Source organism: Lissotriton helveticus, chromosome 3_1 (assembly GCF_964261635.1).
Source record: "Lissotriton helveticus chromosome 3_1, aLisHel1.1, whole genome shotgun sequence".
NCBI classification, from domain to species: domain Eukaryota; kingdom Metazoa; phylum Chordata; class Amphibia; order Caudata; family Salamandridae; genus Lissotriton; species Lissotriton helveticus.
The window spans coordinates 81938481-83072280 of record NC_136061.1 but is presented as its reverse complement, the minus strand read 5'-3'; the positions used below and the strand labels follow the sequence as shown (position 1 = coordinate 83072280).

General features: G+C 46.5%; 1 protein-coding gene, 2 long non-coding RNA genes and 1 pseudogene across 7 annotated transcripts; 2 read left to right on the top strand and 2 right to left on the bottom strand.

Annotated features, from left to right (window-relative positions):
* Positions 1-165806: 165806 nt before the first annotated feature.
* Positions 165807-166160, bottom strand: LOC144824418 (large ribosomal subunit protein eL34 pseudogene; annotated as a pseudogene).
* Positions 166161-186721: 20561 nt separating this feature from the next.
* Positions 186722-739227, bottom strand: LOC144824416 (uncharacterized). 5 transcript variants are annotated; one of them, XR_013608937.1, is made up of 6 exons: positions 739147-739221; positions 726935-727001; positions 608896-609000; positions 452224-452394; positions 233120-233181; positions 186722-187438 (listed from the first exon to the last, which is right to left on the bottom strand). XR_013608937.1 is itself a non-coding variant. In XM_078683524.1 (5 exons), the coding sequence occupies exons 1-4, from the start codon at positions 739190-739192 to the stop codon at positions 452238-452240; spliced, it is 375 nt and encodes a 124-aa protein (XP_078539650.1). In that variant the 5' UTR covers positions 739193-739221; the 3' UTR covers positions 186722-187438; positions 452224-452237. The 5 variants fall into 5 exon arrangements, 2 of the variants coding, with proteins under 2 accessions (XP_078539650.1, XP_078539651.1); XM_078683524.1 differs by lacking the exon at positions 233120-233181; XM_078683525.1 differs by lacking the exons at positions 186722-187438; positions 233120-233181 and adding an exon at positions 435226-436718.
* Positions 739228-739355: 128 nt separating this feature from the next.
* On the top strand, positions 739356-1131027 carry LOC144824414 (uncharacterized). The gene is made up of 4 exons (XR_013608935.1): positions 739356-739464; positions 1130042-1130126; positions 1130243-1130339; positions 1130907-1131027. It is a non-coding gene; the product is annotated as an uncharacterized LOC144824414 (long non-coding RNA).
* On the top strand, positions 809432-1025336 carry LOC144824415 (uncharacterized). Its single transcript, XR_013608936.1, has 3 exons — positions 809432-809511; positions 809622-809762; positions 1025090-1025336. It is a non-coding gene; the product is annotated as an uncharacterized LOC144824415 (long non-coding RNA).
* Positions 1131028-1133800: the final 2773 nt, after the last annotated feature.

Here is a 1133800-nt window from a genome sequence, read left to right as displayed (position 1 = left end):
GAGTAGGATAAGGCATATTTGTGTGCAATAAAAGTTTACGATGTCCTGTGCTCTGATCCTTTAATCTTGATCAGCTAAAGGGCAGGAACTGGTTTAACAAGGTCAGCTTCAGGCAACAGGGTCAGTTCACTCAGGTCAAACAGGAGTCAGCACGAACTGGAGCTAAGGTGTACATGTACTTAAAAGACTTGTTCAGCCACAGTCATCGGCCTATGTGAGGGCAATCACAAAATGGCTGCCATACACAAAATGGAACCCAAGGGTTCAGAACGAAATCCCTAAATACGTAGTGAATCCATTGGTCTAATGTGATGAAAACACTCATACTTGCCGCACTAACTAGTTACGGTTCGCTAATATCAAATTCGTAACGAAACCATGACCTTTATGAAACGGGTTCAGAATTCACGGAACCTCAGACCCTTCTTTTGCCCTTACATAGGCAATAACCTAAACTCACGTCAATCTGAATCCAGGTCTATATTCATCAGATCATCAAGATGTTGCTGTAGCATAATCCTATTACTTAGTACCTCTCTTGGGACAGGTCTCCTTGCACACGTAGTAGCACAGAGGCCACATATAGCAGGAGCGCACTGCACACAAAGACAGAACAGGAAAAGAATCGCTAAAGCCATCCCAATGATCATCAGAATCTTCCATCCCCAGGTCGATAACAGTTCCCAAAACCATCCAATCAACGACCAATCTCCTTTATCGACATTTATAGACTTGGAGATCTTATGTAACTTAGAAATGCCCTGGTATACTGTAGGAGAATTGTCTGGTATGAAAACCCAGCTACTCAATTGGATCACTTTACATACCCCACCTTGATCTGCAAGTATGACGTCTAAAACCATTCGATTCTGTAACGTCATAAGGCGATCCGCTTGAAGCTCAGCGGTCAGATTACTAAGGGCACCAGCAGTTTCATTTATGGTGGATTCAACCACTCTCGTTAATTGCCATAAGTTTCTACTGTTTGCCATAGGTCCCCAAAACGGTAGGACTGAGGTACTGGGTTTTTCAGAACCGGTACTTAACCAGTAACCCAGCGGTGTCAGGGAATACACACCCAAAGACCTCGAGTCCTTTTCCTGATTCAGACCACAGAAACTTAGAGTCTTCTAGGTGAAGTCAAAGATTAGTTTATTGGCTGCAACCAAGGTAACAAGTGTCCTAGAAGTACAACACGGGGAAGTATATTCTCAGGAGACTGCTCGAATTTACAAAGTCGGGTTTCTCTCTTTATACAGAATATTCAGCTTCAGGCAAACATTCTTCGAATTTGTAGTATGTCATTTACAGTTATTGGTTTACAAAAGAAAAGCAGAGTCATGATGACATGTACATATTTCACGTCGTGCTGCCCATAACAAATCACCCGGCAAGGCCCAACATTTCATCAGATATCAGTGGACCCCCAATAAAACAGGCACCTCCCCACCATAAAGTAAGTGAAGCAAAAGAGTAAAGACAGATGTGAGAGCAAGATACGGCAGGTGTGTGCGCAATGAGGAGGTTTATGGCCGACTGAGCCCTGATGCTATCTTGCTTGGCCACTGGAGAGGACCTGACCTAACGGGTCCGGCCTGGGGCAATGGTTCCAACTGGCATAGGTCAAGGAAAAGTCGATCAAGGTGTACGTGTCCTTCTGGGGTCAAATCCAGCTGGTTTATAAGCCTATGTAAAGGGCAACTCACAAAATGGCTGCCATACACAAAATGGAAGCCGAGGGTTCTGAACGAGAGTGACGATTTCAAAGTGAAATCGTCACTTGAATATGCTGAAAATACTTGTACAGGACGTACTCGTCATTCTCGGTCTTTTGGCACTAAATTCGTCCATTTACGATGAAGTTTTATTCTCGAGTGCAGACACATTACATGAGTCCAGAATTTTCAGTACTACAATCCCTCCTTTTGCCCTTACATAGGCAATTAATCTATCCTCATGTTAGTCTGAGTCCAGATCTATATCCCTAAAGTCATTGAGATGTTGCTGTAACATCATTCTAGTACTTAGTTCATCTCTTGACACAGGTTTCCTTACACATGATGTAACACAGAGGCCACATATTGCAGGAGCACACTGTATGCATAGACAGAACAGGAAAAGAATGGCTAAGACCATCCCAATGACCATCAGAATTTTCCATCTCCAGGTGGATATCACTTCCCAGAACCAACCCGTTAACGACCAATCCCCTTTTCCCACATGAATAGATTCGGAAATCTTATGTAGTTTGGAGATGGCCTGGTACACTGTTGGAGCGTTATCAGGGATGAAGATACAGCAACTAGATTGGATCAATCTGCATACTCCACCTCGGTCTGCAAGGATGATATCTAAAGCGACCCTGTTCTGAAGGGTCATAAGCCGATCCGACTGGAGCTCAGCAGTCAGGTTACTAAGGGCACCAGTAGTTTCTATCACGGTGGACTCAACTACCCTTGTCAATTGCCTTATGTTTCTGCTGTTAGCCATGGATCCCCAGAACGGCAGAAAACCCTTTGCAAAGTCTCCAAATTCTTGACCTGCAGTGTCTTCTTCACTCAAAACACCTCTAACTATCCTTGTCCTGTGGTAGTCTGCCGCTGCTGTGTAGGTGGGAGGCAACAGGAAGGAAACAAAACATGAGCCCGAAAAGTCATGGGGCAACCATGTATAGGCTCTATCATGGCAGATGAAATAGGTACCCTTAGCTGCTAAAAACGCAGGGGAAGTCTGAGATCCAAACATATACGTTTCAGTACAGACACTCTTCCCTAACTGAGCTCTGGGATTCCTGCCAATACCTTGCAGACACAGGTGACCCTGATGGGGTACGATCCATATTGGGGATGATCCTTTAGCTTGCTGTCTCTCACTGAGAGTGGCTTCATATCCGGTCACGTTCCAATTTACATATGCAAGTATCTCATCATCAGGAGTATCTTCATAAGAAATTACTTCCTTAATCATGTCAACTATGCCTTTTACCAGGGCGCTAGTCTTGAGGTTATCTTTTACAGAACGTAGGGGTTGGATTTCACGTGCATATATGAACATCGTTCTGTACGCCCATACAGAGCCATTACGACTGAAAGGCAAAACTAGATAAGGGATACCTTTATCCGTAGTGTGAGGCATAAGGCCACAAACCCAACAGTCAGTTGTGTTCATCACGTGCTGGTGCTGGTGCAATAGCTGAATGAAGGAGTTATTAATGAACTCTAATCTTCTATTGTATTCATGGCCAGGAAGGGGGTGGAAAGAATGAGAGGAAACAGTAGTAGGAGGTATGGGTGATGCAGTGGGTGCAAATGTTACACGAAAGGAGAATAAAGCGTAACCTATCAAAAATATCATCATACTGAATAACATACAAATGCACATTATGAAAAAACTTTTTTGTCATCGCATTGCATAACATGTTTTTACAGTTCGCTCGTTTGGCAGGTTTCTCCGCATCAGGAAACTCCATCCTCTCTAGAGTGCTGCCCGCGGTGGTAGGTTGATTCTGCTAAAGGATGCTTCTGTCAGTCCAGGGCAACTCCCTTAGACCAACGAGAACTACCGACCTAACGTCGTTAGCTGCACCCAAAAGACTTTTTAGGCAACCGCGGCCCTAGCAGCGGAACCCGGATGGCGGTTCGAAAAACAAAAATAAGCAAGTTACCTAGATGGGAGATCTGCACTTTCAAAAATAGTACTTGGGGGGGGGGGGGGGGGGGGGGGGAAGTATCTTTTTTTATTTGTCCATGGATCTTAGTCTCAAATTGCAAAAGGAATGACTTTATTAGTTCGTTTTTCTCGGTCTCAAATTATACCGTTGCTTCCCAGGTATTGTCTGATCTGGGATCAAAAGGTCAGGCTCTGTAATGTTCACTCGCTTGGATGGTGGCACAGCCTTGTGCAAAATGTCTTCGTTTTCTTGTTCAGAGTCAGTTCCTTTTACATGTGAATCATTAAAAGGGACGGTATTTGGCACGGCATCAGGTTCTTTACTCTGGTCATAGGGCAGAGGTAAGGGTACCCTTTTACAGTGGACCCCGTGGATCCAGGCCTTCTTCCCTTCCACTCGAACTGCCGATCTGGTAGAGAGAAGGATGAGGTGAGGCCCTGTCCACCTGGGCTGGTCGTTCTTAGTCCTCTGGAAGTTCCGCACCAGCACCCAGGTTCCAGGGTCAATGCTGTGTCCCGGAGTCTCAGAGACCGGAGGCAGGGTGTCGTTGACCTGTTGATGCAAAACACGCAATTTAGCCGTCAATTCATACAGATAGTCAAGCAAAACAGGGTGTTCTAGCTCGCTGAACTTCGTGGGCCTAGGCACTCCCCATATGTTGGCTGGCCGGCCGGCCAAAGACAATCTCATAGGGGCTGAGTTTCACTCGCGAATGCAGTCATTCTGGTGGATAGGAGTGCTAAGGGTAGAGCGTCAGGCCATTTAAGACCTGTGCTCGCTTGGATTTTGGCCAATTTAAGTTTTAAAGTGCCATTGTAACATTCTACTAATCCAGCTGATTGGGGGTGATTTGCAGCGTGGAACTTTTGCCTAATGCCTAGCCCTTCACACACTTTCTTCATCACGCGACCCACAAATTCACTCCCATTATCAGACCAGACCATTCTAGGCATTCCGAATCTAGGGAAGTACTCTTTCACAAGGGCTTTCGCTGTGGACAAGGCAGTATTGTCCTTTAGGGGATAGGCTTCTATCCATCTTGAGAAAGCACAAACAACAACAAGCACGTATTTTAAGTTGTTGCACCTTTCCATGTGGATAAAATCTAGCTGCAAAAGCTCGAACGGATACGTAGGAGGTGCAAAATGACCAGCTGGAGTTGGGGTTCCCCTACCAGGATTGTGTTGCAGACACACCATGCAATTCTTGACAACATTCTCTGCACACTTGGGAATTCCTGAATTTTTCCACACTGGGGCCAACAACTCGCAAATCCCTTTCACGCTGATATGAGCCATTCCATGAGCCATTGTGACTACTGCAAGCACACATGCATCGGGTAACAACCATCTCTGATGTTCTGTCGATTCAATCCAACAACCGTTTGCATCCATTCTACCTGTACTCTCTCTCCACGTGCTCAACTCTTTCTCTGTGGCCTCAGCTTGGACGGACTTCACACTTTCTATCGTGTCCTCACATATTCCAACATCACCAGTCCATCTTTCAGGGCCTGCAACATACATTCGGCTCATCACATTCTTTGCGGTTTCTTTCGCGGTTTCGTCAGCAAATGCGTTTCCATGACCAACGTCATCAGTCACCTTCTTGTGAGCACTACATTTTACAATCGCCACTTGTAAAGGCAAAGTCAGTGATTCTAGAAGCTCATTTACCAACTGACCATGCTTAATTTTAGCTCCATGCGAAGTCAGGAACCCACGTTCTCTCCACAATCATCCAAAACTGTGAGCCACACCAAACGCGTACTGGCTGTCGGTGTAGACAGTCACTTTCATTCCTTTTGACAACACACATGCTCTCGTGAGTGCAATTAGCTCCGCTGCCTGAGCTGAATTATGTGGGATGCGTGTAGCTTCAACAATCGTGTGCAAAGTCGTGACAGCATATGCTGCAGTCGTATCGCCATTCGGAAGCTTGAAACATGAACCATCCACCCACAATGTACCATCACATTCAGCAAGAGAAGTGTCGAAGAGGTCTACTCTTCCTTTCGTCTCTTCTTCTGTTCTATAAAGACAATCATGCTGTTCTGAAGCATCTGATTCTTCTATGAATGGTAATAATGTGGCTGGGTTAAGGGTGTTGCACTTTTGAATGTGCACATGACTTGCTAGCAAAGTCAGTTCGTACCCTGACAATCGAGCACTGGTTAAGTGCTGTGTCTTGGTTCTATTTAACAATGTGTCTACTGCATGTGGGACCATCACGACTAGTGTATTATTCATGACCAGGCCAGCAGACTGTCGAATAGAAACAGCTGCTGCCGCTGTGGCTCTTAGACAACTTGGCAATGCTCTAGCTACCGGGTCCAAAGTCGATGAAAAATACGCGCATGGACGTTGTTTGTCTCCAAATGACTGAGTCAGTACTGATAATGCGCAACCTTCCTTCTCGTGGAAGTACAATGTAAAAGGCTTACTGTAGTTGGGGTTACCTAACACCGGAGCCGAACATAATGCTGTGCGTAATTCGGAAAAACTCGTTTGACACTCTTCAGACCAAGGGACGGGATTGGGTGTATCTTTACACGTTCACGCCACCAAAGGTTTGGCCAATAATGAAAAATTAGGGATCCATTGTCTACAATATGATGTAATGCCCAAGAAAGCACGTATTTCTCTCTGTGTTCTTGGCACACTCAATTTCGCTATTGCCTGAATTCTCTCTGGGGTCAGTTTCCTTCCCTCCTTCGATAAGAGATGACCTAAGTAGGTCACCTCTTGTCGGCAGTATTGAAGCTTGGAAAGTGACACCTTGTGATGGAAATCGCACAGATGGCGTAACAATGACATTGTTGCTTTCTTGCAAATTTCCTCAGTATCCGCAGCTATAAGCAAATCGTCAACATACTGTACAAGAGTAGCACCTTTTGGCAAAACAATCGTATCGAGCTGTTTTTTTAGAGCTTGACTGTATATTGACGGACTTTCACAGTAGCCCTGAGGAGCGCGTTTAAAGCGGAAGCTTCGACCTCCTAAACTGAAGGAAAAAATATCCCTGCTCTCCTCGGCGATCGGGATGCTGAAGAAAGCATTCTTCAGGTCAATCACCGAAAACCAAGTGGCAGAAGCTGGAATCATAGTCAATAATGTAGTAATGTCTGGGACAACTGGAAATTGTGGCACCACGATCTTATTCACCTCTCTGAGATCGATCACAAATCTGTACACCGGTGGCTGAGATGGGTCAGTTCGTTTTAAAACAGGTAGAACAGGACTATTGCAAACGTTGCCTCTTGTCACATCTTTTTCAATTAACTCGTGAACGATCGCTAGCAAAGCTTTCTCGCCTTCACTAGAAATTCTATATTGGGGAATTCGTGGCATTTGAACATTGGTTTTCAATGTTCCAACATATGGTGGAATTTCTAAAAGACCGACATCGTTAGGACCAGTAGCCCAAAGAATGTCCGGAAGAAACGACAACTCTGTTGGAAGTTTGTCTCTCGACAAATACATGGCAGAAACCACTTTCTTACCTAAAGTGAGTTGTACTCCCGAGGGAGAACAGTACAAAGTCGCATACAATCTTTTTAACAGATCCAATCCCAACAAATTTTCACCACAACCTGTTGTCAGAATAAGGGGTGCTTCTAATTCACGGGGACCAACAGAAAGAGTCAAATGGTCAGAAATCGGATTCCTAACTGGGGCGCCAGAAAAACCTACAGAAACGTTCATTTCGCCAGACAAAGGTGCGCAGGGAGTTTGGAGTGCATAATAGAACTCTTTGTAGCACCAGTATCCAACAGAAAAGGTTCTGACACACCTGATGTAATCACCTCAACGTATGGTCCGCTCTGATCTACTGGAACTGAAACAACTCCCTCTCTTTGTCTATGGCTGTCCTAGCAATCATTACTCTCCCAATTCTCACTTTCTGTATAGTAATCATTTGTATAGTACTGAGCTGTCCTACCAGATGTGTTATTCTGCTGATCAAACTTGTTCATGGAATTTTGAGGTGGAAGGGGACGTTCGTTCCGGGGGGCATTCCCGTGTCCTCTTCCTCTAGGCGCTTGCTGAGCACCTCGACCTCTTACACCAGAAGCGCCATTCGCGCGCTGTAGTAGGATAGGGCAACTATATTTAAAATGACCTTCCTCCTTGCAATACGAACATTGGTTGGGACCTACAGAAACACGTGGTTGACAATACTCGATCCTTTGCGAGTTCCTAGGATATTGTTGAGGCGGCTGCAAATTACTCTGGTAATTATTCTGACCGTTATTATTTTGACCGCCACCACCACATGGTGGATATGCTTGCTGTAACAAAACCTTCGTTTTCAACTCTTTCGTTTTCTTTTCTACTTTATCTTTCTCGTCTTTGTCTCGATTTTCGTAATACTGTGCTGTAGCTAATATCTGTGCCGAAGACGAGACTTCCCAAGAACTTTCCGAGTCCTTTAACTTTTTGCACAACTCAGGAAGCAAATTGTGCACGAATTTATCGACGAACAGTCTCTGACCACCTTCTGTGCTCATATCTTGACCACTGTGGTCGACAAGTTTCTTCAAATCTGGTGAAGAAATCAGACCCCGTTTCATCTTTCTTCTGTTTACATGCAGATAGTTTATCCCAATTCACGCGTATTTCAGGCATTATCTTTTTCATATAATCAATTATTTTACCAGGCAGTTCTGCTATCAAAGGTTCAGGCTTAGCGCCACCTACTTGTAGGGCATCTGTCGCAGTAATGTTAGCCCATGAGTCACCTAATTCCTGATCATGATCCGTGTGACGAATCTTTCCCCATAAAGGCTGTGGAACAACGTTCCCAAATAACATATCGATATCGGCTAAATTCATTACACATGACCCAGCAGTCTGCGACAACTCTTTGTAATATCCTGCAGGGTTTTTACGCGGATCAGGTAATGTCTGTTTAAGTGCTAAAACTTCAGCTCGCTTCCATGGGACATGTACACACACACGCTGAAAGTGTGGCAGAATAGGTGGATTAGCCGTTGCGTCACCCTCTCTCCATTGAGGGGGAACTTCTCTCATGGGATACTGTCGCGCCTTTTTCCTAGGTGTATCGCGCTCAGATTGCGAACCAGAAGTGTTCCCTTTACTCCGATAAGACAACAATATCTCAACCGCTTTTTGGACATCGGGACCTACGATCATTCCTTCCCCAAACTTGAACCGTACACGACACAACTCCTGCGGGTTGCATTCTAAATCATTGTCTTCCAAATCCTCACAGAGGAAAACACACATTTGTTCGAAAACCTATCTGTGTCGGTGCTTCCCACTGAAGGAAAACTTTCATGACAGATTCAACGTCATATTTTACAGTATCCATAATCCATGTATGAGCTAAACGATTCAATACATCTCTCTTGGTAGTCAGGCAGTTGACTTCGCAACTGTCTTCGTTCCGTGTTAGGGGTCGTAGTAGGCGACCCGAAAAGAGGAGAGAAAATATTAGTTACAGTGCTGGCCATTCTCTGTCGAACGGAAGGAGAAACTGAAGGGAGAACGGATGGAAAAACAGGGTGAGATAAGGCTGAAGTAGAGGCAATAGCAGAGGGAGCATTATGAGAAATCGAAGGTGCACTAGGCAAAGTCGTAGAAGGCATAAGCGAAGTAGATGTAGTCGGTGTGCCTTGAGGAGGCTGCACCGGAGGAGCGGAAGCCAGCTGAAGAGCAGCTGGTGGGTGCTGTAGAGGAGCAGGCATAACAACCATGGGCGGCGCAACTAAAGGTTGCGGAGGCGCCGTGGCTGTTTGTGCATAGGGGGGTGGTGAACTTAACAAATGGCCCATTAACGGGTCTTCCTTAAGGTCTTTTGCTGCATCCTTCTTGGGACGCGGCAAAACTGGATAGCATTTATCTATCGCCATTTTACGTTGCCTGTGCAACTGCTCACTCATCTGTTCTTCTTCATTGTCTTTAAACTGCATAGCAGCTTTCATTACTGAAATATTCCCTTCTCTCATTTTTCTTCTCTAATTTAATTTCTTTTTGTCTGGCCTCTTTACGCCATAAGCGGAAAGAGTCAAACATCGCCGGCCGGGCTTTCTTTTTAAAGAGTTTAACTTCAAGGTTATCTAGGATTTCGGTATCAAAGCTACCATATTGGGGCCATTTTAAAACACCATCTTTTCTGGTGTATTTAATCCATACTTCGTTGTAGGTGATGGGGCCTACCCCATGTTTCACATATAACTCGTAGGTTGGAGTTCCAACCGGAGGAACCGGACATGAGTCCTCCAATCGGGAGTCCCTATTATTACTGCCAAGACAAAACAAATTTCCAAGTCTAAGACCAGGCATCTTCGCTCTCTAGTCTAGTTCCAAACTTCAAAGGTTTATCGATTTACGATATTTCTCGTGAATACACGAGTCCTTCGGTTTTGGTGCTTGCAAGTACCAACACAAAACTTTTTATCCCAAGGATACCAAAACTAAGATCAACTAAGGACTGGGAGACGCTCCACTTATACTTAACTGAAATATCGATGACGTCACCAGAAGACTCGTCTTAGTGTTTCGCTCTACCAAACTTCAAGGGTCCAAATCAGGGCGATAGCCAGGGCAGCAGACCTTCGTAGCCGTCGGGAAGCGGGGAACCTCGCAGCAAAGACTTTCGGACCACGTCGACATGCAGGGGTCGATGAAGTGGCAGGCCTTCCTCCAGAATTTTCACACGAAGCCCCTCACGAACCTCTGGCTGGACCGGTACCGCTGGAATCGCCCCACGTTGGGCGCCAACTGAGGTACTGGGTTTTTCAGAACCGGTACTTAATCGGTAACCCAGCGGTGTCAGGGAATACACACCCAAAGACCTCGAGTCCTTTTCCTGATTCAGACCACATAAACTCAGAATCTTCTAGGTGAAGTCAAAGATTAGTTTATTGGCTGCAACCAAGGTAACAAGTGTCCTAGAAGTACAACACGGGGAAGTATATTCTCAGGAGACTGCTCGAATTTACAAAGTCGGGTTTCTCTCTTTATACAGAATATTCAGCTTCAGGCAAACATTCTTCGAATTTGTAGTATGTCATTTACAGTTATTGGTTTACAAAAGAAAAGCAGAGTCATGATGACATGTACATATTTCACGTCGTGCTGCCCATAACAAATCACCCGGCAAGGCCCAACATTTCATCAGAATCAGTGGACCCCAATAAAACAGGCACCTCCCCACCATAAAGTAAGTGAAGCAAAAGAGTAAAGACAGATGTGAGCAAGATACGGCAGGTGTGTGCGCAATGAGGAGGTTTATGGCCGGCTGAGCCCTGATGCTATCTTGCTTGGCCACTGGAGAGGAACTGACCTAACAGGTCCGGCCTGGGGCAATGGTTCCAACTGGCATAGGTCAAGGAAAAGTCGATCAAGGTGTACGTGTCCTTCTGGGGTCGAATCCAGCTGGTTTATAAGCCTATGTAAAGGGCAACTCACAAAATGGCTGCCATACACAAAATGGAAGCCGAGGGTTCTGAACGAGAGTGACGATTTCAAAGTGAAATCGTCACTTGAATATGCTGAAAATACCTGTACAGGACGTACTCGTCATTCTCGGTCTTTTGGCACTAAATTCGTCCATTTACGATGAAGTTTTATTCTCGAGTGCAGACACATTACACGAGTCCAGAATTTTCAGTACTACAGGAAACCCTTGAAAAAGTCTCCCACTTCTTGTCCAGTGGTATCTTCCTTACTGAAGACACCCCTAACAACTCTCGTTCTGTGGTAATCTACAGCAGCAGTATACGTAGGAGGCAACAAATATGCAACATAACATGTTCCCGAAAAATCAGGGGGCAACCATGTATATGCTCTATTATAGCAGACAAAATACGTGCCCTTAGCTGCTAAAAACGCAAAGACATACGTCGGAGTACAAATACTCTTCCCTAACTGAGCTCTCAGATTCTTGCCTTTTCCTTGCAGACAAAAATGACCACGATGGGGTACAATCCAAATCGGAGGTGACCTTTTTCGTCTCTGCTTCTCACCCAGACTAATACTATATCCGGTTGCATTCCAACCAACATATGCTAGTAACTCATCCTTGGGAATAGTCTCATACGTTTCGATATCTCTACTCATATCTGTAATTCCCTTCACCAAGGCTTTATTACTTGAGTTATCTCTCATGGAACGCAGGGGATAGATTTCAATGGCATAAATAAACATCGTCTGATATGCCCATACGGACCCATTGTAACTGAATGGCAGAACCAGATAAGGAATACCTCTATCCATAGTATGTGGCATAAGACCACACACCCAACAATTAGTGGTGTTTACTACTAACTGGTGTTGATGGAGAAGTTGCACAAAGGAATTATTCACAAATTCCGACCTTCTAAGCTGTTCGTGTTCAGGTAAAGTATGAAAAGAATGCAAAGAAGTAGTAGCAGGTAAAGTCGTAGGTTGGAAAATGGGTGCAGAAATCAGTTGAAGAGAAAATACAAACCAACCCACCAAAGCTAACGTCATGCTAAAAAACATCAAAAGACATGTGATCAGAAAACATTTGCTATGCATAATTTTACACAGTTTCTTCTTAAAGTTAATTTTCTCAACGGCTCTCTCAATCTCAAAAAACTCCATCCTCTAACCGATGCTGTTCACGGCGGTTGTTTTTCTTCTGCTAAGGAATGCTTCTGTCAGCCCAGGGAACTCCCTTAGACCAACCAGAACCGTCGACCTTGCGTCTTCGGCTTGCACTCTCTAGTCTTTACACCGTGACCCTACAGCTGAACCCGGATGGTGGTTCATAAAAATATACCAAAAAGGTTTCTTGGCTGAGAGAGTTCAGTTCCAAAAATCAAAAAGGAATTATTCACTTTATTAGTTCATTGTCCCTAGGTCGTAGATTATTACGGTCTTTTCCAGGCTTCGTTTGACTTTGGAATAATAGTTCAGGTTCAGTAGTGTCCAATCCTAGAGACAAAGGCACAGCTTCTTGCAGAACATCGTCATCTTCTTTCTCGGAACCTCTCCATACCAACTCAGCATCGCTAAACGGTGCAAAATTCGGCACCCTTTCAGTCTCGGAATCTGCAATACCTTCACGGACCCACTGGTCGTACGGCAGAGGCAATGGTGCTCTCTTACAATGTACGCTGTGGATCCAGTTCTTTTTCCCGAAAACTTTCACTGAGGTCCTCGTAGACTACAAGACTTGGTGTGAGCTGGTCCAGCGGGGCTGATCATTCTTGGTTCGCTGAAAGTTCTTCACCAAAATCCAGTCACCAGGATTGAGGGTGTGACCTGGATCCACAGAAACTGGCGACAATTTATCATGAACCTGTTGATGCAAGACACGTAATTTAGTCGTTCATTTATACAAGTAGTCCACTAGCATAGGATAATCGATATCACTGAACTTCGTTGGCCTCGCACTCCCCACACATTTGCCGGACGGCCAAAAACTATCTCATAGGGACTAAGGCCTATTCGGGAATGTACTGTAGTTCTAGTTGACAAAAGTGCCAACGGTAAAGCATCGGGCCATTGGAGACCAGTGCTCGCTTGAATCTTGGCCAGTTTCAGCTTTAGGGTGCCATTATAGCATTCCACTAAACCAGCCGATTGGGGATGATTCGCAGCGTGAAACTTATGACGAATTCCCAACCCTTCACACACTCTTTTCATCACCTTCCCCACAAATTCACTCCCATTATCACTCCATACCATCCATGGCAATGCAAATCTAGGGAAATATTCTTTGACCAGGACTTTGGCAGTGGACGAGGCAGTATTATCTTTTAGGGGGTATGCTTCTACCCATCTAGAAAAGGCACAAACAACTACAAGGACGTACTTTAAACTATTGCACCTTTCCATCTGGATGAAATCCAATTGCAAAACCTCGAACTGATACGTCGGAGGAGCAAAATGACCAGCTGGAGTTGGAGTTCCCTTGCCAGGATTATACATCAAACACACCATGCAATTCTTGACCACATTCTCCGCACACTTGGGAATTCCAGCATTCTGCCATACTGGAGCCAACTACTTACAAATCCCTTTCACACTGATGTGAGACAAACCATGTGCCATAGTAACCACTGCAAGCACGTACGCATCTGGCAACATCCATCTTTGGTGTTCTGACAATTCAACCCAACAACCAGTCGAATCCAATCTACCCGTAGTTTCTCTCCAAACATTCTTCTCACTTTCAGTAGCTTCAGCCTGTATCGATTTCACACTCTCAATCGTATCTTCGCACATTCCAACATCACCAATCCATCTCGCAGGGCCTGCCACATACATTCGGCTCATCAGATTTCTTGCTGTGTCTTTCGCAACTTCATCCGCAAACGCATTACCACGGCCAACATCATCCGTAACCTTCCGATGAGCACTACACTTCACAATCGCAACTTGCTTCGGCAAAGTAAGTGACTCGAAGCTCATTCACCAACTGTCCATGCTGAATCTTAGTCCCATGGGATGTCAAGAATCCCCTTTCTTTCCACAAACGTCCGAAACTATGGGCAACACCAAACGCATACTGACTATCGGTATACACATTCACTCTCTTTCCTTCAGACAAAACACACGCTCTCGTTAATGCAATCAATTCCGCTGCTTGTGCTGAATTATAGCTCACTCGTGCAGTTTCAACAACTGTACTTAATGTCGTCACGGCATATCCTGCAGTCGTGTCACCATTCGGAAGCTTGTAGCATGAACCATCAACCCATAACGTACCATCAGGATCCGGAAGCGGAGAATCTTTCAAGTCCATCCTACCCTTCGTCTCCTCTTCCGTCCTCAAAAAACAATCATGCTGTTCCTGACCATCTGTATCCACAGACGTCGGCAACAATGTTGCTGGATTTAATACATTGCATCGCTTAATATGCACATGACTAGCCAAAAGTGTCAACTCATAACCCGACAACCTTGCACTAGTAAGGTGCTGAGTCTTGGTACGATTTAACAAGGTATCCACTGCATGTGGAACCATCACAATCAACGTATTATCCATCACCAGTCCAGCAGACTGTCGGATAGAAACAGCCGCTGCCGCTGTAGCTCTAAAGCAACTCGGCAACGCTCTAGCTACCGGATCTAAAGTTGACGAGAAATACGCACATGGACGCTGCTTATCACCGAATTGTTGAGTCAAAACTGACAATGCACAACCCTCTCTCTCGTGAACATACAGTGTAAAAGGCTTACTGTAGTCGGGAGTACCCAACACAGGAGCAGAACACAATGCATCACGCAACTCAGAAAAACTTTTCTGACAATCGTCAGACCACGGAAGAGGATTCGGTGTATTTTTACAAGTCAAAGCCAACAGAGGTTTCGCTAATAGAGAGAAATTTGGAATCCACTGTCTACAAAACGACGTGATACCCAAGAAAGCATGCACTTCTCTCTGTGTGCTTGGTACAGTCATTTGCGCAATCGCTTGAATTTGTTCTGGGGTCAACCTTCTTCCCTCCTTTGACAAGAGAGTAGGTCACAAGAGAGTAGGTCACTTCTTGGCGACAATACTGCAACTTAGAAGGTGACACTTTATGATGCAAGTCCGACAAATGTCGCAACAAAGAAATAGTAGCTTCTTTACAAGTTTTCTCATCATCAGCAGCCACTAATAAATCGTCAACATACTGAATAAGAGCAGTACTAGCAGGCAACGCAAGAGTATCAAGCTGAGTTTTCAAAGCCTGGCTATAAATAGGACTTTCGCAATAGCCTTGGGGAGCTCTCTTAAACCGGAAGCTTCGGCCTCCTAAAGAGAAGCCAAAAATATCTCTACTTTCCACGGCAATTGGAATGCTGAAGAAAGCATTCTTCAGATCTATAACCGAAAACCAAGCAGCTGAAGCAGGAATCAAAGTCAACAAAGCAGTAATATCCGGAACAACTGGAAACTGTGGCACAACAATCTTGTTAACCTCTCTAAGATCGATTACAAACCTGTAAACAGGTGGCTGAGAAGAGTCAGTGCGTTTCAGGACAGGCAAAACAGGACTGTTACACACATTACCTCTCGTTTCTTCAATCACATCTTTCTCAATCAAATCATAGATGATCGCTAAAAGCGCTCTTTCACCATGGCTAGAAATCCTATATTGGGGAATACGCGCATTTTAACATTCGCTTTAAGCGGTACAACATAAGGTGGAATCTCCAAAAGACCCACATCATTAGGACCAGTAGCCCAAAGAGTATCAGGGAGAGAACGCAATTCCGGTGGCAGCCGATCTTTAGACAAATACATCAGAGAGATCACTTTCTTACCCAATGTAAGCTGTACTCCCGCAGGAGAACAACGTAATGTTGCATGCAACCTTTTCAACAAATCCAAACCCAACAAATTCTCGCCACAACCTGTTGTTAAAATGAGAGGTGCTTCCAACTCACAAGGCCCTATAGAAAGAGACAAGGGACTAGAAACTGGGTTACGTACTGGGGCGCCAGAGAATCCTACAGAAACATTAGTTAAGCCAGACAAAGGTGCGCCAGGGAGTTTAGAGTGCATGATAGAACTCTTCGCTGCACCAGTATCCAAAAGAAAAGGCACTACCACACCCGATGTGGCTACTGCAACATAAGGACCACTCTGATCTACTGGAACCAACACTACTCCCTCTCTTTGTCCATGGCTGTCCTAGCAATCATTATAATCAGCATTCTCACTCTCAACATAATAGTCATCAGCATAGTACTGAGTCGACTGACCAGATGCAATTTTCTGTTGATCAAAACAATTTATAGAATTCTGTAGGAACGTTCGTTCTGAGGAAACGCACCACGTCCTCTACCCCTAGACACTTGCTGAAAACCACCATGGCCTCTCGGGCCGTCATACCACTCGCGCTGTCGCAACACAGGGCACTCATTTTTATAATGACCTTCCTCCCTACAATACGCACACTGATTTAAACCCAAGGGTGGTCTTGGAGGAAACTACCCAGCGTTCTGTTGCGGTCTCTGAAACTGTGGAGGTTGCTGAAACTGTGGGCGTTGCTGTGACTCTTGCTGATTCAAGCGAGGCGGATACGCCTGCTGCAAAAGAACCTTTGTCTTTAAGTCTTTGGTCTTTTTCTCTATTCTTTCTTTCTCGTCCTTGTCCCTATTCTCATAGTACTGTGCAGTCGCCAATATCTGGGCCGACGAGGAAACAGCCCAAGAACTCTCAGAATCTTTCAACTTATTACACAGTTCAGGAAGTAAGTTAAAGACAAACTTATCTACGAACAATCTTTGTCCACCTTCCGTACTCATATCTTGGCCACTATGACCTATAAATGTCTCTTCAAACCTAGTGAAGAAATCAGAAATCAGATACACTTTCGTCCTTCTTCTGCTTACATGCTGCTAACTTGGCCCAATTTACTCGTAACGCTGGCATCATCGTCTTCATTAAATTAATAATTCTACCAGGTAGATCTGCCACTAAAGCCTCAGGCTTAGCACCACCAACTTGTCTAGCGTCCACAGCAGCAATATTGACCCATGAGTCACCTAATTGAATTGCATGATTCTCATGATGAATCTTTGCCCATAGAGGTTGAGGTACTACATTACCCAACAGCATATCTATATCTGCCAAATTCATGATGCATGCGTCAACTGTCTGGGACAATTCTTTGTAATAGCCAGCTGGATTCTTACGGGGATCAGGTAAAGACTGCTTAAGAGCCAAGACCTCTGCTCTCTTCCAAGGGACATGTACCCATATTTGCTCAAAAATGTGGCAAAACAGGCGGATTAGCATTTGCGTCACCTTCTTTCCAAAGTGGAGGAACCTCTCTCATTGGATACTGTCTCACTTTCATCCTAACAGAGGAATCAGGTTCAAACAGTCGCTGAGAAGGGAAATCGCTCCTAAACGCAAGTACCATCGCAACTGCTTTCTCAATCCCGGGACCCAATATGGTCTCTTTCGCAAACTCAGACTGTACATTTAGCAACTCCACTGGGACTGAACCCAAATCATTATCTTCCCATTCCTCACGAAGGAAAGTACACATAACTTCAAAAACATACCTTTGCTTGGGTGCTTCCCACTGCTGGAAAACATCCATAACTGACCCTAAGTTATACTTCGAAACCCATCTGCGAGCCAAGAGATCTAACACTGCCCGTTCTTCGGGACCAGGTAGCTGACTACGCATTTGTTTACGTTCAGAAACCGGGGTCATACTCAATGACCAAAGAAAGGAGACAAAAGACCAGTAACAGTATCAGTCATTCGTTGTCGAGCAGAAGGAGAAGCTGTCATAAGGACAGGAGACAAAGTATTTTGAGGTGATAGAAGCGTAGGGTTAGTAGCAAGAGAAGTTGAAGGTACAGGAGAATAAGGCAAAGTAGTTACAGACAAAACTGATAGCAAAGTCGGCGGCCCCAGAGGAGGCTGCGCCGTAGGAGGAAGAACCAGCTGAGGAGGAGCCGGTGGCTGAACAGCAACAAGAGGTTGTGCAACTGGAGGTTGCGGAGGTGCCGTAGCACTCTGTGCATAAGGGGGTGGTAGTCTCAACAAATGTGACATCAAAGGATCCTTCTCAGGGTCCTTCGTTGCATTCTCAAGAAGAGATGGCAAAGCTGGATAACATTTATCAATAGCCATATTATGTTGCCTATCTGACACCTCAATTGCTTTATCTTCTTCGTTTTCTTTAAACTGCCTAGCAGCTTGAATTATTTATACATCCTTTTTTCTCTTATCTTTTTTTAGCTTGTTTAATTTCTCGTTGTCTGGCTTCTTTACGCCAAAGGCGAATGGAGTCAAACAATGCCGGCCGGGCTTTCTTCCTAAATAATTTAGTTTCTAAATTGTCTAAAATCTCTGTGTTAAAGCTACCATGTTGGGGCCATTGTTAGACACCATCTTTTCTAGTGTAGTGAACCCATATTTCATTGAACGTAATGGGGCCCACGCTGTGTTTAGAATAGAGTTCATAAGTCAGAGTTCCAACCGGAGGTATCGGACACGAATCCTCCTATCGGGAATCCCTGTTGCAACCACAACCAAACCAAGTACCAAATTTGCTACGATTAGGCATCTTCGCTCACTAATTGAGCTTCAAACTTCAAGGGATTATCTCTACCGATACACTCGTAAATATACAAGACCCTCGGCTTTGGAAATTGCAATTTACAAATAAAAACTAAGGACCAGGGGGAGGAGCCAAGCTCGCGAGCGTAATGGTCGCCTTGTAGCTCGGCTCCGTCAGCCCTCTGGCCTGACTCGCCTATCCTGTTGTACATCCTGCCCAGAGACGACATAATTCCGAAGAAATAGCAACGCAACGTTTCGCTCTAACTCACCGTTTGGCCTGGAGACTCCGGCGTGCTGCGGTTCCGAAGTTGTGCCCCCCCGGAGGGACCTGGGCCCTCGTGGTGTTGAGACCGGGGCCTTGCCTATCGGATCCGGCCTGGCGTTGTGGTGACCGTCGGCCCCGGCCGAGAGACTGCGCCACTGGTGAGAGCCGTTGTGAGAACATCCCGGTGACCCTGATCCGGGCCCGCCTTGGCGGCCGTGAGGCTGGTGCGGGGCGCGGTGCTCCGTGGACTGATCGTGGAAAGGGGTCCCCCCGCCGCTGCTCCGTCCGTCGACCCTGGACCCTCGTCTTTGGACTCTGTTTGAGGAGCGCCAGCGATATTGTAGACGGCCCCCCGTCTTGGGCGACTCTCCTTTTTTCACCGAGGCCGCCATTGCTGGGTCCCCCCGGAAATCTGTAAAGGCCCGCATTTGTGAACTGTTCCGAGAATCGCGGAGGGTGGTGAGGAGGCTGAATTCACAAAATGGCTACCGACGACCTGTGCTGTGGGTCTCCTCGTGATGACGGCCTTGGGTGGCTGGACTGCACGGGGGCCTGGACGTGTGTGCGTGAGCCCACGATTGGAGACGTTCTTGATGCCTTACGATCCTTACGCGCGGCCCTGGCCCCCGGTGCTCCGGGAGACTCGATTCGTTCCACCGCCATCTTGGGTGAACGCTCCTTCATGGTCCCCTCTTGTCTCAGTGATGCCACCGCCTCGCCTCCCCGGGTTGCTACGGGGGTTACTGTTGCTATCCATCGACGGGTCTGCTGGCCGGTGGATTTGGAACCTTCTGCTCTTCGATGTTTGGAGTTTGGGGACTTGGATGTCGTGCGGGGATCTGATCCTCCCCGGGTGCCTGAGACTAATGGTGGACCGCTGCCTGTTGTTGCCTTGATGAGGTCGTGTTTCCATTTTGCAGGGAAATCCCCGCTTTTCCTACCGGCGAGACTGAACTCCTGTCTATTATTGCCCTTGTTGCTATTGCTGAGACATTTGAACTGCCTATTTGGACTTTTGCCCGCTTGCTTATTGATTGCCCTCCCTGGCCTACGCTTTGCTCGTACTCTCTTTCAATGGTGTGCTTGCATCGTATCGTGTTGTTTACCTCACACTGTCCTGTGGTGGGTGGTAACTGTGGTTAGGAAGGGACTGGGGTGAGATGCACGACTCCCGGTGGTTTATTGATGTACGGATCTGTGGCGAGGTTGCTCATAATTCTAGTGCTGTGGGAGACCCCCCCCCCCCCCCCTGTACGTTTTTTGGCGCTCGAGACTGTCGTTCTGGTTCATATGTAATATGATCGTATGGTTGGGTGGAGGGCTGTGGCCGACCGTATTTGTTTCTGCACTTTTGCTCCTCCCTCCCGTTTATTTCCTTAGTTTTGATGTCCTTTTTTTGTCTCTCTATTCTTCCTTTCTCTTGTCTCTACTACATTTCGGGTTCTGGTTTAGGGCGACAGGCGCGCTGTTTGGAGGGTAGGCCGTAGCCTTCTGCAGGGGTGCTGGGTGGGATGGGTGGGTTGGGTCCTATTTGATGTTTTATTTTCCTCAGTTCTATGGCCCTTTTGTATCTCTTTATTGGAGTGCCGCGTCTGTCCTTGCCTTCCGTGGTATGATTGGGGTGGGGTCAGTAATGTCGCTGTTCTCCTTTTGTAGTTTTGCTGCTTTCCATTGAGACTCCCATGCCCTCTTCGTTGTTGATATTATTGCTCTTTTATGTGTTCCTTGCTATGGGGTGCTTGTTTAGGCGCGGCAGTCTTCTCTTCTAGTTTGTGTTTTCCTTTCCCTCTCTTCTTTTCTCTTCCCCCCCCCCTCCTCCCCCTTTTTTTTTTCCTTTTCTCCTAAGGTTAGTATGACGGGTTAGTCTCGGTGTTGTCGCTATTCCGGCCCCTTTGTTCTGTGTCCGATGTGCTACTGGGTGGTGGGGATGCACAGTTGTTCTTAATTATATACTGACTTGTGTTCCCGGCTCTGTTTTTATACTGATATATACAGTGCTGACGTTCCTGCACGGCTACCCTTTAGCCGTTCTGTTACCGATGGTTTGATTTGGGACTCCGGATTCTTCTATATTGTCGTTGAGCCTGTCATGCTCCTTATTGCCCTATTATAAAAAATAACCTTCTTTGCTCCTGTTTGCTGGCCGTGTGGAACCTCTCTCCTCCCCCCTCCCCCCTTTTTTTACGATTGTATTGCTTACATTCTTCTATGATTGATTCTGTAACTTCATTCTAGACTTCTTGACTGCTTTCAAGTATTATGGCCGGCCAGTTTGGTTGTAGGCCCGGATTGTATATCCTGTCTATACCAATAAAGGTTTACAAAAAAAAAAACTAAGGACCAAACAAACTAAGGACCAAAAACTAAGGACTGGGAGCGACCCTCTTATACTTAACTGAGGTATCAGTCACGCCACCAGAAGACCCGTCTATCGTCTCGCCGTATAAAGCATCACAAATGGGTCCAAGACAGGGCGACAGTCAGGGCAGCAGTCCTTCGTAGCCGTCAGGAAAGCGGGAAGCCTCGCAGAAAAGACCTTCAGTCCACATTCGACATGCCGGGGTCAATGAAGTGGTGGCCGTCCTCCAGAATTTCCTCACGAACGTCAGGCTTGGACCGGTACCGCTGAAGTTGCCCCATGTTGGGCGCCAACTGAAGAACCGGGTTATTTAATACCCAGCGGCGCCAGAGGCACGCCCAAAGCCTTCGGGTTCCACCTGTCTTAGAATACAGAGACACGGAAACTTCTTGGTGGCGTCAAAGATCAAATTTATTGGCTGCAGCCAGTAACAGAAGTCCTAGAAGTCATCACGGTATGAGTTCTCAGGAGACTGCTCAATTTTACACAGCAAGTCATCCCTTTTTATGCCAAACATTTTGCTTCAGGCAAACATTCCTTGTTTACAGTTTAACCAATCACATGTTTCCACACCAGAGGTATCGCATGACAGTAAAACCCACTTTTCAGTTGCCCAGCCTATGATCAATCATCGGTCAAACCCAACATTCTTCTTTAGACAGGTCGAACGAACCCATAATAAAAAAGGCCACAACCCAATCATAAATAGACCATAAAGAAAGGAGCAGAAACAGGTGCGAGTAGGATAAGGCATATTTGTGTGCAATAAAAGTTTACGATGTCCTGTGCTCTGATCCTTTAATCTTGATCAGCTAAAGGGCAGGAACTGGTTTAACAAGGTCAGCTTCAGGCAACAAGGTCAGTTCACTCAGGTCAAACAGGAGTCAGCATGAACTGGAGCTAAGGTGTACATGTACTTAAAAGACTTGTTCAGCCACAGTCATCGGCCTATGTGAGGGCAACCACCAAATGGCTGCCATACACAAAATGGAACCCAAGGGTTCCGAACGAAATCCCTAAATACGTAGTGAATCCATTGGTCTAACGTGATGAAAACACTGATACTTGCAGCACTAACTAGTTACGGTTCGCTAATATCAAATTCGTAACGAAACCATGACCTTTATGAAACGGGTTCAGAATTCACGGAACCTCAAGAGGAACCGCACTATAGGATACGTATATTATGTTAAAAGATACACAACTCCCCCGTTCTGTACAGGATCCTCTCTCTCACAGTTTGGGTTCGGAGGGGGCGGGAGCTGTGGCGTTTAGGGCCTGGCTTAAACTGAGATTTTGAACAGCGGTGTCTGAGCCTCGTGTGACAGGTTGGCTGGTGGTAGCATGACAATCACTCATTAAAAAATGGGCATGTGTAGCTTCTTAAAAATGGGGTTTCCTGGCCATGAGCTAAGGTCTTAACGTTCATTTGTCCTTCACTCTCCACGGGGCTGCAGGTCTGACCCCAGTACCCACCAATGGTGCCCAGGGCGTTAGCAGTCACCCTCTGCTGTCCATTTGGACCCGAGGGGTTGCAGTCGGGTACACCCATCCACCGGTACTCAGCCCCACCACCGTCTAGCATCCACGCCTTAAAGCAAAGTCTAGGCCCATCAGTCATTAGCACCCAGCCCCACTGCCTACTAGTGCCCTTGGTCAGCAGAACAGTATGGAACAATAGCACCCAGGACCCCTACTGCAGTCTGGCACCAGCACCCACTAACCCAGGCGCTTGAGTGCACCCAGGCCTATCGCCCACCAGGAGCACAGTCTGGGCTCATCATCTACTGTAACCAGGGCCACTGGAATTATAAAGCAGGAGACGGTCACATTATTCGGCAGGGTTGAGTAAATGATGGGGTAAAAAAGGCAAATAGTGTGGCACAATTTGTAACAGTATTCATTATTTTGTAATTTTAAAACTTTGCAACACTGGGCATTGGTTGCACCTCGTAAGTACCAGTTTAATATCCAAATATAGCCAAAAGCAACAGAAAGATGACCAGTCTAGCTTCGCAAATGGCCTGCCACTGCTTATCAACAAGTGTCGCTGCATTTTTAGTATCTTTTGAACCGTTAGAGCTAGAAACCTTTTTTTGCTAATATCTGCAGATTATGTGGCATATGATTGATTGTGTGGCAAATGCAACAAATATATACTCATACGAAAACAAATATATACTCATACGAAAATCGCTGCAGCTGCACAATCACGCAATTCCAAGGGCCCTGACTATAGCCACCTCAGCTTTAGCGCAGTTCGGATCCATCATGCACAAGCACCCTAGGAATTGTGTGCAGTCTGAGGCAACTTTCCACTAGCCCCGAGGACCTTGAGTGCAGTCTGTACCCCTTCTACATTAGCATTAAGGGACTTGAGTGCATTCAGCAGTTTTTTCACATAATTATGCATTTGCCGTATAATCTGCTACGTCATTTGCAGATTTTAACAAACACATTTTGTATTGAGCTCAAACGGACTAAAAGTTACTAAAAACGTAACTACGTATTTGCATGCAGTGGAAGTCCCTTTGCAAAGGTTAGCTGGTCATCTTTCATTCTCTTATTTCTGAATTTGATTGTTGGAAATCCTTGCGAAGACAGTATTACCTTGGGTAAAAGAAAAAAAAGAAATAATGAAGTAATATTATAAAAAAGGCGTCGCATAATGCTACATATTTTGGCTTTTCTTGCCTCATAATTTGGTGCTTCCCTCCTGCATAATACACTGGCCCTGATGTGAGGTAAATGAGAACTCTGCCGCCATTGGTTCTCTTTTCTGCTTGTGTCCGTAAAGTGACTCTCCATAGTGTACTGCTGCGTCTATTAGGTGTGGTTAGGTCCTCACAACTCCAGTAACCGAGAGCAGAGTTCTGTGGATGGCCGTATCACCAAGCACCAGTTCCCTCTCAGTGCTGAGAACATGAACAGTTTCCCCACCTTATGCTATCCATATTAATTAAATATGCAGTATTTGAGCAGAGGCCAGCTGCTACAGCCTACTGGTGAAGTGAGGCTGCTCTGCTACATCCCTTCCAGGGTCAGACTGGACTACAGGGCAGTCTGGCAATGCCCAGAGGGCTAGTCTGAGGGGTTAATCTGTGGGCCTTGTTTTGGCTGTTTGTGGGCCTGTGTGTGGTCTGGTGGCCATCTTTTACTGTTGATTTCCCTGATAGTACCACAAACATTGCCTGTCGCAAGCACAAATGCATGCAGTCTCCTATACCTCGCAAAGCAGTTTTACAGTGTGTCTTAACAAGATCAAAACTGTCCTGATTTGCAACCATGTGTCACTCTTTCTTTAGCTAAATCGAGCACAAATGATGATGGGAGGAAATCTCGCAATTTATCTAACTTTTGAAAATTGCTCGGGTAGCATTTCAACCCATCGTTCCTTTGCTCACCATGTTCCTCAAGTTAGACCCAGCCGTATACAAATCAGCCTTGACCCTGCTCCAATCGAAACAGTTCAGCCTGAAATGCTAAGCCAGGTCCTCTCTGAATCAGAACACAAAGAACCCAAGAGTGGTCACCCTCTTTGGGGTTCGTCATTCAGGTGGAGCTTGGTTCCAAAAGTGGTCTTGAGTACGTTGTGTTCCATTTCATAGGGGACTTGGTCTGGCAGGTCGGGCTGGACTTTTCCTATTGGAGCAGAGTCAAGACCGATTTGCATATGGCTGGGTCAAACTGAGGTAGCGTGGTTGTCAAAAGAATGATGGATTGGAATGCTAACCCGAGTTACTCTTTACAAAAAATTGCAAGCATTCTTCCCATCACCCGTTGTGTGTTTGATGTACCAAATTTTAGAGCTATCTGAATTGCTAAAGGGAGACACTTGTATGTTTGTGCTCTGGCCTGTTCTATCCCAGTCTTACCCTGGTCCCTTCCCACTCCCCATCATGCGGTAGGGCCCCTAGGGCATTGCCCAGTGAAAAGAGATTGGACATCCATATGGGTAGGTTCTCCGGAAAATTCAGACTCTTCCTCAGAGATTTTCACCATTGGTTCCCAGTCCCTACAACCCATTCTGCACCCTCTTACCATTCATAGAGGGTCACAGTCAGATATCTAGTACAACATTTACTCTTGCACTCAGACTGTTAATCTCCATTTTCAGTCTTGCCCCTGCGTTAAGGTTACCTTTTTCTTCCAATCCACCTCCTGGCTTCTGGGGCCTCGTGAGTTGCAGGAGCCTGCAACTTCAACCATTTCTCATTCCTTCATGTAGGCATCCCAGGGCTGCATTGTCCTAACATATATATCCTCCTGGTTCCTCCATAGCAGCCTTTTCTCTGCTGGGGACCAGCCTGGTTCTCTGACTCATGGCAGCCTTCATGGACCCACTGCTTGTGGTCTCAAACAGTATGCTCTACTGGCACCTCATCCCACAAAGGCTATGTTTTAAAATTATTCAAACTGTGATACGCAATGTTCCCAACCTCGGGGAGAGGGAGTGCACACCCCTGGAGACATCAAATACTCAGTGGGCTTGCACACAGTTTGCTGCACTGTTGTATTTGGATTGCTTACATGTCTTTTTATGTGCTTTGTTCATCGGTGTGTCCTGAACCAAGGTGTTGTCTTCCCTTTCAGGTGTCTGTGTGTTCATTTATCCCCAACTCCTCCATTTCTGTAGGAGCATTGAGTTCAATTTTAGTTGGCCGATGTGGTGATCATCAAACATACAAAAATGTTTCTGTTCCAAAAACAGTATCCTAAAGCTGGAGTTTACTGTTGGAATAAAGAGCCAATGGCCGAGACACCATGAAAGTTTTGTCCCATGAAGTATTAACAACCGTATTAAACTTCTACCCCGATTATAAATACATTATCATGGGCGACTTCAACATAGATTTTTAAAAAGTGTCGCACAACACTACTATTGCAATATATGCTCAGCCAATTTAACTGTAACCAAAAAATACCCGTCTACACAACAGACTACAATTCTATACTAGATCATATATATACTAATGAAGATTTACAACTCTATGGTACATTAGTCATATTACAGTGATCATAAAGCCTTATGGTTAGCAGTTTAATGTGCAATATGTATAATTTAATATGCTTTTCTCATTTCAGATAACTCGTATGGTTGGCAATTTAATGTGCAAAATGTACAACCAAATATGCTTTTCTCATTACAGATGATTTCTATAGAAGAGCTAAAAAAACAAAACGCGAAGAAAGTAAACCTCATCAGAAGGCAATACGTGCAAACATAATTACATGTTCAAGCAAAACATACTACAAGAATGCAAAACGGGAAAACTAAATCTTATATCATCTTGCTCTGGCAGACAAAAGTGGATCAATAAAAGCAACCTGCTACAATGATGATTATTACAGCCAGACAAAAGAACAACATTGAATTATCATCAGAAACTTTATTATCAAGAACAATATTGCTTCAAAGCAGACCCAAATCTCTAGAATGCCAGCATTAACAATACCACAGCAATAATACAAGAAGCTGAATATATTCTGCAACCAGCTTCTAACCAGTTTTGCCAATAAAAACCAAACCTAAAATTGCTAATGAGCATTTCAGGGACAATATCAGAGGTATTTTGCATTCAAAGTAAATATCCTGGAGACGGACAGTGATGCAAGGAGACTCTTGGGGGTGTGTTAAGAACGGCGGGACGCGCTCCTTGGCAGTAGACCTAGCCTTGAGGGGAATGGCTCACCTGCTCAGTTGTCCTGCCGTGAGGGGAACGGCTACCGGGTACCATATTTCCCAGCAGGCGTGAGTAGTCGTCTGCTGAAGACGCCACCACTAGCGCCCGGAGGCACGATGAGGAGCTCCCCTGGCTCCTGCAGCGCGGGCCCGTCAGCGACTGGAAGAGGCTGGGCTGGGACACCCCCCCTTGGTTGTTTCATCTGGCTACAACACTCATGGTTCTCAGCAATGGAACAGGTCCTGTGAACATCTGGAGGACCAGACGGTGAGACTCCATCCTTATCCCCCATTTTCTGTTCCCATAAGCCATTTGCCCTTGTGATTATTCACCTCACCAATATTGCCAAAAAACACACAGACTGCCCAATTAGAGGGGGCAACCTTCTGCAGGGCGGACTAAAAGAAACTGCTAAACAAGGTTTTGTTTTTAACCATTTGAGAGTTAACGGCCAAGCAGTAGACGGCACATTTTATTCTAGTTCTTCGGGTATTTTAGCCATGTAGGACTTTGAAAGGATTCTATGGTCTTCTGTTATCCGGTACTGGCAAGGTCCCTAATTTTAAAAGACTTTAGGTTTCAAACTGGATTTCAATGTATCTGATCATAGTACTGAATGCCCCCAGTGATTGGTATGTAGGCAGATCTCCCTACCTCAGTCACTCTCGCCTGGTACTTTACCCTTCGTACACAAGGTAAACTGCAAGATCGAAGGATAATGGGCAAACGTGTGCGTGCTGAAAAGAAACGGGCACCTCCCAAGTCGAAAATTAAAGCCCAACCAACCTCTATAGATAGGATGCTAGAGAAGGCAATAGGAGCGGTGGCAACTGAAATTGATCTGACCGACAGACGATTATCACTTACCCCATACCTGGAATTCCCTCTGGTAGATTCAGATACCGCGCAAACTTCAGGAGCCCTGCCATTGGATACCTCCAGGGGTCAAACATCCATAGCCGAAGCAACTAATTCTGAGCAATCCAGGGTGGAATTATCCATACAGCCCGCTACAAAAGGGAGAGCCAAAACTCAAGCGAAAACAGTGGCAAGAAGGAGAGAAGGTAGATGATAGGAATACTGGGCTGAGAGGAATAGTAAACTGTATTGAAACAGTCATCGAACAGCCAGTTGGGTTACAAAGTTAGTGGTGGATCTGCAAATCCAAGTAAGGGCTATAGTAAAGGACGAGCTTAACCTCTTCCATGCTCATGGCACGGTTGAGCTGCACTCATGAAGAGCTGAACTCGTCATGACCGTTGGAACGTTCACACGCGGGGATAATTTCCCAGCTGTGCCGAACGTTCCAAAATGGGTGTGGCTGTGACTAGCTACGCTTGTCATGAGTGCAGCTGTACTGTGCCTCATGACGAGCCAAGCTCGTCACAAGCACAGTGGCTCCGCGCGCGGCCCCCTCCCTCCCGCACAGCGGGGGGAGGGGAAACACCCCGCAGCGAAGGGGTTAAATTACTAGTAGAAAGGGTTGACAATCTGACCTCGCTGCTCAATGACTAGACAAGTGACAGGGGTAGTCGATGGGAATGCTGGGCTCGACATTGGACCTAAAGACCAGGCTGCTTCCAACATCATTGGGCCATCCCGTCACTTCTACATAATGACCACCCGGATACTCACTCACCAAATTTAGAGACACAACAATCTGCAGCCCCCAATAGAGCCAATATAGATAGACAACCAGAGTTAACCAGATGTCCAATTGCTAAGACCGGAAGTGGCCGGTCGTACTGGTACCGTCGTCCGCTGATGCCCTGAACCCTGTGGCTGACTATCCATCGCTGCCGGCGCTGTGGGAAGCGACCCCCCCCCTGAAGACCTTCATTTGGCGGCAGCTTTCGCCCTCCGGGCCGGAGGTAAACTTTGCCCCTGTGACGCGGCGCCGCTGGAGTGGCGGTGCGACTAGGGTTCGCCGTGTCCAGGGGCGGAGTGGGGTGAGTGCTCGCATCGGGCCCCCCCCTCCTCTGAGAAACTGTGACGCTGCACGGCAGGGGCCGAAAGTGTAGGCCTTCACTTGCCTGCGACATTATTTCGGGGCACAAGACGGTCATCCTGCCCGGTTTCTGCGGCAGTGGAGTGGAGCTGGTGAGGGACTGAGGCTGCGTGAAACCGGGGGAGACAGTCACCGCGGGTGCTGGAGTGAACAGCATCAAGCGAGAGGCACAGCAGCGGTCAGTGGTCTCCCTAAAGATATGATAAGTGCCTGACCAGTTAGAAGATCTGGGGCTCCCCCTCTCATTGACAATTTTTTGCCCTTGACAAACAGTCCTTCTGAGCTGGGAGTGGGCCGGCAGAGGCAGGGGTTGTGTGGCCCGAAGTGATTGGGGACTACTCCGTTCAATCCAGTGGCCAGACTCTAGCTGTGGCACAAGTGGGCTTTGAACTGGCCGTCGCCCTGGACTGGTCCCCGTGTGGAGCCCTCTCTGAAAACTCACCGGCTGTGGCATTGGGGAATGCTTTCTTTGTGGTGCCTGACCCTGCGGTACCCTTGACACGGACTTCCAGCGGAGCCACAAACTTCTAGGCAGGCGAAAGGTGCTTGAGACTCGCCATTGTTGCCCGCCCGCCCAAGAAACCACATCCCCCAGCATTCTGTGCGGCGCCGGGCCACCTTATTTTCACTTTTGCTTTAAGCCTCACACCTAATCCTGTAAAGTATTTGCAGAAAGTTTTGTTTTTACATGTTTCTGCAGGTGGATAGTAACCATCGTTTGGTGTACTTGATAAATAGTGGGACCAGCTCATTCTCTGAGGGTTTGGTAAATATTATACTATATTACTATATTACAGTATATTACAGTATAGAGTAATTATCATGGGGAGGAGAAAGACCCAGTTGAACCAAGAGAGGCCCTTAGTCGCACCTAGAGCAACAGTAACCACCATGGACGCCTTTTTGTCAAGGGCTGCTTCAGTCATTGGAAAAGAGATCGAATTGGTCAACAGGCGTCTATCTAGATCACCCTCTAGTTGCATTCACCCCCTCTTAGGTGGCCCAAATAACTGTTCTAATGATTTTATTGATGGGCTAGAGAGTTCCCTTGTGTCCCTGGGATCGGGTGGTGACATACAAATTATGGATGCGCTTCCTCCCATCTCACCCTTGTCTCCAGAAGTGACAATTGTAAACAGGAAGGGTGCTGCTCCTGCTGTCGCAGCAGGGAAGGGTGGGATCGCTGGGAAGATTCACGACTCCGCTCTAGAGGCACCTCGTGGACCTATTTTAGTCCATCAAATGGGGGAGGTTAATCGATCTGCCGGAGGCTTGAAAAGAAAATGTACAGCAAAGGGTAGCCAAGCCAAAAAGATCAAATCTAATGCACTGCCAATTCTTCCATCAGAAACAGGGACAGCATTGGTAAAAATGCCCTCCGTGGTTGATCACTCCATGCTGGAAGCTTTTAGATCTGTACTGAGTTCCATGTTGGAGGAAAAGTCCCCCATTATGATCAAGCTAAATAACATAAGTCAAATCATGGTAGAGCAAGCAAAACATATACAATCTTTGCGCTTGCCAGACACTATTACCTCCGGGCTTATTCAAACTAAAATCTTACCATGCGTTTCTCTTCCCTCAGGGGTAACTAGGGACCCATGTCCCCCTAGTACCAGTGCGATTCGAGGTTTATTCTCTGACCGTAACAGCTCAGGGGGCGGCCCGATGATATAATCGATGGTGTGGCAGTGAACGGGGTTTGTTCGGTGAGACATCAAGGTCAAGCCATCGAGAACCCAGGGAGAAACATGGGAAAGTCGCAGGGTCATCCTTCCAATGCTCTTTCGAATCCCACAGTTATTAATTTACCATCCCAATCTACCCCGCTGGTGGTTATCCTTGGGAATGTCCCACAACTTTCAAGGGGTACCACCGAGGATTTTTCGCAACTTAAGAACAGGTTATCCCCTGGCTGTCTACTAATACTTCTGTGGGTCCAGCAGTGGAACGGAACATCAATATGGAGCGCCGTGTGGGCTGGTTGGGTAACTTGAAGAAAACAGGGGAGTGTGATTGTATAATTGTTAATTTTAATAATTCATTGCTAGTGGAGAGAATTTTTAGGGAGGTCTTTTCTGGTCTGGCTAATAGGGTCACTGGCATTCAGATATTGCCTTTGGGCTTTTTCTACAAGCCGGAGCCCCCAATGGGAAACAATTCAAATTTACTACGAAGCTCACAGCTCCAGGGATCTGACAAAGCTATGGGGTCAAGACATCGCATTCCTTCTGTACCGTGGCATAATACCTTGGGTAGCCGATACTCTCCATTCATCATGCAGGGGCCGAATAGATTCGCAGTACTCTCGAGGCTGGATGACTGTGATTGACTGAACATAAGCCCTGATCTCGCTACGTCACCAGTTCAACACCAGGAGACCTCCCATCCCCCATTGCATAGTTCTGTGTCCCCCCAAGCCCCCGCCATTGGGGAATCCCATTCCGGAGCGAAGAGAGGCCTTAACGATTGCTCTATTGGGGGACTCCTTTGCACAAACTGTTTATAACGTTATCTCTTGGAATATCGCAGGGCTAGTGGGAAAGTTCCAGGACCCAACATTGGTGCAGTTCATCAGACAATTCCCTGTGATCTGTTTGCAGGAGACTTGGCTGGTGAACTGCAACCTATTCCTGGAGGGATTTAAAGCCTTTTTTGTGCCGGCCTCCCTGGCAGTTAGTGGCAGAGCAAGGGGTGGCTTGGGTATTTTTTATAGCATTGGCCCTGAACTCTAAGATTCAGGAGCTTTCCCCTGCATTCAAGGATTTTCAAGCTGTCATTTTAAAGCGTGGCAAAGTGAGTCTTTGTATTATTAATTTTTATAACTCAGTAACCAATAAAGGGATTTGCAAGATTGTACAACCGAGGGACTTTATTAGAGAGTACTGTGGTCACGTTGCACACAGTCTCATGATAGCTGGGGACTTTAATGTTCACCCGTGTGGTGACCCTGTCACTACTAGCATGGGTGGAATGGGCTGTGCCAGGATGCGAGGACTCCACTTTGAACACTCTGTTCAGGGGGCTGTACTCAACGAATTACTTGATGAATTTGACCTAATCCCGACTGTCTCTTGCTGCTGAACATAGTAAACAGCCTGTTCCATCTGTTAAAGGGCATAACGGGGGGACCTTTATAGACCATATTTTTGATCTCGATGGGTTGTCAGTCTATAATTCGGGGCTTCTTGATCATAGAAAGCATCTTTAGTGACCATAACCAGGTGTGTAGGCCTGGAGGGTGATTTCCTGGAAAAGCAGACAAGAGTGTTGGCGCTGGGTACACTGAGAACCACTGATGGGAGGCGATGTCTCAAGTGGTCCCAGGTGAACCCGAAATCGTTTTATGATAAAGTATATGAATCCTGCGCTCCAGAATTAGAATTGTGTGTCCCCTGATTTACCCCCGCCAGGGGCGCCCTAAAGGCCTTTGAGGGGATTGTTCTCAAGGTGGGGGTCTTACTGACTGTCCCCGAACAAAGTACACTGCCTAGGGATCCTAAATGGTTTGACCAACTTTGCTCCTAAGCTGCCAGAGACTTAAAGGCAGCCCTGAAAGAAAGTCAGAGAAACCATCCTCTGATCAGGGATCTCCGTTTAAGCTATGAAAAATCACTGGCAAAACGTAAAACCGAACTAAAGGATGCAACATGGAGAGAACTCCTAGACCCAAGTACGTTAGGCAGAAGCACAAGATTTTGGGGATTAATTAATAGACCCTTGTTTGAAATAGAGGGGGCAGAGGATATAGGTAGTAGCATAACTGAAGTCAAATGGGTGTCCCATTTCGGGGCCATATTCAAGAGTGCCACAACCCAAAAATCTACCCCAGCTGAAGCCCAAAACAAAACATTGACCCCTTTTTCGTAGCCTGAGGTGGAGAAAGGTATTTCTGGGCTAACGTGCAACAAGGCCCCAGGTCAGGACAGTATTCCGCCGTACCTTTTGAAATCAAACCCGCCTGTTCTCACGGCCGTGCTTAATGCTGCGGTAAGGGAAGGTTGCCCGGAGTCATGGGGCACCGCAACAATTGTTCCGGTATTCAAGAAGGGTGATCGTAACTACTTCTTGTTACAGACCGATCTCCCTCAATGATTCCGTGGTTAAGGTTGTGGCTGGAGTTGTTTTGAATAGACTGACAGCATTGGCAGAAGATAACAGGGTTATCTCCGATATTCAATATGGGTTCCGCCCTGGGCACTCCACTTTGGCACAATGCCTTAATCTGTATATGATCCTTGGGAAGTACACGATGGCTCGACAGGGCACGATCTGCATGGCGTTCATGGACCTTTCCTCCGCTTTTGATTGTGTTAATCGGGAGAAATTGTGGTGGTCCATGAGGGCCATGTGGTGGAGGCTAGCCTGGTTGACTTCCTGAGGGGACCTGCACAGGGATACTAAGGCAAACATAAGATTTGCCCAGGATCATAGGGTATCTAGGAATTTTTATTGCGAAAGGGGAGTACGCCAGGGGTGTATTATGGCCCCGTTTCTTTTTAATTTGTACATTAATGATCTTGATAAAATTTTGGTAGAAACTGGGGCCGACTTCCCATATGTGGGGCATAGGGGTCTGCCCGTCCTGCTTTTTGTGGACGATGCGGTCCTCCTTGCCAGAACGCCCAAAGGCTTGCAGTCTTTACTCAATACCTTTCGTTCCTTCATGGCTAAACGCGACCTAGCCATAAATAATTCCAAATCTTATATAATGCAGGTCGGGTTACGTCCAAAGAAGCAGTACTCTTTCATTGTGAATGATGAGGAAGTGCCCATAACGTCAACTTTTTCATACCTGGGCGTCCTTTTTGATGATCGTCTAAATTGGGGTGCTTCGGCTCAGAGAAAAAGGGGGGAGTTTATGAGATCGAACACAGCTATTTTCAACTTTGCCGCAAAGATGGGCAAGCGCCCAGTTGCGGCAATGTTGAAAGTATACCAGGCAAAAAGTGTGGCAATTGCCATCTACGGCAGTGAGCTATGGAGATATGCGGCACCCAAGGGTATTCAGGTGGAAGAGAACAACTTTTTAAAACAGCTTCTGGGGGTACCTAAAGGAACCTCAAACTTAGTAGTTCATGAAGAAATGGGGCTGCCATTTATCTGTGACACGCTGGCACTGCGCCTGTTGCTCTTTTGGCTTAATTGCTGGTTGAGTAAAGAATTCGTTTTAAACCACCAGTTACTGAAAGAAGCCTTGTGTTTGGACCATTTGCTAAATATTCCATGGCTAAAATATATAAAAGGTTACTTTGCGGAGTTGGGGCGTCCAGAACTTTTTTTAGGACCTGATTTTATTACCGCTGCAGATGTGGAGTTCGTAAAGAAGTCTTTTATTCTACTCGAAATGTAATAGAGATGGGGTAGATTTGTGCAAACCCAGCGTCCGCAAATTCGTGATGCTTAAAACCACGCCATTTATTGAGCCATATCTCCTGTGGCCCTTGTCGGTTCACGAGCGGTTTATTTTAACTAGGTTTCAAATAGATTATTTCCATCTTTTACTTGCAGTACCGAAGGGAAGCCATAGAGGCCAGGAGTTACCATCCTGTGGCTGCGACAGTGTGTCTCCTCAGGACTTGGTGCACTTCATATGTTTTTGCCGCATCTATGATGCTCCCTGGAGGTTCTTTTTAAAGCCACTTTTACAAAAGTTTAATTGTATTCAGGTGCGTCCTGCCCTTTGCTTCTTACAAATGTTGAGCCCAGAATGCACCTTATTTGTAGTTGGTTTTTTGAAATCCTCCTTGAAAATCAGAAATCGTCTGGAGTATTGACATGCCCTTATACTGTAGCTGTCATCCCAGTAGCTATCTCCCGAGATCCTTGAGGCAACCTATGGATGATTGTTTTTTATTATATATATATATCCCCCCACTTCCATATAAATGTTTACTTATGTACTGTGCTTAGGAAATATGTATAAGTGCTCACATGAATTTTAATAATTGTATTGGATGCAATGTAACTTTTATGGTTTTATGATTTCTAAAACCGAATAAAGTATTTTGAGATTGAGATGGTCAACCCTCATTAACCGCTAGCAGAGCAAACCCAACGCCTCCACACCGACATCCCATTAGGCAATGGCAGCCGAATAAACAACGGGTAGAGGTACAATCTAACAGCATAGAAACCATCAAAGTAAATCCTCCCCTTCCAGTTATAAATCTTCCACCCGCTTCAACCCCATATGTTTTAGTTCTCGCAGGCATCCCTGAGCTTGGAGCGGGCCAAAATTAACTACACCAAGAATTAGAAAACAAATGCATGCACTGGTTAGCCAACCACAGGCAGTTCCGGTATGACGATGCAGGAGAGATCTTAACAACATGTAGAGTTGGTTGGCTAGGATGGAGACCCAAGAACAAGCAAGGAGACTGTATAGTAATACATTTTAGAAACCCTTGCGTTGTCCTAGAAATTTTAAATAGAGATGATGGGAGACAACCGGGTACTATCAGAGCCCTACCATTAGGTTATTATTACCCCCCAGAGAGAATCCATCAAGACAGAAGGCAATTTGGGCGGGATTGGAGACCCGAAAACCAAAGCTACAAATCAGCTGCTTTGGACCACCATTGGTCTAGACATCCAATCTATAATATATCCGCAGCAAATAGATTTAGCAGTCAAGAAGGGGTGGATTGACTCGAGACTCAGGCCACAGGTCCCAAGGCGCAGCTAGGTGAGTCCCAGGTGGAATCCGTTAAACCCAAAGGGGATGTAGGGCTCTGCTCGATACGACGGGATGGAGAAACCTGTGGGAGCATGAGCGACCCCCCAGGAAACAAACATGAGGGCCATAATACGACCCTGAACAGCAACCATTCACCACTATCGAATAGTGGGACTGCCATGACAGCTGATTATGGGTTTTGCGGGACTCTGTCCCTAACCACCCCTCCAGTTTTCGCCAAAACCCACACCCCGGATTGCCCAAGGCTACGAGTCCTATCCTGGAATTTAGCTGGTTTTAACACCAAGATATATACCCCCGAATGGGGCTACTTTATTGACCAGCATGAGATCTGTATGTTTTAGAAGACGTGGGCAAGAGGGGACGTACAAAATTTGGGCTTTGCCAGCTACAACATTCCTGTAGATTCAGGCGGAAAAGGGAGACTCTCTGGTGGACTAAGCACATGGGTGGGAGTTCACCTAGGTTGTTCAGCTAACCAGATAGAAACATCTTCAAACGACATTCTGTGTGTCCTCCTTCACTTCCTGCCTCAGACCACTATGGCCCTAATAAATGTGTACTCAAGACCAGTCAGCCAGGGCCAGAAGTCAAAAACACTCGAACTAATGTTCTTCCTAGCTACCATCTCAGACAATTATATGGTGATCATAGGAGGGGACTTTAATTAACAGTTTGTGCCATTAGAAGGTATGCCCAAGGATAGTCCCTATGAAGAAGATAAGTATTGGGCCATCCCGGAGACTACTTGTCCATCAGTGAAAATCTTGTCCCCTCTGGTGATCCAGATGAATTGCCTTGCTCTAAAATACTCTTTAAACGCATGCAATGGAAGAACAAAGTCGGACACATCCAGCAACTTTAATTTCATTAGGAACCGGAGAGGCTCTTTACTGGACTACATTTTAATTGACTCAAAATCCTGGCATAGGGTGTCTGACTTCAAGGTCATGACGCGGCACGATAGAGACCATATGCCTTTGTACTAGAACTATGCGTTAAACCCCGGGATTGCCACAGGGGCATACTCCCCAACTGACGACAGGCGGGCTCTCACAAATTGCAGGACAAGAGTACATTGGGTGGACATAATCCAATCACAAGATAGGCTAGGCTCCCTGTATGAAGCCATTATTGCGGTCCTCTTGACGGCAACCAAATCTGTCCCCACTAATGGCACCAGAATTGATCTCCAGATGGTTTCCTCTAAATCATACTAGGTTAACGTCAATCACGGTTGACTTCTTCTTTCCCACAAAAAACTTCAGGCTAAATAGGAAACCTCCTCACCCCTGGTACAATGACCAATGCCGAAAGGCTAAAACAGCCTTGATTATATCCATCAAGGCCAACAATCGTCCTTTAATCAAAATAACCAGAGCAGCCTACAAGGCTAGTGTCATTAAGGCAAAAAAAGGGTGGGAAAGCAATTAGTGGGACACTTTGAGAAGCTCCCTTGGCGCCCGTGATATGAGGACTTTTTGGAAGGTGGTCAATACAGGTAGCTCTAAGGCTAAATCGCAGATAGAGCCAAACTTGTAGGCAGACATGTGGAGGGACCATTTCGAGTCCCTCTACTCAAGGGCAGAGACACTGAACGACCCAGCAGCTAAAGGCCACTCCCAACGGGTTGATTGCTCGATTTCATCTATGATTACCTCCGGGACCATGGATGACACCCCAACAATAACTCGCAAAGAGATAACGGGTGTCCTCTCCAAAATAGCTCCAGGCAAAGCGCCAGGATCGTGTATTTGGAGGGTGGCAGCCTCTACCTAATATGTGTAGACCTGAAATCTTCGACCTGGTCTCAAGAGACTATCTGTGGGCAGTTCTCCATGAGATGGGGGTTCTGTGACAAATCATAAAGCGGTTACATGAGGGAAACTAAGCGCACATTAGATTTGGCAAGGAAGGAAAACTCACGGCTCCCATTCCTGTAAGCAGAGGTGTCCGCCAGGGACGAAAAGTGGCCTCTCACAAACTGCAGGACAAGAGTACATTGGGTGGACATAATCCAATCACAAGATAGTCTAGGCTCCCTGTATGAAGCCATTATTCCGGTCCTCTTGACTGCAGCCAAATCTCTCCCCACTAATGGCACCAGAATTGATCTCCAGATCTCCAGACTCTGGGATGTGTCCTTGCCCTGAGTCTTTTCAGCCTATTTATAAATTTTTACTTAGTGAGAAAGATCTGGATGTCCCTAAGTTGGCATCGCGGAAAATTCCAGCCATGATGTTTGCCGATGACACCCTAATATTATCAAAATCTCCCATGGGGCTACAGAGGGTACTAAATAGATTCAAGGCGTTTTGCAGAGAAAGAGGGCTTGCTATTAACCTCCAAAAAACGAAATTTATGGCATTTAACTCAGCCAGAAGTACCTGACCAAACCCAAGCTTAAATGGCAAGAGAGTATCTGCTTTTGATTATTTCGGCATAACTGTCACAAACAATGGACGGGGGGGGCACAAATTAGAAAAATCAACCTTGAAACTGGCACAAACATCGGGATGGCTTGACGGGAGTTTTCCGAAAATCCAGCCTCAAACCTGTGAACCCAGCAATAGAAATATACAAGGTCCAAGCCTAGGCAGCGGCGCTGTATGGAGCAGAATTATGGGTCCACTGCAGTTCTGAGAGTCTTACACAGACATAAAACACCTTTCTCAGGCAACTGTTTGGTCTCCCACGGAGCACCCCACTAGCGCCGCTCCGATTGGACCTGGGAGTAAGGGCTATCACTGAAGAAGTTAATCTTAGACCCCTTTTATTTTTGTAGGTTACCCCAGAACTCTTTAAATACAGGGACGAACTAAGAGAGGTGATGAGTTTACCGGGGCGGGTAAATTACCCTTGCTCTTATATTCGACACATCTCAGAGTATTTGGGACGGGGCAATATCTGGCTTGACCCAGAAGAGGCATGTGCCACAGTGTCCAGGAAAGAGTTTAAGGACTGCTATAGGGAGTTTAAATTGGCCCAAATCCAGAGCAATCCTTTAGTAGGTAAGCTAACTGCAGTACTCTTAGAAACTAAGGACTGGTATAGCCTAGCGCTGGTACTGAACGACATTAAACCACCAACTGCCAAAAAGCTCTATCTGCAGTTTAGACACAGGGTTTTGCCACTCCGCTCCTTTACAAATAGATGGGCATGCTCGCAAACCCTGGGGTGTCCTGTGGTAAATATTTTAGTAATTTACCTGATCAGAATTTCTAGGCAATATCAATAAGTTCAAGTATGAAGAGGTGGTTCGAATTCAGGGTCTTTATTCAGTAACTCGAGTTAAGGGAGAGCTCCATCACCTGAGGAGGATCGGAAGAATCTCTAACATTATTATCTGAACACACAGTATTTATATCAGGAAAAGAGGAAGGAGCTTCCCTTCAATGCATGCCCGGATCATACGTTAACAAAAAACAGAAGTCACGTAGGCCCGGATCATATGTTGCAATAAAACAGAAGTCCTGACCATAAAAGGAGGCAGCGTCATGAAAGAGTGAAGACATGGTAGAGGAGATAAGGCTGAGTCATGATTTAGAATGAGGAAGCACAAGAGCGGCGAAGGTGTGGAGAAATAACACTAGGCTGGTTCCTTAAATAAGGGGGAGGTGGTCGTGACAGGATGTCTGTTTGTCGTGTTTCAGCATTCGGGGGCTCTTCTTCTCGGAATTGGTTATCGTGGTTTAACAGATTGGGGCCTATTTCTCGGAATTGGCCCGATTGTAGGGAAATGGTTACAGATGGGGGGGGGGGGTCTTGTTCTCGGCATCGGCTTAACCACAGTAATGCAGGGTTTGAGTGAGGCAGTTGGTTCTCGGAGTCGCTTTGACCATAAGGATGAGCGTTTGACTTTTTTTTGGGGGGGGAAGGAGAGCGCGTGTGTAACTACATGAGGCGCATGATCAGCGCGTGATCGGTTCGTGCTCGTTTTTCTCGGGTGCTCGTGTTCTCGTGTGCTCGTGTTTTGGCATGATGGGCTCGGGGACGTGACGGAAGAGGGTGTATGATGGGACATAACTGTATGATAAATAATCATTTTCCACATTCCCTCCTTGTCCCATAATATACCCTTCTAAAATTCTTTGCTTTTTCTAGTCCACCAATATACTCATTAGGTCGTTTACTTGTTCCTGTAATATGATTCTTTCTCTTTCTTTCTTTCTGGTCTGGGTTTTGGGAATGCAGGTAGTGATACAGAAACTACAGAGTGCTGGACCGCACTGAATACAGAGGCAGCAGGTGAAGAGAATAGCTAGAGCAAAACCTAGGACTGCAAGCACCTTCCATCCCCATGAGGACAGGAGGCTCCAGAGCCAACCCGTCAGGGACCAGGCACCAGTGTCTGCATCTAGTTTTCTGGAAAGTATATGAAGGCGGGAAATAGTGGCATACACCGAGGGTGCATTATCTGGGATAAATATACAACAGCTGGACCCAATCAGTTCACATACACCACCACGGTCAGCCAATATGATGTCTAGGACCATGCGGTTTTGTAACGTCATGAGTCTGTCGGCAGCCATCTCAGCGGTGATGTTACTTAATGCACCGCCTGTTTCGTTTATGGCTCCCTGGACTACACGAGTCAGTTGTCTTATGTGGCGGCTGTTGATCATAGGCCCCCAGAATGGGATGACTCCTTTAAAGAAATCGCCAGCCTCTTGGCCCGCTGTATCTTCAGCATCTATGGCCCCTCTTCGCCGTCTATTAATTACGGTCAGGGGGTCACTGAGATGATAATCTGCTGGGGCGGTGTAGGTTGGGGGAAGGAGAAATGCAATGTAGCATTTTCCAGACCAGCCTTGAGGTAACCAAGTGCGCGCGTGAGGTCCACAGATAAAGTAGGTGTTGGGGGCAGTGGCCATCGTTGGGAAATTTGGATCAGGTAGGGTGTAGGTCTTGTTACATTCACTATCTCCCATTTTCTGACCCTTGCCCTTTCCTCTTACGCAGAATAGGCCCTGGTGGGGCACGGCCCATCCTCCCTGGTCTGTCTGTCTTTTCTGGACTGAAAATGTCTCCCTAAAGGAGGTGGTGTCATTAAAGAGGGAGTAACTGGTGTTTTCACTAATGTCTGCTCGTCCCCATGTTGCTGTGAGAGTTACCATCCTTGCGACGGTTCGTACTGTTTTTATCTCTATCTCATTCCAGGTACTAGCGTTTTTGATCGGGGTCTCAGGAATGTTCCTAACCGAGGCGGAAAATATCATAGAGAGTGCATAGGTAGATCCAGCATAGCCAAAAGGGAGAGGAATAAAAGGCATTCCTCCGTGCACAGAATGTGGCATTAAACCACAGACCCAACAATTTGTTTTGTTAATCACCAATTGATGTTGCTGAAGTGTGGAGATGAATGTGTTATTGAAGAACTCTTTTCTTCTGTTCATGAGATGTGGAGGAAGATCTACGTGTGAATGCATAGCAGTATTATTCAAGGGCACGGGGGAAGACGGCGGGAAAACTAGATGAAGGAACCAACCTAGACAAGCCATGATGCAGAAAATAAGAATCATGATAGAAAGGAAAAGGGTAACTTTGTCATGTAACAGTTTCGCACAATGAGTCTTTATCTTCATAATTTCGGCTGCTTAATCTTTGAGAGGAAAAAATGCACCAGTAACCGGACTCTTCCCAGCAACCGCTTCACCAAGCGTGCGTCTTGGGCTTAAATAGCCACTGGCAGGCCGGATTCAGATGCAAATGTCTCAAGTCTGTTTGGGGTAGGATCGCAGCCGCGATTTGTACTCTTCTTGGGGTAAAAGTTCTGGGAGGGGTGAAATAAAGTCTGTCGTTTCAGTGTCTTTAAAGTCTGTTTTTTCAGTGTCTCTGGTCTCAGGATCAGCAACAGTGTCCGGAGTTGGTCCGTAGAAGGGTTTGCAATGCGACACGTGCAACCACCCTTTCCGTCCCTCGACCTTGATGGCGGTCCTCGTCGTCAGCAGCACCAGTTTGGGGGACGTCCACCTTTTCTCCAGAGGGCTGGTTCGATCAAAATTTCTGACGAGCACCCATTGACCAGGCTGAAGGGGGTGCTCATCGGGCGCGGTCTTGTCTGGAAAGGCTGCAGCCACCTGTGAACGGCAAGAACGTAGTGCAGACATCAAAGAAGCCAAGTAATCTGTCAGTACATTTGCATCAATGTCAATTAGATTTTTAGGAGATGGGACACCCTAGATATTCGGAGGCCTCCCAAATGTAATTTCATAGGGGGACAGACCCGTCCGGGAATGTGCCACCATTCTCATATAGAAGAGGGCAACCGGGAGAGCTGTAACCCAATCTATTTGTTTGTCAGCGCATATTTTTGCTAATTTTGTTTTTAATGTCTGGTTATGTCGTTCGACTAGGCCTGCTGCTTGTGGATGCCTAACACAGTGAAACTTCCAGGTGTATCCTAGCAGTAAGGAGACAGCTTCCATCAATTTAGAGGAGAATGGTTGTCCGTTGTCAGAGTAAATGACTCTTGGCAACCCGTAGCGAGGGAAGAATTCCCTCACCAATTGCTTGGCAGTCATCTGGGCACCATAGTCTGGGACGGGGTATGCTTCAGTCCATCGAGTTAAGGTACAGACTACTACGAGGACATACTTATATCCCCGACATCTCTCCATCTGAATGTAGTCCATTTGTAGGACTTCAAAGGGGTGATCTGGAGGATGGAACCCTCCTTGTTCAACGGATACACTTTTCCCTGGATTGAACTGACAGCAAATCATACAGGTTCGTACTTTTTGTTTGGCTGCTGCACGCAGATGCTTGTTGTGCCATATCAGATTCAGACTTTCTAACATTCCTTTCTCTCCTAGATGTGCGGGACCATGAGCAGTTTCTATCATTATGGGAACCATTAGGTCAGGGAGAAACCATTTGGACTTGTCCTGTTACCCAACCTTGATCTGTGTGTGAACCTCCCTCCTCTTCCCATTTTCTCTTTTCGGTTTCTGTGGCTTGATTTTGGATGTCTACTACATCCTTGGTCGGATCGATAACTGGACAGATAGTACTAATGGTGGTTTCGGTGTTTAGTGATTCTGTCTGAGCAGCATGTTTGGCTGTGGCGTCAGCCAGAGCATTACCTCTGGTGATAGTCTACAACTTTGGTGTGTGCTTTACATTTTAGTATGGCTATTTCTGTGGGTTTGTGTATTGACTCTAGTAGCTGGAGGATAAGGTCTCCATGTTGGATCTTGGTTCCATGAGAGGTCAGGAAACCTCTCTCTTTCCAAAGGATGCCGAAATTATGAACTACCCCGAATGCATATTGTGAGTCGGTGTAGATGTTGACTCGTTTTCCTTTGGACCATTCACATGCTTGGGTGAGAGCTATTAGTTCTGCTGCTTGTGCAGAATGTACGGGTATTCTGGCTGCTAGTTTTCTGTAGTGACAGCAGAGGCTGCTGAGAGTTCGCCTGATTGGAGGCGCATACAGGAACCGTCTACAAACAGTGTGTGTACTTAGAGGGACATCTGTAAGATCAGACCGGGGTTTTGTAACTAGTTCGACCACCTCTAAGCAGTCATGAACCTGGTTGTCAACTGGAACCGTAGGCAGTAGCGTAGCAGGGTTGAGGATATTGCACCTTTTGATGATAATATGGGGTTGGAACAGAGTGACTTCATAACCTGTGAGGCGAGCTATGGTTAAGTGTTGTGTCTGTGTCCTATTCAAAAGCAATTCTACTGCATGTGGAACTTGTACTTCAAGGGGGTGTCCTAGTACTATGGAATCACTTTGTCGTATTGCTAGAGCTGTAGCTGCAACAGATTTCAGGCAGGCCGGCAAACCTTGTGCAACAGGGTCAAGAGTGCTAGAAAAATAAGCACAGGGACGGTGTTTGTTAGCTTGTGTTTGTGTGAGTACTGACAAGGCTGTACCTTCCCGTTCTGTGACAAAGAGGACAAAAGGTTTGGCATAATCAGGTGTGGCTAGGACAGGTGCAGAGCATAATGCCTGTTTGAGGGTGTCAAAAGCAAAAGTGTGCTCAGGTGTCCATGGCAATGGGGAAGAGGTTGAGCTTGTTAGCTGTATCAGGGGTTTGGCCAGGTATGCAAACTGGGGAATCCACTGTCTACAGTAAGACGTGAGACCAATAAAAGCACGGACTTCTTTCTGTGTCTTGGGGACAGGAATGTTAAAAATGAGTTGAATTCTTTCAGGTGTGAGTGCCCTACCCTCCTTTGACAGCAGGTGTCCTAGGTAGGCCACCTGCTGTAAACACAATTGTAATTTCGAGGGTGACACCTTGTGGCCATGTTGTGCAAGGAACATTAGGACAATTCGTGAAGCTTGTTCACATTCTGGTTTGGAGCGTGCGGTGATCAGCAAGTCATCTACATATTGTAACAATGTCGTGTTGGCGGGCAGAACAATGTCATATAGCTGTCTTTTAAGTGCCTGACTGTAGATACTGGGACTTTCTGTATATCCTTGGGGAGCTCTTGTGAAACAGAAGCTACGACCTTGTAGGGAGAATCCGAATAGGTACTGACTAACTTGGTGGATGGGTACACTGAAGAAAGCATTCTTCAGGTTGATTACAGTAAAATGTGTAGCCTCAGGATCTATGGCTGTTAACAGAGTACTGATATCTGAGACCACAGGGTATTGTGGTACTACACATTTATTGAGTTCACGTAAGTCAACCACGAGTCTGTAGACTGGTGGCGCACCATCATCAGTTTTCTTTCTGACAGGTAGGACTGGCGAGTTACATGTGTTGGAAGGTACTTCTCTGACTACTCCTTTTGTTATCAAATCATCGATAATCTGAATAAGGGCTTGTTCTGCATCTGGAGGTAATTTGTATTGACGGATACGAGGTAGGACAACGCCTTCTTTCAGTGTCACTAAGTGTGGTGTAATATCCATGAATCCTACATCTGTTGGATCAGTAGCCCATAGTGTAACAGGAATGTCTCTTAGTCTGACATCTAGTTCTCGTGTGGTGAAATGACCTTTAAAATCTCGGAGGAATAGTCGGACTCCTTCTGGGGAACAACATATTATAGCACCTAGTTCTTTTAGTGTCTGGATGCCAAGGAGATTTTCGGGACAGGACTTTGTAAGCACTAAATCGGTGGAAGTTGTAAGAGGACCAACTTTAAGTGAAATTGGTTCAGAAACTTTGTTGATGACAGGTGTACCAGAAAAACCCAAGGAAATACTATTTGAGCCAGAGAGGGGTACCTTGGGAACTTCGTTGTGCTGCACTGTCGTCCTACTAGCCTCGGTGTCGATCAGAAATTTTGCTTCTTTACCTAGGAGTTTAGCATGTACATAGGGACCCTCTTGGTCAACCGGGACCGGTATTAGTGGACGATTATCGTGTTCCTCCCAGCTGTTTCATGAGATCGTGGGGAATTCAGGATAGGATGACACTGGGTACTGATAGAGTTGGGTGGTAGGTTTAGCATCAGTTGGAGGAGCAGAAGGACGAGGGGGATAGTTACGAGGTTGTGTCTTCCCAGTGGCAATATTATGTTGTAATACTGGACAGTCACGCACGAAATGTCCTGGCTTTTTACAGTAATTACAAGTAACTTTTTCTTGTGGTACTTGGGGTTGTTTAGGGGTATGTTGGATCGTATTAGTTTGTGCTACTAATACCTTCATTTTAGTATCTTTTGTTCTCTTCTTTTCTTGTTCTTGTTCGTCCCTAATTCTATTTTGGTGATATTGGAGCATCTGAAGTGCTTGTGAGGGGGAGCTTGCTTGCCAAGTACTGTCTACCTTCAGTACTCTATTTTTGATCGTGGGCAAGGCATTTTCTACAAGTTTGGAAACAAATAATCGACTATAGGCATCTCCACCGGAGGAGAGGCCGCTGTTGATGAGGAAGCATTTCTCTAACCTGGAATAATAGTCCCCTATCTCCTCATCTGGTTTCTGTTTACATGCAGAGATAGCATCCCAATCTTCTTTCTTAGTGGTCAGCAACTGGGACAGTATTTTAGGGAGACAGCGAGGGAGTTCCTGAACTAGAGGTCCCAAACCTTGTCCGGGATTACGAGTGGCATCTTCTTTTTCTAAGTCTGCCCATGTTACCTTTTTCCCTTCAATCTCCCAATCTTTTCCTTTTAGCTTGTCGTACGTTCCTTGAGGTAACAGGACTTTAAGGAGAATATTGAGGTCTTTATAAGTAAAGGAACCCATTTGAAGAATGTCCTTGAGTTCCCTATGGAAACCCGAAGGGTCTTTTTCGTGGGAAGGGACCATTTTCTTCATCTCGAGTATTTCCAGTTTTGTCAAAGGAGTGTACACAAATGTTTGTTGCAACCTTCCATCGTAATCTGCAACGGGGTGTACTTCTCGGAGGGGGAACTGTCCTTGGTCATAGGGATGGGGATTTGTACTGCCTGTAAAACATTGGATATATCGCTGTCGTAGTTCAAGGAAGATATTAAGGAATTCTTGTCCCCTAGCCACCCACCTCCCTTCTAAACAGTCTCGTAAGAGAGGATGTAATCTTTTTGGTGGGCAACCAGTATCTTCGTACATTGTAATGAGGTGTTGAACCATATAGATGCTAGCTAGTCTTTGAGAGGCTAGAGGGATCGATAAAAACATTTGAGCAACTATATCAGAGCCATATATGGAGTATTGAGATACCCAATGGGTGCTTGATCTAGCGATTTCTTTTTCTTGTGTGGTGAGTGGAGGCTCGTCGTCTATCCAATCATCTACAGTTTCTTGCGTTCGTTGGAACAACCTATCTGTGGGGGCTGACAATTTCTTAGTTCTAAGTTTGAATTGTCCGTTATTCTGAGAACGAGGGATACGGGAACGTACTGCACCCTGAAAAGCAGTTCCTTCGTCTTTATCCTCGCTTGTACTCTCATTCTCAGTTCCCTGGGTAAGGGCATCTTTTCGATGGGAATTGGAAACCTTGCTTATGAAGAGCGGAATAAAAAGATCTATTTCTTTTATTTTATTGTAATTTCCTGCGACTACTGCTTGGTCTAGTTGTAGTAGATCATCAGGAACTCTTTTTCCTGCACTAGCTATCATTCTAATAAAACAAGTGATCATGAATCGTGAGAGGCATTTTCTATGTGCTATGGGTCTATTTTTTATAGCCTCTTGTAGAGTTTCTAAATTTTCTCCTGTTCGAAGCGCTTCATAAATTTTGTTTAGGCAATTTGTGACATTCGGTACCTCTCGTATACCTTCTAGAGCTTCTCGTAAGCGAAGGGAAATATCTGCTTGTGAACCCTCCCCTGGGGTTGGATCATAATCACATTCTAACAGAGGTAGAACACCACCCGAAGTGTCAGGGATGGGTTCCGTCTGAGTAACTACTCGTCTGGCTGTTACCTGATTCGTATAAGCAGGAGGAGGCTCCATCAAGTAAGTAGTAATAAAATCGTCGGGTACAGAAGGAACCTTAGGGCGTGGAGGTGCCGTAGGGGTACTAGAATCTGAGTTCATCTCGGACCCTGTTTTTGGTGAGAGGACAGGCTATATACCCGTTACTGAGGCTGAGACCTCCCTTTTCTTTTGTTCAGAACAAATATCATCATCCTGATCCTGTAACTTTTTCATCTTACTTTCTTCCGACATTCTCTTTGCTTTCTCAACTTTCCCTTGCTCTTTCTGTTCCCTTCGATGTGCTTCCTTTCGCCATATATCAACACTCTCTAACATTGAGGGTCTCGCTTTCCTTTCCCAACATCTTTTCTCAACCGCCATGATACAATTCAAATCCCATGTGCCACTCTTTGGCCATCTGATCGTGATGTCTAAATCTTTAGTATAACCTTCCCAAAGATCCAAATACAAGATGGCACCAATCCCATACTTTGTGTACATAAAATAACCAGGAGTATCCTTCGGGGGGACTGGTACAGACTGTTCCAGTAACCCCTTCCGGGTACCCAGTTTACACAGCTTAGAGAACAAAGGCATTGTATCAGATACAAATGAAAACTTTACACTTGAAAAAACTCGATATATTCTGAGTATCAGAATACAAACATACCGTTTTCTAGAAACCTAGTACCCGTCTTTACCGTGCTCTGAATAACTCAGAACCCGTCTTTACCGTGCTCTGAAAATTCAGAACCCGTCTTTACCGTGCTCTGAAAATTCAGAACCCGTCTTTATACACCCCCAGCAGTACTCACCGAGGTGCAGAGAACTTGAAGACCTTGAAGATCTGGACACTTGATTACGCAGTGCTCGTGGACAGGGACTGGTCGGGTTTCAGACGACCTCGGACTCGGCAATCTTCACAGGTTTCGGGCTCTGGGTCGAGACTTCCGCTGTCATCCTCACCGCCTCGTATGGATGGCTAGGCCGTGGCTCGGCCCCTCTTCGACACGAAGGAGTTCATGCAGGAACACCCTGCAGTGTGCACGTAGAAGTCCATCGATGTCTTGAAGAGACCGGTCTAGGTCCGCATCACCGGTGTGTGGGGAGAAAGGGAAGTACCTGTTCGGGCGCCAATTTGCTGTGGTAAATATTTTAGTAATTTACCTGATCAGAATTTCTAGGCAATATCAATAAGTTCAAGTATGAAGAGCAGAGTCCGTGGTGGTTCAAATTCAGGGTCTTTATTCAGTAACTCGAGTTAAGGGAGAGCTCCGTCACCTGAGGAGGATCGGAAGAATCTCTAACATTATTATCTGAACACACAGTATTTATATCAGGAAAAGAGGAAGGAGCTTCCCTTCAATGCATGCCCGGATCATACGTTAACAAAAAACAGAAGTCACGTAGGCCCGGATCATATGTTGCAATAAAACAGAAGTCATGACCATAAAAGGAGGCAGCGTCATGAAAGAGTGAAGACATGGTAGAGGAGATAAGGCTGAGTCATGATTTAGAATGAGGAAGCACAAGAGAGGCGAAGGTGTGGAGAAATAACACTAGGATGGTTCCTTAGATAAGGGAGAGGTGGTCGTGACAGGATGTCTGTTTGTCGTGTTTCAGCATTCGGGGGCTCTTCTTCTCGGAATTGGTTATCGTGGTTTAACAGATTGGGGCCTATTTCTCGGAATTGGCCCGATTGTAGGGAAATGGTTACAGATGGGGGGGGGGGTCTTGTTCTCGGCATCGGCTTAACCACAGTAATGCACGGTTTGAGTGAGGCAGTTGGTTCTCGGAGTCGCTTTGACCATAAGGATGAGCGTTTGACTTGTTTTTTTGGGGGGAAGGAGAGAGCGTGTGTAACTACATGAGGCGCATGGTCAGCGTGTGATCGGTTCATGCTCGTTTTTCTCGGGTGCTCGTGTTCTCGTGTTTTGGCATGATGGGCTCGGGGACGGGACGGAAGAGGGTGTATGATGGGACATAACTGTATGATAAATAATCATTTTCCACAGTCCGGCATGTGACTGTGCAAAATAATCAGAAATTCATGTGTTCTTCTGTTGCCCCGGATACCACAAAGTGAGAAAACGATGGTTGGTCCAGATATGCAGAAACCTAGGTACCAGGCGCTGTTCCGAGGCTTTTAGGATACTGAATCCGGATACTAGCCTCCTTATAGCATATTCGGTAGCAGGCTTATTCTCCTTGTGGTGCACTCGCAGAGTATTTTTAAAATCAACTCAATAAATAAGATCTATATTCTTCTACAACAGTCGCCAAATGAAGGAATTTTAAAGCGATTACCTGTTTTATCCCCCAATTGAGAACGATCTTAAAGATGTAGCATATTTATATCTCGAATTTATTATTATACTGGTTTGTTGTTTCTGAGAATTGACCGCCTTTAGCAGCAAAGATAAAGCTCTAACTTCCCAAATTTGGACTGATGACTTGCTCACATATATTGCACATACACTTTGAATTGTTAATATTGCTTCCATCTTTGATTGATACAGCGACCTACATCAATAGAGTTCCCTCTCATTGAGCCGCTACTATAGATTGCACTTTATTTTATAATGCTCCAGGTTACACCTGGGTATGTTTTAATCAATTGCTTTTATTGTATGTGCCCAATCTTGTTTTTTTCGTTCTTTTTTGTATCTTGATCTTAAAGTAAATGAATTGTATGTTATTTCACATGTGCTTTTCATGTCAAATTGGGCGAAATAAAGTTCTTTTTGAATACAATTACATTTAAAAATAATCACTATTGGGTTTAATTAACGTAAATACAATGCAAATATCTTTAACAAATTTGCTTTAGTTGCATATTTAAATAACTATATGTACCTATACATGTAAATGCAGGCATACACACACATATATAAATTCAAATACCCTTTCAGGCATAGAGTGACGAATAAATTATGCAAAAAAGAATCAGAGAACTCTGGGTAGTTGTCAAGATTAGGTGGAAAGCAGCTCCTGTATTCCTGTATGGAGCACTCTCAACACCAGCGACCCTCTAGATCTGCTCACCTCTTTTTTGCGCATATATATATATATATATATATATATATATATATATATATATATATCGCAAAACCTTCCTCCAAGAATGAACAAAGCAGGACCCAGAGGGGAACAGGTGAGACAGGCTTTATTGTTCAGAAAACAGCTAGGGTGGCGGCAAATGCATTTCGGCATGGAGAGCCTTCTTCAGTGCCCAGCACCCGATGCAACCCTGTTGTTTCGTGAGTTCCTGCTGCCTAGAAGTAACTGGCGTAGGTCCGTCCCTCCCTGGAGCAATACAGCGCACCTGTGGAAGTTCGTTGGTCAATCCTGAACTACCACCCCCAGGATGCCACATGTTAAGACCGACCCAGGCCGGTGGAATGGGGAGAGTGTGGGGTTGAATCCCCACTATGGCACCTGTAGCAGGACCCGATGATGGCAATGGCAGTCCCCCAAACAACAAGTCTGCCCTCGAGTCTCCTCGTATTGCCACAGCCCCCGTATCAGCGCGTCCATGTGAGCAGGGGCTAAAATGCGAAGTGCAAAATGACCAGACAGAGGTGGAATACCTCTACTGTTCAGGGCCCCCTGAAACAGAGGCGGGTTCCAGACAATCCATTCCTTGAAAATGTACAGGGCCGTGAAGCAACACCAGATTATGTCCAGACCCAAAACGTGGCGAGGGTTCCTGTAATGTGCAACTGGCAAGCACATGAAATTTATCGCAAAACCTTTCTCCAAGAATGAACGAAGCAGGACCCAGAGGGGAACAGGTGAGACAGGCTTTATTGTTCAGAAAACAGCTAGGGTGGCAGCAAATGCATTTCGGCATGGAGAGCCTTCTTCAGTGCCCAGCACCCGATGCAATCCTGTTGTTTCGTGAGTTCCTGCTGCCTAGAAGTAACTGGCGTAGGTCTGCCCCTCCCTGGAGCAATACAGCGCACATGTGGAAGTTCGTTGGTGTTAGACCTGTCGGCCCTAGGGTGGTCTTTCCCTGTGTTTTTTTTGCCCTTGCCTCATTTTTCCCACCTTCTTTTTGTTGGCCCCTAGGTCTTCGGGCACCTTTTCATGGCTAATCAGTGTTAGGGTGCAGGTGCTCTCTACTCCAAACATGGTTGCCACTGGCCCCTGCTACTGCAGCGTGGTCTTTTTAGTGTAGCACCCTAGCTGCCAGGAGCAGACTGGATCCCCATGCAATGTTGCAATACTAGCCACCCATCCCCTGTCCATAGGTAGATCGGGGAAGCTACTGGAACCTTCCAGAAGAAAGGCGGAGCTGATTTTTGCCGCCTTAGAGAGTGGTCACCTGACCTGGGCATACTTAAGCAAGGGAGGGAACTTTTTTTTAGACAGTTGGGGCATCACTGACCTGGGGAACCCACGCAGGAGTTTTAGGCGGGAGGGCCTGGTTAGGAACCTATGCTACTGGGAGTGACAGGATTTAGGTGCTGCCTCTTAAGCTGGGTGAGGTGTCCTAGACTTGCCCCCTGATCTGGCCCAGCGTTAGGGAACCCCAGGGTCCATCTGCAGTGACTGAGGAAAAGTCATCCAGCCTCCAACTCACCCCCCCCCACAACTTCAAGAAACCATCACCTAAGGGCGCAGAACCATCCAAGCGCCAAGAAGACTACTTTTCTGTGACCAGAGACTGCTGGGGGATCGACCAGGTACTGGAAGGTGCTGCCCTGCGCACCCCTTGCCTGCAGTGGGCCTTCCTTGCCCCTCTTGTCTCCCCTTGACTGAACTACTCTGCTCCCTATTCTGCCAGCAGTCCCTGCTGAACTGTGTCCATAGCGCTACAAACTGCTCCTCCTGTGCCCAAGCGCTGTTCTGACTGAGCAAGTGGCATTCCTGACTGGAATTCGGTACCAGCGCTGTAGCCTGACCCCCTCACTGTCGAGCGCTGGTTCATAATCGACCTCAATTACCACGCGCTCTCCTGAGCTAGCTGATCTGGCCCCATGAGTAGCGCTGCGGCACCTGGACACCACCTCCACGAGGCGCTATTGATTCCCCCACTCACCGCCGCAGCCCGGAGCGGTTTGTGCCGTCTGAGGCACCTGAGGAGGCCTTGTCCCCATCGCGGCGGCGGCGGTGCCGCCACGCGACACCCCTGAGGCGCTGCCGTCCTGCCGTGCGGCTGCCAGCCGTCACGTGGTGACCTGCGCCAGCTTCGATCTCCCCCTCGGCGGCCCCCGTATGCGAGGAGAGAGACGCCGTATCCTGTAAATCAGGCCGCGGTAGGCCTGAAGCCAGAGCGGTCCCCACGTGAGCAGGGAGCTCCTCCGCCCCGGGGCGCCGCGCTGCCATTGGCTAAGGCAGGCGCACCCTCGAGGCGGGCGACGCGGTTGGCTGGAGCAGCCCCGGCCCCGGTCCTGATTGGCCCCAGTCCGGAGCTTTGCCTGTGGGCCCCGAAAAGGCCCGGATTCATCGCGGAGGGGGTTGTGGAGCCCAGAAGCCGCACCTGCACCGCGCCGGGCCGAGTGACGCCCCGGGAGGGTCGAAAACCCCTCCCCTCCACCAGTGTCTCCGCAAGGGCCCCAAAGGGCCGAAAACACCAGGTAACCCCCGGGGAGGAGGGCGGTAGGCCGGGTAAGGCCCCGAGGTCGCCCCTCCCCTGGGGAGAACTGAGACTGGGCCCCGTTGCCCCCCCCCCCTAATGTGCCTCGAGAGTTGGGACTCTTTCCCTACTGCATTGTTCTGCCTAATTACCAGTTTTAGGCCTGAAGCCTGTCAGTTGAACTGTGGGTTTATATTTGGCAATCAGATAACCCTCTTCAGTGACTGTTGGTGTTTAGTGGCCGCCTCAGGTGGCCTGCATTGTTCATGCCTGCATTGTTCATGCCTGCTAATGGAATGGTGATCTTTTTCACTGTACTGAATTTCTTGCAGGGGCGGGCTTCTACAGTTCCTGATGGGGCCGATCTGTGACACTTATTGATTCATACCAGTATTATTTTGATGGTCTGATTTTGGTTGCAAGACTGTTGATATTTACAAGAGGAAATGCTTATGATTGCTTCCTACAGGTTAATCCATGGTTTATGAAACTACCTTTTAGCCTGCTGAATAGTATAACGCGACAGGCTGTGTTATTTGGAGTTTCTGCTGTACTGAAAGTACTTAAGGAAATGTTTTACCCTTTTACAGGAAATGCATTTTGAAAGGCGTTCATGAAATGGTTTAATGAGGTACTTTAATGAAATGCTAATGATTTGCTAATGCACTATTTGCTTTGATCTAAAGCCTACATAAAAGATCTTGATTTTCAAACACAACTACCGGTGTGGTCTCCATTATTGCGCCCACTTTGTGTCTCATTGGATGTGTGTGTTGAGTAGCTGCTTTACACGTAAGCCACTGGCCGCCTTCCTGCTCGAGGCCAAGCTACCCCGCGGAGAACTGGTGGTCCCAGTTCTTACAGTTGGTCAATCCTGAACTACCACTCCCAGGATGCCACATGTTAAGAGCGACCCATGCCGGTGGAATGGGAAGAGTGTGGGGTTGAATCCCCACCACGGCACCTGTAGCAGGACCCGATGATGGCAATGGCAGTCCCCCAAACAACAAGTCTGCCCTCGAGTCCCCTCGTATCGCCACAGCCCCCGTATCAGCGCGTCCATGTGAGCAGGGGCTAAAATGCGAAGTGCAAAATGACCAGACAGAGGTGGAATACCTCTACTGTTCAGGGCCCCCTGAAACAGAGGTTGGTTCCAGACAATCCATTCCTTGAAAATGTACAGTGCCGTAAAGCAACGCCAGATTATGTCCAGACCCAAAACGTGGCGAGGGTTCCTGTAATGTGCAACTGGCAAGCACATGAAATTTATCGCAAAACCTTTCTCCAAGAATGAACAAAGCAGGACCCAGAGGGGAACAGGTGAGACAGGCTTTATTGTTCAGAAAACAGCTAGGGTGGCGGCAAATGCATTTCGGCATGGAGAGTCTTCTTCAGTGCCCAGCACCCGATGCAATCCTGTTGTTTCCTGAGTTCCTGCTGCCTAGAAGTAACTGGCGTAGGTCTGCCCCTCCCTGGAGCAATACAGCGCACCTGTGGAAGTTCGTTGGTCAATCCTGAACTACCACTCCCAGGATGCCACATCTTAAGAGCGACCCAGGCCGGTGGAATGGGGAGAGTGTGGGGTTGAATCTGTGTATATATATATATATATATATATATATATATATATATATATATATATATATATATATATATATACGCTCCAACTCCACTTTTCAACGAAGCACTTTTGGGCGGGTGCAGATTTGCGGCTGTGGACTCCCCAATGTCTTCTCACTCCGTTCCTTTGCTTGCAAAAGAAATTCCGCACTCTCGTGGGCGTTTCGAAAAGGCCATGTTTTAAAGACATTGCATGCGTGCATTGTAACAAAGAAGGGACCAGCGCGCTCGTTCTCACGTCAGCGCCATTTTGAAGTTTGATATAAACCAGCATTGTGAATGCAATGTCTTTAAAACATGGCCTTTTCCGGTGTCATCAACACCGAAGAAGGCAGTTTGCCGAAACGCGTTTGTTGCTGCTGGTCATCGAGGCATAACGTTTTTTCCAAGTTCTGTCTAAGGAAGAACATCTTTTTGTTTGAGGATCAATATGAGACAGATGTCTGTTACGGCGATGGGTACCTGCTTCGCTCCCAGCTATGCAAACTTGTTCGTTGGCTGGTGGGAGGAGCAGGTCCCCAGAATCTACGAGAGTGTGAACAACAGTGGTAAGGTGGTTGAGTGGTATCGACATATCGATGTTCTGTTCATTGTGTGGCAAGGGACAGTGGACTCTGCTCTTGGGTATATCGATATTCTCAACAGAAATGTGGCATTTCCCCTCTTTATAGAGGAGGGAACAGAGAAAAACTGTTGAGACAGCTGGAATCGCAATACATCTTAGAATTTGACAGCAAGGCCTCGAATGGTCTCAATAACACGGAAGACCTACACAATTTTTTGTAAGATGCATTTACTTGTACAAACCAATTATATGTGGGTCCATTGTGGAATAGGAGACCTCTTGCAACATGAATGTTTTTAACTTCAAGCCATACTGTGAGCAAATATGGGTAGATATTTCAACACATGTGCCTCCTACTGTGATTTTTGCAATTTTAGACTACATTTCGTGTTAATATATCTATACATCTTTTTATCCTATGAGACATAAGCAAAACTTTATCTTTTTTTTATATGAGATGTCCACTCCTGGGATACGTTTTCTCTGAGGTTTATCGATTGCATCTCTGAACAGGATGTTTTGCTGTGGCCAAATGTATCATTTCTAACAGCCTACCAGACCTCCCATTCTATATATCATGCATTATATACACAGTAATTTTTTGCACTTTATATTAGTTATTAACATGGTTTTATGGGATTGTATAGTACATTTGGATTGCATTTCTGCCTAGGCTCATGAATATGAATTGTTTGGCAGCTCCTTTTCGGGAATCAAATTGAGGACTGCATATTTTGCACATTCGCACATTTTTGCACTAAACGTAATTGGCAATGGAGGGAAAAATGTATTTTGTACTGTAAAGCCAGCATACATCTGCAACTATAATGTCATGTAACATTACGTCATGCACTTTATTAGCGTATTTTGCACATTCGCTATTTTTTGCACAAACTGCAATTTGCACAAGTCATAATGTACTGTGTAAAGGTTACCAGCAATCGGCTCAAACAGCAATGCTTGGTACATAACGTTATGCACTTTATTTGCGGACTTTGCACAAATTTGCTAATATTTGCACATGGAAAATGAGCTTTTCAAACATAAGATCAAACTGAGTCTAATTGGTACTGACTCTGGCAGAAATACAGTATTTTGCATTAGTTATATTTCATAAATACCAACATTTATCTGTTGATTCTGTTTCGTATACAATTTTGAAAGTATGCCGGGTATGGAAATTAATACCTCAAGTATAGGGTTGGGGAGACTTTCGATTTTGTTATATATATATATATATATATATATATATATATATATATATATATCCATCCACCCACCCACCCTTTCAGGCATAGAGTCCCCAGAACCTACGAGGGTGGGAACAACAGTGGTAAGGTGGTTGAGTGGCGTCGATATGTCGATGATCTGTTCATTGTGTGGCAAGGGACAGTGGACTCGGCTCTTGGGTATATCGATATTCTCAACAGAAATGAGGCAAACTTGCCCTTCTTGGGAACAGTGAGTCTGGTGGCAGTGGACTATCTGGACCTGAGTGTGATTGTAGAATATGGCAGCATTCAGACAGCCCTATACCGCAAGTCCACCGCAGGGAACTCTACACTATTCGCAACTAGCAGTCACCCACCGAAACTTATCCAGAGTATACCATACGGCGAGCTTCTAAGATTGAAGAGGAACAGTACTAGGGAGAAGGACTTTGAGGCAGCTGCCTCTGAGAGTATAGCCAGGTTTACTGTGAGGGGGTATGAGCCCGCAGTATTGAATACTACAGTACAGAAAGTGAGAGGAATCCGTAGAGAAAAACTGTTGATCGAATAAGAAAAACAAAGGGAGAGGGGCTATAAGGGTAAATTCCGGATGGTCACCCATTACTCTGCAGAGGCCAACTATTTAAAACAGATGCTTAAAAAGAATTGGCATATTCTGAAAACAGTCAGCACTATACGTGACGACATTCCAGCCTATCCCGTAGTGACCTTCAAGAAAGCTAGGTTGCTTTGCAATATGCTGATCAGAAGCCATTTGGAAAAAATACCACAGAGAGTGAGTACTTTGAAGGAAATGATGAGATTCTTTCCATGCAGTAGGTGCAGCGAGAGGATGAGAACAGCCTAACAGCCTGGGGCTCATGTAGAGCATAATGATGCAAGCAATTACCAAGCGCATTGTGAATAGCGGACTTCAACCCCCAGAATGCTACGTTAATTGATTCACAGTGCACAATATGGCGAACGATTATGCACATAAAAGGAGGTTGAAACGGAGCATGTGCTTTTGGCTGCACTGTCCCTGATGAAGAGTGATTCTTGAAACGCGTAGGCAGCAGCCACTTGCTAATTTTACCGGACTGTGTGACTGTTCATACCTAAACTAAAGCTTTTTTGGGGTAAGCACCGCTGTCTCTGAGTGCGACCTGTTTGATGGACAAGACCCCCACGAGCTGGTGTGTGTGTGTGTGTGTATATATATGCATGCATACATATGCACACATTCATATATTCCTACATAGATATGCATACATATATATGCACCTATAGATAGATAGATATATGTGTATGTTAAAATATATATGCATATATATGCAAAAGTGTATAATATATATTATACACTTTTGCATATATATACATATATATTTTAACATATATATATATATTTAATGTTAAAATATACATGCAAAAGTGTATAATATATATATATATATTGTGTGGTGTTCCTGTTTCGTACCTTGCAGCTGCGGAGCCTCACCCCTGACGAAGGTCACAGAGATGAAGAAATGCATTGGTAAAGAACTTGACGTTTTGAATAATAAAGCCTTACAAACCGGGAGGAGTAGCGGCTCATTTCTTTCTTTTGAAGAGAGGTTTGTTGGATATATCAGGTGGCTTGGTCCAGCCCCAGAGACACGCACCGCCCATAAAGAGCGCCATTAATCACCCAAAAACGGACCAACTTTGTGGAAGTGGAGACACATAGGGTGATTGGTGCCGCCAAAGACTGTACTTTGGTTAGGGTCCTGGGTGATTGTGAAAAGGACATTACCTGTGGTTTCCGGATTGTTTCACGAGGCATCAAAATAAAGCGCAGCATCCACTGGAGGATTTTAAAAGGTTACAGCGCACTACATGACCCAGCATGCCCCAAGAGTACGGAGTACTTAAGGCAACTATCGTGTGGTGTTCCTGTTTCGTACCTTGCAGCTGCGGAGCCTCACCCCTGACGAAGGTCACAGAGATGACCGAAATGCATTGGAAAAGAACTTGCCGTTTTGAATAATAAAGCCTTACAAACCGGGAGGAGTAGCGGCTCATTTCTTTCTTTTGAAGAGAGGTTTGTTGGATATATATATATATATTCCACGCTCTCTTCCCTGCCAAAACGACGGGTCACTCGCGAGTGGGTGCAGTCTGCGGCGGCGGGGCCCCGCAATCACATCACGCTCAATTTCCTCCAGTTAGTCAGAAAATCAGCACTCGTAGACACGCTGGTAATGCTCTCCTGAATTTTATTTCACAGTGTCAACAGACGCGTTTCAGCTACAAGCCTTCGTCAGTGTTTTTTACGCGCGCCTAGCAGCCAGCCATTTAAAGGGGTGTCACATGCCAGTATCTAACATAAAAGAGGGACTCAAACAGGTATGCTAGGGGTCGCGCCATATTGTAAAGTGCAATACAACTTTAATAGCGTTTTGTGTGCGTCTCCCTGCTCTTAAAAGCATAAAGCCGTGTATCGGCTTTTCATCCTGGTATTAAAGCATGTATTATTCACGATCACCCATGTTGTTATACATCCATAACACTTAATGTCATTGTTTTGACATTCAGATTATTCATGAGTTAACATATCGCCGTGTATCGGCATGTCACCCCGTTAAGGGGTTATTATTATGGATGATAGGCAAAAGTCGCTAAAACCAGGATGGAATAAAGGGCCCAACTTGCCCCAACCTTAGTCCCTGATTGCTGCATTCTCTACCATCATTCAGCAATTTGTTAAGCATTCCGCGCAGCATATATTTCCACCATCCTTTGAAGTCCACAATATTTTCAAAAACAAAAACAAAAACCAAGATCCTCTATATAACTCATTACTGCTCTTTTCATGATGCAGAAGAATAGACCAACCCAGTGATAAGATGAAAAGTAATAAAGGGTAAAAGGGTTCAGGTACATATTACAATTATTAAGGATGATTAAGGAAACTATCTACTGTTATGCCATATTATCAGTAGTTCCGTATTACAATTCCTTATATTCTTGGTTCCTCCATAGCCCGATCCCATCCATTTCTTTTTCTTACAACAGATATTATAAACAAGTCTCAATGTCCTAAAGCAAGATTATAGTTCTTAGAATATCACATTTGGGGATATATATCATTATCTTCCATTCCAATAGTGTCCTAATCACTAGTATATTCCTTTTTCCTGCTCCTTCAGTTCAGTTTATCAGATTAGTAAATTGGGGTTATTTGCCCAGGTGTACTGCAAGCTCCTCTCCACTGTTGAGCCCCAATGGTGCCTTTGTCATCATATCGATTATGTGCCTTGATTCCAGGCGTCTGAGCTGTTTCAACCTGTCTCCCCCTCGAATGTTCGCTGGAATGTAGTCTAGCCCAAAGTACTGAAGTTTATTCCTATCCTTGTTATGTTTTTCATCAAAGTGTCTTAGGACTGGATAGGAAGGGTCTACTCTCTCAATTGCACGCTGATGTTCCAATACCCTGATTTTTAATGGATGAATCGTGCTGCCCACATATTGAAGGCCGCATGGGCAAACGAGACAGTATACTGCAAATGGTGTGCTGCATGTCAGGAATTTCTTAATGGGTCTGCTCATCTCGGCCCCACCCACCCAATACGACAAAGTCCTTCTGCTCCCTGCACAGGCCTTACATTTGCCGCATGGAAAGAAGCCTTTCATTTCTGCCAGTCCGCCGACCTTAGGTTTCTTCTTTTCATAGTGGCTTCTTACCAAATTGTCTTTTAGGGACCTCGCTTTGCGGAAAGTTATTAAAGGTTTCAGAGGAATATCCTCTTTAATTACCGGATCCGTTAGAAGAACATGCCAGTTCTTTGCAAAAATTCTTCTGAGGTTCTGCGATTCAGTGCAGTAAGATGTAATCATCCTGAATTTTCCACCTGTTGCTGTCTCTTTATTCAATTTTGGTTGCAGAAGGCTTGCCCTTGGTATCTTTCTTACTCGTATTAGTGTTTTGGTGAGTGTATGAGTTTCATACCCTCTTGCAGTGAATCTTTCAATGCAGTTTTTTGCTGCCACTTCAAAGTCTTCATCCCTACTACTATTTCTTTTCAGTCTTAATAGTTCCCCGTAGGGGATGCTCTGAATAAGTCTAGTGGGATGGTTGCTATTAGCCCTTAAAGTGGAGTTGCCGGCCGTGGGCTTTCGGTATAGCGAGGTGTGTAGTTTGCCTTCACTCACAAACACTCTAAGGTCGAGATAGTCCGCTGCCACCGGACTTACTGTCCCAGAGAAGTGTAGGTTACAGGTGTTATTGTTCAGGACCTCGGTATACTGGTGAGCCGTCTCCATCGTCCCCAGCCACACGATGAAGAGGTCATCAATATACCGGTACCACCTCACTACCCTACCTGCCACCTGTTCGTTCATCTCCAGTGCCATGGGCACCCGCTCCTCCCACCAGCCTACGAATAAATTTGCGTAGCTGGGAGCGAAGCAAGTGCCCATCGCGGTCCCAGACACTTGAGTGTACAGTTGGTCATCGAACAGGAAGATGTTCTTGGCTAGGCAAAATTCTACAAACTCCAGTAGCATACAATTGTGCAATGCATATCGTGCCGGTCTCTTGTTTAGGAAGAACTCAATCGCAGTTAATCCCAGTTCGTGTTTTATGTTCATGTATAAACTGGTGATATCTAATACCATTATTAGATATGTAGGGTCCCAGACCAGATCATCTATTTTTAACAGAAAGTCCTTTGTGTCTTTCACATGAGACTTCAATTGTGTCACCAAAGGAAATAGGAAACTATCGATGAATTTCGACATGTTCTCTGTCAATCCGTTAATCGATGATACGATTGGCCTCCCTGGTGGTTCTGTGGCGTTCTTGTGCAGTTTCGGCAAGTGGTAAAAGGTGGGTATTGTCGGGTTATTGCTCCGTAAGAAAATATTCTCTTCACTCCCCAACATTGCTCTCTTATACCATTTACTCACTAGTTCATCATATTGCAATATGCTTTCTTTGTACTTTTCAATGCCAGTTTTTTGGTAGTAGTTTGCATCTGATAATTGTCTTACTGCTTCCTTATGATAGTAGTCCCGTGTTAGCAGCACAACATTCCCGCCCTTGTCTGAGGGCTTTATGATAATATCCTCTTCTTCCTGCAAGGATTTAAGTGCTTTCCTTTCCTCTTGTGATAAGTTGTCCTTCCATTTTGATTTCAAAATTCTCTGGTTTCCTCTCATGTCCACCAGATCTTTCAGCACTGTTTCAGAGAATGCATCAATTGCATCCCACGGCATTACTGGGCAGAAGGTGGAGGCCGGTTTAAAGGTGCTTTCCTCCCTTTCTTGTTCGATATTGTTCTGTCTAGCTTTATCGACCATGGTCTCATCCTGAGTATTTTGTTCAAGTCTCAGATTCTCCAGGGTATCAATGCCTCTTAGGTCCTCGCATGTTAATTTATCTGTGGCAGTCATCCTTTTTAATGTTAATTTTGGACCTTTGGTTGCTGATCTGAGTTTATGATACTTGTGTAGCTTCAGCTTTCTGATGAAGCTATGAAGGTCGATTCTTGTTTGGGTGTACTCGCTCTTATTATTTGGGCAAAAGCTTAGACCCAGACTTAAAAGTTTTTCTTCTGGTTCAGTTAAGTGTCTTTGGGTTAGTTTTACTACCGTTAGGCAGTCCTTCGAACCTAGCGTTTGTGGGTCTTCTTCTTGCTTCTCCATGATTGTCCTCGTCCTCTTCCGGCCGCCTCCTGCCCGGCGGGTCCTGCGTTTAGATTTTCTGGTGGTTTCACCTTGCCTCCGCGTAGCCAAGCCTGGCGTATCACATTGCATTCGTGATGAAAAAGGGGAGGAGAAGCAGGTTGGCAGCTTTTTCCCTTTCCTACTGCCGGTCTTCTTTGTCGGTTCTCCGCAGTTTCGTTGTCCGTAACGTCAGATTCCGATGTAACCTCTGGTGAGATTGTTCCCAGAGCTTGTTTTCGTATCACTTCCTTTCTGGGGGCATCGTACTTTCTAGCAAAGGTTAGCACTCTCCCCTGCAGGTAATCACTTTCATCTCTTGCATATTTTTCTTGCTTTCTGGTTTTGATCTTGTCCTCGTATCTGGTCAATCTGCTTTTCATCTGTTCCTTTAGCGTTGCTATTGTGCTTGCATCACCTTCTTTCTGGATTTCCTCCTCTGCTACTGTAATTTCCGCTAGTGCCTTTTGCCGATCGCTCCAGGCATACTTGACTAGTATGTGTAGCGTTCCTTCACAGTAATTTGCCGTGTGCTCCGCCCAGTCGGTTAGAAGTTGGGGGTCAGGGTTTTCATATGATGGAATCGTGTAGACCCTTAACCCTCTAGGAACCCGCTTGTCGTCAATATAACTTTGGAGGCTCGTTGCCTCCCACCATTTGCGCACCTCGCGCTCATATAATCTTTCTAGCTTTGTAAGGAGTTCATCCAGTTTGGTTCTTGTCTTTTGTTGTGGGGGTGTGTACTGGTATTTGCAGTTACCGTATCCTGTTTCTTGAACATCCCCTTCGCTGCATCTCTGCGTAAACCCTTCACAGTACATATCCTGTGATAGATATAATTTGTAACACTGTGTTCCAGGAAAGCTTTAACCAACTAAGGGGCCGATTAGGATGGCGGACGGACTTGCGTCCGTCCGCCACCCCTGAGTAGGAGGGACCGTCCGCATGGGCAGCGGCGGTCCCTCCATGGCAATTAGGATGTGACCGCCAGGGTGGCGGTCACATCCTCTATTATTAACATTGCGGCGGGTGCAGCTTCAAGCTGCACCCGCCGCAATGTTAAAAATGCATGTGTTGCATTTACATGCACAAAGCGGCAGGCACCGCACGGTGCCTGCTGCTTTGTGTACGCAAATGCTGGGGGGTACCATAGGTACCCCCCATGTGCACCCCCCACCCCCCATTCACCCAGGGGGCCCGCAACGGGCCCCCAAAGTGAATGTCCGTATGCTTTTCCATGGCGGAAAAGCCGCCGTGGAAAAGCATATTTACACAAACATCATAATATGGCGGACGGTGTCTCATAGACACCGCCTGCCATGTTATAGCTTTTCCGCCGCGGTCGGAAGCCGACCGCGGCGGAAAAGCGGCGGACGGAATTCCAGACCCACCAGCCATCCTAATTTGGCGGTGGGTCTTTGGAGTCTCCGCCGCGGTTTTTCTGCATCCTCCAGGCCGGCGGACACTTCCGCCGGCCCGGAGGATGCGGAAAAACCGCCATCCTAATCGGCCCCTAAGTGTCTACTGTCACTCTGCCGCTTATGTCCCGCTATTGAAAAGTTCTAAATGCGCTCACCTTCATACTTGGGCTTGGGACTGAGTGTATCTGATCTCACTACTTCTTTGATTTTATTAACAGCTTTTTCCAATACCCTTACATAATCTCTGCATGCTCTTTGTTATCCCAACAATTTATGTCAAAAATCATGGCACTAGTTCCTGATATATGATTTTGCTGAGTCAATAATTATGTGGGGATACAAGACTTCAAGAGGCACTCGCTTTTTGTTGGATGTACGATGTATTGGCTTTACAATGACAGAGAAATGTATATCTGTATGCTAATTTACACCACTTCAAAATGGCCGAATCAGTTACACTGTATGACTTCAGGCCTGTATGTGGGGACGTCTTTGTTGTCAGTTACACCCTTGACTGTTTGTGTTTACTTATACAAGCTGAACACTGTGTTAGGCAACGTGTGATCAAGACACACTTTGTGTCGAAACGCGTAACGTTTTGTTTTGAGAAAATAAATTAATTGGAATCTGCATCACCGAGTGCGCGCAGTGCTTATTAGCAACCTCGAACTGATATATATATATATATATATATATATCTTATACACTTTTGCATATATATATATATATTATACACTTTTGCATATATATATACATATATATTTTAACATACACATATATCTATCTATAGGTGCATATATATGTATGCATATCTATGTAGGAATATATGAATGTGTGCATATGTATGCATACATATATATATATGTGTATGTTGAAATATATATGCAAAAGTGTATAATATATATATTATAACATACACATATATATTATACACTTTTGCATATATATGCATATATATAATATACACTTTTGCATATATATATATGCATATATATTCTAACATACACATATCTATATCTATACTACTATTATAAAGGAAGAACTTTGAACCTTTGAGGCGGGTAAACTCGGGAACCACAGCGCCAATCCACACACCCGATACATCGTTGTAATCGTCAGGGTGTGCAGATGGACATAGGCTATATAAAGTTAATAAATATACGTAATTTCAAAAGTTTACCAAAAAAAAAAGTAGTCCCTTGGATGAAGCGCCGGCCGCGACGTGCGTGCTGATGTTAGGAGCGCGGGGAGGAGCGGCGTACAGGAGCGCGAAGAGGAATGGTGGACATGAGCGGCGGACAGGCGGTGAGGAGCGGCGGACAGGCGGTGAGGAGCGGCGGACAGGCGGTGAGGAGCGGCGGACAGGCGGTGAGGAGCGGTGGACAGGCGGTGAGGAGCGGCGGACAGGCGGTGAGGAGCGGCGGACAGGCGGTGAGGAGCGGCAGACAGGCGGTGAGGAGCGGCAGACAGGCGGTGAGGAGCGGCGGACAGGCGGTGAGGAGCGGCGGACAGGCAGGGAGATGCGGTGAGCGGCGGATGAGGTAGGTTATTTATTTATTTATTTAGGAGCGGTGAGCGGCGGCAAAATACAAACGTTACATTAAATGAAGCAAAATGACAATCGTGAGCCAACAAAATACTAGAGGAAGCAAACTGTGCATTACAAAAGTGAGCCAAACGGTGCATTACAGGAGGAAAAAGTGACGTGTGCAGGTTACAAAAGCGTACAAAGTAAACAGAGGTATAATACTGCAATATATGGAGGAAGGCTCCGGGGGACCCACGGACAACGTCGGGCCGGGTGGGGGCCCTGAAGCCTAATTGCTCCCGGGCAACGTCGGGACGGGCTGCTAGTATATATGTGTGTGTGTATGTGTATATATATATATGGTGGTGTCCTTTTCTATATCTTTTTTAATATGATGATATATTAACACTGGTATTAATATGCTTTTTTATATGGTTTTTATTAGGACTAAGAAAATGGAGATATATGTAAAATCCCCATTGTCCTGATATACATATAGGCACCATATACACAGGCTTTTTATCATCATACACTCTCAGTATTTTGCATCCCTCCTTTGTTTTGTTTTTGGTTTAATTCTCCTTCATTTTTTGCATTTATGCACTTTAACAATCTATATGATTTGCAGACTGGGATTCAATGTTATAGTATATTAGATTGTGCACTTTTACCACTTGTCCCGTTTATCTTTCATTTAAAGGTCGCGATATTCTTTACAAACCGTGATAATGGTTACGAATAGGAGAAACTGGCATTGTTTTATATACTTTACATAAATTGCGTAATTTTGCACAATTGCTATATTTTGCACAGGCCTTTGGTTAAGATTTGCATGGGGATTTATCCCATATGTCCAGCCTTATGTGGTAATTATTACTGCTTGTTCAGGCATTAGTTAAAATCTGTACAGGGATTTATCCCAAATCATTATCGAATGGGCATTATACATGGTTATTATGACTTGATATTCATGCGTGATCTTACATAACAGCCAGGGTTTGATGGATTCATCCAGGAAAAATTATAATTAATTGATGTAAAATACATATGTATATATAAAAATATAAGGATGTAATTAATCAATGTTAAAAATAATTTATTGTTTTTAAATTGTGATTATGCCAGTACATCGTAAATCAAATCTATACAAACTATTTTTGTTTATGTCTATGATCATGTGACCTGAAAGAGAAATGGCGGGCTAGCACTGCATTATAAAAAAGAAAAAAAGACGTTGAATCTATGCATGTGAACAAGGGCTTTGGCAGCCCGAAACGCGTCTTGCCCTCGCTATTTTCAACCCCCTGCACATTAAACAGCTGTGTATCCAGTTTGTGGTCCGTCTCCTTATTGCCCGGAGGGTTCCGATGTTTAAGGGAACCAGTAGTGGCTGTTTTTGGAGTTTGCGCAGATATATATATATATATATATATATATATATATATATATATAGGTGCATATATATGTATGCATATCTATGTAGGAATATATGAATGTGTGCATATGTATGCATACATATATACATAACTATAGATAGATATATGTATGTATATACATATAGAAAAATTTATGTATACACATATATACATATATAGGCATATAGATGTACATACAAATATATGTACACATATAGTATACATATCCATAAATAAGTGTGTATATATATATACACACACACATGTATATAGGTATATATATATATAGATCTATGCATGCATATACATACATGCACATATATGTGTACATATATGTCAATACACATACATGCATATATATGTGTATACCTAGATGCCAATAAAATGTATATGCATACATATATATAACCAAATATATATGTATGTATATAAATATCTGTATGCATCTTATGCTAAATTAAAAAAAATATATTTCTTTGTATATAAATATATATGTGTACATATATACATATATATGTACATATAAATGTCATTTTTGCACATTCTACTTTTAAAAATAATCGGACTGGTTTACAACACTAATCTAAGACGCAATCCTAAACTTACTACTTTTGGTATACACAAAAGGCCTTTTAGTAACAGTAAAGTTTAGGTTTTGTCTTAAGTTAGGATTTTGTCTTAAGTTAAAATGTTCTCTTACCTTTTTATATTTTATCTTCAATTAATATATTATATTAAATTAGGATTTTTTTATTCACTATTTTGCTTTAAATTAAGGATTATGTCTTAAATTAAGATTTTTTCTTAGTTTAGAATTTTTTCTGAAATATTGACCTTAAGACAAAATCATGAATTAACATGTAGGCACGCTTCCAGGTTGTTTGCAATGGCATGGTTTGGCATAAGTGTAGCGGCCAGCACCCTTCCCTACGGTGTCCATGAGGCACGACTAAATATAGTTCATAATTGTTCCTTTCACACAAGGCTGGAAGGTTGCCACACTAAAGGTATACAATGTGATTCATAACTAACTCCGAGTTCAGTGCACCTTATAGTGTGCATACCGCTCGGGTCAAAAACACTAGGTCCTCATGAAAATGTAGTATCACGCACAATTTCAAACATGTAAACCACCACATTCACTTTTTCAGACAAAGACACATTAGGTCAATTTAGTCCTGAGTTAATGTCCCCCACTAGTTTGTAAACATTGTCTTATTGCTCCATATTAAACTTTCAGAGAGTTTAAATAATGACAATTTTTAACCTCACATTAAAACTCCCTTCCACCACTGTTCTGAAGAATCCTGATCCACTGTAATAAGGTGTTGAAGCCCACCGAAGTGGCATTCGGCTACTCAGGTGGGACCCCAATGATGAAGCATGTCGCCAACTAGGTTGGTGAGTGAGGGATCTTTTAAAAAAAGATGCTTTTCCTTTTTGGGATATTTACATTCTTATCCCATAGATATTTTATAACAGCAGGATGACTCCTTCCTTTGTTTTAGGACTTATACCCCAGGGGGATTCACAGGAGCCCCCCAAAAAACTCTCTTTATATGTTTAAAATATATACATGTATTCCCACATAAATCTCTAATAAAATGTACTTTAAAAAAAAACAGGTTGCATATGCATATATCTTTTACACATATATATATATATATATATATACGCATACATATACATGCATGCAAAGATATGCATATATATGTATATGCATATGCACAAATATATATATGCATATATATCCACATTTACAATAATTATATGTATATCTTTTTCAGGATTTTTTAAAACTACATTCAACAATATATTTATATGCAAATATATTACACACACATATATATATATATATATATATATATGTGTGTGTATATATATATATATATATTGAAGCTCAGGTCACCCAACGATTTTGGGGGCACTCCAGGACCAACTATGCCTCGTAGGCTCGGCAGCTCACAAGTCGCGGCCTGACGCGTTTCGCATTGCTGCTTTTTCAAAGGCCGTTTCTGTCTGTCACTCGGCAATGCGTGCCTCGCTAGGATTGAAGATGCTGCCTTCTGATAGGCCACAGGTTCCCACAGCTTTATGGTATCCGTAGTGAAGTACAAATTAACCCTGGATGGGTGCCAAGTTCTTACAGTCACTAATGCCTGCCCTGTATGGGCCCTATGTGCTGGCGAGTCATTATTCTGGCGTCGCTCCTTTGCCTGCTCAGTTTGCAGCAGTGGTGCCTCCCACGTGGCAGGGCTTGCCGCGGTATAAATTGAAGCTCAGGTCACCCAACGATTTTGGGGGCACTCCAGGACCAACTATGCCTCGTAGGCTCGGCAGCTCACAAGTCGCGGCCTGACGCGTTTCGCATTGCTGCTTTTTCAAAGGCCGTTTCTGTCTGTCACTCGGCAATGCGTGCCTCGCTAGGATTGAAGATGCTGCCTTCTGATAGGCCACAGGTTCCCACAGCTTTATGGTATCCGTAGTGAAGTACAAATTAACCCTGGATGGGTGCCAAGTTCTTACAGTCACTAATGCCTGCCCTGTATGGGCCCTATGTGCTGGCGAGTCATTATTCTGGCGTCGCTCCTTTGCCTGCTCAGTTTGTAGCAGTGGTGCCTCCCACGCGGCAGGGCTTGCCGCGGTATAAATTGAAGCTCAGGTCACCCAACGATTTTGGGGGCACTCCAGGACCAACTATGCCTCGTAGGCTCGGCAGCTCACAAGTCGCGGCCTGACGCGTTTCGCATTGCTGCTTTTTCAAAGGCCGTTTCTGTCTGTCACTCGGCAATGCGTGCCTCGCTAGGATTGAAGATGCTGCCTTCTGATAGGCCACAGGTTCCCACAGCTTTATGGTATCCGTAGTGAAGTACAAATTAACCCTGGATGGGTGCCAAGTTCTTACAGTCACTAATGCCTGCCCTGTATGGGCCCTATGTGCTGGCGAGTCATTATTCTGGCGTCGCTCCTTTGCCTGCTCAGTTTGCAGCAGTGGTGCCTCCCACGCGGCAGGGCTTGCCGCGGTATAAATTGAAGCTCAGGTCACCCAACGATTTTGGGGGCACTCCAGGACCAACTATGCCTCGTAGGCTCGGCAGCTCACAAGTCGCGGCCTGACGCGTTTCGCATTGCTGCTTTTTCAAAGGCCGTTTCTGTCTGTCACTCGGCAATGCGTGCCTCGCTAGGATTGAAGATGCTGCCTTCTGATAGGCCACAGGTTCCCACAGCTTTATGGTATCCGTAGTGAAGTACAAATTAACCCTGGATGGGTGCCAAGTTCTTACAGTCACTAATGCCTGCCCTGTATGGGCCCTATGTGCTGGCGAGTCATTATTCTGGCGTCGCTCCTTTGCCTGCTCAGTTTGCAGCAGTGGTGCCTCCCACGCGGCAGGGCTTGCCGCGGTATAAATTGAAGCTCAGGTCACCCAACGATTTTGGGGGCACTCCAGGACCAACTATGCCTCGTAGGCTCGGCAGCTCACAAGTCGCGGCCTGACGCGTTTCGCATTGCTGCTTTTTCAAAGGCCGTTTCTGTCTGTCACTCGGCAATGCGTGCCTCGCTAGGATTGAAGATGCTGCCTTCTGATAGGCCACAGGTTCCCACAGCTTTATGGTATCCGTAGTGAAGTACAAATTAACCCTGGATGGGTGCCAAGTTCTTACAGTCACTAATGCCTGCCCTGTATGGGCCCTATGTGCTGGCGAGTCATTATTCTGGCGTCGCTCCTTTGCCTGCTCAGTTTGCAGCAGTGGTGCCTCCCACGCGGCAGGGCTTGCCGCGGTATAAATTGAAGCTCAGGTCACCCAACGATTTTGGGGGCACTCCAGGACCAACTATGCCTCGTAGGCTCGGCAGCTCACAAGTCGCGGCCTGACGCGTTTCGCATTGCTGCTTTTTCAAAGGCCGTTTCTGTCTGTCACTCGGCAATGCGTGCCTCGCTAGGATTGAAGATGCTGCCTTCTGATAGGCCACAGGTTCCCACAGCTTTATGGTATCCGTAGTGAAGTACAAATTAACCCTGGATGGGTGCCAAGTTCTTACAGTCACTAATGCCTGCACCTCGTTGGGTGACCTGAGCTTCAATTTATACCGCGGCAAGCCCTGCCGCGTGGGAGGCACCACTGCTGCAAACTGAGCAGGCAAAGGAGCGACACCAGAATAATGACTCGCCAGCACATAGGGCCCATACAGGGAAGGCATTAGTGACTGTAAGAACTTGGCACCCATCCAGGGTTAATTTGTACTTCACTACGGATACCATAAAGCTGTGGGAACCTGTGGCCTATCAGAAGGCAGCATCTTCAATCCTAGCGAGGCACGCATTGCCGAGTGACAGACAGAAACGGCCTTTGAAAAAGCAGCAATGCGAAACGCGTCAGGCCGCGACTTGTGAGCTGCCGAGCCTACGAGGCATAGTTGGTCCTGGAGTGCCCCCAAAATCGTTGGGTGACCTGAGCTTCAATTTATACCGCGGCAAGCCCTGCCGCGTGGGAGGCACCACTGCTGCAAACTGAGCAGGCAAAGGAGCGACGCCAGAATAATGACTCGCCAGCACATAGGGCCCATACAGGGCAGGCATTAGTGACTGTAAGAACTTGGCACCCATCCAGGGTTAATCTGTACTTCACTACGGATACCATAAAGCTGTGGGAACCTGTGGCCTATCAGAAGGCAGCATCTTCAATCCTAGCGAGGCACGCATTGCCGAGTGACAGACAGAAACGGCCTTTGAAAAAGCAGCAATGCGAAACGCGTCAGGCCGCGACTTGTGAGCTGCCGAGCCTACGAGGCATAGTTGGTCCTGGAGTGCCCCCAAAATCGTTGGGTGACCTGAGCTTCAATTTATACCGCGGCAAGCCCTGCCGCGTGGGAGGCACCACTGCTGCAAACTGAGCAGGCAAAGGAGCGACGCCAGAATAATGACTCGCCAGCACATAGGGCCCATACAGGGCAGGCATTAGTGACTGTAAGAACTTGGCACCCATCCAGGGTTAATTTGTACTTCACTACGGATACCATAAAGCTGTGGGAACCTGTGGCCTATCAGAAGGCAGCATCTTCAATCCTAGCGAGGCACGCATTGCCGAGTGACAGACAGAAACGGCCTTTGAAAAAGCAGCAATGCGAAACGCGTCAGGCCGCGACTTGTGAGCTGCCGAGCCTACGAGGCATAGTTGGTCCTGGAGTGCCCCCAAAATCGTTGGGTGACCTGAGCTTCAATATATATATATATATATCTTCATCAATGTGTATATCTATACAAATATATATATATGCATATATAAACATTTCTTTTGGCAGTTGGTGATAACTAAAGCAAGCCATTTAAGATGTAAAGCCCTAGGGATACAACAGAGGACGTTAATAACCAAAGGCTTTATCTAGAGGTACTGATAATTACAATTCTGTGCCTGAGCCAGTTTATTCCTCTTAATAAAATGTATTATCAGAAAATGGTAAATGAACTAGCCTTTTTCCAATTGCAGTATCTTTCTCCTATAATCATGGATGGATTGCAAAATTACCCGGAGCCGATTGATTGAGGCTTGAAAATAATAATACCTATTAAGGTATGCAATTATAACCTATTTAATGTATATTAAATAAGCATGAACCATTAGCTTGGTTTATAGACGGGGACTAAAAAATGGGAGAGTCCACAGGTTACCAAATAATAGGATTATTAATTGTCAATCCATGCTCAATGATCTAGATGAGGTTTGGCACCAGAATAAATGTTTCATTTCTTAGACGAGGTTTTACAGAGGAACAGAGACATGTTTAGAATGTATTAAAAAATGTCGAAGGAGCAAATTGTTGTGTAACAAAAATGTGATGAACTACAGTGAATTAATGTGTAAATTCTGATGGGGTATATATATGTAGATTGCTTTGTTGTACTAGCTAAGAGCAAGCAAAGGAATGTCAAAACAAAATACTAGATTTTATAATAATACGAAATTTTATATATTTGTTTAGATTGTTTTTAAATTGAAATTGTCGTCCTGAAGGTGACGATCTTTTACACCGAAACGCCGCGTCGACAGTCTTTCTTTTAAGATAAATTTGCTTTATTATGTATGTTTTGTTAATATCAGTAAATAAGATGTTTATTGTTAAGAATGAATAATGAAGATACAAGAATTAATTGGTAAAAAAAACAAGAATATAGTTCATTCCTTTGCATTTTGCCCTTATTGTATTGGCTAAATCCTTCATAGAGGGAGGTACATCATTATTTGTGTAAATTTGATAACTAGTTTGTGTAAATTTGATAACTTGTTTTGACTCTATCCTATATCTAATGTACTGCTTTGTAATAGAGTAGACCCTGAGTAAGTGATTTCTTCTCAATTTTTATTAAAAAACATAAGGAAAAGGAATCTTGTTCTTGTCTTTAATATATATTATTTATATATATATATATATATATATATATATATATATATATATACACATAAACATACATGCAAATAAATGCATATATATGTGTATGCAAAAATATATATACACATTTATATAAATATAGATTTGCATGTGTGTGTGTGTATGTATGTATATATATATATATATATATATATATATATATATATATATATATATATATATATGAAAGCTCCAATTTCCTAATAATGCCCAGCCGGGTTAAGGAAAAGACAGCACTCACGGGTATAGCAGCATATCAGCAAAGGGTTTATTCAGAACAAACGCGTTTCAGGAACAGAATCCCTTCGTCAGTGTTCACATCAGGAAACGCTATGCGGCACCATTATCTATGTTTGCAAGACTCATAGAAACAAACAATGGACTATGACACAAGCGCAATGTTATGCGCCATCTTTGAGTGTGTGATAGTTAAGCATGCATCATAGGAAATACCAGTCGGGTTATATAAACCGTAATTACAGCTGTGTATCGGCAAACACAAATATACATTCATTTCTTGTTACAACCTGTGGGACAAAATATATCCAAACTGGGAACAAGAACAAACAACATGCATCATTGCGCAACACCCGCATGAAGACCACATTAATGGATAGTCATGGGGGCGTAAATCTTGCCGTGGATCGGCAATGGCAGCCATGTATTGGCTGCTAGGTATTGGAATATATAAAACCCATATGTTTTCCATATGATGCAAATAAATCAAATCTCGGTGCAGCTTTTAAACAAAAACCCAATCTAATAATCATTTTTACATACCATTCAAAATCTCATGTCAAAAATTGCACATTTATACTTTTATATATCCCAATACCTAGCAGCCAATACATGCCTGCCATTGCCGATCCACGGCAAGATTTACGCCCCCATGACTATCCATTAATGTGGTCTTCATGTGGGTGTTGCGCAATGATGCATGATGTCTGTTCTTGTTCCCAGTTTGGATATATTTTGTCCCACAGGTTGTAACAAGAAATGAATGTATATTTGTGTTTGCCGATACACGGCTGTAATTACGGTTTATATAACCCGACTGGTATTTCCTATGATGCATGCTTAACTATCACACACTGGAGAAGCGTGGCTCAGTGGTTAGAGGCGGCAGACCCGGAAGCTGAGATCAGCCGTGGACCAGGGTTCGATTCCCCGCCTCGGCGGGTCTCGGGCTCAAAAATTCCACGGACTCGACAATTCTCGCTCCGGTGCCTACTCGACTCACGGGGTCACACTCTGCGACTCTGGGCAATAGCTTGCTTAATCTCCACTACGGCCCCTCGCGGCGGGATGCCTGGCTTTCACCTTGTGGATACCCTGCCGGGGTATCTCACAGGGAAATACCAGGACGGGTTCCCTAAGCAAGCGCCTTGAGACCCCTGGGTGATTCGTGCGCTATATAAATCGAAATACATTTACATACATTTACATACACTCAAAGATGGCGCATAACATTGCGCTTGTGTCATAGTCCATTGTTTGTTTCTATGAGTCTTGCAAACATAGATAATGGTGCCGCATAGCGTTTCCTGATGTGAACACTGACGAAGGGATTCTGTTCCTGAAACGCGTTTGTTCTGAATAAACCCTTTGCTGATATGCTGCTATACCCGTGAGTGCTGTCTTTTCCTTAACCCGGCTGGGCATTATTAGGAAATTGGAGCTTTCATTTTACACGCGGACACCATCGCGTGACAGCACCCGCTTCCAAGAGTGACTCGTTTTCTGGTGTAACTGGAGCTTGGATATATATATATATATATATATATATATATATATATATATCATAAGTTCATCCCAATGGAGGACCTCCAGGTAGGTTCATTATTGCACTTTGTTGGACCTGGCCCTTTTGGCAGGTTCACCCCGAAACTTTTAGCTTTTTCCTAGCCTGTTTCTGTGACCTGGTGTGGATGATTTTAGGCCTCTGCGCACTTTTTCACTGTGGTACAGTTTTAAAGTGCGTGTGCTCTCTGCGTATGTGTGGTGAGTGACCTGCCCTCCCATAGGAATGAATGGGGAATGTGTATGCCCATGGTAGTTCCTGATGTGTGGGGAGTGCAGGGTCGAGTTTGATATGTGTGAACTCGTGAGATTGAATGCTGCGAAATGGTGTATGCGGCATGATTGTGTCTAGTCTAGAAGTGCCACTTTGAGAAGTTGGCATATTTGTGTAATTTGTGTCTGGCGTGTGATTGGCTGGTGAGCCTGGCCCAGAGTGCCTGGGCCTGCTTGTGGATTGACTGTCTGGTTTGAGTGTGACAGGGGCTGGAGAGCCCCCAGGAGGTTGTCTGAGTCAGCCCGTGGATGAAAGGCAGCATCTGCTGCCAGGGAAGTGGGTGGAGATCGCACCTGATAGTGAGTGAGGCTGTGCCTGCCTGCCACAATGCTGGCTCCACCCCCCCGCTGGGCGACTGTCACCTCTGTCCCTGATACTGACAGGACGTCCCTATAACCAGTTCTAGCTGGTTCTCACACTGCCTGCACAAAGACTTCAAAGACTTTTCTGTGTATAAGAAGGGGCTGTGTCCCCTTCCAAAATGTTCTTGTTTTTGGACTTGAATCTGCCAGGGGCGTGCTGCTGCTGAGGCTCAGGGGAATCCCTGAGCCCTACCCAGCCCCTGGACTCCTGATGGACTTGTCCTGAATCCCTTGAAAGACTTTGCTGGACTTTGGATGTCCTTATAGCGCTGGGAGCGCTGTAGTTTGATTCTTAGCGCTGTTAGCACTTTATTTTTACTCCTGGGCGTGAGGGCGCGCGTTCTTGACCCTTTAGCGCTAAGGAGCGCTTTACTTTTCTTGTGAGGCGCTGGGGAGCGCTGCAATCAGCCCTCAGGGCTTGGAAGCGCTGATGTGCCTGGCGGCTGACCATGCCGCCTATTTGGCCTTGTTTATTTAATGTCCAAAGGGAGCCTACGCCTAGATGTGACCCGTAAAAATCACCGCCGCTGCCCGGGAGGAAGCACCGAAGGGGCTGCGCTGGAATTTGGGCCGCTGTGGGGGCTCGTCCCGGTGGGCCGCGCTGCCACTGGCTGGCCGAAGAAGAGTTGCTGCGCCGTGATTGGCTGCCGGCCCGGGTAGAGAGAGGAAGATGGCGGCGGCTGCTGCGGGGCTCCCATGACCGAGAGGGAGCCCCGAGAGAGGGAAGCATGGCGTTCGTGGCCGGGCCCCCGGCAGAAGAGGGAGACCGGAGATGAGACCGAGGGTCGTGGAGGCCGGCGTGAGCTTTCGCGGGGCTCCCATGTGGACGGGAGAGCCCCGCGGTGATGTGGTGGCTGCAGAGGCAGGCAGGGCTCCAGTGTCGTCGAGAGCCCCGCGCTTCCCTAAGGAGTCGTCCCTCAAGCCCTGAGGAGCTTCGTGACTGCCCGCCTGCAATGAGGAGAGCCGGTGAGTGATATCGGCTGGGGCGGGCTCCATTGGGGCTACTGCTGGCGCGGGGGACGGGCGCAGAGTGTTGTTGCCATTAGGGCGGCCCCGGATGGCAGTGGGTCGCCCCAACGTTGCATAGAGCCCGCGAGGCTCCCCTGAGGGCCAGCCATTTTGTGTTTAGAGCCACAGAGGCTCTGGGGGCCATTTCTTTTAATTAGAGGGGGGCGTCGGGGCACATTGTCGGTGTCCGCCCCCCCTCCTGCCTACGAGGTGTTGGTTCAGAGCTCGAGAGGCTCAGGGTGCCAGTTTGTATTTACGAGCCTTGAGAAGCTCAAGGGCCAGTTCTTTGTTTTCAGAGCCTGTGTGGCTCCAACAGTTGGCGCAGTTTGCGCCTAAGGGTCAGTGAGGACCCTGTTGACGTTTTGAAGTTCCCAGCTGCCCAGCAATTAGTGGGCAGCTGCACCGTTTAGGTGTTGGGATTGCCCAGGTGCCCAGCAAGTAGTGGGCACCTGCACCGTTTAGGCCCCTGACATTGAGACTCAGGGCGTCTTAGCCCCAACAAGGCCAGTTGGCCTAGGGACTGCCACAAGTAGTGGCTTATGTGAGGTTTTGTGCAATTGTGTGGTTTTTCCTTGCACCTCTGAATGTTTAGGCATCATGTGTCTTTGCGCTATTGAATTGTGTCTTTCTTTCCCTGCGCTGCACCTCTGAATGTTTTAGGCGTCATGTGTCTTCTAGCGCTGCACCTCTGAATGTGTTTGTGATGCATCATGTGCTCTGTTCTTAACACCACTGAATGTGTAGGTTTATGCATCATGTGTTTCCCTTTACTACTCCTCTGAATGTGTATTTATGCATCATGGGTAATGTGTTCTTTCCTAGACCCCTAAATGCTGTGTGATACTTAGGTGGTTGTTCTTTTTGATACAGGTGGTCCTAGTGAGGTCCTGGTCCCCTGCGTGACATTCTCCTAAGGTGGTTAGGGTTGCGTAGGTGGTACTTACCTGTTCCCAGTAGTTACTGGATGTGATTTATAACTGTTATTTTGTTTTATATCTTACTTTCTATGATCTACAAAGTACCATTTCTAAAAGTGTTGATTCTGACAGTGGCCCATGTGGCCCTGTCCTGTACATAATCCCTTATGAATATTGCCCGTGCCAGTTGGCACAATGTACATGTGTGATTTCTATCTAATGTGTTTTGACAATACAGAAGTTATTTTTACATAACCTTGTGTGGAGTTCCTTTTGTGGTGTGCCTAGGATGTTGTTGCTATTGTGTGCTGGCGCAAATGCTTTACACATTGCCTCCGAGTTTAGCCTTACTGCTCGTGCCAAGCTACCAAGGGGGTGAGCAGGGGTTATCTTGGCATGTGACTTCCTTGCCCTGACTAAAATGATGGTTTCTGCCTGGCTTTGGCGTCAGCCTTAGCCTACCAGAAATAGCCAGTTCTAACACACTTGTTTTAATAAAGGCTGCAGACAAATTCGGCAAGCAAGTGACCACCTGTATCACTTAGCCAGAGGCGTTTCAGGTGTCCCCTTTATCAATGGAAACACGAAGTAGAATGCGCACCAGCTTTGTATCACTCAAACCAGCTTCAGTGGGCGTGACCACTCATGTGGCCTCTTGGTTGTTGTAGTTGTACATCGTATTCCTCAATGTTCACAATTCATCTTTAAAAATGAAACCCCAGCGGGTGGAAGCACAGTCTTGCTAGGAATCAGCTGCCTCTTGAAGGTTTTTTTAGGCACTACCTCCCGTTCCAACTGGCGACCCTGTTTGAGGTCTCCACGGGTCTGCCTCAGCAGTATCGCTCTCCCACGGCCAGACAAGCTGCTTAACATCCATAGATATATATGTATACCTTGTCCAGGAATATTTTTTCAATGCATACAACCATATATGTATATGCATGTATATATTATCAATGTGCTAACATTCATTATTACAAATGCTGATTTTTTTTAAATAAAATTATTATGCAAATAAAACGTACAAATTACTAAACAGAGGCTATAACAACAAATTATAAACAATTGAAACAATTCAACCATGTTATTATATTTTGCAGGAAGAAACTAAAACAATATTTATTGGGGGCCAAGAAACAAAACTAAAATCCATCACAGTAAATGATACAACGGGCTCCGTTAAGATAACTTAGTTGAGAGAAGCAACGGACTTTCCTAAACAACTTGGAACATACATCAAAATGACTCATTTAACTGTGCACAAGTTCAATGGACAAAAAATATTAAATTCAACTCGCAGCACACAATTTCAAGTAAGTGCAAGATGCAAAAACTAACTGTATTAACAAAAACAAAAGTTAGTGCTACATACCTTACTAAACACATTTCCTTTCCTTCACACGTAATAGAACCACCATAGGAAAAAATAACAACCTCAATATATGGACTTGAAAACACAAATCAAGAAAAGAGTACTATAATAGTACAAGTCCAAGACACATAACTTTTCAAATCAATGGACATCAGTGATACCATTTTAATGGACTTTCTGGCAATAGGTGCATAATAGAAATAATTGAAGAACGTTAACATCTATCTTAAGCAAGCAGCCTAAAAGTGCAAATAAACAAGTGTAAACTAAAATAAATAAAATGCTACGCATGTAATTTTAATAAACACATTTTAAAAACACATATTTGACTACTGGTTATTAAGGTAAACATGAATATTCATCTTCATATCAATAAAAATGCAGATATTTACAGACATGCATATCTATGCATACATATATCCTTACACATATACATATATAAGTATATATGTGTGCACAAGGCTCGGACGAGCCAAAACGTTATGGCGACATACAGCAAATAAACCTTTCTGCACTTATCTGCTGGTCCGTGTCCATACTTGCTGTGGTTGTGGCGAGGAGAAATTGCCTACTACCTTGTTGCGGAATCCTGGATATATATGCATATATATATATATTCATGAAAATATGCATACATATATATGTAGATATATATAAATACAAAATCCGCAGTTCAGTGCAAAACACTGTGGTCGTCCTTTCCCCTTCCTCGCACAACGGCGGTCCGCGGCGAGGAGGTGAGCCTCTCAACACCGACACGCTGTCACCTCGTAACACCATTTAAATAAACATGTGACTTTGTTCATCATAGACAGTGAAAACAGACTTCAGTGAAAAAGAGTTAACTCACTCCTCCATCAACATAACGTGTCTGCGTGTTACATTGTACATAATTATTACAATTATCGTAATCTATAATGCTGTACAAAGCAGTTGGTAAAAATCCTATTGTAGGTGACTTTCAGCACAATTGCGCTTAAATGAAAGTGATCATGAAACGCAAGAACAGACTTCCACAGAGAGTGAATTCGCTCTACAATTATAAAGCATTTCCCTCGTGCTCTTTAATCCTAGTCACACTTAATTTCGTCTGACGTGAACATAATGTATATACATTCTAGCCACATGCGGTGTTTTGAATTCTTTGCATCTCACAAATCAATGTTGTATTGGAAGATGTCTCCACTACTTCACTTCGCTCCAGTGGACTGTCAAACAGCTCATAATTTAATATTGATCAGCTATGTGGCAGAATGGATCTATTTGTCACACTAAAGCTCTGCGTTCGGAGGCATTCGTGCAGTTGCATGCGATTTAACTGTATGGCATCTCCGCCCAAGTGGGCATAATCATGTCAACATATATGCTATTCGTACACGGGCCTATTTTTTTTAACACTGTCATTGCGCTGAACTTCACATAAACACTGCTAGTCTCTTCATAAGTCTATGTCACGATATCATGCCCTTGTGGGCCAACCGACTAAGTAGATATTTTCGCTCTTTGGCAATCTTCAAAGTAACAGCAGAAACCCATTCTTTAATAAAAACAAAAGTAATGTCTAACCAACATAATCCCTCACCTAACTTCCACAGTGCATTCAATATTAAAAACAACCTGTTCTTCAGCAGTGGCAGAATTCTATTCACACCGTGTTTACTTTCATTTCTGACTGTTCTAATATGCATCACCTGAATAAAACATAGTTCATAAGGAATCTGACTCTATTGCATCTAACCCTATCAGTTTTAGCGAACCTAGATCTAACCTAAATGTACTGCAAGCTGTTTATCACAATTATGGCCTATCGGTGCTAGGGTTCTGTACTGAATGATTAATTTGGACTCAAGACGTCGTAGATTTTGTACTCTGTTACCTCCTCTTTCATTCATTTTCACTGTATCTAGTACACAAAAACTCAAAAGGTTACCGTTCTGACCATGATGACTTTGAAAATGTTGCGCTACTGTATACTGTTTGTCTCCTTTTTCTTTAGAGCGTGTAGATGTTCCCACTCCCTTTTCTTCGCCTTATGTATGGTGCTCCCTATATATGCTTTCTGACAGGGGCAAAACAGGGCGTGTACTGCAACTCGGTGTTCCACGACGTATGCTTTGAAATCTGTAATGGCTTACAGTCAGGGGATAGTTTGCACTCTTTTCTATTTTTGCAGTTTTTACAAGCTTTACAGCTCCCTGTATTCCTGAATTTCTTTGTAAATATGGCTCTATCGCTCTGCTTAGGGTGTATCCTTAAGGGATTTAGCTTTCCTAAAAGTGATCTGGGTTAAGGTTTCAACAATGTCTGCTACATCTTTGTTGGTTTGCAAAACTGGCCATAATTTGTTTAAACTTTTTGGTACCTCTCGGGCCTGTCTATTAAAAGTAGTGATGAACCTGATCTTCTCCTCTGACTTTCCCTTTGCGTTTTCTATTTCTAACATAAGACGCTTAATCATTTAGAATAGTTGTTCATGAGATTAAACGAGTAATGAACATGAAATTATTATATATGTCCAAAATGTCTGAATGACAGAACAGAAATGTAAGATAGACTGAAAGGAGGGTAATTTAGATATGGTGAAGAGAGAGCCACAATGCGTGTATGTATCGATGGTCCTTTAAAATGTAAGGCTCGATACGGAACTCGGACATACTCATTGCCTCCCTATATCTTTATATATGTGTATATATAGAGACAATTCATTACGCCCCTCCATGTCTCAATTACATTCATGTTTTTCTACACTTGAGGGGGATAGTAGAATACCCAGGATGCTGGTACTAGGACACCTGGATGTTAATAGAATGGTTTTCACCAAATACATCAAAATTATTAAGCTTGAATATAAACAAAATGACTAAGTGCTTTAAATGAAAAAATATCTGAAAAGTCTGAAGCTGTGACATAAATAGCGGTACATTGGTTATAGGATTGAAACATAATAGCTCTATATATGAATTACAAAAAGACAACGAATGGATGGGTCTTTTATACAGCTGTGTGTCAAGATAATAATCTTTGTAAGATTGGAAATCATAAATATAAGACATATGAAATAATCGGTACCGGTTGGACTGTAAAATAGTATAGGAATGATGTTGAGTTTAACCTTGATTTTGAATAAATAGGAATAAAGTTATTAAACTTGATGTATAAGTACTTAATTTGTAAATCACTATCACGGGTGTTAGAATTTATTTATGTACATTTGAACTTTTATTGTTAGATGGTAATTGTTGTTCATTCCATGTTTTAATAGGGGTCATCTAGATTGTACACAATAGTCCTGAAGATGGTCTCACGGACGACTGCAGAGAGACCGAAACAGCGACCTTTTACACTTTTAAAAACAAATTTTATTTAAAAAAAAAAGAAAAGTGTATACAATTGTGACATTGTAGGACCATCTAAATGTTTGATATCCTCTTGTTGCACTGTGTGTCTGTAATTGAAGTACCCTTCATGAGCTTTTGAAAGATAAAATTCTCTTTTTTTATATGCACACCCGTGTCTGTATATTTTCTGGTTATATGTATTATGATTTAGTCATGGTTCTGATTGTCTATAGAACTTAAAATATTAGAATTATATGCTATGTGAAATCTTTACAAGAAAGGAATTAATTAACAAGCTGATTGAAAACTCTTGTGTTGAATGATAACGTGAAATAGTGCAACTAAGTATTGTAAGTAAATCCCTTGTAGGCACCTTTACCCGTTTATTTGACTGTACCCAAGCCTTCAAGGGTAGATTGGGTTTCCCATTATTCTTAAACTCTAAATTAGGCACATTATCTTTCGTAATTCAGGATATCTTTGCTTTCCTAACAACAGGGTGGGGATCATTCCAGAAACACTTTGACAGGCGTACTGTTCTTTCTGTTCCTTTTGCAACATCTCATGATGTTCATCACTTGCTATGCCCAAGCCATTTCCAGGAGGTCTGCATGGGAGAGACGCCTGGTGCCTAGAAACCTGGTAACGTGTTACAAAGTGTTTCCCTGTTATGTATATGTCCCACTGATATCGATACATTATTCTACTGTGCAATTTTACTACTTTTAGTCCTCCGTTTAATATCAAACCTAAGGAGATTGATGTAGTGTTGCTATACTACCCAGTGATTTAATTACAACTGTTACCAATTAGCACCCTAGGGGTAGGGCAGAGTTAAGTGGCACCCAAGAAATCAATCTTGTCATGCATCAAGAACACTTGAGGATCTCGCGGTCTATTGTACTAAGCAAGTGGCCTTTTGACTTCTGCAGGCCCCCACATATCAGCACCGGAACCTGGGGATCCCCACTGATCATTATTGGAATCCCGGGACCCCCCTACTGAGTCAATTTTGGAAGGCGGGTGCCTCGGCTAAGCATTTTTGATGATTTGATTGCAAAATAAAACACACAAAATACAGAAACAACCATTCATCAGACAAATACACAAATAATGAAATATTTTATTTAATTCACAAACACCAAAAACAAATCAACATTTTAATGGGAAGGTTGGATCTTTTCTAAATTAACTGAGGCCACTCATCATCCCTTCTATATGCTGTTTGATGCATTGTGGGAACATTTGCACTGCTCCAATAAATCAACTCGATGATGCTAACTAATTTTTACCTTTCAAATCCCTACACATTTAGAGAACGTTTTTAAAATTCAAATTAAAATCATTTCTGCTTCATTTATATAAGTTTAATCCTGTTACTATTATTTAATTTTCTAAGCATTTGTGAACCCCCTGAGAAGGTTTTGCAGAACAGCAGGCGTCCCTGGACCACAGGTTAAGAAACACTGTTACGTTTTTTAATGACTGCAAAGCATGCAATTCACTAAATCACAAGGTTTACGACCACTAAATGGCTTGTTGGTATTTACTAAACCCATGTTGCGATTCAGTTAGTGCTTACCAAATCGCAAAATGGTTTTAGAAATGCATTACTGACCGCACTTTGGAACAGGTATGTCTAGTCTAGGGCGTCCATTTAGATCGCAATTAGGAATGTTATGTATCAAATGGTTTATGGCTGCAATTTTGGTCGCAAACCATGATTTTGAAATGGGCAGTAGTCTTAGGGACAACAACTTAAGCAATCTTAAAAAAAAGCCTAAAATGCTGGCCTGGGTCTTTTAAGGAAGACTGGTGACATTTAAAAAAGTACTTTATTTAAATCGGACCAGCAAACCACCTTCACAGTGGTGGCATCTGGTCAGAGCACACCATAATTTGTGAGCTACCATATGAATATTGATGAGGTAGGATGAATTGTGGACCGTAATGTGGATTTGTAAGGCATACTGTCACTCAAGGGTATCTTGGTGCTGAATAACAGATGAATAACCTAACTGAATGGTCCTCATTTGATCACCCTCAAAAGGATTACAGGCTGAGTGAACCTGCTGGGATTTGAACCTGTGTCCATGAGGTCCAACACAGCCCCCTACAGTGGGCGCATTAGTCCATCAGACCTACCTAACTAACTCCGAACGGTGATTTTATGAACTGGCCTATTAGCACATCAGTTGGTTTGCAAAATCAAATTGATTTTGAAAAAGTCTGTGCACTATTCAAGACCACTTTTTGAGACTCATTTTTTTGTATTTCTGGACCTATCCCTATTTGTTCCAGTGTATCTCCCTATAGACACACACAGTTTCTTATTAGCATCCAAGGAATTTGTTTTCTAATATAGTGTTTTAAAAATGGCATGTGAGGCAATAACATGCGTAGACTCTCATCTGCATGGTATAGCTATGATGTGTTTGTTTCAGAAACCTCTATTACAGAAGGCAGACGGAAGGAATGCTTCTGCTAGCCCACAGATGGCACTCTTTAATGGTGCCTCACTCATTTCTAAAGAAGTTCTGTGTTGACACCATTTTGAAAAGCTGCCTTAGTGAGATCTTTGACAGGAAGAGCCCAAGAATGGCACCAGACCGCAGAGCCTTCTCCCAGCGGTTATCCGCACTGGTAAGACGCCTGCCCGTTGGCCCACATTTTGTGACCTGTAATGGGGCCAGATCTTGTCTGTGTAAGCCATAGTTGTGGCTGTCGGACAAGTCATTACAACACCCATTGAAGAAAACAACTGAAAAGTATTTTTGATGTTGTCTTAGGAACACTTTAAGAACATCATTCTTGACCAGCTTCCATTTTCCTGTTTACTGAATGATTTACACTGTTCTACTTGTATCTGTTGAGTCAAACTGGTAAAAACTACCTGAACTGATTACTCTGGTGATATACTTGCAGAATTGACTCTAGAAAACTCAACTTTGAATCAATGCTGGTGAAATTCATGTTGAATTAACTGCTGATGTTCACCTTGAATCAACTGATGAAATTCATGTTGAATTAATTCTGGTGGAATGCGTGTTAAAACGACTCTAGAGAAATTCATGTAGAATCACCACTGGAGAAATGTATGTTGAATGGACTGTGATGAAATATATGTTGAATCGACTCTGGAAAAATGGCTGTGGATTCGATTTTGGTTAAATTCATATAGATTCAACTCCAGTCAAATTTACTGTGTCAATTCAGGGAGTATGTATTTTGAATAAACTAATAAACTCTGGTGAATTTCACGTGGACTCAACTCTAATAAAAATAACTTTGAGTCGATTCAGGGAGTTTATACATAGACTCAACTCTAATAAAAGTCACTTTGAAATTACTTGAAATTACCATTCAATTGACTGTCAGTGCTGAATACACCAGTAAAACCCATGTTTAAAGAATGTTTGATGGATTCCATAAAGCCCGTATTGATTTGGCTCTGTTAATAGATGAAAGGATCTTGTCTCACGTGTACCTCTTGTACTATGGCTCAGGTTTGTAGCTATTGGAATCCTACTTCCTCCCTTGTCCTGGGCTTCATGGAGTCCCAGGGTCTCTAATCACTTCTGAACCTCAAAAGAGAATTTGAACTTAAAAGCTTTACCTTATTCTAGAGAAGAACAAAAATTTATAACACCAACCGTATTACCTCAAACTAGCACAACTTCATTTCGGTGAATTTCCAAGATGTGGAAAACCATTTTCCCTAAATAAATTTGAGGAAATTGAAAGAGCTGAGAAAAACCCCCCAGAAAGGACGGGCATGAGGGACTAAAAAAACCTGTAAGAAGAAAACTGAGTGAGCATATTGATCGGAGGAAAGTGCGAAGTGTTACTGGGGTACTGGTAAAGATAGAGTGTAGGAACAGAGGTATTCGTGTATAAGTAGAGACAAAGTTACTGGATATAGGTAGCAGATCAGGATGCCGGAGGTTTCTCTTTAAGCAGCATTATCCCTCAATGGTTGTGCCATCTCTTACCTGCATTGTTGCAAATAACGATTATCACTGTCAAGAACTCTCAGCCATTACTTTCCAAATAGATAATTGTTGTACAAGTTCCTCTAGCTTCAGGCATGTATTCAAATTAGTGCATAGGCTGGTGTAGATTGCATATATGGCTAGGGTTAAGCAAGAAGGAATAAAGGGAAAACATTATTAGGGCTTTTTGGAAGGTGGCGCCACCTTACAATTAAGTTGAAAAGAAAGTACATGGGGACGGCCAAGAGAGGATGGAAGGGGGTGCATCTCCATGTTCAAGTAGATAATGGATCTAGGTGAATCTGGGAAATAGACTACAAGTGATTATTTCAACATGAATTTCATTCACTAGGATTGACTCAACATCCTGAAAATGTCATTCAGTTGAGAACATATTGAGAATATAGCTTTGCGGAGGAAGTATATTTAAAACTAGATTCCAAAGTACCCTTTTCTCCAGAAGCACACACAACCAATATTTCAAAATTATTTTCTTCTGGAGATCGGACCATGGTCCCTTGTTAGGTGGGCTAGGGTTACTTTTTCATGTGGACCATTTTCTGGTATAACCGGTCCTTGGTTTAGTTTAGGATTCAATCTTCTGTGCTGGGTTTCTACGGTGCAGGGCTTTAGCATGGTCTGTAGGTGCTTGGGCTCCTCACTAAAGGTTCATGAAGCCGGTTGCGTCACATGTATAATCAGTGCCACAGAAATTATAAGATTTTGCGGCTGTGTTTTTTTTAGCATAATAATACTTTATCCTAATTTCTAACATAATCATCTGCTGCATAATTAGCAGATTTCATCAAAATAAATTGTTTCTAGATTAATTGGATCAAAAGTTACTGAAATTACAGTGACACATGTTACGACATAGTGGAAAGTGCAAAGATTGCCTGGTCACCTTTATTTGTTTATTGCTGTATTCGGTCATTTACCCTGTACTGCTGAAGTGAAAACTTAGCCCAGACACAGGTAAAAATGTAAAAGTAAGTAATTCTATTGTGACCCATGAGCGCACGTTCAGAACAAGTTATCTGTCTTCATCGTGCCATCCGAATTAGAAGTAACCTACCTGTGCGATTTCTGTGCTGTATATACCTGTACTTACTCTTTATAGTACTTGATGAGCATTTTGAAGTCCAGTCCGCAATTTGCAGTTTGCCACTCACCGAGGAGAGCGTGGGAGAAGACACTGACCGCCGCGGCACCGCTGAAGCACCCAGTCGTCCCCTGCTGATCCTTACAACACGGGGGTCCTGGCTCCCAACGTTATCTCGATCCCGCTCAACATGTCGGGAGCGGAGCAGGAGTGATGTGACCTGCGGTGAGCAGGGAGCCAAGAGCCATTCCGCCAAGCCCCATCGAGCCATCTCATCGAGCCGCGGAACCACCCTGAGCCGCTTGACAGCGTGTGGCGGTGACTCTTGCGGGTGTGCTGTGAGAGCAGTGATAGCGGTAGTGGGAGTGAGCTCTGTACCAGGCCATACCAGGACCAGGTCCAGGACCGAGACCAAGTTCAAAGGAGTGCTACAGCAGGGTGTGGCACAGTGACACCGGGACACTGGGAGCCGAGCAGAGGCTGTATTAAGGAGTGTCAAAAAGTAGTTAGATGCAGTCAGGAGCGACAGGAGCCAAGTAGCCTTGAGAGCCACAGTAAGCAGGACCAACGAAGTGCAAGCACAAGCCACCCATCATATTGTGTATCCCGACACATCTTGCCACGTGTACCCAACTGTTGACCTGCTTCTGCCATGGGCATTGACAAAGACTGGTACAAAGCTGGGACAAAGCCAAGACTAAGCCAGGGCCGGCTGGTACCAACTTGGACCACAACAGACAGTTGCTGACCGATCGTCGATAGTAAAAAACAAAAACAGCTAAATTAGAACTTTGAAAAACTAAAAGTCAAAAAGCTAAACCCAGTCACTCAACCATGGAGGATGGAGATCCGGTAGGAACAGGCGGACGGCGAAGCAGCCTTAAAAAAACCAAAAGGTGAAGAAAATCCCTAGCGCCGATCAAGGGAACACAAAACAAAACAAAATCACAAACCACAACTCAATGCAGACAAATAAAGAAACACCAACAGCCGCACAGAGCCCACTAATCTCTCCAATTGCAACCATGTATAAGAACCAGGAAGGGAGAGGGACAACAGGAATAAACAAGGCCTTCTTCTTCCTGAAAAACCCAGGAGCCACACTCTTCTCGACTCCACAAGCCCTGCCAGGTCAGCCTGCCTCTCTAACCCCTCAGAAGGCAGACCACAACAAAGGACCAGATAACGCTCTAACTGCTTTAACTGCTCAGTCATCCTTGAGTCTAACAGCCCCCTCCGTGGACCAAACGACCCCAAGCGGCCAAAACCCATATCAGGACGAAAGAAAAGTAAAAAAACAGCCATACAAGGAAACCAAAGAGAACAACCAGTTGAGAGAAACTACTCCGGCACGCGCTGGCAGAGAGGAAATACCAGCATCAGCAATCGAACTGGAGACATCAGCAGAGGGACGAAGCAAACTGAAGGCAACAGCCATGACTCCTCTTGTCATAGACAGCAACTGGAGGAAGAAAGGAGAGAAGCAAAGAGAAAGGTCAACAATATCATAATCGCAGACCACCCTTAAAACTGTACTAACTACCACCACAAAATTCACATCCCTTGCACACTAATAAAGCCACCAGCAACTAAACCGGCCGCCAAACAGGCATGAAGAACCGAAGCTCAGATACACAAGGCGCACAGAACACGTATACCTGAAGTGAACAACTTGAATGATTCTGAAAACTCATGGTTGAAGTTCCTAAGCTCCACATCAAGCCCAACAGTTAATAAGGAGACTCCACAAGACTCCAGCAAAACCAAATCCAAAACAGTAGCGGTCAATAAACCCCCCAAGCTTAACGAAGGGGAGACGACCATCCGGGACAACCAGGACAAAATACTGGATAAAATTGGAACAGTAACGACATCAACCCTTACTCCAGCACCAGCCTATTATATTAAGAGCAGAATCAGGGCGCTGGTCATTCATCATACCAAGAGATTGCACATAGTGCCGCTATAACCCACCGGAGCTTCTCATGTCTGTAATAGAAACACTTCAGTCATCTGCAAAGGTACTTAATTGGCAATCGGACAAACTGGACGTTCAAATAGACATAATGAACACCATAGCCCACCATATAGCAGGGATAGACACTAAACTGAACAAACTGATAACAACAGCACAATCAAAATACACACTAGAACAAAGTCTGTACCTGCGGCCCATTAATAGATAAACTGAGCCGCCTTCCTAATCTTTTAGAACAAATTCTAGCGCTCCGACAAACATGCCTGCCACGTTTTAAGCACAAAGAAGCTGATAACAACACACAACCAACTTCTCTCAAACAGATGGACGAAGAGAAACAAAAAGCGACAAACATGGAAAAGGCAGGCTCCACGTCAAACTTGCCTGTCTCACTAAACAAATTATACTAACAACACGACAAAAAAAAGTGAAAGGAAAGCAAGGAATAAATGGCAGTGAACATGGAGCATGGGCTGAAAATGTTCCCTATATTCACCACATCCAGGAAAAAGATTACACATTAAAAACTACAAGATCGTCTGAGGACCCAATGGACACATCAACTGAGGCACAAAAAAAGCAGCCCCTACCTATTTCAGGAAGGGACGATCAACTCTCCAAGGAACAGAGAGACCACATCGCGAACAGTATAGTAAAGTCCATATAAGACAGAAAGGAAAAAGCAGCAAGGTACAAGAAGAGCGTTGGCCCTGCAACACAGAAAAAACCCACAGACCAGTACTCACACAGAGGTTGATGTGAAATTAAGCGCATGCAAAGGCAATACAGGAAACCATCGAAAAAGTGAATACACAGACTGCCCACACACTACTGAGAAAAGGCAACAAGAAAAAAAGAAAGGCAAAACAAAAAACTCACGCCGCATGGGCTTAAACCCTGTGCCAAACAGGAGAAGCAGACGGAAGGGACAATATGCACCTCATCGGAAAAGAGATATTAAACAGAGCAAGACACAAAGTAAGGCTCGAGGGAACAAGGAGCGGTGTCAGTCTGAACGCACAGGCAACGACCTAGAGGAAATTTCTAATACTATAAAAGCCCCGCAAGGCAATGACATCAAGTAATCCCCAGGCAGGACTGTCAAGAGCCTACCCTCCACCTCAGCTATAAAGACTGTCCTGCATCACGTAGGCCGAAGTGTAAACAACAAGGGAGAAGTTGCCCCCTGGGAGATGCACAGGCGACCCATATGAGGCAACCAACACTCGAAAGTAACATCAACGGTGCAATTGGGAAAGAGAACAACCAGGCTAGTAGGCCACCGCTAACAATTACACTACAAAATGCCAAAACAAGCACCAAGCCTAATGGCGGAAAGCGCTTAATACAAACACCCACCGTGACGGGACCAGGCTATGAAGCCAGCTCCTGCTGCAGGACAGACCAGGAAGCCAGTGCCTGCAGCAGGACAAGGAAGGATGGACAACACCACCAACAACTGCTACTAACACCAGAATACGAAACCCAGGGGTTGCATGACACACTAAACCGGGGCAACATCCTCAAACTGTTTGCAAACATCCAAGGGCTACAACATCTAAATTCAGCCCACCTACTCTCAGTGGAATTTTGTAAGCTAGAACACAACAAGACCTTGGAACAAACTCTCACGACATGGCAAACAGAGGAGATCACTCAGCTAATAATGACATTTAAGCAACAATTCAACACTTGGGGCATAAGACGCTCGAGAATGGCAAAACCACACTACCCAGGCCCCCTTACGGAATCATCGGGGTGAAGGGAAAAGCAGGGCGCACGCCAGAGAAAAAGTAACAGGTACACTCAGTCCTCCGGAATGCAAGGGGGTACAGCCCACTACCAGCAAGACGCAGCGTGGACAACTCCTGAAGACGAGAAAATACTCAAGATGCCCTAGACTACTGGAGCTGGCTAGCAGGCGAAGGATCCGTCAAAGATAAGCACAATGACTTTGAAGAAAAATAAGCTTTGAAGTTCTTGGCTCCGTGCACCCTGCTGCTTCATACTGACCAATGGGGAGCTTGAATAGTCTACCAAGCGCTTGAATTAAAATGGGCTTCTGGTATTTATTCCGTCTTGCTGCGCAGGTTTTACACTTTTAACCGTCTTTCAGCTGTACGCCCTTGTTTCCTGGGGAAAGGACCTCGTTGTTCCTAATATCGGGTTTGCGGCAAACCCGATATTAGGAACAACGAGGTCGTAAAAGCCGCGTGGCAAGACGGAATAAATATCAGAAGCCCATTTTAATTCAAGCGCACGGGATACTATTCAAGCTCCCCATTGGTAAGTATGTAGCAGCAGGGTGCATGGAGCAAAGAACTTCAAAGCTTATTTTTCTTCAAAGTCATTGTGCTTATCTTTGACGGATCACTAATAGCCCCTGTCCTGATGAGGCCCGTATTCATTGGGCTGAAACGCATCGACATTTCTAAGAAGACACCATCCAAAATGTTTGTATTGTAAAAATAGATTAACAAGGAGTATCCAAATTAGATAGGTTTAAATAATATAGACCATTTAGGCTCCTTTGCATTTCTTTGATAGATCTTGTTTTATAAGAATGCCTGTCCTTACTTTAAATAAGCATCCTTTTTGTTAAAAATTTGGGTTATAACATATAAAAAGATTCAAATATCCATGTCAGTGTGTCAATGTATATATTGTGAATAGTTTTGTGATGATTATAAATGTGTTGTACATATGTGTTTTTTGTATATATACGTGTGTTTTTTTGAAAAACAAAAAAGATTTTTTTTCATTTCTATGAGAAAATAGAACAGTAACCAACCAAAAAATAAATAATAAATATATACTCAGAAAGTTTTTCTGTGTCATTTAGTTTGGATTTGGATGATTATAAAAGTACAATTTATTTTTTTCTTCGGATGTGATATAATTCACGTAGGAAGGGATCATTTATTTTCTCTCATTCCTTTGAAATAGATAGATGGCTATTAATTCCTAGGCATCAAACATTCTTGTGCAATATGTTCTTTACCCAGATGCTATAGGGTTATTCGGGTTGCCCCTTTGTATAAATATAGGAAATAGCTAGAAGGCGGCTGCTCCCTTCAAAACTGGACATCATGTGACATAATCGCCTTACAGGAGACTTGGGCATTAGAGGAGCTGCCGTTTGTCGGGTACACACACTTTAGCATCCCAGCAGAAAAAAGCAGCAAGCATGGCCGCCCAAAAGGTAGGTTATCAGTCTACGTTCCGACAGACATCAACATCAGATCTGAGCAAATAGCCCCTCACGGGCCAAACGTGCAACTAATAAAACTGTATTTTCCCGGCAGAGAGGCCCCCGTACTACTAGCAATCATCTATATACACCCACATGAGAAAGAGAAGCAAGCCCAGATAAACCAGTTAATAACCACGAATAATGCCATATGAAATACCAACCCTTTCTGGGAAATCATCTTAACAGGTGATTTTAATTCAAACTTAATCTACGTTCCAGAAGAGGATGATAAGCTAGCAGCAGACAATGAGTTCTGGAACGTGCAACCCCAATACCAGCTCAAACCAGAGCGTCCCAACCCAGTAGGACAGCAACTGGTAAGAAACTTGGAATATCTGGGCGTGAGGTTTCTAAACCGTAGAACTCCAGAAGACTACCCTCCAAAGGAAGGACCACACTATCTAGGCTTGACTATACAGCAGTATCACTTCCACTACTGCCTTTTTTCCAACAGTTCTCAATTGAATTTACGACAAAAAGTGACCATTCATACCAGCACACTTATTTCAACTTAAAGCCAACTAAACACCAAAATTGTAGACAATTCGCTCTCAACCAACCCGAAACTACTGAAATGGTCAACAGACAACATTGGATACCTTCAAGTAAAAGTTCAGAGATTTAAAATAGAAAGTGAAACTAGTGTACAAAACCAGATACAAAACTGGGAGAGTTTCACAGAAGAGCTAACAACAATTATGTCCATCACACACAAAAGATTTAGAGCGCACCAAAACGCACCAAGCCACTTTCAACGGAACTGGTTAAACTTAAGTTATAAATAAGGAAAAATGCAAGGATACTGAAAAAACTGCTACGTTACATATAGACTGGGGCCAAAGACAAAATCTCAAGAAAAAATACAAAAAGGCATTGTGGGAACAGAAAAGAAGAAGGGAGGATAACTTTTGGGCAAAACTACTATGCACGGCAAAAAAAACCAACTCCGGTGCGTTTTGGAGAATAATAAATGGGCTAAATCACCCCGCAAACCCAATTACCTCAAGCATACAAGAAGCCGACTAGGCCACACTAATAACAAAGAGATTCACAGACACGGAACCTCTGAAACAGCTAGAATGGAGGCAGAGGACACAAGTGTCGCCCAAGGAATGTGAAGAACAACTAAGCTATGACAGGCGGGCCCAGCAAACTACAAACAGTTCCCCAACCTGCGGACAACCTACATTGCACAACAGAGAAGAGGCATACTTGAGAGAAGAACAGAGGGCAGTACAAGCACCAGGAACTGGCCAACCGCCTATACTGCACTATGCAGATGAGGCACAATCGAGTGAGGACTGCAAGACAGTAGCCGCATCCGGACACCCAGGCTTCAGTGATAAAGAGGTAAGAAGAACACTTAGGAAGAGCCATGGTAACGGGCCCCAGGTCCAAACGCATCCCCCCAATAATTTTGAAATCCGACCCAGACTTCTGGAGCGGAAGACTAAAAAAACTGTTCGATTAAGTGGAGAGAGAATGTCAAATTCCATCAAGCTGGCAAGGCTAAGTAATTACTCCGATTTTGAAAGGTGGAGATAGAATGTCCCCAGCGAGTTACACGCTGATAGCACTTTTGGACGTGGACGCAAAGCACTACGCCTCATTACTTCTGTAAGAACTGACTACTTGGTCTGACAGCTCAAAACTAATCCCACTTAATCAAACAGGCTTCAGGAAAGGGTGCGGGACAACAACAAATATTTTGTCACTCTCACTGATAGCCGACAAATACATCCGAAGGAAACAACTGCACCTCTGTTTCATCGACCTAAAGGCGGCTCTTGACAGCGTGGACCGTAACATTCTATGGGGAAAACTGCACAGCTGGAGCGTCCCTGACAAAATACTTAGAGGAATTTTGCTCTTATACTCCAACACATGGAAGAGAGTAAAACTGGGAGATGGAGCAAGGCTATCAAGAAAAGTTAAAACCACCAAAGGGCTCAAACAAGGTTGTGTTCTGGCCCCCCATCTTTTTAATCTTTTCATGGCAGACCTCACACCAAAGCTCAACAAGATCACATCCCACCCACCTAAATTAGGGACCCTACCCCCAACCCACTTATCCTTCGCGGACAATGTCGTTTGGATGAGCCTAACCAAGATCAGCTTACAAAGATCACTTGCAGGAATGTTGGAATTCATAGCCAACAACAACCTAGAGATAAACATCGCAAAAAGCAAAACAATGCTTATTACCAGACGACGGACTGCCAAACAACAATTACAATTGGAGGGCAAAAAGTTAGAATTAGTATGGTAGAGCAGGGTATATGTCGAACTTGGCGGAGGGCACGCATCTGCCCAGTGTTTTTATGCATTTTTTTGGACGCTTTCTGTATCTCTTCTTTTGATCTCCAGATGATCTCTCTGTTTGCTTCCCCATTTTGTTTCTCTGTGGCTCATGGTCAATAACACTCTCTAGCTGGCATCCATTTTGTTCGCTTTGTTATCCTCTATCCACTTGCCCTAATTGAGTCACTGTCACTAAAAAAGGACTGACTGCACCTCGGCTAATTCGGCGGCCATCTTAGAAAGGTAGCCCTGATCAATATTTTACATCTGTTATCTCCTTCCCGCTGTCTCTCCACTGTACACTTACTCCCATACCTCTCATTGTATTTTATTTTATTTCTCTCTAGCTACCTATCTCCTCATTTCTCCTCATTTATCTTTTTTCTATCGCTTCCTTTTAATTTATCACGCATCCTAATGTTACTCTATACTACGATACCCTCCAATTATATCCACCGTCTTTCCCAACTACCTCATTTCATCTTTATACCCTCCTTAACTGACCTCCGACCAATCCCCTGCAATTCATAATACTTTTATATGCACTTTATTATTTTTGTTTGGTTATGTTATTTTATTGCTGTATTTGTTTTCTATGTTGTATTGTGTTTGTTGTGCTCCTGAGGCGGAAGCCGGGAGCGAAGCTCTGCGCATATTTCTAAAAATAATTTGTGTCACTTGAATACTGTCTGATTCTAAAATACCACACCTTTGCTGAATACCTGGGGTTGAAGCAGCCGATTACTTACTGCTGGTAGACCGCCTGGGATCGTTGTTTGGCGACAGCGCTAGCGCGCGGAAACGGGAGGCCACGCCCCTTTTCAGGCCACACCCCCCCCCCACCTCTCCGGAAGCAGCATAAAATATGTGCATGACCAGGACGCGCAGCGGACGAGCTCAGCGGGCGCGACGATTGCGCGCCGAAGGCGCGCCTAAGGCAAGCCCGTCTGCGCCCGTCTGCGCACGACCGGGCCTAGGGCCAGAACCTCTGCCAGACGGGCTTACCAAGAGGGTGAGTTACTCTAGGGGTGACTTACTTAGTCTCAGACCCACCAAAAGCACACACTGTAATTATGTTCATGATTCAGGTGGAACTTTTACAAACTGTGCCATCTGCCCTCCGGTCAAACTACAACTGACTCAAGGGCCACTTACACACTCTGGCCTGAAACTAGCGGCACTAAACTGTAGGTCGCTCCCTATGCATGCCTTGCTCATTAACCATCTGCTTGATGACCATGAACTAGACATTCTTAACAGAAACATGGCTTACACCGCACTCTGACTCGGATGTGGTCATGGCTCTGCCCCCGGGCTTCCTCATCCAATCCCAGCCACGCCCCTGTGGCAGAGGAGGCGGACTGGCAATTCTGCATCGGGAGTATCTCCCGTGCAGAATTAGCGATGCTCTCATCAAGGATTCAGAGAGCTGCTATTTTAACATCCGCCTGTCCCCTGTTACCTCACTGACAGGCATTCTGGTGTACCGCCCCCCCGGCCATTTTGGCCCCTTTGCTAGCGCCCTACTGGATTCCATATCAGCTCTTGCCCATTCCAACTTCACTGTGCTAGGTGACCTCAATATCCATTTTGACGATCCCTTAGACACAGGGGCTGCCGACCTGGCACGTGATCTAGCTGCTTATGGTCTCCAACTAGCAAACACCGGAGCTACCCACATTAAGGGCCAATTACTAGACCCAGTCTTCACCAATGCTCATACCCTCCTGGCCAAACCTGCATGCCCTCTCCCCTGGACTGAACATTTTCTGGTCCCCCTCGTATTACCAGGAGAATTCAGGAAGCCTCCTAAGTCCATTACGTACACCCGAGACAGGGCTTGGTCCAGACTCCCTATCAAAGACTGGTCCAATGCTTTAGAAGCATCAACTCCCAATTCTACCGGGAACCCGGTTACAGCTGACAATAACTTCAGGAAGTGGATCTCCGACTCACTTGATCCTATCATCCCCATGAAAACCCGCGAAGACAAAAGCGGAAAGCTAGGTTCAGCCCCATGGTTTAACTTAGAACTTAGAGCTCTCCGCAAAAACTGCAAAAAAGCTGAACGATTATGGAGGAAGGACTGGCTTCACTCCAATAAAGACGCATACCGGAGGACTGTCAGAACATATAAAGCTGCTCTGAAAACCTCTAAAGCCTCCTACTATGATGACAGAATAAAAAATGCCACCAATTCCGCAACAGAATCTTATCTCATAGTAAAAGAACTCCTAAAGATCCCTGAACCTCCATCACTGTCCAGCATCTCCCCAGACAGGAGTAAAGAACTAGCAAAATTCTTTGACTCCAAAATCACCACCATCCTGGACTCACTTCCACAGCATAGTCAGCTAACCTGCCGGGACACGATTGCACCTATCACCAGCTTAGGAAGCACCCCAGGCCCGTCTCTTGATGCCTTCAGAGCAGTCACACTGGATGAAGTCGAAAAGACCCTGGGCAAAATAAAAAGTGGCTCCCCCCTAGATCCCGCACCCATGAGATTTCTTAAAGCAGTCGCCCCAGTGATCGTTCCTCCAGGCACGGAGCTGATCAATGCCTCTTTGTCTCAAGGCATAGTCCCTCCTAGCTGGAAGGGAGCGGTCGTCAAAGCCCTGCTAAAAAAAAACCAACTAGACCCTTCCGACCTAGCCAACTATAGACCAATTTCGCTCCTTCCTGGCATCAGCAAAATTGCCGAAAAACTGGTCAACGCGCAGCTGTCCCAATTTCTGGAATCAAACAATCTGCTGCACCAGTCCCAAACGGGGTTTCGCCCTGGCCAGGGCACGGACACCGCCCTCCTCGCTGTCATCGAGGAGGCAAGGTGCATTTTGGATTCGGGGGGATCAGTGGCAGTGATCCTCCTGGACCTTAGTGCAGCCTTTGATACGGTGGACCACCATGTCCTGCTCCACCGGCTGGCTGGGGCGGGACTCGGGGGCACAGCGCTGGCCTGGTTGGAGTCTTTTCTTTCGGGCCGCTCTTTCCAGGTCTGGGATGGCTGCTCCCGGTCTGACTCTCTTCCTTTGATAAATGGGGTTCCCCAGGGCTCTTCATTGAGCCCTACCCTTTTTAATGCCTATATGGCCCCTCTGGAAGATGTAGTTGCCCCCTTTGAATTTAAGATCGTGAGCTACGCGGACGACACGCAATTGGTCGTCTCACTGTCCCACTTAGACCAGCGCCCATACAGTCTTCTGCACTGCCTCAAGAAGATCCATCACTGGATGTGCGAATCTTCGCTCAAGCTCAATGGGTCCAAAACAGATGTCATGCTGATGGGCAAGAAATGGACAACTATCCCACCATCTGTTTGGCCCGACTCCCTGGGTAAGGTGCCCTCCCCCAGAAAAGAACTTAAGAGCCTGGGGGTATGGCTTGAACCAGACCTTACCATGAAAACCCAGGCTACTAAAACAGCCGGTACCTGCTTTGGACTCATGCGGTCAGTCCGCAAGATTCTTCCCCTACTCCCCCCACCATCCAGGAAACTACTGATTCAAGGACTAGTTCTTGCCCGACTGGATTACAGTAATGCTGTCTATTTGGGAGCCCCTGAATCCACCCTGGGTAAGCTGCAACGAACCCAAAATGCAGCTGCCCGGATGCTGCTTGGTCTCCCCTCCAGATCTTCCGCAAGACCTGCCCTCAAAGCACTCCACTGGTTGCCAGTACGAGAGAGGATCGAGTTCAAGGCTATGTGCATTGCCCATAGGCTCCTAAATGGACAAGGCCCCTCCATTTTGGAAGAAATGGTTACCCCGTACAAGGCCTTGAGGTCCCTTCGATCGGACAATGATCGACTGGCGAATGTTCCCAAGTTTAGGAAGGCACGTACCGGAGGCCGTCGTTTCTCCGTACAGGCAGCCTCTCGTTGGAACTTGCTTCTCCGCAGCCTGCGATTGGAACCCTGCTACCTTCGCTTTCGCAAACAACTTAAAACGCTGCTTTTCCCCAAATAAAGAGTTCCGCTCCTCCTCTCTCCCTTCTTAGCCAACTTACAGTTTATAGCGCGGGGATGCCCTCGGGTCACCAGGCGCTCTATAAGTCCTTAAATAAATAAATAAATATCTAACTACAAGTACTTGGGGTTCTACTTTGATAATCGGCACAACCATCAGGAGCATAAAGCTTACATTTCTCAGAGAGCAAATGCCTTATCGTCGCCTTCTGTTCCTCAAAACCTCAAGGGGCCATCATTATTATTATTATTATTATTATGCTGATTTATAACATGCTCAATTACTGCCGGAGTATCCTGGCGCGAAGAAGAGGAAACAGAATAATAGCCAAAAACTCCAAAACAAAAGACAGCTAAAAGGCCAACCGGAACAAGTGTGTTTTCAACGCTTTTTTAAAAGAAGCAAAGTTCAGGGTAGCACGCAAGAATAACGGAAGCTCATTCCAGGCCAAGGCAGCCTTCACCGCCACAGATTGCCCTCCCAGCCGGGCACGCCGGAAACGAGGGACCTGCAGTAGATGTTGGGCTGCAGAGCGCAGGGGTCTGTTAGGAGAGTAACGACTAAATCGTTTCATCAAATATGCAGGCCCCTGCCCATTTATGGCTTTATGAGCCAGTGTCAGAATTTTAAAAGTAATCCTTTGTGGAACTGGCAACCAGTGCAAGCTCTGCAAATGATTCCTTACGCTCACCCGGCTGGGGATGTTACCCAACAATCTGGCGGTCGCATTTTGAATCACCTGGAGACGCCCCACCAAGTAGGCCGGGGAGCCGCTCAGCAAAGGCGTTGGCATAGTCCAGACGCGAGAGAATTAAAGCTCTCGCTACTGACTCTCTCGCTGGAGCGGGAAGATAAGGAAAAAACTTCCGAAGCGCTTTAAGGGTTCCAAAGCAACCCCCAGTCAGCTTCTTAATATGCCCCTCGAACCGCAGGTCTTCTCCGACCATTCAACCAGCAACAATATAAGCCAAAATGCTACCAACGCTATCATATGCCAGCACAGCTCTCCACGGGAAAGACGCTGACCTACTAAACAAAGCACAAGTTGCAATTTACAAAAGAGTCCTTCAAATCCATCAGGGAGCTTCATCAGCACAGACCAGACTAGAATTTGGGTAACCAACGAAATGCTGGGAAGAATGTATGCCACCATCAAGCAATGGTACAGCGTGAAATAAAACATAGCAGTCTCTGAACTGAATAAGGCTCTGTGGGACGAATTTGATGAAGACGCAAAGTCCCTACACAACTAATACTTAAAAATGGCCCTACTAGATACTTGCACAAGAGAACTCTGGGAAACCAACCTGAACTACCCGGCCTTCAAGCAAGCTATAACCAAATCAGCAAAGCTCCATTTGTTGCTAGCAGACAAAATTACTTTAAGCACGAGAAAACATGCCTGGATGGTAATGTCCAACTACGAATCACTCACCCCAGTACCATACCTAACCATTACGATCTCAGCCCACAGAAAACTACAATTAATGACCCTGCGCCTGGGTAAATTCCCATCCATCATCGACCAGCTAACTTAGGTCCATGACGGGCCTAAAGATTGTAGACTATGTGGGAGCAGTAAAGAGGACCTTGTCCACCTTGTCTGGATTTGTCCTAAATTATCTCAAGCATGAGTTACTTTCCTAAAACAAGCCATGAACATTAGAGGCTTAATAACATGCAGATCGGCAATTATGGCGACCTTGGACCCAATAGACACTCCACTGAATTGCCAACTTATGAAGTCCTCTCAGCTCATGCACAAACTTAAAAAAGGAACCCTGTGCCCTGCTCGCAAAAAGCAAATAAGATGATCTGCTCAGAAGCACATCGTATTCCCGAACACAACGCAGAATAATATCAAAACACTGCGAGGAACACTCTTCAAACCTACAAAGTGGTGCAGGGATCAATCAATGCTCCAGACTTACCAAAATGTAAACTACGCACGTTAAAAATGTCTCCATTTTTTAATAATGACATTCTTCATATGTAATTATAGTAGAAACTAAAGGATTTTATGATTTTTAGGAAACAAAAAAAAGGTAAAAAATAATACTTTTTTTAATCGCAGCATTCTGTTTTAGTAAATGTATTGTTATGGTTTTAATTAACTGAAACAATAAACTCTTTGACTTGACTTATCGTGAAATGTGCTGCATTGCGCTTCATACTTTGCCTTTTCTGTCAGCATAATTAGATCAGCTCTACCTCATGATTTGGCCCCTCCCCTTCCACACAATTCCATTGGCCATGTTTATAATTCAGGATTTTATGCACATTGAGGTTTGAAGGGCTTTCTGGGTAAGAAAACATTGTAGGATTCATGCGCGGACCACCCTGCACTTTCCAGGGTCACTACTTTTCAGTAATGTCTGGGCTTGTTATGTTTCGCTTGGTAGCAGATGAGCCAAGTATAGTAGCTGTCCAAACCCCCAAAATGGGTACATTTTCAAGACACAAATTTGATGTCTCCATGTTGTGTTTTGGGGTCCTTCCTGTTTAGGGCACTGTACCCACCAACACAATTGAGGAACAGTTTTAACAAAAGTGGGGAAATGCAGGCTGGTAGCTATATTGTGCTTCTCCAAAGAATCTGAAAGTTTCCCTCCCATAAATATGAGGACAGTGCATGATTTTTGCCAAAACTTGAAGAAAACGTAGTGCAATCCAATGCAAGTCAGACTCCTTTAGGAATCTAGTTTTCAGAAATCTCTCGGTTTAGTAGGTTTCCCTGGGTGGCAGCCAAGCCTGGACCCAAATGCCACAGCTGACCAAATCGCCAAGACAGGTCAATTTTCAAGAAACAAATTTGATGTCTCCACGTTTTGGGGCATTTCCTGTTGCAAGCACTAGGCGAGCCACACAAGTTGAGTACTATTTTTATCAAGAGAAGTATGAGAACACTGAGTGGTAGGAATGTTGTGGATAACCAAAGATCCTGGAACTTTACCTCAGAAATGTGAGGAAAACAAGTTTACGGATTGCATGGCATTCTAGAAAAGAAAACCACCCTGGACTACTCTTGGTGTCTAGTTTTCAGAAATGTCTGGGATTTAGAGGGTTCCCTGGGTAGCGGGCAAGCACAGGCCAAAATACCATCGCTGGCCACATCACCAAAATGGGGCTATTTTTGATGCAAAAATTTGATTTCTCCACGTTGCATTTTGTGACCTTTCATGTTGTTGGAGCTAGCCCCGTCACACAAACTGGGTACTGTTTTGATCAAGAGCAGTTTGGAAATGCATAATAGCAGAGCTTTTGTTATTATGATTAATTTCCTCTAAATGTTTTGCTTTTAAATGGATTTGTGCATGATAGAACACATTTTGCAAAATATGCTCTGAATCACATGACAGAATGGATACCTCCACCATCCTCAACTCAGTATTTTGGAAATATTTTAAAAATACATAGATTTACTTCATACCCATTATTAATTAATTAGAGCAGTGGTTCTTAATCTGTGGTCCAGGGCCCCTCTGCGGGTCTGCAACTTCCTAGAAAATTAAATAGGATTAACAGATTAATAACGTATATATAAATAAAGAAGCAAAAAGTACAATTGAACATTTTTAAAACTTCTGTAAATCTGTTAGGAATTTGAAATGGGATCCTAAAAGTTGAGTTAGTATTCTCAGATTGATTTGTGGGAGCAGTGCAAGTGCTTCGGACAGAATGTACTATGAACAATGAGTGGCCCCAATTGAATTTATAAAAGTGCCAATGTAGGAAAGTGCCCTTTTTGGATGGTCACCCATCCACTTTTTGCTCTAGATGCTGGTGTAATTGATTTGGAAGGGCACTGTAGCCTGCTAATGAGGTCCCAGTGCAGTGCTCTTTCCCTTAAAAGGCAATGTGAATTGGTACACCCAATTGTTAAGATACTTTAACTCCTCCTTTACAAGTCCCTTCTATATGGTACCAGTGGTACCCAGGATAAGGGTGTTAAACCGATCACCAGGGTTGCAGTACTAGTTGTGCTTCCTGAGTGACTCAAGTAAAAGTAAAGTCTGCACGGCTGCTACCGCAGCCTGAATGAGCAGCTTCCCAGCTCAAAATCGACTCTGCACATACCATGTGTGATAGGGTCACCACTGCCTTAATGTATGCAAGCCACCACTAAGTTAAGCCTCTTAAAGTCATGGAGGAAGGGTGCATTATATTAATGGAGCAGTCATGTATGTACAGAGACATATGCGTCTACAGTAACCTTACCATTCAAGTTTATTGTAAGTAGTCGGGGGTACATAGGTTAAAGTGGACTGGCTGCCAGACAAAACTGAAATAGCCAGCTCGACTATGGTGCCACCAAATTTAATCATGTTTGGTATTGGACAATGTTTTGTCACCCCGGACACGATTGTCAAGGGTGAGCTGGCATATACCCGGGTGGCATCCTTAGAGGTTGCCCCCAATGTTGCCGTAGTCTCCCTGTGCTTTGACGGGCTTTCCAAACCGGTTGCCACCGAAACGGAGTCTGCCCTCCTGCTGGGTAGGGCTCTCACTCCCAAAGGATGGAGACAAAGGCCTGGGCAGGAAGGAGGTCACACATTTGCCCTCCAAGGATAGCTAGTGAATGACCCATCTGAAGCGGTGAGCCTCAAAAGCCATGCAGCCTCTGATATGTAAGTGACTTGTCTCCCAGAGGAGACTAAGGCACTTGGGTGCTCATGTATGTGAGCAGCAGGAAATTAGATATTCACGAGGCGTACAACCTCCAAAGGAGCTAGCCTTTAGGATGGGCTAGCTGGTCTGTACAGCTGAGGATGGCTCGTGCCATCTTGAAAAGTTTAAAAAATAGTGGGTTCTGGGTAGTTTTGTGACAAACTCCTCCCAGATGTGGTCACCTCAGGGGCTAACTAGCCACAGGATCAGTATCCCATAGGTTACTGACCCTCACACCCCCTAAATCCAGGATTTAAGGGGCACCCCTGACACCAGAACTCCAAATCTGCTCTGAAGAAGAAAATGACAAAGAAGAATCCGTGTCAGCACAAGGAAGGATTCCTAAAAAAAGAGGTGCTAAGTAATGCACCTGTGGCAGGCTTCCTGCACCCAACGGACTTCGACTCGTCCAGGACCAGAGCCCAGTTCCAAAAGGAAGGTGATCCCCTCTGCAACCCAAAGACTTCACCAGGACTCTCTAGGACTAGAGGTAGTAGTCCTGTGCAGTCGGCAGACACAGACTGCAAATCAAAAGATCAAGAAGGACTGTCTTCCGAGCCCATTTGAGGATCAGCCAGAGAGTAAACAGCCAGGTGCCTTCTGGGAAGTGTAGTCCTGAACCCCAGTGAGCCTCAGCTCTCTACAATGTTCCTACAACTTGCAGAAGAAAATTTGCTCCAAGTACTGCATTTGCAGTGGCAACGTTTTGTTGGTGGTCTTGCTGACTACTGACTCCTTTTCTCGATGCTCCAGGAAGAGGGAATCATCTTCTCCATCAACCTCTTGCTTCTGTAGCAGAGTTGTCGAGTACTTGCATCCTAAACCTGTTTGTGTTGGCATGCCTGGCAAAGCAGCTCCTGGAGCTCCCGTTGAGCACCAGGATAGCCAGGTACACCTTTGCAACCAAGACACCTGAGCTGGGTAGCACTGGTCTGCCTCATAATTCTTGGTTCTGGGGCCCCTCCAAGCTTAACCTCCAAGGGGCTCCACTGAACTCCACCTGCAAGTGATTGAGTGTCTCAAGTACGGTTTTTGACTCCTCCCACAGCTGCCTGTTTAGCACCATGGACAGCCTAGACACCTCTCACCCGGCCTCCCTAGGCAAAGTAAAATTGTTTTGACTGTCGAGGCAAACCTTAACTCACCCCGCAAGTGACCGAGTGTCACCTGAGATTTTCCCCATTGACCGCATTAGTAAAGTGTGACAGCTCTGCAAAGTAATGATTTATTGAACACTTTAAAATTGATCACTCCGATTATACACCTTGTATTGATTTCATTTTAGTGTGTAGATTTCTAGAAAAATAGACTCTATTTTTATAAATTGGTGTATGATTTCTTTCGAGTCTTGTCAATTACTTATTGTCCATATTGGTTCTGTAAAATGCTTAACACATGTTCCTCTTAGTAAGCCTGTATGCTCTTTGCCACTCTACCAGGACTGAGAGAAGGATTACTAGTGCAAATCTGAGGTCCACTTTGGGTACTGTCTTAATATTATATGGTAGGCCCTCCCAGCCCTACCACATAATATTACCACTGTGCTACAGCCAACCTTTCCATTTAAATTACGACTTTGATTTCTTATCTTTCTGTATTTTATATGTAGCATTTTGCTTTTTAAATAATCGAAAAAGCTTAAATTGGGTTCTCGCTTCCATTAATGACTCAGTGAGGTCCACAGATTCCAGTAATGGTTTAGTGGGGGAGTCCACAGAAGGTGAAGGACCACTGCATTAGAGTTACCATATTAAATGAAGCACGGTCAGTGCACAATCAAACATTATTACAAGCTGTAGCTCTGGTAATGCCTCTGGATAGTGCCTCTAAGTTATGACCACTTATCAATGCCTATGACCAGAATTTCTTATTTCAACAAACTGGTTCTTTGGGAAAACCATGAGTGATCTATATAAACCAACACTTGCTAAATTTGCATTGCTGGTTATTGTTCCGAAATTTACAGCTTTCTGATTCACTCATACATTTCACACCTGTTTCCAGAAAAACTTGCAAGTAAAAACCACAAAAAGTAGTCACCACCTGGAAAAATGCTAAAACTGTGGTAAACCTTTTTTTTTTTACAACTTTGCCTGTTCCCGAGAGCTGGGGGGATGCAATCTCAACACAGCAAACTTCTTAATACCATTTTCAAACGAAAGCATACACTGTCTTGCTCTTATTTTGTTGCATATTATATCAGTTTTCTCCAAGGTCATTTCACAAACCATGTGAACCTTTGGAAAAAAGGACGCATATCTGTAATGTAGTCAATGGACAGTGCCCAGTGACCACACTGGTCAGGCACTAGGACCAGCCCGAGGGAAGGCCGAGGGCGGGAGGAAAGGGAGGAGCTGGGGGAAGAAAGGGCAGTTCACGGCTGACCACCATGCCTGTAGGTCATGAATAAAGAAGCTCCTTCCTGAAGCAGTTGTCCGCGTGGTCACTGAGTCACCAACGACTCTACAACTGGCGACGAAGGTAAACGCAGCCTGCGCGTGTGCATAGCCACTGCAGCGACAGTGCACTGCAGTGAAAGGCCCACCGAGTGCCCACCTCGGCGGCGACGGCGGACCAGAAGCGCCCACCGAGTGCCCACCTCGGCGGCGACGGCGGACTAGAAGCGCCCACCGAGTGCCCACCTCGGCGGCGGCGGACTAGAAGCGCCCACCGAGTGCCCACCTCGGCGGCGATGGCGGACTAGAAGCGCCCAACGAGTGCCCACCTCGGCGGCGACGGCGGACTAGAAGCGCCCACCGAGTGCCCACCTCGGCGGCGAAAGCAGACCAGAGGAGCGCCCACCGAGTGCCCACCTCTAATAAATTATTTTGTCCACCCTAAGCGTGGAAGGGTATACTCAGATGTGAGTCCCTTGCTCATTGCACCATCAGGATTCAAGCAAGCCGGGCCGAAGACGGCTGAAATGCCAGAAACCGGTCCCCGGAAGCTTGTTTCCTTCCCAGTGTAAGAATTGGCTTTTGTAGTCTGGTCTGCCCTGTTCCCATGATGCACTGGGCCAGGGACAGACTAATTTGCATACAGCCAGGTTCTGAAACTGGGATGGTGCAATGAGCTAAAAAACGGTGTTGGATCTAGCCCTGATCTCTTGACTGGGTGAGAGTACTCTGCTTAATTCAGAGACTCTGTCCATCACCACCCCTTGTTGTAAATTATTTTGTCCACCCTAAGCGTGGAAGGGTATACTCAGATGTGAGTCCCTTGCTCATTGCACCATCAGGATTCAAGCAAGCCGGGCCGAAGACGGCTGAAATGCCAGAAACCGGTCCCCGGAAGCTTGTTTCCTTCCCAGTGTAAGAATTGGCTTTTGTAGTCTGGTCTGCCCTGTTCCCATGATGCACTGGGCCAGGGACAGACTAATTTGCATACAGCCAGGTTCTGAAACTGGGATGGTGCAATGAGCTAAAAAACGGTGTTGGATCCAGCCCTGATCTCTTGACTGGGTGAGAGTACTCTGCTTAATTCAGAGACTCTGTCCATCACCACCCCTTGTTGTAAATTATTTTGTCCACCCTAAGCGTGGAAGGGTATACTCAGATGTGAGTCCCTTGCTCATTGCACCATCAGGATTCAAGCAAGCCGGGCCGAAGACGGCTGAAATGCCAGAAACCGGTCCCCGGAAGCTTGTTTCCTTCCCAGTGTAAGAATTGGCTTTTGTAGTCTGGTCTGCCCTGTTCCCATGATGCACTGGGCCAGGGACAGACTAATTTGCATACAGCCAGGTTCTGAAACTGGGATGGTGCAATGAGCTAAAAAACGGTGTTGGATCCAGCCCTGATCTCTTGACTGGGTGAGAGTACTCTGCTTAATTCAGAGACTCTGTCCATCACCACCCCTTGTTGTAAATTATTTTGTCCACCCTAAGCGTGGAAGGGTATACTCAGATGTGAGTCCCTTGCTCATTGCACCATCAGGATTCAAGCAAGCCGGGCCGAAGACGGCTGAAATGCCAGAAACCGGTCCCCGGAAGCTTGTTTCCTTCTCAGTGTAAGAATTGGCTTTTGTAGTCTGGTCTGCCCTGTTCCCATGATGCACTGGGCCAGGGACAGACTAATTTGCATACAGCCAGGTTCTGAAACTGGGATGGTGCAATGAGCTAAAAAACGGTGTTGGATCTAGCCCTGATCTCTTGACTGGGTGAGAGTACTCTGCTTAATTCAGAGACTCTGTCCATCACCACCCCTTGTTGTAAATTATTTTGTCCACCCTAAGCGTGGAAGGGTATACTCAGATGTGAGTCCCTTGCTCATTGCACCATCAGGATTCAAGCAAGCCGGGCCGAAGACGGCTGAAATGCCAGAAACCGGTCCCCGGAAGCTTGTTTCCTTCCCAGTGTAAGAATTGGCTTTTGTAGTCTGGTCTGCCCTGTTCCCATGATGCACTGGGCCAGGGACAGACTAATTTGCATACAGCCAGGTTCTGAAACTGGGATGGTGCAATGAGCTAAAAAACGGTGTTGGATCTAGCCCTGATCTCTTGACTGGGTGAGAGTACTCTGCTTAATTCAGAGACTCTGTCCATCACCACCCCTTGTTGTAAATTATTTTGTCCACCCTAAGCGTGGAAGGGTATACTCAGATGTGAGTCCCTTGCTCATTGCACCATCAGGATTCAAGCAAGCCGGGCCGAAGACGGCTGAAATGCCAGAAACCGGTCCCCGGAAGCTTGTTTCCTTCCCAGTGTAAGAATTGGCTTTTGTAGTCTGGTCTGCCCTGTTCCCATGATGCACTGGGCCAGGGACAGACTAATTTGCATACAGCCAGGTTCTGAAACTGGGATGGTGCAATGAGCTAAAAAACGGTGTTGGATCTAGCCCTGATCTCTTGACTGGGTGAGAGTACTCTGCTTAATTCAGAGACTCTGTCCATCACCACCCCTTGTTGTAAATTATTTTGTCCACCCTAAGCGTGGAAGAGTATACTCAGATGTGAGTCCCTTGCTCATTGCACCATCAGGATTCAAGCAAGCCGGGCCGAAGACGGCTGAAATGCCAGAAACCGGTCCCCGGAAGCTTGTTTCCTTCCCAGTGTAAGAATTGGCTTTTGTAGTCTGGTCTGCCCTGTTCCCATGATGCACTGGGCCAGGGACAGACTAATTTGCATACAGCCAGGTTCTGAAACTGGGATGGTGCAATGAGCTAAAAAACGGTGTTGGGTCTAGCCCTGATCTCTTGACTGGGTGAGAGTACTCTGCTTAATTCAGAGACTCTGTCCATCACCACCCCTTGTTGTAAATTATTTTGTCCACCCTAAGCGTGGAAGGGTATACTCAGATGTGAGTCCCTTGCTCATTGCACCATCAGGATTCAAGCAAGCCGGGCCGAAGACGGCTGAAATGCCAGAAACCGGTCCCCGGAAGCTTGTTTCCTTCCCAGTGTAAGAATTGGCTTTTGTAGTCTGGTCTGCCCTGTTCCCATGATGCACTGGGCCAGGGACAGACTAATTTGCATACAGCCAGGTTCTGAAACTGGGATGGTGCAATGAGCTAAAAAACGGTGTTGGATCTAGCCCTGATCTCTTGACTGGGTGAGAGTACTCTGCTTAATTCAGAGACTCTGTCCATCACCACCCCTTGTTGTAAATTATTTTGTCCACCCTAAGCGTGGAAGGGTATACTCAGATGTGAGTCCCTTGCTCATTGCACCATCAGGATTCAAGCAAGCCGGGCCGAAGACGGCTGAAATGCCAGAAACCGGTCCCCGGAAGCTTGTTTCCTTCCCAGTGTAAGAATTGGCTTTTGTAGTCTGGTCTGCCCTGTTCCCATGATGCACTGGGCCAGGGACAGACTAATTTGCATACAGCCAGGTTCTGAAACTGGGATGGTGCAATGAGCTAAAAAACGGTGTTGGATCTAGCCCTGATCTCTAGACTGGGTGAGAGTACTCTGCTTAATTCAGAGACTCTGTCCATCACCACCCCTTGTTGTAAATTATTTTGTCCACCCTAAGCGTGGAAGGGTATACTCAGATGTGAGTCCCTTGCTCATTGCACCATCAGGATTCAAGCAAGCCGGGCCGAAGACGGCTGAAATGCCAGAAACCGGTCCCCGGAAGCTTGTTTCCTTCCCAGTGTAAGAATTGGCTTTTGTAGTCTGGTCTGCCCTGTTCCCATGATGCACTGGGCCAGGGACAGACTAATTTGCATACAGCCAGGTTCTGAAACTGGGATGGTGCAATGAGCTAAAAAACGGTGTTGGATCTAGCCCTGATCTCTTGACTGGGTGAGAGTACTCTGCTTAATTCAGAGACTCTGTCCATCACCACTCCTTGTTGTAAATTATTTTGTCCACCCTAAGCGTGGAAGGGTATACTCAGATGTGAGTCCCTTGCTCATTGCACCATCAGGATTCAAGCAAGCCGGGCCGAAGACGGCTGAAATGCCAGAAACCGGTCCCCGGAAGCTTGTTTCCTTCCCAGTGTAAGAATTGGCTTTTGTAGTCTGGTCTGCCCTGTTCCCATGATGCACTGGGCCAGGGACAGACTAATTGGCATACAGCCAGGTTCTGAAACTGGGATGGTGCAATGAGCTAAAAAACGGTGTTGGATCTAGCCCTGATCTCTTGACTGGGTGAGAGTACTCTGCTTAATTCAGAGACTCTGTCCATCACCACCCCTTGTTGTAAATTATTTTGTCCACCCTAAGCGTGGAAGGGTATACTCAGATGTGAGTCCCTTGCTCATTGCACCATCAGGATTCAAGCAAGCCGGGCCGAAGACGGCTGAAATGCCAGAAACCGGTCCCCGGAAGCTTGTTTCCTTCCCAGTGTAAGAATTGGCTTTTGTAGTCTGGTCTGCCCTGTTCCCATGATGCACTGGGCCAGGGACAGACTAATTTACATACAGCCAGGTTCTGAAACTGGGATGGTGCAATGAGCTAAAAAACGGTGTTGGATCTAGCCCTGATCTCTTGACTGGGTGAGAGTGCTCTGCTTAATTCAGAGACTCTGTCCATCACCACCCCTTGTTGTAAATTATTTTGTCCACCCTAAGCGTGGAAGGGTATACTCAGATGTGAGTCCCTTGCTCATTGCACCATCAGGATTCAAGCAAGCCGGGCCGAAGACGGCTGAAATGCCAGAAACCGGTCCCCGGAAGCTTGTTTCCTTCCCAGTGTAAGAATTGGCTTTTGTAGTCTGGTCTGCCCTGTTCCCATGATGCACTGGGCCAGGGACAGACTAATTTGCATACAGCCAGGTTCTGAAACTGGGATGGTGCAATGAGCTAAAAAACGGTGTTCGATCTAGCCCTGATCTCTTGACTGGGTGAGAGTATTCTGCTTAATTCAGAGACTCTGTCCATCACCACCCCTTGTTGTAAATTATTTTGTCCACCCTAAGCGTGGAAGGGTATACTCAGATGTGAGTCCCTTGCTCATTACACCATCAGGATTCAAGCAAGCCGGGCCGAAGACGGCTGAAATGCCAGAAACCGGTCCCCGGAAGCTTGTTTCCTTCCCAGTGTAAGAATTGGCTTTTGTAGTCTGGTCTGCCCTGTTCCCATGATGCACTGGGCCAGGGACAGACTAATTTGCATACAGCCAGGTTCTGAAACTGGGATGGTGCAATGAGCTAAAAAACGGTGTTGGATCTAGCCCTGATCTCTTGACTGGGTGAGAGTACTCTGCTTAATTCAGAGACTCTGTCCATCACCACCCCTTGTTGTAAATTATTTTGTCCACCCTAAGCGTGGAAGGGTATACTCAGATGTGAGTCCCTTGCTCATTGCACCATCAGGATTCAAGCAAGCCGGGCCGAAGACGGCTGAAATGCCAGAAACCGGTCCCCGGAAGCTTGTTTCCTTCCCAGTGTAAGAATTGGCTTTTGTAGTCTGGTCTGCCCTGTTCCCATGATGCACTGGGCCAGGGACAGACTAATTTGCATACAGCCAGGTTCTGAAACTGGGATGGTGCAATGAGCTAAAAAACGGTGTTGGATCTAGCCCTGATCTCTTGACTGGGTGAGAGTACTCTGCTTAATTCAGAGACTCTGTCCATCACCACCCCTTGTTGTAAATTATTTTGTCCACCCTAAGCGTGGAAGGGTATACTCAGATGTGAGTCCCTTGCTCATTGCACCATCAGGATTCAAGCATGCCGGGCCGAAGACGGCTGAAATGCCAGAAACCGGTCCCCGGAAGCTAGTTTCCTTCCCAGTGTAAGAATTGGCTTTTGTAGTCTGGTCTGCCCTGTTCCCATGATGCACTGGGCCAGGGACAGACTAATTTGCATACAGCCAGGTTCTGAAACTGGGATGGTGCAATGAGCTAAAAAACGGTGTTGGATCTAGCCCTGATCTCTAGACTGGGTGAGAGTACTCTGCTTAATTCAGAGACTCTGTCCATCACCACCCCTTGTTGTAAATTATTTTGTCCACCCTAAGCGTGGAAGGGTATACTCAGATGTGAGTCCCTTGCTCATTGCACCATCAGGATTCAAGCAAGCCGGGCCGAAGACGGCTGAAATGCCAGAAACCGGTCCCCGGAAGCTTGTTTCCTTCCCAGTGTAAGAATTGGCTTTTGTAGTCTGGTCTGCCCTGTTCCCATGATGCACTGGGCCAGGGACAGACTAATTTGCATACAGCCAGGTTCTGAAACTGGGATGGTGCAATGAGCTAAAAAACGGTGTTGGATCTAGCCCTGATCTCTTGACTGGGTGAGAGTACTCTGCTTAATTCAGAGACTCTGTCCATCACCACCCCTTGTTGTAAATTATTTTGTCCACCCTAAGCGTGGAAGGGTATACTCAGATGTGAGTCCCTTGCTCATTGCACCATCAGGATTCAAGCAAGCCGGGCCGAAGACGGCTGAAATGCCAGAAACCGGTCCCCGGAAGCTTGTTTCCTTCCCAGTGTAAGAATTGGCTTTTGTAGTCTGGTCTGCCCTGTTCCCATGATGCACTGGGCCAGGGACAGACTAATTTGCATACAGCCAGGTTCTGAAACTGGGATGGTGCAATGAGCTAAAAAACGGTGTTGGATCTAGCCCTGATCTCTTGACTGGGTGAGAGTACTCTGCTTAATTCAGAGACTCTGTCCATCACCACCCCTTGTTGTAAATTATTTTGTCCACCCTAAGCGTGGAAGGGTATACTCAGATGTGAGTCCCTTGCTCATTGCACCATCAGGATTCAAGCAAGCCGGGCCGAAGACGGCTGAAATGCCAGAAACCGGTCCCCGGAAGCTTGTTTCCTTCCCAGTGTAAGAATTGGCTTTTGTAGTCTGGTCTGCCCTGTTCCCATGATGCCCTGGGCCAGGGACAGACTAATTTGCATACAGCCAGGTTCTGAAACTGGGATGGTGCAATGAGCTAAAAAACGGTGTTGGATCTAGCCCTGATCTCTTGACTGGGTGAGAGTACTCTGCTTAATTCAGAGACTCTGTCCATCACCACCCCTTGTTTTAAATTATTTTGTCCACCCTAAGCGTGGAAGGGTATACTCAGATGTGAGTCCCTTGCTCATTGCACCATCAGGATTCAAGCAAGCCGGGCCGAAGACGGCTGAAATGCCAGAAACCGGTCCCCGGAAGCTTGTTTCCTTCCCAGTGTAAGAATTGGCTTTTGTAGTCTGGTCTGCCCTGTTCCCATGATGCACTGGGCCAGGGACAGACTAATTTGCATACAGCCAGGTTCTGAAACTGGGATGGTGCAATGAGCTAAAAAATGGTGTTGGATCTAGCCCTGATCTCTTGACTGGGTGAGAGTACTCTGCTTAATTCAGAGACTCTGTCCATCACCACCCCTTGTTGTAAATTATTTTGTCCACCCTAAGCGTGGAAGGGTATACTCAGATGTGAGTCCCTTGCTCATTGCACCATCAGGATTCAAGCAAGCCGGGCCGAAGACGGCTGAAATGCCAGAAACCGGTCCCCGGAAGCTTGTTTCCTTCCCAGTGTAAGAATTGGCTTTTGTAGTCTGGTCTGCCCTGTTCCCATGATGCACTGGGCCAGGGACAGACTAATTTGCATACAGCCAGGTTCTGAAACTGGGATGGTGCAATGAGCTAAAAAACGGTGTTGGATCTAGCCCTGATCTCTTGACTGGGTGAGAGTACTCTGCTTAATTCAGAGACTCTGTCCATCACCACCCCTTGTTGTAAATCACCATGCCTGTAGGTCATGAATAAAGAAGCTCCTTCCTGAAGCAGTTGTCCGCGTGGTCACTGAGTCACCAACGACTCTACAACTGGCGACGAAGGTAAACGCAGCCTGCGCGTGTGCATAGCCACTGCAGCGACAGTGCACTGCAGTGAAAGGCCCACCGAGTGCCCACCTCGGCGGCGACGGCGGACCAGAAGCGCCCACCGAGTGCCCACCTCGGCGGCGACGGCGGACTACAAGCGCCCACCGAGTGCCCACCTCGGCGGCGGCGGACTAGAAGCGCCCACCGAGTGCCCACCTCGGCGGCGACGGCGGACTAGAAGCGCCCACCGAGTGCCCACCTCGGCGGCGACGGCGGACTAGAAGCGCCCACCGAGTGCCCACCTCGGCGGCGAAAGCAGACCAGAGGAGCGCCCACCGAGTGCCCACCTCGGCGGCAAAAGAGACCCTGAAGAGCGCCTACCGAGTGCCCACCTCGGCGGTGGAAGCGTGGCAAGATCACCACCCACCGAGTGCCCACCTCGGCGGTGAAAAGGAAAGAAGACTGCCTGTTACCTGTGGCGTCTCCAGCGGCGGATCCCCGGTCCCGGTGAGTGAAGACGCCGACCCAGCCAGACAGCAAACTGAATGAGATCGGCCGAAATCCCGCCAAAAACGAGATTCCCGGCGGCCATCTTGAAGTCAGGCAGTCTCGACCAATCCCCTGCGAGGGATTTCCGGCGGCCATTTTAAGGTCAGGCAAAGGCCCTAAAGTAACGAACAAGCACTGGCAAGTGCAGCGAAGAAAATAAACAAGCACTGGTGAGTGCAGCGAAGAAAATAAACAAGCACTGGCGAGTGCGACGCAGACAATAAACAAGCACTGGCGAGTGCAGCGAAGAAAATAAACAAGCACTGGCGAGTGCAGCGAAGAAAATAAACAAGCACTGGCGAGTGCACCGAAGACTATAAACAAGCACTGGCGAGTGCAACAAAGAAAATCAACAAGCACTGGCGAGTGCATAGAAGAAAATAAACAAGCACTGGCGGGTGCACAGAGGACTATAAACAAGCACTGGCGAGTGCGACGCAGATACCAAACAAGCACGGGTGAGTGCAACGAGACCGGACAAGAGAGTGTACACGGACTGAAATAGACGTTAGGCACTACGAGCAAACAATGGCCGACACTGCCCCTGAGAGCACGTCGAGAGCATCTCTCCTGCGGCGCCCCGAACCCCTCATTATCGAATCTGGCAGGAGCATGAGCCTGCGGTGGCAAGAATGGATTAAAGACTTTGACGACTTCATAAAAGCATCCAAGATAACTGACGAGGAAGGACAACTACTTTTCCTCAGGAACCTGATTGGCAGGGACGGGGGCCGGGTCCTGAAAGAACTGCCAGAAGAATCGCTAGAGTCTTACACAAAAGCACGGGAAGCCCTGAACGGTAAATTCCTACACAAAAAGAACGTCGACTATGAGCGGTACACCCTCAACAGAGCTGTGCAAGAGAGAGGTGAACGAATGGAGGCGTTCGTGACTCGTCTGAACCGCCTAGCGAAACACTGCGAGTTTGACAAGTTTTCAAAGGAAGACGCTCTGCGACTAAGAGTCATAGAAGGCTGCCTCTCCGAACCATTGAGACGTAAGCTACTGAAGAAAAGCTACACACTAGCACAAATCGTGGACATGACGAGAGCAGAGGAGCAAGCTGACGATTACGCAAAAAGCATGGAAAGCGGGAAAAGCGAGAGACCGGAACAAGCCTTCAGGATGCAATCTCGGCACGAACATAGGCGGTCTCCGCCACGTGATCGCTCGTCCAGGTTTAAGAAACACCACCACCAGTCCCACAAAGGGCACAAAGACACGAGATACACGAAAGGACGCTCGGACAAGCACACCAAATGTTCCCGATGCGGCTACGACTATCCACATGCAGATGCATGCCCAGCGCTGGGTGAGCAATGTCGGAAATGTGGGAGAGACAACCATTTTGAAAGTATGTGCGGGGCAGTGCCGAGGAGGGATCACAAGGGAAGCCACCGACGATACCCAGACAGTCGCCATCATGTCAGGGCTGTCGAAGCCAAACGTGACTCATCTTCTGGGTCGTCACAATCAAGCGACCGCTCCTGCAGGACATGTCAGTCTCGGCGATCATCCTCAAGAGGATCTCAATCTCCACCACCCATTCCCCGAAAAGAATACCTCCGTCGGGTGGCAGACCTTGACCAACTAAAGGAATACCCGCGCCTGGATATCAACGTTGGCTCTCACCCCACGCAGTTTGTGCTTGATAGTGGGGCAACGCTAAACTATCTACCAGCCGCTGAATATCACAGGATGAATCCTCCGCCCGAACTAATGGAGGCCCATGTGCAGGTGTACACGTGGATGGCTGAAGAGCCACTGACATGCCTGGGAAAGTTCGAAACTGACCTTTCATATGAAGGTCAGACAATACCAGCGTACATCCATGTCATTGAAGGACCCGAAGCCGACTGCCTCCTGAGCCTGGCAACTGCCGAACGGCTGAAACTGGTAGATATCCTATTCAGAGTCACTGACAAACCAGCACTCACCTGAAAATTCCCAAAGCTGTTCCAAGGCCTAGGAAAACTGAAGAACTGTCAAATAAAACTACATATAGATGAACAAGTCACGCCGGTGGCGCAACACCACCGAAAAATCCCATTTCATCTACAAGAAGCCGTGGAGAAGGAACTCGGAGACCTGCTAGAAGCAGACATCATCGAGAGAACGGAAGGGCCGACCCCGTGGGTCTCCCCGGTCGTGGTAGTCCCAAAGAAAGGAGAGATGGGCCGAGTTCGTCTGTGTGTAGACATGAGAGCGCCCAATACGGCCATCGAAAGAGAGAGACATCCTGGACCACACATCAGTGACATGATCACGTCCCTCAACGGAGCAAAGATATTTTCAAAACTGGACCTCAACAAAGGATACCATCAACTAGAGTTGCATGAAAGGTCTAGATACATCACAACATTCTCAACACATCTTGGCCTATTCAGATACAAGAGACTAAGTTTCGGAGTGTCATCAGCGGCAGAGATATTCCAAGAGGCCATCAGGAGAACAATACACCACATCCCACAGGTTCTGAACTACAGTGATGACATCCTCGTATACGGAGCAACGACAGCTGAACACAACAAAGCGCTGAATCAGGTCTGTCAAGCACTGATGGACGCGAACCTCACACTTAACGAAGCTAAATGTGAACTGCACAAACCAACACTAAAGTTCTTTGGACACCTATTCTCTGGAAATGGAATGAAACCTGACCCAGAAAAGGTAGCAGCGTTAAACGACACACCAAGCCCGAAGGACGTGGGCGATATACGCTCGTTCCTAGGTATGGCCAGCTACTGCTCCAGATATATTCCCGACTACGCTACATTAAGCTACCCGCTGAGGAAGCTCACTAAACAAGGAAAATCCTTCCAGTGGTCCACCCAGTGTGAAGGAGCATTTCGGGAAATTAAGAGAACTGTTGAATCAGCAAAGAACCTAGCATACTTCAACCCCACAATGAAGACGGAGATAACGGTAGACGCCAGTCCGGTAGGACTAGGAGCCATCCTAGCACAGTATGACAGGGAAGAAGACCAAAGGCACATAGTAGCGTATGCGAGCAGAAGCCTGACGGACACAGAGAGAGCCTACTCGCAACCAGAAAAAGAAAGCCTGGCGGTTGTCTGGGCGTGTGAACACTTCCACATCTTCATCTTTGGGAAACACTTCACACTCATAACTGATCATCAGGCCCTAATCACAATCTTTGGAAACCCGAAAGCAAAAATGCCACCAAGAATAGAGCGGTGGGGCCTAAGACTGCAAGAGTACACATACACCATTATCCACAAGCCAGGCAAAGATGCAAACCCGGCCGACTACATGTCAGGACACCCCATCAAAGACAACAAACCAGAACAATCAATAGCGGACGAATACATTCACTTCGTAGTGAATCAAGCGAGGCCTCCGGTTGTACCTCTGGATGCCATCTGCGACGCAACACAAACGGATGCCACCCTGCAAGAAGTGAAAAACATGATCCAAATGAACGGCTGGAGACGACAGTCAAGCAATGGACAAAACGACACGGACATGGCTGCATTCAAACATGTCCATGAAGACCTGTCGATCGCCGCCAATGGACTCATTCTACGAGACAAGAGAATAGTAATACCACGACAACTCAGACAAGGAGTCATCAACTTAGCGCATGAAGGACATCGGGGTGTGGTAGCTACAAAAAGAGCACTCAGCGAAAGGGTCTGGTTCCCAACCCTAGATCAGATGGTGGAGGCGACATTGAAGGACTGCCCGCAATGTCAACTCGTAAGTCGTCCGGACCCCCCTGCACCGCTACAAATGTCCCCACTACCGGAGGGCGTCTGGCAACACATTGCCATAGATTTCTTCGGGCCAATCAAATCGGGCCAATATGTCCTAGTCATCATGGACGAATTGTAGTGTAGCTCCTATTTTCCCAATAGGCTCTGCGCATTGGAATAGTGCCTACAGCAGTAAAGGCCTAGGCCAGACGTTAACTAGGTCTACTACTGTCGATACTAGACTTAATTTTTGGGTTTGCCAGCTAAGCTCAGAGTTCGCTAGAAACTTTCTCGAATGTTCAAGGAAGGATTAACTCCCCTGATTAGACAAGAAGGGATTTAGTTTCTGACAACCATAGAACATGACAACTTTGCTCTCCCCTAATCAAGAGTCAATCTCGAGAGTCGTGTGAGCACAAGGCAATTATTTTACTCAGTCAGTACGTGCATTCTTAGTCTCATCAGAATGTAGAGAAAAGGAAGAGACGGGCGTGTTCAATAAAAGATGTTATTTATTGATCAGTCTCTTTTCTCGTACAAGAGAAATGGATCGATATTATTGCAATACTTATAGTTAAGTAAAGTGCATACATTAGAAGCAATAGTATAAAATAATACTGTAAAAACATTGATATGGTTTCTGAGCCATATGATGTTTAAGATGATTAAAATATATTTACATACATATATACATTTGACTAAACGTACTCAACTGGTGTTTCTAAATACGCCTACCCCGTGTACCTGACCTAAGTCTAATGCGTGGGCGGGAATAGAAAGTTACAGTTTAGTTTAAGTTTGTTTTTGCCAAGTGAATAACTAAAGAATTCTCTAGGAGGGGTTATTCAGTTCTGTACCTGGAATTTAGGATGAATGAGGAATGGTATCTCTTTCTCTGCTCTCGATATTCCAGGCTGCCTGCGAGGGCTGCCCAGAAGCGCCGGTGCTGGGTCTCTCGACTTGAGATAGCAGCGCGTCTCTCAGCGCGTCAGGAAGGCGGGGCTGCTGCCTGCGGGGTCTGCTTCTGCTCTCGGCTTCGGCAAGTATGGCTGCTCCGTCTTGTCACCACGCGTGTGTTTGCATAGGGCAAGGTCGGCAATATTTATACCTTAAAGGTGCCGGGATTGACGTAAGGATGGACATAGGTACGTCAATAAAGATGTCATACGACTTGCTCGTTAGCACATTCTTTACTAAAGTTCTCTGTGAAATCAAAACAATGGCCGCACGGATTATCCAGGTTGTCATAGGTTTGATTTGTTATGAGAACGTCGTATGCCTTATCAGGGGCTGGAGGAATATCGCTTGTCTAATTAGATCTCAAGCGTTATGACCTAATCAGATAACACGTTCCTGTGCCGTAGTGTGACTGCGTCAGATAACGGTATCTGCATCATGGGGAATTTCTTGCCTCATGGGCTGACTGTTAGTTAACTAGCTAGGTAGCTTAACCAGAATAGGGTCAGGAATAGGGGGATCGATTCAGAACCTATAGAAATACACGACACCCACTCCACGCTAACTATGGTCATATCTACTAATCTATGCATAGTATAACATAGTACAACATACTATAGAGTATAGTGTATACCTTACCACCCCAAAATACATAAATGCATTTCGAAATTTTCAAATATACTGAAAAAATTGCAGTCATATATATTGTATGCACTTAAGCTATGAATTAAATGCAAAAGTAAACACGCATTGTTATGCATTATTGCTTGTTGGTATATGAGAAATACACATGAAATGGCTCTTAATATGGCTATACAGAAAAAAGTCGAAACCATTTCATCACATAAAATCTATTGCGAACATACCAGCGGGCAGCTAAAGTCTATAAAGTCTATAAAGTATCTAAAATAGAAATCTTAGTTCTCTAGGAATAGTCTCTTACTTTAAGCAGAAAATCAGTGTCCCGGGAAAAAATATATAGAAAAATATTTTAGGGGCTTGCTGAAAAAAGTGGCTGTCCGTGAACTGGATTGTAATTGTACATGTGACTTTATGTTTAAAGTTGAAGGCCGAATTCAGGGAACGCCGTGTGCGAGTTTACTCAAAAGTCTCTATTTCTGTTCCGGAGAGAACATCATATCATTCAGGCTTTCGAAAAAACTGTCAACAGCTTCATGGGAAAGTTCCTCTAAGTCGGAAATAGGGGTAACCATGCATTCATGCGCATGATTGTCTCCATTGACATTCTGATTTGCATTGCTGACAGAAGGTCGTACCTGTTCGATGCTGCTTTCATCTTGAACTTCACTACTCTTCAATCGCAGTGGTGAAGATTCCAGGAATGCCGTCATCAGAATTGGCAGCCTTTGAGGGCAGCACAGTGCGTGAACCTTGGTAGGAACCAACAGTGTATCTGCATCCACCGGCGCATCCGATTGTAGCGTCAGACAGGTGTCTAACACGCATTCTTCTCCGCATAGCAGACACCTTAGTACAGGTAAAACACACCTTTGCCACATTGGTCGAAATGATAGAAACCAAGTCATGTTTAGGTCTCTAAGCCGGGATAGTCCCAGGATTTTTGATATCCGGTCCCGGTATCCAATGGCTAGGATCGTATCTTCCATTGTCGCGAGAGTTTGATCTGTGACATGGGTTGCCATAACGAAAAATAAGGACTAGGAATAGGATTCCTGCAATTAGTCCTAGGATCAGGGGAAGTCCGCCAAAAATCGAATGGACGAAGTCTGGAAAAATACCCAGTATGGCTTTAAATGGTGTTAATGCCATCGAAAATACTGTCTTAAATACCTTTGAGACCCCTGTGGTATCAGAAATATTTAAGATTTCGCTCAGGATTTCCGCGAAATGTACGGGGGAATTAGTTGATAATAATGTATGTATCTCTGCAGTCGTCCTTGCGACTTGTAGATCATACGTTTCTTTAGAGGACGTGAGCCTTGTAGGCGTCTGAAGAAGCACTGTTTTCATTCTGCTTAAAGTGTCTATTCGAATAGAAGTAATTTTCAGACCGGGCCATGCCCTTGCCTCCCTGTCTGGAAAGGAGCTGGGAAACAAAGAACGTCCACAGCACTTGACCTTCGCCGTCGTAGTGACGAGATAAGGAGTCCCGGGCATAAGACTACAGCATCTGCGGTCTACAATAAGAATGTAACTCCCATTATAGAGTCTTTGAAAGAATGGTTCTATTTCAGTTGCAGGTGCGCCTTGCTGGTGACATGAAAGGTTGTATGAATTCCCTTCACAGGCTCCGTGCAAACTAATACCGTTACACAGAAGCGTGCCGCTTAGTGACATAGCACAATTGTTGCCACTAAGAAACACTTTCTGTCCTTTGTTACTGACACATGCATGTGAATAGGGCAGGTTCCATGTTGTTTTAAGGTACCCCTTTCCCAATTTCTCGTACATGCCAGCCTGTATATATTTTTGGCAGTATTGAAACCTGAAGGTTGAGATTGGAATATTTATGATTCCGTGGATTATCCATTCACTGACAGGTCGTTCTGACATTGTCAACGGTAATCTTTCTAGTTTTTCAATGCTCAAGATTGTATAATCAGCACCCTTCTGCGCCATACCGATCTGTCTATCAGTAAGGTTAAAGATTTGGAATAGTGACGTTGTGTTGATTAAACGCCAAGGCACATAGCCTGAACGCAGATTTTGTAACGTCCAGCCAAGCTGTACAATAGAACGCAATTGTGACTGACCATGTTGTAATAACAGTAAGTCTTGCGATAATATATCGATTGCTGAAGACACAATGCTGTCCAATGAAAAAATTCTGGAGGACAGAGTCATTAACCCATTGTCCACTACAGAAAGTGATTTTTCCAAATTAATACGGTCAATTTCCCGTATTCTTTCTGCTGTCTCAATTTGAGTAACCTTCCAGGCCTCATTGTATGCTGCATATACAGAGGCTGCTATGAAACGCTTATGACGCTGTTTGCGTGGTCCCAGTATGAAATCACGCAAGTCAGCACCATCAGTAAGTAAAGTTAGGTGTTGCTTAATTTCAGGCAGTGTGGAAGTTTGTAGCCATTGAAGGCATAATTTGCCCACACTGTAGGTTGTTATTATCCCTGGGTGATGTCTTTGGGGATATCTAGGGTCTGGCCTGTTCATTTTGAAACCCTGTGTTTTATTCAGGAATCTATCTTGACAGTTATTTGTATCTGTGGGCCAGATCAACCATTGTTTCCAATCAGGATGTGTTCTGTTTTGGTTAAGTATATGGTTCATGTCTATTTCTTCATCTGTATCAGAGTTATTGCTAAACATTGTTGGCTTTGGAATAGACAGGTTATTTAAATCTTTGATTTTGGCTAAGCCAAGACAGGTGGTTTGTTGAACGGTGTCATTTAAAAATATCATTTGTTCTGGGATCATGCAGGCTCTAAACAAGGCTTCTAAACCCTGTACTTGCCATTCTTTTGTGCCCCAAACACTTTTCAAATCAACATGCTTGTCCCAATAATCAAATCCAAAAGTATTCATTTTTTCAAAGAAAGAATCTGAATATATCAATTTTGTGTTGGTTATCATGGTTTTCATCCCTGTCTTGTTTGACAATTTGTAATAAAATGTTTCAGCATTAGTTATGTTAAAACCTGAAAAATATGAATATTTGCCATACACGGTTCTAGAGCTCCCTTTTGGAGGTGTAGCACAATGTTCCCATTGATTATAATTTAAAACATTTCTAGGTTGTGCAGATTTATGCAAGAAATGGTTACCATAATGGTTATAGCAATACATGCTGTCATAATTTGTAGAACCCTGCAAATAATCATGTTTTGTAAATTTAGCAGACATTACTAAGTCAGACATCATATTGTTTATACTTTCAAAGTCCCAATCATCAGCAAATGAGTTTGGTTTAGCAAAGTCACTCAAGGAGATCTTGATTTGGTGTGGATATTTCAGGATCTCGACCGGACCATAAATTTCATAGTCAGTGTTGTCCCAGGCTACCCCACCAGATATTGGAATTGCTGTGAAGTTGGCTGAAGAAAGTTCTGAAGAAAGTTCTCTTTTCTCGACGTGTGAAGATGTGTGTGGTTTGAGGACCAAGTTGATGTTCTGACTTGCTGTGTCCATTTTAGCATATTTTCCCTCAATGAAGCGTCCCAAGGTAAATACCATGATGAGCCAAAGTATGAGGATAAATGCACCAAAACCCACCCAAAATTCAATCCATGGAGAAACTAGATATGTTTCTTTCAGTTGTTTCAAAAATTCCTTAGCTTTGTTTTTAAAGGATTTTGATGATGGCTGTGTCTTTTGTTCGCTGAAGCCGTCAGAGGAATCATCGAAGTTGATGAAGTAACCGGATGCAGTTCTGTCAATTGTTCCAATTGGTTCAGGATTTTTGTTTCTCGCATTTTCACTTGGTACTTCTGTATAGGTTGGTGTGTCTCTGCTAAATGTCTTTATTTGGGTTTTCAGAGGTCTAAGTTCTATTGCATTGTTGCATAGTCCTTGTTGTTCTTCCGTAGGCGTTTCGAATGTGATGAGCCTCTTTGATAGGACCTCTGTACTGGTAGCAAACCTTGGTGTTCTGCTACTTATTGGGAGTCCACTTGGCCTACTGTTGGTTATCGGCCACATGTTGTGGTTTTACCAGGTCGATGGATACAACTCGGTTCTCCTTTTTTCCAGCAAGTGGCGGTAGTACAACTGATCTTGTCCCGTTGACAGACAAGACAGGAACTGCTTTTCTGTAAGAAGGCCCAAATTCCTTCTTTACCGCGATCTTCTCCCTGACTAGATCCCCGACTTTTGGAATCCAGACAGGTCTTGCTGGGACAGGTGGTGATTCTTCAGTGGTCGTTGGCTGTTCTTTCAACTGTATGTTGCTCAGGTCTTTTCTTGTTTTGTTTAAGTCCTGCAAAATAGCCAAACGGTCTTTGACATCAAAGCTTTTTTCTGTTACCACTGAAGTCTGACTATCAAGGTCAGAGATCAACATCCTAGTTCCGAATAATAATTCGTACGGACTGAATCCCTTCAGAGAATTTCTTGGCAAGTTATTAAGACTACGTTGGACACTTATTAGATGTTTGACCCACCCAGCTCCCGAACCTAATACCTTTGCCGTTATAGATTGCTTTATGTCACGGTTTTTTCTTTCAACAATTCCGTTCCCCTCAGGGTGAAATGGACAAGAGTACCGCAATTGCACGCCCATGCTGACCATGGCCTCCTTATAAGCCCGAGAGCTAAAAGCAGGACCATTGTCCGAATGCAGAATGCCAATTGCGTATGTGCCGATAAAGACTCGCAAATCTTTTATAACAGTTCTGGCGTCAGCCGTTCGCTGGGGCCACATCCATATGAATCTCGTGCATGAGTCCACTGCGACCAAGATATATTTATAGTTACCATCCCTTTGTAAGGGACCGCAGTGGTCTAGATAAACACAGGCTAATGGTTTATCCGAGATTAGAAGGGGCGTCTGTGCTGGACGTCTCACAGTTGATACTTTCATTTTTTGACATATTTCACATGCTAGAACATAGTTCCTTGTTTGTCTTCTCATTTGTGGCCACCAGTATCTCTGTTTTAATAATGATACAGTGGCTGAGACGCCAGCATGGGTAGAAGCAAGCCCTTCGTGTGCCGCTATTATCAGTCCTAACCTATGTTCCATGTTTGGAATTGCCCTATCCCCCACTCCAGGGATTCGAGCAAAAGGAACATTGTTTGTATCAGTTATGTATGAGTATTTTACTGGAAAGCCTTTAGGGAGTGGTTCTATCGAATCCTTTTCTGAAGCGCTGACAGCTTGTAATATTTCGCTGTCTATTTTTGTTTTTGACCGGGTGACGGCAGCTACGGAAGCCGTTTGCACAGCTGCCTTCGCGGCCTCATCAGCCAATGAATTCCCTGCAACGTGAACGCCATCACGTTGATGACTCAGTGTATGTATCACGTGAGTCTTTGGTAGTTCTTTTTGTAAAAGAGCTACTTGTTCCCAGAGCATTTTATGCTTGATTGTGCCACCTTTCGCATCCTTGAAACCATTCTGAAGCCAGATCTGCAAGTATTCATTATAAGATTGAACGCAATAATACGAATCGCACACTATGAGCGTGGGGAATTCTCGATCGGTATTTTCAAGCGCCATCTTGAATGCTAGTAATTCAGCTCGCTGAGCTGTACAATCTCCTAGAGATTGTGTTTTAGTGAGGGTTGGTTTAAATTTCCCTTCGTGCCAACGACCTTTAACAATCGCGCACGCAGCACTGTAAGCTTGTTTACCCCCTACTGCGGGTTGTGCTGATCCGTCTGTATATATTATACAGCCGTAGTCATCTAGAGGCAGAATTTCGGTTGGCGGAGGACATTCAAATTCATATTGGAGAAATTCTTGTGTTTTTAAATAAGGATCAAATTCGTACATCACGTCTGTTGCAGCAAGAGAGTTAGCCCATTGTATCCATCTTGGATGGAGTGCTTTAGCATTTGGAATGCTTGCCTTTGTTACCGCCTCTAAGGCTGGTATTGGTGTCACGATTATTATTCGTTTACCTTGTGCCAGGGCTCGTTCTTTTGCTATAGCTGTCTGTGTTGCTGTAAGAATTTTTTCCGTTGGGCTAAATTTCATTTCAGCCTTAGTGTACAAGTGTGATTTGAATGCAATTGGTACCTTATCTCCCTCATTAGAGGTCAGGTATGTGAATCCGCATCTCCCTGGGATGACTCGGATCACAAGGTTGCGTGTATTATCACGGGTTTCTAATTTTGTTTTAATTAGCATGTCTGTTTGTAAGGATCTCAAAATTTCTGTGTGTGCTTGAGTCCAACTGGATCTTTTAAAATCTGGTTTAATTAGATCGTAAAGGGGTTTGACCCTTTCTGCGTAATTTGCAATATATGTTCTTCCGAAATTTAGGAAGCCTAGAATTGACTGTAGGTTTTTTAGTGTTTTAGGAGCTTGGATTACGGCACATTTCTCTAGGAAATTGTCTGCCAGGCTTTTGCCTTCACTTGATAACTCATATCCTAAGAATAGGACCGTCAGATGGGCAATTCTGGACTTTTTGAAGTTGAATTTGTAACCCTCTGCAGCGAAACCAAGTATTATGGTGTTCACTCTTTTCAAGTGAGTTTCCAAGTCATCATCTGTTAAGTAAATGTCATCGACATAAGATAATGCTTCATCATCATATAGTTGTAGTAATTCTGTTACTCTTGCTGAGAATACCCCCGGGCTGTTCTTGTACCCCTGGGCTAACCGACAGAATTGTTTTTGAGTGCCATTTACTGAAAATGCAGTTAAATATCTGCTCTCTGGTGCTATGTTTTGACAAAAGAATCCGTTGGAGATGTCCAAGGTTGTTTTGTATTTTTTGCGCACTATGTTATTCATTAGTGCAGCACTGTGTGAGTTTTGCACTGCAAAAGTTTTGCAACATGTGTTAAGGTGTCGGTAATCCAAAACTAGACTGTACGAATTGTCTGGTTTGGAGACCGGAAACAAAGGATTGTTCATTTGTGAGGTGCAAGTTTCAATCACCCCTTGGTATTCTAGCTGATCTAGTATTTCATTTACTTGTTTTTTAGCTTCTTGCTTAATTGGGTACTGCCTTTGTGCAGTAGGTTGTGATTTTAACTGGACTTTGTGAGGAGGAGAATCCTCATCCCATCCTACATGATTTTTATATAAAGCAGGTGCTAAGGCCACTGCCCACTTTCTAGCAAGTGTATATTTTTTATGAATCGGTATCTGATTCGAGAAGGCAGGCATAATTACTTCTTCGCCATGAGGGCACTCCCTGACAAACTCTGGTGGCCAGTCTTTTTCAGCTAGAAGGATGTCATAGCCCTTGGATAGGTTATCCCAAAACAGTCCCCTTATTTTCCTAGTCTTATCTCCCTCTATACGTAATGTTATCTCGTATATTTTGTGGGGCTTGCTAACTCTGGTATCTGCAGTTTCCACTTGAAGGTATTCATTCGTGTCCACTGTCTCCAGATGATTCATAAGGACTTTGCGAGCTATGCTCACCTCTGCTGCGCTGTCTAGCATTGTCTGAGCCCATTCTCCGTTTTTCAGTTGTGTCCTCAGTATTCTCGGCATTGTTAACTACCTTGATACTGGCTACCTTCTTTTTTGGAAATTGTGATTTCTTTTTCAGTTGAGCAGGTTCCTTGTCTTTGGACTTGGCGTGCTCTTCTGATCGTCCTCTTCTTTCCGATTTCTGCGAGGAATTCTGAAAAGATTGAGACGGACGTGTATCAATGTCTTGATATCTATCAGGTTTTTTAATATTATCCCTATTTCTAAGGTTATATCTATTCCCAGAGGGGTCACTCTGGGGTGACCTTTGTCTCGGGTTTGGAGATTTCTCTCTTCGCCTAGGAGACCTTCCTCTGGACTGGAATTTCTTTTCTTTAGGATTGGATTGTTTGTTTCCATCCCAGTTCTTTTTTGGTGAATTATTATTAAAAAATATTTTTTCTGGACTTGTAGTCAGTTGCGGTTTTACTGGTATTCCACCTAGACTATCTCTGCCTAGTTCTTCATAGGATTTTTCTATGATTCTGGCAATTTCAGCTGGTTGGTCTGCTATATCTGTCTCTTTTAACCTCTGGCGGATCGCCACGTTTGCTGCTTCACCCTTTATGTTGGCTAGTAATATAGCCGAGACCTGCTTGAAGTCTTTCAGTAATTTCATACCAAGAGTTAAAGCAGGTTCTGGACCGTATTCATCTTGAATTTGTTTTAGCACATCTGGTATTACCGAAATGCATGGAACACCGTGCGTTTTTGTATAGATGGAAGCAAAGACTGTACCCCAAGTGTCACAGTCCTCAATGTGTGGTGCGATTCCCATTGGGAGACATATAGTCAGAATCCTGTGTTTTTCTAATGGGGTGGTGTCAGGAAACACCGCCTCTATTTGGGTAATTTTCTGTGCCAACCAGAATGGTATTTGTTCCCGTTTAGCTGGAACTTTACCTAGGCAGGATTGGATGTTCTGTGGTGTAATTTTATTTGTGTTCCCCTGGTGAGGGGTCAGCTGTGGAAGTTTAATCGCTGGCTGAATTGTTGAAGTCCGCATTACATACTGAACTAATTGTCTATGAATTTTTAGTAGTTGTTTTAGCTGTATTAATAGCTCTGCTGCAGGCATTCTTTCGATGTCTGGATGTGGTGTGTATCCGGCTAGGACCGGCCACGTTGCTCCTGGTCTTCCTAAAGGACCGAGCCTTGTAATGTGATTGTTATGTATTAGGGCGCCATCAAATAAGAGCAAATGCTCTTGGAATTTGAGTGGTACTTCCACCTCCTCGAAAGGAGTGTACTCATTAGGAGGTTCCTCTACTTTGTAATAGTGGAAGTACTTTGTTACAGCATTTGCTGCTGGAAAATTTATCCATGTATAGTATACCTCTGTCTGCCGATATTCGTGTGCCTCGATTACGAATATGACTGTGCCACCTCTAGGTGTCAGTCCATTTTCTATAAGTTTGAGAGTTATAGCTCTCCTTTTGGCGACCTGGATGAGTATTATATCCGGGTCTGCATCGAGTGCTGTAGTATCAGCTGCTGCTATTTCAGTAGCTAATCTAATTGCCTCTCTTTCTTCATCACTCTCTGTCATTTTACCGACAGGAAGCTTATGTCTTTTGTTTGCAGATCAGGTTTCTTTATGGAAACAGAGATTAGATGCACAATATTTTGGAACTGTTTTATCCTTCAACGTTGACTAGACCAAGAACCATACATAGGAGTTCCCTCCTGCGAGGTTTTGGAGGATATAATAACCTTTCACCCACTCCAGACGTCTTTGGAGTATTTGGGAAAAGGGGTCTGAGTGAGAAAGCACGACTGAGTTACTCTAAATGTCTTACGTTAGTTTTATCGCCCTTTCCAAACGCGTTGGGCGCCATGTAGTGTAGCTCCTATTTTCCCAATAGGCTCTGCGCATTGGAATAGTGCCTACAGCAGTAAAGGCCTAGGCCAGACGTTAACTAGGTCTACTACTGTCGATACTAGACTTAATTTTTGGGTTTGCCAGCTAAGCTCAGAGTTCGCTAGAAACTTTCTCGAATGTTCAAGGAAGGATTAACTCCCCTGATTAGACAAGAAGGGATTTAGTTTCTGACAACCATAGAACATGACAACTTTGCTCTCCCCTAATCAAGAGTCAATCTCGAGAGTCGTGTGAGCACAAGGCAATTATTTTACTCAGTCAGTACGTGCATTCTTAGTCTCATCAGAATGTAGAGAAAAGGAAGAGACGGGCGTGTTCAATAAAAGATGTTATTTATTGATCAGTCTCTTTTCTCGTACAAGAGAAATGGATCGATATTATTGCAATACTTATAGTTAAGTAAAGTGCATACATTAGAAGCAATAGTATAAAATAATACTGTAAAAACATTGATATGGTTTCTGAGCCATATGATGTTTAAGATGATTAAAATATATTTACATACATATATACATTTGACTAAACGTACTCAACTGGTGTTTCTAAATACGCCTACCCCGTGTACCTGACCTAAGTCTAATGCGTGGGCGGGAATAGAAAGTTACAGTTTAGTTTAAGTTTGTTTTTGCCAAGTGAATAACTAAAGAATTCTCTAGGAGGGGTTATTCAGTTCTGTACCTGGAATTTAGGATGAATGAGGAATGGTATCTCTTTCTCTGCTCTCGATATTCCAGGCTGCCTGCGAGGGCTGCCCAGAAGCGCCGGTGCTGGGTCTCTCGGCTTGAGATAGCAGCGCGTCTCTCAGCGCGTCAGGAAGGCGGGGCTGCTGCCTGCGGGGTCTGCTTCTGCTCTCGGCTTCGGCAAGTATGGCTGCTCCGTCTTGTCACCACGCGTGTGTTTGCATAGGGCAAGGTCGGCAATATTTATACCTTAAAGGTGCCGGGATTGACGTAAGGATGGACATAGGTACGTCAATAAAGATGTCATACGACTTGCTCGTTAGCACATTCTTTACTAAAGTTCTCTGTGAAATCAAAACAATGGCCGCACGGATTATCCAGGTTGTCATAGGTTTGATTTGTTATGAGAACGTCGTATGCCTTATCAGGGGCTGGAGGAATATCGCTTGTCTAATTAGATCTCAAGCGTTATGACCTAATCAGATAACACGTTCCTGTGCCGTAGTGTGACTGCGTCAGATAACGGTATCTGCATCATGGGGAATTTCTTGCCTCATGGGCTGACTGTTAGTTAACTAGCTAGGTAGCTTAACCAGAATAGGGTCAGGAATAGGGGGATCGATTCAGAACCTATAGAAATACACGACAGAATACTCCAGATTCCCCATCGCCCAACTGTGCGCCTCCACGAGAGCATCAAGTACCATACCCATCCTAGATGAGGTCTTCGCCGCATGGGGAATCCCCCTAGTGGTGAAGTCGGACAATGGACCACCGTTTAATAGCCACGACTTTGCTGAGTTCGCACAACACTTCAACTTCACACACCGCAAGATCACGCCACTATGGCCACAGGCCAATGGAATGATTGAACGCTTCATGGCCACGATCAAGAGGACCTTCCAGCAAGCAGAAATCACTGGAAAGCGCCTACAGACAGCACTTGACGAGGTGCTGCGGGCCTATAGAAACACGCCCCACTCGACCACGGGCAAATGTCCCGCTACCATCATGCTAGGACGCCCAGTGCGCACCAGAATAGCAATGATGAACCTGACTGCGCCAGAACTGGATACTGACTCTGATCATGAAGAGATCGCGGCAAGAGACAAAGAAAAGAAGGAAAAGATGAAAGACTATGCGGATGAGCGACGTCACGCGGCCCCCCCGCAAATAAAAGAAGGAGACTGGGTGCTGGCGAGACAAGAGCAGCACCGGAAGACAGACTGTCGATACAACGAGGTTCCCCTCAAAGTGATCCAACAAAAAGGAACCATGATCACAGCGGAGGCCGAAGGGAAGAGACTCACCAGAAATGTGACATACTTCAAAAAGTGCGGACCCACTGTCACCGAGTTACTGGCCGATCCCAAACTGGAGCCAGAAGACCTCGAGACACTGACAACCAACAGCTCATTGCCCAGGGGGATCACTGACGAGAATGAGAGTGACAACTCTGACCCCCAAGCACGCCCCAGACGTGTGATTAAGAAACCATCGCGTCTGATTGAAGAACCTTAAAGAAACGAACTCGTGACTTGACCAGGGACAATGTCATTGTGTCATCATCCACCGGGGGGGGGGGGGAGATGTAATGTAGTCAATGGACAGTGCCCAGTGACCACACTGGTCAGGCACTAGGACCAGCCCGAGGGAAGGCCGAGGGCGGGAGGAAAGGGAGGAGCTGGGGGAAGAAAGGGCAGTTCACGGCTGACCACCATGCCTGTAAGTCATGAATAAAGAAGCTCCTTACTGAAGCAGTTGTCCGCGTGGTCACTGAGTCACCAACTACTCTACAATATCAAGCCTGGATATCATATGTAGAGAAAAAGTTATGAAGGCCTAAGAGTGAAGTGCCCAAAACACCAAAAGGCTCAGCACTGAAGATGTGTGAGGGGAACTTTACCCAAGTGTAAATTAAATATATTTATGTTTACATATATTTGCTAATTTAGTTTAAGCAAAAATGATGCAGTGGAATGTGGACCAAAGTAGTTACCAGTTGCATGAATTAAGACAAGCATTCCAGCTACCACTTTTTTGCTTCACTCACTTTGACATCATAGCTGAAATGGGTATGTCCAGGCGTGGCTGGTGCAGCAGCCGTCAAATGGGAATCAAGCTGCATTTCTCCGATGAGTCCCAGCAGCACTGACATTGGTCTGGGGCTGTTTGTTTTCCCTTTCTGCAGGATCTTGCAGCTCAGAGAGGACTGTTCCGATTTGAGCAGGCCCATGGGTGAATTGCATATGGTTGCTCCCAGACTGGAGAAGCACGGTGGGTAAAAAAGTGATATGCCGGAAGTAATTATCAACCACTGAGAGTAATTCAAACATTCCACCTTTCACGTTTTTGTTTCAGTTAGTGTGGCCCATTGAATGGCTCACTGTGCCATCGGGCTCAAGATACATCTCACTGAAGAAGTCCACCAAAGCTGAATCCGGTCTAAAGTTGCTTTTGTTCTTGTTCATGGAACATAACATGTATTGGTATAGCGCACATTCACCCTGAAGGCTATCTTGGCACTCATTAACCCTTGCGTGCGCATGACGGAACCATGCCGTCATGAGCCACGGGCCGCTCCGCCCACGCAGCATTAATTCCCGCCTGTGCGGGCGAATTAACGAGCAGGCAGGGCCGTGACGGAACCATGCCGCCATGAGCACACGCCGCCCGTGACTCACGACGGCGTGGTTCCGTCGCGGCAAAATTCGTGCCGCGGCGAAGGGGTTAACAGATGTTTACTGTTACCCAACTCAATGGTACTTATTTTATTGACCTCAGAAGGATGAAAGTGTGAGTGGACCTGCTGGGACTTGGGCATTAGTCCACTAAACCACCAAACCCGGCCATAGATAAGACATGGCCCCAACAGGGGGGGCCTGGCCTGGCAATTCAGGCTGCATTTTTCCTAATTGTGCAGCACCAAAACTGATTTGCCTATAGTTGTTTGCTGTCTGGCATGTCAAAGTTAGCAAAGAAACAGTGGGCTACACTTGGGTGCAGAGTACTTCTCAGTGGCTGAGATTGATTCAAACTTTACACCCATCAGCATTTTGTTCCTCTTAGTGTGATGCCCTTCGTCGCCATCATATAAAGTGCAAGCCCAACAGTGGGGTTTGGTAATTGTATTCTTAATAACAATGCGGTGCAGTGAGATTGTCAACGTAATACAGTCACCCTGACACGAGACAATGCTGCTTTGACCCCCCCTTTCCCAACGCACCTGCACATATTCATAATTGGGCACCGTACATAGCCATGTGCTATCAAGTGTCTTTACACACATATGTACCACAGTAAACTGAACAAATAACGTGGACACCTATATCCGTTACACAGCACTAATATCTTCCCATATTCAACAATTTCATTCATTCATAGCACAACTGAAATATTTTCCTTACATAATCCATATTTTGCTGATGAAATGCTACTACTGCAAACTCATTCAATTGTATTTTAAATCCCAAAGTTGTGCCCCACTCACTACATCAAGGGGCCGTATGTCATGTTCCAAACGCAGGTAAAAATATGCGGTGGCAAAAAATGGCGTACAGAAGAACACCATTACAATATGGTGCTCAGTGGAAATTATTGCCTTGCAAAGATCACGTTTTCATCCAAAATTGCCAACTTGAACTAAAGTATCACGAGTATACTGTCTTGTTTTCTTTTAACAACGACGACTTGTATTATAAGTATGGGCCTACAAGTCCCATCATGCACTTGGCGCTTGACTTAAATCTCCCGCCTTCAAAGGACTTGTTTTTTCTTCCCTACTTACTGTTCGTCCATGCTTGGTTTACAAATGATTCGCAAACCACCTGAACCGAAACAGAACAGAGCACATTAGGTTTCTTACAACCCTGTCACCCCCGCCCCCCGCCAAAACCCCATGGCCTCCCCTGGAAGCTGCGTCAGTGCCGGGGGCGACGTCACCGCAGAGTGAGACGCCATCCCAGGCATTGTGTGAGGCTCGAGTTCAGAGCAGCACAGGGAGGCACACAGGGATTCCAGTGATTTGAAAAGAATGGCGTTGGTGAAAGGTTAGTGTAAGTGAATTTGTGCATTCAGCCAGAAAAACTAATTGGTACATGTCACAATGTGTCTTGTAACGTGCGTCATGTCGTGAGGCGTGTACGCAAAGCTGACGCAGGAGTTTACATTTCTCAAAAGGTGATGGTTACACAATTTAGGCACTAGGACCTCATGCAACCAAGCCCACCCTTCCCCCAAAACCGTACCTGGTTTAGTGGTTAAACACACAGCTGTAGTTGTGGGGCATTTGGCCCTTCTTAACCAGTGGGCACCAGTGCCACTATACCTGCTGTGCCGTTGATGGCTCTGCATCTGTATATATTTAAAGAATTGCCTCTTCGTGGAAGAAACCATGACACTAGGGTGACCAACTGACATGGATGCAAATTCAGGATGGTGAGTGGGAAAATTCAGGACAAAGGGTCAAAATTCAGTACAAAAATTCAGAACAAAGGGTCAAGATTCAGTACAAAAATTCAGGACAAAGGGTCAAGATTCAGTACAAAAATTCAGGACACAGGGTCAAAATTCAGTACAAAAATTCAGGACAAAGGGTCAAAATTCAGTACAAAAATTCAGGACAAAAATTCAGAACAAAAGATCAAAATTCAGGACAAAAACTCAGAAAAAAGAAAATTACGTTTTACAGACGCATCAGAGCAGGTCACGCAATAGTGTATGAGTACGTAAATCGACAACCAACATGTGTACAAGTCAAAATAAGTTTATATTAGGTTGCGACAGTCGTCGACTTCGAGTTATTTTGGTATGCATGCAGCATTGCACAACTGTGCAGGTATTTTTGTGGTATTTCATATCATCATAATTTGTTTATATGGTTACTGCACTGGTTTGTCCCATCTCACAGATGAGAGCCAAGCAAGGCAAATACTGTCTGTGATTATTGAACATTGTTTTGAGAGGTCACTCCCTGGCTCACAGTCAGAGATTGACTCCTCTAAAAGATTCTGATTGTTGTGGGGAGAAAATTAAGCACCAAATCCTGGCTGCATGCTGGAGTCTGCACGGCGCATCTTGTGGAGTGAACTTACTAGTGAAAAGAGGTCAGCATGTGACTGCACAGAGAGGCCCGTTATTATTCTGTATGTGATAATTAGGACGAGATCGCAATGTGTGCCAGGTTGGGGACACGCCTAATGCAGGCCATTGATCACAGCAGGAGCGCGAGCTGGCCCCTGCAGTGAGAGTCACAGATCTCTCAGGCTGCTTGCAAGGGGCAACGTGCTCCAATGTCTGAAATTACGGACAAAAGTTGTCCGTGAAAGCAATCCTTACGGACATGAGGCCCAAATAACGGGCGGTCTGTGAAGTTTACGTACGGTTGGTCACCCTATGTGACACGGCTGAAGCCACATTTGTATTTCACCTTGAGAGACACTGGCAAGTGGAGGCAAATGTCTGCACTTCCAAAAATCGAGGAAAGACAACAGCCGTAAAGCACCACCATTAGAGGGCGCCGAATGACAACAGGGCCTGAAACTTACTTCTTCATTAGTATACGGGGAGCACCCTCATGGGAAATAAAATCTTGTCTAGAGAAAATAAAATATTTGTGAGACAGGGAGACTTGAAACAGAAAAAAATGGAGTAGGGAGAGTGATACAAAACCTGCTCTACAAGAAATCCCATAGCCCTGCATAAGAGGCATGACGATATCAGGAGTGCACTTGTCTCCAAGGGCCTCCAGGGTGGCTTGGCACAGTCATCTAGTCCTCGGCCTCTAGGCGCTAGACGTCAGAGTTCTCAAGTTGTGACATGTTAGACATCTGTAGCTTATGCAACTTTGTCATTTCTTTGCCTTTCTGGTACATCCACATATAACAAAAGTATTTTATTTGGAACAGTGCATCACACTGTCCATTTGCCTGCAAATGTCAGGGGGTGCATTTACTAAAAGTACGCGCAACGCTACGATACAGCGCTCTTCAGGTCTCTGCCTGCAGCGGGTGTACTGGAGGCTGCCTAGTGCCAATGCCTGGTGCCTGCATTAGGGACAGTATTGCTTTTGTATAGGAAGGGATACCTTCCTGTACATAACAATCCTAAGAGGAAATGTTCTCTTTCTATAATGCAACACGCATAGAAAGAGGAAGTAACGAGGAAAAAGAAACATATTTCTCGTTATGCTATGGGGTACATTTCGTCACAATCCTAAGCTTCCTGATTACAGTAAATCTGGGATTGCGTCAAAGTCCAGGGGAGGGTGCACTGGAATGTCCTATTACTTACCGGTAATCTTCATTACTCCTGGTCCCGTTGTCCTCGTCCCATTCCTTAAAAATTGGAGATGACCATCTCCACGACAGAAAAAAAGAAAAGGAGCATGCTGGGATACCCTACCCACTCCCTCCCACTGGGAGTACATAAGCGGTACCAGCCCAGCATGCAGCCTGAAAACACCAAGCCAACAACAGGAAGGCCGGCCGCCAGGGAGGGAGGGAGGGGTGTAAGGAATGGGACGAGGACAACGGGACCAGGAGTAATGAAAATTACCGGTAAGTAATAGGACATTACCCCCAGGTCCCTCCTGTCCTCGTCCCATTCCTTAAAAATTGGAGAAATACCAAAGCAGAGAACCCGGCCTTCCGGAACCCCACCAACACAAAAGGGCACCAGACCGAAAACAGCACCCCACAGGAGCAAAAAGGAGCCCCCAAGAAGGACGAAAAAGAAAAAGCAGGAAGGGCCGAACAACCAACCAGACCCCCGACCCAGCGGGCAGGACCGAGACCCAAAAAGCCAGAAGGGGACGGCCAGCAAAAAACAAGAAGCGCCACCTGTAGGAGAGTAGGGTCTGCAATCCTATGATCACCCAGATTTTTTTGCTTTTTGCTGCACTGGTTTACGACTTTCCCTGGCTGTGGGCCTGCTAATCAGACCCACAGCCTAGCTGTTCTCTCTATCCAAATTGTACTCAGGTACTGAATTGGCACTGGGCCCTCTCCAAGTCCCTGTACCCAGGGCTGAGGTGTACCCAGAAGTCTCCCAGGGGCTGAAGCATGTATTGTGCCACCCCTGGGCTGACTAACTAAACTGACACAACTGGCTGCACGACAGCTGGGGCAAGGTGGTGTACTCACCCTTTGCTTTAGATATAGTATACCTATATCTAACCCTAAAATGGACACACAGATCTCCTATCAGTCACTCCTATGGCAGGCCTTAACAATCCTGGAGGCAGAGTGCTTGGAATCGTGTGAGATGGTGCTCTGGCATGAGCTGAGCCTGTCTGCGGCTTTCGGGATCCATCCCTTAGCCGTTTCCATGATATCGCATACCATATACTCTTAAGTGCATTATAATCCTCGCGGTTATATGCCAACTCTGGTATCGCTTTATCAAAACATGTCGAGTAAGGTGTCATACGAATTGGAATACTAACCCCTCACCAATTCTGGCGACGGGGTTAGCATTCCACCCTTCTAGAGGGACACGACATGTATGTAACCTGTAACCCCGGTTAAAGTCAAACAGAGCCTCAGCTCCACAAAATGGATGCTGCCACCGAGACACAAGTCTGCCCTCCTGCTGCTGGGAGTCCTCCCAGAGCAGGAGATAAGGACAAAGGGTTTCCTGCCAGGGGCGGTGCCAGCACCGTCCCAGACAGGGTTTTGTGTATTCCAGGTAGGCAGGGCTACAGAGGAAGGTGACTGCAAGTGGCACCCCGGTGCTCACTGTGCATAGGCCGGCTGAAACCAGTTCCAGGGGCACTCCAGCCCCTGGCCTGGGGAAAGCCCGCCAAAGGAGAGGGGTGTAACCACCCCCCTCCTGGTCCCACCCATAGGGCAGGACTTAGTCGCGTGCTGAGAACCGTGAGTGCGACGAGACCTCAAGGGACCGACTATTGCCAAGACTGCACGACTTCTTCACAGCAAGCCCGCCGAGTAATCTCCTGGTGAGTGCTTTGGGGTCCGAGAAGCCCCAACCCTGAGCAGCTCCAGCACCGAAGAGCAGCCCCCCAGCATCTCCACGATCGGCGTGGGGCCCTTCTGCTTTTTGCTGCTCACCGCGTTGTTTGGCTACTAGCCCGCTGGCTTGTGGCCTTCTGAACGACGCCCGACGACATCACTGCTGCTGGTCTGGTTGCTCCAGACTGGCTCTTGCTCCCTTCCAGAAGAGGAGCACCCCGGACCCTCCTGGTCCACTCAAGACGCCATTTTGAGTCCACCGCGTGGGCTAAATTAGCCAAGGCTTTGTTGCCCAATCCTGGGTACTTCGACGCCGACAGCTTCATCCATCGTGGGACAGCTCGCCTCTCCATCCTGGTCGCCGACAACGCCTCCTGGTCCGTGAGATCTGCAGAGCACAGCGTCGCCCACTCACCTAGTCGAGGTGACTACCATCCGGTGCCCTCCTGGTGCCCACTGACTACTGGCTAGTAGTCACAAACTTGGTCCCCTCTGCTTTCAGGTGTCATCCCTCTTCCAGATCCAGGCTTGGATCACTTCGAACTCTCTTCACTGGTCGCCTGCCAGCATCTTTCTTCCAGGCTCCTGGTTCATCAACGAGGATTCCCGACGTCTTTTGAGACATATGCAGCTGCAGCCCCTAGGCTAGGTAACTTCGGCATTTCGGTGCCCCAGCATAGCCTCACTATCCAAGGGTCAGGATCCACTTTCGTTTTCTCCCTACCAGGTCGGGTTCGCCCGTGAACACTAACTTTACCTTTACTAGCTATCATAGACTTTGTCCCGCATCCCGCGTGAGAGTGCACACTCTGCACCCGAGTCCCCTGGGCCTCCTAGAAGTAATCTAACGATTCTATAGTCAAGTCCTAGCGATTCCAAAGCCTATTAGTACTGTACTTACCTGCTAGTAATTTCGCATTCCACTTTTAGAGTATATGGTTTTTCGTGCCCCTCGGGCATTTGTATATACTGTGCTAACTTAAGTATTTTCGTAAGAGTTTTGTTGTGTGCCTAGCACCCTGTCCTCATAAAGAGTACAGGGTTGTTGTGATTCTAATAAATACACTGTTTATTTTCATAACACTTGTGTGGTGTCCTTTCACTGGGTGTTCAACGGGTAATGTGATGGTAAAACAGCTGGCTTAACACGCCCTCTAGAGTCTTAGCCTTAGACTGCTCGTATCCATGCTACTAGGATAGCTGGTCTATAAGGTTGACTTACAACCAATCATCAATAAGGGTTGTTTGGACTGATATATAGTGATCACTAGAACAGTGAGCACTGCACATCAGGCCAACTTCTCACATTGGTGAGCAGCGGTTGGGATTTCAGCTTGCTGTTGTTTTACCACACATATCCTAAGAATATCTTGTGAAAGATCACATAAGTACTAAGGTACATATAACTTAGCTTAGAATACTCTGAGTTCTACTGAACCAGCTGTTGTAGCTCCTAGGGCCTAGCACACCCTAAACTACAACTCTAGCAAGGGATCAGTAGGCAAACATATAGTGTAGGTAAGTGCACCACTTACACCTCACTAGAAAAAGCATGTCTACCCAAGGAGAATCTACTGAGACTCCCCTTGTGGATGTTGACCCTCCACAGGTCAAATCAAGATATGCAGCTCTCAGTTTTCAGGAGATGAGACAAGTGTGTACCTCCAGGAAACTGAAACAGGGGTCTAACCCCACCATTCCCTTTTTAATAGGTCTCTTAGAGACTTATGATGCGAGAAAGCTTTCTCAGCTGGATGGGAATATGCCAGCCTTAGAGGGTACCTCTGGGGATCCAGACCTCCCCAACATTGCCAATGCAGTTGAGGAGGGGGATCAAGAGGAACTCTCTGGGGATGAGGCAGACAAAGGTCTTGAGGTAGTCAGAAGGCTAACTAGGGCCAACTTAGACTTGCTTGGGCTAGGATCTGGGGGACCCCCAGTACTGACCCTAAGTAGGCCTAACCTTGGAGTTAGGGGAGATAGATCTCTTTCTAGGGACTCCAATAGATCTCTGCACTCTAATGCCTCTTCTCAGAGGAGAAGGAACTCTCCCCAGAGGAGATTGACTTCCCCTCAGAGAATGGAGCATGAAGCTAGGATGAGACAAGCTACTCTGAGGATTGAAAGGGAAGAACTTGCCCTGGCCAAAGAGAAGCTTGCCTTTGCTAGAGAGCAGCAGATGAGTGGGTTAGCACCCACTGGTGGCAGCAATCTCCCAAGAGATAGAGAGAAGGGTTTAGACACTAAACACCTGACTAAGATAGTGCCCCCCTTTAAGCAAGGGGATGACATCCAGAAATGGATGGCTGCTCTGGAGAGGGCCTGCACTGTGCAGGGCATTCCCCGGAGTCAGTGGGCAGCTATACTGTGGCTCTCCTTTGATGGTAAAGGTAGAGATAAGCTCCTCACTACAAGAGTGGAGGATGCTAATGATTACCAGGTTCTGAAAAATGCACTGATTGATGGGTTTGGTTTAACCACTGAGCAGTACAGGTTGCTGTTCAGAGACACCCAGAAAACTCAGTCTCAGGACTGGTCTGACTTTGTGGATTGTGCCACTAAGGCTTTGGAGGGCTGGTTGCTGGGTAGCAAGGTTACCGATTACACAGGATTGTATAATCTGATGATGAGAGAACAAATTTTAAATAATTGTCAGAACCAGTTGTTGCACCAGCACCTTGTTGATTCAGATCTGACCTCTCCCCAAGAATTGGGAAAGAAGGCAGACAAATGGGTCAGAACAAGGATCAAGCAGAACCAGAACCAGAACCAGGGTGGTCAGAAGAAAGCAGACCAGAAGGGTAATGCCAAAAGTGAACAAAATGACCAGAAGTCTTCACCAGGTCCCCAACAAACCAAAGAGGGTGGGGGTCAGGCTTCCCAGAAGAAGAAGAATCAAGAAGGCCAGTCAAAAAGGTGGTGCCAGTACTGTAAAAGTAAGTCTCACTGGTTTAGTGAGTGCACCAAAAGAGGAGGACAAACTCCTGCCACTACAGCCCCTAAGGCAACTGCACCCCCTAGTACAGTCAGTAGTGGTAGTGTACCTCCCAAGGCATTAGTTGGGTTAACCTTGGGAACTGAGGGGTCTGACAACTTAGTTGGCACACTCACTCAGGCTGTCCTTGTCTGTACAGGGGATATGGATATATCCCCTGATATAAGTCCCAATACTTTGGGCAAATACAGGCAGACACCTTTGATTAATGGCAAGATGGCTCAGGCCTATAGGGACACTTGTGCCAGTGTCACCATGGTGACACCTAACTTTGTGGACCCTGGACAGATCATGCCAGGTACAGATTTCCTGGTGACCAATGCTAGCAACGTCACTACCAGTCATAGTATGGCGATTGTGGCTTTCTCCTGGGGTGGAGTGAAGGGTCAAAAGAAAGTTGTAGTCAGTTCAGACCTCCCAGTTGATTGTTTGTTGGGCAATGATTTGGAGTCATCACTATGGTCAGAAGTGGAGCAGAGGACTCACATGGAGATGTTAGGCTTGCCAGCACATGTGCTTGCTGTGACTAGGTCACAGGCCAGAAGATGCCCCACTGAACAGGTGCTGGATCCTGAAAGAATGGACCAGACACCTTCCAAGAAGAAGAGCAGTAAGGGTAAGGCTTTGCCTTCCCCTTGCCCCAGGTTGAGGATCAAGTCTCTGAGGAGGCTGATCTGAGAGAGCTGAGGGAAACTGAGCCTAAAGAGCTTGAACTTGATCAAGTTGAGTTTCTGGGCTCAGGGGGACCCTCCAGAGAAGACCTGGGGAAGGCACAGTTAGACTGCCCTTCCCTTGAACCCCTCAGACAGCAGGCTGCTGCTGAGGCTGCAGGGAATGCCACAGGTGCCCACAGGGTATACTGGGAAGATGGACTCCTGTACTCTGAGTCAAGAGACCCCAAGCCTGGTGCAACCAGGAGGCTGGTCATCCCCTTGTCTCTGAGAGGTTTCCTTCTCACCTTGGCCCATGAGATTCCCCTTGCAGGTCATTTAGGTCAGACAAAGACTTGGGACAGGCTTGTCTCACACTTTCACTGGCCCCATATGAATGAGAATACCAAGGAGTTTTGTCGCTCCTGTGTCACTTGCCAAGCCAGTGGTAAGTCAGGTGGCACAACAAAGGCCCCCCTCATACCACTACCTGTGGTGGGGGTTCCCTTTGAAAGAGTGGGGATTGACATTGTTGGTCCAATGGAACCCCAGACAGCATCAGGGCACAAGTTTATACTGGTGGTGGTGGACCATGCCACCAGGTATCCTGAAGCTATTCCACTTAGGACCACTACAGCACCTGTAGTGGCAAGGGCCCTAGTTGGAGTATTCTCCAGAGTGGGTTTCCCTAAGGAGGTCATTTCTGACAGAGGTACAAACTTCATGTCAGGATATCTGACTGCAATGTGGAAGGAGTGTGGTGTGAACTACAAGTTCACCACACCCTACCACCCACAATGCAATGGGCTTGTTGAGAGATTCAACAGGACCCTCAAAGGGATGATTCATGGACTACCTGAAACTCTTAGGAGAAAATGGGATGTCCTGATCCCCTGCCTCTTGTTTGCTTACAGAGAGGTCCCACAGAAGGGGGTTGGCTACAGCCCTTTTGAGCTTCTGTATGGGCATCCTGTAAGAGGACCCCTTTGTTTGGTGAAGGAAGGATGGGAGAGACCTCTCAGAAAGCCTGCAACCAACATAGTGGACTATGTACTTTGTCTCCGCTCCAGGATGGCTGAATATATGGAAAAGGCATCTAAAAACCTTGAGGCCAGCCAAGAACTCCAAAAAGCTTGGCATGACCAAAAGGCTGTTCTGACTGTGTACCAGCCAGGACAGAAGGTGTGGGTGCTGGAGCCAGTGGCCCCAGCAGCTCTGAAAGACAAATGGTCTGGGCCCCACACCATCATTGAGCAAAAGGGAGAGGTTACCTACTTGGTGGACCTTGGAACTCCCAGGAGCCCTCTCAGAGTGCTCCATGTCAACAGGCTCAAAGCATATGTCGACAGGAAGGACATGAGCTTGCTCATGGCCACAGATGAGGGACAGGAGGAAGAGAGTGACCCTCTCCCAGACCTGCTCACTCAGAATCCTGATGATGGATCAGTAGATGGTGTTGTCTTTTGTGGCAGCCTCACTGAGCATCAGCAACAGGATTGCAGGCAAGTTCTGCAATCCTTCAGACATATGTTCTCTCTGACACCCAGCCAAACTGATTGGTGTACCCATGATGTTGACACTGGAGACAGTCTGCCTGTCAAGAGTAAAATCTACAGACAGCCTGATCATGTTAGAGACTGCATCAAAACTGAAGTGCAGAAAATGTTGGAGCTGGGAGTCATTGAGCCCTCAGATAGCCCTTGGGCTAGCCCAGTAGTTCTAGTGCCAAAGCCTCACACCCAGGGTGGTAAGAAAGAGATGAGGTTTTGCGTAGACTACAGAGGCCTCAATGCAGTCACTAAGACTGATGCCCACCCAATACCAAGAGCAGATGAACTTATAGATAAATTGGCTTCTGCCAACTTCTTAAGTACATTTGATTTGACAGCTGGGTATTGGCAAATCAGGTTAGCTGAGGAGGCCAAACCTAAGACAGCATTTTCTACCCCTGGTGGACATTATCAATCTGTGGTAATGCCCATTGGGTTGAAAAATGCACCTGCCACCTTCCAAAGGTTGGTGAATCAAGTCCTCACTGGGCTGGATGACTTCTGTGCAGCTTATCTTGACGATATTGCTGTCTTTAGCTCCACCTGGGAGGATCACCTGGTCCACCTGAGGAAAGTGTTAGAGGCCCTGCAAAAGGCAGGCCTCACTATCAAGGCCACAAAGTGCCAGATAGGGCAGACACAGGTTGTATACCTGGGCCACCTTGTCGGTGGAGGCCAGGTTCAGCCATTGGAGAGTAAAATACAGGCCATCAAGGACTGGGCTCCTCCAATCACCCAGACTCAGGTTCGAGCTTTCTTAGGCCTGACTGGTTATTACAGAAAGTTTGTCAGAAATTATGGGTCCATAGTGACCCCTCTTAATGACCTGACAAATAAGAAAATGCCAAAGAAAGTTCAGTGGACAGCAAGCTGTCAGAAAGCATTCAATGACCTAAACCACCATGGGAGGTAGATCCTTTTCCTACCTGGCAGCTAAAACATGGAACTCACTTCCCACTCACCTTCGCCTCACTCAGAACCACCTAGCATTCAGAAAGGAACTTAAAACATGGATATTTGACCAGTAATTCCCCTCCCCTCTTCAAGCGCCTTGAGACCCTCTGGGTATGTAGCGCGCTATATAAATTTTCTGACTTGACTTGACTTGACATGTGCACAGCACCTATCCTTAAGAGTCCAGATTACTCCAAGCCATTCATTGTCCAAACAGATGCTTCTGAGTTGGGTGTGGGAGCTGTTCTGTCTCAGCTGAATTTTGATGGTAATGATCAGCCTATTGCTTTCATTAGTAGGAGGCTGACCCCCAGAGAGAAAAATTGGTCAGCTATTGAGAGGGAGGCCTTTGCTGTGGTTTGGGCCCTGAAGAAGCTGAGGGCCTACTTGTTTGGCACTCACTTCACCATTCAGACCGACCATAAGCCTCTCTTGTGGCTAAATCAGATGAAGGGTGAAAACCCCAAACTGCTTAGGTGGTCCATTTCCCTACAGGGGATGGATTTTACAGTGGAGCATAGACCTGGTACTGATCACAGCAATGCTGATGGGCTCTCCAGATATTTCCACTTACAGCAAGAAGACTCACCTGGTCAAGGTTAGTTTATTGTCCCAAAGTTTGGGGGGGGGGTCATGTAGGAGAGTAGGGTCTGCAATCCTATGATCACCCAGATTTTTTTGCTTTTTGCTGCACTGGTTTACGACTTTCCCTGGCTGGGGGCCTGCTAATCAGACCCACAGCCTAGCTGTTCTCTCTATCCAAATTGTACTCAGGTACTGAATTGGCACTGGGCCCTCTCCAAGTCCCTGTACCCAGGGCTGAGGTGTACCCAGAAGTCTCCCAGGGGCTGAAGCATGTATTGTGCCACCCCTGGGCTGACTAACTAAACTGACACAACTGGCTGCACGACAGCTGGGGCAAGGTGGTGTACTCACCCTTTGCTTTAGATATAGTATACCTATATCTAACCCTAAAATGGACACACAGATCTCCTATCAGTCACTCCTATGGCAGGCCTTAACAATCCTGGAGGCAGAGTGCTTGGAATCGTGTGAGATGGTGCTCTGGCATGAGCTGAGCCTGTCTGCGGCTTTCGGGATCCATCCCTTAGCCGTTTCCATGATATCGCATACCATATACTCTTAAGTGCATTATAATCCTCGCGGTTATATGCCAACTCTGGTATCGCTTTATCAAAACATGTCGAGTAAGGTGTCATACGAATTGGAATACTAACCCCTCGCCAATTCTGGCGACGGGGTTAGCATTCCACCCTTCTAGAGGGACACGACATGTATGTAACCTGTAACCCCGGCTAAAGTCAAACAGAGCCTCAGCTCCACAAAATGGATGCTGCCACCGAGACACAAGCCTGCCCTCCTGCTGCTGGGAGTCCTCCCAGAGCAGGAGATAAGGACAAAGGGTTTCCTGCCAGGGGCGGTGCCAGCACCGTCCCAGACAGGGTTTTGTGTATTCCAGGTAGGCAGGGCTACAGAGGAAGGTGACTGCAAGTGGCACCCCGGTGCTCACTGTGCATAGGCCGGCTGAAACCATTTCCAGGGGCACTCCAGCCCCTGGCCTGGGGAAAGCCCGCCAAAGGAGAGGGGTGTAACCACCCCCCTCCTGGTCCCACCCATAGGGCAGGACTTAGTCGCGTGCCAGCCCCCTTTTCCCAGATAAAGGTAGGAGCAGGCCCCCTTCCAAATTAGATCATCTTTGGAATCAAGACACGACTTTCTACGAAAGGACATCAAGATTTCTTCTTCAAGATTCTCCCTTGTGACTAAGGAGTAGTCACCCTGCATCAGCAGGCACCATCAAGAACACTGCGGTCTGCTGCAAGTCCTTCCTCCGGAATCCGACTGCCCAGCTCGACAAGACCCGGCTTCCCTGGCCCCTCCGACCTCTACAGCCAAGCTGAGAACCGTGAGTGCGACGAGACCTCAAGGGACCGACTATTGCCAAGACTGCACGACTTCTTCACAGCAAGCCCGCCGAGTAATCTCCTGGTGAGTGCTTTGGGGTCCGAGAAGCCCCAACCCTGAGCAGCTCCAGCACCGAAGAGCAGCCCCCCAGCATCTCCACGATCGGCGTGGGGCCCTTCTGCTTTTTGCTGCTCACCGCGTTGTTTGGCTACTAGCCCGCTGGCTTGTGGCCTTCTGAACGACGCCCGACGACATCACTGCTGCTGGTCTGGTTGCTCCAGACTGGCTCTTGCTCCCTTCCAGAAGAGGAGCACCCCGGACCCTCCTGGTCCACTCAAGACGCCATTTTGAGTCCACCGCGTGGGCTAAATTAGCCAAGGCTTTGTTGCCCAATCCTGGGTACTTCGACGCCGACAGCTTCATCCATCGTGGGACAGCTCGCCTCTCCATCCTGGTCGCCGACAACGCCTCCTGGTCCGTGAGATCTGCAGAGCACAGCGTCGCCCACTCACCTAGTCGAGGTGACTACCATCCGGTGCCCTCCTGGTGCCCACTGACTACTGGCTAGTAGTCACGAACTTGGTCCCCTCTGCTTTCAGGTGTCATCCCTCTTCCAGATCCAGGCTTGGATCACTTCGAACTCTCTTCACTGGTCGCCTGCCAGCATCTTTCTTCCAGGCTCCTGGTTCGTCAACGAGGATTCCCGACGTCTTTTGAGACATATGCAGCTGCAGCCCCTGGGCTAGGTAACTTCGGCATTTCGGTGCCCCAGCATAGCCTCACTATCCAAGGGTCAGGATCCACTTTCGTTTTCTCCCTACCAGGTCGGGTTCGCCCGTGAACACTAACTTTACCTTTACTAGCTATCATAGACTTTGTCCCGCATCCCGCGTGAGAGTGCACACTCTGCACCCGAGTCCCCTGGGCCTCCTAGAAGTAATCTAACGATTCTATAGTCAAGTCCTAGCGATTCCAAGGCCTATTAGTACTGTACTTACCTGCTAGTAATTTCGCATTCCACTTTTAGAGTATATGGTTTTTCGTGCCCCTCGGGCATTTGTATATACTGTGCTAACTTAAGTATTTTCGTAAGAGTTTTGTTGTGTGCCTAGCACCCTGTCCTCATAAAGAGTACAGGGTTGTTGTGATTCTAATAAATACACTGTTTATTTTCATAACACTTGTGTGGTGTCCTTTCACTGGGTGTTCAAGGGGTAATATGATGGTAAAACAGCTGGCTTAACACGCCCTCTAGAGTCTTAGCCTTAGACTGCTCGTATCCATGCTACTAGGATAGCTGGTCTATAAGGTTGACTTACAACCAATCCTCAATAAGGGTTGTTTGGACTGATATATAGTGATCACTAGAACAGTGAGCACTGCACATCAGGCCAACTTCTCACACCACCCCTCACCGGCAAGCCAGAAAGGGGCCACACGGGCAGAGGCAAGCACCCAAGGGAGCAACCAGAGGGGCCAAAACCAAGGCCCCCACCACCGGAAAAAGGAGCCAGAAAGGCTACCGACCAGGGGGAAACCCCCAAAATCGAAGCACCCGGACCCAGGCACCACCAGGCAGCCACCCAACCAGGAACCAAACAGGCCAACCCAGCCCAACGGGCAAATGCAGAGGAGAACAGCCCGCACAGGGCGGCAGAGCCGAAGGGCCAGGAAGGAACAAAGAGACATGACCAACCACAGGACCACCCCCAACCCACCAGGGAAGTCCACCAGCAGAGCCGCAAAGAGGACCGACCTGCAGAGGCAAACAAGCAGAACCCCAGAGGAACCGCCTGGAAGAGGAGAGGCAGGGCACCAAACAAGGCCCCCCTTTCCACCCCAAGCCGACAACAGCGTCGCCGCACCCGACACCGGGCGCGGGAGCCGCGTGCCCACCTTCCAGACCGGACACCCGCGCGAGCCCCACCGTTACACGGGAGCCCGTCAGGGGAAGAAACCCACCCGCCCGCCCGCCCGGGCGGGAGGTCTCGCCGGAGGGGAGCAGAGCGGGGCGGTCGCATGGGAGCAACAAGGAACCCGGAGGACAGAAACCCACGGAACCACCATGCCACAGGGCAGGACCGACCAAAAGGCCAACCCCGGCCGAAATACCGAAGAGCGGCAGCACCCCACAAAGGCCAACCCAGCGGGAGAAGAACCCGGAGCACAAGAACCGGCCAGGAGCGAGGCACACCCCGAAAGCAGGAGACACCGGGACAAAAAAAAACAGCAACCCGCCAAACAGAGGCCACAGAGAGCAAAAAGCCCAACCCAAGACAGACCCGGCAAAACCAGGTCACAGTCAAAAAAGACCAAAGGAGCCCCACACGGAGCCAGGGAATAAAAACCCCAGAACCGGAAGGAGGAAAGCCCAGCAACCAAAAAACCAGACCGACCGCCAGGAGGAGAAAGAAGGACACCACGGAACCACCGAAGGCGAACACCCAGAGGCAGAAGAGCAAAACAGGAAAGACCAACAAGGAGGACCACCGCCCAACCCCAGGAAGCCAGCCGCCGAACATGGAGGCCAGCCAGCCAGGAGGCACACAACACCGCACCACCAGGACCCGGAAGGAGAGGCAAGACAACACCCAACCAGGAAGGGGCACAGGGAAAGGCACAGCAGCCAACCACAGCCAGACCGTCAGAAAAGGAGAAGCAGAGGAAGGAAGCCCAGAGCCCACACGATGGACCCAGCGCCACAGCCAACCGAATGGAGCGGCACCGGAAAGTACAGAAGACAAGCCCAGGACCAAGACAAAGCCCAAGAGAATGAGCGGCCAGGGAAGGACCGCAGCATGGGCAAAAAGAGGACCCCTAAGCAAAGAAGGGCCCCACAGCACAAAGCCCAACACAACCAAGCCAAGAGGCGAACCAGCGACCCAAACGAACAAGCAAACGGGAGGCCAAAAACAGGAAACTCAAAGGCAAAATCAACAGAGGCAGAGCCCAGGCCCCAGAGCACAACTGAACCACCCAGGCACCAAAAGCAAAGGAGGGGAGCCCGAAGAAGCCAAAGGCGCCCCAACACAGAACAAGGGAGCGGGAAGGAACCCACAGCACCAAAAAGAGAGCAAAGGGCCCAGGCCGAACAGAGCCCGCACACGAGCACAGGGCCAATGACAGGCCCCAAAAGCCCCCGACCCGAATCGAGGCCAACCACAACCAAAAGCCGAAGGAGAGGGGCGAAAAGGGAAAAATGTGCCATACAGCAGAGGAAGCCGACACCCAACCCCAGAAGCAGGGAAAGGCACAGCCAACAGGACAGGGCACAAGAGCCGAGCCCCGGAAGAACAAGTGGCCACCCAAGCCCCGGAAGAACAAGTGGCCACCCAAGGCTGAAGCCAAGGAAGACCAACTAATCCCAGCCACCACCAGAGGGAAACAGACAACGGAGCCAACACCCCAACAAGGCCAAGGCCCACCAGGACAGATGAGGGGCACAATAACCCCCCCCTCCCGGAAAAAGAAGGGGGAGACCACACCAGAAGCCAGACACCCCGAGCACGGGGCAAGCAAAAGCACCCAAAAGGGAGCAAGAAGCACCCAACAGAAAACCTCAGGCAGGCAAGGCAGGCCGGGACCCAGAGAAGCACACACCCGGCCCGAACCCACAAAAGGGCAGGAACCAAGGGGCGGAAGGGCTCAGGCAACCAAAGGAAGACCAAGAAGCCCACGGCACCAGCGACAAGCAGCCAGAGGAGACCAAAACAGGCAACTGCAACGGGAAAACCCAGGCGCACAGCAACCCAGGCACCCCCCAGGGACGACCAGGGACAACAGAAGCCCGAAGGACAGGACGGTCAAATGACCCGAGGACAGACCAAAGAGGCCCCAGAGGAAACCAACAAAAACCCCAGGAGGGACCGCCCAAAGCGAGCCACGGCCCAGAAGGCAGATACCAACCCAGGGAGGAAGAAAGCCAACACAGCCAAACCACAAGGCGGGCAGCAGGCGTCAAAGCCACGGGTCAGCACAGGCAGAAACCGCCAGGCGGCGAGCACCAAGGGGACAGGCCACAGCAGACCCACAGGAACCCAGCCCAGACGCAAACCAGCAAGAAGCGCCGAGCAAGCGAGTAGCCACACAGGGGAGCCAACGACACAGCCAGAGCAGGGGGCAGCGGAGGCAGAGCAACAGGCAGGAGACACCAAAGACCCCGGACCGAGGCAACAAACGGACCAAAAGCAACCAGCCAAGCACACAGGGAACAGCAACGGACGAGACCAGCCAAACCCAGCGCCAGAGCAGAGCGCAAGCAGCGCAAGGAGGTGGCCCCGGGACAAAACCCCGACCACCCCCATGGGCGAGGCGCACGGGGAGGAAGAAAACCTGCAAAAGGGGGAGAGCAGCCAGGGCACAAGCGAACTGAGGTTCCGTGGTTTTCGGGACCGGACTCCATTTTGTTTTGCGTTGCTCGAGACGCCATTTTATGTTGCCCTCACGTAGGCCGTGGAAGTAAACAAACGAACAAAGTTGCATGGGCTTCGTTGTTCATGTACATATTAACATGGCTTTTTTCCGACTTGCGAGTGAACTGCAAGATGCTGACCCCGTCACCTGAAACTGACCCTTTCCCGAAGCCAATTTCTCTAGCTGATCGTTGTCTGAGTTTTCCAATCACTGTTCAGGATATTGTTAATCTTTAGTTTCTTGCACATATCTTATCCTATTCAACATCTGAATTGCTCCTTTCCTTATGTATTTTCATTACATGGGTAGTGCTTTCAATTATGGGTTTGTCCGGCTCATGGTAATCGAATTTGGGACAGTCCTAATAATTAACTTGTGGGTTGGTACGATGTAAAGTGAGATTGTTGGAATGTAATAATATATGTGAAATGTACTTGATTGGTCAGAATTTGCCGCAATGGGTGTGCATTTGTAATGGGATGAAAATGTCAATATAAGGTGATGTCTTGCTCTACGAAAATGGAGCAGTTTCCTGAGTTGTACACCGTGTTGTATCGCTTGGTTTACTGTTACTAGCTGCAGCTAATAAATTTGATCTTTGACGCCACCTAGAAGTATTCCGTGTCTCTGTAGTGCAAGACAGGTGAATCCGAAGACTTCGGGTGTGTCCCTGGCACCGCTGGGTTCTAAGAAAACCCGGTTCTTCAGTACACCAACCAAAAGGTGGCGAGAACAACGCCGCAGCCCCCCCCCGCACCAAGCCCATCCAAAGTGCAACAGCAGACCACAAGTAGCACAGACGGACACATAGCAGGCGGCAAGAGGGGAAACAAGGCAAACCACCCTCCGCAGACAGCCAACAAAGGCAGTGAAACACCACAGAGTGAAACACAGATAACAGAAAAAAGAGTATATGACCACAACCACCAGGCCACAGGGACCCAGCAAGGCAAGAAGAAAGCCACCCGGGAAAGAACACCAGGCAAGAACAGGCCAAGAGACCAAACCCAACCGGGAAAGGCACACACAGAGACCCACATGCACCAAACAAATGGAGCAGCAAAGAGCAAGGGCAACCTCCAAACAACAATGCCCAGAAAGCGAACCCCCGAAGGAGGACAAGGGGCAAGCAAGCCAGACACCCCGGCCACAGCACGGAACAGCGTTAAACAGGCGCAACAGCAAGCACATGTCACACGTACACAGCCCCAGCCCACACAAAGCAGGCAATAAAAAGCGCGGCCACGACCACCCTACCCCATGACCGCACCCAACACAAGGGAAACCATGCGAACACCCCAAGGACAAACCCAGTCCCATGAGCAAGTAGAAAAAGGGGGCCGCTACGCGGTACTCACCAAGGGGGCAGGAAGGGCGCACCACCGGCCCAACACCCCCACAAATCCAGCCCAGGCGTTCAACAGGAAACCAGCGCCGGGAGGAGCCAAAGGAAGGAGCAGGAAACCAATCCACCATACTCCGCACCTGAGGGAGAAAGCAAAGACCAGACACCCCGCACAAAATGCAACATGTAAAAATGAATGAAACATGACCGAGCAGGAAAACCAATGCGCAGGGGTCAGTAACTTCCTTGCCAAACTCCACAGCAGTGTACCAATGGGAGAACAGGAGCAGCCGAAGCGAGCACCAAACAAGGGGAAAAGAAACCGCTATGCGGTACTCACCACAGGGGCAGTCAATCACCAACACTCAAAGACCAACCCCCAAACACCAGCCCAGGCGCCATCACAAACGAGCGCCGAGCCAGCAGGAAACCGGGAGCAACAGCCACTCCCAAGCACTCAAGCCGAGACCAGGGAGGAAACCAAAGAAACGTCCAGGCACCCCTGAACAGCTTCAACCGGCATCCAGGATTACCAGGAGCCTCCCCAAGACCGGCCCGTGGTGCTCCAAGCAGCAGCAGCACGTCTCCCCGACCAGCCCAGCTACAGGAAGACGCGGCCTTCAACCCGGAACAAGCCGGGCGGAGCGGCGCCCAGCCACAAAGGACCGGCCGTCCACAACGCGGCTCCCGGCAAGCCCGGCAGGCCAGGAGACCACGGAAACAGGATGTCGAGAAGCCCAGCAGCACGACGTGACAAGAAGGAGGACATCAGGGACGGAGAGGACAGCCCAGCAGCCCGACGAGACATCCCGGAAGCCAACAGCAGGTAAGGAAGCAAATTCCACATCCATTCTGTCAGAAGACAGAAAAAAAACAGCCTGCATGCTGGGCTGGTACCGCTATGTACTCCCAGTGGGAGGGAGTGGGTAGGGTATCCCAGCATGCTCCTTTTCTTTTTTTCTGTCGTGGAGATGGTCATCTCCAATTTTTAAGGAATGGGACGATGACAGGAGGGACCAGAGGGTAATGCCCATGCGCCATCCATGGGACGCCTACAACTGCGAAATATAATGCAGTGCAGCGCAAACCGATGTGTTGCATTACATCTCTTTACAAAGTTACACAAGGTGCCGCAATCATTGCATGGCTTTGCAAATCTCCCTTAAGCCTTTGCGCTGCCTTGCGTAATGCAAAGACAACATAATAGCTTAATTGATCTAGGCCCAGGTGTCATATTCAGGGCCAATGCAATTATGCGGCAAGGGTGGACCAAATTACGCATGCAGGGTTGACTAAATTATATGGCAAAAATAGGCATACGGCATAACTCGGCACAGCTTGTGGCAGTATTACTTCATTATTTTGTCAATTTTATACGGCTTAAAAATATATGGGAAATGTTTGTATATTGTTAGTATCAGGTAAACACCTAAATACACCAGCTGAAGGGTGACCGGCCTCTGCGCAGAAAAATGCTTGTCACAGCTCAGCAACATGTGAAAGTGTTTTTAGTAACATTTTGATCTGTTGGACTAGGAAACATTTCTTTTTGATAAAATCTACAGTTTGTGTAGATGGTGGATTATACGGCATGTACAGCAAATCTATAATTATGTGAAAATAAGGCCCTGCTTAGAACCCAATTTATGGTGAGGGTGAGGGTAAAGGTACTCAAGTTTGCAGACCTCTAACTAAGAAATTGTCTAGTAGTGGTGGAAGCTATGTTATGAAGTTTTGTATAGCGCTCCTGTACCCGAAGGTGTCTTGGCGCTGTAGAAGGTAGATCAGGGAGAGAGGCTAGGGACAAATGTAGCCCGTTGATGTTAAAATAGCCATGTTTTCAGTGCTTTCCTAAAGTGTGAAAGGGACTGGGAATTTTTTAGTTCTAAAGGAACGGAGGTCCACAGTCTAGTCGTACAGGTCGCAAAGCGTTTGCCAACTCATCAAGCTAGTTTGAACGAAGGCACTTCTACATTCTCTGCTCCTGAAGGTGTGAACCAATGGAAATACTGTCTAAGAGCCATTGGACCAGTATTGTGAAGTACCTTAAGGGCAGCGCACTAGGCCTTGAATACAATCCTTTTTTCATAGGCAGCCAGTATAAGTTATCTGGTGCTGTGGATACAGATTGAAATTTAGGGAGGCTGAAAACGATGTGGGCTGCATCATTTTGAAGGGTCCGGAATTTTGCTAGCATTATTTGTTGTAGACCACTTTTATAGTGTGTTACAATAGTCTAGTGTGATCAGAAGTAATGCAGACATGACAGATTTTTGTAAATTAGTAGTAATGTAAGGTAGGATTTTTCTCTGAGTTTTTAGAAGAACGAAAACAGAAGATCGAGTTTGGTTGATCCGGTTTTACAAGTGAATTTATTTGTCAATGAGGACACCCAGATTCATAACCTTTTCCACTGGGGATGGAATAGGGCCCATATCTAGTGGCCACCATGCAGAGGGCCAGGAATCCGTGTTTTTTCCAAAGAGTAATTTCTCGTTCTTGCCAGAGTTTAATCTCAAGCAGCTTTCTGCCATCCAGGTTCCGATTTGTTCCATAGAGAGGCGGAATTGGGTGGCTGTGTATGCTAGATTTACTGTGACCGACACAACGATTTGCATGTCGTCTACGTAGGAAACAACATAGAAACCAAAGATCTTGATGAGCTTTACTAAACAGCCAATATAAAGATTAAATAAAGTAGGGCTTAGTGATGGCCCTTGAGGGACTCCACAGGGAAAATTCCAAGTGGTGGATGAGAAGTGTTCTAGGGTGATGTATTGTTTTCTATCCACTAAGAATGATGTTATTAGGGAGAGGCCTTTATCTCTAATGCTGAGCTCAAAAGGCTCTTTAGCAAAATGTCGTGATTGACATGTGTCAAACGCCGCCGAGATATCCAACAGTATCAATGCTGCGTTTTTTCCTCTGTCTACTATAGATCTAATGCTTTCTGCGGCAGTTATGAGAGTGGTTTCAGTGCTGTGTTGGCTCCGGAATCCAACGTGCAAATCATCTAATATATTGTTTTCCTTTATGAAGGCAGATAATTGCGGATTAAGAAATGTGTCTAATAATTTGGCTGGCAAAGGTAGTCATGATATGGGATGATAGTTTAAGGGATCTGATGCTGGGGGATTTGGCACTGTGAGCCTTTTTTCACCTTTTCATGTGGACTCTCACAATCTAGTTACATAAGACAAACTTTCCCCCGGCATGCCATCAGACCTGAATCTCTGCACTCCACCTGACGTCCTGGGTGCTTTGCCATGCAGAAAGAAGCTCTACACCACTGCATTTATTCCATTATAAATCAGGACTACAAGTCCCAGAATTAAAAGGAAAAAGCCTGGCCTGGAGCAGCATATTCCGCATCGACCTGCAAAACCTGCAGCAACGAGGCTGCATGCGATTGCTCTATCTGTTTGCCACAGTGTCCTGATAAAGTGTGTTCGTGATCTAAAGATTTTTGTACATGAAAGGGACCCCCTGCAACAAGTTAGAAGTTCCTGAGGCAGGGAAAACACTAGTAATATAGTAAATCCTCTGGCAGCTATATTCTGTTCTATAAAAACGTAATAATTCAAATTATAGAGGACTCCAGACCACAAAGTTACAGAAAAATATCAAAATATTTTTTTTTTCGCCATAGTAGAATCTACACTACGTGACTCTAATGTTTAGATTTGACTTCTTGGAGCATGTCCAAGATAGCCTCATCAATTCAGTTACAGGGTGTGTGGTGGCATTCCAGAAATATAGCACGCAGAGTCCATTTGTGACGTTTAGTAGTCTTCAACTGGAGGCAGAAGCCATATAAGGAGGATGCGCCCAACCTGATTTCTTTAGACCGTATGCTATTGGAGGTCGCCGTCAAGATATTTAAAAATTCTTGGCGGCTGTCACGGAAATATAATTTAAGCACCAAGTGTTATTGGCATAATCCTTCTCATGAGGAAGGATTGTGCCAATAATTAGGACCATAGAAGTAAGGAGAAATTGCTATGAGTGTGAAGGTTCTAGGAGTATAGATAAGGAGGTTGTGGGTGGAGGAGTGCTTGATATTTCCAAGGTGGGGACTCCCATTTATTTAAGGCATAGGAGGTGTTAGCATAGGGTTTAGAGAGAGAGAGGTAAGCGAAATACAGATGATAAAAAAGAACATGTAATACAAAATAATGAATCCCAAAGAAATCTGAATACAAGCATGCTTAATATTTGGAGCGATGTCAGAGTGAGATTAGAATGCACTGCTAAGATATGTGTATTACTTCCAAGACGAAGTTTAAATACTCGGTATGTCGACTCAGTCCTTTGTCCTTAACCGCATGCGTGCGGGCGGAATTCCGCTCGTACGCTGAGATTTTGAAAAGCGCACTTTACGTGACGAGCTGGGCTCGTCATCAGCGTGCGAGGAGGCTACGCCATGACGAGCCCAGCTCGTCATCAGCGTTGAAGGGGTTAAGAGGTCAGACCTCCTTTGGGGGGCCACAGGCCACATAGGCTACTGGGATGCACCTATGAAGGTTGGGGTCATTTGACGTGGTGTCCTGCGGTGTATCCCATCATGGCTCTGTAAACTGGGCCATGTACACCTCTTCCATACTTGACTCTCAGGGTGGTGAGGGCGAGCATTCAAAGGCTTCTTAGGGAGGGGTCAGAGGCTCAGAACTCAACAGTCAACCAACAAACACAAGAATTCATCGTTCAATACAGTGCTTGTTTTAGTAAAAAGAGAAGTGTTTATATGTCAGAGCAAAACGAAAGTCTACACACAATTAGCTGGGATTCAGCTACAGGATTCTACGACCACCTATACGGGCTCCAGCCAAGCGTCACACGTTCTACGATGTCCTCTCTTAGTTCCTATGATGCCTCCAATATCCACAGTGCCGAGCGTCGATAAAAGGACACAGTCAACAATCAGGCAGCGGTTCAAGTTCACTAAGTGACCAGCATGCTAGCCGTAGATCACTTAATTCTGATCTTGAGCCAACATTGGTGCTGGCAAACATTAATTTCCTTTTGGCAGGATTATATTTTAGAATCGTCTGCGTCTTCGTCAACGGCGCTGGGCCAAGGGGGGCACTGCTCATCTTCTTCAGTTGCAGCTCTGGAGTTGAGGCATGGTCTCCACTTTGCTGGTGATGATGGTTCTCACAGGGTGTGACACATGTTGGTCAACAGCAGTGCAAGTCTCTGCCATCACTCTGCAGGGGTGTCAGATGCACAATATTGTTATGGCTTCTAATTTTTTTATGTATTTTGCCACCTCAACCCTTCAGTGACAGCGAGTGACCCTTAACGAATAGACTCAGTTAGGGGTTATCTCCCAATGTAAGCCGACCCGCTTGGGTGCTTCAGACGCTGGGACCACGGCTCAGCTTCTTCTTCTGAACCGCCTCTTCTCCTGCACGGCTAAGTATTCTTCCCTCGCTGAGAAGGAAGGCAGGCTTCTAGGAGCCAGGCAGACTGACACCTTCAGCAAGATACGCAGCCATCCAGATGATGTACCCTCACCTCTGGGTGAGTGGCTTTCAAGCAGACACCAGGCTTGTTCTCACAACAGCTCTTTGAGTGCTTTGCGGGGCACTCTCTTTCTTGCTCAAGAAGAACGTGAGACTGGAACAAAGTAAGATGGTTTGGATCCTCCCTTTATTTTGATTTTTGGGAGAGCAGATGTAGAGTCACTGCCATTTTCTACTATAGTGCAGACATAGAGGTGATGGCTCTCACAGCATGTTGTGATCCGTTTAGTTGCAATCAGGAGTATCCAAATCACGGGCACAATAACTTGTTGAGACCCCCTCATCTGGCTGTCATCAGCCTTCCTGGAGTAGCAATCAAGGAAAGACCAAGGGGCAGGCCCTGCCTAGAAACGTCCTCACCTATAGCAGAATCTGCTGACTCACCCCGTCCTCAACTATCAATCAAATGGCGGTGCTCAGGTCAACCTCCTACTATCAGGTCCTCGTCCATGTTTCTAAGGGTAGCCCTGTCTCCATTCTCCCTCACTTCCCTTCCTCCATGTTTTGCCATGCTAAGCCAGGCATAATACAAAATAAAGGTACATAGAATGCCAGCACCACATTGGCGCTGGCATTACACAAAGACATAACTTTACTTGAGTGGGGTAAGTAGGATGCACTCCTTTGTTACAAAAAATAGATGTGTTTAGTACTGTTGATCCACAAAAAACGGTACGCTGCCACCACTGCTTCATGTCAACAACCCAGGACATGGACAGTGAAGAGGTCATGTTAGCTGCATGCCTCCAGGGCACAGAATAAGTTTTGGAGCTGGGCTTTAACATGGTCAGGCCTAGACCTCAGCACGTATGCTTGATTAACATGTTCGCGGGCTCGCAAAACCAGATTTACATGTAGTCGAGACACTCTGGGCAGGTCTTTACACCTGTTTATCATGTAGAGGACATTCCTGTCCAAAGGACCGTTATGTGTGGTGTGTGTATGTCTGTCAATTAGGCAATTGACAAATGAATAATGATTATTATTACAATTATTACTATTAGGCAGTAAGTAACAACATGTGTACGTTCACCCATGGGGATCTTGGTGCCGAATAACAGATGTTTATTGCTGCCCAACTCAATGGTACTCAATTTATCGACCTCAGAAGGATGAAAGGCTGCGTGGACCCGCTGAGATTTGAACCTGTGACCATGAGGTCAAAGACAGACGCCTACAGTGGACACATTAGTCCACTAAGCCACCAGACCAAGCCTTACTTGTCCGCCAAATTAGAGGCAAAACTGGGAAATATGTACCGTGCCACTTTCATGCTATTACCCTCAGCCTCACACATAAATGTACCTCTACCAAGACAGAAACAAGCATTGGCAATATCAACATGTCTGGCTTGCCTGTAATAAATAGGCAGGATTTATGGCAGCACCGTAGTTCCATACATGCAAAATGAACCAACATGCTTCCTCTTCACCAGCCACGTAATGGTGTCTATTACACAAGGTACAAATCTCTCAGATATGCAATGGGTCAATAGAGTGACTCTCATTAGCGTGCCAACAGTAGCCAGACATTAATAAAGGTATGGGGAGGGGAGTGAGGTGTGCATGTTCTGCCATCTTATTATCATTAAGGGAACTGCAAGGGTTTCTGCTGCTGTTATAATGTAGACCTGGAGGCCCATAGGGGGTTAGGAAGAGGGGAGAGCGTAATTCACACAATTAACTGAAGCGTAATTATGTGAAATTACAGCAAAATGACGAGAGACTATGCAGAATTACGCGAGGAATGTAACCCATAATTTAGCGCTATTTTCTTAGTGCAAAATGCATCCTCATATCCAAAATAAACCAGAGGATCCATTTTGGTTTAAGAAAATAGTGCTAAACGCAACAGAGCAGCGGCAGTCACCAGGTGCTCGCTGTTGGCATAGTTCCTGTGCTCCTTTGGTTGGAATTAGTACTTCCAACAGTAACCATCCCCAAACGCATCAGAAAAACATAACATTGTGTGTGAGTAGGCTGTTTGACTTTATTGTTGCTTCTCATTCATTGTGTTAAAACGTTTGCTATTAAAAACTCTTATGCACCTTTGGGACAGAGCTGGTGTACCAAAGGATGACATCTTTTTTTTGAGCTTGGAGAACCAAATGACCAGACTGGGTGTAAAAACTGTTCATACATTTTGGTGTGCAACAGTTTGAAGTGGAACCTACTATTAAGATGGCGTAGGCCTCAACAACAACATAACGGAAGCATGTGCACATTTTCAAGTGGCAGAGATTCCATGAAATGCCTCCAATGGTAGCGAGACTTGTGACCCTGGCACTAGCAGATGTCTAGAAGGCAGAATGTTAATGGTACCCTGTCATTCAAGCCCTATTGATGAGGAGTCTTTACAACATCCTGGGCCTGTGATGGAATGATATAGACATTGCAGGGTCAGGGGTACTGGCTCAGGATACAGGCTGCAAAAAGCACAAGCATTTGTAATGCAACATGTCTCGTATTTACGAGAGTTTGAGCTATTGGCATTGTAAATGAGAATGCCTTTTATTTATGTGTTGTTTTTAAAACGGGTAAATAAAAGGCATTGTTATTTACAATGTCAATATCTGAAACTCTCGCTAAGGCAAAGCCTATGTCATTGCAAATGGATTCGGTGCCAGTGCTATAGAATTTTAAGGGCTCGGGCCTACGTCACACGAAGTGGGGCGGGGCTTCCGAGCTCTAATGTTATAAAAAAAAAAAGTTCAGAAAGGGCTGCGGGCTGCCGCATTCCAGAAAGCGCGCGGTTTTTGCGTGTGGTATTCTGCCATGTGAATGGTAATTGGTCCAGGCAAGGCTGTGTTTAAGTAAGGCAGCACGCCATAGGGCTTTGGAATTTTTTCAATGTCCACTTCCTGCATAAAGTGTTCGGACACGCGCAGAAGAATACATAAATCCTCAATTACCAGCTGTCCGAGGTGCCGGTAATTGAAGGCAGATGGTGCTGGGAGCGTGTGCACTGCTGTGTTTTTTTCCCTTGAGCTCTGTGTGCGCGCCGGCAAACCCGCGCCTGCTCTTTGACTGAGGTAGGCTAAACAAGCATTGGCAAAGCAAATAGGACTCTCCTATACAAAATCTGTTGGTTTTGTCAGGGATATGTTTTGCCATGTTGTACAGCAGCCTGGCTGCTATGCAGCACAGCTGAAAGTAAAAAAAACAAACAAAGTGCTTTGATAAGCACTCGTGCCCACTCACCCGAACTCAAACTTTTAATGTCAAAATAGAAGATCACTTTAATTTACTGCCCTCATAACAGACCCCTTGCAGTAGCTCTCGTTGTCCTCTTACCAGATCCCTTGCATCTTCCCAGCTATTGCCAGATTCCTCACTCGCTCCCTGTCTCGTCACCATGACTCACTCTCTCCACCCTTTCATTAAAATAACACTCCACCCCGCTTTCCTCTCACTGGGAGCCTCACATTTACTCTCACAGTCCGGTTACCAGATTCCTACTGCCGTTGTACCAGATCACTCATTGTACTATCATTCAGTGTCCTATCATTAGAGACTTGCTTCAGGCAGAGTAGGGAGGGCAGAGTAGGGAGGGCAGAGTAGGGAGGGCAGAGTAGGGAGTGCAGAGTAGGGAGTGCAGAGTAGGGAGTGCAGAGTAGGGAGAGGAGAAGTGAGTAGTGAGTAGTGAGTAGAGTAGTGAGTAGTGAGTAGTGAGTAGAGTAGTGAGTAGAGTAGTGAGTAGAGTAGTGAGTAGAGTAGTGAGTAGTGAGTAGAGTAGTGAGTAGTGAGTTGAGTAGTGAGTAGTGAGTTGAGTAGTGAGTAGAGTAGTGAGTAGTGAGTAGAGTAGTGAGTAGTGAGTAGAGTAGTGAGTAGTGAGTAGAGTAGTGAGTAGAGTAGTGAGTAGAGTAGTGAGTAGAGTAGTGAGTAGAGTAGTGAGTAGTGAGTGCAGAGTAGTGAGTAGTGAGTAGAGTAGTGAGTAGTGAGTAGTGAGTAGTGAGTAGAGTAGTGAGTAGAGTGCAGAGTAGTGAGTAGTGAGTGCAGAGTAGTGAGTAGTGAGTGCAGAGTAGTGAGTAGTGAGTAGAGCAGTGAGTAGTGAGTAGAGCAGTGAGTAGAGTAGTGAGTGCAGAGTAGTGAGTAGAGTAGTGAGTAGTGAGTAGAGTAGTGAGTAGTGAGTAGAGTAGTGAGTAGAGTAGTGAGTAGAGTAGTGAGTAGAGTAGTGAGTGCAGAGTAGTGAGTAGTGAGTGCAGAGTAGTGAGTATAGTAGTGAGTAGAGTAGTGAGTAGAGTAGTGAGTAGAGTAGTGAGTAGTGAGTAGAGTAGTGAGTAGTGAGTGCAGAGTAGTGAGTAGTGAGTGCAGAGTAGTGAGTAGAGTAGTGAGTAGTGAGTGCAGAGTAGTGAGTAGTGAGTGCAGTAGTGAGTAGTGAGTAGAGTAGTGAGTAGTGAGTAGAGTAGTGAGTAGAGTAGTGAGTAGAGTAGTGAGTGCAGAGTAGTGAGTAGTGAGTGCAGAGTAGTGAGTAGAGTAGTGAGTAGAGTAGTGAGTAGAGAGTAGAGTAGTGAGTAGTGAGTGCAGAGTAGTGAGTAGTGAGTGCAGAGTAGTGAGTAGAGTAGTGAGTAGAGTAGTGAGTAGTGAGTGCAGAGTAGTGAGTGCAGAGTAGTGAGTAGAGTAGTGAGTAGAGTAGTGAGTAGAGTAGTGAGTAGAGTAGTGAGTAGTGAGTAGTGAGTAGAGTAGTGAGTAGTGAGTGCAGAGTAGTGAGTAGTGAGTAGAGTAGTGAGTAGAGTAGTGAGTAGAGTAGTGAGTAGTTAGTGCAGAGTAGTGAGTAGAGTAGTGAGTAGTGAGTAGTGAGTAGAGTAGTGAGTAGAGTAGTGAGTAGAGTAGTGAGTAGTGAGTGCAGAGTAGTGAGTAGTGAGTAGAGTAGTGAGTAGAGTAGTGAGTGGAGAGTAGTGAGTAGAGTAGTGAGTAGAGTAGTGAGTAGAGTAGTGAGTAGAGTAGTGAGTAGAGTAGTGAGTGCAGAGTAGTGAGTAGTGAGTAGAGTAGTGAGTAGAGTAGAGTAGTGAGTAGTGAGTAGTGAGTAGAGTAGTGAGTAGAGTAGAGTAGTGAGTAGAGTAGTGAGTAGAGTAGTGAGTAGTGAGTGCAGAGTAGTGAGTAGTGAGTAGAGTAGTGATTAGTGATTGCAGAGTAGTGAGTAGTGAGTGCAGAGTAGTGAGTAGTGAGTAGAGTAGTGAGTAGAGTAGTGAGCAGAGTAGTGTGCAGAGTAGTGTGCAGAGTAGTGTGCAGAGTAGTGTGCAGAGTAGTGAGTAGTGAGTGCAGAGTAGTGAGTAGTGAGTAGTGAGTAGAGTAGTGAGTAGAGTAGTGAGTAGAGTAGTGAGTAGAGTAGTGAGTAGAGAGTGCAGAGTAGTGAGCAGTGAGTGCAGAGTAGTGAGTAGAGTAGTGAGTAGAGAGTGCAGAGTAGTGAGCAGTGAGTGCAGAGTAGTGAGCAGTGAGTGCAGAGTAGTGAGTAGTGAGTAGTGAGTTGAGTAGTGAGTAGTGAGTAGAGTAGTGAGTAGAGTAGTGAGTGCAGAGTAGTGAGTAGTGAGTGCAGAGTAGTGAGTAGAGTAGTGAGTAGAGTAGTGAGTAGAGTAGTGAGTAGTGAGTGCAGAGTAGTGAGTAGAGTAGTGAGTAGTGAGTGCAGAGTAGTGAGTGCAGAGTAGTGAGTAGAATAGTGAGTAGAGTAGTGAGTAGTGAGTAGAGTAGTGAGTGCAGAGTAGTGAGTAGTGAGTAGAGTAGTGAGTTGTGAGTGCAGAGTAGTGAGTAGAGTAGTGAGTAGTGAGTAGAGTAGTGAGTACAGTAGTGAGTAGAGTAGTGAGTAGTGAGTGCAGAGTAGTGAGTAGAGTAGTGAGTAGAGTAGTGAGTAGAGTAGTGAGTAGAGTAGTGAGTAGAGTAGTGAGTATGGAGTGCAGAGTAGTGAGTAGAGTAGTTAGTAGTGAGTAGAGTAGTGAGTAGAGTAGAGTAGTGAGTAGTGAGTAGAGTAGTGAGTAGTGAGTAGAAAGTAGTGAGTAGAGTAGTGAGTAGTGAGTAGAGTAGTGAGTAGAGTAGTGGGTAGAGTAGTGGGTAGAGTAGTGGGTAGAGTAGTGGGTAGAGTAGTGAGTAGAGTAGTGAGTAGAGTAGTGAGTGCAGAGTAGTGAGTAGTGAGTAGAGTAGTGAGTAGAGTAGTGAGTAGTGAGTGCAGAGTAGTGAGTAGAGTAGTGAGTAGTGAGTAGAGTAGTGAGTAGAGTAGTGAGTAGAGTAGTGAGGTGAGTAGAGTAGAGTAGTGAGTAAAGTAGTGAGTGCAGAGAAGTGAGTAGTGAGTAGAGAAGTGAGTAGAGTAGTGAGTAGTGAGTAGAGTAGTGAGGTGAGTAGTGAGTAGTGAGTGCAGAGTAGTGAGTATAGTAGTCAGTAGTGAGTAGAGTAGTGAGTAGAGTAGTGAGGTGAGTAGAGTAGTGAGTAAAGTAGTGAGTGCAGAGTAGTGAGTAGAGAAGTGAGTAGTGAGTAGAGTAGTGAGTAGTGAGTAGAGTAGTGAGTAGTGAGTAGAGAGTAAAGTAGTGAGTGCAGAGTAGTGAGTAGAGAAGTGAGTAGTGAGTGCAGAGTAGTGAGTGGAGAGTAGTGAGTAGTGAGCAGAGTAGTGAGTAGTGAGTGCAGAGTAGTGAGTAGAGTAGTGAGTAGAGTAGTGAGTAGAGTAGTGAGTAGTGAGTGCAGAGTAGTGAGTAGTGAGTAGAGTAGAGTAATGAGTAGGACATCACAGGCAGCAGCTGTGCAAGCTTCTTACACTCACAAGGAGACCACAGGCAGCTGAGTTGCAAGCTTCTCCCACTCACAAGAAGGACATCACAAACAGCAGCGGTGCAAGCTTCACACACTCACAAGGAGACCACAGGCAGCTGAGGTGCAAGCTTCTCCCACTCACAAGAAGGACATCACAAGCAGCAGCGGTGCAAGCTTCTCACACTCACAAGAACGACATCACAGGCAGCAGCAGTGCAAGCTACTTACACTCACAAGGAGACGACAGGCAGCAGAGGTGCAAGCTTCTCACACTCGCAAGAACGACATCACAAGCAGCAGTGGTGCAAGCTTCCCTTACACACTCACAGCAGGTACTGTGCCAAGGCAGCAGCAGCAACAGAGCAAGAGTCCTTTACAAAGAACAGGCACAGCACAGAGATGCACAATGCAATCTTCTCATACTCACAGGCAGCAGCGGTGCAAGCTTCTCACACTCACACGAAGGACATCACAGGCAGCAGCTGTGCAAGCTTGTTACACTCACAAGGATACCACAGGCAGCTGAGGTGCAAGCTTCTCCCACTCACAAGAAGGACATCACAAGCAGCAGCGGTGCAAGCTTCCCTCACACACTCACAGCAGGTACTGTGCCAAGGCAGCAGCAGCAACAGAGCAAGAGTCCCTTATAAAGAACAGGCACAGCACAGAGATGCACAATGCAATCTTCTCATACTCACAGGCAGCAGCTGTGCAAGGTTCTCGCACTCACAAGAACGACATCACAGGCAGCAGCTGTGCAAGCTTCTCACACTCACAAGAACGACATCACAGGCAGCAGCAGTGCAAGCTTCTTACACTCACAAGAAGGACATCACAGGCAGCAGCAGTGCAAGCTTCTTACACTCACAAGGAGACCACAGGCAGCAGAGGTGCAAGCTTCTCACACTCACAAGAACGACATCACAGGCAGCAGCAGTGCAAGCTTCTTACACTCACAAGAAGGACAACACAGGCAGTAACGGTGCAATATTCTCACACTCACAAGGAGATCACTGGCAGTACACACCACATGAACACACTCCATAACACATAGCAACAATACATTGGCATTTACAATGCCATTAGCTCAAACTCAAATAAATCCGAGCCCGATTGCATTTCTAATGCTTGCTTTTAAAAGTGTTAGGCGATAGCGTGTCCTGCCTGCAACAGCAGGCAAGGCAAGGCTACAATGAGAAAAAAAGTCCTCGGTGGCTGTAATTAAAGCCTACCGAGTAACAACACACGTAACGGGGTGTCGCCTTGGGAGGTTATAAAATGAGACCAGGCGGACCTAAAGAGGGACTACTAAGCCTATTGCCCATTAAACCGTCACAGTTTATAGTGTACAATGACACAAGCCAATGAAAAATACGGACGGAGAGTGGGCGGAGCTTCAAGTCCCTACCTGAATACAGCATGTCTTGCAGAGAAGCGCATGCACTGCCCAGGCTCGAACTAAAAATGAATTAGGGGAGGGGACATGGAGTAGGACGTTTCTGGTTTGGGAGCTTTCAATTGCCAAGTGTAGGCAACAGAAATGGTTGCGGTCTACTGCACTAAGCTATAGCGAGTGGATGGGGATGCAAGTACTGGAAGGACTCAGGATATGTGTCAGGGAAGCATGCAAGAGCATACAGTAACCATTCATTTAGGAATGGGTCAGGAGTGGGTCTCCAGCTGAGTCTCACAGGATGACTATGGGCAGCAACCAGACTATGACTATGTTGCAACCAGGCAGATGGAGGATTGCAGGGTCCAGCTTACAGGAGAGGAAATGAACTGGTGTGCAATGTTGGGCAGTAACCTAGTTACCGTTTCATTATTTAGCACTACACAAAATGGTTGAACAAAAATGGAATCTGATGTCATCTTATTGGCATCCTTTGAAGATGAATATGTAAGGCAGATTAGTTTACCACAAGAGGATATTTAAAGGCCAGCAGAGGTGGGCGTGAGAGGTACTCAATTGCTGCCCAAATTTATAGAATTAGACGGTAAAAGACCACAGCCTGTGTTTATCTTGGATAATTTGGGAGAGAACAACTCTTTGCTGCTGGCTGTGTTAGATCGCATCAAATAAATTCAAAGGGCTTATTGGAATGCAGGAGAGGATACATGAGGCAAAAAGCTGATTAGACAAACAAATATGGCATGGACAGTTTGGAGGCATAGGCGCGTTTGACGTTTAACCAGAGATACAAGATGGTGAACGAGAAGTGTGTTGAACAGCATTGATTGAGTAAAACTTGAGAATATCGCACACAAACACCATTCATTGTTAAGACGGGGAGGTGTGGCATTTCAGGGGCATGGGGATATACCTGAAGATGGTGATGATAGTGGAGGAATAATAAGTTAAACAACAATGCAAATAATGTATTCATAGACCATAGCAAGGACACACATTGACGACCAACCACTAATGCGACAACTCTTGCCTTGGAGAAGTTTCGAAAATGGGACCAAATATGTTGACCTAATATATGAAGAACAGATGAATATATGGATGAGTTCGACATAAAGTGGCCCCAGTACAAGCACTGGCCGGCTCTCCGAGGGACCATGGTGGAGGAAGGACCAGATGAGGAAGTGCGGATCAGCTTTCCCAGCGGAAGTTTTTACATACCTCTCGCAATCTGAAGGTTGTCTTCTTCCTTTCTCATGATCTCGGTCGTGGATACCTTTGTGCTACTTTGTTTGAATCTATCATGTGTTGCCCATTGCAGACCTGTGACTATAACCCAAAATGTATGCCTTTCATTTGCTTATCAAGCTCCTCCCAGCACTGTTTGCTGGGAGACCCTCTGGCCGACTGATTCTTTTTTTTTCTTCATCTGGATCGTATAAATGTTTATTTGGTTTTCTGAGACCGTGCTTGTGCCTTCAACACCTTGACAACGATCTTCTGCTCTTCGATTAAGAAAGCACGTTTGATCCTGTTGCATACACATTTTGCACACATGGAACCACCATAGGCTCTGCTGACATGCTTCTTACTCTTAGACAGTCGCATTAGCACTTTAGGTTGAACAGCACGGATACCACGGAGTCTACCTGGGCATATACCACATGCTGATTTTGGGGCTTTGCCAACTTTCTTGGTGTACAGATAGACAATCCTGTTACCCTGAGTTCGGGATAATCTGGTTTTGTTTGAGGTGGTGTTGTAGGACAGTCTACGGCGGTATGTCAAGGGTTGAACCATTTTTCAACCTGCAGTAGACTTAGCCGGAAGAGAGCCGACTGATTCTGTGATACACAGACTATCAATTTTAATTTTTTTGATAAACCCTCTCACACTTCCATCGGCATGTTAGCATAGTTTCTTTAATGGGATGAGGAGGAGTCCACCTTTGTCTTACTAAAGCCTTTATAGATTTTACATTCAATTCTAGGCCACCACATGCACGAGAAGTATGGTTGGACCACAAAAAACAGACTTTGTAGGAACTTGCAACCCACTGAGCAGAGTGTGCACAATTAAGATGTTTATAACAGTCATAGTGAAGCATGTAAATGATGGAAACATTCGTGGTCTAGTCTGCATGCAGTGGGTTGGTGGTGGGAGTAAGAATGACCGTGGACAGGCTGAAAGTGTATTGTTAACAATGCATTTTTGGTTTCACCTGAGCCCAGAAGGGTGCTTTGTGCTCTCTGTTATTCTGTATCTCTCTGCCTGTGAACAGTTGAGCCCTGGCATCATTGCAACAAAGTCGCTGGTGTAGAGGAAGTGACATCGCATATTTTTGACCTGATGAGGTCACAGGAAGCGCATGACAAAAACTTACATCGAATGCAAAAATAATGAATAACTTTGAAATCTTGTCTGCTATCTCCAGATAGGACATGCTCTACATAAAGCCATTCGGAAGGGGACAGACCTCCCAGGTTCCTCCCAGCTGGAAGATAGGTTCATAGATGATTATATGCTTAGGAAAGCCATATCCCTAACGTATCGGAAAATATTATATAACTCCCTTGACACCTTGGCGAAGGCACGTGATAAGTGGGCGAGAGACCTGGGGAAATTTGGAGATGATGAGTGGAAAGAGGCGCTGGCTTCCCCTAAGGAAGTGAGCATAAGATCCCGTTTCAGGCTAGTAAGCTGAAAATATTACATAGGACATACTATACATGTCCAACTTTGGTTAAAATGGGCAGACTAGACTCAACACAATATCCTATGGGTTGCGGCCACAAGGTCACATTTTTACACATATAGTGGGACTGCCCAGTGATTCAGGAATACTGGAGTGACACTGTGTGGGAGAAATATAGAGGCCTCGTCTCAATGGTGTCTACTGAATATTTGGGAGGCAACAGACTTAGCGGGAGGGGAACAATTGTGGGTCACACTAGGCCTCATGGTGGCAAACGTAACATAGCAAGGGGATGGAGTGCAGCTTCAGGGCCCACACTGAGTGATTGGAAAGCCGAAATAGATAGGTGCATGCAGACGGAGAAGGTGGTTTACAACGGTGGAGGATGTGCACATAGATGGACGTAGAGATAGGGGCGTTGGAACGAGAATAGCGGAATGCTCTGTGCGCCTCTTGGTAGGATTCCCCGGTTGGAGGAGGACTGAGGGCAAAGGTGGGAACGTTTTGCCTCAAGGGTCTGAGTGGTGGGAGAGGGACAATTTGAATGTCAAAGCAGATGTGAACGTCCTGACACCTGTGATGCCATGTTATCCGAAACCTGATGGCAAATGTGATGTCATGTGTTTTCCTATTGCAATAAAAAACATTTTTTAACTTTGTAATCTTGCAGAAGGCAATACGATAACTGTAACTCTGGTAACTCCTACCACAGGTTTCTGTGCAACAAAATGCAACAAAATACCTGTTTCCTGGTGCCTTCCTGTTTTCTGGATCACAGCGGTGAGCAGAAGGACTTGCGCTCCAATGGACATCATTACAGCTGGATTGCAACCAGCTTCAGCCCTGGTAAAATATTCAAACCAGCCCCCCACACTGCAGGAGGCGTTGACTAGAATGAGGTTTTGGAGGCATTGCTAGGGCATGGCAGCCCACTCTGCTCTGAAAGCAGCCACCCAGCCTGAGTCTGCTGCGGACATGCCAGATTTACAGAATTACCTCTCCAGCCCTTGGTATCAAAGTCTCAATTCATGGCTTATTTGAAAGCCTCCAAACCAGCAGCTGGTAGTATATATAATATGAAATTAAGGTTAGGACTCCTGTCATTCATGGCATAGCTGCTGAACCATACGGGTGCCACCAGGATCCCCGCCATTATTAAGGAAGTCTAGTTCTGACATCGCCTCGATGTCCAGGCTCTCATTTTTAGTATCAATGCATCTGTCGCATTCTGTCAGAATATGAAGCCGTATGTTTTTAGGACATATCCGCCCTGCAGTCATTGTCTGCCACGGTGTGCCCTCTGAATATTGAAGCTAGCATAGCGAGGTATAAAAAAATCATGGCCAAAACATCAAATCCAAAATATGGAAAGGTATGTAAGTATATTTTTTTCTATACCGAACTCTCCATATTTGTACCCTGACGACATGTATATCTTCAAGGTACGTAGATGTGGAGTTAGGAATCGTAAATCAATACTTCCTCTATATTCAATATTTCGGTCTTTGATATTCTTGTATTTCACACTTCTTAGCTTCAATATTCAGAAGTACAATCCGCTAGCTACGTGGAGAGTGCCCAATGAAGGTGCCAGCATAACCCCCTCGTACCACAGAGGTTATGTTATGTTATAGGTACTTTTTAAGCGCACGTTCACCAAAAAGGTCTCTTGGGATCATGTGGCACTCATGTCCGCTTCATTTTACCTGGAAGGGAACTTTTAGAGCTTGCAGATGCAACCCCAGCAGGATATTGATTACTGGTGGTCATGTAGTGCTTAATGACAGAAACATTTTGAGCAGTGCGCTGCAGCGTGCACCTGCATTGTGATGAACCTGACATGGCGGGGCACAGGAGGGGTTGAAAGTCTTTTATCACTGCATGCTAACATTTAACCCCACCCACTTCTCACACATTCTGTAGACTTTTGTGGGCTTTGATAGGCAAGGACACGCCCACAGTGGAGGTGTGTCCCCTAATATGGGTGTTTTGGGTGGGGAGATAAGGGCCCTTCCTCATCGCCTCCTTGCCCTCTGTGTCACCCCACCAAAGCCATTTTTACCATGCAGCCCTGTATGGCATGTGGAATGGACCAGTGTATTTACAAATGCTTATTTGTGTTATGTTTGCGATCCTTTTTCATGAACTCTCTGCCTTGGCTGGTGTTCTGGTTCTGTAACTGGAGCAAACAAGAAAAGGGACGGAAAATTAAAACACCCCCACTTAACCCATACCTGTGATTACACAAGCACATGAAGCATGCAATCCTGCTCCTGTATATTAATCTTCCTTTCACTTTTTTATTCTCCTTCAATACATCAAGCCATCTATTCTTTTACTTGTCAATCCATCCATTCACCCTCCCTTCCTTTCAGTCTCCCTTCCTACCTTTCACCTTTTCTTTCATATTTCCGCCCACCCTTCCTTCCCCCGACCTTTCTCCTTCAATTTTTACTTTCCTCTTTATAACTATCTTTTTTCGTTCATCTTTACTTTTTCTTTATCTCTCATTCTCCCGTTTTCTATCTGCTTTCCCCTATTTCAATTGTTTCTTCTCTCTGTGTATGCCAGTCTTTGTCATGGTTTTATTTATAAGAATGTTGTCTGAAGACCTCCAGACAGAAGATCCCATAATCACCTACTTAACCTTATCGAGGGGCCCATTCCACCAGCCCACTGGCCCCAGTGGCAGCACCCACAACAACTGCAAGAGTTGCCAGGCACCACTCCACTGGCAGCAAAGTCGAGTGGGCAGTAGGTAATAGGCAGCATCAGTCAATGGGGCACATGTATCATTGGTTTTTGCATTCGCCAACGGTGCGAATCGGAAAAATCGGCCGTTTGCCAATGCAAAAAACATTTTTGGGATGCATCAAACTTTTGTGCACAATTCGCATTTTTTAGCATTTCAAAAAAATGCGAATGCATTTAAGGAATCGCATTTGTGCGATTCCTTAAATGCAATGCATCATTTTTTTAAAAATAGCGAATTTGGAAATTGGAAGTGCAAATAAACACGAGGTTGACCCTCGTGTTAAATTGCGAAAATGTTTAAAAAAGCAAAAAAATGCATTTTTTAAACTTGCATGTTACAGACACACATGTCCTTAGGACATGTGTGTGTGAAACATCCACTTAAAAATACATTTCAGGGGTGCAGGGGGGGTCCTTTGGACCGCCCCCTGCACCCATGGAATGCATGAACAAATTGCGAATTTTGAAATGCCTTCCCATTGACTCCTATGGGCCTTTTGGCCCATGGGAATCAATGGGAATTGCGAAAATGCAGTTAGGAATTCGCTATTTATTTGGAATTCGGTAAAAATTTAGATTTTTACCGAATCCCAAAAAAATAGCCAAAAAAATGTTGCATACCATTTTGCAATTCTTAATTTGCGATTCAGTAATTTTCGCAAATTAAGATTCGCAAAATCGTACATTGATGCATGTGCCCCAATGTCTCAGACCATCATCGCATTCCTGCCAATTCCTATCAGGTGCAATGGAAAGGTGCTGTGCAAGCTATAGTGGCATACTTCTTTGTAAATCACTGCTGTCATTTTTTGTTCATCTTAAATTTGTAGGCTCGCTGCGTGTTTTGGGTCTTCATTTTTCCAAGTCCCTCGCCACCAAGGTTTTTCCCGGTGGTGACAGATAGGAAAAAAGACATTACTCGGTCCATCCCTAAATAGGTTAATAACGCAATGTCCGACCTCCAAATGTCCCTACTCTACTGGGCTGTTGGAGGAAGAATTCCTTCGACGGAGGCAAGGGGGTCTCTATTGACAGAAAACGTAAGGTCTGACTGCCTCTAACTGAGGTGGGCGACTGAGAGTGTGGAGGTCAGTTTCTCCATCGCCATAGAGACGAAGTACCCTCTCAGACAAACTCTAAATCTGGCCCTGTATCTTTCAAATCTCTGACCCTGTTTACATGTGCAGGACTAAATTCTGACTCTGCATGCGCATGGAATCAGATCCATTGATTTGGGATCAAAATTAGGAGTTGTTTAATAATTATCTCACCCTCACAGGTTTCCCCTGATAAATACCCGCAGGTCAAACCTGCTGAATTTTATCTGGCTGAAAGTCCCATAAACAAAGCACAACATTCAAAATGTGATTTGCCAAATACCAATTTGGCATGTTATACCTCATTTCCAAGTTAAAAGTCGAAATAAGTGGTATTTACCACACTTGGTAAATACCTCAATATGGGTTAATGGTATTTACCACTTGTGGTAAGTAACTGGAAGGGCGAGATTTTGATCGATACCTTATCACTATTGATCTAAACCCCGATCTGGTCGACTGAACCTTTGTTGCCTGTCATTGAGGGAAGAAAGTGCATCTCTTACCAAGTTAGTTCACCCAATAAAGGACTCCGCTCCAAAAGATCACAAACTACTTCTAGCTTTCAAAAGTTTATTGTAAGGTTAGGATAAGCTGCAAATACAGGCATCTCAGAATGAGATTCACGAGATACACAGGTCCAACTACATACATGTGCTCTCTGAAAGCCCTCAGACGAGCAACGGAAATTACCAGCACAAGTTCTAAGAATAATAAAGCTATCAGCATTGACGCATATTGAGATCTCTCCTTCATTTAAGTTGGAGGAAAAACACACAGGTTAGGCTGTCCCTACCCTGCTCTAGATGGTATCCCTACTTAACCAAGTCTCAACCTAACAAAAGGTGTCAGCAGTGAATGACCCCCAAGGGAAGTCACTCACTCTTAGTCTCTTGGTGAAAACCTATAGTTCTCCAGTCATGACCCCTCTCTGCCTACCCATCCACTCTCTAAAGGGTCCTCAGGCATCTGCTCTAACTCCACCCAGGGGTGCTGTCCCTAATACAAAACAGTCAACAACATTTGAGACGCCCCTCGTGAGACGCCCCTCACGTGGTGTAGCTTCTGGCTTTTTCCATGCTGCTTTGTATTGGGCCTCATACGTTGGAGTTGACCTTGCTTCTCAGACTCTTCTCCGGCCCGCTGATACCCCTTAAAACATTCCGGAACCCTCCTCCATGTCTGGGCCGTCTTCTGAACAGACCTCTATTCATATTATTTATAATTGGATCCCCCCTTTTCTCTTGCAGACAGACATCTGCAGCCAAGATCCCAACTCTCATAGACTTCCAAAAAGTTTCGCAACATTTCTCGGCCCAGACCAGTACGTGTAAATCAATGTTAAAACATTTCAGGCCTACAGCATTTCTCATAATAATTATAGCATTCAACTTCTTCATTAATTAAAGCATGTTAATACTCTTATTCTATTATTCAGTAAACACATCTATACATCATGGCCCATTAATGCAATGACCAAAACATTAGTGCAATCTATGTCGTGAAAAGAAACACCTTCCCCTTCCCTTCTAGCTCTGGCCCTGAGGCCTACCACATTCTGCGTTTAACCACATGCCATCTTACATTTTAGCAGCTACACGACATGGATTCAGGAATAATCACATCTAATAAAATCATATAGTGTCACACATTTCTGTATTAGTTCCACTTCTACTTAAATCTCTACATTAGCTATACATTCAGAATATAATTGCAGATACTACTAGCACTCATGGCATTTCTCCTCATGATTTGTGCTTACTACGGGTAAGTGTGATGCACTCATACATTTAGGTCAGTTTGCGCTCTCTCAGTTCCCCCCTTTGATGACCTCTCGGGGTCATCACTAACATTTAAACTGCAGTTATTGCTAGCATAACTTGTCTCTGCGTTTCCAGAGCCCTCAGACTCCTGTACTGATTATCTTGTATGGCAGCCAATCTCTGCAGCTGCTCTCTTTGGGCCCTTTCTGACCTTTTTGCTCTGTACCATTTGAATACCCTCACCAATCCCCACAATAGGATCCCACAGATCAATATTATGATGATAGGTTTTAGTATATACCACACAAAGCTTTTGCCTAGGGTGGAGATCCACCCTCCAACTTCACTCATTCCGTGGCCCACCTTTTCCCAGACATTTTCTCTACTCAAGTCTTCGATCTCCTTATGAATATCAGTTATGTTCCTAATAACTTTCTCAAGGGGCTTTGAATTGTCTGGAATGTAAGTACAGCATTCCTGGACCTTCAAAGCCTTACAGACTCCGCCCTCTTTTGCTAGTAGGACGTCTAACGCAAGACGGTTCTGAAGAACCATAGCCCTTATCGATTGCATCTCTCCTTCTACCAGCATTAAGGACTGAGCAGTGCTGGCAGACAACCTGTCGACGACTGTTGCCAGTCGTCTAATTTTAACATCATTAAGGATTAGTCCCAAAAGAGGGAACACAGCTCCAAAGACATCTCCAACCATTTCTGCATCTCCTATATCTCTCCTTCCCCTCGATGATGTCTTGCCCTCGATGATCTCTAAGTCTTGTGCATGATATATTTTGGGGAAGACAATTGCTAGGTAACATGATCCATACCAGTTGTCAGGTAGTCTCACGTAGGCATTTCTTCCACATACAAAATACACATTTGGAATCACTTGCATTCCCTTCAGGAAATCTTTAGTATAGTACTCTATATTGAAAGCATGTTCACAGCTGACTTCTCCCACGTATACATTTTCGTAATACGTTTTGGCTCGGTGAAGACATAGCTTTCCTCTCTGCGTCTTATCTAAAGCTATTGGACCACTACTACCCTTTCTCTTGTGTGCCTTCTCTTCCTCGGTCCAATCTGTTTTCCATTGTCCTGATTTTTTCAAAATCTTTTGTCTCCTGTAACGATCATCCACCTGCCCTATGAACTTCTTCTCGACTTCTGACACTTTGCATGTCAGGTTATTTCTACGGGCATGTGAAGTATCTAAGGTAATCCAAGGAATGAAGAACTTGGCCAATCTGTCTTCACTTTTCCAGTAGTCCCATTTGTTCATCTGCTTATAATTTGGGACTTCTGGCAACACTGAATCATAATTGGAGAAATAGTATTCAAAACTATCTCTCCCATAAAATATACTAAGCAATAAGCTACATGTAATGCCATATGTCAGCGGGAGGTGATGATATCTAATGCCTTCATCTACAGACGCCGGCAACTGCATGCAGACGTAACAGTCCTTAACCTCCATGGCATCCACGTATTCATATAAGAGTTTAGCATAAGCATTTGACCTAAAGTCTCCTTGGGACTCATCTACGTGTAACCTGCGGGCTTCTGCAGCTAATAACGCTTTCTCTTGAGTGTTTTCCCTTTTCTCACCAGCAACAGTGGGTGTAAGCGTTTCTACAGATTTCACATCAGTTACCTTCGCCTCTTCCTCATGTCCCTTTACATAAGAAATTGTTACCACTAAAGCTATTAATATTATCACTCCTACTATTAGTGTACCTATTATACATTTAGCTCTGCGGTTCTGGGTGCCGGCTTCCATTTCGTCAGACAATATGGCTCTCTCTTATCTTGGCACAAAGTTCTTTTCTTCTCGTTCCTTTACAGTCTCTTTTTACTCTTTTTGTCTTTAGAATCCACACAACTGGAAGCTGACAACCTTCTTCGCAAAGGTTCTTTAACAGTTCAATAAAGACAACCCTAGCCCTTCTCCATCAACTCAAGGGAAGGTCCCTAATATTCTCTGCTTCCTGGGCGCTAGGTAATCTTCTTTTTTCTGCTCGCTTTATTTACAAAGTCCTTTAAGCATCTACTATCAGGTTTGTGCCTGCAGCTTCGATAGCAAAGTTCAGTATTTCCAAACGAAGATTGTGCTCTTCATGGGCTGTTATCGTTGTACCAAAGTCGGGGAATTGCAATTCTGAGAGAAACATGTGTTTTAACTTGCTGAGGCGGGGAGGTCTGGGGAGCATGAATGTTAGTGACCCTTCTTGTTCGACTCCGGGTACCAACAGTCGTATTTCCACGGTGACGATGGGCTCAGAACTGGACACCACCACCGCTCGGATCCTCCCTGTCTCCTGTTTCAAAGACATTTGTCGCCAGATATGTCCACTCAGGGGTGGAGTATCTTCTGCTAGGCACACGCACTCTTCTTGACCTTCTTCGGTCCGGTGCTTCAGCGCCCTGAGCACCTTCTTCCGGGTCTGAGTCTTCTGATATCGGAGGAAGGGTTATCTCTGGAGTTGACCTCAGGCTAGAGCTCCTTCTTTGCGGCCAATTAGCTTCTCCACGTGCCCTTCTACTCCTTCTCCTTCTTGTCTGTTCTCGCTCTCTGTCAGACTTGTCAGTGTCTGACTCGTACTCCCAGCTACTTTCTCCTTCTGTAGCGTCGTCTGTTTCGCTGTTGTACTGACCGTCCTCAGCTTGGTCAGACTCGTTCCCTGCTTCCGCTGGCACCTCTACAGCTTGGCTAGCCCCCTCTATGGCTTCTCGGTCCTCTGCTGGACGTCTATCCGAGAGAGGAGCTGTTTCTTCCAGAGGTGCTGGAACCCTTCGCGTATGTGACGCGTGGATCCAATTGGGCAGGCCTCCCACCTTCACAGCCGTGTTCGCGATCAGGATGATCTGGAAGGGCCCACGCCAACGAACATCCAGGCAGCTTCTTCTCACATGTTTTTTCACCAGGACCCAGTCCCCAGGATACAGGTCATGGCACGGGCCCTGGCACGATGGAACCTCGGCAGCCTGCACCTGAAGGGACACAGAATGAATGGCGTCAGACAGCCCCTTACAATAGTCCAGGATCATATCATCTGTGATATTTAACAGTGCAGTAGTTGGGACAGATGGCAGCCTCATTGCTCTCCCCATTAACACCTCATGTGGTGACAACCCCGTTCTTCTGTCTGGGGTACTACGAAGGCTCATGAGGACCAATGGCAGGGCGTCAGGCCAACTCAGGGTCGTTGAGGAACACACTTTTGCAATTCTGGCTTTGATCGTGCCATTGATCTGCTCCACAATTCCTGAGGCTTCTGGTCGGTAACTGCAATGCAATTTCTGATCTATGTTCAGAGCCGCACAAATCATCTTCACAAGCTCGCTGTTGAAATGCGTTCCCCTATCTGATTCCAAAGAGGCCGGCACCCCGAAGCGCGGAATGAGTTCCCTAAGCAGTAACTTGGCCACTGTGAGGGTGTCGCACCTACGTGTAGGGTATGCCTCAACCCATCTGGAGAATACACAAACAACCACCAGGACATAGCGGAGGCGGTTGCACCTCGGCATTTCAATGAAATCTATCTGCATTCGATTGAATGGACCTCCAGACCTTCCTATGTGGCTTAGTGCAACTGGTGTTCTTTTCCCTACGTTCAGCTGCTGACAGGTCACACAACGCTGGCACACTGCTTCTGCTGCTATTCTAAACTTAGGATTGTACCAGGTCTGTCTAAACACTCTCAGCATAGCGTCTCTCCCTAGGTGTACGGGACCATGTATGTGTCTGGCCATTGGGCTCACCATCTCATTGGGCAACACTGCTCTGCCATCTGCTGAGACCCAAAAATGGGACTCACCCACTACACATCCTGCCTTTTCCCATGTTTCTTTTTCAAAATCAGGAGCATTTTCTTGCATGGTTGTCAGTTCGTCCCAAGTATCAACAGTTTCCAATATCATGGCTAATTCAGTCCTTACATTTATTCCACCCACTTCCACCTCTGTGAAAGAGTACCCTTGTTCCGCGCAATACCGCGCGACTTCGTCGGCATATCTATTGCCTTGCGAGACGAAGTCCACATTTCTGGTATGTGCGGTGCACTTTACAACTGCGATACCTGCTGGACATTGCAACGCCTCTAACAACAGGCGCACAAACTCTCCATTGCGAATGGGAGAGCCTGAAGAGGTCATGAACCCTCTTTGAGACCATAACTGCCCGTAATCATGAACCACCCCATAACCATATTGGCTGTCGGTGTATATGGTGACTCGAATTTGATTGCTTGCCAAGCAAGCACGTGTCAAGGCAATAATCTCGGCTACCTGAGCGGAGTGTACTCCTTCCAGGCACCCAGCTTCTACAACTCCAGTAATTGTACAAACAGCGTAAGCTGCTCTCAACTGCCCAACTTCGTCTCTTACACATGAGCCATCGACAAAGAAAATTTCGTCTGGGTCGGTCAGTGGCTCATCTACGATGTCGGGTCTGGGTTTGGTGCATAGTTCAGTCACATCGAGGCAGTCATGGTCTGTACATTCATCATCATCCTCGATATCATTTGGGAGTGGCATCAAGGTGGCAGGGTTCAAAACAGAGCATCTCCTGAGGGTCACATTCTCTGCAGCAAGAATAACTTGCTCATAGCGCGTGAGCCTGCTGTTGGTCAGATGCTGTGTTTTGGTCCTGGTCATCAACAGTTCAACAGAATGGGGCACGCACACCTCTAACGGGTGCCCCATGACGATATTTTCACATCTCTCAATGCTGACACCCGTTGCAGCAACGGATTTGAGACATCCGGGCAACGCTGCGGCTACTGGGTCTAAAGTAGCCGAGAAATAAGCAACTGGTCTACGGGCATTCCCATGGATTTGGACTAACACAGACAACGCGCAACCTTCTCTCTCACAACAGTAAAGCAAAAATGGTTTATTGTAATCAGGCATTCCCAATGCCGGAGCACGACACAGGTCCTCTCGCAGCTGTAGGAATGCCATCAAACAGTCTTTGTCCCATGGTACCGGATCGCTCACCTCCTTATGCGTCAGTTTTTGCAAGGGCTTTGCTTTCAGTGAAAAGTTCGCGATCCACTGTCGGCAATAACCCACCATCCCTAGGAACATCCTGACCTCTCTCTGTGTCCTAGGCGCATTCATTTTCATGATCGCCTCTATCCTGTCTGGTGACACCTTTCGTTTGCCTTTCTCTATTCGGTGTCCCAAGTACTGCACTTCTGTCAGGCAGTACTGCAACTTTCCCGGGGACACCTTGTGCCCATTGGCAGCTAGGTGATTTAACAAAGCAATGGAGTCCTCCCTGCAAGCTTCTTCTGTTTCTGACGCCACGAGGAGGTCGTCTATGTACTGGACCAGAACTGACTTCTGGGGCAGCACTAGACTTTCAAGATTTTTCTTCAAAAGCTGGTTGAAGATCGATGGGCTTTCTGTATACCCCTGAGGAATACGACACCATGTTAGGACGCGACCCTCCAGCTTAAATGCGAAAAGAAAATGGCTTTCTTCGTCCAGAGGGATCGAAAAGAAAGCCTGACAAAGATCAATCACAGTGAACCACTCAGCTTGGAATGGAATCTGAAACAGTATCACTGATGGATTCGGTACCACTGGACAACACGAAACGACTATGTTATTAATCTTTCGGAGGTCCTGCACTATCCGGAATTTCCCATTTGGTTTCTGCAGACCCATAATCGGGGAGTTGCATGGACTACCCACGATTTCTTTCAGTATTCCCTGTTTAATCATGGACTCGATCACGGGTTTTATGCCTGCAATCGTTTCTGGAGTCAATTTATATTGGGGTGTTCTTGGGAACTCAGCATGCGGTTTCACTACAATTTTCACTGGGTCCACCCCTTTGACCAATCCAATCTCTTCCCCAGTGAAGTCCCATACTTCTGGTGCCACTGTCTCTCTCAAGTCCCAGGGGAGCTCATCTACTGTCAACGTAGGGTACAGCTCCACGCATATTCTTGAGTTTGCAACTTTGAAGTCTGCGTCATCATCATTGGTCAATACCTCCACTCCCTGAGGTGTACAGTATATTGTACAATTCAATTTACACAACAGGTCTCTGCCTAGCAGACACACAGGACTTGAATCGCAAACCACAAACTGGTGCTCATCGCTGTACTTCCCTATTTTCACCTGTACCGGTTCTGTCAATTGGCTGGTTATTCTCCTGTTTGCGACCCCCACCACTTGTATGGTCTCTCCAGACATGGGCAGGTCTGGAACTGCAGCTGATCTGATCGTGGATCTAGTGGCTCCTGTGTCCACCAGAAATGTCGTGGGGCACCCTGCTACTTCTGCTTCGACATAGGGTCCCCTCTGGTCCACCTCCAAGGCTGCCCCGAGGGTGCAGTCTTCCCTTTCCACTCTCTGTCCGGTTAATGGGTCCACATAATAGCACTCTTCTCCTCCTACAAACAGGGGCATCTGTCTATAAGTCTTACCCATAGTCCCTACTCGGGGAGGTTGCGGGAACTGGGCTCGGGGAGGAGCCCCCCCCCCCTTTGAGCACCTTTCCCTGGTATGGCGTCACCCCTCTTGTAGGCGCGCTCTGGACCTCTTCCTCCTCTATCTCTTGTTCTCCTATCTCTACATTGTAGGGACACTCGCGTTTCCAATGTCCCACCTCGTTACACTGGTGGCACCTAGTCGTTTTCTTCAAGGCAGCTACGTCTATTCTGGGTCTAAAGGTGGAACTCTCCTCATTGCCCTTGTTCTGACTGTACTGCTTCTTTCCTCCTGTACCTGTTCCTTGCTGCTGTTGCTGCTGTCCCCCCTTCCCTGCTGCCTGCATCTGTACCACCATCAATTTTTCTTTTAGTTTCTTAGCCTTGGAGTCTATCTCATCACAGCAGTACCTGGCATATCTCAGTATTTCGTCTAGGGGTTTATTTTGCCAACAAATCAAGTGTTGCTGAATCATTAAACTAATATCCGGTCTCAGTCCCAGGACGAACTTGGACACAAATTGCCCTATGTCTTTTGGATCCATTACATCCAGACCGCTATACTGTTTAAACGCCTTCAGCAATCTCTCGTAATATTCGTGGACTGTCTCTTTGGGTTCCTGTCTAGTTCGGTCTATTCTGACCCAATCTATGTCTTGCATTGGCACTTTCTCTTTCAGCCAAGTCATCACTCTCTCGAATTTTGCCATCACAATCTCGGACGGCCCATTAGTCTTAGCATCTCTCTCCGGCTCCGTTGTGGGCCACTCAGCGCTAACCTTGCATGCTGTCCACAGATCTCCTGGTACTACAATGTCAAACAGCGTGTTCAGATCTATCCATAGGACCTTTGAGATTTTTACAAATCTCTCAACTTGCTTGTACCACTCCACTGGGTTTTCCCGCAATTTGGGGAAGGAGGTGGTAAAAGCAGCTAAATCTCCCCTACTCCAAGGGACATGCACATAGTTCCCATTTGCGACTTCACGCAAAGGGTATGCTCCTATTCCCTGCAGCCTTCCTGGTGTCGTACCAAGCGTGCTTCTCCTGACGGTCCCTTTCTTGGACCACCTCTCTTCCCACTTATCTAGTGCCCTCCATGTCCTTATTCCGGTGATCAGTTCCCTTATGTGCGTTTTCAGCCCGATCGTTCTCCTCTCATCTAGGTCTCGATCTGTGTAATGTAGCCTGTGGTTACCCTGTAATGCTTTGGTTCTTGACAGGTCCACCATATATTTGCCTGCTAATTCGACTAACTTCTCATGGATTGCTCTCGCCTTTCGAGTGATGTCCTTTGCCATATACAGTATTTCATCCTGCTCATACATTTCCATTCTCTCTAAAGGCAGGGTACCATCTACCATGTCATCCAGGTCTGACCTTAAGCTGGCGACATCGAGTCTCTTGGCTTTTATCTCAGCTCGCAATATGTCTTTCGAAGGGGGCTCACTGGTCTCCCTACCATCCCAACTCCGAGCTCTACGTTTGGGCTCGGGAGAGTTAATGAGTGCTCTCCCTTGCTCCCATCTCTCCAGGTCCCATGCTCGGCCATCCGATCTTGGAAGGTGATGGAACACGGGCCTGTTACCCCCACTCTTGCTCTGCCCACTCTCTCCTTCTTCTCTCCTTTCACCGTACGCCTCTCTGTTATTTTCCCTCTGGTCGCTACTCTCCCTTTGCCTAGTATCGCTCAGTATCCGATACGATCCTTCCTGGTTCCCCATATTCCCTGGGCTGCGCTCGTGTCCGTCATCACAGGGACTATGGTGCGACCTCTCACAACTCCCATTCAGTTCTCTGGTGCCGGGCACACAGTGGGTACACTTAAAGCTGTTTCTGTACTCTTGCGTTCTCCTCTCCCCTTCACTGAGTGTTGGGCGCGCCACCCCTCCACTCCCGGGGCCCCCGTTTTCCAGGTCCGTTCTATCTCCACTCCGGGCCCAATGGGTGACTCCCCTACTATCTCTCTCTCTCCAGTCCCACTCCGGGCTGCTCTCCCCAGCCCCGCAGTGAGTCCGAGCTCTGCTGTCCTGACTTTCCCTTTCAGCTTCCGCAGCTATGATGCTCTTGTGAGCCTCCACTGCCTCATCCCACTTCTTCATGTACTCATTTAGCTCTTGAAAGGATTTTCGTCCAGATCCCCTCATATCCACTGGCCATCTAGGGCCCCCAGGATCCCCTCCTGGATCCCCTGCTGTGTGCACCGGGGTGCTCCACTCTCTTGGTATCGGCATCTGACTTGGGAAATTGATCGTATCGTTCCTCCTTGCCGTCTCTGCTCTTTCTCCGTCCTTCCGTACCCGTTCTTCCCCTCTTGCTCTCTCTGGGTCATATATCGATATTATAGGACCTATGGTAACAGGTACCTGTAGTGCATCTGGTAATGCGTAGGATGTGGCGCACTCCGTTTCCGGCGCTCTTTGTACCACAAACCTCCCGACTACCTGTTGCACCTGACTAGGCTGGGACAGCTCTTTCTTTGCCTCAGGATCCCACTCTGAACTGGGAAGCGGTCCATGCTCTCCTGCATTGCCCCCCTTTTCTCTTTCACTATGCTCGACCTCTCCCCCTGCTCTATTATACGGGGGTGGCCTGTCTGTCAATAATCTGTTTATCAGGCTGTCCTCTGTTTCGCTCTCATCATCTTCTTCTAGGGGGCTTTTATTTCCGGGCACCTCTAACACTGGGTACAGTTTATTGACTTCCATGTTATGCACTCTCCATCTTTTAGCATCCGCATCCCATCTGGCATCCTGCACTGCCCTTACCGATCGTTTCACCCTTTCTTGTCGTCTGTTCATATTCTTTACATGCGCTGCCCTAATCCATGCATCAAGGGCTTCAAACTGGGTCGGTCTAGGCAAGGGTCTCATTGAGGTCATGACTGATTTTAATCGATGTAACACCTCTAATCTGAACGTCCCGTACTTCGGGAACGTCAGTTCCTCATTTCCTTCCGTAATCTTACTCCACTCTGTTATCCAAAGGATCGTATGCAGCCCAACATTCACTGCCATGTAACGAGCCGGCGTACCCTCCGGCGGGGCTTCTTCCCCTTCATCCGATCCCCGCTTCTCTTTTTTAAACGCCGCTCTCAGCCATTTAAAACACTTCATAATTATACGCACAATATCCAGCCTCGCTACTCTGTTTACTTCCTGATGACAATCCACCAATCCTAGCGCGGCTTTGCTAACTTGGCCTATCGCAGCGCGGTCTTTCTCCGGTCGGCCAATCCCAGCTCGACACTTTCTGACGTCTTTGCTAGCTGGCCTATCACAGCGCGGTCTTTCTCCGGTCGGCCAATCACAGCGCGACACTTCCTGACGTCACTTTTCTCCGCTTCGCAGCAGCACCCCTCCTTTCTCAACTCGTCTCCCGGTCATGCATGCGTCCCATTCATACACCGAAAAATGACTACTTCCGACCAAGCGGTCACTTCCCTCGACTGTACGTCCACAGTCTATATGTAATTGTCAACACAACTGACGAAATGTCTATCGTCTCTCTGATAGGTTGCTTACACACACAGTAACCTCCGACCAGCGTCCGTTACTCACGCACTCACTCTTACGTTCCCCCTATCTCGGTCTTTCGGGTGATCAATGGTACCTCATGACCCCCTTCACACTAGTTGACAATTACTCTGGGTGTCCGATACACCCGAACCACTTAAGCTCTCCTTGAACTTAAGATTTCCACCGGTTGCGCGCGCTCACAACCTGTTCCACAGTCACTCTACAGACATTCAACTCCGCCAGACATTACAACATAGATACAATACAAAAACACCGCAATCTAACACGCATGACCCTTTATACTCACTCTCGACCGATACTGCTGCTTTTTCTGTCTCACGTCATCCGGATCTTCTTCGGCGGGCGGTTCTTCCGATCATCGATCTCTAAGGGCCTTGGGGTAAGCTAACCTGGCCTAGGTCACCGTCCTCAAGAAGGCAACCATCCTCTATAGCTACCAACTGGAAGGGCGAGATTTTGATCGATACCTTATCACTATTGATCTAAACCCCGATCTGGTCGACTGAACCTTTGTTGCCTGTCATTGAGGGAAGAAAGTGCATCTCTTACCAAGTTAGTTCACCCAATAAAGGACTCCGCTCCAAAAGATCACAAACTACTTCTAGCTTTCAAAAGTTTATTGTAAGGTTAGGATAAGCTGCAAATACAGGCATCTCAGAATGAGATTCACGAGATACACAGGTCCAACTACATACATGTGCTCTCTGAAAGCCCTCAGACGAGCAACGGAAATTACCAGCACAAGTTCTAAGAATAATAAAGCTATCAGCATTGACGCATATTGAGATCTCTCCTTCATTTAAGTTGGAGGAAAAACACACAGGTTAGGCTGTCCCTACCCTGCTCTAGATGGTATCCCTACTTAACCAAGTCTCAACCTAACAAAAGGTGTCAGCAGTGAATGACCCCCAAGGGAAGTCACTCACTCTTAGTCTCTTGGTGAAAACCTATAGTTCTCCAGTCATGACCCCTCTCTGCCTACCCATCCGCTCTCTAAAGGGTCCTCAGGCATCTGCTCTAACTCCACCCAGGGGTGCTGTCCCTAATACAAAACAGTCAACAACATTTGAGACGCCCCTCGTGAGACGCCCCTCACGTGGTGTAGCTTCTGGCTTTTTCCATGCTGCTTTGTATTGGGCCTCATACGTTGGAGTTGACCTTGCTTCTCAGACTCTTCTCCGGCCCGCTGATACCCCTTAAAACATTCCGGAACCCTCCTCCATGTCTGGGCCGTCTTCTGAACAGACCTCTATTCATATTATTTATAATTGGATCCCCCCTTTTCTCTTGCAGACAGACATCTGCAGCCAAGATCCCAACTCTCATAGACTTCCAAAAAGTTTCGCAACATTTCTCGGCCCAGACCAGTACGTGTAAATCAATGTTAAAACATTTCAGGCCTACAGCATTTCTCATAATAATTATAGCATTCAACTTCTTCATTAATTAAAGCATGTTAATACTCTTATTCTATTATTCAGTAAACACATCTATACATCATGGCCCATTAATGCAATGACCAAAACATTAGTGCAATCTATGTCGTGAAAAGAAACACCTTCCCCTTCCCTTCTAGCTCTGGCCCTGAGGCCTACCACATTCTGCGTTTAACCACATGCCATCTTACATTTTAGCAGCTACACGACATGGATTCAGGAATAATCACATCTAATAAAATCATATAGTGTCACACATTTCTGTATTAGTTCCACTTCTACTTAAATCTCTACATTAGCTATACATTCAGAATATAATTGCAGATACTACTAGCACTCATGGCATTTCTCCTCATGATTTGTGCTTACTACGGGTAAGTGTGATGCACTCATACATTTAGGTCAGTTTGCGCTCTCTCATACCTCACCTATTGTACCTATCCTGTAATTGTAATGAATACCTATATGTGTCCTTCAGCTGACTGCACCCTAAGCTTTACCCACTGCAATGAACTTGGTTTTATTGGTGCCAACAGTGACTGCATTTCAAGATGCTATTATGTGTTTTTGTGTTCAGAGCAATGAAGCCTCCCTGGTATTAGATTAGACTTCTTGAAACATGATTAAAAACCTCGAAAGATGATCTTTTCCTCTTAGTAGTTGCACAATACTTTTTAAGGACCTATGCTTTATGTTGTTTCTTGATGTATAGAAGTGAATGTTCTATAATGACTTTTTTCACCTGGATGTTTCCCTATAGCAGAATTTTAGCGCATCACTGGCTTGCCTCCTTTCTGGAAGACAGAAGACTGGAGGTCTGGATGCCCCTTCTCTTTAGGGTCTCGTGAGCTGGCAGTGGGCGTTCCTTGGGGCTCGGCCTGAGACCGACTCTATTTGACGTGTATCTAACACCACCTGCCCAGCTAGCAGAAGCCCTGGGGGCAAAAGTGATATCATATGCTGATGACACTCAGCTGCTGTTATCTTGCGGCAAGGGAGAACAAAATCTTGGGCAAATACATTAAAGCCTGCCTTGCAGCGGTATTCTACTGATTGGCCATCCACCAATTGAAATATCACACAGACAAAAACGAAATTCTACACTTCGGTTATAATCCCCAGAAACATGGCAGACTTTTTGGCCTGAAAATGCCTTCCACACCCGGCCCACAGGAGGGAACTGCTAAGAATTTTGGTGTCAAAATCGATAACTGTAACTTCCAACCACAAATCGAATCTGTGGTAGGCACATGTTTTGGATTACTGCACTCACTGAAAAAGTTCTTGATAGTTTCTTTTATTCTCGGCAAGTAAAATGGTCATCCAGGCACTGATCACCTTCGGACTGGACTATGGAAACGCCCTCTATCTAGGACTTGCCGAATACCTGATCAACAAACTTCGGGTAGTCCTGGATACGGCAGCTTGCAATCTTCTGAACTTACCTTCAAGAACACATATGTCCCCGCATCTACGCACCCTCCACTGGCTCCTAGTTTGGAAAATAATCTTGTTCAAAGCACTAGTTTTGGTCCACAAGTCACTATACCAAACGAGTGTGAGCTACCTCAAGACAAGACTCAGCTTCTGTGTCGCGTCAAAAAGTCTGCAGTCTGCCAAGAGTCTTTAGGCTAGGATTCCTACCATTTGGCACTCTAATAGTGGGGAACGTTCCATTTCCTATCTAGGGCCAATGGCATGGAATAAGCTTCCCCCGGGATACGCTCAGTGGACACTATTTTAATGTTAAAAAAGCTGAAAACCTGGCTTTTCATGCATAAATAGATAGAACTTTCACACCCTACAATGTGACCTTTGAACAAGGTGTTCGGCATTCCGTCCATCAATTGTGTGTCTTTTGCTTTCTCGCCCTATGTGCGCCAGGTATGCCCAGACATGGGTCCAGGGCTCACTGTGCCACAGGAATCAAGCTATCCTGGCTGAAGAGGGGTGAAACCCGGAAACCGGTCCTAGGATGCTTGTTTCTGGTCCAGGGAGGACCTGGCTTAGCAATTTGGGCTGGACTGTTCCCATGAGGCACAGGGTCAAGACTAATTTGCATATGGCCAGGTCTAAACTGTAAACATAGCTTTTGAGTACTAGTCACTATAAGGACATGTTAATATTAAATGTGTACATATCCTACTTTTAAGGACCATGCTTCTTGCATTGTGGCCTACATGTGCTAGTTAGGAGTGAGTTAATAATATTTAAAGGGAAAATTTTGCCTGTCAGTGGGGGTTATTTTGACAGGTTACTGTGCCTGTTGTGCACTGTTACACTCAGGCTACAGTGGTAGGGCTGTAGCCATGTTCACACTGCCAGTACAGTGGATGGCACAATAGGTGCTGCTTCTCTCTAGTAGCATTTAAATTACATACCATGGGTAAATTATGTACCATATACTATTCTTATGAGCAAGTTAAATATACCAATTAGAAGTATGCCAGTACAACTATGTTTACAGGGAGAGCACAGACACGTTACTACTGTTTAGCAGCGAGAAAGAGCACAGAATTCTGAAGGCAGCAAAAATATAGGGTCCAACAAATGACAAAAAGTCTGTGCTGACCACAATGAAAAGGCAGATTTCCTACAGCGACTTTTCAATTTTTTTTATTTTCCTTCTGTAATGGTTTTCATTACTTACAACACATCCACTACATCAAGTATGATTTCTGTTGAAGGTGGGAAAAGATTACAGCACAATAGATCTCACAATTGGGTGGAAGAGGGTTAGGTTATTAATATATGGATAGATATGAGGAATTGGGGAACATTTGAGAAAAACACAGATTCGGCATTCAGCCACACCGTGGTGCACATGTGTTTCATAAGGAAGATGACAATTAAGCCAGTACAATTTAAATAATCTTTGGCAACCTGCTTAATGCTCCCAAATTAGTAAACTAGGCTGCAGTTTTAACTAGGGGGGACAGACAATCACATATCAAAACTATTTATAAAAATTGAAATTGATGCTGCCTAAAAAACGTTGCAGGTGCATTCTGGCATTGACTGTTTTGGAAGAAGGGCTGAATTACAGAGCAAAAGCCAACATGCAACCTTCGATCTGCCTCACTCTCTCTGGCAGCATTACACGCATTCGCAGAAGCAGGGCAGGATGCAACTCATTCACCTACTAACAGCAAAGACCTGGAACACCCTCCCCCAGGACATCAAAATAGCCATCTCACAACATTCGGCAAGAAACGGAAGGCCTGATGTTCCGGACCTTCCACATCTACTCAGCACCTAGAGACCCTCACAGGAGATTAGTCCGCACTCTACAAATTTTTTTACAATTCTTTTTTTTTTTACAAACATTATTGAGCTTCCTTGCAGAACAGACCTGTTGAATGAGAAGAAAGAAAAGGACGGTATTTGAAAGTTGAAGTAATAAGGATGCACAACGTGTTAGATTGAGGCAAATATATTGACACAAGTACCATTAAGTAAAGATCGTTTCAATAACACTCTCGGATAATTCGTTCAATGTATCCTAAATGATCGCTCACTCAAACATTCAAGAAACCAACCTTAACTTTGCATGCTATGTCCGTCCCAGTAATCATTTAGAATTTGCCAATCTTGCCACTATTCATCAATATTCTAAATAAATCACCTCTTGCCTGTATATAGGGGGTATGCCTCTTGGAATATTGTCCCATGGAAGAAGATAGAGATGGGTCCAGGAAGGAGATCTCCAGCTTTAGAATAATATGTGGTGATGCAACAGTAGCACACCAGCTGATTGATACCCCGGCGACTTTGGGCCATGGGACGCTTTTGAATCTCAACTGGCGAGCCAAGCTTGGCTCCAGTTTTAGGTCAGTAGATAGAGCACAACTTAAATTGACCTGGACAACACACATAAGCACTCCATCTAACACATCATTTTCATCACAGGTTGCATTATACAGTCCTGATGAAAACTCGCATCTAAGGCTTGAATTCCTGATTGCATAGTCGAAACGTCGACGCTCCCTAATTGATCAAGACCTGTACCTACATCGTTCTATTGTCCCTTCCTTGTATATTGCATTGAATGCACATTGAAATTTACAGAATTACATGTAAATCATTGATGGACAAGCTTGAAGGAACTGTTCTCCATTACCAGCATTTGTAAATAACTAATTGAATACTTTTTACTCTGTGATTCACCCTTTCACTACCCAACTCCACCACTTTCCTATTCCTTCTCCCTCTTCTCTTGCGCGCAACTTATGTTTATTGTCAAAAATATGCCACATTTGCTCTAAAAACAAATCGTATTAAGTACAAAAAATAGGTTTATGGCTTGTTTTGATGTGTGGTCTAGTAAATTCATATGGATGCATAAATAGTGTTATTGTGCATGCAGAAATTCTGTTGTAGGTTATTGATTAACCATGTTGTAATGGGATATACAACGCAAGTTCGCAAACAATTTCCAAATTGTTGGTCACAGACCATTGTTTTCATTCCCGCATTGCGCCCAGGTCCGTCTTGACTTTAAGGGCTACCCCATTCTCTATAATGTCCTTCGTACTAATTCTTTTCATTTAAAAGAGACCTACCTGTTAAACAAGCAGACGCAAATACATTGATTCTTAAAAATCAAAGTTAAACTGAGATGTCTCAGAAGAACCAGGAGATGCTGATGTGTAATCAAGGAACGGCCAATCAAGTAACACTCCGTGAGACAGGTAGACGCGTGCTCGCAGAATGATCACCTAAACACTAAAACACCAATTTTGCCTAAGCCCCTTCCATCCCATTTGCTACATTCATAAATGTTGCCATTATTTTCCAAAACAGTGTGATATCTCTCCATGCATCTCTTTTTTTTCCAAGGCATGGGAGACATAATTTGTTTCTGCAAACGGAAGCGTTCATAGCAGACTTAGAAACCGTTGTGTATTGCAAAGTCTGTGGTTGACCCTAGGATTTAACTACTTGACTGCACTGGTCCATGTAGTTTTATTTTCTTTCTTTGGCACACCAAATATGAACATATAAACATGTTTCTCATTTTTTTTACCACGGCCATTTCTTTTCTGTTACTAGGGTATTTGTTTGTATTTTTTTCCCAAAATGTAGAGTTCATATTTATTGACAATGTTACTTGCCAAGCTGGAGATGCCCAAGAAATCACCTTCATCCACCATTGTGTCTTCTGAGCCTGATCATTTTCGGGGATGAAATAATTGGTCGTCAATCTCTCCACGTTTCAAGGTGAGAGACTGGCTCTTATGACCTTGGTAATTACAGCTGCTGCTATATGTGTACAGTGCCTACAGGAAATGCCGGATATTTTATTGCCAGTCTGCTGATTTCTGGCCTTTTCAGTAGAGCAATGACAATGAATCCATGTAGAATTCTGTTTGGTCATCCAAGTAGTCTTGTAACATCTTCTCTCCTGCCACAGTTGTTGACATTTGCGGTTTATATGTTTCTAGCACGTGTACTTTATTTACATCCCTGAATGCTGAAAACAAAAAGTAACTAGCCTTTGTTTGTACCATGGATCTAGTATTGTGGCACAGATGTAGTCTTCATGTGACTTGATCTCTTTTTGTAGCCTGAGATTTCTACCCAAATGAAGGATTACGCGATTGACTAAAGCAGCTGCTTCTTTACTGACATTGGTGTATGATTCTTCAACCAAATGCAAATCAGCCTGTAGGAAGTGGAACATTAGGATGGCTTGGCTCATGGTGAAATCCCCTGTGCTGACTTACCATGTGAAAATGTCAAAAGGCCCCAGCATTTGGATCAGGCCCTCTATTAGCCCCCTTTTGTCAACCTTTGTTTTCATGACTTTCGCAAGTGCATTCACTCCCTTTTGTAGCACATAATCATTTTAACAGGTGTTGCAAGATGTAGAAAGTGGACGTAGGGACCTCATACATGAGGGCCTTAATGGGGACTGTACTGGCATTCTGAATGACCCTTAATTGTTTCTTGGATTAGAAGAAATGGATGAAATATGTGCAAATACTGTGACCAGTGACCAGTATGTTGTGGATGGCTACTTTTATGAGAATGTACTGCGCATTGGTTGATGCAGTGAGCATAACTCTCTGACATATCCTCCATCTGCTATTGCTTTGACAATATTACTGCTGTGGTCAATGGCAACACGTCCAATGTCTAGACCTCTGGGTTGAAGCCATTTTTAAGACCTTCATATTGAGTTGTTTTAGGGTGCGGGCAGTTTTGTTTGCATTCCCCATCATTGACCATGGAGAACAGTGCAACTGCTGCTTGTCAATGAATGCATCGAACAGCATCTGCAAAGGTGACTCTGTGGCTAGCATTTGTCAACCCTCCCCCCTTGAATGGAACCCTGTCAGTACTGTTACACATCTAATAATAAGTAGCTTGACAACCAGTCTACATTTCTGAAGTGAGATGAACTACGCAGGACTCTCTTTCATTACATCCGCAACCAATTCCAGCACTTGATGCTGAAGCCATGGTACAGCTGCAGTTGACGTCTGACTTGGAACCTTCCATTTTGGACAAAGAATTTTCACAAATTCCAGCAACCCCTGTCCTTACATTGAAGAAAAAGGAAGGAGGTCAACCACTGACATTTTGCCTAGCATTATATATATGAACCGACTGATGAATTTGGTAGCACTATGCACCCACCTCAAATGACCTCTATGGTGTTGCGCTGCTTAGATGCTTTGGGGGACCTCCTATTTTTTGTGCCAAACTTGTGTTGCTGTCTGAATGAGTACACTCTACGAGCGAACAAGGCTGATTTCATGACAACAACGACATCATCAACACCTCCTTCTTTCTGTTCAGTTTCATCTCCCTGAGTAACAGCCATCTTTTTTAGGTGCTAATCTCACAAAATTGGATGTTGGTTTTTCATAGGACACAATCGGCCCCTAGTACCGTAATGTCCACCTTGCTTCCAATGTCACACTGACCTGTCACAAACTGTGCAGTCTTCAACATGGTGTTCATGCGTCCTAAATGTAAAGAACCATGGTTCTCCGAGAAATTAAGAACTCAGAAACAAGTCTATAGAAGGATAGAGAGGCAGTGGAGAGCAAATTACGACCCTACGAATACGCACAGTCACTGACGGTTTACAAGGAACTGATAATAGAAGAAAAAAGTAAATACTTTTCAACAAAAATCCTACATGCAAAAAAGCTCTAGCAAAGAGCTCTTTGCTACGGGTAAAAGCCTAACTAAACTTCCTGAGCCACCAAGGATGGAAAGCAAATTCTGTAACGGACTGGCTCAGTTTTTTAAAACCAAAGTATAGACTGTGTATAAATCCTTTACTGACTGTGATGAAACAACACCTGGGAATCGCCTAGCAGTCATAGCTCCTTTCCCACCCCATCTGCTTACGTCCTTTCCTCCCCCTCCTTCCATAGAAAAGATAATCCAGATGGTCAAAACATCCAAATCAGGGGCTCCTTCTGACCCATGTCCTCCTAAAATACTGCACCTGGTACCTGAGGTTCTCAGTGAATAACTAATCATGTTATATAAGGAGATAATTTATTCAGGTATTTTCCCTGATGCTTCCGCTCCTAAACAAAACCAATCTTGATCCAGCAGCTGCAGGCCTATCGCCAGAATACCCTTCCTGGCGAAGGAACTAGAAAAACATTAAATACACAGCTTACGGCAATTATCTCTGCCATGGACCTTCTAGATTCAGCACAATACGGGTTCCGAGAGGGGCACAGCACTGAGACAGCCCTGGTCATGGATGCAGAAGAATTAAGAGTTATACTACACGCTGGGGGTAAGGACACCCTGATCTTCTTAGATCTATTGGCGGCCTTGGACACAGTGAGCCATGAAATAATAGCCAACAGGCTATCTGATCTGGGAATTAGAGGCTCAGCCCTTAAGTTGCTGACTTCACTTCTCTCCAACGGGGTTCAATCAGTAGAGTCTGGAGTATTCGCGTCCAAGCAATTTAAACTCCCCTGCGGGGTGCACAGGGTTCGTCCCTGAGTCCTATGCTCTTTAATCTCTACGTGTCTCTATGAGCCTCAATCATCAGATGACACAGCTTCTCAATGGTATCATATGCGATTTCAGTTTCAAGCAATGTCAAAGAAACAGCAGATCGTTCTAACATGCCACAGCTAAACCAGTGGATGAGGTCTAACTGCCTAAAACTTAACGGCAGTAAAACCGGAAAAACTAAAACATGTTCAAAGTTTGACGGACAGCACCGTAATTTTGACTTCGGCACGGCAGTTCCTGGTAATGTTAAGGGCTGACCACTGGGGTGGTGGATACTGTAAATTTGGCAGGCGGAGAACCCTCGATAAGGCGGGTGTAAAGTTCTCCGCCATACCGATGGACTTACCTTTGCCCTCCAAAATCTAATTCAGTCCCATATTCTTTATCATAAGTTGGTACTAGGCTTCTAAAGTTTTTCTGCCTAATTTGGCTTTGGTAGATCTCGGTCTGACAATTATCTAAAAACTACCTATCACCTCCTCCTGCTTCCACCCGCATTGCATGCTCCGCAGAATCTTCAGATGGATTCCAACAAACACCTGAAAGAACATCACCCAAGCCCCCATCACCAACCGCCTCGACTACGGCCGCGCCCTCTATGCCGCCATCTCCACCCAGCTCCTCCGAAGACTCCAGACCATACAGAACTCTGCAGCCAGACTCATCCTGGACCTCCCCAAACGAACACACATCGCCCCCCACCTGAGAGACCTCCATTGGCTCCCCTTCCAGAAAAGATGCCAGTTCTAGATCCTCATTCACGCTTACAAAGCCCTGCATGACCTATGTCCTGCCTACCTCAACCATCGACTGAACTTCCACCAACTCGCTAGACGCTCGCCTTCATCTGTTGCAGCTGGAGCGGCGGCCGCTCTTTCTCCCACATCGCTGCCAAGACCTGGAATAACCTTCCCCTTCACATTTGACACCCCCTCGCTGGCAGACTTCAGAAAGAGACTCAAGACCTGGCTCTTCGACAGAGACCCCAGTCGGTCACAGTGTTGTACTTTACAAATGCTGATTGATTTTTTTTTTTTTTTTTTTAGTAAGACGTTTATTAGTATTCAAAAGTGCAGTACATATAGCCACTGATTGATTGATTGATTGACCTACAATCATCATGTACATCATGTGCTGGGTTATTGGTTTACTATTAATATTAACACCAATAGAGGTGCCACAAACAGATGAGCGATGACTACTGTCAGCCAGAACTAGGCGTCTTTCGAAGTCCTATTTTCTGAGAAAGTATGTGCATATCTATTCAGTATTCCTGAAAGGTCATATCAGAAAGTTAATCACTGAGGATTGCAGCTCTGCTGCATGTCCTTACCTGTCTGTGAGCCCTTAAAACTCTAAAACTTCCAATGCTCCCATACTCTGATGCAAACAAGAGTAGTATATAGAAGTACAAACATTCACACTCACTAGCACCTCCCATTCAATCAGTCCCTCCTGCTGGCTCCTTCTGCCAGCATTGAGAGGTACCTCTTTAGTTTAGACTTCTTAAAGAGGGATCCTGTTGGTTCACCTGGGATCATTAGATCACAGGGTGCACCTCTCACCTTACACCACTATATTAACGTAAGAGAGGGCTTGAACTGATTCCTAATCATAACTCGGCAGCTTGAGACCTCGCCAATCATGACATGAGAGAAGACCCAGGTAGTTGTGTAAAAAGGAAACCCTACCCTCTAACCACTGTAAATAAACTTTCTCCAGGAGAAAAGAGCGTGCAACTCCATCCAGACACCTGCTCAATCCCAAAACCTCTGCCCAGCGGCCTCACACACGGTTTACAGGCAGCTCCAGGCGAAACATTTCGTGATGACACCCCAAATGTTCAGGGATGTAGCTTCGGGGGGTGTTTGCGTTTTGACATCTCCTAAATAAATGCATACTGGGCTTGAGAGTTGGATCTTGGGCCCCGAGTCGGGTCTTCTATGCCTTTATTGGTTTTTCTCCACATCCTAATTTGACTAAAATATTATTATGTTACAAAAGGAACTTAGACAGAGGCCCAACTAATGCAAATAGGTATTGAACCTGTTACTCATGGGAACAGTGTACCCCAAACCTTGGTTATTCCTCCACCCTTCAGCATACTGTTTTTTTAGGTGGGAAATGTGCAATTAACATCCCCTGAATCTCACTGACTAACCTACGCCCCTGCAGATGCTGTCCAGGTCCTGGCTTCACACAATAGTCACACACTCACAATATGAACACTCAAAATATACAAATTAAGCACATGGTCCAAATGTATAATTCTACTTGCACGAAGCCGCTCCAAGACACAGATAATACTGACTGTACACCTACTAGGCACTATAGGAGGCATCAAGGTAAATGACCACATAAGTACTATTTAGTTATTGTCAGCTAGATTCATGAAAGGAAATCCGGCTCGCAAAGGGCCAGATTCTGAGAATGTGTCCCTTTGCGAGCGCAATTTTTTGCATTTGGGATTCATCATCCCAAATGCAAAAATCGCTAATTGCGAAATCGCATATTTGCGAGGAATTGCATTTAAGGAATCTCTATTTGAGATTCCTTAAATGCAATTCATTAACCAGTTTTTATTTGCGAATTCGCTATTTCTGTGCGCTATTTACCACGAAGTCTGACTTCGTGGTAAATAGCGAAAACTTAGAAAAATGCACGTTAGTGCATTTTTCTAAGTGGTATGTTACACACACACATGTCCTTTGGACATGTTTGTGCGCAACATCAGGCTACATTTACATTTCAGGGGTGCTACAGGGTGTCCTTTGGACACCCCTGGCACCCTTGAAATTGCATCCTTATTTAATTTGCTAATCTCAAATAAGGAAGCTGTAGAAATCGCAATTAAAATTCCATTAGGCTAACTTTAGTCCAGCATTACTTGAGTCAAGAGCAGGTCTCCAATATGAGTGGAGGAGCACTTGAGAGCATCATTGCAGGGCAGATCTGTGGGCATTCTGCCCTGAGAAGCCCAGCGTGGCCATCATTCCTAAAGAGAGGAACCCTTCTTACGTAAGCCCCCCCAGCCTGACGGGAAGGATCATACCTGAAAAATCCCATGTTATGGATTTGTGGGGCCCGGGCAAGACATAAGTTGGGGCCCTTATGTTTTCAACAAATTTCGAATTTTAAAATCCATTTTCTACACATGCAAGCCCACGTGATGCCAGACAATACTGAATTGTACATAAAGGTTTCTGACATGGAATCGCACAAAAACAGACAAAATATGTCTTGCCAGAAGCCCCGAAATCAGTGAGCTGACAATTAGAAGAGAGACAGAGGTGGAGGAAGAGAAAGAGCGGGAGAGGGAGGATGAGACACAGAAATCGACAGGCTGAGATAGAGAAACGAAAGATCCTGTAGCCAGGGGGTCCTTGGATGGTGGCTACTGCCCATTTTGCTCAGGCCTCAAAGCATCTCTGTACCGGATGAGACCAAAGTGCCGAAGGGCCAGGCACCGGCTCCCGTTGAATCACTGGAAGGCAGATCACCTGAAGCTGTCGTTGCCTTCGAGAGGTGCAAAGGCACAGGATACGGAGTCGAGTTGCCAGACTCAGCTTTGAAATTCCATGGTTGGTTATTCACAAGTCTACAAAACCTTTGGGGGAGTTACCGGGCATCAGGGAGAGCACACACTACTAAGAGAGTCCCTACAAACAGACTAGGCCCACAGCCAAGGCCACGCTGCTTTTTACTTCACATATCTGCCCTAGTGGCTTGCTCACTTTTCTGTATAAGCGCTTAGAGACCTGAAGGTGATTTGCACTATATAAAAGGCATATAACATAATATATAGGGTTCACTGGCAGAACCTGACATTTAGGTACGCCTGAGAGGGAACCATCCACACACTTGTTTGCAAGGCAATCTCTCTCGCCGTTTGCTATTCCACTTCTAAGTTTAGGGGCAAGTCTGTCCTGGAGAAGTTCACCAGAACTCAGTAAGGGTAAGGAAGTGTGATGGAACACACTCCTGCGCTGTTGTGTGCCTGTGCAACACCCTTGTGTGCATTGGAGAGAACGTCGTGGATTGCTGAGTCAGCGAAAATATCTGATTGGCTCATCGCCCCCTGCAGCGCAGCTTAATCGTTACATTTTAATGAACTTTCTTTTTCCCTTGTTCAGCTTATAAAAGTTTCAGTGATTTATCTGAGTCTAGTTAACATTTTTTTTAGATTATAGCATTTGGCAGCTGCAGCTATTAGATGCTAAAAGATATCATAAAATAAAAATATGGCAGAGATTCTGTATACAGTTTATTAAAAGCATTTGATATTATCCAGGCACGTACAAAATATTTTATTATTTCGTGCAAGACTAAGCAACAGTGTAAGAAGTAGGTTAAAGGGCAACTCCCTTAAAATACAAAATAAACAGCTCATGCTTCCAACACCCTTCCTATTTCATGGAGCCTTTTTCAAATGTTCTGTGGTCTCCGAGAGACGCTAATCTATAAAGTTACGAGCGGACATATGGTTCTAATGTGGTTTTTTTCCAGTCCTGAGACCGTCGTCCGGCTGATTGACGTAAAGTCAGACTCAGAACGAGGCTACGTGATGACGTGGGGATAAATTGGTCTGATTGCAGGAGAGCACTCTTCTGCAGTGCCCTCAGACTCACATGCCCCTGACAGGAGCAACAGAAGGTTTTTTCTCCAGTCTGGAATTAGACAGGATTGGGAACGCCATTCTTAAAACATAGTCCCATTAAGGACACATGGTGTGGGCAACGTGCTGCTTTTTTAGGTTTCGCCTCGCCGAAAGCTGCGCAAGCAGACTTTCGCGCAAGGCGAAAACTTTTGTTTACTAGTATGGACAAAAGTCCAGCCTCTCACTTCCATTGGCTAGCTCCATAAATGGAGGCTAGCCATTGGAAGTGAGATCTGTCAGTCATGGTCCGAGGCGATTCGTGGGCGTTTCGGGGATGTTTTTCTCATCCTGTCCCTTTTAGCACGTCATGCGGCTGTGGGCGGATGTTATTTTTTTTTTGGGGGGGACGGCATGTTGTGTTCAGTTCATCGTGGCGTTTGCAGGAGTGGGCTGCGCGATTTCTGTTGCTGGGATGTGTTCCTCGATTTGCGAGCAAGTAAGCAGCATTTTCTTTTAATTTTATTGTAACTGCTTCCACTTATTTATGAGGTAACCTCAGAAGCAGCCCCAAGCCCGTCTCTCCCTGCATGCGTTCAGCCCTCTAACACAAATCCCCGCTGCTACGATACCCTCCAGCACCCCCGCAGTGAAGATGGGGCTCTCAGCTGCTGAGAGTGATAGTGCCGGGCAAATACCACAGTCTGCTGAGAGACGTCTTTGCATTTGCATAGGCTAGCAAGCGCTTGTGTTATGTAGCGCTGCGGTTCCTTCCAGCGCTATATTACATCCCTTTCAGGAGGAGTACGGATTGAAAAAACCACTTTGCTGAGCGTTGAAGCGGTCACACTGATGTCGGGGCGGAAGGGAGTGTTTGTAGCAGTTCTCAGGAGAATGCTTCAGTGTTTTCATTTTAGAGATTTAACTCTCACAGAAATTTTGTGCAATAATTACGTTATACTAATACGTGTTACTGTAGTGCTTCACTTGCCAATATTGGATGTGCACTCTGCTGTGCCCGGGTAGCTCTGGTGTACCACTTGCCCATTTACACTGCGTCCCAGGCTGCGCCCGAGCTCCTCTTGCCCATGCCCGGCTGTTCCCGGCCTCTGTGAATTTGAAAGTGTCTGCTGGCTAGGCCGCGGCACCCTGCCCCAGTGGAGTTTCCTGTGTGACAATGCTGTTTTAATTTTTTTAACGCGCCTCATCCTAGCCCTGAATGCGCCTTTGTCCTGTGCAGACATCAAAGGGCCGGAGGCATTGAGGGCGAGTAGATTGGGACTAGGGGGGGGTCGCTCCTCCCCCTCATTAGCCTGTGATAAAACAGGTCTCACCTTCCCTCAGCACTCACAAACCTGCCTTCAGCCCTGGATTAGTAAAGGGACGCAGCCCTCCCTGGGACAGGACCATCAGCAGCATGGACTTTCACCCACCACTGGACTTGGTACTCCTCGGGACGCGCCCCTCTGACACACACTGGACAAGATTTACTCATCACTGCTTTTTACTCTAGTGTGAACTGCGCCAGGTTATCGGCCTTCCAGGCGCTGCATGATTTTATTTTTTTCGAGCATGAACTGCGCCTGGAGACCGGTTGTCTGGGCGCTGTATGGTTTTTAATCTGGCATGAACTGCAAATGGAGACCGGACATCTTTTTTTTTTTTTTCACAACAGATTTTATTAAGGAATATAAGCAAGGCAATCAATGTGGCACCCCACAATCAGGAGAAACCACCAAGCATTTGGATACATTACATTTAGCAGGATCAAAGGTCGATATGAGATCATCACAAATCTTATTTATTGATAAAACCCCCCACCCCATCCCATCCCAACTCCCACCACCCTCCACTAATTCCACCCCGCAATCCCACCCTAACCCTGTGCACGTAAAAAGAATCAGGGGAAAAACAGCTGTGTGTGAGTATAGTGTATCCGGCAAGGCGCAAGACATAGGCCCATGCAATGGGGGAGCTTAGGGCTCCTCTTCGGGGTCGATCGGGGGGTCCAGTGGCAAGTCTCTATAATCGGCCCATCTCTTCCAGATCTTAAAGTGCTTGCGAGGGCACCCTCGCGCTTCAAAAATCGGGCGCTCCAGACCCATACAGAAATCCAGTCCCGCTTTCCATACACACAAAGGAGGTGCTCGTTCGTCTTTCCATGCCCGTGCCAGGTCTCTTTTGGCCAATACTAGTCCCAACAGCAATAGATGGCGCTTATAGCAGTTCCCCCCCACTCCTGCGAGAATGTGGAGCATTCCCAACCGGTGAGTGCGAGGTAGATCCCAGTGTAGCACCTCAGACAGGCAATTCCACACACCTCTCCAAAAACCAGCTATCCCAGGACACAGCCACACCGTATGAAGCAGCGAGCCCATCTCCGCCCCACAACGCAGGCATTCCGGTGATTCAATCAGTCCCGCTTTCCAGAGGCGTTCACGGGTAAAATAAGCCCTGTGGAGAATTTTAAATTGAATAAACCTGAGCCTCATTGCGATGGCAGTACCTCGTGGGGGTTCCAGGGCCTCCCGCCAATCATCCTCATCCATGGGACCAATATCTGCTTCCCAAGCCGTCCGCAGGGGAAGTAAATCAGAAGCGCAATGAGTGACCACCGTTTGGTATATTCGGGATACTTTTTTGTCACCGAGATCACCCATGAACAACTTCGCTTCAATAGGGCTGAATTCAGGGAGCGAGTCAAGGTCGGCAATGTATGGTGTTAGCGCATGCCGGAGCTGCAAATACCGGAAGAATTGGGACCGTGGCATGCAAAACTCCGCACTGAGGTCCTGGAACGACTTAAGAGCAGTGCCAGACATCACATGGCCCAGGGACGAGATCCCGATCGCGTCCCACCCACTGAATCCCGGCAAGGAATTCAATGCAGGCAGTCTACCATTACGCCACAGGGGTGTTTCCGCAGTCAGCTTACCCCACCAGCCCATGCGCTTCAGGGTCTGACGCCAAACAAGGAAGACCGTCTTCGTGACTCTGGGCAATTCCCGCTGCAGCCGAGCAGAGTAGAGGAGCATATGAAGGGTGTTGTCGCCCATCCGTGCGCGTTCCAGGGCATATGCCGGGTCCCCCCTATGACCGTACCACCAGTCATTTAGGATGAGCAGATGAGCTGCTTGGTAGTAGGACAAGAGGTCCGATGTGGCGAGGCCCCCACAATAAGTAGATAAAAAGCATGTACGCAGCGCCACCCTAGCAGAACCCCCGGCCCATAGGAACCGCCCCAACACCGAGTTCACCTGCCGAAACCACGAGGTCGGGACCGGATGGGGATAATTTTGCAGTTGATACAGAAGGCGTGGAAGCGCTACCATCTTAAAGATGGCGGATCGGCCAAAGATATTAAGTGGCATTCGGGACCAAGTTTTCACGTCGGCTTGCACCCGCTCCCATACCGGAAGGACAGAGCGTTCCCACGTGTGGGTCGCAGATTCCGACAGAAACACTCCCAGGTATTGCAGGCCAGTGGTTGCCACCTGTAGGTCTAATGTCCAAGGGTCCGACACTGTGCCACCTCCAAGGACCCACAGGGTGGATTTACTCATATTTAAATATAGGCCCGAGACCTCCCCAAAGACCCGCATAATTTCTAACACTCGCGGCCCGGAGCGTCGCAGGTCTGTAAGGAAGAAGAGAACATCATCAGCGTATAACGCGATTCTATCAGAGAGGCCCCAGGGCCACACAAAGCCACGCATCTGCGCGTCCATACGGACCCAGGCGGCCAACGGCTCCATAGCAAGGGCAAAGAGGTACGGGGATAAAGGGCATCCCTGCCGGGTCCCCCGGCCAATGTGGAAGGTCTCCGACACCGCCCCCGCAACACGCACAGTAGCTGTGATGTCCATATAGAGCAGCTTAAGATACGACAAAAATACGGGGCCCAGGTTAAGACGGGGCAGGAGTGCAAACAGAAATGTCCAGCTCACCGCGTCAAACGCCTTGTTAATGTCAGCAAGCAACAAAGCCGCCTGCTCACCTGTGGCCCCCATGGCATCAATTGCAGCCCACGCGCGCCGAATATTATGGCGTGTAGCCCTGCCGGGCATAAAGCCCGATTGATCGGGGTGTACCAGGTCCGTGATATACGGAAGCAACCGATTCGCCAGGGCCTTGGCCAGAATTTTGGCTTCAATGTTAAGGAGCGAGATAGGGCGATAAGAGTCGTGCCTATCAGGGGGCTTACCCGGTTTCTGGAAAACCACAATCTCGGCATGACGCCAATCAGGCGGTAGCCTACCTTGTGCACGCGCCGCTTCAAGCGCACGCCGAAAGTGGGGCCCTAGTTGCGTGTGAAACTTTTTATAGAATTCACAAGGGTAACCGCTCGGTCCGGGGGCCTTGCCCACGTTAAGCTGTCCCAGAGCATCTCCCAGTTCTTCCGCTGTAAGAGGAGCATCCAGAGAATCCCTGGTTTCGTCAGACACAGCTTTAGGGGGTAGGTCATCAATGAATTTAGCCACCTCCGCGCCCGATAGGCTATCACACGGAGCATACTGCGTCGCAAAATAGGCCGCGAAACTCGCCGCCAGGCTGGCGGGGTCTGTGATAACCACTCCATCTTCCGCAATGAGACCAGGCAGCGTGTCAGGTTTGATATTATATTGGCACAGTCTATAGAGCAGGGAACCCGATTTGTCCCCCCATTGGTATATCCGGCTCCGCGTGGCCAACCACGCCTGTTTGGCCTCGTCCAGTAGGACCGACGCGTAGGATTGCTGTGCCTGGAGAAGGAGCCTCATGGCCACCTCGTCCCCACCTCCCCGACTCTGTCACTCCAATGTTTCCACCAGAGCAGCAGCCGCCGCGATCGCCTCACGACGCCCACGACGAGCTGCAGGGGCCCATGCAATATCCACTCCCGGCACAGTGGGTTTCATAGCCTCCCATACCACTACTGCGTCCACATCCTCAACCAAGTTTTCCCGCCAGTAATGATCAATGACCTCTCGTAGATGCTTGACATAGCTAGGCTGCTGAAGGTGCCACGAGGACATCCTCCACCGAAAGAGCTGGCGTCTCCTACGGAGTTCCACTTCAAGCAATACTGGGGAGTGATCAGACAGCCCCCTCTGCAAAATCTCCACTGCACGCACCCTGCACATACACAACCGGGCAACAAACATATAATCCAAGCGGGAAAAGGAGCCATGCACTGCAGACACATACGTGTATTCGCGCGCAGTAGGGTGCATATGCCGCCAGGCATCCATCCAGCCCAGTCCATCACACATCGCTCGCAGCCTAGTAGAGGGAGGGGAGGTCAGCCCACTCAGTTCTCGGCACCCCCTGCGGTCCATACAGACGTCCATCACCTCGTTCCAGTCTCCCCCGACCACCGCCAGGGACTCTGGGATATCACTCCACACCTGGAAAAGTCTCTCAGCCAGGGCCCACTGCAGAGGGGGGGGCATAGACACTTCCCAGGACCACGGGCTCCGTACCCACCATGCCCTTGACAAACAAATAACGACCCTGCGGGTCGGCCCATGTCTTCTCGTGCACAAACGCCACCCTACGATGGATGAGGACAGCCACCCCTCTGGACCCCCTGGTAAAGCCTGCATGGTATACCTGTTGATAACCCAATCTCTGCAGGCAGAGCACCTTCGACCCCATCATATGAGTCTCTTGAAGCAGAAGCACATCTGTGGCGGCCCTCTTCCCCCAGCGCAGGACAGCCCCACGTTTTACTTTGTCAAGCATCCCCCTCACATTCCATGTAACTACTCGCAAAGACTCCAACGGGAGTCCGTGTATTGTATCAGCCATAATCAAATGGAGGCCACCATGAATGCCCCTTGCGCCCACACCACACACCACTCAACAACAATTGCATCTTCATAATAAGTACGTGCACCCCCCCCTATCACCCCGGAACTCAAAAACTGCAGGGACAGCAACTGCCATTCCCTCCTCTAACCCCCAAACTCCCCCTACTGCAACCAGGTTCAGAACCCCCCCTCTCGCCTCCCAACATCCCCCCCTATACCTCACAAAACCATGAAGCATCTGTCGCGGCATGGGCACTCCCAGGCCCAAAACGGAGGGCCTAGGACCTACCATACCAATGGATCCCAAAACTTGAAACTTGAAAACCCAGTTGTCACAACCCCCCCCCCCAACAATTCCTACCAATGTAGGAGAGGGACTGCCCCCAATCAGCGGTCCCCGAGTCATCTTCACCCCCTCAGTTCAGATCAACAGCATAGTCTCGATTGTCGCAGAGACATCAAATAGGCCACAAGGCCAACGGGCCACAGCCACCACCACTCCAGATCCCGGGAGCCACCCCATCAAGCATGGAACACAGAGTACCTGAGTTCATCAACGTCACTTTCCGGATTGGTCGGAGTCCTCAGTTCTGCCACCTCCATGCACACCAGAGACGGAGGCCGACCGCTTCCGTGATCGGGACCGTCGATTCCTCTTGCCCTTGGGCGGTCGATCCCCCGGCTCCTGAGACGATCCCCTCGAGGAACCCGGATTCAGGCCCGGCTGAGCATGCGGCCGCAGCGCCATCGTTTCGTCCGTCCACCTGAAGAGATCCTCCGGGGAGTCAAAAAACAGCGTCTTGGACTGAAAGATCACCCTCAGACGAGCCGGGTATAGCAAAGAGTACTGGAGCTGCAGGCCCCGCAGCTTTGCCTTCGCATCTATGAAGGATTGACGCTTCTGCTGCACAAGTTTAGTATAGTCTGGGAAGATCATTATCTTGCAGTTCTCAAAGAGGAGAGCATCCCTGGACCTTGCTTCCCGCAATATGGCATCGCGGTCATGGTAGTTCAGCAGTCGGGCTATTACCGCCCTGGGCCGCTCACCCTCCGGGGCTCTCTGGGTCAGGGCACGATGCGCACGTTCAATGATGAAACAGTTGGACAGGGCCTCAGAAGGCATCCAGCTCTGCAGCCACTGAGCCAGAAACCGCGCCATGTCTCCCTTCTCACAGCGCTCCGGAAAACCAATGAAGCGGAGGTTGTTGCGCCGAGCGCGTCCCTCCGCATCCTCCGCCCTAAGCGCCAGATTCTTTTGCACGGATTCCACCACCGCCAGACGCTTCTTCAGTGAGCCCATATCATCCTCCACAACCGAGATCCTGGATTCAGCTTCGGTTATCCGCTCCACCGCATTTCTCAGGTCTTGGCGAATCAGGGTTACATCCACGCCAACTGCGCCTATCTTGGCGTCCAGCATGTCTCTGGACTGAGTGATGGCTGCCATGAGGGCTGTATTGTCCGGCCCCCCCCCCTGGGAGGGATTGTGACTATTGTTGTCCTCCACCCGAAGGGCCCGGGCCCCCAGAGGGTCCCGTGAATTTGTCGATGGTCGGCTGCTTAGTGGAGCCACCGCCTCCCCCTCGGGTCATGGCTGCAAGTCCCAAACAGACCAACTAGAGTCTACTCCGGCGAGGGGCGTGGGGCTACTGTTCCTTCAGAGGGCCCCGGATAATCTCCTTCGTGGTATAGTGCTGTGTCTAGGCCAGGTCCAGGCAGGCCCCGAGTCCAGCCCCCCACTGGTCAACAATCAAGGCACCCAGTCTCCCAGCGGGCCAGGCGGCGTCACTCTCCCACGACCACGGGCTCCACAGCAATGGGTCTCTTACGTCGTTTATGCAGCCCTATCAGGGCTCACCCTCCGCCCGGTGTTGTCCCTCGAGGCTCCAAGCTCGTGGTACGGCTCAGGAAGGCCGGCAATAGGCCTCAGGATCCACTCCCATGCTGCCAGTGGCCCGCGGGCCGTGTTGCACCCCTCAGGAAGAGATAGTCCAGTGGCCACCACTACGGACGTCCAGGGGCCCCCACGCTGGTACACACGGTTCTATTCCGGCCACCTGACCCACCAACGGTCGCCCGACTGCACTCTAGGCCAGTTCCTGTGCATGAGCTGGAGGGGGGTCGTCGCAGAAATGCGGCGCCGAGGCCCGACCGGCCCCCGGAGGCAGCCGCCGCCCAGCGCGAGCCCCAGGCGGGCGTCGCGAAAATCGAAGCCCCCGGCTTCCCAGATGTCACCAGGCCACAGCCGTCATCAGGACGGAGTCACGCTCCTCAGAAAGTCATGTGCGCCGTTCCGCGCCAGGGGCAGAGAGCGCAGCGAGCGGGTGACTCGCAGGGCCGCCCCGGTGCCCAACAACTGGCAGGGCGGTCGCACCGCGCCGGCGGTATCGCTGCCTGTGCGCCCACGGAAGCCCCCGGCTTCCCGGCCGTCCACTAGGCCGCTCCCCCTTCGCCGTCTCCCGGGGGCGCCGAGGCTCACAGGGCTCCGCCAAGTACACCGGAGGGACACTGAGTAGGGTAGATTGACTCGGGGAACAGGATAACAGAAGGATAAGTGTGCGGGCAAGCGGGAGCTCTAGAAAGCTGCGACCGCCATTGCCGCTGGCTAAAACATGTGTCCCGGACATCTTTTTTGATTGTTTGTTTTTCACTATATCGTGACCTGCGCCTAGAGACCGGTTAACTCGGCACTGTACAATACACTTAAATGGCGCACGAAGAGAAAAGAGACACAAATTCATGTATCTGGATGGATGTGGGGAGGAGGGACAATCCAGTGAGAGATAACGGACACTCAGGGCTCGAGCCCCTGCCAGTCAGGCCCAGTTGAAACAAGCATTGAAAATGCAATAGGTATCGCAATAGAAGAGTTTAACATTTTTCGTTTTGCAAATGGATGAGTGGCGTTGCGTGGATGAGTGGCGTTGCGTGGATGAGTGGCGTTGTTTGTGTGAGTGGCGTTGCGTGTGTGAGTGGCGTTGCGTGTGTGAGTGGCGTTGCGTGTGTGAGTGGCGTTGCGTGTGTGAGTGGCGTTGCATGTGTGAGTGGCGCTGTTGTTTGAGTGGCGCTGTTGTTTGAGTGGCGCTGTTGTTTCAGTGGCGTTGCGTGTGTGAGTGGCGTTGCATGTGTGAGTGGCGTTGCGTGGTTGAGTGGCGTTGCGTTGTTGAGTGGCGTTGCATGTGTGAGTGGTGTTGCGTGGATGAGTGGCGTTGCCTGTGTGAGTGGCGTTGCGTGTGTGAGTGGCGTTGCGTGTGTGAGTGGCGTTGCGTGGCTGAGTGGCGTTGCGTGGGTGAGTGGCATTGCGTGGGTGAGTGGCGTTGCGTGGTTGAGTGGCGTTGCGTGTGTGAGTGTCGTTGTGTGTGTGAGTGGCGTTGCGTGTGTGAGTGGCGTTGCATGGTTGAGTGGCGTTGCGTGGTTGAGTGGCGTTGCGTGGTTGAGTGGCATTGCGTGTGTGTGGCGTTGCGTGTGTGAGTGGCGTTGCGTGGATCACCCACAAACCGGGATTGGTAGATATGGCCCATGGGAGGGGGTAGGACCTGGAAGTCGCGGGTGAAGAGCTGAAGCGGAATGATCGCGCTGGGGGTGCGAAATCAAGGAAGGTTGCGTAGGGGTAATATCTAGGGAGCAGCGCAATGATCAATGAGGTGTTGGGTATGTCGGGAGAGCAGCAGGGGGCTGCGCGAGGGAGGACTGACGTGGGAGGGGGAATGGAGCGCATGTCATGAGTTGGGCTGCGTGGGGAGCGTGCTAGGTGGCCAGCGAGGATCGGGCTGGTCAACAGGTGTGGGTACCCGGTCGAGTTAGGCTCACCTGGTCGTTCGAAGTCGGGAGGGAGAAAGGGAATAATCGAATGGAAAGAGTGGTCCAATCCAAGGGGGATCCGTTGGATGTGAGTCTGCGCAGTTATCCAGTGTGGATCGGCAGGGTGGAAATGAATCTGGGAGGAAGGAAAACGGCATGGGTTACAGATGTGCTCCGCGACCGGAGCAGGAGGCATGACGGGGCAAGGGGAAGTTAAGGCTCACCTGGTCGTTCTAAGTCGGGGGGGGGGGGAGAAAGGAAAGAATCTAGTGGACAGAGTGGTCCGATCCAGGGGAGATCCATTGGATGTGAGTCTGCGCAGTTATCCAGCGTGGATCGGCAGGCTAGAAATGAATCTGGGAGGGAGGAAAACGGCACGGGTTACAGATATGCTCTGCGACCGGAGCAGGAGGCATGACGGGGCAAGGGGAAGGAAAGGCTCACCTGGGAGGAGGCTGAGGCTCCGGTTCCGTTGGACAGGTTCGTAACTGCAAGGGAATCCTGTCTGGTGTGGTAAAGGCGTCGATCCGTGAGTGATCGGCCGGGGATCGAGAGTAATTCAGGAGGCGGAAAGGGGGCTAGTTAGCGAACACATAATCGTGTCATGGAGCGATCTCGTGATCGGGAGCAGAGACGGAACACGTACCTTAAGCGGGGTCTGTCGTGGAGTGAATCCAAGTTGCCATGGAAACGCCGGCAACAGTGGGAGGTTAAAAGTACTTGGAGGGGAGTGGCTGGGACTGGGGTGGGCGGGAAAAGGCCGTGACGTGTGGGGGGGCGGGAACAGGGGAACCTGAGCTAGCTGTGTGTGCTGGGCGTGTACCAGGAGAGGAGGCAGCAATCCAAGTGCATATAGAAACATTAGGCACAAGAACAGGCTAAAAAGAGTGCAGATGTGCAGGTTAGCCCGTGGCTCCTGCATAAAGTATTGACATGTAGCTAAACCATACAAATAAAAACCGGCATGATTATACAACAATTACATACAGTTACAGCAATATTCTTGTATTTAGCAGGGAATTGCATAACAATTACATATAATTACAGCAATAATCGTGTGTATAATTTGTGTATATGTGGGAGCACATGGGAAGGGGAGGGGGGAGGAGAAATGCGACACGGCGGGCAGGGGAGGGGGCGGAGCGGGGAGAGGGTGTTAAAGCAGCCGGCTGAGGGAACTGATGTGCACGAGCTTTTAAGCTCAATGCGCATGCGCATTGAGCTTGAATTTCATGGGCACTGCAAGGAATCGCCACGATTCCTTGCAAGTTGGTTAAAGACTGTTTAAGCCCCAATAGTCTCGCAAGCTCGATGCGCATGCGCATCGACAGGCGATACCTAATAAACATAGTAAGACCTGAAATTAGTATTAGTAGCGACCGCAGCGCGTAGAAACCGCGTGACTGACAGGAAGCTGTTTTTTTATACCGTAAGTAGGGTGTGGAGGTTAGACACGTGATTTCACATACTCTGGTTTCAAAACCTCTGTCGAAATGCACACACTATGATACAAACAACACCAGTTATCACAGTTTGTCAGTTTCTAAGCGCTGTAAACAATGGGCATAAATATTTACCCAGTTTAACGGTATTGATTATCTCGACCTATGAAGGATAAACGGCTCAGATGTTCTTGTGAGCTGTATGCGCCGATGTAACTTGGGGACACCCGCTGCCGGTCTGGGAAGCCTGCGAGAGATTGGAGGGGACATGTCCTGGCATCGGACAGGAGTCCGGTTTAGTGACCAGCGGTGCCTGGGCTGTGTGGATTTTGGCATGCAGTTACGGTTTCACCGTTTCCAATTAGCGCCTCCAAATACATGTTGAGGATCGGTCAGGAATGTCCCCCCCACCCCCCGCCCCCCGAACAGTCCTCGGTAGCACAAATAAAGCTATGCCTCACACAGAGCCCCAGCTGCACCTCCTCTCTCAATGGGAGGTGTTTTATCGAGCAAAGGACAGCAGCAACCGAAGCACGTGTTAATCCCGGCGCAAATCAGGCGCTTGCGCTGTAAATCATGGGCATTAATATTTACCAATTTTAACTGTATTGATTATTTCGACCTCTGAAGGATGAAAGGCTCGGAGTGCTAGGGAGTGAAGAGTGACTGCAGAGTGCTAGGGAGTGCAGAGTGACTGCACAGTGCTAGGGAGTGCTAGGGAGTGCAGAGTGCTAGGGAGTGCAGAGTGCTAGGGAGTGCAGAGTGCTAGGGAGTGCAGAGTGCTAGGGAGTGCAGAGTGCTGGGGGGGTGCAGAGTGCTAGGGAGTGCTAGGGAGTGCAGAGTGCTAGGGAGTGCAGAGTACTAGGGAGTGCGGAGTGCTAGGGAGTGCGGAGTGCTAGGGAGTGCGGAGTGCTAGGGAGTGCAGAGTGCTAGGGAGTACAGAGTGCTAGGGAGTACAGAGTGCTAGGGAGTGCAGAGTGACTAGGGAGTGCAGAGTGACTGCAGAGTGACTAGGGAGTGCAGAGTGACTGCAGAGTGACTAGGGAGTGCAGAGTGACTGCAGAGTGACTAGGGAGTGCAGAGTGACTGCAGAGTGACTAGGGAGGGCTAGGGAGTGCAGAGTGACTAGGGAGGGCTAGGGAGTGCAGAGTGACTGCAGAGTGACTAGGGAGGTCTAGGGAGGGCTAGGGAGTGCAGAGTGACTAGGGAGGGCTAGGGAGTGCAGAGTGACTAGGGAGTGCTAGGGAGTGCTTGGGAGTGCAGAGTGACTGCAGAGATTAAGCTAATGGCAATGTAAATGACAATGCCATTTATTTATCTGTTTTCAAAACCAACACATAAATACAAATTTTGTCATTTACCATGCCAATAGGTCTAACTTTTCCAAAGGCGAAACAATTGCATTGTAAATGCTTGTTCTATAATTCCCTCTCTCCATTGCCACTGTTGCACTGGACATCTGTCAGTTGGGGCGTTTTCAATGCTGTAGTGAGAAGGGTGACCAACTGGCATGGGTACAAATTCAGGACAAAGGGTCAAAATTCAGGACAGAAAGTCAAAATTCAGGACAAAACTTAGGGACAAAAGGTACGTTTTACAGAGACATCAGTGCCATTGTGGGATGTAAAGCGGCATACATAGGATGTAGCTAGTTGGGACCTGCAGTGCTGCACTAGAGTACAGTCCTCCGAGTAGCCAGCTTTATGTGTCAGATCGCTTCAAGCATTCCATGTCTGTTCAGCTGGGGATGAATGCATAGGGGCTGGTACAGTACTGAGTAATGGATAAGACCCATAGCAGATAGGTTTTGTGTGTGAGGGTAAGAGCTTTAAACAGGAAAAGAGAGTTATTGATCAGCCTGCATGAGCTATAATTTGCTGCAGACTGCTGAGCGTTATGGTGTTATTGTGGGTAACAGTGGTTAGATAAGAGCTGACATTACTATATAATGACCTCGCTAGTGGCTAAACATATATCAGCCCTCCTTATTTTACCTGAATATTGGAAATAGTATACTGCTTGGGCTGTTTCATTTATGTGAGCTGCAAACTGCAGATTCTCATTGATGCACAGAATTGTGCAACAGACTAGAAACTGTATCCACTGTTAAGCCATAATTGTAGGGCAGAAGGAGTCACTGTCTTTTACATACAGAACATTTTCTATTGAATGGAAGCAAAATGTCAACATGCAGTTTTCTTGATAAAACCATATAGCGCACACATACTAATGTGTGGAAATGTGGTGTAGGCAAATATGTGTCATTTGAAAATAACAAAATAAAGAGTCTTGCTTGTTTTGTTCCTATTAAAACTCTGTTTCCAACTCACTTCTGAATTGCAAACAAGTGGTCCATTTGTGGTTTCCTAACTGCTGCTATGTTTTGAAATATTTGCACAGTTCATTTGCAGAAATTTAAATGTTGTGTGCTACAAACAAACTCAAAGCTTACAGCCTTTGTTTTCCCACTTCCAAGAACATTTGGGAAAACATAGTGCATTCTACAACACATTTGTCATTATATATCAATTGTATTAGCTTCTAAATCATAGTAAATGATTAGTTTATTATGCACCAGGATACAATCTTTGAAGGGGCTCTTCAATGATTCCCTCACTATCGTCAACAGTGCCTCTCTCACACATGTATTTCATTTGTTTTATAGCGCCTCTCATACCAGTGTAGGGTGCCAGAGCACTTTACATTACATACACATCTAAGACAGTGAATCATACGTGTGTAAATCAATGTATAGAAAATGTTACATAAGGCAACGGGGACTACAAGTAGTAGGATGCACGTCAGCAATACTGGTAGGCATTTTGTAAGAGTGCTTGGTCTGAGGAAGCTCAAACTCAGGATTCAGAACATAACACAGTAGTTAGTGCTGACTTTAATTGACCCTATCACTCATCCATCCTTTTCCCTCATCCATCCACCCTTTTACTCATACATCATTCTTTTGCCCATCTAGCCTCCTTTTCACTCACTCAACTATCCTTACATCCGACCCTTTCACTCATCTGTCCATCCATTTACCCTTTCACTTATCAATTCATCAATCCATCCATCATTTCACTCATCCATCCACTCTTTCACTCGCTCATCATCCACCCTTTTACTTATCTATCCATCCTTTCACTCATCCATCCACCCCTTTACCAATCCATCTACTCTTTTACCCATACATCCACCATTCCACCCATACATCCAGCAGTTCACCCATATATCTATTTATTTACCCTTTCTCTCATCCATCCTTCCACTCACTCATACATCCATCCTCTCTCATTATACATCCATTCATCCTTTCACTAATTCATCCAGCCATTCACCAATCAATCAAGGGGTCCGCTGGTGTGCCGAGCGAATCTGCACTATCAAAATAGACTGGGTGTCAGGTAGTAGTCATTTTTTATTTATTATAAAAGTCTGAATCATCACACTTGTAGGAGTGTGATGGTTATGAGTTGTGTTGGTACTGTCATTGGCAGCATGGCAGAAGCAATGTGTAGTGCAAACTGCAGTGGCCTCCCGAGAAGGGCCCTGGCACTAATATTTTTTACAAATTAAGCACTGTAGGGAGATTGGACTGTGGGAATATCGAATGCCTCCCAGTTTGACACCTTTCCAAAGTGCAAGGGGACAACCTCTGCTCTGCCGCAAAGTGCTGTAAAACAGTCAGTCGACGGAAATTTCAGTGAGTCAGGTATAGAAACATTCGAATGTACCCTCACACTCGTGTCTATTGACCTGGCCAAATCTCCAATAATCACCTATTGAAAGGCCTAGCACTAGGGTGGGAAGCCAATGTAAGGCAGTGCGCCTGGCATGGAGACATGAGCGAGCGGTGAGGGGTATATTTGCAGACGGCTTCCTCCTCTTTTCCATGGGAGGGCCCACCTGACCTTCAGGAGGGGGGAAGCTTTCGAGCTACATTACAAATACTGGTAAGTCTCAAAATCCCAGGCTGGACAAAACAGGTCTGTCCTTTCTTTGTTCTCTGGTGTCAGGCACTGCCACTTTGTAGGATCCTGCAGCTATGGCAATAGCAGCAGCCTGCTGCTGCTATGGCTTTCACTGGCCCAACACATTCAGGAACCAATCACACAGCACCGGTTGCTGTCTAGAAATATTAAAGAAGCATAAGTAAGCGAGGCTAAAAACACTATTAATTTAATTATACTTGTTTCATAACTAGAACCAAAGCAGACTTCTTGTTTCCTCTCTGTTACCTGCCATGGTTTACAATAATCACCAACACTGCATAAAGTTTTGTTGCAAGTCTCTGGTAACGAGCAATTGAATATTATGTTTGCGTTGCGCGCACTGACTCTTCCCAAAGATACTCCGCGAACGAGTGCCGCCTGCTGGCTCCGTGTCGGCCACTAACTGCTTGAGGGCCCTGTCCATCTTTATATGCTAGTTCACAAGCTTTGGCCTTGCATTTTTGAGGCTGGTTGTACCAGAGAATCCACTGCACATATTCAATCAATCAATCAGAATTCTTATAAAGCGAGACTACTCACCCGTGAGGGTCTCAAGGCGCATGAGAGAGCGCAAACTGACTTAAATGTATGAGTACATCACACTTACCTGTAGTAAGCACAAATCATGAGGAGAAATGCCATGAGTGCTAATAGTATCTGCAATTATATTCTGAATGTATAGCTAATGTAGAGATTTAAGTAGAAGTGGAACTAATACAGAAATGTGTGACATTATATGATTTTAGTAGATGTGTTTATTTTTGAATCCATGTCGTGTAGCTGTTAAAACATAAGATGGTATGCGGTTAAACGCAGAATGTGGTAGGCCTCAGGGCCAGAGCTAAAAGGGAAGGTGTTTCTTTTCACGACACAGATTGTATTAATGTTTTGGCCATTGCATTAAATAGGCCATGATTTATAGAAATGTTTATTAAATAATAGAATAAGAGTATTAACATGCTTTAATTAAATGAAGAAGTTGAATGCTATAATCATAATGAGAAATATTGTAGGCCTGAAATGTTTTAGCATTGATTTACACGTACATGTCTGGGCTGAGAAATGTTGCAAGTTTTTTCTTTTTAGAAGTCTATGAGAGTTGGGTTCTTGGCTACAGATATCTGTCTGCAAAGGAAAAGGGGGGATCCAATTATAAATGAATGAATAGAGGCCTGTTCAGTAGACGGCCCAGACATGGAGGAGGGTTCTGGAATGTTTGAGGGGTATCAGCGGGCCGGAGAAGAGTCTGAGAAGCAAGGTCAACTCTAATGTATGAGGCCCAAGACAAAGCATCATGGAAAAAGCCAGAAGTTGCACCACGTGAGGGGCGTTCCGCAAGGGGCGTCTCAAATGTTGTTGACTGTTTTGTATTAGGGACAGCACCCCTGGGTGGAGTTAGAGCAGATACCTGAGGACCCTTTAGAGAGCGGATGGGTAGGCAGAGAGGGGTCATGACTGGAGAACTATAGGTTTTCACCAAGAGACTTAGAGTGAGTGACTTCCCTTGGGGGTCATTCACTGCTGACACCTTTGTTAGGTTGGGATTTGGTTAAGTAGGGATACCATCTAGAGCAGGGTAGGGATAGCCTAACCTTTGCGTTTTCCTCCAACCTAAATGAAGGAGAGATATGCGTCAATGCTGATAGCTTTATTATTCTTAGAACTTGTGTTAGTGATTTCTGTTGCTCGTCTGAGGGCTTTTCGAGAGCACATGTATGTAATTGGACCTGTGTATCTCGTCAATCTCATTCTGAGATGCCTGTATTTGCAGCTTATCATATCTTTACAATAAACTTTTGAAAGCTAGAAGTTGTTTGTGATCTTTGGGAGCAGAGTCTTTTATTGGGTGAACTAGCTTGGAAATAGGTGCACTTTCTTTCCTCACAGACAGGCAACAAAGGTTCAGTCGACCAGATCGAGGTTTGGATCAATAGATATAAGGTATCGATCAAAATCTCGCCCTTTCAGTTGGTAGCTATAGAGGATGGTTGCCTTCTTGAGGACGGTGACCTAGGCCAGGTTAGCTTACCCCAAGGCCCCTAGAGATCGATGATCGGAAGAACAGCCCGCTGAAGAAGATCCGGATGACGTGAGACAGAAAAAGCAGCAGTATCGGTCGAGAGTGAGTATAAAGGGTTATGCGTGTTAGATTGCGGTGTTTTGTATTGTATCTATGTTGTAATGTCTGGCGGAGTTGAATGTCTGTAGAGTGACTGTGGAACAGGTTGTGAGCGCGCGCAACCGGTGGAAATCTTAAGTTCAAGGAGAGCTTAAGTGGTTCGGGTGTATCGGACACCCAGAGTAATTGTCAACTAGTGTGAAGGGGGTCATGAGGTACCATTGATCACCCGAGAGACCGAGATAGGGGGAACGTAAGAGTGAGTGCGTGAGTAACGGACGCTGGTCGGAAGTTACTGTGTGTGTAAGCAACCTATCAGAGAGCAGTTGTGTTGACAATTACAGATAGACTGTGGACGTACAGTCGAGAGAAGTGACCGCTTGGTCGGAAGTAGTCATTTTTCGGTGTATGAATGGGACGCATGCATAACCGGGAGACGAGTTGAGAAAGGAGGGGTGCTGCTGCGAAGCGGAGAAAAGTGACGTCAGGTGGTGTCGCGCAGTGATTGGCCGACAGGAGAAAGACCGCGCTGTGATAGGCCAGCTAGCGAAGACGTCAGACAGGGTCGCGACGTGATTGGCCGACCGGAGAAAGACCGCGCTGCGATAGGCCAAGCTAGCAAAGCCGCGACAGGATTGGTGGATTGTCATCAGGAAGTAAACAGAGTAGCGAGGCTGGATATTGTGCGCATAATTATGAAGTGTTTTAAATGGCTGAAAGCGGTGTTTAAAAGAGAGAAGCGGGGATCGTATGAAGGGGAAGAAGCCCCGCCGGAGGGTACGCCAGCTCGTTACATGGCAGTGAATGTTGGGCTGCATACGATCCTTTGGATATCAGAGTGGAGTAAGATTACTGAAGGAAATGAGGAACTGACGTTCCCGAAGTACGGGACGTTCAGATTAGAGGTGTTACATAGATTAAAATCAGTCATGACCTCAATGAGACCCTTGCCTAGACCAACCCAGTTTGAAGCTCTTGATGCATGGATTAGGGCAGCGCATGAAAAGAATATGAACAGACGACAAGAAAGGGTGAAACGATCGGTAAGGGCAGTGCAGGATGCCAGGTGGGATGCGGATGCTAAAAGATGGAGAGTGCATAACATGGAAGTAAATAAACTGTACCCAGTGTTAGAGGCGCCAGTAAATAAAAGCCCCATAGAAGAAGATGATGAGAGCGAAACAGAGGACAGCCTGATAAACAGATTATTGACAGATAGGCCACCCCCGTATAATAGAGCAGGGGGTGAGGTCGAGAATACTGAAGGAGAAAAGGGGGGCAATGCAGGAGAGCATAGACCGCTTCCCAGTTCAGAGTGGGATCCTGAGCCAAAGAAAGAGCTGTCCCAGCCTAGTCAGGTGCAACAGGTAGTCGGGAGGTTTGTGGTACAAAGAGCGCCGGAAACGGAAAGCGCCACATCCTACCCATTACCAGATGCACTACAGGTACCTGTTACCATAGGTCCTATAATATCGATATATGACCAAGAGAGAGCAAGAGGGGAGGAACGGGTACGGAAGGACAGAGAAAGAGCAGAGAAGGCAAGGAGGAACGATACGATTAATTCCCCAAGTCAGATGCCGATACCCAGAGAGTGGAGCACCCCGATGCATACAGCAGGGGACCCAGGAGGAGATCCTGGGGGCCCTAGATGGCCAGTAGATTTGAGGGGATCTGGACGAAAATCCTTTCAAGAGCTAAATGAGTACATGAAGCAGTGGGATGAGGCAGTGAAGGCTCAAAAGAGCATCAATGCTGCGGAAGCAGAAAGGGAAAGTCAGGACAGCAGAGCACGGACTCACTGCGGGGCTGGGGAGAGTAGCCCGGAGTGGGACTGTAGAGGGAGTAGGGGAGTCACCCATTGGGCCCGGAGTGGAGGTAGAACAGACCTGGAAAACGGGGGCCCCGGGAGTGAAGGGGTGGCGCGCCCAATACTCAGTGAAGGGGAGAGGAGAGCGCAAGAGTACAGAAACAGCTTTAAATGTCCACACTGTGTGCCCGGCACCAGAGAACTGAATGGGAGTTGTGAGAGGTCGCACCATAGTCCCTGTGATGACGGAAATGAGCGCAGCCCAGGGAATATGGGGAACCAGGAAGGATCGTATCGGGTACTGAGCAATATGAGGCAAAGAGAGAGTAGCGAGCAGAGGGAAAATAACAGAGAGGTGTGCGGTGAGAGGAGAGAAGAAGAAGAGAGTGGGCAGAGCAAGAGTGGGGGTAACAGGCCCGTGTTCCATCACCTTCCTAGATCGGATGGCCGAGCATGGGACCTGGAGAGATGGGAGCGAGGGAGACCACCCATTAACTCTCCCGAGCCCAAACGCAGAGCTCGAAGTTGGGATGGTAGGGAGATCAGTGAGCCCCCTTCGAAAGAGATATTGCGAGCTGAGATAAAAGCCAAGAGACTCGATGTCACCAGTTTAAGGTCAGACCTGGATGACATGGTAGATGGTACCCTGCCTTTAGAAAGAATGGAAATGTATGAACAGGATGAAATTCTGTACATGGCGAAGGACATTACTCGAAAAGCGAGAGCAGTCCATGAGAAGTTAGTCGAATTAGCAGGCAAATATATGGTGGACTTGTCAAGAACCAAAGCATTACAGGGTAACCACAGGCTACATTACACAGATCGAGACCTAGATGAGAGGAGAACGATTGGGCTGAAAACACACATAAGGGAACTGATTACTGGAATAAGGACATGGAGGGCACTAGATAAGTGGGAAGAGAGGTGGTCCAAGAAAGGGACCGGTAGGAGAAGCATGATTGGTATGACACCAGGACAGCAGGGAATAGAAGCATACCCTTTGCGTGAAGTCGCAAATGGGAACTATGTACATGTCCCTTGGAGTAGGGGAGATTTAGCTGCTTTTACCACCTCTTTCCCCAAATTACGTGAAAGCCCAGTGGAGTGGTACAAGCAAGTGGAGAGATTTGTAAAAATCTCAAAGGTCCTTTGGATAGATCTGAACACGCTGTTTGACATTGTAGTACCAGGCGATCTGTGGACAGCATGCAAGGTTAGCGCTGAGTGGCCCACAACGGAGCCAGAGAGAGATGCCAAGACTAATGGGCCGTCCGAGATTGTGATGGCAAAATTCGAGAGAGTGATGACTTGGCTGAAAGAGAAAGTGCCAATGCAAGACATAGATTGGGTCAGAATAGACCGAACAAGACAGGAACCCAAAGAGACAGTTCACGAATATTACGAGAGATTGCTGAAGGCGTTTAAACAGTATAGCGGCTTGGATGTAATGGATCCAAAAGACATAGGGCAATTTGTGTCCAAGTTCGTCCTGGGACTGAGACCGGATATTAGTTTAATGATTCAGCAACACTCGATTTGTTGGCAAACTAAACCCCTAGACGAAATACTGAGATATGCCAGGTACTGCTGTGATGAGATAGACTCTAAGGCTAAGAAACTAAAAGAAAAGTTGATGGTGGTACAGATGCAGGCAGCAGGGAAGGGGGGACAACAGCAACAGCAGCAAGGAACAGGTACAGGAGGAAAGAAGCAGTACAGTCAGAACAAGGGCAATGAGGAGAGTTCCACCTTTAGACCCAGAATAGATATAGCTGCCTTGAAGAAAACGACTAGGTGCCACCAGTGCAACGAGGTGGGGCATTGGAAACGCGAGTGCCCCTACAATGTAGAGATAGGAGAGCAAGAGATAGAGGAGGAAGAGGTCCAGAGCGCGCCTACAAGAGGGGTAACGCCATACCAAGGAAAGGTGCTCAAAGGGGGGGGGGCTCCTCCCCGAGCCCAGTTCCCGCAACCTCCTCGAGTAGGGAGTATGGGTAAGACCTATAGACAAATGCCCCTGTTTGTGGAAGGGGAAGAGTGCTATTATGTGGACCCATTAACCGGACAGAGAGTGGAAAGAGAAGACTGCACCCTCGGGGCAGCCTTGGAGGTAGATCAGAGGGGACCCTATGTGGAAGCAGAAGTAGCAGGGTGCCCTACGACATTTCTGGTGGACACAGGAGCCACTAGATCCACGATCAGATCAGCTGCAGTTCCAGACCTGCCCATGTCTGGAGAGACCATACAGGTGGTAGGGGTCGCAAACAGGAGAATAACCAGCCAATTGACAGAACCGGTACAGGTGAAAATAGGGAAGTACAGCGATGAGCACCAGTTTGTGGTTTGCGATTCAAGTCCTGTGTGTCTGCTAGGAAGAGACCTGTTGTGTAAATTGAATTGTACTATATACTGTACACCTCAGGGAGTGGAGGTATTGACCAATGACGATGATGCAGATTTCAAAGTTGCAAACTCAAGAATATGCGTGGAACTGTACCCTACTTTAACAGTAGAGGAGCTCCCCTGGGACTTGAGAGAGACAGTGGCACCAGAAGTATGGGATTTCACTGGGGAAGAGATTGGATTGGTCAAAGGGGTGGACCCAGTGAAAATTGTAGTGAAACCGCATGCTGAGTTCCCAAGAACACCCCAATATAAATTGACTCCAGAAACGATTGCAGGCATAAAACCCGTGATCGAGTCCATGATTAAACAGGGAATACTGAAAGAAATCGTGGGTAGTCCATGCAACTCCCCGATTATGGGTCTGCAGAAACCAAATGGGAAATTTCGGATAGTACAGGACCTGCGAAAGATTAATAACATAGTCGTTTCATGTTGTCCAGTGGTACCGAATCCATCAGTGATACTGTTTCAGATTCCATTCCAAGCTGAGTGGTTCACTGTGATCGATCTTTGTCAGGCTTTCTTTTCGATCCCTCTGGACGAAGAAAGCCATTTTCTTTTCGCATTTAAGCTGGAAAATCGCGTCCTAACATGGTGTCGTATCCCTCAGGGGTATACAGAGAGCCCATCGATCTTTAACCAGCTTTTGAAGAAAAATCTTGAAAGTCTAGTGCTGCCCCAGAAGTCAGTTCTGGTCCAGTACATAGACGACCTCCTTGTGGCGTCAGAAACAGAAGAAGCTTGCAGGGAAGACTCCATTGCTTTGTTAAATCACCTAGCTGCCAATGGGCACAAGGTATCCCCGGGAAAATTGCAGTACTGCCTGACAGAAGTGCAGTATTTGGGACACAGAATAGAGAAAGGCAAACGAAAAGTGTCACCAGACAGGATAGAGGCGATCATGAAAATGAATGCGCCTAAGACACAGAGAGAGGTCAGGATGTTCCTAGGGATGGTGGGTTATTGCCGACAGTGGATCGTGAACTTTTCACTGAAAGCAAAGCCCTTGCAAAAACTGACGCACAAAGAGGTGAGTGATCCGGTACCATGGGACAAAGACTGTTTGATGGCGTTCCTACAGCTGCGAGAGGACCTGTGTCGTGCTCCGGCATTGGGAATGCCTGATTACAATAAACAATTTTTTCTTTACTGTTGTGAGAGAGAAGGTTGCGCGTTGTCTGTGTTAGTCCAAATCCATGGGAATGCCCGTAGACCAGTTGCTTATTTCTCGGCTACTTTAGACCCAGTAGCCGCAGCGTTGCCCGGATGTCTCAAATCCGTTGCTGCAACGGGTGTCAGCATTGAAAGATGTGAAAATATCGTCATGGGGCACCCGTTAGAGGTGTGCGTGCCACATTCTGTTGAACTGTTGATGACCAGGACCAAAACACAGCATCTGACCAACAGCAGGCTCACGCGCTATGAGCAAGTTATTCTTGCTGCAGAGAATGTGACCCTCAAGAGATGCTCTGTTTTGAACCCTGCTACCTTGATGCCACTTCCAAATGATATTGAGGATGATGATGAATATACAGACCATGACTGTCTCGATGTGACTGAACTATGCACCAAACCCAGACCCGACATCGTAGATGAGCCACTGACTGACCCAGATGAAATTTTCTTTGTCGATGGCTCATGTGTAAGAGACGAAGTTGGGCAGTTGAGAGCAGCTTATGCTGTATGTACAATTACTGGAGTTGTGGAAGCTGGGTGCCTGGAAGGAGTACACTCCGCTCAGGTAGCCGAGATTATTGCCCTGACACGTGCTTGCTTGGCAAGCAACCAAATTCGAGTCACCATCTACACCGACAGCCAATATGGGTATGGGGTAGTTCATGATTACGGGCAGTTATGGTCTCAAAGAGGGTTCATGACTTCTTCAGGCTCTCCCATTCGCAATGGAGAGTTTGTGCGCCTGTTGTTAGAGGCATTGCAGTGCCCAGCAAGTATCGCAGTTGTAAAGTGCACCGCACATACCAGAAATGAGGACTTTGTTTCGAAAGGCAATAGATATGCTGATGAAGTTGCGCGGTATTGCGCGGAACAAGGGTACTCTTTCACAGAGGTGGATGTGGGTGGAATAAATGTAAGAACTGAATTAGCCATGATACTGGAAACTGTTGATACTTGGGATGAACTGTCAACCATGCAAGAAAATGCTCCTGATTCTGAAAAAGAAACATGGGAAAAGGCAGGATGTGTAATGGGTGAGACCCATTTTTGGGTCTCAGCAGACGGCAGAGCAGTGTTGCCCAATGAGATGGTGAGTCCAATGGCTAGACTCATACATGGTCCCGTACACTTAGGGAGAGATGCTATGCTGAGAGTGTTTAGACAAACTTGGTACAATCCTAAGTTTAGAATAGCAGCAGAAGCAGTGTGCCAGCGTTGTGTGACCTGCCAGCAGCTGAACGTAGGGAAAAGAACACCAGTTGCACTAAGTCACATAGGAAGGTCTGGAGGTCCATTCAATCGAATGCAGATAGATTTCATTGAAATGCCAAGGTGCAACCGCCTCCGCTATGTCCTGGTGATTGTTTGTGTGTTCTCCAGATGGGTTGAGGCATACCCTACACGTAGGTGCGACACCCTCACAGTGGCCAAGTTACTGCTCAGGGAAATCATTCCTCGCTTCGGGGTGCCGGCCTTTTTGGAATCAGATAGGGGAACACATTTTAACAGCGAGCTTGTGAAGATGGTCTGTGTAGCGCTAAATATTGACCAGAAGTTGCATTGCAGTTACCGACCAGAAGCCTCAGGAATTGTGGAGCAGATCAATGGCACTATCAAGGCCAGACTAGCCAAAGTTTGTTCCTCAACGACCCTGAGTTGGCCTGACGCCCTGCCATTGGTTCTCATGAGCCTTCGTAGTACCCCAGACAGAAGGACAGGGTTGTCACCACATGAGGTGTTAATGGGGAGAGCAATGAGGCTGCCATCTGTCCCAGCTACTGCACTGTTAAATATCACAGATGATATGATCCTGGACTATTGTAAGGGGCTGTCTGACGCCATGCGTTCTGTGTCCCTTCAGGTGCAGGCTGCCGAGGTTCCAGCGTGCCAGGGCCCTTGCCATGACCTGTATCCTGGGGACTGGGTCCTGGTGAAAAAACATGTGAGAAGAAGCTGCTTGGATATTCGTTGGCGTGGACCCTTCCAGGTCATCCTGATCACGAACACAGCTGTGAAGGTGGGAGGCCTGCCCAATTGGATCCACGCGTCACATACGCGAAGGGTTCCAGCACCTCTGGAAGAAACAGCTCCTCTCTCGGATAGATGTCCAGCAGAGGACCGAGAAGCCATAGAGGGGGCTAGCCAAGCTGTAGAGGTGCCAGCGGAAGCAGGGAACGAGTCTGACCAGGCTGAGGACGGTCAGTACAACAGCGAAACAGACGACGCTACAGAAGGAGAAAGCAGCTGGGAGTACGAGTCTGACCCTGACAGGTCTGAAAGAGAGCGAGAACAGACCAGAAGGAGAAGGAGTAGAAGGGCACGTGGAGAAGCTAATTGGCCGCAAAGACGGAGCTCTAGCCTGAGGTCAACTCCAGAGGCAACCCTTCCTCCGATATCAGAAGACTCAGACCCAGAAGAAGGTGCTCAGGGCGCTGAAGCACCGGACCGAAGAAGGTCAAGAAGAGTGCGTGTGCCTAACAGAAGATACTCCACACCTGAGTGGACATATCTGGCGACAAATGTCTGTGAAACCGGAGACAGGGAGGATCCGAGCGGTGGTGGTGTCCAGTTCTGAGCCCATTATCACCGTGGAAATAAGACTGTTGGTACCCGGTGTCGAACAAGAAGGGTCACTAACATTCATGCTCCCTAGACCTCCCCGCCTCAGCAAGTTAAAACACATGTTCCTTTCAGAATTGCAATTCCCCGACTTTGGTACAACGATAACAGCACATGAAGAGCACAATCTTCGTTTGGAAATACTGAACTATGCTATTGAAGCTGCAACCACAAACCTGATAGTAGACTGTTAAAGGACTTTGTAAATAAAGCAAGCAGAAAAAGAAGATTACCTAGCGCCCAGGAAGCAGAGAATTTTAGGGAACTTCCCTTGAGTTGATGGAGAAGGGCTAGGGTTGTCTTTTTTTTTGAACTGTTAAAGGACTTTTGCGAAGAAGGCTGTCAGCCTCCAGTTGTGTGGATTCTAAAGACAAAAGGATTGAAAAGAGACTGTAAGGGAACGAGAGGAAAAGAACTTTTTGCTAAAGATAAGAGAGAGCCATATTGTCTGACGAAATGGAGGCCGGCACCCAGAACCGAAGAGCTAAATGTATAATAGGTACACTAATAGTAGGAGTGATAATATTAATAGCTTTAGTGGTAACAATTTCTTATGTAAAGGGACATGAAGAAGAGGTAAAGGTAACTGATGCGAATTCTGTAGTAACGCTTACACCTACTGTTGCTGGTGAGAAAAGGGAAAACACTCAAGAGAAAGCGTTATTAGCTGCAGAAGCCCGCAGGTTACACGTAGATGAGTCCCAAGGAGACTTTAGGTCAAATGCTTATGCTAAACTCTTGTATGAATACGTGGATGCCATGGAGGTTAAGGATTGTTATGTCTGCATGCAGTTGCCGGCATCTGTAGATGAGGGTATTAGATACCATCACCTCCCTCTGACATATGGCATTACATGTAGCTTATTGCTTAGTATATTTTATGAGAGAGATAGTTTTGAATACTATTTCTCTAATTATGATTCAGTGTTGCCAGAAGTCCCAAATTATAAGCAGATGAACAAATGGGACTACTGGAAGAGTGAAGACAGATTGGCCAAGTTCTTCATTCCTTGGATTACTTTAGATACTTCACATGCCCGTAGAAATAACCTGACATGCAAGGTGTCAGAAGTCGAGAAGAAATTCATAGGGCAGGTGGATGATCGTTACAGGAGACAAAAGATTTTGAAAAAATCAGGACAGTGGAAAACAGATTGGACCGAGGAAGAGAAGGCACACAAGAGAAAGGGTAGTAGTGGTCCAATAGCTTTAGATAAGACGCAGAGAGGAAAGCTATGTCTTCACCGAGCCAAAACGTATTATGAAAATGTATACGTGGGTGAAGTAGACTGTGAACATGCTTTTAATTTAGAGTACTACACTAAGGATTTCCTGAAGGGAATGCAAGTGATTCCAAATGTGTATTTTGTATGTGGAAGAAATGCTTACGTGAGACTACCTGACAACTGGTATGGATCATGTTACCTAGCAATTGTCTTTCCCAAAATATATCATGCACAAGACTTAGTGATCATTGAGGGCAAGACATCTTCGAGGGGAAGGAGAGATGTAGGCGATGCAGAAATGGTTGGAGATGTCTTTGGAGCTATGTTCCCTCTTTTGGGAGTAATCCTTAATGATGTTAAAATTAGACGACTGGCAACAGTTGTCGACAGGTTGTCTGCCAGCACTGCTCAGTCCTTAATGCTGGTAGAAGGAGAGATGCAATCGATAAGAGCTATGGTTCTTCAAAACCGACTTGCTTTAGATGTCCTATTAGCAAAAGAGGGCGGAGTCTGTAAGGCTTTGAAGGTCCAGGAATGTTGCACTTACATTCCAGACAATTCGAAGCCTCTTGAGAAAGTTATTAAGAACATAACTAATATTCGCAAGGAGATCGAAGACTTGAGTAGAGAAAATGTCTGGGAAAAGGTGGGCCACGGAATGAGTACAGTTGGAGGGTGGTTTTCCACCTTAGGCAAAAGCTTTGTTTGGTATATCCTAAAACCTATCATCATAATATTGATCTGTGGGATTATATTGTGGGGATTGGTGAGGGTATTCAAATGGTACAGAGCAAGAAGGTCAGAAAGGGCCCAAAGAGAACAGCTGCAGAGATTGGCTGCCATACAAGATAATCAGTACAGGAGTTTGAGGGCTCTGGAAGCGCAGAGAATGCCAGCAATAACTGCAGTTTAAATGTTAGTGATGACCCCGAGAGGTCATCAAAGGGGGGAACTGAGAGAGCGCAAACTGACTTAAATGTATGAGTACATCACACTTACCTGTAGTAAGCACAAATCATGAGGAGAAATGCCATGAGTGCTAATAGTATCTGCAATTATATTCTGAATGTATAGCTAATGTAGAGATTTAAGTAGAAGTGGAACTAATACAGAAATGTGTGACATTATATGATTTTAGTAGATGTGTTTATTTTTGAATCCATGTCGTGTAGCTGTTAAAACATAAGATGGTATGCGGTTAAACGCAGAATGTGGTAGGCCTCAGGGCCAGAGCTAAAAGGGAAGGTGTTTCTTTTCACGACACAGATTGTATTAATGTTTTGGCCATTGCATTAAATAGGCCATGATTTATAGAAATGTTTATTAAATAATAGAATAAGAGTATTAACATGCTTTAATTAAATGAAGAAGTTGAATGCTATAATCATAATGAGAAATATTGTAGGCCTGAAATGTTTTAGCATTGATTTACACGTACATGTCTGGGCTGAGAAATGTTGCAAGTTTTTTCTTTTTAGAAGTCTATGAGAGTTGGGTTCTTGGCTACAGATATCTGTCTGCAAAGGAAAAGGGGGGATCCAATTATAAATGAATGAATAGAGGCCTGTTCAGTAGACGGCCCAGACATGGAGGAGGGTTCTGGAATGTTTGAGGGGTATCAGCGGGCCGGAGAAGAGTCTGAGAAGCAAGGTCAACTCTAATGTATGAGGCCCAAGACAAAGCATCATGGAAAAAGCCAGAAGTTGCACCACGTGAGGGGCGTTCCGCAAGGGGCGTCTCAAATGTTGTTGACTGTTTTGTATTAGGGACAGCACCCCTGGGTGGAGTTAGAGCAGATACCTGAGGACCCTTTAGAGAGCGGATGGGTAGGCAGAGAGGGGTCATGACTGGAGAACTATAGGTTTTCACCAAGAGACTTAGAGTGAGTGACTTCCCTTGGGGGTCATTCACTGCTGACACCTTTGTTAGGTTGGGATTTGGTTAAGTAGGGATACCATCTAGAGCAGGGTAGGGATAGCCTAACCTTTGCGTTTTCCTCCAACCTAAATGAAGGAGAGATATGCGTCAATGCTGATAGCTTTATTATTCTTAGAACTTGTGTTAGTGATTTCTGTTGCTCGTCTGAGGGCTTTTCGAGAGCACATGTATGTAATTGGACCTGTGTATCTCGTCAATCTCATTCTGAGATGCCTGTATTTGCAGCTTATCATATCTTTACAATAAACTTTTGAAAGCTAGAAGTTGTTTGTGATCTTTGGGAGCAGAGTCTTTTATTGGGTGAACTAGCTTGGAAATAGGTGCACTTTCTTTCCTCACAGACAGGCAACAAAGGTTCAGTCGACCAGATCGAGGTTTGGATCAATAGATATAAGGTATCGATCAAAATCTCGCCCTTTCACGCATATTGCAAGGGTCAGTTCTAAACAATATCCATAGGACCTTCTGGAACAAAGGACTGGAATATCTTCAAAAAGTGTCCCCACTCCTGCATCCCTTTGAGGAGGCTCCCTCCACGGGCAGGAATACGGCGGCGGCTGGCCGTTGGGAGTGATTGGTCCCAAGTTGTGCAACACCTCGGATCCCCAGACATGGTTCCAGATGTCCACATGCCATGTGTGATACCTGCAACCAGCTCAACATCTTTACCCAACAGTATATTTCACTCTTTACTAGTAATTTTGCTTTAACATGTGTCAGGATGAGAAATCCCAGCATGCAAAGAGCTGTTGGATAAGAATCCGAAACTGGACGCAAGTGCCATGCTTGGCATGGGACCCCTTCATAGCTATGCATGAAGGCCTTGCATTTTGCATATACTGAATTTGATGTCCAAGAATAAAGCAATGTTTTACCCAGCTGACATGGAAGTGTTTCAGTCTGCTGCTTTTCCAAGAAGAGGGCATTCTCCTGGGAGCTCCAGTTATCAGCAGTTTTCTTGGTTAAGGGTCAGGCCTCGCCCTGGAAAAGTGTGCAGAGTAACCAGCAGAAACGGGTTTGTTCATAAACAATGTCTTTGTAAGAGCAACAACAAGCGCGTTTAGTAACATTTTTCACAGTACATGCCTTGCATGTATAGCTGAGATAAAAGGGGATCTGTTCTTCGTCTGTGCATTATTTTTTGAGCGGCGACGCTCATTCTGCTATATTGTGGTTGCTGCTTAATTACATCTCGGGCCCCGGGGCATGTCTCTGTTAGAAATGATCCAAAAGGCTTTATTTTATACACTAATTAAGACCCAACTAATTGTTATTCCTTCCAATTCGTGTCCTGTCCAAAAGAAAACAACTATTTTATGGATATTAATATTCGTATTACAATGAAAATGACTATTATTTAACCAAATAATGAAAGCCCGTACCATTCCTGAAACTTTGTAAGAAGCCTGTACTTTCCTTGCAAGTAAGTGGCTCTGGTATGCAGATGCACCATTCCAAGATGGCGGATTATTTCAGAGATGTTAACCAACCAGACCGAGGCATGACGTCACTCCGCATTTATTTATTTATGTATGCATTTTTATATAGCGCGGACTTTACCCGAAGGCGTCAGAGCGCTTCACAATAGGAACACAAATGATACATGATGAGAACATTACACAGGAACTGATTACAAAAGTAGACGTTACGTTACATAAGGTAAAAGTGACAATTGTGAGCAAATAAAACACATGAGGTAGTAAAAATTGTGAGCAACCAAAAATACATGAGGTAGTAAAGAGTGCACAAGAGGAAAAAGTGACAAGTGTGCAGGATATAAGAGAAAACAAAGTATAGTTTGAGGTATAATACTGCAATATGAGCTAGACACTCAGGCACAGGAAACAAGCGTTACGTAGGCAAAGGTGGCACTTGTGCAGGTATCAAAGGCAAAAACATGTGAGAGGTAGCAAACCGTGTGTTACAAGGGCCAAGTGGTGTGTGCATGTTACAAAAGGGTACCAAACACAAGTACAAGGGAAATACTGCATAAAGAAAGGCAGGCATTCCAACCACAAGAACACACTGGGAAAGCACTTCCAAGGTGAGTAGGTTTTTCAGTAGTGGGAGGTCTTCCTTCAAATAACAAAGAGGACGTGAATTACTTTTGGAGGTGTCTCTGGAGGAGGAGAACTTTGAGGTCCCTTTTGAAGGCCTGGGAGGAGGCGGTGGTCTGGAGCTGAGGCGGTAAGGAGTTCCAGATTCTCACTGCGTTGCCTGAAAAGGATTGGTCCCATCGTTCTTTCCTTCATGAAAGTGGGAGGTTCAAGCAGAAGGTTCTCCGCATTGCGTGAAGGTCTAGAGCCTCCAGAGAGTTTCAGTTTATTCGCCAGGCAGCGAGGAGAGGAGGAGTGCAAGGCTTTGTGGGTGATACAGGCAGTCTTGTAGATAGCTCTAGCCTCGAGGGGAAGCCAGCGGAGGGTGGATAACATCGGTGTGATGTGATCGCTTCTTTTGGCCCCATAAATGAACCGAGCTGCAGAATGGAAAACAGACTTAAGTGGGGATAGGTGAGATTTGGGGAGGCCAGTAAGAAGAGAATTGCAGTAGTCTAGTCTGGAAAGGACCAGCGATTGCACCAAGGTTATAAGGTCCTGCTCCGGGAAGAAGCGACGGATTCCCCAAAGAAGGAGCAGTTGGTATCGAGCAGATTTTGCAATGGAATTGATGTGGGGAGTTAGATTGAGTTTTTTGTCTAGTATGACACCAAGGGATTTTGCGCTGTCGACAATGATGGGTTTGTTGTTCAGCAGATTCATCTGATCCATCCATGATTGAACCGGGGGAGGAGAGAGTGAGGAGGAGAAGAGGATGAATTCAGTTTTGGAGGGATTCAGGATCAGTTGGTGAGTTGACATCCAGTTTTGAATGGAGTTGAGAGTAGAACTTAGGATGGAGAGATCGTGAGTGGAGGCAACCTTGAGGTAGAGTTGAGTGTCGTCTGCATAGAGGTGATAGTGAATCCCGGATTTGCTTAGGAGATTTCCCAGTGGTTCTAAATAGAGATTGAACAATGTGGGTGCAAGTATAGAGCCTTGGGGAACACCTTGACCTACCGCCACAGGAGAAGAAAGACTGTTCGCTATTTTGATCATTTGAGATCTGTCCGAGAGGAACGATGCAAACCATTTAAGCACAGTGCCCTCCATGCCCATTCTCTGTTGAAGAAAATTGAGGAGGGTATTGTGATTGACAGTGTCAAAGGCTGCAGACAGGTCAAGGAGAATTAGAAGACAGGACCCCCCTGAATCGAGTATTCTCAGCGCGTCATCAACCACTTGCAGTAGGGCTGTGACAGTGTTGCAGTTTTGGATGAATCCCGATTGACAGTTGTCAAGAAGATCATTGTCCTTGATATGACGATAGAGTTGTTTTGCTACACATCTTTCTGTGATCTTCGCAAGAAAGGGAAGGTTAGTGATGGGGCGGAAGTTGTTGAGGTCATTTGCATCAGCTGTGGGTTTTAAGCAGTGGGGTGACCTGCCCAGTTTTGAAGGAGACAGCAAGGGAGCCTTGCCAGAGGGAGAGGTTGATCAGAGTGGTCCAATAGGAAAGGGAATGGGTATAGAAGTCAATGGCAATGGCACTTGGGATAGGGTCAAGAGAATGGTTGGAGGGCTTTGTTTCGCGTATGCACTTGAGAAGGGCATCCTCAGATATGGGGTCAAAGCTCTGCCAAATGGCTAGGGATTTGGGCTCCTCTGGAGGGGTAGGATGAGCGACCTGATCCACAAGTGATTTCATTTTTTCATCGAAGAAAATAGCAAAATCCGTTGCTCTCTTTGTAGAATCCTCCACCTTGGAGGTTGGGGGAGGGCAGCTAGGACTCTTGATGAGATCGAAAAGTTTTTTGGGTCTATTTTTGGCAGAGTCAAGGAGGGTTTTGAAGTGCGCCGCTTTCTCAAGGAAGATGTGTTTGTGGTACTTGGATCTTGCTGAGCGAAGCATGTCCACATTGTCAGTGGAGGGCACTTGCCTCCATTGTTTCTCCAGGAATCTTAGCTGCTTCCTTTCCTCATAAAGGGATTTGTTGAACCAAGGTGCTGAGGGAGTGGGCCTTGTCCTTTTGCTTTTGAGTGGAGCGACGTTATTAATTTCAGCTGCAAGAACTGTGAGGCATTGGGAGGTGAGATCGTCAACAGCTAGGTTTGGGTCTAGCCTTGGAATTGATAACAAAGCTGATTCACAGAGGGGACCGACATCAATATTTTTGGTGTCATGTAACCAGGAGATGGCCCTCTTGGGTTGGCCAAGAGTTATAGAGTGTGAAAGGTGAAGAGAGAATGGGACGAGGAGGTGGTCAGACCAATCTACATGAATTGGAGTAGTGGTAGAAAGCATGCCTGCTTTAGAAATAACAAGGTCCAGGATTGCGCCCTTAGAGTGTGTTGATTCAGAACAGTGTTGAATAAGGTCGTTTGCAGAGAGGAAGGTGGCCAGTGAGTTCGCAGAGGAGTCTTGCGGTACTCCCCAGTGGAGATTGAAGTCACCCACGAAGGTCTGATTGACACTTTGCGAGCATTCAGCAACATTGGTGCGCTCTTGTTGCACCTATGTTATGTTATGTTATGTTAATGGGCATTTGTTGAGCGCACTGTCACCATGAGTTTCCTGGCGCTGATAGGACACTGAGACTGTACAAGAGGGATTTTATTGGGAGTGTGAGAAAAGCAGAGTTTTTAAAGATTTCCTAAATGATAAGAGGGAGTATGAGGTCTTGCATAAGAGTGGAAAAGAATTCCATAATTTGGGAGCCAGATGAGAGAAGCTACGGCCACCTAATTTGATACGTTTGAACCGGGGAATGACTAGAAGCTGAAGATGAGTGGACCTCAGAGTGCGGGAAGGGCAGTAGGGGATAACCAAGGACTTCAAGAAGACAGGAGAGGGACCAGTCAAGGCTTTAAAGACCAGGCAGCCAACCTTGAAGGCTATTCTTTCACGGACTGGTAGCCAATGTAGTTGATGTAATAAAGGTTTGGCGGACTGCCATCTGGGGATTTTAAATGCCAGTCTGGCAGCCTGGTTTTGGATGATCTGTAGCCTAGACAGCAGGGATTTGGAAAGGCCAAGATACAAGGAATTGGAAAAATCCAGACGAGACAGCACCAGTGCTATTAGGACTTGTAGCAGAGCTTCAGGGGTCAAGAGGTGGGCAGCTTTCCATATCCTGTGTAGCTGGAACATACAGGAAGATGTTACGGCGCTCACCTGGGCCTTGAGAGTGAGCTCAGAGTCAATAATGACACCGAGACTCTTTACACAGCCAGCAGGAGAAGGAGACGGACCAAGCTCAGATGGCCAGTACTGGGGGCCCCAGTGGGAAGCGCTTCTCCCAGGGAGGAGGAGCTCAGTTTTCCCAGGATTGAGCTTTAATTGATTTTGATTCATCCAATGCTGGATGTGTATCATGACCGCCTTAAAGTTGGTGACGGCGTCAGGGGAGGAAAGGGGAAAAATAATTTGTAAGTCGTCGGCGTAATTGAATACGGTGACGTCCCAGCTACCCAGGGAGTGAATAAGAGGCTGAAGATGCAGATTGAAGAGGAGGGGGGACAGAGAAGAGCCCTGGGGAACCCCGCAGGGTGGTGGTGCACTGGTGGCGCTGAAGGGACCCAAGCTAACTGCTTGGGATCTACCCTCTAAGAAAGACTTAACCCAGGACAGGGCGAGCCCGCGGACTCCGGCGGACTCGACACGGTGGAGTAAGATGTTATGATCCACCGTGTCGAATGCCGCGACAAATCCAATAGGACCAATGCCTGGGGGCGTCCTCTGTCAGCATTACATCTGAGGTTGTCCAATACGGCGAGGATCACAGCCTCGGTAGAATGTGCTGGTCTGAAACCGGCCTGGTTCGTTTCCAGGAAGTTGGACACCTCGATGAATTGCGAGAGGCAAGTAGTCACATGTGCCTCCAAGATTTTAGACAGGTAAGGCAAGAGAGAGATGGGCCGGTAGTTGGCGTGGACCGCTTGGTCCGCGCCAGTTTTTTTTAGCAAGGGTACCAGTACGGCCTCCTTGAAAGAACTATGGACTGTGCCAGAATTAAGGGAGGTGTTGAGTAGGGGTAGAATGCAGTGCGGTAGAGCATGACAGATGTCACGAAACACAGAAGGAGGGCAACAATCCTTGGGGGAGCCAGATTTCACCCAAGTAGCCAACTTGGCTAGAGAGTCGGGATCGAGTGTGGGAAAACAAGTCAGAGTGAAAGTGTTGATGGGAGGGACTACAGCAATAGCTGAGAGAGGGGAAGGGATGGACTTTTTAATTGCCAGGATTTTGTCAATGAAGAAGGTGTTCAAGGCATTACATGACTCTGCGGAGGGAAGCAAATTCGGGAGTGTCCTGGTGTCCGATGTTAATTCACCAAGGATCTTGAAGATCTCTTTAGATTTGTTGGGGGCTGTTGATATTCTCTCAGAAAAAAAAGCAGACTTAGTTGTGATGATGGCTTTTTTATATGCTTTACGTGCGAGCACGTACGCCTCCCTGTCTACACTAGAGTAATTGCGCCTCCACCTACGCTCCAATTGGCGCAGCTCGAGGTGTTGTGATTTCAGCGTTAAGTTGAACCATTTGTGGGATTTGCTATGGCGTGAGCGAGGGAAACGGGACAGGGGGGCGAATTGGTTGCTAGCAGTAGTGAGCCAGTGAGCGATATTAGCGTCCAATATATTGACGCTAAGAGCATTACTGGGTAGGGGCTGAGTCTCCGCAAGAAAGGAGAGAAAGGCAGAGGAGTCAAGCGCGTTCCATTTCCGGGCGGTCCCACCCGCCAGAGGGGGTGGCTTGACCAGGCCCTTTACAGAAATAGAGGACTCGATCAGCGAGTGGTCAGACCAGACGCAAGGGGAGACACTCGGACAGGAGAGCGATACCCCCTGCGTCCAGATATGATCCAGAATGTGGCCCCCGATGTGGGTAGGGGTGTGACATGCTGGGTCAGGTTTCAACTAAAGAGTGCCTCAAACAGTTCAGTGGCGTGGGGGCCGGCATCGGTATGGTTAAACCAGTAATTGAAATCACCAAACATGGCGATGCGGGCAGAAGAGGTCATCAGGGCGGTGAGCTGTTCTCTAAGGGCAGCGGGAAACAGGGGCATAGGGGTAGGGGGGCGATATAGGACGATAAGGGTCAAAGCACCAGCTTCCGTTGCTAGATTAATGACAAGATTCTCAGCCTCCGGGAGACATAGCGAAGAAGACGCAATAAGTGTCAGATCTTTACGTATGATTGCCGCCACCCCCCCCGCCACGACGAGCTGTAGGCCGATTGGCATTCAACATGTAGTAGTTAGGAGGTAGGGCAGCCAGGATGTCGGGAAGGGAGAGATCAGACAGCCAGGCCTCAGTAAGTAACAGGACTTCAGGGTTCTCAGCTGTCAACAGGAGAAAAATATCGGCGTGATGTTGGGGGAGGGAACGTGTGTTGAGATATAGTATACGAATCTGGGTCTCGGATGGGATGGAGGCCGACAAGGATTTTTGGGTGAGCCTAGGACAAGGTGTGTCAGCCGATATGCCAAGGGATACAAGGCGGTCCCAGATTGTAGACAGAAGGGCACAAGGAGGATGTTGTAGGCCTCTAAGTGTGGCAGAAGAGTAAGTAATGGAAGGGGCAGCGCCCAAGGCCCCGGGCCCGTCTGGCCGCGGACGGGCGCAGATGGGCTGGACTTTGGCGCGCAGACGGCGCGCCCGCTGCGCTCGTCCGCTGCGCGTCCTGAAGTTGCACATTTTTATATGTGCCGAGGAACGGCTAGGGGGGGCGTGGTCTCGCAAAGGGGCGTGGCCCGCGACCTCGCCAGTGATGGCGGCGGGGTGTTTGCTTTTCCTGAGAGTCCCGTGTCAGCGCTTAATCTGCTGCACGGTCAAAGAATGGGGCGTGGTGTGGCCCCTGAGTATGGTAGCGAGGAAAAATCAGGTCAGTTTAAAAAGTTACACAAATGTTAAAAACAACAGCTACAATTCAGCGCACTCCCGGCTTTCCGCCTCAGGAGCAATAGTATCCACTATTATTACGTTCTCTTTGAATGTGGAGGCAAAATGTGATGTGTGAAGTAACTCAATTAGTAAAATATGACTCTCCAGACCACTGGCAATACACTTAACCATGATACTTACCCCCTCTGGCGGTTCTCTGCACCCCTGGCCGCCGCCAGGCCACCGAAGTAGAGACTACAAAGCTTGAAAAAGAAAAAAAAACGACATTAGGTCTTTTCCATCAGTGCCCCGAGGATCTGGAACAACCTCGTGCTCGTTTGGCTTCTCCATCTAGGTTTATGCTGATCTGAACCAATACCTTTTCTCTTTAAAACCACAACTTCGTTCACATCAAAATCCCCACCCGTTGGATGGCCCGATGTGAAAGAGGACAGGGATTATTTGACTAGATGACTTTCCACTTCCTGATGCTAAACTCATAAACTATTGTTATCATCTACTTTTTTTCCCTCACGTCATGTATGATTGTTTGGGCATCGAAAGACTCTGGCACTCACTGCATTTCTTTGTGTTGTTTCCTCTCTCTTTCAGCTTGTATATTTATTGCTAAATCACATATATTCATCTATTGCACAGCTACCTTGGAGAAACCCACCGCTCCAAACCTGGTTCCACTTACCTCAACAAATTGAAAGGAAATTAAAATACACCCTGACACCAACTGATTTGATCGTGAGCAATCGGACACAATGTACATTTTTTCCAATACAATCGATTATGCTTTATGGTCAAAGTAACAGTTGCAAATAAATTTATTCAGTTGTAAGATGTTCCAAGTTGCGGATGGGGACGTGTTTCACTAATTGAGAAATTATATAGATCCTTTCTGATTGGATTATAGTTCTTCGATGGGTCAATGTATACAGAAGTTTACAGGGTCACACGGTACCTCTAGTAAGCAAGTTAATTTGCCAGTGATTGTAGTTTTTCTACCACAAAGTTTTTCCTGTCCAGCATCTTAACTTTCTTCCTCTGATCACCCCACTCTCTTACCTTCTGACTCAAATACCACCACCTTTTCTTCTTCGACTCTTGTGTTTAAATTCAACTCAACAATTGGACTGGAGATGGCATGTTGGCTCGCGCAGGGGCGAGTGCCTCTAACACGATACGTGGGCCCTACTAGATCTCGTAGTCACACAATCATCTCATCACATCTACACTCCCCAGCGCACATGGTTGCCCTCCCCTGTATATGCCGCGTTCCCATTGCCCACCTATCCTGGATAGGCTGCCCTCTCACTCTTCCCTCTACCGCTTCCCTTCCCCTCTTCCCTTCCCCTCTTCCCTTCCCCTCTTCCCTTCCCCTCTTCCCGCCCGGTAGGTGACATGACTACACACAAATGTTAGTTTTTTACACCTAGCGGGTGCCTTTCGGGGCTGTATCCCTACCTTCACCTTCTCCTCTCACTTCTTCCATGAAGTCTAATGAGCTTGTTTCCTTTGTTATGATGCTTTGTTTGAAATCAAAGTGTTTATTAATGATATTTTCAAAACGGGCACAACTATGCCGCTGATGTTGTTGATTGATATATGGCTTTTGCATGCACCGTTTTTTGCAGCAGCTCTCTGCCCGCTGATATGACTGTAGCAGCTGTTTCATCTTATGCATAAAATCCAACAAACACATAATTTTTTTTTTTAAACAACTGGACTGGAGTCTTTAATTTCCTTAACAGGATCTCAGCTAACATTGTCCAGAGCTACCATTCCTAATGGCAAAACCATTAATCAGCACACTAGATCTCAAGATTCCAATTATGAATCAGATAATCTTACCCCATAGTCATAAAAATCACCTCACAACATTATCTTAATATGTGCCTTCTCCCTCCCCCACAGGTCATATAGATGCCTTCTTTCAGCCTCAATATACTTCTCCTTTAACTCTCATCTCTATTTCTACTCAACCATTATTGCTAATTTAGTAACCGCTTTGTAGTTCTCTATAGCACTCCTACTTGGAGTTGGCAGGCTCGATTGTAGTCCGGATATCTAAAGAATAGCATCCTTCGAGATGGCCCAAATGTCTGTTAGGAATGCACATAGGGCGGCTGCAGGGAGTGCCGCTTGGCAGGGAGGAGACCCATGTGGACACATTCCTCCCACCTCCCCGCGGCTCCCGACACAACGTGATAGCTGCAGAGTGCAGGAAAGAGCAGGGACAGCCTAGGAAGAGACTGATGAAGGTGGCAGTGGATATGTGACAGCCACTGAGAAGAGGACACCAAATGGAAAACAGCAGTGGCTGCCAGAAAACATGCTGTTTGTGGCATTGTCATTGAAAAATGACAGAGAGAGAGTGAGGGGAGGGACAAGTAGAGAAGAGTTGAAAGAAGCAGGCTGTGATGGGAAACAGAAGTCAGGTGTGGCATTGTGACTACAGTGACTGCAGCAGGTTGGCTACTAGGCTGTCCAGGAGCACATGAAAAGGGACCACCAAGAAAGAGCTGGAGCACAGTAACTGAATGGTCCTGTGGCTATTTCACCTTGCTCTATGCAAGCACGGCTTCCCTATGCTTGATCTCCAATCTCTCAAACTCAATTCTAACATGATCAATATACTAATGAAATTGATGACTTAATTTGGAAAAAACACCTATCGCCATTTAATCAACTCTTAGCTCGCTGGGACACATGCTCCCTGTACACTCTAGTTATATCTCTACCTTGAGAACCAGACCCTGCACCTCAATATCTAACTCACCCTTCTCCAAAGAAGATATTCACCCCCTCCTCAAAGATTATGGCCTCCGCTCTATGGACATGGGCTCTAACTTGGCTGACTATCAGAGTGATGCAACCTACCATCTTGCAGAACCTGCTTCCAGCATGTCCATTTCAATTGTGAACAAATACAGACTGTCACTGGAAGGTCACTCCCTAACAAATGCTGAGCTCAGTCACCTTATCTAGATCCTTCTTGAACCACAGACAATTCTCTTCCTTTAAAGTAGTGAAATGTGTCCTACATTCTCTGCTACACAACTCTAGATCAGCAGTAAAACACAGGCTATCCAACATCAATGAACAATATGATATTGGTCTCCTTATCCTCACTGACACAAGTTGCAATGCTGATGAAGCAGAAGGCTTGTCCCACTTCCCAGACGCCTCTCCGGCTGTAAAAAAGCACTTGTCAAGTGTGCTGTCCATGCTGATCACTTCTATGACCCGAGAGAGGAGCAAGGCCACTTCCTGCTGCCCAGTGATTGTAGAAGTTGACAATACAGTCCTGGGGAAAGCTCCACCCAGTGCCGCGACAGCCATATCTCCTTTGAGCAAGTAATGTGACTTCAACTCAAAACTGAGCCTTGACCGTACAAAGATAATTCTGCTTTTTCTTAATTTAATCTTTCATTTCTGTTAACTCTGGCTCAACAACTATTTGACCTACAGGTTGTCAATGTGATGATTGCTTAGTGAACTCGCACTTGTACCAAATTTTTAGCCAAGTCCATAACTCTGACAATTAACTATAATATGATACCCTAGTGTTGGAGCTAGTGCTTTAGACTGAGAGCTCGCAGGTGAGATGCTATACCCTGCAGCTGTACCCCTCTTCCCCAGCTAACTGTGTCATTGTTGGCTTTGCCGTGATACTAATGAACTTCCTTGTCCTCAAGGCAAGTACTAGGTTGACCAGTGATCGATTGTGTCTATTTCAGTGCTGAGTCTCTAGCCCCCCCCTTACTAGTTCCCCAAGAAGCCTTCACTTGGCCCAGAGCTGTAGTGGAATGGACCCCTGAGGGAAACGACCCCGCCACTTCAGTGGAAGCCCAATAGTCCGTCTAATGGATCAAAGGCTTGGAAAGATGAGGGTTGGCAGCTGTTCAGCATCCAGGCACAAGGAGGTCCTCCTGGATTTCTGCCCGTGTGGACTTTGTACGGCAAGCAGGTCTGAAGCTTGACTCAGCCATGGAGGAGTCTCCATGAAATATTGCAATTATCCTGAATCTGACACTTAATATGGTAAGTTTGAGATGGGCTGGAAGTTGGCATGGTCTTTGATGCTTTTTCAGCTGTGGGACACCCTGGTGAAATGCTTGACCTAAGAGTCATTTAGGGCGGAAATCTTTTCTTCTCTTTGATCACATATTTCAGACTCTTTGATTTACCCGTTTCATGGGATGCAACTGATTTTATGAGATTGATTCTCTTTATTTCGTGAAAATGTGGGCACGCTTATAAATGCAGGCTCCTGACTCTAGCTCGGTCTTGTTTGTGCAGGAAAAGCCGCCAGAAATAAGCAATATTTTTTCTGTTGGAAACTGTAAAACTATGGGGCATATTACCAAGGGTGGCGATAGGCAAATATCGCCGGTTTAGCGGCCGTTTTCGGCCGCTAAGCGGTGATAATTCTATTGCTCTATTAGCAAGCTGTCGTCAACTGGTGTTAGCGACAGCTTTTAGGCGATAGCGAGCGGTTTGGGGCCCGCTTTGCATGTCAGCGATATTTATCGCTAATGACATGCAAAGTGGGCGTACCCAACCTGTTAGCGACTGAAAGCAGTCGCTAACGTCGCTATCGCCCATTAGCAAGGCAGGCGTAGCGATTTAGGGGTATATTACCAACAACTAGCGATAATTTTTGTCTCTAACTTGTTTAGAGACAAAAATTATCGCCGCACATCGGCGATTTTTATCGCAGATAAACCTTGCTATTAGCAAGGTTTATCGCAAATGCGATAAAAAACGGCCGCAATGCATGAATATCGCTGAAAAGTCAGCGATATTCATGCATTATCGAGCAAACGCTCTTAGCCATGTTATCCACCTCCCATTGGATAACATGGTGAAGAACTGCTCAGGGCAGGTGTTAGCTTTTGGAGATATTCGCGCTTAGCGCGAATATCTCCAAAAGTTGGTAATAGGAGATAGCGATGTTAGCGACTGTTTCCAGTCGCTAACATCTTGGCACGCCCACTTTGCATGTCATTAGTGATAAATATCACTGACATGCAAAGCGGGGCCCAAGATGGTCGCTATCTCCTATTAGCTGTCACTAACTGGTGTTAGCGACAGCTTGGTAATAGGGAGATAATTTTATCTCCGCTTTCTTGGCTTTTAAAGCCAAAAAAGCGGAGATAAACCCCTTGATAATATACCCCTTAAATATTCCCGCTATCGCCAAAAACTAACGCCTGCTCAGACCAGTTCTTAGCCATGTTATCCAATGGGAGGTGGATAACATGGCTAAGAGCATTTCGTCGCTAATGCGTGAATATCGCTGTATTCTCAGCGATATTCATGCATTTCGCCGCTATCGCTGGATATTTTAGCACAATGGAGAAAAACGTTGCTAATAGCATGTTTTCGTGCTAACATATCCAGCGATAGGCAGCGATAAAAAAAAATTGTCGCTAAGCCTATTTAGCGATAATTATCGCTACTTGTTGGTAATATGCCCCTATGTTATTAGGGTACGGAAGAAAATGTATTCTATTTAAGGTACACAAGAAAGTCAATTGCAAAACAGCATTTTCTAACGTGTCATAATTATTCTGATGTTTCTGCCTCTTTATTTATAGCTTGGGTCTCAGGATGTTCTTATTTTGTTTTAAAAGCTAATGTTGCATGGTTGAACGCTAAAGCGGTTTTTGGCGGCGCCCCATCACGTGCACTGGTATTTTCAACTGCATCGACCCTAATTAATTGCTGATCTCTGGCGCGATGCGGCTTGCTGCTGGCAAGGATCGACTACACATTTTCTGGTGTCCACCCTGCATTTCATATCCAACTGTTTACATTGTTTTCTTTTAATGGTCGTAATTTTCTGGTGTCCACCCTCCATTTTATATCCAACTGTTTACATTGTTATCTTTTAATGGTCGTTTCTTTAGCAAGATAAAATAAAATAAAAATGTTATCTCATGTTTCGTAATATGGAAAGCAGCGCAGACTCGTTATGTTTTAAGGCAGCTGCTGAAATGTTCCTTCGAAATGAAACAGCTTGAAATGAGGGTATAGCGGTGCTTTGGCCAGTGACGTGACTTCTTGGCGCTTGAATTCTAACAGGGTGGCTAGCGGTGCTAATTCTGAGCTGAAGCAGTCTCGGAGTTTTGAGAACCGGTCGAGGGAAAGTGAGGCGAGAGCGAGAACATACATGACAACAGGCCCGAATCGGGTGGGAATCACCCAATTTTTAAGCAAAACAATTGCTTTATTTTAGCTGTCTCCCTCCTGAAATTGCCTCTTCTTCAATAGAAGTCCATAAGAAAACACACACCTCGGATTACCCCCTCTCCACCCCCTTCCACCCACTAAATCTCCCACCTTCCTGGTCTAAAATGTTGTCATGGGTGTGAGTTGGTACTTCAAGGGGTATGCTGCAGCTTTCGCTACACACCGGAGATGGGGGTCTACAGACCTAGGACCACCAAGGTAAGGATGGTGTAGAGTTCTGGGACAGGGAGAGTAGTAGGGGCAAGAAGTATAGTTGCTGTGTTGAGAGTGGTATGTTGCCAAATGGTTGATGTTCGTCTTGGTGGAAGACGTGTACCATGCTACTTCTTGTGGTTGCGTACAACAGGTATCCTGAGAGGGAAAGACACATAGAACAGGAGGTGTATACATGCTGTGTTACTAGTTAAATGGCACTACGTTTAGTCTTGGAGGAGGTTAGGTACGATGCAACCTTTGGTGTCGCACATGTCAATGCTGGTGGGCGTGGGGATCACGCTATTGTATGGAAGGGTAGGCTTCTGAGAGGGAAAGACGCTCAGGGGCGGGTTGACTAACATTTTGCGTCATTGCTGCACCTCTTTTGTGTTGCTTCCAGGACGCAAAATGCTAGTAGATATTTACAAAGCCACGCTAGGGGTAATTTGCTCTGATTTGCATGGCTTTGTTAAAACAATATATAATGCAATGCACTGGCTTGCGCTGCATTGCGTTACATTTCATTCTGGGAGGTGTCCCATGGGTGGCACATGGGCGTTCACCCAAGGATACCACACAATCCCAGATTTACAAAGGTTTGTAAACCTGGGATTGCGTGAAATCATGATGTCTCCCAGAGTTTGGCAGTAATGAGAAGAAAATCTTGTTTTCTCCTCGTTATTTTTGGGAAAGACCGGAGTCACGGTCTGAAGTAGAACTTCTTTATTAGTATGTTTATATATATATATGGCCCCCGGGAACTCCAGCAGTTCCTTTGCAACTGGCCTCCACTCCTCTGCTCTAATGTTCCCAACCAGGAGCTCGAGTCACAGATTGCATTGGGACATGGAAACAGTCACTAGGATACCAACATTCTATTGTTACAAGACATAACATATGTGTCCTCTTTCTAAGCGTGCTGTACTCGAAATACCTCAAGAGATTGTTTTGTGCAGGAATGTATACCTTCATGCACAAAAGCGTTTCCCCTTTTAACGCAGACATCCCTGCACCGTGGTGAAAGGGTGCCTGCGTTGACACTAGGCTGCCTTAAGTGCACCAGCGCAAGGAGAGAGCCAAAATGTGCCATATCTTTGTAAATATGGAGCATTTTTGCCCTCTCCCTTTCACACAACAAAGTGCAGCAACTTTCCTGACCTGCGTTGCGTGAAAGTTTAGGAAATGTGTCCCATAGTGTGGTGAGGTGTAGAGAGGCAAGGTTGAGAGTGGAGTGGTGCCAGTAGGTTGGATGTTGTCTTTATGGAGGTTGTGCTGCATGTGGTGTTATGCATGTCTATGTTGGCAGTCATGCAGAATGGGATCTTACAAGGAGGACTGAAGTTCTGGGAGGAAGAGACACGTATTGTGAGTTAGGTTAGGTTAGGGTTCCCTTCAGCTTTGTTTAGGAGTGAAGTATGCTGCATGTGATGGTCATACAGAACATACTCTTTTTTTTAAGGGGTAGAGTTATGGCAAGTGGTATATACTTAAGGTAGGTGTATTGGTTGACCCAGACTAGACCCGTCGCTCTAGAACACTTCTTGTAACCTATCTCCACCCTTTCTTTTCTACTCTCTCTCTTTCTATCATCCTGTCCTTAATCTCCCAGCAAGTCAATGTAAAGGGGTGCAGCTAAACACGTTTACCAAGTACCTGTAACTACTGCAACAGCAACCATGATTGGCTGGTACCTCGTAATGGAAACACCAATGTACTTGTCTTAAAAATGTATAAAAATTGTTTGAAATCAAAAAAGAGAGTGTCATGGTGCCAATTAAGTATGGGCGGAAAATTCGTTCCGCTTGCGGAATGTGCGGATTTTCCGCGATTTCGTGGTCTGCGAATCGCGCTAAATCGCGGGAAAATTCGTGAATTCGCCATCAAGCCGGATTTTTTTTTTTTTTTTTTAAAACCTTTATTATACAGAAGGTGCTCACAAATACGGGCCTACAACCCATCGGGCCGGCCACCACACTGAAAGAAACATATCGGGCGGTACAGAAGCTCCAACAGGATATTGTAGCAAACCATACGGGAAGCAAAGGCGAAAAGCCACAGAGCAGCCACCACGAGCAGGATAAGAGAAGGTTGATTTTATAATAGAAGAAAGGGTATAGCAGAATAATGGCAATCAGTAAAGTCCAGAGGGCCGCGGCGGGCCGCGAGCAAGCAGAGATATAGAACACAGGATAATTCAAAAGGAACAGTTACATTTTGGCAAAGGCAGAACGTGAGTCCCACAGTAATAAGCAATTGCAACCGCTGCCCAGCGCCCACCCACCACTACGAGAACACACAATGATACACAAAACTGAAAATAGGCTTGCAAAACAAAAGCCCTCCGCTACAACAACCCAGGGGAGGAAAGAAAAAAAGGGGGGGGGGGAGAAAAAGGGAAAGGACATCGGGAAAAAAGGGGGAGAAGAAAGAACGCAGCCTCACTGCATGCGCCCCATGGCTAACGAAGCACTAAAAAATAGACCGGCACATGGAACTAGTGGTAACAGGAGTAATGAATGCGTAGTAAACCGTGACGGCAGGAAGACCAGAAGGCCCATGCTAGCAAAAACACCCCAGGGGGCCACATGCCGACACCGCGTCCCGAAAAAAGGGGAAACATAAGAGCCATAGAACCAAAAAAGGGGAAAAACCAAAATGACAGACCCCCCCCCCCACCCCGCACACCCCACCCTGCACCCCTGCAGAAGGCTATGGCCTACCCCCCAGCAGCGTGCCTGTCGCCCTAACAAGAACCCGAAATATAGAAGAGTTAAAAGTAAAGAAGGAATCACAAAGACAAAAAGAAGAAGGGAAATAGGGAAATAACGACGGGAGAGAAGCCACTAAATCAAAACCATCAGCTCCCACCCCCCCGTCCAAAAATACTCAGAGCCCACGGGAAGATAAGAAGCACAAGGAGAAGCTCCAGGAACATGAAGGAGAATCGAACATAGTCATACAGTCACAAAGGGATCATCCGACCATACCGCAAGATAATAGTCCACCGAGGCAAGTTCATCTCAACCCTGTCCTTGTTTATCGCAAGCTGTAGTCGTCCAACGCACAAGGAACCAGATCATGAGGAACAGGAGGCGAATAACAGGGAGTCCAGTCGTCAATCCACACAAGTCACATCGATTGCGACCCGGAGAAACCGGAAAGGACAGCAACCACCTCAGGCAATGCAGGCACAGTTCCGACGACAATAGGAGGAAAGTCGACCCGGCGGAGCAATCACAGGATCTTCGTTCGGCCATTCGAGGCAAAAAGGGAAAGGGAGATCCAACGAGACCGGTCCGGACGGGACCCGGCCGGCGGACCCCCGGCACAGGGGGGAGCACAGGATGATTGAGGGCAGCGGACATCCTTACACCCACATGAGCGGCAGCCGCCGGGTCCACGACCTCCAGGAAAGTTCCAGCAGCACACAGCAGCGATGAAGCCGCACACACCGGGGGGGCCCAGCAGGCCCGGCAAAATGATCCTCCTCCAGGTCAGCGGTAGGTGCGGCCATGGGAGCACTCCAGGAGCGCAAGGCGGCAAGGATGTCGCCAAGCGTAGGCTCACCTTTACGGTATTCAGCAAACGTGCCATGCGGCGGACCAGCGTCGCCAGTCTCGGCCAGGCTGAGAGACATGGGGCCGGCCGCCATCTTAGAAGCCCGGCGGGGCCGCGGCAATCTCCGACCCCCGTCCGGCCACCAGCGGGACAAACAGGATACAGCCGACCACCAGCAGAGGACCTCCAGAGCAGGAAGGCGGGCCACCAGAAGAAGGAGGGTCGCCGGCTCCCCCACGCCACCGGCTCCGTTCTCCGAGTCCGGGCGGAGGGACTCAAAATGGCCGGACAGGAGAACAAAGGGGAGACGAGCCACATACACGGTCAACCCCGTCCATGGAAGGCAGCGCCCCAACACCAGGCCGCAGGACCGCGGGACCAGGCCCGGAGAGCCGTAACCGGTCTAACTGCACATCGGCCTCTCCGACCGAGCCCACTCCGCCACCAAGGGCCGGCCACAGCGCTCCGCCCCGCCTGGGCGCCGCCGAGGAGTTTCAGGCCCGCTCGCTCCGGAGGCCCCGAAGCGAACAAAGGTGCAGCTCAGGATCCACGGCACCCAGGAACAGACGGATCAGACGGTAAGTGCCTGCGATATGTCTTAGTTCCATAGTCTATCAAAGAATACTTCCCGGGGCAGGATAAAACACAGGATAGACGTTCCAGACAGGAAAGCGAACGGAGCCGAGCTAAAACGCGGCCATCGCGGACGCGAGCTTGGCTCCTCCCCCATCGAGCCGGATTTTGCACCGGAAGCATTTACAGGGTTACAGCGGGTGCCCAAGTTGAAGCTAATTTCTTTGTAACCATTTACAAAACGGTTACAAAGAAATTAACTTCAACTTGGGCACCTGCTGTAACCCTGTAAGTGCTTCCTGAGCGCGCCTCGTTGCCTACTTGCAACTATTCTCTGACCCTGCTCTGACCCTCGAAGCAGGGTCAGAGAATAGTTACAAGTAGACAACGAGGCTCCATGAACAGGAAGCACTTAAAGATAAAGCAGGTGCCCGAGTTGAAGGTCAAATTCAGTACCTCCTTAATCAGCCCCAAAAAATCACTGGAGCTTCATTCTCCCCATCTGCTGCTCTGATCGGTCTCTGACCTTTTATACACACAAGAGGCATGTGAACTCGCATGGAAGCTTCGCCCGTTTGGCCCCGCCCACACACTAGCGGTGTGCACCGTCTTCCCGCCATTTACCCACTAATGTGGACAGCTCACTCAAGGGACCCCTGCGCCCTTCGGCGCGATGGCATAGTAACACACACATGGTCACTGGAGCTTCTTTCTCCCCATCTGCTGCTCTGATCGGTCTCTGACTTTTTATGCACACAAGAGGCATGTGAACTCGCATGGAAGCTTTGCCTGTTTGACCCAGCCCACACACTAGCGTGTGCACCGTCTCCCCGCCATTTACCCACTAATGTGGACAGCTCACTCAAGGGACCCCTGCGCCCTTCGGCGCGATGGCATAGTAACACACACATGGTCACTGGAGCTTCTTTCTCCCCATCTGCTGCTCTGATCGGTCTCTGACTTTTTATGCACACAAGAGGCATGTGAACTCGCATGGAAGCTTCGCCTGTTTGACCCCGCCCACACACTAGCGGTGTGCATCGTCTTCCCGCCATTTACCCACTAATGTGGACAGCTCACTGAAGGGACCCCTGCGCCCTTCGGCGCGATGGCATAGTAACACACACATGGTCACTGGAGCTTCTTTCTCCCCATCTGCTGCTCTGATCGGTCTCTGACTTTTTATGCACACAAGAGGCATGTGAACTTGCATGGAAGCTTCGCCCGTTTGACCCCGCCCACACACTAGCGTGTGCACCATCTTCCCGCCATTTACCCACTAATGTGGACAGCTCACTCAAGGGACCCCTGCGCCCTTCTACGCGATGGCATAGTAACACACACATGGTCACTGGAGCTTCTTTCTCCCCATCTGCTGCTCTGATCGGTCTCTGACTTTTTATGCACACAAGAAGCATGTGAACTCGCATGTAAGCTTCGCCCGTTTGACCCCGCCCACACACTAGCGTGTACACCGTCTCCCTTCCATTTACCCACTAATGTGGACAGCTCACACAAGGGACCCCTGCGCCCTTCGGCTCGAGGGCATAGTAACACACACATGGTCACTGGAGCTTCTTTCTCCCCATCTGCTGCTCTGATCGGTCTATGACTTTTTATGCACACAAGAGGCATGTGAACTCACATGGAAGCTTCACCCGTTTGACCCCGTCCACACACTAGCGTGTGCACCGTCTTCCCGCCATTTACCCACTAATGTGGACAGCTCACTCAAGGGACCCCTGCGCCCTTCGGCGCGATGGCATAGTGAACACACACATGATCACTGGAGCTTCATTCTCCCCATCTGCTGCTCTGATCGGTCTCTGACTTTTTATGCACACAAGAGGCATGTGAACTCGCATGTAAGCTTCGCCCGTTTGACCCCGCCCACACACTAGCGTGTACACCGTCTCCCTTCCATTTACCCACTAATGTGGACAGCTCACACAAGGGACCCCTGCGCCCTTCGGCTCGAGGGCATAGTAACACACACATGGTCACTGGAGCTTCTTTCTCCCCATCTGCTGCTCTGATCGGTCTCTGACTTTTTATGCACACAAGAGGCATGTGAACTCGCATGGAAGCTTCGCCTGTTTGACCCCGTCCACACACTAGCGTGTGCACCGTCTTCCCGCCATTTACCCACTAATGTGGACAGCTCACTCAAGGGACCCCTGCGCCCTTCGGCGCGATCACATAGTAACACACACATGGTCACTGGAGCTTCATTCTCCCCATCTGCTGTTCTGATCGGTCTCTGACTTTTTATGCACACAAGAGGCATGTGAACTCGCATGGAAGCTTCGCCCGTTTGACCCCGCCCACACACTAGCGTGTGCACCGTCTTCCCGCCATTTACCCACTATGATGGACAGCTCACTCAAGGGACCCCTGCACCCTTCGGCGCGATGGCATAGTAACACACACATGGTCACTGGAGACAACTCTTCTGGCACTTTAGGCAGCTGTAGTGCAGGAAAAGCACTATACATTTACCCAGGTAGCACTTACTGATTAGCCAGTAGAAAGTACTCCAGTTAAGTATGGTGCAAAATCGCAAAAGAATCTGCAATTTCGCAGGGAAATTCGGGGATTTTTTTGTGAATTCGCGAACCGCTGATTCGCACAATTCGCCCATGCTTAGTGCTTGTTTGAAGTTCCGCACCTTGACCTGGGTTGAATAGTCTGGCCGGAGAGGTGCATGTGATGTACTGAGATTTTAGATGACTTTATTGAAGAAATAAATGGTTCAGCCGTTTCTTCATGGTTGTAATGAGAAGTGTATTCTTCATGTAAGACCACACTGGTGAAGAGGGCAGGAAAGCACAACCACCAGCTCTCAGCTCCAACCACGTTAACCTATAAATAATACCTTGCATCCCAATCCACCTCACCACGAGAATGCAATGACATAACAGCATGACATCTATGACATGCTTAACGTTCTAGACTACACAACACCCTACCCCCTTTTTTTTAATCAAGGCACAGATGACTTACATTACCCTACCATTACTACATATTTACAAAACATAACCCTCGAATTTTCCTCGTAATCTGACATCTCTATTTGACCTCCTCAATCTGGCTTTCACAGGAAATGTCAGACAAAGATCTTCTGTAACATTCCTTTCAATGGAACAAAAGATTTGTAGCCCAACCCATTTTGCCTGGCATTTTTGTATGTGCAGGTAGAGGGTCACTAAAAGACAGCACTGATACCTTTGTAACTGAAACCATTAGATAGAGTTTTGTGCATGTTCATTGACTCGGCCTCGAGATCACAAACCATTTCCATTAGGTCATAGAATGATTGACATCTGCCACTCCCTATTGCCCCTTTTGGTCTTGAGAGCCATATGCACTTTTGGGCTCAGATCATGGCTTTGGATTCATCAAATGTCTGAGACAGCCAATGGGAGAAACGGGCATATTTACCATGAAAGTGGTGAACCGTGTCATTAAGCCAAGAAGGCTAACGCTGCGCTACTTTAGAAATGCAGGGCTGCACCATATTTACAAGAGTATTGTGCAGCCCTGCGTTTCCTCCTGCACTGGCGCTAAATTTAGCTACCTTGCGCCAACGCAAGCACCCTTGCACCATAGTGCAAGGATGACTGTGTTGCAGGGGAAGATTGTTTATGTGCAGGAAGGTGTCACTTCCAGCACATAAACAATCTTTAAATGGCGTTTTGCGGCTTCTATGTGTGCTGCTAAATGCAGCACACATGGTAGTTGCAAAACATCATTTAAAAAAAAAAAATGATTGTTTATGTGCAGGAAGGGATACCAGCCTGCACATAAACAATCATTGACGTGTTGCTGTTTCCATGTGTGCTGCACAACGCAGCACACATGGAAACAGCAAAACCGAGGGGAAACTAAACATTTCTCCTTGTTTCACCGGGGTAATACCAGGTTTTCCCTGGTCTTAATTTTGGCGCTGCCCATATTTACGCCACCCTTATAAATATGGGGCACCGTCAAAATTAATGGGTCTCACGGTGGAACGCCCACAGCAACACCCATTGCCCTCCCTTTCACGATAAGTATAGCGTGAAGGGGTGCATTACTTACAAGGCAGAGTAAAGCCACGTTAAGTGACTTAACTCTGACTTGTAAATAAGGCGAAGCCCCTATCGCCACCAAAACACCTTGAATAGTGACGTTGTGATGTCGGTAGGGGCTTGTAAATATGTCCCCTAGTTTGGTTGCTGAGCATGCGCGCAAAGGGCATGCCGCGGCTCAGTCACCTCTAACGTTGCTGCAGTCCTGCAATGCACTCCATTTGACCTCCCCAACAACATTGCAGGTTTGACCCCTTGCACCACCCTGCATCGTTCACAGCCTCCTATTTTCTCCTGAGGAGCCATGGGAAGAGCAGCCAATACCATTAACAATTAACAATAGCCATTAACAATGCCAATAAGTCTTCCTTTAATGTGCTGTATCTCACAGGAACACCAGCCAATCTAGACTCACTTATGCAGAATCTTGTATCTCTGCTGTGCTGGGAATAGGAGCGAGAACCAAATAAGAGTGTCCATTTGCTCTGGTGTCATAGAACATGGACACTGGTGTATGGGAGGTGGAACTATGGGCCTTCTTCCGTGCAGTCTCATGAGCTTGTTTCCTTTGTTATGATGCTTTGTTTGGTATAACAGTGTTTATTAATGACATTTTAAAATGGGCATGACTGTGCCGCTGATGATGTTGATTCATATATGGATTTTGCATGCACTGCAATTTGCAGCAACTCTTTGCCCGCTGAGATGACTGTAGCAGCTGTTTCATCTTATGCATAAATCCAATGAACACATTGGGGAAAAAATTCAAACAATTGGACTGGACTTTCATTTCATAACAGAATGTCAGCTAACATTGCCCACATCTACCATTCCTATGGGCAAGACCATTATTCATAAAGGAACAAAAAGGAGAGCAAGGGTTATGTTCACCGAGGTGAACGGGGAGTACTCCTGTACCCCTGGGTGTAACTGTAGAAAAACAAAAGAAGGAGTACCACCAGCAAGAAATCACAGATTCCTATTGGGGTGGATGGTTTAGACAAAAGGCAAAAGGTCTCCTTTTGTTAAAAACCCCTCACTCATCACCTAGTGATGACATGCTTCATCATCGGGGTCCACTCTAATGACCTAGCGTCATCAGGGTGTGCTACAACACCTGATTACAGTGGAGCAGGTTGTGAGTGAAGGTGCGTGAAAAAAGAAAAAAGTAGGTGTGTTAAAAATTGTCCTGGTTTGAACTTGAGGAAAATAAAAATTTTTATTAGCAAGCAACTGGACAATGTTAAAATCGTGGCGAGATAAAGTGAGGGCAGCAATGAGCCCGTGTATCTCTGTATGTGTTTGGTCTACATGTTTCAACCATGAAGGTTATAATTAACCAGGTTTTCTTCAGGACCACAAAACCAGGAGGGTGGATGGTCTACGTCCCCTAAAAGACGCACCCAATCCTACACTCTGGGACCACTGGATGGCAAAAGTGTGCCCGTGGTATCAGCTAGCACCTCGGTGGGTGAGCTCCAAAAATCAAAATACTCTCAATGGAGCGATTGTAGACTTCATGGGGCAGGGGAGGTTACCCTCGCATAGAAACGTATTAGTTAAGCTCTGGCCGGTAACCTACTTCCATCCTCAGCCCCGTTATTCAGCACACCAGACTCAAGATCCAATTGTGGAATCAGAACATCTTACCATATAGCCATAAAAATCACTTCACAACTTTACTTTAATATGCCTCTCCCCCCAGGTCATGTAGATGCCTTGTTTCAGACTCATTGTACCACTCCTTTAACTCTCATCCCTATTTCTACCCAACCATTATTGCTAATATTGCAACCGCTTTGTAGTTCTCTATAGCACTTCTGCTTGGATTTGGCAGACTCAATCGTAGTCCGGATATCTAAAGAAGAGCATCCTTCAAGATGGCCCAAATGTCTGAAGGAATACAAGGGCGGATTCAAGGAGGAGACCCATGTGGAACCATTCTTCCCACCTCCCCGCGGCTGTCGACACAACGTGACAGCTGCAGAGTGCAGGAAAGAGCAGGGAAAGCCTAAGAAGAGACTGCTGAATGTGGCAATGGACAGGTGACAAGCACTGAGAAGAGGACACCAAATGGAAAAACTGTGGCTGCCAGGAAGCATGTTGAATTTGTCATTGACATTGAAAAATGAGAGAGAGTGAGGGGAAGGGACGGGTAGAGGAGAAGACTAGGGGAAGGTTGAATGAGGCAGCCTGTGATGGGAAACAGAAGTCAGGTGTGGCATTGTGACTCCAGTGACTGCAGCAGGTTGGCTACTAGGCTGTCCAGGAGCACATGAAATGGGACCACCAAGAAAGAGCTGGAGCACAGTAACTGAAAGGTCCTGAGGCTATTTCACCTTGCTCTATGCAAGCACGGCTTCCAAATGATTGATCTCCAATCTCTCAAACTAATTTCCAACACGATAAATATGCTAACTAAATGGATAAGGATTTGGGGAAAAACATTAATCGCCATTCAATCAACTCTTAGCTTGCTGGGACACATGCTCCATGTAGACTCTAGTTATATCTCTATCTTGAGAACCAGACCCTGCACCCCAATATCTCACTCATCCTTCTCCAAAGAAGATATTCACCCCCTCCTCAAAGGTTATGGCTTCCGCACCCCGTACCCGGGCTCTAACTTGGCTGAATATCAGAACCTGTTGCAGAACCTGCTTCCTGCATGTTCATTCCTATTGTGAACAAATACAGACTGTCACTGGAAGGTCACTCCCTACCAAATGCTGAGCTCAGTCACCTTATGTAGATCCTTCTTGAACCACAGACAATTTTCTTTCTTTAAAGTAGTGAAACGTGCCCTGCATTCTCTACTACACAACTGCAGATCAGCAGTAAAACACAGGCTATCCAACATCAATGAACAATATGACATTGGGCTCCTTATCTTCACTGATACAAGCTGCAATGCACATTTGTTAACATCATGGCACTCCTCGTTCTAGATGACTGCTCTATCATATTCCTTGGTCACAGAGCTGGGAAGGACTGGCGGCAAAACATAAACATTCAGTTCAGTGCAGAAAGACTGATGCAGAGTTGACTCCATATAGCTGTCTCTATCACACCACCCAAACGTGAAGAAAGACCTTAATGTGTGTAACTCTAAGAACAAACGTACCACATGACCCCTTCTTACGGAATACAACTTATTGAAAATGATAGCTGAAATTAAACCCTCTAATCACTTCTTGATCGCTGTATCTGGGAACATGGCCAAAGCGAAAGAACATTTCTGATTTACTCCCAGTAAATTACATTTGAACGGGAACCTCCTCATAATGGTTCCAGGACCTTCGGCCAGGGATCCACATAGCTTGTCTGAAAAATTAGAATAAAAGGGGGATCAAACCACTTTGTTCCAGTTCCAAGTTCTTCTTGACTGAAGAATGAAGTGATGCACAGAGAACTTGAAGAGCTGCTGTGAGACCAGGGCTGGTCACCTGAAATCTGAGCAACTTCCTGAAGAAGATTGCTGGAGAAGCTATGCCTAGTGCCTAGTGCTTAGAAGCCTGGCTGTCTTCTCAGAGAAGGAAGGAGAGTGCCTGGCCAGGCAGGAGGAGAGACTGCCCAGGATGATGAGCCCAGGAATAATCCGGCATGTGGAGCACCCAGAGGAAGAAGCTGATTGGGAAATTACATCGGGAATTAATTCGGTACTAACCAGAGTCATGTGGAAAACTGTTTGAATAAACTAAAGCTAGTAAAACGGGGTGCCACTATCTGATGTGGTATGAGCCTGCAAGCAACCTTCCAGAATACCTACCCTGCAACTGCCAAAGATGAGGACTCACTGGTCAAGTGCCCTGTGCTGATAACCACCACGGCCTGGATGAGGGACGAGTCCACTGCCCGCGGTCTAAGAATCATCACTGATGATGCAGAAGACCTGTCCCACTTCCCAGACGCCTCTACTGCTGTAACAAAACACTCGCCAAGTATGCTGTCCATGCTGAGCACTTCAATGAGCCGAGAGAGGAGGAAGGCTACTGCCTGCTGCCTGCTGTGATGCCGAAGAAGAAGCTGACCATGCAATCCTGAGGAAAGCTCCACCCAGTCCCACGGCAGCCTTATTGTCCTTTCAACAGTTAACATGTGACCTCAACTCAAAACTGAGCCTTGACCGTACAAAGATAATTCAGTTTTTTTTTAAAGTTAATCTTTCGTTTGTGTTAACTCTGGCTCAACAACTATTTGACCTACGGATTGTCAATGTGATGATTGCTTAGTGAACTCGCGCCGTTACCTAATTTTTAGCCAAGTCCATGACTCTGAGAATTAACTACATTATGGTACCCTAGTGTTGGAGAGAGCTCCGTAGACTGAGAGCTCGCAGGTGAGATGCTACACCCTTCAGCTGTACCCCTTTCCCCCATCTAGCGGTGTCATTTTTGGCTTTGCCATGATACTAAAGTACTTCCTTTTGCTCAAGGCAAGTACTGGGTTGAGCAGTGATCTATTGTGTCTATTTCAGTGCTGAGCTTTTAGCCCCCCCCATATTAGCTCCCTGAGAAGCCTTCACTTGGCCCAGAGCTGTAGTGGAATGGACCCCTGAGGGGAAACGACCCCCGCCACTTCTGTGGTAGCCTAGTAGTCCGTCTAATGGATCGAAGGCTTGGAGAGATGAGGGTTGCTGGCTGATAAGCATCCAGGCACAAGGAGGTCCTCCTGGATTTCTGCCCGTGTGGACTTGGTACCGCAAGCAGGTCTGAAGCTTGACTCAGCCATGGAGGAGACTCCACGAAATATTGCAATTCTCCTGAATCTTACACTTAATATGGTAAGTTTGAGATGGGCTGGAAATTGGCATTGTCAATCAATCAATCAGGGAGTTTTAAGCGCGCTACTCACCCGCAAGGGTCTCAAGGCGCTGGGAGAGGGGGGAGCAGCTCCGGTCAGTCGAAGAGCCAGGTCTTGAGGGTCTTCCTAAAGATGTGCAGGGTGGAGGAGCGTCTGATATTGGTCGGCAGCTTGTTCCAAGCCTTGCCGCAATGTAGGGGAAGGTTTTTCCACCTGTTCTTGCTCTATGGATGTGCAGGAGTTCGGCCAGGGCAAGGTCGGCAGATCGGAGGTTTCTCTTGGGTACGTGGAAAGAGATTCTGTCGTTGAGATATTGCGGTCCAATGTTGTGGAGGCATTTGTAGGCGTGGGTGAGTATCTTGAAGGTTACTCACTTCTCAATGGGGAGCCAGTGGAGATCTCGCAGGTGTTGGTGATGTGTTTGTGTCGAGGGATGCCGAGGACGAGTCTGGCTGCGGTGTTCTGCATGGTCTTGGATGCCTTTTCTGCAGTGGGACCATAGCAGCATATTTTATTGTGTTGGGGACTGTACCCCGAAGAGGGAGGCGTGGAGGCCATGTCAGGAGTGGCCAACCTGGTGAAATGCTTGACCCAAGCCTCACTTAGGCCAGAAGCCCATTTCTTCTGTTTGATCACATATTTCAAACGAATGGATTTACCCGTTTCATGGGATGCAACTGATTTTTATAAGATTTATTTTCTTTATTTTGTGATAATGTGGTCACGCTTATAAATGCAGGCTCCTGACTCTAGCTCAGTCTTGTTTGTGCAGGAAAAGCCGCCAGAAATAAGCACTTTTTTCTGTAGGAGCCTTTAAAACGTAGGGTACAGAAGAAAATGCATGCTATTAAGGTACACAAGAAAGTCAATTCCAAAACAGCATTTTCTAAAGTGTCATAATTATTCTGAGGTTTCTGCCTCTTTATTTATAGCTTGGGTCTCAGGATGTTCTGTTTTATTTAAAAAAAGCTAATGTTGCATAGTTGAACGGTAAAGCGATTTTTTGCGGCGCCCCGTCACGTGCACTGGCATTTTGAACTGCATCGAACCTAATTAATGGCTGTTCTCTGGCGCGATGTGGCTTGCTGCTGGCAAGGATCGACTACAAATTTTCTGGTGTCCACCCTCCATTTCACATCCAACTGTTCTAACATTGTTTACTTTTTATGGTCGTTTCTGTAGCAAGATAAAATAAAAATAAAATGTTATCTCTTGTTTCGTAATATGAAAAGCAGCGCAGACTCGTTATGTTTTATGGCAGCTGCTGAATTATTCCTTCGAAATGAAACAGCTTGAAATGAGGGTATAGCGGTGCTTTGGCCAATGGCGTGACTTCTTGGCGCGTGTATTCTAGCAGGGTGGCTAGCGGTGCGAATTCTGGGCTGAGCCAGTCTCGGAGTTTTGAAAACCGGTCGAGGGAAGGTGGCGCAAGTGCGAGCACATACATGACAACAGGCCCTAAACGGGTGGGAAAGACCTGAATCGGGTGGGAAACACCCTATTTTTTAAACAAAAGAATGGCTTTATTTTATCTGTCTCCCACCTGAAATTGCCTCTGCTTCAAAAGAAGTCTATAAGAAAACACATTCCTCGGAATTCTTCCGCCCCCCCCAAATCTCCCACCTTCCTGGTCTAAAATGTTGTCATGTTTGTGAGTTGGTACTTCAAGGAGTAAGCTGCAGCTGTTTCGCCCCACAACTACGCTGGTGGTCTACAGACATAGGACCACCAAAATAAGGAGAGTGTAGAGTTCAGGGATCAGGAGATTAGTAGGGGCAAGACAGGGGCGGCTCTAGGCTCATGGCGGCCCTGGGCAGGGAGCGTAGGTAGGAGGCCCCGGAAGAGGGGGTCCGGGCGGGGTGGAGCGTGGAGGCCAGTGAAGAGAGGGGGGGGGTCAGGGTGTTTGGAAGTGGAACAGAGCCGGAGTCCGCCAAATCCCTGCCAGGGGCCGCCACGCACATATGTATCCATCCATCCTCAGAGGATTATTATATCAAGGATATATATTGGCGTGGTGGCCCCTGGGGTTTGGTGGCCCTGTGCAGGTGCACAGCTTGCACATGCCTAAGGCCGCCCCTGGGCAAGAAGTATATTTGCTGTGTTGAGAGTGGTATGTTGCCAAATGGTTGATGTTCGTCTTGGTGGAAGACGTGTACCATGCTACTTCTTGTGGTTATGTGCAACAGGTATCCTGAGAGGGAAAGACACATAGAACAGCGAGGTGTATATGTGCTGTGTTAACAGTGACATGGCGCCACGTTTAGCCTTGGAGGAGGTTAGGTACCTTTGTTGTCTCACATGCCAATGCTGGTGGGCGTGGGAAACATGCTATTGTATGGAAGGGTGGGCTTCTGAGAGGCAAAGAAGCTCATAATAATAATAATCCACATTTGTAAAGCGCGAACAATCACCCGTAAAGGTCTCTAGGCGTTGGGGGCCGTCGGGAAGATTAAGCAACCTATTGCCCAGAGTCACATGGTGCTGGGCTAATCTGTCGCCGGAGATCGAACCGTGATCCCTAGATTCCGGAGTCAGTCGCCCTGGCCGCGGCACCACACCCCTCCCTTCTCCCTGGCCGCGGTGCCACACCTCTCCCTCAGGTCCAGGTTTACTAACATTTTGCGTCATTGTTGCACCGCTTTTGTGGCGCATCCATGACGCAAAATGCTAGTAGATATTTTCAAAGCCACGCTAGGGGCAATGTGCTCTGATTTTCATGGCTTTGTTAAAAAAAATATCATAAATGCAGTGGCTTGCGCTGTATTGCGTTACATTTCATTCTGGGAGGTGTTCCATGGGTGGGACATGGGCGTTCTCATGCATTCACCCATGGATTTCACACCATCCCAGATTTACAAAAGTTTGTAAACTTAGGATTGCGTGAAATCACTAGGTCTCCCAGAGTTTGGTGTAATGAGAAGAAAATCTTGTTTTCTCCTCGTATTTTTGGGAAAGACAGGAGGCAGAGACTGAAGTGGAACTTCTTTATTAGTAAAGTGGGTTCGCTTCGTCTTTTGTCTACGATACCTGAAGCGACCTTGCGGGTGTTTCGGCGGGACGGAGGTTTGGTGGATGGGCGCCGGCTGTTTTGAATACAAACGGCCTACTGGAATACAGTGCCCACCTCCTTCTTCTGGGGACCTATAGGACATCCCTGTCCCCTGGTATTCTGTCAATATTACAGAACATGTAGAAGATGTTTAAACATATGAATCTGTGAGAGTTTCCTTTGCCTATATTCAGGAATCCCACCTACCTTGTCCAGAACCAATACATAAATATATAGTACAACCCTGTCTGTTCCATATTGATTGAGAAAAGGAAACATCAGAAACTCTATACACCAAAAAGTGCACAATGGATGATTGAATCTGGGAACACGTGGTCCAGACTCTCCAATTTCTGCATACTCTCACTCCATATGGGTCAGCTCACATTTATAAAAGCCCTGAAGAAGTCCCAGCTTGGGACGAAACGCGTCGGCTGTACATTGTTTTTGAATAAATTGAAAATAAAGATCACTTGAAGATTAACAACATCCCGTTAATGCAAAACGTCCTTTTTTCTTGCTTATTAACAGCATTGGCATTTGTTCATTGTTTTTTGTGGTGCACCTTTGCAGTTGTTTGACTTGTATATAATTCCATATGGAATCAGCACAGTAACGATGGGTGCCAGACAGTGTGCACACACTTCCCTTTAGTCATCTTAGGGTTAATCATCATTTGGAGTAAAAAATAGTCAGGTGCTGACATTAGGAAGGGTCCATCGTTATACCTTTGGTATTCATATATATATATATATATATATATATATATATATATATCCAACCGAACAGTTGCCTGCTGTGGAAGAAGACTTCACCACGGGTAAATATCAGCCCAAAATATTTATTCAAAGAAGCAGCAGCAACACCAAACAAAATGTCTACTGCATTTCAGTCCCTTCCCGACGCGTTTCATCTGTTGACTTCATCAGGGGAGTTGGGTGGGAGTAAACAGCTCGGCATGGTTTGGCGGCACCTTTTCAATTCAAACCGGCTTCAGTGGGCGTGGCTCACTGCATGGCCTCCTGGTAACTGTAGTCCCAGCCAGTATTATCAAGTGTTTCGCCTGCTGTTAACTCTCAAAATTATCGAATTTCAAATCCAAGTGGATCGTGGCATATGTTGTTCAGTGGAGCCACCGCTTGCATAACCTTTGATAAAGGCACCCGTTCCAAAGGTCAATCCGCCGCTTGACGGACTCAATGGGACACTGTTGCCAGCGTCGGGTCATCTTCCGCGGCCCAGGCAGGCCGCTATAAATCCAACCGAACAGTTGCCTGCTGTGGAAGAAGACTTCACCACGGGTAAATATCAGCCCAAAATATTTATTCAAAGAAGCAGCAGCAACACCAAACAAAATGTCCACTGCATTTCAGTCCCTTCCCGACGCGTTTCATCTGTTGACTTCATCAGGGGAGTTGGGTGGGAGTAAACAGCTCGGCATGGTTTGGCGGCACCTTTTCAATTCAAACCGGCTTCAGTGGGCGTGGCTCACTGCATGGCCTCCTGGTAACTGTAGTCCCAGCCAGTATTATCAAGTGTTTCGCCTGCTGTTAACTCTCAAAATTATCGAATTTCAAATCCAAGTGGATCGTGGCATATGTTGTTCAGTGGAGCCACCGCTTGCATAACCTTTGATAAAGGCACCCGTTCCAAAGGTCAATCCGCCGCTTGACGGACTCAATGGGACACTGTTGCCAGCGTCGGGTCATCTTCCGCGGCCCAGGCAGGCCGCTATAAATCCAACCGAACAGTTGCCTGCTGTGGAAGAAGACTTCACCACGGGTAAATATCAGCCCAAAATATTTATTCAAAGAAGCAGCAGCAACACCAAACAAAATGTCCACTGCATTTCAGTCCCTTCCCGACGCGTTTCATCTGTTGACTTCATCAGGGGAGTTGGGTGGGAGTAAACAGCTCGGCATGGTTTGGCGGCACCTTTTCAATTCAAACCGGCTTCAGTGGGCGTGGCTCACTGCATGGCCTCCTGGTAACTGTAGTCCCAGCCAGTATTATCAAGTGTTTCGCCTGCTGTTAACTCTCAAAATTATCGAATTTCAAATCCAAGTGGATCGTGGCATATGTTGTTCAGTGGAGCCACCGCTTGCATAACCTTTGATAAAGGCACCCGTTCCAAAGGTCAATCCGCCGCTTGACGGACTCAATGGGACACTGTTGCCAGCGTCGGGTCATCTTCCGCGGCCCAGGCAGGCCGCTATAAATCCAACCGAACAGTTGCCTGCTGTGGAAGAAGACTTCACCACGGGTAAATATCAGCCCAAAATATTTATTCAAAGAAGCAGCAGCAACACCAAACAAAATGTCCACTGCATTTCAGTCCCTTCCCGACGCGTTTCATCTGTTGACTTCATCAGGGGAGTTGGGTGGGAGTAAACAGCTCGGCATGGTTTGGCGGCACCTTTTCAATTCAAACCGGCTTCAGTGGGCGTGGCTCACTGCATGGCCTCCTGGTAACTGTAGTCCCAGCCAGTATTATCAAGTGTTTCGCCTGCTGTTAACTCTCAAAATTATCGAATTTCAAATCCAAGTGGATCGTGGCATATGTTGTTCAGTGGAGCCACCGCTTGCATAACCTTTGATAAAGGCACCCGTTCCAAAGGTCAATCCGCCGCTTGACGGACTCAATGGGACACTGTTGCCAGCGTCGGGTCATCTTCCGCGGCCCAGGCAGGCCGCTATAAATCCAACCGAACAGTTGCCTGCTGTGGAAGAAGACTTCACCACGGGTAAATATCAGCCCAAAATATTTATTCAAAGAAGCAGCAGCAACACCAAACAAAATGTCCACTGCATTTCAGTCCCTTCCCGACGCGTTTCATCTGTTGACTTCATCAGGGGAGTTGGGTGGGAGTAAACAGCTCGGCATGGTTTGGCGGCACCTTTTCAATTCAAACCGGCTTCAGTGGGCGTGGCTCACTGCATGGCCTCCTGGTAACTGTAGTCCCAGCCAGTATTATCAAGTGTTTCGCCTGCTGTTAACTCTCAAAATTATCGAATTTCAAATCCAAGTGGATCGTGGCATATGTTGTTCAGTGGAGCCACCGCTTGCATAACCTTTGATAAAGGCACCCGTTCCAAAGGTCAATCCGCCGCTTGACGGACTCAATGGGACACTGTTGCCAGCGTCGGGTCATCTTCCGCGGCCCAGGCAGGCCGCTATAAATCCAACCGAACAGTTGCCTGCTGTGGAAGAAGACTTCACCACGGGTAAATATCAGCCCAAAATATTTATTCAAAGAAGCAGCAGCAACACCAAACAAAATGTCCACTGCATTTCAGTCCCTTCCCGACGCGTTTCATCTGTTGACTTCATCAGGGGAGTTGGGTGGGAGTAAACAGCTCGGCATGGTTTGGCGGCACCTTTTCAATTCAAACCGGCTTCAGTGGGCGTGGCTCACTGCATGGCCTCCTGGTAACTGTAGTCCCAGCCAGTATTATCAAGTGTTTCGCCTGCTGTTAACTCTCAAAATTATCGAATTTCAAATCCAAGTGGATCGTGGCATATGTTGTTCAGTGGAGCCACCGCTTGCATAACCTTTGATAAAGGCACCCGTTCCAAAGGTCAATCCGCCGCTTGACGGACTCAATGGGACACTGTTGCCAGCGTCGGGTCATCTTCCGCGGCCCAGGCAGGCCGCTATAAATCCAACCGAACAGTTGCCTGCTGTGGAAGAAGACTTCACCACGGGTAAATATCAGCCCAAAATATTTATTCAAAGAAGCAGCAGCAACACCAAACAAAATGTCCACTGCATTTCAGTCCCTTCCCGACGCGTTTCATCTGTTGACTTCATCAGGGGAGTTGGGTGGGAGTAAACAGCTCGGCATGGTTTGGCGGCACCTTTTCAATTCAAACCGGCTTCAGTGGGCGTGGCTCACTGCATGGCCTCCTGGTAACTGTAGTCCCAGCCAGTATTATCAAGTGTTTCGCCTGCTGTTAACTCTCAAAATTATCGAATTTCAAATCCAAGTGGATCGTGGCATATGTTGTTCAGTGGAGCCACCGCTTGCATAACCTTTGATAAAGGCACCCGTTCCAAAGGTCAATCCGCCGCTTGACGGACTCAATGGGACACTGTTGCCAGCGTCGGGTCATCTTCCGCGGCCCAGGCAGGCCGCTATAAATCCAACCGAACAGTTGCCTGCTGTGGAAGAAGACTTCACCACGGGTAAATATCAGCCCAAAATATTTATTCAAAGAAGCAGCAGCAACACCAAACAAAATGTCCACTGCATTTCAGTCCCTTCCCGACGCGTTTCATCTGTTGACTTCATCAGGGGAATTGGGTGGGAGTAAACAGCTCGGCATGGTTTGGCGGCACCTTTTCAATTCAAACCGGCTTCAGTGGGCGTGGCTCACTGCATGGCCTCCTGGTAACTGTAGTCCCAGCCAGTATTATCAAGTGTTTCGCCTGCTGTTAACTCTCAAAATTATCGAATTTCAAATCCAAGTGGATCGTGGCATATGTTGTTCAGTGGAGCCACCGCTTGCATAACCTTTGATAAAGGCACCCGTTCCAAAGGTCAATCCGCCGCTTGACGGACTCAATGGGACACTGTTGCCAGCGTCGGGTCATCTTCCGCGGCCCAGGCAGGCCGCTATAAATCCAACCGAACAGTTGCCTGCTGTGGAAGAAGACTTCACCACGGGTAAATATCAGCCCAAAATATTTATTCAAAGAAGCAGCAGCAACACCAAACAAAATGTCCACTGCATTTCAGTCCCTTCCCGACGCGTTTCATCTGTTGACTTCATCAGGGGAGTTGGGTGGGAGTAAACAGCTCGGCATGGTTTGGCGGCACCTTTTCAATTCAAACCGGCTTCAGTGGGCGTGGCTCACTGCATGGCCTCCTGGTAACTGTAGTCCCAGCCAGTATTATCAAGTGTTTCGCCTGCTGTTAACTCTCAAAATTATCGAATTTCAAATCCAAGTGGATCGTGGCATATGTTGTTCAGTGGAGCCACCGCTTGCATAACCTTTGATAAAGGCACCCGTTCCAAAGGTCAATCCGCCGCTTGACGGACTCAATGGGACACTGTTGCCAGCGTCGGGTCATCTTCCGCGGCCCAGGCAGGCCGCTATAAATCCAACCGAACAGTTGCCTGCTGTGGAAGAAGACTTCACCACGGGTAAATATCAGCCCAAAATATTTATAAGTATAAGTATAAGTATAAGTATAAGAATTGAAAAGGTGCCGCCAAACCATGCCGAGCTGTTTACTCCCACCCAACTCCCCTGATGAAGTCAATAGATGAAACGCGTCGGGAAGGGACTGAAATGCAGTGGACATTTTGTTTGGTGTTGCTGCTGCTTCTTTGAATAAATATTTTGGGCTGATATTTACCCGTGGTGAAGTCTTCTTCCACAGCAGGCAACTGTTCGGTTGGATTTATAGCGGCCTGCCTGGGCCGCGGAAGATGACCCGACGCTGGCAACAGTGTCCCATTGAGTCCGTCAAGCGGCGGATTGACCTTTGGAACGGGTGCCTTTATCAAAGGTTATGCAAGCGGTGGCTCCACTGAACAACATATGCCACGATCCACTTGGATTTGAAATTCGATAATTTTGAGAGTTAACAGCAGGCGAAACACTTGATAATACTGGCTGGGACTACAGTTACCAGGAGGCCATGCAGTGAGCCACGCCCACTGAAGCCGGTTTGAATTGAAAAGGTGCCGCCAAACCATGCCGAGCTGTTTACTCCCACCCAACTCCCCTGATGAAGTCAATAGATGAAACGCGTCGGGAAGGGACTGAAATGCAGTGGACATTTTGTTTGGTGTTGCTGCTGCTTCTTTGAATAAATATTTTGGGCTGATATTTACCCGTGGTGAAGTCTTCTTCCACAGCAGGCAACTGTTCGGTTGGATTTATAGCGGCCTGCCTGGGCCGCGGAAGATGACCCGACGCTGGCAACAGTGTCCCATTGAGTCCGTCAAGCGGCGGATTGACCTTTGGAACGGGTGCCTTTATCAAAGGTTATGCAAGCGGTGGCTCCACTGAACAACATATGCCACGATCCACTTGGATTTGAAATTCGATAATTTTGAGAGTTAACAGCAGGCGAAACACTTGATAATACTGGCTGGGACTACAGTTACCAGGAGGCCATGCAGTGAGCCACGCCCACTGAAGCCGGTTTGAATTGAAAAGGTGCCGCCAAACCATGCCGAGCTGTTTACTCCCACCCAACTCCCCTGATGAAGTCAATAGATGAAACGCGTCGGGAAGGGACTGAAATGCAGTGGACATTTTGTTTGGTGTTGCTGCTGCTTCTTTGAATAAATATTTTGGGCTGATATTTACCCGTGGTGAAGTCTTCTTCCACAGCAGGCAACTGTTCGGTTGGATTTATAGCGGCCTGCCTGGGCCGCGGAAGATGACCCGACGCTGGCAACAGTGTCCCATTGAGTCCGTCAAGCGGCGGATTGACCTTTGGAACGGGTGCCTTTATCAAAGGTTATGCAAGCGGTGGCTCCACTGAACAACATATGCCACGATCCACTTGGATTTGAAATTCGATAATTTTGAGAGTTAACAGCAGGCGAAACACTTGATAATACTGGCTGGGACTACAGTTACCAGGAGGCCATGCAGTGAGCCACGCCCACTGAAGCCGGTTTGAATTGAAAAGGTGCCGCCAAACCATGCCGAGCTGTTTACTCCCACCCAACTCCCCTGATGAAGTCAATAGATGAAACGCGTCGGGAAGGGACTGAAATGCAGTGGACATTTTGTTTGGTGTTGCTGCTGCTTCTTTGAATAAATATTTTGGGCTGATATTTACCCGTGGTGAAGTCTTCTTCCACAGCAGGCAACTGTTCGGTTGGATTTATAGCGGCCTGCCTGGGCCGCGGAAGATGACCCGACGCTGGCAACAGTGTCCCATTGAGTCCGTCAAGCGGCGGATTGACCTTTGGAACGGGTGCCTTTATCAAAGGTTATGCAAGCGGTGGCTCCACTGAACAACATATGCCACGATCCACTTGGATTTGAAATTCGATAATTTTGAGAGTTAACAGCAGGCGAAACACTTGATAATACTGGCTGGGACTACAGTTACCAGGAGGCCATGCAGTGAGCCACGCCCACTGAAGCCGGTTTGAATTGAAAAGGTGCCGCCAAACCATGCCGAGCTGTTTACTCCCACCCAACTCCCCTGATGAAGTCAATAGATGAAACGCGTCGGGAAGGGACTGAAATGCAGTGGACATTTTGTTTGGTGTTGCTGCTGCTTCTTTGAATAAATATTTTGGGCTGATATTTACCCGTGGTGAAGTCTTCTTCCACAGCAGGCAACTGTTCGGTTGGATTTATAGCGGCCTGCCTGGGCCGCGGAAGATGACCCGACGCTGGCAACAGTGTCCCATTGAGTCCGTCAAGCGGCGGATTGACCTTTGGAACGGGTGCCTTTATCAAAGGTTATGCAAGCGGTGGCTCCACTGAACAACATATGCCACGATCCACTTGGATTTGAAATTCGATAATTTTGAGAGTTAACAGCAGGCGAAACACTTGATAATACTGGCTGGGACTACAGTTACCAGGAGGCCATGCAGTGAGCCACGCCCACTGAAGCCGGTTTGAATTGAAAAGGTGCCGCCAAACCATGCCGAGCTGTTTACTCCCACCCAACTCCCCTGATGAAGTCAATAGATGAAACGCGTCGGGAAGGGACTGAAATGCAGTGGACATTTTGTTTGGTGTTGCTGCTGCTTCTTTGAATAAATATTTTGGGCTGATATTTACCCGTGGTGAAGTCTTCTTCCACAGCAGGCAACTGTTCGGTTGGATTTATAGCGGCCTGCCTGGGCCGCGGAAGATGACCCGACGCTGGCAACAGTGTCCCATTGAGTCCGTCAAGCGGCGGATTGACCTTTGGAACGGGTGCCTTTATCAAAGGTTATGCAAGCGGTGGCTCCACTGAACAACATATGCCACGATCCACTTGGATTTGAAATTCGATAATTTTGAGAGTTAACAGCAGGCGAAACACTTGATAATACTGGCTGGGACTACAGTTACCAGGAGGCCATGCAGTGAGCCACGCCCACTGAAGCCGGTTTGAATTGAAAAGGTGCCGCCAAACCATGCCGAGCTGTTTACTCCCACCCAACTCCCCTGATGAAGTCAATAGATGAAACGCGTCGGGAAGGGACTGAAATGCAGTGGACATTTTGTTTGGTGTTGCTGCTGCTTCTTTGAATAAATATTTTGGGCTGATATTTACCCGTGGTGAAGTCTTCTTCCACAGCAGGCAACTGTTCGGTTGGATTTATAGCGGCCTGCCTGGGCCGCGGAAGATGACCCGACGCTGGCAACAGTGTCCCATTGAGTCCGTCAAGCGGCGGATTGACCTTTGGAACGGGTGCCTTTATCAAAGGTTATGCAAGCGGTGGCTCCACTGAACAACATATGCCACGATCCACTTGGATTTGAAATTCGATAATTTTGAGAGTTAACAGCAGGCGAAACACTTGATAATACTGGCTGGGACTACAGTTACCAGGAGGCCATGCAGTGAGCCACGCCCACTGAAGCCGGTTTGAATTGAAAAGGTGCCGCCAAACCATGCCGAGCTGTTTACTCCCACCCAACTCCCCTGATGAAGTCAATAGATGAAACGCGTCGGGAAGGGACTGAAATGCAGTGGACATTTTGTTTGGTGTTGCTGCTGCTTCTTTGAATAAATATTTTGGGCTGATATTTACCCGTGGTGAAGTCTTCTTCCACAGCAGGCAACTGTTCGGTTGGATTTATAGCGGCCTGCCTGGGCCGCGGAAGATGACCCGACGCTGGCAACAGTGTCCCATTGAGTCCGTCAAGCGGCGGATTGACCTTTGGAACGGGTGCCTTTATCAAAGGTTATGCAAGCGGTGGCTCCACTGAACAACATATGCCACGATCCACTTGGATTTGAAATTCGATAATTTTGAGAGTTAACAGCAGGCGAAACACTTGATAATACTGGCTGGGACTACAGTTACCAGGAGGCCATGCAGTGAGCCACGCCCACTGAAGCCGGTTTGAATTGAAAAGGTGCCGCCAAACCATGCCGAGCTGTTTACTCCCACCCAACTCCCCTGATGAAGTCAATAGATGAAACGCGTCGGGAAGGGACTGAAATGCAGTGGACATTTTGTTTGGTGTTGCTGCTGCTTCTTTGAATAAATATTTTGGGCTGATATTTACCCGTGGTGAAGTCTTCTTCCACAGCAGGCAACTGTTCGGTTGGATTTATAGCGGCCTGCCTAGGCCGCGGAAGATGACCCGACGCTGGCAACAGTGTCCCATTGAGTCCGTCAAGCGGCGGATTGACCTTTGGAACGGGTGCCTTTATCAAAGGTTATGCAAGCGGTGGCTCCACTGAACAACATATGCCACGATCCACTTGGATTTGAAATTCGATAATTTTGAGAGTTAACAGCAGGCGAAACACTTGATAATACTGGCTGGGACTACAGTTACCAGGAGGCCATGCAGTGAGCCACGCCCACTGAAGCCGGTTTGAATTGAAAAGGTGCCGCCAAACCATGCCGAGCTGTTTACTCCCACCCAACTCCCCTGATGAAGTCAATAGATGAAACGCGTCGGGAAGGGACTGAAATGCAGTGGACATTTTGTTTGGTGTTGCTGCTGCTTCTTTGAATAAATATTTTGGGCTGATATTTACCCGTGGTGAAGTCTTCTTCCACAGCAGGCAACTGTTCGGTTGGATATATATATATATATATATATATATATATATATATATATATACATGCATATATATATATATATATATATTCAGGCTCCCAGTTTGTCCAACAAACATAGACGCACCCAAATGGCACCTGCAGACAAAGCTGTATTTATTGAGTACAAGCGAAGACCAGTATGTCGTCCCTTTTGGCAGCTTTCCTGTCGTTCTCGCCTGACGCGTTTCAGAGTAAAAACTCCTTCCTCAGAGGCACCGACAGGTCAGAATGTGCATTTCCTGACACACACCCTCTTTATATAGACCATCCCACGCCCTTGGATAGGAAGCTTGGCATGCTGGGATTTGTAGTGTCAGGAAAATAAAGTCCTCAGATGGATGCACGATTTGGACTGCTGGTACATTCAAAGCTCTGGATGAGCCCCAACATCTGTGTTCACTCTTATCCTAAGGTGCTGTTCCACAAAGAGACCCCATGTATACAAAGTCTCGTAGCCCCCACTTTACCGGGTTGGTGCGTCTATCGCGGCAGGACGGCCGCGTAATATTCAGGCTCCCAGTTTGTCCAACAAACATAGACGCACCCAAATGGCACCTGCAGACAAAGCTGTATTTATTGAGTACAAGCGAAGACCAGTATGTCGTCCCTTTTGGCAGCTTTCCTGTCGTTCTCGCCTGACGCGTTTCAGAGTGAAAACTCCTTCCTCAGAGGCACCGACAGGTCAGAATGTTTGTTGGACAAACTGGGAGCCTGAACATATATATATATACATTGTCAGTGAGCAAGGGCACAGCCGGTGCCCGAAACAGGTATGACTAGGCTTTGCACCCTGCATGCACCAATAAAAGACTATCACCTTTAAATTCAGACTGGCTGTGGCGTCATTTGGAGTCCCCGTTACGTGTCTGCACGTAAAGTGCGTTCAGGGACAGGTTGGAGTACATATATATATATATATATATATATATATATATATATAAAAACAGGTTTCAGGCATGTTAAAGTTAGGAATTAGCATTTAAAAAACCTTAGATATTAACATTAAAAAAAACAAAGGTTTCAGGGACGTTATACTTAGTTGAACATTTGACTCCTATAAAACTAGAGAAATTCGCCTGTTGTAGGTAGTTGAGGTAACTATAACTCCCGCGCCCGCAATGCACTGCTGGTGACATCACATATTACACCACTCATGACATGGTCAGTGACATCACTGATGACATCACTGATGACATCTCAAATGACATCACTGATGACCTCACTCATGACATCATCCAGTGAATGTGTGTTTCTGTAAAGGTTAAATATGCTATATATATATATATATATCTTCCAACTCGAACAAACTATTCCAATTTCTCCAGGAAAAGAACGAGTGTGGACCCAATGTTTTGCGCAATAGATTATTTTATTTTGCCATCTCTGCCATTACGCGTTTCGGGCGCTTCTGCCCTTGATCACATGACACCATGATTCATTTTCTCTCGCTATTTAAAGTGCAAGTGCATAGAAAAATACATATCTAAGCATGGACATAGTAGAAATGTTTCTTATCTTAGTTCACAAGTTCCATGGGTAGCTATTTTCATATCACAATAAAATACATGTTGGGATATTTTGACTGCAAATTAGCTGCTTAAATGCATTTAAATAAATACTCAGTCCGTAGTTATTTTTGTATATACCCTAATAAGACTTTGCATGTATTTCACTTTGAATATCGGCTTTAAATGCCCCATTGTGTAGTGCTACTGTGGTAAATAAATAAATAATACCCTATTTTTGACTAGACATATATCATAACAGATAGCTCAATAAATAAGAGTCAAGATTCGAGGTAGTAGGAGTTTTTGCAGGTTTAATACAGCATAAGGACAGGAACAGGACAACCTGCATAGGAATAGGATGGCAGGGCCCAGCAGCTGCTGGGGCTCGGTCTGGGATGAGCGCGCTGCCTTTTAATAACAATACATGAGCATATATACATAACGCAAACACATAGCATTACATTGCAGTAGGTGTAGCAGTGGGTGGAGCAGAAGGCGTGACGCGTAGCAGTCGCGAAAGATAAGAGTAAAAAGAAGGTGTAACTCAGACATGTGATGCAAACGTAACAGAATATGTCATGAATGGGCGGAAACATAGGAGGGGGCTACCTAAGGAGCCGGGCCTCTAACCTGGTGGTGCGCGCAAACTGGCAATGACGTGTTACGAGGAGAAGCTGGGGGCTATGAACTCTGTGCTAGGGGCAGAGACTAAAGTCTGGAGGGTCGGAGCGACATGTACCTAAACCCTATCTAGTATCTGATGTTTAGGGAACATGTTGATATAAATAAACTAGAAGTCATGAGGGGAAAAGCTAACAGACTCTGAGACTGGGCTATGCATTATTCTTCATGTAGTGCGTGATGAAGAATATTAAATGACCATTAAATACAGTATTTCTCTTAACATGGAGCCGCATAGGCTAGACAATGACGGAAACTATTGATGTAGTTCAGTAGCTTAGGAATGCAGAGAAGGAGGACTAAACTGATAACTGGAATCATAACATAGTCTTGGCAGACTCAGAGGCAGAGCCAAGCTGCACCGGGCACTGCGAGGCAGGAAGTAAGTGAAAGGTCGAGGATACAGGTGGGGGCTGGATCGCTCCTCAGCGAGGGTTCAGGAGACAGGAGCTGAATCTGATGTCCGGGCCCTGTTGAGGCCTGGAAACGGGGACTTTATAATGAAATAACGTGCACACTGAGAAACGTGGCAACATTACTTTACATAGGCCTGATATTCGTAGTATTCACGAGGACTGGAAACTGGCATACTAGAGGAGGACACAACTGTAATTGCGTCTTGAATCGGACATGGGGAATAACATACGCATATTGGTCATGCACACATAACATATGATGGATGACACGTAGGGACACAGAACATGGCAAAATTTACTTTTCCACATTCCCTCCTTGTCACTACGTTTCCATCAGGAAACATCAATATTCATGATACCATCTATCATTTCATACAGTACCATTTGGTCATCTCGAATTGTCTTGGAACGGGATTTAGAACGGGGCTTGGGACTAGGAATACAAGTGGTAGCACACATGCCGCAAATCGCAGGGCCACATTGTATACAGAGGCAGCAGCTGAATATGATCGCTACTGCGATACCTAGAAAGGACAGGACTTTCCATCCCCAGGCGGAAATTATATTCCAGAACCAACCGGACCATGTCCAGGTGCCTGGATCCTGGTATAACAGATGGGCAATTTTATGAAGTCTGGTTATAGCTGAATAAACAGACGGCGCGTTATTTGGAATGAAAATGCAACAACTGGATCCGATGACTCTACAGGCCCCGCCCCTATCGGCCAGTATGACGTCAAGGACGAGACGATTCTGGAGCACAACAATTCTCATAAAGGATTGCTCTTCGGTTAAGTTACCTAGAGCGGAGGCAGTCTCATCTACTACAGCTTCAAGGGTTCTTGTTAACCTACGGATTAGCTTACTGTTTACAACTGTACCTAAATAAGGGAACACACCTTTATCAATATCAATGAATTGCTCTGCAGCAGTTTCAGTATAATCGACAATCGGGAGGTTTCTCTTGTGTCTAGTATGTACTAGGAAGGAATTCCTATGGTAGTCAGGTGGGGCTAGGAAAACAGGTGGCAGTAGGAAGGCAATGTAACAGGTTCCCTCCCAATCGAGGGGCAGACGAACATATGCGGTTTGACCACAAACAAAATAAGAATGACGTGAAGCTTTAAAAATAGATTTCCCACTGTCACTATACTGGATAATAGTAGTACAATCACTATGTCCTACGTGTACAGAACCATAATTACGGACACATAATTCGCCTTTGACTGGTAATACTGAAATAGCAGGTGAGTCTGGAGTAGTATCAGACTGAACATTCAGGACCATGAAATTCGAAGAATAGTTACCTAAATTATACACTTCATTTTCTAGATCTAAACCTGTTCTGTGGGGGAAACCTTGCTTGTCTGGGAAACATGTGCTGTTAAGAAAAGACATATCTGTTAAGGATGACGTTAACGTGGACCATGCTCCACACGAACCATTATGTGAAAAAGGATAAGGAAAAAGTGGCAGAACTCCCTTTGACGTCTGGAAAGGGGGGAGTCGACCACACACCCAACAATTAGTGGCATTGCTGGTTTGATGTGAATAATGCAACATGCGGATAAATGTATTGTTACGCATAGCGAGGCGGTATGAATATTCGTGAGGAGGCAGATCACTAAACGTGTGCTCTACTGTAACATTAGAAGGCTTATTTACATGAGGAACTGGAAAACACAGGAAAAATGCGTAACTAGTGCAGGAAATCAAAAGGCTGAGAAATAATATGAAACTTAGAAAAACGATACATCGGATTGAGTTTTGACTGACTCTCTCACTATGGGGGTCTATTTTATACATGTCAGAAACAGTCTAACCGTTTCACCTAGGGGAGGACTTATACAATCAAACTGACTGACTTATTTTACTAGACCTTAATTTCTGTTTATACTCCTGTTGCGGAGTTTTCTCTAACAGGGGAGGGGTTGTGTCAATGTCATTTGCGGGACAGTCCTTAGGAACAATGTTTTGACAAGTCTTGATATCCTGGGAAATGTTCTTGGAGACCGGTTTCAATCCGTAGAATTTCTTGACGTGCGAAAGGTGCACCCAGCCGCGGCGTCCTTCCAATTTCACAGCTGTACGGGTGGTGAGGAGGACCTGACGGGGCTCCTTCCAACGTGGCTCCAGCGGACTTGATCTGTCGAAGTTACGTACGAGCACCATCGAACCTGGAACGATTTCATGCGGTGCCACCTCGGTATTGTCTGGAAATGTGGCGGCAACCTGTGAATGACATGAGTTGAGGGCAGACATCAAGGAAGCTAGGTAATCTGTCAGCATATTACATGAAACATCAGTAATACTTCGGGGTCTAGGAGTACCCCACATGTTAGGGGGGCGGCCGAATACGACCTCATACGGGGACAGACCTGATCTGGAATGTGCGACCATGCGCATATAAAACAAAGCAACTGGCAGAGCTACTAGCCAGTCCACACCCTTATCTTTACATATTTTGGCAATTCGAATTTTCAGAGTCTGATTATGTCTCTCGACTAGACCGGCTGCTTCAGGATGGCGTACACAATGAAACTTCCACTGGTACCCTAACAACAGGGAAACGTGCTTCATCAACTCAGATGAGAATGGCTGACCGTTATCAGAATATACGACTCTAGGGAGTCCATATCGAGGGAAAAACTCACGAACCAACTGCTTGGCAGTGGTCGCGGCTGTGTAATCTGGGACTGGATATGCTTCTGTCCATCTGGACAAAGCGCATACAACTACAAGAACATACTTGAAACCTCGACATCGCTCCATCTGAATATAATCCATCTGGAGGACCTCAAAAGGGTGGTCAGGAGGCTGGAAACCACCTTGTTCCACCGGGACACTTTTACCTGGATTAAACTGACAACATATCATACAGGTACGGACTTTCTGCTTGGCTGCAGCTCGTAAATGCTTGTTGAACCAAATGTTCTGGATACTGTCTAACATTGCTTTTTCTCCTAAATGTGCTGGACTATGTGCGGTATTAATGATGACTTGAACCATAGAGTCGGGGAGAAACCATGCGGTCCTACCCTTTGTTAACCATCCTTGATCTGTCTGGACCCCTCCTTGTTCAGACCACTTCTTGGTTTCATCGGGAGTAGCATGTAACTGGATATCTATGACATCTTGAGTAGGGTCCTTAACTGTCATACATGTAGTCAGATCTGGAGTGTGTGTCATGTTAACTGGACTGTCTAGAGTCTGTGCTGTAAGCTTGGCTGTGCGATCTGCTAGATCATTACCTTGGGAAATAATGTCAGTGACTTTCGTATGTGCTTTGCATTTCATGATAGCAATAGATGTCGGTAAATGTACTGCATCTAACAGAGCTTGGATAAGGAAACCATGCTGAATCTTGGTTCCATGAGAAGTCATGAAACCTCTCTCCTGCCAGAGCACTCCAAAGTCGTGTACAACTCCAAATGCGTAACGTGAATCTGTGTAAACATTAACTTTCAGGTTCTTGGCGTGTATACAGGCTTGTGTCAGAGCAACTAGCTCTGCTGCTTGAGCGGACAGGGTATCAATACGGTGTGTTTCAATAACTTCGGTGTCAGTAGTCACTGCATATGCGGCGACTAGTTCTCCTGTACTAGTTCTCATACATGAACCATCCACATAAAGTGTCAGGTCGGGATCTAGTAACGGAATGTCTGTCAGGTCTTGTCTTGGCTTTGTCGTAATGTTGACTACTTCCACACAGTCGTGTGCGGCAGGATTTGAACTAACTGATGGTAACAGTGTAGCAGGATTCAGGATGTTGCAGCGTCTAATATCTATGTGTGGCTGGAACAGTGTCAATTCATAACCTGTTAAACGTGCAATTGTCAAGTGCTGTGTTTGTGTTCGGTTTAAAAGAACTTCCACGGAGTGTGGGACTTGTACTGTCAAGGTATGTCCTAAAACTATGGAATCACTTTGTCTGATAGCTAGTGCTGTGGCTGCAACTGACTTGAGGCACGCAGGCAGAGCCTGGGCGACTGGATCTAGTGTGCTCGAAAAATAAGCACAAGGCTTGTATTGTCCTGCTTGATCTTGTGTAAGAACAGATAATGCTGTACCTTCGCGTTCAGTAACGAAAAGTGTAAAAGGCTTACTGTAGTTCGGTGTAGCTAGAACTGGAGCTTGGCATAAAGCTTTCTTTAACTCGTTGAAACTAAGTGTATGTTCAGATGCCCAAGGGAGGACAGTCGATACGGCTGCCTCCTGTGTCGTTAACTGTATCAGTGGCTTGGCTAGAAATGCATACTGAGGAATCCATTGTCTGCAATAAGAAGTAAGGCCGATAAAAGCTCGTACCTCCTTCTGTGTCTTGGGCTGTGGAAGACGTGCTATTAACTGGATACGGTCAGGTGTCAACTGCCTACCCCTCTTGGACAGTAAGTGTCCTAAGTAGACCACTTGCTGGACACAGAATTGAAGCTTCGAAGGGGACACCTTGTGCCCCATCTCGGCTAGGAAATACAGAACCGTCAGGGATGCTCGCTCGCAAGCACGTTCAGAACGGGCTGTGATCAGTAGATCATCGACATACTGGAGCAGGGCAGTGTCAGTTGGCATGTGAATATTATCTAGTTGTCTCTTAAGTGCTTGACTGTAAATACTAGGACTTTCTGTGAAACCTTGAGGAGCTCGTGTAAACATATAGCTCCCTCCATTTAAACAAAATCCGAAAAGAAACTGGCTATCTGGATGAATTGGAACACTAAAAAATGCGTTCTTGAGGTCTATGACAGTGAAGAACGTGGCTTCGGAATCAATAGCAGTTAACAGGGAAGAGATATCTGGGACAACTGGGTACTGCGGAATAATACATTTGTTAAGTTCCCGTAAATCAATCACTAATCGATATACTGGGGGTGCATTTGGATCAGTACGTTTCATGACTGGAATGATCGGAGAGTTACATACATTGGAGTCAGTTTCTACAACTACTCCCTGAGCCATGAGCTCGTCTATAATTTTGGATAAGGCTGCTACAGCCTCAGGTGGCAATCTATACTGCCTGATTCGTGGTAACACTACACCTGGTTTGAGAGTCACACGATGGGGTGTGATTTGCATGTAACCTACATCAGTTGGACCTTGCGCCCATAAATGCTGCGGAACTTTAGACAGTCTTGAATCAAAATCTCGTAATACATAGTGACCCTTAAAGTCACGTAGGAACAGACGTATTCCCTCTGGGGAACAACATATAACTGCACCTAACTCTTTCAGTGTTTTAATGCCTAATAGATTTTCTGGACATGACTTAGTAAGTAATAGATCAGTAGTGCGGGACAATGGACCTACTTCTAGAGTGACTGGCTTTGAAATCTCATTAACGATAGGCTTTCCTGAAAATCCAAGGGAAACATTTCTTGAGCCTGAGAGCGGAGCCCCTGGAACTTCGGCATGACTAATTGTGGTCCTACTTGCCCCTGTATCAATCAAAAACTTTCTGTCTTTCCCTAATACTTGACTGTGAACATAGGGACCTTCTTGATCTACAGGTATCTCGATGAGAGGCAAGCCTACCTCCCTCTCTAGGCTGTTTCATGAATATGGCTGGTACTCTGGATACTCAGACTGTGCATACTGGTACATCTGCCATGTAACATGCTGTGTTGCAGCAATAGGCTGCGGTACTGTAACTGTCTGTTGTGCATTCTGTGGCTGAAGAGTCTGTGAAACTTGCTCTTGTCTAGGCGGACGTGGTCTTTCTTTAGTCTTACCAGTAACTATGTTATGTTTCAGAACTGCACACTCATTTATAAAATGACCTGGCTGTTTACAATAATTGCAGTTCCCTTTAACGGGAGCTGCAGGATGACTGGCTTGATTCGGACCCCTCTTCTGACTGTCTTGAGGAACAGATTGCGCAACTAGTACTTTCATTTTCGTGTCTTTCATACGTTTTCTCTCGTGTTCTTGCTCTTCCCTGATTCTATTCTGGTGGTACTGGAGCATCTGGAGCATCTGGGACGGAGTATTTGCTTGCCAGGTACTTTCAACTTTCAGAACTCGGTTTTTAATTGGTGGACTTGAATTCTCGACTAATTTGGTAACGAAAAGGTGAGGGTATGACTCACTACTTGTCTTGAGACCACTGTTGATACTAAAGCACTTTTCAAACCTAGAATAAAAATCACTAATATCTTCATCTTGTTTCTGTTTACAGGCTGAGATTGCATCCCAGTCTTCTTTTCTCGTTGTTAATAATCTGGGTAAAACTTGAATTAATAATTCTGGTAATTCTTTACATTTCTCTCCAAGACCAGTACCTGGTACACGTATCTTATCTTCTGCTTCTAGGACTGCCCAATCTATCTTTTTCTCTCCCACCTCCCATTCTTTTTCTTTTAGCTTTTCATACACCCCTGCGGGCAGCAGAACCTTTAACATTTTAATGATATCTGGGTAAGTGTATTCTCCCATACGGAGCATGTCTTTTAATTCTCTATGGAACCCTGCTGGATCTTTGTCATGACAGGGAATTAATTTCTTCATTTCGAGGAGTTCCATCTTTGTGATCGGAGTGTATACAAACACTCGCTGCATTTCGCCACCCGCTCCTCTGACTGGGTGGACTTCTCGTAACGGATTCTGTCTGTCTATGTAGAATGATTTACTTTCTGGGGGTGAGACATGAACAAAATGCGGGTTTAAGAATGTTCTATATTTGTGGCGCTGTTCTAGAATGACACTAATTAAATCGGTACCTAGGCCTCTCCATTTGTACTGGAGTAACTCGTTCAAGATATCATGTAACGGGCCTGGATCAGAATGTTGACCCTCATACAGAGTAATGAGGTGCTGAATCATATACATACCCACCAGTCGCTGCTCGGCTGGGGGCATTTTCAGAAACATTTGTGCCACTATTTCGTCTGGAAAAGTGGTAGAATCAGTAATCCATCTGACTGCTGATCGGACTAGTTCCTGTTCATGCATAGTACTTAACTCACTATAACCGATTCGTGATTTCAGAATGTGATCGGTAGCTTGAAATACTTGTTCTAGGGAACCTTGTTCTGGTGCTGAATGATGGAAAATAGACTTGTGTTCTAGACGTAAATGGCGATCTGGAAATCTAGGTTTTCCTACATACGCTATTCTGGCAGTATTCTCGTCGTCTTCCTCTTCAGGATCAGAGGTACTTTCTTTCTCGCTTACTTGTGCTGCTTTACGCTGTTCGTGTATCTTTATTATCTCTCTACGGATTTTCTTGTACATACTTTCCATGGCACCAATGGTATTGTGCTTTCCTTCGGCTATATTATCACTCCACTTTGTTAGAGTTTTCATTTCTTCCGGGTCTTTAGACGGGTAATCTTGTTCTCTTATTAGACAGTTAATTAAGAACTTTAATATCATGCGCTGAATCTCGGCTTTCCTTTGAGACATGGCATCACTAATACTTTGTGGGTCATCCCCTGTACGGATGAAACGATATATCCTGTCTAGATCTTCTTTCATATTCGGCAGGGTGACTAGATACTCGGTCACTCTCCTTACGCGTACGGAATATAAAACCATATTAAACTCGCCTGGAACTGGGTCATAGACACATTCGCCAAGGGTTTGCCTGATCTCTGCAACAGACTTATTACTTTTAGGAGTACGCTGTGATGCTTGAGCATGTAATTCGAGTGCTGATAAACGCTTGTATGGCGGCGGGGTTTGAGGAAGACCTCCTCCTGCGGCCCCTAAACTAGAATCATCAACTGATGCTTTTCGTCCTGGCAGGGTCGGTAATTGTAACGTGGGCTGGACTTGTATGGCGGGCTGACCCGGGGGGGCTGTTAAGGGCACCCCGGTGTCTGGAGGAGCAGGAATTACCTGATTTACAGGGACTGGCGGAGCGCGAACAGGATTTGCATATTCGGGGACTGTGTCGTCCAGATAGGACGAAATAAAAATATCAGCTGCGGTCGGTTTGTGACGTAGCTTGGTCGGAACTAATGGTGGCGGGAAATTACTGGATGCCTCTGGGGTCGCTTTTGGCAAGCCCTCAGCAAGAAGAGGATACATACCCTTAATGAGGGCATTCCTCTGTCTGTCTGATTGCTCAGTTCTAACTCGTTCACCTATCTCGATTAATTCTCTTTCTTGGGCTCGTTCTTGGGATTCTCTACTTAGTTCTGACTTTCTGATTTCTTTTTCGGTTCTTTTATGAGCTTCTTTACGCCATAACTCGATGGCATCTTTCTGTGACTGTCTGGCTTTCTTTTTCCATAATGCTTCTTCTACTCGCATGATGCATTCGGCATCCCATGTACCCGATACGGGCCATCTATACTTTTCTTCTAACTGTTTGGTATATTCTACCCATAAATCTAGATACAATATGGCACTTATGCCATGTTTCTGATACATAAAGTGACCTGGACTGTCCCTAGGCGGGACGGGAACTGCTGCTTCCAGCAGACCCTTTCTAGTTTTTAACTGACGTAATTTGGAAAATATGGGCATGACTGAACTGTAATCTAGACACAATACAATACACAATAAACACGATACTTATTTCCCATTCATACCACGACATTGGAATACATAAAAAACATTTAAAACAACAGTTCAAAACAGAATACTACCTGGAAATACTTGAAATTACTCGAGAACAGAACTGACTAGAACAGAAACTAGATGCACTGCTGAAACAGTACGAAACTTACCGGTCTCTTAAAGAGACACGTCAGGACCCGCATCCACCGAAGTGGACACTTCGTTTGTGGGACTGTGTACCACCAACCCACAGACCAGAGTCAATTAAATTGACCCTGTCTAGATACCACCCCAGTAACGGTACTCACCGGGCAGCAAGAACGGAAGGCCTCGGACTGGACTGGACTGCTACGACGACAAACTTCGGACTTCGGACTTCAGTTACGGGTGGACCTCCGGATACCTCGGACCTTGGACTCTTGGCTTGGGCTCTGGTCGGGACTCGCCGCGTTCCTCCACCGTCTCGTCTGGATGCTGGACCGCCTCCTCCGTCTCCTCCGTGGGCCTGAGGGATACTTGAACAGAAATATCTGCCACTGCGCAGAAGAGTTCCGTCACGACTGCAGAGGGTCAGGGGGTCGGCGTGGCTTCACCGACGCGTGGGGAAAGGGCAAGTCCCTGTTCGGGCGCCATTATGTGGTAAATAAATAAATAATACCCTATTTTTGACTAGACATATATCATAACAGATAGCTCAATAAATAAGAGTCAAGATTCGAGGTAGTAGGAGTTTTTGCAGGTTTAATACAGCATAAGGACAGGAACAGGACAACCTGCATAGGAATAGGATGGCAGGGCCCAGCAGCTGCTGGGGCTCGGTCTGGGATGAGCGCGCTGCCTTTTAATAACAATACATGAGCATATATACATAACGCAAACACATAGCATTACATTGCAGTAGGTGTAGCAGTGGGTGGAGCAGAAGGCGTGACGCGTAGCAGTCGCGAAAGATAAGAGTAAAAAGAAGGTGTAACTCAGACATGTGATGCAAACGTAACAGAATATGTCATGAATGGGCGGAAACATAGGAGGGGGCTACCTAAGGAGCCGGGCCTCTAACCTGGTGGTGCGCGCAAACTGGCAATGACGTGTTACGAGGAGAAGCTGGGGGCTATGAACTCTGTGCTAGGGGCAGAGACTAAAGTCTGGAGGGTCGGAGCGACATGTACCTAAACCCTATCTAGTATCTGATGTTTAGGGAACATGTTGATATAAATAAACTAGAAGTCATGAGGGGAAAAGCTAACAGACTCTGAGACTGGGCTATGCATTATTCTTCATGTAGTGCGTGATGAAGAATATTAAATGACCATTAAATACAGTATTTCTCTTAACATGGAGCCGCATAGGCTAGACAATGACGGAAACTATTGATGTAGTTCAGTAGCTTAGGAATGCAGAGAAGGAGGACTAAACTGATAACTGGAATCATAACATAGTCTTGGCAGACTCAGAGGCAGAGCCAAGCTGCACCGGGCACTGCGAGGCAGGAAGTAAGTGAAAGGTCGAGGATACAGGTGGGGGCTGGATCGCTCCTCAGCGAGGGTTCAGGAGACAGGAGCTGAATCTGATGTCCGGGCCCTGTTGAGGCCTGGAAACGGGGACTTTATAATGAAATAACGTGCACACTGAGAAACGTGGCAACATTACTTTACATAGGCCTGATATTCGTAGTATTCACGAGGACTGGAAACTGGCATACTAGAGGAGGACACAACTGTAATTGCGTCTTGAATCGGACATGGGGAATAACATACGCATATTGGTCATGCACACATAACATATGATGGATGACACGTAGGGACACAGAACATGGCAAAATTTACTTTTCCACACTACCTATAACTGATTCCCAATTCTTGTCCAACTGCTTAGTTAATAAATTGTGCTAACCCATAATACAATTGTGTGTACCCAAAATTAAAAAGTGATAAAAGAGTGTGCTAAACTAAAACCCTCATCCCTAATATACTGCAATAGAAATCAATATTAACATTGTTATTTCGTATTTTGCAGACATATTGCCATTTCAGTTTCCTCATTTAGGCATTTTCTAAATCAAATATGTCTGTAAAAGGTACCATGTGTTATTTTCTATTTTTTCTCTTATAGACCAAAATCAATTATTGGGAGATGTCATGTTCTTACATAGTGCAAATCAGCAAAGGACTATAAATATACCAAATACAATAGATAGTGAACACATTTGATCAATGTTACATATTGGGACCTCAGACCATAGAAAATATATATTAAATACCTGTACTTTCCAAAATTCATATCTAAAATCCCATTGTAAATACCATATCTAAATATAAATAGTCCTACAATTTGCCTCTCCATAAAACATGCATATAAATATAAATATTTTAAATATCTTCCCTTAAAAAAGCCTGTCTATACAAAAGGATGGTAGAAAAGACAAGTAAAATCCAGTAAAAACCGGTAAAAAACTAGTACAAAAGTAGAAAAATACAAAAGTACCAGACCGTGGCATATTAGCATACAATCATTATAAGATACAGATAGTCACTTCCTTGTCCACTTTCTTCTGTCATAGATATGTATACAAATCTTCACTGGTGTTGAGCCCCCTAGGGTGCTTAGAATCTAATTCTAGAATGTAGGATGTCTCCATTCTTCTAAGCTTAAGCTCTCTATCTCCTCCTCTCTTCTGTGGACTCACTGCATCTATGACAAAATATTTAAAATGTTTCAAATCATTGTTATGGACCTGTTTAAAATGTCTTGCTACTGGGTAACTTTCATCGTTATTTGTAATGGCTCGCATGTGTTGTAGGATCCTTTTATACGCTTGTAGCTTTGTACTGCCAATATATTGTAATTTGCAGCTACACACTGCATGTGTGTGTTGACCTAGGAAATAGTGAGTGGTATGTAGTATATGGCATTTTTGTGGGTACGGTTTCAAAAATAGTAGTCTACATTTTAGAATGGGTGTATCAAAGTTTATATTAGAGCATCAGTATGTGCATCAGATTATCACATGAATGATGTCATGAGTGATGTCATCAGTGATGTCATTTGAGATGTCATCAGTGATGTCACTGACCATGTCATGAGTGATGTAATATGTGCCGTCATCAGCAGTGCATTGCGGGTACGCGAGTTATAGTTACCTCAACTAACTATAACAGGCGAATTCCTCTGGTTATATGAGTCAAATGTTCAACTAATTATAACGTCCTTGAAACCTATGTTTTTTTAGTGAATTTTTAAGGTTTTTTAAATGCTAATTCCTAACTTTTGGGACAACTACACGCTGCCAGGCCCGGTGTTACGTCACAGACGTATAGTGTCGCACCAGGTACTGCATTCCCTCGTTTGTTTTTTTTGTCTCAAAAGTCATTCTAAATAACTTTAAACAATATATGAGAGCAAGGGATAATCTAAAATATTTTAAACATTTATATATTTCTAGCTGTAATAAACTTATATTATGATAAATATATTTTGTCAAAATCGCATCGGGTGCGTCTTCCTTGCACGCTCGGTGCGCGATTGCCATGTGCCCTTAAAAAAAAGCACTTGATTGCTTCATAACATTTCCCATTGTAACAGTTGGACGACCCCAACCATTTTACTCATTCTCTCTACAGCGTTTCATGAGAGACACCTCTTCTGCTTAGAAAGCTTTTTTGAAAAGCTTTTTGCTGTGTACACATCTTATACTACACACAACATGCAATGAACATCTTGATCAGTATTCATGATCTGTACATTAGCCTTCCACGTAGGATTGCCATGCATCTCAAATGTTCCATCAAAAAACAAATATGTGTTACACGATGCCCCTGGTGTGTGTGTAGGCACATTATTGTGTTCCTTTTCGGCCTGGGTATTCGTGACTCTAAGAAGTATCAGGAGCCACGGGCAGAGTGCACATCCTAGATCACATGTGACAAGCAGTAAACAGCAATGTGTAGATTTATTTTGCTGTACGCTCTGTTGACAGGCTTTACCAATATACTAGAGTGTTATATGTGAGACTTTCAGATTCACATTTGACATGCATTCCTTTGTTGAAAGTTGGGCTGAAACCGTCAACATTATCGGCGCCCTCTTGCTCTCCTTAAACCTTTTGTGCGCGTAAAACAGCTGCCATTTTGGGCACCATGGCTTCCCTGCTCTCGCCGAGAGCCAGCGCGCCTCTCTCTCCCTCCTAGCTTCGCTGACAACCCCCATGCCTGCACCTGCCGCGAATCATAAAACCCCTCTTCGACGCTGCTCTGCCCCAGGCCCTCGTCCTGTTCCCAGCGCAACACCTCCCTTCTTCCCATTTATGATCCCCGGCCCTTTGATGCAAACCCCTTTTCCCCGTGTGCCCGTTTGTCTTCCCCGTTCCCAGGCCGACACCCAGCTCTGCCGATACCAATCCTTGCCCCTCCCCGTACAATAGAAAGTTTCCCCCCAGCAAGGGATCCCCGGGTTGATCAAAGTCCCCCCGCCCTACGAAATCCGATCGAACCCCACACACTCCGTGAATCGGCGGAATATCCAGCTGCGCGATGATCATCACCTGTTGTGAACGGGGCAGGGACTTCCACTGTAACCTTGCGTGGGAACGGGCTGGGAAGGGGGATTCTGAGGATGTCTTTCCGTACATCAAAGTATCGACGAGAATGTGTTACATGCAATAAAGAGATAAACTTGTGTATAAGAGGCCAGGCCTCAGGGATGCAGTTAGAGCACCTCAGAACGATACCTTCTGTCCGTTTCGTTGTGTTCTCCTCCGGAGAGAATAAAAACCTTGTTTCCTGCCTTCCAGTCTCCAGCGCCTGCCTCTTCAATAGTTTAACTTCTTTGTGGGTTCAAGAGGCGACACCGCCGGGCACTACTTAAGGATCTTATATTCTGGTTGGTAGTGTCACCCTTAGTTTCAACAATTGGCGACCCAAGCGTGGGGCCCATCAGCGACCCATGGATCCAGTGGGAGAGGTCCTGACGACAAAGTGAACGACTGCAACGATCGGGAACGCGTCTGTCCGATAGACCCTCGTCTGACAGCCGATCATCCGAACTTCACTGGTTCCGAACAGACCTCTCTCGAGTGATCTACGGTCCTGACTGGGAACCATCAGGAGTGCCGCGAGGATAACGGAGAAGAGAGGACGATCGGGCGCTGGATTCGGAAGACGAGAAACTGTCCATGCGGTCCGGGTAAGGTCGTGTAATCACGACAAGTTGCGAAATGATTGCTTGATTGCTTGTTTGTTTAAAAATACTAGTATTGCTCTCTTTTATTTATTTGGAGATTCACTGTCTGCAAACGGAGAAACAACGGGCTCTCTCTTTTGCAAGCAGTGGAGGATAGGTAGGGCAGCAGCCGTGCTTATTTTTTCTCCCCCACTCAATAATCACTTGAAACTGAACTGTTGTTCGCAAAACTATTGTTTCCTGGAGATTCCCTGTCTGCAAACAGGGAAGAGACCACCCTTTTTGCAGACAGTGAAAAGGGTAGGTAACGCAGATCTTTGCGGACCTACTCATTCTCCCCATTGTTATTTATTGGTCTTTTGTTATTTTGATCCATGAGGTATTCACTGCCTGCAAACAACGTAGAATAGAAATATTCTGTCCAGTCTTTGCACCTAGTGATAAGATAGGCAGTGCTGACTTTTTAGTCCCTCGTTACGAGCCGTCATGTCTGTCTTCTCCCCACTGATTAGTAGCCTGTTTAGCCCGGACCGCCTATTAGAGATGGACCATCCAGCCCCACTGGAAGGCACCCCTAATAAGGACATGTTCATGAAGCATGGATTGACCGCTATAGCCTATAGTAAACTATGGCATAAATATACAAAAAAGGGTCAAGAAAGTCAATGGCCCCTGATAGGATCCTTCGATGATGATAAAATAAAAACGCTAGAAACTGCCCTGGGTAAAAACAAGACAACACCTACTATGCTTGACAGCTTCGGCATGTGGCGAAAAGAAACTGAACAACGTAAAAAGAAAACTGAGAGTAGGTTGGAAAAAGAGCTGCGAAAAGCAGCCCACCTAGCTGCTCAGAAACTAGAAAAAGAGATAAAGGAAAGAGAGAAAGCTAAACAGAAACTAGAAATGGAAACGCCAAGCCAGTGTCCGGTTAGAACCCCCTCCATGCTCTACCCTGATTTACCCTCGAAACAACGAGCCAATGAGGACCTGCTGTTAGGTCCTCCTATCATCTACATGCCCCCTCCATATGCCCCTTCTCAACCCTTGGCGCAGCACGCGCCACCCCCAGGTACAAACGAAGGTACCGCCACAGCGTCGACCCCAATGGCCTCTGTGCCAGCCGAACCCCTTGTATTAAAACCCGCATCAACAACAACGTTAGACGACCATGAGACTCGAGGGGCTGGCCCTGCAAGAACAAACAGACTAGACAAAGATGAGCGAGCGGGGATCGACAAAATAGCAAGGACACTGGTAGAAAGAAAGGATGATGAAGAGTACATCACAGATATGTTCAGCTCGTATACAGGGAGTCACAGACGACATTTTACCGTACGACTGTGTTATCATGTCTTGAATGCATACGAGGACCGATATCGAGACAAAGGTCCCGAGAGCCTAAGGACTCTGTACCGGAAGGTCGATATCGGGGATGAGGGCGAGTGTGATGTGTCGGACCTCCTTACGCGTACGCTTGAGGTTTTCCGCCACCTCACTGAACGAAAGCCGGGAGCTAAATCCGCAGCCTCCGTAGTGACCGAACCACCAACCGAGCAATCTAACACCATGATGCCGATACGTGAGGCTGCCCCTTACTGGGTTCCTCCTCGGGGTACAGGGACTCACGATGATGCAAACAACCAAGATGCGAAGGGAAGGGTAGTGTACAACTGGGTCTACCAGCCATGGGACCGGCAAGAGATACTGACATTCCGGAAATCTCTACCCGACCTACGTAAAAACCCCACTGCCTTCTATACTGAATTGGGTACAGCCCTGGGCTCAACGATTATGACCCTGGCTGACATCGACTTGTTCTTCGGGTTATGTCTACCAGCTGATGTGTGGAAGCAAATCCGGAAAGTCGACCACCTTGAGCTGTTTGGACATACCTGGTCACAACTCGATGACCTGGACAAACAACGGGGACCAGGACAAAAGCCGTTGAAATCCATTCTAGACCTCCCAGATAAAATCGTAGAGAAATTAAAAACCCTAATCCCAGAAAAGAAAGTGGACTGGTCGATAGTAACAGCCTGTCGCCAAAAACCCCAGGAGGATGTATCGGAATACTTCTCCCGGTTTGAAACGGTGTTCTCCGATTACAGCGGCCAGGACATGACCACTGCAACCGGACACCATCTGTTTGTCCAGAATTATGTTAAGGGCCTATCATCGGAAATCTCCCAGAAACTACAGGCCAGCGAGAGTAGTTGGGCAGCCTCCAAACCTACAGCGATTCTCCAAATGGCCCAATATTATGAGCATCAGAAAAATGAAAACGATAGGGCGACAGAGAAAAAGAAGAAGGACTTAAAAGAGAGGGTGATGATTGCCAAACTGCAAGGGGTGACTATAGGACGAGACCAATACCGGGGAAACTACCAGACAAACGTCCCTAAGACTACATTTCCCCAGGACCGCACTCTGACTTCCTACAGTGGACGCACAGACCTTAGAGAAGACCAGTGCGCTTTCTGCAAAGGGACTGGCCATTGGAAATCCCAGTGCCCAGTTCTTCTGGAAATGATCAGAAACAAAGACCCCAGGGATGTAGCAAACGGACCGAGACCTAAGGGACAACAACGAGGGCCCCCAAATGACGCGACTAATGACAGATCAAGCAGACCAAATACGTTCGATCGACCCAGGCAGAACCAATATCAACAATCTGACTATGACGACACTCACACCTTCGCATAGGACAGCCAAGGGCGAGGGAGGGATCCAGTCGAGCTCTATGTTGACCAGCAGGGCCCTTATGTCACTGCTAAGGTCCTGGGTACCAAGTCTCCATTTCTGGTAGACACTGGCGCAACACGTAGTGCGTTATCTAAACGACTGATTCCAAGGGCACCCTTGTCTGGCTCACTCATAACATCGACAGGTTTCGATGGAACGCCCTCCACCAACCCTTTGTCTGCCCCGATTCTCTTTGACGTAGAAAACAACACCACCGACACCACGTTCTTGCTTTCCTCCAATAGCCCTGACGCCATTATGGGACTTGACTTACTGAAACACTTCCGAGCGACGATCAGGTGTTCTCAAGATGGAGTTCGAGTGTTTCTTTACGACAACCCCGTTCTGCTTAGACATTGCTCCCCCCGACACATGTTTTCCATCACCGACGTTGACGCGTCCCTGCTTGACACTCTACCTCCGTATCTGTGGGCCAAAGCGGATTCGGACGTAGGGCGTATGTTAATTGACCCAGTGCACATTACTGTCCGACCAGACGCAACACTCCCAAAACTCCCACAATATCGGATATCGCCAGAGGGCGAGAAGGCATTGGTAATGATTATCCAGTCACTGATAGACGCAGGAGTGGTAGAGGAAGTGGTTAGCAACGTTTGCAACAGCCCTATCTTGCCCATTATCAAGAAGCAGGGAGAGGGAGATGAGAAAGCATACCGTTTCATCATCGACCTCCGAGAGATCAACAAAGTGGTGGTACCCCAGTACCCTGTGGTCTCAGACATCACCACCATCCTGACCTTGATTCCATCCACTGCCACCACCTTTTCCGTCATCGACCTCAAGAACGCATTCTTCTCCATCCCCATCCACCCAGACAGCCGATATCTCTTCGGCTTTACCCTAAAAGCCCGCTCATATAGGTTTTGCCGAGCGCCTCAAGGCTACACGGAAAGCCCTAGCATCTACAGCCAGGCCCTCAAAAGACAACTAGACCAAGTCCAGTTACCCGACGGAGTGGTGTTGGTACAATATGTCGATGACATCCTTTTGGCAGCCGACACCACCCCTCTAGCGGTTACCGCCACCATTCAACTCTTGCACTTCCTTGCGGAAAATGGCCACAAGGTCTCCAAGAAGAAGTTGCAATTCTGCCTACCCCAGGTCACTTACCTAGGCCACCTTTTGTCCAAAGATGGAAGAAAACTCACCCCTGATCGAATCCAAACCATTCTAGATACCCCTGTCCCTAAGACCCAGAAGCAGGTTCGCTCCCTATTAGGCCTCACCTCCTTCTGCCGACAATGGTTACCAAACTTCAGCCTCGTTGTAAAACCACTGCTTTCTCTGCTAAACAAAGACGTCCCTTTCCCACTCCCTTGGACTCCTGAGTGTCAAACTTCCTTCACAGAACTGCGAGATGCCCTTTGCTCAGCCCCTGTCCTGGGTACCCCTGATTACAAAAAGCCCTTCTCCCTTTACACTCACGAAAGGGAGGGGTGCGCTTTATCTGTCCTGACCCAGGCCATCGGCCCTAAGCAACGACCGTGCGCTTACTTCTCTGCCACTCTTGACCCTGTCGCCAGAGCCTTGCCTGCCTGCCTTCGAGCTGTAGCTGCTGCTGCAGTCTCTATCCGACAGAGTGAGGGGATTGTACTCTCGAATTCCCTCACGGTACTGGTACCCCATGCAGTCGACACCCTCCTGAACCAAACCAAGACGCAACATCTGACGAGTGCACGACTGACTGGATACGAACTGACCTTGCTTGCCCCCCATATCACCCTGAAAAGATGCACCACACTGAACCCAGCAACTCTGTTACCCTTGCCAGAGAACGACCCCAATGTGCACCCCGTACATGACTGCGTGACTCTTACGGACGAACAGACCAGGAGTAGGGTCGATCTCAGAGACACAGCTTTCCCTGACCCCGACGGGGAGTTGTGGGTGGACGGTTCTTGCATCAAACTCTCCGATGGTACCACTTCCGCTGCCTATGCAGTCACCACGGCTCGAACTGTAGTAGAAACAGCCCGCATCACCCAGCGATCTGCCCAGGCAGCGGAACTGATTGCTTTGACGCGAGCCTGCATCCTGGCAACAGGAACCACAGCGAACATTTACACCGACAGCCAGTATGCCTTCGGGGTGGTTCACCATTTTGGGCTCCTCTGGAGGGAGAGAGGATACTTGACCTCACACGGCACACCCATTTTGCACGGGGATTTAGTCTCCGCCTTAATCGAAGCTGTCCTCCTCCCCAACAAACTTGCCGTTATCAAATGCCAGGCACACAAGAAAGTGACAGACATTATTGGACAGGGAAATGCACTAGCCGACATCACCGCCCGAACGACAGCTGAAAATAGAACGACAACACATATGTACGTGACCAGGTCACAAGCAGAAAACTGGACTGACGCCAAGGACACAATTAGAGACATACAAACGGCTAGCACACAACACGAATTGACTGAATGGACACGGGTGGGATTGAAAGACGATGAAGGCTGCTGGCGGACAAAAGACACGAACAGATGGTTGCTACCTGATTCGTACTTGATTCCCATATTAACCATGGCACACTCCCCTGCCCACATAGGATCAGCCCCCATGATCGAACTTGTCTCCAGGGTTTGGCACAATGACAAGATCCCAGATTCCGCCAAACGCCTGGTCCAACAATGCTTAATATGCCTGCAACACAACCCCGGGAAAGGAACTGTAGTACCCCGGGGGGGATTTGGGGTCCCAAACCACCCATTTGAAGTCCTGCAGATGGACTACATCCAGCTAGACAGATGCCAAGGCCTGAAATATGTACTCGTCGTGGTGTGCGCATTTAGCAAGTGGGTGGAAGCATATCCAACCCGTGACAACACCGCTATGGCCACTGCAAAGGTTCTGTTAAAGGAGTTTTTCCCCCGTTATGGCCTCTGTCGTGTTTTATGGAGTGATAATGGCCCCCACTTTGTAGCCAAAGTTATCCAGCTCATCCTAAATGGGCTGGGTATTAAACAGAAATTCCACGCAGTCTTCCACCCTCAATCTGCTGGGCTTGTCGAACGACACAATGCCACACTAAAGCTTAAACTGGCCAAAATAGTGGCTACGACGGGCCTGAAATGGCCAGACGCCCTCCCATTGGCATTGCTATCGATGCGCTCTACCCCCACCCGACATCACTTAACCCCTTATGAAGTTGTCTTCGGTCGACCCATGAGCGTCTGGTCTGCCCCGAAACCAACTTCATTCATGACGTCCCGGACGTCCTAATGTCTGATTATCTGTACAAATTGACTGAAACTTTGTCTGTCCTTCATCAGCAGGTGCAGCAGGCCATCCCCGATGCTTCCAGGGGTCCGGGTCACGCCATCCAGCCGGGGGACTTCGTGCTGATCCGAAATTTTCAGCGATCAAAGAGTTTGGAACCCCGGTGGACGGGCCCCTGGCAAGTGCTGATCACCACTCGGACCGCACTTCGAGTGGAGGGGAAGAAACACTGGCTGCACGCTCATCACTGCAAAAAGGTCTCTCCAGCCCTGGCCACGACAGACACCGTCAACACCCAAGAAGAGCTCCTGAACCAGGACCGACCATCGTTGAACTGCTACCCTGATACTGAGACACTTGAACTTTCAAAACATCCTGACCCCACTGTGCCATCTCGAGAAGGGTATTTCCTGCGTCGAAAGGAGGGAGCTTCGGCTAAGTAGGCCACGGACTAGGTTAAAGGATCTCAGAACGGTGACCCAAACTACCAAGGGTTACCTGGAGAGAAGCTAAAACTAAGTCTGTGGTCCTGCCCACTACCGAGCACCTTGAAGACGAAGATGATGGAAGCGCCAGATAAGAAGATGATGGAAGCGCCAAATAAGAAGCCGACGGAGACAGCAGGAAATACCCACTACAGAAATCCGAGAACAGACAGACTCCATAGCTCAAAGACAATTGCACTCTTCATCGTAATCCTCCTCTGTTTTCTCCTCATGACTACGCTCTGGATTATGGAAGAACACGCACCTGCTCACGAAACATTCCTAACCACTGCTCAGCCTACCACCATGAAGGAACATTATCTAATTTCGCTCTCTCCTCAACTAAGAGAGAGGCGAAAGGAGTTTTGGAACAACTCTTTCGTGCAGCTACTTCACCAGCACAATCTTGCCACCAACACCACCAACTGCTGGATCTGTGGGTTGCTACCCCATGCCACTGGACATTCAATACCATTCATCCCTTCACCCTTCTCTGTCCACGGCTCCTGCCTTACCTGGCTGATCCTCCTGCAAGAGAGCTATACGGGCAATGCCACCTCCAGCAGAACTGCAGCACATTCTTCTCATGGGGCCGGGCGAAACAAGACAAAGACACACTTCTGCCCGCTGACCCCCAGCGACTCGATCCAAATGGACATCCCGGCTAAAGAACGAATCGAAATGCAGGTGTTCAACAATCCAACCAGACCCACCTTCTCCTATCTGCGGAAACGAACGGCTGCCACTCTGACTGTGGCCCTGTCGGTCATCAACGTCACAGGCCACATGTGTGTAGAAGGACTTGGGACACAGCTGGTGGGTCGCAGCGCTTGCCGCTTTACCAGCACTCTGGATTCCACGGATCCACCTTCCTTTGTGTCATCCCCAAACATGTATTTCATCTGCGGCACGAAGGCCTACACCTGGCTCCCCAAAGGCTGGGGGGGCACTTGCTACATCTCCTTCGTCCTTCCTCCAACTTATGTGGCCCCAGCGAATCACCACAGGCAAAAACGAGCCAAAGACGTTGAGCAAGCCGACTCAACAGGGGCGCAGTTCCTCGATGCTATGAAAGGACTCGTCCCCCTCTGGGGCCCGATGGCAAACAGCCGTGCCATCCGACATTTGACTCAGGCAGTCGAGACAACCATGAACATCACAGCGGGCATCTTTGCCAACAACACTGCCGAGCTCCAAGCGGTCCGTTTGGTGGCTCTTCAGAACCGCCTCGTTCTAGATGTGGTTCTGGCGGACCGTGGAGGAGCATGCCGCATTATTGGGTCCAGCTGTTGTACATACATACCGGACAACTCACCCTCAGTGTACAAAGCCATCGAACATCTTCACAGACTCTCTTCGGAAGTTCACCAAGAGCAAGAAGAATGGTCGCTTGGTGGTTGGTTCTGGGACACCGTCAAAAGCTGGGGCTGGAGACTGCTCACCATTATCCTGATTCCCGTAGTTGTGATATGTGGCCTATGCTTAGGAATTCAATGTCTGCCACCTATGTGTTCTTTATGTGCGAGTTGTATTTTTCCCAAAACTGTGGACATTGGAAGCGAACATATGAGAGCATTGTATGATACCGAAGTTAGGAATTTGATGAAAATTGACATTGAGTAAAGCAAGGTGGCTAGATATGTTGAAAAGGGGGGACTGTTGAAAGTTGGGCTGAAACCGTCAACATTATCGGCGCCCTCTTGCTCTCCTTAAACCTTTTGTGCGCGTAAAACAGCTGCCATTTTGGGCACCATGGCTTCCCTGCTCTCGCCGAGAGCCAGCGCGCCTCTCTCTCCCTCCTAGCTTCGCTGACAACCCCCCTGCCTGCACCTGCCGCGAATCATAAAACCCCTCTTCGGCGCTGCTCTGCCCCAGGCCCTCGTCCTGTTCCCAGCGCAACACCTCCCTTCTTCCCATTTATGATCCCCGGCCCTTTGATGCAAACCCCTTTTCCCCGTGTGCCCGTTTGTCTTCCCCGTTCCCAGGCCGACACCCAGCTCTGCCGATACCAATCCTTGCCCCTCCCCGTACAATAGAAAGTTTCCCCCCAGCAAGGGATCCCCGGGTTGATCAAAGCCCCCCCGCCCTACGAGATCCGATCGAACCCCACACACTCCGTGAATCGGCGGAATATCCAGCTGCGCGATGATCATCACCTGTTGTGAACGGGGCAGGGACTTCCACTGTAACCTTGCGTGGGAACGGGCTGGGAAGGGGGATTCTGAGGATGTCTTTCCGTACATCAAAGTATCGACGAGAATGTGTTACATGCAATAAAGAGATAAACTTGTGTATAAGAGGCCAGGCCTCAGGGATGCAGTTAGAGCACCTCAGAACGATACCTTCTGTCCGTTTCGTTGTGTTCTCCTCCGGAGAGAATAAAAACCTTGTTTCCTGCCTTCCAGTCTCCAGCGCCTGCCTCTTCAATAGTTTAACTTCTTTGTGGGTTCAAGAGGCGACACCGCCGGGCACTACTTAAGGATCTTATATTCTGGTTGGTAGTGTCACCCTTAGTTTCAACACCTTGACTGTATCACTGTGTATGATGTAGCCTCACTGCTGATCCTCCCTCCATCCAACCACATTCACATGTGTAAGCTTTGAGATAGCAACACTATTAATAATACCGCACACCATTGATATGCGTGTCTGCGCATATCCACAACCTTGACAACGACATGTGATGTTCACCATTCAATCTTTTCAATCACCATCTCATCAGCGATAGTTGCCGCCCTCCCGACACATGCTACACTAATGTAAATTGTGCATTCTGCGACGTCAAAACTACAAAAAAAACACACATAAGTACACTTCCTGGCCAGGCAGGAACTGAACAATGCCCAGGTCCACAGAATAATTATTCACACCCCTACGCTGGCCTGGCATACGTAAGCCCAGTCCACTTGCGTACGTATAAATAGGATAACCATGACACCACACGTCCCTCTTGTTCCACACTGCCTCAGGTGACATGGCCGCATCCACCTCGCATATCACAATGCGCAATAAAAAAAGGGATCCCTGAGGATTACACCATCCTGACAATCAACACAGGCTCTAAATTGGGAGTCCTACTGTCCGTCGTCTTCGAAAGGGATTCATGATGTGTACACCATCCTGAAATCATCACTCCACTGAATTGTGAGCACTGATGCCCGTAGTGTTTGCTCACACAACAATGACAGCAGGTAACTAGAGCAGCCTCGGTGCACAGGGACTCCAATTGAGCGCGGTGCTGCGGAAGGGGTGGGGTGTATCACCCTGAGTGCGCACGTGAGAATAAGCAATGTTGCCGTGCGTAGTGATGTGATCTCTGACCTCATTCAGTCACATGTCTGTCTCATTTTAAGGACCTACTGGATCGTACTGTAGGCCTGACCCAGCGGGCAGCGCTGCCCTGCAGACACCTGTTGAGCACGGTGCTGCGGGAGGGGTGGGTTGCATCACCCTGAGTGCGCATGTGCGAATAAGCGATGCTGCCGTGCGTAATGATGTGATTTCTCTCCTCATTCAGTCACATTTGTCTCATTTTAAAGACCTGCTGGCCCATGCTTTTCCACAAAACGAATGTGCACCCTACTTTTAGAAAACAATGCTTTTCATCTCCCAATCAGGTACCGTTTAGTATGTGAAAAGAAACTAGTTCCCCATCTTTAAACATATCTCTTATCCTACAAAGGAACTGCATGAGCTACATACATCTTTCCATACCTTCTAGCCATACCTTCAAAATGCTAGTGTGGATCGTAGGACATAGCTATGTTTTCTGGTGCAAGAGGTATGCAGAACAGAGACGTATTGACTTAGACCTCGGTTTACAAAATGTGGACATTAAATGGTTTGGACAGAGAGGATAGAAGTGGCACCAAATGTTGCCTTTGGTTAAAACCTGTTTGCATCTCCAACACCCTGACCTCGTGATTGTGCACTGTGGTAGAAACGACCTAGGCACATTGACTGGGGTAGGTTTGGAAATGCTTATGAAGGACACCTTTATACAATTGATGATACTTTTGCCACAAACTGTCTTTGTATATTCCAATATATGCCAAAGACAGAAGTGGAAATGGTCCAAACAATTTTGTCCTCAGATTGAAAAATCTCGGAAGAAAGTCAACAAAGCTGTGTCTGCATACCTCAGAGACCACAAAATGGGCTCCATCTACAACAACAACATATGTTTTGATATGGCGGATATCTACAGAAGTGATGGAGTACACTTCACAGAATAGGGAAACTGAATTTTCCTGAATAACTTGTAGCTGTGCATCCACACTTATATGTAGCTCAAACTAATGAACACAAGGGCTTTTTTTAGAGAGTAGAGCCGGGGATCAAAGCGAGAGGTCTGTGCTGCAAAGTGAGATGGTCTGGCCGCTGCGCCACAGCTGTGTGGAGAATACTTTTTGTCGGCGATCCGGGAGTTGCCGTTATCTAGCCCTAAAATAGCGGGCCTAAGTTGTAAGTTATATGGTGGCTCTAAAAAGACTGGAAAAAAGTGAGCGTATGTAAGTGAGAATGAAGAAGTATGAGTGTGAGTAACAATGATCGGCACGGCATTATGCCAACTTTCGCTCCTACTCGGATGACCAACTCTGCGCCTACCAAGGTCCTTGGAAACTAGATCCTGTAATTCAGGACCACGTCCGTCACATGGGCATTGCGAGCGATTCACCTTCATTCTCCCTTTCCCTGAACACTCCCCAGCCGCTATTACCATTCATTTCCTTACCCTCCGGGGCTATTTTAAATACTACAGTCCCTTCTATCCCAGTCCCCTCGGTAACCTCTACCCCCACCATTTCAGCTTATTTGTTAAACACCCGCTCGGCCGTTAAACACCAGTCAGACCTGTTCATTTTTCTGGACACCCATAAACCGGACCTAATGTTCCTTACGGAAACTTGGCTTCGCCCCAAGTCCTTGCCTAACCCTCTGGCCGCCCTGCCTACTACATACTATGCTTTGCGAGCAGACCGGCCCTCTGGAAGGGCAGGAGGAGGGGTGGCCATGCTCGTACGTACGGACATTCAGCTCCAACTCCTTCCCTCTCCTTCGATCTCAGAGGTGGACTTTTTGATTGCCCGCTCTGTGTCCTTTAAAAACCCCATTACCTGCGTTTTGATGTACCGTCCACCCCAACCTATGTCTCATTTTCTCACGGCCCTTCAGGAACTATTGGCTACACTCATTGTAAACCATTCAGCGGTCCTGGTGCTGGGAGACTTCAATTTTTGGCCCTCAGCCCCAGCGGAAACCGCACTATCTAAAGAATTTACTGAGCTGCTTGTCAGCTTAAATTTTATCTCGCATGTCCACACTCCCACACATGTTCTTGGCCACACTTTGTACCAAATCTGGTCTCTTAACATTTCTACTTCTGCCCCGACTGTTACCCCCTGCTTATGGTCTGACCACTTCCTGATCTCCTTTCTCCTAGATCTGAGCTTAGCCTACAGGCCACCCCGCCCTAAAAATATCTGGGCGCGTAATTGGGGAAAAGTCATTATTCCTTCTCTGTGCTCCTCTCTTTCTACCTCTAGCCCAGCTATTGATAAACTTTCTATTCCATCTCAGGCTGAGGCAATAAATAAATGGCTAACCATGTCATGTGATCAGGTGGCCCCCCTTAAGCGCATCCAGGTGAAGCGTACCCACCACGCGAACAAGTGGTTCAATCAGGAGCTCAAGGAGAAAAAGTTGGCAGCCCGCCAAGCAGAACGCACCTGGAGACGCACCTACAGTGAGACCTCGAAAACCCGGTACCACCTTATTCAGGCGGAATACAAGAGTGCAATTCTGAAGGCAAAAACTTCTTATTTTTCTGGCAAGATTCTGCAGGCAGAGAATAAACCGAGGGAAATTTTTGCCACAGTTTTTGATCTGGCCTCTTCGGACAGAACAACTGCCAAACCGGCTCCTTCCCAAAATTTATGTGATTCCCTGAATAAGTTTTTTATCAGTAAAATTGAAGGCATCAAGTTAAACATTTCCCCTCCATCTATTTCATTTTGTGACATTGTCCCACCTAATAACTCTCATCACCTTGATCAAATAGCTCTGCTATCCGAGGAGACTATTTTTTCGATTCTCCCCAGCATTAAATCTGGTTCTCCCGCAGATGTCTGCCCGGCCTACATCATGAGCGACATCTGCCGGACCTGCTCCGTTCCCCCCTTGACTTTTCTCAATGCGTCCCTAAAAACCGGCCTTGTCCCTCTCTCTCACAAAGCAGCCACGATTATTCCCATTCTAAAAAAGTCGGGTGCCGACCCCACCTTGCCAGCCAATTACCGCCCCATCTCCCTCCTTCCCTACTTGGCTAAGGTGCTGGAGCGGCATATTAAACTTGCCCTCAGTTCTTTCATCGAGTCTAGTGGGTACCTTGCTTCCTCTCAAGCGGGCTTCCGCCCCCTTCACTCCACCGAAAAGGTGGTAGTGTCCGTCATGGACACACTGAGAGAGGGGCTCGATTCCAATCTTTCACAAGCGCTGATTCTCCTCGATTTATCCGCCGCCTTCGACACGGTTGATCATGCCATCCTTCTTTCCCGTGTCGAGGCGGCGGGCATCGGGGGATCTGCCCTCACTTGGGTGACCTCATTTCTTAGTGATCGCACCCAAGCTGTCCATCTGGCAGACTTTTCTTCAGCGGCTCAAAAAGTACAATGTGGTGTCCCTCAGGGCTCATCTCTTTCTCCTCTTCTTTTTAATTTATACATTTTCCCACTGATTTTTGCTTTACAGCAGATGGAGGTCACAGTATTTAATTATGCTGATGACCTCCAACTTATTTTCACTCTGTCTAATTCCTCTCATTGCATTCACAGCTTCCAGTCAGTGATGGTCTTTATCAGGGATTGGATGAGCTCGAACCACCTGAAACTCAACCCTGATAAGACCGAACTTGTCCTGACTGGAGGCAAACTCAATCCTTGGTCTTCTGCTTTTTGGCCCCCCTCACTTGGTTCCCCTCCTTCTCCTTCTTCTTCTGTTAAAACCTTGGGGATCACGCTTAATTAACACCTTACCCTTCATTCACATGTCAGCACGGTGGTCTCCTCTTGTTTCTTTATGTTGCGGACTATTCGCAAGATATCGCGTTTTTTCTCTACCTCTGCCCTCAAGCTCATAGTCATGGCGATGGTTCTTTCTCGCCTTGACTATGGCAATGTACTGTACAATGGTATCCCCAGCTATGCCCTCCGTCGGCTTCAGCTGGTACAGAACCAAGCTGCTCGCTTGGTTCTTAGTCTACCCAGATTTGAGCACATTACCCCGTCCCTTGGCTCCCTGCATTGGCTTCCGATAAAGGAAAGAGCCCTGTTCAAACTCGGATGCCTGACTTTTCAGGCCCGCGCTGGGACGGCCCCTGCATTTATCAAAGCCAATATCCATTATTACATTCCGGGCCGACAGCTGCGTTCTTCTTCCCTTTCTCTTTTAGCTGTACCTCGTTACAAGAAATGTAGGACAGGAGGCTGTAAGTTTTCTGTCCTAGCCCCGTCCTTTTGGAACTCCTTGCCCCTCCCCATTCGAACCTCTGTATCTTACATGGAGTTCCGCAGGAGACTGAAAACCCATTTGTTTACACAGGCCTTCTCATCCTAACTAAATTGGTCCCCCCCTGTTAAAGCTGTTAAAGCTGTTTTGTCCCCGCAGCGCCATGAAACCGCTAGGTAAACGTGCGCTATATAAATATTTTAAAATTCAAATTCAAAATTCAAATGAGTGAGAGTGACAGTGAGCGAACCTAACTGTGAGTGAGAATGAATGAGGGAGTGCAAGTAAGTGACAGTGAATGAGTGCAAGTGTGAATGAGTAAATATAAGTGAGCAAGAGTGCAAATGCTGTTTTATGATTGCAAGTGTGCTCTGGGCCCTGGCATACTGAAGGTAATTCTTGCTGTAAAGAGGCACGCATGGCAAAAATCTGGCACTGGCACTCAGAGGGCAGTTCTTCGCATGACAGGCACCTGTGTCAAAATGCTAGCACTGATGGCACACCAGAGGTTATGCTTGGAAACTGATTCCACCCATGACAAAATACTGTCACTGGAAAACTAAATGGAATTCTTGGCATTGGACACCCATGGAAAACTGCTGGCAATGGCATACTGAAGAAAATTCTCGGCATAGGTGGCACCAATGACAAAATGCTCTTGCTGACATACTGAAGGCCATTTCTTTCTGGCATAAGGAAAGACTACCATGTCATATAGGAGGGGACATTCATGACATAACACTGGACCTGAGATCATTTCTAACATAAGGGTCACCCACGGTGTATGGACTGCACTAATGGCAAAATTATGGACGTGGCACACTGTATGACATTTTAAGCCTAAAGGGACATCCATGGCATATGGGGAGCACCCATGACAATATGCTGGGCCTGGTACAATGGAGTTAATTTGTGACATATAGGAGCATCCCTAGCTAATGATGGAAAAAGGCATCAACTTTTTAGGAGAGCCGGGTTAAATTTGCCTGGCACACCATGACAGACTTGAGTGTTTTTTTAGAGCCTGTGGCTCTTTATCAAATATAAATACACTATCTTGTTCTATTTTCTCAACTTTTTCTTGGAAGGAGACCCCTCAGAGCTCTCTCTAGAAAATGTCAGACTCATTTGCTACAATTCATGGCAAGTATTACATCCCACCACTTTAAAAAATAACCAGCACCCACTTACAGCAGGGCCTGCTTAAGGGTCACACCTGGCGCTGACCAGGGGGGGGGGGGGGGGTCGGGGTGAAAAGGGGTGGTGCTGTATTTAAAAATAACTTACTGGTTTAAAAACAGGTGCTGCAGCGTTCCTTGTGTGTTCAGCAGTTTTCAGACATCAATAAAAATGCCAAAATACATTGGTGATTAATGTTTCAGCTGGGGAGAGATGGAGTTTTGTCTAGTGATATTTTCTACTCATCCTAAAGTAGTGGAGAGGGTTTATGTGCCTGCTGCAATGAATGTGTACCATGGAGATCTGAGATTTGAGTGTAAGGGAACTATGTATAGCACTTTAAACAAATTAACTGTCTGTCAGAGACTTGTTATGGAGAGATAAGGGACACCGTTGGAGGGTCGTAGTGAGGGTAGCCACCAGCACTGGTTATTTCCTGTAGCTGCCACTAAGACTGGGACATTACACATTTGGTTTTGTAAAATTAATAAATTTAGCTGTACCCTGTGCATTATTCTGATTAAATAAACAAATGAGCTAAAAACAAATATTTTAAACAATTTGTTGCCATGTTTCATTAGAGTGAATACATGAAAAATGTAGTGTCTGAACAAAATCTTCACCTCTGTGCTTTACATGAGTGATTTAGCCTTTGAAATGATCTTAAAATGTGCAATAGTAAAGAATAATTTAGGCTAAATATATAGCTCATATTCAATATATGGTCTACATCTAGTACATGTGGACATAACTGCTATTTTTTTTAATGTATCTCTCTTTTTCTCACTCTATGATTTATCAACACATTTCTCATTGCAGTATAGAGTAAGGGAACTATTACATTGTGACCGTTTGTGGTGTAAAAATGTAGGCTCCCAGTGCTGTTGTGTGTTGTGTTGCTCTATTTCGTATGAACACCTAATTTGTTAAGTAATACTAAGCTAAATGAGTAATGTTCCCTTTTGTATCATGCCATCACACTAACACAAAAGGTATCTGAAACAGACAATTTGTCTATGTTGTGTTATTACAATAATTATGCATTTATTATGAAACCTCAATGATGTCAATTATTATGATGTTAGCAGAGTTAAGTTCTTGTGACAACACTTCCTAGGAAGTTTGAGGGTTAAAGGCCATATGATGTCACTTCCTAGGATGTCAATTAGGTCAAGGGTGTGTGCTATCACTTCTGCTACCCCAGGCATTTTGGTGAATTATCGTCCATGTGACAGATACATTGCTTAGGTAAGCTGAGTAAGATTGGATTCCTTGAATCCAAACAGGATGCAATAGCTGGATCACCAGTCTTCTCCCCTCGACTCAAGGAAACATTTTCTTTAACTCTTCAAAAGAGAGTAGCCAGCAATCTTGCTAATTTGTGGACAGAAGGTATCAGAGCTGAAAGAAGCAACTACAATGCTGGCCATGTCCTCGACCGTGCGAATGGAGCAGGATATTCCTGAAGTTTAATGTGAAAGTCAGAGTTACTACCAATGTCTTGTATCCGAAATCGAATATTTACACCATAATTTAAAAAGTAAGTCCATGAATTACAGCAACTAAATGGGTTAAATAAACATTTAAATAAACAAAGAAGTGAACAATAACTCTGAATAAATCAGCATCCAGAGTTTTTGAAAGAATTTTAATCATGAATAAGTAAATACTAAACATAAAATTACAAATATACACACTGAAAAGAAAACCTCTCTAGACCCACCTAAACTAGAAATCTGTGTCAAAACGTCTCTTAGTGTTAAAACATGTATAGCCTTTCTAAACAGTGTTCGTCAATAAGTTCACAATGGAACGTTCGTCCCATTATAGTTGTTACAGAGTTCTAATTTGCAAAACCTTTTCCTCTTGCATATGTCAGAGAATTCACAATCTGAACCCCCTTAGTAGTGCATTTTTCAAGGTGCAACAAATAAAAATAAAATACAATAAATCAATGTTCAACCAATGTTTCTTCTTTTAAAAGGAAAAGTATTTTAATGCACACACAACTAAACACTGTATACAAAATGGCACATATGTGTAAGATATCAGGTTGAATTGCAAATTGTAACACCTGATTTAGGGGCCTCACAGATTAACTATGGTATAAATCATGTACCTTAAAGACATATCAGTCAGTTTGCGCATCAGCAAGCTTTAATCATGAAAGTCAGCAATGCTGATATATGGGCCAATATGAGGCTTTTCACAATAAAACAAGTTTCACTGTACAGACTTTGTCAAGTCATTCACAATATAAAATGAGAAGGCTAATGCCTTTGTCACTGTGTTTAATAATCAATAAAGCAAGCCTGTTGGATTTAACTTGAACATATGATCTCTGCCTAGAGAGAGCCATCAAACACTTAAGGAAGACTCAAAGTACACATTAAAATTACCATTTAATTTCTCTCTTTCCACCATCAGACCAAGAAAAGGGACAGCTGCACTATCCCTTTTCTCAGTGCATTTGTCAGTGAATTCATAATGTAAACCCACTTCCTATAGTATTTTCTTAGAGAGGTCACAATGTGGTGTTTGTTAGAGAGTTTTAAATGAGTTTGCTATAATGTTTAAAAATGTAAACACCCTTCCTGTTGCCTTTGTCACAGAGTTCACAATATAAAAATCCTCCATATGGTGATTAGCAAGTAGTTCATGACGTAAAATCCCACCCTATTCTATTAATCAGAAAGATCACAAATCAAAACCCCTTTCAATTGTATTTAAGATGTCCGAAGGTAGCTGTTACTGGGCAAGATGTATAAATGTCGGAGGGGGGAATGGGGGCGTTTCTCCATTGTATTGGTGTCCTACTGAAGCCTCCGTACCTCGGTCTCTCAAACCTGGGACCAAGTACCCTTATTAGCACATAAATCTTAGGGTAGTGAAGCATAGCAGTCTGAGGCTAATGCAGGGATGAGATGTGGACTTGAAAATCAAAACTCAATAATGCAGAAGTAACAAAAAATCAATGTCAAGCTAAAGCTTCTTTAAAAAGAAAAAGTTATTCTATAAAGTCCACTACTATACACACAATTACAAATGTTTCCAAGATTTTAAGTGAGATTGCTAATTCAAACCGTTTCTAAAGGGTGCAAATTATGTAACTCAAAGAATTATCATAGGAGGCAACTAATCCCATACATCTTCTCAGTTCCACTTACATTGGTGGTACCGAGGGATAATTTGCCGTCCAACAGACTCTAACCCTAAAAAACATCAGTGTCCTCATATGGGTCTATTGTATTTGTAACACATAAAGCTTATCACATTCAGCAGTGTTAGGCATACACGCTTTGTCAAGCCATTCGCAACGTACAATGATAGGCCTACTGTCACTGTATCTACATTCAAAGCTCAATAAAGTAAACACGAACATAACATGTACATGTAGTCTCTGCCTAGAGCGGCCCATCAAACATCTTAGACAGACCCAAAACATTCAATGACACAGACATATAAACTCTCTCTGAGTCACCAAGTGTTAATATTGGCCAGACCTAAAATGAGGGTTGCGTACTAAACAACTTCCTATAGCATTCGTCAGAGAGCTCAAACTGTTGAGCTCCATCTAAGGGTGTTTGTCATAGTGTTCACAATGTAAAACCATATCCTATTCTATGTGATAGAAGGTGCACAATGTAAACCCTCTGCTATTACTTTTGCCAAAGAGAATTCACAATGTTAAACCTCTTCCTAATGCATTTGTCAGAAGGTTCAAAATGTAAAGCCCTTTCCTATAGTCTTTGGAAGAGGTGTTTGCAAATGAATAAAAAAAAACTATTAAATTTGTCAATGAGTTCACAATGTAAAACGTATTCCTTTTTATTTGAGAAATTCAAGTCAGGGGGCTTTAGTGCACTCAGACGTTACTATCCTGAGTTGTATCCATGGGGATACTTCAGCTCTGGTGTTCTGGTCCATTCGTACATCAGATTCAGAAACTGGAGACCAAGTGCCATTTTTAACACTTGTCGCTACAGGTGACTAGGCATATACATTCAAGGCTTACTTGGGAAGATACTGTGGGCAAGCAGCTTAGAAAAGATCAAAGTTTAATATTAACACTCAATAAATCAATGTCCAGTCCCTGATTTTTCTTTGCAACCGGAAAGTTCTTTAATGTACCCACCAATAACTATATTCACAATCACAAATATTTATACAATTTCCTGTGAAATTACAAATTGGTACCCCTCCTCTAGAGGCCTTGCAGATTAACCAGGGTGAAAATTACATACCCTAAAGAAAAATCTAATGGTGGCAACTAATTGTGTAAATACAATCTGCTCTCATTATCTGTGATTTTTCATGTGATAATATTTGCACAAACACTGTTAAATGTAAAACCCTTCAGTGGTCCTATATGAGCCTCATTTAAAATGTGAGGCTTTTCACACTTAAAACTGTTTACTCCACAGGCGTTGACAAGTCTTTCACAATATAAAATGAGGGGCGTACTGCCTTTGTCACCACATTTAAAATAAATAAAGGAAATCTATTAACTTTAACATGAATACAAACATGATCATGTGGCATTTGCCAAGAGAGGTTCATCAATCATTTTACACAGATTCAAAATATACATTGATATGAATATTAAGTATTCCTTATGAGACACGAGGCCCACACAATTGCAATACCTAAAAGGGACATCAAAACTAAAACCCCTCCATTTAATTTGTCAGAGAGTTGATCTTGTATACACAATCCTATTGTATTTGTCAAATATCTAAAACATGCAAAGCCTTTTATATGGTGTTTGTCATGGCATTCACAAGGTAAAACCACTTGATATTATGATTTTTGTAAGAGTGTTCACAATGTAGCCCCATTCCTATTCTATTTGAGAAATCTGGTTCAGGAGGTCCCAGGGCAGTCAGAACTTACTCACCTCTAGTGTCCTTGTGCCTCCTTACTTTAGACCCTCATACTGGGAACCAAGAATCCCTTTTAACACATGCCTTTAATGGAAACTAGGCAAAGGCGTCCAAAGCTGACTCAGGAAGGTACTCTTGGCTAGATACTCAGAACACAACAATACGTAACAACAACACTGAACAATTCAGGGCATCATTAAGATGCTGTTCATGGAAGCGGGACCGCCCGACAAGGAGTCGGCGGTCTTGCTGCCCTTATTACAATTCCACCACCTTCACGGCGGTCGCAAAGTGTATATTTTCCATTGCAGTTTTTGCTGCGGGATGTAGCACAAGCTGCAATAGAAAATGTACACTTTAAAAACACCCCTACACCGTGTGGGAGGCACATGGTGCAGGGATGTGCCCCCCAGGTCCATAGCGAAAGGCCAGGGTAGAAGGGGGCCCCACTAGGGGCCCCCAAAGTCACTTTCCGCCTGCCTTTTCATGCTGGGCGGACTGCCATAAAACGGCAGGCGGAAAGGGATATTGTAATCCCTACGGCGGTGCCTGAGCAGGCACTGCCCCTACTGTAGGGATTACTGACCCTCCGATGGTCTGAAGAGATTCTGGAGCCCGTCAAGATCAAAGAGTCGGACTGTCCCTCCGCCTGCTGTCTCCGACCGCATGCATTGTAATGCGTCGGTTGGACCGCAGCAGCAGATGTCGGTCGGAGGTTATGCACCCACAACTAAGTATTATAATCAAAATGAAAAGTATATTCAATACTGTAATAGGTACCTTTCAGAGTTACCAGAGTGCAAACCACATACTTTAAGTGAATAACGTGTGCCAATGTACCCTGTAAAAGTAGGTTATTCTCATTATCTGTGAGCTACCATTTGACAATTTGCACACCAGCAGTCTGAAATTGTAAAAACCAGCAGTGTTCCTAAATGGTCCTATTGGAAAATGTGACACAATCAAAAACATTAAGGGGCATATTTATGAGGGTTTTGTGTCATCTTACGCAACGTGGTACATGCATGATGCAAACCTGTAGGTCAGATTTATGAAGCCACACGAAGCCACTTTACATGGCTTTAAATGTCTTCATAGGAGTAATGCAACGCAGCTCAACTCGCTTTGTTGCATTACTCTGTGCAAGGGAGGTGTTCCATGGGTGTTGCGGTCAGTTGTCCCATGCAAATCTCATTTTTTTTACGCATTTCTGGATTTAGCAACCCTGGCAATCCTGGGAATGTGCCAAAAAGATACGCCTCCGTAGGTGAGGCATGCAGTGGATTTTGCTGACGTTCTTCTTCCTCATGACCTTGACCTCGTTTTCTGGACTGAAACATGGCTAAATGCTTCCTCTGCACCTATCCTTGACATACTAGTCCCTCCTAGCTATGACATCACCAGATCTGATAGACCATGTAGACCAGGTGGAGGCTGGCCTGCATTCACTGCAAGAGCCTTACAGTCATACAATTACAACCCTCTGTTCTATTCTCATACGAATACCTATGCATTGATATTGCATGCAGCAACAGACCGCTATGCAAATTACACACAATCTACCACCTGCCTGGAGATAACCTTGCTTTCATATAAGAAATTATGGAAATCATCGCAACAAACTCGGGCCAACACTGTACCTAAATCTTCCTTGGAGACTCCTAGGGAACAGGTTTGGCGCCGCGGCTAGGGCGACTGACGCTGGATGCTGGGGATCACGGTTCGATCCCCGGCTCTGCGGAAGGGGTCTGCCCAGCATCATGCAACTCTGGGCAATAGCTCGCTTAATCTTCCCAATGGCCACCAGCGCCGGGATACCCTAATGAGGTGAGCCGTGCGCTATACAAATACTGGATTTACATTTACATTTACTACAACCTCCAATAGAATGAATTGAATGACTTGTAGTTAACAGCCTTTAATCCCTTTTTGCTGATCTCAAACTGATACAATTCTGAGACAGCCCCACACATAACAAGGGAGCGACCTTAGATCTTATCATTGTGAAAGCTAACATTTCGACTTGAATCTGTCCTCCCCTGACCACTACCACTTCACATTCCTCACTTCAGAATCCATGAGAACAAATGCTGCTCCATTAACAAAACCCAAAATTTGGAATAGGAGCATGCAAAACATTAACCTTAATGTACTGACATCCCCCAGTAATAACATACTACAGCCTCCTTGAGACATTCCAGATGGTCAACATCTTACAAACCACTACAACAGCTCCATGAAGAACGTTCTAGACTCGATCCCTCTCTTACAGCTAAAAAGACTGTCAACCAAAGACTCTAAACCATGGTACAATGGTAGCCTTAATAGCAAAAGACATGACGTGCGACTAGCTGAACAAATGTGGAGATCTTCACCTTCCCTTGAACATCTCAAGCATTTGAGATCACTGAGAAATTCATATTACAAAAGTATGAGAGACAAGATAGAAAAAAATTTCAGAAACCAACTAGATTAAGCTATAACCCGGCCCAAAAAACCCTATTTGATCTTGTTAAACTTCAATCAAATGTACTACCAAACCCTTCCCCAGCCGGATCTTTTCCGCTACCAACCTGTGAAGAATTTGCCTCCTTCTTCCTTGAGAAGACGGAAAATGTGCAGAGGGCATTGGAGCATTGTCCTCTTTCACCTCACTCCAGCCTTTCTCCTTCCTGGATTGCTGTACACTCATGTGTACCGTAGCACATCCTAAAAACAACTATCCCTGATTGCCTAAAGGTGGGGCAGGTCTCCCCTATCCTAAAAAAAAACAATGGCAGATCACCCTGACCTAAACAACTTCCGCCCTATCTCCAACATTCCAACTCTAGCAAAGTTCCTTGAAAAATGTGTACACTTCCAACTTTGTAACCACATTGAACAATTCCTTCTTCTTGACCAATTCCAATCTGGCTTCCAGGCACCCAATTGGTCATTTCACATACAGCGGACGATGCGCTTAAAATGTTGAATAAAAACGAATCATGCCCCCTTATCTTCGTTGACCTTTCTGCAGCATTTGATATGATTAAGCATGACTAACTACTAGACCTATTGGAGCATAGGATGGTACTCTCAGGCACCGTCCTAAACTGTTTCACCTCATTTCTCCAAAACAGAACTAAACAAATCAAGGTTAATCAGTCTCAGTCTAAAAAGGCTCCGGCCACCTTCAGTGTCCCACGTGCTTCCTCCCTCTCTACACTCTCTTTAACTTGTTCATTGAGCCTCTAATGGTGATTTTGTTCTAATCTAACATCCACTATCACAGGTATGTTGACATACCCAATTATACCTGAAAGTCTCCTCCTCTAAAGACATCAGTTCCCCTCAACCCTACAAAAAACAAAAATTTGGCTGACATTCAACCACCTCAAACTAAACACCCTCAAAACTGACTTCCTCTTAATCGCCCCACCCAAACAGTCACCCGTCATCAATGGATGAAGCAACTAACAGCCTTCAACAGCCTGCCTCAAGTAATTGATTCAGCAAGATCACTCAGAATAACTCTTGACAAGAACCTTAACTTGAAGAAGCCCATTAGTGCTGCCACCAAAGCAGCAAACCTCCAAATGATTATCTTAAGAAAATTAAAACCCTTCCTACCTCGCCAAGGGCTTCAACTCTGCGATCCAAGCCCTTGTGATTCCCAGGTTAGACTATGGAAGCACTACCCTAGGCGGTTTGCCCAAATCTGAAACAGCCCCCTTAAGGGCCTCCCTTAACTCTGCTGTAAGGCTCATCACTGGATCTAAAATAAACAACCATACCACCCCTGAGTTGAAAACCCTCAACTGGTTCCCCTATGAAGCAAGAATACAGGTGAAAATTGCATGCATGACCAACAGAGCCCTACATTTCAATACCCCAAGTTATTTTGCACAGAAGCTTGACCTTTCTGGAGGCTCCAGGTCCTCAAGAAGACTCAGTACTTTACTGCTAAACCACAGAGATTCTTTAAAAAAAAAAATACAATAGCGCCTTCTCTGGCATCGCCCCGACAATTTGGAACCAAGCCAGGTATAGCTTGGTTCCAGTGATACAGTGTGCACGGGACCCACGTCTGGGCATACGCGTCCCGCAACACATTAAGCATACAAAAAGTGATGGATGGAATCAGGGCACGAGCTGGGGGTACACGTGAGTGGACGTGTCCACCCACTTTTTTCACAGGGTGAACGCCAGCCAGGTCCTCCCTGAACCAGGACACAAACATCCCAATACTAGTTTATCCTAGTTATAGGCTCATCAGCCAGATTCAGCTTGGATTCAGTACAGTGTCACAGTTTGCAAGGGACCCACGCCTGGGTATACCCGGCCCACTTAAGGTGACACAATAAGTATACAAAACAGTGATGGATAAAATGCTTGAATTAATCTAATCCACTGGTAATCACTCGGGCTGCATGCCATTCCATTGTTACTTTGCAAACCATGCCACCTCAGTTTGGACCCAGCCATATTCAAATCATTCTTGACCCTGCTCCAGTAGGAACAGTCCAGCCCGAACTGCCTTCCCAGGTCCTCGCTGAACCAGAATACAAGCAAACCAGGGCCGGCTTTGCTCTAGTTATGGGCTCATCAGCCAGGTACAGGTATAGGTGCCTCTGGAACGAAACTATACCCTGCCGAGTGGCAATTCGGACTGGACTGTTCCCATGAGGATCAATACTGATATGCATATGGCTGGGTCCAAACTGAGGTGGCATGGTGGTGTTGAAAGTTGGACTGAGACCGTCAACATTATCGGCGCCCTCTTGCTCTCCTTAACCTTTTTGTGCGCGTAAAACAGCCGCCATTTTGAACACCACGGCTTCCCTGCTCCCGCCGAGAGCCAGCGCGCCTCTCTCCCACTCCTAGCTTCGCCGGCATCCCCCCCCGCATACTGACAACCCCCCCTGCCTGCACCTGCCGCGAATCATAAAACCCCTCTTCAGCGCTGCTCTGCCCCAGGCCCTCGTCCTGTTCCCAGCGCGACACCTCCCTTCTTCCCATTTATGATCCCCGGCCCTTTGATGCAAACCCCTTTTCCCCGTGTGCCCGTTCGTCTTCCTCGTTCCCAGGCCGACACCCAGCTCTGCCGATACTGTTCCTTGCCCCTCCCCGTACAATAGAAAGTTCCCCCCCAGCAAGGGATCCCCGGGTTGATCAAAGCCCCCCGCCCTACGAGACCCGATCAAACCCCACACACTCCGTGAATCGGCGGAATATCCAGCTGCGCGATGATCATCACCTGTTGTGAACGGGGCGGGGACTTCCACTGTAACCTTGCGTGGGAACGGGCTGGGAAAGGGGGGGATTCTGAGGATGTCTTTCCGTACATCAAAGTATCGACGACAATGTGTTACATGCAATAAACAGATAAACATGTGTATAAGAGGCCAGGCCTCAGGGATGCAGTTAGAGCACCTCAGAACGATACCTTCTGTCCGTTTCGTTGTGTTCTCCTCCGGAGAAAATAAAAACCTTGTTTCCTGCCTTCCAGTCTCCAGCGCCTGCCTCTTCAATAGTTTAACTTCTTTGTGGGTTCAAGAGGCGACACCGCCGGGCAATACTTAAGGATCTTATATTCTGGTTGGTAGTGCCCCCCAATTATTTTCACAATTGGCGTCCCAAGCGTGGGGCCCATCAGCGACCCATGGATCCAGTGGGAGAGGTCCTGACGACAAAGTGAACGACTGCAACGATCGGGAACGCGTCTGTCCGATAGACCCTCGTCTGACAGCCGATCATCCGAACTTCACTGGTTCCGAACAGACCTCTCTCGAGTGATCTACGGTCCTGACTAGGAACCATCAGGAGTGCCGCGAGGATAACGAAGAAGAGAGGACGATCGGGCGCTGGATTCGGAAGACAGGAAACTGTCCATGCGGTCCGGGTAAGGTCGTGTAACCACGACAAGTCGCGAAATAATTGCTTGATTGCTTGTTTGTTTAAAAATACTAGTATTGCTCTTTTTATTTATTTGGAGATTCACTGTCTGCAAACGGAGAAACAACGGGCTCTCTCTTTGCAAGCAGTGGAGGATAGGTAGGGCAGCAGCCGTGCTTATTTTTTCTCCCCCACTCAATAATCACTTGAAACTGAACTGTTGTTCGCAAAACTATTGTTTCCTGGAGATTCCCTGTCTGCAAACAGGGAAGAGACCACCCTTTTTGCAGATAGTGAAAAGGGTAGGTAACGCAGATCTTTGCGGACCTGCTCATTCTCCCCATTGTTATTTATTGGTCTTTTGTTATTTTTGATCCATGAGGTATTCACTGCCTGCAAACAACGTAGAATAGAAATATTCTGTCCAGTCTTTGCACCTAGTGATAAGATAGGCAGTGCTGACTTTTTAGTCCCTCGTTACGAGCCGTCATGTCTGTCTTCTCCCCACTGATTAGTAGCCTGTTTAGCCCGGACCGCCTATTAGAGATGGACCATCCAGCCCCACTGGAAGGCACCCCTAATAAGGACATGTTCATGAAGCATGGATTGACCGCTATAGCCTATAGTAAACTATGGCATAAATATACAAAAAAGGGTCAAGAAAGTCAATGGCCCCTGATAGGATCCTTCGATGATGATAAAATAAAAACGCTAGAAACTGCCCTGGGTAAAAACAAGACAACACCTACTATGCTTGACAGCTTCGGCATGTGGCGAAAAGAAACTGAACAACGTAAAAAGAAAACTGAGAGTAGGTTGGAAAAAGAGCTGCGAAAAGCAGCCCACCTAGCTGCTCAGAAACTAGAAAAAGAGATAAAGGAAAGAGAGAAAGCTAAACAGAAACTAGAAATGGAAACGCCAAGCCAGTGTCCGGTTAGAACCCCCTCCATGCTCTACCCTGATTTACCCTCGAAACGACAAGCCAATGAGGACCTGCTGTTAGGTCCTCCTATCATCTACATGCCCCCTCCATATGCCCCTTCTCAACCCGTGGCGCAGCACGCGCCACCCCCAGGTACAAACGAAGGTACCGCCACAGCGTCGGCCCCAATGGCCTCTGTGCCAGCCGAACCCCTTGTATTAAAACCCGCATCAACAACAACGTTAGACGACCATGAGACTCGAGGGGCTGGCCCTGCAAGAACAAACAGACTAGACAAAGATGAGCGAGCGGGGATCGACAAAATAGCAAGGACACTGGTAGAAAGGAAGGATGATGAAGAGTACATCACAGATATGTTCAGCTCGTATACAGGGAGTCACAGACGACATTTTACCGTACGACTGTGTTATCATGTCTTGAATGCATACGAGGACCGATATCGAGACAAAGGTCCCGAGAGCCTAAGGACTCTGTACCGGAAGGTCGATATCGGGGATGAGGGCGAGTGTGATGTGTCGGACCTCCTTACGCGTACGCTTGAGGTTTTCCGCCACCTCACTGAACGAAAGCCGGGAGCTAAATCCGCAGCCCCCGTAGTGACCGAACCACCAACCGAGCAATCTAACACCATGATGCCGATACGTGAGGCTGCCCCTTACTGGGTTCCTCCTCGGGGTACAGGGACTCACGATGATGCAAACAACCAAGATGCGAAGGGAAGGGTAGTATACAACTGGGTCTACCAGCCATGGGACCGGCAAGAGATACTGACATTCCGGAAATCTCTACCCGACCTACGTAAAAACCCCACTGCCTTCTATACTGAATTGGGTACAGCCCTGGGTTCAACGATCATGACCCTGGCTGACATCGACTTGTTCTTCGGGTTATGTCTACCAGCTGATGTGTGGAAGCAAATCCGGAAAGTCGACCACCTTGAGCTGTTTGGACATACCTGGTCACAACTCGATGACCTGGACAAACAACGGGGACCAGGACAAAAGCCGTTGAAATCCATTCTAGACCTCCCAGATAAAATCGTAGAGAAATTAAAAACCCTAATCCCAGAAAAGAAAGTGGACTGGTCGATAGTAACAGCCTGTCGCCAAAAACCCCAGGAGGATGTATCGGAATACTTCTCCCGGTTTGAAACGGTGTTCTCCGATTACAGCGGCCAGGACATGACCACTGCAACCGGACACCATCTGTTTGTCCAGAATTATGTTAAGGGCCTATCATCGGAAATCTCCCAGAAACTACAGGCCAGCGAGAGTAGTTGGGCAGCCTCCAAACCTACAGCGATTCTCCAAATGGCCCAATATTATGAGCATCAGAAAAATGAAAACGATAGGGCGACAGAGAAAAAGAAGAAGGACTTAAAAGAGAGGGTGATGATTGCCAAACTTCAAGGGGTGACTATAGGACGAGACCAATACCGGGGAAACTACCAGACAAACGTCCCTAAGACTACATTTCCCCAGGACCGCACTCTGACTTCCTACAGTGGACGCACAGACCTTAGAGAAGACCAGTGCGCTTTCTGCAAAGGGACTGGCCATTGGAAATCCCAGTGCCCAGTTCTTCTGGAAATGATCAGAAACAAAGACCCCAGGGATGTAGCAAACGGACCGAGACCTAAGGGACAACAACGAGGGCCCCCAAATGACGCAACTAATGACAGATCAAACAGACCAAATACGTTCGACCGACCCAGGCAGAACCAATATCAACAATCTGACTATGACGACACTCACACCTTCGCATAGGACAGCCAAGGGCGAGGGAGGGATCCAGTCGAGCTCTATGTTGACCAGCAGGGCCCTTATGTCACTGCTAAGGTCCTGGGTACCAAGTCTCCATTTCTGGTAGACACTGGCGCAACACGTAGTGCGTTATCTAAACGACTGATTCCAAGGGCACCCTTGTCTGGCTCACTCATAACATCGACAGGTTTCGATGGAACGCCCTCCACCAACCCTTTGTCTGCCCCGATTCTCTTTGACGTAGAAAACAACACCACCGACACCACGTTCTTGCTTTCCTCCAATAGCCCTGACGCCATTATGGGACTTGACTTACTGAAACACTTCCGAGCGACGATTAGGTGTTCTCAAGATGGAGTTCGAGTGTTTCTTTACGACAACCCCGTTCTGCTTAGACATTGTTCCCCCCGACACATGTTTTCCATCACCGACGTTGACGCGTCCCTGCTTGACACTCTACCTCCGTATCTGTGGGCCAAAGCGGATTCGGACGTAGGGCGTATGTTAATTGACCCAGTGCACATTACTGTCCGACCAGACGCAACACTCCCAAAACTCCCACAATATCGGATATCGCCAGAGGGCGAGAAGGCATTGGTAATGATTATCCAGTCACTGATAGACGCAGGAGTGGTAGAGGAAGTGGTTAGCAACGTTTGCAACAGCCCTATCTTGCCCATTATCAAGAAGCAGGGAGAGGGAGATGAGAGAGCATACCGTTTCATCATCGACCTCCGAGAGATCAACAAAGTGGTGGTACCCCAGTACCCTGTGGTCTCAGACATCACCACCATCCTGACCTTGATTCCATCCACTGCCACCACCTTTTCCATCATCGACCTCAAGAACGCATTCTTCTCCATCCCCATCCACCCAGACAGCCGATATCTCTTCGGCTTTACCCTAAAAGCCCGCTCATATAGGTTTTGCCGAGCGCCTCAAGGCTACACGGAAAGCCCTAGCATCTACAGCCAGGCCCTCAAAAGACAACTAGACCAAGTCCAGTTACCCGACGGGGTGGTGTTGGTACAATATGTCGATGACATCCTTTTGGCAGCCGACACCACCCCTCTAGCGGTTACCGCCACCATTCAACTCTTGCACTTCCTTGCGGAAAATGGCCACAAGGTCTCCAAGAAGAAGTTGCAATTCTGCCTACCCCAGGTCACTTACCTAGGCCACCTTTTGTCCAAAGATGGAAGAAAACTCACCCCTGATCGAATCCAAACCATTCTAGATACCCCTGTCCCTAAAACCCAGAAGCAGGTTCGCTCCCTATTAGGCCTCACCTCCTTCTGCCGACAATGGTTACCAAACTTCAGCCTCGTTGTAAAACCACTGCTTTCTCTGCTAAACAAAGACGTCCCTTTCCCACTCCCTTGGACTCCTGAGTGTCAAACTTCCTTCACAGAACTGCGAGATGCCCTTTGCTCAGCCCCTGTCCTGGGTACCCCTGATTACAGAAAGCCCTTCTCCCTTTACACTCACGAAAGGGAGGGGTGCGCTTTATCTGTCCTGACCCAGGCCATCGGCCCTAAGCAACGACCGTGCGCTTACTTCTCTGCCACTCTTGACCCTGTCGCCAGAGCCTTGCCTGCCTGCCTTCGAGCTGTAGCTGCTGCTGCAGTCTCTATCCGACAGAGTGAGGGGATTGTACTCTCGAATTCCCTCACGGTACTGGTACCCCATGCAGTCGACACCCTCCTGAACCAAACCAAGACACAACATCTGACAAGTGCACGACTGACTGGATACGAACTGACCTTGCTTGCCCCCCATATCACCCTGAAAAGATGCACCACACTGAACCCAGCAACTCTGTTACCCTTGCCAGAGAACGATCCCAATGTGCACCCCGTACATGACTGCGTGACTCTTACGGACGAACAGACCAGGAGTAGGGTCGATCTCAGAGACACAGCTTTCCCTGACCCCGACGGGGAGTTGTGGGTGGACGGTTCTTGCATCAAACTCTCCGATGGTACCACTTCCGCTGCCTATGCAGTCACCACGGCTCGAACTGTAGTAGAAACAGCCCGCATCACCCAGCGATCTGCCCAGGCAGCGGAACTGATTGCTTTGACGCGAGCCTGCATCCTGGCAACAGGAACCACAGCGAACATTTACACTGACAGCCAGTATGCCTTCGGGGTGGTTCACCATTTTGGGCTCCTCTGGAGGGAGAGAGGATACTTGACCTCACACGGCACACCCATTTTGCACGGGGATTTAGTCTCCGCCTTAATCGAAGCTGTCCTCCTCCCCAACAAACTTGCCGTTATCAAATGCCAGGCACACAAGAAAGTGACAGACATTATTGGACAGGGAAATGCACTAGCCGACATCACCGCCCGAACGACAGCTGAAAATAGAACGACAACACATATGTACGTGACCAGGTCACAAGCAGAAAACTGGACTGACGCCAAGGACACAATTAGAGACATACAAACGGCTAGCACACAACACGAATTGACTGAATGGACACGGGTGGGATTGAAAGACGATGAAGGCTGCTGGCGGACAAAAGACACGAACAGATGGTTGCTACCTGATTCGTACTTGATTCCCTTATTAACCATGGCACACTCCCCTGCCCACATAGGATCAGCCCCCATGATCGAACTTGTCTCCAGGGTTTGGCACAATGACAAGATCCCAGATTCCGCCAAACGCCTGGTCCAACAATGCTTAATATGCCTGCAACACAACCCCGGGAAAGGAACTGTAGTACCCCGGGGGGGATTTGGGGTCCCAAACCACCCATTTGAAGTCCTGCAGATGGACTACATCCAGCTAGACAGATGCCAAGGCCTGAAATATGTACTCGTCGTGGTGTGCGCATTTAGCAAGTGGGTGGAAGCATATCCAACCCGTGACAACACCGCTATGGCCACTGCAAAGGTTCTGTTAAAGGAGTTTTTCCCCCGTTATGGCCTCTGTCGTGTTTTATGGAGTGATAATGGCCCCCACTTTGTAGCCAAAGTTATCCAGCTCATCCTAAATGGGCTGGGTATTAAACAGAAATTCCACGCAGTCTTCCACCCTCAATCTGCTGGGCTTGTCGAACGACACAATGCCACACTAAAGCTTAAACTGGCCAAAATAGTGGCTACGACGGGCCTGAAATGGCCAGACGCCCTCCCATTGGCATTGCTATCGATGCGCTCTACCCCCACCCGACATCACTTAACCCCTTATGAAGTTGTCTTCGGTCGACCCATGAGCGTCTGGTCTGCCCCGAAACCAACTTCCATTCATGACGTTCCGGATGTCCTAATGTCTGATTATCTGTACAAATTGACTGAAACTTTGTCTGTCCTTCATCAGCAGGTGCAGCAGGCCATCCCCGATGCTTCCAGGGGTCCGGGTCACGCCATCCAGCCGGGGGACTTCGTGCTGATCCGAAATTTTCAGCGATCAAAGAGTTTGGAACCCCGGTGGACGGGCCCCTTGGCAAGTGCTGATCACCACTCGGACCGCACTTCGAGTGGAGGGGAAGAAACACTGGCTGCACGCTCATCACTGCAAAAAGGTCTCTCCAGCCCTGGCCACGACAGACACCGTCAACACCCAAGAAGAGCTCCTGAACCAGGACCGACCATCGTTGAACTGCTACCCTGATACTGAGACACTTGAACTTTCAAACCATCCTGACCCCACTGTGCCATCTCGAGAAGGGTATTTCCTGCGTCGAAAGGAGGGAGCTTCGGCTAAGTAGGCCACGGACTAGGTTAAAGGATCTCAGAACGGTGACCCAAACTACCAAGGGTTACCCGGAGAGAAGCTAAAACTAAGTCTGTGGTCCTGCCCACTACCGAGCACCTTGAAGACGAAGATGATGGAAGCGCCAGATAAGAAGATGATGGAAGCGCCAAATAAGAAGCCGACGGAGACAGCAGGAAATACCCACTACAGAAATCCGAGAATAGACAGACTCCATAGCTCAAAGACAATTGCACTCTTCATCGTAATCCTCCTCTGTTTTCTCCTCATGACTACGCTCTGGATTATGGAAGAACACGCACCTGCTCACGAAACATTCCTAACCACTGCTCAGCCTACCACCATGAAGGAACATTATCTAATTTCGCTCTCTCCTCAACTAAGAGAGAGGCGAAAGGAGTTTTGGAACAACTCTTTCGTGCAGCTACTTCACCAGCACAATCTTGCCACCAATACCACCAACTGCTGGATCTGTGGGTTGCTACCCCATGCCACTGGACATTCAATACCATTCATCCCTTCACCCTTCTCTGTCCACGGCTCCTGCCTTGCCTGGCTGATCCTCCTGCAAGAGAGCTATACGGGCAATGCCACCTCCAGCAGAACTGCAGCACATTCTTCTCATGGGGCCGGGCGAAACAAGACAAAGACACACTTCTGCCCGCTGACCCCCAGCGACTCGAACCAAATGGACATCCCGGCTAAAGAACGAATCGAAATGCAGGTGTTCAACAATCCAACCAGACCCACCTTCTCCTATCTGCGGAAACGAACGGCTGCCACTCTGACTGTGGCCCTGACGGTCATCAACGTCACAGGCCACATGTGTGTAGAAGGACTTGGGACACAGCTGGTGGGTCGCAGCGCTTGCCGCTTTACCAGAACTCTGGATTCCACGGATCCACCTTCCTTTGTGTCATCCCCAAACATGTATTTCATCTGCGGCACGAAGGCCTACACCTGGCTCCCCAAAGGCTGGGGGGGCACTTGCTACATCTCCTTCGTCCTTCCTCCAACTTATGTGGCCCCAGCGAATCACCACAGGCAAAAACGAGCCAAAGACGTTGAGCAAGCCGACTCAACAGGGGCGCAGTTCCTCGATGCTATGAAAGGACTCGTCCCCCTCTGGGGCCCGATGGCAAACAGCCGTGCCATCCGACATTTGACTCAGGCAGTCGAGACAACCATGAACATCACAGCGGGCATCTTTGCCAACAACACTGCCGAGCTCCAAGCGGTCCGTTTGGTGGCTCTTCAGAACCGCCTCGTTCTAGATGTGGTTCTGGCGGACCGTGGAGGAGCATGCCGCATTATTGGGTCCAGCTGTTGTACATACATACCGGACAACTCACCCTCAGTGTACAAAGCCATCGAACATCTTCACAGACTCTCTTCGGAAGTTCACCAAGAGCGAGAAGAATGGTCGCTTGGTGGTTGGTTCTGGGACACCGTCAAAAGCTGGGGCTGGAGACTGCTCACCATTATCCTGATTCCCGTAGTTATAATATGTGGCCTATGCTTAGGAATTCAGTGTTTGCCACCTATGTGTTCTTTATGTGCGAGTTGTATTTTTCCCAAAACTGTGGACATTGGAAGCGAACATATGAGAGCATTGTATGATACCGAAGTTAGGAATTTGATGAAAATTGACATTGAGTAAAGCAAGGTGGCTAGATATGTTGAAAAGGGGGGACTGTTGAAAGTTGGACTGAGACCGTCAACATTATCGGCGCCCTCTTGCTCTCCTTAACCTTTTTGTGCGCGTAAAACAGCCGCCATTTTGAACACCACGGCTTCCCTGCTCCCGCCGAGAGCCAGCGCGCCTCTCTCCCACTCCTAGCTTCGCCGGCATCCCCCCCCGCATACTGACAACCCCCCCTGCCTGCACCTGCCGCGAATCATAAAACCCCTCTTCAGCGCTGCTCTGCCCCAGGCCCTCGTCCTGTTCCCAGCGCGACACCTCCCTTCTTCCCATTTATGATCCCCGGCCCTTTGATGCAAACCCCTTTTCCCCGTGTGCCCGTTCGTCTTCCTCGTTCCCAGGCCGACACCCAGCTCTGCCGATACTGTTCCTTGCCCCTCCCCGTACAATAGAAAGTTCCCCCCCAGCAAGGGATCCCCGGGTTGATCAAAGCCCCCCGCCCTACGAGACCCGATCAAACCCCACACACTCCGTGAATCGGCGGAATATCCAGCTGCGCGATGATCATCACCTGTTGTGAACGGGGCGGGGACTTCCACTGTAACCTTGCGTGGGAACGGGCTGGGAAAGGGGGGGATTCTGAGGATGTCTTTCCGTACATCAAAGTATCGACGAGAATGTGTTACATGCAATAAACAGATAAACATGTGTATAAGAGGCCAGGCCTCAGGGATGCAGTTAGAGCACCTCAGAACGATACCTTCTGTCCGTTTCGTTGTGTTCTCCTCCTGAGAAAATAAAAACCTTGTTTCCTGCCTTCCAGTCTCCAGCGCCTGCCTCTTCAATAGTTTAACTTCTTTGTGGGTTCAAGAGGCGACACCGCCGGGCAATACTTAAGGATCTTATATTCTGGTTGGTAGTGCCCCCCAATTATTTTCACAGTGGGTGAAATACGATGGATTAGGATGCGGCCCAAGCGTTTGCCAGCAGCAGAAACTGATTCAAGAATTCCATCATCTTGACGTTTATGTACTGAGGTGATTATTGCTGGTAATTATTCGTATGTTGGACATTTATGTAACCATGTCTGATGTGGTCACTAATACAACTCCGATAATATTAGTAGCTTGTGATGATTTTTATTAAACATAAGTAGCTCATATTACCGAAAAGGTTGGAGACCACTGGAATGAATACACGGGTTGTGAATAAAGGAAAGGAGTGGCTGGATGAATGAATAGATCTGTATAGCAAAGATCCGTAAACTCCATTATTTTCTGGCACACATTTCACTTGATATTCCGTAGACTCTTCAGGGGACCATGCATGTGTGGTTACCCACAGACATTTTACAACTTCAAAACTTAAACTATCCTGCCTGGTTGTCAAAAAAAGGCATTCATTTACTCCTGTCAGATAACTCCTAAAATAGATGTGCATTTCTGTCTTTATTGAAATGTCGAAAGGAGTACTCATTGGAAGGTGCGGTTGTAGTTGTTTCTTCAGAAGTACTCTTGGTAAGATGAGCTTTCACTATTTTTTGAGTACTCCTGGAATGCTGCAGCTGTCACTGTTTCTGTTGGAGTATGTCTGAGCTGCAGCTGTCAGTACTCCTGAGAAGCTGTGTGGGTGACTGTTGTTTATTCAAGAGTATTCCTGATATACTGCAGCTGTCACTGTTTCTTGCTCCTGGGAAGCTGTGGCTGCTCTGTTTCTTCTGGAATACTCCTTACAAGCTATGGCTGACATTTTTTTTATGAGTACTCCTGAGAAGCTGCGGTTGGGTAGTTTAGATTGTCACTGTTTTTTCAGGGGTACTCCTGGGAAGCTGCAGCTGTCACTGTTAATTCAGAAGTACTCCTGTGAAGCTGTGGCTGTCACTGCTTCTTCAGAAGCACTCCTTCGAAGTTTTGTCTGTCTCTGGTTCGTGAGGAGTGCTACAGAAAGCACTGCAGCATTCACTGTTTCTTCAAGAGTACTCATGGGAAACTTGTGACAGTCACTGTTTCTTAAGGATTAGTCCTGGGAACCTGGGGCTGTCATTGTTTCTTTAAGAGTACTCCTGAGAAGCTGCGGCTGGGTAGTTGGGACTGTCACTGATTTTTCAGGGCTACTCCTGGGAAGCTGCAGCTTTCACTGTTTATTAAGGAATACTCCTGAAAAGCTGTGGCTATCACTGTTTCATCAGGAATACTCCTGGGAAGCTGAGGCAGTTACTGTTTATTGAGGAGTACTCCAGGAACCACTGCAGATGTCAATGTTTCGTCAGAAGTATTTCTGTGAAGCTGTGGCTGTTACTGTTTCATCAGGAGTACTCCTGGAAAGCTGTGGCTGTCACTGTTTATTTAAGAGTTCTCCTGTGAAGCTGTGGCTGTCACTGTTTCTTCAAGAGTTCTCCTGTGAAGCTGTGATTGTTACTGTTTCTTTAAGAGTTCTCCTGTGAAGCTGTGGCTGTTACTGTTTATTCAAGAGTTCTCCTGTGAAGCTGTGGCTGTTACTGTTTCTTCAAGAGTTCTCCTGTGAAGCTGTGGCTGTTACTGTTTCTTCAAGAGTTCTCCTGTGAAGCTGTGGCTGTTACTGTTTATTCAAGAGTTCTCCTGTGAAGATGTGGCTGTTACTGTTTATTCAAGAGTTCTTCTGTGAAGCTGTGATTGTTACTGTTTCTTCAAGAGTTCTCCTGTGAAGCTGTGGCTATCACTGTTTCTTCAAGAGTTCTCCTGTGAAGCTGTGGCTATCACTGTTTCTTCAAGAGTTCTCCTGTGAAGCTGTGGCTGTTACTGTTTCTTCAAGAGTTCTCCTGTGAAGCTGTGATAGTTACAGTTTCTTCAAGAGTTCTCCTGGGAAGCTGTGGCTGTTACTGTTTCTTGTAAAGTACTGCAGAAAAATCTGCCACCATCACTGTTTCCTGAGGAGTACCCCTGGAAGCGGTGGCTATCAATGTTTCTTCGAGAGTACTCCAGGAAAGCTGCAGGAGGCAGTTACTGTTTATTGAGGAGTACTCCAGGAACCACTGCAGATGTCAATGTTTCTTCAGAAGTATTTCTGGGAAGCTGTGGCTGTTACTGTTTCATCAGGAGTACTCCTGGAAAGCTGTGGCTGTCACTGTTTCTTGAAGAGTACCCCTGGGAGGCTGCAACTTTCACTGTTTCTTCAGGTGTACTCTTGGGAAGCTGTGGCTGGCACTCTTTTTTCAGGAATTCTCCTGGAAATCTGTGTCTGTTACTGTTTAACGAGGAGTACTCCAGTAAACATTACAGCTTACACTGTTTCTTTAGGGGTACTCATGGGAAACTGATAGTCACTGTTTCTTAGGGATACTCGAGGGAAGCTGTGGCTGTCACTGCTTCTTCAGGAGTCCTCTTGTGAAGTTGTGGCTGTTACTGTTTCTTGATGAGTACTGCAGAACTGCTGCAGCTTTCACTATTTCTTAATGAGTACTCCTCGGAAGCTCTGACTGTTCCTCTTTCTTTTGGAGTACTTGTGGGAAACTCCAGCTTTGATCTTTTCTTCAGGAGTAGTCCTGGGAACCTGCGGTTGTCATTGTTTCTTCAAAAGTTCTACTGGGAAGTTTGGGGCGTTACTGTTTCTTCGTGAGTACTCCAGGAATAGCTGCAGCTTTCACTGTTTCTTGAAAAGTACTCATGGGAAGCTGTAGCTACCACTGTTTCTTCAGTAATAGCCCTGGAAAACTGTCTGTCGCTGTTTCTTCTGATGTACGCCTTAGAAGTTGAGGCTGGCATTGGCTTTTCAGGTATACCCCAGGAAATGCCTCAGCTTTCACTGTTTCTTGAGGACTACTCCTAGGCAACTGTGCCAGTCACTGTTTCTTCAGGAGTGCTCATGAGAAGCTTTGTCTGTCACTGTTTCTTCAAAAGTTCTCCTGGGAAGCTGGGGCTGTTACTCTTTATCTGGAGGAGAACTCCAGGAAACTATGCCACTGTCACTGTTTTCTGAGGAGTACCCGTGGAATGCTGTGGCTATTGCTGTTTCTTCGAGAGTACTCCAGGTAAACTGCAGCGTTCACTGTTTCTTCAGGAGAACTCTGGGAACCTAAAGCTTTCACAGTTGTTTCAGGATTACTGTACGGGCGCTATGGCTGGCATTGCTTCTTCAGTTCTCCTGCTACTGTTACTTGAGGAGTACTCCAGTAAATGCTGCAGCTTTCACTGTTTCTTAAAGAGATGTCCTGGGAAGCCGGGGCTATTATTTTTTCTTTAGGAGTACTCCTGGCAAGCTCCAGCAGTCACTGTTTCTTCAGGAGTACTCCCCAGGAGCTGTGGCTGTCACTGTTTCTTTACGAGTACTCCTTGTAAGTGTGGATGTTTGCTGTTTCCTGGCGAGTACTCTAGGAACAGCTGCAGATTTCACTGTTTCTTGAAGAGAACTCCAGGACAGCTGGGGCTGTTACTGTCTCATCAGGAGTACGTTTTAGAAGTAGTAGCTGTAACTGGCTTTTCAGGAGTACTACAGGAAACGCTGCAGCTTTCACTGTTTCTTGAAGTCTACTCATGGGAAACTCTGACAGTCATTATTTCTTCAGTAGTACTCATAGGAAGCTGTGGCTGCCACTGTTTCTTCAGTAGTACTCATAGGAAGCTGTGCCTGCCACTGTTTCTTCAGTAGTACTCATAGGAAGCTGTGGCTGCCACTGTTTCTTCAGTAGTACTCATGGGAAGCTGTGGCTATTACTGTTTCCTTGAGAGTAATCCATGGAAGCTGCAGCTTTTCCTGTTTCATCAGGAATACTCTTGTGAAGCTGCAGCTTTCACTGTTTCATCAGGAATACTCCTGTGAAGCTGCGGCTTTTCCTGTTTCATCAGGAATACTCCTGTGAAGCTGCAGCTTTCACTGTTTCATCAGAAATACTGCTGGGAAGCTGCAGTTTTCCCTGTTTCACAATAGCGGTCGGCAGTAGGTGTTTCTGTAGGGCGGTGACGTGGGCAGGGGGAGGGGCGGGTGGGGGTAGTAATGTATGAGTATTACAGGTAAGTAAACATTTAAATAAATTAAACGAATTTCGTTGCGCGCACTGCATCACCAAATGTGATGCAGTGCGCGCAACGAAATTCGTTTTATTTATTTAAATGTTTACTTACCTGTAAAACTCCGTAATCCATACATTACTACCCCCATCCTGCCCCTCCCCCTGCCCACGCCACCGCCCTACAGAAACACCTACTGCCGACCGCTACTGCTGTTTTATCAGGAATGCTCCTGTGAAGCTGCAGCTTTCACTGTTTAATCAGGAATACTCCTGGGAAGCTCGAGCTTTCACTGTTTCTTCAGGAATACTCTGGGAAGCTGCAGCTTTCACTGTTTCATCAGGAATACTCCTGGGAAGCTGCAGCTTTCACTGTTTCATCAGGAATACTCCTGGGAAACTGCGACTGTTACTGTTTCTTGAGGAGTACTCTTGTGAAGCTGTGGCCGTCTCTGTTTCTTTGAAACTTCTCCTGGGAAACTGTGGCTGCTATTGTTTCTTGAGGAGTACTCTAGGAACCGCTGCAGCTTTCTCTGTTTCTTGAAGAGTACTCCTGTGAAGCTGTGGTTGTTACTGTTTCTTCAGGAGTTCTCTTGGGAAGCTGTGGCTGTTACTGTTTCTTCAAGAGTTCTCCTGGGAAGCTGTAGCTCCCACTGGTTCTTCAGGAGTAGTCCTAGAAAGCTGTGGCTCGCCTTGTTTCTTAAGGACTACTCCTGGGAAGCTGTGGCTGTCACTGTTTCTTTGGGAGTTCTCTTGTAAACCTGGGGCTGTCACTGTTTCTTCAAGAGTTCTCCTGTGAAGCTGGGGCTATCCGTATTTCTTCAGGTGCAGTCTTTAGAAATTGTGGATGTCACTGTTTTGTGAGGAGTACTCCTGGGACCCAGTTGCTCTCACTATTTCTTCAGCAATATTGCTCAAAAGCTGTGGCTGTCACTGTTGCTTCAGGAGTACTTTGGTGATGTTGTTTCTGCCACTTGTTCTTCAGGAGTACTGCTCGGAAACTCTGTCTATAACAGTTTCTTCCGTTGTACTTCTGGGAAGCAACAGCTGTCAATCACAGAAGTTTCAGCATGAAGACGACCTTGAAATCACCCCCTTTATTACAGTATTACTGCCCAAACAGAGGCTGAAGGGCCAAAGAGATGGATTGCAGAGAACAAATTGAGAGAAGGTCAAACAGGGTGCTGTTATTTGTCCACATATCCTACCATATTTTGTATTACATTTTTATATAGAGTCACTATGTATTTTTATTTCCTACACGTGTATTACATGTTATTGCTGCTTTGATATCTCTGTAAAGTGACCTGATACCTTCGGGTCTAGTTTGCGCAATATAAAACTCAATTAATAAATGAAATAAATAAATCATTCTCCATTAGCACTGCTGGTAGGATGCAACTTTCTCTATTTTTTGAGGAGTCGTACTGGGAACTTGCGGCTGTCACTATTCGCGTCCGGAGTATTCCTGGGGAGTTGCAACTGTTACAGTTTTTCAAAAATATTGCTGAGAAGCTTTGCTCGTCACCCCCGCTTCAGGAGTACTCCTGAACTTCTACGGTGAATTCCATTGTCGCACACACATACAGGCACTTGGCTCTGACCAAGTGCAAACGCTTGTGTTGACTTCTTATTGTATTTTGCGCTGGAACATTTTTTCACCATCAATAAACCCTTCCACAAGATTCCCCCAAAATTTGTGGGCGTTCTCAACCTATTCCGACTCTGGACACAGGTTTAGTACTTCACTTAGCAGAGTAATTACTCTGTCACAACTGTGACGGATATCCTGTCTGATTTTTATATTGAAAACGTAGTTTATTGATTTTCGTACAAACAGACATAAACACAGGTGGCCCAGTGGCCTCAATATTATCTTCCTATAGTAGGATATTCCCCATCTAAATCTCGTTGCATGTCATATCCCTGTGTCGACTAGTTTATCAGTATCCCAGACATAGCTCAATAAACACCGTTATTAACACCCTCAACTCCCTTTGTAACAACAGTTGCTCCCTCCCTCCTCCCAGTTCCCGTCACTGATGCATAGAGCAATAATAATCCCTTATATCGTTTGTGTTCAGGAAAACACCATCACCTAATCCTGTTGATGGTCCTGTTATGCTACGGGGCTTCTCCTGTATGGTGTACCACTCCAGCTAGTCCTCTTGTGTCTCATAGTCTCGCAACCGTACAATAGAATCAACAGAATACCCTGCCAGAGCGTATATCACAGTCCCATAAGGGATCCTTCACTTTAAATACAAGGTGACAGATGAATATCAGAGCCCAATACACATCACACAATTTTCATTTTGTTCTCTTTAGTTTATTGATTATTTTGTTCAGATAGAATGGATCATGATCAGATCGCCATGATATATTTAATAAAAAGAGGGGAAATATCTCTCATGGTATAGATATCAAACTTTATACAGTACATACATGTCCCACACACTCCCAGGCAAACATACTAAAATCACACTTGCTTTCACACTTAATAAAACCAATCACTACCGCAAAAATCTATGCATAACACTCATACTGGTACAATCGAGCCTGCAGTGAAGATAAGATGTAACTGCGTAGACACAAATCAGGCTGTGGAGGCAAAATATGTTGGAAAAAGTTATTAACAGTGACTAAACTTCTGCCATCCACAGGTATCACGCCTAGTCTCGCAATGCCTGTACCAGCGCTTCCCACGCTGTCGCTGTTTCTAGTTCTCTATCATTGCCTCGCCTTCGCGCTTGTTGAAATCGCAGCGAGCTCTCACTATTCACCCATTTTACAAACTCATTTCTCCACCTCTTGCTGTTGGGCCCTACTGTCGCTTTCCAATGTCTCGTGATTTCCCGTTTTGCTAATATGAGCCCCATATCAATGAATTTACTCGTTATTTTGTTTTTGAATGTGTGGGGGAACCAGTGTAGGATGCTAGTGGCCATATCAAATGTCAATTGTTTCTCTGTTATCTCAGTTAGGGTGTCTCCCACTTCTACCCAGTAGGATCCCATCATTGAGCAGGACCATAGAATATGTTCTAATTCTACTCCCGCCCGTGTGCACCTGGGACATGCCGCCTCAGGAACCTTAAAATACTTACAGATCTTTCCAGGCGTCAAGTACGCTCTGTGGAGGATGTAGAAATGTACTAGTTGGAATCTCGCATTTCTTGAGCTCTTCCATGGCCTCCGTATTATTTGCGTCCAGGCGGTTTCAGGGATTTCCTTCCATATATCGACCTCCCACTTCCCCTTCAGCGTCTTTGGAGGAGCCAACCCCTCGTTAAGCATTCTAGAGTAGAGACACGTGACCGCCTTGAAGGTCCCCGCCGCCATCATGGTATATTGGCAGGCCACTGTCGTCTTAGGTTCCGTAAGCCCTGTCTGCCAGTGCACCCGTATTGCCCGCGTCAATGCTGCATGCAACAAAAACCCACCTCTCGGAAGATCAAATCTGTCTTGTAGTGTAACATGGCCCCATCTTTGTATAGGTCTCCCAAAACTTGGAGACCTGCTTCCTCCCAGGTTTGCAATTGTGACTGTGAGAAGTTGGCCTGATATATGATGCTCACTGGTTCTAGTGATCACCTTGTATCAGTCCAAACAACCTTTATGGTGATTGGTTGCAAGTCAACCTTATAGACCAGCTATCCGAATGGTAGCATGGACAAAGCAGTCTTAGGCTAAACTCTTTTGGCATGTGAAGCCAGCTGTTTTACCACAATATAACCCCTTGAATACCAGATGAAAGGACACCACACAGGTTGTTATGAAAATAAACAATATATTTATTAATAACAAACACCTCTGAACTCTTTATGAGATCAGAGGGCTAGGCACATGACAATCTTTTAGGAAAAATACGATAAGTTGCACAAAATTACAATGGTGCCCTAGGGGCACGGCAAACCATATACTAAGTAAATGGTATAAGGAAATCGATAGAAGAAATGGAGCTGTCCAGAGGCTGTAGGATCGTTGAGACTACACTATCCTAACCTTAGGTAAGTAATAGGAGGCCCACGGGACGCGTGTGCAGAGTGTGAACTTATACGCGAGATGCGTAACAACGTCTATGGACAGTACAGTTCAAGTAAAAGGTGAGTACGGACAATCCTGACTAGTTAGGACTAAAACGACTGTGAATCTGGACACTAGGAGAGTCAAGCTACCCTTGAGCACCGAAATGCTCTTGTTACCTCACCCACGGGCTGCGGGTGCATAGGTGCGAAGTCGTGTCGGGTTTCTGCATTGAAGTCTATGGAGCCTGAAAGAAAAGATGCTGCAGGCGACCAGGAGGAAGGTGTCCGGTGTGATCCAAGGGACGTGTGTGCAGAGTGTGAACTCACACGCGAGATGCGTAACAACGTCTATGGACAGTACAGTTCAAGTAAAAGGTGAGTACGGACAATCCTGATTAGTTAGGACTAAAACGACTGTGAATCTGGACACTAGGAGAGTCAAGCTACCCTTGAGCACTGAAATGCTCTTGTTACCTCACCCACGGGCTGCGGTGCATAGGTGCGAAGTCGTGTCGGGTTTCTGCATTGAAGTCTATGGAGCCTGAAAGAAAAGATGCTGCAGGCGACCAGGAGGAAGGTGTCCGGTGTGATCCAAGGGTGGATCGGAGATGCTGAAGACCTGAAAGCAGAGGTGACAATGTTCAAAGTCACTAGCCAGTAACTGGAGTGGAACCAGGAAGGAACCAGATGTCGTCATCGCGATCAGGTGAAGAGTGGACGCTTGTCTCTGCAGCCACATGGACCAGGAGGTGTCTTCGATGACCAGGATGGAGGCACGAGCTGTCCCACGCAGGCTCTCGCTGTCGGCGGTGTCGGATCCGGATTTGGAGTCAACAGGCAATGGCAAAGGCAACCCACGCGGTGAGTGGAAACGGCGTCTGGAGTGGACCAGGAGGGTCCAGGGTGCTCCTCTTTTGGAAGGGAGCAAGGGCCAGTCTGGAGCAACCAGACCAGCAGTGTAGTTTTCAAAGTTCGTCGTCTAGGAGGTCACTAGCCAGCTGGCAAGTGACCAGACAACGCGTCGAGCAGCAAACAAGCAGGGAATCCACTCATAGAGCAGGGCACCGACTTGACCTTATCTTTTCGGTCCCACAGCTAGCAATCCTGAATGAAATCTTGCCCATGGGTTGGACTGACCACTCCCTTCTTAAATTCCATATTAACAATAAGGGGGTCAGAACGCCGGCACTCGGCACCACCTCCGAATTCATGTATAGAGACTGGCGAGCCCTTGAAAGGCTGAGAACTACAAATGCTGTGTTCCAGGTGGATGACAGTTTCTCCCCGGACTGTCTAGTCGACGACAATTATGAGGCGTTATGTCTCAGGATAACCACGAGAGTGGACTCTCTTGCTCCACTGGAAAAACGTAAGCATAAGGGCAGAGTGTCGTCTCCTTGGTATAATGATTCCTTAAAGGCTCTAAAACTTGCGTGTAAACAGGCGGAAAGGAAATGGAGGCAAGGTTATTCCGATGCCAATAAGCTACTGTGGAAATCTAAACTCTCCGAATATAAATCCTTGATCCAGAAATCTAAATCTGACTATTTTTGCTCCACAATATGTACAGCCGCCAACAGCTCCAAAAGCATTTTTCAGATTCTGAACAGCCTTACCCACCCCGGTTGCTAAAAAAAATCGACTCTTCCCACACAGGCCCTCTGCGACAACCTTGCGCTGTTTTTTAACGAAAAAATAGCAGCCATTATTCGTAACCTGAGCACCTCCCCCACATCGATTGGTCCCCCTTGCTCTGGGGAAGGTACTATAGACTTCGGTGTTGAGATTCCAGGGTGGCAAGTTGTGGATTGTCTGCTGGAGCTCCCCCCTATTACTGAGGCAGACTTTGATAAACTGGCTCGCGGTATTTCATCTGGATCTCCTCTGGACCCCATCCCCCACAAAATCTGGAAGGCCTCCGGAGAGGAACTCTTTCCCACTCTCCGCAGGATTTGCAACCAATCTCTGGGTAGCGGCTCAGTCCCTGCTTCTTGGAAGCAGGCTCTTGTTTCACCATTGCTAAAAAAAAACTCCCTAAATCCTGAGTCTCTGCAGAATTATAGACCCATCTCCCTGCTTCCATTCCCTGCAAAAATTGCTGAGCGTTGGGTGAGCTCATGTCTCTCCAAACATTTGGAGCAGTACCATTTCTTGGACGAAATACAATTTGGCTTTCGCCCAGCCCATGGTACCGAAACAGCCCTACTCACCGCCATGGAGGACTTTCGAATGCGTGCAGACAGGGGCCAGGCAGTAGCTTTGATTCTGCTGGACCTGTCTGCCGCATTCGATACGGTTAATCATGGGATCCTGCTGGAGAGACTGAGAGAGGCCGGGGTGGGCGGCACTGCTCTGCACTGGTTTCGCTCCTTCCTCCGGGATAGTAAGCAGGCTGTGTCCCTTCCTCCGTTTCAATCGGCTTTCTCCCCAGTGTCTCACGGGGTGCCTCAAGGATCATCCATTAGCCCGATTTTATTTAACGTATATCTCAAACCACTGATCACGTTAATAAAGTCACATAGGCTAGAGGCGATTATTTACGCTGATGACACTCAACTCATCCTCTCTTGGGAGGGTGAGGAATCAATCCCTTTGGAATCCTTTCATGACTGTCTACGAGACACAGCTGACTGGCTACACAACAACTCACTTCAGTTTAACACCTCCAAAACCGAGGTTCTGTTCTGTGCTGGTAGTCGGATCCCTCGACCTTTCCCGTGGATTTTTGGCCCCCTGAATTTTTGGAAAAACCCCAACCGGTCACCACTGTCCGCAATTTGGGTGTTATGATGGACAATAAACTCAGCATGGAGGCCCAGGTTGCGAAAACAGTATCCACCTGCTCGGCCCTCATTCGCTCCCTACGTAAGATCCTGCCACTACTTCCCTTACAGGCCCGGGCTTTAATAGTCAGGTGTACTATTCTTAGTCGCCTTGACTACTGCAATGCGTTGCTACTCGAGTCTCCAGCCATGCTGTTAGACAGACTCCAAAGAGTACAATCTGCCGCTGCTAAATTAGCCCTTGGTTGGCCTAGGAGATCATCTGCCACAGCAGCGATGGCCGACCTACATTGGCTCCCGTTGAAACAGCGAGTCTGGTTTTCAAAGCCCTGCAGGGACTCGGGCCCTGCTCTCTACAAGCCATGTTCAACTGGTACACCCCGACTAGAGCCCTTCGCTCCACAACGGCATGCCTTGTAACAGTACCGAGATTCAAAAAAGTCAGGACCGGAGGTAGATCTTTCAGAGTCGCGGCTGCTAAACTTTGGAACAGTCTGCCCCTTGACATCCGTCAAACGAAAGAACTCCTCCCTTTCAGAAAACGGGTCAAAACCTGGCTATTCCCTAAATGTTAACTTCCTGGCCACTCTCTTCCGCACCCGTGTTTTTTCCCCCCTCTGGAGATATCTCAGCGCCAGGATGCCTGCAAGGCGACAGCCGCGCTATACAAATGTTTTAAATAAATAATAAATAAATAAGCAGAACGGCCCCACGCAGATCTCGTGGAGGCTGGAGGGCTGATCATCGGTGCAGGAGCTGCTCGGGGCTGGGGCTTCTCAATCCCCAAAGCACTTGGTCGAGTTTACCTCGGGAGTCGTGCTGGAAGCGAAGTGCAGTTTCTTTCAAGATGGCCGGTCCCACGTGTCTCGTCGCACCCACGGGTCTCAGCTGTGCTGCAGATGTGAGTTGAGGTCGGAGAGGTCTGGGAATCTGGGTCTCGTCGGGCTCTGAAGTCTGGATCCTCGAGGGAAGACGACAAAGTGAAGCCGCTGGATGCTTGATGGTGCCTGCAGTTGCAGGGTGGACACTCCTTGCCCACAAGGGAGATTTCTTCAGTCTTCTGTGGAGAAGAACGTCGAAGTCCAGAGTTTATTCTTGTAGAGTAGTTCAGGATTAATCTAATTTGGAATGGGACCAGCTCCTACCTTTATCCTGCTAAAGGGGGCTGTACTGGTGACTAGGTCCCTCCCCTGGGTGGGACCAGGAAGGGGGTGGTTACACCCCCTATCCTTTGTCCGGTTTCGCGCCAGAGCTGGGGCAGGGATGCCCCAGCAACTGGTTTGAACCGGTGTATGCACAGGACACCTTGTGTGCCCCAGGCATGTCTCATTCCTTTCAGGCCTATCCTACCCAATACACAAAATCCTGTCTGGGGTGATGCTAGCACCTCCCAAGGCAGGAAACCCTTTGTCCAAGCCTCCCTCGCTGGAAGGACTCCCAGCAGCAGGAGGTCAGACTTGTGTCTGTGGTGGCAGCATCCATTTTGTGATGCCAAGGCTCGAGTTAACTTTAACCGGGGCTCACAGTTACATACATGTCGTGTCCCTCTAGAACGGTGGAATGCTACCCCCGTCACCAGAATTGACGAGGGGGTAGTATTCCAATTCGTATGACACCTTACTCGGCATGTTTTGATAATGTTATACCAGAGTTAGCATTCAACCGCGAGGATTATAATGCACTTAAGAGTATATGGTATAGCGTTATCATGGAACAGCTATTAGGACTTGGTTCCGCAAGCTGCAGACAGGCTCAGCTCATGCCAGAGCACCATCTCACATAATTCCAAGCACTCTGCCTTCAGGATTGATAAGGCCTGCCATAGGAGTGACTGATAGGAATATATGTGTCCATTTTGGGGTTAGATATAGGTATACTATATCTAAAGCAAAGGGTTTTTACACCACCTTGCCCCAGCTGATTGATCAGCCAGTTGTGTCAGGTTTGGATGGCCAGCCAGGGGTGGCATAATACATGCTGCAGCCCCTGGTAGGCCCTGAGTGCACCTATGCCCTGGGTACCTAAGGTACACTGTACAGGGACTGATAAGGTGACCCAGTATCCAATTAGATATGTACATAAGGTACATGGAATCCATTTTAACAGAGAGAGATGGAAGTCTGGGGTGGAGAAGTGTGGCTCAATGGTTAGAGCGGCAGACCCTGATGCAGAGGTCTAGCCCGGGACCAGGGTTCAATTCCCCGCCTCGGCGGGTCTTGTGCTCAAAATTCCACGGACCTGATAATTCTCGCCTCGGTGCCTATTCCAATCATGGAGTCCCACTCTGCAACTCTGGGCAATAGCTTGCTTAATCTCCACAACGGCCCCCACAACGCTAAGGATGCCTGGCCTCCACCTTGGGGGTGCCCAGGAGTGGACACTCCTTGGAGTAGCCGCGCGCTATAGAAGAGCCAATATAACATAACATAACATAACATAACACCTCACAGGGAAACCCAGGATGGGTTCCACAGCGGTATTCGTAGAAGCGCCTTGAGACCCTTGCGGGTGAGTAGTGCGCTATACAAGTATCAATTTACATTTACATTTACATTTACATTACCTGAATAGCAGGATCCCAGGCCAACTAAGTCGAAAACCAGCAAAACACTAGGCAAAAAGTTGGGGGCAACCATAGTCAGATATCCACCTTCCTACAGTGACCAGTCCCCACCGTGCGGCAATGCCGTTATCATTCCCAGCGGTATTTCGGGCGCATATGGGTGCAGGACCCCCGCTCTACGTTGAGAGCGGTTCCAGCAGAGCCTTAGTGTTCTCTCTTCCAGTAAAAGATCTTTAAGGTTCAGCCTCTGTTGCAATGCTATAAACGATTAGATATGGCGCGGTGTGCCTAGGTATTTCAGACAAGTAATCTCCTCCAATAAGCGTACCAACCGCCTTACATTTGTGGTTGTGTTTCTTGTCGGTATAAAGCCAGCTTGATCAGCATGGATCAATGTGGTCATGTGTGTTAAGAGCCGAGTTGCTAATATGCTGCTGAGTATTTTGTAGTCGGTGGTTAACATTGACAGCGGGCGATAGGAGGCTGTCTCTCTCCCGTTCCGACCCGGTTTCAGCAGTGGAATCACCAGCGCCTCCCGCATAGACTGGGGCTACTGTCCCAGTTCTTTTGCCTCTTTATATACCTCTTGGAGTTTTGGCGCTAGTTCATCTATAAATTTCGCGTAGAACTCAATAGGTAAGCCATCTACACCTGGGGTTTTGTTGCGAGCCATGTGCTTAATAGCACCCCTGATTTCTCCCAGCTCTATGTCTTTACTCAAACTTTCTGCCTGTTCCCGTTCTAGTTCCGGCAGCTGTAGTGCCTCCAGGAAGGTATCAATAGCAGGGTCCCCGGCCACCACTGTTCTTTGATACAGTTTCTCATAGTAGCTCAAGAAGCATTGCACGATTTCGTTTTGAGTGTTGACTACATTCCTATCTCCTGCTTCTATTGCCAATATAGATAAACCTCATTTGGTGGGGTTTGCCAACCAGGCCAGCAGCGTCCCCGCTTTCTCACCCTCCGCATGTGCCCTCATCATGTAAGCTTTGTGGTCATAGCTACGCAATTGTTTTATTTCCGCCGCTACTGCTTCCCTCACTGTGCTAACCTCTTCCTGCAATTCGGGGTGACTGGGTGTTAGACCCGGCTTCCTGGGCACCAGGGCACTCAGGGGTAACTGCGCTCCAATCGCATCAACTGGAGTGTTCCCTCACTGGTGTCCTGGGGCCTCAGTACTAAGGGACCCAAAACTGGATAACCAAGTACTCCTCTCCAGCACTTGACTCTCTCAGGGTAGCGAGACAGAGCAGTCCAAGGCTTATTAAGGAGGTGAGGTGGGGTTAGACATTCAGAATACAGTGTAAACCGTACCACCAGCTGATAAACTCAATGTCCAGTCAGTGCTTTACTTTTTATAAAAGAAAAGTACTTTAATACACATAAGATAATTCTACTACACATAAAACTAGGATAAACAGTGAAAAACAGAAGTCTCTACAACCCTCTGGGGCAGAGTTCTGACCCCAAACAGTATTATAGCGCCTAGACGCCAAGCACTATAAAAATACAGTTAACATGAAAACACACAGTAAGCATTGCATATTACAGATCATGTTACACAGGGCTGTTCTCATTCACTAGAGCCTTGATACCAAACTTTGTATTGAAAGGATATAGTTTCAGCATATGATGTGAAGTCAAATGTTCATGATCAGCCCCATAACCCCCCACCCAAAGCAACAGAAGTGCCCTCCCATTGTGAGTGAGGACACCGCTCTAGTGGTGTCAGGGATCTGATCAAAGGTGCCGGATGTCTTGGCACAGTTTACTGGAGTCCCACTAGTCCAGTAGCCACTGGCTAGCTGTTGGAGAGTAGTGGCTGGGCAGAGTGCCAGTTCACTCTGATACCCTCAGAGTTCACAAAAAAGAAAGGTGGGGGTCTGCTTCACTGGCCTCTCTTCCCAGTTACTGCTTGTACAGGCTCCCACAGCGCAAGGGAGGAGCCTAGAGGGGATTTGATCTCACCTTCAAAGACTAGAATCAAGCATCCTCCTCTCTCTGGCTGTCGTCATGTGCTGCAAGCTTCTTTCCACCAGCCTCTGTGATGTGCTGTAAGCTTCCTTTCCACACTGGGTGATGTGCCGCAAGCTTCCTTTTCACTCTGGGCAGCTGTCTGTAATTTCCTTGGTCCAAAGCGAACGCTCCTCCAAGCCTCACAAAAAACAGCTGGTCCTTGAAGACCGCAGTGAACAGAGTTTATCTTCTGCCTTCACACCGCGGGGTCGCGGCTGGTTACTGTCAGAGGGCTCTGGTGTGGCCACTCGTCAGTCATAGACCAGTCTTGAACAACAGCTGACCACTCAGGCCAGACTTTTATCACCTCTGATTGATAGGCTCATCCAATCAGAGGGTCTGCTACTCTTTGCATTCTGAATACACCTCCAATCACAGACCATTCACCGCGTGTTCAATGCATGGGTAAAGCATGTAGCAGGTCCTGTTCTGGTATCAGGCTGTGCAACCCTCTAGAGAGGAATTTTAATTAACTCCAGCCCAGGAGGCCCTGACCAGTGGGGGAGGGTCCTCTCCACACAGTTAGTGCAGCTAAACCCAGATAAGAGCTGAGTGTCTCCCCCAGCCCACCAGGCCTTTCCAAGCAAATAGGGAGGGGGACGGGGGAGCTGGGATGTCCAGCAGGACAGCTCACATTCCTCACACTGGCTCAAATCCCCATTCTTCCCCTGTACACCCACGGGCTCTCAAACACACATCAGTCCGACAAAGGCAACAGGCCCACAGGCATGGCAAACTGCACAGACTTGGTCAGGAGGGTGCCTAGGGACTCACCCCTCCTGACTATAGATTTATTGCTGCCACCACTGTCAGTCTACCACAGCCTTAATAGAGAGGGCAGTAGCCACTCTCTGAAAAATAGGGGTGCACTAGGCATGCCCCCTCGACCTCAGAGCCAAGCTCTAGGGTCTCAATCCATGTAAACAGGGAGACCCTCAGTGGACATGTATGATTGTCATGCTCACTGAGGTAGGGATCTAGAAACTATACAGTAGCTTTTGAGTGACTTGCCTGGAGATTAGCATAAGGCAGGGGAAGCACTCTCTCCAGAGACATGCAGGAGACTTCCCGTCCCAACATATGCCCTCCCCAGATCAGAGTGGCCGGTACTTACTTCCCAGTGGGAGAAGACCGATCATCTGATTGGATAAACCGGCGGGAAAGTCCATCTGCATTACCGTGCTGTAAGCCTGCTTTATGTTCCACTGTAAAATCTAGTCCCTGCAGAGATTTGGACCACCTGAGCAACTTTGGATTCTCACCTTTCATTGCCATAAGCCACTTGAGGGGCTTGTGATCTGTTTGAACCACAAACTTTACACCAAACAAGTAAGGCCTGAATCTTCGAAGGGCCCACACTATGGCAAAGCATTCTTTTTCAACTGCAGACCAGTTCTGCTCCCTGGGGAGTAGTCGGCGGCTGATAAAGGCCACCGGATGCTCCCTTCCCTTTTCATTGAGCTGGGCAAGGACTGCCCCAACTCCCTTGTATGAAGCATCTGTCTGCACAATGAAGGTCTGACTGTAATCAGGGGCCTTCAACACAAGTGCATTGCATAGTGCAGCCTTCAATCTATCAAATGCCTTCTGACACTCTTTAGTCCAGATCACCTTCCTGGGCAGCTTCTTAGCAGGCAGGGTGTCCCCTGTGTCTGTGTCAAGCGCACAGACAGGCGTCAGCCCAGGGGTAAGTGAAAAGAGATGGGACAATCTCCCCAGCAGCTCTTTACACTCCACCTGCTGTTCAGGTGTCAGTTCAGAGGCAAGCTTAACTCCCTCAAGTAAAACATCCTTCTCATCACCTTGCAATAAGTCAGGGAGGGACTCACTCTCCTCTTCCAACTCTTCAGCCATTGCAAGTAAAGAAACTGTGTCATTCCTGGGAAGACACACCACCCTCTCTAAGTGTACCTCCACGACTGGTAGGGGAACCAAGGGTGCCTTCATCGGGCCACCAGACATGCTGCTGGCCTGACAGACCAGGCAGGTATGGCAAAACTTCTCCACCTCCTGACCAACTCCTGGCCAGTAGAACAGAGGTGCTAACCTGTCCTTTGTCTTTTTAATGCCCAGGTGACCAGCTAGGGGTACATCATGGGCTAGCTGCAGCAGGTAATTCCTGTGCACCTGAGGAACCACCAACCTTTTGCTTGTTCCTGGCTCTGGGTCAGGAGGCTCACTGTAAAGGAGTCCATCTTCCCAAGCCACCTTGTGCTTTCCGACTACTCCAGTGGAGACCTGCTCCTGAGCAGTCGTCCGCAGGCCAACAAGTGTAGGACACTCAGCCTGTGCCTTACAAAACTACACACGGGACGGTCTTCCTGCCACAAGCAGCTCCTGCAGCTCTGGCAGGGACCCAGACTCCAACACCTTATCCGCCTCTGGATGCACACCCTCCTCTCCAACAGGAGCAGGAGGTGCAGACACCAGGACAGGTGCCTTCTCAGAATCTGCCCTTAGTTCTTGTTCTGGCCTGTTCCCCTCTAGTGTCTCTTCCACTAGAGCGGTCCCCACTTCACTAGGAAGCAGTTTTTCAGACTGTGCCCTATTGAGCACAGCTGATGAAATCCAGGCCATATAGGCCTCAGGGTACTAACCCAGGTTCAACAAGATCATTCCCCAGAAAGCACCCAGTACCCTGCTTCTCTCGTACCCCGACATTGACCATGGCCTTCCTGCCATTCACCTCTACCTCCACTCTAGCAAGAGGGTACTCCATGTCATCACCACTAGCTACAAGTCCATACCCCTTGGAACCAGGAATGATCTCTTCGGGTTTGAGATATTTGCGTTCAACCATAGTCCTGTGGGCACCAGTATCCCTCATGGCAGGAACCTTCCTTCCATTGATACTTGCCACACTCATATACCCCGTTGAGTTAGGGTGAATATGCTTAAGGGCTTCTGGGTCAAGTTCCCAGATGTCCCTGGTGACTAAGTTAAACTCACTTGGGCCTCCCTTCATGTCTGCCCCCACTGAAAGCACACTTGCTATCACGGGTGCCACTGGCACCACGTCCTTCACTGGGCAGTCTGGCTTTAAGTGTCCCTCTCGGTGGCACTTATAGCATGTAATCACCGTTGGAGTGAAAGGACCATTACCTCCTTTCCCCTCCTGGTACTGACTAGAGATCCCATTCCCCTTAGACTCTTGTCCTGACTGGGAGCCTTGGGAACCGTTCTGGCCCTTCCCCTCTGGTTTAGGGCCAGCCTGCTGGGAGTTCTTCTCCCCCTTGGGCTTGGAAAGGGGTTGCCCCTGCCCCCTGTTCACTCTTTTGGCAAGCCACTTATCTGCCATCACTGCAAGTTTCTCAGGATCCCTCTCAGGAAGGTCAGACAAATACTGTCTGAGTGGGACAGAGCACTCCTCCCGGAGACGCTCTGCAATCATCACCTGATTTAGGGACTGGTAATCATTTGCTTCCATCCCTCTCACCCACTCATTCCAGTCTCTCACTATGTCATGGACCCAATTCTCAAAAGGAACCCCCTCTGCCTTCTTGTTCTCACGGAACCTCCGCAAGTACTGGGCTGGTTTCAACCCAAACCGCCTAATCAACGTATCCTTCATGCACTCATATGTCAGACTGTCTTTCTCAGGCATCCTTTCAATCACTTCAGTCCCTTCCCGAGGGAGGCGACTCAGTAAAGTCGCTGCTTTGGACTGACCATTAAGACCTTGAGCCTTACATGCTAAATAAAAGGCACGCATCCAACTGAGAATATCAGTGCCAGGGACATACATGTGTATCAATTCTTTTGGTACCTTGGTAGTATTTTCTTGAAGTGGATGCACCATCCACAGAGCTAAGCCCTCTATCAGCTGCTAACTTGAGCTTCTCTTTCTCTAGGGCTATCCGCTCTTTCTCCAATTCCCTCTCCTTCTCTTTCTCCTGTCTCTCCCTTTCTTTCTCTTTCTCCTTCCAAGCCCACTCTTCCTGTCTGACCCTTCGCTGCTCCTCTTCTGCCTGGCGGGCCATCCTTAGCTTCTCCCTTTCAAACTCCCTTGCTTTCTCCTCTGCTAAATCCTTAGCTTCGCGGAGTTTCAGCTGAAGTTTAAGGGTCTCTGCTAGCTCAGTCCCTCCTAGGGAGGCGAATCCTGGGACAGGGGAAAAGGTAGCCCTGGAGATAGGGGGAGGTGAAAGTCTAGGGGCAGGTCTAGGGGAATACCTAGGGGAAAGCCTTGGGGAATGCCTTGGGGCTGGTACAGGAGAAGCCTGCACTGACTGACTTGGCAGGCTTGTGGTAACAGTGCTCTCCAACTCTTGCACAACAGTGACCTCTTCTCAAAGCATTTTCTCATGTGGCTAATCAGGTGTTCCCTGTCCTCAGACCTTGGGACCTTCCCCCCCTTTCAGCACACATTTGCTTTAATTGCTCCACAGTCAAGTTCTGCAATTCCAATTCCTCTCCAATGTTATCTGCCATTTTACATATAGCTTATGGATATCTACTGGAATTATCAACTGGCCTCAGTGTCCACTGAGTCTGAAGTCTAGTGATCCCACCGCTGCCACCAATGTTAGACCCGGCTTCCTGGGCACCAGGGCACTCAGGGGTAACTGCGCTCTAATCGCATCAACTGGAGTGTTCCCTCACTGGTGTCCTGGGGCCTCAGTACTAAGGGACCCAAAACTGGATAACCAAGTACTCCTCTCCAGCACTTGACTCTCTCAGGGTAGCGAGACAGAGCTGTCCAAGGCTTACTCAAGGAGGTGAGGTGGGGTTAAACATTCAGAATACAGTGTAAACCGTACCACCAGCTGATAAACTCAATGTCCAGTCAGTGCTTTACTTTTTATAAAAGAAAAGTACTTTAATACATATAAGATAATTCTACTACACATAAAACTAGGATAAACAGTGAAAACCAGAAGTCTCTACAACCCTCTGGGGCAGAGTTCTGACCCCAAACAGTATTATAGCGCCTAGACGCCAAGCACTATAACAACACAGTTAACATGAAAACACACAGTAAGCATTGCATATTACAGATCATGTTACACAGGGCTGTTCTCATTCACTAGATCCTTGATACCAAACTTTGTATTGAAAGGATATAGTTTCAGCATATGATGTGAAGTCAAATGTTCATGATCAGCCCCATAACCCCCCACCCAAAGCAACAGAAGTGCCCTCCCATTGTGAGAGAGGACACCGCTCTAGTGGTGTCAGGGATCTGATCAAAGGTGCCGGATGTCTTGGCACAGTTTACTGGAGTCCCACTAGTCCAGTAGCCACTGGCTAGCTGTTGGAGAGTAGTGGCTGGGCAGAGTGCCAGTTCACCCTGATACCCTCAGAGTTCACAAAAAAGAAAGGTGGGGGTCTGCTTCACTGGCCTCTCTTCCCAGTTACTGCTTGTACAGGCTCCCACAGCGCAAGGGAGGAGCCTAGAGGGGATTTGATCTCACCTTCAAAGACTAGAATCAAGCATCCTCCTCTCTCTGGCTCTCGTCATGTGCTGCAAGCTTCTTTCCACCAGCCTCTGTGATGTGCTGTAAGCTTCCTTTCCACACTGGGTGATGTGCCGCAAGCTTCCTTTCCACCCTGGGCAGCTGTCTGTAATTTCCTTGGTCCAAAGCGAACGCTCCTCCAAGCCTCACAAAAAACAGCTGGTCCTTGAAGACCGCAGTGAACAGAGTCTTATCTTCTGCCTTCACACCGCGGGGTCGCGGCTGGTTACTGTCAGAGAGCTCTGGTGTGGCCACTCGTCAGTCATAGACCAGTCTTGAACAACAGCTGACCACTCAGGCCAGACTTTTATCACCTCTGATTGATAGGCTCATCCAATCAGAGGGTCTGCTACTCTTTGCATTCTGAATACACCTCCAATCACAGACCATTCACCGCGTGTTCAAAGCATGGGTAAAGCATGTAGCAGGTCCTGTTCTGGTATCAGGCTGTGCAACACTCTAGAGAGGAATTTTAATTAGCTCCAGCCCAGGAGGCCCTGACCAGTGGGGGAGGGTCCTCTCCACACAGTTAGTGCAGCTAAACCCAGATAAGAGCTGAGTGTCTCCCCCAACCCACCAGGCCTTTCTAAGGAAATAGGGAGGGGGACGGGGGAGCTGGGATGTCCAGCAGGACAGCTCGCATTCCTCACACTGGCTCAAATCCCCATTCTTCCCCTGTACACCCACGGGCTCTCAAACACACATCAGTCAGACAAAGGCAACAGGCCCACAGGCATGGCAAACTGCACAGACTTGGTCAGGAGGGTGCCTAGGGACTCACCCCTCCTGACTATAGATTTATTGCTGCCACCACTGTCAGTCTACCACAGCCTTAATAGAGAGGGCAGTAGCCACTCCCTGAAAAATAGGGGTGCACTAGGCATGCCCCCTCGACCTCAGAGCCAAGCTCTAGGGTCTCAATCCATGTAAACAGGGAGACACTCAGTGGACATGTATGATTGTCATGCTCACTGAGGTAGGGATCTAGAAACTATACAGTGGCTTTTGAGTGACTTGCCTGGAGATTAGCATAAGGCAGGGGAAGCACTCTCTCCAGAGACATGCAGGAGACTTCCCGTCCCAACACCGGGCCTTGCTAATTCTACCTCTCATAGTTTGGCCTCAGCCGTGGCCAAATCTGTTAGGAGTACCCTTCGTACCCCAGCGTGCTTTCCTATGCAAATTCCCCTGATAACCACCTTAAAAGCATCCCATTCCGTTGCTCTTGTGGCCGTTGAATGTGCATTCTCCACAAACCAGTGGGTAATCCCCTCTCTTAGCGCCTCCTGAAAAAGTGGGTCGTGCATCGTCTCGAGGCACAATCTCCAAGTGGGGATGCAAGATACTCCGGTCATCCAGTGCATCGTTATGAGAAAAGGATTATGATCTGATATCGTTCTAGCTAGATACTCCGATTGTGCAATGGCGGGCTGCACCGTCGTGGAGCATAGTACCGCGTCCAGTCTGTCGTGTAGTTCGTGCATCCCGGAGAAGTAAGAGTAGTCCCGCTGTCGCGGGTGTTGCGCACGCCAAATATCTACTAAACCCCATTTCGTTTGCCAGTCGAGCCTACCCTTAGTCAATCTGTGGACTGGGGACTCGGCCAGTAGGGGATGCGATCTGTCAAGAGAAACATCCATAATGGAGTTGAAGTCTCCACCCATTATGAGCGGACTAGCAAGATAGTGTGCCAAAGATCCTGAGAGCTTCGCCAGGAATTCTAGTTGATCGACACTACAAAATGCTATGTCCTTACCTCTAAGTTTCCCTTGTATTGCTACAAACCTACCATCTGGATCTATCGACTGGCTAGTTACCTGAAAAGGGACTCCCGCCCTGACCCAGATCAGTGCACCCCTAGCAAACGCTGAGTATGTGGTGTTATATACTTGGCCCCTCCACCTGCGCTGCAATGCTAAGCCCTCAGCTCTAGTCAAATGCGTTCCCTGGAGCAGTGCTGTATGTACTTCCCTGCGGACCAAATATGCATGGATTTTATGTCGTCTTGTCATGGTATGAAGTCCCCTCACATTCCAGATTATACATCTTAAATCCGTCGTATCACCCATTTTCAATTGGTGCCCTGTACATCATATATCTTGAGTTCTCATCTGCATCAGTGACTGTCCCTCCCAAACTTCCCTCTAAACTACCCCTGTCATCTCTCCCCCCCAGAACAGGACCTAGCAACAACCATGCAGTTCCCATCCAAACTAATACAACTTCTAACACATTTCGAAGCCCGCCAGGAGACACTGTGGGCATGCCTTAAGGGCAATGAGGAGGGACCGTGCGCCAACCGGTGGCCACCTACTCCAATAGTCCTCCTTGTCCCATTAAGCCCAGCTATCTAGTGCCCCCCGAAACCCCCCACCCCTACCGCATTACTCATTCGACCAACCTCCCTTGTTAGGTGACACCAGGAAGTCCATTGCAGCTCCGAGTTCCCCATCTCGATGGTCCTGCAGGACCAGCTACCCTTCGTCCAGTATCGGCCGACTTCGGAGTGACCTTCGGTAAGTTTACGCTGTCCGTTTCCGAGTGCTCTGCTTCAAATCGGGTATTGTCTTTCTCCGAGTCCGTGCCATCCCCCGATGTAGGCTGTTGCGTGGTCGATATCATGGACACCGTTGCCAGCACATCCCGCCGCTCCGCTCCCGTTTGGGACATGGAGGGCCTCCTCAGGCCCCGCTGCCTATTACGAATCCGTCGCGATTTCCGTGGAGGCAGGCTCTCTGTGGTGGTTCGTATTCTTTGTTCGCCGTTATCTTTTCCAGCTCTGTAGAGTTCCAGCCAAGCACAGGCGTCATCCGGGGTTTCAAAAAAGTATGTGTTGCCATCCACAATGACTCGAAGTCTGGCCGGAAACAGGAGAGAGTATTGGAGACCTTCATTGCGCAACTCCCTTTTGACAGCCAGGAATGAGGTACGACGGCGTTGGGTTTCATATGTGTAGTCAGGGAAGATATTGACCTTACTGTTTTCCACCTGGAAGGGGCCACCCGTTCGCGCCTTCTGGAGGATCAAGTCCCGGTCTCGGAAGTGCAGTAGTCAGCCTTGTTGAGGTGGTCTAGTCAGCACCCGGTGTGCTCTCTCCAGTGTGTAGAAGGTAGATAGACCCTCTGGTGCTACCACCGTTTTGAGCCAGGTTTCCAGATATTGTACCATGTCCGACCCTTCGATTTTCTCCGGCAGTCCTACTACGCGGATGTTGTTCCGGCAATTACGACCTACAGCATCCTCAGCTCTTCTTTCTAAGGCATCTACACGTTTCAATACATTGGTCAGAGTAGCTGTGAGGTCCTTTTCTAGTGGTTCAATGCTTTGGAGCGAGCCCTCCACTGTTGTGACTCTGTCGGCCAATTTCCCATGATCGGCTCGCAACAAGCCCAGACACGTGGCCACTTATGCTATGTCCTGCTGGAGCGCCGTACGGGTGTCCGTCATTGCTAACAGGATTCTGTCGAGCTGTTGCTGTAGGTGAGGGTCCCGCACTTGCTCAGGTTCCCCTAGCTCTTCTCGTATAGGTGCCCCTTCTGCCACAGGTGGTTGGGTGCCGCCCTTACTTCCCTTCAGTTTCCCCATCATCAGTTACTGTCGGAGCTGATTGGACTGGCCCGACCCTTTTAGTCAGTTCCTTGTAAGTAGGCCCAGGGTTTTATGCCAGTGTTCACTCCCACAGAGCGCTGTCCTCCTCCCCGTTTCACCAGCGAGGCAGTAGTGCCCAGTTCCAGTCACCCGGTGCTATGCGGAGGTGGTACGTCGTTTCTTTGCAGTGTCCACCCCGAATACCAGCAACAGGCCCCCAACTCCGACAGCCACCAGGGAGTTCGTTACTTGCTGCTGTTGATGCTCATTCCGGGTCCCCAGGGGCTCACCGGGCGTAGGTCGCAGCGTTCGCCGCCTCGTGTTGCAGTCCGCATCGAGGGGCCTGTCCCAGGCCCAGGGGATCGTTTTTACCTCTGGTTGTAATTGGTAGCGATTGCCTGTTATGGTGTCCGGCCTATCCCTGCGCTCTCTCTATGTGCCTAGCTGGTCTTGCGCCGGGGCTGTTCCTCAGGACTCTAGGCAGGCGTGTTTTCGCCCCGCTCTGCTTTTCGGTGCAGTTCGTAATACCGCTAAACAGTAGCTCCTTCCAAGCGTTTCCACGGCCGCACCCTGCTTCAGCCACAGCCCCCTCTTATGCTCTGCCGGCCGGTCTGCGCTCACGGTCCGATTCCTCCGCCTCCCCTTCAATCGTTCCGGTCACCTGCCTTCCTGTAGTCAAGTGCAGCGCTACTCTGTGAGATCCTCCGTCACCCCTGGTACATAAGTAAGCCAAGGTAGTCCTCGCCACATTTGTTCTCGCTCTGTGGAGCAACAGCAAGGATCCAGGCCTGGTCCCCCTCTGGCTCGAGGTGCTTCCCTGTGCACACTAGGCTCAGCCTCGCCTCCGTCTCCCTTCAATAGTCTGGTACGAGGGCCCCCCGGGTGTGATTGCCAGACGATGTTCTGCAGTACGCGCAGTATGAACTCTCCAAAACATGAGGGCCTGCACCTTAATAGCCGCTTTCTCCATAGTGGTCTTGAGGGTCCCAAAGACGATGCCGCAGGCGCCATGCTAAATCCCGTCTCGCCGTCCATCCGCCAGTCCGGGTGCGGGCCTTGGCAGGATCACAGGTCCCCTCCCCTCTGATTGGTGCTGTCCCGATTTTATACCTGCCGCCGCATCTGGGGTCACGGACCCCCCAGGCGCGTCCTGTGGTCACAGTCTTTCTTGTCGGAGTCCTTCCTTTCCGTGGTTATTCACTCCGCCGCAGTATTAGAAAGGTCCGACTCTCCGCCGCCATTTTAGGTCGCTCTTCGCGGCTCTCCGGCAAGTCAATAATCGTGCCCCAACAGGTTTTCTTGGCCGTCGTCGCTCCCTGTTTGTAGATGCACGGGGGGCACTTCCTCCCCCTTATCGTCGTGCAGGAGGTGGGGGTTCCCGGGTGCTGCTTGTTCAGGATTAATGGGGCTCAAGCACGGAGCTCCTCTTTCAAGCAGCCACCATTGTCGGCTGCAAGCCACGCCCCCGGATATCCTGTCTGATAAAATATACATCTTATTATATCCTATGGGATTTATATTTCGGCGTACGCGATATCCGTCACCGTTGTGTTGGAGTAACCCGTCCGCCAAGATCTAAATCAGGCCCTGAGTCTCCAACAGTTTCGCAGGTGGAAATTAACCAACAAAAAAAATGTGATTGCCAAGAAACTCACAAGTTTGTGGGTATACATAGACTTACCGGGGCAGCCCCAGCGGGGAACATTCACTTGCCATACATGGAAGCAGATTTAGCCCCATCTACTGTATACAGATTTTTAAGTGCTCGTTCAGATTTTGTAAATACAATTCACACTTACAAACTGAGGCACTGTGAATTCCCCGCTTTAGCAGCTACGGCAGGGGGTAGGGGGTTCTTGATGGCTTCTCCTTTCTGCAACTCGGTAGACAAAGGCTCATAATTAACATGAAACAAAGTGAGGGTCCGTGGGTGACATATTAAAGTATTGGATGAATGTGTGAGTGAAAGCGTGGATTAGGGTGAGTGAAAAGGTAGATGGGAGATGGATGGATGAATGAGTGAAAGGATAGATTTAAGAATAGATGAGTAAAAGAATGGATGGATGAGTGAAAGGGAGGATAGAAGGATAGATGGATGGATTGCGTGACAGAGTGTGTGTATGAACAAATGGATGGATGAATAAGTTAAAGAATGGATGGATGTATGGCTGGATGGATGAGTGAGTGAAAGAGAGGATCAATGATGAATAGAGTGAACTGGTGGATGGATGGATGGAGTGGAAGGGTGGATGAGTGGAAAGATGGATGGATGAGTGATGGAATTGTTGGATGAGTTAAAGGGTGGCTGGATGGACTGCATGAAAGGGTAGGTGGAAGAACGTAAGAATGGATGTGTTGAAGGATTGATGGATGAGTGAAGGGGCAGATGGACAGATAGATGGATTGATGGATAGAGTGAATGGGCGGATGGATGGACTGAGTGAAAGGGTGGATGATTGAAAGGATCGATGGATGATGGTTAAAAGGATTGGTGTAAAGATAGATGAGTGAAAGAATGGCTGTAAGAATGGATGAGTGAGAGAGTCGATGGATGAATGAAAGGGAGGATGTATGGATGAAAGGCTGGATTTATTGACAAGTGAAAGAATGGATGGGTGAATGAAAAGATGGGTGAATGAGTGAAAGGGTGTACGGAGGAATGGAAGAGTGAAAGGATGGAAGGCTGGGTGAAAGGTGGATGGATGAATGAGTGAAAGGGGTGATGTTTGGAGTCAAAGTTTGGATGGGTGGACAGATGGATGGATGAGTGAAAGGGTGGATAGAGGGATGAAAGTGAAAAAAGGATGGAGGGATGAAAGAAAGGATGACTGGGTTTATGGATAGGTTTGGAGATAGATGGATAGGTTTGGAGATGTATGGGCGTACAGACAGAATGGCGAAAGACTGACTGCTAGATGAAAGAATGAATGGATGGCAGAATGTAAAGGTGAAATGATGGATATCAGTGGGTGAATGATGAAAGGATGAAAGGATAGATGCTTGGGTGAAAGAGACGAGAGCTCCTATGGGGAGGGTCACGGTGACTCGCTTCGTGCCTTAAGAGCTTTGGTTCAAAGTGAGGGATGTTTTAATTCTCTGGCTTCTCCCTTGCTCGCAAATCAATACACTTGTTCATGCAAGTTCAATTTAATTGTGAAACTATCTTCGTGAACCGTGCGGGCCCCACTGCGTTATCCCTTGCAAATCACGTGTACGCAGAGTGTCAGCCAATTATCATGTGCACGTTTAATTATCGTGCAGAAATCGCCTATGTGTATGTGCACAGCATCGTTTTATCATTCAGAAAACTTTACTTGGCTTTACGCTTTTAAAAAGATTTTCTCACACACGTATTTTTGCGTGAAGAATAAATCTTCCATAAGGCGTTCTTTGAGTGTCCCATGGCTAGCATGTCCTGCTACGCTCCTGCTTTGGGGTTTTCATAAGTGTTTTCTCAGCTCATTCTCTTTTTGGAGATTGTTACAGATGTACCTCTGGCGACAGCAGGAGTACATCCATTTCCATAGTTTAAATGGTCAAGGAATACCTCCAAAATTGGTGAGGGTGTAGGTGAAGTTAAAATAATAATAATAATAATCTACGATTGACTCATTCAAGACATTTTTGCATGCGTAGCTGTACAATGTTTATTTGATTTTCTTCCAAAACTGCCTTTGTGATTAAGGAAGTTTAAATTCACATGGCTTTTTCAGGAGAAATCCTGGAATCATTTATGAGTATTTTTTCGAGAATCCATCCCATTGTTAGCTATTGCAACCGTTTAAGAACAGTATTAGGTAATATATATATGAAGCCCCGGGTGACAATGGACTGTTTCCATGACATTACGGCTTAATAATATCCAACCCATGGGGCGGCTTTGATTTTTTGGTACCCTGCTGGCTTCTGTCCCCAATTAATAGCACACAGAGTCCTGTCCTCTGAAACCAGAGAGGCATTCACAGCCCAAACCGGCAGGGTTGGCCCGAGAGCCCGACAGATCATATTCCCGCCCATAATTACACAACTTCGTCTGCAGGGCCTGGGATCGCACCAAAAATAGCCCCTAATTAGAAGTTAGCAATTTGCTCCCGAAGAGAGGGCGCTATTAACTCTTGCTAATGGGTGTTTTAATATATTCACTAGATGCGGTACTACTCGCATCATCTGTAATTTACAGCGCTTAGAAACTGTAGAAGTTTCAGCTGAAGCGCTATGCAGTAAAGTCACAGTCACACAGCAGCTCTGCAACCGGCACATGAATTCACTGAGCTATCTGGATGCTGTGTCCTACCTCCGTGAGCATCCGGATAAACATGATGGGAACACTGTAAATGATGCTGGAACACCGAGACAAAAACATTCAACAAAAACACTGGGGTTTTATGGGAACTTTCGTGGGAGTTCAGCCTATCGGGTTTCAAGGACCCGAAGGCGCAGATCAAAGGCCGCGGCTCCTCTGTTCTGTGTTTGACGAGTCCATAAAGTGAGTGTGTCACGGGAGCCGGTGGGACACGGGGAGGGGGTGTGGGGGGAGATCGGGGCGGGGTGCCACCCAGGCTCTAGGCTGGTACAGTCATGGTCTGAAGACATCAGAGGGTGATGTTCTGAAAAAGAGCCCCGCCACCTCAGGCGGGGTCATGAAAACAGGAGCCACCATCGCTTCTGGAGGTAGAGGCCAGCTTTAAGTTACAACCGAGGGGGACTGCCGCAGGGGGCAGCATTGATGCAGCAAGACGATGGGAAGATAGCTCAGGGGGTTAACGTGCTTACAGCATAGCTCTGTGCTGTCATCTGTAGGGCAGATTTCAAGCTCCGTAGGAACAACTTAGCTATTTGTTGTTGGAGAATCGACAATGTGAGTACCATTGACTCGATAAATAAATATATGGGGCCTCATTAAACCTTTAAAGTAAATGATGTAAAAGGAAACACAGGACAATATATTCATCTAGTGGCTGAGCTGCACAAAGTGAAACAAGAACAAGAAAAAAGGCGATCAATCCCAGCTGCACAGTTCACAAATTGTGTGGTCCTAGGCACATTTTATTTCACCAAGCTTAATAGACTATAACGTCGTACCATCTATAGGAAGAATGTAGTCCACACGTGCACATCGGATGGTTGCAGGGGAATGCAGTGACATATGGTTAACATGTAGGTGTTACTAACTCACATGGGGCAATATATATATCTGTGGAATTGCATTTCAAGTATTGTTACTCATAGCAACGCCCTGTCACTACTTAAAAAATATTTTTTTATTGTTTTCAAAGGCACAAAATAATGGACAGTGTACAGAAGGATAGCTAAACAGTTACCCCCAAGGGAGACTCCCACGCTAACCGAGTGGCTAACCCACGCTTCACTCCCCAGGGAGGTTTTCCCCCTTTTCCTCCCTCGGGGGGCTCTAAGTTGAAGCTTCGCTGTTGGGGAGTCACTTAGTTCTCGAGTCCATATCACGTTCTCCATTTCCCCAGACCTTGTCAAACGTCTTGTGTCAGCCTCTTCCCTCATACACCGCTCTCTCTGCCTCCATACATCCATTCATATCCTCCCAGGAATGTTCCCTCTTCCATATTGCATCCAACACCATTGGGATTGGCAGCTCTCCCCATATTAACTAACCACTCCTGTTATACTAAACTCTGAACAGTACCTATAGTCGTACTGGCCGCAGCCAAGTGTTGATTGCTGCATCCCTCGGGTGCTTCAAGGCGCCTCCCGGTCACTATCATCCAGACCAGGGCGCCTCCATCTGCCTCCCACTGGTGCCTCGGGTTCTGGGGATTGTCTGGGGTATTTTTGACTTTGGTGCGCTATATTTGTGGCACCGGCTTCTGGTTAAGCTCGCCCTTAATTCAGTACCCAGTTTTCTAGTGGGCTGTACACAGGGAAATCTGCCCAGTCCGCTCTTTCTTTACCAAGGGCGAGTGTGTGTTGGATATATTTAAATCTTTGGGTGGGCGCCAGGTGAAAGTCCTGCTGTAGGGCTTTAAATGATTTTAGCTCTCCCCCTTCAATCATGTCCCCCAGGGACTCCGTCCCCACTTCCTCTAACTATTTGAGTATTCACACATCTCGTATAGAGTCGTTTCTTTCCATAAATGCGTGGCCAGTGTACTGTGCCTTCCCAGGACAAGGTTCCACTCACACCTTCAGTGTAGCAGTTGCCCCTTGGTATATCGTTGTTTGCATGCATGTGTAGAATGTGTCCCTCTTTTTACAGTTCATCTACACCACACAACAATATCACGTCTTTGTAGCACATGATGCCTTGCTTGATGGGTTTCCCATCTCTTCACCCCCTTCTGATGTCCAACCACACAGCCTTAACAGCAGTTTACCTGGGCACGCACATGTACACAAAACAGTCGCTGTACACAGTTTTGGCACCCTCAGTCTGCACTTTAGATGTGTTGATCAAACAGTGGATCCTGTTGCAATATATCGTTGTACGATGGGCCTTACATGTGGATATAAACCCCGAATTATGAACGTATCCAAGTTTCCGGGGTGGGACACATAACAACAGCCCTGGACTGCAGTTCCCCCCCCCCCCCCCCCCCGCCCCCCTTTGTCACATGAGCTCCTTCGTTGGTTGCTGCATGACTGTGGTTGGACAATGCTTAGTCAATGCACCATCCACAAATATCACCCCGAGGCAATACTGTGGCCCTTCCACAATGTCGCAAACAAACGAGTGTCTTACTGAGAAGCCAAGCAAGGGTCCATCCTTGGGATTGAGATTTCCAGGCTAGGATCAGAGATTTCCGGATTGGCGGTGGAGATCTCCACATACTGTGAACAGGTATGAGCCAATCATACATCACAACAGAATCCTTTTACTCCCAGAATGGCTGAGCATCATAATGAGAGGGCCTCTAGCATTTCCAAAGCAGAAATGAATATTGTTTCTGTGGGGCCCTTGAGAAGTTTCTCCAGTTTTATGGAGGAGGGGGGGCTACAAACCAGCTGAGTAATGAGGCTTGAGCCTAATGCATTACCACAGTCTGCAGTGCTTGTAGCACATACCAGAAATGGGAAGAGATGACCTCTGGTACTGGGCAGGCCTGAATGTACAGGACATGCAGAGGGTATTCTCTCAGTCACATCTGCATCTAGACTGGAGTGTCCTTTGAAGAGTCTGGCTGCCCCTTCGTGCTCAGTTGGAGGCACTGACCATGAGAAAGGTGACAAGTCCTGATCTTCAGCAACAAGAGCCCTCCATGGGACTCCTCCTGGTGGCCGACAGACCTGGGACCCACGCACATCCCCACCGACCACACCAAAACCCTCGGTATCATCATGGACGATAGACTCACAATGGTCAAACATGTAAACTCTGACACTTTCTCCTGCTTTTTCATCCTACGCATTCTCTGCAAAATATTCCACTGGCTCCACACTGATACCAGACGAACAGTCATCCAGGCCTTATCACCAGAAAACTGGACTACGGCAACGCACTCTATGCTGACATCACAAATCAACTCATAGAAAGGCTCCAGAATGCCGCCACCAGAATCATCCTCAACATTCCCTGTGGGAAACAAATCACGCCTCACGTCAGAGAGCTACACTGGATAAAAATCCAGAGGCAATGCCAATACATACTGCTCCACTTGCATACAAAGCTCTCCACAACATCGGACGTGCCTACATCAACCACTGCCGTAACTACCACCAACCCAGCAGGCGACTGCGCTCAGCCTCACTCCTCCTTACGCAAGTACCCCACTTCTGCAGGAGCAAGTTAGGAGGGTCCTCCTTTTCTTACATCACCACCAAATCCTCGAACCAGCTTCCACACCACACCAGGACCTCCCCATGCCTTCTCGAATTCCGCAAGAAGCTGAAGATCTGGCTTTTCAACTAGAGCCAAATAAGCATGCTATACAAATCCACATAACATTACATGACATTAATTCATATCTAATTCATATCAAACTGCATGTATGTTTTGAAAGTATTGGTCAGATAGACCTTTTGTTTACTGAGTTTTTGTATCTCCATCTTGGCTCTACCATGTGTTGTTCTTTTAAATATGCTATTAAATTAATGTATGTTCGTGTTATTTACTATTTTTAAAGAAAAGGTCATGTTAATTATGTTATACTTATGTGTTGGTGCACTGGAATTGTAATATGAGCTAGGCCACTGGAATCATAATTTTGTGGATGCGGAATTTTCATGGACCTGCTGTTATCTGGCACACACTCCAACATCTGCTGCAGAATTTACACATTTTACAAAAAATAATTGTTCTCACTGATGAAAGTTACTAACTCGAAAGTACCACATGTAATTCCACGTAAACGTATATCATTTACAAAGGTAATGGTATCATCTTTCAGCAGCTGATTGCTGTACTCATGGATTTGAGACACAAAGGGGTCATAACACAATGTCATTCTATCAGTGACCACTCTTGATAGTCCATCATTATATGTCCAGTAACTAGTTGTGGGTGTGTCACACATCAATCACCAATGTTTGTCTGTTCATTCGTATCTAATTTAGACATCATAAGTGAATGTAGGCTGACATGTTAAAGTTACTCTAGATATGTGATGTGAAACGGTGCAGTCTAACACATGCTAGATGCATTTTGAGGCGAATTATGTAATAAGTCTTCTGATGAATGTGCTTTTATCAAAAACAAACAAGGTTCCCCAGTAGGCAGTAGGCTAGGAGTTGGGTTCTGAGTTGGAAGTGCTGCAATGACTTAGTCATGCCCAGGTGGCTCATTTCCAATTAAGATGTCCTGCATGTGGGTCACAGAGATCCTCAACTGTGAGGCGGGCACGCGCTTTAAGTTTCAGCTGTCAAGATGAGGCACGTTCCCCCAGCAGGGAGAGTGCGACTGTCTGAAGAGCCACTTGCTCGGGAAACATCCTTTACAACGCAACTAACACAACACACTACCATTACAACAAAACTTTTACAACGCAGGATGCATTACAACGCATGCCATTACAACGCATTCCATTACAACGCAGCTGCTATTACAACGCATGCCATTACAACGTAAGTATGGGTAAGTATTTAATTTAATTGTAACCCCTACACCATCCAACACTTACCCTACTATTACGCCCCCCTGGAGTTAGAATAGTAATTTTAACCCCTACACTATCCAACACTTACACTATAAATTACTTACCAATACTTACGTTGTAATGGCATGCGTTGTAATAGCAGCTAGGTTGTAATGGCATGCGTTGTAATGGCATGCGTTGTAATGGATCCTGCGTAGTAAAAGTTTCGTTGTAATGGCATGCGTTGTGAAAGCATGCGTTGTAATGACATACATCCCACTTGCTCTAAGGTCATTGAGTTGCCTAATCTAATTGATTTCCATTGTTCTGGTCATCAAACCATCTAACTCTCTCTATAGGTTTTAAAAAAATTATAGTGACCTATCTATTACAAATTTTACTTCAGGATACACAGACTTTCTACTGACAGCATATTGGACTTTTAAAGGATATTTTAAGTGAAGACAACACCAGGAATCCTATTAAATATAAACATTCAATCTAATAATAATCAAGTGAAAACAGGCTATATGCAACATATAGGCAAAGATACAAGAGAAGAGAGGGTTTGAAACCTATTATTGAGCAGCATCATCTAGCTGTAGTTATAGTGGCGCTGTACCATCATAAATAAGATCACCGAGCTAGCGACCAGGGTTCGAGCCTCCTCAGACCAGAAATAAGCAACATTATAACAAACTTAATTTTGTAGTAAGTTATAAAGATGTTGTTTTAGTCATTCTGGACACAGTACACAAGATAAAAGATTACCTTGGTAATCCTAACAATCACTTTTCTTTCTCATTCGCCAATAGGTCAGAATACAGGTTCTTCTTATTAACAAAACGTGAGATGTTGTTTTTTCTCCAACAGTACGCATGACACCACAGTCTGTTCTTGTTTAAAGACAAAAAGTTTTTCAGGATAGATGTACACTTGATTTTGAGGCCTATAAAATTATAACATGATTATATAACAAATGATGTTTAGATATTGAATCTGGGCAGCCACGTTTAGGAAAACTACAAACATATGTTTGTAACCTGCGAAAAGAATATTGAAATGTTATTAATAAAGAATTTCTATGAACGCGATGTTCTTTCTAATACATAAAATGTAACCGTTGTATTATTTTCTCTTACATCCTCAGGCCCAAATGATCTGCATACTCAGTATTGCGATTGAAACAATGTTTTAAATCATGCTGAAATTAAATGCATGGCCAATACCTATAAGCAATATTCATAAAGAACCATGTATCAAAACTATGTTCAATAGCAAGGGACATAAGATGATGTTGTAAGTATATACTAAGTATTGAGAAGACTGAAAAGGATCTTCTATATAAAAGTTACAGCCAGCATCAAGTCCAACTTTAATCTCTTCTTCCCTTTTTTTGATTTTCATTTCATCCTTCTTCTTTCTTTTTTCTTTCTTCATCTTTCTTTCTTCCTTTTCTTTTCCTTTTCTCTATCCACTGTTCTCTGTCTTTTCCCTGGATACACTGTCCTTGCCTTGATTTCTTTGCTTCTTCAACTATTAGAATCCCCTGCTGGAGACCTTGCCAGAAGAATCGGCCTGATGGGCTTCCCCTATATTGCCCGGCCCTCCCAAAATGGCCAGAATGGAAAACATTCTTGCGGGATATTTGTGCTTTGTTGTAGGCTGTAGAGGTTGTGGCAAACCTGCCAAGATCATTAACAAATGGGTCATCAACAAGCAAATCTTTTGCTGTGGGACCCACCTCAGCAGCTTTGGATTGATGAGCATGAGAATAGATAGGCGCCTCTCCACAGAGACCGCACAATTGGTGCTGCCCAGTTGGTAAATGGTGAGTTGGACCCATCCCACCAATGGAACTAGACCTATTGGCAAACTTGAGTCCTTCGCTTGAAAAGCTAGTTCCCAAAAAATTGTGAAGGGGCCAAATCCAACAATTTGTCCTGGCGGATTCAGCAATACCATTTTAGTCACTAAAAAAACTTTCATGAATTTAATCATTATAGGGTCAACATTAGCCACCTTCGCTGGCAGCACAGGTCTACGACATTTTGCCCAAAAGCAATTCCGTACCTCTTTTTCAAAACCCTTCCCTAGCTATGTTTACTGACTGTTTGACTGAGTTGTGCAGGGCTTTTGCGAGCCCTTTTTCCTAAAAGACGATCCACTTGATCCTCATAATGTTCCACATACTCATTGAAGTTAGCTCTAAATGTTCAGTCCCAAAGGGATACATGAGGAGAGTCACTCCAAATGAAGGCAGGAGGATTTAAATCCAGAAGTAAGTTCAAGTGTGGAGGGAGCAAGCCTTCACCCCTTGGCAGAGGCGCAAGTAGAGCCAAATTTCGGGGGGGGGGGGGCTAATAAAAATTTCGGGGGGGAGGGGGCTAATTCTTCCAGCAATGGAAATGGAAATGGAAAGGGTCTTATAATGCGCAACTAAACCCGGAAGCATCAAGGCGCCTAGGAAAACGATCAGCAAATGCCAGATAACAAGCATTACAGGTATGCCTTAGAGAATAACCATGTTTTCAGGGCTTTCCGAAAGGTCAGGACTGACGGCTGGGTTTTAATTCCAAGCGGCAGGCCATTCCAAAGTTTGGGGGCTACTGCTGAAAACGCCCTCCCACCCCATTTGGTTCTGCGGACACGTGGAACCACCAACAAACTCTTGGTTGACGATCGGAGTGCTCTCTCCGGGACGTATGGATGTAGCAATTTCCTCACGCCCTCAGCCCCCTTACCAGTAAGTGCCCCATAGGTCATGCAGAGTGTCTTAAAGACAATTCTAGACTCAATAGGGAGCCAATGTAAGGTTTTCCTGGCCGCCGTGGCGGAGGATAGTCTAGGAGCATCCAGCACAAATTTGGCCGCCGCGTTCTGTACTGTCTGGAGGCGCTGCAAAATGTAAATGTAAATGTAGTATACTTGTAAAGCGCACAGCTGCCCCAGCAACGGGGCGTCCCGGCGCTGTATAACTCTGGGGAACCCGTCCTGGCTTTCCCTGTGGGATGGTCCCTTGCTGGGAGTCCCCAAGGTGGAGCCAGGCATCCCCGGAATTGGTGGGGCCGTTGTGGAGATTAGGCAAGCTAATGCCCAGAGTTGCCGAGTGGAACCCCTGATTAGAGTAAGCACCAAAGCGAGAATTATCGAGTCCGCTGACCAAGGTCCACGACCCTGCCGCGTCGGGAATTGAACCCTGGTCCCGTGCTGACCTCTGCTCTCAGGCCTGCCGCCTCTAACCAGTGAGCCACACTACTCCACTACTCCAAAAGACCTTTGTTAGGAGATGCAGGGGCTCTAAGAAGGGGTGAAAACACAACAAAGCCTCATTAACAATTAAATGGTTTTTTGAAGACCTGTGAAGTACTCGGGTGCAGCAATGTGTGCCCGGGAAGCTGTCTCACACGCTGTGATACACACGACGGATGGGATGAAGCCCTTTGAGCCCAATGGGCATTGCACGCCTGCTCCTAGACATCTTGCCTTCTATAAATTATGTTAACCCCAGCCAATATGGCAGATAGGTCGGCCAGATGGAAACAAAATGCTGACATCAATGCTCCCCACTAGCGTGGTCTGCGCACATGTATTTTACCTATCACGAGGAGCGGCGTAGCTGAAAGCGTTCAATTGATGCAGATCCTCTGGTGCACATATCCACTCACCGGAGTAGGCATAGAAAGAGTACTACACTCCATGATCCAAGGCGATCTCCCAGCTCAATCTCCACAAAATAAGACCACACAGGCTGTCACGGCATCAAGCACGCAATCCGGGCATGCGCTATGGTTATTTTGCTAAAATCAAGCAAAATAAGGCAATTAACAAATCTCGCACATCAATCAAATTCAACACTCAATCAGAATACCGAGAACACGAGTATCTGAGGACTTCAATCGTGATACACAAGCGTTGTATGTAATATCAAACCATAACCATACCCCATGTGAAAAAATTCAAATATGATTGGAAATTACAAATATGGAGCCAACGTGAGAGACACTTATCTTGACTGCTGAGCAGCAAAGAAAGAAGCAGCAAGATGGTTATGGTTGATGGTAGCCCCATGCTGATTGGTGGATGGAGCCATGACTAAATGTGAACGAGGTAGGAGTCAGTGGCAATGAATGGTCTTCTTGCACTGCTTTCCACAGCCACCTCAGCACAGGTGGCCAAGACCAACAGTGGGGCATCTGGCTTCTGCTTCAATTTAAAGTCTGGGATGGTCAAATTGGAAATGAGAGAATGAATGTAGAATCTGTGATAGGAATGAGTGTGCCTTTGCATGGTAAGGCAATGCAGATGTGAAGGCCAAGCCTTTCTTCACCTTTCTTCTGTGGAGAGAGGACATGGCCTTGCAGTTCGGTGTGCATTGCCGCTTTGGAGTGGGGGTGGATTATATACAATTAACCACATGCATGCTGGTGACGGAACATCTCCATCACCAGCCACGGACGCGCTGTGCTGATGACGGAGTGATTCCGTCACGGCCCGCTCGGCGCGCCTGCGCGGCGCGGATTCCACGCCTGCGCTGGACGTTCCATTGAGCGGGCGGGGCCGTGACGGAACCGCTCCGTCATAAGCACAGCACCACCGAGGCTCGTGACGGAGCGGTTCTGTCATGAGCATGGGAGCGCCGCGCGGCCGCCCCACCCCCCTAGCGCTGTGGCGGCAAAGGGGTTAAGCTTCTCTCCTAAATTCAGAGTATGCTAAAGGTTTACTGCTGACATCTGCTGCTCTCTGCAGTACCACGAGTTCTATTCTATTCTATTCTGGGTTTGGTGAAGCGCAACAGCTACCCCAGCAATGGGGCGTCCCGGCGCTGAGAGACAGACACACTCCTTGAAGGACGGGGAAGGGGAGGGAAGTTAGAAATGCACTAGAGGGGGGGGGGAAAGGAGGGTCTTGATTGTCTTGCGAAAGACAGAGAGACAGTCAATGGAGCGTATGCTGAGGGGAAGATCGTTCCATATTTTTGGACCGAGAACCCTAAAGGATCGGCCACCAGTGGGACAGAGCTTAAATCTGGGAACTTCCAAGAGAAGTTGACTAGAGGAGCGTAATTTACGGCCAGGGACATAGGGGCAGGCCAAGTTTCGCAGCAACGGGGGATTTCCCATTTTGACGATTTTAAAGATCGTGATGAGCGTTGAGTTGAGCAATAGAAACACCTGGGCCATATTTATGAAAATGTGACGCGATGCAGAAGGTCACCTAACTGCGCTGTGTCACGGGGAATAGGCAGGAATGCTCTTTATTTAAGGCAATGCAGCGCACTCCGGTCTTTTCCCTTGCACTGTTGAACAATGGGCTGCCTAGCGCCAATGCAAGCACCCCTGCACCATGGTGCAAGGATGCCTGTGTTGCATGCAAGGTTGTTTTTGTGCAGGTAGTGGTGCACCATTCTATGAAAAAAGAATCTTGCAAAGTTTTTTCCTCTTTCCATGTGTGCTGCACCCACTGAAAGAGGAAAAAACTTCACTTCACTCTGCAGCACAGATTGAAAGAGGAAAAATTGAGGAGAAATAAACACATTTCTCCTTATTCCTCAGAAGGAATATCTCTGGGTGCATTCCCAGGTTTACAAGTACTTGTAAATCTGGGAATGCTGCAAAATCCATGGATGTTGCATGGGAACACCCACGTAACACCCATGGAAAAGCGTCCGTGGTGCAGAGTAATGCAATGCAGCAATTTGCGTTTTGTTACATCACTCGAGATTAAGGTGGCCTTGCCTGACTTCATAAATCTCATTTTCCATTTGCGTTACTCTTGCACTATGTTGCGTGATGCAAGAGCTTATAAATATGTCCCCTAGTATTTCAGTGCTTAAAGGAACTAAAACTAGGTATGAAGCACTGTAAAATATTATTGTATTGAGTATGTCACCCATGTATTGTGGCTTTTAGGGATATGTTTGAGTAGACTGGAGAAATTTGATCAAGTCGAAGAGGACAAATGAGGTTTTAAATGAAATATCTCACTGGATTCAAATGGAACAACTGAACATAAGGTATTCTGGTGGATTCATTTGAGGAAGTGAGGATTTTTCTTCCAGTGACCACTCCCTTCCCTTGCTGGGGTGACCAGGGTTTACAGAGATGACACGCGTTCTCTCTTTAGCTTCAAAGAGATGCTCACAGGGTCAGATGACTGCAGTGCCCAGGGAATGACTGTAGGGAGGGAATGGGTGAAGTATGTTGCGGCCGCAGCAGGCTTCGGATGAAAGAGGATCTTCTCTCTGACCCTGGCCTTTTTTAAAGCCTGACCATGAGAAATATTCATATTATGAAAGAGGTTTGGGACATCATGTTCCAGCCACTAAGGGCTTCAGTTACAAGAGGCTGCACCGCCGGAGTGTCACGTTTTTGACCCATATCTACGAAGTCACATAAAGCCACTGTGTTTGCCTCTTAGATATGGAGTAAGGCAATACAACGCAAGTCACTGCGTTGCCTCACCCGGCGTCAGGGAGGCATGCCATGAGGGATGCAGTGGATTTTGATACTTTGCCATATTCACAAAATCACGTAAACCTGTAAATGTGTCCAAACTGTATGCTTCCCCAGGGGAGGCGTAACAAGGAGAAATATGTTTATTTCTCCTTTTTTTTACTCTTTCTACGTGTGGTGCATTCTGAAACACAGCTGGAAAGAAGAAAACGCCTCCATTGATTGTTTTTGTGCAGGAAGATGTTGTTCCGGGTACCGGGAAAATCACATATAACACAAAGAACTGATAAAACTAATTTTCTAGTGCTGCGTATCGCCCTATGTGGCAAGCGTCGAAGAGCCGCCAGGCAATTGAACCACGTGGGGGTGTGAGGGCCTGGGCAGCTGGCTGCTAGAGGGGAGAGGGAGGAGAGGGCACGTCCCTAGTATTTAGGTGTTGTGGGCAGCAGGATTAGCGATGGGGCACGCACTGTTGATGGTGAGGGGTTCATGTTATCGGGCCTGTGAGTTCTATGGCCCACCGTCAGCAGAGAAAGGATTAATTCCCTGCAAGGATGCGTAAAAACTGGCGGGATTGCAGGGCCAGTTCCCCATGCTGAGGCGGTCCGCATACCTACGTGTCCAGGGAGAGGGGGTGACAAGGGTGGGGTAAGAGGAGTGGAGGCGGCGGGGAAAGTTTACCTTTGTGAATACCAAAAAGTTGTAAAGTTAGACTTTTGTTCTAATTTTACTAAAAAGTATTAAAGTTAGACTTTTGGTCTAAGTTTACCTATGTGAATACCGAATAGTGGTAAACATACACAAAAGTGTAAGCATATCTTTGTGAATCGTGCCCTTAGTGTGGAAGTATAGTGACAACATCCCACTGACACCATGGTGACTGCCTCCTCTCTGAAGACGAAGAGGCACGTTGCCTTGGTTACTCGGCATATGAGAGGTAGAAGTGATGGCAGTCGGCAATCCCAAGTGTAGTAGTAGACAGGCCAATGGGGGCACCTGAGGGACTGGCACTTTCATGAAACAAGTGCTGCGTTGAGGTGCCCTTGTAGAGTAGGTGAGAACAGCACACCACTCTGGGAGATCCTTGTTTTCACCTTCCTATTCTAGCCGCACGTCACATCTTGGCTTAATCCGTGGGTGCCCCATGTCCTCACGATATGTCTACCCAAGGGGTGTACTTACTAGCGGCCGTCCCTAAGGGAAAGAGGGAACGAGTCTACGACTGGATGGATGAAAAACGTGAGGAGGCCCTGGCATAAAACATTCGGGTACATGCACAGGATGCATCTCCCACGTAAACCTGGAACCATGGGCGTCCGCAGGGGGGGCAAGGAGGGGCGCTTGCCCCCCCTGGAGCACCTCTCCTTGCCCCCCCTTGCACACACCCATGTGCACAAATGCATCCCGGAGGGAGGCCTGACGCCGGGGACATCATCCAACCGTCCGTAAATTCATAGACAGTCCATAAATTGGACCTCACGACCGTTGTCCTTGAGGATCTCTGTTACAGATGCCTTAATTTTAGGCATTGCAGGGAACAGAGCTGTTCCCCCGGATGGGGCGCCTCGCACTCCCCTGAGCACAAGTGCAGCCGCACCCGCCCATTATCATTCTATGTGGGGCTGATTGCCACATACAGAATGACAATGGGTCAGTCTGGGCAGGCACAGCATGTGGTGGCCTCCTACAGCCTCAGTCCATGGCACAGCATTCTGTCAAATGGAAGTGCAAAAATGCCCATGCTGCTGCTAGATGAGAATCCAGTTAGCCAAAGGAAGGCGGTGAAAGAAGTTGAAAGGAAAGGATTATAGAAAATACCAGAAGGGCGGCACATTATATTAAGCACAGATTTTGAGTTTGTGTTTTAATCCACACATTTTATTACATCAAACACCCTTTTGGAGAGACCCCCCCTAGTTTTTTCATCCCACTTAAAGCTCTGGAAAACACCATGTCACATTCGCCCCACGTCAAGGCACTGTGCATCATGCATGACTCATGCCTGCCACTTTTTCAGATTGCCTATGTGCTGGGGCATAGTGAACCCTGCTCCACTCCAACCCTTGCTTTAGGAACTACAGCGAGGGCAGAGTTCTTGATAGGTCTCATAATTAATGTGAAAAAGTGAGTGAGTAAGTAAGTGAAGGGATGGGTGGATGGATGGCTGGATAGATGAGTGAATGATGGATGGATGGATGAGTGAAAGGGTGGATGATGGGCGAGTGAATGGGTGGATGGATGAGTGAAATGATGGATGGATTGATGAATTGATAAGTGAAAGGGTGGATTGTTGAATTGGTAAGTGAAAGGGTGAATGGATGGACGGATGAGTGAAAGGGTGAATGGATGGACAGATGAGTGAAAGGGTGAATGGATGGACGGATGAGTGAGTGAAAGAGCGGGTAGATAGAGAAAAGGATGGAAAGATGAGTGAAGGAGTGAAATGGTGGATGGATAAGTGAAAGGATGGATGAATGATATGTTCAATGGATGGATTCATGAGTGGATGAGTAGATGGATGGGTGGGTGGATGGAAGGATGGATGGCTAAGTGAAAGGGGAATTGAAAGAGGAAGGGCAATGGGTAAATGGATGACTGAATGGGTGAATGGCTGGATGGATGAGTTAATGGATGGATGGGTGGAAGAGTGGATGGATGAGTGTATGGATGGATAGGGTGAAAGGGTGGATGGATGGATGATGGATGGGTAAAAGTGCGGATTGAGGGATAGATAAGTGAAATGATGGATGGAAAGAAACGTGATGGATAGGTTTGTAAATGGATGAATATGGACATTGTTGGGCACACAGATGGAAGGACAGAATGAATGGTGAAAGACTGAATGATGGATGAAAGTATGATTACACACTGTAAGCCCCATTATCTTAAGCAACATTTCCTATACATTGACTTTCCCATTTATATGAGTGATTGTCTCTATATAATCTGTGTGTGTTGTAACGCCTCCAAAACTCTGCCCCACATACTTGGGATGACTAGCACTATAGAAGAAATGAAATACACATGAGAGAGGGTCTATGTGAAGATGAGGGGCGCCATTGGAGGGTGGTATCAAGGCCAGATTGGCCGGACCGGGCATCAGGTATTTTCTCTGGGAGCTGGAAAGGTGGGGGCTGTTTTGTTACCACAAAAAGACCTGCACATTTGCTTAAAGCTGTGCATATACTGACAAATCATGAAGTGCACAATTGCCTCAACCTAATAAAACCTTATTTTCACTTGTACTTTAGTGGTTGTCTATTTACTTACTTATATACTATTGCGCAACCTTCTCTGATGTGTCTGTAAACCTTACCTTTTGTCCTGTATTTTGACCTCCTGTTCTGATTTTGTCCTGAATTTTGACCCTTTGTCCTAAATTTTTACACTCACTGTCCTGAATTTGCACCTATGCCAGTTGGTCACCCTAGACATCCTTCAACCCCTCCAGGTGCCGGTGATTGGGGGGTGGGGGGGGGCGGTGATCCTCGGTGTTCAGAAGGAAGCAGGGGGCTACCAATGACAGAGGCGACAAGTGCAGGTGCCCTGCAACCCACTCATCACCACCACATGAAGGAAGAAAATAACTCGATCAGCTCGTCGACCCAACTTCCAGAAAAAACTTTCAGACGCCATGAAAAGGCAGCAGCATTTGCTGTCGTCTGTGAGTCTGTCAAATTAGATTTGTACAATAAACTCATTTGAAAATGAAACTGCATTAAATGTCTGCTCCATCACGGTCACCACTCTGCGTCTTCAATCCCTCGTTCACCCCTCTTTTAAACCTCACCTCAGCTCGTCTCCCACAAATTTCAGGAGGGGGGGCTAATGCATCCAGCCAAATCCATGTGCAGAATGGAGATGCAGGGGCTCTAAGTAGGGGTGAAAACACAACAAAGCCTCATTACCAAGTAAATGGTCTTTTAAAGACCTATGTGAAGTACTCCGGTGCGGCTGTGTGTGTGTGTGTGCTGTGCCGGGTAGCTGTCTCAGACAGGCACACACATTCTTATAACATTCAAACCCCTCAGAATGACAAATCACCACTTCTACCTGCCTCGTCATGGGGCGGGAGTGGGAAGATGTGCACAGCAAGGGGAAGGGATGGCCAGTGCAGGTGACGCTTTTCTTTTGTATAGGAATTTCTGCTGGCATCATAGCCCATGGTTTGCTGTCTGTGCACTTGTATAGATGTGTATTCCATACTAGTGCACAGACAGCACACCCTGGGCTATGACGCCAGCAGGAATTACTTTACAAAGGAAAAGTGTCACCTGCACTGCCATCCCTTTCACCCTGTTGTCTGTGCACCAGATAAATGGTGAACAGTGCCATGGATCTGTCTCTTTTTGCATCCAAGGGCACCGACGAAGAAGCAGAGGAGGCCCAGGCAAGGAGAATCCAGGAGACATTTGACCCACACCTATCTAGAAAGTGAGACCTTCGAGAGGGGCTGGATGCCAGGATGATAGTGCTGCTGATCAGCCAGACTCCACTGAATAGTATCAGAAGAGCAGGCAGCAGTTTTTAAGTAAGTTCCAGTAACTTTAATGCATTCTACAGCATCACCAGCAATACCTACTGGCTGCATATTTAGGTTAGTGTTTTAGACTTACATGCATGGAAACGTCAAGGAGGACAGTCCCCTCTGAATATGCAAATGTAGTGTAAGCTTGTAGGGGCAGATTTACAAGCCTCTTGGGCCACTTTTGCGTCACTTTTCCCATGTTAAAAGTGACGCAAAAGTGGCGCTAGGGGCTTGTAAATCTGCCCCGTAGTGTTCAGGTTTTGGGATGCCAGTGGGGTTAATTTAGGGTTCAGGGTGGGTATGGGTTTTGGGGTGGCCGTGATAATTTTAGGGTTCAAGGTGGGTATGAGTTTTGGGGTGCCAGGGGTAATATTAGGGTTCAGGGCGGGTATGGGTTTTGGGGTGCCAGGGGAAATGTTAGGGTTCAGGGTAGATATAGGTTTTGGGGTGCCAGGAGTAATGTTAGGATACAGTGCAGGTATGAGTTTTTTGGGGGCAGGGGTAATTTTAAGGGTCGGTATGGGTTTTGGGATATCAGGGGGGTAATTTTAGGATTCAGGGTAGGTATGGGTTTTGGGTTGCAAGGTGGGGACATTTTAGGGTTCAGGGCGGGTATGGGTTTTGGGGTGCCAGGGGGACAATTTTAGGGGTCAGAGCGGGTATGGGTTATGGGTTTTGGGGTGCCAGGGGGCTCATTTTAGGGATCAGGTGATGTATGAGTTTTAAGGGGCCTGGAGGGTAATATTAGGGTTTATAAGTGTGCTCTAATTGTTGTCCAGCTTCAAATGCAGAATTTACCACTTTTTTTCTCAGCATTACCCGATCCTGATTTTCTGCCATTTTAGCCCCGCCCTATTGATTAACATTAGCCACGCCCCTTCATTTGCCAGGTTAGCCCCCCCTGGAAACATTTCTGCGGATGCCCATACCTGGAACTGAGCCACCAGGACAGGTTGCACCAGGATGAGCCTGGTGCAGCCTGATAAATGTGCTGGGAGTCATTCCTTTTAATGACCTGTTCAAGATCCCGCCAGTGAGATGAATCACTACCTGCCCCCATGAGAGCAAACGTATCCCCTTGCTGGCTAGTAGAGGCTGCTACCGACCAGGGGTGGTGGGGCGGGAGGGTGGGGGAGGTTGGGGTGAGAAAAGGGGAATGAGGGAGGGGGGAATAATAAAATAAGCTGCACTCACCTGTTTACAGCCGGACGCCACCTATTCTTTCTACGTCCTCATCTCTCCAAGAAGCACACAGCCTTCCAGAATCCCTGACCAATCACAATACTGCATTAGCAGAGTTGTGATTGGTCTGAGTACCGTGTTTGGGCTCTCAGAGAGGGGTTGGCAGGCTGTGCATGTTCTCCATCCAGACTATAATACTGCCTGTGTGGAGTACATGCAGAGTGCGCATGGCTCTTTGGTCGGCCCGAGACGGCCAGCCAAAACTTCATGCACACTTTAGGTGCTGCCACCACTCGTTCCCCTGTGACGCGAGGAGCCCAGCACCTCCGGCCTGGCTTCAGCTGCAAGCTGAATATAAAAAACGAAATGATAATAACAGAAGTTATTATAATTATTTTTTTTCAACTTGCAGCTGAAGCAGTGGGGCAATGCTCCTCCGCCTCAGCAGAGGAGCCGTCACTGTATGCTGACTCCCTCTGAATTTTTCCTTCATAGATATTTCTGGACTATTGGTCATAGCTGCGTCTTTACTAAACACGTGTTCCTTCTGACCAGGAACAGATGTTACAAATTTGCTCCAAGTTAGGGTGTGTGCAGCCTGAGCTTATCTTTTATGTCATTTAGCTTAGTTTAGTATTTATAAAATGTAAAATAGATTCTATGTTGCCTTAGTGCTGGCACATTAAGGAAGACTTGAGACGAGGCTATTGTGAAAGAAGAAAAGTGTTAAGTGTCTTCCTGAAATGGCGATAAGAGATGGTGGTTTTAAATTCAGAAAGGTGGTCATTCAATAACTAGTGACCAACATGCAAAATGATTTCCCTCCAAAGAAGGATTTGTTAAAACTAGTTCTGAACAAATAGGTTTAGTAATGATAACCGAAGAGTGCACAAGAAACAGTGCTCAGTTTGTAAAAAATTAAGGGCCATGGGCCATATGTATTAAACTCTGATTTTGTGATTCTCAAATTGCGATTTTTTGTGAATCGCTATTTGAGAATCGCAAAACGCTATGTATGTATGATTTGTAAATAACTATGTGAATCCTACATATTCCTTAATTGCGAATTGCAAATTCTGATTCGCTATTATGGAATACCTCCCCATTCATTCCTAGAGGCCCATAGGAATGAATAGGAAGACATTCTCAATTTGCGATTCTCAATTAGAGAATCGCAAATTGAGAATGCAATTTTGAGGGTGCCAGGGTGTCAAAAGGACACCCTGTTGCACCCCTGAAATGTGCATGTGTGCACATGTGGCACACAAACATGCATTAAGGGCATGTATGTGTGCCTCATGGCACTTTGAAAAATGAAAAAAAAAGTGCATTTTACAGGGAAATCGCAAATTACCACCAACTTGAAGTTGGTGGTGATTTGCGCTTCCTTAAGGCCAAATTGCACTTCTTTCTGTGCTTCTTGCATTGCATTGAAGGAATAGCAATTTGCAATCCCCATAATGAAATTGCAAAATAGGGAATCGCAAATTTACAATTCCTTATTTTGCGAGGCAGTTTTTCTTTCATACATACCACTGAGCCCAATTGCGATCACAAACGCCGAAATTCTGCGAATTTCGACATTTTCCATCGCAATTTGGAATTATACACATGGCACCGTATGTCCAAATGCATTTTTGCAGTTGTAAATGGCACAGTTAACAGAATCGGACCGTTCCAACAGCGAAAATGCTTTTTCATCTGCACAAACATGGCCGGATTCGCCATAGCGGGCACCGGGCGTTACCCCAGTGGGCCGGAGGGGTGAGGGGGGTTTTGTGGGCGTCGGGACTGGTTTTTTCACGGGTGCCGGTTGTGCAGTAGTGCAAGGATATTCCCATTCAGTAACGGGCTACTGAATCACAGTTTGTGTTTGCGATTCGGTATTTGGAAGGGACGTACTTAGGGCTCTCTTCCAAATACAGAATCACAGTTGTATGTATGAATGTTTTACGACCGAATTTCTGTCGCAAAATAGTCATATTTTACTAACCGGTGGTAAACATTCGCAAATGAGAAGGGTCCCTGAGGGACCCCTTCCCCTTTGTGAATGTTGAAATGAATATATTTTAAGAGCAGGCAGTGGTCCCACACACCACTGCCCACTCTTAAAAAATGAAACCTAAATGCTTCATTTTATTTTTTTAAATACATCCCATTTCCCTTTAAGGAAAAGGGACTGACTCTTAAAAACAAAAAAAGATTGCTTTATTAAAAAGCAATCACAGACATCATGGTCTGCTGATCCCAGCAGGCCACCAACCCTGTGATGGCTGCAATTACTACTGGGTCACAAACTGTGACCTACTTCATTAATATTCATGAGGTAGGTTGATTAATGATCCACTAGGAATCGCTTTTTCAGACTTGTATGTTGTCAGACATTATGAATTACGATTTCCTAATTTGCGATTTGTAAGAATCGCAATTAGGGTATTGTAATCCTTATTTTTTTACATATGGTCATAAGTGACAGGCTCCAAAGTATTTCTCAGAGGTCCACTGCATCTAGTGGCACCCCAGCTCATGTCACTGCTTCCAAATGTCAGTGAAAACAGTACCTACCTGTTAGTTTTTAAAAAGCATATCAAATCGCCATTGAGGCATTCTCCTCAGAAAAAAATATGCACCTAGACCCAACATATTGTGTGCTAGTGTTTAAAAAAAGATGTTGTGCAGAGAACCAGCAAACACCAGCACAAATTACGCACTGACAAGAATACACCTGTTTTTCTTGATGCTGAAGAAATGAGGGGCCTTTCAAAACAAACACTAATGCAGGAGACTCAATGGGGCATATTTACTAGGAAGTTGGGGGATAAGCAAGGGGCTTGTAAATATGCCCCAAACTTTTTTTAAAAATCTTTTTATTTAGAACATAGGCTCTCGTGACATTGACATATTACATTGCAATCCATGGCGGGTGGACACACATATGACAAATAGGTACATACAAATCAGTGCGAACATCATTACTCTGCATAATCAAACCATAGTCCGTACATAATCTTATGATTGCATAGAGACATTTTGCGTGTCCCACACTTCCCCGCTATAACTCCTCCACGCCCCATATCTTTTCCCATTTCCTAGGGCACCCCCTACTCTTGTAAATCACTCTTTCAGTCCTTTGGCACCAGTCCAGGTCGTGTCCCCATTCTTCCACAGTATGCCCCAAACTTTTAAAATGTTCCTACCACGACTGGGCCACCAATGTAATTCCTCAAGGACAGGACTAGGTTTCGTGCAATGAGGTGCCGACACCTTGATGCTTTTGTGTCACACGGCTGGACAGTTGGATATTCAAAGAAAAAGTGACTGACAGGAGTCCAATCTGGAGCCTACTGTGGCAGCTGCTTCTGTTCTTCAACCCTCCATAGAGTGGCAAGGAGAACTGGTCTGAGCTTGCACATCTGCAAAGTACAAGAGGCGACTCCTGCAGAGACCTCAGTATCCATTTTGAGTTTGGAATATAATGAATTCCTTTTAGCGTTGGATCTTGGTTGGGACGGGGAACAAAGGGCAGTAAGCTAGAGTGCAGACCGCCAAGCAGAAGACTACCACTAATATCTCAATATTTTCTATGCTAATTTGAAACTACTTTCTTAAAATCATGACTTAGCCGTTGACATAATCCCACAACTGGAAAGGAATATAGCATGTTACAACGCATGCTATAACATTGCGTACTATTATAACGCGATCATTACAACAACCGCGTTGTTAGTACACGATGCATTTATATCGCAAGTCATTACAACGACTTGCACTAGGGGGCGTGCTGGACGTAGGAATAGTATTAATTATTATTCCTACTCCAGTTTGCGCAACAGTAGGGAAGGTTTTGGAATTTATTTTCAAATATCTGAGCGACCCTAGTGCAAGTTGTTGTAATGACTTACGATGTAAATGCATCACGTACTAACAACACAGTTGTTGTAATAACCACGTTGTAATGGTAGCGCGATGCAATGACAGCGTTGTAAATGCTGTTTCCCACTGCTGAGTCTAGAAATCAGAATATTTTTGCCAATGGTGTCAAACACTGCCGTCAAGTCCAACAAAATCCGCGCGCTTGTATCGCTGCAGTCTGCAAGCATCAGAGATCACCCAGGACCAGCAACAGAGCGGATTCTCTGCTTCTGTTGGTGTGAAATCCCAATTGTGTGTCATCAAAAACATGAGGCTCCTTAAGGGAGGTTGATAACCTCTTAGCCACCAAGATTTCAAGAATGTGTGCTGCAGGTGGAAGAAGGGTGATAGGTAAATAAATAGACTCCATTTCACAGTCTAGTGTTGACTTTTTTCAAACAGGGGTGACTACGTCCACTTTGAGTTCACTTGGAATTATACCGGAATTCAAAAATAAAGGGTAACAATGTGAAAGACACCCTTTCAGGTAAAGTTTAGGGACACAATCTTTCTGTGCAGGATTTTTATAGGAATTGACTCGAGAGGTGAACTCGGTTTACATTTCTTGATGAATGTCAAATGTCAAGTGATAAATTGTGGAACTAATTCAGAAAATAGATGAAGGTTTTCTCAGGGCCAGTATTATTAGTGAAAGCCGAGCAATTGCATGTTTTTGGGTAATTTTGTCTAAAATGTAATTGGCTGGTTCATTGCAGACCGTGTGGGTGCACACATATCGAGGAGCCAAATTCCAGCGATTAGAAACTTCATCAATATTTGCCAGAGTTTATTTTTCTCTATTTTAGAAAGCAAATATATGTTTACTTTAGAACTCCTTCAGCTTGAATATTTTTTATAGCACATAGTTTATTTTTATAAAGTAACTTAAGTTCTCGAGAATAACCCCATCACCAGGTACATCCAGCTAGTCTTGCCTCAAGTTTTAACTTCTGTACAGGTGCCTAAAGCAGGGTGAAGAGTTAGATACGTCTCTCTGTCATTGATCAACTTGATTTAGATTTGTCTCTCTGTCGTTGTTGATCGAATTGAGGGGTTTCCTCCTTTTTTACCCCCTCTCACCTCTGTTCGTACTTAACCTCTTCCTGCCTCAATCAATTCATCTGTGTTTTTGGTAATCTTTGCCAGGGACCCTGACCTCGATCTCTTGGGAACCTGAAAACCACTGACAAAATGTGATCCAAAGGGTTGACTGAGACCCCGAAAACCATTATTCGAGCGTCTATTCTGATGTTGCAAAACATCTCACTCCCAGTTTGCCCACAATAGCCCCGCAAGACCTCAAGCCCCTTAAAAAGTACTCCTGGCAGAGGTTTGCTTTCAGGTTGTGATAGCTTTCTCACATTGTGCTCTTTTGACTGTACTACACCCCCGTGTTGTATGTACTACATTGATTCTAATTGCACCCACTTGGCATTGTGCTACATTTTTATGGGTCCACTCTTTTGCAAGGTATTCAACCACAAATGCATGTATATATGTATGTATGTTTGTGGTATTTGTATTGTGCAGACCTAGCCCAAGGGCAGTGGTGGTTCATAAGTATCCCCATTCTTGAAAAAAAGTCTGTTGCTAAAAGTGTAGCAAAAACTCTCAACCTCCCAGGAAAGCTTCTTCTGGCAACGGGTGTGATAAGTACCTGTTCCTGCAATGGAACACCATGTTGTCACAACAAGTACCAGACAGCATTTCTTGGGTGTAATTTAAAGAGCTTTCATCCTGTTTCTAAGGCGCTTTCTCCAAAACGACAGAACCTGCAGTTCACAAGTGTGTCTGGGGGTCACCTTGACTCCTCAAGCACCTTGCTCCATAGCTGGTCTTTGCTTAAAAAGTGTCTGATGACAGGTCAACTAAGGTAATACCGAGGTGCCTCCAAAGTGTGCACAGAATTTATTTAAAAACCGCAAATAAAAGTCACCTAGTTCTACAAAGATTCCTACAAGCCATGTGTTTTGTGAAGAGGCGAGCCGCGTGGGAGCGCGTCAGCACTGAAAGCGTTAATGTATCCTATAAACTGCCCCACTGAGGTTAGGATCAGATTCCACTTCCAGTAAATGCCACCTCCTGAAGCCACAGATCAGTTTCCGTCACGAGAAAAAGAGATAGATTTAATGAGAAGCCGCTTTATGAGGCTTGCGGTTGACCAAGGCCAAGCCTTGTTCTAACCTTTTGCTACTGTTCCTCTGGAAAGTTGCCTCATCAAAGGCGGCTGAGTGTTTATCCCAGAGACAGGTGGATGAACAAACCCACCCCATCACGAAGTGGAAAATTCCATGAAAGGAGTGTGTTTTGGCAGCAGAAGACAGGCTTCATGTATGTATGGATTGTTTGCCCCAGAAGATGGGTCCACACCCATCTGAAGTCTTTCCCAGCTGAGCAGATATTTGTGTCTGGAGGCAGGAGGAATGTGTTCCGTGACCAGTTACACTCCCCCCCCTTCCTTGTACTTGTCCAGCTGGGGTCTCATCTTTTTGTTGTCCGTCGTTTCTCTAGCTGGGTGTCCGCTTCTAATTCATCAGTACGCTGTGGAAGCCAAGAACTGGCCGCGCCCCTCTTTCACTGTCCGCAGCCTGGGATACTGTTTCCATGATATGAAGGGCCAGATGGAATTGATATCTAACAACATCTGCATTCAGGCTTTTCCTATTATGGGTTTGGTTTTATGCCACTTCGGTCAGTATGGGAGTTTCCTGGTCGACGCTGTCTTTATCTGTGTTCTCTTTCGAGGAATTATACTAAAATACCCATCCTACAAACGGAGTCCAGACATGTGCTGGATGATCCTTTGCGCAAGTAGGAGATCTGCCAATGGGATGGCGCCTCTGCCAGACAAATCGAGCTTTAGACGAGACGTTGGTCATATTTAAGGAAAACCTGATGCGCCTGACATTGCCCCAGACCTACCATCCTTTTAGAAGTTGGGAGATAGCTGTGTTTCCCTGAGGACCTGTGGAGGAAACATGCCACTACCAGAACAGCCTGTGGGCGTGTCTTCTTTTCAGGTGGTGTTATTCAACTTTCCACCAATAAGGGGCCTCTGTAGAAACACATCTGTCTAGAGGCCCACAGAGCATTCTTTGCAACAATTGGTCTGTGAACTAAAGGAGGCTGAGCGCTATGCTGAATATCTTCAACTGAGTCAACCTACCTCTCAGGGCCACCAACCTGAGCCAGAAAGTCTTTAGGGCAGCGTCTGGTGACTACTGAAAACACCTAATCCTATATGTCAGCTATTGTGTCTGGATATCAAAAATGCTAATCACAGCCTTTTGTTTGACCTAACGGGCAACTCCTCCAGCAGGTCCCTCGCCAACGTTGAAACAGCTGTCTTTCACTCCACTCCATGCTCCCTCTAACACTACTATGTGTGACAATAGATTAACACCAAAAAGACAGAACTCTATTAAAAAATTCACACTTACTTTAGGACTGATGGACAGGAACACGTACGGCAACCACTGAGACCCATACGACCATGCACACGCACAAGCCACATTCTGATGCGCACATGCTCTGATTGGTTAAAGCTAGCAAGATCCAAGGCCACGCGGAGACTACAACTGGGATACCCACACAATGGCTGACAATGGAATTGAACAATGAGACAAGAGCAGGAAGACTGCAACACCCAATCAAAAATCCACACAAGGTCTTTCAGATGGACGTCAACAAATCAAGATCGAGAACCACAGTAGCATGGTGGACCGCAGTAGCGTAGGACGGTTGCCATGGACCCTGATGTAAACAGTGGAAATTGCCCCTTTAACTGCTGTTGGGATAGAAAATTAATCAATTTACAGCGTTCAATGGGCAGCACAGGACCCCGGTGTCACTGCACATGCCGCACCAGTGGTAGCTATGCCCCTGGTGGACAGGGATGTAAAAGCATAAGTTCTGTGGAAGCTTATAATGATACAGTCATAAAATTTATATAAAAGATGTGTAACACATTATTCTAACAGATCTTTGTTAATATCTTTGTGTCCCCATGGACATGGCCTGCAGATGTACTAGTAGGATGTAGATGCTGAGGGCTCCCCAAATCTAAACTCTTGGTAGAATGTCTCCTGCATTGAAGTAGCAATGAATCCTAAACTGGAATCTGGAGAGAGCCCTTTGAGCTGACGCTCTTTCCAGGGAAGAGACCTGGGACCTATTCTCAAGCCAATAAAATAAGCCTGGACGCTACTACAGCAGGCCTGCCTTTCCTATTGGAGGAGAGGTGTCCAAAAATCGACTAGAGACCTACAGCGTAGCGACTAGCAAGGAACACAGGGGCATATTATCAACAACTAGCGATATTTATCGCTAAATAAGCTTAGCGAAATTCTTTTTATTGCAGCGCATCGCTGGATTTTATCGCAGAGATAAAGTGCTATTAGCAACGTTTATCTCTAAAGTGATAACATTTACGGCGATATTGGCAAAATGCGTGAATATCGCTGAAAATCCAGCGATATTCAGGCATTATCGCTAATAGGGACTTAGCCTGAATATCCAACTCCCATTGGATATACAGGCTAAGGACTGGTCTGAGCAGGTGTTAGGTTTTGGAGATATTCACGCCTAGCGTGAATATTTCCATCACTATGCCTGCGTTGATAAATGGCGATAGCGATGTTAGCGACTGCTTTCAGTCGCTAACAGGTTGGGTACGCCCACTTTGCATGTCATTAGCTATAAATATCCCTGACATGCAAAGCGGGCCCGAAACCCCTCGCTATCGCCTACAAGCTGTCGCTAACTGCTGTTAGCGACAGCTTGCTATTAGGGCAATAACATATTAGCGGCCAAAAACAGCAGCTAAAGCGGCGATTATCTCATATCGCCCGCCTTGGTAATATGTCCCTTAGTTAAGATGTCACTAGCCGAACTAGAAACAGGTATGATTACTCTTAAGTGGCTTAAAGATTTTCTGAATTTGTATAAAAACACTTTGCGAGCCATTAGAAAATGAGAAGCTGTTAGAGTTCTCAAAAAGATTTGGGAGTGTCCCTATGAGACACTAGGAAATGTACCCTCTTAGCTGCTACTGAATTCCCACTTTAACAGAACCCCACTTCCGGAAACGGGGAATCACCAAAGCAAAACTGCAGTGCAGTGCTGCTTTACTGCCTAGCACCCATACCAAGTTAAACACCCTCACTGGCAGCTAATGTCACCAATCCATGCTGATGGACATGTGCCATTGTTAAAATCTGGATTGTGGCGTAAACATTATCGGCGCCATCTTGTCCTTTTCAGATCCATACGTGCGCGTAAGCAGCAACCATTTTGATTGCCATGGCCTCTCTGCCCACTCCCGATAGCCAGCGTCTCTCTCTCCCCCTCACTTCCCAGCCTCGCAAGCATCCCCGACAACCCCCGGTCTCTCCTGCTTTGGTCATAAACGCACCTCCAGCGCGACCTTACCTCCGAGCCACATCCCGTGCTGAACCCCCCTCACTGTTTCATCTCATTCATAGAACAGGACCTTTTGATAACCTCTTCCTCCCTGCCCGATTGTCCGGCCTGACCCCAGGCCATCACTTAGCTCAGCAGATGCAGTTTATTGCCCCCTACAGTAGGACCTCGCCCCACATCAAAGGAGCGGGGATTAATCAATGCCTTCACCCTCCCCCTAGATCCGACCGATCGCCCACATTCCTGTTCTCAGCGGAATGTCCAGCTGCGCGATAGCCATCATGCTGTGATTTGGGTGGGGACCTCTACTGTAGAAATGTGTGAGAACGGGCCTGAACCAGGGATTCCAAAGATGCCTTTGTGAACTTCAAAGCAATACCACGGATGTCATAAATGTAATAAAGCCATAAACATGTGTATAAGAGGCCAGGCCTCAGAGATGCGGTTAGAGCACCTCAGAAGATACCCTGTTGTCTGATTTGACGTGTTCTGTTTCCGTCGGAAATAAACTCCTGTTTCCCGCTTTCCAGTCTCCAGCACCTGCCTCTTTATTTGATAATCGTGAGTTGGGTGAGAAGCGGCTAACGCCGGGCAAACCTAGAAAAGGGGTAAAACGACCTGATCTGCCTGAACCCTTTTTCATCAATTGGCGTCCCAAACGTGGCGCCCATCAGCGACACGTGGATCCAGTGGGAGAGGTCCCGACGACGGAGTGAACGACTGCAACGATCGGGAAGTGCACCTGCCCGATAGACCCTCGTCTGGCAGCCGATCATCCGAACTTCACTGGTTCCGAGCAGACCTCTCTCGAGTGATCTACGGTCCTGACTGGGAACCATCAGGAGTGCCACAGCAATTACGGAGAATAGAGGACGATCGGGCGCTGGAAGCGGAAGACGAGAAACTGTCCATACGGTCCGGGTAAGGTCGTGTAACACGACAAACTGGGAAATATTTGATTGTTTGATTGGAAAATACTAGTATTACTCTCCGAATTGTTGGTTCTCTTGGAGATTCTCTGGCTGCAAACTGAGAGGGATAAAAGTATTCTCTCTTCCTTTGCAGGTAGTGAAGGGTAGGTAACGCAGGCCTTTGCCCCCGTTGTAATCCGTCGTGCCTATCTTTCTCCCCCACTGATTGATTGTTTGCCCGAACATTGTTTGTTCGAGGATTGTTTTCTTGGAAATTTTCTGTCTACAAACGGGGAAGGATAAAAGTATTCTGTCCTCCTTTGCAGATAGTGAAGAATAGGTAACGCAGGCCTTTGCCCCCATTGTAACCCGTCGTGCCTATTTCTTTCTCGCCACTGATTGTTTGATTGAACGGACATTAATTGTTCGATATTGGTTCTCTCTTTGGGTATTCCCTATTTGCGAATACTGCAGAATATAAATATTCTGTCCAGTCTTCACAAAGTAGTGAAGGATAGGTAGTGCAGACTTTTGTCCCCGTTGTAACCCGTCATGCCTATCTTCTCCCCATTGGTCAGTAGTTGGTTCAGCCCGGACCGCTTATTAGAGGTGGATCATCCGGCTCCTCTGGAGGGCACCCCTAATAAGGATATGTTTTTAAAATATGGACTAGTCGCCGTAGCTTATAGTAAGTTATGGAATAAATATACTAAAAAGGATCAGGAAAGTCAGTGGCCACTGATAGGATCCTTCGATGACACAAAAATAAGCGTGCTGGAAACAGCCCTTTGTAACAATAAAACCACGCCCACTATACTTGATAGTTTCGGCATGTGGCGCAAAGAAGCAGAGCAACGAAAGAAAAGAGAAGAAGCGAGAATAGGAAAAGAGTTACGAAAGGCAGCCCACCTGGCCACTAAGAAACTAGAAGAAGAGATAAAAGAAAGGGAGGAAGCCAGACAAAAACAGGAATCTGAGTCGACAGGCCAGTGTCCTGTTAGGACCCCCTCTACGCTCTACCCTGAGCTGACCTCCAAACAACGGGCGAACGATGAGCTGCTGCTAGGTCCTCCGATCATCTATATGCCCCCCCCCCATATGCCCCCTCCCAACCCCTAGTACAGCACTTGCCAGCTCCGAGTGCAAATGAGAATAACCTTGAAGCTAGTGCCCCAGCCCTCACGGCCTCCGCTCCGGCCGCATTAGTAACAACATCAGATGAACCCGAGACTAACAAGCAGCCACCGGCTAGACCGAATAGATTGAGCAAAGATGAACGGGAGGGAATTGACAAGATAGTAAAGGCACTGGTAGACCGGAAGGAGAGCGAAGAATACACAATGGATATGCACAATTCACATGCCGGTAGCCACAGACGGCATTTCATTTTACGGTTTAGTTACCACTCTCTGAACGCATATGAGGATAGGTATCAGAATCGGGGTCCTGCTAAACTGACAGCGTTATATAGAAAAGTCGATATTGGAGACGAGGCCGAGCGTGACGCAGCGGACCTCTTCATGCAAACGCTTGAGGTTTTCCGCCACCTCACGGAACAGAAACCAGAAGTTAAGAGTACAGTTCCCGAGACGACGGGGTCCCCATCAGAAGTAGGCAACACTATGATGCCTATCAGAGAAGCCGCCCCCTACTGGGTTCCCCCACGAGGTCAGGGAACGAACGACGATATCAACCATGCAGATGCAAAGGGGAGGGTTGTGTACAACTGGGTTTATCAACCATGGGATCGGCAAGATATTTTAACTTTTAGGCAAACCCTACCCGATTTAAGAAAGAACCCAACAGCATTTTATACAGAACTAGGTACAGCCTTGGGCTCAACCATAATGACTCTAGCGGACATTGACTTGTTTTTCGGGTTATGTCTGCCGGCTGACGTGTGGAAGCAAATCCGGAAAACCGACCACACAGATCTGTTCGGACATACCTGGAATCAACTCAGTGAACTAGATAGGCAACGGGAGCCCGGAAAGAAACCGGTAAAAGACATACTGGAACTCCCGGACAAAATAGTTCAGAAGCTAAAGACATTGATCCCAGAGAAGAAGGTAGACTGGTCGGTAGTCACGGCTTGCCGTCAGAAACCCCAGGAAGACGTATCAGAATACTTCTCCCGATTTGAGACGGTGTTCTCCGACTACAGTGGCCAAGACATGACCACTGCAACCGGACAACACCTATTCGTGCAAAACTATGTAAAGGGTCTATCGCAAGAGGTCTCCCAAAAGTTACAGACGAGCGAGAGTAGTTGGGGGGCCTCCAAACCTGCAGCTATCCTTCAGATGGCTCAGTATTACGAACACCAAAAGAACGAGAACAAGAGGGCGACTGAGAAAAAGAAAAAGGACTTGAAAGAACGAGTGATGATTGCTCAATTGCAGGGAGTGATGACAGGAAGGGAACGGTATAGAGGAAACTACCAACCAAATGCACCCCCTAGAGACCGCACACCCACACCCGGCGCTCCACGAACAGACCTCGATGAGAACCAGTGTGCGTTTTGCAAAGGATTTGGCCATTGGAAGTCTCAATGCCCGGTCCTCCTGGAAATGATTAAAAATAAAGAGACAAGGGACATGGCAAATGGCCCCAAGACTAGAGGGCAGGGACGAGGGCACACCCACGACACCAACAATGACAGACCTGGCAGACCGAACACATTTGACCGCCCCCGACAGAATCAGTGCCAACAGTCTGACTGCGACAACACTCACGACTTTGCATAGGACTGCCAAGGGCAAGGAAGGGATCCAGTCGAGCTCTATGTTGACCAGCAAGGTCCTTATGTCACCGCTAAGGTCCTAGGTACGAAGTCTCCATTTCTGGTAGACACTGGCGCGACACGTAGTGCATTATCTAAACGACTGATTCCAAGGGCACCCTTGTCTGGCTCACACATAACATCAATAGGCTTTGATAGAACGCCCTCCACTAACCCTTTATCCGCACCGGTTTCCTTCGACTTGGACAGTAACCCCACTGACACGACGTTTCTGCTTTCCTCCAACACCCCCGATGCCATTATGGGACTTGATTTACTAAAGCATTTCCGAGCTACTATCAGGTGTTCACAGGACGGGGTTCAAGTCATTCTGTACGATAACCCGACTCTGCTCAGACATCATCATGCACGACACATGCTCTCCATCTCTGACACTGACGCATCCTTACTTGACTCTCTACCTCTGTATCTATGGGCTAAAACTGACGCTGATGTAGGACGAATGATGATCGACCCCATGCGCATAACTGTCCGCCAAGACGCGATGCTCCCAAAACTCCCACAATATCGGATATCGCCCGAAGGTGAGAAGGCATTGGTGATGATAATCCAGTCCCTGGTAGAGGCAGGAGTGGTAGATGAAGTAGTCAGCAATATTTGCAACAGCCCTATCCTACCCATTGTGAAGAAGCAGGGCGAAGGAGATGAGAAAGCGTACCGCTTCATCATCGACCTTCGAGAGGTCAACAAGGTAGTTGTACCTCAGTACCCTGTAGTCTCAGATATCGCCACCATTCTGACCCTGATTCCTTCCACAGCCACCACCTTCACTGTAATAGACCTCAAAAACGCTTTCTTCTCCATCCCCATCCACCCGGACAGCCGCTACCTTTTCGGCTTCACGTTAAAATCCCGCTCATATAGATTTTGTAGAGCTCCCCAAGGTTACACAGAAAGCCCCAGCATCTATAGTCAGGCCCTCAAGAGGCAGCTGGACGCCGTTCAGCTACCGGAAGGAGTGGTGTTGGTACAGTACGTCGATGACATCCTTTTGGCGGCCGACACCACTCCACTTGCGGTCACAGCCACCATCCAACTCTTGCACTTCCTTGCGGAAAATGGCCACAAGGTCTCCAAGAAGAAGTTGCAATTCTGCCAACCCCAGGTCACCTACCTAGGCCACCTCTTGTCCAAAGACGGGAGAAAGCTTACACCCGATCGAATTCAGGCCATTCTAGAAACCCCTGTCCCAAAGACCCAGAAACAAGTCCGCTCCCTGGTAGGCCTCACCTCCTTCTGCCGGCAGTGGTTGCCAAATTTCAGCCTCATTGTAAAGCCACTACTTTCCCTACTAGCCAAAGATGTCCCCTTCCCACTCCCTTGGACCCCCGAATGCCAATCCTCCTTCAAAGAGTTTCGAGACGCCCTTTGTTCTGCGCCAGTCCTAGGAACCCTCGATTACACCAAACCCTTCTCTCTCTACACTCACGAAAGGGAGGGGTGCGCTTTGTCTGTCCTGACGCAAACTATTGGCCCCAAGCAACGACCATGTGCCTATTTCTCTGCCACCCTTGACCCCGTAGCGAGAGCCTTGCCTGCCTGCCTTCGAGCCGTAGCTGCCGCTGCTGTCTCTATCCGACAAAGTGAGGGGATCGTACTCTCGAATTCCCTCACGGTATTAGTGCCCCATGCTGTTGACACCCTCCTAAACCAGACTAAGACGCAACACCTGACCATCGCACGACTGACCGGGTACGAACTAACCCTGCTTGCACCCCACATTACGCTGAAAAGATGCACCACACTGAACCCAGCCACCTTGTTGCCCCTGCCCGAAAACGACCAGAACGTCCCCCCTATACATGACTGTGTGACCCTCACAGACGAACAGACTAGGAGTAGAGTTGACCTCCGGGACACCGCCTTCACAGACCCTGACGGAGAGCTATGGGTAGACGGTTCTTGCATAAAAGTCCCCGACGGCACCACCTCAGCTGCCTATGCAGTTACCACAACCCAAACCGTAGTTGAAACTGCCCGCATCGCGCAGCGATCCGCACAGGCGGCAGAACTGATTGCCCTCACACGAGCATGTATTATAGCGACAGGGACTACTGCAAACATTTACACGGACAGCCAGTACGCCTTCGGAGTGGTTCACCATTTTGGACTCTTATGGAGGGAAAGGGGATTCTTGACGTCCCACGGCACGCCCATCCTCCACGGAGATTTAGTCTCCGCCCTGATTGAAGCAGTTCTCCTCCCCAAACGATTAGCGGTAATCAAATGTCAGGCACACAAGAAGGTGACAGACTTAGTCGGACAGGGAAACGCGCTGGCCGACATCACTGCCCGAACCACAGCTGAGAATAGGACGACGACCCGCATGTATGTGACCAGGTCACAAGCAGAAAAATGGACTGTCGCTAGGGAAACGATTAGGGACATCCAGATGGCCAGCTCACCACACGAATTGACTGAATGGGCACGGGTGGGATTGAAAGACGAGGAAGGGTGCTGGCGGACAAAGGACACAAACAAATGGTTGCTACCCAATTCATACCTGATCCCCATACTGACTATGGCTCACTCCCCTGCACACATAGGATCAGCCCATCATGATCGAACTCATCTCCAAGGTCTGGCACAACGACAAAATCCCCGACTCAGCCAGACGCCTGGTCCAGCAATGCCTTATCTGTTTGCAACACAACCCTGGGAAAGAAACTGTGGTACCCCGGGGAGGGTTTGGGGTCGCCGACCATCCTTTTGAGGTCCTCCAGATGGACTACATCCAACTAGAAAGATGCCAAAGCCTGAAGTATGTATTAGTCATTGTGTGTGCTTTCAGCAAATGGGTAGAAGCCTATCCAACCCGTGATAACACTGCCATGACCACTGCCAAGGTACTGCTGAAAGAGTTTTTCCCTCGCTACGGTCTTTGTCGAATTCTATGGAGCGACAACGGCCCCCACTTCATAGCTGAAGTTATCCAACTAATCCTGAAAGGGTTGGGTGTAAAACAGAGGGTTCATGCAGTTTTTCACCCCCAATCTGCTGGCTTAGTTGAGCGACACAACGCCACACTGAAACTAAAACTGTCAAAGATAGTGGCCACCACAAGACTTAAATGGCCAGATGCCCTCCCACTGGCATTGCTATCGATGCGCTCCACTCCCACTAAGCACCATTTGACCCCCTACGAGGTTGTATTTGGGTGACCGATGAACCTCTGGACTGCCCCTAAACCGACCTCCATTCACGACGTCCCGGACGTCCTACTGTCTGATTACTTGTGCAAATTGACTAAAACGTTGTCTGTCATTCATCAGCAGGTGCAGCAGGCCATCCCCGATGCTTCCAGGGGTCCGGGTCACGATATCCAACCGGGAGATTATGTGCTGATCCGGAATTTCCAACGGACAAAGAGTCTGGAACCCCGGTGGACGGGCCCCTGGCAAGTACTGATTACCACCCGAACGGCTCTTCGAGTGGAGGGGAAGCGACACTGGCTGCACACACACCACTGTAAGAAGGTCTCCTCGACCCTGACCACGACAGAAAACGTCAGCACCCAAGAAGAACTGCTGAACAAAGACCGGCCATCATTGAACTGTTATCCTGATACCGAGGTACTCGAACTTGCAAAATTCTCTGATCCCACTGTGCCATCCAGGGAAGGGTATTTCCTGCGTCGAAAGGAGGGAGCTTCGGCTAAGTAGACCACAGACTAAGTTGAATCTCAGAACGGTAGCCTAAACACAACCAAGGGTTACCCGAAGAGAGGCTAAACGAAGTCAGCGGTTCTGCCCACTACCGAGCACCTTGAAGATGATGGAAGCGCCAGATAAGAAGATGATGGAAGCACCAGATAAGAAGACGACGGAAGCAACAGGAAATACCCGTTATCGAAACCCAAAGACTGACAGTATACACAAATCGAAGACAATTGCTCTTTTCATTGTCCTCCTCTTTTGCCTCCTCCTCATGACTTCCTTCTGGATCATGGAAGAGAGCGCACCCGCTCATCAGATATTGCTGACCACTGCACAGCCAACCACTATGAAAGAACATCACCTGATCTTCCTTTCGCCTCAGCTCCGAGAAAGGCGTAAGGAGTTCCGGAACAATTCCTTCGTACAACTGTTGCACCAGCACAACCTTGCCGCCAATGCCACAAACTGCTGGATCTGCGGGTTGCTCCCGCATGCCACTGGACACTCCATCCCTTTCATCCCTTCCCCTTTCTCGGTTCACGGTTCTTGCCTTGCCTGGTTGACCCTCTTGCAAGAGAGCTACAAGGACAACGCCACTTCTGGTCAAACAGTGTCGCACTTCTACCACGGGTTCTGGCTGAACAAAACCGGAAGGACTTCTGCTCCCTTTTGTCCTTTGACCTCTGGCTCCTCTTTCCAGATGGATATCCCTGCCAAGGAGCGAGTCGAAATGCAGGTGTTCCATAATCCAGCCAGACCCACCTTCTCCTACTTACGGAAACGAACTGCTGCCACTCTGACGGTGGCTCTGTCTGTTATCAATGTCACAGGCCTCGTGTGCCACGAAGGCTTGGGAACACAGCCGGTGGGTCACAGTTCCTGCCACATCACCAGAACATTGGACTCCATCGACCCCCCCTCCTTTGTTGCTTCTCCGAATATGTACTTTGTTTGTGGCACCAAAGCTTACACTTGGCTTCCAAAAAGTTGGGGGGGTACCTGCTACGTCGCCTTCGTTCTCCCTCCAACGTACGTGGCTCCAGCAAACCATCACCGGCAGAAGCGCGCAAGAGACATTGAACAAGCCGACTCCACCGGAGCACAGTTCCTGGATGCAGTGAAGGGACTTGTTCCTCTGTGGGGCCCAATGGCAAACAGCCGCGCCATCCGACACCTGACCCAGGCAGTAGAAACGACCATGAACATCACGGCTGGCATCCTCACTAACAATACAGCCGAGCTTCAGGCAGTCCGCCTGGTGGCTCTTCAGAACCGCCTTGTTCTAGATGTAGTTCTAGCTGACCGTGGAGGAGCATGCCGCATCATCGGATCCAGCTGTTGCACCTACGTGCCAGATAACTCGCCCTCAGTCTACAAAGCAATCAAGCACCTCCACAGACTTTCCTCAGAGGTTCACCAGGAGCAAGAAGGATGGTCGCTTGGGAGCTGGTTTTGGGGTACTTTGAAGGACTGGGGATGGAGGTTGTTTACATTTATATTGATACCGGTCGTGGTACTGTGTGGGTGTTGCCTAGGTATTCAATGCTTGCCACCTTTGTGCTCACTCATCGCTAACTGCATGTGCCCTAAGACTCCGAATCTCGACACTGAACGTATGAACGCTTTGTATGATATCGAAATACGTAATATAATGGGGATAGACATAAATTGACAAGCTGGCTAGATATGTTGAAAAGGGAGGACTGTTAAAATCTGGATTGTGGCGTAAATATTATCGGCGCCATCTTGTCCTTTTCAGATCCATACGTGCGCGTAAGCAGCAACCATTTTGATTGCCATGGCCTCTCTGCCCACTCCTGATAGCCAGCGCTCTCTCTCCCCCTCACTTCCCAGCCTCGCAAGCATCCCCGACAACCCCCGGTCTCTCCTGCTTGGGTCATAAACGCACCTCCAGCGCGACCCTGCCTCCGAGTCACATCCCGTGCTGAACCCCCCCTCACTGTTTCATCTCATTCATAGAACAGGCCCTTTTGATAACCTCTTCCTCCCTGCCCGATTGTCCGGCCTGACCCCAGGCCATCACTTAGCTCAGCAGATGCAGTTTATTGCCCCCTACAGTAGGACCTCGCCCCACATCAAAGGAGCGGGGATTAATCAATGCCTTCACCCTCCCCCTAGATCCGACCGATCGCCCACATTCCTGTTCTCAGCGGAATGTCCAGCTGCGTGATAGCCATCATGCTGTGATTTGGGTGGGGACCTCTACTGTAGATATGTGTGAGAACGGGCCTGAACCAGGGATTCCAAAGATGCCTTTGTGAACTTCAAAGCAATACCACGGATGTCATAAATGTAATAAAGCCATAAACATGTGTATAAGAGGCCAGGCCTCAGAGATGCGGTTAGAGCACCTCAGAAGATACCCTGTTGTCTGATTTGACGTGTTCTGTTTCCGTCGGAAATAAACTCCTGTTTCCCGCTTTCCAGTCTCCAGCGCCTGCCTCTTTATTTGATAATCGTGAGTTGGGTGAGAAGCGGCTAACGCCGGGCAAACCTAGAAAAGGGGTAAAACGACCTGATCTGCCTGAACCCTTTTTCATCACCATCTTTGGGTGGTCAAAGAGCGGCTGTAAAATCTTCACCTTGCGTAAGTTATAGAACTTCACTCACCTTCTCCAAGGGTCAGTTTCCTGACTTCCCTGGCGAATTTGTGAGAACTGTGAAGAAACAAGACCCCAGGTAAATGTTTTGGAATATTCCAAGGTAAGGGCACCATAAACACAGCTCAGCTTAACAAAGGAACAGCGATGGTGAAAGAAGAGAGTACAGGAGTATATATAAGGGCCTCCTCATAACGATGATGTCAGTTTCTTTCTTGACGCAGTTCCCAAAAACGCAGAGCCAAAAAAAACAATGATCTAATTTGGGACATTTTTAGATAGAAATGGAGAGGTGGGAGGGCATTGAGGAAAGTGCGGTTAGATAGCGTATTCACCAGAAAGAGCATTACCGAAGATAAGTAACTTGTTCATCTGATGCATACCTATGACTGCAGATTCTGAACATTTAGAATAGATACCAAAGAAGTACATCCCGTGGAGGTGTTTCTGTGGAATAGCTCAAGTCAAAAGGTTGCAGGACCAAGTGGGTGAAATGCCCTTCATTTTGGACCTGGCTCTCAAGGCAGTAGTGCTACATTAACATATTCACTGATGCCAACGTTGCAGACTGACAATAACCCAGGACAGGCACTCCGCATGCCAACGCATTGGTAGCTGCCTTGGCCCTAGTGACAGTGCCCTCATTCTGACTGGAGGCTTCTCCTTGCCCAGCATAAAACAGATCCTAATGCAGAGGACTAGTCACTGGACAAAGTCATTCAGTGTAAAATTTGATGCACTTTTGGGGTCCAAATGATGCAGCCTCTCCTCCTCTTTGGAGGGACGACGTGGAACAAAAAACATTAGAAGCGTGATGGACTGTCCGACATGAAAAGGTGTCATAATCTTTTTTTTAAAAAGCAGCTCTAGTCCTCAGCACCAGTTTGTCCTGAAAGAAAGTGGTGTAGAGTGGCTGCACTGAAAGAGCCTGAATTCCACTCATGTGCTAAGCTGAGGTTATCATGATGAGGAAGACCGTCTTCAGACTCTAGAGACATAGAGGGCAGCTGTGCACCGGCTCTAAAGAGGTTCACATAAGGAAACTAAGGATCAAATTAAGATCCCACTGTGGCTTTACAAAGGGTTCATATGCATCAAGCTTTCAAAAAATGGCACCACATCAGGTAATTTAAACAAGGATGACTGGTCTGGCAAGTGCAAAAAGGCCAAAAGTGCCAACAAATAACCTTTAACAGTGCTAACTGCATACCCTTCCTGAGCCAAAGGCAAAACAAACAACAATACATCCAACAGTTTCGATTGCAAGGAAGCATAATGGGAGCACGACACCTCAAACTTGTTTCAGCGTGGGGCGTAAACAGACTTTGTAGGACACCTGAACACAAGGATGACATCCACTTCTTAGGGAGGGAGGTTGAAAGCAGTCAAAAATCACCATTTAATTCCCATGCATGGATGTGTAGATTGTGCATGCCCGGATTTAAGGCCCTGCTGCTGCTGCAACAGAAAATCCTCCCAAAGTGGCAGCCTGATTGGAGAAGTTCGGGTGCCACAGTCTACTGCCAATCTGGAGCACTAGGATGACTTGGGCCCAGTCATTCCTCATCTTGTTCAGAAACGAGGGGCGGGAAGGGCGGTGGTGGAAAAGGGTAGATGTATTCCATGCGCCATTCTATCTGAAAAGCAATTCCAAGAGAAAGTTTTAATGGAAACATTAGTGCACAAAAGTAATAACATTGCACATTCTTGGCAGTGACCAAAAAGGGATCTCCACATCACTGAAAGATGACCTGCACCACCTGTAACCGCTATTCGTGGGTCACTAGGCATCACTCTTCCGCACTGGTGATAAAAATCCCGCCAGGTGTTGTACAGAAATGGAAAGGCCTTAACAATTCAGACAGTTTCAAAGATCCTCTGGGCACAAGACCCATGACCACAGCCTTGGTGCAATACCACATGGTAATGATGTTGTCCAGGAGGACATGAACCAGCTTTTATCTGATAGACGGCAAAAAAGCTTTCAACGGCAAGCGAATGGCCTGCAAATCCAACAGGTTGATGTGGAGAAAGGTCTCCACTGGAGACCATTGTCTGCTGATCTTGCCACCTCTCCCAGAGGACCTCTCAAACGCAATAGTGATGCGTCTGTCCCCATGGCCAGTTCTTGGTGGGGAAGGGAGAGGGATCTGCCACTGGCCATTTGCAGATGAGCAACCACCATTGTAGATCCACTGCAGTTTCCTCCAATACCTGGATGGAATCTGATGGAGTCCCTTGGTGCTTGACTCCTGATGCCCCCTATACCATCTGGCATGGTTGATGAAAAATGATGCAGGAAGCCAAAAGGCCTCAGGGGTATCCTGAGACCCAGGACCGATGTTGCAACATCAGGATCAAAGCCCGAATTCTCTAAACCTTTTGATCTAGAGAAAAGGCCGGATAAACACACAATATCCAGGATGGCTCGAATGAAAGGGAGTCTCTGTGAATGAGTGAGGTGTGACTTCGGCATGTTAATGGTGAACCCCAGGGATCTGAAATAAGAGTCTCTATGAGGAAGGTAATACAGTCTCCCTGTCTGTTTTGCTGACCACAAATGGTGCAGAATCTCAAGGCAAATGGAATGGTTTCTCCTTATACCTTTTACTTTTTATGTTACCCCTCCAACAGTTGTTGGGAAAACTTTCTAGGCCTGATAATATTTCAAGTAATAAATTTACCATCTGAGAGGTCAAGTTTTCTGCCTATGCGGTTGACCTTTTGTTATTTATTTCGAAGGCACATTTCTCTCTTCCAGGTTTATTTGATGTAATACAGTTTTTTTCAAATGTTTCTGGTTTCAAATCAAATATTGGCAAATCAGAAGTTATGCCTTTGAACTAATATTGCTTTAAAGAAATATTCAATGAATTTGGTTTTACTTAGAGACCTAATGAAATAAAAATGCCTTGTGATTTGGTACTCTGATTCAGTTCAACAAACCCTTAAGTAAATATTGACAAACATAAAACTAAGGGGCATATGTACAAGGATGTGGTGGAGTGAGGCGTTAAAAGTGAGGCGTTAGCCGTCATGGCTTAACGCCTCACTCCGCCACTTCAGAAACGCAAGGATGCACCATATTTACAGCGATATGGTGTAACCTTGCGTTTCCCCCTGTTCAGGTGCTACACTTAGCAGTGTAGCGCCAACTCAGGCACCCTTGCACCACAGTGCAAGGGTGTCTGCGTGCAGGGGAAAGATTGTTAATGTACAGGAAGGTCGCACCTTTCTGTACATTAACAATCTTTAAATGCCATTTTTTCCCTTCGATGTGTGCTGCTTAATGCAGCACGCATGGATGTCACAAAATGGCATTTTATTTTTAAGTTTGTTTATGTCAGGAAGGGAACCTTCCTTTACATAAACAATTCAAGGCATTTTGCTTTTTCCATGTGTGCTGCACAAGCTTGCACACATGGAAAAAACAAAAAACGAGGAGAAATAATACATTTCTCCTCAATTCGCCAACTTAAGACCAGGTTTTCCCTGGTCTTAATACTAGCGCTGCCTCCTGTTTACACCACCCTCGTAAATAGGGAGGCAGCATCAAAATTAAAGGGTGTTGCGGTGGAACGCCCACTGCAACACCCACTGCCCGCTACTTTCACGCTAAGCATAGTGTGAAAGGGGGCCTTATTTACAAGGCGTCTTTAAGCCACATTAAGCCTTGTAAATAAGGCTATGCCCCTATCGCCAAACTACGTCGTAAAAAGTGACGTTGTGGTGGTGATAGTGGCTTGTACCTATGCCCCTAAATGTAATCATCTCACCAAATAATGATCCCCTCTTTTTTATCATGGTGGAGAATATTAGACAATTAAAATGATGTACCTTCCTATTATCATTTTCCGTTTGTCCATGCTCCCAGTCAAACCTCCACATTTTTTGATCCATTAATAGTGTACTGTCAAAATGATTGTGGAATAAGAAAAGAGCTTGTATTTCCTTATATACAGTTAAACGAAAAATATAGACGTGGGTTATTTTACAGATGTACTTAAATTTCGTTCAGCTTTAACCCTTAAACAGATATGGAATATGCTATCCAATTACACTTTTATTTCCAAGCGGTCATTTAAAGCGCTCTGATACCTTTGGGTCGAGTTCGCAATACATAAAACTCTAAAAAAATGAATTAAAATAAAAGAACAAATGGCAAGGAATGAAAAGTTCTATGTTTAAACCCTTTCCTTATTTCACAAAATCCTAAATGATACACATCCCTATCAATTATTCACGTATGTTAGTTAACTGTCTGCTCTTTCATACAGTATCCGATTCTCCCATATTGAATAACAAAAAAATCCGTATTCATACAAAGTACTACTTTGTCATGAATGGATTAATAAAGCGATTAGAAATATTAATCACTTATTAAATGAGGATTGTATACTTTCGTCTCAAGAATTGCAGCATGAGTATATTATTACTAATGTTTTTAAATCGAAGTATGATATATTAGTATTCTTTGTTAAAAATAACACGTCTATTCCGTCTAGTGTAAACTCCCAATTGTAATGTTGATGTTAAAGACTCTTTTTTATATCATAGGTTTTCGTGCAAGATGTTAAAAGGGTTTAAACCCAAGACTGAGTTGTAATGGGAGCAAGATTTAGACTACACATTTTCAACTTCTCTGTGGGAGAAGATTTGGGTTAAAATTCATTCCTATATACCGTTCAGTCAGAACAACTCAAACCTTATCTTATTTTATAACAGACTATTCTTAAAACTATTATCTGGATTAATAGTGATATGAGGGGTTAATTTGTAGATCTCCTTATTGCCATTGCTTTACACACCAACCTGGAAAAGCACTGATAGGATATATGTTATGAAATGGGGGGAATTTACTTTAGCATAATCATTGGTTTGATACAACACCGCTACCAACAGTACAAAAAGCTATAAAACGCAATATTTTATGGATGACCGTAACTTCTTATTTGTTAAATTCAGGTAACAGAGTTCAAAATACTACTTAGGTCTTTGGTACTCCTTGAAGTTTTACAATTATAACTTGTCTTTAATAAATAAATCGTTTTTTTCTTATTGTAGAATTGTTTCATGAGTTATTAGTATGTTTCACCCCTGATAATAATTCTGCCACATTTATTCTATATATGAAATTGTATATTATATTGTCTTACCACTGTCCCCCTCTCCTGCTTGCCCTTGGTCAATCTTCTTACTGAAAGCCTGAAAATGCTTTTTGTTAACTTTATTATATCTACTTAACAGAGTATTTTCTTGTTCATTATCATTGTTTGTACTACATTATAGTATGTAACTATTCATATTCTTCTGGGAAGTTAACTGCATTAATTATTATTAATGGATAACTAAAATATGTAATGTTTTTCTGTTCTCGACAATATTTTAATCGCAAAGAAATAAGGTTGTGACTTTTATACGGGTCCACGCTCAACAAAATACTTTAGTTATATGCTAAGGTATAGCTTTAAACGATGAAGGCAGCTCATACATTCATGCATAGCTCCATATTCTCAGTACATACTCATTAAAACATGTGTAAAACTATGGGGCATATTAGCAAGAACCTCGTTAAAATTATTGCTGTTTTAGGGGCAGGAAACTGAAGCTAAATCGGCGATAATGGGCTTGCTAATATGCGTTATAGAATTCCAACAGAAGCCCAGGTTAGATGTCCTGCACATCTAACCTGGGCTACTTTGAACGAGGTTCTTGCTAATATGCCCCTATATACGCATAGCCTCACATGTTCAAAACCGTCTTGTGTTCCCAGTGAAGCCTCATTAAGGCAAATATAGCCACATATTTCTAGCATAGCCTCATATGCCCAGTGCAAGATACTATTTGCAGGCATTGCAACATATGCCTGGTGCAGCCTCATGAGTGCAAACATCATATCATATGCTCCCGGCAAATTTCCCTCTACTGTTCCTCAATCCTGGGCCCTACTGCTGTGATGCCTCGCCCTTTTCAGTGCAGGAACCAGGAAGTAACGTCAAGAGGCTGCAGTGCTTACCTGTGTAGGCAGCCTCATCCCTGTCAGGCATGGAGAGCACTGTCACTCTTCCCTTAGCATTTCTCTGCCCTTCTGTTGCCTATTTTAGTGTGTGAGGCACCACACTGTTGTCAATGGCACAACTTTTCAACTCACTATGGGATCCCTCTAGAATGGGTCTAGAGGTAGTGTGAAAAACACAGGGATGTTGTCATTGTCCTGAATCCCCATAGACATAGTTATAGGGTGGAAAAGACACGGGTGTTGTCATTGCCCTGTATCCCCTCAGGTCTAGAGGTAGGGTGGAAAACACAGGGGTGTTGTCATTGTCCAGCATCCCCTTGGGCCTAGAGGTAGGGTGAAAAACACAGGGGTGTCGTCATTGCCTTGTATCCAGTTGGGCCTAGAGGTAGGGTGGAAAACACAGGTTTGTCGTCATTGTCCTGGGCACCCTTGGGCCTAGAGGTAGGGTGGAAAACACAGGGATGTTGTCATTGTCCTGTAACCCCTTGGGTCTAGAGGTAGGGTGGAAAACACAGGGGTGTCGTCATTGCCTTGTATCCACCTGGGTCTAGAGGTAGGGTGGAAAACACAGGGGTGTTGTTATTGTCCTACTTCCCCTTAGGCCTGGTTCTAGGATGAAAACACAGGGGTGTTGTCATTGCCCTGTATCCCCTCAGGTCTAGAGGTAGGGTGGAAAACACAGGGGTGTTGTCATTGCCCTGTATCCCCTCAGGTCTGGACGTAGGGTGGAGAACACAGGGGTGTTGTCATTGCCCTGTATCCTCTCAGGTCTAGAGGTAAAGTGGAAAACACAGGGGTGTTGTCATTGCCCTGTATCCCCTCAGGTCTAGAGGTAGGGTGGAAAACACAAGGGTTTTTGTCATTGTCCTGTATCCCCTTGGGTCTAGAGGTAGGGTGTAAAACACAGGGGTGTTGTCACTGGCCTGTATCCTCTCAGGTCTAGAGGTAGGGTAAAAAACACAGGGGTGTTGTCATTGCCCTGTATCCCCTCAGGTCTAGAGGTAGGGTGGAAAACACAGGGGTGTTGTCATTGCCCTGCATCCCCTTGGGCCTAGAGGTAGAGTGGAAAACACAGGGGTGTTGTCATTGCCCTGTATCCTCTCAGGTCTAGAGGTAGGGTGTAAAACACAGGGGTGTTGTCACTGGCCTGTATCCTCTCAGGTCTACAGGTAGGGTAAAAAACACAGGGGTGTTGTCATTGCCCTGTATCCCCTCAGGTCTAGAGGTAGGGTGGAAAACACAGGGGTGTTGTCATTGCCCTGCATCCCCTTGGGCCTGGAGGTAGGGTGGAAAACACAGGGGTGTTGTCATTGCCCTGTATCCCCTCAGGTCTAGAGGTAGGGTGGAAAACACAGGGGTGTTGTCATTGCCCTGTATCCCCTCAGGTCTAGAGGTAGGGTGGAAAACACAGGGGTGTTGTCATTGCCCTGTATCCTCTCAGGTGTAGAGGTAGGGTGGTAAACAGAGGGGTGTTGTCATTGCCCTGTATCCCCTCAGGTCTAGAGGTAGGGTGGAAAACACAGGGGTGTTGTCATTGCCCTGTATCCCCTCAGGTCTGAAGGTAGGGTGGAGAACACAGGGGTGTTGTCATTGCCCTGTATCCTCTCAGGTCTAGAGGTAAAGTGGAAAACACAGGGGTGTTGTCATTGCCCTGTATCCCCTCAGGTCTAGAGGTAGGGTGGAAAACACAGGGGTGTTGTCATTGCCCTGTATCCCCTTGGCTCTAGAGGTAGAGTGGAAAACTCAGGGGTGTTGTCATTGCCCTGTATCCCCTCGGGTCTAGAGGTAGGGTGTAAAACACAGGGGTGTTGTCACTGGCCTGTGTCCTCTCAGGTCTAGAGGTAGGGTAAAAAACACAGGGGTGTTGTAATTGCCCTGTATCCCCTCAGGTCTAGAGGTAGGGTGGAAAACACAGGGGTGTTGTCATTGCCCTGCATCCCCTTGGGCCTAGATGTAGGGTGGAAAACACAGGGGTGTTGTCATTGCCCTGTATCCCCTCAGGTCTAGAGGTAGGGTGGAAAACACAGGGGTGTTGTCATTGCCCTGTATCCCCTCAGGTCTAGAGGTAGGGTGGAAAACACAGGGGTGTTGTCATTGCCCTGTATCCTCACAGGTGTAGAGGTAGGGTGGTAAACACAGGGGTGTTGTCATTGCCCTGTATCCCCTCAGGTCTAGCGGTAGGGTGGAAAACACAGGGGTGTTGTCATTGCCCTGTATCCCCTCAGGTCTGAAGGTAGGGTGGAGAACACAGGGGTGTTGTCATTGCCCTGTATCCTCTCAGGTCTGGAGGTAAAGTGGAAAACACAGGGGTGTTGTCATTGCCCTGTATCCCCTCAGGTCTAGAGGTAGGGTGGAAAACACAAGGGTTTTGTCATTGTCCTGTATCCCCTTGGCTCTAGAGGTAGAGTGGAAAACTCAGGGGTGTTGTCATTGCCCTGTATCCCCTCAGGTCTAGAGGTAGGGTGTAAAACACAGGGGTGTTGTCACTGGCCTGTATCCTCTCAGGTCTAGAGGTAGGGTAAAAAACACAGGGGTGTTGTCACTGGCCTGTATCCTCTCAGGTCTAGAGGTAGGGTAAAAAACACAGGGGTGTTGTCATTGCCCTGTATCCCCTCAGGTCTAGAGGTAGGGTGGAAAACACAGGGGTGTTGTCATTGCCCTGTATCCCCTCAGGTCTAGAGGTAGGGTGGAAAACACAGGGGTGTTGTCATTGCCCTGTATCCCCTCAGGTCTAGAGGTAGGGTGGAAAACACAGGGGTGTTGTCATTGCCCTGTATCCTCTCAGGTGTAGAGGTAGGGTGGTAAACACAGGGGTGTTGTCATTGCCCTGTATCCCCTCAGGTCTAGAGGTAGGGTGGAAAACACAGGGGTGTTGTCATTGCCCTGTATCCCCTCAGGTCTGAAGGTAGGGTGGAGAACACAGGGGTGTTGTCATTGCCCTGTATCCTCTCAGGTCTAGAGGTAAAGTGGAAAACACAGGGGTGTTGTCATTGCCCTGTATCCCCTCAGGTCTAGAGGTAGGGTGGAAAACACAAGGGTTTTGTCATTGTCCTGTATACCCTTGGCTCTAGAGGTAGAGTGGAAAACTCAGGGGTGTTGTCATTGCCCTGTATCCCCTCAGGTCTAGAGGTAGGGTGCAAAACATAGGGGTGTTGTCATTGCCCTGTATCCCCTCAGGTCTAGAGGTAGGGTGGAAAACACAGGAGTGTTGTCCTTGTCCTGTGCCCCCTTGGGTCTAGAGGTAGGGTGGAAAACATAGGGGTGTCGCCATTGCCCTGTATCCCCTTCGCACTAGAGGTAGGGTGGAAAACACAGGGGTGTCGTCATTGCCTTGTATCCACCTGGGTCTAGAGGTAGGGTGGAAAACACAGGGGTGTTGTTATTGTCCTACTTCCCCTTAGGCCTGGTTCTAGGATGAAAACACAGGGGTTTTGTCATTGTCCCGTACCCCCTTGGGTGTAGAGGTAGGGTGGAAAACACAGGGGTGTCGTCATTGTCCTGTGCCCCCTTGGGCCTAGAGGTAGGGTGTAAACCACAGGGGTGTTGTCATTGCCCTGTATCCTCTCAGGTCTAGAGGTAGGGTGGAAAACACAGGGGTGTTGTCATTGCCCTGTATCCTCTCAGGTCTGGAGGTAGGGTAAAAAACACAGGGGTGTTGTCATTGCCCTGTATCCCCTCAGGTCTAGAGGTAGGGTGGAAAACACAGGGGTGTTGTCATTGCCCTGTATCCTCTCAGGTCTAGAGGTAGGGTGGTAAACACAGGGGTGTTGTCATTGCCCTGTATCCCCTCAGGTCTAGAGGTAGGGTGGAAAACACAGGGGTGTTGTCATTGCCCTGTATCCCCTCAGGTCTGGAGGTAGGGTGGAGAACACAGGGGTGTTGTCATTGCCCTGTATCCTCTCAGGTCTAGAGGTAAAGTGGAAAACACAGGGGTGTTGTCATTGCCCTGTATCCCCTCAGGTCTAGAGGTAGGGTGGAAAACACAAGGGTTTTGTCATTGTCCTGTATCCCCTTGGGTCTAGAGGTAGAGTGGAAAACTCAGGGGTGTTGTAATTGCCCTGTATCCCCTCAGGTCTAGAGGTAGGGTGGAAAACATAGGGGTGTTGTCATTGCCCTGTATCCCCTCAGGTCTAGAGGTAGGGTGGAAAACACAGGAGTGTTGTCCTTGTCCTGTGCCCCCTTGGGTCTAGAGGTAGGGTGGAAAACATAGGGGTGTCGCCATTGCCCTGTATCCCCTTCGCACTAGAGGTAGGTTGGAAAACACAGGGGTGTTGTCATTGCCCAGTATCCCCTCAGGTCTAGAGGTAGGGTGGAAAATACAGGGGTTTTGCCATTGCCCTGTATCCTCTCAGGTCTAGAGGTAGGGTGGAAAACACAGGGGTGTTGTCATTGCTCTGTATCCCCTCAGGTCTAGAGGTAGGGTGGAAAACACAGGAGTGTTGTCCTTGTCCTGTGCCCCCTTGGGTCTAGAGGTAGGGTGGAAAACACAGGTGTGTTGTCATTGCCCTGTATCCCCTCAGGTCTAGAGGTAGGGTGGAAAACACAGGAGTGTTGTCCTTGTCCTGTGACCCCATGGGTCTAGAGGTAGGGTGGAAAACATAGAGGTGTCGCCATTGCCCTGTATCCCCTTCGGTCTAGAGGTATGGTGGAAAACACAGGGGTGTTGTCATTGCTCTGTATCCCCTCAGGTCTAGAGGTAGGGTGGAAAACACAGGGGTGTTGTCATTGCCCTGCATCCCCTTGGGCCTAGAGGTAGGGTGGAAAACACAGGGGTGTTGGCATTGCCCTGTATCCCCTCAGCTCTAGAGGTAGGGTGGAAAACACAGGAGTGTTGTCCTTGTCCTGTGCCCCCTTGGGTCTAGAGGTAGGGTGGAAAACACAGGGGTGTTGTCATTGCCCTGTATCACCTCAGGTCTGGAGGTAGGGTGGAAAACACAGGGGTGTTGTCATTACCCTGCATCCCATTGGGCCTAGAGGTAGGGTGGAAAACACAGGGGTGTTGTCTTTGCCCTGTATCCCCTCAGGTCTAGAGGTAGGGTGGAAAACACAGGGGTGTTGTCATTGGCCTGTATCCCCTCGGGTCTAGAGGTAGGGTGGAAAACACAGGGGTGTTGTCATTGCCCTGTATCGTCTCAGGTCTAGAGGTAGGGTGGAAAACACAGGGGTGTTTTCATTGCCCTGTATCCCCTCAGGTCTGGAGGCAGGGTGGAGAACACAGGGGTGTTGTCATTGCCCTATATCCTCTCAGGTCTAGAGGTAGAGTGGAAAACACAGTGGTGTTGTCATTGTCCTGTGCCCCCTTGGGTCTAGAGGTAGGGTGGAAAACACATGGGTGTTGTCATTGTCCTGTATCCCCTTAGATCTAATTATAGGGTGGAAGCACTGGGGTGTTGTCATTGCCGTATATCCCCTCAGGTCTAGAGGTAGGATGGAAAAACAGGGGTGTTGTCAATGTCCTCCTTCCCCTTAGGCCTAGTTATAGGGTGAAAAAACAGGGGTGTCGTCATTGTCCTCTACCCCCTTGGGGTAGGGTGGAAAACACAGGAATTTTACCATTGTCCTGCATTCCTTTGGGTCTGGTGATAGGATGGAAAAGACAGGGGTGTGGTCATTGTCCTGTACCCCCTTGGGACTTGAGGTAGGATGGAATACACAGGGGTATCGTCATTGTCCTATAGCTGCGTAGGCCTAATTATAGAGTGGAAGTTCAGGGGTGTTGTCATTGTCCTGTAGCTCCACTGATCTAGTGATAAGGTGGTTAACCCAGGGGTTATAGTTATTGTTCAGTATCTCTTTAAATAAAATGATAGGGTTGAAAAACGAATGAATGTTGTTATTGTCCTATACTCCATTTGCTCTAGTGATTTATCGGTTAACAAAGGTGTATTGTTAATTCCCTGTCTTCATTACACTAACACAGTTGCATAATTCCACAAAAATGCCATTTAGGCTGCCCAAGATGGCCTTGCTCAACTAGTGCCCCCTGCCCCCAAACGAGTGGGACCCCATCTGCATTCTAGCGGTGAGAATGGTTTCCGCTGTACCCCTGCTGTAACACAAGAGACACGGCCTAGTAGGGCTTTCCAAAAGATATAATAATAATAAAATAATACTGAGCTTATAAAGCGCCTGGTTACACTAGCCAGTGTGTCCCCGCGCTGTGCCGCTGAGGAACCCATCCTGGCCTGTTCCTGTGAGGTGCCAACTCCTGGGCACCCCAAGGTGAAGCCAGGCATCCTAGCGGTAGGGCCAGTGTGGAGATTAAGCAAGCTATTGTCCAGAGTTGCAGAGTGGGACCCATGATTAGAGTAGGCACAGAGGTAAGAGAATTATCGGGTCCGAGGACATTGAGCCCAAGACCCTGCCGCGACGGGGATTGAACCCTGGTCTAGGCCAGACCTCTGCATCAGAGTCTGCCGCTCTAACCAGTGAGCCACACTTCTCCATTCATATGAGAATCAAAAACCTGCAATTCAGACTCTTGCTGATCCTGAGAAACTGACCATAATTTCCCTTTCCTGAAATCACCCTACAGATACAAGTCAGAGGATTGGAGCCAAGGCCAAGGATATCTTCCCAAGATGCCCTCGCTATATCCCTCCTGTAATCTCAGCACCAACTGAGCCAGACCAACAGGATCTACACGTGCCCTGCTGCTGGCCCCTGCTGGAGTGAGTCCTGATCCCCAAGAGGTGCCCCCAGGTCCTAGACCCTTGGCTGGCATTAGATGGCTTCAGAACCAACGCAACACAACGCAGGACCTCTCACCTCCTGATTGGCGGCCTCATTAGAACTGACTCAGCACGGCACAGAACCTTGCATTGAAGCACCTTGCACTTCCTGATTGGTAGGCCCATCAGAACCGACGCATCTGAACACAGCACCTTGCATTGCAGAATCTCGCAGCGCCTGATTGGTGGCCTATACAGAACCAACGCAGCACAATGCAACTTGATGCATCACCTCGCAGCACCCGATTGGCACCTCCATTGGAACCGATGCAACTGGACACAGCACAGCGCAGGACCTTGCATTCATGCCCAATTTCAACTAGGTATATTGACCAGCGGGTCAATCTCAGTTCTGCACCCAGCCCATGGTCCATTGCAGGTAGCTTGAACTTGTGATTTTGTTCTGGTCCAGCATGACCACATAACCTTGTTGGCGCTACTTCTACCTAAGACTTTAGAATTGCATATCTCCAGTTCTACTGACTGGAGTTTTGTTGTTATGGTATAATTTTTTTAATAAAATGTACTCTGTTTGTTACTGCTAGAGTCCTGCACAAATGCTTTACACATTGCGTCTTAGTTTAGCCTGACTGGTTTTGTGCCAGGGTTAAACACAGGTTAATTTAGTGATTTTTGTGGTTCACCCTGACAGGGAGTGTGGTTGTTGCTGGAGAAGGGTTAACGCCCACCTCAACCAATAACCCAGTTTCTCACACCCACCCTCAAACCTTTCATTCTGCCAGGCCCTTTTTATATTACCCGGATTGAGCTAATTGTAAGGCTGCCGCTTGCTGGAGCCACGACCTGTTTAATCTGAACTGATCGTGTTGCCTTTGCAGTTTGCCATATTTTCTCTGGCAGGTATTACTCACTCTAAAGAGGTGGTGTGACGAGCCTGTTGCATTCCTTTGTAATTAATCGCTGCTGTAGCCACACCAATTGATGCATTAACAGAGGCAGACATCAGTACATATTATTCCCTTTCTACCGGCAACAATGGCTCATTGTGTGGCACCACACCCCGGAGTGACCGGATCCCATGAAATGTGTTTCATTATGTGACACAATCGCGTGAGGGTTGGTCCGTTCACAGTTGTTACTTGGACAATGATCGCTGATTCACATAAATGATAAGGTTTGGGAATATTACACTGAGCCGCCTTTGACACCCAATGACATCACCAGATTTATCCTTTGTCACATCCTCAACCATCAACAACCTCCTATTTAATTTACTATGGAAGCACTAGATGATAGGTAAGTAGTAGAAACTACAGAGTACATATAGTTCTTTGAACCCGTCTTACTTTCTTTGTCACTGCCATAATGCCCCTGATACCAGTAGTAGGTATGGCAGTATCAAGGGTAGCAGCTGCTATCCCAACTTACCCTCAATTGACGTCATGGTCCTATGCCATCGTGTGTACCTTTATCCAGTCTTGTATTTTTTTGGCTAACAGTAATTAGTCACATACACCAGCACTCCTTAACCCCTTGGCCATTGCGGTAATTCCGCCGCGGCGCTGCAGGGAGGGTGGCCCGCGCGGCGCCGACATGCTGGTGACGGACCACTCCATCACCAGCCACGGGTGGGCTGTGCTAATGACGAAGTGGTTCCGTCATGGCCCCGCCCACCTAATAGAACACGCCGCGCAGGCGCGGCGGCCGGGCCGTGACGGAACCACTCCGTCATTAGCACAGCCCACCCGTGGCTGGTGACGGAGTGGTTCCGTCACCAGCATAGAAGGGGTTAAACTTAGGCCTCGACTATGAGGTTCCTCCTATTTCCAATGGGGCTAACAGCAGTAACTGACCCCATCATCATCGTAGATCTCCAGGAACACCTTGGATCTGTTTGGTTTCATTCAAGAACAACTAAAGAGTATCTTTAACTACAATATTCATAAAGCACAAAAGGAGGAAAGGTGAGACAGTCAGTCCACCACCACCCACAAGTGCCCAACGCAAAGAATATTAGCTGTGTCAAAAATTAAAGGTTGTGAATTCTCAGTGAGGAAAAAGGGACCCTCAGGCACCCACACAAGGTAGGTAGCCGTTTGTCTTCATCGGGTTCCTGTTATTAGTACGTGTAGAAGTACAACAAACCAAAAAGGTGCAATTAAAATGAGTGTAGACCACTCCCTCAACCAACACTTTTAATAGAGGGGTGATTCGAACTCAATTAAAAAGTGTGAATGAACGGACAAAAAAGGGTTAAGTAAATTTGAACCCCCTGTCCTAAAAATCGGTCGACATGTTTCAGCTTTTGAGTCCTATTCGACTCAGCATTCCTCAGGACCAGTAATTTATTCTCTCCCAAAGTGGCAGAGCACACCCTAGAGTGCCTACTCACATTGAAAGGAAAGTTGTCAACTATAGATACACGTTTACCAACTTGGAATCGCTGCACTGGTAAAACTCTAGTGTAAACCCCTCTGTTGTACGAGGGATATGGAATCTGAAATGAGACCAACAAAGCAAAATAAATAATGAACAATTACGCATTTTCCTCACTTACAAGTTTTTTTTACATAATTATACCTTTAAACTACCCATCACACACCCAGTGACACAGTCAAATCAATGTGTACAGACACATTATATACCCCTATCCGTTATGTAAAGGGCACGTTCAAAATTCGAGCCACTAAACTACCAACTTGATAGTAGTGATCTTCGTCTTACTCAACGTATGCTTTCACGCATTATCCTGAAGCATTTGTTGTGCATAATGCATCTAGATCCTGGCTTGACCTTCTTGCCCACGATCTTCATATAATTATAAAGTTAAAAACAACAGTTTTCCTTTGAGAAGTTGAATAGGGTCCACCAGTACTGCGCACCCCCATCAAAAAGTACACATTAACATCACGCCTTAATAACTGGAGGACTCTGGTGCATGTATTACGACTTTCGTCAGTCTATGAACTTACTCAGTTTGTTTTCCAACTGCTTCCTAAATACAGGGAAGGAGAAACCTTCACCTCAGGATCTGTTTGGAAAAAACTTCGAATCATTTTCTTTCTCAATATCGTCAAGATGGAATTAGTCTAAATTCGACTTTAAATTCGCTTATAAAGTCTATAAATATATATATCTGTTTGGTTTCACACAGACGAAAGGGAGGAATAACTAGGGGAATTGGACGTGGATTTACAGGCTCCTCGAGCAATGTCTCATTTGTCTGGGCCAATGGGTAACCTCCCAGTAACTCAGATCCCCACAGTTACTGCCAGCATTGGTAACTGTGATGGGCAAGGCAACGCCAGGGCCTAAGTGATATTTACTAAGCCACCCAATGCAATGCAAATCGCTGCCTTGTGTTATCCTGTGTTGGAAAGGTGTTCCAAGAGTGGAGAGTGGGGGTACCTACGCATCTACCCATGGATTTTAGAACATTCCCAGATTTACTACGGGTAGTGAACCTGGAAATGTGTCAAAATGCTAGACCATCCCAACAGAGGTGTATCCAGGAGAAATAGGTTTATTTCTCCTTGTTATTTCCTCTTTCTGCATTCAACAGCACACATAGAAAGAGGAACATGCCTCTGAGGATTGTTTTTGTGCAGGAAGGTGGTCCTTCCTGTGCAAAAAGAATCCTGCCTGCAATGCAGGCACCATTGCACCATTGCACCATTGCGTAAGGGTGCCTGCGCTGATGCTAGCCTGCACCCAGTGCACCAGCGCAGACAGAGAGCAGGAATGCTCCAAATCTTAGTAAATATGGTCAATTCCTGCTCTCTCCATTTGATGCAGCCAGTTGTCTTGCTGTGCCACATTGAGTCAAACTGGCCCTAATTGTTTCAAGAAGAAAGTCAAGTCAGACTGAATGAATCAGTTTCCAAAGAGCAGTGACTGAACTGCGAGTACTAGAAGCCTTTATTCCAGTTATGAAAATCATCCGTTTATGATTTCATTTTCTTTTCCATAGTTCTCCCTTAATCTGAAAGATGAAGCAATGTCAACCACCACTTCATCATGGAATAACAACATCCTAACTATAGCAACTGCGAGTATAACAAGTGTTCAGCCCTAGTAAGGTACTGGCATGATGGTGAATATTGTTTTTCGGTCTGGCCTAAAAACAGCTTTAGCTCTCTGGCCAGCTTAAATTTCTCCAAAACAATAATAATAAAGGTACATGCATATTGGGGGCTTATAGTTAACCTCTTTATCCACTGGGCTGATCAAATATCACTCAGATTATGCTCCCTCCCACCAGACCACGCCTTACGTCAATAAGGGCCAGATGTATCAAAGGGTTTTACCCATTCTGTGTCTATGGGAAAATGTGTTCATACATATGGCCCTAAATCAGATTAATTCAGCTACAGCAAACAACATAGGACAATTGACTTCAATGTAAACAGCTGCAAATAAAGGCTCGCATGTACAGTGCCACCCAAAAACAGTTTGCTTAGAATAAGGTTGAAGGCACTTGTATTTACCAGCGGCTGCTTGTATATATGTGTATAAAATGTAATCACAAGTGTTCCACAGAAATCAGGACATTTATCGAACATTGCATGGGTTAGGTTTTCCCAAAAAAGCAATAATAACGGTAACAGCTGTAATAACATCAACAATAATAAAAATAACAACAAAAAGAATAGTAGTAATGTTATATACATGTATTGGGCTTGTCGTCAACTGTCTTTATTCACTGGCTACTGAATAATGGCTCAAGTTATGCTCCCTCCCGCCGCAGCATATAGGATAGGTCAATAAGGTAGTTCATTTAAACCACTGGATACCTTCAATTTGAGGGAATGCAGTTTGCTTGAACAATTCAGTACATGGGCCTAGAAAACAGTCCCTCGGTGTTAGATATTTGAAGGCACTTGTATTTACCAATGAGGGCTGCTACCTATATATAGGGGGTTTTACCACTTTGCTAAAAATCAAGGAATTTATTGAAATCTGAAATATTGACTCAATACCATAAACCAGTTTCACAAATGTGTTTATCCTATGGAAAACAAACGCAAATCATTAAAGTGGGAAATGTTTGTATGGGAATCTATATGTCGATTTGTAGAGGCCGTTTGAAGCACTTGTACCTCATCAGAGTGGGATATTTAGTAAAGACTTGAGATACTGCAGCTGGGAGAAGCCTTCAAGCAGTTGGATGTGCCTCGATCTTCATGTCTAATAACCACTTCAAGCACTGCAGCTTTGTGAAAGACTTATCAGGCCTTTGCATCTGCTCCAAGAGGGGCATATAGTAACACCTTGAGGTATCGCAGGTTTGTGAATGTCTAGCCCTCCTAAATAAAAAAATCATAATAAAACCATATATATAAATAAATGAACAGTTTGTCAAATGTCTTTAGTGGTTTTATCAACTGACGTGGACATTTTGCTTCTTCCAATCAAAACAGACGGCAAAGGCCAATGGAACAGCACAAATCACTTATCGGCCATCTTTATTATACACTAATGCAATTTAGTGATACACGTGTATAGTGGCAGTGAAAAACCAGAGGGTAAGGTGTAAGGCACAATATTGACTCATCATTATAAACAATAGGAAACAAACACAATTCATTAGAGCAGCAGAAGTGAATATATAGATTTTTATGTTGAGGCCACACCCGCTGTGCTTTGTGAAGGGCATTCGAAGAAGTTTAATTCAACTCAAGAGGTACATCTTGTAAGTACTTGAGGTACTGCAGCTTTGTGAGGACTTCAAGTGTGGATCAGACTCGACAGGGACACACTGTAAAGACCCGAGGCACTGCAGCTTTGTAAGTGGTTGCTTCTGACTCGAGAGGGACATCTAGTAAAGTCTTGAAGTGCAGAAGCTTTGTTAAGTGCTTCAGGCTGTTGCTTCTGACTCGAGAAGGACATTGAACAATAACATGAGGTATTGCAACTAGGCACATTTTCTGACCTATTGGCTTTCCCAGTGCTTGTTTGCAAAGAATGAGAGCAATCCACATCATCGGAGGCCGGTGGTCTTATCCCTAGCAACAGAAGCCAAGGGAATAATTTAAATCTCTCCTTAAATGGATCTATTGTGTTTTAAAGGCTTAACGTTGTTACAGAAAAGCAGAAAAAAACAAATCCCAGCAGGCTTAGTGCTTTTGCCTAAAAAGCTACCAATTCCTACATGTGCTCACAGTGAAACAGTTGGCAAGTCTAGACACTTGATTAAAAATGAAAGTAAACACAGTAAATGGTACTCAGGGATGCAACTAGAACCGACCAACGGTGGGGAGGGAGGCAGGGGCTACAAGGTCAACTGATAGAGGCGTGGCTATCTCTTCAAAAGTAGGTCGGAGCTAGCCTTAGTGCAAATACAAGAACATAGTGATAAATTGTGCATTTTAAACATATTGGTCAAGCCCGATATGCCTACAAGAAATATGTTTTAGTGGATTTGACAACGTTTAGAGGCTACACATGTTTTAGTGGATATAGCCATGTTAAATAGGCTACTGACAAAGATGTTTAAAAATGTGAATGAATGATTTGACATCTAAAAAGCAGCTTCTACTGATTTCAAAACAAGGCACTTCAGAACCAGTTCTCATAAAGTTGCTTCAAGGCGAAAGGCCATTTTTAGTAATGCTTAAAAAATTCCTTCTGTGAAATGACTGTGATCCGATTAAATGTTTTTAATTCCATCTTCAGAACCGCTCTGCTGCCTGACTGTTGACAATAAGGTAGATTTTCAGTTTGCTCATCATATGCTTGTCTGAGGCTGCAAATGTACTGGCCTCAGAAAGAGCTGAGTGGGTGAAGTTGACTGATTTTGGGATGTTTAACTGGCAAGTCACCTGTGTGATCCATAATGCCTCTTTCACTGTTCCTGTGATTGAATAAGTGAGTGGCACTCAGTGGGAAATATTACAGCCTGATTATTACTCTGCCAGCAATATGTGCTATCCTAAACCAAAATAGCATCCCATGTTGGGCCACTTCTGCATAGACACCATCCTGGAGAAAAACTCACAATGCATATGTTAAAGCAAATTATATGTTTGTCTTGAGGAATTGATCACAGAAGTGTATGCTTTGGGGGAAGAGGTATGACTGGTTACACATAAAAATTACACGTACAGGCTTCCTATGGCTGAGCAATATCTCGGTCCGCCGATAGGTCAGGTGCAAGACACCAGAGCTATCTCTCAGATGACAATGCCCCATCACCAAATGACAGAGCGACATTGATTTCTTCTAAAATTGCCACCAGCCATTCGTTTATTGCCTGAGGGTTTTTACTAAATATATTAAAAACCTCTATATACAAGAAACTAATGAATTTGTTACTTAAAAAGCGCAATGAACGCATTCAAGTATTTTGCAGATGAACTGACTAACAACAACAGAAAAGATTTGAAGATAATCTATTAAATAGATGTATTTAAGAGTTTTCTTAAATATAGAATGCTCCTCTATTTAGTACAGGCCAAATGGAGTGCATTACAAATAGAGGGTGCAACAAAATGAAGGAACTTCGTGACAATTAATGTTGCCGTATTCTGAACACTGTGAAACTTGTAAGTGGCTGACTCAGAAAAACCAATGTAGCAAGCATTGGCATAGTTCAATCTAGAAACGGTGGTGGTATTAACTTTCATGTGGACCAGAATAAAACAGAAGTTTTCCTTCGGGCTCCTCATTTGGGGGAAATAATAGGGCACAACTGCAACAGCAGAATGATGCAGGTGAAGATGTCATCACCGTTACCTTATCTGACGGCCATGCAGGGCCTGAACCGCATCTCATGCTCATCTGGCAGCAATAACTGCTGCTCAGCGAGATGTTCGAAAGCCAGTGAGTTAGAAAGTTTCACTAATTATAGTGACTTCTGGCAAAAGAAAGACGAGCCCACAGTTTCTGTCCTGTGATCCAAGTTTGTCTCCTCTACAGGGGTTTGGGAACCCTTTTCTTTCTTCCACTTGGGACAGAAGAAGACAATTGTAAAGGATGAAGGTAAAGGAAAATGTAATAATTGTGTCGCCCTGACTAGACATATGTCATCTGGGGAGCTGACTTTAAAGAGGTAAACAAGGAGTAAACCTTTAATAATAATAATAATAATAATAAACGTTATTCGGATTATTTGGAAATCCATAAAAGCGGTACACAATAAAATATGCAGTGCAAAATAGATTTACAGATAACATGAAAAATTACATATCTAATTTTTAAAAAATCAATTAATTTGTTCAATACTGTTAATTTAGAGATTTTTTCTGTGTCTGTATATACACTTCAAGAAGTTGAGGACATGGTAGCAGGTGGCTTCAGTGTCCAAGAGCTGCAGGCTCAACATGGCTGGTCGACATTGTCTAAGACCCCAAGATTTTAGGAGAATCAGTAGCCAAACTTTACGGAATTCCTGATAAAATTTGCAGAACAAGACGGTATGAAGGGTGGTTTGTAATGATTTTTCGTCACATGGACATAAAGATGGATTTGAATCCCAGACATTTGGGGTTGGAAAGGCTACCAGCTTATGAAATATGTTTAGTCTGAATCTTATCAGAAGGTAGCGATCAAAAGTACCAATGTTGAGGGTTAAGTAGGGCTGAATTAAAAAGGTGGATTGAACCGTTATTGCGTGTTGAACGGACTGTTTCCCTACTTCAGATTGTAATCTTAAATTTTCCAAGTGTCCCAGAGCTAATGTTTTTAGGTTATTCTTTGTGAGTTCTGCGATTTTCTCAGGATTTAGGTAGTATTGCTCTACTCCGAGGTCGGTGAAGAAGTTCCTAATGTAGGCCAGCCATTTAATTTTTAAAGCATGGTCCAAGGACATTGCATCAGCCAGGATCGCCTTGGTAAGTTTGTTCTTTTCTGAAACCCAAATGCGGCGCCATAAGAGTAATGGTTGTATTTTTGCAAGATCTTCGATGTGTGGGACGCCCAGTTCTGTATGGCAGGCATAGATCGAAGATCGCTTTGGGGCTGACAGGAGAAATCTAAAAAAGTTATTTTCTGCTACTTGCAGGGAGGTGACGTCCGTGTGACCCCATAAGCCTGCTCCATATAGAGCTGTTGATTGACATTTAGCTTTGTATATTGTCAACAGTTCCATGGGTGGTCGTTTTCCCAATTTTTGTGTAAACGTCACCAATGCTGCTAATGCTCTTTTAAAGCAGTGTTTCCTGGCTTCCACGGCCTTTTTCCAGGAGAGTTTGTTGTCTATTGTAACTCCTAGGTAGCAGTATTCGGTTGTGGGGTCTATTTTTTGGGTGTTTAAAATAATGGTTTTCTGATGTTTTCTCCCGACCCCGGCTGACATCACGAAAGTCTTTTTCACATTTATGTGAAGATCTAGGGTTCTCATAAATTGGGAGTATCTGTTTAGAGACTTTTGAAGTTCGCAAGGAGTTCGTGCCAGAAGGACAGCGTCATCCGCGTAGAGCAGAGCGGGGATCGGGCGATGTTTGGCCTGTGGGAGATCCCGGGCGCCCTTCAAAAGCTCTACCTCCAGGTTGTTAGTGTAGAGGGAGAAAAGGAAGGGCGCCAGGACGCATCCTTGTCTGACCCCACGCTCCACTCTGAAAGACGCTGTCAGTTCTCCCTTTGTGCCGTATCGAATTCTTGCCGAAGGATTGGAATACAGTTCCCTTAAAAAATTCAACAGCGGGGGATCTACCCCCATTTGGGCTAAAAGGGACCATAGCTTAGTGTGAGAGACACAGTCAAATGCCGCGGACAAGTCCACGTAAATCATGTAAAGTTTTTCTTTTTTGGCTTGCACATATTTTCCAAAAATAACCGAGAGGTTCAGGGCTTGTTCCACGGTTCCTAGTCCCTCTCTAAAACCGAATTGTAGGTCAGATAATATACTTCTCTCCTCCACCCAATCCTGAAGTCGTTCCAGGATCACTCTGCCTACCATCTTCCCCAATGAATCCAGCAAAGAAATTGGGCGTTAGCAACCGGGATCCTGGCGGTTACCTTTCTTAAATATCGGTACCATAATGGAAGTTGTCCATGAGTCCAGGATTCCTTTCTTTGCAGTTGCAGTGCACACCCTTGTGATGATCGGGGCCCAAAGATCTATTTTATATTTGAAAAAGTCAGCCGGGACTCCGTCTGGGCCTGGAGCTTTTCCATTTTTGGCTGAATTCAGTGCCAGAAGGATCTCAGAAATTTCAAAGTTTAAATCTATAGGGTATATTGGAGTTATTTCTTTTCCTCTTCTGTTTCTTCGTCGGAGAATGATTTTTGAAAGATTTTAGTAAAATGAGCTACCCATTCTGCTGCCTCTATTGCAACTTCAATTTTTGGGAGCGTGTCATCAGCCAGAAAGGGAGTTCTTAGTATTCTCCAGAAGGCTTGAGTGTTTTTCTCCTGTGCACTGACATGGAGTTCATTCCAAAGGGTTTGCTTAAGTTCCTCTTTTCTCTTTTTTCTGGTTTTATGGTATTCCCTTCTTAGGATAGATATAGTGCGAGGGTCTCTTTCGTCTTTGTTTAGGGCTAGTTTAAGTTTTGTGTGGGCCTTGGTACACTCTTGGTTAAACCAACCTTTTAATCGATGTGGTCCAGCTTTATGTTTTGCGGTGAGTAGAACCTTTATTTTGGCCATTATTTGAGCAAAGTTGTTTAGAAGTTCCTCATCTTCTATCGACATATCCAGGCAGTTCTTAATTTGGGGATACAGTGACTCTATCAGATCTTTAGTGAGTTCCTCTGGATTTATCTTGCCCCACTTTATTGAATACCCGTTTAGCTTATCCATGCTTATATTTTCCTGTGTCAGAGCACTAGCTATTATCATAGGAGGAGACTGTTGATGGTTTATTATCACTTCCATTTTTAATATGGCGTGGTCACTTTGGGAGTTCGGTATTACTTCAAAGTTTTTTACTCTGGATTGTAGGGTAGCTGATATTATTATGAAGTCGACCGTAGTGCTGAAACCTCTTCCTATATAGGTTGGTGCTAGTGAGTTGGTTCCATAATCCAAAGTATTTGCTACTTGGAGGTCCAGGTCTGATAGGAGATCATTCATTATTCTGCCCATGTTGTTATGTGAGAAATGGATAAGGGAAAGACCTTCCTCTGTCACCATATCCGGACATTTTTGCTTGGGTTGGGTGCATGGATGTAGGTTAAAATCGCCTACCCATATTATAGCTACCGCACCTCTTGCTCCTTGTTTCTGTCTAAGGGTAGTTAGTTTTTTGTGGAGGTGAACCAGGATTCTCTGAAAGTCTGGTTCGTCCAGGTTATTATAAAAATTAATAATGACTACGAACTCTTTTTTCAGTGAGGAGAGACCGAGGATCTGGAAGTTAGAACCCAGTTCAATGATATTTATTTTGGTATTTTGAATAGTGTTAGCTACATAGATGATTAGTCCACCCTTTGGTCTACCCCTCTGTCCAACTGACGCAGGGGAAAAGTATGTCTTATACCCCTGTAAATGCTGTTCTAGTTGCGACCACGTCTCCTGTAGGCAGATTATTTGATGTCTGTGCGCATGGTACATGATTGTCCCATCCTCCACCTTTGTCCTTAACCCTGCGACATTCCAGGAGATCAGGCTTAAAGTTGTTGGTTTATTTTTAGTGATTTTAACTTTTTGAAGTCCTTTACAAATCTCTGGGTCTACAGGGGTTAGAGAAGGGTCCAAAGATACCATTGGGTCAGTGCTATTTAAAAACTGTTCTTCTGGCTGTGGTGGTCAATCGACACACTCTAGAGCACTATACTTATTTGTTAGGAGAAGGCCGTTCCAACCATCCCAACGTGGGGGGTCGCTGCGATTTCTCCACTGTTCTTGTCCTCTCCATACGTCCCTTTCTCTGTCTTGATGATTAAGACCTAGTGGGTTGAAAGGAGGGGGCCGTCCTTGCCACGGTTGCTGCCACTGGTGAGTGGAATAATGTGTGGGTTGAGGAGGGTGCTGCCACTGTTGGGAAAAAGGATAGGAGGGTTGTAGAGGTTGAGATGGTTGTTGCCACTGGAAGGTTGTGTGTTGTGGTATTTGTGGTAATCGTAAGGTATGTGGGGGTTGCTGCCACTGATACGTGGTGTATTCTGAGGGATGTGACAACCCCCTATTTGCTGGGAAGATGGAACTGGAAAAATTTTGTCTTGGGGGTGTGGGTAGAAAATAACACAAGGGAAGTGGGTTTATTTGGGTGGCAGGTCCACTGCTGGGTGTGTTGTAGATATAATTTGCTGCCCCTATCTCCCTAAATTTGATGGTAATAACATCACCCGCTATGGTCTTCGTGTTCCTGCCCACCCAATCGCCTCTACGTACAGAAAAGATCTGACCACTAATATGAGTGGGTAAGGGTTTGTGCAGTTGAAGCCACTGCGCACATTTATTCCTTAGCTCTGCGAAAGTTTCTCTGACGTCCTCCTTCAGTGGAGGTACGGCCGTTAAAACGACCACGAAGGGAGAAGCTTCCGGCGGCAGGTTGATTATTTTAGAGCGAACCTGCTTTGTCTTAAGTTCTTGAGGATTATCTAAGGAGGAAAGTGCTGCTGGAGTGGTGGTGTAACCATTTATACCCTTAACTTGGTGGTTGACTGTTTTGGTTGGACCTGTTGAAGTTTTCAGGGCTGTTTGAGTTGCTGGAGCTGAGCCTGCGGGAACGGGGGTGGATGGGGAATGATCTAAATTATTCCCTTTTTGGGTTTGAAGGTGGACAGCTGGTACCTTGGTAACTAGTGAGATATTGGACTTGATCAATGTGTCTGTTACCTGATTGGTACGGGGTGTGTTTTTGGGAAGTACTTCTTTTGCCCCGTGCAGTTGTGAAGGCCCAATCCCGCTTGACTTGGTACCACATTTCAGATTAATAAGTGACGTAAGTCTGTCAAGCTTGGATATTAATGGCTTGATTTGTGCAGCTATAGTGGCTTCGAGATCAGATTTAAGGTCAATTACCATGTTTTCAACCCAGCAAGGTATGCCTGACACAGAGTTGGGGATAGGTGAGATCAAGTTGTGATTTCTTACTTTTGCTTTAGGTTTTTCCTTAGTCTTGGGCACAGCCTTGATGGAAGTGGTAGTGCCTCTCCCTGATTCTATCAGTTTTGGAATCATTCCTGTATCAGGTATATGGGGATAGCTAAGTGCACTCTGCTCTAACTTATCAGGTGCTTGGCATGCTTCTAAATCTGGTGTAGCCTCAAGGTCAACGTATGACAGATCGAAATCTGAATGAGTCACAGATAGGTCAACGGCGCTCAGGACAGTCAATGTGGGGACAGCCGTTAAGGGTAAGGGTAGAGAACAATTATTAGCGGTCTGGTGGGAGAGGGAGCTTGCAGTTGCAATAGAGCCCAGAGATGAGCGTTTAGCGTTCATGAGATCCAGGGAGACTCTTTTTTCCAACAAAATAATGCTCTTGTCAATGGTTTCATTTACCCGGGAGATGAAGTGATCTATGGGACCGGTCACTTGTGCCACGGACGTGGCTTTTTTAGTATTGCTTCTAGTTCTAGTACGCATGGTGGACATCTGCAATTGGAAGCAAAATGCTGCGACGTGGGCCTGACAGGAGGTAGGCAATAATTCCTGTGGGTAGCCACTCTATGTTATAATGTGAGATGAGAATCACTGGTCCGCCTACCTTACGTGTAATGGAGAGGAAAAGGATGCTAGGGTTCTGTGCCGAGGCCGTCGTCTGCCGTCCTCGAACGGCCTCAAACGGCCCTGTCTTTGCCCAGTCTTCGCCCGGGCTGCGTCCCGCGCTGCGGGAGTAGGATGTTGTTAAGTAGGGGGCGTAAAGGGCGGGGGGCGGGCCAGCAGGGAGAGCGGACCGGAAGCTATACGTCGGTCTTGCAGGGACTTCTGGGAAATGAAGTCCCCGCACGCTCGCAGCCCCGCTGGTGCCTCACGCCCCTCACCGCCTTTCCGCCTTGGTCCGATGTTAGTACTCCCAGGTGGTGTAGGGTCCAGCACCTGCTGACGAGGCGGCACCCGCGAAGCGGGTGCGGCGAGAAGTGGGCTGGAGGAGAGAGCTGGAAGTCTGATGCACTGCTGTGCCTCGTGAATCTGGCCAGGTACGTCTGTTTTAGTAAATAGGCGTCCCGCTCGCTACAGGGCAGGAACGCTCTTAAATGCCTTTGATGGGCGGGGGCGGGCCAGCAGGGAGAGCGGACCGGAAGCTATACGTCGGTCTTGCAGGGACTTCTGGGAAATGAAGTCCCCGCACGCTCGCAGCCCCGCTGGTGCCTCACGCCCCTCACCGCCTTTCCGCCTTGGTCCGATGTTAGTACTCCCAGGTGGTGTAGGGTCCAGCACCTGCTGACGAGGCGGCACCCGCGAAGCGGGTGCGGCGAGAAGTGGGCTGGAGGAGAGAGCTGGAAGTCTGATGCACTGCTGTGCCTCGTGAATCTGGCCAGGTACGTCTGTTTTAGTAAATAAGCGTCCCGCTCGCTACAGGGCAGGAACGCTCTTAAATGCCTTTGATGGGCGGGGGGCGGGCCAGCAGGGAGAGCGGACCGGAAGCTATACGTCGGTCTTGCAGGGACTTCTGGGAAATGAAGTCCCCGCACGCTCGCAGCCCCGCTGGTGCCTCACGCCCCTCACCGTCTTTCCGCCTTGGTCCGATGTTAGTACTCCCAGGTGGTGTAGGGTCCAGCACCTGCTGACGAGGCGGCACCCGCGAAGCGGGTGCGGCGAGAAGTGGGCTGGAGGAGAGAGCTGCAAGTCTGATGCACTGCTGTGCCTCGTGAATCTGGCCAGGTACGTCTGTTTTAGTAAATAAGCGTCCCGCTCGCTACAGGGCAGGAACGCTCTTAAATGCCTTTGATGGGCGGGGGGCGGGCCAGCAGGGAGAGCGGACCGGAAGCTATACGTCGGTCTTGCAGGGACTTCTGGGAAATGAAGTCCCCGCACGCTCGCAGCCCCGCTGGTGCCTCACGCCCCTCACCGCCTTTCCGCCTTGGTCCGATGTTAGTACTCCCAGGTGGTGTAGGGTCCAGCACCTGCTGACGAGGCGGCACCCGCGAAGCGGGTGCGGCGAGAAGTGGGCTGGAGGAGAGAGCTGGAAGTCTGATGCACTGCTGTGCCTCGTGAATCTGGCCAGGTACGTCTGTTTTAGTAAATAAGCGTCCCGCTCGCTACAGGGCAGGAACGCTCTTAAATGCCTTTGATGGGCGGGGGGCGGGCCAGCAGGGAGAGCGGACCGGAAGCTATACGTCGGTCTTGCAGGGACTTCTGGGAAATGAAGTCCCCGCACGCTCGCAGCCCCGCTGGTGCCTCACGCCCCTCACCGCCTTTCCGCCTTGGTCCGATGTTAGTACTCCCAGGTGGTGTAGGGTCCAGCACCTGCTGACGAGGCGGCACCCGCGAAGCGGGTGCGGCGAGAAGTGGGCTGGAGGAGAGAGCTGGAAGTCTGATGCACTGCTGTGCCTCGTGAAGCTGGCCAGGTACGTCTGTTTTAGTAAATAAGCGTCCCCTTTGTCAGTGGGAGAGCTGTTATAGGAGTGACAAAAAGGGGGCAAGCTTGTAATTATGCTGCATGAAGGCAATACAATCATCAATGGCCTTGATCTTTTTGAGGGAAAAAAGGCAAAGTTGTCACTAACAACTTGGGAAGGGGGAATAGTCATTTTGACATGGGGCAGATTGGTGAGACTGGAGACTGGCTGGAATAGAGCCCTGGAGAATATCAGAGACCTGAGAAACTGAGGGGCATATTACCAAGGGGGGCGATAGACAATTTTCGCCGATTTAGCGGCCGTTTTCGGCCGCTAAGCAGCGATAATTCTATCGCCCTATTAGCAAGCTGTCGCTAACTGATGTTAGCGACAGCTTTTAGGCGATAGCGATCGGTTTTGGTCCCTCTTTGCATGTCAGCGATGTTTATCGCTAATGACATGCAAAGTGGGCATACCCAACCCGTTAGCGACTGAAAGCAGTCGATAATGTCGCTATCGCCTATTAACAAGGCAGGCGTAGCGTTGGAAATATTTGCGTAAGCGCGAATATCTCCAAAAACTAACGCCTGCTCAGACCAGTTCTTAGCCATGTTATCCAATGGGAGGTGGATAACATGGCTAAGAGCATTTTGTCGCTAATGCGTGAATATCGCTGTATTCTCAGCGATATTCACGCTATCACCGGAAAATGTATCGCTCTGGAGATAATTGTTGCTAATAGCACGTTATCTCAGCGATATTTTCCGGTGATGCTTAGCGATAAAAAATTTGTTGCTAAGCCTAGTTAGCGATAAATATCGCTAATCGTTGGTAATATGCCCCAATATTTTGCTGTTTATCAGACCATGCTTGGTGTTGTCTTTAGCACTATACACTGCATGATGTCAGCTTCAGGGGGAGCAGAAGCAAAGACAGAGGTAAACTCTGGGCTTCATTCAGAGTTTGACCGCGCAGGAGCACCACCACAGCTCTGCAGTGCCGCCGCTCTACTTAGAGTTGGCGGAAGAGCCATGTTTACAATGATGGAGCCTCTGCCTATGTAAACCTCAGAATTGGCGGCCCGTTTGCCAAGGGGCTGCGCGGTCACAATAATGGCCCCCCCACTCGTTTGAGGGTGGGGAGACCATCACTCATTTTCCCTGCCAAGGCATGGCAGATACAAGCAGAGGATATGTAGACTGGCCCCAGATGTTTATTTTCTCAACACAAATAACTTTTCCAAGTTAGGGGCATATTAGCAAGGTCCTGCAATAATTATCACTCAGCGTTTTTTAGTGCGAGGATAATTATCGCAGGCTAACGCTGGATTCTATCGCAGAGATAGCGTGCGATCAGCAACGCTTATCTCCCAAGCAATAGGAATCCATGTGTTAGCTAGTAAACAGTGTGATTATGATTTTAGCCATGTAATCCACCTCCCATTGGATTACATGGCTAAGTCAGGTCACAAGCAGGCGTTAGAAAAGTAGCGTTAACTGTGGTTAGCGCTACTTTTCTTAACGCTCTGCTTGTTTGCGTGCAGCGTGATAATTGGAGAAATGTCAGTTAACGACATTTCTCCAGTTATTTTGGCACAGAATGCCCACTTTGCATCTCATTAGAGATGCAAAGCGGGGCGTTGTTGAAAGGGGCGCTAAATCAGCAAAACACGCGACTTTTCGGACGAAAACGGCCGCAAAAGCGGCAATAATTTCATATCGCCACCGTGGTAATATGCCCCTAAGTCCTTTAAAATTAATGCCCGCTCAGCAAGCCTGCAGTGTCCGACGGGGTGCCCCTGTCGCAGATGTCCACAGCACAGAAATCCCAGCCAGGCAGGTGGGGATCTCTCAATATAGCATGAAACAGCGATGCATCAGATACTTGAAAAAATATGGCTTTTGGAGTACCTCAGTTTTGAAGTGGGAAGATATATTGGGAACAACATTCCCAATCTTTTCTAATTTTACAAGAACAGTTCCCCGACATTTGAAAACAACCCTTCCAGACAGATAATGCCATGCAACCTTCAGGAGCCTCTCGCTCAGTGGCATAACGAAAGTTTAAAGGGCCCCGTGCAATGTACACGCAGGGGCCCCGCTCCGGATTTTATCCGGAGCGCTCAGACCTGAGTACTGTGCTGAGGGGGGCCCCTGCAGCTGGGGACCCCCCTCACAGCGGGGGATGCAGGGACCGGTGTTACCCCCTGCTCTCACTGACAGGGTAGGGGAGATGTTTTCCTGTTCCTTGAAACCAAGAGAGAGGCAGACAGAGAAAGAAGAAACAAGCCTTCTGGCAAAGTGCCTGAAAGTGAGTGGAATTGGTTAAATTAGAAATTCTAGAGGCTGCTTAGAAGCCAATAAAGGGTTTTAATTGATGGAGTCATTTGAAGCTTCATTGTGAAAACGATATATTCTATTGGGATTCATGCTAGTCATTCTAAAAATGTTTGCACTAGGTAAAGTCTGATTACGTATTATTAAAAGTATGTACACACTTGTTTTATGCTAAACACTAAGGGACATATTTGCTAACTTCATTCAATACATTGCAAACACCAGAGTTTCTGTGCTGCGTTGCGTGAATCAGAGAACAGAATAGCGTCATATCTTCTCAGATGCAGCACTGTCTTCCTCTCTCCCTGCACTACAGCACTTTAGGCGGCCTTGCACCAAACACACACCCTTGTGCAAGGGCACCTGTGTGAGCTCATGCATAGGTGTTGTACTGAATAGGGATCCTTACAGTACACAGTGTATGCTCTAATACTTTCCCACTTTGTATATGTGCTGTATGGTGTATGCAGAGGAAAAGTTTCAAAAAAGGTTGGTGATTCTTTAAAGTTGTTCCACTCTTATGCCAGTCTCGAGGCGTGTACGTTTTTGGCACAAATCCCTGCCAATCAATGTTAGCAGATAAAGTTTTGTGACAAAACCCATGGGTGATTCCACGGAAACGCTCATGTACCACCGGTAGTAAGCCCCCCTTCTGCAAATTAGTGCACAGTGCTTCTTTGAATTACTTTAGGCAACTTCTCAACTCCAATCATGATTTACGTTTGAAAGTAAATCCAACAACGCTTTGTGTTGGGTTTGCGTCACAAACCCAGCGCAAACTGTTAGAAAACCTTGGCCTAAATCTCTATGGACATTTTGCAGCAGTCTATCTTATACTGTGTGTAATACAATGTTTAAATAATGACTTGCATATTCACAGTGCTTTCAGTCGCAGGATGAGGCCTTGTAGCACTATAAATACACGTCACTACTCCCCAGTGCATCAACCGGAATTCAGTTTTGTGACTGATTACACACAGATATCGGCAGCAAACACATTAACCAGCTAAGCTTTCATAGCATAAAAGATTGCATTTCTCCTGCATTACTTTAACACAGTTCCCATACTTTTTATGCACCTCAACCCTGGATGGCTGCAAGATGAGGCTGTGACAAAGGTCCAACCAACCCCGGCACTGCACAGCACACATCAGCTGAAGAACAGTGTGTATCCTGGAAGCTGCAGCAGCCCAGGTTCAAACACAGGACGGGTGCTGGAGAGGATGGGTGGGCTGGGGGTTTGGTTGGAGTGGGGGAGTCTGATTGGCCAGCAGCCCTTTTAGCTCAATGGACGGTCCGCGCCTGTGTCCTGTTTTCCTACCTAGGAAGCCCAGTGTCGAGTCTACTTTCCAGATGTTGAATTTCTAACCTGCTTATCACCGCTTGTTTCATCAGCAAACGCCCAGCTCACTGAGCCATCGTGTCTGCGCTCGGCTGTTCCTTGGGGTGGGTCAACACTACAGGTAGCAGCGTAAATAAAAAAAAACTGAAATATGGTGTATCAGTGATGTATCGAACACATTAAATTAAACAGTTTTATAAGAATGGTTATGTGCCACCCCTCTGGCAGGTCAGCCCGATAGGGCCCCTCCAGACCTGACATGAGCCCCCTTAGACCCGGCAGCACGGTGGGGCGTCGAGCCACACAGCCCCACCACACCTCCCAGTGCAGAAATAGCACCTCTGCTCCGGTCCCCGCAGCTGTTATTTCTGCTCTGCAGCTGTCGTTTCTGAGCATCGCATTCCTGCCAGCCCTGGCAGGTACACCAGCAGCTTACCTGGGTCCTGCGGCAGAGAATTAATTGCATTTTTGTCTCACATTGTCGCTTCTCTACTGTGCCAGCCAGGGTTACACGAGTTCAGCCAGCTTACCGCGCCGTGTTTGACATGCACTCCTGCAGGGAGCCAGCCGGGTGCCACAGCTTGAATTGTCACTCACTGGGGCAGTACACAAGCTCTGCCCAGGGTTTCACAGCAGGGCAAGCAAAGCTTCATAATTGGTTAACCAGTCGAATCCAAGTCATTAACGATACCCTAGTCCAGTCCAGATTTTCCTGCTACAAAGCACAGCACGTTCAATCGGTTCCTTAGAGGTGACCTCGCACTACATCTCCCAGAATCCTCTGAGTCAATAAATAAATGCGCAGAATTCAAACCAGGTGCCCCCTTATCCAGCGTGACCGTGTAACATTCCAAGCAAGAGTTTATACCTTCCAGATCAAAGACAAACATTTTAGGAGCGGGCCGGGAAGGTGAAGCTGGACCTGATAGCGGTCCGCGAGCAATGCTTCCAGAGCGCAGGGCCACCAGGGAACGGGCAACGAAGCCCGCGAACAACACACGCAGGCGGTTCGCCAAATGCGTCGGACAGCCGGGGGCCGTCCGATTTGCGCACGCGTGGAATTCGCCCCACAGCGGGGAAATGTGCACCGCATTGAAGCGGTTAAATGGCCCAATCCATGGCCGCAGATTGGGATTGGCCTAAGGGGGGTGCGGAGACAGCACACACACATAGCCAAGGAAAGCACAATAGCCTAGAAAGAAAAGCTGCTCAAACACTGTCTTTGGGATGCCTTACAGCAGGGTCACTGAGAGCAGGTGATGGGCCAGCTGCAGGCAGACACAGCGCTTCCGGACCAGGATAGGCCAGACGGCTGCCCACATCAGGGCCGGACTGAGCATCAAAACCGGCCCTGGCAAAGTGCTCGGCTGGCCCCTTGGGGGTGCGACCGCGCTCGTTGACAGGGCCGCTTTTCGGCCGATTTTGTTACAGGGCCGATTTTGCAGCTATCCTGCAAAAACGGCCCTGTAACAAAAACGGCCCCGAGGGCCCAAAACCGGCCCCCACCCTCGCGGCCGACCGGGGGATTGCCTGGTGCCCGCAACGGCCAGTCCGGGCCTGGCCCACATGCACCTCAGTAGCAAGGGAAGTCTCGAAGCCGCTAACGCTCAACACCAGAAAAGAGGCAGTCATGCAGGGCAGTGCCGAAGGTGCTGTCAGTAATTAAATATGGACCAACAAAACCAGATCTGCTGTATTAAACTTGAAAGATATGACTGATGTGATGAAATATTTGAATCCATGGAATGCGAGTGACCAATAAGATGTGAGGTCTCATGTCCATGTGTTTATGTTTGAATAAACTGCAGCTGTTAACCCCGTCCATGAGGCCCCCGGCCGTCCAACGTCACGGTGGGCGTGTGCGGAGTATGGCCGGGGGCCGTCTGAACCCCGCCCACTCATTATTCCGCCAGCACCGCAGCAGAATAGGCGCCACAGTCAAGCGGTTAAGCACCAACTCCCCTTGTCTGTTCACTAAAAGGGGAGTGGGTGCATTTGGATGACCGAGAGGGAACTGGTGGCCTCTCGCACATATGGGAAGGGTTAAGCCTTTCATATACCACAACAGTGAGTTATATTTTATTATTCGGGATTTTGCAAAGCGCTGAATGCCGCAGTGCATCAGGGCACCTTCCAGTTCCTTTGAAAATGGAGAAAGCTATAGAACAACTTGTGCTAGACAAGGGTGTTTTGCTTGTATAGAGACCTCTACAAATATTGTTATTACAGGTTAGACACCATGGGGCATATTTACAATAAAGTGGCAAAGCGTGTCATTAAGCTAAGAAGGCTAACAACATGCCACGTCGCTTTAGAAACGCAGGGCTGCACCATATATACTAGAGTCTGTCACAGCCCTGAGTTTCCCCCTGCGTTGGCGCAAACTTTAGCTACTTTGCGCCAACGCAGGCATCCTTGCACTATAGTGAAAGGGTGCCTGCGTACAGGGGAAGATTGTTTATGTGCAGGAAGATCCCCCTTCCTGCACATAAACAACCCTTAAATGCCATTTTGTAACTTCTATGTGTGCTGCTTAATGCGCACACATAGAAGTTGCAAAACTGCATTTTTTTTTTAAATGATTGTTTTATGTGCCAGAAGGGGGATCTTCCTGCACATAAACAATCATAGGCAATTTGCTGTTTTCCATGTGTGCTGCGCAACGCAGCAGACATGGGAACAGCACAAACGAGTAGAAATAAAGCATTTTTCCTCGTTTCACCAGTTTAAGACCAGGTTTTCCCTGGTCTTAATTTTGGCACTGCCTCCTACATACGCTGCCCTTGTAAATAGGGAGCAGGGTCAAACTCAATGGGTGTTGTGGTGGAACACCCGACACAACACCCATTACCCTCCCTTTTCACACTAAACACAGCATTAAAGGGTGCCGTATTTACAAGGCAGCGTTAAGTCAAGTGGCTTAACGCTAGCTTGTAAATAAGGCGAAGCCCCTATCGCCATCACAAAGTGACGTTGTGGCGGCGATAGGTGCTACTAAATATGCCCCCATGTCCCTTGTCTTGCTAGAGTTCAACACTTCCCATTTCATATAAAGCGGTTGCAGTTGCCTTCTATTTTGAAGACTCCAGCTGACCAGATACACGTGATTTCCACTGGATGTAGATTCTGCACTGAGGGTTTTTGACAACGGGGTGTGCAATCGGTCTCGTTGAGCAAAGACACAACCAGGAGCTCAGCTCCAGCAATGCATTTCAATCTACAAAGCCCATTGACACCCAAAAGCATGCACTGTTGCACCAGCCAGCATGACAGCAAAGCTTAGCTGCTGAATTAGGATGGAGAATACACAATTTACGTGCATACACATAGAAACATTGCTGTGCAAGGGGTAAAACGAGACAGAACGTTCCTTACAAAGAGAGCAACACACTGATATAAACAGAAAAACCACAAAGACCTATGGGCGGCGAGGATTTTAAAATACGCCTATGTAGGTTTTTAAAATAAGCGCATTTCAGATACTTTTTGTAGTTAGTTTTTCATTTTAATGAACTGCACATGCCTTGCACAGCAGGCCCCCAATGTCATTTCCTGTTCTGAGTGGCGACTAGTGGAATTAGAAAGTGGTAGGGCGTAAGATCAATTATTGAATTGAAATGGGCAAGTGAGCCTAACGTTTCTCACAAGGAATTTGGGGGGAGGGCGTCTCCAAGAAAATGTAAGAAAATTGGTGTATATAAGTGCACTTTTCTGCACTATTTCTGTGTGGCGCAATAAAAATAACCCCTGAGAATTGGAGGACAAATAAAGATCCCTGAAAGCTGTTCTTGCTCGCCTGTCAGTCAGCCCGCTCGTGTCAGAACGCAAATGACATCCCTGAGCACGGCGCCCAGTAAAATGTGACCTAAAGCTGGCACTGCATGCACTGCCTCTTTTTCTCCACATTGCACTAATCTACAACTCTTATGCCTCTCCTGAAGGCACCTCCTCGCATCTCTGTCACTTTACCATCCCCAGACACGCAATGCACCCACTCACGTGTCAGCACTACATTTTTGTTTCCCTTCGCCTCATCAATATTTCGACAATTGTGTCCCTCCTCCACACACATTTGCACTACATCTGCAACTAGAACACATGAACATTGCTCTGCAGAGAGGCCAAGGATTGGATGAGTGTGTATTCTGAGTTCCATTTTGACACCCTGGCACACAATGTGAGAAACTTGCACTGCCTTCAGCCTCAACCTCAATAGTGGCCCTTATAAATAACAACAACAAATTACAGAAACACAACATTCTGGAAATAGCTACAACTTTTAGGGACTGGAGGATTAAGTAAAAATGTGAAATCAATCAATCAATCAGGCTTTTGTTAAGCATGACCACTCGCCCGTAAGGGTCTCAAAGGCGCTGGGTGGGGGTGTGGTTAGCAGGCCCCAGTCCATCAAGGGGGGGGGTCTGTGGAAGAGCCAGGTTTTGAGGTTTCTTGCAAAGATGGGGAGCGATGTTGTCTGTCTGAGGTGGAGCGGCAGGGCGTTCCAGGCTCGGGCCTCGAGGAAGGAGAAGGATCGGCCTCCCAATCGGGTCTTTCTGGTGCGGGGGACCACAGCGTAGTAGAGCTGGGCAGATCAAAGGGTCCTCTGGGGTGCGTGGAATTTGAGTCAGCTGTTCGGGTATGCTGGTCCGGTGTCATGGAGGGCCTTGTGGGCGTGGGGGAGCATCTTGAAGGTGACTTTAGCTTTGATGGGGAGCCAGTGGAGTGTGCGCAGGTGCTAGGAGATGTGGCAGTGTCTTGACAGGTTGAGTTCCAGTCTTGCGGCTGCGTTCTGGATGTTCTGTAGCTTGCGGGTGAGGTTTTTGTTTATTCCAGCATAGAGTGCGTTGCCATAGTCGAGTCTGCTGGTGACCAGGGTGTGAGTGACGGTCTTTCTGTGTTCGAGGGGGGATCCATTTGAAGGTCTTACGTAGGAGGCGGAGGGTGTGGAAGCAGGAAGATGAGACGGAGTTGATCTGGCAGTCCATTTTGAGCTCGGAGTCCAGGATGATTCCCGGGTTGTGTGCGTGGTTCGTGAGGGTAAATATAAATCGGAACTAAATTGCGAACATGCCTTAATATTTTTAGCATTCACTGTTCATCAGTTTTACTTGTAAGAAAGCTTTTGGTTGTTTACATCACATTTAATGTCCCTGTGGCTCACACCGGAGGTGCTGTGAGGATCAATGAAGGGGAAAGGATGGGTGAAAGGTGATCCAGCGGCTACCAACCTGCAGACATCTATCACTATATACTCATCTGGGCCCATAAACACACTCAGTCATATAGGCCGGTGAGCACCGCTAGGGGATCAAGTTTAGGGCTAAAATTGTATATTCGTTTGCTTGTCAACTCTTAAATTTATCACTGATCCGAAGCCCTCTTTATAACTAATGGATCTATTTTAGTTTATTAGGATTTGATCATTATAACATAGATCTCATTTATCTGATTTTCCTTTGCATAACCACAGACTCTGGTAAGTTTTAAATGTTTATCTAAATTAATCATAAGAGCAAACAAATTACAGTGTTGACTCCATCTTTCGGAGGAAGTAAAATCGGTTTCTCTACATTTTAATAAGATTTACAACGACAAGTACCTCAGGAAGGAGAGAATAGAGAGAGAAAGTACATTGACACAACACACAGAGTTATATTAACCTAGGACGCTGCGAAAAACAGACCCCTCTGGCCAAGAGTAATTGGGCCCCATAGAAAGTTCATATGACAGGTACTTCAGGACAGGACAGGACCAATGACCTTTTCTAGATTAGACGCCTGCATCTCACCCCTCTCTGATCCTAATTTCCTCCTCGTTTCTTTCGCGATCTTCTTCTAATTGTATTTTTGCTTTGGAAATTCTAAGTCTGCTTCTTCAGGTATTCGATCAGCATTTGGGCAGCATCTCTGTCTCTCAGCATCTGGGTGAAACTGCTCTCTCTAATCTAACTAACTACCCCAATTATACTATCTTAATGGCATGTACCACCCCCAAATGTTTCAACCGTATGAAACTCCTATTTCTGATTGGACGAGCTGAGGGGATGATCATCACACCATGCTAAATTGTAATACTTTTCTTAAGTTCAATTGTTTAAGTTCCCGCCCATTAATTTGTTCTCCGAAGCTTTATTTCCCACCCATATTTGTAAACTTTATCGATAACAATGTGTACAATTTCACAGTTGTCCATTGAATCTTCAGGATGTTTAGTTGGTTGCCAGGACATGTGTGGAGAACGTCCTTGGACGAGTCCCTTGACTTGAGCTCACTGTTTCGGAGTTGTCCCTCTTGCGCATACGGGCAAACCCACGTGGGCGTCAGACTTTAGCATCGTTCAGAGGCCCAAATACGAACTAATAGAGAGTTCAAAAGACGAAGTATTAAATTCACAATAAAGTGATTTCACTGTACACCACCTATCTCTACTCTAAACCCATTTACTTATAAAAAATATTTATGCATTAGCACTTAGTATATAACTCGGTTTAGTTTCAGCAAGGCAGATGCTTAGCACGTGAGTTTCCAAGCGGCCATATTAGATGCTATTGTGCAGAAGCAGAATTTTCCCTCGAAGAGTTAAGACGTCATGCAGCTGACGCATGCGCAGTACATTTTTCCGCGTTAGCAGCCATCTTTAAACACACTCGGGTTACTTGTTGGTAAAACACATAGGCAAGCTTCCTCTATTCTAGAAATAAATGTAATGTTGTGCATAATTAGTATTACAGACATTATTAATACTTTGTTATGGGATTATATGAGAGGATTACGTCCGAGTAAGTCTCTTTTATACGAGTCCTTGCTCCATCAAAGGGTAGGGGGCTCGTTGATCATGCTGGCATAATTTAACTGTAAATGCATTGGGAAACTGCCCATTTTTAAGACCCAAACTGTCCTAAGTCTCAGCCGTGTTCCCTGTTTTTTTTTTGTTTTTACACAGACCACATAAGCTGCAGTCCCGGGCTCACAGCATGGCTGTCACTCATTGAACGCTCACACCCTGTTAAACTGCAGCCACCGCAAATCTGTTTAGAAGCCGGCACTGACTTGAAAATGGATCCAGACGCGCTCGGCCCCCTCATCCAGCAGGCGCTGCTCTTTTTCCTCCTGGCATTAGGACCCCCGCTGCCCGGGCTCACCGTACTGCGATGCAAGGTTCAAGGTTCGGCATGGCGCAGCCACATCTTGGCCCTGTGTCCAGGGCCTGGGAATGTGCGGGGAGCTCAGTGCAGTCCGTGCAGGTAACAGCGGTGGGGCCACTTAGGGGGGGATGTCGAGGGACAATGCAGAGGGAAAATTAAAAAATAATTAATTTTCCCTCTGCATCGTCCCTCCATACCTCCCCCCGCCCCCCCTCCTCCCCCACAAGGCCCTACCACCACACCGCTGTTACCTGCGCGGACCAAGGCTGGGATAGCTGCGGTCTGCCGGGAGTACTGCTGTGTGCGCACCTGCGCAGGCCAACCGCACCCCACCCAGTGACGACTAGGGAACGGATGGGGTGTTGAGGCAGCCTTACGAATAATTGACAAGCAGCCCCTGGAAGTACAGGCTGATGCTGTACACGCCCGGGACTGCTTCAAAATTGGATGCTGCTTCCCATCTTTAATGGGCAATCTCTGAGGACCCCAAAGTATTTATTTACTTTTTTTAATCTATTTATTGATGACATTATGCACAAAATACAAACAAAGTGACACAGTATTGTACAGAGCATTACATTGGGAGGACCCCCAAGTATTAAAGACAAGGGCTGGCACTATGTCAGCCCACATACTACCAGTGGCGGCTGGCATCTATGTGGATTGCTGGCGCGGAAATATTAATATTAAAAAACAAACAACTTACCATAACTGACGTCCTCCACTCCAGGCCTCGTCTGAGGAACTGGAAGGTGCAGTGCAGGCACCAGTCCTGGCGCTTCTATCATGCTGTTAGAGCAGCACCCTGACTGGAGGGAGCGGCCTCACTTAGCGCTCCCCAGCGCTGCACTGGAGGCTTGCACTTACTGTAACCCAGCTGTCTTAAGACAGAGGTTTCAGACTACGCATGTCAGGTTGGCCGTCGCAAGATGGCCAGCTAAAGGGACATCCGCATTTTGAAAAGTGCATAGCAAGCACACCCTCCTCCCTGCTGCTATCACTCAGCAGCGACCCCTCCCCCATCCTGATGCTCTATTCGGGACGGGGGATAAAGAATAAAATAGTAATAAATCACCATTTTATTTTTCATCTTTGGGGTTAATTTTTGTGAGGTGACACTCTACCGCTCCAATGGAGGAGCCATTCCTTTGCAGGAAGTTCCATGATGGGACATCCTGTTTCAGGTAATGAAGTGGTAGTGCTGCGTCCTCCCTCTGAGCACCGGAAGGGGAGCTAGAGTAGTGCAGGAGTTGGTGGGGGCATGAATGGGGTTGGCCCCATGGTGCATTTCGATTATGTTATGGCTGGGCGGGGAGAAGGAATAGGTAGATGTGGTGCCCGATTTTGTGGTGATCCAGCACATTTCGTTGAATTTTACCCTCCATCCACCTGTCAGTCATAAACTACTGTCAACCTCCTGATTCAATAAGCATTGGGGCCACAAACACACCGGTCAATCGCTTGAGTCACTAAACATTGGGGCCACAAACACCTCTGTCAACCTCTTGATTCAATAAGCACTGGGGCCACAAACACACCTGCCAACCTCATGATTCAATAAGCATTGGGGCCACAAACACACCTGCCAACCGCTTGAGTCAATAAGCATTGGGGCCACAAACACCTCTGTCAACATCTTGATTCAATAAGCACTGGGGCCACAAACACACCTGCCAACCTCATGATTCAATAAGCATTGGGGCCACAAACACACCTGTCAATCTCTTGAGCCAATAAACATTGGGGCCACAAACACACCTGTCAATCTCTTGAGTCTATAAACATTGGGGCCACAAACACACCTGTCAATCTCTTGAGTCTATAAACATTGGGGCCACAAACACACCTGTCAATCTCTTGAGTCAATAAGCATTGGGGCCACAAACACACCTGTCAATCTCTTGAGGCTATAAACATTGGGGCCACAAACAACTCTATCAACATCTTGATTCAACAAGCACTGGGGCCACAAACACACTTGTTAACCTCTTGATTTAATAAGCACTCGGGCCACGAACACACCTGTCAACCTCTTGACTCAACAAGCATTGGCAAAACCAATATATTTTGCATTGGCTTCTATGAAGGATGTGATCCTTATGAAAGGGTGGACCGTCATTAGTAACAGTGAAGTTAGCCAATGGGTGAAGTGGGCTGCCCTATTACGCTAAGATGTAGTGGGTGGAATAAAAAAGTGATTGACACAGTAACAGCCTAATTGATGAAGAGGGCTCGCTGATAGCCCCTTTAGGTACAGTACACATATAATTTTAGTAAAATCAAAAGGACATGGCTACCACCAGATCTGAAAATGCAGATGAAACCAGGCAATTAAAAGGGTGATCCCATTAAGGAGTAGGGATATTGAACACTTTTTTTGATGTGATAGGCTCAAAAAATCAAAGGAAGCCTTTTGTTTGTCAGGAGGGTGAATACAAGTAGAAAGAGGGTCACACCCACCAAATGTGGGTGGGTAGACAGGTGTGTACCAATGAACTGCGAGGTTCTAGACCAGTGCATGAGGTTGATGATACCAGCCCTTGTATTGCCCAGAGTCATTCTATATATTTTAAAACAATTAATAACTACGCACTTCACCATCACTACCCACAGTATTTCTTTTTATGATGCAGTTCCAAACCTTAAGGCTGTGAAACTTTGTACATCATAACAGGACACGCACCCAATGGGAATGCACACATGCCAACAAATGTACCGGAGTGGAGAATCTCCCAGAGGGGCACGCAGTCCATATGAAACATTCTCCAATAAAAGATGACCACATGAAGGGCAGAGGAGGGCGTATTCCTTGATATGACTATGCTGTTACAGGGGCTTCTATGTACCCCTCGCTAGGGCATATCCTATATGACGTTTGATGGTGTCCTCAAGCCCTTACACATATGAGTGATGCACTACTTTCATATCCAGGACCATCTTCTGCAAGACTGAAGAGCAGAGGTGACACTGACTTTTCCAACAAGGACCAGCCCGCAGAGAAGGAGGTGAAAGCATGTTTTTTCCCCAGGTTACATGATGTGTTGTTCCACTGTGCATGACAAGAGTCATGGGTGGGTGGTACTGTGACCTCAATGAAGTGTGGTGCATTCCTCGTCTCCCCCGTGATGTGCATTGACTGCAGTAGGATTCTGTACCTGCTTGTACAACGCATGTGAAACAAACAATCTGTGGCAATGACAAATAAAAAGGGAGTGGCAGATATAGGGACAGAGAGGGAGACAGACCAAGGCAGTGGAATAGAAGTCTGCTCCAGCCTGCATCGGACCAGAAACTAAAGGCTGCGACCTGAATCGTCCCATGAAGGCATGGCTGAATCATAGCCGCCCACCCCTCCTATGAAAGTAGCGCCCCAGCCATAGCAGCAGAATGGCAGTCCGACCCTGCGGAGATGCAGTGCCTGCAGCATGCTGGGAGCCTGGTTACAGGCAGCGCCGGAAGCTGGGGCATGAGGACCCACCGGAAGCGGCGGTAGAGGTTGGACAGCTAAACTCACATCCGTTTATGCTATGGAAGCGAAGCTGCGGGTTCTAGTGCTTACTAAGCCACAGTGCGGAGCCATGTAAACATTCACTGTCACTAGGGGTGTGCGAGGTTTACACTACACCACTGTACACCACACTGTAGTTATGCACAACCAGAAATATTTTGCCTACTCTTAGTTAGCCAGAGTTTTCTGATTTTACAGATTACGCAGCTACAACAATTTCTGTCTGAACATGAGGTAATTTCAGAAAGGCTGCACGTGTGGCATACAGGGCTAACATACTGGCACCATTTTACTGGTTGTGTATGGAGAACAGAACAACATTGCACCAGGGCAATCCTGGCACAAACTCATTTCACACTCCGGCAGAACCCAGATCATCCGTCACCCACCCTTCCGCTCAAAAAACACCGAGATCATCTGCGGTGTTCCACAGGGATCCTCCCTCAGCCCGACGCTGTTCAATATCTACATGGCGCCGCTCGCCCACATCGCACGACTACATAACCTCAACATCATCTCCTACGCCGACGACACTCAGCTGATCATATCCCTCACCGAAGACCCCCACACCGCCAAAGCCAACCTCCACAGAGGAATGAAGGCCGTAGCCGACTGGATGAAGGACAGCAGACTGAAGCTGAATTCAGACAAGATGGAGGTCCTCATTCTCTGACCCACCCCATCAGCCTGGGATGACTCGTGGTGGCCCACATCGCTAGGCTCAGCCCCGGAACCCACAGACCACGCACGCAACCTGGGGGTCATCCTCTACTTCACCCTCTCCATGACCAGGCAAGCCAACGCCATCTTCGCATCATGCTTCAACACCCTCCGAATGCTCCGCAGGATCTTCAAATGGATCCCCCCCGACACGAGAAAAACCATCACCCAGGCCCTCGTCACCAGCAGACTCGACTACGGAAACGCCCTCTACTCAGGAACAACAACCAAGCTCCTGAAACGATTACAACGAATCCAGGACACCTCGGCACGACTGATCCTCGACGTACCCCGACGCAGCCACATCACACCCCACCTGAGAGGCCTGCACTGGCTCCCTGTCAACAAGAGGATCACCTTCAAACTCCTCATCCACGCACACAAAGCACTACACAACACCGGACCCACATACCTCAACAACCGACTCAGCTTCCACACCCCCACCCGAAGCCTCCGCTCAGCCAACCTCGCCCTCGCCTCAGTTCCTCGAATCCGGAAAGCCACCGCCGGCGGAAGATCCTTCTCCTACCTCGCTGCAAGACCTGGAACGCTCTCCCCACCAGCCTACGACAGACCCAGGACCTGCTGGCCTTCAGAAGACTCCTCAAGATCTGGCTCTTCGATCAGTAGCAGCCCCCTCTCCCCACGGCGCCTTGAGACCCTCACGGGTATGTAGCGTGCTTTAGAAATGCAGTGATTGATTGATTGACTTTTGCTGTCTTTACAAAATATAAAGTGAAGAGAATAAATGTTTACCACTTTTCTAACATAAAAGTTTGGATTTCGAGGAAAATTCAGTTTGTTCCATTTTTTTAAATCACATAAATAGCAAAAAAGGATGCTAAATGAGCTTGCTCTCTTTTTAAAAAGCTTTATTTCGGGACAAAAATTTCTTTAAAAAAAATATGTATATATGTAGATATTTATGTGACTCATATGAAAATGATTTATAAGGAAAACAGGTTATTATACATGTTCGGCGAAAGCTCCTCTAGTTAGTTGTTTTCCTAAATGGAGTGGGACCAAACTTGCTCCCATTCTTTGTTACACAAACAGAAAAATTGTGAAAAATGGGTTTGCTTTGATCTTTTTTTTTGTTTTTGCATCAGTGCAAAATTTCTGCAAGAAGGTTACGAATTATCAAAGGCCCATTTCAAGACTTATCTCGTAACTATTAGATGAGTGGGGTGAGGTTTGTCTTAGTTCCCGCATCTCCTTAACATAAGATTCAGTCTAATGCACAATCTAAGGTATATACCTATAATCCTTAGTACACCTATTACTCTTTTGCCCTGAGTATAGTAGATTTCGGAGAAAATGGATTGTTCCTCTTTGCAAGAACCAGGCTAATAGGAGCTACCAGGCTACTTTTCTAATTCTGAGTGCTATTACACAACAGCTCTTGTTTTTTGGCGTGGCATCATTTCGTATGGCAATCTGGATAAGTTGCTCTAAGTGTCAATAAAATGTGGGAGCTGTGGGGTGGCCTTCAGCTTCATCCCATGAGCAAATAATGTAGGGACGTGCTTAATGGAATCATTGTTTAGACTCTTTTTTATTGTATATGTGCCTTGCTCACACAATATGTTCTAACACTGCATCTTCTTTTATGATAACAACTGGTCTGTTTTTTTACCTCTTTTTGTGTTATGTATATTGTTTTTATTATTTTTACTTTGTTGATCTGTTTGATTGAAAGAAAGTATTTTGACTGACTGGTATATTCCGAGCAGCCAGGGCCAACAGTATTAGGTTTTGCATGTCAGATCTTTTATTACCACAAAATGGCCGTCTCACAGTGCTTTATTAACCCCTTGCATGCGGCGCGAATGTTCGTGCTGCGCTGGGGTTTTACAGAGTGGGCGGGATTCGGGCGGCCGGGGGCCGTCCTGCGCACACGCCCAACGTGACGCGTGCCGGCTCCCGGCCGTCGCAAGCATGCAAGGGGTTAAAGCTGATATTCACAAAAGTAGATCACCCCTGCTGCTTTGACCGAGTGATAACCTATCTAAAATCTGTTAGTCACCATTATTGGCAACTGGGACCGGCTGAGCCTCTAGACCAGGGAATGGTTGAAATTTTAAATATGCCTGCATAGTTGGCATATGTAGAGCAATTTTGTGAATCATGAAAGTACAAAGTTATCCAAATTATCATGAGGCTGGCATAGTGCCTACTTTAGTGTTTGCAGAAGGGTTATTCCATCACGAACATGACGGATATTCTATCCTCCTTATTACATATAGAAATATAGATGGTAACAGTGTATCAAGTGAATTTCTTTCACCAAGGGGTTCTGAGTGACTTCAAATAGACAATTAGAGCAAAGCTCGAGTTGTCCATGATAGCACTCAGAACCCCGACGTGAAAAACATAAGTGTAATTCACTCTCTGCCCAGCTATAATTTAATGTCATGTATGTCCCCCAAAAACATCTGCCTCTGCTTTCAGCAGCTGCACAGGGGCAGAGGAGTAATGGGAGAGAAATACATGACACAGAATCTCCTCTTATCCCAAATGTAGAAGTAAATACACCCGCCCTCTACTCTCTGTGCCTTCCCTCCACCCCTTCCCTTGTAGCTCTATGCTCTGCGCTCCACAGTTGACCTAACAAGCTCTCAAAGAGCTCATTCCTTAGGGTGACCAGATTCTCAAAGCAAAAAACAGGGACAAGTCATAGACATAGAAGTAGGACTACGGTTTGCAGTAACCATCGACATAAAAGTAGGATTATTTGACAGTTGTCATAGACATAGAAAAATGACTACAATGACAGCTCCCTCCACAGGCCGAGACAAAGCATTCCAGACATCAAATATGAGGTATTTTATTGGCGCCTCTCTCCTTTACACAGCAGCATTAGTACTTCTTATTACATTTACACTTTTAAGGACTATAGCACATATTTGCCAAAAATCAATAAAACATCACAGTCTAGCAAATGCCAGTGCAAAGAGAGCATGCACGTGCATGCTCAACCGGAACAATGAAAAACCGGGACATTTCTGTGTTTACCTGGGACACTGTTTGAAAACGGGGACATTTGAGTCACTTGGAGAAAAGTGTCGGGACACGGGGACACTTCTCCAAAAACGGGGACTGTCCTGGGAAAACGGGGACGTCTGGTCACCCTATCATTCCTTGATGATGTAGAATCAGTGGTTTGCTTCCATTTGTTTGCTCAGAGCAGTGAATTTCTCTGCTTAAAATCAACGTATTCACCCTAATGTCTCTATAAGAGCCATATATCACAAGGGCATTATATCCTATAGCACTTGTAATAAGACATGTGGGATATCTGCAATTCAGACTCATGGGGCCACCTTTAGAAGCCAATTGTGCCGCCGGTGCGTCACTATTTTTGACACATGAGTGATGCAATGGGTTAGCCCATATTTAACACCTTAGGTGCTGCGCACGACCAACGGCCGACGGCACCACTACCTCCGTAGTGCTGCCGTCGGCCGTTGAACGTTCGAACTGCACCTGCGCAATGGAACGTCCAACACTGGAGCTGGACGTTCCATAGCAGCTAAGGTATTAAAAAACCACGTAAAGTCACTCTGCATTGCTTTTCATGGCCTTGTAAATATAGGCCCCTTTCCCACATTACTCTGCTTTAAAGGGGCAACATTCATGGAACCTGATAGATTACCAGATTTACAATGTTTTGTAAAGCTGATAATGCATCAGAATACACCTGGGCCTGAGAGACAAGGTACCTGCCACACGCCAGCACCTGGGTCTGAGAGACAAGGTCCCTGCCACACGCCAGCACCTGGGTCTGAGAGACAAGGTCCCTGCCACACGCCAGCACCTGGGTCTGAGAGACAAGGTCCCTGCCACACAACAGCACCTGGGCCCGAGAGACAGAGAATTTTTGACCACATTATAAGCCGGTAGGGTTACATACGGCCTTTTGTAAGCATGCCTGCAACAATCGTATGTTTGGTGTGTGGGTTGTCATCGGCTCGTATCTGTGCCCCCCTGCGGCGAGGAGAGGAAAGTGGGAGATGAGAAGAGAAGTAGGAGAAAGGTGAGTCGGACACAATGTATATGTGATCACCAACAGCCAGGCTGATAAAATCACAGTAGTCGCAAGCAGCAACATAGGTGTGTTGTATTGTAATTTGATTTATATAGCGCTTACTACCTCGACGAGGCGTCGAAGCGCCCAGGCAGCAATTATCACCTCTTGCAGTGTCTGATGGATGGCCCCGTCTTGCAGGGCAAGAAGCCAGCACATTTGCATAGCAGGAAGTGCACAGCGGTGCTTGCCACACTCTGGGCGCTGACCTCATGTCTGCTGTGCAGCCGGAGGTATGTTTCAGGTATTGTTTCCCCAAAGTGACGCAATCCCTGAAGGTGTGATTCTTGTCGCGCGGGAATGTGGCGGGGGTGGGGGGGTTCCTGTTGAGTGCAGCAGGGCCCCGCCTGAGCAGCTCAGGTGTTTGAGGCTCCGAGAGTCTCTGCCGGGGCCGCGCACCTGAGGGATGCTTGGAGAGCTTCGCATTCCAGTGTCTACCTTAACTGAAAGCGGCCCAGACACTTGGCTACCGGAACCCTGAGCTCCAGCGAGCCAGGGGACGGCGGGCTGCCGGCGACCTTTGCAATAATCCGTGCATTGTGCCGAGCAGACATTCCGCTCATAGCAGCCCGGTGAGGAGACGTCTCAGGTGTGTTGAAAGCCAGGCCGCGGCGAGCGCGCGCCGCGCAATCAGGGCCGGCTTCGGCCGCGCGCTGCGCAATCAGAGCACAGCCTCCGCCGCGCGCCCCGCAATCAGGGCCCGGCCTCAGCCGCGCGCCGCGCAGTCAGGGACGGGTGTTAACTCCATGCATGTCAACAGCAGGTGTGACTCCATCAGCTGAGAAATATTAATGACAATGAAGGTGGTAATAAAAGTAACAAAATGAATATAGCAATAATAGGGACAGTAATAATAATCATACTAACTGTAGTAAATATGCACAACACAAACAACAATAACAATAAGATCATAATCATGAAGAATAGTAAATAGTTTTTCCTGTAGCACTTGTCACCACTGTTGTGTGGCTTTAGGCGCTTCAAAAACAACAGTGCCTGTATGCTAGACCCATAGGGGCATATTTACAAGATGGCATAGTGCTAAGCTGAGCCAAACTTTGCAGCGTCGGCGCTCTGACATTTTCAGAACGCACCCCTGTGTTTTTCCTAGCGCTAGCATTAAATGTAGCTGCCTAGCGCCAACGCAGGCACCCTTGCACCAGGCACTAGGTGAAGTTAGACTAAAAATCTAACTTCGACCAAGAGTCTAACTTTACTACTTTTCAGTATTAACAAAGGTAAGTTACTACCAGTAACTTTACTACGAGTAAGCTTACTAGTAGTAAAGTTACAAGTAGTAACTTACCTTTGTGAATACAGAAAAGTAGTCTTTTGGTCTAACTCTACCTTTGTGAATCAGGTCCAGTGTCATTGTCAGTGAGATATACATTTTGAGTTCGATGTATGAACACCCATTCACAAGGATGTTTGATTTGCAAACTGTCACACACCAACCACTCTGAGAACTATTGCGCAATTTGCAATGCAACCTATGTACTAATAGGTTTGCCCATTCGCCGGGGGGGGGGGGGGGGGGGGGGGGGGAAGGACGGAAGGTTGGGGGTGAGTGGGTCACAAAGCAAAATACCTCTGAATATTTATTTAGTCGGTCTCAGTTTGTGACCCAGGTGCTTAAATACAAATGCAAGTATAGATGCCTCTAAAGGACAGCAGACTTCTGACCCTGCCTTGTCATTCCCAAACAGAAAGTCGTTTTACAGATGTTTCCAAAATGTTTTACTGATTTGGTAAGATTTTGGCAGGACCAGCTTCCGGTGCACTGCCTGTTTCCGCAGAGGCTGCAGTCAGAAAACAGCTCCTAGGGGGAAAGGTGTCCAACGGGGATTGCTTCCCCTTGGCGTATCAGTTATCACCCCAACATGGTGGTGGATTACTGATCAAATAATTTTCAACAGCAACTTTGATCACAAACAATTGACACATAAATTCATGCCCTTTTCCAAGACCCTTCCTATTTGAGATTCTGAAAAAGTTGCAAAAGAGTCAGAAAGACGTTATTGGGGCAAAAGGACTCCGTCCATTGTTACAAGCCTTTTTGCTGTTGCAAACCCTGTGATTCTGTGAATTTTTAGACCGCAAAAAAGCTTTCTCTCTTTAGTCTGCATGATGTAGAAATTTGAAAATTTGGAAACTCCACTTCTTCTCTTAAAATGCAGGTAACTAAACAAGCACTGGCGTTGCCAATAGGTCTCGCATTAGGAAAGTTTGAGGTATTGGTATTGTAAATGACACAATTTTGATTTATGTTTTGGTTTTGAAAATTGCGAAATTAATAGCTTTGTCATTTACAACACCAATAGTTTTGACTTTTGCAAACGTGACACCTATAGCATTTGTACTGCAATATGTGTTGTATTTACATGACTTAGATGTATTAATATTACAAATAACAATGGCTTTTTTTTTTAATAATTAATACTTAAATAAAAGTTATTGTAATTTATAATGGCAATAGCTTCAACTTTTGTAAATAACTTTTGGGAAGATTATGTTCAGTGCATTTTATTGTGATGAAAATCCAAGAACAGAAATGAAATATTAACATCTTTTTGTGACATTTGTAACAAGATGGCAAGAGAGAGAAGGAAGGGGGGAGAGAGAGAGTGAGGAGAGGGAGGGAAGGGGGAGAGAGAGAAGGAAGGGCCGAGAGATGGAGAGAGGGAAGGGGAGAGGGAGCAAGAGAGAGAGAAGGAAGGGGCGAGAGAGGGTAGGTAAGAAGGAGGGGGAGAAAGAGAGAGAGAGAGAGAGGGGTTGGAGGGAGGGAAGAGGAGAGAGGGAGAGAAAGAAAGAGAGGGAAGGAAGAGAGCAAGAGAGTGAGGGAAGGAGGGGCGGGAAGAGGGAGTGGGAGAGGGAGAGAAAGAAGAGAGGGGGGGTCTAAAAAAATTACTCTCTCTCTCCATCAGAAAATACTTAGAAGGTCCCAAAAGCGAGACCTATTGTCTATGCCAATGCTTGTTTTATTTTCAGTGGGAAGAGGCTCAGAGGAAGCAGCGATGGAGGAGCTGGGTGTTGGGGATGTAAACAAATGGGGGGGGAAAGCATTTGGTTGGAAGAGTAACATAGAGAGCAGGGGCAGGGATGTGAATGGGCAAGCAGCAGATGGCGAGGAAAGAGCAAAGCCAGAATTGCAGAGGAGCATACGAACTGTCCCTGAGGTGAAGCCGGGCACAGAACTCTACCATGTTTTGTCACAATCATCATCTAAGCTGGGTAGCAGTGGTTATTTATGGCGCTTAAATAGGGAGAGTCTTGCACCAGCGTTATATGTAAATACATTATTCTTTCTATAATGCTTGGTTACCGCCGGCTTCCTTTGTTAACACAGAGCACACTGTCTGCTCGTGTGCAATGGAATATTTACTAACTCATCTCATATAAACATAGCGTTAAATTCCCTTTCATCAACACATAGAAGCTGCTTCATAGGAAGCGCCTAGAAAGCAATTTTATCCATGCAAACTCTGTTTCAAAACATACTGTATTTTAGATTGTCCTTGCTGCCTCTGGGCGATAGCAGGCGAAAGGAGATAGCTGATCTCTCTACCTTCTCCCAACCTTCCTTATATCCATATGTTGACGAGTCGTAAAAAGCGCCTAAGGTTGTCTTTAAGGCGGTTTGGAGAAGAGCGCTTGTGTACAGCAGAGTTCTTCACTGGGGGTGTCACTGTGCGGGGGAGCACACCCGCCTGGCAACATTTCCCATGCAAATATGATTCGATCTGTAAGGGGCTCTTTGACAACTCCGAGCAGCGCTTGGAAGGCCTGCCAGATTCCGGGGAATTATGGGGGAGGTTAAAGGCGGTTGTTGATAAATGCGTGAATGAATCAGATATCTTTTAAGGTGTGTATTATACTCTAAATAAAGGCGGCCTCTTAAATGTATTTATTCACCTATAAAGTAAAATACAGCAACAGATGTTCATACAGCCACAAACATAAAATAGGTACGTTTGTTGCATTTCCTCATGTATTCCACTGTTCAAAACATAAATGCCAAAGTATTTAGCAGTATTCGAACTGTGCCATTACTAACGAGCATAGCACGGAACAAGAATGCAGTACCAGCCGCAGACCCCTTTGAGTTTCTGACACCACAACACAAGTGACCTTCCTTCAACAAATGTCCCACAAAGAGCAGCGGAATCTGGCATTGCTGTGGAGGGCGGGCGGCCGTGAAGTGTGAAACAGTGGGTGGGGAAGCAGATCCCTTTGAAGCTCTCGGAGGCAGGAGGGGGGGGGGGCAGGGATGTGAATCGGCAAGCAGCAGATGGCGAGGAAAGAGCAAAGTCAGAATTGCAGAGGAGCATACGAACGGTCCCTGAGGTGAAGCCGGGCATAGACACACCAGTCAGTGTGGGGGGTGTGGCATACGTGTATTGAATTAAAGCGCTTCAAAGCCATGCCAGGGGTAGCGAGCGCTATATCAATGCAATTACAATACATGTACGTAGAATCAAATGCTGCTTTGTTTCTAGCATTTTAAACATGTACAATAACGTCGTACTGCAGGTGTGAATTATAAAAAAAGCCTGTAGGGTACAGGGTACTTACCTCCGGCTTGCAAGCCTCGCTTTGGCATTGCCCCTGTAAGGGCCTTTATGCTGTGGTGTAGCGCTCTACATGTGCTCGCCTTGGAAGTTAGCCGCCCATTTAAATGGAGGTATAAAGTGAGGCCATTTATTCTATACTGGCGTGCTATTACCCACCTCGCGCCCACCCCCGTAGGCGCACAGTACAGTTGTGCTGGTGAGCTAATGGCCGGGGTCGATGTAATCACAGTATACACTGACCTCTGGGGAGTGCAACGGGAGCCCCTTTAGGACTGTGCGTTGCTGACCCCGGTAATTACAGGAGGTCAGATCTCGGTAGCGGTGAGGAAAGAAGTTGAAGGCTGTGCTTAAAGTGAGCTAGCAGCTCGATCGGACGGACAAAAAAATATAAAATGTAAAGAAAAAAACTAGCGCTGCGCGCCTATGGATGCAGGGTCCCGAGGCACTCAGATTCCTTATGTTGCAGCACCACTGACCCATCCTAGACAATCCCTAGTGTGGGGTTGTCTTGCAACTTGGTGAGCAGAGACCTCCTGTCTCTGTGTGTACCATTGAGCACCGATGTTGGGCTTTACCTCTGCCATGTGCAGTGCACTGCACGGCTCCGCTGTTGCGCCCGGTGCACACCGGATAACTTTATCTCTGCTAATAATTGCCTTTTTATTGCGGCGCCTTCTATGACTTCCTGTTTCCTCCTCTCCCTGGGGCCCTGTCTGCAGGGCTTCTTTCAGTGACCCTGTCCAAGCAGCAGATGGCGAGGAAAGAGCAAAGCCAGAATTGCAGAGGAGCATACGAACTGTCCCTGAGGTGAAGCCGGGCATAGACACACCAGTCAGTGTGGGGGGTGTGGCGTACGTGTATTGAATTAAAGCGCTTCAAAGCCATGCCAGGGGTAGCGTGCGCTATATCAATGCAATTATAATACATGTACGTAGAAAGGCTGCGTTTGCGGGGAGAGAGAGGGGAGGTGCTGGAGTGGGAGGGGGGAGGTGCTGGTGTGGGAGGAGTGCTGCTAGGGCAAGGCTGTGTTTGCGGGGAGAGAGAGGGGAGGTGCTGGTGTGGGAGGGGGGAGGTGCTGGTGTGGGAGGAGTGCTGCTAGGGCAAGGCTGTGTTTGCGGGGAGAGAGAGGGGAGGTGCTGGTGTGGGAGGAGTGCTGCTACGGCCTTGGGGAAGCTGGCTGGGGAGGGGGAGGAGAAATGCAAGTTTATGGCCCAAAAGCGCGTGCCTGTGGCCACGTGAACTTCATGAAAACCGCAGCAAAAAGCTAGTGGTTTCATGAGGATTTTGAGCACTTGAATTCTCGATCCCTCAATGCGCTTGCGCGCATTGTAGGTCACGAGACCTAAAAAAGGCATGAAAAAGCATGTACTTAAAAAACTGAAGTACAGACAAAGAGCCCTTCAGACTAAGGACCTGATTTAGATCTTCGTTCATTCTTTCTTTCTTTCTTTCCTTCTCAGGTTCTTTCTTTCATTCTTTTTCTTGCCTTCTTTCATTCTTGCGTCTTTCATTCCTTCTGGCATCTTTTCCTTCTCTCTTTCTTTCTCTTTCATAAGTCTATGTTCTGCTTTCTTTTTCTTTTGCTGACATTCTCTTCCCTTCTCTCTTTATTTCTCTCTTTCCTTCCTTCTTTATCATTCCTCCTTTCTGTCCTCTTTCTTTCTTTCTTTCTCTTTCTTTCTTTCTTTCTTTCTTTCTTTCTTTCTTTCTTTCTTTCTTTCTTTCTTTCTTTCTTTCTTTCTTTCTCTCTTCTCTCATTCCTTCTGTCTTTCTCCCTCGTTCTCTCTTTCCATCTTTCTTTTGTTTTCTTGCTCTCTTTCATTCTTACCCTCTTTCATTCTTTCCTTCTCACTTTCTCACTTTTCATCTTACTCTTTCCTTTTTCTTGGTTTCTTTTGCCTTCTTTCAGCCCTTATTTTCTTCCTTTTCCCTCTTTTTCTCTTCTTTACTTTTCTTTCTTTCTTTCTTTCTTTCTTTCTTTCTTTCTTTCTTTCTTTCTTTCTCTCCTTCTTTCTTTCTCGTATCTTTGTTCTTGCATTTTGTCTTGTCATCTTTCTTTCTTGCTTGCCTTCTGTCTTCCTTTCCTTCTTTTTTTCTCAAAGGCAAGAGGCTAACAGCCAATGCTTGACTGATTAACTTTTTTCGGTCTGTGTTAGCCAAGGCCTTTGGGGTTTCACTACAATTATGGGTATAACATAGTTACTGTTAGAGGTTTCTTCCAGACTTCACCCATTAGTCTGTGGTTGGTATCAATCACGTTTTTCTTCCACCCACTCCAGCATGCATTAAGAGGCAATGTATCACCCCACTTCAGCCATTGGCTGACCTCAGTGTGAGTTACAGCACGCCATCCTTTCATCAGGAACACATCCATATACAAAGTAGTTGCCTTCAGTGCCATATAGAAATATGGTAATGTGTATTTTTTTTAGACTCCACAAAACTTTTTTGCCTTTAGCAATTTTTTTTTTTAATGATTAGGGTCTGACAAACACCCTAACAATAACGTTTTGCAAAACCATGACAAAACAAAACAAGAATTGCCAGAAGGCTGAAGGCCAACACCACACCTATTGGCTTTGCCAATGCTTATTATTACTGGAAAGAGTTTCCTGACAACTCACAAAAAGCACTCTTGATGTACAGATTGCAGGAGGCAAGTAACCACTGCACAGAAGACTATCGTCCCCCTCCCTCCCCCCGGGCAGCATGTACTAACCCAGGAGGTCACTGGTAGTTCACCATGTCAGTAATTAGTGTCCAGCATTGCTGATCAATCTTTGGCAGATCAGTGTGTCTCCAATCCTGGCTTAAATTGCACACATCAAAGAACTATGGGGGCTGCAGTCTTTGGTTCATTACATCAGTTGCATGAATGTACCTGATCGCCATGATTTAAAAACGAATGCTCAGGACCAGCTATATGGTGCCGTGCCAGTATGGAGCAGAGCTCCTTGTAAGAGGAGCTCACGGTGCTTGCAGAAAGCCTTGCAGAGGAAGATGCAAAGTGACTTGGAGTTCATAGGCTCAGTGTCCACACTGATTGTAGCTTGTTCAATGACCTCAGGGTGCATCCACTTCCGGCTGCAGCTAGCCACAGTAGATATTTTTTTACCACAATGCTATTATCTGGATGTCTATTGGGGTCATGTGATCACAGCAGTGTTACTCCACCATCTTGAGATTGGCAGTCCAATGTGAAAAATGATCCTCGTTGTAAGACTGGAAACGAGTGGTCGTATTTTGCTTGTTACAGGGGCGTAACGCAGGCCACTGCAGCCCCTGCGGTGGAGGGGTTCTCCCAACCCTTCAGGGGCCTCCAAGCTCTTCAGAGGGGCCTCATTCCACCCAAGGCCAATGAATATCTGTGAGGTATGTGAGATGCCGGGGCACCTATTCACATTTTGCCGGGGGGGGGGGGCATCATTTTAGGTTATGCCATTGGCTCGTTACCTTACCCCACAGAGTATGGAGGGTAAGGACAACCTGCCCCAGAGGCAACCCTGGACACCTCCTGCAAAGAAAGAAAGGCGAAGCCGGGTTACTTGAGAAATTGGTGTCCAAATTATGTAGCAATCTTCAAATGAACAAGTTGGTGTAATTGTTGCAAGCACCTAAAAGTGCAAAAAGCATAATCAAAACAATCCACTGAACAAGGCAATGCACACCACAAACAGTAAGTCATAGAAACTGATAGCCCATGAGAAAGAAACAATGGAATACAGGAGTAAGGTGTGAAGAGAGCAACGTGGCTGGATCCCTGAAGCTCGGTGAAGCTCTCACAAAGACTTGTCCTTCAGGTCCTAATTATGATGGCCCTGAACCCTGGGATTCTGCGTTTCTCACCTAAAAATGGGGAATGACCACTGGCATAACGAAAAGTGAGGGGGCCTCCCTGCACAGTACTTAGGGGGCCCCCCTCCAGGCTCAATCAGGAGCTCTCCGGCCAGACTCAAGGCCGATGGGGCCCCTTGGAGCTAGGGGCCCCCCCGCACCGCGTGGGCTGCGGGGGCCTGTGTTACGCCCCTGGGAATGACTTGAGGAATTTCATGATTTTTGCATCAAATTCTGCAAGTTTCAAAATTTAACAGGCTTATTAGCCAGTAAGTTTCAGAACGTTTGACCTGTCAGAATGTACCTGGGAAAAAATACAGTAGATTTAGTACTTGCTACAAATTGTATAATTCTGAACGCTGTGCCAACAGGTGTTTGGTGAAGGACCGGAATTTCCGGGTCACTTGTAATGAGGGCATTGTGGGAATTAATTGTGAACAATTTCCTAGTTCAACTGCAAGTGTAAGATAGACATATCAGACCGGAAATCATTCATACAGACATGGAAGGCTGCCATCTTGCCGTGGTCAACCTCCAGCTAGAAGGTGTCGCTGATCCAATATGGCGCTGCCTTCCTTGTACTTCCTTTATATGTCACAGCCTCCTTCTCCGAAACCTCCTCCAAGCCTGAACCATGGGACAAGCCACCACAGTCTGAAAGTATAAGGATCAAAGGACCCTGGCTGAGCAGCCGCCCAGCAGGAGTGGGAAAAAGCAGGACACGACTTTGATGAAACATCTCCTAACAAAGAATTTAAAAGAGGGTGAGACCTATTTGGTCAAGAGAAGAGTGGAAATTACTCCCACCTAAGCTTTGTGCACTTGCACTTTACAGCCAATTTGGATAACGGCTTTTAATGTTTTAACTACCCTATAATTTGTAGCAATTTGTGTGGGTTTTAACTCTTTTTCCTTTTCTAGATTATTGTTACGATAGTATATTGTAACGATTTTAAGTAATTGAACAATAAAGCTTAAAACAATCTACAGCTTATTGTCGGAAATCAGTAGGCCGATGGACGATAGTGAGGAAAAGTGGAGACAGGCGTGAATGAGGATATCCAGTCGTAGTAGCACTGCTAGCCTCCTCTGTGCCCACTTTGTAATTTAATTGCTGACACTCATTGCACTTACTGCTATGGTAGCTGGCTCCTCCAGGCAACACCCAGTCTTCCCAGAGCCTTTACAGCAGTGGATCTTAACCTGTGGTCTCTGGACCCGTGGGGGTCCGCACGGCCTACTCAGGGAGTTCACGGCTGCTTAGAAAATTAAAAAATATTAACAGATTAAAAAAGTGAATACAAATAAAGAAGAAATGCTCAATTGGAAATGTTCAAAACGTTCTGTAAACGTGAAGGAATTTGGAATTGAACGCTAAAAATTAAGTTAGTATCTGCAGACTGACTCATGAGAGCAGTGGACAATGAGTGGTCCCTGTGTTTTGTTTTGCAGCTCAAATAATTGAAAATGCTTAGGCTGGGGCCCTCTGCTTCCAGAAACAACTCAGTGGGGGGTCCATGGATTCCAATAATGATTCAGTGGGGGGTTCCCATGATCCAGTAATGATTAAGTGCAGGTCCACAGAAGTCAAAAGGTTAAGAATCACTGTTTTAGAGCCTTGCCTTTGCTTGTGTTCCTCTGTTAATGAACTTTTGTGCCATTTGAATTCTCGACGGTATTTTAAGATTTATGCAAGTAACACAGAGTGCTGCTCTTTTTGTGCACAAATTAGATTTCTTGCTGGCGCTCCCTTAGGTCCATTCATCTTCTTATCACACTTTTGGTATCCGGGGGACATTGTGAGTCCCATGGCTTGCCATCTCTTTCTAAGAAAACATCTTATCATGGGACAGGAGAAGTTGTGGTCTTTCTCCAAGAAGCATTTTTATCGTCACAGTTCCTAGAAGTCTAGCGAGCCGAGAAGGAGGAGCGCAGACCAGCTAATGAGAGCAGCTTTCCCATCAACACCAATTAGAGGCAGCCGGGCGCTGCTTTCCCTCTGTATCCATAGGCCTGTCCTTGCTTGAAGAGTGAAACAGATAGTCTACCGTAATACTGACTCCAGAATACTGTCCTACCAAAATATGGTGGGTACATTTGGAGAAGGTGAGTGCATGTAGGTAAATATAGGTGTTCTTACTTAACTCCACATATATGTACCTTAACACGCTATTCCACCTTAAAATCGACTTCAGAATACTGTGCTACGAAAATATGGTGGGCAAAATATAAAGGACCAAAATGTCAAGAAGGTAAGTGCATTTATGTAAGTATTGGTTTACTTTACTTAACTCCACAAATATGTTGTTTGACAATATGTATACGTAGTACATGGGATTCTGCAATCCTTGTATAAAAACGTGTCTCTAATTCATTTATAATAGACGACCTGAACACACCCAGCCACTGATTATAAAGAAAATACGTCAAAACGCAACTGTAATTACTTATTACAATTGAGTTCAGACATCACGATACCTGCTGCCAGATCCTGCTGCTGAAGGTAAAGGCAGAACAAAATTGAAGCAGCTGTTTAAGGAACTAAAGAGTAATTGGAGCATCTGCTTTAGGAACAACACAAAACATGGCTTTTTTCCTTTCTGCTCTGTTTTTGTAGCTGCACAGTGGCTACCAGAAAGGAGCAACACATTTGTGGCCACATGTTTATTTTTTGCACTTCCTAGGCCATTGTGGAAAAGTTAGAATCGTTCTGCGTGTTTGTCCACATGCTGAGCTACTGCACCGTTTTAAAAGAAAAAATATACATTGATTCTAGCATCTTGCAACCAATATCGCACAGCCTTTATGATGTATTTTATTTTGCATTAGAGAGTCTATTTTTATTCTTCATGTCTCTAAACACTCTCACTCTTTTATTTGAAACCGCTATGTATTAAGGATTTACGTGGTTTGTGGGAAAGGTTATGTTGTGACCATGTATTATTAGAAAGAAAGTATCCCCTGCCATACACGATAAGAATTTTGAATATCAACTAGTAATCCATAACCTCATAAAGGAATTCTGCATTTGACCTCAATCTTATATGTCTATGGAGCTCCTCAGTAATTTGCAATATCCTTTTAATGTATGAAAGGAGGTACTTTAACCCATATATTATCCAGCTAGAAATGTGAAGTTAAGTAAACCTATATTTACTGCTTTAATTTCTCAACATTTTGGTGCAGTTCTATATATCATCAAAGTATTTAAATGTATGGGGTTAAGTAAACCTATGCTTATATACATTTACCTTCTTGATATGTTGGACCTGATATATATAGAGTAAAAGTACGTAAAGGTAAGGTATTAAAGGTAAAGTATGTGGAGTAAAGTCCACCTGTACTTGCATAAAAGCTCTTTAATTTTTTTTTATTCTGGATGTTTTGGTCATCATACTTAGGTAGCAGGGGCCTCATTTATAAAAAGTGACTCATCGCTGCGAGAAAACAGCGATGCGTCACTTTTCACTGCGCCCTCCTTGCGACACCAATGATGCGTCATATTTACAGTATGACGCATTATGGCGCAAGGAGTTACAGATACGTCAGAATTTCTGACGTATCTGTATGGCGCAAAAGTGACGCATTGCTGGAGTGTGTCACAAAAGTGACGCAACTCCAGCAATGTGTCCTTTCACATGGGGCAAGCCCCATGTGAAAGGGCCTGCGTCATTCTTACGCCTGCTGTGAGGCAGGCATAAGAAATTGGCGCATTTGTGTCCTAGAAGTGGCGCAGTGAAATCTTATAGATTTCACTGCGTCACTTCTACGACCCTTTCTTGTTCCGGAACGCCCCCCCTGCATACATTATACCTGGTGTAGGTATAATGTAGTGCATGGGTTTACAAAGTGACGCATCTACCAAGATGCGTCACTTTGTAAATATGGTGCAACAAGGCACATTATTTACGCTGCTGGTGCGTCACAAAAAGTGACGCACCGGCGGCGTAAAAGTGACGCACGGCCTCATAAATGAGGCCCCATGTTGTTTATGTAGTCATTATCATGACATACAACAGTGGAACACGAATCAGAAGAAACTTCTCCCATACCTCTCTATCCATCATAAGGCCATTGTTGTGCATGCTTCTATTAATTCCTGCCTCGTTTTGCTAAAGCCTTCTGTAGAGGTTTGTCGACTACTAAGAGTCCAGATGGACCAAAATGCATCCATCGGGCTCCTCAATGGTCTCCACATCTGAACTGGCACAATGGCAGAAGGGCAGAAGGAAGCGAAAGCAAACAGCAGTAAAAGAGACTAGTCTGTTTTCTATAGAATCGGCATAACCCGTCTGCAGAGTAATGAAGGCCTTGGGGGAGATCTAGGGACGTCTTCGACAAAGAGTATGTGATTTCCTTTTTGCTGTCTCTAACTGTATCTACTGCCCTCATACATAGCCCCCACATGCTCTAGTCAAAAGAGGACTAGTAAGTATTCGGGAAAAGACACTATTGAGTCCCCTTTTCAGAGAAACCCAGCTCTCTCTTCCTGAAGCCGAGCACCGGAAGTAACAGAGAAAGAAGAAGGTCTGCACTTCCCTCACACTCTCCTTCATCTCTGCCTACACTTAGATGGAGCCATGACTCTCAGGACACACACCACCCCCAAATTCACATGACCCCCTCTTTGGCCAGCTGGAGGATTCTTCAGCTTGGTTTATTTAGGATTTGATTAATCTAAAGTGCCACCTCCCACACTGAGTAGCCTCAGTGCCCGGCAGACATAAAACTATATATGAGCATGCATGTGGGGAGAAAGAAATGTAGCTTACACATGTGAGTAAGTGACACTTGTGAGTTTACTATTACGCTTTTGAGTAACTTTACTAGCTATTCACTGTTTATTTGTCTAAACTTAATGCAGGGAAAACAGAGGTCATCATTTTTGGGAACACGGCTCATTTGTGGACACCTGACTGGTGGCCAGACACAATGGGCGTGCCTCCAACCCCGATGGAAACGGCGAAAAATCTTGGAGTGATTCTGGATTCAAAAGTGGCATATGGAGATCAGATCAGTAGGGTCGTTTCCTCCTGTTTTCTCATCCTCAGAATCCTGCGTAAAATTAAATTTCTCCTCCCGGAAGAGAGCTTGAAAATAGCAGTCACGGCGCTCATTCTTTCACGGCTGGATTATTGGAATGGCTCTTTATTAACATCCAGAAGAGACAATTGGCCAGACACCAGATCGTGCAGAATGCGGCTGCTAGGCTGCTTATAGGGACCCCGAAGTTTATCTCGGTGAGGGCAGGACTCAGAGCCCTTCACTGGCTCCCTGTCGAACCACGGATACAGTTTAAGGCTATGTGTTTAGTTTTTAAAGCCCTCAATGGCATTGGCCCTGACTTCCTGAAGCAATCAATACAGTGGTATGTTCCGGGAAGAGCCTTGCGCTCCTTGCAAGCAAAACAAGTTACTCTCCCGCTTCAACAAAATCAGCTGGGGTGGCAGGAGCTTCTGTTACTGTTCCGCCAAGGCATGGAACAGCCTCCCCTTCCTTCTAAGAAACTCACCAGAACTCCTTCCGTTCAGGAAGGGATTAAAAACCTGGCTTTTCATGTAATTTGCTTTTTCGCCAACTGGCACAGTTACAGTTTTCATCGGATGGTGGCGTATAGCGCCAGGACACCCCAGGGTAACAAGGTGCTTCAAATTTTTTAGTTACATAACATAACATAAAGTTGCTCAAAAGACATTTACAAGTGTAAGAGCAGTAGTTAGCCCAGCACCACACATGACCAACCACTGACTCCAGAGAAAATAATGGCTGCACAGTCCTAAAATAGAACCCATAGGAAATAATGTTTCATGAAATTAAAATATCTTTATCCTCCAAAACTGTGGTTAATACCGCCTGCACCAAATCGCTGGTGGTGCTTGCGCTGTTTAAACGCCACACGCCTTCCCCTGCTACGGTAGAAAGAGGGCACTTGAAGACAGCAGAAGTTCAACTGTTTATTAAATCAGCAGTTCGGGACCGAACACGTTTCGGCTGCTCAACAGTCTTGTTCACATGACTAGCCCCATTTTGCTGCAGGTATACGTACCTTCTTAAGACAAACGTAAAGAAAATACAATTCAGCTCCATTAGCAGTTGGAATTTTATGCATGCTACTTTCTGAAATGCCTAGAGAAATTAACTAACTACTAGATTCAATTTATCCTGAGTGTAAATTAAATCTTTAGTGTACTGGCAGAATTGGGCCCCTTAGAGACAAACTTCAAATTCATTAGACACTTTAGCTGATAGGAGCTAAAAATATTGCAAACATCAAAATAATAAATTAAATGCAAACAAAACAGCAATTTAGAGCAGCCTCAAACAACACAATCTCATTTCTATTTCCAAATGTCTTTGGAGATAGTCTGTCTTCTCTTTTTAACGTAACCAGGAGCCTTTGTGAGACCTTCTTCAATGCCTACAGAACGATCCCAATAAAATATCAGCTTTACAGCCTCCTTCACCATGTCCAAGTTTAGATAGCCAGCTCCTCCATGCCACCACCCAGGCCTGGAATCCATGAAATTGGTGAGGCTCTCTTAGGAGCAAGGTGCAATCCAGCACAGGCCCCATGTACCTGGAACTGTGCATTGTCACAAGACCTTTGTCCATCCTCTTGACCACAGTGCCAGCACTTTTCTCTAGTCACTCTGCATGGGGTGCCTCAACAGAGGCAAAATACCTTTATCCAGATCTCTTAAAGGCCACAGGCTGGCCTCCTCAAACTTAGTCAGGCCTCTTGCGCTCACATGGTTCGTGAGTCACCTTAACAAGAAATCATACTGCGTACTCATCAGAGCTTCTCCTTCCTCTCTGGCTCTGTGAACATATTACTACCCGAGGTTCCATGGGTCATTTCAGAACTTACAGCAAAGGACATTTCCTGCCTTGCTGCATTTTATGATAGATTATGAATAACAGGGTTAAACCCAAAATGTCATTAGGACCTGGGTAGCTATAGGTATGGAAGACAAATGGTCCAAGACAAAGAACATAAACATTCAACCAATCATTCACAAAAATTTTTTGAACAGCCGCGCTACTACATACAAAAAAGGTTTAATCAGTTCTGTATTTTTCTGTACATTAGATATTGTTCATAATATACGGTTCATTGCAACTGAGACAAAATGTCAATAAACATAGGTGCCCACATTCACAACGGGAAGGGGGGTGAAGGTGAAGTGAGGGAAGGATGGAATTACGTAACAGTGAAAGTCATTCAGTGACACAAAATATTACAAATTTCAAGGAAACACTAAACCTGGTCCCCTGGATAACACCAAGGACCAAGAAACAAAAAGCGCTCAAAAAGAGTCAGACTGACAAATGTGCCATCACAGATCCAAAATCCCTGATAACCGTCAATGTTCTGCTTGGGAAAGGGGATTTGGTCGTATTAAATAAAGTCGACGTTTCGACCCGTAAGAAAGGTAGGTATTTGGTCCTTACACGGTGGGTCTTCTTCAGGACAGTATACAGTTGTGGGCGGGCAACCTCCACTATGGTGCAGTGGTAGCTGTACAGCGTCAACGTGCATGGATTGATGTCACGTCTTAAAGTCAAAATCAAATTATCCTGTCACATATCCTCTGATCAAACAGCCGAAAGATATAGCAGACAAAAAGTTCTTGGGTTGCAGGGTCGTACCTTGAAGGAAGTTAATTTTTACCTCGTAAATAGAGCCATTAATTATAGAGACGGTCAGAACAGCGGTGAAACTCCTAAGTACAATCCTCAATCGGAAGGGGTTGGGTAAGTCGTATTGTTTGTGCCTAAATGCCAAACGCCATCAAATAAAGAAACGATTGTGGTTGCCGGTTGCCGATTGTGGTTGCCGGAGTCGGAGTGGTTTCATCTTACAGGGGCACCAAATTGATTTTTACTCAGCAATCAGTCCCCGTGTCTGCATTTCAATTCGACATGATGCATTGGGGAAACGATCGTTTCTTTATTTGATGGCGTTTGGCATTTAGGCACAAACAATACGACTTACCCAACCCCTTCCGATTGAGGATTGTACTTAGGAGTTTCACCGCTGTTCTGACCGTCTCTATAATTAATGGCTCTATTTACGAGGTAAAAATTAACTTCCTTCAAGGTACGACCCTGCAACCCAAGAACTTTTTGTCTGCTATATCTTTCGGCTGTTTGATCAGAGGATATGTGACAGGATAATTTGATTTTGACTTTAAGACGTGACATCAATCCATGCACGTTGACGCTGTACAGCTACCACTGCACCATAGTGGAGGTTGCCCGCCCACAACTGTATACTGTCCTGAAGAAGACCCACCGTGTAAGGACCAAATACCTACCTTTCTTACGGGTCGAAACGTCGACTTTATTTAATACGACCAAATCCCCTTTCCCAAGCAGAACATTGACGGTTATCAGGGATTTTGGATCTGTGATGGCACATTTGTCAGTCTGACTCTTTTTGAGCGCTTTTTGTTTCTTGGTCCTTGGTGTTATCCAGGGGACCAGGTTTAGTGTTTCCTTGAAATTTGTAATATTTTGTGTCACTGAATGACTTTCACTGTTACGTAATTCCATCCTTCCCTCACTTCACCTTCACCCCCCTTCCCGTTGTGAATGTGGGCACCTATGTTTATTGACATTTTGTCTCAGTTGCAATGAACCGTATATTATGAACAATATCTAATGTACAGAAAAATACAGAACTGATTAAACCTTTTTTGTATGTAGTAGCGCGGCTGTTCAAATTTTTTGTGAATGATTGGTTGAATGTTTATGTTCTTTGTCTTGGACCATTTGTCTTCCATACCTTGCTGCATTTTATAGCAGGTCCGTAAAAATGCATGGCTAAAATGTTGTAGTTGGATGCATGGTCTTCACACAAGAGTCCGGAGCCACTCAAGGAGGAGGTACGTTCCTTGATTCTATGTTAGGCCTTACAGCAAGTAGGTCCTATCAGGGCTGCATCCTCCCTCCAACTGAACCTTTCTCTGATGGACCACTCTACACCACACGCCAACAATCGATTACACCATTCACTATCAGCATCCCCCAACACCACCTCCGACAGACAGGGAATGGGGACACATGGGATACTGAAGAATGACTTTATTCTATGCACCTAGGAAAAGATACATGATTAACTATGTCAAAAGCTCATTTCTGCTGGACCCTTGAACAGGTTGGTGGTTTCCCGGGTGGCCGAGGGAGACGGTAGGCCTAAGGCACCTATTGTGGTGGGGAATATCAAAGGCTGTGCAGTGATTGTTAGCAATGGTGCAGCAGATGTCAGCCTGTGAGACTGCGGAGTCAAAGATGGAAGGATTGGCAGGGTGACATAAACCGGGTGAAGATGAAGGACATCAGTCGGGGTCCCTGCTGCAGGTGGGCTCCATAAACGAGGAGCAAATGCAGCACAGCTTCGGAAAAACAGTAATGGAGTTAGTAAAAACCCAACAGTTCAACAGTCTCTGCCTCTGAAGATCCCTCTCAGAGCAGACAGCCTAAAGATGTTTAAGTCCCAAGGGCTACCAGCTGAAGTAGTAGTAAATTCTAATGTTCTTACAGTCAGTAGATGGTTTGTCACTCTTCAAACACTAAATAAAGTAGCAAAAGCTACTGATGTTAATGCAGAAATTGATTAATTTCGATAAAAAAACTAAAAAATGTAAGTGTGGAAACAAAAGCAAATTTTGCTGTTTAGAGGTTGGTCATAACCAAGATCATGGTCAGACTTGGTTGAGTTGGAGTGGTGGTTTTAGAAGCTCTATCTCATTTGTGTTTGACGTGTCCTTCATGAAGCTCCAGTCTCATACTGCTACTGCTAGGCCCAGGAATATACAATTAATGCATTTAATTCAACAATAGGCCCTTGGAAGCTGTGTGCCCTCATGCATCTCAATTAATGGATTGAATCCGACAGCAGACCACTGCTACTATACCCTCATGGGCTCTGGGCCCTTAAACATCTCAATTCATTAATTTAATCCAACAACAGACTGCTGCTGCTTGATCCTGGTACATCTCATTTAATGGACTGAATCCAACAACAGATATTACTGCTTCTAGACCTTCAGTGGCTGTTGGCCCTGATGCATCTCAAATAATAGGTTTAATCCAACCACAGACTGTGGTTTATTGACCCTGATGTATCTTAATTTATGGATTTAATCCAACAACAGACTACTGCTGTCATGCCCTCAGGAACCCAGGCCTCTGTTGCATCTCTATTTATGGATTTGATCCAACAACAGGCTGCTGCTGCTGCTAGCTCCTCAGGAACCCTGGGCTCTGATGCATCTCTATTTATGAATTTCATCCAACCATAGGCTGCTGCCGCCGTTAGGCCGTCAGGAACCCTGGTGCTGGTTAACCTCTATTTATGGATTTGATCCAACAACAGCCTGCTACTGCTAGGCCCCTAGGAACTCTGGGCACTGGTGCATCTCTATTTAGGGATTTGGTCCAACAACAGGCTGCTGATGCTTACCCACCAGGAACCCTGGACTCTGGTGCATCTCTGTTTATGCATATGATCCAACAACAGGCTGCCGATGCTAGTCCCTCAGGAACCCTAGGCTCTGGTGCATCTCTATTTATGGATTTCATCCAACAGCAGGCCGCTGCTGCTGCTAGACCCTCAGAAACACTGGCCTCTGGTGCATCTCCATTTTTGGATTTAATCCAACAACAGGCTGCTGCTGCTAGCCCCTCAGGAACCCTGGCCTCTGGTGCATCTCTATTTATCGATTTAATCCAACAACAGGCTGCTGCTGCTAGACCCTCAGGAACCCTGGGCTCTGGTGCATCTACATTTATGGATTTCATCCAACAACAGGCTGCTGATGCTAGACCCTCATGAACCCTGGGCTCTGGTACATCTTTATTTATTAATTTAATCCAACAACAGGCTGCTGCTGCTTGCGCCTCAGGAACCCTGGCCTCTGGTGCATCTCTATTTATAGATTTAATCCATCAACAGGCTGCTGCTAGACCCTCAGGAACCCTGGCCTCCGGTGCATCTCCATTTATGGATTTAATCCAACAACAGGCTGCTCCTGCGAGCCCCTCAGGAACCCTGGCCTCTGGTGCATCTCCATTTATGGATTTCATCCAACAACAGGCCGCCGCCGCTAGGCCGTCAGGAACCCTGGTGCTGGTTAACCTCTATTTATGGATTTGATCCAACAACAGGCTGCTGCTGCTGCTTGCACCTCAGGATCCCTGGCTTCTGGTGCATCCCTATTTATCGATTTAATCCAACAACAGGCTGCTGCTGCTAGCTCCTCAGGAACCCTGGGCTCTGTTGCATCTCTATTTATGGATTTCATCCAACAACAGGCTGCTGATGCTAGACCCTCACGAACCCTGGCCTCTGGTGCATCTCTATTTATGAATTTCATCCAACCATAGGCTGCTGCCGCCGCTAGGCCGTCAGGAACCCTGGTGCTGGTTAACCTCTATTTATGGATTTGATCCAACAACAGGCTGCTGCTGCTTGCGCCTCAGGATCCCTGGCTTCTGGTGCATCCCTATTTATGGATTTAATCTATCAACAGGCTGCTCCTGCTAGCCCCTCAGGAACCCTGACCTATGGTGCATCTCCATTTATGGATTTAATCCAACAACAAGCTGCTGCTGCTAGACCCTCAGGAACCCTGGGCTCTGGTGCATCTCCATTTATGGATTTAATCCAACAACAGGCTGCTGCTGCTAGACCCACAGGAACCCAGGCCTCTGGTGCATCTTTATTTATTAATTTAATCCAACAACAGGCTGCTGCTGCTTGCGCCTCAGGAACCCTGGCCTCTGGTGCATCTCTATTTATAGATTTAATCCATCAACAGGCTGCTGCTAGACCCTCAGGAACCCTGGCCTCCGGTGCATCTCCATTTATGGATTTAATCCAACAACAGGCTGCTCCTGCGAGCCCCTCAGGAACCCTGGCCTCTGGTGCATCTCCATTTATGGATTTCATCCAACAACAGGCCGCCGCCGCTCGGTCCTCAGGAGCTCTGGGCTCTGGTGCATCTCTGTTTATGGATTTCATCCCACAACAGACTACTGCTGCTAGGTCCTGATGTATCTAAATTAATTGATATACTCAAACTAGAGACTACAAGAGCCTACTGCTGATGGACTCCAGTGGCCATGAGCCCTTGTGCATCTCCATTAATGTATTATAACACCATAGCTGCTCGATCCCCGTGGGCGCTGAGTCCTGATGAATCTCAATTAAAGGATTTAATCCATTGTATTGTATTATTGCACCGTTTTGGGGATTCAGCTGGGAATTTGTGGTCATTTTTAAAAGGCATTATAACCTAGGGCATTTGTGGTAGAAGGAAGTGATATGAGGTTGGGACCTATTTAGGCCTTACAGTAGGGAGGCCTTTCTGTTCTGCAAATTCTTGCTTTTCATAGATTGTCAACTCTCTAAGGGTTTCTCCCAAGGACATAATCAATCTATCGGTCAAGAAAGGCATTTGCTAGCCACTTTTTACCAAGGGTATCAATTGCCCTTAACATCAGCATTAGACTCTTCAGAGTTGCCAATTGTATGCCTTTTCCCTTGAGCAATCAGTTGACCTACCAGGATGGGTATAGTTCTCTTACATGTCAAAGAGGTGGCACCTTTTAAAGTAAAATGGGGTGAACACATCTATTCACACGTGTGCATGAGTGCTGAGGAATGGCACCCCCCCCACTACAAAAAATTAGCTCCACTGATGTAGCCGTTGGCGGCCGTAGCACATAACCTGTGGTGGGGTGGGGGGAGCACGGAGGTGGAATAATAAAAAAATAAAACATACCTGATGCTGCTTCTGCCGCCTCGCACCTCGGTGCTCCTCTGCTTCCTAGTTTCAGCAGCCCCTGGGACAGAATCAGAGACTCCCTGTACAATCCCCTTGCTGCTCTCATGTAGCATGAGAGCAGCATTACCTCCACCCCCTTGGTAAAAGGGAGGTCATAGATGCCCATCTGCATCCGGAAAGGCTGCTCAGGCCTCCACTGGGCCGCTGGAAGCATCTGAACAGCACAGACCCTCCCAATTCGGCCTCCATACTGCCCAGAAAAGTGTCCCACAGATGCAAATCAGACACCGACCCATCGCCTATTACCTGAGTGCCCGCTTACCAAGCCGACCCTGAGGTTGCATGCCCGAATGCATGGCGGATAGCACAAAAGTGTGTTTGTGTTGGTAAGGGCCCGTGGTCCACCTTGTGTCATCACTGGTCACTTGCGCCTTCGCTGGGAGCACAGAACCAAACAGTCACTCAAAGGGGCATTTTTGTGACCAGAATTGTTAAATGTAGCCGAAGGGGATGGGGGGATCAGTTAATGTCTTTCGGCAAATTAATAATAACTGCTATTTTCCCCCTTAATAGAACCCTGCATGTTGACCTAGTCAAACAAATAATGCACTATGGGTTACATGACCATTTCAATTGGAGAGCTCCTGATTGCTACTTTTTGCAACACGCAATTAGGAACTCGCATTTGGGGATGCAGTGCGCGCGAACAAAATTTGTTTTATTTATTTATATGTTTACTTACCTGTAATCCTCCATAATACATAGTTTATTACCCCCATCCTTCCCCTCTCCACGTCACTGCCCAGCAGCTACTCCCACCACCGACCGCTACTGCACTACCATATTGTGATTTTTCGCTGCGGTACCTTTACCTCAGCATTTCGAGTTTCGAATGTCGGGATGGGCAATAACATGAATGGTGGTTTTACCGCATGTTATGACCTCACGTGTCCCTCCTCACCGACATGTGAAAGTTAGAACGGGACGGAAAATTGCTGCAAAAATTCCTATAGACAGGGAGAGATTTGAAGAGATTTCCGCAGAGTAGGGCAATAGGTCGGAAAAAAAAACCAGGCAATATTCGTGATTCAGAATAAAACCGGAGTGTGTTAAACTTTGATGAAGCAGGGGCACACTGGATTATGAAAATCAAAATTTACCACACTATACAAAAAGTGGATGTTATTTTTCTAGCTTCAATACCTTCCTAGACTGTTATCTACGCCAAATCTCTACCCAAAATGTCGTAATAGAAAGTAGCCCTTTTACGCAATGTGGGATGGATGTTGGTTTTTTTTGTGCGCTGATAAGTACTAAATCTTGTCCCGCTTTTTAACTACCTTCTTGCCTCCCTCTATTTGTATGCTATTTTTAGGTCTCACCTAGCGATGCAGCGCATGCGCTGCACGCTTGGCGAGATCTATTGTCATCGATTTTTCAGCGGAAGGGGGACAGGAGATGTGCACGCTTATGAACAGGAGATGTGCACGCGCACGGTTCCTTTCAGCACAACGCACGCATGGTGCTTTTCCTGTCCCTACCTCCCTGTCACATGCACAGCGAAAGGGCATGTTTGTTTACTTTTTCAACGAGCTCCACTCCCCTGAGCTATCGAACTGCTGTGTTCCAAAAACAAAGCTGATCCAGACGGTAGAAGCACCAGAATACGAGATGACAAAAGTAGTTTTTGAACTTTGCACAGGTTTCTTTGTATGCCGGGCCTGAGGGGGTTTGTTTCATTCATAGCACTAGAGGGCTAGGCATGCTTCCTCTGAAGAACACTGCTTGTCGATACCGTGGTTTCAAGCAAGCGCTCGGACAATGCGTTACTCTAAATGAAGCTTACATTTGCTAAAAAACAGATATCTCTGAAAAATGGCCAGCCATCACAGCCCGTGGAGTCCACACATGTACGAGAAGCACGAGAGAGTACTGGTGTGGTACTGGCAAATATAACATTAAACACTGCGTTTAGAATGTAAATAGGGATAAAATAGGGCACACAAACTATTCACACCTGGTATCGTCCAAACTGTGCCCTCTCCATTTTGTATGTATTTTCTGTATTCCGTTGATGTGCACTTCTACAGTACACCAAAGTTATACGATGTGTCCTTAAAGTTCCATTCTGGTGCGGTAATAACATCTAAACACAGCAGTTGCTCCCCTTAACTTTCATGGCTATTTTTCACTCTTCACCCCAATAACTGTGACAATTTACACCAAAATATACCCCAAAATAGCTTTTTGAAAGTGGTATCTCGTTTTCTGAAGCACACAGACACGCTCCCGTGGTTGGTAAACAAGCCAGGCTAGCTCCCCCCTCTTCTTCGGCTACACGCTGCCTGGGGCGACAAGGCTGCCCTCGGGGTGCCATGGCCAATGTTTTACCTGTCTGTGCATTATCAAGCCTGTGTCGTCTGCGCCTTCACTTCCAGGGTCCGGTCTCTTGTCCCATGATTCTGCGAGTCAGAGAATATACTCACATATGGTGGGCGGGGACAGCTGCGGCCGCATGGAAGCCATGTTCCCAGAGTTGTCAGCATAACCCTGTGTGTGCTGCTGGAAAGACAAGATATGTCGTGTAACAAAGTTAGGTATATGAGTCAATAACACTTTGCATTCTGGGATTTGTAGTTTTGTTTGGAAATACCAGCTTTCAATGTTGCCATAAGAGACGAAACCTGGTCCGCCAGCTGTCACGTATAGCATGGTGCTACACGATAGCTGTTGACATACATACTACTCTACATGTTTTTTTTTCTTTCAGAGTTTTTTATAGCGCTTACTTGACCCCAAGGTATCAAAGCGCTTTACATGAGCACTAGTTATGTTACACAAGGACACATTCATTTTTTTGTTAGGCACGGGAGATTAAGGGATTTGCCCAGAATCACAGGATGTTGAGCGCCACTGCCCAGACTCAAACCCGGTTCTCCAGATTAGAGATCGACCGCCCTAGTCCATTAGGCCATATCCTCTAGCCTATGTGGAAAGAATACACATTAAACAAACATTTGCAATGCAATAGGTCTCACATTTACACGAGTTTAAGCTATTGCAGTTGTAAATGACATTGCCTTTTATGTATGTTTTAAAAACCAAAACTTAAAAAAGGCATTGTCATTTACAATGCCAATAGCTCAAACTCGCATAAATGCGAGACCTATTGGATTGCAAATGCTTGTTTGTTGTTGGTATGTACATTTAACTTAATCCTCATTTAGTGTCTTATAATACTAAATCAAATACATGAATTAAAATCTTTTAAAAAATATAAATGCAGATCGATTCTACAATTCTGTAATTTTTTTTCATATTTTGTAAAACAAAACTAAATTTGCCAGATAAAGTAAAAAATGTAGTACATTTTTTTATATGGAATTCTACACATAATAATATTGAGAATACGGAACGCCTTTGCTTCACAGACACATGGTGTGCTCAGGTGTTATTACCTAGTTTTAACTCGTGGTAGTATGTCAGAATCTCAAGCACAAAAATACTGTGCTACAAAAAAATTACAGGTAGAATATTGACTAATAAAATATCTTGAAGTTAATTACATATGGGGCTGTTGGCTTCAATGAACAATTACCTTTGAGCCATGGTTTCCATAGTGATCTGATTGTTGAGTTGCAGAGACACACCAGTGAATGCGCCTCTGTTATATCACTCTAAACACCTCCTATGCAGAATAGTACATGCGCGTTTGCTAGTATATCTTTTCTGCTAGGATAGGCTTGGTGTAACACTTGAAAACAAAAAGTTAGTAAAACCTTCACCCAGGGTAGATCATTTTACAGCTGGTGTGTTTTTACCAGTACGGCAAGCACCCTGACACCTTTCTGTTTTAGATTCTCAGAAATGCAGCTGTTGTGCAGGTGTGGGACGTTGTGTCTTGGTTTGTGTTGATGCTGCAAACAGAAAAGTTGATAGGGGAAGACCGGCAATGGGCGGGGAAGTGTCTCTTTAATTGGTTTGTCACTCATCCACACCCTTTCCACCTCATTGAATACTGAACAGTTCATTCTGACCTTTCACCTCCACTGGTCCCTCTTGACGAATGACGAGAGATATTTCTAGGCAGGCATCCGAAGCATCTTACAAACAACTCGGTGTGTTGGCGGTTGGAAGGAGGACCGCGCTCACCCGCGCAGTTGTTGTGAAAACATGCTCTTACTTTTAAGACCAAAGAATGACATTCTTAAACAACTAGTGAACTGGATCGACACTTTGTTGATGGACACCGGTGAATATTATAGGGGACTTGTACCTTCAATGGGATTTGTACCTTCAACTAGAGTGTCTCAACCCATAACCATTTCCGCTACAATCCCAACATAAGATATACACGGGCGAACTCAAGGTGGCTGGCTATAACTTAGGAACTAAATACTCTTCCTACAATCTTCTATAACGAAATCTATGTCTCCTACAATTTTTTTTGTGAAGGCCACGCATTTCATTGCTTATCTTGAAAACGCCTAAATTAAGATGAGAGTTTTGTTCGTTCACACTGTGTTACTAAGTGGCTTGTCTTCCCAAGGAAACCTCTCAAAAGGCCATATGTATCAACACATTTCCCCATGACACAGAATGGACAAAACCCTTTGATACATCTGGCCCAAAATTACTGATCGAAGGCAATTAGATGTTACAAAATGAGTTAAAACCATCAAAATTCTTGAATTTTCAATTGTTTATTTTCAAAACTTCACCGGGGGCAAGCAGAAGTGTTGTAAAGTTTTTCAATAGCCATCATGCAGCATTTAAAGTATGCCCGGACTTCAGGTTTTGTAGAGAAAAATAGTCTAATTTGAGCAAAGTGGGTCCATTTCACCCCTGGACTCCATGTTAGTACAAGTGACTGGCCAGCAAGAGTTAAACGGAGTGGGAGGGGTATGAGTGTGTAGGCCAAGGAGGAGGAGTAAGGAACATTGGAAAAAATTTGAAGCAAGAGGTGGGAAAGCAACAGATGTGAAAAGTAGGAGTCAGTAGCAGATAGGATGAGGGGAAGAATTAGGGAGCTGAAAAAGGGGAGCTAAATTAGGGGGATTTATGGTACAATACTGCCCTCCTGGTACACATTGTACATTTCTCCTGCAAAAAAACCTGGTAAAGACTTGGATTCCGCATTTTAACAATTTCATGAAATAATCGGATACATTATTTCTGGCTACGTCTCTCACAAACAGTTTGCAGTCCCTCTACCGCCCCTGAATTGATGGAACTAACTCTGATTTCGAGATTTTAGACTGTATGAAGTTGATTCACAAGGAAATTTATGAGTACATGTAGCGGTACCACAGGAGCACTAGCTCACACACTCATGAATGCCTTTGTGAATTTGTCCCTAACTGCCATTCCTATTAGTGAAGGATAAAGAGGGCACCGTTTTTTTCTATTTGTACAGATTGTATAGGACTATCCCCTGAATATTCGAATTGTAGCTGTTTTGGGAGGGCTAATTCATGAAAGGATTTAAGAGAACTTGGAGTAGTACTACAGGAATTCTACTTCATCTGCTCACGAATGTCTTTGTGAATTGTCCCCCTCATGTGTTTGGAATATGATCTGCTTCCATCTGACACAGCTGGGGTTCGTACCACCATCAATGCAATATTAGGCAACTCCAGTTTTCTGTCAACGGGTCAGTTCAGGCCTTTCTATATCACTCTAGTATTTGAATTGTTGCTTCTACTCCAACTCCTTCCATGGGATTTAGCACCCAAACTTAGGGCTACATTTAGGGCCTCAATTATGATAAGTGACGCAACAATGTATGAAAACAGTGATGCGTCACTTTTCACTGCACCCTTCCTGCGACACCAATGATGCGTGATATTTTCTTGTATGACGCATCATGTCGCAAGGAGTTACAGATACGTCAGTATTTCTTGCGTATCTGTAGGCGCAAAAATCAGAATCTGCCCCTTTGCCACTGGTATTTTTGCATTTGGGATGCATCATCCCAAATGCAAAAATCGCAATTTAAGGAATCTCTAAATTGAGATTCCTTAAATTGCGATTGCATTTAAGGAATCCCAAATTGAGATTCCTTAAATGCAATGCAACAAAGTAAAATAATTAGCGATTTCGCTAATAGGGGGAGCAAATTACCATGAAGTTGAACTTCATGGTAATTTGCAAAAACTTTGAAAAATGCACTTTTGTGCATTTCTTAAAGATGTCAGTAAGCCCCCCTTGCATACATTATACCTGGCGCAGGTATAATGTGGCTCAGGGGTTTACAAAGTGACACATCTTCCTAGATGCACCACTTTGTAAATATCGCGCAACAAGGTGCATTTTTTACGCCACTGGTGTGTCACAAAACATGACGCACTGGCTGCGCAAAAGTGACGCAAGGGCTCATAAATAAGCCCCTTAGAGTTTAGTGGACAAGGTCCTCCATCGCCAATGTGACAGAGTACCCTGTTATGTATTGTTATGTTATGTTATGCAGATATGTAGAGCGCACTATTTCCCTGGAGGGTATCCAGGCACTGAGCAGGTGTGAGTGTAGCTACACCTCGGGCCTAGTGAGACTGCATGAAAAGTGAAGTCTTCAGCTTCTTGCGCAATTCAAGAAGTACAAAGGAAGCCCTTGTGTACGAGCAAAATAAAAAAAGGCTCGACCAACGGTCGCACAGATTAATTTCAGGGGTGCAACAGGGTGTCCTTTGGACACCCCTGCACCCTTGAAATTGCAATCTCAATTTGTGATTCGCGAATTGCTAATCGCAAATTTAGAATGTCTTCCTATTCATTCCTATGGACCTCTAGGCCCATAGGAATGAATGGGGAGGTATTCCTTAATTGCGAGTCGCAATTTGCGAGTCGCAATTAAGGAATATTAAGAAATCGTAATTTTTTTAGAGATTTCTTCATGCATAGCATTTTGCTATTCCTTATTTGCGAATCCTTAATTTTTGCTAATAAGGAATCGCAAAATGGATGTTTGATGCATCTGGGGGTATATCTTCTAAGATATGACGCTCTTTAGATCACGCCCTGTGCTATTGCTCATGTGGCTGCGTAGTGCAATATCCGGCACTCCTGCACCATAGTGGTTTTAAAAGCCCTCGCTGGACATCACTGGGGCGCTCCCTGCGAAGAACAGTGAAAAAATAAATGAACGTCTCCTGCCACTCATTTATTATTCGTTTTTTTAAATTTATATTTTCGGTGTCCCAGGGCCGCTTATTTTTTGTAATTTAAGTGGTATTTATCCATATTTATTTTAGCTTAGTGAAAAATGAAGTTGTGTGTGGTATATTTCAGCCTATTGCTCATATGCTAAATTTACACAAACACTTTGATGTCAACAGGGATTTTACAGAGAGAACAAAGTGGGGTATATACTAGGAAAATACATTAATCTGAAAATATTAGCACTGCAGTTGTAGCAAATCTTTGAATCAACTACAATTTAAGTTGCTTCTGGAAATTGTATGTATTTTTTTATTCCCCATGTTGTCAATACACATGGTTATTGGATTGCCTGACATGGCTAATATAATTGAGTGAGCATTCAACATAAGATACAATTTCTGCCTTTTCCATTTTCAAAAATAAATATGGACAGGGATACAGGGTGTTCAACATTTGTATTTATGTGCAATAATCAGCAAAAACAGAAAACTCTGGACATTCCATTCCTTCAAAAGAGATCCTGTCTGCTTTGCTGGGTCTGGTGGCTTAATGGACTAATGCATCCACTGCAGGGGCCTGTGTTTGACCTCATGGTCACAGGTGCAAATCCTGGCGGGTCCACTCAGCCTGTCATCCATTTGAGGTCGATAAAATGAGTACCATTGTGTTGGGTAACAATAAACATCTGTTATACAGCGCCTTGAGAACAAGTGCGCTTTACAAGTACACATGTTATGTTGCCAAGACCTACAACTACATCTGTAGGTTTGTGAACAGATCCCTGCCGTGATCTATTTCAGTCATTTCAATTCCCCGGGGCACCTAGACTCTGCCTCATTTCCTACAGGAGAAAAGAAACTGAATTTCACCAGGTCTTTCCTGCTTGAACTATTTTCACTTCATAAAATGAAGCAATTAAAAATATGGAAAACGTAAAGTCAGAATATAAGAATGATATGGAAGAAACAAATATCCCAATGCAGATTGCACATGACCATGACTCATTCCCTGTCAGTCCTTCATGTATGACCCACAACCAGTCCTCTCCTTCTGTTTGTACATCACTCTGCTGATCTCTACCTAGGTTTGGCTCCCTCTTTCAAAATGCTTATGTATTCTTGACAGAAAATAAGGAGTTTAGGGCCATATGTATGAAGCAAATTCGCATTCCCAAACACCGAAATTCGCAGAATTTCGGCGTTTGCGAATGCGAATTTGCAAAATGGTATGTATAAAGGAAAATCTGGTGCAAAATAAGGAATCGCAAATTTTGCGATTCCTTATTTTGCAATTGCATTTAAGGAATCGCAAATTTTGCGATTCCTTAATTGCAATGTATGAAGCAAAAAAAATTTGCAAATTGTCACTAAGGAATTGCAAATTACCACCAACTTCAAGTTCGTGGTAATTTGCAAATCTCTTGAAAAATGCCCATTTTTGCATTTTTCAAAGTGCCATGTGACGCACATACATGCCCTTAGGGCATGTATGTTCACCACATGTGCACCCATGCTTATTTCAGGGGTGCAACAGGGTGTCCTTTGGACACCCCTGCACCCTTGAAATTATTCTCCATTTGCGATTTTCAAAATGCAAAACGCAAAATTGAGAATGCCTCCAGGCCCATAGAAATGAATGGGAAAGTATTCCTTTATTGCGATTCGCAATTTGCTAATCGCAATTAAGGAATACTAAGAATGCGCAAAAAAAATGCGAATTTGTACATACATACCAATTTGCGATTCTGAAATAGCGATTTCTTAAAAATCGCTATTTCAGAATCGCAAATGGGTACCTTGATACATATGGCCCTTAATGCTGTCACTGAAATTATGGTTGATCCACTAGAAAGCTAAACTGAGGGCACATTTTAAATACATTCTCGATTATCTTCCTCATTCCGCAGAGAAAAAAAGTCTGACATGTTAACTGAGGGTATTTCCACCATCAGCAGAAGTCAGTTAGTTCCTCAGTGTTTCACTGTAGGTTCACCCTAGATTTCTAGTGAGCAACAAGAGTGCTAGTGTTCTACATTTGTGAAATAAGTGAGATACTTGCAGAACAACTTTCTGCTAGACTAGTAACTGTTGAATGTAAATCCCCCCTTAAGGGACATGCAGAAGTAAATGAGCTTTGAGGCATTAATGGTGATATGTAACTTAAGGAGTATATTTGCAGGCCCCTCTCGCCACCGGAACATCACTTGTTTTCTGACACTTCAGTGGTTTAGCGCCATTTATCACATTTACAAGGTGGCGTCAAGCATTTTAGCGGGGTTTAACGCTACCTTGTAAATATGCCCCTTTCCATCGCCGTCTTCTGCGGCAAAGGAGGGGAACATCCTTTACAACGCATTACCATTACGACGCAACTTTTACAACGCAAGTTATTACAACGCATTGTGCTGGGGGGCGCTCTAGGATAGGGAATAGTTCAATTCCATCCAACACCTTCCCTACTATCCACGGGGACTGAAGTTGGAATAGTAAATTAAACTATTCACTATCCAGCGCCCCCCCAATGCAAGTCGGTGTAACGACTTGCGTTGTAAAACCTGCGTCGTAATGGCATGCGTTGTAAAAGCATGCGTTGAAACGTCATACATCCGGCAAAGGAGCGTGCGATGGGTGTTGGTGTGGTGTTCCACCGCAACATCAATTGCTTTTTGATGTTGCCCCAGATTTACAAAACTAACACCATGTAATACCAGGTGTTAGAATGCCGATATGAGGAGAAATTATGAATTTCTCCTCTTTTTTTTGCTCTTGCATGTGGGCTACATTCTGCAAAGAGAGAGCAAATCACCATTATTGATTGTTTATGTGCAGGAAGGTGTCCCTTCCTTCACAAAAACAATCATCCTTGCAGCGCAGGCACCCTTGCAACGTGGCAGCAGGGTGCCTGCGATGGTGCCAGGCAGCTGTTTTGCACCAGCGCTGTGGGAAACATAGGTGTGCACCGTATTCTTGTGACCACGGAGCATCCCAGCATTTTAAAAATGTCGGAGCGCAGTGCTGCCAAATTCGGTGCAGCTCAGCACTCCGACATTTTTGTAAATCTGCCCCTCAGAGTTTCACATAAATGTGAGAGGGAAGTATGGGATTTTAGTGACTTATGCCATAATGTATTTTTAAAGTTCTAAAAATAGTCAATGAGAATGATCCCTAAGTCCAGCATTCCATTTCCGCACTTGCTGATCGAATACCATCTTCAAGATTCTTGAAAAGTAACATTTTGAAAGACAAGCTTTAAAGAAAAATCTATCATTAAATAGTATTGGTGTAGACTCTTGAGAGGTGCAGTGATGTGTGAAGAGGTTTGTGAACCCATGAGTAGCTCCGCCCTCTGAGCAAGCTTTTTTTAGATAGGCAAAAGATAAAAGGTGCTTGAAAATATATTTATTGGCTACAAAAATGTCTCTCTATACTTTATAAATGACTACACTCAAGGATACTTTTCATGTTGGGCAGAGCAATGAGGCAACTATTTTAAAGCACAGTTAACCCCGTCATGCACTACACAGTTGTCACAGACTGAGACTTGACACAAATAATACAAATACGAGGGAAGAAGTATTTTAGGGCATTCATTTATTTCATGACTGCGTATTAACAGAGATATTAAAGATTCTCATGCCTATGTCTTCTGCGCATTAAAGTGAATGATTCTATGGCCCTCTATTACATCAGCACATCTGCTGGTGCAGGCATACTCTGTATTAGATCTCTCTGATCTTCACAGGCAGACTTTAAGGAAAGAACAAGTAGATGTGAGTTAATACTGTAATTTGAAACGTATTTTATTAAATTAACTTATACATCACTCTTAGAATCTTTTTAACGTACTTCTCAGCAACAGGAGAGGATGTAAATTCGAAGGTGGGTGGTTTTCACCCTACTGCCTGCCCTTATGGGACATAAACATTATACGATAACGCAATTCAGACAGAAATACACATAGGGTATACATCTGATGTTATATCCATCAGTGCACAAAAAGGCGTTTCCCTCTCAGTCAAGACAGTTCCCTAATTCTATCTCTTCATTTTCCAATGCACTCTTTTGTCATCTGTATCTGAGCAAAACATGCGTTCAATCCTTTGTATTTTATCAGGATGTTTTTAGAAACTTTTTATTAGTAAATATTTAGATCGTCAATTTACAATTGAGAAAAGTAACATAGATCCAGCCAGGAAACATATTCCAAAGGTTTAAAGATTATGTCTGCTGGGCAAAGGCTGCCACAATTGCTCTTCTTGGGGGGGGCGAGAGGCGGCCAGGTAGTGCTTTCTATAGTGCTTTGTGGAAACTTCTGCTTAGTCGGTCTAAGAATGTTCTTGCCAAGGAATTATACGCCTTGATTTCCACTTCCTAAATCATTGACATACTGGTACTAGAATAGAAGCTATGTATTTCAAAATCTAGTACTCTTTTAAAATCAGCTAATGTGAAATTCCCAAATTAAGAGTTATGAGAAATTCATGAAATTTCTCAAAATTATACAATTTCACATACTTTTTTAGGTCTCGCCCTGCGATTGCAGGCCAAAGGCCTGCTGTCGCAGAGCGAGACTATTGTTATCATTCCGGCTTTCAAGGACTGAAAGGGAGCCGGAGAGGACAACAGACTGTCACGCGCACGCAGCAGCAGCAGCAGCAGCCTGCCGGGATCAGGTCGCGCGCATCAACAGGCTCTTCACAACACATGCACAACACACATACAGCCCCCCCCCGCATACACACATACATACATACAGAACCCCCCCATACACACACACACACACACACGCACACACACACACACACACACATACACAGAGAACCCCAGGCGCTTACACGCACATCCCCTACCTCGTCTCGGCGTCTTCGCGCTCCCTTGCCCCCGCTCCTCTGGTGCGCGCGCACCACAGGTTTCGATTCCCGCGTCGGCTCCTCTACAGCCAATCAGGAGGCAGAACTCCTTTTAGAGATGCTCCCTCTCTGGTCCGCTACCATTTTTTTCTTTTTTAAACAGAAATCTCTCCGTCCTCACTCTTAATGACTTCAACTTCCGGCCGCGGATCAGTGTTGCCGCCGCAGGCCCAGTGGGCGGGCTGGTCTTCTTCTGGGGGGTTGGGGCTGTGAGCAGGCAGAGGCAGCGATGCGCGCGCAGATTTTTCATTTTAATGCGCGCGCATTCGCTTTAATCTTGACACGGCACGCCCCAGCATACCCACAAGGCCGCATGCACCTCACCACCGCACCGAGTATCCACTGGTGGTTGAACTTCATCGCGCCGCCGTTCAAAGAAGGGGGAATCGGAACCTGGACGACGTTGAGGTTGGCTGCGTTGAGGTGGAGTAGACTACTGAGGCAGTACATCGCTCTGCTCACCAGGTGAGGGTGAGGCATGGCCTTGGTCGGCCGCCGGCCTATAAATAAAGCTGCGCAATTAAAGCCAAATATTTTTTCTTTAGGGTTGCTTTCCTCAATGTGACATCTTGCATACGCACAGTTATGCACCACTATGAACGAACTCTCACCGTGTTCATTAGCGTCTTGTGTGGGTCCGGCTGTACACCCTTCTTAGCAAGATGTATCTCCAAGCCTTCTCCAATTGGTTACTGAGATGCAAATCATTCAACATGCCTAAAATAGTCTAGTTAAACATCGATTTTGATGGCAGGAATTTTTTTTGCAGAGTTTTATATAGCGCGAACCAGACCCGAACTGAATCCGGTATCAGAGCGCTTTACATAGTACCAGTTACGTTACATGAGGACACGCATTAATTTTAGGCACGGGGAGATTAAGTGATTTGCCCAGAATCACAGGGGGTTGATTACCCACAGATTTGCTTTCTGATGGGCGTTTTCCACACTCACCATCTTGCCACACTTTGCTATTGTAGATCTGTTTCCATGTTGGTGGTCCACCCCTCAGATCCATTTATCTCAACCATGGCTGCAATTTTGATGTCTGCTGTCTTGGGTTAGGTTTTCATGTTCTACAACAGGGATGACTGCTGACAAATTATCAAGCTTCTTAAGGATGCATTACTCTTTTTCCCTCCTCTGCCCAATATCACTCTGTCTCCCCAAAATCTTTACCCCGACTCAGAGGGGGCCTGAAAATATTCCACTGCCTTTAGGGCTTTTTTTTGGACATTGTACGTTGGAGATCCACTTCTCTTCCTGCTGCTGGTCTATTAGCTACCTATCAACAGTGTCTTCATCCAGCCCCCATCCACGGACTCCCAGTTTGGCACAGCCTTGTTCAAGAGGTTTGTTCTACTCTTGCAAATGTCCCAGTGCTGCATAAAGGACATGTAAAGATTAGTTCCCTCTACAGTGAATAGCGTAGGCGCAATCTCTGACCTTAGCAACCACACTTAGCAGCCAACTAAAACACTTCCTAGGACAAGGGAACCCAACAATGTCATCTGTGCTCAGCCATGTTGGTCAGTAAACCTTGGAATTGGAAATGAAAGCGTTTTCTCTTTTCTGAACACAATGGAGAGCCATTACCTCGCGCAGCAGGATTTCTTACCTTAAAATATTATAACTCTTGACAAGGTTATTCTCATAAATATTTATAAATGCAGTCAAGCCCCTCTCCGGTTGATTTTTAAAATACTGATTATACACGTTTGTTGCTTTATGGCCTATCTTTCAAGTTAAGAAGTTAGAATATTAATAGAATCTTCAAAACAATGCATATTTTAATTTATATGGTATTCTACAAGGGAGGAAGACATACGATTTAGGGCATGCATGGACAGGAACAATGTGAGGTAGTAATGTAAAACCTGCTATGTGGGACGATGGTTTGTGGTCTCTGGAGTTGGTATCTGCGAAAGTGGTGCAAAGCACAACACCATGGTTTGGGGGTCAAGGTTTTTATAAAGCAACTGATGCCTGTCATAACCCCCCCCCGACTTTCAGCTTCTTGTAATGTGCCTGCATTCACCATATACTATGCGGAAGGACTGCGCCATAATCAGGACTAACTATGAATATAAGATCTTATTTTTTGGGAGAGGGGCAAAGATCTGGAGCAGTCTGAATAAACACTCACACACACATAGAGATGTGGTGGTAGAGGTATTTCTAACACCAAGACATTCAATGCAACTTCATGGGGTGGCGCTCCTGCAGCACTGCTGGTGCCTCAAAGACACGATATAGTATGTTATGGAACCACTGATTTATGAATCCTGCTTTTTGTGCTGCCAATTGCTGAGGACAGATGAAACATACATCCTGTGCTAAAAGGGATAAATACATTAGTTTATATATTTAAATCAATATGTCACTTCACAAAACAATAGTCCCACTTTAGCTAATTCAAATTTAAAATTTCTGTAATGGACACATGAAAATGTTCTCAAAAAAAGCCCAAGAGATTAAATCAAGTAGGCACTTGAGAGGTGCGGTTATGGTGGTGAGATCCTGATTTCTGACAGAGCCTTTTGGTTTATTTTTCTCACGTAAGATATGTAAAAGTTGTATCTTTGAACTTGTGACACACAATTAGACTCTGCTAAAAAATAACACAAAGCACATTTGTACATACCCAAGTATTGTTCCCAAAATCATCACATAGAGCACTGGAATATTTCACATGTCCCTTTTTAAGGCATTAGTCATTTTAGCCAATTTATTCCAAAATTGTGCTGTAAATGCACTTTTGAGTTCATCTTTTTCAAAATGTTCGCAGAGTAGGTGGAACCTCCTATCAAAACCTTACTTGAGGAAGGCCCCCTTGCTGAAATTCAGAATGGGTATTACATCTGGCTTTCAGCAGTGTGAATTGAGAGTGTGGATGGCGCCAATAGATTAAGTGGGTGAAACCAGCGGGGGAAGTGGGAGGAGCCGGTGGAAAAGTGTGAGCGGCCTCCTAGAAACATTTGAGCACCTGCACTTAATATTTTACAAATTAAGCACTGTGGAAGTCCTCATAACACGTTCTGCCTGCTGCAAGCTTACACTTTTTTCACAAGGCAATTTCCAAACCACTTCTTTAATTCACAAAGTTCGGATTACACTTGACAAAGCATTTACTTATGTTTTCAGTGCAAGTAAAATTCTTTACGTTGTGCGACATGTCTTGAAGTGTGTAGTACCTACAACCTTACGCATAAAAATTAGAATACATAAGTTACCCTCTCACCCTCACCCCCTCACCCCCACACACCCTCAACCTCAAACCCCTCACCCTCACAACCCTCTCACCCTCCCTCACCCTCACTCACCCTCACCCTCACACACCCTCATCCTCAAACACCCTCTCACCCTCACACATCCTCACCCTAACACACCCTCACCCTCAAACCCCTCACCCTCACACTGCCTCACCCTCACACCCCCTCACTCACCTCACCCCCACAACCCTCTCACCCTCACACTCACATCCCCTCACCCTCACACCCCTCACCCTCACCCACCCTCACACCCTCACACACCACCACTCACACTCTCACACACCCTCACCAGCATAGCATAACAAAACATAGCATAACAAAACACAGCATAACATAACAAAACACAGCATAGCATAACAAAAAAAAGCATAGGTTAGCAAAACATAGCATAGCATAACAAAACAACGCATAGGATAGCAAAACAAAACATAGCATAACAAAACGTAGCATAGCAAAACACAACATAGCATAGCATACCAAAACACAACAAAACATAGCATAGCATAACAAAATATAGCATAACAAAACAAAGCATAACATAACAAAGCATAGCAAAACAAAACATAGCATAGTATAACAAAACATAGCATAGCATAACAAAGCATAGTATAGCAAAATACAACAAAACATAGCATAGCATAACAAAGCATAGTATAGCAAAATACAACAAAACATAGCATAGCATAACAATACACAACAAAGCATAGCATAACAAAACAAAGCATAGGATAGAAAAACTAAACATAGCATACCAAAGCATAGGATAGCAAAACAAAACATAGCATAACAAAACATAGCATAACAAAAAATAGCATCGCATAACATAGCATAACATACCAAAACATAGCATAACAAAACACAACACATAGCATAACAAAACATAGCAAAACACAACAAAATATAGCATAGCTTAACAAAACACAACAAAACATAGCAGAGAAAAACAAAACATATAGTAACATCGCAAAACATAGCACAGCATACCAAACACAACAAAATATAGCATAGCATAACAAAACAAAGCAGAGCAAAACAAAGCATAGCATAATACAACACAACAAAACATAGCATATCATAGCAAAACATAGTATATCATAACAAAGCATAGCATAGCATAACAAAGCATAGCATAGCAAAACATAGCATAGTAAAACATAGCACAGCATAACAAAAAACAGCATAGCATAACAAATAAAAGCATAGGATAGCTAAACAAAACATAGCATAGCATACAGCATCACTCAGCACCACCACAGCATCACTCAGGGGCACCACAACATCACAATGCGCCGCCACTGCATCACTGAACGCCACAGCATCACTCGTTCGCCATCACAACATCACTTAGCGCCACCACAGCATCAATCTGTGCAACTATTCAACAACAGCTGGTTCAAATATGTTGTCTTAATGTTTCAAGCTATATTACAAATGTAACAAAAAGATGTTAATATTTCACTTCTGTTCTTGGATTTTCTTAACAATAAAATACACTGAACATAATCTTCACAACAGTTATTTACAAAGTTTAAGCTATTGCCATTATAAAGTACAATAACTTTGATTTAAGTATTAATTATTAAAAACATTAAAAGCCATTGTTATTTGTAATATCAATACATGCAAGTCACGTAAATATGACACATATTGCATTACAAATGCTACAGGTGTCACATTTGCGAAAATTATAACTATTGGCATTGTAAATGACAAAGCTATTATTTTCGCTATTTTCAAAAACAAAACATGAATAAAAAATGTGTCATTTACAATACCAATAGCTCAAACTTTCCTAATGCGAGACCTATTGCATTGCAAATGCTTGTTTTACCTTAGTGTGCATCTTACAAGATACCAACGGGAGACTGGTTTTACTGCAAATGTGTAATTTCGTAAAACGTTTATGGAATTTCACGTAACAAATGACACCCAGCCTTAATAAAAAATTAAGCGTTAGAAAGGAAAGTATTGTTTTCCAATAATTATCTTTTAGTTTTTTAGTTGAGAACCATGAACATTTCACACCACCTAAACCATGAAAGGTTTCTTCCTTGGCTGCTGCAAGAGAATAATCCCTCCAACAAATTGGGCCGTGAATGGGATGCTTGTAGGGGTGCTGGATGAGGTGAGATTGAGGGCTGGCAGGCAACACCACACACTGAGACCTGGAAGTTGGTTTCCTTTGAAAGAACGCAGTGTTCCCTCATACTCTCTGCTACAAAGGGGTTATTCCAGAAAAAGGTGATTTATGAAAGAGCTTGTGTCCAAGAGAACTGATGTTATAATGGGAAGCCATGCTCCCATTCTGTGTCATCACATGGAGTCATGGTCAGCTGCAGCAATATAAAAACACAGGCTTGGTGGGATTGAAACAACATCTGTCCTTCTCAGTATTTTCAAACATCTGACGGCATCCTTTTGTTTCCAGCCAGATAAAACAGCAATCTCCTGAACAGTTTGAATATTGCATCTGTGGTGACCTAAAAAGGTTAAGCTGGAAACCGCCCTGGCTATTTATACCTCACCTGCTGTGAAAAAGGCGACATCTGGAGAAGGCGGTGATGAGGAAGAGGAGTTGTTGAGAAACAAGTGACAAAAAGTCTGCTGAATGCTTTCAAAGACACATCCAGAAGGACGTCAGTGCTCAGTCGCTTCCGCGCTTGCTTAAAGGCCAAAACTTTTTAAAATGTTGGAGAAAGGATTGATGATGAACGCTTTGTGGTTGCTAGGAGCTAGCCGTAGCGAAGTGACTTCACTCAGGGGAGGTCCAAGTATTAAATTGAACTGGTGACCTTGTGCCACTGTAGATGTACCATTGATACTAAATATATATTGAGGGTGTTTCTGAATCTGATCATGTTCAGATACTGTGATGTCAGGGGCGCTACAAACCACTGCCCATTGCATCATTTGCAGTATATGCTCAGCTACAATCTAGGATTTGTGACCCCTCAGCAGAGTTCTCTCTTGTGATGGAGATTAGTCCACCATAGAGATAGGAGAAAATGCTGTTAATTTAAATTCCAGGAGAGGGTCTATTCCATTAACAGGCCTCCCCATTTTCCCATAATCTGAGACATTTTCAGTAGAATCCTCGAAAATGTAAATCTTTTCTTGCCCAGTGCTTGCTACCTATTTTTAATGGACTTCATCTGTTTCAAATGGATCAGACAAAAGTTTTGTTCATCCTTTACCACTTTTCTCAAGATCTCAAAACACATCAGCCCGGGTGACACTATTCATTAATGGAGATAGCCCATTACTCAGACATTATTGTGAATTCCTTCAACAATTCTCCAGGATTTTTTCCAGAAAATGGCCGTAGCAGATTGCTGATGTTAATTTGCTAATGTTGGAGCAAGAAACTCGAGATATAATTTCTTGTCGGAATATGTTCTATCAATTGAAGGCAGAGACTGAGTAGAATGACAAAGCTGAAATGAAAGATGCTTTGTCACTAGTGATAAATTGAACCATAACGACTGAAGCTCTAATTTGAACTGATGTTTCACAATGAAGATCAGTAGCGACTCCAGGAAACGAAAGAATTGGGCGGGTTTGTCTACTGCCTCTCAAAGAAACAGAAGTTATGCATTATCAGAGGGTACATTAGAGGAACATATGCAGATTCAAAATCTTAAACCAATCCTTAATCTTAGAAGTACAGGATCACTGTTGTAAAGAAGGACGTTGCCTCTATTGTGGGAAACAGGGGCATTCTGTAAAAAAGCTGCCCCCGGTTACAGGAAAACTACTGGACCTGTCCTTGACTCGCAAACACTGGTCTTTCTGCGTCAAAAGAGTTTGCCTGCTCAAGAGCACATTAATATTAGTTAGTTGCAGTTATGACACCTAGGGACATATTTACAAGCCCCTTTCGCCTTCACAACGTCACTTTCAGTGATGTTGTGATGGCATTAGAGGCCTCCCCTTATTTACAAGGCAGCGTTAAGCCACGCTGCCTTGTATATATGGCACCCTTTCATACTCGGTTTAGCATGAAAGTGGAGGGCAATGGGTTTTGTGGTGGGCGTTCCACTACAACACCCATTGATTTTGACTCTGCCTCCTGTTTACAAGGGTGGTGTAAATAGGAGGCAGCGCCAAAATTAAGACCAGGGAAAACCTGGTCTTAAACAGGCGAAACAAGAAGAAATGCTTTATTTCTCCTTGTTTTTACTGTTTCCATGTGTGCTGCCCTGTGCAGCACACATAGAAACAGCAAATTGCCTAATATTGTTTATGTGCAGGAAGGTATATTGTTGGATTTCCTATGTCACTGAACCAAACTTCAAGATAATTGTATTTCTGGACACACTGTAGCATTTGGGACCCAGGCCACCACTTCTTGGCCCTTTTTTTGGGGTAGCTCCCGAAGACCACCACTTTAGTTTCACTCGCATTGGCAATGAGTCCATTCTTTACATTATATGTATATCCAATGCGTTCAGTGCCTTCTGGAGGTCAATTTTGGTGCAGTCTAAAAGGACAATGTCATCAGCGTATTGAATTAGTAAGATTTTATTTTGTCCTGTCCTCGGAGTGGCTAAATTGGTGCTTGATAGTGTCAAGCCCTAGTCTGCTGTGTACAAATTGAATAAAATAGGGGCGAGTACACAGCCTTGTCAGCAGAGGCTTTATTGGTGTAAAGCGACATAATGGCTCTCAGCAGTTTGTTGCCAATATTCCAGTTCTCAAGCTTCTGCCAGATTTGTTGCGTACCACTCCATCAAAGGTGGCGTAGTAGTTGAGGAAACAAGCAAAAATGACCAGGCTGTTGTGGGTGGCTGCTTGATGGGATATATAGGAGTGGGCCACAATGTTGTCTACCATTGGTCAGGGAACCCGGTTTGATAGAATGGAGGCAGGCCCTCTACTGAGACTCATTTGACTAGATTTTCTGATAGGGTGCTGGCGTAGGCTTTCCCCTTGATATCTCATAGAGCGATTAACCTGTAATTTGTGGGTCAGTGTTTTTCACCTTCTAGTGAATCGATTGGAGAAGAGATCCCCGCCATGAATCTGGGACATCTTTATTTATTCTAAATTATGCATACAACATGGCGAAGGCTGCCCCCAAAAAGTGGGGATTGTCTCTAAATAAGGACCTAGGCAGGTCGTTTGGGCCTGGGGCCACGTCCTTTCGGATATTCTTGTGGACCTAGATTCCAGCCTGCTCATCTGTCAGCGGATATTCCGCCTTGAGGTTTGTGTAATCTCGTTGATATCCGTTGCCATCTACAGGGACGATGTAGATAGTTTTTAATGCATTTGTTTGTCAGGATTCTCAGGGTAAAGAGTATTGACATGGGCTACCCAGTGGTCTGCTGGTACCAAGTTTCCCCTTTTGCTCTTACAATGGCATGAAGTGTTCACACATCCAGTGAGAGAGCAGTTACATTCTACTAACGTCTTCACAAGAACGGTGGCCGCTCTCTGCCACCGTATGTGATAGGGAGTTAATGGCCATTAAGGAGGCATTTACCAACTGTGTCACTATTTGGTAGGGGCTAACTATAAAGTTACTGTATGGACAGGTTATAAGAACCCAGGGTTTGTGGAATCCATTAGGTACAATAACACTAGGCCTGCCAGATGGATGCTCTTTTTCTCTAGGTTCCTTATGAGATTTCCTATCATCCAGATAAAAGGTGTGGTAAAGCAGGAGCCCAGACCTGTCCAGCAGGTGTGGCAGAAGAACATGATGGAGGTTTACCCTCCACTATCTTGGCAGTATAACTTAATGGCCTTAGTGAAGAAGAATTTCTTCAACAGATTTGAGGGGCAGTGACTAAGCTTAGGATAAAAACTGTTTACAAGAAGTCCCAGGACAGAGAATTATAAGGCACAATTATTTACTTCAGAACAATAGGCTTTTCATTCCAACTAAGGCATTGCAGAAACATATCGTTGTATGGAATCCTGACTTCCCAACAGCAGGGCATTTTGGAATAACCCAGACTTTAGTACTGCATAACTTTTAGTGGCCTTAAGTATGAAAGGATGTAATACAGTACGTCAAGAGCTGTACCATTATTGAACACATCAGAAATCAGTGGGAGTATTGAAACTATTATTCACTCCTTCTCATCCATGGGCAAACCCCTCTATGGATTTCATATTTGATCTGCCAGAATCTCAAGGCTACACTACAGCGTTGATCATAGTGGATTATTTTACTAACCATGGATATTTCACCCCTTTGATCAAGTTGCCCACTTTCCTAGAGTAGTCTCAACATTTCTTGACACTGATAGTTTGTTTACATAGGCTCCCAGAGATTATTATTATGGATAGGCGATGCCAGCTCAAAGCTAAATTGTGTTAATAAATTGTTGCAGGCTTTGAGAACAGTACATTGTAAATTCACCAGTTACCACCCCCAGATTTGTGGTCAGACAGAGAGTCTTAACTAGTCATTGTTTCAGTATCAGCTAATAATAGAACATCCAGATGATGGGCATCATGGGTTCCCTGTGCTTGGCTGACCTTTAACAACTCCTTGGTTTGAGCTGTGGATTATTTACTTTGTTTGCACTTATGGGTTTCATCCATGATTGTGGCCTTCTGCATATTACTATGGCACTCTCTATTCCAACATCATTATAGCTTCATCAAATGCACAGATCAGCTATGTCACACTTAATCAATGCTAACGCACAATATAACATATTTTCTGGTCATCATCCCACTCCCTTGATAGACGTATGCACCATGTCTAAGCTTAGGCCCTTAGCACCAGGATACCTGAAAGGTGATAGTGAGCTTTATAAGTGTCATAAATAAAATAAATACCCGAAATAGCGGATAAAGTATGGCTCTCTACTGAGCACCTCTCCTTCCCAGGTGTGGTTCTGAAAATCTGGACCCTGTTGTTATCCCGATATCGAGGTCCAATACCCGTGTCACAAAATATCAACGTACAATGACGAATTTGGTGTCCACGAACCGATAATGATTAGGACATCATTCCTATACATTTGCGTCATAGTCGAGGGTCGCCAACGACCCTAAATCGTAGTTTCCGTCCCGACCCCTTAGACTCCATTTTGTGAACGACATCCATCTTACGTCTTGCCCTCATGATAAGTCAATTAAAGGTCGAGCTTGATCTAAAAGGACACGTCCACCTTCCCTGACTTCCCCCTGACCTGTCCCAACTGACTCCATTGCCTTTAGCCAAACCTGTTTGGGCAGCCCCTCGCCCAGTGGCCAAATACGATAGCATCAATACATAACATTCCTCAAACCATTCACTACATACAGACCATGCTTTCTACAAACATGCACCTGTCCATACTCCTTGTTTATGGCCAGTTTTATGACTGGGTGGTACCTTCCTTTATTGATGTTTCATCGATATCTGATGGGAGTTCCGGGTCTGGCTGGGTAATCTATCACGAACTAGACATCTATAATGTGGGCTTGCTTACATGACTTCGCTCTTTGTATTATTATAGAAATATGTTTACAGCCGTATCATAAACTCAAGAATTCTTGCTTGCAGCTATTATTTCTGTATATAAGGAGAAGGCTGGTTCTGTAAAAATGAACAGTCTCCTGAGAACACATGACCCGTGCTTGTCGTGCTTCTAGGACACCTGTTACTTGGTAGCTATCAATAAAACTTGATCTCTGACTGCGACTAGAAGACTCCGTGTTTCTGTGGTCCGAAACAAGGGGAACTCAGAGGTCTTCGGGTGTTATTCCCTGGCACCACCGGGTTCCTAAAAACCCGGCACCTCAGTTGGCGCCCAACTCGGGGCAGTATCAAGCGCGACGGTCCAAGCCAGATGTTCGTGAGGAGCTTCGTGTGAAAATTCCGGAGGACGGCCAGCCACTTCAGCGACCCCTGTATGTCGACGTGGTTCCGAAGGTCTTTGCTGCGAGGTTCCCCGCGTCCCGACGGCTACGAAGGACTGCTGCCCTGACTATCGCCTTGTTTTGGACCCAGTGATCCTTGGTAGAGCGAAACGATAGACGAGTCTTCTAGCGACGTCACAGATCTTCAAATACTTCAGTTAAGTATAAGTGGAGCGTCTCCCAGTCCTTAGTTTGTCCTTAGTTTTTTGTATCCTTGAGATACGACTTGATTTGGTACTTGCAAGCCCCAAAGCCGAAGGACTCGTGTTTTCACGAGAAATATCGTAATAGATAATCTTTTGAAGTTTGAAGCTAGACTAGTGAGCGAAGATGCCTGGTTTTAGCAGACTTGGAAACTTGTTTTGTCTTGGTTGTAGTAAGGACTCCCGATTAGAGGATTCCTGTCCAGTTCCTCCGATTGGAACTCCAACGTATGAGCTCTATGTGAAGCATGGCGTAGGTCCTATCGCATATAATGAAGTGTGGATAAAATACATCCGTAAGGATGGTGTTTTAAAATGGCCTCAATATGGTAGTTTCGACTCAGAAATTTTAGATAATCTAGAGGTCAAATTGTTCAAGAAGAAAGCCCGGCCGGCGATGTTTGACTCTTTCCGTTTATGGCGTAAAGTGGCCAAACAAAAGGAAATTAAATTAGAAAAGAAAAATAAGAGAGAAAGAGGTATTTCAGTAATGCAAGCCGCGATAACATTTAAAGACAATGAAGAAGAACAAATAAGTGAGCAGTTGCACAGGCAACGTAAAATGGCAATAGATAAATGCTATCCTGTTTTACAACATCCTCAGAAAGAAATAATAAAAGAGCGTGAAAAAGATCCATTAATGGCACATCTGCTAAGTTCACCACCGCCCTATGCACAAAATGCCACAGCACCTCCGCAACCTTTAGTTGCACCTCTGGTAGCTGTTATGCCGGCTCCTTTACAGCACTCACCAGCTGCTCTTCAACTGGCTTCTATTTCTCTGGTGCAGCCTCCTCAAGGCTCACCGATTACATCTATTTCTCCTACTGTTCCTCCTACAACTCCGCCTAGCACACCTTCTATTTCTTCTGATACTCGCTCTACGAATGCTTCTGTTCCTACTTTGCGTGACTCTGTTCTGCCACCAGTTATTGCTCCGCTTTCACCTTTCGTCTGGCATAAAATGGCCAGCATTGCTACTAACATTCCTTCACCACTTTTTCGGTCGCCTAAAACGACCCCTAATACGGGACCAAGACAATTACGAAGCCAAATGCCTGATTATCAAGAGAGGGAATCACTGAATAAGTTAGCATGGAATTGGGCTATGGATACAGCGAGATATGATGTAGAGTCCGTCGTGAACGTCTTCCGTCAATGGGATAAACCGACGCAAAGATATGTTTTTGAACAGATGTGTGTTTTTCTGTGTGAGGATTTGGAAGATAATGGTCAAGAGAGCAACGCTCGAGAGTTGTGCAATGTACGATTTAAATTTGGGGAAGGCATGATCATAGGTCCCGATGTCGAAAAAGCAGTTGGGATATTATTATCATATCGAAGTACGGGTGGTAATTCTGGGTCATCATCTGAATGTGGTACGTCTAGTAGGAAGAGAGCGAGACAGTACCCCATGAGAGAGGTTCCTCCGGTTTGGAGGGAAGGTGATGCGAATGCGAATCCACCGATTCTGCCTCATTTCCAGCGTGTATGGGTACATGTCCCCTGGAAAAGATCGGAAGTGTTGGCACTCAAGCAGTCACTACCTGACCCTCGTAAAAACCCGACTGGGTATTATAAGGAGTTATCGCAAACTGCAAGCTCATGTATAATGAATTTAGCGGATGAAGACATGTTGTTTGGGAACGTTGTTCCACATCCTTTATGGAGCAAAATCCGTCATACGGATCACGATCAGGAACTAGGTGACTCGTGGGCGAACATTGCGACTACAGATGCTAGACAAGTCGGTGGTTTTAAACCTGAGCCGTTAATAGCTGAACTTCCCGGTAGGATTATAGCGTACATGAAAACAATAATGCCTGAAGTGCGCGTAAACTGGGACAAGCTATCCGCATGTAAGCAAAAGAAAGATGAGAATGTGTCTGACTTCTTCACGAGATTTGAGGAAACTTTCACCGATCATAGTGGTCAAGATATGGCTACCGAGGGTGGCCAAAGATTGTTTGTAGACAAGTTCGTACATAATTTGCTTCCTGAACTATGTAACAAACTGAAAGATTCGGAGAGTGCTTGGGCTGTCTCTACGTCGGCGCAGATTTTAGCTACAGCCCAGTACTATGAAAATAGGCATAAAGACGAGCTAGATAAAGCAGATAAGAAGACGAAAGATTTGAAAACTAAGGTTCTTCTCCAGCAGGCCTATCCGCCTCGCACGGCTAGTCAGTCCAATTATCAACAACAACAGCAGTATTCGAGAAACGCGCAAGGAAACGAGTTTTCCCATCAGCGTCCTACGTATGGCCCGAATCAATGTGCGTATTGCAAGGAAGAGGGTCATTTTAAAGGTAATTGTCCGGCCCTTGCGCGACATTTAAACGGTTCTTCAGGTGTAAGGGGAAGAGGTGTTCAGCATGCCCCTAGAGGTAGGGGCCGTGGAAATCTCACTCAGAATACGACTTCTTTTCCGCCTCAGAATTCCATGAACAGCTTTGACCAACAGAATAATGCATCGTCCAAGTCAGCCCAGTACTATGCTGACGATTATTACACCGAACACGAAAATGAGGGTAATGATTGCTAGGACAGCCATGGACAAAGAGAGGGAGTTGTTTCAGTTCCAGTAGATCAGAATGGACCTTATGTCGAGGTGATTACCTCAGGAGTGTCAGAGCCATTTCTGCTGGATACTGGTGCTACAAAAAGTTCTATTATGCACTCGAAACTTCCTGGCGCACCTTTGTCTGGCGAAATGAATGTCTCAGTAGGTTTCTCTGGCGCCCCTGTTAGAAACCCGATCTCTAGTCCTATATCCCTTTCTGTTGGCCCATGCGAATTAGAAGCACCCCTCATTTTGACGACAGGTTGCGGTGAAAACTTGTTAGGTTTGGATTTACTAAAAAGGTTGTATGCGACTTTGTACTGTTCCCCCTTGGGAGTACAACTCACTTTAGGCAAGAAGGTCGTTTCTCAAATGTATTTGTCAAAGGAAAATACTCCAACTGAATTGTTATCACTTCCTGATATACTTTGGGCCAATGGTTCTAATGATGTAGGTCGTTTGGAGATAGCACCGTATGTCATAACTTTGAAAGCCAACGTTAGGTTGCCACGTATTCCCCAATATAAGATATCTGGTGAATGTGAAAGAGCGTTATTGACGATTGTTTATGACCTGATTGATAAAGACGTCATCGAAGAAACAACAGGAAATGTTTGTAACAGTCCAGTTTTGCCCGTCTTAAAACGTACTGATCCTTCACAACCGCCTGTATACAGGTTTGTGATCGACCTCAGAGAAGTGAATAAGGTAGTTATCCCACAGTTTCCAGTTGTCCCCGACATTACTGCTTTATTGACAATGGTTCCAGCTTCAGCAAATTGGTTCTCGGTGATCGACTTGAAGAACGCTTTCTTCAGCATCCCGATTGCCGAGGAGAGTAGAGATCTTTTCGTTTTCAATTTAGGAGGACGAAGCTTCCGCTTCAAGTGCGCTCCTCAAAGCTACTGCGAAAGCCCATCCATATTCAGTCAGGCCCTGAAAACACAACTAGACACCATTGTTCTACCAGATGGGTCAACTCTGATTCAGTATGTCGACGATCTGCTGATCGCCGCAGACACTGAAGAAATTTGCAAACAAGCTACACTGTCATTGTTGCGTCACTTATGTGACATGAAGCACAAAGTCTCTCTTTCCAAACTACAATTTTGCAGACAAGAAGTAACCTACCTAGGTCACATCTTATCGAAGGAGGGAAGGAGACTGACGCCAGAAAGAATACAGGCAATAGCAGAACTGAGTGCCCCAAAGACACAGAGAGAGGTTCGAGCCTTCTTGGGCATTACATCGTACTGTAGACAATGGATACCGAATTTCTCACTACTAGCTAAACCCTTGCTGGCGCTACTCTGTAAAGACACGCCCAATCCTATGCCCTGGTCTGAAGATTGTCAGACGAGTTTTCACGAGTTGCGTGATGCATTGTGTTCGGCTCCTGTGTTGGGAAACCCCAACTACAGTAAGCCTTTTACATTATACGTCCATGAGAAGGAAGGTTGTGCATTATCAGTCTTAACACAACACTTTGGGGACAAACAGCGCCCATGCGCGTATTTTTCGGCAACTCTAGACCCTGTGGCTAAAGCCCTACCAAGTTGTCTGAGGGCTACTGCAGCAGCAGCTGTCTGCATTCGACAGTCTGCTGGATTAGTCATGAATAATACTCTGATCGTTATGGTTCCACATGCAGTAGACATTTTGCTAAACAGGACGAAGACACAACATCTTACTAGCGCTCGACTATCGAGTTACGAACTTACACTGTTAGCAAGTCACATCCACATAAAGAGGTGTGATACACTGAACCCCGCAACGTTATTACCCATTCTGACAGAAACAGACAAGATTGATAAACATGACTGCTGCTTTAGGACAGAAGAAGAGACAAAAGGGAGAGTAGACTTACAGGACACTCCCCTTCTTGAATGCAATGACACTTTATGGGTTGATGGTTCATGTTTCAAGCTGCCGAATGGTGACACGACTGCAGCATATGCCGTAACAACATTACACACCATTATAGAGACCGCGCGCATTTCCCATAATTCTGCACAAGCGGCAGAACTTATTGCACTTACCAGAGCATGTGTGTTAGCAAAAGGAAAGCGAGTGAATGTCTACACTGACAGCCAGTACGCCTTTGGTGTGGCTCACAGTTTTGGGAGATTGTGGCGAGAACGTGGTTTCCTTACATCACATGGTGCAAAGATACAACATGGTCAGCTAGTTAATGAACTCCTTGAGTCACTGACCTTGCCCCTACAAGTTGCCGTTATGAAATGCAGTGCACACAAAAATATTCAGGATGATGTTGGCCGCGGGAATGCATTTGCAGACGAGGTTGCGAAAGAGACTGCAAGGAACACAATGAGTCAGGGTAGACTAGATGCGAATGGTTGTTGGGTCGAATTGTCAGAACACCAGCGATGGCTATTACCTAACGCATATGTACTTGCAGTAGTAACAATGGCTCACGGCATTGCGCACATCAGTTCGAAAGGAATATGTAAACTATTGGCCCCAGTATGGCAGAATAGCAATATCCCGAAATATGCAGAGAATATGGTCAGAAACTGTATGGTATGTTTAAAGTACAATCCCGGTAGGGGAACCCCAACTCCAGCTGGTCATTTTGCGCCTCCAACGTATCCGTTCGAGGTTTTGCAGCTCGATTTCATCCACATGGAGAGGTGCAACAATCTAAAGTATGTGCTCGTTGTTGTTTGCGCCTTTTCCAGGTGGGTGGAGGCGTACCCCCTTAAGGACAATACCGCCTTGACAACTGCCAAAGCCCTTGTCAAAGAGTTCTTCCCTAGATTTGGTATGCCTAGAATTGTCTGGAGTGATAATGGAAGTGAATTTATAGGACGCGTGATGAAGAGAGTGTGTGAGTGTCTAGGCATACACCAGAAGTTCCACGCTGCAAATCACCCCCAATCAGCTGGATTAGTAGAGTGCTACAATGGCACGTTGAAACTCAAGCTAGCCAATATCCAAGCCAGTACAGGTCTTAAATGGCCTGACGCCTTGCCCCTAGCACTCTTGTCAACGAGAATGACTGTCCATTCCAGATTAGGACTTAGCCCTCACGAGATAGTGTTTGGCCACCCAGCCAACGTCTGGGGCGTGCCAAGACCAAAGAAACTCAGCGAAATAGAACACCCGTACTGCTTGACTATTTGTGCGAATTGACAGCTAAATTGCGTGTTTTACACCAACAGGTTCACAGTTCCTCTCCACCAGCCTCTGACGATCCAGGTCACTCCATCACACCCGGCACGTGGGTCCTGGTGCGGAACTTCCAGCGCACAAACAACGGACAGCCGAGGTGGACCGGACCATACCTGGTACTTCTTTCCACGAGGTCCGCTGTTCGGGTGGAAGGCAAAAAGAACTGGGTGCACGGAACCCATTGTAAACGGGTCCCTCTGCCCCTTCCATACGACCGGTGGGTCAATAAAGGACTTGCCGACTCTGAAACAGAATCCATACCTCGTTTCATCCCTTTCAGCGATGCATGTTTAAAAGAGACTGGCGCCGAAAAGGAGAGTGATCGTATTTTGCAAGGACTTGTGCCACCGTCTATGCAGTTGGACACTACCGAACCTGAGACATTGTTTGAAGACACTTCCGTACCTGGGAAACGACGGTACAACCTGAGATCTAACCCCAGAGACTAATAAAAGAGCAAACTAATGTGATTTCTTTTCCCCTAAGAACTATTTTTTGATTTTTCAGCTCTCTCGTCCCAGGGAACTAGCTCATTTTTGATTTTCGAACCGCCATCCGGTTCTGCTGCTAGGGTCGCGGTTGAAGTCTGGGGAGTGCAACTGGGGACGTTTAGGTCAACGGTTCTGGTTGGTCCAAGGGAGTTACCCCGGACTGAACAGAGCGCACTCCCTGGGAGAACCAACCTACCACTGCGGGCAGCAAGTAGAGGATGGAGTTTCCAAGGGTAGAGAGACCTGCCAGATTCACGAACTTTGAAAGACAATTGTGTACAATACTGTCCAGAAGAAGATTTTTAATAATATGTGTTTTAATGCTGTGTAGCATAGTAATGTTCTTGACTGGTTATGCTCTATTCATATTTCAAGTTTCCTTATTCCAAAATGACACCCGGCCAACGCCTCCTCCCACTCTCTCTCCACACTCCTTTCACCATCTACCTGAACACGAGTCTGCCAGAAGACTCGAATTTGTAAATAACTCATTTATTCAACTCCTACACCAACACCAGTCCATAATGAACACATCAAACTGTTGGATATGCGGTCTCATGCCGCACACGACCGATAAGGGTATCCCATACTTCATCCTGCCATTCAGTTATTATGGTTCTCTGTGGGCTTTCCAGACCATGTTCCTGTTCGCCCTAGAACCATACCCAACCGGTTCCATTGAAAGCGATTCTAACAACAAGGCACTAGTGGCAGGGATAAGAAACATGAGTAGGGAGTTCGACACATATCTAACGATCCCCAAAGATGAACTCACTCCATACACTCGTTGGAACGTAACTAAATATGGGGTTTACCTGAGTAAGAGCCAGACAGCAAAGAAATCCTGCCCAGTTTGGATAGTACCCCACCGAGGTCACCTATGTTTACAAGGTATTGGTAGGGATCCCAAAGCACAATTAGGAAAGAGCATATGCACGGAAACATATGTGTTCGCTTCTCGAACTTCCCCTATACTCTTAGCAGCCAAAGGCACGTATTTCGTCTGCCACGACCAAGCATATACATGGTTGCCCCCTGACTTCTCAGGCACGTGTTTCATCTAATTTCTGCTGCCTCCCACCTACACGGCCCGAGCAGATTACCATCGGACAAGGACAGCTAGAGGTGTCGTGAGTAGAGACGACACCGCGGGTCAGGAATTCGCTGACTTCGCAAAGGGTTTTCTGCCATTTTGGGGGCCTATGGTGAACAGCAGGAATATTCGCCAGTTATCTAGGATAGTCGAATCCGCCGTGATTACAACGGCCGGAGCACTTGGCAATTTGACAACCGAGCTTCAGTCGGATCGACTTATGACCCTTCAGAACCGAGTTGCCCTAGATATCATACTCGCCGATCGTGGTGGTGTGTGTAGAGTGATCCAATCTAGTTGTTGCATTTTCATCCCTGATAACGCACCGACAGTGTACCAAGCCATCTCTAAACTACACGAAATATCTGGTTCCCTTCACGTGGAAAAAGGAGATTGGTCCTTGCTAGGGTGGTTCTGGGGACTGATCACTGCCTGGGGATGGAAAACACTGATCTTCATTGGGATGATCTTAGCACTTCTGTTTATGTTCTGCCTGTGTGTACAGTGCGCTCCTGCACTCTGTGGCCTCTGTGCTACTTCATGTGTACGGAAGCCTGTGTCAAGGGACGAACTGAGCAACAGAATGATGTTACAGCAGCATCTCCACGAATTCCTTCATACAGATTTGGACTCAGATTAACATGAATTATTGCCTTACATAAGGGCAAAAGGAGGGTCTGTGGTTCTGAAAATCTGGACCCTGTTGTTATCCCGATATCGAGGTCCAATACCCGTGTCACAAAATATCAACGTACCATGACGAATTTGGTGTCCACGAACCGATAATGATTAGGACATCATTCCTATACATTTGCGTCATAATCGAGGGTCGCCAACGACCCTAAATCGTAGTTTCCGTCCCGACCCCTTAGACTCCATTTTGTGAACGACATCCATCTTACGTCTTGCCCTCATGATAAGTCAATTAAAGGTCGAGCTTGATCTAAAAGGACACGTCCACCTTCCCTGACTTCCCCCTGACCTGTCCCAACTGACTCCATTGCCTTTAGCCAAACCTGTTTGGGCAGCCCCTCGCCCAGTGGCCAAATACGAAACCATTCACTACATACAGACCATGCTTTCTACAAACATGCACCTGTCCATACTCCTTGTTTATGGCCAGTTTTATGACTGGGTGGTACCTTCCTTTATTGATGTATCATCGATATCTGATGGGAGTTCCGGGTCTGGCTGGGTAATCTATCACGAACTAGACATCTATAATGTGGGCTTGCTTACATGACTTCGCTCTTTGTATTATTATAGAAATATGTTTACAGCCGTATCATAAACTCAAGAATTCTTGCTTGCAGCTATTATTTCTGTATATAAGGAGAAGGCTGGTTCTGTAAAAACGAACAGTCTCCTGAGAACACATGACCCATGCTTGTCGTGCTTCTAGGGCACCTGTTACTTGGTAGCTATCAATAAAACTTGATCTCTGACTGCGACTAGAAGACTCCGTGTTTCTGTGGTCCGAAACAAGGGGAACTCAGAGGTCTTCGGGTGTTATTCCCTGGCACCACCGGGTTCCTAAAAACCCGGCACCTCACAGGTCCCATCCAAAGTTTACCCTAGATTTATACATTTTTTTCTGATCAGGAGGTAGGGGACCCTGCATTATGCTTGGTCTTACCAAACAGATGTAAAATGTATCCTATTGTACATATATCCCAAGCAAAGGCTGCTCCTCCACTGTCATCCAAGGCCCCACCACCGGTTCTTGTAGCTGGATCTCAAGAATATGAAGTTGAGGCAATTTTAGAATTTTAGACTCCAGAATATGTCAAATAGCCTACAATATCTTTTAGTCTGGACGGTGTCCTGGAAGAAGAATGATGCTTTAGAAAGGTCTTCGGACCCAAAAGCTTTTTTGCATGCCTCCAGACTAGCTAAGGTCTTTCACGCAAGACATCCACATAACCCAAACAAAGAACTGGAGTGGAGAGTAAGCCCATGGGCCATGGGGGTAATGTCAGCATTTCATCAAGGGCCATAAGGAGAAAGAGACACAAGTGCAAGACTGTTTGATTCTGCTTTAAAACATATGAAAAACTGGGAAGTATTGGAGACTATGTAGGACCATCAGCTGGTGGTTGGCTCAAACAGAGGGTCAAACAGCCCTGGGACAGGGACAGCAGAGCGAGCACAGTATTTTCTGGTTCCTACATAAGTGCTGCAAACTAGCAAGATAGTACCTGGCAACTCTGCATGTGTTGTATGGCTCTGGCTTTTACTTAGTTCATCGCTGCATTGCATTGTTTATGTTTTATGTTTTGTTTCTTCTCCGGGGTGTGTTTCCCGTCTTCCCTGTTGTCCTACCTCCTCCCCTCAGTATAGGTCCTTCTCTCCATGGCCCTCAAGCAATCTTCTTGCTCTACTGTCCTCCAGGTGCTTCCAGGCCTCCGGGTGTTTCCTGGTGCCTTTGGGGCTCATTATTGAAATCTCCTTCAAGGTTCCTGGGTCTTCCCCCGACTCTGAAATCACCATTCCAGCACCAGCCATTCCGGGCTTGCAGAGGAGTGTTTTTTCTCTGATGTGCCTCGCTGACATGCAATGTTCTCTCTTGTGCCTTCTCTTACCCCTATACCTATACCCCTCTTTCCCTATTCTGGCAATAACCCGAAAGTATTGTATCAAATCTTACAGACATTCACGAAACCAGCAGCTTGTGAGAGTCCAGAAGTGGCATCGCAGCAACTATGTGATGACATCTCTCTGTTCTTTACAAAAAAAATCGATGCAATTTATGACAAAATTATTCATTCTAACCAAACCAGTAGGAATGATAATGCCCCATTTCTGAGTATGGAAGTACAAACTCCTGCTACTCACTCTCTCTCTGTATTCCCCCCTATCTCGATTGAGGAGGTATTATCACTTATCACACAGATAAAGAGTGGCTGCCCAATGGACACTATCCCTGTGCGTATTATGCCTACACTTGCGAATGAATTGTGACCTGCGATCCAGAGGCTAGTAAACCTCTCGCTAAGCACAGGAGAGGTTCCGCTAGGATGGAAGAAGGCGTTGGTTAGGCCGCTCAGGAAAAACACAGCAATCCCCTGGACTGAGCTAGACAACCTTAGGCCAATATCCCTGCTTCCTTTTCTAGGCAAACATATTGAAAAGTTTGTTAATAGACACCTGTCTAATTAAATCGAATTTGCAGGAGGGCTAGACTATTCACAATCGGGTTTCAGGCCAAAACACAGTACCGAGACTACCCTGATGTCAGTCGCAGACGATCTACATATGTACCAGGATAAAGGCCACTCCGTTATCCTGGTACTGTTGGATCTGTCTGCGGCATTCGACACCGTGTCACATTCCATCTTGACTGCCAGGCTAGTTAGCATCGGCCTGAAGCACGAGGCACTGGCATGGTTGAGGAGTTTCCTAACAAACCGCACCCAGCGAGTGACAATGGGTGCTTACCGGTCAGAGGAGGTTGAAATTTCCAAAGGGGTGCCCCAGGGCTCATGTTTGAGCCCTACGCTCTTTAACATCTATGTGGCACCCCTGGCTAACATCATGAGAACTTATGGATTCATCCCGGTATCCTACGCGGATGACACTCAACTCCTCTTTCCCTTCAAATCCCTTACCACCGAGGTTAGGAACTCCTTTTCCCAGGGTATGAAAGCAGTGGCACACTGGATGTCGTCCAACTACTTGCAATGCAACGTTGGAAAGACAGAAGTCATGCTGTTTGGTGAAGCTAAACTCCTCTGGACTCCGGACTGGTGGCCACAAGATCTGGGCCCAGTACCCGAGCCCAAACAAATAGTTAAAAATCTGGGAGTCCGATTAGATCAAGAACTTACACTCAAACAGCATGGCAACCATGTGGTGGGAGCCTGCTTTCATGTTATTGGCCTGTTACGAAAAATCTTCCCCTTACTACCGGATGCAACTAGAAGGACGTTGGTACAGGCACTGGTCCTGAGTCGAATAGACTATTGTAATGGCCTGCTCCTGTCTGCTAACGAGGGAGTCATGACAAGACTCCAGGTGATTCAGAACACGGCAGCTCGCCTGGTTCTGAACGTCCCCCCTCGTACGTCCTCCAAACCACTGCTAACAAAGTTTCACTGGTTATCAGTCAAACAGAGGGCCAAGTTCAAAGTATGTTGCACAATACACAAAAGCCTCAACGGGCTGGGTCCAGCATACCTGACTAAAAAGTTTGTTCCCTATGTACCTGTTCGGGCACTTAGGTCGAGTGAGCAAGGCCTCCTCTGTGTACCTAGAGCACAAAAAGCCAGACATGGAACCAAAGCGTTATCAGTGGCAGGACCCTCCCTATGGAATCGTCTCCCAACATCTTCCATTTAGAAAACAACTTAAGACCTTCTTATTCCAACACTAGAACGGCTGCTAAACTGGTTCTTCCCCAAACATATGCTGTAGGTGCCTAAAGGCGCGGAGATACTCCTCCGGGAGTCGAATCTAGCGCGGTACAAACCTGCAAATAAACAAATAAAATAAATAAATTCTGGTAATCTGGGAGGTTGCTTAAACCATACCGCCTTTCTGGGAGTCCTTCTGGGAGATTGGTGGTTTATCGTGTGAGTCTAGGGTGTCTTTCTATCTTGCGAGAATGAAGCATTTCTGACAGAAGCTTGCACATGGTTCCCAGCACCCAGCCAGAACATGTCATTTTTTGTGGGCCTTGCTAGAGGCTGCGAAACCAGCCTTTGCAATAATTCCGATGAAAATATTAACATTTATTTACATGTTGGTTTTCATAGGGGGTTCCTTTGTCACTCTCCACTCCAAATGGGCCTGCGGGTCAGGGTGTACACACCCTCCCTCCCCCTTATGTAAATTTTTTTGGGGATGTGGGGACTCACTTAATGGGGCACATTTACTATGAAATGTTTTAGCGAGGAGCTGTGTCAAATATGGCAGTGCCGAGATCCCACATTTCCAAAACCTAGGGATGCGCTGTATTTATTACAATACGACACACCCCTGAGTTTTCCCCAGAGCTAAAATTAGCTGCCTAGCGCCAACACAGTCACCCTTGCACCATACTACAAGGGTGCCTGCGTTTCAGGGAATGATTGTTTATGTGCAGGAAGGTATGCCTTCCTGCCAGGGCCGGAGTGGGAACCGAAACAGGCCATGCCAAACTGCCCGTCCAGCCCTCCTGAGGGGGAGGGGGAGTGGGGCCGAGCTGTTTATTAGGGCCCTTTCAGCCGATTTTGTTACAGGGGGCTGATATTGCTGGCCCCCGGTAACAAAAACGGCCCCCCAAGGGCCCAAAACCGGCCACCACCATGGCGGCCCACAGGGGAAAAGCCCGGTGCCCACTACGGCCACTCCGGCCCTGCTTCCTGCACATAAACAATCGATAATGGCGATTTGTAACTTCTACGTGTGCTGCATTCAGCAACAGACATAGAAGTAGCAAATCGTTATTTATATATATAAAAACGAATGTATGTCTGTTGGTCTGTTTGTCCTTTATGCATTACTACACCATTCATCCGATCGCCATGAAACTTTTGGAAGTTGTTGAGTACACTCCCGCGAAGGTTTCTGGCATAATTTGTTTTACATATCGGCCCCCCAGGGCCCTCATAATCTTTCGAATACTGATGTACGCACCAGATGGAAAAACAACAAATCGTGTATCCACAAGCACTCAAATAAATAAATAGAATTAAAACAGAGTTCATCCGATCGCCATGAAACTTTGGGAAGTTGTTGAGTACACTCCCGCAAAGGTTTCTGGCATAAATATTTTTTAAATATCGGCCCCCAGGGCCCTCATAATCTTTTGAACACTGATGTACGCACAAGACGGAAAAACAAAAAATCGTGTATCCACAAGCACTCGAATAAATAAATAGAATTAAAACAGCATTCATCCGATCGTCAGGAAACTTTGGGAAGTTGTTGAGTACACTCCCGCGAAGGTTTCTGGCATACATTTTTTTAAAAATATCGCCCCCCCCCAGGGCCCTCATAATCTTTGGAATACTGATGTACGCACAAGACGGAAAAACAAAAAATCGTGTATCCACAAGCACTCGAATAAATAAATAGAATTAAAACAGCATTCATCCGATCGCCAGGAAACTTTGGGAAGTTGTTGAGTACACTCTCGCGAAGGTTTCTGGCATAACATTTTTTTAAATTTCGACCCCCCAGGGCCCTCATAATCTTTCGAATACTGATGTACGCACAAGATGGAAAACCAAAAAATCGTGTATCCACAAGCACTCGAATAAATAAATATAATTAAAACAGCATTCATCCGATCTCCAGGAAACTTTGGGAAGTTGTTGAGTACACTCCCACAAAGGTTTAATTTAATTTAATTGCGGGTTTATATAGCGCTAGGAATCGACTCCCGGAGGAGTATCTCCACGCTTCGACCGCTGGGGAACCCGTCCTGGCTCACCCTGAGAGATGGTCCCTGATGGGTATCTCTAAGGTGCGACCAAGCATCCCCGGCGGTCTGGGGGGGCCGTTGTGAAGATGAGGCAATCTGATGCCCAAAGTTGCCGAGTGTGGTTTCTGACTAGAGTAGGCACCGAGGCGAGAATTATCGAGTCCGCTGACCCTGGTCCACGACCCTGCCGCGTCGGGAATCGAACCCTGGTCCCGGGCCGTTCTCTGCTTACGGGTCTGCCGCCTCTAACCAGTGAGCCACACTTCTCCTGGCATAAATTCTTTTTAAATATCGCCCCCCCCAAGGCCCTCATAATCTTTCGGATAATGATGTACGCACCAGACGGAAAAACAAAAAATCATGTATCCACAAGCACTCGAATAAATAAATAGAATTAAAACGACACTTTGAAATGTTTTCCATATTAAAATGAATACGTTTCAATAAAAATGACACAATGTAAATTGAATGTTATCATAACAAGTTTCCTTGAATTTCCTTTCTTCGGAGATCGCAGCAACGCGTGACGGGTAAGCTAGTTATTTAATATTTTTTTATGTGCAGTAGGATCACCTTCCTGCACATAAAAAAATCATTAATGGCATTTTGCTCTTTCCATGTGTTCTGCAAAATGTTACACGCACAGAAAAAGCAAAAATGTGGAGAAATAAAAGTACTCCTTGTTTTGCCATTCTAATGCCTGCTCTTGAATGGAGTTAGTTTTTGGCGCTGCCTCAGATCCCTGTAAATCTGGGGCAGCGTCAAAAAGCAATGGATTTTGTGGTGGAGCTGCCACAGCCACACCCATTGCACTCCACTTTAACGCTACGCGATGCGTGCAATCGGGTTGTATTTATAAGGCGGTGTTAAGCCACAAAAAGTGGCGTAACACCGCTTTGTAAATATGGAGAAGGTCATAGGGCCACTAGAACTTTGCTAAAAGGGACGTTCTGGTGGTACTATCCCCTTGTAAATACACACCACTGTTTCCTGTAGTGGTGGTCGCAATGTTTTTTCATGGTGTTGTGACCAATCAAAGCACTTCGTTTCCATGGACCCACTTTTGGACTCGCGGAACTGAAATGGAAAAGAGTAAAAACATATCTCATTTGAAACAGATTCAAGCTTTATTATAACTTTATAATTTTTGGAGGTCTGCAAAACCAGGTTTGTGGTACTCTGCAAATTAACTATCCTGATATCTCTAAAATGCAATTTCTTCATGGCCATACAGGGATATTTTTAAAACACTAATTTCTTCAAAACTGCAGAACAGATTTTCATCAAATCAAGCCAACGTAATTCATTGAATAATGTTCTACTTTGATTCAATGTTTGTAGTAATTTTGTTCAGCCATTTTTTCATGTTGAGGAGTAAATAATCCTACTTGAGTTAAAATGGGAAATGTTACTTTTGGGACCCCTGCAACATGTGTCACCATTTGCCACATAATTTGCTAAATTTGCAGATTTCACCCAAATTATTTCTATCTTAAATGGATCATGCTAGTTCTTCCAGAAAATGTGCCTCATAATTTGCAGTTTTGGCACATAATTTAGATAATTTTGCCACATAATTTGGGGATTCGTCATGCATAATGCTAGTAGCACTGACGATGTTAAAGCTCTACAGATGTGGGTGCTGTCTTTTTGATGATGACATTCCTATTTTACAGGCAGCTTTGAAATATTTCCCTTATTTCATGGTTTCCTGTGAAATATGGGTGATTTATAAAGGCACCAATAAATCAAAAATATGTAAAAACGTAAGTAATTCTTGCCTGTATCCTGTTCATATATTCCTATCTAATGTAGTGTTAGCATAACCCAGAATGTCCCAACACTTGTTATCAAATGGGAATGTTGCTATATATGAGTTTGAGACTTGCTGTAAAACTAAATATGCATACTATATTATGTGGCTCTAGGAGACCCAGAAGCCATAGGGCTCAGAGTTGTACCTTGCATATTACCTAATAGCCTCGTTTTTAAACTTGGCAAGTGGAAGTGGGATCTTGTGAGAGTAACTTTAGGATTGGACATCCTTTTAGCAACATGTCGTCAAGCATTCTCATTATATGTTAAAGATAGACTATCATGATGCCAAAAACAGCCAGAATGTTGTCGTTAATGCTCAAAATATGTCATGGATAGACCAATTCTATGCCAGGCATAGGCAGACTGTTGCAAAAATGCCCTTGATATGCCAAGGGCGAACCACTGTGATAGTAAAGATATCCACAATGTCTCCACAACTAGACACAATACCTTCCAGTTGGGCCAGGTAGAGTGGCACAATGTGTCAAGGGTGGGCAACTAACATGGTATAGATGCCAGAATGTCACCAGGAATATCCATAATAAGTGAAGGTTGACCTCTAATGTAGCAGGGATAGGATACGGCAGAATGTAAAAAAAAATGCAATAGCAGCAGGAACGTCCCGGCACTAGTGCACTAGGGAGCCAAACCCCCACTTCTTTCTCCTTACTGAGACACCAGACAGCAACCAGCTGACACCCTGTTGAGCAGAAGGGATGTTTTCCTATACTGGAGACTGGAGTGGACCTAACGAGGAGGCAAATCACATGATGTTGCTGAGGACTTGCCATTCTTTTAAACATACTTTTGTATTTCACTGTCATAGGTTTCACCCCAAAAAAATGTGATATTTTTATTGGTATATTTTTAAAAATACACAACTTTGCAGTGCAAACGAATGACATCATGAGGCAATCAGTACATATGTTCAAATCGTAAACAATACAGTTATATGTTAATGTTGGTGTTATCTGACAGCTTGGAGAAACTGCGATTACATAGTTGTCATTACATCGCGCCACCATTACAACGCGGTCGTTATAACTGGGTATTGGAAATGAATTCCAACACCTTCCCTGCCGTTGCGCAAACTGGAGTCCAGCACGTCCCCAAGTGCAAGTCGTTGTAATGACTTGCGATATAAATGCATCACGGACTAACAATGCGGTTGTTGTAATGACCGCGTTGTAAAAGCACGCGATGTAATACATCACAATGTAATGAGCCATATTCCTTACTTGTTTATCATGGATCACCACTATGGATCTGAGCGAGTGAAGGCTCCCTCATCCCCTTTTTTATTTCTATTCTATGGTTAATGGTTGGGGTTCACTGAGTTCACCCCTATTGCTAGTCCATAGTACCTAAGCCAGAGGTCTTAAAAATGTTGTTGGCTGAGCCCCCCCCATCTAGACCTTTTTACACATCGAGCACCCCCACCTCCACCACCACCTGACAAAAAAGTTCTGGAAGCTGGTACTCTGCATCATTGATGGCCATTCTGTCCTGTGGAGGCCAGGTCCTAAGGGCAAATAATATTAAATAAATAGCTCCACTTCCAGTCTTGAGCAGTACCTGGAAACTGGAGGGCTCACAAAATGTTCTAATATATTTTTTGCAGTTCAATTCAATTCAATTCAAAGATAGCTTTATTCGGTATTAGTTAAAAGACCATAAAAGCACATAAAAAAGTTTAAAAATAACATTTAATCCGGAAAATACAACAGTACAGATTAATTCATTATTTTCTTCAAAAAAGATGAACTTAGTCATTTCATAAAAACACTAAAAAGAAGAAAAAAAAATCCAAGATAATTGATTTATACTATTAGGAACATTATGTACAGTACAGTCATTATGCCATCGAAGATCTACATCTTACTACGTATTTCAGAAATTTAACAGCTGTGGTCATAGTCAAGTCGTCTTGTAACATATATAGTCTAATCAAAGCTGGTTTACATTGTCTCAAGCCCCACATCTTTAGGAGGGGCAACAGATGCCTCTTTCTCCCCCAATCGTAGTATTTACAGAAAAGGATGCAATGGATATTTGACTGGGTGGATGTATCATCACATGGACAGTTTATTAGCGCCGGAGACCAGTCATTTTGCGCAGGAAAGGATATCAGCCTGTAAAAACAGTCAGTCCTCATCCTTGTTAGTAGCATTCTGGAGTAGCTGGAAAGTGCCGGGGACAGGTATGGATGTAAACCTGGGCCATGTAGAATGCGGCGATGTGAAATAATCGTACACCTATTTCCATCCGTATACCACCGCCTATCTTCTAACAGCTCAAGGCAGATTTCCTTTAAGGCTTTTTTCGTGATTGATGCACAGGAGCTGGGTGTTACATAGAGTTCTGAATGGCCAATAGAGTTCAAGAATTTTTGACATAATGAAGCCAGGTAAGCTTCCTTACAGCTGATTGGTTCATGCAATCTTGAATCACATCCCTGCTAAAGGCTGTCTCCTTGGAAGTCCATATCTTATGCCACAGCATGATTGGTCTTATCTTAATTAGGTCTGTGATATGTACCCGGTCTAGTTCCTTATGACATATGTTGTAGAGATTGATCTTGGGACAGCTAACAAGTACCTGAAAAAGGCGTTTTCCGCTCGTTGGATTTGTGTACAGTCAGCCGTCCCCCAAATGCCAGCCCCTTATATCGCAGTGGAGACACATTTTGCTGCGTAGATCTTTAGCAGAGTTTCAATGGGTTTTCCCGCCAGTCTCTTCGCAAATTGTTTTACTGCACCAATGGTGCGGGAAAAAGCCAGATTACGTGTAACGATGGCTGTAGTCCAAGTTCCTCTATTATTAAAAGTAATACCTAGATAGGAAAAAGTTTTGGTCAAGCCTATCTTTGACTGATTAACGAAGGTTTTACAGTCTATTTTGGAATTATTTTTTGACGTGCAACACATGGTGAAGGTTTTTCCCACGTTTATCTTAAGTCCTCTGGCGCCCATAAACGTGGAAAAACCGGTTAATGCCTTTTGCAGGCCCACCTGAGTTTGTGACATTATTACAGCGTCATCGGCATAGAGTAATATTGGTACCACCATGCCGTTTATTTTAGGATAATCTACTTCCAAATTAGACAAAAAATCTGCCACTTCGTTGATATACAAATTAAAAAGAAAAGGTGCAAGGATACAGCCTTGTCGAACGCCTTTTTCGATTGGGAATTTCTTGGTGCGTTCGCCATTTTTACCATAACGGACAGTTGCCCCTGCACCTCTATATAGTTCCTTTATAAAATTCAAAACAGATGTGTCTATCCCCAACTTGGTTAGGGTATTCCATAGCACTTTGTGGCTTAAGCAGTCGAAGGCCGAACTTAAGTCGACGAACGTCATATATAGGTTCCCTTTTTTTGCCACCGTATATTTACTAGTTATTAGTGCCAAATTAAGTCCCTGCTCTACTGTGCCCAGCCCACGTTTGAAACCATATTGGAATTTCGAAAGAACCCCTTCCGCTTCGGCCCAAGATTGTAATTTGGTGAGTAAAATTCTTCCTGCTACCTTCATCAAGGAGTCAAGCAGGGAGATTTGCCTGTAACATTTGGGATCCTGTCTATCTCCTTTTTTAAAGATAGGAATTAGAATGGCTTCCTGCCAGGTTGCCGGAAAGCCCGTTTGGCTATATGAATTTAGGACATTTGTAAGAAGCGGGGACCATAGATCCATATTTTCTTTGAATAAATCAATGGGGATACCGTCCGGCCCTGGAGCTTTGGAATTGGCGCTCTCTCGGATAGCCTGCTCGACCTCAAGTGGGGAAAAAAACTATATTCAACGGAAATGTGCCTGTGGTGTGAGATTTATTAGACTGCGGGACAAAGGCAATGTGTGATGGTGTGGCGGGGCAATTTGCCATGGGCAATTCGTCATTTTTATATAGTGCCGTGAAGTAACTAACCCACACGTCTTCCACTATAGCTACCTCCAAAGAATCAGTCTTTCTCTCTGCAAAGAACGGGACATTAACTTCTTTCCAGAAGGAAATATTGTCCCGAAGGGCGCTAGCCCTTATTAACGCTTCCCAGGCAAGATCTTTAATTTCTTTTTTCCTATTTTGGAGTGCCTGTTTGTAGGCCAGCCTGGCTGCTCTGACTTCCTCGAGATCCTTCGGCCGGGCCTTTACTGCATGCAATAGGTCTTTATGGGCTCCAGTGCAGGCAGAATTAAACCAGCCATTTGTTCTGACCCTCTCGTCGACTTTTTGTTTCCTGGTCAGTTTATCATTGATAGTGACTACAATCTTGTCATAGGCCACTACGATCTTGTGGGGATTGGGATGTTGTTCCAGGCATGTCATGAAGTGCCCAAGGTCTTCCGTTATTACCTCCTTTAAGAAAGTTTTTGGGTCGACCCTGGCCCACTTGATAGCATACCCATTTCTTCTAGCCAGGGAAATTGAGTGACGATATAATGTTTCAGGCAGTCTTGATGCACGGCTATCATGGCTGCCTGCAACAAAACTGATACTAATTGGAAAATGGTCACTCAATACTAGGTCTTCTATTTTAAAGCCCTGTACAGAACCCTGTTTGCCATTTGACAGCAACATAAAATCTATGATGGTACCTGACCCCCGTCCATGAAAAGTTGGTTGGAAGTTAACCATTGGCTCGCATAGTTCATTTGCGTAGCCTAGGTCCCAGTCATGCATAACTTGGTTCAACAGATTGCCGAAATTGGTGTGTTCGAAATGCGTGCTAGGTTCACCTTTAAGGTTTGCTATGCCACAGATGTCTAAACCACTATAAGGGCATAAATGGCAGTTAAAATCTCCCGTTATAAGTATACAACCTGCCTCCTGCATTCCCCTATTTAAGATATGGGTTTAGCATCTTCTTTCATGATGTTGTTATATAAGTTAATTAGAAGAATGCTCAGCCCTTTCCCTTTGACAAGGAAACCCTGCAAGGAATTACACGTCCTGTTATTGACCCCCGCATACTCTAGACTCTTCACTGACAGATTTGCCAGATTAGAGACATAGGTGCAGAGGCCGCCGGAACCCCTGCCTCGGTTACCCTGAATAGACTGAAGCCCTCTATATGGGACTCCTCTTGATCCCAGCACTCCTGAAGACATATAATGTCAAAATTATCGGCAAACGCTAGGAATGTAGGGTCCCCCGCCTTCTTAGCCTTCTTAGCGAGACCTGCAATGTTCCATGTAGTTAAGGCCACGCTGGCTCTCCTCGCGGTTTGTGTTAGGTTTATTTCCCTCGAGTGTGGACTCGGACTATTTCCTTCACTAGGCCCTATTGTATCTAAATTTCCCATATTAATTTCGTCAGGGGGGACATTACTTTTATATTCCTCGTTGGAGTCTATAACATCGGGCCCCACACAAATGGAACCCATGGTTAATTGGGATAAAGGGGATGATACTTGTACCCGGGGAAGGAGAAGATTGGTACTTAACAGGGTTGAGCTGGTTTGACAGGGCGAGTGTTTTTTATAGCACAAGTTGGAATCTCTCCCTGGGGATGGAGGAGCAGTGGAGGTTCTATGAACCTGTTCTGCCCTGGTTGAATTTTCTAATGGTCAATCGACCATTTCTAGGCAGTCATATCTGTTTCTTGTTGGAATACCCCTCCAGCCTTCCGGATTGAACTGCTCCCTTCTAGGAAACCAGGACCGAGTTTCCCAATCTCTATTCCTATTCCTGTTCCAGCGACCCACTTGGTTCCAGGTCCACTCCAGACCTTCCTCCCAATGTTGGTTGGCTCCGTATACAAAGATGTTCGTTGGTGGGTAGAAAAAGGAAAGACGATGGGCATCAATCCCCCCCTTTTTGCCAGGTTAGGCCAAGAGCAGATGTAATCAACCGTGGCGGGATCGTCACAGTTGATTATAATGCAATCCCCCTGAATATTTTTTCTTACTTCGCCAATCCACGATACTCTGCGTACCGAGGAGATTCTACTGGGATTTGGTGACTGCAAGGGTCTATTAAGGCTCAGCCACTGCAGCACCTTATTTCAAAGGGACCAGGATGGTTCGTCTGTATTTTCAGGCAGCTCTGGGACCCCTGTAAGGATAACGGTGAAGGGACTCGCTTCGGGTGGTAGATGTATGGGACGCCTGAACCTCACTCCCTTCTTTCCATCACCCGAAGGCTGCGAGGCCATCACTTTAAGTGGTATAAGAGGTGTGGCTTTTAGCTTGGCTGTCTGATTTGGACCCTTCAACACACCAGGGGTGGCCTGAGAAATGTCTTGTGTTATGTTGGACTTTGCCTACCCAGCCTCGGGGGGAGCCTGGGGGGTGACTAAGGTTATATTCCGCTCTGGTTGCGGGTTAACAACTTTAGCAGCTTGTGTTGGTTTCACACGGGAATCACACTGAACTAATTGAGCCGATGTACTAGTTACCTTGGGGTTTCCCCCCCCTGAATTAGTTGGGCCTAATGTTTTCTGAATAAAAGGTGGTGTATCCAGCTTAGCTAGTTGTTTTTCGATGTTCATTAGGCTTCGTTCTACAGGATGTAGGTGACGTTTGAAGAGCTCCCCTATACTCTTTAGCAATTGAGTGTTAGATGCGCATACATTGCATGTACCCACCTCTGCCCCCATGGTATTTAAATCCTGGGACGTTTCTGAGAGATTAATTAGAGGAGTATTGCTAGCATTTAGAAGACACTGGGAGGTCTGATTTAATCTCTGCACCTGAATATTCGGGGAAGATATACATTTATTTAAGTTAGAATTCATCTTTTTTTTCTTTGCCCGTTTTGATATGGCGCCCTCCCTTCTCCCCTTGACTTTACTTACTGGGAGTTCTACTTGTGTTTGGGACCGATGTAAATCGGGAGTTTTTTCTAGGTCATCAGATAAATGTGAATCAAGGGAAAGCTGGGTGGCAGAGAGATCCACAGTGCTAGGGACAGTGTGGATCTCTACTATAGCTTCAGATGGCAACAGCAGGGAGGCGATCGGCCCTGACTGAGTCGGGGTTAAAGCAGAAGCAAGGGGCCCCATCGAAGACCTTCTCGCTATTGCCAGCTCATGAGAAACCCTACGCTGCAACAGGGTTATGTTCTGATCTATCGCCTCGTTTGTCCTAATGATAAACTGATCTATCGGGCCTGTTAGCTGTGCAGCACTCAGCGCCGTTTTACTTCTGCTCCCTCTAGTCATGGTGGAAACGGGAAGTGATAGATTGAGCTGTGCTATCAGAAAAAAAGAAGAAAAACAAATGGATGTAGGGGAAGTGTGTCAGCAAGCTCTGTGACACAATGAAAGTCCGGTAACTAATAATAGCAAAAAATAGATGAAAAAAAAGCTAGGGCTTCTGGGGATTGTAGTCCGCCCCTCGCCGGTCTCCACTCGGCGGCCCCGCTCCAGGTGGACAAAGAGCGGCAGGGCAGCGGGAGACAGGCGGGCGGGAGCGCGAATCATGCAGAGGGTCAGTAGAAGATTTGCAGGTTCTGGCGTCAGCAAAGGCAAAGAAGTTTCCCCCTCTCAATGGTGATAGTGACGCTTTTAAGCGCCTCCTGGCGCTTACAGGTGATGCGGCTCACCGCTAGGGCTTCTGGGGATTGTAGTCCGCCCCTCGCCGGTCTCCACTCGGCGGCCCCGCCCCAGGTGGACAAAGAGCGGCAGGGCAGCGGGAGACAGGCGGGCGGGAGCGCGAGTCACGCAGAGGGTCAGTAGAAGATTTGCAGGTTCTGGCGTCAGCAAAGGCAAAGAAGTTTCCAGTTAAATACAGAGCGAACATGACCCAAAGGTATTGGAGCACTTTACAGGAGCTACTTTCACATTACACAAGCATACATTCATGTTTTGTAAGCACAGGGCAATAAAGTGATTTTCCCAGAATCACAGGATGTTGAGCAGATACCAAGAATTGAACTTGGTTCCCCAGCTCCACAGTCATCAGCGCCACATCCTTGCCCTAGACAAGATATCAGAACAAGCAATAGCTCTCGGCAATCAGATATCTATAGGCGATGGCAATGTAAGTGCATTTGTGTATGGCTCAGGGGCTGTTTTTATTGATGTACACAAATGTATTACCACTGATTGCTGAGACCTATCAGCTTTGCCAATGCTTGTTTTAGAAACAGCAAACGTGTCTGGAGTTGTTCTCACTAAAGGCAGGTCCCTTTTGGAGGGGAAGGAATGGCCTTTTCAGCAAAGAGATGTGAGGGCTCAAAGACCCAGGTATCTGTGTCTTTGTGCCCTCACACATGCACATCTGTGCGTGTGTGAAGCCCACACACGCACAGAAAGATTATCACAATCCCTCAGCAGACCAAGCTTCTCTTTGCTACATAGAGGATGTTCACAATCCCTTGGAGGAGCCAAGGCTAACTCCCACAGAGTGCCAGGCTATGTTACAAATTGGTTGGGCAGGGGGGTTATTGGAATATTTATTTTATTTATTTATTTATTTATTCCATTTGTATGGCGCAACAGCTACCCTGAGGGTTTCCCGGCGCCTTGGATCGAAACATAAACCAAGTGGAGTGGACTGTGAATCTTAATTTTGGTCGAAGAGCCATGCCTTGATACGTTTTCGAAATGTAATATAATTAGGTTCCAGTCGTAGTTTTAGTGGAATTGAGTTCCATAAAGCTGGTGCCAAATATCCGAAGGAGCGTCCGCCCATTCGTGCTAGTTTAAATCTGGGAACAACAAACTTCGCCAAATGTGTTGATCTAAGAATACGGGCTGGGATGTATTTCTGAACCAGCTTACGTAGGTACGCTGGGGCTTCTCCGGTGTTTATCTTGAACATATAGCATAATGCTTTAAACTTGGTTCTGTTGGCCATTTTGAGCCAATGTAAATTGCGTAGATGTTCAGAGATATGCACCCTCCTTGGTAGTTTTAGAAGCACCCTCACTGCTGAATTTTGGACGATCTGTAGCCGTCGTATGGTTTCTTTATTGGTACCAAGGAGAAGAATGTTCCCATAATCCAGCCTTGAGCCAATCAAGGCCTGTACTACAGTTCTTTGTGCGCCTTCAGGAAGTTGCCATAGTATTTTCTTTAGCTATTTTAAAATGGTGAAGCAGACTGACGCTGTTTTGGCTACGTGATCACGCATCGTCAGTTTGTCATCAATCAGAATTCCTAGATTTCTAGCCGAAGGAACTGCTATTGGCGGGGGACCCATTTCTGTGGGCCAGTGTGTTTGTCCCCAAAGCTCTTTTTGTTCTCCGAAAATAAGTAGTTCTGTTTTGGCCCCATTTAATTTTAGTTTTTTGGAGTGCATCCACTTTGCTATGTCCTGTAGCCCAGAGCGTAGGGAAGAGATCTTACTGTTGTCAGAGGTTGAAAGGGAGAATACTAATTGAGTATCGTCTGCATAAGAAAAAATAGTGAGTCCGAATTTTTCTGCAATACTCGCTAGGGGGGTGATGTAGATATTAAATAATAGTGGGCTGAGGATTGATCCCTGTGGGACTCCATAAGGGGAGGACATAGTATTGGAGATGTTATTTTTGGAAAAGACCTGATAAGATCGTTCGGTTAAAAAATTACTAAGCCATTCCAAAGCTAAACCTCTCACCCCTATTTCCTTCAGGGTTTCAAGTAGCATTTTATGGGATATGGTGTCAAAGGCGGCACTCAAATCTAAAAGAATGAGTGCCCCCGTGCCACCAATATCGAGCTTTTGACGTATCGTTTCCGTCACTCCTAATAGGGTGGATTCGGTTGAGTGCCCGACTCTAAAGCCCGACTGTGAGGAATGAAGAAGGTTATTGGAGTTGACGAATTCTGCTAACCGTCGGTTAACATGTTTTTCTAAAATTTTAGAAAATATCGGGAGCAATGAAACCGGTCTAAAGTTGGCAAAAAGTTCTGGGTCACTGTTTGCTTTTTTCAGTAGTGGTACTACCATCGCATGCTTCCATTCGGTAGGTACTACAGCTTCTCTTAGTGATGCGTTCAGCAAAGTTCTAATGACATTAAGGGTGTCAGGGTCAAGCTGTTTGAAAATTTCCGCTGGCATGGGGTCTTTGGGTGATCCTGACTTATTAAGTGTTGTCACAAGAGGCAAATCGGAAGAGATAGCCCAGACTGAGCGAGGGGGAGCAGGTTAGAAACAGAAAAGTGAAGGAGAGACCCTAACAAAAAAGCACAAGGATGCAGCGTGGGCGTAGCGTGGGCTGGCTGAACAGGAATTTGGTAGGAATTCAAGACTCAGGAAATAAACAGCAGGCTAAACGATAGACATATTTTTGCAGTTGACGTTGAAAGATGGATTTTACAACCTCATGGGTATGTGAGTGGTGTATCAGGGAGACGAGATGGGATAGTTTCACCATGTTAGGATGTAGTTATGTGAGTTTAGGACTACTTCTAAACCGAAGGCTATTGTGTTTGTGCACTCAACTTGCTTCTGAAACAAAGACCTTTTTCACAAACTGTAAATGTTTCTGTAGTCAATCTCTGTCAGTGTTAACTTCCGAGTGAGAACCCAGGCATGCATGTAAGCACCATGCTGCTCAGTGTCGGCATACTATGCATTTGCAGGAACTTTGACCCTGATGGCTGGTGGGAATTCCGTTAAAACAAACATTCCCAGAATTCCCCTTCTTTGTGCACCTGTGTCCCTTGTGTCCCTCTTTGCTTTAAGCATTTGGGTAGTCACTGGAGCTAAAAAATAAGCATGGTCAGTTTCAGTGTTTTTATTTAACGCTGACCTCTATGGAGAAACTAATATGCTCGATCTCCAGCTGTCTCCAGTGGTTCCCCCAACCTAGCCCAGATGTCATGCAGGAGTTGATGGTGCAGAGCTCTGCCCCCCTGGACTCCTGCAAAAGTGCAAATCCCAGATGTCATGCAGGGGTTGATGGTGCAGAGCTCTGCCCCCCTGGACTCCTGCAAAAGTGCAGCAACGATTTGTTTGCCCACCACAGTTGGCGACTCGGTGCACCCAGCATTTTTGACAGCTGTAATGAATCTAGCAGCTTTAGAATTATTAATATTGTAGTGTTGTAATTGCATTTATATAACGCTTACTACAGAGGCATTGAAGCGATTGTCTTCACACCCTCAGTAGCCCATAAGGGGGTCCTAAATATGTGCACATGCATTGATCTGTTCCTGAGACATATGGTGCACAGTGTACATGAGACCCTTGTATCTAGTTTCTATCCTACCCTATGAAAGAGGTTTTAGGGTAGGAGAGGCACACAAAGGTGATAGCCAGCTAGGCTGTTGAGGCAGGAGTAATAAATAGCAAGAAAGCCCCAGGCTCCACTAACTTGAGGTTCATTTTAAAAACAAATACCCCAGCAGTAGGCACCCACATAGACGCCTGACGCCATCGCTGCCCCTGTGAATAAATATAACTGATTCAATGTCAGTTTTAAATAAATGGAGCAGCGGGAACAGATACTGTGACGTAAGCAGTGGCGGGAGCGGATAATGAGGCGTAAACTGAATACAAGCAGCACCACCATGGTACCATCACCTATTCCCACAACTACATCCACCACCACCATGGCATCTCCAGTGCATAGCACTGAACCACCCACGGATGAGGCATTTGTGACCTGCAAGACTGAGACTGAGGTATACACAGAAATAGTCACTGAGCTCGTTGAGGAAGAAGCAGAGTACTGGGACAGCGTGAGCAGCACTGCCCCACCACTGACTACAACCGAAACCTACACCATAAACATTGGAGACTTCGAAAGCGCCTTCTATCCGCACCAAAACCGGTGCTGTTTTTTCACAGGTGACTAGAAACTACATCAGCATCTCTGTCATAGAGCAGGACCCGCACACTGTCTTCTTATAAGTCAAGGGTTGTGGAGAGGACAGTGGTTCTTATTTCAACATCTGCATGGCAATTTGAAATCATAGTCATCCCTCAGTGAGATGGGAAAGGGCAACCCCATGCATCTATCTTACTAGTATTTCCAGGGAACACCACAAATTCCACTCATTTTAATGATCAGGTTACAGACATATTGTTATGAACGCTTTCATTGGCAATGCAGGTTGCCCCAAGTGAGCAACGAGAGTCCTAGAATGTCTCCCATCTTTTGGTCTCCTTCTTGCAATTTATGCTCTCAGTATTCTGAGACCATCCCCTTCATTTCCAGGTATTCTGCTTGGAGTTTTGTTCTTGGAGTGTGTGATATACTGGTTCTTTGGATCAATCAAGGTGGCACGGGGTAGCTGTCATACACAGGAAGCCGTGCACTATCTGGTCTCTACCAGTGAATGCCTGATTTCTGCCTACAATTAATCATAATTCCAGACCGTTAGTGCATCATTTTGCCGAAATTCTAGGGCATTAAACTACTTGATGTAATTATCCTGTGGAATGAAATTCTCTGAAAGTCTTTGATGTCAACAGGTGTTATGTTTACTTTCCAGGTAGGGCTGGTGCTTGTTGCAATAGGTCCAACAACCATGGAACGAGGTAGAAAAGATGTATACGTTAGCCCCTCCTTTGCGAGAGTGGATTTTGTAAGTGTTTGTAGCGAAGTGTGCACCAGTAGTAATATAAGGAACATTTTGAGCCTTTAGACTAGTCTTTTGGGAGTGACGCGCATGTCCCTCTTATGCTTAAACCAAAGTCCAGGGATGATCCAAGCAATTAAAGCCATGGCAGTAATTCAGTAAGGCAGGAAGTTATCGTGCATTTTAAATGACTTGCGTTCTATCTGTTCCAGGTCCTGTACAGTGCCTTTCAATTGACTCACTAGTGCATCCACGTCTTTGCTTCCTGTTTGTTTGAATGGTTATGTAAAGGTCTCTGGCCTGTCTGAATTCTAGACAAATGGCAGACCTGTGTAATCTGTAGAAATGTGCAATTTCTTTTTCACTCCAGCAGAATTGTTGTATTTTCAGAAGCTGGGGAATAATTACAAAGTCCAATATTTGTGTAATTTCAAACTAAGGTTTTTACACCCATCATTGTTTCTCCTCCCATATGTTTTATTATTTTCCCCTATCTCTTTCGTCTTTCCCTTCTGCCTCCTACTTTTCGCTCACCCTTTCTTCTCTTCTACAGTCTATCTCTTTTGTTCTTTTGCTGTTTCTTTCTCACTTTCTCACACTCTTTTGGGCTCCCTCCATGGTCTTAATATCTTGTTACTGCCTTAACCCTCTCTCCGTCTTACAATTGACACATATTCACTTGACTCCCTTTGTGCCCTCTATCGCTCTTTTTTCCAATCCATTTAACCTCCCTTAATGTTTCAATGCTTCACCTCCTAACTCACTGTCACCCTCTTACCTTCTCTCTTCCCTTCCTCTTATTCTTTTTCTGCCCGATACCCCTCCTTTCTTTTCTATTGTGCTCTAATTGCACCTTTACTCTCTGCTCTATTCTGCCCCTCTTTTTCTATACACCACCATTGTTCCTGCTCTACGTCCCCATTCCTTGATAATTTTCAGTGTTTTTTTTTAAAAACCTTCACTGTATTTTGCAGTTTTTCGCAAATTGAGTGAGCAAAAAAATGTTGGACATTCTGTTGCATTGAGGTGAGACAACTTCACATAGCTGCCACCTGAGACCAATCCTTGCCCTTTCGGTGTCTCAAGAGAAGCTGGCTGCTGGTAGGTCAGCAAAGTGCAGCCCAATCCTCTCCCAGCTTTGATAATGTCCACTTTCTAATATGTCGCTCAAATTCAACATGTGAACACTGTGTACCGGAAACTGCAATAAAAAGTATTAAAAAAAAAATAAGGAGAGCAGTGGATTTCCAAGACTCGCATTTGCCATTTCCTTGTAAAAACTGATGCGCACAATGGCTCTGCATCCGAATTCCGCCTTGCTGTCAAACGTAAGTAATGCAGAATGGGGGCCCAGGGGGTACTGAAACCAGAAAACAAGTTTACAATACTATGTAAATATGCACATGGTCTTGTGAAAGACCTGTGAAAAACTCGGGCGTGCTGGAGATTAGACTCCAGGCACTGCCCAGCCAACCCCCCAGCAGCAGCCCAGGCTGAGACACGAAGGAGGGGCTGAAGCCCTTCCAGCCTAATAAGCGTTGGTGCCTGGAAGCAATAATTAAAGGTGAAGTGGTAGGGTGGAGTGCGCGCCCCCCCTGAGGGGATGCTGCTCCCCCCCCAGGGGGGCATGCCCCAGAGTTTGAAGAGAATTTCTTTGGGCATCCTCTGATGATTATATATATGTGTGTAAAAAAAAGAAATTATATATATATATGTATTCTTTGTAATAAACATGTTCTAATGTACCGCATTGTAAGGTCTCCTTTTCTGCCCCCATGTAAAGGTCTATCCCAGTTCTCCATTCCGTCACTGTTGGGGGATTTGGGGCGGCCCAAAACATAGGGTTCAAATTTACCCTAGATAGGTCTTTGTCAGGTTAACTAACAAGATGGACCACTGTAATGTCAGGGGTAGAGCGAATGTAAGTCGCAACTCAGCTTAAACTAGTTGCTATGCACTGCCTCTGAAATATGTGCATAAATATTTATATATGTTAACTATGGGAGAAATATGTATCTATGGATCGTGATGTATAAGCTGTGAAGGAATTGGGCCAAGGAGGGTTAGCCTCTACATTGTTCGAGCCAGGGTCCCTCCCATCTTATCGTTCTTTGCCCCTCAACTGGACCATGAAACATCAGTAATGGGCTTGCGCTTCGGATTAGTTCCTTTGAAGTCCTATTGGTATGGCCAAAGGAACCTGGATGACACTGATAGAAAATGTCACCTCTGGGTGTAGGGGGAGGGATCACTGACCCATGTACTCTGTATATGTGATGAGCTGCTCCAGCTAAGGAAGTCTTGGCCCTGACCAGTCTGGCTCATTTTATATGTCGGACCTGCCGAGGCACCTAGAAGTGTGCCTGAGGGGTGAATACGCACAGCTAGCTGCCCGCTTTGTGAAATTCATGAAAGCTGCAGTTGCTTTACTTGCCTCTCGGCAAGCCGAAAAGTCTGCCCCATGCCGAATTTATACTCTCAGCATGACTAACTTGTCAGTGCCCATTTGGCCTATAAATTGTAACTGAAGGGGGGGAAAGGGGAGCCTTTTAGTTTGTGGAGGAACCATCTGCACACTATTAATGTCCTCTCAATGCATTTGATTTTGATGTTCCACACCTTTTATAATGTTCTTAGTCAATGTTTTACAAACGTGCTTTTTACTGTTATTAATTTGTGTAGCTTTTCCCCTGTTCGGGGCCCCCAAAGAGTAATGATTTTAATGAATTGTGTAATAAAGTATCTATCGATCTATCTATCTATCTATCTATCTATCTATCTATCTATCTATCTATCTATCTATCTATCTATCTATCTATCTATCTATCTATCTATCTATCTATCTATCTGTAAATAATGTGCTAAATATTTATATATGTAAAAGGAAGTCATATATGTTGCCTCTCTCAGGAGGTGGATTCACTCAGACCAATAAGAAGAAGGGAGAGGAAGAAGGAATCCTTTTGAGTGGATGACCTTGGTATCCAAAGTACTGATACTTACTTACAAGATACTAAAGCAGTTCTGTGTCTATTAAAAGATCTCCAATTCAATCCCATGTCCAGCATCCTCATAGGTTTGGACGTGGAGAGCCTTTACACAAGTCTCCCACATAAAGAAACACTAGAAATCCTGGAGGAGGTACTTTTTAAAAATGATTGTATCTACCACACCCCCAGACATGTAGTCCTGGAAAGCTGTAGGCTGGCACTAACAGAAAATTTCTTCAGGTTTGAAGAAACCCTGTATCACCAAAAGCATGATACCAGTATGGGGAGCACTTTTGCGCCGAGGGTAGCCGGTCTCTACGTGCACCACCTTGAAAAACACAAAATACTAAACAATGACAATCCTCACATGAAACATGTCCGACTGTGGAGAACGTACATAGACGATGTACTACTCATTTTGGAGGGAAATGAGACTGAAGCCAGTAATTTCGTGGAATGGCTAAACCACCAGGACCCTTACCTCAAGTTCACGTTCACAATGAGTCAAACACACCTTATTTTTCTAGATCTTAACATTTTTGAGCGGAACGGGACTCTAGCTATCACAACCCACTTCAAACCCACGGCAAAGAACTGTCTTCTTGTCTATGACAGCTTCCATCCAAGACATTTAAAAGACAACCTCCCATTCGGACAATTCTTGCGTTTGAGGAGGAATTGCACTGACAAAGAAGACGATAACCCCCAAGGTAATTATCTGACTAAAATATTAATGTGGCGGAAATACCCCAAATATCTGGTGTCACAAGCCAAAAAGAGAGGGTCTAATAACCATAGAGAAGCACTCCGAGAACACAACCCAAGGGAGACCAATAACGAAAACAAGAGACCTATTTGTATCACTACTTTTAACATTGCATCAGACAAGGTGACTAAGATAGTCAAAAAACACTGGCGCACCTTAAACAGTGGGGGCCTGAACATACCTGCACCAATGTTCAGCCACAGAAGGGGTAAGAACCTTAGAACCTATCTGGTACACACATGCCCTAATGAAACACCAGAAAAAGAGGGGGCTTTAGGAAGGTTACACCCACTCCCTCACGGACACTACCCGTGCAGTAACTGTAGTGTCTGTCACCTCACTGCAGCCACAAAAAAAGTAAGATTCAACAGCAACACAACATGGGAACTGAGGAATTTCACTAACTGCAACACAACAGGGGTAGTATAGCTGATCACCTGCATGTGCAACCTCCACTACGTGGGGATGACAACCAGAAAAGTCAGCACTAGGATAGTGCAACACCGTAGCAACATAAGGTGTAAACGCGCTACTACAAGAATGACTACCCATTTCCTTGAGAAACAACATACCCCCAATGACATGAGGTGGGTAGTACTGGAGCACATCAAGTGCAGGGAGAATTTAGAAAGAAAGTTACATGAGAAAGAACAATGTTGGGTGTTCAAATTACGTTCAGACAACCAGGGCCTGAATGACGATATCCCGTGGGGACAGTTCTGCTAGCTCTAACTTATATACTGATGCTTGCCCTTCCAACCAACCCTTGAATTAAATTTCCAAGCAACCATAGGGGAGTTTGACCAATATCTGTCAAACTCTTGGAAAACGACCAAGTATTTTTTTTCAAACAGACATCCCTGGCGAAGGATCCAACCCATATACCTATGGTTCCCTTACATGGCTGACACGATGAATCAACAACGGCGGCTACCCTGGGAATACCACTGTCTTCTTAGTAGACAGCCATTATGGTCTGCTTACCTTTTTTATTTTTTTCCTGACTGACCAACTTGATTCAGTTTGGTTTATAGTCTCACTGTTATTGTTAAATTCCATGATCAAGTTCCACTGATCAGGCAGTCATAGTCATATTTAAATTTTTATTCATTTTCGAACTTAATCCCGTTATTAATAATCAATTAAATTCTTATATTTGTTTTCAGCCTCTAGGCACATTAATCACCCCTTACTGCTCAACCCCTATCGAGGTTTGAGTACAGTACCAAGAGAACACGCGGAGCCCACCCGTGTATTCCCCTAAGGTGGCCTACATCATAAGCCATAGTGGCGGCCATTTTGTAACAGGCTCCCGCGTTCTAGTCATTCATTACAATGACTTGGCGGAAGCAGGAAGTATTTATTCGGTCTCCCACCACTGGCACGCTAAGATGCCGTCCGGTGGGGAGACGAATAGGTATTTTCCTGCGAGGCGTTCTCTTTTGAAGTAAGTGTTTCCGTTCACAGGCTATCCATGGCAGCACGTACGGGAGATCCGAACTTCAAAGACTCGGGCACCCTTTTTTCCCAAACTAACGAGGCAATTTTCTCCCCGTTTCCCGCTTCCTCCATTTTCTCAGACATTGGACTCAGAGATCCCTCGAACCCCATGGTTCATGAGGCATAATTGTGCTTCATTAAAGTATGTAATATTCGACAAGTAGTTACCGATATTGTTGTCTTATATGTGTGTGTCTTTTTTAAGTCACGAGGTGTGTGTTTTATATGTCTTTTAAAATTCATTCACTAGCGGCACCATTTTCCAGCATGCCTTTTTTCCTACACAGGCTAAAACCACTCACAGAACTGAATTACTCCATGCACCAATAAGGAGCAATATAGAGTATGGAAGCACATTCAAGTGTGAATGTATACCCACCTACTCTGTGAGAGAGAGGGGGGCCTTTGTTCCCCTAACCTTATTTATTTTTTCTATTTTTTCGATACTGCGTGATAAAAGTCTTGATCGTATGTATATAAATAACGTATGCTTTATTAATTGCAGCGTTCACTTCATTTGTTTAGTATCTAGATTGCCATATTTAGGCTGATTAGGAGTGGCATACACAGGGCTGGTCCCTGTGTGGTCCTGATGAAGAGCTTGGGGTAGGCTTGAAACATGTTGATGCATACCAAGAATCTCTAACCCATTATAGTTAGTTTTACTTGTATTACACCCTGTTTTTAGACATACCAATCTAGGAGCAACAATAAAGTATTTTCGCCCACTAGCAAGGTATTTTTAACTCACTTGAGCCCACCCCACCACACTTTTGCACTACCCATAGGGGCACATTAGAATGGCGGGCGGACTGATGCAAAAAGGGACCGCCCGCCATAAGGGCGGAGGTCCCGTGGATGCGCCCCCAACAGTGGCAGCGCATCCAGCATTCCTGACATTGTGGCGGGCGGTGCAGTCAGCACCGCCCGCCCGCCACAATGCCAGGAAGGCATGTTGTGCACTTCCATAAGTACCCCCCATGTGCACCCCCCTCCCCACAGAATACCTGGGGGCCCGCTACGGGTCCCCAATGTGAAGATCCGCCTGCCTTTCCGTGGCAGCCATGGAAAAGCACATCCCAGCCTGCATAGTAATATGGATGGCGTGTCTACCAGACACCGCCACCATATAAACTGCTTTTCCGCCCGGTAAGCAATCGGGCGGATTGCCTACCGGCGGAAAACATTCCCGTCCGCCAGGGTCCCCCTTGCCATGGTAATGTGGCGGGGTGGGAAATTAGAGGCAGGTGGTGGTTTTTGGCGCCCGGATCGCCACCGCCACACGGGCGGTGGTGATCCGCCCGTTATCATAATGGGCCCCATAGTCTTCCACAAAAGTGCTCCTACGTAAATCTCGCAAGTCGCAGCACGCCTCAGTTCGTAGAGAGCTGAGATAGACCCTATGATGAAGCATGTCACCGTGGGGAAACCCTGGTGAGTAAGGGGACTCAAGAAATACATTTTTCTTTCCTGTAGGCATTTCCGGATCTCATTGATTAGATGCTCTATCCCAAACCAATGACTAGGGGCCCGATGTAGGTAATTCTTATTTACCACTTCTTAAATACCGAATTTTACCGATTCGGTATTTAAGAAGTGGTAAATATGAAGGGGGGAGATGTAGGTATTTCCAGATGTGTAAATACCGAATCTTTAAGAATCGGTATTTACCGAATCTGGAAATACCGAATCGGTATATCCTATTGATTCCTATGGGCTGTGAAGCCCATAGGAATCAATGGGCAATACCGATTCTGTAATTACAGAATCGGTAAATACCGATTTGCACAAGGGTGCAGGGGGTGTCACTTTGACACCCTCTGGCACCCCCAAAACAGGCTCGGGTGCCATGTGGCAGGCATACATGCCCTAAGGGCAGGTCTGCCTGTCACATGGCATAGGTGTGCATGCACACCGGAATCGGTATTTTACCATCAAATTGGATTTGATGGTAAAATACCGATTCTGTAAGGCCTCTGGGACTCTGAAGAGTCCCACCTACATCTGGGTGCCTCAGAATCGGTAAATTTACCGATTTTTTATTTTACAGAATCGGTAAAATTACCGAATCAGTAATTTTACCGATTCGTTAAAATAATGCCCCTACATACCTGTCACCCATATACCGGTCGGTAACGGCCGAAAATACCGATTTTCGGCCGTTACCGACCGACCTACATCTGGCCCTAGGTCCTTTACCCGACACCTCGGGTTTTAGTTTCAGTAACCTTGGTATTTGTCATGATGTGAAGCAAAAAGTTTTCTCAACTTATTCTATGCATTATTTTACTTGATATCTTTGAGATGCCTGTGCTGAGCATTGGCCGCATGGTGAATGCTGTGCAAGCAATCCTTTCAAATGAACTTTAGGAGAAACTATGAAAGATTAAGCAAATGTTTGTACCATACGCCTGCTGTCATTCATCTGTCTGATCCTTCTTCCAAATCCACACCAGCTTGGATGATGCGCGTGGCCACATTTAAAATCCCCTGACTCCCATTAGTAGTATTTAGCACCAGGAGCCACAAAGCAAAGATTTGCATGTTGCTATGTTCTGAACATCCTGTGGTGAAGAAGGAATCCAGCCCTGCTTATATAATGAGATAGCTGCATGGACTACCAATGAATTTACCCCAGCATGGATGGTTGGATGCAAGTGCCTTCTGGTAACCTATGTTTTCCTGTAGGCTTCCTGCCCATGACTATGCCAGAACTCCGTTTTTCTCGAACACCGATTTTGTGGAAAGTCTGTGTTGTGTTTTGGAAAGTACGGTGGATGCTTCAAACACCGGGGTTGATTCCAGAGACTCTAACAGCATGAATGAGGAATGTTGTTTTCCTGGCAGTTCATTGCCCGCACTGGCAGCCATGTTGACCACTCTTGATACACAAATGAATACATGTGGTGAAAAGGATGTGGAACAGAATACTTCCTCATGAGCTTCAGCCAACCCAATGGAATTCTTGAAGTTGTGTGCCAACCTGAGGTTTGGATCCCTTGAATTATGTTCAAAGTTAGGTCAAAGTCGTCTGCAGGAGAGCCACTTTTACTTTCATGGATTGTCAGACCTCCATGCATGTTTCTCCTAATCAGGATGCTTGTGGCTGGAATCGGTCATCTTGACATTACCATTGGTGTACAACAGGAAGACCAGTCCTACCAGAAGAACCACTATTATCCACTGTCTGTATAGTTAGGAGCTGGGAAACTGTATTCGTCACCTACAAACAATATGGAAAATGTTATATTCCGTATGCATGTGCGTATGTGGTGTTTGTATGGCACAAACCTAGCTGAAAAGCATCAGATAACTGCACAGGGTCAGAGGCAGGGACCGGTCAATTAATGATTGGAAGGATAGCAGAGTTCAGCTGTAACATGATGTATCAGGATATTTTACTATATCATGATGTACTAGTCCCACCTTTGACTCCTAGTGAACTCTCCCAGGCAGTTTCAGTGTCTAGTAGTCCAAGTCTTAGTCTGAAAGAAGTATGAGTGGCCTCTTTCGCTACCATCAACACTAATCAGCGCTAAGCAAAAAAGATTCCTCCAGAAGGAGCCACATGAGGAAAATCCACAGGGCATAAAAACTCCAAGAGATGTTCAAGCTCCCATGTTGGTATCAAGGTGGAAGGTAGAGTAGATTGCATGACTGAAAAAATGGAAACTGGAGTAGTAAACTGGAGAAAAGGATATGGCAAGAAGACAAGGCTGGAGCTGGAACTGCTGTAAGGTTGGATCTAGGAGTGAGAGAACATGATGAGCACAATTGAAGCATTGCGAATCAATGAATGCCTGGAATCCCTCCCTTAAATAGGCCCCAAAAAGGAAAAGCAAACAGAATCATACAAAACCCTCCATAACAGTTTGGGATAACATAAGAGTACAAATGGTGTCGGCCATCTTGGATTGGGTTGTTACATATTCTTTCAGAATCCCAGCAGAGGAACTCTGGGAAGAAGACTGCGGGCAAAATGGCCCCATGAGGACTGACTGCTCTACCCAAGGCCCAGGACATCCCCACTAAGTAATGCACTGGTGTGCCAAGCACAAGGTAAGGCAGGGGAAGTGAAGCGCTGGCCCACCATAGCCAGTAGAAGGCTGGTACACTCACGCTGTGAAGAGACAGCGCATCCCGCTCGCCTGAGGGGAATGGATGGGACGTGAGCAGAGAGAGAGGCCCAACAGTACTGTTCTTTAAAGTGGTGCAGCTTAAATTCTTTCTTAAATTAGAACAGGTATGGGATGCTACTGATAGTTATGGGGAAGTTGGGTCAGAACCTGTGTGCATAGATGGAGAAGGCTGGCTGCCTTGTTTTCCCCTTCTTTGTCTTTAGTTTGATGGCATCCAGGCAGAAGATGTGGAGAGAACCATTGGTGCTGCAGAGCTTGTTCGACCGAAAGGTTGAGATGCTGCTCATGAGGGCTTTGTAGATGATGTAGTTGGTTTATATGCTGGCAGTGGGAGTCAATGGAGTTCTTTCAAGATGTAGATAGATGTGGATAGTGCGTCATCTACAATGCACTTAAAGGAGTCCAGTGTGGAGTCTGGGAGACCATGGCGCTAGGTGTTGTGACCATCCATGTGATAACAAGAGGGCTGGAAAGGCAGTTCTGAAGTCACATTTTGGGAGGAACAAGTTCACTTCATGCCATACAGCAACCTGATACTCAAGTAGCTTGGTGTTCTTGGCAAGGCTTTATATGCGGTCAGTGTCTAGATTGAGACCAAGTGATTTGGTGTTGGGTGAAAACTGGTTTTCAGATCTGTCCAGCTCCATGTCATTGGGCCAGGTTTGGACTACTTGCTATTTGTTGTTCTTGGCGACTAAAAGGAATTGTGTTTTGAGTTTAAGGTAGATGCTGGACATCCAGCTCTGACTGAGACAATTGATGTCAGCAGTGGGAACTTTCAAGTAGAGTCGAGTTTTGTTGGCATATTGGTGAATTCTGGTGCTGTTATCAGTAAGTAGCGTTACAGCTGGCTCAATGTAAAGGTGTTAGATGATGGAGGACACGGGAAGTCCCCAAGGGTTGGAACTTCTGGGAACTGGCGTTGCCCAGGTGAATGACTGGTATAGGTTGAATAGGTTCGAGAAGAACCATTAAAGCATGTTTCCACTGAATCCCACCGAGACTTCAGGGTATGAATGAAGGAAAAATGGTTGATGGCATCAGATGCGACAGAGAGGTTGAGTGGTTTCAGGAGGCCGGGGTCGTCTTTATCTGTGTTTAGGAGGTTCATCATCCACAGTTCTTTCCATGACCCCAAGCAGCCTGGACCAAGCGCCTGGATACCCTATGGGTGATTAGGGCGCTTTACAAATCTGGATAGATTGATTGATTTCTAGACCAGTGGCCCCTCGGTTGTGCATTCCAAAACCAGGGACTTGGGTGGATGCAGTCTGACATGTTATAGAAACTCGTGTGCTTGCATGAGCGAGAGGGAAAGAAGGAGAGAGTGCGAGAGTAGCATGGTGCAACGCGTGCTTCTTCCCTCATTTAACAAACAAAGGTTTTCACATCCTGTGTTACAAGTAATGTTGCCAGGGTCTAATATTTTTGCGTCACTTATTTTATTTCATAGTTTTCTGAGATTAAGGAGCTATTTCTGGCCCTCCAGTGTGATCTTGCCTGCTGATCCGCTGATCAGTGGGTCCCACATCCACCACAGAGCATCCCGGCAGGATGTGCTTTCATCATTTCAGTATGCTCTGTGGGAGGTGGTCCCTGCCAAGCCAGCCTGCCAAGGATGAGATCACCGCGGGGCTTACTCAGCCACGTGCTCTGCTGCAGCAGAGCAAAATAATTCTCAAGGTGGGAGCAGCTCAGCAAATCTAATTAAACTTTCCAGCAGGGAAAGGTAAATTATCTCTTAAAAAACAAACAAAAAACCTGGATCGGTCGTATTATTTTGCAGCCCAACGTATAAGTCAACAAGAGAAATGAAAAACAAGACATCGGTGAAGGAGGAAGTGGGATTTATTGACTCATGGCTAAGTTTACAACATTTATTTGGTGGAGGAGATTTGAACAGGAAAGCGAGGCAGAACTGACAAAGTGTATAGAGGTTTGTCTCATGTACGGTGCATTCGCACAGATATGCAGAAGGTACATGTACTCACTCACACATAGAATAAAACAAATGCAGACAAAGAGGCGCCTATGCCCACAGACCAACAGACATAGATACACTTGTGCACGCAGGCCAACAAACATACAGGCACCCATGCACATTGGTCAGCAAGCATGCAGTAACCGATCTATTCAGGACATACACAGCGTCATGTGCACAGACAAGCAGACATTACAGGCACCCATGCATATAGACCAACAGGCATAAACAAATCCGTGCACACAGGTCAACAAATATACCAGCACCCATGCACATTGGCCAACAGGCATGCAGTAACCGATCTATTCAGGACGTACACAGCTTCAAGTGCACAGACAAGCAAACATTACAGGCACCCATGCATTTAGACCAACAGGCATAGACGGATCTGTGCACACAGTTCAACAAACATACAGGCACCCATGCACATTGGCCAGCAGGCATGCCGTAACCGATCAATTCAGGACATACACATAGTCATGTGCACAGAGAAGCAGACATTACAGGCACCCATGCATATAGACCAACAGGCATAGACTGATCCGTGCACACAGGTCAACAAACATACAGGCACCCATGCCCATTGGCCAACAGGCATGCAGTAACCGCTCTATTCAGTACATACACAGCTTCAAGTGCACAGACAAGCAGACATTACAGGCACACATGCATATAGACTAACAGGCATAGACGGATCCGTGCACACAGGCCAACAAACATACAGGCACCCATGCACTTTGTGTAGCCGGCATGCAGTAACCGATCTATTCAGTACATACACAGCTTTATGTGCACAGACAAGCAGACATTACAGGCACCCATGCATATAGAGCAACAGGCATAGACGGATCCTTGCACACAGGCCAACAAACATACAGGCACCCATGCACATTGGCCAGCAAGAAAACAAGTTACTTACCTGTAACTTCAGTTATCCAGTATTGGTATCTTTCATAGATTCACATGCCTGAATCATTCCCCGTCGTCGAGGCGGGAGTCCCACGGTAAATAAAAAAGCAGTGCCAAAAGCACTTTGCAGTAGTAGGCCCTAGAAAAAAGGCCTGAGGCCTATATTATAGTAGCCTATCTACCTCCTTATGCTAAAAGACCCAAAGTCTTTGCTCCAACCAATCAGCTCACAGCACCCTCTAGAACCTTCCCTGCAGAGCCAGCTCTCCTCAGATTTTCGTAGCACAAGTGGGAACAAGTATCCCAAACTTAGAGAACTGACTCTCCGGGGAGGAGGGTGGGTTGCATGTGAATCTATGAAAGATACCAATACTGGATAACTGAAGTTACAGGTAAGTAACTTGTTTTCTTATCCAGTATTGGGGTATCTTTCATAGATTCACATGCCTGAATCAGAATAGCAAGCAGTAAACCTGGCAAAGTCGGTTGCGGATGGTGGGAGACTTATTGTAGTGCACCCCCATGAATGTACTGTTAACAACCAACAATCGGCTAGAGATTAACCTATTGACAAGTCATCTTCCGAAACAACATAGAAATCATGCAATTTCCTACAGTAGAGGAACCTTAGTATCATAGAAACTCAGTATATGATAACACATGTCTGTATATTATAAACAACAACTTGAATTATATATACTTATAAAGAAAGAAACCAATGTTAGAACCTGAATGTATTCCTATGGAAACATGTTTGGCCCACTGCCGCATCATTCTGATTTGCGGATTGTAGGCAGTAATGTTTTGTAAACGTGTGGACACTCTTCCATGTCGCAGCACGGCAAATGTTTTCAAGCGTCACCCCTGCAAACAAAGCTGCAGATGCTGACACAGCTCTTGCGGAATGAGATCGAACAGACCTTGTCAAAGGTCGGTTAGCCTTGATTGTGACAGAACTGGATGGCAAAGGCTATCCATCTAGAAAACGTAGCTTTAGTGACCACTATACCCAATGTAATCTGGCCATAAGTCACAAACAGATGATCTGATTTTCTAAAAGTCTTGGTTCTCTGGTGTAGAAGTTTAAGCATCTTTTGATGTCTAAAGAATGCAATGTTCTGTCAGCTGGGGTTGAAGGATTTGGAAAGAAAACATGCATGTCCTTAATCTTACCGGTTCGTTAGAGCGAAATTGTGTCGGTACCCTAGAAATGAACCCAGGATCCGACCAAAGGGTGACATAGTACCGAGAAAAATGTAAAAGTGAGGTGTTCATTATAGTGAAAGCTTAGATTTCACGAACCCTATTTGCCAAAGTAAGAGCCAGTAAATGGGCAACCTTCCAGGTGAGGAATCTGAGAGCTGGTCTACGGAACAGCTCAAATGTACACTGCATTAACCGCACTAGCAATGCAGAGTGCTCACTCTGGGAGGGTGCTCGCACTGGAGAGAAAGGCTCGGAAAAGCCCTTTCATAAACTGTCTGACAAGCGCCGAAGAGCAGACAAAAGAACATTTTTTAACATTTCCTAATTCTGGAAAGAGCAGCAAGACGCATTTTGTTTGTTGAAGAAAAACTAAGCCCAGACTTGGCTAGAAGAGCAGATAATGGAGAACTTGTTCTGCAGTAACCGTAATTGAGTGAACTGCTATCACCTCACACTAACCGCAAAATCGCTTCCATTTGAGGCGATAAGCCTTGATTGTGCCTCGGGCACGAGAATTGGTCAAAATTTCACAACAGTTCTTTGAAACGTTGATGCCCTTGAACTCTAACAAATGATAAGCTGTGCGTGCAATAGTAATGACTGTGGATCCGACAGAACCACTTGATCTCCGTCCCCTGACAATATCGTAGGCCCAAGCCGCAGCCGAATGGGCTTGTCTATAAACAATAGCAGAAGTTCCGAAAACCAATATTGGCCAACGGGTTGCAATCTGAATCAGATGGTAACCTTGCAGCTTCATCTTGCAGAACACCTTCGGAACCAATGGTATTGGGGAAAAACTCATTCGCACAAAACCCTGACCCTTGCATGGACAGGGCATTCCCTCTGGATTCCTAATAAGGAAACCTGCTGGCATAATATCGGCCGTCCTTGTTCTCTCCGAATGCAAATGGATCCCGTGCCAGATGAACCCAAACTTGGAAAAAAAAAAAAACTGGGATTCACCTGTCCCTTTTCCGGCGTCCACTCGTGACAGTCCGACTGAGACATGTTCAGAGCATTGTGGAGAGCCCTGACGTGTTCGGCTCTCAAGACATCTTGTGCAATGCAACTCCTACACACAATTCCTGAATCTCTTGCGAGAGTATAGCAGATTTAGTTTCTCCTTGTGTATTGATAGAAGACATGCGGATGGTGTTTGCGGTCTGTACTGGCACAGACAAACCCTCAATCCTCAAGCGAAATGCTTGGGAGGACAGAACAGCGTTGTGGAGCTCAAGCCTGTTGATCTGCTGTTGTCGTTGTCTTTGAGACTATGTTCCTTGAATTCTGCAAATCCTGCCGATGACCTCCCCATCCTTCCATGGAGGCATCAAGCGTTAAAACAAACCCTGGAATGGTTTGCAGGAACGTGCGACCCTGGGCAATATTTCCTGTCTGCGACCAGCAATGTACAGGATTGATCATGCACGGCGTAACCTTGATGGTATCGTCGAACGAACCCATTGGTTATTGATCTTGAAACTGTAGTTCTATCTGAAAAGGTGTCATTTTGAGCCATGCTAATTGTACGAGATGTACCACTGAAGAGCACATCTTCAGGAACGAAACAAACATTTGAACTGAAACTGACCTTATGAAGTTAACCTTGCCCATTTTTGAAAACACAACTGGTGGGCGTGTGACAAGAATGCTTTGTTGCGGATTGTGTCTAAACCTGCTCCGAGAAAATACATTTACTTGGAGAGGGCCTAACTGCAATATGCTGTCGTTGAGAATCAGCCCCAGAGAAAAAATGAGATGGGTACATCTACTGTGGCAATCCTGATTTCGTGTTCAGAAGGACCTTTAAGCAGCCAATCGTCTAGACAGGGGAACACCTGCATTCCTCAAGACCTCAATGTTGCTGCCACTAGTACCAAGTACTTCGTGAAAGGCTCTTGGTGACGATCTTAGCCCAAACGGGAGCACTACGCACCAATAATGGGCGTCAGCCGTGTGAAAGCGAAAATATTCGTGCTGTTTGGGGTGCACAAGTATGTGGAAATTCGCACCCTCTCCATCCAGAGAAGCCATAAAATATCTTTTGGTGAAATAACATAATTGTTGTGAAAACGAGGATGGGGGGGACCCCTGGGCCTATTAGTATATGGCTGACTGATGAATTCCATGGAATGGCCATTGGTTACTAGGTTTAGAACACATTGGTCCGACATAGTTCCTTGTTGCTTGGAAAACAAAAACCTGAAACCTTCGGGACCACGCGAGAAAAGGATAAAATGATTGGAACCTTGTGGTGATCATGGCCTCCTGTTAGTGTCTCAGTTTGGATACTAAAATCTCGTTCGTGACAGGAGAAAGTAGACAGACTATCTACGGAAAGATGCCTGGCTGCAAGGCTGTACTGAGATTGATACTGTTCATCCGTTTGGTTTTGGTATCTTCCTCTTGATGAAAACCCCATTATTACGCTTCTCTGAAAGATCCGCGCCCCTATTAAAGGGTGCTTAATGATCGTGCATTATCAGTCCCCTGTTTTATAACTAAGGGGGCATCATTCAAATGTTTAGCAAACCGACAACTCTTCATCATAGGCCATGCCTAGAAACTTCGCTCAGGGCTGAAGGTAGCGGCTTTAAGCCATTCCTGGCATGCACCTTCCAACAGAATATTTCCTGCATCCCGCTTTCGGTCCTCAGGAATGAGGTCATTGAAATTCGCTATGTCCAACCACATTGGACGATCATAGAAACCGATCAAGGATAAAATATTGTCAGCTCTACTAGAGGCTACTGCCAAAGTAGAGAAATTATTGTTAATTTTTTTTTTTTTTTTTTTAATAAGGTTCAGACGACATTCTTCTTTGTAAGGCGGTGTGGAGACAGGTATTGCAGGATTTTAGATTGCTAATGAGCAGTCTGTGAAGTTACAGAATCTGGTAACGGTGGCCTATCAGATTGGATGGGCTGTTAGTAGGAACACATTATTTCTATTCTATGCGCAGAAAAACTGCTGGAATAGACTTAGTCTATTATATGTACCACTCTTGTGATGCATACCTCCTCGAAACAATGAAGGACATATTCTGTTTGCCTGTAGTTGGCAGTAAAAATCTAGCTGTTGCCCACTACGTTAAAAAAAATATATACGATGCTCTTACCGCTGAAGCCATCACAGCCAATCTCATGATAGATTTTGTCGTAGACAAGGTCATGTAAGCGGGGTAATTGCAGACTAGCACGACGTCATAGATGACCGTCATGAGCAACCCTTCCAAACGAGGCTGTCAGACGACAGCTATATACAATGCCATTGAAGATGAGGCATTCATAAGTGAGGGCATCCGTAGATGAGGGTAACAAACGGGGCCATTTGCTCTTCGTAGATGAGGCAATCGGTATATGCGGTCATTGGTAGATGAGATCATCAGGAGATGAGGCCATTGGTAGATAAAACCATTGATAGACAGAGCCATTGATAGACTAGGTCATTGGTAGACGAGACCATTGTAAGACAAGGCCATTGGCATAAAAGGCCATTATACGAGCAAGCCCTTTACAGAGGAAGCCATTGATAGACGAGGCCATTGGTGGTAAACGTGGCCATTGGCAAACGTGGCCATTGTTAGTGAATGATGCTGTCATAGAAGACAGTCATAGCAATGCCATCATAGATGAGGTTAAAATAGGCGATATCCTCCGTAGATGAGGCACTCATAGATGAGGCAATTGAATGATGGTCAGCCATAGATGATACCATGCATAGATGGAGCCATGTGTAATATAGACCATGCACAAATATGAAGCTATCATGATAAAACTGTCATAGACGTCCGTCGTAGCTAGGCATTGCCATTGTAGATAACACTATGAAAAAACAGCAGTCAGATATGAGGCCGTCATCAATGTGCGGCCTTTGTCGACGACCGTCGTAGACGAGGCCCGCCGTAGACGAGGGCCGTACCGTAGACGAGGGCCGTCGTCGACGACCGTCGTAGACGAGGCCCGTCGTCGACGACCGTCATAGACGAAGCCCGTCGTCGACGACCGTCATAGACGAGGCCCGTCGTCGACGACCATCGTAGACGAGGCCCGTCGTCGACGACCGTCGTAGACGAGGCCCGTCGTCGACGACCGTCGTAGACGAAGCCGTCGTCGACGACCGTCGTAGACGAGGCTGTCGTCGACGACCACCATAGATGAGGCGGTCGTCAACAACCCTCGTAGAAGAGGCCATCGTCGACGACCATCGAGGAAGAGGCCATCGTCGACGATCATCGTAGATGAGGATCATTTTGGTGAGGCAGAAATATTAGACATGGAGATATTTGGTATATACTCCTAATGTCCGGTCAAGAGGGCTTCCCTGATGTAGTGCAGGGATGAAAAAAGGGAGTTGTATCCTCTGTGAGAAGTGCCTATAAAGACTCAAGGTGAATCTTATGGCTTTTATGCGCGCTCTCAGTAGCGCGACTTCTCCCTTCGACCTGACCTCATCCTCCTCAGAAGTGGCAGGTTTGTATGCGCGCCCTCAGTAGGCTCCTGGCGCGACTTCTCCCTTCTACCTCTCCTCATCCTCCTTAGAAGGTAAAAGTCTCTGACCCAAAGCGGCCTCATCTCTCAGAACGTAAGAGTTACTGAGGAAAAGGTTAGACATAAATCATAGTCTATTACCTTATTTACTGCCATTCTGCCATATTACCGCCTTAATTGGGTCAGAGAAATGAAGTACGAGCTTATAATCCAAAAAGAAATAAAACTGAAGAAAAAACTGAGCAGAGCTCAGGGAGACTCCCTTCACCCACGACGTGCGGTGAAAATCTGAGGAGAGCTGGCTCTGCAGGGAAGGTTCTAGAGGGTGCTGTGAGCTGATTGGTTGGAGCAAAGACTTTGGGTCTTTTAGCATAAGGAGGTAGATAGGCTACTATAATATAGGCCTCAGGCCTTTTTTCTAGGGCCTACTACTGCAAAGTGCTTTTGGCACTGCTTTTTTATTTACCGTGGGACTCCCGCCTCGACGACGGGGAATGATTCAGGCATGTGAATCTATGAAAGATACCCCAATACTGGATAAACATGCAGTAACCGATCTATTCAGTACATACACAGCTCTATGTGCACAGACAAGCAGACATTACAGGCACCCATGGATATAGAGCAACAGGCATAGGCGGATCCATGCGCACAGGCCAATAAGCATAGAGGCACCCAGGGACATTGGCCAGCAGGCATGCAGTAACAAATCGTTTCCGGACGTACACGGCTTCATGTGCACAGACAATCAGACATTACAGGCACCCATGCATATAGACCAACAGGCATCGACGGATCCATGCGCACGGGCCAATAAGCAGACAGGCACCCATGCACATTGGCCAGCATACATGTAGTAACACATCCAATTCAGATAAAAGATGCACATGCTGTAGTGTCTTTGATAATATGTGCACCAGGACCCTCGAGGTTCTGTGCGTACTCTAAACAGGAATTATGTGGTCTGCTGAGGGGTGTTGAGGTGAGACTATGAAAGTTATGACGTAATGAATACTGAGTGTGATCCTATGCTGAAGAATAAAGATGTCTGTTGCAGAGCTGTGTGTGTGTGGCGTGTTCATTTGCATGCTCCCGTGCCTGCAAAGACGCAACACTTGCCTTCATGTGCGCAGATAATCAGACATTACTACTTGCATATTGACACTACCTGTGCTATGGGCAACAACATAAGGAGGGGTTTCCATCACCATTCGACTGTGCCTGCATCTCAAGCTGATTAACTATGTAGAGGACAGTGCCAACTATGTGCTGTCCTCTCTGTAAGACAGGAACATGGTGACACTTGCAGTGGTTGCACTGGTCCATATGAAGGAAAAGACCAGTGTCAAAGTAGATAACAAGTGTCTAATTTCTGAGATGGCAGCTCTGCCCAGGGCATGCCTCCAGCTGAAGACTAGGTTTCAGCCAGCCTGAACGTGCCACAAGACAGATAGAGGAGACATCAGAGTGACACCAGCTGGGCAAGGAAAGCCCACTACTCTGCTAGAATCATTGAGAAACTAATCCCAAATAAAGGCTTTTAAAAATCACCAGAGGAACATCTGGGCAGGGTGTGTGTGGAAAAACACACCCCCTGCGTTAAAGAAACAGACAAAAGACTTTATGACCTTCTTCAGGTCTAGAATTTTGAGGATCTGTAAAAACATTGCATTGAACCAAGAGATCTCTCGTCCACAAAGTCGTCTCGTGCATCTCCAGCTGTTATAATCTACTGTTTGCCTTTCCCCTTGCCTTTGTATCTCTTCTCTACTGCTCAGCCAAAATGAGTGTTGGAGTGCTTGGAGATTGCGGATGATTAATGATGTCGTGAAATGCATGGGTGCCTGTTGATGTTGGGAGTGTCACAGCAGGGATGCTGCTCCTGGTGGGGCATCACCTGGACTTTACATCTTGCAGTAATTTATCTGAAGCTTTATCTATGAATAAACCTACAACCTACTTATACATGACTTGGCTACAGGACCATCTTTTATTTACAACACTGGCGACGATTTTAAAAGAACCTGCGTGTTATTGAAGGAATACTCTGCTACTGGAACAAAGGATTTTACTAACTAAAGGAGTTTAAACTTATAAACTGGAACCTCAAGAAAAAGAATTCCCAAGAAATAGGATTACTACAGATACTCTCTGGTCAGCCCCACCAGTGTCCTTTGTCAACAGGACAGCCTGCAGACCAGCGCGTTTGACTTTTGTTTGACCTTTAACTGCTGGTTTTTGTGCAGCTACTGTGAAGACTGCTGCCATTCTATTGCTTTGGAGTTGCTCTTGCCCAGCTGTTTTTTCTACATTCGCAGGATAAGCTTCTAATCTGGTCTGGCAACAGAAACTGGTGCTTGGGAATTGGCACCAGCGATGTGTGCTAGGAAAACCAGCACCCTTGTGAGGCATTACACCTTAAAGGATAACAGTTAGAGGCTGGTTCAAATTTCCTGAAGTACAACGAATTGAACGTTTCCTTGCGTCCCACATTCTGCTGTGTTCTATCTAATAGAAGCCAATTTATTAGATGCTGTGGATTTTAAGCTTTTGACCCTACGGCACCCCAGAGGATTCAATGTTAACTTGTGAGCCTATACATTTATTTAGGATGGGAGGGAGCGTTAACTGTGAGTACTTTGTAATACTACTTATTCTATGCCTAAAGATTTTAGTGCGGGGACGTCTCCCACCAGGAGACACCTTCATGTCAGACCATGCAGCGTGACATGTCATTTTTAAACACTACTTTGCCACTATTTTACTGCCTGTGTGCCACTATGGCAGTTGCACCGCTACGCGCTTTTCAAAACATGCCACGAGCGGTGCACAGCGGGTGCTCACTGACCGCGTGCTGTCCTACCTGGCTGCAGCTGTTCTTCCATCCGTCCAGTGGATCTTCTGTAATGTGTTTTCCCTCTCCAAGGCCCCTTGCTGGTATGGATGTCTTGGTGCACGCTGTTGTCGCTTGCCATCCGGTGAGGAGTCAGGGTTGGGTATCGCCATCTTGAGTTTGGAGTTTCACTGCAAGTTCTGCTCTCCAGTTGCCAACCGCTTGCCTAATAAGGTTTGCTGAACGTTACAAGGTCCCGGTTGGCTACTGTTTGTGTCATCGTGGGACACAAAGGTCCCGGTTCTCTGCATCTCTTGGCTCACAGGTACAGCTACCTTTTTATACAGACTCTGCCAACGGTTGAAATTTCAGCAAAATCGTCGGGCAGCCACTGGGTTCGGTGTGGTTTAAAAGGAATGTTGACCTTTCTGATTTGGACAGCAGGACACAGTATTCCTTCAATTAGCATTCACACTCATTGTAAGGAATTCACCACACCACACCACACCACAGTGTGATGATGCAGCAGCTACATTAAGATTGTGGACTAGTTTTCACTTGGATTGACGTACTCGGGTGAGAGATCGCTCACTGGAGACTTTAATTTAGTTTTTAATATTAAACACTGTTTTAGTGGGGGGGGGCGAAATGTGTACCCTTTTATGTGGACCTTGTGGTGACATTGTATGAGGTTGTGGGGCGGTTAGACTATTGTGTACCCTGGTTTGGGGATGTTTTATCTTACCATGGGGAGATCATTTGTTTTGTTTAGGGGACGTGCGTAATGTCTTTGCTTCTGTTACTGTATAGAATAGAGGGGGTGAGTGTGTACTGTCCCTGGTCACCCTAGTGTACGTAGTTGTGATAATACCCTTTAAGTTGCCTAGTGCGCGTAGTTATGATAATACCCTTTAAGTTAGTGGTAGAGTATTCACCCCATGAGTGGGTGAAAGGTTTTTCCCTGTTTGGACTGCGGTAAGAGAAGACACCTTCTTACGAAGCTTCTCTGTGTGTAACTAGACATGAGTTTGTCACCTGTGTGGAAGAAAGTTTTTCCCTGTTGGACTGCGGTAAGAGAAGACACCTTCTTACTAAGCTTCTCTGTGTGTACCCAGACATGAGTTTGTCACCTGTGTGGGTGAAAGGTTTTTCCCTGTTGGACTGCGGTAAGAGAAGACACCTTCTTACGCAGCTTCTCTGTGTGTACCTGGACATGAGTTTGTCACCTGTGTGGGTGAAAGGTTTTTCCTTGTTTGGGTTGCGTTAAGAGAAGACACATTCTTACGAAGCTTCTCTGGTTTTACCCCTGAAGTGTTTGATGAGATTCTTGAAGATTGTAGTATTGTTAAAGCTTGATGCTTTTCTTGAAACTCTTTCATTTTTGAGTTTGTTGTGAATTCGTTGGCCTAATGAATTGTCATGCATTTCATTCGTTTGATATGTTCCTTGATTCATTTGCTCAATGTCTTTTCATGCATCTTTTATAATCTAATGTATTTTCTAATTTGATTGCCTTACATACTTTCTCGGATGGGGTCTCCCTCCCTCCTTCAAGGCAAGTATTGAGACCACACCAATTTTGGATTAGAGGGTGTAACCCTCCCCGGCCGTATTTTATTACTAAATTAAAAAACATTATTTATTAACATCATGTACAATTACGCAGAAAGGTGGGATACATTGTTAGACCGATGATGTCACATGGCTAACCTTAACTCTAATACACACGACACTCCTACTGTCAATCTAACAATGCATATATACACTTTCTGCGTATCCCCTCTAGAGCCTACGGCAAGGTCAATGACTGGCAGCCTCCTGATCCCAGCAAACTACGCGAAATTACTCCACCGGAGTCGGCTTGCGAAGGGGGTGCAGCTTATCGGATGGATACTTTCCCCCAGGCCCCCCCTATGCCCTGTGCCTTAAACTCCATAACAGTGGCTGCAGAAATTCTGCATATTTGCGCCCTGATGCGCATGCGCGTGCGGGGGTGGCCACAGGCCCACTGGGAAGAATGACTCCCCTGGCCCCCAGCCCCCGACAGCCTACCTACCGGCTGTCACTGCCCCTGGAGTTACATGTTTCAGACCGCTAAGGACCGAAGACTATGCTTACCAATCATGACCTTACCGCCACAGGACAGCATAGTTGCCCGACTATCTCTCCTCCCCCCTCAGCCCACTAGGAAGGTCATGCCCTGTAATTCACCTGCCCCTGGACTCAACAACCCTTTGTCGCAGGCAAACCGGGTCGTTACCCCCTAGGTGTATGTCTACGAAACTATGCTCTAGTTTCCAAATTACGCACCATGGCCTTGGGGAAACTGCAAGCGAACATGAAAAATAGCACATCCGTCAGTGTATTGCCCTACTGACAGCCTAAGAACTTACCCTACTGTACATGATACTATGTAACAGTGTACTGCTGCAAACTTCTCCTTGAGTCACAGGGTCAAGAAGCTTGCAATTCACGTGAAGCAGTGGGCTACAGCATGTGCAGTCGCACATAGCAGTTACAGCACAGATGGTTAGTGCTCCTAACCATCCTCCTAGCCATGGGATAAAAATACATATTTTGCCTACCTTATGAGACTGCGCCCCTCTTGTTCCGCCCACACCCTCAGCCCAGCCTGCATAGGTATGCTACTGTGCGCCACCAAAAATGAGTCAGGTGCGAAAAAAGGTGTACAAAACCAAGGTACTTAGGTATTGAATGCTATGACTTAGGCATCTAATGCCAGAATGCGGCCAAGTATATGCACTGTGACACAAACACGTAAAACCATTGTATAAATGTTCGGGCACTAGGCGCTGTGTGGCACAATTCTTTAATAGTACAAGTGTACGAGCACAAAGGGGGTGACGGACCCAAGGCATTTAAAGCTTAATTGTACAAGCACAAAAGGTGCACAGGTACCGTGTGATACAACACGGACATCTCAACGCCTATGCAGGGGGGCGCAATACTGTGTGAAATAATACGTAACTCCTCAGAAGTGTATGCGCATAAGGGTGCATAGGTACTGTGTCTCATAACTAGCTTCCAATGTATACGTGTACCTGTGATGGGTGCATAGATTCTATTTGAATCAGACTCCTAATTCATACTTGTAACCACCCCCTTATTCCTATGGCTATTTTGATAACAGAGCCCTACTTCATATTTGTAATAGCACCCGCGTGCCTATTGTCTTTCTAAAGGTGTGAAAACGAGGCCTACGTTGTAACAAGCAGGAATATGTTCGCCCGCCCAAGGCTTTGTTTGTGGAACTACAAGAGTCACAGGTAATAATACCGTATATATACCTTGCTGGCTGACCCAAAACAGGGCTTTTAAAACTATACATTGACATCAGAATCATAACCAATTCATAGCGCCTAGCATAGAACCAGTTGCATTTACCTGATGCACATTGAAATACACGTTTTTCGTAGCGTGGGGCGAGTTTTCTTTTAATGACATATCAAGGCTCTCGTTTTAGTAGGATACCGCCATCAATGATTTGCGCGCTCACCATTAATACGAAGGCATTTGCGCCTCTGGCCTCACATGTTTTGAGTAAGCACTGTGTGCCACACTAGCGCACGCTAGAGTTTATTGAATTCTCTCTTTCTTGCCCTTCCGTCTTTTCAGACTCCATATCGGTTGACTTTTCAGCAACCAACTACAGGAGATCAATGACACCGTAAAGTTATTAAGGAGCCAATATACAGAGATTGAGGATATCTTGCACGTACGGGTAGAATCAATACCCCACACAGACGTTGTCCTTCCTAGTAAGTTATTCCCCCACATCTTACCAAAGTCCATCACAGAGAACAACTGAGGTCACTTTATGTAACACAATGATTACATATTTGATTACAGAGACTGAAGAGCGGCTTGCTGCCCACCTCAGACGGTCATTAACAGCCGTTTCTGAAGTAGGTACCATTTTCAGATACCTACTGCCTGATTCACCACAATCTATCACACATACTGAACGCAATTCATTTTTTCAGGTGCTCCACAACACTACCTTGTCCTGACGAAGACCCCACAATGAGGAATCAATAACCCCTTACTTTCCGGGGTCGAAACGTAGACTACCACACACGCTCAAACCATAGGAAAGGAATAAATTGATTTATCTTGACCTATGTGTTATGATTATAGGGAACTAATGACCAAAATTAGGCTGTAAAGGTTCAACTGTATATAAGTAAAATCGTGTTTATGCCACACCACCTTTACCCAGTCCCCCACCAATCCAATCGCCCCAATTTCCCTCAAAACCTTCTTTTTCTATTTTTCACTGAGAGCACTGTAAATATCACATGCGATAAAATGTACCAAATATAGTTTCATGGATCTACATTAATGCTTTGATTAACAAGAGCATAAAATGAATGTTCAATTTTGGTAACAAATATGTGTTCGAAAGAAGATACATGGAATAATATGGATGCTTTGATTCACAAAAGCATTGAACTATTGTTTTTTACGTTTTGTAAATAAATCTGTTGATGAATTTATTAAAAAACTTTTCATGTGGTGAATTGTTGATGCTAATATAAAGTTACAGGGAATACCTTGACCCTATCTAAATGTACTACATTGAAATCAGACTGTCAGTTCCGACCGCCTAGCATGGCCTTGGTTCCATTACATAAGGGACATTGCATGTGACTTTAAATGAGAACGCCTCGCATAGCACCAGTTGCATTCACCTGAGGGACATTGAATTCAGACTTTCTATTCAGACCGCTTAGCATAGCCTCTGTTCCAATACATAAGGGACATTGCATGTGACTCTCAGTGAGAGCACCTATCAGACTATCAATGAGAGTGCCTAGCATAGCATCCCCAGTTGCATTACATGAAGAAGAAAACAAGTTACTTACCTGTAACTTTGGTTCCCCAGTATTGGTACTTTCATAGATTCCCATGCTTTGTATCATTCCCCCGTCGTCGGAATGGGAGCCTCAGTAATAGAAAAATACCATAGCAGTAAGTACAAAAGAGAAAAGACAGGCCTAGGCCTCATCTCATTTTGTAGCCTATCCGCCTCTTTTTGTAAAAGAGACCAAAAATGTTGCAACAACCAATCAGTGTAGCCTCACCCCATAGAACCTTCCTGAGAGAGCCTCAAAGCCTCAGATTTTCGTAGCCGTTGTGTAAAAGTAACTACTTGGGCTAAAGGCTGAGCTTTCCCAGGGGAGGTGGGTGGGCGCATGGGAATCTATGAAAGTACCAATACTGGGGAACCAAAGTTACAGGTAAGTAACTTGTTTTCTTGCCCCAGTATTGGACTTTCATAGATTCCCATGCTTTGTATCAGAGTAGCTAGCAGTAAGCAACAAACGCACATTTTGTTATATGCACATCAATACTAATCCAGCATACGTATTACCATAGATAGTCAAAATACTTTGTAACAATAGATAGGTAATATTATCAAATACAAAATGTGCAACAAAGGAAGGAGGGATAGAAGGGAAAGCTCACCGCTCACTGGAATAAATTCCTCAGGACTGCTTGTCCGACTGCTGAGTCACTTCTTGTGGAAGAATCCAAACAGTAGTGTCTCTTGAACGAATGGGCACTGCTCCAAGTAGCTGCCCTACAAATGTCCTTGATAGGGACACCAGAGAACAAAGCTGTAGACAATGACCCTGATCTCGTAGAATGAGCCTTGATCCGTCCTTTTAGCGGCTTCCCTGCCGCCTGATGACAGAACTGAATTGTGCTGGCAATCCAACGTGATATCCCCTGCTTTGACAGGGGTAAACCTTTTCTTGGAGCGCCAAAAGCGACAAAAAGTTGCGATGTCTTCCTGAATGCCTTTGTACATTGAAAATAGAACTTTAAGCATCTTTGGACATCCAAAGTGTGGAGAGACCTCTCCACCAGAGATGAAGGTCGAGGAAAGTAAGACTTCAGCACTATAGGTTCGTTTAGGTGAAAATCCGAAGGGACTTTTGGGATAAATTTTGGATTTGTCTGTAAAATCAAAGACTCCTTTTTGAACTGTAAGAAAGGTTCAACAATCGTGAGAGCTCAAAGCTCTCCAACTCTCCTAGCTGTTGTTATCGCTAGAAGAAAAGCAACTTTCCATGACACAAACTTCATGTCAGCTTTATGGATTGGTTCAAAAGGAGCCCTCATGAGATGGGCAAGGACCAGGTTGAGCTGCCAAATCGGAGGAAAAGGTCTCACTGGAGGGAAAGCTCTGAAAAGTCCCTTCAGGAATTGTTTGATCACCCTCGCAGACCAAAGAGAAGAACCAGAGGTTGTTCGCCTGAACCTAGAGATCGCTGCCAGATGCACCTTAATGATGGAGTGTTGAATACCTGATTTTGCCAAAGACAATATGTACGGTAAAATCTTATGAGGAGCCGAAGTAAAAGGATGAAGGTTTTCCTTTTGCAACATGCACAAAAACGCTTCCATTTTGCTCAATAAGTCCTGTTTGTAGTAGGAGCCCGAGCTTGAGCTAAAATGTCCTTGCAATCTTGAGGAATATCTAGCTCATTGAACTCCCGGTGTTCAGGAGCCAAGCTGTCAATTGCAAAGAGCTCGGGTCCGGATGCATTACTTGGCCCTGAGACATCGTCTGCAGGGTAGGAATGGGGCGTAGGAGAAGCCGGGGCTATTAAAATCATGGTGCAGGGTTCCGTCTTGAGTTTCCTCAGTATCCTTGGTATCAAAGGAATCGGTGGAAAGGCATAAAGAAATGCGCCTGACCAGGCTATCGAAAGGGCATTCCCCAATGACCCTCGATGGAGATACCTGCTTGCGTAGAGTTGGCATTTCTTGTTCTCTGGGGTCGCGAACAGGTCTATAGGAGGAGTGCCCCAACTAGAGAATATCCTTTCGAGAGTCCTCTGATCCAATTCCCATTCGTGGGAGACCGACCTTAGGCGGCTCAATGAATCCGCCTCCGCCTCCACATTGAGGGAACCTGGAAGATGTTCTGCAGAGAGACAAATCTGGTGATAAATAGCCCATTCCCAGATCTCTGGAGCTTCCCTTGAAAGAAGCTTGGATTTTGTTCCGCCCTGCTTGTTCACATAATGCATGGCCGTTGTGATGTCTGTAGAGCCAGACGAATTGCTCGCAAATCCAGTAAGTTGATGTGAAAGGTGCGAAGCTCTGGAGACCAGTGAACGCTCACTTAAAGATCCTGTAATGTCGCTCCCCAGCCTTCCAGAGAGGCGTCTGTGGTTAGAACTAACGAAGAGGGAGGAACCGTGAAGGAGAGACCTTCCTCGATATTGCTTACTATAGTCCACCACCTGACTGCTTTCTTCATGATAGGATTTATCTTTATCTTGTCCTCGAAGGACCCCTCTGCTTGACGCCATTGCATGTCCAGTTGTTCCTGCAGGGGACGCATATGAAGCCTGCAGTGCGGAATCAATGCAATGCAAGATGACATCGACCCTAGAAGGGACTTGTACTGACGGACTGAAAGAATTTGTTTCCTTTGAAATCGGTTGGCAGCAAGAATCAGTTTGTTTTTCCTCTCCTCTGAAGGAAAAGCTCTGCAATGAGCAGTATCCAGAATGGCACCCAGAAATCTTGCTGACCTGGACGGAAGAAGAACCGACTTGCTTCTGTTTAGACCCAGACTAGATGATTGAAAAGTTGAATACAATCCTCGACTGCTTTTGAAGCTTCCTGAGAAGAAGGAGCTTTTAGCAGCCAGTCGTCCAGGTAGGGAAACACCTACAGAGACTGCCTTCTGAGAAAAGCTGCCACTGGTGCCAATACCTTTGTAAATATCCGCGGTGCAGATCTTAGTCCGAAAGGTAGGACTTTGAACTGAAAGTGGCGCTTGGCTACTGTAAAGCGAAGATACCTCCTGTGGGCCGGATGAATGGGAACATGAAAATATGGGTCCTCTAGATCTAGAGTTGCCATATAATCGCCAGGATTTAGGAGATGCAATATATCCTGGAGAGAAACCATCCGAAAAGAGAGTTTTATGAGGTAGATGTTGAGCTCCCTCAGGTCTAGAATTGGGCGCCACTTTTCTTCCGTCTTGCGAACCAGGAAAAACCACGAATAGAATCCTTTTCCTCGTTGGGTCTGAGGAACCGATTCTATCGCCCCCTTGATGAGAAGCTGTTGAACTTCGAGACGTAGAAGATTTAGATGTTTCGATTCCGTGGCGTGAGGAGCTGTGGATGGTGGAAATTCTTGGAACTCTAGTGTGTGGCCGAATTGTACGATGTTGTTCACCCACCGATCCGATGTAATAATTTTCCAGTTGTGGAGGTATTGTGATATCCTGCCCCCCACTGATGTTACTAGAGGGGGAGGAACAGTAAACAGAGCCATGAAGCCGCTATTGACGTTTAGGAGTATCTCACCCTGATGTCCCTGTCGTCCTCTTGGTGGTTGACGAGAGAAAGACGCCGATTGACCTTGGCGCTGTGAGTATTGGGGTTTGTATGACTGAGAGGACTGTGAGTAAGAAGAGTAGCGCTGTTGGTTGCCCCCTCTGTACGATGAAAATCCTCTCCCTCTCGCACCTCTGAAAGGAACTTTGCGGTAATGCAATGTCCCCAAGGACCTTGCCATTTCTGTGTCCTTCTTGATGTCTCGAAGGGCATCATCTACATCACAGCTTTCCAAACTTTTCATGTTGGTGACACACCTTTTTGTGAAAACAATTTCAGGGACACGGTAACGCGAGGAAGCGCAGCGAGCGAGCCGGAACCACCTATGGTGGGTTCAGGCCCCACACCCCACACCCCACACACACATACCCCACCCCAAACACACCCCACACACAACCCCACACACACCACCCCACAGACACACCACCCCACACACCCCCACAACCACCCCACACACACAACCCCACACACACCACACACACCCACACACACCCCTCCTACACACCATTTGGCATGTCTGTCATCAATTATGCCGATGACACTCAACTTTTTTTTTCTTTTGAGGGCAGGGAAGCGGTCTCTATGGAAGCCTTTCACCGCTGCATGACTGCAGCGGCGGACTGGCTGCGCCAGAACTCGCTCCAGTTTAATGGAGCAAAGACTGAAGTTCTCTATTGTTCATCGGACCGAATGTCCCGTCCTTTACCCGAGGGGTTTTGGCCTTCCTCTACTCTAGGCTCTGTAACGGCGGCAGAATCTGTCCGCAACTTAGGCGTCCTGTTCGGGCCTAGTCTCCAGCTGGATGCCTTCGTCAATAAAACCACGGCGACCTGCATGTTACTGCTCCGCATGTTGCGGAAAATTCTTCCGCTACTTCCCCCCCCGGCAAGGACGGAAGGAGTGCGTAGTATTATTCTCAGTAGATTAGACTACTGCAACGCACTGCTTCTGGGGGCCCCTAACACCTTGGTCATGAAGCTACAGCGGGTGCAGGACATGGCGGCTAAACTAGCTCTCTCGCGGCCATGGTCTGCCTTGTCTTCTCTTGCGCTTTCGGATCTTCATTGGCTTCCGGTTCAAAAACGGATTTGCTTTAAATCTTCTTGTCTGGTTTTCAGAGCCCTGCATGGGCTGGGCCCAGTGATGTTGCGAGATCTATTTTCCTGGTACTCTACTGCCAGACCTTTGAGGTCCTCTTCGGCCTTCCTGGTCACAGTCCCCAGGATAAAAAGGGTGAGGATGGGCGGCCGCTCTTTCAGCTTTACGGCCGCCAAATTCTGGAATTCCTTACCTCTGTCCCTAAGGTGCAAGCAGGATCTCTCGTCTTTTAAAAAGGATCTCAAAACCTACCTCTTTCCGAGAGCAGTGTAGTTAACATCTGTAGGAATGTTTGTGGTCATAGCGCCAGGATACCCTTTGGGTGACAGCTGCGCTCTATAAGTATGCCTACAATTACAATTACAATTACAATTACACCCCACCACCCACCCCCCACCCCCCCACACAAGCCCCCCCCACACACACCCCACACACAACCCCACACATGCCACCCCACAGACACCCCACCCCACACACACACACACCACACAACCCCCCACACACACCCCACACCCCCCCACACACACCCTTACACCCCCCCACACACACACCCCCACACACACCCCTACACCCCCCCCACCCCCCCCCACATGCACACCCCACACATACACCCCCCCTCACCCCCCCTCCACAGCTGTGAGGCACTTCAACTCTTGACAAACAAGCATTGGAAGGGCCTGGGAGAGGACTGTCACACCGCGAGGAAGCTAAAAGTGACACATAATGTATTCAAAACACAGACACAGGATCCATGGGGGACTCCAGAACTGACCAATCACAGAACCGGAGACTGAACTAAATGAACGTCAGAGAACCTGAGACTGGAGTCAAAGATGCGCTTTAATCACCGACTTTATTTAGCAACAGCGACAAGTTCACACTAAAATTTTAAAACTGGCTCAGGTCCATGAAAGCGCCTCATTTTACCGGAAGTCCAAGCCTTTCAGCCCCCAGGGACGGCTGCTCGCCTTGGGGTGAGGCCTGCCTTGCAGATGCAGTCTGGGGGGTTGTTTTCGTGTTCGGCTCCACAATGCTTGCAGAAATTAAAACTGCATGTCATTTCCTGCTCTTGCAAAGCCCCCCCTGGCGAGCCTCCCACCACAGATTTAATATCGGAGAAAGTATGTGCCGCGCTCTGCATTGGGCCCGGGTTCATGTGGACAAACTGCTGACAACGCCCATGGGAAGGGGCGAAATCAGGAACTCCAGAACCGCTTCATTTAGGGGACTCACTGAGAAGAGGTTGATGTAGTCATCAAAGGGTTTCAGCCCCCACCCCCATTGGCATCAGAGGGCTTCAGCCCCCACTCATTCCCCCCCCCCGTCGTGTGTGGCAGCCCGGGACCGCTCACAGCCGCACCCGAGCACTTCACAGGTCTTTAAAGACCTTGTGCATGTTAATAGGCCCTATTAACATGCACAAGGTCTTTAAAGACCTGTGAAGTGCGCGGCAGAGTCGAGCTGCAGGGGCTCTTAGAAGGGGTGAAACAACAACAAAGCCCTATAAGAGGGCTTTGTTGTTGTTGGGGTGAAACAACAACAAAGCCCTATAAGAGGGCTTTGTTGTTGTTTCACCCCTTCTAAGAGCCCCTGCAGCTCGACTCTGCCGATTCCCGGCAGAAGTCTCAATTATCGGTATTGAACGGATGGATTTTCTATAAGGCTCTTTGAAGTCGTAAAGAAAACAGTCTGATTGCACTGTCGTAATCGGAAGGCCAAATCTCTTGGACGCCCTCTCCAAAAGATTATGGAAACCTCCAATGTCTGCTGGAGGGGAGGTAGCAGTATCCGGCACTTGTGAAGCTGGATCTTGAACAACATCATCGTCCCAACCTCTATCCGGGTCATGAGGTGGATCTACCTGAAGATCTTCATCAGATGAGACATTATCATCCTGAATAGTCACAACCTCCTGATGACTTTCTCTTGGTTCTGGTTCTGAAACTCGATAAACCAGAGGCGTCACTGCAACTGCCAGAGCAGATGGAGAAGGAGGATGCTCTTGCTGGTCCGAGGCTTGTGACGGAAACCTTTTCCTGTAGTCTTGTAGCATCATCTGTAAGTCCGTTATAAGAGAGGATGGCATTGCCACCATATCCTGACGTGATTTTTGTCTCTTGTTGAACAAAATGGCGTTCTTTTGTATAGTATTCCTTAGAATCCGAATCGTGATTTTACTTGAAGTTCAGATGGGCTCTAAGCATACCCATAAGGACCATCTTCATCATCATCAGACTCCTCCTCAAGAAGCAAAGTTGGAGGTAAGGGTGTTACACATCGAGGAGATGTCATCTCTGGAGTGATTTGCTGCCTCTTTATAGAGATGTGGACACTTTGAATCGTCGACGACTACGTCGACGGACTCGTCGTCGAAGGAAATGCCGGCGAAATCGTCGTCGACGGGACCGTCAACGGGAGCGTCAACGGAGAGATGGACCTTGTCGACGGAGGATTGATCGTCAACGGTGTCATCGACGAGCTCGTCGTCAGAATCATCATAGCTGTCGTCGACGACGTCGTCGACGACATCGTCGTCGACGTGTCGTTGTCGTCATCGACGACATCGACGTTGTCGTTGTCGTCATCGCTGCCGTCGACGCTATCTTTGTCGTCATTATCGTCGACGTCGAAGATGTAAACACCATTGTCGACGAGCAGGGAACAGGTACCTTAAACATCGACGAAGATACCAATGCAGCCGCCGTCGACGAAGCTGCCGTCGACGGAGCTGTACCGGAACCCAAGTCCTTTTTGGAAGTTGTCGTCGACGTACCAGATGATTTCGTCGGCGACGGACGTGGTTTCTTCCTTCCTGAGGGACAGCAGAAAGTTTCTTGAATCCCTTCTCCTTTTCAGATGGCGGAGAAGCAACAGAAAGGCTCTTCTGTACCTTCTTAGATGACTGTGTCTCCTCAGTGAGGAGTTTGTTTGGGACTGGGCCTTTCAGACCTATCAGAGGTCTTTTGTAAGGCTTTAACATGGGGCTCAGTAGAAGTTGAAGGGGAGGACCTACCCCTTTTCTTGGATCTTCTGGAGGACGCAGCTGAAGAAGAATCCTCACTGTTAGATGACAAAACCTCCTTGCGTGACTTCATTTTCTGCAACCAAGTCAACAAGCGGCCTTCCCTGTCTCTCAAGGTCTTCGTAGAGAATGTTCTGCAGATCTTACAATCTGTGGCCTTGTGATCTGGGTACAAGCAGTAGATAGTCTTTATGCTTGTCCTCAACAAACAGCCTCTTCTTTGAACAGGTAGCACAAGCTCTAAATAACGCCTTCTTCTCCTTGTCAGACATAGTAAAGTTGAAGAAATGGAAAAAATTCCAAACTGAAGAGAAATCTGAGCAGAGCTCAGTGGAGACTCCCTAAGCACAACGTGCGGTAGACAATCTGAGGCTCTGAGGATCTCTCAGGAGGGTTCTATGGGGTGAGGCTGCTGTGATTGGCTGTTGCAACATTTTTGGTCTCTTTTACAAAAAGAGGCGGATAGGCTACAAAATGAGATGAGGCCTAGGCCTGTCTTTTCTCTTTTGTACTTACTGCTGTGGTATTTTTCTATTTCCGCGGCTCCCATTCTGACAACGGGGGAATGATACAAAGCATGGGAATCTGTGAAAGTCCAATACTGGGGCAACCTTGACATCAGAGTTCTAGGGAGACATCGAGAGCGCTAAGCATAATACCAGATCCATTACACGAGGAACACTGTCAACGCACTTTCGAATGAGATCGCTTAGCGTACTACCAATTGCATTTCCTGGAGAAACATTGAAAACAGACTTTCTAATGAGAGCGCTTAGCGTAGCACCAGTTGCGTTCTCTACCGAACATTGAAACCTGGCAATGACAGGCTGGAGTCCACTTGTGCACCATGCAAACTGGGGCCAGAGCTGCCGGCGAGAAAGGGCTGTTTGTTTTAGCATGCCGCTGATGGAAAAATTCATCGCCCCAACGAGATGCTCTGATGCCCAATAAATCAGGCCTATTGTTGATGATCCTAGGAAGTCTGCTACTAGTTGGAACTCTGATGCAGCAATGTTACCCTCTACTAAAGAGGACAGAGGAGTGAGCTAGGTGCAAATAATCAACCTGGAAATGCGAAAGACCCCACTGACTTAAAATTCAACTGTGTCCCTACATCGCTGTGGATTAAAAAGTACCCTATTATGTACAAGTGACTCCTGTTATTTAGTAAGCGCTCTGAAGTCATCAAATCTGGGGCTAAGTTAAATGCAGCATACAACTGCGAGCGTCTGGGATTAAAGCACAAACCTATACTACCTTTACCTCCCCAAAATCAAACATACTCTACAAAAAAATTGGCACCCTATTGCCTATTCATTATTACTTAAGGGGGTTATTTTTCAAACTTGGGTGACAAGAAATGCGGTCCCGGTGATAACACAGTAATACCCCCACAATAACAACCACTTGATAAGACCTAAGTGGTAAACCCACACGGTAACAACCACTTGTTAAGGGTAAGTGGTACACCCACACGGTAACAACCACTTGTTTCGGTTAAGTGGTAAACTTTATATGGTAACAGCCATTTGTTAAGACCTAAGTGGTAAACCCAACAGGTTAACAACCACTTGTTAAGACCTAAGTGGTAAACCATACATGGTAACAACCACTTGTTAAGACCTTAGTGGCAGAGCTTATGTAGTAACCACCACTTGCTAACACCTACGTGGTAATGCCAGGTAACACCCCTGCGATAGCCCCCCCGCTAAAAACGCTTGTGCGGCAAACATAAAACCGGTAAACCCCCACGTGGTAACACCCCATGCGGTAACACCCTTAATAAATTAGCCACTGGTTTCCAAACAGGACTGCTACTGAGATAAGAGCTGGAGAGCTAATGATTGTGGCTGAGGACCAGCGAGCTGAGCCGGGGGCTGGGGGAGGAGGGGATATGCGCAGCGAGGCCTTGCATTTTATTCAAATCCACATGTTAACTTTAGATTGTACAAATATAGGGACATCTGCAATTACCTAAAACGAATCACCCAACAGTGCTACCAATGCAGCAACAATCATCAGCGTCGGTGCCCGTTTCCCAGGCGCTGGAAACAGCCAGCACAACCTATAAGCAGCAAAATTACTAGCAAGGAAAACATGGCCCATAGTCTAGCCTCAGTACACAACACGAAATCCAGTGGGAACCTCACTGACTGGGCCCATTCACAAGTTATCAGCAATTAACAGAATGGCAGTTAGCATCTGATTCGGAGGAAAAGGTCAACTGACCGAGTATGCAACAAAGACGGCTACCACGGTAGAGTGCACACTTAGGAAACCAGGGATCAGGAAACTAGAAGGAGGCCATACTGTACATGTCCCCACTAAGCTAATTTGGCCACAAACGGAAGAAGACAGGGATTGTCCCGAACCTTCGCCAAAGTGAGAACGCAAAACTGCACTTACTTCATGACCGTGCAGACACTCCCGCTCAGTAATCCCCGCGCCTCCCCGCCTAAAAACAGGCTCATACATGGGGTGAAGCATGTCTATCCCAAACCCTGTGAGATGAGCGGTAACGGTGTTAAGAAACAGCAAACCAAACCGCCTACACAGCGTCACGCCCTCTTACTACCGCAAGGAGGACACGCCGTCAACACACTATAGTCGATACCCACCGGATATCACTGCACATTGGAGGGAAAAACAGGACTGTTCGTAAAGCGGCGTGTGCCCCCTGCACTGTGCAATGAGTGACGCGCAACACCCATGCCCACTGATCTGGGACACTGCCCAAAACCCTTACCTGACAGTAGTTGCCCAGCACCCCCTGCACCCAAACATACTCCCATTAGTGCGTCAAGCAAAATGACCCCCAAACATGTTACTCCTGGAAGCGCTTAGCAGTGTAGGCTTGCCGGTGTTGGAGTTCTCACGAAAGGGTCCGACCCAGGAGTACTCCAGAAGGTTTCTGAAATAAAAGAGACACAAATGACCAGTACCGGGCCACACAAATAGCTGATGGGCTGCGGTAACTGTAAGCCCCCCAGCGCGCCCACTGAAATAGAAGAGACACATATGACCAGTACCGGGCCCCACAAATAGCTGATGCGCTGCGGTGACTGTAAGCCCCCCAGCGCGCACACTGAAATAAAAGAGACTCAAATGCCCTGTACCGGGCCACACAAATAGCTGAAGAGCTACGGTGACTGTAAGCCCCCCAGCGCGCCCACCGAAATAAAAGAGACACAAATGACCAGTCCCTGGCCACACAAATAGCTGATGCGCTGTAGTGACTTTAAGCCCCTAGCGCGCACACTGAAATAAAAGTGTCACAAATGACCAGTACCGGGCCACACAAATAGCTGATGCGCTGCGGTGACTGTAAGCCCCCTAGCGCGTGTGGAAAATGACCAGAATTAGGTATATATAAGCGGCGTTCATTCATGTTCACCACAGCCACTGTTGAAAGTAAAGTGAGAATCGTGAAACAGTGGCCACGCCATCTTGTCCCTTTTAGGCCCCATCATGCGTGTAAGTGGCAGCCATTTTGTGTGTCGTGGCCTCTCTGCCCACTGCCAATAGCCTGCGCGTCTCTCCCCCTCACTCCCCGGCCTCGCAAGCATTCCCCCGCGCCCCGACAGCCCCCGGTCTCTCCTGCTTGGGCCATAAGCGCACCTCTAACGCAACCCTGTCTCCGAGCCACATCCCGTGCTGAACCCCCTCACTCTTTCATCTCATTCAAAGAACAGGCCCTTTTGATAACCTCTTCCTCCCTGCCCGATTGTCCGGCCTGATCCCAGGCCATCACCTAGCCCAACAGATAAAGTTTATTGCCCCCTACAGTAGGACCTCGCCTCACATCAAAGGAGCGGGGATTAATCAATGCTTTCGCACCCCGAAGATCCGACTGATCACACACATCCCCGTTCCCAGCGGAATGTCCAGCTGCGCGATAACCACCACATGCTGAGATCGGGGTGGGAACTCTACTGTAGATGTGTGTGAGAACGGGCCTGGCCCGGGGATTCCGAGGATGTCTTTTCTGTCCTTCAAAGAAACATTACGGATGCAGTGTATGTAATAAAGCCATAAACCTGTGTATAAGAGGCCAGGCCTCAGAGATGCGGTTAGAGCACCTCGAGAAGATACCCTGTTGTCTGATTTGACGTGTTTTGCTCCGTCGGAATAAACTCCTGTTTCCTGCCTTCTGTCTCCAGCGCCTGCCTCTTTGTTTGGTAATCTCGAATGGTATGAGAGGCGGCTAACGCCGGGCAAATACTGAAGGGTTCTTGGTCGAATTCGGCCCTACCTTTTCACAATTGGCGTCCCAAACGTGGGGCCCATCAGCGACACGTGGATCCAGTGGGAGAGGTCCCAACGACAGAGTGAACGACTGCAACGATCGGGAAGTGCACCTGACCGATAGACCCTCGTCTGGCAGCCGATCATGCGAACTTCACTGGTTCTGAGCAGACCTCTCTCGAGTGATCTACGGTCCTGACTGGGAACCATTAGGAGTGCCACAGCAATTACGGAGAATAGAGGACGATCAGGCGCTGGAAGCGGAAGACGAGAAACTGTCCATGCGGTTCGGGTAAGGTCGTGTAACACGACAAATTGCGAATTGATTGTTTGATTGTTTGAAAATACTAGTATTACTCATTTGATTGTTTCTGAGAGATTCTCTATTTGCAAACAAGCACAGAGTCGCAATACTCTGTTTAGTCTTTGCAGATAGTGAAGGGTAGGTAACGCAGGCCTTTGCCCCCATTGTAATCCGTCGTGCCTGCTTCCCTCTCCATTTGATTGATTGTTATCCAAGCATTTACTGTTTTGGAATTGGTTCTCTTTGGATCATTCTCTATTTGCAAACAAGCACAGAGTCGCAATACTCTATTTAGTCTTTGCAGATAGTGAAGGATAGGTAACGCAGGCTTTTGCCCCCATTGTAATCCGTCGTGCCTATTTTTATCCCTCATTTGATTGATTGTTTATCTGAACATTGATCGTTCGGAATTGGTTCTCTTTGGATCATTCTCTATTTGCAAACAAGCACAGAGTCGCAATACTCTGTTTAGACTTTGCGGATAGTGAAGGATAGGTAGTGCAGACTTTTGTCCCCTTTGTAACCCGTCATGCCTATCTTCGCCCCGTTTGTTGGTAGTTGGTTCAGCCCGGACCGCTTATTAGAGGTGAATCATCCGGCTCCACCGGAGGACACCCCTAATAAAAAGGACATATATATAAAAAATACGGATTAGCCGTTGTATCATGCTAGCAAACTATAACATAAAAATCGTTAGGGAAAACAAAAGGAATCGAGCAAAATCAGTAGGCCACTGATGGGATCTTTTTGAACCCGCTAAAATAGAAACATTAGGAACAACCCCTCATGAGAAATATGAAACTGGTGAGAAGAGCCGAGCTCGACGCCATGATGGCCGCAAGACAGCTCGGCTCCGTCGCACACCCCGCCCAAATAACGACAAAACACTATGCAAATATTATAAATATATACAACACTCCAGCAAAGTAACATGTTAAAACTTTTTATTAAACAACTATTTACATGGCAGCCGGCTGCAACAACAAACCCAACGCATTCGCCGTCTGCTTAACGCTGTTCCTGTCCCGCCTTCAATGTTGGGCTACTTTGGGCTACTTTTTAGTTGGCTTTGGGCTATAGAAAGTCTACAAAAGCCATCAGCCGGCGAGGTAGCGTCGGTGGCGGCCCGTTGTGCGAATAGGCCGGAGGCTACCCAACGCACCGAGGCCCGTCCCCGGATCGTCCAGAGGTGATGTCCGGCAAGTTGTGTGCGGGGGATGCCTTGCTGATGGCTCCCCCCTTTGTTGCTTGGTCCAGCCATTTTTACCTGCGCCAGGAGATGGCGTGGGGCGCCCGCAGATGGCGTGGGGCGCCCGCGGAGAGGCGGCGCGGACGGCCCCGTCTCCCCCGCCCCCCCCAGGTGGAGGCTCCTCTCCCGCACTAAGACTGCCATTAGCGTTCCACTCAACGAGCCCCGCGGTTGACTGGCCGGGGGACCCGCTCCGGCGGCTGTGGTGAAGGGCAGCTGCGGGAGGGGGGGGGGGCTCTCAAGATGGCGGCCGACACCCCGGATTTGGGCCTGGTCCACTAGGATGGCTCTGGGCTACCATGAAACTCGGATGCTTGCCTGCTCGGGCATGAGCCCCACTCTTGAAGATGTCCTCTCAGTTTGAAAGATTCTACGAGAGTCGTTGGCCCTCGACTCCCGCGGGCTTCCGGTGGGGGCAACCGCCACTGTTGCTCGACTATCCCCCATGGATATGCCGCTGCCCCGGGCGACCGCCGCCTTATCCACATCTGGTGCCGAAGGAAAGACTGATTCAACGCATCTGTGGAGGGATACGCCTGCTGTCCCGCTCTCCGGAGTGGCCACAACGTTGTCACAAGATGGTGGTGCTCTCATGCTGACACCAGCCTTTGTCCGAATTACTAAGAGACACTGTAGACTGCCAACTCGATCAGCTCCGGTGGGACCTCAGCGTGACCCGGTAGGGAAGATTTTGCCTTCCTCGCCTTTAAGTCGCGGTTTATGCCGCCTGTCCTTTCTGCTGGCGTATATGGAATTTCTTTGAACTGCCGAAAGGGATTCTGGTCCGACCGCTAGTTATTGGAGGCATTTGAACTATACTCTGGACCCGCCTGGCCTCGATCAAAATGGCGCCAGTATGGGCGGGACTTGCAACTCCTTATGACGATTCTAGTTACTGAGCCTTGATGTTATGGGGGATGTATGCGGTCTTTGTGCACATGGCGGGTGGGGAAGTGTACTGACTGAGCATGCGGACAACCCTATTGATGTCGGGTTTATTTACTATTGATTATTGTATTATTAAAAGCTCCGAAGTAATGTTACTCACGATACTCGCCCATGGTATGCATATGAACGATTTTATTGTAACTGATCCTGTTATACTTTCAATTATAAAATCAACCTTCACTGATCCTGCAACCGTTTGTCACGTTTAGTTTTTTCAATTAAATGGCTCGCTTGTTACGTACTCCTATACTACAGTGTAATCTCTCCTTACCTCATGCGTTTCCCGTCTGCCCCGTGGCCGGCCTGTATGGTTGGAGGCCCGTATTTGAATGCTGACATTTTTACAATCAAGGTTTCAAAAGAAAAATATATGGAACTAGCATCGTAACAGTCATTTAGATTGATAGGGTTGTTTTTTTAAATACCATGCTCTGCGAACAGGAACGACCCTATACCACCATAAACCTTTTCCTTGCCTCGAATGAAAACATGAATGCGTCACCCCCCCCACCTTATACTGAATACCCCTAGCCTTTGACCCTCTCCTACACGCGGTCTGTACAACCGCCCTCGGGCGATCTATGTAATGAACAGACTACCATTGGTTATCTTTGCCGCACTACCAGTTCCTCTGGGCTTCAATGCCGAGACATAAGGGACTGCATCCCAGAGAGATGAGTCAAGTATGTGGTAGGTAAAAACATTTTCGTGTTTATGCGCACTGATGTGCTTTGAACGCTGCCCCCCCCCCCTCTTTTCCTTTTTGCAGGTTACATCGGAATTTCAGCTGAAGTATGGAGAAGACCTAAAACCGCACCGTGTTCCACGCGAGGAAAATAGGCTAGCTCTGCGAGACGGTACATTATATGTAGGAGCTATCTCTGGGAGCATGAAAAATTGTATGGTATGAATGTGCGCATGGGCCCTGATTTGTACGGTATGAATGCGTATGTGTGGCGCACATCTGGGTCAATAAAAGAATGCTTTGTGTATGATTGAGGCGTTGATCGAAACGGTTAATGGGATAGGAAAATTAAGCCCGAACATGGTACCTGCATGTAAAAGACGAATAAAAATATAGCACTTTCCTTACTTAGGAACGACTCTCTCTGGAGCTAGCGAATGGGAGAGTGGCCTACACCAGAAACTTGAAGGCTTATTTCAGTACAACGAACCCAACCCCAACCGAAATCCCAAATGTACACCCAAAATAATGCGCACCAGTGAGTCAATTTATGTGCTGACTAAATATGAAAAGTTAAGAGTACCCCGGGTTGGGGTTCATCCAGAATCCCCCTCAGCCCAGATATTAGGGATATTGTTATTTTTTAGATTTACCCCTTCTTCTTCCACCCTCATAGAAAAGTCAGAATTGCACCATCGCACGTCCGACTGATACCCCTCCTTTACCTCAACTTGGATCATCATTTTCTAGATGTTGGAAGATCCCACCGTGAGTATAAGCGCGACTGGACTAGTGTCCGACCAATTAAAAAGGAGTAAGTATTTTTGAAGCGAGGTTACCAACAAAAATTGTCTACTATTAGGAAGGAAGGAGAACAAAGAGCTCGACCCCCAAAATGAATTAAAAAGAATACTGAGAATACGCAACATGCATGACAAAGTCCTTTTGCCCAAAATAGCTCTGTGTTCTGTCTTAGGTTTCCGTACTTGATGTATGTACTGTCGCACCCTATCCGGTATTTGTGTATACGTAAACTATGAATTTATGTTTTCCCTCAGTTCGTGTTTTTTACGTGAAACCGACCCGTACTGTTCTATATGTGTGTGCACTGAATAACCTATTATTATACACGTCTCTCTCTCTCTCTCTCGCTCTTTATGTTGTACGTGTATTAATAGCCTATTTGGTGCACACGACGCTCTCTCCCTCTGAGGGCTCCCTTGCTCCCTTTTGAATAAATGACGACACTGTACCTCGTCGGTACAGGTATAATTGGCTTTAGACACGACAGTGTTTGAACAAATTGACAGAAACAAAACGATCGTATTTTGCCATATTACTACCTCTCCTTTCTGTAAAACGATGTAACTTAATTGGCTGAGAAAGAAAGGACAGGTAAGACGACTAATGTCCCCTAATCTGACCCTTAAAAGGGAACTATATGTCAGTGGCTTTTGTTTTAGTGCTTTAGTAACACCACCCTCATCATTTGGATTACCACCGCCCATTGCACAAAAGTAGAATGCCCGAAACGTCCCCGTTTTTCCAGAATGGTCCCAGTTCTGTAACCAGCCGTCCCAGAAAATCTTAAAGACTGTAGCTGATGACCTTGTTTTTAAAGATAAATCGTCCAAAAACTGATAAAAGATTAGCCGTTGCTGTCAGTAAAGAAAAAAATGCTTAACGTATGTCCTTCCCTGGAAAAGGTAGCTGTAAGCCCATGATAATAAGCACTTCACACTTTTTATGAATTAGCAGACCTTGAAGAAAGATATAGCTCAACAGGATTTGTTTTAGAAAAACACAAGTCTCTACTGGAGGAGCCGGTTTGAATTCGACGAACCATGTAATTGTTGGATATCAGACTTCTTGCCACGCCCGCGAATATAACAGGAATAAACACCAGACAGGCATGATGTTTGAAAATAGAAAGATACTTGCAGACCTGCACCACAGCCATGATGCATGAGTTAACAGCATACACCGATGTAAGGGTTACTAAGCATCCACCCTATCGTGACCAATAAACGTTTCCCCAACTACTTGGGGTTGGGAGAGAAATTAAAGTGTGTAACCATCTTCCCCTGCCAGTTCTTTAAGACTTGTTTTTTTGTACTCATTTAAAGATAACGTGCGGTCGTCGGAAGAGAGGGGCCGGATGTGACGCACAGCCTGGCTGCAGATCAGGGAATATCTATGACCTCGACCAAGGTGGAGCCACAGAGCAAAGAGTTGCGGGACAAGGCACCATTCTCAACGTGGAAGGTGAAGGAAAGAAGGGCTGTACAGAAGCCCCTGCATGTTGATGAGCTCGTGCCGAAAGTCCCTGCCCATTGTGCCCGATTGATGGGCCCACTTGCTTGAAATTTCTGCCCTCCTTGGTCCGTTTCAGACCTGATCCCACTCCACCCTCTTTTCCCTCGGCCTCCCAAAGCACGCCCCCATCACCCCCTTTTTTTTCATATGGAGTTTTTGAACTTGACTTAAAGAAGAAACACAGCACAAAAGATAGAATAGGGTTTGTCCCGAAAGAAGAACGGAATACGGGTACCCCGACTAAAGTACCTATGGTAGATTAGTTAGGTAACAGGACAAACAGGACTGTGGTCCGAGAGCAAAGAGTGGCCACACCCTGCAACGCGAAATCTGAATCCGAGCTGGACGCATAGCTCCACCGCCGGTGCTCAACAGTGCCAACGAAAGAAGAAAAGCAATGAGAGCCTACCAGTGATGGCTCGCTGTAATAAGACACTGGAAAGACGAACCTTTTTTTGAACATTGCCACCCCTTGACTGTCCCTTGTATTAAGTTGAATTCCTCTCCCAACCGCTTTGTATTGATTACCACCCAATTGAGCTTTCGAAACCTTACATCGGTCACTTCCAACTGTACATGGATAACTAAGAAGGCGTTAACTCTGTATCTTGATGATTGTAGAATACCAGTTATGCACATGAACATGCTGTCTAGTTTTGACCCCCATGGAGTCCAGACCTCAAGTGATAATAGCCCTTATCCTGCCAGAACATTTTTTTGTATGACATCATGTTTGTATTCGAACGAATCTCCTACATCGTTCAATGTAATGTCCCCGCCTCCAAGGACTAACGTAAGACGCAGCTAATGTAATTTTGTATGCACTGTCTCCCCACCCATCACATTGACTACATATGGTTATGTACGATTCTGTCTGCATTGATAGCAGAATTATTTCCATCTGCCTGTAATGCATATGGGCTACCAAAGCGAATTGTATAACTAATGTCAGCTTGTACATCCTCACCTATGACATGAACAGGAATGAACTAACTTATGATAAAAACTGGGGACTGTGGAAAATGACCAGAATTAGGTATATATAAGCGGCGTTCATTCATGTTCACCACAGCCACTGTTGAAAGTAAAGTGAGAATCGTGAAACAGTGGCCACGCCATCTTGTCCCTTTTAGGCCCCATCATGTGCGTAAGTGGCAGCCATTTTGTGTGTCGTGGCCTCTCTGCCCACTGCCAATAGCCTGCGCGTCTCTCCCCCTCACTCCCCGGCCTCGCAAGCATTCCCCCGCGCCCCGACAGCCCCCGGTCTCTCCTGCTTGGGCCATAAGCGCACCTCTAACGCAACCCTGTCTCGAGCCACATCCCGTGCTGAACCCCCTCACTCTTTCATCTCATTCAAAGAACAGGCCCTTTTGATAACCTCTTCCTCCCTGCCCGATTGTCCGGCCTGATCCCAGGCCATCACCTAGCCCAACAGATGGAGTTTATTGCCCTCTACAGTAGGACCTCGCCTCACATCAAAGGAGCGGGGATTAATCAATGCTTTCGCACCCCGAAGATCCGACTGATCACACACATCCCCGTTCCCAGCGGAATGTCCAGCTGCGCGATAACCACCACATGCTGAGATCGGGGTGGGAACTCTACTGTAGATGTGTGTGGGAACGGGCCTGGCCCGGGGATTCCGAGGATGTCTTTTCTGTCCTTCAAAGAAACATTACGGATGCAGTGTATGTAATAAAGCCATAAACCTGTGTATAAGAGGCCAGGCCTCAGAGATGCGGTTAGAGCACCTCGAGAAGATACCCTGTTGTCTGATTTGACGTGTTCTGCTCTGTCGGAATAAACTCCTGTTTCCTGCCTTCTGTCTCCAGCGCCTGCCTCTTTGTTTGGTAATCTCGAATGGTATGAGAGGCGGCTAACGCCGGGCAAATACTGAAGGGTTCTTGGTCGAATTCGGCCCTACCTTTTCACACGCGCACACTGAAATAAAAGAGATACAAATGACCAGTACCGGCCACAAAATAGCTGATGCGCTGCGGTGACTGTAAGCCCCCTAGCGCGCACACTGAAATAGAAGAGACCCAAATGACCAGGTCCGGGCCACACAAATAGCTGATGCGCTGCGATGACTGTAAGCCCCCCAGCGCGCCCACTACGCCTTATGCGCCACATCAACCGATATTTACAGTGCAGTACTAGCACTCGTGTAGTCAGCAAAACTGTTTGCTTATGGTCGCTGTTTCACCCTTGCTTACACCTCAAATTGAAGGTACAGATGCATCTAATCAAGCCACCTGACTGTGCGAGCAACCGATATGGTGAGCGTCTCAACTTGGCTTGCCCCAAAACAGCTGTTGCCCTTTAGCGCTCCCCCGCGCAGCTAGCGACGACGCTGGTGGTACAACAAATGCCCCCCAAGCACAATTCCCGATTTCTGGTAACGATACAGTGAGACCCAGGATTTGAAAACTTAAGCTTGAGAGTAAGGGTCCTCATGACCCTCACCGTTAGGCCGCTGTGCCTCTCCGCACCAGCATACCGCTGATATGAGTAGTCGATGTCGGTCCCGCCCGGCCGCACAACAATGCCGATCACTTAACTGATGTCTCTGCGATCGTCTCGCTGATCGCCAGGACACCCCTCTGCTGGGGCAGCTGTGCGCTCTATAATATTACACAATAACAATAGCAATCTCAAGCCGCTGCCAAGAACGGAGGACGGACGTGGCGTAAATCCTCTGCTATGATCTTCCGATGTAAGCGCAGGAAAGAAACTCCTCCGAGCACACACCTCCGCGCTGCCGACAGTTCCCTCCAGATCATGGAGGCAACACACCACTGTTCTCTCGACAGTTCACTCCTGGCCACGGCCACCTGAAGTCTCAGGACTGCTACGAAAGACGACCTGCAAAGAGAAAACGAAAAAGAAATGACGGGCTGCTGGTGGCCCGGGTGCTGAGCCCGTGGGGATCTTCAGAACAAGAGACTATTCTGCTCCCCACACTCCCTTTTACAGGGGGGGCACGGGCCAGTCTAAACTGGTCGGACCCTGCTGCTGGGTGTCCGTGTGAACCGGAAGCACTAGAGTGCTTCCGGTTCACGCCCTGCAGTAACCCGCCTACTGGATGCTTATGGGGGAGGTGGGAGTGCTCCCACTTCGTCCTTTCCCCAGAGGACAGGCTCGACCGCCATAAGGCCGGCGCGCGCTATTCTAGCGCTCGGCCTTGTCCATAATCTACTGTTGCCTTCCCCTTGCCTTTGTATCTCTTCCCTACTGCTCAGCCAGAAATAAACTCCCCCAATCCCTAGTTATTGGGTGAAAAGTAACGTCACTCATGTTCCAATTTTGAAATGACAAGCTCAGATGGGCGTGCCCACCTCAGATGATGGATAAATCTACAGCAGCAGCTTCGTCACAAGCAGGGATCTCTGTAGTGTCAGGCTGAGGAGCACATGCTGTATAACTTGCTGGATGGATAGGGTCCTTTGAGGAGAGGGAGTGTGTCCTTCAACTGCCCTTTAAACAGCACTGAACACTATGTACTTTTGCATGAACATTTTTTGGAAAGAGCATTTTGCTGCAAAATGCTAATTCCTGACTAACTATCCAACCGAAAAAAAGCTATTTATTTTGTTAACGAGCATCAGCTGGGACACAGGAGATGTAAACAAGCAGCAATCAACCCGGAAATGCAATAACCCGAGGCCGGTTTTGATCATAAATCAAGGGCGGGCTGAGACGTGGGCCCCAGGCGGGAGGTGTTGCTGGTCCTCGGCCTGAACTCTCAGCCGATCATCAATAATCAGGGACATATTTTGTTTTCAGAGCAGCAATCAGCACCTCCGGCGGCAACTGCTCAGCTCTGACCCCGTGTACTGACCCCGTGCTCTCCTCGCCAAGGAAACAGATCTCAGATTGGACAATTTTACTAATATGGAAAACACAGTGATTTATTAATCCTTAAATCCCTCTTGGATTGCGGTTGCATTGCTGCTGTTCGAAGTGCAGACAGGATTCATTGTTCTCATTCCCTCTTTTTTTGTCCTATTACGTTCTTGTTGACTCTTTTCAGACCAGTTCTCATTTTACAGGGCTACCAGCTTCAATGCAGCCATTTACAAATGTTTATTATTATTTTAGATTTCTTTTCGTAATAAACCATTATAAAGTTCAAGACCACACTGGAGAAGTGGGTAGAGGGCAGAAAAAACAGTCGACCTTTCCGATCCTTCATTGTGAATTAATTTTATGTTTCTGTTTTTTTCTTCATGATATTGATTTGAAACTGATTACACCAAAAAATGGAAATTCATCAGCCTACAAGGAAGTGCATGTAAATGCAGACTTACTGGGGTGTGTGATTAAGGTATCTTACTGTTACAGGGAGAAGATGCTTTGTAGCCCCCAACCCTACCTGGACATCTGATGCTTTTCAAAGCGAGTCAAAGGCATAAGATAAGTACACCTGGGTGCAGGGCTGTGCCAAGCCAGGGATGAGCCTGCACAATGTGGGCGAGGCATGGCGTACAACGTAGACGGTCGTGCATGGTGGGAAGAACCCGTGGAGGGCAATTTATTGCTGGAATTTAAGCTCGCAGGAGATTTACCCCACAGTGAACTGACCTAAAACCTTATCACTCTTTTGTAAGATGGAGCATACCTTGACTGACCGCTATCCATGCAAAATGTAAGGCACTAGGGGCCAGATGTAGGTGGCCAATTACCGGTCGGTAACGGCCGAATTCGGCCGTTACCGACCGGTAATTGGATTTTGAGATGTAGGGCAGTCATTTTACAGAATCGGTAAATTTACCGATCGGTAAATTTACTGATTCTGTAAAATACCGAATCGGTATTTTTGCCGATTCGGTAAATTTGATATGTAGGTGGGACTCTTCTGAGTCCCACAAGCCTTACTGAATCGGTATTTTACCATCAAATTCAATTTGATGGTAAAATACCGATTCCGGTGTGCATGTACATGTGTGCATGCACACCTGTGCCATATGACAGGCAGACCTGCCCTTAGGGCATGTATGTCTGCCACATGGCACCCGACCCTGTTTTGGGGGTGCTAGAGGGTGTCAAAGTGACACCCCCTGCACCCTTGTGAAATTCGGTATTTACAGATTCGGTAAATACCGAATCGGTAATGCCCATTCATTCCTATGGGCTTCAAAGCCCATAGGAATGAATGGGCATTACCGGTCGGTATACTGAATATTACCGATTCGGTAAATGCACATCTGGATTTACCTACATCTCCCTCCTTCTATTTTACCGATTCATAAATACCGAATCGGTAAAATTCGGTATTTATGAGTCGGTAAAATAGATTTACCTACATCTGGCCCTAGCTGGTTAAAATGTATTTTGCAACCTGTCCTTAACTTAAGGGCCTGGGATTGTCAAACTCTCTTTAATGATTGGCCCTTAAATCTTAATGGACTTTTGCCCTGAGTATGGGGCCTGCAAGTCCCCAGCGGCGCTCAGTGAATGCAGTCTCCATCTGTGAGCTCCACCGGCTGCACAACTCGCTCCATTTATGTGAGGAAAGAGGAAAGGTGCTATGGTATGCTGTGCCAGCCTGCATTCCAGGTGCCTTCTTTACATCACCTTACATCAGAGGAGGTGATCCTGCTGGCTCCAGACAAGGTCAATCGCTACTTCGGGCACACGACGTCTGCATGCCCAAGATGTGGGCTAGTTGATGCAGATCTTTTGCACATGCTCTGGTCCTGCCCCTCGCTACACGACTACTGGCGCGCTATGTCGGCCTCCTTGGCTGCAGGTGTGGGTAGGGAACTGCAACACACATGGGAAACAAGTATACTAGGTCTCTACGAACGGACGAAGCTGACAAAAGTTCGCACTAGGTTCTGGGACCTAGGTTTAATTACGGCGAAAAGGTTAATCACTAAACGTTGGAAGAACAGCGAGCCCCCACAGGCGGCGCATTAGCGCAGCTCATTTGATAATTGGGCAAGAGCAGAAAGCATAACATTGCACTTGGAAGAAACGGCGGGACTTCACGCATATCCCATAGCACAGCCCTGGGATGACACCTTGGCCGCCTTTCACCGGGCATGCCTTCAATGTGGAATCACATAGATACACTCCCTTTGACCCAGCCCTCCAGCGTGACACTAGCACAAGGCGTGGTTCAGCGCTATCGCCTTGTGCCTGGATCCCAACAAGGGGAAAGGCCTTTGACGGGGCAAACTTGGCATAGCCACACATTGCAACTCGATGGCTTGGCTCCTAACACGCTGGAGTCCCGCTGCGGACGCGGAGGCCGTTGTCGGCCCCTCGCGCCTCCCCTATCCAAGGAATTCCCCATTAGTGATGACTTCCATGATTGGATGGTGGTGGTGCAGCGCATGTCAGTGAGTTGGCTAGTGGCACACTGCTGGACAGACACTTACCTCTGTCACCTGAACTGCAGGGGCGTTGCCAAGGGGGCCGGGTCATACTGACTTCCCAGTTAACATCGAGGGGTCGCCATGTCTGCAGAGAAAACCTCTCCCTTCACTGAGGAGAAAGCGGTGAGGCTACAATATGAGGGAGAAAGATACAGCCCACCCCACTTACTCTGGAGTTAATAAGAATCCTGGATGTAATAAGAAGGGGTGGGACTAAGAGAAGGTCTTCCTTATGTGAAGAGCACCTTCCAAGAAGCTGCTGGACTGGCCTGAGAGATTATTACCAAGGCAAATGAGCAATCAAAATGAGTGGTCTTGAAAGGATAGTGTCTGTACAGAGCAAAAAAGAAAGTGAAAACTGCTGAACTAACCTAAGGCATTCTTACCAAGGCCTTATCTCTTTTACAGGCAAATGAAGGATTAAAAGTGTGATTCTGGAAGAAGGGGGTATATACAGGAGAAACTGAAACTGTTGGACTAATTGGAGTGTTCTTACCAAAGCCTTGGTGGTAGAGTGACTTTCCACATCACAAGCCCTACATCAGATGTATGAAAGAGGCTTACATTTCTTAGGACATGACTATGAAGTAATAATCAGTGTAACAAAGGGCCAATTAAAGACATTATGTCATTGCCTACTACACCTTCTGTGCTGGTGTTTGTGGGACCATCACGAGTGTTTCCAGGGCAACAGAAGGATGGATAGGGTACGGGCTCCAGTGAGCATCAGTGCTTGGATGTCACTAATTGAGCACGACGCAACAGTTTAACTTTGACTGTGGGCAAGGTAGACATGAATACTTCACAAGGAATGACCCATAGAAACAGCGCTGGCTATTGGTCTACCTTCTAGCTTTGAAGCATTCAGAATTGCACAGAATATGCCCATGCGCATGTTTTTTTGTTTTGCACAGGAAGGATTCTGAAAGGGCTTGGTAGTCGTCACGCTTTGTCTTCAGTGAGTAGTTTATGTAGTGTGGGCAGAGTTGTGTCCAAACTCCATCTTATTTAGATGTCTCATGGCGCTTTCTTCGTGTCCATGCCTCCTTGCTACCTAAGTTGTATGGCTTACCATTTTTTGGTATAAGCATTATAACCCCCTCTTGTTGCCCCTCCCAAGCCCTGTGCAACGTCATGTGCTTTTTTGGTGGAAGTCAGTTTGTCTTGGGTACAGATAGAGTTGACTGATATCTGTGTCATTCTCTCTAACACGTTTTGAGGATATGAGCTATTGTTGACACTTGAGCCTTCATTGTGGAAATATTATCACCATCCCATATGACTCAGCCACCATCATCTAACATTAAAGGGCTATATGCCCAACCCGGCATTAGCGCCTGGTTTGCGCCCCCCCCCCCCCCCGGGGCACCTTGGTATTACAGAAGGGCCGCAGACGCTTGTGTGGCCCCTTCATACTGATAGCGCTGGTGCTGTATGAGGGCATTCCCTCATTTGCATGGGTGCGTGGCCCCATGCACATGAGGGGAATCCCTTTGCCTCTGCGCCCATGCCATATTATTGATGTGGGCGCTACAGTGCGCCCCCTTATAGCCACCCTCTGTATGGGGGAAGGGGGTCCTATGGACTCCCCCAAGACATCTCTTGCAGGCAGGGGCAGTGACTCACTGTACCTACTTGCAAGGAGATCTCTTGTCCCCCTTATAAGTGCAGCTGGCTCGCATCTTTCCAGCACTCAGAGCTCTCAAGTGGCTCACAGTTTAAGCCATGATCCAACTGAAGGTGGCATGCATAACACACAAAGCCCTTCACAATTCAGACCATAAATACATAGCAGATAGAATCTACCTATCAGGAGGCGGAATGGATTCTAGAAGTGCTAATTCCCCCATACTTGAACCACCCAGATTAAAAAAAAAAGAAAACACATAGTGGCACTTTCACCAGATCTGCTCCAAAAATGTGGAACTCCTTACCACTGTCAATAAGGGCTATTACTTCATTCAAGCTTTTCAAGAAGGAAGTCAAAGCTGTACTATTAGAAAGAGATTGTGCTGAAAATAACTATTTCATAACTTTTATCCTCCCATTTGATACTGTGTCCTACTGTGTTATACCGTGCTTGTCAATTTCTGTGTACAACGTATCCTACATGGTTCTTTCTGCACTGCAATCCTCATCAGCTCTCTGTCTGTACAGTGCTCGGCTACCTTTATTGTCATAATCGTAATAATAAATAAATATAAATAATATTATGTGACTTGTAGACTGCATAGATATAAAATCAATCAAATTGAAAATGCAGTTTGCACTTAGCAAGGACTAAGCCTGGGCACTATGTACTACTGTCCCACTGCCTGCCTTTCTAAGACAGGTAAGTGCATTCCAACTTGCTGCACTTTGTGTGACACAAAGGTGAAATTCAATGAAATATACTGTAGTTGAGCAATCAGCAATCAGTTCAATAGTTAATATGTGACATTAAAGGGCTGTGTCTTCCATGGGCCATTACTTGACTCATCTATGTAGCATTTCTAATTGTTCCATCCAAGTTGGAAAAACATTCTAACCAAAGTATACCCATAATTCATACTTGCTTTACGTCACAAATGAGATTTGAGCCACTGTGTTGTCATTGACTTAAGTAAATGAGTACACACTGGTCATACTTATGGCCTGCTAGATGTCATTGTGCTTTATTTGGCTAAGGGCCTTATAAAAGTTACCAGATAGGGTCCTCTGTCAAAAAATTCCAGATATTCGGTGTAGCATATTACAAGTGTATTATAGTCAAACGCTCTGTACCAATGGTGGACGGGGTACATACCTCGTTTTCAGGGGTATCCTATCTGCCAAACTCTAGATACGGTCTTAGGTCTTTCAGGAAATTATTTTTCGAGAATATAAGAGAGCCTCACCCAGTACATTTATGAAGTAAATGTGCACTCACGGTCTAAGGTGTGGGTCACCAAGATGTGTGGAAAATGACAAAATGTATATGCACATAAGCGGTGTTCATTTGTGTTCACCCTCGCCACTGTTGAAGGTAAAGAAAGTCACGAAACAGTGGCCCCGCCATCTTGTTCCCTTTTAGGCTCCATCACAAACATAGATAGTAGCCATCTTTGTGTCATGACCTCCCTGCCCATTGCCGATAGCCATCATCTCTCTCTCACTCTCTCTCTCTCCCTCTCTCCAGTCCCGCAAGCACCCCGCGCCCCGACAGCCCCCGGTCTCTCCTGTTCGGGCCATAAACGCACCGCTAAACACGACCTTGTCTCCGTGCTGAACCCCTGCCCCCCCCCCCCTCGCTCTTTCATCCTACTCATAGAACGGGCCCTTTTGGTAACCTCTTCCTCCCTGCCCGATTGCCCGGCCTGATCCCAGGCCATCACCTAGCCCAACAGATGCAGTTTATTGCTTCCTACAGTAGGACCTCGCCTTACATCAGAGGAGCGGTGATTAATCAAGGCCTTCACACCCCTAGACCTGACCGACGCCCCCGCATCCCTCCCAGGAACACCCTTCCTCTCTTCTGATGGCCCCGCCCCCCCCGGCTACACCTGGCCTCTCGACCCAGTCCCACATCATAAAACTAGGTCTCGTGGATGTACCCCTCCGGCCCCGCATAGCGAAACATGATCTTATCGCCCGCCCAACCTTAGATCTGACCACCCCCTCCTGCCCTCGTGCCCTGTTGGAATGTCCGGCTGCAAATTACAATTACATGTCACATTTGGGAGGGGAAAACAACATCAGAGCGGTCAGCATGGGAATGGGCCTGGAGCTGGGGTCCCAAACATGCCCTTTTTGTACTTCAAAGTGTCTTTATTGCAATAAGGAATGTTTGTACATCATAAACCTGTGTATAAAAGACTGAGCCGTAGAGAAACTTGTTAGAGCACCTCGAGAAGATACCCTGTTGTCTGATTTGACGTGTTCTGTTCCGTCGGAAATAAACTCCTGTTTCCTGCCTTCCAGTCTCCAGCGCCTGCCTCTTTATTTGGGTAATCATGAGTTGGGTGAGAAGCGGCTAACGCCGGGCAAACCTAGAAAAGGGGTAAACGACCTGATCTGCCTGAACCCTTTTTCTACAATTGGCGCCCAAGGTTGGGCCCATCAGCGACACGTGGATCCAGTGAGAGAGGTCCCAACGACAGAGTGAACGACTGCAACGATCGGGAAGAGCGCCTGCCCGATAGACCCTTGTCTGGCAGCCGATCATCCGAACTTCACCGGTTCCGAACAGACCTCTCTCGAGTGATCTACGGTCCTGACTGGGAACCATCAGGAGTGCCACAGCAATTACGGAGAATAGAGGACGATCGGGCGCTGGAAACGGAAGAACAGAAACCGTCCATACGGTCCGGGAAAGGTCGTGGAAACACGACAAATTGCAAATTGATTGTTTCATTGTCATTTGGAAAATACTAGTATTACGCATTTTGATTGTTCTGTCCTGAGAGATTCTCTGTCTACAAACGGGGAAGGATAGGAGTATTCTCCCTTTGCAGATAGTGAAGGGTGGGTAGCGCAGGCTTTTGCCCCCGTTGTAACCCGTCGCGCCTACTTCCCTCTCCATTTGATTGATTGTTATCCAAGCATTTATTGTTTTGGAATTGGTTCTTTTTGGATCATTCTCTATTTGCAAACAAGCACAGGGCCGCCATACTCTGTTTAGTCTTTGCAGATAGTGAAGGATAGGTAACGCAGGCTTTTGCCCCCGTTGTAATCCGTCGTGCCTATTTTTATCCCCCACTGATTGATTGTTTGACCGGACCTTGATCGTTCGGAATTGGTTCTTGGAAAGGATCTTCTCTGCCTACAAACAGAGAGGAACAGGAAGATCTCTCTTTGCAGATAGTGAAGGGTAGGTAGCGCAGGCTTTTGCCCCCGTTGTAACCCGTCGCGCCTATTTTATTCCTCATTTGATTGATTGATTGTTTGTCCGAACTTGACTGTTTGGAATTGGTTCTCTCTTTGGGTATTCCCTATTTGCGAATACTGTAGAATAGAAATATTCTACCTAGTCTCCGCAAAGTAGTGAAGGATAGGTAGTGCTGACTTTTGTCCCCATTGTAACCCGTCATGCCTATCTCCCCCCCATTGCTCAGTAGTTGGTTCAGCCCGGACCATTTATTAAAGGTAGACCATCTGGCTCCACCGGAGGACACCCCTAATAAAAAGGACATATATAAAGAAAATGCGGATTAGCCGCTGTATCGTGCTAGCAAATAAAAGAACACAAGAATCGTTAGGAAAAACAAAAGGAATCGAGTAAAATCAGTAGGCCACTGATGAGATCTCTTTTCAACCTCACTGAAATGGAAGCATTAGGAACAACCCCTCAGGAAATATGAAACTAGTGAGGAAAGCCGAACTCAACGCCATGATGACTGCGAGACAGCTCGGCTCCACAGACCACCCCGCCCAATTAACGGCAAACCCTAGGCAAATATTAGAAATAAACAATGCAATAGCAAAGTAACAGGTTAAAACGTTTTTATTTTGAACAAAAATATATTAAACAACTATTTACACGTCAAACGGCTGCAACAACAAACCCACAATGCATTTCGCCATCTGCTTGACGCCGTTCCTGTCCCTCCTTCCCCAAATTAGCAATATCGGGCTACTTTGGGCTACTTTCTAGTAGGTTTTTGGGCGTCAGAAAGTCTACAAAAGCCATCGGCGGTGGCGTGGGGTGGAGAACCATTACGCGAATAGTCCGGAGGCGACACCACGCGCCAAGGCCTGTCCCCGGGATGAACCAAGGGATCCGTTCCTGGGGCCGTGGCAAAGAACGGCCGGCCGCCGAAGGAATGGGTCCGACCCGGAATGAACTGGTCCTCCCATTCCCTTCTTCTCCCGGCGCCTTGCAGGCCACGGGGGGGGATGTCTTGCATATGCCTCCGACCCCCCCTCTTCTTCATCGCCTGGTCCGGCCATAACAAATGTCAGCGAGACGCCGTGGGGTGCACTGGAAGGGAGAGGCGGCGCGGACGAGCCTCTCCCGCCTCCCCAGGTGGAGGCCCCTCAGCTGCACCCCCAACGCTCCACGCACCTGGCAAAGGGTTCGTCCACTCTTGCGGTGCAGGGACGCTCCACGCACCCGGCAAAGGGTTCGTCCACTCTTGCAGTATAGGGACGCTCCACACACCCAGCAGGGTCTCGTCCACTGTGGCGGTGCTACGACGCCTCACCCAACAGGCTGGAGTCCGTCTGCTCATTTGACCCAGTGACTGCCGGTAGCTGCAGAACTCCTAAAAATGGCGGTCGACCTTGCAGGAACGAACCTGGCATGCAAGGATGGCCTGGTCGCTGGCCAGCTAGAAAAACGAGTCCTCCGTCCAGAAACGTTCTCCTCAGCTTTGAAGATTCTACGAGAGTTGCGGAGGGCCCTCGACCTCCGCGGGCCCCGACCGCCCCCCGATGGGAAATGACTGCCATGATTGCCCGCAGAACGACCAAGACGAAGCCACGGGACGTCGGTGCCCTCATGCTGGCGCCAGCCTCAGTTTTGAATGACCCAAGATACTGCAGACTACCGATTTGATCAGTTCCGGTGGAACATCAGTATGACCCGGTAGGAAAAATTGTTGCCCCTCCCTTTTCTTTGATTGATGGTTCATGTCACCGGTCCCTTCTGTTGCCCCTTAACGCAACTTCTGGACTGCCGAAAAGAAGTTCTGGTCCAACCACGAGTTGGTAGAGACAGTTTGACTATACTTGGACCCGCCTGACCCCACCCAAAATGGCGCCAGTACAAACGAAACTCACAATTCCCCGTTGTGTTCCGGATGCTCAGACTTGATATCGTGAGATATGTATGCAGTTTTGAAGCACATGGCGGGAGGGGATGAGTACTGCTTGAACATTCGAACAATGAATTTGATATTAAGTTCTGACGCATCATTGATTACAGTATTATTGAAAGTTCGAATCTTTTTGACACTGATGGTACTTACCCATCAATAAATTTTCGATATGATTTTATTGCACTTATCGTACCTTGATGAAATAAAACAACCACCGACTCAGTTATGTTTTCCGCAGATAAATATGCCCTCATGTACAGTTCCAGTCTGCTCCGTGGCTGGCCCACGTGGTTGTAGGCCTGCATTTGTACGTCAACATTTTTTTAAAATAAAGATTTTGTGACAAACAAATAGTCGTAGTTTTTGGATTGGTAAGTTCGAATACATAGCCCTTGTTTCCGATCTACGTAAAATATAGGCGAAATAAAGCAAGTCGATTACTGAAAGGTTAAAAGGCAAAGTACCTAGGAATATTGAAAATGCGAACGATCCAAGTAGTTGCGTGTGTTTTTTTACTCTTGTGCAACCTAAGGCAATCGATAAAGGTCCCGATGTTCTGTTTTACTTTGTATGCCACATATCTCAGGGAAATTGTTTCAGATGCCCCTAAACCAGACCCGGTACCATTGTAGACCACCCCGACTCCTCGAAGAAGAACACGAGTTCACCCACTTTACCCTGATTGCCCTTTTGTTTCGACCCCCCCCACACAAGATCCGCAATACCACACGTGGGCGATCTATGCAATGGGCAGTCCATAAATGATTATGCCTCCCGCACCACCAGTCCCACGGGGCTTAAACGCTGAGATGGAAGGGACTGCACCCCGCGGAGATAGGTCGAAATACGTAGTAAGTAAAAAGCCTTTTGGGTTTATGCGCGCGAATGTGTCTTTAAACGCTGCCCCCACCCCTTCTTCTTCCCCTTCTTTCTGCAGGTCGCATCAGAACATCGACTAAAGTGTGGAGAAGACCTAAGCAACGCGGATTTGGGTGATATGAATGCATGTGTGCACGACCGAATGTGTGTAACTCGACTGAATATACGTGCACGCGTTGACCTGATAAGAGAGATGTTTTTGTACGACTTGAGTGATGATTGGACAGCCGATGGAATGGGGAAAAAGGGGGTCTGAACATAGCACCTATACACGATAAACAGACATAGATATAACGCAGTGAAAACACCAAGGAGTATAGAGGGAAAAACAAAACTACGGCGCCCTCCACTCAATACATCATTACACAACCAATGCCGTAGTTTCTGAGGCGTTTCTCAATTTTTGATCTGTAGACAAGCCTGGATGAACCACACGTGCTTCCAGGAAAACTCTAACCTTTAGAGACTTTCAAACTTGTCTCAGTCTTACGCCTTAAATAAAATAGCCCCACTCTGATCCATATACATTAAGACAGCACATGACCCACAAACATTTAACACACATGAAAAAAGAGTGGGGAAGGCGAGATGGCACCTCACGGGCGCACCACCAATGGGACCCCTGGCTGGTACTCACCAGGATGGCCCTGTTCTCATCATTGGTGCCATCAAGCCTTAACGGAAACGTGTCTAAACCCAGGGTGGGGAGACAGTGAATGGTGCAGTGGACACAACTTATATGTGACAATAAGTCACATATTAGGGCTGTTTCAATCTCCACACATAAGGAGAATTTCTTTGAGTACAACGGCACTCTGTACCTCCAAAAGCATGGGACCAGCATGGGAAGCACATTTGCTCCAAGCATAGCTGGTCTCTATGTTCACCACCTGGAAGAAACGAAGATACTGAGCATCAGCAACCCATTCCGGCAAAAGATCTTGACCTGGAAGAGGTACATTGATGACATCCTTATCATCTGGGATGGAGATGATAAGAGCGCCCAACAGTTCCTGACATGGCTCAACTATCAGGATGAATTCCTCAAATTTACCAGCGTCACGACGAAAACCAATCTGGTATTTCTGGATCTGAACATCTTCCCCAAAAATGGCAGATTGATGACAACAACCCATTTTAAGAGCACCTCCAAAAACTGTCTCTTGATGTACCAGAGCTTTCATCCGAGACATTTGAGGGACAACCTACCCTACGGCCAGTTCCTGCGACTCCGTAGGAACTGCACGGAAGTTGCCAATTTCAAATCTCAGTCAGAAGACCTGCGGAAAAAGTTGCAAATGAGGAATTACCCTCCAAAGATCATCGATCAAGCCTACAAGAGAGCAAGGAATAATTGTAGAGAGAGCCTCCAGGAAGAAAAAGTAAAAAAAGTGGAAGAACAGAGACCAATATGTGTCACCACGTATAACACCAACTCTGACCAAGTGAGTAAAATTATTAACAAGAATTGGAAGATCCTTAATAGTGGGGGTCTGGAAATTCCAAAACCTATGTTCTCGCACAAAAGAGCACAGAGTGTCAGAGATATATTGGTACACACCAGACCCAAGGCCAACAGGGTGAATAACATAGGCAATCCAAACTTTGTACAAGGGCACTACCCGTGCGGCGGATGCAAGGTATGCTGTCTGACCAGAAAAAGCAAGAAACTGACCTTCAACAACGGTACAACATGGGAACAAAGAACATTCAGTAACTGTAATAGTTCCAATGTTGTGTATCTCATCACCTGTCCCTGCAAACTCGAACACATTGGCATGACGAGCAGGGCGGTGAAGTTGAGAATAGGTGAGCACAAAAGCACAATCAAGTGTAAGAAGTCCAGCACCAAACTAACAAACCATTTCTTAGAGAGTGGTCACAAACCTGAAGACATACTGTGGACTATAATTGAACAGATTGACAACGAGAAACATCTCCTGGAAAAGGAACAGAGATGGGTTTTTCGTGTCCAGTCCAACAAACATGGGTTGAACGATGAAATTCCATGGGGTCAGTTATAGAACTCTTGTACCCCAAAAAAACCCCCCCTCTCAGAGGCACCACCCCTATCCGTGGCCAATTCAAAAACATAGGTCACACCACATTACTAGAACTACCTGCATGCGGAGACTACCCCCTTTGGAACACAGTGTGACTGTGGTATAACTACTATGTACAATACAGTGGTCATACTTTAAACCCCAAGAAACTATGTCTTCCATAGCTCATGCTATCAGCTAACCCCGCTGTCCAGCCTGTATACCCAACCTTGCTTTCTCCAACCCCGGGAGAAAACCGGCAAAACAAATAGGGCAGTGGTCCTATTACTAAATGTATCTGTTCCCCGTATTTGGCAAGCATACCAATATCTCAATTCAGGTCTTTAGCAATCGACCTATTCATATTATAATGGCCTTAACATAATTTAATGGATATATAATCATCATTGTCATATTTTATTACAGCAATTCCATCAATAATAATTATTGCTAAAGAATTCGCAATGTGCTGGCCAAATTTGAGTAAATAATGGAAATGGAAGCAAGACTTCCGCAATATGCACACCCGCGTTCCATTGCGGGCGGCCATTTTGGGTTAGCGCGCTAGTGTTTCAGGAGAACCCTCACCAGCGCGCAGTGAAGCTTAAATGTTCCACCGCTCCCCACACGCGAGCATTCTGCAGAGCGGCAACACGGGTAGAATTAAGACTTAGGGACTATGCGGACAATGTAAGTTATAGACTTTCACCCAAGGTCTCAAAACAACTGGGTTTTGAGATATGAGTTTCACTCCTCGCAGAGTGTGTCGGTTTACAACGCTAAGGGCGTGGTTCTCTTTCTTTCAGAGCGCCGCGGTGATTTCCTACCGATTGTCAGCTCATGGGGCATATCACGCTTGCCACAGCAGTATGTATCGTCAATCATTTATAAGTTGGGGTGTGCCCCGTTTTCTGGGGGTTTTTATTGAATCAAGGACTAAATTTAAGACCAGTATAAGAAATCCGGTTCCTCGTTTTTAACCCTGTGAGGTGTCGCTGTATGCATTGAGTCATGAGAGTGTGTGTGTGTGGAGATTGAAACAGCCCTAATTACAAGGGGCACCACAATGTTCGGTGATTTTCACGAACAGGCAGGGGATGGCAGATTGAACCATCACTCTGTCCATAAAGTCTTGAGTTTAGGCTTTAGGCAAAGGGCAAATGAAATATGATGAGCGGAATTGTGGCGCAGATAATAATGAAAGCGCAGAGATAAACCACAGCTACTAATATGAACATCTGTGTTTCTCTCCTTTGTTCGGCGGTACTCACGGACAGCCAGGGGATGGCAGATTGAACCATCACTCTGTCCATAAAGTCTTAAGTTTATTCTTTGTGTAATGGGTGAATGGACATGTTGAGTGGAATTGTGGCGCAAACAATGATGAAAGCGCAGAAAAAACCACAGCTACAAATGTAAATATCTGTGTTTTTCCTTTTTTCCTATTTTCTTTACAGAGACCACATTCAGGTCATCATTTTTGATATTTTTGCTTCCCTGGGGCCAGCTCATGCCCTGAAGCATAAACTAACAGTGGATTTTTACTGCTAGTTTGTAGGAAGACAGGCTGACAACACTTAGCAGCTGAGCTTAATTTCAGTAGGGACCAGTAGAAGGTCCTGATGAGTAGGCAGTAGGGGACTGCCTACGAAACATGTAGACCAGGTTGTAGCGATCAGCTCAACCCCAAAACCCCCTTCTTAACGTCCCCAGCTAGGGAAGTGAATAAATTGTTTTTTTCCACTAGCCAGAGGATTTTTAACTTTTGTATTCCCACACATTGTTAGGTCCCTACACTTCACTGACACCACCCACCTTGCACCATCACATAGTCCTGTCACCACATTAGTGCTCCCGCGTAGTCGGTCAGGTCGTAGCACGCCCCGCCCCGTAGAGGGACGGGAAGACCCCAATGATGAAGCATGACACTACTGGATTTTTTTAGTGTGTGAGGGGTATTTTAAAAAGCACATTGCGCTCTCATCTTTACCACCCTAAGAGAGAGTATGTTCATCCAGGCTTGTCTACAGATCAAAAATTGAGAAACGCCTCAGAAACTACGGCATTGGTTGTGTAATGATAGATATAACGCACCCTTACTTAGAAACGACCATCTCTCTAATAATGCAACCAAGAATGACGTGCACCTACGAGTAGATTCTTACGCCATGAAACTCGAAGTTGCCCATTGTTCCCCCAACTAACACCCTCCGTTGCCTTGGCCTGGATACCCGTCCGCTAAAAAAATGATTCAAAGATCCCACCGTAAGTACTAGCCCGACCAGGATAGTTCCCGAACAATTGACGAAAGTATAAGTATTTGCAACAGAGACGAACAGCAAAAGACAGCCAGGCGAATTAAATAGGAAACTAAGGATGCGCAGCATGCAGGAGGAAATGTCTTTGGCCAAGTACTGTTCTATGTTTTGTCTTGATTTCTGTATGTAAATGCATGTACCCCCCCCCTCGCCTGAATTCATGTGTACGTGGTATATGGATTTACGTTGTCCCTCAGTCTGTGTTTCTATATAATATGACCCCTACTGTTTTGTGTTTTGTGCGCACCAAAATGGCCTATTATTGTACACGTTTCTCTCTCTCTCGTCCTTTCCCTTCATGTTGTACGTGTACCGAATAGTTCATTTAAAATGCGAACGACCCCTGCTCCCTCTTCCTCTGTGTGGTAATGTTGTGCCCCGCCGGCACGAGCCTAATTGGTTTTTCGAACACAAAGGTGATCGACAAAAATTGCCAGAAACTAAAACAATTGTAATTTGCCATGTTACTACCTCTCCTTTTCTGTAAAAATGACAGAACTCGAATTGGCTATAAGGAAAGGACAGGTAAGACGACTGATGTCCCCCTAATCTGGCCCTTTTTATAGGAGGACTATACGTCAGTGGCCTTCTGCTCTCAGCTCGTTAGAAACACAATCTCCTAGGCCCAGATTGCCCCACCCCTCCGCACCCAAGTACGGATGTCCAAAACGTCCCCGTTCCTCCCGCTAGACCCCAGCTCCGTAAACTCGAGGTATAACTGATGACCCTGCTTAACTGTTGCTCCCCGAGAAAAGAGTGTTTAGCCTCCACCCCTCTCTCATGATGATAAAAGACTGCCAGGGCTAGGGTTAGAAAGCCACATGCGACATGAATGAACGCCAAATAGACCTAGTTCAAAATCAGTAGACACGCCTGTATACATACTCCACAGTGATAACTTCTGACCGTGACCGATGAAACGTACCCCCAGCTACCTAGATCTGGGACGGAATTGAAATGTATAAATGCCTTCTCTTGCCAGTTCACTAAAAACCTGTTTTGTACCCATTCAAGGATACACAGCCACCGGAGGAGAGGGGCTGGACGTGACGCACAGCCTGGCCACAGATCGTGAGGCGCGTGTGACCTCGACCTAAGATGGAGCCGCAGAGCAACGGGACGCGGGACGATGCACCACTCTCAAACGCAGAAAACGAAGGAATGGAGGGCTGCCTTGAAGCCCTCTACTTGTTGACCCACGCGTGCCAGAAGTGCCCGCCCCTTTGAGCCCGATTGATGGACCTGCCTGCGCATCACCCTTTTGCTCCCCTGGTCCGTCTCAAAGATCCTGTCCCACTCCGCCCTCTCCTCCCCCGATTATCCGACAAAACCCCTTCTATCCTTTCCACGTGGATTTTGACTCCGAGACAGAAATGCAGGTGCCCAGCATAAGGCACCCTTAAGAGAGATTAGCTAGGAAACAGGACTGTGGCCTAACGGCAAAGGACAGATCACACCCTGCGACGTGTAAAGAAGGACCGAGCTGGACCTATAGCTCCACCGCCGGTGCTCAACAGCGCCAACGGAAGAAAACGAACTACCAGTGATGACTCGCTACTAATAAAGACACTGTGGCAAAGACCCCCCTTTTTCTGAACTTTCTACACCCCTTGACTAATTGCTTGTATTGGACTAAATTCCTCCCTCAATCACTTTTGCCTGTAAAATGTTTCATCGGTCACTTTTAAGTACAACAAATGTAAATTTATATGTATTCCACCTCGTATGTTGCATCAACTACACACGGTTATATGTAAGTCTACCAATTTTGACAAACGCTATTTCATTGACTAAACACGACTATATGTATGATAAAAACGGAAATGATCTAGCTTATGTAAAAAGCGGCGACTGTGGAAAATGACAAAATGTATATGTACATAAGCGGCGTTCATTTGTGTTCACCCTCGCCACTGTTGAAGGTAAAGAAAGTCACGAAACAGTGGCCCCGCCATCTTGTTCCCTTTTAGGCTCCATCACGAACATAGATAGTAGCCATCTTTGTGTCATGACCTCCCTGCCCATTGCCGATAGCCATCATCTCTCTCTCACTCTCTCTCTCTCCCTCTCTCCAGTCCCGCAAGCACCCCGCGCCCCGACAGCCCCCGGTCTCTCCTGTTCGGGCCATAAACGCACCGCTAAACACGACCTTGTCTCCGTGCTGAACCCCTGCCTCCCCCCTCGCTCTTTCATCCTACTCATAGAACGGGCCCTTTTGGTAACCTCTTCCTCCCTGCCCGATTGCCCGGCCTGATCCCAGGCCATCACCTAGCCCAACAGATGCAGTTTATTGCTTCCTACAGTAGACCTCGCCTCACATCAGAGGAGCGGTGATTAATCAAGGCCTTCACACCCCTAGACCTGACCGACACCCCCGCATCCCTCCCAGGAACACCCTTCCTCTCTTCTGATGGCCCCCCCCCCGGCTACACCTGGCCTCTCGACCCAGTCCCACATCATAAAACTAGGTCTCGTGGATGTACCCCTCCGGCCCCGCATAGCGAAACATGATCTTATCGCCCGCCCAACCTTAGATCTGACCACCCCCTCCTGCCCTCGTGCCCTGTTGGAATGTCCGGCTGCAAATTACAATCACATGTCACATTTGGGAGGGGAAAACAACATCAGAGCGGTCAGTATGGGAATGGGCCTGGAGCTGGGGTCCCAAACATGCCCTTTTTGTACTTCAAAGTGTCTTTATTGCAATAAGGAATGTTTGTACACCATGAACCTGTGTATAAAAGACTGAGCCGTAGAGAAACTTGTTAGAGCACCTCGAGAAGATACCCTGTTGTCTGATTTGACGTGTTCTGTTCCGTCGGAAATAAACTCCTGTTTCCTGCCTTCCAGTCTCCAGCGCCTGCCTCTTTATTTGGGTAATCGTGAGTTGGGTGAGAAGCGGCTAACGCCGGGCAAACCTAGAAAAGGGGTAAACGACCTGATCTGCCTGAACCCTTTTTCTACAGATGTTCACGGATGCACCCAACTTACTCTGATGTATGGAATTTTGGCAAATGTTGACTGTATTGATTGCCAGTCAGAATCCAAATTCCATCCAATGAGGGGTTCGGCCAAGCACAGTAAGTGCTCCAAAGGTGCCAACAGACAAGTCCATCTGAGCCTCACCAGGCTGCAAAGGGGAGGCATTATTCAAGGTTCACCTGCTCAACTGGCCACCCGTACAATATTAGTGGGGTATCAGAGTAAGACCGAGGCTTGAAGAAATAGTCAAAGCTTAGTCTAGTTGTCATAGGTCGCACTTGTAGGTAGAAGGCAGAAAGTCAAAGTAGGAGTGTCACACAGATCACCATACCCACAACTATTCACAGAGGTCATCCTACAAACACACACCTCACTAACTACGCATGCTATTCCACCAGTAATCATTCTTCACTAGTGGCACTTTTTCCCTATACATATGATAACACCATGAAGGAGATTCCCGAAGTGCTAGATGCACGTGTCTGATTGCAAGAAAATACCCTCTTGCCTGTCTACAGCTTCTTGCAGAATTCAAGAAGTGAGGAGGAGGCTCTTATGCGTAGCGGCAGGTCATTCCATGCTTTAGGAGCAATGAAGGAGAAGGCTCGACCTCCAAAGCTAGTCTTCTGTATATGTAAGATGGGAAACAGCCTTAACCACGCAGCATAAACTATGCATGAATAAACCACGCAGGGGGTACCATACAGGTCTAAACAAAGAATATGCCTTTACCACGCATATGCATGGTTTAGATGTTAGTGGTTGTTAGCGCTCCAGACTCTGAGCGGAGGGTTAGAGAGGTTGCAGACTGGGCGGAGGGTCACAGGTGACTTGCTGCCCAGATGAGGAACGGCTTGGTGAATACGATTTTTCTATTTTATTATTTTATTTTATCAGGGGTTTTAGGGCTCAGGGTGGTGGTCAGGGTACTTTTTATGGCTAGTGGGATAGTTTAAGGGCTCAGGGCGGGAGGGCTGGGGTGCTTTTTATGTAGGGATCAAGGTTTTAGGGCTTAGGGCAGGGGAAGTTGGGTCAATTGAAAGGCTGGGGTGATGGTTTTAGGGCTCAGGGTGGGGGACTTGGGTGTTTTTTAAATCTGGGGTCAAGGTTTTGGAGCTCAGGGCTGGGGGGGTCTGAGTCGCTTTTCAAGGCTTGGGGCAGGTTTTAGGGTCCCGGGCACAGGGGGGCTGGGTTGTCTTAGGGCTGGGGTGGGGTTTGTTTTAAGGGCTGGGGTCTGCCTTTAGGAGTCAGGGCAGGGGTCGGGGTAGAACTGGGGGCAGTTGTCTGGGTTGTAGGACTCAGGATGGGGCTAGGGCAGACCCTTAACGACACTTATGCCTTTACCAATTATGCCATTACAACTAAATTTATTGTAAAGGCATGCATGGTAAAGGCATGTGTGGTTAAGACGCAGTCATTGTTAAGACTGTGTTGTTCAGGGATGCGTGGCTGGGGATTACGTGTTTCCGACAAACAACCGTGTAAGAATTGTGAAATCTTTAACTACGCAGATGACACCCAGCTGCTGGTGCAGCTGGAAGATACAAGGGAGGCTCAGGAATCAGTGAGGAACTTGCTCAGATTCACGGTCAATTGGATGACCAACAACCTCTTGAAGGTGAATGCTGAGAAAACGGAGGTACTGGTGCTCACCAACCAGGCAAATCCTTGGGGTGATCTGTACTGGCCCCCAGAATTAGTTAAAACTCCTACTCCCGGTACGGTGGTAAAAAGTCTAGGTCTAAAGATCGATGCAGATCTTACCATGGCCCCTCAAGTTTTGGCTGTGGTAGGCTCTTGCACGGGTGTGTTGAGGCAATTACGCAAGCTGACCCCTATTCTTTCAGCCTCCACCCTACACACCATCGTCTCTGCTACAGTCATCTCGAGGCTAGATTATGGCAACGCTCTGTATCTTGGTTTGCCACAGAAGTGGCTGAGGAAGCTGCAGGTCGTGCAGAACAACGCAGCTAGATTGATTTTTTCTCTACCGAGAAACTCACATGCAACCCCACTCCTTTGGAAGCTGCACTGGCTGCCTGTGAAGCTCAGGGTTCAGTTTAAATGTCTCTGTGTGGCCCACAAGGCACTCTTTGGTAAAGCCCCAGAGTACATTAAGCAACGCCTGAGGAGGTATGTTCCCGGCAGAACTCTGCGCTCAGGTCAGACCTCCAATCTGACTCAACCCAGATTTAAACTAAAAACGAAAGGAGGCAGAGCTTTCTCAGTGATTCTTCCGCAACTTTGGAATGAGCTACCGGCCAGTCTGAAGGAAGATTCACAGCTACTTTTCTTCAGGAAGAAATTAAAGACGTACCTATTTAAAAAGGCAATACTTCCGGCCTAATCAGAGATGGCAGAGGGTCTTGGGGTGACAGCATGTTATGTTCTTTCTGTTTAAGCGCTTAGAGACCGGCGGTGATAGGCGCTATACAAAAACTTTATAACATAACATAACATAACATATGTGCAAGAACGACTCTGGATGTCTGGAAGGTGTGTGAGAGTATATTTGATTGTTGAGGTATGCAGGGCTAGTGTTATGTAGTGCCTGGAAAGTGTGGGTGAGGAGTTTGAAGTGTGCTCGTTTGTGAATGGGGAGCCAATGGTTCTCGTTCAGGTGTGGTTTGATTTGAGTGTGGCGTGGGAGGTTAGGAGTGATTCTGACACTGTATTGTGAATGGTCTGCAGCCTTATGGTGAGTTTTTTGTTGTTCCCAGCATAGATGGTGTTTACGTAGTCCAGCTTGCTTGTGATCAGGGCATGCATGATGATTTTCCGTGTGCTCATTGGGAGCTATTTGAAAATCTTCTTCAGCATCCTCATGGTACGGAAGCACAAGGCGATGACGGCAATGACTTGGGCAGTCTTGTTGAGTTTTCTACTATTGATGATCCAGAAGTTCTTGCCATCTGTTGGTCCCAGCTCTGTTGGTCACCAGGTGGAGTTCCACAGTGATATATTTCTCCCAAACATCACAGTTTCGGTCTTGTTGGTGATCAGATTTATACAGTTGGTCTCCATCCAGTTGGTGATTTCAGTCATGCAGTCTTTGTACTTGATCCAGGCATATGGCGTCCTGTCCATGGCGGAGAGAATTAGGTGCATGACGCTGGCGTAAGAGAGAATTTTTATGTTATGAGAGCAAATGATGTTGGCTAGAGGCATCATGTATGCGTTGATGAGGGTCGGTGCAGGAAGGATCCTTATAGAACTCTGCAGATGATATCGCGGACATCTGAGGAGTATGATGCCAGGCTGGCTGGATAGGTCCTTCCAGTTAGGAAGGCGCTAATCCATCTGACCTCCCACTCAACATCAGAGCCTCCCCCTCTCTTCTTGAATTCTGGAAAAAGCTAAAGTCTGTATTTTCAATTAACCAACTACCATAGGCAGGGCTAGGCACACACACCTGCTCAACATCGGAAAACCCTTGTGGATCATAGCACGCTTTACAAATACACGTCACCAGATTGAGAAGCACAATCTCCTGCATCAGCCCCGTTTGTCATAACCCACACAGTTACAATGCCATTACTTACATGGTTCTACAATTCTTGTTGTCTATAAACAAATCATGGCTTTGGTAGCTTCCCTAAGCTGAATGGTGCAGAGTAGAAGTAATGTATCTCGAGTCAAAAAAGCCTTCTCACTAACCATCATAGGTCCGTGCATTAACCACCAAGCCAAGCTCTAAAGCTTAGGGTCAGAAATGCCTCTTGAGGTCCAGATCAGGTAAAGGGCCAGGACACCCTGCTATTATGTATTATCTTACACCTTATCGCTACAGATGATTGGACAGTAGAAGTCAGAGCTACCATCAATTTAGGGCTCACATTCACCAACTCTATCCCACTAGGCACCATAGAAAAGCCCCCAAAATACCTCTGTCACATAATGGGGGCACTACACAGTGTCCCAATGTTGCAAGTTATTGTTCTACGTGCCACTGAGGCTGGGCACGTGACCTAACAGCACGCTTTGCAAAATTTAAGGATGAACAAGATAAAATTAAACGCTTGAAGGAGTGCATCCCATCTATGAATGATGACATAATGCAAAGTGGCATATCAGAGCACTACCACTGCTTATTCAAATAAAGCGTACTTTAAATACCAAAAAGCTGCACTGAAAAGGAGACAAAAGCTTCACTGTGCAGAGAAGACATTTAGGAGAACAAAGTGCAATAAATCTGATAGGGAAGAAAGTCTGTGGGTCTAAATCTGATCAAAGAGCTTTGATATCCAATCCAATTCCTCCCTCATTCATACATTCATTAGTCATTCAGGTAGTCTTCAACCTGCTCAAGTAAAACATACAATATAATGTTATTTGTCATAAAGGGCAGTATATCTCCCTACTTTACTTCATGCTTACCTCCACACTCTTCTGCATTGGATCAACACAGAATTGAACCGCTAGCTAGAGGAGGATTGGGAACAGCTAGTATTGAAGATTTATGAGAGAGCTTGGTGTGGGTGTCAAAATGAAACAATGGGAGGAATTGGAGGACGTTTGTGGAGTTCTAGGTAAGATGGACTCAGCTGGTAATGGGATCACACCACCTGCTCTCTCTCCTTGTAATAAATACCTAAAACCTTGGACTATGTGTTGTGCTACAATACCGTAGGTATCAGCTCCTATGGCATGATGACAGAGAAAGCAGCTATGTAGGGCAGGAGTATGCGCTTCACAGGGGGTTGTGGATGCTGCCCAGGAGTATGTGTGTCAAGTGCAAATGCTTCCTTAGTGGATGTTCTTTCAGGCTCTTTCGAATGAGGAGAATACTGCTTGGTCTTTTCTCTGATCATATATCATCTGAGACTATACCAGTTTCTCTTTCTTCTGGAAGGTGCCCTTTCCCTCTGCATACAGCACCCAGATACTCCTTGGAGCGAACATTGCGCTATATAAAAGCTGTTTCATTCATTCATTCATGTTGTTGGATGCTGAGGATGTTAGGCTCAGCCACCTTCTTCTTGGAGATGAGAAGAAAGAAGCCACGGGGCATTCTGACTATTAATCTAATAAGTGAAATGCCCAGTCCGAATAGCCGCATAAAGCTCATAGGGTTGTGATTTACAGCTGTATCTCTACAAATCATGACTAACATTTTCTTCTACCCTTACCAAGGGAAGAACTCCTCAGCAAAGGAATGCTTCATTAGCATCATTGAGGATACAAATATTGAAAGAAGTGAGTTGTGCATGACACCTGCTGTGCTGCAGAACCTTCCACCCACATGCACCCATGTAAACAAGTGGCTGGCTCAGAGTAGCATGTGTGGAGGTGGATATAATACGTGTTTCTAAACTGGGCCGCAGCTACATCCTGCCAAAGCCGCTGATGACGTCCAAGTACACCCCCGAAGGGAGACCCTCTCCTGTAGCTAGGCTGCCGGATTTGGATGCCAACCATTGGTGATAGAGAGATGCCAAGGCAGTAAAGCACCTGCAGAAAGTCCAGTCATTCACTGTGCTAATAGCATAAGCTGAAGGCTGGAGCGAGAAGGAATATTATAGGGACCAATGTGGCATGTTTACAGTCAAGGCTGTAAAATTGCATTTTATTTCAGTGCATGGGGATACGATTTAGCCTCTTTTGGTCACTCTTCACTCGTTAATGGCTGCTCAAGAGCAGCACTGTATGTGACATCTGGTCTAGGGACAGCTTGTCTCACCAACCTCAAGTTTTTATAAAAATACATAAATACATGCATAGGGCTGTTGGTTGGTCCCTCTTCATCCATTGCTCTGTTCAAAGGTCATTCACATTTTGCTTCTGTCTACCACAGCACAGCATATAGCATTGGCCACAGAGTAAGCCGACCTTATCACTTGACTGTCATGCGCTGTGAGCGACGGCACTTTGCTTGATCACAAGTGTACTACTGCCTGAAAAGGACTGTGTAGGAAACTGGGCTTTTGTTACAGTTACACCCCTCCCCACCACCTTTTGTCCTCTTTTTAGGTGCTAGAGGCTGGTTTTCGCGTCTGAGAGTGCACTAAGACCTGCTAACCAGAACTTAGTGCCAGTGTTCCTTCCCTAAAACAAGGTAAAGTCAAATTGTGCTACAAATGGCTAAGAACTTTAGCACCCCTGTAAGTCCTTAGTAAATGGTACTCCAGGTACCTAGGGCAGGGTTACTAAAGAGCATCCCCAAGGGCTGCAGCATTTCTTATGCCACCCTAAGGAACCCACATACCAATTCCACACAGACTGCGGGCGCAGGCTGCTTGACATGGTGTAAACCATGAGTGAAAACATGACATGAGACACTCCTGTGTGTCATGCCAAAGTCACTGCATCTAATATATGTAAGTCACCCCTACAGCTGCCCTTTGAGCCCTAGAGCAGGGTGTATTCTATTTTATGTGAGTACATATTTGCATGAACAGATATGCACCAATTATGTCTAGTTCCATTACTAGATATTGCAAGTGAGCAGGGAATCCATCTTAATATAGGTACTGAGCACTGGTCAAAACAAGTTTCCCCAGCTACTTAATGGCTTCACTGAAACATAGAGTGTTTGGTATCACACATCTTGTATTAAGAAACCCACACTGATTCCAGTGATGGATTTATTAATACTTGGACCGAGAGGGTACCTTAGAAGTACCCCCTGAAACCTACCATCTCTCTAGTGTGCTATCTGTCTGGTTCTGTCCAGTCAGCTTCCACAGACATTATTTCTGACACCATGGGTATCAGCCTTCGCTCTCAGGAGGTCACAAACAATGCCTGCTCTGGGGAGAGGCATTATCACCTCCTGCCCCAGGAATGGCTGGTAAATTAGCATTCCAAAGTAGGGGGCTGCAAAGAGCCCACTGCCTTTGTAATGCAAAGCTGTCTTCTCTCACTGGAGAGGAAGTGGACCTCCTAGTCTAGAGGCCTTTGGCACCTGGACAGGTGGGGAAATTAGCTATCCAGGAGGCTGATTGGACTGACATGCTAGTCACACCTCTAGGGTGACCCAGTCTGATGTGAACACTACCACCATATTGTGTGTTGTGGAATTATGAATTCTGGGACAGGGTGATGCCCACTCACCACAGGAAGTTAAAATTTGTAACTTGAAAATTACTTACCTGAGTCCGATTATCTTGGTATCTAAATGTATATAAAAGTACGTGTTATTTTTTATAAATTGGTGTCAGATTTCTGTATTGAGTGTGGTCTCACTTATTGTTTTTGTGTGTGTAATAAATGCTTTGCATTACACTCAGATATGCCTAACTGTTCTCCCACACTACCACAAAAGAGATAATTTTGTATGTCACTTGTGCTTTAGTAATTCCTTTGGGGTTTACCTGGATTCTTTACACAAAGTACATCTTTTTGGTTGACTATATAAAAAATCAGCTTCCTATAGACTGCATTTCTATGGCAGAGTTGTTGTGTGTGGGCTGCTGGGCCACTCCTTTATTTGAAAAGAGTTTCTTGTATTTTGCCAGTTTTGTTAACATTTATATATGTTTGCACAAAGAATAAATAAAAGCTCGCCAATAACATACTGTTGATTTTAGCAATGCTTGTTTAGTAGGTGTTTCTGCTGCAGAGCCATCTTACCACAGAACTCAAGCATGCCATTTTAAAATTGGATGATATATATGTTATTTAATGTTACTATTGTGAAAACATACTATGCTCTGTTAGTAATATTTCCATATATACCTATGAAAAGTAATGCAAACAAAAATAAATCGATCACAGATGTTTCACTACTACTCATATATGACTGTCGCCTTCTATGTGCTTGGAATTTCCCATCGCATTGTACTAATTAAAAACTTTTTCAGCCTTGGCAGGCCCAGTAGGCCTTAAATTCCAATGTTGTACATTGCACTTTTTCCAGTAGCATAACCTCTTTTTCAGACCTGGCAAGGGAAGCAGGATTTGGTCAGAAAAATGCAGCTGTGTATATATGAATGATATCCTCTCTTCAAGGCCACCCTGCACTTCCTTGAGAGGAATATCCTTACACCTGCACAGTAGAGACTTTTTTGCTAAATTTTTTGCCATTAGGTCATGTTAGATTGACTTGTATGGAGAGAAATTATAAATATACCGGGTCGGTTTTACATGCTTCTAGCTCTTAGCTCCAGCTGCCCATTTTCTAGTGAGCGTCCTGGTTTATTGAAATGACAATTTTGTTTGATCTTTTGCTTTATTACCTTCTATTTTGCATTAAATGCTAGTTGGACTTTAGGCTTCGCGATGTGTGGAGTTTTTTTTGTAACACAATCTCTATCTTGGTCTCTCAAATCCAAGTTTAAGATGATGGTATGCCCAGCCTACAGCCATGTGTACATGTGACTAAATTTATTAAGTCCTCTATACCCACAAATGATAGCAAACTCTGAATGACAACACACAAGGGTGACAGGGCACTGAGCCACCCACAAGCTCTAACATCAAGCACTCCAAGGTGACCCAAGGAAGGTGGTTCTTTACTGCTTTTGGACCCCTGGACATGAGTTTCAGACACAGCACTCTGGTGGGTATAAATCTGCATTACATGTAAATCATGGTCAGTGGCTCCAATAATCCAAAGTAGGGGTTTCCAGGATACCATAATTGTTGGTGCATAAAGCAATCACAGGAAAGAACCCAAAAGTAATACCCTGGGAAACCTTACGACAGGACCGTGGGGTAAAAATCACAGTTCCCCATTATTACCACCGGCATTTGTACGGCTAAGCAACTGGGACCGCATTATACATTTTCACTGTTTGCGCCGGGCACACCTATTAACCCCTTCAATGCGGCGGCAATTCTGCCGCAGCGCTAGGGGGGAAGAGGGCCGCACGGCGCTCCCATGCTCGTGACGGAACCGCTCAGTCACGAGCCTCGGGCGCGCTGTGTTGATGACGGAGCGGTTCCGTCACGGCCCCGCCCGCTCAACAGAACGTCCTGCGCAGGTGAGAGAGCGCCATTTACAGTGAAATTTGTAGGGGTGCATCATATGTACAAGTAGTCAGCACCCGCATATATAGAGGACTTTAATCATGTTGAAATGCAATGTGGGATTGAGAATTAGAGAAACTGTTATTGGAAATCTGAAGAGCCAGGGTTAAGAATTACATCCACACTTGCTGTATAACCTAGAAAGGTCGTTAAGATGAAATCTTTCATCTTCGAGAAGTGCGTTAAACGAGAACTATTGTGCATTTAGATCTGCTTATGGAAATTAACTGTGCCTTTATATTTGAACAATTAGCTTAAACTAGAAAATGCATTTGCTGTTAAGGTTGGAGGCCTAGTGACTAATGTAAACGGTTGGGCCTTTAAATCGAGCTGAGGCCTAGTTCATAGAATGGATGCAGGCCTGTTCGAAAGTTTTGCTTAGCATTTAGATGTGGAAATGTTTTATAAAAGAGGCTTTTAGAAGATGTTGCAACATTATTAGACTGTGAGCCTATTTGCGTATATTCCTTTGCAGGTGCATCACCAAGTAGATTATAGAGTAGAAGGGCCCATTGTGTATGAGAGTTAGAAATGCTAGACTCAGACATGGAGGAGTAGACCAGGAATTTGAAGAAGCAACTAGAGGCGATGAAGAGTCTGGGACCCAAGGACGTCTGCATGGACAAAGATGGAAGAGAGCCATACTGGAAAGTTTCGAAGTTAACACCTCCGAGAGGGGCGTACCTGAAGGCGTGTCATTCACATTGTGGGGTTTCGTATTAGGGACAGCACCCCGAGGGTGGAGGCAGAGCAGATGGGCTGAGGAGTTAGAGAGAGCAGTCGGATGGCAAGGAGCTTAGCTAGGATTGAGAATTACACCTGATATCAGAGGACGTGGGTGAATTCTTTGGAAGTCACCACGGCTGACACCTTTTGCTAGGATGGACTGTTGTTAAGTAGGGATGTCACCTAGTATAGTGTAGGGACAGACTAACCTGAACTTATGCCTATTATCCCGATGAGTACCAGAACTCAGGTTATAGCGATTCTGTTCAGTCTGATGATTCTGGAATTGATTCTCGTATTATTCATCAGTCGCTTGAGACTTTTCCGTAGGATTATGTTTGTATTAGTGCCTGTTTACCTTTTGAACCTCTTGCTGAGGTGTTTGTACCTGCAGTTCTTTTTGGTTATGTAATAAACCTTTCAAACTTAGCTTGGTCAGTAGTTCTTAGGGAAAGCAATTGGGACTTCTAAAATACGTTTATTTTCCATATGAAAAGATTGCCTAATTCACTCTATGACAGGTAAAAAGGTCTAGTCGACCTGTGACGGGATTCTGGAGAATGGTAAGCAGACTCTAGAGGTAAAATCTCGCCTTTCCAGTTGGTAGCAGAGTAGGATGGTTTATCTTCTGGAGTGAGGGTAATCTAGAATTAGGTTGAGATTTCCCCGAGGCCCATAGACAAGCAATGAAGAGTGTCCAGAAAGCTGCGGACGGATGGAGTTCCATTGAAACTGACGAAAAGTGACAGTGCGGCAGAAAGCAGCAGGTCGGAGGAGAGTGAGTATGAAAAGGGTCATGCGTTGTTAGATTGCGGTTATGTTGTGTTCTATGTTGTATTGTCTTGCGGAGTTGAGTGCCTGTAGTGTGAAAGAGAACAGGTTGTGAGCGCGCGCAACCAGTGAAAATCTTAAGCTCGTGGGGAGTTTAAGTGGTTCGGGTGTATCGAACACCCAGAGTAATTGTCGACCATTGTTAAGGGGGTCATGAGGTACCATTGATCGCCCGCAGGACCGAGATAGGGGGAATGAATGTGTAAGTGCGTGGGTAACGGACGCTGGTCGGAAGTTGCCGTGAGTGTGTAACCTATCAGTTGAGGCGATTGTCCGGTCGTTCGCGGACAGACATTTGCCGGTTTGGTGACAATTACAGTTACACTGTGGCCGTACAGTCAGGGAAGTGGTTGCTTGGTCGGAAGTAATCATTTTCAGTGTATGATTGGGACGCATAAGAGACCGAGAGAGGAACGGAGAGAGGAGGGGAACTGCTGCGAAACGGAGGCGAGTGACGTCAGAAAGAGCCGCGCTGGGATTGGTCGGCTAGCGTGGAGCCGTGCTGGGATAGGGCGGTTAGTGAGAAGCCGCGCTGGGATTGGTAGATTGTCATCAGGAAGTAAACGAGTGCTGTAAACAAGGAAACGTTGTGGATTTTCATCATGAAATGCTTTAAATTGTTGCGGAAATGTTTCAAGGGCGACAACAGGATAGAACCTCGGGGTGAGGAGGAGGCTCCGCCCGAGGATACTCCAGCTTATTATATGGCAACGAATGTTGGGTTACACACCATATTGTGGCTTAGTACCTGGTGTAAGATGACAGATGGAAACGAAGAATTGACGTTTCCTAAATATGGAACGTTTAGACTAGAGGTGTTGTATCAGCTGAAAGCGATTATGGCTGCGTTGCGACCTTTGCCCAGACCAACACAGTTCGAAGCACTAAATGCATGGATCAGGGCAGCCCATGAACGGAACAGAGATAGGAGACAAGAGAGGGTGAAACGATCAGTTAGGGCGGTTCAAGATGCGAGATGGGATGCATTGGCCAAGAGGTGGAGGGTACAGACCATAGAAGGGGATAGGTTGTACCCATTGTTGGAAAAGACAGGGGATGCACAGAGGAAAGGTACGGAGGATGAAGACAGTGAGACAGATGACAGCCTGATAGAGAGACTGTTGTCAGAGAGACCACCTCCATACAATCCTGAGTTGGAAGGAACGCAAACACCAGCAAAGAACTGGGGAGTCTCGGACGGGGATGGAGGGGGTAAAATGGTGAGTGAGGCAAGTACCTTAGGGGACAAGTTTTGCCCAGAAGAAGGGAAAAAGGTACCTCCACCTTCCCCAGTGGCGAGAGTAGTGGGAAGGTTTACAGTACAAAAAGTTCGGGTAGAAGAGGGCGTCAACTCTCAGAAACTGCCAGATGCTCTTACGGTACCAGTTACCATAGGTCCCATAGTATCCGTGTACAATCCAGAACAGAAACAGAAACAATGCGAGAGTTCACCACAAAGAGAGAGCGAGAGATGTTTTAGTGAGGACAGGAGTAACGTGGCAGATGGGTGGAGGCAGTTGCCAAAGCCCGTAGAAAGAAGCACTCCTTTGGCAGCATCAGCAGACTCCTCAGAGGAGCACATGGGTTGGAGAGGACCAATGGATCTGAGGGGACCAAGGCCGAGGTCGATGAGGGAATTAAGGCCAGATTTGAGAACTTGGGAGACCATTGTGGACACTCAGAGCGATAGATCGAGGAATGTGTTTGGGTCCGAAAACCAGGAAAGTAGGAGGGTGTCCCACTGCGCACCTGGTGGAAGCAGACAGGAATGGGAACGCGGAAGTGTGGAGAATAGGGGGGCATCCCACCACACCTCCGGAGACAGCCGACAAGAGTGGGACCGTGAAGGCTGGGAAAACAGAAGGGTTCCCCCTAACACACCTGAAGAGAACAGACGAGAGAGTCAGGACTGCGGCGGGAGGGACTCTAATGGGACTTCTAGTCAAGGTACATTGAGGGCCGCAATTAAGGCAAGAAGGTTAGATGTGCTGAGGCTGAAGTCAGAAGTGGAGGAAATAGTGGAAGGTACATTGCCACTAGAAAGAATAGAACTCTATGAACCAGACGAGCTGTTGTTTGTGGCTAAAGATGTTACCCGGAGAGCTAGGACAGCCCATGAGAAACTCTCTGAACTAGCGAATAAGTATGCTGTGGATTTAACAAAGACAAAAGCGCTGCAAGGTGGCCATTGGGTGCAGTATTCGGACCAAGATCTAGAAGAAAAGAGGGTGATCGGGTTAAAAACTCACATCAGGGAACTGATTATGGGAATCCAAACGTGGTCAAATTTGGAGAAGTGGGAAGAAAGGTGGTCAAAGAAGAAGACGGTTAGACGAAGTGCTATTGAGACATCCCCGGGAGGAGGATTGATGCATACAGAAGCGTACCCCTTGCGGGAGGTGGCTCATGGGGGTTATGTACATGTACCCTGGAGTAGGGGAGATCTGGCTGCCTTTACGAACACATTTCCCAAGTTGCGTGAGAGTCCAGTGGAATGGTACAAGCAGGTAGAGAGGTTCGTTAAAATCTCAAAGGTGCTGTGGATTGATTTGAACACGCTGTTTGACATTATGGTTCCAGGTGATTTGTGGATAGCATGTAAGGTCAGTGTGGAATGGCCCACAGCGGAGCCAGAGCGAGATGCCACCACAAATGGACCGTCACCCAGGGTGATGGCAAAGAATGAGCAAGCGATCACGTGGCTGAAGACCAAGGTACCTCCACAGGACATTGATTGGGTGAAAATAGATTGGACAAGGCAGGAACCAAAGGAAACAGTGCATGAATATTACGAGAGGCTATTGCAGATTTTTAAGCAGTATAGTGGGTTAGATGTGATGGACCCAAAGGACATGGGACAATTTGTTCTGGGACTGAGGCCTGATATTTGCCTTATGATTCAGCAACATTTAATCTGTTGGCAAAACAAGCCTCTGGATGAGATCTTGAGATATGCGAGGTATTGCACTCGAAGACAAGGAAACTGAAGGACAAACTGATGTTAGTACAGATGCAATCGGGAGGACAGGGTCAGTCAGGCAATGGCACCTTGGGAAGGAAATCAGGGGGACAGAAGAGGGACAACGAGGAAGGTCCGAGACCAAGGGTAGATATAGCGACCCTGAAAAAGACGACCAAGTGCCACCAATGTAATGAGGTCGGGAATTGGAGACGCGAGTGTCCCCATAATCCAGACAATCAGGTACAGGAGGAGGAGGAGGAGGAGGAAGTCCAAGCCCCTCCGGTACGGAAGGTGACAGTGACCAAGTTCCAGACGACGAAAGGGGGGACGGGACGTCAGCCCCTAGGGCTCCGGTTCCCCAGCCACCGAAGATTTCAACAGGGAGCAAGGTATACAAGCAGATGCCTTTCATAGTGGAAGGGGACGAGTGTTACCAATTTGACCCAGTGACCGGACGGTATGTGGATGGGGAGGAGGGCTGTACTCTTGGAGCAGTACTGGAGGTAGATCAGAGAGGACCGTTCGTAGAGGCAGATGTAGATGGACATCCCACCACCTTTCTGGTTGACACTGGTGCCTCTCGCTCCACTGTGCGATCTGCGGTAGTCCCCAACTTACCCCTTTCAGGACAGACCATACAAGTTGTAGGAGTAGCAAACAGAAGAATGACAAACCCCCTGACTGAGCCAGTCCCTGTGAAGATCGGAAGTTTCAGAGATAGACACCAGTTCGTGGTGTGTGATTCTAGTTCTGTGTGCCTGTTAGGAAGGGATCTTTTGTGTAAACTCAATTGCACCATCTATTGTACCCCCAAGGGAGTTGAGTTGCAGACAAACGATGACGATGCAGATTTTAAGGTTGCAAATACGCATGTGTGCATTGAACTGTACCCTGCTCTGACAGTGGAAGAACTCCCTTAGGACCTGAGAGATTCAGTCTCACCACAAGTGTGGGACTTTACAGGGGAGGAAATCGGGTTGATCAAAGGAGTAGAGCCAGTTAGAATTCAAGTGAAGCCGAATGCTGAATTCCCAAGGACACCCCAGTACAAGTTGACTCCGGAAACAATTGCAGGGATAAGACCCGTGATTGAGTCCATGATTAGACAGGGAATCCTAAAGGAGGTTATGGGCAGTCCCTGTAACTCTCCGATAATGGGGTTGCAGAATCCAAGTGGGAAGTTCAGGATTGTGCAGGATTTACGAAAGGTTAACAACATAGTTGTTCCATGCTGTCCAGTGGTACCGAATCCATCAGTGATACTGTTTCAGATACCGTTCCAAGCTGAATGGTTTTCTGTGATTGATTTGTGTCAGGCTTTCTTTTCCATCCCATTGCACGAGGAGAGCCAATTTCTTTTCGCGTTCAAAATAGAGAGTCGCGTCTTAACATGGTGTCGTATCCCACAAGGGTATACAGAGAGCCCATCGATCTTTAATGAGCTGGTGAAAAGGAATCTTGAGAGTCTGGTACTGCCGCAGAACTCTGTTCTTGTGCAGTATAGACAACCTCCTTGTTGCGTCAGACACAGAAGATGCTTGCAGGATTGACACCATTGCCTTGTTGAACCACTTGGGAGAGAATGGACACAAGGTGTCCCCCAGCAAGTTACAGTACTGCCTGCAAGAAGTGCAGTATCTGGGTCACAGAATAGAGAAGGGAAAGAGAAAGGTGTCGCCTGACAGGATTGAGACTATCATGAGAATGACTGTGCCCTCGACACAAAGAGAGGTTAGGATGTTCTTAGGTATGGTTGGCTACTGCCGACAGTGGATTGCTAACTTTTCCCTGAAGGCGAAACCATTGCAGAAACTGACGCACAAGGATGTGAGTGATCCGGTACCATGGGACACAGATTGTATGATGGCCTTTCTTGAGCTGCGAGAGGACCTGTGTCGCGCTCCAGCTCTGGGAATCCCCGATTACACCAAATTATTTGCATTGTTCTGCTGCGAGAGAGAGGGGTGCGCATTGGCATTCTTAGTGCAAGACCATGGAGGAGTCCGTAGACCAGTTGCATACTTCTCGGCTACCTTAGATCCAGTAGCCTCAGCGTTGCCCGGATGTCTCAAATCCGTTGCTGCAACAGGTGTCAGCATTGAAAGATGTGAAAGTATCGTGATGGGATATCCCCTGACAGTGCATGTACCTCATTCTGTGGAATTGTTGATGACCAGGAACAAGACGCAGCACTTGACCAACAACAGACTCACACGCTACGAGCAGGTTATACTTGCTGCGGAGAATGTGACTGTCAGGAGGTGCTCTGTCTTGAATCCTGCTACATTGTTGCCATTACCAAATGATATAGAAGATGATTGGGAAGACCATGATTGTCTTGATGTGACTGAACTGTGCACCAAACCTAGACTGGATATTGTTGATGAGCCATTGACAGACCCTGATGAAATTTACTTTGTGGATGGCTCATGTGTAAGAGACAATACTGGTCAGTTGAGAGCAGCGTTTGCTGTCTGTACTATTTCTGGAATAATTGAAGCAGCCTGTCTGGAAGGAGTACACTCCGCGCAGGTGGCTGAGATAATTGCGTTGACGCGTGCCTGTTTGGCAGCCAACGGGATTCGGATCACCATATTCACTGACAGCCAATATGGGTTTGGGGTGGTTCATGACTTCGGTCAATTGTGGTCTCAAAGGGGCTACATGACATCATCGGGCTCCCCAATAAGGAATGGCGAATTTATCAGGTTATTGCTGGAGGCCTTGCAAGGTCCTGCAGAGATAGCCGTGGTAAAATGTACAGCCCATACCAAAGGCACGGATTTTGTGACAATGGTGAATCGTTATGCTGATGAAGTTGCACGATACTGTGCGGAGCAGGGATACTCCTTTACCGAACAAACTATTGAGGGGTCAAGGAAAAGAACCGAACTAAGCATGATGCTTGAGGTGGCAGCCACATGGGAGGAGCTGAGAGACATGCAGGGACAAGTGTCAGATTATGAAAGAAGGGTGTGGGAATCGGCTGGTTGCGTCAAGGGAGAGTTGGATATGTGGGTTTCGGCTGATGGACGAGCTGTGTTGCCAAATGTGCTGGTGAGTGCAATGGCACGACAGATACATGGTCCTGTGCATCTAGGAAGGGATGCGATGGTGCGTGTGTTCAGACAAACGTGGTACAATCCACAATTTAGACAGGCTGCGGAAGCAGTATGTCAGAGATGCGTAACCTGTCAGAGATGCGTAACCTGTCAACAGCTGAATGTTGGGAAAAGAACACCTGTTACATTGAGTCACATTGGGAGGTCTGGCGGGCCTTTCTATAGGATGCAGATAGATTTCATTGAGATGCCGAGATGCAATCGCCTCAGGTATGTCTTAGTGATTGTGTGTGTGTTCTCTAGATGGGTTGAGGCATATCCCACTCGTAGGTGAGATACACTCACAGTAGCGAAACTATTGTTGAGGGAATTGGTGCCACGATTCGGGGTTCCGGCCTCTTTGGAATCGGACAGAGGAAAGCACTTTAATAGCGATGTTGTGAAGATGCTCTGCTCTGCCTTGAACATAGACCAGAGACTGCATTGTAGCTACCGTCCAGAGGCTTCTGGCATAGTGGAGCAAATAAATGGAACCCTTAAAGCCCGAATGGCAAAAGTGTGCTCATCCACATCCCTGAAGTGGCCCGACGCATTGCCGTTGGTACTAATGAGTATGCGTAGTACCCCAGACAGGAGGACAGGGCTTTCACCTCATGAAGTGCTGATGGGGAGGGCTATGAGGCTGCCATCTATTCCTACAACTGCTTTGCTGAATATCACAGATGACCTGATCCTTGATTACTGCAGGGGACTTTCTGACGTCATACGTTCTGTGTCTCTTCAGGTGCAGGCTGCTGAAATCCCGGCTTCTAGCGACCTTTGTCACGACCTGTGCCCTGGTGACTGGGTCCTGGTGCGGAAGCACGTGCGGAAGAGCTGCCTGGATGTACGTTGGAGAGGCCCATTCCAAGTGATTCTAGTCACTGTGAAGTGTGGCGGATTGCCAAATTGGGTCCATGCTTCTCACACCCGACGAGTCCCAGCACCCGTGGAGGGAACAGCTCCTCTCGTAGATGAAAATAATAACGAAGAAGAGGATTCATCAGAGGGGGCAAGTCAAGCTGTGGGGGTGCCTGTAGAAGTTGGGGACTCCCCTGATCAGGCAGGAAACGGCCCAGACGAAAGTGACACGGAATCTGCCTCAGAAGGAGGAAGTGGCGGAGAAGGTGATCTGAGCGCAGAGGAGGTTGACAGTGGAGATGAACAGGGTGTGCAAACGAGAAACAGAAGGGCAAGAAGTGCAGAGGATCATTGGCCCGAGAGACGGAGGCGGATGAATGTGAGATTGGCTTCCGAAATAGATCTTGCCCCTGTGTCCGAAGAATCAGATCCGGAAGAGGGAGAACAAGGAGCTGAGCAAAGGGGTCCGAGAAGGTCAAGGAGGGTGAGAGTACCTTGCCGAAGATACGCCACTCCAGAGTGGACCTACCCTTTCACAAATGCCAGGGGTACTGAGGTCCGGGAGGGTGAGGTCAGTGGCGGTGACCAGTACGATCCCAAATGTTAAGCTGGAAGTGATACTGTTAGTACCTGGACTTGAAATTGAAGGCGTACTAACACTCACTATTCCCAATCCCCCTTACCTAAGCAAGATACGTGATTTACTTCTGGACAGACTGATTTTTCCTACATTTGGTCCAGATATACCAGCTTATGACGCAGTTGTGCTCCGCATGGAACTTTTAGACTATGTGTTGCAGGCAATTGGATCAAGTATCATCATTGATTATTAAAGACTTGAAAAGATGTTGAAAAGACTTGTAAATAGCTGTTGAATTTAACCTAGAGCCGAGTGGAAGAAGAACAAATTTAGGGACTTTCCACAGAGGACGGAGAAGGGTTAGGGCTGTCTATTGTTGAAGCAAAAAAAGAACTGAAAACGGGAATTTCTGCTTTCCGAGGTGGTTCGAGAGACTCAAATAGCAAAGAAAGAGACTTTTGGTACTTTCCGAGAACGAACTATTTTGTGCTGAGACCATGGCGCCTGGAAACCCGAATCGTAGAGCCAAGTGCATATTAGGCACTCTTTTAGGAGGAGTGATACTTCTTATAGCTATAGTAGTCTTGCAGCCTGATTCATCAAGCGGAATTGCGCTCGCAAAGGGCCAGATTCTGAGAATCTGGCCCATTGCGAGCGCAATTTTTGCATTTGGGATTCATCATCCCAAATGCAAAATTCGGTAATTGCTAATTCGCTAAAATGCGAGAAATTACATTTAAGGAATCTCTATTTGAGATTCCTTAAATGCAATTCATCAACCATTTTTAAATTGCTAATTCGCAATTTCGGGCCGCTATTTACCGAGAGGTCAGACCTCTCGGTAAATAGCAAAAACTTAGAAAAATGCTTTTAAAAGCATTTTTCTAAGTTGCATGTTGCACACACACATGTCCTTTGGACATGTGTGTGCGCAACACCAGTTTCAATTTGCATTTAAGGGGTGCTACAGGGTGTCCTTTGGACACCCCTGGCACCCTTTAAATCGCTATCTTATTTGCGAGTAGCAAATTGCTAATCGCAAATAAGGAATACTCCCCATTCATTCCTATGGGCCTTTTGGCCCATAGGAATGAATGGGGAGTTATTCCTTATTTGCGATTAGCAATTTGCTACTCGCAAATAAGGAATGTGTAGGAATCGCTATTTATTTAGCAATTCCTACATGAATACCGTTTTGCCAGTCCTTAATAGCGATTCGCTATGAATCGCTATTAGGGGCTCGCAAAACGGCCCGTTGATGAATCAGGCTGTTGGTTTCCTATTTTGCACCACACGAACAGGTAGAGAAGGCTGGGGGGACACCGACACCTACCACCCCTAGTCAGAAAGAAGACAGAGAGCGAAGAGAGAAAGCCCTGCTGGCTGCAGAAAGTCGTAGGCTACATACAGATCTGTCAAAGGGAAATTTTGGGCAGAATGCGTATGCAAAGTTGTTGTATGAATACATTGATGCGATGGATGCGAAGGACTGTTATGTGTGTATGCAATTGCCAGCTTCAGTAGATGAGGGCATTAGATACCATCACCTTCCCTTGACATATGGGATATCCTGTAGTTTGCTGATTAGTATACTTTATGGGCGAAATCATTTTGAATATTTATTTTCGAATTATGATGCTGTGTTACCAGAAGTCCCGAATTACAAGCATTTGAACAAGTGGGATTATTATAAGTCAGAGGACAGACTTGGATATTTTTTCATTCCCACCCAGGAGCTAGACACACCGTATGCATACCGACACAACTTGACCTGCTTATTATCTGAGACGGAGAAGAAGTTCATTGAGCAAGTGGAAGATAGGTACACGAAGCAAAAACAGTTGCGAGATTCAGGGCAAGGCAAGGTAGATTGGACGGAGGAAGAGAAGCAGCATAAGTCAAGAGGGAGTTATGGTCCAATAGCTCTGGATGAAGTACAGAAGGGGAAGTTGTGTCTTCACAGACCACAGACGTATTATGAAAATGTGTATGTGGGTCATACTACGTGTGAACACACTTTCACATTGGAATACTACACCAAAGATTTCCTGAAGAGCGTGGTGCAAGGGATTCCTACTGTGTATTTTGTTTGTGGAAAGAATGGGTATGTGAGGTTGCCAGAGAAGTGGTATGGAACTTGCTATCTAGCAATTATCTTTCCCAAGATTTATCATACAGAAGATTTTGCACTCTTAGAGGGAGGGCCTCAAAGGAGGGTAAAGCGAGCAGAAAGTGATGGAGCAATTGTGGGAGATATGTTTGAAGCAGCGATACCTATGTTGGGTGTCATTTTGAATGACATAAAGATACGGCGGTTGGCAACTGTAGTGGATGAATTGTCAATGAATACAGCCAAGTCATTAGTGCTGGTTGAGGGTGAGATGTTGTCGATTAGGACAATGGTTTTACAGAACCGTCTTGCCCTAGACGTCATTCTAGCGAAAGAGGGCGGGGTCTGTAAACGATTGAAGGTCCAAGAATGTTGCACTTATATACCAGACAATTCTAAGGATCTGGAGAAATATATAAGCAACATTACTGCAATCCATTATGAAATCGAGGACTTGACACAAGAGAATGCGTGGGAAACGGTTGGCAAAGGATTTGGGAAGGTTGGAAACTGGTTTGCCAATTTGGGGAAGAGTTTCCTTGGGTTTGTACTGAAACCCCTTATCATAGCAGTGGCATGCGTGATTGGGTTATGGGGTTTGAAAAGATTGTACAAGTCCAATAGACTGGCGAGATCAATGAGAGCGCAAGAGATGCGAATGGAGAGGCTGCAGGACAGTCAATACCGCAGCTTGAGAGCGTTGGAAATGCTCAAGCGAGGGAAAATGGCCACAAGCTCGGTTTAGTTGGTTCTTACCCTGAGGATGATGTAAGGTGGTGATGACACGGGTCATCAAAGGGGGGAAATGAGAGAGCGCCATTTACAGTGAAATTTGTAGGGGTGCATCATATGTACAAGTAGTCAGCACCCGCATATATAGAGGACTTTAATCATGTTGAAATGCAATGTGGGATGGAGAATTAGAGAAACTGTTATTGGAAATCTGAAGAGCCAGGGTTAAGAATTACATCCACACTTGCTGTATAACCTAGAAAGGTCGTTAAGATGAAATCTTTCATCTTCGAGAAGTGCGTTAAACGAGCACTATTGTGCATTTAGATCTGCTTATGGAAATTAACTGTGCCTTTATATTTGAACAATTAGCTTAAACTAGAAAATGCATTTGCTGTTAAGGTTGGAGGCCTAGTGACTAATGTAAACGGTTGGGCCTTTAAATCGAGCTGAGGCCTAGTTCATAGAATGGATGCAGGCCTGTTCGAAAGTTTTGCTTAGCATTTAGATGTGGAAATGTTTTATAAAAGAGGCTTTTAGAAGATGTTGCAACATTATTAGACTGTGAGCCTATTTGCGTATATTCCTTTGCAGGTGCATCACCAAGTAGATTATAGAGTAGAAGGGCCCATTGTGTATGAGAGTTAGAAATGCTAGACTCAGACATGGAGGAGTAGACCAGGAATTTGAAGAAGCAACTAGAGGCGATGAAGAGTCTGGAACCCAAGGACGTCTGCATGGACAAAGATGGAAGAGAGCCATACTGGAAAGTTTTGAAGTTAACACCTCCGAGAGGGGCGTACCTGAAGGCGTGTCATTCACATTGTGGGGTTTCGTATTAGGGACAGCACCCCGAGGGTGGAGGCAGAGCAGATGGGCTGAGGAGCTAGAGAGAGCAGTCGGATGGCAAGGAGCTTAGCTAGGATTGAGAATTACACCTGATTTCAGAGGACGTGGGTGAACTTCTTTGGAAGTCACCACGGCTGACACCTTTTGCTAGGATGGACTGTTGTTAAGTAGGGATGTCACCTTGTATAGTGTAGGGACAGACTAACCTGAACTTATGCCTATTATCCCGATGAGTACCAGAACTCAGGTTATAGCGATTCTGTTCAGTCTGATGATTCTGGAATTGATTTTCGTATTATTCATCAGTCGCTTGAGACTTTTCCGTAGGATTATGTTTGTATTAGTGCCTGTTTACCTTTTGAACCTCTTGCTGAGGTGTTTGTACCTGCAGTTATTTTTGGTTATGTAATAAACCTTTCAAACTTAGCTTGGTCAGTGGTTCTTGGGGAAAGCAATTGGGACTTCTAAAATTTGTTTATTTTCCATATGAAAAGATTGCCTAATTCACTCTATGACAGGTAAAAAAGTCTAGTCGACCTGTGACGGGATTCTGGAGAATGGTAAGCAGACTCTAGAGGTAAAATCTCGCCTTTCCACAGGTGCGGAATCAGCGCCGCACAGGCGCGCCGAGCGGGCCGTGACGGAACCGCTCCATTATCAGCACAGCGCGTCCGAGGCTGGTGACGGAGCGGTTCCGTCACCAGCATGGGAGGGGTTAAAAAGTGCACCCGGTGCAAACAATGCCAATGCGCCCCATTATGGTGAATGCACTGCCCTCATGTGGAAAACAAGGAGTGGCTGCTTGCAGCCGCTGCATGTTATCAGTATCACTGCGCAGGCGGCACCCGCCTGAACTTTTAAAGGGGAATAGAGATCCTTTGCCGGCGGGTGCAGTCTGCACCCGTCTGCAAGGGGATGTCTGGGGGTCTATTGGACCCACCTTTACGGCCTACAGATGGCTGCTTTCAGGGGGAACACTCACAGTGCACCCCTGAGAGTCTCTTTTCCTCTGCGCCCCTGCCTGTAATATGGCGCGGGTGCAGAGGCAAAGGAATTCCCTCATTTGTCTAGGGCACTCCCCTATGCAAATGAGGGTAAAGCCCCCTGAAGGTAGCACTTGAGCTTTAAGTGCGCTAGCGCTATTACTATTACTAAAGAGGATGCAGATGCTTGTGTATCCCCTTTAGTAACAGTAATAATAGCGCTGGCGCACTTAAAGCTCAAGTGCTACCTTCAGGGAGCGTAATACCAAAGTGCCCCGGGGGCGCAAAAAGCGGGTGCAAATGCCTGTTGCGGCCCCGGGGCACTTAGTGTAATAAGCCCCTGGGGTATTTCCTCGTAACACTCCACCCTGCCTGTGAGTTTGAATTCCTGGACTCAGAGGTGCAGAGGTGTGGTGAACCCCAGAAGGTGTAGCATAGGATGCGGTGTGGTCCTGGTGTTTGTTGGGTATTCAGGCGGGCGCTCACTATGTTGCTCGGCCCTACATTAACCCATTACCCCGCCTACTTATTTGAGACCTGTAGCCAAGTTTACTCCCACACAAACTGATGTGTGTTTGTTTATTAGTACGGTCTTTATTCCTTTCTTCATTCCTTCTGCATGCCTTTGCACAGTTTGAACAGGCTGTGCCTGCCTGGGTAGAGGGCATCGACCCTAGGCCTAGACCACCTTCCAAAGAATTCCAGTTCTCTACCCCCTTCGCATCGGAAATTCCGGACCTCAATTAATTTTGACGTGTAAAATAACTTTATTCCACTCAGCACATTCCCCGCTGGTGAGCAAGTCGCACCGTTTAACCTTGTTGACCGTCCAGGACATTGAAAGAGGGTGGGACGGGCGCTGGCGTCACCACGCCAAGCATTCTCCTGGCACAAGCTCTACAGACTGTGAAAACAAGCATGACGCAAGCGCAGATGTCAGCCCTGGGACCAGTGTTGTTGGTAATTATGTTATATAAAAGATGCTTAAATATAGATTCGTTCTGGAGTCAAGTTACCAAATGCAAAACACGTTTATGAGTGAGGCTGCAAATATGAGGTTTGGGTTCACTTCCCAGGCTGCAGCCATAGATGGAAAAGGCAATAACTTTCAGTACTCCTTCTCTTGAGCCTCGAGAAAATGAAAACATTTCTATTTTATTTAAATCTGTATTTATTGAGGAAGCGAAAATAATAAAAATAAATCAGGAACCAGGAACCCGTAAAGAACAGACTAACGGCAGAAACTGGATGCTAACCTTTGTAGAGTGTTGTTGTTATCCTATATATGTATATACATATGAATATTCATATTTCATTGAATAGCTACCATCTCAGAAAAGCAGACGTTTACCAGTTAAAGGTTGCTACTCAAACTTAATGCAAATCTCTTGACCACACGTCATCTCGGATGACAGCATATGACATCGCCAATGACATCATCAACGTAATGACATCTTTTGCTGATGTAGCAATGTGCTATTACTATGCTGAAACTTCACCTTATCCACAGTTGGAAGTTGTGATATATTTTAATAATGGTTAAGACGCGTCTACCAGCTGTGCACAGTGTGTAGCGCTAAGAGGCCCAAACCCTGAGGGCAGCAGTAGGTCTGTTTAGTTCACGAGCAGTACATAGCTGCAGCATTGCAGTGTGTACCACTCTAATGCACCACACAAGCCTAGAAGCCTTCATGTTGGCCCTTGAATAGTGCACTTGCATTGTAAGACTCACGAGTTCACATTATGCATTGTATGCATCCCTCAGATGACTCCGAAATGGCCAAGAACATTTGCCTTTGTTTTTTTTTCTCTCAATGTTTCAAGCTTTATTACAAAGGTCACAAAAAGATGGTAATATTTCACTTCTGTTCTTGGATTTTCATCACAATAAAATACACTAAACATAATCTTCACAAAAGTTATTTACAAAAGTTTAAGCTATTGCCATTATAAATTACAATCACCTTTATTTAAGTATTAATTATTTAAAAAAATTAAAAGCCATCGTTATTTGTAATATCAATACATCTAAGTCACGTAAATACAAAACATGTTGCATTACAAATGCTATAGGTGTCACATTTGTGAAAGTTATAACTATTGGCATTTTAAATGGCAAAGCTATTCATTTAGCTATTTTCAAAACCAACACATCACACGTTGAAGCATTTACCTAGGAAAACCTTCTTGGCTCTCCAAGCTGATCTGTAGTGACCTCTTCTGAATACATTATGCAAGGCTTTGTCACCTTCAGGCTTGGAGACATTAAGCCACTTTGCATGGCTTAATGCCACTTTATAAATATGGTACCCTTTCACGTAGTTTTCTGCGTGAAAGCGGTGGGCATTGGGAGTGGCGGTGCACATAGAAGGAAAAAATCGCCTTCAAAGACTGTTTATGTGCAGGAAGGTTTCCCTTCCTGAACATAAGCTATCATCACTGCAACACAGGCACGCTTGCACTATGATGAACGGATCTCTGTGTTGGCGATAAGGCAGCAATTTTAAGTGCAAGTTAAAACGTATTCTTTTGACTGCAGCGCATCCCTGCGTTTTTTAAATGACGCAGCATGGTGCTGCAAAATTTGCTGCAGCATTGATCTGCACCATTTCCTTGTGAATATACCCCTTGGATTCATGTCACAGGCATTCATATACATGAGGGTGCACTGCACAAGCGTCCATAGAAAATCAAGTTTATTATTTCTTAATTCAAACAGGTCATCGTAAGAATGATTCGGGTGAAGGTGGATGAGACGAAGCAGCAGAGGCTTGGACTTGTAAGGTCACTGCGTCTTACACTTTCTCACTGCGAGCTTCCAGCACGGAAGGTATCAAAATCGGATGTGCATCATCAATTGGTAAAGAGAAAGAGAGAGAGAGGTAGAGAGATAGAGAGTGTGTGTGTTTGTGGGCACCAACAGACTTTAAAAGACCTGGGGACATATTTACAAGGGCTTCATCTCAACTTTTTTGGCTTACAAAGCCAAAAAAGTGGAGATAAAACCAGCGCCCTATTTACAAGAGGGTGCTAACATGCACAATCGCATGTTAGCTCCCTTTTTCCCAACGACTCCCTTTGCATCTCCAATGAGATGCAAAGTGGACGTTACTGGGTGTACCCAAGATGGACTACCTTGTAAGTATTGCTGATGTTTACATCACAATATTTACAAGGCAGCCCACATGATTTTAGCACACATTAGATTTTAGCGAAAATGGCTGTTTTCGCCAAAACCTAACGTCTGCTAAAATCCTGACTTAGCCATCCCTTACATAGAGGTGGATTATGTTGATACAACCCTGTGGGTCATATCAGCAAGGTCATCGCCCTTTTGCAGGGAACATCGCTGGAAAACCAGCAATGTTTCCTGCAAAAGGGCGATGACCTCCTATCTCTGGAATTTTTATCGCCCTGGAGTAACACGTTGTTAATCACGCCCTACAGGGGCGATAAATACCAGAGATAGCCTGCGATAATATAATTATCGCTAAGCAAGGCTAGCGATAATTATCGCTGGCCGTTGTTAATATGCCATTTCCTTCTTCTACATCAAGCATCTCTGGAGTCGGCCAACAACTCCAACTTTATTATAGATCCTAATTCATAACAAATACTACCTCCAAATCTAGGGACAGATTTCTCAAGGTTTTGTGTCACCCTAGCGCTACACCAAGTAAGATTTATCAAGACACACTAGGCCATCTTTCCTGGCCCTGCATGGCTTGATAAATCTAGAGTGACCCAATGAAGCGCAAATGGCTGCGTTGTGTTACTCTGCCCCAGGGAGGCGTTCCATGGATGGAGCATGAGTGTTCCCACACATCCACACATGGATTTTGGCACATTCCCAGATTTATTATTACTGATACACCAGGCAATGCATCACAATTCTGTGCCTCCCCAGGTGAGGCATACCGAGAAGAAATATCTTTATTTCTCCTCTAGTTTTCCTCTTTTGTTGTGTGCTGTGTTCTGCAGCACTCATAGAAAGAGACAAGCATTGGAAATGCAATAGGTCTCGCATTAGGAAAGTTTGAGCTATTGGTATTGTAAATGACACTTTTTTTATTTATGTGTTGGTTTTGAAAGTAGCAAAATTAATAGCTTTGTCAGTAACAATGTCAATAGTTTTAACTTTTGCAAATGTGACACCTATAGCATTTGTAATGCAATGTGTGTTGTATGTACGCGACTTATATGTCTTGATATTACAAATAACAATGGCTTTTAATTTTGTAAATAATTAATACTTAAATAAAAGTTATTGTAATTTATAATGGCAATAGCTTAAATGTTTGTAAATAACTTTTGTGAAGATTATGTTCAGTATATTTTATTGTGACGAAAATCCAAGAACATTGCATTTGCACCTAAACACACACAGAGCCACACACATATAGATGTGGTGGATCTGGGGGATATGGTGGTGGTGGATGTGGTGGTGGATGTGGTGGTGGTGGTGATGGTGGATGTGGGGGTGGATGTGGTGGTGGATGTGGTCGATGTGGTGGTGGTGGATGTGGTGATGTGGTGGTGGTTGTGGATGTGGTGAAAGTGGTGGTGGATGTGGTGGTGGTGGTTGTGGATGTGGTGAAAGTGGTGGTGGATGTGGTGGTGGAAGTGATGGTGGTGGGTATGGTGGATGTGGTGGTGGTGGATGCGGTGGTGGATGAGGTGGTGGATGAGGTGGTGGATGAGGTGGTGGATGTGGTGGAAGTGGTGGAGGTGGTGGTGGTGGATGCGGTTGAAGTGGTGGATGCGGTGGAAGTGGTGTATGTGGATGCGGTGGTGGATGTGGTGGTGGATGCGGTGGATGTGGTGGTGGTGGATGCGGTGGTGGTGGAAGTGGTGGTGGATGTGGTGGTGGTGGATGCGGTGGTGGTGGAAGTGGTGGTGGATGTGGTGGTGGTGGTGGTGGTGGTTGTGGAGGTGATGGTGGATGTGGTGGTGGATGTGATGGTGGATATGGTGGTGATGGTGGATGTGGTGGTGGATGCGGTGGTGGTGGATGCGGTGGATGTGGTGGTGGATGCGGTGGTGGTGGTGGATGCGGTGGTGGTGGATGGGGTGGTGGTTGTGGTGGATGTGGTGGTGGATGTAGTGGTGGATGGGGTGGTTGTGGTGGTGGATGTAGTGGTGGTAGGGGTGGTGGTGGATGCGGTGGTGGTGGTGGATGCGGTGGTGGTGGTGGATGCGGTAGTGGTGGAAGTGGTGGTGGATGTGGTGGTGGATGTTGTGGTGGTGGATGTGTTGGTGGTGGATGTGGTGGATGTGGCGGTGGATGTCATGGTGGATGTGGAGGTGATGGTGGATGTGGTGGTGGATGTGGTGGTGGTGGTGGTGGATGGGGTGGTGGTGGTGGTGGTGGTGGATGTGGTGGTGGATGTAGTGGTGGTGGGTGTGGTTGTGGCATCCTGTGTTGGAATTCCTCTTCCTTGTCAGAAGTATCAACATAAGCCTGTATGAGAAGGCTCCTTCTGGTTGCAATATTACAAGCTGCCACAGTTTTATTAGCCACATATGGGGAATATTGGAGAGTGCCACTAATATTATGTAGGTAGCGAAATGTGACCTTTAGCAGTCCAAATGTATTTTCATTTATTACCCGGGTCATCTGTGAGTAACATTGTATCTTCGTGGTCTGTGAGTTACATCATTTAGGTATGGTGTCATGATCTAAGTACTGAGAGCCTATGCACTGTAACCAACACAAATGTAATGTTACAAGGTAAATCAGTACAAATATATATATTTAAAATAAAATCTACATTAATATAAATACGTTTTAGGAGGTACTCACCAACGTCTCATCTTGATAAGTCGGTTGTACAAGTGTAGGAATAATGTGCAGACCCAGGAAATTTAGCTGCAAAGTATGTTATTAAACAGACTACATTGAATACTATTTATATGTTTAAAAGTGCTGGCCTTGATGAGGGGGATCATACAACTTCTAAAAACTGCTAATTAGATATTCATTTAAGTGCAGTAAATCATTAACATGAAATATTACGCCAGGTCTACTTTGATCGCCGAGCCCCCAGAGTACTGGACATTCCAGCGGAATGGGGGGGGGACACGGTCCAAGAAAGGATACAAATAAAGCGTTCCGTAAATGTATAGTTTACTAAACCATAGCCATCATATTTGATTGCAAGTTCAGATACCATAGGGGGCCAGTTGAAAAATCCCACTACCAGGATTACCTATCCAGTCACGTGCAAACAGGAAGTAAGGTAACCAATCACCAGGTAAGTAGTTTTATTTTTAGACGCACATGCTTTCAACGGCCATCTGAGCGTAAGTATACGGTTCGTGCAAAGCGCTCCCGCGGCTACGAATACGAACTAAAATAAAGGAACTCCGAAGTACATTTTCATTGTTTCAACAAAGTTAAAAAGCTGCTTTTTTTCTGCCTCCCATTTCCTGCTGGAGTCACAATCGCAAGGCACAGGAGTGTAGGCTGATGGAAAAAAAAAAATCATCTCTGGAAGGAAGTGAAATTCTGAAGTCATGCTCCGGTTTCAGAAATTCCAATCTAAGCATGAGTAAAAGTAATAAAAAAAAAAAGAAACACGGAATGGCGCAGTAGTAACAGCTCAGCGACATTAGCCAGTTTAATTTCTATTCGCCGTTTAGAGGCATTTATCTGTATAGTATTCCTACTGGTGGAGTGTAATTTTCCTCAAAGTTTACTCTGACAATGAAAGGCTGTTTGCGCAGCAATTCTGGCCAGCTGAGTGCGTGAAAGGCACATTACAAATAGAGATCCCAGCTCGAAAGTGTGTTTATCTAGAAGGATGGGTCTGCACATGCAACGGGCCTGTGATTCAGTACAAAGCTATGCAGCACGGCATTGCAAGCTGTAACTGGAGATCGTAAAGCCTTTTGTATGGATTATTTAAGCAACCGCCTTCTTTACTCTTAAAATCTCTGTGTAGCTTGTCCTAAAATATTAATATAGGACGAATCACGTTTACCACCGAAAACTTTGGCATACTGGGTGTACAATGTTCTGTATACCAGTCCCTCAAAGCTGGTAGCCTAAAGCAGCAAATGTTTCTCTCCCTCCTCCAGGAAGTCTGTAAAATGCAGGCAGGGGAGGGGGCAGAGTGACGGAGGGCATTGCTGTGGGGAGGGGGGGAGGAGAAATGCGGCGGGCAGGGGAGGGGGCGGATCGGGGAGAGGGTGTGAAAGCAGCCGGGGCCTTTGAAGTGAAGCAAAGCTTCACTTCAAAGGTGTGGGAGGAGTGCGGCTGAGGGAACAGACGGCGATTTGGTGATGTGCACGCGCATTTTAGGTCAATGCGCTTGCGCATTGACGTAAAAGCGCACGGGCACAGCACCAAATCGCCACAGTTAGTTAAACTTTGTTTAAAGCCCTATAGTCTCGCTTCTCTCAATGCGCATGCACATTGATAGGTCACGAGACCTAAAAAATGCCTCAGAGGATTGTTTTTTGTGCAGGAATGTGCTCCTTTCTGCCCAAAGGCAATCATGCCTAGAGTGCAGACTCCCTTGCACCACGGCACAAGGGTGCCTGCATTGACACTAGGCAGCACAGTGTGCGCCAGCGCAAGGAAAAGACAGGAATGGACTTTAAATACGGTGCATTCCTGACCTCTTCCTTTCACGCAATGAAGCAAGGTGGCTTGCTGCACTGCTAGAAATAGTGATAAATCTGCCCCTTTACGTGGAGCAAACATGTTATGGAAGCAGAAGATTTGCGTAAACACTTGACTTAGGCACCCACACACCACTTTGAAATAGATCTCTGCAACATTTCAGCAAATAGTGTCCGTGTCATTAGGGTCAGCATTTGAATCAGGAGTTGCAGCATTCTTTGAAAACATAATCATATATTCCTATCAATTATTTTGTATATCTGAATATCACTGTTCGTCCCGATATAGATAATCAAATATGGAAGTCATTTCTCATGGATCTGAAGTGTTTTGTAGCCGTGACTATGCTTTCTACATTTCTGAACTCTCTTGGGCCCAGAAGCTATTTTATTCATTATTTGTTCTTTTTGCAAGCCGTAACCTTGTTTTCAGTATTTGGCGACTGGAAGCGGGATTTTAGGAATGTAATGAGCTCAGTATTGTACTGATATCTTCTCCTCAAAAGCATCTTGTGCTTTCTTCAGGAGAGAGTGGTTCCCGCCATCAGCTCATTAGATATGTTTTTGCTGAAAGTAACAAGTCTCTATCACATGATTACGTTCCTTAGACTTATATTGAGTGAAAACATATCTGAGCTGTCCTAAATGTCATGTATTTTAGCATTAGTCCAACTGAGCCATTTGTAGCGAGACCTCTAGTCAGCTGAAATACCAATTGATTTTAATCCGTTGTGCTGGTGCTATTTTTTTTTTTTTAAGTTTTAAAAACCTTTATTAAAGGCAAGTAGCATTTAACACAGCGTGGTGCCTACAACCCTGGCCGGGCTGGCAGCATAAGTACTTAAAATGACACCCAAGCATCGAGCCAGGAGGTACACAGCAAGTCACCTACAACCACTTCAGGCTGGCCACATAGATTGAATCACTGCACACAGAGTTTACAAGCTATAAGGGGGCATCAAACAATGTCGAGCAGGAAAGCTTGAGCCATGGCCTGCAGCAGTAGTTTTGACACACATATGTCCCCATGTAGGCATTGTCAGGGCGCATGCTACCATGAAACCCAACCGTATCCAGATGTGGTGTCTGCTCCCAAGTGTCCCTTAGTGTGATTGCTAATATGCAATGTCAGGTGCGTCGTACAGTTGGAAGTGTTTTGGTCCCTAAGCCCAGGGTGGCGTCAAAGGAAGAAAGAAAGTGGAAAAAAACAGGCCATGCCAAATACACATAAACAAAACAGGTCATGATGTGGTACATGGTGTGGGGCAGCAATCGGGCTGTGCCATGTAAGCTGAGCATCTGCGCAGTTCAATTGCTTGGGAAAAGCTAGTGGGCTCTAAGTTTTGGGGCACTAAAGCATGTGAACTCAATGCGTGTTAAATAAGATATTAATGGCTGCCATATGCACTGGAACTTCTTTTCGGTGTTCACTAGGGTGTGGGAGAGTTATGTTATGTTATGTTAGGTGTTCTTTTTTTTTCTTCTTTTTTTTGTCCTCATACGCCAAAAAAAAAAGATAATTTCAGTATTGATTATACCGAGAATCTTTATGGGTGCTCTTTTTGCAGACACCGAATATATATCTCACGATACCGCCATGTAAAGCATCAGCTCAGTTTTCCAATTTTCCAGACCCTTAAACTGATCTTAGGGTGAACCATTCTGCAAAAAGGCATAATCATTGGACAAAGTTGATCAGAGCCCATCGAGCCAATTAATGCAAGGAATCCAGAAGTGCTTCCTACTCTTCCAGACCACATTATCCAAACTTTGGGGCTCATTAGGATGGCGGACGGACTTGCGTCCGTCCGCCACCCTTGAGGAGGAGGGAACGTCCGCAGGGGCTGCGGCGTTCCCTCCGTGCTGATTAGGATGTGACCGCCAGGGTGGCGGTCACATCCTCTATTTTTAACATTGCGGCGGGTGCAGCTTCAAGCTGCACCCGCCGCAATGTTAAAAATGAATGTGTTGCATTTACATGCACAAAGCGGCAGGCACCGCACGGTGCCTGCTGCTTTGTGTACGCAAATGCAGGGGGGTACCATAGGTACCCCCCATGTGCACCCCCCACCCCCCATTCACCCAGGGGGCCCGCAACGGGCCCCCAAAGTGAATGTCCGTATGCTTTTCCATGGCGGAAAAGCCGCTGTGGAAAAACATATTTACACCAACATCATAATATGGCGGACGGTGTCTCATAGACACCGCCTGCCATGTTATATCTTTTCCGACGCGGTCGGAAGCCGACCGCGGTGGAAAAGCGGCGGACGGAATTCCAGACCCACCAGCCATCCTAATTTGGCGGTGGGTCTTTGGAGTCTCCGCCGCGGTTTTTCCGCATCCTCCAGGCCGGCGGACACTTCCGCCGGCCCGGAGGATGCGGAAAAACCGCCATCCTAATGAGGCCCTAAGAGTGTGCCTGATTGCCCAAATCCAATCTACATGTAACGGTGCGTTAGTGCTCACCCACAGTTTACATATTTCCCTGCGAGCAAGAATAATTAAATAAAGAAATAACTTGTTAACATCTTGAGGTACTTCTTCATAGTTAGGTGTTCTTATGTAGCGCTTGAATCGCGGTGGGGCATCTCGGCGCTTACTCAGAGTAACACCTAAGGAGAAGATAGCTGAGAGGAGGGAGCGATTAATACAGAAATGCCTTGAGTTGTTTCCTGAACGTTCGATAAGATGGAATCTCACGTAACGATTTTGGAAGGCTATTCCAGTATTTGGGGACCGGATAAGAAAAGGCCATGCCCCCTGTCCTATGGAGCCTGATACGGGGTACATGCAGTAGCAGCTGCGAGGTCGACCTCAATAGGCGGCTGGGGATATATTTTTTCAGTTTAGTTTGTAGATACATTGGACCCTAGCCCTGGAGCGCGTTGAATGTCAGACAGCAGACTTTAAAAAAGGATCTTTGTTTTATGGGTAGCCAGTGTAATTTTCTCAACAGAGGCCGCGAGGAGGAGCCCGCTGGCATGTTCAGGATCAACCTGGCTGCCGTATTCTGGATCACCTGCAGTTTGTTTATAGATGTTACTCCAACTTCTGCTAATAGGGTGTTCCCGTAATCCATACGGCTCACTACCATAGCTTGAGTCAGAGTTCTGTGGTGCTCCACGGGAATAAAAGGGAAAATTTGACGCAAAAGTCTTAGCCTATGGTAGCAAGCCCCTGAGACGGCGGCTACATGGTCCGACATTGACAGAGAATGATTTATTTTCATGCCGAGATTGTTGACACACTGTTTTGGCATAGGAGGGGAGCCCAGCTGCGTAGGCCACCAGTCCATGGACCAGGCAGCAGCAGCCTTCCCGATAAGCAAGACTTCCGTCTTACCATGATTCAACTGTAAACAGTTGTTAGTCATCCAGTTGGAGATTTAAAAAATTCCTGTGGTAAAGCGGAGTCTATCTGCCTCCGGGTTTGGGCCGATGTTAAACAGCAACTGGGTGTCATCGGCGTACGAAATAATTTCGAACCCCAGGGCTTCCACCGCCTTAGCTAGAGGAGCCATATAGATGTTAAAAAGGGTAGGGCTAAGGCAGGAGCCCTGGGGAATGCCCTTGTCTAATGGTGTTTTCTCGGACTGGGAGGGGCCCAGGACAATAGTTTGATATCTGTCCGTCAGGAAATTTTGCAGCCATTTAAGGGCCAGACCATGGATCCCAAAAGAACTTAACCTCTCCGCCAGCTTAGCATGTGAGATGGTATCAAAAGCTGCGGAGAGGTCAAGAAGGATCAGAATAGCTGATCCTCCGGCATCCACTTTCCAGAGCCTTTCCATAGCTAGAATGTGCCAGGTCCTAGCAAACCATTGGGCCACAGAGAGATTAGAGGTTTGTTTCCATGCGCACGCTACAAGTTGCCACGCTGCCAGAAGTAAATGGCTGATAAGGGCCCTGTCATAGATGGTAGGGTAGAGGGGAATATGCCTAGGATTGTCACATGCTGCAAATGTGGAAGCGTTTATCCCACGATGCCCTTGATATGTCCCAAGACTTCCTTCCAAAAGGTGGCTATGACCTGGCATGACCACCAAATGTGATATGCAGTGCCTTCCCACTGCACCAGCAGAGGCTGGGGACCGCGCTGTATATAGAAGCCTAGTGAAAGGCGTATAGTACCATTGGCGCATTATTTTGTATGCAGTTTCATGGGAAGCAAGGCTGCGATATGTTTTGTGGATGTCTTGCCATAATGTGTCCCACTGTTTGGGGGAAATGCCCTTCTGGGTTGCGTGTTGCCAGGCAGTCTGGTGTTTGAGGGTGCGGATCGGGGCCAAATGCTGCAACACCTGGTACGTTTTAGAGATCAGCGCCTGCAGAGGTCCGCACTAGTTTCTTGAATTATGTAAAGGGGCGCACTGCACGGAGACCAGGGGTGGATAGCCAGTGTCTTAACTGTATGTATTGAAGCTGTGCCATGGGGGAGGCGCCATTCGGCCCTGCAGGCATAAAACGTCTTCATGTCATCCCCCTCTAATAGGTCCCAGATCGTCTTGGAATCCCCATCGCGCCATTTAATGAACTCAAGTATTGGAAGGCCTGGCTGGAACTCTGGGTTACGTGCAATAGGGGTATTCGGGGACGGTAACGTAGTTAATCACTTTTTTATCGCTATTCTATCCTAAATATCCATCATGTTTTGGTAGGAGTCGTGACATATGCTCTTCGGGGTCGGGCATACTTAGGCAACCAAGCAAGGTTCCACAGTTTCCAGCATGCCACCGCACGGTCCATGTTGAACCAATGCTTTTCGCTTTCGCGCACCACCCACTTAGAGATATACAGCAGATGAGTCACCCAATAATATTTTATCAAATTAGGGCAGGCTAGCCCTCCCTATCCCATGGGCGCATCACTACTGAGTGTGCTATCTGAGGTCGCTTCCCATTACACAAAGGCCCGAAAATCCCCCTGTAAGCGCTGGATGTCCACTTGCAGGATCGGCGTTAGCAGCATCTGAAACAGGTATAAGACCAGCGGTAAGATGTTCATTTTAATAATATTAATGTGCCCCAGCCAAGAGATGTGAAGAGGCCTCCATCTCTCTCTGGAGGTCGGCCAGTACTGAGCGGCGAAGAGCGGTACAGTTAGCACAAGACCAGGAGACGAGCGAGGGGGTGAACCGTGATATGGACCCCCAAATACTTGATAGAGTCCAAAGTCCACTGGAAGGGGGTCAGGCCCTGCAGCACTCAAGCCTCTGGGGCCTAGATGTTAATGTTTAGGACAGAAGACTTAGAAAGATTGATCTTGAAACCAGAAACGGTTTCAAAAGCCTGTAGGCTATCGAGCGCGCATGGGAGCAATAGTTCAGGTTGAGTCAAAGTGAGAAGGAGGTCATCTGCGAACAGATTAATTTTGTGGGTCTGACCACCAAACAACAGGCCTTTTATCCCTTCTACTTTTCTCACCTGTATGACCAAGGGTTTTCATGTAGTAGAGCCAGTTGTCATTTGGTCCGTCGGGTTGGGGCCTCTTTGTCTGCACGCTCTAGCTGTTTGATCTTTGCCTTGAGTTTAGATTCCACCAATTTTGCCTCTCTTCTTCCGGCGATGGCAATAGACATTATCGTGCCCCAGATCGTGGCTTTAAATCCATCCCACAGTGTGTGCAGGGACATCTCGGGGTAGGTATTGAGCTGAAAATACTCTGTAATTCCCTACCGAATCTCCTCTACATCCACTGGATCCCACAACAGATGCGAGGGCATGTAGCATCGGGGTGTGCTAGCCAGGCGAGAGGCCCTATCTTCCCATGTGAGTTCGAGGTGGGCATGGTCAGAGAAGGATATATAAGAAAGTACCGTTGTGCAGAAGCATTTAAGAAGGGAGCGGTTGACCAAAGCATAATCGATACGCGAATGTGCACATATGAATAGAAAGAATAGTCTCTCACATCGGGATGTTTGTATTGCCATGCATCTACCAGCCCTCATTCCTCAATGTCTTTCTTAAGATGTGCCAATATGGCCCCAGTGTTTTGAAATGTTGCGCTGCTTCTGTCCAGGGAGGTTCCCAGACCAGGTTAAAGTAGCTGCATTCTATTTTGTCCCCATCCAATCCAGTGAGCTGCTTGCGCAGAAGACGTCTGATGTATTCATCCTGTGTAGTGTTTGGGGCATAAAGATTAAGCGTTGTCAGCTGGTGCTTCCTCCGCAGCATTTTCAGTCGCAAATATCGACCCTCCCCATCCCAGGTCACCTGAGTGACACAGGTGCTAAAGTTCGCCTTGCACAGCACTCCCACTCCCAGAGTTTTAGAGGTTGTGTAAGCCCAGTGCTGGTGTGGGTACTTCGGGTGGGACATGCGGTGCAAGTCTGCGTTTATTAGGTGGGTCTCCTGGAACATTATGACATCTGGGTCGTGATGGAGGATATAGTGCCATTTTTGTTTTCGTTTTTTCTGGGAGATGAGGCCACGGACATTTAGTGAAAGCAATTTAATGTCCCCCATGGAAAAGGGAGGTCAAAAAGGAGCATTTCCGGGCGGTGTGTAGGAGCCAGCTAGTATATGGTGTGTTACAAGCATGGCAGGACTGGGAACTGAAACCGGCCCTGGCAAACTGCTCGGCCGGCCCCCCCTGGAGTGAGGGTGGGTGCAGTCCAGCAGTTTGCGAGGGCCGGTCCCGGCCGATTTTGTGACAGGGGACCGATAATGCCGACCCCCAGTAACAAAAGCTGCCCCTAGGGGCCCAAAACCGGCCCCTCACCCTAGCTTCCCACCGGAGAAACGCCCGGTCCGGCCCTGGTTGCAAGCAAGATTCCCTGTGCCTGTGACCTGCGATTGCTCCCTTTCCACAGCCAAGCCAAGTGATTCTCAATCAGGCAGCCCCATCCACAGAGGAGTCCCATCGCAGAGGGTAGTGATTGCCAGGCTACTCGTGTCCTCCCCCTCTGCTCGTAGGTGACCTGTGAAGGCAACCAAAGACATGCAAAAAATAGCAGTGGACCAACAGGGCCCCACAAAGTCTTCTCAGTCCGTGGAGATCAGCACCGAGGTGCTCTAATTCCGCTGGAGGAGTCACCCTCTAAGAGAGAAGGTGTGGGGGAGCGGGCCATCGAGGGCATAGCCAGAGTGTCAGAGCTTCACCAAGCTAAGCCCCGTGTGCCCCCAGGGCCCACCAATCACAACCATGGTTCTCGGGGCAAGGGCCCATAGTCGTCGCAAACTGCCTTTGGGTCTTCTGGTCAGTCACAGCAGGTTCTGGATGTGTCACATATGGTCATCGCCAGGGCGTCTCATCCTCAGACAGAGCCAGCAGTTGAGTGGGCGGGGAAGGGGCCTCCGCTGAGATTGTGCAAGTGATCAATGACATATTTTTTTGCCTCCTGAGATGATAGTTCTGCATGCTGTCTATTTGAGCGACGTGGAGAAACTGTGGCCAACCTGAGCTTAAGGGGACCATAAGGTATACCCAGCAGTGCTTTGGCCTCTGCAGGCGAGTGTAGCGAGCAGCGCCTTCTCGCCTACTAAAACAGGCTCGCAAAACGGTGGCCCCACTGGTAGCAGATGCCCTGTACATATAACATATCAGATCAGTAACAGGCTTAAAGTCTTGTAGTTTACGAAGAGTGACAGCGGAGAGGTCTTTGTAGAGCTGGATTGTGTGCCTCTGATACCTGATCTCTGTCTTGTTGCCGGCAGCTTTCTGTAAAAAATGCACCCTGGTGAGGATGTTCGGCCCGCTTCCTTGACGCGATGTGCCCATGGGTACTGTGAGCCAGATCAAGAGCTAGCGGGAATGCATCCTCATCTCCCCGGACCGTCTGGAGGAGCTCTGCAGTTAACGCCACAATTTCTGTGCCTTCAGCGCCTATCGAGACCCCCGTATACAAATATTGTTGCACCGGGTCCTGTTTTCAAGGTCTTCCGGCTTGGTCTTAAGCTCAATGTGCTGTTCTTCTAATGCGCTGATGCGTCTCAGTAGCATCTTGTGATCCTCCGATCTAGTGTCGACAGTTCGCTCCAGGTCACCAATCCGGTCCCCAATCCCAGTTACCTCTCTCCGGATGCCACCGAGACCTTACTTAAATTCCTCTTTCAGGCATAAGATATCTGTCTGTATCTCCTGCAGGAACCGATCCATGTATCCTTGGATGATTGGTGCTGAAGGTTCCCCACTCGCCGGGGTCGAGGCTGAGGACTGCATTGCCACTTCCAGCTGGGGGGGCCTAATTTCACAAGGATTTTACCGGGTTTCTTTAATTACCTTAGAATGTGGCATATCAGGGGTCCGGAGCTTCTAATATATAGGGTCCCAAGTGGAAGGTCGCCAATGCGATGGAGTTCGCCTGCTAGGAGTGCCGCCAGTAGGTCGTAGATGTAGCTCCCACTATGTAGTTTGATTGTCAACCTCAATCTGTCTGGGTACTCCACAAAGGGTTCCCAAGGGCAGGGATGTTCCGCACCACCCTCCGAGTCAGGGTCTGCTGTAGCTGCTATGTCCACCTTGCTCTCAACAAGGTCCAGGGAGGTCCCAGTCACTCTGCTCAAAGCCTCAGGTTACTCCTCCGGGCCGATGTGCCCGGCGTTAAGCTGTCTCTAGTATCTGGTGCTCCTCTGCAACACACAAAGTTCATTAGGGCAACAGCCCATCCAACATGCTGTACAATGAACTCCTGGAGCTGGGACCAAAGGACGGCAGTGCGCCCACTCTTTGCCTGCCGCACATGCACCCACCTCTCATCTTCAGGGGTGGAGGAACTGCTGCAGTATCTGTACCCATTTGAGGCACTATGTAGCACTGCCTTAGAAATCAGAATCCAATGAAAGAGTGTCTCACCGCCCCTACCCCTTTTGCCAGGTCGGGCATCGTTCACACATCCTAAACACCGCCGCTCTAGCACCCCTCGACTGTTGCATCAGCGCGGGTCGCTATCAGGGTTTGGACATCTCGAGGTGCGATGCCCGTGGGTCACCGCTCAGCAGGGAAGACCAGCCAGCACCTAGTCAACCCCAGGCCCCCACCGACACACCAGGATCTTTCATGCGTCCGATGCGCGATGCATTAGTAGTCTCTCTTCGCAGCTGTACAGCATGTAGTCACTATGCCTGCTTACCAGGGGAAGGCGATCACGACTCTGCTCCATGCGCGGTCGCCTCCAGGGCCCACGGTCTGGACATCTTTTGTGTGCCATGGGAGGGATGTGCTTCAATCAGGCCCAGGTTAAGCAGATAGCAGCGTGAGGTGTATGGGACTGCTCGCTCTCAGGCACCATGCTGCAGCGGAGAGTGCTATGGTCTATGCTCTGCTATCAGCGGGGATTCCAGGGTCTAGACCAAGCCCATCCATGAGGCCCCGCCCCGCCCGCCACAGCCTCCGCAGCAGCAAACGTCTCCTCCCTCGGTTTTCACAGCCGACAGGGGGACCCCTGGAAAAACGGGCACAAGCTCACTCCCGGGTGCTAGTCAAGTTAGTCACAATGGATGTATGACGTTATAACGCATACTATTACTCCGCATACCATTACAACGCGACTTTTACTCCGCATACCGTTACAACGCATAGCGCCTTGGGGCGCTGGATAGTGGTAAGTATAATTTTCTATTCCAACACCAGTCCCCGTGGACACTAGGGAAGGTGTTGGATAGAAAATTAAACTTATTCCCTATCCTACAGCGCCCCCCAGCGTAATGCGTTGTAATGGTATGCGGAGTAAAAGTCGCGTTGTAATGGTAGTGCGGAGTAAAAAATGCGTTGTAACAGGTGTATACCAGTCACAATGCCTGCACGATGGGGGAGGGGCCGGGCTCGCCATGAGTGCCCGATTGAAGATGGCGGCCGCCAATCCCCTCTGCAACTTTTTTAGATCCAAAAGTGCAGGGTGTTGCCTACCGGCTCAAGCGGGGTTCCGTCACTTCTCAGGTAGGATGTGGTAGGTTCTTGAGGGCAGCCTCGGGCTCCAGCCCCTAGATGGTGGCTGGTGATCAACGCTCCCAGTTGCGGAGCACCAGCGATGTAGTCTGTCATCAATACAGCTGTCCGGGGTGCAAACCGCAATCAAGCAAGCCCCCACAGGGTCTGGGATTAGGACCAAGTGTCCCAGATCGCCGCAGCAGCTCCGGTGTGCGATGATACAGCACAGCCGGCCCCGGGGAGATGGAGCACACCAAATACACGTCCTACTCCATTGCTCCCATGGCCATGCCCCCGTGCTGTTTCTATTTTGAATTAAATACATGTTAGAATTTGTGGCCCTCGACATGCTGTGTTTTTTTGTATCAATCTCAACACCCAAAAAATAGAGATCTACTCTTTCTTAGGCTGCTCAGGAGGACCTAGGGTTGCCACCTCTGTTAATTGCCTGCCCTTAATAATGCAGACCAGGCTGGTAAAAAACTGTCCTGGTAGCAATCCTAATTGCTGCGGACCTGAAGGCTTATCACAGCCCTCGCCTCCATAATGGGAGACTAGAGGAGGAAGACTGGTCACTCAAGGGTTCACTAAGCCCCTCCCAACACTACTGGTTAAGAGCCGGCAAAGGTAAAATAAATGATGCAAGAACATTGTTTTATTTTACATTTGCTGACTCCGAGCCAGGCAGTGAGGTGACGCTCCTCCACCTTTGCGGGGGAGCCGCCACTGCTTTCCATATACCTCACATTGACGAAACCTCTCCTTGCCATGCTCAACCAGTCAGCATCCTTTGACACTGCTGACCACTAAGCCCTTCTTTACAGCCTCGCATCAGGAATGGGCTCCCCTTGCGTTGTTTTTGTCCTTCTGAGAATTTATTCCAGCTCATCCAGATGAGCTCCTCCAAGTAAAAGACCATCGCGATATCCTGTGATGTTTCCTAAAGTTCCATTTTGTTGCCTATGATGTTCAGTCTCTATATAAAACCGCTCGGTTTTACCTGTCAATAAAAACATTAAAACCTACCATTATGCAGACTTTCATGTCTTTGGCTGTCTGATGAACTGTAATGCACCATTTCAAGCCTTGGTGTTGAAGGCCCTCCTTAAATTGAGGCCTTTCAAAATATAATTTGTGTTAATCACCAATGACAGCAAAGAAGAACAAGTGAAAGATTGTCTCTCTGATGAGTCTCAATGTCTTCACCCCTCACCTGACAGTCAGGGGCACATCCATGCAAGTCTTCATTGGAGCCCCCCACAATTTCCGAACACAGACTGCTAAGAAGTCAGGCTTTGACTGTTGCTTTTTGGCAAAGGAAAGGTTTTTCTTCTAGAATCACATTTCAAAACTGTCACTGAAGCATGAGTTATACCTCCTCTTGACCGAACCAGCATTCAACTTGACATCTCCGACTCCCACTTCATACCTTGATGGACATCATCCATGCTGCAGCCTTTAAGATCAAAGTGCTGAAGAAGTTGAGTAGGATCTGTCAACTCAAAACCCCAGCTCACCTGACGAGCAAGATCAAGGGGGTACATGCATCATTGAAAATTGCATTCGCAAAAGGTGCGAATTCGCAAAATTCGCCCGTGTGCGAATGCAATTTCATCGTTTGGGATGCATCATGATTTTTGTACTTTTCGCAATTTAAGAAATCGCAAAATTGCGATTACTTAAATTGCGATTGCAGTTAAGGAATCTCAAATTGAGATACCTTAAATGCAATGCATCAAACTTAAAAAAATAGCAATTTCGCTAATAGGGGGAGCAAATTACCATGAAGTTGACCTTCAGGTAATTTGAGAAAACTTTGAAAAATGCACTAAAGTGCATTTTTCAAAGTTCCATTTTACACACACACATGCCCTTGGGGCATGTGTGTGTGCAAAATGTACTTATAGGCAGATTTCAGGGGTGCAACAGGGTGTCCTTTTGACACCCTGGCACCCTTGAAATTGCATTCTCAATTTGCGATTCTCTAATTGAGAATGTCTTCCCATTCATTCCTATGGGCCTTTAGGCCCATAGGAATGAATGGGGAGGTATTCCTTAATTGCATTCTCAATTTGCGATTCTCTAATTGAGAATGTCTTCCCATTCATTCCTATGGGGCCTTTAGGCCCATCGGAATGAATGGGGAGGTATTCCTTAATTGCGATTCACAATTTGCGAGTCGCAATTAAGGAATTTTAAGAAATCGCTATTTTTTTTAGCGATTTCTTCATGCATAGCCTTTTGCAATTCCCTATTATCGAATCCTTATTTTTCGCTAATAAGGAATTGCAAATGGCATTGTTGATGCATGTGGGCCAAGATCTCTGGTACACTACGCCACACTCATAGCAGCAATATCACTAAGCCTGAGATTTGTAAAAAAATAAAATAAGACAAAATGACGTGCCCTATCCTGCAATTGAGCTAGGATCAATAACTCTGGACCCGTCCAAGCCTGGCAGTTTCCACAATCTTTCACTTCTGGAAGACTTGTGTTCCGTAGGTTGTCCTGGTGTAAGTGGATTGAGAACAGAAGACAAAAGTGGGACAGGGAGGTGCAAGTGAGATATTGATCCTTATAGAGGATCTCATATAACCTGGGAAGTTCTCCAGCCATGAATTAGACATAAAAGAATTTACGTGAATTACAATTTTGATCATAAACAAGCCAGGAAAAGGTAGACTATTGGATGCCTATAATATGGTGCTGAAAAACAAATAAGCAGGGTCGGGAATACCACAGGTGTAGGCAACATTTTATGGAAAATGTTGTGGAACGGTACGTGATGCCTCATTGAAATAACGATAGCAATCCTTATTGTTGGAAGAACATTGTATGAACATACTATTTCTTAGCAGGAGCTCAAGACTCATCTATAATTAGGAATAATACATTAGAATTGAAATTTCAATAAAAAGTGTGTTTGGCGTTTAAGATCCCACAATGGCGATAAAAGTAATGAAGCCTAAAAGATGGGAAGTTGAGACTCACGCATTAGGCCATGATTTCTTTTCCCTCACAAAATGCTCTTGACTGCTCGGACTCTGATGGGACTCTTTGTTCCCTTCGTAAGTGGTGAGGTCAGCAGTTGTATGGCTAGAAAAAAATCAATCATTGTCAAAGTCAAAAGGTCTTGCCTATGAGAGTTGTTGGCGTTTTCAAAGTGTTTAGACATGTGACAAAGCAGTGCCGCTGCTGTTGTATAGCATAGCTGCATGTTAAAAAAAAAGCACCATGACGTGCTATGAACACTTTTTTTAACTGACAGGAGGCATCTCGGAAGGAGGAAGGGCAGGCAACACAGAGGGTGTAGATGCCTGCCACCCCGTCCTCCCACCAGCAATAAAAAAGGATATGACGTGACATATGCTGGTCCTGTCATGGCACCTTTCTTTAACATTGACAAAGCCAATAGATTGCTTGAGTGTGACCAATTTGCTTTGCCAGTGCTTGTTTTTTCTAGTAGGACAAGAGGTGGCAAGGGGCAGCTAGCAACAATGCATGGCAGAAGAGTGAGAGGAGGCAAGCACCAACGTAGGAGAGGGTGGCAGGGGCAAGCAACAACATGGGATGTGAGTGGCAAGCCATGGGACAGAGTGGGCGTGGAAGTGGCAAGCTACGACACTGAGAGGGGCGGAACAAGGAAAGGGGGAAATAACAGAGAGAGGATGGGAGGGGGCAAGCAGCAACATGGAGAGGGTGGGTGGTAGGAGGCAAGCAACTATACAGAGAGGGATGATAGGGTGGTTGAGAAGAAGCAACAACACATAGAGGGATGGGGCAAGCAATAACCCTGCAGGAGGAAAGCAACAACATAGAGATGGATGGGAGGGTGGTAGGGGCATTCAACAACACATAGAGCAGTGGGAGGGGGCAGGCAACACCATGGGACTGGAGGGTTGATGTACATGAGGGAGAGGGCCTATAAACACATGAATACTTATGGAGTGCTTCAACTTAGGGGAAAAAGTAGGTCCGAAAGCTCAAGCAGTCGAAGGTCACAATAACTTGGACCATGCTCCGGGGGAAGTACAAACACAAAGAGTAAGTGAAGTTGCCACACACTGACCAAAGAGAAGCAAGGACATGACTGTGAAGTAACCATGAAGTCAACCTATGGTAAGCAATTGTAAACAGTTGGTGGGCTCGAAGCACCATGTAAGCTAACAAAATGTCTCGTAAGCAACAGTACATGCTCTGTTTCAGGCGAGACCTAAAGATAATATTTTCAGGAGAGCAAACATTTTCTAGAGGATGTCAAAGATTTGAGCTTGAAAACAGAGTGCACTGCCTCTTACCATACAATGTGAGTATGTATCACAAAAGAAGGAAACACGGCACACAACTGTGAAAGCACATCAAGATCTGTGACTCTCGCACTAAAGTTGTGAAGCAAGGAGTGAAAAGAAATAAACATGGACACACTTACAAACAAGCACACAGAATTCTCACTTCATAGTACACGTACTAGCCAAGTAAAGTCCTAAATTCCATGACTGTGGAATACATCGACTCTATAGACATGGCGCTGCATAAAAAAAAGAGAGCGCACAGCCTAACATCCTCTGTTTGACATCCACGAAGTACAGCCTGCAGCCTGTTATGTTATGTTGTAAGTTGAAAGCAGAAGGCTTGGGAACAGTGCTTAATCTGAGCCGGTGATTGCCAATAGTGGCCACTGGCACTCATTTTTGGGGACCAGCACTTATATTTCCGCATCAGACATTTACAGAGTTCAAGTGAGGGAAAACACACAAAGTAGAAAGACGGATGAAGAGAAAGACAGAAAAACACTCACAAATGGAGATAGCAGGTACCTGCAAGAGTGAGATAAAAGAGCACGGATCAAAGAGGCTTGAGGGGTAATGGAACAATCAATCAAAATCAGATTTATTCGGTTATTGTAGGAACATAAAAGCATCGGATAAAACATTTTCAGCTTCATAAAATGTAAATAACACTCTAAGAGCATCATAAAGCAGAAAATCATTAAAATGCATAGATTTTTTCTCAATTTGATAGAAGCAATGATATATGTGTACTTATGTAATAGGGCAGGGTTTAAGAATTGCGATCTAAGAGAGTCATATAAACAGAAAATTGGGCAGTAACACAGTCACAGGGGCATAATGGAAGAGAGAGAATCCAGGAGACCACTAGTGGGACCACGAGGAAATTAACTATGTTTAGCTTAAATGCAATGAGATAAAACTCTTTTAACTGTAAGCATATCAAGGGGTTTTTCTGGTCTAATTCCCTCTTTGTATGTATCTTAGCTTCCCTTGACTTCCATTTTAAGATCAGGTGTTATACTTTGCGGTGACTCAAAGAGAGGACTGTACCCCAGGCTATGGAAGGTGTTTCGCACATAGGCCAACCATGGGATAACACGTTATCTCATTGGAAGCAACCTAGTAATACTTTCCGCAAGAAGTCTGCATTTGGAGATCTCCACAGCGTTAACAAAAATAATAGAAGAGGTGCGATGGAGATCCAGCCCTCTATGAACCTTATACCCAATTCTAGATGTGCAATAAGGCATGAGGAGGTTTTAGGAATGGCCAGAAGCCTGCACAAAAACCTATTTTCGTCTACTTGAAGTTTTGTGCAGGCAGTACAGCCCCAGACTCCGTCTCCATAAGTCCCCACTGATAGGCACTTGGTTTTATTAAGTTGGACCCTTTTGTATACCGGCTTGTGGCTTAAACTTTTTGTAAATCTAAATATTGCATCTTCAGCTGCACACATCTTTTGAGCCCTTTGGGTAAGTAACATGTACCATGATCAATTTGCCTCCAATAAAATACAGAGATAGTTGAAAAAATGGACTTTTTCAATTTGTATCCCACCAATAAAAAAAGTTTTTGAATTGGTGTGTTTTGGACCACAGGTAATAATAAAGGATTTTGATTGAATTACCTTAAGTTTTATTCTCAGCATAAAATCGCTAAACTCGTTCAGAAGCTTTTGGAGGGCAGTTATGGTCAGACCTAAAAGAACCGTGTTATCTGCATAGAGCAGCACACGACTACCTGCATGCCATTCATAGGAACATCATCCCTGCAAGCCCATAAAGTGCTGTCTAGGAAATACGCCAATATGCAACCCTGTCTTACCCCTCGAGTTATATTTATTGGGGCTGTACAATCCCCATTCCATGTAGAGTGCACCCTCATTGTGGAATCCTAATGCATGCGTTTTACCAGATCCACTAGAAGGGGATCAATGCCCGCCTGCTCCATTAGGTCCCATAATATGCTCCTATCTATAAGGTTAAATGCACAGGAGAGGTCCATAAATGCCATATGTATGGCCCATCTCCTGGTTTTTGCATATTTGCCTATAATGAGAGTTAGTTTAAGGGTTTATTCTACGGTCCCTAGACCTTGTCGGAAGCCATACTGGGCAGGGGAGGAAAACGAGCAAGCCTCTGCCCAGTCCTCTAATTTGCCAAGGATTACCCTCCCAAGGATCTTTACTGTGGAATCAATCAACGAGATTGACATGCATGGCAGTTGCAATCCCCTTTCTTATAGATGAGTACAATGATGGCTTTACTCCATGAATCTACAAGGTCGCCTTTCACTGCAGCCCTCAATACATTTGTGACAAGGGGAGCCCAGAATTCCACTTTGTTTTTAAAAAGATCAATTGGCACCCAGTCTGGGCCAGCGGCTTTACCATTTGCAGCACCCATAATAGCTTTTTTTGATTGCAGCTAAGTCGACAAGATCAGCCAGCCACTCCTTGTTAATGAGGTGCCAATTGGGCATATTTTAGTTTAGGGATCCACCAACTTTGTTTTCTGGATTAAAAATCGAGGAAAATTGAGCATCCAGTCGGCCTCAGGGACATGGTACTAAAAGGATTAGTTACTTACCTGTAATCCTAGTTCTCTTCCAGGGGTATCCTCATCAAAGTCATAAGCATTAGAATATTCCCGCCCATGCACGGGACCCCGGAAACACTATATTATATGTGCCCCACATATATATACTCATATATATATATATATATATATATATATACATAAACATGCAATAGCAGCCAAATCACATCAGAGCTGAAATATGCTGTGAAGAATTTCCACCATACATGAATAATATGCATTAGAAACATGAGAAACAACACCAAAGATTGTTTAGAAACTGTTTTAATGCTTAGGCAGCAGTAGAAATTCTTATAACTCACTGAAAGCATAGAAAGCTCCCAGGCTGCATTGCAAACACACAGTCTAAAATGACTGAAAAGCTAACCTGTAGCTGTATACAAAAAACTGACACCGTGCCTTTAAGGCACCCATGACCCCCGGTATCCCATCATGCCTCAGGGGTGACAGTTAGGTCAGTTGTTCTTTTCGGAGACTGAAACAAACCCAGTAACAAAATAGGTTAACAATATCTCCTTATTAAAGAATATCCTTTGCCCGGGGAGGCGGGAGGGTTGCTTATGACTTTGATGAGGATACCCCTGGAAGAGAACTAGGATTACAGGTAAGTAACTAATCCTTCTCTTCCAGGGGATCCTCATCAATAGTCATAAGCATTAGAATAGAATAGCGAGCCTCTGCTCATCCTTGCGGGCAAAGGAATGACAAGACAGTAATCTTATCAACAAGCCTGAGCAGGCTATAGGCTACCCAAACAGATTTCTCAAGGAGGCTTGCCCTACTTGAGTATCGGACCTGGAATCAGATTTGAGACAGTAATGCCTCGTAAAGGTATGAACCGATTTCCAGGTTGCAGCCTTGCATATTTCTGACATTGGATCGTCATGTAAGAAAGCTACTGTAGCGGCTTTCCCTCTAGTGGAATGCGCTTTGGGTAACACCAATAAAGGCTTGCCTGCAAGCTGATAGGCCAATTTAATGGAAGAGACAATCCATCTGGAGATGGACCTCTTGGCCGCTGGAAAGCCCGTTCTCATTGAACCATAGTTCACAAACAGTTGATCCGTTTTCCTGATCCCTTTAGTCTTTTCCAAATAGAACTTGAGCACTCTTTTAAGATCCAAGGAGTGCAGTGACCGTTCGGCTGGGGTCGTAGGATTTGGAAAAAACGAAGGGAGGGAAATGGACAGATTTATATGAAAATCAGAAACCACTTTAGGCAAGAAAGAGGGATGAGCCCTCAGGACTACTCTATTGTGATGGAAAACAGTATATGGTTCCTTCACACAGAGCGCTTGTATCTCGCTCACTCTGCGCGCTGAGGTAATCGCCACCAAAAAGGCCGCCTTCCAAGAGAGATGTTGCAAGGAGGCCTTGTGGATGGGCTGGAAAGGAGGTGACATTAACCTGGATAGAACCAGGTTCAATTCCCAAGGAGGAGAAGGATTTCGCACAGGGGGATACACTTTTTTTTAACCCCTGTAGGAAGTCCTTAACCACCGGAACCTGAAAGAAAGAAATCTGGTCTGGTGATTTCCTGTACGCTACTATGGCTGACAAATGCACTCTAATGGAAGCATATTTCAAACCAGATGTTGCCAAGGAAAGGAGGTATGGCAGGATTACCTCCTCCTGCCCTTTAGTCGGATCTAAGTGATGATCCCTACACCATATGTAGAATCTTTTCCACTTGAACGCATAAGACGCTCTCGTGGAAGGTCTCTTAGCCTCTTTTATAATGTGCATACATTCGGGAGGCAGATTCAAATGCCCATATTGCAGGACCTCAGGTGCCATGCTGTCAGGTTCAGTGATGAGAGGTTGGGATGTAGTATCCTCCCGTTCATCTTGCTCAACAGGTCCGGTTTGCAAGGAAGACGTCTGTGTGGACACACAGACAGATGCAGTAGGTCCGGGTACCACCACTGTCGTGGCCAATCCAGAGCTATCAAGATAATTTCCATGTCTGACCTGAGGAGCTTGGAAACTACCTTCGGAATCAGAGGCAGGGGAGGAAACGCATAGGCAAAAGTTCCCGACCAATCCATCAGGAGAGCGTTCTCCTGCGTCCCTGGCCGGTGGAATCTGGACGCGAAGGCGTGGCATTTTGCGTTTTCTTCGTCCACAAACAAGTCTATGGCTGGACGCCCCCAACAACGAAAAAGCTCTTCGCCACTTCGTCGTTTAGCACCCAGTCTGGCTGATCTTCGAAGTGCCTGCTGAGCGCGTCTGCTTTGATGTTTTACTCTCCTGGAAGGTGCACCGCCACCACTGACAGGTTTCGAGAGAGAAGCCAGTGCCAGATGGCTTGAGCCTCCCGGGAGAGAGGGCGAGATCGTGTGCCTCCTTGTTTGTTCAGATAGAACATGGTGGTTGTATTGTCTGTCTGAACTAAGACTGAATTGGACTCGATCGCTGGAAGAAAAGCTTTGAGAGCTAGAAACACAGCTCTGAACTCCAGCATGTTTATGTGGTACGTCTGCTCCTGTGCAGACCACTGACCCTGAATTTGAAGGGGACCCATGTGCGCTCCCCAGCCTTGTAGAGAGGCATCTGTTACTACAGACTGGGTGGGTAGTGGCTGATGAAAAGGTACTCCCACCAGCACATTCCTCGTCCGAGTCCACCATTTGATGGCATCCTTCGCTGTTTGGGAAAGAGTGATACGATCTTCCCAACGCCCTGTCGCCTGCTCCCACTGGTCTTCGAGAGCCTGTTGTAGAAGACGCATTCTCAGCCTGGCGTTCTGGATGAGAAAAATGCAGGATGCCATGGAACCCAGCAGGGAGGCTACCTGCCGGACTGTTGGAAGCCGAGACTCTAATAGAATCCCGCACTTCTGCCTCATGGAAAAACGTCTCTCCTCCGAAGGAAATGCTTTTCCCAATTTTTTGTCCAGAACGGAGCCTAGGTAGTGGATGGACTGTGTCGGCCGCTGGACTGACTTCTCCAGGTTCACATGGAGACCGAGCCTGTGCAACTGGTGTAGACAAAGTGGCAGATCGTGCGTCACCTGAACCGGAGACGGGCCCTTTAAGAGCCAGTCATCCAGGTATGGGTAAATGAAGAGTCCCTTTTTGTGAAGAAAAGCCGCCACCACTGCCATGCATTTGGTGAAGACTCGTGGTGCGGACTTGAGTCTGAAGGGTAGCACCTTGTACTGGTAGTGTTTGCTTCCTATGACAAACCTCAAGTACTTGCGATGCTGTAGAGCAATCGGAATGTGAAAGTATGCAGCTTGCAGATCCACCGAACACATCCAATCTCCGGCTTTAAGATGTGGGCATATTTGGTGAAGAGCTAACATGCGGAACTTTTCTCTGACGATGACTTTGTTTAGGAGACGCAGATCTAGTATAGGCCTGAACTTGTCCTCCTGATCTTTTTTGGGGACAAGAAAGTATCTTGAGTAGACTCCCTCTTTACTCTTTGAGGGGAGGAGATTCCTCTATAGCTCTTTTTTGTAGTAGGACTGACACTTCTCTGCGGAGCAAGCTCAGCTGGTGAGGGCAAGAGGTCTTTGGAAGAATGCTTTTCGGGGGCGCACGGAAACGTAGCCTGTATCCATTGCGCAGTATATTCAGCACCCACTGATCTTTTGTGATGCTGACCCACTCTGTCAGGTGTTGTGAAGCACTTCCTTCCACTGGAGTGGGCAACGGCGCCAGAGAAAGCCACTGATCAAGCCTTTCCTCCTCTCGTGGTGGTAGAGGACTGCTGGTGACCTCCTCTACCTCTGTTGGATTTGCCTCGGAACTGGGGTTTTCCTTGGTTCTTATTCTGGGACCACTGAGGGGTTTGAACCCTCTGTTGAGCCCCTCTCCCCCTGTTGGTCTTAAAGCGGCGTTTGAATTCTTTTTTCTTTTCCAAACCCACCGCTTTTACCGTATCCAGTTCAGTCTTCATACGGGTCATCTCTTCGTCTGCATGTTCTCCGAAGAGAGAGGAACCCGAAAAAGGAAGATTAAGGATGCGATGCTGAGCATCCGGCTTCAGCCCTGTGAGACGCAACCAAGCCGACCTCCTGGCACAACCCCATGTGAGTAGGAATGTGCCGCAAGCACTGCACCGTCCGCTGCTGTGCTTATCAACTGGTTCGCCACCAGACATCCTTCTGTCATAGTTTCTTCAAAGTCCTTCTGGTCTTCCTTTGGCAGTTTGAACTTGAACCTCTCCATGGAGTCCCATAAGGCTCTGTCGTATCTACCCAGAAGTGCGGCCGCACTTAAGACCTTCAGTGTGGAGGCAGCCGAATTGCAAACTTTGCGCCCCCACGAATCCTGAGATTTGCTGTCCTTATCTGGTGTGACTGAAGAGGAAGCCGCAACTGCATGCGTCTTCCTCGCCGCTGCCACTATCACAGAGTCTGCTGGAGGATCGGATTTTACAAAAACTGGGTCAGAAGAAGCCGGCTTGTATTTCTTCTGTATGCGGGCTGGCAACGCTCTGATGGCTGCCGGGGTTAGGAAAACGTCCTTGACCGGATCCATAATCCCCGGGACTAAAGGCAGCAGTGGACGAGAGATATATTTTTTGTGCAAAGTTTCAAAAATCACTGTCGTAGTAACCTGGGGGACAGACATTTCAATGCTCAGCTTCTGAGCTCCTCTTTGCAGGACATCCAGATAAGTACCGATGTCATCCACTGGAGAGGATCTGGAAGTAGGACTATCCGTCAACGTGGGAGAGTAATCCCTCTTGGAAGACCTAGTCGAAGAGGTAGAGGGAGTAGACGGAGTTCTTCGATGTCTACGGTGAGCTCCGTGCCTCCTCTCACATGATCTTCTTGGGTGCTCTTCCTTTCTAGGAGAGCGAGATCTGACCGGATCCTGTCTTCTTGGTGAACGGGATCTGACAGGATCTACTCTGGGAGATCAGGATCTCACCGGATTTTCCCTTCTGGAAGAGTGAGATCTGGTTGGTCTTCTCACAGGTGATTTGTCTGCTTGGCGCCTGGGAGGACTACGCCTGTCCACTTCATCTACCAGTCTCTGGAGAGGAGATCTGTGCTGCGGACTGACGTACTCTTGCATCCGTTTGGTAGCCCCTGAATCTCGCCAATGGTCCAATGATTTGTACAATTTGGGTGATAGTCTGACCTCCGCAGCCGAAGGATCTGGCTGATGCACGGGAGATCTGGGGACAGGACTTCTGGACCTTGAGGAGGTCGTTGAGGAGCCAGAAGACTGTGAAGTAGAATGACGAGAAGCCGACTCCGTTACCATGATCACAGAGTTTCTTGACGACGATCGAGCCCTTTCTGAAGGTCTCGACGTCGAGCGTTCTGGCGTCGTATGTTTTTCTCTCGACGTCGAACGCCTCTGGGGAGTCGGCGGGTCCAACAATCTCGACTTCGAATGCCTCGACGGCGATCGATGCGAGGATCTATGGTCTCTCGACGTCGAACGGTGATGACCAGCCGTCGACGGAGCCCTTTCTCTCGACGTCGAACGGCGATGACCAGTCGTCGACGGAGTCTTCTCTCTCGACGTCGAACAGCGAGGACCAGCCGTTGACGGAGCCTTCTCTCTCGACGCCGAACGGCGATGACCAGCCGTCGACGGAGCCCTCTGTCTCGACGTCGAATGTCTGTGCGATGACGGCGGAGGGGTATTGGACACCCTCGACGCTGAGCGTCGACGAAACACCGACGGAGACTGCTTCCTCGACGCTGACCGATGTTTTCCTGTCGACGGCAGAGGAGTCTTGGTCCTCGACGCCGAACGTCGTTTCTTAGACGACGGCGGAGGGTTCACACTTCTCGACGCCGGTCGTCGTCTGGATGACAACGGCGGAGGGTCCTTGGATCTCGACGCCGACCGTTGCCCGGTTGACGGCGGCGGAGTTACCTTCATCGACGCCGATCGTCGCCCGGTTGACGACGGAGCTGGATCCTTCGACGTCGTCGACGTACCTGGTCTTCTTTTCGACGGCGAGCCCGCCGTTGACGGTAGTTTTGAAGACAAACGATCCACCGGTGGTTCTTTCCTCAGCGCCAAGCCTGACACTGAAGCTGCAGGGTGGGAAGACTTCTCTTTTGAAGATGTTCTAGCCTTCTTGGAACCCTTCTTCACCGGAGACCTTCCTCTGGATGACCTGTGAGCCAGGCCATAGATGCGAATTATCTCCCTGTCTTTGAGAGTTCTTCCTGACAGGTGCTCGCAGTGAGGACAGGTGCCTGGATCAAGTTCTTCAGGCAGACACAGGATACAAACGTCATGATTGTCTGATTTTGCCTTCTTGTTACCACAAGAAGGACATTTGTCAAAAAGTGAAGGCATTCTCAGCTGAAAATGCTCACTAAACTGACTTAAAAAGACAGTGTCTTACTTGACTAGATGTAAAATGTCAAAGTAAGCAGAAAAAGTTGTTCAAAAAGAAGTAATTTTCTGTCAGAAAACAGAAAATTAGTGGAGCTGTGTCACCAGGATCCTTCCTGAAGGAGCCGGAAAGAACAACTGACCTAACTGTCACCCCTGAGGCCTGATGGGATACCGGGGGTCATGGGTGCCTTAAAGGCACGGTGTCAGTTTTTTGTATACAGCTTTTTAGACTGTGTGTTTGCAATGCAGCCTGGGAGCTTTCTATGCTTTCAGTGAGTTATAAGAATTTCCACTGCTGCCTAAGCATTAAAACACTTTCTAAACAATCTTTGGTGTTGTTTCTCATGTTTCTAATGCATATTATTCATGTATGGTGGAAATTCTTCACAGCATATTTCAGCTCTGATGTGATTTGGCTGCTATTGCATGTTTTATATATATATGCATATATATATATATATATATGAGTATGTATATGTGGGGCACATATAATATAGTGTTTCCGGGGTCCCGCGCATGGGCGGGAATATTCTAATGCTTATGACTTTGATGAGGATCCCTGGAAGAGAAGCTAGAAGTTCAGTTGGCTGACAAAAAAGGTTAGTTGACTACATCCCAGAAGAGTCTAGTATCTTTCAGATCAGCTGCTTTATTTAGATCCTCCCACGCTTTAGCTCGAATAACCTGTTTCCTTTCTCGTAGGGCTAGTTTATATTTATGTCATGCTGCCCTTACCGCAATAGTATCTCATGGTATTTCATTAGTGACCATGTTTAGGGCTTTCAGTGCTCTAGTGCATTCAGAACTGATCTACGGATGCACAGCACGCTCACTGAGGTTTGTTCGATACAAGCCTGCAGGATATGCAGGTACTAGATCAAAGAGGCTTGAGGTGGATTGAAGACTACACAGCCTTGGAATTCTGAAGGCTGTCATTTAATTGGACTGGCCACGGCCTTCTGACCAGAGCTTTTGGCACCAGTACACGTTTTTTTTTACAAATTAAGCACTGCTTGGGAAGGCTACAGACTTAAGAAGCCACCATTAGGTGGTGCCATATTACAAGAAGAGGCCGTAATAGACTTTTTGTATCAGGAGTTACATGGAGGTGACCCAGTGTCAAAATGCTGTTTTGCATATAGTGAAAACAATCCTTGCACCACACCTGTAGAAGAGAGAAGAAGCTCTGTTGTTCGAAGTAATAATATTTACCAATTCTCTGGCCCAAAAGAGTGGAAACCATGTCTTGCTACTTAGCCACAGATCTATAGGCCAGTATGTTGAGTCGTGAGAGGTTGGAGCAATGAAGGTTCTGGTGGGCAAAGCAGCTAAAGGTGAGACCTGCACATGCAAAGCTAAATCCTGCAGACCTGAGCTCCATGATGTGTCATAGAATTGAGACAGAAGGAAATCTGTGATAATTTACTACCTTGTTTAAATAGTGCCAATGTGTTGAGGCCACTGCAAAGCACCATGCGTAAATAAATGTATGATGACTATGAGCCTGATCCACAAAGACAGGCTTCTCAAATTAAAACATCGACTCTTATAGGATTTGCCCTATGTTTGAAAGTGATTTCTAACTTTTTGGGGATTTACAAAGAATCCCAGACATGGCCCAAGAAAGTCTGCAACAGTCGTAGATTTCAACCTGTACTCGCACTTGGCAACATTTATTCATGCAAATCTCCCTCTAGATAAAAGCAAACTGTGTGTAAATATACATTGGCAAAAGTATTGTGGATTCCTGAAAATGTGTTTTCTCTGTTGAAAAAAGAGGTACAGGCTTCTTAGTAGCAGAGGGTAACTGCGGCAAAGGGAAAGCAGGAGAAAGAGGCTTGCCTATGACAATAAAACCCATGGAGCTTACTTACCTGCCTGAGAATGTCCCCACCCCGGCAACGTTGCCATAACTGTCTTTGGTTTGACTCCAGTACGATGGTCGTGCAGAATGTTATGATCCTCTAGCTCAACTCGCAATTGTTTAGTGACTTCACTTGCCTGGTAATTGCTCCTCCACAATGGTACTCAGTGGTCTGAAGACAGTGATGGAGGCTGGTGTTGTAAATAAAAGATAGTCCTGTAGCCAAGTCATGTATAAGTAGGTTGTAGGTTTATTCATAGATAAAGCTTCAGATAAGTTATGGGAAGATGTTAAGTCCAGGTGATGCCCCAGCAGGAGCAGCCTCCCTGCTGCTCATCTTGCTCACTCCAACGGACACTCCCAACCTCATCAGGCACCCATGCATTCCACGACATCATCAATCATCCAACATTCCAGACATCTCCAAGCACACCAACACTCATTCTGGCCAGTGGCGTAATAAACCTTGAGGGGGCCCCCCTGCAAAGTACATGGAGGGGGCTCCCCATTCTCCGTGCCATTCAAGAGCTCTCAAGCCAGCGACCCGCCATGTTGCCCATGAAACACAGAAAAACGTGCCTCTATCTGTCTTTAGTCGACCCTCTCTGAAAACCAGAACATGTGCTAACATTGTTGAAATCTAATGGGACAGCTGGTGAAAAACCTGGACTGTCCTGGCGAATCCAGGACACCTAATCATCCTTGGCCCACCAGAGGTTGGTGGCTTGTGCTCTTCTCTAGTAGTCAGTGCTAGCAGCGAGGCAGGGGCTCCCAGTGAGGCACTGCAGCAGAGGCAGAAGCCAATGAAAAGTACCAAGAAGACGGATGCAGCCATGGACTATCATTTAGAAGTCGCCAGGGATCGCACCTGCGACACCTTGCTACCAATGGCACCCACCTTGCAACCCATGGCACTCCCCTTGCGACCCATGGCAGGTAGATCAAAATGAAGAGTAGAAGGGAAACAGAATGCCAATAAGAACTGTTTACTTTTAGAAACTTCTTGTGTCAGTCGCTTTCTGTTTTGTGAAATAAATATATTCATCCTGGCAATGTACGCTCTGAAAAAAAAACTTTCCTCGGTTGTCTTGATTGCAAAGATTAATACAATATACGATCCTTAAAATGTAAAGCCTTATTTCTCTATTCTGGCCAGGTAGATAGATTCCAAATGACAATGCTTTATAAAAGGAAAAGATGGCCCTGAATAGGGTGCCCCTGGTGACATGGCCTATCTGGTAAACTTACTATACATTAATACCAGCCTAAGGGCCTGATGAAGAGGAGATTGTATATCTGATAGATATTGAGAACAGAATAAAACTTTGCAATTATAAAAACTTTTTACAAATAAATTATGTGACACCCCACCAAGCCATGCGTAAATACACGTTTGACAAACTCTAGACAGTCCTGACCTTCGAGTCAATAGCATGTTGCATTTTTGGAGATGATATTCATTTCCCTAAACAAAGTCGGTACAATGTAGTGCAGTTACAAAATTAATTAGGAATATAATCAAAATGGCACAATAAATCAGAGCTAGTGAAGAAATACAACAAACAAGCTTCTTTGTATTGTGAGAGCCTAAATAACTAAAAGGAGACCGGAGCCTAAAGACCTAAAAGCAGACCAGCTGTGTGCTTGCGTTTTACAAAAAAATGACTAAATCTATATACATTTAACGGTTGCCTTGCGTTTTGTACGCTGTAAAAAGAGAGAATGCATATACTTTCAGAGAAACGTGATCCACTTGACTTAACTAGAGCTAGGGTGACCAACCGTCTGTAAATTTCACGGACCGGCTTTTGTCCGTAGTTTTGGGCATTGGGGAACATCAATGTTCCCCTGCCAGAAGCCTCACCTCCCTGATGGGGCCGCTACACACTCATCCTCTGAGCGCACTGAGGGCAAGGCAAGCCCCATCCATCCATTGTCAATCTGTATAGAGCTGATTGCCACATACAGAATGACAATGGGACAGTCTGTACTCTTAATGCATGTGGTGAGCCTCCTACAGCCTCGGTCTAGGGCAGGGCATTCAGTGAGGTGGAAGAAATGCACAAAAACGCCCATGCTGCTACACGAGAATCAGGTTCACAAAAAGAAGGCGGTGAAACAACTGCCTGTAGGCCGGGGTCACACCATAAATTTTAACCACAGGTGGTGGCCTGGGGGTGAGGTCACAGGTAGGGGTTCATGGGTAGGACACTTGGGTACAGCAGGTAGGTGCACAGATGCTACACGCGGTTGCATACAGGTAGGTGCACGCATGGGACACATTGATGTATGCAAGTAGGTGCACGGCTGGGACACATGGGTACATGCAGGTAGGTTTTCATGGCTTGGAGACCTGGGTATATGAAGATAGGGGTTCATGGGTGGGATCACGTGTGTGCATGCAGGTTTGTGCAAGGCTGGGGCATGTGCGTGCAAGATTTGAATTAGTTGTGCCACTGGTTTTGCAGAGAGTACCTAAAAGCCAGGGCCGAGAGGGCTTGCTAGGTAATGGAGAGGGAAGGGGCCGAGTCTACTTTACACTCAAACTTTTCTCTCTTCTGCCATCTGCTTATACTCTCATCTACTGCCAACTCCCCCTCGCCCTCCAGTGCTCTGAAGCAGCTCAGCTGGTACAAAGCGCTACACCCACACTTGCAAAGCAGCAGGGGTTACCTGCGGGTGTTGCTGGACAGCAAAGGGGGTGCTCTGGCGGAGCAGCAGGCGGGGGCCACGCAGGGCCCGGGGCAGCAGCAGCGATGGCCCCGCCATTGCTCGGGCTGGGTCCTGCAGGTGGGCCTCCTGGATTCGGTGTGGGCTGGGTCCAAGGCCTGCCAGGTTGTGCTTGTACCAGGTGAGGGCTCTAATGTTCAGGGTCCGAGGCTTGCCAGGCTGTGCTGGCACCAGGGGGTGGGTGGGCTCAGGGTGTGCAGGGAGGTAGGGCAACAGGGCAATCTTTATCATGTGCAGTCTGCAGGAAGCAGAAAATACTTACATGTGCAGTGCTCTCGATGCCAGGAAGTGGCCCCCTTACAGAGCCAGTACTGTTCTGCAGAGTCTTGCCCTGATGATTTTGACTAATTTTTATACAAATTCTTTTAAATACAGTTTACCTTTAATTTATGTTAATGTGGGTGATGTGTGAGAGTCTATTACGGGGATTTTGCAGACAAATGTTGTGTTTAGGTTTCATCAAACATCCATAAATATTTTTCTTTTAGTTCAAAACCAGATCCCATGTATGATAAATGGGAGGGGGTCTCACGAGATTATTTGCAGTAATATTAATGAGCTGCTGCTGTGTTACAATATTGAAAACACACAGCAATGTCCCTGAATTTTAGAAATAAACACATTTAGAATTTGGATTAGTGATTCTGTGCATTTTAAGTGACCTGGCCAAAGATGGCATAATAGAGCTGAAACAGGATCAGAAATTAAAAACTGTTCTGAACAGGGGCCCCCAAAATCCGTTTGCCCCAGTTGTCCCTGATCACTGGGTTAACAGGCCTACTTAAAGAGATCCCTCTTAATGCACATCCCAGGCCTGCTGTAACTCTGGGGCCCCCATCCTCTTTCCGTGGGCTCTGTGGCTCTGAGAAACAAGAGAAACAAGTTACATTGTTTCTCTTCAGTCCAAGGTCAGAGCGAGGTGCTCAGGGCAGGCTCACACTGCAGCTGCTGCTTTCGAGACTGAGGGGCTTGATTTCTAGCAAGCCTTTTTCTCACAGCTCTCACCCAAGAGCTGAGGGGCCCCCTTCACTCACTGAAGACTGGGGGCTGCGGGGGCATTTGTTACGCCCCTGCCCAAATTACCCCCCATCCCGCCCCACCCCACGCAGAAAGATCACTGGATTAACACGCCTACTTACAGAGATCCCTGTAAATGCACATCCCAGGCCTGAGGGCGCAAACCTCCATTCTTGTTCCGGACCTGGCTCTGACTGAAGTGAAACAATGTAAGTTGTTACTTTGTTACTCTTCAGTCCTGGGTCAGCGCGGAGGAGCTCAGAGCAGGCTGCACACTGCAGCTCCTTTAGAGCAAGAGACATACAGCTCTGCACTGATGACCTGAGGGGGGCCCCCTACACATACTGAAGACTGGGGGCCCCACGTACTGCAGCGGTTGCGGGGGTGTTTGATACGCCCCTGGTTTTGGCCACTAGTTCCAGCCAAATTCCTGCTGTGTGGTGGAGCTTTTTCTTGCGTGCGGCTTGAGATTTGGCATTTCCTACTGCGATTTTCGGTCGCTAGGAGCGCACCCAGCAAGATTTCCCCAATGCTGGCGGTTGCGGATGGTCACGACCATACTAGGACAGAAAGCTGCAGCTCAAGTAGAAAATCTACTCCAGCGGCAGCATAATCAACTCGAGAAGCAGCACCCTTTGGCGCACCACGTGGTGTTGTTTGCACTGATTTTTCAGTGTGGAATGAGCTCCAGGCACTAAAAATCTGAGCAAGCAGCTTGACATGCCTAATTCCTCCTGTTCGCAGAACTCGACTGAATCTCGCTGAGTTTTTATGTAACTCCGCAGAATTCCTCAGAGTGAAACCCGTAAGTTCCGCTCACCATTACAAACAACCAAGAAAATGGAGACTTTCTTATGACTCAATCGACAGAGAGACTTATAGTCAATCACTAACAATCAATCAAGTAGGGTTTGTAGAGTGTGGCTACTCACCCGTGAGGGTCTCAAGGCACTGAGGGTGGGTGGGGAGGGTGACTGCTGGTCTGGATGCGCTTAGGTGATCAAAGAGTCTTGCCTTGAGGTCCTTCCTGAAATGGGTCAGTAACGGGAATTGTCTGAGATGGGTGGGCAGGGTGTTCCAGGTCTCGGCGGCGAGGTAGGAGAAGGATCTTCCCCCTGTTCTAATCTTGTGGATCCAAGGGTCGGTGGCCAGAGCCAGCTGGGTGAATCGGAGGTGCCTGGTGGGGACGTGGAATGAGAGGCGGTGGTTTGGGTATGCTGGTCCTGCATCGTGGATGATTTTGTAGGCATGAATGAGGAGCTTGAAGGTGATTCTCATCTTAACTGGTAGCCAGTGGAGTTCTCTGAGGTGTTTGGAGATGTGGCTGCAGCGAGGGATGTTGAGAACCAGTCTGGCTGCGTCGTTTTAAACATTCTGAAGTTTTCTGAGTGACCCTGGCATAGACTGCATTGCAGTTGTTGTTTCTGCTGCTGATGAGTGTGTGTGTTTTTCTTTATTTGGTGGGGATCCATCTGAATGTCTTGTGAAGCAGGCAGAGCGTGTGGAAGCACGACAAGGCGATGAGTTGATCTGATGGTTTATTGTAAGCAAGTAGTCCAGTATGATGCAGAGGTTACGTGTGTGGTCTGTGGGTGGGGTTCCCAGGGTGGAAGGCCACCAGAAGCCATTACATGCTGAGGGTGGGGGTCCTAGGATGAGGAATTTGGTCTTGTTCGAATTGAGGTTTAGGCAGCTGCTCATCATCCAGGTGGCGACGGTCTTCATTCCGCTGTGGAAGTTGTTTCTGGCGGTTGTTGGTTCTTTGGTGAGGGAGAGGATCAGTTGGGTGTCATCAGTGTAGGAGATTATGTTAAGTCCATGGTTCTTGCCGATGGTCGCGAGGGGGGCCATGTAGACGTTGAATTGAAGAGGGTGGAGCTCAGGGAGGAGCCATGGGGACCTTTGCAGCTGATCTCTGTGGGTTTGGAGTGGAATGGAGGAGGTCTGACTTGCTGTTTGCGACCTGTGAGAAAGGGGTGGATCTACCTATAAAGTATTAATCCACACGGAAAAAATCTGCTACAATACTAATGCCATAGAAGCAGCAAAAGATTCAACCAAAGAATTATTTGTGATGATAAAAAAGCTCACCTGACCCACTGAAAAAACATTTCCAACGCTAGTCAAACTTTGTGCGATTCCTTTTTAAGCTTTTTGCAGGATAAGATCAAGGCAGTGTATAGCAATTTTTCTAGCAAACACCCTTCTGGACAGCTAAAATCTTTAAACTCAGGCGCAACCATCCCCCTGTTAGTATACACTACTAACCTAGCAAAGATTTCAGTGGCCTCCCCCCACTTTATCATCTTTCTCACCTCTCACGCTGACCCAAGTCATGAACCTATTGCACCAAACCAAATTGGGTTCCTCGCTTGATTCCTGTCCTCCTAGGATATTCCATCTGGAACATGAAACCAATGGCTCACATCTTCTGACTATCTTTAACCTAATGTTCAACACGGGCAGCTTCCCTACCAACTGGAAATTGGCATCAGTCCTCCAAACACACTGAAAATACCAAACTTAGATAATATGGAACCAAAAAACTATAAGCCCACATCCAGACTGCCTTTCCCCACCAAAATCGTGGAAAAGGTAATCAACATGGAAATGACCACCTTCATAGAGACCCATGGACACCTTGACCCATCCCAGTCTGGTTTCAGAAGCCATCATAGCACCGAACTTGCCCTGATCACTGCTTCAGGACAGATCAGCCAAAACAGTAGATCCTAGGCCACACACTATCACTCCTGAAATCCTTTCTTAGTGATAGGGAACAATTTGTGGCTCTGGAGAACTTTAAGTCACCTTCCTTGATTCTCCCCTGTGGGGTTCCCCAGAGCTCTTCGTTGAGCCCTGCTGCTTTATAATGTGTATATGGCACCATTGGCGAAATTGATTCAATCCTTAGCCCGTCATTGCAGAACCCACCTTGCAATCTATACTTTCGCTGGGGGGGGGGGAGCACAGGCCCCTTCCGGCATTGCGGCAGGAGCCTCCCACGGTCTACCGTCGCGCCAAGAGTCATTGAAAAGCTGCTCGGGGCTCCCGTGACGCGGTAGCCCATCATTGCAGAGCCCAACTTGCACTCCGAACTTTTCATGGGGGACCACAGCCCCTATCAGACATCGTGCCAGGAGCAACCCACGATCTACCATCGTGTCAGGAGGCGCTGAAAAGATGCTTGGGGCTCTAGCGTCGCCTGAGCTCGTCATGGCAGAACCCACATTGCACTCTGCGCTTTTCGTTGGGGGACCATAGCCCCCATCATGCATCATGGCAGGAGCCACCCACGCTCTTCTGTCGTGCCAGGAGGTGCTGAAAAGCTACTCGGGGGCTCCTGCGGTATGGGAGCCAGTTATTGCATTACCCACCTTGCACGCTGCACTTTTTTGTGGGGCAGACCACAGCCCCCATTAGGCATCGTGGCAGGAGTCGTCCACGCTTTTTCGTTGCACCAGGAAGCGCTGAAAAGCTGCTCGGTGCTCCCTCGGTGCAGGAGCCAGTCATTGCAGAACCCATCTTGCTCTCTGTACTTTCGTTGGGGGGCTCTGCACTTGATAGAGCCCGGAGGAGGCTGGGATGGGCCACCCTTCTGAGACCTGCCTGTGGAGACTCCTGGACTTGATCTATTAAGCCATTGTGCAACTACACCCTGACAGCAAACGCATTGCTGTTGAGACCAGGCAGCTGTCTTTTATTATCCTGTGGCTTGTGCAAGCCTTGTTTAACCTTGGTCCCTGCTAACCTTTGCTGTCTGTACTGGGTTGCCCTTTCATCTGTAGCCAGCGGCAGGGCAAAACGTGGCCAATAGACATTAAGGAGTCTTGATTTACCCTAATGTGTTATCCTTCAATCCAAAATGGGGAAGGGAACCTGTGCTGGGAAAAAACAAATTCTACCGTCGCATTCCACAACAACTTTTCAACAAACCTCGATCGACAGGATGCTTCAGAGGGCTATAGGTGTGGTGGCCACCAAAGTGGAACTAACTGAAAGACGTTTATCGTTAACCACGGATCTAGGCTTAGCCTTGACCAATCATTTTGTATCATGCACATCACCAGTCTCGGCCACTGACTCCTTTAAGCTCCAGCCAAGGACTTGTGCAATGGTATGTGAAGCATCCAACGCTGACTTGCATCTGGAGGCCCCTCATCCGGACCCCGTCAAAATAGGAAAATCCAACCCTGCAGTGAGAGTGAGAACCAAACTCAATAAGTGTGTCACAGAGCCTTCAGCTAATGGTGACTTTGAGGAGGGAGGGTCAGGTGGCTGTTCACCCATAGTCATAGAGCAGCCAGCTTGGGTGAATAACCTGGTGGTGGATCTACAGGATGAACTCAACATCCAGATGGCATGGGTTGAAAAGCTTGTATCCTTGGTTGAGACCAGGTTAGGCAAGACAGAAGCATTCCTAAGAGGGGTGAGTCTGCAAATCACCAGGTATTGCAAGCTGCTTTTCCCAATAGTAGCCTGGAACCCATAACTTCAAACAATCTGACCCCCATTATATCCCCAAACCAGACCAATCAGAAGATTGTAAATAACAGTATGAATAATTCAGCAACGCCTAAAGCAAATGATAGAACACACCGTCAGGGGCCTAGTCATGGGGTGGAGGCTGGAAATGAACCCAAGGCCTACTGAGTAATGCCAGCAGTATATGATAACTTGCCCTGACAGGGGACCAGTCATAGGGCTGCTGAGGGGTCTGTTTTATGAGCAGAAGCCAACGAAGAGAGGCCAGCCTTGCAATGTGTCGATCTTCCCACAGCCTCAATCCCATATGTCATTATTTTAATTGGAGTACCAGAGCTGAAAAAGGGGCAAAGGGAATCACACTTTGAACTGACGAATAAATGTATATTTTGGCTGGCCAAGCAGCAGCAATTTTCTTACAAAGATGCAGGTGAAATCCTTCTGACACGCAGGGTTGTATGGGTGGGTTGGAGGCCGAAAGATGTGTTAGGGGATTGCATTGTCATCAATTTCAGAAACCCATTGGTTGTACAAGCTCTCCTAGACCGGAACCACCACAGACAGGAGGAGGGGCATAAGGTCTCTTCCGCTGGGTCATTTGTACCCCTTAGGGTTTGACCCAAAATACTGAAAGCGGCGAGGCCATGAGGTGTGGATGTGAAATCAAAACAACCAACACACTATTTTGGGCCAGGATCAACCGAGCCCAATATTTTTCAATCTACCATTATCAAATTGATTTACAACCTTAGAGTCAGTAGATTAACTCGCCCTGCATGGCTCCCGATCGAGAAATACAATTATCAAAAGGAGCCCTTGGGGAGTCTCACTCAAAGGGGCGAGTTCTCTCAGCGGAATGGGAATGCTACGCAGGAAGGGGAATAGGCGAAGGTGTGTGCTGATGGTGTAGGAGGAGTTAAAAGTGACAGCTGGCACAGGGTTTCTATTAGCCAACCCTTGCCTGATCAACCTCATGAGTCCATGCAGGCACTTAATTGCTAGCTATGGGTGACTTAAAAAACCCCATCCCCACATTTGGCCATTGTGCTATTAGCAACGGTTTAAGGCCAATGGGGGTGGTGACGATCAGCCCTCTTCAACAAGAGCATGGCATACTAGCAACTGGTGGCCAGTCTCCAAACTTAGATAACTATGGGGGCCCATCTAGGCTGCGGGTATTATCTTGGAACATTGCTGGTCTCACTACTAAACTGGACAATACGGAGTGGGGGGCATTTATTGAACAACATGAAATCTGCATGTTCCAGGAAACCTGGACTAGGGTGGACACGCATAGACTAGGCTACGCGTCATTTAGCTTAGCAGCCACCTTCGGGGTAGGCGAAGGCCCTTCGGAGGACTTTGTACCTGGGTTGGTATGCATTTGGGTTGTGTAACCAAACCGATAGAGACATATTCAAGTGATATCCTTTGTATTTTTCTGATCTTGCCTACAAAGGTCAGAATTGCCTTGATAAATGTATCTTCCCAACAAGTTGGCTACAGTCAAGAGTCAACGACTCTTGATCAGTTGACCGCCTTTCTGCTCACCATTCGTGATAATTTCTTGATGATTCTCATGGTGATTGTATTGCCAGTTCTAGCCCCTGAACAGCCTGAATGCAGGTAACCCCAGTGATGAGTGTTTATCACTGGGCCATTCAAAAGCCCAATACTTTGCCAACTCGGGTTTGGACCCCATTGGTGATTCAGATGAACACCCTCACATTGAACCATTCACTAAGGGCATGTAATGGTCACACAAAATCTGACTCGCTGGAGAATCACACCTTAAGAGGATATGCCTCTATCTTAGATTATATTCTGGCAGATACAAAATCCTGGTATATGGTGATAGATTTTAAGATCATGCCTGTCATGATAGTGACCACAATGCTCTTATTTTAGAGGTGATCTCGCCTTGCGACAAGAGTGCATCCCAATCAAAACCTCCACCTGACTCGAGATTAACATTGACTAAATGCAGGAGGAGAGTTCGATGGAGGGTAATCTGCCAATCTCAAGTAAAGATGTCCTCTCTATATCAAACCATCATTACATTCCTTAAGGCCGCGAGTCAAACTATTTTGACGGACGGCATCTCTATCTCCCTCTCTAAAATCTTTGATAACCATCAAGTCTTAATATTTACTATGGCTAATATTTTTCATCCCAATAAAAGAAAAAGGGAAAATATAAGATCACAACACCCCTGGCATAGTGATAGCTGCCGTATGGCCAAGTCAGCTCTCATTTCTGCTATTAAACTTAAGGATAGGCTGCTAATAAGATAAAAAGGGTAGCCTACAAAAGCTTCATTGACAAAGAAAAAAGAAGATGGGAATGTGTTAAGTGGGACACACTGAGAAGCACCCTAAGTACCCATGACATGAGGACCATCTGGAATGTGGTACAATACGGGCTGCTCACAAGGTAAACTGGCTATAGAATCCAATATAGAGGTGGATGCATGGAAAGCCCATTTTGAATCTCTATATCTAAAGGTAGAGGATGAGGGTGGGCTAGCCGGAATCAAGTTCTCCCATTCCCAGTCAATCTGCTCTGGCGCTCCCATAATTTCACTTATGGAAATAACTGATACCTTGAGCAGGGTAGCACCATCGAAGGCTCCAGGGTTAGACAAGATCCCTGGGGATCTCTTTCATAGTGAACCTTCTATTTAGGCCCCCTACCTGTGGACCTTGTTTAAGGCTATTCTGCAGGGAATGTCGATCCCCACTACCTGGGCAGGGGTAGACATAATAGCAATTTATAAAAAGGATCACCACTCCTTCCTGTTAACTATCGACTTATTAGCCTTATTGATGTCAGCCCAAAAATATTTGCCCGCATACTGTTGGGACGACTTTAGAGCTGGATGGTGGAGCACAATGTCCTTAGTCCTCTCCAAGCCGGGTTTAGAGCGAAGGTGTGCACAATAGACCACATTTTTAGGTTACAACTCTTACATTGGAAAACAGTATGCATAGAGGGTGGCAGTCTCTATTTGATATTTGTGGACTCCGCATGTGACCTGGTGCTGAGGGACAAACTGTGGGCTATTTTATTGTACTTGGTGGCCCCAGCCTAGCTTTGCCAACAGCTGAAATGACTGCATGAAGGCAATTTTGTCCAAATCAGGTATGGCAAAAATGGTAAACTTACCGCCACCATATCTGTAGACAGAGGTGTACGCCAAGGCTGCGTCCTGGCACCGACCCTTTTCTGCCTTTTCATTAATGGCCTAGTTGAAGCTTTGATTGCAGGGAAGGGTATTGATGCCCCAAGCTGGCAAACTGTAAAGTACCTGCCATGATGTTGCCGATGACACCCTTTTGCTCTCGAAGTCGCCCATGGGACTCCAGAGGGCCCTAGACAACTTCTATGTTTTTTGTAAAAGTAGGGGGCTGGAGATTAATTAGCAGAAAACCAAATACATGGTATTCAATGCAGGTAATAGCACCTGGCCAAATCCCCGTTTAGATGGGAAAACCCTTGAGAGGGTGTCCATTTTTTAATATCTTGGAATCAATTGCAGACGAAGCCGGTCTTAGACCTCTTTTATTCTGGCAACGACTGAGGAGTACCCCAGAATTGGCGGCATATAGGAAAGAGCTGAGTGAGGTGTTGAGCTTACATGGTGCGAGTAAATTATCATGGTTGGCTTTCATCAAGTACACTTTTGTGGCCATGGTAAGAGATAACTTGTGGAAAAATGCAGAAGAAAACTGTTCGATAAGATCCAGGAAGGATCTGATAGAGAGCTACAGGGAGCATAAACAGGCCCGGTTACAGGAGAGCACTATGTCTGGCTCACTGACTACAGTGTTTTTAGAAATAAAAGATCAGTACAGATGATATCCAGCTGGCCCTTGCCAAGAAGTTATAGCTGCAGTTCAGGCATGGAGTACTTCCGTTGCGTGCTTTGACAAACAAATGGGTGGGCCATCCAATTTGGGGTTTTCGGCCTTTAGTAATGCAGTGGAGACGGAATATCATGTAATATTTTTCTGCCGTGGGTACAAGAAGGCAAGACACCAATGGCCATTACAGCTATGCAGAAATCTGGGATCTAGGCACTGCAATGAGGTTTTTTAGGATACTGAATTATGACATCCACATGCCTATTGTGTTTTAAATATCACGTTTCTTATTTTCTATGTGGTGTGTATGTAGAGCTATCCTAATGACGAACCTGTAGGCTCTGCCTGACCATTCTATCATATTTTATTAACTGGGCCTGGTATTTTTAACAAGTATGAAAGTATTTTATGACTTTTAAATTAGTATCTCTTAATCAAATTATGTTGTATACTTCGTTTATTGTACCTTCTTATCACTATATCCTTTTTAATGAGTTCACGTGACAGCTGTGATGACAGTAACATGAACTCTGGTTTCTGGAAAATTGCTAGGGCTTTAATACTGCCCATGTATTGTACACCCACTTTATTGGATCTTATACCCATAGGACAAGTTTAGGACCTTGGAGGGTAGCATGCTGGATAGTAGAGTGTTTTATGTAATACCAAAGCAATGCAAATGTACTTTTTGAGTTACTCTGCCCCTTACCCAGAGCAATGATAGTTTTTATCTTTTAGAAAGAAAAATTGAATGTAATGTAATGTATTTTATTTTTATATGTGCTTTTATGTTCATATTGACCAAAATAAAGATTTTTGATGATGATGATGATTCAATCCTTTCAGTTCTCAGTAGGGTCCTACGCCGACGTCACCCAAATCGTGATATCCGCGGCCAGCTACCCTACTGATACTGCAATCAATCAATCAATCACGGCATTTATAAAGCGCACTACTCACCCAAAGGGTCTCAAGGCGCTAGGGAGGGGGGGTCCGCTACTGCTCGAACAGCCAGGTCTTGAGTTGCTTCCTGAAGGCGAGGTGGTCCTGGGTCCGGCGGAGGTGGGTCGGGAGGGAGTTCCATGTCTTGGCGGCGAGGTAGGAGAAGGACCGTCCTCCTGTGGTCGCTCTTCGGATGCGGGGGACGGCGGCGAGGGCGTGGCCGGTCGATCGAAGCTGGCGTTTGGGAGCGTAGAAGTTGAGGCGGCTGTTGAGGTATCCCGGGCCTTGGTTGTGTAGGGCTTTGTGTGCGTGGGTGAGGAGTCGGAAGGTGATTCTCTTGTTGACCGGGAGCCAGTGCAGGTCTCTCAGGTGTCCGGAGATGTGGCTGCGCCGGGGGATGTCCAGGATGAGACGTGCTGAGGCGTTCTGGATCCGCTGGAGTCTCTTCTGGAGTTTGGCGGTGGTTCCGGCGTAAAGGGAGTTGCCGTAGTCCAGACGGCTGGTGACGAGGGCCTGGGTGACCGTCTTCCTGGTCTCGGTGGGGATCCACCGGAAGATCTTACGTAGCATGCGCAGGATGTTGAAGCACGACGAGGAGACGGCGTTGACTTGTCTGGTCATGGAGAGGGAGGAGTCCAGGATGAAGCCCAGCTTGCGTGAGTGGTCTGTGGGTTGGGTGCGTTGCCCAGGGCGGGGGGCCACCAGGAGTCGTCCCAGGCGGAGGGTGAGGATCCTAGGATGAGGACTTCCGTCTTGTCCGAGTTCAGTTTCAGGCGGCTGTTCTTCATCCATTCGGCTACCTCTATCATCCCTTCGTGTAGGTTGTCTCTGGCGGTGGCGGGGTCGTTGGTGAGGGAGAGGATCAGCTGGGTGTCGTCGGCGTAGGAGATGATGTTGAGGTTGTGCTGGCGTGCGATGTCAGCGAGGGGGCCCATGTAGACATTGAAGAGGGTAGGACTGAGCGAGGAGCCTTGAGGGACGCCGCAGATGACTTCGGTGGCTTCCGATCTGAACGGAGGGAGGCGGACTCTCTGTGTTCTCCCGGCGAGGAAGGAGATGATCCACTCCAGTGCCTTATCCTGGACTCCGACGTTGCTGAGGCGCTGTACTAGGGTACGGTGGCAGATAGTGTCGAAGGCCGCGGAGAGGTCTAGGAGGATGAGGGCCGCTGTTTCTCCGTTGTCGAGCAGGGCACGGATGTCATCGGTGGCTGCGATCAGGGCGGTCTCGGTGCTGTGGTTTGCCCGAAAGCCAGACTGCGAGGGGTCGAGGGATCCGTTCGTCTCAAGGAAGGCGGCCAGCTGCTTGTTGACGGTCTTCTCGATGACTTTTGCAGGAAACGGGAGCAGCGAGATGGGGCGGTAGTTCTTGAGGTCGGTGGGGTCGACTGAAGGCTTCTTGAGTAGGGCGCTGATTCGGCGTGCTTCCAGCTCTCCGGGAAGGTAGCGGTGTCGAAGGAGGTGTTGATGATGTCCCGCAGGTGGGGTGCGATGACAGCGTCGGCCTTGTTGAAGACGTAGTGAGGGCAGGGGTCGGTCGGAGATCCGGAGTGGATGGAGTTCATCGTGCGGATGGTGTCTTCGGTGTTGATCGGGGTCCAGGCGCGGAGGGTGGTGGTGTGGGGCGGGGGTTCGGTTGTGGCGTGCGTCGGTTGAGTGCTGAAGCTGTTGTGTATGTCCGCGATCTTGTTGTGGAAGTAGGAGGCGAGGGAGTTGCAGAGGTCTTGCGAAGGAGTGATGTCGTTGTTTCCGGCGTTGGGGTTGGAGAGCTCTTTGACGATGTTGAAGAGTTCCTTGCTGTTGTGTGCGTTGTTGTCCAGTCGTTCCTTGAATGCGGTTTTCTTGGTGGCGCGGATGAGTTGGTGGTGCTTTCGGGTGGCGAGCTTGAGGGCAGCCATGTTGTCCGGAGTTGGGTCTCTGCGCCAGGTTCTCTCGAGGGCTCGGCACTTCTTCTTGGAGTTCTTGAGTTCGTCGGTGAACCATGGGGCTTTCTTGCTGCCGGGTCTGCTGGGCGGGGTCCTCAGGGGGGCGAGGTCGTCTGCGCAGTCGCTGATCCACTTGGTGAGGTTGGTGGCCGCCTGGCTTGGGTCCGGTGTGCTGGTGGGAGGGTTCATGTTCAGGGAGGTCGCGAGTTGGTCGGCTGTGATCTTGTTCCAGCTTCTGCGTGCAACCTGTTGCTGGTGGTGGTGGATCGTGGTCCTTCTGAAGCTGAAGTGGACGCAGCTGTGATCCGTCCAGTGGAGTCTGGTGGCGTGGCTGAAGGCGATGTCCTTGCTGGATGAGAAGACGGGGTCGAGTGTGTGTCCGGCGTAGTGGGTGGGGGTGGTGACCAGCTGCTTGAGTCCCAGGTTAGCGAGGTTGTCCAGCAGGGTGGTGGTGTTGCAGTCGTTGTTGTTCTCCAGGTGGAAGTTGAGGTCCCCGAGGAGGATGTAGTCAGCAGAGCAGAGGGCGTGCGGGCTGATGAAGTCGGCGATGTCTTCGCTGAATTGTGTGCGTGGTCCCGGGGCTCTGTAGATGAGGGTGCCTCTGAGGGTGGTCTTGGGGTTGATGTGGACCTGGAAGTGAAGGTGCTCGGCGGGTGCAAGGGTGTCGTCGGTGTTGGTCGAGATGCGGATGGTGTTCCTGTGGATGATGGCGACGCCTCCTCCTGTGTTGTTGATGCGGTCCCTTCGGATGATCTTGTAGCCGTCTGGGATGGCGATGTCGGGCGCTGAAGAGGCGTTCATCCAGGTTTCCGTGAGGAAGGCGACGTCCGGTGCAGTGGTGTCGAGCAGGTTCCAGAGCTCGACGGCGTGTCTGTGGACGGAGCGGGTGTTGAGCAGGATGCACTTCAGGTGGGTGCTGCTGGTGTTCGGCTTGGTCTTGGTCGGTGCTGGTGTGGCGGAGGTCTGGATGCAGGTGAACTTGCAGGAGTTGCAGCAGAAGGGTCCGTGGGTGCGTCTCGGGGTGGCTCGGTAGCACCCCGGGGTTCTTCTGGCGTTGAGTGCGTAGAGTTCGGTGGCGTCGTAGGTCCGTCGGGTCGGCTTCCGTCGGCGGGGGCCAGGGGTCCTGGCAATGGGCGCGGTCCAGGCGCGGACGGGCGCAGACGGGCTTACCTTTGGCGCACCTTCGGCGCTCAATCGGTGCTCCCGCTGCGCGCGTCCGCTGCGCGGTCGCTCTGGGGGCGTCATAAGAAGGGGGACGGGAGGGCGGGTCAGCTGGGCTGGGCTAGCGTCTGGGCCAATGGGCCGGTGGTGGGCAGGGCCGCAGGGGGCCAGCGGCGGGAAAAGTGACGAGCGGCCGGCCCAGCAGTGGCTGGGCCGCTCGGGGGGCTGGGGGGGCGACGGTGTCGGCGTCGGCGTCAAGGAGGCAAGGAGACTGGCAAGGAGGCTGGTGATCAGCAGGCGTGGGGAGCAAGGGGGTGACCCGGCCTTGAGAAAGGCACAGCGGTCACTCCCGCGGTCACCAGGCTCTCCCCTTAAGAGGGGGACGGGAGGGCGGGTCAGCTGGGCTGGGCTAGCGTCTGGGCCAATGGGCCGGTGGTGGGCGGGGCCGCAGGGGGCCAGCGGCGGGAAAAGTGGTGAGCGGCCGGCCCAGCAGTGGCTGGGCTGCTCGGGGGGCTGGGGGGGCGACGGTGTCGGCGTCGGCGTCAAGGAGGCAAGGAGGCTGGCAAGGAGGCTGGCGATCAGCAGGCGTGGGGAGCAAGGGGGTGACCCGGCCTTGAGAAAGGCACAGCAGGGTACTGCAACACGCTTCCACAACTGCCTCCTCCAGGTTGGAAACTGGATGGCCTCAAACTGTTTCAAGCTTAATGCCAACAAAACAGAGGTCCTACTCTTCAGAAGCAACATTTCTTTTAGGTCATCTACATGGTGGCCACAAGCACTAGTCTCTCTCGCTACACCCATAAGCAAGGTGAAGAATTTGGAAGTTACCTTTGATAGTCCCCTCTCTTGCGAGGGCCACGCCAACATCAACTCTGCCTCCTTTTTTATGATGAAACCCCTTTAAAAGATGTTACCCTATATAACCCAACACCTAAAGTAAATGGTAACTCTGGCCCTTATTCTATCAAAGGTAGACTACTGTAATACACTGTTTGGTAATATCAGGAAACAATGCTTCACCACAATACAAGTTGTGTAAAATGGGTGGATCAGTTACTTTTAGGCATTCCTAAGCATGAATCTGCTTCTTCTGTGCTAAACTGCCTACACTGGCTACCGACCAGAGAGCGCATTATTTTCAAGGCTCTGTGTACTGCATTTAAAGCCCTCCATTGAACTGGCCTGGAGTTCCTTAGGCAGGCCTTTCACTGGTATACTCCGGGTAGACCACTGCTGTCTGCCTCAACAAACAATCTGGTAGTACCCAGAATTGAAAAGGCTGATTGGTGTTGTAAAAGCTTCTTGGTAGGCACAGCCAGACTTTGAAATTCCCTTCCTCTGGAACTAAAATACAAAACTGATCTGTTAGCATTCAGGATGGCCCTCAAAACGTGGCTTTTTAACCAACAATTTTTCTTCAAATGCAGCGCTTCCGTTTTTTTCACTGAGTTAGCGCCTAGACACCCTGGGGTATTAGTTGCGCTTTATAAATATTATTTTTATTTAATTTCCTTTCAAGACTCCTGGTGAAGATTAAGAACATGCCTCACTTTCCAAGACCCACAACCACCCCACACAGTTAAAGAGTAGACCTCTGATCCCATGCTAGTTAAGGTTCAGTCTGCCCTCCTCAAGAAGTTGCAGGCAGTACAAAATGCGGCTGCAAGACTGATTTTGGATATTCCAAAATTTCAATCGGTAAGAGCTGAACTGAGAAAACTCCACTCGCTGCCAGTCTGCCAGCGGATTCAATTTAAAACACTCTGCATTGCACATAAGGCACTACATAGAGAAGGACCAAAGTTCTTAGAGAACTTGTGTAGATGGTACTCCCCAAACAGAGTACTGCGGTTAGCAAATGCTTACCTCATGCAGCCAGCCAGGATCCATAAGATGAATTGGGTTGGGAGGAGTTTAGCTTTTAATACCATCAAAGAATGGAACTCTCTCCCATTATATCTCTGAAAAATTACCCATCATCTGGAATTCAGGAAACAGCTTAAAACCTGGTTATTTCAGTAGTAGTACAGGTGAGCACAGCCCTTTTAGTCCGCTAGCGCCAAGACACCTGAGGGTATTCTTGCGCTGTACAAATCTCATTAACATTAACATAGTCTCGACTGCTCAAACCCATTCTTATCACCTATTGTAACACCCAAACCTGACACTGAATATTAGATGTACCCATCCACTTCCTGAGAAACTATGAATGGATTAGAGTGACGTAATTAAAGTAGACTAAAAAGAACCCACTCTCTGACCATGATCTGAACTTCCAACCAAACAATAGACCATTCAAATTCCATATCATTCAACACATCAGCAGCTCAACAAGAAGGCAACAAAATGAATTTGCATCCTACATGCTTTTGTCGGCCTTTGTTGTAACATGCCTGCACCACTGGCACCACCATCACCGCCACCGTGACTATCTATTCAAAATAAGAACCTTGATGGACGATGCTTTTTCACAGCATGACATAAAGGGCCAGATGTAGGTAAAATCAGTTTTGCGAGTCCTTAATAGCTATTTTTAGTGAAGCGCTATTAAGGACTCGCAAAGTGGAATGTATGCAGGAATCGCAATAATAATTGCGATTCCTTAATATTCCTTAAATGCGAATTGCAAATTGCAATTTGCAATCAAGGAATACCTTCCGATGGGCCTAGAGGTCCATAGGAATAAATGGGAATTGCGCACGCAATTTGCGAGTACCCAATAGGTACTCGCAAATGGCATGCGCAATTTCAAGCGTTCCAAAAGGACACCCTTTTGCACCCCTGAAATGTGCATTGCGATTCTCTAAATGCTTGTGCAAAATAAGGAATCACAATTTTAGCGATTCCTTATTTTGGGAGTAGGTATTTGCCTTCCTGCATTGCACACAGCTGAATTGCGATCGCAAACGCTGAAATTTTTGTGATCGCAATTTGCCTTGCTACATCTGCCCCAAAGTGTTCTAAGGAGTCTTGCATGAGGATTCAATAATACTCCTGTCATAGATTCAACATTTGACCTACAGTACCTATTTTTCATGGTTACTTTTCCAATAGAACCTAAAAAGACAGTGCTATACTTTGTTAAAAATATATGCCATCCAGTCACTCTCTTTTCCTGTTTAAGTCTGGCATGGTCAGACATTATGTAATCACTAGAAGAAAAAAACTTTTCCTTCACAAGCTTGTGGTTGGGCAGTAGGTGCTTCCTGTGTATTGTGTACTGCACTTTTTGCCTTGTTGGAACGCTTGTGCTAAATACAGTAGACTTTAGTTGTATACAAAGACATTCCAATGATGAAGTCTGTAGGCATGATTGATTGATTGGGAAACGTTATTTCCAATACCATAGGGAAAGTTGCAGCTGGCATTTACTTAAGGGTGGCAGGCAAATGGGTGGTGTGCGCATGGGCAAAATTAAAAAAAGAAAAACAGTTACCCGATCATGCGGAATGACGTCCTCATCGCTCTGACCTCTTCTGCTGGGACTGCAGGCCCCAGCAAACTCCCACAACCAATCCTGTCCTGCTCAGGTGCTGTTAACCAGCATGTGAGCAGTGCACTGATTGGTGGGAGCGTCCTCTGCCGGCGCTCCAGAGGGCACTGGATACCTGCACTTGCTCTCAACCTAGCTGTCTTAATGATTATCTTGTAAACGCAAACAAAACTAACCCCCGGACGCATCAACAACCCATTTTGCAAAAAATACTGATTCGCTATTAAGGAATAGCAAGATGGAATGCATCAAGAAATCACTAAAAAAATAGTGATTTCTTAGAATTCTTTAATTGTGACTCGCAAATTGCGAGTCGCAATTAAGGAATACCTCCCCATTCATTCCTATGGGCCTAGAGGCCTAGAGGCCCATAGGAATGAATGGGAAAACAATCTCAATTTGTGAATCGTAATTAGCGAATCGCAAAATGAGATTGCGATTTCAAGGGTGCAGGGGTGTCCAAAGGACACCCTGTTGCACCCATGAAATTGATCTGTGAACATATGTTGCGCACACACATGCCCTTAGGGCATGTGTGTGCGCAACATGAGACTTTGAAAAATGCACTTTGGTGCATTTTTCAAAGTTTTTGCAAATTACCATGAAGTTGTACTTCATGGTAATTTGCGTGCCCTATTAGCAAATTCGCTATTTTTAAAACTTTCATGCATTGCATTTAAGGAATCTCAATTTGAGATTCCTTAAATGCAAATAATCGCAATTTAGCGAATTCTCAATTTGCGATGATGCATCCCAAATGCAAAAATACCGGTTGCAATGGGGCCGATTCTGAGAATCTGCCCCTTTGCGAGCGGATTATTGTTTGATGCATCTGGGCCATAGAGCCTAATTATGATTTTGGCTGTGGGGGAGCGGGATCGCCCTACTCCCTCACTGTCAAAACCATGTAGGGACCATCCACCAGATCAGGAGTATCACCTGGTTGTTGGGTGGTTCTTTAGCGTTCCCAGGGTGGTGTCTATGAAATAGGCACCGCCATGGGAACATCAAAGGCAGTATCTGCACTGCATAGTCTGCTGCAGTTCATGCCGTGCAGGTACTGGGGTGCATGCACACCAGGGGGCACATTTTGTGCCCCCCGTGTGCATACACATGGCCTGAGGCACATGGGGGCCCTGTATGGCCCCCTTTGTTTCCTCACCACCATGATTTACATGGCGGGCTCACCATCGTGAAAACCGTGGCCGAGAGGAAACTCGTAAATACTTGCTGATACTGCCGCAGTCCCGCCAAGCAAATTGGGGCCTCAGGACCGCCACTCAAATGTCAGGGAATGGCTGTTCCCTGGCGGTTGTGACGGTTGTGGCGGTCCAACCGCCCTAGTCATAATAGGGTGGTCGGGAGACCGCCACCGTTAGTCAGGCTGTCAATGGACCAGCAGACACATAATGGGGCCTACATTTACATTTACATTTGCCTAAGCCCCTTATTGTTATAACTGACAAACCTATACCAAACTGTGAATTAATGCCTTTTGTGGATAGATCATAGCTCAGAAATGCTCAAGGTGTCCTGGATGCAGCTTTTTGCTGTAGGCGCTGTACATCAAACTGTTGAAAGCTACTGTCTGCCAAATTTTATGTCTGTTCAGGTGGCTGACCCCATTGTACTCACTCAAGTCTGTATCCTGGCTTAGAAAAAGATTGTGATCGTGTACACAGACTGAAAGTATGCTTTTGGAATTACACTTTCTCTGGATGTAAAGGGTTTTTTTGACCTCTGCTGGACCCCTATCAGAAATGGCTTACATGTTCAAAACTTGTTGAACACTTGTATGTTGCCACAAAAGATCACAGTTATAAGTGTGCTGCTCACCGGGTTATTTAAGACCCAGCGGCGCCAGGGGCACGCCCAAAGTCTTCGGGTCCACCTGTCTTAGAAATACAGAGACACGGGACTCTTCGTGGTGGCGTCAAAGATCGAATTTATTGGCTGCAGCCAGTAACAGAAGTCCTAGAAGTCATCACGGTATGAGTTCTCAGGAGACTGCTCAATTTTACAAAGCAAGTCATCCCTTTTATGCCAAAAATCACATTCCAGACAAATACCTTACATTTACAAACTGTCCAATCACATATATCCACACCAAAAGTATAGCATGACGGTAAAACCCACTTTCAGTTACCCGGTCCATGATCAATCATTGGTCAAACCCAACATTCTTTTTAAGACAGGTCGAATGAACCCATAATAAAAAAAGGCACATCCCCATCGTAAACAGACCATAAAGAAAGGAGCAGAAACAGGTGTGAATAGGATAAGGCATATTTGTGTGCAATAAAAGTTTTACGATGTCCTGTGCTCTGATCCTTAATCTTGATCAGCTAAAGGGCAGGAACTGGTTTAACAAGGTCGGCTTCAGGCAACAGGTCAGTTTGGTCAGTTTGCTCAGGTCATTCAGAAGTCAGCTAAAGTGTATGTGTATTAAAGACTCGTTCGGCCGTAGTCATCGGCCTATGTGATGGCAACCACAAAATGGCTGCCATATACAAAATGGAACCCAAGGGTTCAGAACGAAATCCCTAAATACAGAGTGAATCCATCAGTCTAACATGACGAAAACACTCATACTTGCCGCACTAACTAGTTACGGTTCGCTAATATCAAATTCATAACGAAACCATGACCTTTATGGAACGGGTTCAGAATTCACGGAACCTCAGACCCTCCTTTTGCCCTTACATAGGCAATAACCTAAACTCACGTCAATCTAAGTCCAGGTCTATATTCATTAGATCATTAAGATGCTGTTGAAGCATTATGTTGTTCCTCTGTGTATCTCTCGAGGCAGGTGATCCCCTGACACACATAGTAGCACAAAGGCCACATATGGCGGGACCGCACTGTATACAAAGACAACACGAGAAAAGAATTGCTAAAGCCACACCAATGATCGTCAGTGGTGACCCACTTGTGGGACACCCCCGCGCCGCACGGCCACCAGCTGCTGCGTGTGCCCCCAGTGCCTGCCTCTGCCTCAGCGCCGGCCTCGCTGCCGCCCTGAGCGCTCTCCTTGGTTTTCGCCCGTTTTTTCTGGTATTTGTGCTTGTTTTTCTCCCTGTGCCCCAGATCGTGTGTGACAGTCTTTTTCCCCGTTTTACTGGTATTTGTGCTTGTTTTTCTCCCTGTGCCCCAGATCGTGTGTGACAGTCTTTTTCCCCGTTTTTATTGGTATTTGTGCTTGTTTTCTCCCTGTGCCCCAGATCGTGTGTGACAGTCTTTTTCCCCGTTTTTTCTGGTATTTGTGCTTGTTTTTCTCCCTGTGCCCCAGATCGTGTGTGACAGTCTTTTTCCCCGTTTTACTGGTATTTGTGCTTGTTTTTCTCCCTGTGCCCCAGATCGTGTGTGACAGTCTTTTTCCCCGTTTTACTGGTATTTGTGCTTGTTTTTCTCCCTGTGCCCCAGATCGTGTGTGACAGTCTTTTTCCCCGTTTTTATTGGTATTTGTGCTTGTTTTCTCCCTGTGCCCCAGATCGTGTGTTACAGTCTTTTCCCCCGTTTTCTCTTGAATTTGTGCTTGTCCTTTTGTATTTGCCGTCCCCGTCGTGTTTTGCACTCCTCTGCTAATTGTGCCTGTCCCCTTCCTGCTTCCCCGCCCACCTCGCCGCCCCCCGCTCCCGCTTCCCGCCACCGCCATTAGCCCCGCCCCTTTTTCTCTTCTGTTTCCCTCCCCGCTCCCGCCTCCCAGCTGCTCCGCCCACCCGCGCACTTGGCCTTAAATGGCGACCGTGCGACGCAGGTGAGTGTGACCCACTTGTGGGACACCCCCGCGCCGCACGGCCACCAGCTGCTGCGTGTGCCCCCAGTGCCTGCCTCTGCCTCAGCGCCGGCCTCGCTGCCGCCCTGAGCGCTCTCCTTGGTTTTCGCCCGTTTTTTCTGGTATTTGTGCTTGTTTTTCTCCCTGTGCCCCAGATCGTGTGTGACAGTCTTTTTCCCCGTTTTTATTGGTATTTGTGCTTGTTTTCTCCCTGTGCCCCAGATCGTGTGTGACAGTCTTTTTCCCCGTTTTTTTCTGGTATTTGTGCTTGTTTTTCTCCCTGTGCCCCAGATCGTGTGTGACAGTCTTTTTCCCCGTTTTACTGGTATTTGTGCTTGTTTTTCTCCCTGTGCCCCAGATCGTGTGTGACAGTCTTTTTCCCCGTTTTACTGGTATTTGTGCTTGTTTTTCTCCCTGTGCCCCAGATCGTGTGTGACAGTCTTTTTCCCCGTTTTTATTGGTATTTGTGCTTGTTTTCTCCCTGTGCCCCAGATCGTGTGTTACAGTCTTTTCCCCCGTTTTCTCTTGAATTTGTGCTTGTCCTTTTGTATTTGCCGTCCCCGTCGTGTTTTGCACTCCTCTGCTAATTGTGCCTGTCCCCTTCCTGCTTCCCCGCCCACCTCGCCGCCCCCCGCTCCCGCTTCCCGCCACCGCCATTAGCCCCGCCCCTTTTTCTCTTCTGTTTCCCTCCCCGCTCCCGCCTCCCAGCTGCTCCGCCCACCCGCGCACTTGGCCTTAAATGGCGACCGTGCGACGCAGGTGAGTGTGACCCACTTGTGGGACACCCCCGCGCCGCACGGCCACCAGCTGCTGCGTGTGCCCCCAGTGCCTGCCTCTGCCTCAGCGCCGGCCTCGCTGCCGCCCTGAGCGCTCTCCTTGGTTTTCGCCCGTTTTTTCTGGTATTTGTGCTTGTTTTTCTCCCTGTGCCCCAGATCGTGTGTGACAGTCTTTTTCCCCGTTTTACTGGTATTTGTGCTTGTTTTTCTCCCTGTGCCCCAGATCGTGTGTGACAGTCTTTTTCCCCGTTTTTATTGGTATTTGTGCTTGTTTTCTCCCTGTGCCCCAGATCGTGTGTGACAGTCTTTTTCCCCGTTTTTTTCTGGTATTTGTGCTTGTTTTTCTCCCTGTGCCCCAGATCGTGTGTGACAGTCTTTTTCCCCGTTCTACTGGTATTTGTGCTTGTTTTTCTCCCTGTGCCCCAGATCGTGTGTGACAGTCTTTTTCCCCGTTTTACTGGTATTTGTGCTTGTTTTTCTCCCTGTGCCCCAGATCGTGTGTGACAGTCTTTTCCCCCGTTTTTATTGGTATTTGTGCTTGTTTTCTCCCTGTGCCCCAGATCGTGTGTTACAGTCTTTTCCCCCGTTTTCTCTTGAATTTGTGCTTGTCCTTTTGTATTTGCCGTCCCCGTCGTGTTTTGCACTCCTCTGCTAATTGTGCCTGTCCCCTTCCTGCTTCCCCGCCCACCTCGCCGCCCCCCGCTCCCGCTTCCCGCCACCGCCATTAGCCCCGCCCCTTTTTCTCTTCTGTTTCCCTCCCCGCTCCCGCCTCCCAGCTGCTCCGCCCACCCGCGCACTTCGCCTTAAATGGCGACCGTGCGAACGCGCAGCGTTGACGCGCAGCGGGCGCGCCGTTTGTGCGCCGAAGGCGCGCCAAAGGTAAGCCCGTCTGCGCCCGTCCGCGCCTGGACCGCGCCCAGTGCCAGGACCCCTGGCCCCCGAAGAGCCCGACCGACCCGCCTGACGTACTCCTCCGCCACCCTCACCGCTCTCAACACCGACCGACACCCAGATTGCCATCAAGCCACTCCACGACGTACCCACGGACCTTTCAGCTGCAACGCCTGCAAGTTCTCCTGCATCCGGACCATCCTCGCACCAGCACCCGCCAAATCGAACACCAGCAGTACCCACCTCAAGTGCATCCTGCTCAACACCCGCTCCGTCCACAGACATGCCATCGAACTCTGGAACCTCCTCGACACCACAGCCCCTGACGTTGCCTTCCTCACGGAGACCTGGATGAACGCCTCCTCAGCTCCCGACATCGCCATCGCTATCCCAGAGGGCTACAAGATCGTCTGGAGGGACCGCAACGCCAACCAGATGGGAGGAGGCATCGCCATCATCCACAGGAACACCATCCGTCTCACGACCAGCACCGACAACACCCTGACCAGCGCCGAACACCTGCATTTCCAGATCCACACCAACCCGAACACTACCCTCAGAGGCACCCTGATCTACCGACCCCCTGGACCACGCGCACAATTCAGCGAGGACATCGCCGACTTCGTCAGCCCACACGCCCTCCCCTCCGCTGACTACATCCTCCTAGGAGACCTCAACTTCCACCTGGAGAACAACAACGACCGCAACACCAGCACCCTGCTCGACAACCTCGCCAACCTGGGACTCAAGCAACTGGTGTCCACCCCCACCCACCTCGCCGGACACACACTCGACGCCGTCTTCTCCTCCAGCACAGACATCGACTTCAGCCACGCCACAGAGCTTCAATGGACGGACCACAGCTGCGTCCACTTCACCTTCAAGAGAACAACGACCCACCACCACCAACAACAGGCCGCCCGCAGAAGCTGGAACACGATCACAGCAGACCAGCTCGCCACCTCCCTGAGCCAGCACCCTCCTGCCAGCTCAGCGAACCCCAACCAGGCCGCCGACTACCTCACAAAGTGGATCAGCAACTGCGCGGACGAACTCGCCCCACTGAGGACCCCGCCTAGCAGACCCGGCAGCAAGAAGGCCCCTTGGTTCACCGACGAACTCAAGAGCTCCAAGAAGAACTGCCGAGCCCTCGAGAAAGTCTGGAGAAGGGATCCGACACCGAACAACAGGACCTCCTTCAAGCTTGCCACCCGGAAACACCACCAGCTGATCCGCGCCGCCAAGAAAACAGCATTCAAGGACAGGCTGGACAACAACGCACACAACAGCAAGGAACTCTTCAACATCGTGAAAGAGCTCTCCAACCCCAGCGCAGGAAACAACGACATCACCCCATCGCAAGACCTCTGCAACTCCCTCGCCTCATACTTCCACAACAAGATCGCGGACATACACAACAGCTTCAACAACCAACCAACGCACACCAGGACCGAACTACCACCCCCCACCACCACCCTCCACGCCTGGACCCCGATCAGCACCGAAGACACCATCCGCACGATGAACTCCATCCACTCCGGATCGCCGACCGACCCCTGCCCTCACCACGTCTTCAACAAGGCCGACGCTATCATCGCACCCCATCTGCGAGACATCATCAACACATCCTTCGACACCACCATCTTCCCTGAGAGCTGGAAACACGCCGAACTCAGCGCTCTACTCAAGAAACCAACAGCGGACCCCACCGACCTCAAGAACTACCGCCCCATCTCGCTCCTCCCGTTTCCAGCCAAAGTCATCGAGAAGACCGTCAACAAGCAGATGGCCGCATTCCTCGAGACGAACGGATCCCTCGACCCCTCACAGTCCGGCTTCCGAGCCAACCACAGCACCGAGACCGCCCTCATCGCCGCCACCGATGACATCCGAGCCCTGATGGACAATGGAGAAACAGCGGCCCTCATCCTCCTAGACCTCTCCGCGGCATTCGACACGGTCTGCCACCGCACCCTAGTGCAGCGCCTCAGCAACGTCGGAATCCAGGACAAGGCGCTGGAATGGATCATCTCCTTCCTCGACGGAAGAACACAGAGAGTCCGCCTACCACCGTACAAGTCAGAGGCCTCCGAAGTCATCTGCGGCGTCCCTCAAGGATCATCTCTGAGCCCCACCCTCTTCAACGTCTACATGAGCCCCCTCGCGGCCATCGTACGCAAACACAACCTCAGCATAATCTCCTACGCCGACGACACCCAGCTGATCCTCTCCCTGACCAACAACCCCGCCGCCGCCAGAGCCAATCTGCACGAAGGGATGAAGGAGGTAGCCGAGTGGATGACGACCAGCCGCCTGAAGCTGAACTCGGACAAGACGGAGGTCCTCATCCTGGGCTCCTCACCCTCCGCCTGGGACGACTCCTGGTGGCCTCCCGCCCTGGGCACCGCACCCAAACCGACAGACCATGCACGCAACCTGGGCTTCATCCTGGACTCCTCCCTCTCCATGACCAGGCAAGTCAACGCCGTCTCCTCGGCATGCTTCAACACCCTACGCATGCTACGGAAGATCTTCTGGTGGATCCCCACCGAGACCAGGAGGACCGTCACCCAGGCCCTCGTCACCAGCCGCCTGGACTACGGCAACGCCCTCTACGCCGGTACCACCGCCAAGCTCCAGAAGAGACTCCAGCGGATCCAGAACGCCTCAGCCAGACTCATCCTCGACATCCCACGAACCAGTCACATCTCCGGACATCTCAGAGACCTGCACTGGCTCCCCGTCAGCAAAAGAATCACCTTCCGCCTCCTCACCCACGCACACAAAGCCCTACACGACCAAGGCCCGAGCTACCTCAACAGCCGAGTCAACTTCTACGCTCCCAGACGCCACCTTCGATCAGCCAACCACGCCCTCGCCGCCGTCCCCCGCATCCGAAGAGCAACTACAGGAGGAAGGTCCTTCTCCTACCTGGCCGCCAAGACCTGGAACTCCCTCCCTCCCGACCTGCGCCTGACCCAAGACCACCTCTCCTTCAGGAGGAAGCTGAAGACCTGGCTGTTCGAGCAGTAGCGGCACCCCCCCCCCCCCAGCGCCTTGAGACCCTACGGGTAGGTAGCGCGCTTTACAAGTGTCATTGATTGATTGATTGATTGAGAATCTTCCATCCCCAAACAGATAATAGTCCCCAAAACCATCCAGTTAACGACCAATCTCCTTTGTCCACATGTATAGACTCGGAGATCTTATGTAACCTGGAAATGGCCTTGTAAACTGTCGGAGCATTATCTGGGATAAAAACGCAGCAACTCGATTGGATCACTTTACATACTCCACCTCGATCTGCGAGTATGACGTCTAAAACCATACAATTTTGTAACGTCATAAGGCGATCCTCTTGAAGCTCAGCTGTGAGATTACTAAGGGCACCAGCAGTTTCGTTTATGGTGGATAACGTTTTTCCTCCTGAGGCACAGCCGGGAGTGTTGTGTAGGATTATTTAATTGCTTTTAAAAACTGAAAATTTTATTTTTATCGCACTTACCCCCTGCCTACACGACTGGTGTGTGCAGGCACCTGTCTCTCCCGGCCAAACGAGCGCTGGGAAGGCTAGAAATCGGAAAGTTTGTAAACGCCATTCTCCCCGCCCGGAGCAGGACACGCCCACTCCGAGGCCACGCCCCCTTGCAAATTGTACTTAAAGCGCGCTGATCTAATAGTGCGCCGATAACGTTTTTCCTCCTGAGGCACAGCCGGGAGTGTTGTGTAGGATTATTTAATTGCTTTTAAAAACTGAAAATTGTATTTTTATCGCACTTACCCCCTGCTGCCTGTTACACGACTGGTGTGTGCAGGCACCTGTCCCTCCCGGCCAAACGAGCGCTGGGAAGGCTAGAAATCGGAAAGTTTGTAAACGCCATTCTCCCCGCCCGGAGCAGGACACGCCCACTCCGAGGCCACGCCCTGCTAGGATTCCCAGCCTATAAAGATGTGCATGCACAGGAAGCGCAGCGGACGAACGCAGCGGGCGCGACGATTGCGCGCCGAAGGCGCGCATAAGGCAAGCTCGTCTGCGCTCGTCCGCGCCGAGTCCGGGCCTCGGGCCACCCCCCCTGCATCCCAGCCATCTTTGCGCAGAATCTACACGCCGGCAACCCTTTATAAATTAAGGCCCCCCGCCAGCACTTGCCCTCGGCATTCCCTTCAAGCCACAGACCTACCATCAACCTGCCCTACTTGCTCCGCACTCCTCAAACCTAACCCGTGCCTAACGCCCACATATGAATTCTATATGTTCCTACTAAACTGCCGCTCACTGCCCAAGCATAGCGCTGAAATGGCCTTATTGATAGAGGAATTTACCCCGGACATACTGTTCCTTACGGAAACCTGGCTCACTAGTGATTCTAACCCGGCGATAGTAGAGGCCCTCCCTACTGGCTACCAAATCACACGGCAAGACCGGCCAAAAGGGAGAGGAGGAGGCCTTGCTATTATCCATAAGGAACAATATCACTGTTGAGTCTCCTCTGAGACCATCTCGGACTGCGAGAGCATCGGTTTTAACATCAACCTCTCACCTAACATTTGCTTTTCGGGCACCCTTATCTATCGCCCGCCAGGCCTCCCGAAGCAGTTCCTTGAAACACTGCCAGCCAGTGTGGCCAATAGAGTCAGTACCTCCTCTAACTTCACCGTGTTAGGTGACTTGAACTTTCATTTTGACTCCCTCTCGGACCACACAGCCGCCATTTTACTAGAGGATCTAGCAGCTTTACAACTCACCCAACTTGTTCCCTCCCCTACTCATGAAAAAGGCCACTTACTGGATCCAATTTTTACGAACTGTCCTGACATCACAGTGGACCCAGGCATTCCCTTGCCCTGGACCGACCACTTTTTAATCCCCTTCAAATGGACCACGCTTAAAATCTCCCCTCCTGCCCCCACCACTAGGCTCAGGCAAGCCTGGCCGCGCCTCGAAGTCGACAACTGGTGCATCAAACTGGCCAGCTCACGACCAGAGATACAGGAGGATCCTGCCCTAGCAAATCAGGATTATATCAACTGGATCACTCATACTCTCGACTCCACTCTCCCAATGAGTAAGACTGTATTGAAGCGGTCACACAAAACAGCCCCTTGGTATACGCAGTCTCTTAGGGACAAAAAGCGTCTTTGTAGATGGGCGGAAAGACGCTGGCGTCTAGACAACTCAGTAGACAGTAAAACCCGATACCGTGAAACCATCAACGAGTATAAAACCAAAATAAAAGAAGCTCAGACGACATACTTTGCCGACAAAATTTTAAAAGCTAAATCTAAACCCAGAGAGATCTTTCAGATCATTAAAAAGTTAACGAACCCACCCCCCACGGTGCATGTCGAGAAATCTGTCACCGAATGCAACAACATTGCCGAATTGTTTTATCAGAAAATTAATAAAATCTATTCAGCATTTACGCCCCCAAACATCAGCTCATTTAATCAACCTAATATCCTCCCTAGCCCGCCACACCCCTCCACTTCACACAGCTTAACTCACTTCCCTCCATTGAACCTTTCCACCTTGGAGTCACTAGCTCTCAGTGTCAAATCAGGTTCTCCGGACAACCCTGCCCCTCCTGATATCCTAATGGCAGCATCCCAGACCACCTTGCCCGTCATCAGGGAGGTACTAAACACTTCCATATCCTCTAGCACGGTCCCAACTGCTTGGAAACAAGCCATGGTTAGGTCGTTGATCAAGAAACCCAATCTGGACCCGTCTGACTTGGCTAACTATCGCCCTATTTCTCTGCTCCCTTGGTTGAGCAAGGTTCTGGAGAAATATGTGAACCAACAGTTAGTGAACTTTCTAGAAGACCATCATATACTAGACCCAACTAGGACAGGTTTCAGACCTAAGCACGGGACTGAGACCGCTCTCCTCATGGTCATGGAGGAAACAAGAAAAATCTTGGATCAGGGAGGATCAGTGGCAGTGATCCTCCTTGATCTAAGTGCGGCATTTGACACGGTCAGTCATGACACCTTACTGAGCCGCTTGTCCTGTGCAGGGATTAAGGATAAAGCCTGGGCATGGTTTAAATCCTTCCTGGACAACAGATCCTTCAGGGTTTTTGATGGCAAATCCGTTTCCTCCAGTAGACCTCTAAACTGTGGTGTTCCTCAGGGTTCCTCTCTGAGCCCTGCACTATTCAACCTATATATGAGACTGCTGGCCAGTGTCGTCCGCCCATTTGGAGTCAAGATCATCTCATACGCGGACGACACACAGCTGGTGGTCTCACTGGCGCAGGAGGCATGCCGAACTGCGCCAGGCGGGCTCAGAGAATGCCTGGAGGAAGTGAGGAATTGGATGTCGTCATCATCCCTGAAGTTGAACGGGGACAAAACTGAGCTGATGCTCTTAGGACCCTCAGAGACGGCCCTTCCCCCTTCTCTATGGCCCCCATGCCTTGGTCCCCCTCCTATCCCTAAAAACTCCATCAAAAGCCTCGGAGTGTGGCTGGACAGCTCTTTATCTTTCAATGTCCAAGCCACAAAACTTTCAGCTACCTGTTTTGGCATCATGAGAGTGCTAAATAAAATTTTCCCCCTCCATCCTATGGAAGCCAAGCAGGCAGCCATTCAAGGTCTCATTCATTCACGCCTTGATTTTAATAACGTACTCTATCTGGGCGCACCACAATACACCCTTCGCAGGTTACAGACTGTACAGAACTGCGCAGCTCGCCTTCTACTCAAAATCCCTCTTAGACACTCAGTGAGGGCCGGACTGACTAGCCTTCATTGGCTACCGGTTCGGCAGAGAGTTTTGTTTAAGGCGCTATGCATAGCCCATCAAGCCTTCTGGGACATGGGACCCATCATCACCCGTGACCTGGTCACCCACTACACCCCAAACCGAAGTCTTCGTTCCAGCCAGACTCTCTTGGCAGTGGTTCCAAGAATAAAAAGATCTAGAGCTGGCGGAAGGATGTTTACTTACAACGCGTCCAAAACCTGGAACACTCTGCCACTCCATCTCTGAGCCATTCCGAATATCACTGTGTTCCGCAAGCAATTAAAGACTTACTTATTTACTTCCGCCTATTAACTGCTGTTCCTGTTCCTCCCACCTGTTCTCAGTAGGTCATGGTTATCCCAGCGCTTGGACGCCTTCGGGCAACAATTGCGCTCTATAAATCTCCAAGTTTACAAGTTTACAAGTTTACTCTCGTCAATTGTCGTAAACCTCTACTGTTAGCCATAGGTCCCCAAAACGGTAAGAAACCCATAAAGAAGTCTCCCACTTCTTGTCCAGCAGTATCTTCCTGATCGAAGACACCTCTAACAACTCTCGTCTTGTGGTAATCTGAAGCAACAGTATACGTAGGAGGCAACAAGTATCCAACATAACACGTTCCCGAAAAATCAGGGGGCAACCATGTATATGCTCTGTTGTAACAAACAAAATATGTGCCCTTAGCTGTCAAAAACGGCGGGGAAGATTGAGACGTAAAAACGTACGTCTGAGTACAAACACTCTTCCCCAGCTGAGCTTTCGGATTTTTGCCATTACCTTGCAGACAAAATTGACCTCAGTGGGGTACGACCCAAATTGGAGGTGACCTCTTTCGTTTCTGCCTTTCACTCAGACTGACACTGTAACCAGTCGTGTTCCATCCAACATAAGCCGCTAACTCTTCCTTAGGAATAGTCCTATACGTGTCGCTATCTCTGCTCATATTCATAACTCCCTTCATCAAAGCTTGATTACTTAAGTTATCTCTCATAGAATGCGGAGGATAAACTTCCAGGGCGTAAATGAACATAGTCTGAAAAGCCCATATCGACCCATTCTGACTAAACGGTAAAATCAGATAAGGAACAACTCTACCTGTAGTATGTGGCATAAGACCACACACCCAGCAATTAGTAATGTTCACTACCAACTGATGCTGGCGTAGTAGCTGTATGAATGTTTTATGTACAAATTCTGACCTTCTAATCTGCTCGTGTTCAGGTAGGACATGAAAAGAATGCACAGAAGTAGCAGTAGAAAAAGACATAGGTTGGGAGGTGGGTGCAGAAGTCAATTGGGTAGCGAAAACAATCCCACCCGCCAATGCTAACGTCATCATTAAAAACATCAGGACACATGTTATCAGAAAACATTTGCTGTACATTAATTTACACAGTTTCATTTTAGAGTTCTTTCTCTCAGCAGCTCTCTCTGTCCCAGGAAACTCCATCCTCTAACCGTGCCGTTCGCGGCAGTTGGTTTTCTTCTGCTAAGGAATGCGTCTGTCAGTCCAGGGAACGCCCTGAAACCAACCAGTACCGTCGACCTTGTGTCTATGGCCTGCAATCCCAAGTCTTTATACCGCGACCCTACAGCTGAGCTCGGATGGCAGCTCAAAAAGAAAAATAGGCCAAAACAGTTTCTTGGATGAGAGAGTGCAGTGTCAAAAGGAGGAGAAAAAAAATTAAACTTTAATTGTCAATTGTTTCTCGGTTGTAAATTATAACGGCCTTTACCAGGCAGTGCTGTGATCGGAAAATAAAAGTTCAGGCTCAGTGGTGTCCAATTTCAAATGTGGAGGTACAGCTGCTTGTAGAATGTCGTTGTCCTCTCATTCAGAATTTGTCCCTACTAGATGTGCATCGCTAAACGGCATGAACTTCGGCACTCGTACTGTCTCTGAATCACCAACACCATCACGGACCCACTGGTCGTACGGCAGATGTAAAGGCACCCTCTTACAATGTACGCCGTGAATCCAATTTCTCTTCCCGAAGACCTTCACCGAAGTTCTTGTGGACAGGAGCACTTGGTGGGGGCCGGTCCAGTGGGGCTGCTCGTTTTTGGTCCGCTGAAAATTCTTCACTAGGACCCAGTCACCGGGATTGAGGGTGTGACCTTGATCCACAGATGCTGGTGGCAAGTTATCATGAACCTGTTGGTGCAAGACACGCAATTTAGCCGTCAAATCATACAAATAGTCCACCAACACAGGATATTCATTGTCACTAAACTTCACTGGCCTCGGCACTCCCCACACATTTGCCGGACGGCCAAAAACGATTTCATAAGGACTAAGGCCAATCCGGGAATGTACTGTAGTTCTAGTTGACAAAAGTGCCAACGGCAAAGCATCTGGCCATTGAAGACCAGAACTCGCCTGAATTTTGGCTAACTTTAGCTTCAAAGTGCCATTGTAACATTCCACTAGTCCAGCTGATTGGGGGTGATTTGCAGCATGGAACTTCTGTCGGATTCCCAAACCCTCGCACACTCTCTTCATGATTTTCCCCACAAACTCACTTCCGTTATCACTCCACACCATCCTTGGCAATCCGAACCTAGGGAAATATTCTTTGAGCAAGACTCTAGCTGTGGACAAGGCCGTATTGTCTTTTAGGGGGTATGCCTCTACCCATCTCTAAAAGGCACAAACAACTACAAGGACGTATTTCAGGTCGTTACACCTTTCCATGTGGATAAAATCCAATTGCAGAACCTCAAACGGATACGTCGGAGGCGCAAAGTGACCAGCTGGAGTTGGAGTTCCCTTGCCAGGATTATACATCAAACACACCATGCAATTCTTGACCACATTCTCCGCACATTTGGGAATTCCAGCATTCTGCCATACTGGAGCCAACAACTTACAAATTCCTTTCACACTAATGTGAGACAAACCATGTGCCATCGTAACCACCGCAAGCACATATGCATCCGGCAACATCCATCTTTGGTGTTCTGATAACTCAACCCAACAACCAGTCGAATCCAATCTACCCGTAGCTACAGCTTGGATTGATTTCACACTCTCAATCGTATCTTCGCACATTCCCACTGCACCAATCCATCTCGCAGGGCCTGCAACATACATTCGACTCATCACATTCTTCGCTGTTTCTTTCGCAACTTCATCCGCAAACGCATTACCACGACCAACATCATCCGTAACCTTCCGGTGAGCACTACATTTCACAATCGCAACTTGCTTCGGCAAAGTAAGTGATTCGAGAAGCTCATTCACCAACTGTCCATGCTGAATCTTAGTCCCATGCGACGTCAGAAATCCTCTTTCTCTCCACAAGAGTCCAAAACTATGGGCAACACCAAACGCATACTGACTATCGGTGTACACATTCACTCTCTTTCCCTCAGATAAAATACACGCTCTCGTTAATGCAATCAACTCTGCTGCTTGCGCCGAATTATGGCTCACTCGTGCAGTTTCAACAACTGTACTTAATGTCGTTACGGCATATGCTGCAGTCGTATCACCATTCGGGAGCTTGTAGCATGACCCATTAACCCATAGTGTACCATCAGGATCCAAAAGAGGAGTGTCTTTCAAGTCGACTCTCCCCTTCGTTTCCTCTTCCGTCCTCAAAAAACTATCATGCTGTTCCTGACCATCTGTATCCACAGAGATCGGCAATAATGTCGCTGGATTCAGTACATTGCACCGCTTGATGTGCACATGACTAGCCAAAAGTGTCAATTCATAACCCGACAATCTCGCACTAGTAAGGTGTTGAGTCTTGGTTCGATTTAACAAAGTATCCACTGCATGTGGAACCATCACAACCAACGTATTGTCCATCACCAATCCAGCAGACTGTCGGATAGAAACAGCCGCTGCCGCTGTAGCTCTCAAGCAACTCGGCAACGCTCTAGCTACTGGATCTAAAGTCGACGAGAAATACGCGCATGGACGCTGCTTGTCCCCAAAAGATTGTGTCAACACTGACAACGCACATCCCTCTCTCTCGTGGACATACAGTGTAAAAGGCTTACTGTAGTCAGGAGTACCCAACACAGGAGCAGAACACAATGCATCACGCAACTCAGAAAAACTTTTCTGACAATCGTCAGACCAAGGAAGAGGATACGGAGTATCCTTACAGGTCAATGCCAATAGAGGTTTTGCCAGCAAAGAAAAATTCAAATCCACTGTCTACAATACGACGTGATACCCAAGAAAGCACGCACTTCTCTCTGTGTACTTGGCACAGTCATTTGCGCAATCGCTTGAATTCGTTCTGGGGTCAACCTTCTTCCCTCCTTCGACAAGAGATGACCTAAGTAGGTCTCTTCTTGGTGACAATACTGCAACTTAGAAGGTGACACTTTATGATGCAAGTCCGACAAATGTCGCAACAAAGAAAGAGTAGCTTCTTTACAAGTTTTCTCATCATCAGCGGCCACTAACAGATCATCCACATACTGAATAACAGCAGCACCAGCAGGCAACACAAGAGTATCAAGCTGAATCTTCAAAGCCTGACTATAAATAGAAGGACTTTTGCAATAGCCTTGGGGAGCTCTCTTAAACTGGAAGCTTCGGCCTCCTAAAGAGAAGCCAAAAATATCTCTACTTTCCTCGGCAATGGGAATGCTGAAGAAAGCATTCTTTAGATCTATAACCGAAAACCCGGCAGCTGAAGCAGGAATCAAAGTCAACAAAGCAGTAATATCCGGAACAACTGGAAACTGTGGCACGACAATCTTGTTAACCTCTCTAAGATCGATCACAAACCTATAAACAGGTGGCTGAGTAGAGTCAGTGCGCTTCAGGACAGGCAAAACAGGACTGTTACACACATTACCTCTCGTTTCTTCAATCACATCTTTCTCAATCAAGTCATAGATGATCGCTAAAAGCGCTCTTTCACCATCACACGAAATCCGATATTGGGGAATACGTGGCAATTTAACATTCGATTTGAGCGTAAAAACATAGGGTGGAATCTCCAAAAGACCCACGTCATTAGGACCAGTAGCCCAAAGAGTATCAGGGAGAGAACGCAATTCCGGTGGAAGCCGATCTTTAGACAAATACATCGGAGAGATCACTTTCTTACCCAATGTAAGCTGTACTCCCGCCGGAGAACAACGTAATGTTGCATGCAACCTTTTCAACAAATCCAAACCCTACAAATTCTCACCACAACCTGTCGTTAAAATGAGAGGTGCTTCCACCTCACAAGGCCCTATAGAAAGAGACAAGGGACTAGAAACTGGATTACGAACTGGGGTGCCAGAGAATCCTACCAAAACATTCGTTAAGCCAGACAAAGGTGCGCCAGGGAGTTTAGAGTGCATGATAGAACTCTTCGCTGCACCAGTATCCAAAAGAAAAGGCTCTACCACACCCGATGTGGCTACTTCAACATACGGCCCACTCTGATCTACTGGAACCAACACTACTCCCTCTCTTTGTCCATAGCTGTCCTAGCAATCATTATAGTCAGCGTTCTCACTCTCAACATAATAGTCATCAGCATAGTACTGAGTCGACCGACCAGATGTCATTTTCTTTTGATCAATGCGCTTCATAGAATTTTGTGGGGGAAAGGAACGTTCGTTCTGAGGAAACGCACCACGTCCTCTACCCCTTGACACTTGTTGAAAACCACCACTTCTCGGGCCGGCATACCACTCGCACGTTGTCGCAACACAGGGCACTCATTTTTATAATGACCTTCCTGCTTACAATACGCACACTGATTCAAACCCAAGGGGGGTCTTGGAGAAAAATACCCAACGTTCTGTTGCGGTCTATGAAATGGCAGAGGTTGCTGAAACTGTGGGCGTTGCTGTGATTCTTGCTGATTCGAGCGAGGCGGATACGCCTGCTGCAAAAGAACCTTCGTCTTTAAGTCTTTAGTCTTTTTCTCTACTCTATCTTTCTCGTCCTTATCCCTATTCTCATAGTACTGTGCAGTTGCCAATATCTGGGCCGACGAGGAAACAGCCCAAGAACTCTCAGAATCTTTCAATTTATTAGAAAGTTCAGGGAGCAAATTAAAGACAAATTTGTCCACAAATAACCTCTGCCCACCTTCCGTACTCATGTCCTGACCACTATGATCTATAAATGTTTCTTCAAACATAGTGAAGAAATCAGATACACTTTCATCTTTCTTCTGCTTACATGCTGCTAACTTATCCCAATTTACTCGTAAAGCAGGCATCATCGTCTTCATTAAATTAATAATTCTACCTGGCAATTCCGTAACCAAAGGTTCAGGTTTAGCACCTCCCTGTTGTCTACCATCCGCAGCAATAATATTTGCCCAAGTATCTCCTAATTCTACCGCATGATTCTCATGACGAATCTTTGCCCATAGAGGTTGAGGTACTACATTACCCAACAGCATATCTATGTCTGCCAAATTCATGATGCATGCGTCAACTGTCTGGGACAATTCTTTATAATAGCCAGCAGGATTCTTACGGGGATCAGGTAAGGTCTGCTTAAGAGCCAAGACCTCTGCTCTCTCCATGGCACATGTACCCATACTCGCTGAAAATGAGCCGGTGCGGCAACAATACCCTGATTCACATCAGCCTGAACAGCTTCCTTCCATACAGGAGGAACTTCTCTCATGGGATACTGTCTCGCTTTTCTTCTAACAGAGGAATCAGGTTCAAACAGTCGCTGAAAAGGGAAATCGCTCCTTAACGCAAGTACCATCGCAACTGCATTCTCAATTCCAGGACCCACTATCATCCCTTTCACAAACTCAGACTGGACATTTAGCAATTCTACAGGGACTGAACCCAAATCATTATCTTCCCATTCCTCACGAAGGAAAGTACACATAACTTCAAAAACATACCTTTGCTTGGGTGCTTCCCACTGCTGGAAAACATCCATAACTGACTCTAAATTATACCTCGAAACATTTGAAACCCATCTGCGAGCCAAGAGATCTAACACTGCCCGTTCTTCGGGACCAGGTAGCTGACTACGCATTTGTTTACATGCAGAAACAGGGGTCATACCTAATGACCCAAAGAAAGGAGACAAGAGACCAGTAACAGTATCAGTCATTCGTTGTCGAGCAGAAGGAGAAGCTGTCATAAGGACAGGAGACAAAGTATTTTGAGGTGATAGAAGCGTAGGGTTAGTAGCAAGAGAAGTTGAAGGTACAGGAGAATGAGGCAGAGTAGTTCCAGACAAAACTGATAGCAAAGTCGGCGGCCCCAGAAGAGGCTGCGCCGTAGGAGGAAGAACCAGCTGATGAGGAGCCGGTGTTTGAGCAGCAACAAGAGGTTGTGCAACTAGAGGTTGCGGAGGTGCCGTAGCACTCTGTGCATAAGGGGGTGGCAATCTCAACAAATGTGACATCAAAGGATCCTTCTCAGGGTCCTTCGTTTCACCTTGTAGAAGAGGTGGCAAAGCTGGATAACATTTATCAATAGCCATATTATGTTGCCTATCTGACACCTCAATTGCTTTATCTTCTTCGTTTTCTTTAAACTGCCTAGCAGCTTGCATTATTGATACATCCTTTTCTCTTTTATCTCTTTTAGCTTGTTTAATTTCTCGTTGTCTGGCTTCTTTACGCCAAATAAATTCTTCCTAAATAATTTAGTTTCTAAATTGTCTAAAATCTCTGTATTAAAGCTACCATGTTGGGGCCATTGTAAGACACCATCTTTTCTAGTGTAGTGGACCCATACTTCATTGAACGTAATGGGGCCCACGCCGTGTTTAGAATAGAGCTCATAAGTCGGAGTTCCAACCGGAGGTATCGGACACAAATCCTCCAATCGGGAATCCCTGTTGCAACCACAACCAAACCAAGTACCAAATTTTCTACGATTAGGCATCTTCGCTCACTAATCGAGCTTCCAACTTCAAGGGATTATCTCTACCGATACACTCGTAAATATACAAGACCCTCGGCTTTGGAAATTGCAATTTTCAAACCAAAACTAAGGACCAAACAAACTAAGAACCAAAGGACCAAAGACTAAGGACTGGGAGGGACCCACTTATACTTAACTGAGGTATCAGTTGTGGAATTCTTTGCCGCTCGCCCTCCGGGGAGCTTCTAGTCTTTTTGCTTTTAGAAAAGGTTTGAAAACCTGGTTGTTCACTCAGTAGCCGGTTTTCTGTTTGCACTTGTTTTGTACTTCTGTTTTTTTCTTTTATTCAGTGTTATGTTATTATGTGGCAGCCTTCCTTCTCCAATAAAAGCGCCGGGACACTCTTTTTGAGTAGCCGTGCGCTATATAAAAGAATAAATAACATAACATAACATAACATAACATCAGTCACGCCACCAGAAGACCCGTCTATCGTCTCGCCATGCAAAGCATCACAAATGGATCCAAGACAGGGCGACAGTCAGGGCAGCAGTCCTTCGTAGCCGTCAGGAAAGCGGGAAGCCTCGCAGCAAAGACCTTCAGTCCACGTTCGACATACCGGGGTCGATGAAGTGGGGGCCCTCTTCCGGAATTTCCTCACGAAGCTCCTCGCGATCTTCAGGCTTGGACCGGTACTGCTGAAGTCGCCCCACAGTGGGCGCCAACTGAAGAACCGGGTTATTTAAGACCCAGCGGTGCCAGGGGCACGCCCAAAGTCTTCGGGTCCACCTGTCTTAGAAATACCAAGACACGGGACTCTTCGTGGTGGTGTCAAAGATCGAATTTATTGGCTGCAGCCAGTAACAGAAGTCCTAGAAGTCATCACGGTATGAGTTCTCAGGATACTGCTCAATTTTACAAAGCAAGTCATCCCTTTTTATGCCAAAAATCACATTCCAGACAAATACCTTACATTTACAAACTGTCCAATCACATGTATCCACACCAAAAGTATCGCATGACGGTAAAACCCACTTTTCAGTTACCCGGCCCATGATCAATCATTGGTCAAACCCAACATTCTTTTTAAGACAGGTCGAACGAACCCATAATAAAAAAAGGCACATCCCCATCGTAAACAGACCATAAAGAAAGGAGCAGAAACAGGTGTGAATAGGATAAGGCATATTTGTGTGCAATAAAAGTTTTACGATGTCCTGTGCTCTGATCCTTAATCTTGATCAGCTAAAGGGCAGGAACTGGTTTAACAAGGTCGGCTTCAGGCAACAGGGTCAGTTTGCTCAGGTCATTCAGAAGTCAGCTAAAGTGTACCTGTGCTAAAGACTCGTTCGGCCGTAGTCATCGGCCTATGTGAGGGCAACCACAAAATGGCTGCCATATACAAAATGGAACCCAAGTGTTCAGAACGAAATCCCTAAATACAGAGTGAATCCATCAGTCTAACATGACGAAAACACTCATACTTGCCACACTAACTAGTTACGGTTCGCTAATATCAAATTCATAACGAAACCATGACCTTTATGGAACGGGTTCAGAATTCACAGAACCTCAAAAGTGTCCCAAGCGAATGTCTTTGCTAATTCAGCAACTAGTAAAGCAGCTTTAACACAAACCACTGATGCTACTTATAATGTTGTACAGACTTATTTGTTTCCAGTATCATCCCTAAAAGATTTTTCTCTGTTGCAGGAATACGCCTCTGAAGGTGAGAAACAGTACTGGAGCAAGCAAAAGTGCACAAGGGACCTCGAAAGAGTGTTGGAGAGACAGCATCAATATTTCTACTCCCCAAACATGCACAGCTGTATCTCAGAACTGCCCATCTCTGTAGACATTTTATGGTTCACGTCGCTGCAACCGTCCGGTATTGCGCCCTTCTTTCCCTTTATGGCACAAAATCATTGCAATTCCTCTGTCAGTTGCCAGTCCCATGATGCTAAAACAACAGGGTGAAGATGGAATGCCGGAATGCTGAACAATGCAAACATTCAGCCCCAGTCACAAAGATCTGAATTTAATCCATTGTTCTTTTGCTCACCACGCCACCACAGTTTTGGACACAGCCATATGCAAATCAGTCTTGACCCTGCTCCTCATGTCCAGCCTGTAAAGCCAAACCAGGTCCTCCCTGGAATGGAAACAAGCATTCTGGGACCAGCATCGGGGCATCACCCTTCATGAGCCAGGCTTGCTTGAATCCAGTGGTTCTTAGAACACGGACCCACGTCTGGACATACCCTTCCCACTTAGGGTTACAAAAGCATAAGGAACAAATGATGAACGGAATGCTGAACAATAATAATAATCCACATTTGTAAAGCGCGAACAATCACCCGCAAGTGTCTCCAGGCACTGGGGGCCATCAGGAAGATTAACCCCTTCGCAGCGGGGGTAATTCCCCCGCTGTGCTGGGGGGCGGGGGCGCACAGCGCACGGTGCTCGTGACGAGCTGAGCTCGTCATGACCGCGCCCGTTTAATAGAACGCTCAGCACAGCGGTGGAATTATCCCCATGTGTGAGCGTTCCAGCGTGCCTCATGACGAGCTGAGCTGAGCTCGTCATGAGCACGGAAGGAGTTAAGCAAGCTATTGCCCAGAGTCACATGGTGCTAGGCTAATCTGTCGCCGGTGCTGGGGATCAAACCGTGATCCCTAGATTCCAGCGTCAGTCGCCCTGGCCGCGGCGCCACACTTCTCCAATGCAAACTTCCACCCCGATCACAAGGATCTGGGTTTAATCCATTGTTTTTTTGCTCACCATGACACCGCAGTTTCGACCCAGCCATATGCAAATCTACCATGACCCTACTCCTCATTTATAGATATTATACCCTGAATGTTATCGTTGATAAACTCTTTTGAGTGCCTTGAAAATGGTAATTATTCCCAATCTTGGGATACATCTCCATATTATCCACTTTTGATATGAATCTATTGGCAACATCTAATTTTCATTTCTAACTATAGTGTTTATCTCTGATTTATTTTACCCAAGAGCCTGAGGCCCACGGTTCTGAAACGGAATCATCAGTACATTTATTAGTTCCACACTATTCTTTAGAATAGGTGAGTATAGCTACGAAATTAAAGGGTCATACACCTCGCTTGTCTAAGATGGTATCGCGATATAAAGACTAGCATTACCAACCCTATGAATTAACTAAGTATACATATTTAGTGCATATCTCTCAGAATGCACTGAACTTAAACCTTTCCATGTGCAATTAATTGAAGGTATTGATTTAAGTGATTGCTTAGTTAGTGATCAACACATAATGACATAATGAGATCTAGATTATTCTTATATTTTAGAATTTAAGTACTAGCTTTAAAACTGTTTGCCCGTCTAAAAATAATATTGATCTTAAAGACATTCTGTCTCCTTTTTATTTTTGTCAGTATTACGTGTCTCTAAGGGACCCATGTTTAATTATTGATCTATTCATCGCACCTTCCCTCTGAACTGGGTTCCCTCCCCAGTCTCAAAATGTACAAGGAAATGGAAAACCCGTAATCGGGTTTATATTATTGATATATAATTGTTAAACATTAGAGGTCATTAGGATGATACAGGTTAAGATTATTTTTAAATGTTATAATAAATGTATTCGGTTTTGTTTTCTATTAGGTTTAGATAATACATTTATTTTTCTTTAATTGTAGAATATATTGTGGCCCCTCCAGAAGAAGAAGCTGGTCGCCGAAACGCGCGTCGAGAAAAGCATTAATTTTGCCACTTTTTTTATATTTGTGAATTCTGTGATAATAATAATTGTGTCATTTTTTGATATTCGTGATTTTTGTATAATTGAAATTATTATGTATTGATAATTGATTCATTATTTGAATTTTTATGGTTTGTGATGCATTTATTTGAATTTTTAACCCAGACTAATCTGTTGAAAGCTTTATCTGTTTTTAATATGAATATTATTAAATTTTAGATACTGATCCTGTGTATTCCCACCTCTCTGTTATTTTCTTAAGTTTGACAATTTACAATACCATAGTGCCTAGGTTGTTTTATCTCACCTACTCCTCATGTGTACAGTCCAGCCTGAACAGCCAGGCCGTGTCCTCCCTGAACCAGAACACAGGCAGCCTAGGACCAGTTTCTCCCTAGTTAAGGATATTCAACCAGGTATAGCTTGGTTCCAGAGGCACAGGGATCCTGGACCCATGTTTGGGCATACCCGGCGCACTTAGGGCAGCAAATACAGAAACAACAGAGCGATGGATGGAATGCTTGAATTAATCTTGGCCATTGGCAATTGTTTGGGCCGCATCTTACTCCATAGTTTTTTGCCCACCATGCCTCAGTTTCATTCGTGCAATTATGCAAATCATTTGTGACCCAGCCCTCATTAGACAAGTCCAGCCCAAACTGCCAGGCTAGGTCTTCCCTGAACCGGAAAACAAGCATCCTGGGATCGGTTTCGCCCTAATTAGGGCTCTTCAGCCAGTTATAGCTCGATTCCAGTGTCACAGTGACCCCGGGGCCCATAACTGGGCCCCGGGCAATGAAAATGACAAATGCCAAAACAACAGAGTGATGGGTGGAATACTTGAATAAGTCTCAGCCACTAGCAATTGCTCGGGCCGCATCCCAATCCATAGTTTTTTGCCCGGATCACAAGCAACCTAGGAGACAAGGGTCCCATGCACACTGTGTCACTGAAATCAAGCTGTACCTGGCTGATGAGCCCATAACTAGGGCGAAACCAGTCCTGGTTGTTTGTGTTTTGGTACAGAAGGACCTGGCTTGGCAGTTCGGGCTGAAATGTTTCTATTAGAGGAGTGTCAAAACTGATTTGCATATAGCTGAGTCCAAACTGAGGTGGCATGGTATGCAAAACAATAATGCATTGGGATTTGACCCGAGTGATTACCCCAGGACACCTCGACACCTATAGGTCCAATGTCCATTTGATAATGCTCTAAATGTTGCCACACAGACGCTATATAATCTGTCAAGACATATACACACCTCTACAAACCAATGAAGCTGGGCAGCTGCTCACACTTGGCATGGCAAAGCTCTACCCTACCTCTCCCAACCAGTGACAATCTACACTACTTCATGATATTTATGCTCAGCTAATTAACCCACTCCTTACTATTAGATCTGGTATTTATTCTCTTGGAGTCCTATGTAGCCTGGCCCTTGCCTTTCAAGGACCATGGGCTGCACATAGGATAAGAAAGTGATGTAAAGTAAATTTTAGTTTTTGTGTTATGGTATATTCTTTTGTATTCCTAATACAATCTGATACAAAATTGACTTTCTGAATCATGAATCAAAAAAACAACAAAAAAGTTAAACATGATGAATTTTACCCAAAAGGAAGAACTATGCCTGAAATAAGCTGAAAGATTCGGGCCTACTACTGCTTAATTTGTGTCAAGGAATATTCGCATAACATGGAAGTTTTTGGCTATGTTCAGAAGGATCTTAGGGCCATATTATCAAGAAAGGGGGATACATTATCGCCAGGAAACTGCCGCTAAAGCGGCGATCATGGGCTTGAAAATATGCCCTTGTGAATTCCCAGTTTAACACCAGAACCTGGGCTTCTATGGGAATTCACAAGGGCATATTATCAAGCCCATTATAGTCACTTTAGCGGCAGTTTCCTGCCGATAAAAGCGGCGATAATGTATCGCCCTGTCTTGATAATATGGCCCCTAGTTTTAGACTACATTTCTAGTCTGATATAAACAGTGATATAGCCAGCAATGCCTCAATGGGACTTTTGGGTGAGCAGCTACTTAGTGCAAATTTCATCTTTAGTAGCAGAGTGTAGTGGGTTTCTTATGTATGTTTTACCCTGTGGCATCCTACGGAATGTTAGCCATGTAATGGCTTGTGACATTGTAGGATTCCCATGATGTTGACTGTTGGACCGCTGACAAGCCTGGTCTTGGGATGTCGCGGGTTTAGGCTGGTTAATAAAATTTCCCTTCAATCAAACATTTCTGCACCCGCCTCATCATTACAACAGAGAGAGAGGCTTCATGTCTCATATTAATCCCCAAACTGATAGATGGGGTAGAAATACAGGCTTAAATTGTGAAACTATGCCGTCACCAAACTCATCTTTCCTCCAACTGCTCAGGGAGCCTCTTGGCACCTCTTTGTATCTCCTCTGCTAGTCTAAAGCTATGTCCCAATCAGGAAACTGAGGATCATTCAACTCCATAAACACTTAAAATCAAAGCACATCTTTTCTTTGCACTGTAAACGCGACTGAGGCCACTTGAGTTGACTTTGTTCAGTGGGGATGATGCCCCTAGTCCTGTTACCTAATGTCTTGCTCTCAACCTGACATGGAACAGAGGACAACTTGTACACTCTCTACACTCTCTTTACCTTGGCGAATCAGTGGACGGAGCCATATTGGTTTCTCAGTTTAGTGCCTAGAGACAATCAACTCTGTAGTTTATCCAGTATATACAATAATATAGCCAAATGGCCATCCAGGACCAGCTAGATGATGCGTTGTTTGAGCTTTTCAATAAAGCAGACCTCAGATGTGGCCTCATCTCCTCCCTTGTGCTGGGGCTTAGAAAGTACTTTGGGATGAACCCAGACTCCACAGTCTCCCACAACAATGGGCTGCTGGTGGAAGTAGATGGACATTTGGCTTCTTTTCTGCACCAACTGCTATTTGTGGTCCTCCTAAGAACATGGTCTACCTTATCTTTGTGTCATCCGGTGGTGGGGATAAGGTGATGTTGGGGGATATGGGCCAGGCTAGGGCTGCCGATGGCTTAGGTTCCTCCTCAACAATCTTGACTCCTATCCTTTACTGAAATATGGGAGTCCACTTCATGCTCCTCAGAGAAATCTCAGACGACCTGATAACATTTTAATGAGCCCCCAGTAGAAACCAAGCTTTGCTAGGCAGAAAAATGTTGTCCTATCACTGAATTCACTAATGACTGTATTTCATTTCCATTGACAACAGCTGTAAACGTTTATTGCTTGAATAATGTAGAAGGTTTCCACCGTGCCCTTTAAAGGCACATACTAGTAGTTGAGTATAATTTGTATATAGTACAACCAGGAACCTAGTAGTATTTGAGTGAATAATGTGCCAGTATATGTACAACTGTCCTGGTTGAAGAAGAAAGGTGCAGGACAAACTTTCCTCCTGGCAGGACTGGTTAATGGAGACCCGGCACGCTGTCTGCGAAGTGTAGTGCAGCAAGGAGTGAGGGAAGCAGCACCCTTAGACCACACAGCACTGGCATATCTACCAAATGAGTGTGATATTTGCGCACCGGACATTACCTCCGCTGGACCTCGAAAGTACTTGGAGTTGTTCCCATACTGAAGATCTGGAAATTTTGGATCTAGAACTTGATGTAGCAGTAACATTGGTCAAAACTGGTTATTGATTAGAGACTGCCTTACAAGGAGATTCGTGAGGTCCATCCCGGCGTTTTCAAAAAGTTTTTATATTGGGACATCTTTGTTACAAGGGTATTGGGCGCATAATTAACAATAGAAAGAGTTAAAATTCACATGGCATAGGGAGAAAGGTAAAATATAGAGGAAAAAGAGAGAAAGTACATTAATCCTTGAGGTCAGAGTCAGAAGAAGTGAGGGGAATATTATCAACAACTAGCGATATTTATCACTAAATAGGCTTAGCGACATTTTTATTATCGCCGAGCATCGCCGGATTTTATCGCAGAGATAACGTGCTATTAGCAACGTTTATCTCTGAAGCGATAACATTTCCGGCGATAGCGGCGAAATGCGTGAATATCGCTGGAAATCCAGCGATATTCAGGCATTATCGCTAACAGGGACTTAGCCTGAATATCCACCTCCCATTGGATATACAGGCTAAGAACTGGTCTGAGAAGGCGTTAGGTTTTGGAGATATTCGCGCTTAGCGCAAATATTTCCATCGCTACGCCTGTGTTGATAATAGGCGATAGCGCTGTTAGCGAATGCTTTCAGTCGCTAACAGGTTGGGTACGCCCACTTTGCATGTCATTGGCGATAAATATCGCTGACATGCAAAGCAGGCCCCAAACCGCTCGCTATCGCCTACAAGCTGTCGCTAACTGCTGTTAGCGACAGCTTGTTAATAGGGCGATAGAATTATCGCCGCTTAGCGGCCGAAAACGGCCGCTACAGAGGCGATAATCTCTTATCACCCGCCTTGATAATATGCCCCGTAGTTCTTTTTTGAAACAAGAGGAGATCCAGGCTGAGTTTTATGTTTACTGGTAAGTGAGTCCAAGTCTTGCTGATAGACAGGACAATCCTTAGTTAAGTGCTCTAGGGGGCATATTAGCAAGTACCCTGTGTAAAATTATCGCAGTTTTATCGGCAGGAAACTGCCGCTAAAACGGCGATAATGGGCTTGCTAATATGCGTTATAGAATTCCTATAGAAGCCCAGGTTAGATGTGCAGGACATCTAACCTGAGCTTCTACTGGAATTCTATAACGCATATTAGGAAGCCCATTATCGCCGTTTTATCAGCAGTTTCCTGCCGATAAAACGGCGATAATTTTACGCAGGATTCTTGCTAATGTGCCCCCAGTTTCTATGGAAACCCAAAAAAGAAGGAAGATACAGAGTAAAGTTTAGCATTCTGGTAAATGTCATTAATATTGACAAATTCAAAGACTAGTTTTTCAGAACCGTTTTCTCTCCAATATTGTTTTTCATCAGATCAGAGATCCAGTTAGACTTGCACTTGTTTCTGTGATGCCAAACCAAAGGGAAGAGGCCATATCTTAAGCTAAACCTCTCTGGCCACTTAAGGGACACTGGTTGAAATGTTCTGGCTATTCTATGCCTGGTTATTATGTTTGCTTTTTTAAAGTCTATATTATATTTTTATTTGTCTATGGGGATCATACTTATATTTGGTTGAATAGGAAGAATTTGAGTTGATATTCTTATGTATATTTGAAAGCATTTTCTCTTTTTCGTATTTCTTTACATTATGAAAGACAGAAAATCCTTTTCACATGGAACTTTTCAGGGTTTTTCGAAGGAGTTTTACAAAAAAAGAAAATAGAATTAATAATTATTTAAAAAAGTACAAAATTGACCTTTCACTATTAATTACTGAAATAAGTATTGACAAAGCCAAAAGACCTGTCCCTAGTGCAGTGGCTTTTATTTGTTTTTATTGCAAACTTATACCACGAAAATAAAAAGAATAGAAATGTTGTCACCTAAACATGACTGCCATAGTCTCGCATTAAAAATGTGAAATATGAGTAACATTCGGTGGTGTGGCTGATTTACTAGTGATGTTTGCAAAATAACAAATATTTCCGTTGTACCATGCATATTAAAATTAATATTGTTTGTGAATGGGACAAGAATAAATCTCAATTTAACCACGCACTCAAATCGCTATTAGCTACAATATTATAGTGTCTCTAAGGCACTTTTGTAACAGCAACTTTAAAAAAAAGACGGAAACTAAATTACAATCTAACTGAGCCCTTCAAGTACAGCCAAATACATAGCAGGTATTTACATTTAATATAAAACTAATGATACAAAAAAGAGACTTTTGTACAAGTTTTGTTACTGGCGACAAAGTAACTATTTTTAGCTGTAGTTGAGCGATTTGCACAGTATTTGCACAGTCAATTAAAGTGATGGAAGCCAGTGGTTAAATTGTGCTGGCCCATTTGCCTTTGCTGTAGGATATAGTGGGTAGAAGCAATATAACAGACCAATAGAGGAAGCCCGCTGACCAAAGAAACACCCCTCTATGAATGTATTTATGTAGTATTTTTGGGGAAAACTATAGGCGAGTTCTTAAAAGGATTTGGAACAACCACCATTCTTTGAATCTACTCAGTCGTTTGCTCCATCACAACTCTGTCTCTGAGGCCTCCTCTCGCCACCCATTGACAGTCAAACATATGGCTTGGTGCACATGACCACACACCACAGTCCAGTTCCTTATGTTCTGACTAATGTTCATATCGTCTATAGATTTAGGCCTCTGATACGCTTTTAATTTTGTAGATATTACGCATCATCAATGATTGCAATGTCTTGGGTGTCAAAATCTGTGCCGACTGTAGACTGATATGCTTTACCTCAAAATTTATATCTGTATGTATACCGCTGTGAATGGCTTCACTGCATGCTTGGTAAGTACTTGCCTCATTAATATATTATAAATCAAAAAAGACATATTGAAAAAATATAATTTTTCTTTAAGAAATCAGATTATTGTGTGGAGTGGGTGACTATCCATCTCAAGGAATAACCACAGCCCTTGGGGGCATGGCTACGGCACGTTGCGAGATGGCCCCCTGTTAGGGGAGCTCCGCAGGTCAGGCCCTATTATACGGCTAATACCATACTGAACCACCATCAAGCTCGCAAAAATTACACACATCCGTTGCTGGAGGAGTGAAGAGTTGGCGATTACGGTATTTGAGCCCAGAATCTGCGACATTCCGCCAGATTGAGTACAGATTGAGTACGGAGTGCGCAGGGAGAAAATGGCCGCTTACACTGATGGCGCGACTGCTGAGCGGATGGGCGGCGACTGTGCTGCTGTCTGTGAAGGACTGGCGTGTTTCTGGACCGGGTGAAGCGGAGAATGGCACTGGGCATGGATATCAGTGTGCATGCTGACGAGTTGTGAGGCGACCAGCGGCGTCACTGTGGCCGGAGGCGAGACACCGGAGCATGGAACATTGGACACGGCGCTGTGAGAGGCGGAGCGGGCGACGAGGACTGCAGCTGAGGCTGACGCCCCCCCCCCCCGGAGCAGGGAACAAGTAAGGTGGGGCGGTGGGGCCGGGGCTTCCTGTTGCTGGGCTGATTTTTGCTGCGCGACTTGGGACCGCTTTGGCATACCACGCACACAACGCGGGAGGCTGTATTGGCGGTGTTCGTGACCTCCGGGTGTCCCTCTCTCCTGTGCCGCGAGCTGACCAGGCCCTCTCAGGGTTGCTGATGTGTACAGGCGGCCTGCTACGGGCCAGAGTACTAGCCTGGACCTGCAACTGAGTCTGCGGGCGACACCCTGTCGGTGCCCTGATGCCACGGTTGTGCTGATTGTTGTGTGGGGCCACTTGATGACAGTGACTGGATACCGACATCGTTCCATCTGCCCATAATTGTTTTTCTTGTCTGTGCCTTGCCCATACATTTACGTCGCTGAGATTAAGACACTCACATAAATCACCCTGATCTAGATGTGCCAAGCGTTGCTTAACTTCCCCGATTACATAGTGCAGGCTCAACTTTTTTACAATACTACTTGCCTGGTGGAGACAGGACGAACCTTGGAAGGTGAGCTGTTCTACCACTGCTGTTATTAGATCATGGGCAAGGCGGATCCCAAGCTGCCATTTGAAAGTAAGCGCTATGCGTGTACTGCTGACGCACTGACTGAGATGGGAGCTGCCCAGGGCCCACTGGAACACGTGGAGGACCCAGTCGAAGACTTGAGGTCAATATTGCTGGAGTTGCGCACTGGGCTGAAGACTATAGATAGCAACATCAACGCCCTCACCTCTAGTCTTGACGCAGATAAGAAAAAGGTGGACTCGCATGAGACCATGCTGGATGTGCTTGAGGATAGGTTGTCCGACACACAGGATTCTAACGCCGAGGCAAGGACACAAATTCTAAACATGGAGAAAGTGCTAGAGGTCATAAAGATGAAAAACGAATATTTGGAAGCGCGCTCACGGCACAATAACCTTCGCATAATTGGCCTTCCGGAAACTACAGCCATTTCAAAAATGGAGCCTTACATCGATAATCTGCATTGTGAAATGTTTGGGCCTGTGTTGTCACCGGCCATGATTGTAGAAAGGGCGCAGCGCTCACTTGGGCCACACCCAGAGCCGGGGTCACCACTGCAGCCGATAATAGATTGCCTGCTCAACTACACGGCAGGTACGCTATCCTTCAGGAGGCGAGACTAAAGAGTTCCATCAATCATCAGGGCAACAATCTCTCCTTCTACCCGGATGTTACTCCAGCAGTCCAGGCAGTGCACAGGGAGTTTATGCTGGCTAAAAAGTTGTTGCAATCTTCATCCATCTCCTATGCTATGCTCTACCCGGCAAAATCACTCATGATGGGCAGGCTAATTTTTTTACAGATGCCAAGTCGGCCATGAAGTACACAAAACACATCTGTCCACGTAAGGCAGTTAAACCAGCTTCAAGGAGCGCAACGGCATCGCCATCTCTCAGTGATGCTGAGTGATCTTGGAGTAACTGGACGCACACTGATGGAACTTGAAGAATGCGTTGGTTAACATGTACTATAGCGCTCACGCCCATTGAGACTGTCTGAGATTGTATTATGGCACTATGTTGTCGGGGTGTTGAAATTGGGGTTCAATTCTATATGTCATAGTTTGCTGTATTCAACACACCTTTGTTTGCATGATTCGTGGAGCTAGGAGGTTCTATTGCTATTATGGCTTGTCTACTATACCGACTGGTAGGTGTTTGTTGCTGTTCCTCCTCCCCCAGAGGGTGATCTCCTACATGTTCGTAGATTACACAGTAATTGGGGTAGTTTCTGGAATGGGGTGGGGTCTGTTAACTCGACCTGATCGGGAGGTTGTAGTGGGTAGGGGGTGGGATGGGGATTTTTTGTGTGTCTAAAACTAGCCAGTGTGACAGCTTTTGTACAATGACGATGGCATACAATGATATGACTGACACCAAGTATGTACATAGTGTTAGTGGTCCAGTGTATTGCGCATATTGTAATGCTTAATTGTTTGAAATGATTGTAAATGATCCTGTCGGAACAGATAATGGGTGAGGATTATAGATTTCTCACGTGACATGTCAGAGGGCTGAACTTTCCCAAGAAAATCAGACAGGTGTTCGCGTATCTCAACCGCCATGGCACTTAGATCGTTTTCCTACAGGAAACTCACTTGACCAAGGTATCAGAAGCTAAAATAGAGCTTAAATGGTCGGGTTACAGACTGGCTTCATCATACTCGTCCTATACAAGAGGGTTATCATATTGATCAAAAAGGGCATCCCGTTTACGCCATATAGGACTCATATTGATGACACAGGTCGGTGTGCAACGGCTCAAGGTAAATTAGGCAACACGTTAATTATCCTTGTCAACACATATGGTCCCATAGCAGACGAGTCAGAAGTGTTTCAACGCATGTATAGCATACTGCGACAGTGGCCTGTGTCACCCTTAGTGTGGGGTGGAGACATCAATACATATCTAGACCCTGCACTAGATAAATCCAATCTGCAGAGTACATGAACATCCGGAGTAGCACAGAGTATCAACCAAGCTCGGGTAGAATTCGGACTGGTAGATGTCTGGAGATTGTGGAACACTACTGTTAAAGAGGGTACAGACGCCACGCCCGCACCCAACAGTTGGTCTAGACTTGATTATTGGCTCCTTAGCAAGGGAGCGTCGGAGTGGGTGACTGATGTCGCCAACCTCCCTCGAACGTTATCAGACCACAACCCAGTGTAGCTGAATCTGCATATCCCTACCTTGACACACCGTCCATTCACGTGGCGCTTCCGATCGGAGGCACTACTGGATCCTTTGTACAATGACACAATAAGTACAGCGATAGAGAACTATTTTCTGGAAAACAAGGGAACAGTAGATGATGCTGACACTCTATGGGAGGCAATTAAAGTGACAGTAAGGGGAGTCTGTATAGGCACGTCGGCTGGTATTCTGAAGGACATCAGGACGCAACTTGTGAACATAGAAACTACACAAAAAACCCTGGAAAGAGCATAAGTTGACAGCCCCACCCCAGACATATTATCACGTATTCACGCATTAGTCCAGGAATATGACACGGCTGCGGAAGCAGAGATAAGGTATATTTTGCTGACAAGTATCTAGGAAATACGTAGAGGGGGGACGTCCTGGCCGCAGCCTGGTTTAGAAGATCAGGACTCGGGGCGAATACGCTCACATAGACAAAATTGTGGACTCTCACGGGAAAAAACACTACGCCCCTTCGGAGATAGTTGAGCAGTTTAGAGGGTATAATGCTGGTATATATATGTCGCTAGAGTCGGGCGCTGATGATGAGGTGGAGAAATATCTAGAGGACATTGCTTGTGCGTGGTTGTCAGATGGACAAAGGGAATACTTGAGTCAACCTATAGGTTGAAATTCAGGCCCTACCCAATACGAAAGCGCCGGGACCTGAAGGGCTGACCGTTGAATTTTACAAAGCCTATGTGGATCTTATTGCTCCATTTTTATTGGAAGTATATGCTGAGGCACATGAAACAGGCGTCCTGCCTCCATTTCTTAAACAGGCACTCATAATCACCCTTCTGAAAAAGGACAAGCCTCCTGAGCAATGTGAATCCTATAGGCCCTTGTCCCTGATTAATATAGATGCAAACATTCTTGCTAAGATTCTGGCTACAAGATTACAGCCACTGATGCTGTGTCTGGTACTACCAGATCAGTCGGGTTTTATCCTGGAGCGCTCTACCTTTCAGAACTTGCGCACTATCTTTGCGATGTTACACGTACTTGAACTCGACCTTCACGCTGCAGCGGTCATGCTAGATACAGGCAAAGCGTTTGACTCTATAGAATGGAAATATCTATTCCGTATTCTGCAGCGCATGGGATTCCCACTAATCTTCATGGGGTGGGTAAAGGCGCTATATACCGACCCATCGGCAAGGGTTTATGTGGGTGGGTTAACGTCTGAGGCCTTCTCTAGCACATGTGGCACGTGACAGGGCTGCCCACTATCGTCCCTGCTATTTGCCATTGCATTCGAGCCCCTGGCGTGCGTGATACGCCAAAGACACAGGGAGACGGCTCTGAATTTTAATCATCGCCCGGTGGGTATATCGCTTTACGCTGATGACATAGTGCTCTTTCTACGTGAGCCCGCTCGATATTTGTCACAGGTACTGAGGGAATACATTCGATTTGGTTTGCTCTGGCCTTCATATTAATTGGGACAAGTCGATTATTGTTCCCCTGACAGCACTTATCTCGGTACCGACATTGGAATATCCGATTGTATGGTCCACAGGCCATACGTACCTGGGAGTCTGGGTTCATCGGGATCCGGAGGTGGATGTATGTGAGAACTATGGGCGAGCTTGTGTTGCACTTGATCGCCAAATAGATACTTGGATAGCATTGCCGCTTTTGCTGGCGGACCGTATCGCACTCATAAAAATGTTTGTGTTGCCTCGTTTTTTATATTTATTTTCTAACACCCCTATTAAACTGACAAAACGTTTTTGGGACACACTGCGCACCTTGCTGATATGGCTGATCTGGGGTGGCGGGCAGGCGCGGGTTTTGTGGGCAGTCATCACCTTGGATTATACCAGAGGGGGTTCGGTGCACAGGACCCCTACATATATTATCTGAGTGCCCAGGCACATTATGCGTATTATTGGTTTAACGGGCATGCCTTCACACTACATGTGGCGGTCGAGGATGGCGACGCATCTCCTGTCCCTCTAAGGTGTATCATCACTCACACGCAAAGGAATATACCCAAATCGTAAATACACACGATCGACACTACAATAGCGGCATGACAGACAATAGGACGGCTTGCGGATTAGCTGCCCATGTATGCCCCAGCGCTGCCGATAGAGCACCATATAGCGATGTTGGTAACTCAGGAAACTGGCCCCATGCGTCTGCTGAACGAGGCGGGTCTAAGCACAATGCAGGATCTATATTCGGGTGGTACGTTCCTCACCTCGGAGGATTTGCACTACATTGCCAACCCTACACTACTTTTTAGATTTGGGGTACAGAGATTAAGGTACGCTATTAAATCACATTATCATACATATCCAGCCCAGTGCTTAGTTTGTAAAAAACGTAGTGTCAGGGCCCTCGACAGGTGGACACTAGAGCTTGCACCATCCATTGCCCCTGGCAGCACTGCACCAACACACTACTTATGATCACACTCTTAAAAGTGTGACAATTCATACTATTACAGGCCCCCAAAGCTATAAGAATGGCTTTGGAGGCAAATACTAATAATTGCAAATGTAAATTGAAATAATAAACAGAAGTTGTTGAGCCCATACCTAAATTGGCAGACACCACTACCATGTGGCAGACAGTCATAAGCCCTTGAGCTGGCAATTAAGTGCTGGTGCTGAGCACCGGAAAGCACCAGCACAAATTAAGCAATTCCAGCCAAACCTCCGACCCTACAACCTTTACAAATTATACTTACAACACCCATGCGTTAGAAGCTTGTCACAAATTTCTATAGAGCAATAAGGGCCGAAACTACCGCCATTTCAGACAAAAGCCTTTCCCGATGGAGTGAATGAAATGAATGAATGAAAATGTTTTTATTCTGCGCATACTTTGCCCCATGGGCGTCAAGGCGCCTAACATCAGAAACACAGCTTATCACTCCAGGGAACGTTCAGTTAGAGATAAGACTTCCTAAAGAACCATGTCTTTAGCTCCTTTTTGAACAACTCAATAGATGGCAACCTCTTAAGCTCAATGGGAATCGAATTCCAGAGCTCAGGGGCCACAACTGAAAAGGCCCTAGCTCCCCATCTAGCCAGCCTGACCCGTGGCACGACAAGTTGGAGCAATTCAGCGGATCGAAGGCCTCTAACTGGAACATAGCGAGCGAGCAAGGAACTAATCCCACTCATTGATCCCTCCGCCAATGCTCTGTAGGTCATGCAAAGAATTTTAAAAGAAATTCTGTGCTGCACTGGAAGCCAGTGAAGATCTTTCCTGGCTTTAGTCGCAGAAGCCACCTTAGGAAGGGCCAATACAAAACGTGCAGCCGCGTTCTGCACAATTTGCAGTCGATGCACAAGGCTCTTGTTGGACTCCATGTACAGGGAATTGCAATAATCCAGCCTGGAGCCAACAAGAGCGACTGCAATTTGTTTCCGAGCTTGGGGAGAAAGATATTCACGGATTCTATTTAGAGTCCTAATCACACCCCAGCAAGTGGCCACGGTCCTGTTTACTTGAAGGGACATAGAGAGTGAGGTGTCAAATATCACACCTAGATTTCTGGCTGATTGGGAGGGAGAGGGGCAGGTGCCAAGAGACGAAGGCCACCACTCGCTCGACCAGACATCCTGGTTCTTTCCAAAAACCAGTACCTCTGTTTTTTCGCCATTGAGCCTCAGGGAATTAACAGTCATCCAGTCTGCCACCAACTGCATGCATACCCTGAAGCTCAAGGCAGATGTTACCACAGAGGAATGAGCCAGAGACACCATGATTTGAGTGTCATCAGCGTAGGATACTACCTCCATCCCCTGCGATCTTATAAGTCTAGCAAGGGGGGCCACGTAGATGTTGAACAGGGTCGGGCTCAAGGCCGACCCTTGTGGCACCCCACATTGCAAAGACTTGGCAGGGGAGAGGTAGTTCCCAAGCATCACTCTCTGCTCTCTTTCTAAAAGAAAAGAGTTCAGAAGACTCAAAGCCGATCCCTCGACCCCTGCCTCCCTAAGCCGAGATGTTAAAATGGCGGGAGACAGGGTATCGAATGCGGCCGAGAGATCAAGTAAGACCAAGACAGTGGATTGGCCAGAGTCCACTTTCCGACGGATCTTGTCGGCCACAAGAGTCAGAGCGGACTCTGTGCTGTGGTGTTTCCTGAAGCCATGCTGTGTGTTATCTAAATATCCGGATTGATCAAGAAAGGCGGACAAATGAGAATTTAGGTGTGCTTCCAATATCTTTGCAGGTGCCGGAAGAAGGGAGATTGGCCTAAAGTTTTTTAAAAGGCCAGGGTCAAGGGATGGTTTTTTGAGGAGAGGCTTTACGATGGCCTTCTTCCATACCGTTGGAAAAGAGCCCTGGGAAATGGATTTGTTCATAGCCATGAGCATGGAAGGAAGAAGACTGCTTCTACACTCTTTAAGCTTTTTAAGAGGTAGAGGATCCATAGGAGAAGAAGATTTGGTTCTATCCAGCAGGAGATTCAGTTCCTCCAACGACAAGGGGGGGAATTCCGATAGAGATGGAATAGAAGAATCCCTACTGAAAGAATCAAGACTAGACAGCTCCATGGAGATACTCTGATCCAATAGAAGGCGTTCGACATCCAAAGAGGCATGGATATCAAGAACCCCCGACCCCGTGATGCTTGTGGAATGGGAGCATGTGTGCAGTCTGACCAGCAAACTCACTCCTAATGGGAACCTCCGCATAATTCATTTTAAGTATTTGCATCAGGTATACCACAAGCCCCAGCGTTTACATAAATATGGCTTGAGAGATACTAGTACCTGTAAACGATGTGGCCAGATGGAGGCGGATTTCATGCATCTTGCATGGGAATGTATGAGAGTGGCCCGCTATTGGGAACAAGTAACGCAGAAAATACAGGAAATGTTGGGGCTACAAATACAATGTCCACCATTAGTTTGCCTTTTATGTTATGTTCCACAGGTGAGAGGGGTTATAGGGAAGTTTATACATATTGCTTCACTTTTAGCTAAGCGTAGAGTTGCTTTAACATGGAAAGCCACACTTACGCCTAAATTGGACCACTGGATCAGAGGCATGGTATACCGTAAGGAAAACCTTGAGCTGTATGCGGAGTAATTGCCAATTTTACTCCAGGCCCAGAGACATTTGGAAGCCGTTACGACAATACCTGCAGCGACTGGCCTCGTCTGACCTCCAGGATTCAAAGTGAATGAACATCACACTGATAATGTTTCTAGAATATACTTGATGCACTGGACTTTACACTCTTGTATGCCACATATTAGACTCTATGGTGCCTGCTGTTTTGATGTGTCACTGGCTGGTATGGCGTAATTCTTTACATTGTATCATGGTAATGATGCTTATTATTTTGGAAATGCAATAAAAAAATTTTTAAAAAGGAATAACCACAGCCCTTGTCAAGGTGAACCCTCAAAGTCACTAAATTAGCCTGAGCTCACTCCTGTGGTAGCTATGGCACAAAGCAGACAGACTTGACTAAGGCCCATGTGTAAATTATTTATGCAGTTCCAAAACAGTAATTAAGTTGAAATGGAAATCCCAAACTGAACTAGAAAATTAGAGTAAAATGTAATAAACAAAATTACACCAGAACGATAAAAATGCAATAAGGAGAGCTGGAGATATGAATAAAGTGCCAATGATAGTCAATTGTCACAGTAGATAGGTCTGTGGACGCAATTTAACGCTCACCATGATGGGATGTGGGCCTGTTGCACCAACCAGGTTTGCCCTGATGAAAGATTTAATTTCTGACTTTAGTCCTTTAAGGTCCAATACACCATAGGACTACACATGTAAAGCCCCTAGGGATCATAAAGGGCAACATTTAGAGACACAAAAGGCATCAGGCAGAGGGCAGAAGGCAGCTAGTCAGCTGGGTAGTTGCAGGAAAAGGCCTCTTACAGCTTGTTTTGTCCTTGTAGCTTTAACAGGAGGTCAGCCTGATGACCTTTGGAGTCCATTTCTTTGTCCTGGGTACAACAACGAGCAAGTACAGTACTTCAGGGCCATTCTCCTGTTGCAGACAGCATATTTAGTCATCTTCTGATCTTCCTCGGGTCCAAGCGTGCTCTGAAGTGGGTACCTGCAAGTGCCACTTTTCTGCCTGGCATGTGCTTGTGGGTGGGAATGACTCCTGGGCAGGCCTTAACCAATGGCGTAAACGTTTCCGGGGCCAAATATACTCACTTCATACATTTACAAGATGGCAAAAGTATTTGGCTGCACTAAAAGTGGTTTCTGAGAGTTGTGTGTGTGTGTGTGGGAAGTGTACTATGGTAATCCTAGTGTCTTCCTACATCTTTTATTTTTTATTTTTTTTATTTTAAAAAGTTTTATATAGCGCTGGCTAGACCCGGAGGTATCATATGCTTTACATGAGCATCAGATCATAGTTACAAGTTACATTGTTACAAAGGTTACACAGTTCTTAGAGCATGGCAACATAGTTACTTGTAAGGTCGAGATAAACAATAAGCACAAATACGTAAGGGGAAAAGCAGGCAAGGTGAGAGATCAGGGGAGGGGGGTTGGAGCAGGGGAAGTAGACAGATAATGAAGGCGGGAAAGAGGAGGGGACGGTGAGAGACACAGCATGGGGAGAGGAGGGGAAGGGTGACGGGGACACAAACCGATAGACGAGTCAAGGCAACGTCCAAAGTCCAGTAAGCTGTGAGGGGTCTCTGAGACTCCAATGCCTACATACTTCCCCAAAAAGGGGAGAGGGAGTGCTTTGGCAAAGGGTGCCATACCATACCTCAAGTGTGAGTGGCTCCCTTGGCGCAGTGGACTCACTCAGCGGGTTCGCTGAGACTCCAGAGTAAAAATATTGGATCTTTCCCCAACAAGGGGAGAACGAGTGCTTAGTCAAAGGGCACAAAGGACAGGGGGGTAGGCAGAGTAGCAGGCAAGGGGAGATTCAGGGGAGAGAGGATAGGAGCTAGGGAAGAGACAATAAGGAGAGAACAAAAAGAAGTCTGCCTAAAGACCGACTGGGTAGGTGACGACCAAGGAGGGAATCCACGGCCCATCTCCCCTATAGCTAAACCAAGTAGCTCCATTGGGCATCAGACAAAATAGTTCGGTCTCAATAAATTGAGAGAGGAGGGAAGGAGAGACATAAATAGAGGGAGGATGTGGGAGGAGACGACAGGAGAGACGAAAGGAAGTGCAACAATGCGGTTCAACAATACCAGAAAAAGAACAACAAGTAACCATTAAATCAAACAGTCTGCAGTACATAACGGGAGGAGACAAAGGAGAGAGAAAGTAGTGGGGGGTAGGGGAGGAGAAGAGAGTGAGGATAAGGGAAGAGACAACCTTAGAGACGAAAGGAAGTCTGTCTAAAGACCGACTGTGTAGGTAACGACCAAGGAGGGAATCCACGGCCCATCTCCCCTATAGCTAAACCAGGTAGCTCCATCGGGCATCAGACAAAATAGATCAGTCACAAGTGGCGAGGAAAGAGGTTCACAGAAAAACAAGGTGGGGACAAAGGGCAAGGGCATGTGATGGCAGAGGACAGAAGCTGGAAAGAGTAGGAGCTGAGAGGGGGAGGGTTGGGGGAAGGGGGAGGGGGAAGGTAAGGTCAGGAGTGACGCGGGCCCGTTAGCTCGAAGTCCGGCTGGGTAGGTGATAGTCAAAGGAGGGAGCCCAAAGTCAATCTCCCCCATAGCTAGCGAGGTAGCTCCACCGGGCATCATACAAAAAGTATGCAGGTGGCCCCTCAATTCATATGCCCCAAGTCCAGCAGTAGAGCTCCTGTCTGCACTCATACACCACTCACGGTCAGCACAATACCAGGGCATCAATATTGCATAGGGGGAAGGGTGCGAGTCACGCAGTACAGCGCGCCTTGCAGACTGGTCATCACCCCACCTCCGTACAATTTTGCCAGTGTCCCATCAAGAACTCCTCTTCCAGTCGGCAGCTTCCAGGTGCAATCCCCACAGTCTCGCAGCACCTCAGCCTACCGTTTTTTTAGGTCTCGTGGCGTTAACCGCGCGAAAGCGCGGTCTCGCCAGAGACCTATAGTGAGCGACCGAGATTTCCAGGAGACAAGAGCTGGCCACGCGCATCTTCCAAAAGGCGATCGGAGCGGGCCGCGCGTGTGAGAACACGCACGCCGTGGTCATCTCCTGTCTCCTGGGAAGCTCCAACACACACACAGCCACACCTCCCCCTGCACGCATGCGCACACACAGAGACACACACACGAGCGCACAGACACGCACGCACACATACAGAGACACACATACGAGCGCACATACACGCACGCACACATACAGAGACACCCCCCTGCCGTCGCACACATACACACACACAAGAGCGCACACACACACACAAGCGCACCAACCCTGTGGAAGCACGAGGCGGGGTCGAGCTGGAGTTGAAAGAGATATCTGCGTAACATCCTTCAGGTCAGACAAGAAAATATGGCTGTCAGATGAGATGCCAAAGGGCACGCTGTACACTTTCGGGGCCTCGGAGAAAACGATAGCTGCCTCCACAGCAGTGCAGTGACTTTCGTCCACAGCAGCTGATACCAAGAGGGCACCACGAGTCATTTGGTAATGGCAGCCCCAGCTTACCACCTTCGGGCCCTGCACGAGTGCCACCCCGTGCAGTTCTGCTTGTGCGAGGTGGCACCTTTGGGTGTGATTGGAGCATGGAAGCCATCACATTGGGATCAGCTCCTCACACCACCTCATATGCCTCTGCTGACCAGGAGACAGCCCAGCAATCCTTAGTCATGCGCCACAGATGTGAATTCGTATTTCCATGTGCTCCAACAAATCTGGGTACGATTCTGTCAAACATCCAAACTTCTGTTAACGTACGCCATCAGACAGAATGCTAAACCTGTATGTGATGATAGCAAGACAGTTCAACATTGAGAAACTTTGTGAAGGGTCATCCTCCCGGTGCCCCTGCTGGGACTGGATAAGTCTCGAGGATAAAAACGTTCTGCAGGTTAATACTTCCCACCGCCATTGGCTTGATCTGGGAAGGAAGGTATAGTGCTCTAGTCTAGGAGAAAAAAAAAAAGCTTAAAGTTTGCCTATCAATTCCCCTCATCACCCAACCTTGAAATCAGAACAGTGGGGGGGGGGGCACTGTAAAACTAGGACTTTGCGCACACGGCAATCAGTCTACAGAGTGAGACTTGAGAGAGAAGGCAGAGAGGCTATCAGAAAAATCTTACTTGGTCAGTGTTTGCTTGCCCATGAGAGACTACAGAAAAACGAGCTGGAGGTAGGACTAGAGCACAGGAGGCAGGTGTAACCAGAACCGAGGGAGGCTTGGGAAAGCCTAGAGTGCCTCTTAGATTTGAAGGGGAAGGTAAACTCTAGATGGTACAGTAGAAGATGCAAAGCACTTGATTTGTCTTCCTACTTCTTCACAAGCAAGTTGCCCAGAAATTACAGTCCTCCTTTAAGTCTCACAAGAATCCCCAGCCGCCCAACTACATGGAACAGGGCTTTATAATAAAAAAAAAAGTATAAAACCCCCAAATAGACAGTTAAGGTTAGATCTGCTACTCTCGAGTTTGCAGCAAATATAAGTTTTAATTGTGCCAAGTTATTACAGAGTTTATAGGCCAGAGGGGTGGTGATGGAGTGTTTTACACAAAGAACCTGTTCCAGCACGTGTGGCTACTGTGGAATGGGCAGGCCCTTACATAAGCTTGGAGGTAACACGAGCCAAGGCAGAAAGGTTTACAAACAGAGGTTGGGGTCGGTTGGAAGAAGAGTGCTGCAATTTGAATGAGGATCCCAATATAGCTAAAGGAGGCGCAAACCATTTGCTACACGCACAGGGGAAGGTAAATACAGGACTATGTAGATTTAAGTAATCGAAGGGGGAGGGGCACACAAACTGTGGTCACTAAGGGGCACATTTTGTGCAAAAAGACTCCTGTGCCCATTCCTGAAGCCAAGTTAGCTGGGCTTTTGGGCTCCCTCAAGCACCAGATCACTAGTGGAGGAATGTGTACGTAAGGCACATAAGAATGTCCCAAAGAGAATCCCATAAAGGAGCTGAAGGGAACAGGCCTGTCTCATCAGCGACTCAGGCTCTTGAGCCTACATCACACTATGACCTCTTCTGATTTTTACCCAAGGAGCAATTCCCCCACTGCAGTACCAAACAGAGCACATTACACGTATTTACAAATTGGGGGTATCAGTTGATGGAATGGTTTGCCCACATTCGATTTTTGGTCACATTGTAAACCATGTTTAGAGTGTTAGCCCTAAAAAGTACATTCAAATATGGGCACCCTCAAACTGGTTTCGTCAATCGGGGGGGGGGGGGGGGGGTATCGTGTGAATGCCTTTGTGCAAACAATGTTTATATACCAATTGCAAATTAAAGACAAAAAAATAATGCAAAGCATTGTCATTTACAATGCCAGTAACTCAAACTTTAATGCTGTGAGACCTGTTGCATTGCAAATGCTTGTTTTTTTTGCACTCAACTGCGTGTCTCTTTGAGCCTTCCGATGCACAAGCCATCCGCTAGTTGCTCGTGGGTCCGAGCAGTCGGCCTCTCTGTTTGTGTGCCCTAGCACCAGCGGCATCTCCCAGACTGCACGCCTTCACTGTTCGCGGTCTCCACACTTCCAGGGCCCCAGCATTGCATGGGGGGAGGGGCGCAAATGCCAGTTTTGTTCAGGGAGCCCCCAAGCCGTTATCGCCCTCTTTCATTCTGCTGCAGACTTGAGTGTGGGGCGCCTTCTTAGGGTCAGGCGTGGGGTCTTTTAGAGCTGAGAGTCCCTTGGAAGCCACAAGAATCACTGCCGTAGTGGATGCCCTGATGATCATCAGTTGAGGTGTACAGCTCCCAGTAATTAGTGGAGCTGCCCCAGCAGATTCCCCCACGCTGCTCGCGGGACTCACCGAGCATCGGCAGTGGTCATTAGCAGCAATTGCACTCTCGCTGTCCCCATGGCGGGGGAGATTGCACCACAGACAGGATCGCGGGGATGGGGACAGTCCCCCCGCGATGCTGCCCCCACCGTCGGTCACCGCCGCTAGTATTTGCTTGCGGCCGCCATTTTGTCACCAAACTCCAGTTTTAAGCAACCACAATAACCCTAATAAATCCAGAGACACAAGTCTGGTAGAAAACAGCAGGGGTTTTCAGCAACTAGACAGGATAGAGCCTAATTGCTTTGGCATCCTGTTGCCCATTCTTTCAAGTGTGCTTCCTAGTGCTATAAGTAAAAACCCATAGACAAAAATCTGGTTGAACAAAACAGGTCCTTCAGCAACCAGTAGGTGAATACACAAGACTACATTCGACTCTGTAATGTCAAAAAGGATGTCCATAGCACCCCTATCTCCCTAGCATATTCTAGGAGATTCAGAGTCATATCTGCCCACTCAGTCACCCTATAGTGAGCCTCTGGGAAGCATTTCACACCTTCTTCACACATATCCACATGCTTATTACTTCCTGACAGAAGTGGAAGAACAAATGCAAATTTTGCTTCCAGGAACGTTAGACAGGAAAAATGTAACTTGCTAAAAAATAAATTTTCCTTAACATTTATTAAAAATCCATCATCACCAGTGAATTTCATTTTAATAACTATTAAAAATAGTTGTTTAATTATATTTCTAGATAGTCCAATTCCTGAGACACAGCATTAGGATTTTTAATATGTACTCTGGTTTTCTACATAGGGCAGTTAGGCCTGCCACAGATCTTGGGTGCTAGTCACTGAAAGGACATGTTAACTTTAACTTTCTGCATGGCTTACTTTTAAATACCATGCACCCTGCCTTGTGTATTACAAGGCCTACATAGGGATGACTTAATATTATTTAAAAGGGAGTTTTTGACCTATAAAAGGGGTTTATTTGACTGGTTGAATTACACTTTTTACACTACTACAGTAATGCTACACTGGTAGGCCTGAAGCCAAGATTTATATTGTCACTCTAGTCTATTGCATAATATGTGTTGCAGTCCACTAGTGGCATTTAATTTACAGGCCTCGGGTAAACTTGGAACCATATACTATGGACTTATATGTAAATTAAATATACCAATTGAGAATATGTCAATTAAACCATGTTAATGAGGAAGCACAAGTACTTTATTACTGATTAGGTTGGGTAAGGTGCACAGAGTTTTAAAGCCAGCAAAAATTTAGAGACCAGCAGCAGGCAAAACAAATGTGTGGTACCTACGCAGAAAAGGTGGCTATCCTACACTTCCCTTCCATTTTCACACTGTAGCAAGATGTCTTTCTGATTTAACTATTCAAATATAGCCTAGAGCTCAGGGATTTAAAATGCAAGCTGGGTAGTACATTATGACTTTTGTTGCAGTCTGTACAATTGTTTCAAGAGTGCCAAAGGGGTCAAATGATATTGAGGTAAAATCAGGGTGTTATTTCAACAAAGCTTTCCAGTTCTGATGCTCAAATGTCTTTGTGGTAAATTTACGTGTTACCGTTATCACAATTAATATGACCACTGCTTTGGACCTAAGCAGTGAGCCATCACCCATAAATGTTGGTGGCATTAAAGACCAACAATTTTCATTCACAATAAAGGTCCTAATGTCCTCTGTACCTTTTAGAATTATGATTCAATGAAGCTATAAGAACTGTGGTATCATGGATTTATTTGCTAATGAAAGCGGACCATTCTATTCTCAATAATGTTACAACGGGGATAAAAGTGACTTCAGGGGCCCTCAATGAAATGCATTCCCTTAGATGAGTTTGGAGAAGATGGCTGCTGCATGACGGCCCATCTGCTTTCCATGAGAAGGAGCAGCAATTCTTCCTCAACTTTTTGAGTAGAAGAAAATAAGTTACAACTACACAGGGGATCTTATTTACAAATGACATTCAAAAAGAACTTTGAGGTTTCGTATGTAGTAGGCTTACTGGTGGTGGAGTGAGAGGACTGAGAACTGATGGGCAACAGGCTGAGGCCTAGTTGGAAGGAGAATCTTCTAAAACTACCACCTCAGTTTCTTTAGAGTTCCATTTCAGAGACTAGTCTGAGATCCAAGTTGGAGGTGAGGTCTACCTTGGAATGTTGTCTGTGCAGGCATACTGAGCAGGCCAAAGGATCTGATGATGGAGGCTACTGGTGAAGCATCATTAGTTCCACTTGCACCATTTGGTGATTTCCATGGTGAAAAATGAAGAAAAAAACAGATAAAATCTAGCTCCAGTACATTTTATCTAAGGAATTAAATTTGGCTACACCTACTATATTTATTGAAATGATATGTATCATGCACACTAGAGATCTGAAGGCCTCAGGTATTGTGCTAGACCTGATACTTCAACACAATGAACTGTACTTCCTTTTACTTTGCATCACCCACCACTATTACCTCTCTTTTACATCTATTATAGCAGAGTTTATTTTGTAATGTAGTGTAGTTATAGCACATAGAAGGCCTTCATGATACACACAGAACACTAATGAGGTTACTTGGTGTCCCAAAGTTAGGGTGCAATAGAGAGCCTTCTCCTTCAGCCTACTCAGCATTTCTTCATTCAAGACACCCTCACGAGAAAGAGCTTGCTGGAGGTTACATCACACCCTGTGACATAGATAACTAAATGGATCATTGAACATCCTACCTGTATTATTTTCTGAACCTTAAGTATACCTAAAATTTCAGTTGAGTGCATTGGTAACTAGTGCAGATTGCCGTGGGCCAGGTCTACATGATTTTTGTGCTATAGGGCAAGGAAGAGGTATTCTCTGAGATTGTTGGTCCAAAGTGATAGTCCTTACGTGATGGCAGCAGTCACACTTTGGGGATGGCCCATGTAAGGAAAAATTCTATTTTATATCCTATGTGTTCCTTCCCCCAGTGCCAGGCTTAATCCAGGCTGTCAGTACTCTCAAACAGGCTCTCATGCCCCCTCTCAGGTTGGACATGCTTAGGTCTTTATTTGCAGGAGTTTACTATTATTGAAGCATTCTGAGGCACTGATTTGTTGTTTGGGGGTGTGGAAAGTGGTTTGCACTCACCTTATGATGCTGCTTAAGAGTACATCCACTCCACATGATGCTGTGTTGTGCTACATCATGATCAGCAGAGACCTCAAGGCATATTACTGTTGTTGGTTGGTCTATGTCAAGGAAGACAAGGAGATGCTCTATGATGTCTGCCAGTGCCAGTTCCAGACATGTTTCTGCCCTGGTCCAAGTGAGGGATTGCAAGGGGACACTTGTGCTCTTTGTGGACAAATATTAGCCCCCATCTTCTTGTGTCACTCCTATTACTGACTAGCACCGCCCATCCCCAGAACTGGCCCCAGGTCTTCATTCCTCTTGTGACTAGTAGTCGTTGCGTAAGGTATGATGTTCTTGTACAATGAGTTGCATGATTGGTTCTTATTCCAGACCTTTGCTGCAATATAGAAAACTTGAGAAGGGATGGTAGGTCTTCAGGAGTGGAGTGCATGATTATTGCATGCATCATTGGTTTGGGTATCGACCCCTCGAAAAGGAAGTTTGGGAAGATCTTGATCTCAGGAGCGCACACATGCTGTCAAGTATGCCATTAATGCTAGAGTAGATGCATTGTTCTTGCCGCATGACTGTTGTCCTACAACCCTGATGGCTTGAAGGAGGAACATAAGGCTGTAATTATGATCTGAATATGGGTGGGAACCAGAGATGTTTAGGGCTATGGTTATTGACTTTAAAATATACAATGGTGTTAGGTAGAAATGTCTTACTGTGGTTTCCTATTGTTTTTTTAAAAGTAGATACTTATCTGTTGAGAACAGATATTTGATTCGCAGACAAGTGGCCTGATTCATCCACATGTTTTAGTATGTTCTTTTACCTGCTTTGTGGTATTTCATCATGTGTCTTTTGCTTCACCTATCCACATCAGATCTGGATTTGCATTTGGTGATGTGGCATTGATTGTTTTCTGTCACGCGCTGGTAGGCACCCAGTCACAGTGTATGTACATTTTCTGTCTTACAGTCTTGCAGTGGTTCTAGCAACTTTTTGTAACTGGTTTTCCTGAAGTTTGAACAATAGGGAATTTGCATTTGATCATGAAAAACAAACCTCCTGTGTAGAGTTCTGGGACTAGATACAAGGATTCTACTCAGCTGCACCATCTAGAATTGAAGGATGACCACAAAATTTGTATCAGAGGAAAACAGAAGATATTTGGAATTGGAGTAATTTAACTTGCGGCTGCTTTTGCATAGGCACTCCATCAGGGTTTTCAGAATTTTATGAAAAATCTGATTTAATTCTGGCATGGCTAAAAGGAGGAGTCTGAATATAGTGAACAAGAGAGACGAGAGTGGAGGTTTGTATGCTTAATTTGAGCCGGTGGTTTGCGGTGCTCTGCACTGGCGCTAAATTGTCAACAGCGGCGCTTATGATAGTCTGCTACATGGTGGCGGTGTTTACCTAATTTAGAGACAAGCCTAACAACAGTTGTTTGTTAATTCTGTATAGCTGTATTGCCTCCCAATCCATTCTTATGGCTTTGGGGGCCTGGAATAATCTGTTGTGTCACAATTGGAAGAGTGTGAAGGTTAGTAGTTGTGTTGGTACTGTCATTGGCAGTGCTGGCAGGGACAATGTGTGGTGTAAGCTGCAATGAGACAAGGGACCCCGGCACTTATTTTGTCACACATTAAGCATGATCCTCTGAAGCAGGTAGATTAAAGACAAACTGATCAGGTTTGGCCCATTGTTCCGATTCACACACAAATCACTGGAATTGTCCTGGTAAAAGCAGTGTTGTACGGAAAAACGTCAAATGTAGTGAACATTTCTAAGAGGATACGGATTGTTCAGAAGTGTCCTTCTGCCTGGACAAAGATGCCATCCCGGGCAAAAAAGGGAGCAATTTCCTTGAAATCCGTGGGGTGGAAGCTCGGCTTACATGAGTGCTGTCATTTGTCTACCTGAGTTGGAGTTTTAAAAGACAACGGCCCTTGCATATCCAGCATGTCCAAATATTCTGCGCTTTTAAGAGTTAATTATTTTTTTTGTGGAGTTTTATATAGCGCAAACTAGACCCAAAGGTATCAGAACCTGGTACATGAGCACCAATTACGTTACAGACTGACACATTCATTTTTGTTAGGCACGGGGAGATTAACAGGTAGATTCATCAACACAAATTGCGATCGCAATAGCTGCGAAACAGCTATTGTGATTGCAATTCCCTGATCCACAATTCATGAAAAGAAAAATAACCAAATTGCGAAATCGCAAAATAGATTTTGCGACTTCGCAAATAAAATCGTAGAATCAAGCTGGAATCCCCTTTGCGATTCTGTAATTGCAATTCCCCAATGATTCTGCGATTCCATTTGCGAAGTCGCAAAATAATCGCAAATGAAATGCATGAAAAATCGCAATTAGCGAAAAAGCTGAAAATCGCTATTTGCGAGGTGCAATTTAAGGAGAACCCAAACCAGGTGGTAACCATAAAGTAAAAAAAAAAAATCCTAACTAGCTACAGGTGCGGGGCTGAACAAACACATTTAAGGAGACACAGTAGGAGCATGAGGACATTCACAATGCCAGGACTCTACTTGGTGGTAAGGCGGCAAAGGCTCCAGGCTGCAGCAAGGAACAGACGCCGGACCCAGGAGCGAATTTTCCACCAGTGGATCACACTCCTGGGCCAGACTGAGGAGGAAATCTACTCAAAGTACAGGCTGAATGGGGCAATGATTACCAAGCTCATCCGGGACCTTGACCCCTTGATGCAGCACCCAACGAGGAGGCCCACCCATGTCCAGGTCTTGTGCTGCCTGCACCTCCTGGCCTCCGGAAGCTTCCAAGGGATAGTTGCAGTTGCAGGGGGGATGTCCCGCTGCCTAAGGAGTTTCCTGGAGGCCATGCTGACCCGGCTACACCATTACATAACATTCCCAACCACCCAACAGGACGTGAATCAAACCAAGCTACAATTTTACAACATGGCGCAATTCCCCCATGTAATTGGATGCATTGACTGTACCCACATACACATCTGCTCACCCACTGAGACAGAATACATGTACCGGAACCGCAAGTCCTACCACTCACTGAACATCCAGATGGTCTGCAACGCAAAGACAATCATCACCGACATAGTGGCACAATACCCGGGAAGCACGCATGATTCCTTCATATTCCGGCACAGCGTCATGCACACACGCCTGGCCAGGGGAGACTTTGGCGAAGGACACCTTCTAGGTAAGTACACATGCCAACAAATAGTACATCGAGACCATGTAGCTGCGCATAACAGGCGCTCACCCTCTGCTCATTTCATTCAGGTGACAGCGCCTACGGCCTCCGTGAGTACCTCCTCACCCCATACCTCAACCCTGCCACACCACAGCAACGGCGTTACAATGCTGCACACATTCGCACTAGAAATTGCATTGAGCGGACATTTGGGCTTTTAAAGAGCAGATCCCGCAAACTACACAAGACTGGTGGGGCCCTCAAATACCAGCCTGAGGTCTGCTGTCGCATCGTGGCCGTGTGTGAAATACTCCACAATACTGCTACCAAGCAGAGGATACCTGTGGAGATCTCTGGTAGTGACTCGGAAGGGGACAACCGCCCACCTGCACATGTGCATCATGCACGCGGGGAGAACCCTGCTGAAGGACACAGGCGCCGCAACCATATCACAATGAACTGTTTCTAGTGCACCCATTCCCCTCACACAACACTGCACTCATGCATGACAAATGAAATAATGACATGAGTCGGATTAACTTGTGACTATAAATTCTTATTGTTATTTTCACAATAATGTGTATTTCAATTTTTTCCAATTTACATGAGAACTGTATTCCCTCATACAGCCCCATGTTAGAGAAGAGGGCGTGCTTGTGTAATCAGCATGGCCTTGCTGGTACAGTACATTGAGTCACTGGCGCCTCCGGCCGGACGCACCCAGTCGCCTTTCAACGTCCTCCATGACACTATTGGCCCGTGATGCTGCAGTGGGCCTGGTGCTGCGGCAGCCTTGGGTTACCAGCGCCAAGGACAGGCTGCTGTGACTCGAAGTGCCCTCACTGGCATCATCCCCCCCACTTGCTTGGCCATGGCCAGACGACTGCAGACTCTGCACAGCTGTGGTGACTTGCTCAAGGGCCCTGGCAACGTCCTGGCAGCATTGCACTATCTGTATCTGCATCGCAAGAGAGCGGCGCGAAAGTTGGGAGGTGGCATTTCCTATGAGATGGTTAGATCTCGTGTATGCTGACAGGCAGGTCAGCAGCTGGTGGTGGCGGCGGCGGGTGATATCCTGCTGGGACACCAGGATCTGGCTGTTCTCACAGACAGCTGCGGTCATGATCTGCATGCATTCTGTGAGCTGGCCCACATTTCGCGCAGTCTTATTCAGCTGCAGGTGGATGGCTGCCAAGTGCAGTGCCTGCGTGAGACCAGGAGTGACCACTGTGCCTTTGACTAGGCCGGGTCACCCCTCCTGCTGCCGCCACCTTTCTGCCTGCTGCCGCCGCACCGAGCGACCCAGCCGCCGCTGAGCCGCCCGGCTGTGCAGATTTCCCGCCGCTGCCTCCCTGCGGCCCCGCCCACCAACAGCCCATTGGAAGACCCGCGCCCGCCTCCCAGCTGACCCGCCCTCCCGGCTCCAGATTTATGACGCCCCCAGAGCGACCGCGCAGCGGACGTTCGCAGCGGGAGCACCGAATGAGCGCCGAAGGTGCGCCAAAGGTAAGCCCGTCTGCGCCCGTCCGCGCCTGGACCGCGCCCAGGGCCAGGACCCCTGGCCCCCGCAGACCCCAGCCCACCCGCCGGACGTACGACGCCGCCACCCTCAACGCACTCAACGCCGGCCGAACCCCTGGATGCTACCGAGCCACCCCGAGACGCACCCACGGACCCTTCATCTGCCAGGCCTGCAAGTTCTCCTGCACCCGGACCTGCACTGCACCAGCACCCACCAAGCCGAACTCCAGCAGCAGCCACCTGAAGTGCATCCTGCTCAACACCCGCTCCGTCCACAGACACGCCGTCGAGCTCTGGAACCTGCTCGACACCACAGCCCCAGACGTCGCCTTCCTCACGGAAACCTGGATGAACGCCTCCTCAGCACCCGACATCGCCATCGCCATCCCGGACGGCTACAAGATCATCCGGAGAGACCGCGTCAACCAGACAGGAGGAGGCATCGCCATCTTTCACAGGAACACCATCCGTATCACGACCAACACCGACGACACCATCGCACCCGCCGAACACCTGCACTTCCAGATCCACGTCAACCCCACGACCACCCTCAGAGGCACCCTCATCTACAGACCCCCGGGACCACGCACACAATTCAGCGAGGAAATCGCCGACTTCATCAGCCCGCTCGCCCTCCCCTCAGCCGACTACATCCTCCTCGGGGACCTCAACTTCCACCTGGAGAACAACGACGACCGCAACACCACCACCGTGCTGGAAAACCTCGCAAACCTGGGACTCAAGCAACTGGTGACCACCCCCACCCACCTCGCCGGACACACACTCGACGCCGTCTTCTCATCCAGCAAAGACATCGCCTTCAGCCACGCCACAGGACTCCACTGGACGGACCACAGCTGCGTCCACTTCACCTTCAGAAGAACGACGACCCACCACCACCAGCAACAGGTTGCCCGAAGAAGCTGGAACAAGATCACAGCCGACCAGCTCGCCGCTTCCCTGAGTCAGCACCCTCCCGCCAGCTCAGCGAACCCCAGCCAGGCCGCCGACAACCTCACGAAGTGGATCAGCAACTGCGCGGACGAACTCGCCCCTCTGAGGACCCCGCCCAGCAGACCCGGCAGCAAGAAAGCCCCATGGTTCACCGACAAACTCAAGAGCTCCAAGAAGAACTGCCGAGCCCTCGAGAAAGTCTGGAGAAGGGAACCTACACCGGACAACATGACCACCCTCAAGCTTGCCACCCGGAAGCACCACCAACTGATCCGCGCCACCAAGAAAACTGCATTCAAGGACCGACTGGACAACAACGCACACAACTGCAAGGAACTCTTCAACATCGTGAAAGAGCTCTCCAACCCCAACGCCGGAAACAACGACATCACCCCATCGCAAGACCTCTGCAACTCCCTCGCCTCCTACTTCCACAACAAGATCGCGGACATACACAACAGCTTCAGCAGTCAACCATCGCACACAACGACCACAGCAACGCCCCCCACCACCACCCTCCGCGCCTGGACTCCGATCAGCACCGATGACACCGTCCGCATGATGAACTCCATCCACTCCGGATCTCCGACCGACCCCTGCCCTCACCACGTCTTCAACAAGGCCGACGCTGTCATCGCACCCCACCTGCGGGACATTATCAACACCTCCTTCGACACCGCCACCTTCCCGGAGAGCTGGAAGCACGCCAAACTCAGCGCTCTACTTAAGAAACCAACAGCGGACCCCACCGAACTCAAGAACTACCGCCCCATCTCGCTCCTCCCGTTTCCAGCCAAAGTCATCAAGAAGACCGTCAACAAACAGCTGGCCGCCTTCCTCGAGACTAATGGATCCCTCGACCCCTCACAGTCTGGCTTCCGAGCCAACCACAGCACCGAGACCACCCTGATCGCTGCCACCGATGACATCCGAGCCCTGATGGACAACGGAGAAACAGCGGCCCTCATCCTCCTAGACCTCTCCGCGGCATTCGACACTGTCTGCCACCGCACCCTAGTGCAGCGCCTCAGCAACATCGGAATTCAGGAGAAGGCACTGGAATGGATCGTCTCCTTCCTCGACGGAAGAACACAGAGAGTCCGCCTACCACCGTATAAGTCAGAGGCCACCGAAGTCATCTGCGGCGTCCCTCAAGGATCCTCGCTGAGCCCCACCCTCTTCAACGTCTACATGAGCCCCTTCGCGCCCATCGCACGCCAACACAACCTGAACATCATCTCCTACGCCGATGACACCCAGCTGATCCTCTCACTGACCAACGACCCCGCCGCTTCCAGAGCCAACCTTCACGAAGGGATGAAAGATGTAGCCGAATGGATGACGACCAGTCGCCTGAAACTGAACTCAGACAAGACGGAAGTCCTCATCCTGGGCTCCTCGCCCTCCGCCTGGGACGACTCCTGGTCACCGCACCCACACCGACAGACCACGCACGCAACCTGGGCTTCATCCTGGACTCCTCCCTCTCCATGACCAGACAAGTCAACGCCGTCTCCTCGTCATGCTTCAACATCCTGCGCATGCTCCGAAAGATCTTCCGGTGGATCCCCACCGAGACCAGGAAGACGGTCACCCAGGCCCTCGTCACCAGCCGACTGGACTACGGCAACCGCCCTCTACGCTGGAACCACCGCCAAGCTCCAGAAGAGACTCCAGCGGATCCAGAACGCCTCAGCCAGACTCATCCTCGACATCCCCCGACGCAGCCACATCTCCGGACATCTGAGAGACCTGCACTGGCTCCCCGTCAACAAGAGAATCACCTTCCGTCTCCTCACCCACGCACACAAAGCCCTACACGACCAAGGCCTGAGCTACCTCAACAACCGCATCAACTTCTACGCTCCCAAACGCCACCTCCGATCAGCCAGTCACGCCCTCGCCGCCGTCCCCCGCATCCGAAGACAACAGGAGGAAGGTCCTTCTCCCACCTGGCCGCCAAGACCTGGAACTCCCTCCCGACCGACCTGCGCCTGACCCAAGACCACCTCTCCTTCAGGAAGAAGCTCAAGACCTGGCTGTTCGAGCAGTAGCAGCACCCCCCCCCCAAGCGCCTTGAGACCCTCCGGGTAAGTAGTGCGCTATATAAATGTCCATGATTGATTGATTGACTTCTGGTGTACTGCAAGCATCCGGCGTTCTATGGCCAGCCCAGGATCCCGGACATGTACCCCCCTGCCAGCGCGTGTTGGGACGTCGCGCTGCTGCCTTATCAGTACGCTGGACTGGGATCGCACAGTGGCTGTGCGCCGTGTCTGCCTCCTGGGTGGTGGTGGTGTGGCCTGTACCACTACCATGGATGTCACATGGGGTGGTTGCTGGGCTCCTGTGGCTGCAGGGGTGGCCCTGTCCACATCGGGAGGTGGTGGTACTGCTGCTGCTGGCTGTGATGGTTCGGGTCGTGGGGCAGGATGGCCCTCTCCCATTCGTTGTGGTGATAGCGCATCACCCATCCTGGCTACCGCTCAGGTTAGAGGAGCACCGCTCTAATTAAAAACAATGAAAAGACATTCAATATGTTGCCAGTTACAAGTTAGACAATTGTTAATTCTTCACCGAACCCACACACAGTTGTTGTCTCTTGTTAAGGGAGAAATGCACTGGTTAGGAGCTTGTCATATAACGCCCAGTAGTGAGTATGCTCGAAGAACTTTACACGCGCATACACCCTACTATACTCAGCGTGTTGTCTGTTGTTTTATCACTGGACCTCTCAATGCGAACTAAATCGCCTCACGCCGGCACCAATGTAAGGGCTTCATCGCCTTTGAAATACACACGCATCCTCTCCGATGTGTTAACTCTGGTTTAGCAAGAAAACGCACAGGTTAGGATTTTGTCATAAACCGCCCCCGGTAGTGAGTATGCTCAAAGAACTTTACACGCGCATACTCAGCGTGTTGTCTGTTGTTTTATCACTAAACCACTCAATGCGAACTAAATCGCCACACACTGGCACCAATGTACGGGCTTTATCGTATTTGAAATGCTTACGCATCCCCTCCAATGTGTTGTTGCACGTTATTATTACTAAAAATGAGTCCTATTCATCCTACTAAGCCCTCTGGTGGTTACATAAACCGGATAATATCCGATTTATGAATCGAGGTAGGATAGGTACTAGAGGTATCTTTCCCATCCTCCATTATATAGGAGTCACATGACCAGCCGGTCGCGTGACCAGAGAGGAACATTGGATGTGTGATGTGTGGTTTGTGTAGTTTGCCCCCACATGGTGGGTCAAAAAAATAATTTGATGTATGTATTATCCCCATGAGGAACAAGTATGGTACCATGTCTTACTGTTCTGTTGAAGTGGCTCAACAATCTCCATATTCGTATACTTCTGCTGTAGTGTGAGTTACATATGACCAGCCGGTCATATGACTACAAACCATAGATCATGTCGTTTTGATGCCTACTATAAGGTCGATGACTTAGACCCATCACTAACACAGTGGTATTGAATATGTGTTGTTAGTGACAACATGAGATATATGGAAAAGCAGGTATATTACCAAATGACAATGTATTCCTATAGCGACATCCAGGGAATAGTTTCATTCAATCATTCTTTGTCGCTATTCAACTTATAAACCCACTTTTGTTCCTTATTTAACAGGAATTTGGCCACATCAGGACAGTGGTCAGGTAGAGAGGGCTGCTCTAAAACTGTCCAGGTGAAATCATTCGGGCTATGTCCCACTTCCAAAAAATGTGATGTCAACCGTGTGGCCTGTTTACTACACCGTTTCGTACTCTTGTGTTCCGATATGCGGACCTTTATCTTTCTTGTCGTCATGCCAACATAACGTTCATCGCATGGACACGTGATTAAATAGATAAGGTTCTCGCTGTTACAGTTTGTAAACTTACGTTGTTGCCATGGTCTGTTGGTGCCTATATCTACAGTCAAAGACTTACATGTTTGGGGACAAACCGAACACATCCCGCATGGATGATGACCCTCAACTGGCGGGAGGTCCCACAGGGTACCAACTTGTCTAGTCTGCCTGCTCTTTGGTATTGTGTGTACAAGATTATCTCTTCGATTTTGTCCCCTCTTAAAAGCAAAGAGCGGAAGGGGTAGACTATCTCCCCCTGTGTTCAAGATCGACCAATGTTTTTTGACAATTTTTTGGACCTGATTGGATTTCGTATTGAAGGTGTTAACACAGGTTATTCTCTGTGACTTCTCCTTAGGTAGTGTCTTCTCAAGGATGGCATCACGATTGTTGTTTGACGCTCGTTTTTTAGATTAACTTATTATTTTCTTGGGGTATTTCTTTTCATAAAGTTGTTCCTCAAGTTTCTGGGAGTGTACCTCAAATGCTTTTTTACTGGAGCAATTTCTCTGGACCCTTAGAAACTGGCCGAATGGCAAGTTATTCCTAAGGGCACGAGGGTGACAGCTTTCATAGCTCAACAGTGCATTACGGGCCATGGGCTTTCTGTAGAGTTCAGACTCTAATCCTCCTGGTGTAGCTAAGATTGTGACGTCTAAGAAAGCCAAATGTGTTTTACTATATTCCACTGTGAATTTTAGATAGGCATTACGAGTGTTTAACCACTGGTGGAATTCAAGGAGGTTCTCCACTGTCCCTCGCCAGACGACAAAAATGTCGTCTATATATCGCTTCCAAATGCGAAGCGATGCTAGAAAGGGATTTGTGGATGCTAAGACCTCTCCCTGCTAGAAGTTGTGTACATAGAGGTTAGCGAGACTTGGAGCGAAGACACTACCCATACTGGTCCCAGATATTTGTAGATAGGTAGTGTCTTCGAACCTGAAGTAGTTCACCTTCATTGCCACCTCAGCAAGACTCATGAAAAACGGGACAGGAGTGATGGATTGCAAGTCCCTTAGTTCCAATAGATTCCCTACTACCTCTAGTGTTTCAGTCTGGGGTATGGAAGTATACAACGATTCCACGTCAAAAGACACAAGTATATCAGTGGACATGTTGAACTCTATCTCAGGGAGCAGCCTCAGGACATCTTTTGTGTCCTGAAGAAAAGTGGGCATTTCTCTAACCATCGGGTTCAAGAAATGATCCACAAAGGTGGATAAGGGCTCTAAGATTGAACCGATCCCGGAGATTATCGGCCTCCCCGGTGGCCACTTGCTTTGAGGTTTATGAACTTTTGGGAGGATATAAAAGTATGGAATAGTTGGGTGAGAAGTTCGAAGGTACTGACCCTCCTGAGGTGTAATCCACCCCTCGGTTGTTGCTTCCTCAACCAAATTGCCAATGATGTTTTGAAGCCGTTCTGTTGGATCCTCTAGTAATCGAAGATATGATTTACGATCTTCCAGCTGTCTCATACACTCACTCCGATAAGTCGTGGTGTCAAGTATAACAATTGCCCCGCCTTTGTTGGCAGGCTTCACTATGATCATTTCATTTGATGTTAAAGACCGTAGTGCTTCCTGTTCCTTTTTTGGAAGATTCACAAAGGGTTTCTTCTCGATCTGAAAGAGATTATTGATATCGTTCTCCACAGCCTCCTCGAAGGTTAGAACCTTGGCTGGCAAACTCACAACCAGTGGATTAAAAGTAGAGGGTTTCTTTAGCCCAGTGTTTTTATCCACTAAGTCCATTTCTGTATTGGAGTATTTTGCAAAGTAATAGTGAAGTCTAATTTTTCTAAAAAAACGTAGCCAACTCAATTTGTGCTACAAATGGATCGCCTGTCTGGGTGGCTATAAAGCCCAGTCCTCTATTTAGAAGACTCTCTTCATCAGCTGTGAGGACGTGGGTACTTAAGTTAGCCACAAGACTGTCCCGTTGCTCGGCCCCGTTGTCTCCTGCGGTACCTTCTTCCCGCTCCTTAGGTCCATTGTGGGTTGTGGTGTTGGTCCCCAATGTACTTGTTGGACCGGACCTTGTCTTCTTCTGCCCCATGTCCTCCTCGGGCCAAACCATAAAAAAGGTTGCATACCCGGACCTGGTTGCATTTGTGGGGGACAGAATGGTCCCATTTGTGGGGGAAAGGTGGGCCCGTACATCCAAGGGTTAGGCTGCCACCATGGTTGGAACTGATTTTGGTTTTGGAAATTGCTCCTCCAGCTTCTTCTGCCACCTCGTCCTCTGTTGCCATTTATTGTATTTCCACTCAATGAAGTGTCGGAGTCGCTTGAAGCGTCTTCAGAACTTGAGGTGGCATCTACGTCCCTTCCGGTTGAAAGCTGGCGCAACGTAAGTATCGCTCGTGTAGGGATAGATTTTCTCTGTGGAAAATTTCGCTAGATCCTTCTTAAATTTTTCCAGCTTGGCGAACAGGATGGACTCTTTGAATTCTTTGTTGTTCTTATTGTTGTCCTCCTGGTCAGCGGTGCTACTCTAACCTAAGCTGTAGCCAGGTGGGGTGATGCGCTATCACCACAACGAATGGGTGAGTGGCCTACCAGTATGTAGTAATTCTATGACATACTCCTTGCTGGCAAAATGTTTACTTGATGTAACATCTGTTTGACATCCCTGTAATGCCTTTTGTCTTTTCTCTTTGTTTATTTGTTACTCCTTGTCTCCTGTCCTTGGCACGACGTCACAACAGTAAAGTGGTGGATTAAGTAACCTGGAATCTACAGGTGATACAACTTTTAATTTCTCACTATTAAGCAGTAGCAACCATCTGGTCCTGATGAAAGCAGTGGCATAATTGCCACTTATGCTGAAACATGTTGACCCCTATTGCCAACAGATATTATGTTAAATCTGTTTTTTCCTCACACACTTTTTAGATTTGGGCGAACTGAGAGAAATTACTAAAATTTGTCTTCTATTCAGTTCTATCCAATTTTAATACTATTTTCACGTTTATTTTGCACTGCTATTCAGTTACCACCCACATTTATAATTTTCTGTACTACCCATTTTTCTCATACACAACTCAATGGTTTAGTTCGAGCCTCAAAAATACCTGTAGGCTGTGGACATTCTCTCCTGGGTAAGGAGAACCCATATGATGTAAAAGGGCGGTACAGAGTGGCAACTGATGGGAAAATTTCACCCATACCCTTGAGTTATGCCCACTTATTCATGTTACACACATATATATACGATTGGGCTTTTCACTTTTTCTCTTCTTTTTCTCTTCCGCTAATAATTAGTTGTGCTTTGGATGGTTTTCTTAGTTGAGTCTCAGTTTTGCTCTTTGACCCCTAGATATTGTTTGATGTTAGCACACTACAGGTCCCACAATGCAATAGGGCATTTCAGGTGTACATGGCCTGCATTACTGGGGTTATCAAATAGCTAGCTCTGGAGTCAGGGGCATTGTTAGGGGACGGGGTCGCAGTCGCATGGCACTTACCTTGGGATTGTTGGGTGGGTCGAACCCCCACGCAGGCTGCAGGATTGAGGGTGTCCTCCACCAGGTCTTCCAGTGGAGTCTTGGGTGCAACAGTGGGGTCTCCTCCTCCGGTGGCAAGTCGCTCCCCCAGCCTCTCAGCGATGCATTCTTTGGCACGCCCTCTGAGGTCGTACCACCTCTTTTTTAGATCATCGATGGAGCGCTGGGTCACTCCGACTGAATTCACCTTTGCGAGGATGCGCAGCCAAATGCGCCTCTTGTCGGCCTCAGGCACCCTCCGGGACTCCTTTCCAAACAGGCGGTCATGGTCCTTCGAGACTCCCTCAATGAGGTACTCCAGGTCCTGCTCTGAGAATTTTATTTTCCTTTTTCTGCCTGGTGCACTGCTCCCTGCTGCTTCCTGGGACATTTTCAGTTGTTCTTTGTGTCCTGGTGTGGTGCTGCAGGTGGTCTGTTGTGGAGCTCTGGGCTGTGCTGCTTCAACTCTCAGGCTCTGTGTTCTGAATGAGGGAGGGTACTGCCTACTTCCTGGTTGTGATGTCATCGTTGTGCTCGAAATTTGACTTCCCGTTTTTGCGATCTCGCAATTAGCGAGATCGCAATTTGCGATTTCGGTAATTGCGAGTTCGCAATTTCTACATGGAAAATGGACGATTCTGCGAATTTTATGCGATTTTGCGGAAATCGCAATCGGCAATTGCGGCCGATTGCGATTCGCTTTTTTAACTCGCTTTTCTTGATGCATCCCATTCTGCGAATTCTAAATTGCGATTTGGTATTTTTCGCAATTTAGAATTCGCAGAATATGGGCTTGATGCATCTGGGGGTAAGTGATTTGCCCAGAATCACAGAATGTTGACCGTCCCTGCCGAGACTCGCACCTGGTTCCCCAGCTCCGAGGTCGACATTCTCTCCCCTATAATCTAAAATTATAGATCGATTTTCATCTCTGGTTTTTGTCTAGAATCAGAATGAACGTAGGGCAAAATGAGTTATGTAAAATGGAGACTAGGCAAAACCAAACATTTCCACTGGTTTATTGTTTACCACCCTTAGATGTAATATTTAAAATGTTCATAGTGTGAATCCACCTAAGTGTTAAAGTCCTGTTAACAGAGGTTAGAATGTATCCACTCCATGGAGCAAAATTCACTGACCGGAAGGATACAAAGTGGCTGGTTTAGATCGTAATATGGTGGACAGGATAGCCGTCAAGTTTATGACAGAGAGTTCCCCTCTGCCAAGATCTAAATCAGGTCCAAAGTTCTGAGTAACAGGTTACACACGGGACTCTGCATCCAGCTACTAACTCACTGAGCTATCTCATCAACTACCTTAAGAGAAGCAGGAATCTGCAGACCCTTCCTCAAGCAAATTTCCCTTAGCTTTTTCTTGGAAAGCTATCACAAACGTATAAGTTCAACCTTCTGACATCTATGTACCTATAAGTGAAGCTTTTCTATCCATGCAATAGAGTCATCCAGGCTTGCCTGAACAGAATGACACAAACTTGGCAGAAAGCTAGATCTTTACCCAGAAAGTGCGTCTGTTTGAGATTCGGTGACAATCTTTTCAGATGTTTTTGAGAAATCGAGGTTAAAACAATAGAGATATCTGGATGGTTGGTCTCGCCGGAGTCCCGTGAGACCGCTGATTAAAAAAATAGAAAGATCTGATTGGTTAAGATGGCTTTTTTTCTTGTCAGCCAACTCCTAACTGTGGAACCCACTGGTCCGGCGGTAACAAAGAATCTGATTTGCTGACCCCAACTTGAAGAAAAATGTTGCGCCTGCCATAACAGGTCATGGGGACTCTGTAATGAAGTCATGTAAGGGTGTAGGGTAAGGGTACCCTGACATCCTGGCCTTTGTGGGGAGGTCGCAGAGGGCCCCTACCTAATAATAATTTTGGCCCACCGGTCCCACCGTGCTGGGAGCATTTGACTTCTCACACGGAACCCAGCAATGGTCTTGCGGGACTCCCGCAGGGGCTAATGCAGATCACTGCGCTACTGCAGGAGTACCGCGGCTGGCACACAATAAAAAAACTATTACAAAAGAAAATGTAGGGTAACCTCTGTAGTAAACTCATAAATAGAAATTGAGGCTTCCTCTGTTTGCAAACCTATTATCAGAGAACAGGCATAGTTTGTTTAATAGATGTTATGAATACATTATACTTATGACTAAACAAAAATAGAACTAGTGTTGGAAGCAATTAATCTCAGAAAATCAATTTCTTTTGTTTTAAGAGTTCCAATGTAAATGTAATAATTTCTGTTGGAACTCTTAAAACAAAAGAGATTGATCTTCAGAGATTAATTGTCCCTCGTCCCTGATGCCTCTACTATTCAAAAAGTCCAAAATACTATTTTATTATAATTTCTAATATTTATATTGCACCAAATAGTTGACAACCTGAAGCTATGTAAATCCAATAAGGGTCTTAGAAGAAAAGCAAAAAAGAATAATTGACCCCAAGGGATGAAAAAGATATAGGTAGTTGTTTTACATAAACCTAATATTTTAAAGTAAAAGGGTGTAGTTGAAAATAATTTACTTTTTGCCTGATATTAACCCGTTAGCTGCTCTGAACGTTCCGCGCCACTGCGGAACGTTCTAAGAAACGGGCGGGCCGCGTCGGCCAATGGACCTGCGCAGCACTACCGAGGTAGTCTTCACGACGGCCGTTGGCCGACAGCATCAGCCAACGGGTTAAAAACCCTACTAGACCTATCAAACAAAGAAGTATAGATTTGTTTAAGGGTAAAAGTATATTGATAATTTATGAAGTTAGCACCTCCATAATCTTTCGACCTTTTGAACGTATGCAAAGATACGCATGCATTCTTTTTATTGCGTAGAAATCTTGACAAAAACTATAATTGATGTAAACAATTTAGGGTAGCTCCACCGGGTGCATGGATAAATATAAATGAATAATCAGTAAAATCATCATCTTTATGGTTTTTCATCTACCCAATAAAGATAACAAGAGGGGGACCACATGTCAGATAGTACCCTGGTTTTGGGGTTAACCTCCTCTAAATTGGCTGTAATTGTACATTTGACAGAACTTGAATATCAGACACCTAGGCATTAGGGGCCAGATGTACGACAGTTTTTAGTGGCTGCAAATGGAAAATCGGCCCATTTGTGACCACTAAAATGGGTCATAGCATGTGCAAACCCTATTATGCCAGTTGGTAACCTATTACCAACTCGCAAAATGGGGTTTGTGAGTCGCTATTAGGGAGGGCAGTGCCAAGGGCGTCCCTTCCTAATAGTGAGTCGCAGGGGGATATACAATTGTTTTGCATCCGCAAATGCGGTCACAAAACAATCGCAGTTACCACCATTTTCAAATTGGTGGTTAGGCAGTCACAAACAGGAAGGGGTTCCATGGGACCCCTTCTTCTTTGTGTGTGGCAGAGAAAATATTCCCATGGATCACTGCCTGCCCTTAAAAAATTAAAAGAAAGCTTTTCGATTTTTTTCTTTTAAATACATCATGTATTCCTTTAAGGAAAATGGTCTGCATTTGAAAAAAAAACTTGCTTTATTTAAAAAGCGAACAAAGACATGGTGGTCTGCTGCCCTATGATAGTAGCCCATTCCTAATTAGTCGCAAATTGCAACCTGCCTCATGAATACTGATGAGGCAAGTCATTTGTGACCCCAATAGGAATTGCTAAGCGCCCGATTCACAGTACTAACTTAAGACAAAATCCTAAACTTACTACCATTTTGGTATTCACAGAAGTTAGGAGTCCTAACTTTAGGGCTCCTAAATGCCCTCTGTGAATACCAAAAGTCTTAAAGTTAGGATTTTTCTCAGTTTAGGAGTAGTAAAGTTAGGACTCCTAAACTGAGAAAAATCCTAACTTTAAGACTTTCGGTATTCACAGAAGGCATTTAGGAGTCCTAAAGTTAGGTGTCCTAGTTTTACTACTCCTAAACTGAGAAAAATCCTAACTTTAAGACTTTTGGTATTCACAGAAGGCATTTAGGAGTCCTAAAGGTAGGAGTCCTAACTTCTGTGAATACTGAAATGAGTAAGTGCCTTCTGTGAATACCAAAATGAGTAAGTGCTTTCTGTGAATACGAAAATGGTAGTAAGTTTAGGATTTTGTCTTAAATTAGTTCTGTGAATCGGGCTCCATGTGTCTAGGACATATTAGTACATTCCATTTTGCGACTTGCAAATTGCGAGTCATGAAACGGAATGGTCGTACATTTGGCCGTATTTGTTTTTAGAATTTCATGCAAAACCAGAATCTTTAAACAAGTCTATAAAACAATATTCATTGAGCGGCATTACTTCAGATTTAACAATATCCATTTAATAACTAGAGACTGAGGAGTAAGAATGTAATATGCAAGAGTATGCTGAAATAGGAGTATTGTGATCATACATATACAATGGTTTGATGTCTGCATATGCCATAAACCCTTTATGTCATTATGCTTGTAACCAATAAAGCCCCTATATCTACAATTTTTCTCCAAAAGTGATAATATGAATAGTAATGAAGAAAGAAGGCTTCCTTACCTTGTGACTCTGTTAAGATTGAAATAAGAAAATTTCACTCTATTTACAAAATTTGAGGTCTTGGAAGGTGCGTGAAGTAGACCAACATATTTAAGGATTCTGGAACCTAAACTATGCCATTTTGGTGCCCGCTGCATGAAATCCCAGCTGACATGATTAAATGCTTTTTCAGCATATTGTGTTATTGCTGCTAACAGTTCTGCTCTTTTTGAAGTACCATGAATACTATTGAAAAAGGGCTCAGAGTTATTAGTGATATATACACCTTTAACAAAACCGGATTCTATATACCAATAAAATTGGGAGTAAGTTGACTTAAACTTAAGCTAAAATCTGCACAAAGATTCTACAATCAGTATTACTGAGAGAAATGGGGCTATCATTTTTTACAGGCAGTCAAACCCCAATCTTTTTTGGGTATTAAACAAGGCATGGTCCATGAGAATTAACTGTGTGCGCCCTCAACAGAAATAAAGTGCTTTAAAGAAGTTTTGACACCAGAATCTCAGACAAATGTGAATGGAACCTAACTGAAAAACTACCCTAACCTGGTGCAGTATCTATTGGCATTTTGTTGAGAACAGCATGTATTTTGTAAGTATTGATTTCTTCTTCAAATGAAGAGAGTTCAACCATTTGTTCTGGAGGTGTAGGTACAAATGTAAAGAGTCCTTCAAGTCGTCAGCCAACAAAACATCTTCCGGAGTAGATAGGTAGAAGTAGAAGTTTTAACTTTAAGTTAAGCATACGTTTTTATAGTCTTTAAAACGCTTAAGGATGTCTTAATACTTATATTGCGTATTGCCAGTCTTGTCAGTAATAACCCTTGGGTTTTGATTCCTGCTTTTTATTTTTTAAATAATTGTCAGCTTTATTATGCCCTCCTAAATGCCTAATATTAAAATCAACAAGTGCTTTCAATAACTTTTTGTTGAATTGTAATTTTGCTTTGGTCAGACATGCTAAAGTATTCTTATTAATAAAGGAACAGTATTAGTGTTCTAGATTTTGAATGAAATGTCGCAAGGTAGAAAACTCAATAGGAGTTTCTCTTTTCTTCATGCCAACATAGTTAATGATAAGCCTTCTGACTATGCAGATTAATATAAAATTTGGAGTCTTTATTTGTATTAACTTCAAAGAGCTAAATGGCAAATCTTTCCAATTCCTCTACAAAAACGTATCATGTAGTAAAGAAATAATGAACTGCCATATAACCAGGTGTAAATTATCAGGAAATAGGTTATATAGGTTTACAATGACAGGAGCATGGTACAAAATAGGAGTGGCATGAATCTCAGCATTTGTCAATTTGTCAAAGACTGCATATGGTTAATACTCAGAAAGACATCATCTATTCTTGATCTAGAATAATGAACATGTGAATAAAAGGTATAATCCATAGGGTCAGGGTTAAAACATTCTCCATGTGTCAACTAGCATCTTAGAAGACATGTTTATATAAATAAATCGATATATTGGGAACATATATTATCCTTGAGCTTTGATCCACAAAAAGATCCATTAGCTGCTTGCCCTCACCCCCTTGTAAGAGACTTGGATTTGGATAGGACATGAACTTTAATGCTAGAGTTTGCCATTATTTTATCTCCACTCCATTAGAATCATATTCATTAAAGACAGAAAGTGGCACATCATTGATCTTTAGATACAGGTAATACCACCTACCCTCATCATCTGCCTTTTCCATATTCATACCCAGAACCAAACACTTATGGAAAAAGCATACTACTCCCTTTTAGGTCTGACTTGAAAGTGTAGCTGTTGCAAGACATAATGAAATCAATCTAATAAAGAGCTTTCAGGGGTACAACAGAGGGGGGCTTAGGCTCTTTCAATATGTTGGTTGACAAGGGTACATATTTTGAATGTGCAGGAGTTGTGTTCTTACACGGAAAAAACGTCCTTCAACTGCACGCAGCTGTGATTATTTTGTTTATTTATCAAACTGCCTGAGTCAGAAGCAGGAAGACTGACTGAATTTGAACTTTCACAGGCACAGAGGTGGCACTGTAATACATTTAAAGTGTCTTAGATAATTAGATGATTTACTGTGTTTAATTTTCTCCGGCAGCAGCACAGATAAGAAAAGGGAATAAATTAGGAATTTTTTACAGTCCTAGCATCCTCCCCTTCCATCATCAGCTTTAGACTTCAGAGTGTAGTTTGTGTTTGAGAGCAGTATTGGATGCGGAGTGCTACCCTAATCTGCATGGATTTTAACATCTGGCTTGACAGTGCAGCTGCCGCCTAATCTTATGTGATCAATGAAATTCAATTTTTTAGAGCAGTAGTAAGAGAAGGGCTTTGCCCCACCCACATGTTGGTTCCCCTGGGTACAGGATTTGACTAGGCAGAATGTGTGTGCTTCCACTAAAAAAGTCTGCTTGTATTGCACTTTCCGGCTTATGGCAAAGCATATACTCAATACAGCAGTACTGAGTTGGTTATGGTGGCAAGCCAATGATCATGGCTGTAGGCTTGATCTGTTTATTATGAAATGCTATGGTAGAGACAGGAGGGCTGACATTATGAATAACATATGTCAAAGTGAACAGGCATCTAAGGGTGGATTGTTATTACTCAGAATTAAACCTTAAAGACAGTTTTTTTGTAAAGTAGAATCTCAAAGATTATCATAGTAGACAAGGGATTTTCGTGTTACCCACTCTAACAAACCATGGGTTTTGAATATTGGCACTGCGGGAATCCTTGTTAAGCCAATGATAACTGTAAACTTGGTTGGTGTGGCGGAAAATGTTATTCCAGATGCTATATGTCTGGTATGTTTATTATGAAATGCCATTACAGAGGCAGTAGGCCTGACTCATTTTTTGTGAAAAACATATGGTAACACCAATAGATTTCTAATAGTGAATTGTTTTCACATTGTGTTATAGGCCATAGATGGGTTTTGGTTCCATGTAATCTCAAAGATTACCATAATAGGCAAGGGTTTTGATACTGGTCACCCACTCTGACAAACCCTGGGATAACATTTCACTGTATGTATTCATGTTAGACCCTGTTGAAATGGGGTTATATCTTGTTTGGCCAAGCTTACGTAGGCCTGTGCCGTATATAGTGTCAAGGCTAGAGGCCGTATTGGTCCACTGGGAAATTTTATGTCAGATTCCTGAGGTAGGATCTGTTAAGGTGACCATCCTGACTCCTGTTGAGGAGACCGCTCCCCACGCTCCCCGCTATCGTTGTGCTGGTCTTCTACACAAGGCAGATTGGTATCGTAGCGCTGCGCCGGACACTGATTGCATTTAAATTGTGCCGAATTATTATCGTAGTACTGCGCAGAACTGTGTACATTGCCTGCATACATATTGTGCCATATTGATATCGTAGCACTGCGCTGGTCTGCTTCATTAGTTGCATTTAAACTGTGCCACATCGTAGCGCTATATCGTAGCGCTACATCGCATTGCCTGAGTGATTCGCCTGCTTTCGCTTTTGTTTCAGCCATTTTATTGTTTGTTTGCCTCTCAGCCCGTCCCTCCACCCCGCTCCCGCCTCCCAGCTGATCCTCCCTCCCACAGATAGCATAGGAATCGCCCTGCCTGCACTCGCGCTGTGACCATCCTGACTCCTGTTGAGGAGGTCGCTCGCCACGCTCCCCGCTATCGTTGTGCTGGTCTTCTACACAGCGTGCTCTTTTCACAAGGCAGATTGGTATCGTAGCGCTGCGCCGGACACTGATTGCATTTAAATTGTGCCGAATTATTATCGTAGTACTGCGCAGAACTGTGTACATTGCCTGCATACATATTGTGCCATATTGATATTGTAGCACTGCGCTGGTCTGCTTCATTAGTTGCATTTAAACTGTGCCACATCGTAGTGCTATATCGTAGCGCTACATCGCATTGCCTGAGTGATTCGCCTGGTTTCGCTTTCGTTTCAGCCATTTTGTTGTTTGTTTGCCTCCCAGCCCGTCCCTCCACCCCGCTCCCGCCTCCCAGCTGATCCTCCCTCCCACAGATAGCATAGGAATCGCCCTGCCTGCACTCGCGCTGTGACCATCCTGACTCCTGTTGAGGAGGTCGCTCCCCACGCTCCCCGCTATCGTTGTGCTGGTCTTCTACACAGCGTGCTCTTTTCACAAGGCAGATTGGTATCGTAGCGCTGCGCCGGACACTCATTGCATTTAAATTGTGCCGAATTATTATCGTAGTACTGCGCAGAACTGTGTACATTGCCTGCATACATATTGTGCCATATTGATATCGTAGCACTGCGCTGGTCTGCTTCATTAGTTGCATTTAAACTGTGCCACATCGTAGCGCTATATTGTAGCGCAACATCGCATTGCCTGAGTGATTCGCCTGGTTTCGCTTTTGTTTCAGCCATTTTATTGTTTGTTTGCCTCCCAGCCCGTCCCTCCAACCCGCTCCCGCCTCCCAGCTGATCCTCCCTCGCCCCACTCCCCTCCACTATCCACATATGACAGATGCTTTTGCGCGCAGCGTTCACGCGCAGCGGTCGCGCCCCATGCGCGCCGAAGGTGCGCCAAAGGTAAGCCCGTCTGCGCCCATCCGCGCCTGGACTGCGCCCAGCGCCAGACCCCCTGGCCCACGGAAAACCCACCCCACCCGCTTTACGTACGACGCCGCATCCCTCTCAGCACTTAACCCCGGCCGACTCCCAACCTGCTACCAAGCCGCCCCAGGACACACCCATGGACCCTTCACCTGCCACTCCTGCAAGTTCGACTGCATCAGGACCCACACCAAATCCACTATCTCCAAACAGAGCGCCGACACTAACTACCTAAAGTGCATCCTGCTCAACACCCGCTCGGTCCACAGACACTCCATTGAACTCCGGAACCTACTCGACACCACAGCGCCGGACATCGCCTTCCTTACGGAAACCTGGATGAACGCCTCATCAGCGCCCGACATCGCCATAGCTATCCCCGACGGCTACAAGATCATCCGAAAGGACCGCATCAACCAAACTGGAGGAGGCATAGCCATCGTCCATAAGAACACCATCCGCATCACGACCAGTTCCGACGATAACCTCGCTACCGCCGAACACCTCCACTTCCAGATCCACACCGACCCCAAGACCACACTCAGAGGCACCCTCATCTACAGACCTCCAGGACCCCGCACACAATTCAGCGAAGACATCACTGACTTCATCAGCCCACATGCCCTCCCCTCCGAGAACTACATCCTACTGGGAGACCTCAACTTCCACCTGGAAAAGAATAACGACAACAACACCACCACCCTTCTGGACAACCTGGCCAATCTCGGACTCAAACAACTTGTTGACACCCCCACCCACCTTGCCGGGCACACGCTCGACCCAATCTTCTCCTCTAGCAAACACATCTCCTTCGATCACTCCACAGCTCTCCATTGGACGGACCACAGCTGCGTTCACTTCAACTACAAGAAGACGACGCCCCATAACCCCCCACAACCTATTCCCCGAAGAAATTGGAACAAAATCACAACCGCCCAGCTCTCCTCTTCGCTTCACCTAAACCCTCCTGCCAAATCATCGGACCCAAACCAAGCAGCCACCAACCTCACACAATGGATCACCCTCAGCGCCGACGAACTAGCACCCTTGAAAAACCATCAAAACAAGCAAGGTACCAAAAAAGCCTCCTGGTTTAACGATGACCTTAAGAAATCCAAGAAGTTCTGCCGCACCCTCGAGAAAATCTGGAGAAAAAACCCAACCACTGACAACCTGGCCACCTTCAAGACCGCCACCCGCAAACACCACCAACTGATCCGATCCATCAAGAAATCAGCTTTCAAAGATCGACTCGACAACAACGCCCAAAACAGCAAGGAACTATTCAACATCGTCAAAGAATTTACCAACCCCACCGCCGGCTCCAACGACATCACTCCCTCCCAAGACCTCTGCGACTCTTTATCCTCATTCTTCCACAACAAAATCGCCGACATACATAACAGCTTTGAAAACCAGCCCGAAGACCAGTTCACTCCACCCACCTCCGAACCAAAACAGCACTCTAACTACCTTCGCGCCTGGAACCCAATTACTACCGAAGACACCATCCACCTGATGAACTCCATCCACTCAGGATCGCCAACCGACCCATGCCCCCACCACATTTTCAACAAAGCAGACTCCATCATCGCACCCCATCTCCACGATGTCATCAACTGTTCCTTCAACTCCGCTACCTTCCCGGAAATCTGGAAACATGTCGAACTCAGCGCCCTTCTGAAGAAACCCACAGCAGACCCCTCTGAACTTAAGAACTACCGCCCCATCTCGCTACTCCCATTCCCTGCCAAAGTCATTGAGAAAGCCGTTAACAATCAGCTCGCCGCCTTCCTTGAATCCAACAAATCCCTCGACCCCTCACAGACCGGCTTCCGAGCCAAACACAGCACTGAAACCGCCCTCATCGCAGCTACAGACGACATCCGGACGCTACTGGACAACGGCGAAACAGTTGCCCTCATCCTACTTGTCCTCTCCGCCGCCTTCGACACAGTTTGTCATAGCACCCTCATACAACGCCTCAGCAACGTAGGAATACAAGGAAAAGCTTTGGACTGGATCATCTCGTTCCTCGCCGGAAGAACCCAGAGAGTCCGCATCACCCTATTCAAATCAAAGGCCACCAAAGTCATCTGCGGCGTACCACAAGGATCATCACTCAGTCCCACCCTCTTCAACCTTTACATGAGTCCCCTCGCACCCATCGCGAGACAACACAACCTCAACATCATCTCCTACGCAGACAACACCCAGCTGATCCTCTCCCTCACCAAAGACCCAAACACCGCCAAAACCAATCTCCACGAAGGAATGAAAGAAGTAGCCGAATGGATGAAGAACAGCCGACTAAAACTAAACTCGGACAAAAGTCCTCATCTTAGGATCAACCCCTTCTGCCTGGGACGACTCATGGTGGCCACCGGCCCTGGGTACAGCACCCATACCTACAGAACACGCACGTAACCTGGGCTACATCCTAGACTCCTCCCTCTCGATGACCAGACAAGTCAACGCCGTCTCATCTTCATGCTTCAACATCCTACGCATGCTCAAAAAAATCTTCCGTTGGATCCCCACCGAAACAAGAAAGACAGTCACCCACGCACTGGTCACAAGCCAACTGGACTACGGAAATACCCTTTACGCCGGGACCACAGCCAAACTACAGAAGAAACTCCAACGCATCCAAAACGCCTCAGCCAGAATCATCCTAGACATCCCCCGCCATGCTCACATTTCCGGCCACCTGAAAGACCTCCACTGGCTCCCCGTCAACAAAAGAATAACGTTCCGTCTCCTCACCCATGCACACAAAGCCCTCTACGACCTTGGACCCGAATGCCTCAACACACGACTATCCTTCTACACTCCCACCCGCCAACTACGATCGTCCAATCAAGCCCTCGCCGCAATTCCGTGAATCCATAGAGCCACCATGGGGGGAAGATCCTTCTCCTACCTAGCGGCCAAAACCTGGAATTCTCTCCCCACTCACCTCCGCCTTACACAGAACCACCTCTCCTTCAGGAAACAGCTAAAAATCTGGCTATTCGATAAGTAAAGCACCCACCCTCCCACAAGTGCCTTGAGACCCTCTGGGTGAGTAGTGCGCTATACAAATTCCTGAACTTGAACTTGAACTTAAAAATGAAAAGTTATCACAAATCAAGTAGGTCTTACTTATTGAGAAAAGCTTTTGTTAAATGCAATAGGCATTCAAGAGTGGTTATTATACTGTTTGTGTAGACAGGTATTTTGTATTTTGTTACATGGAACCTCGCAGATTACTGTATGAGGTGAAGGTTTTGGTGTAAGCGTCTCACCCGAGAAAACCAGGAAGATAGACAATTTACACTATGGTCTTATACCCTATCAGTTGGGATTTTGTATTGTTTTTACAGCTGTATTTTGTACATATTTGTATATTAGTATGACACACTTGATGGTTGCCTTGTGGGAAGGCTTAACAAAGTAGATTTTTGTCGGTAATGGTGTCAAGCCAATGATAAAGGTTATAGACCTGATTGTATATAATGAAAAAATACAATAAAGTCACTATACCTGATATATTGACTGTGCTAAGCATGTGTTAAAGTCGATAGGACCGCCATTTGGCTCTGGACTCCTCCCCGCTTCCACACTCAGGACCATGAATAACACAGAACTACTCCAATGCATTCTGCTCAATGTCTGATCCTTCTGCAAACACGCCACAGAGACCTGCGACATCATCACTTCCTTCTCCCCTCTTCATCACTGAAACCTGTCTCAACCCCTCCTCGAACCCCGACATCGCCACCGCATCACCCACAAGATGCTACACTGAGACCACACCAACAAGTATGGCTGGGGCATCGCCTCCATCTTCAAAGATACCATCAGATGTACCATCACCAACGAGGACCCAACGCCTCTCATGTAACACCTCAACTTCCAACTACAGACTGACGCCAAGACTACATTAAGAGGCATCCTTATCTACAGACCCCCAGGACTCCAACCAGCCTTCTGCAATGCCATATCTAACTTCAGCGCCCCCCTTGCCAACGACTCCAACCACTACGTCCTTGTAGGTGACCTCAATTTACACGTTGGCAACCCTAACGACGCCAACTCCACTGCCATCCTGGAAAACCTGCACAACATTGCCCTCATCCAACTTGTCACTTAACTAACGCAAAAGGCTGGACACACGCTTGACTCCACCTTCACCTCCAGCAATGGAATCAAATTCAGGCAAGTCACAGAACTCATCTGGACTGACCACGCTATTGTTACGTTCACAGTCTCAGACGCTCAACACTTCATCTCCAAGCCCCACCGCAGCTGCAGCGAATTAACCAAGAAATAGTGGACAAAGGCTCCCAGCAGCACCACCAACTTACCAGAAGCCCCATCGGTCCTTGAACTGGTCATCCAGAACCTCTCCCCGTGGATCACCAAATGTGCCGACAGAGTTGCCCTGCTGAAACCAGCAAAAACCAACAAAACCACAAAACAAGCCAGCTGGTACACCCCAGAGCTCAGAATCACCAACAGCAACAGCCACCAACTTGAGAAACTATGGAGCGCCACAAAGAACCCCTTCGACAGAGACACTCACAAAGCAGCCCTCAACAACTATCACCAGCACATCAAACACGCCAAGAAAGTAGTCATCACAACCCACATTGACACTGTGGTCCACCACATGAAGGAACTCTTCAAAATAGTCAAGGAAGTCTCCAACCCGAGAGCCACAAAGAACACCATCCACCCCTCCCAAAAGCTCTGCTACACCCTCTTGGACTACTACCACTGCAAGATTGCCACAATCTACAACAATTTTGACCCCCAACACACCGATCTCAAACTCAACAACCTCATCCAGCGCACAACAGTGCACGACCACCACCTCCGCTCACCACACAGACCACCAGGGCCATCATGTCTTCAATACATTCCAGAACAGCTCCATACCCCTACCCCCACCATCTGTTCAACCTCGTAACCAACCCTATCAGCATGGTGCGCACAAGCATCAACACCTCCATCTCCACAGATACTTTCCCAGTCAAATGGAAAAATGCAGAGGTCAGACCCCTACTAAAGAAACCATCCACCAACCCCAGTGACCTCAAAAATGATTGACCGACCTACCTGCTCTCCTACCCAGCCAAAGTACTTGAGAAAGCCATCAACCTACAACTCACGAATTTCCTGGAACAGAACCACCTCTGCGACGCCTCACAATCAGAGTTCTGTGGCAACCACAGCACTGAGACTACGCTGATCGCAGACACAGATGACATCAGAATCCTCCTCAACCGTGGGGAGAGAGTTGCCTTGATCCTCCCTCAACCTATCTGCTGTATTCAACACTGTCTCCCTCCAAACCCTCATCAACAGACTCCACAGCATCGACATTCAGCAAAAGTCGCTCAGTTTGAGCGCCTCTTTCCTCACGGGACGCATAGAGAGCATCCAACTGCCCCCCTTCACCTCCAAACTCAAGGGCATCATAAGCGGTGTACGCCGGGGATCTTCCATCAGCTCCACCCTGTTCAACACCAACATGACCCCCCTTGCATACTGTTGTACATAGCTTGTTCCCTACTTGCTCTCTTCCTTGCCTTCCCTTTTATCAACCTTCTAGATTGTTTATGTAATTCTACCCATGACGCTACTGCTAGTTCCACTCTGTGGCAGTTAGTGCTTGGCCAGATGGGTGACGGTCATGTTACTTCTGCATTGCTGCATTAAACTACTTACTTGCCACCTTCCTGTATCCAGAGTCATCATTACGACTTACAACATTTGGCGACTTGTTGATGGGAGTATCTGGCCATTTCGTGTTTGCAGCAAAAGGAAGCATTTTGAAAGAACAGAGATCCGTCCCCCAACGAATCCACGAAGAACAGCGTCTTGATCAGAGAGTCCTCCTATGCTATGGACTTCGAGCAGCGTTAAGAAACATCGAGTGAAATTGGAATATTTCACATTTCTCCGCTTCTCCTCCCCACTTGAGGTTGGTTGATGACATCATCTACTAATCGCGTGTAACTGACAGCGTGTTCACCGCGTGACATCGTAGCAGCGCAAGCAGAGCGATTGGTTTCCTTGACTACAAGGAGGACGCGAGGAGTGTTATACATCATCTAATTATCGTCAGGAGCTAAATGCTATGCGTCATTGACGTGAGGTTAACAGCGTGACCTCTGTGACGCATGACGCTGGCGGCCATTTTGAATACAATTCCTCTTCGTTGTCGGCAGTCAGACGCTAAAGAAAATAAAGAGTGTTGGTGGTTCGTTAACTCTTCAATGGTGATTTCCAGATTACAGATTACATTACTCGAATAACAATTCGAAAGCTTTTCTACCAAGTAAGCATATATTCTGTTCAAAGTTATAGCGCTTGTTCTAAAGATATATTTGAGAGCATAACATCTACTTGCATGACTTTGTGGTATGGTCTTTCATCAGTGTTATTGCTTCAGTTCCAACCTTTAAATAACTAAGCATACTAGCACTTTAGCATTTACCTCTTTTCCTTAATCAATCCAATCATTCGAAGACATAACAACAGTAGTAACACTACAAAAAGTGTGTTATTATGGCACAATCAATTAATGTCGCCCTTCCTCCACAATTTTTAAGCGAACCCGGCAATCCTTCCACTGCCTGGGAAGACTGGATTATAATGTTTAATAATTATATTGAGGCCCTAGATGGAGAAGATTTTTCACCGAAAAGATAAAAAGCGCTTTTGATGACCACTTTAGGAAAAGAAGGACAACGTCTTTTTAAATATTTGCCACAAGTACTGTCTTCTACATCTCAACCTTTGGATGAGTTTAAAGAAGCTATTGCAAGACTGGAGAATAGATTTGGGAAAGAAGAAAATCTAGTTCTTCAACGTTACAGATTTTACAAGAACAAACAGCTTGAAGGGGAAAGCATTGATGACTTTGTGGCTCGCCTACGTGAGCTATCAGTCAAATGTAACTTTGGGCAAATGGCTGATGAACACATTAGGGATCAATTAATTGTACAAGCTAATAATAGAAAAATTCAAGAACGCTTATGGGCTGCCAAAAACCCTACACTTAAAGTGGCAATTGAGTTAGCTAAAGTTGTTGAGGAGAGTGAAAAATGCATAAAAGAACTGCAAAAGAGTAGTACAGATTCTAAAATTGCCGAAATATCTCATAAAATTGTCAATAGTGACATCAGCGATGATGAAGCAGCTGCTGTTGCTATTGTAAGAAAGAAGGGCTATGTTTTGCAGAAGAAAAATATATCTCAACAATCTTTCAATAGACCCCAGTTACAACCTGTTAACAGATCCCAGACTAAGATGTGTTCTAGATGTGGGAGTTATTCACATATGTCCGATGCAAAATTCTGTTTTGCTAACAATAAGGAGTGTCTACGTTGTGGTAAGATGGGTCACTTTGCGAAAATGTGCAAAAACAGATCCAACCCGAGGGTTACTGTTGTAAGTGAATATGGTGACCTAAAACGAGATGTTAACAAGATTCTAGTTTTATGCGATGCTGTATGTTCTTGTGTTGAAAAGAGAGAACGTATTCCTAAAGCTAATTTTGGGATTGATGACAAATGTGTCAGTTTAATGGTTGACACAGGTTCCAAATGGACTATCATTCCTTCGTCCATGCTGAAGGAAGTATGGGGAGACAAGAGTTTAGATGCGTGTGACATTTTTCCTTCTGGTTACCAGGGTGAAAAAATTGACCTTCTGGGTTTCTTCGAAGGGAAAATTGTTTTTAAAAACAGATCTACCTGGGGTAAGATTTATGTGTCTGTAGATGGTCCCGCTATATTAGGACGTTCCCACCAATATGATTTACATATTATTGTTAATCCTAGAGCTGATGAACCTGTCTTAGTTATTGATGATTGTTCCATTGATGACATTCTTGCCAACCACAATCTTGTCTTCAGGGATGAATTGGGCGAACTGCAAGGCTACTCTCACAGAATACTGTTAAAAGAGGGCAGTATTCCTGTACAGCACAAAGCCAGGAGAGTTCCTTTTGCTTTACGTGATGCTTCAGGGTGGCATCATAGAGCCAGTTGAAGCTTCTCCATGGGTTTCCCCTGTGGTTATTTCACAGAAACCTGACAATAAAATTAGGTTCTGTGTAGACCTACGCTCTTTGAATAAATGTGTGGTGGCCGATATTTTTCCATTACCAAATATTGGTGAATTAGTTCCCACACTCAAGGGAGCAAGGTTTTTCAGCAAATTAGACCTTAAACATGCATATCATCAGATTCGCTTGGATGATGGTTCTAAACATCTTACGGCTTTCATTACAAGTGAAGGAACTTTTCAATTCACTAGGTTGCCGTTTGGTCTTATTTCCGCTGCTAGTGTGTTTCAGCGAATGGTTACCGAAGTGTTCAAAGGGTTAGACAAAGTAATTTTCTTCCAAGATGACATTCTTGTCTTTGGGGACACCTTGGAGGAACATAACAATGTCTTACAGAAGGGTTGTTGATGCTGGACTCACGTTGCGTCGTGAGAAATGTGCATGTGATAACGGCACCCAATTAACGTCCATCAAAATGTCTAATTTTGTGCGTGAGTGTGGCATCTCTCATCACCGCACTTGCCTTTACAACCCTGAGAGTAATGGCCTGTGTGAGAGAGTGAATCGGCTGGTGAAGGGAGTGATCCAGATGTATGTTGCGAGTGGATGCTTTTCGGACGAGTGTGTTCAAGAATTAGTCTGGGCATATCGCTCAACTCCTCATAAGCAGGGAGAAAGATCTCCTTTTGAGTTGATGCGCGGTCGTTCTCCTGTTTCGAGACTGACTCCTGCCTGGTTAAGAGAGAATGGTAAACAATTCTCCTCATCCAATGTGCTTCCTTTGCCGATCTCCGAAGGGGATCTTGTCAAGGTCAAACCTGGTCGGTGTGCCAAAGGTCTTTCAAAATTTAGAGGTCCTTTTCGTGTTAGGAAAGCGTTTCCTCATTTTGTACTCCTTGACAACGGTGCAAAGTGGAATTACAGGAGAGTAGCACTTTACCAAAAAGGTGGGCCACACCCTCCAGAGTATTCTTCCTGTTTTTCTGACGAAGGTTGTAATGGTTACATGTTACCCACTCAGGGAGATTCAGGTTTGTCTTGTCTGCCTGCTGTACGGGGGGAGGTGGGTAGTGGTGATGCTTCTTCATCTTTGTGTAATGATGGTGTTGGGGTTTCCATCCCTGTTTCTGTTCCTGCTCAGACTTCTCATTCTAGTGTGAGCCTAAGGAGTCCTCGCTCTCGCCATCCACTTGCGTACCTAAATGACTATGTCCATTGAGAGCTTTTCTGTTCAATTGTTTCGTATTTTTGTTCTTTTCTTTTATTGTCCAAGGAGGGGAGATGTGTTGTACATAGCTTGTTCCCTACTTGCTCTCTTCCTTGCCTTCCCTTTTATCAACCTTCTAGATTGTTTATGTAATTCTACCCATGACGCTACTGCTAGTTCCACTCTGTGGCAGTTAGTGCTTGGCCAGATGGGTGACGGTCATGTTACTTCTGCATTGCTGCATTAAACTACTTACTTGCCACCTTCCTGTATCCAGAGTCATCATTACGACTTACAACACATACATCGTCAGATTCCACAGCCTCAACATAATCTCCTATGCAGACAACACTCAAATAATCCTCTCGCTCCCTGAGGACCCCTCCAAGGCCAAAACCAACTTCTGAAATGCCATGACCAATGTAGCCAACTGTATGAGAGACAACTGCCTCAAACTCAACTCCGACAGGAAGGAAGTACTGATCTTCAGAAACAACACCGCCGTTTGGGACCAAAGCTGGTAGCCAGCAGAACTCAGACCCACACCAACAGACCATGCATGTAACCTAGGGATCATCATCGACAGTGACCTGACCATGTAACGGCAAGTCAATGTAGTCGCCTCCTCCTGCTTCCACACTCTCTACATGCTCGGTAGAATCTTCAGATGGACCCCAGTCAACACCAGAAAGACCGTCACTCAGGCCCTCGTTGACAGCCGCATTGACTACGGCAACACTCTCTATGCTGGCATCTCCACCCAGCACCTCCGATGACTCCAGACCACACAGAATGCTGCAGCCAGATTCATTCTGGACCTCCCCAAACGGACCGACACCCGCCCTCCACCTCAGAAACCTCCACTGGCTCCCCATCTAGAAAAGATGCTAGTTCAAGATCCTCACCCTTGTCTATAAAGCCCTACACAATCAAGTACCTTCCTACATAAACCAGCAACTGAGCTGCCATCTACCTACAAGATACCTGTGCCTCTCCTCTCTGGCCCTCGCACACACACCTTGCATCCGTCGCAGCCACGGGGGGGGCAGCTCCTTCTCCTACATCGCCACCAAGACATAGAACGCCTTGCCCCTCTACCTCCAAACAGCGGACTTCAGGAACTTCAGGACTTCAGGAAGAAGCTCAAGACCTGGCTCTTTGACAGAGACACAACACCTTCAGCGCCCATATACCCCTACGGGTGGTAACGCTGCACTATACAAATGCTGATTGATTGATTGATTGATATAGGCATTTAATGGTGAATTGTTGTTACTCTGTATTAATGCCTACTGATATGTATTTTGCAACATAGAATCTCACAGGTTATCATAGTAGGCATGGGTTTTGGTGCTGGTTACCCCCTCTGACAAACTGTGGGTATAGAGGGAAGAATCTTTGTTAGGCTCTCTTAGGGAAAATAGTATTTTGCTTTGCCTACTGTGATTCTTTATACTATGTCATTTTATGACTGTATTCCTCATGGTTGCCTTGTGGGAAAGCGTAATCTCTGTGCAGGAGGCCTCAGTTGGCCATGGTGAAAAGCTAACAGCAAGAGGCCTGATTGACACACTAGAGATATATTTCTAATGCCATAGGTCTGATACTTTTTGTGTGAAAAATTATGATAAACACAGAAGGCCTGACAATAATTGTGAAAAACAGATGTTAAAGTCAATATGCTTGTAAGGATGGTTTATTATTTCCCTGTATTAAAACCTACATGTAGGTATTGTGTTACACAAAATGCCACAGATTACCTTTATAGGGAAGCATTTTGGTGTTGAGCACCGCCTCTGACAAACCTTAGGGGTAGAACATTAGCACTGTAATAATTGATGCTATAATCTCTTCACAGCTGTCTTGTAATAAAAAAAAGATTAAATAATACAAACTTCCTGCTAAGTAAATATAATATAGGTGGATACATAGAGGGCCATTGGGTCTGTTTTATTCTGTCACTGGTCTGCCTGAGTGTCAATTGCACTCTGCATCCATCCATGACAGCTATCTGCATGGGGATCAGTTCATATTAGTCATTGGTTCTCTTGCCCTGTGAATGACAGCATTTCTAAACATATATGTACATCCACCTGAAAATGAATGTGCTTCAGTGTCAGGGCTGATTAGCCAGTTCATTAAGTTTTTTATTTTCTCCTTTTATAGTCCTCCTTTCATTTATTTGATCCTCCTTCTTAAAATGTAATGTTTAAGAGTAAACACTACAGCACTCTAGGTGGGGTTAACAGGTCAATTTCTTGCAGCTCATTTCATCTATAGTGAGCTGCATCCCAGGTGGCCACCTCCTCTAAACCAGGAGACTATTACAGAATGCTATTGTCCATAGTGTATCATTGTTTTGCCATCCCAAGATGGCCACCACATTGGTTCTAAATGTAGCTGGCATGCTGGAACTTTAAAATAGTGATACATATTTTACAACACCACCTTAAGAAAGACACCTGCTGTTATGTTTAGTTTTGTTATTACAAGCATATTCCCACTGTGTTTACATGGCAGCATGCTTTGTTTTTTCTATTCTTTTAATGTATCGTGCGTATGTTGCTGAGTTTGTATGTGTTTTATTTTGCTTGTGTCAGATGCTGAATGCAGGAAAGAGTCATTGGATGAAAGGATGTATGAAAGGAGTGAAAAGTGACAGAGTGCATGCATCATGACTTATTGAGTGCCTAAATGCATCAATGATACAAAAGGCGCCATCATTCGTAAGGAAGACCTATTTGCATTGGCAATGCTTATTATTTTTCACAGCCAGGGAGTAAAAGACATGACTTACTAGCTTTTTTTCTGAGAATTGACATCTTTTTCTTTGAAATGGTTTTCTTGCAGAAGAGCAATTTGACATTTTAACCTAGACATTTGAGTGAGAACTCTCTGTTTCTTTACAGGGTTACGTAATCCCTCAACATTCCAAGAAATTGCATGAAAACAATTCATGATACACACAGGGAAATAAATATATATAACGAGTAACAGCTGAAAGTGCTACATTCTTATGAACAATGGTTAAAATAAAATAGGTCCCATGATTTAAAGCCAAATCAGAATAAAGATGCTGTAAGGCCTAGAGAAGAAAGTTAAGAAAAAAGATGAGAGAAACAAGAAAATGAGGGGTATAAAAAATCGGCCAGAGGATGAAAACTAAAGAATGTTAAAAAGTGGAAATTACTTTAACCATGGTAGTAAAATGTAAATATAGAAAGGCAATGGATAAGAGGAGTGATGGAATTCCTGAACCGATGATTAACCAAGAATCCAAGATACCCGGAATAATAAATAGGCAAAGAAAGAAAAAGGAGAGAGAATAACAAGGATAGCACAAGCGTGGAACAGCATGGAATACATAACAGGATGAGACAATGATGATTCTGGGAACACAGGGTACACCTAATAAGAAATCAGCTGTAAGTTATACATAGAACATCTATCTACATCTTTATGATAGACAAGAGACCTGTGAGATGGAAATATAATAAAACAATATCACTATGTCAAATACATGATATATCTAATCGCAAAACAAAGAAAAACATGAAAATGTTTAGAATAGGCAAATACTGTGCTTATTAAACAAAGCAAATCCATACAGCAATGTTTTCCAACATCCATTGCTTCTTCTTTATGAAGTTAGATAAATTATCATAATTGATCTAGTATTTTGAAGGTGGTAGACTTCTCCCTGAAGGTGACCTTGAATTAACATGAATTACTTAAACCATATCTAGCGTTCAAGAATCTGAGGGCCATATGTATCATACTACCGTTTAGCGAATTCCAAATAGCGAATTTTAAGGAATCGCTATTTGGAATTCGCAAAACGGTATGTATGTACAAAATCGCTTTTCAATAGCGATTCCTTAGCATTCCTAATTTGCGATTAGCAAATTGCTAATCGCAAATTACCCATTCATTTCCATGGGCCAGGAGGCCCATAGGAATGAAAGTGCAATTTGCGATTAGCAATTTGCTAATCGCAAATTAGGAATTTTTTCAAGGGTGCAGGGGTGTCTCAAGAACACCCTGCTGCACCCCTGAAAAAGACCTTTGGGGGCATATGGCGCACATGTATGCCCTAAGGGCATGTATGGGCGTCATATGGCACCTTTGTTTTTTTGTAAAAAAGCTTTTTGAAAAGAATTCGCAACTTACCACCAACTAGGAGTTGGTGGTAATTTGCGAATCCTTAATGGCAATTTTTGAATATTTTTTGTTTGATACATTGCATTTAAGGAATCGCAAAATTTGCGATTCCTTAAGTGCAATCGCAAAATAAGGAATAGCAAATTTTGCAATTCCTTATTTTGCATCAAACATGTTTGATACATACCATTTATCTAATTAGCATTCGCAAAGGCCGAAATTCGCAGAATTTCGGCCTTTGCAAATGATAATTAGCTTGATACATATGGCACTTAGTGTTGGATGCATTTCTAGAAACTCCTTCCTTCTATTCACTGTGGTCTTGCAACATCGTGGAAGATTTTGGGTCAGAAAAGAGCGCTTGATTTAATTGTTTATCTGTTATAAGTACTTTAATAAATAACTTTAATGCCCTTAAGCCTAGAGAAACATTTAATGATGAAAGCCTAGTGCACACACAGCAAAAGCAGGGCCATCCATTGTATCAACAATTTTGCCCAATATTCACTTTGAAAAAGGAAACCACATCAGACTCCTCAGCTCCTACCAGAATCCCTCTGATTCTTAAATTATTGCTCCCGTTGCAATTTTCAAAATCCTCAGCTTGTTTTTTAGGAATCTCTTTACCCATTTAATCAACCATGGGCACAACATCTGTTGCATCACTAATTCTATGTTCAATATGTGAATTCTTGACACCTCCAGTAAAAGGACCACAATTGTTTTCGTCAGAAAGCCAGACAGGATGTCAACTATGCAGTGGAGAACTCAAAATTGGACATATCTGGACTACACACTCACTGTACAATGTAATAGGGCATACTTTTTGGATGTATAAAGAGTCCTCAGGAAAGAGGGAATCCAATACATGCTCCTATACCAGGTGAGACTGAAACCCATGTTAGAAGGAAAAACAACTTTCTTCATGGATCCTGCAGTTGCAGGGGACTGGCTAGGAACATACAGAGTGGAAGTGGGGGAGGAGCTGAGATCAAATTGCACTGCCCCAAGTGGAAGAGGACCCCCGTACCCCGGAATCACAGGAGAACTAAGAAACCTCCCAAAGCGCAGGCAAATAAGGGCAGGATGGCAGCATTTCAGCAGCTGTGGCCTTGAGCGCCCTGGACACATCCTGGAATTGTGATATATATGATCCCTGAGGCATCAGTGGACGACATAGAAACAAATATTCCAATGTGACAAGAGGAAGACCCTCAGGTAATTTTCTCCAGATCAGCAGATGATTTATAGATTTAGGGCCAGATGTAGGTGAATTCAATTTAGCGAGTCATTAATAGCGATTTTTACCGAATTGCTATTAAGGACTCACAAAATTGAATGTAGGTAGGAATCGCAAAAATATTTGCGATTCCTTAATATTCCTTAATTGCGAATCACAAATTGAGATTTGTAATCAAGGAATAACATCCCATTCATTTCAATAGGACAAGAGGCCCATAGGAATTAATAGGATTTGTGCCCGCAATTTGCGAGTAACCAAGAGGCACTCGCAAATTGCGGGCGCAATTTCAAGGTTGTAAGGGTTTGCAAAAGGACACCCTGTTGCACCCCTTAGGGCATGTATGTGCGCCACATGGAACTTGTAAAAAGCCAAAAGTGCTTTTTAAAAATTAAATCCCAAAATACCACCAACTTTAAGTTGGTGGTATTTTGCGATTCCTTAAGGCAAAATTGCAATTTGCGATGCCTACCAGCATAGCATTTAGGGAATCGCAAATTGCTTGCACAAAATAAGGAATCACAATTGTAGCGATTCCTTATTTTGCGTGCAGGTATTTGCCTACCTACATTGCTCACAGCCAAATTGCGAATGCAAATGCTGGTATTCTCTGAATTTCAGCATGTGCGATCGCAATTTGGCTTCCTACATCTGATCTGGCCCAAAGTGTCATGAGCTAGGACTATGCAAGATGGGTTAGTCATATGGTAATGAATTCAGAGGCCTCGGGGAGGGGCGGAGACTGGCGGGTGGATTTGGGAATGTGTCCTTCATGCAGACAACAGAGGTAAACTCTTACTTCAAATGTTACACATATATGGCGTAACACTTCTGATGCTGATTGGTTAAGATGAGAATTTTAAATAAGGTGAGCAGGCAGGAAGCAGAGCATATGATACAACAGGTTTCAGATGACTCCCAAACTCTTTCAGCTCTAGCTTTGAAGAGCAGTGAGATGCACACATTCCAAGATGTGGTTTGTATGGATGGGTGGCGGTTTGCCACTGGTCCTGGGGATGGGGAGTTGTAGAATGTAACAGTTTTATTAGGGAAAGAAAAAAGTAGAAAGTACAGCTTGCTGTCGTCAAAGGGGTGCACAAGTTTGGTTACCACACTGGTGCTGTCAACCCACTTGCTTTAGCAGCCATTATCAACTCTGAATGGGGGTGAGTCAGAGCAGAAGCTTTGACAGTATAAGATGGCTCCTACAAATATGCCCTGCTAGCATGGAACGTCAAGGGAATGACATCCATATTATTATGGATTCATTTGGTGTTGCCCTTTGAGGTCACCTCCTTGGCAGTGAACAAGGTGGGCAAATTTGAGCTGGTTACTGGTAAGCTACATGATAGTGATAAGACTATGGCTTGAATGTATGCCCCCAGATGCAATTTTTCACTGCGCTGTCTGTCGGGATCCTTAGGAGAATTCCTGCCAAACAACAAAAGAAACCAAGAAACAATGAATGGAGACTGAGCTGGCAGCATTGGAAACTTAAGACGTCTACCAGCACAACCTCCTGACAGCGCACTAGTTTTTCTTCTTAGGGATTCTAATTTCTAACTGGAATGTGCGGCGCACACTGCTAGAGAAATGCACATTTCACCTTATAAGAACATCATGAGGCAGGAGCCTTCCTAAGTCCTCTGTCGGAAAATTAGTCAGGGTAGTTTGTTGCAGGCCGCCGGTTAGTGTCTCTCCGGCAGCACAGCGTTTTGGGTTCAAAGACTTCCGGTATTGGCGTCTTCATTTCGAGCACTCTCTCTAATGTGTATAGACGTTTTTCCAGCTAGGAGTGTGCACGCTCAGATCCGGTTGTGTACTTGACTGGAACTTGCTTGTTCCTGTTTGACACTCGTCGGGTCTAAATACATTGTATCTGGAGCTCAACTACGAACAGCTTTCAACAAGCACTGGTAAACTACAGAATTAAAAAGTTCAAAATTTCCTTCCTGGATTGATGAAAGAACGAGAGATTTAATCTAAAGAAGTTCTGTACTTACCCGATAAATTCCTCTTCAGGCTCCTGATGCAATTCAGTCATTGTGGACATGCAAGTATTCCCTGAAACTAATACAAAATAATTGATTGTATTAGTCTTTCTGTCTACTAAGACAAAAACAATAATATAAAATACACATGTGGAAAAAAAGAAGGAAAGGAAAAAAGAATTGAATGTTATTATAACAGAAGAGAAGCAATCGTCAAAATCAGATTGAGTATGTGGTAATGTTATTTAATAAAACACTAGCTCCCATATAATAAATAGTACACATATAGAGAGAGTAGGTTGGACACTCATCATTGTGAGTTCCACGGCTACATGATGGCTTCATTGTATCCCAAGGTGTTTGATACCAAATACCCCATCTTAATAAACCCACACTGATGCCAGTGCTGGATTTATTAATCAATGCACAAAGTGGGCAACTTAGAGGTGCCCCCTGAAAACCTAGCGACTACTAGTGTGTTGACTCACTAGTATAAAGCAGCCTGCCACCATTAGGCATGCTTCTGGCCTTCTGCAGTGAGAGCCTTTGCTCTCCGAGGCCGGGGAAAAAAGCCTGCTGCGAGGGGAGGTGTTCACACCTAGTCCAAGTAGGAACTGCTTCCCAGGGCGGGAAGCTTCAAAGGCCATGCAGCCTTTGAAATGCGACCCAGGCCTCTCCAGCTAGTGGAAGATGCCAAGCCCCTGTCCGGTCCTCATTTTTTGGTGCAGGGCAGGTGAAATTAGTTAGAATAGGAGGTGTGCCCACACCTAGCCATCACCACCCCTAAGGTGGGGCAGATGATGTGGACACCACTTTTTAGAATACTCTATCTTGTGTTGGAGGGAATTAGCCTATTAGGGTCAGGGTTATGCCCACTTCCCACAGGAAATGGTCATACAAAAGGTGTAGTCACCCTAAAGGTAGGTAACTCATTGGCTACTACTTGGTACTCTCCTTAATGCTCCTACATTGAGTATTAAGGTGGCACCCCCGGACCCAGAAATTCAGATTTGACGGACCTAAAGATGAGGAGCACAAAGAAGAGCTGCTGAACTCCAGAACTGAGTGCCTGCCGCAGAGTTTTAGTGCAAACCTCTGTCTGCTGTTTCAAGACTCGACAATCGCGGGTAACTGAATTGTCCTGCTGCTGTGTGGCCTCTAGGAAACCCAGAGGACTACCAGCCTTTACAAACTGCCCAAGTACTCCCTTGGAATAGAGGAGCTACTCCTCTGCTCACAGCAGGCACCAAAACCGCAGAGTCCGTTCCATTGACTTGCCGATTCCCAGCCCTACAGGCTCAGCAACTGACCAGGAAGAGGTACGTGTGCTCTGGAAGGTCAAATCTATCTCCCCAATGAGTTTGGAGGCACCAGGACCAACCAGAGCTGTGCAGTACCAGTCCCTGGCTACCGGACACCCTGCATCTAAGACCTCGAAGAGTCCAGTTGGGATTCCAACTGTACCAGAACCCAGAAGCCGCCAAAAAACATCAAGACCACTGAGACCCACCTCGAGGGTGGACCAGCGGTCCTGAATTTGCCCCTGCCAGCATTTGGCCCCTGATCGCAAAAAGCACCTTTACGCACCTACGCCAGCTATCCTACGTGCACTCACTACACCCGGACTAGTTAGAGACGAACCGGCTGTGCTCCCCTGTTCCAGAGGCCTTTGTGACCCTAACCCCTATTTGTGTGCTCTCGTACTTGTCCACAAGTTCCCCTCTGCAGCCCATCTTTAGAGGGCCCCCCTTCCCTGTAGCGCAACAACTACCAACTCCACCAACTCTCTGCTCCTGGTGGAATTCGGGACTCACCCAACAAACTATTGTTAGAACATTGGACCTTGGCTTCCCGCTACCCCAAACCTGGAAGGTGAACCCCTACAACTGTTTGTGCGTGTGCTTTACCTACATGCTTTGTCCTCCCATAGGAATGCATGATGCATAATTGCGCATGACATTGAACTATTTTCTTATCTTTGAAAATTCCTAAGAAATACAGTACTTACCTCTGAACATAGTTCTTCGCTTGAAAATATATGTAAAAAGACGTTATTTTTCTAAATTGATCTCGGATTTATTCTGTGAGTGTGTGTCTCATTTATTGCCTCTGTGAGTACAACAAATGCTTAGCACTACCCTCTGATAAGACTTACTACTCACCCACACTACCACAAAAGAGAGCATTAGTATGATCTACTTTGGACTTTGTACGCCAATTGTGGACCCACTGGACTCTCTGCATAGTGCACTACATTTTAGTGCACAATTTAGAGAGTCAGCTTCCAACAAATGAGCATGGAGAAAGGGGGATACCATTGAGAGACGGTGTACAATTCATCCCCCTACATGTAACTGACATGCTGTTCTTTTTTAGAGATGATCAGATGAGTTGAGTTGGATTTTGTCCCTAGTGGAAGAATTTGGGAGGCTCTCGGGTCTCCCTACTAACTGGATGAAGACATGCGCGTTCCCATTTGACCCTAATATGATGGTAGAACATGATGCATCAATAGAATGGAACATAAAGTGGAGTACTCAAACGGTACTTGGGAGTGAGAGCATACCATTCAGAAGTGAACTTAATGGGTGGTAATCTGGGAGCAGCAATACGTTGAGTTTTGGAAAATTTTACAGATTTCCTTATTGGAGCAGATAGCGATATCAAAGATGACCATACTGCCCAAGCTTTTGTATTCTTTCATTAATTTGTTGATTTGAATAAGACCCAGCTGGTTGACAGAGTGAGGTGCTATACTAAGGGATGTTTTATGTGGAGAGGGATGACACAGAGGTAACTTAGCTATCCTCAAAGCTCCTATAATGGAAGGTGGGTTGAGGGCCCCGATTATGATGTGTATTACCTTTGCTTCCCAGATGCAATGGTTATCCAGATTGCTGAAGGACAGAAATCTCACTGAAAGAGCTGCAACCATTAGTACAAATTATCTTACGGACATCCTCCCCATACTGTTCAGATGCAAAGCACTATATTCAATGGCGGCCCCTCTGTTTAGGTGGAGGAACATCGCCCCACTAAACAAAAGGAAAAATAACATAATAACTATCGTAATTATTAAGTTATTTTTCCTATAGCGATCAGTGGCTCTCGGCCGGGGCCCTCTTGGGCCGACCAAACAGTTCATGAATACTTTGCATGTTCCTACCAGGCTGCATTACACAACCTGGTCAGGAACATGCACAGGCTCCCTGTTCCATTCTGAGCGCCGATGCACAACGATCAGACGAATCACAACGCTGCATTGCAGTGTTGAGCTTGGCTCAGGGGAGCCTGTGTGCCGGGTGCTTCCTGCTGCTGGTGGCTGGGAGTCTGCAGGACGACGATGTAGGACGCAGGAGAGGCGGTCGTTCCCGGTAAGTGTTTTTTTTATTTTTTATTTTGATTCTTCGCCCCTCCCCTCCCCCCGCCCACACCACCAGGGGTCCGATAGCAGCTGCGACTGACTATATGCACAAATGCCAGGGTTGATGGGAGGCAATCAGATGCTGGCGGAGGTGTGCTTTCAAAACTAGGGACACCCCCACTTATGCCCCCTTTACACCCTTCAAGAAATGATTCAAATTTGCACTCAGGAATCTGTGGATTGTTTTCTAAAATGGGAAGAATGAGTACATTAGCAATAGGGGATTGTTTCCAGGAAGGTCACTTTTTAACAATGAATGAGATAGAGGAGTAACTGGGGTTACCGCCTGAACAATTTGTTATGTATGGTAAACATAAACGTATGGTGAAGAAGGCAGCCATGGAGTCCTTCTCATATGAAATCCTGCATCTTTTGTTTACCATGGGAGTAGGGGTAGATTAGTCTCCTAAGCATTAGAACACATTACTAAACATGACATGCACATGTCTAAAAAGAAATAGGAATCGTACAATAAAAGGGAACTTCCAAAGAAGGGGCAAAAGTGTTTGGAGAACACCCAGAAAGTATCCACAAATGCATGGCTAAAATACACCCAGTTTAATCACCTCTGCACTACATAGTTAACACCTAAATGCCTTAATCTTGTACAGGGATGGGCCAACATGGTGCACCCAAGGTGGTATGTTTGAGATGCACTCTTTTCGCACATGGTTTGGAGCTGTGAGCCTCTTGCCCTTTTCTGGGATGGAATAGTCGAAACATTGAATACTGTCTTGGATAGAAATGTCTGTATCCTAGAAGTCTGCCTCCTAGGGCTGTTCCATAGACCTAAACTGGTTTCTGGATTTGGCCCTCGCCTGGGCCAAGAGATGTATCGCCATACAATGGAAGGTGAATGGAGCACCCTCAATGGAGTGCTGGACACGAGATGTATGTAGATGGGGCAAGAGAGAAGGCTTAATACTAACAAGCATTTGCAATGCAAAAGGTCTCGCATTTATGAAGGTTTGAGCAATTGGCATTGTAAATTGCAATGCCTTTTATTTATGTGTTGTTTTTAAAACAGAAAAATAAAACATAACATGTGTATTTACAATGCCAAAAGCTTAAACTCTAGCAAATGCGAGACCTATTGCATTGCAAATGTGTGCTATAAAAAATGTAAACAGCGTTAGAAGAGAGTGTGTCCTGCCTGCAATAGCAGGCATGCCAAAGCTATTGAGAAAATAGTCCTCGGAGGCTGTAATTAAAGCCTATTGAGCAACAACACACATAACAGCGGGTGTCGGCATGGGAGGTTACAAAATGAGACAAGGCGTCACTCAAGAGGGACTACTAAGCCTTTTGACCAATGAACAGCCACAGTTTACAGTGGAAATGACGCAAGCCAATGAAAAATGTGGGCGGAGAATAGGTGGAGCTTCAAGTCCCTTCCTGAATACAGCATGCCTCGCAGAGCAGCGCATGCGCTGCCCAGGCTTTACATCAGAAAGAAAGACGGCAAATATGAAAGATGGTACTCAATGGTGGCCACAGGGGCGAGCTGTTGGCGGCAGATCAAGAATTCATCCAGTAACAGAGAGATTTAAGAATATACACAAAATGAGGCACTGTTCGATTCATGAGGGTGCAGGGGTGAGGGGGCGTAGTGGGACTGGGGAGGGAGGCGATGTGTATGAACGCCAGTACCAATTTGTTGGTTGTTTTAAACAGTTTAAAATTAGATCTCGCAAAAAAGTGAGAAGTTACAGAGGCCAGCTCACTAGTCCTATGATCAGACAGTTATGAGGCCTAGAAGGTCTAATAGAGGTTATGTTAAATTTGGATATCACATTACCTATGTGATGTAAACTTGGAATATTGTCTTTAAAATGGCTGTTTGTTTCTGACTGCATGCAAAATGTACACTATGGATGCTAAAACTGCAATAAAATGATATCAATAAATGCTGCATCAAACGTCTATAAACGCCACCCACCCACTCCATGAAAAACAAGCCCTCACTGCACATGGCCTTTGGCTGCGTGAAGGGGAGTTGGCCATAAGGACTGACCAACGTCCAGGCCCTGTGCCTAACCTTTTATGGCTGCAACCTGGCGCTGCACATGGCCAGTTGTTCGTGAGAAGCTGAGTTGCAGCAAATATTTTTTTTTCTTTAAATGTCGGGATGAGTGGCTCCATCTGCAAATTCTGTATTTCCATTTAGTTTTTTTAATTCATTTTGATGCAGGTGGGGACCCTTTATTGGCATGTGGGGCTCACTCAACTCTGTTATGTCCAATTTTTGTATTTTCCCAACACAGTGCACAGTGCGCCAGGCTTGGTATTGCCAGCCAGAGCATGCAGGCTTGCAGCTGCGGATCCACGACTCCACAATGGATGGGGAAAAAAGCTCCCTCATCCAATGGTATGTCTTTTGTTATCCACAGATCCTCCTTCCTTGTCTAGATAGCTCTATAATCTTCAAAGCCTGTCAACACCTTATTGTAACACTAATTTCTCAAACACTAGTGAATGGATTTAGAACTAATATGAAAAGCCACACTGCTGAGGAAAGTTGTATCATAGTGCCAAGTTTGGTAGTATTCCGCTCTAGCTGGTTCTCCTGTGTGTAGGAAGGTGGCTTTCTATATAGTGCACTAAAACAAAGTACACGGAACCCAGACTGATTTACAGAGGCTAAAGTAGATAATTCTAACGCTCTATTTGTGGCAGTGTGGGTGTGCACTTATCAGAGGGTAGTGCTAAGCATTTGTTGTCCTCACAGAGGCAAAAAATTACATACACACTCAAGAATATATCCAATACCAATTTACAAAAATGTTCGAATTTTATGTAATTTTTCAGACCCAGAACTTAATTCTAAAGTAAGTACTTCTTAAGATATGAATTTTTTAAGTTTGCACAATAAATCACTTTTGTGCGCAATTACGCACCATTAAAGTCAATGGTAGAAAATAGAAAAATGCAGATACAATCACGAAGTTAGAGCTCAAGGTTCACCTTCAGGATTTAGATAAGTCGCAAGGCCAGGCCTAATTTTACACCTGCAGATTCTCTGGAGCGTCCCAGATTGGGCCAGGGGCAGGGTTCTGACATCATTGGTAGATGGAGCGCTACAAAGAATGAGGCCACTTGAAAACACACTACGCAAGGGGACCTAAAGGTATGTCCGGGGGGTCCCACAAAAGGGAGCAGGTCGCAATGGCCTAAGGACCACAGGAGTACAGCTAGTTTGTCGGAACCCAGGCAAGGCGGGCTGGGTGCAGAACTGATAGGTCAGCTAGGCTTGGCACATCAAGTTGTCCTCGCGTTCAGGAGCAGGCAGCTTGGAGAGGCGGTTCCTGGACTGCTAGAACACTCACAAAGTAGGTATCACAGGTTTCAATGTCCCTCGATGTGTTGCTTAGCCTTGGGCAGCTGGAGTCTGGATTGGACTCTTCAGCTCGGTGAATGCTGCAGTGGGTCTGGTACCCCGAGTATTTGTGCGGCACAGCTCCGGTAGATTCTGGTCCTGGTGTCTACACAATCGGAGGGGAGATAGATGTGATCCTCTGGGACTGGTGTACCACTTTTGGTGGAGAGCAGCAAGTCAGAAAACCGGATTCAGTGGGTTCGGAGCCTAGTGACTGGGGGGGGGGTAGTACCTCTGCTTCAAGGGAGTTCTTTGGCAATTTGTCAAAGGCTGGAGGAGCTCTGCGATTCTTGAAGGCCTCACAGTTGCAGGACGAGACAGCACACCACGATTGTTGAGTCCTTAAGGCAGCAAGCAGGGTTTGATGCCAATTTTCTGCAGCAGGGCTTCAGTTCTCAAGTGAGCAGCTCATTTTTGTCCTTTTCTTCTCCATGTCTATCAAATCTAAAGTTCAGGGTCGATTTGTTAAGAGGGGTGGTAGGTAATAGCCAATGGAGTACCTACCTGAAGGGTGTCTGCACCCTCTAAGTGACCACTTCCTGTATGAAGGGCCACTACTGTGCCCCTAATTGGCTAATTCCCTGTCAAACCAAGGTGGAGGGAAAAGAAAAGTGGGCTCCACATCACCTGCCCCACCTTAGGGATAGTGCTGACTGAATTGAGGACCTACCTCCAAATTTAACTAATTTTCCCACCTGTCCTCCTGCAAAATGTGGAGCAGGACAGTGAGGTTGGCATCCTCCACTATCTGAGGTGCCTGGGTCGTATTTCAAAGGTGGCATCACTTTTGAAGCTTTCTGCCTTGGAATGCCATTCCAGCCTGGAGGAGGTGTGAAGCACATCCGCCCACAGCAGGCTTTATTCCTGCCCTCTAAGAGCGCTGGCTCTCATCCCATGAGGTCAGAAACATGTTTGGTGGTGGCAGGCTAGCTAAGACTAGTCAGAGACTGTTATAAATAAATACACTGTTTATTTTCATAACAAAAGACTCTAGAGAGACCATGCCAGTGTTTGGTAGGTTTTCAGGAGGCCCTGTAAAGGGTCTTCTATGTGCATATATTAATAAATCCAACATTGTAATCAGTGAGTATGTATTAAAACGAGATGTTTGGTACTAAACATCTTAGGGTACAGTGAAGCCACCAGGGAGCGAGGAAACTCGTAAAGACAAGTATCCAGCCCTTGCACTTTCTATGACTTCCCAGTGCACTTGACATTGTAGAATGAATCATTTCTACTCATGCAGATATGCCCACACATGGGATATAGTGCACCTTGCCCTAGGGCTTTAAGGCCAGCAGTAAGGGTGACTTATATATACCTCATGCTGTGTATAGGGAAATGGCATACAGGGCTGTGTCGACTCTTCTGTTTTCTCTGCACTAAGACACACAGCCTGCAAAGGCCGTTTGCATGGTCTTGGTGAGGGGACTCTGGGGTGGCACAATTGGTGTATCAACCTAAGGTGACCCACCGCAGAACCAATGCCCTAGGGTACCAGGGGTGCCATTTACTAGGGGCTTACAGGGGTTACGGAAGTTGTGCCAATCGTTGTACATTTTTAGGAAAGAGACCTGGCACTGGGAGCGTGGTTAGCAGGAACACAGTGCACTTTCAATTCGATATCACATCATATATCAGGCAAAAAGTGGGCGCAAACCATGTCAAAATAGGCACTTTCCTACACTGTAACCGAGAGAGAATTTTCCTATGGAAGCTCAAATGGAACAAGCGGGTTTTAAAACATGCCCCCCATCCGTACACGCGATGGACCTGCACTGACATGCCAAATATTAGCCAGGTTTGCTATTTCGTGCTTATTTATCAAAGGGCGCCAACGTTATAAGCAAATCTTTAGTGGGTACTCTAACCATAACAGCAGTCAAGGCCTCCATAATATAGTGCAGCAAGGGAAGGTTTTGCAGAGTTTCTGATTGTGTGACTATATGATTTTTCACATGAACAGTATGTAGGGCCCAGGGGAGTGGTAGTTTTGAGGTAGCCAGAATCAGTGAGGATGGCACCCCCATCCAATTGATGTCAAGCAAGTAGTCTTTCTTTCCTGTCCACTTTTAGTTCCAGGTGAGCCGGGCCATATTTGGGTCTCCTTGACACTAGGGCTTCTGTTGATTTTGTGTCCAGTGAAGGAACTTACCCTGCAGGCGGACTATACACTACCCCTCAAATCCGAGTCGAAATAATAGTAGACATCATAGTACACCAAGGGCAGACCCAAACTCCCCATCAGGAGCACTTTGGTAGGAAGAAAAGAGTTCTGTAGACATAAGGAGGCAGCTATGCCATCCCTTCGAGCTACCTGCTGAGGGGGCACATTGCACAATGATGCCCTTGGAAAATCAGATGTCAATGGACACTCTGGCAGGACACCCCAAAGATACTCCATAAGGGACAACTCATACATTTGTATCTCAAACTTCTGCTGGAAAAGTGTGTCTGTAAAGAAAGGAAATACAACGTTTATTCAGTATTTAACAATATGCAATTACTTTACTAAAGTCACAAATAGTTTATATTGGATTACAATGGAGGAACATGTTCCCGTTACGCTGGGTGGGTATATCTTACGTGGACACCACTGCATTGTTCAGCTCCTCTATTTTTTTTACCTATTGGTATGGAGACTGGTGACGTTCTTCCATGCCGACTTTTAGCTAAAGTTTGAGTGTGGAGGGTGCAATTAAAACAAGATTGAGAAATATTCCCTTTAACCGCATGCGTGCGGGCGGAATTCCGCCCGTACGCTGAGAATCCGTAAAGTGCACTTTACATGACGAGCTGGGCTCGTCATGAGCGTGCGAGGAGGCTACCTCATGACGAGCCCAGCTCGTCATGAGCGTCGAAGGGGTTAAGTACCCAAATCAAAACTCTGGCAGGAGCGTCCCAAATGTCTCTTAGATTCGACATCTTCTCCGATTTTAAGGAGGAAGAAAAAATCAATTTAATCAGTCCAGGATTAGACACAACTCTCATTGACCAGGAGTGTTAGAAGGTAGGAGTCACTGTCATTTCCCATAAATGTGTGATTGCATTTTTTATAATATTGATGTAAAATGGGCATTGCATTTTATGTACTTTACAACATCCGAGGTCCTTCAAATTGTCTTCCAGTAGCATCTGGCATTTTTAGGCAATAAAAAAACAAATAAATAATACAGATCAAGTGAACATAAATGTCAGATGTTATGGGAGCTATTGCAAGGGTGACCTTGAGCTGGTTTGAGATCACTTCTTGCCAGCATCAATATCATGCACATTCCCTTGCACCCTTCGCCCCTTAGATTCGGTCAGGACCTACTGTCAAGGAAAAATTCGATTTATTCACAGCAATATATGTAGTGGTTCACCTTACACATTGTATTGCTGACACCAACACTTCCATGTTGAGAAGTCCCAGCCGTGGCAGACCTTTAGACCCCTAATGTGTCTTGTTCATTCCGTATTCACCCTCCCGGAACTAGACCCAGCGATCACAATGTGGGAGAGTGACGTGTGTCTCTCTCTCCTTCAGTGAGGACCATTGGGCAAATGTAAAGGTGCTTGTTTGCTGTCATCGTGCAAGGCAAGCTGCATGTATGGATGCGTGTATGTTTAATTCATGCATCGCGAACCCAGCCGAAAGGTGGCCGAGTGCTGTGTAGCGTCAAAGACAAAGATGTCAAGGAGTTCTTGTAGAGGTGGCTGAGTTCTGAGAGCAGAAGTGGACTCCTACTGCATCATGAAATAGTGTTCTTTATAGAGGAGAGTCTCCTGCTGTTTCCAATGTCAGAACATTGGAATGTTGAGCGCTCCATTGAAAACAAGAGTGCTTCGGGCTTCTAATGACTGGTAGAAGCCTGGAGCTCCAACATTTCAATGTTTGTTCAGAGCTGTTGCTGGAGTTCAACCCCTTCGGGCTCCGTGAGGCCTTTGTTTTATTTGTTAGAACATTCTGCCCTCTAGTGGTGGAATGTTCTATTAGCCTTAGAGCCCTCCGTAGCGGGCTCTACCGGTCATTAAAGGCCATCTTCAGCTTGGGTCTTTAACGCTGGAGCAGGCTTTAACGCTGGAGCAGGCCTTTAATGGCCAGTAGAGCTGCTACGGAGGGCTCATAGGCTATATTGGAGCAAGGTCTGGTCACTGACAGGCAGACAGTAGCTGGTCCATTAGGGTGGTTATGAATAAACATAATGTCCTTGCAGTTTTCTCTTTACCGCCAGAACCTCTAGTTCTTCTGTTGTTAAATCCCTCGCCAGAACCTCTAGTTCTTCTGTTGTTAAATCCCTCGCCTGCTCTACACCTGTTCTCCTCTGAGCAAATTTACACCAATCCTCCAGTGCAAGGTATGTAAATGTCTGAGCGGGAGGGAGACTGGCCCGAGAGAGAGGTCTTTGTTTGAGCTTCATTATGGCTTGATGGTGACATTCCCAGGCCAGGGACGGGGGCGGCCATCTTAATGCTCTGGACAGCCGTAGACAGAAGGGAGTCTTCGGTGCTATATTTGCTCACCGTTTTGTATGATTGTACTGCGTCTTCCATGTATCTGCTGCACAATTATCATAACTTTTGGAATCTGGGACCTTTGAAAGGTCCCGGCACTATACTGTATACATTATATTGCATGCCGATAATATCACAGTCACTACATTGACCTCACAAGTACATAGGAAGGTAAATGTAATATTGGGCTGCAACAGTTACTGGTGTTAGGGCGGCAATGTGGTGGCAAAAATAATAACATACCTTGAGGATGTAGTAAGTGGTAGACAATGTACTGCATGCAATATAATTATAGGTTGATATTATTAACATTGACATAGTGTCTTAGAACACCTGTGACATCTTTTTTGGCCTGTGGTCCTCGGGTTTATCCCCTCTTTCCATGCCACATTTTCGGACTCCACGAAAGGGCCTGGCATGAGCCCTGTAAATAAACAAACAGATGCACAAACAGGGAGTTTGAAGGCACGGCGTGTGGGAGAGGGTGGTTTGCTGGAAGCAGCGGAAAGGCTCGGTAAGAGAGCCGCCAGGTAGCCGCCGCCTGCGTCACCTCCCATATGATTAACGTCGCCCACAAAGCTCGCCGCCGGAGACGGCCGCCTCATATCCCGCCGGCCTTTGTCTTATTTTATTTATGAATTTGATTGATTGCTGCCCAGGTAGGTAAGCGGAGACACCCGCCTGGTGTCCAGTTACAGCCTGGAGCTGGAACAGACGAGGGTAAAAATAGCAGGCAGGCAGCCGTGCACGGTAACTCCAACAAACAGAAATCAGAGGTCACGTCAGGCGTGCGCAAACATTCACCGCCCAGCCCGCCCATATCCATGTTTTCCATTTCTACAGCAAATTTACATCAAGCCTCCCGCGCAAGGGATGTAAATGCCTGAACGCGAGGGAGGGCGGCCAGAGAGAGGGGTTGAGCTTCACCTTGGCGCGAGGGTGACATTCCCATGACAGGGACGGGGGCGGCCATCTTAACGCTCTGGATAACGGAACAATGCTCTGCGCGAGGGAGGGAGGCTGGAGATAACGGTGTGTTTGAGCGTCACCTTGGCGCGTGCGGGTAGAGAGAGAGGTGTGTTTGAGCGTCACCCTGGCGCGAGGGTGACGTTCCCATGATGACAGGGACGGGGGCGGCCATATTAATGCTCTGGATAATAGAACAATGCTCTGGAGGTGAATGGAAAAAGACAACTGTGCATTCGTTTACTCCGTGGCTTTGGCCTAGAGCAAGGCAAAGCGTTGGTGAGTCGGAAAACGGGCTACCTGACAGTCAGCATCGTTATCACCTGAGACATATGGGTTGGGGTCCAACTTCCCCAGGGCATTCTTTCCAGCCTTCTTTCTAAATTATTTATAAAGAAGGGCCTGCACTCTGCTCCTGCGTTATGATTGGTGTTCAGGGGAAATGGGCGGCCATTTTGAAGAGGGCCATATGGTTATTGCTGGCTTTCTCTTGCAGAGTTGTAGCACAGTGTTAAGTCAGGCCTGGTTCACAAAAGCTTAGATTTGTAAGGCAGAAATGTGCATATTTAGAGTCACTGTTGTGCTTGATATTTACAGCGTTTGCATTACTCAAGCAGTAATGGTCATAGAGTTACTTGAGCACTCAAATGCACAAACATTGTAGCTAAAGAGTTTCCAGCAGGTGGAACAATCTACATGCTAGTACACCTGACGCAAAAAAGCATTTACACATTAACTATTTTTTTTAAAATGTACATAAAAATATGTTTTACTCTTGGAGAAGCCCCTCCCAGTGCACCTCCAGTAAATATTGGTGATGACCCCTCATGGACGGAGGCCCCGGCTATACAAGGTCAAATTTCCATGACTTTCTAGAAGGGGTCACTTTTTGATAGTGGTGTGTCTGTGTGTAAATACTGACATATTAACATTTGTTTATGGACATTTGTCTTAGAAGGGGTCACCTTTTGCTAGTGGTGTGTTTGTAAATACTGTTTAGTCAAGCAAAACAATCCCTTTGGGACACCTTATTAAAGTGACAAACGTTCAACAGACAATTTAAAACAGGAACACATAGACTAAAAAACTACTGTACTTGTGAGGCAAAACACAAATGAAATTATGAAAAGTCCTGGACAATTTATTATACAATGCAATGTTTAAGAACAACAATTCAACAATAATTAAAAAGAGGGAAGAACATTAAAAGTAAGGAAACAATTAATTCTTATTAATAAAAAAGTAGGTAAAGACAGAAAATTAAATTCAGCAAAAATGTCAGAATTATTTTCTAATTAATTGAAACACAATCCTCCTTTTTGTTTATGCGACGCGTTTCGGTGGATCATATGATCAAACCACCTTCATCAGGGTTACATGAAATGTCTTCCCAACAATTCTCAGAAGTTTGTATCAAAGCATAACCGCTTGGGGTAGGTACCTCCTATGTTAAAAAACCATCTCTCGTCCAGCGACTTAAAAAACTTCTCAGGACCTGTCTGTTGAACGTTTGTCACTTTAATAAGGTGTCCCAAAGGGATTTTTTGCTTGACTAAACAGTCTTCTTGGTACCCCATCCCTTTGGTTGTGGGGTCCCTCTCTCTTTTATTAGTGTTTGTAAATACTGACATAATAACATTTGTTCATGGTCATTTGTCTTCGTTAACAGTTAGCACACCTAGAAACACCCACAAACCTGCCAATAATCCTTTATCGGTAAATGCTGAAAACCACTACATTGATAAATGTTCCCTACTTTCAAACTTTGCATACAGAAAAATGTTGCCTATCCTGATAAGTTTACGTTTGCAAAGTATTTTAACATGTTTCATTTTTCGTTCCTTAGTTCAGCAGGGTGAGGAAAATATTTTTGAGAATTGATCCGCTCCAGTTGACATATACTTTTAGAAAACCATGAAAAACATTCTTAGCCAGAATCTCGCTCCTAAAGCCAACACGCCAACAAGTGCTCGCAAGCAATTTTTGTACGTCAGTTAGGAGTGAACTACGTCTTCAGTGATAAGGTGTCCCTATGACTGTGGATAATGCTAAAAGGCCGTGAATGTCTAAGTGAACCATCAGAAGTTCTGTAAATATTGCTTTATTATTGTCCTCAGACCTTCTACTCTGCACACATGAGTTGGAAATGAACCCAGTGCGAAGGATTCTCTCCCACAAGTGTTTTTCTTTTCTGTACACCTATCTTTGGATTCTTTTGTTATCGCGATTGAGACTTCTCAGTATTTGGGACCGTTGCAATCCTTCCATAGTCCACAGGTAGGTACACCACTAGTAGTGATGAGGGCTGTAAAACCCTCTTCCATCTCATTCCGAGATGCATCTCTCTTGTGATGCTGCTCTATTTCTCTACACGCTCAGCCTCCCTGTATCCATCTTTATGTATTTATTAGGTATCCCAGGAGATTTCTTGATAACATTTGTAGATTGATTGATAATATGTTGTTAAAGATTGTTATACTAGATGTCATATCCATGACAAGGTCAGCAATGTCAAAGAAATAATCTACTGGTTGATAAATGTATGTTGTTGGCCTTTCTGGAATTTGAAGATAAGATACTTATTGACAATGAGTTCCAGACATCAGTCACCTGGACCAAAAGATTAGGCATCTTGGCGTATTTATTTATTTAGGGGGTTTTGTAATGCGCATCAATCTGCCCCTGGAAGATATCACTGCGCTGATACAGCAAGCTGTCATTTATAAAGGCATTAGATGTCACAGAAATGTATTTATTTTATTTATTATTTATTTATTAACAGCTTTTATAAAGCGCTAACGAAGGCCCAAGGGCATCTCGGCGCTAAAAGTATCTGCACTGTCTAACCAGAGAAGGGAAAACTGGGTTTACAGATTAAAAAGCCAGGTCTTGAGTAGCTTGCGGAAAGACAAAAGTGAAGGGCATGTTTTAATCGATTGCGGTAAAGTGTTCCAAAGCTTGGGCGCTGCCACAAGAAATCTTCTGTCTCCCCATAAAACAGTTTTGGTACGAGGTACCACAAGTTCATGTGAACTAGAGGAGCGTAGAATTCTGGAGGGACAGTAAGGGATAAGATTTTTAATGAAAAAGGCTGGTCCCTTGTTGAGCAGGGCCTTGTAGACTATACAGAGTGTTTTAAATTTGATTCTGCTTCTAATTGGGAGCCAGTGTAGATCTCTAATGGTTTCTGACGCAGATTGGTGTTTAGGAATTCTTCCCAGAAGCCTGGCAGCTGCATTTTGGATAATCTGCATTTTGTTTAGTACTCTTTCTTGAGCGTTTAAAAAGAGTGCGTTGCAGTAATCTAGTGTAGACAGTACCAAGGAACTAACCAAGGTTTTGCCAGCTGTCTCAGGGAGGAATGTCAGAATTTTTGCAAATCAGTCGTAATTAGTGAAAGGCAGAGGAAGTGATCTGATTGGCGTGAGGGAGAAAAGTAAGACGGTCGTCGAACATGACTCCCAGATTCCTCACCTTAATGACTGGTTCAGGCGGGGGACCCAGTGATAATGGCCACCAGAGGGAGGACCATTCCGGGGTCAAGTGTCCGAAAACAACAACTTCCGACTTGTCGGAATTTAATTTCAGACAGATTGAAAGCATTTGCTATTTTATGGCCATCGTTCCTGACGGCAAGGACCAGCTGGGTGTCATCTGCATAGGAGGTCAGGCTCATCCCATGTGCCCGAATAACGTTGGCAAGGTCCGACACATAAATGTTAAATAGTGTCGGACTAAGGGATGAGCCTTGAGGAACTCCACATGGCAGTGACAAAGCGGATGAGTGGAAAGGTCCAATAGTGACCACCTGGGTCCTGTCCGTCAGAAAAGATGCTAGGAGTTTTTTGGCCTTATGTTTAATTCCCATGCCTTCGACACGGTCGATCAAGATGGTGTGATCGACCGTGTCGAAAGCCGCCGATAAATCGAGCAGTATCAAGACTGCTGAACCTCCAGCATCACGGATAGATCTGATATCATCCGCAGCTTTAACCAAAGCCGTCTCTGTACCACGGAATTGGCAAAAGCCAAACTGAGATTCATCAAGTAGGTTATGTTCCTCGATAAAGGCTGACAGTTGAAGATGCAAAGCTTTTTCAACAATTTTAGCCAAGGCTGGGAGGCTGGCGATAGGACGGTAGCTTTTTAATTCTTCCATGTCAAGATTTGGTTTCTTGAGCAGTGGTTTGATAAGGGTTTTTTTTAGGACATCTGGGTATATGCCTGTACTAAACATAGAATTACAAATTGCAGTGATGGCCGGCAAAACCACTTCAATAACCGGGAGCAGCACTTTTAGGGGGCAAGGGTCTAAGGCAGAGCCCGATTTAATGGAAGATACAATATTCCGAATCTGAGAACTGTAGACGTCTACAAACTGCAGGAAGATGGGGCCGGGGCAGGAGACAGGTGTTTTAGTAAGAGTATCGTTATTGTTGGCGAAGACCTGATAAATGAAAGAAATTGGCTAAAGCATCACAAAGCGATTGGGAGGGGGGGGTGTCAAGTTGGGTGAATATCCTGCTAACTGCTTGGTGGTTTCGTACAACGCTTTGTTAGAATTTTGTACGGATTAAATTCTCTCACAATAATATTTTTTCTTAGCCTCGCTAATTAGAGTTTTATATATAGCCACCGTTTCTTTATACTTGGTTTTGGCTACTTCTGAGTAGTCTTTACGCCAATGCCTCTCTTTATTCCTACACTGCTGTTTCTGAATACGTAATGACTCCGAGTACCAAGGGGCCGATGGAGTAGATCTCTTGCAAGATCGTTGTTTGACCTGGACCAAATCAGTGGTCGCAGAGCTCACCCACTCATAGAATTGTGTGGTGGCGGTGTTAGGGTCAGTAGATAGGAGAGGCATAGAATTTATCAAGAGTGTTTCCAACCTGGAGCAATCAATGTCACCCCACGCCAGGTAAGACTGGCGAGGATTGGGACGTGACATAGAGGCACCGGAATCATGCGTGGCCAGTGACGCCAGGATGGCATGGTGATCTGACCAGGTAAGGGGGAGGATTTGAGTGACTTGTAAACCCACCAAATTAGTGAAAATGCCATCCAGTGTATGGCCCCCTTCGTGGGTTGGTGAGTTCACCAGCTAAAAAAGCAGCTGTGTCTGGATCTTCTGGTTTATCAAAATGAAAATTAAAATCACCTAGGGCAGTGAGGGAGCTATCGAGGGCAGACACTTCCAAGATGGACCTAAAATCGGAGATGAATTCAGTTCTGGACCCTGGTGGTCGATAGAGAAGAATCCCTTTAAAAGTATATGATGGGGTTAACTTAATAGAGAATTGTAAGGCTTCACAGGAGGATAGGGTGATTTTATTGGTTCTCACCGTAAATACATCACGTTCAATGATTGCAATTCCACCCCCTTTCTTACGTTGTCTATCTAGTCTATAGATAGAAAAACCTTTAGGAACTGCAATCACTAAATCTGGATCGGACGAGTTGTCCATCCAGGTTTCCGTCATAAAAAGCAGATCCAGTTTTTGGTCCTCTATAAGATCAGATATGTCCTGTCGGTGTTTGCCGAGCGAACGGACATTAGTAAGGGCGAATGAGTAAGATTTCAGGGATTTATCCTTGTTGCAAGGGATGGATTTCAGAGTGCTAGGTATAGAAGTTTTACAGCCTGAGCATGATAGAACAGGGTTTTCAGCTAAGAGCTGAGGGTCGAATGTGAGGCAGGAATGAAGAGCAGGAGGACGCAGTTGTGAAAGCTGCATTGCTGTATAAAAGCCTCGTGGGGGCAGGGGGTGTAGACCAGGGGGGGTGGCCCTCGGCCCGGGCCAGGCGCGGACGGGCGCAGACGGGCTTGCCTTTGGCGCGCCGCCGGCGCGCCCGCTGCGCGGACGGGATGGTCTAGTGATTTTATTCATGATTAAGGCGGAGGAGGGTGGGAGTGCTCGACCAGCTACACCGCTAACCTTCCCTCACCAAGATGGCAGCTGAGGAGGGTGGGGTGAGGTCCCAGCGCTTAGTTACAGCCGCGCTGTGAGTGGCTAGCTGAGTGGGCAGCCTCAGGGCGAAGCAGATCTCGCGCAGAGGTAGGGACAAACAATTTAAAAATGTACCAGTTAAAAATCACATCTCTAAGTTGTAAACAGCCACATTTTTTAATTCTTCCTGAATCTGAAATTTTCTTCCATAAGACGCAGATCCAAGGTAGCTTGTTCCACTGAACAGACACTAGATGAGAAAAAGAGCGGCCACCAGCTCTAACTCCTTTTATCCATGTTGATTTGGCCAATGCAAGATTGCAAGATTGCAAGATCACCAATGGCGGGTGGGAGTGTAGAATTCCAGTCTGGTTTGAATGTTTACTGGGCCTATCTTATAGAGCGCTTTGTGCACATGGCAAAGTAATATGAAATTCTCTTTTTGGTGCATGGTCAGCCAATGTAGCCTCGCTAGAAAAGCAGGTGCAGAACTGTATCTGTCTTTTTTGTCAGTTTGGCTGCTGCATTTTGTGTTACTTGAAGTCGGGCAAACAGAATATCTTCCATGCCCACATACAGAGCATTCCCATAATCCTGCCTACTTGTTAAGAGGACCAGGACTATTGTTTTTCTCCAATTTAATGGATCCATTAAAAAAGTTTCCTTAGTTGTTTTAAAGTGGAAACACATTTGCCAATCAATCAATCAATCAAGAAATTTGTATAGCGCGCTACTCACCCGGAGGGTCTCAAGGCGCTTGGGGTGGGGGGGGGGGGTCCGCTACTGCTCGAACAGCCAGGTCTTGAGTTGCTTCCTGAAAGAGAGGTGGTCGTGGGTAAGACGGAGGTGGATGGGGAGTGAGTTCCAGGTCTTGGCTGCCAGGTAGGAGGAGGATCTTCCTCCCATGGTGGCTCTTCGGATGCGTGGAACGGCGGCGAGGGCATGGTTGGTCGATCGTAGTTGGCGGGTGGGAGTGTAGAAGGTCAGGCGGTCGTTGAGGTACCTGGGGCCTAGGTCGTGGAGGGCTTTGTGTGCGTGGGTGAGGAGGCGGAACGTGATTCTTTTGCACAGGTGGCCTTAACTTGATTTTGCATACGTAAGGAGTTATCAAAAAGGTCTCCCAGATTTTTCACTACCTTCTTGGCCTCAGGTGCGGTTCCCAATTAGCTTGGCCACCCTGAGGAATCCCAAGGCAGGTTTGCTCCTCCAAAAAGTCGAATCTCTGTTTTTTTTGCCTTCAATTTGAGGCAGTGATCTGACATCCAAACTGCAGCCTCCAAAAAGCAGTTTATCATGTCCTTCTCCTATTGATATCACCAGCTGTGTGTCATCTGCACAAGAATATATGTTAAACCCCCATTTCTTCACATTCTTTGCCAGGAAGGACACATAAATATTAAAGAGTGTAGGGCTCAAAGAGGAGCCCTGTGGGACTCCACACTTAGCTGTCTGGGGAAGCAACTTAAAAGGGCCAAGCTGTACTGTTTGATTTCTATTTCCTGGAAAAGAGCTAAACCATTGCACCGCTTTGGAATGAAATCCAATCTCATGCCATTTTTTCGTTAGTAAACTGTGCGACACGGTATCGAAAGCCGAAGAAAGATCAAGTAGTATCAGGGCAGCTGCTTTGCTGCGGTCCACTTGTACTCTGATGTTATCGAGCAGGGCTAACAGAGTAGTCTCTGTACTCAGAGTTCAACAAAAAGAAGTAAACATACTGTGTGGAACATAATATATGTGTTGGTGGGTGCATACAAATGCACTGGTGATTTAGTGATATGTGAATAATTGAATGGATAATAGCATAAGGTATTTTCTTACACATGTTACACATTTACATTGGAAAATGGAAAGAGGCACTTTTGGTCACACCTTCCAGCTTCAATGCACATATTTAGTTTCCTCTGCAGGGTCAAGAACAAATTATGTGTTACTGAGGGAGGTCACTGCATGTCTGTCACTCGTAGCCCATCTTCATGCAGATGCAAATATCTTGTTTCTCATTCTCGGTCCATGTATGCTCCTTCCCTGGTGAGGATTCACACCTTAAGCATCTTTTCAGCTCACACAGACACCCGCTATCCTTACAGCCACTTAGAATTTTTGCTATGTTCATGTTTTTGACCTAGAACCTGGCCTTTTCCAACATCACCCTCCTGGCCTGACAATTAACTTTGGGCTTTCCTTTCGAATGTAGACTGTCCAAGCTCCTACTCTTTCTTTGAACATTGCAGACCTGTAGAGATTAAGAGCCACTTTCTGAAATTTGTGCTTTTTTCCAGAGGCAAGGAAACTATCTCGGTAGATAATTTTCTTTTATTTGGTGCAATGAAACCTACCCAAATTACCAGCATTTCTGAGTCTGAACTCGTTAAATTCTAATCTGGAGGAGGCATTGACTGTTATTATTAGTCTGGATATCACTCAATGTCATTCTTTTATTAAATAACTTTATTAGCATTTCAACTCATAATAGTATTTTTAACATTATAATTGCCCTATCCCCCTCCTTCCCACCACCAAGTGTACCAATTGAAGTAGTCCACTATAGCATATTTTGTTTGGAATGAGGGCAGTGGCAATCATGATTCGGTTTCTTAGTGTATGTCAATGATTAACAGTTAACCCCCATTTGTCCCCGCCCTCGCTTCCGTTCCCGTGTCAATGTCTTGTGGATAGCAACCTGTTCCATGTGTGTGCCCTCTCCTATAGGTCAGAGAGGGTCCCAATGGGGTTCTCTTGGGAGTCACCGAGAGCTAGTTTGTCAGGGGATCCACCCTCCGGTCCTGATCAGAGGATCTCGCTCCGTCTAGAGCTTGGGGGCCTTGCAAATCACCAGAATCGACGCCCAGGCCGTAAGGTCATTGTCTTCTTTATCATCCTTGCAGACACGCTTCAATCGCATCGCTTCAGCAGTCGCCCATTTGCATATATCTTTCATCCAGGTCTCTGCAAGGGTAGGCACGGGGTGTTGCCATGTTCTTGCACTCCGTCTTTTTGCCAAGACCAATCCTAAAAGAATAAAGTTCCTGCCTAGCTGCTTTTTTTGGGTGTTGGTAGCAGTCCTAGTAACACTATATGTATGTCTTGGGGCACTAGCTACCTTGTGGCCTCCCTTAAAAAAGTCATCACCGTCTCCCAATATGCTGTCAGTTTTTGACACAACCATACCATATGTATAAATTCAGCACCCAGAGATCCATATCGGGGCAATCAGCGGGGAGGTCTGGATAAATTCTACGTAAAGTTAATTTTCTCCCAATCAGTACTCGCAAAACACTAATCCATGCTCTAGTTCTTAGTCGCTTGGATTATGGTAACGCTTTGCTGATTTCGGCTAGGGACTCTGACTTACAAAGTTTACAGGTATTGGAAAATACTGCGGCACGTCTGATGACTAATGCCCCCAGGCGTTCCCCATCTCTTCCTTTATTACACAACTTACATTGGCTTCCAATTCGGAAGAGAATTCATTTTAAAGTGTGTTACCTTGTGTTCAAAGGCCTTAGTCAGATGGCCCCTATCTATTTGACGGAAAAACTTATTAAATACACTCCTTCTCGGACACTTCGTTCTAAGGGTAAAGGTCTACTTGTGGTGCCTCGAATTAAACTAGCCAGACTAGGAGGAAAATCTTTTTCAGATATAGCCCCCTTGATATGGAATCAATTACCCCTGGACCTTCGCCTGAATGATAATTACTTGACATTCAGAAAAAAGCTTAAGACCCATCTCTTCTAATTTCATCTTCCTCCCTATGTTGTACTGCTCTTGTCCTTAGTGCGGAGATGCCCCATTTGGGGCGATTCAGGCACTTTATAAATGCATTAAATAAATAAATAAATAAATAAAGTCTGAGGGGTAAGATAAGTCTGGTGTATAAAACTATGTTGAGTAAGTTTAAAGCGTACATTGGTAGTCGCAGTCCTGACGCCCTCATGAAGTTTCAGCCAGGTCTGCACAATCAGAGGTTCCCCATGTATATTCCCCCATTTTGCCTGGATGGGGAGGGGCTCCCTAGGATCGTTGTCCCGGAGCGCTGTGTACAGGTGTGAGATCAAATGCCAGCCATAAGCCATAGTTAGCATGACTCTAGGAAGGATGGCCAAATCTTGCACGCCAATGTCAAAATCTTTCTATATTGCAGGAAGTGTCCCGTCCCCAAACCAAAGGCAGCTTCCTCCTCTGTCCTCGTTAGAAAGTGCCCATTGTCATAAGGATCCCCCATCAAGCAACATCCCCTGCATTCCATCTCCGTACTGATTTGGAGTCTGCTATCTGTCAGAATGACTTCACCACCCATAGCTGCATATCCAGGGCATAGGGTGCGTACCTTACTACCCTGTTCCCTAATTCTTGCGACATTGTGCATGACCTGTGGAATGTCCACGGGAACTTGGCCCGAGCATCAAGAGCTCTGGCAAGGGTTGGTCCCCATATGTGCCTCGTAGGAGCTGTTTTTCCCAGTTCTCAACATTGTCCAACCAATGGACCGCGTGCTACAATTGGGATGAAATATAGTAAAGCTCCAAGTGGGGAACCTCCATTCCCCCTCCACCCCACGACCTCTGTAACGTCTGATGTCCATAGGAGATCCACCATCAACTCTTCCAGCGTCTGAAAGTAATTGCTGGGGATTTCATAAAAGGAATGTTGTAATGTGTATAGACAAGGTGGCAGAATAATCATCTTCACCTAGCTGTCTTTGCCATGAGGGATAGGGGCAGGTCCCTCCAAAATCGTATAGATCTTCATAGACCTTCCAGGACTTTCCCTAGGTTAAGGTTAAAACAAGAGGAGTCCATGTTAGTCAATTTGATCCACAGGTACCTCGCCCCTTCAGTTGCTCAAGGCAGTCCTACATCAGGCAACGGTTCCCTCTGACCCATCGCCAGTCTCCCCAATGGGACCAGCTTAGATTTTTCTAAGTTTATGCGGAGTCCTGATAGGTGTCCCAAAACCTTGTAGGATATCAAGGAGGATAGGCCTCGACTGCTCCGGTTCTCGGGCATATACCCTATATCATCCGTATATAGGTAGACTACATGACAGGTCCCCCAAGTTGCACCCACCACGGAGCCATCCGTTTCCGCAAAGTGGCCACCAAAGGCTCCATGGTGGCTGCAAAAATGACACGTGTCGGTTAACCCCCAGACTGTACACGAGCGGCAGGGGCAGTATAGATCAACTGTACCCATATAAGGAAATTGTGACCCATTCCGAACCACTGCCGAACCGACCACATATAAGAACAGTCAACTGAGTCAAAGGCCTGTTCTATGTTGAGCGTTGCCATGACATTGTCGTCTTCCTGAAGGCATGGGGCATGCAAGATATGTGCCAGATATCGCAGGTTATGAGTGGTGTTACATTTCGGTATAAACCTGGCCTGATCAGTGTGGATCAAGTGGGGCATATGTGGGAGAAGACGAACCACTAAGATTCTGCTGAGTGTTTTCACATCAAGATTTAAGAGGGAGATCGGTCTATATGAACAGGACAGCATGGGATCCCTATCTGGTTTCAGGATCATAACTACTAATGCTTCTCTCATGGAGGCCATAAGGGTCTGAGCCCTCCAAGCTTTGGCATATACCTCATAAAGGGGGTCCACCAGATGGGGAGTGAACCTTTGGTAAAACTCAGTCGGAAGACCATTGCTACTGTGCACCGTGCCAATATTAGATGCTTGATAGCTGTCAGCCCCTCTTCCCTAGTAATCGGCGCCAAGAGCTATCTCCGCCTCTGGGTCCAGCCGTGGCAGCTTTAGAGAAGCCAAAAAACCTTGAACCATTTCTGGTGGTGGGGATACTTGCTTCCTGTATACCTTGGCCACATGATTTGCCAAGGCTTCTAAAAATGCCTGTTGTGTATATACTGGTTCCCATTATCGTCTTAGAGATTCAATATAGGTGTTATGGATGTTTGTCTTTTTGCAAGCCAGGCCAGGAGAGCTCTGGTCTTATCCCCCTGCATAATTAGGCATTTGCGTTAGGTCTTGTATATACATTTTTCCAACCTACCCCAGCTCTCCAGCAGAGAGCCAATCCACCATGGTCTGGGGACTTGTTTGGATTCTGACGTCCAATCTGCTCAGTTCCTGTTCTTTAGTTTTAATGTCTTGTTCTAATTGCCGTCTCACCCAGTAGGTTGTCTAAATACAGACTCCCTGAAGATGACCTTCAAGGCCTTCCGTTCCTCTGCCCAGCTTGAGGCCTACCCCCAACTCTCCTCAAAGTAACGCGTCAAACCCCGGCTGCAAAAGAGGTGTCCTATAAAGCCTCCACACGTAGGTGCCATTGGGGTATTGTCGGACGGTCCAGCAGGACATGGGAGTGATCTGAGATGTATCTGGGCAGATATGTTATCCATTCCACCGCTGGAGGAAGTTCAGACAAGAGAAAGAAATAGTCCAGTCGACTGAAAGTCCCCGTTGCTGGGGTATGATATAAGAACATTCTTTTGTCAGGGTAATGATCCCTCCATATATCCCTCAACTGCATGTCCTGTAGGAGATCTTTCAAAGTTTCCATCTTCTGGGGTGAATTATTTGCAAGCAGGAGTTCCCTATCCAGGGTTCCATCCATCACGCAGTTCACGCCACCTGCCATGATGACCGCTGCGCCCAAATAGGGCGCCACCGCTGCCATCAACTCTGAACAAAGGACAGTCATTGCTGGGGGGGATATAAATTAAGGATGCACAGTTCCCTGTCATCTAATGTGCCATGTAGGATAATATATCTCCCCTCCGGATCCGTTATGTGGTGTAAATGTATGTAGGGTACCCTTGGTGCCACCCATATAAGCGTCCACTGTGCGTAGCCTGAATACGAGGTGGCGTAAAGTTGCCCTCTCTATCTCCTTTGTATACAGGACAGCGAATCCCCCAGTATGTGGGTCTACTGTAAACATGCACTTGCCACCCCCATAGCGCCTCAGATATGCCAACACATGTCTGCGTTTGTCGAATTGCGCTATACCCCTAAAATTCAATGTAATTAACTTTGTTATGTAGGGTGCCATGGATCAGAGTGCTCCCTTCGTAACCCCCTCCCAGCCTAGCGCTGGCACGTACACCCTCCAATGGTATCCCCACTTAAGTGCCCTTTGAACCATTTGTCACAGGACCAATTGAAATGAAGGAAACCGTACCAAAATTAATACATCTTGAATATTCACAACATCCCTCTTCCCCTTGGGCAGGTCCTCCAACTCTTTCATCTCCCAAACACAAAGACCATAGAATTGTGGTTGCTGCCCCATTACCCTCCCCCACCTGAAACATAAAAGAACAAACATGTGCATTACCATATCCATCAGTTCTACAGACATGTGGTTTCAAATATGGTAAACAAGTTGCTACGCTAATGGTTGGCCAACTGGTGGGATGCGAGGCACGTCTTTTAGCCCCACACACCAGAACCAACCTCTTGGAGGGGAGAACCCCCATGACAAGTATGATTTGCATAAACGAGATCTCCCAGACTATCACACCCAGTACATCGCCCCTTCCATATAGGATATGGCGTTTATCCAATAACAATTTTCCCCCAAGAGCATACTTATCTTTCCCATTCAGGTGTGTTCGTATACCACCGCCTCAGCATTCCACCCCTCCAGGGAATTTCTGACCCACCACCTGATCATGTGTGGCCCCGTCCGAGTCCAGGGCCTTCTCCGATACCTGCAACATACTCTCCAGGCAGACTCTGATTCGTCCCAGGCTGACTCCACCATTCTTGGGTCTCCGGTTTGACTGTTTCCTCAGTCCATGTTGAATGCCGGTGGGGTCATACGCATGGGGGACCCCATCGAGGGTACCAGACATGCACCCAACTGTCCTTGGGAGTCCAGCCAGTCACTCACTTCTGCCGCTGAGAAAAAGAACATAGCCTTTCCTTTATGTTCAATTTGCACTTTGGCTGGAAAGAGGAGGCTGTATTTAGAGTTAAGTGATGGTGGGTAGGAACGCATTGCTTGCATGTACCAGTGCCATTACCCCATAGCGACTTGGTAGTTGTAGTTCAGTTTTTCACACAAAGTTCATATTATTTTTCAGCTAATGCAGTCTTTCAAAATCGTATCCCTAGACACTAGTGTTTCAGGATTCCTCCCTCATCAGTAGAGAATATTTGCGGGTTGCTGGACATGCTGCCAATTTTCCCAGGTATAATCCCACTTATAGAGTGCAGGTGTTCTGAAGTTCGTCAGCTTGGGGGTGGCTCATGAGAGCCTTTTTTTCAGTGAAGGTGGATAGGAACGCCTTGCTTGCATGTACCAGCGCCATTGCCCCATAGAATCTTGGTAGTTGTTATTCAGTTTTCACACAAAATTCATATTATTTATCAGCTAATGCAGTCGTTCGAAATAATTATCTCTAGCACCAGTGTTTCGGGATTCCTCCCTCATCAGTAGAGAATATTTGCGGGTTGCTGGAAATGCTGCCAATTTTCTCAGATATAATCCCACTTATAGCATGCTGGCGTTCCAAAGCTCGTCAGCTTGGGGGCGTCTCATGATTGGGTACTAAGGTGGGTGTGGGAGGGTGCATGTGAAATGGCAAGTGGAGAAGTTGCTCACAAGGTGGCAACTGGATCAAGCTGGAACAAGCAGGAACTGGAGCCCGCTAGAAAGTGGCCGGCTAGATGCCTAGGAGCCGACTGTCACTATCACCCAAACCCTTACCATCAGCAAGCTGGAGTATGCACTCGATACTATAATCAATGCTCAGCAGACCAGAAGACCCAGACCATACACAACTCAGCGGTGAAGCTCACCCTCAACCCTCAACCTTCCACCTTGCACTCACATCACCCTGCACCTCAAAGAGCTCCACTGACTACCAATCCACAAACAAGCGCTCTTTATACTTCTCAGGCACACATACAAAGACTTACATAAACTTTGGACCCACGTACCTCAACAATTGCATAAACTTTCACAAACATACCAGACAACTCCGCTCATCCGGACTCCTACTTGCACACACCCCGCAAATGCAGAACCAGATCTGTCCGTGCACATCAGATCTTCCTCCTCAGTCCTTGAATTCTGCATGAAACTGAAGACTTGGCTTTCCACCGAGTCCTGGCTCGGACCATATATAACCTACTTCAATACCAGGATTCCCCCCTTGGTGAATCCTGTGCTATACAAATACGCATAACATGACATAATATAACATGACTTGACACAACACAACTTAATATAACAATATAATCTGGGCTCTTCCTGCATTGGTTTTGCAGACAGACCTTTTTCAAGTTACTGTGTAATTACGAGAAGTACTAATAACTGTAGAAATACTTGTAAATAAATCCCAAAATTCTGAACAAAAATATCACAGTCGGTTACAGTGGAAGGAAACTCTAGACAAGTCAAGAAGCCTCTCAGTGTGGCCTATATCCCTTCTCCAGTCTGCAGTTGAAATAACTGTGTTTAAACTTTGCTATTGAGGTGTAGAGTGAGGATACCTCCTGAACAGCTACGCACCTGCATTACTTAACTTACCTGGGGTATCTCAAAGCACACAAACACAGCACCAAGAGATTTCACTCAGCTACAGAAGTGATCACCACTTGCCCACAAAAAGACTACGCAGACCTGTTAATCCCCAAGTTTTTCTTGTTGTCATTCTCAGAAAGGCTTTATATACAAATATTTTTCATGTTTGAGGTTGGCTACTAATCTTTTGGCTTTGTCAATGCATGTCTTGTTTTGTCATAGTTTATTAAACTGTTATTGTTCAGGGATCTGCCAGGTCCTCGCCAATATTATTTTTTGGTTTCAGAAAACACACACTGCTGTAGTAGTCCATGCAACTGAAGGGAACTACTTTGTGTGCCGATGTGCTACTTGTGAAAGAACAGAATGCATAACTCACTGTGAAGTTAGACAATGACTGAAGTGAGCTGACCGGTAAACATCACTTACAACGAAACTTTTACAACGCACTACCATTACAACGCGGTCATTACAACGCAAACTATTACAACGCATTGCGCTGGGGGGCGCTCTAGGATAGGGAATAGGTTAATTTACTATCCAATAACCTTCCCTAGTGTCCACGGGGACTGGAGTTGGAATAGTAAATTAAACTATTTACTATCCAACACCCAAAAGCGATATGCGTTGTAATGGTATGCGATGTAAAAACCGCGTTGTAAAGGCATGCGATGTAAAAGCATGCGTTGTAACGTCATACATCCGGGCTGACCCACTCCCCAATGATGTGGTGGTCAGACAACATGTGACTGACACAATAAGAGACCAATGGATAAAGAGGGCTGGTGAAAGTGACTGTGAGTAACAAGAACATTGGAATGTTAGGAGATCCACTCAAGAAATTGGAGTGGCTCCTGTCTTAAAGCAGATGCTATCAGCCTTCTGCTCCAACATTCCAATATTTGTCTTTTTGTTTCTCCATTTTTAATTTCGAACATTCTTCCCTCAGTGGGTGGAATGTTCTAATAGCCTTTTAGTCCTTCTCCTTTGGGCTATGCTGGTAGCTTAAAAAAAATCTGTTTATTTGCGCTTCAAATACAACATGAGCGGCACACATACAATACATCTTGGGCAATAGTGTTGTGGTGGGGTTGTGGGTGCGATCTATATACTGTGTGGGTATTCAGGCAGTGTTAAAGTCTTCAGCCAAAGTGCATAAGTGGACCCTATATTTAGCACCTTTCCCCATAGTGTGGGAAAGAACGGGGGGTCATCATTAATGGGGCCTTAGCAGTTAACAATGGTGACCATGTAGGAGTGCAATCTACCCTACATAATGCTATATTAGCCTTGCACAGCTTGGGGTATTCTTTTAGATTAGTATTGCAGTACCTCTAGAATAAGTGGAATAGGATGTGAAGCAGTGATGCATCGCCCATCTATTTGCAAAGGTAGGGGTTACTAAGGGACTGAAATGTGTCTCTTGCAAAAGCTCGAAATGGTCCCGATGTCTATCTAAGTATTCAAGGATATGCTTGCAATTAAATGGGTTGTTCCAACCACGAATATTCCAGGACATGAGATGAATTTTAGAAGGTTGCTGTTGTCTCGTCATTTTCACACAAAGAGAAATTCTTTTGCAGTGACAGCATACAACTATAATTTTCTGTAACGTACTATTGGACTTAGGCTGATTAATATGTTGCTGCTGATCCCTTCCCAAAACTCCTCCCTCCCACAACGACAACCCAAACTTTTTAGGGTCCAAACTCCCTCCCCCCTGAACTCTGAAAATGTTCAAAACAAGAAAAAGGCTAAAACTAGAAAGAAAAAGCGTTTAAATGGTTCTCCTTGAGGGGTATCGCCTGAGGGCCCACAGCTCTCCACCCCTCCAATGGGTCCCACAGGGTGAGAAAAATGAGAGAGGCAGGTGCCCGGTCTGTAAACCACTCACAGTTCCAAAAGGTCATCGTTTTCGGAGGGCCACTGGGCTATATATCTGATTTCGCACAGCGGGGAGTGCCCAATCTACATTTCAATGAATGTAATTGTTGCCCATCCTTCACCCAAGGAAGTAGTCTGTTGCTTATGTTGGGTTCTATTGTTTAGTTCAATAAAGCCTTAACAAGTTTGTGCTTTGGTCTTGACTAATCCTGTTTGGACATTGGTGTTGGCGACCGGCAGGGAGTACAGGCCGAGCTCATTTTGGACATGGCACGTCGGTTACGTTTCTGAAAATCTTCTACCTGATTTGGATTAATGAAGAAGATCTGCTTTCCTTGGTGGGTGACCCTGAGACGTGCTGGGTACCTCATTGCATAGTCGATATGTGCTTGTTGCAGTTTCCTTTTTACTGGTACAAACTTTTTCCTGGCGGTTTGCACTACTGCAGTGAAATCAGGGTAGAACGTAAGTGTGTTTCCTTCATAATCATTTTAGGTCTCGGCTAGCGTAGGCTGCGCTTGCGCAGTCTCGCTGGCGAGATTTTATGTTTTCTAGTAAGGAGGTAAACGAGCTAGCTCTTCTCCATTGACTGGCTTCCTAAACGGCGGCCAGCCATTGGAGAAGAGCTTTGTCTGTCACTTTAAGCCCCGTCCGTTTCGGATTGAGGGGCGTGGACACCAGCGGGCCCAGCTCCTCGGGAGTCCGCGGCGGCCTGGGCGGCTTCTTCAGAGGGGCGGGACCCGGATGACCGTATTACAGTCCTGTAATGTCATGGGTGGGTGGGCGGGGGAGGGAGAGAGGGTTATGGCGAAAGCACTCGGCCCAAGGGCGGCTTATTCGTAAATGTCACCAGAAGCTAGTTTGGCATTAATGAGACGTGACTTGCGGCACGCAGTGCATTTTCTGTGCATCAAGTGTAGTGCAAACCTCCACAGTTTCTTTAAGAGAGGACGGTTATGTCTTAACTGAAGAAAAAAAACGTTGAAAGGATTATTATTGTTCTCCGAAGGTCACAGAAAAAGAAAGTTCAGCCGAACTGCAGTCTCAGTAGCTTTCCTGTATTCACGTGCTTCGAATTCTTTCTCAGAGCTGGAAGCAAGTATGGAGTTTCAACTCGTTCATCACCACTGGCGGCGTGTAATCAAACTAACACTTTCTCTCATGGCACTTAATTTCCCAGAAATCTAGCCAAAGGTCGGCAGCTGAAAAACTGCAAATCACATACCTGAGCTGCTGTAGCTTCTCTAACCACCACAACAAGCTCTCTTTTTATGCTGCTGGCAGAGATGAGTGCCTTTCATATTTATTTTAGTCTACGTCGTAAAATGCACACTCAGGGGTTTACGTGGGCCGGATCCTGGTGGTGCTAGCATCGCTGGCTCCTCGGGAGGCCGTGGCGGCCTGAGCGGCTTCTTCGGAGGGGCGGGACCCGGGTATTCTCACGCGGATCTGGCGGGAGTGCCGTGTGAGTGAAGGGCTAGCTGGGTGGTCGGGCTCAAGGTGAGGTAACACGAGGCTGGGGTAATGGCTCCTGGCGTTAAGCCAGTCTTCAGGCGTAGTCAGGGTATCGATAAGGGCTTGATGATAATGGGGGTTCCTTCCTTACGATCCCGTAAAATACTGCACATTGTGCGACTTAGAATGCTTCAAGCGTGGGAATTGTGCAGCACACAGTTTCATAATATTAGCCTTATCTGATGGCACTGCTCCTCCTGCCCGCGCTCTGCCGGGCAGAGGAGGGTCTGGACTTCCGGACCTACGACGGGTGCTGGAGCTGACGGAGCGCGGCTTGAAGTCTGCCTTGAAGCGCTATGAGGTGCTGTGCGTCTACTACCACCAGCCCGTGGGGCCCGACAGGCTATCGCACAAGTGCTTTCAGCTGACGGAGATGGCGCTGGAGGTGAGTGCAAACCCCCCACAACGCCCCCCCGACAGTGAGCTGTGTCTCATGACGTGTGCTGTATACCAGGAGCTGTGTCTTATGGCGCTGTCCTTTGTTGTGTTGTATGCTACACCCCTGTCATGTTTTATCTCTTATTTGCTTATGTTACATAGTACGTGTTGCTATATTGTGTTACGTTTTTGGCATTCCTATAGTGTGCAGTCTGAGAGTAGGGGCTCCCTGTAAGGTTTCGTGCTGTGCATCCGTCTGGTTACTGTTCCCTTGCACTAGGCCTGGCTGGTTTTTGGCGTGGTGCTTCTGGTGTGGCTCTCGGTTTCGCACCGGTGGCTTGTTCACGGAGCTGCAGTGTGTGATGTTGGTGTTGGGAAGGTGTGGCCCTGGGCTTTTCTGGTTGTGTAGACACACCCCACACCGGTGAGATGTCCGTCCCTGGCAGGTGGCGGTACTCTGGGTGCACTGCCGGTGTCTGCGTGCGGTGGATGAGGTGTGTTACATGTGTATGTGTGTGTGTGGTTCTGTGTCTTTGAGATGGATGTGTGTGGTGTTGTGCCTAATGAGGTGTTTGTGAGTCACTTGCCTCCACAGCGGTTGCTGAGGTGGGCGTGCCCTAATGACCAGTTGACTTCATATTGAATACAGAATGTTCTGTCAAGAATTGTTCTCTGGCTTTAAGTTATAGAGAGAAAGAGTGTGTCACGTTGTATTTCTGTGTTGCTTAATTTAGTGAAGGACTACACAACTGTTCCTATAGAGTTGTGCTTGGTATGCGATGTGCTGGCTAGTGTGTGTGTGTGGCTCTGTGTGTGTGTGTGGCTCTGTGTGTGTGTGGCTCTGTGTGTGTGTGTGTGTGGCTCTGTGTGTGTGTGTGTGTGTGGCTCTGTCTGTGTGTGTGTGACTCTGTGTGTGTGTGTGTGTGGCTCTGTGTGTGTGTGTGTGTGGCTCTGTCTGTGTGTGTGTGTGGCTCTGTCTGTGTGTGTGTGTGTGTGGCTCTGTCTGTGTGTGTGGCTCTGTGTGTGTGTGTGTGTGGCTGTGTGGATGTGTGTGTGGCTCTGTGTGTGTGTGGCTCTGTGTGTGTGTGGCTCTGCGTGTGTGTGGCTCTGTGTGTGTGTGGCTGTGTGTGTGTGTGGCTTTGTGTGTGTGTGTGGCTCTGTGTGTGTGTGTGGCTCTGTGTGTGGCTCTGTGTGTGTGTGAGGGTGCGTTTGGCTCAGTGTGTGTGGGTGCAAATGCAATAGGTCTCGCATTTTTCCTCTTTTCTCTGGCAAGTGGGAGAACAACTTCTCTGTCTCGATAATTGAGACATCTGTCAATGTGGGCCTGAATAGTGCGCCCGGTGGGGGTTGTGATCCCAATGATCGATGAGCTCTCTTGATCACCAGCTGCAGAGAGAAAGCTTCAGTGCCAAACACTGCAAGGAGCATACGTTCAATGTACACCTCCATGCACCCCGTAACTGCGCTCTCGGTTACTTTTAATATGTGTATGTTACTGCATCTTGAACTCACTTCTAAGTCTTAATTTTTTGCTGCAGTTACTTTCAACAGGTGATACATTTGCAGTAATTGATCTTTTCTGCCCTCTGATGTATCTTCTAATTCAGATATCTTGTTCTCAGCTTCTGTGATTCGGTGATCAGGTTTTTGAATTTTGTGAATTATAGTGTCCATACGGGCCGACATGGTGCCCATTTTGGACTCTAAGGACGTGAGACTGTTTTTCATGGTGAAGAGTAGAGATCGCAAGTCTTCTTCTGGGTCATCTGGGGTTAGTCCCGCCTGGTCCGATCGAGTTCATCTTGTTGCATGCGCAGAGTTTTCTGCGCCTCAAAGGGCAGTTTAGATTGCTGCCCCTCGGTTCTGCCCATTTCTGTTGAGTTGCTGACTGAGTGTGGTATGAATACAGCTGTGAGATCTCAGGCTGCTGTAGGTAGCCTCTGTGCATCTATGGGAGGAGGACTCCAGCCAGCACACCGGGGTTGGAGATTTGGCCTATTGCAAGGAAAATTGTCAATCAGCCTCTATATTGATAGGGGATGTCGCTCGCAAAAAATGAACTGGTGTACCACACTCTCCCAATATGTGTGCTACTCTGTCCTTCTGACCACTCCTACGGGTTGCTTGGCGTGGAGCAGTAGGCTGCCTGGCGAGCACTGCTTTTATTCTATGTGTCTCAGGGTTATTACCATGTATCCTCATAACCCCTGCTCACCCCCTTGGTAACGTAGCACGAGCAGTAAGGCTAAACTCGGAGGCGATGTGAGTTAAGTGTTTGCGCACGCACCCCCAGCAACAACACCCAAGGCCTACCACAAAGGAAACTCCACACAAGGTTATGTATAAAAATAGCCTTTGTATTACACCAAAACACATTAGATAAAAACACACACTTTACAATGTGCCAACAGGCACGGCAGAATTTACAGGGGATATGTACAAGACAGAGCCACCTGGACCACTGTCAGGAATCCAGGACCAGGACCAGGACCTCACTAGCACCACCTGTACTAGCAAGAACAACCACCTAAGTATCACAATACCTGTAGGGGTGTAAGCACATAACACATGATGCATAACATACATTCAGAGGTGTAGGAGAAAACACATGAGGCCTAAACACATTCAGAGGTGCAGATAACACATGATGCATAAAATACATTCAGCGGTGTAAGAGCAAGGCACATGATGCATAAAAACATTCAGCAGTGTAGAACAAGAACAATTGCGCACAAATCACCTTTAGGCAGGAACACCAGAACTGTCCCAAATGTCAGGGGCCTAAATGTGGCAGTTGCCCACAAAGTGCTGGGCAACTGGTGCAAACAATGGTGGGCCAACGTGGGAGCCTCGCAGGCTCTGAAGAATTACACTGTCCCCCTGAGCCTCTCTGGGCGCGAGCAAATGTGGCACCAACGTTGGAGTCCCCCCTCTGGGGACTCAAAATCAATGAATGCCCCCAAAAGCCTCTCAGGGCTCGCAAAACAAGGAAATGACGCTTGGGGGGTCCCGCTCTGGGACTAGAGAACAAATGGTGCCCTGAGCCTCTCAGGCCCTTAAGACAATGCCCAGGTCGTTTCGGAGCCCTCAGGCTCGACAGGAAGGTCACCCAACTCCGTTGGAGTCCCACTCTGGGGTCTCAAAATTATAAAATGCCCCCGGAGCCCTCAGGCTCAAAATGCGGAATGCCTGCTGACGCCCCTCGTGGGGTTGGGCACCAATGCGGGAGCTTCGTTGGAGCGGCCCACTGCCAGTCGGGGCCGCTCGGTGAAGGGTGTGAGGAGCCCCGCATCTCCCTGAGACCAACAACCCGGGTCTTGCACTTACTGGGTCTCTGCAGGCAAGGGCTCCTCTCTCCTTCTTGCTTCCGTTGCTGGGCTCCCTCACACGGCGGGATTCCGACGGCCGAGTCCCCGCAGTCCTCCTCCAGTCACGGCAGTCCTGGGAAGCGTCTCCTCCCCGGGGAGACTCCGGCTGCAGCGCGACTTCCGGTTTCCTCGGGCCGGCCTCCCTCTTCCAGCCGGACTTGCCTCTGTTCACAGGAGCGCGGGGTGGGCTCCCGTCCGCTTCCTGTTGTCTTGCTTGTCCCGCCCCCGGCCTGCCTGACTTCCGGTTCGGGTGCCGGGCGGCGGCAGGGACGATCTTGCCGCAATTTACGGGGAAAACGCAGGGTGGGCACCGGCTATGCACCAGGGAAGCGCTCCCAAGCGCTAGGGCGGAGATAAAGCGCTCTCAAGCGCTAAAGGCAAAATAAAGCGCTCCCAGCGCTATAACCAGAAAATAAAGCGCGTCCAGGCGCAAATGAAGCGCTTCCAAGCGCTAGGAGGCAATTCCAGCGCTCCCAGCGCTAGAGGACAGCACAAGTCCAGGGAAAGTCCTTGGAATGCAGCAAAATGGGGGGGGGGGAGGCAAGGCTGGGCCAGGGGCCAGCTCACTGGGCCCTCCAGGCAGGAAGGCAGTCCCAAGTGGCGGTTCCTCCTGGTGCCAGCAGCAGCCCCCCTTTGTAAGATCAGGAAAGAACAACTTGCAAGGGGACACAGCCCCTTTTTTTACTAATAATTCCTTTGTCTGTAGGTGCAGGGTGGGGGAGAAACCAGTCGCAGCTGGTTTTGGAGCACCCTTGATGGCTCAACCACCCCTTTCATTCACTAGGGAGGCTAGGGTCGTTAGACGCACCACAGGGGGCGGAGACAGCATTGTGTGGGGAAAGCCCAGCCCCATTCAGGAACCAGGTGCAGCCCTCCCCTCACATCAGCATGCTGATCTCCCCACTCACTCCTGGGCAGACCCATCCAGACTTCCTGGAGCCAGGCTTTCCAGCCAGCTCCAGCCAATCACACTCCAGCACCCTCACAGCACACGTACAGCCATGTCTAGAAGTGGCACTTCCATACTAGACACATACACGCCGCATACATCATTTTGCAGCATTCAATCACACGAGTCCGCACATACCAGACTCAAGCCTGTACACCCCGCGCATCAGGAACTATCAGGGACACATACATTCCCCATGCATTCCTATGGGAGGGCAATCCTATCTCACCATATGCACTCAAAGTGCGCACGCACTTTCCACTGGGACACAGTGAAAGTGCGCAGAACCCGAAAATCACCATCACCAGGTCACCATTAAAAGAAAAAAGTTTAGGGGTGAACCTGCCAGTAGGGCCAAGTCCAACACTTCTGCCTCAGTTATTTTTCTCTCCACACCAGGGTGCGCCTTGCTCTCCCAACAGTCGTGGTAATTCCAAGGGATGAGGGGCTGTGAGCCGTCTCTGGAGAATTTTAGTGGAGGGAACTGAAAACTAAAATTAAGGCAAAAAGAGGCAAAGTGGATCAGTAGCTGAGGTCGGTTGAACTGGTTCTGAATAGCGATAATGAGTTTCATTACTTTTTGTAGTCAGAGAATCTAGAGGAATGAATGAAATATATCTGTATTGTTTACTACAATAAGTGTTGTTTGAAACAAGGGAATGTTTCTAGGAGGTTCAGATCTAAGATGAGGTAGGTTGTGTATCGCAGAGATGTAGAAACTTTTTTTATTTTCTATTTATTGTGAAACTCAGGGAAATGAGGGATCCAAGTGAATTGTGATGGAAAGTACGGGTCGTGCTCCTATGGTATTGTTGTTTGATGCTGCAGTTCATGTTAATTGTAAAGCCACACAAGATATTCTGATTCTGATTGCTTGGAATAGAGATGTGGAGTAGGACCAAGAGTTAGGTGGGAACTGTTCTCGTTTCTCAAGTGAAGTGGTTTGCATACCTGATCAGGGTAATTAGTTATCATGGGGCAAAAGGGCTACGAATAAGACTAATATCACACTGTAATCGCATGTGGTTAGGGCCATATGTCCCTTGCTGTGGCTAGGGTTACTTGGAATGAGGAAGACATGGCATATAGCTGATCCTGCATTACAACATAATCTGATTTAACCGACATAAAAAAATGATTCTTTATATTGATATCGGGTTGGGACGGTTCCGGCATATTTGTAACAGATTGATGAGGTTGAATAAGAACTTATAGACCGCTTTTGATTGGTGAGAATTGGGACGAGGGCAGTAAAGTGGATAAAATGTAAATGTATTGTAATGCACCGCAGGCTTGGGGAAGTAGCTTCACCCTGCAGTGAACGTGTACTTGAAATAGCTTACAACAGATTAAGAAGGTAGCGGCAGGGTTGGCGTCATGGAGAGTTGGCAGACTGTTATCATTGCTAAATCCATGGAGTTTCTTTATCCAATCAGGTTCCGGCAACTTTGAGGACCTGAGAAGAAACCGCATTGTAGTGACGGTTTACTTCGTTTCTGATACTGCATGATGATTGGCTTTGGCTGGACACACGGGAAGAACCAGAGAGGGAGCAGTCAGAGATTAGCATAATGGAGGCTTAAAAATCTGCTCTCCTGATTGGAGGAGTAAAATGCACCAATAGCAGACAAGTTTGTGGTGAAAATACTTGGCGGGAAGGATTTCACTGACCAGATGGACTTCAGTTTGAATTGAACAGAGAGGTTAGTTTTGATATAGGATTGAGTCATGGCCCGCAGAGGGGGAAGGAGGGCTTGCCAAGAATTGAGAGGGGCAGGACTTGCTTCACTAATAGAATATGATGGAAGGCTTTTGGAATACTTTTATGCCTTTTACTTTTTCGAAACAAGGGTGGTGACAGTAAGGAAGAGTGATTGGGATAAAGTGCATTGAGGGACACCCTCCTCATTAGACTGACAGTTATTCCATTTTCCCAGATTACACATACAATTGAAAGGACAGACGGATGCTGTCAAGAGGGGTTTCCGGTTAGAAACTAACTGCGAATAATAATGTTCTAAGGTAAGTTTTTGAAATATATGGTCATAATAAGTTTTGGTTGAGGTTGGTCACATAGAGACTTTTTTTCTGAGTAAATTGGGGTAGTATAGGGTGAATGTGGTATAAAAAAGAAACCAAGTACAAAAAATAAATGGAGGAAGGAGTTTAAGGGTGCAGTAACGCAGGAATGACACTGCAACAATGATTTTGAACCTAAAGATGAGTATAGGTGTGAACGTACAGGATGTGCACTGGTTTCACACTTTGAAGCACTCTCACAAGGCTACTATTTATGTGTTGTGGAGTAAGAAGATTGGATATAGGCAGGGACTATTGTGTAGCTTTTTGTGTGTTAGCGCTTACTATGGATTGTACATTGTATGATTGTTGGTTTTATTGAGAAATTTATAAAAATCACTCATGTATGTATTGTTTCTTTAACTTACAGCCCTGATGATGTCCCTAATGGACGAAACGCATTGGCTGACATTGATTATTATGGTGTGATTTGGAGTTATGAAGAGAACATTGTGAAATAAAATGCATTAATTGGATACATATAAAACTGCCATTGGACTTTTTGCAAATTGAGCTACATAAAGAGTAATTAACATGGGAGTTTTGATGAATTAAAGCGCTCCTTTCGGATCAAGGTTATATCCTCTCTGAAAGCCTGCTGCCTTTAGTTGCATTGCAGGGAGTGCGCAGCTTACGCCAATGTTGTTAGTAGCGTAGCAGTACTGTGGTAAGTTGGGATTGGGGCCTTTCATGTTTCTCCTTGCCCTACTGCCTGCTTGCCATATGTAGCCCAATTTCTACATTTTTCGCTGCTTTGGGCTGAAAGTATGTCCCGTGACCCTCTCACGCCCCTCAATCCGTCATAGGGCCGGGAGTCTGTATGCAGCGTGCAACCTTTATCATATGGTTCGTTCTCTGCAAATTTGTTTGGTATCCCGCCATAGGCTCTTCCGCCGCTCCGCCTCACCTCCGCTCCCAGCTTTTGTTGGGGAATGTCAGAGTCGCTGTTGTCCGCAAGGCCAGGCGCAGCACTCACCTGTGCCCCACTGCTGTGGAATTTGCATATTTTGTTTTGGATGCGGTTAATCTATCCATATATAAGGATGATTATGGAGTTTGTGGCCTGGGCTGCCGGAGTCTCATTTCCGTGCGACCATCCTGAGTGCGCGCCTCCAAGTGCCCACTGCTATACTGCTAGTTAAATGCCCTCTTTCTCGTTGTAAACTCTCGTCTGTGGCTTGGGCCTATAACTCAAGTTCAGGGCCTTTAACAACCGGTATAGCCCTCGGCAGCAGGCTATAGTATATATAAATATATTAATTTTTTATCAAACTAAAAGTTCTTGGCTGAAGGCAGACCTTAAAATGTACAACTATTTATTAAATAGTTCAGCAGTTTCTGCAACCATGATTCAGCCTCGACATTCTGCTTCCTTCTGATTAGTCATTTCGTTTAATTATACGTTTATGTGTGCTACTTTGCTCTATTTTTGCATATCAGGGATTTTAATTTTTAAAAATTATTTATTTTTAGAGTTACTCGACCGAATATTCTTTTTTTTCTGTCATTGTTCGGTTGTTTTGAGCTGGGCCTCACACCCCATCGCTTTCTGCTTACTCAGGTCCCTCTGCTATGATGTAAGAGGGCCCTCCAAGGACCTGCTGCTCATGGACTCGGCATTCTCCACAGAGGCCTCCCTGGCAGAGGGTAGGGAAGGAGGTCGGTGGAGGGGGCCAGGGGCCGTGTAGTGGCGTGGCCTCCCAGAAGCCATTGCCAGGAGCTGGCCACGGGCCCTGAAACAAACACGATCCACAGCCCACAGTGACGTCTGGTGCCGGCGACGTGAAGCAGCACAGCGCACTTTGCAAAGAGCAAGGAGTACCATTACTGACGTCATCATGACAGGCAGGCGGCTCACCTGAGGTAGAACTGCATTCCTGACTCCAAGTAAGACCATCTCAGTTTCACAGGTAAATCCCTAAAGTCAACAGGGCCTTTGTTGTGCGCGTCCCCTGGCGCGCTGCCGCCGTGGTGGCGCGATCCCCGTCTGTCGTCAGCCTGCTCCAATGCCACCTTCGGGCCACTCTCCCTTTCAGGCCTAAAAATAGGCGCGGCGTCTGCCCAGGGGCCAGACTTTGCTTCGAGGTGTCCGGCCCCGCCCCACGCGCCAGGTGCGTCTGCGGTCACTGGCGGAACGCTTGGGCCTAGCCCCAGCTCTGCACAGCTGACCTCACAGACAGCACTTAACCTACGACAAGGCAGTGCTACTGCTAACAGAATAGAACTGGCACCTCGCACTGTGCACACACCTGTGTGGGTGTAGGCATTGATGGGGCCCAGCATAGGGCTGGCATAGAGGAGTGAACGCATGGCCATTGGCCGCGAGACGCCTGGTGGCTATGAAGGATCCGACGCACGAGAGTCTGTGCCCAAAAACCAGCCGAAATACTCTCACACAGTCCGGGGAATAAACCCGCAGAGTCCGTGATTCTCAGCCACGCCCGCTGCGCGCTTCTTACAGGAAGACGAGGCTATTGGGTGACGAACAGGGAGTATCAGTGCAAGGATTTTATAGGCAAGCCTTTATTACTAATAGAGTTTATTCATACGTCTGATAGTCTTACAACCATGGCCACTAGAACTATGCGGCAAGGGATGACTAAATTATATGGCGCAATGGGCCACATATAAAACCAGTATTCAATATTTTGTCATGTTTGCACATTTTAACACTATTTGGAAAAAAGTTTTTTATTAATATCAGTAAACGCCTAAATACAACAATCAACAGCTGAAAGGTGACTCACCTCTGCGCAGCAACAGGGGGGGGGTAGGTAGCATGTTTGGTAACTTTTGATCGACAAACATTTTTTAAAATCTTCAAATAAAGCAGAGGATGATGGATTATGTGGCAAACACAAAATAATGTGGAAAACGCCAAAGAATCACAATTTCAGTGGCCCTGAGTATAAACTATACAGAAAGCGGGATGTGGTAGCAACCCCGTTGAACACCCCAGGCAGTGAGACATCTAGAATAAAATCCTTCTGGGTTCTACACGGTTTTTGTTTCCTGTGAAGGACTTCTTTGAAGATAGTGTACAGGCTCTAAATCTTGAATGCAACTCACTTATTTATGAAATAACAGTTTTCTAAGAGTGACTGCTCCTAGATGTGTTAGAGCGTTTAATGCGAAATACAACGAATTACAGCGATTTAGTGACCCATTAAAGAAGCAGTTGTAACAAAGGTACTCGATAGAAAAACCAACAGTTCACATGAGGGATGCATTCATCTAAGCAAGATGGGAGAGATGCTTCTACAGACGTTTCCTAAGAGACAGGGGGTTGGGTTGAGTTCTTAGTTGTGTCGTAGGATACTCTAACGACACCAACCTATCCCTTCTTGCCCACCTAGCGAGTGATACACGGTCAACAGGGTCCACGCCCATTCAAGATATAGCAGAATGTTATCATCCTTTCAGGGCCATTACCATGGGCGTCTGCAGAACTTTTTCCGGGGGGGGCAAAAAGTTAATGTCTCCCCCTGTTTTTCTGACTGCTTTCTCCATTCTCAGACCAGACACCTGCAACTGTGCGTCTTCTCAACTCATAGATGGGTAGAAACTAGACGCACACCAAACTGAAAGTGCGCCCATCCCATACTTGATACAATCAGTTGCCTACAAACCTGGATATCCCCACAGCTGAACACAGGCATAATAACGGTTGAAATGGCAAAACCCACAACCCACAGCAGCGAAACAGAGCAGTTCCTTGAAAAATGCGACATACATACAACCTACTGCGAGGTAAGGAACCATCAGAACTGTACTTGCACAATGCCCAGAGATGTACCTAGACCAGTCACAAACAGTACTGGTGCCATAAGAAACAGAACTGAATACAACCAACCATAAAGGTCACTCTCCTACAAAATTGGGTCAGCACACAAATCATGCCACAGCAAGTTTCTCGACAGTCACCTGAAGCCCGCAGGCAGGCAATGGACCATCCACCACCCTTTCATAGATAAATCACAGTCCCCCTGCCTGCCAGATTCCACAGCTGTCACTGAGCTCCAGGGGTATTGGTCACTTATCTCCCATCCTGTGTAACCGACATGTGTACCTCCTGCTGTGCCAGCGATCATTGTGTATAAAGACTTGCAGCCCTATGAACAACAGCCCCACCACCCCACTCTCTGTGCACTAATTCTCCTCAGCCGCCCCTGGCCGCATGAGTGCCCACTCTTGCCTCCCCAGGCCGCACCGCAGGAGGCTATACCCCCCCCAAGTACCAGCAAGAAACCCGGCGTTCCGCCATAGTGAAGGCAGTCCGCGTGTGTGCCTGGCAGGGGCAGAGAGCCAGCCATGCTTGCCTGCCGTGTCCTGGCCTGGGCAGGGAATCGAGCGTAAATGTGGTGAAAGCAGCGGGTATAGGCAGCGGGTATAGACCTAGGCGAGGGATGCGGAACTAACTGAGGATGTAGGTGGGGCCCATAGACAAGCCTGTAGGGTGTAGATAACCATGTGGGAGGCAGGTTCACGGAACTTGCAGCCCTCGGCCAGAATGCTGGCTTTGAACAAGTGTCATGTCATTGCCGGGTTTAACCCTCTTCTCGGTTCCATGCCTGCACCTTCGTCCCCTGTCCATGCCTGTTAGCCCGGCGCTGAAACGACTTCCACATCTGAAATCCCACCCACACGGCATCCCCGCCTCCCACGCTCTGACTGGCACTGCCAGCCCAGCCATTGACCACCTCTTCAGACCAGGCCTACCTCACCGAGTCTGGTCTCCTTATGGGGCCTTTTCCTCTGGACGAATACAATATTCTAAATAGAGTATTGTGTTCTCATGAAAACCCAAACAAGCGCAAAAGAATTATATGCATGGGGATTAATTGCTTTGGGGGAGAAGGTATGCCAACAATTGACTAAATTATATATATATTTTTGCTATACCGCTGTCTGTTACCTTTCAGTTACTTCATGAGGAAAATTAGTAATTTGCATGTTCTCCCAATGTAATCTGAGCAGAACTCAGCAATGAAATATATGCCTATGTGTAATGCTGAATCCTACAGAAATGTAAAAATATTAAGAAAAAACGTCTCAGCCACCACATGGTGGCATGCTTCAAGTTCATCATTATTTTTTTAAGAGTATTCTTACTGAAGAGCAAGGCCTCCACAGAGGAACTGGCGGGAAATATGGAAGCCCTCTAAATGGAAAAAGAGACCAAGGGCCTCATTTATGAGGCCTTGCGTCACTTTTACGCCGCCGGTGCGTCACTTTTTGTGACGCACCAGTGGCGTAAAAAATGCACCTTGTTGCGCCATATTTACAAAGTGACGCATCTAGGTAGATGCGTCACTTTTTAAACCCCTGCGCCACATTATACCTGCGCCAGGTATAATGTATGCAAGGGGGGCGTATTGACGCAAGGAAGGGTCGTAAAAGTGACGCAGTGCATCTATGTGATTTCACTGCGTCACTTTTAGGACGCTGTTGCGTCAAAATCTTGCGCCTGCCTCACAGCAGCCGTAAGACTGACGCAGGCCCTTTCAGGACGCATTGCTGGAGTTGCGTCACTTTTGTGACACACTCCAGCAATGCGTCACTTTTGCGCTTACAGATACGTCAGAAATACTGACTTATCTGTAACTCCTTGCGACATGATGCGTCATACATTAAATATGACGCATCAGGAATGTCGCAAGGAGTGCGCACTGAGAAGTGACGCATCGCTGCTCTCACGCAGCGATGCGTCATTTCTCATAAATGAGGCCCCAAGCGCTCAAGGGATACGTGACATCACCAACAGCAGCGCTCCCAGTTTGTTCTTAATATCTAACAGCCCGTGCCGCACCAGTAGTACGGCCCATGGTACAGCGGCCGGCACGGGTCTCATTATTTTTGGTAACATCACACTCCAGCAGCCCAGTGGGTCACTGGGCCGCTGGAGTGCCAGCGTTACAAAAAAGAATGGCGCCCAGCCGCAGCCCACACCACTCCACAGCAGTGCCGGTACCAGTACGGCAGGAACAGAACAGGGGGACCCTACTCACTAAGGAACCAGGGTAAGTATTCATAAAGGAAAACAGTGATTCCTGTGGACTAATAAAATCAATATTGATAACAGTGAGGGAATTTGCAATATGAGGGCTGGATTGAGGCCAGAGGAGGAATAAAACACATATACCGATGTTCCAGTATTTGACAGTTGTATCTTTATATTTCAAACATAAAAAGGAATAAGTACATAGGAAAGATCAAAAAAACATATGTGCGTAGTGTCTCAAGTGAACGCAGGAACCTAGAACAATAGTGAAAATTGTGACAGTTGTTCCTAAGGTTTCCAAATTTCAAAACAAGTCGACCATTAACAAGTATACACAGTGTGAACAGCAGCCCTATACAATGATAAGCACAGTGTAATGGTTCGCTTTCTTTTTGTGTCGACGACGTTCGACACTCTATTAGTTGTGGGGTCTCATCAGGACCTACAAATGTAGGGACATCTTGGAGTTCGATTGCGCAGCCGTGCAAAAGCTGTGTGCCACACGTGGTGAAAGAAAGAGAAATACTCACAATGGGAGCCAATGGTGAGTAGTGGAGGCTGGCAATCTGTGGGTATTCGGCCTTGTAGAGTGTTTGAATCAACACTTCCCTGATGGGTGATAAATTATGGGGTATTCATAATAACACCATCAGCGGGACGATCCTCTGCGTGAAGACCAGAGCAGCGCGAGTCTGGTTTGTGTACAGGTCAAATTACCTTTATACAAAGCAGACTCACACTCCACTGTTTTCCTTTATAGGCACCAGTACGGCCAGCACCTCACCGGAGATCCAGGGGGGGGGGGGGGCAAGCGCCCCTCCTTGCCCCCCCCTGCGGACGCCACTGGTGGAAAAATCTGGAAAAAATATACTCGCTGCATGGCTGTATGGAAAACAGGTTTCATGAGGGTATCACATAAAGTTACCCTTACTGCAGTTTTTGCTATGCAAATCTCTCCTAGTGCTACTCTGTGGAAATTGGAATCACAAAAACCCCGGTGTGAGTGTAGTATGTGCCAAACGCATGCACCGGATTTACAACTTAATCTGACACTCATAATGAAGCTATAAAAACAGCAGATGTATCCTAAGGTCTAGACTAGAGCGGTCGACTTCGAAGCTGGGGAACCGGGTTTGCGTCTCGGCAACGACGCTCAACATCCTGTTATCCTGAGCAAAACACTTAATCTCCCCTTGGCTAACAAAAAAGTGATTGTAACGAAACTGGTACTCGAATAAAGCGCTCTGATACCCCATGTCTCGAGTACAGTTTGCTCTAAAAATATATATAAATATATCCATTTGGTTGAGATGTGCAGCAAAAGGTTTCCACCATGAGGCCATCTTTATTTAGTGTAAATTCACTTTCACTCAATACTCCTAAGTACAGATAAAGATTGATTTACGCTCCTATGAGACTTAAGTCTTTCTGATACAGATAACCAGTCTTCAAAATGAAGACACCAGACAGTCAGTGACAATTCTTAGCCTTCAAATACATTTAAAAACGTGCAGTGCACATGCTTATCTCTAGATGTCGCTGTTCCAACCCTTTCCAAAAACCTTGAAATGATGTTACGAAATTGAAAAAAAAATATGAAGACGAATTGGCTTTGAGTAATAACATTATCTGCCAAAGTGAATAACAGAATCGTATGATGTCAGATTACTACAAAAATCACGAAGAAAGGCCTTGGAGCAAAAATAAAAAATGATTTTGGCGCTCATAACGTGAGACAATTAATTTAGGTTTCACTCCTACCCTCAGTGGGGCATCAAAGTGCCAGCTATTTGGACTTCTGGAAGAGAGAAGAGATTCCTGTATAAACAGCCTGGCTTCCATTTTCTCTCTGCACACTGCTCCGGAAGAGGAAAGGTGGGTGTCTAACGGGGAGGCTGTTCCATAGGCGGGGAGCGACACCCCCAGGGGCGGCTCTAGGCTCATGGCGACCCTGGGCAGGGAGCGTAGGTAGGGGGCCCCGGAGGAGGGGGTCCGGGTGGGGCAGAGCCCTCTGGAGCTCAGAAGGGGGGGTCAGGGTGTTAGGAAGTGGAACAGAGCCGGAGGCCGCCAAATACCTGCCAGGTGCCGCCACACAAATATGTATGCATCCTCAGAGGATTATTATATTAAGGATATATATTGGCGTGGAGGCCCCTGGGGTTTGGTGGCCCTGTGCAGGTGCACAGCTTGCACATGCCTAAGGCCACTCCTAGCACCCCATCCCTGATCTTGTTGACCCTGAGAACATCCAAAGTCAGACTGTATTGCACAGGTACCTGGGAGCGATGTTGTGGAAGGTTCTAAACATTAAACAAAACGCCTTGAACCTGCCTGGCTTGAGAGGGGGCAGCCTTTGTGACCAAGATAGTGACTTGCTATCAAAAAAGAGGATTCCTGCTTTTTTCATCATTTAGTTTAGGACAACTGGTGGTCGTTCAATTACAGACATGCATTTGCCGAATTTTTCTTGAATGTTGATGTGTTGGACAGCTAGGCGGTCAACCATTTGAAAGCGATTTGACAGATAGCAAGGTCCATCAGTCGCCTCAGAAGAATACGATGGGAGACGGCGTTGAAAGCTAGGGATAAGTCTAGCAGGATCAGCGTGGCGCTGCTGGCCAGGCTGATATGGTGAGTGTTAGTTGTGGCCAGGAAGACCTTGACTGCACCGTGTGAAGGTAGGTACCCAGATTGGGAAGCATCGCCTGATAACTGGGAGTTAATGTGTTTTTCCAGGATCTTAGAAAGTGAGAAATTGGCCAGTAGTTGGCCTGCACATTATGATCCAGAGAAGATTTCTTAAAGGCGGAACAGTGCAGCACCATGAGACCCTCACGGGTGAGTAGCGCGCTCTATAAACCCCTGATTGATTGATTGATAGTGGTATGCTTTGCTTCCCCATAGAGACCATCATGACAAAGTGAATAGAGAGATTTATCAAATCAGCCAAAAGGGGGTCAGGTGAGGGGAGTAGCAAGAGCAAAGATGTAGGATGAACAAGGGTCCAGAGGCGAACCCAGGCTGATTGACAAGAGCAAATTCTGTACTTCTTCTGTGGAGACAGAAGTACATTTTGTAAGAGAGGTGCCAGAGGTGGAATATTTTTTTCATATAGAAATATAAAAAACGACTATCTTTTCAGGAGAAGTTTTCATAGACTGAAGCAATTTTATCATGAAAGAAGATGGCCAAATGAGTGAATAGATACTCAGATGCAATTATTTTCTGATTGACCGCCTTGGGATTAAGAGAAGAAACAAAAGTAAACAAAGTCTAGTTAGAGGAGTTACCTGCATCATTAAATTTGGTGGTTAGATAAGCAGCACAAGCAGTGAGTATAACATAGTGGTAATTCTTTTAGTGCTTGTAAGTGGACTTGGCAGTAGTCTCGCAGGAGGTTCTCCATCACCCTTGCAGAGTTCAGTGCTGACGTTTGAGAAGTTTCAGATGTGCCATAAATTGGTAGGTACAGGAAGGAGTAGACCCGGTGAGGCTCTATCAGAAGGGTGTGGGGAAAAAAAATACTTAAAGTAGTTGAATACAAGCCTCACCCAAGGGGCTGATATTAGAGGATAGTGAAGTGTGGAAGGAGCGTATAAGAGGATATCTGCTATTACCCCAATCATTGCTATTAGCCACCCTCATACATCATCATAAAACACCAGCCTTCTGCTCAAGAAAACATACATGGACTCTGATATCTTGACCAGTTTCAGATGCACACAATCACTGCCAAGCATTGGACAGTGACACCACATTTCCTAAAAGCTTCCACAGCATTGAGACAGGACTTACTGTGCCAAGGCTCCAAAACAATCCTTATGAACGTCTGAGAAGAGCTGCTGAAAGACGGGGTCCATGGCCATGCCTTCACCCTCAATCCGATGAAGCAGTCAACCCCCTTCATTATCAGACTCCACAAAGCCCACTAATATCTCCTCGATGTGGCCATCCGCAGATAGGGATTGATATGAAAAAAGGGGTGACCCTGTATCCATCAGAACCTGGGTAAGTACATAAATATAATAAAAATGGTTCTGTCGGGTTGAGCAAACATGAATTGACCGATGCTATTAATGCTGTCTTAGAATTAAGGCCTCAGAAACAAAAACACACTTAATAAATAAAGCATGAAAAAATCAATTGCTTGAGCATACTTAATGAATAAGTCATGAGAAAAGCCAATTGCTTGGACAAAAAGATTTATCACAGAATTACTTCATTCACTGATAAATACAATATCTTAATGTCTGAGGTCTTAATTCTTAGACAGCATTAATAGCAACGGTCAATTCATGTTTGCTCAACCCGACAGAACCATTTTTGTTATATTTACATCCGCAGAGAGGGACCTTCATTCCGAATAATCACATTTTCCTGGGTATTCTCACTCACAAGAAGAAAGGGCCATCAAATGTAGCCTAAGTGATCAAAAGTGTATGTGTGTAGAGTCAAGTATTAATTTTTGTGTGTCCAGGCCTTGTCCAGCCCACATTGTTCACAGCTACCAGATCCATTCCAAGACATGCACTGACAATGTCTAGTTCCCTGTTAAAATGCACAAAGGCAATGGTGGCGGCCATCAATGGCTTGAACTGCGTGTGAATGCTCAGAGTGCCAACAGTGTAAACCTTCTTTGCCTGAACTCATAAAAACTAGTGTTGTGTGCCTGGGCACGCTGAAGACTTCTTGCCCTTAGTGCATGTGACTAATGGCATCAGGTACTCAGTCTCCAGACTCCAAAGCTACTAAGAATAACCAGCTATGGTAACAAAGTCTGTCTGCAACTATTCAATCCATCCTATCCCTCAAGCAGTTTCCTCTTTGGTTGGATCTATGTAAATATAAATTAAACAATTATCAATGAACCAGAGAGTCAATTTCTATTTGTTTGTTATTGCTACACCTTTATTTGTGGACAAATCCCTTCTACCCACTCACTCCTCCAAGCCCTGTCATGTTCCTCTCTTCACATACCTGCGCAGCAGATCACATATTTTCTATTTACCACCGCCAGAAATCAGTGGTAAGGTTTTATTTGTAATTAATGCAAAATTAAGGCTGTATGAGATATGGGTCTTAAAAGGAGAGGAACCGAGAGCTTGTTTAAGGGGTGCAGAGCTAGAATATCGATGTATAAATATCGATGTACAGAAATATCGAGGTCAAAATATAATTGGATACAAATATCGATGGAAAAAATATCATGGTCAAGAATATAGATTGTTAAGTAAGTAATATCGATTGCAAAAATATCGAAGTGTTAAATATCGTTTACAAAAATATAGTTGTTAAAAATATCGATTTATTATTAATGTTATGTATTTTAGTATTTTGTGTGAGAACTGTTTGTATTTTTAGTATATATGTTCAATTTTAGTAGTTAATATATATTTTTTTATACAATGTTGCGTTTTTACTCCCTCAGTGGGTTGTGGATTTATAGGGGAATAGGGTGGGAAGTAATTTAATTATATAGATTTTATTTATTATTTATAGTTAATATTTTTTTTAATTGAATTTTGCGTTTTTAGTCCCGTAGCGGGTTGTGGGTTTATAGGGGAATAGGGTGGGAAGTAATTTAATTATATGAAATGTATTCAATAATTTATATTTATTCATACTTGTATAATTGTGATGTTATAGAGTTAATTGTGTACATGAATTTATTAATAATTGTTTGATAATTAGTTGTTAATTAATTTAAATTAACTAATTAATAATTAATTATGGTAATTGTTTAATTAATTTTAGTGGTTTGTTGTGGTGTTTATAGGTGGAAATGGTGGGAAGGGTGGGAAGTAATTTATTTTTTATTGATGACATCAATTATTTGTTAATTAATTTGCATACATTAATTACTAATTATTAATTGTAATTGTGTAGTTAATTTTAGGTGTGTGTTGTGGATATAATAGTGTTAAACAATGTGTAATTAATGCATGTGTATTATCTTTTTTAATAATTATATTTTTCAATTTCAATATTATTTATGTTAATAATTGAAATAAAATGTAATACAAATGTTGATTTCTTTTTTATTTCAGTGGTATCTAGCACTTTCCCTACTTTTGCACTCACTGGAGTGGGAATAGTAATTTTTACCCCTCTGCTATTCAACACTTTCCGCACTGTTGCACTCACTGGAGTGGGAATAGTAATTTTTACCCCTCCGCTATCCAACACTTTCCCTACTGTTGCACTCACTGGAGTGGGAATAGTAATTTGTACCCCTCCGCTATCCAACGTTGTCCCTGCTTTTGCACTCAGTGGAGTGGGAATAGCAATTTTTACCCCTTTGCTATCCAACACTTTCCCTACTGTTGCACTCTCTGGAATGGGAATAGTAATTTTTACCTCTCCGCTTTCCAATACTTTCCCTACTGTTGCACTCACTGGAGTTTGAATAGTAATTTTTACCCGTTTGCTATCCAACACTTTCCCTGCTTTTACACTCACTGGAGTGGGAATACTAATTTTTAACCCTACGCTATCCAACATTTTCCCTGCTATTGTAATTATTGTGTTGCGTAATATGTGTGTGTTTTTTTTAAATAGTTTAACGTGTTAATTAATTATAGAATGTTTATTTTATATTAAATTATTGTTATATGTATATATTTTATTTTTATATACTTAAAAAAGTTTATAAAATAAAGATCATTGTTAATAAAATGTATTTAAGTAAATATATGTATATGTACACATTTTTGTGTGTTTACATTTTTTAAAATTAAGTTTATTTGTTATATTTAATGAAAATATATATTAAATGTAACTTATTTTGTTAAAAATATTAATATTATTTAATATATTTTGTTTAAGTTATATATATATTTTTTTTCACAACAACATTTTTTATTTTATTGATCAGGTAAAGCATGTATGCAGTCCTCCACAGTCAGGAGAGACCTGCCAGAACAACAAAACATGTATGAGCATGTCACAAACCCAATCAGAAACTGCCCCACCCACCCTCACCCACCACCCACGACCACCCAACTATCCCTCTACCCACCCCTTATCCCTCCCTAGCCCAGCGCACGTAATCACAGCCAGCCTCCAGAAACTGTATGTATCAAGCAAGGAAACAGGTGTCTCCTCAGGCCTGGAGCCCATCCACCAAATCCACCTCATTGTCAGGTTCCACTGGAGGATCCAGAGTCAAACCCCTATATTCCGCCCACCTCTTCCATATCCTGTAGTGTTTTCGGGGGCATCCTCTGGCCTCGAACACCGGGCGCTCAAGCCCCATACAGTAGTCCATCCATGCTTTCCACACTCTAAGCGGGGGGGGCTCGGTTACTCTTCCATGCTTGCGCCAAGTCCCGCTTGGCCACAACGAGGCCCAGCAGCAGCATGTGACGCTTGTAAATGTTTCCCCCAACGCCCTCCAGCACATGGAGAAGGGCCAACCTATGAGTCCGGGGAAGATCCCATCCCAGTACCTCCGATAGACAGTTCCATACACCCCGCCAGAACTGGGCCAGACCAGCACAAGACCACACAGTATGCAACAGAGTACCCATCTCAGTTCCACATCCCAAACACTCCGGGGACCCAATCAACCCTGCTTTCCACAGTCGCTCTCGCGTATAGTAGGCCCTATGGAGATATTTAAATTGAACCAGTCTGAGGCGCACCGCGATTGCAGTCCCTCGCGGGGACTCCAAAGCTTCTCTCCAATCGTCATCATCCAATGGTCCAATGTCCCTTTCCCAGGCGTCCTTCCACTTAAGAAGGGAGGAGGAACAATGAGTGACTAGGGTTTGATAGATACGTGAGACCTTCTTGTCTCCAAGGTCTCCCATGAAAACCTTCGCCTCCAGCGGGCTAAACTCCGGCAGCGACTCCAGACCCACCAAGCTGGGCCCAAGCGCGTGGCGGTACTGCAGGTATTTAAAAAATTGGGCGTTGGGCATATGGAACTCGTCCTTGAGCTCCTGGAATGATTTGAGGGCCACGCCGGATAACACATCACCCAGGGAAGAGATCCCTATAGAATCCCATCCGTCGAACCCCGACAACGAGGCTAATGCGAGGAGTCGCCCGTTATTCCACAAAGGAGTCTCCGCTGTCAATCGGCCCCACCAACCCATACGACGCAGAGCCTGTCGCCATACCATAAACACCACCTGCGTGGCCCGCAGGCAGCCGCCTCCGTAGTCCGGCCTAGTACAAAATCTTATGCAATGTATGAACACCCATCAGCGAGCGCTCTAAGGCGTATGCTGGGTCTCCCCTATCCCCGTACCACCATTCATTCAGCACCAACAAATGGGAGGCCTGATAGTATGACAGCACGTCTGATGTGGCAAGCCCACCACAGTATGTGGACAGGAAACACGTGCGCAGCGCCACTCTGGCAGCACCCCCAGCCCACAAGAAGCATCCCAGCACTGAATTAACCTGCCGGAACCACTGGGGCGCAACTGGGTGCGGATGGTTCTGTAGCTGATACAGAAGGTGTGGGAGCGCAACCATTTTAAAGATCGCAGATCAACCGTATATGGTGAGGGGCATCCGGAAGCACGTTCTAACGTCTGACTGAACTCTTTCCCAGACTGGCACTATATTACGCTCCCAAGAAATCGTCGCAGATTCGGACAGGAACACACTGAGATACAGCAAGCCTCCGGCCGCCACCTGCAAGGCCGACGCCCAGGAGCCCGCAGAAGCCCCATTGCCCAGCACCCACAAGGTGGACTTACATGGATTAAGATACAGACCCGAGACCTCGCCGAATATACGCATAATTTCTAATACTCGCGGGCCCGACCTATCCAGGTCCGTAAGAAAGAAGAGGACGTCGTCCGCATATAGTGCGATCCTGTCGGTGAGTCCCCCGCCCCACCTGAAGCCCCGTAGCTGCGCATCAATACGCACCCAGGAGGCCAGGGGCTCCATGGCCAACGCAAACAAGTACGGGGACAGCGGGCAGCCCTGGCGGGTCCCACAACCAATTGGAAACTTCCCGGATACCGTCCCGGAGATCCGTACAGCCGCCGTGATATCAGTGTACAGCAGCTTAACATATGAAATGAACACAGGACCCAGGTTGAGACGGGGCAGAAGCGTAAACAAGTATGCCCAGCTCACGGAGTCGAACGCTCTATCTATATCCTCCAGGAGCAGGGCGGTCCGTTCTCCCGTGGCCCCCATCGCATCCACAGCTGTTTGTGCCCGGCGGATGTTGTGCCGTGTCGCCCTATGCGGCATGAAGCCGGCCTGGTCCGGATGCACCAGGTCAGCCACGCAGGGGAGAAGTCGATTCGCCAACGCCTTCGCCAGTAACCTAGCTTCAATGTTAAGCAGAGATATAGGACGATATGAATCATGCCGAGCAGGCGGCCTACCCGGTTTCTGGAATACTACTACCTCGGCATGGCACCAGTCTGCCGGCAGCCGACCCAGCTCCCGCGCTGCCTCTAACACAGCTCTGTAGTGGGTTCCTAATTGGAGTTAGAATTTCTTGTAGAATTCGCATGGGAAGCCACTATGCCCGGGCGCCTTTCCGGTGTTAAGTTGTGCCAACGCGTCCCCCAGCTCTTTCACAGTAAGGGGGAGGTCCAATGTCGCACGCGTCTCATCTGAGACGGCCCTCGGGGGCAGGTCAGCAATAAATTTATCGACTGCATCGACTGGGAGGCAATCCTGCGGCGCATATTGGTCTGCATAATATTGAGCAAAGCTAGCCGCTAGCTCCGCCGGGTCCGTCACCGTAACGCCAGCGCTATCTGTAAGTCCCGGCAGCGTAGTCGGCTGCAGGGTATTTTGACACAGCCTATGGAGCATAGTACATGACTTGTCTCCCCACTGGTAAATCCTACTACGGGTGGCCAGCCATGCCTGTCTGCCCTCATCTAACAGTATAGACGCATAGGATTGTTGGGCTTGTAAGAGCAGCCGGACCACCACACTGTCACCTTCCTCCTGACACCGCCGCTCAAGGACCTCCACGCGCGCCGCTGCCGCAACTATGGCCTCCCTGCGCCTACGACGGGCCGCCGCACACCACGCTATGTCCACTCCCCGCAACGTGGGCTTCATAGCCTCCCAGACATTCGTCACATCTGCATTTGCGCCAAAGTTTTCCTGCCAATACTGGGCTATTGCCCCCCGCATATGTTGTATATAGTCAGCTTGTTGAAGATGCCATGAGGACATTCGCCACCGAAATGGTTGCCTCATCCTGTGCAATTCACTATCTACAGCCACTGGGGAATGGTCGGACAACCCCCTAGGCAGGATAGCCGCCCCTCGCACTCTGCTTACATACACACCGGGCACAAACACACAATCGAGGCGCGAGAAGGAGCCATGCACAGCTGAAACATAGATGAACTCTCGGGCCGCAGCATGCAAGTGTCGCCAAGCATCCACCCAGCCCTGCCCCTCCACCATCGCGCTCAACCGGGTAGGGGTAGCAACCGTTAGGGGCTCCTGCAGCCTTCGTCGGTCCTCAGCCTCTCAGCTAGGGACCACTGTAATGGGGGGGCATATACACTCCCAAATACAACAGGTTCCACACCCACCATCCCCTTCATGAAGATATATCGACCCTGCGGGTCCAGCCACTGCCTCTCATGAACATAGGCCAACCGTCGATGGACCAAGATGGCGACCCCCCTAGAGCCCCTAGAAAAGCCCGCATGAAAAACCTGCTGATAGCCAAATCGCTGCAGGCTAAGTACCTACGTCCCCATCATATGCGTTTCTTGTAGTAGTAGCACATCTGCACCTTCCCTCTTCCCCCATCGCAAAATGGCCCCCCTCTTGATTTTATCCAACATACCCCTAACATTCCAGGTCAGTATGCGCATGGACGCCCTGGGGGGCCCCGGAGTTAATGCGTCAACCATGATCCCAGGGGACACAAAGCAAGAGCACCCTGCAGCAGGCCTGATTACACCACACTAGTACTAGCAAGGCATTAGAAATTACGTGCACATCCCCCCAACCGCCCTCAACCCCCCCACCCACACCCCCCCAGAACATCCCCCGCAACTCCCCTTCCCCATCCCCCGCCCCCCACCCCTATACCTCATAGAACTCAGAAGTATCTGTCGCCGCATGGGCGACCTCGGGCCCAAAACAGAGCGCCCAAGACCAACCATACCAATGGATCCCCAACTACCCCCTCAACCAAGATGCACCCCCCCTTCCAACACCCACCCACTTAGGAGGCAAGTAGCCCCTGTAAACGAGCTCCCCGAACCCCACCCCGCAGTCCCACACAGTCACCAATGTGTAGGGCGAACAGTTACAGAATACTTAGTCCTCGGCCGTCCGAGCAGCAGGGCACACTCAACCGCCGACTCTCAGCCGGAATCCAGGAAAGCAACTGGCCATCTCGTACTTCGACGTCCCTCAATGTTCTTTTCCGGAGTGGTCCGAGTCCGCAGGCGCCCCAACTTGTGCCCCACTGCGAGAAGAGGAGCGCTTCTGCGACCTAGATCTCCTGTGTCTCTTACCCCGGACACTTTGGTCGCCCCTCTCCTGAGATGAGCTCCTGGATGAGCCGGGGTTCAGGCCCGGCTGGGCATTCGGCCGAACCCTCACCGTCTCATCAGTCCACTTGAAGACCTCCTCTGGGGTATCAAAAAAGTGCGTCCGTGACTGGAATATCACCCGCAGGCGGGCCGGATACAGTAAAGAGTATTGGAGCTTCAGACCTCGCAGCTTCGCCTTGGCCGCTATGAAAGAATGTCGTTGCTGCTGCACCATCTTAGTGTAATCCGGAAAAATCATAATTTTCTGGTTCTCGAACATAATAAAGTCCTTCGCCCTCGCCTCACGTAAGATGGTGTCTCTATCATGGAAGTTCAAAATCTTGGCAATCACCGGTCGGGGCCGCTCCCCGGCGGGCGGTTTCTGCGTCAGGGCTCTATGAGCACGTTCTATCACAAAGCAGTGTGACAGTGCATCCGGGGGGAGCCAGGTCTCCAACCACTGGGATAAAAAGCGTTCCATGTTCCCCTTCTCGCATCCTTCAGGAAATCCCACGAAGCGGAGGTTATTCCTGCGCGCCCGCCCCTCGGCATCCTCCACTCGAAGGGCAAGGCCCCTCTGAATCTTCTCCATTGTGGCCACTTTCTGCTTCAAGGTCCCCACATCATCTTCCACACTCGAGAGTCTGGATTCCGCCTCTGTGATGCGAGTCACTGCATTGCGAAGGTCCTGACGCAGCAAGGTCACATCTGCTCCAACCGCTCCTATCTTGGCGTCGAGCATGTCCCTGGACTGGGTTATCGCCGCCATGAGGGCTGCGTTGTCCGGCCCCGCTCCCTGGCCTACCCCAGACGCTCCGGCACCTCCACTCGGTCCAGTGTATTTGTCTATGGGCCCCTGCTTGGCGGGCCCACTGCCCCCTCCGCCCCATGTCATGTCCAAGGCACTAGATGCTCGGCCGCGTTCAGGCTCCTCAATGGGCCTCAAGGTATCACTCCAGACTACCACTCGGCCGGCCTCAAGCCTCGTGCTGCAGGGACCCCCTCGCCTCACTGTCCAGACTCCCGAGGTAGGCCGCCGGCATGCCAGCTGTCCGCCGCGGCCCCGTAGTTCTTCGTGTACTCACTGCTCTTGCTGCGCCACTGCTGCCACTGCACTCGGGCACTCCCGGGCCCCGGGCGCCACCCCTGCAGGAGCTCCAAGCTGGCCACCGGTCAGGGAACCCAGCTAGTACACCAGCGGTACATCCAGAATGTCAGGCAGGGCCGTCCGCCACTCCGCCCGGGTCGTCTCGGGGCGCCGCCACCAATGGCCGGAGACCGCCAAACTCGAGGCCCCGGTCTCCGGATCGTCGCTCAGGCCGCAGCCCTCCTCCGACGTCCTCACGGCCCGGGCAGCCACGCAGACAATAGGGGGCACGACGGAACCTCCACTCTCCGCTCCGATGCCCAGTCGATGCCCCAAGGCAGCACTGAAAGTTGAAGCCGCGATCCCACAGCCGGACCGCCCGTCCGGGAGTCACCAAAATCGAGGCCCCGGCTGCGCACGTTGTGTCAGGCTGCTGGCCGTCGCCGCCGCTATCTCCTCTCTGGGGGGCCCGGGAGCTCTGCTCGCAGCACCTGGAGGCAACCCCCGCCGTCCGCCACCCTATGAACATTTGTGCGCTGCAGATCGGGTCCGGGAGCCAGGATAAATGACCAAATTAATGTCGGGCTGGTGGGAGCTCTAACAGGCTGCGTCCACCATCTTCGCCCGCGAAGCCACGCACCCAAGTTATATATATTTTTAAAGTCAATATTTTTTACATCTATATTTTTTACTCAGATATTTTTGATTCAATATTATTGTACTTACCTGTTTAACTATAGGGAGTCGATAATTTTGTATTCAATATTTTTACATCAATATTTTTGTAAACTATATTTTTTACATCGATATTTAAACAGGGAACCTTGTTTAAGCAGGTCCAGCACACATACTCCCTAACAATACTAGTCTATATATCCAGGGTGTGCAGTTCCTTAAGATAGGTAGAAGTGGTCAGGTCTGTGAAATAACATCCCTTTGGAGGAAGTGCCCGCACACACCCGAGAGGTGTCATGCTTCAATATTTGGGTGTGCTCCTCGTCGGGCCGGTGCTGCAATGCATGGGGGTATGTGAATTCGGTTGAGTAGTGTAGTGGAATGCAAGAAGTGTGCCAAAATAGGTTTAGAAAAGCAGCACAGGAAACAGAGCCAGGGGTAGTTTAACGCCTGGTTACTTGATCAATCAATTAAACTGGAAACACCAACCTTGCAGTAGAGTAAGATTTCTGGAAAATCTCTTTTATCCAGTTCTGGAGAATTGCTGATAGACCCACTTAGGGGTTGATAATGGCAAGAAACATGTTGACCAAAATACACAGCACGCTCGCTCTATAGGAACATTATCTCCAATTAGGGCCACACTGTTTTTAATTAGGTTAGCGAGCCCCACAAATAAAATGAAGTAATTAGGGCTTTCCTAAACCTATTTTAACACACTTCTTGCATTCCACTACACTACTCACTCGAATCCACATACCCCCACGCACCTCACAGCTTTATCTAAAAGAACTCTGCCAAAGAGCCCCTTCGCCGGTGAACGTCGGGCATTGCAGTGCCAGCCCGACGAGGAGCACGCACAAATGATGAAGCATGACACCTCTCAGGTGTGTGAGTGCACTTCCTCCAAAGGGAGGTTATTTCACAGACCTGACCACTTCTACCTATCTTAAGGAACTTCACACCCTGGATATATAGGCTAGTATTAGATATGGGGCAGATAATGCCCACATAACGCCCGTGGATTACTGCAACAGAACGTAGATTATGTTATGCTTGGACATACAGAAGAGCCAGAGTCATGCCAGATTTTCAGGATATCTACATTATATAAATTTACATAATAAGGTTTACTTGCAAGAAAACAAAATGTGATCTATTTATATAGTAGTCTTCCTGAGAATCTAGAAAGGATCCAGCCTTTCTGGACCAATGTGAGACACACACTCTTGATTCATAGCATCTAATGAAAGCACACACTTAGGGGTCGATTCCGATGTCGCCAAAAATGTCTTCCCAATTCAATCTGTAGGCTTACCTTACGACCGACTCGTATCCGGAGCTTTTTTCTACAAACGAGCAAGTACGATGCGTATAACAGGCAAATTTCCGACCGAATCCTCCCCTCCGATTCGTGCACTATGTCAGTAGCGAGCAGGCCCAGGAAACACGGAAAGTGAGTCGTACGGATGCTCATCCTAACCAATTTCCGGATACGCAAGTACGATGCCTCTTAACTACGAGTCGTACAGGGCGCAGCTTCCAGCACGTCACAGCATTCGGACGAGGCATATAAAAGCTCTGAGTCACGCCAGAACACGATCAACAGGGACAAGACGAAGCAGCCATGTATCCATCGTGCATGTCTTCTCCATACTGTACGCCCACCGTTACCGACTTGCACGACGCAGAAGGTAAGTCAGACACCTACCACACACCAAAATGTCACAAGTACACGAAAGGAAACACCACCATAGAGGGTGGACGCCTATCGCTCACAGTATTGTCCACTCATAGAGGGGTGGATGCCTATCACTCCTAGCATATCCCACCCATAGGGGGGTGGATGCCTATCACTCCCAGTATTGTCCACCGCATAGGGGGTGGATGCCTATCACTCCCAGCATATCCCACCCCTAGTGGGGTGGATGCCTATCACTCCCAGTACTGGCTACCCCATAGGGGGTGGATGCCTATCACTCCCAGTATTGTCCACCCCACAGGGGGGTGGATGACGATCACTCCCAGCATATCCCACCCATAGGGGGGTGGATGCCTATCACTCACAGTATTGTCCACCCCATAGGGCGGATGACTATCACTCACAGCATATCCTACCCATAGGGGGGTGCATACCTATCACTCCCAGCATATCCCACCCATAGGGGGGTGGATGCCTATCAATATGACCATCCCTACTCATAGGGGGCAGGATGTCCATCAACACCAGGATACACACACATAGAGTGACTGAGCAAACCACCCCCTCTACCATCTTTCCAACACTGCATGTTTGTATGTGAAAAATGCTCACAACACAGATTGTGGCAGTGAACATACAATGTGACTCACAAAACATGTGTGCCCAAAATGTCAATGTGTATCACTAATATCCTGCATCTACTGATCAATGTGCAATGGGGTCTAAACCCCCCCCCCCATCACTACATTGAGCAAAAGGTGAATGTGTTGTACAAAATTCCTGCATCTTATGATCATTGTGGTAATGGGACATAAACCCTCCATCACCACAGTGACCAAAAGGTCATTGTGTACATGAAAATAGCAGCATCTTCTAAACAGCATGGATGATTCCGTGTCCAAATTGCACAAGCAATGTTTTGGGAATGTAGTGTCACATACAAACATTGATTATATGAGGTAAATATTGCCGTGTATCACAAGAACGGTGCAGAGCAGGAATATCGACGGAACTGCCAGGCCAGGTCGTCCCTGAGCTCAACCATCCCAACACTTTTCTTCTTATTGGGACTCCTCATTCAGGTATAGCTTAGTTACAGTGGCGCAGTGAGCAAAGGACCCACATTTGGGCATCCTCTTGACCAATTGGGGCATTATATAAAACACACAAAAGGTGATGGGAGAAAGGCCCGCTGTAAGTAACAGGTGTTAATGGTTAAACCCAGAAAGCTATACATTTTTTAAAAGAGAATTTGTGTAGATCTCTCATTGTTTACAAAAATAAAACGCATGTTGAAATAAAAAAAATTAAAGTTGAAAAATAGCGATGCTAAAGTGTTTTAATTTAAAACTTTTTGCCCTGATGACCGGTTTACTAATGTAACTTATTGCATCCATCAGACCCTTCTGGTCGCATGAGTATATAGTGCTTGTTGGTTTTACAAAACCACTGGAGACCCTGTATCCAACAACTGAGCTGCACTTAATGACTATTCAATGTGTATGGACTGTGCTTCTGTGAATATGGTCTCAAATCTACTAAGTTAAAAATGGATATGTAGGAAAACCTGTGTTTTTTTTAAATGTGCCAAAGATACAGAGTTTAGAAATAGAGGTGATTTGTGTGACTCTGAATTCGGGGTTTACCTGTACTATTGAGATAGAGGACAGTTACTAAATGTGTCCTTTCTTTCCGAATATTTAAATGAAAGTACCACATGTTGTACTATTCTCTGTTCCCACGCTTCTCCCAATAAAAACCATACCTTCTTGCATACTCTAGGCCTGTCTCCTACGACTGGAAATGTCTAGGAATGCAGCTAGGTGGCATCAAATTTATGCCATCAAAATTGATCCATTTTGGCCATGTGAGCTTCAGTTGTTGGGCCCACCCTACCTATATCAGTATTTTCTGAAATCTAGGAACACAGGGCAGTCAAATGTGGTTTGACTTGCTTTAATCTATTCCTTTTCTGACCAGTTTAGCAAGAGGAGGATATATTTGTTTGAGTGAAAGATTGGGATGGTGCAACCCTCCTGAAGTTGATTTTGACAACCAATCCGCCAAAACACTTTAGAGGCTGTGTGGCCAACTCAGAGCTTTTTTGGACTTTCTTTTCATACTTCCTTCCTACATAACCACCCAGACCCCGGGAGTTAAGAAAAAATTGCATCTTCCTCATGCATACTCTTTTATATTGCGCCATCATGAAACATTGTCTCTGAAAGTTCCATGTCCTATCACTGTCCTCGCATGTGCAATCTTACCTAGTGGGTCCACATTTAAAAATCTTCACATAGAATAAATAATCACCACCTCTCACAGAAAGTGGCAGTTTTCTGGTGGATGTTTTTTAACTGCTGATTCTTCACACTTATAATATCCCCAGGTATGGACTGTAACTGGAAAACTGTCCGATGACGAAGTGACAAATAAACCCCCTTTTAAGCACCACTGACATCAGTTCCATTCTTGTATACAGAACCGGAGTTCACTCCCAACGTTTTCTTGGTCTTTTAGTTTTTTTCTTTCCACAATTCCTTTTTCCAACGTGAAAGGGCCCAAAGAACTACATGATTTAAGCCTTGTAGGAATGATCGGAAACAGGGGACTGTGACAAATCCCCACAAAGTCAACTGCTGCTGTTTGGCACATGATTTCTAAGTTGTACGAGGCGTGCATCCTTATGAACCTGAAGGTGATCAGGGAACGAAAGGCCAAGCTGTATGTCACTGAACACCAAGCAAAACCACGGACATCAAGCTCCAAGTCAATACTTCCAGTCTATTCCTGCGTAATCTAGATGTATGTCTTTTAGTAAGTAAAATTGGAAGCACACAAAGGCCAACCAGTATTAATTCCATCTTGCCACGCTTGGTTCTTTCTCTGCTAGTTCCTAAGTCTCTTGAACAGTCTGGAATACTATGAAACTGCTATCTCGTCTTACACCCCTCATCTAAACCTTGTCCATAAGGTGAGTAATGAGTTTTGGTCTATTAATTGCATAGCTCGATTCTGCAGGTAAGGTGGAATGGTGAAAGTTTGTGGGTGACTGTGCTGGAGTGGTTTTAGGACATTTACATCAAGCAGTTTTCATCTGCTGTGTGGAGATGTGTGCTCATTGTTGGATGTGCTTGCTGCTCCGAGTGTCAGAATTGAGGTATTGTCGGTGTGTTGGTTGAGGCCAGATGGCTGTGTTATATTTCTGGTTGTGTCGTTTCTTCTTGGGACTAGAGCTCTACCTCGATTGAGAGGGTGGCTTTGCGATCCTGACGAGAACCTGAATGTGCTTGAATTTCTTTTTCCCCGTCTGCCTTTCCTAGGTGCTCTTTGAGTGCACGGTGGAAGGAGTCCGTTGTGAGATGTCTTCTGTCTGAGGGGAGTTGGTTGCTGTGCGTGAGGTGTGGAAGTGGCGGAGGAGTGTTGCATGGAGCTTCATGCTCGTATATGTGGTGTTGAGTGTTCGTTGCAGCCGTGCATGACGAGGCTTTGCCTATATGCAGTTGAAGTTGACGTCCTGGGTGTTCTACGGTCTATCGCGGTGGAACTGGTAAAATGAGATAGAGATATCGGAGGAGAGCTCAGTGTGACTGACGGTGAAGGTGTTCAGAGGATCATTTTAATTATAACAAACCAATATAAATTTCATTTAAAAATATCCATGTCCTATCACTGTCCTCGCATGTGCAATCTTACCTAGTGGCTCCACATTTCAAATCTTCACTGAATTTGGGAAGCCACCAAAGCTTGTGAATTGAGTGCCGGAATCACCAAACCTTTGTACTTGTCTTGTTGAATTAAAATGTTTAAGAGCATGCGTCCAAATAAGCCTGTACCTCTAGCCAGGTATTGGATAGGCAGGAGTTTTGATAGGTAAGAGGACACTTCTCAATACCTGTAGAGCTACTTGCCAAAAACAGCTTGACCTCCAGATTACTGCTTGCCTTTGGATGTGCAGGAGTCTCAAGCCCAAAGGCAGTGGTCAGACCCCAGACAACAAGCACATGTTTGAGCTAATCAAAACACAATCCAAGGAACAACCCCAACCACTCAGCACTGTGCGCGAAGCTCCCTCCTGTGAAGACTTCTCTGCTTTCTTTATCCAAAAAACTGACAACATAAAGAGCGATCTCCTCACTGACGCAAGCCTCTACTCCAAACCCCACTGCATAGCACCCATTGAACCAAAAAACAATGCTACATGGTCATCCTTTGGCACATACTCTGAAGAGGAAATTGGCAAACTGCTCAGCACCTTGAAACCATCCAATCACCTCACAGACCCCCTTCCTGCTAACGCTGTAAAAGACTTTGCCCCTTTGCTTCTCCCACTCTGGACTAGAATTATCAACGGCTCACTTCAACAAGGAACCATACCTGACTCCCTCAAAGTTGGACAAGTCACACCTTTACTAAAGAAACCTACAGCCGACCCCTCTGATCTGAACAATTACTGTCCCATCACTAATATCCCCACTCTCGCCAAACTGCTGGAAAAATGCGTACAACTACAATTGACTAAACACATTGAACAATTTGATCTCCTCAATCCTCATCAATCAGGCTTCCGAGCAGGACACAGTACAGAAACTGCTATGACTCACATAATTGACGACGCACTTCAAATGCTAGACCAAAACGACACCTGCCTCCTCATCCTTCTTGATCTCTCTTCAGCATTCGACACCGTTAAACATGAGAACTTACTCGAACTACTAAGCACAAGAATGGGTTTATCTGGAAGTGTTCTCAAGTGGTTCACTTCCTTTCTCCACAACAGGTCGCAGAAATTCAAGAGCAACAACCTGATGTCCTCGCCAGTACCTGTAACGCTGGGCGTCCCCCAAGGATCCTCCCTATCCCCAACTCTGTTCAACCTAGTGATGGAACCTCTCACCACCTTGCTACAAGCATCCAATTTACACTTTCACATGTACGCCGATGACACCCAACTATATCTCAAATTACAATCCCCCAAAGACATTTTGCTCCTGAACTCAACGATCAGAAGCACCCAATCCTGGCTGGCCGATAATCATTTTAAACTCAATGCTCTGAAAACAGAGTTCCTTTTGATCTCACCTCCAGCGAAGATCTCCACCACTCAAAGTTGGCTCAAACACCTAACGGCACTCAATGTCCAACCCACCATCGTGGATTCAGCAAAATCTCTAGGCATAACCCTCGACACCAATCTCAACATGCAGCAACACATCCATGGTCGGATTGGGATCACAATTCGGCCCGGGCACTGACGAAAAAAGTGGCCCACATTCAAGAGGCGTGGCCCATATTTAAGGGGCGTGGCCCCATTCAAGAGGCGTGCCCTTTCATGAAACACCATTTGCACAGACAAGGAATGAAAGTGGGAGGATACTGTTCTTGCACAGGACACAGGGCCATGGTGACAATGGCCTACATGCTGAGCAACTAAAAAAAATAGCAAGGCCCCTTTCTGTCACAAAATTATTCCAGCCCTCCAGCACAGGAGCACCTGAAAAGCAGCAAAGCCCCTGCTATTACTAACCTACTTAGCCCTCCCCAGACCTTCAGCTCAGGAGCACATGAACAAAGGTAAGGCCCCTGCAATTAGTAAAATAATCAGCCCTCCAGGCCTTTGGAAAATGTCCAGGCAGGGGAGCACAAAACACAGCTTTCTGGGTCATCCAAGGTAGCCAGGTAGCCAGGGGGAGGCTGAGGTGAAGCTGGTGCATGGGAAGTGCCTTCCCAGTGTGTTCTGGCAGTTTGAGTGTTTACCATTTACTGTAGTATTACCCTTGTACCTGTGTATGGTACCCTTTTGTAACTTGCACACGTCACTTTTCTCTGGTATCACACTGTATGCTACCTCTCACTTTTGTTTGCTTTAGATACTTGCACAAGTGCCACCATTGCCTACGTAACGTTTGTTCTTGTGCTGGAGTGTCTGCCATTTATTGCAGTATTATACCTCTACTTGTAATTTGTACGCTTTTGTAACCTGCACACATATCACTTTTTCCTCCTGTAATGTACCGATTGCTACCTCATGTATTTTGGTTGCTCACTATTGTCACTTTTGATTCATGTAACTTAACGTTTGCTTTTGTAATTTGTCCACTTGTAATTTTTCTCCTCATGTATTATTGCTGTTCCTAGTGTGAAGCGCTCTGACACCTTCGGGTAAAGTACGCGCTATATAAAATCGCATAAATAAATAAATAAAATAAAAAAATTCCAAACATCACCTGGCCCCCACAGCAAGACCCATTCTTCCTCGCCCACTATGCCCTGAACATGAAGGGCTGTGGGCGAGGTGTTAAGACTAACACTGTTTCTGGGCTGCATGGGCCCCAGGGGGGCCGAGGTGAAAATGGCTCAACGGCCTGAGAAACACCTGGCCCCCAGGGAGGCCGATTCTTGCAAACAATCACCCCTCCCCAGCCCAGCCTCAGCTTGATTGCTTGGCAGGGCAGGGGTGAAGGAGAGGCCACAGCTGACAATCGCTGTCCGGCCGCACAGCAAGGCTGCTTTCATTTTCTCGGTCTGTCTCCGTGCTCTCTGTGGGCCGGTTTTTTTCCTCCCCTTTTCTAATCCACTCTCTGTGGACTGGGACTGGGGAGAAAAAAACGGCCTACTGAGGCACCGGCCCTTCGGCCCATGCCCGAATGCCCGCCTTGCCAATCCGCCCCTGAACACATCAGCAAGGCAGCTAAGGGAGCGAATTTCCAAATCAATACCCTGAGGAAACTTAAACCTTTCCTCCCAGCCAATGACTTCCAAACCGCAGTACAAGCACTAGTCATCCCTCGAATAGAATATGGCAGCGTCGCCCTCTGCGGACTCCCTCTAACTACTACCGCACCCCTAAGAGCTTCTCTAAACGCTGCAGCGAGGCTCATCACTGGGTCAAAAAAGCACTCTCGTATTTCCCCTGACTTGAAATCCCTGAACTGGCTGCCTTTTGAAGCCAGAATACATAATAATAATAATAATAATAATATGAAACTTATAACGCGCTCAGCTTACCCGGGGGCATCCCGGCGCGACCGACCAACGAAGGGGAGACTCAAAAAGAATCACTACTGTGGAAACAAATAGGTTTTAAGAAGTTTCCTAAAAAGTAGGATCTTGGGCTCTGAGCGAATCTCAAGGGGCAAAGAATTCCACAAATTTGCCACCTGCACCGAGAAACGCCTGCCCCCAGTGCGAGCTCTCCTAACTCTCGCTGATTGCAGCAGATGTTTTTGGTCCGAGCGCAGAAGGCGTGGGGGTTTATAGGGACGGGCCATATTAGAAAGAATGGGGGGGCCTTTGCCGTGTAGAATTTTATGGGCCGTGCACAGCGCCTTAAATTTCACCCGCTCCTTCACAGGGAGCCAGTGAAGCGCTTTGAGGGCCGGGGTGGCAGACTGCCTTCTGGGGATATCCATCAAGACTCTGGCAGCTGCGTTTTGCACCTGTTGGAGGGTTTTAAAGGTCGCCGAGAAACAGGGCATTCCCGTAGTCGAGCCTCGATAGGATTAAACCACGTATCAAAAGCTTCTTAGCTGGATCCGGAAGCAGTGGTAGCACCTTTCGGGCTGACTTCAGTAGACCGAAGCAGACCCCCGCTGTCTTCCTTGCGTGGGTCCTAAAAGACAGATCTTCCTCCAACCATACTCCCAAGGACTTGATCTCCTTCTTGGGGGATGGTGGATCGCCAAGAGACCGGGGCCAACAGCTAGCAATAATGGAGGGACTGGAGTTACTGCAGTTACATCTGAAAATCGCCTGCATGACTCACAAGGCGGTACACCTGAACTCTCCCGGCTACCTCGCTCAGAAGTTGACAATCTCTGGCGGCGCTAGAAACACTAGAGGCACAAACAATCTTCTGCTGAAACCCCGTAGATTCCGGTAGGAAAAAACATATAAACGCTCCTTCTCAGGAATGGCACCCAGAATCTGGAACTCACTCCCCCCCGAAACTAGGCTTATCTCTTCCACTACACTCTTTAAGAAAGAAGTGAAAGCTATCCTCATGGCAAAATACACCTGAACTATTAATTCGGTCTCCTTAAGAATACGCACCGATCTGTATTACTTGTTTGACCCCGCTGCATATTTGCATTACTTGTATTATTGATTTACTGATTTACATGATTGGCTTTGCCCTTACTTACTTATTTGTACTGTATGCTCCTCTGACTTACTGGTTTGACTATGTTCCCTCATGTACCCCTTCTGTGTAAAGCGCTCTGATATCTGCAAAGATCTTGTCCGCGCTATATAAAACTTTCAAAATAAAAATAAATAAATAAAATAAATGCTCATGACGAGCTCTGCTCGTCATGAGCGACGGCGCTCCGGTGCTCATGACGAGCTGAGCTCGTCATGACCGCACCCGTTGCATGGAACGCTCGCACGCTGGGCTGATTCCCCTGCTGTGCTGAACGTTCCATAGGAACGGGCGCGGTCATGACGAGCTCAGCTCGTCATGAGCACCGGAGCGCCGTGGCTCATGACGAGCTGACCTCGTCATGAGCATGGGGGTGCTGTACGCGCCCCCCAGCACAGCGGGGAAATACCCCGAGTAGCGAAGGGGTTAATATCTCCGCAGAAATATCGTTTGGAAGAAATATCGACAACAAAAATATAGTTTGACAAGAATATCGACTGACAGGTAAGTAATATCGATTACAAAAATATAGTTGTAATAAATATCGTTTACAAAAATATAGTTTACAAAAATATCGATTTAATAACAATGTTATGTATTTTAGGGTTTTTAATGAGAATTGTTTGTCATTTTATTATATGTTTTGGAATTGTACTAGTTATTAATGTATTTTCTGTTTAATTTTGCGTTATTAGTTCCGTAGCGTGTTGTGGGTTTATAGGGGAATAGGGTGGGAAGTCATTTAATTATATAAAATTAATTGAATAATTAATGTTTTAATTTATTAATAATAGTTTAATAATTAGTTAATTAATTTCAATTAGTCAATTATTAATTAATTATGTTAATTGTTTAATTAATTTTAGGTGTGTGTTGTGGAGTTTATATGTGTAAATGGTGTGAACGGTGGTAAGTAATTAATTTTTTATTGATTAATTATTAAATACTTTTCAAATTATTTACCATTAATTAATTAGTAATTAGTAATTGTAATTGTGTAATTAATTTTAGCTGTGTGTTGTGGTTTTTATATGTGTATATAGTGTGAAAGCTGGTAAGTAATTAATTGTTTATTGATTAATTAATAAATAATAATACATTCATTTTCATTAATTAATTAGTACATATTAAATGCAATTGTGTAATTAATTTTAGGTGTGTTGTGGATATTATAGTGTTAAATAATGTGTAATTAATTATTTTTCATTATATTTGTTAATAATAATATATTTTAATTTATATATTAATTATGTTTATATTGCAAATCAAATTTAATAAAAATGATGATAGTTTTGTTTTTTATTGTTTTGGGTTCCAACGTTTTCCCTACTATTGCACTCCTGGAGTGGGAATCGTAATTTTTACCCCTAGGCTATCCAACGCTTTCCCTACTGTTGCACTCTCTGGAGTGGGAATAGTAAGTTTTACCCCTACGCTTTCCAACTCTTTCCCTACTGTTGCACTCTCTGGAGTGGGAATAGTAATTTTTACCCCTACGCTATCCAACGCTTTCCCTACTGTTGCACTCTTTGAAGTGGGAATAGTCATTTTTACCCCTACGCTATCCAACGCTTTCCCTACTGTTGTACTCTCTGGAGTGGGAATAGTAATTTTTACCCCTACGCTATCCAACACTTTCCCTACTGTTGCACTCTCTGGAGTGGAAATAGTAATTTTTACCCCTATGCTATCCAAAGCTTTCCCTACTGTTGCACTCTCTGGAGTGGGAATAGTAATTTTTACCCCTACGCTATCCAATGCTTTCCCTACCGTTGCACTCTCTGGAGTGGGAATAGTAATTTTTACCCCTACGCTATCCAACGCTTTCCCTACTGTTGCACTCTCTGGAGTGAGAATAGTAATTTTTACCCCTACGCTACCCAATGTTTTAACTACTAATGTTTTTATTTTTTTATTAAATGTATGTATTATTTTTTTTAAAACTTGAATGTGTTAATTAAATATAGAATCTTTTATTTTATTCAAAATGTTTTATATATGTGTTTATTTTATTTTTATATAATCATTAAAGTTTATAAATTAAATAAAGATAATAGTTAATAAAATTTATTTAAGTAAATATATGTATATGTACACATTTTTGGTGTTTATATTTATTAAATTGAGTTTATTTGGTATAATTAGTTAAAATATAAATGTAATTTAATTTGTTTTGTCAATAATATTAATATTATTTAATTATTTAATTTAAGTTATGTTATTTTTTAAAGTCGATATATTTTACATCTATATTTTTGAGTCGATATTATTGTACTTACCTGTTTAAGTATAGGGAGTCGATATTTTTGTAATCGATATATTTTTGTTAACTATATGTTTGTTATCGATATTTAAACATGGAACCCACAAGAACACCCTCTGCCATGTGCAGACAAGCAATGGCCATGATCTCTGACAATGACTCCATTGTACAGTCAGACAATGCGCAAAGTGAGCACCATGATGTATACACACATATCTACACTAACAGACACACATACTAAGGAATCCTGTGGAGACTGTAGATGTTAGGGTACCAAGTTCCCTACCATGTCAACAATGGGACATACCAAACATGATGAATGTGCAGGCTGATGATCCAGAAGACGTAGGGACACTAGTGTAAAACCTCCAAAAAAACATACTGCCAATGGCCCAGAAAAGTCATAACAGTGCAGTGGTGCAGATGCACAAACACAGACACCATTACAACAGCAAGTTCATGATACACATCATCAACATCATGTACTTTAGATGCAACACCACTGGATAACAGAAAATGGCTTTATTCAGCAATAAAATATTCATAAAGGTCCATTCTTTTTTTGGAAGTCTTTTTTCTGTTTGTATAGTATTTTTTCTCAAATTGTGTAAGTCGTTTTCATGGCACTTGATGCTTGTTCTTGTGTAATTTGTTTTGGCCGAGTCTGTTCCATTCATACCGGGCTATCTGGCATAGTTCGCGTCCGAGTCTGTCGCATCGTGTATGTGCTTGGCTGTGTAGAATCGTTTGCGTACGTGTCTGTTGTGTTGTGCTGATGGTGGACTATGTGGCATCGTTCGCATCCAAGTCTGTTGTGTTGTTTGCGAACGTGTCTGTTGCGTCTGGTTGACGCTTGACTATCTCGAATCTTGCGCGTACGAGTCTATCGCGTCAGGCACCTTTCCTGCTGACTCGAACGTATAATATAATTTCCGGCCGAGTCGATAGTAAATTTCAAGCATTGCATCGTACTCCGCTATTTGTAAGGCGTGTGTAGGGTTCGGTTGGAAAAATTGACGGGTCCGGGTCGGGTAGAACGTTTTCTGGCCAAAATCGGAATCTCTCTATTAGTGTTATCTTTGTCTCAAAGGCTCAGAACACATCTCCGAAGCAATGAAGACTTCAAACTGGTGACCAACAAAGAGAAGTGGTCACTTAGAGATTGTCTGACACCCAAATTCCACTGTAATTTCACCCATGGCTGCATCAGCACAGTGCTGGTAACCAGACAGCCAAGGTTTATCTTCCAGAACTTGGGCATCATACCCTGCGTCAAAAGCTCCACTCGCCGGGACATGGTCCCATGTGGACCCCAATATGGAGCACAAGCTCAGATGAGAGGAAAAGAGAAACATAATCCTGACTTCTCTACAGATTTTATGGCAGTTCAACCACTGTCCAAAGACATCTGTATGTTCTCTGCCTGGCCCCTCCACCCGTCAGGATGTGAAGGCGTACTAATGTAAAACAACTTGAACTGAATGCCCTGGATTCGCCCCAGGTAAGTGAGGACCCATATTTGGCCATAGCCATCACCTGGCAACTCATACTATTTAGCAGGGCCGATCAGAATTCTGTAACTATTTCCTTTCCTCCCTTTGTAAATATTCCTTCTCTTCTAGTCCATTTACCAGCAGGCAATGCAATAGCACTTATGGATGCCTGCACATGCATCATACAAGAACACGCCCATCATTACCTCGTACACCTGGTCATGGAGCCTATACTGTTGGACACCATTCACCTGGCACAACACACAGGGGGAGGATCACGGATGAAGGTGAGGTGTACATTACATTCGTGATCTTGCGAAAGTCTTAGAGAGGCTGGAACACAAAGACAGTTGCATATAGGACTGGGCCCCTCAACTAAAAAGGCCATACAGTACTTCTTTTGAAATTTGTATAGGGCAGACCACCCTTACATTCCATGATTGGGTGGTATGTACCTCTACCCTGAGGCACTGTGTGTAGAGACCTGCTCCTTGTTGCATGCGTTGAGCTTACAATAGCCGAAGTGCTGTAAATGTGGTTAAGAAGGAATGCCAAAGAACAGGTGTTTTTACCCTACATTTGTAGTAGAGCTCCTGGGGGCTGCTTGTAACCTAAAACAACAGCAACTCTTTTTTTGATATTTTGAAGCCCTGCCTTTTTTACTTTTCTGGCTGACTCTGTCCGACCCTGTCAATGGACCTCACCCCTAGACCTGTTCCGGAATATTTTATTTTTAAATATTTGTTTCATCAGCAGTGCACAATGTTTATCCAAACTATAGTAAGAACAGGTATTGCCCTCTAATCAGCCTAAGGGGGAAGGAATAGTTGGCAAGAACTGATGGACGGTGTAGGGACACAGGTCTTTTTACCTGTCCCTGTGGAGAATTGTTTACCAAAGTTTTTTGTACAATTAGTTCAGGCCTTCCCCCCACTCCACTGGGGTCCTTTACTTTCCGCTGAGGTTGTGCTGTGAGGTTGTGCTTATCATTGGTAAGCCCTAGAGATCATGAGCTGTATCAAGGATATTTTGTGCATTCAACGGTATGGGGGTTCGTTGCCTCAGGACCGGGGTAAGTCATTGCCCTTCCCCCTGGAGCAGCTACTGGGACCTGCACGTCTACGTCTCAGCAGGGGTTTCATCCTCAGTTGGGTCTGGCCACAATCCACATTCAGCTGAAAACCTGCTCTGAAAGAGTCTCTGGCCCTAGGTTGGTGGCAGCTTGGGTGCCCACTTGCCTGATGCTCTTCCCTTGGGACGCCTGGTCTTTGACTACCCAATACACAAGCCAATGGCCTTTGCTGCGGCACCTCACTCTAGTGCAGTGAAGGGGCAACACTTTCTGATTAGGCTATAATTTGCCACTAGGGCCTCCTGTTTTGGACATGTAGGGGCCCTCTGGAGACTGTACCCTGCATTCAACTCGATATCTCTCGAAGTCCTGCAGCACCAGCTGGCAGAAGGACAGTTGAGCCTGCTAGTGTGTCTGTATTGGCCCCTCCACCTACTCAGGGAGCAAGCACATGGACTTGTGTTGAGGTGCTGACAAGGAGCGTAGCTGGAAGAAGGGTGAAGACTCCCACACCACCTGGCGTGCGGATCTTGTACCGCCCATTGCTGAACTTGAGAGGAGCTACAGGTTCCTTTCCTTCACCCTAGGCCCTAAAGCTAACCTCTGATCTGTTAGAACCATTATGACACTGCTTATGGACTCAGAGTTCACTCAATGTAAGGTCAAATATCACTCCATGATACATACCTCTTTGTTGTGTGTGTCCCTAGGAAGTCCATGCTGGTAGGACAAAAATAGTTCCTAAATATTTTGACATCCCAAACATACCTCCTGCTAGGTGGCATCCTTACAATATCCTTGCATAGCAAATTCTTTGCATCTCATGTGCGAGACGTCATCCTTGCGTCCTTGCATACCAACTGAGCGGTGCCATCATTGTGTTCTTGCACATCAACCTCGATATCCATGTAGACCAACAGCGAGGTGTCCTCCTTGCATACCAACATCCTTACATACAACCACAACATCCTTGCATACCAATTGCGACATCCTTGATATCCTTGCGTACTATCCGCAAGATGTCATCCTTGCATACCAGCCGTAACATCATTGACATCCTTGGATACCAACCACAACATCCTTGCTTACCAATCGCTACATCCTATATATCCTTGCATACTATACGCAAGATGTCATCTGTGCATACCAGTCGTTACATCATTGACATCCTTGCATACCAACCGCAAGGTGTCAATAATTCCATTGCACCCTTTGACAGCCTGACCTTGTGTAGAACTGTTTGAAATCACTCTCCCCAGGTAGCAGCCTCAAAGCTTGGAGGCGGGGCTGGCTGAAGATACCCTCATCTTGGCATCCCTCCAACTTCCCTTTGCTCGTCCTTAGCCGTCCTTAACCTTCTCTTTCAGTGCCTCAGCTGGTGGGGGGTGGAGTTCTCTCTAGCACTGTCTGAACCCCACGAGCTGTCCCCTTTGGTGGCGTAGTGGGCAAAAGAACGATGGATTTAACCCAGATCTTTTGACTGGGGGAGAATGTTTGCATTGTCAGCATTCCGGCCATCATTTGTTTGCTGTAACTCCTTTGAACCAGAGGCTGCATAGGGAGCAGGGCCAGGCGGCAGATGGCTCCTGGTATCTTAGGCACATTGTTGCCATCCAGGGGCTTAGATGCACTGAATCGTCTGGTCCAAGGCCCTGGAGCGCCCCAAGGACAGAGAGCTCCCCTGTGAAAGAACAGCGCTGATTGCCATCTGTACAGAGTGTGACACCGTTTGTTGTGGTGAACCGGGTGCATCTGTACAAGACGCGTGAGACTCCAGCAATAATACTTCTGCGTTCCTTTTTAGCTCCTCGTCTGAAGGGCCCCGCAGCCCCTGCAGGTGAAGAAAGGGGAGCTTGAATCATGGTGTAGTTCCTTTATCTGCCTCACTCTTGGAGTAAGGCTGGCCTGCTGCCCCCGCTACCATCAAAGAGTCAGGGATGCAAAGAGTATGTCCTCAGGGACAGTACCAAAGACCAGTGTCCACACCCCAGCAGCATTCCTCCTGCCCAGGCGGCAGCTCAGCTCAGCACCATGTGACTCTGGGCAATAGCCAGGGCACAAGTCCTAAAAAAGAAGTGGGGGGACGCTGACGTCATGACAGGAAGTGATGTCACGAAAGGTGGGTTGCACCTTCAGACTCATTGCCTCCCCTCGCTCACCCCTTAGATGCGATTGCATCAGAGAAGCCAGCGTGTGAGCAGCATTCTAAATGAGCTCCGATCTCGCCCCAGAGAGGCCAAAGAGTGAATGTGTGGCTCCATTTGCTCCATTAATCGAGCTCCTGGTAAAATAAGTGGGGGGGGACGCCGTCCACCCGCGTGGTACCCCGACTTGAGCCCTGGCAATAGCTCACTTAATTTCCACGATTGCCCCCAGTGCCCTGAGAGTCATAAGGGTGAGTAGTTTGCGCTTTACAAATACAGATTTACATTTACATTTTACAGGCTGCTGAAGCACCACAAGCACTGGCAACGCCACAAGATATGGCCTTTGCTGACAGCCTTGTCCTGGATGGTTTTGTTGATGGTTTTTGTAAAACTTTACTTTTCAGGTAGTGCGGGGCTTCACCAATATACAAAATAAACACTGGCAAAAGCAAAAAAAAAAATTGGGCCCCACACAGAACAGTTTGGAATAGCAGACCCTGTTGGTGAAGGGAACTCCTTTGTGTACATGTGCACCGCCTGAAAACGCAGAATGCCGTCACTCGAAGTGAAATAAACCAATGACTGAAGTGGGAGGTCCCACTGCCCCATGCTGCAGTTGGTAGTAGAGAAATTTGAATGGCACAAAAGTACTCCAATGGATAAGGGGCCTGACTGAAAGATCCTATAACTACACCATACATACAATTTTAGTGAAAGCTGAAGGTCCAATTTATGATGGTAGTGAATTAAATGAGGCAGCAGGGGTCCCTTTTGAGTTAAGTGGTCAGTACCTGGATGAGCAGGGACTAAACCCTGACCCAAACATCACTGGAAGGGTGCGAAGGCAGAAGGAAAGTGAAGGACAGGGAAGAACTGAGGGAGGGAGAGGAGTGGCGCAGCAACCAGGGCGGCTGACTCTGGAGCGCAGGGCTCACGGTTCGATCACCAGCGCCGGAGGCAGATCAACTTAGTATCATGTGACTCTGGGTAATAGCTCACTTCATCTCCCTGACGGCCCCCAGCGCCTTGAGACGCTTCTGGGTGATTAGTTCGCACTTTACAAATGCTGGTTTTTATGGAGGGGGAGAGTGCACCCCTTGGCCCTAAGCTCTAACTTCATGCCCCTTCCCAAACCCTAATTCCTAAACCCAACCTCAACTCCAACTGCTGCCTATCTCCACCCTAAGCCCTAACTCCAACCATTGCCCTTCTCTCGGGCCCTAAGCCCTAACTACACCCTAAGTCCTAACTTCAATCATTGCCCTTTCCCTCCAGCTGTAAGCCCAAACTCCACACCCTTTTCCAAACCCTAAGATCTAAATCCAACCTAAGCCCCATACCCATCTGGTGGCTGAATGGCTGAATTTCAAACTATGAAACTAGAAAACCTCGAATCAATACCAGCTTCCCTGTTTGTTCAAATTGTGTGATCCTAGGCATATTTCTTATACACCTGGGCACTCAGTGAGCCACAGCTCGCCTATACCTCTGCCTGGACTAGTTCCTGAGCTAGCTTAGTTGCATTCTGCCCGGTTCCAGTTGTTACCTGTTTGTTGCCTGCACCACTGCTGCCGAATTCTCACCCTCCCATTCCTGCCAACTCCTAGCCCCACTCAGTCAGGACCTACTTAATCCAATCTGAAACGCGACTGCGACCCCCTGCGCAAAAGGCAAGCCTGTTTGTGCCAGACTGCACCTGGACCATGCCCAGTGCTAGGAACCCGGGTCCTCTGGCCGCCCACAGATACTCCCCAGAGCTAGAGACCAACCAAACAATAGGAAGTGGCCTCAAAAAGAAGTCCAAATGGACTCCAACTTTACCAGGAGGTAACCCGGTTGACATATTCTACAATCGAGTCCTCAGTGACATTGAGAAACATGAGAAAGCCCAGATAACTAAGAAATTCAGATACACTGACAATTTGTCTAGGGAAGAAAGAATCGCTCTATCAATCAATCAATCAATCAATCAATCAATCAATCAATCAATCAATCAATCATGGTATTTATATAGCGCACTACTCACCCGGAGGGTCTCAAGGCGCTGGGGGGGGGGCGGGGGGTCCGCTACTGCTCGAACAGCCAGGTCTTGAGCTGCTTCCTGAAGGCGAGGTGGTCCTGGGTCAGGCGGAGGTGGGTCGGAAGGGAGTTCCAAGTCTTGGCAGCCAGGTAGGAGAAGGACCTTCCTCCTGTGGTGGCTCTTCGGATGCGGGGGATGGAGGCGAGGGCGTGGCTGGTCGATCGAAGCTGGCGTTTGGGAGCGTAGAAGTTGAGGCGGCTGTTGAGGTATCCTGGTCCTTGGTTGTGTAGGGCTTTGTGTGCGTGGGTGAGGAGCCGGAAGGTGATTCTCTTGTTGACCGGGAGCCAGTGCAGGTCTCTCAGGTGTCCGGAGATGTGGCTGCGGCGGGGGATGTCCAGGATGAGTCGTGCTGAGGTGTTCTGGATCCGCTGGAGTCTTTTCTGGAGTTTGGCGGTGGTTCCAGCGTAGAGGGAGTTGCCGTAGTCCAGACGGCTGGTGACGAGGGCCTGGGTGACCGTCTTCCTGGTCTCGGTGGGGATCCATCGGAAGATCTTTCGTAGCATGCGCAGGATGTTGAAGCATGACGAGGAGACGGCGTTGACTTGTCTGGTCATGGAGAGAGAGGAGTCCAGGATGAAGCCCAGGTTGCGTGCGTGGTCTGTTGGTTTGGGTGCGCTGCCCAGGGCGGGGGGCCACCAGGAGTCGTCCCAGGCGGAGGGTGAGGATCCCAGGATGAGGACTTCCGTCTTGTCTGAGTTCAGTTTCAGGCGGCTTTCCGACATCCATTTGGCTACGTCTGTCATCCCTTCGTGCAGGTTGGCTCTGGCGGTGGCGGGGTCGTTAGTGAGGGAGAGGATCAGCTGGGTGTCGTCGGCGTAGGAGATGATGTTCAGGTTGTGTTGGCGTGCGATGGCTGCGAGGGGGCTCATGTAGACGTTGAAGAGTGTTGGGCTGAGCGAGGAGCCTTGAGGGACGCCGCAGATGACTTCGGTGGCTTCCGATCTGAACGGGGGGAGGCGGACTCTCTGTGTCCTTCCGGCGAGGAAGGAGGTGATCCACTCCAGTGCCTTCTCCTGGATTCCGACGTTACTGAGGCGCTGTACTAGGGTACGGTGGCAGACAGTGTCGAAGGCCGCGGAGAGGTCCAGGAGGATGAGGGCCGCTGTTTCTCCGTTGTCGAGCAGGGCTCGGATGTCGTCGGTGGCTGCGATCAGGGCGGTCTCGGTGCTGTGGTTGGACCGGAAGCCAGACTGCGAGAGGTCGAGGGATCCGTTCGTCTCGAGGAAGGCGGCCAGTTGCTTGTTGACGGTCTTCTCGATGACTTTGGCTGGAAACGGGAGCAGCGAGATGGGGCGGTAGTTCTTGAGGTCGGTTGGGTCTGCTGATGGTTTCTTGAGTAGAGCGCTGAGTTCGGCGTGCTTCCAGCTCTCCGGGAAGGTGGCGGTGTCGAAGGAGGTGTTGATGATGTCCCGCAGGTGGGGTGCGATGACAGCGTCGGCCTTGTTGAAGACGTGGTGAGGGCAGGGGTCTGTCGGAGATCCGGAGTGGATGGAGTTCATCGTGCGGATGGTGTCTTCGGTGCTGATCGGGGTCCAGGCGCGGAGGGTGGTGGTGGGGGGCGGTGGTTCGGTCGTGGCGTGCGTCGGTTGGGTGCTGAAGCTGTTGTGTATATCTGTGATTTTGTTGTGGAAGTAGGAGGCGAGGGAGTTGCAGAGGTCTTGCGAAGGGGTGATGTCGTTGTTTCCGGCGTTGGGGTTGGAGAGCTCTTTCACGATGTTGAAGAGTTCCTTGCTGTTGTGTGCGTTGTTGTCCAGTCGTTCCTTGAATGCGGTTTTCTTGGTGGCGTGGATCAGCTGGTGGTGTTTTCGGGTGGCGAGCTTGAGGGCAGTCATGTTGTCCGGTGTTGGGTCTCTACGCCAGGTTTTCTCGAGTGCTCTGCAGTTCTTCTTGGAGCTCTTGAGGTCGTCGTTAAACCATGGGGCTTTCTTGCTGCCGGGTCTGCTCGGCGGGGTCTTCAGCGGGGCGAGGTCGTCTGCGCAGTCGCTGATCCATTTCGTGAGGTTGGTGGCTGCTTGGCTGGGGTTCGTTGTGCTGGTGGGAGGGTTCTTGTTCAGGGAAGTAGCGAGCTGGTCCGCAGTGATCTTGTTCCAGCTTCTGCGGGGAGCCTGTTGCTGGTGATGGTGGAGCGTGGTCCTTCTGAAGCTGAAGTGGACGCAGCTGTGGTCTGTCCAGTGGAGCCCCGTGGCGTGGCTGAAGGCGATGTCCTTGCTGGAGGAGAGAATCGGGTCGAGAGTGTGTCCGGCGTAGTGGGTGGGGGTGGTCACCAGTTGCTTGAGTCCAAGGTTGGCGAGGTTGTCCAGCAGGGTGGTGGTGTTGCGGTCGTTGTTGTTCTCCAGGTGGAAGTTGAGGTCCCCGAGGAGGATGTAGTCGGCGGAGGGGAGGGCGTGTGGGCTGATGAAGTCGGCGATGTCCTCGCTGAATTGTGTGCGTGGTCCCGGGGGTCTGTAGATGAGGGTGCCTCTGAGGGTGGTCTTGGGGTTGACGTGGATCTGGAAGTGCAGGTGTTCGGCGGGTGCGAGGGTGTCGTCGGTGTTGGTCGTGATGCGGATGGTGTTCCTGTGGATGATGGCGATGCCTCCTCCTGTTTGGTTGACGCGGTCCCTCCGGATGATCTTGTATCCGTCTGGAAAGGCGATGGCGATGTCGGGCGCTGAGGAGTCGTTCATCCAGGTTTCCGTGAGGAAGGCGACGTCTGGGGCTGTGGTGTCGAGCAGGTTCCAGAGCTCGACGGCGTGTCTGTGGACGGATCGGGTGTTGAGCAGGATGCACTTCAGGTGGGTGCTGCTGGAGGTCGGCTTGGTGGGTGCTGGTGTGGCGTGGGTCCGGTTGCAGGTGAACTTGCAGGTGTGGCAGCTGAAGGGTCCGTGGGTGCGTCTCGGTGTGGCTCGGTAGCAGCCTGGGGTTCGGCCGGTGTTGAGTGCGTTGAGCTCGGTGGCGTCGTAGGTCCGTCGGGTCGGTTTCCGTCGGTGGGGGCCAGTGGTCCTGGCACTGGGCGCGGTCCAGGCGCGGACGGGCGCAGACGGGCTTACCTTTGGCGCACCTTCGGCGCTCATTCGGTGCTCCCGCTGCGCGGTCGCTCTGGGGGCGTCATAAGTAAGGAGCTGGGTGGGCGGGTCAGCTGGGTGGCGGGAGCGGGGCGGCCAATGGGCTGGATGTGGGCGGGGCCGCAGGGAGGCAGCGGCGGGAACCTCTGGGCGTCCGGCGGCGGCTCTGGGTCCCTGGGTCCAGCGAGGTGGGCAGGGGGAGATCCGGGCGGCCCAGCGGCGGCTGGGGCGTTCAGCAGCGGAGAAGCAGGAGGCAGGAGGTAGGCAGCGGCAGCGGCAGGAAGCAAGGGGGGTGACCCGGCCTAGTTAAAGGCGCAGTGGTCACTCCCTGTCTGACCCCGCAGGACCCCTTAAGTAAGGAGCCGGGTGGGCGGGTCAGCTGGGTGGCGGGAGCGGGGCGGCCAATGGGCTGGATGTGGGCGGGGCTGCAGGGAGGCAGCGGCGGGAACCTCTGGGCGTCCGGCGGCGGCTCTGGGTCCCTGGGTCCAGCGAGGTGGGCAGGGGGAGATCCGGGCGGCCCAGCGGCGGCTGGGGCGTTCAGCAGCGGAGAAGCAGGAGGCAGGAGGTAGGCATCGGCAGCGGCAGGAAGCAAGGGGGGGTGACCCGGCCTAGTTAAAGGCGCAGTGGTCACTCCCTGTCTGACCCCGCAGGACCCCTTAAGTAAGGAGCCGGGTGGGCGGGTCAGCTGGGTGGCGGGAGCGGGGCGGCCAATGGCCTGGATGTGGGCGGGCCGCAGGGAGGCAGCGGCGGGGACCTCTGGGCGTCCGGCGGCGGCTCTGGGTCCCTGGGTCCAGCGAGGTGGGCAGGGGGAGATCCGGGCGGCCCAGCGGCGGCTGCGGCGTTCGGCAGCGGAGAAGCAGGAGGCAGGAGGTAGGCAGCGGCAGCGGCAGGAAGCAAGGGGGGTGACCCGGCCTAGTTAAAGGCGCAGTGGTCACTCCACTCCACTCCGCTCTAAAGTCTCTTAGTAACAACCACAATCTTATTATCAGAGAAGCGGACAAAGGGGGAAATGTAGTGGTCATGGATAAAATTGACTATCACAATGAAATCCTCTCTCAATTAACTGACACCAGTTGTTACTCAACTATTGACCATAACCCAATGGGTCCTCTCACCATTCTCATCAACAAACACCTCTCCGAATGGCACATGCAAGGGTTAATCAGTGAAGAAGAATACTTATACATGAAGGTAATAAGACCCACCTATCCTTGGCTATACACTCTTCCCAAAATTCATAAAGCAGGTGCATTTCCCCCCGGAAGACCCATTGTATCGGGCATCGGAGGGCCACCAGAAAAACTTTCACAATATGTTGATGTGTTTCTAAACCCAATGGTCAGCAATTTACCATCTTATATACAAGATACTAAACACATCCTTGGCATCTTGACTGACATGGAGTGGCAACCAGACTTGATCTTGGCCACCCTAGACGTGGTCTCACTGTACACCTCAATTAATCCCAGCATGGGATTGACAGCAGTGAACAAACTTCTGAGAAACAGACCGATCACCCTATGGGAACACACCAAAATGCTCAGTGCCATGATGAACATCATATTGACGAACAACTATTTCATTTATGAGAAACAGTGGTACAGGCAAACCAAGGGAGTAGCTATGGGGTCCAGATTTTCCCCATCCTTTGCTAATCTTTACATGGGATCACTGGAAGCTGAATTTATCTGGGGCAACAAAGGTCGGCCCTGGGTAGACTACATAGTCTACTGGGGCAGATATATTGACGACTGCCTACTGATCTGGTGTGGGACACAAAAAAAACTAGTAGATTTCTGTGAATATCTGAATAACAACGACATGGAGATGAAATTAACAAGTCACATCAGCACCACAAACGTCACCTTTCTAGATGTCGAACTATACATCAGAGACAATGCCCTACAAAGCCGCCTCTTCCGAAAGAGACCTCATGCAATGCGGTTTTACATGCAGGCAGCTCACATCCTCTCCATCAGATTAACACCATCTCTTATGGAGAGTTTATACGTGCCAGAAGAAATTGTAGTGACAACAGTGAATTTGACCTATGCATACAAGACATGACGAAAAGATTCTCCAATAGAGGATACGATGCAGGGATTATACACAAAGCAAAGAAGAGAATCAAACGAATCAACAGAGAAGCCACGCTCACCAAAAAAAAGACAATAGATGCGGCACTTCAACCTGTGAGATTGATCATGGACTACAATGAAATCAGTGCAACAGTTAAAAAGAGTGTTACCAAACACTGGGGCATCCTACTAGCAGACAGAACTTTAAAGGATTCAATCACCACCAGACCCCAGATTACATATCGACGCGGTAGAAACTTGAGAAACAGACTATGCCCTACAGTGCCACATGGCACCAAGACAATCACATGGCTAACAAAGAAATCCAAGGGATTCTACAAATGCGGCTATTGTGGAATGTGCAGATGGGCCAACCATGCCACCAAGACTTTCTATGGCTTCCACAAAAAACAATACTCCATCAACACCAACATAAACTGTGACTCCAGATATGTGGTTTACATCATCCAATGCATGTGCCAGAGCATATATGTGGGCAGCACCATCCGACCATTGAGAGAACGCATCAGAGAACATGCACGGGCCATTCTACAACAAGATGCACGCTATCCGATGGCAATACACATGGCCACCTGTCCCTCTCAAGGTACCACAAAGGATTTCAAGTTTTTTGGTATAGACAAAGTAGAAGCGAACGTGAGAGGTGGCAATCGAGAATTGAGACTCAGACGTCAAGAAGCAATCTGGATCATGCGTCTTCATTCTGTGAAGCACGGACAAAACACTGATTTCTGGGACCATGAACCGTGATACTATTACATATACGTGCCTCTCAGTCTAATGACAATTTTTCATTACTTTTTCAAACAGACTTTCGAAAATGATTGATATTATGATTTTCACATGTACAATATATGACTAAATGTATAATATATCACCATATGTATATTCTTCCCTCCTTTTGAACTATACCTATTCTATTTACTCGACCTTAAGAATGATTTACATTCTTTGCAATTTTTCGTTTTTTTGGCATACATTTCTTTGCCCTTTCTTTATATATTTTTTCCTTGACTAATTACATAGCGTGTGTTTTTATTCACACATTTCCCACCTGTCATTCCTTGACTGTGTTTATCATTTCTAAATCGCTTTTCTAATTTGCAGTTGCCATTTATTTATCAAGCATTTTCCTTTTGCCGTCTTTCATTATATTCCAATTTTTTTAAAATACGTTCCTTTCTTGGTCCATCCCATTGCTTTGCCCTTCTTCTGCTGAATTGTCATTAAATAAGTCTTTCCTTCATTTCGCAACGGGCCATCGCCTCCTCGTAGCGAGTAGCGTTCTAGCTTTTCTACATACACGCGGCTTTCTGGTCTTTATAAGACCTTTCAGCCTCGGGCCAGGGTGTTTCCCGTATCCGGTGAACGCCATTCATCTTCAACGTAACGGCTTATGTGGTAAGATATTTGGAGCCCTTTTTCTTGTATTTTACTTCCTTGCTGCCCAATTATTCATTGTCCTCGCTCCTCACTTCACACCGCCGTTTTTATTTTTCTCTCCCGTGCAGCCGTTACAATATTTGACAACAGGCTTTACCCGCCTTTGTCGACCTACACCTTTGGTCCATGTACCTTTCCTTATGCAGACCCATGCGCACTACTACCTTATAACCGAACAGGATCGGTTTGGAATTATCACCGTTCCCCCGGTGAGTGACACACCACTATTTTGTTTTTGTTTTCCGTATGTTTTGGCATAGCATACACATACTTGTTGCTCTGCCCATACTAACCCCTCCGTCCATTTCTCCCTTCTCCAACAGAGAACATAACCATACATACTAGTACAGGTATTCTCCTTCCCTTATTCTTTCCTTATATGTACTTTTCTCCCCCTCCCCCCTTTATAGTTCACTATCTTTTCTAAGTTTTATTTTCTAGTTTAATAACATTTTTTCAAAAAATAACTACTGTACTGCTCAGTCCGCTTTCTAGACCACAGACTGCATGCATCTCATTCCTGATTAATACAATCAAATCTGCATAGCGTTTTTAAATTTGGGAGTACAGATTACAGGGCAACACTTGAATGACGACTTGAATTGGGAACGATGGGGAGATGTAAAGAATGAACAGTAATTACAAATGTCCTGTTATGATATGGTATAGATGCACAGCCTTTGTTATTATTTCTTTGCGTATTGTCTGACCCATTAGCGATTATGACCGGGGAGGGTACAATTGCGAGATTATTTATTTTAAAAATCTTTTTACTTTGAGTGACATTACATGAATAACAGGGTTGTTATGCAATTATCTGTTGCTTATTGAGATTTAGTGATCACGGCACTGGTTTCACCTCACCGCACTCATGCTTATTCCGCTCCTGTTTATATTTCATTCGGTTGTGAGTTGTTTTTTCTTACAGGTACTCGGCCCTTTATTATTGTCTGTACCCAGTCTCATTTTGGTTAATATGTTTTCTTTTGCGCTCTCATCCGTTTTTTCGGTTACCAGAATTTGATTTTCGAATGTTTAAATGCACATCACTGGGTTAGGTCACTTCTACATATGTTTTCACTTTAGGTGTACCTTTTAGATGTGCGAGTCACTACCATTGTTCTTTTACACAACTCCCCTCCCTTGGTTTCCACGGACACAGGTCTTTCCTATCTTCATTATCTTCACCCCTTGAATGTTTACATTATTGTTAACATTCCCACACTGTCCTTTGTATCACTTCCAGCCCTGAAGAGTCATTGGGTTAACACCCTTACTGACGAAACACGTGTCGGCTGGTTTCCTTTTATATGGATCTCCTCTGAACAGGAGAAACATCCATACACCAAATAAAAAACAAGAATGAAAATGGACACTAGTGTGTGATCTTATCCTTGGAGAACTTTTATTTTGATCACCCATATCATTGAAATTGTTGTGTGCGCTTGATTAGACATTACTCCCCAGAGGAACTCCTTCATCTCAACCACGGCCACCACCAAGACCCTTGCAGCTTTGCCGTACCTCACTCCACGGTAGGTCCTTTCAAATGCTAAATCAAAGCCACACTGCTGCACTTATCCTCCAGGACCTCTCCAGACTCCATGAAACTGAAATCCAGGGACCAGCTCTGAAGTGGCTAGTCTCCTTCCTGACTGGAAGAACGCACAGGCCAAGTTCCCTCCGGTCACCTCAGAACCCAAGGACCTCTGCTGCGGAGTCCTAAAAGGCTCTTAACTCAGCCCCACACTCTTCTAAGTATACATGACTCTGATTGAGTGGATAAAACTGGATGATAATTTACATCAGTGACAATATTATCTATGCTCAAATAAGTCAATCCGGCAAAGCTCCACCATTTGTTGTTGCTTAGTAAAGCGGATGTTTTTCCCAACTTCACAATTTCCTATATTTTGGAAAATTTTGAACATCCTTTCTGTACAGGTCCAGGTAATTTGATTGTCACTTTGTCTCCAAAGAAAATTTGATGTGTTGACGAAAAAACAATTCTTAACTTTTAGTATTCTTCAATACAATATTGCTTTTGATGGTTTAATACATTTTATTAAGGGTGCAAGACTTCCTATTAGAAAAAAAAAGTTAAGATTAATATGTTCTTAGGCCTTCTTCCTTTAAGTAACATTAAAGGAGAGAATTTGGTGGTAAATGTGGTGTGCAATGATATGAACACACTAAATCTGACATGTTTTTTAACATCAATGCGTGCTCTAATGGCTAACTGAATACCTTCCACTAACATCTTCTTAAATCTCTCCACCAAAACATTCATGTTTGGTGATTATAAAGCAGTTCTAATATGCCTAATTCCAACAATTTTGAAATAATCAGTTATCTTACTGGATGTGAATTGTGTCCCATTATAAGAGACAATGGCATCCAGCCAATCCTCTCTTCTAAAAATATCCTGAAGGAAACTAATAACTGTTTGAGAATTAGCTTGTGAAATCCACTTCAACTCCACCCACTTCGAGAAATAGTCAATTAATGTAACACTAAAGGGCGAAGAAAGCACCTATTCTACCATAGAACAGGAAGCACTGGCTTGCTGTTGGGTATACAGCATTTTAGGATGTTTGTGTGGGGTATGCAATTAGAATTGCGCACCGATTACAAGCCTTTGATTAAAATGTTTTGTACTAATGGGACTTGTAGAGCCACTCCACGTATTGCTAAGTGGATATACAAGGTTCAAGAATATACGTTTTCAATCAAATACGGTCAGGTGTGCGTAATGTCATTGTCAATGCTGATTGCTTGTCAAGGTTGCCCTTGGAGGGAGATGTGAGTTGTGGGGATGATGAGCGGTTGGTTGTTGAGGTTACTGGGGTGTGCGAAGGAGCGACCAGTGAGGAAGACTCGAGGTTAGCTGATGGAAGACGTGCAGCTAGAAGCCCTAATAAAGGCCCTGTCCTGAAACCTTCGAAAGAATTTAACAGATTTCAAAACTGTGTTGAGTGACTTGTCGGTTGTAAAAGAAGCATTGGGAGAAGTGATAGATTGGTAGTGCGTAGTAGCTTGAGGCTAAGATTGTTGTCATTATTGCACAAGGGGCATGGGGGCATGCCAGCCATGAAGAGAAAGGCTCAAACTGATTTTTGGTGGCCGGGCATGGATTTACAGATTGAGGACTTTGTCCAGGATCTTATACCGTGCATGTGTAGTGAAATATCTCATTCAAGGCAGGGCTCTCCCATAAGTCCAATTGCATTCCCTGATAAGGCTTGGGAAATGGTGGCCATTGACATTTGTGACTCATTTGAGTGTTTGTGTATGAATGAGAAATATGTGGTGGTAATGATGGATTATCACTACTGGATCATGGCTTGAGGTGGCATTCATGAAGGTAGTCAAATCAACCAGTGTGATAGTGTTTTGTGACAGGGTTTTTAGAAGGGAGAATTGTTTTGGGGTTCTAATGCTTTCAACGCAGTCACATACTCATCTCCACCTTTCTCATCCACATCTGAACCTGCATGCACATTATTATTCTCACTAACCGGTACAGTATAGGTACTGTTGTAAGCACCTTTTTCCCTTCCACACTTAGACTTGGATTTAAAACAGCAAATGTTCTCTTAGTGACAAAAAGATACCCTTCTATGGCTTCCAAATATAGTTCTCAAATGTATCCCTCTAATCCTCCCAGACCATACTTGGAGACCCTGGCTCTTGTAAAAACATTGACAGTGCCAATATGGATTGCGCTGCTATGTTAAAACGTTGACTTCCACTATAGAAGCACTCAAGAAATTGATATAATACACTCTGCTAGCCACAGGTAGATTCAATCTCTTACGCTCAGTATGACCAGTTCCCACAACTTCTTAATTCCCCTTTCTAGTGTATATAAGCGTATGAAAAGGTAAATATACAAGGTACCATGCACATATAAAAGCTATGGAAACACACAGCAATGCACTCCTTTGGTTTGACCAAATACACACTTAATTAGTAAATCAGACAAAGGACAAAAGATCTATAACACTCCAACAAAATGTTCCTGAAAAATAAAAATAACATCAGGCACAACTTCATGAATTTAAAATGATTATAACAGCACATTGCAGCAGCTCTTCAACAATCCTGGCATATCGCCCAGCTGCAACAAGCAACCTCAACAGTGCTGCTAAATGTTCCTAGGTATGAGCTACTTGCCGGAGACACAGGGCACTCTAGAACTGTAGAAGCCACGCTGGCTTCCATGCCCACCAACTAAGGCTTGATCCTGCCCCGTATCGTAGGCACAACACGTACACAAATCAACTCAGAAAACTAAACTGTCTCCCCATTCAGAAACGCTGCCAGTTCAAGAGGCTCACCGATGCCTAAAAGGAATTTCACAACCAGGGTCCCTCCTACCTTAACCACCATCTATACCTCAACCAACCAACCAGGAACCTCCGCTCTGCATCACTCACGCTTGCCCACACCTCCGTCTCCATAGAAGCAAGATAGGAGGTAGGGCCTTCTTTTACTTGTCAGCCATATTCTGGAATAACCTCCTCAGCACACCAGGACAGATGTGTCAATTATAGATTTCCGCAAGAAACTGAAAACCTAGCTCATCAACTGACCCTTCTTGCAGAAACCGCATCTACTTAGCGCCTGGATACCCTCATAGGTGACAACTCTACAAACAAATTACATTACATTACATTGACTAATGTTTCATTATTATCACATATAAGCACACTTTTAAATACTTGAGTTCAGGATGTGCTTACAATGTCTAAGAATGGGATTAGACATTGTAGGGGTACAGGGCTCATGCACCTGTACCCTCACCACTAATATAGTGCACACAGCTAGAGGGGTGGCTGATCTATGCCAGGGCAGTGGGTTGTAGGCATGGCACACAGGGATATGGGCCATGTTGACTCTTCACTTTGTTCTGCACCAAAAGACGCAGCCTGGAAAGGCAGTGTGTATGTGTAAAGGTACAGGGACTCTAAGGGTGCACAATAAGTGCTGCAGCCCTTAGAGGCCTTCCCTGGTCAGTGTCCTTGGGGCTGACCTTTGGCCAGATAGTGCCAATTGGATTTTGTTTTTAATGCAGTTTTAGGGAAAGAACATAGGCCCTGGGTACCTGATTGGCAGGAGCCCAGGCAACAATCAGTCAAAGTACATCAGCAGTTTAGCAAAAAGTGGGGGCAACCATGCAAGAGAGGGCACTCTCTTACCGTTAGGACCTAGTTTCCTCAGGAAAAGCGTTTTTTGACTTGGCTATAACCTTGGTATCGTTTGACCAATCTTCTGGAAATGTTCTCAAAAAATGTCAAGGTAGGTTGTGTGGATGACTTGGAGGCCGAAGATGGCGGACTTGTGAGCAAGAAGCTCTACATTGGCCGTCATTAAATCCTGAAACAAAGGCCTGTCGGCGGGAGCCCGAAGTCCCTGTGCACTCCCTGTGTGCAGGGGAACCAGCGAAGTAACACCGGAGCAGCAACGGAGCAACCGCGGAACCTGGATCACCGGAGAAATCGACGGCATCGGCAGTGGCGGGCTGGGGCTGGTGACAAGCCCAGGCCAGAAGCAGTGGTGTGAAGCCACAAGACGAGCTCTGATGATTGCACAAGGACCAGGTAGAGCTCCGGAAGATAATAGCTGAGGCTGGAAAACACTGCCCACATCTAGAAGGTACCGAACCACAAGGAACGGCGGGCGGTGGCATGATGCTGTGGAGCCCTGGGAGAACAGGGCCGCAGAGCTGGGAACTGATGAGGCAGACATGGTGGGGCCAGCGGGGACCAGAGAAGTGGCCGGGCGGAGGCAGGAATGAAGCATGAGTGCAAAAAAGTGGGCCCAGACGGTCTTGTGACCCTGAGATTGCCCCTCCCTCTGCCCAGCTGGGAAGCAACCTGCTCCGGAGGGCTACGTGTGGCTCCAGGAAGGGCGACTGGAGACCACGAGGGATGAATTCAGTAGCCCAAGCTTGACCGATGTAGAGCGAAGTGAGCGACTGCCTGGGGCGAGACAAGGTGGAACCCTAGGGAACAGGCCTTGGTGTTCGGAATCTGGTAGAGCGACCTAACTACACAGAGTAACGAGCTGAGTGTGAACCGCCCGAAGACCGAGGGGTGCATGAGGAAAGGTGAACCACGAGTGCACTGAGAAGTGCTGGATGCTTCCCCCAACCACCTGCTTGGGGAAAGGACTACTGTGATCTGGCTTAGCAGGGTCATGCATGCACCAGGCAAATGGCAAAGAGCCTTGTGAGGCGCGCCACATGAGTGGGGGCAACCTGCACAGTGCAGGTCACAATACAAAAGGGGGAAAAAAAAGAGAAGAGGCTATGTATTAAAAATGCCAATCTCCTTGAGGCACAACGGCAGGCCTGCATAGAAGATTGGCGTGGGCGGTGGACAGGCGGAGGTGAGCTACTCAGGTAAAGATGCTCCTAATCCTTTACCCCCTCATCTCTTGTCTCTCTCCTGGCACAATTGACATACTGGCAGCTACTGATGGCATGGTGGTCGCCTGCATGACGGGGAGAAATTGTGAGTGATTGCGCAAACCAGCCTAGACCGCTACCAAGCATCGTGTGCTGGCCTCTGGATCTTGAATTGGGCCCAACACTAAAGAAACGACATGATATGGGACCCACACACTAGCGGTGATTTGCTGGACAACACAACCCAGAGCAGGGGAACCTCTGAGTACTAAGGTGGACACCACGAAAGGGCTCACCGGCTGCTGGGGAACACATAGATAAAGACACATGGGCAAGCCCCGGATCAAACCAGGAGGCGCACAACAAGAGGAAAGCGAGACTCAACAGGTACCTACGGGCTAAGGGGCCAGATGAGCAGGGGGCTTCAGACCAGGTGTTACATGTGCATCTGAGCAAGATTCTTGCCGCAATAGCTGACACCAAAACGACACTATAACAAGAAATTGGAGCAGTGTCGGTGGGCCTGGGATTACTGCAGGTGGAACACCATAAGCTGGTTGACAGAATGAAGGAAGTCGAACACGCAATGGAAGTAATACAACCAGAACAAACAGCTAGAAGAGCTGACGTCAAGAGTGATAAACCTGGAAAAGCGATCGGAGGACGCCAAAGGGCGCAAAAGGTGTAACAGTGTGGTGGTAATCCCTGAGGGCACAGAAGGCACGGACATGGTAGCATTCTTAGAGGGGTGGCTACAGAACATGGTGGCCACTGGGAAGCTCACAAATGTTTTTGCTCTGGAGAGAGTACATAGAGTGCCCCCACACCCGCTGGTGCCAGGCCGGCCACCCCACCCAAGTACAAAGATATCCTCATACAGAATGCTCGCACAAATGGACCCTTTTTAATTGCAAATAGCAAAGTATCTATCTTCCCAGACTACACGGTGAAGGTCCAAGCCCTACGAGCTTTGTTTCTGGAGGCAAAAAAGGCGCTCAGGTCGGAAGGCATCACATACTCCCTATAATTTCCAGCGAAACTGAGTGTGGTACCAGATGGGGCAATGCACTTCTTCGACTCCCCAGGTGAACTGTGGTCCTGGCTGGAGGCATACAGGGCTGGGGCTCCAGCGCACAGATCAAGTAAAGATTTCACATCTACAGCCAAGCCACAACGGAAACGATTTAGATAATCGTCTAGAACATTCCAACTACGGAAACCCTCAGCCCTGTACAGGACAGGAAGGTGGCGCTTCAAGTAGTAACATAAGTGTTGACACAACAAACTGAGAAAGATAGCTCAGGGAAAACATCAGAACACAGCGCAGTAGAATCAGATTCTGGGGACTCAGCCAGAAGTAACACCACAGACAGCAAATACCATCATTTAAACATGATTGGGGGATGAGGGATCGGTAGCCGGAACAGGTACGAACAAAGAAGGTGACTTGCCAGATTGAACTCGAACAACGCCATCTGCAGGTAGGCTAGAGCTTAGTGGATGAAGTTCGGAGGTTGGCGCTTGCTGCAATGAACAGGACCTGACGGGAGGGGCACCTGCCACAGGAGGGGCTGCAGTCACTGTCATGGATCAATGAGGCCATCTCCAAAAGAGTAATATGTGGTTACTTCCTTGTACACCCCGATTAAGTTGCCCTGTATGGTTGGTTAGAGGAGACTGTCTTATATTAATGCTTTTTAGGTATAATGGGTTTGGACGGCCAGCCATTGCGAGGCTGCCCTGGGGTGAGGGAGTTACTTTGTTGGGGTAGTTGGTGGTCCCCAGGGGGTTGTCCGCAACATAGTCTGAAATAGTAGTTGGGGGATTGGGTAGTAGTAATGGCTGTAGGGACACCTCGGTAACACAAACTCAAAACATGACCTGGAAAGTGGGAGGGTTGGGTTCGATTGCCGAAAGTCACAAAATTCTGTTATCTAACATGTAGAGGAATACATATTGGCATGATACAAGAAACACACCTCACGCTAGAGGAAAGTACAAAGCTGAGATGTAAATTGAGTGGACAAATTTATGCGACCACATACTTGGCATTCTCGAGGGGGACTCTCATATGGATTAGAGCGGGCACCCGATTTGAATTAGACAGATCCATAATAGATACTGTGGGCAGGTATGTCCTGCTTCAGGGTAGACTACTGGACAGAATGATTACACTCGGATGCATCTATGTTCCAAATCAGGACAAAATTCAATTTGTGGACAAAGTGTCCACGCAACTCGCTACGCTAGATACATCCCACACGCTATTGGGGGAGACTTTAACTGTGTGGCAGACGTGGAAATATACAGGTCGACTCCATCCGTAAAGAACACCCCAATATCCAAAACGTCCAAAGAGTTCCGGACCTGGTTAGAAGGGTGGGACATGGTAACACCAAAGATTACACACGTGTATATGCTACATAATAGATTAGATATGTTCACATGCTCAGCTCAGCTGGGACCCGCCATCACACCCACGGAATACCTTGGATGCACCATATCTGATCACAACCTGTTCATGCTACACATTCGCCACATCCCCGAGTCTTCTTGATACCCACGTGGTGGCTAGACCTCGTTCTTCTTGAGGATGTTCCCTTCCGCACGTCATTACACTCGGCTTTGGAGGAATACTTTCAGTTTAACCAAGGCACTGCCAACTCTAGAACGCTAGAATGGGAAACCTGCAACATAGTTGTAAGAGGACACTGTATGAGTCAGAGAGTGGGAATGTGGAGACAAATTCTAGAAGGCCTCACAGATCTAAAAGCGCAGCTACATGATATGGAAGTCCACTGACGACGGAGGAGGACGCACTGGGTAGATTACAGGAAAAGAAAAAGGAATACGATAGCACGCTTGAAAGGCGACGCTGCTTGGACGCACGAGAATATCAAGGGCGGGAACATGCAGAATGGGGAAGAGCAGGTCGTATGCTTGCATGGCTAGTGCGCCCTAAAAATAGGGGACCCCCATTTCCCGAATTCGGTCGCGAGGCGGCCAGATAATATAAGGACATAAATGATGGATTTAGAACCTATTATGTAACAATATACAGCGAACCGAGGCCCCTGCCATGGGAGACGTTAGTTGATTATTTGGAAGCTTTGCCACTAGAAATCCTGAAGCCCGATAGACGGGAAGACTTAGGAGGACCAGTGACTAAGATGGAAATCAAGGCTGCAATTAAAGAAATGGCCAAAAGGGAGACACAGGGCCCAGACAGCATTCCCGTGGAATTCTATTTGACTTATGCACAGACTCAGGCACCAAAGCTGGAGACAATGTATGCAGTGGCCTGGGAGAGATGGGAACTGCCTTCCTCGACTATAGATGCGCTGGTTGTCCCACTTTCAAAAGTCAAGACAGTTACTCAACGCACGTCAGACTATCGGCTTCTATCGATGCTAAATATTGACTTTAAAATTCTGGGCAAAATCTTAGCGCCCAGAATCTTGACATTTATGACCAAAATGGGTTTGTACCAACTAGGTCCATGTCTGGGAACTTGCGGAGGATTTTTCATGTTATGCACCAGCCTGATAGGAACTATTATCCAGATGCCCTCATTATGTCGGTAGATTTAGAGAAGGGGTTCGACTCTGTAGGGTGGGACCTCTTAGAAGCCACAATGGAAAAGATGGGGTTGGGGGAAAGGTGGACTAGATGGTTGAAAATATTATATACGCACCCTGTGGCAAGGGTCAAAACAAATAGGGGGGTGTCAGAAATGTAGAACAGGTACTAGACAGGGTTACCAACTGCCCCCGTTGCTATTTGCAATTGCAATAGATCCACTTGCTTTCGCCTTCAGACAACAGAGTCATAATCTGGGCATTTGCCTAGGGAGTGGTGTGCACGTAAATTCGCTCTATGAGGACGACTTATTATTATATCTGAGAGACGGACTTCGAGGAGCAGAACGGGCACTATATATCCTGGACACCTATGCGAACCTGGTGAGACTTAAACTTAATAAAGCCAAGACATATGCATTCCCATTAACTATTAAGGGCATGCTCCCGGTGGACCTCCCTGGGGGTCTGACATGGTCCCCTCACTCATTTAAATACCTAGGTATTCAAATATGCCATACATTATCAGACCTGACAGATGGCAACCTGAACCTGGTTTTGAGGTCCTTAAAAACTTGTGTACAGTTTTGGCTTTCACTTAATCTACCTTTGATTGCTTGCATAGCTCTTTCAAAAATGATCATGCTCACCAGGTTACTATACCATTTTGTGAACTTGCCGGTGATAGTTACGCCAAAGTGGTTCACAGACCTAAATCAGACACTCCGCGAACTAATATGGGATGGAGGGTGGAACAAAGTATCCATAGAGATAATACAACGGGCACCAGAGGAGGGGGGATTAGATGCACCCAACTTCGAGCTGTACTATTTAGCGGCCCACCTCCAGTGGCTAGACAAGTGATTAGATGGTAGAGATCTGGAATTTCTAGAAGAGGAAGGGTGGAGAAACAGCCAAAGTTGGCTAGTGGCCAAGTTGCTGCACCCAGCGGTGATTGTTCCCAAATCTAACGTGCTTTATAAGCGGTGTTATACTGTTGGAATAGATGTCACCAAAGCACGAACGCGGACCACTCCCAATGCTCCTGAGATACCGCTGGGGGGGATCCCATATGGAGACCTTATCACCCTATACACGAGACATCAGTTTGCAGAATGGATCACAGTGGGATAACCACTATGGGGGATTGCTTCCTTATGGGGGTATTAATACCCATACATGACCTTATGACGTAAACTGATCTCCCACATGGGCAATTTTTGACCAAGACATTTGGGGAAGTATGGCACAATAATTGTCACGAGCCACAAACACATAGGGGTATTCGAGACAATTTTAACCTTGGGGGCGGCTGACACTTGATTAAATAGCTATATAGGTCGCTACTAGACACAGCTAAGACACCATTGGACGTACTCTTAAGAAATGGGATGAGATTATTGGGAGAGCATATTAGATGACCTCAGACGGGTATCCAGAAATTCTAACTTTAAAGCAATACAGTTTAATTATGCGTGCATGGTATACCTGACACCTGACCGGCTGAACATCACAAGAGGCGACGTAACACAGGGTTGCCCTAGATGTGGAGTGAGGGATGTGGGGTTTGCTCACATGACCAGGGATTGCACAAATTTGAGAGAATTCTGGAAGAAGGTACTAGATATGATAAAGAAAATCCTGGCACGCGCACGCACTCTGCCAAACACAATAGAGGTTGGCCTACTGAGCTTGTTTCCCAGACAGAAGGTTAAAAAATAGGCAACAGATTCATTGACCTTACATTGATCCTGGCTAGGAGCCAAATATCCCAGCTCTGGAAATCACACAAGACCCCTCAGATAGAGACATGGGCGAATAGTGTGGACACTTGGGCTAAAGCAGAACAGAGAGCATTATTGCAGGAAGGTGCAAGGATGATCCGAAAGCGCCCACTGGCGGAGCTCTGGACAGAGGTCCTGAGAGAGTGGGAGACAAGGCATGAACCTGATGTAGAAGAAGGAGAAGGAAGGAGAGGTATTTGATGAACAGGAAGATAATTCTGGGTCAACAGGATCAACTGACGAGCAGGATTGAAGTGGGAATAGAGAGGGAATTATAACTGAATTGAAACACCTTCACGCTGGAATGGCCTACCCCCGTGCGTCCCGGCGGCACATTAACAACACATATATTTGTTTCAAGCTAGATCAGCCCATATCCCCTGGCAAACATGTATAGGACAAACCCACGGTCGGATGACACTGAGAGACACACCACGAAAATGGTTATTATAATTTGTTAGATGTGATTAGTTTATTTTAAATAAATGTATATCTTTGCAGATCGTTACGAGTAACTCCCTTGAGCACACATAAGCCAGGTGTACATGACCTTGTCTTCCAGACACACTACTGTTTCTCCAGTATTAGGGGTGTCTTTCATAGATTCACATGCCTGAATCATTCCCCGTCGTCGGAGTGGGAGTCCCACGGTACATAAAAAAGCAATAAAATGCTATAAATATATAGTAATACCAATAGAAATGAACCAGGAAGTAAAACAGCCAATGGTACAGTAGGCAAAAACTTCCCATCTATGACTATCACAGTCATTTTGTATAGTCCAAACTACAGCCAATCAGGCGCCAGCACCCACCAGAATGTTCTCCCCAGAGGCTCAGGCTCTCAGATTTTCTACCGCACGTCGTGTGAAGGGAGTCTCCCTGAGCTCTGCTCAGTTTTTCAAACTTCTAACTTCATCTGTGTCTTTTCTTCAGGATGTCTTCAAAGAAATCTCTCTTCAGAGCCTGTGACTGCTGTGGTAAGCCTCGGCTTTTTGAGAAGGATCCACACAAAAAGTGTATCTATTGTCTCTACCCAGACCACCAGGCCTCTGATTGTAAGATCTGCAGAACCATGCCTCAGAAGACTCTCAGAGATAGAGAGGGTCGTTTACTGCTGTGGTTGAAGAGGCTAAAGGATTCTTCTAATCCTGTTTCTGAAGTAGGCAGTGTCACCTCTGCTTCCACTTCAGCCTCCAGGAAGAGATCTGCGCCTGAGGGAATGTCATCTCCCAAGGCTAAACTGCCTAAAAAACAACCACCTGCTAAAGGACTGGATCAACCTTCCACTTCTCAGGCTGTCCCCACCTCCAGGGGCATGGAAGGCGCTTCTGCTTCCTCAAAGGGGAAAAAACTCAAGCTTCCCCTATCTTCTGACAGGATGTTACCACAGAATTCATCTCCGCCTCCTGTGAAGTCTTCTTCAGCTTCCTCGTCGACGAGAACGACGACTTCAGTGACATCTACGGTAACATTTTCATCTCCTAAACCTAGTATGGTTATGTCCTCGTCTACGGCATCTCCAACGATGGTTTTTGTTTCTGTGAGGCCTATTTCGTCGACGTCCGTCGTCGACGCCTCGTCGTCGACGCCTTTAAAGGCTTTACCGCCGACGAAAAAGACTCCGTCGACGAGCTCGTCGTCAGGCTCTACGCCGTCGACGAAAATAACACCGTCGACGAGGAGTGACTCGTCCACGAAGACGGTCCCGTCGACGAGGAGTGTCCCGTCGACGAAGAGTGTCCCGTCGACGAAGAGTGTCCCGTCGACGAAGAGTGTCCCGTCGACGAAGAGTGTCCCGTCGACGAAGAGTGTCCCGTCGACGACGAGTGTCCCGTCGACGAAAGGTGTCCCGTCGACGAAAACTGTCCCGTCGACGACGAGTGTTCCGTCGACGAAAGGTCTTCCGTCGACGACGAGTGTCCCGTCGACGACGTCTATTTCGTTGCCGAAAAGTGTCCCGTCGACGAGAGGTGATCCGTCGACGACAAATCCATCGGAAGTTAACCCTCCGACGACGCCGCAGTTATCCTCATGCACGGCACTACAGGTGTGGTCTCCGTCGACGGTGTTTTTAACACCACGCCAAGCAGCAGAACAACTGCGCAACACTGTAATGAGGCTTTCACCCCTGCGTGTTTCACCTCACAAGGTGTCCTCTGAAGTCCCTGACCAACTACTGGATTCTGACAGTGACAATGAGATGGTCCAGAATACTTTTGGACAAGCCACTAGTCCATCGGAGTTACATATTAAACTTCAAGATGATGAATATGAGGATCCTCACTCTCCTGCTGAAGTATCGATGCCTGTCACTACCCCTGTTACTCAAGTGCCTTTGGATTTAATATCCAACTTACAATTTATGCTGGACGATTACTATCGGAGGTTTCCACCTTCGGAATCGGCAGGTTCTGGACAAGCAACTCCAATTTCGGAAACGCCTCCACCCGTGCTCCCATCGGTGTGCCCACCTTCACACCCACAACCTGCTCACGAAGAGGACCAGCAATCCTCGGAAGATGACGACCAACGGGAAGAAGGAGAAGTGGATGATTTATCGGAGTGGGAGGACTATCAGGTCCAATCTCCTTCAACATCTCCTCAGACTGCGTCGGCCTCCCCTCCTGTTGATGTAGCAAATTTTCACTTGCTGATGGAGCGTGCAACCGCACGTTTTCATATGAAAATGGAGCATACTCAACAAGAATGTTTCCTTTACGATTTTAAAGATCAGCCCAGACGACAAATTAGGACAATACCCATTGTGGAATTCATCTGGAAGGAAGGTGTTAAGGTGATGTCAACGCCGGCTTCCATTCCTCCAGTCTTGCCAAGAATTGATAAAAAATATAAAGCTCCAGACAAGACGCCTGCCTGTCTCATTGGACAAGCAAAACTTGACTCGGTAATTGTCCAGGCGGCTCAGAAAAGGGCCAGAAATCCGTCCTCTGCAGTTACGGCGCCGCCGGATAGAGATGGCAGACGCCTAGACTCAATAGGGAAACGAGTTTCCACCATGGCTGCAACGACTGTCCGTGCTGCCAACGCATTAGCCATCTTAGGTCGTTACGACCGTCAAATGTGGTCTGACATTTCACCATTTATCGATCTGCTCCCTGAGCCATCCAAGGCGGAGGCACTCCAGATTCTCAATGAAGGTCAAAGGACCTCTGAAGAGATAATTGATTCAGCTGTTGATGTGGCATCTACAGGTTTTCGCCAATTAGCAGGGGCTGCGGTTCTCCGTAGACAGGGGTGGTTACGTTCCACTGCCTTCAGGCAGGAAGTACAAAACCGAGTTCTAGACATGCCATTTGATGGCGAATATTTATTCGGCCCCAAGGTAGAGGAGGCCTTACAGACTATCAAGAAGGATACCGAAACGGCCAAATCCTTGGGCACTCTCCAATTTCACAAGCCGCCCTTTCGAGGAGCGAGAGGACGAGGAACGTCCTTCAATAGAGGTGGATACCAGCAACAACATCAACAATCCTCATACCGTCAGGGTAATCAGCGCTACCAAAATCAGCGCTACCAGTCTTATGGGCAGAAAAGATCCCAATACACCCCAAACAGGGGTAAGGCTACCTACCGCGGCAAGGACAAGCGACAATGATATTTTTCACCTGCCACCACCGTCTTTCCACCCTCTCAAAAGACTTGGCGGAAGAATCTCCAAATTTTACTCCAATTGGCAGTCGATAACAACGGACAAATGGGTCCTGGATATTGTCGCCAGGGGCCATGCCCTAGAATTCGAAAAATTTCCCCCAAATGTACCGCCAAAGGGCCCGCCTCCAGCTCACCTGAAGGAGCTGCTTACCCAAATCAAAATGATGATACAAAAAGGAGCTATCGAGACCGTTCCTCAGAGGATGAGAGGACTAGGATTTTACTCCAGGTTCTTCCTGATCAGAAAGAAGAACGGGGAGTGGCGCCCGATCCTCGATCTTCGTGCATTAAACAAATATCTAAGGAAATTGACGTTCCGGATGCTCTCTCTTCAAGAAATTTTGCATCTTCTAACAGCAGGAGATTGCATGGTCACCCTAGACCTCCAAGATGCATATTTCCACATCCCCATCCTACCTCGCCACAGGAAATTCCTTCGCTTCAGGGTGGCTGGCAGGGACTACCAATTCAAAGTCCTTCCTTTTGGACTACGGTCAGCTCCAAGAGTTTTTACGAAGGTTTTAGCTCCAGTAGCTGCGCACCTCCGGCTGGAGGGAATACAAATTTTCCCATATCTGGACGATTGCCTTATAAAGGCCAATTCTCATGGCACCGTTCAACGTCACCTTCACCAGTGTCTCCACCTGTTTCAGTCTCTAGGCCTGACAATAAATTTCTCCAAATCCCAAATGCAATCGTCTCAAAGAATAGCATTCTTAGGTGCAATGTTGGACACTCACAAATGCAAAGCTTTCGTCTCCAAGGAGAGACAAATGAAAATAAGTCGGCTAGCACAAGATCTCATGCAAAGAAAGTCAGTTTCTGTCCGACTATACAAATCCTTTCTGGGGATGGCATCGGCTTGTATTCCATTACTTCCAAATTGCCGGCTTCAAATGAGGCCGCTGCAGGAGGAACTAGCCCTGCAGTGGCAACAGGTTTCAGGCACTTTCGAGGACCTCATTCAAATCACACCACTCATGAAGGAGTCTCTTCTGTGGTGGACACAGAGGTGTCATCTCAGTCAGGGTCATGCGTTCCTTCAAGAACCACCAAATCTCACCATCACTACAGATGCATCCCTCGAGGGCTGGGGGGCTCATCTGCAAGGCCTCACGATCAGTGGCAAATGGACTGTGCAACAGAAACTGTGGCACATCAATCGTTTGGAACTGAGAGCCATTTTTCTTGCCCTCAAGGCGTTTTGTGCCATCATTCAGAACACCAATGTGTTGATAAGAACAGACAACACAACAAGTATGCACTACATCAACAAACAGGGAGGAACTCGATCTCTTCTCCTGTCTCAAGAGGCGCAGGAATTATGGACATGGGCTCTTCACCACAATGTACAGTTGCATGCGGTGCATGTTCCGGGAACGGAAAACATCCTTGCGGATGCACTCAGCAGGACAACAATCACCAACCACGAATGGGAGCTTCACCAGAACACAGTGGACCACATCTTTCATCAGTGGGGTTGGCCAGACCTGGACCTATTTGCGACAAGTACCAACAGCAAATGCCTGAGCTTCGCCAGCTGGCACCCCCACAAGAATTCTCTGGGGAATGCATTCTCCCTCGATTGGTCCCTGAGGTTTGCGTACGCTTTCCCACCGATTCCGTTAGTCCCCAAGGTTCTGCGGAAGATGAGGAAGGAACCTTGCCGACTGATCCTGATCGCGCCCAGATGGCCGCGCCAGTATTGGTTTACGGAGCTCCTCCTACTATCAGAGAGCAAACCAATTCAGTTACATCCAATCCCGAACTTGCTCAGTGTTCAGGAAGGTCAAGTCTTCCATCCGGACCCAGCATCGCTGAGATTAGCGGCTTGGCTCCTGAACACCATGAGTTTGCACACTTGAACATCCCTGCAGACTGTAAAGAGGTGTTGGCCAAAGCTAGAGCACCCGCAACCATCAAGACTTACAGTCTCAAATGGAAACGCTTCTGTATCTGGTGCCGTTCAGCAGGTGTTCACCCCTTTTTGGCAAAGCCTGAGGAAATTCTTCCTTTTTTCTTGCAGTTGGCACGAACAGGTCTGTCCCATGCTACTTTGAAGGTATTTCTGGCTGCAATATCCAGATATCGACAGGATGGGTCCAATTCTCTGTATTCATCTAGAATTATCCAACAGTTCTTTAAAGGCCTCTTTAGAATGTTCCCTCCAGTACGTCGTCCACCTCCTTTGTGGCATCTGAATGTGGTCCTGGGTCAACTCATGCGTCACCCATTTGAGCCCATCCATCGAGCTGACTTGAAGTATCTTTCGTGGAAGGTATCACTGCTTTTAGCCTTAACATCCGCCAAGAGAGTTAGTGATATCCAAGCTTTCACTGTTCATCATCCTTTCCTCCAATTCACTAGCGATTCTGTCATACTTCGCACAAATCCCAAATACATTCCTAAAGTACCTTCGGATTTTCATCTGAACGAACCTGTTGTTCTTAAATCATTTTTTCCAGACCCGCAAACTCCTGCGGAAAGAGCTTTACACTCGCTTGACATTAGAAGATGTCTTAAATTCTATCTACAAAGAACTTCTGCTGTACGCACCTCTGACCAGTTGTTCATTACCTACGGTGTGATTCGTAAAGGGCAGGCAGTATCAAAACAGACTATTGCAAGATGGATATCTGCTGCCATTGCCTTTTGCCATGCACAGGCTGGGAGACCTTTACCATCTGCGCCCAGAGCGCACTCTACAAGAGCAGTCTCCTCATCTACGGCCTTATTCGCTGGAGTCCCACTTCAGCAGATCTGCAAGGCGGCGACTTGGGCGAGTCGCCATACCTTTACCAGACATTACTGTCTAGAGTCCATCAGCGAGGCTGATACTTCTGTGGGTCGAGCTGTTCTACGGAATCTGTTTCATTAAGGTGAGCCTCTGTTTCCCACCTCCTTGTTTTCTGCTGTCAGACGCTTCTTATGTTATGTTTTCACATATTTTCTTGATTGCATTATGTTATGCTTATATGATATGTGTTTATTCACTTTGCATTGTTATTTGCATTACTAGCTGACAAGCTGGGTGTTATGAGCGTCTGTTCAGCAAAGATATGTACTGCTAGCTACTCTGATTCAGGCATGTGAATCTATGAAAGACACCCCTAATACTGGAGAAGAACAATAGTTACTTACCTGTAATCTGTGGTTCTCCAGTATTGGTGTCTTTCATAGATTCACATGCAACCCGCCCACCTCCCCTCAGAGGCTTTCTAGGCTATTATGGTTTACCTTCACTCCTTGCGAGAAAATCTGAGAGCCTGAGCCTCTGGGGAGAACATTCTGGTGGGTGCTGGCGCCTGATTGGCTGTAGTTTGGACTATACAAAATGACTGTGATAGTCATAGATGGGAAGTTTTTGCCTACTGTACCATTGGCTGTTTTACTTCCTGGTTCATTTCTATTGGTATTACTATATATTTATAGCATTTTATTGCTTTTTTATGTACCGTGGGACTCCCACTCCGACGACGGGGAATGATTCAGGCATGTGAATCTATGAAAGACACCAATACTGGAGAACCACAGATTACAGGTAAGTAACTATTGTTCTTATGGAAAATAACTGAACTATGTAAAGATGTAATTGGCACAATACATATGTCATTGGAAACATTGCATACACCATGTGATTGTCTGTACATGTAAACAAAGGTATTCTTATTAAAGGAAAAAAATGTAGGTTCTGTGGGTCATGGAAAGTTTGTAGGTGATTCTTGCAGTGGGTACTAAGTAATTGGGGCACGAAATAAGGGTGCATTCGTAAAGTTAATTACCATAGAATCCTTTAGCCACACTCCAGCCCGAACCGCTGAATGGACTTACACCAAATTTGGTAGGGAGTTGGATGTTGCTTCAAGGAAGTCAAGTCAAATAATCTTTATTTCGATCGTTAAGATCATAAAAGATGTACAGTAAACAAACATTAGACCATTGACAATTAAATTGTATGATAAAAAGAATTCATCAATTTTAAAATCCATAAAATCATTTTCTAGGTTTCAAAGTACATTTTTAAACTAGATTAGGGACAAATTAATCATGACACGGTAGAATCCCTTATAATTCTTGCGCGTACTCTCCACATTGCCGTCAGAAATTTCGCCATTACAAACACTGTTGGAGATGCAAGGTCAGTTTTAAGGACTCTGTAAGCTGGGGCATAGGTTCGAAAGCCCAAGTTCCTTAGGTAGGGGACGAGCCAGTAAGTCCTAATTTTGCAATAGGCTTTGCAAAATAAGACCACGTGTATGTCACTTTCTAGCTTGTAATTACACGCAGGGCAATTAGGTGAGTCTTGGTTACCATCCCAGTTTTTGGTGAGCGACCTCAGAGGTAGAGAGCCATATCTCCATTGTAAAAAGATTTTTCTTACGTGCACAGGGGACATTACATCAAGGACATATTCAAAACTATAGAAGTCTTTTACTTTGGCGAATGTATCAGTTAGAGAGCCATCCCGGATTGAACTAATAGAACTTTGCAGCATAAAATCATAGAAAAGTTTAGCGAGTGCTTTCCGGGGAAGCCTTGCAGACATTAGTTCAGGGTTATTCCAAAGCTCTGGGACTCCGAGGGTCATACACATGTCTCTAATATACTTGAGCCATTGAATTTTGGACACTTGTATCGATCTGAGGAGCTCCTGTAATTCACTTCTATAGTGGCTCAAATCTTGGCTACTCCACAAGCGCCTCCAATAAGTCAAGGGTTTGAGGCTCAGTTCTTCGGTGATTGGGCGCAATGCCAAGTCCATTCTCAGCGGGAGTAGTGGGGTGCTCAAAGGAAGGGCCGTCAAGTGTCTAATAAAATTGTTCTCGGCCACTTGTATAGAATGAAGCGGTGTATGTCCCCATAGTTCGGCCCCATAAGTAATGCCTCCTCGTGCTTGGGCCTTGTAAATTTGTATTGCGGGTGCCAATGGACGAAGGGGGGATTTTTTTGCGATTGCACCCGCCCTCTGGATTAATTTGGTGGTGGCTTTTGTTTTTTGTGGCAACCAGGTTAAATTTTGATTGAGTGTTATGCCCAGATACTCAATCACTTGAACTCTCTCCAGAGGTGTTGACCCCAGGCGTGGGTTTGGGCAACTTTTATGCTTATGGCTCAGGATCATAAATTTAGTCTTCACTGGATTTATTTCTAATCCCCTTTTATTACAAAAGTCCAGGAATCCATCCAGGATCCTTTGTAGCCCCATTGGTGTTTTTGACAGCAGCAGGGTGTCATCCGCGAACATAATCGCCGGCACCCTACTGATGTTCAATTGCGGCGCATCAATATTGGGGATTCTGCACAGGTGCTCTATCACCCCGTTCGTAAATAAACAAAACAGGGTCGGCGCCAGCACGCATCCCTGTCTTACCCCGCGTTGGACAGGGAACCTATCTGTGAGCCTGCCTCCCTTTCCGTATCTTACCCGGGCATAATTATCTGTGTGGAGTCTGATAAGAATCTGGAGAATGTCTCCAGGGACACCCATGTCCTCTAGTACCGCCCACAACCTGGCCCGTGGGACCAGGTAGAAGGCGGCACGGAGGTCTACAAAAACTGCGTACAATGACCCCCCTTCTAAATATGCAGTTTTCCAAAATAGGATATTTAATCTCAATATTTGATCTACTGTTGAGACACCCTTCCTAAAGCCCGCTTGAAGGGGACTCAAGATATCTGTCTCTTCCATCCAACATTGCAGCCTATCCAGGATTAGCCTTCCAAACAGTTTTTGGGTAACATCAATGAGGCTAATCGGGCGATAGTTGGCGGGGAGAAGAGGCGAACCCTTTTTATATATCGGTACCACCTCTGCTCCCAGCCAAGTATCTGGTAACCCCATTCCCCCCAGCACTGCATTGAATAAAACCATCAAGTATGGTGCCCAGATCACAGGTTCCTGCCTAAAGAGGTCACCTGGGATCCCATCTAAGCCAGGGGCTTTTCCGGATGGCAGCCCCGATATGGCCACCTCAATATCTTTCAGGCTAAAAGGGGCTGATCTATATGTGGTGGTAATACTAGATACAGGTGTCTCTAACTCATCAGTTTCGGGGGCATATAGCCTCTGGAAGTGATCCTGCCAGACATTGGCGGCAATGTTTGGTTCAATTGCGGATGGAAGGTCCCCACTCCCATGATACATTACTCTCCAGAATCTACGGGAGTCCCTATCGACTAGGGACTCCGATAGATTCTCCCAATGCTGTATATCCCACTCCATTCTAGCGTTTCAAGGAAGTGCCTTTTGGTTAATTAGTGTAAATCCGTTCAGTAGTGTTTGAGAAATTTAAGCCAAAAATTATAGATATATCTCTGGCCGCTGATATTTTGCAACGATTTCGTGATTAATCGCCACTGCGCGCGGCAACAGGAATGCTGTGATGGGCTGGACGCAACCTGAACAGAAAGTTGCTACCGACATTCTATCTATCGGGAATGGTTCCCGGTGCTAACATTTTCTGGGAAAACAAACATAAGGGGTCAGAGTGGAGGTACTCTGAACCCTAGTTTAAAAAAAGTAAGCGTTAGTGACACAAGTTATGTGCCCCCTGTATACCGTTGTGGGGACATCGCACATATTGCAATGACACTGTGAATATTGGTGAAAATATTAAAAAATATCAGTGAATCATTAATAAACTTTGTTATACAGATATTTAGATTCTGATAAATGTGTTTATGGAGTTATTTAGATAGTGATGTACATCTAGTGAGATGGTTAGAATTAATTATATAGTTATATTTTTTTATGCAATGGCGGCTATTGAATTCTGTCTTTTGCTTTCCGCTTTCGTGACGCATCCGCGTAGATCGCAAGTACCAACGTCATTGCAACATCCGGCCTTACCGCGAAAACAGGAGATAGATTTTAGAGATGGTTGTTTTAAACATGCACTAGAAAACCATAAAATACTGTAATGTTTGTGCATGTATGTGTTTTTTACTTTATGGAAAAGCCACGATTGTTGCGGAGCAGACCAGAACAGAGGTGCCGGCTCCTACGGGGGCACGCAAGGGTGCTGGCCAGACAGGGAACCGGAGGGAGTCGCTCGGGGTGGGCTCCCCGAATGGCTCTCTAACGGGTCTGCAGTGCGGGGTGCCCGGGTGGGACCGGGCCCCCGAAGAGCAAGGAGTGATGTGTCAAGAGTGGCCGGAGGTGGGCTCTCCGGGCTGCCAAGAAAAGCTCACCTGAAATAAGGAGTCGAGGTGGGACCGGGCCCCCAACAAGAGCAGAAGTAGTGTGAGACCGCCCACAAGGGCAGTGCGGTTCCCCTGATCAGTGGGGGAGCCGCTGCTCTATTATTCACAGGCCTTGGAGAAACACACCCCATAATGCTTAGGAGGGCCTGGGAAGGCCTGCAGGAAACCTAGCTTTCTCGGCGTGTGGTGGCCCAAGAAGGATCGGGCCACCGCTGTTGATGTGCAAAGGTGCAGGGGGAGCTGCAGGAGTACACACACTCTCCCAGCACAATGTGAGGAAAGTCCCTTCCTAAGTCTCTGGGGGACTTGAAAGAAACAACCCCTCAAGGACTCAGCCATGCGTCAACAGCATCCTGGGGCTAGAACTATTGTTCTTTAGCTGGGGTTGCGTTTGGGACTGCATCAATGTTTGAAGGGCTGAGCTACGGATGTCTGGAGAAGGGCATCCCCTGGAGGTAAAGAGGGGCTATTGCATGAGAAGTGCATATCCCTAATGTTATTTCTTTGAGGGACCGAATGAAGTCATACGCCAAGTGTGGTTATGTTGCTGGACATTCCTGCTAGGGAGTCTCGCTGTATATGCTTAATCCTGTGATTATAACTGTGATGCCTTTTAGGGGCTTTAATTGCAATGCATCAAAATTGTTATCAGCTAAGATAAGTACTGTCATTTTAAGGGATGCCTAAACATGTATTCTTGCTGCTGCATTAGGTGAAGAACAACTCAGACTGTTAGCCAATAAGATGTAGAGGTGTATACTGTATGGCCAGTAGGAGATGCTTAGTCAGGGTTATGTGTTACCATGTCAGGTTTGCCCATTTTAAATGCTTGTTGAGATAATGGGGTGGGTTGCCACTGGAATGGTGCCAGTGGGCAAGGCCCTCACTCCAGGTTATGGTCACCCTACTGTATTGGGGGCAAGATGATGTGCATACATGGGAGTGGTGGTACTAGACCCCACACCCCCTGCGGGAGGGTGGGAATGTTATGCAATGTCACAAATTAATTCCAACATCTTATGTACATTTGTAAATTGTTGCCTAGTATTGAGTAGTGTGTGTGTTTAATAAATGTACTCTCCCTTTTATAAGCAAAGTACAGACTGGACAAACAATTATTGAGTGTTATTTCTGCGTACTGGTAAATGGCGAATACTAGCCCACACCACCTCCCTTGAGTAAGCTTTGGACTATTCTGCAACGCTACCCTCTGAGAGTCAAGCGCTACAATGGGGTGTTTGGTTCCAAATGAAGGACAAATGTAGTCATGTTATTTGTGCAGGCCTCACAGATACTGCCTCTTTTTCCAACAACAACCAATAATATGTGGTGCTGGTGGAAATATTTACATCTAGCATGAGCTCTATGTGCCTACACTGCACGTTGACATGAACCGCTGGTACAAACATTTACTTCTAGAATTAGTTGTCTGAGTGAACGATGCCTCCTGGCATACATCAATGGTGCAAACACTTCAAATCAAATCAAATAACTTTATTCGATTTCAAGAAATCATAAAAGCGTACAAGTACAATTTATACAGACAATTTAAATGAATATTCACGTGAACAAAGTGACAGAAATAGGTTTTCAAGAGATCATAAAAGCGTGCAAATACAATTTATGCAAACAAAGTAAGCGGAATATTCACATGTACAAAGTTTCAGAGATAGATAAAACATTTCTTTGAGGGTTACAATCTACTTCAGTAAAGTTAACAAGCGACCTCATTTTACTCTAGTCGGTCAGTGTTGAGACTTGTTAGTTAACCCATTGTATTTCTAAGTTTCATCACTACCATTAAAAAGCGAGAAACAGCAAAAATAACGTCGACCTCTTCTAGGAGCAATAGTTTTAAATATGCGGGTTTACATGTTCTTATCCCCCAACGTTTAAGTAAGGGTAAAAGGAATGATTTCCTCGGGGTGGTATACAGTTTGCAAAAGAACATGATGTGTATATTACTCTGTGTTGAGTGGTCATCACATGGACATATTAATTTCAATAAGGCCCAATCATTCAGTTTTGGCAAGGTAACCAAGCGGAAAAAGATCCCTAGACGCAGCCTAGTTAAAAGCATGCGAGCATAGGGTGCTTTTTCGATCCCTAGGTAGAGTTGCAGACCCTCAGTGGGAGTAATTTGCTGATAGCTCAAGATAGTACCTTTGAGTTTCTCGATGTCCCATCTTGCGCTCTCTAAGTGTATGAATAATAATTTTTTAAGGGCAGATCTGGTCAAGGTTCGTGTAGACTCTGGTTCGTCGTAGAATTCAGGGTGTCCAATGTTAGAAAACATCATTTGGACGTATCGCAACCACTTGACTTTTGCTGCCCCGTCCAGAGCCATACAGTCTTTAATAAGGTTTCTGTTCAATTTGCATTCTTCTGTGGTCCAGATCTTATGCCAAAGCAAACAGGGTGATATTTTTACGATGTCACTGAGGTATTTAACGCCGGACTCAATATGAGTCATAAAAGTCGACGTGGTCTTGGACACACCTAATAAGTAGCAAATAAAAAGGTTCTCACATGTTTGCAGTGAGGACACATTCTCGAAACCCCAGATACCTGCACCATATGTGGCTGTTGCTATACACTTTGCCTGATAGATCTGTAGCATTTCTCGTGTGGGTTTACCCCCGATGTTGGCAGCGAAGGTTCTTAATGCACCTATGGCACGGGAAAAGGCGAGTTTCCTAGCTGACACTGCGTGTTTCCACCTTCCCCTCCTGTCAAACACGATGCCCAAATAGCAAAAAGAGTCTGTAATGGCAATCTTTTGCTGATCTAAGTATATTGAGCATGGTGGTCTGTTGATCTTTTGGGAGCAGGACATGGAGAAAGTTTTAGATATGTTCACCTTTAAACTTCTTTTACCCCTGTAGGATGAAAATTCATTTACTGCTTTCTGCAGACCTACTTTGGTCCTGGACATGATAGCCGCGTCATCGGCATATAAAAGGATGGGTACAGGCCTACCATTTACAGCCGGGAAATCGCTTGATAGGGTTATTAAGCTCTCAGCGATAGAATTTATGTACAATGTGAAAAGCAAGGGCGCAAGTATGCAGCCTTGCCTTACCCCTCTGTTTATGGCAAATTTTTGTGAGCATTGCCCCTGGGTCCCAAATCTTACTCTGGCCCCTGCATCTCTATATAGTTCTTTGATGAATGTGAGGATAGTTGGGTCCACCCCAATGTCTTCCAGTGTCGACCAAAGCAGCGCGTGATCCACACAATCAAATGCGGAGCTGAGGTCGACAAAGGTAACAAAAAGGTCCCCTTTTTTGGCCTGCGTATATTTGGAGACTAACAGGGACAAGTTTAGACATTGCTCCAGTGTCCCTAGCCCCTTTCGGAACCCATATTGGAACTCCGAGATAACCTTCTTCTCTTCTTCCCAATGTTGAATCCTCTTAAGGACTATCCTTCCAGCTACTTTCATGAGCCCGTCCAATAAAGATATGGGACGGTAACAAGCCGGGTCGTCCCTATTCCCTTTTTTAAATATGGGAACTACGATCGCGTCCGACCAAGTGGTAATAAAGCCACATTTATTTCCCATATTTAATACGTTGGTTAACAAGGGAACCCAGAAGTCCAGTTCTGATTTATAGACATCCACTGGGGTGTGATCAGGGCCCGGGGCTTTGCCTAATGGACTTTCTCTGAGGGCATCTTCCACTTCTAATGTGGTGAATACTAGTTCAATCGGATAAGAAGATGCTTGGAAGACAGTGAGCTGGTTATCCTGGTTTATACTGTCTATGAGGGAGGTCACCTTCCAAGGTTTCGGGGGATTACTCTGTATACTGTTTGAATAAAGGTTACCATAATGTTCTACCCAGAGCTCAGCCGATATGGCCACCTCTACAGAGTTATCTCTGTCTTTTGAGTTATAAACAGATCTTATGACTTTCCAGAAGGCATTGCTATCCTTAGCCCTGGCGGCATCCCCCAGAGCTTCCCAGGCCTCCTGCTTCAAGGTCGCCCTCCGTTGATTAATTGCCAGCTTATAATCATGTCTCGCTTGGCGAATTTGAACCCTATCTTTCGGGTCAGCGGACAAAGCTTTCTTTAAATTTTTCAGCGCGGAAGTGCATCTGGAATCAAACCACCCTCGGGTGTGCCTCCCATTGGGTTTACAGTTCCTAGTCAGGGCGCTTTTTATGTGGCGCTGGATGTTGGAGAAAGCGGCCATAATGCTCTCTGGGTTGGTGTCTTCCTGTAAGCAGGCAAATATGTCCGTGGAACAAGAGCATATAAGATTTTGAAAGAAGGATGTTGGATTCATTTTCTCCCATTTAATTACATACCCATTGGTCTTAGTTAAAGTAATCTCAAATGGGTATGGGGCCCCACTAGGTTCCTTTTCCTTGCTTTCCATGAGATTTACCCCAAAAGTAATGGGATAATGGTCACTCATAGGCTCCTCCCCCATTTCCCAATAGGTTATGAAGTCAGGGTGAGTAGATGATATAAGTGCAAAGTCAATTGTAGATCCACAGCCTCTTCCATTATACGTTGGGGCAAAGGGAACCGGGGGGGAACATACCTGGTTGATAAAGTTGAGGTCAAAGGTGAATATAACATTGTTAAGAAAAGACCCCATATTGGAGTGGGAGAAGTGTAAGGGACCGTCCTCCCCTAAATCTGATAGGCCGCACAAACCTAACTCAGAAGACGGACAGACGGTACAATTAAAATCACCCACCCACAGTATAATGTGATCCCCCGAACCTTGATCTCTCAATTTATGAATGTGGTGGATCATAATGTTCAAATTTGATTCCACTTCGTTAATTGGCAAATTATTGTAGAAATTCACAAGAATCACCTTTTGCGAAGTGCCCCATTTAAATAGTGTAATTTGGAAGTACTGATTGGATTTGAAATTACAAACTTTAACATCCCCTGTGTTCGAGATGTAGGTGCACAAGCCCCCCTTATTGCGCCCCTGGGCTGATGGCACCGCTGGAGAATGAAAGGTTCGGTAGCCCAGCATGTGTGCTTCCTCTATAAGCCATGTTTCTTGTAGGCATATAATGCCATACTTCTGCACAATCTCCAGCCAAGGTTTGTGGGTGATCTTACTACCTAGGCCTGCTACATTCCAGGAAAGGAGAGAGTGCGTTGGGTTTCCAGTTTCCTGTGGATGTGGCTGATGCCCTCCATTCCCCATTGTGCCTTTTAGGTTTTGCGAGCATGTAAGGTCTACCTGTCGTCTGGCCTGTGCAGGGGGAACGTGCTGTTTAGGTGGATTTAAATCTATCCCCATATCGCTTGAAACTTGGGGTGTGTGCTTTAGGTTTTCGCTCGAAACACTCTCTGTTGAGGGGTTTTGGGCGTTGGTGAGGGTTGGAGCGGCACCAATTCCCAGTCAATCCACCTGGTCAAGGCACTCAAACCTGTTCCTAGTGGGGACTCCTTCCCACCAGTTATTAGTGGGTTGCCAACCGTCCCCATATCCTTTCCATCTAGGGTTGTGGACTGTTGACCAGGCCCCAGATGGCTCAACAATCTGTTTTGGAGGATAGAAGAAGGTTAGGGGTCTGGTGACAATAGAATGGTTAGAAACCTGAGATTCCCATCTAGTGATGTATTGGGCTGTGTGGGGGTCTGCAAATGAAACCACTATGCAGTCTCCGGGGATAGATTTATGGGTACGACCCACCCATGGCACTCTCCTAACCATTAAAACCCCTGTCTTGCCAGGATTGGGGAGCTGTCTATTGGTGTTGAGCCAGTGAATCACCTTATTCTTTAGGGACCAGTGGGTCTCCACAGAATGCGGATCGAGTGGTGGTACACCAGCCAATATGGCAACGTAAGGGCCGGCATCAGGAGGGAGATCAATATAACCCCCGCGAAAGTTCTGGCGACAATGGTACTGGTTGGCTATGAGCTCAGTAGGGGGGATGTTAGTCTTATTAGGCTTATGAGCAGCCTTAGTGATAGGTTTGGATAAGGTCTGATTATCGGGGCCTTTTAGCACTGGTATTGGGAGCTTTGGTATTAGTGGAAAGGGAACGTTTGACTTAGACCGGGGTTTAGGTATTGGGGTCGGTTTTGGTGGGGGTAAGGGTAGGGGCAAGACCGGGGGCATTGTTTGAGGGTCAAGGGAACTAACGTTAGATACTGGGGCCGGTTGGATACCATCGTCATCATCCTGGGCAGAACCTTCAGCAATATCAGGATAACTTGATTCCAGTTGTTTTAGGCTAAGGGTGGCCAGGGAGACTAGGGTCTTATCCATCTCGAGTAGATTGTTCTCGATGCGTGACAGTCTGAGTTCCAGAGGTGACAATAATTGTTTTAGTGTGGCCCAGACTATCTTAAGGAAACCTTCCTCATCATCCCCCTTATTACTGCCCTTCCCTATCTCACTTTGCCCTCCCTCTATGGATTTCTCACCATGGGTGGGGGAAGACCCTTGAGTGAGGTCAAGGACCACGTTGAGGTCGCTATGTACCCTGTCCCCCCCTTTTGGATTATTATCCAAATTTGACGCTTGTATGGTCTCCCCCGTAACTGGTAGTGTTCGCCTATTGTTAAAGAACTGGAGCCTTGCAATTTTTGCTTTTTTGCGGGCATAGGCAGATCTTTTACGGGCATAGGCAGATCTAGCACTGTTTTTCTTTGTTAGAATTGGGCCACCTTTGGTTTTAAATGTTACTACAGGGGCAAAAAGGTCGACGGGGTTAGGACTGTCCGGCAGAATCGTAGCCGTTCCTGGTCCAGTGGGCACTATTCCCTCAAGGGTTTTAGGGGATACAGTGGAAAAAGTGGATGCGGGCTCTAACGGAAGGGAGAGAGGTAGGGGAACAGAGTGAACATCGGCGTGAATTATCAGTGGGTGAGGGCAAGGAGCATGTTGTGGGGATACAGCAGACGCGATTTTCCCTAGGGAAGATTTTTTGGAATTAGCAAAGGTCTGAGAAAGCCTACGTGCTGCATTGAGCTCAAGTGACACCCTGTTCTGCAGTTTGGTAATTTCAGCATCAATCGCTAGGTTAGTCTTTACGAGGAAATCATCCAATGTCCCACTTGGCTTACTCAGCCCCATTGCAGTTTTACTGCGACTCCCCCGTGTATTCATGATATATTTAGATTTCAATACCCACAATGTACTTACTACTAAAAGAAGGACAAGTTAGATGACACGGACCAGGGGGGTGGGCCAGGCCAGTCCTCAATGTCCTCGAACGGCCTCAAACGGCCCGCTCTTAGCCCGGTCTTGTCCCGGGCTGCGTCTCGCGCTGCGGGAGAAGTAGCCCTAGATATAAGAAGGTTTAGAGGGCGGGGGGCGGGCCGGCAGGGAGAGCGGACCGGAAGTTGACCACGGTCTGTCAGGGACTCCTGGGAATTGGAGTCCCTGTCACGCTCGCAGCCCTGCAGCCCTCCGCCGACGCCGAAAAAGTGTCTCCCAGGTCTCCCGGGCTGTTCCTCTTCGCGTTGGTCTGGTGCAGCGGCACCCGCGGAGCGGGTGCTGCGAGATGTCAGGGAAGTTTGAAGAGACCACGCAAGATCCAGGCAAGTTAGGCGCGATCCAATGCGCTTTGGCAGAGTTAAAAGGTGTCCCAGTGAGGGCTTGGCAGCCAGGGGTTTAAAAAAGCACTCCGGTGGGCGGGGGCGGGCCGGCAGGGAGAGCGGACCGGAAGTTGACCACGGTCTGTCAGGGACTCCTGGGAATTGGAGTCCCTGTCACGCTCGCAGCCCTGCAGCCCTCCGCCGACGCCGAAAAAGTGTCTCCCAGGTCTCCCGGGCTGTTCCTCTTCGCGTTGGTCTGGTGCAGCGGCACCCGCGGAGCGGGTGCTGCGAGATGTCAGGGAAGTTTGAAGAGACCCCGCAAGATCCAGGCAAGTTAGGCGCGATCCAATGCGCTTTGGCAGAGTTAAAAGGTGTCCCAGTGAGGGCTTGGCAGCCAGGGGTTTAAAAAAGCACTCCGGTGGGCGGGGGCGGGCCGGTAGGGAGAGCGGACCGGAAGTTGACCACGGTCTGTCAGGGACTCCTGGGAATTGGAGTCCCTGTCACGCTCGCAGCCCTGCAGCCCTCCGCCGACGCCGAAAAAGTGTCTCCCAGGTCTCCCGGGCTGTTCCTCTTCGCGTTGGTCTGGTGCAGCGGCACCCGCTGAGCGGGTGCTGCGAGATGTCAGGGAAGTTTGAAGAGACCACGCAAGATCCAGGCAAGTTAGGCGCGATCCAATGCGCTTTGGCAGAGTTAAAAGGTGTCCCAGTGAGGGCTTGGCAGCCAGGGGTTTAAAAAAGCACTCCGGTGGGCGGGGGCGGGCCGGCAGGGAGAGCGGACCGGAAGTTGACCACGGTCTGTCAGGGACTCCTGGGAATTGGAGTCCCTGTCACGCTCGCAGCCCTGCAGCCCTCCGCCGACGCCGAAAAAGTGTCTCCCAGGTCTCCCGGGCTGTTCCTCTTCGCGTTGGTCTGGTGCAGCGGCACCCGCGGAGCGGGTGCTGCGAGATGTCAGGGAAGTTTGAAGAGACCACGCAAGATCCAGGCAAGTTAGGCGCGATCCAATGCGCTTTGGCAGAGTTAAAAGGTGTCCCAGTGAGGGCTTGGCAGCCAGGGGTTTAAAAAAGCACTCCGGTGGGCGGGGGCGGGCCGGCAGGGAGAGCGGACCGGAAGTTGACCACGGTCTGTCAGGGACTCCTGGGAATTGGAGTCCCTGTCACGCTCGCAGCCCTGCAGCCCTCCGCCGACGCCGAAAAAGTGTCTCCCAGGTCTCCCGGGCTGTTCCTCTTCGCGTTGGTCTGGTGCAGAGCGCTTTGGCAGAGTTAAAAGGTGACTGCTAATCAATTGTGCTCTGCACGCGTGGGTTCGAATCCCACACTTACTTCTAGCATTTGTTATATGTGGAAATGATGCCTGCTGAAATGGGGTGGGGCTGCTGTCCATTATTTCCTCCAGGATTTGCATTCTACAACTGTGTTTTCTGGCATGAGTGACTGGGCAACCATTTACTTCTAGCATGAGTTGTCTGTGTCAACGATGCATTTTGGCATAAGCTGCTGGTGCACTCCTTTACTTACTCCTAGAAGGGATTGTATGTCCAATGACAACTACTGGCATGTGGAACTGGTGCAAATACTTACTCCTAGTAGTAGTTATATGTGGTTGTGATGCCAGTGGACAGGAGCCGCTTGTCTGTCTCTACAATGCCTTTTGGCGATTGCCCCTATTGCCGATTGATAGATAAATAATGATGGTTTCTTGATAGCCTCCTTTAGAAGATATGCATACGTTATTTATGGGATGAAGTTCCGTTGCTTGTCGCTGCCAAGGTTTTTTTTTTTTGTTAATACATTTTTCATTCGAATTGTAACAAAATATTGCTGCACATATTTCTCCTGGCCGCGAAAGACTTTTGAGCACAACTTAGCGAATATACGCCCATTGCTGAAACTATGAAGCGGAGCGCACGGCCGCTGAAATAGACTGCTGTGATAACCAGTAATGGAAAATGTACTTGCACTTTAGGCACTACCGGCCACATGCATCAACCAATTTAGGAAGTGCAAACGGTGCGAATCGGTAAATTCGGCCGTTTGCGCTTCCTAAATAAGTTTTTGGGATGCATGAAACAATTTTTGAAAATCCGCATTTTTTTGCAATTCCTAAAAATGCGAATGCATTTAAGGAATCGCATTTGTGCGATTCCTTAAATGCAATGCATGAATTTGTAAAAAAATGCGAATTTTGAAATAGGAAGTGCAAATTAACACGAGGTTGACCTTCGTGTTAATTTGCGAAATTCTTTAAAAAAGCACAAAAATGCATTTTGGAAAGTGTCATGTTACACACACACATGTCCTTTGGAAACATGAAACTTGCACTAAAACAAACATTTCAAGGGTGCAGGGGGGGGTCCTTTGGACCCCCCGCAGCACCCTTGCAATGCATCAACAAAATGTCATTGGCAAAAAAAAAAATCGCAAAAAGGCATTGATTCCTATGGGCCTGTAGGCCCATAGGAATCAATGTAATGCCATTCCTTAATTGCGATTCGCAATTAAGGAATCGCAATTTCCGAAAATTAAGAAATCCTAAAAACTTTTAGGATTTCTTGATGCATAGGATTTTGCAATTCCTAAATTGCGATTCCTTAATTTTCGCTATTTAGGAATTGCAAAATCCTACAATGATGCATGTGGCCGCATTTGTGATATTTTACATATACTGTTAGACTGCTGGAGGACGTTAGATTTACGAAGAGAGATTTTAGGACCGATTTTAATAAAAATATGATATTAAAAATAGGATGCAAGCTGTAAATCTCCTAGTGGGACTGATGCATTTAGATATAGCCTGTGCAATTGGTAAATATCTGATTAAAGTTAAAGAGTTCCTTAAATGTAAAGAGCATTGATGAACTAGAGATCTTGTAAGCGATCGGGAGTATGAAGTATTTATGGATAGAAGTATGGCACAAGACATACTTGAAGGTTGAAATGACCCAAGAAAGGGCAGCTTGTTTTTAAAAGAATCTTTTTTAGTTATTTATTTCTTATTTCAAGGATCTGTGAACTATAAGCTTAAGAATTGTATTGTGTATTTTATGGTTCTTATTGATATCTTATTGTTTGATCTGCTGCTTACTGTTTACTTTTATGGTTGTAAAAAAATGAATAAAGTTTTATTGATTAATTGACTGCTGTGATGTAACTTTAATGATCAGCTCCTCTGGGCAGAATGTAAAAATAATATGATGAATATGCCTTGTGATAATTGTGCAGCGTTGCAATAAAAATAAGTTTTAAAACAAAATTATGCCTTTCGGCATGACACACAGGTGCAAACCTTTACTTCTAGCAGGCGTTGTATTTTCCAACCATGACTCTTGCTTCCACTACTGCCAGCAGGGGTTGCATTATCCAATGATGCCTTCTGGCATGAGTGCCGGGCGCCAACCCTTTCTCCTCGCGTGAAGTGTCTGTGTGAACAGTGACTCACCGCAGGAGTCGCAGGTGCAAACCTTTACTTGTACTACTAGCATTTGTTATATGTGCGAACGGTGCCTGCTAGCATGAGTGGCAGTGCAAATCTATATTTGCAGCAGAGATTGTTTTTTCCAACTATATCTTCTGTGATAAGCCACTGGTGCAAATGTTAACTTTTAGCTGGGGGGGGTTATTTACCAGCTATGTCTACTGGTATGTGTGACTGGTGCAAACCTGTACTTCTAGTATGAACTAGACTTATCAAGAATGGAAGCTGGCAGGAGCGACTGGTGTAAATATGTACTTCTAGAATTTATCTTGGTTGTAAAAAAGAAACAATACGAAAGGGGTCCCCTGAAAAAGATATAGGGCAGACAGCAGGGGAAAATTACACTACTAAACTAGAACAAATCCGCCCTACCCATATAGCAAAAATGGCCCAAGGTGGGTCCAAGGATATAAATACACAACATTGAGCTCACCAACAGACAGCGGGCAGGCCACAAGATAGATCCAAATCCAGGTTGAAAATATACAAAATCTTTATTTTTTTTTTTAGAGTTTCTTAGCACACAATTTATAGGTGGCAATTGATAAAGTAACCCATAGGTTCATAGATTCATTTGGATGACATATAGGTCCATCAATTCATTTAAGATAAAAAAAAACACATCAACCTCTCATCATACATACTCATACTATCCTCCTAACACACACAAACATTCAATTCAACATAAGACAATTCATACACATTCCTCAACGCAATCCCCAGGCTGACACATAGGTAGGATCCTGGGGAGTCTTCTCAGCAAGATGCCGGAGAGTCCAGGTCGATCAGGCAGGACCCCCAAGAGTAACGCCAACGCGCGGTTCGGTGCTCGGCCCGATCTACGGCCGCACCTTCATCAGGGCACTCACGCCGAGGGAGTGAGGAAAACACAACACATATGAGAAACACCCGTGGCCAATCTCTGTCCCGGGTCTATGCGTCAGCCTCAACAGAAGTCTTCTCAAAGCACATAGCCAGGGGCCAAATCATGATAGGGCAATAGCAGGCACCCATCCGGTATGTTCGTGAAGGTTTCCGATGTATAATTCTTTTTAGACGAGCATCTTTTTCCGCTCGAATCCGCAGCGGCTTCCTTCGAGGGACCGCAACAAGGTGCGAGCCTTTTCAGCAGAAAAGTGTATTCACAAGATTCCAGGTGCTCAGTCGGGGACGTCGGCTCAGAGTTCCGCGGGTAGATGCAGATCCTCAGCGTTCTGATGTCGAACTGTAGAGATAGGACTCCCCTCTCGCACCAAACACTCAAGATAGCCGGTAGGTTCCAACAGAGTTCCAACTTGTTCTAGTTTAGTAGTGTAAAAAAGAAACAGTAATACAAGTACGTATTAAAAACATAATGAATACACTTCCAAATAAAATCCCAACATGTTTATAAACTAGGAAAAGGAGCTGCAATATGTAATAAAAATCTTTAAGTGCTCTAAAGGCCCATACTAATAAAAACTTCGACATGAAATATGAGAATTTACAATACTTTCAGAAAGAATTGTATGTGCCAACGATGCATTGTGGCGTGAAGGTCTCCTCAAAACTCTTACTTCTAGTAGTTGTATTTTCCCGATGCTGCTGCTTGTGTCAAGCATCTCAATAATGCCTCGATAATGCCTCCTGGAATGATCCAGGTGGTTGGAGTAAAAATGTACCTCTAGTAGGGGCTGTATTTTTCAAGCATGATCACTTTTATGTGCGGCTGGGGCAACCCTTTACTTCTGGTATATGGTAAACTTATGCCGATTTCACCTACTGAGTGCTGCCCGCACGTCGGCACCGTTAAACCTTGCACTTTACGTTGAGGTAAGCGTTTCTTCTACCCCGTTAGCATGATTTAATCTCAGTATTTTGGTATTATGGAATAACCTATGTTTTGACACCGCAACACTATCGTTTTACCCCTCCGAACCGACATCACAACATTAATTGCACAGCGACTAGTGGAACGGTCGTCTAAATTGGTTAGAACCACACTCGCGGTTACATTATTTGAGCATCCGCTTCGCACACGTCTTTTCATTTTACTTTGCAGTGACGAATTTTTGCATACCCGCATTAAGGGCCTCATTTATGAGAAATGACGCATCGCTGTGTGAAAACAGTGATGCGTCACTTTTCATTGCGCACTCCTTGCCGAACAAATGATGCGTCATATTTACAGTATGACGCATCATGGCGGAAGGAGTTACAGATACGTCAGCATTTCTGACGTATCTGTATGGCGCAAAAGTGACGCATTGCTGGAGTGTGTCACAAAAGTGACGCAACTCCGGCAATGTGTCCTTTCACATGGGGCAAGCCCCATGTGAAAGGACCTGCGTCAGTTTTACACCTGCTGTGAGGCAGGCGTAAGAAATTGGCGCATTTGTGTCCTAGAAGTGGCGCAGTGAAATCTTATAGATTTCACTGCGTCACTTCTATGACCCTTTCTTGCGTCAGAACGCCCCACCTGCATACATTATACCTGGCGCAGGTATAATGTGGCGCAGGGATTTACAAAGTGACACATCTACCTAGCTGCGTCACTTTGTAAATATGGTGCAACAAGGCACAATTTTTACGCTGCTGGTGCGTCACAAAAAGTGACGCACCGACGGCGTAAAAGTGACGCACGGCCTCATAAATGAGGCCCACAGTATTTAGGTGAGCCACACATCGATTCTATTTTGAGTTTCATTTCAGATGCTTTGCTCTTTTTACCGCTTTTTCGCACTCCCTTGCACTTTGGCACGTTATTCAGTTTTCCGGATACCTGGAGATTATTGATGCTCTGTACACTTCTTTTCCATTCGCGCACCTTATCAATTCCATAGTATATGTCAGATCATCAATCACCTTTTTAAATATGATTAGATGCATTCCATCCTTGGACACAAGTATTTTTGTATGTTTCTTTTACAATATTCCCCCCTGAAGAAGAGCTACGGCTCGAAATTCATCGGGGATACATGTTTCAACGTACTGCAACATTGATGAAAGATTGATCAATATTGATGTCTCATACCACAATGATTTATTTATGGATATCTCATCATATGACGTAATATGATTCAAAACAACATTCGATTAAAGATGACATCTACTTAGAAGAAACCTCTCTATTTCTTTATCTGGATTTTCATACAGCGATACTGTCGCCCTCAGGTGTACTGGCGATCTTAACCTTGCACGGCGTAAGGTTTGTCTGATTATATTCACTAGCACCTCTAGGCAGGGGCGGCTCTAGGCTCATGGCGACCTTGGGCAGGGAGTGTAGGTAGGGGGCCCCGGAAGAGGGGGTCTGGGCGGGGCAGAGCCCCCCGGAGCTCAGGAGAGGGGGGGGTCAGGGTGTTAGGAAGTGGAACAGAGCCGGAGTCCGCCAAATCCCTGCCAGGTGCCGCCACACAAATATGTATCCATCCTCAGAGGATTATTATATTAAGGATATATATTGGCGTGGAGGCCCCTGGGGTTTGGTGGCCCTGTGCAGGTGCACAGCTTGCACATGCCTAAGGCCGCCCCTGCTCTAGGACTAGGAGGTGATCATCCCCAGCACCCTAACCACGTGAACATTGAACTACCAGATAAATTGGAATACATTTGGAGTGCAGCGGTTTCCATTACTTTTTCCAACTTACCAACAATGCCAGACGGTATTATAGGCTGGTTTTAATCTTTAGTATTTGCAGGAGTTTAATTTTACAGCAATGCCTCCTGGCACCAGCAGCTGGTGCTAACCTCTCCTTCTAGCACGAGGTGTCTGTGTCAACAATGACGTTGGCATAAGTGTCTGTTGCACGCTGTGACTGCAGGTATGTGTGGCTTGTGTCTGTCTTCTTTGACATGCACCATGAGTGTCAGTTGCAGCCTTCCTCTGCCAGTTACCATTCTTCTGCAACCTCTCTTTACATGTGTTTGCTGTTCATGCTCACAGCAGTTACAAGCTTATCCAGACCAGATCACAATATATCTGCAAATGCTATTTTGCAACATATGCTGGAGTCAGAGGGTTATAATGAAGTAACTCCTGATTAGTAACAAAGATCTAGATTAGAGTTTAATGAAAATTCCATTTAGGAACATAAATTAATAAACCTATATGGCCAAAGGAAAAATATTTGCATTCCATGCTTCAAAGCTATCTGCAAGGGGGAGGGTGGGTCCTTACAAGAAATTAATATTTTTATTAAATGTATGGCTTTTTGTTCAGACTTTTTGTTGGAAGAAGATCAAGAAACCTGCGGACACATTTACATATGTTTTTCTCCTCAATTCCTAGGATATAAGGCAGATGTTAACGTACTTTCTGACATTTTATATTACCATTTCCATTTATGCTACTACGTGTGTGTTACTGTTTAAGAGACAGCAAAGAGAAATGCTTTGTATGCTAGAGAAGATTTTCTGTAAAACAGTCATTTTATGTAAATTCCTACCACCCAATACTTGTTGAGCTCTTTCTGAAATGTGCTCAGAAGGTGATTTCTTGTCTTCTGTTCTATAGGCTTCTCCTACGTCACAGTGTGGAACGTGGTTGTTTTCTTTAGGAATTAATATTTTGAGATATTGCAAGAGAATGATGTTGAGGTGAGCCTCAATAAGCCTGGAATAGCTGCTAACAAGGATTTAAAATATTTCGATACTCATTAAATTAATGGGCGGGGCCAGGAGTAAGAGAAAGCAGATGCCATTTCTGGAGGAGGGCCCTGTGCAGTGGTGATGAACTGGTTGGGAGTGAGAAAGAGGACCATAATTGAGTTTCAAACAACATTTCTGACTTACAACTGATTTACTCCTGTAGGTACCTTACGCTTAACCCTATTACTTCATATTTACCAATGCTAAAAAATAGTTTTTAAACCATTGAATTGAGGGTGCTGAACTTGCATACCATCACCCTGCTGGCAAAGCAAGTAAGGTTTTTGTAAGTGACAGAAGATAGGATTTCAACAAATGATTGAAGAATGTGATGAATTTGTACTAATTGCAAGAAATACGCAACCTTATGGCCAGGCTGGTGAAACAGTGGGGTGTGTGCTTTTTATGAATTCCACACACTCAAAGCTGTTTCTGAAGCTAGTCATAAATCAGTCTGCTGAGAAGGGACAGTTACTAAACAGCCCCAACAAACACAATTCAAGAACAGAAATAGGCATAATGTGGGAGAATTGTAAATAAACCATTTAACCTCATCGATGCTGATGACGGCTCCCGGCCGTCATGAGTCACGGTGGGCGTGTGCTGATGACGGCCAGGAGCCGTCATGACCATGCCCGCGATTGGAATGCTCAGCACTACGGCGGAATTCGCGCCGCAGTGAGGAGGTTAATAAATTAGGCATTAAGTACATCATTCCCATGCATAAACCAGGGCAATCCAACTTGCAGACAAAGTGGTTTGTGACTGAGATACATACATACCTATATACAGGGAAAATCACAAATTGTTCATTGGTGCAAAACGACCTGCCTAATGAATAGGCAGGTCGCAATTTGTGAACGCCTTTGATTGGTCACCAAAGCAGGCATGGAGTCTTCCAAGGCACGGTCATTTTCCAACTCTGCATTTACATTCCTAAATAGGAAACATTTTTAAAAATAAATAAATCAGCATATGTTCCTTAAAACAAGCAGTGCTGCAGTAAAAAAAAACTGTTCAATTGGGAAAACATTGGCAGGTAGGGGCATGCAGTGGCCCCCTGGACAGCTGCCTACTCCACTCCAAGGCTGCCGACATCATTCACAAAAGCACATCTTCCCACTTGTGAATCAAAAATTAGCTAGCATTCGCGCCAAGAATTTTCGATTCTATTAAGGACACGGAGGCGAGGATTATGCTTCTCTTTCATTTACTGTAAACTCACAGCTGCCAATAAACACACAGTTTTATAAAAATAAACTACATTAACCATGATGCTTGGCCCAAGCCACGCCTCCTTAGCCCTACAAGAGCCCTGGTAACAGTCCCAGCTTCCTCTTTCTTTGCACATACATGCAGAATAAGTCCGATATCCAAAAGTCTTATACATTCTCCAACATGGAATAACACAGAAATCACTTTCCAACTTCAGAATAATCTCCAACATGGGATAACAGTCTTCCGTAGAAGAATCTTCACTCCTTTTTCTTGTCATTACCTAGAAAGAAATATAAAGAACCCGTAATGTCTGTATAAACCAGTATCAATCATATACAACGGGTGGGTAAGCATGATCATAGCATGACATAGCCGGGTGGGATAAACCTCGCCTCCGTGTCCTTAATAGAATCGAAAATTCGTGGCGCGAATGCTAGCTAATTTTTGATTCTATTACAGGACCGGAGGCTTCAGATTATGCTAGTTTAACGCTGAATCAAAAACAACAGAAGTAATATCTCCCACCGGCTTATAATAGAACTGTTTGAATGTTGACTCAGACGACCAATCAGCACAATGCATAATATCTTGAATATTAGCACCTAGCAAATATGACTTTGAAGCCATAGCACCCCTCACTGAGTGCGCCCCAAACAGTTGAACATCAACACCCGACTCTTTCGTGATAAATTTAAGCCACCTACCAATAGTGGCAGAGGACACAGGTTTAAACGGCTTTTTCACAGGTATCAAAAGTTGGGTAACCCCAGTCGGTCTCAAAGAACGAGTACACTCCTCGTAAGCTTTCAAGCATTGGACAACACAAAGTTTGGCATTACTATGAAAGGCATTATATTCAATCATTCTAGACATAGTTTTTGTGCGACCTGTAATAGTAAAGGAAACTCCCTCTGGAGTAAATACTCTACCTGTAATATCCAGTGCACGTACATCCGAAGATCTCCTGCATGCTGACAAGCATAGTAGCATAGCGAGTTTAGCTGATAACTGCTTCCTAGAAAGCAATTCATTAGAGGGCCAGCCATCCAGAAGTCTGATAACTAGAGAAACATCCCACAGCCCCGAATATTTGGGCTTGGGAGGGTTTGCAACACAAATTCCTTTGAGGAGCTTGCACACCAAGGGATGCACTCCCACTGGTTTCCCATCGATGTGGGAGTGTCCCGCGGAAATACCCGATCGGAAGTTATTCACCGATCTATAGGCTAAGCCGCTAGCTGCCTTTTCAGACAAAAAATTCACAACATGTGAAAGGCTTGCCCCCACGGGATCCAAGTCCTGTTCCACGCACCAACATAACCATCCCTTCCAGGCGGAAGAATACCTTTTCCTCGTGGAAGGGGCCCAAGCCTGTTTGATGAAGTCATTAGCTGTTCCTGAAACTCCAGGCAAGTTCCACTGTTGCCTGAAAGCCTCCATGCCATCGACATTAGGCGCTGAAACATGATCAGTGGATGTTGTTCCCGAAGAGGTCCCAGAAGAAGGGACTCCGACCAGGGCAACAACCTGGGAAGGTCGCAGCACATCCCCAACAATGTCGGGAACCAAGATTGCGACCTCCACAGAGGCGTCACAAGGATCACCTCCGCTTTCTGCTTGAGAATGTAAGACGCTACTCGTGGAATGAGAAGAAAGGGGGGAAACGCGTAGTTCACTGCCCCCGTCCAGTCCTGCAGAAAGGCATCCGTCGCTGCCGCCGCTGGATCCGGCCTCCAGCTGAAGAATCTGGGCAGATGGCTGTTCAGCCTGGATGCGAACAAATCGGTCTGACAAGGACCCCAAAGGTCCTGCAGCCAGTGAAACATTCTGGGATGCAGCTGCCAATCGCTGTAATCCCTCAGATGTCTCCAGTTCCAGTCCGCTACCACATTGGACTGTCCCGGTATGTATTCTGCTATAACCGTGATCTGACGGTTGAGGCAATACTGCCAAAATTCTTTGGCTATTTGCACCAGCATGGACGATCTCGTCCCTCCCAACTTGTTTATGTAGCGAACCGCTGAGACGTTGTCCATTCTGAGAAGAATGCAACACGACGTCTGCTGCGGAGAGAGGGTTTTGATCGCGAAGGATCCTGCTAGAAGTTCCAAGCAATTTATGTGGAACTCCAGCTCTTGAGGAGACCATCTTCCTCCTGTTGAAACAGCGCCACAGCGCGTCCCCCAGCCCCAACGGCTGGCGTCGGATTCTATAACCACCTCGGGCAGTGAACCGAAAATGGCCCTGCCGTTCCACGCCTCTACGTGGTTCAACCACCATTGCATCTCGTCTCTCACCTCTTGCGGTAATGGCACCAGGTCTGAGTAAGCCAGCCCTCTCTGGAGGTGCTGGATTTTCAATCTCTGTAGCGCCCTGTAGTGAAGGGGCCCCGGAAATATCTCTTGAACGAACAACGCCAATAAACCCACTATTCTGGCGACCGTCCTGAGCGAGACCATCTGTTTGTTGAGAAGAGATAGGATCTCCTTCCTTATGTCCTTCTGTTTCGACTTAGGAAGACTCAATTGTGCCGTCTGTGAGCTGATCACAAACCCCAGGAAGTCCGTCAGCTGTGACGGAATCAGAGCCGATTTGGTTTGGTTTATTACAAACCCCAGATTCTGGAGCAATGAAATTGTCGTTTGCAGATGTTGCGACACTAGATCTGGGTTCTGAGCCATGATCAGAATGTCGTTCAGGTAGATTATCAACCGTATGCCCTGTTCTCGAAGCTGAGAGAACACCGGCTTCATCACCTTGGTGAAGCACCAAGGAGCCGAGGAAAGCCCGAAAGGAAGGGACGAGTATTCGAACCATCGTCCGTTCCACTGAAATTGAAGGAATCGGCAATGAGGCGGATAGATGGGAATAGACAGATAGGCGTCTTTTAGATCCAAACGGACCATCCAGTCGCCCTGCCGAAGCAGATCTGCCAACAGATGGATGCCCTCCATCTTGAAATGGTTGTACACTAGGAAGTAATTGAAGTCTGTGACCTCCTCCCTTCTTCTGAACTAGGAAGATATTGCTGCAAAACCCGTGTGGATTGTAGTCGCACACCGCTATAGCGTGTTTGTGAAGCAATTCTTCTATCTCGCTGTCTATAAAAACTCTCTCTTGTTGGGAAAAATGGAGAGTTCTCGGACCGGTCTTCTGCCTGGGAGTCTCATAGAACTCCAGTTGAAAACCTTGAACAGTCTGCAAGACCCACGCATCCTGGGTCAGAAGACCCTAATTGTGAATGAAGTGTCTTGTGCGACCCCCCAATGGAATGGGAAAACAATCGATTGCACTCACCTGTGGAGTTCTGGGCGTGGAAGCCTGCTCTGTTGCCACCTCCTTGGAATCTGCCTCTGTTGAACCGACCTCTTGTGGGATAGAATGTACCGCCTCTGGTCGATTCCCAGTCACCTCGACCTCTACCGAAATAACCTCTGGGGGGACCTTGGTTGGCGAAACGGCCTGGCGAGCGTCCCCGACCTCATCCAGCCCTGTTAAAAACCTGTTGGTGAAACACACGCTTGATTCCTGTTTGAGCCTTATCTAGCGAGGTGAAGGTCCCCACGTACTTGGAGACGTCCTTAATGAAGCGATCTCCAAACAGGTTACCCTCAGCTAAGGGACCTGGTTCCGCCGCTGCCAATTCAGTTAGATTAGAGTCCATTCTCATCAGCAGTGACTTGCGTCGTTCCGTGGAGAGCGCGCAATTGGCATTGCCTAATAAACATATGGCACGCTGGGTCCAACCAGCTAGGATATCCGGGTCAACTGGTACGTTGGATTCCTTGGCCTGTAGTGCCATCTCGAGGATCTTTGCCAACGGACCTACCACGTCCAGCATTTTGTCCTGGCAACCGCACCAGGCGCGGTCAATGCCCTTCTTAGGATCCTCAGCAAATTTTTTCAAAAAGGTTAGTAGGCTAACATCTATCTCGGGAGTCTCCGCCACCTTATGGGCGAGATCGGGTCGAGGGCATTCAGATCTTAGGCGATTCCGGACCTCTTTATCAAATCCTTTCCTAAGGTTTTCATGCAGGTACTCCGCCACAGCCGTGGCCGGGACCCAGTCCGAAGATCTACGGTGAACTATCTCCGTAGGGTTGAAAGTAAAGGGGGTATAAGGAGGGGGAACTGAGGCCGAAGAGGCACCTTTCTTTGCCTTCTTCTTCGGGGGAGGTTCCTCGTCCGTGTCCGTGGTGTCGGTACCAGTGGTGGTAGTAGTGTCTGTGTCCACATAGTGTTGTTTGCTCTTGGCCTTGCCACCCGTAGCATAGCCATGATCCTGTCCCGATGCTGCCGGTAGGGAACTTAAAGCCTCAGAGTGTGGCCATTGGTCATTGCTGCCTGCCTGTGTAGCTGGTGGAGCCTTTTTTGCGGACTTGTCTTATGTAAAGCCATGGCATTTTGCAAAGTTCTCTTATTGTTTGGTAATAGGCTTAAGTGTTGCTGCCAATGCTTGTTGCACAGTAGTAGGCACTGAGCTCTCTACAGCCTTGTTAACCGAGGCTTGTACCGAAGTGTCCAAAGCCTCGACAATTTTATCCTCCACTGCAGCAGCGGGCTGCTCCTCATAGGTTTCTTCCCCTGCCTCCTCGTCAAAATATACCCACTCATCCATAGCTACAACACACACAGTGGGGTAGATCAGAAATAGTAACTGAGGTAGGCGCAAGAGGAGTAATAAGGGGGGGGGTCAGCCCCACTGCACACAGGAATTCACAAGATTTCAGTACCAGACCCCCTCAGCAAAGCTGTATATTGATTATTGCAGCCCAAAGGGCGTCAGAGTCGAGGATTTTAAATATATGGAGCGTGTGCTCACTCCCCAGAAAGGCAAACTACTAATTACAGCCAGTTAGGCGTCCTCTCCACCAGCTTACTCGAAAACGCGGTGCAAATCAGTGGAAAAACGGTCAAAAAACGTGTGTAGCCCAATCCGAGTCCAAATCCTACCAAAGGTAGCCCAATGGACGTGACTGGTGCTACACGCGTTTGCCGAGTGGTTGTCGACTCTTTCTAGGCGTTCGGGCGATTAGGGAGAGCCCTGCGCCCTCCTGCGACCGTCAGAAGCGCCGGCCGAGGAGTCTCATTCCCGCAGAGCGGGTTGGTACTGACAGAGCTAAGCGCGAAGGGCAAGGAGCGAGGCCCCGATCACGAGTGCTGCAGCGCTCTTCACACGGCCGCCGCCGCAGACCCGCTGAGAGGTCCCAGAGCGCGGGAACACCGCGTACAGTACAAGAAAATATTGGCAAAATTAAATACAACACGTGCACCAAAACACAACCGCAATAAGGTAAAATCGATATCAATAAGCTGTAATATGTATACCCATAAGAGTGATGCTATATAATCAAACTAGCAATCCACAATGCATAGAATAAGGAGCATAGCACTTATCTCTTGCTGTGAGCAGCAAAGAAAGAGGAAGCTGGGACTGTTACCAGGGCTCTTGTAGGGCTAAGGAGGCGTGTCTTGGGCCAAGCATCATGGTTAATGTAGTTTATTTTTATAAAACTGTGTGTTTATTGGCTGCTGTGAGTTTACAGTAAATGAAAGAGAAGCATAATCCTCGCCTCCGGTCCTGTAATAGAATCAGTTGCCCCCCACTTTGAGGTGTCAGTAAACGACCAATAGTATGCAACTACAATTGCAGTAACAAACCATTGATACACGCCATTGTAGAAAGGAACTTCCCTTTCACATGCCCTCCTAATTACGATTCTAAATAGATCGTCAAGCTCATTTTACGAGTCAACTGCTTTTCTGATTCGCAAAATGGTTTAGTAAATAGATAAAAGCCACTTTGTGGTGGAAAATAGTGTGATATTGCAATTCACAAACTTTGCGACCACAAAATGGATTCACACATCTGGCTCTAAGTTTCAATTGTGGTTGATTACAAAGTCGCCGATAATTCAGAAAGATTAAAACATCTTTAGCTGAAAAAACGTACTTGGTTACTTTAGGTTTGTACACAAAGCCAGACTTCGAGCTTGATAATTGTTAAAAAAAAAAATCAGAATATGCATCCTTAAATTAGGAATTTTAGAAAGATATGAATTCTGAAATATCTCTTGGTTGGTTCTTTTATAGAACTGGAGGTTGCGTTGAGGAATTCATAATTTCAGTCACAGCATTGGTGGGATATCAGGACTGAGACCAGTCCTTTGATCCCAGCACATACATTTTGAACCCACATATGTAAATTCCAAGCCTCTTGCCAGCAGGTCTTCTGAAGGGTAGATGTCAGCTTCACTTGGTTAAAAACAGGAAAAAGATTGGTTCAGTGTCCTTGGGTACGCTCAAGTTACATTCACAGTGCCCCATGAAGACGCTACAGCTTCCGACTGTGCAGACATGTCCTCAGGCAACAGATACAAGGTGAGAAGCAGAGGACATGATGCGTTGAGCAGGCAACAGATGCAAGGTGAGAAGCAGAGGACATGATGCGTTGATCGGTCAACAGGTGCAAGGTGAAAAGCAGAAGGCATGAAGCATTGATCAGGCAACAGATGCAAGATGAGAAGCAGAGGACATGATGCGTTGATCAGGCAACAGATGAGAGGTGAGAAGCAGAGGACATGATGCGTTGATCGGTCAACAGATGCAAGGTGAGAAGCAGAAGGCATGAAGCGTTGATCAGGCAACAGATACAAGATGAGAAGCAGAGGACATGATGCGTTGATCAGGGAACAGATGCAAGATGAGAAGCAGAGGACATGATGCGTTGATCTGTCAACAGATACAAGATGAGAAGAAGAAGGCATGAAGCGTTGATCAGGCAACAGATACAAGGTGAGAAGCAGAGGACATGATGCGTTGATCAGGCAACAGATGCAAGGTGAGAAGCAGAGGACATGATGCGTTGAGCAAGCAGCGGCTTTACCTGACCGGCAAGTGAAAGGCAGGCAGTGCAAAGGTCCTCTTCTGATAGAAGTGCATATGACGACCTAAAACCTTTCGGTTTAGGGTGAATTCATTGACAAGGGTTCCGAAGGTAGAATGCTGGGCCACTTAAGCTCATTTTTAAATTTTAGATATTTTGCTTTTGAATGTCCCATTTTAGCATTTAGCCTTTCCAAAGGATTCAGGGTGATCAGTGCAATGAAAGTGGTGTTTAACCTCTATGGAGTCATTGCCTTAACACCAAAAGAGGTGGAGACCTTTGTCTATGGGATTGATACGTGCTGATCCAACTAAAGCAAACGAGAAAGTTAAATCGCTCGAAATCAAGACGGCTAGCCTTATTGATGACGTCGCATTGCTACAGCAGGAGGTTAGAGACCTGAAGACCGCAAGAACCCTCGCAGATCACAAGCTGGATGATTATGAGGGAAGGGCTAGGCGCAACAACATTCGCATCCTTGGGGTGCCTGAAAAATCAGAGGGCCAAACACCGGATCTGTTTGTCGAGGACATTGTCCTCAACCACCTCAAGCCCAAGGGACTGAGAAATTTCTTCACAGTTGAGCGTGCGCACAGGGTGCCGGGGGGAAGACCAAGGCCTGGTGCACCCCCTCGCCCAGTGATTGCAAGGGTCCTGAATTATCGAGACAGAGATGTGATTTTACAGGCGGCACGAGCTGGGTCCCCCATGCGATTTGAAAACTCAACGCTTTCCTTTTACTCTGACTTTACTCAAATGGTACAGGCTCTGTTGCCCCCCACTTTGAGGTGTCAGTAAACGACCAAAAGTATGCAACTACAATTGCAGTAACAAACCATTGATACATTCCATTGTAGAAAGGAACTTCCCTTTCACATGCCCTCCTAATTACGATTCTAAATAGATCGTCAAACTCATTTTCCAAGTCAACTGCTTTTCTGATTCGCAAAATGGTTTAGTAAATAGATAAAAGCCACTTTGTGGTGGAAAAGAGTGTGATATTGCAATTCGCAAACTTTGCGACCACAAAATAGATTCACACATCTGGCTCTAAGTTTCAATTGTGGTTGATTACAAAGTCGCCGATACTTCAGAAAGATTAAAACATCTTTAGCTGAAAAAACGCACTTTGTTACTTTAGGTTTGTACACAAAGCCAGACTTCGAGCTTGATAATTGTTAGAAAAAACCAAACCAGAATATGCATCCTTATATTAGGAATTTTAGAAAGATATGAATTCTGAAATATCTCTTGGTTGGTTCTTTTGTAGAACTGGGGGTTGCGTTGAGGAATTCATAATTTCAGTCACAGCATTGGTGGGATATCAGGACTGAGACCAGTCCTTTGATCCCAGCACATACATTTTGAACTCACAAATGTAAATTCCAAGCCTCTTGCCAGCAGGCCTTTTGAAGGGTAGATGTCAGCTTCACTTGGTTAAAAACAGGAAAAAGGATTGGTTCAGTGTCCTTGGGTACGCTCAAGTTACATTCACAGTGCCCCATGAAGACGCTACAGCTTCCGACTGTGCAGACATCTCCTCAGGTAACAGATATGAGGTGAGAAGCAGAGGACATGATGCGTTGATCAGGCAACAGATGCAAGGTGAGAAGCAGAGGACATGATGCGTTGATCGGTCAACAGGTGCAAGGTGAAAAGCAGAAGGCATGAAGCGTTGATCAGGCAACAGATGCAAGATGAGAAGCAGAGGACATGATGCGTTGATCAGGCAACAGATGCAAGGTGAGAAGCAGAGGACATGATGCGTTGATCGGTCAACAGATGCAAGGTGAGAAGCAGAAGGCATGAAGCGTTGATTAGGCAACAGATACAAGGTGAGAAGTGGAGGACATGATGCGTTGATCAGGCAACAGATACAAGGTGAGAAGCAGAGGACATGATGCGTTGATTGGTGAACAGATTGAAGGTGAGAAGCAGAAGGCATGAAGCGTTGATCAGGCAACAGATACAAGGTGAGAAGTAGAGGACTTGATGCGTTGATCAGGCAACAAATGCAAGGTGAGAAGCAGAGGACATGATGCGTTGATCAGTCAACAGATGCAAGGTGAGAAGCAGAAGGCATGAAGCGTTGATCAGGCAACAGATACAAGGTGAGAAGCAGAGGACATGAAGTGTTGATCAGGCAACAGATACAATATGAGAAGCAGAGGACATGATGCGTTGATCAGGGAACAGATGCAAGGTGAGAAGCAGAGGACATGATGCGTTGATCTGTCAACAGATACAAGATGAGAAGGAGAAGGCATGAAGCGTTGATCAGGCAACAGATACAAGGTGAGAAGCAGAGGACATGATGCGTTGATCAGGCAACAGATACAAGGTGAGAAGCAGAGGACGTGATGCGTTGGTCAAGCAGCGGTATTACCTGACCGGCAAGTGTAAGGCAGGTAGTGCAAAGGTCCTCTTCTGATAGAAGTGCATATGACGACCTAAAACCTTTCGGTTTAGGGTGGATTCATTGACAAGGGTTCTGAAGGTAGAATGCTGGGCCACTTAACCACATTTTTAAATTTGAGATATTTTGCTTTTGAATGTCCCATTTTAGCATTTAACCTTTCCAAAGGACTCAGGTTGATAAGTGCAATGAAAGTGGTGTTTAACCTCTATGGAGTCATTGCCTTAACACCAAAAGAGGTGGAGACCTTTGTCTATGGGATTGATACGTGCTGATCCAACTAAAGCAAAGGAGAAAGTTAAATCGCTTGAAATCAAGACGGCTAACCTTATTGATGACGTCGCATTGCTACAGCAGGAGGTTAGAGACCTGAAGACCGCAAGAACCCTTGCAGATCACAAGCTGGATGATTATGAGGGAAGGGCTAGGCGCAACAACATTCGCATCCTTGGGGTTCCTGAAAAATCAGAGGGCCAAACACCGGATCTGTTTGTCAAGGACATTGTCCTCAACCACCTCAAGCCCAAGGGACTGAGAAATTTCTTCACAGTTGAGCGTGCGCACAGGGTGCCGGGGGGTAGACCAAGGCCTGGTGCACCCCCTCGCCCAATGATTGCAAGGGTCCTGAATTATCGAGACAGAGATGTGATTTTACAGGCGGCACGAGCTGGGCCCCCCATGCGATTTGAAAACGCGACGCTTTCCTTTTACCATGACTTTACTCAAATGGTATAGAAGCAACGACAGAGCTTCCTGCCGGTGAAGAAGAGGTTGAGGGATAAGGGTCTAAAGTATGCCATGATGCTTCCGGCCCGCCTTTGGGTGGAACTTAACGGGAAGGCCTGGTTCTTTGATAACCCTGAGGTGGTGTCGGACTGGTTGGAGGGTGTACATCCAAATGAGCCAGATGATCGGGACCAAGGTGGCATGGATGAATGACTGAACTAAGTATAAAGAAAGCCGTGGGTTTTTGAGTGTCGTATTGTATGAGCGGGGTGGAGGGGTTCTACATGGCCACATCATGTCTAGAGAGGCTGGGGGGTGGGGAGCCCCCGGTCCTCCTTCCCTTTTTCTACTTTTAGTTAGTTTGTAGTGTAGTGTTTGGGCGACAGGCACTCTGCTAGTTGGGGATGGGCGTTAGCCATATGCAGGGGTGTAGGGATGGGGGAGGGGGTTAAGAATGAAGGTTTTTTTTTAAATTGGGTGTGTATTGTTAGCAATTATATTCGCAATTTGTTATTTCCTTTTTACGCCATCTGGTGACATTGCGAGGATTGATCTGATTTCTCACCACTACAATGTCTGTTGTTAGACGGGGATCGGGGATAAATGTCCTCAGCTGGAATGTGAATGGACTAGGGGACAAAATTAAAAGAGGGATGGTAAGTCAATTGATTAGGAGAAATGCCCCGGATGTGGTGTTGCTGCAGGAGACACATCTTGTAGGTAATCGTTGCATGGCACTGTATAGGGGGGATATAAATTAGTGGCTCATGCCGGATTCACTACGGGGTCCAGGGGGACGGGTATCTTGGTGAGAAACTCCTTTCCCCTGAACATCCAGGCCCCATGGGCTGATCAGCGTGGGAGGTATATTGGAGTGTCAGGGTTGTGGGAGGGGAGGACTGTTACTTTTATGTCTGTTTATGTTCCACCAGGCCTGCAGACCGACACATTCCGGGACTTGGGGGCGATTTTCCTGACCATGCCCGTGGGTTTACTGATGTTGGGTGGGGATTTCAATGCTGTGGTAGATGGCGAGGTAGATAGACACCCAGCCCGAATACTGAAGCCGTCCCAGAGGTGGCTTCCTGATTTTTTAGAAACAGGGCTCGCCGACGATTGGAGGTTGAAAAACTCGAGTGGGGTACATCACACACACGCTTCTGCTGCACACCAAACCCTATCCAGAATAGATTATGTACTGATACCCACGGCACATGTGGCCTCGGTCCGGGAGGCGCGACATCTGGGTAGGGGAATCTCTGATCACTCGCCGGTTTGGCTTCGGGTAGAGGTAGGTCAGCCAGATGTAAGCAGAATCACCCCTATTAATGCCTGGCACCTTAGAGATCCCGCCACCAAGAAAGAGGTCATAACACGCATGGAAAGGTACTTTCATGAAAACTCGGGATCTGTCGACTCAGCAGTGACCCTATGGGAGGCCTATAAGACAGTCATTAGAGGGAAGGTCTTATCATTGGTGGCTGGGAAAAAGAGGAAGAGTCGGGCCGAAGTCGACCGATTGGAGGCAGAAGTGCCCAGGATGGAGATAGAGGTGTCCAGGGATGCAACCCCCGAGGGTACACACCGATTGAAACTCCTCCTAGATGAATACAGGGGATTAGCTAGGGATAGGGCCACAGTGGACCACGCAGACACCCAGAGTAGGATTTACGAGCAGGGCTACAAAGCGGGTAAATTGATTGACTGGCTTGAGAGAGAGGACTGGGCGTCGAGGCTGGTGCCAGAGTTGCTGAAAAGCGACAGCAATAGTGCAACTGACCCGCAGAGTATAGCAAATGAGTTTGCAGACCATTATTGTTCAATATATACGTCCGCAGGAATATACACAGAGGAAGATAATGCGGCCATGATACTTGACATTCGTATGCCCACACTATCGGAAGAGGATCGGAGTTACTTAGACTCCCCTCTCACAAATGACGAAGTAGCATTGGCTGTCAAAAGCGTACATTCCGGGAAAGCCACTGGTCCAAACGGGATTCCCATTGAGCTACATGAATTAAGCGCTAACAGGATAGCTCCGCTTCTTCGGGCCATGTTTGAAGAGAGTAAAGGCAGGGGGCAGCTTCCCTATGACCAGCGTGTAGCCAATATTGTGGTTATCCACAAAGTGGGAAAACACAGGGCACAATGCTCCTCCTACAGGCCAATCTCATTATTAAATGCTGAGCCGAAGGTACTGGCGAAGCTCCTGGCAATGAGACTGACCAAAGTTATCACCACTCTGATACACCCGGATCAGTCCGGCTTTACGCCGCGTCGTAACACTGCTCTTAATGTGCGAAGGCTGCACGGGATACTAGGCGGTGCCCCGAAATTACACGAACCGCCAGTGTTGGTGTCACTGGATGCCACTATGGCATTTGACATGGTTGAGTGGCCCTACTTTTCGCAGTTTTGGGGAAGATGGGGGTCGGCTCTGAGTTTATCACGTGGGTCCGTCTCCTGTATGCGGATCCTCTCGCCAGGGTGGTCGTAAACAATAGAAAATCCGCAGACTTTTCCCTGGGCAGAGGCACGAGGCAGGGGTGTCCCCTGTCCCCACTTCTTTTTGCCCTGGCCCTTGAGCCATTGGCAGCGTGGGTCCGCTGGGACTGGTCGATTAGAGGGCTGCGGTGGACACCGGATTGGGAGGACAAGATATTGCTGTACGCGGATGATATCTTGCTTTACCACACCACTCCCAGGGAATCCCTGATCTGTTTTCTTGATGTGCTTACTATTTTTGGGAGATATTCCGGCTTCGCAATCAACTGGTCGAAGTCAGTGCTTTTTGTCCTCAGTGGAGACCCTCCAGTGATCCCAAACTCCTGCCCATTACAAATTGAACCAGTGGGATTCCGTTACCTCGGCATGTACGTGACGCTAGACCCGAAACTGAGGTATGCCAATAACTTGGGCCCCCTGCTGACCCGGCTTAAGATGGATGTGGCGAGATGGAAGGCATTGCCTCTCTCCCTTTTGGGTAGGGCGGTGCTCTTCAAGATGGTGGCCCTCCCCCGATTCCTGTATGCTCTCCAAAATGCAATTGACCCGGTTCCGTCGTCCTACTTTAAAGCGATTGAGACCCTTCAGCTGCAGCTACTGTGGGATGGCAAACCTCGCATTGCCTTCGCCAAGCTTTCTCTCCCCTGGTATGACAGGGGGATTGGCTTGCCTAATCTGCGGAAATACTACTGGGCCTCCCAATTAGTGGCAGGGAACCACGCAATATACGGGTTTCCCGGAGACCCTGGATATGCGATGGATCGTGGACTGGTGCCTTGGGGGTGATTTTACAAGGGCGTTATATGCCAGGGACGGCCGTTTTCCCCTTGTCGGACCGTTGGCTCACGCAGTACAGGTGTGGCACGCAGCGACTCGACATCTTAAGTGGGATGGGAAGTTCACCCTTGCTACCCCACTATTGAACTCGGAGAGGCTGGGCAGTCTGTGGAAGACTAAAGGTTTTGATAAGTTGGATCTCATTGGGATCTCCCAGATCAAGGATGTCAAGAACGGGGACACAGTTCTTACATTTGGTGCCCTCCAAGATAAGTATCATCTACAGGAGAGTGAGCACTACCGATACCTTCAAGTTAGACATGCCTTGCTTGTACATATACCCAGAGGCACCGAGCTTCCGGATGCCTCCCCCCTGGAAGACCGAGTGTTGGATGGGCATTTCCTGGAAAAGACCATCTCGTTGATTTACAAAAAATCTATCAATAATATGGGAGACCCAATGGCAGTCATTAGGGCACAATGGGAGGCGGATGTCCTGGAATTAGACGATGAGGGAGGCAGTGTCTTCCCCTAAGGTAGTGGCTATTCAAATGACACTCAGACTGGTGCAATTAAAGATTCTCCACAGGTCTTACGTTATGGGGCCCCGGCTGGTGCAGATGGGTCGGGCGGAGAACGGGGAATGCCGAAGGGGTTGCGGAGAACTTGGAACTTTCATGCATATTTTGTGGCATTGCGCAGACATTCAGGAATTTTGGCTTAAAATTCATGAAAGGATGCGGGAGGTGTTGGGCACAGAGATTCCACTGGAGACTCAAAGGTGTATTTAAATGTCTGGGAACCTACAGGTTTGAGTGCCTATGAGAGACAGTGGGTGACCCTGGCTTGCATGATTGCTAAGCGGAACATAGCTCAGCTGTGGGGGGCCGGCCTATCGCCCCAGATTGGGAGGTGGATGGAGGACCTGGACTGGTGTATTTACAGGGAAAGATCGTTCTATGTTGCGAGGGGCTGTCCTGCGAAATGGGGGAAGATTTGGGGAGCCTGGAATAGCTATCGGGGGGATATCTGTGTTCCACCAGTCACTCGAGACGAAGCTGTAAACACCAGTCCCTAAGATCCCCAAATGTGATTATGTATATATCATTTTGTAATTTGGTGATGGATGTGTGACAATGTAGAAGCGATATATGTCGCCTGATGCCTTTTTGTTTTTTGGTTTTGTTAATAAAAAGATTTTAAAAAAAAATGGTGCAAACACTTGGGGCCTCATTTCAGAAGGTTTTGGTACTGGACAGCACTGCAAGGAATGTTGCTTCACTGCCCTGCGACAAAACTGCAGGGCAGGAATGTGCACCATCAATAAGATAGGGGTTGCCTCGCTGCGACAAAACAGTATTGCAACACTTTTCACTACGCCCTTCTTGCGACAGCATGGATGCGCTGTATTTACTGTACAGTGCTCCAAGTCTCATTTAATGACAGATATGTCTGAAATCGTGACGTATCTGTCAGCGCAAAAATCACGCATTGTTGCAGTTGTGACACAAGCATGACACAACTCCAGCAAAACATGGGGCCCGCCTATCGCTGTGGCACTGCATCACCCATAAGCCTGCCATGTGGTAGGCGTAAGGTACTCACGCAGTGGCATCCTACAATTGTTGCAGTGAAATCTGATGGTTTCACTGCACCACTCCTATGAGGCTTTGTTGCGTGGGAATGCCCACCCAGCATACATCATACCTGATGCAGGTATAATGTAGCACAGGGTTTCACAAGGTCACACATATGCCTAGAAGTGTCAATTTGCAAATACGGCGCAACGTGGTGCAAGAATCCTGCTGCAAGTATGTCAAGGAAATGACGCACCGGTGGGGTGAAACTGGCAGAAGGGGAACATGAATAAGCCCCTCTATTTCTTTCCTCTAAGTTGAAGCACAATGGCTGCCATGCGCCAACGCAGCCACCCTTGCACCATGATGCACGGATGACTGTGTTGCGGAGTTGATTGATGTCTCCATCTCCTCTCGAGACGTCTGCAGGTGGTGCTGGACTAGTGGAGAACGGGAGTGAACCAGTTGGCCTTCTTGGAGTGTTGGGTGCATGGTCTTTTCCAGAAGTGTGCCAGGGTGTTGGCGCAGTTGGAGATCCATTGGTGGAGGTTGCGCGCTGTGGTGTTGGCGTCTGTAAGCGTTGGCGGACTGGTGGTGCTGAGGGAGTTGAGGGGAAGTTATTCGGTGGCCTTGATCCAGCCGCGACGGTGGCAACAATGGCGATGGTGTACATGGGCGTGGTGAAGGCGTGATGTATACAATGATGATCGGTACAGGAGAGTCATGTGTTGAGGCTGTAGTGGAAGTTTCCCCTGCTGGAGAAGACGGGCTCAAACGTGTGTCAGGGTATGGGGGATGCTGCGGTGACTAGCTGCTTGAGTCCGATGTTGGCAATGTTCCAGAGGAGAGGGACGGTGTTCTGGTCACTGGGGTTGTCCAGGTGGAACTTGAGGTCTCAGAGTGTTAGACCCGGCTTCCTGGGCACCAGGGCACTCAGGGGTAACTGTGCTCCAATCGCATCAACCGGAGTGTTCCCTCACTGGTGTCCTGGGGCCTCAGTACTAAGGGACCCAAAACTGGATAACCAAGTACTCCTCTCCAGCACTTGACTCTCCCAAGGTAGCGAGACAGAGCAATCCAAGGCTTACTCAAGGAGGTGAGGTAGGATTAGACATTCAGAATACAGTGTAAACCGTACTACCAGCTGATAAACTCAATGTCCAGTCAGTGCTTTACTTTTTATAAAAGAAAAGTACTTTAATAAACATAAGATAATTATTTTTAAACACACACGGTCCACACTCTCAGGTCAATCAATCAATCAATCAAAGACATTTATAGAGCGCACTACCTACCCGTAGGGTCTTGAGGCGCTTGGGGGGGGGGGGGGGGCCGCTACTGCTCGAACAGCCAGGTCTTGAGCTTCTTCCTGAAGGAGAGGTGGTCTTGGGTCAGGCGCAGGTCGGCCGGGAGGGAGTTCCAGGTCTTGGCGGCCAGGTAGGAGAAGGACCTTCCTCCTGTTGTGGCTCTGCGGATGCGTGGGACGGCGGCGAGGGCGTGGCTGGCGGATCGGAGGTGGCGTTTGGGGGTGTAGAAGTTGATGCGGTTGTTGAGGTAGCTCGGGCCTTGGTTGTGGAGAGCTTTGTGTGCGTGGGTAAGGAGGCGGAAGGTGATTCTCTTGTTGACCGGGAGCCAGTGCAGGTCTCTTAGGTGTCCGGAGATGTGGCTGTGTCGTGGGATGTCGAGGATGAGTCTGGCTGTGGCGTTCTGGATGCGCTGGAGTCTCTTCTGGTTCTTGGCGGTGGTTCCGGCGTAGAGTGCGTTGCCGTAGTCCAGTCGGCTGGTGACGAGGGCCTGGGTGACGGTCTTCCTGGTCTCTGTGGGAATCCACCAGAAGATCTTCCGAAGCATGCGCAGGATGTTGAAACACGACGAGGAGACGGCGTTGACTTGCCTGGTCATGGAGAGGGAGGAGTCCAAGATGAAACCCAGGTTGCGTGCGTGGTCCGTCGGTTTGGGTGCGGTGCCCAGGGCGGGGGGCCACCAGGAGTCGTCCCAGGCGGAGGGCGAGGAGCCCAGGATGAGGACCTTCGTCTTATCTGTGTTCAGCTTCAGGCGGCTCGTCGTCATCCACTCGGCTACCTCTCTCATCCCTTCGTGCAGGTTGGCTCTGGCGGCGGCGGGGTCGTTGGTCAGGGAGAGGATCAGCTGGGTGTCGTCGGCGTAGGAGATTATGTTGAGGTTGTGTTGGCGTGCGATGGCCGCGAGGGGGCTCATGTAGACGTTGAAGAGAGTCGGGCTCAGTGAGGATCCTTGAGGGACGCCGCAGATGACTTTGCTGGCCTCTGACTTGTACGGTGGTAGGCGGACTCTTTGTGTTCTTCCGACGAGAAAGGAGACGATCCATTCCAGCGCCTTCTCCTGGATTCCGACGTTGCTGAGGCGCTGCACTAGGTCCGTTCCACAATTAAGGGCACTCACAGCAATTTCTCCGTCGTTTTTCAAACTGCCATAGTTTATTCTTTTTGGCGCTGCACAATCGTATCAACAAACGCGTTTCGGCGTTACCGCCTTCGTCAGTGTCGATAGCTACACGTTTTCAAACAGTTTAAATAAAGTTACAATGTAACACTTTCACGTGATTAAAATTAATAAACATAAAAGAAGGCACAGTGAGTTATCTGCATTACTGTGGCGGCCATCTTAGAATGTCAAAGAAACGCTTGTTACAATCACAGGAATCTGCTTTCACTAATGCGCAGTTAGTCATAGACATTGTATTATTCCTATTACAACGATGCATTGCTATTTGCATTTAATCGATATTTTTCTTAATTTGCAATTCAATTTTAATTTTTCATTCATGATTTTATTCGGCCCCAATACCCTGCTTTGAATTTAATTTATTTTTTGGGTGCCATTAGGTGTGTTAAATGATCATATCAGTATTGGCATATTCTCTTGTTATGTTGTCTGATAGGCTCAGCCTTACTGATTAGAGCTAGCCCCTTTGTTGTTATTAATAATTATGAGGTCCACAATGGCATCAGTGACTAGAGGTCCATGGCCCGGGGGGCCTGTAGATGATAGTGCCGGGCAGGGTGGTGTTGGGGTTGGTCCAGATCTAGAAGTGGAGGTGTTCCATTGTCATCATCGGGTCATTATAGTGCGTGGTCAGTAGGAGTGCGTGGTGAGTTCGAGTGTGCCTTTTCCAAAAAATAGCAAGGCCTCCTCCTGGCCGCTCGGGGTGGTCCATGTGAGTGAATTTGTAGGCGTCGTGGATGGAGATGGCAATATCCGGTCCGGAGCAGAGGTTGGTCCAGGTTTCAGTGAAGGAGGCGATGTCTGAAGAGGTGGCATAGAGGAGGTCCCAGATTTCTGTTGCATGTTTGTCGACAGACCGCACGTTGAGGAGGATGCAGTTGAGCCGGTCGGCTGCGCTGTTGTTCAGCTGGGCGGCAGGAGGCGCTGGTGCACTGATGTCGCAGAAGGTGCGTTTGCAGTTTCGACAGGTGCAGGGTGCAAGAGAATTCTACAGTGTTGCTCAATGGCAGGCGGTGTGGTGTCCAGGGTTGATGGCGAGGAGGGTTCTGCCGTCGTAGAGGTGGAGTGTCCAAGAGGAAGGTTCCTTGGAGCTGGGCACGGTCCTGGGACGGACGGACGCAGATGGGCTTGCCTTTGGCGCACCAGTGGTTCACCCGCTGTGCATGGCCACATGCAAAAGAAGCAGTTGATGGACAGAACACTGGCCAATGCAAACATTCACCCCCAGTCTCAAGGATCTGGGTTTAATCCATCCTTCTTTGGCTCAGCACACCACCCCAGTTTGTACCCAGCCATATGCAAAGCGGCTGCCATTATGTAGTGCTGCGTGGTGGACTGGACAGCTGGGAGGCGGGAAATGCGGGAAGAGACACTTTATGGGGCGGGGATGCGGGGGGATTGTAAATATATATATTTTTTTATTCTTACCTTGAGGCTGCTTCCAGCAACTTTTGTGCTCCTGCTCTCCTGAGTCTGCTTCCAGGAACAGGAAGCAGGCAGCCAGGCTCCTTTCCCTAAGACAATCAAAATGCTGCACTGCGGCGTGGTGATTGTTATTGAGCGCCATGCCAAGGCATTCAGCCAGGGGCTGGAGGGGTGGGCATGTTCTCCATGCAGGCTGTAATGCAGCCTTCATTGCGATCAGGGATGTGCGCATAACTGCTTTGGGTGGCCTGAGAGGGCCAACCAGTCATTGCACACTTGAGTGGGCATACCACTCCGCGCCTGCCCTGCTCTGTGGGTAGTGCAGGCCTACCCACCATCCCTCCCACAAAGGAAACATAGCATGAGTACATCAGTAAGTTATCATCATGTTATGTTTCCTCTGCTTGCACTGCCTGAAAGCAGTGGGGCGATGCTCTGCCGCCACAACGTATGAGCCACCACTGGGGATGCGTCACCCACAGTTGCTAGGCCTGGGCCCAACTCGACCCCCGGGCCTCCTCCGCTATGCATCCCGCCTTCTCCTCACCTGGGCATTGACAATGTGGCACAATCCGCTGCACTCTCCAAATCTGTGCCAGCAAGAGCCTTAGCCAGACGGGAAATCACAAGCCAGGATACAGCAGTCGACAGCAAGTCAGATGGGGATCTTCCAGATGCAGGTGATGCAACAGGGCCCCCTTAGGCGTGAAGTTGCAGCGCTCCTGCCACACAAGTTTGGCGCAGCTCAGGGGCCTCACCCTCCACAGCATCCGGCCAGCGCAACATCCTCCGTCCTGAGATGCAGAGAGGCGTGGCCCACCATTGGTTATGTCCCTCGTGCATCCCGGTGTAGTGGTGGTGCGTGGTATGCGATGCAGACCTCCCAACGTTGGTGCTCAGGAGCGCCTCTACTGTTCACAGTGCCAAGGGGCACCAGGCAGTCTTCTCACACAAGTCAGTAACGTGTGTCCAAGCGAACTGGCAGACTTCACCACCAGGTAAGGGTGATCGCCAACGCCTCAATGTCTACCACCACGTGCCAGCAACTCCACAGCACCCCCGGATCCCACTCCGGGGCCCAGATGCAGGCCCAGCGAGGCCTTTGAGCCCCGGGGACTTTCCACGCTTGTGGACATAGATTAGCGGTCTTCAGACACGTCTAGAGACTTACATCACCTTATGTATTATCTTGTTGTAATAGTTAGCACTAACCTCAAAAGGAACGATAAAGCGGTTAATGGGTAACAGATGCTTCTGCGGTGGAGATATAGAGTTGGGGGAGACCGGTAGAGTATCACTTGATTATAGTGGTCTCCAGATCTATCATGGCATGTGACACATCGCACCAATATACATTTCTATACATATATATTCCTTTCCACGTTTCCCACATAAGCCACTGCCAAACTCTAAAATGGGTGCCTCTTTAAATCGCGAGGGTAGGACTTGCATGTTCCACAACAACTCATCCACAGGTATTTCACTTATTTATTAACGCAATACACAGCAAATGCATTTTGGCATTTGAGCCTTCTTCAGTGCTTTCATTGAGTTAAAAAACGTGACATAGTCTCTGATTGGCTTCAAATCTGTCACCTTTGTTGTTATTGGTGAATATGTGGCCAATGGAGGAGCTGCAATCCGGGTAACTCCTTTCGTAGTTTCTTCGGCCAACCTGGATGCCACGTACATTGCCATGATTACATTTCTAATGCAGTGATTTTCATAATTCATTGTCTGCTCATGCATCTATTTGGAGCACACTTCCTCAGCACCAGCCACCTACCATTGTTTCCCGAACGGGCTGCCACTCTCCAGATTCTGTGTACTCAATCCCCTCGTTGCAGCTGCATGATGTTACTGGTTTGTCTGTGAGGATTATATAATTAATATTAATATCTATCTATCTATCTATCTATCTATCTATCTATCTATCTATCTATCTATCTATCTATCTATCTATCTATATATATATATATATATATATATATATATATATAAACACACACACATACATACATACATATATATCGAAGAATCCTGTCGAACTGACTGCCACGTCTTGATTCATGCGATGCCAGAAAACAGGACACGGACCCAAGATTTGGTGCTTCAAAGTTTTATTCGCCCAAAAGTCAAAGACGCGTTTCGCAGCGCGAACGCCGCTTGTTCACTCGACAATTTGATTTTGAATGAGGAAGCATTTTTAAAGTGACAGTGCACAATTCTATGTGGATCACGTGAGTTAATTTCTCTATGGACATGGAAAACATACTACTAAGCGCATATTCACATTACTGCATATGCGCTGATTCCCAACTGTCAGGTACATTTTTATATATACATATAACTATACATGATAAAATATACATGCACCTATATATAAAATTTCACATGATTTGATACTTATATATCTGTAAAATACTTTAAGATTCATTCCGTACCATTGTTATGTAACCTATTGTGTTGCTTTAAAGATACATGCATATATATATATACTAGCCGCCCGTCCCGACGTTGTCTGGGTATGAATTGCTGCCGGCCAGTAGTATATTGTTTTGTAGGATTTCATTTTGATAGCATTTCTTATCTGTGACAGGCCTGTGAAACGCTCCGATTCACAGTGCACTGCTGATGCACTTAAGAGTGCGCGTTCAGTAGTGTGTGAACTCGAGTTTCCCTACTTTATTTTTCCTTGCAATATTATATAGAGCGAACTCGACAACATGGCATGAGCACAATTTACATTATAGAAGAACACATTCATTTGTGGTAGGCACGGGGAGACAAAGCGATTTACCTGGAATCACAGGATGTTGAGCTGATGCCGAGATTCGAACGTAGCTCCCCAGCTCTAAAGTTCGCAATTCTAGAACTTGAGGCGGGAGGTGTGTCTAAAAGTGTATATCGGTGCTGGCCATCAATGAGAGAGACCTGTGCATTTTTCAAATAGGTGGTGAAAAAATATGAGTATGTTGCTGGAGATGTGGGCCGCCGTGCCACCAATGTACTTACCGGGGGAGTGTAAAACACCCATTATTCCGCAACTTTCTTTCCGCATACCATCACTCCGCATACTTTCATTACGAAAGTACCATGACTCCGCAATGCCATTATAACGCATGGCATTACATTTTATATGCTTTTACCACGCATACATTTACAACAATATTCGTTGTAAATGCATGAATGGTAAAAGCATATATTTTTTTTAATGTTTGGATAAGGTAAGTATGGGTATAGGGGTATATGTTTTGGGGTACTGAGGTATATGTTTTGGGGTGTTTGGGTATTTTGAGGGTTCAGATATAGTTTGGGGTTATGGGGTACAGGGGTGGGTTTAGGGATAGGTATGGATTTTGGGGTACAGGGGTATTTTTAGGGTTCAGGGGTAGGTTTGGGTTTTGGGGTACAGGGGTATTTTAAGGGTTCAGGGCTAGGTTTTTGTTTTGGGGTACAGGGGTATTTTAGGGTTCAGGGGTAGGTTTGGGTTTTGGGGTACAGGGTTATTTTTATGGTTCAGGGCTAGGTTTGGGTTCTGGGGTACAGGGGTATTTTTAGGGTTCAGGGGTAGGTTTGGGTTTTGGGGTATAGGGGTATTTTAAGGGTTCAGCGATAGGTTTGGGTTTTGGGGTACAGGGGTATTTTAGGGTTCAGGGGTAGGTTTGGGTTTTGGGGTACAGGGGTATTTTTAGGGTTCAGGGCTAGGTTTGGGTTTTGGTGTACAGGGGTATTTTTAGGGTTCAGGGGTAGGTTTGGGTTTTGAGGTACTGGGGTATTTATAGGGTTCAGGGCTAGGTTTGGTTTTGGGGTACAGCGGTATTTTTAGGGTTTAGGGATAGGTTTGGGTTTTGGGGTACAGGGTATATTTATAGGGTTAAGATGGGTTAGTGTTTAAGGGTGTTGGGGTATTTTAAGGAGTAAGGGTGGGTTATGATTAGGGCTCCCGGTTTTATGGTATTTATTTTTTGGCCATTTCCATCTGTATTTATCCATATTTATTTTTGGGGCATTTTTTCTGAATGTATCCACATTTATTTTTGCCACAAGCAAAAGATGACGCTACAGCTAGTATTTTTCCACATTTATTTAAATTGACAATGCAGACATGCGCTTGGTTGGTTGTTCCTGTTGCCCTAGCGCTTCTGTCCCCGCTGTTGCCCACCCCGCTCCCTGCCGCTGCTCCCCCGCGGCCCCGCCCCCACTCCTGCTAGTTTCCCTCGACCCTCCCATTCGCCACCCCGCTCCCACCTCCCAGCTGCTCCTCCCTCCCACTGATTACTTAAGGGAGTGACCGGGCGACGGGGAGCTGTGACCTAGCCTGACCTCGTCAGTGCCGGTCGCTCCACCCGCCGCTTGGCCCCTCCAGGAAGTCACCGGTTCGCTGCCCTGATTGTGCCCCCACTGTGGTTTGTAGAATCGCCGTAGTATTGCCCTGATTTGTACTGTTCTGTCTGTTCCTGTTGCCTTGTGCTGTGTACTGTTCTGCCCCCTGTTTCGCCGTAGTCTTGCCCTGATTTTTACTCTTCTGTTCCTGTTGCCCTAGCGCTTCTGTCCCTGCTGTTGCCCACCCGGCTCCCTGCCGCTGCTCCCCCGCGGCCCCGCCCCCACTCCTGCTGGTTTCCCTCGACCCTCCCATTCGCCACCCCGCTCCCACCTCCCAGCTGCTCCTCCCTCGCTCCACCCCCCCACTCTCCATTTATGGCAGAGTCCGCGTGTACGCGCAGCGTTCACACGCAGCGGGCGCGCCAAAGGCAAGCCCGTCTACGCCCGTCCGTGCCTGGACCGTGCCCAGCGACAGACCCCCTGGCCCCCGCAGATGCCAGCCCACCCGCCAGACCTACAACGCAGCCACCCTCAACGCACTCAACAACGGCCGGATCCCCGGCTGCCACCGAGCCACCCCAGGACGCACCCACGGACCCTTCACCTGCCAATCCTGCAAGTTCTCCTGCATCCGGACCTGCACCGCACCCGCCAAGCCGAGCACCAGCAGCAACCACCTGAAGCGCATCCTGCTCAACACCCGCTCCATCCACAGACACGCTGTCGAACTCTGTAACCTCCTCGACTCCACATCTCCAGACGTCGCCTTCCTCACGGAAACCTGGATGAACGCCTCCTCAGCACCCGACATCGCCATCGCCATCCCGGACGGATACAAGATCACCCGGAGGGACCGCGTCAACCAGACAGGAGGAGGCATCGCCATCGTCCACAAGAACACCATCCGCATCACGACGAACACCGACGACACCCTCACAACCGCCGAACACCTGCACTGCCAGATACACACCGACCCCAAAACCACCCTCAGAGGCACCCTCATCTACAGACCGCCGGGACCACGCACACAATTCAGCGAAGACATCGCCGACTTCATCAGCCCGCACGCCCTCTCCTCCGCTGACTACATCCTCTTAGGGGACCTCAACTTCAACCTGGAGAACAACAACGACCACAACACCACCACCCTGCTGGACAACCTAGCCAACCTCGGACTCAAGCAACTGGTGACCACCCCCACCCACTACGCCGGCCACACGCTTGACCCCGTCTTCTCCTCCAGCAAGGACATCTCCCTCAGCCACGCCACCGGACTCCACTGGACAGACCACAGCTGCGTCCACTTCAGCTTCAGAAGGACCACGCTCCACCACCACCCGCAACAGGATCCCCGCAGAAGCTGGAACAAGATCACCATCGACCAGCTCGCCACATCCCGGAGCCAGAACCCTCCCGCCAGCTCAACGAACCCCAACCAAGCAGCCAACAACCTCACAAGGTGGATCAGCAACTGCGCAGACGACCTCGCTCCACTGAAGACCCCCCCATCAGACCCGGCAACAAGAAAGCATCCTGGTTCACCGACGAACTCAAGAGCTGTAAGAAGAACTGCCGAACCCTCGAGAAAGCCTGGCGCAGTGACCCAACAACAGACAACATGACCACCCTCAAACACGCCACCTGAAAACACCACCAGCTGATCCAGACCACCAAGAAAACCGCATTCAAGGAACGACTAGACAACAACGCCCACAACAGCAAGGAACTCTTCAACATCGCCAAAGAGCTCTCGAACCCTAGCGCCGGAAACAACGACATCACCCCTTCACAAGACCTCTGCGACTCGCTCACCTCGTTCTTCCACAGCAAGATCGCAGATATACACAACAGTTTCAGCACACAGCAGACGCACCCTACGACCGCACCAACGCCCCCCACCACTACCCTCCGCGCCTGGACCCCGATCAACACCGAAGACACCATCCGCACGATGAACTCCATCCACTCCGGATCACCAACCGACCCCTGCCCTCACCACGTCTTCAACAAGGCCGACTCCATCATCGCACCCCATCTCCGGGACATCATCAACGCCTCCTTCGACACCGCCACCTTCCCAGAGAGCTGGAAGCACGCCGAACTCAGTGCCCTACTGAAGAAACCATCAGCGGACCCCACCGACCTCAAAAACTACCGCCCCATCTCGCTCCTTCCTTTTCCTGCCAAAGTCATTGAGAAGACCGTCAACAGACAGCTGGCCGCCTTCCTCGAGACTAATGGATCCCTCGACCACTCGCAGTCCAGTTTCAGAGCCAACCACAGCACCGAGACCGCCCTCATCGCAGCCACTGACGACATCCGAGCCCTGCTCGACAACGGGGAAACAGCAGCACTCATCCTCCTGGACCTCTCCGCAGCGTTCGACACGGTCTGTCACCACACCCTAGTGCAGCGCCTCAGCAACATCGGAATCCAGGAGAAGGCACTGGAGTGGATCATCTCCTTCCTCGCCGGAAGAACCCAGAGAGTCCGCCTCCCCCCGTTCAGATCAGAGGCCACCGAAGTCATCTGCGGCGTACCACAAGGATCATCGCTCAGCCCCACGCTGTTCAACATCTACATGAGCCCCCTCGCGGCCATCGAACGCCAACACAACCTCAACATCATCTCCTACGCTGACGACACCCAGCTGATCCTCTCCCTCACCAACGACCCCGCAACCGCCAGAACCAACCTACACGAAGGGATGAAAGACGTAGCCGAGTGGATGATGAACAGCCGCCTGAAACTGAACTCGGATAAGACGGAAGTCCACATCCTGGGATCATCACCCTCCGCCTGGGACGACTCCTGGTGGCCCCCTGCCCTGGGCAGCGCACCCAAACCAACGGCCACGCACGCAACCTGGGCTTCATCCTGGACTCCTCCCTCTCGATGACCAGACAAGTCAACGCTGTCTCCTCATCATGCTTCAACATCCTACGCATGCTACGGAAGATCTTCCGGTGGATCCCCACCGAAACCAGGAAGACAGTCACCCAGGCGTTCATCACCAGCCGACTGGACTATGGTAGCACCCTCTACGCCGGAACCACAGCCAAACTTCAGAGAAGACTCCAGCGCATTCAGAACGCCTCAGCACGACTCATCCTGGACATCCCCCGACACAGCCACATCTCCGGACACCTAAGAGACCTGCACTGGCTCCCCATCAGCAAGAGAATCACGTTCCGACTCCTCACCCACGCACACAAAGCTCTCCACAACCAAGGCCCCAGATACCTCAACGACCGCCTGACCTTCTACACTCCCACCCGCCAGCTACGATCGACCAGCCACGCCCTCGCCGCCGTTCCCCGCATCCGAAGAGCCACAACGGGAGGAAGATCTTTCTCCTACCTGGCGGCCAAGACATGGAACTCCCTCCCCATCCACCTCCGCCTGACCCAAGACCACCTCTCCTTCAGGAAGCAACTCAAGACCTGGCTGTTCGAGCAGTAGCGGACCCCCCCTCCCCCCCCCCAAGCGCCTTGAGACCCTCTGGGTGAGTGGCGCGCTATACAAATGCTTTGATTGATTGATTGGTCAACACTACATTAATCTGAAGACTTTGCCATTTGCAGAATGTCCCAAATATGCTTAAACGTGCTATGACAAGCCATTTGTCTCAGAGCCTTGCAGTTTCTGTCATTTGCAGGGTGCCACATCCTCTTCCCCACTGAACACCATACTGCCCCATTGAGAGAAACTCACACTGCCTTCAGCTACAGCCCAACACCTGGAAGCAATTCAATTCAAATTATGCTCTATACCACAGTAATATGCTGCCTGAAAAAAAAGTAACAACATACTGGAAAAAAGCAAACACTCATTGGGAATACAACGTAACGCTTTTACACTAATTATTCAGAAATCAATGAGTGTTTTTGCTTGAAAAGCAAACGACATGAAAAGAAAAGTAGCGCTTCACTGGCACACTCTGTAAGGTGGCGCTAATGTGTTGAGTGTAAATAAAACCAATCTGGCCACTTTGGGACCACTCTGTCTTGCTTTATTTAGTTATGTATTTATTGGTTGTATTTTCAGGGTGGGAGGGCTAATAAAAATTTCTGGGGGGGCTAATTCTTCAATAAACTGGCATGTTTTTTCCCCTGTCAGCTCGGGACACTTTTCTCTTAGATCTCATGCATTTAAACAATTTTTGGGGGTTTAATATTTATCAATTTGTGTTCTCGTAATCAAATGAAAGTTGAAGTGGATGGACAAGAAAAATCAATTACTCGGAAATATATGACAGCAACTTTAATTCCATGATGGAAAAGCTTGGCTGGCCGTAGTAATGAAAGCACCACTCGGTCTCCTACTTATTGTCTGTCTTTCTCTTTTATAGGTAATCTTTTGGTGTCTTCCTGTCTCTTAATTTCCTTTAGATCATTGTGCTCCCAGGCAATTGGCAGAGTGGAGAGGCAGGCAGGGGCTCTAAGAAGGGGCGTAAGAACAACAAGACCTGTGAAGTACTAGGGTGCGCCCGGGAATCTGTCTCAGCCCAGGCTGACACCTCTTAATCCTCTAAGGAGGGGGAGACACCAGATGGCTGGGGTGTGATTTTACTGACGTCAATGAAGACCTCACTCGAGCGTTGTTACTGAAGGCTGGTCTGCTGGAGCAATGCATGGCGCCGCAAAATGTACTAGTATTTTCCCGTTTTTACATATAAATACAGATAAAGGAAAACTTGTTTTCCGTCTGAATTTATATGTAAAAATCAGTTTAAACGGAAAACCGGGAGCCCTAGTTATGATTATGGGGTGCAGGGGTATTTGAAGGGAGCAGGGTGGACACCCGGAGCTGGAATGTACAGAACCTGGGAAGAAAAAACAATGAACTATTGGGCACAAAGCTCGCTTTTATTTCCGTAATCCCGCCCCCCACACACGCCCACGCCCCCAGCACATGCCCACAGCACACGATATGAGACATGGCATGAAGGGCGGAACGTACCACAAGCCCCCAGCGTTTGTCATGCCCCCAGCACACGCCCACAGCACAAGGCAGACGCGCCCCTCAAGAGACTACTTTGCTGGCATGGTTCTTTTTCCTTTTAAATGTATATGGTGGGCGTCTGCATAGCCTATGTCCTTCTGCTGCAACTGCCCTTTTCAACGCTGTATTGGGTGTTGTGATTGGTGCTGTGGTTCCTGAGATTACCCGCCTCAAAGGTTTGGGCTCTCTCTTTTATATATATACTAGCAGCCCGCCCCGACGTTGTCCGGGGGCAATGAGGCTAAGTGTGCAGTCCTCCGGAGCGCAACCACCACCTTCAGGGCCCCCACAGATCTCTCGCGTCTCGAATCCCAGGCCCCCAACCACCTGTGCAGCCGTGGGCCAAAGACCGGGTGACACTCACTGCCGCCGCCGCTCCTCCCCGCGCTCGTGTCCGCTCCTCAGCCTCGCGCTCCTGGCCGCTCCTCCCCACGCTCGTGGCCGCTCCTACCCCTGGGCATATCGGACCTGTACCTTAGCCCACCGCGGGCACCGCCGCTCCTTAGCCACGCACTCCTGTCGCTGCTCCTCGCGCTCCTGCCCGTTCCTCCTTGCGCTCCTGGTTTACTTCCTGAACTTTACCAAAATGTCTGACGGTGATGTCAGCATGTTCCTCGTTAGCGCACACGCCCACCTCAGACATGGCACTACTTCCAAGGGACTATTTATTTATTTATTTATTCAACTTGTATAGCGCAATTATCACCGATAGGTCTCTAAGCGCTTATGGTGTAAACAGCCGAATCAGTACAAAGGAGAAGATCACCCAAATCATGCCAAACCCCAAGCTTCTCGGAACAGAATCGTTTTTAGCTTACGCCTAAAAGGCAGTAAGTTTGGTTCTTTCCTCAAGCAAAGCGGTAGTTTATTCCAAGCTGCCGGTAGAGTAGTAGAAAGAGCACGCCCACCATAGGTGGTCGTGCGGTAGCGAGGACAAACTAGAAAAGACTCCTCAGATGAGCGCAGTGTTCTTTTGGGGAGGTAGTGTCTCAGCTTATCTTTGATATATCTAGGAGCATTGCCATAAACTGCCTTATGCGCAATGCACATGCCCTTAAATAAAATCCTTTGCCTAATTGGAAGCCAATGTAGTTGGCATAGGAGAGGGGAAGCATGTTCTCTTCTAGCCTTTCCAAAGATCAACCTCGCAGCATCATTCATTACAATTTGTAATCTTGAGAGTTGCTGCTGCGGGAGTCCAACATAAAGGGAGTTTCCATAATCGAGACGCCCTAAAATTGTGGCGGACACTACCGTTCTCAAGGTAGAGAAAGACAACATCTGCGAGATTTTCCGCAGTTGCCTAAGAAGGCCGACACATGTGCCCACCACCGACGACACCTGATTCTTCATTGACAGTTTCCCGTCAATGTGGATGCCCAGGCTTTTCACCACCGCAGCTGGTACCGGAGTCCTCCCCAACTCCTTAGGCCAGAGGCAATCGTTCCATGGGTTTCCCGAGATGGTTATGGGCAACACCTCAGTCTTCTCTGGGTTAATTTTTAAGGAGTTGGAGGACATCCAGTTGCTTGTGAACTTTAAGATGTTATGTAATCTATCCTGGGCTCCAGATGTATCTTCAATTTGTATAATGATCTGGGTGTCGTCGGCGTAGTTGTAGACTTGGCAATCCATATGGTTAAGAGCATGAATCAGAGGCTGGAGATATATATTAAAGAGGAGCGGTGAGAGAGCTGACCCCTGCGGAACTCCGCAGGTTAAGGCTGCTGCAGTGGAGACCAAGTCCGACAACTGGACCCTCTGCGATCTTCCCTGCAGGAAAGAGGTCAGCCAACCTAACACAGTCCCCCCTATGCCCAGATCTCTCAGCCGCTTCAACAACAGTTTATGGCACACCGTGTCAAACGCGGCCGAGAGATCTAAGAGCACCAGGGCTCCAGGGATCTTCTTGTCAGCTCTACATCGTAGTTCATCCAAGATGGAAACCATCACCAGCTCAGTGCTGTGGTGTTTACGAAAACCAGCTTGATTTTGCTCTAGCAAGTCCCAGGTCTCCAGGTGTTGTGACAGGAGTGCCAGGACGTGCTGCTCGATTACTTTAGCTAAGAAGGGAAGTTGGGAAATGGGCCTATAATTCTTTAAAATTTTTGCATCTGCCCCTGGCTTTTTTAAAAGCGGAATCAGCCGAGCTTCTTTGAAGGACGTCGGCACCTGTCCAGTTTCCAACGACTTGTTTAGGAGAGTAAGGACATCTCCTTCACAGCCTAAAATAGCGACCTTAAAGACGCTAGGGGGGCAGGGGTCTGCCTGGGAACCTGAGTTAACTCTCTCCACCAAACTGGAGAGCCTCTCCTTAGTAATCAAGGGGAAGGTCTCAAGTTGTTGGCGTACGTCCTGAGTAGTTGGCAGAGTACAGGGTGGACAATCAAAGATAGGGGTCCGTGCTATCTCATCCTGGAGATCCTCTATTTTACTTATAAAGAAATCTCGGAAATTCTGACAGTCATCCTGGGAGAACTCCGGCTTTTGCTCTTTAACATTTTTCAGTTCATTGAGAACTTTGAAGATTTCTTTCTGTGGGACCCGGGCTGTCGCTATCCTAGTTTAAAAAAAAACTGCTTTACAAGACACAATAGCTTTTTTATACAATGCTAATTCTTGTACATAGCTTTTATGTGCCACCGAGCAATAGTCCTTCCTCCACGCTCTCTCCAGTCTCCGAAGGGCTTGTTTCTTGGCTCTTAAGGTCTCATCAAACCAAGGTGCCCCTGGCCCTCTGTCCACCCATTTCACCTTTTCTGCTGGAGCGACCACGTCCATGGCTCTCATCAATTTATCAGTGAGCTTTTGACTGCCCACCTCAACGTTTTCGTTGGTCATATTTAGGGCGGTGGAATTCGCTAGATGTTCAATCAAATCTGTCTTATTGATGTGATTCCATCTCCTAACGATTTTCCATTTCATTTTCTGCCTATATGCCCCCTTGCCAAGCTTCTTTTGACCTGTAATTAAAAAGTGGTCTGACCACACACACGGCACAGAGGTGGGTTGCCCTGATGCAGAGTCAGTGGTCCATACCAAGTCCAGAGTATGGCCTTTGGAATGGGTAGGGCCAATTACCAATTGCGTCATTCCTATAGCCCCGAGGGCCTCTTCTAAAAGAAGAGCCTGCCCTTCCTTTGGGGAGGGCTCCCAATGGAAATTAAAATCTCCCATGATCAACAGATTTTTGTAACGGGATCTAAGATCATGAGCAATTTCCAAAAAGGAATCCAGAAAAATAGGTTTAGCCCAGGGAGGACGATATACTAATAAAACAATCCAGCAGGTAGCACCTATCTCAAATTTTACTCCCAGCACTTCTGCGCCTCCGCAATTTTCTGCGCACACCCTCTCAGTGCGCCGATGGCCATTATAGAAGATCGCCACCCCCCCTCCTCTATTGGGGCCCTGGCGATTAAAGCAAATAGCCTTGTAGGTCGGAGGAAGCGCGGCCACCAAATCTGGGTTGGAGTCATCTTCGAGCCACGTTTCCGTAATACCCAGAATATCAAGACCCTCGCTCTGAAGTAATGAAAAAATTTCTAAATTGTGCTTTTGTAAGGAACGGGTATTTAAAAGGCCGTACCTCAAGATGTTATCAATTCATTTATTTTTCCTCTCCTCCCTTGGACGTATAGTTATATAAAGACCCTCTTGTTGTAATGTCATTATACATCCCTGTGAAGGTATGAACCCGGCGTGCTGTAGCTGTAGCAAGGCCGCTTTACTGTACCTGATGGAATGGCCAGGGGTTATGGCCCCAGGTCCCGGCTGGTCGTGGATGGGCGTAGATGGGCTCGCCTCTGGCGAGCCTCCGGCGCGCCCACGGCACGCACGCTGCGCGCCTGCGCTGCGCGCTTGCATGCGGCCGGTTAAAGTAGACGTCGTAATGAGCCTCCTGACAGCTAGAACGCTGCCCTAGAAATGGCGGCCCGAGACCAAGCGTCCCAACTACCCCCAAGATGGCGGTGATGAACGAAGAAGTAGGGAAAAGATCCGCAAAATAGCGGTGGGGCCACAATTTAGTGTGCAAGTAAGCGTGAAAAGAGTACTAAACAGTGCACAGTATTATCAAGTTAAAAAATACAGCCAAAAGTAAAATGTCAGCCAATATTAAAATTTCTCATAGCATGTCAAGAACGTACTTTGCCCTTTTAACATATATTTTTTAATGATATATAGCCTATGACCATCTGCTTACCCTGACCTTTCCAACGCTGTATTGGGTGTTTTGATTGGCGCTGTGGTTCCCGAGTTTACCCGCCTCAAAGGTTCAAAGTTCTTCCTTTATAATAGAAGTATAGATATCCCCTTCATTACTAAGAGTCTTATCTGATTCTTTGATGACCGTAACAAGCCCAGGAGGTAATGGAAAAACCAGCCGGGTTCTGGAGCACCAGGACTCCAAAGTATAGGAACTGCCAGGAGTCTGTAGTCAAAGAATTCTGGTAAGAAGATTTGTTAGACAAACAAAAAGCAGCAATTCTCAGGATACAGGATTGGCAGGTGTAAAGGGAAGGAAAATACAAGATAGAAAGGGGGGAAAACAAGCTGTGGGAGCTTAAACGGTGAGCGAAGTAATGCGAGCGGGATCCATGCAGCAACAAAAGTTGCAAGCTACATGGTTCAGGTACTGACACTTCTTATGGTGCCTGGCAGTGTAGCTCTGGTGACTTTGCTAATGTGATTGGCTTGAATCTCCCTCTGCCCCTTAAGGCCCTCCTCCTGCTCAGCCCCAGATTCATTAGACCAGTACCCCAAGCTATCGGGTCTCCCTACTGATCTGTTGTGCTGAGTGAGCCTTATCTTTGCGTGATATTTTCTCAAACCCTTAACCTTTCTTTGTCGAATCCTGACCCTTAGGGGCAGATTCACTAATATTTTATGCAACGGAGGTAACTAGTTGCACTGCATTGCATGAGAGGGAGAGAGCAGATATGCAGCAAATCTACTAAGATACGTAAAACGTTTGCTCTCTCCTAGCGCTGGTGCACTGTGTGCTGCCTAGCACCAATGCAGGCACCCTTGCGCCTTACAGGCAGGATTGTTTTTGTGCAGGAAGTTTTCATATAGTAATGTGAATGAGTGGAGTTAGGGGATTTAAAAACAGGTCATCTGATTTCATATTATGTAGAAATTTGCTTACACCTTGACTCCAATTCTCTTTAAAATGTTTTGATTCCCAAATTTACAAAGTGTATTGCTTATGCCATCTTTAGCTAAGGTATTGATCCAGCAGCCTGCTTGGTACTCAGTTTGATCAATTAGTCTTAGCAGTTTCTCATACTAGCCTAATAGCGTAATCTCCATTCAGGCAGTGCAGGTAATGTTAATAACTTCAGTGATCAGTGTGAGGTCTTAATACCCCACATAAGATGTGAAATTAAACAGTCTAATTTCTTTTTTTTTTAAACCTACTTGGTACATATACTGGAAGTGCACAGTACAAAAATGAATTTTGGAGAAATGATAACTTTGATCATATTAAATGAACAATACATCCCATAGGTATGAGTTTGCACTTTTCCAGTTGTTTCTTATTTATAGATACAATGTGTTATAATTATATTAAAAACTTCCTTACAAGTTTACTGGCAGTGTGATGTCAAGGCACTTGGAAGTTTGCGTGACCATATAATCGTCAAATCGTGCAACTCCTGCTAAAGTAATCTGTGTTTTAGTGGTTTTAAGTTTGTATCCTGATGATGAGCCAAAATCAGCAGTTGTCTGCTCTATAATATTAAGAGTTGAGCTTACATGAAAACCAACTATTCCTACATGTTTCGTCTAAGTACATGTAATTACAGTGGGGTTATCTCTTCAATAATAAGTTGTAAATAGCATCTGGCAGATTGTGTCTCGTCAGAGGATATTCTGACTACATTATTCTGCTACCAAGCCTCCATTTGTGTGGGTGGCAGTGCCCTTTTAAATGTCTGTCAATTATTTTATTCTGAAATGCAGGGGCTTATGAGCCGTTATGATGTTGTTTCAGGTCCTAGGTTTGTAGTGGGAAAAACTATTCCATCTTACATTTCTTCACCTCCAGTCTAGGAATGCCCATGCTGTTGGTGTGGCTCTGTTTACCTGTGGTGGTTAATGTTGATCCAGGTGAAAGCCTGTACGTCATGCACTGCACTAGGCTGTACTTACCCGTGATTTAATTTTTTAATTCTTGTTCGTTGCTGCATTTCAAAAACTTTTAAAGTTTTATTGGGCTAAAGGGCAGATGATGTTTTTCAGCACATTTTTCACATAGTTTTTTACTTTCTGGTCATGACCAGTGCCCCTGGCCATTGTTCAGACAACTGGAGGCGTCATTTTTGTTAGCACTCTAGTTGTTCAAACATCCTCCCTACTTAACGAAGGCCAGGGTGTGGACACGTCGTCTCTCAGGCTCATGGTAATCGTGTACTTGCATTGCACTAGGGTGTATTCGCCAGTGATTTAATGTTTTAATGTTTTAATTCTTGTTCCCAGCTGTATTTGAAAAGTTTAAAAGTTTTATTGGACTAAAGGGTGTTTCTCAGCACATTTGAGCTTAGCATTTTACTTTCTGGCCATGTTCAGTGCCAGTAGACATTGTCCAGACAACTGGAAGCGCCATTTTTGTTAGCGCTCTAGTTGTTTAAACCAGCTTCCCTACTTAATAAGGGCCGGGACGCAACCATGCAGCGGATGCGCTGGAGCGCAAAAGGCAAGTCCATCTGTGCCTGTCTGTGTCCATGGCCAGCCGGGGTCAGGGGCCAGAAACCTTACCCGTTCACCTAAAAAGAGGATTAGCTACTCATCTGAAAACGTAGTCATTTAAAGTAGAAATTAGGTAAGAACTGCTACCACAGCCTCGACCTGAAGGGTTTCCCATCAGTGGAACTACAAATGAAGATAACTGGCGCAAGTTTTTGATAAACTGTAGGTTTCTCCCTAAACACAAATCCAAGGTGTTTATCGTCCTTGAAGACAAGCAGCCAGAAGCCTTATTTCTCACTAAGACTTGGCTTAAAGAAGACAGTATGCCTAATACAGTAGTGGCACTCCTCAGGGCTACCCTATAGCCAGCTGTGATTGCCAAAACAAAGCAGAAGGTAGGGTGGCGAAAATCTTCAAAGAACATCTTAAAGGGAGTTTCTCCCCGAAAACCATTCTGGGGTGCGAAAGTATCTCTTTTGTGATCAAATTCTCTCCGACTTATACCTTCGCATGGGTTTTGGTATATCGCTTGCCGCACTCCAGCTACACTGTCTATGAATGGTTTTCCAGACATTCTGGCCGAATAAAGATTTCTAAAAGCCAAGCTTCTTGTTGGTTATTTAAATTTACATTTTGATGACAACAACTGTGACTAAGCAATAAACCTTTTGCACGATCTTGCTGCAATACAGCTCTCTTAACGGGTAACGTCCCCTTTGCATAAAAAAGGACATCTTCTCGACCCAATTTTTACTAATGTCTCTAATGTGAGATCGGAAGATCCCCTCTGAGTCTGCTGGTAGGATCACTACATTGTCTCTTTTCTTCTTCCAACAATTGGAAAGAAGACCTTTCCTGTCCAGCAGCCAAGGCCATCCAATTCTGCTTAAAATCCTGGAAGAAGTGGGGATTGTTGGTCAGCACATAAACGGCACCCCTTCAAGTCAGTGAAGGACCTTTTTATTCAGCCCCCCATTACCTAAAATGTGGGGTTCCACAGGGATCTTCGCTGAACCTCAAACTTTTTAATCTTTATGTCCACCCATTTGTAGACAGTATATGCTTCCATGGTTTCTCAACAGTGTCATATGCAGATCATTGTTTCCCGCTCTCATACTTCCGAGGTAGTATCACATCAACTCCATTCCTGCTTAACTGAAGTTGCAGATTGAAAGGCGGTCAGTTGCCTTAGACATAATGGCAATAAGACAGAGGTTCTAATAGTTGGGAAAAATCTCTCCTTATGGGGCGATCGCAGCTGGCCCAAGTCCCTAGGAGAACTCCCATCTTCAAAGTCAGATGTAAAAAGTCTGAGCATCATCATTGACAGCAAACCTTCAATGGAAGCCCAGGCTAGAAATCTGTCATCAACCTGCTTTGGTATTCAGAAGCCTCGTAAATCTGCTGAGCTGATTGCCCAGCCCTGGACGAAGAGTGGTTGTTCAGGGCTTAATACTATCACTGTTGGACTATGGAGACTCCCTATTTTTAGGTTGTCCAAACTCCATGATTAGGAAACTCCAAGCCATCCAAAAGGCTGCTGCCCGGATTCTCTTGGGAACCCCAAAGCACCAGACAGCTTCACCTGCATTAGCCTTGCTACATTGGCTGCCGATACAAATAAGGATTCAGGTTAAAGCTCTGTGCCTGTCTCACAGTGCTCTGTATTGGAAGAGCCCACACATTCTACATCATTTGATTCACTTCTGCTGCCCCACAAGAGATCTAAGATACAGGAACCTAAACTTACTGGCCGTCCCAAAAGCGAATAAGGCCAGGAGTAGGGGGAGCTTGTTTGCACACTGGGTATCCAAATTATGGAATTCCCTTCATCTAGTGCTCATCCATAATGACAATTTACTCAGTTTCAGGAAACAGTTTAAAACATACTTATTTGTGTAATCATGATTTCCCAGGATTCTGGCAGACCTTTTAGCACTTGGAAGCTCATTGAGAAGCCATGCACTTAAGAAATGCTTTTGAATTGAATTTGAACCTTGTGCTAAAGATGTTTCGGGCTCAGAGGGGGAGCCGGTATAGTTACTTCATATTGGGGTGATGTGTTGAACTTCTTCAGGTCTTGGGAGATTCACTCTGAAATATGTAGGATGCTTCCCAGGGTTGCCAATGTGTTGCCAGGGTGGCGTTTAGCAGAGCATTGCCTCCCTCCAGGTGGCTTGCCCATTCTGAAATCGGTTTCAGGTAGGAAGGGTTTCACTGTTTTGGGGAAGGAAAACTGGTACCATGCTGTCTTGATTTTCTTGGTGATGTATTCCTTTAAGTTAAGGTGTGTGTCTAGGGTCAATCCAAGTGATTCTGTGCAGGCTGTCCTCTTTGAGCTGAATATGTCTAGGTTGGTGTCACATAGTCAGTCTTTGTCTGGTGATGTTGTACATAGATGCTTGACATCCTGTCCTGGATTGCCTCGATGCAGTTTTTGAGCAGCTGAGTGGTGTAGCCTATTCAATCTAGACATTGAGGTGCATGTCATCTGAGCAGTAGTGATGCAAGAATAATGACAAGGCTGCGATGTGTGTCAAGTGGTAGCTGGCACGGATTGGGGTTTGCGGGCCTAAAGTAAAAGAAAATAAACATACCACCTCGTCCGTCTCTCCTCCGTCATCTCTCCGTGTCTGGCTGGAACAGGAAGCACTGAGGCTTCCCTATGCCAATCACAACGTTGCAATGCAGCATTGTGATTCGTCTAAGCGCTGTTTTTCAGCGCTCAAAAGGGGACTGGGAGCCTGTGCATGTTCTCCACCCAGGCTGTAGTACAGTCTGGTTGGAGAACATGCAAAGTGCGCATGACTGTTTGGCTGGTCCAAGACAGCGGGCCGAACATTCATGCGCACTTCCAGAGAGCTCACCTCTCCTCCCCCTGCTCTATGAGCATTGCAGCACGCCTGCAAAGCTGACGCAGCAGGAAAAAAAATTGCTAATATCATTGAGTTATTATCATTTTATTTTTCCTTTATTTACACTGTGAAAAGTAGTGGGGCAACACTCATCTACCTAAGCGTAGAAGCCGCCACTATGTGTGTCGTCTGTGTATAGGCGGTGCAAAAAAATCCATGATGCACTCTCACATGTGCTTGTTAAGACAGAATGTATAAAAGGAGAAAACCGATTCCACTTAAATACGGTGATGTGCCAGAGAAGACACTGAATGGAAATGTCGGAGCTGGGACTTCGGTGGTCTCTGTATCATCGCTGCTTTTTGTACGTGACTAAAAGGTGGCTCTGAACATCAGATGTTAAACCGATGTCTCATTTACCATCTTAGTTTCCAAAGCGGGTACTATCTCCACGCAGTTTCCAAAGCACTGTTTATTCTATCCAGGCCCTGAAAGTACAGCTTGTTTTTTCCTTAATGCCATTCTTTTTTAATTCGTGCTTTGGCAAGGCTGTGGATTGCAATGGCATCAGCTATCCTCGTGCTGTTTTGAAGTTCTCCCTGGCACGTCCAGTGCTGCAGTATGTATACAGTGCCTGGCCCATGTGCTCCTTGGAGATCTGGAAGGAGTCAGGGCTTGACAAGTGGTGTTCCTCACCTTTGACTCTCATCAGCTGTAAGAGTGTGAGGCAGATTCTGGAGCCTGGGACACTAAGGCAAAGCTGTAAGAAAGAATACAGCAATGCAGCTATGGAGGTAAATCTAAAATCAATCTGATCCACTGGTAATTACACTGAGTACACTGCATCATTTGACAGTTCATCAGTGGCATTACAGACAGGGACCAATCACAGACTAATCATTACTGCCCCTCATTGGCATGGGCCCTACTGCAAGCAAGGAGATTGCCCCACTTATCTCTAGGTAGTAAAAGACTCCCCTAACTGTGGTGGAGTTGGCCTCACACACCACTAGGCACAGATGCAGCTACACCCATTATAACTACAAGCCATCCCTCCCCAATACCATGTGCCTTCGATGTTGAATAGCAGGCATTTTGTGAGGTCAATCTGTCTTAATATCAAAATAATTTTTCCTTGGATGCAACAAACTATTCGATGTAATATGATGACTTGGCGACTGTATTGCCGCAGTTTGACTACTGAGGGCAGGGTAACAAGCTAAAATTATTTATAGCGGGGCATGGCCGGGATGGCCAAGATGACGGATGTCTCTCTGTGAGCTCACTGTATCGAGCATACATAGTCATCCTGTTGCTGGCAGATGCTTGGGGCCCTAAAGACCACCTAGACAGCACACACACCCCCTGGAAGATCTTACCCAAGCGGTGCACTCTTACTAGTGCAGCGAACAAGACAGCTTAGGGGCCACAAGATGGGCAAGAGATTCCCCCTGTCTCACTCGCTTTTTGGGCCTTGAGACCATGAAGTGATTGGTGTCCTGGTGCATGAGGCTAATAGCCTAACACAGAAGGACTCAGTTATGTATAATTGCAGAGAAACGTTTCTAGGTGCACAATTGGGACTGCTGATCATGTAAATTCTCACCATGGGCAGGGTAGGCCCACTGCCATCATGGGCGCACACTAAGATTGATAAGTTTATGGTTTCTCCACCCCAAACAGGTACAACGAGCGCAGATGGGGAAGTGTCGATCTATCGCTTGGAGGTCCCAGGTATGGCAGATATCCTACAGGTGATACAGGCATTCCCTACTTCCCTGGAGACCAAAATTGGGAGACGTGGGAATAGATATGGCGCTCCTTAGACAAAACATCTGTAACACTTCAGACAGGGTGACAGGGGCTGGAGGCTGCATAAAAGAATCTAGATGACTCAGTGATGATGCTGAAGGCATTAGCCTCTCGTTTCCTGGAAGATCAGGAAGAGGATGCCGAGAATCGCACTGGCAGAAATAATCTGTGCTTCATGGCTCTTCCCGAAGGATTGGAGGGAACTGCGTCTGAGGAATGTCTGGAGCAGTGAATTTGCACATGAATGCCTACAGACAAGCTCTCCACTTGCTTTATCCTTGAACGAGAGCATCGCTCTCTGGTTGTAAAACCCCCACTTGGTGCCCCACCATGCTAGATGATAGTCAAAATACTGAACTACAAAGACAGGATGCGAGACTGAGGGTAGCGAGGGAAAGTGGGGATGTTCAGTTTCAATCCTCCAGGATCCTTGTGTTCCTAGACTATACGCGCAGAGTCCAGCAACAATGCAAATTGTTTGAAGCAGTCAAGCAGAAACTCTGTATGTTTAAACGACACTACTTGCTCCTATTCCCAATGCGGCTCCGCATCATTTAAAAGACTAAATAGAACTTTTTTGATATGTCAGAAGCGGCGTTGGAATTAATGATGAAGCAAAGAGCACTTCACAGCAATCCGCAGCCCTCCTGGGGGGAAGTGGGAAATGAACAGGATGAGGTACCTGGAGTACAACTGCGGAGATGGGACAGAGAGAGAGGCCAGCGCAGGAAGTGTAATTGCCAGCAGCGATTCTCAGCCTCCTCAGAGGAAGTGCGACATGGGGTGAAACACAGGTCGGCTCGCTTTGACCCTAACGGTGACACAGGTGCTGTGCAAGAGCTGTGAGATTGGGCATCCAATGAAGGTCACTCAGCACAAGGACTTGAGATTTGGGTCGGTGGGCTGTGCCGGGTGGGGCGCTTCTCCTGTTTGAGATTTACTTTCCATGCTTTGGAACTGCCACCAATGCCAGATCCTGGTGATGATCTGTGTGAGCCAGGGAGTCAGAGGGCCCGTGATTGCCATAGTTGTATCGTTTGTGGGAGTTATTCATGTTAAAGGCCACAGATGCTTCAGGGGTGGATTTATGGGGAGTTTGGAGTGGGGAGTTAGGGGTGGGGGTAGATAGGGTAATTCTAAGTGGGTTGGCAGAGGTTCACGTGGCAGCGCAGATGCACATAGCAGTTCAGTCCACACCCGGCTTGATAGGCACCAGTACTGTAAAGGTAGTTGTGCTGGGTTGGCACTGATGAGGAAAACACAGGGGCCAGATAGGCGGGCCAGATAGGCAGGCCGATCCATCGAGGTGGTGAAGACACCTCCCCAATGATTAAGACATGGAATGTGAATTGCCTCCTCGACAGCATTAGGCGTGGGGCTATCTTTGGTCTGCTAAAAGTGCATAAACCCGATGTGTTAATGCTACCAGAGACCAACCTGCAGGGTACCAGGTGCCCACTTCTGGCCAGATATGGCTACGACCGGGTGTTTCAGTGAAGGGTTTACTAGGGGTTCTCAAAGGGTAGCTATCTCACTGCACAGGTTGATGCCGCTGGCGGTGATGCATATGGCCTCTGATCTGCACTGGAGATATATTTGGGTAGAGTGGGTGATTGAGGGACAAATCCACCACTTCTTGAGCATGTATGTTACCCCAGTGCTAGTGGTCGAGACCCTAGACATTTGTAAAGATGACCTGATTGGACTCCCCCATGGCTTCATCATCATGGTAGGGGATTTTAACTCAGTAATGGTTCCGCATGTGGACTGCTGAAAGAACATCCCTCGAACACAAGAGAAGGATTTGAGGCTGGCAGTGTGCACTTCAGGTATGGGGTTGTGTGATGTCAGCCAAGTGTGGCACCGGCAGGAGGTGGCATGTACACACACTTAAGCCACCCATAAAACAAGCCTACGCATAATTCTTTTTTTTCTGCCCACTGCCAACTTGTCTACTATGACAGGAACTTAAATGTTGCCCAGAGGGATCTCTGACCACTCACGTGTAATGCTTCTAGTTGGTGGTCTGGAACCCGCCCATATGCCTATATGGAGGCTAGGGTCATGGGGCTTTGCAAAGGAGGCAGTGGTCCATTATTTGTCCACTTAACTGACTGTTTTGTGGAATTGAACAAGGACTCAGTAGAATCTGTAGGTACCTTATGTGGGACCGGTAAGTCTCATATGAAATGGGTGCAAGGTCCCATTTTAGGGCTTTGGATAGACATCCGAACAACAAAATGTAGACTTAGAGGCAAGTATAGCTTTATTAGTTAGTAGGAGCACCAAAGATTAAAGGGAATCATGCCAATTGGCGCTGCGATAGATCGCTCTCAAAGAAGCTCAGAAATGCCGGGTGGCCTTGCAAAGTTGGATTTATGAGAGGGGGTACAAATCCGGTAAGTAACTCTATTGGTTGGCTACTCAGGGGGCATGGCACAAGTGATTCCAGGGATGCTGGACAGGGAGGAGAGCATGGCGGAGGGAGCCCAAGAGATCACTTTGGCTTTTGCTGGCTTTTTATGGTTCTCTCAATGCGAGACGGACACGATCTCCTAGAGAGCAAATATTTGCTCAGAGGCCAAAAAGTACGGTCTGCAGTGTGACCGAGGGCCACACTATTGCCAGCAGGGTGGCGGTAGGGGATCTGGGTTGGTCAGGGATTGTGTAAGGAGGTATAAAATTTTTTTAAAGAAACAGGTAAGCATGTATTTACAAGTTAATAAATGCTTTCCCGTTTATTTAACATTTTATTCATAAATGTTAGCGCTCAGCAATTAAACAGTATCTCGAGCTGCTGTTCACCAGGGGGGCCGCACGTAAAGGCCAAGAGGGCCGCAAATGGCCCGCGGCCCATACTGTCCTAGAGAAATAATGTCCCCCTGATCAGAGACCTTCCTTTTCAAGTGCTGTAGAGTGCTCTGAGGGAGGAACTTGATCGACCCTTTACAGAAGAGAGGCTCGAAACTGCGCTCTCTGAAATGCAAACCAGCAAGACTCCAGGCCCCGATGGGCTTCCAATTGAATATTATCTGAAATTTCAGAAAACGCTGTTAACACTGTAACTGAAAATGTTTAATGAAGACCTGGATATGGGCGGCCTGCCAAAGGGCCTGGATTTAGCTACTTTAGGAGCGTTCCCTAAGGCAGGGAGGAGCCCCATCTGGCTTATTAACAACAACGTTAAAATTAATTCATAAATGCTGGCCAACAGGCTCCTCCCAGTACTCCTCTCATTAATACATAAGGATCAGTGTGGCCAGTTGTAGTACCCAGCATTGTATCAAGAGGGTATCTCCTGACTTATTCATTCCATTGAGGGCATTGTATCCGGAGGGTCCAGTCAGCTGTGCCGAACAAGGGCAGACTTATTTCTAGGCTTTGAGAAGACTTTTTATACGTGGGGCTGGGACTTTTTGTGGGACGTACTGTGCTGTATGAGATTTGGGCACAGATTCATATTATACATATGAGTCATATAAAAGAACCAGAGGGCGCAGATACAGGCCAATGGAACCTTGTTGGATACCTTCCCCATGGGTAGTGTCCGTTATCGCCCTTGTTGTTTTCTCTTGCCATGTAGCCACTGCCACTGGCAACCTGGATCAGATGTGATGCCCAAGTAAAAGGGTTTTTTGGGACAATGGGATTGAAGACCATATAGTGCTCAATGCATATGGTGTGCTGCTGTTTGCAGTTCATCCTGAAGCCACGGGCTCCTTATCCTTCAAACACTTGATCGCTATGGTCAGGCATCGGGCCTGTAAGTGAGTCCAAATCTCTATTGGTGCCTCTCATGGGTGCTATAGATACCACACACTGGCAGACTCACATCCCCATCCATCGATTACACGTTAAGTATTTGGGCATGCATATGGCTCTGTTACCGGAACTGGTGTGGTCCCTTAACATGGCACCCGCTGACGGCTAGACTGCAAGTAGATCACTAGAAATGGGCAGTACTCTCTTAATGCTAATGAGCTCACTGAGCACTACAATAATACTGTCTCCAAGATTTTAGATCAACTAGCACCACACAAACTAAAAACTCAAAAATAATTCCTTCCAAATCATGGTTTAACTGAGAACTCAACAATGAAAGACGTGCTCTCAGACTGGCTCAAAGAACTTGGAGACAACACCCTTCCCCTCCAATCTCGTCCTCCTTCGAACCGCTAGATCTACTTACAAAAAACAAATTTTCTCTGAAAAGGCATCCTTCTTTCGCTCACAAATCGCCTATGCTAAAAATAGACCCAGAGAACTGTTCAGTATTATTAGATACCAAACCTCCCCCTCCTCCCTCCACTTGATGGCATCCACCAAATAATGTGAAGAAATTGCTAACTTTTTCTCTGAAAAAATTGCCAAAATTGACCAATCCTTCATTTGAACTCAGATCCCTCTCAACCCTTAATATACCCTTGTTACGACTCCAACACCCTCCCCCGTGATCCTGCCCCCTACCTCCCCCCGCACCAACTTTCAATAACCCCTCCTGAACCCTACCCATTACAAAATACAGCACAAAAATAATGCCTCCTGGCAGTATTTCCACCCCGGTTCTGAATTAGAAGTCTTTAACATCCTGTCCAAATTAAAACCGTCCTCTCACACAAAAGACCCCTCTCGTCTACCCTTGCCAAAGACCTTAAGCACGTCCTTGTCCCTTATTGGACCATAATCATCAACTCCTCCCTTTCTTTGGGGTGCGTCCCTGTCTCCCTCCAACTCTGACAGGTCACGCCCATTCCTAAAAACCCTAAGGCTGACCCCAACGAACCTAATAACCTCCGCCCCATCTCAAACCTCCCCATTCTTTCAAAAGCCCTTGAAAAATGTGCCCTCCTGCAATTGGATAAACACATTGACACTTACAACCTACTCGACCCTCTACAATCTGGCTTCCGTAAATGCTGCAGCACTGAAACTGCATTGCTAAATATAGTTGATGACATCCACCACGCCCGGGATAATGGTGAGACCTGCCTACTCATTCTCCTTGACCTCTCTGCGGCATTCGATACAGTTAACCATTTAACCTTACTCAATGCACTTGAACTTCGCTTCGGCCTAAATGACACTGTCCTCAACTGGTTCACCTCCTATTTCCAACACAGAACCCAGCAAATCAAAATCCAAAATTGCCTCTCCAGCCCCACTCCAGTCTCCAATGGTATCCCCCAAGGATCTATCCTCTCTCCTGCTCTATTCGATTTATTTATGGAACCCCTAACACTCATACTTAAACAAGCCGGTATGAAGTACCACCTGTATGCCGACGATACCCAACTGTACTATAAAATAAAGTCCCATTCAGATGTCCTACACCTTAACACCGCACTGGCTAATATACAATCCTGGTTCTACTCAAACTACCTCAAACTCACCTCAAACAAAACTGAAATCATTATTTTCTCTGCTAAAAACAACCCACTCCCCATCCAAACATGAATCTCTGACCTTAATACCCTAAACTGTTCGCACTCCTTATCCGAATTAGTAAAAACCCTTGGCATCCCCAATGACAGTAAGCTAACGCTCAATTCCCAAATAAAAAACTCGGCAAAAGGAGCACTTTTCACGCTCCAACATCTAAAAAAAATCAAACCTTTCATTCAACCGGAAGATTTCAAATCTGTTGTCCAATCTCTAGTCCTCTCGAAAATTGATTATGGCAACGCCCTACTCTCCGGATCTCCCAAAGTCCACTTGCCCCCTCAAATCTGTTCTCAACCTAGCTGCCAGGCTTACAACTGACTACAAACGGTCTGACCACATCTCGCCTGCTCTCAAGACGCTGAAATGGCTTCCTATCGAAGGCAGATCCTCTTATAAAATAGCCTGCATAACATACAAAGCCCTTCATCAAAAGACCCCCCACCTCTCAAACAAACTAAAAAAAGCGGGCAGTGCCCAACAGATAAAAAGTACCAATTCTCTCCTCCTCGTCCCCCTCTGTTAAAAAAAAAGCTGCGTAATCACGCTCCTTCTCTGGTAAGGCTCCCAGCGTCTGGAATGCCCTCCCTAAAAATTTTCGACTTAACCCTTAATACATCAGTTTAAAAAAAGATCTTAAAATGCACCTGCTCAACAAATATTGGGGTCCTTAATCCTTCCATTTCCATACCCGTTATACTCTCCCCCCTTTCTGGAAACCCTGTTTTCCCCCTCTCTTCACTCCTCCTGTGTCGACTCCACCTATTCAACCCCTTCTTTACCCATCTTCACCTTTTCTTCCACCCTACCACCCCTTGCCGAACACTTCCCCGACCCCCCATTTCCCTCACCAGCAACACCCTTCCTTATACACAAAAAATGAGTCTTCCACCTTCATATTGTGTAATAATTTGTAATTACTTTATTCACATGTTGTTTTTTGTAAATTGCTACTTCCTTGCATTTTTGTATTAAGTCATGCTATATTACTCAATGTGGTCCTCAAAGGTTGTCATGTCTGAATGCTTCTTTTGGACACCACTGTTTTGTATTCCTTGTAATATTGTCATTCCAATGTAAATCGCTCTGATACCCCCGGGTGGAGCCAGTGCTATATAAAACCTTTTAAATAAATAAAAATAAAATACTCTCCCTTAATATCCTTGGCAGAGTACCACTATTCAAAATGATGGTCCTGCCACGCTTTCTGAGGGGCATATTATCAAGGGATTTATCTCCGCTTTTTTGGCTTTAAAAGCTAAGAAAGCGGAGATAAAATTATCTCCCTATCAGCAACAGGGTGCTAACACGCAAATTCTTATGTTAGCACCCTTTTTCTCTACGCTTCCCCTTGCATCTCTAATGAGATGCAAAGGGGGCGTTCCAGAGAAAAATAATAGGAGAAATGTTGTTTAGCGACAATTCTCCTATTATCAAGGATATCGCTAACCCTGTTCGTGATAAAAAAAGCAGCGCTAACCGTGGTTAGCGCTGCTTTTTTTACACCTAGTATTTTCCTGACTTAGCCATGATATCCTATGGAAGGTGGATATCATGGCTAAGATTGTGAGCCCCTATCATCAAGCTAACGCAAAACTTCGAGAGTTTATCGTTGGTTTTCCAGCGATAATCTGTCATTTGGCAGTTAGCGCGAGGATTTTTATCACTTCTGAGATAAGCGTTGCTAATAGCACGCTATCTCAGTGATAAAAATCCACGCTACACGGCGATAATTATCCTAGCGCTAAGTGCCCTTAGCGATAATTATCGCTGGGGCTTGATAATATGCCCCTCTATATGTTCCAGAGTTAACTTTATGTAATTCCCGCAAGGTAGCTACTAGGGACTCAAGGGACAGTGCAGACTTATTTGTGGGTCCAAAGAGTGCCCGTAGAGCATTTGGGAAGTGCATCCAATTTACGTTCAATGAAGGGATAGTGGTCACGGACCTCAGGCTATGCTATTGGGCCACTCAATTGTTAGTGGTTAACGATTGGCTCCATGGGGGAGGAATGACCCTGTCTTTCATTTGGCTGTTCCAATCCTTGGGTTTACCACTATTGAGAACATACCCTATGGGGAACCCCTTCCTAAATCCCTCCCAGAGTTGACAATAGTGATATTCCAGGTGTGGAGAGCAGGCCTGCTTTGGATGGGTGAGACACGAAGATCACACTGCACTATCCCCTGTAGAGAGGGCGATGATAGGCCCAACTAGGCAGCTGGAGGGCTTCACTAAATAGGACCTAATTTATATTTCCTAATTGGCGAATGTGGGGCAGGGTGCTCATATGAAGTTGCTCCAAGACCTGAAAGAGGAATTCCATTTACATCAATCGCAGTTCTATAGATACTTACAGCTTAGACATGCACTGTTGGGTCATGCAGACTCTATTGGAACAGCCCCCAAATACAGCCCATTGGAGGCGTGGGAAAAGGGGCATCTCCCATACATATACTTCCATACATATAGGTAATTTGTCATTAACTCACCTGACCTGTTCATCCCATTGACGGTACATGGGAAGCCCGGGTAGTCCCATTGGAAGATGAGGACCGGAGGGAAGGCCTCTGGGCACCAAGGGAGCTGGGTATCTCCTCAAAGCTGCTTTTGATTCAACTCCACTATTTACATTACACATATCTTTCCCCACAGAGGCTGTGGGGGGCCTGCAAGCATCTCTCGTCCTTGTGGTGAGGAGGAAGCAGACTTTTATCATGTGGTCTGGACTTGCCCTATCAAATCTTGTTATTGGGAATATGTGTCTTATAAATTGTCGCAAGGTGTTTTCGCGTTCAATAGAGTAGATGGCTTGCATCACCCTTCTGGGACTAATGGAGGACCTGGGGGGGGGGGGCAGGTAGAAAGGTCATTGGTAGGGGTGGGAATCCTGATTGCAGAGAGGGATATTGCTCAACTGTGGGGCTCGGCCTTGCCCCCAGGATACTGGACTGGTGCAAGGGGATGGACTGATGTGCCAAGATAGAGAAACCCATATTTGCAGAAAGCTCTGCGCACACAAACATAGAAAAATCTGGGGGCAATGCTGGAAACTTTCTGGTCTGGATTGGACTTAAACATGCAATTGTGTATGCTCTGCAGTTTTAATTACTGTATGTGCTGGACATGCTGCTGATTATTCTTGACGATTCTTCAGTCAATAAGATTAATAGGATTTTGCGTCTTACAAAACAATTATTTATAGCATTCTTACAGCGCAGTATGCAGCCTGGAGTCGCCTCCTAGAACTCTTGGTCATCTTGAGTCAGGGTCAGCCCCTGGTCCTTGCCCTGCTCCAGGGTGCAGTACGCAGCCCGGAGCCGCCCCCCAAAACTCTTGGTCATCTAGAGTCAGTGTCAGCCCCTGGTCCTTGCCCTGCTCCAGGAAGCAGTGTGCAGCCAGGAGCCGCCTCCTAAGACTCTTGGTCATCTAGAGTAAGTGTCAGCCCCTGGTCCTTGCCCTGCTCCAGGGTGCAGTATGCAGCCTGGAGCCGCCTCCTAGAACTCTTGGTCATCTAGAGTAAGTGTCAGTCCCTGGTCCTTGCCCTGATCCAGGGTGCAGTATGCAGCCAGGAGCCACCTCCTAGAAGTCTTGGTCATCTAGAGTCAGTGCCAGCCCCTGGTCAATGCCCCTGGTCCTTGCCCTGCTCCAGGGTGCAGTGTGCAGCCAGGAGCCGCCTCCTAGAACTCTTGGTCATCTAGAGTCAGTGTCAGCCCCTGGTCCTTGCCCTGCTCCAGCGTGCAGTCTGCAGCCAGGAGGCGCCTCCTAGAACTCTTGGTCATCTAGAGTCAGTGTCAGCCCCTGGTCCTTGCCCTGCTCCAGGGTGCAGTATGCAGCCAGGAGCCGCCTCCTAGAACTCTTGGTCATCTAACGTCAGTGTCTGCCCCTGGTACTTGCCCTCCTCCAGGGTGCAGTCTGCAGCCAGGAGCCGCCTCCTAGAACTCTTGGTCATCTAGAGTCAGTGTCAGCCCCTGGTCCTTGCCCTGCTCCAGGAAGCAGTGTGCAGCCAGGAGCCGCCTCCTAGAACTCTTGGTCATCTAGAGTCAGTGCCAGCCCCTGGTCAATGCCCCTCGTCCTTGCCCTGCTCCAGGGTGCAGTGTGCAGCCAGGAGCCGCCTCCTAGAACTCTTGGTTATCTAGAGTCAGTGTCAGCCCCTGGTCCTTGCCATTCTCCAGGGTGCAGTATGCAGCCAGGAGCTGCCTCCTAGAACTCTTGGTCATCTAGAGTCAGTGTCAGCCCCTGGTCCCTGCCCTGCTCCAGGGTGCAGTGTGCTGCCAGGAGTCGCCTCCTAGAACTCTTGGTCATCTAGAGTCAGTGTCAGCCCCTGGTCATTGCCCTGCTCCAGGGTGCAGTCTGCAGCCCGGAGCCGCCTCCTAGAACTCTTGGTCATCTAGAGTCAGTTTCAGCCCCTGGTCCTTGCCCTGCCCCAGGAAGCAGTGTGCAGCCTGGAGCCGCCTCCTAGAACTCTTGGTCATCTAGAGTCAGTGTCAGCCCCTGGTCATTGCCCTGCTCAGGGTGCAGTCTGCAGCCTGGAGCCGCCTCCTAGAACTCTTGGTCATCTAGAGTCAGTGTCAGCCCCTGGTCATTGCCCTGCTCCAGGGTGCAGTGTGCAGCCAGGAGCGGCCTCCTGAGACTCTTGGTCATCTAGAGTCAGTGTCAGCCCCTGGTCAATGCCCCTGGTCCTTGCCCTGCTCCAGGGTGCAGTATGCAGCCAGGAGCTGCCTCCTAGAACTCTTGTCATCTAGAGTCAGTGTCAGCCCCTGGTCCTTGCCCTGCTCCAGGGTACAGTCTGCAGCCAGGAGCCGCCTCCTAGAACTCTTGGTCATCTAGAGTCAGTGTCAGCCCCTGGTCCGTGCCCTGCTCCAGGGTGCAGTCTGCAGCCAGGAGCCGCCTCCTAGAACTCTTGGTCATCTAGAGTAAGTGTCAGCCCCTGGTTCTTGCCCTGCTCCAGGGTGCAGTATGCAGCCAGGAGCCGCCTCCTAGAACTCTTGGTCATCTAGAGTCAGTGCCAGCCCCTGGTCAATGCCCCTGGTCCTTGCCCTGCTCCAGGGTGCAGTGTGCAGCCAGGAGCCGCCTCCTAGAACTCTTGGTCATCTAGAGTCAGTGTCAGCCCCTGGTCCTTGCCCTGCTCCAGGGTGCAGTCTGCAGCCAGGAGCCGCCTCCTAGAACTCTTGGTCATCTAGAGTCAGTGTCAGCCCCTGGTCCTTGCCCTGCTCGAGGGTGCAGTCTGCAGCCAGGAGCCGCCTCCTAGAACTCTTGGTCATCTAGAGTAAGTGTCAGCCCCTGGTCCTTGCCCTGCTCCAGGGTGCAGTCTGCAGCCAGGAGCCGCCTCCTAGAACTCTTGGTCATCTAGAGTCAGTGTCAGCCCCTAGTCCTTGCCCTGCTCCAGGGTGCAGTCTGCAGCCAGGAGCCGCCTCCTAGAACTCTTGGTCATCTAGAGTCAGTGTCAGCCCCTGGTCCTTGCCCTGCTCCAGGAAGCAGTGTGCAGCCAGGAGCCGCCTCCTAGAACTCTTGGTCATCTAGAGTCAGTGCCAGCCCCTGGTCAATGCCCCTGGTCCTTGCCCTGCTCCAGGGTGCAGTGTGCAGCCAGGAGCCGCCTCCTAGAACTCTTGGTCATCTAGAGTAAGTGTCAGCCCCTGGTCCTTGCCCTGCTCCAGGGTGCAGTCTGCAGCCAGGAGCCGCCTCCTAGAACTCTTGGTCATCTAGAGTCAGTGTCAGCCTCTGGTCCTTTCCCTGCTCCAGGAAGCAGTGTGCAGCCAGGAGCCGCCTCCTAGAACTCTTGGTCATCTAGAGTAAGTGTCAGCCCCTGGTCCTTGCCATTCTCCAGGGTGCAGTCTGCAGCCCGGAGCCGCCTCCTAGAACTCTTGGTCATCTAGAGTCAGTTTCAGCCCCTGGTCATTGCCCTGCTCCAGGGTGCAGTGTGCAGCCTGGAGCCGCCTCCTAGAACTCTTGGTCATCTATAGTTAGTGTCAGCCCCTGGTCATTGCCCTGCTCCAGGAAGCAGTGTGCAGCCTGGAGCCGCCTCCTAGAACTCTTGGTCATCTATAGTCAGTGTCAGCCCCTGGTCATTGCCCTGCTCCAGGGTGCAGTGTGCAGCCAGGAGCCGCCTCCTGAGACTCTTGGTCATCTAGAGTCAGTGCCAGCCCCTGGTCAATGCCCCTGGTCCTTGCCCTGCTCCAGGGTGCAGTGTGCAGCCAGGAGCCGCCTCCTAGAACTCTTGGTCATCTAGAGTCAGTGTCAGCCCCTCGTCCGTGCCCTGCTCCAGGGTGCAGTCTGCAGCCAGGAGCCGCCTCCTAGAACTCTTGGTCATCTAGAGTAAGTGTCAGCCCCTGGTCCTTGCCCTGCTCCAGGGTGTAGTATGCAGCCAGGACCCGCCTCCTAGAACTCTTGGTCATCTAGAGTCAGTGCCAGCCCCTGGTCAATGCCCCTGGTCCTTGCCCTGCTCCAGGGTGCAGTGTGCAGCCAGGAGCCGCCTCCTAGAACTCTTGGTCATGTAGAGTCAGTGTCGGCCCCTGGTCCTTGCCCTGATCCAGCGTGCAGTCTGCAGCCAGGAGCCGCCTCCTAGAACTCTTGGTCATCTAGAGTCAGTGTCAGCCCCTGGTCCTTGCCCTGCTCCAGGGTGCAGTCTGCAGCCAGGAGCCGCCTCCTAGAACTCTTTGTCATCTAGAGTCAGTGTCAGCCCCTGGTCCTTGCCCTGCTCCAGGGTGCAGTCTGCAGCCAGGAGCCGCCTTCTAGAACTCTTGGTCATCTAGAGTAAGTGTCAGCCCCTGGTCCTTGCCCTGCTCCAGGGTGCAGTCTGCAGCCAGGAGCCGCCTCCTAGAACTCTTGGTCATCTAGAGTAAGTGTCAGCCCCTGGTCCTTGCCCTGCTCCAGGAAGCAGTGTGCAGCCAGGAGCCGCCTCCTAGAACTCTTGGTCATCTAGAGTCAGTGCCAGCCCCTGGTCAATGCCCCTGGTCCTTGCCCTGCTCCAGGGTGCAGTGTGCAGCCAGGAGCCGCCTCCTAGAACTCTTGGTCATCTAGAGTCAGTGTCAGCCCCTGGTCCTTGCCCTGCTCCAGGGTGCAGTGTGCAGCCAGGAGCCGCCTCCTAGAACTCTTGGTCATCTAGAGTCAGTGTCAGCCCCTAGTCCTTGCCCTGCTCCAGGGTGCAGTCTGCAGCCAGGAGCCGCCTCCTAGAACTCTTGGTCATCTAGAGTCAGTGTCAGCCCCTGGTCCTTGCCCTGCTCCAGGAAGCAGTGTGCAGCCCGGAGCCGCCTCCTAGAACTCTTGGTCATCTAGAGTTAGTTTCAGCCCCTGGTCATTGCCCTGCTCCAGGGTGCAGTGTGCAGCCTGGAGCCGCCTCCTAGAACTCTTGGTCATCTATAGTCAGTGTCAGCCCCTGGTCATTGCCCTGCTCCAGGAAGCAGTGTGCAGCCTGGAGCCGCCTCTTAGAACTCTTGGTCATCCATAGTCTGTGTCAGCCCCTGGTCATTGCCCTGCTCCAGGGTGCAGTGTGCAGCCAGGAGCCGCCTCCTGAGACTCTTGGTCATCTAGAGTCAGTGCCAGCCCCTGGTCAATGCCCCTGGTCCTTGCCCTGCTCCAGGGTGCAGTGTGCAGCCAGGAGCCGCCTCCTAGAACTCTTGGTCATCTAGAGTCAGTGTCAGCCCCTCGTCCGTGCCCTGCTCCAGGGTGCAGTCTGCAGCCAGGAGCCGCCTCCTAGAACTCTTGGTCATCTAGAGTAAGTGTCAGCCCCTGGTCCTTGCCCTGCTCCAGGGTGTAGTATGCAGCCAGGAGCCGCCTCCTAGAACTCTTGGTCATTTAGAGTCAGTGCCAGCCCCTGGTCAATGCCCCTGGTCCTTGCCCTGCTCCAGGGTGCAGTGTGCAGCCAGGAGCCGCCTCCTAGAACTCTTGGTCATCTAGAGTCAGTGTCAGCCCCTGGTCCTTGCCCTGCTCCAGCGTGCAGTCAGCAGCCAGGAGCCGCCTCCTAGAACTCTTGGTCATCTAGAGTCAGTGTCAGCCCCTGGTCCTTGCCCTGCTCCAGGGTGCAGTCTGCAGCCAGGAGCCGCCTCCTAGAACTCTTGGTCATCTAGAGTCAGTGTCAGCCCCTGGTCCTTGTCCTGCTCCAGGGTGCAGTCTGCAGCCAGGAGCCTCCTCCTAGAACTCTTGGTCATCTAGAGTAAGTGTCAGCCCCTGGTCCTTGCCCTGCTCCAGGGTGCAGTCTGCAGCCAGGAGCCGCCTCCTAGAACTCTTGGTCATCTAGAGTAAGTGTCAGCCCCTGGTCCTTGCCCTGCTCCAGGAAGCAGTGTGCAGCCAGGAGCCGCCTCCTAGAACTCTTGGTCATCTAGAGTCAGTGCCAGCCCCTGGTCAATGCCCCTGGTCCTTGCCCTGCTCCAGGGTGCAGTGTGCAGCCAGGAGCCGCCTCCTAGAACTCTTGGTCATCTAGAGTCAGTGTCAGCCCCTGGTCCTTGCCCTTCTCCAGGGTGCAGTGTGCAGCCAGGAGCCGCCTCCTAGAACTCTTGGTCATCTAGAGTCAGTGTCAGCCCCTAGTCCTTGCCCTGCTCCAGGGTGCAGTCTGCAGCCAGGAGCCGCCTCCTAGAACTCTTGGTCATCTAGAGTCAGTGTCAGCCCCTGGTCCTTGCCCTGCTCCAGGAAGCAGTGTGCAGCCAGGAGCCGCCTCCTAGAACTCTTGGTCATCTAGAGTCAGTGCCAGCCCCTGGTCAATGCCCCTGGTCCTTGCCCTGCTCCAGGGTGCAGTGTGCGGCCAGGAGCCGCCTCCTAGAACTCTTGGTCATCTAGAGTAAGTGTCAGCCCCTGGTCCTTGCCCTGCTCCAGGGTGCAGTCTGCAGCCAGGAGCCGCCTCCTAGAACTCTTGGTCATCTAGAGTCAGTGTCAGCCCCTGGTCATTGCCCTGCTCCAGGGTGCAGTGTGCAGCCAGGAGCCGCCTCCTGAGACTCTTGGTCATCTAGAGTCAGTGCCAGCCCCTGGTCAATGCCCCTGGTCCTTGCCCTGCTCCAGGGTGCAGTGTGCAGCCAGGAGCCGCCTCCTAGAACTCTTGGTCATCTAGAGTCAGTGTCAGCCCCTGGTCCGTGCCCTGCTCCAGGGTGCAGTCTGCAGCCAGGAGCCGCCTCCTAGAACTCTTGGTCATCTAGAGTCAGTGTCAGCCCCTGGTCCTTGCCCTGCTCCAGGAAGCAGTGTGCAGCCAGGAGCCGCCTCCTAGAACTCTTGGTCATCTAGAGTCAGTGTCAGCCCCTGGTCATTGCCCTGCTCCAGGGTGCAGTGTGCTGCCAGGAGCCGCCTCCTAGAACTCTTGGTCATCTAGAGTCAGTTTCAGTCCCTGGTCCTTGCCCTGCTCCAGGAAGCAGTGTGCAGCCTGGAGCCGCCTCCTAGAACTCTTGGTCATCTAGAGTCAGTGTCAGCCCCTGGTCATTGCCCTGCTCCAGGGGGCAGTCTGCAGCCAGGGGCCGCCTCCTAGAACTCTTGGTCATCTAGAGTCAGTGTCAGCCCCTGGTCATTGCCCTGCTCCAGGGTGCAGTATGCAGCCAGGAGCGGCCTCCTAGAACTCTTGGTCATCTAGAGTCAGTGTCAGCCCCTGGTCCTTGCCCTGCTCCAGGAAGCAGTGTGCAGCCTGGAGCCGCCTCCTAGAACTCTTGGTCATCTAGAGTCAGTGTCAGCCCCTGGTCCTTGCCCTGCTCCAGGAAGCAGTGTGCCGCCAGGAGCCGCCTCCTAAGACTCTTGGTCATCTAGAGTCAGTGTCAGCCCCTGGTCATTGCCCTGCTCCAGGGTGCAGTCTGCAGCCTGGAGCCACCTCCTAGAACTCTTGGTCATCTAGAGTCAGTGTCAGCCCCTGGTCATTGCCCTGCTCCAGGGTGCAGTGTGCAGCCAGGAGCCGCCTCCTGAGACTCTTGGTCATCTAGAGTCAGTGCCAGCCCCTGGTCAATGCCCCTGGTCCTTGCCCTGCTCCAGGGTGCAGTGTGCAGCCAGGAGCCGCCTCCTAGAACTCTTGGTCATCTAGAGTCAGTGCCAGCCCCTGGTCAATGCCCCTGGTCCTTGCCCTGCTCCAGGGTGCAGTCTGCAGCCAGGAGCCGCCTCCTAGAACTCTTGGTCATCTAGAGTCAGTGCCAGCCCCTGGTCAATGCCCCTGGTCCTTGCCCTGCTCCAGGGTGCAGTGTTCAGCCAGTAGTCGCCTCCTAGAACTCTTGATCATCTAGAGTAAGTGTCAGCCCCTGGTCCTTGCCCTGCTCCAGGGTGCAGTCTGCAGCCAGGAGCCGCCTCCTAGAACTCTTGGTCATCTAGAGTAAGTGTCATCCCCTGGTCCTTGCCCTTCTCCAGGGCGCAGTGTGCAGCCAGGAGCCGCCTCCTAGAACTCTTGGTCATCTAGAGTCAGTGTCAGCCCCTGGTCCTTGCCCTGCTCCAGGGTGCAGTGTGCTGCCAGGAGCCGCCTCCTTGAATTCTTGGTCATCTAGAGTCAGTTTCAGCCCCTGGTCCTTGCCCCTGGCAATTGCCCTGCTCCAGGGTGCTGGCATTGCTCCAGGGTGCTGGCATTTCTCCAGGGTGCTGACATTGCTCCAGGAGGCCACTGCGGGTTTACAGCGTGTGGTCCCATTAGGACGGAAAAGATCTACTTCATAGCTCCGGATATTGCGCGTCTCTGCCTTGATTGTTTGTTTCTGTGTCAGCACACACAACACTCGTGCGTTAGCGCGGAGGGCTCTACGGTGACATTAAATGTGGCACAGAGCGGGGCTCTGTGGCCTAGAGGGGGTTACCATGTGAACGCTTGTTTTTTAGGAGTCTGACTACCGTCCACACTTCAGACGACGGAGGACTGATTGTGATTGCAGCAAAAAGACTCTTGTTGTGGGAAAGGCATTTTTACTTGCACTGACAGAGTAATTGCAAGACTCCTGGTCACAGTTGCCTGCCAGGTCCTTTCAGCCGGCTCCTTTGCTTCATTCATATGGGATACAGATGCTGCATGTGCACATGCATGTTGGACTTGGCCCTTAGGGCAGGTTCACCCCTAGACTTTTTGCCTTTAAATGGGGACCTGGTGATGGTGATTTTTGGATTCTGCGCACTTTCACTGTGTCCCAGTGGAAAGTGCGTGCGCACTCTGAGTGCATGTGCTGAGCTAGGCCTGCCCGCCCATAGGAATGCATGGGGAATGTATGTGTCCCTGGTAGTTCCTGATGCGTGGGGTGTACAGGCTCGAGTCTGGTATGTGTGAACTCTTGAGAGTGAATGCTGCAAGATGGTGTATGCGGCATGTATGTGTCTAGTGGGGAAGTGTCATTCCTAGACATGGCTGTACGTGTGCAGTGAGGGTGCTGGAGCGTGATTGGCTGGAGCTGGCTGGCATGCCAGGCTCCATGAAGTCTGGATGGGTCTGCCCGGTGGTGAGTGGGAGATTAGCATGAGTGATGTGTGGGAGGAGTGTACCTGTGTCCTGGATGGGCTGGGTTTTCCCCACGCAATGCTTGCTCCACCCCCTGTGGTGTGTCTAACGACCCTAGCCTCCCCAGTGAAAGAAATGGGTGGTTGGGCCATCAAGAGTGCTCCCAAGCCAGCTGTAACTGGTTTTCCCCCCACCCTGCACCTTGAAACAAAGGATTTTACAGTATAAGAAGGGGCTGTGTCCCCACAGAGGTTGTTCTCTTCCAGGATCCTGAGGGGGCTGTTGCTGCTGCTGGGGCCAGGAGGACCGCCACTTGGAGTGTCTCCCTGCCTGGAGACCCAGTGTGCTGGCTCTGGCCCAGCCTTGCCCCCCTGCCTGCCTCCAGCCCCTGCTGGAGCTTGTGCTGTGCCTGCAACACTGAGAACGCTGCTCTCTGCCTTTCAGCGCTGGGGAGCGCTGAAATCCCTTGGCTAGCGCTTGAGAGCGCTTTATTTTGTCCTGGCGCTGTAGTTTGTGCCCACAGCGCTTGGGAGCGCTTTATTGTCCAGGAGCGCTGTTCATCGTCTCAGAGCGCTTGGGAGCGCTTTCTGTAAGGCAGGTGCCCACCCTGCATTTCGCTGCTCGAGCGGCTGCCCACGCCACATACTTGTTTGATTTATTTACCTCGAGGGAGCCCACTCCTCGGTAAAATTCATCCCCCGCCTAGAAGTGCCGGAGACGGCCGCCGCGCTGCCCGCGACGACCCGGAAGTGTTCCTGCCGGCCGGCCAATCCGAGCGCGGCCCGACGGAAGTCCCGCCCCCGCAGCCGCGACCCGGAAGTCAGGCAGGCCGGGGGCAGGACAGAGAGGCAACCGGAAGCGGACGGGAGGCCACCCCGCGCTCCGGTGAGGGCAGAAGCCGGCGTCTTTCCTTGTCCCCCCAGGCTCCCAAAGCGAGGGAGAGCCCAGGAGAGAGAGGGGAGAAGTGCTGCAGGGAGCGAGGCTCCCGTGTGAAGAGGAGAGCCCCGCCCGTCCGGAGGAAGCCGGTGAGTGGGGCCCCGGGGGCATTTCCTTTTCAAGTCCCAGAGAAGGACTCCACTGTTGGGCTGCATTTCTGTTGAGCCGGTCGAGGCTCCAACCTTCAGGCGGCACCTTTGTTCATAGAGCCACGAGGGCTCTAGTGCCTCCCTGTTCCGCCGGGTCCCCTGAGAGGGACCCCACAACCCGCATTTGTTTCTGAGCCCTGAGAGAGGCTCACAGTGCCCACTATTATTTAAGAGCCCCAGAGAGGCTCTAGGTGCCCCCACTTTGCTTCGAGTCCACAGGAGGGGGATTCCAAGGGGGCACAGTGGTTTTACGAGCCCTGAGAGGCTCAGGAGGGCCAGTCATTGGTGTAGCGCCCTGAGAGGGGCTTGTGAGGGCCCACACTGTTGTTTAAGAGCCCCGAGAGGCTCAGGGGCCATTTGTGTATTCAGAGCCCAGCGAGGTTCCAAGGGGACAGTCATTCTGCAGAGCCTGTGAGGCTCCCCCAGCGTGTTGGCCCCACCATTGTGCTACCCAGTTGCCCAGCACTTTGTGGGCAACTGCCACGTTTAGGCCCTGACATTGGGACACAGGGACTGTCACAGGTGGTGACTGATCTGAGTTTTGCGCACTGTGTTTTATTGCTACACCTCTGAATGAATGTTATGCATTGCATCATATGTTATGTTCCTTACACCCCTACAGGTATTGTGATACTTAGGTGGTTGTTTTCTCCCTAGTACAGGTGGTGCTAGTGAGGTCCTGGTTACCAGTGATTACTGGTTGTGTGCTATGTTATGCTAAAGTAATTTTACATTCTAAGTGCTATTTCTGAAAGTGTTACTTCTGATTCCTGACAGTGGTCCAGGTGGCCCTGTCTTGTACATATCCCCTGTAAATTCTGCCCGTGCCTCTGGCACATTGTAAAGTGTGTGTTTTATCTAATGTGTTTTGGTGTAATACAAAGGCTATTTTTATATAACCTTGTGTGGAGTTTCCTTTGTGGTGGGCCTTTGGGTGTTGTTGCTGGGGTGCGTGCGCAAATACTTAACTTACATCGCCTCCGAGTTTAGCCTTGCTGCTCGTGCCACGTTACCTAGAGGGTGAGCAGGGGTTATCTTGGCGTGTAACTCCCTTGCCCTGACTTGGGAGTGGTGGTCTCTGACTGACTTTGGCGAAAGCCCTGGCCAGCCAGGGATCCCATTTCCAACAATGCATAATGCATGTGTAGTAGAAATGTGTGTGTCCTGATTAACTGTTGGCATGCCGGAATCCATGATGTTTTCCATTTTGCACGTGGAACACAAGAAGAAGGATTGCTTGAATCCTGACAGATAGCAGATGTAGATTTAATGGCTCTTCCAATGCATTCCTGAAGTTTTTGTAACACATCAGACTCTAGGGAGCGGGGGTTGGGAGGGTGTGGAGATAGATAGGGAGTCCTCACTGAGGTGGAGGGAAATTCCCATATGCTTTCCTGTTCTTTTCTTCTATGGAAGCGCTACCATCCACAGGTTAATAGGCAGATGTGGGGTGGCCTCTACCTTCTTTTTGCCTTCTTTTAGGTTTCTCCTGACAGGATACTCCCAACTTCATCCTAACTTTCTAATAATGCCTAAAAACAAAGGGCCTGACTACACTTTGGAGTGGAATGGTGTGGCTCACTGGTTAGAGGCGGCAGACCCGGAAGCAGAGAACGGCCCGGGACTAGGGTTCAATTCCCGACGCGCCAGGGTCGTGGACCAGGGTCAGCGGACTCGACAATTCTCACCTCGGTGCCTACTCTAACCAGGATTAACACTCGGCAACTCTGGGCATTAAGCTTGCCTCATCTCTACAACGGCCCCCCACAGACGCCGGGGATGCCTGGTTTCACCTTGGAGATACCCAGAAGGGACCATCTCCCAGGGAAAGCCAGGACGGGTTCCCCAGCCGTCTTCAGCGCCGGGACGCTTACGGGCAGCCGTGCGCTTTACAAGTCCAACACATTTACATTTACAGTGTGGGAGTGGGCTGCCAAGCTGCCATCCCGCTCCTACACTGCCAGAGCTCACTGTCGGCCACCCGCCTGCCAGATTACAAGTAGTTTTATAGTGTGGCGGGCAGACATTGGTGTTTCCTTTCAAAAAGGTACCACAATGGGAACGTCAAAGGCCGTTCCTGCATGGCATGGACTGTTGAGTGCATGTCGCGCTGGAACAGGGGGTGCATGCTCACAGTGGGGCACAACATGTGCGCCCTGCATTTATCCCCAGGCCCAGAGACACATGGAGCCCTGTCGGGCCCACTTTGTTTCCTCCCTGCCTCAATTTTCACGGCAGGCTCACCCCCGTGAAAAGTGAGATAGGGAGGAAATTCATAATAAGCTTGACGCTGCTGCAGCGGCACTGCCAGCCATATTGCAGACTCAGGACCGCTGAGCCACAGCGTAATGCGGTTGTCTGACCACTGGTGTGGCGGTCCACCATCGCTACCGCACTCCATAACGGGCTCGGCTGCCCCGAACTCATAAGCAGGCCCAAAGACTATTGCTGCACTAGTTTTGTAGGAATAAGCAAAAGGCAGAAACTTCCCAATACCAAAAAAGGTTCTGAGATTTTTAAAGCCACCTGAGATTCTGAGGGGACAAACTGGCCTCTATAGTGATGAAAGAAGCCTCAATGTTATCCTGCCTTCAGGGGGAAGCCACTGGGCTTTCTTTGGTACAGGTGATGTGATCACATTTTCTAGTCCCTGGCCTAAGCCTGGCCACCGAGTGAAGAATGGCATTTACATACACTAAACAGAAAATGTGAGTGTCTGTCAGGATACAAGTGCCAAAGTCAATCTACGATGATAGAATTGCATGCAGTGTGTTAGTGTTCTGGAAGCAGGAATGTCTGCAGTGTTTCTAAGGACTGAGGAAAACACTCATGGCTTTAGGAGTGTGTTGAATTTACAAGGACATAGAAAGATCAGTAGCAGTACAAGTGGCAATGTGACACTCTCAGCCAGGATTGGCTAGAAGACATCAATTCAGATTTCAGTGGCTGTCTAAAGAGAATGAATTTGACTTTCTCCACATTGAGTCTGAAAATATCAAATTAATCCATTTGCGTAGATTTACAAGACATTTTTTTCAAGTGCAAAGCTCCTCTTGGAACAAGTATATTTTATATAGATCTGCATGTTGGAGTCCATCAACCCCACCTCCTCCTTCACATTTCTTCGCAGTTCCATATACAGGTTGACCAAACTTGGCTCATGTGTAAAGAACAGTCTTCTCGCTGCAGGTGCATAGCAGGCATTTCTATGTGAGAAGCACCCATGTCAATCCTGTGCTCGCAGTAGAAATCTGGTTTAATGCTGCTTTGGCCATGGACTGTGGGCCTGGCCTCTACCCTTGTGGTGGAGGCCCCTCAGCTGTGGGAGAGGCCCCACTCGGGCAGACTCTCCACAATGAGAATTCTCATGGAAGACATTCCACCCTGAGTGCGGAGCCTCCACCACGACAACGGAGCCTCTCCCATGACTGCGGGGCCTCCGCCACGAGTGTCGAGGGCCTTTGTGAATCAGGCCCACAGTCTTTTCAGTGGAGAGCACAAACACTGTGAGCCTACGTTTTGGGGAGCAGAACATATTCTCTGTGGTGACCTATTTATTAAGGAGATGAACAGCTTACCGTTCTATCTCTGCGGTAAGCTTACCCCGCCACTACTTCTGCTGCACCCGCTCTGTGTTTGATGGAAAGTGTGCACTACAGCTGCCTGCTAGCTATGTGATGCATGTAGTGAAGCTTACTCTGCTTCTGGCTGTGCTGGCCCTATTCTGTGTGTGATGGAAGCTTGCATATTGCTCCTTAAGGTTTATGCACAGTTGGCCACAATTTATATTTGATGCTGAAGGCAGTCATGGGGGAAACCAAAACCTGTTCTTCCAGGTATTTCCCTAATGTACACACCTCCACTTCTAATGAGGTACAGAGGCAGTATTCAATTTTCACCGTAAAACATTTTAGCAGATTATTTTACATTGGAGAGCCCCTTAATATTTTTCTCACTGAAGTGGCCACATCATAAACATGACACCTTGCAGATTCTATTGATTCGTCATCTTGGGAGGAGTATCTCCTATTCATAGAGATATCTTTCTTTTTGAATAAGGGGCTGGTGTGACACTACCATGGGAGCTAAGTTCACGTCCATAACTGATAATCTGGTCAATTGCCAGCAGAACAGTATGCGGCACTGGTGTGGGCATACCTTCACTGTAAGCCATTGGACAGTGGAGGTACAGAGCATTCCCATCAGTAGTCTATGGTTTCTTGCTAGTTCCTTGATAGTGAAATGCTTAGACGGAGACAATGTTCAGTGCAGCATCCTTCTAAGGATGGACAATGTACAGGCTGTGAGTTGTGTCACATATCTGGGGGGATACTAATGAGTCTTAGTAGAGATTTTAGACTATTGCTTTTAATGGAATGCAAATCCCCTTTCAAAAGACAAATTACTGTTTATAATTTGAAAACGCCCGAAAATGCATTTATTTCATAACTAAATTTCATTTCCAAACTTGAGGTGGTCTTCTCTTCATTTTATTCTCCTTTGTTACCTTACAGATATAAAATCTATTACTGTTTCAGTGGTAATTGAAACTCTTGATCCAAGCAAGCACTCTACATCACATCTTGAATTTCATAATCACAGATGACATTAAGACCATGCAACAAAACAATGGATCCAAAATACAGAGCAGACATGTTTTGTTCTTTGCTACCACCTTTTCAAGGCTGCCGAAATATGGATGGCATGGAGTGTTGTAATTTAGAATAATAATCTAACATCAGTAATTCAACATTGACCATGCTAAAGCTGCAGCCATAAAAAGGCACGTGTGGGAGCAAGATAGGCAAGGAAAAGAAAAAAAAAATGTTGATGAGTTGGTGATGGATTTCATGTTCTTTTGTCTGGATCGACAAATTCTCAGTCTGGCCAACATAGTAGCTGACTAGAATTCTTAGCTCTTTTTGGATTACGGTGTTTGGAGGCAGCGACACATACTTTTTGGAGCTCCTATAGATCAGTGGGATCCATGTCACGTAGATCTTTTTACCTTCACACTGATTATAAACATTCGGATGTGTTGGAGACCAGACTCGGAAGAGGTGGTGATGTACGCCCCCACTGCATCCTGGGACCATGGAAATGAATTGTACATTTTCACTTTTCATAAGGATTTTAGGTGTGCCAAGTTAAACATTTATGGGGTAGAGATGGTTATAATCTCCATTTTTATTCCTAAAATGTATTCTCAAGAGGCTTTCCTACATGCTGTGTAAGTAATGACTCACCTATGTTGCAACCAAGGTAACAACTTAAGGCAGAGATGATAAGTGAAATATCAGCATATAGACTTGAGGATCCTATGTATGTTATATATTTATATTAAGCTGGCAATAAAAATAATTGAACAGTGTGATGTATACCAGCAATTTCTCCTATACAGAAGCTATAATCTTCATTCAAGTATGCAAGGAAACATGTAAAAGGTACTTTAAACTGGTCCAAGGAGCAAACAAATCTAACTCTGCAACCCTACCAGGTATAACAACTTTTTCAGGATTCCCAGACACAAGGGGGTAACTGAGGTTGGAATGTGTCAATCAGAGGCTTTTACCACTGGGGTCCTCTGGCTATTGAGCCCAAAACTGAGTTCCAAGTACACCCAATTAGCACTGACCACCTGGGTAGTGAAGCCGAGCTGGCCAAGCCTTACTCCAGGAGGTGGTGTGGGTCTAAAAACTCAGAACTCAGAAAACCAACTAATACCCAGCCAGTGCTTACAGTCTTTGAAACTATGAAGTATTTTACTACACCTTGCACAACATAATATATTAGAAAACATTTCAGGAAGCAATAACTTATTCTGGGTGTTCTTGCCACAAATATTACTGGGGACACAGCCTATGCTGTTCCTTTAGGAAATCCTCAAATAGGTCGCTTTGTGCAAACAAAGTTCTGAGTATCCCCTATGTTTCTTCAATGGGGATCAGAAATGCACTGTATATTGGGGAAGGCTGGCCTGTTTGGGGTCTTCATGCTCAGCATTTCCCCGAGGTTGCACAGTACCTTATTTTCAGGTCTCGATGATCTGATATCTGAGACATGGCCTACAATCATCTTTGTTAGTCGGCAAGACAGCACCACTCTGGGTGACAGGAGCGGCCCGTGCAGGTAAGAGCAGTGGGCGGTGAGGCCAGGTGGGGTGGTATTTCGACAGACGACAATGAGGGAAAAATATATTTTTTTTTAATTTTCCCTCATTGTAGTCTGTCAAATCTCCCCCAACCCGACCCAACCGCTCTTACCTGCACGGGCCTCTCCTACTGGGTGGGGTACGTTGCATGGAGGGTAGTGTCTGCCTCAGGCTAGTTGACTCCTACAGAGCAGCCCAGCTGTAATATGAATATGTAGCTGACTGGATGAATGTTGTCTCAATAGTAAAATAACATTTGATGAGCTCATGTGTCATGCACAGCTGGGTCTTGATGGAAGGGGCAGGAGAGGTAAAGGACAAGTTCTCCAATTTATAGATACATCCTCTTGATTTTGGGATAAGTTTAGGGAAACGATTTGTGAGATATACAATTACGGCAGATAGCAATATATGTACCTTGATGTAGAGATGCTATAGAGTGAGCAAACAGGAAAAAAAACACCTGGGAATGGGTGATATAGTGGGGTGATGAATTAAGGGGACAGGTTATGCTAAAATTGGCACATTATATGGTAGAATAAAAAAAGAATGGACCATGATAAATACTCCGGGCTTGGCAATCCTGAAGCAGCTGTCAGAATCCACAGTACAAAAATGTTAAACACCATTTTTCATATTGCTGTCCTGTGCCTTTAGAATGCACTCCAGTCTAAGTGTAAGTGACCCATGAACAGTACTTGGAATAATATTAAATGCTCATTAGTACCAGGAGATGTGCCAGTAGGTGTCCCCCTGCACTTACTTTAAGGCACCTCAATCCTAACAGGATTTACAGATTTAGCCGGCGTAGGGTTCCAGGAGTGGTTAGGAGTTGGCAGATTGCCCACAATTCCTGCCTCTACTTGTGGTTCTAGTCAAGATACCAGTCGCGGCCGGAATGACTCGCGGGTGGGGACGGGGTCACACGGGTGGGGGTTAATCTTTTTTTTTAATAACTAGCCGCCCGTTCCGATGTTGTCCGGGTATGAATTGCTGCCGGCCAGTAGTATATTGTTTTGTAGGATTTCGTTTTGATAGCATGTCATATCTGTGACAGGCCTGTGAAACGCTCCGATTCACAGTGCAATGCTGATGCACTTAAGAGTGCGCGTTCAGTAGTGTGTGAACTCGAGTTTCCCTACTTTATTTTTCCTTGCAATATTATATAGCGCGAACTCGACAACATGGCATGAGCACAATTTACATTACAAAAGAACACATTCATTTGTGGTAGACACGGGGAGACAAAGCGATTTGCCTGGAATCACAGGATGTTGAGCTGATGCCGAGATTCGAACGTAGCTCCCCAGCTCTAAATTTCGCAATTCTAGAACTTGTGGTGGGAGGTGTGTCTAAAAGTGTATGTCGGTGCTGGCCATCAATGATAGAGACCTGTGCATTTTTCAAATGGGTGGTGAAAAAATATGAGTATGTTGTTGGAGATGTTGACCGCCGTGCCACCAATGTACTTACCGGGGGAGGGTAAACACCCATTATTCCGCAACTTTCTTTCCGCATACCATCACTCCGCATACCTTCATTACGAAAGTACCATGACTCCGCAATGCCATTATAACGCATGGCATTACATTTTATATGCTTTTACCAAGCATACATTTACAACGAAATTCGTTGTAAATGCATGAATGGTAAAAGCATGTTTTTTAAAAAATGTTTTGATAAGGTAAGTATGGGTATAGGGGCATATGTTTTGGGGTACTGAGGTATATGTTTTGGGATGTTTGGGTATTTTAAGGGTTCAGATATAGTTTTGGGTTATGGGGTACAGAGGTAGTTTTAGGGTTTAGGAATAGGTATGGGTTTTGGGGTACAGGGGTATTTTTAGGGTTCAGGGGTAGGTTTGGGTTTTGGGGTACAGGGGTATTTTAAGGGTTCAGGGCTAGGTTTGGGTTTTGGGGTACATGGGTATTTTTAGGGTTATGGGGTAGGTTTGGGTTTTGAGGTACAGGGGTATTTATAGGGTTCAGGGCTAGGTTTGGGTTTTGGGGTACAGGGGTATTTTTAGGGTTTAGGGATAGGTTTGGGTTTTGGGGTACAGGGTATATTTATAGGGTTAAGATGGGTTAGTGTTTAAGGGTGTTGGGGTATTTTAAGGAGTAAGGGTGGGTTATGATTATGGGATGCAGGGGTATTTAAAGGGAGCAGGGTGGGATTAGCACACGATATGAGACATGGCATGAAGGGCGGAACGTACCACACGCCCCCAGCGTTTGTCACGCCCCCAGCACACGCCCACAGCACAACGCAGACACGCCCACAAGGGACTACTTTGCTGGCATGGTTCTTTTACCTTTTAAATGTATATGGTGGGCGTCTGCATAGCCTATGTCCTTCTGCTGCAACTGCCCTTTCCAACGCTGTATTGGGTGTTGTGATTGGTGCTGTGGTTCCTGAGATTACCCGCCTCAAAGGTTTGGCTCTCTCTTTATTATATTAGTATAGATTAAACTTACCTTTGCTCCGAAGCCGGCCAGGTGTCACATCTTCTCTGCTCTCCAGGAACAGGAAGCAGAGCAGGCAGCCAGGTCCCCTCCCTCCCCTGAGCCAATCATAACGCTGCAAGCAGCGTTGTGATTGGTCGGTACGCAGCCCAGCCAGTGGCTTATGGAGAGGCTATTTTCTCAATGTAGGCTGCATTGCAGTCTACATGGATAAAAGCAGAGTGTGCATGACTGGTTTGGGCAGCCCTAGGGGGCCCACCAAACAGTCTATGCGCACTCGGAACACAACTCCTCCCCTGTCCTGCTCTCAAAGCAGCCCCACAAACCCGCCCGCCCGCAACCAAACATAAAATGGTAATAACTGGAAGTCAACGTAGTGGAGTAAGATGGTATTAAGTAGTAAGATACTTACAGTGGAGACGTGTGTCAATCAATCAGTATTTGTAGTGAACACTAATCACCCGGATTGTATCCAGGCGCTGCGTGGGGTGGGGCTATTCGAACATTCAGGTCTTGAGGCCGCTCCTGAACTCAGCGAGGGAGGTAGAGGTTCAGAGGTGGATGGGGAAGTCGTTCCCACCCTTGGTAGCGAGGTGGGAAAAGGAGTTTCCTCTGGTACGACGGATGCAGGGGACGATGGCGTGGGCCAGGGAGGTAAACCGCAGGTGTCTGGTGAGCTGGCAGAAGGTCAGGCATTCTGGTCCAATGTTGTGGAGGGCTTTGAAGGCTTGCGTGAGCAGCTTGAAGTGGCATCTCTGCTGCACGGGGAGCCAGTGCAGGAAATGGAGGTGATATTTCCAACCCGGTCCTAGTTGGGTTAAAACAGAGCAGGCCGAATGCGGCCGAAATCATGAAAAGAGGAACCAAACCTGTAAAGTTCGAGGAGACGGGTGGGGTATGTCGTCTCAATCTCCAATCGGGCTTCAAGTCGATGTGGAATGCTGCGAGAAAGTGTTGCCGGATACGGAAACCTTTCCCGCGGCATTCCACATCGGCTTGAAGCCTGCTCTGTTTTAATCCGACTAGGACCGGGTTGGAAATATCACCAGTCCCCCGATACTGCCACACTTTAACACTTATTCAACCCTGAAGAGTGGAGGGTATCTACCCGTTTAAGACAAAACACGTGTCGGCTGGTTTCATGTTCTTGGTATCTCCTCTGAAAGGAGAACCACATTCACCTATACAAATTATAAAGAACTATTAGAAACAACTTTTGTTACTCGATCTTATTTCCATTTGCATATGTGATTACCTTCAAAGGAACACTTTTATCGTGTGCTCTGGACCTTGTTTGTATAAACTTAAAGAGAGGGGTTTCACCCACTCTTTTCTCAGGGGTTTTGGGTTTCCTCTGACCAAGCAGCACCGTTCCATATCAGCATTCTCTCCACTCTCACCGCTACCTGATGTGCGCCAACAATTTCTGATTACTTAAAACCCTTCGCAGAACTCTCATATGTACAGAAAGGCAAACAATCAAGAGGAACTGTATGGGTTTGGGTCAACTATACAAGCCATGGTGGACCGAAAACCAGCTGAATGACCAGGCCAAGAAGACACTATATGCCACCACGCTTAGATATGATTCGAATTTTATTGTAATTGCAATGCAACCTGCAGTGATGCATCAATTACCAATATCTGACTGACATGTTTTTATTAATCATCTGAGAAAATAAAGCTATCCATTTTGAAAAAGATTGAAGCTGTTCCTAAAAATATACATAAGTGAGGGCAGGGAATGGAAAGGAAAATCATGCAGGTGGCAATGTTGCCTTTGGGAAACATCATAAAAATGTACCCCAATGTGCTGTATACTGTTAATCGGGAAATAGCTTCCTTGAACACCCACCATTAACAAGTTTGCGTATTTGTAAAAAGGCTCTGCAAATGGAATATTTCGATTTGTCTTTTCATTCCTTAATATAGGTAAGGACTGTACATTCTTTGTATGCACTTGCTCACTTATATCCTACCATTTTTAATATTGTTCCAGGCTTAGCAGGTGAGGCCAAGCCATTTAAATTGAAATCATTATAAGGAAGCTAAACAAGCAGTCGCGGTTGACATGACTGGCGTGTGGGAGGGCGGGGAGTTGCGCTTGTAGGGGGTCCCGCAAGGGTGTGGGGGTAGGTTTACTTTTTTTTTTTTTTTTTAAGTTTAACTTACCTTCGCCGGCCCACTCCGGTCCCGTGTCGCGTCTGCTTCTCTCACTGCTCTTCACAGGAAGCAGGCATCCTCCCTCCCCTCCCCTAAGCCAATCACAACACTACAATAGTAGCGTTGTGATTGGCTGGGAAGCCAGCCACACAGGCGTCTATGGGAAGGCCATTTTCTCCATGTAGGCTACATGCAGCCTACATGGAGAAAAGGGAGAGTGCATATGACTGTTTTGGTCGGCCCTGGGGCCGACTAAACAGTCAGGGCCGTCAGCGTGGGCAAGCCACTCCTCCCCTTTCCTAGAGCAGGACCGCCCGCTCCCAACGAAACCCTTCTGCTTTCTTGCAGTGCGAGAAGCAGAAACCTAAAATGGTATTTATAATACCATTTTATGTTTCTGCTTCTCGCACTGCGAGAAAGGAGTGGGGCGACGATCCTCCGCCCTAATGGAGGAGCCGCCCCTGTAGACACGTCTTTATGGAGGAATCACCTGCCAGGATGGTACTGTCCCCTGGCCTCCTACAGACCAGGACAGGTCCCATGGAGGTTTGGGGGTCTGGGGCTGCTTGGCTGTGCTGGTTCTGCTCCAGTAATATGAGCGATGGAGCCAGTTTGTAGCAAGTAAACCAGTATTAGTGAGAACTGCTGTGAGGATGTAGGTTCGGTTGGCACCCACCTGTCCCAGGGTTCCAGGTCAGGCTCCAGAACTCCAGGTCAAAGCAGACTAAACCGATGGGATTTCCAGATTTTGGACACGCTTTCATCTGGATTCTGATTTGCTATGTAAAAAAATCTCTTTGAATCCAGTTGATGCTGATGCAGAGGTTATGGTCCGACTCAAGTTTTCAGGAGCTGAGCGTGAGGTCCCCTGACCAGGGTAAAGGGCAGTTATTTAAATGGTAATGCCCTCAAGAGAAATATGTATGGTGGCCCACCGAACTAGGTCCACCACCCACACCAGTCACCAAAGTTAAAAATTTGGGAATATTGCTAGATGACGAATTAACATTTGCTACACATGCAAACTCCATTGTGTCTACCGCATTCTACAAGCTTAAGTCCATTAAGAAAATCCTTCCATTTCTTCCCTCCAACTCAGGAAAAACTCAGGTCACTGCTTTTGTCATGTCATCTCTCGACTACTGTAAAGGACTTTTTATTAATGCCCAACAGAAAGTCATTCATAAACTACAATCTGTACAAAATGCAGCTGCAAGAATGATTTCAGGTACTCCAAAATTTAAACCCATCTCCCAAACGATTAAAAATTACCACTGGTTAGCGGTGAAGAATCGAATTAAATTCAAGGCACTCTGCATAGCTTATAAAGCCTCCCGCAAACTAGGCCCACACTTCCTCAAAAAATCCCTAGCATTCTATGCCCCCAACAGAGTATTACGTTCTTCGAATGCCTTGCTAATGACCGTGCCCCGGACCAAAACAGCCTCCTGGGGTGACCGCCGTTTCACTGTCGCCACAGCAAAACTGTGGAACTCCCTCGATATTGACATCAGATCCTGCCCCACACTTATAGCTTTTGAAGGAAAATAAAAACCTGGTTATTTAACCAATAGCTCTTCTCACATTTTCATTGAGCTGCTTCCTGTCTACAGCGCCGAGACGCCCTTGGGCATTTGATTGCGCTTAATAAATCTCATAAATAAATAAATAAAATAAATAAATGTATTTACATGGTTGGGCGCTGCTTGGACAACCTATTTCTTGTGAGATGGTAATGTGCTGCCTGGACTAGGGACTCCACTCTCACACCACCCTCCAACACAGTGGCGTAACTAAACTTGAGGGGGCCCCCTGCACAGTACATGGAGGGGGGGCTAATGCTTCAGACTCAGTCAGGAGCTCTCATGCCGGGGCCCGTGTGCAGTGCCAATGGGGTCCCCTGGTGCTCACCCTCACGCTCCGCGGGGGCCACTGATACACCACTACTACAACAGTAAGCCCTGAGTGTACAAAGCCTCAAAAAGAGGCCCTTGTCGTTCCAGTGAGCTTGCAGTAGTGTCTGGTTTTTGCATTTTCAGGGACAGCGGTAAGGATTGCCCACCTGCCCTTCTGCTGTGCAGACCCGGAGCTGGCCGGAAACAAGCATCTCACAACCAGATGCACTTCAGATTAGGCCTGTAGGACATTCTCAGTGCCACTGCCACAAAAAAGACCCAGCAAACCCATGGGAATCTCAGCTTGTCAGGAAAGTGGGATCTGCGTTTGGGGGGGGGCCTCTGTTCCTTCCAGACGTTTCCACTCCTCAGCACGTGCGCTCAGCCCTAGCCTTGTTCCTGCTTTGTGGCACGTCAGCACCGCCGTATTTGGAATATTTAATTACCCTCCCCTGTCAGGCACATATATAAATCACGATTTACAGCCATATCTCGTCCAGCCTTATCTCAGCAGACGATTGTAATGCGATTTATAGTGCCGGGCCCGCCTGCGCGCGCCAGGCCCCTCTCCCAGCACTGCAGCGGTGGAACAGCTGCTGCTGTTTAATATATATCTTGGCCTCCCTTCCGAGCCATCTGCCAACAAAATGTAAGGAAAGACGGTTTCTTGGTGGATGTGCTCAGTAAAGATTAAACATCGCAAGGGTTGGTTTCTAAAGGCAGCTCTGCTCTGCGCGTTTCGAGCTGGCTTTAGTGACACTGGTGCGGCCACACCGGGTGCTGACCTGTGGAGGGGTCGCTGACCTCAGGGGGGGGCTGTATTTAGCATTAATTTAAGATTGGAGAGATGAGGGGAACCTTTGCCCAGTGGTAGTGTGAGAATATGAGGAGGTGTTCAGGGGTGCCAAGAATGATTGTTGCACCGGGTGCCATCAGCACTAAAGCCGGCCCTGTTTCGAGCTCTGTGTGAACGGGTTTATAGCATCTTTTGGTAATGCTGAACGCAGCCAGTGGTGCCAGATTTTTAGGCCTTTCCCAAGCCCAGTTCTGTCCAGGTTCAAGTCCAAATCCAGCCCAACGCAGATCAGCTTCAGCCCAAAATTCAGCCCAAAGTTGCAAACCTCAATATATGCAAAAACAGCCATCAGGAAATATTCTAAGCATTAATGTAATTTCTATTCCATATGCGAATAGTGGGAGGAGGTTCAATGGGCTCCTATGCACTTCTGCAATCATGCCCCAATTCTTTTAGCAACTACTAATTTTGAAGATCGGTCCCCACTAGGACCTCAGTGTTACATCAGTCACCACAAATCCAAACCTGAACCTGGCATTGATGAACAAACTTCACAAGAGCAGGCGATAACCCTTCTTAATGAATTCCAATTGCGGAAATGTTGAAACTCTCTAAGTAATATGGCTCCTTAAACAAGATATTTAATGCCTTTCATGGATCTCGCAGGATTAACACCACACAATGATAAACATATAGAGAAACCACTCTGGAGTTAAAGCAATTCCAGCAAGCTGTGACTAGGGCCCATTCCTTCACGTTGAAATGTACCAAGTCCAAAAAGGAGAATCTCCCTCTGAATAGTCCCCTGTCCTCCACTCCTATGTTCTTCACCATGACCACCTACAGTGACACTAAAAGTTAAACAGAAAATACGTCATTGCCTTCATGTTTCAGCAAAGGCTAGACTAATGCTCCCGGGTCTGGTAAGAAGCGGATGGGTTTTATTCGGGACCAAATGAAACTATTGGAGCGGAAAAGAATAAGACCCCTTTCCAGAACTGTGGGAGCGCGGGTCTAATATACAGGCGAGGAGGCTGGATGAATTTGCGAACAGGTAGTGTTTTATTTTCAACAGGCTTAGGTTCAGGTACAACAGATGTCCGGGCATCACAATAATCCTCTTCAGGTGATTCTTCTTCTTTAAATATTGGGGCAGAGGGCGATGGTTCAGGCTCCTCGTCTTCGGAGTCGAAGGGTGTTCCCCGGAGGCTCATAAAAGAGGAAAAAGAAGGAGCCGTCAGACACCAGTTTCCTAAATATCAGTGGGGTAACCTGTCACCGCACTGTGGATGTGTACTGTCTTAGGCACAATTAGGGCTTGAAATCAGTGCTTATGGAAGGGGAAAGGACTAGTGGGGGGGGGTTAAGGAAAAGAAGTAGGAAGCCCACGTCTTCAGAGTAAGATCTTTAACCCCAATAAACGCTATTAGAGGCAGACTCGGGCCATCTCAGTATCATGAGCACATGAAGACATTAACCAAATTCAGGGTTTTCATGGGTCGCACTTACATCTATAGACATTAGTATGACCAACAGTGTAATCTACCACCTACATTACGCTCCTCCCGCAACCCTCCGTTACCTTCCCACCTCCCTCCAATCCTCGTGGTAACCCCTCACTCACCGGCCCCTGCCGCAAACTCTCCTGAGTCCGCGGCCGCTCTTCAGCTTCCTCCGGTGGAATCCACCACTCTTCACTCCAGGGCTCGTCCATTTCTTCTCCCTCGATATCTCCTCTCCTGGGCTTTTCCACGCTGTTCACTCCGCAGGGTATCTCCTTCTTCGCTGCTCCTTCCGACGTCCTCTCCCGCTCTCCAGCTTCGTGTAGATGCCCGCCTCCTTCCTCGCAGATCGCCGATTTCATTGGTCTTCCATGATCACTGCTGGGGTTGTTGTCGTCCTCTTCCGGGTCCTGACTCCCAGCTCTCTGTAGGGAGACGCAAAGACGGCATGGATGTGGATCGGGAGTTTCCTCGTTCGGATCTTGAGCCTGATCACGATGAATTCTGGCCCATGGGACCGCATCAGTGAGTACTTCCTCACAAGAACCTTAGCTGATACCGTCCCCCAACATCTCGACACTAACGTTCCCTCAAGTCTGACGGCTCCATCATCACTCCACTTGTCCCATTCAATTTCATTCTCATTGACCATTAGCACTGTGTCTCTCATATCACCATTAACCCGTGCAATTTCATTGAGCTGTGCAGCTCTTCTAAACCTATCACTTACCCACCACTTTATGCCAGGGCAGGTCCTAAAACTGACTTTTAAATGGGTCAATAAGGGGCCCTATATTCATGTCCTTAAATTTCAGGTCAAAAGCATTCATCAAGTTCTTCAATAAAGACTGTAAAAAAAACTAAGGTCGTCTATGTAACCAACACAGTTCCTGTTTACATTTCACCTTCATTTTAATTTCACCCTAAGAGTATTTTCTTTTCCCAGGTGTGTTTCTGCATTTTTGTTTTCAGGCAATGTGTAAGAAAACAGGCCTATTTTCTGGTGCTTCTACTTTTTGCCCCCATTTGGACTCCTAGATGCTGGTTTTTGACTCTGACAGTGCGCTGAAGTCTGCTAACCAGGCCTCAGTGCCAGTGCGCTCTCACTAAAACTGATACATGTTAATTGGCACCCACAATAGGCAATAACTTTAACCCCCTTATAAATACCCTAGTATATGGTACCAGTAGTACCTAGGACATGGGTGTTAAAGGGGTCACCAGGGCCTGGAGCACTGGGTGACCCAGGTAAACAGATAACAGCAGTCTTGCCATTGCAGACAGCAGGAGCAATGCAAACCGCTCAAACTAGACTTTGCCCTCACCATGTGTGACAACATAAACGCACTATTTTTAATATATACCAGTCACCCCTAAGAAAGACCTCCTGAGCCCAGGAGGCAGGGTGCATTATATTAGTGGTGAGGACATATAAGTGCAGGCGTATATGTCCCTATAGGGGCCTTTTTATATCAAGGGCTACTATAAGTGATCTGCAGTCCATGGGGTAACATGCGCTGGCAACCGCTGAAACATGAGGTCGCCAGCTGCATTATGGTTCAGCCAAAATATGACATGTTTGCTATCAACCAATGTGCCTCATTACCCTTGACATAATTCTTGTGTTGAGGTCGACGTGGCATGCACCCAGATGGCTACCGTAGAGGTTGCCCACCTGGTTGTCACAGCCTTTTCTGTGCTCTGGCTAGCAGACAGCAGCTGATGGCACTAAGACAGGAATATAACCCCCTGCCAGGAGATGGGAACTCTCCTAGAGGTCAGAAACAGTGACCTGGATGGGACGGAGGTCACACCTTCATCCCTGCGAGGATGGCTAGTAAAGTGGCACATCTAGGCAATGAGATTTAAAGTTTACAACACCTGTGATATGCAACCAAGCTGCCTCCCAAAGGAGGAAACAGCCTTCCACCTGCCCCCAGTGACATTTACACCCGGGCAGGCAGGAACGTTATGTAGTCAAGAGGCATATACCCCCAGAAGGCTACCCACACCTCTACCTACGGTGGGCTACCTGCCCTGTACAGCTAGGGAAGATTTCTGCTATTTTTAAAAATGGCAGAATAGAGGGTTCTGGGTAGAAAATGTGACACCCCCATCCATGTGGTCACCTCAGGGGCAGATTAGCTGCTGGGGCTGGTAGCTCACAGGCCACTTGCACTCAGACTCTTACATCTAGGATCTTAGGGGTACCCCTGACACCAGAGCCTCACTTCTGATCTGGCTTGCAACAAAAGACACAGAAGAAACCCAATACTCTGCACCTGTGGCTACCTACCTGGAACTGCATTACTGCGTCCCGTCATGGACCAAAGACTGGTCCCTCAAGACAGAGGGACCCTTTGAGAGCCAAAGCCAAATTAGACTCCCTATGACTACTGGCACTAGTACCCTGCACACTGCAGGTAAAAACAAAATACCGGTGAAAAGAATCGCTGGCCATTGGGCCCTCCGAGGGATCATCTGAAAGTAGATGGTCCAGTGCATTAGGGGAAAAGACCTCCAGCTATTTTCAGGTGGCGCACCGTTTTCCTACGGACGTCTTGCTTACTTTACAGCTGCCAAGGCTTGTTAGTAGCCAGTCCGGCAACCACCACCTTTACTCGCAGCTGCAACTCTGGAGAATTCCGCAACACCTTCATCCGAAACTAGCAGGGGCCACATTGTTGACTTTTTGCGCCTGTTTCCTCACCAGCACCATGTAAGCGATAAAACCATCTACCCCACAGCTCCCGCCTCAGCACCACGGACAGCCAGGACAACTCTGCGCCGGGGCTTCTCGAGCCAGGTAAAATCAATCTGACTGTCATGAGTGGTCATGGGACCCGCACCCCATCCCCCCTTCTTGGGTTCAACACAACTCGACCTGATTGTCACTAATTCTTTATACCATGACAACAATGCTAACATTTTGCAGTATTGATCTGCAGTGATTTATTATTCCTTCTAACACCCATAACTCTAGTTGTACTTATCTGATTGACTTCGTTTTGGTGTCTAAATTTATATAAAAATCTGTTTTATTTTTATAAATTGGTGTTAGATTCATTTTGAGTCATGCCAATTACTTTTCGTCCATGTTGGTATTCTGAAATGCTTAACACATTCTCCTCTAGTAAAGCTTGACTGCTCGTTTTCCACTCTGCCTGAACTGAGCTAAGAACCATCTTTGGGGTTTGCAAGAGTATTGCATAGTGAAGTATAACCAGCATCACTACATAATACTCCACCATCCTACACACTGTATGACACATATAGTGCATATAATGTGAAATGAATCACCTCCAGGTGTCTGGGTGAGTTCAGGGTGTGGTGTATGTTTAAGGTGAGGTACGATAGAAAGTCCTTCCGCTGAAAGCAGTCTGTTTCTCACAGTGCTAGCCCGTGGGTCATTTAGGGGTTTAGACTACGTCCACATCCAATCCTTGCCCTCTCTCCAGAACACATAGAATGATGGTCACATGTAATTGAACCCGTGTAGCCAGAATATGGGTTAAGGCCAGGTTTGTATGCCCGGGCTTCGGAGCTCTTTTTTCTCCCCACATCTTTCTGAAATCCTCCATCTGCATATCTCACGTCATCGCCTTCCTCTTGAACACCAGGCGTTCACTCTCTCCTTGTGTATGTCTTTCCTTTCATCAGTGCAGGATCTGATGGGGACCCAGCCAAGGCCAGTATAATTTATCGACCCAGATCTGGGCCCGGAATATCGGAATATGATTTATTTGTCCAGCAGAAATATGGAAACATGAGGGGTCATTCAGCAGCACCAACAGCCTATTTGCTTTCCTTTCAGAGAAGCAACCAGTACACTATAAGGGGGGTTTCTAACTTTTTATTCCAGTTGGGACCAACACAAAGATCTCAATTAAACGGCCACCAGCCCTCCTTCTGTTGGAGTCCCATCCTGACTGGGAGCTATCTGGACCTTAAAAGCAAAATGCCAATGCACCCATTTTGTTACCACTTTGCAAGCGCTTAGAGAGACTGCTATTTGGAAGTAGGATTTTGACTTTATTCAACTCCTGTATGAGAGATACGCAGACACTAAAAGAATGTCCGATGTCTCTCTGTATCAGCAATTAGTTTAGTAATAATTTAAATACTACTTTTTTATTTAATTTGTTTGGTAGCACTACTTATCCTAGGGCAAGGGTAGGGTATCAGAGCACTCTATAGGACACACGTATTACACACGGATGTATAGAAGAGTGTAAATCAATGTACAAGGAATGTTACATTAGTGGATGAGGGTTACAAGGTGTAGGAGTCACACATCACTCATCCTAGTAGCTGTTGTATGTTAATAGTGCTTGGTTTGGAGAAGAACAAAGTCTGGCTTTTAACAAATAATGCAGTAGTTGGTGTTGTCTATACACAAAAAGGCGTTATTACTATCCAAATTCAGCCTTTCTAGCAATTCTAGAATAACGAAAGATTGACAAATACTATAAGGTTATAAACCTATACCTTGCAGTGTGAATGCAGTCCTTACCTCACTGTGCCAGATCAGCAAAACTGCAACTTAAAAACCCGAAGTAACAACAACAGGCGTGCTCTGCAGCAGGCACATTAACCCTCTGTGCTACTTTATAGGGAGTCAAACCTATTTTTAGACCAAAACACAAATCTTTGCACAAAGTGAATTAACAAACTTGTTTATCTTACCATTATTAGTATTTGCCCTGTCACAAAACACCACTGGGGTATGGTGCCAATAAAGAGACAAGCACGTACATTAAGGTAACCGACGTGCCCTCACGCCTTAATGTAACTACTTGTGTCATTATTGTATGGAGGCCCGTGATAGGCTGTCGCTGCTGCCTCAGAGTCTGGGAGGGGGCGGGCCTGGGAGGTGGCGGGGGAGGCTGAGGAGGGCTCGAGCCCGCAGGCAGACAGAGCTAGGAAAGCAGGCAGCTGAGCTGAGGGGCAGCATGCACACTGAGAGCATGTGCAGCCAGAGACATCGATGAGGCGCTGCCTGATCCGGAAAAAAGATGCACACAAGGCCCGACCTGTCGCCTGGCAGGTGTGTTTTTTCCCCGCACAAATGGGAAAAATGTCACCCATTTACGCTGGCAATAGCTCAATCTGGCAATAGTGAACGCAGCAGTAAGATGTGGAAGCAGCAGCACCCAGCTATGACGTCATGTTTTTGTGTCTTTGTTTGTGTAGCGCAAACTACAGAACCTTGGGCCATATGTATCAAGCTAATTAGCATTCGCAAAGGCCGAAATTCTGCGAATTTCGGCCTTTGCGAATGCTAATTAGACAAATGCTATGTATCAAACATGTTTGATGCAAAATAAGGAATAGCAAAATTTGCTATTCCTTATTTTGTGATTGCACTTAAGGAATCGCAAATTTTGCGATTCCTGAAATGCAATGTATCAAACAAAAAATATTCCAAAAATGCCATTAAGGATTCGCAAATTACCACCAACTTCTAGTTGGTGGTAATTTGCGAATTCTTTTCAAAAAGCTTTTTTCCAAAAAACAAAAGGTGCCATATGACGCCCATACATGCCATTAGGGCATGTATGTGCGCCATATGCCCCCAAATGTCTTTTTCAGGGGTGCAGCAGGGTGTTCTTGAGACACCCCTGCACCCTTGGAAAAATTCCTAATTTGCGATTAGCAAATTGCTAATCGCAAATTGCCCCTTCATTCCTATGGGCCTCCTGGCCCATAAAAATGAATGGGTAAATTGCGATTAGCAATTAGCTAATCGCAAATTAGGAATGGTAAGGAATCGCTATTATATAGCGATTTTGTACATACATACTGTTTTGCGAATTCCAAATAGCGATTCCTTAAGATTCGCTATTTGGAATTCGCAAAACGGAAGTATGATACATATGGCCCCTTATGCCTAGATGCATCAAACAGAATTACATTCGCAAACGGTGCGAATTGTAATTTTCGGCCGTTTGCGAATGCAATTCACTATTTTGGAATGCATCATGCATTTCGCAATTTTAGGAATCGCAACCATGTTGCGATTTCTAAAATTGCGATTGCATTTAAGAAATCGCAATTTGAGATTTCTTAAATGCAATGCATGATTATTTTTAAATTGCGAATTCGCAATTTGGAAGGGGTAAAATAGCATGAACTTGAACTTCATGCTAATTTACCTTAAACTTTCAAATATGCACAAATTGCATTTTTGAAAGTTTTAATTTACACACACACATGCGGGCATGTGTGTGTGTAAATTGCATTTAAAGTTACATTTCAGGGGTGCAGGGAGGGGTTCTTTGGAACCCCCCCCTGCACCCTTGAAATTGCATTCACATTTTGCGAATCGCAATTTGAAATTCGCAAAATGTGAATGAAGGCTTTTCCTTAATTGCGATTCGCAAATTGTGAATCGCAATTAAGGAAAAATACCGAATCGCAAAAAAATGTGCGATTTTTTAATGCATTGCCGTTTGCGATTTCTAAATTGCGATTCCTTAATTTTCGCAATTTAGAAATCGCAAACGGGAACAATGATGCATCTACCCGCAAGTGCTTCTAGGTGCTCGAGAGAGCTGTCTTTCAGAGCAAGTGCCTGTGGTTACTATGGGTAGCCTGTGGTGGAGAGCGAAACAGCAGTTTCTGCTGCATTGATAAAGTAGGGCCTAGTTTAGAATTGTGGTGGGGTGCCAGCGGGAGGACGGCATAACCTCCACCCCCCTGGCGGATTACAGCCTGCCATATTTAGGGATTCTGCTTGCCTGGGGACCATCTCTGTGGATTCAGTAGAAATGACACGACGGTCGCTACTCAGAAAACGCTACAAGTTTGTTGAGTGGCGACATGCTTCATGCTTTCGCTTTTTTAGAAAAACAAACTCATGAAGTGGTAAAAAACCCAAAAACGATTCACCCGGATGTCCTGGGGATATTCTTCCAAGCTGTTGGGGTAATTTCTTTTCAGGCTTACCCTGTCTGTGATCGAACAAGAAAAAGAGAACTCCCCAGATCATTTGCCGTAAAAATCTGAGAGGCTCAGCCTGATGGACCTACGTCTTTAGGGCTGCCCGTGTAAGGTTTCTGCTGGTGAAGCATGATGGAAACATGATGGTCATCTGACTCTAAACAGAGCCAACAGAAGGTCAGGTTGGAAGACGGGGTACTTCACTATGTTTGTGGTGGAGTGCTCTGTCTGCCAAGCTCTAAACCAGGCCCATAGTATTGTCCTAAATGCATTGATCCACCGGATTACTGATACACAAACGCAGGAGTCACAAGCAACATGTCCCGTGTGTACTGTGCAGAGCAACACAGCTGTTACAGGCGTAGAGAGAGAAGCAGTTCAACAGCTGCAGTTACTTCAAGGGAGCACAGCTAATATTGGCGCATAGGGCCGTGCCTTGCAGGGATGGGAGTGAGATTGGCTGTGGGAGATGTGGCAGGGTGTGATAGCATTGTAGTAGGTGGCATTTTAGGTTAGCGCCTGAACAGATTGAGTGATGTAGTGTTGCAGCTGTCTGACAGAAGGTTGTTCCTAGAGGTGGCGTGTCACCACTGTGAACTGCTACTCACCTCAACTGTTCTTTCTGGTTCTTATTGGAGCTAGTAGGTTGGACTCTGGAGCACACTGTCTGGGTGGCTGGTATTTCCTTTATCTGATCTTAGAGGAATTTGAAGGCAGAACTCTCCAGACATATGTACATTTGGCAGAGTATCTTGAATTAAGTTATTTCCTGCATGGGAAGCCAGGGGAGGCTTTTTCAGCGGCCTACCACAGGTTGATGTGGTTTAAGCCCAATGCTGTGTGGTGGGCTTTTTTGCAATCCCTTGATTTGGAATACAGACAGCCAGGATATATAGTGTTGCCATAGTAGAGGTGTGAGTTGACGAGAACACCGACCACTACTGCATGATTTCTTCAAGGAATGTACTGTATACGTCATAGATGAGTTTTAATGCTGGATGTATCTAAGAGTTAAGGTTGAGATCAGCATCCCAGTTGACTCTCAAATTTCCTACTTTGGAGTTGATGGTTGCAATTTGACCAAAGATGAGGGGCGAGGGTTACACAATGAGTTTGTTTACTTGAGGAAGTGTTGAGACCCTGGAATGAGGCTTTTGTTTTTGATCTGATGGCCTTCAGCCCATTTGATAGGGTTGACTGGAGAGACCTAACACCATTAGGGAAGATTTGTGTGTCACTATTTCCTGCAATTGTTCAGGAAGGAGGTTTATCGTCTGAGAACATCCCTAGATATGTTGGCCATTGTGCAGGAGGATTTTCTGAGTTATGGTGTTGAATGTAACATAGCGTGGATTTGTAAAGCACACGTTCACCCAGAAGGGTATCTTGGAGCTAAATAAGTTTATTGTTATCCATCTCAATGGTACTTATTTAATCGACCTCAGAAGGATGAAAGTCCAAGGGGACCCACCTGGCTTTGAACCTGTGCCCATGAGGTTAAACACATGCCCCTACAGTGGATGCATTAGTCCACTAAGCCACCAGACCTGGAATGTGACAGACAGGTCGGAGGCTAAGCATGCTTAGGGCACTCCTGTTTGCTACATCTAGCATGCCATCTCAGACTGCGAGTAGAATGGAATCGCTCCCATGTGTTAGGTGCAATCCCTGATTGATTGGAGAGTAGTAGGTTTTTGTCTTCTACAGATGCTTATAATTGGAACAACACCACTTTTTTTAAAAATTTTAAATAGGCAGCCTGGCAATCATTTTGTGGTACCTGGAGTCAACTAGGTCAAGAATAAGGTGGTCACTAGGGAGAGGTTTGGGGTAGGTGGATTCACGTTCGAGAGAGCTACTGATGGAGGAAGGTGATTGATTAGCGGTAAATGTACTTGGATCTGAGTCCTTGGTATGTTAGAGACCTTTTAGCCTAGACAGAATTTTGGAGAGGTCAGTGGTGGTGGGCGTAAAGTATTTGTCCTTCTGCTGTTGCATGGATTGAAGGTGGTGGCAACAGGTTTGTGTGACTCAGTGATGCTAGCTCTGATATTCAGGACTTAATCAACGAAAAAGTTTGGAGTTTGCTGCAGAGCTCCTGGGTGGGTTACATGGTTGTGGAAGTGCATTGGCAGAAAGTGGATTTGTGCACAGCCTTCAAGAGTTCCATGGGCATGTTCGTGAATTGGGTAATTCTATTAGCGCAGACTGTTATTTTGAATTCTTGGGTGACTTTGTGATATGTGGTGAGTGCATGCTTGAGGTTAGATGTGTATCTAGTGGTTGGGCACATGCCCCAGGCAGATCATATTTTCAGACATTCGTTCTTCACAGAGTTGAGAGTGTTTGTGAAACCGTAACTTCTGCGTTCAACCAGTTCATCCTTTTAGAGCGGATGTACCTTTATATTCCATTGTTCCTCTTTTTGATTGGGGTTTTGCTCCAATGAGTGTCCTGTCAATGGGGAGGCTGGTGTTGAAGATTCTTTTTATGCGCTCCACAGCAATGGATGCCAATCAGGCATAGTCAGGGTTAGCGTCTGCCACCCCTACCAGTACTGCTCATTGTACCCTTGTTCTCAGGGGACTTGAAGGCAGCAGTAGTATTAGAAAGTAATTTTCGTTAAATCCTTCCAATTCTATTCCTGCCTCAGAAGCCACCATAAGGCTGCTGAGCGGCTGAGAGTGGGTTAAGGGTTCAAGCCTGTTACCCCACCTGGAGTCAGACAATAAGTGGTCTCTCATCTTCTATCTTTAGTATTTTAGTGAATCAACATCTATGATTGTAGTAGTGGATAAGCAAACTCATTCTTCACTGGTGTAATTGAGCGGTACCAGAAAAAGGCCGTTTGAGGCAGTCTCTCTTTACCAAGAGTGTAAACTCTATTCATGGGCCTCTGCTGCAGTCATTCTTCTACTGTTGGGGGGGCGTGTCCCCCCCCATGGAGTCCTTTTCCCATCCTGATTCTTTTGAGTAGCCAATCTTCCAATTCATGTACAGCCTGTGGAAGGAAGTGGTGTCTTCTATCCACTGCAGGACCAAGGAGGATCCTGAAAATAGAGTCATTTTTCCCACTTCTCAACATATCGCCCACAGTACTTGTAAGAGGAAAGAAAGAAAGAAAGAATGAAAGAAATAGGAGACATGAAAAGGAAATTAAAAGAGACTAAAGGAAAGAAAATGAGGTAGGAAACCTGTTCGATGTGTTCAATCCGGAGGTACAGAAACAAGTGGAAACATAATTTAGTAGACTAAGAATATGTGCAATTCCATCACCATCAGGTTGGTGAGAAGAATGTGGTATTTTGATTTAGTTAAAATTGTCAATTTCAGATAGCTTCCTCGACTATCTTATGTGAAGATCCTTGTTATGGATTGCTGATCGGAAGTCATTGAGTGCATTGTTTATTCGACATCCTCTTTGGGTGTCTAGGAATGAGACATTAGACATCCATCTCTGATTTTGAAATACCAGCATCAGATCCCTGGTAGCCATCTGAGGGGACAGCTCAATGCCTTCAATCTGCTTGTCATTTCAATTTTGCTTTCAAGCCATGCTCAATGATGTAGTGAAGTCCTACATTAGTCACTGAAAACTATAACATAAAACTTTTCAGCTGAACAGTAGAAGCCAAGTGCACTAAATGTCTTCACTATTGCCACCGGAGACACCGATGACATATCAGATGCATACATACATGCACTCAACACCTGTATCACCTTGGTTTATCATCTTACACAGAACTCTAGATCAGACACTGAAACACAGAGATTTTTCTAAGATATATATTTTCTTAATTCCTAGAGGAATCATCATTTGCATGCTTGCACTCAAAATCCACATCAATCCATCAAGATTTGTAAATCTTGGCTTCATCAGCTATGAGGGTCTCGAGGTGCTGGAGGACCATTCTCATGCTGCCTGTGGTCCTAATGGTCGAACATCCAGGTCATGAGGTCCTTCCTGAACTGCTGGAGAGAGGGTGAGGCTCTGAGGTGCAGGGGGAGACCGTGCCAGGCCTTGGGTGCCAGATGGGAGAAGGAGCGGCCTCCACTGTTCGTCCGGTGGATGCATCGAGTGGCTGCTAGGGAGAGGGATTTAGAGCGGAGTTTCCTGGTAGGTTGGTGGAAAATCATGAGATTGTTGAGGTACTCAGGTCCTAAGTGTAGTGTCTTGGAGGCATGGGTGACCCCGTTGAACTGACACCTCTTAGCGACTGATAGCCTGCGGTGCACCTTCCACAGGACACAACCAAAGATACTTCAAGCACAGGGTAACTTCTACTACATCTGTGCTATCTTCATTGCCAACACGGAAACTTCAGGTAGACAGGGTCTTCTGCTCGCGCCTTTTCATCAATAATGCAGATCACAGTGAAAGCCAGGTTGCATGTAGGAAACTAGAGGGAGAAAATTCAACCCATGCCTTCCTCTGAATGAACTATCCATGAAACTAGCACAAACATGGCCTTCAGGAATGGATCAACCGCGTCTCGCTCCTTAAGTGACCCGCAGCATAGGTTCCAGAAAATGATAAATTGTGTTGGTTTAAGTTATAGCGTATTACCCTCCGGGATAATTCAGGAACGTTCTAGCACGTCCCACTTAATGTGAAAATATTCAATAAAATGTTTCTAAACTATATATGTCTCATGCAGTTGGAACTTGCATTAAAGCTTGTAAGACACAGGATTAATGACTCAGGTTAGCGGGATTTGCATGCTGTCATAACACTGTCAATATCGTTCAACAACTCAATTACTCAAAACTCAAGAGGCTGGAAATTTCACAATGTTCTGCCACTTGGACATCTTTACTGCTCCCCCACTGTAAGTGGCGGCAGAACGCAATCTTTTCACACAAGTCTTTTCAGGACATGCGACGCCCACATAACTGACAGAGACTCCTTAAGGGTTGTAGTGTATCCCTAATGTATTATTAGAAATACTATTGCATACTACACATGTGGATGCCTGATTGCTCCAGCGATCCTAACAACATTTTTCTGAGAATTAATGCATAACTAATGCCTGTGATTACCGAGAACACATATCATAATTAGATGGAGACCATAACATCCCCTACAATGCTCCCACCAGAGTTTAGGAAGTTGAGGGCAATTTGGGTTAGTTCTTTAAAACTAGGTTCTGTTTCAGCATGCACACCATGATAGGAAGTAACCTAATATCAGGAGAATGTTTTGCCAGATGTGCAGCTGGGCATTAGGACCCCTTACTCTTCCACTATGCAACACATGTTTTAGAGCTTTATCCCTTTTATTCCTTTGGACTTTAATCTTCGCCTGGCGTTGTGGAACAATCAACATTTGACGTGGAGTACCACGACAGCCAAGATGTTATGGACGTTGTGGCTCTATCACTGTGACCACCGCCTCAACCACCCCGATAGGCAGAGTAGTTGTTAGCACCTACAACAGGGCTTGGTGTTCCTTTTTCTTTTTTAGAGCTATAACATATACTTTAAAGGAGAAAAAGAACATCTATCTGTAACTTACATGATACAGTGTACCCGGTCCGTCTAAAGAGGAAACAATCAAATCACCTAAAGTTATTTCAGATATATACATATCTTATACTAAATAGAGTCAGTAAGTGTACAGGTTATTACAACCTGTGCAGATTTCCTTACTTATTGTAGACATTGACTACTTTTATGCTGCTAGCTACACCAAAGAGCAGTTGAGGAGAACATTGGTAGTCCCAGGTTCTTGTTAGAAGGGCTACTTAAGCAGAGGGACCCAGATCTTTCCGCCTCATTTCTTAGATCTCTGCCCCTTACAGTTGTATTGCGCCATCTCCAGATTGCGGATATGAAGTATCCGGGCAAACCAGGCAGAATATGAAGGAGGGGAGGGTCAGAGTCCTTCCACTTTGTAGCAATCAACAATCGGGCTACTGCCACCGAGATGAAACTAAAATATACATGTGCCTGTTCTAGGGATTTCTCATCATAACCTATTATCATCATAGTCGGCGTAGTGGTCACTCCTTATCCTAGTACTTTTTGCAGGAATGTTTTGATCCCCTTCTTTAAGGGATCTAGTTTGCCACAATCATAGAACGTATGGGTCAAATCTGCAGGACCTTGCCCATATCTCGGACAATGGTAATTATCCCTTCTCCCCCACCCGAATAAATTAGCTGGGGACAAATACAGATTGAAAACCGTTTGATAGTGTTGAGACTTTAAATTGGCCGAGAGAAGTATCTCTTTGGAGAGAACAATTGACATACATAAATCCGTGTCATTATCGCCTAACTTACTAGCCCAGTTAGATTCTGTTTTTGCTAAGTCATCTGGAGTAGCTTTTATGAAGATATTATATATACATATATCCGTGATCCTGGAGTCTTTATATAAGATGGCTCTAGCAGAGGAATCTTATCTATAGATATTATTTCTGGTATAACCTGTCTGATGGTTTCTTTAATTTGGACATGCTTAAAATGGCACCATCAATATCATAACGCTCTTGTAGCTCAGCGAAAGAGATCATACCCTCTGTACAGACAATATCCCCTATTTTATTTATACCGGCTTGCTCCCAATGTTTCCCTATCCCATCATAAAGAGGGTCCGAAAAGATTGGTGAGCGCCAAAGGGGTATGTATTTATGAAGCCTAGGTACCTTCAACAGCCTACCAGCTTAATGCCATACATTCCATGCTGCTCTAAGGGGCTTATGTTGTGTCTTCTTATAGTAGCTATTCTCCAACTGCTGTAACAATATCCCCCGTGCTGTTCTCCCAATAGCCAGTTCATATATAGATGGTGGGGCTTCTGCTTCTTGTGTTCCCATGTGTCTGTCACCGCCGTTGTCTGGCATGAACAGGATGCCCATCTGCTGTAGCATTGTAGCCCAATAGTAATAGAGTAGATTTGGAACTGCCCAACCCCCTCGCTCCTGGGGGAGTGTTAGGAATTTGAGTGACGATCTAATTTTCTGGAAGAGCCATATAAAATTTGAGAATAGTCTATCAAGTTTTTTTTTAAAAGACAGGTTCTAGCTCAAGTGGGATCCAATGGAATAAATAGAGTACTTTTGGAAACATTGCCATTTTGAGGACATTACACATGCCAATTATTGAAAGGTGCAGCTTATCAATTCTTTTTAATCTCTATTGATTTTATCTATCAGAGGAACGATGTTCATTGCCCGAAAAGAGCCCACGTTATATCAATCTCTAGATATGTGGCCACTTCGGTTCTGCGAGGATCCTGAAGCATAATATTCTTAGTGCAGTCAATCTAAGTTTTATCAGTATTTAGGAGGTATCCCGACTGTCTGCCGAATTCCTTAGCCAATACTTCTGCCTGTATAATTGCCCTATAATTGCCCAATTTACCTGTATAATTGCCCCCTGTGGTTCAGGAGTTACAATAGCTATGTATTGATATATCCCCTGACCAATACTGGCTTGAACTTCTGATATGACAAGATTGTGGGTCGATATATAAGGCAAAGAGGATTGGCGAACAGGGGCACCCCTGTCTTGTCCTTCTTGCTAATTCAATCCTTTCAGATTCCTTACTCATCATTTGTATTGTGGCATAGGGGTGCAAATACATAGCTCTGATGGCCGTAAGAATTCATGGCCCAAAACCATTGCCCCTTAAATTATCCCACAGATGATCCCATGCAACTCGATCGAAGACCTTTTGGGCGTCAAGGAGTATCAGAGCCATCTGTTCTCCTGAGATGTTAGCTATATCGAATAGAGTGATGACTCTCCGTATATGATATATGATCCGTGGTCCCTCTTCCTGGTATAAAACCATGTTGGCATGGACTCAACAATGTGGAGATGATCTTGCAGAGCCAGATCATGATAATCTTTGAGTATAATTTCACGTCAGAATTGATAAGGGAGATGGGAATATACGAAGCTGGATCCTCCGGAGGTTTCCCTTTCTTTTAAAAAACAACTATATTGGTACCTCGCCAGGACTGCGGATGCTGCCCCATGTACTGGACAGCCAGAAATAAATCGAGTAGTAAGGGGGCTAACTCTGCATGGGTACCTTATTTCCATGGGTGGGAATTCTATCAGGTCCTGTGGCTTTCCCTGAGGCCATCATATGTATTGCCTCTGTACCTTCACTGAGTGACATATCAGCCTCCAATTCTTGCTTTACAGGGAGAGCAGCCCCTGCCCTCCACCCATCAGTACTTGGCCCACCCACCTCCGGGGTAATATTTTCTGCCTGGTAAAGTTCCCCGTAAAACTCTGAGACTACTTTGATAACCTCTTTAGAGTCTGTTGCGTATGTCCACCCTTTCTTTTAATCTTTACTATATTATTTCTTGTTGACTTCTGTCTCATACACAGAGCTAAATTATTTCCAGTAGTCTCTCCATACTCATAGTTATCCCTGTTAAACCCTTGGTAAGGATCTGCCACTTTTTTTTATTATGAGCATTATTAATCTCTGCTTTTATCCGTATAACCTTGATCTGGAGCTGGGCTTGTATCTCTTCCTGTTTACTAATAATTGCAAGAGTGTACTTCTCACATTTCATTAGCTGCTCGGTCAATCAGTTAGTCCATGACTAGTAATTAGGGAAGCTAGCGCCTTATAAACGTGTGGCTTTCTCCCGTGGTATTTATTGATGAAGGCCCCACTAGCGGCCAGATGAATGTTGAAGTCCCCACATATAATAAGAGGGTCCGACCAAGAGGCTAAGTCCAACTCTAATTCTTCTAGCACCTAGGGTCATCTTGATTAGACACATATTGTGCAAATCATCAGCCCTACAATTGCTCATCGCCCCCATTTGTCTTCTAGGACTCGCCTAGCTGGAGCTAAGTTATTTAATACATGAATTGCGACCCCTCTAGTCATAGTGGGTCTGGGTATATATCCTAGAATTACGCTAGAACCTCTACTATCCCACGGAATGTGGGTTTCTTGTTGGCAAATTATGTCCACCCCAATGATCTTAATGCCTTGCTGACCCTGTCTCGTTTACCTTTGTTGTTAAGACCACCAATGTTTATTGAGCCGGTTGATGGCCTCCCCATATTTGTAGTATGCACTTAAATTGGACCATACACTAGATATAGCTTCACAGAACTTACAATATTCCCACGGTTTCTATGTTTTTTCTCCCACTATTACACCAACCTACCACCACCCTCCACCACTCCTCCTCATGCCCCCCCTTGCCTCCCCTGGTGGCCTTCCAACCCAACCCCATCCTAACCCACCCATCCTTGAACACCCCCATATTGAGAGAATATAGACCGGTGTAGGTCTGTGGTGGATGAGAGGCGGCTCCCCTCCAACCAGTGGCTATAATTATGTATCCATAATATCCTATTATCCCGAACTATCCTATTATCCCAGACCCCTATATCCATCCAGTGAAATCCTTAGCCTATTTTTGGGGGGGACCATACAAGCTACTTGTTAGAGACCCAAAGATAAAGCAAGCGATTCACATACCACCTGCAATTATACCCCGCCCTCCGCAAGAAAATCCTAAGCTTTAATTTCCAAGGAAAAAAATCTAGTCCGATCCCCCAAATCACTTTTCAAGCGGGCCGGGCTAATTACAAACGCCTGTGCGCCCTTCCTTTTGAGATGGCTTGATCATTTGCCGTAAACGCCATCCCCGTACAACAGTAACGTGTCAAAAATATGACCTGGTGAAAAATGAAAAGTCATCTGCAGATCGCTGAGCTTTTGGCCTAGCTTTCTCGAGCATATTCTGACGCAACAAAAAGTTTACAAAATATACCAACACTGTACAGGGTTTTGCATCAGGCTTTACTGGTTGTCGCAGGGAGAAGGGAACTTTGTGTGCTCTTTGGACCTCTTGGTGCCAGTTCCATCCTTCTAAGTCTGGGAAAGCCTTTCGCAGCAGCTCTACCATATACATTTGTGCATCCAATCCTTCCCTTCCTTACGGGATCCCTAAGAACAGAAGGTTGTTCCGTCTTTGGTGGTTCTCTTGGTCTTCGAGCTTCCACTGGATGTCAATCAGGTGAGTATCTGATTCACCCAGAGCACCAGCAATGTCTGTCTCGAGGGCAGCCGCTCTTAGCTCTAGGTCCGCCAACCGCTCACTAATAGCATTACATGTCTTGGCCATTTTCCTCACTGCCCCCTGTAGCTTAAGGGAAGAATATAGACAACCTAAATATAGATGGATAGAATATAGACAACAAAAATATCGAATTTTAGGTAAGTAAGTAATTTAATTTATGGTATTTAATTTTTGCGTAATATAATTCTGGAGCGGGTTGTGGGTTTAGGGAATAGGGTGGGAAGTAATTTAATTATAATTAATTAAATATTTTAATTTATTGGTATTTATCTACAATTAATTGTTAATTAATTATTAATTGGCAATTAATTAAAATATAATTGGTAATTAATTTTTATTAATTGATTAATTGATAATTATGTGAATTTTATTTATTTATTTTCTGGAGCGGGTTGTGGGTTTATAGGGGAATAGGGTGGGAAGTAATTTAATTATAATTAATTACATAATTTAATTTATTGGTATTTATGTACAATTAATTGTTAATAAATTATTAATTGGCAATTAATAAAAATATAATTGGTAATTAGTTTTTATTAATTGATTAATTGATAATTATGTGAATTTTATTTATTTATTTTCTGTAGCGGGTTGTGGGTTTATAGGGGAATAGGGTGGGAAGTAATTTAATTATAATTAATTAAATATATTATTTGTTGGTATTTATTTATAATTAATTGTTAATTAATTTTTAATTGCCAATTAATTAAAATATAATTGGTAAGTAATTTTTATTAATTGATAATTATGTTAATTTTATTCATTTATTTTCTGGAGTGGGTTGTGGGTTTATAGGGGAATAGGGTGGGAAGTAATTGAATTATAATTAATTATTTTTTTTTATTGGTATTTATTTAGAATTAATTGTAATTTAATTTGTAATTAGTAATTAATTACATTTTATTTGGTAATTAATTTTTATTAATTGATTAATTGATAATTATGTTAATTTTATGTATTTAATTTTTGTTGTGGGTTTATAGGGGAATTGGGTGGGAAGTCATTTAATTGTAATTAATTAAATGTATTAATATATAAATTGGTATTTATTTTGAATTAATTGTTAATTATTTTTAAATGTTTTAATAATTTATTGTTATTTGTAAATATTTTGTATTAATAGGTAATTATTTTTTACTAATTAAACGACTTTTATTATTTTAAATTGAATAATTATTAAAATATCTTAAATTGGGAATTAATTTTAATTAATTTGTAATTGGTATTAATATTTAATTTATTTTTTTAATATATATGAAGTATTTACTTTCCCTATTGTTGCACTCACTGGAGTGGGAATAGTAATTTTTTCCCCTACGCTATCCAACACTTACCCTACTGTTGCACTCTCTGCAGTGGGAATAGTAATTTTCACCCCTACGCTATCCAACGCTTTCCCTACTGTTGCACTCTCTGGAGTGGGAATAGTTAATTTTACCTCTACGCTATCCAACGCGTTCCCTACTGTTGCACTCACTGGAGTAGAAATAGTAATTTTTACCTCTACGCTATCCAACGCTTAACTTACTGTTGCACTCTCTGTAGTGGGAATAGAAATTTTTACCACTACGCTATCTAACGCTTTCCCTATTGTTGTACTCACTGGAGTGGAAATAATCATTTTTACCTCTATGCTATCCAATGTTTACCTTACTGTTGCACTCTCTGGAGTGGGAATAGTAATTTTTACCTCTACGCTATCCAACGCTTTCCCTACTGTTGCACTTTCTGGAGTAGGAATAGTAATTTTTACCTCTAAGCTATCCAACGCTTTCTCTACTGTGCACTCTCTGGAGTGGGAATAGTAATTTTTACCCCTACGCTATCCAACGCTTTCCCTACTGTTGCACTCACTGGAGTGGGAACAGTAATTTTTACCTCTACGCTATCCAACGTTTACCCTACAGTTGCACTCTCTGGAGTGGGAATAGTAATTTTTACTCCTACGCTATCCAACGTTTTCCCTACTGTTGCACTCTCTGGAGTGGGAATAGCAATTTTTACCCCTACGCTATCCAACGCTTACCCTACTGTTGCATTCTCTGGAGTGGGAATAGTAATTTTTACCCTCTTGCTATCCAACGCTTTCTCTACTGTTGCACTCACTGGAGTGGGAATAGTAATTTTTACCCCTACGCTATCCAACGCTTTCCCTACTGTTGCACTCATTGGAGTGGGAATAGTAATTTTTACCTCTATGCTATCCAACGCTTTTCCTACTGTTGCACTCTCTGGAGTGGGAATAGTAATTGTTACCCCTACGCTATCCAACGCTTTCCCTACTGTTGCACTCACTGGAGTGGGAACAGTAATTTTTACCTCTACACTATCCAACGTTTACCCTACTGTTGCACTCTCTGGAGTGGGAATAGTAAGTTTTACTCCTACGCTATCCAACGTTTTCCCTACTGTTGCACTCTTTGGAGTGGGAATCGTAACTTTTTACCCCTACGCTATCCAACGCTTACCCTACTGTTGCATTCTCTGGATTGGGAATAGTGATTTTTACCCTCTTGTTATCCAACGCTTTCCCTACTGTTGCACTCACTGGAGTGGGAATAGTAATTTTTACCCCTACGCTATCCAACGCTTTCCCTACTGTTGCACGCATTGGAGTGGGAATAGTAATTTTTACCCCTACACTATCCAACGCTTTCCCTACTGTTGCACTCTATGGAGTGGGAATAGTAATTTTCACCCCTATGCTAGCCAACGCTTTCCTTACTGTTGCCCTTACTGGAGTGGGAATAGTAATTTTTACCCCTATGCTATCAAACGCTTTCCCTACTGTTGCACTTTCTGGAGTGGTAATAGTAAATTTAACCCTCTCGCTATCCTATGGTAAATATATTGTATATTTTTTTTAAATACATGTTTATATATAAATATATATATGTGTGTGTGTATTACAATTTTTTATATTAATTATTTATTAATTTTAATGTTATTTAAGTATTTTAAGTATGTTTAAGTAAGTTATATTTATTATTTAATTAATTTAAAATCACTTTGAACTATTTAAAAAATTCGATATTTTGACTACCTATTTTTTTGTAGGTCTATATTTTTGATTCGATATTTTTGTACTTACCTGTTTGAAGATAGGAAGTCGATATTTTGGCCTTCTATATTTTTTACTCGATATTTTTGTAGGTCTATATATTTTTGCTATCGATATTGTTTCAGTGATCCCTCCTGTGATCACATTCTGTTTTCCATGGGGAAGCTAGCTACAGGCCAGATGAACAACCATTTTTAGCAGTCGCAAATGGGAAATCGGGCCGTTTGTGACTACAAAAGACGTTGGTGGTATGTTCAAACGCTATTTTACAAGTCAGTGACTGTTTGCGAGTCACTATTAGGACGGGGTTTGCCAAGGGCGTCCCTTCCTAATAGCGAGTCAGGTATTTGCCATTGTTTTGTGATCGAGTTTGCATGCGCGGTTTACCGCCTACTACAAGTATGTAATAGATGCGAAAATATTTTTAAAGAGCATACAGTGGTCCCACTGACCATTGCCTACTCTTAAAAAATAAAACAGAAACGTTTCATTTTTCTTTTTTACATGCAGCCCGTTTCTTTTAAAGAAAACTGGCTGCATTTTTTTCTAAAAACTGCTTTATTTAAAAAGCAGTCACAGATATGGTGGTCTGCTGACCCCAGCAGGCCACTATCCATGTGAGTGCTGGCCATTCCCAATATGTTACAAATTGCGACCTGCCTCATGAATATTGATGAGGCAGGTAATTTGTGACCCCATTAGGAATCGTAAACAGTGTTTGAGACACTGTTGTACATTTCACTTTGTGAGTCGCAAATTGCGAGTCGCAAAATGTCACAATTTGCAACTTGCAAAATATAATGGTCGTACATCTAGCCCCTAGATCTTAGCGTCCCTTCCTTGCCAAGAGCATTGGATCAGGGGCATTCACCAGGGGCCGCGGAGATTCTCCACGCTGTTCTTAGAGCATAGTTATTGTCATTTGATTTTTCTGAGCTACTAGGAAAAGGTTAGGGGGCGGCAGGGCTGGGGTAACAGGGGGAGCAGTGGTGGACACACTCTAAGCGCACATGATGGTTTAGCCGGCTGTCCTGTGCCGGCCAAACAGTCATGCGCTCTTTGCATGTTCCACACCAGGCTCTAATGCACATTCTGGTGGGAACATGCACAGGCTCATAGTCCCCATCTGAGCACCAAACGACAGCACTCGGATCAATGACTACGCTGCTGTCATGTTGACAGCTGCAAAAATAACAACTGATGGACGGAATGCTGTACAATGTCAAACATTCACCCACAGTACACAGTTATGTTGTTTTTTTCACACCATGCCATTCCAATTTAGACCCAACAATATGCAAATCAGTCTTGCCCCATGGGAACAGTCCAGCTCGAACTACTAGGCCATGTCCAGCCTGGACTGGAAACAAGCATCATAGGACCAGCTTCGGGTATCACTCTTCATCAGCTTGACTCCTGTGGCATGGACCCACGTCTGCGCATAGCCTTTTCACTTCTTCAAGAAAATTATTACTAAGTTTTAAAATATTGCTGTTCCTAATGCAACAAATGTTTTTAAAATCTCACAACTTTCTCTGTCGGCAAATCTTTTGGTGAAACATATTTTGCCGGATCATTTTTCTGCAAAAAGATTTTGGTGTCCAAATCCTTGTGTTTTATCACCCGTTTTTCACTCTTATTGATGTTCCTAAAGGTTTGTGAATTAGTTAGAACTCCACAATATTTGCCACACTTCACAAGATAAGCACACAAACAAACTGAGCACCACATTTTGCATGTGGTCCAGTAAGTCTGACAGACACTAGCATTTGATTTGACACACGCAGAGAAAAATGACTGGATATGAAATTCTGAAAGTAATGGGCCCAGTTTGCAAACCAATTATCATAATTATGATTATCATTATCATAAAAAAACTCAAGGATCAGTGCTCTCCCCCCAGCTCTTTAACATTTACATGGAACCACTCGCCAAGTTACTCAGGAACGCCAACATCCACTTCCACCTATACGCGGATGACACGCAGATTTATCTGGAAACCTCCTCTCTCAAAGACATCCACAGACTCAACGATGTCCTAAATGAAGTTCAAGACTGGCTAACAAAGAATCACCTAAAACTCAACCCCGACAAGACAGAAACACTCCTCATCTCAAACAAAGAAGATAACCCTCAAATCACCGAGTGGCTAAAGTCGATCGATGCTCTCAAAGGTAATCTCACGCTAGCCGACTCCGTTAAATCCCTGGGTTTTACCCTAGACCTCAAACTAACCCTGACAAACCACATTAAGAACTCGGCGAAAAGCGCATTCTTCAACCTCAGACTTTTGAACAAAATTAAACCTTACATTCCCAACAAGGACCTCAAACTAGCCACGCAATCTCTAGTTCTATCAAGACTGGATTATGGGAACTCAATCCTAACAGGCATCCCCAAATCGCAGCTGGCACCACTAAAAACAACACTTCACGCGGCAGCGAGACTGATCACAGGCTGCAAAAAATCTGACCACATCTCCCCGGCACTCAAAGAACTCGAATGGCTCCCTGCGGAAATGCGAAGTACCTTCAGAACGGCCTGCCTAACCCACAAGGCCCTCCACACCGGCAAACCGGAATACCTGGCTAACAAGCTCAAAAAAGCAGGCCAAGCCAGAAATTTGAGAAGCTCTAACTCCCTGCTGCTCATCCTACCAAAAACCAGAAGCAAGAGAACTGCGGACTGCTCTTTCTCAAGAAATGCCCCCAAAATATGGAACGCCATCCCCCCGCACATCAGAACTCTACCATCCTATGCAGAATTCAAGAGCCAACTCAAATCCTTGTGCCTTATCCGCTCCCTTGGTTGTGGATAACTTGGAGCTGCAAACGCCCCAGAATCCATGCGGTAATGTTGAATCCTGTACCAAGAAGCCCTGCTGTCCGAACTTTTCTTCTTTCCAAATTGTCACTCGCTGATTGCTTTTATTGGGTTTGTTTCATGTTGTTCTCTTTTTCATTCCCTCTACTGTGAAGCGCTCTGATACCTTCGGGTCTTGTTAGCGCTATGGAAAACTTCTAAATAAATAATTCTGCATTCACAGTTATACTCTTTCCAGATTTGTGTGTGAATAAATGCAACAGTTACTGGTCTTTAGGCAAACTGAAAAAACGTTTGCAGCTTTCTTCTTTTAAAAGCATAGACATTTTTGCTTCAATACCTTTACATGTTGAATAAATATGTCTGGCACAGTTTAAGATCCTTTGTGCAACTGAACTTTTTCCTCCATGGAGAAACTCCTTCCCCTGCATGCTCCCTTAACCTTCCCTTCAAAATAAAGGGAAAGGGATTTTCTCCTGCTTTAAGCAGGAGTACGGGCCTTATTATGACTTTGGCGGTCCTCCTTCGGCACCGTCATCGCTCACTCTGCAGGACTTCCAAATCAGTGGTGATCCCGCCCGCTGGATTCAGAGTTGACCGCACATGCTGCTAGGGAGGATCACTGCCACATTAAGGGGTATACCAGGCCTCTCTGCTGACCAGGTCAGAGCTGACCGCACCCTCTGCCAGGGAGGGTCATGACCACATTAAGGGGGATACCAGGCCTCTCTCCTGACCAGGTCAGCGCTGACCGCACACGCTGCCAGGGAGGGTCCCTGCCACATTAAGGCGGATACCAGGCTTCTATCATGAACACGTCAGCGTGGGGAAGGTGATTACAACTTTGAGAGGAATACCAAGGCTCTATCTTGACCAGGTCAGCGCTGACCCGGACACGCTGCTGAAGAGAGCTGCTGAGAGTATGCAAGGCCTCTATCATGGACAAGCAAAGCAAAGAGTGAAGAGAGGTGTCTAAGGGCAGTGCTGAGTAACACAAAAAGGTACCTGTAGGAGGTAGCTATGAGATTGCTGCAGCCCCTCTCTGCGTCCTTTGGTATCCGGAATCCATGGGGAGTTGCTGAAGCTAAAAGCACAATCTCCAGAGCCTTCTCGGGTACAGTAGTCGCTATATGATGCAATTCCAGCACTATGATGTACATTCCATTTGAGCGCCCACTGGACTGTTGACAGCAGACTCAGATTCCTCTGTGCAATATGCATCACAAGAGGCGTAGGCTGCAAGCCATGCACGTGAACATGCTCTCCCAGGCCCCAGCATTCCCTTGAGACGGGAGCATCGATTCTGAATTCCTCAGGGACAGCTCTAACACTCAACAGAATCTGAGCTCATCAGGGTGAGATGATCCAGCGCGCGCTGCGCCGCCAGCCTGTACACAACGTGTCCCGCGCGCGCTACCCGTGACGCCATTGCTAGAGGTGCTCTGCAGCGCCACGAGGCACCGTGATTTATGGTGTCGACACGCAGAGCGTCACTTCGGCGGGAACAGCTCATCAGTTACCCTTCGCACACGTGATTACGTGACCCCGTCAGCACGCACGCAGTGGCTGCCAATTCACAGCTGTTTCCAGTTTATTTAATACAAAAGCGAAGTCTCCAAGGACGGTCTGATCTAGAATGAGTACAAATACTTTCCGGCTGCATTTGCCAGGAGTGTTGCTAGCTTGAAAATATTGGTTAACATATTTTCTATTGCACTGTGACTTAATCATAGCTGCCAAGGTTTCAGATTGCTATGTGTGACATTTTCGTAATTTTAGTGTAATTAGGAGTGACATTTCATTTACTATGAGTGACACTTTCTCGCGAGCAAAATCGAGGAATGAAGACGAGGGAAACATATAAATATTAGAAATTAGACGTATCTGAGCAACAAGAAACTCTAAAAAGATCTTAAAACTGCTGCTAGACACCAGAAATGGAAGGACACTAACCAACATGACACATAGAGAGCCCTGTCCCCAACAGGCCACTTGTTACTGGTTGGAAGTCTTAGCTTCCATGCTCACAACAATACTAGAGGGCACATTAGTGTTTTTGAAAACGTTAACTGAAAGTACAGCGAAACGCCAAAAAGAACAGGGCAGCTCTGCAGCCAGCGAGCACTTGACTGTAGCTCATGTAACACTACACAACATTCGGAATGACATAATATTACAGATGTAAAACATAATAGAAAACAAAAGATAATGCTACGTTTCTTCTTATTCTTCCATGTATTATGATGGATGTGATGAAAACATTTCGTAATGGAAACGGTTAAGAGTTCGTAATGTAAATAAATATATTTCCTTCTGAATATTTAAGTTTCACTTGTCTTTCATTTTGAAGTGTGTGCTCTGTAATTTTATATGCAGTTTAAAGTGAACACTGCCTGTACCTTACACTTGGACACTGTGCACACTGATGCTGACCAGACATGACAGTCACGACGGGTTGAGCCAGGCGATAGCTGTAATAATCTTCTAACTGGGGCCATACTTAGGGATCACAGATGTGCAGAGTGAGGAAGGGCTGCTGTTAAAGCTTGGACAGACAGTGTTCTGACACATGGCTTTGTCCAGGAGCATGATCACCTACAGGCCCCTGTGCATCGTCAGTGATGATAATACCCCGGGCCCGGCCCACACTGCTACAGTGCTAAGGAGGACGAGACAGAGCAGCCCTACAGATTAGATCACACATGAGATCTGCAGTGCCGAGTGTGCGTGCCGTACTGCTGACATTATAACGAGGTTAGGTACCATAAAGACAACACTGACTACTACTATCAGGGGGCTGCCTGACCAGCAGCCAGCCCGCCCTGCATTTTAGATCACGAGACATCATGATCAGATGATCTAGAAAATGCCGCGCGGCCTGCTATGCCACCTATAGACGCGGCCTAGCTAAGTAAATACGACATGGCCTGCAGGCTGCTCTGCCACTATAGAAACAGCTCAAAGTGTGACAAATTCGCCTGTCAGCAGCTCAGCGTGATCCATATGCCAGCAGGTATTGGGTTCTTGCGCAGACTTGTCTACAAGTTGTTGGAGTGACAATAGACACAGATCAGTGCCGCGAGTGCATGCTTTTGTGCTGCTCACAGAGCAGTAACTGCATAAACAAACACAGTACTATCAGGCTGCCTAGGCTGACCAAAGAAAGTACTTACTTGTTCAAGTTCACAGTCCTGTGTCCAGTGCAGGCACTATCTCTCTACGCCAGGGGTCCGGCAATGATCCTCCTCAGCCCTCTGATGATGCCGTGCCGGAAGCCCGGCCATGATGATGCTGACCAGATAGACCAGTCTGAGAGACTAGTGACTAGTGTAGTCACTGTCTTAGGTCGATGCTGTGCGGCCCGTCCGGTACCGCCGCCGGTCGGTAAAACGCCGGGTTAATATTAATTATATATTGTTGCCCTCCTGTGCAGGCAGCAGTGCTGCATCACGCGCCAGACTGAGACAGACACTGGGGCCGCACGGTGTCGGACCAACGACACAGCACAACTCCACTCCAGTCGTCGAGTCCGACCCCGGCCCATGGCGCAGCTTCTCCAACTTCATTTCCTTTCAGGACGGATGTGAGGTCACGGCGCCACTATGTCTGAGAGCTATAACGCGGCAACAACTCTGCTGGGCATGCTGCTCCGCACCCGGGGTCTCCAGGCAGCAGCCACAGCCAGATTTTGTTACATTGTTGGACTGAAGAGCAAGCCACTGACTCAGAGCAGCTGAGCACGATCTTGTTATACTAGTCTGAGGCTGCAGAACACACAGCCGGGTGTCAGAGGCACCGTTTCAGCGCTGTCACCTGAGTGCCCCGGTCAGTGGCCAAATCCGTGACAATGCATTTAAGTGCGGTGATGCGGAAACACCACACTGAAATACGTTAGCGTCACGCCTGATGCGTGATACCTGGCACCCTGCAGATATTTCACAATACAGTATACAGCAAATAGGTGTTGGCCCTTCTTAAAGGTCAGCAATGCAGATGCTCGATCTAGTAAACCCAATTTATGACATACTGGGATTACCCGTTTAAAAACGACAAGCTGTCTGCTGGGCAGAAAAAGAGAACATTTTCCTCAGTCTCATTAAAGTAATCACAGGCACAGCATGCAGCAAAGCTCCTGGCGTTGTATGGCCAACTGCTTGAAATGCTGAGAAGGGAAGGATGCTGTAGTAAAATTTTTAAATAAAAGGATCTCGCAGAAGCAGGGCAAATTGTATCAAAAAGGTTTTCATAGAAAGGAGCAGCTTTAAAAGCTAGAAAACATTGTGCTATCACACCTGCAGCTCCAGAAGCATTATTTTTGGCATAGTGCCTTTCTCAAATCCTTGCTTTTAACAGTTCCAAGGAGATCTGTCTGATGAGTTCAGGCGATTTCCATAAGTTTTCCAAATCACGCTCTATCAAGTTTGCCTTGCTTAATTTTAATCAGGAGATCCTGCATGAAACTTCAGGCCTTCCAAGGATGTCTGCTAGGCCCTCTCTGTATGGTTTTAGTGCATCCCAACGTCTAAATACGCACCAAATAAGCTAATGGGCGCAGCTTGGCTGCCAGGCCCAGGGGCCTTAATTTAAGGTCGAGCCGTACAGGTAGCAAAAGGGCGACTCTGGGGGAGTGATATTAGGGACTGCACAAACTAAAGTCAGAATGGGCCCATAACTCGCTTCCATAAAGTATTGCAGTTAAAATATGTGCAGGTGGGGGAGGGGGGTAAATAGGGTCAGACTTGGCTGGTTTTGCAAATATAAGTAAGGCTCTAGCCCTGTGATTTAATGTAGCAGCACTCTTTTGCAGGGCCTCCCACAAGTTTTAATCTGATATTTGAATACCAAGATAGTCAAAGTATTCTCACTCTATCAAGGGAGACTCCTTGCAGCGATAACCTCCCCCAAAATGTTTTGCGGGGGTTAAAGACCATCTGCTTGTATTCAACTCAAGCCCACGCTGATCAAAAAGGGGGTGAATCATTGCAAAAAAAATTGTCAACCCCCTAACAGTCTTTGACAAGAGGGTGTCATCAGCAAACAGCATGTTGGGAGCCTTTGTTCCAGCTAAGGTAGGGAAGTCGTTCTGGCAATCAAGTAAGAAACCCACACACCCATTGATGAATAATAAAAACAGGATGGGGGCCAGGACACAGCCCTGACAGACCCATCTTTCTACAGGAATACACCTCATCAATTCCCCATTAGGGCCCCATCCAACTTGTGCATAGTACCTTATGTAGTCTAATTAAATATCCAAATGTTCATGGGGCACCCCCTGCTCCTTAAATACACCCCACAATTTCTCCAGTGGCGTAACAAAACTTGAGAGGGGCCCCCCGGCAAGGTATGTGGAGGGGCCTCCTCCATACTCAATAAGGAGCTCTCCTGCCGAAGTACTGTGCTGAGGGTGCCCCTTGAGCTTGGGGGCCCCCATACACCGCGTGGGCCTATGTTATGCTCCAGAATTTCTCTCTCTGGACAAAGTCAAAGGCAGAGCAGAGGTCGACAGAGGTAATAAATTGGTTGCCACCACTATGTACACCATCTTCCACTTGGCAACCAAGAATCTGAAGGTTTCAATCAACCAATCAATCAGTACTGTTACAAAGCGCAACAACTCATCCCGAGGGTCTCATGGTGTGTAAGTGGGGGGCCTCAATCATCAAGCACAAGAATGGACACTGGTATCTACAATAACCATTGGTTATTCTTTGAAAACCCTCATAGACGTTGAGATGTTATAAGTGCGGTGTATCTTTTATCCGCCCCTTCTCTAGCGTTGTGGCATATTCATCGGGTTAACAAATGACGTGCTATATGCCTGCCTCACCCGAGGCAACCTCTGGAAAGAGTAGAAGTGTCCAGAAATGAAAAAAGCACTCATCCAGAGGGTTTGTGATGTGGTGCTAGTGAGCCAAAAATTCTAAAAACAAGTATGCACCCAAACGCACTATTTATTGAAAAAGGGTGTAAACTGTGGTTTAAAAAATAGTAGTATACAAGGTAATCGAGTTACTGGACTACCATATAACTCCATCTAGGTCGACATGTTTCAGCTCTATTGGGCCCGAGGGGTCTAAAGAGCTTTCGTCAGGACAGTACAAACAAGACAAACTGAATACTCACACTATTCGTGTAGTGTTCATTAGAAGCATGACAAAATGACAAATTATTTGTTTTTAAATCACCATTCATCTTTAAGTCTCAGAGTCACGTCCATTGTTTTATATCCTCACTACTCCCTTGATACAGAGTACCCATAATGTGGTGCTTGTATACATTTTTGAATTGAGCTTGATGTAATTTATATCACCTCTTCGCACTAGGTACCTAAAATTTAGTATCCTATTGTGCATGCTATATGCCATTATGTACAATTTTTCTTATATTTGTTTTTCCAAACACAGGAAATTGAGTGTGAAATTTTCATGCACAAACACAGAGGGGGAGGAGCTCAGGATGAGGACTTCGGTCTTCTCTCAGTAAAGCCTGAGGCAGCTGTCCTTTATCTAGGTAGTGACTGCTTTCATTCCTCTGTGGAAGTTGCTCTTGGCGGCTGTGAGTTTGTCTGTGAGGGAAAGAATCAGCTGGGTGTCGTCAGCATAGGAGACAATGTTGGCTTCTAATGATAGCTGTAAGCAGGGCCATGTAGCATCTACATGGCCCTGCTTGCAGCTATCATTAGAAGAGGGTGTGGCTCAGGGAGGATCCCTGAGGCACTCTGCAGCAGATCACTGTAGGTTTTGAGTTGAACGGTGGAAGTCTGACTCTGTGTTCAGCTAGTTAGGAAGGAACGGATCCATTCTAAGGCTTGGACGTGGATGGCAGAGTTGTGGAGTCTTGCGCAAAGGTTGTGGTGGGAGAAGGTGGCCAAGAGGGCCAGGAGGATCAGGGCAGCAGTCTTGCCTCGGTTGAGGAGGGTGTGCATGCCGTTTGTAGCAGTGAGGAAAGCTGTCTTGGTCCTGTGGTTGCTTCTGAAGCCCGAATGGGAAAGGTCCATGATGTTGTTCGTTTCAATGAACTCATAGAGTTGGGTGTTGATGGATTTCTTGATGACCCGGGCTGGGAAGGGGAGGAGAGAGATGGTTCTATAGTCCTTGAGGTACGTGTGGGTCGGCAGGAGGTTTCTTCAGGAGGGAGTTGATCATTACGTGATTTCAGTCTTCCGGAAGGTTGCAGACTCGATGGAGCAGTTGATGGTGCAGCAGAGTCCAGGTGCAATAGAGGTGCCAGCTCTTTTGAAGATGTGCTCAGCGCAGGGATCCAAGGGGGCTCTGGAGTGAATGCTCTTCAGGATCCTGGAGGTGTCGTCAGAGGTGAGGGTAGTCCATTTGGTCAAGGTCTGCTGGGGGCTAGAGCCATTGAGTGTGGTGGTTGCGGGTGGGGTGGGTGAGTCTTGGGTTGTGAAGCTGTCCTAGATAGCCTTGATCTTGCGGTGGAAGAAGGTGGCGACTCTGTCACAGAAGTCTTGGAACGGGGTGTCTTCTTTCTCTGTGCAGAGTTTGGTGAATTCTTTGACTATGGTGAAGAGTTATATGCTGTTGTGTGCGTTGGCATTAATGCGATCCTCGATGGCTGCTTTCTTTGTTGTTCTGATGAGGCAGTTGTGTGCCGTGACAGCGGATTTGAAGGCTGCTTGGTCTGGTGTGATCTTGCTGCTCCTTCATCTTTTCTTGAGCCATCTTCAGGTGCGCCTGGACTCTTCGAGAGCAGAGAAGAACCAGCTGGCTTTCTAGAAGGACTGCTTGCTTGAGAGTTTCCTGAGGGGGGTCAGTGTGTTGGCGCAGTTGCGTGCTGAGGTGTTGGCATCTGTAGATGTCTGTGGTGGGGTCTTACTGAAGGAGGTGGTGAGTTGGGCTTCGGTGAACCTGATCCAGCTTCTGCGAGGATTGCAGTGGGCATGATGGTGTACGGTGGGTTTGGTGGAGTAGAAGAGAACGCAGTTGTAGTCGGTCTAGTGTGGCTCAGAGGTGTGGCTGATGTAGATGTTGCTTGCTGATAAGATGGTGTCGTGTGTGGGTGTCCTGCTGAGTGGGTTCGCGGGGTGACCAGTTGTTTGAGTCCCATGGTGGCGAGTTTCTCCAGTAAGGATGAGGTGTTGTGGTCTTCAAGGTTGTCCAGGTGAAAACTGAGGTTACAGAGGAGGTTGCAGTCCATTGAGGCGGGAGCGTGGTGAGCGTTGAAGTCGGTTATGGTTTTTCTGAAGGGGATGGTGGGGTCCAGGAGGTCTATAGAATTGCAGTGCAATAGGTCTCGCATTCACACGAGTTTGAGCTATTGGCATTGTAAATGACAATGCCTTTTATTTATGTTTTGGGTTTTAAAACAAACAAAAGGCGTTGTCATTTGCAATACTAATAGCTTAAACTCTCACAAATGCGAGATCTATTAAATTGCCATAAACAGCCTTCTCGACCACTTGTTAGTTTGTAAATGTCAGACGTCTTCAAAATGGTGATAAATAGTGCAGTGAAGAAGATGTGTAAGTGTTGGAAATTACACAGGCACAAAGTGTGAAGTGAGAGTTAAATATGATCTGAGCTATAAACACCAACAAAGCACTCTAACAGCTTTCACTCTGTGATTACACTGTCGCGGCTCAGTAGGAAGAGTGGGGGGCTATTTTCTGCCCTCTCTCCGTGATTTGAGTGTGCAGTGTGGCATTGCGTAATGTCATTGCTGACTTTGGCCTTATAAAAACCACTCCAGCTGTAGTAGGGCCCTGGCTTCACCTCCTGCTGCAGGGTGGGCTGTGCTTTATGGCAGGCATGCAGGGAGGGAGGGATGGTTTAGGCCTCGTGCAGAGTCCCTGCTATTACTAGTAAGCGTGAGGCGCTGAGGTGGTGGTCTTGGTATTGGTGGTGGTGGTATTGGTGGCATTGGTCGTGGTGGTGGTATACGTATTGGTGGTGGTGGTATTGGTGGTGGTGGTATTGGTGGTGGCGGTATTGGTATTGGTGGTGGTATTGTGATTTGTGGTGGTATTGGTATTGGTGGTACTGGTAGTGGTACTAGTGGTGGCAGTATTTGTATTGGTGGAGGTGGTATTGGTGGTGGTGTATTGGTGGTGGTGGTGGTATTGGTATTAGTACTGGTGGTGGTAGTAGTAATGATGGTGGTATTGGTGGTGGTGGTATTAGTGTTGGTGGTGGTATTGGTGGTGGTGGCGGTATTAGTGGTCGTGGTATTGGTGGTGGTATTGGTGTGGTATTGGTGGTGGTGGTGGTATTAGGGGTGGTGGCAGGGGCGGTTGGTGAAGTTTTAAAGTGGTGGGGCGCAAAGTGATTTGCATACTGCACCGTAGCGAGCGAGCCCGAACCCCAAAAGGTGGGTTTGGGGGGATAAACCCCCCACCCCACGAAAATTTTGAAAAAAAAAAGAAAAATCGTGCATTTTCAAGCAAATTTGAGAAAGCAGGAAGGTAAATAAAGCAATTGTGAAAGTGCAGTTATTACAATAATAGATGGCATAACATAGGTAGCTGCTTATACAGTATAACCACAGAGCTTCATACATTCCGTCCTATTACGCTGCTGAATTCAGACTATAAGACTTGCATGAAAATCTCAGCTCTAAGAGTAGAAGAAGTTGCACAGCAGTTGGGAGACAGCCTTTACAAAGCCCTCTGTCCCACTCGTTTTTTGTACCTTTCTGCCCTCTGTCCCACTCGTTTTTTGTGCCTTTCTGCCCCCTGTTCCACTCTTTTTTGTGCCTTTCTGCCCTCTGCTCCACTCGTTTGTGTGCCTTTCTGCCCTCTGTCCCACTCGTTTTTTGTGCCTTTCTGCCCCTTTGGCATAACTAATTAGCATAAACTGGGGTTAGAACAAAACATGAAGGAAATACCTAAATAAACAAACCTTTGCTTAGTGTCAATAAAAGGAAAGCTTTAATGGCCCTTTGCAGTAGTAGAGAACTGTTCCTGTTGCATGCAAGTAGCAGTGGAATTTCCAGTGGTGGGGCAGTCAGTGTTCTCAGGGCGAAGGACAGCACTGATGGAACTGATTCCCTCTCGGTACAATTCTTGTCCCCTCAGGGTACAGCTATACTGCACATCAGATATTTTCCTGAAACTGGACGTACTGTACTTTCTGGATGGGACATTGAGCTAATAATATTTGGCATTTATGGAGAATTGTCTGCTTATCATTGGGTGGCGCTCCCTATTCCTATGCCCCCTTCCTATTCAAGCCTTCTTCTCTCCTCTGACCCTTTTCTTCATGCGGTGGTCTAATTATGGATGAGCTCGAGTGCTTCAAAATCTACTCAAATTCTGACAAGGTGGCTCAGTGAGTGAAACTTTTACTGCTGATGTCAGTTCGGAACTGAAATGTAATTGATGTCAGGACAAGGCCAGCTAAACTTTTAAGTTTTCAGTGTTCAGCAATTTGAGTACCATTGAATTGGGTGCTATAAGCAACCAATATTTACAACTCTTTGACTTGAAAAAAATGTTGAATGAAGCACCATATAAAAATGTTTAAGTAGATTACTTTGATTAAAATTGTATAATATTATTTATCAATAGTGTACACATATGTATGGACTTAAAGCTAGACACGCGTGTAAAAGTCGAGTAGAAATGGGGTTTGCAAGCTACCTTTTTTACACTGACTCCTATAGGGACAAGAGCTTAAAAATTAACCACGGTCATATTTGCACGAGCAGTTTATCAATTATAACCAGGACCAAACTCCTAAAAAGGATCAACACAAACACAGATTAATAATGTGTGTGTAAAGAGTTTACAAATAATGTTTGCACGCATTGTCGTCTTTACTTTAACCTAAGTCTAACGTGTGTGTAATTCACTTCCCATGCCCTAACTCAAAGGTTAAATACTCCATGGTGATTTTACCGCTCCATTTCACACTTAGGTGTAAATTAGCCTGATAAAGTTCAAACAGTTTCAATTTAAGGGTAGGCAAAGGAAAGCACTGTGCATGTGAAGGCAGACATATTCAGGGAATTTCTCATTTTGCAAAGAAGTGCAAAGCTGTTATAGTTCTTACTCTTGTCTAGTCCTTTTCCCACATTAAATGGGCACCAAGGTGCAGGTAATGTGTTTCCTCACTGTGCCTCAGAGCTCGCGCCACCTATACATATTGTGTATGAGGTGTCTAAAGTTCATACCTATAGCTAGCAAATTCTCGTGGTTAATGATTAAACTTTAAACAGCACAAGTTCAAAAGCTGGAGAAGCAATCATGGTTAGAATGGCCCATAGGGCAATCGGGCTGTCTAAGTGCCGTTTTCTGACTGTTTGTGGGCCTTTTTTGCTGTTTATTGCTCTAATATTAACACAAACATTACTTGCAGCAAGTGCAATTGCATGCAGCCTCTTTGCCATGCAACATGTACAAATTAAAAACTGCCCTGATTTGCAGAATGTGGGCCACTTTTTGAGCTAATTGATTCGCTAATGAGGGCCACGTTTGTTTTAGTACCTTGGCCCATTTCTTATCCACTCCAGCACTTGGGACAACGCCTGCACAGTGTTTCTGGCTCGTGCTGTGGCATTTCATGCATTAATTCAGAGATATCCCGAGTTACTTGTACTAACTTTACATACTTCAGACACACACAAAAAAGCACTCAGCTCTGCACTGACCCAGTACAGCTCAACTTGATATTGCCCGCATACTGCCGCTCAGTAACACACCATCTTTTTGATATTCCATCTCTGTGACTTCTGGCAGCAGATAAAGGAGGGGTGTGAAGTGCTGAGCTCATATCTATGCGCAGTGCGTCTTTTTAGCAACATTATTTTTTTATTTAATTCCCCAATTCGGTTTGCAAGAGTGTTTGGAGCGGGTGTAAGAAACACTTTTACTTAGTTGCTAGGTCCAGAAGGTTAGTCGAAAAATCATTTAAAGAATTCAAGTAGATAAGCTGTGGGGTTCTAGAAAATTAATCAGAACATTACACCCAGTCTCCTTTCGACTATATCCTTGCCCCGGTACAGCGATCTGCTGGTCCTTTGACTATATTCACACTATACAAATACCACATAATACATACACTATTATTCACTACGGGGATACACTTTAAAAAATGCCAGAACTTTCGAATAAGGATTAAAACGAACAAAGAAAAACACATTTTCACAGATCCTCCACGTAACACATTTGTAAGAGTGTACAGTGCCACTGTGCGATGAAAGTTTGAGCACGTGTTCTCAGTGTTAGTGTGTGTGCAGGACACCCGCTGCACATGGCTGTGAGTGCACTGGGATCCATCCATGTACCAGCCGGAGGAAATACCTAAATAACTTACTGGTAGTAGTCTTCATTTCTCCTCATCCTACTCACTCTTACCATAGTCCTTAGACCCTGCCCGTGCTCTCGCTACAGGAAACAGACTTTGATCTAGTGGAGACTCGGATATTCGGGGAGTCTCCTTGGCAGTTGGCACGCGCGCTCTCCGGATCTCCTCAGCGCTCCTCGTCACCTCGCCTGTCTGGTGATGATGACACAAATACAGGCTGTGTGGAAAAGTCAGCCCATATCGCACCCGATGCCCAGGCTGCTGGTGCAGGGCGACTCTTCGTTTCCATCTTGAATAATTACCAAAATAAAGAGACGGGCGCTGGAGGCAGGAAAACAAGAACAGAGTTTATTACTCCAGAGGAGAGCATGTCATTTGGGACGCTCGCATAGTGTCTTCGGGAGGTGCTCTAACAAGTTTCTCTGAGACTTCGTCTTTTATACACAGGTTTATGACACACACACATCCTCCATTACAATCAGGACATTGTAAAGTACAAAGATATTCCAACACGTGGCTACAGTAGGGGCCCTTATCCTCCATACAATAGGAGGGGGCTGTCATGCAGTTGAGTGTGCTGTTGATTCCGTTGGAATGTGTGCTCCTGATCGAATCTCAGGGGGTGGGGTGGTCATGATCAATAGTGGCTCCTTTCAAGAGAGGCGAGTGCATACAGTAGTGGGCAATAAACTGCATCCTCGGGCTAAGGGATGACCAGCGGTCCGTGCAAACAATTAGGTTCAGAGGAAGAGGTCATCAAAGGAGGGGTATTCATGGAGGGACAGGAGGTGTTGGTCAGGCGCGGGGTGCGATTCTCAGAGACAGAGTCATACGGGAGGGGAGGGCTCGTGACTTGTGCATGTGATAGCGGGGGCGGTCAGGGTGCATAGGGGAAGCTTGCAGGGTCAGGGAAGGGGCGCTGGTGATCGATCGCAAACTGGGAGACCATGATTCCTAAAAATGGCTGTGTGTACGTGTGTGCATGGGTCTATGCTAGCGGGATAACACAGTCAGTGTTTTAGCGATATTCGTTCTGCTTACAACAAGGGGTACAGTGAACACAAATGAACGCCGCTTATGTATATATATAATGTCAATTTCAACAGCTGTGCCCCCCTAGCCAATCCTGGCTCTGCATGCAGCGCCAGGATTGGCTAGGGGGGCACAGCCTGTATTCGCCCTGAATCGCCCTGAATCCTCCCGGCCCTGGCGGCCTGGGCAGCACCCCTGGGACCCGCTGGTACAGTGCGCTGCGCATGCTCAAGCTGACCATAGCCCTGTGTCACTCAACATGAGTGACACAGGGCTACACCAGCCCGAGACTTAGATGCCGGCCCGCAGCTCAGCCGCCCCCCTCCCCACCCCCTGGCTTCAGCGGCATGACACTGGCAAATGCAATTGTATTTTGCCTGCTTAGCGGGCGGCTAAGCAGCAGGCATAAATACAAATGCTTTTATTTTGCCAATAGCGTGCGTGCGTCCCCACGCCCCAATGGACGCACTGTGCCTGGGTAGGGGTATTGGTGGTAGTATTGGTGGTGCTGGTATTGGTGGTGGCATTGTTAGTGGTGGTGGCATTGTTAGTGGTGGTGGTATTGGTGTTGGTGGTTTTGGTGGTGGTGGTATGGGTGGTGGTATGGGTGGTGGTATTGGTGGAGGTGGTGGTATTGGTGGTGGTGGTGGAAACCTGGAAACCAAAGATTCACTGACAAATAAGGCTATCCACTGGATTAGGCATACCAGAGGATGCCGATCAGTGATAAGGGAAGACATCTCCAGGGCTTCCAGGCTCTCGCATTCAGGACATGGGACTGATTGTATAGAACTCACATTTAAAAATGCAAATATTGCACAAAATCTAATAACGCTGGAGTTCAGGTCTTGCTCCCCCGATCACTCAACCATTCAAATTAGATCTTTACCCCCCCCCCCCAACAGTGGCTGAATGAAATGGGAATTAAATCGCAGTGGGTAGGAGTGGGTGAGTCAGCCTTGGATTTAAATGATTGACTAACCCCTGATGACATTAATGTTAAACATTATGACGATCCATCTATATCCACTCTAACTGCACCACAGAGATCCCTTGTAGGAGCACTTTGTGCTTTTCAAGAAATAGTAGAGTATAACAGGGAATACATTCCATCAAACCCGATTTCCGATGTATCTGTATTTCAGGACATCAACACGGGAAATCCTTGTTACTCATCAGATACAGGGCTCTGTAAAGGGGGAGCTAGTATACCAAACCTGAACACCGATGTAAGTCGATTTATAGATTTTGACATATTTGGTTCAATCTTGTCATGGAATATTGCAGGGTTGAGTACCAAGGTACCTAAGCCCTGATTGGGCCTTGTTTGTCAGCCAGTTCACAATCTGTATATTCCAAGAAACGTGGCTCCTTGACCCATTATATTTCCCAGGGTTTTTGAATTTTAGTATTGCCGCTGTGAAAGGAGACAGGGGACGACCCTCGGGGGGACTAACTATTTGGGTCAAACAAGATTCTGGGATCACTGTAAAGGAGCTCACCTCTAACCACAAGGATATACAGATTCTCTCCCTCACGCTTAATCAGGCTAAACCTTTATGCATTTATAATGTGTACGCTAGGAGCACAGGGGGGCGGAAGCCAGACACTCTTGTTGTCCTCGAAGGCCTCATTGAAAAATGTTCCAAAAACTCACGGTTGATTATTGCTGGAGATTTTAATGTAAACTTTGAACCATTATCAGGTGGCGATTCTCACTTTGCAGATGATCAAGATAGTCAGTGGGGAGTTCCCAAACTAGAATTGGACCCAGTGAAAAGATGGACTGATCTGGTGATCCAAATTAAATCAATGTGTCTGAACCAAGGATTAAGGGCAGTCAATGGAAGGACCCCGAAAGATCGGAAGGGTGCTGTCACCTTCAAGAGCGGCAGCCGAGAAAGTAGAATTGATTACATACTAGTCCACCTTGAGGTATGGCACTGCTTGGTAGACATGATGGTTGTTGACCGCCTAGAGAGTGACCATAACACCCTATGTATGATCTTCTCTTATTGGGAAGCTCCAGTGACATCAGGGGAGGCAAGTAAGGGAAGCTCTCAACCTGTTGTATTAGCAAATGACATGCGCAACCTGAAGTGGGTCAAAGTTGCCCAAAATCAGTCAAACATTGACTTTGTTTTAAAAAAATTAGAGAAAGCTATTATGGAATTGAGCGCCTGTTCCAACGCCGAACCTTTTACCCCTGAGAGAGAAAGCGCAAGTAAGGTCCACGAAACCCTCTTTTTGCAAATAAAAGGTTTGTTTGTTAAACCAAATAATCCAAACAAAAATAGGACCGATAAATCTCCAATATGGTATAATAAAGAATGTAGAAAAGCGCGGTTGGAACTAGGTCAAGCTATTAAAAATGGGTCCAGTGCTAGTGTTCGCATTGCTAGGAGCGAGTACAAAACTATTATTCATAAATCTAAGCGCGCCTGCGATGAAAAAAGATGGGAGGTGGTCAAGGAGGCAAGTTCCCACAAAAATTGCAAACAATTCTGGGACCTTTTGAAATGGGGCTGTGAAGGAAGCCCCGAAAAACCCCAAAACTGGGTAGCCCAGGATGATTGGGTAACTCACTTTAGGCCCCAATATGCTAAAGGGCCGGAACTACCGGTAGAACAGAGAGAAGGGATCGTATGTACCCCCTGCACGGAAGATGCATTTACCATCATGGACATCCAGCGTGCACTAGATTCTATCACTCCTGGAAGGGCGCCAGGTATAGATGGTGTCCCAGCTGACATCTTCCTTAATAATAGAGAACCTTGGGGGAAGTACATACTATTACTGGCTAACATGGTAGCCAGTGGATCCCCAATACCCGAATCCTGGAACGGGGCGGAAATAATCCCCGTTTTCAAAAAGGGCGATAAATCGCTTCCGGGCAATTATCGCCCGATCAGTCTAATTGATACCATCCAGAAGATCTATGGCAGACTGGTATTAAATAAGGTCCAAGAGTGGGAGCGGGAGATGGACATCTTGACCCACCTCCAAGCAGGATTTAGAACCTCCATAAGTACAGTCGATCAAGTCTTACATTTTGCAATGCTCTACTGGAAGGTCGTTCAAATTGGGGGAGGAAGCCTGTATGCTGCCTTCATAGACTTGAGCGATACAAAAGGAGACTTGAGGGCAGCTTTTGACCTTGTACCACGGCACAACCTTTGGTTTGTCTTGAATGATATGGGCATGCCCCCCACCCTTCTTTCTATGATTATTAAATTACATGAGCATAATTACGCCCAGATAAGATGGGGTTCCCCAGGACATGTTACTAACCAGTTCCCGATAGAGCGAGGAGTGCGCCAAGGCTGCGTGCTAGCGCCTACCCTCTTCTCCCTCTATATTAATAATGTCGCAAAGACCCTACTGGAGGCAAATGTTGACGCACCAATACTAGCAGGCGCTAGGATATCAATCTTAATGTTTGCCGATGACTGTCTTATTATCTCCAAGACCCCAAGTGGTCTGCAAAAAGCACTTGGGATCTTTGAAACATACTGTACTGACTATGGCCTGGAAATTAACGTCTCAAAATCCAAATTTATGTCTTTTAATCAACACAAGTCATTCAAAGGAAAAATCTTAATGAATAACCTACCCCTAGAACAAGTAAAATCGTTTTCATATCTAGGTGTTACCATCCAACATGACCTACGATGGAATGAACAGATTGACCTGGCCACCCTCAAGCACAGGCAAATAGCAGGGGCATTGACCCGCGAACACGCAAAATCCCTGACAAAACCGATGGCACCTGCAATTAAGGTTTATAATGCAAAGGCAGTGAGTGCAGCCCTTTATGGGGTTGAGATGTGGGGACATGGGAACCTAAGCAAGCTAACGGTCTCCGAAAATAGGTTCCTACGAAATCTTGTTATGCTCCCACACAGTACCCCCATGGGCCCGGTTTTACAGGATTTAGGAATAAAACCAATTGAGGTTATTGCAAACCTCCGTCCTATATTGTACTGGCGACGAATATGGGTAACGCCGGAGTTGAAAATATTTGCCATGGGATTCCTGGACATCATTAAATGTGACGTTTTCCACCAGATAAAATGGCTCTCTGGAATTAGAGCGGTTCTCAGAGAGCTGGGTCTGGCGGAAACATGGGAAGACCCAATCAATGCTGTATTTCCATCAAAAAAGGTCATCAAGGGCTTGTACTGGGAGATGATATCTTCGAAACTTTTCAGGACCGTTCCCCCACTTTCACTAAAAGGGGTGTTTATGGAGTTCAAGGATGAAACTCGCTTCGAGACATTCTGGGACGACATAACGAAGCCATTGGATAGAAAACTTTATTTTCAAATAAGAATTGGTAGTTTACCTATCAGATCATTCACATCCAGATGGTCAAACGGTGGAAGTAGCTCTTGTCCATTTTGCCCAGATTTCAAAGAAACAGTTAGCCATTTACTTATTGTGTGTCCGGCCTACTCTGCCCCACGCAGAGTTTGGCTGCGACCTATGGCTAAACTATTAGGCACTCAGAGCGGAACTGTGGCTACTAGAATTATCTGTACAAACCCAAGCCCTGTAATATATATAGCTGTGGCGAAATATCTAGGATGGGCCTGGATTATCAGAAGCAAAAAAAAAGTGTAACGGGGTTGGTTTTTGTAAATGCACTTTAGACATGAATACTTGATGTATCTTAAATTGGTCTTTTTTAATGAATTATTTGTTTTAAACCTTGTACAAATCTTAAATTTCAACTTTTATAAATTTTTATATGTAACGCTTTTATGACTATGTCGAATAAAGCTTGTTTGACTGACTGACTACTGGTAGTAGTCTTCATTTCTAGTCCTTAGACCCTGCCCGTGCTCTCGCTACAGGAAACAGACTTTGTTCTAGTGGAGACTCGGATATTCTGGGAGTCTCCTTGGCAGTTGGCGCGCGCGCTCTCCGGATCTCCTCAGCGCTCCTGTCTGGTGATGATGACACGAATACAGGCTGTGCCCCCTAGCCAATCCTGGCGCTGCATGCAGTGCCAGGATTGGCTAGGGGGGCACAGTCTGTATTCGCCCTGAATCGCCCTGAATCCTCCCGGCCCTGGCGGCCTGGGCAGCACCCCTGGGACCCGCTGGTACAGTGCGCTGCGCATGCTCGAGCTGACCATAGCCAATTGTATTTTGCCTGCTTAGCGGGCGGCTAAGCAGCAGGCATAAATACAAATGCTTTTATTTTGCCAATAGCGTGCGTGCGTCCCCACGCCCCAATGGACGCACCGCGCCTGGGTAGGGGTATTGGTGGTTGTATTGGTGGTGCTGGTATTGGTGGTGGCATTGTTAGTGGTGGTGGCATTGTTAGTGGTGGTGGTATTGGTGGTGGTGGTTTTGGTGGTGGTGGTATGGATGGTGGTATTGGTGGTGGTGGAGGTGGTGGTATTGGTGGTGGTGGGTTTGGTGGTGGTGGTTGTATTGGTGGTGGTGGTATTGGTGGTGGTAGTGGTAATGGAATTTGTGGTGGTGGTGTTGGTGGTATTGATGGGATTGGTGTTGGTGGTAGTATTGGTGGAGGTGGTATTGGCAATTGGTGGTGATGGTATAGGTGGTGGTATTGGTGATGGTGGTATTTTTTATTTTTTTAATATTTTTTTCGTTTTATCACGTCTTTATTATTTCCTCTTATGTTTCTTTAACACATCAAGCAGCGACAGCCAACATGTTTTGTTCATGCACTTCTTCAGGGATGTAAGTGTCACGATTGAATGCAAAACCTAAATATAAAATCCTTATACGTATTTTTTTGTAAGTTTTAATTAAAGTTTCAATACGACAATACAGATTTGCATGTGTTATTGTACAATCGCAATGCCATTTCGGTACAGTCACTTGTTAAACAATTCTACTTTGATACATATACAATTCCACAACATTACATGTCTTCACCCGAATCACTATCATCTTCTGGTGGTGAGCAGATGTTTCCTCTGTGCACGTTCCACTTTCCCCACACCCTAGCCCATTTGCAAGGGCATTTCCTATTTATAAACGTGGCCTTCTCTGATACCATGACCATATCCATGTCCCTACACCACTGCATTATTGTGGGTACTGTTCCCACTGCCCACTTTTGCGCTATGTTCCGTTTAGCTACTGTCATGCCAGTCGTAGCCCATAGGCGTTCGGCATGGGTGAGATCTGTTGGACCCCAGACATTAAGAATGCAGCACTGAGGCTCAAGTGGGACCTGTTTCTCGGTGACGTCTGCTGTTGTGCCAACCACTTCATCCCAGTATGGCGCAAGTTTGGGGCATTTCCATAAGGTGGGATAATAAGTACCTATGTCCCTGCAGAAACGCGGACTGCTTGGGTCATGGGCCCTTCCCATCTTGTGTAGTACCATCCGTGTGTAATAGGTCCTGTGTAATATTTTAAACTGCACCAGTCTAGATGAGATTGCCACCTCTTTTGTCAAGGCTAGTGCCTCGCGCCAGTCAGGGTCGTCCATATCTCCCACTTTGGACTGTCAGAGTTCCCTGAGTCGGGTCGAGTGGTCCGGCCGGTTGTTAATGATTTTTTTATATGTTTGTGAAGTCGCTTTTTTATGGAGATAGTCGGTAAGTAGTCGGTCTTCTTAGAGGGAGGTTTGCGGAAGCGTCTCATCTGTGGGGAGGGTTGTTTCAATCACATGTTTAATTTGCAAATATCTGAACCTTTCACCTGGAGCCATTGAGTACTGTTCTTGCAGATGGGTGAAGCTGACAACCTTCCCATTATGCCAAAGATCCCCCAGCCGGGAGATGCCAATCAGATCCCACTTTTGAAACCCTTTACTATTGCCTAGTGTTCTAACTTTGCGTGTGTCCCACAAGGGTGTGTGTTTCGTGAGTTTGTCAGTCCAGTCCAAGTGTCTGTTCACTGTGTTCCAGATGCGGATGGTGTGCGAAGCTGGGCCTATAAGGTTACGGGCTTTCTGAGTGTTGAAAAGCGCTCTATTGATACCGCCTTTCCCTAGAGTCATTCTGTCGAGGTGGTAGGCTGGGTCTATGTCCGGCACATGAAGCCACTGATTAATGACCGTAAGATGTGAATCCCAGTAGTACGCTTTGATATCAGGGAGGGCTATTCCACCATCATACCAACTCCTCACCAATTTAGTCGCTGCCACTCTTGTCGGTTTGCTGTCCCAACAGGAGTACTGCCACTTCTGAGTTAACCGGTCTAAAATATGAGTCAGGGACTGGGTAGGGGGTATTGTGCAGGACATATAGAAATCTGGGCAGGGCCATCATTTAAAAATAGCCGCTCTACCTTGCAGGGTGAGTGGTGGCGCCTTCCAATGCCGAATATCATGTTTCAGCTGTTGCAGAGGTGCTTGTAAATTGAGTGCTAGGAAGGTGTTGCGACTATTTGGACCTTGCATCCTCTCAGGAGACGTGGGGGTAGTCTATGTAATATGTAGACCACTGACTTACCCCAATTGATAGCATAACCGGAGACAGAGCCATACACAGTGCAGATATTAAGTATTGCCTGCAGTGATCTCGGAGGCAAAGGGGATATAAAATAATACATCGTCGGCGTATAGAGAAATACGATCTTCCATTCCACCCTCCATTTTAGACCGCGACCCATGGGGTCCCATCTTATCCATGCCGCCAGTGGTTCCAGAACTCGTGCAAACAATAAGGGCGACAATGGGCAGCCTGTCTCGTTCCATTCCCTAGGGTGAATTCTCTCGATATGTGACCATTTGTGACTATGTATGCCACCGGATCGGTATAGAGTAAACTTACCCATGAACAGAACTTCGGTCCAAACCCTAAGTTTTGAAGGAGCGCAAATAAAAAGGCCCATTCCACAGAATCAAAGGCCATCCGTGCGTCCTAAAAGAGGACCGCAGCGCCTTTCTGAATAGTTTGTTTTCGACCTAATACGCCATGAAGGCGTCTAAGATTCAGGGCAGTGTTTCTGCCTGGCATAAATCCGGATTTATCTGGGTGGATCGGGGGTAAGTCTGAGTGCTAGGGTTTTTGCTAAGATTTTCCCTTCGGCATTAATTAAGGAAATTGGGCGATATGACGTGCATCCCTCTGCCGGTTTGGCAGGCTTATAGATGGCCACAATAGTTGCCACCGTTGATCTCTGGGGAGTGTTCCTATGTCACGACTAGTTTCGAACATTTTTAAGAATTATGGGGCTATCTTCTCCACTGTGAATTTAGACAATTCTATCAGGATTTGGTTAGGACCTATGGCTTTGCCCGATTGTAGTTTGGAAATGGCCATTTTGAGTTCATCTACCGTAATGTTGGCTTCTGGACTTTCGGCTTCTTGCGGCGTGAGCTGTGGCCTACGGATATCGTGAAGGAATGCAAACGCTTCTTGTACAGTGGTAGTGTTTGTGGATGTCTACACTTGCTCGTAGTGCCGTGCCAGTGTATCCACAATGTGTTGTGGGCACTGTTCCCTCTAGGCTGTGCGCGCGCACCTTCCCTGACATCAGCGCACACCACCTAGCGTGGAGCGCGCACACAGGACATCGCTAGAGAGTCGCGCCGCCCGCCGCTTTTAAAAAGCGAGCGGCTCGAACATGAGGCACTTTTCAAGTGGTCGCGGCGGGCGTGAGGAGTGCTGAGTGCAGGTAAGGAGGCAGGGGGAGGCTTGTGGGGATTATGGCGATTATGGTGCTTGCGGCTGCGTGGGCACGTGGCAGACTGTGGCCTTTTGTTTAAATATTGCTGACAATCAGAGCCCCTTCACGGGCTCCGATTAACAGCAATACTTAAACAAAATGCCACCGTGTGCCCCGCGCTTTACTAACAAAAGCGTAGACACTTTCCAAACACAGCGTGTACTTTAGCACACGCTGTGTTTGGAAAGTGTCTACTCTTTTGTTAGTAAAGCGCGGGGCAGACTGTGGCATTTTGTTGAAGTATTGCTGTTAATCGGAGCCCGTGAAGGGGCTCTGATTGTCAGCAATATTTAAACAAAAGGCCACAGCTGTTGGGGAAACGAGTGGAACAGAAGGCAAGAGGACAGAAAGGCACAAAAACGAGTGGGACACAGGACAGAAAGGCACAAAAATGAGACAGGAAGGCACAAAATCGAGTGGGACAGAGGGCAGAAGGGCACCAAAAACGAGTGGGACAGAGGGCAGAAGGTCAACAAAAATGAGTGGGACAGAGGGCAGAAAGGCACAAAAAAACAAGTGGGAAAGAGGGCAGAAGGGCACCAAAAACAAGTGGGACAGAGGGCAGAAGGGCACCAAAAATGAGTGGGACAGAGGGCAGAAGGGCACCAAAAATGAGTGGGACAGAGGGCAGAAAGGCAAAAAAACGAGTGGGATAGAGGGCAGAAGGGCACCAAAAACGAGTGCGACAGAGGGCAGCAAGGCACAAAAAAAACGAGTGGACAGAGGGCCGAAAGGCACCAAAAACGAGTGGGACAGAGGGCAGAAGGGCACCAAAAACGAGCGGCACAGAGGGCAGAAAGGCAAAAAAACGAGTAGGACAGAGGGCAGAAGGGCACCAAAAACAAGTGGGACAGAGGGCAGAAGGGCACCAAAAACAAGTGGGACAGAGGGCAGAAGGGCACCAAAAACGAGTGGGACAGAGGGCAGAAAAGCAAAAAAACGAGTGGGACAGAGGGCAGAAGGGCACCAAAAACGAGTGGGACAGAGGGCAGAAGGGCACCAAAAACGAGTAGGACAGAGGGCAGAAGCGCACCAAAAACAAGTGGGACAGAGGGCAGAAGGGCACCAAAAACGAGTGGGACAGAGGGCAGAAAGGCACAAAAAACGAGTGGGACAGAGGGCAGAAAGGCACAAAAAATTAGTGGGACAGAGGGCAGAAGGGCAAAAAAACTAGTGGGACAGAGGGCAGAAGGGCACCAAAAACGAGTGGCATTTGGCGCCGCAGACACACGCGGTCTGGTTCCTGGCGCACATAGCCATAGTTGCAGCGCACAGAGACCCTCCACTGCCGCACACAGAGGAAAAAAATTAGAGGGAACATTGGATGTGGGTCCGACGTGAGTGCACCATCGTCAGTTCTAATCTGTGCTATCAATCTACGTGCCCGTTCTTTCTTGTCAAGCCAGGCCAGAAGTTTGCCTGCTTTGTCTCCAGACTCATAGATCCGATGTTGGATCGCCTGCAGACGAGACTGAGTGGCAGCCCAGAGGTGCTCTTTGTATTCTTGTGTTTTCACGCGTAATGCATGTGTAGTCTTGTCAGTGGGTGCAGCTGCATGTTGGGATTCTAGGTGCTGTACTTCCTGCTCTAAGGTCTCTATTTCTTTCCTTTTTTCACGTTTGTGCCCCTCTATAAGGGAGATGGCCTGACCCCTTATTACTGGTTTGTAAGCTTCCAACAGTGTTAGAGAGGAGGAAACTGACACTTAATTTTCTAGGAAGTATTGCGTGGTTGCCGTATTCAAAATGTTCCTGAACTTAGAATTCAAGAGGAACCCTGGATAAATGGGGTATATGCGTCTCTGAATAGTGAAGTGTGTTCGGATTTCTGTCCTTACCGGTGAGTGATCAGAGATCCCTCTGGATCAGTGTGTTGTCGCCCCCATCCTCCCCAGATCGTCTGTGGCCGTGAGTATGTAATCTATAAGGGAGATGGTAATATGCGCTCCCGAGTGGAATGTGTATTGTCTCTCTGTCGGGTTTTTGAGCCTCCAGACGTCCAATAGGCCATGTGCCTCAAGAAAATCAGCCAAGGGGGAACTAGTGCAATGTTGCGGACGGCTTGGTGTGCGGTCCAGTACGTCAGTCACAGTCATATTAAAGTCTCCTCCTATCAGAAAGTCTCCGTTGGTAATGTTAGAAGGAATTTGCCCAAATCTTTAAGGGCGTGGAAGTGCAGAGCAGGCGGGACATAAACAGATATGACGTTAAACATTCGACCCTGCCATTGAAGCGTTCTAGCCGCAAAGCGGCCTTGGTCATCTTTAAAAGTGCAGTGGATAATGGGGGGGAATTATTTTTGCACTAAAATCCTCACTCCCCGGGACCCTGTGGTAAATTCTGAATGAACCACTAATTGAAATCCCCACCGGTCAAGGGCCTTACACGTGGAGCCCATCAGGTGTGTCTCCTGGAGCAGTGTAACCGCCGGGGAGATGCGTTTTAGATAGTGGCGCACTAATCCTTGCTTTATCTTGTCTCCTAAACCATTGACATTCCAGGAGAGGAGTGACAGTGCTGGCACTTTGGTGTGTTGTGTCATTGGATCAGACAAAGACATTGGGGATACAGATCCTCGTGACATGTCGACCTCAAAGGTCATTGTGAACCCCCTACCATAGTGACTGTACATCGATATTTGCAGATCAATAACTATTAAAACATCAACAAATAAAACATTCCCATGTTGCGACTAGGCATCTCTTGCTGCCGGAACCTGCATTCTGCCACCCCTGCTTAGTCTGGATATCTTCACAAACAGAATATTACATTTCACATCTATATTGGGGGTAAATGCAGCATTGATCACTATAAAATCAGTTAAACTCCATACCCTCACACCCCCCTAACTCTGAAAATCTCAACCCCCCTCCTTGCATCCCTGCCTAGCAGGTTTAAAACTACCCACCACCGCAATAGCAGAGTGCTTATAATCACCAGGATCAAACCCATTAAACTTAAGGTTGTGAGGTGTTGGCGCCCAGTAGTCTCTTCCTCCTGGGCCCACAGCAACACCAAGGTACATTGAGGGACAATTAAAGTTCTTAAAGTTCTGCTGTTCAGTAACATGCAGCCAGTGCAGCTTTAGTCTGACAGAGAGGGATCTGATATAGTCCTACAAGCGGGAATCTGCCACCTCCATCTCCACCCGTCCCACATAAAAGCATTAAGAGAGACAATTACCGACCATCGCAGTCATGCGGTCCTTCATCTTCCAGTACATGTAGTGTCGCTGCCAGGACTGGCGTAGCGGGGGCTTCTGGATCTCGATGGCGATCTTTGCCCGCCTCTGCGCCTGTGTGAAGAGTCCTTGGGGTGATATTCAGCATTCCCGTGATTCATCTCTTCCTTATGGCGTTGGGACTTGAGTGGACCCTCCTCCAGCCAACGTTGCACTTCCTCAGGCATCGTGAAGAACCAGGATTTGTCTCCGTTGATAACTTTCAGCTTGGCTGGAAAGAACATCACATCCTTAAATCCTTTGTATCTAAGAGCCCGTTTGATATCTTCAAAGGAGCGTCTTTCTTGTTGTACCTTCAAAGTGAAGTCTGGAAAAAAAACGGATCGTGGCGTTGTCATAGTGGAGGTCCCCAGTGACTCTTGCTGCTTGCAGGATCGCATCCCGGTCACGAAAGTTCAAGATGCGCTCTATAATGGTGCGAGGTGGTGCCCCCGGATTTGGCTTCGGGATCGATAGAAAATAGTGGGGAGAGTCTCTTGGGCTTTAAATGATCCAGAATAAGATCTTCAAGGAAGAGGTCCACACTGGGCCCCTCCGCCCCTTCAGGTAACCCTACCACCCATATGTTGTTGCGACGGGCTCGTCCCTCTTGATCATCCAGGTGCAGTGCCATTTCTGTATGTTGGTGGACTAATTGTTTGACCTTTTCCTCCAATTTACGTGTAGCAGTCTGGAGCTCCGGAGTTAATCAAAAAATGAGGAATGGACACTAGTATCTACTGAACCATTAGTTCAAAATTGACAACCCTCATAGGCAGCCTGATTTTGCGATGCGGTATATCTTTTTTCCGCCCCATCAGGTGTCATGGCATATTCATAGGCTAGTCAAAAGAGTGTAGTATGCCTGCCTCACCCGAGGCTACCTCTGGTCCAGGTAGAAGTGTCCAGAAATAATAGGGAGGGTGAAATGATTATAAAAGCAGTGTATCTCCAAAAGTATTTTAATGAAAAAGGGGGATAACACTGTCAGTTAAAAATAAGTCGATATAGATGTAATCGAGTAACTAGATTACCATATATCTATGTATATATGGGTGCGTCAACATGTTTCAGCTCTCTGGGCCCAGCCGGGTCTATAGAGCTTTCGTCAGGACAATAAAACAAACAGAAAACATACAATCGGTACTCACACCATTAGTGTAGGTTCCATTCACTATTTATAGCGTTTCTTATTTTGCCACCTGAAATATAGGAGCACAAACATATACAATCCCAAACGTTGTGGTCTTGTGGTTATGGTGATTAGGCATAGTGATTCTAAGAAACACACACACATACTAGAATTGCTAGTGAATTTATGCACTTCATTTTTAGTTACATAAACTTTTTTTGCGAGGAAAAGGTGATGGAGAACAGATATAAATTGTTTACAGGGAGCATGCAATTCATGGGTGTTTTTGATACTGCACATCTAGTTTGAACAACGTGCATTAGCTTCATCATAATTAGTTACATAGTGTGGGACACATGCGAACGCTGATGAAAAAGTGATACTGTCTTTGGCTACTTGAAAACTTTTTTCTACAGCAGTATGCGAATCATTTATGAAGGGAAATATTTACATTATGTACAGGCGAATGCCGTAGGTGCATGTTAGTAGTACCCCGCCTCTAATTGGGGTTGGGTGCATAGAGATAGCGCATTCTGTTTATAAAAATAGCGCGTTCTGTTATAAAAGCGCAATCGCTAATACCTTAGTAGATTCTTTTCAAGGCTTCAGCAAGGATGCAAAAGTCGCTTAACGTGGTTTCTTCTGGAGAAATAGTATCAAAGGTTAGGGGAGTCACAGTAATCGATCTTACCCGTGTCTCTCCGCCTTGTGCACTCAATCTTACCCTCGTGGACCGCGTTTTGGGCCCTGTGCTGACTCTGCCCTTGGTTACAGGCGGGGCACAGTTTCTGGGCTTTTTGCAATAGGTTCATGGACACAAAAGTAGGACTACAAACTCTTCTCAAGATGGACACCAGTGTTAAGTGTACAATTCAGAATACGCAATCATCACCAGTAGTTATCAATGTTTTGGGTTATTGCAGATACAGAAAGAGATTAATTTTCAGATAAATCCCATTGTTAGATCTCATGTATATATATATTGAATTGCATTATTGTCCAGGGGGGGGAATGTTTTCAATTTTGCAACTCTGTATTATACATGTTGGTAATGTTAATTGAACTGGCTCCATGGGATATTGTCGTTCATTCCGGAAATATGGGTGCCAAGGCGGTCCACCCACCTTTGCTCTTTTTCAAAGAGAACTCGTTCTGCATTATTGTTTTTATCTTGCAAAGTCTCAAGGACTGTCCAAATTAAGTCATCGCAAGTGTGACCCGCCTCCACAAAGTGTGTACACAGTTTTGTGTTGTTTTTCTTAAGTCGCACGTTGCTCCTATCTTCCCCGATTCGTAACTTCACTTTCCTACATGTCATGCCTATGTATTGGCATTTGCAAGGACATGTAATCATGTAGATAAGATGTGATGAGTTACAATTTGTGTGATGTTTCTGGGTCCATTTGAGGGTGTTAGTGAGTTGTAGAGTTTTGGTTGGTCTTGTAAACTTACAAACCCCACAGGTGCCACATGGGTAGTGTCCAGAGACAGGTTGCATTCTGGCATCTCTTGTGACTGTCGATGCTGGTTTTATTTTAGGTCGCGTGTGGACCAGGACGTCCTTTATGTTCTTTGTTCTCCTATTCGCAAAGCGTGGTTTTGGCCAGTCGAGTTGTCCAGAATTGATTATCTGCCAGTTTTTTCTGATTAGTTTTTGTACCCCATAAGTGGCGGGACAAAAAGTGGTGACACAAGTTACCAGGTCTTTTATTGGTTCCTTCACATTTGTCTGCAGGAGGCATTCACGTGGCTGATGTTTCGCCCTTTTCATACATTTTTTAATCACCGCTGGTGTGTAATCCCTTTGTTGCAATTTTCGACTCAGTTCCATCGCTTGTTTTTTGTAATCACTGTCCTTACTACAGTTCCTTTTGTGGCGAAGGTACTGACTAAAGGGGAGATTATCCCGCAGTGGCCGTGGGTGGTAGCTGTAGTACGACAGCAGACTATTTTTTGCTGTGGGCTTCGTAAAAGTCTTAGTTTCAAGTTTCCCATTCTCATGAAAGATTGTTAAATCCAAGAAAGCTATGCTTTGGTTACTCGCAGTAAAAGTGAAATTGAGCCATCGGTCTCTCGCATTCAACCATTCGATGAATTTGGTCAGGTCTTCTTTGATGTCCCAAATCAACAGCACATCATCGATGTACCGTTTCCAGTATATAATACTGGAAACGAAAGGGTTGGTTGTGTTGAGTACCCAGTTTTCTTCCAGTTGGCTCACATAGAGTCCTGCCACCGAAGGAGCGCAGGCACTCCCCATGGAGGTCCCATGGCTTTGTAGGAAGAGTTGTCCATTGTACTCGAAATAGTTTTCTTTTAAAACCAGACGACAGCACTCCATGATGAAGTGGCGTGGGGTTCTGTATGGCCAGTCTTGATTGAACAAGAGGTCTTCAAGCATTTGTAACGTGTCTTCCTGAGGCAAGCTTGTATACAATGCCTCGACATCCAGGCCCACCAGTAGCATTGTGTTCGGATTATATTTAAAATCCACGATTTGTGTCAAAAGGTCTCTGGTATCTTTGAGATAAGTGGGGGTTCTTTGGACCATCTTTTTAAAATACTCATCCACGAATTTCGAGAGAGGCTCTAACAAAGAACCGATGCCCGAAACAATGGGGCGTCCTGGTGGCGGAGACCTGTTCTTGTGGGTTTTTGGCAATGAATAAAAGAACGGCGTTTTTGGACTCTTAGGTGTCAAGAAATCTGCCTCTTTTTTTGAAATCTAACCGCTCACCTCTGCCTCATGAACCATGATGGCGATGATGTTGGTCAGTCTGTCGGTAGGGTCTTCCTCAATCTTCTTGTAGAAAGTCTCATTGGAGAGGAGGGATAGGCATTGCTGGTTATATCCTTCTTTTGACAGGATCACTATCCCTCCTCCCTTGTCTGCTGGTTTTATAACGATTTCGTTATTATCCTTCAAGTCCATTAGTGCAAGTCGTTCCTTTTTGTTAAGATTTTGGAATGTCTTTTTTGGTCCTAGATTATCAATACCTTTCATGATTGCCTGTTCGAAGGTTTGTATTTCGATCGGCACTGAGGTCGACGGGGGACAGAACTTGGATTTTCTCCTCAAGTTAGTATCACCTTCGTTATGTTGACAGTCAGAATTGGTGAAGAAAGCTTTTAATTTCAAAGTTCGGCAGAATTCCGAAATTTCACATTTCAATTTGAATCTGTCTGATGGAGGTGGCGGCACAAAGCCAAGTCCTTTATTAAGGACATTCATTTGGTCCTCCGTTAGGTTGATGCTGGACAAGTTCACGACTAATGAGTCTTGTTGCTCGGACCTGGGGCGGACGACATGCTGAGGGTCTGTACATTTGGCAGTCTGGAGCTCTTCAACATTCCCCTCTGTAGCCCTGACTCTGTAAGTTTTCCACATGTCCCCTCTCATAAGGTTCATCTCCATCGTGACTTTGTAGATTTTCGTCTTTAGGTTGGTGTCGACTGATTGTATCGCCGCCATAATTGATCAAAGAGATGGTTCCTCTGTGGGTGCGGCTTCTTCATTCGTTCCATCCGTGGCCGAAAGCTGGCGAGGGACCGCATACTTGTCCATCTTGTTCATTTGGATGGTTGTCGTAGTGCCTTTAGGTTTAGTCATTGGGCCTCAAGTCGGGCAGTGCGGCGTCAATAAGGAGAGCTTCGATACCTCTGAATCGTGGTGACCGTTATCTTGGAAATTCATGTAGTCGGAGGGACTCACTCTATCGCAGTCTGCCGCCCACTTCAGTCCAGGCCATATGAGTGGCTGCTTAGTAGTCCAGACTCTCCCGCGGCACCGCCCAGGTGCAGCTGGGCCACGCTTAAATCTGCTCCTCTCCCTCCACAGCTTCGTAGTCCGGCTTCCAATATGTATGCGGCGCTTGTGGAATGTGGTATTAATAGCACGAAGTGCCAGAATTCAGGCACTGGCGGTCGACTGAGGCCTGATTTTGTGGTATAGTCGTGTTTAAGGACTACCCATGCAGACTTATTCAATGCCTGTCCTTGTTGTGCCAGATCTACCCGCACTAGCGGGTTTGTATAGAGCTGGGGAGGGGGGGGAAAGAGAGAGGGGATGCTCGTTTGGGACCTTCCTGGAGCACGTCCTCTCCTTTGTAGTAACCGCTGTCCGGGTCTCTCCCATCCCCTTCCACCACGATGCTCACATCGGCGGCGGTATTCCTATTACAACACACCAGTGTCTAACAATATTTCGCCATCTGCCTCAGCGCCACATTGCCGCCATAGCGTCTCCTGAGGTCTCCCCTCCAGTTAAGCGCTGCCGGTACTCCACAGGATATAGGCCGCAAGGCCGCGCGTCTATCTCTCCGCAGACACGGGGCAGAGGGGGAGGTCTACAGCGATCCTGCCGGGGTCTCACCATTCAGAAGGCCGTGGTTGCTGTGCTCGGGCGGCGCTCACAGGAAGCCGTCAATCCATATCACGCATTCAGAGGGAACAGGCCATCAGCCGTGGCCCTCGCATAGCCTCAAGTCCCAGCCCTTGGTCCTCGCCGTGGGCCATCGGATTGCGCAACTCCGCCCACCTCTGTCGCGGCCGATGCGCTGCTATCGATTTCAGCACTGCTTCGCTATCTCGGCAGTCGCGGTCAGAGCGAGCCTGATAGACGATCCCTCTCTTGCTCCATGGCTTCCGGAGCCTTATCCTTGTTTGTTCTGCCCTCAAAGTGCGGATTATGAGCGGATTTAGCAGGTTATGCCGCAGGCCCTGACGGAGCTCAGGAGCTACACCGCCATTGCTGTTGGCGCCAGGCCTATATGTTGGTATTGGTGGTATTAGTGGTGGTGGTGGTATTGGTGGTGGCAGTTGTGGTGGTGGCAGTTGTGGTGGTAGTGTTATTGGTGGTGGTATTGATGGTGTAGGGATTGGTGGTGGTAGTAGTATTGGTGGTGCTATTGTTGGTGGTTGTGGTATTGTGATGGTGGTATTGGTGGTGGTGGTATTGGTAGAGGTAGTAGTGGTGGGGATATTGGTGGTGGTGATGGTATTGGTTGTAAAATTAGTGGTGGTATTGATGGTGGTATTGGTGATGGTATAGGTGGTATTGGCGGTTGAGGTGATATTGGTGGTGGTGGTATTGGTATTGGTGGTGGTGGTATTGGTATTGGTGGTGGTGGTGGTGGTGGTATTGGCGGTGGTATTGGTTGTTGATATTAGTTGTGGTATTGTTGGTGGTATTGGTGGTGGTGGTGGTACTGGTGGTGTTATTGGTGGTGGTATTGGTGGTGGTGGTCTTGGTGTCTGTGGTATTGGCGGTGGTGTTGATATTGGCGATGGTACTGGTGGCGGTATTAATAGTGGTGGTATTGCTGGTTTTGGTATTTGTGGTAGTATTGGTGGTGGTGGGGGTATTGGTGGTGGTGGTGTTATTGGTGATGGTAGTATAGGTGGTGGTGGTATTGGTGGTGGTGGTATTGGTGGTAGTTGTGGTGGTGGTAGTGGTATAGGTGGTGGTAGTGGTGGTATTGGTGGTGGTACTGGTGGTGGTAGTGGTATTGGTGGTGGTATTGATGTGTGGTGGTGGTATTGGTGGTGGTATTGGCGGTGGTGGTGTTGGTGGTGGTGGTGAAATTGATGGTGGCAGTATTGGTGGAGGTAGTGGTGGTGGTATTGGTGGTGGTGGTGTTGTTAATAAAACAGGCTTTTGGAAAAAAAACGTCAGGTGGCTGTAGTACAGATTACATGTAACACAGTTAGTTAGGCATCAGATGGCCACTAAATAAAGACATGATCAATAGATCTCTCTAATTCCCATACTAGGTTACTAATCTTGGGAGATTTTAACCTGTGGCCGAATGGCCCTTTACATAGTGCCTATAGTGACCTATGCCAGGCCTGTAGCAATATTCAGCTGCAACAGCTGGTACTTTCCACAACCCACCTGAGGGGCCATATTTTGTATTTAGTCTTTGCAGATACCACACAGGTGTCGGTGAAGGATATTATCCCCCAGTGTTGGACAGATCATGCACTTGTCTCCTTCTCTCTCTATCTACCGGCGGACTCTTTAAATGATTTAGGGTCAAAGCCTACTAAAGTGGGCAGACCATGGTCTAAACTTTTAAAAACCCCGGCTCTGCCAACTCTTCTTTCCGGCGTGTATGTGTTGGGGGCTAATCCGGAAGAAAGCTACGCCAGTCTGTGTCAGCAAATCTCGAACTCTTTGGACAAGGTAGCTCCATTCTGTAGGTCAAGGGATAGACAGAAACGAGCCAAGCCTTGGTACTCCAATGATCTCCGGCAATTGAAGCAGCGATGCAAGCGGGCAGAAAGGGCCTGTAGGAGGCATTATTTAGACCCGGAAAAAAACATCTTTAAACTCGCTCTGATGGAATATAAAGCACAGATTAAGTGTGCGAAGGCTCTCTATCTTGAGGAAACACTGAATCGAGCGACTAACAAGTCACAGACTTTGTTTAGGATTGTCAGTGACCTCTCTCGGCCTGCATGCGCCATGAATAACATCCCGGCCTCTCAGGCTTTATGCGACTCTTTGGCTGCTGCATTTGAAGATAAGATAGCTACCATCTTGAGTGGTCTTATCATGCCTGATTCTCCGTCCTTGGTGCCCCCGGCTTTTCCATCTATCCCGGGTGACCCGGAAGATCTATCTGACCGACCTCAGTTGAGCTGCTTCTCTGTCCCGCACTTCGATGATTTTTGTAGACTGGCACAGACTGTGTCTTCGGGCTCTCCTATGGACCCTCTTCCTCACAAGTTCTGGAAACTTTTCCATAAGGAACTCTTCCGCCCACTGTACTCCATCTGTCTCCAGTCCTTTGAAACCGCGATGGTTCCTGAGTGTTGGAAGCTAGCAGTGGTGTCCCCCCTTCTGAAGAAATCCACACTAGATCCCACCTGCTCGGCGAACTACAGGCCTATTTCATTGCTCCCTTTTCCGGTTAAAATCATGGAGAAGTTGGTTACCCAGTCTCTGTCCAGATTCCTGGAAGATAATACCTGTTTGTATGTGGCCCAGTTCGGTTTCCGGCCAGCGCACGGCACGGAGTCGGCTCTGCTGGTCATGTTGGACAAACTTTGTTCGCGTGTCGACACTGGTCGGGCAGCCTTTCTGGTGCTGCTCGACATGTCGGCCGCGTTCGACACGGTCAGCCACTTGACCCTCATAAGGAGACTGTAGGAGGCTGGGGTAACGGGGCTGGCACGGGGCTGGTTAGTCTCGTATCTTCATAATAGGCAGCAGGTGGTGGCACTGCCGCCTTTTAGATCTGATGTTCGGAAGGTAGGGCAGGGGGTGCCCCAGAGCTCTGCCATCAGCCCAATACTATTCAACCTGTACCTCCGCCCCTTAATTCAATTGATAAGCTCCTTTGGTATCTCGGTATTTAATTATGCCGATGATACTCAGCTAGTCTTCTCCTTGGAAGGTAAAGAGGCCGTTTCCTTAGAGACCTTTCACCGCTGCATGACAGCAACAGCGGACTGGTTGTGTTCCAACTCACTCCAGTTTAATGGGTCCAAAACTGAGGGGCTATACTGTTCTAACGATCGCGTCCCACGCTCCCTGCCTGAGGGCTTCTGGCCCTCCACTTTCTCGGGGACAGTGACGGCAGCAGAGTCTGCTCGCAACTTGGGGCTCATGTTTGGCCCAAATTTACAACTGGATGCCTTCGCCAATAAGACCGTGGCTACATGTATGTTGCTGCTCCGTATGCTACGCAAAGTCCTTCCCATGCTTCCAGCACAGGCTAGACCTGAAGTCGTGCGGGGGATTATTTTAAGCAGGTTGGATTACTGCAACGCATTGCTTCTGGGAGCACCTAAAACCTTGGTTGGTAAGCTTCCACGCATACAAAACATGGCAGCCAAGTTGGCTCTTTCCCGTCCATGTACTGCCTCCTCTACCTCAGCGCTGCTTGATCTTCATTGGCTGCCTGTTCATCAACGTATTCTTTTTCAAGTTCAAGTTCAAGTTCAAGTTCAGGCATTTATAAAGCGCACTACTCACCCAGAGGATCTCAAGGCGCTAGGGGGAGGGGATCACTGTTTATGATTTAAGGCATCGTGTTTGGTTTTCAAAGCCTTGCATGGACAGGGACCTGTTCTGTTGCAGAATCTTTTTTCCTGGTACTCTACTCCTCGACCCTTGCGTTCTTCTTCTGCATGTCTGGTAAAGGTTCCCAGATTTCAGAGGTTAAGGATGGGAGGTCGCTCTTTTGGCTTTTCCGCTGCCAGGCTCTGGAATTCTCTTCCGCTCCCTTTGAGGAGCCAAGGCGAATTTTTATCTTTCAAGAGAAATTTGAAAACGTACTTATTTCCTAGAGTAGTGTGATCTTTGTGAGTGTGTGCCAACTATGTTTTTCAAAGCGCCAGGATACCCTCTGGGGGACAGTGTTGCGCTATATAAGACTGCAATACAATACAATACAATACATGCTGCATATAACTTTTTGATGATCCAGATATATATAAACATCTGATTCACCATCTTTTTGTACATACATATATATATAGTCTTCACCTTGCACGCAAAGAGACACACTTAGCAATTTTCACTAGTTCAACCGTTTTGTGCGATTAAGTTACTATTTCAATTTCTTTGCCAAACCTTCGGTTTCCTGCACTCACGTTACACGGAACATAGCACACTAAGCCGTTGAAATAAGGGCTTGTCAGTGGTCTAAACAAAGGAAGTCAGCATAAAAACCCCAATCGAAGAAGGCTGCGAGGGCCAAACACGCACAATTCCCAAAAAGTCAGTTATCAATCAATGCGCAGGTTCATAACACGTAATTGCGTTAGAAGACAGATACACAACTGCAATATTATAACAAAAGTGTAGGGAACACAAGAAACAACAAACTAGCGATGTTCAAAAAACACCAAACAGACACGAATGTCAAAAGCTCACCGTATGTCAACATCGTTACAGAGTGCGCACGCATCGCTAAACTTTAAAGGCCATGTAACGGGGTGTTTTGTCTATGTCAACTACTGCAATGCGCTTAGTGGAAATTTTCAGTGCCACGCGAAAAAGGCAAACCAGGGATGCATGTTTTAGTAACAGAAAGACAGCTTGATGTCCTAAACGTGCATGAACAACATTATGTAAATGCTTTTCACAATTGAATTGTTAAGTTTAGAACATGACTTGCACTTTTAGTCACAAACTTTTCTATGTCCTTTACTCCCCTACCCGTTGTCATGACAACTTACTCAACTCGTCTCCTACGTGTGTCATGAGTGCTAAATGAAACACGATATAATGCCAGGTCATTTCAGTGAATACAGATGTTGTGAACAAGGCGGACTTGTCCGTCGAAGCGCGTCTGGTCGTTTGGAATAAATATCTTCTTTGATTTATACCCCACGGAGTCGGTGCCTGATTTGTAACGTAGTAACCAGGATTGGCGAAATATATATATATATATCCATCCATATGATCCATATATATATATGTGTATATATATATATATGGATCATCAAAAAGTATATATATATTGCTACGATGTAGCCCTCCGAGTTTGACGCCGGCCCTCCTTTTGCAAGTGGTGCGTCTTTTCCCGCAGGACCAAGCCGGTTCAAATTTTCACCAAGGAAATAACTCTGCTGTCTAAAACAGCAGAAGTTATTGAGTAAATACGCAGGCTCTCATGTGGTTTGAAGTTTCATTCGGCTTTATTTCAAAAAGTGCTGCCTGCCCAACACGTTTCACCTTCCCCGTTTGCACTACCCCGTACGCAGTGTACTGCCTAACATGCCCATGTGGCCTATGTTACATAGGCAGTACAATACACCCTTTGCAAGTCCCTATTGCTAGAATGTTTTTCTGCAAAATGTCTTGCTACTGGATATGCCACATCGTTTTTTCCTATCGCCCTTTGATGCTCTAAGATTCTTATTTTCAAAGGGTGTATTGTACTGCCTATGTAACATAGGCCACGTGGGCATGTTAGGCAGTACACTGCGTATGGGGTATTGCAGGTTAGAACTTTTGCCATGGATTTTTTACAACCTTACATCTTGGTTACTATAATACAGGACCCTTTTACTATTGGAGCAGGCCTTACATTTACAGCAGAACGAAATAAATAAATCAGTAAACTGTATACATCGGGTAATTTAACTGATGCAATGCATGTTGCACGAACACGGAACATAGATTGCATAAATAAGCAATTTGAAATGGGGACGCATGTGGAATTTGTTGAATTGCTAATTTTGATAAGGTGGCAAAACATAGCAGCTATTCTTAAACAATGAGTTTAAAATTGTGGAAGTATGTATAAATGCTATGACAAACTATGATGATGAACGAATGAGTTGCACTTAAGAGCATTAGTGCATACTACAAAATGGCACTTACATTGGCAATGCTGTGAGAGTCCCTTTTTCATTCTGACACTTAATTGTATTGTGGATAAAAATGGCGACCTCCCGTTGTCGTAGAGAGCCACACGTGCTGTCCCCTACAATGTTGTGACTTGAACATGCATCCACGCATACCCCGGGGCGAGCTTGCACCGGGGTATAAATAAACAAGGCGGAAGACCGCTCAGGGTCTTTCCGGCTAACCAATACCCAGTGTATGTGTCCCAGTCATTACCAGCCAAGCGGCACGTGTCAGGCCTACACCAGGCACTCTACACTGGTGATGAGTCCGGTCGAATTGCACGCGTACGACAAAGCCCCCCCTGCCTCCAGCGCCGCGGCGTGCCGGCTTCCTGCTGCGGAGCGCACCCGCTAGTGCATGGGCGCCCGACCCCGGCTCCGAGGCCCGCCCACGCGTCTCCCCGTCGGGAGCGCCTTCAGCTGGCGGGGCTCGCCGGAAGTCCTATACGTGGCCGTCTGGCCACTGGAAGGTGCGGGTGAGTCTACCCTTCGCCCCTGCATGCGTGCCATCGCACAGCTCACCTGGCACTGAGTGCTTCCGCTGGGTCGAGCAACAGCTAGGCGCGAGGAGGCCCGCGAACGCCGGCTGCACCTGATCAGAGCAAGGAGGGAGGAGCAACGCGCGGCACGAGGCGGCAGAGCCCGGCACTGACGCCGGAAGGCCTGATAATCACTCCCACCAGCACGAAGGCCGCGAAAACACAGGCAGGGACAAGACGCCGCCCCCAGGCTCTCACAGCTCCAGCAAGCATTGGCAAAACCACAAGCCTACGCAGCCTCTCCTAGGAGCAGCCGCATATGCACCAAGCACGAGCAAAGGCAAGGGAGCCCTCAAGCATTCACGGCCCCTCCACACACTGAACCTCTTCACCAGTGCATCAAGCACTGGCCAATCCAACTACCTGGGTGAGACGATACAGCGCAGGGACCACTCAGATAAGCGCCAGAAGGCCCGCAAAGAAGCGCCGGGTGCAAGCCAGGCTGGGGCAGGACAGAATCAACCCCCAGCGGTCGCCCCGCCAGCCGTGGTAGTCGCGCCACCGCCGCCAGGCCAGAACCAGGCCGGGGCCGTCGCACCCATTCCACATGGCCACATGCACTCGGGCGCAGCGCCAATCACCCCTTTCAGCGAGGCGGCGGACCCTGCGACGGCGGCGCCGCGATGGAAGGCATGGTTCGGAAGACTGAACCTTTACTTTAAAGGCACCAGGGAGACCGATGGGACAGTCAAGAGGTCGCTTCTCATCCTGTATGGAGGTCCAGAGATCTACGACCTGTTTGACACGCTCCCCAATACTGGACCTGAGCACGACTCCGACGCCGCGGTCGCTGCACTCAACACTCATTTTGATCCCCAACTCAACAACGACTTTGAGAAGTTCAAGTTCAAAAGAGCGTGGCAGACCGAGTCTGAATCTGTGGACATGTACTACGCCAGGCTGCGCCGGCTGGGCAGCACCTGCCCGTTCACCAACTAGAGGGAAGAAATCCGAGACCAAATCATAGTGGGCTGCCGGTCGAAATTATTGAGAAAGCTTATTCTCCGCCAACCGGGCATATCGCTGGATGAGATACTAGTTCTAGCCAGGTCACATGAGCTGTCGGACGTGAGAGCAGAAGAGATGGAGGTCGCGCTACGCACATCGGTGATCGCACCAGCCATGGCTAGAACAACGCCGATCAAGGAGGAGAAAGTCAACGCTATCCAGAGGAGACCCCAACAGTCCGCTCACGAGCCGCCACCTCCCGAGGAGGCCAATGCGGATACTGTGGTGAAGATCACCCAGCAACAGCAACGTGTGGAGCGAAAGGAAAGACGTGTTTGAAATGCGGGCGGCTAAACCACTTTGCCGCAGTATGCCTAGGAGGAAAGTACAGACCAGCAGGTCCGAGGCCCAGGACCGTGACGCAACGCATTCGACAGCTGTCGCTCGACCAAGAACTACCTCCCCCAGATAGTCAAGCCCAAGATAGACGACCTCGGTACGAAGACGATGAGGACGATGAGGTCTACGTCATCTCCTACGTCAGCAGAGCATCCACCAAGAGTAGGCCACCGCCCATGTGCTCAGTATCCATAGAAGGCACAGAGGTAAAAGCCCTCATAGACACGGGGGCCTCAGTAAACGACATGGACTCAGATCAGTACGACAAGATGTCTCCCAAGCCCCCGCTTGCACCTTCCAACGCCAGGATCTATACATACGGCGGCACCGAGCCACTACCACTGAGGGGAGTAATCCAGACGACCGTCGTAAATGGCGATTATTCCACTGAAACACGTTTTCACATCACGGAAGGGAAAAAGGGCACCCTTCTGAGCTGCCACACGGCAGAAGACCTTGGACTCGTGTTCTTTGCGAACCAGGTGCACCAAGCACATGCAGACATCCTCTTGAAGGACTTCCCCGCTTTGTTCCAAGGCCTCGGAAAACTCAAAGGGAGAAAGTTCTAGCTGCATATCGACACATCTGTACGACTAGTAGCCCTCCGACACAGACAGGTGCCATTCAACCTGAGACCACAGGTGGAGGAAGAGCTCCAGAAATTGGAAGACCTCGGAGTGATAGAAAAGGTGTCGGGCCCGACACCCTGGGTATCCCCGTTGGTAGTAGCGCCCAAACCAAAACAACCTGGGGCGATCAGGCTGTGCTTGGATATGAGGTTGCCCAATGTGGCCGTCAAGCGGGAGAGACATATCACCCCCACCATGGACGACATAGTGGCCGAACTGAATGGGGCGAAATGGTTCTCGAAACTGGACCTCAACTCGGGATACCATCAACTTGAACTGGAACCAGCAAGTAGGTACATAACTACCTTCTCAACCCATGTCGGACTTCGTCGCTACAGACGGCTGAGCTTTGGTGTCTCCGCCGCCGCAGAGGTGTTTCAAAACGCCATACGTGAGGTGTTATCCGGACTGAGCGGAGTAATCAACCTCAGTGACGACATCCTGGTATACTCGGCGACCCTTGAAGAACACCATGCACAACTGAGGGCAACCCTCCAAAGGCTCGTAGACAGTGGACTGACCCTACACCGGTCGAAATGCTCCTTTTATCAGGAGTCGATAGATTTCTTTGGGTACACCTTCACGAGGGAAGGACTGAAAGTTGACCCCAAAAAGGCAGAAGCGATCAAGGCAGCTAGCACTCCACGTAACCCCACCGAAGTGCGCAGTTTTCTGGGCTTGGCCACCTACTGTGGCCGGTTTATACCTAACCTGGCAGCTCTCGCAGAGCCTCTAAGAGCCCTCACGCATCTTGACCACAAGTGGGAATGGACAGTAGCAGCAAACAAAGCCTTTCAGGACATCAAAGCAAATCTCCTGGACATGACCGTGATGGCCTACTTCCAACCCCGTCGTGAAAACGGAGTTGTTCGTGGATGCCAGCCCAGTGGGCCTGGGTGCAGTACTCCTGCAAGAACACGGACCGGAGGTATGGAAGCCAGTAGCATATGCCAGCAAAGCATTGTCTGACACCGAGACCCGGTACGCCCAGATTGAAAGAGAAGCCCTGGCCATAAAATGGGCGTGTCAGCACTTCCACCTATACCTGTGTGGCCAATGGATGATGATATGCTGCTCGTTACAATCCAGATACCACGGGAGCCATTCTTCATCCCTGCTTCCTTGTATGAGGATCTACGACATACTATTTTGTTCTTTCATTTTGATTTGTATGCCTCCTTGGCATTCCATTTGGAATACAATAATAAGATATGATTTTTAAAAGAAAAATTGGTAACTCGGGCATCACAAGGCCAGCATTAACCATTAAAAAAAAAAAACATTGTATGCATGAGTAGATCCTAAGGATGTAAGTGGTCAGTTCTAATAAGCCCGAGCACGATTGGATCCTAAATAGGGATTAAACTTGCCAAGATACACCAACTGGAGAAGACGGGAAGGCTACGCAGAGGAATGAATTGCAGGATGTTATAAATAATAGAGTCGAGCCTCGGGGAGAACAAAATGAATCCAGTAAACCTGGTAGCAAATAGCGGGTGCATCCTGCAACAATCAAGGATGCGGGCATCAAATGTCAGGTTATGTAAGTGCAAGAGACTGAATCTCAGCAGTCAATGTGGAGCACGAGTCTCAAAAGGAAGCATTCGGGAAGAAAGCTGTCCCACCTTCTCCAGTTGGTGTATCTTGGTAAGTTTAAGCCCTATTGAGTACCCTGTCAGGCTCAGACTTGTTAGGACCACCTCCAACCTTTAGGATCTACTCATGCTCTACAATCCAGTTACTGTCCTGATGATGACCCTATAAATACCTTCACGGTCGAAACGTCAATGACACTTTATGGCATAAAGACATAACACTAGGAAGTTGGTCCAAAAGGTTGACATCAAGAATGTTGTTGGACCTTTTTGGCAATCTGCAACTTTATTCATTGATTGTATCTACTACCCATTAATGGACCACAAAATCTATTGATGATCACTTTTCATACTCTATACTCACTTGCACTGTGTGATCAGGTCACGTCATATAGCACCATTGTTGTATAATGCAGATCCCTTTCTGACACTGTCTGCTTAATCTTGATACACAAATGAATCTTGTACTGGATACGGTCTTCACTGAAATTCATTTATCTGTGATTGTACTTTTTGCAATCGTAAATACTTTAAACATTTATGATGCTAAATAAAACCTATAGGTGTACTTGTTGTTGAATGTCTGTAAGGCAATGAAGGTAACTTGGTCAGCCAGTAGAACTAGCCCTGTGGTTTCTTCATCCAACTTGTTGTATCGGATGGGTGCTTATAGATTTGATCTGTGTCTTACAACAGCGATTACAGCCAACTGGCCCACAACAGCTTCAGCATGCGCCTGATAGACAGTTGATGGGGCCAGACAGGCCTTTTTTGCTACCTCTCCTAACACTCATTGGCTTTATGCTTGTCATTTACCCTGTTTAACACTTTGTTACTTTTTGACAAGGTTCCTGCTAGAGAAATGCCACATACATACACACATTCAGATGGAACATATCTTCAGAGAGCCAATAACCCATCTCAGGAGAGCTGTGTAGGTCAGCAAACATTACCGGAAATGAGACAGTGTCAGCACATACGTTAGGAGGGGGACACAGACCACCATCAAAGATGGTTGGTGAGCCATGGCAATGAACTCAACACTTGTGTAAGCGTAAGAAGCTAAATGGAAGAGATGTTTATTGAAGGAGACATATCCTTAGTCAGGTCACTACTCCCAACCCCTTATGTTCAATTCATATTTTTATTGATAAATAAACTGTGCAATAATGCTACAAGAACTTGCATCCACGCCATCACTGGTAATTATAAAAAATAAGCTTTAAAACGCTTCATATAAGCTATGTAGAATCATAAACAACTGGTAAATGCCCTCCAGCACAGCTGTTAGATACTAGATGGACACACCAGACATCAATGAATATGACACCGCCACCCATGAACAGATGACCAGAACACAATACACCGCTCATTAAATGACACTACCACCTGACTACAGACGAGAACACAATAGCCAGCACATTCACCTTGAGATCATCATCTAACAAGGTAAAGATCAGAACACAATACCCAGCTAATTGAATATAAGAGCATCACCTAACTAATACAGACAAGAGCATAATATACCACTCATTGAACAGGACACTGCCACCTAACTAGACAACTACACAATAGCCAGCAAATTCACCATTAGAGCATCACCTGACTAGTACAGACCAGAGCACAATACACAGCTTTTTGAACATGACACCTTCATCCAACCAGATACAGACAAGAGCACAATACACCGCTCATTGAACAGGACACTGCCACCTAACTACGGATGACAACACAATAGCCAGCACATTGACCATAAGAGCATCACCAAACACGATTAAGACCAGAACACAACATAAGAGCATCACCAAACAAGATTAAGACCAGAACACAACATAAGAGCATCACCTAACCAGATACAGACCTGAACACAATACAAGGCCCATTGAACTGGACACCACCGCGTGACTACAGATGACAACACCATACGCAGCGCACTGAACATAAGAGCATCAGCAAACCAGATACACACCAAAGCACAATACACATCTTATTAAAAGTGATACAGGCACCCAACCAGAGCTAGACCAGAACACATTACCAAACTTATTGAGACTGGCTCTGCCGCTCGACCAGAGACTGACAAGAACATAACGCCCAGAAGACGTCATCACAGGGCTACTCAGACTTGGGTCTGCAGTGGAAATGATGTCACTGTGCGCCTAGGACAACCCAACAGCTGAGTATAGTCCAAGGCCAAACAGATAGCAGATTGCCAATGACAACAATTTATTTATTCCACTCAGACATATTTGAGGGCATTGCTTATATTAGGAATATATTATATACAGTGCACATATTATAGCATTATGCACTGCTAGTAATAAATAAACGTAAGTGTGAATGGGATTAGAGTTCTGTAGGTTTGGTCATTATGCTGGACAGCTGGGGGGGGGGCCTCATAAATGTGTCCTTGGCTGCCCCCCTCAAATCATAGCCTGCAGATTGTTCAACGATGCTCGCAACCCCAAAATCAGATTTCTTTTGGAGCTTTATTGCACAGCATTGAAATCCTCTCCAGGACACAGTCGTGGTGTGATTAATCCTCCTCAGATTGTCAAACGCTCCTCAGCAGAGTTACAAAAATCTGCTGACAGAGAAGACCCCTTGCCTCGTCAGATGCCGAGGCCAATGGGTGAGAAAGGCGGGCCCCCTGGCCCCCGCAGTGCGTTTCACAACTCGCGGCCAGTAATGATGCGGTCAGGACCATGAATGGGTAATGATAGCGCAGAGGTGACCAGGCCTCTTCACGGCGCACAAACAAACACAAACAGATGTTCCTGCGGTTTCCCAGAAAACAAGCACTGCCCTAGCCCGCAAGACTCAGATATTAGCTTGACAAGGTTTTTTTCTTAGCATTATTATGCTGAATGGCCGCCACTGCGGCTTCACGCAGAACAGTATATACTTGACTGTGCCCACGAAAGCGAACGCACGGCTCGCTCTTTCAGAATGGTTTTTTTAGGCAACAAACTCTATTCCATGATGACTACCCATGCGTCATGACGCACGTGTGCGTTTGCATGGGGATGCATTTGTTGGTATACTTCATAATGCGCTGGTGGTAATTTTGGCATTTTTATTTTACTGTTCTACCTTGACAGACTGCCACAAAATAATTGAAAAGAGGGTCAGGATAAGAACAAATGATGGCGAGGGTAGTAAAGAGAGAGTGTGCTGAGGCAGAGGAACAAGCAGGAGAGAGACAGAGTCCACTGAAGTAAAAGTGGAAATATATAACACACCCAATCAGAATCCAGTGGTATCGAAATGCTCATGGGTGGTAAAGACACAAGCATAGAGAGGTAACCCATTGAATCAAGAGCAGATGCCTGATATAGACAACACAGTCATCCAATCACGAGCAAGGTGCTAACCCAAAGGACATGTTCTGCATTGGAAACAATGAGGGGCATATTTAAGAGCCAAGGTGCGTTGCTCTTGCACTGCGTAACGTGGTGTAAGAGTGGTAAGGTAGGTAAGGTGATTTTTATTGCTTGATTAATTAAAATCTTAGCAGCTCACACAACAATATAGATTTTTTTTTAAAAAATACATATATAGCGTAAATTCATAATTTCATTAAAAAAGTGGTGGCTATGTTCGAAAATCGAACGATTAGTTAGTTAAAAATCCATAAAATATCATTGGGGTAAAAGTGTATAGTTCAAGTGAAGGCTGTGGGAGAGTCCCGGTCTGGAGGCAGCGCCTGTGTCCGTAGATCTAATGGTCGATTGTTTAATCGTGATGTACTAGACTTTGTGTCGGTGCACGGTGGAATCGAGGAATTACCGACCTGAGGGCCTTATGCATGGGCGTTTATGCTCAGGGTGCAGCGCAAAGTTTTGTTTGTGCAATTTTCATAAAGCGGACAAAACTGTAGGTTAGTCTAGTATTGACCCCGTTGAAGCATGCCTTCACTGCCTGTCTGCAAGACCGGATATGCATTTCGTTTATGTGCGGTTTTAACAGCTGTCTCCTTTTCCCGTTTAGAGACTTGCATATACACAGAAGATGCAGCATATCTTCGTTGGTTTCGCCGCATAATCTGCATAATGTGGTTGCAAATGTATGTTTCCAGGGGGGCATGTGGGGTTTGACAGGTAAAATCCCCATCCTCAATGTTAATAAGCCTTCCTTTAGTGAGCCAGAGAAGCTGGTACCGAGGTATGGTTGTGGCGTGCATTTTAAGTAGCTTTATATCACAAACCAGCTGTGGGCCCTCTTAGTTAAGCTTTCTTTGTCGTTTTCGGTAGAGACAAGCTTTGCCGACTTATTTACCAGGTCTTTAACATTTTTAAATGGAAGTCCTGACTCCCAGATGTTCTCCAGGGCTAACATCCTAATCCCCGACTGAAGGTAGGCCTTGGCGGGGGAGTTGTTTTTCCTTCATATTTCCTTCCATAGAGCGATCCCGCCACTGCGCTCTTTATTTTATACCAGCTTTTTACATATGCGGCCTTCCTACTTATTGTCTGGTTTGCTATTCCGAATTCGAGTCTTACTTGGATAGGGGAGGTATATTTGGGAAGCTTGAAGATTATTCTAAGGGCTTTGGCGACCGTTTTATTCAGGGTTTCTTCATTAGACCCTCGCATGGCCTCACTGCCATAGGTTATCGTTGGCAACAGCTTTGCTTGGAGCACTTCAAGCAGCGGGAGCAGGTTTGGGCCAGTAATTTTGTTTTTGAGATTTTTCAAAGTGATTGCTAGGACGGTCCCTCGCCTTTGAATTGCCTCCTTTTGTTGATCATACGACCCATTTTTGTCAAAGATGATTCCTAGATATTTATACTTTTTGACAACTTCAAGTTCTCTCTCGCCCAGCTGCCATTTCAGTCGTTATTTTGTGCTGCGCTGGTTTAGCACCATTATTTTGGACTTTTCTAGGTTAATTTCTAACCCATTTTTTGAGGCGAAGTTGTTGGCGGTGTGAAGCAAATGCTGTAGGCCGACTGGTGTTTGGCTGATTAATATCAGGTAGTCGGCGTACAGTAGATTTGAGAGAGGGAGGCCTCCCAGTTTTGGTGCATGGTGGCTGCAATTGTCTAGGTCAGTTGAGAGATCAGCCACAAAAAGATTAAATAGAGTTGGAGCCAGAACGCATCCCTGCTTTAAACCTCTGGTAGTTGGGATCCGCCTGGACACAATCGTACCGCCCCCCAATTTTATTTGGACCCATGTCTCGGTATGTAGTAGAATGAGCTGATTCAGGAGGGCGGGAGGTATTTCCCATTGTGCTAGCTTTGACCATAGTTTTCCACGATCTATGCTGTCAAAAGCTGCTTTATAGTCGATGAAGCAGACAAATAATGTTTTTCTTGTCGCTTTTGAGGAGTCAGCTAAAAGCGAAAGAGCCAGGATGTTTGTGGTGGTTCCCAGGTTTTCCTGGAACCCTGTTTGATTGATTGGAATTAAGGGTTTTTCCCTTGCCCATTCCCAGAGTTCGGCCAGGATGACACCGGCATAGTACTTCGCCTCAATGTCAATAAGGGCGATGAGCCTGTAGTTTTTTGGGTCGCTCTTGCAGCCTTTTTTATAAATAGGGGAGATGATGGAACCTTTCCAGGATTCTGGGATTGTTCCTGTTGCAACGATGTTATCAAAAAGCCGTAGTAATGTATGAGACCAGTATTTTTGGTCATGTTTGTATAGCGTTGGTGGCAAGCCGTTGGGCCCAGGGGCACCCTCTTGATGACTTTGCTTAATCCTGGTGTAAGAGTGATGCAACTCAAAAATGAGATTAATGAAGCCACGCAAGGCCACCTTGTGTGGCCCGAGTGTCTTTATAAATTTGGAGTAAAGCAACGCAAATATCTGCATTACCTTACTCTACGCAATGGAGATGCTCCATGGGTGTTGCTTGGGTGTTCTTATACAACATCAATGGTTTTTGACGAATTCCCTGATTTATCAGAACTGATAAACCTGGGAATGCTCCAAAAGATATGCCCTCCTTGGGGAGGCGTAACTAGGAGAAATATAATTTCTCCTCGTTACTTCCCCTTTCTCCGTGGGAGATTCTGTTGAGAAACCACTGGCCCATACATATTATGTTGGGATAATGCACAATAATGCTGGGATTTCAATACATATGGTATAGTGAGCGACTAGAGAGCCTGTTGGTATATTGGTTGGTATCAGTTAGGTTACTTGAAAACAATGAGATTGGCAAACTTAGTAAACAATGAGATTTTGATGGCAGTTTTGTTAACGTCCAGGTGATGCCATGAGTTTCGTAGGTGACACATTATAGGCACGTTGGTCATTTGTTCTGATACATTTGTTGGTACACCCTAGGCTTCTTTTGGAAATGGTAATGGCATACTGTAGTAGGACTTACCTTCTGTTGGGATCGCATAGGATTTTGAGATGGGTAACTAGACACAATATTGAATCAAAAATATAGAATGGACAGAATATCCACTTCAAAATATAGAATAGACATAATATCGAATGGACATAATATAGTGGTTAATGTTGAGTTAAGTAACACGCTTGGAAGTAGGTTTAGATAAGATTTATTCTAAGTAACGAGCAGGTACGCAGCCTGATTGTTAGCCGGCTTCTCTCAAATGCTGCACAAAGAACACATAACCTCGCGTTCTATATTCTATGGAACGCTTGCAAGCAACACAAGTTAGAGGTACATTACACAACATAACACATCCCCTTCGGAACACAATTAACAATATTTTAAATAACAAAATACATGTCATCTCCATCCCCCTCTTTTATTTTTTTTTTAAATAACAGTGTATGAAAAATAAAAAAAATAAAAAATATGAGACTAAATCTTGTAAAGGAAAATGAATACATCATACAGAATCATTTTTACAATGGAAAGCTTTCAGAAATATAATCTGCCAACCATACTGGAGGTCTTTTTTCACGTTTAGAGTTTCTAAAAAGAATATTCAAATCATCTTGGGTAGTAACACCTAAAGTTCCTGGTACAGCGATACTGAAATTATCCAACACAACCTCCTGAGAATTGACATTAGAATTAACATTAGAAGAATTATTGCACAACAAGTCATCAAAATCATATAAATACAAAGATTTGCTAGGGGATTCTGAAGGTGCTGAACATTTTGCAATTCTTTTAAGGTTCCACACTCTTCCATCACTGAGACGTATAGCATTGTTCACAATTTCCACAACTTGCATAGGTTCATAAAAACGACTATCTTCTTTAGGAGTTTTTCCTGTTTTTTTCACTTCTACCCATTGTCCAACATCAATGCTGACATTTTTCACATCATGTTTAAGATCATACCAATCTTTACTCTTGACATGGGCAGCATTCTTTCTTTCCTTAACTAAATCTTCAGGCCAATTAACTACATTTGACTTAAACAGCCAACCAGGAGTACATTTGGTTCTGGGATTTCTTCCTCGCATGAGAACAAAAGGTGGGTATCCTGTGGCTTCACATATAGAAGTTCTGTAAGCCCAAACCATTTTCAGAACTTGAGTTTCCCAATCATTACTTTTGGCAGACATTTGAATGGTATTTTTAATAACGCGGTTAAAGAGCTCAACCATTCCGTTACTGTTTGGGTTATATAAGGCAATAGTTTTGTGTCTAATGCCCAACCTCTTGAAGTATTCTTTGGCTTTAAAAGACAAGAATTGAACACCGTTATCACTCAACAAAACAGATGGAATACCTTCCATAGTAAATAATTTATCTAAAAATTGCAGGACTGTATCTGTATCAGCTCTGTTTACAATTTTGACAAAAGGCCATCTGGAAAATAAATCCATTAACACCAATATATACTTTTGATCATTGCCAATTGGACCCATGATGTCAATAGCAGGGTGTTCCCAAGGCGAAGTAGGTCCTTCCATGGTACCCATAGGAGGTTTAAATGCCACTAGAGATTTGTCTGGAGTTTGACAAGATTTACAACTTCTCACATATGCTTCTATTTCAGCATTCATGCCGGGCCACCAAAACGAAGTTTTAACTGTGCGTTTGGAGCGGACAATGCCAAAATGTCCTTCATGGCATAAAGCAATAATAGATGAACGTAACATTTTGGAAGGTATAACCCATTCGCCCCACCAAATGTTTTCACCCTGAACACTAAGATCATACCTGAGTTCCCAAAAAGGCTTTAATGGATGTTGATTATCCACTTTTCCTGGCCAGGACTTGGCAAGATGTGATTTCACTAACGACAATTCATGATCTTTAAGATATTCATCATCCCACTTCTCTTTCATAATCCCAGCACCCTCCAAATCTTGTACAAAGGCAATATGAAAGGAATTCCACAACTCATCTTCGCACTTCTCTAGTTGTTTAGGCATTCTTGAAAGAAAATCAGCTATACAATTTTTTTCTCCAGGTAAGTACTCCAACTTGTAGCAAAAATCCTGCAACCTAATAGCAAGTCTGGCAACTCTAGCTGAAGTGTTTATTGTTCCTTCAGTAGTTAAAACCTTAAGTAACGGTTTAAGATCACAGCGTAATGTAAATTGTGTACCCCAAACAAATGCACGGAAATGATTTACAGCCCATACACATGCTAAGGTCTCTTTCTCAATGGTTGAGTACTATTCTTCAGTGGGTGATAATGATCTAGATGCATATGCTACAATGTGTTCTTCACCATTTATACCAATTTGAGACAAGACTGAACCTAAACCCTTAATGCTGGCATCAGTAGTGATTATGGTCTGGGTCAAAACTCTTCAAGGATGCAATTTTCGTAATGCAATTTCTTATATCTTCAAAATCTTGTTCACACTCAGGTGACCAAAGAAATTTGTTTTTGTTTTTTAAAAGTTGCCTAATGTTGTACGTTCTAGCCGCAAAGTTTGGAATGTATTTGGAACAAAACTCAGCTAAACCTATAAATGATCTTACATCATCTTTCCCTTTTGGAGGAGGAGCACATTTAATGGCATCAATGAGGTTAGGTTTTTGTCTGATTCCGTCACAATCAATAACATGACCTAAGTAGGTAACATGATCACTGGCAAAAGTGCATTTCGTAAATTCAATTGCTAAACCTTTTGCTTCTAAAATACTCAACACCTTCTCCAGAGTTTTATTGTTTTCAGATTTGTGTTTCCCAAAACTAAGGATATCATCCTGAAAAAATGTGGTATTTTTTATTTTGGAGAACAACTTGTGCATCAAACGCTGAAAAACAGCCGCAGCGGATGCCAGGCCAAAGGGCATCCTTTTAAATTGGAAACAACCCTGCGGTGTTATGAAAGCAGTGTACTGTTTGCTACCTTTGAACAACGGAATCTGGTGGTATGCAGACGATAAATCTATTGTGGTGAACCATTTAGCACCATCTAGTAAAGCCAACATTTCGTTTATTTTAGGTAATAGAAATTGGTCGACCACAATATTTTCATTCAAATGGCGCAGATCCATGCATAATCCCAATTTTCCATTGCTATGTTTGACTACAACTAAGGGAGAAACCCAAGCTGAGGCTTCAATTGGTTCAATTATATCAGAAGATACTAATCTATCAAGTTCAGAAGCTACATCTTTCCTTAAAGCAATGGGAACATTTCTGACCTTATGGATTTTTGGCATCTTTTAAAATTATCTCGAGCTCAAAATCTTTTAACTTTCCAATTTTCTTTTGAAACACAGAAGGAAATTTCTTTAAAACTTCCTCACCGGTCTTAGTGCCTTCGTCCATTACAAGTACCTTTTCCACAGAGTTAGGGTCAAGAATTATGTGTAACTCTCCCTGATCTTTCCATCCCAATACCGATAGTCCTTTCTTGGAAATATACAACTTGCCATAAGATTTACGATTCTTAAATTGAAATTTGAACCATCGGAAACCAACTATATCAATTTTCTCACCACCATAACCATCTGGGTTAATGTCTGGAGGAAATACCCAACACTCAGGTTTGTTGTCAATCAACAAACATCCATCTCTAATGTTGAGAATAAGTTTCTTTTTTAAAGCAATCGAACATTCAGAGACTTGTTCATCATTACTACTAGTATTGTCATCTGAATCTGTGTCCCCTTGGATGCATTTGACAGTTTTTGTCGTTCTCCTACATGCTTTGGTGTAATGTCCATATAAACCACATGCACCACATTTACTTTTCTTGGCAGGACACGATTTAGCAAAGGCTAAATGTTCCAAACTCCCACAACTGTAACATTTGGGAGGTTCACTGCTTACTTTGGATTTGACCCATGTATCACTTTTTTGTTTGAAATTACTGCTCTTTGTTGAATTGGAACTAACTTTGGCGATTACATCTTTGTTTGCGTTATCAGATTTGAAGGCATTAGCACATCTATTAGAAGTTTCTGCCTTACGGACTAAAGCAAGGATGTAATCGAGACAAGCGTCACCATTCATCCATAAACTTTCCTGAATAGCCGGATTATTGGCATGCATGACCACCTGAACACAAATTAAATCTTCCCATAACCCACCAAACGCACAATCATTCCCCATTTTCTTTAACTCACTTACTTAATCATCTACAGATTCGTTTTTCAACTGCTTCCTGTGAAAAAATTTGTACCGTGTGATGCCAATACAAACCTTAGGGGCGAAATATCTATCCAAATTAGATAAAACAACAGAGAAAACATTACTGTCACCACCACCAACAATAGGTTTGTTCATCTGATTGTAACATTTAAGTCCTTGTGGACCTAAGGAATGTAACAAAATGCGTTTCTTCTGTTCAGGTGACATTTTACAATCAGAGTCCACAGTTTCGATGTAATTTAGAAAATAGTCTTTCCACTCTAACCATTTTAAATCCGGTTCTGAACCTTTTGACCAAAAATCCTGGGGGGTTGCTCAAAGAGAACATTTGTTGACCAATGTTGTGAAATAAGTTAATAAAACAAAAAAAAAGCCAAAGTTAATCCAAATATATATAAAAATAAAATAGTTGTTTATAGTGGAATTGTTCAGTGTGATTACGGTTAAAGCACTGTCCTTTCTTCACCACTAAATAAAGTTGAATTTCTGTTCATGCAAAACGTAAAACCTATGGATGTAAATCACCAAGCTTGAAAATGAAAAGCAGTACTTTAATAATCAAGAGTAAAGAAGAATAAATAAAAATCTCCTCTTAAATGTCGAAATCGGGTGTAAATTGCTGAATTACCTTCCGAAAATCGACAAGGCCTTCCCAATCCAAGATGGCCGCCGCGTGTCATGTGGCACGCCACGTTCACGCTGAACGTCTGACGCAAGGAACAATTCGGAGAGAATGAACTAGGACTGACGTGGCTTCAGAAGCAGGTCACGAGCGGTGCACAGTTAGCTGGTTTTGAGTCTGCCGTTAGACTGGCGTCTTTCAAAACGGTAATACCAACAGCTCTGTAACCACACGTAAGACACTTAAAATGCTGAAATGAATCGTTGCGCTCACCACAGCGAAGTTTCCTTATGCCTCTTGACACGCCGTGTAATGTCCCACTGATTATCCCTCCGTTTCTGATCAACTTGCGGCATCTCTGCTCGTCTAAATCCACCAAAAATACCACACACAAAAAAAATAATTATGCGGTGGTCTGAGGTATTTTGATCCCGATCGTTGCCATTTGTTGAGTTAAGAATCATGCTTGGAAGTAGGTTTAGATAAGATTTATTCTAAGTAACGAGCAGGTACGCAGCCTGACTGGTAGCCGGCTTCTCTCAAATGCTGCACAAAGAACACATAACCTCGCGTTCCATATTCTATGGAACGCGTGCAAGCAACACAAGTTAAAGGTACATTACACAACATAGCAGTTAATAATATCGAAATGCAGGTAAGTAATATCGACTGTCAAAATATCGAAGTGCATAATATAGGCATTAAAATATATCGAATTTTTTATAATATCGATTTTTTTTAGTGTTTTGTATGTTAGTATATGTGTTAAAAGTGTATATTATTTTTGTAATGTATGTTTACTTTTTTAAAAGTTATTAATTTTATGTTATTTAATTTTTGCGTCATTTAATTCCGTAGCGGGTTGTGGGTTTATAGGGGAATAGGGTGGGAAGTAATTTAATTATAGTAAATTAAATATACATTTTTAGGAATTATTAATTATTTTAAATTTAATTTTGTGTTTTAGACCTGTAGCGGGTTGTGGGTTTATAGGGGAATAGGGTGGGAAGTAATTAATTGTAATTAAGTAAATATTTATTTTTATTTATTGGTATTGATAATTAATTTATTGTTAATTAGTTATTAATTGGTAATTAATTTGTATTAATTGGTAATTATTTTTTATTAATTGATTAATTGATAATTATGTTAATTGTATTAATTTATTATTTGGAGCGGGTTGTAGGTTTATAGGGTAATAGGGTGGGATGTCATTTAATTGTAATTAAGTAATTGAAAGTATTTTTGTGTATTGAGAATTAATGTATTGTTTAACTATTAATTTGGAATTTTTTTATTACTTATTACATTTCTGTTATTGAAAATTAATTGGTTGTTAATTAATTATTAATAGGTAATACGTTTTAATAAATAATATTTATTGGCATTTATATTTAATTAATTATTAAATATTTTGTGATTGTTAATTATTTTAATAGTTTTTTATTGGTATTAATAATTAATTTATTTTTATTTAAAAATTAAATCATTACTTTCCCTACTGTTGCACTCACTTGAGTGGGAATGGTAATTTTTACCCTCCCGCTATCCAATGCTTTCCCTACTGTTGCACTCACTGGAGTGGGAATAGTAAATTTTTGCCCCTACGCTATCCAATGCTTTCCCTACTGTTGCACTCACTAGAGTGGGAATAGTAATTTTTACCCCTACGCTATCCAACACTTTCCCTACTGTTGCACTCACTGGAGTGGGAATAGTAATTTTTACCTTCCCGCTATCCAACGCTTTCCCTACTGTTGCACTCACTGGAGTGGGAATAGTAAATTTTAGCCTCCCGCTATCCAACGCTGATGTAAATTTATTTTTAGAGATTACTTATATTATTTATTAATTTTAACATGTTTTAATTAATTTTAAGTATGTTTTATTTAATTATATTGATTGTTTAATTAACTATATTTTGTCTTCAATATTTTTGTACTTACCTGTTTGTAGATAGGGAGTCGATATTCTGATCTCCGATATTTTGGTGTCAATATTCTGTCCATTCTATATTTTTGTTGTCGATATTTAGTCAGTGATCCTTTGAGATGATGTTCTCTTGGAGCCCATTGGGCCCTAATAATATTTTGCTGGAACACTGAGGAGTATAGATGGAGACTGAGTAAAGATGCCTTTGAGATACTTTTAATATGCTTGGTAGTGCTTTGTTCAAGGCTCTGCTAAGATATACGAGGGCTTCATTTGCATTTCTATTGGTAGACTATCGGGTTCTGTTGGATATTGTGCTGGGTGACGACAGTTCCTGTTGTGATATGATGGGGTCTCAGGAGGAATTTTACATGGATACTATTGAGTTTCAGTAGACATTTAATACTAATGCATAGAGTTCTGCTGGGATATATACGTTCCGTATGGATGTGTTCAACAAATTGTCATTATATACTCAGGTTATGTTCGAGATTCTATTGGGATACTCTAGTGATCTATACGAGATTCTAATGGGTTAAGTTAGTGGTGAGTAGATTATATTGGGTTGCCATATGATCTTCTTTTAGGTTTTAATGAAGTTGCATGGGGTTTTATTTTCCATTCTGTAGCCATATCATAGAGGGTGGTAGAGAGGTGTTCTTTTCCAGATTCTGTTGAGATGCTGTGGAGTTTGATAGAAATTCTATTAGGATACTGAACGGTTCTGTTGCAGATTCTGTTGGGAAGCTGTAGATTAAGTTACAACACCAGTGGTTAATTTGCTGATCCGGTTGCGATAACGTTGTTGAACACATTCTGTCAGGATAACATAGGTCTTCCTTGGGAAGCCATACATACTGATAGAGATTTGATTTGAATACAATATTGTTCTGTTACAGATTGAGTTAGCACACTGTAGACTTCCGTCAGAATATTTTATGGTGTTATGGATATTCTTTTACAATACTGTATAGTTTGGTAGAATTTTTTTGCGGCTACTGTTTGGTTTATTGCAGGTTGTACTGGAATACTGTACAGTATGGAATAGATTTTATGGGATACTCTTCTGCTTTCTACAGATTCAGTTGGGATATGGTAGAATGCTGTAGTGATTCTATCAGCATATCATAGAGTTTTGTGGATATCTTTTTGGATACTTTAAAGTTTGGTAGCAGTTTTCTAGGGACAGCTTTTCGTTTGTTGCTGGTCCAGGTGGGATGTGGTAGAGCTTGGTAGAGATTTTATCACAACACCAATGGCTTGTTGCAAGCCATCAGGATATCATAGGGTTTTGTGCAGAATCTGTACAGTTTGGAACAGACTTTAAGGGGATACTGTTTGGTTTGTTGCAGATTCAGTGGATACATAAAATGTGGTCGATATTCTATCACGATGCCACAGTATTTTGTGCGTACTCTGTTGGGCTATCCTACAGTTTGGTCGCAGTTTTATGTTAATGCTGTTTAGTTTGTTGCAGATTCTGTTGGAATATGGTAGAGTTTGGCAGGGATCTCTTCACAACACTAATAGTTTGGTTGCAGATTCTGTTGCGATGACGTGGTTCCCCCCCCATTTTCCCCCAGCGCCTTGAGACCCTCACGGGTAAGTAGTGCGCTCTACAAGTTCTTGATTGATTGATTGGTGGTCGTACACTTTCTATCAGGACAGCATAGGGCTCTGTTGGGAAACCATACTGTTTGCAAGAGATTTGATCTCAATACGGAAGGATGCTGTTACAAATTCTGCTAAAACACTGTAGAGTTGAGTACAGATTCTGCCAGGATATTACAGTTTTTTTTGCAGAATCTATTGTGATACTGTACAGTTTAGGAGAGTTTTTATGGGAACAATCATCAGTTTGTTGCAGATTCTATTTGGATGCCGTACAATTCGCTTGAGTTTTTCTGTTTGGATTGCTGCAGATTCTGTTTGGAGACATGGAGTTTGTCAGTGATTCCATTGGAATACCTTAGGGTTTTGTGCAGAATTTGTTGGAATACTGTGTATTTTAAAATTTTTATTGGGATAGTGTTTGATTTGTTGCAGATGATGGTTGAATACGATAGTATGTGGTAGAGATTCTTTTGGAATACCATACCGAATGACTGATGCTCTGCCCAAAATATTGAGGGGCACCGTTATCAACAAATCACGCAGCGTGGCAAGCCACCTTGCTGCGGTGCATTGCGTGATTGGGAAAGGGCAGGAATGTGCCACACTTACCATTATATGGCACATTTCTGTCTTTTCCTTGCGCTGGTGCACAATGTGCTGCCTAGTGCCAATGAAGGCAACCTTGCACCATGGTTCAAGGATTCCTGTGTTGTAATCAGGATTGTTTTTGCGCAGGAATGGGTATATTCCTGCACAAAACAATCCTCAGAGGCATTTCCCTTTTTCTATGCATGCTGCAGAATGCAGCACACATAGAAATAGGAAACAACGGGGAGAAATAAAGACATTTCTCCTCGTTATGTCTCAACTAAGAAGATGTAGCATATTGATGCTTCCTCAGGTTTACCAGTGTTTGTGAATATGGGAATGTGCCAAAATCCATCTCTGGATGCTTGGGAACACTCACGCTCCACCCATGGAATGCCTCCATGGGGCAAAGTAACGCAACACAGCAATTTGCTCTGCATTGCATTACTCTAAATTAATCAAACCACGCATGGCCACACAAGGTAGCCTTGAGTAGCTTGATAAATCTTAATTAGTAGCTGTGTCGCCCTTATGCCCCATTGTGTGGCGCAAGGGCGACGCAACTACATGATAAACATGCCTGTTTAAAATGTTGCTTTTGTTGGGGGCGTGGCTTGGCAAGCCATCATGGCGGATGTGGGCTAAAGGCGCTCCATCCAGCCTCACGTTAATCCTCCAGTTATCCTGCTTCTCCGGCTCTTCATAAGGTCTTTGGGCTGCCCTGCCGCCAGTGCCGTCTGGCATCTTCCCCTGGGGCCGGTCTGGAAGCCGCAGGAGGTCCGCAGTCGGAGGTGCTGCGAGCGAGGAAGGGTGCGTCCTCCTTGTGACGCGGCCGCATCCTAAGCCGGGGTGTTGCCTAGTCCCCTGACCGTGCTGCCTGGAAGCCGCGTCGGCTGAGGGGGCAGTGAGACCTGTGCTGGTGGTTGCGCAAGCCTCGGCTGGGGCCTGCGGAGCGAGGCTTGCTCGGAGCGGTGGCACTCCCCCAGCCCCCTGGTCTACAACGGGGGAGCTGAAAATACCAGCGGCCTGACCGGGTCACGGCGAGCTGCAGGTGGAGCCATCGGGAGTGCAGGAAGCCGGCCGCCATCTTGGTGCCTAATTTGCCCCGGCCACATTCTACACGGAACCCTGGGGGTGCGGAGGGCCCTACACCTTCCGGGGCCTCTCTGATATCGGCGCCCGGCCGGGGCAGGTGATTATTGCCGCGTTGCTGGGCGAGTGGACGGATGGCAGCCAGTGCATTTCCTTTCCTTGTCCTTTTCCCCTCCTTCTCTGTGAGCTTGGGTCTGCCAGGGGATCGGCATTCCGGCCACAGCGCGGGGGCTCGTGTGGCCTGTAATGAAGGAGAGAGGCCCCTGAGTGGTGGTCCACCGGCGTGTTCACGGGGCTGGAGCACCACATTGAGCCTTTCCCCTCGGCTGTCGGCCGGACATTGTTGGGGGCGGCCTTCTGAAGGGGAGCAGCTGAGGGGGAGTGCTGAGTGCGTCAGCAGCCAAATCGGGTTGTGGTGATAGAGGTGCTCTGGGGAGCGTCGCCGTAGTGGTCAGTGCCCCCAGATTCAGCAATAGGGCCGAGGCTTTCTTTCCCTTCCCCTCCCCTCCCCCGCCTCTCCTGAGGAGTGTGTTTATTGGGGGTTCGGCGGTCGTGTCGGGCTGCAGGGGGGTAGCCCACGTGTCTGAGGTGCCCTGGGAGAGTTCAATTGGGCCAGTCAGCAAGGGGAGAGCCTGAGGGATGGCCAGTCCCCGTCTGGGCATCAACACAGTGGTGTGTCCGCTCAGTAGGGTCCCATCGGCCGGGATCGGCGGCACTGATTGCCCCATTATGACAAAATATGAGCCCAGCAGTGGCTCGACCAAACAGAGCACGATGGATAAGTTCATGGGTCAGGGAGCTCCGGCGGCGACGCCCGGGGTGTCTCAAAATGCCATACCAGACAATGCAGCCCTTCTGGCAGCTATTACCCAATCCAGGGACATCCTGGAAGCTAAGATCGGGGTGGTGGGCTCCGATGTAATGCTCCTACGCCAGGACCTGAGGAATGCAGTAGCTCGCATTACATCGATGGAGATGAGGGTCTCGGGTTTGGAAGATGTGGTCACCACGCTGCAACAGAAGGTATCGTCCCTTGAGACTACGCAGCGGAACCTGGAAACGAGGTTGGACGATGCAGAGGGGATAGCGTGCCGAAACAACCTATGCTTTGTTGGCTTCCCGGAGGGATGCGAAAATGGGAACATGGAGCGGTTGCTTACAGACTGGTAGAGGGCTGGCTTCCTCCTGGGGAGCTCTCGAATTGGTTTGTGGTGGAGCGTGCACATAGGGCCCTGATGCAGAAGCCCCCTGTGGGAGCCCGCCCGAGGCCGGTTATTGCCAGGCTTCTCAATTACCACGACAGGGATGTCATCCTGAAACAAGCCCGGGCTAAGGAGCCGTTGATGTTTGACAATCTGCGTATTTTGAGCTTTCCCGACTATACTAAACTAGTACAGCAATGGCGGCAGTCGTTACTGGCCGCCAAGGCCCGCCTCCAAGAGCTCAAGGCTCCCTACGCCCTGCTCTATCCGGCCAGGCTGCGCATGATATCCCAGTCTCGCACCCACCTCTTCGACTCACCGGAGGAGGTGTTCCTATGGACAGATGAGATGGTGCGGTTGCGTCCTCATTCCCCCCCAGGGAAGGAATCCGACTCTTCTACAAGTGGGCCGGCCCGGAACCTTAAGCCAAGGGAACGAGGGGGAAGGCGTTCCAAGTCCAGGCGTTGATCCCAATCTGGTGGTTTACTGTCATGAGGGGGGTCCACTTCCCATCCACATGTCTCGGCAGACTAAGCCCAGGTTGACCATGTAACTTTTTAGATTGGAACTTCCTGCACTATCCGGAGAAGCAAGTAAGATGGCCAGTCTCTGTGAACTGGGTATCCATTGGCGGGCGGGGGGTGGGAGCTCCTGTTGGGGTCAGCCTGCCTTGCCTGCCGCGACAGATACTTCACCGTTCTTAAGGTACAGGGTTGTGTTTTCGGGGGTGGGGGTTTGTTGGGTTGTTGCACCGTCTACTTGTGTTCTGGAGTTTGTTATCATACATTAAGGATCCTTGCTGCTGCTATTGATCTGTAGGGGACATACACAATGTAGGAATGCCTGACGCTACACAGGAGGCCTCTGGTCTTCTACAGGTCCTCAGCTGGAATGTTAGGGGGCACTCAACAAAATCAAACGGGGGCTATTCTAAAGTCAGCCAAGCGCACCTGCGCAGATGTGTTGCTGTTGCAGGAGACGCACCTTATGGGGAATACGGGTTATGTTTCCAGCGCTTCGGATTTACCAAAGTCTTTCACTCTGCGTTTGTGAGGAGTTCCAGGGGGTCGCTATTTTAATCCATCATAGAATTGCACACACACATGTGAAGACCTGGGGGGGTACAAAGGGCCGATACTTGTTTTTGCAGGGCATGGTGGGTGGAGATGTCCTAGTTCTAGGGAGCATCAATGCCCCTCTGCCTCTTTCCTGGGGGCTGGCGGAGAAAATTATGACCCTGTGGGCAACTATACCTGAGGGTTTAGCGGTTGTCAGAGGTGATTGGAATGATGTTATGGATGTGGCCAGAGACAGATGGAGGTCGGGAGGTCAACCAGAGGTCCGTCATCCTACTAAACTGTATTCTCTAGTGCTGAGCCTTGATTGGGTCGACCCCTGGCGCAGATTACATGGCACTACATAGGGTTACACATACCTTTCGGCAGTTCATGGTTCCTTCTCCTGCCTAGATAATGTATTTATTCCACGGGTCTTTGAAAGCAGGGTAGTGGTGACGGACATTATCCCGCGGGGATGAAATTGAAATTAAAACCATTTATAGAGCGCGCTAACACCCGGCGGTTTCATGGCGCTATGTTCAGAATTGAAACAAGGAAAGAGAGAAGATAGGAGAAAAGAAGGGCAGATATTACAAGGGGAAGGCTAAAGAAAAAAGATGAGTTTTGAGGGCTTTCTGGAACTCCATATAGTTAGTTAGAGTCCTGACGGAAAGGGGAAGGGCATTCCAGAAAGTGGAGGCAAGGGTAGAAAACCGGAGGCCACCGTGTTTTTTTCTTTTAAAACGAGGGACGACCAAACGAGCTTGGGTGGAAGAACGAAGGTTCCTGGTAGGGAGGTAGGGCTGGATTTTAGAGTTAAGAAATTCAGGGGCAGTATCGGCAAGGGCCATGAAAGTAAGACAACCCAGTTTGAAAAGGGAACGTTGGGAGATAGGGAGCCAGTGAAGAGATTTGAGAAGGGGAGTGACACGGTGATACTTAGGAAGTTGGTACATCAGGCGGGCGGCCTGATTCTGAATAAGCTGGAGGCGTCGGAGCTCATATGCCGGAATCCCTACAAGAAGCCCATTGCCATAGTCCAGGCAGGAGACAATCATGGCCATGACAATGAGCTTAAGAGCCTCGACAGAAAAGAAGCGGGAGATTTTACGGATGATACGTAGGGATAGGAAGCAAGATGAGACGACGGCACTGATCTGAGGATGCATAGTCAGATCTTGACTGACTAGGATACCCAGGGTTTTAGCTTTAGCAGAGGGAGAGGAAGGGGGGCCAAGGACGGGGGGCCAAAAAGCAGAGGACCAAGGGCTGGGGAGACTACCGGTAAGTACGAGCTCCGTTTTGTCCGGATTTAATTTCAATTGATTGAAATTCATCCAGTCAAATATAAAGGTGAGGACAGAGCAGAAATTAGACCTGGAATCGTCAGAGGAGGAAAGGGTAAAGATAAGCTGGAGGTCGTCAGCGTAATTATACACTGACACCTCCATGCTTTGAAGGGCTGAGATAAGAGGGTGGATATAAAGATTGAAGAGAAGAGGGGAGAGGGCCGAACCCTGAGGAACACCGCAGGTGACCGGACAGGGAGGAGCTGACAGACCATTCAGATAAATGGCCTGCGTCCGATCTCCTAGGAAAGAGGTGAGCCATGCTAGGGCGGATCCCCGAATACCAGCGCCTCCGACACGGTCGAGAAGGATGGAATGGTCGACCGTGTCGAAGGCGGCGGACAGGTCAAGGAGGACCAGGGCCTGAGAAGAATTGGAGTCCGCACATTGCCTAAGCTCATCCAAGACTGAGAGGACCATGGATTCCGTCGAATGGACTGGACGGAAGCCGGCCTGGTGAGAGGCTAAAAGATGGTTGTCCTCAATAAAGTTCGAGAGACAAGAGGTGATATGACTCTCGAGGATTCTCTGATCACTCCCCAGCGGCCCTTACCTTGCGTGCCAGGGGGCCTATGGGCCATTCCGATGGCGTTTATCAACCTGGAACCTCCAGAAGGAGGATTACAGAGAACGAATGGAGGATGCCATTGATCAATATTTGGCCACTAACGTGGGTTCGGTCCCGGGGGCTGGGACTCTTTGGGAGGCACTAAAACCCACGATTTGTGGGGTGGACATCTCTTTCTGCGCGGCATCCTAAAAGTTGTGCAGAGAGGCCCTGATTCGTGCAGAGGCTATCATCCTCGAACTGGAGGCGCACAGCGGGGATGATGGGGGATGGCTGGCTCACCACCAATTACGGCTGGCTCAGCAGGAATATTCCCATATCCTTATAGACGAGGCTCGCTAGGCTTAGCTGGCTACCCGTAGTAGGATCTACCAATGGGGTGACAAATCTGGTAAGATGTTGCATAGACTATGTCAGGGCTCACTTCGTCTCTAGGTCCTCCCTGTTACCGCGGGGCCCGATGGGTCACCTTTATCTGGCACGTCGGCTATTGCAAGTAGTTTTGCGGAGTATCATGCGCAATTGTATGCCCCAGCAGAATGCCTATCAATGGAAGTCATTGCCAGCTTTTTGGACGATCTCCCGCCTAAGGCTCTCCCGGATGATGTCCAGGACTAGCTGGAAGAACCACTTATGGAGGAATTGGGTGATCTGAATTCCGGCAAGGCCCTGGGCCAAATGGCTTCCAATGCAAATTTTTCAAAAAAGATTTCCTACAGTTGGGCCCCAACTTTCGCTCGGTAGTGGAGGAGGATAGGGACCGGGGTAGACTGCCCAGTGATTGGAGGCATGCAGAGATAGTAGTATTACACAAGCCCAGTAGACCGCCCGAGCATCATGCTTCGTATCGCCCTATTTCCCTCCTGAACGTTGAGACCAAGATCGTGGCCAAGGCGTTGGTTAATCGTCTTCGACCCCATATAACCTCGCTCGTAGATCCGAATCAGGCTAGGTTCATGCTCCAACACGCTACCCGTCACAATATTAGACAAGTACATGTAGCGGTCGCGACAGTCTAGGGACAGGGGGAACAGGCAGCGCTTTTATTGGCAGACATGGACAGGGCATTTGATTCTTTGAGCTGGGTGTATCTATTTGCACTCCTACGGAGGCTACATTTTGGGGCACGCTTCCTGTCCTACCTGACCCTGTTATACACAGACTTGACGGCATCTGTGCGCTTTTCGGGGTTAATTTCTTCTGCATTTTCTGTCGGGCCAGGCACCAGGCAGGGGTGTCCATTATCCCCGTATCTTTTTGCTTTAGCAATGGAGCCCTTGGCCGCTTGGGTGCGGATGGATGCTTAGGTGTCCGGGTTTGATTGGGCACACGGATTGTCAGATCGCATCGCCTTATATGCCGACGATGTGTTGTTTTTCCTTACCAATCTAGATAAGACGGGCCCCCGGTTGTTGCGTATTATGCAGGTCTTTGGGGAAACCTCAGGTCTATACATGAATCCTCAGAAGTTCACCCTGTGGGTGTTGGGAGGGGGGAGGCAGGCTCGGTTCCTGGGCTTCGTCGGTTCAGGTGGTGCGTGGGGGTTTGATATATTTGGGGGTCTATCCGTCTGATTCTCCCACCACGGCATGGGAGCAAAACCGTGAACCGGTGTGGGAGCGAGTGTGTGAGAATATTAAGACCTGATCCCATATACGTCCGGTCAGCTATTTTTAAGATGGTGTCGCTCCCGCGCCTATTGTATCAATTACAGAATCATCCCTATCCGATTCCCACGCGGTGGTTCCGTCAGGTGAACTCTGCCCTGGGTCAGTTTCTCTGGGATGGCGGGGTGGCTCAGGTGGCGAGTCGGACTTGCTTTCTATCTACGTATTGCGGGGGGCTAGCAACCTCTGAGATTTGGTCTTATTACGTTGCCTCACATCTGCTTGTCCTGAATGAGTGGTGGTATGAGGAAGGGGCGGACCCGACCTATGCGGTGGAACGGGCTGCATTGGGGACCAGTCCCTACATACTATTCTTTATTCTGCCCCGTTGCGGCGCTCTCTGCCGTCTGCCACGAGGGTTGTCTTTCAGATTTGGAGGCAAGCGCTCCGTAGAATGGGCTAGTGGAACAGATTGACTAGGGAGACCTCACTAAAGCATAAAGGCCGCTTTCTGCAATTAGCGAGTCTTTCCGGCTTCCGTGACTGGGACAGTATTGGGATATCTACTCTGGGGGACGTTATGCGGGGTCCGGTCTCAAAGTCTTTTCAAGACATTCAGAAGGATTTCCAGATGGGATAGACTCAATTGTTTAGATTTTTGTAGTTTAGGCATGCTATTTCCCCCAGTTTGGAGGGCCTGGACTCGCTGCCGGAGTTCAGCCCGGTGGAGGCCAAGGTCGTTATGGGGGACCTCCTGGATCATAAGATCTCTAAAATCTATCAATCTTTGGTTATGTACAGTTCCCCTTCATTGTAGCATTTAAGGGAGGCATGGGTGGGAGGTATGGGTCAGATGGAGGAGGAGGACTGGACAGAAGCTTTGGCTTCCCCGTGTGGGGTGGCTATTGCAATGAGGCTAGCAGCTTATTCAATTTAAATACCTTCACCAGGTGCATTATACTAGGGTCCGGCTCTGGAGGGCGTGTTTGGTGGCTTCCCTGGTATGTCTCCGTTGCGAACATGACAAAGGGACCCTGCTCTATACTATATGGCATTGCACTGCGTTAGCACGATTCTGGAGGGGAGTTCTGGCCTGTCTTTCCGAGGTGCTGGGGTGGGAACTCCCTAGTTCGCCGAAGTTAGTCCTCCTACATGTGATGGAAGGGATTGGGGGCAATACTTACAAGCGTCATCTCCTGCCCTAGGTTTCACCTTGGCGAAGAGAGACATAGCTAGAACCTGGAAGGTGGCAGTGGCTTCCTCAGTTTTGGCCTGGAAAAATGGTATGGGCTTGGAGATCCCTATTTTTGAAGCCAGAGGGTGTCCCCGGTAGCATTATAAGATCTGGAGGCGCTGGGCAGAATTCCGCGGCACGGAGATTGAACCACCACGAGGGGACCAAATTCAAGACCCAGTGTGATCCCCCAAGTCCCTTGTTACGGGTTCCCTCATTCTTAGCATTTCTTCGTGGGTTGCTCACAATTCCTCGGCAAGGACATGGTGTTGTGGAAGGTGGGCTCTTGTGTTGACCAGCGGCAGTTAGAGTTAGTGCAATGTTGCTCCGGAATAAGGGGACGGTGCGCCGGGGGGTGGGGAGGGTGGGAGAGGGTGGTTATTTGGAGGGGTTGATTTTATTTGTATTGCCTTTCATATTCTCCTGTCCTTAAAATATGTAAAATGGTCAAAGTCAATTTTTGCATCTTTCATGCAGCATTTGTCTCTGGGGTTCAGAGATCTGCGTCATTTGTGTTATTTTGACAAATAAAATCTGTGTTAAAAAAAAAATTATGCTTTTGTTGAAGAAAAAATGGGCTATGTTTTTCTACTCAAAGGCAACACTGGGAGCACTACACCAGCCACATTTTCAATAAATGTGATTTGGGTATTTCTTGACTGAATAAAAGATTACTGGGTCATAAGCAGTGCTGGAATGTTGTGGGAACACGCAGGATTCCCGTTCCAGCACAAAATATTGCTTGGAACTGGGGGGGCCTCATTTATAAACAATTGGTGTAGGGCAGAGCCGCAAGTCTTCTTGCTGTGCTGTCCTATGGCAAGGCGAAAGGACAAGAATGCACTGTATTTCTGGGTGCATTCAAGTCCTTTCCCCTGCGCTGGCACACAGTTTGCTGCCTAGTGCCAACGTAGGCACCATGGTGCAAGGGTGCCTCAGTTGCAGACAGTATTGTTTTTGTGCAGCAAGGTTCACCTGCCTGCACACAAACAATCTAGAGAGAGTCGTTTTCCTCGTTCTATGTGTGGTGCAGAACAAAGTACAGATAGAAAGTGGAAAAAAGAGAAGTACAAGTATTTCTCCTTTTTACGCCTGCTCCAGGGAGGTGTACAGTTTTGGTACTGCTTCAGGTTTACGTGATTAAGTAAACCTGAGGCAGCGTCAAAAAACATGGGTGCTGCATGGGGAAACCCAATGTAATGCCCATGGAACATCTCCTTGACACAGAGTAAGACAACACAGCGACTTGCACTGCTTTGTCTTACTCCATATCTATGAGGCCATGCAAGGACAGGCAGAGTGGCTATGGGTCTCCTCATAGATATTATTGAGAGGCTTGCACCACCAGAGCTTCAAAATAACTAATGCTCCTACGGCGTAAGCCTCTCATAAAGAAGCCCATGGATTGTTAGCTGGTACCAGAATCTTCCCCCGTCTCTGTCCTGATACAGAGACACAGGCCATCCTTGACAAACTCAGCAGCCTCTCACAGGCATGAGTAGAACTTGCCAAGCAGCTGTCTGCAGGGGGTTGATAAGACTCTTTTCCGTTCCTTCGCAGTGGTGTGTGTCACTGTTAACTGAACGTACTAACATTGACATACGATTACTTTCCTTTCAATCTGGGCTGGGCCGCACTCTCACATCTGTATAGTACACAGGCAATTAATTCCTTTTCAGTGGGTTGTCTCTGGGCTTGGCGCAGGTACCGCATTTAACATCTCTCTTCCAGATGGAGCAGCGGATTAAAGATGCCATGAGGCAGTTTATCAATTGACCTACTGAGGGATAAAAATATGTATTACTGTAGTGTTTTTTTTGTTTAGTTTTTTTACTTTTGGTTGTTTGCATCTGTATTCACGTTTATGTGTGTTCGGTATGAATATTTATATTAAGCAAAGTGATGAGGTTTGTAAAATGTGGTCTATATCAGAAAAATGAAATATGCCATAGGGCTTTAATATTGCCTTACTAATCGTCAATTTCTTTTGGAGCAGAGTTTATAATAATAATTCATATGTGGTTGCATGTATTAGGAGGCATATTTCAAAGATGTTAATGTCACCAGAAAGTCACTTTTTCGACGTTCAGGTGGCGTTAACTCCTTCACCTTATTTACAAGGCGGCGGTAAGCCACTTAACGTGGCATAACGCCGCCTTGTAAATAATGCCCCAATTCATGCAGCACTTAGTGTGAAAAGGGCGGGCAATGGGTGTTGCAGTGGCCGTTCTGCTGCAACACCCATTGCCTTTTGACGCTGTGCCAAAAATACCGCAAGGAAATACCTGGTCTTAAGTAGGTGATACAAGGAGAAATGTTTGATTTCTCCTCGTATTTTGCTCTTTCCACGTGTGCTGCATTCTGCAGCTCACACAGAAAGAGCAAATCACCTGTAAATATTGTTTACGGGCAGGAATGTGTCCCTTCCTGCACATAAACAATTGCCCCTTGTTGAGAAGCTGGCCTGGTATATGATGTACACTTATGTAAGTGGACGTCATGCACCAGTCCAGACAACCTTTATGGTGATTTAAGAGGTCATAGACAACCTACAATAGCTCTCTAAGTGGTAGCTGTGGAGAGAAACCTTCAGGCTTAGTCCAGAAGGAGTGTAAAGCAGCTTGTTTTACCAGAATGCAATCTTATATGTATAGATTAAGTGAAAAAGAACCACACAAGGTATTTATGAAAATATGTATTTATTATGTAATACTCTCTAACACATACAGATATCTCCTACCTGGAGATATGCACAATGCACACAATACTTAGCAAAGAAATCAAGTAAATAGCACAGTATACACAGTGGACCCTAGGGGGGGACCAAACTATATACTAAGAAAGTGGTATAAGAACCACGACTTGGGTCAAGACAATGTCAAGAGGACGTAGAACTGATGGGGACCCAAGGAACCACCCAAGGTGAGTGACTAGGAACCCCACAGAGAGCATGTGCAGTGTAGGAACAAGACTGCGTTCTCCGTAAAAATCAACGTGTATGTCGCGGTTGCAATTTTAAAGATTAAGCACCCTTCCCAGTGGACCCTGAAGAACTCCTTGGAAGACAAAAGGTTGTAGAGCCACCCCACCGTGGATACTCTAGAACCAACATTACCTACACATGGGAATCTGGGTGCATATGTGTGAAGTGGTGTAAAAAATCGCAGTCGAACACAATGGAGGTCTTCAGGAAAATGCTGCTGCTGGAGAATGTGTCCGGTGGAATCCGAAGGTGGATTCTAGTTAAGAGGTACCTGCAAGCAGAGGGGACAGAGTCTATGCCACTCAGGAGTGACCAGGAGATCTGGAAGACAAATGCCAGCCGATGTAGGGAATTGCAGGAGATGTGACGATGACCTTGACTCTGCAGCTGTGAGGATCAGGCGATGCTGAGGAAGACCAGGAGCCATGCGTGAGCTGTCCCAAATTGGATATCGAGAGTTGAGGGGTGGTCTCCGGCGGGAGCACCGACAAGCCTTGGCAACTGCAGCCAACATAGAAGTCAAAGAAGGTGCAACATCGGGACCAGCAAGGTCAAGGGGACTCACCACAAGCAGGGAAGTCGGGGCAGGCCCCGAGCAATCAGGGGAGCCCAAAAGAAACAAAGTTGACCCTCAACAGGACCAACAGGCCAGAGGCACTGGAGTTGCAAGAGGACCTCGAGCAGCTCACCAAAAGATGTAGGCCATGGTGCAAACGATGCGGTGTGGAGGTAGACTTTGGTCACTGAAGGTGCTTGAGGAGGGGGCTATTTGGAGCCCAAAGATCTTGGTCAAAGGAAGCCAACAAGCCTTTGCAACTGCAAGTCAACGTGGTGTACAGGGGTTGGGTTCCTGCAGCTCCTACAAGGGATACTGGCCTCCAACTTGGTGTAAGGGCAAGGTGGGTCTTGAGAGCTGTGGAGAACCACCACATGTGTTGCAGAACCTTTCGGAGTCCGTAAGAGCTCAGGATCAGCAGACTGGTCAGCTAAGTTGCGATGCCTGCGAATGCAGGGAAGCGACTCCTTCACTTCAAGGGAGATTCCTTCAGGTGTATTTGATACCCACAGGCCTTGGAAGGTTCCTGTATGGTGCACAGGCACAGACGATTCAGAAGACTGGAAGAGAGACGAAGCCGAGCCAAAATAAAATCCAGTGAAGTCCAGAGTGCCCAGACCATAGAAGTAGAAGTTTTGTCTGAATTGAATCTTGCCCCACGACGAATCTAGGGACCTACATCCAAGTAACCCCTTAAGTACCCTAAATAAATGGTTGGGAAGATTCAGGGGAGCTTCCCAGGGGATGGTTAGGACAGAGTGGAGGTTACTCCCATGTCCTTTGTCCAGTTTCGCGCCAGAGCAGGAGCCAACAGTTCCCAGAGCTGGTTTGAGCTGGACTATGCACGGAGGCACCAAATGTGCACCTCATGCAGAATTAGTAGTGCTGGCAGGCACACCCACCCGGCTCCAATACACTAAATCCTGTCTGGGAGGTGGTTACACCTCTCTGTGACAGGGTACCTATTGTTCTGCCTTCCCCTGCTCGAGCTTGGCTCAGCAGCAGGAGGGCAAATCATGTCTCAAGTCGGCAGCAGCCATGTTGTGCTGTCCGGTTCTAGAGGACTGGTACCGGGAACACTGATAGCCTAACGGAGGGTTCTTCCAGTGCTTGGAATCATACCTGACACACCGTTTACTGTGTGGGGGTATGATTCCAACATGTCTGATACCAAACATGATAGGATTCTTTGCAGCCAATTTTGCGTTGGTCATAACGTAATTACGCTGTACCCCTCTATGTGGTATATAGGTGTTTCACTTACAACCCGAAAGAATGGACTCCTTTGGCTGGAGGGGTGTCCTGCTCATGCAGCGACACCCTCACACTTACAACCAAGTACCCTGCCTTCAGGATTACAAAGGCCTGCTATAGGGGTGACTTATAGGTTTTAAGTGCTGTTTCACTGGATATAGGAAACCTATATCTTTCGTAAGTGGTGCTAGCACCAGCTTACACAGGCTGCAATGGCAGGCCTGTAGTTACAGTTTGAATGGTCTTCCATGGGTGGCATAATGCATGCTTCAGCCAAAGGGGGAACTCTGAGGCACCTATGCCCTGGGTACCTTACTACCATACACTAGGGACTGATAAGGGTACCCCAGTATCCAATCTGGGATGTACCCAAGTACTGACCACAACAATTTAAAGGAAGAAAGCAGAGATACTGGGGTCCTGATTAGCAGGATCTAAGTCAGACTAGTTATTAACAGTTTTGGCAAAAAGTGGTGGTAACCATGCAGAAGAATCCTACGTTCCTACACCCTTGCAGCGCAGGCACCCTAGCAAAATGCTGATAGGGTGCCTGTGCTGGTGCTAGGGTTAGCGCCCCTGCATTTTGTGAATACGGCGCATCCCTGTGTTTGGAAACTGCCGGAACCCGGCGTTACCAATTTTGGCATAACAACGCGCTCCACCAGCTTCTTGTAAATATGCCCTAAGGTTGCATAACTTCTGACTCTGCCTGGGCTGACTCTGCCTCCTTTAACTCCACGTCCACAGTGTCCCTATTTTAGGGTTCCCACAGTTATTGTTTTCCAATTCCAGCACTGGTCATAGGAATATTTCCTTGTAGGCTCGGTGGCAGTAAAAACAGCTGCTCCCAGTAAAAGTAGGTCAACACTATGATGTGTTATAAACACACTTCCAAAGACCTAAATGTCAGAGCCCCATAAGGGCGCATCCCTCCGCCATCGGGAACAAAGCGGTTTTCATTACACAGAATGTTTATTTCATTACTGGGTAAAGTAAACGTGCGCCTCGCTCCGTGGCAGTGTTTATTTGAAGAGTCGAGCTCTGCTATGCCATTTTTAAGTGCGTTATAAGTTAGATGCGCCTCCTGTCAGCTGTTGGCCCTAAGGACGTTCCATTTCCGACCTCTTTTGGCCATGAAGTATGTGCGGCCATGTTGTCGATGGAGAAAATGATGACTCTCAATGCAGATTTGGTGTCAAGGCGCACAGAGCTGACCTTGGCCATGCTAAGGAGGCGCTTGATACGTTGTTTACATTTATGGAGGGTGCTCTATGTTGCAAACGTCTCTAGGCGCTGCAGTGATAGTATTTCATATGGGACCGAGAAAAGCCAAGGGACTCCAGCATGTGTTAAACACGTTTGTATAGCGCCAAACCAGTTGGCCTGTGGGCACTATATACGATTTTGTAAAGAAACAGCAGATTCTGAATTTTTACTCAAAGTGTTTCAGCTTACATGGCAAGAGAAGTTTCGACAAAAATGTTGCGTGCCAGCTAGCCCTCCTTGCTATGATGCCAGCATGCAGCCAATGGCAAATATTTTTATTTTTATTAAATATTTATGGGAAGTGGGAAAAACGAGTTCTTGCAAGGCCTCTTTCCAGAGGCAGCTGAAATGATGCTATTTTTGACCTGTCTTTCACATAGGATGCTGGCTCTGCTGGGTGGCATTATGACGTCACAACTGCCAGTCATTTTAGTTTGTGAGTATTATAGATGAGAGCCCTAAGCACAATGCATGTAAACCCAAACAAAACAAACGGGAAAATCCACACAAGAGAAGGTACAAAGTGCAAACCACAACGGTTTATTAAAGTTTAAGAATCATTACAGAAGACAAAAAAAGCAAGGGTTAGTCAGTAATCTCAAAATGCTCTAAATACAATTAAATGTAATTGGCAGTGTAAACTGAGCCCTAATCTGTCAATAGCCAGAACAAAATATGGTCTCGCACATAAAAAATAATAGTCAAAGAACTATAGACTGTTCAATAACTGCAGTAGGGAAGAACATGAGAAAATATTCTAAGTACAAATCATCAAACAGACTAACATGGAGTCTGCTCTCTAAGGGGACTGGGAAAGAACATGGCTTGTCTTATAAAAGGAGAGTTTTTATACATTTGTAGAAAGATAATTTTTAGTCACGATGGTTCATTATAAAAGTTGCATATTATTAACCAACAGCAAAACAGAAAACACATCACATGGTAAAATGACTCTTGCCTTACATCTATTGAATAATCCTTTATTATGAGTATCACAGAAAGAAAAGCATATTCCCAATACAAACAGCCTCGCCTCTCAGCCAAGGGAAGGGGCCTTCAATTGCAGCAGTTGAAATTCGTCCTTTCCTCAGGAACAACATGAGCAGAAAATGATATTTCCTAAAAGATTACAGTGCAAGCAGGAAGGAAGAGCTAATTGAATTTTGCATATTAAATAGAATACTGAAGGTCATGTTTTAGGCTGAATGCACAGGCAGAGAAAAAGAAAGCATGAATGTGCTCTCCATCTCACAAGCATTTGAAGTGTGACTGAAACTCAACTAGGCCCACTCATGTCAAATATACGTACTTCATTATATTTAAATCACTGCAAACATTGAATTTGCTTCTCTCCTGTGTTAATTAAATGCACATAATAACCAGCTGTGGAATTTGCTGCCTCAAAACTGAACTGTAATATCATACTACATTAATTTACTATGTTATTTCATTATTAAAGGTGAATAGAGATGTTACAACTTGACTGTAATAAGTACATTAAAGATGAGTTTTTATACATGGATTGCGTGCTTTCATGAATTATAAACCTTAGAAGGGGAGGGCTGTTCCTATTGAAGCAGTACCAAGACTGATTTGCGAACAAATGGTGGGCTAGAATGTAGCATGAGTAATTACCAGTGGCTTAATTAAAGCTTTCCATCCATCACTAGATAAATCCTGCCTCATTGTTTCCCTCCTCTCAAGAGAGTGAACCCCATGATTGTTTGGTCGTCTCTGCCCAGCTCCCCAAGCTCCAGAATGAGCTTAGAGATGCACTGATAATGACTTTGATACTGTGCATTCTGTTGACAGGTACTGTGTCAGAAAAAAATACTGGAAATCTGGTGGCAGGTTATGCTGTGTGTATGCAAATTCAAGTGATGGAAATTAGAATGTTGGAATATTGAGTGCTCCATTGAAAACAATGGAGTGGTCCGGGTTTCTAATGGTCTGTAGAAGCCCGGAGGATCAACATTCCAATGTTTAACAAAGGCCTCGCGGTGCCCGAGGGGATTTCAACCCCCTCGGGCTCAGCCTTTGTTTTACAAATTAGAACAGTCTGCCCTCTAGGGGCGGAATGTTCTAATATCCTTAGAGCCCTTCGTAGTGGGCTGTACAGGTCACTGACGCCCGCTCTGGGGTTACAGGCCCTTGTTAAAGTCCCTCGCCTATGGCTCGGGTCTTTATCGCTGGAGCGGGTCTTTAATGGTCAATAGAGCCTACTATGGAGGGCTCTAAGGTTATATTAGATGTCTTTTTCACGTTTACTTTGCCCAAATGAGTGAACTTATTGCCCTTACTAGAGCCTCTGCCCTAGCTGACATCAAGAATGTCACAATTTTTACTGATTCAAAATATGCGTTCTGGGAACATCATGACTATAGGGAGCTCCGTCTGTAAAGGGGTTTCTATAAGGGTGTCCAAAATGTTCTTTTGGAAATACATTTATGACAATATTACATGAAATTACTTGTAAGTACTTGAAATGCGAATCTGCAATTTCACGCTATTTTCAGCATAATGCGAAATTATACAAATTAGTCAGGTGTAATTTATATTTCAGTCGTGCCTAGTTTCCTCCCATCTGATCAAAAATCCCAGCTATACAAAAACCTTGATTGATGTTTTGCAACTTCCGAAAGAGGTAGCTGTGGTGCAATATGCTGCCCACTAGTCATTGCAAGTTGAAGTGTCTTGCGGGTATGCTTCTTCTGATTCAGCTCCTAAGAATGCAGCCTTGTCGCCGCAAAATTTTCACTGCCACTTTAGGGGCCTGGAAGGGCTAAGCCACACGGGCCATCCCAGAGACATGTGGGGATGGACATTATTCCCTAGTATCATCAGCTCGGATTTATTACCATTGAGCTTAAGACATGAGTCGTCCATCCATGTGGCTACACTCTCCAGGCAAGACTCTAGGGAGGGAATAGTGTTTGCTATCCGGGGTGAGGGAGAACACCAGATGGGTGTCGTCTGCGTAGGTCACCAATGAGATCCCCCAGTGCAATACAATGTCGGTCAATGGGTGCATGTAATGGTTGACCAACGTGGGGCTAAGAGATGACCCCTGTGGAACCCCACATTTCAAAGGATAAGTATCCGAGGTGCAGGCTTTATCTATGACCTTAAAGGATCTGTCCTCGAAAAATGATAATGATGATAATGTTAATGCTATTTATAAAGCGCACAAATACCAAAATGGTGTCTCTGCGCTGTCTCTAGGATGGCCCGCGAGGCTTAGCCCTTCCAAGCCCCTAAAGTGGCAGTGAAAATTTCACAGGTATGGCTTGCTCATGACCTCTCCATGGAGACACAAGCAACAAAACTTTCCTCCAGATGTTTCCGGATTCTACGAATGCTGCGGAAAATCTTGCCCCTGATCCCTCCCGTCTCTAGGCAGCCAATTGTTTAGGTGTTGATACTCTCACGCCTGGACCACGGTAACTCCCTCTACTTGGGAGCTCCCAAAGCCATGAATGCCAAACTTCAGGTGGTACAGAACAATGATACTGTTAAACATCCCCAGACATCATTCGGCATGTCAGGCCTTGTCCCACCTTCATTGGCTTACAGTCACCCATATAATCACGTTTAAGGCACTGTGCATAGCACATAGAGCCTTACCTTTCAAGATCGACGTCCCTCTATCACCTGGCAGCTAATTACACCTTTCAAATCTGGAAGATCTCTTATGTCCTCTGTTGTACAGAGCTTTGCTCCTTCCTTGAGCTGGCACTCTAGATCTCTTCTTGCGTTCTCATTCTGGAGCTCTCCCTTGCCTAGTGGGCAGTTGGAGCTTTGGTCGGACGAGGAGCTGACCTACTATCTCTGTGCTGCAATAAAGCCATATCTTAAGCTTAAAAAAAAAAAAAAAAGTGGTCCAAGGGCATGGAGGAGGATCTGACTTTGAAGACTGTTATTAGTCTCATGTCTAATGGTGCTAGGAGAGAAAGCACAGTTAGTCCTTCCGTCAGACCCTTTCTGAAGATTTTGGATGAACTTTCCCTAGAAGGAAAGGATGTTCTTATGCGAGGTGACCGCTTTGTTCCCCCTGCTCTGTTAAGAAAGAGAATTCTGGACTTGGCCCATGAGGGACACTTGGGTCAAAGTCTCACGCAACGTCGTGTCAAAATGAACTTTTGGTGGCCCTCTATCGATAATGACGCTGTGGATTGCGTATTGAGGTGTAGTTTTTGTAAGGAGGGCGAGAAGCGTCTCAAAGTTTTAGGCTCCCACTCCACCCACAAGATTACTTTTGAGAATACTCCATGGCATAGCGTCTGCATAGATTTCATAGGCCCCATGGGTGAGCTTCCTACTGATCACCGATTTGCTATTGTCCTTATCGATTGTTACTCAAAGTGGTTGTGTGTACAGTTTGTGAGAGAAATCACTACTGATGTCACTATCAAGTTTTTGAGGCGCATTTTTTACGATGAAGGGTATCCTTCTGTTCTCATTTCTGACAATGGGACTCAACTCACATCCTCAAAGATGACTTCTTTTGTTAACAGTTGTGGTATCAGGCATCAGAAGACGAGTCTTTACAACCCACAGGGCAATGGACTTTGCGAAAGGGTGAATCGCCTCATCAAGGGTGTGATTCAAATGTTTGTGGAGTCTGGTTGTTTTTCAGACGAGCGTGTCCAGGAGCTAGTCTGGGCTTATCGCTCCACACCTCATAAGTCTGGTGAAAAGTCTCCCTTTGAACTTATGCGTGGCCGCACACCATTGAGCAAATTGACCCCTTCTTGGCTGAGATCGGGCAGTGAAATTCCTTTAATTCCTGACAGTGCCTCCTTGCCTATTTCTGTCGGCGATTTAGTCAAGGTCAAGCCGGGCAGACTTACTAAGGGTCTTAGCAAGTTTAGAGGTCCCTTCAAAGTCAGAAAGGTTTTTCCCAATTTTGTTGTATTAGCCAATGGTGAGAGTTGGAATTACCGGAGGGTAGCCCTCTACCAGAAACGTAAAGATTCTTCTTCTGATGACCTGCTGTCTGCCAAAATAGATGGCTGCAATGGTTACTTATTGTCCTCTGGTAGTCCTTCTTCTCCCATTCCCTTGTCAGCTGGACGGGAGGAGGTAGGTAGTGGCGATGCCTCCACTTCCTTGTGCACTTATCATAATAGTTCTGTGCCTGTTTCTGGTTCTGCTTCTTTTGCTTCTTCTTCTGTACCTTGTATTCCTGCTCCTCCTCCCTCTTCTTTAGCTGATGTCTACCTGAGGAGCCCTCGCTCCCGCCGCCCACCCATGTATTTGAATGACTATGTACATTAAGGCTTCCGCCCACCCATGTATTTGAAAGACTATGTGCATTAGTATTTCTTTCCTATTTTTGTTCTTGTGTTTCTTTTCATTACAAGGAGGGGAGATATGTTGTACAGAGCTTTGCTCCTTCCTTGAGCTGGCACTCTAGATCTCTTCTTGCGTTCTCATTCTGGAGCTCTCCCTTGCCTAGTGGGCAGTTGGAGCTTTGGTCGGACGAGGAGCTGACCTACTATCTCTGTGCTGCAATAAAGCTTATCTTAAGCTTACCTGTACCAGTTGTCTGCATCTTCATTTACATCATCCTCTCACACCATGCTGGCTGTAGTACCACCCGCGAAGAGGGCTAGAAAGGTAGGAAGATCTTTTAGATACAATGTCGCTAAACTCTGGACCACCCTGCCCATCTCCCTGAGAACATTTTATAACGAACTGGCCTTCAGAAAACGGCTAAAAAACCTCTCTGTCTCTGAAGTAACCCCGGGGAATTTTATTCTACTGTCTGTGTTCCTCAATCCTCAATCAGCACTGGGATGCCTCGGGTCACCACGCGCTATACAAATTTCTTTACCATAACATAACACGCTTGAAACATGGTCCTGTTCTTCTAGAGATGAACATTTGCTAATCCTAACTTATACAACACACCTGTGGGACTGATAACTTGATGAAAGGTGTCAGAATCTTCAGGATTGGTTCTTTATACCCTGGCCCAGAGTTTTCCCCCCAAGTATAATACACATTCAGACTGTTCACTACCAACATATCCTTGGGATTTCACTGTAGCACTGAAGACGTCCTCTTTCCACAGGACCTTCTGCACCCTCCCGCCAAAGCTCGGGAGTTCCACCAGAGCAAGCAAAAGAAATGTAATTGGAGGCCGATAGTCTTCTTACAGACAATGTCTTCCTCTGTTACAGATCCTTCTGCAACTTCTACCCACTGCTGAGATGTTCCACAGGGTCAAGTAAAAGAAACAGGTGGCCAATATCGTCCCCTATTATAGTACTTTCTGCACCTTCCAGCCATAATATTTGAATTCCATATGCCAAGGAGGCTTTTATGTTCAGACATCAAGCACCTTAGGTCACATAATCCTACAAAGAATTGAGAACAAGGTCTAATCAAATAACATACTTTGTACAGCCCAATATGGTTTTAAAGAAGGCAGGGACACCATGGAACAATGCTTGAACCTAAATCTGTTATTAGGGAGCTATGTGGTAGCTAAGAAGGAAGCCATTTACCTAGTATTCATGGACCTCATTAGTGCCTAAGACCTGGTTAATCGATTGAAGCTATAGAGCATCTTAGTCCGCTTTGGGTTGCTTCAGCCACTGATTTACTTTTTACGTGCCCTTCCCACAGATGTAAATGCATCAGTCAGATTTGGCATGTGAAGGGAATGCACAGATTATTTCAGTCTGCCGCGGGAGGGTCAGGCAAAGCTGCGTTCTGGCGCATATCCTATTGCTGCTACATATCAATGATAAATATTGTTTTCTAGCAGTAAATGGGCAGGTATGCCCAGAGTGAAATCCACATTTGTGCTTCCCATTTATATGCAGACAATGCAGTGCTACTTGCCCAAACTTCAAACTGTCTAAAAGGTCTGGTTGATTTGTTTGTCCAGTTTATAGACGAATCAGAGCTGGATACTAACATCACAAGAATGCACTACATGGCCTGCAGGAGACAGAACCCTAAAACTAGGCACATTGCCATCAAGGGAAAGGTTATTTCAACAATCGTTGACGTGCTGGGAACAGGCGGAGAGTGTGGCACTGCACCTGGAGGATTGCATGTACCAGAAAGCAAAGGGGCGATCCGGCAGAGAGGTTAGGAGTGTGCTACCATCTTTGAATACTTTTAAGGGCTCCCGTGAGCCCCCGTAGCTGACGAGCTATTGGAGAAGCACCTTCGCGCCCGAGAGGCAACGAAGCCTGTGACTGTTGTTTGGCAGCCTTCTCAGCCACCCCAGACCTGATCTCTACTGATGAGGAATATTATCCCGAAACACGAGCCGTGTCTAGAGATACTGGAAATACCAAGTGCTGACTTGCACTAACCTTGGTGAAACACTTACGAACTTTTTCCTAACTCTTCAAGTCATACGAACTGCATGTACCAGAATGCAAAGGGGCGATGAATACTGCACCTGGAGGATGCCCTAGGGCTGCGAACGCTCCCACTGGCAGCAGCGTGGGAGGCGATACTGCTGGATCTTCAGAACTCATGGCTGGATGGCTCAGCCACCCAGGACCCCTCATGACATAGTTGACATGCAAGACCCAATGGTTTGTACAGAGTAAGTCAGTCGCAGCTAGGTACTCCACAATACGGGGATCCATGTTGCCTCAAGCGCCATGCCCCTCACGTACATCACCAGGTCACACTATATTTATGCATCCAACCACAGCTAGAAGCTCACACCCCAAGCATGTAGAAGAGGCGCGCACGCACGCAGCCGCAGTGGAACATCAAGCCGGGTGGGAGCTGCTACATGTGTCAAGTGAGACAACACAACTTTGTCCCAGATCGTACTTTCCTTGTTTATTAATGCATTATCACATACGATACACATTATGCAGCGCGCAAAGAATTATGGCATACATGCCCTCACTTTGTAGGTCAGCTATACTATGCTTTTTATACAGTGTGTGCATGCATGTGTAGATGCTTGTCAAATTGTACCAAATAGTAAAATTCAATAAAAAAATTTAACAAAAAAAAGGGGAAGGTAATTTCAAGGGTGACTATGTTTCCTTATTTAGAGGTTACTTTTGAGCAACAGAACATCTGGATACCCTGCCTCAAACTGTTCTCTTTAGGTTTGCATCAACAGTGGGCAGCAAACTTACTCGACTGCTGCTGCAAATATATCGAATGAAATGCCTCCCAGTGTTGGTATATGGTGCTGCAACATGGGGGTTCCGTAACTGTCACAGTATTCAGTGGGAACAGCACTGCTTCTACAGAAGACTGTTGGACCTGGATCCGACTAGCACACATTTTTCTATGCACGATGAACTATATCTTGATCATGCCGAAGACTTAGCCAAAATTGCCCTGCTGCTTTTGTGGGTAGCAGTGTGTAGTGGTGAATATACAGCATACAATATGTATGTGATTGAAGACTGTCTTGGGTGTGCGTACGGTCACAAAATTCCATGGCTAAACTACATCAGAAGTGTTGCCTTATCTTTGGGTTTTTACCAATTTAGACAGGCATTTTTTTATTTACAATTGTTAGATGATCATGCTGTGACTTTTGGAACAAAGTGATGGATTCTTAAAATTATATCTGGCTTTTTATTCTAAGGGCTAAAGTGATCCTCAGTCCAACACGATGACGTTTTACCTTTATTCATTATGTTGATTTTATCTGTATGTTTTTATAATTTTATGATTCACGTTGTTATAACCTGAATATGGTATTTTACAATGTTTTATTCTTTTATGATTATATATTTATAATCAAAATAAAGATTTGCAATTATTCATTTCATGTCCTGTCTGAGACATTTTCCTGTGGGCAGATATGAAGAAATAGGTGCTGTTTTTTTTACATGTAGCTTGGTTTCTTCCCTTCGAGTACAAATGCATGCATAAGAAGAAGGCAGTTTTTGGGAGACTCCCTCCTCTGTAAAGAAATAACACTTTATGGTATCGGTAATGCATCAATGGCTAACCTTGTGTGTTATTTGAATGGTGTTCTCGTACCTTTGATATATCTTGTATTTTTTTTACTTTCAATTGGCAGTTATATGATTTTAAATGATCAGAGTTGTTGCGGGATGAAACCAGGTGTCCCTTATATACTTACTGTTTTCAGTGTTGTGACTTGCTGTAAGAATATCTTGTATTCTCCTACACATTCTCTTGGGTAAGTTATATTGTGTCCAAAGGCCCCTCTTTCACAAATTAACTTTGATAAATTGAGCCGACTGAAAGCTTTATTGTTTAATAAAGAAGTTGTGTTAAAATCTGCCTGAGAAACTTGTGTTCTCCAAGATGCCCTTCCCTCGGCTGAGGTACAATCACTGTTACGGATTCAGTTGCTACAGCATTTTGGTAAACTGATAAACTGAATTTGTAATGCTTCTAACACCACTGGAGCGGCACACTTTTAAAAAGGGATCGGGTCTGGATTTGTTTCTACATTTCCTACTGTACTTGGAGTTATTCCGGCTTTTGTACATTCTTTGTCTGGAAGCATTTTGTAGGCATCCCGATTGTGCTATTTCTTCTGGTTGCTGTTTTTGGTACTCCGCAATGGATATCCCACAACAAGGCCTGACGGTAATAGAACTACCATAAATCCTCCTGTGTCGTGAACGCATTATATAGGACTTTGGAGAGTCCTTATTGTTGGAACTGAATGAGAACTGGTCTCTGCCCTTCACCTTGTGTGGTTTCAGAGAATACAGCCTGTGTTTCACTGCCTATGTTGCACTTTTGAGTGTCTTCTTGAATCTTGACCTGTGCCTTGCTATACAATTCTCCCAGTTTCCAGACATGAATCAGCTTGTGCTTCCTTTGTGGTTGCAACAGTTGTGTAGTCCAGTGATTCTGCTCCCTTTCCTGCAAGATGCCTATTATGAGTTGCCTTGGCCAATTCCAGATACTTTGCGGACTTCTGGTTCCTCTTCCGAGGCTCCACTCCTACCACAGTTGCCCTTGACGTCTGTTGAATGGCTTTAAGTGACTCTCTTTATTCCCTGAATCTTGTTCTGTAATACTCTGTTGATGTGTTCTTTATGGATGTGGGTTCCATTCTGCATCCCAATGACATTTTGGATATGGACATGTTACAATTCAATTTGGATGTCTCCTAAACTCTTTAATTGTTTTTTTTGATTTTATGAAATTCTTTTCTTCATTTTTTAATTGTTTAGGATTTTTTTATGCCTTTTAGCACCTGCTTATGTTGTTAAAGTATATCCATAATGCATATACGTATATTCACTTTTGTTGCTTATTTTAATTTTAGTTGTCTATTTTTCAACCAAGTGGAGGGTGTTATGTAGCTTACAATTAGTCTTCATTTTAGCTTTTCATTTTTAACTTAGCATCATTTTCCAATGGTGGTTTGCACATATTTTCCCTATTGCGAGAATGTGCTATGCATGCATTTATTTCTGATAGAACTTGTCACCTTGCACTCTGCACAGTTAGTTCCAGGGTCGCACAACTCAGAACACAATGCATTGTTTTATTTTCTAGGCTCATTGGTGGCGAGTTTTCTGCTTAAGTCTAATTAAAACATTGTTCTGCACCTCTGGCACAGTGCAATAAGCTTGCCATTTTCTTATAGAAACAGCGTCCATGCTGAATGAAGTCAGTGAGAGGTTCACTTCCCGCTGGAAACATCATATAATGCTGCTGCTGAACCGTAACTGAGTTGCAGTTCCGCTGTTCCCGACCTTCATCCTGAGAAACAAGGTACCATGCAAAAGGAGTGTGCAGGCCTGCGCATTCAGATGGGGGTATTCGTTAATGCACAAAGGCCAGCTTACTAACAGACAGTACTAAGATATGGTGTAAGGTCTTTTCAAAAGGCCTGGTAGGTGGGTACTTTCAACATGCTCTCTTTAGCATAGGCAAATTATTGATAGATAGGAGTAACCTTTGTAACATATGACCAATTAACACGGTTGAATTTTTTGTGTTTTTCACCATTCTACTAATGCCTATAACAATGATGTGTCTCATCTTTCTCATAATAGCAATTCATGGTTGCCTTAGACCACCAGATAAACTTTCACGCAAGCACTCATCACCAGGGCTGGACTACAGCAACACTCTCTACACCGGAATCTCCAAACAACTCCTACACAGGCTCCAGACCATCCAGAACATCCCTGCAAACCTCATACTTGACCTTTCATGCCGCACCCACATCACACCACACCTCAGGAAGTTTCACTTGCTCCTCATTCACAAGCAAAGTCAATTCAAACTACTCACACACACATACAAAGCCCTACACAACACAGCACCAGAATACCTGAACAGCAGCATACACGTTCACCAACCCATCAGACACCTATGCTCTGCCTCACTCTCACTCGCACACATTCCCTGCATCCACAAAAGCAAAATCGGAGTCGCTTAGTATCTTACATCGCACCCAAGACATGGAACAACCTCCCTCAACACATCAGAGCCTCCTAATCACTTCTTGAGTTCCCTAAGAAGCAGAAGACCTGGCTCTTCGTATAAGCACCTTGGGGACCTCACACCTACACACCATCCCCAAGCACTCTATACAAATCAATATTACATTACATAGCATGTTTTATTTATAAAGAATAGAGCCTTTCAATAAACATTTGAAAATGCAACATTGTATCTTTTCTTTGTGGCACTTGGACATGCAAAAGTGATAAACAAATGGGTTAGATCTATTTCCACCATTTCCTTAGAAATCTAAGAGTCATGTTCTAGGGTAATGACAACCAGCCGCGGTCGGTGCGGATAAGAATGGTGGTGCCGCGTAAAGGGGGATTTCGAGGGATGATACAGAGGAAAAATTAAATATTTATTTAATTTTCCCTCTGCATCATCCATTGAAATCCCCCTTTACCTGGCCCCACCGCTTTTACTTGCACGGACCATAGCTGCTGACAACATCTATAACTCTGTAATCTTAGGAGTTCTAGGTGCTGTACTGTGAGCTAGCCAAACAGACCAATAAATACTGATTATCTATGAAAACTCAGTCTCTGTATTATGAAGGTTTGTTGATCTATGTACACAGCCCTACTAGATTCGTAGGAACCATATAACAGTACATTAGATGAAAGAGCTAATTATAGGGCTGTTTTTCCAAAAGTAGAACACGATTTGCTGAAGCTCATACATATATATATTTTTTTGCATAGTATGAGATTTTGTAACAATCGAACCTCTAGAAAATGTGTGTTATGATACACATGTGCAGCATATGCACTGGCACTTTTGTGTACGAGCAAACCTGGGTATAACAAACATTGTTATGTGCACCAATGTTTATGAGTAACCTCAACAACTCACTTCACTAAAGTTCTCCACTAGCCTTCCCCCCATCACCAACTATCAATGCCTGAACACAGTGGTCTTTCCTCTAAATTGTTTCTGATGGTCTAATGTCTGCCTCCATATTAACATAGCTCAGGAAATACATCCTCATGAATATGGTGAAAAAACATATAAGGAAAAAGCTCAAAGATATAAAAGCCTTGACACAAGATCTAGGTGAAGACAGTGCAAACCAGAAGGAATCATCAAACATCATGAGAAATGATTAGCAAAATAGACTGAACACTGCAGGCTTTGCATAAATGTCCTGGCACTGATCGGAAGATAAAGCAAGAAAGGCAGTAGGGAAAGTACAAAGATCACTGAGATAACCGATTTGGAGACATAAAGCCTGGAGATATACGATGACTGCAGAAACAAAGAACTAGTAGAATTTGTAATAATTGATTGCGCATATTTTTCTTTTATAGTTGTGAATAGGAGTTCCCTCATGAAATGGGGATGACACTGGAAGAAATCATGCAAAATTTATTTCTATTTCCAATGCTTTGCAGCCATCTTGGTATGGGATCCTTTCCTAATGTCATAGTCATTTTGGATGCCTAGGATGCCTAGGAGCATGGCTGCATGAGAAATTGCAAATAATATGAAAACCACCAACACACTCACACACATACACCCTAAGTGACTGCACCTCAGTGACCTCAAGAACAGATTGGCATGACTTTAACACCCTAAGTGACTGCACCTCACTGATCTCAAGAACAGATTGACATGACTTTAGCTGACATATTGGGTTATGTATACCAGACAACCTCGTGCAGTGAATAGCAGCAGTCACTTGATCATAAGCATGCTGGCACTTATCACATACACTGCTAGACGACTGAGCAGGCCGGAACACCAGGCCGAGCCACCCCAAAACGCACCCACGGACCCTTCACCTGCACAAGCTGCAAGTTCACCTGCCTCCGAACCTGCACCGCACCCGCGAAGCCTAACACCAGCAGCAACCACCTGAAGTGCATCCTGCTCAACACCCGCTCCATCCAGAGACACGCCGTCGAACTCTGGAACCTGCACGACACGACATCACCAGACGACGCCTTCCTGACGGAAACCTGGATGACCGCCTCCTCAGCGCCCGACATCGCCATCGCCATCCCGGACAGGTACAAGATCATCAGGAGGGACCGCGTCAACCAGACCGGAGGAGGCATCGCCATCGTCCACAAGAACACCATCCGCATCACGACCGACTCCAACGACCCCTTCGCCACCGTGGAACACCTCCACTTCCAGATACACATGGACCCTAAGACGACCCTCAGAGGCACCCTCGTCTACAGACCCCCGGGACCACGCACACAATTCAGCGAAGACATTGCCGACTTCATCAGCCCGCACGCCCTCCCCTCCGCCGACTACATCCTCCTAGGGGACCTCAACTTCCACCTGGAGAACAACAAGGACCGCAACACCGCCGCCCTGCTGGAAAACCTCGCCAACCTCGGACTCAAGCAACTGGTCAACACCCCCACCCACTATTCCGGCCACACGCTGGATCCCGTCTTCTCGTCCAGCAAGTACATCACCTTCAGCCACGCCACCGGACTCCACTGGACCGACCACAGCTGCGTCCACTTCAGCTTCAAAAGAACCACGACCCACCACCACCCGCAACAGGTACCTCACAGGAGTTGGAGCAAGATCACCACCGACCAGCTCACCACCTCCCTCAGCCAGAGCCCACCCGCCAGCACAACGGACCCCAACGAAGCAGCCCGCAACTTCACACAGTGGCTGACCGCCTGCGCCGACGACCTCGCACCACTGAAGAACCCTCCCAGCAGACCCAGAAGCAAGAAGGCCTCCTGGTTCACCGACGAACTCAAGGACTCCAAAAAGAACTGCCGCACCATCGAGAAAGCCAGGCTCCTCGACCAGACCACAGACAACATGACCGCCCTCAAACAAGCAACCCGTAAGCACCACCAGCTTATCCGCACCACCAAGAAGAAATCACTAAAGGATCGACTGGAAAACAACGGCCACGACAGCAAGGAACTCTTCAGTATCGTCAAGGAGTTCTCCAACCCCAGCACCGGCAACAGCGACATCACTCCTTCACAAGATCTCTGCAACTCCCTCGCCTCGTTCTTCCACCGCAAGATCGCCGACATCCACAACAGCTTCGGCGCACCACCCACGCACCCAACCGTCGAACCAATGCCCCCCACCGCCACCCTCCGCACCTGGACTACGGTGACCACCGAAGACACAGCCTGCACGATGAACACCATCCACTCCGGATCTCCGACTGACCCCTGCCCCCACCACGTCTTCAACAAGGCCGACTCCATCATCGCACCCCAACTCCGGGACGTCATCAACTCCTCCTTCAACACCGCCACCTTCCCGGAGAGCTGGAAGCATGCCGAGCTCAGCGCCCTACTGAAGAACCAACAGCGGACCCCACCGACCTCAAGAACTTCCGCCCCATCTCGCTCCTCCCTTTTCCTGCTAAAGTCATCGAGAAGATCGTCAACAGACATCTGGCCGCCATCCTCGAGACGAACGGATCCCTCGACCCCTCGCAGTCCGGTTTCAGAGCCAACCACAGCACCGAGACGGCCCTGATCGCAGCCACCGACGACATCCGAGCCCTGCTCGACAACGGGGAAACAGCGGCACTCATCCTCCTGGACCTCTCTGCAGCGTTTGACACTGTCTGCCACCGCACCCTAGTTCAACGCCTCAGCAACATCGGCATCCAAGAGAAGGCACTGGAGTGGATCATCTCGTTCCTCGCCGGAAGAACACAGAGAGTCGCCTCCCCCGTTTCGATCCGAGGCCACCGAAGTCATCTGCGGCGTACCACAAGGATCATCACTCAGCCCGACCCTCTTCAACGTCTACATGAGACCTCTTGCAGCCATCGAACGCCAACACAACCTCAACATCATCTCCTATGCCGACGACACCCAGCTGATCCTCTCCCTCACCAGGGACCCCGACACCGCCAGAAACAGCCTACACGAAGGGATGAAAGACGTCGCCGAGTGGATGAAGACCAGCCGCCTGAAACTGAACTCAGACAAGACGGAAGTCCTCATCCTGGGACCGTCGCCCTCCGCCTGGAACGACTCCTGGTGGCCCCCCGCCCTGGGCACCGGTCCCAAACCAACAGACCACGCACGCAACCTGGGCTTCATCCTGGACTCCTCCCTCTCAATGACCAGACAAGTCAACGGCGTCTCCTCATCTTGCTTTCACACCCTACGCATGCTCCGCAAGATCTTCCGATGGATCCCGACCGAAACCAGGAAGACGGTCACCCAGGCACTCGTCACCAGCCGACTGGACTACGGAAACACCCTCTACGCCGGAACCACAGTCAAGCTACAAAGAAGACTCCAACGCATCCAGAACGCCTCCGCCCGACTCATCCTGGACATCCCCCGACGCTGCCACATCTCCGGCCACCTGAGGGACCTGCACTGGCTCCCCGTCAACAAGAGGATCACGTTCAGGCTCCTCACCCACGCACACAAGTCTCTCCACGACCTGGGCCCCAAGTACCTCAACGACCGCCTGACCTTCTACACTCCCACCCGCCAGCTACGATCGACCAGCCACGCCCTCGCCACCGTTCCACGCATACGAAGAGCCACAGCCGGAGGAAGATCCTTCTCCTACCTGGCGGCCAAAACATGGAACTCCCTCCCCATCCACCTTCGACTGACCCAGGACCATCTCGCCTTCAGGAGACAACTCAAGACCTGGCTGTTCGAGCAGTAGCGGACCCCTGCCCCCAAGCGCCTTGAGACCCTCCCGGGTGAGTAGCGCACTATACAAGTGTTATGATTGATTGATTGATTGATTTATTTATTTGTTTGTTTGGTTATTTGAGTATCTATATGGTACGGGCCTAGCTTCACGGGCAGTGGAGCACTTTACAGATAATTAGTACAATGAGGAGAGGGGATATTACATGGGATTAGGGATAGGGCAGCACTTGGTTACAGGGTAGTGCCGAGTTTCTCATAGATGTGAGTATAGTTCCACAAAATAGGTGACTTTTCGGGTTCCTCTTATATAATAGTAGGCTTTCATTGATCCTTCTGTCCTTAGGCAGGCCATTCCAGAGTCCAGGGGTCAGACAAGAGAAGACCTGTTTAACTGTCTTGGACTTTCTTACTTTCGTATCTTCAGAATCAGTCACAATGTTTTTTTCTAGTGCCAGTGTGCTGTGCATCCTGTGAACAACTGCACCATTGTGTAAAAACAAAAACGTTTTCACTAGTAAACAAAATATTTCAATGTAATTTTCTTTTGCCTTGTTTTTTGTTTAACATTGCTTGAGCAGCAACAACTAGTGAAATGACCCTTCTTTTGCATATTGTGCACCACGACGTCCATTCAGGGCAATCCTTGAAATTAGCGTAATCATTGATATCATGTTATAAAGATGAATCTCTGAGGCAAAGGTAAGTAGAAGTAAGCTTTATTTTGTCACCCACTCTCCAAGACTGCCTGAGGGATGCCAACATTCTAAGGCAAACTCTGGCAGAACATATCAAAAGGGGAGGGGGGAAAGCATGGAGGAACGTACCCAAACAAGAGGAGGAAAAGAAAGGAAAGATTACAACACATCTCCTTTCAGTCAACATAAAGAGATAAAAGGAATTAATACAAAGTGTGTGAGCTTACAAAGGCCAGCATACAGAGATTTAACAGTTTGGACATCCCCACTAGTAGATAAAACATGAAAAGGATGAAGAACATCATGCAAACCGATATAACATTCCCTATAGTTTAAGGAAAACATTATCAACAACATCTGCCACAGATTATTGACCGGAAACTAACAAGAAGTGGTACTGTGCGGATTGTTGTAAACCCATGGATCTCTCCCTCTGATGTTGGAAAAAGGGGAGATTCTCATTCCTTCAACGTGAGATGTGTGATAGGTCCAAATACCATCTCTTATAGTTTTGTCCACATCCAGATTGTTGACAAGAGCAAATTGAATGTGTTTGGTAATTATCTGAACAGACTTGGCAATTAGTTCATTGGTTATAGAAGCTCAAATGTTGGTTCCTGCGTGTTTGATTCCTAAATTTTCTATGAACTTTTTCATTTCGATAGAAGAGAAAATTAAAAAAAAATTCAGTGAGTAAGGTTTCTGGTACATCTTCCGTAGTAAAGAATTTTTAAAAAATTCAATGAGGGCACTTGTTGCTTCAGATACAAACTCGTGCTTGATCCACTTGGAAGTGTAGTCGATGAGCAAGAACATGAATTTCTTTTTGGCTTCTAACTGGCCTAAAGGACCAATTACTTTTAAGGCAAGTTTATTCCACCGGATACTTGGTACTGTATCTGGATTCCTTGGCATGCTTACATTTTCTACCTCAGAAGTACAATTTCTCCGTTCATTCTCTGTTAAGGCAGATACTTGATCTTGAGTATTTTTCCCCAGGCAGACTTGATCTTTATTATTGGGGTCAAGCATGATCCCTAACTCTCTTTGATGGTGCCAACCTAACAGGTTTGAACCTTCTTTTACAATGTAGACATTACAACTAGTGGATCTTCCCCTAAAATCAATACACACCTCTATCATGCCCACCAGGTGGATCGGTTCTTTAGTATAACTTGTAGGAGATATGTCAGGTTCTAACACATTAGGCTTAGGAATACCAAGTAGGTCATTCATATCATCTTGATTAATCAAAGTAAATGGAGAACATGAGTCAGCATAAACAACCACAGGTTTTTTGTTCAGGAAAATGGTACATTCAGGATACTTATGTTGTATGGGATAGTTCGTAGATGTATTACTTATAACATTCTTCACTTGAAATATGTACTTAGGAGAATGTTCCTCTCCGCTGCAAACCAATTTTACCTGATTATTCTCCCCCTCTCTGCACACTCTTGCGTAGTGACCCTTCCTATTGCACTTCATACATGTAGCATTGCTAGCAGTGCAATGAACATTGTTCACAAGATGGTTGCTGCTGCCGCACCTGAAACATTTTAAACCTTCAGTTACGCTAACAGGTTTTTCAGCCTTAACTTATCTGGGTCTGATCTTAAAAATCCCATCATCATTGATGTAATCAAGAGCGCTTTTGGTATTGATTACACTACAGACTGGTTCTTTAGGTGGGTTAATTTCCAAAATGCACTTAGCACTGTGTATTCAATAGATTGTGCTATACTGATAGCCTCTTTTAAAGAAGGGTATTTGGACAGAAGTTTTTCTTTTATACGTGGATTATGGGTACACCTTACTAACTGATCACTAATAAGGGAGTCATTCAGTTCGCCAAACTCACATAACTGAGTTAGGCCTGAGTGCAGCTATATAATTGGTGACCGACTCTAGTTTGCCCTGAACTCGAGTAAAAAACTTGTGCCGCTCTAGGACAACATTTACCTTGTCACCAAAGTGAGTTTCTAATTTCAAAATAGTGATTTTAAATACTTCCATATCAACCTCATCATCTTCTAACTCGGGATCGGGTAGAGTATCATAAATTTTCCTACTTTGAACACCTAGGTTGTGTAAAAAAACATGTTGTTTACGACAGCAGAAAACTCCCCTCACCCCCAATGGCAATAAGGTAAGAATCAAACAAATTAATCCAATCCTTCCAATGGATTTCAGGATCTCCAATTTCATTTAAAAAAGAGGGCGGTTGGCTCATGGATGACGCAGCCATGGAAAAGAGAAAAAACAAGACAGGTACTTTCCCCTGAATATGATAGAAGATGAGGAGGAGGTACACTAAGGTACTCACTGAATAAGATAATTCTCGCTGATCATAAGATAGCACTATTCCAATTAAAAACTCACAGAAGAAATTAATTCACCATCACAAGGCTAAATTGTAGGAGAAGTTCTGCACAGAATGGGTGGACATAGGTACCTAATAACATGAAGGAATGCCCAACTATGTAACAGATCACTGGAAAACCATTACAATGCACACATAGTGGACAAAGTACCGGGTGTACTGGACAGTACAGAGGTCGCCTGAGTACCTAAAATTCAATAAATGGCTCCTAGGAGTAAGGTGGAGGTGAAGTCAACTTTAAAACTTGAGGAGGGTGTGACCGTGTAAAGACACACCACTAAATAACTAGACCTGAAGGTGAGTGGAGTGCGTGTCACTAAAGGGAACTCAAGGATACACAGGGAGTGTAAAATAACAGGTGTGTGTATCACCAATTAGGATGCAGTGACACACAGGTGAGTACAGGGTTCAAATGCCACTGGTGAAGCACAGAGATGCCAAAATAGGTGGATGGAACTTGTAACGCAATGATGGCTTTAATAAGGATTATAGGGAAGGTGTGTGTATCACCGTGGACGACGCACAAGGCACACATATGGTAATTGAATTTCCCTTGTACAATTCCAACAGGTATGCGTGCCACCGTGGAGTACACCAAAAAAAACGAAAAGAAAATCACAGGAGCTGAAGGATGAAAATTCTGATGCAGTAGGACGGCAGAGATAACTGAATAAAACGTCTTACTTGAGGAGTATGTAGAAGGGTATGAAGAGTAGAAAACTCCACGCAAACAGCCGCTAGGTGGACGATGCTGTCAACTGCGACACAGCTTGACAGTTCCCTGATGAGGAGAACGCTAAAAGGCGGCCCTAAAGTAGCTGGTACGCCAGGAGCGTCTCACAGGGAATCCCCGTAAATGCGGCTGGGGCGTAGGACGTCGTCTGACAGGATACACAACCTTTGAGGTGGCGAAAAGGCTGGTGCTCCGGAATCTAACTTGAGGTAAATAGCCTCCGGCAGGTACTAGTGAGGAAACAATGGGGCTGATGAACTGAAAACGGCTGCTCGTTATCCAGTGGAGCGCGAAGCGGCTGACAGGAACTGCCGGAGCTGCCACCTTGCTCACACCACCTGGACCACACGGGCAGCTGACAAGGTCGTCGAACTGGGATCCCCACAGGAACCTCCACCGTCGGTATCGCGAACGGCAGCCAGTCAACTCAGGAACTAAGCACAGGCAGAATAGCCGACAACTTGGAGGAATGTTCGCATGAACTGACACCGTAACAGCAGCTGATGGCAATTAGGAAAGCAGCAGGCAAGTCTTACGTAAGGAGCACAAAAGAATCAACAACAAAACCCTGCCAATATTATATACGAAGGTCCTACAAGAACTCAATTCACAGTCGGCGTAGTTCCTGCTGGTGGCAGAATTTCATCTGTATTAGATGACCTTTTCCATTCTTTTCCTGCCCCGCTTTTCCCTTTTGTCAATGTAGTATTGTCCATCTTGACTGCACTTATAGGCATTTATGTACCATTGTGATGGTGGTGTATGGATGTGTGGAAGAAAGTTTGAATGATAGATATTGGAAAGGATATGGCTGTGAATTGAGTTCTGATGTGTGCGGTGTTTGTGGGACCTCAATTTTCATTGAAATTGTATATATTTTAATATATGTAATGTCTTTTCATTCCAAACAAATAATCTTGAAATTCAAAGAATTTTTTGATAAAATGGTTGATAAATAAAGAAATCAAAAAAGTTCTTATGTGTATCTGGCTCTGATACTATTTGTTGTCACCTGCTTTTGAATCCAAGGATCCTCTTGTAGGACCTTAGTATATAATATTGGCAGGGTTTTGTTGTTGATTCTCTTGTGCTGCTTTACCCCTCTGACCTGCCACTATCCCAAATCCCGATTGGGAACCCCCTTCTATTTTTTTGAAGTCTTACGCAAGGCTCTTCCCACTCATTGCCCAGCGGATCGCGAAGCGGCTGACAGGAACTGCTGGGGCTGCCACCTTGCTCACACTGCATGGACCAACGGGCAGCTGACAAGGTAGTCGAACTGGGATCCCCACAGGAACCTGCACCATCGGTATCACGAAAGGCAGCCAGTCAACTCAGGAACTAAGCAAAGGCAGAATTGCCGACAACTTGGAGGAATTTTCACAAGAACTGGCACCGTAACAGCAGCTGATAGCAATTAGGAAGGTAGGAGGCAAGTCTTCCGCAAGGCTCTCCCCAAACAGCAGCAGCAGGGATCGACGACAGTGAAGCAAGGATGAACAACAAAACTTCTACACAACCATGAACAGCAACCATGAATCTCTAACTTGTAGAGAATGGAGAGAGTACTGAAAGGGGAGGTGACAGAAGGCCCTCCTGCGCCGCTTTCGTCGCCAGTGTTATAAAGATGAATCTCTGAGGCAAAGGTAAGTAGAAGTAGGCTTTATTCCACTCTCCAAGACTGTCAGAGGGATGCCAACATTCTAAGACAAACTCTGGCAGGACATACCAAAAGGGGAGGGGGAAAAGCATGGAGGAACGTACCAAAACAAGAGGAGGAAAGGAAAGGAAAGATTACAACATATCACCACCCCTAAAACACTTTATTGCACGTTTTAAGACATCTTGAGACCGTCTTTCTTCATACCACTTGATCTGACAAGGTGGACCTTGTCTCCATCACCCTTCTCCAAAACGAGTTTGTCTTTTTTGATTGTTTCTACACAAGCTTTTGAGGATATTTAACGATAATTAAGCTATTCTCAAAAGAAGGATTGTATTTTTGCCATATAGACTCCTTAATTCTCTCAATCGAACAACCTAGCAGAAATTGATCACAAAGACACTCTTACACGTGGGAGCTAGTTTTCAAAAAGAAGCAGGGGCGTAACACAGGCCCCCGCAGCCCACGCGGTGCGGGGGGCCCCTAGCTCCAAGATGCCCCCTCGGCACTGAACTCTGGCCGAGAGAGCTCCTGATTGAGCCCGGAGGGGGCCCCCCCTAAGTACTGTGCAGGGAGGCCCCCTCACTTTTCGTTACGCCAGTGAGAAGAAGTTATACATTCTTCTACTGATTCATATACCGTGTGCATCCTGTTCCCAAAATGATATCATTCCAAAGTGATGCTCACCTTGGGACGATAATGAATATCTAATTTCTTTACACAAATTACACATTGATTAAACCCTGTAGCGTCTTCATCAAATAAAATTCAGGTAAATGCTCAAATAAATCCTGACCTTCCGTGCCTAAACAATACATCAACAATGAGTTTTTTCTTTCAGTACTCAGTGACATCTTTTTCCACTTAGCCCACTGTAAAATGGTTTCACCTGGGGAAGACAAAAAAAAGGGAGGAGCACTAACATTTTGCATTATATCTTAGTGCTAAGATCACGTGATATAATGACAAAATTAATATAACAGAACTATCCCAAGATACACGTTTAAAATATGTAATTAGTCTTTTTATTGTATTTAGAAGTTGTTTTCCTTTTTGCTTGCATTTGTCTCCTTCCGTTTCTCTGAAAAGAAGAAATGAGAAGAGAGTAAAAAACATTAAGGTAACAAAAAAATGCAATAAAATCCTCACCAGTATTCGAAATAATACCCGACAATAGTTCCGTAAACTCCACAGTCTTCTGCAGTGCAGGCCATTAGAACTGGAGGGTAGGGTGCAGCATGAAGAGAAATGGCATCCTGAACCAAGATGGCTAAGCCTTCACAGAATTCATTCAGAAGGGAGACAGTAAACATTGTGGTGATAGTGAAGGCCATCAGGGACATGCGTTACAAATGACAGAGAGCGTATCTTGAGCGACTGCTTTGTGTTCATTACTGTGACTGCTTTGTGTTCGTGGTAGTGACTGCTTTGTCCTCACAGCTTAGCAGGTAAGGCAGCTGTGTCATGCGCACAGGGCAGATGGGCAGCTAACTTGCACTGCTTGCGCGAGACTAATGGTGTTGTTGCTCCGCTTTTCGCAAGATATTGTTGTTAGAGATGGGGGTCTCTGATTGTCAGAGGTAGGTACCTTTGTCTGAATAGGGACCCTTTCTTCTAGTCAAGGTAAGGGGGATACACACTTTAGATAACCCCTGCTTGGCACTAGAAGACAGACTTATGCCAAAGGCAATGTGTAAAGTATTTGTACTCAAAACACACAGTGATAACACCACAAATGGACACCACACCAGTTTAGAAAATAAACGTATCTTTATCTAAACTCAACAAGACCAAAACAACAAAAATCCAACATACATGTAATAAGAATATGACTTTCCAAAGGTTTCAAGCAACTGGGCCCATAGAAAACTTTGGATGCATGATTCTACACAAAGTACCTGTAGGTGTGTCAGGTTGCACGGACAATTCAGAAGGTAGATCACATTCTCAGTGTTGCAGTTACTGAAGTTCTTAAGTCTCCATGGGTTGTTTGTGCCGATAACCACTTCTGTTGTGGTGATAGTCAGTGGGCAGCAAACGCAGCTGCCTCAGGGAAAATGACCTATTGGTTTGGTTGGCTCCAGAGGGTGTTTTGACCACTGTCCTCTTCGTGTGTGATTTTGGAGTGTACAAGGTCGTCCCTGAGGTTCCTGCTTCACTTGACAGCGAAGAGGGGAGGTTCCCACTGTTGTTGTCCACTGTTTAGTATTGCCCTTTTTTTTTTATAATGCTCCAAACTTTATTTGATGCAGGGGTGTACGTGGTCACGCATAGCATGCGTTCAGATTTTTCCTATTGGTGTAGTGTCTAGCACTGCTTCCCGATTATTATTCCTGGCCCTTTTCTTGGCTCTCCTGATCATTTGCTTCGGGTAGTGTCTCACCAGAAGTTTGGTTTCCAGGTTTTCTGCCTGTTCTTGGAATGTTTCTAGCTCAGAGCAATTTCTCCGTAACCTGAGAAATTGTCCCACTGGTAGATTCTGGCGTAGAGCTCTCGGATGGTAGCTTTCGTATAGTAATAGGCTGTTCCTATACGTTGGTTTTATGTGCACTTTGGTGGAGATCCCCTCGGTCATCAGGGTGATGTCCAGATCGAGGAATATAGCATGATTCTTCTCGATAGTGTTAATCTCCGGCGGGGAGGCAAAGGGGACATCCATAGGAGATACGGCTGGAAGCGCTGAAGATGACAATAAGAGTGTGTGTGTTTTGGATGGATGAAAGAGTGTACTCTTACGCTTTTCGTGCAAACCACCCCTCCCACGAGGAGTGCACCTTTATAAAATATGTAACTGTATGGATGCCTTTTTACTCCCTATCATGGACCTGATTTATCAATACCAGGCTATGATTCTGTGTGTCTTTTTTCAGAATGTCACAGTAGGCTCTTCCACCCTCGACTTCCCATAGAGTAAGTAGGATAGTGACCTACGGTGAGCGGCGAGAGACATGTTTTTCTCTCCTTATAATTGTTGACACGCATAAATGACACATGTTTCACTTATATACCACCACGTGCGCTTTTAAGTGTGGTGATGTATGTAATGCAACATTACAATCAGGATACTTACACATTCGGTATGTATTTGTTTCTTGTTCCTTTTTCTACAGGTTTTTCGCATGAGTACTACACTAGTGGGGTGATTGATCCCTACATCCCCCGGTCTTTCAGTGGTTGATCCTTTATACAACTTGTGTAAAAAGGTAGAGCCCTTTAACAAGATTTGGTCCTGACGAATGCTACGTCCCCTCTGGGGACTCCAAAGCAGAAACATGTTAACCATATCTAGCACAGTGATGGGATAATTAGTTCCCAAATCACCGTTCACTTCTTTTAACCCCTTCCATGCTGGTGACGGAACCGCTCCGTCACCAGCCTCGGTGGCGCTGTGCTGGTGACGGAGCGGTTCCGTCATGGCCCGCTCGGTGTGCCTGCGCGGCGCTGATTTTGCGCCTGCGCTGGACGTTCCGGATCACTGACATAATATCGACGACACAAATATCGAGATACACAAATATCGAGTCAAAAATATCGATTGACAAAATATCGACTCCCTATCTTCAAACAGGTAAGTACCAAAATATCGACTCCAAAATATCGACTTACAAAAATATAGACTGTCAAAATATCGATTTTTTAAAATGTCTTAAAAGTAAGTTAAAACTAATATAGTAATAAATATATTTAATATAAACTTAGAAATAATTATTAAAAAAATATAATTTTAATAAATAATTTATATAATTAAAAAAATTATATCACCAAAAATTACACACACACATATATATATATATATATATATATATATATATATATATATATATATATATATATATATATTTAAACATATTATTAAATAAACATATATAACATTTTAGAAAATGTTTAAAATTTATTGTTACAACTATAGTGAGTTCAACATTAGCAAAAGTGTTGGATAGCGTAGAGGTAAAATTTACTACTCCCACTCCAGTGGGTGCAACAGTAGGGAAAGCGCTGGATAGCGTAGAGGTTAAAATTACTATTCCCACTCCAGGGATGTATGACGTTACAACGCATACTTTTACAACGCCTACCATTACAACAAAACTTTTACAACGCAAAAACTTTTACAACGCATACATTTACAACGCAAGATTTTACAACGCATATACCTTTACAACGCATACCATTACAACATAAGTATTGGTAAGTATATAATAATTTTTTGAATATAAATTAATAAAAAATATTATAATATAATTTAATATAATTTAATTTTATTAAATAAATGTAATTTAAATGTAATTTTACTTTATTTTTACAAAGTACCCCTGTACCCCAAAAACCCAAAACTGACCCTGAACCCTAAAAATACCCCTTTACCCATAAACTGAAAACTGACCCTGAACCCTAAAAATACCCCTTTACCCGAAAACTGAAAACTGACCCTGAACCCTAAAAATACCCCTTTACCCAAAAACTGAAAACTGACCCTGAACCCTAAAAATACCCCTTTACCTACAAACTGAAAACTGACCCTGAACCCTAAAAATACCCCTTTACCCCAAAAACTGAAAACTGACCCTGAACCCTAAAAATACCCCTTTACCCAAAAACTGAAAACTGACCCTGAACCCTAAAAATACCCCTTTACCTACAAACTGAAAACTGACCCTGAACCCTAAAAATACCCCTTTACCCCAAAAACTGAAAACTGACCCTGAACCCTAAAAATACCCCTTTACCCAAAAACTGAAAACTGACCCTGAACCCTAAAAATACCCCTTTACCCAAAAACTGAAAACTGACCCTGAACCCTAAAAATACCCCTTTACCTACAAACTGAAAACTGACCCTGAACCCTAAAAATACCCCTTTACCCCAAAAACTGAAAACTGACCCTGAACCCTAAAAATACCCCTTTACCCAAAAACTGAAAACTGACCCTGAACCCTAAAAATACCCCTTTACCCAAAAACTGAAAACTGACCCTGAACCCTAAAATTAAAATATTTATCAATTAATCAATTATAATTAATTACCAATTATATTTTAATTAATTACCAATTAATAATTAATTAACAATTAATTTTTAAAAAATATCAATAAATAAATTAACATATTTAATTAATTATAATTAAATTACTTCCCACCCTATTCCCCTATAAACCCACAACCCGCTACAGAAAATAAATTACTAAAATTAAAATATTTATCAATTAATCAATTATAATTAATTACCAATTATATTTTAATTAATTACCAATTAATAATTAATTAACAATTAATTCTAAATTATTATCAATAAATAAATTCACATATTTAATTAATTATAATTAAATTACTTCCCACCCTATTCCCCTATAAACCCACAACCCGCTACAGAAAATAAATTACTAAAATTAAAATATTTATCAATTATAATTAATTACCAATTATATTTTAATTAATTACCAATTAATAATTAATTAACAATTAATTCTAAATATATATCAATAAATAAATTAACATATTTAATTAATTAGAATTAAATTACTTCCCACCCTATTCCCCTATAAACCCACAACCCGCTACAGACTTATATTACACAAAAAATAAAAATTATTATTAACTTACCTTAAATTCGATATTTTTGTTGTCTATATTATGTCTAGTCGATATTATGTCCATTCTATATTTTTGATTCGATATTATGTCCATTCTATTCGATATTAATTTTCTCTAGTCGATATTTTTGTTGTCTATATTATGTCTAGTCGATATTATGTCCATTCTATATTTTTTACTCGATATTCTGTCCAGTCGAAATAATTGACTCGATATTATGACTGTACACCGGACGTTCCATTGAGCGGGCGGGGCCGTGACGGAACGGCCCAGTCACAAGCACAGCGCGCCCGAGGCTCGTGACAGAGCGGTTCCTTCATGAGCATGGGAGCGCCGCGGGCCGCCCCCCCCTAGCGCTGCGGCGAAATTGCCGCCGCAGTGAAGGTGTTAATAACATGCTCTTGTTCCTTTAATTAAATTAGTTTATTGACAACTGTAATTATTTTTAGATCACTTTCTCACAAATTCACGGGCCACCACTTAGTTTAGAAGTGCATCCCTGTCTCCAGGTGTATGCCCACCCCCTATCAAACTGAGTTTTTAGAGCGCGACTTTTTGTGAAATGCCCCCACTGGACACGCATCTCTAGAAATGCTGTAGGAATCCAAACTAGGGACAGGGCCATTTGTGTTTATACTACTCATGTGGGTGGTACAATCGGTGCTGCAGGCCCAATAGTAGCATTTGATTTACAGGCCATGGAACACTCAGTGCTCTTTACGAGTGACTTACCAGTAAATCAAATATGCCAATCAGGGAGAACCAATTGTAATAACAATTTACACAGGGAGCACTTGCACTTTGCCACTGCTGATCAGTGTCAAAGTGCCCAATGCATCTAAGCCAGCAAAAACGAAATCCAGCACAGCATCAAAAATACAGGTGGTAGAGGCAAAATGTCAGGGAAAACATGCCAAAGATGCCAAGTCTAACAATTGTTAAATGCAGTACAGTACTGATCATGTGGTGTTGGTGGTGGTGTCTTGTTACCATGGGATTACGGCGTATATGAATAAACAGTAGACGCAACAAAGGTGACACACACATCACATGCATACTCAGGCAGTTGAGGTCAGGGTTGTTTTCCACTCATCGCCAACGTTAAGAACCAACATTATACCCATGAGTAGGTAATAATCATGAGACGGAAGAAGGTCGAGAAGGAATTTATTTAAACATTGGATTAAGCTCAGAGAAAAGAACTCATCCAGCCAATTAGCTCAATGGCCGATGCCATCCTCTGTCACATTCCAGAAGCCCTAACAGCACATTACAATTCTACATTCCTTCCCTGTCATCAGCTAAATACCACACCTAGCTTTCTGTTCTTTAAAGATGGATCAAAGAAAATCATATTCACCCCACAGTACAAACTGGCTTTCAGATGCAATTGTCCATGGTCTAAAACTGGTTCGTGCTTGCCAACCTGATTTCCAATGCATGAACAAAAGAAAGCCCAGTTTCATTACTAATGCATAGCCATAGCTAGAGCATTCAATTCAAACCTGGGCTTCAATCCGGCTTGGAAATAGAGAGTTACACTAAAACGATCTTGCGTCTAGGGTGATACAACAAGGTTTTTACTTCTCGATTCCCAATCCTTTTATTAAGTTTATACATATTGAATCTGTTTGATACAATTCTGAAAAGTTAATGCCATCTATCTAAATGTATTCTGGTTTGGAGTAAGCTGAGATTAAGGCGATTCCATGCATGTCCATAACGGAATGCTAAGAGTTGTTGGACACCGTAAGAAGTATTAAAGAGGACGGTGGGCCGCCGTGAAAGGGTTGCTACCGACATGTTGTGAATTGTTCACCGTTTTACCAGATAGGAATTGATCTAGTCCTTGGATGCTACTGGAGACTACGCTATTGTTGGGATAGTAGTTCTCTATTCACCCTTGTCCTGAGGAGGCCAAGATTCCTGGAGGCCGAAACGTGTCCGTGTCGACATGCCATTTTCGACAAGAGGTGTCTGTTGATAATTTGTACCTGATTGAACTGTTTGGTTGAACACAATCTTGGAATTTTGGTTCAGAACTTTTTAGAACCGATTGTGGTGGTGCACGACTTCCTCTTAGTGGACCTCCTGACTGAATAGGGGGGCACTCCTTTTGATTTAGTATTATTTCTTTGGGTGGAAAAAGAATTACTTTTTGTTATAAAGTATTCGCTGCATTTTGAATTTTAAAATGTGTATATAGGTATTTACTTGATATAGAGATGTGTGTGTGTGTATATGTGCATTTTGTATGACAAATAACAGTATATATATATATATATATGTAAAAAAAGACTGATTGCTTTGAAGTACGGATTACTACAAATAAAATTGGTAATCATGATGATGACTAGGCATGTGATCGTTGTATATAAAATAGTTTTAAATTAATGTCGAGAATTGTGTTCCCCCAGTTAGGGAATTTGTAGTTCCTGACTCGTAAAAGGAATTTGGTATTGATCCCTCCCGACCACTTTTGCTCTTTGAAGCTCTATCTAAATGTGGTCAACACTCATATATCAGAACTTTTTTTTATGAAGATGATGCAATTAATTGCCTACAATCTGAGTAGATCAGCACTTTAGCTGAGAGGGTTAGAGAGGGTTAAAGTACTACCCCAATATTAATTACTTTAGTGTTAATTAAACAAAAAGGAATTTATGCTTTTGTGCAATTATGATCATATTTAGTAATGCCACCAGAACATTTTCTCTTCAACTTTTATTAAAGGCATACATTTCCTAGGTAGTCTTTTTTCTGATTTACAGCACTGAAATTCGACATGTGGGAAAAAACAAAAGTTGTATAAAATTATAGGATTTTTGCTTAAAGAAGCATTTGAAGTAAAGAGGTCTATCCTCAATCAATTGTTCGGCTTGGAATTTGGACTCCAAGCTACCGCAGTGAGACCAATCTAATCAATGATTCCCTTTGCCGAAATGGATGTGGGCTTGCTCTTGTTCCTTGCAGGAAGGTAATGTTTTTTTTATTTTTGCAAGAACAAGACTAATTTAGATTTCCTCTATCGCCTTCTGTAGTACCATCAAGGAGGGTGGAATGGAACGCTACTCAGTGGATTTCCGGTGACTGAGAAGCATTAGCTCAAGCATTTTCATTTATAAATGTTTCAAAGGGATTATCAATAGAGCTTCTGTCACTGAATAGATCAATGTGATCTTCTCTTACAGGGTTTTCTATAAACATCAGAAATTTGAAGAATCTGTTTTGCAGTGAAAAAGCATTTTCTATTCACAATTATACATGTGATCAGGCACTACTCTGGCATAAATCATGAATGGGATATAGGCACTGAATATGCTTTGAATGACAGATCTTGGGACAGAAATCCTATATGAACGGATAGCTTCATTTTAAGTTATATTTCATAAGAATGTTTTCCGCAAAAACTAGGGACTGCCATTGGAACACCATGAGCTCCTTCATATGCACCTTTGTATATGGGTGAAAACTCAATTCAAGAGAACAATGTTCTCAAAGTGTCCCATGAAGAAAATATATTGTGTGCCTAATTTATCAATGCTCTGTTGGGACTTTGAGATTATTCCAGGGAATTGCTTGAGGTGTATATGGATATTCTAAACCATCAAGATAAAACCTCAATTTCCTAATTGTAATAAATAGAACATAAGTTCATATTCTAGATCTTACGATTACAGTAAGAAGGCAGGTTAGAAGCACAGATGTTCAGGATGTTATCTGTATAGACCTATAAATAATAAAATTAAGTTGATAAAGAGTAATTTTTTGCCTTGCATGATACATGGATGGTGGAGAGTTTTCGTTAAACTGTTTAACGGTGCTGCACCAGTACATCAGTCATTCATGGGTTCCTTTATTAATCATCATTGTCATCATAAACTAACTACTGGCCAAAAAGCCCCAACACTGTAAACCCTTAAATATACATCTGAAAGTACAAAAGAGCTTGCAATCCCTATATAAAAATTGTAACGTCTCTAGTCATCTGTAATAAAGAATTTATGTAGCCGTTCACCTGTAATCAATTATTACAGTTGAGTTCAGACATCATAATGCCTTCTGCCAGCAGCCGAGGGGAGAGGTAGGACGTGGCGCATAATTAGCGGTGCATTTTTAACAGCGAAAACCAAACCTGTTTTTTCCTTCTACTCTCTTTTTCTCTCTGAACAGTGATCAGTCGAAAGGAGATATTTATGGCAACATGTTTATTGTTTGCGTGCTTTGAGTAATTATAGGAACAATTTAATAGTTCTGCATGTTTCTACACATTTTGAGCGTTGTTTTTAAATGTACATTTTATTAAATGGATTATCATATAGTTTTCCAACAGATATCTGACTATTTGTTTAACTTTGTACTACAGATTCTACTTCTATTCTTCATATATGAAACCATACCACCTCTTTCTGATGACAGGGACCCCTCAAAATTAATCAGTTTGTGGGAAGGGTTGTGGTGAGACCATCTATTATACGGAATACCGTACCCCCTGATGCACATTTTAAAGACATCGGAAGACACGACCGAGTTCCATAACCAGACCCAGCCTGGCTTTACCGGGCATCTGGCATTTTCCCTGGGAGGCTGGAAGGGTGGGGGCCCGTTTTACAGCGCTGGGGGCTGGTTTGTTACTGGGGGCTGGTTTTGCAACAGAGCTGCAATGTCAGCCCCAAGTAACAAAAGCTGCAGCGCCTCACACTTTGCGATCCGTCCCCCTGGGGGATGGTCCGACAAAATTGCCTGGGCTGCTTGGAGTTCCCAGTCCGGTCCTGTCCATAACCTTATAAAGCATCTCATTTCAGCCTCGTTCCTCTATTTGGTCACAGAACTCCTCGTGACTTCAATGTGCAACTTGAGTCTGCCTTGTAAAGTGTCAGCAGCACCTTCTACGAGCCCTCTGAGCACGAACGAATAAAGTGAGACAAACCTTTGATATCTCTAGGACCGTGATTATGAGTGGGTCGGTGGGTCGGTGTTTTCTGTTTGTACACGGATCTGAATTCAATTTAATGCACGCAGTAACGACTGGGTGTGTTAAGTACTTTTGGTTAACTTTCAACAGGTTAAGCCTGCCGAAATTTAACAGGGGAAAAGTGTATGGTATTTACTGTCACATGCTTTGTTTGGTGGATTAAGTACCAAAATCTGTATGTTATTGACCAAAGACTCAGAATAGGTGTTACTTATAACACCAGATAAATAATGTATCGTGAGATGCAGCTATTTATGAGGTGCGACAAATCGCACGTCGAATCTGACAAACTCTGAATCAGGTCTAGGGGGCACATGCATCAACTAAAATACTGGTCGCAAACGGGCCGATTCGCAGAATCGGCCCCTTCGTGACAGGTATTTTGGTATTTGAGATGCATCAACCCAAATGCAAATTCGCAAAATAGGTAATCGCAAAATTTGCTATTACTATTTTGCTAATGCATGTAGGGAATCGCAATTTGCGATTCCCTAAATGTTATGCAGGAAGCATGGAAAAATTGCGAACTTGCTTTAAGGATTTGCAAATTTCCCCCAACTTCAAGTTGGTGGTCATTTGCAAATCCTTAGAAAAAATCTATTTTTTGCATTTTTCTAAGTGCCATGTGGCGCACCAACATGCCCTTATGTACGCCACATGTACACACTTACCTGTATTGGGGTGCACCTGGGTGGCCTTTTGGCCCCCTATCACCCCCTATTTGGAACTCGCAAATTGCGAATGCAATCTCAATCATTCCTGTGAGCCTTCAGGCCAATGGGAATGAGTGGGAAGCCATTCCTTAATTGCGAATCGCAATTTGCAGTTCGCAATTAAGGAATGTTAAGGATTCGCAAAAATATTTGTGAATCCTTCATGCATAGGCATTTGCGTTTACCAAATAGCGAGTCCTTAAAATTTGCTATTTGGTAATCGCAAATGATTACCTTGATGCATGTACCTCTAGGTGTAATATGCACAGAGGCTTCTCCTGTAGGCTCCTTACATTAAGTTCGAACAGCATTTGCATCGACCACCCTGTGCTAAAACATTGCACTGATCAGTCTGTGCCAAAATCATTTTTAACAGTGTTTGTTTATTTGGTGCAAATGTTGTCTTTGTTCTGGTCTACCTGTGTAGATAAAGAAGTAAAATGTATGTGAACTTTACCCTATTTTGGAATGGCAAGGAGAAGAGAAGGAGTTCAAAATAGAAAGGACATATGGAGGCCTGAGACAGGAGTGAGAGAGAGCAGCAGTAGAGAGCAGAAAGAAACAACAAGACAAGAGAGGGGCAGACAGAAGGAAGGGTAGGAGAAGAGCAAATCAAAGACAGAGGGAAAGAAAAGGCAGACATGATGCGAAGGAGAGGGAGATAGGGAGAGAGAAGAGAATAAAAGAACGTTAAGGAGGAGACAGAGAGAAAAAAGAGCAGAGAAGGGATAACATGCAGAGAGAGCTAACCAGTGCTAGAAGAGAGACATTAAAGAGGCTGGATAGAGGGGAGAGAGAGCAGAGCATGGATGGAAGGGAAGAGGACAACGGTGCAGGGCTAAAAGGGATAGGGAAGAGAGGGCAAATCAGAAATAGAAGACAAGAGGTAACTCACTAGGGGTGACAAATGAAACAGAAAAGGAGTAGAGTGTTCAAAGGGACAGACTGTTAGAGCAAAGAGAGAGGGGTCACCAAGCAGAGTAGGGTGGAGGATTGAGAATGAGGCAGGGTGAGGGTTAACAGTGGGCCGCGCATGTGGTAGAAGTGGGCAGTGGCTTCCTTGGGTACATATTGGGCACTAAGACATGTATTTTTACAAATGAAACACTGGATGGAACATTCCTGCTGTTGCACAGCCCCTGCCATTTTCAAACGCCACCCGGTTCACACATCACAAAGATTGAAAATAATAGTGGAGTATTGAGTTGTTAAACTTCACAAGTTTTCTCCCTTCTTGATAAACCATCGTTGGTGTAATGCAATAGTATATATTTTAATTTATAGTACTTAGGGTGGTCTCACCTAGAAACAGTAGGTGCATGGGACTCGTGTAGCAAATACCTCTTTTTCAGGGCCGAACCAGGGAACCAAAAGCAGCGCTGGAAAGATGCTGTTAATCTCCGTGGAAAGTGGCAAAGGCCCTGGGGGGGGGTTTGACGTTCTTTCCCCAAAGGAAGACACGGGACGCAGGAGCTCATTCTACACCTTTATTTCTCCGTCCGCTTACTGACTTCCCATTTTCTAGTTCCCTTTTCCGCCTCCCTCCAGACTCTTCTTTTTCCCCTCTTTGCCTGCCCTGTCTGAGGGTCAGGGTCAGGCATGCATAACGATACAACACCTGCCCCCTTTGTATTTTAAGTGTTCGCTATATTTCAAAGTTCTTCAATGAGCCGAGCAGGCCTCCGAATTGTCCTTCGTGGTCGGCTGGCTTGCATCTGGTCAGGCGGGCTCTGGTCTCTCGTGCCATCAAACTCCAGTGCTCGATGATACTCATGATCACTGTTTGTTTCTTGACTTGAAGAGTCTGTGTCACGATCAGGCTCTCGACCTCAAGGATGGGCAGAGGGGTTGCACCTTTTTAAATGTGATATGTTTCTGGTCATCCGCTTGCCTTCAGACTCTGCAGTGACCATAGTCCCTTTTCTTCTTGTGACCTGCAGGGGTGTGCAAGGTAGCGGCTGTCTGCTTTGGTTCTCTTGTCCTATTTCACCAGCACCCAATGTCCTTCATGGATGTCGGACATCTTTGCGTGCCTGCCGCGATCAGCATACTCCTTCATTTTGGATTTCTTGGCGTGGTCAAGTTCCACTGGAGTGTCATGATCTGTGATTACGATTCAAGATGGTGTAACACCATCTGTAGTTGCGAGGCAGGTGCGTGGAATTCGCCCAAGCATTAAAGTGGCAGGACATTGAGTCGTAGTACTGTGTGGGATAGTCCGATAAGCTCGCAGTACTTGATTTAGTGCTGGTTGAATGTCACGGTGAGCCAGTTCAGCTTGTTGTATAGTCTTTTTGATTGCCCCCATGAAACGTTCGACCAACCCATTGGCCTAGGGCCACAGGGGAGTGATTTTCCGATGTTTAAAGTTCAGGTGCTTTGAAAGTCTGCATATTCTTGTCCATTGAATGGTGGCCCGTTATCTGTCTTTACCACCGCAGGTATTCCCCATGCTGCGAATGTTTCGTCAATAACGGGTATGACGGCCGTCGCTTTGGTGGAAGAGATTTGATCAGCAATGGGAAAGCGAGAGTACTCGTCCATGATGACAACGTTGTACTTTCCTGATTTCAGCGGGCCGAAGAAGTCAATGGCTACTTGTTGCCATCCACTGTCTGGGAGATCCGATATCTGCTGTGGCGCCGGGGGTTCATCTCGTCCCACTAGTTGGCAGGATGCACAGTCTTGTAGCGTGGCTTCCACCATCTGGTCGAGGAACGGAAACCAGACGCGTTCTCTTAATGCTTTCTTCGTGGCTACCACTCCTCTGTGTCCTTCATGTGCCAGGTTGACGATTCCTTGTCTTAACCTTTGAGGGATCACAATTCTTCTGTCTCTCAGTAGTAATCCATCAGTACTGATAGATAGTTCTTCTTGGACGTGTTTGAACGCTGCGAGTTCTTGAGTGTTGACAGCTTCATCTTTGTGGGCGTCCTCTAAGTGTCTCCACAAGTTGGTACGGATTCGATGCAAGATGTTCTGAATTGTGGCATCTTGGGTGGACGCTTCTTGGATGGCCTCTAGCGGTACTGCCAGTGGACAGGCGTGGTCAATGACGAAATGGAGGTATTCCTTCGCCATGGAACGCCACACTTGTGTTCTTATTTGTGGATGTCGCGACAAGTAGTCCGCCGGGTTTTCCGCCTTCCCCGGTTTGTGGATAATGGTGTAAGTGTAGTCTTGTAGGCGAATTGCCCACCGTTCAATCTGTGGGTCATCTTGGCCCGCGAGTTGCCGAAGATGGTTGTCAATGTCTGGTGATCAGTGATGAGCGTGAAATGTTTCCCGTAGATGAAGAGATGAAAATGTTAACACACCCACACAACCGCAAGGCTTTCCTTTTCTGACTGAGAGTAGGCCTTTTCTGTGTCCGTGAGGGTGCGACTGGCGTATGCGACGATGTGGCGTTGGTCAGCTTCATCATCATTTTGTGCCAGGATTGCCCCTAGCCCCACTGGGCTGGCATCCTACCGTGATTTCTGTCTTCCGTTTGGTGTTGAAGTCGGCTAAATTGATCGGCGAGCTCACCGCCACTTTGATTTTGTTGAAAGCGTGCTCGCAGGTGGCTGACCATAGGCATTGCTGTCCTTGACGCGTCAGTTCTCTGAGTGGATAGTTGATGGTGGCATAGTCTTTGATATAGCGGGCACAGTAACTGGCCATCCCTAGAAATGAACTGAGGTCACTGATATCACGTGGTTGTGGAGTGTCCGAAAGGGCAGATACTTTCTCCGGGTCAGGTTTCATGCCGTCCTTTGAGAAAATGTGGGTGTAAAATTTGAGTGTTGACTTATGAAACTCGCACTTGTCCTGGTTAAGTGTGAGGTTGGCATTGAGAAGGGCATGACATACGCGATCAAGTGGTCGTGTTCTTTCTGATTCTCCCCGAAGACCAAAATGTCATCGCTGTAGTTGAATGCGTTTGGAATGTGTTGAATCACCCGCCGGATGGCCTCCTGAAAAATCTCAGCTACTGAGGAGATTCCGAAGTTAAGACGTTTGTATCTGAAGAGGCCTTGGTGAGTGGCGAATGTGGTAATGTATCTCAACTTCTCATGTAATTCTAGTTGGTGATATCCTTTGTTTAGATCCAGTTTTGATAAGACCGTCGCTCTGTTTAGGCACGTGATCATGTCGCTGAAATGGGGTCCTGGGTGCCGCTCTCTCTCGATAGCCGTGTTCGGAGCTCGCATGTCCATACACAGGCACACCTTGTTGTCTTGACCTCTCTTGGGTACAACCACGACTGGTGACACCCATGGGGTGGGTCCCGTTGATCGCTCTATGATGTCCGATCTCAGGAGGTCTTGCAGCTCATCATCTACTGCTTTTGCAAATGGAAAGGTATCTTCCTGTGGTGTTGCGCTACGGGTGTTATTTGTTCGTTGATATGTAGTTTGACTTTGAAGTGGGTTTGTTTTCCTAATCCACTGAATAGTTTTGGGAATTTGTTGACGATGTCCGGCGAGTCATCCACCTTGTATAGGATTTCGACCAACTTCAGGCGTTCTCCTGTTGGCAGGCTGAGGAGACAGTCTGCTGCTTCAGGGCCTTCAATCACATGAATATGTGCTCGGATTTGTCGGTCTTTGTATGTCAAGGTGGTGCGGAACTGTCCAAGACATGGCAATGTTTTTTTTACATCCATGTATAAACTCGTACTGCCGCTGGTTTTAACTTCGGTTTAGGGTTCATGCTTTGATATTCTGTGGTACAGATGTCATTTAGTGATGCGCCTGTATCCAGTACAAATTTGGCAGAGTGACTTCCTATTTGGATATCTAGCCGTTGGTATTTCTTTAGTCTATCTGGGTCTGCCACCATACACACGTATTCATAGCTGTCCTGAGATATAGGAGTGAGGGAAGATGATTCTCTGGACGTCGACCGCTGGGATCTGTAGGAATTTACTGATTGAACGATCGACCTTGATGAGCTGGAGGAGCGGTCTCTCCATCCTTGTACAGCTCTGGCATGGTGACGTGAATCGGTGTTCTGTCTGACTTCCGAACGGCGAGTTTGGCAGACAGCTTCAAAATGATTTTCTCTTCCGCATCGTTGACACTGTTGACCAACTGCAGGGCATTGACCTGTGTAAGGGTAGTCTTGGCCACACCAATAGCATTGCGATGATTTTTTCTTAAGTTGACTGTATCGGGCCCTGCCACGATATGTTCTCGTGAGTCTTCCAGATTTGTGACGGTCAGTGGGACTAAACTTGAAGAGCTTGCTCTCTTTTCTTGGTTTTACTAGCCTCCATCTTTTTCGCGTGTTCTTCTGCTTGGTTGTTGTTGCGAGTGAGTTCTTCTATCTCCTCAAGAGTGTAGTGCTTTTTTAGTAGTCGACGGCGTAGCGATTCTGATTGGCATCCCTCGCTGATGCGCAGACGGAGTGCATCTTCAGTGTTGAATTTGTCGAATTCACAGTATCGGGCGAGGCGCCTGATGCGGGCGATGAAATCACTCATCGACTCCTCCTTTTCTTGTGAGGCGAGTTTGAATGTGTAGCGTTCATAGTCTAGGTTCTGTTTGTGGTGAAATTTCCTATCTAGAGCTCCTTTCACATCTTCGTAAGACGCAGTATTGGCGGCCAGCAATTCCTTGATTATTTGCGCAATGTCTTTTCCCACTAGATTCTGTAGGGCTATGACTTTGTGATTGGGATCCCGAACTTGCGACCCCGTCATGAAGTCTTCAAAATCTTTAGCCCAGCTTTTACATTTGGGCCCCATGCTGTTCCCAGACGTCAGTGTTAGAGGCTCAGGAGGGCGCAGAAAAAGGTACTCCCATGAGCACCCGTCCAAGTTGCAGGGCATTTTGGGTGGACCCAGTGGCCACTGGATGCGTGGAATTGACCTCTACCGACATGATGAGTGGGAATGAGACACCGGCAGGCCGTGGGGCTTCTAATCCTCAAGATTTGTAGATTTTTTTTTTGTACCTCTCCTGATCTCAAGATGGCCGCCGTAGTAGGGCCCAATGCTATCCTATGGGCGGTGCCTGACTTCAAAATGGCCGCCGAAAGGACTTGAAGGCTTCACTCCTAACGAGTGACTTGGATGTTTATTTCTTTACAGGGTAGTCATTTGCTAAACTCACACTGATTTCCAGCATTGCAGGCATCAGGTCGCGCACAGCAGGTCGCTGGCTGCTTCAGCGCGTCAGCCTCGTGCTCGCACTCGTTTTCAGGTGCTGAGATGCTCGACAATGCTCCTCCAGCTGTGCGCTCTTCTCGCGCTGCAGTAATTACTTGGGGGCAAGTGCAGTGGGTCATCCGATCCCACCGTCGTCACCAGTTTGACGTTCTTTCCCCAAAGGGAGACACGGGACGCAGGAGCTCATTCTACACCTTTATTTCTCTGTCCTCTTACTAACTTCCCCTTTTCTACTTCCCTTTTCCGCCTCCCTTCAGACTATTCCTCTTCCCCTCTTTGCTTGCCCTGTCTGAGTGTCAGGGTCAGGCATGCATAATGATACGACAGGGGGAGGGGGCTCAAGGGATGTTATGTTATGTTATGTTAAATAAATTTCTTAAGCGCGGCTAACACCATTAGGTTTCTTGGCGCTGTGCTGGGGGAGCGGTGGAAAATGTGTGAGACGGGATCTAAAGGTATGAGGTAGAGAAAAGGAAAGTTTTAAGAAGTGATCTGAAACCAGGGTATGAGGGTGCAAGCCTGAGAGAAAGTGGGAGGGAGTTCCAGAGGGATGGGGCCAAAAAAGAAAACCTAAGGCCTCCGTATTTTTTCCTCTTGAATCTGGGAACAGATAATAAGGCCATTTGAGATGAACGAAGATTGCGGGACGGGGTATAAAGATGAAGAAGGGAAGAAATAAAGGAGGGACCATTGGCCAGAGAGGGACTTAGAAATGATACAGCCTAGCTTGAATTTACAGCGGGCGGATACCGGGAGCCAGTGGAGACTCTTTAGTAGTGGACAAACGTGCTGATCTCTCGGCTGGTGGTAGATCAAGCGGGCAGCTTGATTTTGGATCAGCTGGAGTCTTTTCAGTTGGTAATCAGGAATGCCAACATACAATGCGTTAGCGTAATCAAGTCTACTGATCACTAACGCAAGTAGCGCTAACATGAGCGCTTCGGTGGTAAGTAGGCGGGAGATTTTTTGAATTTTCCTGAGTTGGAAGTGGCTGGCGGACACCACTGCGCTGATCTGGGGAGTCATAGAGAGGTCATTACTAATGACGACACCCAGACTTTTGGCAGAGTTAACTGGAGAGGGAGGGCTTCCAAGGCTGGCAGGCCAGATGGAAGGCTGCCAAGGATTGGAAGCTCCCCCGACAAGAATCAGCTCCGTCTTGTCGGGGTTAAGCTTCAGGTGGTTTGAGCTCATCCAGTTACTGATGAAACAGAGTGTATTTTGGAAAGTGGAAGTAGCGTCATCAGAGGAGTCAATGGTGAAAATCAACTGAATGTCATCCGCGTAGTTGAACGCGGTGACACTCATCCCACGAAGGGCACAGAGTAAAGGGGCTAAATACAAATTAAAAAGGAGAGGGGACAGGGAGGAACCCTGAGGAACACCACAGGTCAGCTCTACCTGAGTGGCAGAAAACTGGGACAGCCTGACGGCTTGTTGACGTTCCGTCAAAAAAGACTGAACCCAGTCAAGGGCAGTCCCATGGATGCCAGCCTCTCTGACACGGCCGACCAGAATACCATGGTCGACCGTGTCGAAGGCGGCCGATAAATCCAAAAGGACTAGGGCTTGTCGGGTGTTAACATCAGCCCCTCTGCGCAGTTCGTCCATCACGGAGCGAATAACTGCCTCCGTGGAGTGCGCAGGTCTGAACCCTGCCTGCTTGGAGTCTAAGACACATGAGTCCTCAATGAAGGTACTGAGTGTTTGAGTTACGTGCGATTCCAAGACTTTACTGAGAAAGGGGAGAAGGGATATGGGACGGTAATTGCTCAAGATGGAGGGGTCTGCCGAAGGTTTTTTTAGGATGGCAACCACCTCGGCCTGTTTAAAGGAACAAGGGACTTCCCCTGTGGCCAAAGAGTTGTTTATAAGGGCCAAGGGGGGTTCAGGGCAGGAAATGAAAGCTGCTCGAAGGGCCGAGGGAGGGCAGCAGTCGCGGGGGGAACCAGAGGAAATTTTATGCAGAAGTGAAGAAAAATTGACTGTCGAGATGGGGGGGATCAGGGTTAAAGTGTGAGGGTTAAGATAGTCAGATTTCAGATTTTAATGTCTTTATTTCGATAAATGAAATCATAAAAGACAACTTAGCAAAATATTTACAACCACAATATCGACATCAATTCATGTTACAAATCGTTACATATAAGGAAAAAGTTTATAAAATCATCACTATACGTCCTACTTGAATCCAAAGTTAAAAAGTTATTAAACCATCAACGACAAAATCAAGACATTATTTAATCCAAATATGTTTTCATAATAGTTAAAAAGCTCTTAAAATGTGTTTTAACAGGTGTTAGTGGTGGGCACTATACAGCTTACTCTCTGTCCAGTAACGATAGGATTCCTTTTTGTTCTGATTACCCAAGCCCAACCTAGGTACTTAGCCAAGCATATCACAATAAAACCAGTAGTGTTTGTTTTTAAAGCCCATATTGCATCTGAAGATTTATTACACTTTATATGTTTAAAAATGGGTTTTAGCCACTTTGATCGAGGTTCGCTATATCGCGGGCAAACAAACAAAAAATGTCCCTCTGTTTCCTTACACCCAGGGCAATGGCTACATAGATTACTAGTTTTGTTATTCCATGTTGCTGTGAAGGAATTGAGGGGTAAGGTGCCCACCCGAAGTTGGTGATATAATTTTTTATCTAGGGGCTTTGAGATAAGATCCCAATATAGCTCCCGAACCGGATCCAATTTAAATCTTAAAAAACGCCCTGTCAGATCTTCAGAGCCAGATGCCTGGACCAGAGAATGGCGGGTAGAAGCCCAGAATAGGCTCTTGAAATCCTTTTTTGAGGGAAAGTTGCTAATATCTGGCGAGGACCACAGGTGGCTAAGGCCCATGTCAAACAGGGTCTTTTTCACCATCTGCAACCATGGGATTCTCTCTGAACCCCCAATAGCCTTCACCTCGGATACCTCCTTTGCAAAGAGTGACAACTCCTCTGTAGTCCACAGACGCCTCCAGGTAGACACTACTCTGTAACGTGCCATATCCGTAATTGGACGGCAGCCCATGTCGTGGCAAAGAGGGATCAGTGGTGTAGATTGGGGGAGTCCCACCAAACCACGAAGGAACCTGCACTGGATTTTGTACAAACTTGATAAATCCATAAAACCCCATAACTCTGCCCCGTACAATGTCGCAGCGTTGATTTTAACATCGTAAATTTGTAAAGCCGGGGCAACCCTTTTGGTGATCGATTTCCTTTGCTCCCGCAAAAGGCAACCTGTGAGTTGGGACAGTTTTAATTGCTGGGTCTCAATTTGTGGTTTCCAGGACAGTCGGCAATCCAGAGTGACCCCCAGATACGTCATCGTGTCAACTTGTTCTAGGTTGACCCCATTAAGTTGTACACTACTACGTATTGGTTTTTTTTTTCTGGAGAAAACCATAAATTTTGTTTTCCCCACATTTATCTGAAGGTCATTACGATTACAGTACTCCTCAAAATGGTTCAGAGCCCTCTGCAGCCCCCCCCTTGTTTTGGATAAAAGGAGGGTGTCGTCCGCAAAGATCAACAATGGGAATTTTGTCCCCGCCAGAGACGGAGCATCAGTGTTAATTAACCCAAAGAATTTCACTACCTGGTCTATAAATAGTAGGAATAAGGTGGGTGCGAGAACGCACCCCTGGCGAACTCCTCGGGAGACTGAAAAAGACTCCGTAAATTGGCCTTGTGCCCCCCATCTGACCCTAGCGAAATTGTCTTCATGTAGTCTGATAATAATGTCCACTAGTTCCCCCGGCATTCCTAGATCCCTTAAAACCTGCCACAATTTTCCTCTCGGCACCAAATCAAATGCTGATTTAAGGTCTATAAATGCAGCAAAGATGGTTCCGCCGCCTAGTATGACAAATTTCCAAAAAATCATACAAAACCTCAGGACCTGGTCTATAGTACTTGTACCGGGTCTAAAACCTGCCTGTAACGGGGATAGTATTCCTTCTATATCCATCCACCCATGAACCCTCACCAAAATCATACGGGCAAAAACCTTTTGAAAACAATCAATTAGGCTAATCGGGCGATAGTTCCCTGGATTTGTTCTATCGCCCTTTTTATGTATGGGGAGAATCTCTGCCCCTTTCCAGGTCTTGGGAATGTGGGCACCTCTCGCAATGAGGTTAACTATATATGTTAAGTAAGGTACCCACAGGCCTGTATTTGCTTTAAAGAGGTCAGCCGGAATTTGGTCCAACCCTGGTGCCTTCCCCCTTTTTGTTAGCCCCAATGCATAATCTGTTTCCGCTTCGGTAAAAGACAGAGTCAAATTGTCTGATGTTGCTATCGGCAGCATAGACATTCTAGACGTGGAATCATGGGCCACTGGACAGAATTGGGTAGAGTAATGTTTGATCCAGTCTTCTGGGCAAACATGGTTGGACGGAATGCGAAGCTCACCATCTTTACCACATTTGACAATGTCCCAGAATTTGACATGGTCGTTTGATTGACTAGCTTCCAGAAGATCTGCCCAAAATTCGTCTTCCCATTCCTTTTTTGCCACCCATTGTACTTTTTTGTACCTCTTCCTCGCCTCTTTAACAGCACAGATGTCTCTAGATTTAACTTTTTCTATGAGATGGCTATGAGCCTCTCTACATTCTCTATTGTACCATTTACTTCTTGGGGGGTTCGGATGTCCAGTATTATGATTACATGGTTTCGATAGGATATGTTTAAGTTTGGAAAAACAATTATCATGAATACCCATCAATTTATGTAAATCATCCTGACCCTTTTCAACAGCAACAGACTTCATGTTATTTAGAGCACATGACACTACATTTTCAATGTTGGACTGAACCGTTACATCATTTGAAATTAGTGACCACTTCACTCTCCTCCGGTCATTTGATACAATTATCACCCCTTGCCCCCTAGGATCAGGTTCCCTTAATCTTATCTGATCACACGTTAAGAATTTCAAGGACAAGGGGTTATGGTCACTCTCAGGTCGTATTATAATTTCCATGTCATCGATTACATACCAATGTTCCATTTTTATAAAAATATAATCGATACGACTCTTCCTCACACCATTGTCAAAGGTAGGGTTTGCTCCAAAATCTGATTTTGTGCGACCGTTCACAGCCCTTAAACCCCATGTGAGGCAAAACGATGTCCAGTTCAGGGCGGCCTCCGTTGCTTTAACTATGGTTTTGTTGGAAAGTTCAGGAATTTTCCACGTGACATCTTCTTCGAGCCCCCAATTATCCTCTGGCTGGTACAAAGGCTCAATCGTGCAGTTGATGTCACCTGCTAGCATGATGAGGGAGGCTTTATCCCAGCCCGTGAACAATGTATCTAATTCGCCGATCAATTTGGGGCATCTGCCGCCAGGGAGACCTCTGGAATATATGTTAATAATGAGCAATTCCTGCCCCCCCGTTTTACTCAACCTTACAGCCAGTATGTCAGGGTTATCCACATACAGTTCAGAAGCTGAGAAACCCCAGGCCTGTTTAACCCATGTGGTTAAGCCACCAGACGCCCGCCCCTTTACACCTTTTACTGCTGGTTTAAAAAAATTAATATAACCAGCCATGTAAAACGGGACTGTAGCCCATGTTTCCTGCAGTAGCACCACCTCATGTTTACCTATAAACCCCGACCAGTCGTCAGATACCAGGCGTGACTTGGCTCCAGCAACGTTCCAGGACACCAAGTGTGAATGTAACAAATCTGTCTCTGCGTAGTTGTTACTAGCAGAGAACAGGGATTGGGGACTCGGTGGATAGGTATTTATTGGTCCTGCTTCTTCTACATTACGGGAGGTGTCTTTAACCCACAAAGATCCCTTTACTGGCCTGCCACTCTGGGGCGTGGGCAGTCGCTCTTCTACCAATTCTGGGGTGGGGGAGGATGGGGTTTGGGCTCCTTCATCATCCACTAGTGCTAGATTGGGTGACTGGTTTGGTGCACGTAGTCAGTCAACCCATTCTAGATCGGACAATGCCTCAAAGTGGTTGTAGAGCGGGGGATAATATGGGGAGTGATGAGTTACAGGCTCTCTTAGTCTTCCCCCTTTGGCTTTCCATGAATTATATCCCGTATGGTTTGTTTGATGAATATAGGGATAAAAGTAGCCAAGATGTAGAGTCTGGACATCTCCCAAACGGGCAAATCTAGCTTTCCGTTGGATTCTATCCACTACCCACGGATCTCTAAAAGAAATTAGAATGCAGTCCCCCTCTAGGTCTTTTTCGCCCTTTCCAACCCAATCTACTCTCCTTACGTATAGAATTTCGGTGGGGGACGACGGGGGGAGTGGGCGGTGTTTATTCAACCAGAATGTAACCTTGTTCCGCAGGTCCACCTGGGATTCTCTAGTACCCTCTTTAAGTGGAGCCACTCCTGTTAGCACAATAGTATATTGGGCTGCTTCTGGTGGTAGATTGACCCTCTGGGATTTCCGTGAGTTTCTATTATCTAACCTCTTGTTCCTATCAGAGTATGGTATATTATTATCCCTATTTGATACAGGGGCGCGTGCTGAGGTGTTTTTTGGTTGTTTTGGTACAGCATTAGCTTGATGTTTTTCCCCTTGCACGGTGTTGACCACCGATGCGGGTTTAGCCTTTGGTGGGTCTTTAATGGTGGCTCTAGTTATAGATGTTGTTTTTGCCCCTGTTAATGGTTTCTTGTTAGTGTTGGTAAGTGATGACACTGCGGGAATTGTTGTGGTTATCCCGGTACTTTGGGTAGAACCCCCTTTAGGGACTGCGCCCCTTGGCTTATTGCCAGATATGTTTTGTAAGAGGTCCATATTAATATTAATTGCCGCTTCTAGGACATCTATTTTGGCGGACATTATCCTTATGTTTTCGACCATCGGAAGCAGTAGGTTTTTAACTATTGTTTCCATTTTTGCCAGCAAGATGTCATCGCTACTAAGACAGGTTGGGCAAGGGTTAGAGGATCCTGAGAGGGCCAATGATGGACAATACACTATCTGTGGCATTTGGATGGACTGAGAGTGGGAGGGACTATTCTCGGAATCTATTTTAAGTTGTTTATGTGTCTTTCCTCCCTCGGGGCTGGATACATATTTTCTTTTCCGTGGTGCCTGTTTGATGGATTCTATTGATGGGGCAGGGGTACAAGGTAATGTAGTGACATTTATTTGAGAGGTTTCAAGCACAAATGATTGGCTATTCTCTTCTAAGCTAGTCACATTACTATTAGAGGCCACGTCCATGTTTTCATGTAGCCTAGATGTAGTGGCTTCGATCCCTTCTTCATGGACAATTATGTCGGTGTCTGATGTTAAAATACAATTAAATGCTGCGTTAGTTAAAGGGCTTTTGACACGAGCCAAATCACCTATGGAGGAACGTTTCCCAGTAACCAGGTCCAGGGACAATCTATGCTCAACCAGTTCAATTTCTTTTTCCAGTATACCGGTTGCTCTGGTAATAAAGGCATCTAGGGGGCCTGAAACAACCCCCTGTGAAGTTTGGATGTGCACAAGACGCTGCTTACCAGATCTAAGAGCCATTTCTTAGTGGCAGATATTTAAGCCTCAAGATACGTGTTCGCAAGAATATTAAACGATGATTCAAGAATTCTGGACCCAACCCAACCTCGTTAACCCCCCCTACTCAACCTTATGCCTGGGCGATTCAAAGGGTGCTCATGAAAGCCCCACTGACCCCCGTCTGGCAAAATGGAGGAGGATGGAGAAATACTAATAATTGGGGATTATGCAACAATGTTCAGTGGCACAGGATATCAAAATTCTAGCATTTATGTCTCTTAGTCAATAACAGTACCTTGGGTATGCCTTAACGTAGGATGTAGGATGTTAGGGAGTGGGCCCAGCCCGGCCGCATTCGGCCCCGGACGGCCACAGACGGTCCCGCCCTTGTCCCGGGCTTCTCCCGGCGCCCTCCCGCGCGCTCCCGCGCAGCGGGGATGCTACTGCTATTTTATGTCTATGAGGCTGATGGGAAAAGGGGGTGGAGCCGGCAGGGAGAGCAGCCCAGGTGGTGACGGGCGCGCGGGGGCTCCTGGTCCTCGGAGTCCCCCGCTACAAGCTCGCAGCCCTGCCGGTCAGTAAAACGCCCAAATCAGAGTCAGCCGAAGAAAGGCTGTCAGCCGCGCAGCGGGACCCGCGAAGCGGGTCCGGCAAGTCGCAGCGGCAAACAGCAACAAACAGCGGCAGCAGAGAGCAGAACCCACCAGCAGTCCAAGGTGAGGTTAGAGTCTTAAAAAACGCCCAAAGGAGTCCACTTGACCAGGGTTCCTCCGCCGGTTATGAAGGAAAAATGGGGGTGGAGCCGGCAGGGAGAGCAGCCCAGGTGGTGACGGGCGCGCGGGGGCTCCTGGTCCTCGGAGTCCCCCGCTACAAGCTCGCAGCCCTGCCGGTCAGTAAAACGCCCAAATCAGAGTCAGCCGAAGAAAGGCTGTCAGCCGCGCAGCGGGACCCGCGAAGCGGGTCCGGCAAGTCGCAGCGGCAAACAGCAACAAACAGCGGCAGCAGAGAGCAGAACCCACCAGCAGTCCAAGGTGAGGTTAGAGTCTTAAAAAACGCCCAAAGGAGTCCACTTGACCAGGGTTCCTCCGCCGGTTATGAAGGAAAAATGGGGGTGGAGCCGGCAGGGAGAGCAGCCCAGGTGGTGACGGGCGCGCGGGGGCTCCTGGTCCTCGGAGTCCCCCGCTACAAGCTCGCAGCCCTGCCGGTCAGTAAAACGCCCAAATCAGAGTCAGCCGAAGAAAGGCTGTCAGCCGCGCAGCGGGACCCGCGAAGCGGGTCCGGCAAGTCGCAGCGGCAAACAGCAACAAACAGCGGCAGCAGAGAGCAGAACCCACCAGCAGTCCAAGGTGAGGTTAGAGTCTTAAAAAACGCCCAAAGGAGTCCACTTGACCAGGGTTCCTCCGCCGGTTATGAAGGAAAAATGGGGGTGGAGCCGGCAGGGAGAGCAGCCCAGGTGGTGACGGGCGCGCGGGGGCTCCTGGTCCTCGGAGTCCCCCGCTACAAGCTCGCAGCCCTGCCGGTCAGTAAAACGCCCAAATCAGAGTCAGCCGAAGAAAGGCTGTCAGCCGCGCAGCGGGACCCGCGAAGCGGGTCCGGCAAGTCGCAGCGGCAAACAGCAACAAACAGCGGCAGCAGAGAGCAGAACCCACCAGCAGTCCAAGGTGAGGTTAGAGTCTTAAAAAACGCCCAAAGGAGTCCACTTGACCAGGGTTCCTCCGCCGGTTATGAAGGAAAAATGGGGGTGGAGCCGGCAGGGAGAGCAGCCCAGGTGGTGACGGGCGCGCGGGGGCTCCTGGTCCTCGGAGTCCCCCGCTACAAGCTCGCAGCCCTGCCGGTCAGTAAAACGCCCAAATCAGAGTCAGCCGAAGAAAGGCTGTCAGCCGCGCAGCGGGACCCGCGAAGCGGGTCCGGCAAGTCGCAGCGGCAAACAGCAACAAACAGCGGCAGCAGAGAGCAGAACCCACCAGCAGTCCAAGGTGAGGTTAGAGTCTTAAAAAACGCCCAAAGGAGTCCACTTGACCAGGGTTCCTCCGCCGGTTATGAAGGAAAAATGGGGGTGGAGCCGGCAGGGAGAGCAGCCCAGGTGGTGACGGGCGCGCGGGGGCTCCTGGTCCTCGGAGTCCCCCGCTACAAGCTCGCAGCCCTGCCGGTCAGTAAAACGCCCAAATCAGAGTCAGCCGAAGAAAGGCTGTCAGCCGCGCAGCGGGACCCGCGAAGCGGGTCCGGCAAGTCGCAGCGGCAAACAGCAACAAACAGCGGCAGCAGAGAGCAGAACCCACCAGCAGTCCAAGGTGAGGTTAGAGTCTTAAAAAACGCCCAAAGGGTTAAGATAGTCAATAGGCTCAGTGGACAGGGAAGGAACAAGCGGGGTATGGGCGGCAATGCTAGATTTGATTTTGACAATTTTTTCTATAAAAAATTCATTCAAGGAATCACACAGATGTTGAGAGGGAAGTGGCCCTATTGTGAGTCTCGCTGGGTTGGATAGTTCCTCTACAATTGAGAATATGTCCTTTGATTTATTTACAGAATCCATAATTTTGTTCGAAAAATAGGAGGATTTAGCCGAGGATATAGCTGTTTTGTATTTTTTGAGCAGGGAGGAAAATACCTCCTTAGTCTCGAGGGAATACCCCCGGCGCCACCGCCGTTCTGCCTGACGGAGGCCTAATTTTAAAGCTCTCAGGTCCTCGGTGAACCACCTTTGAGCGTCATGACAACGTCTAGCTCTAACTAATTTTAAGGGAGCTACAACGTCGGCAGCAGAGGTAAGCCAACGAGTGAGATTTAATGACTGGACATCGATGGAGACAGATGGATCAGAGGTGGGGGGGGGCTGAGGAACTAAGGAGATAACTAAATTCATTTAGGTCTGACCTATTCCAGTTACGGGCCAGGAAATTGGTTTCTCGAGGCTTAATAACAGGCCGGGGCATCCCCAAAGTAAAAGTAATTAAAGAATGATCTGACGAAAGGCATGGCAGGACAAGAGGGGAAGATATATCCAGGCAAGATGTCCAAACCTGGTCTAAGGTGTGCCCTTTTATATGCGTGGGCGAGTGGATGTGCTGGGTACAATTCAGACCTAATAAGGTCTGAAAAGGCCAGTGAGCCAAGGGATTCATGGATGTCCGATGGCCAATAGTTAAAGTCTCCCAGAACCAAAACGTTGGAATTATTGATGGTGAGCTGAGAGATGAGGTCACCAAACTGGGCTGGAAAATTGGGCATGGGTTGAGGAGGGCGATAAATCAGGGCACAAATAAGAGAGGACCCTGGCTGTTCCAATCTGAGTACCAAGCAATCCGTCATGGGGATGCAGGTGGTAGGCACTATGGAAAAACGAATCGGATGCTTAACAATAGCAGCGACCCCCCCTCCGACCTTGCCGGAGGCACGGTTGGCTTGTAGTATGTAATATCCAGGGGGGATGGCAGCTAAGATGTCAGGGGAGGAGTCGTCAGTTAACCAGGTCTCGGTCAGGAATAGGATGTCCGGTTGTTCTGACTCCAACAGATAAAAAATGTCTAATTGGTGACTGACCAGGGACCGGGTATTAAGGTAAAACACAGACAAAGAGGGGTTAGAGGCTCTTGCTAATGAGTGGGTACAGGGTCTGGGTTCCAAAACCAGTGACCTGGGAGTGAGGCGGGGAGTAGTAATCTCAGGAAAAGAATTGCGGGTAGTGAAAAAGCCAAGTGAGGCAAGCCTGAGGGCTGACTCAGGTGGGGGAAGTGCGGGATTATGGCATAACATAAGGGAGGAACGGGAATACATAAGGACAGGGACAGAGTAACGCGCCCCTAGCCCCGGTCGGCCGCGGACGGGCGCAGACGGGCTTAACTCAGGCGCAACTCCGGCGTGCCTACGACGCGCCCGCTGCGCTCGTCCGCTGCGCTGACACATGGGGGCCGTTGAAATAGGATGATGGCGAGGGGGGTGTGGCGAGGCTCTAGCTCGCGGCCAACCCGTTCCAAGATGGCGCCCGCGGCCGCTGGGGAGCCCGTTAGGCGGTCAGCCCACAGCGGGCGGCCTGGCCTCCACGGGAATGGCGATCCACTCGAGGAATGAGTGTCCCCGCTAGTAGTCAGCGGAATAAAGGTAAGGGTGTTTAAAAAAAGAGGTCGCCGTTCGTAGTCAGCAGGACCAAGGTCGGGTAAAAAGACTGCTCGTAATCAGCAGAGATAGGAGTTAAAAGGAATAATGGCAGCGCTCCAGCAATTGCGCGTCAGCCCCCTGCCACAGGGCTACTTGCAATCACCTGGAAAAAGAGGAGTGGTCCTAAAATAGGATGATGGCGAGGGGGGTGTGGCGAGGCTCTAGCTCGCGGCCAACCCGTTCCAAGATGGCGCCCGCGGCCGCTGGGGAGCCCGTTAGGCGGTCAGCCCACAGCGGGCGGCCTGGCCTCCACGGGAATGGCGATCCACTCGGGGAATGAGTGTCCCCGCTAGTAGTCAGCGGAATAAAGGTAAGGGTGTTTAAAAAAAGAGGTCGCTGTTCGTAGTCAGCAGGACCAAGGTCGGGTAAAAAGACTGCTCGTAATCAGCAGAGATAGGAGTTAAAAGGAATAATGGCAGCGCTCCAGCAATTGCGCGTCAGCCCCCTGCCACAGGGCTACTTGCAATCACCTGGAAAAAGAGGAGTGGTCCTAAAATAGGATGATGGCGAGGGGGGTGTGGCGAGGCTCTAGCTCGCGGCCAACCCGTTCCAAGATGGCGCCCGCGGCCGCTGGGGAGCCCGTTAGGCGGTCAGCCCACAGCGGGCGGCCTGGCCTCCACGGGAATGGCGATCCACTCGGGGAATGAGTGTCCCCGCTAGTAGTCAGCGGAATAAAGGTAAGGGTGTTTAAAAAAAAGAGGTCGCTGTTCGTAGTCAGCAGGACCAAGGTCGGGTAAAAAGACTGCTCGTAATCAGCAGAGATAGGAGTTAAAAGGAATAATGGCAGCGCTCCAGCAATTGCGCGTCAGCCCTCTGCCACAGGGCTACTATGGATATTAAATGCCTGCCCGGCCCTGTTCCTTACATAATGTTGTTGCTTCCAGGAGCTGTAATTTGAGCCGCCTCTAAATAAAATATAAACTGATATGTTGCTATATTAGCAAATAAATACAGCAAAAACCATGTTTTTCTTGCATGCAAATGAGGCGAGGCAACTCTAGTGGTCAAAGAATCTCGACTTCAAAAATCAGTTTGAGAGTTTGTCGAACCCCGAGTTATTATTGTTCGTTAGAACGATAACCAATTTACCACCCAGAGAGGATGAAAGGCAGAGTTTGCCTTGCTGGCACATGGCCCACAGACCACATCAGATGTCAGCAGTGGACGTTTAACTCTCTGAGCCATGTTGTGATGCCAGAGAGGACAACATACCTGTTCTCATGTGGGAATCTACAGATCACATGTTCACGGCTCTCCGGCCATGTGCAGTGATGACAGTGCAGGAATTACCAGGCGAGCGCACACTGACTCAGGAAATGTGAACTCATCCGTCTGCGAAATCAATCAATAAGATATTTTATAGAATATCTACAAGTAATCCAAATAATATTGATTGGATCGTAGGCGGGTGTGTTATGTAGCGCTATGATGATTACTGAAAACACCCTTACTCATACAAAGACCTCCAGCCTCCATAAGTGTGTAGATCTGACTGTATGACGTCACTGGGGCAGTCGACGCTCCATTGCTAGCGCTTTCTACGGCACTGGCAGCCACGAAGCACTTTCTGCCGGTTGGAACAGCCCCTTTCTCCAGCTGCTGCAGAACTGAGTAAGTGAATAAAGGGGTGTAGCTTTCATTGCTGCAGCAGGCGCAGTAGCACCGGGGCCCTAGATTTACAATGGCCAATTGTGACTCAATTGAGGCTATTTTTGACTATCTTACCCTGAGGCGAGGGGCCCACTTCCGGTGCTTGTGTTAGGATCCGAGGCCCTCTGGCTATACCTCTTATCAGCACTACTGGGTTCCGGCTCATTTTAGATGTCCCATATTTGCTTTTCTACTGCATTCCCAACATCTCGTATAATCATATTCAACCAGTGCTTTAAATGGGAAAAAATAAGTGCAGGTACTCATTAAAATTAGCTAGAGGTGTGGCAAATGGGCGGGGCTAAGGCCAAGATATGATGATTCATAATGACTTCAATACCATTTGCCTGGGAGTGTTGAATTTAAACAATCACAACCTGCTGATATTAGCATAGAAAACAGATTTATTTTTGTAACAATTTTTGTTTCGAATTTGGACAAAAGTTTTAGTGCAAGGAGAAAACAGTTAAATTCTATATATACAATATATACAACAGTGTCAAGGAAAGAAAAACATTTTCATACTTCCAACATACATGGCCGTCCAGTCATACAAAGACACATTCACACAAGCAGTTATATAACAACCATTAAACACAAAAACACAGGTGAATCCACGTTTGGGTCATGAGTCAAAAAGGAAACAATTATTCTCGAATGTGCAATTTTAAAGTCTTTTTTTGATAAATCAACAGTCAACGTGTATTATTCTGATGTTGGTGGAAAGACTTTGTTATTGTCACAAAGCATGTAGACCCAAAAACGGGGATGAGGTGGTCGACGCGTTTCAAACCCCACTCGTTATGGGGGTTCTCCTCAGGACCAATAGATTCTTAACCTGCAAACCACAACGTATTGAATTTTCAATTTTCAAAACCGGCGGCTGATTTGGTTGCGCAGCAAGGACGCGTCGCGACTGTGATCTGGACTGCGCCCGGCTAACGACTTGCCGTCGGGTCCATACTTCTCCTTCTCCCGTGGGGTAGCGTCACTCCCAAACGAATTGTGGAAACTAGGAGGGATGCCATCCGCTTGACAGTAACAACAGCTACCCCACGGGAGAAGGAGAAGTATGGACCCGACGGCAAGTCGTTAGTGGTTTGCAGGTTAAGAATCTATTGGTCCTGAGGAGAACCCCCATAACGAGTGGGGTTTGAAACGCGTCGACCACCTCATCCCCGTTTTTGGGTCTACATGCTTTGTGACAATAACAAAGTCTTTCCACCAACATCAGAATAATACACGTTGACTGTTGATTTATCAAAAAAAGACTTTAAAATTGCACATTCGAGAATAATTGTTTCCTTTTTGACTCATGACCCAAACGTGGATTCACCTGTGTTTTTGTGTTTAATGGTTGTTATATAACTGCTTGTGTGAATGTGTCTTTGTATGACTGGACGGCCATGTATGTTGGAAGTATGAAAATGTTTTTCTTTCCTTGACACTGTTGTATATATTGTATATATAGAATTTAACTGTTTTCTCCTTGCACTAAAACTTTTGTCCAAATTCGAAACAAAAATTGTTACAAAAATAAATCTGTTTTCTATGCTAATATCAGCAGGTTGTGATTGTTTAAATTCAACACTCCCAGTTAAAATGGTTTAAATTACTCCTCAGCATTGGCTTTTGTATTGTTGTGTTAGTTTAATTGGCTCAGCCTAGCTGAGTAAAGAGTCAAGACCCAGTTGTGTTTTTTGATTCAATACCATTTGCAGCACATATCAAAACACAACAGAAATGCATTTCTGTTAACAAAACAGGTTAAAGCAAAGTACTGGCCCATTTAAAGCACTGCCTCAGCCCTTTTCCCTACAGCCATACTCTTCCTGCTCCTTTCTGGTTCAGTGTCTTTACATCCACATCTACTCTCCATTCACGATTAACCTCTCATTTCTACACAGCCCCTAACCTTTTCTCCCTGGTTCTGCCCCTCTTACTGTCACCTCTCACTTTCGCCACAAGTCTCTTACATTTTGTCACTGTTTTTTCCCCACTTGCCTCCTCTTTCCCCCTCCATGATGTACCCATACCCTAAATTTGCCACCTGTCCTGTAATTTGTTGTCCTATATTTCATTGTTTGTGTTGATAGATCACGCTTACTGTTGAGGCATGTATTTTTAAATATTTTTTCCAGTAAATAAAAGCATGAATCATTTATTCACTTTAAACGTGCAAAACTATTTCCAAGCTGTGAAAGTGTGTGTGTGTGCACGCGCTTGTGTGTGTGTGCATGTGACTGTGTGCGTGTGTGTGTGACTGTGTGCGTGCATGCTCTTCCGCGCCCTGTAAATTCTGCTGGGCAGCGTTTTAAACTGAATTTCAGGCATGTGGTTCATCAATAGCTAAACCAATTACTTCAAGAAATACAGCAGATTTGAATTTGTATTAAAATACAATTCCTAAGCACCCATTTCAAAACTAAACCATTGTTTTCTGAAAAAAGTGGCAATTCTAACTTAAGCTGTAACCTCACTTTTTTTAAATCCTCCCTCCCCTTCCTTCTATGTTCATCTCGGGTGTCACGGGTGCTCATTTTTGGAGTGTTGCAGCGTTCCCTGCTATTCTTTCGTTAGGGTTGCTTTCACGCCTAGGGATTCCTCGCTGTTATCATGGCAATTCGGCCACACAATGGAAAACAGCTCCTGTGCTAAAAAAAACAAACATAAGAAAACCGGCTTTGGGAAAGATGGACTGGCTTACTGACCAGCAGCCCCAGGCCAGGCTATTTCACACACCTGACAGAGAGGTGGACGAGGGGAGGGGGGTGGGCTAAAGCACTTTCAGCATAATGGTCGTTTTACGCCCAATCAACAGTGCAGGGTCTGCCTAGACCCTGCCCTGTTTATCACAGCATTAAGCAAGCCCTCCCCAACCCCTGCAGTGTGGGGATATTCTAATGGGCTCTACTAAACGTTAGCAGCATCTCTGCAAAAGGCTCCTTCAGAGGCTCTGTGCGACTGCGAGATCCAAAAGCACAGCAGTATGTGTCCCGCATTGGAGGCGATACCAAACTTTATCCTGCCATGCTATCAATCAGGGTACCAGTACTCTCCCTGGCTAAAAAAAAGTGCCGGTACTGACTGCTAGAAAATTCGGTGAGTACCGGCCCATTTAAAGCACTGCATTCAACTGTAAATGAACAATGCCAACTTAGTCAATGTCTTTACATTGCTTAAAAAAACATTTGACTAATGTGTTAAAACATGTAAGAGCTTGGAAGAAAGAAAACTCGGAAAATCTGTATCCACAATACTTACATTTGACAAGCAAGCAAATTAAATTTAGAAAACGGGCTGGATATGTTAGAAACTGTGGGAATAAAAGTTGAACATTGCGTAACCTCACCATGTACTGCACACGGCTTCACGTTGCACCCCTATAGCTACCACAGTTGCTTCCTATGAAAACCTTTCCACAAATACATAACTAGAACTCCCAGTTTTATTATCTTTATCTTTTTTACATTCCATCTGAATTTATCTATTATTAGCTTTTGCTCATTTTATCTGCATTTTCCATATGTATTTTGTGCTTAGTGTGAAAAATGAACCTGCAATGAGTATATTTCTGTGTTTATTTAACCAACAAATGTTTACTCACGTTTGAATGTACAATGAGTTTTGGCATTTACAGTACAATGTAGTTATCTAACATCATTTGCATTATAGAACAGCGTAAACAGCTGAACTGTTGCAATTATTTAGGCTGCAGCCGAAAACCTTTTTTTTTTTTACTACCTTACCTGTCAGTGTGACAGCAATTCACCCAGCATGCGTGATTGACAGTAGGGAGAATTGCGCCGAAGAAAACCCATTTCCTGTATTTTTCCATATTTAAAAATATATAGACAAGAAAATAGATTGTTTTCTGTCTGCATTTATCTGTAAAAATCAGTAAAAACGAAAACGTGAGAGCCATATGCATAATCCATTTGCATTGTTTTCTTCAACCATCCTATTGATTATATGATGGAGCCCCTGACCTTTTCCATGGCACTGTATCAAATGCCTTTATGAAGACCATATTGTGACATTCACCTTGTTTCTCAATGCCACATTTCTTTTGTAGCATTCAAAGCACACCTCACTAGTTTACTGTGGTTTAACAAGACTCAGTACACCCAACTCTGCCCTAAGACCTGCTGATGGGCCTCGTTTATGCAGATGTTCGACAATATGTACATTAAAAAGGAACCCCAGTGTCTTTCCTAAAACAGATGTTTGCTTGTTTGTCTGCAGATAATAGATTCTGACTTCACCCCTTCTCTGATACTGGCATCACATCTGCCCTGCACCCCTCACTGGCATTGAACAAGAGGTTATTGATTGTTCTACTGTTAAATAAAGCCGCTCGGCCAAAAAAGCACTTAGCTCTTTAAAAAATCCTTGGGTGGCATCCATCTGGAGCAGGTCCACTATTTACATTAATGGCCTCAAGCTGTTTTTCTACTTTTCCTTAGTAAGCGGAATCTCATATACAATGACTTTAGGACACACACCCCTAAATGTTCTATCAGATGCCAAAAGAGATTCATCTGTAAAAACCACTGGAAAAACATTAGCAACGTTAGCAATTTCTCTTTTTCCCCTATCAGTAGTTAGATCTTTTCCTTCTCTGTGAAAAAATGGTTGAATAGTAACTTTTCTTATCTGTTTGTGGTTTATATACTGTGAACCAACATTTGGGAACTTATCTGCCGCTCTGTCATTGCTTACCCTATATTGCCTCATAGCTCTTTGTAGTTCCAAATGTATTCAGGACATTGAGCAAAGATTCTCAATCCTAATTTCGATCTGACTTAAAGTGACATGCACTTTTAAAAGACCTCCCACTTTTATAGTGTAATTTTCTAAATCATATTACTGCAATAAAATGCTGCACGTTTCCATCGTTCCAAGGAAAGAGGAGTATATACAGGGTTTGCTTTCTACACCCGACCAGCAGTTTTGAAGTCTTCTAGGGAGCTCAATGGTTGGTGACATCACCAGATAAGGGTTCTCTTCAAAGTGGTGTTCTTACAAGACGAGACTGTGAGACTTGTGTCTCCTCATCGACTCATACATTTCCATTAACTGCTGCAGGATTGTAAAAAAGTCACTTATGTGGTGAGACTCAGGGACCCATACTACAGAATATTTGAGGAGGGATCAGTAAAACATGTCTGCCCCTTTAATCAATTTGAATGACTACCCCAAACGCCCCCATGTGGCACAACTCAAGCCCTCTTACCCTTACCCCCAAGCATCTGCACATTTTACTGCCTCCTGACAGTAAGAGTACAATCACTTACCCCATGCTCAGCCACTACCCCTTTCTAGAAACTCCATTCTGGTTGCACGTGAATTGTCCATAGTGGTAGAGGTCCCCCTTCCACCACTCTGGAGGAGATCATCTCCACCTCACCATGAGGACTTCATGGAGCATTTTTGCCTAACCAGGAGCCTAAGGTCAACACTTCAATTTCAATTTCAATTTCAAAAGCTTTATTCGGTTTGTGATAATAACCATATAAGCAAAACATAAAAAATACATGGTTACACTCTCCGTGTCGTTCTTGACATCAATAATACTTAGCATGGGGAACTATTTAAACATATGTGCAAAATTCGCAGAATAACAATATTTAGAATGTGCAAATTTCATAATAAAGTGGCTGGTGCTTACAGTATACATAACCAACAATAATCACCCTGGTATGTTTGAGCCTTGCCTAGTAAATAGGTTACACAATAAAACCTTTTATGGTTGTCTACATATCATACAGATATAATCATAGATGGCAAGTACTGACATTGTATATCATGTGCAAATTACGCTATAAAGTGTCATGTATAAAGTGACTAGTGCTTACAACATACTGGGTTACAGTTATTGACGTTGTATATTATGTGCAAATTGTGCTATAAAGTGTTGCACACCAGCTAAATTTCCTTTTTGTGCAAATTATGCAGAAAGTGCAGAATACCTTTAAATAGGAAATTCATTATACCAAATCATACAAACTTTAGAAAACAATAGATTTCCTAGCAGCAATGCATTTTAGAATGTAAGATGCCACATAAAAGCAAACATCCAAACTTTCCAGTGTAGATACTAGCCTCATAGCATTTTTGGTGGATCGAACATGGTATTTTAAAAACAAAGGTCTCAGATAAAATTTCCTTAGAAAATTATAGAATTTACAAAACATTAAAAAATGGCAGGAACTTTGCTTAGACATACTGTCACATGGGTATGCAGAACTGGTACTTCTTTTCATAATCGGAAATGCCACAAGGTGATGAACAATCCCTAGCCTTAAACGTGTCAGGACAAAACGGTGGGAGGTTTTTGTTACATCATCCAGGTATGACTGAAAACCAGTTTTAAGGTTTAATTGCTGGTAAAATACAAGGGTAGGTTGGTGCCTAATTAGTCTCCCTCGTGTCTCCCTTTTATAGGCTAGGAATGTTTCTTTAAGCTCTCTTTTTGCAATTGAGGCTACGTATTCTGGTTCTGTAAAAATATTACAATTAAATAAAAGGCTAAGCCAGTGATGAATGAAACTCAGCCAAGGGATATGTAAACAGTGGTCGAGCTTCAGACAGTCTTTAATAATACATTGTGTGAATACAGTTTCCTCTTTTGCCCAAATAGAGCGCCATAATAAAAGAGGTCGCAATGCGGCTAAATCTGAGATATAGTTAAGTCCCACTTCCTGGTGTATTAAATCTGTGGAGGCAGATGGTGGGACACTCAACAAGCATTTAAGAATATTGTTTTCATCTTGTTGTAATGACTTTTCAAAGTGGTGGCCCCAGACTCCTGCACCATAAAGTGCAGACAATACACATCTATCATTAAATATGGTCACCATATCTTTGACTCTTCGTACTCCCACTTTTGCAGAAAATCTAAAAATACTATTAGTATTCCTACTCATTTTGTGACGAATATTATCATATTCGCATAACCATTTCCCATTTCCTGCAAATGTTACACCAAGATAACAGAATGATTTAACTAATTGCATTTTTGTTCCTTCCAGAAAAAAAACACCTTTCTAGGTTTAGATGCTATATTTCCGCATGTCATAACAAATGTCTTGGATTTATTGATTAGAAGTTTCCTGCCATTAATACAAAGTGTAAAATTGTCAATAAGACGCTGGAGGCCAATAGGGGTACGTGATAATAAAACCACATCATCTGCATATAATAAAATTGGAACAGCCTGGCCATTGATCAAGGGGGCATCCGCAGATATCTGTTTTAATGTTGCATCAACTTGATTGATAAATAACGAAAACAAGAATGGAGCAAGTATGCAACCCTGCCGGATGCCCCTTTTAACCTTAAACAGGGGGGTACATTCACCTGCCGGGCCATAGCGCACTTTAATGGATTATCTCTCGTAGACTCTTGCCAAAGAGTATACAATTTCTTTCGGGGCACCAGTATCCAGTAATATTTGCCACAATATGGAGTGGTCCACGAGATCAAAGGCGCTATTAAGGTCCGCAAAACATAAAAACAAATTGCCCCCTTTGGCCAGTGTGTATGTACTAATGAGAAGATCCAAGTTAACACACTGTTCCAAAGTGCCTAAACCCTTCCTAAACTTATATTGGGCTGGTGAGAGGATTTTGTTGTCTTCGGCCTATACTTCCAGCCTTTTCAACATAACCCTACTCATTACCTTGAGTGACGAATCCAGCAACGATATGGGTCCGTAATTACAGGCCTCTGATTTGGAGCCTTTTTTAAAAAGGGGAATAATTAATGATTGGCCCTATGGTGGTGGAAACTGGCCTTCTACAGCGGCATTAAAAATCTTAACTAAAATCGGGGCCCATAAATCCATTTCACTCTTATATAGATCAATGGGCACCCCCATCGGGCCCTGGAGCCTTACCCTCTTTACTGTCTGCTAGCCCTTCATAGACTTCTTCTATATTTATCAATAGGGGTAGTGTGGGCCAAGTGGAATCAGATAATAAATTAATATCGATCCTATCTGGGTTAAAAATCATTGTATAATGTTCGATCCAAGCATCACTATTTACATGCGAGGTTAGTTCTGGTCGACTGTCATCCTTTAAGAAAGGACAATTAACTGCCTCCCAGAACAGTTTGCTATTGTTGGTAGCTGCTGCTAAACTGAATTTATCCCATGTTTCGTCTTGCAGTTCTTTTTTACGGGCTTTTTACGTAGTTCTTGAATGTGCTCTTTGTTGCGTGGCTTAGTTCCTAGTGCTATCTTCAGGTTGTGTAGGGCCGGGGTGCAACTCCTATTGAACCAACCTGCATGTTTTTGCTTTTTGGCACTGTAATTCTTAGTAAAAAGCCCTTCTATAAATACATTAATCCTAAGAAAATTGGAAATCAGGAACCCTGAATTAACCTCTTCACTTAGACAGTGATCTATTTCCTGTCTGCATTTAACAATCACTTCCTTTTGTATTTTCTTTGCCCATTTTAGTCTCATGCCATTTGTTCTTATAGGAGTAATATTGGTAATACAATTGGGGTTATTAAGTTGTCTATTTCCCCAACATAGCAATGATAACGAAATACTATTATGGTCACTGACCACCTGTTCTGTGATCCATAAATTAGCATAGTCGCTACTACACGATATTAAAACATGATCAATAGTTTGTAGCAGCGCCCCTGCCAGTAAAAGTTGGGCATATAATATTGTCCCGATTCATAGTGCAACTTAAAAGGTCATATTTTGCTATTATAGATTTAATGCTGTGCCATATTCACCATGAGGGAAATGCATAGAGTCAACTTTCTCCTCTGAGGTGTGGCCCTTTGTAAAGCCACAAATTTTGGTATGGGTCAGTGGCCACACTTGGATGTTAAAATCTCCCACCCAGAGGATAATCGCTTGTCTATTTGGCACTGCCAAAGCCCTGTCTATTTCTTTTTCTAGATTATAGATTGCACATACCCTATTATTACTAAAGATGTTGTTATAATAATGAACTAGGAGCAAATCTTTGCCCTTACTAAATCGAAGCCTCATTAACTGACAGTGAGAGTCTATTGTTATACAACTTACAATTTTACATTCCACTAGTTTATTGGAAACAAGTATCAAGAGACCACCCTTAGCCCTTCCTGAGGTAGAGTCAATGGCTTTAATCCAGTTTGAGGTGTAACCCTCTACGAAAATTGGGTCTCTATGCCAAGTCTCCTGCAGGCAAATTATATCATAATTTGATGTAGTAAGATCTTTCCAGAATGGCGTATTTCATTTACTGTTAAGGCCTGCTATGTTCCATGTCATAATTGTATAACCTTCATGTTCATTAACTGTAGTAGGCATATCAATTGGGTACAGAATGTTTGGGCTCTCATAGGTTGTAGGCACTAACATTACATCACTGAAAAGTGTCTGGCTTTCTGGTAGCCCCCTAGGTTTGGTTGTGATAGTGTGCTAACTGAAATTATAACCGATTTGGGCTTAGGGTTGTTAAGGTCCTGATTTCCAGTAGATAAAAAGGATGACAGACTGACCTTTCGTACTCCTTTTTGGACTTCAATAGCCCAACTCCCTATTAGATTGGGTTTTTGTGGTATTCCCTCATCTGACATAAGTCAGTCATTATCTTCCATTGGACTTAATATCTGGAATCTATTGAATAGAGGGACATTTGGGCACGGTAATGGCAGGGCCGGTAATAGTGGCTGATTATTGGGGTTGAGATTAAAGGTTGTGCCGCTCTGATTGGTGTTCATCATTAAGTGTCTGTAAAAGTATCCTAACGGCAAGAGGGTCATGTTATACTCCCATTGAGATGGTGGGGGGGGGCGTTTACTAGAGTATTCCACGGCCAAACCTGGGATTTAAAATTGATGATGATACAGTCTCCCTCGAATTTTTTCTTAAGGGGACCAATCCATTCCACCCATTGTGTTAGTACTATCTGGTTTGCTCCTGTCATCGGGAAGCCACAGTTATTGGACAACCAATGTAAGGTTTTATTTTTAAGAGCAACATGATTTTCCTCCTGTTCTTTCGCCAATTTAGACACATTCACCAGGACTGCCACGTAAGCCCCGCACTCAGGGGGAAGGTCAATAGATAAGGGTGCTTTATTTGTATTAGAAGGCGTAGTATTTAAGTTGCCTATTGCCGGTGTATCTAATACTGGCGGGTTCCTGACCCCTACCTTTATTTCCTCCCTTTGGTCCTTATCACAATGGACAATGGCAACGTGCTTAACTTTGTTCTGTGTGGGATTTTCTTAAGATGCTTCATTATGGTTTGGGTTCCCTTTGGATATCCTCTCGGTATGTTGTTTATTTATACTAGTTGTGGGTATATTACTGCCACTGTCGATGTTCAAAATAGGACCCTCTCCATTTGCGACTATCCCCAAATTACCCTTCTCAATTCTGGCATAGATTTTCTCAAGGCTTCCGCTTAAATTGTGGACCTCCTTGGCTATATTGTCTATCCTATCGTGCAACGGTCTAAGTAATACAACTATTTTGTCAAAAATAGCTTCTAAAGACATAGTATTTGCGACGGCGTTAAGAGCCAGGTCTATATTTGTATTTGCTACGCCACCCCGAGTACGATATTTCTTATCTTTCTTAGCCTTAGTATTTCCCTGGCCAGTTAGTTTCTTCTTGTTACCTGTAACTTTTGGTGGAGGAGTGGGAGATACATTGAGTGAGATGACTGGTATAGATAAAGTGGTGTATTCAAGATACAAGAGGGTTCATCAGTAGTAACATTTACATCAAACAACGAAACTAGTTGCATCTTCCACAATGAGGGGTGACCCAGTATTAATTACTCCTTCGTTTGCCGAAATAAATTCTTTCCTAGGTTTGTCACCAGGCGCAACACTAGATCCCATAGATAAATGTCTCTCCGTGCGATTGATTTCCTCTGACAGAACACTAACTGATTTTACTAAATATGTGTCCAAAGTAGTGCACGGATTATCCAACAGAGGTTTGTTTCCCCGCCTCCTTGCCGTTTTCGAATATGACCAATGACCAATGGGGGAAGAAAAAAAAAAAAAGGAACAGTACCTTCCAGTAGTTAAAAAGTCAGTTTGTTACAAACGTTAGGGAGGTGGCCCAGCCCAGCCTCCTCCGGCCTCTGACAGCCTAAGACGGTCCCGCCCTTGTCCCGGGCTTCTCCCAGCGCCTCCCGCATCACGTGACGCGCGCGGGATGCGCCGGGAGAAGCCTCCCGTGCGCGTCACGTGACGCGGGAGCTCTGTCAATCTTTTAGGCGCCACCGGGCGCAAACTGGGCGTAGGCGGCGTCCGGCCGTAGGGACTCCTGGGGGTTGTATTCTCCCCCCTCGGCGGCCGCGCACTCAGGTCTAAACAGGCAGCGGCAGCGGGGGAGACCAGCGGTGAATGCCCCCACACCTCAGCGCCAGAACCAGCAAGTGCCTCCAAGGGTCAGGGCAGCCAGTAACGGCAAGCAGACCCAGTAGGTTTTCACCGCACACAAACACAGAGCACCCGCTTCACCGGAACTCTGTCGATCTTTTAGGCACCACCGGGTGCAAACTGGGCGTAGGCGGCGTCCGGCCGCAGGGACTCCTGGGGGTTGTAGTCTCCCCCCTCGGCGGCCGCGCACTCAGGTCTAAACAGGCAGCAGCAGCGGGGGAGACCAGCGGTGAATGCCCCCACACCTCAGGTCCAGAACCAGCAAGTGCCTCCAAGGGTCAGGGCGGCCAGAAACAGCAAGCAGATCGGGTAGGTTTACACCCCACACAAGCACAGAGCACATGCTCCACCGGAGCTCTGTCGATCTTTTAGGCGCCACATTTGTAGCGCCTGTAGAGCCACTATGTTATGGTGGTCTGCACACCATTGTTTTGCATTTTAAAGGGGTTTGCTTTTAAAATGCAAAATGCAATGCTACTGATTCACAGGGAGAGTGCTCCGTCATTGTGCAGGTCAATGGTGGATTTTCCTGCCTGGGTCAGCCAAGTCTTGCATGGAAGATCCAGAAAGGAAACATTTATGTCAAAAGGCTTGCCCTAAATAGGATGGGCTTTTTGACGTGTGACCCTGTTGAATTCTTGCAGATAGCCCACCAGGGTCACCAACAGCAGATGTTATTAAGACTCTGCCATTGGAAACCAAGCAATTCAACCACTTTTAAGGTGGGGGACTGAGGGTTTGCCCGATATGGGGGATCCACTGATTTATAGCGATTGTCTGGTCCCAGCAAACTCTAAATGACCCTGACGTATGGCACAGTGCAGTGTATTTCCTGGGCCATCTTCTAACTAAGCATTTGGTGAATCCTTGCAGTTAAATGAATGACACATTACAAAGTTTGTCTGTTTTACACCGACATAATGCCACCTACCCCTTTAAACTAAGTGTTTGTAGCCTTTTCATAGAGCATTCCTACTCCTGACAACTTGTTGGAGGGAGGCAAGAGGGTTTCTCTGCAAGGAATACACTTCCCTCCTTCCAGAGAGCAGCTACAAGGAAGGAGGTAGCAGTGGGGCTTCCACCAATCGGATTACAGTATCCATGCTATTAATGTGCCAAACACTCCACGTGGTCTACCAGCTCTGGTAGCCCCTTGACTATCCCTCCCCATGCCTACTACACATGCAGTACCAACCTTAGAAGAATTCCTGGTTCGCTGCTTTGCTTGAAAGGTAGTACACTGAGGAATTCCAAAGATTTTCCAGGGAATAAAGATCTTTTCCAGGTACTGCTTCCACCTCCGGAAAGAACATGGACGTAAGCATGATAGTGCTTGATGCAGATATCTACCCACGATCCAGGGCCCTCCATGCCTGTATTAGATAAGAATTACTGCTGGAAGCTCGGTGTAGGCCTAGGTAGAGGCAGTTTCTCTGCCCAGATCAAGAGAAGACCTACGTATTGCAAAACTAATGTCTTCATTCAAAGGCCTAATTGTTTGACCTTCCTAATCCTCCACCCTCCATCTATGGCTACTGAAGGCCACAATCCCACTGAGAATTGAGAGGTGAGGGTCTAAGACTTCAAGCTCAAAATAGTTCAAAGACGTGGAAAGGATCATAACTTTGAAGATTTGTTCCACAACCGCTTGCCAGGGGTGACGTTGTTGGTCTCCATTGTGGTGGAATACATTAACTATAAAGTTGACAATGCTAAAACTGTGTCAGTATTCCAAGAACATATCCTGCCTGCCACACATGAAAGGCACCGATTGATAACGACAAACCACATGATCCTCCTGTCTCAAAGAAGGAGACATATTGACAATGCTATTCAAAATGACAAGATGATATGGATGAATTTAAGATAATGAAACAACCACATTCAGAAATGTCATTCAGTATTTAAAGCACAGTGCAACAATGCAAATACCCCAAAATTTTATATCAATCAATCATATCACTTGTAAAGCGCACTACTTACCTGTGAGGTTCTCAAGGCACTGGCGGTAGGAAGGTTCTGCTACTGTTCGAAGAGCCAGGTCTTGAAGAGTCTTCTGAAGGTCAGTAGGTCTTGGGTCTGCCTTAGGTCGGTGGGGAGGGTGTTCCAGGTCTTGGCGGCGAGGTGAGAGAAAGATCTGCCGCCGGCTGTCGTTCTTTGGATGTGGGGGACAGCGGCGAGGGCTAGGCCGCAGAGCGGAGCTTGTGGGTGGGGGTGTAGAAGTTGAGTCGTCTGTTGAGGTATGCTGGTCCGGTGTTGTGGAGTGTTTTGTGAGTGTGGTTAAGGAGCTTGAAGGTTTTCCTCCTATTGACGGGGAGCCAGTGCAGGTCTCTCAGGTGGGGTGTGATGTGGCTGCGTCGGGGGATGTCGAGGATCAGGCGTACAGAGACATTCTGGATGCGTTGCAGCCGTCTCAGGAGTTTGGCCGGGGTTCCTGCGTAGAGGGCGTTTCCATAGTCCAACCTGCGGCTGACGAGGGCCGTTCTTCTTGTTTCGGTGGGGATCCACTTGTAGATCCTGGGGAGCATGCAGAGGGTGTCGAAGCAGGAGGCAGGGATGGGTTGACCTGCTTGGGCATGGAGAGGGTGGAGTCGAGGATGACCCCTAGGTTGCGTGCATGGGCGGTGGGTGTTGGAGCTGTTCCCAGTATGGTTGTCCACCAGGAGTCGACCGAGGCCGAAGGGGTGGATCCGAGGATGAGGATCTCCGTCTTGTCCGAGTTCAGCCTCAGTCGGCTGTTCCTCATCCATTCAGCGACAGCCTTCATTCCTTCGTGGAGGTTGGTTTTGGTGGTGTGAGGGTCTTTGGTGAGGGAGAGGATCAGCTGGGTGTCATCAGCTTAGGAGATGATGTTGAGGTCGTGCTGTCGGGCGATGTGGGCGAGAGGTGCCAGGTAGATGTTGAACAGCGTTGAGCTGATTGATGAGCCCTGGGGTACGCCACAGATGATTTCGGGGGCATTGGAGTGGAAGGGGGGGAGGCGGACGCTCTGTGTTCTGCCGGAGAGGAAGGATGTGGTCCAGTCCAGGGCCTTCTCTTGGATCCCGGTGTCGTGTAGGCGTGTTCGTAGTGTGCGGTGGCAGACCGTGTCGAAGGCGGCTAGGAGGTCTAGGAGGATGAGGGCCGCTGTTTCTCCGTTGTCTAGCAGGGTCCTGATGTCATCGGTGGCGGCGATGAGGGCGGTTTCGGTGCTGTGGTTGCTGCGGAACCCAGACTGGGATGGGTCCAGGATGCTGTTCTCCTCGAGGTAGCGGGTCAGTTGTTTGTTGACGTTTTTTTCGATGACCTTCGCCGGGAACGGGAGCAGGGAGATGGGCCGGAAGTTCTTGAGGTCCTTGGGGTCCACCTTGGGTTTCTTGAGTAAGGCGTTGATCTCGGCGTGCTTCCAGCTTCCCGAGAAGGTTGCTGTCTCGAAGGAGATGTTGATTACTTTCCGGAGATGGGATGCGATGGCTGTGCTGGCTTTGTTGAAGACGTGGTGTGGGCAAGAGTCTAGTGGTGATCCGGAGTGGATGGTGTTCATTGTTTTGCTGGTGTCCTCGTCGTTGATGTTGGTCCAGGAGAGCAGGCGGTTGGTGCAGGTGGTGGTCATGGGGTGGAGGTCTTAGTGGTTGTCGGGGCGGTTGCGGCGTCGTAGCTGTCGTGGATGTCGGCGATCTTGCAGTGGATGAAGGTGGCCAGCGAGTCGCACAGGTCTTGCGAGGGTGGGATGTCATTGGTGTTGGAGCTGGGGTTGGAGAGTTCCTTCACGATGTTGAAGAGCTCTTTGCTGTTGTGTGCGTTGTTATCTAGGCAGTCTTTGAATGAGGCCCTTTTGGCAGACCTGATGAGGTGATGGTGTCTGCGGGTGGCGTCCTTGTGGGCTGCGTAGCTGTCAGATGTTCGTTCACGGAGCCAGTTCTACTCCAGTTTTTGGCATGTTCGTTTGGAGGCCTAGAGGTCTTCGGTGAACCAGGTGGCTTTCTTGCTGGTGTGGCTGTTGGAGGGTTTCTTGAGCGGGGCGAGGGTGTTGGCGCTGTCGTAGATCCATTGTCTGAAGTTGCGGGCGGCAGTGTCGGGGTCGGCTGGGTTGGCGGGTGGCCTCTGGGCGTGGTGGGGGATAGCTGGTCTTCGGTGATTTTTCTCCAGCAGTGACAAGGCATCTGTTGGGTGCGTTGGTGCGTGGTTGGCTTCCTGATGGTGAAGTGGATGCAGTGATGGTCGGTCCAGTGGGGTTCGGTGGTGTGGCTGAAGGAGACGTAGGGGTGTGCGGAGAAGATGGGGTCAAGCGTGTGGCCGGCGGCGTGGGTGGGTGTTGTCACGAGCTGTCTGAGTCTGAGGTTGGGTGGTCGATCAGGGTGGTGGAGTTGGTGTCGTTGTTGTTCTCGAAATGGAAGTTTAGGTCCCCGAAGAGGATGTAGTCCGTGAAGGCGAGGGCGTGTGTTCTAATGAAGTCGGCGATGGAGTCGCTGAACTGTGGTCAGGGTCCGGGGGGTCTGTAGACGAGGGTTCCTCTAAGGGTGGTGTTGGGGTAGGTGTGGATCTGGAAGTGCAGGTGTTCGGCAGTGCTGAGGATGTCGTCAGTGTTGGTCGAGACTCTGAGGGTGTTCTTGTGGACAATGGCGATTCTTCCTCCTACTCCGTTGGTGCGATCCCTGCGGGTGATCTTGTAGCCGTCCGGTATGGCCATGGCGATGTCGGGTGCTGAGGCGGAGTTCAGCCAGGTCTCTGTCAGGCAGGCGACGTCTGGGGCGGTTGAGTCGAAAAGGTCCTTGGGTGCACCTCGGGGTGTGGCCTGGTAGCAGGTGTGTTCTCGTCCGGGGTTGAGTGCGTGGAAGGTGATGGCATCGTAGCACAGTCGGGTGTCATGGTGTTCGCGGGGGCCAGGTGTTCTGCCGCCGGGCACGGTCCAGGCGCGGACGGGTGCAGACGAGCTTGCCTTCGGCGCGCCAGCGGCGCGCCCGACGAGCCCGCTGCGCGGCTGCGCAGTGGCCACCATAAGGAGGGGAGGTGGGAGGGAGGAGCAGCTGGGAAGGGGGAGCGTATGAATGGGAGTGGGGGGCAGGGCCACAGGGGACACAGCAGCAGGGAGAGGGACCGGCGAGGGAATAGAGGCAAAAACGGGCACAAAGGCACAAAGAGGAGAAACAAATACAATACTAAACACCAGGAGGGCACCAAACAAGCACAATAAAAACGGGCAGAAGCGTAAAAGCAATTATAAAATAAAATCAAAATATTCTTCAACTTCACAAAATTTTATAAAAAGTAATTTAGTTACAATCAATTATTTTCATAAGAAAAAAATCCACATCATCAATACAAATTTCAAACTTGATTATAACAACAGTCTGTGGGGTCAATGTTGATTAACACATCACACAGTCTTTTAATTGGCAGTGTCAGCCATCCATTTCAAAGCTGCCAGTCAATTTCAGGATTGATTCCCAAATTCCACGTAAGCAGCCAACAACTGTTTCATGGGAAACTCCGCTTCTTCGGGGCTGCAAGAACGATCAGTTATACCACATAGGGTATTTGACCATAGAATTTCATCCATTAACAAAATAAATGGATCCTTTCAACTATTTATCAATCAGTCTGTTCTCTCAGGGTTGAAATATCCACTGATACTGTTATATTATTTACAAAAAAGACAAACACAAACACATAACTCCTTTACATAAACATATTGGTATTCATTTGTTACAACTGAAGTAATACACAATATAAATTATAAGAAAATTCTATATATACATCATTTTTAATACAATACAAAACATCAATACTGTTTTATTGAGGGGGCAATCCTATCCCTCAATAAGATAAACTCCCTATAAAGATTGGGGTTCTTGCAATGTAGGTGACAGACAGTCATGAAACCCAATTTCAAGAGGATATCTTAAAAGTCCTAAGTGCTTAAATATAATCAATAACTTTTCCAATAGAATGAGACATCAGCATGATTTCCACTCATAATGGTGTACCAATTTGCCAATGAGTCCTAAATTAGTCGAACAAATATCACAGAAAAAGGACACCTCAAAAAGCTTATCTGGAAAAATATTAAAATTGCTTCTCTCAAAGCTCTCAGTACATTTATTTAAGTGTTTTTCTTTGTATGTCGGTTCCCCATTAATTTACAACACTGATTACACACTTATATTTCTCCTAGTTCCCTATTTCAGCAAGAAAGCAGGTACAAACACAAAAAAACAAAATATATTAACTATAAAATCAATTTGGGTCTACTGTTAAACATTAGCCTGAACAGGACATATGTTATTATTTAAATAATACTGCTATGCCTGGCATCCTTGGCTTGGCTCTCCTCTAACGTTTTGCCTACAGACCTCTTATTTTGCTGATTTCGTTTTTGCTGGCCTTAGGACTCTGCATACTTTACCACTGCTAACCAGTGCTAAAGTGCTTTTGCTCTCTCCTTAAACCATTGTAAAATTGGTCTATACCTAATTGGCATATGTAATTTACTTGTAAGTTCCTCGTAAGGTGATACTACCTCTGCCCATGGTCAGTGAATTAAATGCTACTAGGGGGCCTGCAGTACTGATTGTGCCACCTACTTAAGTAGCACTTTTAACATGTCTCAGGCCTGCCATTGCAGCCTGTGTGTGCAGTTTTAAACTGTCATTTTGACCTGGCAAAATAAAACGTTTGGCGACAATGATCCACACAAGATTCTGTATGGTGTGAATTATTTTTAATTTGGAGAACTCACAGCCCAGAATAAATCAAGAGTGGCCAGTGAGTTCTTTAATTTTAACTGTGTGAGATTCACGGTTTCTTTTCTCACTAGGGGTGTAGGCGTATGTGTACACTTAAATAGCAAGTGCATACATTGACTTATTATTGCACGAATAATCAGTACACGGCCTGGCTGATGCTCTGAAAAAGCACTGTTATATGTTGTTGGTCTTTTTCTTGTGTTTGTCTTTCCTTTCCACTATTATAAGAGTGAGTCACCGATGATGATAAATGGGTACACTGGCAATTGTTAGCCAGAAAACCCCTTTGGCGGTGCTACCGTGAGGGGCTCACTCTTTTCTCCACATTTTTCACAAAATTTGTGATTGGTGACGGTATTATGACAACAACTTTTATATGTTATCCTTTGTGTACCTTGAAAGACTCTGACACTTGCACAGTCATGAATAGCCTTAAAACAGTGGGCATGTGGTAGTATAAGTTTTTTTACACCGCTGCATCTTCTTTTGTGTGAAATAGAAAAAGAGTAAGAGTGTCTGGAGGGACAGGCCATATTTTGTTTATTACAGATTGAGTGGGGGGCGGCTTGAACCCTCTGTTCCCCCTGAGGCTCCAGTTAAATGGATAAAATAAAACGTTTGCTAGGTCCAAACCTTCCTATTTAATATATATAAATCACCACTAAGGTAGGCCTTGGACACCCCTGAGGGCTGATGCAATGTATTTAAAAAATTGGAAATGTACCCTGACGTTTCATATGTTATGGTAGTGAAATTTGTTTTTCTATACTGCAGTGCCTACCTTTCCCATCATTTAACATTGGAGTTACCTTATTACATTTAATAAGCTGTAATATCAAAATGGGAACAGATAATTAATTCCCGTTTGTTGTCTTTGGAATTATAATGAAAAATCCTAACTTATGGTGAAGCCATATTTTAGATTACAATTCTGAAAATTCCACTTTTAGAGAGTTTCCTGCCTTAGCTATTTGGTGCTTGTATCTGGGTCACATGATTGGGTGTATTTGACAGTTGGGCTTTGTGTATTCCTCCTAGACAGCCACACACAATAGGCAGCTTTGGTGTAACTGGATGGGCAAACATTGGCAGGATGGGAGGGAGAAGCAGGGCACACCCCACTTACACTTGAGTAGGCTATGTTATACCGCCACACAAAGGCCTGCACACTCCCTGTAGTTAGTCTGGAGCCACGGCAAGGAAGGCAAAGCAACTATCCATTCATAGGCCTGCATTTATAAGCTTCTACCCACTTCAAAGGTACAACTGGATATAAATATTGGACCTCAGACATAAGATCTTTAGTACACAACTGGACCTGTAGATACTCTGCCAGGAAGGAGGACTGCTGTGCTGTCACTCTACTGGAACTGACACATCGCTTCAGCTGTGTGATGCGTCTTTGACGTGGACTCTTGCAACGTTCCGCAAGCCAGGATTTAAGGTACTTTGTTCAGCAGACCTAACTGGATCCCTGTAGCCGGCCTGCACTCTATCACGCTAGGACTGAACTTGTGACTTTGTTCAAGTCTAGCGTGACCAGCTATAGGGCCATATGTATCAAGCCTTTTTCCCGTTTGTGAATTGGAAAAAGGCTTTTGGCATGTATCATTCCAAAACGCCATCGCAAAATAGAGAATTGCAAAATGTACGATTCTCTATTTTGCGAATGCAATTAAGGAAATACAAATAGCGATTCCTTAAATGCAATTCTGGAAGCACCAGAAATTTGCTATATGGCCTTAAGGAATTGCAAATTACCACTAACTTCATGTTGGTGGTAATTTGCGATTTTCTTTAAAGAAGCACTTGTTTGATTTTTTTAAAGTGCCATATGTCGCACATACATGCCCTTGTGGCATGTGTGTGCGCAAAATGTGCACTCATGCATATTTCAGGGGTACAACAGGGTGTACTTTTGGCACCCTTGCAACCTTGAAATTGATTCTCAATTTGCGATTCTCTAATTGGTAATCACAAATTGAGAATGTCTTCCCAATGGGAAGGTATTCCTTATTTGCGAATCTGAATTTGCGATTCGCAAATAAGGAATATGTAGGATTCGCAAACTTTTTAGCAAATCCTACATACATTGCATTTTGCGATTCTCTAATTGCAATTGCTGAAAATCGCAATTTGAGAATCGCAAAACTCTTTTTTGATACATATGGCCCATACACAATTGGAACTTTGTGCTTTTTGGGTGCTATTTTCACTGAAATCTTTAAAATTGCATAGCTCTGATTCTACTGATTAGATTTTTGCTGTTTTGGTCTTGTTCTATTTATTAAAAATAACTTATTTGTTTAACTCAGTGTCAGATCCTGTTTGTGTTGTGTTTGTCACTTTATTACTATTTGAAGTGTTGCACAGATACTTTATACATTGCCTCTAAGTTAAGCCTGACAGCTCTGTTCCAAGCTACCAGAGGGTTAAGTACAGGTTAATTTTGAGTTGACTTTGCCTCACCCTGAAAAAGATGATGGTTTCTGCTTGACCATGGCTCTCACCCCAGTCAACCAACAAACTCATTTCTTATAAATAGCTTACCAAAACGCAAGAGAGATACTGGTTGAACTAATGGACAAGGCATATGATCATTCTTAATCCAACATGCCCTTACTTTTCAATATCATAATCTTTAAAGCACATAACGTTATAACCTCTCATATTTCAGGATTCCAATTCAATTTACGTGAACACCCATCAAATATAACAAATGAAAATTTCTTCAAACTGAGAAAGTATCGCCCATTACAAATAAACAACACCAATATTGCATGTGAACCCCATGTCGCCACGGGTTATAATTAGGGTAGAGTTTGCAGAGTTGTGCCCACTCCGTGTGGAGTACCAAGTTCCGCAAAACTTTGTGAAATGACGCGGAACGGAGTTTTTCTCTTGCGTGGCTCGCTACCATTAAGTTGGCGTGCGAGAAAAATGTTTCTCACTAGAACTCCTCCCAGCAAGATTTCTCCACGCGGGCGTTTGCGGCAGGTCACGACCCCTCCGTTGATAAATCTGCCGCTCTTGTTGAGGAAGCTGCTGCTCCAGTAGTATATCTACTCCAGCAACAGAAAGAAGCAGCACCCTCTGGCTCGAATCATCATGCAGTTCACACTGATTTTACAGGGCAGGACAAACTCCCGGCGCTAAAAATCAGTGCAAGCGGTGCAACTTACCACATCCTGCCGCTAATGGAGCTCCGCGGAGAGCGATGGAGTTTTTTCTGCACTTCGGGTAGTCTCCGGAGCAGAAATCTGCAAACTCCGCCCAGGCCTAGTTATAATAGTCCTCAGCCAACGCATACCACCACAAAAATACTGGCCAGATTTAAATACAAAGATATCTATTTAAAAAAGGCATGCACTCTTGCTGTCAGTAGCATCTCTGAAGCCCACATCAACTCAGGTTGCAATTGTCCTCTACCAGTAAAAACACCATAGGTGAGCAGGGCAAGGTGATGGACAATATATACAATCACACAAAGAGTGACTCCTTTGAGCCAATCTGTCCCTCAACTTACTCAGTTGTCAATAATTCAGCAGAAACCATACAAGCGCTACACTAAAAGGAAAGTTATTCATCTCCCAAAAATCAGTCAGTACAACTTCTCAATTTACTGCCCTATTGTCTCATGGTAATTGTGCATAAGCCACAGGCACCGATAACAGCAGAGCTGGGACTCTTAGGGATGTAAAGGGCAAAAAGCCATACAACACTCTTAACTTCAACCAGCCAAGGGCTGTCTCAGATCCTTTATTTAGGTGTATTATGTAATTCATGGTCCAAGTTCAAACCAACATTAACAGTTCTAAGTGTGTTGATCTTCTAACACAATATCACATTTTGCACCGCACTAAAATGTAATGCTGCATGTTTGCAATATCCTTGCTGAGTTTCATGACTAGTAGACCTAGAAGCCATCTTATTTTCATGCACATTCGTGCATCTTCTAATAGAAATAGAGCATAGTCTTTCGGTACTGGCAACCAGAAGCGTGATATTGATGAAGTCATCCATGTGTTTATGTATTGTATTTAAGTTTCAAGAACGCCTCGCATTTTCTCAGGGAAAAGATTCTGCCATCTGCATTCAAAATGTTTTGCTGAAACTAACACATTTCTGTCAGGTGTTTATGCTCTATAGACTTGTATTGAGGGTTTAATGTATAAAAACTGTTCCAATGGGCATACTTTTAGCATTACACACCTGTGGTGGCCACTGAAAATCGAACTCACCCCCTCTCCAAAGACCATGCCTGCAACCTCATCATCATTCTGGACTCTCCAGGTAACTCTCCATGAAACGTTAGGTCAAAGCTGTCTCCTCAACCTGCTTCCATACTCTTTGCATTGCTCCCCATCAGCACCAAGAAAACTGTGTTGCAGGCCCTTATCACCAGCTGGCAGGACTACACCAATGCACTCTATGCTGGCACCACCACCAAACACATGAAAAGAATACAGACGATCCAGAATGCAGCAACCAGACTGATCCTCAACTTACCCAAGAGAACCCACATCTCCCAGCACCTGAAGAACCTCTACTGGCTCCCTATCCGGTAGAGGTGCCAATTCAAGCTTCTGACCCACGCCTACAAAAGCCTCCATGACCAAGGACCGCTTACATGTATCACTGACTGAATTTCCACTGACCTCACCACGCCCTTGCACAAATACCACGCATCCGCTGCTGCTGCTCTGGAGGACGCTCCTTCTCGCACCTCGCAGCCAAATCCTAGAACATCCTCCCCCTCAACCCCCGCACTTCACTCTCGCTGTTACACTTCAGGAAGAGACTCAAGACCTGGCTCTTCAACTGATACCCGCAGCACAGCGCCTGGATACCATCTAGGGTCATTAGCCGCGCTATATAAATACTGCTTAATTGAGTGAAATGTCTTTTGATTATTTGCTATGCTGCTTGCTATTTTTGTATTAGAAACAGGTTAGATGTTTGGTTTTCTGACATGTTGTGTTTCATTTTAACATGCTGCATTTCCATTTTGAGTAATTTCACGTAATTTTTCAGAAATGTTGTGTACAAGTGCAAAAGAAAATTATAAGAATTTTGCACATCGCTAATTTTCTTAATCTCATCTGAGTTTTTCACCCCAAAATGAACACTCATTAGCAGAAAGGAGCCATATGTTTCACCATGTTAGAGTTTATTATGAGAAAGCAGGAATTTTGCTGCATATTTCCACAAAGTATCAACTTCAGGGATTTTTTTCACTGACTTACATTATACTGCATATGTTGTAACAGATTACTGTCTATAGTACTGTGTTCAATTTCGCACTAAAGATTCTACATTTATACAACATATTTGTAAACACACTCATTTTGTGAAGTAGAAACAGTCCTAGGATTTAAGCTTTTCAGGGGAGAGCAACAACGTCGTCAGCTATTATAAGGAATAAAACGCCCCCTTCCATTTTTTAAAGACATATTTCAAATCACATTCAAATTCCATGGGGAGAGGAGTTGGCATAACAGCTCGGGCGGGCGACCTGGCAGCTGGGGAACCGGGTTCGAGTCTTGGAAATGACGCTGAACATCCTATGATTCTGGGCAAATCACTTAATCTCCCGGTGCTTAACAAAAATGAATGAGTCCTCATGTAACGCAACTGGTGCTATGTAAAGCACTCTGATACCTGATACCGGGTCAAGTTCGCGCTGTATAAAACTCAGTAAAAAAAAAAATTTGAATTCGCATGACTCCTCAATAGTTTGCAATATCCTAATTCCCTATTGTTTCTCTCTCTAAATTAAGTAATTTTTCTCATAAAAAGTTGTGGGAGGAAAAGAAAAAACAGAATAAGGAGGAGTGTTTCCACCTATATAGCCTCTTAAGACAAAAAAAAGTTTGTAAACTACTTAGATACGTCCACATGTGACACTAGGGTGACTGGGGGAAGGTGGTAAATTCATATGTTCACTCGTATGGACTAAACACAACAAAGTCTCTACTGTCCTCAAGAGGATCCCATGGCTATCACAGAAACTGAATATTACAGTTTGCACAATTGAGCATGCACTGACTCACAGCAATGAAAGGAAAGGGGGGCCGCTCGGCCCCCACGCACACATGGCTGGACCCGGCCCCCTCACCCGCCCCGATTGGTCGATGGGTCCCGCCATTGACCCGGAGGCAGTTTGTACGCTCCAGGGTCAAGGGGGGGCGGGACCATAGGCAAGTGGGGTTTAAGAGCCTGGGGAGCGCGGGAAGCATCCTCTTTGTGCCCGCGCTCCCCTGGCTCACTCCTGGCTCCTGGCCCCGCTCTGGGGCTTGTAATTTTCTCTTTTCTTTGTTTTGTAGGTCCGCATGGAGAGCATCGCAATCGGTGGGAGTGGAGCTGCGGAGCCCGGGAGAGCAGCAGATGATTTCTCCTTTTCGTCGGGGGACGGGTGCCAGCCGGTTTCGCGTTGTGGAGCTCGGGAGAACAGCTGAGGCAATATACATGCGGGCGGCGTGTGTGCGCGGTGGCAGCAGCACTCGGGAGGAATGGACGAGTCTTCACGCTCTGGGCGGCGGTGCCCAAGTGCGGGCAGCAACGGTGGTGCATTGGCCCTGACTTCGGCAAGGCGCTGGCTTGAAGGTGAGCCATGGGCTGCGGGTACCGTGTGGTTCCAGCGCGGGTGTGTGCGCATGCGAAGCAGCTGGTTGCGGGTGAACCTTGATCAGAAATGGAGTTGGCCAAACAGCTAGAGCGTTCGAGTCACAATAATGTCGTCAAACTTCCTGAGATTTAGGGCTAATCACTTAATATCCCTGTGTCATTGTTTAACGTTACTGGTGCTATGTAAAGCGCTCTGAGTCAGCTCGCTGACTCGTGAAGGTGAAGATGGTCCTTTGTTGCAATCACAGGCACAATGTGGCCTGTTGGTGGCCTTGTGGTGGCTTCCAGGGACTCTGGATTCTTTACGCAGTTCATTTTGCACATGTAAAAATACTTTAGTGAATCGTGCATGTGGACAACTTGTTTTTTCTAAGGGTGGGCGACCAGCTACGCTCCGTGCACGGAGTGCACGTAGTGCCGTCTCCTACGCATTTTGCGTAGCGGGCGTAGCCAGGCGGCACTACGCGCGCTCCGCAGACGGTGCGTAGCCTGCCGCCACCCGCCTCCCTCCCGCCCTCCCTAAATACTTAAATAAATGGATAGAAAGCTTTTAAAAACACTTACCTTGTCCGCCGCGTCCCCGGGGCTCCCTCTCGCCGTCCCTGGATTCGGCCGCCCGCGCATGCGCATTTCTCATGAGGAATGCGCGGACGCCCGCGCATGCGCATTAGTATCCGAATCGGTGGCGGCGCGAATCGCGGGACGGCGAGAGGGAGCCCCGGGGACGCGGAAGACAAGGTAAGTGTTTTTAAACGCTTTCTATCCTTTTATTTCAGTATTTAGGGAGGGCGGGAGGGAGGCGGGCGGCGCGGAGTGGGGCTACGCGGAGTGCGCGGGTGGGCGTAGTTTTGCGCCCACTTCGCGTAGCTCCGCGGAGCCCCACTCCGCACACTACGCCCAGGGTTAGTTTTTTCCTCTAAAAAGGTTCATGAATTAACCTCTGCATGTTCTTTCAACTAGTAATGGTATAGTGTTTCTTCTGCGTTATTGTAAGATATGTTCTGGTAAACAAAAGAGAATTCTTCCAAATGTATTCTGAGTGATCCCCCGTTATGCCTGTTATTCCTTTATCTTTTGTATACAACATTGACTTAGCTACTATTGGCTGAGCGGTAGGACAGCATCTGATGATAAGAACTGGCATTTCAGAGTAACACTGTAAACGTTCTACCTTTTGTAGGATGGAACATTGATGCATCAAACGTTGAACATTCATGTTCTGTGGCATGTCTACCGTGCTTCCTGTGGTCCTTACATGTTACGGGGCTTGAAACAAATGTTTCTTCACTATTAAATGTTTAATAATTGCTTTATGTAGACTTTGCTGCTGTTAGATTATGCGAAACAAGATAAGTAAAGCAACTGTATAGCAGGCAGTGTTTATTTTATTATTTGCACAATATTTAAATATTTGCACAAAACCTCTCATATAACGGTGTACAATATCAGAGCACTGAAGAACAGGGTCCAGTAACCTTGAACAACATTATCCGCTGTATGATCTCCAGCTCCAGGGCTTTTAAGTGGGCCAGGCTGGGTCTAAGCACCGGCAGTCGAAACGGGTCTCTATCGGGCTCTGTTTTGTGCCCTGGCACAGGTGCTCTGTTTCTTCCAGACTGCAGGGACAGCAGGCACTTTGATGTGCGTGTGCTCACACTGCTCACTTCTCACTAGCGGAGAAGTTATGGCATGACGTCATGCCAGGTGAGCGTTGTAGGGGAAGGGAAATCCTTTAAAGAGTCATTTTCTCTACGGATTTCCCTTCTCTTTTTTGAAAAACATCGTTGTGGTGTCACGGCCAGGGCTTTAAGTGGAAGCTGTTTCAATATTATATACAAGCTATAGTTGCTGCTTATTTATCTTATGCAACTAACAACCATTGAAAAATAACCTTGTAGGTATGATTTTACTTGTTGTTGTATCATATATCTGGATGCAATGACGGAAACAGCAAAACACAATTAGGGCAGCACACTATGCTAAGCACAGATGTTTAGCGTACGTAATTTTAAACCACGCGCTTAATTACATCGGCCACGCCCCTTTGAGAGACACGCTCCCAGTTTTTCATCCACATTTTATGTGCAATGCTTGGCGCGCTCCACGCTGTCTGTAGTATGTAACTTTGATTATGTGAACAGGCAGGGGTTTTAAGGAATAACGCTACCACCCTTCTCCGCGCAGGGCCTCAGTGTACAGGGCAAAGAGGGAGCTGTGCCTTAGAGAGAGCCGGGTCCTGCCCGGTAAAACTGTAACGCACTGACCAGTGAACATAAACCTTACTAGTGGGTTTTTAAAGGGTAGCGCTGTGATGTCTGTCTTTGCACATGACTGTTTGTGTAGTTAGAGTGATATCTTGGCTCTATTTGTCAGTTTGAATGGTCTTGTGTAAGCAAGTGAGCCATGGGTCTTGATGCAAGCAATAAGAACGAGTCTTTCTTACCCATAGATAGTAATGGACTTAATTGGGCGTAATGTGCGTCCTTCACAACTTTGGGGCCTGGCACCACTGCACTTGATGCACTAATGATAACTACATTGTGTTGCACTAAAGATCACCCATATTATAGTAGCATTTTTAACCTTCAACAGCCGTCCTGATGCACTCTACAAGTATAATCTATGTAATATGTCAGAAACTGGCACAGTAAAAACATTATCAATTTGGGTGTTTCAGACAAGAACAGCCCTACTGCTAAGCATTGTTAACGGCTGCAAGTATCCCGCATCCTTCTGATGATGGCTTTTCAACCATAATAAGGTCACCAGTTTAACTACTGGGATTCACATTTTACCTGCAGTAGGCGTCTTGACCCACTGATCTATCGATAAAGTTTTGATGCACAAGGACTATGGAGAGACTGCGAGTTGCAGATACAGAAACTCGGATTTCTTTCCTGAGGGTAATCGTACATAAGTGCCAAAGCAGTATTCTTTAAATTCCGAAATTCTTTATTGTATATAAAAAAATATATATTTACATACATGGACGAGGCTTATACATGAGTGGAAGAAGAAAGAAGAAAATAGGCGAAGGAGGAAAAAGGAGGAAAGAAGGAAGAGGGGGGGTGGGCGGGGGGGGGGAGCGGTAGTCCGTATTCTTGAGATTGCTCGCCAGTCCGTTATTCCATAGTTCGTATTCCGTCGTTTTAATGTTCCATGACATTTGTACGTCTCTGTGATCGCTCATCTTATGCCCCGCGCCCCGGGCCCGAGGGGAACAGTAGAGAGATATAGATATAGTAGGAGATGTGCACGGTGTTCCGTTATCACAAAGGTTTCAGCATGCGCCCTCAGTTGTATCTTGTTCACGCCTATGGTGGCTTGTGTGATGAAAGGTAGTGGTCTAAGGACCCCCACATGGTCGACTGCTTGTGCGTTTTCGGTGAGTGTTTTGCTGTGATGTTGTCCGCCCCCCTTAGGAACGTGACCCAGTTGAGCCATGCCTGTGGTGCCGCCTTTGATGTGTCCTTCCAGTTAGTTAGGACTATTTTGACTGCGGCTGTTAGCAGAAGATCAATGAGGTCACGATCCTCTGTATTTGTGATTGCCTGGGATGTGAAACCTAGGGCCAGGCTTGTGAGGTCTATTTGTATGTCTATGCCTGTGATCTCGTGGATAAGTATTCTGATCTTCCCCCAGAAGTCCTGTATTTTTGGGCATTTTAGTAGGAGGTGTTCTAAGTCTCCCCTTTCTTTATCGCAGTTCCAGCATACGTCGCTGTCTCTAATACCTAGGGTGGCTAATCGGGCTGGTGTCCAGTATGCCTTGTGTATCAGCCAGAATTTCGTCTGGTTCAGTGTGGCCGTCACCTTTTTCCTAGTCGTGGATCTCCATAGCTCGGCTTTCACGTCCTCACTTAGTGCTTGCCCTGCTGCTTCCCCCCAGAAGTTTATGACCTTGTCATTAAGTTTGGTGTTTTTGGGGCACAGGACCTTATAGAGGTATGCTACCTGGTGTCCTAGTGTGTTCAGGCTAGTAGCGAGCTGTACTATCGATGAGAATACTGCCAAAGCAGTATTCTTAAGTGGGTTAAAGGAGTTTAGTGGGGTCTCTAAAAGGGACAGAGCCAAAGAAGTATAGCTATGAATCCCTTCCATGAGGGTTGGACTATTTAAAGTACGGTCTGGCCTTAGAAATGTTAACTATAATCCTGTGCTTCACAAAGCATGCCTCTTTGTATGTTTTCTGGGACTACATCCAGATATTTAACACAACAGACCGGCACCTAAAACAAATCTATACCTTTGCCAATGCTTACAAGCAGTATCAATCGAATGGGTAACAGCAAAGGATGGAAATGTTTCAATGATGAAATATGAGACTTGAGCATTATTACTGCGGTCTGAGGAAGGAGTAGTGGTCTTTTACGTTTTCCAGTCACCCCTGTTATCCCCTTCTACCACCCTGAATGTGCGCGATCTCGGAAGCTAAGCAGGGTCGGACCGGGTTAGTACCTGGATGGGAGACCGCCAGGAATACCGGGTGCGGTAGGTGCCCCCTTGCATTCAAAAAACGACGCAAGGATTCAATTTTTGGTAAGAAATGGTGCTAAAATGAAAGAACAAAAGCAACTCTGTGCACTCAATAATTGTGCACTTTGGATAGGAAATGCCCGAAATTCACTCTTGCGTTTAATATTCGTTTCTTAACATAGGGAGCACCCTTGCGCCCATGATGGACTGAAGGAGGCATATCACACTAAGCAAATAGTGCTAAATACAATAAAACTGACACACAAGCAGCTGCTCACGCCCACTAAAGGTGCTCTTGCTGGAAGATTTATTTCCCCCTAATTAATATTAATTACGCGTACCTGAGTAATAGTGTTATCAATGGCAAGTGACTATCAAAGAATAACACAGAAATTGCTGCCAGCCCCTATATTGATAAGGCTGTACACATTTTGTTTGGTTTGTTTAATAGCGGCCAGTACTATTTTACATAGGACTGGACATCATAGGGCCGGATCTTAGGTGTCGTGACTATTTTTAGACAAAATAACAATAGACTGGGGTGCGGCCGGTGTATCTATCAGTGGTTGAGATTAATTCAAGTCCAGCTCAGTTCACAAACATAAGTTGCCCACTCGGTTCCCCTTTTCGGTTGCATCATTTGCATAATGGGTAGGTGGTTTGTGACACACAAGTACACATAAACATATGTCACAGTATGATTTGTGTTAGAGAACACACAGTCTTAAGTTGTAGTGGGGAAACATGACTTGCCTTGCTGTCGGCATCACATCTGGCTGGCACACATGTGGGCGCCTTTGTAGCAGACAGACCGGATTCGGTAATATCACGCACTATTGATGCGTTTTATGGCATCACGCAGTACCGGTACACCCTTGTGCATGGGCAAGGTGGCATGATATGCCTAGGGTTTGTCATGCAGGCCTATGTCAGACGGGCGTGGACAGTATCTAGGCACCCTAAGCGGGGGGTGGCGTGAAAAGGGGAGGTACAGTCTCACGAAGTAAGGGCTGACTTCCGAATTTGGTCATCCAAATACGAAAGGCACTAATCATGCATCTTTGTTTTTCACGATGTATGACAGGAGACACGCCTGCTGCCTGACGTGCTCCTCACCGCTAGGACTCAGGTCTATTATTCACTAAGGGTCATACTATTGGGCACCATATATGTAATTCTAATTCAGGTACTCCGCATGTGACACAGACTGATGCGAGGCTAAATACTTGTAGTGGCGAGTTTATTGGAATGTGTCTGGTGCCAATCTTAGCTAAGGTTTAGCATGTGACGGGGATGTAATACGGGCATGTGTACTGCAGCTTTCGTCAGGAGGCCAGAAACACTAATCGTGTGTGTTTGTCTTTTCATTTTTATGCATGGCCGGGTTCATGGCGGATATCTGGGGAGTGCTACACACCGCAACAACTGCAACAGGTGGACAGCCAAAGAGACGCGTACGTCAGGTACAGGAATGGCAAGCAACGGTTTCAAGGGTGATGGGCGATCGATGAAGGACTCCGGGGTGCCAACACTGAGTTAATTGTTTATTGATGTGTTAACCTCAGCTTTGGCTGGCTGTGGTAATGTAGGGAGAGGTTGCTGCACATAAAATGGCAGTACATTCCTTATCACGAAACTGTGTGGCTACAGCAACGGCGCAGGTGCTCGCAGGGCACCGCGGTCATCATAGTATATTCATAGGTTATCAATTGGTATGGTCAACGCTTGTAAACGTGGCAGTGCACAGGGGGGTGCCTGGCCAAAGCCTGGAGTAAGAGGCCTATGATGGTGCCCATGGCAGCAAAAACCTAGTAACAGCAGTAGTGAGGCCTACTAATTAGAGCATAACGCAGGGCTTCATATGCGGGGAGTCGTGCTTCTTGAAAGACGGCGTCCGTTTGAGCATGGGGCTTGAAACCATTGCAGAGAATTTCTCTTGCCTACGAAAGGCAGTGTAGGGACAACATATGATCTTGCAAGGAGTTGATAGGGCCCGATAGTGGGACTAAGCATAAGGAGCTAGGCGTGAGGGGATTGGTTTAGGGCATGACCTTTCAGTGAAAGAGGGTAGCAGTTGATACTCAGGCTGCCATGGAGGGAGGGAGGACTTTGTTAAGGCTTTGTATCACTCGGTACAGAGGATCAACGACAAGTTAGAGAAATAGTCCGAACACCTCAATTGCGGAGTATTCCACATGGGTGCATCTGGGGGAGACCAATTCTCCTTCCTGGATGGGGTCCACTTGACTGAGGCAGGCGAGGAGTTATTAGCAAAGCATATTTTAGCATGGTTAGAAGGTTTCGTGAGGTAGATATGACCTTTCAGAGTAGGAGTTTGTGGGGGGGGCCAGATAGTCGGTCAACTATGCTGGCCTGTGGCGGTAAGGTCATAATCGGTGAGCAACAATTTAAGGTCCTTAGGGGGCGGCACCATTAGCGCATGGGGCTGCCCAGGGGGAGGGGCCAATGGTCTCTCCTAGAACTTCAGGGGCAGGATATCCGCTTCCTTGGAAGGGTGCGGGGAGGGAGTCACGCTTTCCTCGGGCTGGTAGCCACCCCGCACATACACTATGACGTCAGCAAATGGCGCGAGTATAAGGGCCCTCCTTTTTGGTCAAATGGAGTTCACGGAGCGTACAAGGGTAACCAGGAGAGGCACGAACTCTCCCGGTAACCAGGCCCTTGTCGCGCTTGCGCACTCAGACGTGAGGGCGTAGCTGGGTAAAGGATCTGACACCGGTTAACGACCTTGCCGTAGGACCAGAAATTATTAGAATGCAAAATTGATATGTAGGATGTTAGATTCGGTTAGGAAACACGATGTATTAGACATTTGTTAAGGTTAGCCCATCATACCTGCCTAACTTGCTGTAAATCTAATGTCTGAATTTTGCATTTAATAATTATGTAAATAATGTTATTTTATCCATTTTTAATTTGTTTTCATATTTTAATAAATACGGCCGGGGGGTCGCGAGACCCCCTGCCTTCCAAAGAATCATGTTGCTTGACTGATTAATAAGTTATTGTCAATTATTGTCTGCATGTTAAGGCGGGGGTGGCCGGCAGTCCTAGACCATGAGGAAAGGGGGTGCCGCTCGGCCCCCACGCACACATGGCTGGGCCCGGCCCCCTCACCCACCCCGATTGGTCGATGGGTCCCGACATTGACCCGGAGGCAGTTTGTACGCTTCCGGGTCAAGGGGGGGTGGGACCATAGGCAAGGGGGGTTTAAGAGCCTGGGGGGCGCGGGAAGCATCCTCTTTGTGCCCGCGCTCCCCAGGCTCGCTCCTCGCCCTGCTGTGGGGCTTGTAATTTTCCCCACCCTCCATCCCTGTTAGCAGAATTCAGGTAGAGGACTTTGGTAGGTATCCTCTGAAGACAATTATCAACGCTGTAATGATAGATGTGTTTTCTTCCTTAGGCCTTTTCCCGTGTACAGGCAATGTTGATCTTAACATTCTTAATTGGTTGTGTGGATGCTTATGCATTGATTGTTTTTCCTTAGGCCTTTTTCCGTTCTTAGGTATAATTGTCGTGTTTATTAAGTGGGTCAGGCGGTAAGGTCATAATCGGTGAGCAACAATTTAAGGTCCTTAGGGGGCGGCACCATTAGCGAATGGTGCTGCCCAGGAGGAGGGGCCAATGGTCTCTCCTAGAACTTCAGGGGCAGGATATCCGCTTGCTTGGAAGGGTGCGGGGGAGGGAGTCACGCTTTCCTCGGGCTGGTAGCCACCCCGCACATACACTATGACGTCAGCAAATGGCGCAAGTGTAAGGGCCCTCCTTTTTGGTTAAATGGAGTTCACAGAGTGTACGAGGGTAACCAGGAGAGGGAAGAACTCTCCCGGTAACCGGGCCCTTGTCGCGCTTGCGCACTCAGACGTGAGGGCGTAGCTGGGTAAAGGATCATGACACCGGTTAACGACCTTGCCGTAGGACCAAAAATTATTAGAATGCAAAATTGATATGTAGGATGTTAGATTCGGTTAGGAAATACGATGTATTAGACATTTGTTAAGGTTAGACCATCATACCTGTCTAACTTGCTGTAAATCTAATGTCTGAATTTTGCATTTAATAATTATGTAAATAATGTTATTTTATCAATTTTAATTTGTTTTCATATTTTAATAAATACGGCCCGGGGGTCGCGAGACCCCCTGCCTTCCAAAGAATTCTGTTGCTTGACTGAATAATAAGTTATTGTCAATTATTGTCTGCATGTTAAGGCGGGGGGTGGCCGGCAGTCCCAGACCCTTGACACAATCACCATCAACCAAGTGAAACAGTCCATCAGAAGTTGCAGATCCAAGGGCACTGGGACCTAATAGGATCCCAGCCTCATTCAATAAAACCAATCTAGACAGCTGGATGGAAAGAATGTTTGCCTTACTTTCTACATCATTCAAAGTAAGATCAGATTGTGGCTCATGGAAAGGCTCAACCCTACATTCAATATTCAAGAAAGTCAACAGATAAGATCTTGCTAATTATAGCCTTGTTGCCCTATTGGATGTAGAAGGCAAAGCCTACACCCACATCCTTCTGAAGCAGTGAGAAGGATGGGCCAGTGATTTACACATTATTCCATTTTGTAAGAACAGATTTAGGTTCAATGGACAATATCGTAGCACTAACCTACGCGGCATATAGGTCTATCAGCAAAGCTAGCTCTCCCCTCTTTGCCTTCTTTAAAGACTCCTTAGTGACCTTTGACAGTGTAGACCCCAACATATTGTGGTACAAATTATCAAAATCTTCATTAAAAGCCATTATCTCACTATCCACAGACACTAGCGTACGAATACAGATGGGACAACGCTATCATGTTACTGAGCCACCGAACAGTGACTGGGCTTAAACAAGGCTGCATTTTGTCTCGACTTCTATTTAGCCTTTATACTGCAGACAAAGCATCAGCCTTGGCCCAAACACAATCTTTCCCCCCTAAAATTGGTTTGCCAAAATTCAGCTACTACAATATGCAGATGACTTGGTAATTGTTGACTAAACAAAAGCGGGGCTTCAGTGAACATTGACCTAACTCCACAATTACAATCAGCAAATAAACTCTAAGTCAATTAAGCTAAAAAACACATAATGGTCTCTGGGAAAAGTGAATATAAACAAAACAGTGCCCAACTCTTGGTAATAGCATTTTGTTTTGCACTCCTTTGTACAAGTATTTGGCCGTACAGCTTTCTGATACTGGCTCCCCACGATAGCAAACATCAAATACCAAGAACAAAGCATACGCCTTAATATTTGCCGGCTCAATTAATCAATCAGGCATATTTGTAAAGTGCGCTACTCACCCGCTAGGGTCTCAAGGCGCTGGGAGGGGAGGGATCCGCTACTGCTCGAATAGCCAGGTATTGAGTTGTTTCCTGAAGGAGAGATGGTCCTGGGTCAGTCGTAGGTGGATGGGGAGGGAGTTCCATGTCTTGGCCGCCAGGTAGGAGAAGGATCTTCCTCCGGCGGTGGCTCTGCGAATACGTGGGACGGTGGCGAGGGCGAGGCTGGTCGAGCGGAGCTGGCGGTTGGGTGTGTAGAATGTGAGGCGGTTGTTGAGGTACTTGGGGCCCAAGTCGTGGAGAGCCTTGTGTGCGTGGGTGAGGAGTCTGAACGGGATTCTCTTGTTGACGGGGAGCCAGTGCAGGTCTCTCAGGTGGGCAGAGATGTGGTTGTGGTGGGGGATGTCCAGGATGAGTCGTGCGGAGGCGGTCTGGATGCGCTGGAGTCTTTTCTGTAGTTTGGCTGTGGTTCCCTGTGGTTCCCGCATCTGTGGAATAAACACTAATCTGCAAAGCCTGTTGGCGGATGCTGTCCTCAAAGTGGTAAGAGGCAAGAGTTCTTCCATTGCACTCATATGTCAAACACGTCTATCCAACTTGATTCTCCCCACTGATGTACTTACCACAATGCAAAATCTATAGGAAAATCTCCTTACTCACAATTCACACCAAAATCACAGACTAGTGTGGAATATGGCTTAACAGACCAGGAACTTGCATGTAACTCTACATATATAACACTCAGCTTCAGCATTTTGAAAGCGAAAATTGACACTTTGGAGTATCACCTAAAAATAATGATTAAAGCTAAGGATGGCTCTACAAATCCATGGGCAAAACAAGTAAGAAAAGCTATTGCAGATCTAGAACCCACTCCAGAATGTTTCAAAAAAGGATCAAAAGCAGCTCTCAGAACTATCTTAAAGAGGCAACCAAAGCTCCTCTCACGTGCCAATGATTACACCACCTGCATTCAATTGAAAAAAGCTGATCTTAAAAGTGACACTTGCAATGCTTTGACCATGCATCCTCACCTGAGGGAAAGGTTAGATAGACGCAGCATCACAAGCATGTGCTTGCTGATGGTTCCAGCAAAAGATTTCAGAAGAGTCAAAGTCAAAAGATAACTTTATTCAATCTTGAAAAGATCATAAAAGTACATTTTACACACAACATAAAAATAAAATACCTCATCGTCGTTACTAAAATATAGTAAAAAAGTTCAATTCATATCTTCATAAAATGTAATGGCTAAAGGTCAGTCTAAGATATTGGAGATATCAGCAGTGCTTTGGATATCTCGGCACATGTTCCTATATTACATCTTTTTGCTGCTGCCAGGGTCTAAAGAGGACAGACAGATACATATAGTACCAGTGTATATAAAAGGAGCCGCATTTAACTTCAACCTGCAAACATTGCCTGATTACAGAGGATGCTTTGTCGAACAGAAAAATTCCAATTGCTTTTTTTATTATTAACTGGAGAATATTGACACTTTTATAGATAGAATCGTTGTTTTATTGCATTGAATGCAATTTAAAAATCTTATATGTAAGCTTGTTATGATTTTAATGAATCGAACAGTTTACTGATATCCTTATATTGTACAACAGAGGCTAGTTTACCCATATATAACACAAGGGATTCTGCAATCCCTGTATGACTGCTGGCTCTGGCAGCAGGCATTTTGATGTTAGAACTCCACTGTAATACCTTATTACAGTTGAGCAGCTACATCATTTATTACAAGTGACTTGGTGCGTCACAAGTCGGCTTGTAAATGAGGCCCCTTTTAACGCTTCACTTAGCTTGAAAGGGGCATTTATTTATTTATTTAATTGCGAGTTTATATAGCGCTGGAATCGACTTCAACTGGAGTATCTCTGCGCTTTTGGGCCAGTTAACATACACAGAGGAATGAAAGAAACGCTGGAACTAAATCAATGGATGTTGCAGTGGGCGTTCCACCGCAACACCCATTGCTTTTTGACGCTGCCCCATATTTGCAGTGCCAAAGACTAAGGCAAGGTAACCTGGTCTTAGACTGGCGATATGAAGAGTTATTAATTTCTTCTAGTTTTTTCTTCTTTCCATGTGCGCTGCACAGAAAGAGAAAATCGCCTTTTCAAGATTGTTTATGTGCAGGAAGGTGACCCTTCCTGCTCATAAAAATCACCCCTGCAGCACAGGCACCCTTCCAACATGGCACCAGGGTGCCTGCGCTGGCGCAAGGCAGCTTTATTAGCACCAGTGTGAGGGGAAACGCAGGGGTGCCCCGTAATTTTGTAAATACAGCGCATCCCTGTGTTTCACAAATGTTGAGCGTGGCGTTACCAATTTTGGCGTAACACTGCGCACCGACATTTTGTTGTAAATACCCCACCCTCCCCTAGTTTCCACCCTGATTTCGCCTGTGCTGAGGCGAAACTACCAAATAAAGTCACACGCAGGGCACGATTCCTAAAAAAAGACATGGGGGACGCTGACGTCACGACAGGAAGTGACGTCACGAAAGGTGGCTTGCACCATCAGATTCATTGCTTCCCCTCGCTCACCCCTTAGATGCGATTGCATCAGAGAAGCCAATGCATGAGCAGCGTTCTGAATGGGCTCCGATCTCGCCCCAGAGAGGCCAAAGAGTGAATGTGTGACTCCATTTGCTCCAGTTATCGAGCTCCTGGTAAAATAAGTGGGAGGACGCCGTCCACCCGCGTGGTACCCCGACTCGAGCCCTGGTCACACGCATCCAGCACGCACCACTCAGCAGAAAAATACCAAAGGCATGGGTTCAGGGAACGGCGTAAATACGGGGAAACTGCACAAAATGATTGCTGAGCCAGCACGAGCCCAGCTCCACCGGGCTGACAAAGAAGCGCGTGTTGCCTCAAGTGAATTATTCGCACAAAATGCATTGTGACTCGCGTTTTCTTAGCAAACAAAGGCGGCCATTGAGTGCCAGCGGAGCAAAGTATACACTGGCGCTTTTTGACCGGCTCTCCTCGAGCGGGGTGGCTTCGAGGAACTACCAATCCGGACCGCTGACTCTCACTCGTGTCTGTCTGTCTGTACACGCCGCTAAGTGTCATGTTTTGTTTTCGGTCTCAGAGGGCTGACAGGCCCGCAGATTCCAGCCCTGCCTGCGGGTGCGGGGGAGGGATGGAAGGTTTCGTTTTTTTTGGTGCTTTTCTCTCATTTCTTTCACCCTGGGCGAAACCACCGAGTCTAGACCGAAGTGTTCTTTGAATGCGGCGCAGAGTGCAGGGCGCCCCTGCGAATTCCTAGAGAGCCTTTCGTGCTGCCAATTAGGTATGCTAATTATAACCTTTCACCTTTGTCCTCTGCTAAGGGCATTACTAACTGCTCTGCCTCTCTGAAAGAAGCCGATTCCTTGCAGTTTTGCATCAGGTAAAACAAAAAGTAAATTAACATAAAAAATAAAAATGGGACTAGTGAAACGCACTGGTTTAAACACGTAAGGGAAATGACTGCATGTTTGAGTTACAAAATAAATATTTAAGTTCGTCGTTATAAAAATGCAAAAAACACCCAAAAATATACTAGGCTTTAACAAGATTACTGGCAGGAAAGGCATCGATAGGTGAAGATGCGTCTTTCCTTCTCATCACCACTACTAAAATAGCTCTGTGGGTTGTGTTCCTGGTGGAGAGATCTGCGCTTACCTCTCTTCTCGCACTGAATGTATAGAATCGTGCAGGGAAGATTCGACCTTTTATGTTTTCAGTGTCGATAACGTTAGCACCGTTAAATTGGGGTAGCAATGACCTCTGTTAGTGTATGATTCAGTTCGTGGGGTCTCCTCCCACCATCTCACCTCTGCAATAAAAGCATAGCAAGTCACAGTGCATTGGGCTACCTGCACTTTCGAAATATAGATTCGTTCACTCTGATCAGTCCTTAAAATGTATAATGGACGTTATATTTGTTTATTTACTGAGCATTTTAAAAAAGAATATACAACGTAGGTTTTTTCAAATGGCACAAAAGAAGTTTGCAGTGAATGGTAACAGAAAAGCAGTAACCTGGGAGTGGGTGCACGGAGTAGCACACGTTTGGCAGGGCGCGCGCTGCATTGCCTGCCAAAGGTGTGGGACGCTGCGTAGGTGGTGAAGGTGAAGATCTGCTCTGCACAGGCCCGGCTCCAGGAATTTTTATTTGGGTGGGCCAAGGGTGCATTTGGGTGGGCCACTGTGGGCTCGATTTGTCGCATATATGTCTGGGCAGGCCTGCTTCAGAGCCCGCCTTTATCACTTCTTAGTCTTACAAGGCCCAGTAAGACGCACTATTTTCCAAACCTCTTTTTATATATGCTCACTCTCAAAAAATGTTTTTTCCATGTAATGTTCCTTTGAAAGAAAGAGGAGGTTTCTGAGATGGGAGTATCAGGCAAGTGACACTTCTCAGGCTCCCTCTGTGCGAGCCGTCACGGAGAATCCCTCTTCATTACTACCTCGACCTGACCCCGGACTCTGCCACGCACTCCCTTACAGGTTTGATTATCCACTACTCCTCTCCAGTGCACCTTATCTCACAGCTAACCTTGGGCCCCAGCCCCATATCAGGCACCATTGGGCTCCACTTTCATTTTTCCGGGTAAAAACACTAGTAAAATCACCTTCAAACTTAAAATATTGAATGTATCAGTAAATATAATTAGTACGCACTTTAAAGTATGTTCCACAGTAGCCCTTATGACCCGGCTGCTAAATAAATAAACAACAGAAAGGCCATGACAGGGCTGGCTTTAGTGCTGATGCAAAAGTTTTTTTTGGTGCCACACCATTTACCTCTTTCTCCGTAAATACCTTTACAACCACCTTCCAACAGTGCCCCTCATCTCTCCGTAGCCCCCTTATTGACCACCTTCTCAAACTCCCTCACTGCCACCCTCCAACAAAGCCCCTCATCTCTCCGTAGCCCCTCCCCCTCATGACCTCCTCCTCAGACTCCTTCACTACCACCCTCCTCCAGTGCCCCTCATCTCTCTGTAGGCCCTCCCCCTCATGACCTCCTCCTCTGATTCCCTCACTGCCACCCTCCTCCAGCGCCACTCACCTCTCCGTAGCCCTTCCCTCAAATGCACTTCATTTGTTGTATAGCGCTACTCATATCAGTGTAGGGTGTCACAGTACTTTACATCACGCACGCATTATACAGAGACAATCAATCATGCAGGTATGTAAATCAGTCTGCAGGGAATGTCACATAAGCCATTGAGGATTACAAGGTGCAGGAATCACGTCATCCATACTGGTGGGCAGTATATTTTAAGAGGGTTTGGTCTGGGAAAAGACAACCGTAGGATTTAAAGAGTATTTCATGAGGGTCAGCTTTACTGATAATAAAACTGTATATCTTCCCAAAAATACTCATTTTGGCAACATAGAATAATGAAAGACTGAGGAAGTTCTAACTATATCACAAAATAAAAAAAAGCAAAGTTATAACTATGGTTCATGTTTATATGCAGCTCTTTGGTGACAGTTCATTGGTCACTGTTTTATGTTAGGGTTGTAACTTCTGAACTGCAAGTAACACAAGGATCTCTGTGAAAAAGGCAGTAACCCACTGAGCTTCCACCTAAAATACAGTTCATCTGCATTTAAAAACGACTAACAGACAAATGATTGTTCTCCAGCAGGATCATTAACCACCAGGGTTATCTGGGCATTTTCTATTGTCTTATTGATGTCCTGCGTCAGCCATGATAATGATAAAAAAAATTCAAATTAAGCAAACACTGACTTTATTTATTAACTGTACAATGAATTAAAATAATTAAAGTAAAAAACATAAAAGCAAACAGCTAAAAAATAACCACTGTAAAAAATATGAAGTACTCTAATAAAGTGTAGTTTCTGTGCCAAAAAGGATGTGTCCTGCTGGGCCTGTGCAGATTTAAAAAAGAAAAACAAATAGTAACACATTCTCTTACCTACTCCATAAAACAAACTTTGTGTCGCAGCCTGATCTGATATGCAGCTGCAGGGGTCACGAAAGGTGAATAGGATTAAAGAAACTTTTCTCCTGCACCGCATAGAAAAATGAAATATCTACACTGCCGAACAGTAGGCAAAGGTGACTGTTGTCGCCTTTTGCCAGTGGAGATGAATGGGTGAAAAAAATAAACAGAGCCTTGTTAACATATCAATGGTCTTTTAACGACCTGTAAAGTACACGGGTGCGGCTGCGATAATCTCAAAACTGTCTGTGTGTGCGCGCGCCAGGGAAGCTGTCTCAGCCCGGCGCACACACACACAGACACCCTTTGAGGCCGAGGCCAATGCCGTTGCGTGCCTACCTTCAAGCCCTCACTGCGAGGGCCAAGGCTCCTGTTTGGGTGGGCCAAGGCTCATGTTTGGGTGGGCCCGGCCCACCCGGCCCACCCTCTAGAACCGGGCCTGGCTCTGCAGAAGACGCTGATTCCCTGGAGTCTTGGAAAGGATGACATTCAATGAGATATTACGATATGACATCATTTTATTTTGAGTATTTATTAATACCTGAGAGGTATACACCTGGTAAATTGAGCGTTGATTTGTAGGCAGATGTGCTGTGGCATTGTAAAACTTCACTGTTCCTGAACTTTCAAGTATAGCTTCATGTGCAACCTGACCATCTTTGAACTGGTGCAATGATTAAAAGAGATTCTAGGTGTTGTCACTGCTGCACACAGCAACTATTATTGATCCATTTACCCATGTGGGAATTTAGTGGGTGCCACAAATGGGAGATACGGATGGGGTGGCGGGGAAGGGGGGGGGGGCTGTGGCAAAATATATATTTAAAACCATCAGGAGGCAGAAATATCAGAAGATAAATATTTTGATACACAAATATCATGATGCATAAAGATCATTCATAAGACTATTGATATTTGAGGCAAGAAATACTATTTTAATATCGATGTTCATAATAGTTTTTTCAATATTATGGTGGTTAAAAATATCTTTTTTATTATTTGAATGTATTTTAGTCGATACATTCAGTTTATGTTATTGTTTATATAAAGGTTATTTTTTTAATATAGTTTGTAATTTTAAGCGATTTAGAATGTTGTATTACATTTTTTATAGGAAGTTATTGTGTTGTAGTGGTTTGTTGGGTTTATTTATTCGTGTATTTTATAAAGCGCACAGCTGCCCCAACGGGGCGTCCCGGCGCTGAGAACTTTGAAAGCGGAGGGCACAGGAATGTGTTAAAGGGAGAACAGATGGGTCTTCAGGGACTTGCGGAATGACAATTCTGTTTGGGAGGAACGTAAGGCTGCCGGTAGCTTGTTCCAATGCTGAGTGGCACAGACCTCAAAGGTTTTTCCACCTGCACGTGAACGTTTAAAACGTGGAGTTTCCAGGAGGAGAAGAGAGTTGGACCGTAATGTCCTATAGTTGGTATACGGTCGCAGGGTGTTTTTCAAATGGGCGGACGCAAGACCCCTCGAAGCTCGATAGGCCAGCGTCATAGCTTTGAAAATGCATCTTTTGGCCATTGGCAGCCAATGCAGTTTGCGGAGGTGGGGAGAGATGTGATGTCTGAAGGGGATGCTTTCCACTAGCCGAGCGGCGGAGTTTTGGACCGTCTGGAGTTTTTGACATAGGCCTGCTGTGATACCTAGATACAGGGCATTGGCATAATCAAGATGGGAAGTGATCAATGCCTGGATCACAGTCTACGGCAGTCCGCTGGTAGGTAGTTGATAAGCCGTTTGATGGTCCTGATCTTGCCAAAACAGGAGACTGTCACTGTTTGTACCTGGGTATTGAAGCTGAAGTGGTTATCCCAACGGACTCCAAGGTTTCTTACCCAGTCTTTGGGCGTGGGGGCTTGGCTCAGATCTTCTGGCCACCACAGACTGGAGTCCAGAGGGGATGGTGAATTGAAAAACAGGATCTCCGTTTTTCCTGCATTGAGTCGAAGGGAGTTAGCATCCATCCACTTGGAAATGTCCCTAAGGCAAGTTTTTAACGGATCAAAAGCAGAGGAGGAGGGGGAGTCGAATGTAAAGAGAAGCTGAATGTCATCAGCGTAGGAAGTAGATTTGATCCCAGTCTGAGCGATCAGCTTAGCCAGGGGGGTGAAATAAACATTAAACATGAGCGGGCTAAGGGAGGAGCCCTGTGGGTTTATAGGGGGATAAGGTGGGAAGCTAATTAGTTAATAATAATTATGAATTATTCAATAAGTTTCATTTAATTATTTGATTGATATTTATTATGTAAATTATGTAATATGGATTTATTTTTATTATATATTATTTCTGGGCTGTTAGGTTCGGGTGAGCTGGTTGATGGTCATATCTAGGGATTACCTTTGCGGCTCTAATCCCCTGAGTTCTACCTCCTCCTTGAATCTTTGGACTCACATGTGGTTTTTTGGATGGTGACCCTTCAACTATCCAATTCCTGCGATTTTGGTTCGTGATCTCTCAATGGACTGTGAATTTCGCTGACCTCGGAGCCCGAATAATCAAGGGCGCTGCCCGGTGGAGCTGTTTTATCAGCTATAGAGGAGATTAGGCTCTGGTTCTCCCCCTCGCCCATCACCTACCCAGCCGGACATTGGACATGGTTCCCCTCGTCTCTCCCCTGTGTCTCCTTTCCTCGCCCACCCTCCGACAAATTCATCCCCTGAAGTACTTTCCTCCTTGCCGGTCTGCCTGACCCGATCTGCTTTCCCTACCCCATTTTACCTTCCCCCTCTTCCTTCTTTGCCCCCTAGGATGTGTGTCTTGGTTATGCTATGCACTAGTAACTCATGTTTTTTGTGTAACACTGTTTGTTTTCCACTATGTAATACCTGGCTAATGTAATTGTTGTAATTTTGTAACTTGTAACTCGCTGATCCTCATGTAAACCGCTCTGATACCTCCGGGTCTGGCCAGCATTATATAAAACTCTGCAAAAAACATAAATAACGAAATAAATAAATAAGGTGGGAAGTTAATGATTGAATACAAAGTATTTATTAATAGATATTTAGTTCATCAAATTGTTATTTTGTAAATTGATTAATGGTATATTTCTTTTATTACATATATAATTTATATATTTAGAGTTTAATATTTTGTCTACATTCATCGTGTTACTTTTATATGTAATGTGTTTGAAGTGAAGTACTTTCCCTGCTCTTGTTTAGACTGCAGTAGGAATAGCAAAATTAACCTCTTTGTAATTCAACATTTTCCTTACTGTTGGCTGTTTGGAGTGGGAATAGTAAATTTAACACCTCTGAAGGTCAACACTTTCCCTACTGTTGTGTTGTTTGAAATGGTAATAGTAAATATACAAATATATTTATGTGTTGTTTGTGTTTATATAAGTATATTTAAATATAATATTAGATATTAGTGGAATACATTTAATTTACATCATATTGCAATTATATATTACAATATTTAACATTGACTACTTTAAACTCTATTTTTATTACAAAATCGATATTTATGTCTATTTTGTTCTGATCTTTTTGTACTTACCATTCACATTTTTAAGATTGCAATATTGCAGTGAACTATATTTTTGTCACAATGTTTTTGTAAACAATATTGTTTAGCACAATATTGTGTCAGTGATAGTAATGTTGAAATGACAGTGAATTTTAATATAAAGCTAAGAAGATAATTTGCGTAATTACGCAAATCTCCGCGAAACGGTAAAAAATCTCCGCGAACACGCAGAAATTCCACGAACACGCGGAATTGCTTGTTCGCAATGCTTTTTTACTGTTTGCAATAGCTGTTTGCGTGCTCGGGGGGAAATATCTCGCGAACATGCATTACAGAACGCGAACAAGCAAAGTTGCGGAATGCAGAATTTTGGGCAATTTTGTGTTCTCCGCTGAACGCAAAATTACCCAAATTCCGCAAACGGAACGAAATTTACCGCCCAGGCCTAGTTGATAAGGGATCCGAGAACCGCTTAATTTCCCGGGAATCAAGGAAGTTTAGGAAAAGGAATAGCAGGAAGAAAGAGTAGAGCATCTGGAGGGTGCATCATTGTCTTCCAGGTTAGACCAAACAGAGAGCCAATCAGGTGGAAATGTCCTGGTGATTTAAAGAAGCAACAGTAGTAATGGCTGGTTGTCTCACAATTTCTTAGCTGTGTGGTTCCTCTTTTGTAGTTTGTCCACTATTGTTCCCTTTGGGTCGGATTTTTGAGAATTTAGCAATGCTTGTACACTAACATACCTGTTGCATAAATTCCCTAGAACTGGTGTGTCTCTTGTCTGAGCCTGCCTGAAATCCAATGTATTTAGATTGATTTTCATTTGTGCCTTGGTGCCATTATACCATGACTGCCCACGGTTCCACCAGGGATTCCCACCTTTGTGCCAAGTTCAGCATGTTGGCATGAATTACAATCATTGTATCAGAGCAGCATGTTGACAGGGATTACCACTACTGTGGCATGTTCAGAATTTTATTAGGGATTACCACCACTATGGCATGGCCAGCATTTTATCAGGGATTAGCACCTCTGTGGCATGGCCAGCATTTTATCAGGGATTACCACCACTGTGGCATGGCCAGCATTTTATTAGGGATTCCCACCATTGTGCCAGGGCCAGCATTTTATTAGGGATTACAACCACGGTGGCATGGCCAGCATTTTATTTGGGATTACCAGCATTGTGTCAGGGCCAGCATTTTATTAGGAGAGAAAACTGCCCTAACTGACTCATCCACTCATTATGTTCATAGAGTTAGAAATAAAACACCAAGAACTGCCATTAATTAGAAGCATTGGTGCTAGAATGCATTTGATCAGGTGCACATGTTTTTTTGTTAAACATGAACCAGATGAAGTTTAGTGGTAGATGTCTTTAAAATCATGAATCCCATTATAATGCGCCTGCGCCCTACAGTTCAAAGACACATTTTGAATGTCACTGTAGAGGTTGTGGTACAAGGCACGCATGTTTTTTTGTTCTCTCCCCCAGTGTTTCAGCTGCTCATTGACACCCAAGTAAATGTGGTCAGACAGGTGGAGATGGTCAGGTTATTTACTATAATGGATTTCTCAAGTAAACTTTGCTAACAACACTTTACTATTTGATATATATGTTTTTAATAAAACATTTTATTTATTGTGAATTACACATTTAAAAATGATTTCAAATCAATTTTAAATACATAAATATAGTTTCATGTAAGTAATTTTTAAAAACATTTTCAACAATTAAATACTTATAGAAGCATTATTTAAGAAAATATTTTTTAAATTAAAATAACATTTGTATTCAAAACTAAATTTTTTTTTAAAACAAATATTTATACTAAATATTTTTTAAAACATGAGCCATGTGTTTTTCATTTAGATACATTGTTTTCAGAAATAGAATGTAAATTATGTTTTTAAAGTAATCTTTTACATTTAATTTATGTAGCCCCCTTGAAACATATTTTTTAAAATATATTATATATTAGATATATTTATTAATTGCAATGTTATTTTGAAAATACTATATTTATAGTCGTCATTTTCATATGCACAATATTTTTACTCCTAATATTGTCACATTGTACATTACAGCTATGTTAACATGATATTTTTTAAATTGATATTTTGACATCAATATTTTAGAACAACGTTGTGAGACATTATTTTTCAGGTCCATTTTGTGACATTCAAATGAAACTAAGAGCCTGATTTGGAGTTTGGCGGGAGATTTACTCCTGTCCAACTTATTACAAGTGTCCCATATTATATTCAGTTGTAATTTGAATATCGGTCCCATTTGTGACTGAGTAACCCATCCGCCAAACCTCTAAAACAGGCCCCAGGTTATGCCACTTCATACGCTATCTTTACAATAATGCATTAAACGTCTTTCAATTTGCATGATGTTTTAGGAAAGTCTTCTGCTGGTCCGTGTTACATTCTGTTCTTTCTTTGAAATTTTACTAGTGGAAATGTTTCACCCCTCCTTCTCTTCTGTCATTTTTATTGTGATATGCTTCTTCTTCCTGTGTGCATTCCTTTCTTCTATGTACATCATAGTTTCTTGTAAAAACATATCATTGTTTGTATATCCTTTAATCCGTGTGGACTCGAAGTGTCAAGGCTTTCTATCCAAACCGAGAGAGATTGGTCTCACAAAAACTGTCTGGAACCACAGTTTTTGGTCTACATTTGATAGTATGGAACTAGATCTCCAGCTGTGGTATATGGCTTTGGGGTTTATGCAGTAACACACCATTTTATAGTTTCAGATTCAGTTTATTTAGGTGCTGTCTCCTTCAAAGAATGATGGAAGTGGCGCTCTAAGTCTTTAGCTTTCCTCTCATTTCCAGTGAAGCTAGTGAGATTGCTCAATGATTAGAGCACTCACTGCTGAAATCTGTGTTCGACCTGCAGATCAGTAGTCTGGTTCTGAGGATAATAAATTAGGTGGCATTAAATTGGATAAAACCTCTAGCCTCAGTCTCTGTTCTTGAGTGCCAGGATGAAGTTGAAGTTTAGGTAGCAAAGCACTCGTTCAGCACATGCTTAGAAACTGTGACCTAATGTAGGATAGAGGCAGCATGAGGGCAATCACACAAAACACCAAAACGCTTCAACATACGCCACATTGAACTTCAACACTCTTGGTAGCAGATATCACTTAGTGTGCAACATCCCTGCCAGTGCACTTATGAGCCTCTTAAGTGATGTGAAGCACTGAAAAAATTCAATAATAATGACACCCTATCTTTTGGATTGCATTTTTTCAGTGCTTGCTTAAGTAAGTAAGTGTCCAGCAAATTACCTTCAATGATCCTTCCAGTGTTTTTCTCCAATTACACATGTGCAAATTAAGGCACAAAGAAGGTGACGGCTTAGCTGGTGCCTTAAATGACATGAAAAAGGTATGAGGGTGGGATATGTAATAGAGTTATGTAATGTCATTTTATGTTGTGTTGTTCTATCTGTGTTTTTATTGCATGCGAATCACCCATGTGGGTATCCAGGCGCACTGTAGTGGGTGTGTGAGGCCAGCCCTAGAGGACTTACTTGTAAAGCCAGGTCTTCATTCAGCTTCTTGCAAAAGTCAATAAGAGAGAAGACGACGATGATGTATTGTGGGATGTCCTTCCAGGCTTTAAGAGCCATGTATTACGAGGCGCAACCAGCGGTAAACAACCTTTACAACGCAACTTTTACCACGCAGTGCCTTTACAACGAAACTTTTATAACGCAAACCATTACAACGCATTGCGCTGGGGGGCGCTCTAGGATAGGGAAAAGGTTTAATGTACTATCCAACACCTTCCCTACTATCCACGGGGACTGGAGTTGGAATAGTAAATTAAACAATTCACTATCCAGCACCTAAAAGCACTATGCGTTGTAATGGTATGCGTTGTAAAAACCGCGCTGTAAAAGCATGCGATGTAAAAGCATGCGTTGTAATGTCATACATCCGCAACCAGCTGCTCTTCTTTTGTGAATGCGTGGGATGTGTGCAAATAATAGACCGGCAGAGCGGAGCTGTTTACAAAGTTGATGGAAATGAATGCAGCTATTAACCCCTTCCACGCTCATGACGAGCTCAGCTCGTCATGAGGTACGCCTGTCGTACGCTCATGACGAGCTGAGCTCGTCATGTAACGCGGTAATTGCGAATCTTCAGCGCAGCGCGGTAAAACGCTTAGCGCGGAAGGTGTTAAGATAGGCAGGGTCTGTGTTGTGGAGTGCCTTGTAGGTGTGGAAGAGGAGTTTGAAGTGTGCACACTTATGTACCTGGAGCCAGTGGAGTTCTATAAGGTGTTGATCTGGCTGCTGCATTTTTGATGGTCTGCAGTTTTCTTGTTATCTGGTTGATCATCCCTGTGTACATGTTGTTTGCATAGTCTAGTCTACTGGTGATGAGAGATTGGGTGTTCATTTCGCGGTGTTGCCCGATAGCCATTTTGAAGATTTGTTTCAGCCTCCTTAGTGTGTTGAAGCAGGACGAGACCACTGGTTTGACTTAGGCGCCCATGTACAATTTGTTGTCTATGATAATTTCAAGGTTTCTTGCTTATGAGCAAGGTATGGTGGTGTGTACAAGGTCTATGGGCCACCAAGTAGAGTCCCATGGTGAGGTATTTTTTCCTGAAGACCACTACTACGGTCTTGTCCGAGTTCAGTTTGAGGCAGTTGGATTTCATCCAGGTGGCCACTTCAATCATGCATGTGGTGAACTTGTTCCTGGTGTTGGTTGAATGTCTAAGAGGGCCTTTTTCAGTTGTGTGTTATTGGTGCATGTGAAGATGTTTATGTTGTGACCCCGTATGACATCGGCCATATAGATGTTGAAGAGCGCTGGCCTGAGTGAGTAGCCCGCAGATTAGATCTCATGATTCAGAAGACTAAGGGAGGCATGTTTGCATTTGGGTTCTTCCTGTGAGGACGTTGGGGAGTTCGGCCAGTTCGACTGAGTCTTTCTTAACCCCTTCGGTGCTCATGACGCGTCATGGCATATACCTCTCAGGTGCTCATGACGAGCTGAGCTCGTCATGACCACACCCGTTTTGGTTGCTGTCCAGCACAGCAGGGGAATAGCTCTAGCAGCGATGTGGTTAAGGAGGGCTTAGACGGCTGCATGTTTCCATGCTTCCTCAAAGTTGGTTGTACTGATGGAAGGGTTGAGGGTGAGGGTCTTGCTGATCGGGATCAATCCTTTATTAAAGGTGTGATGGGGCAGGGTTCCGCTGAGGCCCCTGAGTATATGGTCTTCATAATTGTTGCTGTTTCTTATGTGCTAATTGTTCTCCATGGGGTGATTGTGTTGTCTTTGTTCGCCACTTAGAGACTACTGGAGACGGTCAGGGGTCTGGTCCAGGTTGCCACTAAAGAGGCATAGCTATGGATGCTTGGCAAGGCCTGTGTAATTTAGGACTTGGTCTAAAACATTCACAAGTACATAAATAATGTGATATTCTGAATAGTAGGAAAACATAAGAATGTTACATCTCCTCCACTTGAACATAATTTCTTGCACATGTGCATGCATGTGCAAACACACACCTTCCCCACTTGCAGTCTGTGTCCCTTTGCCACTGGCAATAGTTCAACAGGGGCAAACCTCATTCACACACTTCCCCAGAGTATAATTGACTCCTATGTGTCCATTGGTGCTCTGTGCACTCTTCAAAGAGGACATGGTTTGGATGGGCACGCATTTTGAATACCTCTATGACTCACTGAAAGGGCCTTGTGAGTAAATATAATTGATACGTGTCAGTGGGTATTGTGGGTAAATATAATGGATACGTATGTGACCATTGCTATGTGACCTCTGCATACAGTCCAAAGACTGTGCGCAATGGACATATACTCTGAAAACCTTTATGACCCACTGTCAGTCATTGAAATCATAATTGGTACATTAGTGGCCACTGCTCCATGTGATCTGCAGAGCAGAAAAGGCAGCGGCAGGCCTCTACTAAGGCAGAAGAGACAGGAGCTGAGGCAGAAGAGACAGAAGCTGGGTTCCACTGCTGAGGCAGAAGAGACAGCAGCCGTTGCAGAAGAGACAGCAGCAGGCTTGTACTGAGGCAGAAGAGACAGCAGCGGAGGCTGAGAAGACCGCAGCAGACTTCCGCTGAGACAGAAGAGACTAAGTGGTACAAAAGGGGGTGGTGATGGACGGAGTATCTGAACCAATCAAACACTCACACCCAGTCAAAAGATCTGGGTTGAATCCATCACCGTTCTTTAGCCCACTCTGCCACCCCAGTTCAGACATGGCTATATGCAAATCAGTCTGACCCAGTGCCTCATGGGAACAGTCCAGCCCGAACTGCCAAGCCATGTCTTCCCTGGACCGGAAACAAGCTTCCGAGGACCGGTTTCTGGCATTCCAGCCGTCTTCAGCCCGGCTTGCTTGAATCCAGTGGCAAAGTGAGCAAGGGGCTCACGTCTGAGCATACCCTGCCAACTTATGGCGAACAAAGTGATACAGCAGCAGCCTTCTACTGAGGCAGAAGAGACAGCACCTGAGGCAGAAGAGACATCAGCAGAACTCTACCAGGGCAGAACAGAAAGTAGCTGATAAAGAAGAGACATCCGCACGCTTATACTGCGGCAGGAGAGATAGGAGCTGAGGCAGAAGAGAAAGCAGCCGCTGCAGAAGAGACAGCAGCAGGCTTGTACTGATGCAGAAGAGACAGCAGCTGAGGCAGAAGAGCCATCAGGTGGCTTGTACTGAGGCACAAGAAGACAGCAGCAGACTTCCGCTGAGGCAGAAGAGACAGCAGCCGGGGCAAAGAAGACAGCAGCAGCTATGCACTGAGGCAGAAGAGACAGCAGCCGGGGCAGATGAAACAGCATAAGGCTTCAACAGCGAACGCAGCAGCAGGCTTCTGCCATTATCAGGCAAGCCAGCTGGACCCCAAGGGCTTCCCCCAAAATACGTGGATGTGTTACACACCTTCTCGAATTAACCATTGGAAATACCATTAGAGGGCGGTTAGTGATTGCACTCGAAACAACGTTTTGCTCTGTGCACTTTATAACAGATGAAACCGATTGGCGACAGGTTATTACCAGACGGTGGTCCCTTCATGGCCCTCATATACATAGACAGTTCCCTCCAGGGCCTGGAGGGATGCTCGAGAGCATACTGTTGTATATTTATATTTACATCAATATGACTACTTGGTGTCGGATGGTCTGGTCAGCTGTGAGGTTTACTGCTCTGCTGTGTAACTTAATAAATATATCTTAATAACCTGAAGACGTGTCCTGCTGCCTACCTAATCTATCTACAACACATACCACCAGGGCTGAGCACTATCTGGGCTCTATTTTACAGTTAGCAAAGTGTGGCTACCAACAATAGCAAGAATGCTCTACCAGAGTCAATATAAAAACAGATCATTATTATCTCCATCCCCTAAAGGCGATGCATCCCTCTGTGCACAGAAGAGACGGCGATGCTACCACCCAGCGCGGTGCGCAGTATCCTGCCAGTTTTAGGACATGAAGGCACAACATGCTGTGTAAGTACAATGGTGTGCACTGGCGCCTCATGGCATAGAGGTGTGGTGGGCGAGGCTGCTGCTAGGTGCTAAACGTGCACCATTACAGAAGACAAGTGGGGTCTCCAGGTGGTGGTATACACAGCCTGGTGCACTCCTCAGCAGGGTGGACCTCATTTGCATTAAGGCACGGGCAATAAAATAAAGGCCATGCCCTGTATTGACTGCATCAAATAAGTTGGCATTATCCTGTCGACATTCAATAAATACACCTTTCCATAAGCACACCAGCACTTATCTGCCCCACATTGTGGTGGCATGCACAAGGGAACTAGCTTGCCCTGATACACCCACTTTTATGCCTCAGAGGTGGCCATAGAAACATGCCGACTGCTCAAGGGCCATCAAAAAGAGCAGTTTCATGAATGCTAACTTAGGTGCCCTTTCGGACCTCTGCTCCCCCCACACCTACTCCAGAGGCCTGCAACCCATCAGCGCCATGCTCACACCCATTCTGAATGCCTCCATCACTTTTGCGACCTTCCTAGATGGTTGAAAACATTCAACTGGCCTCCTATTGCGGTAGAAAACCTTTGAAGACCCTTCAGTTCACCAACTAGAATCCAATCTCCCTGCTACCATTCCCTGCCAAGGTCTTACAGAAAATCATTAACAGACACTTCACTAAAAACCTCAATAGCCACCAACTGCCCAACACCATTCATTCTGGTTTCAGGCACAGCCACAGCACAGAAACTACCCTCACTGCTTCCTTTGATGACATCTGCGTGACTCTGGACAGAGCAGATAATGCGGCCCTCATCCTACAGGGCTCCGCCATAACATTTGACACCCTCTCCTACCTCATTCTCATCCAACACCTACACGAGATCTGAATTCAAGGGCATGGACTCTGATGGATCTTCTCCTTCCTGACTGGAAGGACTCAGTCAGTGGGCCCAGCACCCTACACCTCAGACGCCTGCAATCTCATCTGTGGAGTACCGCAAGGATCCTCCCTGAGCCCAACGCACTTTAACGCGTACATGATCCCTCTAGCCAACATCATCCACTCTCATGACATCACCTCCTCTCCTACACTGATGACACACAACTCATGCTCTTCTTCATGAACAAGATGCCCAGTACACAGGTCAAGCCTGCATGACGGAAATGGTCCACTGGATGACCAACTGTCTAAAGCTGAACACTATACCCCGAGATGTTAAGAGAGAAAGTAACTATATTCACGAATTCTAAATCCACATTGGTAATGGTGGCGGCACATTAAATAGGAGGTTTCCAGTAACTAAAAAAGTACTTTTTGTTTAGATATCCCCTGATGAAGGCAGACTATTTCCGAAATGCATTGGGAATAACGAATATATCTTGAGAAAGCATCTAGATGGATTATGATGTCAAGGGTTACGTAAATATGGAAATGGCAACATGATGAACTAATGATTGTGAAGAAAAATACCACTACAGAAGAATAAAATAAAACAAATGAAGAAACAATATAAAGATTGATTTGTGTTACTTGAGCAGATTAATTAGCAAATAAGCCTGTGCACTGCGAGACAGCCCAGGACACCCTGGAACTGCAACTCTAACTACATTAGTCTAACTATCCCGAGTAGGGATAGCATCACAGATGCACGGCGACTAGAGAAAATATTAGGAGAAGAAACCAAGGTGGTGCACGATCCACTCTTCAAGGTTAAAGCTGAACACTGACAAGAAATTATGATTTTCGATAAGAGCACATCACCCTGTGACTCCACCTGGTGGCCAACAGAGCTAGGACCAACCCCCACTACCCACGACAGATACCTCAGGATCATCATTAACAACAAACTCGCATGACCGCCCAAGCCAATGCCAACACCACCTCATGCTTCCAGACCCTGAAGATGTTGAGAAAGATTTCCAACTGGCTCCCAGTCAGAATACGTAAAACCATCATGCACTCTCGTCACAAGCAATCTGGAGTATGGGAACACCCACTATGCTGGAATCAACAAAAAACTCACCAGAAGACTGCCAACCATTCAGAACTCTTTGGCCAGAATCACTCGCCACCTACCATGCCACACGCACAGCACTCCACACCTTAAGGGTCTCCAGTGGCTCTCCATTTGCAAACGAGCACAATTCGAACTCCTTACCCACACTTTCAAGGCACTACTTAACACTGGCTAGAATATCTCAACATTCACAAATGCTTTCACAAACCTTCCAGACCCCACCGCTCATCTGGACTCCTAATTGTACAAATGCCATGCATATGGGAAACCAGATCTGGTGGTCGAGCCTTCTCCTGCATCACTCCTAAAGCATGGAATGACCTGCCGCTACATAAGAGCCTCCACCTCTCTTATTGAATTCCACAAGAAGCTGAAGACCTGGCTTTTTTGAGTAGTCCCACTAGGCTCTAGGTGTGCCTAGACTCGAACATGCTCAGTTCCAGGATACCCTCCCGAGTGACAGTGTGCGCTACAAATCTGCTCAACATAAACGTTCTACATTTGATATGGGTATTACCCTCCCGATCTGGGGCAGAGACAAATCTCTCTGTGTTATCCTTCTCCACCCATGTCATGTATCTCTCGCTGGCAGTAAAATAAGACAGACATACGCAATACTGGTCATACAGTGTAATGTCCAAAACAAATATGCAAAAACTCCATCGAATTGAAACCAGTTGTCACCAATCAAGTGGAATTTCTGCTACAGAAAAATGGAGTTGAAATGTATGAAAGGAGTTTACTTTCTTTTTTGGGCACAGGTTCTCAACATAAGTATAGGTTAAGGAGAGCCAGATTCCTGCCATATATTCTGGACAACCATTGTCTATGTTAGTGAGATCTATTTAAAAGTAAAACTAAATAATTAGAGGGATGATGGGGCCCACACACAGTAACAAAGACTGCTTTAATTGTGTAATGTGATTTGCCTGAACTGTGAAATTGCCTGATTTATGCTACGATGTATACTGCCACTTTTTCTTGTTGTTTCAATAAAAACATTTTTAAAACAAGCATTAGAAATGCAATCGGGCTCGGATTTATTTGAGTTTGAGCTAATGGCATTGTAAATGCCAATGTATTGTTGCTATGTGTTATGGAGTGTGTTCATGTGGTGTGTACTGTACTGCTAGTGATCTCCTTGTGAATGTGCGAATATTGCACCACTTGCCTGTGATGTCCTTCTTATGCACCGCCACTCTGCACCGCCACTCTGCACCGCCACTCTGCACCGCCACTCTGCACCGCCACTCTGCACCGCCACTTTGCACCACCGCACCGCCACTCTGCACCGCCACTCTGCACCGCCACTCTGCACCGCCACTCTGCACCGCCACTCTGCACCGCCGCTCTTCCACTCTGCACTGCCACTCTGCACCGCCACTCTGCACCGCCACTCTGCACCGCCACTCTGCACCGACACCGCACCGCCACTCTGCACCACCACTCTGCACCACCACTCTGCACCGCCACTCTGCACCGCCACTCTGCACCGCCACTCTGCACCGCCACTCTGCACCGCCACTCTGCACCGCCACTCTGCACCACCGCACCGCCACTCTGCACCACCGCACCGCCACTCTGCACCGCCACTCTGCACCGCCACTCTGCACCGCCACTCTGCACCGCCACTCTGCCACTCTGCCACTCTGCACTGCCACTCTGCACCACCGCACCGCCACTCTGCACAGCCACTCTGCACCGCCACTCTGCACCGCCACTCTGCACCGCCACTCTGCACCGCCACTCTGCACTCTGAACTGCCACTCTGCACCGCCACTCTGCACTCTGCACCGCCACTCTGCACCGCCACTCTGCACTCTGCACCGCCACTCTGCACTCTGCACCGCCACTCTGCACCGCCACTCTGCACTCTGCACCGCCACTCTGCACCGCCACTCTGCACCGCCACTCTGCACCGCCACTCTGCACCGCCGCACTGCACCGCCGCACTGCCACTCTGCACCGCCACTCTGCACCGCCACTCTGCACCGCCACTCTGCACCGCCACTCTGCACCGCCACTCTGAACCACTGCACCGCCACTCTGCACCGCCACTCTGCACCACTGCACCGCCACTCTGCACCGCCACTCTGCACTCTGAACTGCCACTCTGCACTGCCACTCTACACCGCCACTCTGCCACTCTGCACCGCCACTCTGCCACTCTGCACCGCCACTCTGCACCGCCACTCTGCACTCTGCACCGCCACTCTGCACCGCCACTCTGCACCGCCACTCTGCCACTCTGCACCGCCACTCTGCACCGCCACTCTGCACTCTGCACCGCCACTCTGCACCGCCACTCTGCACCGCCACTCTGCACCGCCACTCTGCACCGCCACTCTGCACTCTGCACCGCCACTCTGCACTCTGCACCGCCACTCTGCACCGCCACTCTGCACCGCCACTCTGCACCGCCACTCTGAACCACTGCACCGCCACTCTGCACCGCCACTCTGCACCACTGCACCGCCACTCTGCACCGCCACTCTACACTCTGCACCGCCACTCTGCACCGCCGCACCGCCACTCTGCACCGCCACTCTGCACCGCCACTCTGCACCGCCACTCTGCACCGCCACTCTGCACCACTGCACCGCCACTCTGCACCGCCACTCTGCACCGCCACTCTGCACCGCCACTCTGCACCACCACTCTGCACCACCACTCTGCACCACCACTCTGCACTCTGCACCGCCACTCTGCACCGCCACTCTGCACCGCCACCCTGCACCGCCACTCTGCACCGCCGCTCTTCCACTCTGCACCGCCACTCTGCACCGCCACTCTGCACCGCCACTCCGCACCGCCACTCCGCACCGCCACTCTGCACCGCCACTCTGCACCGCCACTCTGCACTCTGCACCGCCACTCTGCACTCTGCACCGCCACTCTGCACCGCCACTCTGCACCGCCACTCTGCCACTCTGCACCGCCACTCTGCACCGCCACTCTGCACCGCCACTCTGCACCGCCACTCTGCACCGCCACTCTGCACCGCCACTCTGCACTCTGCACCGCCACTCTGCACTCTGCACCGCCACTCTGCACTCTGCACCGCCACTCTGCACCGCCACTCTGCACCGCCACTCTGCACCGCCACTCTGCACTCTGCACCGCCACTCTGCACCGCCACTCTGCACCGCCACTCTGCACCGCCACTCTGCACCGCCACTCTGCACCACCACTCTGCACCACCACTCTGCACCACCACTCTGCACCACCACTCTGCACCACCACTCTGCACTCTGCACCGCCACTCTGCACCGCCACTCTGCACCGCCACTCTGCACCACCGCACCGCCACTCTGCACCACCGCACCGCCACTCTGCACCACCGCACCGCCACTCTGCACCGCCACTCTGCACCGCCACTCTGCACCGCCACTCTGCCACTCTGCACTGCCACTCTGCACCACCGCACCGCCACTCTGCACCGCCACTCTGCTGTCACTGGCACAACCCTTACCCACCCACCCCCAACAATGTGAGGGATCAGAAAAGGCGCGTAGAACGGGGATGATCTGGTGGAAAAGGCTCGATGACTTGTGTGCACAGGAGCCAATAAATGTATGGTTTAATTGACCCAGTTCCCAGCGAGGATTCTCCAGACACAGGGGACTGCATAAACATAGTTATACAGTATATCAACCTCACTCCCTAGCTCAAACACATACATCCCCAAGTTCTTAAGTACTAAGTAGTCACTCACAAACTTCGAACGCTCACGAGCATTACACACGCACTGTCATCCGCCATTAAGATCACCTGATCAAATCTCACGCGCCTCTGGGGCGACCCTCACTCCTCCCAGCCGTGTTAAGTATACCAAGTGTCAGAGTGTCAGCCTTACTCTGAGGCACTGGCATCTGTGTGCCGTGTCCTTATTTTCAGGAAAATATACAAAGGCAGTGATGTTGGGGCCATTGACACCAAGTGTGCAGGAGTGTAAGTGTGCATTGCACAAACCCCCAGCTGATCTGCGCAACTGCAAGACACGGGGTGAGGATACTTTCCGATGGTGACAAAAGTTTACAGAGTGTATACAGGAAAGTAGGCTCCCGAAACACCTGCATCACACATCTCCCCCTACAGCACAAAATCAGCCACAGGGACACTTTCCTGCAACAACAAACTATATGTGCCTGTAGTCTTGCCCCGCCCCTCGCTGCTGCCATGCCATGCCCATGGGTGCCTGTCGAGTGAGGCTGCACGGGTGCTGTGGCGGGTTTCCGTGCTTTGGATTTCATCTCAGCGCTTTAAAAAAAAAACACCCATGCTTTTTCCTGCTCTCCGCGGTTGCTCCTACGAGTGTGCAGCACCCCTCCCTCCTCCACTGTAACACGAGCCCCCCTCCCCTGCACGTCCCATCAGAGACTGGCAGAGGCAAGGCAGACAACAGGATTCACTTTAGTAACTGCTAGTTAATGCCCCATCATGTCCTCTACAAAGCCACCCTCCGTGCGTGCCCCGCTCACGGTGGCTGTGAGGGGCGGTGCACTCCCTGGCCGCCCGGAACAATCTTCCAGATACTTTACTTGTGTGCCCTGGAGGAGAGGATGGTAGAAAAATTGGTAGGGGGCTGAGAGTGCTTGCCGGGCCTTCAGCGGCAACCAAGTGATCGCGAACTACAAACAAGAACAAGGAAGCTGCGCGCTGAGCGCTGCAGAATTGTGAACGCGCCCGGCCATCTGGATTCACTAACGGAGGCACCCTGACAGCTCCTAATTATAATTTATGTACTTCTTTGCGCGAGCACGAACGAAATATGCCCAAAATGGCGGAACAAAACTACATTTACCCTATCACTTCAAGCCTATTAAAACAAAAACACAAGGAAGACGAATCACTGGCCAGATGACAGAAAACGCTAAGGAATGTGTGGAATTCCTCTCGCCAAGGCCCTAAGGATACTTCTTCTTTTTTTTCTTATAACATTAGGATCTCGAAACTCCTCCCCCACATACAGTGGGGAGGAGTCCGAGCCCTAAAAAGTAAAACTAAAGACTTTTAATTTGGTTTTAAATGCAATTGTCGATTTGAGCATCTGTCTTGGCTTTTTATTATTCTAGTGTATGCAATGGTTTTAATTAACTTATGCAAATATATAAATACAATACATTACAAACTAGTGATGTCTATTGAGGCTCAATGTACTTAAAGTCATTTTAAGTCATTATCATGAAAATCTGGACCAGATCTATATCATAACATTACATGTAAATTTGTAAAGTGCACATTCACCCAGAAGAGCTTTTGGCGCTGAATAACAGATGTTTATTGTTATCCAACTCAATGGTTCTCATTTTATCGACCATAGAAGGATGTAAGGCTGTGTGGATCCACTGGAATTTGAACCTGTGATAATGAGGTCAAACACAGACCCCTACAGTGGACACATTAGTCCACTAAGCCACCGGACCTGGATCAAGGGATCCAGGACCTACATAGAGCAACTCAACTCTAAGCTATTCCCATGTAAGTGCCTTATTAAACCACTCGGATTGAATTTCTGTGCACAGCCAGAACTGCCTTTCTATAAGTGGGTGTTTAAATCATAATTAGTGAGCCAATATTTTTGTCACTAAACACTTCTCTGGCAGGATGTCCCGAGGCCACACTACAATAAAGTGTTTATCTTTTGAGTAGGTAAATGAAAGGTCACTGGTGGAAAGTGAGCAATAGAGGAAGCAGCAGGGGGTCTTGCTAAAAGCAGGCACTGATGCATGGACAGGCCGGTTATCAAAGTCCGTGCTGAATGCAGAAGGCCGTGCAAAAGGGGGTGGTGATGGACGGAGCATCTGAACCAATCAAACACTCACACCCAGTCAAAAGATCTGGTTTAATCCATCACCGTTCTTTAGCCCACTCTGCCACCCCAGTTCAGACATGGCTATATGCAAATCAGTCTGACCCTGTGCCTCATGGGAACAGTCCAGCCCGAACTGAAGGCCAACGGTGGACTCCATATGCCGCACAGACCCCTGATTATTTTCCAAAGTAGCTTAAAATATTTGTATTCATGTGGTGTGCATCCACAACTCCTGTACCCACCGTTGAGGGGTACAACCCGTGATCAGGAAACGAAATTACAAAGACAATGGAGTGGTGCACTACCAAAATATCCAAGGGTTAATAATGAAGCTCAATCAGTTCCTTCGTAGAAAAAAGTATTTAGTCATATAAATCCAAGTGCATTAATATAATACAACAGCCAACACGTTTCGTTCTTGAAAGAACTTCATCAGGGCAAATGTTTATGTTTTAAAAATTGGAACGCCCAGTATCCGGTGCTATTTCGTGACGATTGTCATTCAGTGCCTTATTTCCGGCCCTTATCAAGGTGGCCCGTGTTCCAATTTTTAAAACACATAGGAATGACGACTCCATGAATTTTCGAATCCAACTACATAGTGAGAGTATCATGCAAGATAAACATTTGCCCTGAGAAGTTCTTTCAAGAACGAAACGCGCTGGCTGTTGTTTTATATTCATGCACTTGGATTTTATTTTCTACGAAGGAACTGATTGAGCTTCATTATTAACCCTTGGATATTTTGGTAGCGAACCACTCCATTGTCTTTGTAGGTTATCAAAGGCCATCTCTTCCTGTCCAGTAGAGTGCTGGCTCTCTACTCTGCCACACCAGGGCAGAGCACGAACGCTTTGATTGGCCACAGTGTCTTGTGGCATCCATCTGAGTGCCTTTGTCCATGGGCACTGCATGAATAGCAGGCTCTGTGTCCCCAGTTCACCCTCCGGGTATTTCAGCAGCACACTCACGCCTCGGCTGGCCTTCCAAGTCACGCTCGGCAGACTTTCAAGGAATATGCAGATGTGTTTCTCATGCGGGACCCTGAAATGTCAGAATGTTGTGAAATATGGATTCCTACCAGGGGAAGAATGGAGCGCAGGCAAGAGAGAGGGCGAACATTCTAGGAGAGGCTGCCAAGCACAAGGCTGGCAATGTGTACCCACAGCATCCCCCGTGAATTCCTGGTCCTATGAGGGTACAAGGGCGAGTGTGTTCAAAAGTGGAGGGGAATTAGATATAGAGTTATTAAGGACATTCTTTGACAGAAATAGTTCTTGCAAGCCCCGAGGCTGATTCCACGAAAAGAACTTGCAACAGCAACACTTTGGCGAGCCAGGGTGCCAGCAGCAAGGCATTTCGAGGAAGAGGAGAAATCATATTTAACAGTTCTTTCATGACATCTATGTCTAAGGCCGCGCAGAAGCGCGTGAATAACCAAAGCAAGAAGTATTTAGCAGTGTAGTTTGCTAGGACCCTCAGATCATCTGGTACACGCGCAGGGCGAAGAGAAATGCAAAGGACAAACAGGAAAAGGAATTGGGTAAAAAATATCTTTGCTCAGGTCGCAAGGCTGCGTTCTGGTAGCGTAAGTGAGGTGAACTTGCCAATTATTCCGCACAAAGAGGCTGGTGCAAGGATTTGCAGAAACCCTGCCTCCTCAATGAGTCACGGTACTACTTCCGCAAATACTGACCATCTTTGAGACAGTGCTTAATTTGTAAAATAATAAGTGCCAGGGGCCTGAGCAGGAGGCCACTGCAGCTTACCCCACCCATCGCCCTTGTCATCGATGCCAAAACAACTACTAACCATCTCTCTCGCATATTAATGCGACATTTCAGATTATTCCAGGTTCCCAAAGCTAAAGGAATTGCTCGGAGGCAGGTATTAGCACTATTTTAATGTATATTGTAGCTCTAAACAACCGTTGTTCTGCTCATCTCTAAATTAGATGAGCAGCGCCACCATGTGGTACACTGTATGGTGTTGACAGTTAGGAGCCGGTGCTGAGCACCGGAAACCAATTAAGCGCCGGTGCTGAGTACTGGAAAGCGCAGGCTCAAATTAAGCACTGCTTTGAGAGTAGGGACGGAGGCTTGCAGGGCCAACAGACCTCCGGAGTGGCATTGCATAGAGTGGTGTGGAGTGGTATAGAGTAGAATGGAGTACAGTGACTTGGAGCGGTGTAGAGAAGAGAGGCATAAAGCTAAGTGATATAGAGTAGAGTGTCATTGGGTAGAGTTGCATTGTGTGGAGTGGGGTAGAGTGGTGTAGAGTAGCGTGAAGTGGTATAGCGTGGCATAAAGTGTTGAGTAGAGTGCCGTGGTGCAGAGTAGAGTGGCGTAAAGAGCTGTGGTGCAGAGCAGAGTGGCATAAAGTGCCGTGGTGCAGAGTACAGTGGCGTAACGTGGTGTGCTGTACAGCGTTCCAGAGTGGAGTGCAGATTGGTACAGAGTAGAACTGAGTGAAGTACAGTGCAGTGGGATAGAGTAAAGACATGCAGAGTAGAGTGACACACAGTGCATTGGTGTAGAGTGGTGCAGAGTAGAGTAGAGGGCCATAGGTTGCAGTGGCATACAGTAGAGTGCTGCAGGGTGATTACTGTGTCGAAGAGTACAGTGTCACAGAGTAGAATAGAGTGGCATAGAAGGCAGCTGCATAGAGTGGTGTAGAGTTGCATAGAGTGCAGTAGTATAGAGTAGAGTGGCATAGAGTGCATTTGCGTGGACTGCAGTGGTGTAGAGTAGAGTGTTGCAGAATAGAGTGGAGTAGAGTGCAGTGTCAGAGTAGAGTGCAGTGGCGTAAAGTATAGTGGTGTAGAGTGTAGTGGTGTAGAGTAGAGTGGTGCAGAGTAGACGGGCATAGAGGGTTGAAGAATGCAGTGGCATACAGTGCAGTGGCTTAGACTAGGGTGGTGCAGAGTAGAGTGGCAAAGTGTAGTGGCATAGAGTAGTGCACAGTAGAGTGGCATTGAGAGCAGTAGTGTAGAGTGCAGTGGCATAGAGTAGTTTGGCAAAGAAGAGTAGAGTGAGATAGAGTGCAGTAGCATAGAGTCTAGAGGCATAGTGTAGAATAGTGCAGAGTAGAGTAGAGTGGCATAGAGTGCAGTGGTGTAAAATACAGTGGTGCATAGTAGAGAAGAGTAGTACAGAGTAGAGTGCATGTAGTGCAGTGGAACAGAGTAGAGTGGTGCAGAATAGAGTGTAGTGGCAAAGAGTGCAGTGGTGTAGAGTACAGCGGTGCAGAGTATAGTGCGGTGGCATAAAGTGGAGTGGTGCAGGGTGCAGTGGCATGGAGTGCAGTATCATAGGGTAGATTGCAGTTATTGACATTCTAATTTGAGGTCCGTGTATGCAGCGTACCACTTGAGTTTGCAACAAGTTTATTCTTTTCCAACATGGCGACCACTTTCTAAATGCACATTGTCTTGTGCTTAGCTAACACAACATACATCGTCTCAGAAATTGTCACGTGTATGCAGCGTACCACTTGAATTTGCCATAAGTTTACTTTGTTCCAACATGGCGACCGTTTTTTAAATGTACATTGCCTTGTGCTTAGCAAACATAACATACATCGTCTTAGATATTGCAACGTGATTATCATCTTAACATGGAGAATCTCTTTTCTTGAATGTATATCAAATTTTAACTTGATTGCAAGGAATGTATGCCAACGCGAGGGTGTCTATACTAAGTCACGCGCGATCTGAAATATAGCTTGTCTTTGTACAATCATATGTCTAATATTGAAATACAGACCTTCTAGTACTGTATGTTCTTTATCATAGTGATTGATTTTAATTAAAAAAGCCAGACCTGACCAAAAGCTGTAATATGTTAATATCAATAGATACCAGGACCTATGTTATCGCATTATTTTCTGTTTCATAACAGACTGAGACAGAGAAATACCACTGAGGATCACGTTGAAGCTAACTTTGCTTCATCTTGAAGAATATTTACATCTGCTCCTTGGCAGGTATGGTATGTAGCACGGCAATATCATAAGTTTAGTTAAGTGTCAGAGGCAAGAGAGATGGTAGCCGCCATAACAACAGAGAGGAACGATACATATGATTTTCTATCTATTTTTAGGTCTAACGTGGGACAAGAACACACAAACTAAACTAGTGGGCGCTTCTTTGTGCAAAGACATATTGAAAAAAATATGCAAGAAGGATCACTAATTAAGGTATTTAAGATCTGTTAACTTATAGCTTGGACTGGATTTGTCCTAATTTATCCCATATATAATTTTTTCTTTGTAGTAGATTTTACATAACTACTGGGTGCCCTTAATATCACACATTTCGCACTATGGAAAATCAATGTGAAACTTTATTGCTCTAGATGTATAGCCTTTCGATGAAAAAGGTCATTCTGAACTGTCATATCAGGTGGTGACTTTTCAGATTATTACACTTTCCAATGAAATCTTTTGAAGTAAATCGTTAATTTAACTGTCATGGAATGTCATTTTAGAGTAAATCCCCGTTTACCTGTTCAGACTGGTCCATGATAAACCAAACAAATGATTATCTGTAAAGATAATAATGCTCATTACTTATAGATCTACCTAGTATGTTCCCAATATCCCATAGCCTCTATACTTTGCTGATAGGTATACATTTCCATAGATGAAATAAACAAACTCCTGTTGTTTTTAAATTGTTGAGATTATTTTGCTGTTTAAATTGTAAATATAAAAGCCTATATATATTTTGTATAACATTAGATTTATTATTGTATATCTTTATAGCCTTGAAGAAGTCTCGTGGAGACGAAACGCGCCGCGTCGGCTATGATTATGTATCATGTTTTTAATGAATAAATGAAAATATCATCTATCAAAATAAAGGAAAAAGAAAAGTCTTTTAAAAAAACGAAGTCTTCAGAAAACTCATTGGGCTTTGGGAGTATATATTTTTGTGACTGTTATCATATTTCATTCTTAAAAACTGTATTACATTATTTTTCGACATTTGCAATATATTGGTATGTGCTGAGCAATTTCTGTTTACAGATTGCAGTGGGGTAGAGTGCAGTGGCATAAAGTCCAGGGTAGGGAGGTGAGAGGCAAAAGTTGCAATAAAAAAGGTGTGTGGTTGGAAAGGAGTAGAAGCCACATGAATGGGAATATGAATGGTAGACTGAAAACACAAGCACTCACTTGAGCAGAAAAAGGTAGCTCCAAAAACTGGAGCAGTGAATGGACACAAGTACTTAGTACATGCTGCAGGGGAGGGCCAAATGCAAGAAGAGGATATGATGTGGCATGCCATGACAAACAGCAGCGAAGCAAATGAGAGCGAAGCTGAAGCTAGCAAATGGTAAGCTATAGGGTGCTGTAAGCCCAATGTATGTAAACAAAAGCCTTGCAGAGACAACGCATGTGCTGTCTAGGTGAAACCTAAAAAGGCTGAATATTGTCAAATGGATAAGTTGGGGCGTAGGCAGCAATCTATGGACTGACGTTTGTTCTCCCCAATGCCCACAGCTGTCATTTGCCTGGTGTCTTATCTTACGTGTATTCAGAGAGTGAGTACACTGTCATTAGAATGACCTCTCAGCACCACTGCGGTCCTACTGACTTTGTTATGAGTCTGGGTGGGTGTACAAGCTGTCATGTCCATAGTGTATTGTGTGTCATAGAAATTAATAGGTTGTTGTGTCATGGATCTTGAAGGGTACCACCTGAGACCTTGAGGGCAGTCAAGGTTATGTGGTTATAGCATTACCAGCCATCTTGTTACATTAGTGCATTGACTGAGTCCATGGTGTGGGAAGCCATAATATACAAGTACTTACTGGTCTATGTGGAGCTCTGTTGGGTGGATGATGCAATTCCGTTCGATCTGTCGTACCTTTGATGGACATGTGAACCATTTAGCAGGGTGTGCACTTTTGTGACACAGTGGTATCCAACTATATGGCATATATGTGCTGTGTTGGAATGTGTGCAGGATATTCTGTCTAATGTGTTGGATACTACTATGAGTGTTATTTCTCAGTGGAAAGTTGTGTTGTGTTGTGGGCAATTTGTGCATGTTGTTTCTTAATAGTATGCAGTGTTATACATACATTGATACCACACTACAGGGCTAATCTGCGCTGAGTTGGAGGCTTGTGCAGTGTCATGCTTAACATGTCCTGTAGAATGTTGGGTTGGAGTAAAGTATTTTTGGGGTTACTGTGATAGTACCTAACCCTCAACTCAGTGTTAAAGTACCTGTGAATTGGCCTGTCCGCCAAGTTCTTTGGATCATTGGGCCATCCTGTGGCAACCGCGCTAGTCTTTCAGTCACATGTGAAAAGAACATGCATTTTTTCACTTGCTACAAAGTTTGACTAGGCAACCGGATACATTACCAAACCTTTCCTGTGAGGAAAGTCAAAAAGAGAAGATGTCTATCCAATTGTGTCCCATGACTGATGCCGCTATGGGTGCAATGGATCTTTTCATAAATGATTTTGAGAACCAAACCAGCTTGGAGGCTTGGACCCTGCAAGTGTCTCCTCATCATGAGACACGCCATCAGCGTTCAGATAGGAACGCACGTTAAAGGGGGTATTAAGGGCATGTGGGCCCATCTGGTCATTTCCATGGGATGGAAGGATGACTGGTGAGGACAGGTAAAAGAGTGGAGAGAGACAGTCATAACGAGTGTCCATGGTAAGCATGTTTACGTCAATGATACACCCACAGGGAAATTAATGTGGTTAAAGAGGAGAACCTCGGTCAGCATAGCTGGACTACTCACTTACAGGGCCACATATTGCCTTAGTGCAGAACACCCCTCAAATTATTTTTACGTTGAGAACTCTGTCAAACAAACAAATGAGGAAATAGAATCCTATGGTTTCAAACTTTTGAGAATATTATGAACAGTCCCTTCAACTTACTAGAGAAGAGTATGTATGAATCAGTATCATCTCATATGGCAGAAGAAATTAGGTGAATGTAGTGAAGGCTACAGAAATAAATTACAAATAAAGTACAACTATGGTAAAATTATTGCAGACTTACTTATTTATATCAACCAGGACTCTCCAGCTATCTCTGTCCTGCCTTTTCTTTCAATCTGACTTCAGGAGGAAGCCATCTTCTTGCAGTCAGCCTCGAGACCTTGCTGTAGATGTCATCATGATCCAGTCTATGTCCAGCAGGAAGAGAAAAGGCAAGGGCAAACAGCCCTGGCAGAAACCGGTGCTCACCTGGAAGGCTTCTGTGAGTTGTCCTCCATGCACTATCTTGCAGGTCATTCCCTCATAGGAGTTCCTGATGATTCTTATGAATTTGTCTGGCACATTGTAGTGGCAAGGAGTTTCCAATGGTCTCTCTATCCACGCTGTCAAATGCCGTCTCATGGTCAATTAAGTTGACATAGAGGGGGGAGTACCATTCCATCGACTGCTCAATGATGTTGACAATTACTGCAGACCTGCTCCTTTGTCTAGTGTAATTCAGTTGGCAGTATTTGTAAGAACAAGTGTGCTACACCAAGACATCGCACAGAAAGTGCTTGTAAATCTGGAGAACCAAAGGATTAGAATCCAGTGCTTGCAGAACCAAGCTTATTTCCCTGTATGGTAGTACATTAACAAGTCTATTGGAAAGAAGTGAAATATGTTACTGCATTATGTGTGGCAGCA

Coding starts and splice junctions, on each gene's coding strand:
- LOC144824416 (XM_078683524.1), bottom strand. CDS start 739,192: ATGGCCGCCCCCGTCCCTGTCATGGGAATGTCACCCTCGCGCCAAG. Junction 727,002..739,146: donor AATGTCACCCTCGCGCCAAG/GTGAAGCTCAAC, acceptor ATTTTGTATTAG/TTTCAGGGAATACTTGCATG. Junction 452,395..608,895: donor AAGAAATCATGGCCTAATGC/GTGAGTCTCAAC, acceptor TTGTCTTTCCAG/CAGCACACACAGGGTTATGC.